A 1,142,025-nucleotide genomic window follows, 5' to 3' on the forward strand; every position below is an offset into this window, starting at 1 on the left:
TTCTTGCCCGTGAGATAGGACAGAACATTTTACGAATGTTAACCTGTCAGAAAGATTTCTGTCCTCCAACAGAATCTCTGACTGCTTCTGTCAGGAAATTGACTCTCAACAAAATTCATTATACAACCATTGAAAGCAATGAATTTCCCAATAAATATTGTCTTATAAAATTATGTCAAAATTAAAAAAACACTAATTTAATTGCTATATGCCTGGTTGGGGAGTTGGAGTTATAGTGTTGATGTAAATGTATATATTCAATTCAAACTAATAATATCAATAAGAACTAAAAAGAATTTTAGACATTTATTCACCTATTCATTCATTTTTTTAAAAATTTTTCATTTGCAAACTTAAATGAACTCAGTGAGAGTTAAGCACTAATGTACTTAAAACCCTGAACTAAATTATATGACAGAGTTAAAATGTCAGTTGTATACATGTATATATATGTATATACACATGCAATGTATAATATATTTCATTCCTGCACTTAATAAACTAGAAAATAAGTGAAACATGAAAGAATAGATTTAGGCCATAAGTAGTTCACTTTATTCCTACACATTTTCCCCTAAAGTTATCTGAAAAATCAAATGTACGACCAATTTATCCCTACTCACAAAATTTTGTATAATTCATTGACCAGAGATTTAAATATCATAAGTGAAACCATAACCTAGAGAAGCTATATTGCTGCTTGTGTTTTGGAGCTACATGATTTATCCTAGTGTTATAGTTTGAAACATTGTAAATGATAATCTGAGGAAAATGTATATGTGAAGTTTGTTTTGAAACCCACAGTGACAACACTGCCAAACCAAAATTCATGTCAAGACAAGGTTAAGAGTCTCTTCAATGATAAGAAAGGCTAGAATACCTTAACTGTAGGGCAATGACTGTATAGAGCATGAAATTCAACACCTTTCTCCACTTTTCCAGTATACGCCTCCCTGGATATCAAGTCCCCAGGAGAATTTCCCGCTACAGATTGTATCTCTACCCAAAGTGGGGTTCTCTCCAGCTGTGATCCAGGTTTCATATTGTTCTGGGACACAGAGTTGTTCTGCCTGCATCCTGTCATGTTGGTTTAGTACAGACATTTGTAAACTATAAACCATTTCTATCAGTGTGTGTGTGCGTATGCGTGCATGCGCATGTGTGTGCATGTGTGCAATTTACCATGTGAGCATTCATTTCTGTCTGTTTCATTACCTTGGAAGCTAACAGAAGCCCAGTACAGCATATTTCTGAATAAATGCAATAGCCTGCATAGAATTGGCCAATCTCTGGAATCTGACCTTCCCAGAATGTTACCCTCACAGCCTATCTCCTGATTTGTAGCAGAAATTACAGCTTTATTTGTAGCAGTATCTCAAACGTGTAGGAGGAATTTCTAACACAAATGTTAAAATGTTCCAAAAAAGCCCTGAGCCTGTTACCTGAGTACGTGAAATGCACACTCCAGAGGAAGCTTAGATCCACATAATCATCATGGCTCCTCTGCAAGCTATTAGAGACTGCTTGCAAAGGCAAGGACTCAGAGAGGGTGCAATGAAATGTGAAAGTCATTTTTGAAACTATATGTACGGACCAAAACACCAGAACTTCTGTAGCATCAGGTCCTTATGTATGTGCCAGTGATGCTTAAGGGCTAGGTCATAATACCAAAGGCAAGATGCCTGTAAAATCACAAATTCTCATGAATGCAAGATAAATATCAACCAAGGCTGTGATATGTCACTTGTTAATTAAAACCTCTCCAGTATGTTGATTCACAAGAACCCCTTTTGAGAATGATGTGCTGACTTCAAAATTGCAGAGATCTCAGACATAATATTATCTGAAGCTGTGTCATATCTCTAGAGGGTCCTACAAAAGCACTTTAGGGAAGACCTGGTATAAAGCAGTAGTCCAAATCCAGCTTCAGAGAGAAGTTACCAGATTATCAGAACATTGCCTGAAAAACCTGGAAGCATTCAAAGGGGTGATGTAAGTTACCCCTGGATCAACTCAATGTACCTGAAAATAGAAAAATATAATTTTCACTAAAGAAAAATAATCTAGGGCATGAATTTCTAACCTATCCACATACTGTTTTTAAATCAATTCCTATGTGCCAAACACGGTGTTGTGTTTTATGACACCTCATTTAAGCCTCTTAACAGTCATATCAGTAGTTACTATTGTTATTCCTAAATGATGGATAGAAAATGAGCATCAGAGGTGAAATAGCTGCTCAAAGTTACTCACCTAAAAGGAGGAAGAGCTGAGACTGGGGACTTGTTTGTGTAACTCTGATGACAGCATTCTTAAAAAAGTAGATTTCCTCCTCAAATCTGACAAGTTATATTAGTGATGCTAATATTAAAACATAGTCTATGTGTATTACAGAGTCCAAGCTCATTTGGCTTCCCATATGACAAGCCAATAAATCAAGAAATGAGTTGTAGGGGGAAGGAATAGCGATTTTATTGAGAAGACCAGCTGACAAAAAAGATGGTGGACTAGTGTCCCAAAGAACCATCTTGCCTGGGTTTTAGATGCTGATTCCTTTTACAGAACAAAAAGAGGGGAAGTAAGGAGGTAAAGTAGAAAAGGTGATAAGTCATTACAAATATTTCCTGGTTTCGGCCAGATTCTGGGCTTGATGTGTTTATTCTTCTTTCCTGCAGCCATTCTTAAGTGGACCTCGTCAGGGTGTTTCCTGTGAGCTGAACAAAGATATTTCAGCCTAACAATCAGGCATGGGAGGGTTCCAGGAGGTGGGTCATTATGTATATATTAAGTTATAGGCAACATCCCTTTAGTGATTCATTTGTTGCAAAAGCGATAGAATACAAAGTTTAAAGTAAAAGGAACAGATCCAGTATGGAGTCAGATTTATTCTCCCCTATTGTGGATGGGATTACAAACATCTCATGAATTAAGACACTTAAGTGGCATAGTTATCTCATATGTAGAGTCAACTGTCTCCCTACTATTATTTCTGGAGGAAGATCTTAACAAATCTTAAATTTTACTAAGCTCATAAATGGGCGATCATTAATAACAATCCTATAACTTTCATTCAGAAAAGGGCATTATTAATTTTTAACTTCTACCTCCCCTGGGATTTTTCTAAGGTTTTTGTGGGGATTCTGTCCTATATTGGAAAGTCTTGGCTATCATCATAGACTTTTGCATCAACAGGGCTTGGATTTATTCCACCAAAGAGAAATAAAGTTCTGAATCCATTTTTCCCCCCAATACATTGATTGCTAGATGCTATCATGAATAACACTGTATCTGCCTTTATAACTGTTGAATCTGAGAAATTTGTAAACAGGAATTTTATCTGATCTAGACCAACATGCAGTAGGCATCTTCACTATATCATTATTATTGCTTTATACAACTCCAGACGTTCAGGTTGGTGGAGGGAAATTCACCATTGCACCTACTGTAGGGCATTTATTTGTTTTAGAAGAGTAGAGAAATTTCAGGGGATCGGCTGTGGGATTTAAGAGTTTTCACTCTAGGGCCAGTCTTGCAAAGCCAAGTCAGTAATGATTGACAATTGTTCATCTCTGCGGGCAGTTTAGTAGCCTACGTGAAATCGCTTAGTGGTGTGAATTTAACTCCCGAGGAAACTGTCATGATTGACAGTTTGAACAAAGAGGACAAGGATGGAATGGGCCGGTGAAGTAGGAGTGAGTGAGTTTCTCCTGTGGGCATGACAGTGTTTACCTCCCGTAATTTAGCTTTAAGTGACCTGAGAGTTTGAAAGTGGAGAAGAATGTTTTATTCATGGAGGAAAAGAGGGGATAGAACAGAGGTTTATGTGAGTGACTGCACAAGAATAACCCTCCTACTATTTCTCCACTTCTGGCCTCATGTCATATACATCAATTAGAAATAAATGCTACGATGCTTTTACATCAAATCTCCATATTTACCTTATGAAACCTCTTCAGTGTGACATATGCCATACTATTTACTATTGTGTGACTCACAGAAGACAGCAAATGCAAAATTACATGTCTTCTACTCTTTTATATTATTTCAGGGAAGATCTAGCTGGATTTGGTAAGTAGGTGGATCTTACAAATTCTGAGAAAAAAAAAATTATCAGAACAACCTTCTGGCATTCTCAAGATACTGTGTCACCTGTCATTCTTAATATAATTTGTAATATAAACCACAGACTAAGTTGTAGCAGTTTGTGACTTTTCCTGCTTCAGCATAATGTGAATATTTTGGTGGCCAAGAGACCTCCCAGTATAGAACTCTTGGGCACTATAATGACTAGTGTCTTCCTTAAGTAACTTGGAACACTTCTCTGGAAATACTCCAGATCCCAGAGGAAATTAAAGGAAAAAGTAGAACCTTCTCCTTTACTATTATAAGTGAATGAATATTTGATAACATTAAACCAACAGCAGGTGTATAATAAGTGCTCTGTGCTTGTTAAATATGAAGTAAGTGTTGTAGAGCTGCTTTTGAGATAGTTTTAATAATTTATAGGCCATCTTTTAAAATTCAAAATATCCTGAATGGGACCCCTATAGCAATGTTTATAACAGGTATTAAAAAAAAGAAAGGTTAAAAAAAAAAAAAGAGGATTATGTGACATAATGAAATGGTGTCCCATTTATCCCATACTTGATTCTGAGTGCTTGGTCCCAGCCCACGAAGGGATCTTTCAAATAGGTCTCAGTTTCCACATGGATGTGGTTGACTAGTCAAAACCAAAGTAATGGTGCCTCATGGCCCATGGCCCTCTGCCAAAAAAAAAAAAAAAAAAAGTTCAAATAGCAGTCAGTGCCATGGGCCATGTCTGTCCTTGGTGCATGATCCCTGAAAATATAGCCACTCACAACATCTCCAATGACTCAGAGGAAGCTTGTTTCTTAATTGTTCCATTTCCCAAGACCCTTAGATCACAAGTGGGTACTAACCCTGATTGGCCAATTTCCCCCAGTCAAGTAGAAAGAGTCTAATTACTGTTGATTTGACCTCTCCATGTAACTCAAAACACTCTCCTGCCTAGGTCATGTTGACCAGTGGAAAGTTATCCTGGAAGCATAATTGCAGCCATTATCTTAGACAATTTGTATGATTAAAGTTTCTGTTTTGCAGAGGAGAAAGCTCTTAAGAATATCACATGCAGTAAATTTCCCAGAATTATATCAATTTGCTTTGTATCCTAGAGAATATGCGTGTACCTAAGGGTGACCTCATGAAGTGCCTACGTTGGAGTGATACCACCATGTGGTTTTCTTTCTTTGGATCTTTTTGTTTTTAATTTAAAGTCAATAGTTAATTTTTCTTCTTTGTAAGAATTTCACTGGACTCTTTCACATTGAATTGAGTGATCAGATAAATAGACAATGTTTATGTGACCTCTGGTATAATAGGCATCGCATCCATCACAACATCTCTCATGGCTCAGAGGAAGCTTGTTCCAGTTCCTGAAAACTTCAAACACAAGTGGGTTCTTAACCGTGGGTGATGGGAACTTCTGTGGAATAATTTATGTCCTCTCAAAATTCTTATACTGAAGCCTTAACCTCCAACGTGATGTTATTTAGAGGTGGGGCCTTTGGAAAGTAATTAGGTTTACTTGAGGTCATGAGAGTAGGGTTCCCATGATGGCATCAGTGTCCTTATGAGAAGAGGAAGAGAGGCCAGAGCTCTCTCTCTCTCCACCACTTGAGGACACAGTGAGAAGGTGGCCCTCTGAAATCCAGGAGGATGAAATGAGCAGGTTGGCACCTTGATCTTGGATGTCCAGCCTTCAGAACTGTGAGAAACAAATGCCTGCTGTTTAACACCCAGGCTGTGCTATTTTGTCATGCCGGTCTGGGATGAGGGATGGTCTGGGATGAGGGATGGTCTGGGATGAGTGGTGCATGAGCAAAGAAGGAATCTGTGCTGAATATTTGTTCCCTACTTTACTCTTGATACTTGGCCTGACCCAGCCAGTGTTCTTTCAGGCTGGTCATGATTTCCACATGGATGTGTCTGACCCCTTCACGAACATAGGTGACTGTCCCTTGAAGACTGAAACCCTCTGCCCAACAAGGATTGGATCTCCAGCACCTCATTAAATGTTTCCCAAAAGACAGTTTAAGACTTACAATTACTCTTTATTTATAAAATTTGCTAATTTACATTGTCTACAATAATTCAGTTTAATGCAAAAATTGATTAATATTCCAAATTCTTAACTAAGTTTGAAAGATTGACTTATGAATATGCATTGCTTTTCAATTTTATGGTTAAAATAACCAATAAAAATCGTTCACTTTTTGTAACTGTAGTTGTTGCATTTATTTTTTTGCTCCCTAGCCAACAACTCAATCTCAATCTCCAGATGAAAAATACTTATTTCTTAGTAGCTAATGATTCTGTTCAAATATGCTCACAGCTATTAAGATATTTGAGCTAACATCTTTTGCTTTACAAAATGCCATTCTTATTTTTAGATAGTAATTTTATTTTTCAACTGCCACATAATTTTATTAAATTTTTATGTTCTACTTTGATCTGTTATATGAATTTGCCTAATTTTTAAAGTGACATTTTAAAACATTTTTCTTCTAAAATTATCTCATTGATTTTCTATGAAATTCATCATATCACCATTATTACTAGTGAGTCCTTATTGAAAGCAAAATATTATATTTCTTTTAAGCTTTTTACATACAAACTAGTAACTGAACAGGAAAATGGAAACAGGGTTTCTAGGTTCTTATGTGGTGTTTTTCCACAATATTATACTCAGTTTCTGAGGCACACAGTTTAGAAAAGTTATACAAAATAATTTGATGTCAACATCATGAATATGTTTTCAGAAATTTTATGAGAAGGAAATTTCACTTTTTCTCTGGATGTCATTCATAGTTGTAGCAACTCAACTGCAATACTAAGAATGGCTGCTGAAAGCTCAAACATTTTAATATGCACTGTTTTTAATTTGTCTATTACCAACCATTAAAATTTTTAATAAACATTGAACACATACTATTGTCATACCAGTATTTAAAATATGATATGTAGATTTAATAAAGTGTGCATTTAACAAACTACATCAGAGTAACTTTTATTACATTTTTAAATAATAATGACTTTGCCTGGGAAGCTTTGAATGCTAAGTCATTTCCCCCAGAGTACAAGGGAAGTATGCCATCTCTGTTAGTAGTGCTTGCCTCGCTAAGCTCTTAAACAAACTTATTTACTTCATTTCAGAGATCAGATAAGCCCTCTGTTATTTAGCTTATGGTCTGCCCATTCCTCCTTTTCATCCTATTGAGTCAGAAAATCCTTTGAATGTAATACTTAGGGGAGAGCTGGCAGGCATCAAAACTACATTGAGGATGCTAAAACAGCCACTGCGGGTAGGGGTAGAGGTGTTCAACCTTTCTGAAAAACAGCTGAGTGTTAATTATCAAATATCTAAACAAAGAAACAAAAAACTAAAAATTTTTCCATCTTATTTTACCCAGGAATTTGTCAAAGGGTTCATCTGAGATATTTCTGCAATCTCAGAAATTTGGAAACAAGCTTAATGCTCATTAAGAGAATGAATAGCTTCATTACTCTGCAACAATTCCTTATATTCAGCAAGATTATTTAACAACATAATAAAATGTGTATTGAAATAAGAAGTAATGGCACTTGGATGTAAATTGTGATGACTTCTAATTTACAACTTGTTTTCTAAGTACTAGAAAGAAATAACAAAGAAAATATATCAAAATTTTAACAATGAATATCTTCAGGTTGGGATTATATCTTTTCCTTCATACATACATATTCTTTGAAATGTTTATTTTTCAAAAGTTTCATTTGTCTTGTTTTGGGAGCAGTTTGCAGCTTCAGAATTGAATCTTTATTATGATCATGATATTTATCTTTCCCTATGGCAAATAGACATCAGAAGATTTTTCACAAAATAGTGTTTGTGACGCTTAAGATCTGTTGAAGAATTGTCACTGCCCTGATGGATATAAGTTATGTCTTTCTGAATTGTGGATGGATTTCTTAAGAATAAATTCAGACTTATTTTGGCATTCTTTTTGTTTATTTTGTCCAAGAAGAGATGCTTAAATACATTGGCTCATTTCAGTTCAGTTTTTTTATTCCTTTTTCTGATTATAAATCTAAGCAAGTTTATACTAACTTGTTTAGTGAAAAAAATTATTCAAGTACATGTAGATGAGTTAAAGTATTTGGTAAACAATTGTCTTTTTATAAATGCTGAGAAATTAACTGTATGCCCAGTGAATTCTTAATAATACCCTTTAATGATTAATTCAGATATCATCATCTTTAAGACAGTTTCTCTGATCTTCTCAACTCGATATGATTTGTCTTTTTTCCCCCTGAAATTACAACTTTAGTTTGTATGTCTTGCTGCATTTGCCAGGTTTTACCTTATTTTATAGGAATTTTTTTTTTTTGAGTACTAACTTTAGACCTCAGCAGATGATGGTGTTTGGTGTGTGATATGGTTTTTAAAAATTTTTTTGGAGCCCTTTAATCTATTCCCAGGTTCTTGAATACAGTGTATATTTCTATTGCTGGCTGACTTTCTTGGATACCTGAGAATTTCTCATTGTTGTGATTCTTACTTTTGTTGCTCATTCTTTATTCAATATGAGTTTTAGATTGAAAATTCAGGACCATAAAATTAAGACAAGGGTAGAATTTATTGCCCTGTTAATTTTGTCTGCTCCAAAAATGTTTTCTCTAAAGTATATTTTTAACATTGCCTTTTATTCATAATTAATGTAGCCCTTTTAGATTCAAGAGTAGAAATCTCCCTCAAATACAAATAAAAGACTTTACTTGTTCTGAGCACATTCTTTATGATTTAACAGAGCATTAACCATCTCAGTCTGATATTTCCAGAATGAAAACCCTACTCTTAAATTAGTTCTCATATAGCCACTTGAATTTTTTATTTGTTCATCTGAAATATTTCTAAAGCCATCATATCTTTCATGAGGTTCTGGGACCAAAATCATACCCCCAAATACATAAATAGCCAAATTATTTCTGATTTATATTTATTTTATATTAAAAAAAAATCAGAGCCCTGTGAGCCTTTGGGTAGAGAAATACATTAAAATATTGCTGTAATTTTAATTAAGTAAAATTAAAAATTCAGTGCCTGAATCTCACTAGCATTATTTTACGTCCTTAGAGGTCACGTGGGGATATTGCATACCTTTTTGGATAGTTCGAGTGTAGACTGCTTCCATCGTTACAGAAAATTCTGTGGGGCAGTGGTGGTTTACATATTGCCTTTCGTTATACAGCAGCTTTCACAGACACTTAACACTAACTCCATTCAAACTTTAACTTAAAAGCAAAGAGACAAATTTCAAGTTTCAGCTGTATTTTCAGTGAAATTTTAATTTTTCCCTTATCACTTTTTTTTTGTGGTTATAACATCAACTTGATTGTTGTTCTCCAATGTTCCAATTTTATTTTCTTACATATAGGCATTTTTCCAGTGCCGGAGATCTCCCTGTTTTTTCTCTTTATCCTTGGTTTTCAGTGGCTTGATCATGATGTGTCTGGGTGTGGATTTCTTTGTGTTTATTCTAATTAGGATTCAATGAAATTCTGGGATCTATAAGCTCGTATAATTTTTGTCAAATCTCTGAGAATTTTGTCAATTTGGGGGGAACTTTTTGCTCTTCTGGGATGCCTGATATATATATATTAAACTTTTGATGCTGTCATATAACTCACTGAGGCTCTGTTCATATTTTTAGTGTTTGATTTCTATTCACTATTTCTACAACTTCAAATTTGCAAATCTGTTCTGCAGTCTTTCCACCTGAAATATCCATCAAGTGTAATTTTTAATTTTAGATATTATAGCTTTCAACTTTAGATGTTCCATTTGATTCTTTTTTTATATCTTTAATTTTTCACCTGGTTATGGGTCATATTTTCTGATTCTTGGGATCTCTAGAAGTTTTTAATGGATCCTGAAGATTTTGTATTTTGTGTTGTTGAGTGTCTGAGTTCTGTTTTTCAAAAAGAAGTATTATACTTTGCTCTAATAGACATTTAAGTTGCTTTTTGGTTCAGTTTCATCATCTTAAAAGACTTGTTTTTAAGTTTTATTAGGGTGGTTCCTTGAGTACCTTCTACTGTAGAAATCATTTATCCCCATTACTAAAGTTCAGTGCTTCTGTGTCCAAACTTAATGTTTCAGGGAGCAAATTTCAACTTTCCACTGCTGCTGGTAGGAACTGAATGAATGAGTCTCAGGTTATGTGGATCTGGGAACTACTCAGCTCACAGCCTTCCGATAACTTTGTAACCAGCCTCATAGAAGTTCATCCTTTGCATGCATGTCCTCGGAATCAGCATAGATTCAAGGGACCCCAAGATGATTTCCGGATAGCTCTCTTCTATCTAGAAATCTGCTTCACAAATTCCTGCATCCTTAGACACTTTAAAATCTGATCTATGACATCAGTTCAGTAAGGTTGCTGTCTCTGCTTTCAGTGCTACACACACACACACACACACACACACACACACCCCTACACACACACACACACCCCTACCAACTCTAAGACTTGAAATATGATTCCCAGACAGAAAGTTAGGGCCATCCTAGACCTTACTTTGTTTTTTTCACCCAGATGTCAAGGATCTGCACTGCCCATGGCATAATGTCAGAAAAACATTTGTTTCATCTGTTTTAAATATTGGAGTATGAGTTAAGCCTTGATTTTGCAGAGAATGTTGAAATGATAGTGTATAACACAATGGCAAAACTATTTCTTTATTATAAACCTGATAGAAACTGGCAAATCAGTCTTCATGTGAGAGATTAGATACACGTAGATTTTAAGGTGATCAAAAAGCACTGAGTAGAATTACACAAACAACAGTTTGGATTTACAGTTATGAGAGTCATCTACATAGAGTGAAAGGATGGAGCCAGAGAAAGCAATGAGAATTCAGAGTGCAGCTATGCTTCAAATTAAATTTGACTCAGGGTCAAGAACAGTCCACTGGGCTCTGTAAACCATGGATATGACCTAATCTAATAGTTCTTGTGTTTGCATTTTAACCAATTTACTTCTGTCCAGGATCACTTGTTATTGAAAGTAATGTTACTATATTTCTAAAAATATCATGTAAAAGCAAAAAGAAAATAATATTACTTCTACAGATTGCATTACTAATGTTGGCCTAGAGTTGTAAGAAAGATAACCCTCAATCCATTCTGGAGCCAAAAAAATGGATATTTAGCTTATTTTTCTCCCTCAGGTGATTAAAATGCACTTGATTATATGAAGAAGCTAAATGTTTGTTTAAAATACTTCTATACACCTTGATTTTTCTTGCTTGAATTGATTCTCAGAGCATTAGCTTGAGATATGCAATAGCTCAAATTGCCAAATTAAAAAAGATTATCAGCTTTCCTTTCCTTCAGCTCTAACCTTAAATAATTCATAAAGAATGCCCTGAAATGTAGCTAAGTTAAAACAAAACATGACAGCCATATAATCCTTGTTTTCAATGGTGCCATACTCTTAATTTTTATGTGAGCAACTGTTTATAAAGTCATCCTTCATTCTAAGGATATACATACATATACATATATAATATATATATATATATATATTATATGTGTAAAATGTGTCCAGTATTTAGTAAAATCTTGATAATCTAAGGTGTAATAATTAGCAGCCTAATCTGAGACATTTTTATGTTACTTGATTGCTCTTGATTTCAAGAGTAGCTGGTTTAAGTGCATAGTGAGTAAATTTTCAAGTATATCCAGCTTACAAGCCTTTAAGACTTCTACCTCTTTTATGCTCAATTTAGAAATGTCACTTTAAACTATTTTTAAAATAAGATGCACTTATTAATTATTTTGTAGCTATAAGATTTTAAAAGAGATTTCTTCATATAGAAATGTATTTGTCACTGATCAAATGTATCAGTTATCTAGGGTTCCACAATGATCATCAGTGTCAGAGATTGTATCCTTGTTGGAATTTTAGTTTCACCCTATTAGTTTCTTTAAATCGTTAGACACTTTAGAACATGATCCCCCGCAAAAAAAAAAAAAAAAAAAAAAAAAATGTGCTTAATAAATATTGTTGAATGAATGAATGAATTTTTAAAGCCTTAAAAAATAAATCTGTAAGTGTTGGAGTACTTGGAAATAAAAGTTTCATTGAGTTTAATTAAGCACAATTAAACACTCTGCCAAGCTCAGAAGAGTTTTTAGAAATACTAGCAGTCCTTAGGCAACATAGGAGCTGTTAGTTAAATGAATTAAAAATGAGATTGAGAATAGAAATTACAGCACAGATACCCAGTCTGCTAATTTGCTGATCATTGATGAAAACTAGCTACACATGCTGTTTTTTTGAAACTGAAATTTGATATTGGTTCAATTAAAGAGAATGTATAGAATTAATTATGGTTAAATCCTTCTTTTTCAAAATCGTATTTTTCCTATGTTAATTTCTAATATTAAAAAAATTTTTAATCCTTTTTTCTCTTCCACAGCATTTAATAAAATGAATTGTTAATTTCTGATAGAAAGTTTCTGATAATGAAATAGCCAATATGGTGTCTCATTCCTCAAACTTACTTCTGAAATATTGATAGACTTAAAATTAAAAACAGCTACAAAAGATTTAGTCACTGTGCAGGCTTGACTTTTAGATAAGTAAATCAGGAATTTACAATAATATGTTAAATAATTATAAATATTTTGCTACTACATTTTGCAATGCGATATTCACCTTTTATATATTACTAAAGTTTCTTCTCAAGACGATCAGTAGTAGTTAGGAACTAGAGGTTACCTGGTACACTATTGAAAAACTATTAAAAGCCAGTGGTATTTATTCAATCTAATTATTTTCCTTTTGATTTTTTTTTCTTTAAGGATTAAAGTAAGGAGAGCCAACCATGACTGGCAAAACACAGACCAGCAACGTCACCAATAAGAATGACCCCAAGTCCATCAACTCTCGCGTTTTCATTGGCAATCTAAATACAGCCATTGTCAAGAAGGTTGACATTGAAGCCATTTTCTCAAAGTATGGAAAAATAGTTGGATGCTCAGTTCACAAAGGTTATGCATTTGTACAGTACATGAGTGAACGGCACGCGAGAGCTGCCGTGGCGGGAGAAAATGCCAGGATCATCGCAGGTCAGCCGCTCGGTAAGTCCTGCTCGGTTACTGGTTTCACTTTAACGTTCTACTCTCTGCACATATCTGGATATGGCTTACTGTTAAAAGCCAGCAATACCATGATATTTATCTCTTAATCAATTAGAGTGCCTATGTATTTATCATTTATATTATTTTTTGTTCTCTTATTGCTTTATTATAAGTGTCTTATTTTCTCCACAAATTTATAAGCATGAGATCAAATCTGCTTTGCAATACTTGTTACTTCCACCAATCCTAACAGGTCCAGGCAAATAAAAAATATGCATCATATTTAACTTTATTTGACTTAAAATGATGTCTTATCTTCCAGGAAACACTATGCTGAGAAAACAAAAACAAAAAAATACTTTACTTTTTATACTTATAGCATTTGCTCAAGAGGCTAACATATTTTTGTCATCTCTTGTTTTTATTTTTTCGGGAGAAGGGACAGAAAATAGCAAAAGGAAGTAAATCTTGGGAACTAGAAAAGAACTATAATCCATTCTTTCTTACCTAGGCAGGGATCTTGTTGTGTCTGCTCCATCATGTGCAATAATCAGATTTATGTCTAATGTACAAGGAAGAATATGGTTTATTTTTTTCAAAGAAAAGAGAGGAATATAGTCTGAAATAAAATGAAAATTTCTAGGAGAAAACATTTTGTAAAAAGTATGCAGATAAAAAATAGAAATGAGACAATCTTCTTTCTACATAAGGAAAAATTGTAATTGAAACATCAGTGGTTCTCCAATTTACATCTCTTGTCATGTTCAGATTCATATATTAATCTGTTTATACAATGTCTTCTTTTGGATGTCTAACGGGGATCTCAGCTTTATATGATCAGAACACAGAACAATACTCTTAATTTTTCACCCCCCAACTTGCTTCACCTCCATGCTTCTCCATCATAATAAATGAAACCCCCGTTTATCCAGTTTTTCAAAGAAAAACCTAAATGTCAACCCTGATTCTTCTCTTCCCCTCACACTCCAAATGTTATCCATTATCCTATTTCTTGCCATCAGTATATCCCAAACTCAATCAACTTTGAAATCTAGACCAAAAGACCAATAGCTGTCTTATAGAAGCCGCCATTTTATCTCAGCTGAACCACTGAAATAACCCCCTAACTGGTCTGCCTCTTTCCACTTTCCCTTGGTCCCTTGAAAAACTAAATGACATTATGCCATTAATCTGCTCTTAAGCCTCCAGTGTCTCCCATTTCCCCCAGAATAAGATAAGTCTATCCTACAGCTACAGTACCCCACACTGCATGTCCTCAGCTCCATCTCCCTCTCTCTGCCTTCCTGTATTACTTCAGTGTTGCCGGCCATCTTGATATGCCTCAGACTTCCCAAGATTGTTCCCACCTCAGAGGCCCTGGACTTGCTGTTTCCTCTGCTCAAAAGACAAGATCTTTGCTAGATTATTTTCTCCCTGCTTTATTTTGTGCTTTGCTCCAATTTTCCTTCCCCGGAGAGGTTTTTCTGACCAACCTGACTAAAATAAAATAACATTCTGCCCTCTTGCTTACACTGTCTATTCTATTATTGTGCTTTATTTTTTTCACAGCCCTCATCAGTACCTGGAATTACATATTTTAAGTTATGATGTTACTTCTGTCACGTCCACAGACATAAAGATGAAGGAGCATATAAAAGAAACAAGATTAAAAAGCTTAGACAAATCAAGTTAGAAGAGTGCTAAGAATGTTGTGTTACCAAGTTATATAACATACTTATGAAAAATTGGGGGGAAGGTATGGGATTCAATAAAATGAGAGTGAAGCCTGAGGTAGTAGTCATGAGGGAATAAAAGATGTTTTACATAAATGCTTGCTATAAAACCACAATCATTACCATATAGGAATATGGTTTTATTTATATTCCTCCAGTTCACTTATCATATTTTAAGGAAAGGCAATACTTTCAAAAAGACATTGGGAAGTTTTACATTTGTCCTTTTTTGTTTTTTTTTAATATCCACATTCTACTTGTTTACCTTGAAATGGAAGTTTTCCCACCAATTTTGTTTTCCTTTCTAAGTTGAAATTTCTACTTCGAGGCCACATCTGAACCAGTATTAGAGAAATACCCATTTCCTGTATCCTGATTGTTATGAAACTAGTACATACTTGTAAGAATGCATTTAATTATTAACTTTTTAAGTTAGTTGCCAATATAAAATCAATTAAAAGTCCAATTCATGTGTTCATGAACTATAGCTGATTTTCCAGAGTCTCATTTCCTAGGTTGGGAAGGGGGAACTTCCCCCCTACCCATCTTGAGTTCTTGTAGGTGGGCTAATAATAAAATCAACATAACCCAGATTAACAGGAGAAAAAGAAACAAATTGTTATTCCTGTACATGGATGGCTTGTAGAAATGGGGCCCAAGAAGTGGCCAAAGCAGGTAGTTTTTATACTTTTTAGACAAAGAAACAATACATTTGGGAGGAAATGACAGGACCAAGAAACTTAGATTTGGGGACTTAAATAGTTAGGAATTTTAGCAAAGTTTGGGCTTGGGTAGTAAACTGGTTTGTTTTTAGAGGCTTCTTGGCCAGGATTCGCTGGCCCGGGTGTTAAGGGTGTTCATTTACCTCCAGATGCAGGGAGGATACCTTTCACATGAGAGATTTATTTCCTGTTTCTGGGAGACAAAGGAGGGTCCGAGTGTCCCTCTTGGACTGGCTCTTTCTTACGTAAGTTTAATTCAAAATAATCAGTATGCCTTGAGGCATATTTTGGGGCAGCCTGCCTTGAACCCCAATACCTATCACTGCTCATTTCTTTGCTATTCCTTTGAGAAGAATGCAGTGGGGAAGGAGAGATAGCCACACTAAAACTTTAGTGCCTTGCTTGGAAAATCCCAAGGGGGACAAAATGATGACACCACATCACTATTCTTTGAGAGACCAGAATTAAATTATGCTTCTAAGAAGATACCATTTCTCATTCCCAGTCATTCTTCTGGGATCCTCTCTCAGTTGTGTCCTCCAGTTAATCTTTGGAGCATTTATCTTTTTTTTTTTTTTTTTTCATTAAGGAGCATATATCTTAATCAGTCATAGTCACCCTTTCTGCTTGAATCCAAGTCAAAGACTTGATTCTTTCAGTTGAAATCTGGTCGTTCACACCTTGTGTCTAAGCTGAATGCCTTTTCATACAAAGCAGGTGATTTAAAACTTAATAACTGCTTTTCAGGACAAGCATCTCAATCTACTCACCTTTCCTTAAGCAATATTTCTAGGGATTCAGGCAAAAGCATGTGTTAGATGTTCCTTATGAGCATCTGGTTCCTGAATAAAATGTTTAGTTTTCCAGGAGATATATCCATTTCTGGCTTTAAATACCTTATTTTTGGTGACAGGTGGAAACTCAGGTTTAAGTAAATCACTTGCTTCTTGAGATTTTTGACTCTCAAATAAACCTTTTAAGGTTTTTAGCTCCCACTAAACCCTACAAGTCCTTAATTTGAAATGGATTGGTTATGGATCAAATAATAGACCACTGTCATATGAAATTGATATTAGCTTCACGTACCACAACCTATCTAAGCATCCCTCTTTTTCTTTAAGGTGGGAAGAGAATTAGTATTGATTAAGCCATTCACTGGGCTAGTTCTTTACCTATATTATCTTATTTGATCTCAGTGCATATCACTTCATATCACTATGTGTTTAGGTTTTTATAGACAATTTAGAAATTCAAGTAAAACATCAGTAGTACCAGAAAAAATTAAACATCCTAATGTGAGTCCTTATTGTTCAATGGTGATTACAAATATATCTCTAAACTAAGAATGGGTTATGCATGTGATGAAAACTAGCATTTACTAAATGGAAAATATGAAAAGCTATTTTGAGTCTGTCAGTAAGGGGACACTGAAGTGTTTTAAGCTGGGAAATGAAAAGTTGACATTTTTTATTGAAAGAATAATCCATTAGCAGTTTGATGGATGGATTAGTATGATATAAAACTAGAAACAAGGACATGTGTTTGCAGTCTGCTGAGAGTCTAGGTTTCAAATCATGGAAAAGGAGAGGAAAAAGTTAGGAAAAGGAGGTAGGACCAATAAGATTTAATAACTAATTGGCACAATGGGTGAGACAGAAAGAGAAGAATCAAGAATGATTCCCATATTTCTGGGTTGACTTCTCTGGTGGATTGACTTGCAGATCACCAGGATGATGGAGAAAGATTTCCCAAGGGAAAAGATTCTTGTGTAAGACAGTGAGTTCAGGACTGAATAGATGTATTAAGATTGATGTACATGTCTGAAGGTATCTAAGTATGTGTATCTAGTAGAATCTTGGATACACAGGTCCCAGCTAGGAGGAGAGAGTTGGACTAAGGGTAGTGCATTTGGAAGTCATCCACAAAGACAGAGCTAAAACTATGGAGATGGGTAAGTTCACTCTGGGAAAGTATATAGAGTGCAAAGAGTATTGGCTGAGGACTGAGCTGTTGAGAAACCTTTGGGTCCCAATAAAAAGAAGAACATTTCTGATAAGCCTTCTGGAAATCTAAATCCAAAGGACCTTCTACACAGCTCTTTGATCTCCCAGTTCTAGGTTACAGGTACCATGTCCTTCCTAAACTTCCAGTATTAGATGACTGCCTTCTTAGTCTATCCTTAAGTCAGTTCCCCTAAGCTGCTAATGATTTCCAAACTTTCATAAGCACAAATGTTCTTATTGATACTAATATTTAAAAAATCTCATTTGGGAGAGCTTAAGCATATTATCTTTAAAGCCTAAGTTTCTTTCCGTATCAATGTCTTCTATACCCAAAGCCACCTGCCCAGCTGAGTAGTGGAGAAAATCTTTTATCTACATTGCCAGATTTCATTGTTTGTCTTTAATAAAACCATTGGCATAAATAGAAATGTTCTTTGGACCAACTGCAAGTTAACCATTGCAGACATAGTCAGGATGAATGTATGCCCTTGACTACATTTGTATAACTCAACATTTAAGAACAAAAATTCCATATATCCAGATTATAAAATATTCCACATCTTTCTGAAGAAATCAACTTTTACCATAAAATTATCATCAAATTCTAATTTGAAATGTTAAGTAAGTATATAGTTTGCACTCTTTCCAAATTCATGTAAGATGAGAAGTTATTTTAAAAATTGCTGAATCCTACCTAAAAATTACAGTGCATAGAGTAATTAAGGGAGCTCAGAAATTAGAGCTCAAAATACTGGAACTCTCATCTGAATTTTGAAAGGTCAGAGTCTAATGTCTCGATTAACTTCCTCGGGTTTTTTAACTCAAACTACGTTGACAAAGATTTCTGAATTTCATAACATACACGTGAAAAGTCATCTTGTGTTAGTTCCATGGTCTATTCATTTTATCAACACGATAATGAACCCAAGCAATGTTTTACTGAATACATAGTTTGTTTCCTGAGGTTATTTCCCTTAAAGGCATATAACACATTAACTAATAATTAAAGGGTACTTTTTTTCCTTTGGGGTTAGACTCCCATATATTTAATACTTCAGAGAAATTAAACAAAAACAAAAATACTTATTTCTTCAAACTGCAAAGAATGTCTCCAGTTTTTTTGTTTTGTTTTGTTTTGTTTTTAAGTCTATGATCCAGGCATGTCCCAAACCTGATTGTGAGGTTGACAGATTTATTTTGGGTGCTGTCCTCCCCCATTTCTGTGCTATTTTCTTTAAGGTTTATTTTCAGTTCACAGTCTACTCATTCAAACCTGGGTGGCATGTGACCTCATGCCAGGCTGTGATCCCAGTCTGTGACACGTGTTTCAAAATCATTCTCTCTTCTTTTCCCCTTTGATATCTCTTATTCCTAGTTCACAGTTGTCTGTCTGAGGAAAAATACCTGATAAATACTCTTGATCATATGTTTGGAGATATGATAATTGAACACATTAAAGGATTTCAAATAAATAAACTGGATTTTTAGTATTGCTGCCTTCCAAGTACCCATCATAACACACCCTGTGGGTATTGTACAGAAAAGGAAACTTCATTGCTTTTTATATATTTTCAGTTCTTCAGCACATCTTTTATATCACAATAGAAAAGGGGATATCTTTTTATATCCCTGGCTATCTGCCTTTGATAGGTAATGAGGATTGCTAAACTGTAGAAAGGAACAATTGTTTGCATTTGGATCCACGGTAATTGGGGATTCTTAAAAAAATCAGAATCCCACTGTGAAATTGTTCTGAATGATTTTTGTAAAAAACACAATTTCTATAATGTAAATTCCTTTTAAAAAATGTATTTCAATTTGGTTATTTAAAAAATTCTAATTTAAAAATTTGAAGTATTAACATGTCCTCTTTTAAATATTTCATTGAAATTGACTTCTAAGTTTTGCTAATATTGGAAATATTTATTATATTTTTAATTGAAATTTAGTCATTGGAATTATTTTTTTCTCAAATGCATTATATGAAAGGTAAAATAAACATGTTAAATGTTTAGTATTGACAATATTTACATGAGCGGTCACACCTAAAGTGTCCTTTTGTACCCAAATATCATGCAGAAGTTGGAGGCTAAGTCTAGACCAGTGCCGATTTCTACTGATTACACTTGGCTTGATTACACACAGGCTACATATAGACATTTGAAATGTCTTTATTTGTAGATTACTTCACTCCTACTATGATTGCAAAAGACACAGTTTATGAACTTAGGGATTCAGTTATTAGTAGTAGGAATAGAAGGTTCTTGTGAGGGTTCAATTAGCTATTTCACTGGAGCCTCTTCCATTTTATTCTGTTTTTGTTGTGATTATGATATACAATTAAATTGCATTAAATAATTGCATTATTTTAAAAAGTCAGACACCCCAGAGTTAGCTATTCAGTAGACATGAGTTAATTTTTTTCTAAACATAGCCCAGTCTTTAAGCATCAAATATTAACAAATATATATTTTATTCAAAGGTTATAGTAAATGATATATTGGTTTAAAGAAAGATTTTATTCATGGAATACTTCCTCTGCATTCCTTAAAATGACACCCTGTCATAGTTGTCTCTTACTAATGGCTAGACATTTACAAAGTACTTCATCATTGTCAAAGCTCTTTCAAGCACATCTTATCTTTTTTGATTCTCACAGCAGTACTGAGAGGTAAGTAATGCGAGTGTTTATGTCTATTCTGCTGGGTAGGAACTGAAGCTCAGAGAAATTAACTTGCCTTACAGCACACACGTGCTGGCATAAGATATCAAACTCATATATTCTCGTCTTAAGTTACTTCACTATTTATTCTGCCAGTAATTTTTTTTCCATATCAATATATCAGTAAAGTGACTGTACACTTTATCATCCAAACCAGGAGACTTTTGAGAGAGAGAAGGGATGCTGGTAACTGTGATGATGTGATATCAGGCTTAAACCAGGGTGATTCTAGAGGAACTTGAATGTAGTCCTTATTGTCTATTGCATCCGCAGTTAAAGTAGACTTGTCAACCTGCTTGATCTTTCCCATAGCACAGTTACTGCATTGTACTTTTGTTTGTTTGTTTTTTAGTATATTCACAGTGTTGTGCCACCAAAACCACTGTTCCCAGAAAATATTTTTCACCCCAAAAGGAAATCCTGTACCCATAAGCAGTTGCTCCCTCTCCCAGACTGGCAACCACTAATGTACTCTCTGTCTTTTCAGATTTGCCTGTTCTGGGCATTTCTTTTTCATTCTTTCTTTCTTTTTTTATATTGAAGTATAGTCAGTGTACAATGTTGTGTGAATTTCTGGTGTACCACATAATGTTTCAGTCATACATACACATACATATATTTGTTTTCATATTCTTTTTCATTATAGATTACTACAAGGTATTGAATATAGTTCCCTGTTTTAAACTCTGACATTTTAACAGCTAAGAGAAATTCATTTCTTTCTCACATAAAATACAGTCAGTGTCCTAAGGGGGAGATGGGTGAAGGTGGAGGCTCAGTCCTCCTCTTTTATCCAGGGACCAGGCTGTAGGATGCTCTGACATCTTTCAGTGAGTGGCTACTGTAGGGGAAGAGAACTTTTCCTTTCTTCTCTTCAAGATTCTTTGGCTGGTCTAATTGTTAAATTGACATAAGACAGATTAACAGGAGAATGAAAAATTTAATTTGTGTATATGGGAGGTGATAGAAATATAAACTCAAAAAAGTGACCAAGGCAGGCAGCTTTTATACCTTTTAGACAAAGAAACAATACATTTGGGAAGAGTTGGCAGGCAAAGGAGTTTGATTTGGCCTTGGGTAACAAATTAGTAAAGAAGTAACAGAATTTGTTTATATAGCCTTCAGGCCTCGAATTCCTCATCTCTCATAATAAGAATGTCTCTCTAATTCCTGGTACAGGGAAGGTACCTTTCCCATGGGAGATTTATTTCTTGCTTTCCAGGGGACAAAGGGGGTCAGAGTGTTCTTGCACTGGCTGTTTCTCAAGTAACTTTAATTCAATATAATCAGTATGCCAGAGTGGCCTATTCTGAGGCAACCTGTCCTGAATTCCATCACTATACAATGAACCTGGAAGGGAGTCAAGATGTTGCCAGTGGAGGCAACCAGTGTTCCAGGTTCCTGTCCTGTCCCAGAAAGAATTCAGAGACAAGACGTAGAGGTTAAGAAAAGTAAAGTGATAATTTATTGAAGGATGGATAGTACACTCTCAAGGGGAGAGCGGGCAGGCTCAGGTGAGCGGCTGCCCTGAGTTTCTTTAGCAAGTTAGTTACATAGGGTGTAAAAATGAAGGGACAGAATATTCACTGAGGAGGGAAGGGTTTGGGGTCATATTTCCTGATTATCATCCCAATTCCACCTTCTCAAAGGGAGGAGGGATTTTTGTCCTTATTTAGTCTGGATCAGAAGTGTCATGGCGTCAGTGCATTATGGGTACTTCTGATCTGCAAGGCCAATTTTATTGAAATGAGGGCATAAATGAGCAAAAGATTATATTCAGACACTGGAAATTCCTGCCTCTTCTCACCTTTCTTTGTTGGTCTCCAGGCCAAAAGTTGTGGCCCCTTATCAGCCCAAAGATTCCTGCTTTTCTTTCTCTGCCCAGGCACCCCTGGTGCTTATATGATGTATGTTTTCCTGCATCTGGCTTGTGCCCCTCCTTTCTGCCCGATTCCTGCCATTGGGTCTGTGTCACCCTTTTCTCTGCTCGTTTCTAGCTATCTGCCTGCTCTAAAAAAGCCAGCAGACTGGTTAGAAAAGAGAGAGGATGATGCTCTGGCAGTCTTGCATTTCAAGCCTGGAAGGGGTACTCAGCTTACCTGCTTACATTTCATGGACCACACCTAGATGCTAATGGGCCTGGGCAGTCATTCCCTCCAGTAAACAGTAAATCTTTAGTGGGCAGTCGGCTTCTTTGCCACATGTGGTAAAGTAACGTGAAGAAATTATTCACTAAGAATCCATTTTCTCACCTGTAGTATTTAGCTCAGTGTATAAAGCAGAACTCATATGTTTGTGAAGTGCTTAGAACCTTGTTGGCATACAGTACATACTTTGTGATAAAAGTTTGTGCACAGTGATTTCAGCCTCGTGCCTGAGAATCATCCTAGTGCCATGAGAAATCCTCTGTATTTGTGTGTGTGCGTGTGTGTGTGTGTTGCACCATTCTGAACAGATTTTGAATCGATGGTGCAGGCAGGCCATTATAGTTGAGTGGGTAATTGCTGAGAGTAAGAAATTCATTCAGGTGATTGCAAGTGTGGTGGGAGATGATTCGAGACAAGGAGAGATTTAAAAGGATGGGTGGATAGGGAGAGGAATTCCAGGTGGATGGCACATTATACCTGAAGTCTTAATTCAGGCAGAAGTGAATAAAGCCCTGTACATGAAGACTGGTCTCATGGAGAAGAAGGAGGGAAGTAAGATCGATGCCAGGCTGTGCAGGGTCTTGCGTGACACACTGATGAATCCAAGTGTGTAGAAATACTTACGAGATTGTATTCCATCTAATGAACATTAGCTTCAAAAGAATGTTATATTTGTTAACTATCATTTGAGTTACTGTTATGTTTTAATTATGTAATATATTATTTAACATGCACCTTGATTTTCTTGTACTGTTGAGATATTCATTCACTTCTTCCTTCATTTGTAAAAGAATTATTAATGTTCTATTCCATCCAAGACATAGGTGAAACCCTCTGGGAATGAAGATTATACTCAGGTTTAGTGTAATTGTTATAAGCTATTTCCTGAATATCTTATTTTTATTTATTTTCTGCTTTTGTAATATAATTATGCCTTTAAGTAACAGGATGCTTGCATTTTGCAATTTCTGGTGGGCTGTATACAGCAATACATGTCTTTAGAGTATTGTTTCCTAACCTTGGCAGTATTTAAATTTGGGGCCTTTGTTTTAGGAGCTTGTTCTGTGCATTGTAGTATGTTTAGCAGAAGCCACGACTTCCATCTCCAGCCCAGGCTTCCCCTTAACTAGACGCCAGAGGTACCCTCTCCCAGTAGTGATGACCAAAACTGTGTCCAAACATTACCAAAAATCCTCTTAGGAGCAAAAACTGGTTAAAAAGCACCACTTTGGAGTAATCACACAACAAACTCCATTAATTTAGAAATTTTAACAATAGTTTTATACAAGACAAACTATATGAAAACAATGCCTTGCATTATTTTGACACTAACTCATAATTTATAATAATGATAGAGCTTTTCCAGTTGTCCAGAAAACAAAACTCAGTATGGGCATTTCAGAGCAATTACAATGTTTGTGGCCATAGTTTAGCATTTGTATCACCAGTTTGTTGTAATCCTTAAAACTGCAAATGCCAGAAACAAATTAATCTGTCTGTACAGTTGACATGTTTATATGTTTACTGATTTAAAAAAAAATTTAAAGCTGTCTTTCTCTTCACATCTTTACTATAATGCCTTTTAGGGATGTAATTTTTTTTTTCATTAAAGTCCCTTCAAACATCTAGGATCACCACTAGAAATTATGAAGAACAAGTCTTATAAAAGTGTTAAGTGAGAAATACTGAGTTCTGAGACTGCTCAGATGCTCGGGATAACGTTCAAATATATATTATTCAATGGTACCACCCAAAGCTTGTTAAAACAAAGAGATTAAGAATTTCGGTGTCCCTAGTTGATGTTTTCCCTAATAAATGCATCAGTTCTCCCACTGCAACTTCCCTACTCCATTTTGGTGAGAACTAGTTTCCTGCATATGCCTGCAGTACAAATGAGATGCAAGGTCTGAACTTTCAGTAAAGACAGATTGACAGAGAGCCTGGGCTGAAATGATGAATACAGATGATCTTTTTGGCCAACATCATCCATTGCAGACCCCTTGAGAAGTACACAGCCCTTGCAGGGGCTTCTAAGTCATGAAAGTCTTGTAGAAAACTTTCAAAGAATGCTGCTGGTAATAACACTTTTAGCAAGGCACCATTATATAAACCTATTATTACCATTTGTACTGATAGAAAAATTAGCTTTTTCCTGCCTCAATGTCTAAAGAACATACTGTCAGCCTACTTTCTCAATGTGATAGTTTGACAAAGTTTTCACTTCCCAAGATGTAAATCATAAACCAATCCTCCAGTTAATCTGAAGATTAGTTGCAATGAAAATAAGAAATTGAATTAGCAAATATTTGATTTTTTTTTTATTTTTATTTTGGAATTATTTGCCATCCCAGCTTTCCCAGGGGGTGAGCTCAGGAACTTTCTACTCCACCATCTTCATCTAGATTTCTCAATAGTTTTATTTCTTATCTTTTGATGTTTCTTTCTTTCCTTGCATTATTACATCGGCTGTTATCTCCAGAATAATATTGAGGAATGGTAGTGGTAGGAAAAACAGTTTTCTTATTACATGAGAAAGTTGCTAATATTTTGCTATTATCATTTACCAGAGAGTTTTATTTTTGTGGAAATTCCCTATGAAATTCAGGAAGTTCTCCTTATATTTCAACTTGGCCAATAATTTTTATTGAAATGTATTTGATATTTTCCTATATATATAGAAATTAATATTTGATTTTTCTCCTTAATTCTGTTAATATGAAGAACCACAATTGATCTTTGAATGTTAAATCAGTTTCACACTTGTGGAATCAATGGAACACGATAATAAATTAGTATCTTTTTAAAAATTTTTATGTTCGTGACAGAGGTTTAGAGATTGACCTTCAATTTTTTTCCTGTTATGTCCTTAACAATTTTGCTGTTGAGGAGATGCTGACTTCATAAAATGCACTGGGATGTGCTCCTTTTTCTCCTGTTCTCAGGAGGAGTTTGTATGTGATTGGCATCATACTTGGATACTTCACCAATGATGCCATTCAGGGTGGGAGTATTTTGTGGAAGGATCTTTAATACAGATTCACTTGCTTTACTAGGCATAGGATATATGCAGATTTTTAAAATTACTCTCATGCCAGTTTCAGAGAGATACGTTTTCTAAGATACGTTTCTAAGGGATGTGCTAATTTGACACACTTTTTCAAATGTATTGTCAAGATCTTCATAGTCCTCATATTTTATTGTCATTCAGGTCTTTAAGTAATGTCTTTCTATTTCTTGATCCTAATATTGGTAACTTCTTTCTGAACTTTCTTTTTTAAATCAGTTTAGTTATTGATTCAAATAACCAAATTATGGCTTAGTGAATATTCTCTATTACACATTTGTTTTTGTTTCATTACTCTGTAATCTTATCTTTATTATCTCTTTCCTTCTACTTTATTTGGTTTGGTTTGCTACTCTTTTATACTTCATGGATGGAGACTTAGATCATTTTCAGCTTTTCATGTTTTTCAAAAATGCATTTTATTATATGGTTCTCTCTGAGCACAGCTTTAGTTTCATCCCACAAGTTCTAACACATCACACTTTCAGAATCAATAGTTGATAAATATTTTATAATTCACATTGATATCCCTTCTTTGATTGATTGGGTTATTTAGAAAGTTTGTTATTGAATTTATAATTTTAAAAATTGATTTTAGCTTAATTTCACTGTAACTAGAGAATAAATTGATTAAAATTCAAGAGACCTTTTTCATAGCTCTCTATCTGGTCAGTTTTCATAAATGTTCTTTCTTAAGTGTACCATCTGCAGTTGATAAACAGCACATGTCTTCTGCTGTTGTTCTGTGAAGCCTTCTTTATGTGTCGGACAAAAATCACTTATTGAATTTCTCTGATCTGCTGTATTATTATTGATTTTTGTCTTTTTTTCAGTCAATTTTTAGGAGAGGTGAATTATGATTATGGATTCATGTGTTTATCTTTTATTTTAATTTTTGCTTCATATATTTGAAGCAACAACATTTGGCAAATAAAACTTGAAATTATTGTATCTTTCTAATGGATTCACCCTTTTTATTAGTATGATGTATCTCTATCTCTAGTAATTACTTTTGTTTTAAAGAAACACGTTTCATCTTAATATAGCTGAACTTATTTCTTTTGGTTACTCTTTGCATAGTATACCATTTTTTATTCATTTTAATTTCTGAGATCCTGTGTCTTAATATTTAATGTAAGCCTGTAAGCAAAATATAATCTTTTTAAAAAATACAGTCTGAATGCCTTTGTCTTTTAATTATAGTAATCTATTCACATATAATTATTGATATATTTGAACTTATATCCACAACTTTGCAATTTTTTTCTATTTGTTCATGTGTTGCATGTTAATTTTTCTTTCTTGTAATTTTTTAAAGATTAATCTTTCATTTATTATTTTGTATTTCCTATTCTATTAGCTTGTAAGTTATACACACTTTTGCTGTTTTTTGAAGTATTCACCTAGAGATTGCAGCAATATCCTTGATTTGTTAGTTTAATGCAATGTAAGTAGTTTAGGACTTCCTAAATCACCCTAGGTTCATAGAACACTTTAAGTTCATTTTTCCCCCTCTCATCTTTTGTGTCATGAGTTTAAATTTTGCATATATTTTGCTTCATTTCTTGACTTTTTATTTTGGAGATTTTCAAGTGTATGTAAAAGTGAAGAGACCAGTATAATGAAGTAGGTGTACACATGATCCCATCTTAGCAAATATCAGTACACAAACACATTATTTTTTCTATGCCTCATTCATTTCCTTTCTACTCCCTGGATTGTTTTCAATCAAATCTCAGACATCATTTTATATATTATATAATATATTATTTTATATACATACACATTTTATTTTTATATATAGTATGTATATGTATATAATAATTTTAAAAAAACATAACCACAATAGCATGATCACACCAAATCTAATTGCTACAAATCCTCGATATCAATCTAGTAATAATTTCCTGTTTCTATAAGTCCCTCTCTAACACTTTTTAAATTAATTTATTTGAATTGGAATCCAGATAAGATACAAAGATTGATTTGACATGTGTCCTTAAATCTCTTAATTTATGCATTTTCCTAATATACTCCTGTTGTGGGATCATAGAGAAGCTTAACCACCAGTTGACCGAAGAGCTAGACCTGGGCAGTTGGAGGTTCCACCCTCCTCCTTCCCTGTCCTTGGAATGTGTCTTCTGCTTGCCTTCCTCATTCCCAGAAGCTGCCTTAAGATACAGCTTTGAGATAGTAATTTGGCGTTGAGACTATCTGGATTCCATACGTGACCAAACCCAGTTAAAGCCTCTGTATAAACTTAAAGGATGGGTGCAGAAAACTGTTCCTCTAACAACCACTCAAGACAAGCCTCCAAGACCCCTTGCTTCCTAAACTTGCTGCCTACCAGCCTGGAGTGGTCTGCCCCTTTCTTCAGTCTCTCTTTGCCCTCCCTCCTTGTACAGGAGCCAATTTCAGATTACACACCAGAAGCTCCCAGGGAGGTTATCAACCCACAATTTTCCCATCTCTCTTTGCATTTTATCTGTTGAAAGAACTGAGTCATTTGTCCTATAAAAGTTTCAGAAATTCTGCAGTTTGGCGATTGCATCCCTGTGGTATCATTTAACATGCTTCCCTCTTTCTTGTATTTCCTAAAAATTTTGAAATATATCTAGAGACTTGTATCAATTTATGTGGAAATTTTGAAAAGATTTCCTCATAGGTGATTGTGTGCACTTCTATCAAAAAGTGTGTGTCTTTTTTTCTTTTCTTTTGTGATGATAATAGCTACTGAATATAGTAATGTATTTCTATCATTTTTAAATTTCTCATTAGCTGGAATTATTCTAAAAAGAGAGATTTTTTTTCATCATGTATTTGATTACCCTGCGTTATTATTGTATGGGGAGAAAACGGTTTTTCATGATTCTTTTCCTTCATACTGTTATTCAGTATAGTAAAGTGATTTCCTAGCATTCTCTAAACATTAAAATGGATTTTAAAAAATTGTTAATAATTTTGTAAGTTCAAGAATTAAATGTGGTTGGTATGTTTTAATTCCTTGCAGTTTTGATCTTAATTAATGATCACATTATCCTGACTGTTTTTTGTGGCACCATATTCACATCATTTCCTGGATCGTTATGTCATAATTCTAGTAGTCTTTGCTAGTTTCTTTTGATATGATAAAATGTTCCTGGATCATAATTTCCTGCTTCATACTGGGAATCAGCCAGTTCACCAAAGAACTTTGATACCATTTAATGGAAGAAGTTATTTAGATCCAACTTTCTCTGGTGCTAAGGAAACTCATTGCCACTGAATTTTTTCTTATTTCTCAGTTGTTTCAGTAGCCCCAGCTAGGACATACACACACACACACACACACACACACACACACACACACACACACAAGAAAAAGAAATCATTCTGCATTTATATTTATACTTCCTATTGAAAGTAAAGACTACAGGAATTTTAGTTAACCTCATTAATCTTACATCTGTGTCTCCTTTCAGCATGGCCAGAAGTCTGTCTTCTGAACAACACTTTATGGTTACTCATGTGATTTTTCCACAGTGTACACATAAAAGTCTCACAAAATCAGCACCATTAGCACCAAAATAATTATGATTTCTGAAGACAGTTTAATATTTTCTTATTTTGGTATTTTTCCTATAAAGAATGTTCTATTAAGTAATAACAACAAAATTATAAATGTTTTAAGTCACTGGGAGTGGTTTTTCTGTGACATTATGCCACTAAGTAGATACCCAATTAAAATGCTTGGTTATTAGGGATTGCTTTTCTTTTTTGTTTAGACTTTATTGAGGTATAATTGATGTACACAATTTACACATATTTAATGCATACATCTTGCTAAATTTGGACATATGCATACATCTGTGATACTACCACTGCAATCAAGATGCTAAACATTCATCACCTCCACAAGTTTTCTTATGTTCTTTTGTATGTATATGTATTTGTGTGTGTGTGTGTGTGTGTGTGAGTGTGTGGTAAGAAAAGAATATGAGATCTATCCTCTTAATGTATTTTGACATGTGCAACTACCATTCTATTCTTTGCATCATGAGTCTGACATACCTCATGTAAGTAGACTCATGCAGTATTTAACCTTCTGTGACTGGCTTATTTCCCTTGGGATAATGGCTTCAGGGTTCATATGCATCAAACTAAAAAGCTTCTACACAAAAACACAAACAACCAACAGAGATAAAAAGGCAACCTATGGAACTGGAGACACTATTTGCAAACTATTTATCTGATAAGGGGTTAACAACCAAAACATATAAGAATCTCCTACAACTCATTAGCAAAAAATAAAAAATAACCCAATTAAAACCGGTCATAAGACTTGAATAGACAATTCTTCAAAGAAGATACAGAAATGACATCAGGTATATGAAAAAGTGCTCAACATCACTAAAGATCAGGGAAATTAAAATAAAAACCAAAATGAGATATCACCTCACACCTGTTAAGATGGTTATTATTGAAAAGAAAGATTAAAATGTTGGCATAGATGTGGAAAAATTGGGGTATAATTAATGTACACAATTTACACATATTTAATGCATACATCTTGCTAAATTTGGGCATATGCATACATCTGTGATACTACCACTGCAATCAAGATGCTAAACATTCATCACCTCCACAAATATACTATTGTTGGGAAAGAGTAAAAGTGTCCTGCCACTTGATAAAATGAATGGAGATACCTCAAAAAATTAAAAATAGAACTACCATTCAATCCAGAATTCCCACCCCTGGGTATTTATCTACAATAATTTATATCAGGATCTCAAAGAGATATTTGCACTCCCATGTTCACTGCAGCATTGTGTATAATAACCAAGACACAGAAACAACCCAATGTTTTTCAAAAGACAAATGGGTAAAGAAAATGTGGTATATACATACAATGGAATATAGTTTTAAAAAAGAAGGAAATCTAGCCATTTGCTTTTCTTAAACTTATTTTGTTTTTAAAACTATGTACTATACTTAGATGATTCCAAAATCAAATTAAAAATAAGATATATTCAAAGTAGTTTGGCTGTTATCCATAGCCCCTCTAAACCCATGCCTTCACCCTTACTTGTAATTTTTAAAATGAGTTGTCTTTGGTTGGTCTGTCTATCTCTCTATCTGTCTGTCTGTCTGTCTATCATCTAAGACCTAATCTATTTATGTATACACCCTCCATTTTAAATAAATGGTAACATACTTTATGTTTCATTTTTACTGATCAGTCTCATTTGGTAACAGTTCCGTATCTTTGAGATATTCTCATTCTTTTTTATAGCTGCATAGTATTCTATTGTGTGGGTGTTCCATGCACCCTACCTTTTTCAGCCAGACCTCTGAGATGGGCTTTTGAGTTTTCCCAGTCTTTTCCTATTAGAAATAATGCTGCAATCAGTATTATTTTAGTATGTTCTTTCACCTTTTATTCAAGGTTCCCTAGGATAGATTTCTGGAAATGAAAGTGCTGGGTCAGGTAGTAAAAGCATGTTATATTTTGCTAGATATTTCCAAATGTCTCATTTGTAGGTGTTAATTGGTTTTACATTCCATCTGGCAATGTATGGCAGTGACTTCTCCCCACAGACTCTCTAAGAAGGTATGTTGTAAGGCTTCTAAATGTTTTCCATCTGATGTATATGTATGTGCATGTATATGAGTATGTGTATGTATACATGTGTATGTGTACATATGGCATCATATATAGCTTGAATTTGCATCTCTCTTATGATGGATGTGAGTTGTTAATATTTTTCATGTATGTTATTTTTACTATACTTGTGGAAATTATTTTTAAAATAATTGTTTAATTAAATTTATTAACCTTTTCACTATTACTCTTGAATCATATTCATAAAAAAGTTCTATTCCTAAGTCCTATAAAAATTCACCCATTTTTTATTCTGCTCCTCATGAATTTTTTATGTTTTTATATTTATTTCACTGATTCATTTGGAATTTATCCTGACGTGAGTAAGGAATTTGTCTAATTTTACCATATCCCATATGGCTATCTTGTTATGCCATCAGCCCTTATTTTGAAATTCATCTTTTCCTTTATGATTTTAAATCCTGCCTTTATGGTATACTAAGTTTCCATAAGTAATTGGTTCTGTTTTTGGATTTTCTTTCCTGTTCCATTTGTATGTCTGACTTAAAACCTGTCAGTACTAAACTGTGTTCATCAAGGAAGGGAATGTCTTGACATTTGGTAAGGTATATCCCTCCTTGGTGCTTTCCTTTTTCAAAAAGTCCTGCATCTATGACTAGTTTATTATTTCAAATCATTGTAGAAAACAGTATGGAGATTCCTCAAAAGACTAAAAATATACTTTCCATCTGACCCAGCAATCCCACTCCTGGGCATATATCCAGAAGTAACCCTACTTCAAAATGACACCTGCACCCCATTGTTCATAGCAGCACTATTTACAATAGCCAAGACATGGAAACAGCCTAAATATCCATCAACAGATAACTGGATAAAGAAGATGTGGTATATTTATACAATGGAATACTACTCAGCCATAAAAATGACAACATAATACCATTTGCAGCAACATGAATGTCCCTGGAGAATGTCATTCTAAGTGAAGTAAGCCAGAAGGAGAAAGAAAAATACTATATCATATCACTCATATGTGGAATCTAAAAAAAAGAAGAAGACAAATGAACTTAAATATAAAACAGAAGCAGACTCACAGACAAAATACTGATTTGTGGTTGCCAGGGGGTATTAGGGTGGGAAAGGACAGACTGGGAGTTTGAGATTTGTAGATATTGATAGGTTTATATAGAATAGATAAACAAAATTATACTGTATAGCACAGGGAAATAGATACAAGATCTTATAGTAGCTCAAAATGAAAAAGAATATGAAAATGAATATATGCGTATTCATGTATGACTGAAAAATTGTGCTATGCACCAGAAATTGACACAACAGTGTAAATTGACTATAAATCAATAAAAAAATAAATAAAGATAACAAAAAAGAAAGAGAGAGAGGAAGTAGAGATGGTATTAATTAGGTAAAGGTTTTCTTCCCTAAAGGTTCCTTTTGAGGTAAAATGTTAATTAATGACTTGGTAGAGTTGTAGGTAAGCATGTTCCAGTTAAGAGAAACAGCTTGAACAAGAAAGAATTTTAGGAAAAGAAAATTCTTAAATGGGTGATACATAGGGGTACTTCATGGCACTGAGTGATTACATTGGAGAGCAAGGAAAGATAATTATAGAAAGATAATGGGGACATGTTGGAGACAGAGACCCACATCTAAGTTGTTCAGAGTTGTATCCCCATCTTCCAAGGCTAGTGAATGGTGCTGAATAAATATGTGTTGAAATATATCCATGTCATTTCTTTCATGGTTGGACCAAAATAGTAGCTGTAAATGAAAAGGAATCATTTAATCATTGATTTATCCTCAACTCTGCTTCGAATGCCTCCCACAATGGGAATAAAACATTGCCTTGGTTCTACAGATCTTCACATTTTTCTGGAGGCTATGGAATGACAGGAATATATATAATTTCTGTACATTTTGATAAGTTCAAAAGGAGAGTGATGAATAAAGTAGAAGTAACTCTGTCAGAAACTTTTAGGAGAGGAAGTTTTATGACTTGGTTATTGAGTATAGAAAATGAAAAAAAAGTGAGAGAAAGAGTTTGAAAATCTCTCCAAAACTGAGCAAAACTGGGAGCAACGTGGTTTCAGAAAAGTTCTGTGCAAGTAAAAATAAGATGGCTATACTTCCAATTAAATTTAGAACATAATTTTTGTTTGTTTTATATGTTATGCCAGCTCTGTGAGATGTGATTTGTTTGGAACATAGGGATACAGAAGTGGTGTGTGTGTGAAAGTAGGGGTCATTACTGGTGATTAATCTATCTCCCAACATGGGGCTCATCCATATACACATCTTATTATTGTAAATAAAGCAAATTAGCCCAATTTTACTGATGGGAAGAGTCCCACTTATAAGCTAAAACCAACAATCCTTTTCTGATATCTGTGTCTTCAACCTAAGACACAGTGATAACAGAGATGTGGCTACTGAATAAAGTAGTTAAAGATGCTGGGGTGGGAGGGTCAAAGGGCATGAGGGAGAAAAAAATTCCACACACAGACACACACACATACACAGACTCACATACACACACATAAATAAGTTGGGTGAGGAAAAAAGAAATCATATGCTATTGTTCAAAACAAAATCAAATGCCAAAATGTACAAATGTTCAACAATTTCAAATTCACATACAGTAAAAGCAATCAAATCTGAAATAATTTTCTAAGGAAAAGGCATCACCCCTGGTTGCCAAGCGTGGAGGAAAGGCCAATGGCATATTCTGGTGCAAAAAAATTTTTTTGCAGTTCTCACTTACAAGCCTCACACCACCCCTCAAGTGAGGCATGTTTTGGGGACTGAGGTATGTACCTCAAACTGTTTCCAGGCAAAGATAGTAACACTGAACATTAGAAGTATTCCTATAAGAGTGTCTAATAAATTATTTAGTAACCTCTAAAAGAACTACTGTAACCTTTTCTTGAGTTATTTAGAACATCATGAAAATTAGTAACTTCCTGGCCTCTGTGCCTGGGGGTAGAAAAAATGAATGAGAATTTAATGAAAATCAGGTTATAAACCCAAGTAAAATCAAGCTATAGGTGACAGTGGACCTTTAAGAAAATTAATGTCCTTGACCTTTGAGGTCTACTTCCTTTTTACATATATGTCTATGTTAGTAGATATTTATGTACTATTAGCCTAGTGATATGAAGTGGTGGAGGCAGAAGTAACAATTGTACAAACATTTGCTGTGTGATGAATCATCTTGCCATACACATAACTATTTTACAATACTTTTGAATACTAAGTTAAACTCTAAAAAAAATGTTAAAACAAAGAATTAATGTGACATAATCACATTCTTAATAGAGTTTGATTTTCTCATATTCCTTTAATTCTCCCACTGAATTGAAACTTAATAGGTTTCTTTTAGAAACTTGATTATCATGATGTAATCGTAGTTTTATAATAACAAAATTCCTTGCAAAATTAAGCAATCATGGCTAAAAGACATTTATTCCTGTTTGTAGACAACAATGTTTTATCATTAGCTGAAATCATCGCAGTATTTTTCACTTTAAGTTAATTAGACTATTACACATTTAAGAAACTCGAAATGCAGCAAACGTAACAATACATTGCAATTTCTGGCAATTCTTTGTGTTTTGCTTTTCAGCCAGAATGAGTTTAGTGAAATGTGAGTGTGTATCTTTTGAAGAGAAAATGTGATAGTGACTGTCCTAATTGTTATCCAGTGTTTCCATTATACCTAAATATAAATATTACAAACCCAGTTATCAGGTTTCTCTGTCTTTTCAAGGAACATTTACAAATAAAAACAGTTTAATCAAAGAAAAATAGAAGCATTCCAAATTATATCCCAATCACTGTTGGTATCAATCAACAAATGCCAAGGAGACTCTAGATACATAGTTCCAGTAATATTTATATCCCTCTAACGTGTTTTCTCCAGCACCTGGTAGTTCTTGGGAGTCCTGCTCTCGTGTCTCAGAAGAATCCTTGTACCCACAACATGCTCCATTTCTTTTTCACAAACCAAATCTTCAATCATTTCCACCGCCATTTCACTAACTCTGTTGGAATAAGTCCTCATACACAACATATACAATCATTTCCACCCCCATGACACTAACTCCTTTGCAATAAGGTCTCACATACAACAGGATTCCTTTGCAACAAGTCCTCATATGCAACAAGCATCTCGTCTCCTAGGATGAGTAATCCTAGATAAATCCAAGTAAAGAAAAGGCAATTGTCTAAATCATTCCTTAGTCCCTACCGAGATTGTTTTTAATAAATTATTTCTTCCCCCAAAATATAGAGAATTTATATATACTCTTCATAATGTGAATTATATATTTTGGCCTATTTAAGGAACTTTTCAAGGATAACTTTTGAGTCACTATCATTTTTTTGTCTTTATGTGCTATCTCTAGATCCTAACTTTGTATAACATGTTTACTTCTCTGTAACTATTGATTTGACACTTCTTTCCTCGTCTAAACAGTAACTTCCATGACGATCAGGGCATTTCTCTGTTTTATCCCCCAGCGCATCCCTAATGGCTGGCACAGAGCCTGCCGGCATGTACGTTCATTGGCTGGGCTCTTGATGGGCCCTGTAGAAGCTCATTAGGCTGTCCCTATGTCACAGACTCACTGGAGGACAGCTCTCCCTTCTGTTTCCTTAAGTGGTATAACTCCACTCTAAGAACCATTGTCCTAACCAATGAACACTTGAATGAATAAAAAGTAATTCTAAGTTTCTGCTGAATAGCACAGGGAACTATATTCAATATACTGTAATAACCTTTAACGAAAAAGAGTATGAAAACGAATATATGTATGTGTATGCATGACTGGGACATCGTGCTGTACACCAGAAATTGACACATTGTAACTGATGGTACTTTGGTTAAAAAATAATAATAAATAGATAGGTAGATAGATAGACAGGCAGGCAGACAGACAGACAGATGAATGTAATTCTAAGGTTTTGGTTAGAAACTTTTATTTAATATGTTCTAAGTTTTATTTTAGTTTTTCTTTTTGTTGTTTTTGATGTTGTTGTTGTTGTTTTTAGTAGATTTAGCATCTAAAAAGTGGCCTCTCATCTTCTGGAAATCTCCTAAATATATGAGGATCATTGTAGCCTTATAGAACATTTTCTTCATTGAGAAATCCCAACAGTCGCACATTACAATCAAGCTACTGGCTAATAGTTCAGTGTGAAATAAATATAATAACATGTAGATATTTGCACTAGGAAAAACAGGATGGTTTACACAATTTTCACTGTTTTGGATAATTTGCTTGTGTAAAAAAATCATGTACGCTAGAAAGAATGTCAGAACTTAAAATGCTGTGTTCACTGGGGCTTGCTTCTACAGAATGTTTTATTTTTTAATGGAATTTTTGTACCCCCTTCCCAGATGAATTGTTTTCATATCGTATGCATTTGTAGGAATGATGTGACAAATGATAAAAACAAAATAAGGTCATTTTATTTGATTAAGGACAAGAGTGATTCATGCAAAATAGTATTAAAAATGACGATTTAAATTACATATTGCCTGTACTTTTCAGAATTAAAACATAGTGGTATGATGTGTAGAGATGATGGATGAGGGAGGGATGGAAAGCATATTAATGTACAAAATAGCTTAGAACTTCTAAAAGGGTATTCAGGATTTTTACATTAAGTCTCTCATTTAATACTTAGTGTAAAGCTGTGAAACAGATATTATTAATTTTTTTTCAGGTGAGAAAACTGAGGCAGAGAGGGTTTGCTGCAGATAAAACAGCTGATGAGGGTCAGAGGTGGAGTCTTATTAAGGCTACTTGACTCCAAAGACTGAACTCCTGGCCACTGTGAGGAATTTGTAAAGACAAGAACATTGGCTGTATTGTTTGATCACATTCCTAACACGGTTTTTATAGTGGTAATTTTTGTAACATTGGACTCAATTTTTGACTCCTCCCACACCTTGCAAGGAGTCCCTGTAGTTCGAGTATTTCTTCACCCTGTAGTCAGGATTGCTGATGGAATTCCTTTTGTATAATAAAACATGAGTGGACATAAAATATGCTATAAATTAACTAAATGTGCACATGTTGTTTAATTTCACTATTTCCATTCCTGACTGTTGTTAAGACAACACCATGTCTTGGGCAGGGCTGCTTCTCCAGCCTAAGTGTCTGAGAAGAGAACAGTGTGGATCTGCACACTGACCACACTGACCACAGGCAGAGTCACATATAATTTGAACGGGAAATAAGTGTTAAAGCCACTGATGTTTTGAGGTTAGTCGATACTCAGCATAACTCAGAGAAATCTGAATAATGGTCAGTTACTAAGCATTTAGGAAATTGTCTTAAACTTAAATGGCTAATTGGTATCATTTTACAATAGAAAACCTAACTTGTCAGTTATCTTTTAATACGTATCAAAAGCAGAAAGTTGTTCTATAAAAATAGATTCAGCCTATACAGAGAGCACTGGTTAATTAAATTTAATCTAATTCTGTCAACAGAGACAGAATACTGTTTTTCAGCCTGGTTTGGTTGCCCTGCTACCAAGAAAGGGCTTCTATGAAAATATATATCCTTACTTGGTAGGCGATAGAAATGCATTCATTTTGTTTAAGCAATGCTTTCTCTGCATAGGCAGAGAAATTTTAATAAATTTTAATAAATAATCCTGGGAGTGTTTACTCATTATATAAGCAATGCTGTACTGCACGTGTGTTCATCGAAGTAATTTTCTCCATGATTGGACAGGTCTGGGTGAACCCAGAGTGATCAGTAGTTACTGGGTGTATGGAAAGGGGTCTGAAAGCAAAGGGGAAAGAGACACGGGCCAAGGAATAAAAGGACTATTGTGACTTCCTTTATATCACTGTGATCACTTTATCTCACAAGCTAGAATAAAGTAAATGCATTCTTCAAGCTTATGCATCCTCTTTAAACATTTTAATATATTTATTATGATATGTGAATAAGAATGGCACATCATAATCTGAATTGTATGAATGACCACATTTTCAATGTGTATATTACACCATTTCAGTGCTAGAAGTTTATGAAACATCTACGTTTACAACAAAGTTGGCACCAAATATCACAGCTATAATTTCCTGGGAAAAGAACAAATGCTGATGTAGTAGGACACTGATACATTTGAGTGAAGATGAAAGTAACCAGACTTGAAGTCACACTACCCAAAGGAAGATTTTGCAATAGTTTAACAAGAAAAGACATATGATGATGTCATTAGGGGCATGGCCCTGGGGTTTAAGACACTGCAGAATTCTAAAGGACCTGTACTGTATAGCTACGTTTTGTGTTAATTCTCTAAGGCAATTTTGTTTTATGACACGACTTTATCCATCACATTAAATTTATGTTGATAATTTGAATTTGACATTATGGTTTTATTTTTATTTATTTTATGTCAGTTTAATTTTATAAGTGTTAAGTCTATACCTAATTTCACATATAAATAGTTTATGCCTAGTTTCATGTTTATGTTTTTTAAGTAGTATAATAAATATGATCTAACTCTACATTGAGGTTTGCAAGAATTTTGCTTTTTCTTTATAGAGTTCCCATTTTTTTAATCCATTGTCAAAATATGTATATATGTAAATATATATATAATTTCATAGTTTTTCTCTTTGAGATATATATATATATATATATATATCTCCCCATCCTTAAACTTACAAAGAGAGAAAACTGTGATGTTTCCAGTTTTGATTCTCAAGTGATTTTACTTTATAAATTTTTTTTTCTGTACTCTAAGAAATAGGGAATGGGTTAGAGAACCTGTGTTGTATAAATGAGTATGTAGAGAGAATGAGATTGGAAGTCCTGAGTTCATAATCTCCTCTGTTTGGAGGAAGGTTGGGAAGTGGTTATGACACAGCCTACTCTTAACAAAGTCCTATTTTAATTTTATGTGACTTATGCTGTCTTATATTTGCAGCTAACTTAATGAGATATGAAAGAGTCTTTTTTGTTTGAAATCCAGAAATCTCTGCTGATGAAGTTTAGACTCATTTAAAGGCAATCATTCAGTCTGATGTAACAACAGCAATAAAAGGCTTTGTTCACAGACATCTTTATGCCAGGCTTTGAGGATACTGACATGCATTCAAGGTGCTTCCACTCTCATGCTGAAGGAAGAATTATGTGTCCAAAGTTCAGCCCATCATCAAAGCTGACTTCCTTGGCTTGTCATGCATTCAGCGGTTGCACCCATCAACCCAGATTGTTTTTTTCAGATGCTCTGCTGCACAGATAGGTACCCCATTAGATGCCCTGTGGTTCTCTGAACTATAACCCAACATCCTTCTCTTCCGGGAATAATGTACATTGTTCATTGGAATATCTGAGTATTTTGTGAGCAAAATAGCCTGGGTTCTTGGTGTGATCATTTTAAACTGTTCTTCAAAATAATATTAGATCTAGAAATTTCATGCACAGCAAATGCTTCCTTGAAACTAATCCAGCCAATACACCTGTGTTCCTGGCCAAATTCCCCTTGATTACAAGTGACATAAACCTTTCTCCATTGAAAAAAATGCATCAAACTCTTTTTCCCTTCTTTTCAACTGACCTTTATGATTCATGTGAGGCTGTTGTTTTCTTGTGAAAAGATATGCCGCTGCACAAATGACCTTTAAAATGTGAGAAGTCACTATTTGTGAACTGTCATTTATAGACTTTCTTTTAGTTGTAGATTAGAGCATTTCTTGTATTACATTTCAGAATAATTTTTAAAAATTTGTTTTAGAATGATCATTGCTATTTCTGTCAGCTGAACTCACTTCTGTACTATTTCTGTGAGCTGAAATCACTTCTGTGGGTTTAATTTATTTCCCAGTTTTGCAATTATCAGTTTTCTTTTTTTTCTCTTTCTGGATTTATGTTGACCTATATATACTAAAATTTGAATTTAAAATTTCTGGTCGCTGGAGATGGAAGTTCTCCTACAGAGATAATTAGGCAGTATGGATGTAGTTTTTGAACATGTGCTGTAAATTTCACTGAGGACTGTCCTCTGTAATTGCTTTTAGCATTTTCTGATTTTGTCCTTGGCGTCATGCTTTGAGTTCAGCAGCACCTGAATCACACCATTCATTCTCTTTCCTCTGAAGAAGGTTATTGGCCTCTTCCCTCAGTAACTTTTCTGAGACTGTGAAGGAACACAATAGCAAATCAACAATCACTTTAGGCTATAAATAAATGATGCAGTAATAGTACATTAAACATTAATCACATTTTCCTGTAATTATCATATTTTTTTCTGAAAAATAATTGAATATTTGTTAACTGAAGCTCAAAAGACTACTTTCCATTCATTCCTGTGGTTTTTCCTCTAACGTTTTCATTCAAATTACTGAGTCATATTTGCCACATATTGAGGAAAAAAAGATGATAAAATGTTTTCTATCTTTATATTAGTAGTTTGATTAACGACATGTTTCTTGTAGTAAGTTTGTAGGTACTTAATATAAGACATTTTGAAATCATAAAATGCACAGTGTGAAGACATGCAGAAATAATTGTACTTGTGTAAGTAGGACTGGAATTTTCTTTTAGAAGCAGATAGCAATTTTGTTTAACCTCCTATGCAAACACAAAATACTTCTAAGGGTATTCTCAAGAAGCAGAAATCATACCCTTGTTGTTCTTTATGTGTTTTTTGATTCTGGTCAGGTTCTGAGAATCTTTCTTTTTTTTTTTTTTTTTTTTTAATGGAGGTACTATATCCATCTTGCATCCTATTTGTCAAAAATACTCTTAAAATTATTTTGTTAAACAGACTCTTAATAATTTAGAACAGAGACCTAAAGAAAGGAGTAGGAGATGTGGTAAGGAAACAGTAGTAAGCAATGCACATGTGTGCATGTGTGCAGATGTGTGTGCCGGTCTGCATGGATAATGTCGGAATGACTGGGAATGTGTAATACAATTTCTAAATACAGACTTTTGTTATAGAAGAAATATATTTAAAGAAAAACCTAGTGGTTGTTTGGAATTGAGGTTTAAACAGTCTCTATAAAGCCAAGGTCTTAGAAGAGGAGAGTCAGTAGACTGAAAGAATTCTGTGGGAAGGGGAGGAAACAGGGCAGAGGTTAAGTCAATTTAAAGTCTCATGGTATTTTTCTTTCATATGATATCACTCATATGTGGAATCTAAACACACACACACACACACACACAACTGAGCTTATTTGCAAAACAGAAACAGAACCACAGACATAGAAAACAAACTTAACAGTTACCAGGATGGGATGGGGGTGGGAAGGGATAAATTGGGAGTTTGAGATTTGCAGATACTAGCCACTATATATAAAATAGATAAACGGTAAATTTCTACTATATAGTGGAGCAAACTATATTCAATATCTTGTAGTAACCTATAATGAAAAAAGAATATGAAAAGAATATATATGTATATGAATGACTGAAGCATTATGCTGTACACCAGTAATTGACACAACATTATAAACTGACTATACTTCAGTAAAAAAAAAAGTCTCATGGGACTGGAAGAGAGGCGAGATGAGGGGAGATGATAGTGAAATAGCTTAGCAGGTGGGGGAAGATGGATATAGCTTATATTTTATTTATATTTTATATTTATTTTATATTTTATAAAATAAAGAAACATGTGTTTGATTATGATTATGAAAGTGGGGAGCAAACATCTTCTGGAATGGAAAAGGAAACAGGGTCTGAGATAGTTATCAGTCATCAGACTGGCCCCTGTGATACAGCCAACAGGTAAAAATTCAGTTATCCTGAGTAAGAATGGAGTAGAATATAGGAAGATTTCATGCCAAGAGTCAGACGGTTGTTACAATTACTTAAATTTCTTCTAAGTTGACAATGAAGGCAAACGTTTAACATGAACGTTATTGTCAATGCCATTTAATATTTAAGAACTGAAAAAATCTCCTTATACATTTAGAATTATAAAACTACACACTCATGATGAGCACTGTGTTTATTATATTTTTCCAGCAATGTCTGTTAATTTGAGGCTTCTCATTGTTTAGATTCCGGAGTAGGAGAAAGTATTTTCATCAGTCATCATTAATATGAAAAAAAATTAAAAGTAGCCTTTTTCAGAAGATGAAGTTATCCACCGACTTATCTGTAAGAGGTAATTGTTCATATTTATAGTTGGAATCTTTGAATACACATTTGAAAGTTCACTTTGTACATATCTGAAATGATTCCAAACTTTTCATGAGCTAGTTCAAATTTTCTTCTCAAATGGTAACCTGTTATTCTATGTTATTGTTAATCTTCTAAATGTAAATCCTCTCAAATTTAACTTGGCCAGTCAAGGGATTATATTTAACTCAGATAAAGGTTCTCGTGAAATGAAGAGTGAGCATGCCAATGTGTTATGGCTGTATATGTTTGTATATGATCACAGTTTCTTTACGTAAGCCTCAATTTCATCATCTATGAAATGGGAATACTATAACTGTGAACAACCTAGAGCAATCTGAGTCTGTGTCCTCATTTTGAGTCCCTTTGCTGCCTCTAGTGGCTCAATTTCTCCAGGTCCCCAGAGGCCAGAATAGGAAATTTCTTCAACATAACTTATGTCAAGGTCATGTCATGTCTTAAATCCTGGCTCTAGCCTACTCCAGGAGATGTCTGTCTTCAAAAAGAGGAACAGGAAGGGATGTCTTTATTGGAGAAAACCTAAGAATGGTGAGTGTATCCATTTATCCACAGGCTTACCTCAAATCACGCCACACATGGCTGGGGCTGAGGTAGGGATGGGGCATGATAGATAAAGAGGAAAATCTCCTTACTCCACAGTTACCATCATCATCACAGTAATTTCCTCTAGCGACCCCACACAATCGCTAAGAAACTCATGTCCCTTAAAATATAAAGTACAGTTCTAATCTCATGGAAACTGATATTAGGTATGGAAAATCATTATACAGGATTAATATAATATTGTGTTCTTTAATTTGATGTCTTTTAAATAGTTGTTAAGCATGTGTCCAGGCTTACAGTTTCTATATTTAATCTGACTCTCTGAATAATTTTCCGCAGAGATGTAGTTTCTGGTGCCAAGGGAACCTAAGGGAAAACTCTGCTTTATCTTAGAAACACCAGTAGTTGGGACAGATTTAGAGACTTTAGTGTAAGCAAAAGCTGAGTGATTAAATTGGGTAACTTTTTTTTTTTTGCTAATTCCCAGTGGTCAATATGTTGCAATGAACTTAGATCTTTTCTTTGTTGTTTTTATATGCAGGAAATTGTTTCACTAGAAATAAACCTTCTTTTCCTTAAACTGTGGTTAAAGATAATGTTTTCAAGGGATGTCGCTCTGTTATTTACCTTTTAAGGCTTATGATATTGTGAATCTGTTGCTTATTTTAATAATCAGATTCTGTATATTTGGCAGATACACTTTATTACAGATTTTTCCAAATGTTATGTTTAATTGCTTTTTTTATTTTTATGTTTGAGGGTCATCATCTTAACAATATAAAATTTTAGTATTAACAATATAAAAATTCCAATATTAATTCAGAAGTTCCTAGATTTTTACATTTATGTGGAAGCATATTCGAAATTTCCCTGAAAGAATTGATTTATCTATACAAAAAAAAAAATGTATTTGCATAAACTACTTTAAAGTGACTGAGTATTATCTTAGAGTCTTCTTAGCTCTCTCAGATGTAATTCTTCTCACCCTGTTTATTCTATCAAGTCCAGCCTTAAGATCAATATAATTGATAAAAGTTGGTCCAAAAACATAAGTTAAATACCTCTGCCTTTCTCTATCATCTCTTGATATGAATCTCCTTTTAGTAGGTGCTTTTAGGTACTCAGAATAATGAATCTTAGAAAGCAAGAGGACATTAGATGTCTTAGCCTGTTCTCAAACTCAGTGTGGAAATGCCTCTGTATAATATCTGTTACAAATGCTAATTTGGCTTCTCTTGAACACTTTCAAGAATGATTACTATTATTGCAAAATATATTCCTGGGTTAAATGTAAATCTGTATTTCTATAATGTTTACTACTGTCCCAAGCTCTCCATCTACATCTTCAGAGAAGCCTAACACTGATCCATCTAGTATCCATTCAGATGTTTAAAGACTGCCATCATCGTCCTGTGACAGTGTTATTTTTATCCCTGTGCGAAACAGCCCCAATCCCTTCAACATTCTTTCCATGAATGGTTTCTAGACCTTTTGTTTTCCTACTTATCTTTGCCAGGTTTCTCCCCAAATTGTTGGTAACTTTTGTGAACAGTGGGACTTTAAATGTATGAAGATTTTTTTTCAATTATTATCTGAACACTAGAAAGGAAGGTTTTCTTGGGGCCTGAATCTCTCAAGCTATACTTTACCATATTTATGTTAATGTGACCCAAATTTAATGGGTGCCTTACTTAGTGATGCTGTTTTTTGCATTGCAATGATTTTTCAATCAAAAACATATTAAAATCTTGTTCATATAAAATACTGTTTAGGCAAGTGCCCTTTCATGCTGTGTTCATGCATTTTATTTATCCAAATGTAAAACCAAGGCATCATATTTACCACCGGTGATGTTCATTTTGTTAATTTTGTTTCATAATTTCCCTTTAGAAAATCATTTTAATATTTTGATTTTTGAATGTATTAAAAACCACTTCCAGACCCGTGTTACCTGTCTTCTGGTCACTAATGAATGGGACAATACCAAATTATATCCTAGAAAATCTCTCTTCAGAACTACATAAGTGACATATGCAGATTGATGATAAAATAATATAGTTATCTAATACTATTCGAGTGCAGAATTTCAAAGCATAAAGCAACCAAACTATATGTTTGTATAATCATGTTAAATCCAATGCTGCCTGTTTGGCTAGCACAGGAAAATTTATAAAATATCTTTCCAAAAATCAACATTTTCAACTTCTATAGCTTTTTACTTATGTATTATTTCTAATATTCAATGAGGAAATATTTATTTTTAGTATCATTTAGTCTTACTAAACTCATGCTAGTTTCTAAAGAGGATTCCTATTATTAAATAAGATTATGCTGGATATGAACAAGTTTTATAAATTTTTGCAAACATTATGCAGTATCAGTGATTACTAAAGGTTGAAAAAAGGTCTGCTTAATAATAGCCTGTCCTAATTTTTTTTTCTCAAAAGCAGCATTCACTATTTTCTGATCAGCAGTTTTTAGTCTTCAACAACTCCTAGAGAAAGAACTAGTAAATAATAAATCTCAGTAAATAGCTATAGAATTATTGTATGAGTGCATGCCCATGGATATTTGTGATGAGATGCCAAGAGAAGCACCTGCCTTGGGAACCCATGTGGCAGCCGCATCAGGCTGGGGTGACAGAATGTGACAGTGAGGATGACTGTGAGGACTGTGGTGTGGGATGGATACATTTGAGTGCACTTGAAGGAGAACAAAGAAAATGACAAGCTCAGGCCTGTTTATTCTCTGTTTAAATAACTCTCTGAGAATCAGAGCTTCCATAGTAGCTCTAAACAAGGCTCTTATTTCTGGTAGCTGCAGGGTGGATACAGCTGAAGGTCAAGTACAAATGTGCTTGTGTGGGTGGGTGTATCTCAAGGCCAGTTGAATTCACAGTCTCCATCAATTTCCTATGTGAATCAGTTGAGCATCACTATGTAATGTAACAGATTCACAGGTTTCTGACGTTAGGAAGCGGACATCTATATAGAGAGGGAGGAAGGGTATTATTCAGCCTAACACATTATTATTAAATGGGTTCCCTGATTCCAGTGGAGATTATAGGATCCCAGAGTATCAGAAGCCAGTGTCAGCATTCAATTGCCAAAGACAGGAGGGGATGCATATTCTAAAGGGAAGCACAGGGACATATAGGTAATTAAAATACCTTGGCCCTACAGAGACTTTTGGAGGTAGCTGATTGATTGTGATGTCCCTGGGAACAAAATGTATGGGCAGACTGTTACAGTATCACTTGATCTATATAAGTGGAAAAGCCCTGAGTCTGGCAGCCATAGCCTGATTTGAGTCTCCACAGTGTAGAGCCATGGCTCCTTTCCAGACGTATGTCAATTCACAGACCCAGAGTCTCTTGGTTTAGAGGGAGTCCGAGTCCCCTTGAGGAAGTACCCTGCACCACTGGTGAAGGTGTGCACCTTAAATCTTCCTCCAGTTCTTCCCCCAATGGAGATGGATCATTTGCATATATCACATTTGAATGTATAATATCAACCCATTTCAAAAGTGACCCATTAGTTGGTAACTCTGTATGCTGATCCGTGTTAACTGGATTTATTGTGATCATTTTGCAATATATACAAATATTGAATTATTCAGCTGTACACCAGAAATTAATAAAATGTCATTTCAAATATATTTCAATAAAAAAAGTTAAAAAATAATTTTTCTACAGTAGATAGAGCAGCACAAAATTGTTAGTTTCCTTCATTTCTTTATCCCATCCCTCCCCTCAGTAAGTGAAGATGAAAAGGATTAATTGCCTTGTGACTTAGTACATTAAACACAAAACCAATTCATTTGAATTAGGTCAGGCAAAAGTTCAGTCATTTGGCTACTAGTATCCATCCATAATGGAAGCATTATGGTGTGTACTTTTTCATAGGGGCCATTAGATTGTAGGCCATTTGAATGTCTTTAGAAGAAAGAGTGATGATCTTGAATTGCATAGAACATTTTGTGCTTCCTCATGCTGTACCCTTTACTCTTTGCCTTTTTAAGAGAAAGCCCTGCAACAAGAGAGTTTTGAAACTCTGTCTTGACAATATCCTACTATATTGGAATAAAAAAAATTACAAATACCCAAATAAATCCACATGAAAAAACTGGTGGGGGCTATGAAAAAAACAATCAAAACACTGGGGATAGGTTCCTCATTTAGAAACTGAATTGTATACTGAATGACTAAAGATTTTAGAGAGCTATGGCAAAATCAAGAATTCTATTTAATTCCTTACATATGCTAAAGCCACTTATTTTTTCTGTTTGATTCATATTATATTTATTATATAACTGCAGGCACTTCTGCTTTCCTTAGCTCTTTTATTCATATACTACAAATGCATGCTGACCCTCCCCAGAAATAATGTAACTAAATGAGACATCACACCCATGATTTTTTTTCAGATGATTGCAGTCTTTTATGATTCAATTATCCAAGTTAATGAAGGAATAGAATCAGACAGCTAATTTGGGGAGTACATAATCCAAACTTTACTGGGTAATGTAATATTAAAAAAAAAACTGAAATAAAAGCCAGGCAACATAGATGTAACTTTTCTAAAACCAGTTATTATTTTAGGGTAAGTTATTTAAATTATTAAATGCACTGGGCCTCAGTTTCTCAGGTTGCACTGTTTTATGCAACCAATATACTCCTGAGTCTGTGATGATATTAGGTTTTTCAGAGTGATAGTGTTCATATATTTGAATATAGTTTTCCTCATTTACAGTTTCTTTTTAAACCTCTCCTATCTCCTCAGACAACTTCTTCCTATTCGTCATTTTCATTGAATATGGACAGAATTGCATCTTAAGAGTTATTCAGATTATCAGCCCAAGGGATGACTACATCATTACTTTCCCTCATTTTTCCTCATGACTATGCAGGATTAAGAGGCCTGTTAATGGTTTAGTTTCAAAGGCTGTCTGAGGTCATTGTGAGCTACAGAGTGTATTGGGGGGAAAAAAGAAAAACAACTTAGGCCATAAGAATCCCCCAAAAGATCTGCAGTAGTGCAGCGTGTTATTGTTTGCACAAAAAAGTATAAATTAATGTTTACTCTATGTGTATAATAATTGAAAGTGTATTCCAATCTAGAGATTAGTGGTTCTCAAAATTTGGGTTGCTTCAAATATGTTAAACTCGTAAAGGTCCAAGTCCTTCCCCAGATTTACTGGGGTAGGGGGAAGGAGTTTGGGGAAAAGCTGACAGTCATGTTTTTAATAGGATTCTAATCTATCAAAATTTACCCATTGCCATAAACCAGTATTTACAGCCTAAATATTGGCAGGTCCTCCTACTTAATTACAATGATCATATAATAAATTCTTTAAATGGGGACTCATTTGAGAGTGGAAGAGGGCCCTCTTTATTACTTATGTCAGTACAAATGGCAGGACTTCTGGGGCAAAGAAGAATCAAAATTTAAAACTTTTTAAAGAGAATTGCAAAACTTTTTACCTTTTGTGTAAAAAGGAAGTAACTTTTCTTAGAATCAGTTTACATGCTGTTTCACACTGTAGTATTTTCCTGAAACCTATCCCCACAACTCATATTATTTGTCTACGTGATACAAAGATAAATTGTTTTGAGGATAATGAAGGTTTCTGAAAGCAGGACATGAATAGCAAGTCACAGCCTGGCTTGTCTTCCAGTCCTCCCATTAAATTAACTATTTCACATATAATGGAAAGAGACCTAGAGATTTCTTTTTTGGTAAGTTAGGGAGATTTGAAAAGACTGATTATATGGACTTACCTCTGATCAATTGATAATCAGATGAATGAAACTGAAATCACACACCCGAGCAAAAATAGTTTATAAGCAGGAAGAAATCAACATTAAATGCATACTGTAGAAAGAAGACCTCTAAGGAAATTTATCAGTAATGAATGGATTTACTTGTGAGAAGGGAGTTTTTAGTAAACATTTAAGTGAAGGAGATAGTTTTTGTATTAAATCAGAGGGAAAGGATGTTTCAAGAAGAAACAGTAAAAAAAAAAAAAAAGATTATTATAATCAGCCTCAGTGATGGGAAATAAAATTTGCTGGTTCTGATGGTTAAGTTTTGTGTCATATTGGCCCGGCTATGATGACTAGTCACATGATCAAACACTAATCTAATGTTGCTGTAGATGTAATTAAATCTACACTTAGTTGCATTTGGTGTAAAGGATACTACTCTTGATAATATGGATGAGCCTCATCCAGTCAATTGAAGGCCTTTAAGAGCATAAACTGAGGTTTCTTGGAGAAGAAGGAATTCCTTGAAGACTATAACGTAGAATTCATTCCTGAGTCTTCAGTTTGACCTACAAATTGTGGACTCAAGACTGCAACATCAACTTTTGCCTGAGTTTGCAGCCTGATGTACTGCCCTACTGATTTCAGATGTGCCAGCTCCCACAATTGTGTGAGCCAATTCCTTAAAATCACACACACACACGTCTTATTGGTTCTTTGGAGAAACCTGTGTAATACACTGGTTTTGACCAAATTAAGACCATAGCATTTGCCCCACCGTTTCAACTCATTTCACTTCTTACTACTTCCCTTTCCTATTTACAGTAGTAGAATCCTTTGAATAAATTGATTCATATTTAGAATTTGAAAGGGATTCTGATTTTAAGGCACTTTAGAATAAGTGAAAGAGCAAAAGAAACATAAGTAGGAAATTCTGCAATGACATGTAAGGAAATGATTTAGTCTAGAAATCTCTGCATTTTAATTAGACTATTTAGATAATTTATATTTAATGTAATTATTAGTATGGTTGCATTAAAATCTACCATCTTGTTATGTTTTATTTGTCCCACCTTCTCGTTGTTCTTTTCCTCTTCTTCTATCTTCTTTTAGATTAACTGATTATTTTTAGAATCCCATATTATCTCTTACTATTGGATTATTAGCTATACTTCTTTGTTTTATTTTTAGTGGTTGGTCTAGAGTTTACAATTTGCAAGTTTCTATTACAGTGTACCTTCAAATCCTGTTATATCACTTCATATACAAAATAGAACTTTACAACAATATACTTCCATAAGCTTTTATGGTCTTTTTTTGACTATTTTTTCACATTGTACTTTGCATATATGATTAATACCCAATACATTGTTATTATTTTTGCTTTAAACTGTCAATTATCCTCTAAATAAATTAAAAATGGTAAAATATTTTGTTTATCCATATTTACCATTCCAGTGTTCTTCATTCCTTGATGTAGACTTAGATTTCTTTCCAGGGTCCTTTTCCTTCTATCTGACATCATCATACAGATCTAATGGCAACAGATTCTGTTGGCTTCTGTTTTGCTGAATTCTTGGCCTTCAGTCTTGAAGGAAAATTTTGTTGGGTATAAAATTTTAACTTGACAGTTTTTTTTCCCCTATCTACTCTTTCAAAATATCATTCTATTGTTTTCTGATTTACATAATTTCTGATAAGACTGTGGTGACCTTTCCTGCTAAGTACAAAATATGACTTTTTCCCCTTTTGGTTGCTTTTTAGATTTTCTTTTTCACTATTTCTCAGCAGTTTGATTAGGCTGTACTTTGATATGGTTATCTTTGGGTTTATCCAGCTTAGGGTCTTGACAGGTTTTGGGTCTGTATGTTTACTGGTTTCATTAAATTCGGAATATTTTTCAAGTATACTTTCTGTTTTTCCCTCCTTCTTGAACTCCAATTCATGTATGTTAAACATTTTCATAGTTTTTTAACAGGTTATTGAAGTGCTTTTTTTTTTTTTTCTTTTTCCATTTATTTTTCTCTGGACTTCAGTTTGGGCATTTGCTGTTGTGGTGTCTTCACTATCTTTTTAGGATAGTGTCAAATCAGCTATTAATCCTATTTGTTGAGTTTTTCGCTTCCTGGTGTTTTTAGTTCACAGAAGTTCAATTTGGCTCTTTCATGTACCGTTCATTTTCTCTTCACTGTATCCGTGTTTTCCTTTCACCTGGAGCCTACTTACAATGTCTCTTTCAAAGTCTGTGCTGAAAACAAACCTGATTAAAAAATGGCCGAAGACTTTAACAGACACATCACCAAAGAAGATATATGGATGGCAAATAAGGATACGAAAAGATGTTCCATGTTATGAGCCACGACTGGGGAAATGCAAATTGAAAGAGCAGCGAGCTGTCACTATGCATCTATTAGAATGGCGAACAGTCTCAGGAAGACCCCTGTGCGGATGACTGGGTCTCTTTCTCCATTTTCTCATACGTCCATTTCTTCAGATCTTTGCCCTAGATTTTCAGCTGCTTCAGTTTTGCCAAACATGTATCTCTACCTCCTCAACTCAGAAAGCCTACTGTCTCTGCTAATCTGCACCCTTCCTACCTTTCCAGTACAGTGATCTGGAAAGAGCCTGTTGGGAGAAAGCTGGAATGTTTATCATAAGATTCACTTCACATGTCTTCTTTTTCTTTTTTCTCAGTCTTGTGCTGTCTGCTGTCTAGTATCTGCACATGTTTGTATCATATATATTTTTCAGGTTTTTAGTTGTTTATGGCAATAGAGCAAAGTGATTGCAGTAATTCTGTCATGGTTGAAAGTGGAAGTAAATAATGATTTATTTTGCATTTTTAGATGTCAGTAAAGCTAAATATTTGGGTATGTTTCCATTCTTCTGTCATCAGACTGAAACTTGATTAAGAATTCTCATCATAGTCATTTCTTTTGTGCCCATGGTTGAACAATAGTTCTTTATGTGATGGATAAGTTAAAAGTCCCTGGAATGCAGAAAATTTCATTTCCACCCAGTGTTGCAATAATCACAGAAAGGTTTTGCTTTCATTTTACTCCAGTGATGATACAGCAGTCTATAACCCCAGGCTTGTGGGGAGGGTATAGCTCAAGTGTTAGAGTGCCTGCTTAGCAAGCATGAGGTCCTGGGTTCAATCCCCAGTACCTCCTCTAAAAATAAATAAATGAACCTAATTTACACCCCCCCCCCACCAAATGAAGAAACTACAACCTCAGGTTTGTGAATTAAAATGGAAAACATTTGACAGCAGTTTATAATAATAATGTTACACTTTAATTCTGCTCTGGAAGTTAAAAGTCTTTTCTGAGTATTTCAGTGCTACTGAATCTCCCATTAGAATCTCATGTATGTCTGTTGCTGGTCCATGAGTCAAAACTAAACATGTGTGTCTATCATTTGTTTATAATCAAATATAGACATAAAATACTGTATTTGAAATATATGCCTTTGTATAAAAGAGGGAAAGGTTATTTTTTTAAAAAAATCCTATGAAATGTAAATAAAGATAGCTTGAAAGACTTGCTTCCTTCCATGGACTCCTAGGAGGGGGAACAATTGTTTTGCTTTAGTTTGAGAACACATTTTTCCATGAAACAGTTTGCTTGACATTTTTCGGCGTTAGTGCTGGTCAATAATTGTCTAGTGCAGCGTGGAAAGCGTTCTCCCTCACAAGATTGAGAAGGACAGCTTAGTCAATAAAGGATCATTCTTTTGGTCCTTATCTTGCTGATACCACAAAAGCTCATCCTTAATGCATAGGCACATCAGTGAGGACTGAGGTACCATAATGACTATAGACTTGGGCATTCCCTTCTTTTTATTAATTAGGTCAAGGTAATTCTGTCACTGCATATCCAAGAGCCTATGTCTGAAAATTAAGATAAGTGATGTCCGCAGCCTGAATCTGATGTTTTTTTTTCTGAGATGGCAAGGGATTAAAGACAACCCTGGCTTTGATTACCTTGCAGTCTTTAGAAATTGGAATACTGGATGTGAGACAAGTGATGATTCCATCACAGCCTTTCCTAACTGTAAAACAAAAAGAATATAGTTCATCATAGTTTATCCACTAGTTAATATTAAAAAGGAAATTGTCAGCCCTATATTTGATCATAAAACAATCCACTATAAAGGACAATTGGTGTATATTTTCTTCATTTACTTGGTTTGAAAAAAAAAGACTTATTGAAACTCTGTTGTAGACTGTTCAAGAGACACATTTCATTTATGTACACTGTGAAATTTTTATGTTAGTTTCTTCCTTACCCTAGAAAAAGAAATAAAACAAGCAGTGGATCAGTATTAAGAAATACAAGTATAGCAAAGGCTTTTTAAAGTGTGTGTGTTGATTACTGTAAATAAAATTGTTTCACAGTCAGATATTTATATTTAATTGCAGATTGCATGAGAACACATGGCTGGAATTTACAAAACCTGTGCCAGCTTTAATTTTGCCTGTGACTGTAGATAAATCGGTGGCTGAATTGAATGGTGGATGCATTTAATTTTTGTGACCCAAAGGGGATGCCTTCTGGCAATATGTTTGTTCTTCAAGTTGCCGTGTGTGCCTCCACTCCCTGTAACAGTATAGCTTGAGCTTAAGACCACCATCTCCAGGAGTAGACAGCTTGAAACTGATTCCCCCATTTGTTCCTGATGTGACCTTGGCCACATTGCTCCAGACCTTCATTTACTTACCTGTAAAATGAAGAAAATCACAGAATACATTCATTTAATGTTTTACAAAAATGCTATGAGGTACTGCGATTCTCTTCATTTTATAGAGAAGTAAATTTCAAGCTGCCAATAAAATATTTGTGGAATGTTGTATTGCTTGAAACAGTATCTGGTATATAATAAACCAGAAACAATTGTAGTAGCACTAGTAGCCATAATAATAATATTTGGTCTTTCCACAAATATTTCACTGGCTGGGCTCCTGAAGACATTTGAATTTGTAACAGAAGCTCTAAACCTTCATCAGACTCTTACACTGTCTGGAACGTAATGACATGGTCATTGGAGGAAGTCCTAGGCAGTCTGCTTTCCAGTCTACAGCATCTCTTTCTTTCTTTCTTTTCCTTTTTGTAATTCCACCACCTTGACTGCCTTCTTGTTCACTGAACTTTTGACTGTACATAGAAGCTGACAGGTGTTTTCCCAGAGGTGACACCAACTGCTTCACACAGCTGTTATCTGACAGTTTCCAGGTCTTTCTGAGGAAAGCACATGACAGAAAGGCCATCAGACAAGCAGGCCAACAGTTGCGCTTGGCATAATTACACGCTTCTTCAGGGAAGGAAACAGTCATCTCACAGTTTTCAGTCAGGCTGACATTATCCACCTATTTTGCAAGGTACATTCACAGAGTTTCAAGGGTTGATTGACTGAAGCTGAGGAGGAAAGGCTAAATGTCAGGCTTTTAAGATGAAACCAGTGGCAGCTCTGTAGCAGCCTGGCAGGTGGAGTGAAGTCTAGAATTAAGAGTGACAGAGGAGTGGCTACTGGTGAAGTGAAGACGGTGTTAGCTGGGAAAGAGAAGTCAGCCTGTGGTTAGACTCTGCATGGGTTCTGATTAGGGGTAGAAAGGGATGTACACTGATACATATTTGCAGAATCGTTTCAGCATTCAAAAGAAAAACGTCCACAATTCTCCTTTCCTTTTGAAATAATATATATTCCCCTGTTTCAGCAGTTCCCCAGATATTGAGATCTTGTTTAAAGGTCATTTTATTTATTAATTACATTTTTATCACTCTGGCCACTGCTTTAAGAGGTGTGAAAAATCTAGGAAAATAGAAATTAATTGCATTAAGATGGTGGAGAGCAGAGAAGATACATTTAAAGTTAATGAGAAAAGAAAATATCTGAAAAGTTTTGATTCATGGTATTTCACTGTAAAAATAAAGAGCTTTAAATATTCAGAATTTTAAATAGTCCAACAAAATATTAAATAAAGCATCCATATTTTAATAAAATTCAACATCTAATGTGACACCATTAGCTATCCTGTGTGTGTTTCAAACACTAACTTCTTTTCCCCCCCCTTATTTTGAAATGAGAGGCAATTAAAATTCAGATATTAGTGACTTAGGTTATAGAAGTCATTGGATAAATTAAAAGCCATCTTCTTGCTTTTTAAAATTGGAGAAAAATGTGACAAGATGAGAATTATTAATTAGATTCTGTTTTATTTTTTCATTAGTTAAGTATGTAATAAATTTTCAAGACAGAATAATAGTTTATCCAGTTCTTTCCAACAGCTGTACTGTGTGAAACAAAATTCAGTTTTAAATTTTTTAGGAGTCAAAAGAAACAGGGGAAATTAATTTGTGATATATTATATTTAACCTACTGTTCAAAATATTATCATTTCAATGTATAATCAATATAAAAACTATTGAGATAATGCCTAACATATGATTGAAGTGGTTAACCAATGTAAAATTATGAATGAGATTTTTTACATCATTTTTCATACTAAATTTTCAAATTCTGATATGTATTTTACACTTTTCAGTGCTTCTCAATGTGATCAATAGCCACATGAGGCTGGTGGTTGTTATCTACCAAAACCAACCACACAGATTTAGATAACTTATCTTCATTCCATTCATTCATTCATTCATGCCTCAAAACTGGTAAGTGGGATATTAATTGATGGCAGATGTATTTTTATGTTCTATATTACATACTAAACTATATTTTCAATTTCTTTTTGGTAATATTCTATTTTCAGCTAAAGAGTGTCCTCTGTTAGAGGTTTTTCTCAGGTATATCTTATTATTACTAATATTCTTAAAATTACTAAAAACATTGTTCCAAATTGCTATTGCTGCCTGACAAAGTACTCCGCGTTTACTCAGGGTAAGACAAGCATCTTATTATGCTCCCAGATTCTATGGTCAGTATTTAAAAGGGCAAAGTAGGAGCAGCATGTCTTTGATGCCCAAGTTCTGGGGCCATGATTCAGGAAGTCCAAGGAGTGGCTCAGTGTCTGGGAGCTGGAATCACCTAGAATCTTTGTTCACTCGCTTATCTGGTGCCTCACGTGGGAGACGTGGGAGCAACAACGTCTGACCACGGCACTTCCACGTGGCCTCTCCATGTCGCCTGGCCCCCTGACAGCATGGCACACCAGAGTGGGTGGGCTTTTCCCATGGGGCTCGGGCTCCCAGTTTAAGTGTTCCATCAAGTAAGACCCAAGTTGCATTCCCTTATAGGACCTAACCTTAGAATTGCCACAGTGTCATTTCTACGCCTTTCTATTGGTTACAGGATAGTCGTTAAGGTCAGTCCAAATTCAAAGAGAGGTGATATCAATCTCACCTCCATTTCAGGGTCAAAGAATCTGAGAATGTGTTTTAGGAACATCACATAAGTTTGCTTTCTGAAAAGTTTGCTTCTCTGTGTCCACAGTTACGTGTTCTCTGTGAATTCTTCTCAGTCTTTATCTGTTGTAACTCCAGATAAGGACTGTATTCAGAGATCCACCAGTGATCTCATTTCTGTATGCCTGGAGTCTGACATAATGCCACCGTACTGTATCCATAATTTATGGACTTGTAAGGGCTACATTAACTGATAACATGGTAAGTGTTCTGCAGAGGCTTGGCCCCTGTATGTACTCATTAACTGTTAGCTTTAAGTGTCCTTGAGAGCTATTACCATAATGATAAATCTTTGTTTAAGTTCCAGTTCCACTGCTTGCAATATATTTTACCTTCATTAAGTTACTACACTTCTCTAAACCTCTGTTTCCTTTTTGTAAAATGAAGGTAATAACAGTCAATTTTATAGGATATTAGGAATAATAATTATGCTTATTATAGTGTCTGGTACATAGTAAGCAAAGTATATCATGAAAATTTGTCCAGAAGTTTTAACTGCAACAAGTTTCTCTTTGGATTACTCCATGGAGAAAGGATTTTTAATCAATAATGCAGAAGAAGAGGAAGTTATCTATTCTAATCAATAGAGAGAGGACAAATCTGGGGCAGGTTAATGATGGATATATTTTATTCCATAATATCATTTGTGTTCTTGAAATAGTCTTAAGACCAATCAAGTCAAGTAAATTTCCAGACTGATATTAATACTGACTGAGCATTGAAAACATTCATAATTAATTAAATCAAATTAGGATAATTAAGTGTCTTCCTACATGACTGATTCTTACCTTAGTGTAGAATGTTAAGAAAAAAAAAGAGCTCCACACAATGCTTCTTTGTGATTTTCCTATTTATGTATTTTAATATATCCAAGACTTCCTAAGTGGCTAAGAATTGCTGTTCATGTATGTTCAAACACAGCTTCATACTTCAATAATGTTAGAGTTTAAACCTGGTAAATTTTACTGATAAACATCGAAGAGTTTTGCAGTGCAGTGATAACTACCGTTACAGCAAGTGTAACTTGGATTTTTCTTCACATTTTACTTTTATTTCCTGAACAGTAAAAAGGTATAAATTCACAGCAAACCACATCTTCTTGGGAGTGACATATCAGGTTGATGAGTTAACCAGAGCTCTTGCCCCACACTACAGTGTAACTGAAAAGACGTGCCAGGCATCCCACTTAACATGTTAAAGGATCTCTCATTTTTCCGCATGACCCATTTGGTTGATATTGCTGCAGATATGTAATATTTTCTGGAACGTTGTTATCCTTCTATTTATAGTTCACATACGATAGGAAAACTATTTAAGACGTAGAGGAAGCTGCATTGTAAAAACATCACTGAGTTCAGTGTTAAGAGAGCTGGGTTGTAGTCCTCTTTTGGCTGCTAACAAAGGAACTGATTTTGAGCATACCCCCAACCCCTCCAGGCTGGTTTGGTATAATGGTTGGTGTGGTCTAGGTAAGGACGCTTACCTGCAAATATTCTTTGATTTCATAAACTAGGCATAGATTTGTGTCTCATCGTAATGACCAATGCAAAATGTACCATTTTTAGAGATGAAAATCTGCGGGTAGTTTAGGATGTTATGTAACACTAATGTAAATTTCCTTTATTCCTAAGTAATCAGTGACAGTCTTGACTTCCTTCCTGGCTCCATCTATCTGCACACTAAAAGACATCGAGCTGCCTTAGTAACAGAAATCAGTGATAGAGATTTCGTCTTTGATTTCCTTACCCCAGTGTTTGATTTTTCCAGTAAAAATGGACCCAACATTTTCTTGATCTTCTGATAAACAGCAGTGCTCTTTCCACAAAATGAAATAATTTATAGACTTCTGAGTTTTCAGTTCACATGTGAACTTACTGCCATCAGACTTGTGGCTAGCAAGGCTAAGGATGTTTCCAGATTTTTTTTTTAACGTACCAGATTGTTGAGTTGGAAGTGTTTCCACATTGATTTTTGAATTCCTAAACATGAGTAATGTAATAAACTGATGAAAGCTGTGTCTGTATATAGTAAACTTTCTTCCTATCTACTTTCAGATCTTACAATGATCTTTAGATTGGTTTGTTTCTGGAAGAGTGAAGGCATACATAATTCTAAAACTTAATACAAAAAAAAAAACCTGATATTTTGATGACATAGTGTATGCCAAGCTTTTTTTGATGGCTAAAAAATCTTGCTTTACTAAAACCTTGCAACAGTCTTGTGATGTACGTTATTATTGAAAAGTCAGAAACCAGAGGCTTAGAAATAGTGAAGTTGTTAGTCACATCCATTCAGCTGGGACAATTTATAACTTGTCTGAATATAACTCGTCATCACAAAGTTTAGGATACTCACATATCTGATGATATTTTTAATTGGAAAAAAATTGGATTATATCAGAACAGATTATATATAACATGGAAATCAATACACGACATTCACATAATTTCTTACCTTTGTTAAATTTCTTCAGGGGTTTACTCTTTAGTAAATACCTTTACGGATTAAATAGGTTAAATTTAATAGGGATTTAATCATTTTGATGATTTTTTTTTTATTCTCTTAAAAACTTGTTAATATTTAAGCGTATTTTGTTTCAAGTTTCTTTTTTCCATGAAGCAACATCATTTTGCAATCACCTGAGATACATCTGCAGAAGTAAAAGAAACTTGACTAAAGCTTGTGTTAAAGAGCTGAGATTGTGAGTTGAGGAAAAAAATAAAGTAACTATCACACAAGGGTAACAGATCCACTAAAACACACCTTCTTTCCATCTCCTCATATCTTCTTTAGAATCATGAGGAAACTGCTAGACAGATGATTTTTCCCTTCCACTAACAGCTTGTTGTGTATGGCATTTTCTAGAGCAACTCTGTTCTATGCCGTGTTACTCAGCACCTAGGGTAACACACCTTTTGTTTCTGCTTCCCTGGTTGTTCAATGATTCATATATTTGGGGTCTTTCCTTGGCTTCAGACATTTAAGTCAATCTTCCCCCAGAACGTGTGCTTGAGTCCCTGTGGTTGTTATGGGTGCTTTTTGATAATGGCATTGAATTGCACTGAGCAATTTAGAATCTCTCACTTTCCTCTTAAGCATCAGGCGTTGATGTATATGCCATGATGCCACTCATTCTTTCCCTGAATGCATTAACCTTCATTCTCTGTGTTTGTGTCTGGCCTGCCTTGTCTAATTTGGAATTAAAGCTCTCTGGGAAAAGTCTAATTTGGTGCTGTGTACATTCTAAAGTCATCGCATGAGTTCAGTAGATGTTTCTTAATGAACATAATTGTCAACATTATTAGTGGGTTTTATTATTGATTCATAGTAGTGTAATAATATGCAGTGATTATTATTGGAAAGAGGTAACTAGATCTCAGTTTCCTTAATGAGGGAAGGACAGATAATGTGTGTATATACATACACATTTTGTGTGTGCACACTCACATACACATATATAATTACATATATTTGTGTGTGTGTGTATATATATATGTGTGTATGTGTGTATACATATATATATATATATTTAATTGATTGTTTTCCATATCCACACTGTCATAGAAAATGTTTCTTGGATGGCTGTTTACACTTTATTTAAATATAATTTCATCTAAAGTAACAATGGAAATAGAATACATCTAAATGTTGTTTCATTGACATTTTAGTTAATTCAGAAAATATCTTTTGTTTATACCTTAACATAGATGCTAAAATGTACCAAGTACTCTCAAATATTGGAGACAAAGGAGAAACAAGAATTGGTCCTGTCTTCCAGTTGCCCATCATGTAAGGTACTTACAAGTGAGCAGACACTTGCGGTCCCAGCTGCGAAATGCTACGACGGGGTCAGGTGTGGAAAGCTCAGCTAAGGTTCCCTTAGGAAATGTGCTTTTCAGGATTCTTTCCTGATTCCAGCAGGGAGCCTTGTTGGGCACTATCATACACTAGCCAAATTTAAGCTTCAAAAGAACCGTAGGAGATATTTAAATTTTATTTTCATACCAGAAAATTGTAGCTTCATAGTATTTGTGATTGACTTGTCCAAGGTCACAGAGCAGAGATTTGAATCTAGGTCTGTCATACCCAAGACCAAAACTCCTTCTGTCTACTTGATGACTCCCTAAATAAAGCCCTCAGATCCAAGCACTTAGAAAATTAAGACACCTCCCTTCATTTGATCCATTAATGTATGTATAGTGAACCTATAATTTGAATTATTGACTGTTGTTATCCATAGAACAGCAACTAATATTTTAATGATTGATCTCAAGCTAATATTGTAAAGTTAAGCTGGAAAATAATACTGAATAATGTTTCCTTTGTAAAAAAAAAAAAAAAAAGAGAAAACAAAACAAAACTTTACATTGCAGGTTTCTAGATGCTCCTAGGGCTAAAGGTAAAAATAATACACTTCTTAATTAGTAAAAATATGTCTCCTGACCTGTTAGTACTCCAGACTTCTTGGCGAGGCATATTCTTTTTTCATGCTTTGACTCGGTCACGGTAGAGCACCCATGTAATATATTTTTGTGAGCCCCACAGCACTGTGCGAAAATCATCTGACTCACTTTGGTTCACTTTGTCTGGGTTAAAGAGCAGCGTTGGTGTCTCAGCTTCCCAAGCCTGAAAAATGGAATGCTGCTGAACGTGTCATTAAACACAACAGGCAGTGACTTCAGCACAGGCTTTAAGTAGCAGTCCCCACACTTCAGGAGCAAAACAACATACAGAGAGCACCCAGTCAAAGGCAGGTTTGTTTTCTTCATGTTGCCCTTTATCTCTTCATAGAACATAGGGTTATGGAATAAACATACATTAAAAGTGGATATTTTCTAAATGCTGGAGAGGCTGTGGGGAAAAGGGAACCCTCCTGCGCTGCTGCTGGGAATGCAGTTTGGCGCAGCCACTGTGGAAAACAGTATGGAGATTCCTCAAAGGCTAGGAATAGACTTACCATATGACCCAGGAATCCCACTCCAGGGCATATATCCAGTAGGAACACTATTTCAAAAAGACACCTGCACCCCAATGTTTGTAGCAGCACTATTTACAATAGCCAAGACATGGAAACAGCCTAAATGTCCATCAACTGATGACTGGATAAAGAAGAGGTGGTATATTTATACAATGGAATACTATTCAGCCATAAAAAATGACAACATAACACCATTTGCAGCAACATGGATGTCCCTGGAGAATGTCATTCTAAGTGAAGTAAGCCAGAAAGAGAAAGAAAAATACCATATGAGATCGCTTATATGTGGAATCTAAAAAAAAATAAAAAATAAAAATATATACAAAACAGAAACAGACTCATAGACATAGAATACAAACTTGTGGTTGCCAAGGGGGCAGGGGCAGGGAAGGGACAGACTGGGATTTCAAAATGTAGAATAGATAAACAAGATTATACTGTATAGCACAGGGAAACATATACAAGATCTTGTGGTAGCTCACAGCAAAAAAGAATGTGACAATGAATATATGTATGTTCATGTATAACTGAAAAATTGTGCTCTACACTGGAATTTGACACAACATTGTAAAATGACTATAACTCAATAAAAAATAGTTTTAAAAAAAGTGGACATTTTCTTCACTCATTCCGATGGCAAAATCTGAGATACAGCATTTGTGGCTAAATGTTATAGTCTCAGATTACGTTCTCTATTTATCCCTAGATTTACTTGAGGTGGCAAGCTTCCTTGAGATGGAATAACAAGAGACTAAGTCCTGGAGAATCACTCACTTCTTCAGGCCTGGATAATTGCCTTTAACCAGACCTCAGGTTTTTCCAAGCTGGGGACAGTTATGGTTAAATTTTAAAAGGGCAGGAAGGATGAGCGGTTTCTATTTCTGCATGTCCAGAGTATGATGAATGTATGAGTTTAAAATGGCCTGAGTGATTGATGCCATCCAGATGGTGTCTGCACAACAGCCACCTGAGTAGGCAGAAAGAAGCGAAGGGGTGTGTCCCTGGGAGTGGCTGCTGGAGGTGGGATGAGTGTTCATGCTACCCTAACCCACTGAAGGGAACTGCACAGAGCTCTGGGTAGGGAGTATGTTCCAGGGCAGTGTCTCTGAGGACGTCTCTGAGGAAATCACAAACGTGCCTCACATAGAATGAAGGGAAAAGGAGATCATTGAATTGGATGTCAACATGAATTTTAGATTTATTTGGGACAGGAGTCATTAGCAGCTAAGAGTTGTTTTTGTCTTTGTTCTTCCCCCGTCCCTTGAGAGAGGACTTGTTCTAATCAATGGCAATGACTCTAAAGCCCTAACATCTCATGGAGATGTACTACAGGGACCAGAAAAGGATTCCCCAAAGAGCATCTTCCACACATGGACCTGAGAAAAAGAAAGCTTTTTTTCCTTAATTGTATCCTCTTAGGTGCTGCCTGTCCAATATGCTAGTTGGCAGACATTATGTTTAATTTCCTGTAATTAATCTATATGTTGCATTATCAAGTTATTATATTCATTATTAAAATAATACAAATTGACTAACTTCAGATGAGTTAATTATGCCACAATCTGGGAAGTAGTATATATTTCATATACAGGTGCATGATTTATAGATACTAGCTTATGAAATATTGATGAACATAATCCATTGTGAAAACATATATTTTAGAACATCAGATTATGTGAGAGGAAAATACTTTTAAACAGCTAATAGTGTATTGTGTTATCCTAATTCATAGCTAAAAGCCCAGTTATTATATTAATCATCTTCAGCTGATCATATCTAGAAACGTCAGAGCAAGAGGATTAATGGCAACTTAAATGAACTGTGTCACATTTTAGGAGACAAAAAATAAGAATGCCAAAAGCGGGGAAGAAGCCTGTGAATATGAAACTCAAGACTCTTGGTTTTGTAAAATTATTTTAAGTCATATATAATATTTCTATATCATGTAGCTGTTGGCAGAGACATCAGTCATCATATTATCTGTACACGGAGCATGATAAATTGATTGTGTTCTAATGAGAGGATCTAATTACTTAGAGAAATGGAGAGGACGTATGAAAGCTCTTTAGCCCCAATGGCCATACGTTGTCATTAATAACATTGAACCCTGTGTGGTTTAACTCCTCTGTTCTGTACATTTTGGAGCACACAGTCTTTCTAATTCATTTCTTTAGAGAGAGGTCAGATCATTAATTTATCATCCTCCTAAAAACAGCAAGGAGAAATGCAATTCTCCTTGGAATTCACATGGAATTCAAGCAATAATGATCAGAAGTTTTACACTTTGAGCTTTTTGTTTGGTCCTTGCTAAAGTTCCATAGGTAACACACACTAAGCTTATACTTAATCTTTGGTTCAGAATATAATGGTTAAACTCATTCAGTAATTTCTGTAGCATATCTGATCATAAAATTATGTTGTAACCTTGCTGTAGATATAAAACAGAATCAAGATTCAAGAGTGTTTCCACCGGCTGGTATTCAAGGTCGAAGTCAGGAAGATGGAATTTAACAGGAGAAATGCAAACTTGTGTGTGTGGGGGGCACTCATGATCATTTGTGCAAATATAGCATATGGAGACATATGTTGACAAATGAACTGTTGAATAAGAGCCCACATAAGAGTGAGAACATCGCACACCAGTTGAAGGACACGCTGGTGGAAAGAGACTTAGCACTGTAGGCAGGTGAAAGAATGGAATTTATCTTTAGACAGTTTTTAATTCAAGGAATAATGTTAGCAACCAGCACTATCCAATATGGAAATGACTGCTTTGCAAGGCAGTGAGCGCTTTCTTCCTGGTGTCCTTGGGTACTTCCAAGCAATGACTGTATAACCATATCAGGAAAGCTGATTATATAAAAAGTATTTCTGCAATCAAATCTGGAAGAAATGATTATGTCACTCCTAAGGTCCCTTGTGATTTTAAGATCCCTGGATTGTAATTTTTTTCACTTACATAACCCAGAAACTGTCTCATTGGAATTTGTAGTCTATCTTACTAATTATAGCTATTTATGTATGTGTCTAGTTTATTGCTAGATTTTTTTTTTACAGTGAATTCTGGAAGACTATAAGTAACCCCATTTTATTTGTATTCTTACCTCCTGTAGGAGGTCTAAAAGCCCCGAACACAGAAGCACATCAAGAATATTTGGGGATGTTATAAAATTAATATGTCATAGTACTTTCTTGAACAACGTATAAGAGAAATACTTACTATGGTATTAAAATAATGTTTTCATGAGAGCTCTCAAGAACTCTGAACAGAGTCTATGTCTTTGCCCAACTTGCATACTAACAGGTCAGCCCTACCTCAGGTTTATAGGTGCTGACTGAACACCTTTGCAAGATTCTTGGGTCAAAGACTGCCACAGTTTCATGAATGTTAACAAGAGACCCAAGACCCATGAGGGTTAGAGAGAAAGGACTGTGTTACTCACAATACAGGGACAAGCATTGACATTGGTGTCTGTGAGTCAATTCCCCTTGTGACCAGGCGTCAGGAGGGTAATGCATACAGACCAAGATGGCGCATGCATGTACATTACATGTTGCATTACAGGAGACAGACCTGACCTTGGAACCCCAAATCTTTAATAATGGATAGTAACCATGTTTTTCCTTTGCTCCAGAGAGAGAAAATATATCTTCCTAAGCTGTTTGCTATATGACTATATTTGAATGAAAAAAAAATAGTTCAAAGAAAGTTTAGTTGATGCCTCTCAGAGGACATGCAAAAAACACAAAAGACCCAATGAAAAATTGTCTCCCACTCATAAAATGCTTCTGCACTCTGAACAAAGAGGGAAGTATTTTGAGCCAGACTTCGATATAGCACTGCACGATAATTATGGGGGAAAAGAAAGAACATGGAACATGAAATTTATAAGTACAATGTGTTAGAAGTGACCTCAAGACTATGAGTTACCTACAGATAAATAATTTGCACAGTGTACAGATAGCAATGGCTGTCTATTGACTCTCATGATATTGGTGGCTTTTTTTTTTTTATTGTTAGAACATCTCTGATTCTATTTTCCCAATAGTTTATTTCTTCTTTGTTGTTCAGTTGTTACTTTTGTACCTTTGTTAGTCTGAACTTTAGCTCTTATATTACTGGCCACACGCATGAGCAGCTAACCAGTGCAGTAGAGGGGACGGTGATCCCCCGAAACTAACCAGAATGGGACACTTAAAAAAAGTAGCCTATGAAACACAATTTCCAAAATGCCAGTTCCTCTGTAAACATCTCTGTAACCTGGTTGCTTTCCAGACCTCAGAGGCCAGCAATTTTATTTAAAGCCATAGGAAGATGATAATAGATATTATTAGGAAAATATACAGGAACAAGACCCTTTTTTTTATTCCCAGTGTTCACTCTATTCAGAAGCAACCAAGGCCTTCATTCTCTTTGTTTTCTTTTTTTTTTTCCTCTGTAGATGGGCAAGGTTTGTAAATTATACAGTTCTGTCTATTTAGGATGCCTGGAATGTATGCTTTAGATTTCTTTAAATTCTTTGGGACTTATTGCTATAAATAATTACTAATTTTAATTTCATGGAATCCCTTCTCATCATTAACATCAAGTGCTATTTGTGAAGTACCTCATTGAATGTGGGCCTTTGACCATTACTGAACAGTGATAATTAATGTCTACAAAATCAAGTGCATGATGCCAATGGGATACATCAGCCCACAATTGTACCTGAAAGAGAGAGAATATCCAGTAACTTACAGTTGAACTGAGCAGACTGAACTGAACTGGGTTTCTGAGGACAAAGAATAAAAATGATAACTTTCATAAAATGTTTTAATAATTATGAAAAGAACTGAATATCCTATTTTCTTTATTAAATTTGTCCCTTCTGCCTTCATCCCTCTCTGATTTACGTGCAAGGATTAGGATACCATCCACTAACTGATTAGGATTATCTCATCTAACACGTAGTTTTTTCAGCCTGCAGGCTGTTTGAGAATCAGAGACATGCTCCTTGGGTTAGTGTGCTGCACTGGTCAACCCCAAAGCTACATTAAGAGCGTCAACACTAGGCTTTTACACATCATCTTCTTACAGTCAATTTTTAAATGTATTTGTTTGGATCTTATTCTTTTACTTTAAAATAAGAATAATGACATGAATATTGTATTGATTTTGGAAGAAAAGGTGGTGTCTCTACAGGTTAGAATGAAGTTCCAGAAACCCTTATCCTTTCAGTGTGACAGGGTGGCTCTGAGCACAGGCCTTGGTGAAGAGACAGTTGGATGGAATCCTGACTCCACCCCAGTTCTTTGTGCTGCCTGCAACAAGTTTATGAATCTCTCCAACTTAATCCTCAATTTCCTCCTGTTTAGTGGTTATGATACCTACCAGGTCAGGGTCATGCATATCAAATGAGATATATACAAACGCCTATCCCGTGCACATGTCGAACTATGCAGTTCAGCTTCTCTGGGTCTCAATTTCTTTAACTCTAAAAATAAGATTAGGCTAGATGATATTTAAGGCATTTCTACCTCTTACTTTATACACAAACTCATGCACTGTGTTGGATTTTTACCGGGGGTTCCTCATTTGCTATTGCCTATGGTTTGATTCTGCTTACATTTGCTATCTTTCTAGGGCACTTTTTTTTTAATGCACTGAATATGTAGGATCTAGGGATTAGAGTAGAAATGTATCATCATAAATGTATTCTGCATCATCATGACAGGCATCTAATATCCAGACATAGCATGTGAGGATTTTTATCTGTAGTCTTGCTGCTCTCCTGCCTCTAGTTCACCTTTGGCAACTAAATCATTGATGAGGATCAGAGAGAGAGACAGAAGAGAGGGAAGGAGGGAGGGAGAGAGAAAGATTGAGCATCCCACGGACTCCACAGCCTGGATACCACCGAGATGATGACTATAAAGAACAAGGAGTGGTGTACGACAGAATACATGGGTATCCCACAGAAGGGATTCAGACATTGTTTTCACTGAGAACAGTTCTTGACGTACAAAATGTGTAAAAGCCAATTAACTAAATGTTATCAGACAGTAAACTCAGTTGTGTCTTAAAGTCTAGGTATTGTCTCATACTATATTAGCATTAGATACTTCAAGTAGTTTACAAGTCTTTTCCAGCATTAAAAACAGCAATAAGTGGTAGGGTGGGCGGTGTGGACGCTTAGTATGCACAAGGTCCTGGGTTCAATTCCCAGTACCTCCATTTGAAAAAGATGAAGAAAAAACAAAAACAAAAACAAAAAACAGTAAGTGGTGTCTCTAAGATCTTCAATGAGAAAATTACCAGAGAGGTACTTTAGAATGTGTTTGGGAGGCAGACGCTTCAGTAATTACCTATTTTCATTAAAAATTTAGCCATGTTCTTTGAAGTTGTCACTGCAGGTGTTTCCTTCTTTAGAGGGGAGAATCATACACAGGCATGTGAATAGTTAATTGGAGAACTTGTAGCCACTATGCAAAAATCCAGATGAGTTTTCTCTTGCACACGAACGTAGTCCCAAATTTGGGGCTTGTATTAGAGCACCATCGATTTATCCAATATATCCTTCTGATTTCCCTGGATTATAAGTTATTGGAGTACGATGTCTTGGTCACTGATGTAACATTAGAACACACAAAACCCCATCATCCGTATTTGCTGAAACAATATGAACACTTGGTTTTCTCTTTTAATCTAAAAATTTCAAAAATCGTCCTAATATCTCTTAAATGAATATCTTGGTGTCTCTTAAAATATTTCTATAAATATTATATATTTGTGCTCATAGAAATGCTGGTTTGACTTTTCCAAGTGATCTTCAGTGGTCTTCCAAGTTGGAACGCATGGGTTTCACTTGAACAGCATTGGGGTTTTCTCCTTGGCTACAGCCAGAATACCCTGAGGGTACCTTCTGTCTCAGCAGTTCAGTGTTGTATGAGAAATAAGCTAGTCCAGCTCTCTACTTCTGTGATATGGGGAAGGCAATTCCTCCTTCAGGAATTTCATAGACTGTCCCTTCCTCCTGAAACCCCCAAGACACATTTAGTTGAAATGTCCTCTCTAGGCTAGCAAAATTTTGTAAACACTGTGGTTAGACCAGCCATCATTCTGCATTATAGTGGTTATCTTTGTCTCTGTCTTCTTTGTGAAACTGTGAATTACATCATTCAACCAACAACCAGCATCTCTTGTTTATGTCATCATGAGTCTCGTACATGGAGCATATGTTTTGGAGTACAGGGCATGGACAGACCACAGGCTCTCTCATGCATCCAGCCCAAATGAGAATGAACCAAAAGAACACTTTAAAATAATGACCTCCAAAATATCATTTCCAAAGAACCAGCTCCTCTATTAACATCCTCTATATTATTCTCAAGGGAAAAAATACTTTTTGCCCTTCTCAGAATTGGCCGATCATTACCACCATGAGGTGGTACAATATATCTGCATCTAAAAATACCTTTCCTTTACCCTGATACATAAGTAAAACTTTATCTCTGCTTCTTAGATGATTTTTATACTAAGCACAGAGAAAGCACACACTGAGCAAACATTTGTTATTTTGTTGCTTTCAAAATGTTGACATAAATTGCAATTATACAACAAAAAGACTTTTTCCTATGGTATATTTAGTGCCATACTTCAAAAAACTGTGATCCTATAAATCTCAGGGTCCCTGAGGTGAACAGAGTCCCTTGAAGGAAAGCTGAGGTCACAGTGGATTTACTTTCTATGTCCAATGTCTCATCTTTGGGCATTATATCCCTTTCCCAGGGCTGTTGTAACAAAGTGCCAAACTGGGTGGCTTAAAACAAAGGAAATGTATTTTCTCACAGTTCTGGAGGTTAGAAGTTTTAAATCATGCTTTCAACAGGGTTGGTTCCTTCTGAGCTTCTGGTGATGACCAGCAATCCTTGCCCTTCCTTGGCTTGTAGATGCATTCTCCAACCTGTGTCTCGTTATCACTGGCATTCTTTTTGTGTGACTCTGCCTCTTCTTCTTTGAATGCCATTAGTCATATTGGATTAAGTCTCACCCTAATGACCTCATTTTAAACTGATGGCATTTGCAGGGACGCTATTTACAAATACAGTCACATTCTCGGGTACTCGAGGTTAGGACGTCAATGTACATGTTCATATCAAACACGTGTTAATTGTATCAAACACACACTATTAATTCAAAGCATATTGTATTCAATTCAAAACATACCTATTCAATTCAGCCTCTGACAGGCACTTGAAAGTTGAGTCAGGGTTTGTAATTCCAGCACCAGAAAAACAAAGACAGACATTGTTTGAAATTCATAGTTCACCTATACTAACAGGCACTATTGGGTGTTTCAGGGTCTTATGGCTGTGAGCATTGGTATATTCGTTTTATGTTAGAAAAACAATTGGGCATAGCACACATTATAAATCCAAAAATACTGCCTTAAATGAATTAATAGGTTTTAATAGGAAGAGCATTGAACTTGCAATCTAGACACTTGATTTTGCAGAACAAGAGGCTGTGGACAATGTGAATATTGAAACCTTCACCCCTTCTATATATTTTCAAAGTTTAATTTGTGAAGAATGAAATCCAGGAAGATGCTTATAATACATATCAACATATTGATTTTTCTTAACAAGTACAATTTTGAAATTGCCTAAAAATGAGAAAATCTCCACTTGAACCAAGGGGTCCCCTAGATCAACCTCTGGGACTTTTCTGCAAGACAAGGGCCCATTGCTAAAATCCAAGGGGAGAATGGTTTCTGCTCATTAGATGTGGGGATTTTCACTTTAATTCTCATTAAAGGTCTTTCTGTATTAATACCAGAGCTTCATCATACACACTTCAGACAGCACAGACTGTGAAATTGCAGCATCTCCATGTAAAAATCTGCTGTTAGCATCTTCTTAATTCATACAATAGAGGCAGACATATTACGTTATGCAGCAACAAGGGTGATTGTTGTGATGGAAAATGTGGAAATGGGGCAGATAGGTATCTGTGACACATAGCCAGATTTCAAGGGAACAGGAAAAGATATATCTCTATGATTTATGGACTCTGAAAAGTTAGTAGTGAATCAATAGAATCCATCTTTTTTGATACCAGCTTTTTAAGATATAATCCACATATCAAATAATACACCAATTTACTTATTTATTCATTCATTCACTTATTCATTCATTCATTTATTTTGGTGGCAGATTGTGATTTTTTAAATTTTTTCTATATGTCTGTTTTTATTGAAGTATAGTCAGTTTACAATGTTGTGTCAATTTCTGGTGTACAGCATAATTCTTCAGTCATATATGAACATACATACATTTGTTTTCATACTCCTTTTCATTTAAGTTACTACAAGATATTGAATTTAGTTCCCTGTGCAATACAGCATAAACTTGTTGCTTATCCATCTTTTATATATATTAGTTAGTGTCTGCAAATCTCGAACTCCTAATTTATCCCTTCCCATCCCCTTCACCCCCTGGTAACCATAAGTTTGTTTTCTATGTCTGTGAGTCTGTTTCTGTTTTGTAAATAAGTTTGTCTGTCTTTTTTTTTTTTTAAGATTCCACATATGAGTAATATCATATGGAATTTTTCTTTCTTTTTCTGGCTTACTTCACTCAGAATGACAATCGTCAGGTCCAGCCATGTTGTTCCAAATGGCATTATTTTGTTCTTTTTTATGGCTGAGTAGTATTCCATTGTATAAACATACCACGACTTCTTTATCTAGTCATCAGTTGATGGACATTTAGGTTGTTACCATGTCAGGATGTACAGCTGTTACCATCACCAATTTTAGAACATTCTCATCACCCAAAAAAGAGACCTCATGACCTTTAACAGCACCCCTCCTCAATCCCCATCCACCCCCAATTCTAGCCAACAACATGTCTACTTTCTGTCTTTAGATATTTACCTGTTCTGGACATTCCATATAAATGAAATCATACAAAATGGGGTCTTTTGTGGTTGGCTTCTTTTTATTAGCATAATATTTTCAAGGTTCATTGATGATGTAGCATGTGGACATACCACATTTTATTTATTGATTTATTAGTTGTTGTGAATTTGTGTTTTTCTACTCTTTAGCTATTATGAATAATGTCACTATGAGCATTTGTGTATGTGTTTTTGTGCACACATTTGTTTTCTTTTCTCTTGGGTATACACTTAAGAACGGAATTGCTGAGTCATAACTTTGTGTTTAACCTTTGGAGGAACTGTAAGACTGTCTTCCAAAGTGTCACCATTTTGCATTGCCACCAGCAATGTATAAGTGTTCCAATTTCTCTACTTCCTTGCCAGCACTATTGTCTGCCTGTGATCATAGCCATCTAGTGGATGTGAAGTGGTATCTCATTATTTTAATTTCATTTCCCAGTGGCTAGCTAATAATATTGAATATCTTTTAATGAACTTATTGGCCATTTGCATATCTTCTTTGGAGAAATGCTTACTTTTATTAGATGTATGATTTACAGAAAACTTTCCCCACTCTATGGGTTGATTTTTCACTTTCTGGACCATGTTCTTCAAAGCACAGTCTTTTAATTTTGATGAAGTCCAGTTTTTCTATTTTTTTCTTTAGTCACTTGTACTTGAATGTCATATCTAAGAAAATATCATCTAATCCAATATCATAAAGATTTACATCTATATTTTCTTTTGAAAGTTTTATAGTTTTAGCTCTTACATTTAGGCTTTTGATCCATTTGAATTATCTTTGTATACGGTGTGAGATAGGGGTTCAAATTAATTTTTTCTCCTTCTATGGTTCTTCTTTTACCTACAACCTAATTCAGACTCTCCCTTGTATATCTGATCTTTTATACCTCCTAAATTCTGCTAACTCATAACTTCTGATGACATAGTTTCTACAGCTCAAGCTTTCAGCTGTTTCACATTGTCTGTGTTCTATCTTAAAGACTCTTGGCTTCTGTTCTATCAACTGATAAATGTTCTCCACATATCTCCAATCTCCAGTTGAGAGTCCTGAAAAAACAAAATCTGGCTGACAGTAAACACCATTATCTTTACTGGAACATAGCTTTTGAAAAGATCCCTGGCAGATTATCAATTCACTTTTCTCCAGTAAAGGCACACACTTTTTTGCATTTACCTTCAAATAGGGAATCATATGAAACAGAATGTGGGCACTTTGTATATTAAATAATATGTAGCCATGTGCCTTTCAACAGAACAGAAGTCACGGACATGTTAGAAGGTGAGCTTTTTGGTTTTATGTAAACCAGTGTGAACCTGGAGGTACACAGACCATTTATGATTTCATAGATTGTATTTTTCTCTCCAACCTGATTCATTTAAAGCAGAGGTCAGAATAGTTTAAGTATTTTTTACCTTAGGCTTAAGGGAACACTGCATATTTCTTTGGTTTCAGATAACTTTTCAGGTAACTTTTCCTTTGCAAAGTGAACATCTTCCTTCATAGCTGCCTAAGTTCAGGTCTAATGTCTCTACCTTTTCCTAGATTGGACACACTCTTAGATGCACCAGTCTTTCTTAGAACTGTCTCATCTCCTCATTTACATTTCTCTGCCATGTGACTATACCCCAGGGCCCACTATTCTTTTCCCCACTGTCTCATTCATGACAGCATTTGTGCCCATTTTAATGCCCCTTGTAGCTCTTTCTACATCAGTTCCCACCATGTTTTCTGACAGATCTCTGTGTTTTCTCCTTAGCTTCCTTTCCATCCATATCTCCAGCCCAGTCTTCATTCAGTCCATGTATCTGGCTTCTAATTTCCCAGCCCACTTTCAGTATTGTCTACTAATCAACCCCAGTGCTGAAAAAGTATTAACAGCTCTGAAATGTTTATTCTTCATAACTTAACTTTTCGTCAGAGATAGAGTCATGGTACAGTCTACAATAAATTAGACAAAATAAGATGTTTTGAGCAATTTAATCATATTGTTCAGCATTTAGTGGTATCCTAAAAAAAAACTTCTAAATTATTAAATTATTCATCATAAGACAAAAATGTTCTTCCTTTTTGGTCCTAAATGGAAACTTCTGAATGATTTACTTTGTCATCAATATTATATTTTACACATATATGTAAAAATTGTCATCATTTGTTACAATTTCAATATTCAGAACATTTATATTGTTATTAATAGCATTGGGGAGCAAATGACTGAAGCATTATACTTTAACTCAAAAAAGGCGCAAACAGCAGTCAACTTCTTTTAATAGAAAATAAATTTTATTATTATAGCACAAATCATTATTTCTCCTGTCTCCACAATCATTACTTCAATTAAAGCTAAATGTGCTTTTGGCTAATGCCAGAGAGGAGACATTTTCAGGTTGACAGTCCTGAGATTTTTTTTTTTAACCTAAATGATTCCAACCTATTGATTCTAGATCCAGATCTTCAAATAAAACTGATTCATTTCATTAAATGGAATATTTAAACCAGAGAAGTCTATCAAGTTGGGGTTTCAGCCTGAGTGAACCACCTCCATTTAGAAAATTGATCTTCCAGTCACACTTTTATTAACCTTGAGTTTTTAGAGCATGGTTGCTTTTAAAGAGGAAGAGAAAGAGCAAGCAGAAAGTCATCTCCAGTAACATTTTATGTCATCGACAGGTTAGAGTCAGTGAAAGGAAATGAACATTAGCGCTAACTAACTTTGTTTATAATCACCCCCCACTCACACACACAAGCACAATGAATAATGCACATATTTAAATACGCCCGCCATATAACATTTGGAGCAGTAAGTAGGAAGTACTATCCAATAGCTGCTAGGAAACAATGTACCTTGGCCAGAAAAAGAAGAAAAAAAAATCTCTAGTAAAAATATAATTCCCCAATAATGACTTTTATGCCCCAAATTATGATAATAGTTAATAAATGACTGAACCGTATTATGACAGTTGAAATGTCCTTGAACAAGCAATTACATGTCTTACCTCTTGACTCATTAAGAGAAAGGCACTGTGGGGATGTGATTTACCTCGATCTACAGTTTGGTGCTCAGAATTAACTGGACACAAGGTGACTATCCCAATCTAAACAGCTCACAAAGTGCGAGAATACTTACCAGAAAACTAACTGATTGATTTATAAGGAGACCATTTGAATCCAAGAAAATGGGGTACAAGAGGATGGCTGTGTCCTGTCTCGGGTGAGCCCCTGGGATGTGCCCCATGAAGTGAGGGTCCTTGGCTTCATGCAGGAAAGAATTTAAGAGTGAGACACAGTTGAGTAGAAGTAGATTTACTCAGAGAGATCCACACTCCATAGACCCAAGGTGGGCCATCTCAAAAGGCAAGAGAAAGGCCACGAGGGGAGGGTTGTTAGGTTTTATGGGCTTGGTACCTTCATAGCTAACAAGTGGGAGGATTATTCCAACTACTTTATGGAAGAGGCTGGGATTCCCAGGAATTGGGCCACTGGCCACTTTTTGACCTTTTATGGTCAGCCTCGGAACTGTCATGGCGCCTGTGGAAGTGCCATTTACATGCTAATATGTTACAATGAGCATATAATGAAGGTCAAGGTCTACTGGAAGCCAAATCTCCCGCCATCTTGGGCCTCAAGGTCTCCTGGAAGTTGGATCTTCCACTGTCTTGGTATTAGTTCCTGTGTCATTCTTTTAATGGTTGTGCCCCATCCCCTTCCCTCCCATCTCAGTTTGGTGGAGTAGCTAGAATGCAGGTTTGGAGCCCAGTAGAACTAGAATTGGCAGCAGCACTTAAAGTTATGTGTCTTTGGGTAAAAAGTTTCTTAATTTCCATTAGCCCTTTAAAGTTTGGATAGCATGCACTTTCTTAGGTATGAACGTTAGACAAAGTGTTTGTGGCTGTGATTTCTAAAAGGGAACTGCTCTCTCAGTGGCGGCAATAAAATATGAAACATGACTGCCGGGGCAGGGGGAGGGGCCATAGGAAATGCCGTCTTCTGGCAACAGGATTTTTCCCTCTAGAAAATCACAGGGAGTGAAATTAAAATCAGAAGAGATTTTGGTGTCTGAGAAATTAAAGCAAGAAGCATTTGTACTATGAACCTGATAATTAAGGCTTGCATCTTCAAAATAGAAAGAAAAAAAAATCATGAAAACTGAACAGGCATGATCTTTAGTGAGGTTAACCCTTCCAGGGAACAGGGTTGGAGAAACCCAGACACTTTTTCCCAAACCTCCCTTTCTTTCCATCCAGTTGCCACATTTTAAGTGACATACATGTTCCTTCAATGGGATATGAGAATTGAATTTGCTCAGCTAAGAATTTCTTAGACATCTCATAATTTACTGTCAAATAGACAAAAAAATCAGCTTGCCAATTGTGACACCAAAGTCACAATCCTGTTTCCTTGGGCTCAGTGTAAAGGTGGAAGAAAACTGAGGGTATTTTGGGTCAGCTCAAATATATGGACACTTTCAAACAGGTCGACAAAATTACAATTCTGTCAGGTTGGCCGTTTGTCCTCATTATTGCAGAGGACAGTTTTGTGTTGCTTCGTATTCGTATCAGTTACTACACTTGAATTTATCCATATTTTAGCTCTTTTCAATTGTTTTTTTCTCAGTGACTACAATGATTTTAAAACCATGTCTCTCTTCTTTCTGGTAAAGTCTCACTTTGTATGCCCTTCTGACACCTGTTTCTAAATTCTCAGGACAGTCTGAGCCGGTGTTATCAGTTTTCCAGGGTTAGAAGAAACAGTCTTGCCCAGCAAAGAATACTTTCTTTCCTCATTTTTTTTTTTTTTTTTGTGGGGCTGGGGGATAACTAGGTTTTATTATTTATTTTTAGAGGAAGTACTGGGGATTGAATCCAAGACTTCATGCATGCCAAGCATGCACTCTACCACTGAGCTATACCCTCCCCCTCCTTATCTGTTTTTGTTAAGCTATGCCTCTGGCCAATTTAAGTACAGTCATCCTCAGTATCCACAGGGAATTGGCTCCAGGACTCCCATAGATACCCAAATCCATGGATGCTCAAGTTTCTTATGTAAAATGGGGTAGTATTTGCACATAACCTATTAACACCCTCCAGTCTACTTTAATTCATTGCCAGAATACTTACAATACCTAATGCAATATAAATACCATGTCAATAGTTGCCGGTGTGCAGAAAATTCAAGTTTTGCTTTTTGGAACATTCTGCAAATTTTTTTCCCGAATACTTTCTATCCACAATTGGTTTAATCTGAGGATGCAGATTAAAATGAGTTACTTTTCCCAATGTCTCTAGTTTCTCTCCAAGCTGCTGCTAACATACCTATGGATGTTAGACAAAAGTGTTTGTGGCTGTGATTTCTAAAAGGGAACCTCTCTCTCAATGGGGGCAATAAAATATGAAACAAAGCTGCCCGGGGTCATAGGAAATCCCATCCCATCCCAGCATTTTTCCCTCTTGAAAAATCACAGGGAGTGAAATTAAAATCAGGAGAGTTTTTGGTGTCAGAGAAATTAAAGCAAGAAGGATTTGGACTATGGGCCTGGGGTTTAAGGCATGCATCTCCAAACTAGAAAATAAAAAATTCATGGAGACTGAGCAGGCTTGATCTTTAGTGAGGTTAGCTACAGAAAATGTTGACTAGTCTCAACTACTCTGAATAAGTCTTAATTACCCAGTTGAGGGTATAGAGAAGAAAGGAATCCTTGGGTTTACAAGCTTTTTTTTAAAATTGATTTTCTTTTATTTGCTCTTACCCTAACTTCCTTCCTCCAGCTCTTCATAGGTGACCAGGGTGCTCAGCAGGGCTCTCCTGGAAAGTCCTGTCACCCTCACATGGTAGACACACATCAGTGTGCTAGGTGTCTCTGAGGTAGGTATATGTCTTCCTTTGCAATATTCAAGTTAGTTTTGTTCTTCAGCAACAGAAATCCCAGTTGGGAGTTTAAAAAATAGTTGGTTACCATTCAAGTCTTTTTTCTTAATTTTCAATGAAAACACTGTTCAGAAAAGAATATTCGGTAAGTTTTTAGTTTTCGATGTTCGGATGATCATGTAAAACTGATCATAAAAAAATCACTTCCAGTTACTTTTTATAAATCTGTTTTCCATTTACCAAGCCATTTCTTCACAGGCATCACTTCTGTTTTATGACAGGACAGGTATCTTTTCTAACACTGACCTTCTCTATGGGTCAAAGACTTGCTTTCAAGTTTCTACTAAGGCAGCTTTACTGATTCTAGTGGAAATCCAGTGGTTTGTATCTGGCAACTAGGGGGGGACTCTCACTGGTTAATGGAGCAGAAAGGGACAGGTTGGTAGATTCTCTCTGTTACTTAAAGAAGCAGGATGAAATAATGCAAGCTGTCCAGTGCAGTGAAGTAGGCTCAAAAATATGAAAGCAGAGAGAACAGACAGAAGTTTTTCTAAAGTGATGAAACTTGGCTTGAGTTAGCCCTTGATTGCCAAGACTCTTCAATTTCTCAGAATTCTCCGAATCTGTCATTGTATGCCCTAAACTGGACCCCCTCCCCCTAAATCCTCTATCGTATTAGGTGGTACCACTGTCCACCTAGTCATTCACTCCAGAAACCTGTCTATATTTTGTGATTCCTCCCTTAGGTTAATCTCTTAGTTACCAAATTCTGTTGATGTATTGCCCAAATATTCCAGATTTTCCCCTCTCCTTTCCCTCTCTACCACTAACATCCTTCATCAGGCTCCCGTAATTAGACTGAGCGTTTGAAATAGCCTCTCCTGAGGTCTCTAGGACTCCAGTCTTGATTATTTAAGTCCCTGCTTCCCTAGATTTGGCCACAGTGATTCATCTAAATGAGGAGGAGCAAACTACAGCTTGTGAGTTAGATCTGACCTGCTTTCTACCTTTGTGTACCACCCACAAACAAATGTGTGCGTTTTTAAAGGGCTTTGAGAAAAAATCAAGGAAAAGTAATATTTTGTGACACCTGAAAATTATATGAAGTTCAGATTTTACTATCCGTAAATAAAGTTTGATGGGAACCCAGCCACTCCCCTTTGTCTAACTTACTGTCTGGGGATGCTTTCACGCTTTAATAGTTGACTTGAGTAATTGGAGCAGGGACCAGAGGAGCCGGGAAGGCTGGAATATTTAGTCTCTGGCCCTTTGCAGAAAAATTTCACCCAGCCCTGCTCTAAAGCATAAAGACGGCCCCACCATTCCTCTGCTCCAGGCCTTTCAGTGATACTTCATCACCTGCAGGATAAGCCAGGCTCCTGAACAGGACATACAGGCCTTTGTTACCTGGGCCCCATGTCTGTCTGTCCAGCCTCAGACTCTTTGTAACTTATTGCCTCCTGCTGTACAGTAATACCTTGCCTGGGTCCCTGTGCACTTCTCCCTGGAATGCCTCATTCCTCCCCTTTTGTCAACTTAAATATTCCTCCTCCCTTAAGGAGTACTGAGGTCATCTCCACCAGGGATCCCCCTAGACCTCCCCCCAGAATGACGTGTCCCCCTGACTTCTGTTGTCCCATATCCCACATTATTTTATGAACATCAATTTGTGCACGTGTCTAAATAGCAAGTGCTGGGTTTTAAGCCCATTAACTGGAAAAGAGTCTTGTTTCTCTTTCTATCCCTAGTGAATATCACAGTGTCTCACACTTCATGTTGGCTCCAGGAGGCTTTATTGAATGATTTAAAACAAGGGACATATAAGTTCATTTACAATAGCTTAGGTTGAAAAGAGGATTTTCTATATAATTGTAAAAAATACCATTCTCTAACAAACATGTGACATAAAATTACTTTCAAACTTTTTTTTTTATATATATATATCATTGCCAAAAAGGTGTGATTTTCAGTTTGGGAACATTGCAGAAAGAAATAAATAAACTTCAGCTAGTTTTTTATGTGCAAAAATAAATTTCTATCAGAGGGCTGGATTACACATTTAATAAATATTTAGACAAATCAGCTTTCTATTATCACTTCTTATCATGTATCACTGACCTTTAAAGATTTCATAAATATGATTATAAATAGAGAAAATTAAAATCTCGTGTAGCTGAAATATTTTACACTCACTGTCTTGGCTAGAAGGAGAGATTTAGTATATGGTGGCATTAAATTTCTAGATGATATTTTGTATGTATTTTGTGAGTCAATAAACCGTGTAGCAAAATAAGCTTCTTCCCCTGCAGGAGTTAATCAAATAACCACAGTAAATATATATCACTATTTAAATATTAGTGAAATGCTATTTTTAAAAAAATTTAACATAGTGCATACCTATTGAACTTACTGCTTTGATTAAAATTTATTTTTAATTATTGAGATATAAAAAACAACTACTTCTTCTAAGAAAATAATCCAGTGTTTTAAGTGTTTTATCAATCATTCCTTTTATCCCCTCCCTCCAAAAAAGCCCTTAGAGTGATTCAATTATATGTAAATGTATGTGTGTGTGTGTGTGTTTTAAACAAGGGAAGCTTTGCTTCAGATATGAAAAAAAATTACTTTTCCTTCAAACTAATTGTTTAAAAAAAAAAAGGACACTGTGCTCTTGTTTTTGCAAAGTGAAATGAGAAGTTGGTCCAGGGTTTAGCAGGATATATATATTTTTTTCTTTCTTTTTTGTCATCCCCTGTATAACCTCATTCATTCTCACGGCCTGATCTGATTTGACGATAGGGTCATTTTCTGTTTTGAACATAACTTTTATGTTGCCACTCTGCCAAATTGACAGGTCGTACCCTAAACACGTATACGTGTGGTTTTTCCATTACTATTTGATTTATTTATTCCTGAAAGTTTTCATTAGAAAACTTGCTGTTCTCACTTTGCCTTAATATTGGTTTTATTATTTTGCTTTCTTTCCCCTTAAAGGAAAATAGCAAGTGTCCTCTTCAGTTGCACTCTGTCCCCTCCATGGGACTCAGTTCACTAACTATAATCCTTTGTTTTTACCCATGTAAAATAGTAACACTTCTCCAGGGGCTGAGCTGAACTCTCTGGTTCTTTTTCGTAGAGACAGGTTATGGACTGACTGCGAGCTATTTTCCTGCATTGGGGGTTTATGCTAGATTCTTTCTCTCAGACTCACTGAGTTTGTCTTGTGACCACCCACTTTCTGTTATTTGCCTGCTAAGCACACACTCTCGCTTTTGCACAGTCTGTAGAAAGGTCTGCTCTTTAAGACGCTAATAGGTGAAGAGGGGTTGGTATTTGAGGCAGAATGTGTTCCCAGGAGGATGCCCAATGCTGACATTTGCTTTCCTTGCAGATTTCAGAGTCTGAATTCACAGGCATTGGGGGCCCCATGCACAGTCTATCTGGTGAAACAACCCTATGCCAAGCTGATTTGGATATACTGAGGGGAATGAGGAAGGAATTTGAAAAGAAAAATTACTTTTATAATAATTTTTTTCTTTTAATGCAATGCCTCATTGTTGGAGTAAACATGATTCTGCCATCCTTGACAAACTGACAACATGATATTAGAAATAAACATCAAAGCAGAGCTTGCTGAAATGTCCCTTTATATTGGGGAAGGCATTAGACTGAATATTGTTTCATGTGTTTCTATTCAACAGTCTGCACCATGCTGCTGTTAGCATCATGGTGCCGTGAGGAATCACCGGGAACTTAATTAAATGTAACAAAGAGTTCAGGAAACATTTAGTCAGTTCCTATAATTCATAAAGCAAGGCTATAGAAAATCTTAGATGGACAAAGGAATCTAAGATGTGGTTCTTTCCCTCAGGAAGGTTCCAAAATGGCAAAGCTAAGATGTCATCAGAGAATAATATGGATACATTTGATATATACAAATAGTAATATTGATACCACTTATATCTTAATATTATATATTATTACTTCACTAAGGTGTGTTACATATTATTAAATTTAATAATTTAATCTTGTGACAAGTTATCCCCATTTTACAGGGGAGAAAACTGGAGATGCAGAGAAGCTGTGGCCCCAGGCCCGATAAGTAGTCAGGAGAGGAGTCTGTCTATGATATTTGCCAATAAATGGCACTGCCTAGAGAAAGTAAAGAAAGAGACAAGGAAACCAAAAATGTGTCCAGTGCTGTGGCAGATGAATACCTGTGTTAGAGATAATATAAAATGAAATACCCATTTTCCCAGGCTTCCTGGAAGAGTGCCCTTGGGACAGTTTCTGCCCAGAAGTCTGTTGACAGGATTTTAAGTAGGTCAGATGGGTCAGACTCTGCTTGGCTTCACCCTTCCCTGCCTTTCTGCCTGAAACACAGGTGCAATGGCCAAAGCTCTGGCCACCATCTTGCAAACATGAAAAAAAAAAATCCAAGAGCATTCACAGACCGTGGCTCGGATGAATTAATGACCATCCCTAGCAGCCGTCCTCCTCCATACTTACTGTTTAGTAAGAAAAATAATGCCCTGCTGGTCTAAGCCATTGTCAAGCAGGTTTTCTGATATTTGCAGCTGAACAGTAACTTAAATAACAAACTCCATCTTTAACCCACGCTACTGAAGCCGTGGTGCCCATATCATCTTCCTCCTTTTTGCTTTCACTGATTTGCCTGACTCTTATTTATTCTTGGTTTGGGGATAACTGGTTAGCCATAAACCCCATTTCTTCTGTAGATTCTTCCATTGACTTCCTGTCTCTTTGTGCTATTCCTCAAGGTTCCATTCTTTTCTTTTTTTCTGCAGCTTTATTGAGATATAAGTGACATACAACATTGTTTAAGCTTAAGGTGTATAATTTTATACATTTGTATATTGTAAAATGATTAGATGACCTCATATAATCATCATTTCATTTTTTGCACTTTCTTAGCAACTTACAAGTATATAACAAAATATCGTTAATTATATTCACCACATTATATATTAGATACCAAGAACTTACTCAACTCAGAACTGAAAGTTTATGCACTTTGACCAACATCACTCCATTTCCCTCCCTGGAAACCACAGCCACTCTACTCTGTTTCTATGAATTTTGCTTTTTTAGATTCCATATATAAGTGATGTCATACAGTATTTGTCTTTCTCTGTCTCACATCATGTAGCATAATGTCCTGGAGGTCCATCCATGCTGGTGCAAATGGAGGATTTCCTTTATTTTTCTTGGGTGAATAATATTCCACTATATATGTATTTATATATATGCCACATTTTCTTTATCCATTTATCCATTGATGGACACTGAGATTGTTTTCCATATCTTGACTAATGTGTCTGATGATGTAAGAAACATGAAGTAGCAAGTATCTCTTCAAGGTAGTGATTTCATTGCCTTTGGATATATACCCAGGAGTGGGATGGCTGGACCACACGGTGCTTCTACTTTTAATATTTTGAGGACTCTCTGTACTGTTTTCCATAGTAATTGTACCAGTTTACATTCCCACCAATGGTGCACACAGGTTCCCTTTTCACCTCATTCTAACACTTGCTGTATTTTCTCTTTGATAACAGCCATTCTAACATGTCTGAGGTGATCCTTCATTGTGATTTTCACTTGGATTTCCCTGATGATTAGTGATGAGCATCTTTTCATGGACTTGTTGGCCTTTTCTTTGTCTTCTTTGGAAAAATGTCTATTTAGTTCCTCTGCCTAATATGAATTGGGTTGGTTGTAGTTTTGCTATATATTTTTTATATATTTTAGATATTAACTCCTTATCAGATATATGGTTTGCAGATACATTCTCCCATATGTTCTCATTTAAAAAAAATTTTTTTTTACCATGCAGAGCATATTTAGTTTGATACAGTCTTAAACTTTGCTTCTGTTCTTGTGCTTTTGTGTCATATTTTAAAAATGTCAAGGAGCTTTTTCCCTATGTTTTCTTCTAGGAGTTTTATGGTTTCAGGTCTAACGTCTTTAATATATTTTGAGTTAATTTTCTGAGTGGTGTAAGAAAGGGGTCCAACTTTATTCTTCTGCATGTAATTATCCAGTTTTCTGAATACAATTTACTAAAGGGATTTCCAGATTTCCCCACATATTTGGGAAGTATTCAGCCATTCTTTAGTTATTTGTACTGAAGTATAGTTGGTTTACAATGCCATGTTAATTTCTGATGTACAGTGTAGTGATTCAGTTTTATATTCCTTTTCACATTCTTTTTCATTAAGCCATTTTTTCTTTAAATAATCTTTCTGCCTCCTTCTCTGGCTCTTCTCCTGGGAACTCCAATAATTTGCAGATTGGTCCTTTTGAAGGTACCCCATGGATCACATGGGCTTTCTTCACTCTCTTTAATTCTTTTCCTTGCTCTCCTCTGGATAATTTAAAAGGGCCTGTCTTCTGACTCACAGGCTTTCTTCTTCTGGTTGATCTTTTCATAGGTCAATGATCTCTTTTTCATTTTTTTATTTCATTCCTTGTATTCTTCAGCTCCAGGATTTCTATTTGATTCTTTTTATGATTTCTCTTTGTTAATATTCTCATTTCATTCATGTATTTTTTTTCTAACCTCATTAAATTGTCTTTCAGTGTTTTCTTGTAGCTCACTGAGTTTCCTTAGAATAATTATTTTGGATTCTTTATCAGGTGTGTCATAAGTCTCCATGTCTCTGGGATGGGTTACTAAAAGAGTATTGTGATTTTTTTGCTGGTGTCATGCTTCCTTGATCTTTTCATGTTCTTTGAAGTTTTGCATTGCTGGCTTTGCACATGAGGTCTTCACTAACTCCCTGTGGGAGGGAAATGCCTTCCCACAGCCCTCGGACTAGGGCTTCCGGGGCTTTCTCTGACTTCCTGCAGATACACCTGCCCCGGGCCTCTTGCCCCCTCTTGTGGCAGAATTCTTTCCTTGGTCCTGCAATGCACCAGGCTGGGCACTGGCAGCCTTCCTTTTGTTCTTTGAAAGGCAGCACTGAAGTTCAAGTTTGTGTTCTCTCTCCAGTCCACGTATTTGAGCCAGTTTTTTGGATGTGTTCACAGGCCAATGACCAAAGCTCTCTCTTGTCACTCCTGTAGGGAGGGTGCACAGGGAGCGAGCTTCAGGGCTGGAGGTTGTGGGTGGGGAGATGCATGGAGCCCTGGGGGTGCCCGTGGGCCCCTGTGGGGATCTTCAGGTGAGATATTCCCAGTGGCACGTGGGCAGGCTTCTTGATGGATCTGTGACACAGAGAGTTGGCTCCACATCCCTCTAATGCCCTCTGAGGGTCCTATCTGCTACTCTCCCAGCCTCTCCCTAACCCCTAGTCATGCAGCTCCGGATTCAGTGTTCTGGCTGAGGCAGGAAATAAATAAGCCTGTTTGCCAGCATCTCACACAGCTGGGGAAGCTGGGTGCCTCCGCAAATGCTCTCACTTTCCACCTTGGGAGAAATCGCGGCCGAGAAGATCTTTCCTGCCCCTCAGCTGATCAGGGCCCCGTGAGGGGGTGGTGACATGGGTCAAGTCAAGCTGGTCTCCTTACCCTCCCCACTGCATCTGACCTCCTTGTGTTGGTCCAGTGATGTGCTGGACCTTCTCCTCTGGAAACCAGGACTTCCACAAAGGCTCTCTTGTCCATGGGTGATTGTCCAAGACATTGTCTTCCAGAGGCTCCCAGACTGCGGCCAAAAGGGGGTGGAGCCAATTCACAGGCCACCACAGGGTCTGCAGCCAGCACGGAGGTCTGTGTGCCTAGTACCTGAGACACGGGTGGGCAAGACCCTACCTGGGTCCCCTGGTGTTTGTTGCTGTATCTCACAGCGCCAACACGGGCACTCTTGTCTGTGAATGGATGTCAAATTGTTGTTGTGGAGGGAGGGACAGAAACGAGAGACAGTTTATTCAGCCAGGATGCTAATGGCACTCCCGAGTTTCCCTTCTTCTCTTCTCATTTTCTCACTGCATACACACACCCTAAGTGAGCCTTGCTGTCAGATAGCAGTGTACTGTTGCCGTAAAAGTGCCCTAATCATGACATCGTGTGTGTTTGACTCCCCAGTCTGTATCCTAGACCTTTCCCCTGAGCTCCACGCCAAAATGTATCCAACAATCATTTTAAGTTCAAAACATTTACTACCTGCTTCTCATCTTTCCATACGAATTTTGTTTTCTTATCTACTCTGTTTTGCAAGTCAGAAATTGTGATATCCTTTCAGACTTCTCTACGTTCCCTTTTATTTGTAGGCTCACACGAAATTCTGCCCATCTGTAATAACCCATGAATTTCATCCTTGGAGTCACTAACTTAGTGTAAGCTTTTGCAACATTTCTTTTTAATTTTTTAATTTCTCTCATTCTGTTTTGTTTTGTTTTGTTTTGTTTTGTTTTGTTTTTGGCTTTTTAAAAAATTGGGGGGAAGGAACTTAAGTTTATGTATTTACTTATTTGTTACTGGAGGTACTGGGGGCTGAACCCAGGACCTCATGCATGCTAAGCACACACTCTCCCACTGAGCTACACCGCCACCCCTCCCGGCAGCGTTTCTCAGCAGAATCACTGCAGCAGGCTCCTACTAGATCTCCCTGACTCAAGCCTGCCCGGATTCCAATCGAGCCCCCCAGCTTTTTACCAGAGTGATTTTCCATAATAAAGATGCATGGGTACCAGTTGTCTGCCGAGATCCTTCAAGGATTTTTCCAGAGCTTTTTAGGATTGGGTGGAAACTTCCAGCCTGGCATTTCCTGGCCCCTGCTTAGTTATCTAATCTGTTCTCCACCTCTCTCATCCCTGCACTCACGTCCCTTTATGCACTAAAGAGACAGTTACTGCCACCTGCGTGATACGTGTGAGCGCCAGGCTGACTGCGGCGGTTGCAGGCTTCTCCTGGCCCTCCCTGGGCTCGCAGTTGAGCAGCGGAGCCAGGGGATTCAAGACGTCAACAGAATGAGACCAGCCAGTGAGCCGTAAATAAAATCAGTCTCTCTCACTGAGAACGGCACCGGGGAGAGCAGTGGGCCTCGTTCGTCTCCTCAGATCATCTGAGAAGGTCTCCCTGAAAAGATGGTAATGATGTTGGGACTGGAAGGATGAGAAGGACTGGGCCACACGCGGTGCTGAGGGTGAGAATGTCCTTAGCATCCTCAGCATAAGGCTCAGTTCTAACTGTCCTAACATGGTCGAGTCTGGCAGGTCCCAGAAGTTGTCAGAAGGCCAGTTATGGCAGCGAGTGGGAAGGATGGGGTTCAAACGAACCACTTGTAGTTGCCCCCCAAAAGTGACGCACTCTTGCCTCTTCTTTATTTGTGCTTATAATGATACAAGGAGAATTATTATTACTCTTACCATTATTATAATTAGTATTACCTACAAGGCTTCCTTGTTCCTGTGGCAAGGTCAATTCTGGTCTTGTTTCAAATTCCTTTGGGAAACAGGGGTTGGGCACCCCTTCATATCCTCTCATCTCACACCGTGGGTAACTCTGAAAACTGTCACATTCCAACGTGATGACTTGTTTCTCTTATTAGACTCAGTTCTTTATAGGCTTATACTGGGATTTATTCGTCTTTAAATCAACAGTATCTAGCAGAGAACTTAGTATATGATTAGGACCTGATAAATGCTTAGGGGATACATTGATGCATGAATGAAGAATGGTCACTGTGCTGCTGCTATGTGGGGAAGTGGAGAAAATATTAAAAGAGCCAGGGAGCGGAGGGGAGGGGAGGGGAGGGGAGGAAGGGCCTCTGACCTAGGTGTGACATTGCACTTGACTTCACATTCCAAGGTGAGGTGAGGGCTGGCACGTTCCTCTAGAGCAGAAAGAACGGGTGTGAGAGGATGAGCAACTCACCCAAACTGGCCCCTGAGTAAGTGACGGAACCAGGCCAGCTGAAAAGTACACGCTGGCCTCACTCTGAAGACTAGACTTAGATAATACATAGCACTTGCTCTGATGTGCCTGGACCTTTGCACTCCAGGCTACAGATAAGTCCTTGTTGTTATGATTTGTTTAAACCTAATAACTGTGTGCTCATGGGCAATCAGTTTATTCAAATGTTAAATAAAATACTACCTCTTGAGCAATGCTTTCCAGGAGTCCGTGTTAAGAAAACCTCACCGTCCTTGCTCAGACCTTCTTTCTCAGTTTTTCATTTTCTTTTCTTTTTCCCTTTTGTTTTCTCTTTTCTTTTCTTTTTTTTTTTTTTATATAAATAACACTGTCCCTACCTGGCATTTTTATTCATTTGCCTATTATTTTTTAATGAGAGCAGAACCTTTATAGAGCCAATGAGTTGAGTGAGCCATAGCTTTTCCTTCTTCACAAAGTTTTCTCTGACAGTTAGAAATAGGAAGGATATTTTTCTCCTTAGCCAATCAGTGCCCCTACCTAACGGCATGACCTTAATCTATTCCAACCTCTAATGATAAATAATGAATTTCCATGCCCCATCCACTCAGAATGCTTTATTTTGAGTCACTTGTAAGCTAGGAAAGTTGGGGGGATATTCTAAATCCATGAGGCTTATTGTCTGTCAATATGGGGTCTCCATCTTGGCTGCCTTTTTGTTGGTCTCAGCTGCGTTTTACCTTAAACCTTTGCTGCCGACTAAAAGGGCACATGTTAACACGTGGAATAAGGTGGATCTGAGTGCTCTCCGTGCAAATGCGAGATTGATGAGAAATACACTGAAAGCTGTCTGTCCCCCGAGCGCCAAAAATATAGTCCCATTTTCTTGCTTGAGCCACCAGGTTGGATGGTGCTTCCTTGCAGGAATCCCTGCATATTCCTAATTCCAATTTCTGCAGAGCATTTAGGGCATTTCTACAAATAGATTGCAAGTATAGGGCGAACTGCCACACACTCTTTTAAGAGGTTATTGTTTCTGAGATTCACATTTTAGTAGGGTGGTTTTCCATCTATTCTTATTCCCTACCTTAACTTCTTATCAATTTGAAATCCATTGATGTGTGACACACTCGGGATTTGTTACCAAGAGAAACTTAACTGTCAGGTTTCCTGTTCCCTTTTAGAGGATGAAGAATGCTCTGTAGCTTTTGCTTATTATAAGTGATGGATGAAGGAAAACAGCGAATGCAACACATGCATAAAGGCAGGAAGGGAAATCTTGGAAAAGCCCTTTGGTGCCACCTTGTGGTAGAGACTTGGAATTTTCAAAACTATTTTCGGACATAGGCTTCCTCTGTCTACTTGGATACACGTTATCTCCCTAAAATCCAGCTCCCCCATTATCCTTGAAAAGGTGGGGGTTTTTTTTTATTATAAAGTAAATCAAAGAACGTCTCAGAAATTGATTTGGCGAACATTTAACTTTTCAGCTAAAGTTTTCCTTTTTTCTCTCTCTCTTTTTTTTCTTTAAATGTGAAATAAGGGGGAAGTCCTAGCTCACAAGCTTATTTAAGGATTTCCAATAAAAAGAACATTATCTTAGAACTAAATCGATGCCTCTCACTTGGGTTTCCATCTTGGTGCACAGCCTCGGGCTGGTGTACCTCTGTGACTAAGAAAGACTGGGATGAAGAACATTTTTTGTCTTATGTTGTTTTAACTAAAGAACACAAGAATATGGCTTTAGAGCCTGGTATCATGCTTTGTACATAGAAAGCAACTTAACATGAAGTTCTGAATAATTTAGTTGAATACTATTTATTCTAATTCTCCCTCGAAGGTAGCAATATATTGTAAGTGTTTCTATAGAGGAGTGGAGGGTCTTTCCACTGTATGTGTGTAAGTCAGATATGGCTGGCGGATGCTTCTAAATGTTGACCCAGCCCAACGTTGCTCGTCCTGGGACCTTCATACATGGCCCTGGAGATTTGCACCATTCATAGGTGTCTTGTGATAATGAGCTTTTCCCAGAAGATTATTAAGAAGCCTAGTCATTAAAGAGAATACTATAAAAATATATATATGTTTAAGGCCATTATCGGGGGAAACCAGTGTGGTGTAGTGGAAAGATTTGGAGTCATAGAATTGAATTCTAATTCTGTTCCTAACTGTATTAATAACTTATCAGCATTTTATTCCAGTGATAATTTCTTATGTAAACTGAGAAAATAATGCTTTCCTTCTGGAAAAGTTGTATTTGTGTGTATGCATGTGCGTGGACACGTGTGTGTGGTGTGTTGGTGTGTTGTAGCACCTCCTTACTCTCTGATGCTACAAGGTGTTCCCACCCCACACTGTCTATTTCCTGCCCCAGTCCCAGAATCAGCCATTTCTCCAGGGAGATCACTAGAAATGCAGGTTGTGGGCACAAGGTGTCTCATTCCTCCTGGTGTTTCAGTTCTGTTAAGCATTTGGATCTTAACGCCCACACTCCTGGTGTTATTTTATCGGTTTATCCTACCTTGCAGAAACCTAAAAGGTATTTTCAGAGGAGACCACTGAGTCCTTTTTGGAAATATTTTATTCACATAGTGTTTTCCAGTCGGTGAATTGTGGTTTAGTGTGTAGAAAGTGCCGTTAACTGTCTTGAAGTTATTATGTACATCAGAGAAGTAAAGTGATTATTTTTATAAAAAGTAATGCTGACATACACTTTTTTCCTGCTTTGTCAACGCTATTTTTTCCCATTTTCCAGGGACTCAGGGAATTCCCAGAATGTGATACTTTGAGTTTTAAACCTGGGAAAAGTCCTGAGCAAGTACCCATTAGACAGCCACCCCATCCACTGTTCTTACAACCATTACAGTTAGGCGTTTGGTATAGAGAGACTTAGACAGGTCTGTGTATTTATATGTGTGTAGTGTACACACACACACACGAAAGTTGAGATTTTATCTGAATATTTTCATCACGTTATTCCTTGCTTAATGCCTGGCACTCAATAAATATTTGTAAACTAAATGAGGGATTGATTATACGAATCCATAACACATTAGATTAATGCAATAATTACGTGGTCAAACATCCTGTTAAGTATTTGCATATTTCATTTCCGTTTTTAGACGTATTTTTCACCCACTTCCTCTTTATCATAGCTCATCAATCCATGTTTTCTCTAGACTGCAGGTAGGTTGTGATGTTGGGGATAGTCTGGAAACATTACCATTACAGTCACGTCTGTAGTGAATGCGTATCTCCAAGGACACAAAGCGTTTTGATCCTAATGGACAAGATATGGGATTTGATTTGTGGGCTTGAAAGCGTTTTCCCTAGGTTTTTGATTATCTGTCTTTCTTATTTTTTTTTTAATAAATTCACTATTCTTATTTTTTGTAATTTTTCACTTGTGTGTTTGTTGTACTCATGCGAGCTCTTTTGTAGCAATGCTGTTAGCCTGCTTTCTAACACATACTGCACTTTTTCGTCTCAGATTATGGTTTATTGTGTTTGTCACGTAGAAGGTTTCTATTTGGAGAATTTCTGTTTGTGGCTAGTGGTCGAATGTCTTCATCATTTCTTTATGATTTCTGGTGCTGGTGTCATTTGTGAGACTTAAACAAATGCTATTTGCTACAGAATCAGCACCACAGGGGGCACCTAGGACTGTCTGTGAGGAACCCAGGTGTGAACACCTGGCCATGTCAGTTGCCAGGATGGCCGGTGTCACAAAACCACAGCAGAAAAGCGTAGTCTCGATGGCAAAGTCTCGCGTGGGCAGGCTTGTTAGCAGTCGTCTGCATGGTGCTGATCTGAACCAGAACACGATCACTGATACACAGCCCATAAGCAGCCACGACCTGCTTTGTGAAGTAAACATGAGAAAGGAAATAGGTCCCCCCTATTACTTTACTCCAGAAGGGAAAGAAACAAGGACTCTCAAAATTAAGAGGCTTCCATGTTCCTTTTTGAGAGAATATGATTCTTTTATTTGGAGTACCACATTTTCTTTTCACTTTATTACAGAACATAAAAACGTTTGGAAAATGTACATCTCTGTCTTACTTGGGCATCCTGCTTTGTGTGGCTTGGTGTAAAAGAGAAAATTACAGAAGTCATTTAAATATACTCTGAATAACAAACAAGGGATAAAAAGAATAAGACAGCTTCCCTTCAACATACTTGGAACAGCGTCGCTAATGTAACTTTAAAATGCATCCTTCTGGGTCCATAGTGACACTGTACAAAGGAAAAGATTGTCACTGCATGTAAATTGCTTGTATTTCCTGGTAAATATAAGTTAGTTATGCTAGTAAAATATACTGTGCAAAATGGATTATGCTCATTCTTTCCTTTGAAGGTGGTTGCAATGTGTGTTTCCTTGTGATCCAAGCTCATGGGGTGCAGCAGTCTTGAAAAGATCAGGGCCTTGTGAATTACTTTAGGTCCAGAAGTTAACCAAATGCTGCAAAATATAAAATATCCAAGTAAACAGAATTTCAACATAAAAGATTTAAAGTGGAAAGAATTATGCTTATCTTATAGAATTATTGTCAGAAACTCCAAAGCTCCTTGTTGCATAAGGACTAAAAATGAATGTTTTTAAAAAAATCAATTTTAGCACAGTAAATTCTTAGCTGGAAACCGAGTGGAAACATAAAAGGTATACTTTGTTAAAAATATACATCCCTAATATTTTTACTGTGTCCTGATCCTTTCAAGGAATAATTGATTCTAAATATAATCAGTAAATGTTGGCAGAAATCTCATGTGATATTTTCCTGACTTTTAATGATAATAATCGTGATACCAATCATTAGCATCTACTAAATACTTGCAAGTGTAAGACGCTGACTCTTAGGAATCTTGCATGTAGTAACTATTTGAATCCTCACAGAAAGTTTTTGAAGGAGATCCTATTAATGCCCTCATTTTAGACAAGGAAATTTACACACAGAAAGGCTGGACCTCTGAGGTCCCCCAGTAACTGGATAGACTGCAGTTCAATGTAGATAATTGGTAACTGGTCCCAATAAACTAAACTATGTAATTATATCTCATTAGGCTGAGAAAAGAATAAGAAAAGAGAGACATATAACCCAGCCAGAGCAATGCAAAAAAAAAAATCATAAAAATATCTTTCTGGAATGTCAGTTACTGTTACTTCTGAATCATTGAGGCTGCATTTTAATGCCCAGAGGCTCTTCCTAGAGCAATCATTTCTTTTTTTTTTTTTTCAGAGCAATCATTTCTTAACTACTGAATCACTGGATGTGAAAATACTATTAAAAGTACATCTGCAGGGTTGCAGCCTTAGAGATTCTATGTTAGTTGGCCCATGGGTGGGGGACGGTTGCCTGCACTCTCAGGTGGGTTTTTGCAGGCTGGAGTGGGTAGGTTTGGTTTCCAGTGCCTGCCAGCAGGGAGAACAAATGCCTTGTTGAGAAAAACAGGGAACCTACTGACGATCTATCTCAAAATAAGGTGGAGGGTTCTGCCTGACTAAAAAGGGCAAGAAGAAACCCACGTGTAAATACGAAAATATGACTAGCATCAGGCAAACAATATCCATTAAGCTGCAGTGCTAACGTATTTGAGAGCAGGTTAGGCAAGTCTTTAAGCCCCTGCATATCTTTGCCAATAATTGCAGAAGAATTGCAAAGCAGAAGTAGTGAGGTCATAATGCAATAATGACGGTAATGCTAAGTTAGAATTTACCAACACTTCCCATGTGCATGTCACTGGGTAAGTATTATGCCGTATTATTTAATTTAGCAGCTGGTGTCTTCTCCATCTTGCAACTGAGGATTCTGAGACTTGGACAAGTTATGTGATCTGCTGGAACTCAAAGTGATGGGCAAAGCGAAGATGCAGATGCAGTTCCGGCCGGCCTCAGGGCTCTCGGTTCACATCAGTGTTTGTCAAAGCTACTGTGCACACCTGCCACCTGGGGAGCTTGTTCCAGAGCAGAGGCTGATACAGAAGGGCTGTGTTTCTAAAACCTTTCAGGCGGTGTCTATGCTTCTGGCCAGAGCCGGCTAGGTAATTTGCAGGACCCAATGCAGAATGAAAATATGGGGCACCTGGTTAATCATTTCCGAACTGCTGAGCATTAAATCAAGTGCAGATCCTTCTGAGCGTGGGGCCCTGTGACGCAACCCCCCACACCATGAGGGCTGTGGAAAGTGACATGACGTCCGCTGCCTGTCCACGCCTAGCCAGTGTTCTTAGTAAACCCTGGCGGTGGTGGGATGCCATTAAATATCTTTGATAAATGAATGTTCCTTTCATCTTAACTATGCATTGTAAAGAATTGATTTCCGTGCTTCTCTGTCACAGGAGAATTTCTCAAGTTCGTGCACCCACTGTGTGTTCGGCACGTAGACACTTGATCTAATTTAGATTCTCCTTTTGAATATTTTGTGGAAGTTTTCCTAAAATGGATTATCACTTTTTTTGCTATCTGCTCTTTTTACTAAACTGAGTTTAGTTTACTAATTTAACTAGTGCCTGAAAACTCATTCCAGAATCTTTCTGTCCTATCAGCTCTTGTTTTCCAACTCTGTGAGATTTAAACAGCCCCCCCTTTTCCTGTTATCATGTTAAAAATTATGAAAAATAAAAAAAGAAAAAGGAAAACCAATGTCTTAGCACTTAGCATGAGCTTTAGCACATAACAAGGAGTCAGTGTCGGTGTGAATTTATGTACTACCTTTTTCTGGAAAAGAATTACAACTCCTTTCTCTCTCAATAAAAGTTTTCTAGAGTCAAATTAAGTTTGATTAGTCAGTTTCAAATAACCCACTACAGTTCTAAGTCTATTGGTTCTATGAGAACTTGACTATAGAAATTTTTGAAAGAACAACAATTTCAATGCTGAAAAACCTTTTTCTAATTACTTCAACATTGGCTGCATTGAGACTCAGGCTGGCGGTAACCCCAAGGATGCAAAGAGAGGCTAGGCTGAAAAGGCAGGTTCTAAATTCCAAGCCCCTCTCTAAGGAGTGACTATTGTGGATATGGGTAATGTCAGCCCTGTGTGGATTCCCAAATCCTTAATGTGGTCCTTCAACCAGTATTTTCAAGTCCTTCTTCTGTGAAATTAATTTACTTTGACCTCTTAGCAAAGGCTTAGCTGTAGCATTTTATTGAAGAGGCTGTGTTTGTATAATTCTTTTTAATAACGTGAACAGATTAAAATGTTTGAGTTAAAACCTGAAACGTATGGGATTAATCAGGAAAAGCCACGGCAATGTTGTTGCATCAATAATAAAACTGTGGACGGAACAATTCAAGGCAAAGGTAGTAGAGAGTGGAAACTGAAGCTATGCTGCGGGGGGAGGGTGTATCTCAGTGGTGGAGTGCGTGCCTAGCATGTATGAGGTCCTGGGTTCAATCCCCAGTGCTGCCATTAAAACAAAGGAACAAATAAATAGACCTGATTACCTCCCCCAGCCAAAAAAAAAAAAAAAAAAATTAAATAAATAAATGGAGCTATGCTGCTATAAGAATGAGAGGAAAGATGTGTTTGATGCCCCAAAGCAGAGAGAACAGTGGATAGTAATAACCCAGAGAGGAGTGAGCGAAAGCTCACACCAAGTTGTATTTCAGCATGAAGGGCTTGTTCAGAATTCATTCTAGGAAGAATATAGAAATGTTTGCTTTATTGGTAGTGTCAGATAAACCTCTAGAGTGATTTTCTTCCAGCTCAGAATTCAGTCTCAGACATGCACATTCATTATGTACTGGGATTTGGAATTCAGGGCCAGAATATGGTCCAGGAATTGAAAAATGTTAGAACCTAATCTGGGCCATTGGACTCCAAGTAGGTTTTGACAGAGTTGACTGAAATTTCCTAGAAAAATGGCGGCCACAAATGTGAAGAGAAAAATTCCCTTTGGGCTAATGTGTCCAGGGGGCCAGGTCATGTGCTCAACATTTCATGTGTATTAGTATAATTCTGAAAAGAAGTCCCTTTATAGACCATAAAAAGAAATCCCTAATTTCCTTACTGTTGTGTGGGAAGGATCCGAGCACCAGCATGGGGCATAAACTCTGCCAACATAAAGTCCTGTGGGTTATGAAAAGCTCAGGTTGGAAATGACGGAAAATAAAGGAAGCAAAAATAATTTTTAGTTTGAAAAATAGACATATTCATGTTTCAAGGCGTAAGAGTTGGGGTATGCGTCCCCAGTTGTTACCTGTATGAAAAAAAAAAAAACTGTTAGAAGATTGATTTATTAGTGACAGATCTGAAGTCTTGTAAAAAGTAAGAATTAGACAGACTCTATATCTTTAAGAGATAACCTTGTAAATTTTTAAGTGAATGTTTCTTTTGAAAGCATTGCACCTCCAGCATGGTTAAACATTCAAGATATGTATAGCTAAACATTCGTTGTAATGATAATGTGCACAGTTCTCAAAAAAAAAAAATGAAAATAATGGTAAATGTAACAAATTTAAATTTGGCCCTGATTATAAGAACTTGCTCTTAATTTTATTCCATTTTTCAAATATTAGGTCAGTTCCATTCCTCAACTGTGATACGCTATTAGATTTGTTCTTTTATTTTACTGTTTAAACCTTCAATGTGAACAGGTTATTCAGTAGGGAAAGGATGAATGAGTCCAATTAAATATTAGTCTAAAAGCATGAAACATTATTTTGATCTAACTGACTGCATGAAATAATAATTACTACCCAGATTCGGTTTGAAAAGGTTTTCCTTGCTAAGTACAGGGTGCAGAGTGGTCAGGATAGACGTGTTTATGAAATTAATGAATCTCCCAGTTAGTAGTTTGAAAAAAATTTTACCCCTTAAGTCTCCCTATTGCCTAGTATTATGTCAAATCACCAACAGTGGCAGAACTCAGTTTATATTTTCTTTACACTGAGATCATTGCTGATCTTGATGAAAGCTCTTGGCAGAAAATCCTCAGTTGGAGAGCATTAAGGAGAGAGTTCAAGGTGAGGATATGGAGTCAACGATTTCAAACAGCTCTTTGAAGGATTTCTTTGTCGTTTACTAAGTTAGAGGACACGTGAGGGCAGAAAAGAAGGTAATGCTGAGCACACTGACATGTCACTGCCTGTGGGGATTCCAGGCTGTGCCACCAGGCAGTTCCGCGCACGGGCCTGCGCTGTGTTGATTCTGCCTGGCTTTACCTGCTGAAGAAAAGGAAATTGACTCCTTCTCTCCCGCTGTTGTAATATTAGCTTTTGACCACACGATGGCGGTCTTTCTTCACATTTCCTCATGCTGTTTTTCTTTAAAGAAAATCCATCTGGGTAAATTCCAGATGTAAGCAAGGACATGTACCAGAATAGACCGCTGAAAATTTTAGGTTCCGTTTGACAAGGCAGATTAATTCGAGTATTCACAATCAGCCGCAGATTATTTCAGATGAAATTTGAGGTTACTGACAAATACTAATTCAAGAACATTAATTTTAATAATTCTTAAAAGACACACAAAAAGCATAAATATATAACTGCTTGAGAAAACAATGCTGTTTCATAGTGATTGATTTAGTAGAAACTTTATTAATTTGAATCAAATTGGAAATTTATTAAAATCAGTTTGAGTGATTATCCACAAGCATATTATCAAGCTACATTCTATTGTGTGCGTATTTCTGCCGAGTAATATATATTCCCAGAGGTGATCGATCTTTGACCTTTGATTAGTAATGTTTTAGAATAGAGTAACAATGATGGCAACTGGGTTGGCAGAGCATCTTACAGCTGCTGTGTGTTCATGGGCTTTATTTCATGTGATGCTGCAGGGCCAATCAAATCCCTATTCCAGGGAAAATTTTAAAACCTGACAAATTCTGGACAAAGCGAAATTGACACCATCACCACCTTTCATCTTAACATATTTATACCGCCCTTGGTGTACCCTTGTGTTTTGACAATGTAGCTGTAATTTGATACCCTAAGTAGTTACAGTGTTTTAAAATTATTGGAGCAGTAGAAGGACGTGGGTTTTTGTCATTTCCAGGCTGGATTGAATGACCTGAAAAAAGCCTCTAAAATCTTAAATGTAGCACCTTCCCCTAGTTCAAAGACTCCCATTTTCCCATTAGGTGTTTTGGAATGTTTTCCTCCTAGGCTGTGATAATTTTCCAGTTCTCCATTCAGAATCTGGGTCCCTGAAATTCCTCTCCATGGGTGACATCTTGGTGTTGAGTCACTGTTTGTAAAAGCCTCAGTGATAATACATTCATTCTTAACCTCAGTGTCTCCTAAAGTCCTTCCCACTGCTCTACACAAAGAAGTCTTACTGAGCTCACCAGTGGTGGCCAGGTTTATGAATCAATGGATAATTTCTAGTTTTTATCTCTTAGGGTTCCTCACTGATACACATAACATATGTGTCCTCCTGTAAAACTGTGTTCTCCTATTTCCTGGTACATTTCTGCCCACTCTTTCTCAGTTTCTTTTTTGTCCTTTGCTTCTGACTCAATATTCTGATAAATTCCAGATTTCTTTCTCTAGCTCAGACCTATTCTCTAAGCTCAAATCTTGTGGCTGAAAGTGAATTCTTGTTTTCCACTTTCCCAGCACAGTGAATGGCATGGTCATTCACCCTTACTTGTTAGATGGATAGAAACCCGAAGGTTTCTATCTTTGATTCCCTCTTCTCCTTTAACACCCATATCCAATTCCATTCATTAACAGATGTTATCAAATTTATTTCATATTATGCCCTCCCCCTCAATTAACTTCTTTTTATTTCTGTGGCCATCAGCAGACCCAGGCCATCACTTCCCACTCAGACTATTGGATTAGCCTTCCCATTGGTGTGGTAAATTTCTCTCTTGTCACTCTTTCAATCCATTCTCTCAGAGTAATCTTGTAAAAATATAAATGAACATAATGTTACTGATTGTGTAAAAGCAGTGATTTATTACTGAATATAGGATAAAATCTGTTATCCTATTGGTATGATTTGAGTGATACTTAGCGCTCCTCCTTTACTAAGTTGCCCTTCCCTCCTCATCATTCTGAAGTCACCAGCCTTCATGCCTCCTCTCAGCTCACTGGGCATCTTCTTCCTGCACAAGATGCATGAGAATGCATTTCCCAGGTCTTGTCTCATCTTTCAAGTCACAAATTAAGTAACACCACCTTAAAAAAGCCTTCTTGACTACCCTACCCCGTTATGACCTCCGTAGACATTGTTCTCTTTATGGTGCTTCCTCATTTGGGGGCATTTGTTTGTCTTCATCACTTATAAGCACCTTTGAAGATAGACCAACTTGTTTTGCCTCGCCAATGCAAAATTTTTAAAAATTAAAAAAATTGAATCCCAAATAGTAGATGTTTTGTTAATAGTCACTAAAAGAGTGAATGAATATATATTTTATATCAGCCCACATGGCAGTTACATTCTGAAGAAATCACCATGGAAAGTGACAAGCAGGATCATGGCATTTTATTGACACATGTGTTGGGACAGAGTGCTGATGGGGAGGATCATCTGGCTAGGGTACTTAAAAAAAAAAAAAAAAAGAAGAAGAAGAAAGAAAAAAACCCAAGTGAAAATAGGGGTAGAAAAGAAAGAAATATTTTGTATGAGACTCACAATCTCAGACTGAAATATCAATGAAGGGAAATGACATGTGAGCTTCGGCATGAACATTTTGGTAAAAATAGAAAACCAAAAATATTATTGCTGAAAGATCTCGTTTCAATGGTCTGGTCAATAAGAAAAACGTGGAAACTAATTTTCATTAATAAACCATGTAACTGGCATATATATAATTGCAATTGTAAATATCTCAACTGTCTGGATTTCTGATTGATTCAGCAAAACAGCAGAGCATCTGATTATGTCTAGGATGCTGACTCGAAATTGTAATACAATGGAGGTGACTGCAGAGAGAATCTAGCCTGTTACTGGAATTGAATCCTCTCAACCCCTTTCCTGGATTTCTCTATAACAAAATCACCTTCTAATATATTATGTCACTGATTTTTTTGACTATTGTCTGTCTTGCCTTATTAGTGTGTCCGCTCTAAAAAGTTAGGTATTTTTGTCCATTTTGTTCACCTCTGTGTCTTCTGCACCCAGAGAGTAGGTGCTCAGTAAACTTGTATTGAATAGACAGAAATAAGAGTGAGCAATATTTTACCAACCATGTTGGAAGATATTAAAGAGAAAATAATTGAGACATTGTGGGAAAATTATCTCAAAAATATGCATGTTCTTAGGCTTAGAAGCTACCTGTGGGCATCCATCCGAGGGAAATAAGTTACCAAACAAATATATTTACACAGAGATGATCATTGCAAGCTTTTTGTTTTGTCGTTGTTGTTTTGCCTCACTTTTGTTTTTTGGGTGGGGAGGGAAGATAATTAAGTTTATTTATTTAAACATTTTTTTTTAAATGGAGGTACTGGGGATTGAACCCAGGACCTCATGCATGCTAAGCACGTGCTCTACCACTGAGCTACACACCTTCACCCCTGCAATCTTTTTGATAATAATAATGAATGAGACCTAACAGCCCAAAATAATAGCAAATTCATCAAACAAATTTTGCAGCATCACCTATGCAATGCAAACCTCAGCAAACAATAAAAAATGATGTCATTCATATGATTAAAAAAGGCAAAAATTTATGCAATCTGAAGAGAAGCCAGAGTATATGTAAAAATGTTTTCATCTCTTTCTCAGCGAAAACTTAGCTCAAATGACAGAACAATGTGTATAATACAAAGAATAATATATAGTATGAGCATATATCTGTGTGTGCATTTTTTTAATGAATTGTAACTGACAAGATGAATTACTCAGTTCCTCTTTCTCTAAAACTTGTTTTGTGAAAGGGATTTGTACTTTCAACGAATAGAAATGCAACCAAAAATCTGTTTGCTTGGGCTTTTCCCACCTAACTTAAATGCCATTTTGTAATTGTATCAGTCTTAACAGATTTTACTTATTCCAGGGTTTGTGTGGAGGGTGTTACTACTCTGTGTCAAGCTGGGTTTGAGTTGCTCAGCAGTGCTTGAAAGTGCCGTTTGAAGTAGTTGCCTCTAGATGGTGCTCTTTCAGATGGCACAAATCAGATCTTATTTGCTCTATTCCATAAAGTCAGGGGATGCCTGGGTGAGCAGAACTTTATCCTGCCCTTTAGGATTTTGTCTCATAGATATAAAGTTGAACATAAGGTATTTGATGACTTAAATAAGCTGTGGTAAAACGTGTATGTGCAGTCAGAATTTCATAGACTAAAGCTTGAAAAGTTTACACTACAATATTGAAAGGGTTTATCAAGCAGAATTATATGTGATAATTTCTCCCTTGTATGTATCCTCTAATTACAATGAATATGTATTTGGGAGTGAATCAAATAAAAGATTATATTTAAAAAGCAAGTCTAATCCAGAAATTTTATAAATGGTTATGTTGAGGTCCAAAAAAGTTAGATGACCTGTCAAAGGTCATGCAGCATCTTAGCTTTCCTTTGTAAGAACATTATCTATGGGAACCTGGGAGAAGGAAGTAAGGACTTGATACTCCGGCATAATTCCAGTGACAAAGAGAGAGTGTCATTTACATGAAGGGAAATTTAGGAGAGTCAGAAAATGTCATTTAGAATTTGTTCCAGCTAAGATCAGCCCAGAAAGTTGCACACAAAATAGAAAAAGAAAAGAAAAGTAAAGAAAGGAAGAAAGGAAAGAGGAAGGAAAGATCTAAACAGAGTAATTCAGAATGAGCAGAAGACTCTGGAAACTGAAAATCTGACACACAAAGGTTCTACTAATCAGGAGCATGGGAGCCATGCTAAACACAGCGTGGCCACCCAGTGTGCTCTGCAATGAATTCTTACTATAAATGGACCTGGACTAATGTGAAAGGGTGGGTTGTAACCCAGGTCTGAATTGCGCTTGTTGCCAGGGAGGCCGGCGAGCTTTCAGAAATTTTATAGCAGCCATTCCGACAGGTGTGAGGTGGCACTCATTGTGGTTTTGGTTTGCATTTCCCTGATGATTAGAGATGTGGAGCATTATTACTTTGTTAGAAGTTAAAAGCGGGAAAGGTGGTCAATGCGATTTCTCTTTTTCTTTCCAGTCTTTCCTCAGTAAGGCCCAACTTCAAATTAGGAAGTGTAAGACCTTGCTGTTGAGGAAACTGAAAATTAAAATGTCTGCTTGGCCTTACTAAACTGGAAAGCGTTGATGAGAGTGGTAACTGTCTTGCCAGTGCCTAGCTCCGTGGCTGCTGTAACAGACACTCCGCAGATACCCGAGAAGGAGGAGCAGAGCTACTAAGATGTTCAGAAAAAAGATAAATACTTTAATAAATCCATCTGCCTCTCCAAGGAATTAGATCCTATAAAACAGACAGAAAGACTTGACCATGAAATTTGATTTTGTAAAAATCAAGGAACTTTGGTTAGCATTCGATGATTGAAACATAATTAAATGTTTGTATTATCTAGAGCTAAAATTAAAACTGATAGTGTACTGCTTTATACTGTAGCTTTGTAAGGTATTTTGAAAGAAGGAAATTTGATATCTCCAGCTTGGTTCTTCTTTCTCGAGATTTTTTTGGCTATTTGGGATCCTTTGTGGTTCCAAATGAATTTCATTTTATTTTTTTAATTGAAATACAGTCAGTTTACAATATTTTGTTAATTTCTGGTGTATAGCATAGTGGTTCAGTTATATATATATATAAATATATTATAAATATATATATATGTATATTTCTTTTCATATTCTTTTCCGTTATAGGCTATTACAAGATTTTGAATATAGTTCCCTGTACTATACAGGACCTTGCTATTTATCTATTTTATATATAGTAGTTAGTATCTGCAAATCCCAAACTCCCAATTTATTCCTCCATCCTCTTTTCCCCCCTGATAACCACAATTTTGTTTTCTATGTCTGTTTCTATGTCTGTAAGTCTGTTTTGGTTTTGTAAATAAGTTCATTTGTCTCATCAAATGAATTTTTAAATTGTTTTTTTCTATTTCTGTAAAAATTTCCAGTTGGGATTTTTGAAAGGGATTTCATTGAATCTGTAGATTGGACTGTATGGACATTTTAACAATGTTAAGACTTCAACCTATGAACATAGGATGCCTTTCCATTTATTTGTGCCTTCTTTAATTTCTTTAGCAGTGTTTTGTAGTTTTCAGTGTATAGTTTGTTCACTTCCTTAGTTACGTTGATACCTATGTATTTTACTGTTTTGCTACTGTTGCAAAATGGATTGTTTCCTTAGTTTCTCTTTTTAGATAGGCTGTTGTTAATACGTAGAAATGCAGCTGACAGGAAGACAGACATATAGACCAATACAGAATAGAGAAAACAAAAATAAACGCATGCTTATACAGTCAGCTAATCTCCAACAAGGGTGCTAAAAACACACAACTGGAAAAGAGCCATTTCTTCAACAAATGATGCTGGGTCAACCATATATCCATGTGCAAAAGGATGAATTTATACCCTAATCTTACATCATACACAAAAAATGAACTCAAAATGAATTAAAGACTTAACCATAAGACCTGAAACGGTAAAGTTCCTAGAAGAAAGCATATGGAAAATCGTCATGACTTTGGCCTTGGCAACAATTTCTTGGAGATGACACCAAAAGCACAGGCAGCAGCAGCAAAAATATACAAACAGGACTACATCAAACTAAAAAGTTTGTGCACAGCGAAAGAAACAGAGTGAAAAGGCAACCTGTCATTCAACTGAATGAGAGAAAATATTTGCAAATCAGATGTCTGATGAGGGGTTAATATAGAGCACATGCAAGGAGCTCCTTTAACTCAATTGCAAAAAACCAAAATAACTTAATTTTTTCCAGAGAAGGCAATGGCAACAGACACCTGAAAAGATACTCAGCAACAGTAATCAGCAGGAAAATGCAAATCAAAACCACAAAATCACCTCACACACCTGCCAGGATGGCTATCAAACAAGCAGAAGCTAACAGGTGCTGGTGAGGATGTGAAGATGTTGGAATCCTTGTGCCCCACTGGTTGGAATGTAAAGTGACCCAGCCATTGTGGAAGACAGTATGCAGACTCCTCAACAAATTAAACATGGAACATCATATGACCAGCAATCCCATTCCTGGGTGTCTGTCCAAAATAAATGAAATCAAGATCTTGAAGAGATATTTGCACTCCTGTGTTCATTGCCACGTTATTCGCAATAGTCAGGTTGTAGAAACAACCTGAATGTCCATCAACGAATGAATGAAGAAAGAAAAATTGGTATACGTGTACAATGGAATATTACTCAGCCTTACAAAGAAGAAATCCTGCCATGTGACAGCATGGATGAACTTGGAGGACATTATGCTAAGTGAAATAAACCAGACAAAGACAAGCGCATGGTTCCATTTAGATGAGGAATCTAAAATAATCAAACACATACTCATGGAAAGTTGAATGGTGGCTGCCAGGGGCTGGGGGGAGGGGGTAATATGAGCTACTATTCAGTGGGATAAAGTGTCAGCTATGCAAGTGTTTCAGTTCTTCAGATCTCCTCTTCTACGCTGAGCTTACAGTTAACAATGTGGTACTGTCCGTTCAAACATGTGTTAAGGGGGTATATCTCATGATAAGTGTTCCTTCCACAATAAAAAGGACTATTGCCTAAACAAGAGACTGACAAACTTGACAATAATCCCCAGTAAAATCCTAGAAGGCATACACCTGTTTTAAGAACATTCTAGAAGAAAAGTGTGGTGATCATGGGAGGACAGTATGTGGCCCCTCACAAAGCCTTCACCTCATTCCTTTTTCTGACAGTGTTGCTAGAATGATAAATTAGATAGATGCATTTATAATGTCTCGGCATTTCAGCAAAATTCACCTAATTTTCTTTTTTAGTTACTGAAAATCTAGTAAGATCCATGTTCATGTATACACATGCACATACTGTATTGTATACATGGTCCTTGCACGCACGCACGCACACACATGCACATGTCTTCTACTTTTTTCAGTGTCTTTCTGTCTGAACTTTACATTCAATATATTCCAGTCTAGTAGTGACCTTGTCTTACTCTATTTGAAAGCAATGCTATAAATACTATTATTTTGTGAACTGCTGCACAGAGACTATTTGGAAGATAGTTTTGTGGGAAGCCTTATGAATATCCCCAAACAAGCATTATTTTGAATAGGAAATGAAGGAGAGCTTTTCCCAGAGGAATGTATCATGCTTTCATCTCAGCAATACTGAATTCTCACAGCACACGGTCCCATGACCTTGAATAAGTGACTTGATGTTTTTACTATTTTCAGAGCACAACTCTGACATGTCTTCCTGCTACGTGTATCACGTGTCCAGCCAGAATGGAGCAGAATTCAGTTTACATACCTAGCTCACGAATGTTTATGAGAGTAGCTGCAATTGGCTGCCTTTTTTCCAGCCATAAAATTGGAGATGTTCAGCCACAGCCTTAGACTTAGCATAAGTGAATTTCTTTACTACAACTGATAGAATTGAAATTTTTTTCTCCCTAACATTGCCCGTGGTTGTTAGTGTCCTAGTGACTTGTTCTTAAGTGAATCTCCATTTAATTCACTTTTCTAGAGATACACTATGAACTGTATTTGTATTACTTTGGAGCAGCCTGTTTCTCAGTAATGAAGTTTATAGTTGGATGAGGTCACAAGCTGATCACACCCGGACAGACTGTGGGTGGGAGGAGATAAGCTCTTACTGCAGCAGGTAAATAAAGGGGAAACTCGATCTCCGTTGCCTTCTTTTCCCTTGTTTTTTAAAATTTTTAGCTGCACAATTTGAAATGCCAAAACCTAGATAACCCTTTCAATAAAAGTAACATTTTAAAATGGATTTGACATTCCGTTGAAATACAACTTTACGATACAAGGTCTTTGTTATTCCATATATAAAAATTCCTTTTGATAATTTTTTTTAAATTAAGAGAAGAGAGAATAGTAATAAATCATATGTATTTAAAGCAATAAAACACCATCCCACCACCACCAACAAAAGATATTAAATAACTTGCTATGAGTCAATACTAACTAAACATTAAATTGCGTATGATATTTGGGGAAAGTTTGCATATATGCTAACATTTCTGGTCACATCATTCCAGATTAGAGCAGATGCGAATATTTTTTCTCTCTTGTCTGTTTTCCCTCTTAAGTCAGAGGCATCCTAGTGTCGCAGAAAGAGCTTGAAAGACTGTTTGAGTCAAACCTAGATCTGAATGCTTCCCCAATTGCCCTTGTTTTAATCTGGGGCAAGTTACTTAACTATTTGAAGCCTGTCTTCAAAATGGAATTAGAAGTTTGCACCTGAGGAGCGCTTGACTGATGATCAAATGATATATTGAATGAACTAAGCACAGTTCCTACCAAACAGAACACTTCATTAATTAGTAGTTGTCTTCCGGGCTGTAGTTGTAAGGATTGCAGGCGAGGATAAGACTCGGCCTGATGGTGTTGACTTTTATATTAGATTAGAATTTTTATTAGGTTATGTTTTGTGCATGATTTCCAAACTGAAATAAGAGTACACATAGAAAACAGTATCATCTAATCACATCATTTATTGTTCTGCCCCTAAACATATCCTCTTCGTTTTTGCTTCTTTCTTCCATACTATTGACCAGCAAACCCTCCCCCTTTCTTCATATGTGCTATTAAAAGGCCTACACATTAATGAAAACCCAGCTGGACCATTATATCTTCCATGAAGCCTTTTCAGATATCACAATTCAAATAAATCTGTCCCTCTCTGCCATTCCCATTAACAGACTGTGAGCTCCTGGCACCAGAATATTGCATGTCCTCGATTTTATATTCTTAATGGCCCATAACACAGCTTTATGTACTCAGTACATTTATTTGTTTACCACAGAACTTTCTAGCCTTTCCTATTCGCAAGACACAAAAATTCAGCGTCCCTAATAAAAAGTAATAATAATGAGTGTTTTGCACTAAAGATTTGACTTGTCTTGTTGTCACATTTCTAGTAGATGCTGCTGTCAAGAACACAGCTGTGAACCTGAAAAAGGGAAAAGCTTCTAATTACTAATGAAAACAATTCTCATAAAGACCATGACTTACTCTGTAGGAGGCTCAGTACCCAGGTCAGAGTGAACTTAAGGGATTCATATGTTAGTCATTTGGTTTCCACTGGCAACTGTTAAGTCCTCTCCAGGTCCAGGGACTACTGATGATAATCAGGAGTGGATGCGAGCCAGTTGGAGCAGACTCAATGACAGCATTACAATGTGTCAACAGTGAGGGATGACATCGAATAGATTCTAAGAGCAGCAAGCTGGGCCTTTTGGTGGGAGAGCAGCCAACTCCACCCATGGCAATAGACTCTGAAGGGTTCCTGTTGAGCAGAAATAAAGTAAACGTCACCAGGGATGAGCATGCCTTCAACAAACAGTCCTTTGTAGTTACAGAATTACTCAGCGGAGGCTAAGATGAATGTGCTCATCTTAACAAACAGCTATAGAAACCAGAAGGGGCCACGGATGGTAACAGTGAACCACAGGGCTCACGCAGGAACTGGTGATCGCAGCAGTGCCTCCAAGTTGGGACGACTCTAAGATGTTGCTAAGCTGTCTTCGCCAAAATAAGAATCCTGTCACTACTTAGAAAGGGGTTTTTCATAACTGGATAAAACTTCACCGAATATGGTTTTATAAATAATTAAAAGGTGCATTCCATTTCCTGCGGCAATCCAGTCAGTCAAGATCTACGTTGATTGGAGCATCACTTGGATGAATAATAGATTAGCTCAGCTATGCACTCAACAAGAACAACAGTGGAAATAATTCTCAAGCATAATAATCCAAATGTCTTGTGTTGGATCTGAGAGTGTGTTCTTTGTTGAGCTGAGAGCTGGGATTATGGCATAAAATGGGAAGAGAATTGTATGTCTGGCTTCCTGGAAGTGCTCAGCAGGACTTAGAGGATATTAGTTTAGCCTAACAGTGGTCACACTGATATTCCAGGAGATGTATTTAGTTGACAGCTCATCATGCAGTCAAGCTGACATCTGGAAATCAACTTGAGATGCAGTTTTTGGAGTCATCATCATGTAAATTATAGTAGAAACTGTAGAATTATCTATAGACATCCCCAGACAGAGTGAATAGAGTGTAAAGACAGGAAGTCTTCCAGGATTAAAGTTTAAATAATGAGGAAGTTCAATAAAAAACAGAAGGAACAGTCAAAGGGTTAGGAGGAAAACCACCGTGTAGTGTGTCCGAGGGAGAGAACACCGCGCAGTTGGGGGAGGCCAACATGTTAGACTGACACCCACTCCAGTTTTCATGACCTCACTCTATTGATATGCAAATGGTGGGAAAATGATAAACCACTATGTTCCACTAGGTTAGTTCCACTGCATTTATTAAGTTGATGCCTTTAACCCTGTACATCACGCTCACAGTTCTATTCCTGACTCTGGGAATTCCACGTCTGTACAGTCATCACGTGGTTAGGGAGAGCCTGCCGTTTGCCGGATAGTGATGGATAAAGGCATACAAGATAGTCGTGATTCCTGATTCCTGCCATTATGAAGTATACATCCTGTTTACTAAGGGTGGTATCTGTTGAACATTTACAGTGAGTTCAATAATATGCTAAGTGCTCTCTATACTTTTTCTCATTTGATTCTCGTAATTCTACAAGGAAGTATATTATAACCTGTATTTAATGAAGACAAAATCAAAAAGTGAACGTGTATTTAATTGGTCTGCTGTGTTGGGAGAAGACCAGCCCATTGATCTTGTACGCTACGTCCCTTCCAACTTTATAACAACTGCCATGCCCTCTAAGTACTGGCTTTTACAGAAGAGCTGTTCCTTTTATGACAAAACTTCCAGGCCTTTTCTTTGCCTGGATACATTTATCAGGCTATTCTAAATTTGCACCAGCACCTCTCCTAAAGCGTTATTGGATACAGTCTTTCAAGGACAGAGGAATAATCATCTCTTTTATTGTGGAAAATCCACATCTCTTGACGTTACTTTACAGTCAGCTTTTCAGCAGGTATGTACACTGCTGAGGGACTTAAACAAAAGTCATAAAACCCTGTCATTCTTTTCAAAAAAAGTGATACTATGTCTCCTTGTCCTTGGATATGAATAATTTGGGGGTCATTGTTTCTTTAGATCTAGGAAATGAAATAAAATGGTGTTGAAACCCCAGGTGTACGAGGGACCTTATTCAACATAAGGCTTCTAGTATGATGCCTGGAATACGGGTATTCAATAAATTCTAGCCCCTGTTACTACTAGTTTTCTGTCCCAGAGATGAGGAAACTGAACGTCTTGATTCTGTCAGCTGGGTGATCTGTAGTCGGACAGATTAGCTGGCCAGCCTGTATGTAATGCATTCTCTCAAAATAGCATCTCAGTTTTCTTTCTTTCCTTGTCACCCAAATGTTTCTCTCCTTTTTTTCCACCCACTGGTTCTTGGATCTTTTACTAGCATTCATCTTGTTGACAAACAGGGCTATTCCACACTTGCTTTTCAGATTGGTTTCATTTTTACGAAGAAAATCCTTCCACTGCCGTAAAAATCTATCATGCGAGATGACATGTTATTTTTTAGAAAGTGAGGAGAAGAAAAAATTATATAGCAGTGTTAAAGTACATCTTCCATTCTATTTAAAGATAAGGTACTATCTTGTGTTCCTGGCAGAAAAAAAAGCACCTTCACAGCTTGTTTCTCATCATTTCACCCAAACGGAATGGCTGTTTATCGGACTTTCTAACTATGATGCTGTTGCTCGTCTTCATCCATTTTCAGAAAATACACAGAAACAGTGTATATGCTCAGAAAAAATTTAATTGTGGTATTAAGATTTTCTGTACTTCATGTTGCAAAATTCTATGAGTTAATGATTCTAAATGCATGTGAGAAAGAAAAATAATTATTTCACTTGATGTTATTACAGTTATGGATAATTCACATTAGAGAGGATCTTAAAGGTACTGACGCTCCTAAACACCCAGAAATATTTTTCATACTTAGTCTTCCATAGACTTACACACAATGGAAAAGTGAGAAGTGGAAGAAAATTCAGGCTAAAAGAGAACCATAGGTCTTAATATTGGTCACTGGTATATTTTCTGGTTGCTTACCACCTGTGCTTTCTTGTGTGTTCATGCATTCTATGAATTTATGATGGATGGAAATTAAAGGCAGCAACTGAAGTGTAATGTGTACCATGTATCATGGTAATTAAAATGCTGTTGAGTAAAAATGTGTTTATTGCTTCCTCAAAGTTTACTCCTAGTTCATTTTCTGTCGGTGAGGAAGGGATGCTGTAGAGAAAGCTGGAACACCAAATGCAGACATTTCATCTGAACAGCAGCAATTGGATAAGACGCCATCAGTTCGTCAGTTCAGCTTTTGTTTCCTCTAGGATAGTTTTGCTCTTTCAAAACAACGTTCCTAGGTATTTAAGGACATCAGGAGGTAGACTTAAAATAATAATAATAATAATTGTTAGTATTATTAATTATGATAATATTAATAATATTATGTTTATAATAACATTTATTATTATTATTATTACTAAATGCATGCAGGGATAAGGTGAGACTTTGCTAAAAGAGTTTTAGGCATTTCCCCCATTCTCACATCAAGCCTGCAAGAACATTATTATTCCCATTTCACAGGTAAGAAAAACAGATTAAATTGATTTGTTAATTCACTTAACCAATATTTATTGAGCATCTACTAAGTTCTAGGCTTCATTCTAGAAATTTGGTATACACCAATTAAAAAAAAACAGCTAAAATATTTGCCCTCAATGGTGATATTCTAGCCATAAATTCACTCACTTAGTATCAGACACCATGAATGAGTAAACTGTATGTTAGAAGTTGATACATTCTTTAGAAAAAAGAAGGAGTAGAATGAGGTAAGGGAGATCTGGATTGCTGGAGTGAGAGCAGGGGGTTGGGGCATCGTGAAATGTTGTTCTTTCTTCAGTTAAAGTTTTTGGATTAAATGCTACTTTATGTGGCATCAGGATTGCAATCTCTGCATTCTTATCTAATAAACTTATCCCTTCATCTTGTGTAATACACTTTGCCTGTTTGAGTTTTCACCCTTTTGAATCAATGTATTTCAGGTTTAACTCCTGTGTATAACATAGAGTTTGATTTTACTTTGTTAGACAATTTGAACATCTATTTTTCATTAAATGAGCATATCCCAGTCACATTTATTGAACGACTGATACGTTGGGGGTCTCAGTCCCATCAGAGTATCTCATGTAGTAATTACCATGCGTGTTATGTTATTTTTACTGTGTTTTTCCCTCTGTTTTGGTATGTCCTCTTCTTTTAAAAATTATTTGCTTCTTTAATTTTTTATACTATTTTTGGTATTTCTAAAGCTTTCTGTTTTTGTTCTAGTAGTTAACCTTTGTTTTAACTTTTACAGTGATCATAATCTCTTTTTATTAACTCTCTCTTTTTAATGGTTATATCTCTTCTTTCAGTTTTCATTGGTATCTTTTGACTCCTCCCTAATAATACAGATGCAATAGTCAATGAACTAGTTCTACTTTCTTCTCTCTTCCTCATTTTTCATTCCTTTAGTCTTTTGTTTGTCAGAACATATTGTGTTCACATGGTCGTCTTCTATAATTCTTAGTTCTATAATGAAAAATTTGAAATCATCACCATCAGTCCTTCTGCCAGACTTTCTCCAGGGGGCTCGTGACTGGAAGAAGCTCATTCTTTAATAGATCCCTTTAGAAAGGGCTCCTGTGTTGTGAGTTTTTGCACATTCAGAACTGCTAGTGTCGGGATTTCTTTTCTGTCTTGAAAGTGCTGCTTTGTGTTGCCTTGCTTTATATTTCATTTTTGAGACGTCTGGTTGCTTGTCTGCTTCCCAGGACTTTGCACTTGGCCATCTCTGGAGGCCCCGGGGATGTCTTCTTTTCCTTTAAATTGAAATAGTCTTACTCGGATGTACCTTGGAGATGCTTGTTCTAGTTCAGATTTTTCCCTGATAACCATTTAGCCCTTTCAAGTTCTTATTTTATTTTATGGAATGTTTTCTTGGATTATAGTTGTAAATATTATTTCTGTTCCATGGTTTTAAGTCTCCTAGTCAAGGACTCCAGATACACAAACGTTGGACATCGTTCGCTCACCTTACATTTCAGTTGCTTTCAGTCTGACCCTTTCTGTTTTCCTTTTTTTATGTCATTTTCATTCTCTTAGTTGCTTTTCTTTTCCACAAAGGCCCTTTATAGCATTTTCATTTGAGTCCATTCTCACTCGGACATCCTGTAGCTTAGTCTTCGTTTGTAATATTTAATTTTTTGTTGTATTTCTTTCCTGGTTTCAACTAATTTTCGTGTTATTTCTTTCTCTTTTTATCCATTTATATGCTCAGTGTTTATATTTCTAATTCAAGTTATTTAAAAAAATTTTCCCAGTTCTTGTTTGAGAAGAGGTAATTCAGTTTGGCATATTGTGTTACAGTTCTCTTTAGGTTTTTGGTTGGTTTTGTGGAGAGAATTTTCATCAGCTGAGATTTTTTGATTAACTTTTACTGATGTTTCATAATAGTTTTCTATGCGTGGTGTATTCTGCTCTTTTCTAACCCTCTGTGCTTCGTAGTTTTAAGAGTGTTCATTTGCATTAGTCCTGCCCTAATCTGTGCAACTTCTTTCATAAATGGTCTTTTTGATGGCAGGGTGGTGAGTGAGGAGATTGGCATGTTTTTTTCCCTTTTGTTTCTTGGGTTTATTTGATTTTTTTCCCCTGTTGTTTCCTTCTTTTCATTCACAGCCTTAACTCCCCACCTTCATCCGACTCCTCCCCTCCCCCCAGCAGCAGTGACCCTTGGCAGTTGCCACTTCAAGTGCCACTCATTGTCCCTTAACCCAGTCCTGACCTGTGCTCAGTATTTTGGCATTTAGTATTGAACGTTCTCTCTTTAGTGATGATTTCATTTGTGTTTTATCTAGGTCATCTTCACTCACTGGCTCTTTTTAGCTGAGTCTCCTAAGCCTCTCTCCCCTTCTCCACAACCGCAGGCTTGCAGGGCAGGCAGCAGAAATGCTACTGGAATTTTATTTCTTCTACTTACAGTTGTTGATTGAACATGACTGTGTTTCCTGTTCCCCATGGCTGCTGAGGGTGTGGCTCAGCTGCAGTTTTATCTGCGGATCATCTCTCCTTTGGTTTTTTTTTAGGTCTTGGGGGGTGTTCGAGTGGGGATATTCAAACTCATGCAGCCACCATTGGACCGTAAACCCATAGATCTTCAAGATCTGAAATAGGATCAACAGAGGAGATTTTAATGAGAAAATTAAACAAAGACTTGTAGGAGATTATGAATTTATTCCTGGGGATTTGGGGGCAGAAACATTTAGGTAAAGGAAACAGAAGGTCCTAAGGTGTAAGCGTGTCTGACGTGTTTGAGGAAATAAACAAGGGGGGCTGGAGTTGACCGTGGATGCGGATGTAGATGTGGGAGAAAGAGTAGGGCAAGAGGTTGCACAATGTAATATTGCTGTTCATAAAGAGTTTTATGAAGTTGACCCAAATTAAAACTAAAGCCCAGAATCTCCAATGTTGGACTGATAAAATGATCTTCTAGTGTAAAAATATGATAGGACTTCGGGGACTCAGTTTGTCACTGGTATCCACCTTCCCCTGGCCTGCTGTACATTTCCACTGCCCTCCCACACACACTTCTAGGGGAGAACTGAAACGTTTTCACATGCAATTCAGAATAAACATACAATCCTTACTTTATGCCCTTTAAATCTCAAAAACTATAGTAAATATAACAACTGAAACAAGAAATCAAACATTTATTACATGCAAAGAGGAAATGATGAAATAAATACAATTTCCTATAAGAAAACGAATAATATCGGTATTATGCAGTGCTTACTATGTGCTAGGACCTCTCATAATTGCATTACATATGTTAAATCATTCATTCCTCAACAACCCTAAGAAATAAATACATTGTCAATTCTATTTTAAAGATGAAGAAATGGAGGCATTTTAAGCAGCATCCCTGAGGCTGTCCATGGAATTAAGCTGATCTGGTTTACACAGTCGTCTATCTGCACAAGCAAAGATACATTATCTCTACACAAATCTGTTGGGCTGTTAGAGAGAGGTTAAGTCCTTTCTTCCAGCTGCCTTTTTCCACTCTGAGTATTTCTCTCTTGCCGTCAGTCCCTGATAATTGACACCAGGTTGGAATCTACTTTCTCATATGACTCCACTTCCTAAGTAAAGGGATATGTTCTTCCCTTTTATACACAAAGAAATAAGTTCTATTGCATTCTTGCTGGAAATAAACTGGGGTAATGGTGTGGATTTCTTTAAAATAACCTAGTGGAGATGGTAAAATCTCTCTTGGGAGTTTTAAATTTCTTTTTTTTTTTTCCCCTGATATCTTTGTGTCTAGTTAGCTACTGAGTTTATTGGAAAAAAGAGACACATTTTATTTCCCTTCTGTGTTGTCTTACAGCTCATTAGATACATGTTTTCTTGTCATGAGCACCTGGGGGCATCTGAAAAAGAAAGAGGAGTGAAGGAAGCTTCTTTATAATTGTTCTCTGTTTAAGTCCTCACCATTAAATTCTGTATACTCAAGTAACTGAGTCCATTCTAAGGGCTAGGAAACAAACGCAAATAAATGAAGGAATGCATTAGGTTGCCAGGATGAATAAAATTAAAAGCTGATCGTTAAAGCACAGGACACTGTGTGCTGTTAATAGACACAGAAAGAGCACGGAGAAAACCCATGTTCTTTAAGTCAAACAAGATAAGCCGCTGTGTCCTGTTCTCTCCTCCTCCCGTTCTCTATTAGTGGAATGTTAGTCTGTGATCTCTGTGCTTGCGTCCTGCGAGGAAGCCTTGTAGAGAACTGTCAAAGACGCTGGTATTCGCACAGTGAAACCTGAGTATTTATACTGAAGGCACAAATGAAAGGAAACATTTCCTACTGTGTGCCTAGTATATAGAAGCCATTCAGGTGACATGTATTAAACAGTGGAGAAATGAGTGGTCACTTTAGATGCCTCCTTTTTCTGGTTAATTCAGAGGAGTTGAAAGTAAAGACAACTTTGTTCTCTTGAATGGCTCAAGTTAACATGAGACACTGGGGACATTTTGATGGCACACGGGATGAAAGTGTCATAGCCTGTGGCAGCAGAAAGAGCATGTGACGAATTATGGATTCAAATCCTCGCTTTACCATTGACTAGACAGTCTTCAATTTATTCATTCCTTTATTAACAAATGTTTATAGAGTATCTGTTCTGTGCCAGGCACTGTTGTATGTTAAAATGGCAGCTATGAACACAAACAGGTAATATTCCTAGTACTTTGCAGCTTACATCCCGCAAAGGGAGACAGATGGGAAACAAGATATGTAAGTAAAATATGTGGTATATTATGGTGATAATTGCCAAACAATGAAAAGGGATGAGAAGGATGAAAAGTGTAAAGGGTGTGGTGTTCAAAATTTCAGGCGCAGTACCCATGGAGAGACTTACTGGAAAAAGTGACATTTGAATTACAAACCTGAAAGATACGAGGGGCTTCAGGCAAGATGTTTAATCTCTCTGCACTTAGTTCCTGTACCTGTCATTTGGGGAAGGAATAAATTGAATGGCCTGTGTCAAAGTATCTAGCTGAGTACTTGCACCTAACTGGTGCTTTTTTATTCAGTCATCCTTTTGATGGCCAGGTTCAAAGTTAGCACAACAGAGGACTGTCGGTGCTTCTCCAGCAGAGTTTAAATGCTTTAAAGGAAACACACAAACACACACACACACACACACACATGCACGCAACAGAGCCAGTTAACCCTGGTGAAGATGATTTTGGCCTCTGATTAGACATTTCAGCATGAATATCACCTATGGGGGTGGACCCCTGCAGACACATTAAAGCAAGTTTTCATTTGTGATCAAAAGGCAACATCGGATTCCAAGCGTGCAGCATAAATTTACCGATATATCTGGAATGCATCAACTACTGTCAGTGGTGATGGCTCAGGCTACTCATCATTAACGAAAAATGAGGAAGAAAAGATTATGTTTTATTCATTCAGTACCGATTTGCATTATCTCTTGATGAACACGTAAAGCAATGCAGTCAATAGATGGCGCCAGAGGGCTGTTTCTCCCTCTGAGGCCAACATTCGTTTGTTGAAGATAATCTCTCGTGCAAGGATTCAGACTTACTTTCCCTAATCCTGTTAAACATCTCTCATACTTGGTGAATTAGTAACACAAGAAAAATCTAAAACCTGTTGTTAGATTCGCATTATTATACATGGAGTAGATACTTAAAAATTTCTTCAAAAACTGTTTAAGTGTAGGAATCTCGAATGAGAAAGGAAACAAATTTAATTCTAATGTTTTATAATTTTAATTAAACATCTTCAACAATTAAGTAAAAACATTACATACATTATCTGAATATATATCCAATGTATTGATTGAATTATGAATATATATGTGTGTATTCGTGTGTATCCACATATACCCATATTTTAATAATATTGGCACAACTTAATACAAATTACGCAGAGAATACACGGTGGTTCCATCTACTTATCCGAGGAGGTTTTCTCACCATTCCTCACTAGACTGTTCTTCTGGATGGAAGGCACCATGTCTTATTCAGCCACCAGCCTTTTAATCAAAATGACATTACATAGTTTTATTCATTCAGGAAAAATTCTTTGAATTAAAATTTCAAACAATGATATTTTGTTTTCAAGACCTCTCACCCTTCATATTATTTTTATAAAACAGTTTAGTAATTAAGAATATTCAGCATTTTCTTAGATGTACATAGTGATTACATGTGTTTTATTCAAAACTTTGTTACAATCATGGAGTCTATGAATTTGTAAAACCATTAAATTCACTTAGAACAGTGCCCACAGCATGGAGAACATGATATAAATGTTATTACCATTATTAATATAATTAGTAATATTAATATAGTTCCTAGTTGTGATACTGGAACCACAGTATTAGATTGCTTTTTGCAAAGCACAAGGAATGATAAAAAAAAAATGTATTACATTAAGACAAATAGGAAAACTTAATGAAACACAGAAATGTACTTCAAACTCCAGGTTTTGGCAGCAGTTAACTTTAGAGATGGAAGCAAATGCTTTCTGCATAATAAATATAGTGTTTGAAGTTATTTCATGTGAAAAAATTTGAAGTGTCAGAAATAACCAGCAGAATATGTAAATCTGTCATTTCAAATGTATTACCAACTATGTAAATTGAGGAAAATTAACTATTGAAAACATCATAGTTTCATAAAGCTTTTTGTATGATATGAAAAATTGTTTAAAATAGAAATAGACATTTTAGTAGAAAATGAGGAAATAAAGGTATTCATTGAAGTAAACTTGGGGAGCGAAGTAGATAATGTTTTGAGCCAGCTGTAGCTGAGATAGAGCAGAATATCAAACTCTGGATAAGCCTGGGAAAGAAAAACAAGTTGATGGAATTAAGGTAATTTTAAAGAATAGAAAAGTATCTGAATATCTTGAGCCTTAGAAAATGAAAATACTTCAGTGCCTTTGTATGGAAAGCATCTTAGGACCTTTTGCCAGCATCCTCAGATTTGTATCTGACATGAAAAAACTGAACATGTGATTAACTCTCAAGAACCTAGAGTGTCCCGTAAGGACTCCAGTCTCCTGTGATCACCCACTGGCATCTGAAGTCGGAGGCAGTTTGGTGTCACATGTGTTTCTACACGTAGATATGGCATTGAACCATAATTTTAAAAGGAGGGGAAATTTTTAAATCTCTTGTAGCAAAGGAAGTTCTGTTATCAAAACTTACCACTTTGTATCAACCACTCTAATATCTAAAAAGTATTTAAGAAACACTTAAAAATTATTTCTCTACTATAAGGTTCATTGTTCTAATACTAAGACTATGGGCACTGTATTTCATGATCCCATCACTTCTATGATTATGGTTTTAGTTAAAGCAGTAAGGATGGCACCATTATGTACACGAGGGTATACTTTGATACTCAGTAACTATCGCTCTTTACTACCATGGCCTTCGAGTAACTTAGCCCAGGATGGTTTTGTAATAACCCCCTTTCAACTTTTCAAGACCTTCTACAATAACTGAGTGTAATTCTTCCAAACTCTCCATTATTGCTTAGGTCCATCTCCTTCAATTGGCTCTGTACTGGACATGTACATGTTTTCATTCAAATAAATCTTCCCACGCAACCAAGTTAGGTTTCATAACTCCGTATCATGGGTCTCAGACAGCCTGGGTACACTTCCTGAAGAGGTGAGGCTGTTTTTCAGTTCTAGAGCTGCTTAACTCCAAAACTCTTTGTTCAATCTGTTTACAGGGCCCATATATTCTGGTTGTCTGGGACAGTCCTGATTTATGCCTTCCAGTTTAGCATTAATCCTCCACCCAGCATCCTACTTTGGATGATAAATTACGTGGTCACTCTAGATCACACTAAGAAACAAGGATTGTTTAATCAGGATTCAGACACTGCATCAATTCACTGGAAGGCTAGAAATGTGGTTTCTACTTCAAGAGCTTTAAAAAAATTTTTTTAAAGAACCTGGACATCTATTCAAGTTAGTGTCTACCAGACATTTTCATAAATATCGTTGGGTACACCAGTTAGTTCGACACTAAAAACATACATGATATGAAATTTGTGGGTGCGTATCAGAGGTTCATATTAGCATTTTCTGCATGCTGAAACATGCTTTAGAAAGAATCTGTCCTGGAGTAAAATTTATTCATAAAGGATATTCTTCTTCAGGAGCTTTTAATTCCCTGTCACTATTTTCTAAACTGATATACAACAAAATGGATCATTTTTTCAACCAACAGAGTTCTAAGATTATCAAAATAATTATTCATACATAAATGTAGCCAAGCTGAGCATGAGACCAAAGTCCTTAAATGGCCACCCCCAACACACACCCATCCCACACTTTCTCTCCTTCTCTATCCCTTTTGCTTTCCTGAAAAGCTCCCTTCTCCCACAGAGCCTTTGCAATTACTGTCCCCTCCCCTTAGAATGCTTCTCCTGCTGAGATCCCCATGGCTTGCTTTCTCTTCTCCTTCAGATCTTTGTTCAAATGTCATCTTCAAGAGGAGATCTATTTAACTAAATTGAAACAGCACTTCTCCATTCTCCACACACCTTATTTTTTTTCCTTACTTCATTCTTCTCAACACAGCTGGCGCCCTCTAACACACTGTGCAGTTTACCTATTTCTTAAACTTATTCTCTGTCTGCCCATCTAACATGTAAGCCTGTTGAGAGCTGGGTTTTCATTTTGTTTTGATTTGTTTTGGGGGATCCATTTCTCCCACTGGTACTCTTGCAGTGTGTAATACAATATCTGACATACTGTAGGTCTTCAGTGAATATTTGTTAACCAGAAGAATGAGGAAATAGGTTCTGAGTATGCTGAATTTCAGTTTAGAGATGATGCTTCGACACTCTTGGGAGTATGTCTCAGAGATAAGTAGTATGAGTCACTGGAACAGTAACGTCTCTGATTACTCTTAGATATTAGCCATCGCTGAGAACCAGCAATGGTTAGCACCTTCCTTGACCATAGTACCAAAGCTCACAGTAATGCTACAAGATGGATATGAAATTAAATAATCTGCCCCTTTCTCACAGTTATCAGAGCGTGCGGGGGGCGGGGGGGGTCCCTTTATAACTAGTCAGTTGTTTTTGTTTTGTTTTGTTTTGTTTCTCTTGCTGCAGTGGGACATATTTGCAATGTGGCAGCACATGAAATGTAAGGCTGCTGTTCACTCCTGGGTTGTGGATCTGGCCTCATTTCCTTTTAGTTACACCTTGTGCACTTGAAGAGCTGATTCCCAGGGGCCCAAGACAGCTTTCATTCTGATATTATTGAGGTTTTCACCGATTAAGCAAAATTAATCAGCACCTCTATTGACAGCCTTGAAAAACAGTTTTTCCCTTGAAATAGCTTTCTCCGTTCATAATAATATGACCAGCCTCATTCAGACTAACCTATGAAGATGGTAATAGAAAGGGAAATAATATCTCTGGCTGATTACTGACTGTGTGTTAGGCACATTCAATCGTCATTAGAATCTTACAAGATGAAATATTAATATTATATTATAGTAAGAAAACGAGAGTTCTGTTTTTTTATTGAAGCGTAGTTGATATACCACATTATACAAGCTACAGGTGTAGAAACATAATGATTCCCAATTTCTAAAGGTCATACTCCACCTATGGTCATCAGAAAACATTGGCTATATTCGCTACATTGTACAATATATTAATTCTAAAAACTAGCTTCACAATGCTTGGTGACGAGTAAGCATTCAAAGAGTGTTAGTGCCTTGATTTTCTTTACCACCCCTTAGAGCTCCCTTGGACTTGAAAAACAAGTGAATGTAAATATATAAACTTATCCCAAATTGAGTATGGATTTCCCATAAATTAGATCAGTTGTGAAAATTAAAGAAAGTATTATCTATGTATTTTTAAACATGCTAAATGCATATAAAATAAGTAAAACTCATTATGTCTTAAAATGCATTTGGTTTAAGGAACCATATGAGTTAACTCAATTGACTGTTCTCCCATTAAATATCTGAAGTAGCCAGGGAAGTTTTCTCTTCCATTTTGCTTGACTCTGATTATAATTTTACGGCTGAAATCATTCTAAAACACAGGACAGTGGAAAAATCTTTTATGTGGCAAAAATGAGCTCACTTTAAGCTGCTGATTCAGATTTTACATAATGCTAAAGATTATTTCAAAGACCACATTATGAGAGTGCAAGAGATTTCAGCTGCTGACACTATAAAGATTGCTCTCACTGTACTTTTATAAAGAAAGCACACTGAAAATCAAGGCTTCAACAGACCTACCATATAGTGACAAACCCAGAAGTCCAGAATTGCTGCACTATTTCAGTGGTAATTTCTTTTTCAAATTGCATAATCGTGTTGCATTTTCCTCAATCTCTTGTACCTTTAAAAGCTGTCTAGAGCCGTGCCTGTTGCATAGTAGTTGCTCATTAAATGCCTGTACATTTGTCAAATCAGTTTTCTTTTGTTGAAAAACCAAAGATATGCTTTCACAGTAAAAATTTCCAACAGCTCAGAAGAATTGCAGTCAAAAGGCAGTGTCCTTCCCTTCCTAGAGCCCCAGTCCTCCTGCCAGATGGAACTCTTCCATGTTCCCTGGAAGACTCCAAGTTGGCAGAGAGCATTCACCCAGATCCATTTCCCTTACCATCCTGCAAGCGTTTAAAAGAGTGTACGTTGGCAAGTTTTACGAGAACGGAAGGGTGTTCACCGGCAGATGAATACCTTCAATACATTTCAAGAAGACAAAGTTAGATGGAAGGAGGTCAAATGAGCAAACAGAACAGAGAAATTCCCATCGTGAAAGAACATGATAATGGAAGGGCAAGGGGCCGCTTGAGGATGTGTTTCCTGAAAATGGAGGAATAAACAAAGAAAGAAGAAAAGAAACTCCAGGAACCTGTGGTCCAGTTCCAGATGAGACTGTGAAATGGGGCTAGTGTGGTCAGTCCTGGCTGAAGTCAGCCCCGCCAAGTGGAGGAGGAACATAGAGTGTTATTCTCTTTATTAAGTATATATCTATTTTAAAGGATGGATAGCATTTCTCTGTAAAAGCGTATATTTCTCCTTCACTTTCTAATCCTTCTCACACTTGGTGATTATGAAACTGTATGCACAGGAAACTGTGGATAAGTCACATAATTTCAGAAACAGCAGGAAGTGTGCCAAAGACAGACAGAGTCATCAGTACTCATGATCACATAGGAAGACGTTCCAACATTTTGTTGCAGATGATGGATTAGGCAACATCCCAAGAACCGACCACCCAGAGCTAATGTCCTGTCTGCTGGGAGATGAAAACTTTCTAAGTGACCCTACGTGTTATAAAAAGATACCAATAAGAAAAAAATGAAGTCAATAGTGTAATGGACTGAATGTTCGTGTCTCCTTAAAATTCATATGCTGAATCCTAACCCCAGTTGGTATTAGGAGGTGGAGCCTTTGGGAGGCAGCTAGCTTGGGAGGACTCCATCCTCATGAATGAGATTCATGCTCTTAGAAAAGGGAGCCTGGAGAGCTTCTTCACCCTCTCTGCCCAGTGTGAGGATACAGTAAGAAGTCAGCAATCTGCAACAGAAGAGGGTTCTCGCCAGAACATAATCATGATGGCAAGCTGATCTCAGACTTCTGGCCTCCAGAGTTGGGAGGAAAATGTGTCTGTTGTTTATAAGGCACCCAATGGATAGTATTTTGTTATAGCAGCTCCAACTGATTGAGACAGGTAGAAAACTGAAAATGATGGACATTCTCTGTCCAGGATCCTTCAGACATAGTAGTGGAAAGTAGAGGCATTGGGAGAGGAGTTGTGGGCAAAAAAAAAAAAAAAAAAGGAAGGAAGGAAGGAAGGAAGAAGACTGTATCTTGGCCTTGTTTCAAACCAGATTCTCTTTCTGGCCTTATGCCTCTGTTTGCAGCTGGATATGGGTTCCCTCAAGAAATAAGGGTGCTCTAGCAGAAAAGAGTGAAGAGAGGTCTTGCTAGATGGACTTTGACTTGCTCCCAGAGAGGACAGTTTACCACAAGTGGGATGACTGAGAAAGGACATCTGGTGAATTTTTCTTCAGTGCCAGTGATTTTAGGCTTTATCAGCATTCTGTTTATCGGCCTAGCTCCAGGCCATTGTCCAAGGTGCTAGTTAGATTAGAACAGCATTGTTGCAAGTTGGCTTCTCCAGGAAGCAGATTCTGAGATGGAAGTTAATATGTGGCATGTTTCTCAGGGACTGCCAATAGGGATCAGCTCCTTTAAGAAAGGATGGGAGGAAGCAGGGTTGGGCAGAGGGAGAAGTGGAGCTGTGATGCAGATGCAGCAGCCTCCACTGATCTCGGGTAAGCTCTGGAGTTCATACTGTCTGTCTGACTTGTTCTGTACTGGGCCAAAAATGAGAGAGCCTTTATCCCACTGCCTGGACCAGTCATCTGATGAGGGCGACACCCGAGTGTGTGACCTTGGTCAGTGCAACTCTCTGCATGTGAGGCAATCTGACAAGGGCTGTCAGCTGAGGAAAGGCAGCTTGCTGACAGCATTTCCAGCTGCTAAGGCAGATTCTTCCTTAAAGGAAATCTAAGTGGTGTCATAATATGCCTGAGACATCAGAAGAGCTTGACAATGATGAAGGCAGTAAATGCAAGAAAAAATTTTAAAAAAGAAAGAAGGGCTGTAAAATCTGTGACAGTGGGCTAGGAGGAGGTGGATGGTGAAGGCAAACTTTGTCAGGAAGGAAATACAATAGCCATTTGGCTTTACACAGTCTTAACAATATCAACATTATTTACTCCTTTTGCCTTTTATACTAAACCTGTTGAAATTCACAAGATGGTTATAAAAGAAAATGCATTTGTTCTTCACATTAACAATCAAAACCTTAAATTATAGATAAGTGATGTTTGGGAGTAGACAGTGGAGACAGAGAGAGTAGGGTTCCAAGATGAACTGGGAAAGCAAAGACCATCAGTATTAATGGGGCAAGAAATGGAAGTTTAAGTAAGTTATTCACATTTACATGGTTACTAATAGAGAAATGAAATAGTGACATGACTATATTGAAAGGAAGGACAAGTGAAAAATATTGATGGTATAAATGAGCTATCTTGTAATATGAAAGCAGGAAATCAAATATATAGTGGAGACAGGGTGGGATGTAATGACATTAAAAACAGGTACAGAGCAGTTCTTTATCCTGACCCCACATTTGTATCTCCTCAAGAGCTTTAAAAAAAATTATGTCCTGGGTCCCATCCAAAGTCAAATGAATCAGGGGGGATCATATAGCTCAGTGGCAGAGCACATGCTTAGCATGCACGAGGTCATGGGTTCAATCCCCAGTACCTCCATTAAAATAAATAAATAAAAATAAAACCTAATTACCCTCCCTCAGGGGGAAAAAAAAGACAAATGATATTTTTTTTAAAAAGCAAATGAATCAGGATCTTTGGAGATGGAACCAACTATAAGTGTTTTTAAAATTTCTGTAGGTAATACTAACATGTAGCAAGTATTTAGAACACTGATGAACAGCGAGATTTGCAAGCCTTTATCTGAGGTCAGATGAAAAGCTTTTCTTTGCCACCTTGCAAAATAAAAAGTAGTTTTGTTTACTCCCAGATATGATAAGATGGAAAAAAAAATGAATTGCAAAGCTAAGAGAGACGGCAGTTTGATGGAGCTTGGAGTTTACTCACTTATTTATTCTGCAAACATTTACTGAGCACCTGTTACGTGCTGTGTGCTGGGCAATCTGGTAGCTGCCAGTAATACAAAATTAACATGACATTGTGCCTTCTCTGTCTATTGGGGGAGACAGGTAAATAATCTGATTACAAACCCTAACATCAAGTGCTGAATTGTGAAGATAAATTTTAGCTAGGTGGAAGTGAGGAGGTGGAGTGGCTTTATTCAAACGGAGGGAGGAGATCTTCTTCTGTCCTTTCTGTTTTTCCATTTAGTTCATTTGTGGAAGAAAAATGGACAACTTGTCCTGCGGTATTTTTAATTTTCATCTTCTAATTTTTAAATATTTATTTACACTGCTCCTGTATTTCCTGTAAATGGCAAGCTGAATTTAAAGACTTTGTCAGATTCTGGCTCAAGTTTCAGCAGGAATATTTCATAGATAATTTTGAGCACTTCCAGCAAGAGATCAAAGATACCTGTTTGTGACTTTTTTAGGATTTCAGTGACCATTTATGACAGTTGCCTAAATCTAGCATTTCATCAAGGACTCCAAAGTGGTGATTTTCTGTGATTCCTTCTTAATTTATTTTCTGTGATATTTCTGTGAAAACAAACTTCCTCTGATCCACTCCTGAGTTATGCTGCAGTCCAGTGCGTGTAGGAAAATAAAGATAAATGCTTAATTCTTTATCGGTTTTCAATATAATGAGTTGGTTAATATCATTTAAAGGTGACCGATGGAGCATTTTTCTTACTATCATTATGATCTTATGTTTTTAAATAACTAATGTTTTCAATCTATTACAATCTATATCTAGTTCTCAAATCATTTCAACTTTATGGCCAGTGAGGACCACTTCAAGTTGGCTTCAGAGAAGTTTAGACATGACCAGAGTCATCTCTGATAACTTCTTGGTTTCTGATACGAGAGAATGTGACCAATTTATCTGGTCCCTTTCCTGATCCACACCCAGAATCAGCCGCTTCTTCCAAGTACCTTAGTGGGAAGTGGTGTGTACAGACCCATTCTGAAGCCTTCTGCCTGGATTCATAGAAACTGGAGAAGATCGTGGTGACTTTTTTTGAGAATGAGTGAAAAGAATGGGTATTTCATGTAGACTATAGCGGGTGAGGCGCTCTGTAAGGAAATCCTGCTTGAGAGACAGAAATTTTTCCCTAAGCCCTCTCATTACTAGTGTTAAACTTTTCAGGCAAATATTTATAGACTCTTGTCACTTTTCTCCCACAGCTCACCTCCTTGGATGATGAAGAAGAGCCATGTGAAACTAACAGGCATTTAGTTTATAAATTACCACTACTGCCTGTCATAAAGCTTTGTGTCTGTCAAGGTATAATGAGATATCAGAGAACGTTTATTGAGTAGTCACAGTGTTAGGTGTAGGGGATTCAAACATGATTAAGACTTTACTTGCCCTTGTCCTTCAGCTCATTTAAATAGGGATGAATGCTACTGTGGGAGCTCAGAGAAAGAAGTGATAAATTCCACCTGAGTGAAAGGGAGACACGTTCAAGGAGTAAGAAATGTTTGAGTAATGGTCTGGAAAGGAATAAACTTGGGTGTGTGTGTTGGTGGGGAGGGGGGTGGAGAAGAGAATGCAGGATGTTATTTGAAACAACGCAAACAGTAATGGTAAATACCTAGTAATTTCCAGAGTGTGGCTGATCCGTGTGGTTGCCGTATACAGTGGCTCAGTGGAAATTCAAATATCCTGCTGAGAAGATACTTGGGTCAGGTTGTTTTGGCATGAAGGGCATTTACAAAGTTGTCATCCAAACTGAGGCAACTGCAGTGAAAAGTGACTAGAGAAGCAGCTGAGACACTGCAGAGACAGAGCAGTCCTCTTGGTGAGTGTGTGGGACGGAGGGTTTAAAGCTGATAAAGCTACTTTGCTCATGGTCACTGATACTACGTGGTTGATGATGGGGTGAGACCTCATCAGGGTAGTCAGAGCTCAGGAGTGACCCAATCAGACAAAGACATTAAAGAATTTACAAAATCAACCACCACAATGAAATCAGGCATCTCATCAAGAATCAGAGAGACCCACTGATAAATGAGTGATGTGGCAGAACTGAGGTTAAGTGACTTGTTCCAAATGCCTCATTCATTCATATGAATGAATTATTACACTTACTCATTCACATTCTCTCTGCCGAGAATCGTCCTCCCAGCCTAGTGTTTGGACTTCCACCGAGGCACTTTGCACTACAAATACACGGGTTGAATACCCTTTCAACTTTGAAATCCCTGTACTGTTATGGTGCATTGCTATGTGCAAGAAACACAAAGAAAAATAAAACTTGGAATTGTCCCAAGATGGTGGTAAATTACAGCTTAGCCGGTGATAGGAAGTTGAGATTAGAAACCAGAACTCCCAACCCAGTGCTGGTTTTGTCACACCACCTCTGCTCCATCCCATCTCACCTGGGTCTACTCCTCACTCTTTGACTCCGTATTTTAAACTATGGGTAACGTGGTCTTTACCCACTTTTGCTACATGTTGACATAATTGACCGTGAATAGTGTCTGTGCTTGGGCAGGGCACTTCAGAACACCCACGTGCTTCTGAGCGTGTTTATGATCGACTTTGTCCAAGGCAAATGTTAAGGATTCATAATCCCTCTTCACTGTAATATGACAGTTCTCCTTTTACAGTTCAGGCTTCAAGTAAGGGGCGTGCTTCTGTCACTAGTGGGGTAGGCGTGTCTAGCATTTGCCCTGACTCCACATCATAGATTAATAAATGACAACGTCTTTAAAAAATTATGTGCATTATTAAATAGGCGTGGGTCCATTCGTTTCCATCCAACACTAACCTTAAATATTTTACTTCTCAATGCATCTCGGTAAACAGAGCAGTTCACAAACTAGAAGTGTGCATTTAAGCTGGTTCTTAGTTCTTTCATTCTTTCTTTATATTCATCTTATTTAATTTAATTGCAAAACACCCCCAGGCGGTTGATGCTGACTCTTGCTTATTTGACATCAAAATTCTTGAGAACTTGTTCCTCCCCAGCAGGGTTTAATTTTTTTCACTTTAAGACATCTTCTCTAACTATCTCCCTCTGACAGAAAAAAAGAAAAACACATCTTCTGCCTTTTGCACTGATTTCCCACTGTGACTGGGATCTTGGTTATGGACTTTCTGCTCAGGATCGGTTCTAACTTTTTTTTCTTCCCCTGAGAAGACATCTAAAGAACTTCAAAGATCTTTTGTTTTGCTTTTATACTTTTCCCATTGAAGGAATTATTCATCACTCTTTCTGCCAGGCATTCAACCCATTTTGAGCATAGTGCTTATAAACCAATTAACAATTTCTCACAGAACTGTCCCTTTAAGAAGGGGCTTCAGGAAGGAAACATCAGGGATCTTGTCTTTCCTAAAAAGATGATTGCAAAAAAAAAAAAAAAAAAAAGAGTGAGAATTTTAATAAGGGGTTCTCACCAAGAAGTTTTAGTTTCTAGAAATGTGTTTATCTAATTGCATTGGACACATTTGCAAAGACTTTACCAACTTGACTATGGTTTTTAAAAAAGAGTTATTGAGGGAGGAAGGTATAGCTCAAGTGGTAAAATGCATGCTTAGTGTGCACAAGGCCCTGGGTTCAATCCCAGAACCTCCTCTAAAAATAAATAATGAAACCTAATTACCCCACCTGCAAAAAATAATAACATAATATAAAAGTTAATAAACCAAAGAAAATTATTGAATTTTTAGAATTGGAAGAGATCATAGAGGCTTGACAGTTCCAATTTTTCAGATGTTTACACTGAGGCCCACAGAAAGGGGACGGCTGCTAGATTCTGCAGGTTTCAGGAGGGCCAGGTTAGGTCTGGAGCTCCTGCTCGCTGCCTGCTTCTTGCCCTGTTCTTAACGTTCTTCAGTGTCGGTCCACATGTCACCCCTTCTTGGGTTCTCTCTGGATTCTTACTACACCTTCCGCAGGCCCAGCTGTATAGTGGGATGATTACACAGGACTTTCTAAGTACTAAAAAGGTAGTTCTTATTATCATCTCATCAATATGGAATAATCCTGGTAGGCAGGACAATTTATCCTTTATCTCTGGCATTTTTTTTTTAGCGTAAACTGGATACTCCATAAAAATTCATTATACTAAATAACTCTTGTCTGCCTGTCAGTGTGGTCTGACCTTGCTTACTAAGTAATGCAAGAAATCCAAGCTTACAGAATATTTTAGAATAAGTTCTTCGAAAGAAAAGCAGTTTGACTTAAATTTTATCCTTAGATTTAGTCTTGCTTGTTTTTACTTAAAATTTGATTATAAGAAGGCATACGACAATGTTTTACTTGGGGGAAAAAAAGGAAGACATAAAATTCCATACTGTCTACTTTTAAGTAGCTTGGAGTTCTTAAAACATAAATATGCTTAGTTAAATAAGTAGAATGAAGGATTTTTAAACATAAAACCCATGACCAACACGATTTAGTGGACTGCCAGTTCCAAACTATTTGAAAAATGCTTTTCTGAAATTTTAACCAGTAAATATGTCAGTTGAAAATTAATTTGCATTTTTCCATGAATCTTCATAGATACACTTATTAAATGTTTTTAGTTTTTAATTATAATGTAACTGGATAATTTAAGTGGTATCAGAGATTAGTTTGGAGTATTTCTTTTTTCAAAAATATGTTTAAGTATAACCAGTTTACCAGTTTAATTGTTTTTCCACCAATGTTTTTAACTAATTAATCTTAAAATTGAGGGGCTTACAAAATACCCCCTAAATACAGGATATGGGGGAACTAAATACACTTGCCTGATTCCCCAAATGCTAGTTTAAAATTCACCTCAAAACTACGAAAATTATCATCCAAAACTTGGAGAATATTTTCCAAATTAAATTACTAATTGAAATTTTAGAAGTTGATATTTAATTTAGGGAACAAATATTTGATGGTATTCATCCTTCAAATACAAATATTATCAAATTCAAGCCTATCTTTTCTTCTGAAAGGCCAATTTTGTCTTTGTCAAATCCCTTAATATTTCATGATTATGAACACATAAAAAGTCTGTCTTTTCCAGCCCTCCATTTTCCATAGATATTATACTATGTGCCTTTTCATTATAATTTATAGACATTGGATAATCTTTTCTTTATGAAATGTTGGTGATGGGAGATATTTTTTTAATGTCCTTACTTGAAAGAATATTTTTCTCATGGAGATTTTCTGACCCATGAAATCCCAAAGTCAAGGAATCACTGATCCAGAAATATGGATATTAAATTTAGGTTGCTTATACTATGATTATATTAAAAGTGCAGTTTATTCCTTTTTTCTAATAGTCTGTGAGGTTTGCTCGATGTCCATATGGCAGAAATAGGTCTTAGTTTGTGGCTTGCATGTAAATGTACAAAGCTTGATTGCATACATAACACTCACTTATGGATTTTTTTAGGAAGTTGTTGCAATGAAAACCATGTCCTAACACACTCAGTGTGCTCCCACATCCCATGTCCCAAATAGTGTTTAGTCAGATGAGCAAACTGATTTTACAGTGAGCCCAGTGTGCAGTGAATCTGTCTCCGTGGATTCAATATGTTATGAATAGCAGATGACCATTTAGAGTCATGGATTCCACTCAGCTAAATAATAGCTGGTTATGCCATAGTCATGTCCAACCGAATGATTATTGAGAGCCTTCCGTGATCAGAATTTATGGGAGAACACATGAATGAATGAAGAAGTTATCCTGTCAAAACGTTTTCAATCACTTAGGCTTGATTACATATACTTGGGTAAGAGTAATGTATTCTTGCATTTTGGAAGAATAAATGAGGAATTAAAGAAAGAAGAAGCAGAAAAATTTCATCATGATGGGACCATTTGAGTTAAGCCCATTTAACTTTTTTTTCCAGCTGTCAATGTCCTGGATAAAATAAAATTTGGATCTTGGTTTGTCTTTCTTAAATAAGATACTAAATGGTTAAAGTTGTTACATCAGTAAAATGTGTTATGAATAACATGGTTCAGTTATTTTCAGACAATATTACCTATAGATTGGCAATGATATAAATATTTAAACCCAGTCAAATTTCTACTTATAACTGTAAAAAGGAAATAAAAGAAAGTATGATAAATGAGAATAATAATAGATTACCTATAGGAAATGGCATATTATAATATCAAAAGTAAATAATTTGCCTGTTTCTTAATGATCACAACAAAATGTGTTTTTCAGAGACTTTCTGAATCAGAAATGTCTACCTACAACATATTCTAACAGTTTAAACTTGTGATAAACCTGGAAATAGAAAAGAATAAAGATTGCTTCCAAGTGGAAAGTGCTTAAAACCAGCAGTATTTATTGATATTTTGTGCAATAAAAGAAAATAAAAGATGCAATTACTTCAGCTACTTTCTCAGTTAAAGTGGCTTTTAAGGAAAACTTCTTAGAGCAATGGCTAACCTGCCTCCCACACGAGATGACTTTTTCATGACATTTTCAATATACCTTCAATGCATGTACTCCTAGTCTAAGTTATTAGCCTGAACTGCTTTCCCTCTAGTCACTTCAGAGAGCATTTTTAAGAAATAAACACATATAGCACAAGCAGAAAATAAAACCACTTTCTATCTCGCTATTTATAGGAGGTTGAAGTTCTTTGGATTGCTGGAGCTATAGATTTTTCAGAATGTGTGCTTCAAAGTGAAGTCAAGTGATATTACTTTTCTCTCAGATTACCAGCCAACTGAAAAAAAAAAAAATCATTAGTTCCAAATTTCAAATTCTACCTATATTGTGAGTTATACGAGAGCACCTGGCTTTTCTCACTTCTTTTTTAAACATTGTCTATATGAGAATGGATACCAGCTGATTGCTATGGCTGAATTGTCAGCCTTATGGATTATTTGCTATACAAAGAACCTCTTCTGCCCTGCAGAAAGTGTCGGATTTTTTTTTAATACAACCAACAACAGGTGTGTGATAAAGGATGTAAAAGGAGGCCACCATTCAGAAAAAGTACTTGAATCTACTTCAACATGAAGTTCTTTCTGAGTCTCTTTCTTATTTTCACATTTCCTGAAGAAAGCTAATGCTGACTTACCATTGGCACAGGAACTGAATAATGGTAATCACTGACATTTACTGAGTTCATGATACTGAGCTGCATCTCTGTGCTGGGCACGTTTGTTTGTTTATTCAATAAATATGTGTGGTGTACCTACTATATATCTGGTAGTACAGAAGGAAGCAGGAAAAGGCAGGTGATCACTGTCCTCTAGGAACTTATCATCAAATATTCAAAGAGATGTGTCCAAGGCAGTGATAAAGATGTGCAATGGGAATTAGGGAAGAAGAGACTAGATCAAGGCACAGTTTTCTGGAGGAGTCGAGGCTTGGGCTAAATATTAAAGGATAATTGGAAGGTTTGCAAGTAAAGATCAAACGAAATGGCATTTTAAACAGAGAAGCTGTGTGAACAAAAGTATTGATGGGGAAACTGTATATGTGTTTAAGGAGCTACAGAGATTTTGGCTTTGAGGAGATTGGGACTGGCAAGAATGAAGGCTGGGAAGGTGTGTAGAGTTAAAATCATGAGAGACCTGGCGTGACATGTTGAGATATTTAAACTCTATCCAATAGATTTGAGAAACCAGTTGAGAGTTTCAAAGCATAGCTTATACACGTATTCTACATATTTGTCAAGTTGGAGTTTGTATTTATGGGGATGTATTAGCTGGGGCTGCTGAGACAAATTACCATAGACGAGGCAGCTTAAACAAATGAAATTTTTTTTTCACATTTCTGGAGGCTGGTCAGTTCAAGATCAAGGTGCTGGTGAGGTAGATTTCATTCTGAGGCCTCTTCCCTTGGCTTTTAGGTAGCTACTACGGTGCTGTGTGCTCACATGACCTCCTCTTTGTCTTTGAGCATGGAGACAGAGAGACAGAGTGAGCTTTGTAGGATCTCTTCTTATCAGGACACTGGTCCCAATGACCTCATCTAACTTTACTTACCTCCTAAAGGCCCCATCTCCAAATAACATCACATTGGGGGTTGGGACATCAGCATGTGAATTTGGGGAGGACACAAAAAACATCGAGTTTCTAACAGGAGGGGAAAAGGCCGTCAGAGTAATAAAGGGGAAGGATAATGAGGCCTTGAGGTGGAGGTGAGAAGATGGAAAGAAGAAATAGAAAGGCAATTATGAGATGAAATCAATGAGTCTGGGTGACTGATTGATTGGAGTTGCAGGACAGAAAGCACTTTTTTCTATCCCCATTGTCACCCATCAGCTCCAAGCCACCAGGTGAGGCTGCTGCGCTAGCCTGGCTTCCTCTCTGCACTTCGCCCAACTCCCACCCACTTTCTACACTGCAGGCCCCTACCCCGCTACCCTCCTCAGCACCCCCCAGACATGAGGACTCTGAGTAGCTTCTTTCAAGTCCCTGATCCTTTCCCGATTCAGTGCATTTGCAAATTCTAGTGGAAAAAATGATAGATAAGAATACAAATAAATGCAACCCAGTGTGCTAAGTCCTACTGGATCACAGAAGAGGAGGCTTGTAATGGAAGTACAGTCAGTTCTGCTATAACACGACATACGCTTTTCTAAAAATCACTGCACTGTGCAATATTGTGCCATTAAAAAAAAAAAAAACCCCACAAGACTAATGTAAAAGTTGGAGTTTGGGGCACAGCATTAAAAAATTTCATTTGTGAAATGTCTTTTTTAAATGTGAAGACCCTAATAAAAATGGTGGCATTGTTTATTATTTGTTAACAAATGCATACATAATTTAGTATGTAGGGTATTTTTACCTTAAAATTCAAAATTTGCTTTTGCCAACGGAAGGTTTGGAGTTGTGCGTTGCTGGAGGGGAGAGGAAGGATGGAGAGCTGAAATCAGAGGAAGGTTGCAGCATAAGCGATGGATGTGGCTTCGTACACCTGCAGTGAACGGAGGGAGCAGATCTGAGCTGTGTGTATGGGTGCATTTTGTTTATTTCTACTCAGCTTGAGTTCAACTGGTGCCATTTTTTGCATTCACTTCATGTTTCTCATTGAGGAAATCACACATAAGCAACCTCAAATTGCTGCCTTCTATCAACCATTTTGAAAGAGAGTCATGTTTTTTCAAAACAAGCCTTATAGCAGAAATGAGTGCAATTGTGCCTAAAGCTGTTGGGAAAATCATCCCAAAGGTGGTGACATGGGAACTGAGTCTTGAAATATGAACAAAGGTGTATCAGCGGAAAAGAGGGAAGGGAACTAGGCAAAAAGAATGACATGCATAGTGACCCAGGTGCGAAAGAGAATGACATGTTTGGCAATCTTCCCAATGTGTGCTTTTCCTATTTTAATCCATTATATTGGTGTTTTTCTTTTTTTAAAATTATTTTCCTCATAGTAATTGTTCTAATTTGCCTCCTTTTCCAACACTTGATTCGTTACTGCTTATAATTTGGGGGAAAATGATTTGCCTTCATTTGATCTCTAAAATCTTTATTTTTCCCATGTGCTTCTATTTGAGGTAATTCACCACATAATCTGACAACACTGTACGCATTTCAAATGCCTTCCTTCCTAACAAGTGAATTGGCTTTGCCTTGATGTTGAACGTTACACGTAGTCCTTCCAGGTCCCAAATTAAGCAAACATAATTTACATACTTGAAATGACTAAAATAGCAACTTTATGAATTCTAATCCAGGGATAATCATGTTTTCATTTTAGCTGTATTCGGCAATATTACATGCTTAAAGGCTAAAATTAATGTTAGTTAGAATTTTTAATTCAGCCAAAGAAATATTGCTCCTAGGGGGTTAATTTAATTTAGTCTGTTACAAGTTAATGAAGTATAAGATGTGTTCTTATATTACAAAGGTTCATTAAATTAATTAACAGTCACTTATTAAGTGCCTGCCATATGCATAAAGTGAGCTTTGGGTCTGAGATGCTTTCATTTCAATTCATACATCATAACTTCCAGGGCTCCCCCCTGTGCTGAGTATCATGGATATGATTCCATTGTCGTGACACCCCTGCAGAAAGCGCCCTGAAAGGGGAAAAAAAAATTTTCAGTGAAAAACAGCAGTATTATTTAATTCACTCAAATGATTGTATTAATTGATTTCCTGATGGACATGGGTTTTGTTTTTCCCCATGGATGGCCAAATTTAGTTTTGAGTCTAATCCTTTGAGGACACTTCAGTCTAAGTTTTTCCATGACTTACTGCATTATATTGGTAAATATCTTTATTGGATGGAGCAGTTACTTGAGAAACAGAACATCATAATAGTGAAAAAATAGTGCGTCAGCAGCAAAACTCACTGCACCTATTCAAGCTGTGTAGTATGTTGTCTCCCTCGGCGATCTGTGACTTATTCTGCAGAAATGTTCTAAATACTTCTTTTATTTTCTGCAAAAATTCTTTAGTACTTTAGTGTTCTGGGTATTCATTAACTCCCCCAACTACATCTTGAGGACATCTGTTTCACTGAAATCTCTAAGATAGTTACTGTAGCGATCTGAGGACTGTCATGTAGATGCATTGATGAGTTTTTTTTTCCCCCCATCTCCCCTCCTGCCCTTTGGCTCATTTCACTCTACTCATTTTGCTCATTTTGGTATTTATGGATAAGAATACTATGAGAAAGATAATAAATTTACATCAGTTAATTCTACTACTCTTTATTTGGATAAATCAAAAAAGAAGGATTAAAATGGATTGATGAAAATGCTAAGCATTTAATTTATTCAGCTCTTCTCTCCAAATGCCATGGTTTAACTGGGCTACTTCTCTGTTCCTCAGTTTGCTTTACTCTTCTTCTTTAACTTTGGGATGAGTATTTGTAATATAAAACAATTCTGGATAAAACTTGCCTTTATGTTTTAAATAATACGTCATATTCATCAGGGTAGAATTCATTTGGAAGAGACCTTGGAATCCTGTCGTCTAAGAATGTTAGATGACAAAACGGCCATGTACAAATAAAATCAAAGATGAGTCCAATGATAAGATGCAAATAAAGTAAGTTAGAAATCACTAATGTGAAAGGACAATTATATCTCAAAAAATTGTCTTTCATTATCACATACAAATAATATAAAAGAGAGAATCTGTCTTTAATTTCTACAGCCAAATATTAAATAATTAAAACAAACCTAGGGACATGAAGACAAGTGGATGATGAAGTTTAAAAGGCTTGTTGTAATCACTCAGTTTTTGGAGACAGCGTCCATTATTTTATATATTTCTATGAATTTAATCAGTGCAGCTAAGTCAGAGAAATGTGAATCTACAGGGGGAAAAAAATGACATAACCACTTTAGGATGGTGTGATAGCCAAAATTCTTATCCTTGTAAAAGTGATTTTTGAGGTTAAAAGGAAAAGAAATCTAGCATCTGTAAGCGTTTTACAGCTGTAACATTTTACAGGCAAGTTAAAGCACTGTTTGGAGAATTTCCACATGGCTGGTATTTATTAAACCTAAAAGTTAAAATTGCTTTCTTAGTTTTATTGGAGTACAAACATTTTGTATTGTTTGTCGGGATAACTTTATAAAAGATCTAGAAGTGATAAATGTGCTATGATGAACTGCTACTGAAGGAAAGCCAAAGGGACTTGGTTTCTGTCGTATATAAAGGATGGCATTCCAGATTATAAGGAGGGGTTATCTCTCGCTATACATCTCTCCTGAGATAGAATCCGGGACATGCTAGCCACCCCTGGCTAGTTGAAAGTGTAGACTATGTTTTGGCTTTCTGAGTCTCGTTGCTGGAGGAAAATTAAATAGTGCATTTCCATAAGAACACTTTATTTTCATTATTGAGTAGTTAAAGTGAGAGTGAATTGAGAAAAATACAATAAGCTTCAAAATGAAGAGTTAGACCTCCAAATTATTATCTGATTGTATCCCTAGGGAATTAATCACTGTCCCATTTAATTTAAGAAAGATTAATAGTGCCCCTCCTAAGCTACAAATGCTGGTATCTTTCTCCCCTCCTGGTCTAGTGCTGCAATGGTGAGGACTATAGCAGACGGATGCTCCAGCTGCTATGGAAACCACAGAATAGAGTGGCCCTAAGTCTCCTGGATGAAAAGGGGAGAAGGGCTGCCCCCACAGACAGCAAGCACATGCAAAAAGAAAGAGATGCTGAGATCAGTGGAGTGGGAAAACATTGTCTAAATGTTCTCATGTGCACAGATGCAAAATCTAAACAAGAGCAAAATATTAATAAATCACATGCAGTGATCCATAGAAAAGATAATGTGTCATGAACACAATGGGTTTATTCTAGAAATGCAGGTCTGGTGTAACATTTTAAAACTAATCAGAATATTTCAGAATAAATGAGAAGAAAGCATATGCATCGGTAGAAGCAGAAAAATATTTAACCAATTTCAACATCTAATCATGATCAAAACTCATAGAAATAGAAGGAAATATCTTTAATGTGATATGAGTTCCTGGAAATAAAAACATACAGAAACAAGAGCAAAATCCTACTTGGTGGTGAATTATTGAAACGTTTTGCCCTGAAACTCAGCGTGACAAAATAGTACCCACTCTCATCATTTATATTCAGCCTTACACTGGAGGTCATAGCCATTACAGAAAGGAATAAAAGCTTATTTACAGATAAGTTGATCAATACATAGAAAATCTAAAACAATAGACTGTTTCAATCAACTAGAACTAGTTTAGCAATTCCAGAAGGTCAATATACAAAGTCAGATTTTTTTTTCTGTATACCATCCAATGCAGCAAACATACAGAAAATGAAAATTTAAAGGCACATCATTTAAATTTTTTTTTAATTCCAATATTGCAGAATAAATCTAATGGAAGATGTGGAAAACCTATACACAGAAGCCTACAAACCCTGTTCATAGACCTGAGGGCCCACTACTAAAATAACATTTCTCACCAAATTCATCTATAGATTCAAAGTAATCCGAATCAAAATCCCAATCACTTTTAAAATAAAACCTAACAATCTAATTCTAAAATTCAACATGGCATTTGCAAAGGACTAAGAGTATAAAAACACTGTTGAAGCAAAAAAAAAAAAATTAACAGGCTTTCACCACTAGATATCAAGATTCATTATAAAGTTACAATAATTAAGATAATGTGTGTGGTGCAAGGATAAATCAACAAACTAAGGGAACTGAATATGGAATCTAGAAATAGATTCATGTATACATGGTCTATTGGTTCATAAGACAGTTGACACTACAGTTCTTAGGGACAGAATAGTCTGTTTAAACGCTGTGGGATAAATCGGATCGCCATTAAAAAAAAAATAAAAAACTCTTTTCTTGACCCCTTACTTCAAACCATACAAGCTAGAAATTTCAATTATATGGGAGATCAAAAGATGAAGATAACAAAACTTCTAGAAGTAATCATAAGAGCATATTTTCATTTTCTTCGTGAGCACAAAACTTTCTTAAAGATGACAGAAAATAATGACAACAGAAAACAATTAAAATTTTGGATATTTTAAAAATAAAAACTTGTGTTTATCAGATGCATCATTTGGAAAGTGAAAAGCAAGCCACAGTGTGGAAGAAGATACTATATATATATTTTTTTTATTTTATATATATATATATAGCCTACTGATGCATATGACTTTTCTAATTTATTCTGAAATATTCTGATTGATTTTTAAATGCTATACCAGACCTGAATTTCTAGAATAATCCCAATGTGACCATAATATGTTATCCTTTCTTTATCACTGCATATGATTTGCTAATATTTTGCTCTGGTTTAGATTTTTACATGTATGCACATGAAAAAGCTTAGACTGTATTTTCCCACTCCACTGATTTTAACGTTGCTTCTTTCGCATTCTTTCTCTCTCTCTGACATATGACAAAGGACTCCTATCCAGAATTTGTAAAGAAATCCTACAAATCAAATTAAAAGAAAAAACTGAAAACTCAACAGGAATAGAGAAAAACTTAAAATAGCACTTTAGAAAACAGGATATACAAGTGAACAAAACACGATGGTTTTCAGCCTCACTAATCACTAGGGAAATGCAAATTAAAGCTTTAGTGATACCCCAATACACAGCCACCAGAATGATTAAAACGAAAATACTGACAAGGCAGGAGGATATAGCTCAGTGGTAGAGAGCATGCTTAGCATGTACGAGGTCCTGGGTTCAACCCCCAGTCCCTCCATTAAAATAAACCTAATTAGATCCCTCCGCCAAAAAAGAAAAAAATATATACTGACAAATGTTGGCAAGGATGTGTAACATCTTGACTGCCATGAATTGCTGGTGGGGATGTAAACTGATGCAAGCACTCTGGAAAACAGTATGTAGCTACAATAATTACAGCAAGGTTTTAGGCATATCTATTAAGGCTCATCACACATTACCTTATGAATTAGTAGTTTTACTCCTACATATAAATATATACCACCTAAAATCAAATACATATATGTTTACCAAAAGACTTGTGCAAATATATTCATAATAGTATTATTTCTAATAGTCCCAAACTAGAAACCACCTAAAAATCCATCTATAGTAGAATGGAAGAAAAAAAAAAAAGTAGTGTATTAATACAATCAAATACTACACAGTGATGAAAATGAACAGACTATTTGACACCCACCAACATGTTTAAATATCCCAAACAGATTCTGGAGCACAAGAAGCCAAAAACAAGTGTATTGTACTGAGATATGATTCTATTTATATAAAGTTTAAAACCTTATATAACTAATTGACGGCGTTATTATTGGCATGGTGGTTAACAAGAGGGGGACAATATCTTGAGGTGGGTGCTGATTTCATAGGGTGTTCACTTTGTAGAATGAATGTAATAAACTCCACATTTATCTTCTATACACTTCTCTATCTGTATGTTATTTTTCAATATAAATTTTACTCACGTGAGTATTACATACAGACGTATTAGTGTGGACTTTTAGGGTCATGTTTTTGGTCATTGTCTTCCCAGCTGAGGATGAAACTTTTTTATGAGCAGAGTCTAATTTGCGCCTCATGTGCAATCCATGTGTACTGTTTTCAGGGTTTTAATTAATTTAATGGAAATAATTTGATATTTTTAAATGGAGAGGAACATGACAGGATTTTTGTTTAAAAATGTCATCACTGTTATTCAAAGAAGTTTCATAATTGTCACTGGTTTGTAGTACTTGAGTCAAAGTAATGTGTTAAATGGACTTATTATGGCATTTCTTCTATTCCAACTCACCACGGATGATGAATATGATGGGCAGGCATACAACATCCATCCAAGCTCTTTCTCAGATTCCTTGTTCAGCTTCAGAAACTAGGACGTTAAAAATTCAAAGCACAGACCATCTGTTTTGCTGATGTGGAACCCAGCACAGCGTGGTTCAGAGCTAGCCACAGTTTCCCAATCCTCACGGCTTATCAGTTGTAGCAGTGGCAGTGGTGGCATGATTCTAAAATAGACAGCTATCGAGTCTTCTTTGAACTCAAAAAGTGGCTTCCTGAGCTTAGAAATGGCAGCAGTTCATCTGGCTGTTCAGTTCTGCTGTGTACAATTGATGACTATTAAAGTCTATTTCTTCATTTCTCTCAATGATCCTGTAAACTGTTTAATGCCTTGTATTAATTTTTTGCTGTATAAAGTGCCTAGAAATGAATCTGCTCTCTGCAACTGATTCCTAATTGATTACAAAAGAACATTGTCAGCTTTCTGTACAAGAATCAAGAGTTTGAACTAAATGGATAAACAACGTTTATCCTGCTCAGTAATTAGGGATTTATCCTGGCCCTCTTATCTATGATCACATGGAATATTAACTGAAAAGAAATTGTGTCAGTTCAATTCCATCATCACTTTTGAAAAATTTTAAATAACAAGAGCTACCTCTATTAAGTAGAGTGCATCCTCCATATAATTAAAAATATCAGGGTCTGCATGAGAAAAGCATCCACCAAGTATCATCGTACCAATAAATAGTAAGTTTTTATAGTTGTAATGTACCTTCTTCCATTTGCTCATTATGCCAGGCCATTGTATTTGCCCTTGCAACTGGATCAACAGGTGCAAGGCATTGCTATCTTACTAGATTTGGTTTACTTAGAATAGATTTACTCCCATAAAGGAGAGGAGGAGAAATACAAAGTTGTAATGTTTCACACATGCACACGCACATACATAGTCTGGTCTATTCAAAACATAAGGTATTGGATATCATGGCCATTTCTTTAGTCAAAGGAGTAGAGAGTCTTTTCCCTAAAAGTCACTAAAAAGGGTATGGGGATTTACTTAGTTTTTGCTCATGACATTAAGCCACATTTAACACTTTTTGCAACATAATGGCTATTAGGCAATGCTGTGCATGCATACCTCTTGATGGATTGTTTCTTAATTCACAGTTTCACAATTCATGTAATATTTTATTGAACACCTACTAAGTCCAAAGAGTGTTGGGCACTATAGGAGATATAAAGTTAACTGAGAAACTGACTCTATCCCAGAGAGCCTGTAATTTTATGAGAGAGGAGATAGAAATATTTACATTGAATTATAAAACAAAATACATGATAGTTTGTTTTTTGTTTTATATATATATATATATTATTTTTATTGACATATAGTCAGTTTACAGTGCATCAATTTCTGGTGTTCAGCACAATGCTTCAGTCATACATGAACATATATATATTCATTTTCATATTCTTTTTCACCATAAGTTACTACAAGCTATTGAATATAGTTCCCTATGATATACAGTATGAACTTGTTGTTTATCTATTTTGTATATAGCTGTTAGTATCTGCAAATCTCAAACTTCCAATTTATCCATTTGTCATTGTAGATTATGGCCAATAAATATTAATGTAAAAAAGTAATGTAAATAAGTAAATGAGGAGAAACAAACACCCAAATGAGGGTATGTGGAGAAAGCATCCAGACAGATGTTTTACTTGAATTAAATAAGATAGGAGGGAGGGCCTTTCAAAAAATAAACATCATAAAATAGTATTAATGGACAGTTAGGTTTATGGAAATATCTAGATCTGTGTGCCTTGCCCGTACTATGGAAGGTGGGGGAAGAATATGGAAGAAGAAAAGTTGAGACCTGATTATGGAAGCTCATAAATGTCGTGCTAAGGATTTTAGATGTTATTCTCTATTTATTTGGCCACTTAAACAAGGTACCAAACTGCGAGGGGATTAGAAAGAGCATCCTAGTAGCAAAGCAAAACCTGGACTGACTGCTGGGAAGATTAGAGCTGAGATACCTCCACGTCACTAGTGGGGAGGTCTGAGTGGGAAAAGCTGGTGACAGCAGGAATGGGAAGGAGCAGCCGACACTGGAGGGTTATGTTGGCAAATTAGTCAAAACAGGACTGGTTATGAGAAAAGGAGCCCTTGAATATGACCAGTCCTGAAAAAGGAACAAAGAATAAGCATGAATATGGTGCGTCACTCACTCAATGTGGCAGACAGAATAATGTTCTTTTTGAGATGTCCATGTCCTAATCCCCAGACCCTATAAATATGTTAACTTCCATGGCAAAAGGGACTTGGCAGATGTTGTTAAATTAAAGATCTTGAGGAGGGAGGGTATAGCTCAGTGGTAAAGCGTGTGCCTCGCATGCATGAGGTCCTGGGTTCAATCCCCACACACCTCTCTCAAGAAGTATAAATAAATAAATAAACCTAATTACCTCCCTCCACCATAAATAAATAAATAAATAAATAAATAAATAAATAAATAAATAAATAAAACAAATAAATAAATAAAACAAATAAATAAATAAAAATAAACACCTTGAGATAGGAAGAGATTATTCTGGATCATCCAGATAGGCCCATGTACTCACAGGGGTCCTTATAAGATATAGACAGGAAGGTTAAAGTGAGGAAAATGAGATATGATGATGGAACCAGCTATTGAAGTCATGCACTTTGAAGACACAGAAAGGGGCCATAAAAAGCCAGCAGCCTCTAGAAGCAGAGAATGGCATGGGAATGGATTCTCCAGACTCTACTCTGAAGCATCCATCTGAAATGCAACACGGCCTACAATTTAATTTTAGATTCTTGGCCTCCAGAACTTAAGAGAATAAATTTGTTTGTTTTAAGCCACTGTTATTATGATAATACACTACAGCAACAATATGAAACCAATGAAGATTTTAGACCTAGAGGTGGGGTGTAGCTGTAACAAATATCTAAAGTGACTTTCAAGTTGAATAATGTAATGGCTAGAGGCTGGAGGAATTTTGAGCATGATAAAAATCCTTGATTACTTTCAACAAATTGTGGGTAGAAATAAGGATGTTAAAGTTGCTACTAGGCAAAACTCAAAAGGAAGTAAGTAGCATGGTAGAGAAAATCTTTACTGTGTTAGAGAATACTTAACTCATAGTAAACAGAATGTTGGTAGAAATAAAGACATTAAATCTGAGTTGAGGGATGCTGGTGAGGGCTCAAAAGTAAATGAGGAGCATGTTATTGAACCCTGGAGAATGGGGAATCCTTGTTATGTAGTGTTATAAAGCTTAGCTGAATTGTGTTCTATAGTTTTTATGAAAGCTGATGAACTGTTACATGTACATATAATACAGTCATTTGGTAAGTGATGAACTTGGATATTTAGCAGAGGAAATTTCCAAGCAATAGGTTGAAGATATGACCTGATTTCTCTTTGCTGTTTATAGTAAAAGGCAAAAAGAAAAAGATAAGTTCAGGAAAGAACTGTTAAGCAAAAAGGAACCAGAATTTGGTGATGTGGGAAATTCCCAGCATGTCCAGAATGTAAAAGATGCAAAAATGAGGAGACGCACTGTCAGGAAAGCATGCTCTGGAGACATTGCAAAGAGTGTGGCTGGACAGCTTTTGGCTGGTGCTTTGAAAGGATGATAAGGTCAGTGTGTTGAGTCACACAGAGAGCTCTTTGAAGAGGTAAGCTTCTGTCTAGTGGATCCTCTCAGTTATCTTAGCAGAAACCAGACATAGAGTTGGGATTAGCCACAAGAGAACTGTAGATGGTCTTCTTGTCTAATGGAGTCATGCCCCATGCCATATGTGGGGGACCTACAAGGTTCTTGAGGAAGTTATACAAGCAGAAACACTGCCAGCTTGAACTGCAGGGACAGAGAGAGGGTAAAATAAGTGAAGGCTGCTGGCCTCTGAAAACTCTACAGACAGGAGACAGTGTAATAAATCTTCTCTACTACAACAAGTCCTACCCTCGAGAAAAAATCAGGATGACTTTGAGGGTGGAGCTTCAGGCCCCGAGGATAGAACCATGGGCCCAGAGGGCTGTGCCGTGTTCCTGGAGGGAGAATGAAGCTCCAATATAGGATTATTCCCAGGTCTTGAAACATGATGGAGTTCTCCCAGTTGGAGTCTGGACTTTTGAGGTGATGAGATACAATGAGATTTTGAACTTTGCATTGATGCTGTAGTGGACTGAGATTTTTATAGGATGTAATTTGTATGTGGGACAGACATAACTCTTTGGGAGCCAGAGGGCAGAATGTAGTAGAAGGAATATTGTCTCTCCTAAGATCCCACATCCCAACCCCCAGAACTAGTGTACATGTTCTCTTATAAGGCAAAAGGGGGTTGGCGGATATGATGAAAATTAAGGATCTGAAAATATGGGGATGATCTGGATGGGTCATTGTAATCGCAAGATTCCTTATAAGAGAGAGGCAGGAGGGTCCAAATAAGAAAAAGGAGGTATGGTGATGGAGCATATGTGCAGTTTAAATATTATAATAATAAAGAATCACGTTATCTGATGCAGGTAGGAACATAAGTATTTCCGCTATTGGAAACACGTACCATGAACTCCCCCAGAAAATAGTAAAAGCAAAACACAGATTTTTTGTTCTCGTTGAATCAAGATTGGGTAGTCACAACCTGAAACTCCACCTCCTTCTCTGTTATGCTATTTTCTTACAGTCATTCCTCTAGCTAGTCTTAGAAGTTGGGAACTGAAGGTTTTTAGAATTGGATAATCACCTTTTCACATGCCAATATTTGCGTCCATATTTTGTGAGCCCCTTAATGACTCATTTAAGTCTTGCACAGTCCAAGTGGGCTTTCTAAAGGTTTCCACGGCATGATTGAAAGATCATCAGATTTCGTGTTCATTGAACTAAAGGAGACAGTATGGAAAATAAAATTTGAGACTCTCTTTTTTTTCCACCTATAGCTTCTGTTTCTGTATCTAAAGCCATTTAAGTAAACATCTAAAAATGGTTTTTATGACGGTAAGAGAATCGTGAATTTCATTTACATATTTACTGTTCACACACTGCTGTGCTGGTAATGGCAAATGCAGGCTTTATTCAAATAGTTGTCTTTGAACACACATGTGAGGTCAAAGACTATCCAGGTGGTTCTGAGCCCTTTAGCAGACACAAATACACACAAAATGAGGATTGGAGCTGGATTCCTGAAATACTCTTGGGCTATGTAATGCTAAATTATACCTGAAAATTCAATCTATTCAACTCAGCAGACTGAAAAAGCTCATCAATGTGATAATTATAACTAAATATGAACAGGAAAGGAATTAGGAGAACAGGACTGCTGTGTATACTGCTTTGTAGACAGGAATTCCATTAATGTACACTTAAGATATTTCATGCACATTTTACATTGAAAGTGATTAGAAATTTTGGAATAACAATTTTTATACTATCATTAAAAAGGAAGCTATGCTGATTGTGATCCATAAACAGAAATTTATATTTAATTAGCATGTTTCATAAGTTCATAAAGAATTATGCATCTTGGTATAGCCACATCTTTACCCATTTTAAATATTATATTTTAAACCATGTTCACGGAACCACTGTAATGTCTAGCCTAATATTTTCAATATTGTGTTGTGTGTATGTATGTGTGCTTAACTTTTTAACCTAATTTAATCTATTTCTCATTGAAAACTTTCTCTGGGTCATTCTAAACCACTTGATTTGTTTCCCTCAAGAACATTCTCCAAGCCCACATTGGACCCCAGGTTAATACAGATAGACCATAGGCATTAATTAGGCTCCCCTTCTGCCATTACATAAGTGTCTTGAGAATCCTTGTACATGCATCTCTGGAATCCTCCATTTGGAGTACCAGGATGGGCGAGCATCAGAATGGATTCTGTATTGAAATTCCGTATATTGAATTTATTCTCATGTTGTCTCACACATTAGAATCAGGTATGTTTTCCAAAACAACAGCAGTAACCCCAGCAACTCAAACCGAAGTAGAATCCTAGACAGTGTGCTCTATTCTTTACGATTTTCTGCATTTGGTTTTATTGTCTAACATTTATTTGTTCAGTACATATAATAGTGATATCATGGATTGGGCGTGGCTTTTGCAATTCATAAACTTAGATTCAAACCCCAGCTCTACTTCTTGCTGCCTTTGTGAACTTAACACTAGAACTGCAGTTCCCTTATCTGTAAAATGAGATCACAGCTCCTCCCTCACATAGCTGTTTTAAGATTAAATAAAGTAACGTAAGTATATTTTCTAAAACAATAGCAATAAACCCAGCAATTTAAACTGAAGTAAAATCCTGAATAGTGTTCTGGCACAAAGTGAGCACTTAATAATTGTTTATATAATTTGATTCAATTTTTATAGTTAATGAACTATTTTTAATTAAAGTATCTCAAATGTATTTACATTGCTTGCATTACAAAACTAATGTTGGGGGACTCTAGGGGTAATGATGTGAAATTATAATTTTTGATCTTAGCCATCGTAAAATAGACTCTTTAAAGCGGAAAAGTAAAGTGCTAAATCCTGTGGTTCAGCCTTTTTTAGCATCATGTACTTCTTCCCTGGCTCGTGCCAGTAAGAATTTGAGGTGACTAACTCCTCACTTATACTCCACTATACATGTATACAATGAAGTATAATTTTATACAGATAAAAGCCAGCAAGAGGATAAAACAATACAATAGAAAGATAAGACCAGATGCTTTAGTTCAGAGACTAGAAGTAAGAGGGTCGGGGCAAGTTGGATGGAAGAGGCTGAGATAGAATCAGCCAGAAAAAGAGAAAGACAGTAGCCTGAGAAGCTCGCAGTTGGGGCAGAAGGATTTTCAGCCCTTTATTTCTCCATGGAGCTCTGCTGCGCTTTGCCTTCCTCTGCTTCAGGTACCGCTTGGTGGTCACCACCATTGCCTGCATCTTCTCTGCTTCTTTATGCATCTTCTCCAACTACATTCTGGCTGCTGGAGTATAACTCATCCTCTGGCCACGCCCAGACACTGTTTTGCTAGGTAGCTCTACAACTCACAGCTCTCTGCTTTTTAACATAAGTCTGTGGGATATGGATAGAGAGGTTGGTAGAATAGATAGATAGATAGATACATACATAGATATAGATAGATAATAGATAATAGATAAATAGACAGATAATAGAAAGACATAATAAATAGATAATAGATAATTGATAGATAATAATAGATAATAGATAAATAGATAGATAATAGATAGATAGCATCTATATATCCTATTTTATAAACTTTGTTATAGTGAAATCCTATACATAATTTTCAAAATCATGGAAACTATTATGACTTTAAGGATGTTTTAATTTCTCCCCATTATTCCTTATAAATTCATGTGTGTCCCTCCACCTCAAGACACAGTGGAGATGGCGTGTCTGAGATAGAGTTGTGAATTACTCAGCAAGTGTTTTTCACAAAAAAAAAAATATTTCCAAGGAACATGGTTCTTTGGGTCTAGGATTACTACATCTTTTGTATGTAATTTGTTAACAATATGTGTTGAAATATGTTGGAGTGAAGTAAACTATCTACACAGACATACATAACTCACTTCATACTTTCAGTTATGATCTCTAGGAAAGTCAAGGTCAATTTAATTGTATATGATATAGTCTTCTTTTTAATTTTTTTTCTAGTAACCATTAGGTATTTGGATGCATCCAAAGGATATGATTAAGAAGATAGAATGCCATTATCCTTGAGATGATGCAAATTTATCCAAATATAAATGGGAAAATAAGACCATTAAAAAGATAAAACTAAGTCGGAATAATCAAATTAAGGCTAAAAGAAAAAAAAAAGATGACACTGAGATAAGGTAGAATGGAAACCATATAAAGAAAGGGAAGTGAGCAAAAGTGAGAATGCTTAAAAACAATTGCTATTAAGGAGATTTGGTGAAAAGAAAGTCACTTGTAATGTGAGTTATAAAGGAGAAATATTTTAACTGTATTGAATACTTGTAAGTATTAAATGTTTCAAAAATTTAATGATTTCAAAGACTTCTTTGATATTAGAACATAAGGAATTGGAGAAAGGCCAAAGAAATGAATGAAGACTTAATAGTAAAATCCAGTTATAGTTTACAAAAATCTCTTGGAAAAGTCTTTTCCAGACAAAAAAAAAGCATTTCATGAACCAACCTGAAGAACACAGAATTGATCTCTTTGTTTATTATTTCACTTTCAGCAACAGTTAAGTATAAAGAAGCATCATTCTGGAAATTTTTTCCATGATTTGAACCAATATTTCAAATGAAAACTTGGACCGAACATTAAATTTTATGCTTCCCTTGATTTAAAAAGAAGAGTGATAAGTATATTGGAAATACGAGGTACTAAATGAAATGAAAAGATTTCTTTTGCTGGAATAGACCCTCGATATTTTAACTGATAACTATTTTTAGATTGTCCACTAACAGGAGAGCACTTGACTTTGGACAAAGAGATAGGGGTCCAATTTCAGAGGCATTAGGCAAGACAGTAAATCACAGTATAGACATGTTCAAGAGATATAGATATCTTTTCTTAAATCCTTGAAAAGATGGATCAATGATTGTGCTGGGGTTGAGAATTATTTGGATGTTATCTCTGAAAGAACCTGAGGAAAGGACTTCCATCAAGAATTTATAGGGACTGTTCTAGCAAGGGACTGTTTCCGTGAAGAAAGCAGGGTTCGTATGTGAGAGGAGAGGAGGCACCGTTCCCACAGGGACAGCTGGCAGCCCAGCCAGGGAAGGACAGAGCTGGTCCACAGCGGTACACCCTGCTGTCGGGTGATAAGAATGACACAAGAGAAAGGTTAACTTTCTGTCCAAACCGGAACAAAATAGACCAAAGGAGAGTTGTGATATCACTTATATCATTTAAGGAAATAATTTCAGAGCTAGTGAGTTCAGGGCATAGCTCTGGGATAACTCCTAGGGAGGGAGTCTGGACTGAAGCCTCGGCTGGAAAAACGTGGTTCAGGTCGCTTGAGGTCATGCCCCTCAATTCCCTTCATTTTTTCCACCCAGCAACCTTCTAAGAGCTGTCTGTTGCGGAGGGTGGAGCAGACATCTGTAAATGAGGAATTTTGGCCACATAGCTCCATTACACCTTGTCAGTGTTAACATTTTATTACTCTAATGATTCTCTGAAATATAGTTATCACATAGTTCAAGTGAAATATTTCTATGTGGTCTATGTACTGTGTCTTGATAAAATTCTTGGAAGTTTTGTCAAAATGAACACATGTTGTAATGTTTAAACCAGACAAGGATGTTAGAAATCTGGGTGAGCTAAAGGTTTGATACTCTTGATGTTCTTTAAATGTTCTTTTGCTGTTTTATTTGGAGGAAAGCATGAGGGCCTGGCATGGGGAGGAGAGATGGGGGAGGTGACATGTCTGAGAAAGGGAAGTCACCACTGCTGCAGAGGTGAGCAGACCTGTCTTGTCCCAACTGGTCCACTGTGCTTCTGAACTTGAATGTCCCTGCCAGCAGCCAAAGCCCTGCAGTTAATTGCATTCACCCTGCTTAGAAGTTAGTTTAACACCACCCATTGTTATGCAAACAGATCCCTTGTGGGTCTCCATCCCTCATCGCCTAAACAGCTACCAAAAGTATCTCTTCAATTTAACATGGCAAGTTACTGGGCACAGGCTCTAGAAAAAGACCAGCCAGTCCAAAGTCGGGCACTACCTCTTGTTCAGAACACGTGAGAACAGCCTTCTTTTACTGAAACAGAAAATGAGGATGAGAATAATTATAATATGAGGATGAGGATGATAATAAATCCATCATAGAATTGTTTTCAGTATTCAGTGAGGAACGAATGTATTTTTGGGGTTTTTTGGGGGGAGGGCGGAAATTAGGTTTATTTATTTACTAAGTGGAGGCACTGGGGATTGAACCCAGGACCTCATGCATGCTAAGCACACCCTCTACCATTGAGATATACTGTCCCTGGAGTAATGCATTTTAAACTCTTAGAATAGAGCCTGACAACTAATGTGAACTCCCTAAATGAATGTCAGCTCTTATTAAACCCCAGTGTTTACTCCCTGTGACAGTTTACAGCAAACGTTGTTTTGTTAATTTCAGTACATTACTAGTGACATTATAGTGACCCTTTTACGTTAAACCTTAAGCAGCTACCCATTGCATTGACCCTTAATTCAGTCCTAAAATCACACTGGTCTAGTTCTCAGCAAGATGCTCTCAACACAACTATATAAGTCATGTGGTGTCCCTAAATGTCACCTGTACTTGTCCACATTTGGCTAAAGTTTACTCATTTCTAAAACGGGGGTAGGGATAGCTTAGTAACAGAACTGTTATGAAGATTAGTGACACAATATATATTTAGCCCAGTGCTTGACACATAGCACATAATCTTTCTTCTCTGTGCACATGCGTATGTGCGTGCACACACACACAAGCTCAGTTCCTCCCTCCCTCTCTCCCTCCCTCCCCTCTCTTCCTTGCTTTCATGTTTGCATTTATGGTACTATTACTGTTAAAAAGGCATCTCCTCTTCTTAACTTTGCTAGGTACGTTCATTTCAAACCAGTTCCTTCTACCAGCAAAGGAAAAAATGTTGATATATCATTTGATTTTAGATGAGAACTCATCCATCCTAATTTATCAGCATTCACTGAATTTGTGTTCAAATATGGAGTGTTAAGACTGATCCAGTTAAAGGAAGGCATATTGCAGGGCAGGAGATAGGGAGTTAGTTTATCAATCAAGTGATACTTCTTTTGACCTCTGACATTACAGGCATAAAGCTGATTTTGAAGGCAAAACAATTTTATTCAGTCTAGATTTTTGAAGAGGGTGGGGGAAGAAAAAGAATGACATGCCGTCACCCATCCTCTGGTCACTTGATCTTTTGTCCATTATCATGTCTACATTCTTTCTCCCCGTTCTTTTGGTTGAAAGTCTCCTAGATTCTGCTCTCACTAAAACCCCTCCACTCCCTCAGCCCCTGCCCTGCCTTTCTCTCATCTTTCTACCTCTACTGCAACATGGTACCCATGAATTTGGCCTTAATTTATCAGGTATTTTTGAGATCCCCAATTTTGATGATTTAAAACTTAGGATTTAAGCCACTGGCCCTAGATATAAATTCATGAGTGGATGCTGCATATGCCCTGGGGTGAGGAAAGTAATGGAAGGAGTTGGTGAGGTGGAAAGTCCCGTATTGAACCCAAGAAAGTCACCTTTGGTACAAAGGTGCCCCCAACATTGATACGTATGAGTCAGGATATCTGTTTTAACCTGTATCTGTGAATATGTGATGCTGATTGAGGCTGCATACATGAATGACATTAATGAAATTGTTACATGGTCTCTGAAAAAAATGTTCAGATTGATGTTAATTTTAGATAATGAAGAACTAACAATGTGAAAATAGAAAAGTGACTAATTTGATGGTACCATGCACTCTTGTTAAAATTAATGTCATTTGTGTCAATACATTGTTAGGCTATTTCTGCCCAATAATCATTAATGACATGTTTCATCGTATCATAAATATACATACCACAGATGTCAGGCAAACCCTGTTTTAACTTTGTTTCATTGTAGTGGGGTTTATGTTTGTTAGTCTTACGGGATGAGTAATTTTTATAAAGAAGAACTTGCTTCTTGGTTGTGATTTTTGTTTCGGTCAATTTAAAATATATCTTCATACCTCTGGGAATAAACAATTTCATCCAAATCAGTGAACTTCCTTCAGACAAATCTTGCGGCCAAAAGATAGACATGAGATGACAAGTATTTGCGTTAAGTAAGAAAGTGATTTTCATCAATAGAGATGACTTTGGCTATTGTACTAATTCATTGAAAAGTAATCTGTGATCATGTTGTTTTGTATAATTTAAATTTCTTCATTAAAAGTCATTTATTCAGCAGATATTTACTGAGAGCCTACTTTGTGCCGGGCACCAATCTGTCCTCTGGACGTACATCTCTGAGGGAAAGCAAGCCCTGCCCTCTGGAAGCTTACGTTCTAGTGGACAGAGATGGACAGGAGGAAAACAAACCAGTGAATTACAGATTGTGTCAGGTGATCACAAGGTGCTATGGAGGAAAATTAAACAAGTAAAGGGTTGTGGGACATAAGGTGTATTATATGTCATTCAGAAAAGACCTACTTATTTTACTTTTTGAAATATTTTAATGTCACTATTATAGAAAACACAAGGGGAATTCTCCTGGTGTCTCATGTTGCATGAAGATAAATACAGATCCTGATTACGCCTTATAGACAGAATCGTGGTGATCTTTGACAAACAGCCTTCCTAAACAGTAGTTTGTTAGTCCAAAGTCAAAGGAAACAGGAGAGGAAGACTGCTAAAAACTTGTTCAAATGGTATTCTTGGCATCTGTGACTAGGAAATGCAGTAATTACTTAAGTACAAAAATATTCATGACATTCAAATAATCCTTCTATTAAAAAGAGCTGTGGTGATGCTTACCTCTTCCTGTCAGTGAGTAGCCTGGGTTTGCTAACACTAAAAAAGAATTCTGGCAGTGAAAATGTCTTCTGTTTTTGGCTGGAAGATGAATGTTTATGTGTAATCAAGGATTCTTATTACATTGAAATTCTGCACGGAGGTATAAAGCCTTCTGGATTTTCAATAAAAACTGCACTTCGGACACCCTAATGAGCACATAAAGGAGATTTGGGGCCATACACTCTGGTGGGGTGTTTGAGAGAGGCAGCACCCCTGAGCTTCTGCAGGATACCAGGCAGGGGTCTCAGAGCAAGAGTTGTACTTTGCATGTAGACAAACAAAGACAAAGCTTCCATGGTGTCCAGTCGAAGTGACAATGTACAGATAAGGGCATGGCCAAAATACAGTGAAAACAGAGGTCTGAGGACCAGGACGAGAGAGCAAGGTGAAGGCGGGGGAAGCTTCATATAAGGGCCTCTTTCTGGAGGGGGCAGAGTGCAAACATAGCACAGAGTAGGCACTCACTAAGCCTGAGACCCTACTGTGTGTCCCTCTCTACTAGGAAGATACAATACCCGGATATACAATGTGAAAACATGCAATTCTTGCTTTGCCTGAGAAGCAGTCCATTTAGAGAAACAGACAAAACTACCAGCGATCATCGCTTTCGTAATTGAACACACTGAGTGCACTGGGAGCTCGAGTAGGAAAGAATTCAGTAGTTTCAAAATAACATACAATTCTAAATATTATAGGCTGGCAAAAAAGAGATACGTACCCAGAGGATAGTTTCTAATGTCTGTAAATATCAAACAGGGTTTCTTATGTATTTCATGTTTAGATTCTCAGTTTTACTGTCCTTGCTAAATCTGTGAATCCATTCTTAATTCACCACTGCTTTGAGCACAGCTCTTTGATAGTGGAGATTTTATTAGAGAACTTAACTGCTAGCAGGTGGGGGGAGGTGAGGGAAATACAGTTTGCTCTGGGAGATTTGCATTAGATAGAGTAGTCACAGTAGCATCTCCCCTGTAATTTTATGAGAATGGTATTACCCTGGCTTTCGCTGTGTGATTGCTGGTTACCTTCTGTCAGTGAGCAACAGTCTTGCTGCAAAGCAGGAGCACAACCCGTCTCTTTGTCTCCGTGGTCAAAGCTATCACTTCTTAGAAAGTCGGATTTTTTTCAGAATGACCATGTACAGGAGCAAACGCAGACATCAGAGATGTAAGTAAATTCTGACCCAACTTTTTCATGTGAATGACTATGGTGGGAGAAACAGACTTGATTTCTTAAAAGACTAATCATGACTTCAGATATATCCTGGTAGTAGAAAAGATGCTGTAGCTTTTTTCACCCTAACCTGTATCTTTATCCCTGTTATATTCTTGAAAGATGTTGTGGGGGGAAAGGGGCTAATTCACTTGTTACTATGGAAACCTTTGGAAAGGTTTACAGAATCAACAGAGAAACAGATCAAATGTAATTTCAGTCTAGCTCAGCACCCTTCATACAGGCAGCTTCACTGGATAGTTTCTCTCTGTCTCTCTCTCTCTCTCTTTTGCTTTTTCAGGAGTGATAGGTTTTCTTTCCTAGAAGTCTATCGATAGCTTTGGGAATCTAGCCTAAAACTTCTATTTATGCAACCGATTTTAATAACTCTCGGGAGAAAAAAAATAGTTCAGAATGGAGGGGAGAGAGTTAATCGTGAATGACAAGTGGAATATTTCACAGGATATTCACTGCCAAACTTCTTGGTCCAGAGCATATTGGTAACATAATTCACCACAGGCACCGTTTCAAAGGGTTAAAAGGAGTCATGTGTCATCTACCCTAAAGGGGACTGATTCTGACTGAAAGAAGCACCCTGGCCTAAAGTCCAGGACAAAGCTGATTATGGAACTGAAAGCCATTAGGGTTTAGCTCAAAATCAAAGAGCCTTATAATAAAACTGTGTTTTACGGTAAAGCAATATGCCTGTCATGGACAGCTTTCCAATCACATCTCTCTCCAGTAAGCCCAACTCGTTATCACTTTATCTCTTCTGTTGTTTAAAGCAATTATCACCATATTTAGCCCAGTGTGTCCTGTCACTGACTCTGTTGGTCGTCTTAGACACGTAACTACAACTTGTTCCACAAGCAAAATCTACACTTCTTCATTATTTCTATAATGTCTTTAGATGTCACCAAATATTTTAAAACATAGAAAGATTGTCAGCAACAACTATTTCATCAAAAGGCCAAAATATGATAGAACTGTGATTTTTTAGAGAGTGATGTGATCTTTTTTTTTTTATCCATTCTTTTAACTTAAGACCTAAACACTAACAATTCTCTTGTTCAAAGAAGTTTTTTATGCACCACAGAAAGCTCTGAGGGACAGGACTGCCAGTTTGATTTTATTTGCCTGATTGCCTTTGATGCTACTTCCTTCTTGTGATTGAGAAACAACATATAATAATTGCTACTTTTTTAATAAAGATGATGGGGGGCAAAATCTACAAACATATTGCTGATTAATTCCCTTGTGATTTCCTCCCACAAGAATGAATCTAAATTATGTGTGTACTTGAAAACCATCTTGCGCCTACCTTTGCTCCAGTATCTTTTGTACAGCCCCTCATTTTTTTCCATGTGAGTAATCATTGCCTTAATGTACATGACAAATAAAAGATTCACAGAAAAATTGTACTGAGTCTCTCCCCCTAAAACGTGCTTGCTAAAGTCTGCAATTAAGCAGCAGGAAGAAATTGTGAATTACATGAGACAAGTCAGAAGATGTATAATTATACAGGATGAACACAGTAGGGTGTACTGAATGGCTTGTTAAAAAAAAAACAAAACTAATGTGTTACTTATGGTTAATTGTATCAGCTAGCTGTATTACATTGCGTTAACTGTTTCTATATTCTAATCATATAAAATATCGGAGAGCAAGAATATAATAAAGTTAAAGTACATAGAAAGCTTAGCAATAAAACTGAATAGAATCCTTCAGTGAATTTCTTTCTCACACTAACAATATTTGCAAAAGTGGAATGTAATACAATCATTTGCTATCTAATGGGGACATAAAGATATCTGAATTAGCCCATCACCAAAATCTAGTGCATCTCCATTTTCAATCATATCTTTTATGTGTGTGTTTTTGATCGTGTAAAAAGCACAAACTAACCTAGAGGCAACTGTAATCCAATTAAAGCAATAACTGCATACATAACAAATCTCAATGTGGGCAAAAAGGAAATTATTCTCATGATTTTTGTTTTACAAAGGAAAAGTACATAAATAAACTTTCTAATATCCTCATTCTCTAACAATTTAATATCTTATCCTTTTGCAAAAATAATACAACTTTCTTTTAGAGGACCCAACAGGAGGAACGGGAAAGGTGTACCTGGTTGTGCCAGGGGTTTGCAGAGAGAGAGGAAAAATACCTGTAGAAGACATTTTAAAGTGTAAATTCCACTAAACCTTTGAAAATTCATGGGGGACTTTGAAATCCATCCCTCACTCCTGTCTACGTTGGTTATTTATAACCCCCTCTAGAGGAGGAGAGGAAAGAATACTAACCTTTTCCTTGCTTTTGATGGAGAAATTGTTATGGAAAAGGAAACAGCTTCAGGGTTCATTCGCTAGCAGATTTTACCCATGCATATAACTGCATGATGACTTTCAATTAGATACAGAATTTGCTGAGTGCTATTAAAAAGCATCGGACTTTGATTTTGATGGAGCCAAACAGGTAGAAACTATTTTAAGGAACGCTAATACAGGTAAATTTGTGTTTAGAAATTAGGTTGAGGTGAAATCATCATTAGTATAAATAACTTTGGCCTTTGGCCTTTAAGGACCGAATTTTTCATACCTATTACATCGATCTATTTATTAGAATGTGCAGCTTATATTTAAATTTTCAAAAATCCATATCATGTATATAAAAGGGTCTACCTGTAATCCCCCTTCCTGAAATTCCAAGTGACCTTGAGAAAACATTTTGGGGATTTTTATGAGGCATAGAGATAAATTCTTAAAGATGAATATGTTTTGAAATACAGATTTAAGAGAGAAACTAGGGTAGATCCTCATGTTAGACACAGAATTTGAAAATACTACAATCCTTGTACTACAGGAGAGAAAACTGTGCATGTCTAATTTTAGGTGCTTAACACTTTATCTTAGTTTACTAAGTAGGAATAATAATTCATTTCTGATGGCAAATGATATGTTTGGGTGATTTTATCCATCTTGTTATGGAAATACTTGAGGCGATCACTTCAGGAACCTAAATACTTGTCATAGTTCTCTGCTTGTAATCTCGGCCCACGTCTGCTCCCTCTGTGGGTTGCAATTTCTTCTACAACTTCAGCAGACTACACGAAGATATTCGCTAAGGTGTCTTCCATCTCCAACCCTCAGTGCTTTCACAACATAGACCTCATTGTGCAATGGTCCTACTCAAAGGTATGTGAGAAGTTCTCCTTGACTAGACTGTGGCTCTGGGCTCATGGGCTTCATGTGACCATGGATTTACTGCAAGAGGCCCTGGCGTGCATGTGAATGTTCTCAAACTGCCTGTATAAGGATGAAAACTACCTAGATACACCTACAGTTATACCACATACACATCCATAGATACACATACGCTATCTTTGGCTTCTAATGAAAACGAATGTATTTCAAAGGTGGTACTAAATTTTTCATCTCTTTTAATGCCGTATGTTTTACATTTTATTTTACTATTTTACATTTAATATATCACACAAGGATCTCATTGTGTTTCAATGTTTTTAAAACATGTTCTCATATTGTCAAATATTGGGAACCACTGGACTAGAAAATGAAATGCAAACATGACCTTTTAACACAGGCATTTACATCATTGTCACTCACTGTAGACTTACTTCCTGATACTATGTTCTAGTCTTTACCAGGCTACTGGATTACCCCCCAAGTTCATCATATATTCTCTTATCTCTGTGTCTCTTCCTATAAATCTTCCTGTTGGTGGCTGGCCTTCAGTTGCATCTTCATGTATAGAAATCATCTCTGGTCAAGGTTTCACTCAAATGTCATATCCTTCATAAAAGTTCCCCCCAGTTTTCCAAGTCAAATTTATCTTTTTCTTCTCTCTTTTCAAGATGCTATATTGTAATTTTATTTACAATATTCTATATTCTTTCTATATTCTGTCATACACATTCAAAATTATTCCTTTATTCCACTAATCTAAGGGTTTTTTTTTTTCATGTGAGGTACCTTTTATTCTTGCTTGAATCATTCTCAGAGCATAAGGCAATGTTTTACCCATAACAATCCATCACTTTCTAATAAAGTTTATTTATTGAAAGAAATATGTATTGACCACCTGTTATATTACCTTCCAGACACTGCTCTAGTGCTTTGGCTGTAGCAATGAACAAAACCAAATTTTATTGGAGAAGGGATGATGGCACACAAATAAATATACAATCTGTCATGTGATGCTAAGTACTATGGAGAAAAATAGAGCAAGCAAGGTGGAAAGGGAGTTTTGGAAGGCGGGGTGGAGACTTGCTGCTTTCTCTAGGGTAGTCAGGAAAAGCCAAGGTGACTAAAGTAACATTTGATCAGACATGCAAATGAAATGAGAGACTAAGCTCTACTTCCTGGATAGTTCAGGCAGAAACAGCATGTGCAAAGTCCCTGTGGTACCTGGGATAAAGGAGGACCACAAAGGAGGCAATAAGTAGAGTTAATGGAAAGATGTGTGGTCAAAAAAGCATCAGGGGCATTGGATGGCTAGATTAAGACATAGAATTAAATGGAATGGCATACGTTATATTTAACTAAATTGAGATATAAGATATGTTTTCTAACTTTGAAGAAACACTATACTTCTAAATGACCCATGAAATATTTGTATTAAAATGACAATTATAAGAATGCTTTAAAATCATTACACTTCCTACTAGGCAAGGCATCCAATCATTAATTGGAAGAGAATCAAACTGTGGTCATCCAGAGTTCAGAAAAATATTATTTGAACAAGAATACTTTCTGATTTATCTTCTTATCAATATCTTTGAGTTCTTTATGTGTTAACAGTCTCTTTAAAAATTTTGCTATGAGGAAAGAAATAAATTCATAGTTTGATAGAATTGTTGTAAGGCGTCTTAAGTCATGGGCTGAAAGAGACAAGACAGCTGTCCTCTCTGGAGGACACCAGTAAATTCAATCCTTGATTTCTCTGTTATTGATGCTTATTGGGAATTCTGCTCTGACACCTGAAATTTCTCCAGTCTTTTTTTTTTTTTCCTCTCAAGCTCCTAATGTCATTTCTATAACTGGTGTGGATTGAGAATGTGTGACTTTATACGTTCCTCCGTGGAATCACATCTGCATGGATAGAATCAGGATGGGCTGACTGAGCATGCTCAGTGAGACCACAGTTGCCTGTTGGAAGCAGAGATGTGCAAAGGCTGAGTGGTAACACCCTTGAAACAGATCGACCTGATACGGAAATACATATTGGTCTGCCCACACCCTTAATCACTTGCGTTGTTTTTACAGGCTCCAGCCTGCGACTGGTCCCGCCTGCAGGAATATTTATTCACCCCTCCCCCACCCCACCCCCACCTACTCCATGTGTTTTTCTATTTAAGCAATGCTCCGCAAAGTCAAAGGTCACTTTTGTACATTTTCTTTTAACTTATCTACAATCAGAAAACAACTGGGCTATCATACATCACCTGCTCTTTTAGTTTCTCCCTTCTAAGAATCCGTGCTGCCCTTATATCTAGACCTACATAAAAACCATGGCATTGACTCTGCCTCATGTTGTTCAGGTAAATAAAAGTCCTCTACCGAATGGCGTTTGTCTCTCAAAGAACGTTACAGTGGGAAGTAATGTCGCAGATTAGTATTTAATGGAGATACTGGGGTTTGTACCCAGGACCTTGTGCATGCTAAGCCAGCACTCTACCACTTGAGCTACACCCTCCCTCTGTGGGTTTGTATTTACTGACCACAAATGATACATGTGTGGCAACCAGACTCTTAGCAAAATAAGATTGGTGTTAGAGTAGATATAAATACAGCTTTTGAAGATACTGTCATGAATGCAGGGATTTTTGCATGAAAAGATGACCATTCAAAAGCACTGATGGATAGTGGGAAAATACAGGATGTAGTCTTTGCCCTATGTTTGGAAACTTAGAAAGCAACTTTCTTAAAAGTCATAACCTGGTGTAATTTCTGGACAGTCTATCTATTTGGTTGAGCCGTATTAACTTGTCATTTTTGTAAGTCAAATGGCAGTTTCACATTGTTAAATCTAAATACCAGTAATTACACAAGTTGGAAAAAAAAAAAAAAGGTTGGGGGGAAGGTAGATAAAAAGTCATCACACCAACACAGGCTGCCATTAAAAGTCAAGGACATTTATGATTAAGCTAATGATGAGTATTTGATATACAAAAAGAACAGAATTAAGTAAGAGAATGTATTCACTTGTGTTCTTTATGATACGTAAGGTTAAACCTACAGAGAAACTGTATTCAGCCTTGTCAGCATAGATTAACTAATATGACATTTTTTGCAAGGGACACATCCAAGTGGGCTTCGAAGGTCATTAAAACTTTAGAAATTGCCTATCTTCCACCAAATGTAAAATGTTTATTAAAAACTTTGAATTTTAATTTTACAAGATTTTATCATTAGAACTTTGCTTTCATCTAAACAGAAAATGGGAACAATTGTAAGGGAATTAATAATATCAAACATGATAAAAAGAACTTTTGACATTTATTGAACTCTTACTGTATGCCCAGTACTGTTTTAAGCATTTTATTATCCCTGACTAGTGTAATTTATGTAGTAGAGCAATAATTCAACACATAAAGGCAATAATATAGTAGTCTATGGCACTTTTGATTTTCATTGCAATTTCAAAGTGTTATTTATGATTTTGGTATCTAATCTCTAGGAAATTGAACACATAAAGTTAAATTAAAATACATATTGACTAGGGTGAAGGAATAAGCTTATATGTCCCCTGAGGAATCTATGAAATTAACTTAAAAAAGCAAAACAGTTTGATCAATATCCCTATTCTTTGAATCATTTAAAAACAGAAAAAAAAAAGAAGACCCTGAGGAAAAGTTTTACACGAATATGTGCCGATGAAATGTTCACATATGAATGTATTTACCTTGTGTGTTGTTTTTTTCTGCAAAAAGATAAAAGGTTTCCAGAACTTAGAAAAGCAAGATGCTGTGCAGTGATTTAGTAATCCATTGTGAGTCATTACACTCTTCTTGGTCCAGAACACCTAAATTGTTTGGCATAACCTTTTGATTCATTTTCCTTTTTGTAGTTATTGATTTTCTTGGCATTATTTACTGAATTGCACTCTCATTCTGTCTATGGGATTTCTGACACCTTTAGCTATAGAGGGCTACATTGTACATGCAGTAATGTTGACTCAGGGTCTTAATGGTCTCTTATCATTGACATTATATTATCTCTAGAACTTCATTTGTATTTTAAAATAATGATAAAATTCACATCTATTTCCTTAAGCTCCTTATAGAGAGTATGGTGTGTATTTTTGTAATGTTTCATGCCCTGAGCTGCTTTTCATTGGAAAGTATTATATTTTATATTATATGATTCTTTTGACCCTCAGTGAACTTGAAAATGCCTTAGAGGAACAGCTGGATGTATTTCCTTAAATAAACACACATTGTTCTTCAAATTGCTAGTATCTATCTTCTTAATAGGCTCCACAGGCAATGGAAATTTTGACTTTGAAGTCACCTCTGCTGGGTTCATGTAGATGTCTGACTACTTTTATACCTTTTTTCCTCCCATAATTGAGAAATGTCCTTCAACTCGTTTGTTTTCAAATGTACAGCATATAGGCATAACTTACCTTTATCTTTTCTTTGAGATTATAATATTTTTGGTATTTTATTGTATATGATAATTAAATATAACATAAAATACAATATAAAAATGTCCTGCACCTGTAAATGCATACAGACTACCTGAAACATTTAATTCTCTCTAATGTATAGTGTCAGTAATCAATGAGAGGCTGGTTCAGAATTAAATAAAAATACACAAAATCAGAAAACATTTATTTTTAATTGGAGTGCAAGGTAAAATTCACTTACTCTTTCACTTAAGTTTTGCTAAAGTAGTAAGGGGGGAAAATGGTCACTTGAATTTTAAAAGTGGTCATAAAATTTTTCTCAGCACTGAGTCTGGCCTCCCAGAACTACTTATATGAAGCTAGCCTTTTTCTAATGATCATTTCCAACCAAGATGGTGCACTCAAATTTGATTAATGTGCTCAGCGTCTCCCAAAAAGTCTGTAGCATTGATGCTCCATGAAGGCTTCTAGAATTTGTTTATGCAAGATTTAGACAGGAAAAAAAATTCAGATTATTCCCCATGCCAGTTTTCTAGAACCCAAGCTACAATTTGAGAGAGGATGCTATTTACAACGGACATGAAAATTTACTCGAAATTGAAAGGAAACCGAACTATTTAAAATTCTTTAAAAATATTCTTTGTTACTTAAATATTTAAGAAAGAAGTTGATAAGCAAGCACAGAAGCAAGATATAAGAAACTGCGCCACGAAGAGGATAGGTATGTTTGTTGCTAAGATTTTCATTTGGGTTTATGGAAATGGGTTTCTGCACATTGGGACCAAGCTAAGTTAACCAGTTCTCTTACAATAGAGCAGTAGTCCGTCAGGTTAAAGACACTTACTAAGTTATTTCTGTCCTATGGAAACAACCATCTAAGGTACTTGTTGGGGAAACTACTAATCGTTAGTAATACTATTTCTCCTAGATTACTACTGACAGTAATTAAATCAACTGTTGTAGTGATTTGCCACGCACTTCAAACCCGATTAAGTAAGTCTGGCCTTGTTTATACGTACATTAAAGGACCAAGTGGTTTGGGGTCTGAAATTCTCAGTGAGTTGCCCACATCATTAAATTTTATCAGTGTTCACTTAGGAATAGATTGTAGGTTATAAGAAATATTTGCTGCAATACTTTTTCCTCCCAAAACAGGTTCTAAATATTGTAGTTTAATGGAGTCACATCAGTTATGACAATATAACTTTATTTTGGGACCAGGATCATTAAACCTGGAAATGGATAAAGTATGCTGCGATGATGGCTAGATCCCACCATCTTTGTTCTATTCACTGGTGCAGACTGATGCTAAAATACGACTGTCAAACATTCTTTGTCCTTGGAGACTTCCTAGTACGGTGGACATTTTTTACACTTTGCTGTACATTTTAGGTACTTAATAACAATATGACTTCATAACACATACTTATCTTGGCCATACTTATGTGCTAATAAAGTTAGGTTAGGGTACTCTTTGTGAAATTGTTCACTACTTTCAGTTATTATTGAGTTCTAAGGATTATTATAAAGTGGAATGACTCAAGAAAAATTACAAACCTCGCCCTTAATACTTGTCATGACTAACAGTTACAGAATTTTTGTCATAGAATAACATTTATGTCTTGGATATATTTCACTGTCTTCCATTTAGAAAAGTAAAACAGTAAAGATCTCCAATTAAATTATTATGTAATTGTTAAGATTTTGTTATGTTTATTGGATGATATATATGCCCTAATTTAAATAAACTTTAACTGCCAAGTTTCCTGAACAGCTAAGTAAGCCTAGAGGTAATTTCAGTTGACAAGTGAGCATCATCACTCTGTGTCACCAACTAAACGTGTTATTAGTTGTTCCTTTCGGTTATTCTGCATCAGTTTTTACATCAGTAATAAATGAAAGCCTTCATATTATTTATACATCTAAACTGTGTTACTTTGTTGTTATAGGTTGTTAGAGTGAACAGATTTTTTAATCATTGCATTAAAATATATGTTAAGAAAGCATTGTCTAATTCTATGACTTAAGAAGACTTACAAGGCACTTTTTTTTTAACTGTTTCCCTGTTATTTTATTGCTTTAATAATATGGTATTATTCAAGGCATATTATCTTCATTAGTTGAAAGGACAAAATTAGAATCATACGGAGAACTTTCTTGGTAATTCAGTTAATTTCCTGTTTTCTGTCTTTTTGGTGACTTTTTAATAGTCATATTGGCTTTATTTTTCCTGCTGATTTTTCTTTTGTTTTTAATGGAAATATAGTCAGTTACAATGTGTCAATTTCTGGTGCACAGCACAATGTCCCAGCCACACACACACACACACACACACATATACATACATTCATTTTCATATTCTTTTTCATTAAAGGTTATTATAGGATATTGAATATAGTTCCTTGTGCTATACAGAAGAAATTTGTTTTTTATCTATTTATATACATATATGTTGTAGCTAATATTTGCAAATCTCAAACTCCCAAATTTATTCCTTCCTCACCCATTCCCCTGGTAACCATAAGATAGTCTACTATGTCTGCGAGTCTGTTTCTGTTTTTACGAGGCATTTCTTGATCAGGTATTATCTTACTTTGTGGATTCATTTCTTGCCATTCCACTTTGTGTATTCCAGTTTAGTGTATGATACCGAGTTTTCTTTCTGTTCTCTAAGGAATTCTTTCCATCATTAGCACCTCATATTGCTTCTTCTATTTAGAACACCCTACCCTATTATTTTAGTTAATTCCTACGCATCCTTTGGGAGGCAGCTTAGGCAATCACCTCCTACTGATTAATTTCTCGAAGATCAACTAGTAAAGTTGATCTTTGTGTGTATTTCTTTGTACCCTGTGTGTGCCCCATGTGTAAATTATAATCTATCCAGTCTTCTGGCTACACCCCCTGAGGACAGAGGCCAGATCCGCTTCTTCATTGCTCCTTCCCCAGCATGGCCTGGCTCTAGGAAGCCCTCAATCAATCATTGTTGCCTTAGATATGCACCTGTTTCAGCAACTAGAAAATGCAGTTATTCTCCCCAAATAAATCACTATGATGCAGTCTATTGATGAAATACCTTTTCCTTTTTATATTCACAAATGTCCATGGATTGAGTTTTAAAGATTATTGTAAAGTTCACATGCTAAGGCCTTTTTGGTCTCAGCTTTTAGAGTTATTTTGTCTGCTAGCAACTGTCATATGCTTATTTCATAAGTGGCATTAAAGGGAATCTAAAAACACTTACATTATGTCTTAGGTAATTTAATATTTACCCAAAATTTAAGGCACACTTTGGAAGTGACATGAAATGCATATGATGGCTTCCTCCCAAGGATTTCTGTTGCACTAATCATGGAATTAGTTTCTAGTTAATGTTTCCAGATTTTTTGTATCATTATGTTTTAAAACTCAAGACTAATAACACATTCAGAATTAAAACTTGCTTCTCTACATTCTCAGTTTTTCCCCCTATCCAGAGTTGGCTCTGCTTCTAGGTTCCATTATTTGTTAAACCAATTTTACACCAGTTAGAGAAATAAATTGTTCGTTTCTCCACAGATTTGTAGCTATTAATCTCAGCAGTAACTCAGTGATTGATTTTTTTTTCAGTCATCAACATCGCAGAGACATAGACTAGAAGGAGTAACTAGAACCAATTCCAGGACCTACTGGCTGGATCTATAAAAGTTGAGGCTTCATACCATATGTAATACATCCGTGTTACTAATTTGTGATGCTACTTTTAAACTTGGGGATAGAATTAGAATGGTCATATAAAGTAATTTCACTGCCTACTCTCTTATTCTCTTCTTTCAACGTCCTTTCCGTTATTCTTGCTACTGAGTAGTGACATTAACTGGAAATTCGTGAATTGTAACTAAAAGTGACCTCATTTCCAAAGCATTTGAAGTTATTGCAGGTGAAGGGTCTCTCAAGGGCTTTCAGTGTTTCAAAAATGTGGGTGTACAACGTGTCAATAATGAAAGCTGCACATTAAATTGACCTGGAAGGCTAGAGCACAAACTTTTCTCTCAGCACTGGCAAATTTCTGACATAAAAGCTTAGAATGGAACAGTTGAAAAGAAGCTATTAGAATAATGCAGAGACTCTGAAAGGATTTCCATGCTACACTTTTTTTTTTTCTCTATTCTTTTCTAAGTATAATTGAGATTTCCAAGAATTTTTACTGACAAGTCATTTTACTTTCTGGACTTGGTAACTGCAGAAAAGATAAAATTGTTAGAGGAGCAATAAGGAATTCAACAAAGAATTGAAAGCAAAATGTGATGTGCTTGATAAATTAATTTCATTCTTATCTTAGTTGGTTAGAACACCAACCCGAAGGGTCGAAGGTCATAGATTTGAGCTTTTTGTGGCCCGGATGGTTTAACCCTGTTTCTGGATCATGGACCACTGTGGTCACCCTACCCAGCCATCCTTCAAAGAAGGACCAGGTTCCAAGATAACACTGACAAAGGAGGGAAGACAGACCAGACTAGGGCCACTACACATCCATCGGAACTACAATGTCTCAGAGTGTGTATATATATACATATATGTATATATATATAGTCCTACTTTTACATATATATATAGTTTGTGCCACACTGCTTGTGATGCCTTCATCTACAAAAGAGAATACACTTCTATTTGAATAAAAAGTTATTTGTCTTCATTTTGATTTATGAAGGCAGTAAAATTCAACCATGTTAACTTTCTTTTTGATCAAGTGTAAAGCCTGCACACTTAGAATTTCACAGAATACAGGTATCTACCATTTCAAAAAAATTTGTTTCACGGAGGGATGTGAAGTTAGTCTCAATATTTTTCATTATAGACTTTTAATTTCAGCATGCATAAGTTAAGGATTAGATAATTTAAAGGACACTGAACTACCAAAGTATGCTCTTATTTTTTTCCTTCAAGGCATCAGAATGAGTGTGACTAAATTTCTCTCAAAAACTGTAGTTTGCTTACCATGAAAGAATCGAAGAATCTAAGATGTGTTTCCTTGAGAAAGACTTAGGATGGGTTCGGGTACTGCTCTGAGCAAGTTAGTAGGACAATTTCCAACTCTATCTAGTTAGGATGACAATATACCATAGTATTGTTTTAATAAGCACATGTCTTAACACCTACACTAACAGTGCAAACCACAAGCGAGGGATTTACTTCCAGTTTGAACAAAGTTTATCATATTCGTCACACTCAGTCACAGTGTTTCATAGACTTGGATCTGGTTGGACAGATTCGTGAGGACTTTCATTTGAGTCTGTGCTCCATTTTTTTATAAATGTAACCTAACAATGACATAAAGTCAAGCAAAGAAACTGCAGAATCATCTAGGCTAACTTCTTCATTTTCTACAGGAGGACAGGGATTGTTTTATTTGCCCATCAGAAATGATGACCAATAACTGCTTGCCCACCTTCCTCCTTTGGGGGGGTAGGGTTTTATTCCACACCAGTTATTTCATTTAAAAAATAATATTCTTACTGAAAAGTTAAGGCTTAACAGATATACACATGATAATATTCTTCTCCTATACTTAAATAATGAACATCAATTTTCAAGGAGTTCTTTTTATTAGGACAATATTCTGTCTTCTGTTTACAGCCACTTTTTCTAAATTCACCATTCCACCACATAACTCTTTCCTATATGTGTTTTCCATCATCCTTTATTATCTCTATTAAAGTGTTTAGCATACTGCAAACTATAGTTCTTTCTTTGCATAGCTCTTTCTAGTAAACTATGATAAATACAACTAGATTTGTTTTTAATCTTTGGATCTTGTACCTTACCTAGCTCTATACCCTGCTCATGGTAGGAGCTCAATGAATATTTTATGAACGAATAAATGAATGGATTCACTAATACGATGAGTCTTTGGCGCTAGTTTTTATCTTCTATTTTTATTATATTTTTAACATATATACTTACAGTCAGTAACATAGATAAACGAACACATATATTTACCTTCTAATGAAATTGTCCAGGAAGGAGCCATCATATTCTTGGAAGTTTTTTTAAAGTGTGCATGGCAGTTAATATTTGTGAATCTTGAACTCTCAATTTATCCCTTCCCACTCCCTTTCCCCTCGGTAACCATAAGTTTGTTTACCACGTCTGCGAGTCTGTCTCTGTTCATTAGTGTTTACTGTTTTTTTAAGATTCCACATATGAGATATCATTTTGTAACTGACTATAAACTTCAATTTTAAAAATGTACATGGCTAAAAGGTTTAAACCTAAACTCCTTTTCATGGTTGGCAATATAGGAACTACTTCAAATTCATAATTTGAAAACTTTACCTTATCTGTTGCTCAGTAACCATATAAAAGACAGGTTTCATATCAGAGTTAGAGACAACTTCATCATTATGTATTCACTCCTTTGGAGTGCTAGGAAAGTTTGCTAAAGATACTCAGTTAGCCATCTATTTATCTGTATTATAGGAACAATGTCCAAGGCTCCTGACCTGCTGTTCCAATTTCTAGCAAACTTAAAAAGTACCATCTTTGTCATTCATTTAGAATCCATCTCCTCTATCTCTTTTGGCCCAGAGCCCCAGGCTTTGATCTAGGACTTCTAAAGCAACTTATTTTGGCCTCTCTCCTCTATTACTTGCCAAATCATTATAAAATGAAATAAAAAAAGAAAAAAAAACTCCTCCATATTTTATCAATGTAATTTCCAAAATTCTCAGTTATTCCTCTGGATCTTATTTCATCTTCCCCCTCCCATATTATGCACATTACACTGTTTAAGATTTTATTTCCCTCATTTCCCTGGAATTTGTTCTTGGAAGTTCACCAGGTAATGATCAAATTAGTATTCCAAAATAAAACTCTTAAGTAAAGGTGCTCTGTATATTTCACAATGCTTAATTAATCTTCCCCAATGGAACACTTCAATGTTATTTTCATAATGGGAATAGTGTTATGAGCTCTAAGAACATTTTATTTTGCAATCACTATTTAATTATGAAGCATAGCTTCATTCATTCTTTTCCTTGATGTGCAATCAACCTGCTGTTTATCATGGTCTGAAATTAATGGCAGGTAAGGTTGTTACATACACTTCAATTGTATGTATTTAATGAATATTCTATAAATTTCCCACTGCTTAAGATCTGCACAAACCAGTGCTATTTTTCAATCGTCTAAGCACCAATGTTATTCAAGTGCATTGTGTCAAAATGTCATTTTCACTTTTCAGGAAGTTTTTTTTTTTCAGGTTTTTTTTTTCTTTCTAGATATAACATAATTGCCAAGGCCATTAAATAATATATGAAGATACATTGTCATGACAAAAAACCAACCAAGAATGGATATAGGCCACACTGGTTTCTTTCCCCATGACTGTAGAAATTTGATTTGTGATAATGGTAGTTAATTATTTTGAACAATGAATCCAATCCATCTAGTCAGTTTACCAAGGAAAAATGATAGTATTAAACAAGAACTTGATACGATTGGAATGGACTACTAAAATAGATTAATTAGTTTGATACATGCTTTAATCAAAAAGTGCTGTCGTGTCTTTTGGTGGAAAATACATCTGTTCATGTGCAAAAGAATGAAGGTTCTCAAAAAAAAACTTAATTTTCAGTTCCTTTAATAACAGTTCTAACATTCACCATGGTCTAGCTGAGTGTGAACATTATGTGGTATATGTCTGTGAGTCCTTCAATTTAGAAATACAAGTTACTATGAGAGATAATAAAACTGCCAGAACCCAGATACGTGAATCTCATAGTGAATGATACAGCTTCCTATATACTCTGTTCATCAACATTAGAAAAGATGAAAAGCATAATCTGGTGGTAAACAACCTGCATAAATATATTTTATGTTTTTTTTCTGGATGCATACCGGAATAGCAAACACATTTAATAACATCGAGCAATCTAGTTTGAAATCATCAGTTTGCTTTAAGTTTAAAACGAGGATTATGGAAATCTTTATTTTTAACAAGCAGGTAGGTTTAAATTTTCATTGGATATAAAACAATAAAATATTACTACTTCACAAAATTTTAAGACAACTAAAGTATTTCTTTTTTTAGTGAAGGAGTATTTTTCTTAATTGAGGCAGTCAGTTTACAATGTTGCATCAATTTCTGGTGTGAGGCACAATGCTTCAGTCATACATGAATATACATAGATTCATTTGCATATTCTTTTTCACAATGAGCTACTACAAGATATTGAATATATTTCCCTGTGCTATACAGCATAAACTTTTTTTATCTATTTTATATATACCAGTCAGTATCTGCAAATCTCAAACACCCAGTTTATCCCTTCCCATCACCCTTCTCCTTGGCAACCACAAGTCTGTATTCTATGTCTGTGATTCTGTTTCTGTTTTATATGTAAGTTCATTTCTCTCTTTTTTTTTTAGATTTCACATGTGAGTGATATCATATGGTATTTTTCTTTTTCTTTCTGGCTTACTTCAATTAGCATGACATTCTCCAGGGCCATCCATGTTGCTGCAAGTGGCATTATTTTATCATTTTTTATGACTGAGTAGTATTCCAAAGTATTTCTTTATTATAAAAGTAATGTCAGATATTTAAAATGGCCTTACAGCAACTTGAATATATAAAATCAAGAATAACCATAATTTTGAATAACTGCATAATAGACAAACCTGCTTACTGATAGCAAAATTGATCCAGATTACATTTATACAACTATCTTTTTGGAGGTGTAGTCCTATGAAATGTCTTTCTTACAGATAATGGTTGAAAAATTAGGTAAAGTCCAAAAGAGATCTTTTAGTCACTATCTAACAGTTTATTTGGGTTTTGTGGACTATAACTAAAGGATAAATATTAATCTAATGTGATTTAAACTCTATTTAGACTTTCAAAAGAGAGAAAACAGCATGATGTCATTTTTAACAGCAATGTTTATTAAACAGAAGTTGGTTTAAATTCATGTTTGGAAACAAAATATGCAACATCATATAAGATTATCTATCTATCTATCTATCTATCTATCTATCCAATGTAGAAGGAATCTATTACTCATGGTATAAGAAAGCCAATTTCCAGAATTTGCTTTTTTCCCTGCTTTTTTAAGATTTTTACCAAGTTTATTTTATGGCTCCAGCCCAGGTGACTTTCAGCTTTTAAGTGATAAAAGCATTAAATTTTATTCATATATTTAGCAAATATTTATTTAATGATAAGTGCACTGTGGTAGGGGCTGTAGATATTCATGAGGTGATCTCCATCCTCATGAGCTTTACACAAATACAACACAAGTTGTGCACAAAATTCCCTTGTCTTCCTGAGAAAATAAAATTATTTCTGCCATGGGTATTTAAAACTTGAAGGACAGGTAGATTATTGGTAATTAGAAGTAGGGAGGAGGGTCTATAATGAAACAGAAATGGAGAATTGGAAGATACTGGGTATGTTTAGAGAATAAAGAAGGGTTAACTTTATGCCCGAGTTAGAACTCTTCTTAAATAGCTCTGCTGGAAAGAGGGTTATGCGATGTAAATATGAATAAACATAAGATTGGACGATCTCCCGTGGTTTACTTGAAGTGTGACGTTCATTCTATGGTGATAATGACATCAACTATTGAGTGTCTCCTAAGATGTATGGGGCATGATTCTAAGCCTCTGAATGCATTATCTGACCGAGCTTCCCAACAAGCCGATAAGGAGTTATTGTGTCCATTTTATAGAAGAGGACACCAAGCTTTAGAGCCATGCAGTAGTTACTCCTAAATTGGTAAATACCTGAGCTAAAATACGAAACAAAAGGAAACAAAACACCCCCCACCCTTTTAGACTTCAAAGGCTTAAATACACCCTTACTATATTTCTATTCCATGTATCATCAGTGAGGAGCTATAGAAGGTTCTAAGCAGGACAATGAGACATGATAAAAATAGTAGTTTAGGAACACTGATCTGCCAGGGGTGTGTCACATGATTTGGATGTGGAAAGACTAGAAGTAATGACCCCATTCATCTTAGTAGAGGAATAAAATAATAAAGGCCAGGAGTTGGTGGTGGTAGTGGGAAGGGAAATTAAAGAGGCTTATACAAAAAGGGGGATGAAACACATCAACTTGAGATGACTGAATGAGTATGTTAATGAGTAAGAAGAAAGGGGAGCGGGAGAAAGAGGAGGATGCTAATGATGTTGGGTGGGTGGAGGAGGAAGGGGAGAAAATGGAGGTAGTACAGGAGGAGAGAGTACCGGAGAAGTAGGGGCAGAGAAGACAAAGTGAGGAGGAGGAAAAGGAGCATTTATTTGCTGAAAAATCCCATTTGACTTGAAAAAGTCAACTGAGCAAGTAGGCTGCATGGAATAAGCATTTACTTTTTATGATAACCCTACGTGTTAGATATTATTACCTCTACTTTGTACCAGGGGAAATGAAGGCTTAGAAAATCTTGCTTACCTCTAACCACAGCACCTATAGGATAATGAAGCTGAAATCTGCACCCAGAGTTGGATGGCGGAGCTGTGCTCACACGGCCTTCCAGTAACTCTGTGTGGTGAGCAGGGTGGAATTGTAACCCTTTTCCAAGAATAAAACTCAGAGAAGTATTTTACCTGAGAGCCTAAAGGAAAGTTTTCTGCTTTAAAAATCTCCCTCTATTTTGGAGTACGAAGAAGCAGCACACATAATGATTATGCACAATGTATCAGGTGATCATCTTTGAAGTCTCTTTCTTCTTCATCCTCCATCTTTAATCCATCACCAAACCCCACTGATTTTATCTCTTAAATTGCTCTATAGTCCATCCACTTCTCTCCACCTTCACACCTACCCAGCTATTGCAAGCATTAACTACCTTATACCTGGGCTACTGCAGTAACCTTCAAAATGGTGCCTCCCCCATCTCTTATCTACATGCTGCAGTTGTTTTTTTATAATTTAGCCAGTGTCGTGTTTCAAAAATCCAAATCTAGTCTTCACATTCAGAGTAAAAACAAAATAGTGTTACAAAACACCTTTAATGACTTTCTATTGCCCTTAGAAAAAGATGAAAGTCCTTCAGCCACCTACAGGGTACCTTCTAGGCAGGCGTGTCCTTCTCTGTACCTTCACCCACATTCTGTGTAACTCTGGCGCCTCAGCCGTGCTGAGGTCATTGCCCATCTTGCACAAGCTGGGACTCCATTCACGGTGTTTCCATTTCATAAAATGCTCTTAACTCCCCACCCCCACTCCCCACACTTTCTTTGTTTAAAGCACATTTCTTGTCCTTGAGACCTCAGGTCAAATGCAACTTCCTCAGGAATCTTCCTTGATGCCCCAGAGGTTTCCCTTCGATACAAGCTCTCTGTGCATTCCCTGCGTAGCTCTCACCTCTGTTGGTAAATATGTATTCACAAGTGTGTTCTTCCCATTTGTCTAGAAGCACAAGGAGAGAGAAATCACATGTCTTACTCACCGTTTTATACCCTGAACCTTCACCGAGATAGAGTAGGTGTTTAGAAAATATTTGTTAAGTGAACCACAAATGATTAATAGCCCTGTCTGTTTATATACCAGCCCCTCCATTTACTAAATGCATGACCTTGGGTAATTTTCTTAAACTCCACAAGCGTTTCTTTCCCCATCAGAGAAAAAGAGATGGTTACAATCCAATGAGTTAGATTGTTCATGTAAAACTCTTAACACATATAATGTTATATATGTTATTATGCTATGAAAACATCAGACATCAGAGATCTCAAATAACAAAGCTAACATTTATTGATGGGGAAATGACTTTTAGTATAAATTAAATAAAAATAAAATGCATTTTAATTTTTGGTAGTGCCTAAAAAAGATGCAACGTATGATTTACTTGACAAGGCTGTTTTTTTAAATTGAAGTATAGTCAGTTTACAATGTTGATTCAGTTTCTGGTGTTTCAGTCATACACATGCATACATATATTCCTCTTCATACTCTTTTTCATTATAGGTGACTACATGATATTGAATATAGTTACCTGTGCTGTACAGAAGAAACTTGTTGTTTATTTTATATATACTAATATCTGTCAATCTCAAACTCCCAATTTACCCCTTCCTACCCCCTTACCCCACTGGTAACCATAAGTTTGTTTTCTATGTCTGTGAGTCTGTTTCTGTTTTGACAGGGCTGTTTCTATTATCATGATTTTAAATGCTTATTTTGAAAATTAATATACTTTTTATTCTGGCCCTTTTGGGGCCCAGAGTCAGATATTAGATTTGGGGAAAGTCAAAATAACCATTAAAAATAGAGCCTCTGGCTCATCATTCTCTGAAGTTATCTTTTAGGTGTGCTCACACTTACTGCTGTCAGGTAAATGGAGACTATGAAGAGTGTTTAAATGAGCAACTAGCTTACAGCTTAAGAAACACATATAGAGAAACAAATCTGGTGTTATATTTAGCCTGCCATCTAACATTCATATGTCATTTGTTTCAGATCCCCAGGATAGACCTTCTCATTCACCTATACTATATAAAAATGTCCTCATATTACTAAGAAGTTAAACTAACCTAGAACTGTAGGATTTCTTTTCATTCTGACACTCCATGGTTTTATCTCTGATCTATCTCTTCAAGTAGAGTTTGTTAGCACAATGCTTTACGGGAGAACATATGATGATTAAGTATGTAATATTAATGTTAGTACTGGAAACAGAAAGATGAAGTTAGTCCTAAAGATGGAAAAAGTGGGAAAATAATACAGTGGCGTTTGTAAGAAAAGAACTCAATTTTAGTTGAAACTTTAAAATGCTGGTCTTGTCCATTATATGTTATTATAGGAAATTGAATATAGTTCCACATGTTATACAGTAGGTCCTTGTTGTTTATGTATTTTATGTACAGTAGTGTATACCTATTAATCCCAAACTCCTGTATGCATATGTGTAACTGAATCACTTTGCTATACACCTGAAACTAACATTATAAATTAACTACATTCCAATAAAAAATAAAATTAAAAAAATAAATACATATATAATGTGCTGGTCTTGGAGTCAAGTGGGCCAAAATTGGAACCCCTCCCTGCCCCACCAGCCTGCTTGCTCATCTATATATTAGAAGTGACAACAAGATTTACATCATAGGGTTGTTTTGCTAAATAGGAAAATATCTGCAAAACCCTTTGCCCTGTGCATGGGCCGCAGTGAGCACTGGATGAATGGTAGTCAGCTCTGAAACACCTGCCCTGTCACTATCAGCCAAGTCCAGAGATGGAAAGATTTGCTGCACATCATGTGTCACCTACCTCTGGATTAAATGCCCAAAGGAGACTAACAAAAATATAAAAAAGACAGAACAAATGCTTGCTATTGCTGCCAAGCAAAATGTGAGTGTTGACCTACATACAAAGTATTCTTTTTGTTTGAAAATATACACAATCATTTTTATTTGGGGATTTTGTTGCAAATAAGTCTTGCTCTTTGTGTATGAACTGCATGATTTATGCACACAGATCGTAACATACACATTCTGTGCAGTCTATTTGAGTCAGCAAGTGGGCAGTCAGATTTATCTCTGCTTATCCTTGAATATCTTTTATTGTTAATCCCATTTTCTATTCCTGTTATGCATGTCATCCCTTAATTTAAATCTCTGGCAAACTAATATACTAAATGAAATTTGTCTTCAGAGTGGAAAAAATAAAAATCTGTACTAATCTCTTAAAAATATTATAATTGGCTAAAACAATGAATTTTGTTATAGTTTCTGTGTTTATTAGTTTTACCTTAAGAGAATATGCCAAAGGTAAATTTTTTTTTTCATTTTTATGGTATAGCCATATAAGAATCTTTCATTTGCTGTTTCTTTATTGTTAAACTTGCATAATGTAATGGAGTTATATTTTGGGTATTGTAAATGGAACTAGCAAGTTACAGGAGGAAAAAGGTTCATGCCATTATAAATGTGTTTCTTCTAGAATGTTGTATATGGAGAAGCAATATCTTTAGAAGCAATATATTTAGCCCTAGAATGCCAAAATACATCCTATTGTTTTCTGATATTCTGTTCTTGTCAGTCACGACAGACATGTTGATTATTCTTATAAGAATGGTCTGCTCTAAGTCCCTGTATCTTGGCAGTTCTTCCTGATAATATTACTATTTATTTAATAGGGGAAAAATGATGCAGGAGGTATTTATTAAAGTGAACGCTGAAGGTACAGATTGGAAGTCTCCCAGGAAAGTAATCTTGATAAGTTACAGCAGGGTACTCAGAGGGAGAAAAAGGAAGGAACAGACATTAAATAAATTTATTTCAAATTAAATATATGGGTTTGGAGAAGACAAATGTAAATATGCTGTTGTAAATTATGACTTACAACACAATAGAATATACAAGTATGATAAATATATACCAAAGATTTCATTTATCAGGAAATTTAATATTTTTACTGGCCACAAATGGGCAGAAGCAAAGTTGTGCTTACCATATTGATGGACCTCCATTACCACCTTAGAGTTTTCACAGTCCTAACAAAAACAGTACCCCCAAGAAGTAGCCTGGATACCAGCAGCCTGGATGATGCATTTTGGGGACTTACCCCTGCAGTGCTGTTCCAAGTTCTTCATGCTGTATCCCCAGGACCTAGAACACTGTCTGCCACGTAGGAGTCATGCAATAAAAATTAATGAACGGTGGAGGAGAAAATCCTATTCTACTTACAGTACAGTTTCTTGAGTTAAAAAAAATGCAACTTAAAGACAAAGAATTTTTAAATTTTCCTCAGTGCATCCTACAAACTCCACCATCCATGGCTCCTGAAACCAAAGAGAACCAAGTTTAACTATGTCTCAGTCATCCTTGACCCCAGCAGTAGAGTTTCATACGTGCCAACTGCCAGCTGGACCTCAACCTACCTGCTTGTCCGCAGTGTAAATGATTGAGCCTTTAGCCTGGTTGTCCACTAATGTTTCATTTCCTTTCTTAGGCTGGTATGTTAGCTTGAAACTCAGTCCACTAACTGCAACGCCGACAATCTACTTTTTATTAGGACCTCAAACAGTGAGGTTCTCTCTAGCCACGAATTAAGCTTCTGGTTGAACTGGAATCAACCAGAAAGGAGGATGCTACCATTCAACGATGAGTGAAAAGCATTCCCCTTTCCTTAAGATCCGAACACCAAGAAGGAAAATGAAGGTTCAGAGATGTCATTCACGACGTCTTCTCAAACACTGCAATTTTTATTTCTGACCATGCTCTTTGGAGGTTAGCCTTTCAGTCAGTCCCAAAACGTTAGAAAGTCAAGCACATGCAGTTATGACACATTATTTCCTAAAATATTCTTCTCAAACTGTGATACCCACTAACTATAGCCAGACTTTCCCAGCAATGTGAGAGACACAGGAGGTGGATTTGAGCATAGTTAATTTTAATTTCTTAGGGAGCAAAGAATTACAATAATGAGCAAACTATTTTAATTTGATACATGTTTTCCCTCAGTACAGTAAATATACTCTTCTACTGGGAAAAATTGATGTCATTTCCGAAGATACCTGAGTTCTACATCAGTGCGAAAAAAGCATGTGTTAAGCGTCTGTACAAACAGCCCTGAGCTGGTTATTTAAACCAGTAGTCAAACTGCTGTATCTTTTATGATAAAAAGGTAACATAAAATCTCATCTTCCCTTCCTAGCAAGAATAGTTTGGGGGACTAGTGAAAACAAGTAAAGGACAGTGTAAGATGGAATATAGCCCAGTGGAAACTTTAATAGTATTTCTGTGGTGGAGAAATTGAGATTAAGAAAGTTTCATGAGACAGATGAACTATGAACTAGACACACAGAGCATGTAAGAATAGCTCAGGCATTTAAGACATCAGCTATGTGGAGTCTCGCATCATACCGCATCCTATTTCATATTGTCCACTGTACGAATGTTGTTAGGAAAACACCTCCATTTCCACAAAAACATTCTTACAGGTCCATTCTCGGAACTGCATGTTCTCTAAGAAAATATTTAACCATTTCTTACTGTGTTTGAATATCCAGAGTTACTTGGTGTTTCATGCAATTATTATTCTTATCATAAACTTTGTAAGTGATATCATGATATCCTTTCACCAACCTCTAATATGAAAACATCCTTAAAAGAAATATTTTGGGAGTTTTCTTTCCTTTAATTCTATTCAGCTCTTATACAAATTTTGAAAGACATGAGAGATCCTTATATTACTACCAAAATAATGCTACGTTTGTGGAATTCTTACTTGCCAGGTTCTAAACTATTTTAAATGCAATTCACATTTTATAGATGAGATAACTTACAGTGTAACGAAGTTAAATAGCTCAAAGAAGAAACTGTGAGAAAACCAAGACATGAAAGTTCTGCCTGGTTCCAAATACCATGGTTGAAATCATCACATTTAAGCAGAATTTTTTTTTAAATTTGGAATTACTGAAAAGCTATTAGTTGCTATTAATAGCAATTTATATTTAACTTTTTGCTGCAGTAAACTTTTAAACTATTAAAGATAAATGAACATGTAATTTCATCTTAACTTGTAAAGCATGTTAGCAAATATAAATATCACACTGGGCCATTCTCTTGCCTTTTGAGAAGGCCCGCCCTCCATCCACGGAGTGTGTATCTGCTTGTATTTTAAACTAAACACCCACCCCCGTGCCTCATGGCCTCTCTGGCCTTCTAAGACGTCCATCACTCTGTCTACAGAGTATGTATCTCTCTGAATAAATCTACTTCACTCAAAAATAAATAAATAGATAGGTAAATATTATATTGGCATTACATTGACCTTTATAAAACATTGCTCAATATTAGCCTATGTACCATTAAAGTCAGACTTTTAAGGGAGATATTTATGACCTTTTTACCCTTTCAATCTGAATAATCTATACGAAGCAGATTTCCCTATAAAACTAAAGGTTATTTCAGACTTTAATATAATATACATAGGCCAGTGCCTCTGGAAAGCACACAGATCAAGTAAAGAAAATGCCCACGTGAAATGTGTAGGTATAATTCCAAGATAATCAGACTGATTTTCAGATAAAGTTTATGCAAATCCATCAAGTTTTCCTTAAAAAATATGTTAATTATTTACTGTATGTCACACATTGTGCTAGGTGTTCGTATGTGATCAGATTAGATAAAGATTCCTTCCCTTGGTGCACTGACAGCCAAATGTTCAGATCAAGTAGATCAACGATTGTAGTAAGTGCTGTGACAGAGGGAAGCAGAGATTGCGGTGGGAGCAGAGGAGGATCGTCCAAATCAATGGTGTAATTAGAGAAGGTGGGGTGAGGTGCTTAACTTGAGTTGAACTTTGGGAGAGTAGGAATTCAGAAAGAGGAAAACATTCCTGGTGGAGAAACAGAGAAACAGCATGAAGAAGTACAAAGACATCTTTAAGAGACGTGGTTAAGACTAGGCTAGAGCCAGACTATGATTCCTTCATGTGTCAAGCTGAAGATTTAAGTGCTAACCTGAAATCTCTGAGGCGTCATCGCAGGACTGTCAGTAACAAGTGTCGTTAGGGCTTCTAGACCCTCTTAAAACTTGGATTTGCATCACTGTCAGCAAAACTCGGACAGATGTTTTTCCTACCCTTTGTTATTTTGTATTTTTTAACCTTCTCCCTAAATGGCAAAATCCTTTGGGAAAATATAAACAAACATCACCTTTTCAGCTACGTCTTGAACACAGCACAGATGTACGTTGTTATTAATGTGAGCATCACAGACAATAAAATATTACTGTAGTAACTGGACATACTTTAGTATACTGGGACCCACAACTCTGACTGTCTTGCTGTTTGTGTGCATAACGTTTTTGAAATGACGGTAATACTATCATAAACGTACTGAAGCTTAATGAATTGGTCTAACAGTAACTGCCCAAATCTACTAATAAGTGTTTAAACTTGGCAACTTTTGAGAAATTTAAGATTGATTATTTTCTTAACTGATGAAGCTTAATTTTAAAGTTAAGCATTTATTCCTAAACTAACCATTCAGGATGATGAAGCTGATTAAGGAAAAAAATGGCTCATTAAATAGGAACTCTTTTGTTAATATATGAATACATATCATTTTTCTGAAGATGATATTGGAATTGCCAGCAAAAACCTAAAATTAAATGATAGAAATGTTAAGTGTAATTAATGTGGCCATTATTTATATATAATTTTTATTCTGAAAGTTTAAATTTGTATGTTGCTCCTTCTCCCGTTGAGAATTAAGCTCCATGGGATGATTAAACTTGGCTAAAAATATCCAGGTCTAATGCTATGAATTTCTGTTGTAGGCTCATAGACAGTTATCAGATGCTTTTCTTGGTTCATAGACAATTATCAAATGCTTCACGTTGTATTTCACATGGAAAGAGCCGTGTCTCAGGTATTAGGTAACCAATTGAATTAAAGAGCTGATAGTACAAAAGAAACTAGGAAAAATTAAGATCAGATTGATACATGTAAAATAAAATAATGTAGATAACTCTTGGTCCTCAATGTCGGGAGCCTCCTGGTGTAACGTGAAACCAGCTCCCCACCCACCTCCATCCAAGGAGGGCAAGGAGAGACCCAAGAAAGAGGCAGACCTCACCAGTTTGACAGGTGACAGTTTTAATAAGCAAGGGAACTTACTTAAGAGGCTTGTCTTAGGTGGCCGCCAGACAAGCAGATTTCTGCATCTGCCAACCAGAATCTTAAAAGTTTATCCAGAAGCCTTAACTGGGTTCCATCACCTGTACTGTCCAGATTGTCTCATCACCACATGACCATCTCAAGGCTGTGTCCTCGGGGCAGCTTCTGGGAATGGGGGAGGGTAGTGGAAGGCACATTCCAAGGACAGGGGATTCCAGATGGGCCCACCTCACTGCCAAACTGGAGTTCACGTCTTCTTGATACTCCCCCAAAAAAAGGACAGTGAAGGAGTGAAGAGTGTGGACATGAAAATATATCAACTCGAGAGGATTTTCCAAGGAGAAATGTTCTAAGTCTTGAAGAAGATAATGGAAATGACTGAGCAGGGAAGAGTGAAACTGTATTTCAGGTAGAAGGAATAATTAGCGGTGTATGTAGAGGATTGATTAAAGTGGTCCAGCTGAAGGAAGCAGATAAATCATCTTAATAACAGCGAAAGATCACTTTGGAAAAATGCAGCTGAGGACCACCAGTTGCGAATGACTTAATAGAAGTCTTTAAACATCAGTACAGAAGGATCAAAACTAACTGGGATGCCTTAATAACATGACATTAAAAGGGACTGGAATAAACATATGTAAGAGGAACAGAACGAGAAATCCACGCACAAGCCCAGGTGTGTGTGTTGCGATGGGCTGGTCTGAGAGGAGTTGGCGAGAGCCACAGAAAAGAATCATCGTACCATGAGGGGTCAGTTCCAAGGCAAAGGTGGAGACTAAACAGAGCTAAAGAATAAGTTCAGGAATCATGGTCCAATGGTGTGAAAAATCAGGGGAAGACAGCGGTGCTAGTGCTTATAAAGAGCAATCGGAAAAGGTTTCTTTAGGGAAGGAAGGTAACCAGTTTAGTAGAAACCTTATACGTTAGGTATGTATCACATCCCTCTGGAAACAGAAGACTTCAAAAATGAATGAACCATACAGAGTCTTCCATGGGATGATAGTTTTGAAGCTTGAAGAGCTAGTGTCTCTCTGCAGGAGGAAATGTGGAGAATGAAGGATGAAAGACTGAATCCTGAGGGTTATTGTTTCAGGTCAGGAGAGAAAAAGAGGAAGAAAGTTTTCTCTCTCTCTCCCTCTTACTGGTTGCAGAGTAAAAGCAATCAGTAAGAAAGAAGAAATTACACAATAATTTATCCTAAAAAGAAAGTCAATAATTGAAAGGAACCATCTAAAGGTTTCATTGATATGCCCACAAAACATTAAGAGATTTCTGAACTTGCATAATAACTCCAGAGGTTTTAAAAAAATGAATCACAAAAATTGAATTGCGTAGGGTGTGAGGTTGAGGGCTCTGTGCAAATGGCTGAGAAGTTTCTGTATTATTCTGGCACGAGCTTTCAGTAATTGCAAGTTATCCGAGTCTTAGCTGGAGGATTCAGTGATGACAGGCACCTGGAAATGCAAAGATAATGAGAGGATTATGTCCTAATGTAACCAAAGTGCCACATGACACCTATTTGGGTTACTATTATAATTATAGACCAATGTATTATGTCTTCTGAGGCCCGAAGAGTCTTAAAAGGAAAATAAAGGAAGGAAGAAGAGAGAAAAGGAAAGAAGGTGGGTTCTTTTTTTTTATCCCAGGGGGTCAACAGAAAAAGAGTTACGGTTTATTAAGCCAGAGTTCCCCAGATGGCCTTAGGGGGAGGGGTGGCTATTTTAAAGGGATCTGACTCCCGTCCTGTGCACTGACTGCTTCAGTATCACACTCTGGGTGGGACTCAGGAAAGGCACATCTCAGACGGAAGGTGGAAAAGACGCTGGTAGAGTACTGTTAGCCATCAGGGCACTGCTTGTAGTCACCTCCAGGCTCGCTGTCCATCACTCCGTCCTCACTGTCTGTTCCTGCAGTGTCGTGTTACCCAGAATGCCTTTGTAATTCACAGGAAAAAGTGTCCCTTGGAGAGGAAAGAATTTGTGCCGTAGCATACAAGCCATCCCTCCTGTAAGCCCCTCGTTGTCAGAAGGAAATACTCAGTTTAAAGAGATTCCATTTTCACATTTTTCTGTACTGCTTATTCTTTGTTAGCTGACTAAAAGTGGAGGGGGGGCAACATTATCTAAGGTTTGGAAAATAGACTGACCAATTATCTCCAAGGCCATGTTATTTTTTAATTTAGGTTCTGCATTGAGCCTGAGATGGGGTGGGGGATGGGGTGGAGGGCTGAAGATGAGAGAAGACAATCTTTATGTGAAAAGATACAAACAAGTTTATAGTCATATAAGGATTAATTTTTTAAAGAGCTCAAGTGTCCTTGAAAACCTCGTGTATGGCAAGTTTAGAGAGAGAAACACTGGCAAGGACCTAGACGGGCATCTGGAGTCTAGCCTTATGAATTTAATGGATAAATATCCAGTATAACATCAAATACCTTCATGGACAATTGGTTACCAGCTTTATATATAATAATAAAAGTTTCTGCCAACAAAAGTGGTCAGTGTTCTGAGAAGATGGCACTTAAAAAAATTTTTTGAGATACTTCAAATGATCATTCAATTGTATATTTTTCTGAAAGTGTCCTCAGCAAATAGTATACCATTATAAGCATGGGATAAATGATCAATAAATGAAAACAAAATGATAAATATTAGTACAGCCTGGGAAGTCAGTTCAAACAAAGCCATGTTTAAAACCAAGATTAATCCTGAGAAGTTAACTCTGTATAAAAGAAGAAGAAGGATATATGCACAGAATTGTTACTCAGTTTTTTTCAGCTCTCTGCCTTCAGTCACGTGTCATAACTGTGGCCCCAGGGAGTAAGAAAGTTCTAGAGCAAATTGGGAGAGGCAGACATCAACTCCTACAGGTCAACGATTTTGATGTGCACCAAGCATTAACCGCAAGGAAATACAGGTACAGTGGAACATTCCCCAAGGGAACCTAATATCTTCCCTTGGATAATGCATTACACATTGGTCCTGGCGAAGTGTCACAGAGAATCAGGCTGCCCTTCAGCAGTCGGGTTAGCTTATCCATCAGGCTGACTTGTGCATGTATAGTTTAAATCAAGAAAGAATAGATAGTTGTCCTCAATTCTGTGTGCTCCTAAGGGGGAAAAATAATTGAAAGCAGAACTTAATGCGACTTATTGACCAAGTGAGATCATTGAATAACATTAAGCTTGGCATTATTCAATTTATCTATCCCTTTTCTGGTGCCTGATAGAGTTATTTCTCCTTCTTGCTATTTCCTGGCAATCCCAAGAAAATAAATTACAGCCACACTATCTACCAGCTTTAAAAATGTATTCAATTATTTTTGTAGCACTTTTGATAGCTGTAACACTTGCTCACTTCAGACAAATTGACTGCAGGATTAATGTAATCATTTCTATAGAAAGCATTTCAAAGGTTTAAAATGACAGCATTCTAAAATAAGATAGTGATTCCCTGAAACGGGATAAAGCTAAATGTGAAATTTTCTACTCTTTCCTCTGCTTCAGAGGTCACTTTGCATCTGAGTTCTCCTCCTTACGCCTTCATTGGAAACAGCTTGACCACAACGAGTATCAGAACATAAAAGATGTCACCTTGTCACTTAGTATTCTTGCTGATTGTCTTCCCCTCACCAAGCTTAAAGTACCTCTTGTGCAAACACTGTCAATTTAGGCTTGATATTTGAAGACAGATTGGGCTCAGAAAATGGTTTTGGCATTTCAGTCACCAACTTTATTCCTAGCTGGAGAGTTCCTGGAGAGGACTGGGAGTTAGATTAGAGAAGCTGAAACTATTTAGTCTGAAGAAGAAAAGACCGAGGAGGAACTGAGTATCTTCAAGCTCATGTGTCAACTGTGAACACCTGGTCAGACTTTAGCCCAAGGGCTGCAATGAAAAAGGCCAAGACATAGAATGCCTGGAAATAAATAGTTAGTCCTTTTTTTCTTCTTTTTTTGGTCAACATCAAAAGAAATTTAGAGACAGGAATAGTCTTAAAAGAAAATCAATTCTGACACATGCTACTGCTGCACAGTTGACCCTTGAAGACATTATGCCAAGTTAAACCAACCAGACAAATACTGTATGATTTCACTCCTCTGAGGCACTTGCAGTGATCAGACTCATAGAAAGGGAAAACAGAATGGTGGTTGTCAGGGTCTGGGCGGACAGGGGAGTCGGAGTTATTGTTTAATAGGTATGGAGGTTCATTTGGGGAAGATTAAAAAGTTCTGAAGATGGATGGTGGAGAGGGGCACACATCAGTGCTGAATGTACTGAATGCCACTGAACTGTGCACCTAAAAATGGTTAAAATGGTCAGTTTTGTTTTATATGTATATATATAGTCACAACTTTAAAAAGCAAAATAAAAAGGAATGAGGAGGAGAGAGATACTGGAGCATTATGAGAGGGATGGAATCAGAGCAGACAGTTCATTAATTACTGCTCATTCTGCAACGTAATAATTCTAAGCTCTAAGCTCCCTGAAACCCACAGATCTGCCCCATTCTGGCTGGAGAGGTGCAGGGAGGCAGTCAGAGCCCCACTGTGTGAGGTCCAGACACAAACCAGGTGTTGCTCATTTTTGCTTAAAAATGCTGCTGGACTTGAGCCAGCCTTTCTCCTTCCATTGCCCCACTGTCTTTTTAGGTTCCAGCAAAGCCATGCAGGAAGCCACGCTTTAAAGAGACAAAGAAATTTAAACCTAACCCAGCCTACTCAGAGAACCGACTGCTTGACTTTTGTGGCAAAGGCACTAGCTTCCATTTAATTGTACAGTCTCGTTTAAAACACACCTCAGCCTGTGTATTGGTCAAGTATTGTAGGTGAACCACACCTTGAAAATCGCCAGTCTAAACTACTCACAAAAAGGTCAAGATCATTCAAGGTTTCCTAAAGGAGGGTCATTAATAGAAAGCCCAGACTGCCTTCTGTTTTGCTGGTACTGACATTCGGGTGAATGATTTTATTTAGAGAAGCAGAGATTGGTATCCGAACAGGGCTCCTGATTTAGACCTTTTCATCTGCACTAGAGATGGTGAACAATAGATGATGATGTTAAATCTCCAAGTGCAGGCAGTTGTTTTGAAACTGTGACTCTGTTCCAAAGTAATTAATATACTAAAGAATAACTTAAGCATAACAGAAACTGTTTGTGTATGTATACATTTCTCTAGGAGAAACAGTAGGTGAGCATAAAACCTTCATCAGGCTGAATCTAGCCAAAGAGGAACATACAATCCACACACACACACACAGACACCCCTCCAACATCTATCAGCTCTGTTCACCAGTCACCTCCATCCATCCACACCTGGGGTTACAACCTTCCCTATGATTTCAGATCACCTCCCCCGACCCACCACATCACATTAACTCACAAGCTGCAACCGTTCCAAGAGCAAGCATCAGGTCTTTTTTTCCAAGATAAAGGGCCATGTTTATTGCCATGCTGAAGTGTTTCTTAATGGTTTAGCATGTGTAAAACTGCGCTACTGTTTTTATTAGGATCTCTTTTTAAAAAATGTATCACCACTGAATTGTTTGAGTGCTCTGCAACAACCCGCATTTTCCCCGTAAGCCCTGTGGATTTTATTGTGCAGTGATGGGTTGTATTATGGTGATGTTTAGGACCACGTATGTGTTGTAATAGAAGTGACTCTATTGGATAAGTTGGGGTCGCAAGGTTTGCTAGCCACTGTTCAGTAACGTGAAGAAAATGTGGCTTCTTTACTCTTCTACAACTAAACAATTTTCTTCGTGAGGCTCCTAATGCTCCGTAGCATGCAGAAGTTTACTCTCATGGGGTATCTTTTATTTATGCACATAATGCCCATCTGGAAATGCTCCTTCCAGAATCCTACACAGAAACTGGTCCAAGACTCTGATTTTGTCTTTTCCTTCAACCCAGTCAGTGGATATTTGATGTGTGTGTCTTGTCGTCTACCTCCCACTCCTCTCCCTGCCTCCGTCTTCCCATACCTTGGGATTGAAGGGCGTGGTTCTAGACGTTTTGGGGTGGACTTTTCTTACATATTGTGCCCCTTCCAGAGGTAGCCTCATGGTTCAGGGAGATTAGTTAAGCAGTAGCCTCTCCAGGCTGTGGAAGAACTTAAGATTGAGTCTACAGGATGCCTTGATATTTACCAAGAATAAATCTATAATGAAAAAGAATATGAAAACGAATATATGTATGCATATGTAGGACTGAAACATTATGCTGATCACCAGAAACTGACACATCATAACTGACTATACTTCAATTTAAAAAAACAAAAGATTAAAGGATTAGAGGAACTTCTTTTATCTCTCAACAAAGCCTGGCTTTCAAGATTGTTTTCTAGCTTCAGCCTCAAAAAAATCCCACTCTGCATATCAAAATGTAAAAGTTGACCTTTTTTCTCTTTGCATCCTGCAATAACAATTTGAATCCAAAGCAACAGACACCTCCCACAGGCTGGGGGAGGTTCTTCCAAAGAAAATGTAAGATAAATAGTAATAAGAATAAATTTCTCCAACAACTGCTTGTTCCATCACAAGTGTATATCCTCCGATTTGGGGTTGGCATAGACATAGTATTTTATATCAGAAAGAAAAAAATCGTAAATATTTTAAAACATAGAGAACTCTGAAACTTTAGTGATGCTTTGGGTACCTTGAGAAAAATCTTACCTTTTTGAAAGGCTCAGACTCAAGTCAGGCAGTTTGGCTAAGAGTAACTTTCTGTTTCAGAAAGGACACAGCAATTTCTTCATCAGACCATAACCCAAGCATACTATACAATGAAAAGAAAATCAGAGGACCACTCGTGGTCCATAAAGAGGAGTCCTGTGGCCTTTTTATTTTATTAGACTGTACCACCAAACACAACTCTTAGAAGGCATTCTTTCTTATAGCTTGTAGATAGAAAGGTAAATTCTACTCATTCCCTGATAAGAAATTGCATTAAAATGACCTAGTGCTCTCCAAAATAGCTCAACAAGGAACTAGCTCCACACATAAAATTGAAGAAATTTAGAGAAATCTGTCAGTATACTTGAATCTCACACACTCAACCACAATACAGTTCTTCAAAATAGTTAGTAAAATGTACTTAAAAACCAAATAGCAGGCTACCATTTAAGGTACTTAACATCTAATGATAGTTTTGTATGTAGATATTTAAGTAGGCTAATTTTTATTTAAATTAACTTTATTAAGTTACACATTCAAGTCTTAATTTTCTTATGATTTAGATTCATTCATTTTGCATCCTTTTAAACTCAATTTATACATTTATACATTTAAATACAATTTCTACATTAATACAATTTATAATTGCATTAAAATAAGAATAACTACTTATTCTTAGTATGTTCTTTGATTAATGTTCAAATTAATTCTCTTTTAAGAAATTGAATTTCTCAATAAAGTCAACCCCATTTACAAACAGTTGATTATATTGTCTTAAACATTTATGACATAGAATATATAACTTGAGTACATCTGGTTCTCTCAATACTTAAAATGCCTAAAAGGGAGGACAGAAATCTAGCATGCACATTTTTCTAAATAGATCTTATAAATGTTATTAAGCTATAATTACTGCTTCAGATATCTTAAGTAACAAAATTAAACAGATTACACTAAATATGTAAAAGTGAACTGAAAAATAATAATAATGACTTGATTTAATTTGTCATCTCTTTACTTATTTTTTCATCTTTTAGAAATACTTAGGTAAGGAGAATAGAGCTTCCACTGTAGTCAGACAGAATCTAAGATTGTGATATACTTATCTCTTAATCACATATTTAAGCTGAAAGAAAAACGTTGGACCCTACGTTCTTTAAGATTCTAACACCTTGAAACTTTCCTTAGAGCTAATTTCTATACGCTTGGTCAAAAATAAAAGCCAAGTCCATATATTTCAGCTGAGAATTTGCTTTGCAACTTAGTGCATCATTTGTTGTCCTTTTCCATTTTCTCTTTAAACTGTTTTTAGCTCATTGGGTAGGGAAGAATTCTGTAACCCCACTCAGGCTGCAGATAGTTTCAGCATCACTTGATTGAATTCATCTGATCTTCTTACTGCCTCTGCAGCTCAGATGAAGAATGAAAAGCTCTAACTCTAGCATGGCTTTCTTATTTAATCTTGGGAAAATCTCTAAGGACAAGATAATCTATTATAATCCTGCCCCATGTTCCTATATCTGAAATTCTTTAGGTTACTTAAAAAGCAAAGGAAATGGTATATTGTCTTTTAGTTTTTAAAGCCAGTGACTACTATAGCAAAAAAATATATATATAGCTTACAGTAAATAGAATATCTGTTTCTCATGTTAGCATTCTTCATGGGTGGGTCTCTTCAAAAACACTGACTTTGCATCCTGACTTCAAACTATACTAATTTTTAGTCCTTTAATCAGACTCTGGAATCTGCTGACTGGTTGAATGCAAATGTTTAATATTTTTTTAATAATATAGAAATATGTGACCAGATTCAAAGGTGTTAAAGGTATTAATATTTAACCTATTGATTATATTTTGATGTAGGTTTTGATACAATGCAAAATATCAATGAGCAGGTATTTTCCCCAGTTTTCTCGTAGGTCCTTTATGTCCTTTGTCTCCTTTCCACTCTCCTTGGCAATCTTCAGTTGCCCTAACATCTGCTTCTCTGCAATTAACAAGATCATTTTGGGTTTTGATACTTTCTGAAAAGAGAATTCGCTGTAATGGCAGCAGCATCACTCTGAGAATTGAACTGTGCAGTAAGTTAACCTCCCCATTGTCTAATAACTAGTTAAGTGAAGCAGTGAAGTTAAAAAAAAAATTACATGCCAAATGTTCAAAGAAATGGAGATTGAAATCTGTATATATGAGAACTCTTCCACAGATGAAAGGAGTAGTAAGGAAATAAGTATTATTACCTTTTTGCAGTGTTTTTTATCCCAACCACTACCATGGTTTCTAGCCTTTTCATTTTTCATCCACATCATTTTAACAGGGTTTTAACTGATCTTACTCTCTGCTGTATTTTCTTCTAACACTTTCCTACAGACTTGCCATCATATCACTTTGTGTTACACACAATTTTGAATCTTTTATCCTTTTTTCTTATTATTGAAGTGTAGTCAGTTACAGTGTGTCAATTTCTGGTGTACAGCACGGTGTCCCAGTCATGCATATACATATATATATTCATTTTCACTATTTTCCTTCTTTTGAATCCTGTATTAACTGATTTCACAAATGATTTTTGAGCACCTACTAAGTGCTGAGAAACTATTAGGCACTGTCTCTTAGTGGCAGTTCTCAGTAAGTGTCACGTTCTGCATACTATGAAAGAGGTAAACCCAAACAGCAGAGACAAATGGACTTTACCCAGGAGTCAGGAAAAATTGCCCTCAAGAAATGATAGCTAAACGGAATTTTAAACCAATCGGGCAAAAATTCATAGTCTAGTGAGCTAATATTTGACCCCAGGCAGTGTTGCTCCTGAGCCTGATGCTATGACTAACCATGAATACATTGATGCTCAGGCACCATGGACCACTGAGGTTCAACTGCCAAGATAACATAGGGAGAGTGCAGATGTACCATTTGAAGGAGCTGTTGGAACATAGCGAAATGACATAAGCATGCTCTAAAGCTCCTGGAGAGGGGATGGATCAGAGTAAAGTGCTCGTGTGGCCAAAGAAGCAGTCCTGTCTCCTACAGGCAGGTGCTGAGTCTCCCAAACCAGGTAACAGTCTTTTTGTAGAGACATTAAACGTCATTGTTGACCCCCTATTGGTCTTGTCTGTCATAGCCACACACATGAATGGCATGCTGTCAACAGTCCTCTCAAGGCATCTGGGACACTGATGTATGGCAGGTACTTCAAATGTCAGTCATCCCCTTCTGTATTTCCTGTATCCCTGCGTCCATATGTCTAACAAACATTGTAACCAGGAGTAAACTGGACTTCATTTCAGCCTTGCAAATTCAAACTGAAACGTTCAAATATTTTCCAGATAGAACTGGCAAACTGTTGTTTTTACTGAATTAGTAGATTTTTCAACATGGTTGAATTAAAATGTGTATGACTGATGTGTCTGTATAAATCATCCTCTTTAAGAAACAGAAAATAATCTGTCTAATCTTACATTGTTTTATAATATTGAACTGCACATATTTTGCATGTTAATACAAAGGTAATAATAGAATTATGTGGCCTCAAGAGAAATCCAGAAGATTCTAAGTTCTTTAATATTGTGACTAAATCTGTAATCCACTTAGGTGAATCATTCTTTACTGCAAATGTTTTGTGACTTAACAGCTGTCATAAAAAAGGTAAAATATGGCATATTGTTAAAAAAAATCAACCTCTTACTGAGGGTTCTCGACATTTGACAATGCCATTAAGCTAAAAGTATTGAAGTTGGAGTTTTAAATCATGTGAGCTGTGGTTAAGCCGAGCATTTCCAAAAAGGTTTACAGAAAAGTTGTTATAATTTATTACCATGAAAAAATAGAGGCAACCTATATTTTTTGAAATTTTGAAATTAGTAATATACCTATAAAGAATAAAGGACATGTATTATCTGGACCAGTATACCGTGGATTTTATTGCCCCTGTAGCATCCACAATCTCCTCCCCCTAAAAAAATAGGAACATTGAAATATTGAAGTAATGTTTCAGACATGTTTTCAGATCCCTAATTTCTCAGTAAAGAAGAGAAGACACAGAGTAAAGCAAATCATATAGGTAAATAAGAAGTAGGATAATACAAATTTATTTATAGGCAGCCCTCAAAATGAAGGGAAAAGGTTAGGGGAAAAGCACACAAAACTATCCGGACAACGTGGACAACACATAACAGTCCTTCAGTGGCGATTCCCTATGTGTTCCCATAGATAGGAGCTTAAACCTGCTAAAACATTCTAATGACAGTTACAGCCTAGCCACAAACCACACCCACAGCTGAAAAATGTTTGCTTTGCCAGCAATGAATTGTCACCTTTCTAAGAATAAATATTGATGGCTTAATGTCATTCTAATTACGTACATATTTTAGGAACCCACTAGTTACATATGACTATCTTCCCAACAATTCCACTATTAACACGATCATTTATACAGCATCACCTGCTGATCCCGGAGCCTCACTCTGAGGAGGAATGCAGTTGTGCCTAATTAATTATATTCATATTTTAATATTCATATTGCTGATGATGTTTTCTTGTCATGAGTTATTATCTAAGCTTTATATGCAGGGCAGAGACATAATAAAAGATACATTTTAAAAGGCTGTTCTATTTTTTCATTAGTGGCACTCATTGATTTGTAGATGAGCACATTTCCCTTTACATAATGGAAGCACATTTTGATTACACTGTGAATAAAATCACGATTACTGTTCCCTTTCTAAAATGTACAAAAGTTATTTTTCTTCTTTATCAATTTCTTACTTGATTTAAGGACGGTTAATGTGCACTCAACCATTCTCATCTGAAATTTCCTGTGGTATATATATACCTCGTCCCCCTCTTAATTTAGCAGTGATAACATATATGTTGATACACTAACAAGGAAAGTTTACATTAAGTAGGAAAAGTGCTTCTGAGAAGTAGCATTCCATATCCTCTGTGTAGAAATATGAACCTAATTGTTGCTGAATATAAATAGAATTTAGAATGAATATTGAACTATAGGCTGTTAAGTAAACTCAGACCAGATTTAAGAGCAAATATTACTATAATAGGAGAGGATATTATAAAATAAAAGAACATAATCTCTTTTCACTAGAAATTTCCATAGCAGTTAGTTTTGAAAGCTAAAACTAGTACTGATTTCACCGAGAAGATAATAAGGGACACTGATTTACATAAAAGAAAATTTTTTGCTACTGCCACAGTTAGTTAGGGAAATTTATTCAACCTCATGGAAGTAAAATCCCCACTGTCCACTTGTTTATTTCCTTTATATTTGTACATGGAAATGATTTATACACAAGTCAATATTTAAACTGAATTTGGGGGATTGTATTTTAATAATGCAAGAGCAATGGATTTGGTTAAGTAATACTTCCATTTAAAAGAAGTTGTGAGCACTGAATTTTTGATCTGAATGTTAGCAAAATTAAAAAAGAAGGTGGGGAGGGAAAAAAACTTGAAGAGTATTAGCTACTTTTCATGTGGTAAGTAAAAAGTGGTTATATATTTCCTCAGCCAAAACAAGTTCCACTCATACCAGGAAAGAAAAATACTCTATTTCAATAATCATTTTCCATTGTAAATTCAACATAGAAGTAGCATGAGGTTAGTGGCTATTTTCTTTATTTAATGGATATATTTTATATATATCATATATATATTATATTAGGCTGAAAGTTGTTACACTTTGTAAATTACAGCTTGGAGAATATTTCTGTATAGCAAAGTATAAAACCCATTAATTAATCTCAGTTTATGACATACTTTGTTCCATTAAGTATAGACTTCAAGGGAAAAGCAAAACACAAGTGAAGAAAGAACAGGGGAAAAAATTAGAGGTTAATTGCCTTAGTTGATCTCACAGTAGTTTTGACAGCTCTGATCCATTAAAATGTGTGTAAAAGTGGATGAATGTATTCTTAGCAAAACTGTGTGTTATGAGAAATTTTATTCTCAGCGTTGAAGTTTTAATTCCATTTATAGTCTGAATAAAAGCTGGTTAGAGTATATTTATAAAAGCATCAGATTTTATACATGTACATTGTTAAGCAAAAAATATTGTATGTTTTTCTCCTAACTTTCCAGTGAAATATGCACATTCACATCAGAGTTCATCTGGAGAAAGGGAGGAATACTCCCCTAATTAGCATTGTTTCTGCTTGTTTTATTTTGGTAGGTAAAGAAGAACCTTAGAGTCATTGTATTAGATATCTATCACCATGTAGCAACTTACCCCAGAGCCTTGTAGCCTAAAATAGCAAGCATTGATTATTTCACCATTTCTGTGGGTCCAGAATCTGAGGTGGTTCTGGTTTAGACTCTCACCAGGCGGCCATCAATGTGTCAGTGGGGGTTACAACCATCTAAAGGCTTGACTCGGGGAAGAAAGTCTTCCAAGGTCTTCCATGTGGTTACTGGTAGGGCTTGGTTCTTCACTGTGTGAACTCTCCACACGGTGCCTGACGACATGGCAGCCAGCTACCTCAGAATGAGGAAGAAATCCAACAGAGAGTGTACCCAAGATGGGAGACACAGTCTTTTTGTAACCTAATCTCAGAAGTGATGTCCCATCTTCTGCTACATTGTGTTCATTAGAAGTGAGTCAGACATTCTGTTTACTAGATGTATGTCCAGCCTGCACTCATGCAGAGGTGAACTACATTGTACTTTTTGAAGCAAAGGGCATTATCATCACTTGTCTATTGCTGCTCTAACAAATTATAGGCAGACCTCATTTTATTGAACTTCCCTTTATTGCACTTTGCAGATATGGCATTTTTTACAAATTGAAGGTCTGTGGCAATCCTGCATTGAGCAAGTCTATCAGCACCATTTTTCCAACGGCATTTGATCACTTCATATCTCTGTGTTATATTTTGGATATTCCCACAATATTCCAAACTTTTTTATTATATTTGTTGTGGTGATCCGTGATCAATGATCTCTGATGTTAGTATAGTAATTGTTCTGGGGCACCAGGAACTGTGCCCATATAGGGTGACAAACTTAATTAATAAATTTTGTGTGTGTTCTGACTGCTCTACCAACCCATGTTTTTCTCCAGCTCTCTCCCTCTCCTCAGGTGTCCCTATTTTCTGAGACACAACAAAATTGAAATTAGGCCAATTAATAACCCTACAGTGGCCTCTAAGCTTTCAAGTGAAAGGAAGAGTTGTACACCTCTCACTTTAAATCAAAGCTAGAAATCATTAAACTTAGTGAGGCAGGCATGTGGAAAAGGTAGACTGAAAGCTAGGCCTCTTGTACTAGTTGGCCAAGTTGTGAATGCAAAGGAAAAGTTCTTGAAAGGAATTAAAAGTGCTACTCCAGTGAATACACAAGTGATAAGAAAATGAAACAGCCCTAGTGCTGACATGGAGAAAGTTTTAGGGGTCTGGATAGATTAAACCAGCCACAACGTTCTCTTAAGTCAAAGCCTTAATTCAGAGCAAGGCCCTAACTCTATTTCATTCTATGAAGGTGGAGAGGTAAGGAAGCTGCAGAAGAAAAGTCTGAAGCTAGCAGAGGCTGGTCCATGAGGTTTTAAGGAAAGATACCATCTCCATAACATCAAATTGAAAGGTAAAGTAGCAAGCACTGATGTACTACCCAGAAGATGTAGCTCAGATAATTAGTGAAGGTGGCTACACTAACAACAGATTTGCAGTGTAGATGGAACAGTCTTATGTTGGAAGACGATCCCATTTAGGACTTTCATAGCAAGAGAATAGAAGTCAGTACCTGGCTTCAAGGCTTCAAAGGATAGGCTGAATCTCTTCTTAGGGACTACTGCAGCTGGTGACTTCAAGTTGAAGCCAATGCTTATGTACCATTCTGAAAATCCCCGGGCTCCTAAGACTTATGCTAAATCAACCTTGCCTGTGCTCTGTAAATGGAACAACAAATCCTGGACGACAGAGCAGCTCTTTACAACATGATTTACTAAATATTGTAAGCCCACTGTTGAGACTTTCTGCTCGGAATAAAAGATGCCTTTCAAAATAGTACTGCTCACTGACATGCACCTGGTCACCCAAGAGTTCTGATGAAGATGTATGAGATTAATGTAGTTTTCTTGTCTGCTAACACAACATCCATTCTGTAGCCCATGGATCAGGAAGTAATTTCAACTTTCAAGTCTTATGATTTAAGAAATACATTTTGTAAGGTGATAGCTGCCATAAATAGTGATTCCTCTGATGGACCCGGGCAAAGTCAATTGAAAACCTTCTGAAAAGGATTCATTGTTCTAGATGCCATTAAGAACATTCATGATTCATGGGAAGAGGTCAAAATATCAACATTAACAGGAATTTGGAAGAAATTGATTCCAACTTTCATGGATGACTTGGAGGGGTTCAGGACTTCAGTAGGGGAAGTAACTACACCTGCGGTATGAACTGCAAGAAAACTAGAATTAGAAATAGAGCCTGAGGGGGGAGGGGACAGCTCAGTGGTAGAGCGCATGCTTAGCATGCACGAGACCCTGGGTTCAATCCCCAGGACCTCCATTAAAAATTAAGTAAATAAATAAATAAGCCTAATTACCTCCCCCTTCAAATTTAATAAGATAAAATAAACATAAAATAAATAGATCTATTTTTAAAAGAGAGAAATAGAGCCTGAAGAGGTGACTGAATTGCCATGATCTCTTGATAAAGCTTTAATGGGTGAGGAGTTGCTTCTTATGGATGAGCAAAGAAAGTGGTTTTTCAAAATGGAATCTACTGCTGGTGAAGATGCTGTGAAGTCTGTTGAAATGACACGAAAGGATTTAGAATAGCACATAAACTTAGTTGATAAAGCAGCAGCAGGGTTCGAGAGGATCAACTCCAGTTTTTGAAAGAAGTTCTACAATGGCTAAAATGGTATCAAACAGCACCGCATACCACAAGAAGAGTCAATCAATGAAGCAAATGTCATCGTTGTCTTATTTTAAGAAATTGCCACAGCCACCCCAGACGTCAGCAATCACCACTCCGATCGGTCAGCAGCCATCAGTATCGAGCCAAGAAAAAAGATTACGACTCATTGAAGGTTCAGGTGATGGTTGGCATTTTCTAGCAATAAAGTATTTTTAATTAAGGTATATGCTTTGTTTTTTAGACATAATGCTACTGCACACTTAATCAACTACAGTATAGTGTAAATATAAATTTTGTATGTACTAGGACACCAAAAAATTTGTGTGACGCGCTTTATTGCAGAAGTCCGGAACTGAATCCACAATGTCTCTAAGGTATACCTATACCATGAATTTAGTGGATTAAAACAATACACATTTATGATCTTAGAGTTCTGTTGGTCAGAAGTTCGGCACAAGTCTCACTGGGCAAAAGTAAAGGCATCAGCTGGGCAGCGTTCCATTCTGGAGACTCTTGGGGAGAATCTGTTTTGGGTCTTTGCTAGCTCCTAAAGGCTTCCCACATGCCTTTGCTCATGGTCCCCTCCTTTCATCTCCAGAGCTAACAATGTCCTCCTCACACTGCATTCCTCTGACCTTCCCTTCTTCCTAATCCTTCCCAATTTAAGGAACATTGTGATTGCATTGGGCCCACCAAGATAATATGGGATAATCTCTCTATTTTAAAATCATTTTAATTCCACTTTGCTGTACAATGTGACATATTCACAGGTTCTGGGACCTAGGGGCTGCATGCTTTCAGAGGACTATTATTCAGCCTATTATATGTTTGTTTGTTTGTTTGTTTTTATGTACTCATTACAGCCTGTTACATGTTGGAAAAAATTTGTGGACTTTTTTTTTTAGTTACCATGGTAATCAATCACTATCACATAATAGAATTTGCCCCTAGAATCTGTCTCCTCCCTAAATGCACACACTCAAGATCCTGTCCCTGAAAAATATTCATCAAAACTAATAAGCACTAACCCAAGTACCAAACTGCCTGCACTAGTCATTCAACAAATATACAATGGAAACAAACATCCCTACCATTCTTTGTCTCAAGTATTTGTGGTTGCCAAGAGCAACAGCATAACATTTCTACACTTAAGCAGGAGCAGATAATTGGGTATAGTTTGAGGAAGGTACCTCTGGATTCAGAAAGAATCTAGTTTAAATGTGTGTTCTACCAGAACACTAACTGAGTAGCCTTAATGCAAGTTATTTGTCTGTCTTGTCTAAGGTTTAACTACCTATAAAATATGGAGAAAACAATACTGAGTATTGCATAGATATTGTGCACCTTATTTTATAATTCAGAAATTTATTAGTTATTTAGTCTTCTTCATTGTCCAAAATCTAGTATATTTTTAACAAAATTGTTAACTCTACCGGGTATCTGTGATATTAAATTTTTCCCCTAGTGCCCATAGTCACATATTTCTTGAAAGTCATATTCTAGACATTCCACCAATTATTTGTAATTCTGAGCCCCTGAGACAAGCACCTAACCTAGACATCAAGAAATCCTTTTGAGGGAAAAAATGAAATTAGAAACTATCTTATGATCCGGAAATTCCACTTCTGGGTATTTATCCAAAGGAAATAAAAACACTAACTCAAAAAGATATTTGCACCTCTATTTCACTGCAACATTTTTTTTTAGTTGACATGTCATGGAACAACCTTTTTGTTTCCATTTTATTGGAACACCTTTCTCTAGCCCTTCACTTTCAGTCTGCATGTCCTTACTTCTGAAGTGTCTCTTGTAGGCAGCATGTAGATGGGTCTTGGCTTTTTTGTTTTTGTTTTTGTTTTTGTTTTTTAATCCATTTAGCCACTTTATATCTCTCAGTTGTACAGTTTAGTCCATTTATATTTAAAATAATTACTGATGTTTTATGTTTTATGTCTGTTTTTTGTAGTTCCTCTCTGTTCCTTTCTTCTCTTTCTTCTCTTGTGGTTACTGTTCTGTTTAGATGCCTTTCTCATTTTCTTTTTTGTATTTACTATGAGTTTCTGCTTTATGGTTACTGTGAGGTTCACATATCCTGTGTATATAATAGTCTGTTTTAAATTGATAGCAATTAAATTTAAGCATATTTTGAAACTTTACACTTTTACTCCACCACATTTTATATTTTGATGTCTCATTTTACATGCACCATTAACTAATTAAGTAGTTACAGTTAATTTTACTATTTTTGTCTTTTAACCTTCATACTTTACCAGTGAGTGATCCATTACCTCTACTAAACGTTACCTTTGCCAGTGAGATTTTTACTTTCGTATGTTTTCTTGTTATTAATTATACCATTTATTTTCAGCTCAAAGAAGTCCATTTATCATTTCTTGTAGGGCTAGTGTAGTGGGGATTAACATCTTCAGCTTTTCATTAGCTGAAAAACTACTGATCTTTCCTTCAATTCTGAATGATTTACTAAGAACATTTTTTTACAGAGTTCATTACTAATGCAGTTAACTACCTAACATTAGCTTGGCATTTCATTGTATTTACAAATTATAAAATACGTACCACAGTAGCTTTGGTGTCTTTAACCAAACTGAATACAAAATCACTACAAAAAGTACTTGAAAAAATAAGTCCATATATACACTTATGAAAAGAGAAAAAATTAGAAAAGGAAGGGAACAGAAAGAAGCAATACTCAAATCTCAGAGTCTACTTTACTTCACTGATTGAAATCTGAGCTCTTAAAAAAATAGATAATCCAGATTCTCTTGGTTGAATTTTACTTTCCATAAAGAATATTGTGTTCCCAAATATGAAACTAAGTAAACTCTTGGGAAAGAAATTAATAGTGTTACGTCTACGCATTAATAATGAACATACAGCTAAGATTATTTTTCACTAAGTATTTTTATTCTGATTATCTAACAATTGTCTCCACTATTGATGTCAATTGATCATTAAGTGTATTTATAAAATTGTTAATCAAGGTTCTAAACATATTCACGATGCTACTGGAACATTTATCCAAATTTTATGTTTTATTCATATGGTTTCTGGAGACTTTATCTTAATAAAACATGTTGTCCTTCATTTTTCACCTTTGTGGAGACTTGTAGAGACAATCATGGAATATAAAAACACATTCTTCAAAAAATTTATCCAAGATAATGAAATTAATGTTGAAAAAATGAACCAAGTTGGAAGTTTTAGGTATTAAGTAAATTCAAAGTTGATAATTATTACCATTTGGTGTTTGCTTGATACCTATTTGAAAATGTGCTTGTATTCTCTGCTAAATAACATTAAACTAGACATTTATTAAACATACACCAAAGCCACAATGTTTCATCAGGTTTCAAGGCTGCTTGTGCGTCAAGGCAAATCAAAGGAATTTTGACAACTAGCCAATAGAAGTTTCAATGGGGAGAGCAAAATAAACAAAAAGACAAACAGGCTGAGCTTTTTGGAGAATTTGCTGATAGATGTGTGTCTGTGAAGCTGCTGACGTTATAACTGGTGTCTTGGGAGAAAACCATCTCATCTGCTAAGAATGGACCCTTCAGGGCATTCTCAGCAATAGAAGATGGGGCACCATGTTCACAAAGCACAGAGTCTACATCTTTATTGTGACATTCATTGCATTTACTACAGTTAGCTGCAGGTTGATTTCTCTGTGATTCTATAGAAGCACAAACAACGTTTATAGCTATTTAACTAAGACAGCACAGGACCTGGCACATTCTGTGTGGTCAATAATTATTTGATCACTGAAAATGAATAATTGGTAGCATTTCTATTTTCTTCTTAATAGAGCTGTTGGATGTAACAGACAGTAAATAAAAATGAGCATCCAAGTATACATGCCTACTATTTTTTTCTTCAGGTTCTATTGGGGGGAAAAACAGTTTGAATTGAAATAAGTCATGTACAATGATCAGACTTACCAGTTAATTAGTAATAAGTTCAAGTTTCCATTTTTATTTGTCCTTACAGACTAAGCCTGGGAGCATAGAGTATTTTCTGGTAACAAATGGGAATCTGGCCAACCAGTGATCTTTGCATTAGCATTCTAATAACCAGAGGCCAGCGTGCCACAGTGCTGTGTCACAACTAATTCATGAAACTAGGTCCAAAGGCTCATTAAAATGGTCACAATTCAGTGACTGCCCAGTAAAATGAGACTACAGTTTCATTCCCATAACAGTGAATATTTTAACATACTATTAAGGATATATTTCAAGTGTCAAAACTAGCTTTGATTCTGGGAATGGAGAAACAACAAGATTAGAAAGCCATTTACTTTTGTGCAAAATTGGTTCCACTCTCAGCTTTAGGCTTCAAATGCTTCAAATGTTCATATTTTAGAGCGCATACTTGCATCTGCAAGCCTGGTGTTTTTCTTTGCTTTTTTTTTGTTTTACTTAGAGTAAAAATAATTCTGGGCAGCTCCAGCAGACCACAGGGCTGTGAGCCTACCGAGCCGAGAGGTCTCAAGTGGCTGAGCTGAAAGTCAAATGTGTTTCCCCTGCGGCTGCCAGACGGATCTCCCTAGAGCATCCCTTTAATCATACATCCTCCCCCCGTGATGCCAAAACTCCTGGGGCTTCAGAGTATATTACTCTACAGGCTGCTTTCCACAGCCAAACCGGGGTTAGGTAGGATGGAAAACGTGACATCCAAAGTCTGGTTAAGAGCAATGAGAGGGTAGGGAAAGTTCTAGAACACGAGCCTGGTGCCGCTCCAGTTCAAGGCTGCTGCTGACTCTCCGACAGTCACCTCCCCCCCAGGGCAGGGGTAAGATATCCCCTCTCCTGCTAGTTCAGTGCCTGGACCACGGGCCATGCTCACTAACAAAGACAATTGCAGTGAACTGAGCTAATGACGCTAATATGAAAGCCATTCAATGTCTCAGTATCTCAGACATCTATACACATGGCCTGGGAAGAATGATTCCTGCTGTGCTCATTTCGCAGGATTGTTCTGAGGGTCTAAACTAATAATAACTGCAAAAACACTTTTTAATGGCACTGGGCTTATACTAAGGTAATATATGGTTTTATGCATTCACTTGTCAAACAGAACAGACTATTTTCTTTATATCCTGAATTTTTATTCAATGAAACAGTAATGAATCCCTAAATCTTCTAAATGTGAACAATAAAAGACTCTGAATGACTTTTCCTAGAAGTCTATATGCCATGGCTGAATTATTTAAACATTTATTTAAACCTGGGGAAGGAAACAGAATCAAAAAAAAAAAAAATCCCAAGAATAAAGATATTGCATTTAACTAATTTCTTTAGAAAAATATTTCTCTTAATTTTTTTCTCCATCTAAATAGTAACATTGGTAACCTTCCATGCCTAATGATGCTGTAAGTCAGACGTCAATTCAATATCAAGGTCAGATTTCTGTAGAAATGACAGATGCCCACAGGGATTACTATTGGTAGAGGTAAGCAGTGTAAATAATGTGTAATTTAAAACATCAATTTATCTTCTCAAATGAGGATGTTCCAAACTGAATACATGGCAAAGAAGTAAATGTGAAATATTTTCCTAAATATTTCAGAGTATCTTATCAACCAGTGTTCTAGGGGCACTCTGTCTTGCTGGATATTAGTTAATAAGTGTGTGGTGCAAAAAATACTCTATATTCATATATATATAAGCATTTGAGTTAAAGACAACTGAATGCGAATGTTTCTTTTTTCTAGAATCTTATCCTTTAGTATGCATCGCAGATATCTGAGAAAGGCATAGGTTATAGCATTTTTACCAAACTTGTTTTACTGTAATTTATTTGTTTGGTGACATAGTTATTAACACCTTCCAAGACATTGTTCAGATAAATACCACTTTAGGAAATAGGCTGACAAAGTGTGTTTGGCTAGACACACTGCATTCCCATGCAAGGGCGTTACTTCTGATGTGTATGAATTTACTTAACCAGTGGACTCAGTGAGCACTTCCTGGGTAAACAGCACTGTGACTGCGATGGGTGCTGAATGGCATAAGAAGTTGAGTGAAGTTATGACTGCCCTTTAGAACTCGAAATGAATGTGAACAAACACTCAGAAGTCGGTGCCTGTGGAATGATGGAATAAAGTAAAATGAAGGTGCAAGAAAGGAGAGCCACCACTGTTAGAGTATAAAATTGGAGGTATCTTCCCAAGAGTCAAAAGCAAGAGGTAATATTTTACTACCATCTCTAGTAGTACCCTCACAAGAATTGTTCAAATAAATATATTTGCATGAGTTGACATATCACTTCTGAGGATGATCCTTTGTTGTGAACCATACCTGTCTCCATTTGCCTCATCTCATTTACCTCAGATCAGAATACGTTCAGCTCATTGACTTTTTTCAGTTCTGTAACTTTATAGTTATTTCTGTCATGGTATATTGACTTCACCTATCTAGCTTAAAAAAATAAAGAAGAAAAGAAAATCAATTAACTTTTTAGAGCATTAATATATTTGTAAGTAATTTACTGTGAAAAGATCAGAGTTAGTACCCAACAGGACATTTTTTCAATTATTTAAATCTGAGATTTAATATAAGAAGACTAATTTTGGAGTACATTATTTTTTTCAATAATATTGCAACCTCAAAATAGATACAGGGTCTGTTCTAGAAGCCTCTTGGTTGGTCCTGACAGAGGCTCATAATGTCATATGACAAAATGCAAATAGCTCCTCCCCCTCCACATGGAGGGCTGTGGTCCCCAGTCATGGGCTAGGCGTGGGTAAAGCTTTAGTTCCCTTCTGCTTCGTCCCTATGCTTGGACAGGTGTGATGTGCAGTGAACCAGAACAGAAACTTTTCAAGAGACTTCTTTCTAATGGTGCTTATCTGGTTTTACCAACCCCCTCTACAAAAATATGATTCTCATACTCAGATAACAAAGTCCGCCAGCTTGGTGCATAAGTACCCCTGTAGGTACTTCTGAATAAAAAATAGGAATTTAACTAGGATTTTTTTGGCCATTCTCCAAAGAATGTGTCTAGAATAATTCAACCCACATCCTTTCTTGAGGATAACATAAGATCTCTAAATATTAGTACTTGGTATGAATCTGCTTGCAAACTTGGGAATTTAAGCATTTTAAGTTTATTATAAACTTCCAAATTATTTTCCAAAATAGCTGTACTAATTTCTGCTTATACCTGCGATGATCTTTTTGTTCGTTTGTTTTTAACTCCAAAACCTCACCAGCTCATGATCTTTGTCAGACTTTTAAATTGTTGTCAGTGCAGTGGGTATCAATTATATGTCACAGTGTTTTTTCATTGCATTTGCCATTACTAGGTTGAGAATCTTCTCATGTGTTGAATTCAGCATTCGTACTTCCTCTTCTGTAAAGTGCCTTTACTAGTTTTAGCCCAGTTTTCCATTTGGTGATTTGTCTCTTTTTCCTATTAAATGAATGAATATATATTCCAGACACAAATCATTTGTCTAGGATTTCTTCATCCAGTTTGGGACTCTTCTTTCCATTGTCTTTATATGACTTTTGATGGGCAGAAATTCTTAATTTTAATGTGGCAGAATTTATCATTCTTATATTTTAAGGTTAGTGGTTTTTATGTCTGGTTTAAGATTATCCTTCCAAAGTTTGATCTCATAACAATATTCTAGTGTATTTCTCCCTAAAAGTTTTATATCTTTGCCCCTCACATTTAGGTTTCGAATCCAGTAAGTAACTGATTTTTCTCTAGGATCTAAGGTAGACGCCCAGTTTTCACATTTGTCCTTGGAGTAACCAGTTGTTACCACATCAGCGCAGTCTATCTTCTCCTCGCTCATCTTCTGTGCCAACTCGATCACAGCCCAAGCAAGTATCTATATATGCTATCTCCGTTTGGGGTTCTCTGCTCCATCAGTTCATTGTCTATCTTTGTACCAAAACTATAGTTTTAATTACTAATTACTACAGCTTTAAAATAAATTTTGATAAAGCAATTTTGCCGACTTTCTTTCTTGCAGTATATCATGGCTATCTTGATGTTTTGCTCTGTCATATAAATTTTAGAAGCAACTTGTCAGACTCCGCACAGATACAAATAGAGTATCTGAGGATTTTACTGGAAATACATAGAATCAATCAATCAACTTGGGGAACATTGAAATGTTAATTATATCAAGTCTTCCAATTTCTCTTTTTATGTAAGGTAACTGTAAAATCTCCCAATACAGTTTTAGAATTTTCTCCATAAACATCTTTCAAATTTTATAATGTATTTATCCCCAGGTACTTTACTTTTATACTATATAAATGGCATCTTTTAAAATTATATTCTTAAATATGTATTGCTATGCAGAGATATGCAATTAAATTTTGTATGTTGACTTTGAGTCCAACGAATTTACTAAACTCTCTTATTAATCGTAATAATCTGTGGATGCTTTGAAGTTTTTATGTGGACCCACATATTATCAGCAATTATGATGGTTTCATTTCTTCTTTCCAATTTTGATACTGTTTTGCTGTCTTACTTCACTGACTGGGGTATCCAGTGCAATGTTCCATAGAGTTGGCGATAGGGAATGCCCTTTTAAATTCCTTGATCTTAAAGAATGTGCCTGGTGTCTCGTATTAAGTATATTACTATAGATTTTATACAGCCATAGATATTTTCATGTCAGATCCTCAAAAGTTTACTGCTAATTAAAGAAAATGAGATATCTCAAGTTAAGGAATTTAGCACTTTTCTGTATATGGGACGATGCAAAAGTCTGGGCTCACTGAAATCATTCCTTTTGTTACCAGGAGGAGGGAAATAAAAGTTACCTCGGTTCTTAGTCACCTGAAAAAATGAATTTCTAACGGGAGACAGACAGCGTGATATAAACACTTTTATTAGTGAAGTTAAATGTAGTAAAATATAGTGCCTTCCCGAGAACTGGGGGCGGGCCAGTCCAAGAAAGGAAAAATGGCACTGCTCCTTTGTTTTTCCTTTTTTATATCCTGGCTTGGGGGCGTTTTTTGTGATTGACTGATTGATTGATGAGTCATGTTTTTTGAGTGCTCAGGCTGACTGACAGTTCACGTTCCTAGTGCTCAGGCACGCCCATGTCTTTTATGCATGTTCTTACCCATGATGCGCACAGAGAAACCTACGGGAGGGGGCTCAAGCTGCAATGTTAATTACATTGTAATGAGCACCGGGTCACGTTAAGCCGGGTCCTTCTCTCTACTGCATTCGATCCTAGCTGGCGTCTTTGCTGGCCTTCATTTAGAGAAAGTAAAAGCTTTTGGAGCCCCTTATCCTGAGAGTAGACATACTGTTATTTTCTGGGTGGCTCCCCCACCTTCCTGTCTCCTTTCCTGGTGCGCATTTCTATCTAACTGCCGACCACTTTGATATGCACAGAGCTGTCTAAGGCCAGTATCCCGTGCTTCCCAACCTGAGGTGCATCCCTTCAGGGTGCACCAGTGGGGCGGCTGCAAAGCGATGGTTTGAGCTGCAGTGAAATGATTTGATGGCCACAGCATCCTTTGTTTACTGATATGGGAGGAAGCATTCTTACTCCCCAATTAGATGATCATACTTTTCCTCTCCTTTAATGTGGGCACTGTCTCCTGTCCTCTCTGATCGACAAGGACATAAAAACTAAAGCTCATATTCTGGCTTCAACAAATGTCTTCACAGAAACAAGACAAGTTCAGTGTTCCATTTCCATCTGAGTTGCTACTTCCACTCAGATGCAGGCTGCTGTAAATGCCTTACTTCCTTGCTAACTCAATGCTGTATTTTTAAAAAGAGATACATTCTATTTCACCTAGACATTCGGGGTGTTTTTACAGATAGATGGCTCATCCATCCCCAGTACAGTGTATCTAGTCCCCTGTACAAGAAATAAAAGTGTGCCTTCCTTTTCTGTGAAAATAATGCCCCTCACTTCTTTCAAAGCTTTTCTTGAAGTTCACCTCCTTTAGATTTTCCTTTTTATCATCCTCTGGAAATTTTAACTTTATTAAATCTAGTTGTTTTGTCATTTCCCAAACTTTTACCATCCACCTTTATAACAGTTTTACACATTTTTTTTTTAAGATTGAGGTTGGTCAATTATATACAATTACTCTTTTGTCGTGTACTTAAGCATTTTCTTGTCTTTTCTTAGAGACTTTATTTTAGGTTTTTAGTTCATGAAGGCAAAGAATGTGCTCTTATTCTCCTGATCACCCCAGAACTCTGTAACTGTACATTCCAATTCCTGAGTGCATTTTGTTGTTCCCTTAGTAAACCTGGTATGCTTTACAACTCCGCCCTTCCATACGCCTTTTCTACGTTGGTGGGAAAGATATTACCAAGGGAAATGTAACAATTCCCCTTAGGAACAAAGCTCCATTCCATGCAAATGTCTATACAAACTGAGACATTCCTGGCAAAAATCCAAATCAGTAGGGAAATCTCATTCTCTCTCTTTCTTAGTCTGTCTGTCTCTCTCTCTCTCTCACTTGTAGTAAGCATTCCTGATCCCCCACCTCGTTCAACATTTTATTTTTTGTAATACTTTTCACCTTCTAATATGTTATATAATTTTCTTATCTTGTTGCTTAGTATCTATTCCCACCCAAAAGAAGGTAAGTCCCACAAGTCCCTGTTTGGTACATGATGTATCTCAAATAGTGCCTGGCCAAGAGTAGGTGCTCAGCAAATACTTGCTGATTGAATGAATGAATGGCATATAACATTTGCATAGACAAATAGCAAAAAGAAAAATGCAGCTTCGTGTTTTCCTTTTCTCAAATGCTTTACTATTTTCTTAATCCATGCTCTTTTATTTTATGCTTTCAGATATCAACATGGCAGGAGAACCCAAACCATATAGACCAAAACCTGGAAATAAGAGGCCCCTTTCTGCACTTTATAGGTAAGTAAGCAAGAGCTATTTTATGATAGTGAAAATTTCTTGCAACTTCAACCTATAAGGAATCAAATATTTTGAAGAAACAGTCCTTACTGGCAGAAAGTCCAGTAAAATGCTGGTGGCAGCATGTAAATATGTCAAGCAGCATTGGCAGGAATCTTGTCTAACATCGTCTCTGCTTAAACAACCCTTCTGCAAGATATTCCTCTAATAAAATTTAATACAAACCGCTCATGACTACCTGACAAGTGGTGGAGAGGTCAGCATCTGCTGATGACTGCATGCCATGCAGGTATTTTACATACGTCACTTAATTTAATTTAATTTTCACAGTAACCCTGCGATGTCGATACCACTCCTCTCATCAAGAACCTGATAGGCAGTTTCTTAGAGACTTTCCCAGGTCACACCACTGGGGAACAATGGTGTGTGTACTCAGACTCCTGCTGGCTGATGCCATACATAGGGTAAAATTCTTTCCAACTGACCATTCAGCCTCTTTTGATACAAAGTACGTGTAGGGGGACAGGTGGGCCGGTCATCGGAGGTAAAAGAATTCACCAAAGACAATGAGGAATTAAGAACAAAGGGAAAGTTTAATAGATACGCTGCTACAGGCAACAGCGGGCCACAGAGATGAGAGATGCCTGTGGAGCCCAAGGGTGAGTCCACAGGGTCTTTTATTGGGGGGAAGGGGCTGTGAACACAAGGGGTGGGGGCTGCGTGATTAATTCATGCACAAGTACCTGATTCATTGTGAGATCTGTTAGGGACTTCTCTGAACAACAGGATTTATGACTCTGATAAGGACAGGATGTGTGGTGAGACCAGTCCTCCTGTACTGTGAGACAGGCTGTTTCCCAGGGTGGTTAGTTTCGTTAGGGTGAGCACAGATCAAGAGAAGATATATTTATCTTGCAGAAATGCAGGTATAGGAAGGTCCTGCACGAGAGAGTGGGGGGTTAAGGTGTCAGTCGGCTCCAGAGACATGAAGAGCCCAGGAGTGAGGGTTTTATAAACTTTAGAGAAGCTTCAGAGAGCACGAGCTGGCTCCACAGTACACGTTCATTTCACCCCTATTTCTCGAAACCAGCAAATGAAGTCCTTCTCATTAACTGATCCCTTTAACGTTTCCTAGTATGCTTGGGTCCTGGTTTTTCCATTCTGGTTTTTCCCCTCTCCATGCCCCAGCTCAGCAGTGTCTACACATAATCTCAGTTCTGGGTGGACGGAGTAGCTTATACTTAGCATCTTTATTGTTCTCTATATACTGCTATTAGGTTAAGGAAAATTTAGTTGATTTGGAGAAGACAGCAACAGTAAACTCATGGAGATTTTGGTTCTGTAAAAACAGCCACTTTTGAAACACACAAACACACCAGTGTTCTGCTGCTAAGCCATGTGCCCACTTCCTGTATCTGCCATTGGCTTCTGTAACTGAAGTGCTGACTTTGCATCTCTCTCTGGTAAATTCCCTTTTGTTCGACTTAGCCGATGTTCCAGGCTACAGAGATCGCCTATTATCCCATTTATCTGGTCCTGTCCCAGATACATATCTTCATTCCATCAGTGTCCACATCCAAAGAGCTAATGTCAGTGGTGAGCAAGCCCCCCCAGCCATTTCTTCTGATGTCATTTGGATAAAGGAGAATTGAGTCACACATCTCAAAATTGATTCTGTTCTGACCTCGTATAGCAAGAAAGTGCTCAAAAGGTAGCCTGGAGCTGTTTCCTTGTCTTTGTTCCCTGCAAAGTAACATATCTCCTTTTCGGCTGCTCACAGTCTCATTTCTCGAACTACAAAATGAAAGGGTCAGACCTGGGTGAGTTCTAAGGTCCTATTGATACCTAATGTCCCAGGGCTCTCTGCCGTATGGCCATCAGAGATCTTAAAAGATACACTGGAAGCATATCTTAATTGTTCTTTTCATTTTGGCTGTGTACATTTATTTTTAATAAATTTTAATAAACATTTTTACATAAAAAAGGAAAGCTTCAGGACTTAACCAGTGTGGATAATTGGTCATAAGGCAGTATTGATGTTAAAGGTCAGAGATGAAGTCACCAACAAAAGGCAAATGATACTTTCTGTACCTTATTTGCAGTAAAGGACATTTTAAAAACTGAGAAAATGCTAATAATCTTTGATCAGATTCATTTTAAAATGTGTGCACAGAGCTGCAGCTAATGCAAAACATTTGACAAGTCGTAATTTCGATTATTAACAGAACAAGCTGTCGATGGCTTTTATTCTCATCAAAGAGCTGCCACTGTCTGTGCAATGATGTTAATTTTGATAATTTCCCTGTTCTTGGAGTGTGTTGATTTTCTTATGAGAACAGAAGCTTATGACAAGAAACAAATGTCTTTCTAACTGTTATTTCTCTGTTTCTAAGTTATGTGGAAGTTGTGACTTCAGAAGAATTAAAAGCAGAAGTTCATTTAAGACTGATACATTGTATACAAATCACATTAGTAGGGAAATGTTTATTTATTCTATTTTCATCTGTTTACACAAAAGAAGGCTGGGGTGTTCTGAAGCTGCAAAGTGGTAACAGAGGGAACAAAAGAGAAAGAATATACTGTTGAGAAAGGACTTTTATACCCAGGCCATCATTCTTACATAAGCTTAACAATGAAAATACCTTACTTCTGTGTAGATAGACTATGTTTTCATAGTCATTATTCATCTGTTCACCACAGAACTCCACAAGCTTGGGATTCTGTGCCTTGCTTTAGAGATGAGAAAACTAAGTTTCCAAGACAGTGAAGGATTCAGCCCGCAGGAAGGTAACAAGATCAGGAATGGAACGCTGGTTTTCAGCCTTCAAGTCTAAAGATCTTGTCACCAGATATCACAAGTTCCCGTATTTACTCACCTGCTGACATCTAAAATCATGCAGATTCTAAAAAGCTGAGATTTGGGGTAAGGGGTAGCTTAAGTGGTAGAGCGTGTGCTCAGTGTGCATGAGGTCCTGGGTTCAATCCCCAGTACTTCTTCTAACAATAAAGAAAAAAAAATAAGCCCAGTTACCTCCCACAACAAACAAACAAACAAATTTTAAATAAAAATAAATAATAAAAAGCAGAGATTTCCATCCACCAAAACCAATAATCAGTTATGTTTCTGTCCATGAATATATCACAGTGGCAGGTGACAAAGGAAAGCCTGCACACTACACACAGTATAAAACCAAGAGTGGCCACCTCGTTGTGTGATCATAGGGCACGGGTTTTGAGCTGCAAGTTCTTTGTCTCACAAAAGAGTTGTATGATTTTTCATGGTAAGATAAAATGGAATCATGGAAGCGAAAACCGTTAGCTCAGTGTAGGGAATATGGTAGTGGCTTGAAGAGGGGTGGTTTCTGCTTTCCTGTTCTTTTCATCATTGGGTCTGTTTCCTTATCTGTAAAATGAAAGAGCTGGAACCATTTTATTTGTTCTTTCATGCATTCTTTCATACCGGACATACTTACTGTGTGTCTACCACGGTCTAGGCACTGAGGTGGCTGCTCTTCTAGGCAAATGATGCAGAAAATGCCAAAGCTGCAGGGCAAGGAGAGATTGCAATGAAATAAAAGTGAACTATTCTTATGTATATAGGGAACCTCTGATTTACCTTTGTGCCCTAAATTGCTACACCTCTTTATTTACTCCATTGGGGATGTCAGTGATCTGCTATCAGATTTTCTTCTTCACCTTTGTCCTTTTTATCTGCATCATCAACCACAAAGTCATATTTCCATGGAATATTCACTGAGGCATTACTTTGACTTGCTACTTCTTTTAAAAGAATTTTCAATTCAGCCAAATAACCTTCAGTAAGCATTTATCACGTGCTAAACTAAGATGGTATAGGAGGAAGACACGCATTTTTTGTAGCCTAGTGAAACTTCAAAATATTAATGTCTTATACATGAATTAGATGTACATATAACTAATAAAGGAAAATATGGGGCAAGAAGAAGGCCGTGCCCCAGGTCTCGGCTGAGTCCCTGGGATGAACCATGCCAAGTGTTGGTCCTTGGCTTCGTGTAGGAAAGAATTCAAGAGCGAGCCACACTTGAGTGACAATATATTTATTCAGAGAGATACATAATCCATAGAATACAGGCTGTCTCAGAAGGCAAGAGAAAGGCCACAGGCATGGGGGTAGGTGTTTAAACTAAAAGTAGATACACACTCCATAGACAGAGTGCGGTCCATCTCACTCAGAAGGGGCAGTGGCCACGAGGTTGTGGGGGGGTTGTTTTTATGGGCTCAGTTACTTTATATGTTAACAACTGGTTGGATTATTCCAACTACTTTGGGGAAGGGGTTGAGATTCCCAGGAATGGGGCCACTGCCCATTTTTGACCTTTTATGGTCAGCCTCAGAACTGTCATGGCGCCTGTGGGAGTGCCATTTACCAAGCTAATATATTTTACAATGAGTGTATAATGAAACTCAGGGTCTACTGGGTGTTGCATCTCCTGTCGTCTTGGTGTTAATTGTTGTGTCATTCACTGAATGGCTGTGCCCTGTCCTCTTCCTTCCTGTCTCATAAGTAAGGAGCATAAGGGAAGTATGCATGTACGCCTACGGTTCTATAAGGAAATAAATGAAAGAGTTGCTGATTCTGCCTGGCGGATAGGGAGTGAAAAGTCTGGATGACACTTAACCCGACTTCTGAACAAGCAGACATTCGCTCAGCAGACAAAGGGGAAGAAGGGAATGCCAGGCAGAGAAAAGTTGTGAAGGCAGAGCCACAGAGATGAAAGAGAGCATCTCATGGTGAGAGCCGGGATAGTCCCCCAGGTGGAGAACGGGTAACTGGAAGGCTGTCAGCATCGCTCTGTGCCTGCCTATCAGATTAAGGAAATCTCGCTTTTATTCTCCAGGCAGCAAGGAGCCATTTGAATAGGGTGAGTGACTGGAAATGGAGTGTAAGGATGAGTGAGAGTCACAGATAGGTCCAGCGTTTTCCATTTAGGTGACTGGGGAAGTGATCACGTGATTCTGCAGAAGAAATAGGAAAGGCATGATGAGCAGCGGGAGGGTCAGGTATGGGGTTGAGAGAAGGAAGCAAAAAGAAGTTGTTTCAGTCTGGGATGTGAATTCACAGAGACAGACAATTCATTAAAACAGCATTTGCAATAAAAATGTCTCCCATTAGAGGCTATTTGTAAATGAAACATAATTAATCATTTGTGAACATTCCATAAATATTGGACCTTGTCCTAACGGTGAAGAGCAAATCCATTCTCTAGGAAGACTATTGTAACTTTCAATAAATTGCTGCTTCAAATGTGCTGTGTACATTACACGGTGTCTATGGGGCTCTGAAATAATAATTCTCCTCCCCTAGGAAGTGCGTTTCCCAGCATGCCCAGCTCCAATTAATGACAAATAATTGCTAAATGAGAATAACTGTAAGATGGTTTCGCCTCTGCTTGTAAAGGAGGCAAACCTTTCCTCTCTGGTGTGAGTGAAACTGACAACCAGAGAACAAAGACACCGTTTATCAGAGCTGAACAAGTGCAGGTTTTCACACCCAAAGGTAGCCCTCCGGGTCGCTGGAAGCACAGCTCAGTAAGACACATGAAATGTAAAGTTTCACTGCGCTCGTTGCATGGATGTTAATAGATATCATCCCCAAATGGGGTTTTATCGCTGTTACACAGATGCTTTTCATAGCAACCTTCCAACCCACAGAGATGACCGTGGGACTCAAGATTGCCACTGCAAGTACCTTGGAGGTGCCTTGAAATTGTCACAGCATAAGCTATAGTATTACCATTTTAAGATCCCCACAATTAGAGTGGATAGCTTCCACGATCAGAAAACTTTCAGAGCGTGGGCCAAGCAAGGTGACTCTGCAGCAGAAGATCCAGGGTGATTTGTTAATCACTTGACCTACATGAGTTCTATTATCATCCTCCATGGTGACTCTGACACACCATGGGAAAGGAGGCCCCTCGGGTGACCCCAAATGTCCCATAGAACCTTGACAACGGAAACAAAAGCAACAGAAGCTAATTTCAGCTAACGCTAAGTAGCAAAAATCAGTATGGAGGAAAAGCATCCTGGACATTTCTACTGCAATTGAGACAGGAAGGAAAGGGGCAGGGCACAGCGATTAAAAGAATGACACCTCAGCTAGCACTAAGATGGCAGGAAAGTCAACACCTAGTAGACCTTGAGGCCCAAGATGGCGGGAGATTTGACTTCCGGTGGACCCTGGGCTTCATTATACACTCTTTGTAATACATTAGCATGCTAAGTGGCTCTCCCACAGGCGCCATGACAGTTCTGAGGCTGACCATAAAAGGTCATAAAGTGGGCAGTGGCCCCATTCCTGGGAATCCCAGCCCCTTCCCCAAAGTAGTTGGAATCATCTTCCCATTTGCTAGCATGTGAAGTTACCAAGCCCATAAAAACTATCAACCCCCATACCTCGTGGCCACTCTCCCTTCTGAGTGAGACAGATTGCGCTTTGTCTATGGAGTGTGTATCTACTTTTACTTTAAACTAAGCATGCAAACCCCACACCTCCTACCCTTTCTCTTGCCTTTTGAGGTGGCCTACACTCTGTCTAGAGAGTGTGTATCTTTCTGAATAAATCTACTTTTACTCAAGTGTGGCTCGGTCTTGAATCCTTTCCTGCACGAAGCCAGGGACCCACACGTGGTGGGGCGCATCCCAGGGGCTCTACCTAGACCCGGGATACGGCCATCCTCTTGTCCCATATTTTCCTGTATCACATTGGCTCGCTCTGTTTGCTGAGGAATGCTTACTAATTAGCTACTGGTTATTTTATTCCTGTCTTCCTTTAGAATGCCACGGGCAGTACACATTCACTTTCAGAAGCTTAAGCCTTCCAGTGTCAGTGCTTCCCTTTGCACTGGTGAAGGCGTCCGTTTCACCTGCCTCGTCCGGCGAGCCCACTCAGAAAGCCATCTAGGAAGGGGCTCTGAGGTTCTCAGATAGACTGCGAGGAGGACAGGGAAACATTCCTACCCCCGTACCGATAAGGGCATCCTATCCCGAAACGGACACAAGCGCAGCACTGACGAGCCTGCAAGGTTCAGGCTGAAAGTCAGCTGTGGCTGGATCTGTGTCTCAACTGCAATCTCTTTTTGGCTCCTGATTCAATCTTTCCTGGGCAACCAAATGACCATCGTGGAAAAGTGTAGTTGCCAATATCTGCTAGAGAAAATACACACCGAACAGTGTCGACTTCTGAAACTCGAAGCTGAGCATCCATAAGGCTGGGGAACTGGGGGCGAGCGCTCCTCAGTTCACACTGCCCAGCAAACATGAAGTGCTATTGAGCCAGAAGAGATTCCAAACACTCGCTTTGTGGATGCTTTGAAATTGTGACTATATTTGATGGAGAGAGTATTAGAAGGCCTGGATCCTAACATTGGTACAGCGTCGCCGATACTTTGAACTTGATCTCTTACCCCTTAGCTTTTTCAGCTGCATAAAGGAAGAACAAAGGTTTCCTGAAAGATGATATGTTTAAGGAACCTGGAGCTGGTGTAGATGCTCTACAAATTTTAGTTATTCTCATTATTATGATTATCCAAAGAAAAAGGTCTATAATAAAGTATTTTAAGAAGTTATTTTAAATGAGCCTTGAGCTACGATCATGTTGCTAAGATGCACACAGTCAACTAAAACAGGTTAACGTTTCCTATAAATGCTCAAAGAAGAGATTTTTTAAAAAATTATGCTTGCATATACTAGATCCTTCATATTTCAATACTAAGTGAATGTAATTTATAAACCTTTTAATTTAAACTGTTTAAAGAAATGATGACACAATAGCCAGTAAAACAGTTCTGCTGCAGGCAATTCTCTGCTAGGTTAAAGAATGGCCTATTTGCAGTCTTCTGCTATGTTTTTAATGCATAAACATCCATGAATATCTTCTTGCATATAGGAAGAACATGGTAATGGTACAAGGAGACTGGATGGTACAATTCCTTAATGCAGAGAATCCATCTCTAAGGCTCTTTAAAAGACTACAGTTCCATGTGTTTGATTTGAGATAATTTATGTTAAAATCAAAAGAAGTAAAATTATACAACCAATTTTAAGAAGAGGTAAATAATAAGAGCCAACAACTAGGTGGGAGTTGGGAGTGGAGTGGGTGGATAGCATCAGGCAAATTATACTTAGGAAATGTATGTAATAATAAGGTATTATAAGTGGGCACTGAACTTAGCTGTGAGTTTCCTAGCAGTCAAGGCAAAAAGGGGGCGCATGATAATTTGTAACCATCTATTAAAAGGGAGTAGGTCAATCTGTGATAAGAAACTATTTTTTCCTTAACTCTGTCTTCTGAGAGAACTACTCTTCACATGTGAAATCATCTAAACAGCATAGTAGTTGCCACCCTTGTAGCTGTTATACATTACAGGCACACACACACACACACACACACACACACACATACAATATTTTTAAACTAGTGGGAATTTTCTTATCAAGTCTCTCAATAAAACCAAGGATAAACTGCAGTAGAATAAGCCACACAGTCTTCCTTTTGGCATCTCCCAAAGCAACTTACCATCCTGTGATAAACTGCATAAAACTCAAAAAAGAGTGATGCTGCAAGACGGCTAGACCTACAGAGCAGCCGTGGTTCAAATCGCCCACAGAGCTGCATGCTGGGAAGAGACAGAAAGCAAGACTGGGCTGACCTCTTGGTTTGCTTTTCTATCCAGCCCCAGAGACCGGAAGAAAATAGACTGTGCTTGGATGTTTATGGCCTATCACACAGGGACCTCTTGACCTGTAACTGAATACTCCTCCTCTGGGAAGGGAAGAAATGGAAAAGGAATGATAAATCTAGCACGGGAGAGAAGGGACTGAAATTGCACCCCATCCTCACAGGCGGCAGGTGCAGATGAAGACACACAACTCTTTTCTTCTAGCTGGTCATTTTATTGTACTTTAGAAGCTGCAGCCTCTCATGAAATCGTTGCTTTCTTTCATTTGTGAAGACAGGGTTTTCTGTTGAGCCAAAGCCTCTCATCAGCAGGACTCAGGTATTAGAGCCCGTTTGTTAAATGATCTTTGTGTCTCACTCTGTGTTTGTTTTTCATGCTTTGCACGATGGCGTATTAAAGTTTGAGCACCGGCAGTAACACTGCTAGTCCCCACCAGAGCGTAGGAAGATGGTGGTCATCTCACATCTCTGGGTGTGTCACTGGGGAGGTGCTCCCTGCCTGGGAGAAAGACGCTTGCTGGATTTTATTTTCCAAAGGCAATGCCTTTGCTTGGTCACAAGATGTAGTGTCTTCACTGGCAGTGCTGATTTCATTTGTTTTCATCCTTTTTATCTTTTTGATCATTACAGGAACCTGTTGTTTTAGGACAGCCCTCGGTAGAGAATTTAGGGCCTTGAGCTTCCAATCTAAACTGGTTGTGTTTATTCTTGAAGAGTTAGTTCATTCCTTTTTTGCCCAGAAGGGCTCATATCTCTTCCATCTTCTTAACCTACACATTAGATTAAAAATTCCAGGACACGTTGCCCATGCAACAAGGCTACATGGAAGGGAGTGTCTAAGGTCCTATTTTCAAACAAATCAAAGACTAAAGGATTTTTTACTGTGGGAGTGGTACTCTCTCTTTACACTGTTTTTCATAGAATTAAACATAAAAGCTTCTCCAAATCCAGAAGTCCTCTCCACAAAGGTAGTAGAGAAAGAAAACACTTTTATTATTGAATAAACATTAATCCAGAATGTGATACTCATCACAGATGATCCACTAAGAGATTGAAAAGACAGACATCTCACCCTTTTATATAGTAAAGCAGATATAATCCATTTCATACATGTTCTCAAGATGCACTTTAACTATTCCTGATGTCAAAGGCCTCGACAGCCCCATTTGTCATGCATAGTTCAGTATAAATTCACCTGGTAATTAGGGTGACCATCTGTGTTAACGAATTGGCAGCTGGGTAAAGCTTTATCCAGAGGAAAATTACCCTTCTCATATCTTTATGTCAGCTAGCAGTTTTGCACATTGGAACACCGAAATTAGACTCCTGCCCTCCCACAGACAGGGGGTGCTGTCTCCCTTGAATTTACGTTTCAGAGAGATGGCTCCTGGGTCCTAGAGAGAAGACAAGCCTATGTCATAAAGGCCTATCTAATCTTCAAAAGGGCTTATGTACATTTCAAATATTGAGGAAAGTCCTTACAATGACAAACGTTCTAAAGTAAATGCTCAAAGGAAAAAGAGGGGAGGGATATCTCTTTGCTTACTTCCAAGAGGAAGTTCTAAGTTCTTAGGTTTTTGTCTCAATTTTTTGAAGTACAACTGAGAGTGATATTTAAGGACTGGCTCGCATAAGACAGATGGAAAGCTCCTTTTTATCCCCATCCCCAGAGGTTAACCTTTGTACCACTGACTTCTCCTCTGAAGCACCAGGGCTCAGCTTATAATATTGCCATCACACATGGAAGGATGCTTTGTGACCAGACTGACTGCTTACCTTCTAGCAACTGGAAAAAAATTAGATGAAAAGTGTCATGATGTAGAAGAATGTCTGAGCCATGCCATACAAAATGGGGAGAAGGGAAGATAAATTGAATATGTAATATAGATGGACATGATTGGCTTGGTGAGAAACCAAATAGCTCTTTTTCCCCTGTCATCTGGTCTCACCTTTACAGTGTGAATAGTTTTTTAAACCACATTTTATAAAATTAACAAATTCTATGTTTATAAAAATATATTTTCTCCTGGTTCATTGAAGTTTCAAAATACCCCAAATTACAAGCAAAGAGAAAATGCTGAGTTATCAAAAGACTTTTTGAAGTTTTAACTCTGAGCAAGTTCTGCACAATAAAAGTGACATTGGTCAGTTTGTTAGCTTTGGTCGGCTTTAAATATATTAATTAGAAAACAGTCCACCATTTTCTTGTAAAAATTATATAAACTATTTGGTGTCTTTGCAAGAATAATTCTTCTGACTGAGTTAAATTCTAAAAGCAAAAATGTGTCTTTTTTTGCCGTCTAGACAGATGACGCCAAAAAAGGCAAACTAGTCTCACTAGATTTGCAGTCAGCCATGTATGATGAATGCTTCACACAAAAGTTCGTTCTTTTGGAAATTAGCTCTATTAAACTTTCAAAATTCTTTTCTAGTGGAATGATACACATGATTGATCATTCACCCTTATTGGTTTTGTTAAGCATCAGAATACTCGGAATACTAAGGACACTTCCTCCTAGTTCAAGCATTGACATCTATTTCATGTATGTTCACCGTATGGTGAAATCAAAGGACGAGGAGCTTGTTTTGAGTTAACGCACATTACACTGCAAAGGAGACTGAGCTGTCATATAGTTTGCACTTTAGTATTTGTTTGAAATATCTCCTCTCTGGCAAAATCTAAGCTTATGTGTCAGAATCACTCTGTCGTAAAAGGATGTCAGAGGTCATTAGAAGGAGCACTGAATTGGACGTCAGGGAACCTTCAAACACGTCCTGTCTCTGCTACCATCTGCCCAAGCCAACGAGGTGATTATAAGCAATCTCACCTCTCCTAAGTCCTGTTTAACACAAAGGAATCACGCTAAACCATTTCTTAGTTTATTCCTACTTCTAACGTTCTGGGATTCAACTATTTATTTTCTAATCCAGAGACTAAAGTGAGGCATAGATGTTTCATTATCAAGTTTATGCCTTTCTTCCTTCAAACTCCATCCAGTATCTTAAAATATTCATATCTTTTGACTAAGTAATTCCCTTTCTGGAAGTATGTTGAAGTAAATAATTTCAAATATTTAAAAATGCAAACAAGTATGAAATTATTCCCAAGATGTTCTTTGCATTTTTATTTATAATACTGAGTAATCTGGACCAACCAAATTTTATGTAATATTGAGTATGAGACATCCAATAGATGGAATGTCACAAGGTGTTCAGATTACAGGGGAAGATGAAAATGCAAGTAAAGAAAAAAGCCAAATTATACAACAACATATATAATGGCATCTAATTGTATCAACAGCATATATTACAGAAGCAGAAAACCAAAACGATTTAACAAATGAAGCAAACATATGCAGAGGGAAAAAACAGAGATCAAAATATTGCCTGTGATTTTCTTTGGACAGTGAGAAAATGGACAGTATTTCTATTGCAACTTTAGTACCTAATGCAAATTTTCTTTCATGAGAATCTTATAACGAAAAGAGAGAGAGCGAGAGAGATTTAAAAAGCAGATTTTTCCAGTGGTGGCTGATAAACATTACACAAAAGCACTCACATAGGCAAGAATGAGGGCTCTTTGCGCTTGGTGTCATGCAAAACAGGCTAGAAAGATACAGCCCTTCATCTTTAGAACTAGACTCTTCCCGTCACCATGGTTATTAGAAAAGTTAATTTTCTAAAAGGGCAACTTCATTAACATGTGCCTCACAGTTCAGCGCGGGCCAGCAGCCCCGCGTGGAGAAGCCGTCACCCGCAGGGCTCACCGCGGGACGCGGAGCTCAGCGCGCAGAGGGGAGCGGACGGAGCAGGGTGCGGTGGGGAGCCGCTGAAGCCATCTCATCTTCAAAAACAAAAAAGTCAAAATTTATGAGCCCTTAAGCGGTGCAATAAAATAAGTCATCAGGAATGCAGGGGGATGGCGATTCTTCTGACTACAGATTAGTGAGCCGGGGATAAGACAATGGTGCCTGCCTGACAATCACTGTCCCCGCGTGTTTAGTAGCTCAGCCGCTTTGCTGCTGCTGCTGCTATAAAGGGCGCAGCGCAGTGAGCTGCCAGCAGTAACGGGCTAGTCGTGAATAAAGCGCAGGGCACAGCCTTAGCACGAAGGGCAGGGTACACAACAGACAGGGAGGTCAGGGCTTCCGTCTTCCTGGCTCTTCACAGCGAGCAGCCGTCGCTGCAGGCCGGCTGGCCGTCGTGAGTCTGCGCCCAGGACACGTGTCAGGATGTACTTCTGACAAAATGATACACCGGCTAATAACCGAGTTTGAAAACGAAAGAGAGGATGACCCACCAAACGTAGGTAATCGTGTGTGAAATAGCATTTGGAGTTGGATTGCTTAGCAATTGCTACGGGTACTTCAAGTCGTATTCTTAACTAAAACTATCCATAACATGGGGGAAGACAACATGATATAGTGAGAATTCTAGAAGAACTTGAGTAGAATTGTAACTTCTAATTTCTTGATTTGCTGAGGACTTTTTTCTCATTTTTTTTCCTTTACTCTTTATACCTAAACTCAATATAGCAAATCTCATGTTTGGAGGGTTGAGAAAAGAAATACCATATAACCAATATTGGAAAATATGAACTAAATTGAGTGTAAAAAGGTAGAAACATGGGCATAAAAAAAAAAAAAAAACCAAAAGATGTTATAAAGGAAATAAGTAATACCAGGCATCCATTTTGACTGAAAAAAATCAAACATTTTTTAAAAAATATATAATGCTGAAGAAATAAAAACCAAAACAGAAGAGCTTTATGTTAGGTGCAGAATAATGTGCATAGGCAGTTATCAGGCAGACATTCCATATTCAGTCTGGCCGGAGAGAATTGCTATCCAGTGGCCCAATTATGAGCGCTGGCCATAGACCCAGATCAGAACAAAGCCCCAGTCCTGAGATATTGACTGAGAAAGGCTGGGAGGGCAACTGGGCAACCCAGTCAGCTGATCTTCTTGAGCGGTCTCGGTATAGTACCATCAGAACTTATTAGGAGCCAAGACAGAAACCGAATGGTAGAGACAAGTCAAACTGAGAGGAGCATAGACCTCACCTCTTGACGGGTGGAGGGAAGGACGTGATGATGGCCAGACTGTCTACCACAGAGGTCCCCAAGGTTTTTGCACTGAGCATCTGGGCATACGAAGTTGCAATCAAGTGAGATGAGGAATACCTCGCAGCAGAGGGTGAAGGAGGCCAAGGTAGGTGGTAGAGACTAGAAGTGTAGTTTTTGGACATATTGAAGTTGAGATATCTATTAAACATCCAAGTAAAGACATCAAGTAGACAGTTGAATACTCAGTCTGGAGTTCAGGGAGAGGTCCGGACCAGGTATCCACATCTGTGAGTCATACTGATGTAGATGGTACCCAAAGCCATGAGACTGGATGTGAACAAACACCAGAGGAATAACTAAACACAGAAAAGAGATGAATTCCAAGGACTGGGCTCCAGAACACTTGCAGTCAAGAACTAGCAAAGGTGACTCAAAAGACACAACTAGTGAAGTTACACTAAGTGGTGTGAAACCTAGTGAAGAAAATGTTTTCATGAAGACGTAATCAAAGATCACATTAACTAGTAATTCACTGTTGGACTTCGCATTGTGGAGACGGTTGGCGTCTTTAACAAGACTGTACGCATCAGGTCTGGGGTCCTGGCTAGATCCTACACAGTTCACTCAGGGAGCAGCCCAGGAGGGGCTGGAAGCTGGAATTATAAACCCATGCTCTTGTCGGACAGTCGCAGCTGTAGAGTTAGAAGGACACTGACACGAATCCCTGCACTAAAATGCAGCCTAGTTAGTCAGGTGGAACTTTCAGCACAATCCAGGAGGAGGTAACACTGAGTCACCCGGGCAGACAATTGGCATCACACAATTTTGTCAGCACGTGATAGTGGATGTCATTCAATTCGGACATTAAGAGCCAGAATTTTTTTTTTTTTTTTTTTTTTTTTTTTTTTTTTTGTAAACCAGAAAGGTGGAGAGCTGGGTCTGAGAGGGCCTGAGGTTACCAAGACAGGGAATCAGGCAAGAGATTATCTGCCAGACAAGTCTGTCACTGGGAAGAGCAGAAACATGGTTAAGCAACACATACACAGAAATGAGTTGTTCCCAAGCCTGTATCAGACATTAACTACAATTTAGGCTGAGTGAGTTTCAATGCTTTACTAAGAGAGGGCAGAGAAGAGAGTGAGGTTGCACCTGGGACCCAGAACAGGGTGAGAACATGGGGCACGGGTGAGGAGTGTGGACTGGAGGTGGCGGGGGAGGCACGTGAGGACGAAAGTCACCTGCTCACGTCAACCTACGGGGGTGGCCCCGCAAATACGTCTGCTGCGTCATTTAGCAGCATTCACACTCCATACAACTCACCGTGACTGGCCATCAAAAGCCCGCACCGAAATGTATTGGCTCTGACATCTTCATTTAAAATGGAGGGGAAAAGATAAACGGCATTCGTATTCTGCAAAGAGCAGGCCTGAGGATTGAGATGTGAAGCCGGATAACTCTGTGACTGATTGATTACCTGCTTCCCCAGCCTGTGCTCTCGGCAGATGTACAGCTTCTCTGTAGGATTTAACAGCTATTAGCTAGTAAGTAAATAAGACAATGGATAGAGACAGCTGAGCAGCCAGTTGCTCGTTTTTCTTAAATTTACTTCCCTTCGCTACGTAGGTTTGGAACTGAGATGAGCAGATCTTCCAACGTGAAAATAATTGAGTTTGAAAGTTTCTCCCTTCAGAAAATCATTTTTTTTTTCTTATTTTCATGGAAATACTCAGAGCTGTGTGCCTTCCCTTGCAATGTGAGGTGTGATGGGTTGATTCTGGAATCATTTCAGAGCAAGGTTGAGATCCTATCTTCTGCTTTGGCCAAAAAGCGACTGCCCTTCCTCTAGCACTATTCCCAGGGCTAAGAAAGTGCTTCAAGTCTCCCAGGAGAATCCACCAGTGGTTAAGGGTCTTTCTTGCCAGGACGTTCCTCTTAATACTTCACCTCTGCTCCTCTTGTCACAGCTAAGCCTCCTGGTAGAGTTATGAAAAAACATTACAGCCTGTCCAAGGGAGATGAGCCCTGCAGCCTTAATTTCCAAGGTGGCAAAAGTCACGACTGTGAGAGTCAAAACCGCCACTAAGATTCTTGGTTGATACCATGGCCATCTATTAACTTGTCCCTGGAGTGAGCAGCACAGACGGTGGTAACTGCAAATGCAATGTACCAAAGAGCCTGACCATAGCCCTAAGCAGAGATTCCAACTGTGCGTGAAGCCCTTTGAAAAAGGTATCACAGGAAATAAAGGGGAAAGCTTTTTTTTGTTGTTTTTTAAACTCCAGAGAAATGGAATTCACTGTAGGCAAAGTCCACCATAGGAGTGAAGAAGGAGCTTGGCGCTGCTCAGCTTTGAGAACTCGGTGCTCCTCTAATGACCAATGAAGAACACGTAAGAAAATGGTGGAAATATACTATCATTTTAAAAGAACTCAAGGTCTTAATCAGGTTGCCTGATTTATCACCCTGCTGTATGACTTTCTAGCTTACAGATATCAGGGTAATTAGTGAATCTTTCATGGACTCAGTTTCCTGTGTATAAAATGGAGATGATAATACCAAGTTCACAGGGAGGTTATGAGGATTAAATGCCTTCAAATGCTAAAATAATATGTCAGATTCAGGATGTTGGCCATTATCACATATGAGGCATTGGGTTTACATTATTATTTGTACACACTGGGATATGTCTAGAAATCTAAGAGCCACTGCACACGTTATATCGCTTCATTCCGTTTGTAAGTTTTAGCAAAGTTCTGTGCCTTCTATTAGCACACAGCTGGTAAATACATATTTGGACACTGCTCTTCTCCTTTCCCTTCCTATTTCTGTGGCAGACATAGGTTAATTACAGCGCTTTTACACCCCGAGACCTAAGGAGGTTTTAGAATGTTTGTCAATATGTTGTTCCCCGCGGCCACCATCAATTAGTCCAATGCTGACGTGAAAATTAAAACTCCTTTGACCTCCCAGATTCAGAGCATACAAGATCTTAAGGAAATGATCTTAAGGAAATCCCACTCTCAGCCACCTCAGAGTCTCCCATCAGTCTCACCAGAGTCTGCTTTGCCACAAATTTCCCAACGTGGTTGACAGGACAGCGGGAAAAGGCTACATGCAGGATAATCCACGTACAGCTGTCAGAGCAGGGCACCCCTGTAGGGAGCCACACCTGGAAAAGCGCCACGGTTGGCCCGAGAATGCTCTGAGCGCTGCCCGTGATCAGCAGGCAGCGATGTCACAAAGTCTTGCTCCAAAAAGACACTGAACGAGGCGACGCGCGCTCAGACTTGGGGCAGATGCGCGGAGGAGGCTGGCGCATGCGCAAGCCAGTGCGCCTGCCCGCCGGGCACCGAGGAGGTGGTCGTTTCTAACAAGCCTCTTGCCTCGCTCCCCACCGCGAGAGCTCCTAGGTTCCTGGGCCCTGGCGGCCGGCACAGAAGGCTGGGCTGCCTTTGCTTCTGTTTTGTTTTGTTTTCATTAGGTGAGGAAAGAATAGCCAAGCAAATAAGTATCACAGACAGATTCCGACGTTCACTGGATGTCAAAGAACTCACCTATGGTTACTTATGAATATCCAGCCCCTGTTACATAAAGAAAAAATTTTTTTTTTCCTTTAAGCGATAAATGAATTTTTAAAATACTGACAGAATTGTGTTATCTTTAATATGCAAAATGTTCAGGAAAGGAAGACATCTAAGAATCACCTTACAAGGACTTATCTTTGATCAAACCATCATCTTTTGCTCATATTTAATCACTTACCTGGAAAAAAAAAAGCCTGTTTAAATCAGAAGGCCTTGGAATAATGAAAATGTCATGTGGATGTGGTTAGATTACAAATGGTTAATGAGGATAAGTAGACTAAATTTTAAATATCAAAATAAGGTTTCTGTAATCCTTAAGAAGGTTGTTAAGCTGTTTGTTTTCAAAAATGTCAATTTATTCCATAAATAATTGGTTAGCAATAATAATTGGTTATTCCAATAATAACCAGTTAGCAATTACCTGGACCACACTGTGCCCCATGTCGGGCAAGATAGACCAGAGCACTGATTGTGTTCTTTCCCATTTCTTAGAGTCTAGAGCAGAGGCTAAAAGTGTAGACTTTGGAATCAGGCTTGTGACTGAATTTAGACTCCATAACTTTGCTGTGTGACTTTGAGCAAATTGCTTAGTCTTTCTGAACTTTCATTTTTTCATCTGCTGTTGTCAAAATTACAGATATTAGAGGGCCTGGCATAGTTTCTAGCAGAGTAAGCTCTGGCTATGGTGATCATTATTAGGCTCTCCCAGGGTGCGTGGAGAGAGTGATGGGAAGGCGGAAATCAGCCACACTGTTCTCTGCGTAAAATGTTTGCACCCATGTTTGTCTTGAAAATGCTATTTGAGATGTAGATGAAGATCTGTCATTTTTGAGGAAAAAAAAGTATACAATTAAAAATAGCCTTCCCGCAATGTTCATAGCAACACTATTTACAACAGCCAAGACATGGAAGCAACTTAAATGTCCATCAACAGATGACTGGATAAAGAAGCTGTGGTATATTTATACAATGGAATACTATTCAGCCAAAAAAAGAATAAAATAATGCTATTTGCAACAACATGGATGGACCTAGAGATAACAATTCTAAGTGAAGTAAATCAGAAAGAGAAAGAAAAAATACCATATGATATCACTTATATGGACTCTGAAAAAAGACACAAATGAACTTATATACAAATCAGAAACAGACTCACAGACATAGAAACAAACTTACCAGGTTACCAGGGTGGAAAAGGGGTGGGAAGGGATAAATTGGGAGTTTGAGATTTGCAGATACTAACCACTATATATAAAATAAACAACAAGTTTATACTGTATAGCACAGGAAACTACACTCAATAGTAGTAACCTATAATGGAAAAGAATATGAAAAAGAAAATATGTTACGTGTACATATAACTGAAACATTATGATCTACACCAGAAACTGATGCAACATTGTAAACTGACTATACTTCAATTAACAAAAAAGGTCTTCCATCTTTTTAATGGATTCATTCGTTCATTCATGGGTTAATAAACTATATTTCAAGCATCACTAGATTTCAGCACTAGCTTTGGCCTGTCAATAGACTCTGGTCTATAAGAATGTGGTCCTCCCCTGTTTCTCCTCCTTTCTAGCTTAGGTTAAACACACATCAGCTATTTCAGAAAGTAATCTTCCCTTTTTAATTTACTCCTAATCCCACAGAACAAACTGAAACCTGATGACAGATCCAGGCACAGGTTGGCTCACTCAGTCCACATTTGGGGAACATCAGCTAGGTGCTGGATACCATGCCAGTTACAGATTGGTACAAATGGCTAAGCAGTTCTCCTGTCCTTTTCTGAACTTGGCATCTACTCTTGGGAGCCTGTTAGCTCCTCAGCCTTCCCATTCTCCACACTCCCTCTGGGGCCTCACTCCCGCCTATGATGTCCTTTACCAACTCTACACTGATGACATGAATCCTAAATCTCTTCCCAGCCCAGATGCCTTGCCTGAGCTCCAGGCCTACATTTCCATCTGTTGCCACCTGCGTATCTTCACCAACATATCCCAACATGATTCATTAATATATAACTGCTACAGCATCTTATTCCCCAGCCTGCGCTCCCTATATCCAATGTATTTAGTTTTTTATCTAATTCTCTCAACATCCCTGAGAGTTAGGTTTATTATTACATCCATTTTGCAGATGAAATCATTGAGGCACAAAGAAAAGGGCCTCACTTTTCCAAGGCCACACAGCCAGAAGGTGGTAGAGCCAGGGACAGAATCTGGCAGGCTCATTCTGGAACCTGCGTCCTCATTTCTTTGGCACATCCATCATACATGTAGGTCAGGCTTGGGTTATCATTGCTAGACAGAATAGATCAGATGGTAGTGAACAGCAGTGCTGGTTCATAATTTTAACTACAGAATCCTATAAATATCATAGGGGATCATAATTATAAGTTACTTTGGGTTCATTTTAACAACACCAGTTTTATGAAAACAAAGTAGTTGAAGTCACTTCTGCAAAAACCCAGACTATGCCAAAGCACAGGGGTCTGAGAAAGCAGGATGCCGCCCAGCAGTGAGCAGTTGGTTCAGTCCGGCTGGAGCACAGAATATGGAGGCTGGGAGGGCACCCTGGAAACAGACTGCGAGTGAACTTTTAGTTATTAGCGAAGGGTTTCGACTTTATTCTGCAAGCAAATAATGGAAGTAAGGGTGGGAGAGTGAGGAAGGGCAAGTTCATGTGACAAAATCATTACTGAGAGCTTCTTAGGAAGTAGGCATGATTCTGGGGATTTGAAATTTGAAGTTCCTACAGTCTTAATGGGGAATCTGATGTAAAATACGCTTGCAGTTTTTAATGCACATGATGAAGCATTACAGAGTGCTGTGAGAACAGTTACGGAGCATCCTGAAACCACCTGTGGTGCCTTATCAGAAGAGACTTCAGAAAAGAGGTCCTAGAAGCACTCAGAGATTTGTAATGAGGGGAATTACATGGTCACATAGAGAGAAGGTCCTGCTAGTGGATATGGCCGGTCCAAAGAAATACTGCAGAAGGAAGGTCACTGAGGAGATTATTCTAACAGCCCATGTAAAAGCTGATGGTCACTTGAACTGTGATAATAACTGAGAGGTAAGAACAGAACGAAGAGGACTTTTGGCAACAGTGAGAACAGAAGTAGGAGAATCTACTGAGAGTCAATGTTGCTGGAAAGGAGTTAATGAGAAAGATTCTAATCTTTCTAGTTTGATTACCTGGGTGGCTGATTATGCCATTGAGTTAGGGATTTAAAAAAAAAAAAAAAAAGGCAGAATGAGACAGGAAGACAATGCATTTAGTTTGGGACACGTTAAGTCAAAGGCACCTGTGATTGGAGATGAATGGTGGGCGGAGATAGCCTTGCATGGGAAATAGTGCAATGCTGTGGACTTAAGTTTGGGAATATCCTGCAGGTCAAAGGCATTTGAAACCTGACAAGATTCTCAGTAGAGCATAGAAAGTATAAAGAAAGGAACTGTGGCAGTGCCGTAAGGCACATTCAAACACAACAAAACAAACTAAATAAATAAATTGATGAGAGACAACATACCATGCAAGACATGACTGCGTGACCTTTGAAGCCCGAATGTGTAAATTCAGACCCTAATTCAACCACTCTGTAGCTCTGTGACCTTGTGCAAGACACTTTAGCATCTTTGGGTATCAGTTTCTTCATCTGTAAAATGAGATCTACCTCAAAGGTATATTGATGTTTAAATAGGTCAATGTTTATAAAGTATTGTGAGTAATGTCTGGCCCTTAGTAAATACAGCTTCGTTGTTGTTGTTGTTGTTGTTGTTGTGGTTAAATACAAAGTATTGTAAATCCTTTAGCCCCAAATATTGATCCTCATTTCTCATTCCATGTTATTTCTCTTCTGTGCCTTATTTTTCTGAAGGCTATGGTTTGTTTATCGTATTCTAGTCCTAACTCTAGTGGGTCCTGAATGACGTATTATTAAATTCACTACCTATTTCATGTTAAAAGAAAATCCCAGGAAAGATAAAATCAATTCTTTTCTTTGCAAAACAATTACCATATAAAAAAACTCAGAGACGTTCTCTCCAGGCATATCACAATGTAATCATGTGTTTCTAGGGATAAAATTGATAAACAATTTTCTCCAAAAACATGTTTCTCCTAGTAGTTTTCTTCTTTTACATTTTTTTTCACTTTTAAGAACTAAAATGACAAGAAAAAAAAGAGGTTTTCATAGATTCAAGCAATTTCAAGCTTGAATTCAAGCACCACTGGAGCTAATGACCTATCTTTGGCATAACCATGGCCATCATGGTCTCCTCTGTGCCAGGAACAGTGCTGGTTGCTCTGTATTCTTCTCAACAGTCCCTTGAGTAGATTATGATGTTTGCTATATAAGTAATGAGAAACATGTAAGAATCTCTGAATCATCTCAAGGTGAGAAAAGTTGACTACATGTAATGAGCCACAACTGAGCAGTTGGTTACAAAGCAAAGCATCGTTCAATGTGGGCCAGTTGTCACCTTCCTCTGCAGTGTGGAGAGGATGAGACTGGAGGTGGGATCTCCTGGCAGTGGCTCCCCACCAAGATTTCCATACTTGGGACTCCTGGGACCTTGGGCTTGTCTTCATGACTTACGGTGACTAGTGGGCAATAAACTTGCCTTTCTGCTCAGCTTACAGAGCATCAGCAACCCCCTCCCCCACCTAGACCCACTGGAAACAGAACGGACAGGAGCTTCTTCGCTAACCAGAGACGCAAGTTTAATATTCTCCTCAGCCTTCGTGAAAGTCTAAGTTGGCCTTTTACCCAGGACTGTTGTCCTGAGACTCTGTCATAGTGATGGAGATAATAATTAGTAGAACCTTAGAGACAGGACTGTCCCTGGAAGATGAACTGTCAGGATTTCTAAAGGAGTTAGATTGAGATAAACTCAAAAGAGAAATAGATCATACATAGGGAAAGGAAGGAAAAAACAGTTTTCCAGCACTTAAGACACCAAAGCAAAGCTAAAACAGATTTAGGGGGAGGGACTGTAAGTAGACAAATTTCCTGGAATAAAATGGTTAGTAAGAAGTGATAAAGAATAACATGGAAAGTTGGTTGTGAAGCATGTTTGTGAAGAGCTTTCAAATGACAAGCTAAAAAGTTTAGGCATCACCCCGTGGTTATTGAAACTGTCAAGAAAGGTAGTGACATGAAAACAGCATTTCAGGGGAATTAATCTGTCTGTAGGGTCAGATACTGAAATGAGGGTATAGAGAAGGAATTCAGATTATTCTGAACTTCCAAGTCTGGGAGAATATCTTGATATGTGTCAAAAGAAAGAGCACCGCCTTAGAGAAGCTGTTTCCAGTTCCTTCCAACACATAATCATACTTCATTCAAGGGCACACTTTTTTTCTATAAAGTCTATATAGTAAATATTTTGAGATTGTGGACATACAATCCCTGTTACAACCATTCAACTTACTGCTGTAGCCCCAAAGTGGCTTTAAACAATATGTAAATGAATAAACATGACTGTGTCCCAGCAAACTTTATTTATAGACCCAGAAATCTGAATGGCATGTAATTTTCATCGGTTATGGACTATTATACTTCTTTTGGTATTTTCCAACCACTGAAAAATGTAAACACCATTCTTACCTTGAAGGTTGTGTAAAATTAGGTGGTGAGCAGGATTTGGCCTGTAGACTGGAGTTAGCAAACCCTTGGTTTACAGGACATCAGGCAGAACTCTGTCCAACATCATTCTGAAACTTTGGGTTCTCTTCTGAGTGCTTCTGTTGAGCCCTTGGAAGGAGATCGTTGAAATGTTGAGTGAAGTGGTAAAAGTTGAAGGAGACAACTAACTAGGTAGTAAGACTAACCATATTAACCACTGGGGGCAGTGGGGTAACATGTGTACCTATATACTCCAATCCAACAGCTGCTTACCGGAAACCTTTAGAAAAAAAGGAAAATCGGTCAATACGTATTACTTCAAACACATTCTGCACTTAGTGTTTTAGCAATCGTGCAGGGAAAGGCAAGTGGTGGGTCTTGCTTCTGTTCATGTCACTTACGATGCTGGTAAAGAAACTGGCACAGCGCAGTCCATAAACAAGTGCTGTGGGCAGGAGCACGGAAGGAAGCTTAGTGTGAGTCCAGCAGGTAAAGTTGGAGCCACCATGGACAAAGAATTTCCATTTGGAGAGAGCAGCCAAGCTACAGTGGGTAATGAGAACTAGCCTAGGAATAGAGGGAAGAGGAAGGTGTGAGCATAGCATAAAGGAAGAATTGACAGGACGTTGCTAGTTGAGATGTGAAGGATGAAAGAGGAGTCAGGCCTTAAATGTTTGGAAATTCTTTCACTATAGGATTCAGCGCCACTAAGAAGCACACAGCACTGAGAGGCAAGGGGTCCCGGGGAGGCAGTGAGAAAACAGGAACTAGGAAGCTGGAGGCTAGCACGCCACACCAGCACATCACACACGCGAACTAAAATCTGATAGATGTTAGGCTGAATTATTTGCAAGTGTGGGGAGAAGGGACCCTATTAATACCCACATGTTAGCTATTTATTAAAAGCTTTAGATGGAAAATAAGGGAGAAGTGATAGCATCATGCCATTGATGGTCCAAATAAGTAAACAGTCTTCTGCTTCACATTATATAGAATCCACCCCATTTCTTCAAAGTAATTTCTTCTGACCACTTGGGACTAGTCACGTCTTATAAAGCAAGTATCTCCAAACATATTTCATTATTTATCTTCAACTTGTTTTTCCTCTTAGTTCTGTTTATTTATCCATAAGCATATGGGAAAAATGAACACTCAACATGGTAAATAATTTACGTGGAGGTGTGTATAATATTGGAATCAGGAAAGGGAAAGTTTACAGAAACAGCCACCGCCAACCCTTAGCGCTGACTCTTGGTTTTCTCTGCCTCTTCCCTATCTGCTGCTGTTAGGAGGGGTTGCTAGGGTGCCTGCTCCCGAAAAGAGTCCCTTCCTGGGACTGTTCACCCAAAGCAGCAGGGCAGGTGGCAGGGAGACATACCAGCTCTGCCTGTAAGTGGACCCAGGCATATGTAGAAGAGGCCATTTTTTATATATACAGAATGGAATAGAGACCAAAAAATAGGATGATTGCCTTCCTTGTTTAGACTCATAGACAAGTAAAGTTTTTTGGCTTAATTCTAAGTTAGTCCCTTCTGTTGTCCATGTCAAAATGTAATCAGCTGGCACTCTGTAAATGCTTGTTGCAGAATTAAATTTCTTGCCATTTTCCTACAACTGTTTATATAACAATGAAATAGTTTAGGACATGAAAACTTCTGAAAATTTTGAAATGCTTAGGATTTAGATTAAAATGTCCTCAATATTGGCCAACATTTAACCCATAATCATAGCTTTAAAAACTCACATGAAAATAAAGTGACTGATACACACCCATCAGCCGGCCTCCTTAATTATTAATTAGGAAAGATTTAGAAGTGGATCCTTTCCTGATTTGTTTACCTTTTGCAAAAGAGAGCTAGTTCATTTATGAAATTAAAAGCGACTTGCTCAAGGGTAGGGCGGTGGGGTATAGCTCAGTGATAGGGCACATGCAAACCCCAGTACCTCCATTAAAAAAAAAATTAAAATTAAAAAAAAATAAAGTGACTTCCTCAAGATGCTGCAACTAGCCAGAGGCTTCAGGATTACAATTCGCCTTTAATGTGCTACGAGGTACAAAGAACACCTGGTTCTTAGGAGACACAGAGGAGGCAGGAGAGTCCTTATCTGTGACCTCACTCCCCCGACCAAGTCGTGCCGCTGCCAGTAAGTGTCCACGAATGGTGAGCTGCTTCTCTCTTCATTACAAAATACTTACTGGAAATAAATTATTCAGCCAATATTTAACCAAAGACATTATAAGTTGCTTCACTACAACAACCATAAATTGATATATTAAAATTTCTACAGATTACTGTAAAGAGAGAAAATAAGTAAGCATAGAAAAAATGCAAATCAGTATTAGACTAACAATATTATCTCAGTGTATCACTTAAATACTCCCATTTCCTTTCCACGTCTCTCTTCATCTTAATTCGCCTCCGCATTAATCCAGCCAGAATTTGAATTAGTCCAGATTAGGTCTTAATATATGGTTTACAGCTTTTTACTGGTGCTCAATTGTGCATTTTCATCCAAACAAGTATAATATTTCTGTCAGATTCATGTAAAAGCAGTTTTTAAGTACACAGCAAATTGTTATATTAAAATATATTTTTCGTATTTTTTTTTCATAGACTGGAGTCAAAGGAGCCTTTCCTGTCTGTTGGGTGAGTATTCGCCTAAATTTTTAAAATCTCAATTCTCTAATAGATTTCTAATTCAGATTAACAAGGTCTTGTGAGTACTTCCAGTCATTCAACCCCATATTCAAAGTCATAACCTATCATTGGTACATCGTTTTCTCAGCAATAAGGCCGTCTACATTTAAAAGACAGCTAAGGCGGAGGGTATAGCTCAAGTAGTAGGGTGCATGCTTAGCATGCACGAGGTCCTGGATTCAATCCCCAGTACCTCCTCTAAAAATAAATAAACCTAATTACCTCCCCAACACTGCCAAAATAAGATAATTAAATAATACAATAATAAATTAAAAATATTAAAAAAAAAAAAGACAACTACAATGCTCCCTAGGCTGTTTTGTGATCTCAGAAGTTTAACTAATGACTGTGTAGGAGATCCTGCATCCTCTATAAAAGCCAAAAAGATATGCAGTGATTATCTCATCACGATAAAGGTAAGCTCCGATTGGTTATAAAAATTCCTCTGGACCACAGCCCCATCATCCTTAGTCTGCCCATTCATTTTTGACTGTTTCCTTTCAATCTGCTCTATTCAGTGTTTCTTCCCCCTTTTCCTCTAAATCTGTCTCCAAAATCTTTATCTATGGTTTTCCCTTTCTTTCATTTCCCTTTTATTTGCCTGCTACTCACCCTGACTGCTTCTCTGAGCACAGGCTGAGGAGCCCTGGGGCAGATTCATGCTTGTGCTCTCTGATTGTATCATTCGAGCCAAGGTACCTGTTTAGTCAAAATATGCTGTCAACAAGAATACACATGTACTATTTTTAGGCATTTAGCTAATGCAGAATCAGCAGAGATGTTTTTATTGATCTATCACATGACCTATTGACTAATATTAAAATGTCTTATTAAGGGACCCTTGCATGGTCAGCATTATGATTGATGTTATAAAGTATCAAAAAGCATCGGAAGGTGTGCTGTCTAGTTTAGAGGAAATCATGCTGTCTTTGATGGGAAAATAAAATCCCATATAGGGAGTCACTTACACTCATGCTTAAGGGGCAGAAGCATGGGATGGAGTTAGATTTTTAAATGATCACATCAATTTTTGTACTCTGTTCACAGCCATTGAATATTTCTGTCACTCACTGAACAGCCTGGTTCCCTCTGCCCTTCTACTCAAAAGCATTTCACAAGGCCATTTGAATCACAAGAATCACAATAAATGTTAGGGGTGCTGGGAGAGAAAAATGGAGTGATTTATTGGAGGACTTCATGAAAAATGAAAGGTCAAGTTGATTGGGTCCCCCAAAATTGTTAGAGCATCCTTCTTTTCTTCATTCATCATCAGCTCCTATTGTTAAAAAAATTTTAAGCCTGAAGTAATCTCTTTTGTTGAATGCATGTGTCCTGCCCTCAAGTCCAGACAGCTGAGATAGCTTCTCTTCATGCCTCACTTAGCGTAGTTTCTGCACACATTTCCTGCTCTCCCGGCTACTCTGAGATGGAATCCATTTTTTATCGTATACCTCTGTTTCACAAGGGCAGACCTGAAGTCGTCTTTGCTTTAAACTTGCTAGGAGTTTAGAACTCAGTATTAGAGCAGTGAGAAAAAGTTTTCCAAAAAGAATGATGCATCACTCAGCAAATACGACTCAAAATGGGAACACTGGCATGGCAGTAAGAAAATACTGCTTTCCTTAGATATGTCTTAAAGTGGGGTGATACAAGTGGCCCAAAGACTTCTGCTGTCTGGATATTTTAATTTATTGATAAAAATCTCCATTCAGTAAGAGTATAGGATGATAGTGGGCCTAATGGGCATATATGAGCCTACCAGGCAACAGACAGTCTACTGTAAAAATCATACTTCAGATTGTGACTTTAATTCAGTCACTTGCCAGAGGGAATAAAGTCATGACATACTGTCTACGGTATCAGTGGACATCAATATAAAAGGTTGAGTTTTTCTAGAACCCTGCACCCCTTACTTACATTAATTTTAATTCTATGGTCAATAGAAAATTACATTACTGAATAAATCAGTACTAAATATTGCAGACTTCACTCCATTGCCTGGCAGTGTCTTAAAGCACTTGTTAACATATATGCACTTCCAGAAGTTGCTTTCCCCCTCAGGCTCTGACACTTACAAGATGATTTCATTAGTTTAGTTAGTTACTTAAACTCCCAAGTTTCCGGTCCCTACTTGGTGGAATGGAGAGCAAAAAAGAAAATGTAGATCAAGCATTTAGCACTATTCTTGGCACAGAGGAGCTGCTCACAAGTGTTAGCAGTTAGTGTGGTTGTGGGAGGTGTACTTATACAGAATACTCTGAAAAATTAATCAGAGAGTCTGAAATAGTTCAGAGAAAAAAATACCACTTTTACAAGCTACGCTTTGACTTACATGTGGAAATCAAAAGAAATTTTTATAATAGAAAAAAATGAAAATTGTGAACGGAATAAAGATGAGGACAGATATTCTGTTTTGCATGTGAATGATCAACACTAATTCTCCTTTAAGTTTTTTAAATGGAAAGAAATATTGATACATTTTTACGTGCGTCTCTTCTTAAAGTAAATTAGGGAACAGAATTCCTCCTTTGATAAATGTGCTACCGTAATTATGAAATAAAAGTTTTAAATGTCACAGACATAAATACAAACTAAATAGGCCAGTGGAAAAATCTTTCAAAGTTATAACACAAGGAAATATTTGCTTGTTAAAGGTTAGGAGATTGTTAAAAGATTAAGGAATTGTGAAAGGAAGTTAAGTGAAATCTCAGATCTCAGACCTTCAGCCCTGCGTTGATGTAAGAGAAACTTTCTTTCATATACACCAGTAAATGATTAGTAAAATAATATCATTAGGAAAAATTAAACCTAAACTTTAGCCTCGAGTGAGGCATGAAGGCTCATCCCAGAGTCTGATTCTGTTCATCCAGGTAGGTCGAGAGATACAGTGTTTCCAAGGCTATCTAGATAATCCTGGTACCAGCCAGGCCTGGACCCATTGTCTACATCGTGCTTGGAGCCTCCCTCATCCTTCCTGTAAGAACATAGACAGGTTGTTCTTGTAGACATTTACAGTCTGTAGAATCGCCTCAGAAGGTCTTTGAAATACAGGCTCTTGTGGTCTCCCCCTGTCTTGGATGCATATGGTGGAGGTGGACACGCTGATCTCAGAGTGCAGCCATCTGAGACCAGGATAGATGAAGGAGACCAGAAGGCGTGCCATAGAGGTCACCATGGTGCACACGGAGCACACTGCCTGTGCTCAGGTGCATAAAACTCATTCTGATGTTGTCCTAAACCTAAGGCTCTGATTATATTAAATTAGTAAATAGTGGTTTCATATCTACTAAATATTGGATTATATGTTAAGAAAATGTTTTATATTTAAAATTATAAATTTATAACACAAATGTTTTATTTACAAGTAATATATATTACATATATAAATTTATTAAAATACATAATCTAAAATACTTTTTTATTACAAATACAATACATTTAAATAGTAGATTTAAAAATTCATGTTCTTTCCTATCTCACTCACCTAACAGTAAAAAATATCACTTAATCAACTTTGTTTTTTAGCAGGGAGTTTAGGCTTGAATGTTAAATGAATACTAAACGGCCAATATTCTACTCATCCTCAAAGCGCTATATTTTAGAGCAATTTAGAAAATTCCTCTGGCAAATGTTTTTCTTATATGTGGCATCAGATGGATTCTGATTTGGGAAATAAGCTGAGAGAGAACAGACATCAACTTTGCATTTGGAAAAGTGAACAAGAACCAAGAGATGGTCTCAATTAAAATTCTAAGACAATAAATCTGAGTTTAAAACTAGTCTTGCCTTGAAAAAGCTTTTTACAGCTTTTTATTGAAAAATAGAGCTGAGGAGAAAAAGGAGGCTCCTGTTCATTTGACATTTGAGATTCATGATTCAGAAGGACATGCCGAGACATTGCACGAGTTCCCTTCAAGTTCAAGTGACTGTCGACACTCTGCAGACACTGAGCCACTTTAAGAGTGGGCCCAAGGCACTAAATGAAATTTTCCATGTAAATTATTTCTTCTTATCTCTTTAGCATGAAGTTAACCTTTTGCAAAGACTTTTTATGTGAATCCGTTGTTATTTTGGAATTGACACGTTAATTCATACCAATTTTTCAGTTGATGAATTTTTGTATGACTAGCTTTAACATGAGGAGGATTATTTACCGCATGGGTAAATTTTTTTTCAGACTTTTTCCAGTGTATTAGAATAATTTAAATAACTCAGAAGAGTTTACAGTTGTTATCGACATAGCTCAGAATATATTGTTTCTCAGGCTTGGATGAGAGGCATTCAAAAACACACCGAGGATGCAAATACCAAAATGATTCTATTTCTCTAAGTGGAGGCACTGGCTCTGTGAGGGGCCCAGCCACTCCTGGAGTTCCTGCACCCCCTGAGAGATACCAGATCTATCCTATTAAGTCCAAACAAGAGGGACCTAACACTGCCGGGGCAGCAAAGCTCACCATGCAATTAAAAATATTCCTCACATAATTGCTAACAGCTATATTTTGTTAAATAATTTTCCTTGGAGATCATTTCCCCCTTTTCTTTCTAGACCTGGAACTGAACTTGGATCTTCAGTATATTTCTGCTGTCGTTATAAAGATGTCCTTTAAACTTTGACACTCTTAGTAGTCAAAGACTTACCCAAGTTTACTTTTGTCCAGGTTTTGTTTGAGACCTTGTATTTACTAACAGATACTACACATTATTTATTATACCATTAGCTACCTGTTTTAAGAGACTAAATTCTGCAATCTGATTTCCTTGGTTTGAGACCCATCCTGACATTTTCTCCCAAGGTGCCTTGGGCAATTCGTTTTATTCCTCTGAGCCTTCATTTTCTCCCTTGAGGTGGTAACTAACCCTTAAGGCTGTTGTAAATGAGAAAACATTGCAAAGTGCTCAGAACAGTATCTGACACACAGTACACAAGAAATAAATATCAGTTGCTATCAACAGTCTGCAACAACTAAGTGATAAATCTTTCCCAAAAGAGTGAGTTCCTCTGAATTACAGAAATTCCAACTAATTAAGTCCAAAAGCCTGAATATTCTAGAAGAGCGGTAACAGAACTGAATTCTTGGAAAAGAAATTCAGAAGAGAATGAAATCAGCAGAGCAGTAAAGAACTGCTTTCCTCGGGAGACCTTTGAGGAAGATAGACAAGAAAAAAATAAAAATAGCACAAAGACAGGAAGACAGTTTGGGAATGTGCTTAGATTTGTATTAAAAAGCACAATATTCAAAACCTTAATAATAGCATAAAACCAAGAAAGTAATACCAGTTTAGGGACAGTTGTAACAGAGCATCAAAAAGTAAAAACAGAATTATATGACTGCTGTAAATCGACTGGTGTTTACCGATCATTTAGGAATTAAGAGGTTGTCTTAATCTAGGAATTGGGACGTTGAAGAAATTGGCCAGACGGCCAGGAATATTTTCAAGACAGAAAAACAGGACCTGAGTTGATCCTCAAGGTGAGGTAGGAATTCAGTAGAGCAGTATCAAGAGGAGCCTTCCTGGAAGGCAGCATTGGGCGAGCAGCAGCAGAGAGGAGACCGCGCCAGACACATCAGACCCCCAGCCTCACAAGCTTGAAGGCCCATGAAGAGACCGGAGACAGATCAGATGAGCAAGTTAAAGCCGTAGCTGAATGCTGAGAAATTGCTCTAACTCAGGGAACTGCCCTTACACTCTGTGGATTCGGGACAGTTACTGGATGGTTATATGTGGACTTGCGCCTCTGCTTTGCTTTTCACTGAAGAGTGATGTTCTCCAAAATGAGGTCACAGTAGAGCCACGTAGAAAGCTGTTGCAGTAGAGCAGCATGACGTGAAAAGACTCAGGACTTGAGCAGGGTGGAATCCCCTCCACCTGTTGGAAAGGCTATTATCAAGGAAACAAATGATAACAAGTGTTGGTGAGGATGTGGAAAAAAAGGGAACCCTTGTACACTGTTGGTGGGAATGTAAATTAGTGCAGCCACATACTATGGAAAACAGTATGGAAGTTCCTCAAAATTAAAAATAGAACTACTATACGATCTAGCAATCCCAATTCTGGGCACATATGCAAAGGAAATAAAATCAGTATCTCCGAGAGGTACCTGTACTCCTATGTTCACTGCAGCATTATTCACAATAGCCAAGATGTGGAAACAACCAAAGTGTCCGCTAACAGATGAATGGATAAAGAAAATGTGATAATATGATAGATAGATACATACACACACATACACGCACATACACAATGGAGTATTATTCAGTCTTTAAAAAGAAGGAAATCCTGGCATTTTTGACACTGTGGATAAACTTGGGGAGGACGTTATGCTAAGTGAAATAAGCCAGACACAGACAAATGCCTCATGATCTCATGTATATGTGGAAGCTAAAATAGCCCAACTCAGAAACAGAGAATAGAATTGGTTGCCAGGGAGGAGGGGGAAATGGGGCAACAAAGTTTCATTTAGCAGGATGATGAAGTTCTGGGGAATTTACAGTTTCAGCATGGCAACTACAGTCAACAATACTGTATTGTATACCTGAAATTTGCTTAAAAAAATAAAAGTAGATCTTAAGTGTTCTCATCAAAAAAAAAAGTATGTGAAGTGATGGATATGTTAAATTAGCTTGATGGAATCCATTTCCTAATGTGTATATATATCAAAACATCATGTTGTACACCTTACGTGTAGACAACTTTCCTTTGTCAAAAAAAAAAAAAAAATAAGATCCCTAAAAGAAAAAAAAAGAATGGAAAGGAAATGCCTGATGATGAAATATTTTGTTTAGTAATATCAGCATCAGTGAGTGACAGTGATGTCTTAGAGTTTTCTCAACTGAATTTGCTGGGATCACGGTGACAGAATGACAAGATAAAATCCAGGTGTATAAACAAAGGAGACGTTAACAAGACACTGCCCCTAAGCTTGAAATATGCCCACCTGACATGGTCAGTTCAATGCCTATCTTTTGATGGTGTGGTTTCAATTTTCTCTAGGTCTCCAGGGAAAAAGGGAAAATGGGATAAAGCCAATTTTCCTCTTCTAAAAATCTATTTTTTTTTAGTTTTTTTCAGACTCAGTGCTATGCTAGCACAAAATTAATGATTCCTTTAGCACTAGCACTGGTTTTGTTTTTTCCCAAGGTCCTCCAGGCTACTTCTCTGGAGAGTACACACAGTTGCCACAGCGCTATTTTTGTCATCCAAAGCAGTTGCGCTTTCAAGCCTGATGCTACAACTGTAATTTTAATTTATCAACCTGCCACTCAGTGGAATGCTGTAAAAACATTTGAAAGCTTTAACCCATCGTTTATTTCTGCACTTGTCAATGACACTCTTCTGTACTTGTCAAAATCATTTAAACTGCACTCTGAGGGCATGCACAAATACTGCCGATAAACTGGGTGATCAATCACGTATGTATGTATTTTGACAGTGGTGCCTTGAACGCATGGGTTCCAAGACACATTTTTTTTTCTGAAGCAAGAATGCAGTCAATCTTCAATAATAAAATACGGTTGCATCATCAAAGAGCCTTCCTCCATTCTTAACAATTTAAAAATGTCTTGGGGAACAGAGGGGCTGATTGCAACTGAAATGGCTTTTATTTCTTCAGTGAAATGTTCTCCTCAGGGAAAAGGGAGTAATTGCAGATTATAGCAGGCAGGAATGTAGTGTTAGTCGGAGGGAAGAAAATACATAGGATCATTAAATAGATTTATTTAAGTTCTGCTTATAAAGAAAGCAGTGGTGCAGGACTTTATAGCTCATGATATTTCAAGAGAGTGTTATCAGCACTTCCCCTACTGTCAAATTCGTTCGTGTAATAAAGTGTCACATTAAGCCAAATGTCACAGCTCATATCAGTTTCACTTTGAGAATTGGTATCATTATATATCACGGACAGCCTCTCCCCAAAGTCTGGATGAGATCTTTGACCGTAATAAATTAAGGCATTTAAAATTAGTCTATCATTTGATATCAATATATGTAAAAGTAAAAAGCACCTATTTAGTCATTAAATCCATTCAACTCAATAAGAAATCTGATCTCATACAGGCTATATGTCTGTTTAAGATAAAATGTTAAAATTGTAACTTTAATAATATTGGCTAAATAATCTAACTGTATCTTCTAAACTCCTGGCCATAGCAATCTTCACCATTTAATTTTAATTTTATTTTATTTTTAATATACTTTTATTGACATGCAGTCAGTTTACAATGTCGTGTCAATTTCTGGTGTACAGCACAATGCTTCAGTCACACAGGAACATACAGCCATCCGTTCTCATGCTCTCCTTCACCACAGGTCACTACAAGATATTGAATATGGTTTAAAAAGGCAAGTCTAATGAGACTTTAAAATCTGTGGAGGATTGAGGATCACTTCCTAGCACACAGTTCTAACTTAGCCAAACTAATTGGTGGATATCACAAACCTGTATATGAGAAAATAAATAACTGAACTTAGCATACATAAAACCCTACGCATGAGAAGAACTAATCTTAAGTGATATTATGGAATCAAATCTAAAAGAATCAGGCTTTGACAGGTATATTAACTTACACAACTGCCACTGTTTCCTTATTGTTTTAAAGAAAAACCAGCACTATTCTTGAGGAACACATTGGGAAGGGTAGGCATATATATAATCTGACTGATGAAAGATATACTTATCGAAAATGTGTATGAATATAATAGAAACGGTGGCTCAGATAACTTAGATGTCATATGTAGAAACACTGCATGAAGAGAGTGCTATTGATTCAATTTGAAATGAGATCTTAGCCTCATACTTTTAAAAATCTGTCCCGAAAACAATTGCTCCCTAGAAATAAGTAAGCAAAATAAATAAAGCGCTTTGCTTTCATCCATCCAAAATCAATCCACTTCAAAGGAATGAAAACTAGTTAAGCATCTTTGAAAAGAATAAGTTCTTTCTCTCTTTTTTAACTTCTTAAGTATACTTCAAGTTGAATCATATTTGATCATCTAAGTAATTTCCTGGCAGTCAGCACTCTTCTTAGAGGATTCAAGGTATTGATGAGCCTTTATTTTCTGTTGTTCATTGAATCATTACAGATCCTCATACAGAGAAAACAGATATTATAACTCTTTTAATACTGGAAAACTGAAACACAGAGACGTGATGTAATCGCCACAAAGACACACAGCGTATTGGTAGTCATTTTGGAATGGAGTCCAACGTGGGGCTTTTGCTTAAAGAGCTGCCGATTTCATGCATATTAACATTTCATGCTCTCTTCTGAATTTCATATTCATTTGAATCATGAACACCTAAATAAGAGCTTTAATTATTCAGGAAAATAATTATGTACATAAAAAATTATTTATTGCTTTTAGAGGCATTGTGAATTCCAGATTTGCATTATGAAAATGTTGGCAAAAGTTTTAAAGCCTCACTTCCCAATTAAATTCTGTTCATCCAGCCAAGAATGACTGATCTTTATTTCATCAACCTCAAAATGTGAACTTTTCAGCACCTTTAATGACATTTTCAAAGTACAGAATGCTTTTTGATTCAAAAGATTTCCTACTTAACTCTGCAGAACAAATCAGTTCTCACAGCATTATCAATAGGGGCCAAATGTTAACAAAAAGCAGGCGTCACTTATGCTTTGAGAGTTTAGCAGGAAAAAAATACATTGAGTAGCTACATTTTGGCATGCTAGCTAAGGTATGTATTAAAATGAAACACCAACTCCCAAATGTTTTATGTTTTTAGAAATTTTATTATTTCTTTTATGAACTTATTACTAGCTTACATTCAAACTCACCATTTAGAACCTGCAGGCCACGTTCAACTTCAAAACAACGCAACAGTGCCTGTGGTTTGACTCAACGGTGGGCAACCCTCGGCGGTAGCTTCCTTTTAGCTTTCATGTAAAGCATATGAAAGATGAAGCACTTGACGAGGCATTTCTCTCAGATATTGGCTAAATTTTCATGTCATGTGGGTGGTATTTTAGGGAAGTCTATGTGATGGCCCCACTGGATACTAAAAATCTTGAAAGCCTTTTAAAAAGTGATGCTCTCTGGAGAAGTTATTTTTTAAATGTGTTCCTTAATCACACACCCTTGATCATCCGCATGAATCTCATAGGCCCATGGCAGGCTACGAACTCCGAGCTCCTGTGTAAGACCATCAAATCACAGATGAGGGGCCTGGCCAATAAATCAGAGCACTCAGTGCTAATTTTCTTCAGTCCCTGGGTTTTGGTTTGAAGCTCTTGAGAAAGAATTTGATAGCATCTCTGCCCTTTTGTACAGTGAACAGCTGTTCAATTTCATTAAGTGCATCAATTCATTATGTGAAGGGCACTGTAAGCGTGTGTGCAAAATACTATGTGATAATCGTGTCAGCTGCTGCTCTAAGCCAACCTCGTGGGAAGAGAGTTTCCTATTGGTCTGATTGAATCCTGAGCTTTCCTTCCATATGACAAAGATCAGGCTGCCAAATCATCATTGCTGGAGAATTTAGTAAAATATTTAGACATTTATTTTTGACAATGACAGGTGAAAGGTGGTGCCAAATTGCTAAGACTTAAATATCTAATCTGTTGAAAATGTTCCACAATTCACAGTATTTTTTAGAACACTGTTAATTGCTTAAATCTTACGGAATGGGTCATTAAACATTTTTATTTATATTATTTCTATACTATTTGCTTATTTTTTAGTTAGCCTCATTACACATACCTTAGGAAGAAGGTATAACTATGTTATGTCTTACCTGGGAAAAAATAAGTCTTACAAGTATTACAGAAATTTATTTTGCTATCTGCTCTCATCTTCCATTCCAGATGACTGAAACCATCATCAGTCTCTACACTGTCAAACATATAAGAAGAGTTTGACATGCCATGTTCAATTGGACATTATCTTGTAAACCCTTCGGAGGCAGAGTTACATGGAAAAATAAATATTTAAAAGTAACATAAATGTGTTGCTATTACAGTAGAAATGGATACCAAAGTTAATGTGATTAAAACAAATGTCAATGACTAATTAATTGTTTATTTCCCTCCCTAGTGGTTACGTCTTTGACTATGATTACTACAGAGATGACTTCTACAATCGGTATGTAAATTTTTCATCCTTGTTTCCTTTAGATTTATATTACCTTGTAACTGTTTTGCACATTTCATTCACAAATATTCTTGATTAATACATTTTAAATAATATTCTATAGTAAAAAAGAAATACCTAAGGCTAAATAAAATGTAAGATGGACAGATTTTCCTATTTTCATTGTACCTACTGAAGTATATCAGATCTTGTATTTTTCAGACTTTGGAGGTACTTAAAGCCAAAAATTTGGTTTCTAATATTTGTATGACATTCTAAAGATTTAATTAACCAATATGATTTTCCAGGTCTGTTGTTGACTTAGAATTCTTCAAGACTGAGAGATTTTTAGAAAACGACTCCAACCTTCTAAAACATGTCTGCTTTCATATGACACCTAGATTCAGTAAAAATTATGAACAGTACTTGCTTTGCTCAGTAATGTGGGACCGAAAACGGAAACCATGCAAAGCGATATGAATAAGCAGTGGGGGGAAATAGGATTTTCCCTGATCTTTAAAATTTTTTGTCAAAACATTAAAAACTTAAGAACTCTTATGTTATAAATACATATATTTACACATGTATACATATATGTAAATTCCCTATGCACACATACAGGAAAATACAGTGAAACTAATGGTTATTTAGTACACTGTAATTTAGAATTTTTGTACAGTAATATAAAAATACCAATAATTAGTGTGCTTTATTTCTTTGTAAAAAAGACTTATCAAAAGTTACTTTGAGTAGTACTTCTCATTTTATTATAGGAGCAAGCATCTCTTTTATCCTTGGTGGATTGTCATACTCCTAAAATTGGATCAGCTTTGACATTTTACCAATGTTGTAAACTACTTGAGATTTCTTCAATGTGTGTGTGTTTTTTTGGCCAGTGTCACTTCCTCTGGGACATCTTCATCTCTTTTCAGCGCATCACAAACAATTTCTTTGTTTATGTCAATATGTTTCATTTTATGACATTCCTCTGGTTCCATCTCCAGAGCCTCTGGATTGGAAGGATGTCTGTATCCCTGCAGTCAGCTATTTCTCCTATAATTCAATTTACATGTAATTTTAATTTTCTTTCCAGTGTCACTCTTCGATTCTTTCCTGCACCCCTTCCCTCTTTTGACTACCCATTCTTATAAAATGCCGCATGGATTTATCACTGCAAGACAAGGAGACAGCACAACTACACATTTGCTATTTGTGTGTGAACTAACAGATGCAGTGACAAATCACTGACAGACTTTGAAAGGGGTGATGTGATTGGTCTCTGCTCCTCCTGCGCATCTGCTGTTTACTTAGTGATTCGTGGACTGAAAACCTAGCAGCAAAGCTAGGACTTCATAAAATTACTCACAGTTAATGTATGTGGTAGCTGAAATTTGATTTGTGCTGTTGGGGACTGGTGTTATTTAAATAAGCATTAGTAATTGAAATTCATCATAGTAGAGATATGCAAAGCAAAGACTGACTGCACATAGATCATTGGACCACACCAAAAAAAATGAGGTAAATATCTTTTAAGCCTTTAAGTGTAAGTTCTATTCAAACAAAAAAATCCCAAAGCATAAAAATGCAAGCTTAGAAAAACAGAATAGACATTTTAAATAGGAAAGAAGCTTCATAATCCCTTGTAAAGGTCTGTTTCTCTTTGCTCCAGCCACACGGATCCTTTTTCAGCTCCACAAAAACAGCGTATTCCTTCTTGCCCCAGGACCTTCCTCTGTATTGCTCCTTCTCCCCCTACCTCCCTCCATCATCTAGTTACCTTACTTCACCCTTCAGATCTCAGCGTGAACACCTCTCTCAGACTAAATGAGGTTCCTCTGGTCCCCTCTCAGCACCCGGTACTGTTCCTTCACAGCACTGCTCCTAATTTTTATTGCTATATTTCTTTCTACAACGACGGTATTTGGTTTATGTCTGCCTTCCCTTCTCCACGAGGGCAGGAAAGATGCTCAGTTTTGCTTATTGTTGCATCCTCGGGCATTAACATTGTCTCAGACACAGAGGACACTCACTTCACGTTATTAATTCATCTCCTTAGATTTAGAGACTTTTTTTTTTAAAGTCACATAGTTAATTAGTGATGGAACTACCATCATAAACTAGGTATCCATTCATATTCAGTAACCTACTGTGTGGATATGCAAAACAGAAGGGGAGCAACACCAGTCGATGATGTTACATAAAAGGAAACAGCCTTATCTACACGGAAACTAGATCCACAACCATACCTTTATTACCACTATGTGCAAACTACTGGGTTAAGCAAGTGATTTCTCTAGTCATCCCTTTATGACCAAATCTGAATTGTTAAGGATAATTTGCTCAAATAATTTTTATAATTTGCATGTTATATTTTATTTTAAATATTAAATAGCTTATAATAAATTTTCCTAACAATGATGTGAAGATCTCATAGCATTAAAATAACCCCATTTACTATGAACAAAACATGACATTTAGATAGTCTTTAAAACATTTGAAAATTTTAGTTTTTGAAATTTTAAAAACATTTCCTGATATGCTTTTTTTCCAGGATGCAGAACACTGTCTTCACTGCTATGAGTAAAGTTTTCAATTAATATACATTATCTTTTAGTCTGTCAATATGAAACTATTTTTGCATTATAATTTCCTAAGTATTTTCTGTCATGTGACTTCCTTCCTCATTTAAAGAATTTCTACCTAAAATGGAGTGTGGTAGATGGTAGGAGACCCAAATTCTGGTAACTGCTTAGCTGCCACAGCTGTATCTGGTCCCAGAGGGGGAAACCATGGGGCTGGAAGCCCAGACCTGGACAGAGACAGTAACGGCTGGCTGGTCCCGGGCTCTCTGGGGGAGTGTGAAGAGATTGTTCTGCAAATACTGCAAAATTACTCAAACCAGATTCAGCTGCTCCTATTGGAATGAATTGCTGATGCCAGGGTGAAGTAAACAAGGCTGACAGGAACAGGAAGCCAAAACAAAAACAGGAAGCGAAACAGGAAGGACCAGGTCCTCTCTTCCTGTTCCAGCCCTGCAGTCTCCTTCTCAGGTCCTTGATTGGCTGAGCCGAGCAAGGAGCCAGCTGGCCCCCCCAGGAATATAGTTTGCAGAGTCCCAACCCCAGACATGACTAAAAGTGAGTCTGAAGCTGAGAGATAATATCTTAATAGCAGACACTCATTCACCTCCCATGGTTAGTCCTTTTCAACAGGTTTGAGGTCCTAATGTAATTAGAGATTTTCAACCCTTAAATTGTTTTAGCTTAGAAAACTTCTCTACACAGAGTTCCATCTTAATGTGAGTGTTTTGAGGCATTCATCCAGCAGTAACTTTTCCAAAAACTCATTTAGTGTCAATCCGTGGTTTCAGGGATCATGAAGAGTATCACTAAATAATAGACTTAAGTGGTTATTATAAACTTTTATCTTTTTAAATTACACGAAACATTGCCCAATAATTTACAGCATTCCATGGCATTTTCTTTTAAAAGGTCAAGTATGACTCTTAATGAAGAACATTACATGTTATTAAAAAGGAGCATAAATATTTATACTCTTCCCAGTAAAGCAAAAAGAGAAGTGTATCTGAAATTATATTGAATACCTTCAGGGAAAGTTTCCAGTATCCGAGATATTAATGGTTTTAATCCAGCCTTTTTTCAGTAGTGTTAGGAAAAGCCCTAAGCCTTCTATAACCTCCTGTGATGAGTAAACTTCTACTCACAGAGAAAAAGAAGTGCCAGAGATGCTTATATATGTAAAGCATACATATATACATAAAGCGTATATATAAAGTGCTTATATGTTTTATATATAATATTATATATTTTTTACATTTATATATTTACATAATATACTTATACATATAAAGTATATATAAAGTGCTTATATATATAAAGCATATATATATATATGAGATTCAAATGAGTATCGCTCAGTTCTGAATCCATTTTGACCTTGCATAAATTAACATAAAATAAGCTTCTTAATTAACATAAAAGAAGCTAGCAGAGTCACAGTTAGTGAAAAAAAACTCCAAGTCAAGTTGCACTTGTTTCAGGTCATTGATTGGAGAGCACAGTCGATTATTCATGAATATTGGAAAAACATATTAGCAAGAAGCAATGTTGGTTTCATTATGCAGATTTAAAATACCATCTGGTAGAACAGGATTCTACTTTAAACACTTGGAAACCATAGCATGGCATTGTTGACAGAGGGTGTGGTTTGGAGTCAGGAGATGAGTTTCAGGCCACGGTGTGCGTGTGTTGGCTGGTTAAAACTTGGGCAAGGCATCGCCTCTCTTTTTCGCAAGTTTCCTTCATGGACAAAATGGCTTAACAATATACACGTTACAGAATTACAAGAATTAATTGGAGAATTATTTGATGGATGTATAATCTCCCAATTGCTATTTGAATGCATTTAGTTTTTAATTACCCGAAGCTGGATACAAGATAGAGCAGATAGCAAAGTTGTGCAAAATATAAAGATTAGATTAAGGGGAAAATGTTGCCAAAAAGATCACTGAGGATTTCAATCAGCTTGCCTTCGAAAGCGTGTGCAAGAAGCATTTGTACAGGATCCAGGACAGGGGCTGCTTCACTGAAACTCTTGGGAAAGTTTAATGACAAAAAACAGAAATAAGAATTATTCATTTGCTTGTCTCAACTGAAGTGTGCCTTTAAAAATTACCTTCTGATTCGGTTGTAACCAAAAGCTTATTTGAAGTCAAGGTGGAAATTATAAACAGATTTTATGAATTTTAAGTAGTTCAGACAGTATAGAAAACAGACATACTAGGAGGCTTTAAGAATCATTCATGTGGATTTCAAATATATCCTTTCTTAAAAATGAATAGGTACCTCTGTGGGGTTTTATAGACCACGTTTATGTGAAGTCAAACATATTGAGGAGAAGGGTGCAAGGTTGAATGAGACACATGGATTCTTATTTATCTGTTAAAACGCCCGAATGAGAACATGGTCTTGAGTTGGTTGTCAGATCTGGGCTCTGAGCAGGCCACTTGTTTAGCCCCAAGTCCAGACCACATATTTTTGTTACCATTTAACCACATAGAGACTGTAAGTTTGGGTTCATAAGTAAGGAAAATGAAGAATTCTTTTTATGAGGGAAATTTAGAAGAAAACAAGCAATTACCAATTCTTAAATTGCTGTTTATATAAAGGAAAATTTAGTGTTCACTGACAAAATTACATGCAAATATTACATTTTCCGAATTTTTTTTCATGAATTTTAAAATCACATTAGTTGACAGTGAAACATAGGCTTCAGAATCAAAACCCAACAATAAGGTAATGATTTATTAGACTGTGGTGTTTCTACTGGAGAAAATGCACCAGAGCAATTAAAATAAACGTTAGGAAGGCCATTTAGCAAACTTCAGAAATGTTTTTAATGTAAATCAAAGAGAATTAGCTAGGATACATGACTGTACATATATTATGAATTCAATTATGTGAAAAATATGCATGCTTGTAGGAAGAAAGGATTAGAAAATGACAGTAATTGTTTTAGGGTGAGAGTTTGGGAGTTGTGTTTTTTCATGTATTTCTTTAAATGTTGCTTTATTATTGTTAAAGTTTAATAATAACAAGCTTTGAGTAAAAACAAGAATTCAAAATTATATTCATTTTATATGTCAATATGCCGTTAAATTGCCTGTATCCAAAAAGCAGCTATATTTAAAATAGTTTTAAAAGCTAAATATCTTTATTCTTCCTAGAGACAAGATGTGTCTGGTTTTTTAGCAAGTAAATTAATATTAAATTGTTTACCACTTTTTAGCTTTTGCTTGGTAATGAAATTACATGTCTCAGACATTTAATTATAAAGCAAACAGAATTCCAAACAAGAAATGGGCACATGAAAAGTAGAAACCCTCAAATTTCCTCAATGGGTTGCTTTTATTAAAATCTGACTACATCTATTTTATTTACTGCTTGAGAGTAGGTCTTTTAGAATGTTTATTTTAAAATACACCTTGGGGAAGAGAGAATTAGGTGTCTGGCTTCATTATAAATCATTATCTATTTGACAAGTAAATATTACAGGAACACAGTATTCTGACTAACAGTATTAGGGGAAATGAAGAATCATCAAAGAGAAGGAAAGTAAATATAATTCTGAGAGTGGAAAGAACAAAAAAAAAACAAGAGGAAGGAAGACACTTTAAGCTTTTAACTGACCTTCAAGATTTGGATTCCATTTAATTCTGTCGAGTGGCAATCTTTGTTGGACCATTTTCTCTGAGTTGCTATAGATGGGGTTCTGATGAGAAAGCCAACGCTTGTGTCTCCATCACAGACTGCCTTTCACCTACTTCCCTCTGCATTTAAAGGAACCCCTACATCTCATCTTGCAATTCCCAAAAAACTGCCCCCCAAATTCCCATCCTCATCATGTATTTTTATGCTTTAGGGCAATACCCAGCCTTCACTGTATTTCTGGTAAGCTCAACTTTGCCCGATGAAAATTAACAAACACCCCAACTCTATTAAAATTAAAAATTCTGTTCTCATGTGAGGTGCCCATTTTAGCTTTGTTTGTGGATTACATATCACTTTTTAAAAGTTAAGTTCTGATGCTGCATATCTTCCCAGCAGGAGGGCAGAAAGAATTGGCAAAACCTTACGTAATTCCAGGTGAGAAAGGAGTCATCTTTCTTTGAAGCATCACATCAAAATATTCAGCGAACAAGGGCCACTCCCTACAGGGATTTATAACAAAGGACACAATACATACTGAGTTTGTTCCTAAAATATATATCCCATTCTAAAAGCTCTCGTTTTCTCAACATGGTATCTGGCCTGACCAACACTGGAAGTTTGTAATCTTTGGCTGGGGGAAGCAATAAAAATATTGATAAACATTTCAATTCCCTATAAAATACTATCGAATTGCATTGTTAATTGAAGTAGCAGTGAATTACGGTAGCTTTCCTTGGCCTGAATTTCCAGTGCAGCATTCTTACATTGCATATTTTTTCATAGCCCAAAGTATAGATTACCTTATTTAATGAACCTGCTAAATTGCTATTTTCAAGTCCTGCGGAGACGGTTCCTCCAAATAAGCCTGCCTTTCATCTCAAGGAGCAACTTCTTCCCTGGAAAAGCTCAGTCAGTTGCCCTATTTCTTTTCCCTCGATAGCTTTGGGTGTTGTATGTAGCTCATGAAATGCGCCTTCATATTGTGGTTCACTGACTTAAGGTGCTCTGTGAATTCAACTTATAAATAAGTAATGCGGACCTTGTTTTGTGATTGAGATGAGGGGCAGGCTTTGTTGACCCTTCTGATCTTCGAGGCCCTGGTGGTAAGGATGGGATTCATGACCCCTTGCAGCCTCACCCTCCCTATGCCGTTTGGAGTAAACTATAATGTGTTGACATCCACGACCTGTTCTTCACCGGCAGTTCCTCGGCTCTAATGGACTTTGTTATTCACAGAGGAAGGCACCTCTTTTGAACTCTGTCTCATCTCATTTCTTTTCCTTTCCAGACACCTCTTAGTATTTCCCCAGCATGTTTCCAAATCGTTTTTGGACACTTTACCTCTCTAACGGAGAAGACATTCCTAGACCAAGCTCTGCTTCAAGTGTGGTCTCTACGCAACTTTTCCCCCCATAGTGTCATAGTTTTAAATGTTTCTGAGTGAATATTTGGAAGCCAGTGTCTCTTAATTGTAATTATATTTCATATATTGTTTTCCCCCAAAAAAAGGATTATCACATTTTCACCTGTATGTGTAAATGAGATGGAATTTTAGGACATAACCTATTATAGAAGGCTTCAAATATTTTCTCTCTGTTCTAATTTTCTCATTTCTAGCTTCCATATTAGATTATTTTTATTGACTGTTTTAAAGCAGTTATGAAAATATAACCCATATAATCATGGCACAGTAAAATATGTAACAATCATCAATCTAAGTCACTGATGCTATTTTCTTTACAGTGGGTTATAACGAGAATAGATCTCTGGTTCACTGACGAATAGCTTTAAAAATAAATGAGTATATATATCATATTTTTCTCTGACCCTTTTATGCTGCTTGCATGTGCTAAGTCATACAAAAATGTGTCGTGTGTGTGCGCGGTATAATATGAAACTTTGAATCTATTAATTATATATTTATATAAATGAGTAAATAGTCTTACACTTTTATTCCTTTCATTGTTTAACGGAAATGTGTTGATTGTGGTGAACATCATTTTTCACAGAAGCTTTCAAAGGGTTTCATTGGCATTGTTTTTTGTTAGAGGAATTTTTAACAGCTAATGACAGATACCTCCAGTCTCAATTTGCACGTCTATCAAATGGTCAGAATAATAAAAAGTTATCCTGATAAATATTTCCCAACTAGTACTTTAGTCAGCAAAGTTTTCCGCTCATGCTAGTGCCCTTTCATTCAAACTCAGCCTCGTTTTTTTCTCTGCAGTCAGAAGAGCCTTTCATTACTCAGAGCTCTCAGAGACAGAGCTTGTCCCTCATAGCTGTTCTCTTTAAGTGAGTCCTACATCTAATTATTTTTTCCTTCTGAGCTGTTTTCTGATCACACAGTGGTTTTCTTTGCTTTGTTCCTGATTCTACGCGATCTTTTCTTGGTTTCAAATTAATGTGCCAAAAAGTGTCTGATGTGTATAAAGGAAGATTTCTAACAAGGGTAAATCTGTTCAATCAAGCAAAGAAACGTACTTGGGAGTGAAGGTCAGCGTAATTTCAACAAATGGCATGGTACTACTGGAGCAAAACTCTCTGTCCTTTCATATCTTAAAGATATGAAACCCTGTTGGAGGGTCGGATCCCAACGTCCAGCAAGCATAGATTTCACTAGCATCTTATTTCTTTAGTGAAAAAGGAATCTTTCTGAGTAAGAACAGCAACCATGACAAAAGCATTTATTGACCTTTTTTTTTTTTACAAGGCCATTCACTTAATCATTTCACACATTGCACAGAACACTTGGGCATAAACCAACTCTCAGTCGCATGTGTGTTTTGTGAAGGCTGTTTGATTACCACGGGCGTGTGCCTCCGCCTCCCCGCGCAGTAATTCCGCTGAAGCGCCCCCGAGTGGCCGTAACAACAACTCGCAGGGGGAAAGGAGTCTTTTCCATGAAAGGGGGATCGAGGTCCACAGTCAGCGGGTCTTCTTCATCGGGCTCGAAGTGTAAGTAATCTTCTTTATTTCGTTTCCCTTTAAAGACGGGTGTGGGTGCTTATCATAGCATGAGTGTCTATATTCAATGAGTTAATCAATAATTATGGAGTGCCTGCTATGTACAAGGTATTAGAGAAATACAAAATGGATAAGAAATGGCCTCTGCTTTCCCCCACACTACACTGCCCCGGGAGACACGGGCACAAACATGACTGGCAAAAACTCGGACCCGTTTTAAAACTATCTTATCAGAGCAAAAACCTTGACCTTGGCCCACCTAGCTTGTGACGTTAAAAGTCCTGAAATACAATGTGTTGCCTTTGGTGAAGGAAGAATTTCGCTTCAAAAGAGAGTGCGTATAGTATCTTTTCACGGAAATAGGATACAAAATTAGTGCATGTTTTGAATATTTGAGCATTGGGATAATTAAAATAATTATAGTAGATATATTAAAAGTGTAACTTTTCGTAATATTCTAACTAATGAGAGTTATGCATCTGAAAACATATGTAATGTCATAAAAATAAAATAATATTTATATAATTTCACATTAATTAGTAAAAAAGTAGAGATACAAACTTTCCAACTAAGCACATTGCTAAATTTTATGTAGGAAGATTCAGAAAAAACTCTAATTTGTTATTAGAATATTATTCCCAAGGAAAGGATACCAAAATTTCTTGCATTTCTTGAGATAACATTCTCGCAGAAAAGAGACAGACAATAGCAAACAAAGTAAAATCTGAGATGCCATAAAGTAGATCATCACTGTGTCATACACAGAGTAGAATAAAGCGAGAGAGAAGGCTGGGAGCAGAGTATTTCATAGGCTGGTATATGATTGCCTCTCTGACAAGGTGGCATTGAGCAGAGACCCCATGGAAGTTAAGGGAGCGCAAGATTGAACGTGAAGCCATAGGAGGCAGAGCATCTGGGCAGAGGGAACAGTGCAGAGATGTTACATTGTTAAGAGTCAAAGAACAGCAAGAAAACCAGAGCAGCAGAGCGAGGAAAGGGAAATATGAATGGAAATCAGGTCAGAGAGGTAGGAGGGTGAATTCCAGGGCAGCCTGTTAGGACATTGTAGGGATTTTGTAGTTACTCTGCATCCCAGTCTATTAAGACAAGTTAGGCAAATGCTGTTATTCCAACTTTATTGACGAATAAGCACAGAGAAGGTCACATGGTTAGTAATGGTGGCGTCAACACTAGACCCATGTTTCTTCATTTGCATCCCTAAAAGCAGTCTACTATAGAATATGACGTTGTACCTAGTACCATCAGAAATACTAAAAACGCTGTTGAAATACATGAGAACATGAAAAAAAAAACAGTTACCTGAAGCAGTGATGCTTCTGGTAACTAAGTTTGGTGCACTCAGAATTTGACTTAGCCAATTATATAACTAAAGTGACAAATTCATAGATTTATAGTTCCCTGTGTCCTTACTTATCTATTTATCTAATTATTCTGTGGACAGAAAAATATGAATTCCCTTTCTGAGTCTTAGGACTAAAAGAAAATGACTTTCTGCAGCAATCTTTAAACAGTCTTACTTGCTCTCAGACTATTATCAAAAGCAAACAAAGTTCTTGGATTTGGTTCTTGCTGTGAAAAATGTAACATTGAATTTCCTGCTGGCTTTACAGAAGACTTTGTTAGCATTAAGTTAATTTCAAATGGAAATATTTTAAGGATCTGTAGGTTTGCCCTGTAGTCACTTTTGAAACAATGTTTATCAATTATTGTACTATTTATATTAATTTATTATATCAATTATATCAATTTATTATATCAATTATATGTCATTATTGATGTTTTGGTAGGTCTACATTCTGTAAGAGTATTCTAAGCTTTCGCAGAACATTTAGCATCCCTGACCCTCAAACCTTAAATGCCTCAGTTTTTGTAACAACTGTACATACACGTACACATTTCTAAATCTTCCTTAAGGAGATGGTGCCACCTTGATTTAAAACCACTGGTTGGTGGCCACTCTTGGGCAAGTGCCATTTTGTACAACTCAGCCACTTGATTGCCAAATACCCCAGCGTTGCAGAGAAGAATAGTTTCCAGAGGTTATTTTGAAGAAAATACCTTAATATTCAAATGTTGATGTGTATATATCAATATTCATTATGTAATAGTACTTTTATAATCAACCTACTGTCCAGGAATAACAATAATTTTCAAATTCAAATCACACATGAAAAATTTGAGTGAAGTGGGAAATAGACTGTGTTAATATTGGCTTAAGTGAATGAACATTTACTGAGGTATATATTTTGCTCTTTTATTAATAGTTGTTTCCCAGTATTTAATGACTTGGCAAGTTCAGGAGGAAGAAATTAATGTTGTAGCTTGAACAGTTTGTCATTTCTTACCTTAGAATTTTTAATAGTACTGAATTCCACTGAGAAGAAAAACCATAGAAAGAAAAAATATAGTAACACTATAATTTGCCCAAGTTGAATACAGATAAGTGTTTAAAATGAATTGTTCTTTTAAAAAATTGGATTATCATTAGGTATTTCTTTCCCTTTTCAAATCAACTTGAACTAAAACTATAATCAACTTGTTCTTTCCCACATCGTGGAATCATAAGATACAGAAGATGGGACGTTGCTAAGAAGCCTTTACAAAAGAGAAGATGTGAAAACCTATGAGCTTTAGCTGAGTTTCTTAGTGGAAAAATCAGTGCCCTCTGAAAAACAAAAATATAAAATCAATTTCTTTAAATAATTAATCTAAATCCTAATGTCTAATCCTGGTAAGTCTTGATGCCTTTGGGGTCCCATCAGTGCACCTGCAGTGACAGGGTAGGTGACAGAACAAAGGTGAAATCTCGGAAGCACCTGATAGACAGTTAAAGACAGTGCGATTACACATAAATAGTCGTTGTTGAGAACTTATCCCCAACTCTAAGGAAGTGTTGTTGTGTTGGTTTTTCCTCCCCTAAAAAGCACAAGATTTTAATATAGAAATAAAGCATCAATCAGAGAAACAATGTTAATATCCAGAAAAGTATCACTAAACAGCCCCCAACATCCCGTTATCTTGGCCAAAATATGTGTTCTGCTTTTAGGTCTTAAGGAAGGAAATTACTGTTGGCCAGAGGGGTTAGGGAAAGCTTCATAGAGGATATTGAATTGAGTTTAGAAGGATAGGAGGATTTGGAAGGAGAACAAGAGAGACCCATTCTTTCCAGGAGACAGTACCTGGGTGGGGAGGAGCAGAAGCTTTCATGTCAGATTGGGCTGGAATTCGTGTTCCACAGCATAGGAACACTGTGGCCTTGAGAAATCCTTTAACCCTTATTGCTTCCACTTTCTATCTGTGCAATGGAAATAATAGTACTATGTATCCAATAGTCTGTCATGGGAATTAAGTTACTTACGCATATCAAGTTCTTGGGCAAGTCTTGTCAAATAATGCACTTTCAGTGAGGTTAAACGGTAGTAGTGGTGATAGTGATGTGGTTAAGAGTCTGCGATGTGAAATTGCTGGGTGTAATGGCTCTGCCAATCACTAGCTACGTATTTAGGGACAAGATACTTTGTTGTGCCTCAGTTTCCTCATCTATCAAATGGGAATGATAATCTTACCCCATCTATGGGATACACTCTATAAAGTTTTTGCAAGGATTCAATGAGTTAACACATGTAAAGCTTTCAGAGCAAGAGTCCCACTATGAATGTCTTAACAACAAAATCTTAATAACAAACCAGAATAGCAATAATAATAATAACAATAATGTTATTATTATCTGAAGCAAAGATCTATTGCCAGCAACGTCAGTTAAGAAACTGAGGGTATGAAAATTAAGCAAAACAAAAGATAAAGGTAGATAACAGGACAGTGAAAGCCTGTGGAGAATACTGAAGAGTTTGAATCATCCAGGGCTGAGCGGAAAGATTCTCAGCAAAGTGCTACCGGATCAAAATGATAGTTTAAGAAATTTATATGAGGGTTGTATTCATTTGCTAGGGCTGTCCTAACAAAGGACCACAAACGGATGGCTCAAAGAACAGGTGTCTGCTTCTTCACAGTTCTGGAAGCTGGAAGTTAGAGGTCAAGGTGTGGGTCATGTTGGTTCCCTCCCAGGGCCTTGCGGGAGGGGTCTGTGTCCCTTCTCTCCTCGGCTTGTCGATGACCATCTTCTCCCTGAGTCTTCACACCATCTTCCTTCTGTGTGTATGTGTCCAAATTTCCTCTTCTTAAAGGACCCCAGTCGTATTGAGTTAGGGCTTACTGGATCAAGTGACCTCATTTGAACTTGATTATCTCTTTAACTGTCAGAATCCAGTTTTATTCTGGAAGGTTTTCGGGCAGAACTTTAATATATAAGATTTGAAGAGCGGTACAGAATTCATCCCACAGCACAGGGTTATGTGCACGTAAAACCTAAACAGAATGTGGAGGTCTTGGCCTCTCCTTCAGCTCTTTTCATTTTAATGGCCAAATTCCTGCATATTTTTTTAGATAAGTAATTAATTGAAGAGAATGAGGTGCAGGCCTGTTCAGCTCATCCTGGTAAATGCACTGAGTTTCTCAGATACACATGGCTTCACTCTCTGGAGGCCACTGAGCACTTTGTATAAAGAGAATAATAAATCCCTGCTAAAACCACCACCGAATGCTTAAGACACACAGCAACTCCACCAAAACAATCACAATGTCTTTATAAGAAATAAAAACACTTGTGAGCATCTGTGCCTGGGTTTTTGTCTAGGCTTTAATGTGGCTCATGAATAGAACCAGATTTTAAAATATCGAAGGAAAAGAAGGCAAATGAGACGTTCAACAAAATCTTTATATCAACATAGCTTGTGAGCGCTGGAGATGGTTTTCTCGGTTCTACTGTAGAATTTATGTTTTACTTTGTGCTCCACTAGCAGTTCCAGAAAAGATCTAATCATTCCACTGTGGGATTATAAAAGCTGGTGAGCATTAAGCCCCGTCGATAAACCTTGACATTTCTCACTTCTGCTTCTTCCTCTTCTGCTCTTTTCCTCAATCTGGTCCTAATCAGCAGATCCTTGACCACTCTGTATTTTTATTTTTTTGCCCTGACTCCACTCCAGAGTATGTACTCAAGAAAAATTAAAACATACATTCCCACAAGCACTTGTATAGAGATGTTCAAAGCAGCATTACTTTTAGTTACAAGTTCAAATAACCTAAATGTCCATCAACTGATGAAATGATAACTAAAATGTGAATATTCCATAACCTGCAATAGTATTCATCAATAAAGTGAAATTAAGTACTGATACGTGCTAAGTGATGACAGTCAGTCACAAAAGTCCACGTATCGCATGATTCCATTCATATAAAATATCCAGAACAGACAAATTTATAGAGGTGGAAAATAGACTAGTGGTTGCTTAGAACTGAGGGGAGGAGGAGAGAAGAGAATGGGGGCTGACTGCTAATGAATATGGGATTTCCCTTAGGATGAAATATTCCAAAATTAGATTGTGGTGATGGTTGAGCAATACTGTAAATATGCTAAAAAAAAAAAAAAACACATTGAATTGTACACTTTAAGTGGGTGAATGGTATTGTATGTGAATCATATCTTGATAAAGCTGTTTTAAAATACAGAAATGCAGAGACCTTATTTCACATCTTAGCGCTTTTTTTTTTTTTGACGACACATAGACATTAAATCCTTGCCTACTCTAATAGTCTCTTAAAACTAGTTTTCTTGACTCTGCTCTCCCTCAATCTCATTAATTATGTGCCCAAATGCAGGATTATTTGAAACCAAATGTTTCGTCAATTCCTCACTCAAAACTCAAAACTACTATCATTTACCAAGTAAGAAACCAGACTCTTCAGTGTTGTTCTCCAGATATGTCTGATCTGGTCCTTGCGCTTCCAGTACCCCCCCCCCCCACCACCCTTCTCTAGTTTAACTGAACACTTACTTAATGCTTCCAAACCCATGCTCATCTACCTCCATCTGAAAGCTCTTTTATCTCAAGAAATGTGTTATCAATGCACTGTCTGATATACAAATAAACATTATTAATACTTTTACCTGTCTTTCAAGGTCCAACTCAGGTAATGTTATTCTGATGAAACAAGTTTGGACCCTTTTGGGCTGTAAGGGCAAAGTCTGGCTGCTAAAGCCAAATCAGTCGTTTCTCTTCCTATTGTGACATCTAAGCCTTCTGCTTAATTTTATAGCCATTTTTATGGACATCTGATCTCTGCATTGTGCATTCCAAATTTGTCCCTCAAGTTATTTTTGCATTGCACAATATAATACTCTAAAATATTTGTGGAATGTGTGTCACCAATATTACATTTGCTTTCTGCATTTTACTTTTTGTCTTTTGTACATTTCATAGTTGACTATGAATTACACCTTTAGAAATGCTACTTAGTTCTAGAATATTCTTGAGTTAATGAAACAAGGGAACAAATTCCGGCCTCCACTTCAGGGTCTAAGAGAAGCCAAGGTGTTCATATACTTTTTCAAGGTCCTTAAGATTTTCTGCTTCCTTAACTTGGAAGACCTTTTTGGCTTTCTGACAGCCAAAGTATCCTTCCAGTCATAGTTCAGGGCCCCCATGCTTACATGAATATTTTCATGATCTGTCATCTAACCACACGAAACCTAATTTTGCTTTTGTCTTTACCCACATAGTTGACATGATTTCAGTTACTGCCAAACTAATATTCCATAGATGAAATAGATGTGACCTCCAAGGAAGTAATATTCCATATACAAAGTAGACAGCATCTTTCATTGGCAGGGTCTTACAGTCTGGTGGGGAAGACCAAAAATTAACTTCAGTATCACGCGATAGGCACATTTCACTTACTGCTCCATTATTTTACATAATTGATGTACTTATGCATTATAACAACTTGTTTACATATTCTTTTTCCTCCACTAGTTGTAAACTCTGTGAAACCAAGGAGGCAGACTCAGGGTGAAAAAAAGCAATCAAACAAACATAAACCACAGCTGTGAGTCAGGCATCCCACTCTAAACCTGACTTTGTTGCCTCTCTGCATTACTTAACTTTTCTAGCATTCATTAGTCTAATCCACAGAAAGAAGTATAATGATACATACTTTGTATGTTTATCTTAAGGATTAAATGAAATGGTGTATGTGCAGCTGCTAGTGAAATGCTAGATGCTTGGATGCACACAGCAGGTGTTTAATGAGTAGCCTGGTTGCTGGGTCTGTAGGGAGATGCTGTTGTCCTCCCCCCTCTGGAATTCCATAAAAAATGGACCTGATTAGCGCCTGGCTTCAGAGTTTGCCCACCTCCTGGGCTCTTCATACTCTTAAGCTGCTGCTGTCCTATTTCGTTTGCAGGATGTGGCTGCAGTGCACCTCTGCATACCTGACCCCCGGGACATCGGGGCGGGCCAAGATTGAGTGGGTCCTGCAGGGTACAGAGGGGTCGAGTGTACGTCAGACCACTCAGCATCGTTCTGTCCATCCCCTGCTCAGCCAGTCCCTGCTTCACTCACATGACTCTTAATTATAGGGCTTAATTAGTAACTTTAATGAATAGTTATTGAATAAAATAATACACTTTATTCTCCATTTCATTTTCTCTTTCTGAAAGTATGTACAAATAATTGGTATCAATGGATATATGCATAGGCATTATGAATACATATGCACGCACATAGATATAATTGCTTTTTCTAGGACATTCCATCCATAAGAGTGGTAACTGCCAAATTATATTTACATATATAAATGGAGAATTACACTAATTGCTTCAATTTCTTTTAGCAAAATCCTTTAAAGTCTGGCTTTTGAAAACTATTTACAAGGCTGTCAACTTAACTTTTGCATATTGAACTAGCTTAAAACACGGAGTGAAAGGAAGGGGGCAGAGACAGACAAATTGAAGCGATAATGATAGATTTCTGAAAAATCCATATTACAGAAACCAGTGATCCTTGTTTTTTTTAGGATGTGACTGAATTAAAACCTGTTTTTTTTTTTTTCTGGATGTGCCTGAATTAAAAAATCTATGCTTCCTTAATTCATAATGAGAGGAAGAACTAAAACTGACAATCACATTTTTACTTCTAATGAAGCTGCCTGGCGCCATAAAGAGGGTAGAGTTTGTAAGCAGAAGACCTCGACTTGAACCTGAACTCCCCCTGTTCAGATGACTACGTTACACAAAATCACTATAGGGCTTTGAGAATGTAATGTAAGTTGTCAGATTCTCAGGTTTCTTGTTGTTGAAACAGTGTATATAAAAACGATTGAAAAATTCAGTTCTATACAAATTACATGTATTTCCTTAGTTTTTGTTATTTAAATGTCAAGGTGGAGGTTAAAATGGAAGAGTAACATAAATTAATGAGAATTAATAAACAATCTCATGGTAGCTGAGGGTAAAAGGGGTGGGAAGGGATAAACTGGGAGTCCAAGACTTGCAGATATTAACTAGTATATATAGAATAGGTAAGTTTCTTCTGTAGAGCACAAGGAACTATATTCGATATCTTGTAGTAACCTATAGTGAAAAGAATATGAAAAGGAGTATATGTATGTATATGGATGACTGAAATATGATGCTAAACACCAGGGACTGACACAACATTGTAAGCTGACTATACTTACGTAAAAAAATAAATGTGAATTATTATTAAAGTCCATGTGATTACAGACATTTTACAATTTTCTTATAGTTCATAAAAAGCATGGTGTTGGTGAGGGAGAGTATGTAACTGTTCAGATCTGGGTTTCTAAGTCTTGGTACTTTTTTGATCAGATAATTCTACGATGTGGTGTTGGGGGCTAACCCATACATTGTAGGCTATTTGGCAGACCAGATGCCCACGGGATGCCAGTAACACCACCCTCTCCAAGTCGTAGCAATCAAAAACATCTCCAAACATTGTAAAATGTCCCCTGCAGGGCAATATTACCTTCTGTTAAAAACCACTAGTCTAGACAGGTAGCTGAAGTTTATTTGTCCCTGCATAGACTCACCCCACAGATGATTAAAATAAATTGGGATTTTTTTTTTTTTACCACAGAAACCAGAGATGCACACATTTTTTGATACAGTCAGATTGTGTCATTCTGTGTAATTTCCTTTTTGGATTGTATCTCATGTCACACCAAAAGGCACAAACATCATTTTGTTCACTGTATCAAAATGTAATAACATTTATCACCAAATCAATGATCTATTTAGACAGAGCAGGTCTGAAATGATTTAATATGGCTTTTTTTTCTTTCTAACTAAAAACTACAGTGATAGTTTAGGGAAAATATTTAAGATACCTGTCTGCTCCAACCTGACTCCTTAGCTTCTCTAGTGTCCATAAAACAAGCTAAACTAACCTATCCTAGAGGCTTTGTTAGTCTTTTTTTTTTCACTTATCACTTTACTGATCCTGAAGAATAATTCTAAATTCAAATTCTATAATCACCCATACAAAAATAAACTATTATGCTCAACTGGACAACTGAATGGCAGTATGTTTTCTTTTGTCTGTAATTTTTATTGTTGTTGCTATAGAATTTATCTAGAGGAAAGAGTAAAAGACACTTTCCTTTGAAGATAAAATTACTGATGTCTTCTATTGAGTGTGTATACTCAACTACCAGGGCAGACATCCTCTGTATTAACTTGAAATGCCACCTCTAACCGGTTACTCCCAAATTTATTTTTGTACCTTTGATCTGTCCCATAAACTCCAGGCCTACTTATCACTTGTATTTGGACACAGATAGGCATCTCACAACTAACAAATTTGAAATGGACCCTCTGATCCTCCCCCTCACCTCCAACCTCTGGAAATCTTCCTCATCCTAGCAAATGGCGAGTCCATCCTTCTGGTTATGCAGGCCAAAAATTTTGGAGCTCTGTTTGACTCCTCTCTTTCACCTACATTTTACTTCTGATGATCTGTAGATTATTTCCCCTCAATCTTTAAAATCCATGCAGAATACATCTACTTCTCACAACCCAGTTGTTGATACCTTGGTCCAATCCGACCTCCTGCCGCCCCTCCCTTGAATTATTTCCACAGGCTTCTTAGCGATCTCGCTGATTCCGCCCTTACCCCCTACAGTTGTTTCACAGCTCGAAGTCAGAATGACGCTCCAGAAGTAAAGCAGTGAGCCCTGCATCACTGGGAGGAAAAGCTAGTGTTTACTTTGGCCAGCAGGACCCTGTACACGCCTCTCCATGCCCTTTTTCTCTTCTCAAGTCTCCGCCTTACCTCCTGACTTCTTGTACTCACATCCCACTTGCTCTGTCCATTCCAGCAACATTGGCCTCTTTGCTGCCCCTTCAACACCCCAAAGCACACTCCTGTCTCAGGCCTTTGCTTTTATCATTCTGTTTCCTCTCATCCCACCGTCTCTAGATATTCCCATGACTTGCTTTCTCCCCTTCCTGAGACTTTTCCTCAAACGTCACCTTATCAATGAAGCTTTCCCTGATCACCCTACATAAAATGACAGATCTCCCTCCCTAAGCTGAATATCTAAGTATCAAATGGCATTTACCAGGTGGAGAAGATGAGAGTGTAGGACTGACCATTGAAAACGACAGAAACAAGGGGATGGATGTCTGAATTCACAAGGCTCATCTCAGGGATGCTGAAACGATGTAACTACATAGACAGTAAGATAATTAGAAAGTCAAGCAGAAGATGAGACAAGAGAAGGAAATTTTGAGCTGACCGAGAAATAAAGCAATTTTCTCAAATTCATGATTTTTGCACTGCAGAATTCTTAATCTTCAGTAATTAGATTGAATTTTCCCAAGCCTCTAGCTCGTCTGCATTAGGGGACAGTTGCATAAAAGCAAGTTGATTAAAAGTATTCAGTATTATTCTCAGTAAAAGAAACACTCCTCACTCTACCCAATATGCTATAGAAAAAAAATAAATAAGGATGTTATATTCTCTGCAGCATATCTTTAAAGATGAGAATTGTGGATTTGGAGTATTATGGTGGAATTGGGGAAAATGCAAAAAAATTGCTGCACAGGCATGGGTTACTTTCTTATTCTTTCATCATAGTGCCTCTGATGGAGAAAAGGCGTATTTCCATGCTAATTTTCTTTTTGCACTTCCTGCTTGCTTATCTATCTGCCCGTTAGTCAGTCAACTCAACTGTAAGTGCCTGGCACATACACAAAGCTTTAATAAAATTCGTTGGTCTGTTTGAAATTGGCATGCAGGAACCATATCTACATACACATACCTACAAATCTTCTGGTATGTGATCATTTCTCATTGTGCTTAATATACTGAGTTATCTATTCAGAATGCAAAAAGATGAGGAAGGAAGGGAAGAAGGAAGGAAGGAAGAAAAGGGAGAGGAGAGAGAGAGGAGGGAGGGAAGGAGGAAACAGGAAAGAAGGAATTGGATGCACTCTATTGATTCAGAAGAGTTTTCTGGTAGAGCTCCTATGATGGGGTAAATCCATTAATATGTCTTGCTTCAGACAACCAACGAAAATATCTTTCTTTTTAAAATGTTGTGTCATCAGAGATCTAAATAATTAACCAGGAATCTGAATAATTTTTTGTGGATCCCAGTATATGATGAGAAGACAAAAATTCTCATTAGGTACCAGTCTGATTTTGGACCTCTTCTTAAAGATGTTAATATCATTGTTTAACTAAGGAGGACAGACTTCAACGCCCAGGAGCTCGTGGGTGAGCACCAGAAGCCTCCCCAGGCAGGAGGAGGAGAAGGACCTTATCAGAACACAGACAATGTGTGTCTAGCAGTAAATGTGAGATGCTGTTAAACAGGTTACAGATGAGAGATGCACCCTCCAGTGGGTTAATCAAAGAAGAATTAATAGGGGAGGCAAGACTTAAACTAAACTCCAAAAGGCAGGTAGATGTACTTGGGGAGAGAAAGAGTCTTTGCTGGAACAGGCGTGTAAATAATAATAGTAATAAATAGTAATAATAGCTTCTGCTTCTGCCACGTGTTGTGCCTGATGATATTCTGATCGTGGTACTAAGTCCTTTATGTGCATTATCGCATTAAATGTTTATGACAAGCCCTTAAAACAAAGGATGTAAGTTAAAGATGAGGAACTTGACTCAGTGACGACCAGTGACTCTCCAGTGGGCATGGATGTGAACTGGAGTCTCCCTGGTTCCATACACTATTTGATTAAGCATTAAACCGTTCTGTTCAAGTAGAGTTTGCTTCGAGAGGAAATAGAACATATGACTGCAAATATACTTTGGAGCAGACCCTGAACATCAGTTTAAGGAGTTGGCGCGCACTCTGCTCCCACTTTTACGGCTGCCGGGATGCCGGAGACTCACAGCCCCGGGCAGATGGGCACTGTAGACGGGGACAGCGTGACGCCCACAGTTCAGGAGGAAGTAGATACAGAAAGATCTGTCACTGCCAGTCTGTCAGGGGGGGGATGTGGGGCCAACTGATGTCCTTCCAAGTCCGGGGACCTCCACTCCCGGGCTCTCAGATGTCTGCCTGCGATCCCTCAGCGGATAAAGCGTGTTCTTTACTGGGCGCGTTTCCCCTAACAAACTAATAGCCCTAGGTAGTGCCTAATCTCACAATAGCGCAGGCTGGCTTGTTTCAGCCCACCTTATCAGAGTCAAACCCCACCGCCCTTTATGGACCCTAAACCTCTTACCTCACCTGCAACCAATCAGAGCCTTGAGCACAAGCCCATCAGGTGCCTTGTGACCCGACCTTATAAAAGACCCCCCAACGGGCCCTCGGTACTCACACAGGCACCTCTCGTTGTGGTCAGCTGTTGTCTATGGCAGCACACCCTAATAAACTCCTTTACTATTCTTAAAAAAAAAAAAAAGAGTTGGTGCATGTATGTTTCTGGTCTTTTTCCTATAGAAATGGGTCATCATGGAAGTATTCAGTAGGAAGGGCTTATGACTTTTATATATCTTGCTTTGAGTTCACTGTGTAAGAGGCTGGGTGAATTGGAGCACCCAATTAAGAGTGCAATAGAAATGGAAAGGAAAGGAAGAAGATGTAAAAAGAAAGAAAAGAAAATGGACAAGAATGCTTTATACCTAAGGCTCTCCTTAATTCTGAACTGACTTTAATTTTTGGAAAAAGATCATAGTTGCAAAGATTTTAAAAACTCTAGGTTTGTAAAATACACATCTATTTTGATAGAGGAAGTAAAAACATCCGCAGTACAGCAGAGAAATTGTTAACAGGAAACCGCCCAAAGTAGAAAAAGGCAGAGAAGATTATAGAGAGAACCATATCAGACATACAGCGGCTCATCCCTTTGCTACCATCTGGAAACCAGACATAAAAGCACAAAACCGTACCTCATCTATAGATAACGAATCCTAGTGAAGGAGGCAGCAAGAGGACCACAGCCACCTGGGCCAGGTGATGGGCAGCCTTCTCCCAAGGACAGCGCTGAAGTGCACTAAGGAAACAACGTTCACAAAGGAAGACTGTTTCTAAGTCTTGCTTTGCAGGACCGTGATGAGTATCGGCTGCTGGCCCTTCCAAGCCTGGAGCTGGGCAGTTTGCACAGGGCTGGAGATTGATTTGGCATTCCCTGGTAGGGACCAGGAAAGGGCAGACAGGATGCCTGGATTCCATTCCTGTTGTAGCTAAGCTTGAATCCCATTAACTAAGTAGACCCAGATTTTGTAATGATCCCACCCTAGTCTTAAAACGCTTTCCTATGGTGTTAGCCAGGAGTCTCCACTCAAAGGAAGCTTTGACTCCCTGGACACTTAGAAGTTGGTGAGCCCAGCTTTCTAGCTGGTTTGTAAGATAGTTCCTGTAAAATGGGTATAAACTTTAATGGAAAAGAATATGAAAACAAATATATGGATATATATATGCATGACTGGGACATTATGTTGTATACCAGAAACTGACACATTGTAACTGACTATATATATACTTCAGTAAAAAAAAAAAAAAAATAGGGTATTAGTGATTTATTTGTTTATGGGTTTTTTTTTAAGGAGGTAATTAGTGAACCTCTTTCCTGGGCTGAGGAGGGACTCCACTTAACTAAAAAATATATTTTGTTAGTTTCCAGCCACAGTCTCATTTCTCCTGCATTGAAATCTAATGTTTTAAGATAAAATATTTTCTATTAAATTTGATAGGTTTAAGTAAAACTACATGACATGCTTCCATCAAAGGGAATGAAAATCATTCTTCAAAGCAGAATCAATTTGCAATTGTGACAAGATATTTTGCAAATTTCACTGCGATTCAACAATGGCACTTTGATGTCTGAAATAATTGACACAGGAGCAATTCTCTAGTTTAAACTGTGTTCTCTTTTCAGTTTGCTTCTTCATAATAGGAGCTCTATGCAGGGTTATTTACTCTTGCAGTTTTTATTTTGCAAAGTCCTTTATATCATAAATAAAAATCTCATTATGAAAAAATTCTGATTTTATAATAGAAGCCATTTTCTCATGTTTATGTATTGGGAAAAATCTCTTCTTCCTTTGAGCAATTAATGCACATTGATACATAATTTATCATATATATTATTTCCTACATCTGAATTGACAAATAGCTCTATTTCAAGTGAACATATATTGCATTTAGTTTTTATTACTTACAAACAATTCCTGAAGACTAAAGTATCAGACTAGACACTCAATTTCTTCAGGATTGAAGATCCAAGCCAAAATCATTATAAACTTGAAGGGAAAAGTGGCAGAAAATCATAATAGACTGAAATCAGGATCTGAACCCCAAATAGCGACCCATAGCTCTCTACTGAGCCACAGACACCCCAAAACTCACCTCTTGAAAGAACAAAGGCAGGTACAGCTCTTCTAGAGTTACAACTTTAAAAAGTCTTTGATCTCTGATTGTTGAGGGTTCATGACAAAGTTTCCTGTGGTTCTCAGAGAAATGAGAAAATAAAAACAGTGCTGTGAATGTTTCATAAACATAAACATTCTCCATTAAAAGAATTGTCCTTATAGTAGGAAACTGACCTCTTGTTAAGCCCCTTTCTGTATACAATAATTGTTACCAGTGATAGTAGGATGCTTGCTGTTTCAACATCCTTACCTGGCAAAATTAAAAGTAGTCAGTCTTGTGTTAGTGCCATGTTTTTTTCTTTGAAATGATACTAAACACCCAAAACCTGGAATAGGCACCACTGCCATAGAAAATATCAATGGGAACATTAGCGAATTTCTTTCCCTTCCAGCCCCACCACCCGTTGCCCCAATCTCTTATAAAGAATCTGTGAAACAGTAAGAGTTCAGTAAATTGGAAAGAGTTCTCCAGCTTTTAAGACATTTCTTTAGAGGATAAATGCTTTGTCCTGGTTTCAATCAGCCGCCAAGGAACTGGATTAAAAATAATCACTGACTGCTAAAATATATATTACAACATAGTCCTTAAAGCAGTGTTAACCTACCTGTCATGATTTAATCATTCCTCAGTCTGAATGCATCTTACAGTACAGATATAGTCTACTATTTGAGCAAAGTGAATTCAGTATCATTTAGTTATTGTATAAAATGATTCTGGATTCCTTTATCTCATTGCATAACCTTCAGCAAAGAGATTTTGTATCAGATGCTTACATCACTGAGAATCACTGTAACTGGCAAAGGCATCCTGTATTCCAGGATCACTGGACATAATGAGAAACAGATAAAATTGAAAGGTATGCTGTGTGATGTGACCCAGTCTTGAGAAAACTTGGGGTGTCTCTGGGTTGTGTTCTGAGTGAGTTGTGGTGCATTTGACATTCTGTTACATTCTTTCCCTTTTCCCCTTTCCAGTGAAATCAGATGAGTTACAGACAATCAAGAAAGAATTAACCCAGATCAAAACTAAAATTGACTCCTTGCTAGGGCGCCTGGAGAAGATTGAGAAGCAGCAGAAGGCAGAGGCAGGTAAGTGAAAAAGATCTGTGGCCACAGACATGTTGGAATTAAACCACTGAAACACTGCCAATCACAGAGATAGCACACATCCAGGGGGACACTGGCTGAGTTTAATAGAGTTTAATACAGGTACATGAATACAGTCTTTAAGCCTACATTGCAATGATAGAATCTGGTTTCTTAACTTTTTAGAGAAGGTATGCCAATTTGCCTAAAATTCATATTTTTAAATAGAGTGGAATAAAAGAAGTATTTTGATTCCAATAATAAGTAACAGTTGGATCATAATTAAAAGTTTATATCTCAATATCAAGTAACCTATAAGAAAATAAAATCAATTAATGGAATATTGCCATCAGGCTAAAATTATACTTATATTTCATTAAATTAACTGCAGCAGAATTTAACAGATTTCAAAAACTATGATTATAAAGCCCAACTCTTGCATTGCTGCAACTCTGCAAAACCTCAGAACACAGTTTCAGGATCTCAATATCAACAGTGTACCTGGCCACCCAAGGCCACGTCATTTGACAATGTTCTTTGACTTAATATTCTCTCTCCTTTGAATTTCAGCTCTGACCCTAGCTCCATTCTAATACAATTCTATTACCCTTTTATTTTGGCAACAGGTATAAAATCATAGACTATGAGGACTGCCATAAGCTTAGAGGCAAGCTAGTGTGTAATTTGCAAGTTTTATTCTGCAAGGTCTTATATGCCTCGGAGGCTCCTTGGAGATGAGATGAGGGCTGGAAGGAGACTCAGTAGGTAGGTGAGCTCTCACCTCCTCCAAATCCAGCCCTTGTTCCAAATAGTGTAGCTCTGCCTGTATCTATCTGTTTGGTATGTTGGGAATCAGCGTAAGACTTCATTTGCCAAAAGGACTTCGCTTTTTCTAAAATAAAATATGTAGTTTGAAAACCGTTAATCAAATCCAGCTCCTCATATTGCAGATGAGAAAACGAAGGTTCAAGGAGGTAAACTGATTTTTCCATAGCAACGCAACTCATTTGTGATCGACTTAGGTCTCCAGCCCAGGGCTTGTGAATGAAAACAGTGTCCTTCCCGATGTATCATACAATTTCAGGTTCCACCCAGGGCCTGACCCCAGGATTTCCCTGAAGTGAGGCTACCTGGGTAACAACTAACTGATGAGGACCAGTTGGGATCAGGGCCCCTGAGTTACACACAACAAAGAGGAACCTGGCTGTTTGTTGACTGAATCATTGGGGAGAAGACTAGAGCGTTCCTCCTGGTGATGATGTATGTAGGGCTCAAGACTGAAAAGAAGCCAGCGGTGAGGGTGTGTTACAGCTTAATGGATGAGAGAAATGAACTAGGGTTCAAATCCTCACACACTACTTAGCCTCAGTTTTCTCGTGTATAAAATGAGGGTAGTAATGGCTTCCTCTCATGGTGAGAAATGAGTGAAGTGGCACATGTAAGTTATATAGTGTAGTACCTGGTAAAGGCTGAGGAATAGAAGCTATTTGGTGCTGGTAGTATTACCATCATATATAACATAACATATATAGGCAAATGAATATTTCCTACTACTTTCATGTAACCAGTTTAAAAAAAAAAAAACATAAGCCATATATCTAGCACACAGTGGATTCTCACTAACTTTTGTTAAGTTAATGTGGATGAGAAATGACAGATAATAGACAAAAGGATAATTTTTCTTAAAAATTTCTGTTATGGTTTCTATTGAGGAAACATATGCTGCCTACACTTCTTAAGAGAGAAAAGTAGACTTTTAGAAAGTGTTTTATATGCTGTCTATGGCACTAAAGTGTTGCTAGGACGGAAATATCCTGTGATGTTGCCTAAATCAATATTTCCCTTTGAGGAACTTCTGTGAAATTCGTTATTATGTAGAACAACCCTTACAGCAAAGGACTTTGATAACCAATTTGCACTTCAGTTTAAAGGATTATGGAGAACTTATTTAAATATAAATCACCTCAAAGAGAAAAGTGTGATCCTTATTCCATCATATTATAAATTCCAGTTTCCCTCAATGAATAATACCTTTCACATAGCTTCTTAGATGATCATCTATAAATGTAACACTGAAATTCAGAGCTTGCATTCTTTTCTTGGAAGACTGTCACCTTATTTTTATACGTGTTCAAACTTTTCCCAGTCGTGAGACAGTTATTTTTTAAATGATGGGCTTAGGCCTTTGGTATTTGTGCCTTTCTTACTTTACCGAGTCAGGAAGAAAGTGGAATTATTTAATCAGTAATTTCATTCTCTTAGTAATTTTCTCCTGAACCATATTCATATCTATGGAGATAAGATGATCATTTTCTGTATTTTCTTTATCAAAAGAAGTCAGGGCTGTATGTTGTCAACACTGCATTATGGAAAGTGGAGATATATATATTAAAATTCTTTTAAAATGCCCAGTACCTCCTTATTAAATCTAAGAGGACATTCACCTAATGTTTATTTGTGGCAAGCTAATTATTCGGTAGTTAACATTTACTTCTCACTGATGCATCTCTCATTCCCAATTTACTCTTAGTCATTGATGATGCAAGTTTCCAGCATAGAACAGTGGCAAGAAAATAGGGTATAAATGGCTGAAAATCAGTTGTGCCCGGTACGTAGTACACAGTGTTGGTTAGAAAGGGAAGAGAAAACGTGACCTGGTTCTCAGGGAGTTTACAATCTCACAAGAAGAGACAGGATGCCAGACAAACAATTCAAGGTATAGAGAAGCCAAAATGATGTCCCCATACCTTGTTACAATGATTCCTGATAGCTTAGGAATTCACTTCAAACAAAAAAGGAAAAAAGTGATCCTATGAAACTTGACCTTGGGACAAGCTCCCCGTTGTGTGACCTTATCCACCTTTAACTCTCCATCTCCTTCCTGTGTCTACCTCAGATACGTGTCATGGACACTTGTTAAAAATGTCAAGGAAAACTTTATTCAAGACAATTGTGATAGGGGTTAAGGCTATTGCCATAGGGGATGGAAACTGAACTCAACTCTATTAACACAAAAGGTAGGAGGGATTTTAAACCCTGGAGTGAGCAAATGGAAAAGTATTGGAGGACATCAGTAGGGAGGTTGATCAATATGATGAGGCCATCTGTGTTTGCTGATTGACTCTATGAAAGTTAAGCTCCTACTTTACTGCAGAGACTGGGAGACAAGAGTCCTGTCTTTTCCTGATGATTACATTTCAAAGAGAAGGCCTTTAGGTCTTGAGAAGACATGCCTGGGTTATAAAAAAAATGTACAACTCAAAGGGGCATAGAAAGAATTCACAACTGCTAATTTTCTAAAGTCAATGCTCTTTAAAAAGGAAGTCAGAGCCCACAGTCAGAAAGAAGTCTTATGAAACGAATGCATGTGTGTATCTGCAAACCTGGGACATCGTGCTGTACACCAGGAATTGACACATTGTAACTGACTGTACTTTAATTTAAAAAAAAAAAAGGAAAGAAAATGAAAGAAATCTGTCTGAAGTTCAGTCAATCCAAGGGGATTATTAAGACCGTCTTGGTAACAACTCCACCACAGTCTTTCAAAATGTCTTTCTCCTCACTTTCTCATCTAAATATACTCTTCTCTCCATGCCCAGCCTCTGCCACATCACTGTTATGTAAATCCTGTCAATCACGTTGCCAACCTCAGTGTCATCTTCTATTCCTATTCTAGCCAGTGTTTCAACATCTGACCTTGGCAATCTTTTGCCTCCATCCCTTCTCTCTACTTTCCCAGTGCTACTGCCATACCCAAGCCGTCTCACTTGCTCCGTTGCACTCACCTTATTTTTTTTAAGATCTTTTAGCTGTTCCCTCTGCTTCTAGTTTGTTTCCTCCTTAATTCGTCTTCCTTATGGCAAATAGATCTACACTACTAAAGCATCCAAGGCCCCAGACTTGGGAATCGGACAGAACTAGGTTTACCTCCTACTAAGGACCTAGTCCTCAAACTTACTAGCTGCATGAAATTTGGAAAGGACTTTATAAAATGTATAAAATGGGTAAAATAATACCTAGCCCCCAAAATTATTGTGAGATTTAAATAAAACACAATATCTAGGTAATTCTCAAATGATTTATATTGAATCTGTGGTCACCTCAACTATCGAGGGTACTTCTTGTGAACAACTTTGAGGTCATTTTTCACCAGGAATGTACCTCTGTAACTGATATTTTGATCTAAAAGCATTCCTTCCATATGACTTCCCTGATGCTCATTTATGTTTTTAGTAATACGAGCCATAATAAGTGCATCTTTCTAAACTGCATTTTCTGGAATCATTGAGTTAAATTCATATTCTACACAGGTGTTATAATGTAGAATTTTTTAAAATTTCAGTTTATACTGCTATGCAGAAACAATGATTTCAGGATACTAGCGGGCTCTGATGGATAACATGACTGTTTTTATATCAACATTCTTTCCAACCATCTGCGAAGTACAATTTAGCTAGCAATTAGCTGGCAATTAAACCAGCATGTCAAAAAACTGAATTGCCAACTCAACCAATTTTCAGAGTTATATTAATGATAATAGCTGTACAGCAAAGTGAATTTAATAAAAATGCTTTGAACATAAATCCCAGCAATTCTATCTTGTTTTTTAAATCATATGTACATGTTGAAGTAGAGATGAGATGTACAGAAAAAATATTTGAATATAAGGATTGAAATTTAATATTAAATTCTCTCTTTCAGAGCATTGTAAAGCCTGAGGCATTTTCCCTTGAGCAGGAATACTTACCTGTCCCCTGAGTTTCTCCTACTTTGGTAGCCATCATTTAGTTCAAACACGTGCTCCTAACTAGACAGACTTCTTCATTCTTGAATATTAAATTGCCTGGTTCCTGAAGAGGTTCAAAGCACTCTCCGGGTGTGTCAAACTGGGCTTTTGTTCTAGAGTTCTGTTTGAAAACAGCCCAGGCTGCTGAGTCAGGAAACCTTAGGTGAGAATTCCAACTCTTGTACTTAGTAACTGTGGGTACCTCACTGAACTTATGACGCCTCGATTTCTCCCTCTGTGAAATGAGAAATAAGCCTTCCCCATGGGATGTTTCGAGGTCTAAAGGTACTGAACATCGCACAGTCACCACTTCGTAAACACTCGGTAACTTGCAGCCAAAAGAACCCCTTTTATCCCTGTTGAAATTCATCATTTATATAACATTAGAGATACCTTTTAGGCACAAGCTGCTAGCTTTTTCGTTCCTTTTTATTCTTTTAAAAAAATCTCAAACTAACTCACTTTGCTCGCAAAAGAGATGTTGTGGTCACCCCTTACTGTGACTTAAAAAGTCAACAGACTTCAAAAGATGTCAGTGTTCGAAGATAGCCCTCCTCCCACGAGCACTTGAAGACTTCACATGTTATGTTTTTCCAGGAGACTTGTATACTTGTATACACGAACGTTTTCCTTTGAAGAAGCTCTCAGACCCCACAACTGACTTTGCCTCAGTGATGTGGGACTGTTCTATACCAGAAAGTTTCTTTGAGCCTCTCTTTGGATTTATATTTTTGCTATGATGGTGCCAAATTCAGAAATCACTTTGACTCTGTCATGGGAATTTGACACCCAGACATTTATTTTCATTCTTTAGTTCTGCAAAAATTCATGAACATATTCAGCAAATATTTGATTTGCATGTAAGGCTCTGAGTTAGCCTCCAAGGATACAACAGTGAGTAAAAGGTTTCTATCCCAAAGAAGCTTTAGTCATAGAGACATAAATGCACATACACACACATACTCACTCACAATAAAAAGTAAAAATGATAAGTAGAAAGAGAATTATGGAGGGAGAGGGTATAGCTCCATGGTAGAGTGCATGCTTAGCATGCACAAGGTCCTGGGTTCAATCCCCAGTACCTCAGTTAAAATAAATAAACCTAATTACCTACCACCCCCTCCCCCAAAACTTAGTGACTTTAAAGAAAGAATTATGCAGATAAAGAGACTGTTATAAGGTTAAGAATAAATTAAAAAATATTACTCATTTCTAGTAGTAAAATTAGATAATTATTCATAAAAATAGAACAAGTCGCTTTGTTTCTTTCTATTTCAACAGGATAATAATTGGATAAAACTGCTTGTTAAACTGTGAACCAGCAGTTTAACAAGATGTGCTTTTATGTGTGGTTTTATTCATGGGACTTACTTTCCCATTGAGGTAATAACAAAAATCTTTGATGACCTTGTTACTCAAGCACAGGCTGATTGTATTTCTGTTAAACTCCTTTGAATCAATTGCCATTGTAATTAAAGCTTTTTTTTTTCTCAACCCCAATAATGTCTTCCATGCATTTAGCTTTCAAATTAATGAATAGATGAATAAGGATGTTATAGGGATTTTTGCGATGAACTATATTAATACACACAACTGCCTTTGAAATAAAGGTCACCCAAAGAATTATAGGTACGTTGTACTTTGATACAAAAAACAGAGAGTAACTTAAAATACTATGTCTATTTAAACAGAAATTAAGGAACCACATCAAAGCCAAAACTGTCTTCAAAATATATGATTCTTAATGATCAGTAGTGAAGAATTTATTTTGACATGGACAATTTATCTGTAATAATCAAGTAATCAAAACAGATTTAAGTCAATAACTATTTTGAGCCTCTTATGTTAACATGTTTGTGTGGCCTTTATAGTTTAAAAAACACATTCACCTCCTTTTCACCCTCTGAGCATACAGCAGCCCTCTGAAAGATGTTATTTTTATCCTCATCTTTTAGAAAAGAAAGCTACAGTTAATAGAACCAGTAATTAGCCAAAGTGTGGACCTCTTGTCCTATATTCTAATAACTGTATCTCTTCTACATGTAAGGCATTCAGTGAGGGGAACAGAGCACATTAAAATACTTCTGGATAACTGACTTGTATACAGTCTGGCTTGTATAGATCAGCATTAGCCCCTTAGTGTGTGACAGTGACATTCTGAGACAATAGCTCAAGTTTCAAGGAGGCTTAAACACTAATGAGAAGAGGTCAAGACAACAGGGGAACTGCGTGCTCTGGGCTTTGGTTGACCAAAGGAGGAGGGATTGTACACAGCTAAGAAGATGAGGAAAGTCAGCTTGGGTTCCAAGGATCACTGAAACAAATCGATAACACAAAGCCAAATGAGGACTACGCATCTCTGAGATGTGGTCCTACTGGATTTTCTGAAATCCACTACAGTTTTTTGACCAGAGATTCTCTAGAGAAAAAAAAAGAATTATTACTTTCAACATCAAAAAGTGATGATTCTCAGAGAACAAATATTTCTGAACTCATTAGAGAAGTAGATATGCCAGACCAAATAGATTTCCAATATAATGTGAATTTTAAGCAGAAGTCCATTTATGTGTTATAACAAAAGAATAAACACAATGACCCAAAATTGAGAACGGCTGGCTTTAGGAAAAGTTGTAAGATTTGGGACATATTTTATGGAATAAGAATTGTCCAATTCCAAATTTCCCCTCCTTTCTCTTTCTTAAAATACTGATACCAGGACTTGAGAGCCAGGGCATTTGAACAAGCAACATGGTGACCCAGAGGGGCTAGAAGTGAGGGGGTCAGGTGATAAGTACAAAAATCTCTCTTAGGAGAAAGAGTAGAAAATCAAACCAGAGTAGCCAAATCCATTGTGTGGTCCACAGGATCAAAACCACAGAGGCAACAGAGTAGAGCGTAAAGTGTTATTAATGTCAGAGGATCCCGACATTTTTAGTGTTCAAACTAGTCTGCCCATCACAGCTTGTTTTTGTTATTATTGTTGACGTATAGTTGATTTACAATATTGTGTTAGTTTCAGGTGTACAACAAAGTGATTCATATATATATGTGTGTGTATATATATATATATATATATATATGAAATTTTTTTATTCTTTTCCATAATAGGTTATTACAAGATTTAACTATAGTTCAGTGTGCTACCAGTAACTCTTTATTGTTCATCTATTTTACTTATGTGTGTCTGTTAATCCCATATTTCTAATTTATCCATTGCCCCCTTCCCTCTTTGGTACCCGTAAGTTTGTTTTCTGGGTCCATGAGTCAGTTTCTGTTTTGTAAATAAATTCATTCATATTATTTTTTGGATCCCACGTATAAATGGCATCATACAATATTTGTGTTGGATTTACCTCACTTAGTATGATGATTTCTAGGTCCATCCATGTTGCTGCAAATGGCATTATTTCATTCTTTTTTTTTTTTTTAGAGTTTTATACTCTTTATTTGATATGAAAATAGTTATGAAGTAACCTTATTTTTGTAGTAATCAAAATGGAAAATGAAATACATGAAAGGAAAATTTCATTATATATACACATATATACATTGTGTGTGTGTGTGTGTGTGTGTATCTCACATCCTCTTTATCCAGTCATCTGTTGATGGGCCCTTAGGTTGCTTCCATGTCTTGACTATTGTAAATAGTGCCTCTGTGAACATTGGGGTCATGTATCTTTTTGAATTAGAGTTTTCATCTTCTCCAAATATGTGCCCAGGAGAGGGGTTGCTGGTTCATATGTGTGTAGGTTGATCAGCCTCAGTTAAAGGTCTAGAATTGTAAGGAGCGATGATATGTGAAGGCTGATGAGATGACTAAAACCTAGTTAAGTTCAGAGTGTTTTTGGTTTCATCTCTTGCCTGCTTTGCTTTCCTTTTACTCCAGATACTTGGGTCATCTTCTCTGGATTAAACCTTTTTCCCTCTTAACTCACTGTTTCCCCATTTAATTTGGATGATCATTTTCTAGATTTAGGAAAAAATCTTGGTTAAGTTTTACAGTAGCCATTTTGCAGTCATCATAAAACTTTCTATGGTCAGAGTTACGTAGACATCAGAGAAAAAGGGGAATTGACACCACGTGCTTCCACCAGGACACTCGGATGTGCGTATGAAGACAAAGTATAGCTTTAAAAGCAGAATTTACATCATCACTGCATTAGTTATGTTCTCATATGGAGAAACCTGAAGTTAATAAGTTGATAGAAAAACATCAAGGAATATACAGTCTGTCTGTACACGTGAAGTAAATGCGAAGAGAAAGTGCCAGGGTTGTGTCGTTTCTGAGATGCCTGTAGTAATTGTTTTTAGCCTTGGTCAGATCTGCCAACTCTTTCTCTAAACAGCCTCAGCCCCACAAGTTATTTTACTATTATTCTCTGGTCTTATCAGGCCTCTTGTTTCAGGCTTGTTGTTGTTTTGAGTTATTCACAATGAAGAGCGTACCCTTTTGTATTTAACAATACGCATTTGTGTAGTGCTTCATAGTCTGCAAAATATTTCCCAAATATAAACTTAACTAATCCTCATAATCTACGTATTATTTTGAAAGCTTTTTTGTAGACGAGGAAAAGTTGACTTATATGTTTAAATGACCTGTCCGAGTAGCCAAAACAGTCTCGATCCAGTGCGTGTAACTCCACTGGTGAGTAACTAAGCTGGAACCAGAATCCTGTCCTCTGCAGCAGGGCCAGGGCACAACCCCATACTTCTGTCTTATTTTTAATACACAAACTTTATTATTTGAAGAATTGAAATGCAAGAATAGATTTAGAGGCATCGGCGGCATTTTTCCAGCAGCATTTGCTCATTTCACTTCTGTCTCTCTGTCACATCTTGATAATTCTCACAACATTTCAAATCCTATTCCAGCAAAAAAGATTATGACTCACTGAAGGCTCAGATGAGGGTTATCATTTTTTAGCCATAAAATGTTCCCTAATTAAGGTATGTGCAATTTTTTAGACATAATGCTATTGCATACTTAATATTGACTATAGTATAGTGTAAACATAACTTTTACATGCACTGGGAAACCAAAAAATTCATGCGACTCACCTTATTTCACTACTCACTTTATTGCAATGGTCTGGAACTGAACCCACAATATCTCCTTGGAGTTATACCTCTATTTATATAAGTAACTTATTACAATTTAAACGACTTATAGAAGAAAACCTTAGGTGGGAATTCCAACTCTTGTCCTTAGTAACCGTGGGTACCTCACTGAACATACGATGCTTCAATTTCTCCCTCTGTGAAGCCTGCCCTATAGGATGTTTCGAGGTCTAAAATTACCGAATATCGCACTGTCAACACTTTGTAAACTCTCGGTAACTTACAGCCAAAAGAACTCTTTTTCCCTGTTGAAATTCATAATTTATACAACATTAGAGATATCTTTTAGGCACAAACCACTAGCTTTTTGGTTCCTTTTATATTCTTTAAAAAAACCTCAAACTAACTCACTTTGTTCACAAAGGAAATGTTGTGGTCACCCGTCATTCTGACTTGAAGAGTCAGCAGACTTCAAAAGATACCGTGTTCTGCTTACTTATACATAACTTTCATCAGTTTATTGATTTACATATTAGTTGTGTTTGAAAAGATTTTGCTGAGTAAACCTGTGTATAACAATGCTTGTTTTCCTTTTAACTCACTTTATGAAAAAGACTAGGAATGAATACCCCCAAATCTTTTGACTCCATAAACTTTCCTTTTTGCTATATAATATAAATAAATAAGCTCAAAGTATAACATCTTTTAAAACTCAAATCAAATAATGGGATAGTCATCTGATAAAATAACAATAGTCAAATGAATGAAAACCATCCACCTTTTGAGACAGCCTTGTACATGTGGGAGTAAGTCAAGGTGGTGCATAAGATGATCTGATTTGTTCAATACCCAGTGCTTCTTGGTATTTTCACAGGAGATGAAAATGAGCCACTAGGGGAAATAATTATTATGCTGTCAGCATAATTCCCATTTGGGCAAATTTCTGTAAACGGAACACACACAGCTTAGTATTAGAGAAAATTCTTCCAGTGTAGAAGGTAGCTTCACTTGTTGAGCACTTGTTATTTGCAAATCACTATCCTAAACACTTTGACTTACTACCCCAAAGCCTGGAAGTTAAAATGTAGCTCTCCTGATTGTATGGATGACAAAACTGAGGCACCAGGAGGGGGTCCCATTTCAGCATCACGAAGGCAGTAAATGATGAAGCTGGACATTGAACCCCGGGTTTTCTCACACCAGAATTTTATTTTTAACCATTGCCATTAACCACGTCTACCAACAGAACTTAGACAAGAATTCCAAAGAATTGTTCACGTGGACCTGTTGTCTGATAGATAACATATCTGCTTTTGTACTTTTTTCCTCCGTGAGTTTTTGTCTTTTTCACTTACTTTGAACTTGTCAGTGAGCTTTCTTCATCCTCCTTGAGTGAACAAGTTCTGTTTTATCTGAATTTTGCCCCCCCCCTTTTTTTTTTGCTATAGCTTCTCCTCAGAGAGAACGTCTTTATCAGAAAGGACTATATACAGCCAGAGAGATCACTCTGTTTATGTAAATCATTATTTTGTTATATACAAGTACCATCTGGATTCCCCAGCTTTCGCTAACTCCATTCAAAAATAATATGCTTACATGTAAATACACACAGATGGATGCACATAATTTACACGATTGAATAAATTTGACCTTAAAATAACATTCCTTTATCTTCCTCCCACCCTTAATAGTATAGCATTTACCCTTTCATAGACTGTTTTTTCATGGTTTATCCAAATGGCTCCTGAGTAACCCAAGGTAGTAGTCATTTGCTTTCTCCCCCCCAGAAGCTCAGAAGAAGCAATTGGAAGAGAGTATAGAGCTGATCCAAGATGAATGTGTGTCAGAGAATGCAGATCACTCTACAGAGGAGCCCGCTGAAGGAGGGCCAGATGCGGATGGAGAAGAGATGACTGATGGTATAGAGGAGGACTTCGATGAAGATGGGGGTCATGAGCTGGTAGGAACCAAACATTTGGTGCCCGCACCCTTTGGTAACAGTCCCAGCATGTCAGCAACTCATTCATTCTAAAATATAGATTAATTACTGGGGGCTGCTTTCTTTCTTTCTATATGTGCATATATTTAAGGCGACATTGGACAGTGCTTTGCACCTAATAAGTGCTCAATCTATTCTTGCTAACGTAAAATATGAGGGAATATATGAATGAACAGGAATATTATGTATGAGATGAGGTATATTTACAGTCCCGAGTGAAAGATTCTCTTTCCCACATGCTTCTTCATGAAAAGAGTCTTGTGTTTGTGCAATTACACATGAACTCCATGTGGATATAATATCCTGGCAGCAAATGATCATTTCCTGGAAGATACATGACTCCTCTCTTATTTGATAGCATCACTCACTGATGATATCTTTGTCAGCCCTACGGCCAGCAGTCCTTTGTACACTCTGCTCACTGAGATGACCCTCTGGTGTGTGACCATGTCACCATCTTCAGTGTCTGTGCTGCTTGATAACTGGTTTCTATGAGTTGTGAATTTGACCGAGACTTGATTCTTTGCATGTTTTATTTCCCCAATGTATAATCATTATACTGCTCATTTGCAGATGTCCTTTCCTGCATAAACACACCAGGGACCTGGCAACTACAGGCTGATAAGGATGCTCTCTCTCATATTTTATCAACCATGAAATTAAATATACTATCTTAAAGGGATTGACTAATACAAATGATGAAGAGGGGTGTATGTATGTGTGTGTGTGTGTGTGTGTGTGTGTGTTGCCAACTCTCAACTATCTATGGACCAATCATGTTAAACTTGTCATGTCCGAGGTAATAATCTGATTCCAGTTTGTTTTAACACCCATTGTTACTTAGCTCATTTTGTCATGGTGGTTGTTCTGGCCTGGTAACTACCCCATCCATAGTTTCATTTACGGAATTTTATATTGATTTTTTAACATTCCAGCTCTGTTTATGTTGCAAGGTACCTGCGTTTAAACCTTTCAGATAAGAGCCTTTAACAATCACCATTATTTCTGCCAAAGTCTGCATCGGTTTGAAGGACTTCAGTACCTGTTTTTCGAATCGTTTTGATTTCTGGAAACTATGAGCTGACACAGGTGTCTCAGCTTCTCCTTAAGCAGGACTTTAATCCAACAACATCATTTCCTCCACCCGTGCTAATCAGACCTCTGCTGTCGCCTTCCCGGAGCCCTCTGGAGGCCTCCATGTTGCCGTTTCCAATGGTTACCTCTCTGTTCTTATTTTAATTTACCTCTCAGCAGAATCTGGCCAACAAGGGGTTAGGAGAATTTCTCAGAATACCAGTCGCTCATTCTCGGGCACCTGTGCTAGAAGCTTCCCTCCACAGCTTGCATTTTAAATAATGGGGTAGCCCAGGGCTTTGTCATAGGTCACCTTCTCTGTCTGCACACTTCCCCAAGGTGGCTTCATCAAAAATCTGAGCTTTAAGGATTATCTGTAAGTCAGAGATTCCTAAATCTAGATTTCTATTCCTGATCTCTTCCTGAAATTCTAGACTCAGGTATTTAGATGCCTATCTCCTGACAGATCTCCAAAAAACAATTGAAACTTAACAGACTAGAAACATGCTGGATTTTTTTCCAGCCATCTTATTCCTTTCCAGTCTTCCTCATTCTGGTAAACAACATCATCACTGACACAGTCGTTAAAACCAAAAAGACTAGGATACCTTTGATTTGCTCCACCTTCCCCTGTTAATTCTACCTCCAAGTCATAGCCCAAGGCTAGTTACATCTCCACTACAGCTAAAGTGATTTTTTTGCTTCAGCCCATGCCATCCATTCTCCACACAAGAAGGATAAAAATCTTTTTAAACTGTATTTCAGATAATGCTACTCCCTTGCTTAAAACCCTACAGTGCTTTTTATCACACTTCGACTCAAAAGCTTCAAGTGTGTGAATGTAAATTATGAAGTTGGATGGAAGATGCCAGTAGTGAGAGAGAGAGAACTTGGTGAAGAGAAAGGGGGAAAGTCCCCGGTGGTGATGGAAACGGAGTCTAGAACTCAAGTGTGTTTGTAGGCTGGCTTTCAACCTGGAGAAGGACACTTTCACTGCAGTGAACTGAAGGAAGTCTGAGAGATTTGGTGGCAGGTGCTTGAGGGAGTTCAAGCACAAACTCTAAGTCAGAGGGTGATAATCCCTAGAGAGTGAGGAGAGATGGGGATTATCACAGATTTGTGGAGATTGGACAAGATTTGAAGAGATTTATATGGAAAACATAGAAGATCACTAATTTGGAAAACACAGAAACATTGAGAGTTAGCATTCATAGTCAGTTGAGGTTACAGACCAAGAATTAAAGAGTAGTATTTTGCAAACTTTAAGGTGTATCAGAATTACCTGAAGAACTTGTTAAAGTTGTTGTGTCCCATTCCAAGAGTTTCTGGTTGAGTATGCTGAGTGAGGCTGGGATTTCGCATTGCTAACAAGTTCTCAAGTCACACTGATGCTGGCAGTCTGGGGTTCTCCTTGAGGACCACTGCTGAGGAAGCACCCCTCAGTCCGGCAGTGGGACTTTCTCCATTGGCTTTCATCAGCCTTGGCGGAAGCATGGAGAAAGTCAGCAGGTTTGGAGTTGGATTTTTGTCAGATAAGTGCAAAGAAAAACAATAAACAGAGTTGAGAACATTATTGAAAAGAGCTGCAAACTAGGTGAATCATGGGACTGAACCTGAGCAGAGAAGGAAGGAAACACAGAAGGGGGCTGGGAAGGAGAAAACAGAGGCACCAAAAAAAGGGGGCAGGGGTAATAAAAGTCTCTATGCCATTAAGGACCGGAAGAAAGGAAATGAATGAGAGAAAAGTGATGGCAGTACTCAGAGACTGAGATACTGAGACATTTCAGAGGTGTTGTGACAGTTAGGTGATGAGAAAATCCATGGGAGCGGGTCATAGAAGTGCAATCAGAAGGAAAGTCACTGCATGTGAAGAATTTAAGAAACTGGGAGGCTCAGATGCAAGATGGGGCCATCTACTTGGGCATGAAATCACTCCAAATATCAGATAGAAGTAAAAGAGTAGGACAGTTACGAAAAGTCAGCTGTCATCAAAGAGATAGCAAGACCAACTTTAGTCCCAGGGCTAGATCCAATCAGATTGTATCACCTTAAACACATAACTTCTCTGAGTCTCAACTTTCTTATCTGCAAAATAGTACAGTGAGATCAGAAATGTCTAAAATCCATTCTGTTTGATCTTTCCGCTGAGTGAGTCTGTGTTCCAGGAACACCATAAAGGAGCAAGGGTGGATCATGCAGCCAAGGGAACAGCTTTGAACCATGGTGCTTGGTTTATGCTCTAGACACACAGAAAGTGACTGATTAGAAGCATTGCTGCCTGGGGATGCTCAGGTTTTGTCCCTCAACTCTTGCGTTGTCACTAGGTCTTAGAGAGCTAATGGGAGACAAGGATACTATCTCTAGTATCTCATTTTGTTGCTAACACTTGGAAAACAATGAGTGAGGGTGAGTGAAACACTCAATCTTAGCAGTCCAAATGGAGACTGGGGAGTCCCTCCCAGTGATTTGCCAAGAGAAAATCCCATGTTCTGGTGTCTGCTCTTTCCTCTTTTCCAGACCACATGAACCAAATCACCCTTGGTTCTCAAAAAGGAAAGTCAAAACATAAATCTCTTTTGGAAGGTCAGATATGATTACAGATTGTCAGGATACAAAATAATTAGGTGTTTAGTGCATCTAGTAGGAACCAAAAAGAAGAGCTGGTATCCACATGCTCAGTCAGCTGCTCAAAGAGACTGAAATGAGTGGGAAACAAGAATTGTATCTGAAGCCAAAGAGATCCAGCAAAATGTGTCAGTGGGACAGCTGAAAGTGGTGGCACCCCTGAGGAGCATGTGTGAAGTGGGAGGCATGTGCACTGACCACTGTCTGTGCCTCGTTTTGTTCTGAATAGCCAGTTAGTGAAATTGATTTCCATCAAGCAATACATGCAGCTGACATCTGGGTTCCTGTGGTATGTGGACCAGCTGCTACAAAGAATGTGAAGATAAAACTATTGCTTTATGTGCAAAATGAAATGTATTAGTTAAATGGGTCCTTTTTCCAAGTAGGTTAGTGCCTTATAGAAGACTGATTTCCTTAGGTAAAAAATAATAGACTTGGACTTAATGATTTATAAGAAGCTAGCCAAGGTTAAATGTCCATGATTCTATGATAATGTATGCCTATGTATTTCATTAGTACCTATACATTAAGATTTGAATATATTTAAAATTGAACTTTATATTGATGCATTATACATACACTGTCAAACCACTACCATCCTCATTTCTGAGTAAATCCATTAGCAAATATATATCGATTGACCACTAATGAGATTTTTGCTATGGGAATAAAGAAGGAAATCTTTTTTTTTCCCCTCAAGAAGGCTATAAATTAACTGAGGATAAAGTCTACAGACAAAAAAAAAAAAATACAAAGCAATATATTATGATGAGATCCATGGGAGAGATAAACAGTTTACAAATGAGAAATCACATGTAGCTGGGATGGTCAGCAAAGGCTCCTGGCAGAAGTGAGATTAGAACTTTACCTCCAAGGATGCCGAGTTAAGGAAGAGCACATGCTAACATCGAGGAAGGACTATTCAAATCGTCCTTCACTGTTCTCAGATTATTTTATGGAAAAATATATTTAATATCCATAATACATTAGATATTTCATATGATATGTAGGTAGGTGGGTCTATGGGTGGGTGAACAGACCAACAGACCAGTAGAGGTAAATATATTTTTTTGATAAAACTATTAAAAACTTCACAAATAAGACATTTACCTTTCAAGCTCTTTTACTTTTTTCATATCGACCAAAGTTGTAATCCCCTTTTAGATTAAATAACATAATCCATAGTAAAAGTAGTGTGTGCATAATGGAATTCTATAGAAGAGTGAGTGCTCAGTACCCTGCTAATTCAAAAGCGTTAATGAACTCTCCCCACGTGTATGAGAGAAAACAGAGGAGAAAGGTGACCATGTACCCTTGAGGATGTCATAGATTGTCAGCTATGTTCAGGAGCCTTAGAGAGGCTAGTCAGTGTTTTCCAAAGCAAAGTTTTTGACTTACATCCAAAGACGTAAGGTGCTTGCTAAAAATGCTGATGTAGGTTATCTGGGGAAGAGCCCAGGAATCTGTACTTTTATCAGGCTGAGGTTTGAAAGTACAGAGCTATATCAGTTCCCAAAGGAAACTGTAGACAAGCCCAACACTAATACATTAAAGAGAATTTGAGCGCTTTCGAATTCTACTTGTAATTACTTTTGCTTTTGCTGACTACACACAATCAAGTCAGGCAAAAACTAGTAAGAATCCACAGTAGAATTACCTAGCTGGATCGTGTTAAGACTTAGGCATGCAACCTGAGTACTATATTGTAATATATCTTTCAGTATTTAACAAAACACTCAACTATGCACTGAGTCGCCTGGGTTTACAGGCTATTGAATTTCTGTGCACAATGGAAAAGGTCTGGACTGCAAATCCAATGCCGTAGTTGAAGAGAACTCAAAGCAGGCATTCTGACACACCATTGAAAACCTGGAACGCATGAAGCATTCTGATCACTGTTCTTGGTCTTTCTTTATGAACAAGGCTGAAAACGTTTCCTTCTTTTTGAAGCTTTTTGTTTCTTTCCTGATGAAATCCTTCACCTGGATATTCCCCCATATCAATCACGCTTCGATCTCTTTTTCATATCATCATTTGGACTAACTGCCAGCTAGAGGACAAAGAAGAACTTGGGAGACACATTCCCAGAGGTAGTGGTGCCCACTGAATTAGTTAGGGGTACATATCACAAGGGAGTAAGAAAAGTGTTGACTTAGCCTGCTTGAGTTTAGCCTGTATTCAAAGACCTTCATCTTAAACTCTGTCAACCCATCATATGCTATCTTCCCTATTCTCCTGACAGTAGATATTAAGGACATAAAGAAAGCCTCCATCCATGATTTGGGTGGAGTTAGCGATAGGATGAACAGTCATGGTGCATGTGTCCTGCGGTGATCTGGCCAGGGTGACATGCTACTGAGGCATGAATGGCCAGGGCCATTGGCCATCCCTTCTCAACAGAAATGAGACATGGCTAAGCCTTGGATGTGAGGCAAAAGGTGTGACAGGCAGATATCTCTGCTCTGGCTTTGCACCTTGAAATCTTATCTCTTCAGATTCTCTGATCCCTCTGTGGTAAGTGTTCCTCATAGTGAATTTCAGACTTGCTCTTTTTGGCACCTCCCTTGATTTCAGTTATTTTTCTTTTAGCTAAAAAACTCTGCCTGGCCCATTAGGGTAAACTTTTTTTTTCCCCCAGGAGGGTGGGTGGCTAGTTGTTAAAAACATAAGATCTGTCTGCAATCTAAAACAGAAGCCATTCAAATCTCCTTGACTTTGCACAAGCCAGTTTTCTATGTCCTTCATCTGTAACGGGGGTTCATAATAATAATATACGCTTGACCTGGGACTGTTGTGAGGAGTAACTGAAGTAATGTCTAAAAAGCGCACGCCTAACACAGAGTAGCCATCCAGTTAAAAATTTGCTAAGTAGTTGTGGTTTTGTTGTAGGGCATTAGTGTTCTCTTCCATATGTTCTATTTTATTTCCCTCTTTATTTTTTTTAATTTTATTTTTGATTGACGTGTAGTTGATTAACAGTGTTAATTTCAGCTGTCCAGCAAAGTGATTCAGTTATCTATATACATACATATATATGTATATTTTTTTCAGATTCTTTTCTGTTATATGTTGTTACAAGAAAATGAATCTAGTTCCCTGTGCTATACAGTTGGTTCTTGTTGTTTATTTCATATATAGTGATGTGTATCTGTTAATCCTAAACTCATTTACCTTCTTTCGCCCTTTCCCCTTTAGTAACCATAGTTCATTTTCTATTGTCCTTTTTAAATTCATTCATTTAATTATTTAACACTGTTTCCACGCCTATCTAGGTATGGTATAAATTAGGTCAGAATTAAATTAATAATAAAAGCCCACCACTCTGCCACCCCCGCCCCGCCTCTGCCAGTTGTTTGGGGGCGGGAGGTCCCAGGAAGTGGATCATGTCTGATTACATGCTCCTGCTGCCTCTCCCCCCACCCCGAGCTGCTCTCCCCTGAGAGTCTTTGCTGCTGCTGCTTGTGATAGAACACTGCTCTCTGCCAATAGGGCTGTCTCTTCCGCACCCAAAGATGCAGCACCCACAAGGTGCTCCTGGAATGTAACCCCTTCAGGTCTCCGTGTGAAACCACACCAGGTTCTGCAGTAAAGCTGGGAGAATGATGCCCCTCTCTCTGGCTCCAAGTTGGAAGTTGTTACCCAGAGCGTGAAGCCTGAAGGCACAAAAATCCCCGAAGCCCAACAGCTCGAGAAAAGCAACCACTTGAGCTGGTGCCTGAATATTTGCAACATCTCCCTGCTTCTGCCTTTATTTCACATTGCTCTCCGAGCAGCAGCCAGTTTGGTCCTGTTAAAGCTTAAGCCAGGCCATGTCATTCTGTTTTAAACTCTCCATTAGGTGCCCACTTCACAGAAACATATGTCCTTACAGTGATCTGCAAAGCCCTGTCTTATCTGCTCCCTGTGCCCTCTCTGACCTGGCTCCAAGTTCTCTCCCACTCAGCCCACAGCAGCTAAACTGGCCTCCAAACACACACTGTTCAGCTCCTGCCTCAGACCTTGGTATTTGAAGCACCTTGGAATTTGGAAAACAGGAAACTGGAGCCCAAATCATAAAGGGCTATGATTCTGTGCTAAATGTTTGAAGTTTATCTCATAAATTGCATGTAAATAAATTGGGCATTGCCTGTACCTAAGAGAGAATTAGGATGCAATGCAGCCAACCGAGTGGTCTGATGCAAATTTTTCTGGGGTGAGATAGAAGTAGTTTCCAGATTTAGCAAATAAAAATACAGAATACCAGTTAAATTTGGATTTCAGATAAACAATGAATAATTTTCAAATATAATTGTGCCTAAATATTACCTGGGACACACTTATAACAAACAAACAAAAAAAATAAAGGAGGGTGTAGCTCAGTGGTAGAGTGTGTGCTTAGCATGCACAAGGTCCTGGGTTCGATCCCCAGTGCCTCCACTAAAGTAAATAAATAAACCTAATGATCTCCCCCTCAACAAAATTAAAGAATAAATAAAAAATAAATAAAGGTTTAAAAAATGATCTGTGATTTATCTAGAATTCAGATTCAGCTGAGCTGCCTGTAATTTACCTGGCAGCACTCCATGGAAATAGATGTGAATACTGACCTTTCGCACGTTACTTCCTTTCAGCCTCTGTATTGATATCTATGAAAATGGAAATAATAATACCCCACTAATAGGCCTCTGGTAAGGACTGAATGAGATAATTCCTGAGTCGCACTTAACAAAGTCTCGACACAACTGAAAAAGTAAATTGCAGCTTTAGTTATCATTATTGGCATTATCATTATTTCATTTTGCAGGTGAAGCTGTCAATAAAACATTGCAGCATTTATAGCAACACAATTTTCATATGGAACTTTGTGTCTTTAAAGTCTTTAGAGATTCAGATTTGTTTAAAATCACTTCTTATCCGATAAGAAAGCCTTAAGGAAACAAATGTAATATTCTGGGAAGAATCATACTTTGCTTTCATCTTGTTAAATTTTCCTTTGATTTTTATACTTGCTGCCTTATTCAATTCAAAAGAATCCCTTTACAAATCCTTTTATGATTTTTTTTTGAAAAGATAACAGTTACTGTAGCCCGTGGTGATATATGGCTTTTATTTTCATTTTTGATATAGATTTGTTCTCTGGCTCAGTGATCTGGCCACCAATTTAATAGCAGATGGTCAATTGTGGTTTTAAAGAATCTGAGCATGTGAGAAGCCTGATATATCACATTTTCTATGGTCATCCAGCCACCTATTCAGTAAAACAACCAATAAATTTTGTCAACTGAAATAAATGCACAGCCTAAAAGATGAGAGTCATGTTTTATTTGGCAGACATTTCTGAGGACTCGAACCCCTTCAAGCCTGGAATGACAGCCTCTCGGATCTTCCTGAGGGGCTGCTCCGAAGAGGTAAGGGAGGAGCTAGGATGTACAGGAGCTTTACAACAAAGACCAGGTAGTTGTTGGAACATTAAAAGATCACTTGTTAACTGAAGAAAACCAGGCATCTCAAGTTAAAGAATTTAGTGTTTTTCTGTGTATGGGAGGGAGCAGACATTTGGGCTCATTGAATTCGTTCCTTTGACAAGCACCTAGCTATCTAGGCCAGTGTCCTGTCCTTTCTTATTCTGAGTCCCCTCAGGGTGCACCACTGTGAGTGGCTGCAGAGGCCGGGCTGCAGGCTTGTCTTCACTGGGGGGTGGCGGCAGCTGCTGATGACTTGATGGCTTCAGCATTCTTTGTTTACTGATACGGCCTGTAATATTTTTCATTCACAATTTTTAAATAAAATAGTGGAAACTTGCAGATACTAACTAATATACATAAAATAGATAAACAAGTTTCTATTGTATAGCGCAGGGAACTATTTTCAGCATCTTGTAGTAACCTGTGGTGAAAAAGAGTATGAAAATGAGTATGTGTATGTTCCTGTATGACTCAAAGCACTATGCTGTACACCAGAAATTGACACAACACTGTAAACTGACTATACACCACAATAATAAAATTTAAACAAGAAAAGGAATAGAAAATTTTTAAAAATAGTGGAAACTCAGTAGTGTGCCAGGTATTATTAGTTGCTGAAGAGTCAAAGAACAAGGCAGAGTGGCTTCTGACTCTGTAGCTCTCTCACTGGGCAGAAGAGGGAAATTCTGCAGCCGGAAAAAATAAACAGGTATTAACAAATCAGTGTGATAAGTGCAGGTATAACATGCATCTCGACAGTAGAAGATGGGAAGTGAAATGACACAGCAAAAGAATCTGAACAGACTTCACAAAGGTTGTGCAACCTTCCGTTTTGGTTCTTAAAGAATGAAAAAGCAGATACAAGCAAAACAAAGGCTTAGATGGCATCACCAGCAGAGAATAGAACATACCAAGAGCAAAGGCTTGAAAGACTTTGGTGTCTATTGAGAACTTGGTTGATGCATTTGGCTAAAGCAGGGCTTCTCAGTGGGTGGTTCCGGGACCAGCCACATCATATCATGTGGAAACTTGTTAGAAATGCAGATTCTCAGGCTCTGACTCAGACTCACTGAATCAGAAAATCTGGGGGTGAATCTCGGCAACCTGTGTATTAACAAGCCTTCAGGGTGATTATGATGCCTACGGTTTGAAAATCTCTGGACTTACAGCAATAGGGTTTTCAAATCTGGGTGCATGTAGAATCACCAAGGTGCTCTTTTATAAATATCAATGACAGGGGCTTCAAGCTGTAACAGTTAAATTGGCATATTTGGGGGTGGGGCCCAAGCAAAAGTCCAAAGATGTTTACATGTGTAGCAAGAGTTGAGAGACTTTGAGATAGAGCACATGGTACATGAAGAAGAAAGGGTGAATAGAAACTTTACCAAAGAATAAATAAGTGCATGAAAACTCACTTAAAACCATTAGTATTCAGGAAAATACAAATTAAAACAATAAAGTAACACTGAACATCCCCCAGAATGGCCAAAAATGACAGATAGGATCAAATGTTGTCAAAGATGTGGAGCCCTGAAACTCTCCAACAGGGTGGGTAGGCAGATACAATGTTACAACCATTTAGAAATGTCTGGCAATTTCTTCTAAAACTAGACATAATGCGTCAGCAATTTAACTCCTCAGCACTGAAGAGAAATGAAAGTATGTGCCTAGAAAGTACTTGTACAAGAAAGTTTTAGCAGTTCCGCTCATAGTATCCCCAAACTAGAAACACTCCATCAGTTGGAAAACGGATAGACCAAGTGTGGTCTATTCATACAATGGATGGTACTCAGTAATGAAAGAAACAAACTACTGATACGTGCAACAATGTGGACAAATCTTAGGAACGTTATGCTGAGTGAAAGAAGCCTTGTACAAAAGAGCACAATATTGTGGGATCGCATTTAAATGAACAAAATTTGCCTGAAGGGTGAGAGTTGGAGGCAGGGATTGACTTTCCTGGAATGTCATTCTCTTCTTCATCCTGGGGAACATCCATTTTTATTTCAATATTCAGCTCTATCTAACACCAAACCCTCTAGAAACCTTCCTGATATTCCTTGTTAGAATTAGGGGTGTCCTGTATAACCCACATAAACCCCTATTAGGCCAATCACTTCATTGCTGCTACGACCTTTTTTAAATGTCCGTCGCCTACTAGCCTAAAAACCCTTGCAAGCTGGATGGTCTCTGGTCTTGGAGTCCTCATGCACAGCCCAGTCTTTAGCACCCAGTAGGACACATGGAGATGGACGAGGTGGGTGGAACAGAGGGACACTGGATTACTTGACAGTATTGACCCGTTATCTCACCCTCCTTCTACATGCGCCTCCTCCTCCCTTGAACATCCTTCCCCCCTCGTTATCTCATCTGACTGGCCAGCGTGTGCTGTTTCTTCAAGACCAATGTCACATGTCATGAATCCATCCCTGAACAAGGCCCCCAGTCTGTCCCAGACACAATTGACTTTGCTTCTTTCTTAGGCCACACCATACACGTCTCATTGCACTTAACTCGCTATATTGTAATCAGTGTGATTTCCCTTCTTTCTGGCTCACTGATTTGTGAATTTCTCAGGGCTTATTTTATTTGGTATTTTTCCTTAGTGTGGTGCTTAGCACATGTTAATGCTAATGTATATGTGTTAAAGAAAGAGAGAAAAGTGTCCTCAGATGACCTCAAACTAGGAGCCCTCTTCTCATTTTTAAGTGCATTTTAAGTGTGTTTTGTAATCAGATGGTGTTCTAAATATTACGTGTGTGGGCATGCCCTCTGTGATTTAGAGCATTATTATACTAAGCAGAGGACCAAAGTTTTCATTATGACTTATCCACTAGGTCATTCAGGCAGCAGCCTGCATCTTAAAGGCACTGAGGAGGAACAACAGAAGGAGGCTTAAAGCCAGTACATCAAAGTCAACACAGCAGTATTGACTTGCTCGTGTTGATTTTTGGTGATTCTGTATTATTACCTCCCATGAGGGATAAAAATGCAAATTTTAAGTAACCTCAATTTAGTTAGCAGAGCTAGAAGACCAAATTATAAAACAAACTAGAAAATAAGCTGCCCCATCTGCAATTTTTTAAGCCCCAAAAGTACACCAAAAAAACTAAAAATCACAAGTTCAGAAGAATAAAACTTCAGAGAATTTAAAACTAAAGTCTGCCCATAAATACATGCTAGATGCTGGGATTCCAACTGCAACAGGAGGGCAATTGGGTCTTTAGAAAGTGGGTTTTAGAGCCAAGGGATTTTGAGATGTGAAAAGTATTTCAGGAGACAAGCAATTTCCAAACTGCCTCCAATAATGTTAAGAGGCAGAATAATACATCCAGAGTGTATGCCTAAACAAAATAAAATCTTTTCACAATCCCAGAGTCTCTATACAGAGAGAAGGAAGAGAATAGAGAGGTTCTGAAGTCCTTTAGAAATAAGAGGCAATCCAAAAATAAGCCTTAAATATATTTAAAAACTAGAGGGACAGAGCTACTTTTCTAGGAACGCTGTAATGTACTAGAGGAAAATAGAGCAATCTGAAGTATTAATGCTGTCAGATTTCAAAAGGCTAGTTATGAAAATTGTCAGAGAAATAAAACAACCCTGCCAACAAAAAGACCCTAGGCTGCCAATATAGAACAGAACGTGGATTTTCTTGAGCAAACATGCACACATGTACATGCATGTGAGGTAGCACACCAAAGTGACCACAACGTTAACGGTAAAGAAAAATTGCACTGAATAGAGTTAAACAGGCAAGGAAGACTTTATTCAAGACCATGGCAGCAGGGATCGAGACTATTACAGTGGAGGAGAGAGACGGAACTCAACTCTGTTGAAACCAGAAGCAGCAAAGAGTTTAAGTGCTGGGACTCACTGGGGGTGGGGGTGGGGGTTGGTCAAGGTGATTAGAACATCTGTGTTTGCTAACTGTCACTTCTCTAAGTTAGGCTCTGACCCTTCCGCAGAGACTGAGTGATAGGGGGCCCTATTTTCCTCGATGGTTACATTTCAAAGGGGTGGCATCCAGGTCCTTGAGAAAGAAATACCTAAACTGTGCAACTGGCAGGGGGCTGGGCTGGGAGATTTACACCTCAAAGGGGCAGAGAAAGAATTTATACCTCCAGGTTCTCTAAAGTAAATGCTCTCAGAAATGGAGGATCTGGGCTTAATAGGAAGAAAGTTTAGACAAGCTGTCTTGCTCATCAGAACAAAATCTTACACATTTTGCACATCAGTCATCTCCCCAAGAGACAAAGCATTGAACCTCATGACAGTCTCCTTTGCAGATTCTAAGGGATCTCAAAGCTAATTCCAGAGCTATGCTTTTACATATGTCAAATTAAAACCAATATGGACTTAGTAAGGAGATGCTTTCTTTGAAAAGAATTATTGGAAGAGAGGATGGGACTATTGCAGTAGACAGTCCTGAACGTAAAATCTGCAATCGTCTCAAGAGTTAAGCTGAAAAAGTTTTTCTTTGTATAGAGAGGGGTTAAAAGGCTAGAAGGAACTGGATGTTGGGAAGTGGGGTGAAAGCGTGGCACATTGAGTAGTACATCATATCTGTAATGTTTTATCTTGGGGCCAGCCTGTTTTCCAGGAGAGACCCTTTTGGAGATGAGGTATATCAGCTCAGGCTGATGGTGAGCCCAAGTTCAGAGTCCTGGAAGGGGAGAAGTTGACCCAAAGTATGGTTAACATGTATTTTGTTCTCATTCATCAGCAGGGATAAAATAGTTCAGCTCATCGTGTATGGGACCAAGAATAGGAATTTGGAGGGTCTGTGTCTAGCTGTGTCACAGATAAACAAGGAAGCATCAGTGGTCTTGTCAGAGGCGTAGCCAAAGGATGGTTCTTTGCAGTAAGATTTTTCCGAAACACAAAGGGTGGAGTTGGAGGTGGGGGGTGGGGCTTAAGCCTCACTGTTTTTTAGGATCACAGGGCTCAGGTAAAGTTCACCATTATCACTTATCTTGAGGTTATCTGGCTCTTGATCCTGGAGCTATCTCTACACTGTACACATTACAGAGTGGGATTGATCCCCAGTGAGACTTATGTCTTTATCAAAAGTTAGAGGAAGGACCCAGAGTTACTAGACCTCCACGCGGACACTCTGTAAGAAAAGGGGTCTGGGGAATTTGGTCTCTTTGTCCTTTTCAAATAGAGAAAAGCATTTTCACTTACCCTTATGAAGTGCAGATGTAAGTTTAGAAATTCAGTTCAAAGAAGGGTTATTTCGGCTTCATTTGTAGATGGACAAGCCTTTTAACAGCGGAAGGACCTTAGGCAAATCACTGACACTCTGAGACTTGCTCCCACATCTGTTAAAGGAAGTTTTTGCAAGTTATTGAGAGGAATAAATCAGATCGTGTTCATAAAAATCCCTGCTATGAGTATCTGTGCATGGCAAACTTAATCTCTCCCCTTAAGTGACAAAGTTTAGTGGAAGTAATAGTTGTAGGAAATTTTAATAACTGGGAAAAGAAAAAAATGTAAATGATTTGATTTCAGTGTTTTTACACGTTCCCTTGTAACTTTGTCTTAAAATTTCAGTGTATTTTATCAGCCATCTTATGTCACACATCAAGATTCTTTTTTTTTTTTTTTGGAGATAATCTCTGTTGAACTGAGATAGAGAGGTTTGTAGATAGAACCACTTGAAATCTCTGAGAAAAGTTACAGTGATTTTAAATTTGGAAAAAGTTATTTTCATTTCTATGGGGATAGATACTACGAAGAAATGAAGTGGCCAAGAAATAAGAAGGTGCATAGTTACTCTATTTTGGGAGAAGCATGTGTCTTACTATTTACTTAGTCATGCATATTTACTCTTGCCAAATTCTAGGTTTTGATGGTTTAGTCTTTGGGTCTTACTCTATCCCCACCACCCGTCACCCAACCCTCGCCGTTGGAACTTGGGTCCCTCACATTGATCTGAATACAGGGGTCATTTACGGGCAGGGATTCCCATTCAAGTGTTCAATCCCATACAACACACATATAAGGAGTTCTGTATGTGGAACAGAGCTCTCATATTCTGACTGCCTAGGAGGTAACTCCCAATGTTCCATTAATGATGAGTAAGTTTCTACAGACCCATATTGATAACACAGTCTTCTTATAAGAGCCCACACATGAGGTTTGCTATTTTGTGCCAGAATGACAAAACCCATACTATAGTCCTCATGGTATCTACCCAAACATTAACTCAGTACTCCCAGGATTCTAAGATGCAAACAGATCTTTCTCCTCTTATAAATTACTCTCAAATCCCTAAAGCTAAAAACTTGGAAAGAGGGTCCTAGTGATGTTGAGTTTTCTGCAGCAGAAGCAGTTTAGCTTAGATGTGTGTTTTTCCATTCATGCCATTTTGATTCAGGCAGCCAACAAATATTTATTAGATGATTCTTATGCACAGGCACCATTTTAAGCATGAGTAAAAGACAGCGAATGAGAAAGAAAAAGCCTCCTTAGTGGAGGGTGGCGGGTAAAAGACACTTCATTCTCCAGTGGAAGCTTACGTTCTGGAGACATTCTAAAACATATTCTTCAAGCTGAGCATCGTCTATGAAATGAATACAATGACTGGAGTATTAAGTTCATGGTTATTTGATTGCTCATTATTAAGCACCCCTTCATCATTATTTAAATTTGAACTTTCCAATTAAAAGGTCTATTTGGAATTCACTGAAGGAAATTAACATGATAGATATTTAAAATAGAGGACCTATTAAGGGTGGGTAGGAATGTAAGTACAAGGTAGATTGTGAATCTGTAGGTTGCCTTGGATAGTATGGTCATTTTAACAGTACTGAGTCTTCTAATCCAAGAACATGATAAATCTTTCCATCTAGCTGCATCATTTTCAACGCCTTTCATTAATGTCTTAAACCTAGCTAAGGAGGCAAAAGACCTGTCCTCTGAAAACTATAAGATCCTGATGAGAGAAATTGCACAATAGTTTTAAGAAATAAAAGTAATTAGAGGAAATGATGTAAAGCATAAGATAACCAAAAGAAAGAATTTCATTTCTATAAGAAAATAACTCTGAAATATGTGAACACATGTGCTTATGAGTATGCTCAGCAAAACTTATTACGTATTTTGGAAAATGTTTCAGTTTTTCTGTCAGTCACTCATGAGAAGTAAATAATTCACTGATTGCCTAGTAGGTGTAGATTTTCTTCATTTGATTTTAAAAGGATCATTTTTAACCAGAATTACCTTCAGTGTAGGAGAAACATGAAGACTTACACATTGCATTGGTTAGAAGGGCATTTTTTAAAATCATTTCGAGTCATGAAATTTTCACCAGACTTTGTCTACATTCCCTTCCTGGTTTCTAATGCTACCTTTGTGCACCATGGCATGTAATATGCATGTTCCATTAAATTCTCTGGGGCCTTTTCACTGCTTACTGCTTTTAAATGGACAATTGTATGTCAGTGAAGACTCCAGACAATGAAGCACATAGAGTTCAGGTGAGTGTGTTCGCTGCATTTAACAACCAGCTAAAAATTAATGTCTTAAAGCTTTCCTACCTGTCTTTATATTCAAAGAATGCACATAGAAGTAATTCATTTTACCTTATTAAATAACTGATGAAGGAAAACAGATGTGGGGCATGAAGAGGGCCATGTCCCAGGCTTCAGTTGAGCCCCTGGGACATGCCCCACCAAGTGTGGGTCCTTGGCTTCACGCAGGAAAAAATTCAAGAATGAGCTACAGTTGAGTAAAGGTAGATTTATTCAGAGAGATACACTGAGAGGCAAGAGAAAGGCCACGAGGTGTGGGGGTTGGGTGCTCAGATTAAAAGTAGGTACACACTCCATAGACAGAATTTGGGCCGTCTCCGGAGAGAGAGAGGCCCGTTGAGGCACGTAGTGTTGCCAGTTTTTATGGGCTTGGTGGCTTTGTATGCTAATAAGTAGCCTAGGGAAGGGGCTGGGATTCCCAGGCAGTTGTCCATTTCCCACCCTTTGACCTGTTGTGGCTAGCCTTGGGACTGCCACGGTGCCTGTGGGCATGTTATTCACCATGTTAATACATTACAACGAGCGTATAATGAAGCTCAAGACCTGCTAGAAGTTAAATCTCCCATCATCCTGAGCCTCAAGGCCAACTGGGGGTTGAATCTTTCACCATTTTGATGTTAATTGCTGTAGCATTCCCTGAGTGGCTGTGCCCTGGCCCCTTCCTGTCTCAGAATGAATATGGGATCCCTGACACCATACTGATTTTCAGCACTAACATTACATGAATACTAAGGTTTTTTTTTTAATTATCATTTTATTCTTCCAGATCTGTATGTTAACAATATTTCCTATTTTCTATAATATGGAATCTATAAAACACTGGAACCTTTAGTTATATGTTATCTTTATTCTAAATCTAAAATGTTAGTCACAGGTAATATTCTATATGGAAATAGCAGAAGCTGTTTCTTAGATCTATCAGGTAATTCATTCATCTAAAGTGTTAAAGTATATTCAAGTTATGCAAGATGATTTTCCAACATTGTATTTATTGGATAGATTAATAGACATTTCTGGAAAGGGTTAGTTAATTATAGATACTGATCTCCCACTATCTCTTCCAGAGGTGGTTGAATTTAGTGGCCTAAGCATTTTATCCATCAAATGACTAGCACTTTTTTTTCAAGTTTTGGATTTTTTTAATGCTCCAAATGTAGGTGATTTATAACCAGGTATATTCTATGCATAAGACTTTACTGATTTGTTTTATAGTCTGTTTTTAAAATATTGAGTGTGGTGAACTTTCAAAACTCTTCAGAATAAAAAACCTAAAAAACAGATAAAAGACTCTGATCATGTGATAAATATCAGTGTGAGAAATCTGTGCTTGAGCAAGCAAAGAAAGTCATTAACAGCAGTATTTCTGATGGAACTAATGTTATACCTGTTCAAGCTACACTGAGTCTAATAACTGTGACAGAAGAAATGGGGAAGGGTTTGAAAGCATTTCATTAAATCAGAAATGGAAAGAAAGGGGAAAATGGCTTTCTTCCATTTTATTCATAGCTCAACAGACAGGATCACAGTGGAAAAGAGATTAATTGTCTAAATGGTGTCGACCTTTTACCATTCAGGCCCCATATTCTGGAATTTAATTCCTAAATGTGTTTTCCTCGAATGGCACGAAGTTTGTATCCAGGCAGCGTTCGAATTGCAAAAGGGCATCTTCAGTTCACCCCTACTCTGTGTGCCTTTGTCACCAAAGCAGTCAGGGGGCTGTGCCTGGCTGTTCCCAGTGCTTAAAACTCCCACACATGCAAACCAGGAGGCAGTCAGCCCTTCTCTACCTCCGGATCTCCCCCCATGAACCTTCGCTGTCTTCGCTCTGAATATGGAAAAAGCACAAGCTTCAGGGTTGCCTGGGATGAAATGAACGTTCAGGCCTTTGGAAGCCCGATAAGAGTTCTTATCAACCGGAAACTAATAAGTATTCAGAATACCTGGTGCATATTTGATATTTCCTATCTTGCCACAGTTTTCGGAATACATATTAACGTTCAATAACATTTACTAAAAGCAAATTTTGCTAGCCTGTGGTCTATTGGAAATAACATCTGCCCCTACCATTTAAAGCTATGTGAATTGGACAAGTTGTGGAATCTTTTGAGGCTTAGTTGTCTCAAAAATGCAGAAAAACAGCTTATCTTTAAAAAGGCAGAAAGCTGAAAAAGCAGGATATAACACATATATCCTACATATATGTGTACACACATCACATACAGATACACACATACACACAGGGAGAGAGATTCTGATTTTATTACAAGTCAAAAAAATAAAAGGAGGGAAAGGAAACAATACATTTTCTATTTTCACCACCTTCCAGAAATAATAATGAGTTTTTTTTATATATATATATATATATAATTTCATTTATTGCCTAAAATAACTTTGGGGAGCAGGTACTTTACAAGTAACTGGTTTTAGAGAATTTCAGTAACTCCCCTAAGGTCATAACGGATAATAAAGGCAGAATCAACATCCAACCAGGGTCTGTAAGATTCCAGTGACCTTAGATATTTTCACAAATTAGTTTTACAAATTTTATCAATGTGTGCTGTACACATGATTTTTGCCATATCTGTACACCACCAGTTGTATTTTTAACTTAATTTTAAAAATTAAGTTGACATCTTTTTTTATTTAAAATAACTATCTTTGAGACTAAACTTTAATTCATTCCAATCAATAAAAAAAGTCCTTTTTTAAGGAAGAGAGATCCTTTAAATAAATGTAATAAAAAGACAAACACTTCTTTTAATTTAGCTTGTTTTTTTTTATGTAATAAAAATCTTGTGTTCCTGCTTTTCTCAATCTCTCTCTCTCATTTAAAAAAAAATAGACAATAATAGAGAAATGTCAGAACAAAGATGAGCAGAAACGTCAACAGACAGGATCACAGTGGAAAAGAGATTAATTGTCTAAATGGTGTCGACCTTTTACCATTCAGGCCCCATATTCTGGAATTTAATTCCTAAATGTGTTTTCCTCGAATGGCACGAAGTTTGTATCCAGGCAGCGTTCGAATTGCAAAAGGGCATCTTCAGTTCACCCCTACTCTGTGTGCCTTTGTCACCAAAGCAGTCAGGGGGCTGTGCCTGGCTGTTCCCAGTGCTTAAAACTCCCACACATGCAAACCAGGAGGCAGTCAGCCCTTCTCTACCTCCGGATCTCTCCTTAAAGCAATCAGAACTGGAACGCCACTAAGAAGGGCAATTTTCTCACGATGCGAGTCGCTGTCTTGAACTCATCTCCCCAGAGTAATAACATCTTGGGCAGCAGTTTGCAGTTGGCTCTGGGAACACGGGGCTCAGTTGCGCTGCCCTGCAGTTCACACTTGATGAGATGACAACTGAATGACATTGTGATTGGCCGTCGCCCTCCTGCAGTCCCCCGCCTTGCACACTTTTCTGCTTGAAGTTGGCAGAAATTGTACATGCAAATTGACTTGTCCATCACATAAGAACAGTACCCCGAATTTTACAGAATTTGATCCTTCTTTTTAATCACGTGCATAGCTTCTCAGTTAAATACCTTGACAGCACATTGTTCCTCTGAATTTTATCTGTGTGCTAAAAAGAATCAATTTTGTCCCTATAAAAACATTTAAGGTCATCTCTTTTTGAAAATTCTTCTTAACATTTACTGTAAGAAAAATGTGAATATGAATTTAAAGACCTTGAAATACCATAGTATTTTTATGACAAGTAGTAACTGTGAAACCAATTATTTTTAAATTTTACCCAGAATTTTAAACAGTTTTAAAATTTAAGATACGTTTTATTTCTGATCTTTGGGGCCACATTCAATCTCCATGAATACTGATGCTAAGCAAGGACATTTTTCTTTGAACTATCTCTGTAAACATAAATTGAGTAACTGTACCTGGAAGTAAATTAGTTTGAAAAAGTTCACCCATGTAATTATTTTTTTTTTCCTATGTAAACTATGGTATTTTTCTTATGGTATATTTTCTCCTGATAAAATTGGTTATTCCTTTTCATAGCTCACATGGGTTCTGCCAATGAGATGATTATATTAAAATATTCAATAACTGCTTCTATCATTATTGCTTAATAAGTATGTGGGCACTAATAGAGCTATAGGAATAAAAACTAGTGAGATTGAAATCCAGTTACAAAATAGAACTGTCCATCACCTCCTAAAGTAAGTTAAGAAAGTTTATTTAGAGCGTATTAAGGCTGTGCGCAAATATACAAGTAAATATTTGTAATTCTTCTTTGTGACACAGAAATCAACTCCATGTGCTCTTACATTTGCCTGTATTTTTAGCAGCAAAATAGAGAGTCACTGGAGACATTCTGTCTAAAACTTCACCTGAATCATTATTTCCCCAGCACCTCCCACCCAGGCCCCACATGTTTTAGAGGACGTTTGTAGGGAGGGCACATTGTTGCTTACATTCAGACTCTACTCCCTGATGTTTATTTCAAATCAGGTATGTTTTAATCTGGCCCTCAAGGAAGGGTGACTTAATGTGATTCTGGGCTGGATTTATTTCCCCACTTCAAGTCAGACCCTGGGCAAGTGACTTTCTTTCCTTGTGCCTCCGACTTCTCTTCATTAGGATCAGTATTTGTAGAATGAAAATGTGGAAATCATTTATAGTTGCAGATGTACATTGCAGATGTACGGTATATTACATTTATGTGACAAGTAGTACCGCACAGTGTTTACTCAGCAAAAAAGACCAGTGTAGGTGGTACAAAGTACACCAGGCAGACACAGGGCTCTTCAGCACACAGCACAGTCTAGCTGAGTCTTTTGTGGATTTCCAAAGTCAAATCTGATGAACAGATGATGTTACAGCATTCTGTTCAGGTCCATAAAGTGTGACGTCCCAGAGGACTCGAGATACAAAGGAAAAAATCTCTTCAAATACAGAGCTTGTTTTCTGATTTGGGGATAGGTTTGTTTATAGAAATCTTCTACGAGAGAACCGGCATATGTTAAATTTCTTCATCAATTTATTGAATTGAATGCTCCAAGTTCTTATTCATCTTAATCTGTACCAGAATGATCCTATAACTGATACTATTTCTAAATTCTACATTCCCTTGTAATAAAGAAAGGAAAGCATAGGCAAGTGAGCTGATATCCAAACCCTATTTCAAAATGTTTATTTCAGAAAGTAACCAGCAGTGGTTATGACATAATTAGTTATATATAAAACAAAGTCTAATTTCCAATTCCTTCTACATCTGTTACAATTCTGGGATTTATTTTTTCAAATCATGATAATCCAAAGTACTATGACTCTGAAAACTCTCTGAATCAGTCAGGATTTTATTACATTCAGCATAATTTAAGTGCTAAGAGAATTTTGATAGTATTGCAAAGCTTTAAGCCTTAAGGTTTTTTGAAATTAACTGTGTTTCTCAAATATACTGATAAAAATAATGCTTTATGAATACAATAATAGCATATTTATTTCACATTGCTATTTCACGTGCTCTCTCAGATTAATTTTGTTCAATCTGAAAATGGAAGCTATTTCATTGTATTCTAATTCTTTGATGGGTGTATACAGTATATTTAATTAAATTAAATGCAAGTTGTTAAATAATGATGGCAGCCTTTCCCCAGCTATTCTGAAAATCATGAATTAACCACACAATTTCCAAGGGCTTTTAAAATTAAACTTCTAAATCAATCAATTCTGCATCACATTTTTCTGTTACATACTACAAATAATTTTTTTTTAATATTTCTTCTTGTGATGCCAAAACTAATTACCTAAAGAACTGTAGAAAGCAGTAAAATGTGTGAAATTTCAAAGTTCATAATAATCTTAGCATTAATCAGCACTTGGCTTCTAGCACTGGCAATAAGCAATTTAGAGTACTATCCTAAAATTATCATTATTAAAATTATCATTACCAGCATTGGGAGTACCTAATGGTCATTAGACACTATATAATTAGCATGAGAAATCAGAAATCAATGCATGATCAAATACAAGTTATGTGCCAAATAAAATTACTATAATTTATCAATTCAGCTACTCAAATATGATTGTCAGTGAGCCCCAAACACTCAAAACACAGTCATAATTATCTTCAGAAAGTATCAGAGGACAGTTGGGAAGAATTAAGAGAAATGTTAATGCATTACTTCGTGTAACAGAACATCCACGCTCTGGTAAATCATATAATTTAGCAATGTAAGTAATTATTTTTCGGTATTAAAGTAATTAAATTTTTACACAGACATTTTAAATTAAATTGTGTAACCCACATTAGATAATTTTACTCTGAAGTTAAATATTCTTCTTTCTTAATCAAATGTATTTTTACAACATACAAAGTCTCCTTTAGACAGATGCCTAAAGCAAGTTTTTAATTAAAACGGTTTTGAATTAGTTCAAGATGGAACTTCAAAAAAAAAAAAATCCAAGCAGATCTACTATAAACCAGGGAAAGGCCAGTAGTAGGTTATGTGCAAATTCTAGTATTCTCCCAGTAATTCCATAGCTTTTGTCCCACTCATCATGGGGCACCAGAGTACTGTCACATCCCAGTTGAGATCATCCCAGTTGTGCTAACATTCACGCTGTGCCCAGTCTGCCTCCCTACTGGGCAGAACAGACTATTCGGGTAAGCACTGGTCTTAAATAAAGCAGACTGAATTTGGTTTAGTAAAGACACTCACTCTCTGATCCAAGGATTCATGAATAATACGAGGATGACTCTTTCCCAACAACCTACCTCACTGGTTTGTAATAAAAACCAAATGAGAATATATGTAGAAAGTGTTTTATAAACGTTCACGCACTATACAAGTAAGAGTTATTATGATGGTTGTGGTCCACACCCACAGTCTTAACCTAGTCCCAGATTCTAAGAATAACCCAAACTCAGTGTCTACCTGGGACAAATTAAGAGAGTCTTAGTCTTAGGTAAGTAATTCAGATGCCTCAGACTTTAAGACATTCTTGTTGTTTCTCTTACTGTAAGCTTTTTACAGTTTCTCTAGTTTTATTCTAACAACTGGATACTCCTTTATTCCTGGGAACAAGTAGAGTCCCAAAATGTAAATGAATCAATGAATCAAAACAAGAAAGTCTTATTCTTCAGATCCCTGCCCTAATGTTCTGTCTGACACCAGCCCATCACGCCTGGAGTTGGCCTCTGCCTTCCTCTCTCTTGCCATCTTTGGAGAAATGAACTGAACCCATATTCCATGGATAGGACCCTCCCAGGACTTCCATACTTATAAAATTCTGTCTGGCTGTCTGATTTGTCATCACACTGTATAGGTTTGGGCTCAATATATAGTTCATATTTAGACCCAAGGAAGCCAATTCTCTTCTAACCACTATTATCTACCAATGGAACAAGATTCCTTGTGAGGTAAAAAGTTCTCTATCCGCCTTGAGTTAGTCAAGTCAAAGCTACATACCCATCAGCCATGATTACCATGGAAGGCCCTGCTGCTTTGGTTGGGAGATTAGACATGATCACGCTACAGTCCTAGGTCACCTGCTTAATAATTCTGCTTCCACTCTGTTACTCTTATGTGCTACTGCTTCTCCAGTGACAGTAGAGAGGACAATGTAGGGTTCCTGACATTGTGGCCTCTTACCACACTGAACAAATTGTTCCTAAGGAGTGAATCCAAAGGAGAAGACACTGTTTGCCTTTTATTTGATTATTTGTGATTTCAGTTAAATGAAATGTACTCCAAAAACACAAATGATCTGTGTTTCCAGATGTAAAAAACTATGATTGCACTAATATCCTTGTTAGAGATAGCAGTAGTTAGATACAGGAAATGATGTAACTAACTCTGAAAAGAGTTCTTTCAAAACCACATATGGTAAACCATGTCTCAAACCAAATATCCGGAAGGAATATGGCACTCAGTTCAATACTGAAAACTGTTTATATTGTGTCCATTATAAGTCAGTCTCATAAACTAAAACATGAATGCCAAAAGTTTGGCAGCCACTTTATAATATTTATAAGAATACAGCTTATTTGGATTTGGCAAAATTAAATTTACATTAATTTTGTTTTGTCTTTTAATGATAGTTTTATAATATTGTTTCATATTTTCCATCAGTTTTAGGAGAGAACATGAAATATCTGAGCATGAATTATGTAGTAAATCCTATAACGCTATAGAAAATGACTAATTTTCCCCAGTCTTTTCATCTTTCCATTTGGTTATGGAAAAACAAAGCCTAATGAGTTATAGATCTGTGATCTACTATAGTATACATAGGTAGGTTTTGTCTCTTGCTCATATTTATTCATGAGTGTTGAGAGATAGATGGAGAAGGATATAAAGACATGGGAATACTGGGGAGAATAATGTGTGTGGATTATAAAACCAAGCTGTTAGGAATTAGAGAAAAATAAGTAAGGACAGAGGTAGAGGATGGAGACAGGAAAGCAGTGAGGATGACCAGGTGGCACAAACAGAAGACAGTTGGCCACTGGAATCATGACGTGCCCGGAATCACTACAGTTAATGTGCACTTAAATTGGGTCATAAGTTGCACCCAAGTTAAATAAGTTTGATGGTGTTGAGGACAACTGAAGCAGGAGAACTCTCACCAAAATAACTTAACAAGCCAGGAAGTTAAACACCCGTAGTTCCATAGATGTTGATAGAAGGCAGGAGACTCCTGAAACAAACCTCTTCTACGCACAGGAGAGTATGAGTGTCAGGATAGCTGCACTGGTTTCCTGAACCCAAGACCCAAGTCCGAGCTGGAAGGCCAGGTAGAGTTTGCATGTGCACAGAAGGGAGACCCTGAGTTTAGGAAATCCAGTGTCCTTGCAAGCAATAAGCAAGCCTGTTCTTTGTCCAGGGGGAGACAAGATTTATTGCAGGGCTAAGCGGTACACCCCTGAGTACCATCCGCACTTCTCAGAGTTGCCACCCAAGACGTGGCCTTAGGGAAAGAACAGTCAGAGAGTTTCGTGGTGTTAGCACACGCAGCAAGACACATAGGCATGCAAGTGGCCCGCAAGGACTGCCTCTCAACAGTGAAGTGTTCTTCAAGACTGGGATGCGCAGATTAGCATCACTCAAAGAATTAAAATAAATTCATTTTGGGGGCTCATTCCAGACCCAGCGGTCTTAGGCCATTTAGGCTACTGTAACAATACATCACGTATTAAGATAAGCCTTGTGTGGCTTATCAACAACACATACTTATTTCTCACAGTTCTGGAGGCTGGAAGTCCAAGATCCAGCACCAGCAGATTAGGTGTCTGGTAAAAACCCACTTCTTAGTTCATAGACTGATGTCTTTTCACTGTGTCCTCACATGGCAGAAGGTGTGACGGGGCTCCATGAGGCCTCTTTTATGAGGACACTCATCCCACTTTTGAGACTCTGTTCTCACAATCTAATCACTTCCCCAAAGCCCTGCCTCCTAATACCATCACATTGGGCATCAGGGTTTCAACACAGGAATTTGGGGAAGACACACCGTTCAGACCACAACACTAGTAAATCAGAAATTCAGCAATCCGAGTTTACAAACCCACTCAGTAATTCTGAGGCCCTTTAAAGTTCAAGAACCAAGAGTGTAACGAAAAGAATTCTTGCTAGCAGTCAGGATCGCAGGACTAGTCAAGGCTTCTACCAACTACCAGGGCATGTCTCTCAGCTTATCTGTGCCTCAGTGTCTTCACCGATAGCAGGAGCGGGTTCGATCATTTCTGATTCCTTATGGCTCAAATTCAATGAAGTCCTCTATTCTTTGACATGTAGCTTTATACATAGTGCCTGTGTTAAAGACCTTGAAATGCACATGGCATGTATTGGTAAAAGCAGGAGAGGTCAGCAAGTAGGAACAGGTCCACAAGGGTTCCTTACCACCCTCCCCAGTCCAGAGCCTGGGGCTAGACTCCAGGGCGCCCAGAACTTGTCTGTCAGCATCCTGGGAGTGGAACAGTCCCTCAGACAAACGTGCAGTAACCAATCTGGAATAGGCTGGCATATCAATCCAGAAGATTTGTTTACGAATTTATGGTGAGCCTTCTAACCGAAAGAGAGGCTAGCCCTGTGCTCTCTGGCCTGAGCATTCTCTTCCAGTAAGTGGACTGCTAGGAACTATTATCATAAGTTCTACTTGGAAAGCGTGGATTTAGAACAAGAGAGTTGGTTGAATGTTCCAAGACTGCCTGATGTGTCCATGTCTATACCAGGAATATGCCTGTCAGTTCAGCCAAGTTCACTTCCAGGGCATGGACACCTTCTCCTGGGGACAGCCCCTGAATGGTCCAACCAAGCTGCCCTCCAAGACTTTCCTGTTTTTTCTGGGCTTGCAGTGCCAAACAAGTCTCTCTCAGATCAACACATCTTTCCCCTCTTTGGCTGATTTAATAAGCTTCAGTTCTGTTCCATTCAAGTCTCAGAGACCATGAAACCTTCAGCCTCTCTTAAGTGACATTGCACATGCTCTGCCTTAATCGTTTCAGTTTTGATCTTAGAGTTAAAATCTCAGAAGACAGTCGGAGGGTCTTATTTCTGAGTTTCTGGCTGGCTACTGCACTTCTGTTTCCTCCTGTGCTCTCTGCCGCCCCCCTTCCCTAAATGGTCATCACCCCAGGAGTGGAGACTATCAGCCTATGGGGAGCAAGAACCCCACAGGGGAGCAGCTGCTTCATTTGTAGCCATCCCAGTGAGTTCCTACCCTCTTGGTTTTCATTCCATTATGGATTTTCAGCTGTGATTCTTTCATCTTAGAGTACAATGCAGTTTTGGCCCCAAGAGCTTATTAATAGCAGACAAGTTTTAATTTGTAATGAACAGTGGCTGCTGGGAATCTGTTTATGTTACTTAGAAATCTGAGCACAACTGAATTGGATCTCATTTGTAATAAGGCTTTGTAAAAGCCAAATGTATTCACGTTGTCTATAAAAAAAGAATGGCTGAATAATTACTCTATAAACATGATCAGTGGTGACAACAAATACAGATTATTCCTGCTCATGGGACTTGCATTTCTATAAAATGTGATATGGCCTGCATTATCTATGCATTTCCTTTTACCTTTTTTTGCTTTTATAGACACTATTTAAAATACAGATTATCTATATTTCTTTGTCAGTTATAAATCTCAATTAGAGAAAAGATAACAGAAGCATTTCTTTTTTTGTTTTTTGGTTTTTTGGTTTGTTTTTTTTGTCGAGGGTGGGAGGTAATTATGTTTCCCTCTCTCTTTGTTTTAATGGAGGTGCTGGGGATTGAACCCAGGACACATGCTAAGCACACACTTTACCACTGAGCTATACTGTCCCTCTTAACAGAAGCATTTCTGACATTAAAGAAGTCAGAAGATTTCTCTAAAAGTATGTTTCTCGGGGTACAGCTGTAAATAAGGTACATTTATTTAATATATTGCTGTGCCTCTTTTATTTCCAATATATTAATGCATGAGGTTTAAAATTAAATATGCTTTCCCCGTAGATTAATACTATCCTTTTCATCTTTGTCAAATAGAAGTAAATGGCTCGATTCAATATAACTAAGCGCGTTTGAGTGGCTCTTTTTGTGGTTTTTCGGAAGTAGGAGAGATTGAGAGTTGAAAAAGCATTCATCATCAGGAGAATTTGTTTTAAAAGCATCCAAGCTCCTACACAGCCGGTAGATAAATTACCCACTATTCAAGACAGGGAAGGAACAATTAGTTTCACATTATACTAAACCAGTCAGCTCCTTCAGTGACTGTCATTTCTGAGAAAAAGTCAGCAGAATGTCATAGTTGCTCCCTTTCTCCCATCCTTTTAAAAGCAAACAGCTAGTCGTTTCTCAGACTGCAAGCTCTCTGGACAGTAGGGTGAATGTAATTTTGCTGTTGTTTTTTAGAAAAGGAGAATTATATTCGTGACACATCTGTATGGTTAATAACACCTACTTCGCCAGGCAAAGTTAATGAAGCTTTTGTTTTGTACTAGTGACAGGCAAAGGCTTTGAAGCTTTACGGTAAGGAAGTAAGACATCAATAAATTACTCCCAAACCTCCCTTTCTTCTTCTCAGGATAATTATTTTTACATAATCATTTACCATCACAGAATAAAGGAAAGGGTAGGGAGAAATCATACTAGGGGTAGCAGAATATGCACCCAAAAATCTGCAGGCTGCTTTTGCCTTCTTAACAAAATGGATAGTTTCTAAATAGGCATTCATTACCTCTTTTGAGATGAGCAGGAAGGTGTAAGAATATACCAAATTAATGTCATCTGTCATGACTTAACTGGAAGAAACACAATGATTGGCAAACTTTATATCCACAGCTGCTGCAGCATTTTAAGCATCTTCCATCTGTAATAAGAAAGTGATCAGTGGAGGCCTTGGAGGAAAGAGTACAATTAGAAGCATATAAAGAGCCTCAGTTCCTTCCTGTACCCGGGTGTCATCCATCAAAACCCCCAAACTACAGTGTCCTATGTTTGCATGTCAATATCATTCTATAGGCTAAGTTTAATTTTATTTAAAAATTAAGGTGTTCATTTTCACGTTCATAAGGGATAAATTTTGGTATGTGTGTACAGGAAATGCATAAAAATTCTTTTATACCATGCAAAAAGTAGCACACCAACTTTGTACTGTAAGTTCAGAACTTTGTGCTTTAACGACTCATCGACTCTTCCCATGTACATGAACTCAGCCTGGAGTAAACGTGAAGCATGCATAGAAGGACGTTTCCATTTTTTAAAGTACATATACGTTTGACCAGTAAGGATATAGTATAGATTGTGTGAAGAAGAGAGGAAGGGGAAGAAGAAAGAAGGAGTGAGGGAGAGAAGCAAAAAATGAGAAACAGAGAGAGCGAGGCTGTCAAAATATCTGTACTTAGGGTTTACCCATGAAAGTTTCTTTCCGAGGAAGATAAGTTTTTTTTAATGCTTTTGACTGGAGAAAAGACTATTAAGGGTATATATTTTATTTTTTGTTGTTTCATTTGTGAAAGTTCTTAAATCGAAATTGTTAGGGATTTATTATTAAGATTACATCTATAAGTAGAGTACTTTGCAAAACTTTGAAGAATGATTGTCCCTGATTAGTTAATTAAATGCATTCAAATGTCATAAATGGCATTTGTAAGTGTAATATATTTTATATTGTGTTTTTAAGTGCATCATCTGTCTGGTTTAACAAATCAAACCTTTCCAGGAATGAAATAATTCTCAAAATCGAAGAAGTTAAATGTATCGACATGATGGCCTGACGTTGTCTTAGATTTTCCAGTATCACACACAGACATAAGATATGGGTGTAAGAATTCAGATCACAAAACTGAAATCCTCTGTCTCAATTTTTAATTGCATGTTCTGAAATGAAATCGTAAGACTGTCATGTGAATAGACTAAATTTTCTGAAATAACACAAGTATTTACAGTACCAAATGTTCACAGATGTCTTAACACAAAAATATTAGTACTATGATTTGTGTTCTTGTAAACATTTTATATTCAACTCTAAATGTTCCTAGAAGTAACAGATATGTACTCACTAAGGAAGATGACATTCAGTTAACTAAGATTACTGACTTATATGTCTATTCCTGACTGTGAAAGTTACATAGCCATGAAGGAAGAGAAAGTACCAAACAGGTTCGCAGAGTTCCTTTCAACCAATGATTTTGTCCTGACATGTGATGTGAAGCCGCAGACATCCAGAGCAATTCTCACCACTTCAACTGCCAGAGCAGTCTTTTTCATAATCTCTATATCACAAGCTTCAAAAATGTAACAGAAGGTCAAGTTACCTAATTCTCTGGCTAATCATAGGAGTCAGCAACTGTTGGGAAAGGCAGCTGTTCATGCAATCTGTCAGCCCTCGCTGAGCTGGAAAAATGGACCTTGGACCTCGTATAGTTTCTTACTAAGAAATAAAGCACCCACACAGCCCATATCTGACTTACCACCTTGTATAGAAATACTTCCCCTGTTTTAAGCTAAATAAGTAAGTGTCCCTTTGTTCTGCTTAACATGTACATCAGTAGTCCTCAGACACGCCCCCATCTTTTAGCACTTCGTGCTCCACGAGAGAGGATTCCAGGTCTTCCTACTGCAGCAACAGGGATGTTCATAAGCCAAATGCCCTCCATCGGTTGCCAGGGAGATTCATTAGCCGTAAGGGACCAGCACACACTGTTGAGCTGTAAAGTGTTGTTCCATCCAGTGCTTGACTGTGTTATGTTTTCCTCGACAACTTTGATGCAAAATATAAAGACCAAAATGTCTGGAGTTCTCCCTTGATATTGATAATCAGGAGTAGTTCAAGGTATTTTGTTCACCCATTATTGATAACTGATGCACGATGTTCTTCTCAATAGCAACTCCCATCCAAATTGATCCCTTGATTTGAATGTCTTTAACTTTTAAGGCATACACACAGATTTCCTAACTCCAAAACAGGCTTTGAATTTGATGGATAATAGATGTAATTATATTTTTTTTACCTAAATAGGAGGACCTTGAACTTGGTAGGATTCTAGGATAAATACATGCCTTTTTCCCACTACCGAAATCTTGCATTGTTTTATCTCCATCTTCAATTTCTCAATTCAGTTCTTCAACCAGTTGAATTTTTACTCTTATATGATGTGTTCTGGCTTATGGTTGCACCTGCCTGTTTCTGTCCTTCCTGCCTCTAGCTGTCTGCTCTTGTAACCAAGATTGTGTTAACTCAGATCACAGACCTGTACTGGCTCTTCCTCCTATCCTGGGCGCATAAGACTTAGGAATGCATCGTTCAAAGCCTTTTCCAAGAGAAAAATACCCTTGGTCACTTTTGTTAGGGGCAGCAAAGATTCAGGAGTAACCCAAGTCTCATTCCCTAGCCTACAAATTCAAGTGTTTCCCTTCTGACCTAGAAACGAGCTCAGGTTGAAAAATAATTGTTGATCTCAGGCAGTAAACAGGCTGAATTTTTTTCAAAATTGTGTCATGCTATAAATGTAAATAATTTTAGTCTTGTGTACAAGAAAGGATCTGAGAACCTAAACTTCTGAAGTGTGTTTGTCTTAAAGATCTAAGTCTTCTTTTATCCTTCTCCCGATTAAGCCTTAAAATCTATCTTATATATATGCGTGCTCTCAGCAACGAAATATACATCTCTATATTTAAATTTTTTTTTCTTTTCTCAGTTTCTACAGATAAAGTGATCTGAAGTAACAAATGATGCCATGGCAGCAGAAGAGAGAAACTGTGACAACCCCCCAAAATGTGGAAGGAGGGCTCTGACTGGACAGCATCACCTTTGGTTCAGTTTATATATAAACCCAAATAAATAAAATGGACAGTATTGTTCAATTTTAGAAATTCCATTTCTTCTATGTTCTGAGTTATATAATTGTCAGGTTTTTATGGTTTAGATTGTAAATGTGTTTTCCCCTTTGCTAATTATGTTTGGTTTTTTTTAAGTCTTAAAAGTCTTAAAATGTGAAGGACATTTATGAATGGTAAGGGAGACACTGTATACAAATGTATATTTGTAAAAGCTATTTTTATGATTAGCATGTTCTACTGTTGATCATATATAAAAGTCAGGTGATATTGCAATTCTGCATTTAAAGTTTATTTCCAACAATGTCATGTAAGAAAAGATGCATTGTATGCTAGTTTTTATAATTTATTTTTAATTTATAGTCCAAAGTACTTCAGACTGTAAGGATAAAATACTTGAAAAAGTTATATTTCTGCCCTCAATAGGCACCATTTTTATTAATAAAGAATGCAGATATTTCAGATGTGATTCAATAGTTAAAGGACTGTTGGTTTAACCTGTGATTAAATTGAGCATTCTCTGCTCAGCTGAACTGAAATGACTCATTTACTACCCCAGTCTGTCAGTCTGGGTAGGAGATCCCGTGGACAGGTTTTAATGCCAATACAGGTAAGAACTAGATTGGCAAGGAAGACTGTCTTGTCTTTGGCTCTGAAAGATGGAATTGGTGCGTACATCACTTCATTTCATCACCTATTACTAGGAAGTCTCCATTCCCCGGCATTGCAAGTGTTTTCCAGATGCTTTTGGCTGTTGTCTTGTGCTGTGGAAATGGAAGAAACCATCTTCACAGACTGTAGGAGAATCCAACATATAATTTCTTAATAAATACTGTTTCTTTTAAAATGAAATTGGCATGTATCTTTCTTTTGAGGTGCACTTGGTTTTAATACTTAGTTTGAATTTTTAAGTCACTGTAATGCCACAAAATCGGTGCAATAATGAAAGTAGAGCAACTTTATTAAAATGCATTATATGCCCTCTATGGTCTATATGCCCACACTCTATGGAATGACTTGTGCTCTGGAATGCATTAATTTGTCAGGTACTAGAAAGCCAGATGACCCTCAATCCATGACAGAAGTTACACTGTGCTTTACATTTCTAGAAGGCACTTTTTTTTCACCCAAATATAGAATTTTAAGAAAATATTTCAGAATAGAAAGTAAAACCACCTGAACATAGGTATTTATGCTCTTCCCAACTAAAACCTTGCTGCTAAATGACTGCCAGCTCCTCATTAAAAAGCAGAGAAAACACATGTAACACCACCCAGAGTATTTCGTGGGTTTAAGGCCACCTTTTTTCAAAGAAACCGAGGGTCAAAAATCACCTTCGTATGTTTTCTGTACTGTACTTCTTTAAGGAGATTCATCCTCTTTCTCTATGTCTTTCAAATATAAGCTAATGAAATCTTACATGATTTCATGCAACAAAGAATATCCAAAACCAAAATTCTGAAGGAAAAAAAAAAGAATTAGAAGTCTGTTGTTAAAAAGAATTAACAAACTTCATTTTCTTCTTTAAACTCTTAAGCAATTTGCCCACTAGAACTGATGGTCTGGACCAGGAATGTGCTTCTTTTGCAAGAGAATGGGAAAACCACAATGTAATACACTGGTTTGGGCCATAAAATGTATCGGAGAAGTTGTGGCTGCTGTGATCGGATTCTGAAGCTGCAAAGAACCTGCATATGGTTCTCTAAGGAAATCAGATCAGCAGAATGATTTCTTGGTTTGCTGCCAAACAGATGCGTTTGCTTGGGATAATCTGATGCTCAGAAAGGAAGCACTGCAGGTACCGTGTGTTAGGAAAACACACGTGTCTGTTTTTCCAAACTTGGCATTTGTCCTCAGTGTAGTCCACAGTGTAGCATTTATGATCTGGCATTATCATAAATTAAGAGCGTCATACTTTCTCAGATGTTCATTAACTATTCTCAAAATAAAATGAAAAATTAAAAAGTATAACATAATTCTTTGTTATTAGTGTTCGTCTTCTCTACATAGGCCTTGAGGAATGAAACCATGGGTCTTCCCCTTCATTCATTACCCGTTCCTGGCATAAGAATTTCTTGTGATGACCAGGATGGAGTGAAATATACAGCAGACCAACGAAATACAGATTATTTGGGATTATAATCCCTAAAGTTTTAGTTTAATAACTTAAAAGGAAGTGTTTAAGAGGTGAGGAGAGGACTGTGGACTTCATTTAACTCCAAACAACATGAGTCACATAAAGAAAAGAAAAGGAGCATTTCTCTCTGCACTCAATTCAAGAAAAATAGTTAAGCTGTCACTGGTGACAACGGGAAGGGGAAAATGCCAATTTTGCTTCCATCTTCAAGAAAAGAATAGCTTTCGAAGCAGGAATACACAACAAAATAAGATAGGAATAAAACAGAAGACAAGTAAAGAGGAAACTATTTTAAATGGATTAAAGTTCAGAAAACAGGAATTACAAATGCAAATGCCTGTAGAGGCCTGATTAGAAATAGAAGTGCAAGAATCAGGCCTGAAGTAAGTTAGCAGATATTAAATTCAACTATGCTAATGAGGCCATCCAGCCAGCTGCCGGATTCAGAAATGCAGACCTGGATTGGCCAGGTTTCCTGACTTTTCAAGAGAAGGTAGCTTTAAAGGAGATACTCTATTTTGGTTTGTTTTAATATGAATATGATGGTGAGTGAAACCATATCTGAGATCTATATCCAGGATTTAATAGTTGTATAACTTAAAAAAAAACAAAACCTTACAATAATGAGAACAAATGCAGGATTATCTCTGGTGAGAAAAAGAAGGGAGATGAGAATAAAAGGGATTCAGTAGCGTCTGTAATATTTGATTTCTTAGGGAAAATACTTGAATCAAATGTTTCAAGTCAAACATACCAAACTAAGTCTAGGTTACACTGTTGTCCATTTTACTTTCTCCATATTTTTGTAGTCTTACTACTCTTACTACTTAAGAATCATAAATGCATGGGGTTTATTTCACAGTGTTTATACATAGGTCGATGGAGATGTGTAGATTGATGATTCACAGATGTGAGTGGGATAAACAGTGTACACAGAGGTCGAGATTTGGATCTTTGGGTCCATCAGAAGTCTACAAGTCTGTGATCTACCTTTTCTAGAGATGCTCAGATTCCTAGAAAACAATATGACTTCGAGAAAGAGAGATGCCCCACTCCCACGTTCTAAGCCATTTTGCAGAGAAGGAATTTACAAGTGAATTTCTTATTTGTTACTGAAAAGGCTTCCTATCAGCCCTTGGGATATTTAGAGCCACTCTAGGAATCTAAATATGGTTCATCCCAGAATTTGGGGGGAGTGGTCTGAGTATGCAAAATAGCCCCCATGTTTATCTGCTGCATCTGTAACAATAAGGGTTGAGTATCCTCTCTCTTTATACCCTGCACAAATGGTGCCTTACACATAACAGATTATTTCTCCCTAAACGTCTGGGGAATTAAATGAAACAGGGTGTGTTCTGGGTTTTTACTTTATTATAAAAAATATTTTAAGCTATAATTTGTTAAGCAACTAGTACATTCTGAGCAGCACCGTACTGATGACTTGATATGCATTATCACTAATGCGCACAGGAGAACTGCTGGGTGGGTATTGTTAGCTCCAGTCTCCAAATAAAGAAAGTGGACCATTTATTCAATCAGTTCTTCATTGAGTGCCAACTCTGTGCTAAGCGCTGTTCCTGGCAATAGTGGTCCAGCTATAAATAATGAAGACTGAAAGTTCTGTCCTTGGATAAAAATAAAAAAAGCTTACACTATTCTGTATGATGCACAACAGGCCAATTAACCAGCAAATGTGTAGTATTGCAGGTGGTAATGATGCTAAAACAAAAAGCCAAGAAGGAAAGAACTGGTGAGGTTATACATGGATGTTTAAATAGGCTGATCAGGGAAGGCTCCAGGGTAAGGTGGCATTTGGGCCAAGATGTGGAGTAGGTGAAGGGGCCGTTTACGGGAAAGGTGTCCTGAGCGGGAGGGACAGGAAGTAAATCCCCGGAAGCAGGAAAATAATTGGTGTGTTCAGGAAAGGCAAGGAGGGCAGTGTAGCTGGAATAAACGAAGGAAGGAAAAACAGATGAGGCCAAAGAAAAGTCAAGATTTCAGATCACAGAGCCTCAGAGGTGACTCAGAGTGGGTTGGCTTTTTGCTGCATCAGATGGGAATTACATGGTCTAACTTAGAGGTCAAAAGAATCATCTGAGCTGCTAAGTCCAGAATAGATTATAGAGAAGAAAGAATCCAGAAACCCCTGCAGTCTAGGTTTATAAATGACTCTGTGAGTTTGGCCTGTGACTAGACTGGTCTGATCAGAGCAGAGAAGCCTGTTCACTTACTCATCAAATATGTCTTGAGCCCTTACTCCATGCCATATTTCTACTTGGCAATGAATAGGCACATTCCCTTTTCTCAGGGCACCTAGTCTGATGAATAATATTAATAAATAGCTGAATAAAGATAGAAAGAATAGAAAAATTTAAAGCTATATTGCAGATTAAAAAGAACACTGCATGTCAAAGTCGTGTTCCTCTTAGCTCTGATGGAAATGGATGGAGAAGCATTTTTTAAATTACCTTTGTTCAACCAGCTGAGACAGGGAAGCCCAGGTGCCCCAAAGCATAAAGGGCAAAGCTTGGACTCACTACAACTTTTTACCCTGATTCCACGCACTGGTTGTACATTGAAGAAAACATATTCCCCAAACACGGACTTCTCTTCCAAGTCAGTCACGGTGGTGAGACACATCTGCATATTCCTCAGCTCTTTTTCTACAGCCACGGAGACACTTCAGTACCCAGCACACAAAATGGTAGACAGTTGGACAGAGCTGCTCCCACCTCAAGAAAAAAAAAAATGCCTGTCAGCCAGCCCTTTTTCTGACTGAGATCCAGGTTTTGTTCAGGTATCAGCCTAAGATGGCTGGGTCCCGCCTTAGCCATAGAGGCTTGAGTTTAGAATTGTGGTAATTTTCCACAACCGTCTACACAATAACAGGGAACTTTTAAAAATATGGGTAATCATAGAGCCCCTTCAGACACTTGGATGTAATTGGTTTATTGGGTGGTGTTTTTTCAATTGCCCAGGTGGTTTATGTGTAGGTAGGGTTGAGAACCACTGACCTAAGCCAAGTATAGAAGTCATTCCTTTTACAAGTGGTTACTTAGGAACAAGCATGTGATGCCATTCTTTCCAACATGATATGAGGAGACACCTGCTGGGGCTCCCCTCAAGGAGGTGTGCTTGCTCCTAAGGAGACAGAGAGGAGGGTTGGGTCTCCTACTGTTTGCAGGCCAAGCTGTGTGAGGATGTGAGGGCTGGAATTCCTATAGCATCTTCTAATGATGAGGTGAGTAGCCAACATATTGAAGAGGGCAGTGAAAAAAGATGGCAAATACTCGAGACTTTATAATGTCTTTAAGCCACTAAATGAATGAGCCCTGGAGCCACTCTACCAGTAAACTCCTTCTTATTATGTGAGTTAATAAATATACTTCTTATTTCAAATAATTTATCATTGTATTTTCTGTTAAATGTGGCTGAAAAGAGTATCCCAAAGAATTCTTATAATTACCTAAAAAAAAAAAAAAAGAAGAAGAAAAAGATGAAGAAGCCAATTAGAAGCAATGCATCTTGGAGGAGATAGATTTTAGGGTCTTTTTTTTTTTTTTAAATAATATGTATCAATAAAGAGCTTCAGACTCCTTTTTGAATGCTTTATCCTGGCAGAGAACAAAACAGTCAAAGCAGGAGAAATCGCTCTGTTAATCCCAGCACAACAAAATTAGAAAAGTCTTTGTGTGTCCTGCAAATTGTACCAGAAACTGTGGCAATTAACCTGCTGTGGAAGCCAGAATCTTGGATGGGGAAGCAACAAGCATGCAAGCAGTGAGGGCCAACCATGAAGTCCCACCCACCCTTCTGATGGCGAATAGGAGACATAACTCTCTGCATTTATAGATAAGGGTATGAGCAAAGGGAGAAACCAATAATGGAATATATCAAAAATAAACCACATTATAAAGAAGAGGGACTATTCCATTCAAAATTAAAAAAATGATCAGATTTCTAAAAGTTACTTTTTTCATAAAACAGGAGAATGTTTTAAAAACTTGTTCTGTGTTTAAAAAGAAAGGTATATGACCATGAAAATGTCATAAAATTTGACCACAGAGACTTTTGAAAAGAACTGATATTTTTGGCAGTGATTTTTTTTAATTAAAAAAAAAAGAATTCCCCAAAATAAAATAATCAAAAGCAAACTTTATGCTTCAAAAAACCAAATAATTGTTTTGGAGAGCAAATTTAAGGGACTCCTACAGAAGAGAGAGTGAAAATAAAGAGGTAAACATATTAAAAAGATGACGAGGGCAGAGAAAGATTTAACTTGGGCATCATAGGTTATCCCCAGGAAGAAATCAGAAAGAACGAATCAAAAAGTTGTGAGAACGAATATTTGTCTACATATCGCGTGACTGGGACATTGTGCTGTACACCAGAAACTGACACATTGTAACTGACTATACTTCAATTTTTGAAAAGTTGTGAAAAGCAGACATAATTTAAGAAAAATTTTCACCTGAGTAAAAAGACCTTCATCTTTTACTAAAGACAAAGACCAAAAAGGCTTGCCATATTCCCAGAAATACTAATTTTAAAGGAAAACCCAACATTACTTACAGAAAAAAATAGAAAATCTAAAAATTAACAAATAATAAGACCTAGGAAGTTCTGTCTCTCCAATATAAGGAAAGCTGAAGTTCCAATTCTCCAGTATAAGGAGAGCTAAAGTTCCGATAAGAAAACTTTTATGTTCAAAGTGGTACACCCGCAGACCTCCATTCAATGTGTGAAGGCACCAGTCATGTAGCTCAGATAGCCATCAGCTCAGGATACATACCATTCATACTGAATTTCTAAGAGCATCCCAGAAATTTTTACCTGAACATATACTGTATGATACGATTGCAAAAAATAAAAACAAAATGCTAGAGACGTTTACAGTACAAAAATACCTAATAATAATCACTGAATTAAGTAAATCACAGAGAGCTGAACATACATTATTGCAATATTTATAAAAAGGAATATAAAAAATAGCAAACAAAAGCATTCTTAAAAACATGATTTATATGTAAATATAATTGCTGTTGAACAACAACCTGCTTTTACAATTCCGGAGTGAGTTAATACAGTCGATTAGGTGAGGACCAGAGAAGGAAATATGTTAATGCCTCATCCCATATGGGTCCATTCCTCTAACAAATGGTTGAGCATCTGTTAACACATCAGACACTCTTCTAGGTTCTTAGGATAAATCAGTGAGCAAAAGAGGTGAAATCTTCAGCATTGGCAAAGTTTCAAACTGAGTGTGTGAAATCTATATTTTATATAAAGGTGATCACTAACAGAATTAGAAAGAGTATATAACTTACAAATTCTCAAAGATGACAAAAATCAGGCAGGACACTGTGTACCCAGAAGGGAAAGAAAGGAAGGAAAGAAGGAAGAATGGGGGAGGGAGGGGGGAAAGAAAGACAGCCAGGGTAGCCAGGCAGCCAGGCAGCCAGGCAAGCAATTGAGTGTGAAGCAAAAGTATTTTTTTAATGTCTAAATACACAATGAGAAAATACCATTTAGAGCAATAAATGAAGACAGATTAACCCACCCTGTTGAGGGGCAAAAGCAACCACTCAGCTGTGGGGTGAGTCATATCTGTGCTGTGCTGCTTAAAAGAGTTGTAAGAAAAATAATACTAAAAAGTTAAAGATGAAGAAATACATCTTCAAAAAAGCTTCCAGTTCAGAGGGTTTTTTTTTTTTTTTTACAAATGCTACCTATTAAATATTCAAAGAATAGTTCATTTCCTTGCCATGAAATCCATTTCAAGATACATCAAAAGACCTGAATCTACCCAGCTCTTTTTATGACGGTCCTATGCCTCTTACATAAAAACTTGACAAAAAAGTAGCACCCAAAATCCAAATATAGAAAACTCCCTAACTATACATGTAAAAATGTGAAATAAATCAAAATATAAGCAAAAATTCAACAAAATATAAAAGATCTCCTATGACCAACTAGGACTTCTTGACAAAAATTCACACATACTCATACACGCACACACATGTACACGGGCAGTCATGCAAACACACACACAAACCTATATACATCTTAAAACAACATTACACTTCATACTGTAACAGGGGTCACAATTGAACTCACATTAAAACAATAATACCTTCTACTTAAATTAATATTTTTAACTTATTCTAGAAGAGAAAGCTAGTGCAGTAAAGCAAGAAACAGAGATTAAGAATATGACAATTGAAAGAATGAGAAGACTTTTTGATTGGATAGGATGTGATTATCAACCTCAAGGTCTAAGAAAATAAGATAAACACTATTAGGCTTAATTATGAGTTAATTTTTTTTAATATCCAATAAAAGTAAAAGTGTATACAGTTTTGTAATATACAAACAACTGTGAAAATGTGATAAAAATATTTCATTTTATAATGTTAAAATACTTAAAAAATTTCCTATAATATAAACCCAATATAAAATGCACAAAGCTTCAGGGTACACACCACAAAATTTTATTCATAGAATAAAAGATATGACTATATGAATAGATATAAGATGTTCCTAGATGGTAAGTTTGAAGTTACAAATAAACCAATCCTTTGTACATTAATTCAATATAAATTTTTCCCCAAGTCTCAAAGATCTTGTCCACTCCTCTGGCTTTTCACGCAGTTTTATATGCTGACTTGTCCCAAAAGGATGCTCAGAGTCCTGACCTCTCTTTTTCTAAAGCCAGTTTCTCAATGGGCAGTTTCACTTGGATGTCTCACAAGCATCTCAAACTTAACTCTTACTTTTCCACCTAAAATGCATCCCGTTTCAGAGTACCCATCTCTGTAGATGGTGCATATATCCACTCATTACTAAACCAGAAACCTAGAAGTCATCTTAGCTTCTTTCTCTCTTACCTCCCATCTCCAATCTTCCACTACTTTATGTTGCTGCTGTCTCCAGTTATACCCTGGGTCCCTTCACTTTTCTCAGTTTCATCTCCAGCATTCCAGAAACTGCCCCCCACAGTATCTTCTTGCTTCTACACTACCTATAGCTCCAATCTAAAAATCATCTTTTTCAAAATGTCAATGTAAATTGCCACACTTTTGTGTTAAACCTTAGTAGCATCTCAAAGCCTTTAGGGTAAATCCAAAGCCCTTGGCATTCCCCGTGAGGCTCCAAATGGCCAACCCCTCGTGCCCACCCCTACCTCTTCTGTCTAGTTTCTTCAGTGCTCTGCGATAACCAGGTTATATACTCCTAGAGGGGCTAGTCTATAGGTAAACTGGTACTCTGCTCATCTGTTTTGGTCATTAATGAAATGTCAGATAACCTGACATCTGCTCAAAATATGTCTTCTAAATTTGATTCTGCCCACAATTCCATCCCTTACCACAATAATGTTTAGCTCCTTTTCAAGTTGAGACTGAAAGCCTTTTGGGGGAAGGCCACCCACGGATTTCACAGTCTTCTGACTCCTTGCTGTAAAGCATTACTACTATTTGAGCCAGACTAATTTTGAAAGTTTAGAAAGAATAGCCCCATTCAGGGCCACTCATTCCTCTCAACTTCACCTCTCTCTGATTACCTCCAAACAAACAAACAAAAAGAGCATCTTAGATTAGCTTTGCTGTCAATTTTCCATTCCAGAGAAAGAAGCTTTGATGTAAAAATCCTCTCTGGAGTCATAATTTCCCTTTATGCATTGTGTTTTGCTTCTGTTATTTTTAGATATCTTAAAAATTTTCATTTTATCCTTACACTTGGGAGAAAGTATTGTTAACTTTTTAATGATTTTTGTTTGTTAGGCTTTCAGACCAAAAGCACCTTTCCTTTATAGACAAATAGAAAAAAAAAAAAAACAGTCTATGTAGAAGACTGGCTTTCTATTTAGATTTTCTGAATTATTTTTCCAATGCATTTAATTCCATCTTGACAACTGTAGGATTCAAAGCAAGTCAAATGAGATTAGTTCATTGTGGTTAATATAAAAAAGGTTTATCTTCTAAAATGTGTCAAAACTATTATCAAAAACTCCCAGAAACCAAATGCATTTTTACTGACCTTTTTTCACTTTGATACTTCCCCTTTTACCTCGCTCTACTAACTGGCAATGCAATGCAAGTTACTCAGCCTGGCATTAAAAGGGGCCTTTTATCATTTCAGAACATTTTCAATTTATTAATCTGCAAACTTCTCCTTTAAATAGAATACATATTTTTGCCATCTAAATCTCTCTCATGCACAGATATGATCACATCATTTTCCTTGTTTAAAAAAACAAAATTACAATAGAATTTAAAGCTTGAATGGCTTGCTGGCACCCAAATATTCAATCCAGCATTTTAAGGTCCAAAGTAATCAGAATCAACCAACACATCTGGGTTTCTTTTTTTCCTACTTTCCTACAGGCAAAACGTTGTTAGTTAAAACAGACACACTTTACTTTCTCATTTCAGTAAAATTGAACAAATACAATTGACTTTTGAGAAATGCAAGGGTTCAGGGGGTTGACCCTTCGTATGAAAAGCCACATATAACTTATAGTTGCCCAGTTCCTCCACAGAACCAACCAACCACAGATCCTGCCGCACTGTAGCATTTACTACTGAAAAACATCCACATACAAGTGAACATGCACAGTTCAAATCCATGTTGTTCAAGGGCCAATTGCATTTAAAATATTCATGTATTAGCCATTACTATGCATACAGTATTCGGGCTAGAAGACCTCTCCCTGTTCCGGGAGATACCAGTGCTCTTTCCCCCCTCTTCTCTCATTCATCTTTGATAAAACTATGTATGAATACATGCATTTCTATACACCCCATTTATTAGGATTTAAGTGGGCACTGTTTATAGTTTATTCATCCACTCTCATTCAATGCACGTTTTCCAAGTACATCCTACAGACACAAAGGATGGTAAGAAAAAAAAAATCTGTTTTTAAGAATTCACAATCTACGGAGGCTGACAGAAACACAAACTAAAGAGTAAAAATCCGGGTGAAACTTTTGTGCTTATTCCAAATAGTTGCAGCAGCAGAGCACACCCTCACCCTGAGGGGTGAGGAACCCACACAAGCCGGACCTGGATCCCCAAGAGGGAACACTGTACAGAGCCCAGCTCCCCAGGAGCATTACCCATGTCCTGGTTGGGTTGTGTGTGTCCTCACTGATTCCTAGCAGGTCCAGGAATGCTGTTTCAACCCTCCAATTAGGACCTCGCTCTCATTCTCTTCCCTTACATCTAGTTTAAGCACAACCTGTATATGTGACTTCACTTTAGATGCTGCTGAAGGCTACCTTCCATGCCTGATTTAAACCACTCATACTCAACCTAATGAATAAAACATAGATCATCAAAATCTATCAATAAAAAAATCAATTAAAAAATCAATAAATAATTTCACTACTGAAACTATGAAAAATGTTTCCGTCACTAAGTTGTGTCAGCCTCTAGATTTTATTGTCTTATTAATGTCATTGGTGAAGCTTATTCATCACATAAACCATGAACTAGATTAGATACTCATTTCATTATATAATCAACAACAGTTGACTCCTTACAAATGTTTGGATGGCTGGGAAATATTAAACTTTCTCTTTCTCATATGCCAACTGAATTGTTATTTTTTTAATTTTTATATGTAATTTAAATGGAGCATTTACTGAACACCTGTAGCGTATAGATACCTCCCTAATGGAAGATTGCAAAGCAGATTTCAAGCTATAGCCTCAAGCAAAAATAAAATAAATAAGTAGGACTTTTTCCAGTCAACTTCTAGAAAAAAATGGCTCCCTTTTCTATGCCTGAAAAGTAGAAGAGCCAAGGATATAAATGTTTGATAAGCTGAAATAAATCTGTCAGGAAAGAAATCCAGCTGCTACCTTAAAGCTAAAGAGTAGTCCAAAAGGATATGAAACAGTCCGAATCCTCTGTCTTGAAAACCCCAAATTTATTACAGAAGACCTCACACCTTGGAAGGACTTAGGATGTCTCAGTTAAACAATGTTCAACTCATTTTGGTTACCTCTCAGGATTCCTGAATGACAGTTTTAGCAAGTGTTAGGGAACACTGAGGTAACATGACTTGTAACTCCTTGAAAGGTTCCATGTTGAGGCAGGTGAATCAAATACAGGTGATCTGTGAGGCTCTAACTGAGGGGTAGGTCTACCTGTGAAGCAAAATGATATCTGAAGTGCTTACTTTTGGTGGATTAATAACAGAAATCATAACACAAAATGTACAGTTTTCCTTCATTGTAATGGCTTCAGTACAAGCGGCAAGCATTAGATCGGCGTATGTTTTGGGATCAATGACTGGGCTCCAACTACTTTCTTTTGTTTATTAGTTCCAAGAAGCAGTTTCTCTGGTCCTTATGTACCAACACAGGCTTGATAGGTGGCATGAGGGCAGAAAACTCAGAGATTTGAAAAGGTATGTGTTCTCACAGTACCTGCACTATAGAGATAGGAAGTCTGGAGAGGACGGTAAATCCAAGAATAGGAATTCTGAGAAAGTGTGAGAGCAAAACAGGCCGCTTTTTCCCTTTTCCACCCAACTTTCACCCTCTCCTGGGCCGGTCCCCAGTGAGCTCTTCTTAGAAGTTTAGAAGTTTAGTGATATCTGTGATCAAGAGAAAGTTTTTCCAGTCTTCAAGCTCTTAATACATCTCCTTAATGAGATGATGTCAACATAGCATTTCTCTGTAGCTGTTAGTTGGGGGCATGCCAACGACTAGGCAAAGGGCAGGGTCCTTTTGTGTCTGAAGCATCATAGAACCTTCTATATTAGAAAGCTGCACAGACGATGATCCAGAGCCACCAATATACACAGAAATGATCCAGAAGCCACCAGATCTATCCAACATCAAATATTGCTCATGTCAAGAGTATAAACCGTATGGACATTTGAAGCCACACAAGGAGAGCAGTAAGCAAGCCCAAGTCCAGAGGCATGGGGATGCCTCCTCCTTTCCACGTCCACCCTCATGGATCTGAGGTTTATCTGTGTATGTGCGGCTTGGCTTGTTAAGCAACTCAGAGGAAGAGAATGGAAGAGGAATCCCAGCTGACATGTGTGAAACCAACTGACTTAAATAATAATATTTAAATATAGCAGAAGAACCCCTGGATTGAACTAAGTACCTGAGAGTTAAAATTTAATTTTCTGCTGCTTAAGAAGAAATCAGGCAAGGGCAACAAAAATATGTTCAGTTAGAAAATAAAATCCAACTTTTTTCACCTTTGAGCCTTATGTGGTCTTTCTAAACTACAAATGCTATGATGGCAATATCTAATTTGTCTACTTTGTATACACAAAATTTAAATAAAATAATCACAGAGGATTCAGCTAGTCCAGACTCTAAGGTATAAAGTACTTGTAAGAGTTGTTTTTAAAAAGGCCAGATTTCTTGAGACCTTAAAATGATTTGGTGAGAAAGTGAAAAATTAAATGGAATAAAGATTATTCTTCCATACAATTCAGCTATTTTAAACATAATAGGGAACAAATTTAAAATACCATGTAACAGTTCTAATATTACTTTCCAAATATCTCTATGCTGAATTATTGGTTAAAATAACTTGTATTCAAATATTCACTCTATTCATTAATTCATTCAATGTATGTTTATAAAGCATCAAAAGTATCAGACACTGAGGCTACAGAGACATAATCTTTGCCTGCAGGGATCCTGCGGTCTGACAGGGAGATGAATAGGTACACACAAAATTGTAATACAGTGTGATATGTACAATGATACAATAATGAATAAGTATAATGGCAGCACACGCTTAGTTTGGCTTGGGACAGTTGGAGAAGACTAGCCAGGCAGAGAAGGAGACAGTGGAAAACTCCAGGAAAACATATGGAGGCCTGCAACACAACAATGGTGTTTCCAGGACTCATGCAAAAATAAGGTTAATTTCCATTTGGTCTCTGCGGTACTTCTATGCTCATCTCTGGGGAAGCCTGGAGCCAGGGGACTGACCTTTGGTCAAGAAAGGAATAAATCATAATAGCTAGTGATTAAAACATGCTGTTTAAAATTCGAAAATCCATGAGGCACTCTGTATTTGCTTGTCTACATTGTTTATTGAAAATGAATAGACTTCTGCTTCTGGCCAAGATGAAGTTACGGGGGTTGAAACTAAAAATCTGACAACACACATGAGACAACAGCTTTCAAGATATTGAATGTAATTAAATGAAGGACAGTGATCCTGAGATACAGGAAATAAATAATTTAAGCCCAACAATTGCCCCAGTTTACTGTCTGGAGATAAGTTTCTGGTTAACGGTAGTGAGGAGGAACACAGGCAAAACCCTAAGTTAGTCTACGTGAATTGAAGACATGGTACAGGGCAGTGTATAGAAGAGGCAAGAGCTGTATAGAGACAGCACTCCAGAGATCATCAGAGGTTCTTCCTTGAGTACCTAGTTGAGTATTTATCAGCACTTGCATATAAGGGAACTACCTGAGTTTGAGGAATTAACACCCCCCAAAAAAGAAGAGTGCCGAGAAATCTCATAGCACTGGAAAGTCTCAATATCCAATAGTCAAAGTGGGAAATTTCATTATTTACTGAATATTGGCTACAGTATTAAAAAGGATCTTGCTTCAGTAGTGGGGAAAAACTATCCCTAGACTAAATGTTGCTCTGGTACCACCTAACAAAGCTTAAAACAAGACCCAAAATATTCTGACTATAGCATTGAATCACAAATTATCAGGCACATAAAATACAGAAGATATGACCCATAATGAGGAGAAAAATGAGTCAAATGAAACTGAACCAAAAGTGATACAAATGATAGAATTAGTGGGCAAGAACATCATAACAGTTATTACATTGTGTTCATTATGTTCACAAAGCTAGAAGAAATTTAAACGTACTAAGCAGGGACATGGAAGATGTTTTTAAATACCCAAGTCAAACTTCTAGAAATGAAAAAATACAATGTCTGAGATAAAAGATACACTGGATGGAAGTTGTGGTATATTTATAAAATGGAATATTACTCAGCCATAAAAAAGAATAAAATAATGTCATTTGCAGCAACATGGATGGACATGGAGATCATCATTCTAAGTGAAGTAAGCCAGAAAGAGAAAGAAAACTACCATATTATATCACTTATATGTGGGATCTTAAAAAAAAAAAAAGACACAAATGAACTTATTTACAAAACAGAAACAGACTCACAGACATAGAAAACAAACTTATGGCTACCAGGGCAGAGAGGGTGGGAAGGGATAAATTGGGAGTTTGAGATTTGCACATACTCCTATATATATATATATATATATAATATAGATAAACAAATTTATTCTGTATAGCACAGGGAACTATTTCAATATCTTGTAGTAACCCATAATGAAAAAGAATATGAAAACAAATATATGTTTGTATATGTGTGACTGAAACATGCTGCACACCAGAAACTGATACAATATTGTAAACTGACTATACTTCAATTTAAAAACATCTTTTAAAGATACACTAGATGGGATTAACAACAGGTTAGACATGGCAGGAGAAAAGATTAGGGAATTTGAATACATATCAATGGAAACTACCTGATATTTGCATATATTATAAAAAAGATATACTGATAGTTTACACCTGGTTTAGTCGGTTATGCAGTCTGGCTTTAGCAACATGACCAGTAGCTTGTAAAAGATCCCACAGTAAACTTGTGCTTTGGCTTCCCTGAGACCAAGGTATTTTGCACTCTCTTGGTGGTTCATAATCTGAAGATGAGGCACATTTTGTGCAAAGAAAAAGCCCTCTGAGCTGTACCTGGAAGTTTCACACCTCTGTGATATTTATATACATTATCTTTCTCCCGCTATGCCATATCCTGTATCTTTATTAAAGTCTTGCATGACTACACCCTGTGTAGTTTTGTGTTCAATTATAGGACATTGTGTAATTGAAAGAAAATATGTAGTTTTTTGAAAGAGGGGAAGTAGAATGTAGTCAATAATAGCATGATAATTCAAGGTGGACTGGATTTCTGTTTCTCCTGTGAGAATAGAATGAAATTTAAGAGAGACAACATAGTGAGGTAGATAAGAATATGGACCCTAGGGTCACAACAGAACCCCTCTGTCCAGTTCCTAGCTGTGTGACCTTGAGCAGATTGTTTGACCTTTCTGTATCTCAATTTCCTCATCACTATCTGGCAAATCTGGCAAATAGCAAACACTATATGAATGTGTGCTATGAATTTGATTTCACTTCTATCCATAGGCTCACTGAAATCTGAAAAATATTCCTATTTCATTAATTTTACCAACTAATAATATTGTCCTTAAGACTGGGATTAGATATTTATTCCAAAAACCAAAAACAAAACAAGAAAATAAGGAAGACTGTACGTCACAGTGAATGAAGTATCTTTTATCTCAATTTTTAAAAAGTAATTTTTGTCAACAGGGCTACATAAAATTTACATCTGCCTCAATAAACTAAATACTTATTTTTGATCTTAAATAATATAAAAGCATATGTATTTGGAGTTATAGAAGATATTCTAGGATGAATAAACAAAGAAAACTGAACAATTCACTAGAGAGAATAATGTCATGCATGGGTGAAATAAATCTTTTCTTTTAAACCACTAAATCAACTCAGAATCATATACTGTACCTTGGATGACTGCAGAAGGAAAGAAAGAGACAGAATAATTTATATCACTATATTAGCCCAGCATCTTTGAATATTAATAAGTTATTGCAAACTGCTTCACTAGCTCAAGTGCTTATCTACATATATCAAGTTAATAAACCCACAGTAAATTTAATGCTATTTCTTCATTTCAGCTGTAAAGCGGCCAAAGGACTTTGCATTTCAAAATATTCTGTCTTCAAAGCACACTTTGAAAGTGAAAAATGCTAATTGTAGTTAATAAAAACATAATTTATTAAGAAGCTTATTTGGAGGGAAGTACAGAGTGAGTTATCTTTGTCAAGAACAGTGAAAGGCTTCAAGTTTTATACAAAGAAGTTAGCCTGTTATTATTTTATTGATACTGAGAAAGACACAAGACTCTTGGGTAAAGAGACAGAAGCCTTTATCACTTATGCCACAACAAGCAGTGTGAGCTTCACATTTACGCTGGTCAGTTCCCTTTGCCCCCAGGTTCCTGTGATAAGAAGAGGCTCAGGCGGTTGCTGCAGATGTAGTTGGCTTTTGTCGAGCTGAGGGAACTCAAGTCATTTATGGGGGCTGGAGGAAAATCTGCTCTTTGCCCTGGAGGGAGCCAGCTTTATCATACTGGACAGTAAGAAATTCCACTTTTGTTCAGGAAGGAGATACTATATTTATCTGCCAAGGCTGTTCACTCTAGGAGCATCCTTGGACAGATAGTCTAGAACACAGGCTGTCAGTACTTCCGCTTGTAAGACATTCATAAACAAAAGAGACCCATGGAAAATTGTCTCCTAATAATCCGTTAGGGTATTTTAATACTGAATTGCTACCTTCAATTTTGCCCAATTAATTAAGTATATTGATTGGATCTCACATGACCATGACATAAATTCAAAATGGGAAACAAAGGCAAAAACTGACCCACCACCCTGTTCTGTCACCATCATACCTCCTCCTCCCTGCCTCTATGGCCACTTCTGGTAAGTTCCTCAGTCACAGTTGGCCGTTCCCTGACAGACACATTGTTAAAGCTCTTGATGCTTCAATCTTCCATCAACTGCAGTTGTGTTCAGGGCAATAACAAAAGGTGGGAAAAGCCAGGGAGATAGCGGTGTCACCCGTGGAGCAGCTGATGAGTGGGAAATGTAGGTGTCACTGAGGCAACGGCAGCCAAGTCAATGAAAGCCAGATGAAAAGAGCTGAAGAAATTGTGACTGAGCAGCAAGATGATGGACAGAATTATTGGCCTTCCTGGAGCTCCCAAATGATAAATAAGGTAACTTAAAAACCCACTGTGATGTCAGGCCCTGTTTTAGTGCTGGAAACACATAACAGTGAACTGCCTAATGGAGCTGACAGTTTAAAGGACAAAAAAACAAAGCAAACTTAAGAAAGAGCTGGAGATATCACACTCCCTGATTTCAAACTATACTACAAAGCTAAAATAATCAAAATTGTATGGCACCAGCACAGAAACAGACACTTGGATCAACAAAACAGAATAGACAGCCAAGAAACAAACTCATGCTTATATGATCAATTAATTTATGACAAAGGAGCCAAGAGTATACAGTGGGGGAAAGACAATTTGTTCATTCAATAAATAATGCTGGGAAAACTGGACAGGTGCAGGCAAAAGTATGAAACTCCACCACTTCCTCACAGTATGTCCAAGAATAAACTCAAAATGGATGAAAGGCTGGAGTGTCAGATCTGAACCCATCAAACTCCCAGAAGAAAACACAGGCAGTATGCTGACATCGGTCTTAGCAATATGTTTTTGGATCTGTCTCCTCAGGCAAGGGCAACAAAAGGAAAAATAAACAAATGGGACTATATCAAACCAAAAAGCTTCTGCACAGCAAAGGAAGCCAATCACGATATGAAAAGGCAACCTACTGAATGGGAGAAGATGTTTGCAAATAATATATCCCAGGAAGGGTTAATATCCAAAATATATGAATAACTCACAAAACCCAATATGAAAAGACAAGCAATTTGATTTAAAAGTGGGCAGAGGACTTGAATAGACATTTTTCCAAGGAAGACATTCAGACAGCCAACAGACACATGAAAAGATGCTCAACATCGCCAATCATCAGGAAATGCAAATCAATCAAAAGTACAATGAGATATCATTCACATATGTGAGGATGGCTATTATCAAAAAGACAACAAATAACAAGTATTGGTGAGGATGTAGAAAAAAGGGTACTCTTGGTGAGAATGTAAATTGGTGCAGCCACTATGGAAAACAGTATGAAGTTTCCTCAAAAAATTAAAAATAGAACTACCATATGATCCAGCAAACCACCCCTGGTTTATCTTTATCAAAAACAAAAACGTTAATAAGAAAAGATAGATGCACCCCTATGTTCATTACATCATTATTTACGATAGCCAACATATGGAAGCAATCTAAGTGCCTGGTATATATATATATAATATATATATTATTCAGCCATAAAAAAAGAACAAAGACTTGCTATTTGTGACAACATGAATGGATCTAGAGGGTATTATACTAAGGAGCATAAGTCAGACAGAGAAAGAAAAAGATCATATGACTTCACTAATATATTAAATCTAAAAAATAAAACAAAACAGAGACTGACTCATAGATATAGAAAACAAACTAGTTGCCACCAGCAGGGAAGGGCATGGGGGGAATGAGCAAAACAGTTGAAGGGAATTAAGCAGTACAAATTTCCAATTATAAAATAAATAAACCATAGGGATGTAATTTACAGCATAAAGAATATTGTCAATAATATTGCAATAAACCTGCATGGTGCATAATCTTAGAAAAATATCAAATCACTATGTTATACAACTGAAGCTAATATAATATTGTATGTTAACTATACTTATAAAAATAATAAATAAATAACAGGAAACAAGAGATATAAGTAAAATGCACAGTGTGCCATATAATGTGCCCTGTCTGGTGGTGACATTCAACTCTCCTATGATGATGAAAACTCATTCTTCTGCAGACGAGTGTGTGCTTGACATTGACACATTGGGTATTCTCTAAACAGAGAATATACAGGAGGTACACTGGACACTGCACATCCCAGAATAATCACTGGAGTCCAGTCTTTTATTTCACACAAGAATCTCCTCTACAACAGCTATCAAATGGTCATTCCACTTTGTTTGAACAGGTCCAATGCCAGACAAGACACTATTACAATTCTCTTTTAAAAAAAATCTTTATATACCTTTATTTTAGACATGGGTGCTCATCTTTCTGTAGAACAGATTCCTAGAAGTAGAACTACTGAGGAAAGGGACACGCATATTTCACATGTTGATAGCTACTAGTAAATTCTGCACATGCATGCAAAAACACATGCTGTACCTATTTCCATGATCTGCATGGCAGTCACAGAAAGACAGACTACAACTCAAACTCAGAAAGGATACTCTAATAGCTCAGCTGATCCCTCACAGATCAGTTTACCTTAGTTTAGATAAGTATTCAACACAGTCTCAATGAATATTCCAGGACATACTTGGTGAATTTTGACAAACCGGTTCTAAAATTTACATGAAAAGGCAAAAAAAAAAAAAAAAAAAAAACAAGAATAGTCAACACAACATTGAAAAATAAGAAAAAAGTTGGAGGACAGACACTATCCAACTTCAAGACTTGCTTAAAACTACAGTGATCAAGACAGTGTGGTATTGATGAAAGAACAGACAAATAGATCAACAGAACAAAATGGGGAGCCCACAAACAGAACCACACAAATACAGTCAAGTGATCTTTGAAAAAGGTATGAAGGTACAAAGGTGCAAAGGTGCAAAGGTAATTCAATGGAGTAAGGGTAGTAGTATTTTCCCCATATTATGTTGGAACAATTGGACACCCATTTGCCAAAAAAAAGAAGTCAAAATGGGTCATTGAAATAAATATAAAGTTCAAAGCTTAGATGTGAAATTAAAGGAACTAATGTCTAAGATCTCTCTGAAAAATTAGCCTCATGGTATATGTTGGAGGAACACCAGGAAGTTCTTCAACCTGGCAAATCCCCCAGTGATTCAGTTGACTATGATCCCTTCCAAACACAATGTAATTTCCAGAGAAGTCTCTGAAAGCACCAACTACAATCACCTTTAGCTGCTATTCTAAAGCACACTGGCCATATTCTAAAGCACACTGGCCAGTATACAGAATCTCTCCAGAGACTTACTGACGGACACTTTTGTCTTCTGCCACCAACACAGACCCCTCCATCATTCCCCAAGATGTCCTATAACCCACTGTAACCCTCCACTGGTGATCTCCACACATAAATTATAATTTTTCAATAGGCAAAGACATCTCCCTTAGTATCTGGAGGGTAACAATTGCCGGTAAGGTAATCTATCACTGCAGGCAGAACTGTCCTTTCCCTTGGTTGTGGCTGGAAAGGGTCACAAACCTCAAAGGAAACAACACTGTTAGCTTTAAGATGCCCTTTGCTCTGGTGGCCATCATGTCCTATATGCTCTTCACAGTCTGTGGGTGTCTAGGAGAGCAGGATGAGGTTAGGTAGAGGGGGACTGGGCAGGTCTCAGTCACCATTCAGGGGCAGCTCATTATTTTTCCTCTTGTGCTGACCTGGATAACATCCCTCACATTTGGGTGCATAGATGATGCATATTCCCTACAGCACAGCTGTCGCTGCCTTTGTCCCATGGACGAATATGGCCTTTTGACATGAAGTCAATAGACTGCCAGGTATTTCTCTAGCAAAGATGGGTTTATTAAGGAAAGGACTGCAATTCAGGGTCTGTAACCATGGGGAGCCACATGCAAATTCCTGCACAGAAAAGAGAGAACACTTTTACAGAGAGAAACAGGCAGTTGGGAGGGTTATAGTAAGCAAAGAGACCAGTGTAGTGAGGAAAGAAGTGAGTGACAGTGGGTTCGACTGTGGGTGCCATACCTGGTTTACTCACCCCACCCCAGAGCCTTGGGGGCTTTCTCTAGTCCCCATATGGGCTACAAAAATATTGACTTGAATAAATAGACTCCCAGAGATTTTTCTAGCAAAGTAGGTCACATGCAAGTTCCTGCATGGCAAGGGAAGGAGAATGCTTTATGCTTTTATAGAGAGGAAGAGTAATTTGGAAGGGCTATGGTAAACAGAGAATCCATGGCTTTTCATTGGCTGAGTCCAGCTTGGTGTGGGCACACTGAAAAAAAAAAATTAATTGACTAAAGAAAAGGAGTTTGTGCCAAAGTGGCATGGTATTCCAATATTTCATTAAAAATTAATATAATGTTCAAAACTTCAGAATAAATACAATCTAAACACATAGAAGACATGCAAAGTTGTTTGGTCTCATTTAGTTATTTATTCATTCATTCATTTATATTTACCAGATGTCGTTAAGCACCAAACATTTCCATATTAAAAGCCAAGTGCCCATCATTTTCAGCTATACAAGTCATTTTATTATGTGTTTCTGCCCGAAGAGGATAAAATGTACTTTATAGTTCCAACGGAGCTGATAAGATTTACATTTCTGACAGGTAAAATATATGTTGCTTTTTTCTTTTTTGTATTTGCTTCACTGACATCTAGCAAATAATTTGTTTAAGAGAGTCACTTTTAAAACTTAAAACTCTCAGTTATTTTGACTAGGCAATTATAGAAAATATTTAACAAATCATTAATCATTTTAAAATCATTTTGCCAAATAGTTTATTATAAAAACTCATAAACTAGAATTAGCCAGATGTTATCACATTCTTCTGAGAATGCTATTTTTTTTTAGAATAGGCAACCAACCACTACATCATCAAGTTTATAATCTAAACACAGAGACACTACTGAGTTCATGTCCTTGATTTAACGATGAAAAATATATTCCCCAAAATAATATTAATCTCTAAGCTACAATAGCTGATTTTCCAAATTCAGGTCTCATAACAAAGTTGCTATGTTTACACTGTGAATATAAAGTAACAAAATGAATTTTTTCACAAGTACATCAGAAAGTGTGCAACTAAATATGTTTCATGACTCAAAATAGTCATCTTGAGACATTTTAAAGTTATTATAAGAATGTTACTGAATGTTAAGAATTATAAGAATGTCCTCCAAATATTTATTATGGCAGTAATAGAGAGAAGTCTCTGGATCTTTGAGAAAGACTTCAGAGTAAAGTCTTAGCATTTTACATGGTCTTGAAGGGTAAGTAGGTGTCTTCTCATGCACATGCATGACATATGCAAAAACAAAAATTACAGAAGGAAGGATTGGGCCTCTGTAATTATCAGTGGCTTGGTGAAATTGTGTGAGAGTAGAGATGGAAAGATGAAGGAGAGGGGCCTCAAGAATGAACTAAAAACAATGTCGCTGTAGTCCTTGTGTATCATGCAAAGAAGTTTGGTGATAACCCTACATGTGAGAGGATAGCACAATGGAATTTGCATTTTAAAACGAATATTTTGGTCATAATATGGAGGACAAATTATAGAGGTATGAGGCTGTAGGAAAGACAAGTTAAGAAACAAGTGAGCGCTAACTACAGTCAGAGTGAGGCATGATTTGAGAATTATTTAGAAAGTAGAATGGATGGGAGTTAGTGACATATTACACAGGCTTTGATGGAGATGGAGTGTAGGTGACTCTGAGGTTCCTGATTGTGTGATTGAGTAGATAGTGGTACTATTGCTGATAAAGGAAAACAAAAAGGGGTCATGTGAGGGCAAAAAAAATATTCAAATTTGAAGACACTGCCCTCTATGTGTATGTGGAATTTTTGAATTGAGTCTGATTTCAAGAGACTGATCCAGCCTTGTTACATGAATATATGAGTAATGAGGATATATGAAACATGTGATAAATAAAACCATGAATCTGACAAACTCACCCAGAAATCATGTAAGATAAAAAGAAAGGAGAACCAAGAAAGAACTGAAAGTGGAGGATAGCATGGCAAAGTAGACAGAAGAGAAAATAGTCAACTGTTAACAAGTTGTGGAATCAGGATTTGGATTGAGGTCCATCTCTTCCAAGGACACATAAATGCTGCCAGTAGCACTATAACAAGAGAAGGGTGGCCTTCGTGCCAACATAATGGTAGAATCGTAGACAATTTGAGTGGAGCATTTTCATGGGTACCACAGTCTACCCGGCCCTGCACAGCTCTTCCATGACTTCCATAGATCTCTCTTCCTGAGAGGAAAGTTCTGAAATGGAATTTGATGGGACCACTACAGCCAGTGTCACCGTAGCTGATCTCAGAGCTACAGCTGGAACTCACCCCCTCTCCCTTTCATTCTATGTTTTCCTCCTCCACAGTTGTCACCTTGGCGGGTCTTGGTGGATTTTCCAATGGTGGGACCCAAACCTACATCTCTGAGAGGCTATATCCTTCTCAGTCCAGGGTGGATACTCGTGTTTGTTCACGATTATGATGGGACAAGAGAGTGCCAGGAGGAACCCACAAGGATCACCTGGATTCCACACATATTCCTTTCTATGTAAAAGCAACCTACCTCCTCCTTACTGATCAGGGTCAATCCCCCTTTCCAGAACAGAGACTCCTTTTCTTATCTTCTGGTCCCTGGACACCAAGAGTTAGAAATACCCTGGCAGTAGCCATTACTTGATGTTCATTAGAGCCTTTGCTGTGTTTCCTGGCAAAAGTGTGTCCCCCTGGGGAAACAGGACCCTGAACCTACAGAGTGGAGACCGTTGGGGATAAGAAGCATAAATTCCCCAGATACACTGGGAGTGAATGTAGGTGGGGCACTCCTACTTCTGCCTCTTGTCTCCTGGACCCAGGCATCTTTCTTACTGGGGATAGAGCACCATATAAAGATCCCTGATTTTACATATGTATTACATCCTGACAGACAGCATCCCAACCAGAGTGGCTCCTCTGACCCGGCACTTCAACTTTGCCTTTTGAAGGCCATGCCAGCATTCTGTGAGGCCAGCTGCTTCTGAGTGGTGTGCTCTAATATGATCTCATCTCCATTGGTAGGCTCCCCTAGTCAGATGTTGTGCTGTGTGGTGTTCCATGCCTGTGGACCAAGCATTCCATAAGCCCCCAGATAATGGTGATGGCTGAGGCTCTGCAGGCAGGAAAGGCAAATCACACTCAGAACTGGATAGACATCAACTTGCTACCAAGTAACTGGCTGGTCTCCTTAAGGAATAATGTCATTTAGGGATGGAGGGACTCTGCTCTGTTCTGTTTCTGACAGGTTGAGTGTTTAGAGGCAGTAGTTCCTAGATCAGCCTTTGTAAATGGGGATCCATGCTTTTGGGCGGGTCCAGGCAAGGCCTCTATCGATGTCATTATCACCTTTGAGTTTGAGGATGGAACCAGAAGAAAGTAAAATGTATCTTCAGGAAAAAGGCATCAAATCATTTAAATTGTACTTCTGTCACAGACTGGCCTTAGAACGTGTCCTTATTTGATACTGAACAAACTAGTAAATATAAATTTTAAATAATCACTGAGTGTTCTCATCATAATTCTAACCTCTTAATCGTACACCTGTTTTGCAATGCAGAGCCTTGTGTCAAAATTATACAGCAATCATGAATCCCAGGTTTGCTGTGACAATCCAGATTTCAAGTAATTCTTTTCTTTTCATAAAAGCAACTCACTAAATGTAAAACTCAAATCGTACCACTATCTCTTCAATATTTAAAAGGCTTTCTATTCATACTAAAAGACATGCAGTAGAATGTAGCAGCCTGGTCTCATGTGTCCTCTCAGCCATCAAGGCCCAGCCTTGGCCTTTGAGTCAGAGGGCATCAAATGAATTAAGGGTAACACAGTGAATTATTACAATCATTTTGGAAAGTAACATGGTAGCATCTATTAAAATTAAATATACACACATACACACACAACATTCACCCATTAATCCTACTCCACATAAAAATAAAACTGTTGGTATTAAGGAGATATGTCAAAGAACATTTGCTATAGTACTGTATGTAATGATGAATGATAATAAGAAAAACTGGTAACAGCTTTAATATAACCTCAGAAAAATAGCTAAGAGAATGACAGTATATCCATACCCTGGAATGGCACCTATGGAAATAATTATTTAAACAAATTTTCACAGGTTTTGGTGACAGAAGAAACTAATGACCAAAAAAATCCAACATATGTAAATGTGTATTTATAGATATATTTGCTTTATGATCATGGAGAAAAATACATGGAAATAAATACTATGTTATTAACATCAGTTAACTTGAAGGGGATGGATTGTGGGTGGAGGGGGTATGAAGGAGAGGGTGACAGAGAATGGGGGAAAATACTACCCTAAAAAACAAATAGCAAATATATTACAAAACTATAATAACCAAAACAGTGTGGTATTAGCATAAAACCAGAAACATAAATCAATGTAACAGAATAGACAGCCCACAAACAAGCCCATGCATCAATTAATTTTCTACAAAGGAGCCAAGAATATACACTGGGGAAAGGATAGTCTCTTCAATAAATGGTATTGAGAAAACTAGACAGCTACATGCAAAAGAATGAAACTAGACCCCTATCTTACATGATATAAAAATATCAACTCAAAAATTAATTAAATACTTGAACATAAGACCTGAAACCATAAAATTCCTACAAGAAAACATAGCGAGAAATATTCTTGATATTGGTTATGGTGGTGATTTCTTGGCTAAGACTCACTTGGATAGAAAGCATGGGCAACAAAAACTAAAATAAACAAGGAAGACTACAACAATCTAAAAAGTTTCTACTCAGCAAAGGAAAAACCACCAAGATGAAAAGGCAACTTATGGGACAGGAGAAACTGTTTGCAAACCACATATGCAATAAAGAGGTTAATATTCAAAAAAAAAATACAAGGAAGTCCTATAACTCAGTAGTGAAAAACAACCAGTTAAAAATAGGCAAAGGACATAAATAGACATTTTTCTGAAGCAGACATACAAATGGCCAACAAGTATATGAAGAGGTGTTCAACATCATGAATCATCAGGGAAGTACAAATCTAAACCACATGAGATATCACCTCACACCTATTAGAATAGCTATTATCAAAAAGGCAAGAGGTAATAAATGCTAGCAAGGAGGTGGAGAAAAGAAACCCTTGTACGCCGTTAGTGGGAATGTAAACTTGGTACAACCACAATGGAAAACAATATGGAGTTTCTTTAAGACATTAAAAATAGTTTTAAAAAAGATATTAAAAATAGAACTATTATATGATCCAGCAAACCCACTTCCGGGTATATATCCAAAGGGGGAAAAAAAACATTATTTCAAAGAAATATCTGTACTCCCATAGTCATTGTAGCATTGTTTACAATAGCCAAGAAACGGAAACCTAAGTGTCGGTCAATGGATGAAAGAAGTTGTGGTGTGTGTGTGTACACACACACACACACATGCATATACACACACAGCGGAATATTATTCAGCCTTGAAAAGGAAGGAAAGTCTGTCATTTATGACAACGTGGATGAATGTGAAGGCATTATGCTAAGCGAAATAAGCCAAAGACAAATGGTGCATAGTATCACTTATACGTGATATCCAAAAATAACAATAATAAGTCAAATAATAAGTCAAACCCATAGAAATGGAGAGTAGGATAGTGATTGCCAGGGGCTGGGGGTTGGGAAAATAGGTAAATGCTAGTAAAAGGGTATAAGTTTTCAGTTATAGGATGAATAACGTCTGAGGATCCAGCGTATACCATGTTGCTAAGACTGTTTTGTATAACTGAAAGTTATGAGGTGTTGAGCGTGTTAATTAACTCAACGGGGAGAATCTTTTCACACAGTATACATATATCAAATCATCACGTTGTACTCTTTATCTTACAATTTTGTCAATTATGTTTCAATAAAGCTGAATAAAACCATATGGTATATAATGTAATCAACTTTAAAAATATTAAAGCATAGTAAGAAATTCAAATAAAATAAAATGCCTACAATAGAGTAGTGAATTATTTCTAGTATACCATATTGCCAAAGAAGTTTGGCAAGTCATTTCTGGTCCTTTGAACATTTGCTTTTCACACTGATCAAAGACAGATGTAGCAAGAGAGGAGGCAGGAATTGGGGGAGGGGGACAGTAAACTGGAGAGATGCAGGGTGAGTGATGGTCTCACCTAGAACAGCTCTTGAGGCTCCCTTGAAGCAAAGGGTCTCCTTAGACAAAATTAACCACAGATCAGCCTCATCTCCATTACAGATAGCGGGACAATATAATTTATAACGCTAACCAGGACATTTTCCAGTGTGAGAGGGGATGCTGTTTATAATTACTCTAGGACAGCAGGTGTATTCTAGGATTGCCCCAGTTAAATCAGGACAATGTGATCACCCTAATAACTCATCACTCTGTGAAGAATTATGCTAGGAACTGGGGATGGGGTGCATAAGGACATTGGGAACTACAAAAAAAAGAAACCCAACAAATAACCAATTTCCTTCAAGGAAATGCAACCTGAAGAATGAAGAAAAAATGAAGTAATTCTAAAATAGTTCTCGATATGACAAGGAAGAGATTTAAGAGAGGGGAACAAACACTGCAGTGATGACAGTTAGGTGGAGCTAATTGGAAAAGCCTAGGAGAAGCAAATTAAAAGGTTCACCAAATAAAGTGCACCACGTTGGGAAAATATTTTTTTCCTCAGGATGGGACAAATCTCTCTTTTATTTTTGGCTTTGCTGCAATGGACGCTGCCTCTATTACAAACTTCATATGTCAGTAAGATAAGAATCTAATCCAAACATAAGCCTCCAACTTCCCAACGACACATCTTAATAAGCAGCAACAGAAATAAAGAGTGGCAGTGGGTGAACTCATTTCTAGCTTCAGACTCGACAATAAACTAGGTTCTTATAACCGCAATTACAGAAAAAACTTCATGTTGTATATAGAGTAACCGACAATGTTTTCCCTTTTGATCTTGTATCTTCACTCTTTGGTTGGTACATGAAATTTTTATGTTCGATTTTTGGATAAGAAGGTCGAAACCTATCCTATAAAAGGTCTATGTCAGTGCTTTTCAAACTTTGCTATGCATACGAATCACTTAGGGACTGTGTTAAAAGGCATGATTTATACAGGAAATCTGAGGAAAGGCTTCAGTTCTGCATTTCTAACAAGCTCCCCACGCTCTCAGGTGAGGCCGATGCTACTCCTTTGTGGACCACAATTTGAAAGCAAGGGTCTAGGTTGTGCTTTTAACACCCCTGACTATATCCTACTTTTCGGCATTATAACCCAAATCCAACAAAATGCAGGCTAATCGGAAACATCTCTAATAATTTCACAATCACCTGAGGAGCTTTATAACAGACAGACGATGTTCCAGCTGGTGTGGGAGATACTCAGAAATATGTTTGTCTAAACGGTTCCTCAGGTGGTTCGAATGGCCAGCCAGGTTTGCGAACCACAGCCCTAAATTTCAATTTAAGCAAATATGATAATATCAGAATATTCACTTAAAACCTGGATAGCAAATCAACTAGTCTCTATTTACTGCAGAATAAAAATATTCAGTCTTCTACCCCATCAGTTCTCTTTATGAGCTTTGAAATTCCCATAAAAGAATTAAATGGGGTCCTTAGACACTTGATATGAGGGAAATAATATTATTTTCCCAGTAGAACATGAACAATGTGCCTGGGTATATATTCCCTTTAAATGCACTTGAGTCCATAGCAGGAGCTGCTGTAATATTCTCTGACATGGATGATATAGAGTTTCCAATTCAGTTATTTTCATTTTAATCCAAGGCTTTAAAAGAATCAAGACTGCCAACTGTAAAATGTATTAGCACGTGACATCCTAAGCTAAGTGAGAAAATGAATTTGCAAGTATCTTTTTCCAACCAAGGCTTTTTAATCACCTTCTCAGTTTCCTTTGACAGGTGGCTATGATCCAGGACTTCAGAAGAGCTTTGTGGTTTAAATCAAATTTCATAATGCTGAAGTGGCTAATAAGCCAAATTAGCTTATATATAATTGATTCACTGACTGTAATATTAATATTATGTTATTTTGAATAATAACATCTACCAATATTTGAATACCTGTAATATATTAGGCTCTGTGCTAAATATATTGTGCTCACATAAATTATCAAATATAGAACAAAGAGCAATAATCCAAAACGGCAAACATTAGAACCATTTTATAAGGGAAATGGGACTTGGAGAAGTTGAGCATCTTGGCCTCTGTCAAATATGAGCCCTTCTTTTAACCCATACTTCCTTGCATCTTCTGCAGATGATAAATATTCCATTATGACTTTCAAAACCTGTGAACTGATAAAGCAGAAGTGGAGGCCATGCTGACTTCATAAAATGAAAGAACTGTCACAGCATCAATGACCCCTGTTTTCAAGAAAGCAAGAGAGTCATTTTCTATGCTCCAAACAAATCTGGATACAAATCCTTTAAGTTAGGAAGCCTAGTGTTTGAGCTTCACTTCAATTTTCTACATACACAAGACAGACACCAAATTCCAGCCTCCCGTAGAAACAGACTTCCAAATAAAGATGTTCCTAACCACTGCCCACTGTGTTACTCGGAGGAAAAGTCGCACCAGATCAGAGCGGTTTGGGGAGCCCGGGAGGGAGTGCACAAGATTTTGTAAGGGGGTCTTTTCAGAGGGGGTATGTAGGACCAGTCAGGGCGACTGCCCCAAAGAAAAGAGCTCCACACTGGAAAGAAACTTCCGAAGGCACGTTTGATGCTTGATGGGTCATAACACTGATCAAAGGGAACTACAATGAAGGGTTCTAGAAAGTGCATCTGGGCAGAGACCGGGAAACACCTTGGAAACTAGAGGCACCACCTATTAGTAAATGAAAGAGAAGAAAGGAAGCAGTTGGTAGTACGATAGCACTGAAACAGGTAGAAATATATAAAGGTCTATTTTCCACTCATCTGACAGGTGAGTGCCTGCATTCGGGTTTGCAGGAAACTCTCCTTCACTCACTGATTTAAGGAACCAGCTTTACTCCATCCTGGATCTCTCACATCCCCTATGGCTTGGGAGCTTCTTCATCTATAAATGGCCAACTAGTAAATAGTTCAGACTTTTCAGCCTACATATGGCCTCTGCTGCATATTCATTTTTTTTTAATTCTTCAAAATATGGAAACATCCTTTACTCATGAACTGTATAAAAATGGGCCAAGGACCAGATTTGGCCCACATGTCATAGTTTGCCTATTTCTGATCTACAAGATGGAAGAGGAAAGAAAAAATGAAAAAAGACATAGATCCTTTCAACTAGCTTGACCCATAGCTGACATCATTTTTGCTTGAGTTCTACCAACAACAACTAGTCCCAGCACCTTGTTGGATACAGGGGAGCAGGAAAAAGTCCCATCCAGTGAAAATCCCACGCTATGGAAAAGAGAGAGAAATTTTAGTGGAAAGTTAGCTGTCTCTGGAACAAGAATAAAATTTAAAAGAATCTAAATTAGAAAAAAAATTAAACCACACAAAATCTATCATGACCACGTAAGGTATTTCTCAGTATTGCAAAAGTTTAAAATAGAAAACACAATTCACACCTAAAAATATTACAGCAGAAAAATTCTATGAAAATCTCATATTACATAGAAACAAATCTGGAAAAAAGTATTCACAATAAAAACTCTTAGCAAAGTCAAAATCAAAGTGAACTTTACTTTGACAAAGACTATATTCAAAACCTACAAGCATCTGTCCTCACTTCTAGTCAATATTATACAAAGGCTCCAGCCTTTACATGTACAATATTCAATTCTAGCCAATGCAGTAAGACAAGGTAAGTAAATAAAAACTGCTGGAAATGATTTAAAGACAAGTCATAGCATATGAGAAAATGTTTGTAATCTATATAACTGAAAAAAAAAGTTTCTCTGAAACAAAAACTACAGATTGACAATTTATATAAAAAAGGGTAAAGCATAAGAACATGTCATTCTAAAAAAACTGAATGGCCGATAAAGTTTTAAAATTAAGAAATACAAATTAAAAAATAAGAAATTGCCACTTTTAACTTAACATATTGAGGAAAAAGAGCATTTTAAGTTTGACAGTATCAGGGTCTGGATGTTGGAAGTGACCAGTAACTACTTGCAGCTGAAGTATATAAAGCAGCAAACTTCTGCAGGGAGTAATTAATCCATACATAGCAAGATTTCAGATTAGCATACATTAGAACCCAGTGATTCTGGCCCCTCACATTGAATGCTCTTAGAAAACCTTCAAAACCATGGTTCAAGGTGCCAAATGAGTCTTCTATTATTTCAAGGGTAAAAGCTAGTTCATATCAAACACATAATCCTTAGGAGATACCTTAAAGGTAAGGCTACTCTTTCAAGATAGTTTTTGGTTGTTAAAAAAAAAAAATGCACAAAGGTGCATTACAGTTGAAATGGAAACCACTTGACAAGTCTTAATTTCTCATTAACATGTAAATCAAACCATATAATATATCATCTGTCAAATGCAGAATCTGTTGAAAGTCAAGCCGAACTTGAAAGCAGGAAAAGTAGGCTTTCCCTCCCTTGAAGACATAAAGGCATGTTGAGGAAGAGACGCAAGATGCTTTGACCTCCAGCAATCTTAGTAGCAGGTATCTTTAAAGAGCAGAGTGTTCTGAAGGAGCTGAATCTGTCTGCAAATATTTTGCCTAAAGGTTCCAGGGAATGATTATTTTCTTCAAGTTGCTTTCAGCAATTGGATCTTGTCACTATGAAATACTATGTCCTATAGGAAAAAAAATAATGTTAAGGTGGAAAAAGTTACATGAATGTCTTCTACATCAATTCTGCCCCTAAATGTGAAGTAATTCATGGAGGAAAATGCATCTTAAAGTACACAGCCTCCCATAAAGTTGACCTACAGACAACTATTTAATACTCATTCATTAGAATTAAATAAGAGTACAAGAAAACAGAGAACCAGATTTCTCACCAACATTGTCAGGAAAATGTTATGAAGTCCAATTTCTTTTGTCTAGTTATAAACCAAGGGTTCATGAACAACAACAACAAAAAAGACTTATTTTCTCCTGTTAATATGACCAATTCACTATAATGATCTAATTATAATACAATGTCTCCTTTTAGAGAAAAGATATCTCAATTATTTATGTGTTTTTCTGCTTGGCTAACACCATAATATAGAGAGTATATAAAATCCATCAGGATATTATACAGTTACTTCCATAGATGAAAGAAAGACTATAGTCCCCTAGATAGTAGAAATAAAATAACCTAGCATAATTAACCTATATGATTATTATAATAGAATTTGTGAAAATGAAGCCTGCCTGATATTAGAAGAAATGATCTCATTATAAAATCCTCAGGTTCTCATTTCTTGGAAAAACCCTAATTATAACCTTATCTTTTCAGTGGCCAATTACTGTATTCAGCATATTTTCTGAAATAAATGCTTTGCTATTTTTATGACTTGCCTATCTGTATTTTGAATTCTGAGAATCGAAATCTACCATACAGCCATTTTCATAAATAAAATCTGGAAGAAATGACACTGTTCTATCAAAACACAAGTAAAAACCTTTTGAATTTTAGATGAAATGTAAAATAGAAATCCTTTATTAGCATAAATAAAATACTTAGATGATAACACTGATCTCTCTCCAATTTGTCAAATAGGTGATTAGAGCCTTCCAATTGACAAGAAGAAATTGTCTGTGCCACACAAAGTAAATTGGCCAGCTTTTCCAATGAGCTAGATCCTTGTATTAAAAAGAAAGGGTAGCTGATTGGCATTCCCAAAATATAAAGTTTTTAAAAATCTTATTATTTTATAAAAACTAACTTTTCCTATACAAAATAATGTTCTTTCCATTTTTGTTCACAACCTAGACATTCACAGTGGAAGCACTGCTCTCAAAGTATGTATGTGTGTGGCGATGCAGGGGCTGGTGAAACGGAGTGTGGATGGGAAATGTGACAGCATCCCCACAACATACCCTCGTCTAACACGTGCACCGAGAAACACCACCAGAAGCAGCTTTCAGTTCTCTAAAGCGACCATTGTTCTAATAACTCAGCCCTGAAATCGTTTGGAAGACACACACACAAAATGTTATACAATCTCATCAGAACATGCTTGATATTTGAGTATCACTAAAAAGATGTTGGGCCATCACTGCTGGAAAGTGACATAGCTCCAGCTATCTGACAATTGATGTGAATGGATTCCCTTCCTCTGAAGCACTGGCTTCGGAAAAATAACCAGCTAACATAAATTGTTGGCTTTCATATTCAGAGAATGAATGAAGATGTAGCAAACTAGCTTGGAAAGAAAATCAGTGAAGACATAAAGGAAAAATAACCTTTAAAAATTCTGAGTGCCTCTGGTCATCTTTATCAGGATCCTGCCATGCTGAAAATGCCCTGCCCAGTATAATTTTTTTTTAATTTAACTCCTGAAATCATTTATTCTCTCAACTTTTGTGTTCACTCAATAAACAAAGAGAACTTAAGTAGTTGTAAACTGAAATTGAACTGCCTTGGTCTGAAGCAAGGCAGTGGCACCATGCTGTACTAGCATTCCACATCCACACATGCTCAGCTAAAAACAAAAAAGGAGAGACAGCCAGTTTCACCTAATGTCTTTGATGAAGCATAAAATAGCTAATTTTATTAAATACTGAGAATTTCAGGAAACTTCATCTGCCCCAGTAAGACTCTTCAATAACAAACCTTCTGATGATTTTCATAGTAATATTAACAAATATAATTGTTTAAAAATTGCACAAGGAAATGTGTCACCATTTGGAAGATATGCACAATTAAGTGAACCAACGTTTTCCAAATGACCAAAAGGTGATGTTACAAAGTCACACGTGATTTTAATGTAAGAGCATGAAAATCTCATTAATATGGTTTTAGATTCCACACTGCAGTCAACCTTTAAGAACCAACCACTTGCTGAATTTTGGTATAATACCAAAAAATATCCACAAGCATTTGAAGAGGCTACAAAAATAGTTCTATTTTAATGCTCGTTGGGAAGTTTGAATTTATTCCAACAATTATCACCAGATGAATGCAGAAAACTGCACCCAGCTGCAGTGAACTGTGTAGGAATACATAAAACACACCTGAGCACACATCTCAGTGGTTGTTGAGAGGCACCCATGCACAGCTGATGTTACAATGTTCTGTTAGATTTCACATCAGCCTCCTACCACCACTACACGGAAACTCACAAGATGCAGCCCTTCCAACTGCCAAGAACACATGGCCCCATCTCCCCCTGACTTCCTTAATTTTGCCCGTTTCTTCTCAGCCTGTCTTGTTCTTTCCCACTGTGTTTGTGTTCTCTTTGCTTTCTACATCTTTCTTCTCTCACTCTTTTCCTGTCTCAGTTTTGTTCTCTGCCTTAGAGTGCTGGACCTGGGAGCCGGGTGGGTGACCTGGCCAGGGTTCACCCAGTTCCATGAACAAACTGCAAATCTTTGGCAAGGTAAAGACCTATTTTATGGTATTTATTCATTTCTTAATTCTTTAATGTGTACAGCTGTGCTACCATTTTTATTAGATTCCTATCTGTTTTTAAATTAGATTCCTAACTAGTTCTTTGTGTGTGACTGAGTTTGGTAGGGCTATATCCATCCTTCACCTCATCTCCAATATAATGTTATTTTCCTGTGCTTTTTAGGAATGCATGCATGCTATTCTTGCAGAACGGCCTGTACTGCTTGCAAAGCATTTTCTTCATATACTTCTTTGAACATTACCTATACCTCATAAACTTCATCCAGATTTTCTTCATATACTTTAACCAAAACCCTGTGTTACTGAGACAGGAAGGAAGGGGGCAAAAGCATGGGTAGCTCACACATCATGAATATTTGATCTGTTGGATTTAAAAGAAAATGATCAACCTCTTTGTAGCCTACTGTTAAATCTATTTCTTATTTTATTATATTTTATTCCACATTTTATTTTAGAAAAATTATATAGTAGTAGTCATTCCTTATTCCATTTTGCAGTAAAGAAATTACAATGATAATTATTAACATCTTTGCTCAATTTTTCCTATTGTTATACCATTAGATAACATTCACCTCTTTCTTTTTTTCACATTATTTTGAAAATTGAGTTGGCAACCTGTCTTGCAGGTGGATAAAGAAGATTTGGAATAGTATAGTGTAATAGCAGTCACTTTGCTTTCCTCTTTTACATGAGTTTTTAGACAACACAGTTTTTAAAAAATGAATCACTCATTTCATGACACTAAAAAAAAACAGTTATGGGTACACAGGCAAAAAATTACCCCCTAGATAATACTAGATGAACACAGAAAATTCAATGAAGCAGAATTTTTAATAATCTTTTAAGAAAGGTTATTGCTTAATCATTTTAGAAACTACTAATTATTTTGTTTCTGGGGGCAAAGGGGAATATTAAGATAGTTCTTTCACCCCCCCTAGATTCAGAGACCAACAAATTATAAAATAAGCAACACTAGTCATAATAAGAAAAAAGAAAATATCCAGCTTCCTAAGAGTAGTAGCCTGTCTGTCATTGCTAAAACTGAATAATTTCTGGAACATAAAAGCAACCACAATTTTAGTCACTGCTCTATTTCCTTTATAAAAAGAGGATTCAGGTATGAATGCAGCTCCATTGGTGAAAAACATAGCTCTCCTTTTAGCTACCATTATCATGAAGATGAAGCTTAGAACACTTAAACAGTAAACAAGACGTATCCTTTGGATGAACCATGAGGCTCTGAACTACACTGTCATTTCTGATATTCAGACTAGAGGCAGATTCCAAATAGCAGCTATTTATCACTTTGATAACTTCAAGTGACAAGTGGTATATAAATAGGAGCTGCTATTACTGTACATAGGAAATCATGAGCATTGATGTGCAAGACTCCAGGATAATGAATTTTTGAAAGAGATGTTCCCACTCTGGATGGCAATGCTATTATTAACTAGCAAGTTTTTCAAATACATTTTACAAAAATTAATCACATTCCAGCATCTTTCTGAAGGTAGTGAATAGTACCCCTTCTCTTTGCTTTAACTACAGTTTTTCTTTTTCCTCTTCTTTTTTCAGGGACCCAACATGAGAAAAACTATTAGTTTGAAACTCAAAAGTTTAAAAAAATCTTTTGACTCAGTGTAATAGGGAAAAACAAATCTGACTCCATATTAGATCTTTTCCTTGAGCTCTAAATCTGTGCTGCATTTCCTGGACTTAGTCATGCTGGTTCCACACCTTTTGTAAAAGAATGTTGCCTAGAACCTGAAATATACAAGATAGCCCATTTTCAAGGCTCTGATCTTTAAGTGTAACACTTTCCCATTCATATAAAGATAAAAAGTTATAGAATAGAAAGTAACATTTGTCTTGTTGGAGGTTTACAGGGACACCATGACCTGACCTACGTGGACAGCTGCAAAAACAAAGGATTCCAACACCAAGAAATCTGCAATAACCAGCCACACCCTGTTCCCTTTTTAATATAAAAGGAGCCTGAATTCTGACTTGGGGAAGATGGTTGTCCAGGACATTAGTCTGCCATCTTCTGTCTGCCAACTTTCTGAGTAAAGTCATTATTCCTTGCCCCAGCACCTCGTCTTCCAATTTACTGGCTTGCTGTGTGGTGAGCAGAGTGAGTTTGGACTTGGTTACATCAGGTCTGTGAGCTTAGGCCTCAGCTGGTTTTACGATTTCTTCACATATTAATACTAAAGTTGAAGGGGTGGGTGGGGGCCTGTCAATATTTCCCAAAGTCTAGGAATTGAGAACAGTCAGCATTGTGGTTCTTCTAACTAGCTTAATAGACAATCTTCACTATGCATTTGCTTTCTAGGGTCACAAGATAAACCCTTTCAAGTCAAGGGCAACGATCACAGCAGACGATAAAAATGAAAACTTGCAAAACCAACATTGGGATTTCATTTATCTTTTCAACTAGGAAACAGGAATAGTATATGAAAAGGCCAGGGAAGTTGAGGAATCATCTCTCTATTTGGACTTTGAGGTCAAATTTCTAAATAGAACTAATTTACTCCTGATATTTGGGGAGCTTGAGACAAAAGTAACACAGAGTCGCAGGGCACATATATAAGTATTTAAAGTTTAAATCAAGCCAATAAACTCTTAAATGAAATGTGCTATAGCCTCCTTCCTTCATAGTCCTTAGACTTCTCAGAATGCCACCCAGGAATGTAGCAGTATAGGAAAAGCCAGCCCCACATCAATGCCCACTTCAGCTCCTGTTCCTGGCACCCCAAACTCACTTTTTTGCATGTGGCATGAAGATTCTCATGCTACAGGAATGTCTATCTCAGCCTACACATCCATGCTCTATCTCCATCCCTCACTGCACAACCAGCCACTCTTTAGCTATCCCTTGGAGCAAGAGATGTCCTCACATTGATGCAGTTCTCCCTTTGGACTAGTCTTTCATTAATCTTGCCAGATGCCAAACTCAGAGGACTCACGCAGACTCTGCTAAGTTCAGTGTTGTTTGGGAGTGGAATTCTGGGGTCCCAAATGCCCAGAACATGGTCTAGATGGGGTGATGGTGCAAAGGCAAGTCCATTGGACCCATCAACTCTTTAATCCATAGAAACTATCACAGCCAATGAGGAACTAGATCAGGGCAAGGACCTGTTTAATATGAGTGTAAGGATGGTATTACAGATTAGAATAGTTTACCTATTTTCCAGAAGAATAATTATGTGAGTAATATCCCTAGATATTTTGTGGGGGGTTTTTTGTCATTATATTCCACAAATCAAATGGCCAATGGGCAGGTGCAAGACAAGGAAATTTGAATTGAAAAGGTCAGGAATGCTGGACCCAGAGAAAGAGATGGAAAATCACTGGCAATATCCAGACACCACCATTTTCGAATGACGTCATTTGTTGCATAAGAACACAGAGCTTCCATAACCATGCAGCTGCCCTCCAGGAAGTCCGCATCCCTGTTCAGATGCACGCACTATGCTTGTTCAAATCTGTTTCATTTGAGTGGATGCATTCTGTCACAATGGAGAAAGTCACCATTCTTGTACATTCCTAACCCATACTCAGCAGTAGGCACTCAAATTAATTCAGAGGAATGAGCATTTGTTGATCTGGAGATTGATACTAGATAGCAAGATTCAAACTCTTCAGAACTCTGACCCCTCACACTGCAGGCAGAGGCAGGAAGGGAGTTCCGCAGGATTCCCCTGATTTAGCAGACTGCCTTGTGGCAGTTATATCCATAATTTATGAGTGCTCTGCAGAGAAGTGGCACTAAATCTCATTGTAAAGTAGAGGAACTGGGTCTTTAATGTTCTGTGCTTCTCTTTGTCATGACTCTCCAGCTTTTTTCATTGTTGGTCCCCAGATTCCTGGGGCCCACATTACAGCTTCATTGGTTCACATCCATGGCAGACCCAACCATCACCAGCATCTCAAGGACAGGCCTGGGGAAGCCTCGCTGCAGCAGAACACCACTCATGTCTGAAATCACCAGATGCAAGACATGTAAAGGACTTTTGCAGCCACCTATCCAAATGTCTCATTTTATAGATGGACAAGATGAGGCCTAAAAATTTAAGCGACATGTGCTTAATCACAGAGCTTTAGACTAGAATTTAGAGTAGGGGAAAGGAAAAGAAAGAGAAATAGTTAATTGGTAGCTAGTAGTGTTAGAGGAGTGTGTGTAGTATGCAAGGAACCTGACTCAGTTTACTGTTTTTAATCCTCACATCAATCATGTAGGAAGAGTATTGATTAATCTCATTTGCAGATAAGGGAACAGAGGCTCAGGTCAGGTAAGTAATTTATCTGAGGCCACAGTGCAAATGAGTGGCAGAGCCAGGATCCAAAGTCTCAGTTCTTTCTACCACACCAAGCTGCATCTCATATTCTACACACTTTTATGTCCCCTACAATATGCATAGTGCACATGGTGGGACTACACTGTCTGTTCATTTAAAAATAGACTTAGACAAAGCAGAATAATAGAGTGGACAATTTGGATTCCCTTTCTTCCTACTGTTGACATTGTGATAAAGACAGAGATAAACCAGAGCTCCTCTAATCAGTTCACAATAAAATGAATAACAACTAACTCACTGTGCCTTCTAGTTACAAAGTATTTTCATAATTCCAAGTTTAATTAGCCATGAGGTCATTGGCATTATTATCATTTCCATTTTTAAAATAATGAAACCAAGACATAACAAAATATTTTTGAGAAACATCCTCCAAAGTCACAAAGGTAAGTAGGAAGCATACTAGAAACTTTAAAATGAGTTTTCTGGCTATACACTCAAGCTTCCAAGGAATCTAAATTCCTTAAAAATTCTAAGAGTATGTAAATAGAGAGTAGGGCCTTATTAATACTGGTCAATGAATATATATTTCTCCTTCAGAAAATGGCAGAGAATTATGACTCTTATTTACGACAATTGCTCCAATGCACTCAGAAATTTACACTGTTAATAACTGAGCTTGGGAAGGCTGGAGAACTAAGTAAATGGTGTCACAGTGAGACAAAGGGCAGGCTGGGCAGCTCATTAATCACTGCTTTCCTCCTACTGATTACAGAAAAATAAGGAGCTCAGTGCTGCTAAAATGGGGCTACAGAATGTCTCTCACAACAACACGTAGTCCCTGAATTTCCAGATAGAGCATCTTTGCATCATGATTGAAGTCAAATATGATTCTTTCAAAAGGTTTTCTTTTAAGTAATTTTACTGGTAAAACTATGGTAAACAACATAATAACAAAGAGATTGTGCTCTGAATTTCACAAATTATGTTTCTATGTCTGCGTTATTTTGGCTTAGATGGAAGCAATCAAATAAAAAGATGAGTCACTTCCTCTAATTATCTACGGCCCCACATCATTTAAACCAGCATCATTTCAAGTACCGATCAATGCATCTTTCATAAATCCATATAAAAAACAAAAAAGGAAGAATAAAATATTGAAAAAATGTTGCCTTTGTCTTTTTACGGTGTAGTGGTAAAAGTTCTTATAGTGTAGGTGTGATAATAGAGTAACAAGGTTATGTGTCTATCTTTTTAAAATCTCAGAACTTATATTTCTGAGTAAGTGTTAGCCTTTCTCAAACCTTCTGGAAATAAAGTGGAATGTAAATGTGCAAATGAAAAGCGAATGGTGCTGTCAGCTCACCAAACACAGTCCTGTACCACTTCCATTGTTCCAGCTACTTCTGTTCTCCCTTCAGGATTACTTTCAGTCTGTGGCACATCATTTAAATGAACGTAATGATGGCAAGTGCACATCCTTTTGGCAGTCTTTTATTTTTGGAACAACAAAAAAGTCATTTGTTTCCAAGCCTGGTAAGTTTGAGGAGTCTGTGGAGTTATATTTAGAAGTCTTTTCCTCACAATTAAAGAAATCTTAACTTGAGAGTTAAGAAAACAAAGTCGTAAACAGAAAGCCGGTCTAGACCTGACAGGTATGGGTTTGTAAAATTCAAGGGTTTTTTTTTTTTTTTTCTTCTGTTGTTAATCTTTCTCTCGCTCTCGTGTTTTTCTTTTCTTTTCTTTTTTTTTTCCTGTCAGGTGAGAGTTGGTGGAGTGTGGAGGAGTGGGTGTATTTGCAGTATGTTCTTTCCATGGTCTTCTGTCCAAAGAGTAAAACCTGTTCAAACATACAGACATTTCATGTCTTGATTTCTATTGGGATTGTAAATTAAAGCACAAATATCATTCTCATTCACAATAATAACCTCTGAAAGAGAGGCACTAAATGGATTTTCTAGGACCAGTTGAAGAGTTTCTCAGTTAACATTTCCTAAATTCATGCACCTAAAAATAATACTACAATTTCCTGTGGATCTTCCCTGAGACAAGACTTGCAGTATTTTTAAGTAATTATTAAAAATGTGACGGCCTAGGCTGAGAAAAAAATAGTAACTCTATTTAAAATTTAATTTCACTCAGAATTAAATCACTTACTCATTACAATTAATCACAGTTGAATTATACTGGATATTAGACCTGTTATACAATAAACACACCGTCCATGTGAAACAGTCCTAAAGAACGTAGACCTTTCTTTTCTAAAAAAAAAAAAAAAAAAAAGATATTATTTTGGCCTTTCTGTCTAAATGGAAAGTGTCTGGGGCCTGATACAAGACTCTTTGTTAACGTGAAAACTCTTCATTCCTTTAAAAACAAATGGCTGTATCATTGCCTCTCAGCCCAGAGGGCATCTGCTCAGCCTCTCTGTGATTGGCTCATGGGACGACAGCTCTAGGAAAGGTTCCGTTCATTCAACAGCATTACTCAAGGGACCAGAATGTTTAATAAGTTGAGATATAATTTCACAGAGAGTTGGGAAATGAGTGTAAGTATATATGCAAGTATATGAAAAAAATAAGATGTTAATATAACGTCTCTGCTTTTGATATACTTCCACCTGCTGAACAAATTTTTCCTACTTGATGTTGCTTTAATTGAAATACTTTTGTACATCTTGATTGAATTCTTTTTAGTTCACCCAGAGTCCTCATTAAAAAACACAGAGGGGAAAAACACCACCAAATCATTATTCTATGTCAGCAAGATGGCTACCAGACCATACCGTTATCACAGATTCTGTAAGGGACAAAATCAGGAGTATTAATTATTTGCCGTTATGTCAAACCAGTGTTGTTTGTGGTGGTGCTTTCTCCAGTCACTACAACTAACAATAATAACAGCTACAGTTTTTCACTATGTGTTGTGCCCTGTTTATAGCGCTTAATACATATAAATACATTTACAACACCCCCTGAGGAAGGAACCACTGTGATTCTTAATTTACAGATGAAGAAATTGAGGTTCAAAAAAATGAGAAGTTCTCATAAGGAAGATAGTCTGTCAAAAAAAAAAAAACTATGTATGTATGAATGAAAAAAAAATGTTCAAGATAAACATCCCTCTAGATTAATTGGGCTCCAAGCCTTATGCTCATCTGAAATCTTGCCACAGACAAAAACAATATACTATTTCCAATCAAACAAACTTCAGTTTACACTGAGAGACAGTATTTATACACCACACATTGCACTGAATAATAATTTGAATGTACAAATACACATTAAACAAGTATAATGTTTAGAGGTTAAAAAAGATTACTTAAATGGGATTTTAATTTGAACTTTGGGGAAACAATCATTTTTGCTAGCAGGAATTGAATATGTATATTTGTGGAAATCAATGAAGGGATCTCTGCTTGCCTTTTAATTAACTCACAACTCAAAAATAAATCCTTCTGGGACTTGATTACCCTCATTTGTTGGAAGAACTGTTAAATGGTTTTGAGCGATTGCATGTAACTCATTATTCTATAAGATTCAACAATCATTGAAATCTTAATATTAAGAATTATCCACTTAAAGTGGTTAAAGCTGGTTTATGAGATTAAAGTTGCATTAATCGAGTGTTAAAAATTAACCCAAGTTATTGGCAATATTAAATGACAGGCTGTATTTGAGCATTATTAGGCTAGGTTTTATAGTTTTCTTAAAATGAGTGCTTATTTTTTTCAGAAATAGTAATATTGAGGTTATGTATAAATAATACACATAATAAACATAAAGCAATTAAGTAATAATTATAATTGGTAGATTATTAACTACTGCCTTTTGGATAAAATTTTAACTTTCAATAAGAATTCATGAAAGAAGAAGATCACTCAAAACTGAAATATTAAGAAAGGATTTCTAGCAGAAGGTGAGATGAACATGGCAGGAATTTATGAAATAAACACTAGTGAGGAGAAAGAAATCCAGGTCAGAAAATCACAACAGAAAAACCTGAAAGTAGTTTCTGTATGTAGATACAGCTTTAAAATAGTGATGTTTTATGACTAAACATTTTTCCTAATCTATAATTAGTCAAAAGTTTTGCTTTCAAACTGCATTAATTGGGTAGAACAATTGCATTGCTGTATTAGTAACTCAGTTTCACCTTACACTTGGTCTAAGTAAAGAGCGTGCTTATTATTTCTACCTTGTTTTGCAGTTACCATGCCTTACACTAAGGTCTCCAGTTCTTTTTCAGTTAGACGATTTTAGAGTTTTAGGCATAAAGTTCAAATTTGTTTTGGTTTTTCAGGAGAAACAAGGGAAATATTTTTTAATATTCTTGTTATTTCTAGATTCTTTATGAAATGAAACATGTAATCTTTCAGTAAGTAGTTATAATTGGTTTTTTTTTTCTTGATTTTTTTTTCTTAGGGAAAAATGTCTTTGCATACAGAAGATAATTTTGCAAAAACAGAGATGTGATGAGTAGGCACAGAATGATCTGCAAAGTAAAATTTATTTATTTATTTTTTTTACTATTTAGATAAATTAGTTTCAAGTGAAACAGATTTTTCCCCCTTTAAAGCCATTAATCATAGGGAAAGAACTGTAGGAACAGAACAAAGAAAGGTGTTATAGATTAATTTCTGTATTCCAGGAAGCTACAGGGAAATTCAAAGTGTGAAATCACAACATCAGGCCTTTTCATGTGTGCCTTAATTTCAAAAATTTCTTTGGAAGCTTTAGAAACTTCATTGTTACTGATTAATTGAATTTCAGAGTTAAAAAGGCTATGCTGTATAGACTTCCTTTTACATACAATTTAAACCATAGTTCTGTTCAGCACACGTTCACAAATACAAGCAGCAAATAATTGAAAATCTGCCTTCCTTTCTTCTAAATTCTCATCAGTGCCCTCCCTCTCTAAGCCAGTGTTTGACTTTCTCCAATTTCCACACACGGATCCTTAGCTGGGGGGCCAGTCAGTGTGACTCCGGCTTGCGCATGAACTAGAAGGGGCTTCTTTTCTCACCAGACAGAATGCCTGTTGGTGAAGGCATGGCAAGGAGAGGCAAGGTAGAGCAGTGATGGAGGATGCACAGAATGAAATCAGGCTGGGAAGAGAGACACGTGAAGCCCAGGAGTGTCCCCAGTTTGCTAACTTATTAGATATCTTAACCATGTAGCCTTTCAACAAGAGCAAAGCAAAAGAGTTTATTCATTCCAGAAGACACTGAGTCTGTGCCTGTATGTATCTTCTTAACATATACACATATATAACAGTATAAATATGTTTATCTTCCTGCGACATATACTATATAGACATATATAACTGTGTATATTTACATATATATGTATATATTTACATATATATAGTGGCCCTTCCTTATTCATGGTTTCACTTTCTACAGTTTCAGTTACCCGCGGTTAACCATGGTCTGAAAATATTACATAGAAAATTCCAGATATAAACAATTCATACATTTTAAATTGCATACTCTTCTGAGTAGCATGATGGAATCTCATGCCATCCCACTTGGTCTAGTCCAGGATGTGAATTATCACTTTGTCCAGCGTACTCCATCCATTAGTCACTTAGTAGCTATCTTGATTATTAGGTCTACTGTCACAGTAGCATAGTGTTTGTGTTAAATAACCCTTATTTTACCTAATAATGGCCCTGAAGAGCAAAACAGTTATGCCAAAAAGAAGCCATAAAGTTCTTTCTGTAAGTGAACAGGTGAAATTTCTTCACTTAATAAGGAAAAAAAATTATACAGTAAGGTTGCTATGCTCTATAGCAAGAATGAATCATCTACTCCTGAAATTGTGATGAAGGAAAAAGAAAATCATGCTAGTCTTGCTGTCACACATCAAACCGCAAAAGCTATGGCCACAGTGCGTGGTAGGGCTTAGTTAAGATGGAAAAGGCATTAGTTTGTACAAAAACATTTTGAGAGAGGGAGAGAGACCATGTTCACATAACTTTTATTCCAGTATATTGTCATAATCGTTCTATTTTATTATTGTTGTTGTTAATCTGTTACTGTGCCTAATTTATAAATTAAACTTCATCCTAGATATATACATATAGGAAAACAAACCCAGTATATATAGGGTTTGGTACCATTTGCAGTCTCAGGCATCCACTGGGGGTTTTGGAACATATCTCCTGTGGATCAGAGGAGACTACTGTACATATATATAGTTACCTTTATTATTCCCAAAATAGAACATGGACTTATTAAATCTATAAATTGTTTCTCCTTGAGTATCTTTTTGAGATAAACTTAAAAACTATATTTGAGTACACCAATTTCTCCAACAACAACAACAATAACAACAAAAAAACAAAGAAAATACTAATAGTAGAGGTTTTTAAAAATCCTCACTATAGAATTATCTCTTAGAGAGATACAGAATTTTGTCACTGTTTGGGAGAGCTTACCATGTGATTTAAAACCCATCTAGAAGTCTAAACACTGACTGCAGAGAAGCATGACAATGAACTAGTATTTTTTTCAAAATTGTAAAATACTAGTTTTCTGCTGTTATATACTTTGGATAGTAAAAAAAAATGCAACATCTGAATTTGTATTCCAACTGAACTGATGCATGCAAGTATTTAGCAATATTGACCTAAAATATTTATTTTTCCCCCTCAATTAAACTTTGTTTTAATGTCCTCAAAATTTTGAGAAATTAGCTCTCAGAGATGTATATGATATGTATGTTTTTAAATAGTCTAGAAAATAACAAAAACAAAAGAATGAATAAATAAAACAAGAATGGCAAAATGTTGATAATTACTGAGTCTGGGTTGATGAGAGCATTGGGGTTTATTATGTGATTCTCTCTGATTTTATGCGCTTGAAAATCTTTAAAGCAACTTTTACAAATCTGCTACAGCTTTTTTACTAAGTTGTTTCCATTTAAAAATACATATTTCAGAAACTAACCACCACCACAAAGCAAATGATACACAAATATTTTTCCTTCTAGTTTTTACAGTATGCTATCATTGTCCATCTGTTTTATACTACTAAACTTAAATTGTGATTTGCGATAAACATTTCTGAGGTCATTCTTCTGATTTAGATTGGATTGGCTGGAGATCTGGGAAGAGCATCTCTTGCAGTCTCCTGCAGCCCTCCTGACATTATCTTGAAGAGACACACAACATGAAACTTACATGAAATTTACATGAAAATGTCTCAACATCAGAACCATTATCTGCTTTCAAGAATTTGAGTTCTTCTTCCAGCTTCTTACCAAGATGGCCAAGAAAACTTTTAAGCAATCAAAACACCAGTACAGAGCCAGCTCTGCTTCGGCTTGGATGGTTCAGGACGATGACTTATGCAGTGAAGTAAGCCACTGCTGTCGGTGGGCCTTCTTGCTGTCACTAGCCACTTTGCAGACTCAGTCTCAGTGGTGAAGCCCATATGGCCTCCAGGGGAACTAACTACTCTTAAACCATCATGGTATTATTTAGTAGACTTCAATTCAGTTTGTTAGGCAGTTAGATAGAAATGAGCACCAGGTAAGGGGAGAGGAAGGGGAGGGAGCAACCCCAAATATAATAGTACACCTGCACTCAGGATAAGGGGCCCCCCAAACTTTCTCTAAATGAAAGCCAGCAAAGAAGCCAGCTAGAAATGAACACTGCGGCTGCACAGAAGAGAGAAGAACCAGGCTTAACTTGACCCAGTGCTCATTATAATGTAATTAACATTACAGTTTGAGCCCCCTCCTATTGGTTTCTCTGTGTGCATCATGGGTAAAAACATGCGTAAAAGAGATGGGCATGCCTGAGCACTAGGAACGTGAGCTGTCAGTCAGCCTGAGCACTCAAAGAATGGAAGCCATCATGAAAACGCCCCCTAAGCCAGGATATAAGAGCAGGAGAAACAAAGGAGCGGCACCATTTTTCCTCTCTTGGATCGGCTCAACCCCAATTCTCAGGGGTACGCTGTGTTTTACTATGTTTTACTTCACTAATAAAATCTTGTTTATGTCACATTTTCTGTCTCTCATTAAAAACTCATTTTTTTCGGGTGACTAACAACTGAGGTAAATTTTAGTCCCATATTCCCGGTGACAGGGTGAGCTTTTGACTGGACCAAAGGTCAGCACGATGTTAATTATTTTTTAATTGACGTATGGTTGATTTACAATATTGTGTTATTTTCTGGTGTACAGCATAGTGATATAGATAGATAGATAGATAGATAGATAGATAGATAGATAGATAGATAGACAGACAGACAGACAGATAGATAGATAATCCCTTTTCCTGTTCTTTTTCATTATCAATCTAGAACACTATAAAAAGCCCATGGGAATAACTTATTCCAAATTTAAAGATATTCTGGAAGAACAGATAGTAGATTTTGTAAGTTGACTAAGTTAGTGACATGATGTAATCCAGAACTCATCTCATGAGTGACCTATCAGAACTTGGCTCCAGCATTTTGTCACAATTTGAAAAGAAAATTGGCCTAAATGGTACCTGTGTACATTGTAGTCAGCTTTTTAAATGTAATTGCTGACTCCTTTGACAATTTCCTCATATCTCGTCAGCTCCAGAGTGGCTTGGTGGAATATATTTGCTAATGGCAACGGTCATTGTTGTAAAATGTGTAAACTACAACAATATTCCTTGAAGTACCAGTCATAAATGCAACAAAAATGAAGTTATCTGTAATCAGACTTAATAATAATTCTCTATGTCCCAGGGCTCACATAGTGTTTGCAGGTCTCCAGTCTCCACAGGGAGATGTTAATGGTGATACCATATTCACAGCCATTTCCCCAAGACTAAAGTATGCATATGAGGAAGAAATTTTCTGTCTCAGCAGCCTCCTCTCAGACTTCTTGACAATTTATTTCTTGATTCTACCCATCTCTTTTTCCAGTCCCCAAACCCCTAATACACATATTTTAATACACAGAGTTTTTACGTGGGCTTTTGAATGTTTGCATGAAATTATCATAGTCAGTCTTTGTCTTATTCACACAAAACATGGGGTATGGATCCAGGAAGACAACAGTACTATTTCACTCTGTAGTTTACCAACATTTCTTCAAGCATTGTCTCTGGTTTGGAGCCACAGACTTAGGATGAACATTTTTTAAATGAAGGTTCTACTGTGAAAACCCATCTGAATGGCAAAATGACCCAGAATCATGTCACATAAGGAACAACTGAAGAAATCAGGGCCAGAGGGAAAAAAAAAAGATTTTGGCTGTCATTTGGATAAGGAAAGAAAAGGGAGTTAATGGGATGGAAATTACACGCATAGATTTGGACTCAATTGAAAGAAAGAACTAGCTAGTGTCCTTAAAATGAAATGTGATGCCCCGGGAGGCAGAGCAAATTCCATCACTGGACGTGTTTAAGGGAAAACGAGACGAGCATCTGTCGGGAAAGCCTTGAGCTATTTGTACAACGTCTAAGGTCTCTTTCAGTTGCAAAAGTTTCTGATTCACCCATTCTGGAATTAGCAAACAGAGCTCTCCACCGCAAACACGACTGGCCACGGGCTTCTTTCACAACAGCAGTAGGGAAGCATCACTTCTTCTCCAAACGTCGGTGTCCCCCAAGCATTAAAACTGATGCTGTAACTCCTTAAATGTGGGTTTTGCTCAACTCTTCTTTGTTAAAATCAAAAACATTTTTAATCGGAAGTAGTTGGGTGCTTATTATTTTCACATATTAAGAGCTCTTCAATACAATATGTTTACAACACATCATATGCAGCACTCATACACTTCATATGTATGAGCTCCTGAACATTTAATCCCAAGGGGGGAAAAGGGTTAATTTTAGAATGTGCCAGTGTTCCTTTAGGCTGCTGTTAACAGCACTGATGTGGAGCATGAGGATTAAGGACACCACCTTTGACACTGAACTGAAATGGGTTCTTGTTCAAGCTGTGCCACTGACTCAGCTCGTGCACGTCTGCCACCTAACCTTCCTGTAAAACATGGATACTATCACGACTTACCTGGTGTTACAGCTGTAAATGAAATAAGACAATGCACACAAAGCACCTCAAATACTCTCTGATGTATAGCAGTCATTCAGTAAACATTAGTTGCTATTATTGCTGCTGCTCAAGTTTAACCCAAGAACACGAAGTAAGTTTTTACATTTTAAAAATCTCCAAAAGCATAATTGAGGAGTCCTGATATCCCAGTACTCACCTGGGTAGCAGTTCTCACAAATTAGAAAATTTTCATTTTTGGTTCATCTATATTTTCAATTTTATAACAGATTTTTTGGTCAATGTAATAAAGAACCAATTTTTCAATGGGAAAAATTTCCAAAATTGGTATTGTAGATGGACTTACACTTGATATCATCCTAATAAATTTGAAGTAGCACATTATGCTTAGGACCTCTGTGTGATCTCAAAGTTATGCTTGCCCTTAACATATGCTGTTACACAGTAATTTGCAGTATTTGTCAAGGTATAATTGCCTTACAATCATAAATATCCATTACACTAACAAATATTAATAAGATTATTAATTATTCAAAGAACAATTATTTTATTAAGCTAAAATTAATTTGCCCAAATTTTCTGTGCAGTGCATTTGAACAGAAATGAGATTAATCAGCTTCTTAAAAAAGTTTTCATGGCCACAGTCTTACTTAATGAATTTATGTTCAAAGGTAGAACAGAAAAAGTTTAAAACAGATATATTATTTCTGATTTTAGCAGAAATATTTTTCAAAGAATTGTGAAAAGTTTGAAGAATTAACAGTTTTTCACCAAACATTAAAATTCTATATTGCTATAATTCATCGCATTTGTATATATATTATATTATGTAAAGTTTTATATGTTATATGTGTATATATCTTCCATCAGTATACCAATTATTCCCATAACGCAGAGGCAACCTCTATTAATATTTAGCATCTGCTTTTTCAGCCCTCTCTCTTTCTCTCTGCCATCTTGGTATAGTGTATAAAGATTTTGTTTCAGTTTGTTACACTTACTCTCTAGAAGAGCTCATTTTAAGAATATACATGTAGCCCCCAAATTCAGCATATTTTATGAACTCAGGCTTTCTTCTAAAATGGTAGGGTAGAGGACACAGACAGGCTATGTTTCACTCCATTAAGTGATAACATCCTGATCCTACAAATTAATTGATTAATTTGCCAGTCTTCATATTATTATTGTAAATAGGTAGAGTATAAAGTCATGACTAGGGATTGCATTGAATCACTTTGGATCACACGGACATTTTAACAATATTCATTCTTCTAATCCATGCACATGGAATATATTTCCATTTATTTGTACTTCCTCAACTTGTTTCATCGGTGCCTTATGTTTTTCAGTGTACAGATCTGTCATCTCCTTGATTAAATTTATTTTCCAGGGATTTTATTCCTTTTATGATTATACATTAGATTATTTTCTTAATTTTTCTTTATGATACTTTATTATTATCATATAGAAATGCAACTGATTTTTGTACATTGGTTTTATATGCTGCAATTTCAATGGCACTTTTTGCAGAATTAGAATGAGCAACCCTAAAATTTGTATGGAATCACAAAAGACCCCAATTAGCCAACTTAATCTTAAATAAGAAAAAGAAAGTTGGCAGTATCATGTGTCTTAACTTCAAAATATATTTCAAAGCTATAGTAATCAAAACAAAACAGTATAGTATTGGCATAAAAATGAGACATAGATTGATGAAACAGAATAGAGACCCCAGAAGTAAACCCATGCATATATAGTTGATTTATTTTCAACAAAAGAGCCAAGAATATACAATGGGGGAAGAGACAGCCTCACCAATAAATGACCTTTGGGAAAACTGGACAGCCACATGCAAAAGAATGAAACTGGACCAATATCTTACACCATATACAAAAATTAACTCAAAATAGAATAAAGACTTGAATGTAAGAACAGAAATCATAAAACTCCTAGAAGAAAACACAGGGGGTAAGCTCCCTGATGTTGACCTTGGCAACACTGTTTTTAGATTTGACACCAAAGCAAGGGTAACAAAAGCAAAATTAAACAATTCGGACTATAGCAAGCCAAAAATCTTTTGCTCAGCAAAAGAAACCATCAGCAAAATGAAAAGGCAACTTACGGAATGGAAGAAAATATCTGCAAACCACATAAGGGATTAATTACAAAATATACAGGAAACCCATACAATTCAATAATTTAAAAAATAAATTAATAAACGGGCAGAGGAACTAAATAGACATTTTTCCAAATAAGGTTTGTATCTTATATATGCATGTATCTTCCATCAGAATACAAATGGCCAAAAGGTACATGAAAAAGCACTCAACATCACTAATCATCCAGGAAATACAAATTATTACCACAATATATCACCTCACACCTGTTTTAATGGCTGTCATCAAAAAGAGAAAAAATAACTGTTGATAAGGACGTGAAGAAAAGGGAACCGTTGCACACTATTGGTGGGAATGTAAATTGGTGCAGTCACTGTGGAAAACTTTATTAAAGTTCATCAAAAAATCAAAAATAGAACTACCATGTGATTCAGCAATTCTACTTCTGGATATATATCTGAAGGAAACAAAATCACTACTTTGAAGATGTATCTGACCCCCATGCTCATTGTCACATTATTTACAATAGCCAAGACACAGAAAAAACCTACAAACTAACTGTTCATCAGTGGATAAGTGGATTAAAAAAATGTGAGGTGTGTGTGTGTGTGTGTATACACACATACACATATGTATACACATGTACACATATATCTATATATATACATATATCAACAAGGAAGAAAAAGGGGAGGGTATATAGCTCAAGTGGTAGAGTAGTTTCTTAGCATCCACAAGGTCCTGGGTTCAATCTTCAGTACCTCCTCTAAAAAAATAAATAAATAAGTAAACCTAATTACCTTCCCTCACAGAAAAAAACCCACCACCACCACCACCAACAACAAAAAACAATAAGGAAGAAAAACCTTGTCAATTGTAATAACATGTTTATACCTTGAGAGCATTATGCTAAGGGAAATGTTAGACAGAGAAAGACAAATACTACATAATCTTATTTATATATGGAATCTAAAAAAAATGAACTCACAGAAAAATGGAACAGATTGGTGGCTGCCAGAGGCAAGGGGTGTGGGGTGAGTGAAATAGATAAAGGGGGTCAAAAAGTACAAAATTCTAGTTATAGGAGAAATAAGTTCTGGAGATATAATGTACAGCATAGTGACTATAGTTAATAACAGTGTATCATATATTTAAAAGTTGCTAAGAAGGTAGATCTTAGAAGTTCTCATCACAAGAAAAACTAGTTTATAATATGAGGTGAGGAATATTAACTAAACTTATTGTGGTAATCATTTTGCAATATATACATAAATCATTATGTTGTGCACCTTAAACTGATACGATGTTATGTCAACTGTAGCACAGTAAAACTGGAAGAAGCTAATGTCATGTCTAATTTTCAGACATTGAAATGAAAGTCATAAGGAAGAGAAGGAGGAAGAGGAGAAGCAGGAGTAAAGGCAGCAGAAGAACATTTATTCTAACCCACAGAGCAAATCAAAAGGAAAATTCAGATGATAATCCAAGGCTAACGACTCTGACTTCACATTGTACTTAATAGCTCGTTCACGAATCTTCTTGTAATATGAATATTTGTTACAGAAATAGCTAAAAATTTCTAAGCTTTTGATTGAAACCAAAAAAAGATCCAAATGGACTCATTAAGTTTTATGCCATTAGTATTATTTTTCAATTTAGTAACTATATTTTCCCCTTCAATGAATCATGGACTAATATATAAGAAATATTCATGGAAGGCAAAGTACTCAGGCAAAAACACAGTGGATAAAAGCTCAAACAGAACCTTTGTAAAAATCTTAAAATTAATTCTGATACTAAAACCTCTTTCAGATTAATCAGAGAGAGAAAGAGAGAGGGAGAGAAACTAAGAGAATAATATTGTTACTTTCAAGCAAAAATATAATAAGTATTACCAAAATTTTTTAATTATTCTTGCAAGTCTCAGGAAGATAGATTCATGTTCAGTAGGTCTGTGAAGAAATACAGGGCACTCCATGGCCTTACAGGTGACAGAGCACAGAGGTTAAGAGCCTGGACCTTGGACTATGGAAAAGCCTGGATCCAAATTCAAGCTCCACCACTTTCTAGCTGCATGAAACCTGGCAAATCCCCAATATCTTCGATTCTTAGATTCCTGTTCTATAAACTGAGGGTAACAATAGTACCTGCCTCATGGGGCTGTGATAGTGTCTGCCCATAGCAATTATTAGCTAATAAGATTAACAAAACTAAGACCTCTGAAGCAAAATAGATAACCACTTAACTTGCTTATTCAAGGATAAGCTACAAACAACCTCTGCTTCAAAAGACCTTGACTCTGAGGATTCCCAAGGAGACGCCATGATTTGACAGCCCATAAAGCAAAGCAGAGGGGAAGGAAAGCTCCAGGGAAAAACTGCCTCTAGCACAAAACTGCCTAGTTCCAGCTCTGCATTTTATTAACACATTGGGAGAAATTTAAAGTAATCTGGTAACAGTTCTTAAAATGGGATTTTTCTCACATCATTTCAACAGTACCTTTCAACACTCAAGTAAACATATCCATTTCAAACCCAGTCTACCACAAAGACCAAATCAGGAGGGAAAATAGTTTTTGTGCTGTCAATCCAAGGCATCACATGAGAATATGTCAGTCATACTCAAAAAGTGCCATGAATATAAAAATTACCATTTGAGAGACAGTTATTTGAACAGTTTCATGCCATTTGTCAGAATCAGAAATTAAGTGATTCTTCCAGAAAACTGGAGAATAAAATAGATGAGCTCCTTTCACAATTGATGGCGTGGAATGGGGGAAAGAGGTGCGGCTTGTTCATCAGGTTCATTGAAATTTTCAAATTTTGCAAAATACCTTAATAATAAATGTCTCAGAGGCATGAAGTGACTTTTATTAAAAAATCATTCTTTGGGCCAAGTACTTGACCTTTTAGTTCTACCTTTTGGATTCTATCAAAACTTTAGCCTTACAAGGTCTAGCCTGTAGTAAATACACTTCATTAAATAAACAACAATCTTTTAGGCCAAGTGTAACAAGCTTTATTGTCTTCATGGTAAAGCTACCCAAAACTAAGTGACTCATTCAGAGCCATGCAGGAGCATTAGTGTAGGGGAAAGAGTTAGCCATGCTGGGTTTACACACTAATGACAACCTCCCTACCTCTCATTAATGACATCTTAAGCTCTTTGAACTTCAGTTTCTTCTTTGTCAAATGAGCATAACAATATCTACTTTGAAAGTTGCTGTGACAATATGCTAAATGCATGTGAAGAGGGTGGTACTTCTTAGGCCCTCCATACTCAGACGTACAAAGAAATCCCACATTTTTAACAAGAATTTGCTGCTTAGAACAAGCTTTGGAATTTACTGATTGTAGACCACCACAGGTGTCTTCCTGATAACCCAGTAAAGGGAAATTCCTACTTTCTGCAAAAAGATTGAGCGGGGCATAACTGAATTTTTAATAACATGGACTGTCCCTATCAGAAAACTGACTGCCCATGCAAGACTCCAGATGAGTTAGGATACTGCAGATGCCCACCAGGCAGGTGGTGCTGCCAACGAGAGCTGAAACCAAAAGGCAAGGCATGGAGCAAGCAATGGGTCAGGACCTTGGAGAGGGCTCGGGTTCACTGGTTCAGAACAAACACTAGAAAAAATAGGCAAGGGCTCATTATTGAGGGGTAGGAGGGAGAAGTTGTTCCATCTTCATCTGAAGCAGTCCTGAGACCCTTTATTCTAAAGATCCTAGGCAGAGTCATGTGGATTCACACCGTCCCTAGAACTGCCTTATGTTAGCCAATAAAGGTAATGCCACCAAATTTTTCAGCGCCTTCACTGCATGGAAGAATTCCTTGCAGTGCTACTGCAGCTCCAATTGACTGTTGAGTTGCCTAAAAGTCCTAAAAGAGAACTGCGACCTTCTTCTCCAGCAGCTGTTTATGTATTTGTTATACTCTCTCTCCCAGCTTAGGGTCAATTAACCAATCACCCCTCAATCTGGAGGATATATATATTACCCTTTCTCACTTTCTAAAATTTCATTCTTCCATCCTACCATCTACTAGCTACTGTTCTTTCCCTGCAGCTGGTTATAATCAATAAATTATAAATTAGATACCTCTCAGTTGATTCTTCTTAGCAGCATCTTAGCAAGGACACTCTCTGGGAGCTCGGCAAAAAGATTTCTTCAGAAATGGTTCCAAGTAAAAAATTAGTAGTTACCAAGCAATAGAATCCAAATCTTGAACTTCACCATTTTTGGATAAAAACTGAAGCTGTGAGGATGTGCATTTAGGGACCCCTCTCAAAGAGCCAACACCAGAACCAGTGCCTAGGTCTTTGGATTCTTGTTCAATTTTTGCATTTTATCACATGCTTCTCCCTTAAAAGTTCAGTATAATTTAACAAAATGCAGAATACTTTTAGTAGTATTAGACAGAACTTGGTGGCGGGGTGGGGGGAGAAATAAGCTGATTTCATCAGATAGGTTCAGATGAGACAAATGCAGTTAGACACAGGAATCATAAAGGTCCGTGAGGGGTATGGAAAGGATGGATGACTTAAGTCAATTCATTAAATCATGAAGCTGCATTCTTGATATACTCCCCAAGAAGACACTTGTAAATGTCACCTAACAACTCTAGTCATCAGATCACAAGTCACTATACAAGCAGGGGAAACTATTACCTCCATATCTACCTGCAAATACTAATTGCACAATAATGATGTTTACATAATGAGTCAACTGTGACAGTGAAACAAAAAACGTCAGCTAAGAATGTGATTAAGGGAGATGCCAAGATGGCGGAGTAGAAAGACTTACAGTTCACCCTATCCCACAAGTACACCAAGAATTACATCTACAAACCCACTGAATTGCACAGAACACCTACTGAACTCTGCCAGACAGTCTCTTGCTTTGAAATACAAGAGGATATTCACAAAATTCAGTAAAAGAAAAAGAAAGAAAAAGAAAATCAGTGCAGAACCAGTCTTGCAGGGAGGGAAAGGCAAAGGAAGAAAAGCACCCTCATGCTGGGAGGTCAGCAGGGACTGAAGCAGAGCTTCTGAGGCTCAGAGGAGAAAATGGCAGACAGAACTAGAGAAAGAGAAACTGGCACGGAGGGTCCCTGTGATCCCCCGTGCTAGATGAGAGCCAGCAGGGACAGGCTGGGACTGGCCGTTGGAGGTGGGTGGCAGCCTGGGGAGAGGGCTGGGGCTGCTGACCCAAGGTGGCCTCAGGGCATTGGAGGGCATATGAGCTGAAAGATTTTGAAGAATTTTCCTCAGATGAATTTCTGGCTCTGATGAGTCCTCACTTGTTTCTCTGCACGACTTTCCTTCCTCCAGTGTCGGACAGAATGACTCCTGGCCTTACATCTTCTTGTCTTGATGTCCAGTGGGTTGGTACAGAAGATTGTAGTGTTCTGGGAAGTTATTCAGAGATTGCTAGCACAAACTTAACTATCTGCAGAAGTGACTGTGAACCACATAATATTATCCCACTGCAGTCAAATGAAAGAATCCTCAGCTCATCTTCCCTGGTGTCAGACCCCCAATTGCTTGTGACCCTTCAATACCATCCAACATGAGAAGTGTGACAACTGTGAGTCAGAATGAAAGGAGAGTGGGGAGGATGTAGCTCAGGGGTAGAGTGCCTGCTTAGCATGCACAAGGTCTTGGGTTCAATCCCCAGTACCTCCACTAAAAAATACAGTAAAGTAAAAAATTAATTAAAAGGTACAAAAATAAACCTAATTACCTCCCCCCAAAATAAATAAATTAATTAAATTAAATATAAATATTTAAAAAATAAAATAAACATAAGACCATTTTAACCAATTGCAGTCAAAATATCTTTCTTTTGCAAATTTTATGAAAACACATAATCTTCTAAGCACATTGATAAGGCCTCTCCCAGGACTTTGGAAGGTGTTCATGCAACTGAGGGATGCTGAAACTTCATGAGCTGATCCACAAATCTGCACCAGTGCACCTGGTTAGTGGCCAGTACTTGGAGCGATACTGCCCTGCACGCACATACAGAACTTACAGTTGGGCCATACTGAAAGTCTGATGGTTCCTAAAAGCACCTCACTCTGTTGTGCCTTTACACATATGGCTTTCTCTCTCTCTGTGGAGAGTTTTCCAGCAGAGAGATTTCCAGATGGAGGAAACAGCAAGTATAAAGGCCCTGTGGTAGAAATGTGTTTGGTGAATATGTGGCTTGTAGGTTTGGGCTTCAAGGAGCAACAAAGAAGCCAGTGTTGGAGAAGAATGAGACAAAAGAAGAGTAGGACAATATGAAGCCAGACAGATGACCAGGCAGGTCCTGGGACCCTGGTGATATTGCAAAGGCCTTGAGTGTTACTCTTAGCAAGTTGGGGTTCTGGGCAGAGTTGTGAGCAGAGAGCTGACATGAACTGACTCACAATTTTAAAGTATCATGAGAATAAACTGTGGCTACAAGGGCAAGAATTATAGTTTATTTATCTTTGAGCAAAGGGTGGTGAGGGAATATTATTTTAAAAGTGGCAACAGATTTCCTCTTTAAGGAGAAAATGTCTGTTTAGAAAAATAAAACCCTCAGGACAGAGGCCATAGTGGACTAAGACGGAGATACAGGGAATTAAATTGTTCTGCTTAATGGAGTTGGAAAAACGTGGAGCTCCAAGGTACGTGTGGGAAGAAGATTAATGGATGGGGAGCCTTTGGAGAGAGTAGGACAGCCCAAGGCAAGAGGACCGGAGATTTCAGGGACAAAGCCAGCTTCCTGTAGTGCTAAGAGGGACACTTAGGAAGAAAAATATGAAATATTCAATTTTGGATCATCCAAAACATGATCCCAAGATATAGGAAATCCTTTAGACAATAAAAAGTCTAACATACAAATGCCTTCTGTGGGTCGTGTTTTGAGGAAATGAAGTGTTTTGAGGACAGTGACCATTTTGGGTTGACTTGAGTGGACAGAAAAGTTCAAGAATAGAAGACAAGATGAGATTATAGTCAATAACTCAAGAAATCTAAGTAGAAATAAGAGAAAATCATAGAAAAAATTTCCTGGGGGAGTCACTGGGTATCTCGTCCTAGCAGGAAGGATTCAAAATATTACTATTTAAGTAGTAAAGGAAGAATAACTCTGAAGCTGAACTGGATGGAGGTAGGCAATAACAAAATGTAACCACTGGGGCTACATTAGTATTCCCAGTGCGCTGTGTATAATAATAAAGGGCCAGAATGAATTAATCAATCAATGTCAAGGAACAAAATTCATTTAAAAATGAATCTTGAAATAGCTAACCATGATTTTTTGCTGGGCAGTGCTAATATTACATCTAATATGCATATATATGAGCTTTAGAGTTCCATTATATTTTTACCTCTCAAGCACCATTTATTTTGAGCTTACTGTGTCCAGCTCCTAAGTGCTTTATAAGACCTCTATGACCTAGGTATCATTACTACCCCACTTCAAATACCAGAACGCCAAGTGTCAGATAAAGTAACTTGCTCAAGTATGCACATCCAGTTGGGGGAGAAGGGTGGGGCAGAGCCAGGATTTGAATTCAGGTTGAGGATTCTAGACACCATACTCTTAATGACCTCCCTGTATCCTTCCATTTCACATGTCACACATCCATCACCATGTTTTAGCTCACAAACATGCCATCAATTCAAACTATGGAAAAGCTGCTTCTATTTGGACAAAAGTCTATAACAGGTACTAAAATGTACAATGAGAAGATATTCAAATCCTGCTAAAAAATTAACAGGTGTTTATATTAGGGGAAATCTAAATATTGTAATACAGAAGAGAAATGAACAAAATGACCTTATTCCATGGGAATGAAAACAAGAAAAAGAAAAAAAAAACATGCAAACTCATTACAGCTTTGAAGATAGACATTTTCTAATGTTCTTTTGAAGCTCTGTGTCTTTAACAGAGTGGTTTGTACCAGCCTGATCCAGGCATGGATGCTGCAGTCATGGTAGTCTGGAGACAAGGAAACTGGAGGCTGTGTTTCATGGTACAAAAATAAGAGGAATTTTAATCAACATTTCTTGGCCAAGGTTTTTTTTTCTTTCTTTCTTTCTTTCTTTCTTCTTACAGCTGCTTCCAAGATAAATTCAGAATGATGACTCAGCCATCCTGGTCTTGTGGAAGACTCACAATCGCAGTGAAACATGATTAGATAATAAAGGAAAGGACAAACTGTCAGGAAGAGATTAAGAAAGGAGAGCCCTGAGATGCTGATAAGACTTAAATCTATATTGGCTTTTTTTTTTTTTTTTGTAACTGGAAAATGCCACAGCTTATAAAGTAAGTTTGAAGAAGTAATGAGTTTTTTTGCCCTTGAAATACTTCTTTTTGATGAAAAAAGATGAAATTTCAGTAGTTCAAGTTTTATGATATAATTGACTCTATAAGGAAGGAATAAAAGATCATTGGAAATTAATGAGTGCCCAGTATCTTAGGTATTTCTGTGTCTGCTTGCCCTCAGGGTTGGCAGCTTTCTTCTAAAAACAGGACCATCTGGGCACCCTTTTCTCTCATTACAAGCTCATGCAATGCAACTACATGCATTGAGCATATGAGCCTTGAAACACCAAAGAGACAGTGGAAATTATTTGTTCATCTAACAAATATAGACAGGACACCCACTATGGGGTAAGAATTAGGACTTGGGATCCAAATTTAAGAAGACACAGTTTCTAACCTTGACTTACTCACAGCCTAGAGGACAGTCGAACATGGAAGCAAGCAGAACTAGGACTTGGCTAGTGTGTACCAGATGACCTCTTCACCTGTGTACAGCTGTATCCCTCTTACTATGTTAGTGGCTATGCCACGGTGGTTATTAAGTATTTTTAATATCACCTCTGTAAGCAATTACAATGTAATGTGGTTATTTCCTATATTAAAGGCACATATTTAACACCAAAGAAACAGAAAGAAAAGACATTTGTCGCATCTTAAATTGAAATGGATGAATAGCCTCACGTGCTCTGTGAGACTCTCTACAAACATACCAGCCCACATTATGAAGAAACACAGATTTTTAATGTTGGAAAGGACTTTATAAACTAGCTAGGCCAACCTACAGAGAAAGAGATGGAATGACAAAAATGCTTCAGTGACTTCCTACAATCACCCATCTAGTTAAGACTAGAGTTGGGACGAGGACCCAAGTCTCCTCATTCCTAGTCCCAAAACTCTCTAAAACTGCTATCCTGCACTAGTCAGTAACTACGTGAGCTTAACTGATCCCTGCTGTTTTATGCTCATGGGCCTGCCTTTGATGAAGGCTAACAAATTCTCTGCTGCAATGGCAGCAAAGAGTAGAACAAAACACCTGGTCTTACAGTCATGAGGTCAAATCCCTGTTCTTCCACAGCAAGGGAAGCAGTGCACATGACTCTGGTCTCCCAGCCACAGCAGATCCTGCAGTCACAGGGAACTAGGCAGCAGAGGTAGACTGTGACACTGTCCCTCCAGCCACAGAGACACCTATGAATCCAGCCCCTGCTGACTGCAGCAAAGACACCAGCAAACCTAACAATACTACATGCAACAGAGGCACCTGTAACCCCAGCTTCCTCCTCCACCCTCTCCCTCCCCCTGCGCTATGGCAGTGGAGCTCATGACCCAGGCAACCTTGAGTGCAGCATAGGTACTCACCATCCTAGTAGCCCAGGGGTGACATTAGTGACAGCAAAATGGCAGGAAGGCACCAAGCAGGGGCAAGGAAACCTGGGGCACCTCTGGCAGAGATGGTGGAGAGTGGAAAACGCTGATTGCTAAATATAGCCAGAAGCAGCTCAGGTAAGAGAAATCAAAACTTGTGCTATGTGATGCCACCTACTGAAAAAAAAAGAAAGACCTCTAATTACTAACCTGTTGAATCAAATATTGAAGAAACAATTTAACCTTACATCTAAAGGAACTAGAAAAAGAAGAACAAGTAAGGACCAAAGTCAGTAGAAGGAAGGAAATAATAAAGATCAGAACAGAAATAAATGAAATAGAGACTACAAAGACAGTATAAAAGATCAATGAAACTAAGAGCTGATTCTTTGAAAAGATAAACAAAATTGACAAATCTTTAGGTAGACCCTCCTAAAGAAAAAAAGAGAGAAGCCTCAGATAAATAAAACCAGAAATGAAAGAGGAGAAATTACTACTGATACTATACAAACACAAAAGATTAAAAGAAAATATTATTTAAAACCTGTATGGCAACAAATGGGACAACCTAGAAGAAATGTATAAATTTTTAGAATCATACAACTTTCCAAGACTGAATCAAGAAGACATAGAGAATCTAAATAGACTGATTGTTTGTAAGGAGATTAAAACAGCAATCAAAACCTTCCAAAAAACAAAAGTCCAGGACCAGATGGCTTCACAGGTGAGTTCTACCAAACATTCAAAGAAGATTTAATACCTATTCTTCTCCAACTCATACAAAAAATTGAAGATGAGGGAATACTTCTTAACTCATTTCATGAAGTCAGCATTAACCTGATACTGAAACCAAACAAGGACAATACAAAAAAAAGAAAGTTACAAGGCAGTATACATGGTGAACATGGATGCAAAAATCCTCAACAAAATATTAGCAAACCCAATACAACAATATGTTAAAAGGATCAGGCACCATGATCAAGCGGAATTTATTCCAGAGATGCAAGGATGGTTCAACATTCACAAATCAATCAATGGGATATACCATATTAATAAAACAAAGAATAAAAATCACGATTATCTTAACAGATGCAGAAAAAGCATTTGACAAAATTCAACATCAATTTATAATAAAGACTCTCAATAAAATACGTATAGAAGGAACCTACTTCAACATAACAAAGGCCATATACAGCAAACCCACAACTAACATCACACTCAGTGATGAAAAACTTAAAGCTATCCCTCTAAAATCGGGAACAAGACACAGATGCCCACTTCACCACTTTTATTCAACACAATATTGCAAGTCGTGGCCAGAACAATTAGGCAATAAAAAGAAATAAAAGGCATACATATTGGAAACAGAGAAGTAGAAATGTCATTTGCAAATTACATGATTGTGTATATATATATAAACCCTAAAGACTCCACCAAAAAATTATTAGAAATAATAAATGAATACAGTAAAGTTGCAGGGTACAAAACCAATATACAAAAATCTATTGTGTTTCTGTATACTAACAACGAACTAGCTGCAAGAGAAATCAAGAAAACAATCACATTTACAATTGCATCAAAACAAATAAAATACCTGGAAATAAATTTAACCAAGGAGTACACTGAAAACTATGACATTGTTGAAAGAAACTGAACACAACAAAAAGAAATGAAAAGATAGTCTAAGCCCATGGATTGGAAGAATCAAATTTATTAAAATGTCATTATTACCTAAAGCAATTTATAGATTCAATGCAATACTTATCAAAATCCCAAGGACAGTTTTCACAGGGATAGAAAAAAAATTTCTAAAATTTATATGAAACCATATAAGACCCCAAATAGCAAAGCAATCCAGAGGAAAAAGAACAAAGCTGAAGGAATTATATTCCCTGATTTCAGCTTATACTACAGAGCTAAATTAATCAAGACAGTATGGTCTTGGCAGAGAAACAGACACACAGATGAGTGGAACAAAACTGACACCCCAGAAATAAACCCACACATACATGAACAATTAATTTATTATGATGAAGGAGTAAAAAACATACAATGGAGGAAGGATAGTCTCTTCAATAAGCAATGTTGGGAAAACTGGACAGCCACATGCAAAAAAATAAATAAATAAAACTAGACCACTATCTTATACTATACATAAAAATCAACTTGAAGACTTGAACGTAAGATGTGAAACCGTAAAACTCCTGGAAGAAAACACAGACTGTAGGCTTTTTGACATGAGTCTTAGCAATATCTCTCTGGATATGTCTCCTCAGGTAAGAGAAACAAAAGCAAATATAACCATATGGGACTGCATCAAACTAAAAAGCTCCTGCACAGCAAAGGAAATCATCAACAAAACAAATAGACAACCTACCAAATGGTAGAAAATACTTGCAAATCATATCCAACAAAGGCTTAATACCCAAAATGTGTAAAGACCTCATACAACTCAACAACAACGACAACAGCTTGATTTAAAAATAGGCAGAAGATCTGTATAGACATTTTTCCAAAGAAGACATACAGATGACCAATAGGCACATGAAAAATGTTTAACATGACTAATTATTAGGGAAATGCAAAGTCAAAACCATAATGAGGTATCCCCTCACAACCGTTAGAATGGCTGTTATCAAGAAAGCAAGAAATAACAAGTGCTGTTTTGTGTATATAGATGTAAAATATTTTATGAATATAGATGCAAAAATCCTCAACAAAATACTAGCAAATTGACTCCAAAACTGCAGTAAAAGGATCATAGACCATAATTAAGTGGGATTTATCCCAGGGATGCAGGGAGTTTTCAGTATCTGCAACTCAATCAATGTGACATACCGCATTAACTGAAGAATAAAAGGCATACGATTATTTCAACTGATGCAGAAAAAGCTTTTGATAAAATTCAACATCCGTTTATGATAAAAACTCTCCAGAAAGTGGGCATAGATTAAACACACCTCAACATAATAAAGGCTATATATGACAAATCCACAGCTAACATCATACTTAATGGGGAAAAGCTGGAAGCATTTCCTCTAAGATCAGGAACAAGACAAGGATGCCCACTGTCAGCACTCTTATTAAACATAGTTCTGGAAGTCCTAGCGAGAGAAATCAGAGAAGAAAAAGAAATAAAAGGAATCCAAATTGGAAATGAAGAAGTAAAACTGTTACTGTTTGCAGATGACATGATACTATATCATAGTATAGAAAACCCTAAAGAAGTGACCAGAAAACTACTAGAACTCGTCAATGAATTTAGTTAAGTTGCAGGATACAAAATTAACATACAGAAATCAGTTGCATTTCTATACACTAACAATGAAATAGCAGAAAAAGAAGGAAACAGTACCATTTACCATCACACCAAAAGGCATAAAATGCCTAGGAATGGAACTACCCAAGGAGGCAAAAGACCTGTACTCTGAAAGCTTAAAACACTGATGAAAGAAATTGAAGACGACATAGACAAATGGAAAGATATACTGTGTTCTTGGATTAGAAGAATCAATATTGCTAAAATGCCCATACTACCCAGGGCAATGTGTAGATTCAGTGCAATCCCTGTCAGGTTACCAATGACATTTTTCACAGAGCTGGACCAAAAAATGTTAAAAATTTGCATGGAAACACAAAGACCCCAAATAGCCAAAACAATCTTGGTAAAGAAGAACAGAGCTGGGTGAATCACACTCCCTGGCTTCAGGCTATACTACAAAGCTACAGTAATCAAAACAGTATGGTACTGGCACAAAAACAGACACATAGATCAATAGAACAGGATAGAAAGCCCAGAAATAAACCCCCATATTTATGGTCAATTAATCTATGACAAAGGAGGCAAGAATACACAATGGAAAAAAGATAATCTCTTCAATAATTGTGCTGGGAACACTGGAAAGCTACCTGTAAAAGACTCAAATTAGAACATTCCCTCACACTATACACAAAAAATAAACTCGAAAGGGATTAAGGACTTATATATAAGATCAGATACTATAAAACTCCTACAGGAAAACATAGGCCGAACACTCTTGGACATAAATCACAACAATATATTTTTTGAACCAGCTCTTGGAGTAATGGAAATAAAAGCAAAAATAAACAAATGTTGATCTAATTCAACTGAAAAGCTTTTGTACAGCTAAGGATACCATCAATAAAACAAAAAGACAGCCTACAGAACAGGAGAAAATATTTGCAAATGATGTGACCGACAAGGGACTAATTTCCAAAATATATAAACAGCTCATACACCTTAATATCAAAAAAGCAGGCAACCCAATCAAAAGATGGGTAGAGGACCTGAATAGACATCTCTCCGAAGAATACAGACAGATGACCAACAGGCATATGAGAAGATGCTCAACATCTGTTAGAGAAATGCAAATCAAAACTGCAATGAGAGATCACCTCATACTGGCCACAGTAGCCATCATTAAAATGTCTACAAACGATAGGTGCTGGAGAGGGTGTGGAGAATAGGGAAACTTCCTACACTGTTGGTGGGAATGTGAATTGGTCCAGCCACTGTAGAGGACAGTATGAAGTTTCCTTAAAAAACTAAAAATAGACTTACCATATGATCCAGTGGTCATGCTCATGGGCATATACCTGGAGAAAAAAATAATTCAAAAAGACACATGCACCCCAACATTCATAGCAGCACTGTTTACAATAGCCAAGACATGGAAACAACCCAAATGTCCATCAACAGATGACTGGATAAAGAAGATGTGAGATAGATAGATAGATAGATAGATAGATAGATAGATAGATAGATAGATACACACACACACACATCCACACACACACACACAATGTAATACTACTCAGCCATAAAAAAGAATAAAATAATGCCATTTGTGGCAACATGGATGGACCTGGAGATCATCATTCTAAGTGAAGCAAGCCAGAAAGAGAAAGGAAAACGCAGTATGATATCACTTATATGTGGACTCTAAATAAAAAAGGACACAAATGAACTACTTATTATTTATAACTTAAAAGATTGATTTCTTGAATATGTATAAGTTCATTTGATTGTCTTTTATGATTGGATTACTGCATTCTGTTGATTCTTATTTGTGGCTGGCTTTATTCTTTTGATAACTATGGAAGTTTAAAAAGCTAAAACTCTAAACTGTTCTTAGAAACAATGAACAGTACATATATGTAAATTTTTTAATGTGCAGTATATGTAATATATTGTATCTGTGTAGTCAAATTGTATTACTTTTACCTAATAAAATTGAAAAATGAAAAAAATAAAAACATTAAAAACAGAACAAAGAAGATGGATAAAAAGGAATACTTGTGCACTGCTGGTGGGAAGGTAAATTGCTGAAACTACTATGGAAAATAGTATGGAGATTTCTCAAAAAAAGTAAAGACAGAATTATCATATGATCCTGCTATTCCACTTTTGGGTGTGAAATACGTTACAACCCATTTGAATGATAATCCGAAGAACAGAGATGATAGGTAGATAGTTGGATGGACAGGTAGATAGAGACAGAGTGACAGAGAGATAGACAGATATGCTGAAATAACAGTTTGCTTAAAACATGAAAAATTGCCCAATAATAGGGCAATACCAGCTACATCTCAGGGGACATAATTTGCCTTTCTAACAGAGAAGAATCATTTACATCTTTACCAGTATTCTACTACTTAAAAGCTGTAAAATAGCTTTAGACCTACAATATATAACCTGGAAGTGTGTTGGACAATGGCTAATTTTACATTGAGGACACCCTACTATCTTTTTTGTCCATTTCTGTCTCTTACATTTTTTTCTGTAACATCATTCTGTAACATCGTTCTAATGCATTGATATGTTAGAGCACTAAAGCATTTTCTATAAAAATATTACTTCTATAAATTTGGCAGCAGGTGTTTTCTCTGGGCATCCTCCTAAACACTGATTGTTATTCAAACTTGTCTTATAAAAACATGGTCTATAAACAGGGTCTCCAAAATTATTTATTCAAAAACTATACTTCAATGTTTTAAAATGTTAAACGTAAATTTTAAAAATGAGATAAGGCACTAAATGGGGGCTGTAGTTAATTATGTTGTCAGTTCTTAACAGAAAAAATATTTGCTATGCCTTTTTTACTACTTCTGTAGCTTCCTTCTAAATACTTCTAAAAAGAGCAAGAAAAATAAATTATTAGACATCTAATTATCTGTAAGGGACCATGGTGAATGCCATCATATTTAAACAGAAACCTAAACAAAACAGTGCAATTTAAACAAGAAAACTATTTTATGGTACTATTTTTTTCTTTCATGGGCCCATTGTGTAACACTTAACTCCAGGTTTCTCTGGGAATTCTGTTTCTTATTGAAGTGGTTCGGCTTTCTCATTAAAACAATTCACCCAAACTCATTTACACATAAGCATATCTGTGTGGGGAAGGGAATTAGTGAGTTGCCTAGACAAAATGTCTAGGGACAAAACATCTATTTCTTGAATTATGCATTAAGATCTGGGAAAATCCTTTAACAAACATTGTCCTCAGGGTCCTCCCGTGAAAATGCGTATATGGACAAGATCAGAATTTCTCCATCTTTGCGGCAGCATAAAACTCTCTTCAAAGAAAATGTTGCACCGATAAGCAGGGCTTCTTCAGTTAAAGAGAAAGAGGAGGTAGAGCGTTGCCAGCTTGAACCCTCATCTACTTCCCAGGCAACTCAGACACCCTAAAGGAAGTACTCAAGATTGCACAAAAACACAGTGTGAAATCCATGAGAAATATAATTGCTAAGATCCATTCCAATGCTCAAACTTCCATGAAAATTCTATAATGTGTTCCTACTGCTTAGGTTGTTCAGTTAGACCAAATGGAGACTCAAATGAAAAAGGCTAAACTGGTACAAACACACAGCAGAGGATAGTTTCTGTTATCTGTTATCTGTAATATGAAGAAATGGGAAAAAATAGACAAAGTTATGCCATTTTAACTCGTTCTCAATCCCTTCACGTCTCATGATATAATCAAAACCAAATATCAATTGAAGATAAAGTAGTATTAGAAAAAATAAAATAACCATAATATAGGTCGTATTGACTATGAGCATTTAGCTGTGATGATACGTGTATATACACATACATCTCCACGCATTCGCACGTTACATGTTCATACATCCATACATACTCATTCCTACAATATATTTTCATACATTTATACATATTCCTCTTCCAAAGTTTTCCTTGATTAATTCATTTTGGGGACGTCTAAGTCCCTAACTAGATTCTAAGTTAGACCCCTTAAAGCCACTGCATCTATACACTGATGTCAGGTATGCCTTGGTGACCCTTATTAATCCAATAGTTTGAACAACTTAAGAAAAGTTGGAAACAACAAAACCTAATCCACGCTGCACAGTCGATGACAAGAGCCATCTGTTAAAAAAGTAAATTTGATTACACGATTAGTGTGCTTAAAATGCTCCGTAGCTTCCCAGTTCCCCTAGACTCAATATGTAATCCAAGACCTTGCATGACTTGGCCCCTGTGGACATCACCAGCCTCATCATGTTCCACTGTCCCTCCCACTTCTGTTTCTGAAGTGGCAGCTTGGCCTTCTCTCAGTTCCATGCTCTTTCCCATGTCATTGTGACCTTAACTATGCCATCCCTCAGCCTAGAAAACATACCTTTTTCAGCCAGCTGCTTTAACAGTCTATTCATCCTGCACACTTCAGGTTGGACCTCCCTTCCCCAGAGAAGTCTTCCTTGACCCAGTCCATGTAAGATGACCCAACATATATTCCAATAGCATCTTATATCTTTTCGCAAAACTGTGCATATTTGAAACTACCTAATGCATCACTTGTGATTATTTGTTTTATTTCTGAATTCTTGTTGCCAGTCAATTCCGTGTGGACGGGGCTATGTATATCTTGCTTACCTCCGTAGCCCCAGAACTTCTCAAAGTAACCGGCATGTGGCACATATTCAATAAATATTTATTGACTACAAAGTGCACTTGGAAATTTTACAAATTTCTGAATTCATTTCTTAATGGCTTGTAATGGTTTTTAACTCACTTTCTTATAACCAAATTTTTAAAATTTTTAATTTTCTCTGATTATAAAAGATTTTATGATACCTTCAAATTCTTGAATTAAACGGAATGTTCTGAATATATACGCTTTTATAGAGCCATCTAGTGTCCATTTTGTTTAGTGAAGCTAAAAATAAAATAAGGTCAAAAAGTAATAATGTGCTTAATAGTGAGGAATACATAATCTCCGTCTGGCAGTAGCAATTTAACGCATCAATTGGCCACTAGAGTAACTTTATTTCCTGAGCTTCCACTGCCCTTCACCATATGGACACTGTATTAGTCATTCTAGAATTCTGGTAATTAAATGTTTGATGAGAGATCTTCAGCTAATGTGATCTATTGAACAAAGGTGCTGCTACCTGCTCCCTCCTGAAACCTAAAATGTCAGGAAAGAAATTAAATATGCATAAACATATAAGGATAAAGAGAAGAAGACAGGAAATAGCAGAGAAGAAGCGTAATGAAATTTTGGAACTTAACAAAAAGAAGAATGGCTGGTAACTGACATCACCACTAGAGAAAAGGAAAACAAAAACACTAATTCAAAGAGATACATGCACTCAAATATTCACAGCAGCACTATTTACGATAGCCAAGATATAGAAGCAACCTAAGTGTCCATCAGCAAGTGAATGGATAAAGAAGTGGTGTGTGTGTGTATATATATATATATATATATATATATATAAAATAAAATTTTACTCAGCCATAAAAAATAACGTAATTTTGCCATTTTCAACAACACGATGGACCTGGATGGTTTTATGCTTAGTGAAACAAGTCAGATGGAGAAAGATAAATTATGTATGGGTCTTTTATATGTGGAACATAAAAATAAAATAAACAAATAATAAATAAAACAGAAACACACTCACAGTACAAACTAGTGGTTACCAGTGTAGAGAAGGAAGAGGGAAGGTGCAAAATAAAGGTAGGGGGTTAAGAGGTACAAACTACCATGTATAAAATAAACAAGCTACAAGGATGTATTGTACATTACAGGGAATAAAACCAATATTGTATGGAAATTTTAAGTGGAATATAAGCTATAAAAATATTGAATCACTATGTCGTACAACTAAAACTAACATAATACTGTAAGTCAACTATACCTCAATGAAAATAGCAGACTAATATCTTTATCATTCTTGACTTTTAAATTATGTATACACATATATAATTTTAATTATTTTATATCTTATATTTTTCTTTTCTTTCTTTCTTATTGTGCACTCCTATACTGAGGCAATACATTTTCAGGTTCTCTCTAAAATGTACCAGTGTTGATAGCCTCCTTAGATTTCATTTGGAATTTCAATCATGTGATATTGAAAACAAGGATTCAATGTTTTAAGACATGCACAAAATATCCCTCACCACTTTTGTAGAAGGTCCCCACCAATAGTTGCTTGTGTGTACTGGCCAATTTGGTTCTCTCTGTGGGGATATTTTTGTGATGTCTGGCAACACCAAGCACCTGTCCTGAAAGAGATTGCAATTTTCTACCAGAATTTTTCCCAGTAGCTCCTTTAAAATTGACAGCCAGTTGCTGGTGTCTTGTAGCAGCCTCTTTGAATCTCTTCACCTAATTGGTTTTTTGGGTTACGATGTGAGCCAGGACTTTACTGAGGGCTGCCTGTCAAGTATGATCAGCCGTCAGCTAGGGCGTTTCTTTTAGCCTGGGTGTTCTGCCTTTTGTATGGACCCCTATTTTTCATATTAATTAATTAATTTATTGTTTGTTTTGGGGGGGTAGGTAATTCAATTTGTTTTTTTATTTTTAATGCTGGTCCTAGGGATTGAACCCAGGACCTCATGCATGCTAAGCATGCACTTTACCACTGAGCTATCCCTGCCCCCCGGATCTGTATTTTTATAGTAGTCACCTTTGTAGAAATGTCTTAAATGGTCTAGTCACTTTAAATTGAGATTTCTACAGACATTAAAGGAAAAAAATCTCTCCTGTTTATAGCATTCCCAAATCCGGGACTGCTCCAAAGGCATGCCTGTTATCCATGTATATATCACCTCTATGATTAGCACTTTCTAATCGTCAGGCTCTGGTGAGTGTGCTAAGTTCTGCTATCTGGGCTGACTTGCATCTCATGTCTTGGGGTCCTTAATCTAAATGTTGGGCTGCCTCCTGTTGTAATCCAAAAAATACGCATTTCCCAGCAGATGACAGGTCTGTAAAGATCTTTTCCAGGACCAGACTCTCATGGACAAAACAAGACAAGTATAGCTAAAGTTTTCATAAGGTCTTTTGCTAAGTGACCAAAGGCAAAATGCATCCAAATGATGCCATTCTGAGGGGGAAACCTAAACTCATCAGACCCCAGGACTGACTTGAATAGTAGACCTCATGGCACCTGTACCCAACCTCTTCTCTTTGAATGTCCTCTAATAGAATCACAACAGAGAATGACAAGGACAAACAGAGAAAATAGTATTGTTACTGAAAAGGCAGTTTTCCACCAAGGAAAAAACTTTCAAATCTGATCATGTAATGAAATGATTCTTAAAAGATATCTAATTTCCTAGGAGACACAATTAATTTAGCACTTGGTAACACAACAAAAAGTGAATCATGAGTCAGGCCCAAAGAGATCTTTATCCCACCATTGCAATCAGAGATACCCCCAAGCAAGAGGCTCAGGGAAGCTCCGGGAAGCACGCTGGTTTTTGTTGTTATTGTTGCTTTTTATTGTTTGTTTGTTTTTATTGAAGTGCAGTCAGTTACAATGTGTCAATTTCTAGTGTACAGCACAATATCCCAGTCGTGCATATACATACATATATTCGTTTTCATATTCTTTTTCATTAAAGGTTATTACATGATACTGAATACAGTTTCCTGTGCTAAATAGAAGAAATCTGGGGTTTTTTAAAATCTATTTTTATATACAGGCATACTAGTTTTGAGTTGAGGGTCTGGGGCTATGGCACTGACATCTTCTTACATGGATCTTGGTAGAACTTCCACATTGCCAAGTTCAAAAAATACCACCAACGCTTTGTTAAACTTTTGCTTAATCAAGCAAAGCTGATTTATTAGAATTTACTTAAGTGAGGTGGAATTTCACTTCGATTGTTTTAGAAATCAAGTATACAAAAAAGAAAATGGTATGCTTTGAAGATCTTCACTTTGCTAATTTCTGATGCTAGTTAATTTCTCCCTCCCTCCCTCCCTCTCTCTCTCTGTCTCTTTTTAAACACACCTTAGAGGAAAGCAGTCTGGCAATATATTTGAATCCATCTTAAATAGATCATAGATTAGGAAAAAGTGGTCTTTTGTGAATTCAGATCTATCTATATCTGGTCACGTAAAATTGGTCAAGACAGGGCAGCTCTACCACACACTCCCAACGCTATGTGAAATGCCACGTGAGGTTTAGGAACCCACAGGAGGCATATATTCTTGTCGTCTTCTGCTAGTCAGTAAATGGTGAAATAACCAATATGTGCATAATACGCCACCCGAGATAATATCTTCTAGTTCTAGAATTTTCTTTTTCTTGAATATTTTGCTTTTCTGACTTTACATGTATTTTACGGAAGGTACGCAGATGTGAAATATTATTCCTAAGTTAATTTTGAAACAAAATCACTATTACTCTCATATCAAGCTTCTGGATCAATTTAGTAGAGAGATATCCTGAAATTACTAGCAAATTGTTAAATATCAGTTTTTAGTCTGTCAAATACACCAGGTAAAATTGTGAAAATAATAAAAAAAGAGATAGGAGAGAGAGAAATTTAATGTGGAGTTTTCAACCTTTGATCACTTTTTTCATATAAAATTCACTGAGGTAATACACAAATAACTTAGTAAATTTCATTTCAAACAAAAATTTATTTTATACTTTGATCTCTTTTATATGATAACTATTCAAAGCATTTTTCTCTAATCTTTCCAAAACAAGTTACTAAATTAATTTCTTCCAATATGTGTCCAAAGACAGAGATTTTAGATTGCGTCCATTGCAAAACTTCAATTACTTAGCGTTTATAGAAAACTGAATATTCAGGCCAATACAATTTAATGGTTAACTAAATATCAACCCCTATACTGTCAATATAGATGTCAAAGGTTGAATAAATACCTCTAATAAATAAATGAATAAATGCCTATTTGGAAACTATGTATGTGTATGTCTGTTTTACTTTTATTTTTAATAAGTTCACACTACAAAAAAGTTGCAAAGATAGTAAAAGGAATTCCTATATAGCCTTCAACCAGATTCACCAATTGTAAACATTGTTATCACCTTTGTTTTATCATTCTTTCTCAAATATATAATCATTTGAGAGTCTACTATAGCTATCTTGTCCCTTTTCCTCTAAATTCTTCATATATCATTGCAAAGAAAATGGACTTTCTTGTAAACAGGTGCAACACACATAACAGAAGAAGGAAGTTTAACATTAATACAATGATGTTATCTAATATGCAGCCCACATTCAAATTATATCAGTTGTCCCAATAATGTCCTTACGCTGTTTTTCCCAATCCAGGATTCAATCCAAGACCACACACTGCATTTACTTGTCATGTGTTTTCAGTCTCTCTAAACTTACAGATTACGTCAACATTTTTTATTTTTCATGACATTAGCATTTTTTTTAAGTATAGTCATTTTTGTAGAGTGTCCCTGAACTTGGAATTCTCTGAAGTTTCTTTGTGGTTAGATTCAGGCCATGCATTTTTGTCAAGAATAACCACTTGTTGTCAGTTGTTCCATTACTACATAAGTACGCTTTGAAAATTTGGCTAAGATGGAATTCTTCCATTTTCTTCAATGTGGTTACTATTTTTTCTTTTGATGTTAGTAAGCAATTTCTAGGAAGAAACTTTAGAACTGTTTAAATATTTTCTTATCAAATTTTCATCCAAATTTTAGCAGCTACTGCACATTCTTGTCTGTATCAATTATTATGATGACTGCAGCACAACAATTTTTAACATCATTATTTCTTCTGATTGTATAAATCTGCATTCTATTGTGCAGAGTTTTTAAATCTCTAGTACAAAACTGGTTCCTTGTAATCAAACTCTCTGAAATGTGAAATAAAACAAAAAAATAGCATTCTTTGGCTCTAAATCTGATTTTACAGTATTTTCTTTTACAAAATTAAAAAGTTCTCCTGAGATAAAAGTGAAGTCTACCAAGCATCATGTTGGTAAAGTACAAATCCAATATTTGTTTAACATTAAACATTAAATTCCAGCATTGTCCTTTTTTAACTTAGTTGTATTTTTGTGTGTTCACCAATTAACATGACCTGTAATTTTTAAAACACATTAACTACAGTATTTTTAAAAAACAGAAAAGTCTGAGTAAAAGCATATAGTTCTTAAGATGAGTGCTTGTTAAATCTCAGACAGGTTTACAGCTGTCCAATTCCCACATTTTACAGAAGAGGAAATAAAGTCCCCAAATGGACAAGTTAGTTACATATGGTCACATCAGTAATTAATTAAAAAAAAAAGCAAGCCCAGAGAAGAGGTCCCCTGTTTTCTATGTGTTAAATTATCTAAAAGGAATGGTTAATTAACAAAAATTAAATTTTATAACACAAAATGGTTTAAAAAAAAAGGTTTCAGATTTCTCTCCAGATATTTATATGAAGTCCTTTGAGAGTCAAATAGGAAGAACATATCATGACTAATGCCCTTTTTGAAAACTGTTAAAATTGCAAAATGGAGAGCACCAAGCTCCCAAAAGCAATAAGATTTTTTTTTTTCAGGAAGCAAGGCTTTGGTAGGTCTGGGGACCTTTCTGTCTCCCAAAGAGGTATTGAAATAGTCCTCACTCAGCAAGAGAATCATCCCAGCTGTTCAGGCTGTGTGTGCAGTGGTGCCCATGCTGTCTGCTCTCAGTCATGCAGAGATGAGGACGGCCTTCTAGAAATGCAGCACAGCACTTTGTTCTCTGTCTTCTGATGCCCCTGCTGTCTCAGCAGCATGAGGTGCCTGCAGAACTCTGCCTTTCTATCCCTGGCATTCTAAAGTAGACCTCCAAAGAAAAGATGTGGTTTGGTGATTTTGCAATCTTCAGAATTTTTTATTTTTTTGAGGCTTCAAGACATGGTTTCAGTCCACATAGGAATAACAGTCATCCACTTTACTTCCTTAACTGGAATGATCTCAGTTGTAGGAAGAAAGGAGTTTGGAGCAGACTTGTGAATACTCCCAGTGATGAGCTTTCTGAAGCTTCCAATAATGCAGAAGACTTTGGACAAGAATTCTTTGCATATTCACATCTGGAGGTCCTGGTTCATACATCAGGCAAATATATTTCTCTGAAATAAATAGTTTTTTTTTCTTCACTCCATCATTTACTTAGAAATGTATATTAAATGCCTACTACATGCCAGGCACTCTTCTAAGAGATGAACAATCAGAAGATGTCCTTGCCTTCACTGAGCTTTTATTCTAATAGACCCATAGAAGGAGACAGACAAGAAACAAATAAATATGTAATGAGTCAGGGGATGAAATTTGCTGTAAATATGCATTGAGCAAGTTAAAGAAATAGAGTGACTGTAATTAGGCAACTTGTATGAAGTGCTCAGGGAGAGCTGTCTGATTAGGTAATATCTGAGCAGAGATATGAAGTGAGAGAAGAAAGCTCAGGTACTGGTGGAAAGGTCCTTCAGGAAGAAGAACAGCATGGCCCTAAGTGGGAACATGCCTCGTGGATCAAAGATCAGTAAGAAGGCCTTTGTGGTTTGACCAAAGTGAGCCAAGGGAAGAGAGTAAGAGATGAGGTCAAAGAGGGAGCAAGAAAGGAGTGGAAACCAACTTGTGCAGAGTTTACAGTCCAGTGCAAAGACTTTGGCTACTACACTAAGTGAGATAAGATGCCTTTTAAGGTCATATGATCTAACTTAAGTATCTAAAGACTCTAACTGTTGTGTTGAAAGGAAACTACAGATATCCAAGAATGGAAGATGGGGGACCAATTAGGAGTCAACTGCAGTAATAATCAGTGGCACATTGACTAGGATAGTAGCAGTGAGGGTGATGAGACAGGATTGGAACCTTACTTATATTTTGCAGCTACAGTCAACATGGTATCCTGACAGAGTAGATGTGAGATGTGATAGAAAAGACTCATCAAATTATTTAAAGGCTTTGATTTCAACATAATGGAAAGATTTCAGTTGCTGTGAGTTAAGATGGGAAGACTGTTGATGTTGCAGGTTTGGGAGAGAAGATGAAGTGGTCAGTTTTGGATGTGTTAAGTTTGACATGCCTATCAAATATCTAATTAGAAATGGAAAATACATATAGTTGGATAAATTAATCAGAATTTCAAGGGAGCGGTTCAAGTTCAAGAAACACAATTTGGAAGTAGAAAGTGTATAAACTGTAGCTAAAGCGTGAACCTGGAGAACATCAGCTGGGAAGTAGAGAGTTACGAAGACCTCCAAATTCTAAGCTCTGGTTCGTTTGAGAGGTTCGTGGGTTGGGGCAGAAAAGGATTCAGCAAAGAAGATGGAGAAGAAGCAATGAATGAAATGAGAGGAAAACCTGAAGAGTGTAGAGTCCCGTGTTGGGTGAAAAAAAATGTGTCAAGGAGAAGAGAATGTTCCCCAAAGACAAATGCTGCTAATCAATCAAGCAAAATGAGGGCTAAAATTTAATCATTAGATTTAGCAATGTGGAGATCACTGTAGGCCTTGATAGAAGTTTCAGTGGAGTAATGGAAAAAAAGCCATAGGAGAGTGGATATAATTACAAACTTTCAGAAAGAGAAATTAAGAAAACAATCCCATTTACAACTGCATCAAAATAAATCAAATACCTAGGAACAAATTTAACCAAGAAGGTAAAAGACCTGCACACTGAAAACTATAAGAGATTGATGAAAAAAGTTGAAGAAGGCACAAATAAATGGAAAGATATCCCATGCTTGTGGTTTGGAAAAATTAATATTGTTAAATGTCCATGCTACCCAAAGAAATCTACAGATTAAGGTAATCCCTACCAATATTCCAATGGCATTTTACAGAAATAGAACAAACAATCCTCAAATTTGTATGGATCCACAAAAGACTCTGAATAGCCAAAGCCATCTTGAGAAAGAACAAAGCTGGGGGCATCATGCATCCCGATTTCAAAGTCTATTATAAAGCTATAGTGATCAAAACAGTAGGGTATTGGCATAAAAACAGACACATAGATCAGCAGAACAGAGTAGAGTTCAGAAATAAACCTACACATATATGGACAATTAATTTACATATTAGAATATTATTCAGCCATAAAAAAGCATGAAATCTTGCCATTTACCATGACATGAATGGACTTTGAGGGCATTATACTTACTAAGTGAAATAAGTCAGAGAAAGATAAATATCATAGGATCTCATTTATATGTAGAATCTAAAAGATGAACAAATTCATAGATATGGAGAACAGACTGGTGGGGCTGGGTGAAATGGGTGAAGGTGGTCAAAAGGTACAAACTGTCACCTATAAGTCATGGGGACATATGTGCAGCCTAGTGACTATAGTTATTAATACTGTATTGTATATTTAAAAGTTGCTAAGAGAATAGATCTTAAAAGTTCTCATCACAAGAAAAAAGAATGTGTAACTGTGTGGTGACAGAGGTTAACTAGACTTACTGTGGTGATCATTTCACACCGAAAGTGCTGTATACCTGAAACTAGTAAAATACTATGTTTTAATTACATGTCAATTAAAAAAAGAAGAATAGAATGCTTTGGTATATTTTAAAATGGCTCCTTTCCCCCTCGGCCTGCTGGAAGCACAAGGGTATTTTTCTCTGATACTCATTGTGGGGACCTGGTAGACTTCCTGGAGGTAAAACTCAGGAAAGTGTGAGGCCCTCCTATGATTAGGTTCCCCTTGGAGTTTTCTCTCTCAGACTTGTCCACACAGAGCCTCCAGGAATTCATCGCCTACACTTTAGATTTCCCTGCCTAATACTGGTCTTTGCAGAGGTTTCTGCTCATGAACTTCTACTTGGGCAAGTTGTGATTCTCTGTTTCTGCCTGTCTGTCTCTCATTTTTGGGAGGCAGCAGTTTCCCCTGGGACCTCCCTTCTCTGACATATCTAAGAAGGGTTGTCAATTTTTCACTTTGTTCAGCTATTGTTTGTTTCTATAGCTGAACAAAGTGAAGGCTTCTAAGTTCTTTACATACCATACTGGATACCAGAAGTCTTGAGGCAATATTTCAATTACCATCCTAGTCTGGGTGTTAATATACAGTCCAGACTCTCTTTCTGCTCCATTGAACTGTTCAGGTGGCTCAAGATCAGCATCCTCTCCCTCCTGCTAGCAGTACTGTTTTCCCTAGATCTTCTGTACAGATCTATTCCCGGACAGAATAAGGGCACATAGGAACCTTCAGCCCAAGCTCATTGCTTCCCATTTGCCCCAAAAGCTTCCAACCCTGAGACCAGCACATACATCAGCCAGATCCAAATAAACTGGAGAGTATGTTTCCTGGCTCTCCTACTAGCCCCACACATATCCCTGTTCTGATCCCTCTACTCCATAATTTTTAATCACCATACCTGCCTTTGGTATCAACAATACAGAGAAAATAAGACTATGAAAAGGAATATATGTATGCATATGTATGACTGAAACATAATGCTGTACACCAGAAATTGACACAACATTGTAAACTGACTATATTTCAATTAAAACAAAAAAGAAATATATAAAATAAAAAAATACAGAGAAAATAGAAAAAGGGGCCACAATTCACCTCCCTACCCTCATCTCCAGCCATGTGCTTCCACATGGAACTTTCACTGTGGATAAAAGATCATTTAGAGAAAAGAGAAGGATAATGTCTATGTAACTCTAAAATTTGTTCTATTTCTACCATTCCATACTTTAGGGAGGGACATAAACCAACAGACCAGACTGAGAATTGTTACCAAACCAAATGTGGGGCTGCTCGCCTGCACACAGTGAAGCCAATCTACCTGACACTGGGTTGTGGTGAAGGAAAGCACAGCCCTTATTTCAGGGCACCAAGCAAAGAAAACAGGCAGCTCACGCTCAAAAGAGCCAAACACCTTGATGGTTTTCAGGGAAGGGGTTTTAAAAGCAGTGTATGGGAGGTGCACGGTCAGCTCATGCACAATTCTCAGACTGGTTTGCATCAAGGTGAAGTTTCAAGCATCATCAACCTTCTGGTTTCAACCAGTCTAAGGTCTATATGATTGTAGTCAACGTTTTCACCTGGTGTGGGGTCTGCTTCCTGTAAAAACAACTTAGGAGTATGTGTAAGGCCTTTATCTATAGTTTTCAGAGAACTGAGATTTTGGTGACTCTGCTGTGTGGCTGGTTTATAGTCTGAATTGTTATCAGTTCCCTGGCCCAACAGACAATCTTTGTTTCTACATCTACACATTTCCTCACCATTAATTCTGGGGCCTCTGGAGACTCAGGGAAGGCCTGGGAGACTAAAGCAAGAGCCTTTTACTTCAAAGTACAGGGACATGGGGTCTTGTATACGGCTTCAGAATAAGGGTATCAAAACATGTGCCACTCGAAAGTCCAGTGTAAATTCCTCATCTGAATTGTGGAATGAGAATGATAACAGAATTTACTTTGCTGTCTTTTATGTCACCAGCCATGCCATCCTCTTTCTCACAGAAGGGACACAGATACTGGCATGAAGGTTGAAGACATAGCCACTCTGTTAGAACAGTGAACATGCCTTTTGCATGAACTGATTCCAAATGAGGATAAAAATTTCCTGACCATCCTCCTCATCTTCAAACCATGCATTTTAAACAATACCAAAAGAATTTAAGTTCCACTGTGTCTAGGATCTTTGTCTAGTCTACATATTGATATACACAGAGCACCTAAAACAATGTTCATTTTAGGCACTTCACAAATATCTGTAGAATGGCAAAGAAGACAATGTTTTAATACATCAAATCTTGGAGGCAGTGCTCTGGAGGTATAGCTCAAAGACACACTCTAATAATGCAAAAAAAATCCATATTAATAAAAAGTCTGACTCCATTTTGATGTTTGACTGCTTTTAAGGTCCACCACTATGCCTTTCTTCTTGCCCCACATCTGATAAGGACAAGCTGATAAGAAACCTGGTGTTCCCTCCATTGGCAGCAACGGGAACTTATGATCCCACAAGCCTCATCCCATTCAAATGGGGACTCTCACCTCAGTCCTACCCTCTGATCACCACAGAACCCCAAACTAGCAGCTTCTGTCTGCTCTCAAGATATTTTTGGACCTGCTTGGGACCCTGCCCTGTCCCCATGTGAGAAATCTCATTACGAAAATAATGAGCTCTTCCTACCCTCTTAGTGCATGTGTGCCATCATTAGTCTTGATATCTGAACCAAATTTTGGATGGCAGGGGTAAGAGGTCCATCTCATCTCAGTAGGCTACATCTTTTAAGATTCATTTTTTAATCTTACAAAAAGTGTTAACTTTTACATTCTATTCCAGAATATATGCATGTTTAAAATCAGTGCTGCAAATAAATTCTGAATGCTTAAATAAATGCTTCAAAAAATTCCCCCCCCCTCAAAAAGAGTACTTTGAGTGGAACTGACACCTCAAGAAGATGAATAACATTTATCTCATGGCTTCACCTACTCCCTGCATTCATCAGAGCAATGATTACTTCAGTTTGAGAGGCACAGATGCAGTCCTATTCCACTAATTTATAAATGATGGAAACTAATGTGGAGGAAATTTCCAAGCTTACACAGTTGGCCAGAACAAAGATCCTGTGATTCCTATATGTCAAATATTCCCATAATCTAGTTTTTTATTTTTATTTTGCTATATCTAACCATCAAAAACTAATGCAATCAGAGAGTTTGCATAAGTTATGCAGAAGCACAGTCAAACATAAACACCAATTACAAATTACTACCTTAGGAATTAGAAACAGAGAGCCAAGGGAGAGTTATGAGTAAACAACTATAAAAAAGCAATCAGCATCTTTTTGTGTACTTGTCAGCTATTTGTATGTCCCCTTTGGGAAAATGTCTATCCAAGTCTTCTGCCCATCTTTTAATTGGATTGTTTGGTTGTTGTTTTGGTTTTTTTTTTTTTTTTTTTTGGTTTTTTGGTTTTTTTTTTTTTTTTTTTTTTTGCTATTGAGTTGTATGAGTTCCTTATATATTTTGGATATTAACCTTTATCAGATAGATGGTTTGCAAATATTTTCTCTGATTCTACAGGTTATCTTTTCATTTTGTCAGTTGCTTCTTTTGCTGTGCAGAAACTTTTTAGTTTGATGTTATTTCTGCTTTTGTTGCTTGCACTTTTGGTGGGATCTCCAAAAAAAGAAAAAAAAAATCGTTGGTAAGGCCAATGCCAAGGATCTTATTTTCTGTTTTCTTTTAGGAGTTTTACAGTATCATGTCTTATGTTTAAGTCTTTGATCCCATTTTAAGTTAATTTTTGTGAGTGGTGTAAGACAGGGGTCTAATATTGCATATGAATATCCTGTTTTCCAAACACCATTTATTGAAGAGACTGTCCTTTCCCCACTGAGTATTCTTGGCTTCTTGGTCAAATATTAGTTGACTGTGTATGCATGCATTTATTTCTGGGCTCTCAATTCTGTTCCATTGGTCTATGTGTCAGTTTTTGTGCTAGAAAAAGAAATATAGACTATTTCCAAAGAGTTTTGCTTGTAACTGTGATAATAGACTTAGAGAACTTCAGGATACTGTGCTCACAGCCAAGACCAGAATTAAAGTCCATTTATCGAGTTGCAGGGACCTGCACTGACAGGCCATTGTAGCTGTGCCCCTTGTAAGAGAGGGGAGAGAGAGGCTAATGTTGCCCTTACAGCTGTGAGTCAGAGTTGAGTGTTCCATGAGTCTTAATCCAGTCCCTGCACAGAGGAGGCACTGCTGAGATAGGGTATATACAGGATTCACAAAAAAAAAAAAAAAAAAAAAAAGTCACCAAGAAAAAAAAAAGAACTTTCATGGTTTATATTGTCACTGAGTTGTTATTTGGGTTCTTGTGGTTTTATGGATTTATTTATGAGTAAAATCATAACTATATATAAATAGATATGTACAAACACATCAAAATTAATTAAAGTGAATAGCTGGGTGACCTTGGCAAATTACCTAAATTTCTTTTTTTTTTAACATTTTTTATTGATTTATAAGCATTTTACAATGTTGTGTCAAATTCCAGTGTAGAGCACAATTTTTCAGTTATACATGAACATATATATATTCATTGTCACATTTTTTTCTCCATGAGCTACCATAAGATCTTGTATATATTTCCCCGTGCTATACAGTATAATCTTGTTTATCTATTCTACAATTTTGAAGTCCCAGTCTATCCCTTCCCTCCCTCTGCCCCCTTGGCAACCACAAGTTTATATTCTATGTTTATGAGTCTATTTCTGTTTTGTATTTATGCTTTGTTTGTATTTTTTTTTTGTTGTTTTTTTTTTTAGATTCCACATATGAGCGATCTCATATGGTATTTTTCTTTCTCTTTCTGGCTTACTTCACTTAGAATGACATTCTCCAGGAGCATCCATGTTGCTGCAAATGGTGTTATGTTGTCGGTTTTATGGCTGAATATATTCCATTGTATAAATATACCACTTCTTCTTTATCCAGTCATCCGTTGATGGACATTTAGGCTGTCTCCATGTCTTGGCTATTGTAAATAGTGCTGCTCTGAACATTGGGGTGCAGGTGTCTTTTTGAAGTAGGGTTCCTTCTGGATATATGCCCAGGAGCGGGATTGCTGGGTCATATGGTAAGTCTATTCCTAGTCTTTTGAGGAATCTCCATACTGTTTTCCACAGTGGCTGCACCAAACTGCATTCGCACCAGCAGTGTAGGAGGGTTCCCCTTTCTCCACAGCCTCTCCAGCACTTGGCATTTCTTACGCCTTCATTTCTCATCTATCGGTACTGAATGGTGCTTGATGTGACTTAATGAGTTAATACAAGTATTAAACATAGTTCCTGGCACATAGTTGGTACCATTTAAATGTTAGCCATTATTAGTATAACCATGTTGAAGCTCACAACCGGTATATAAAAAGTCTTGGTTTAAATCTTACGGTTACCAGGGAAAGGGGATGGGAAGGTATAAATTTGGGAGTTTGAGATTTGCAAATGTTACCCACTATATATAAAAATAGATAAAAAATAAATTTCTTCTGTATAGCACAAGGAACCATATTCAATATCTTGTAATAACCTTTAATGAAAATGAATATATATATATATACACACACACATATATATATATGCGTGACTGGGACATTATGCTGTATACTAGAAACTGACACATTGTAACTGATTTATACTTCAATAAAAATAAAATGTTACTAAAAAATTTTTTTAATAAAAAGAATAAAAGTGGTTAAGTGGGGGAAAAACTCTGGGTTTATATATATCTTCTTCTTTAGATATGAGCTTCTGGAGGATAAGGATCACTAATTCAACAGATTTACTGAGATGTACTGTGTACCACGAGCTGGACCAGATATCAGGGTTAAAATGGTGAACAAGACCATGTCTTAGTCATTCCTGTACATGTATCGATCCACACAGTACCCAGAAAAAAATCAGACGCTCAAAAATTTTCCTAAATCAATAAGTAGCTGAAAATATAGAAAAAAAAAATGCTGAAAGGATGAATTATGCCCCTACAAGAGTATTGGTGGGGGGAAATGTAAAACCCTATATATATGTACTGTGACCTGTTTGTCAAAAATTAAGTCTAGTTTGCAACTAACTGCAAAATGTTTTTAAAGCACTGTAGAAAACCTGAAGCTCTCTGTGTATAATGCAGATAGTTATAATTAAAATAACTAAATTGTGAAACTAACATGAATGGATCCATAAGGTATGTTAGGTATAACTCCTAGGAGCGTTGTATTCCTATTTGCTTCATCAATAAATTGCCTTATTTAATTCTATTAAGGGGGAAATAAGATTGGGAATAAGATAGGGAGTGTTTGTGCTAGTTTTTAAAACAACAAAATCCAAAATCATTAAGTGACATAAATTTGTCAGTAAGTGGCACTATATGTGTGATTCAAACCAAAATTGGCTAACAAGTGGCAAACATGTGATTCAAACCTTGTACTTTTTGTCATGCTACAAAAACTTCCTCATGGTACAAACTTAAAGAATTGTTTGTTTAAGGATCAAAATTAATGAGGTTACATATCCATAGAAGAAACCTGACTTGGAATTTTTCATCTCTCACTCCCAATTAGCTGTGTCTAACTTGTTTAATTGTGCATAACTTTTAAAAAGCTTAACGTGTAAAACATTTTAACTCTGATATTAAGATCTCAGAAACTTGAGTTCAGTTAACTTATAAGTTAATTTTTTTTTAATTACGTTCGGTGCTGGAACAAAATCTGAGTAAGACAAGAGGAGGAAAGCAAAGCACTTAACTGTGAGAAGATTGACTGAAGCCTTTCACGAGAACGGAGTAAAAACTGTGAATTTATGTTAGCTTTTAAAATTCATTAAATTAATGAAGATGGGAGGAAGTACTCAGCTTCAACGGGTAATAGGATATTTCCACGGAACAATTTTTTTATTCAGTATCATAATAGGTGCAGGAATATTTGTTGCTCCTAAAGGGGTGCTAAAGTACTCTTCGCTCAACGTGGGGGTCTCCCTAAGCATTTGGGCGGCTTGCGCCGTAGTGTCTACGATGGCTGCTCTGAGTCACGCCGAGCTGGGGACCACCTTCCCTCGGAGTGGAGCACAGTATTATTTCCTCAAGAGATCTCTTGGACCTTTCATTGCTTTCTTCTATCTCTGGATCAATCTGTTTAGTACCCCAGCAGGAATTGCTGCCCGTGGCTTGTTACTAGCAGGGTATATCACCCAGCCTTTCTATCCCGGATGCTTTGTTCCCGAGATGCCGAAGAAATGTTTAGCGCTGGCCATTTTATGGTGCTTGGGAATTCTGAATGCTCGAGGAGTGAAGGAAGTGACTTGGTTTCAGACTGTCAGTACGGTTGTGAAAATGACAGTTCTCTGCTTCGTATCCGTAACTGGACTCGTGTTGGTGGTGAGAGGAAGAAAGGAGAACCTTGACAGGTTTGAGAAAGCTTTCGACGGTGAAGTTCCAAATGCCTCGCAGATTGCAGAAGCCTTCTTACAAGGACTGTATGCATATTCTGGCTGGGGAGTCCTTGTTCGAATAGCAGGTAAAGTTATTATCCTTTAATTATAAAAAATACCAAGAGGCTATAAAAATATAGTGGTTAATTTAAACAGCTTAATTCTAAGAAAGAAATAGTACATTGTTTTGCTATAATGTTTCTCTCTGTTGCTTTCATAAGATGGATAGAAATGCATTAAACTCTCTACAAATGTGGCTTTCCAACTTGGGAAAGCAAAATATTTTCCAGGTGTTTACAAATTAAAACAAGTAAACATAAAATTGACATGGCTTAAGGACTCCACAGCAATTGCATTTTTTTTAAGTGAACAAATATTTTAATAGTCTACAATTCCTAATTATAACAGACCCTGACCAGAGAAAAAATTTGAAATCCAGGAAATATAAATTAAAATAAAGATTATCTGTAACCAATTACTTTGTATATACACACATGTGGGGATCACACTGCTCATTTACTCTTTTTAACTTTATTTTACTTAAAGTATATAGTGAGAATTCATAAATATTATTAAATATAAATGTTTTTTCATGAATACACAGTATTCTATCTTATGAAATTTGACCATTTTCCAAACATTTTTTCACTGTTGGATCCCAGGATTGTTCCCAGTTTTTCACTTTAAAATTTTATACTTATTGTTCCAATAAGCATCCTTTTATGTGGATTTTTGTGGGTTTCTCATTGCTTTATTAGAAAAAAATTTTTGAAGTAAACTTACAAAGTGAAACAAATATTTAGAAATGTCTTGAGAAATATTGCCAAATTGTCTTGCAGAAAGGCTCTACAAATATATCTACCAGTGTGAATTAAAGTGACTACTCTTGGCATTATCATACCTTTTTACATTCTTTAGATTTGTGGAAATCAAGTTTCAGTGTTAGAACTCACTTTTTCTTCAATTTCTAATGGGAGGGGAGAGTTTTGCAAATGTTCATGACCATTTACATTTCTTCTTTGTAAGACATGTAAATATTTTTCCCAGTTTGTTGGATTTTACAATTTTTCTTCATAAGATTTTTAAGACTAGAATTTTAATACCTATAGTATCAAACTATCAATCTTCTAATTTTTCATTGTTTTCATACTTGAGAAGTCTTTCCCAATCTCAAGATTTAGATAAATATGTGTCTGTGCTGCTTTCTCTAAATCTGTATTGTCTTACTTTATATTTTACTTTTTAATACACATGAATTATTTTGAAGGAGTTGCATAGTGTGAGTTAATAATATAGTTTTCTATTTTCCAAACAGTTAAACACCTATGTCAGTTTCAGTGTTGGCAATATACACTCAAGTTTAATCCAAGGTTTAACTAGTGTAGAGACTTAATCCGAGGAGTAAAAATAGCAGGAGAGTCTATCCTAAAGTCCTGGGATGTTGTGACCAGTTAAGCTGTTCCACATCTTCATTAACACCCAGTTATAGTTCTACAGTGTTGGCCGTAAGGGAAAGGAAGATTTGTTCCAGCCCTCCTGACCTAGAATCCAGGTTTTCTGAGTTGCTTTCTTATCCAAGAGGCTCATGTTGAGTATAACAGATATATAACTTTGAAACCCAGAAATTAGCACAATGCTGTTGCTTCTACAATCAATAGTTTACCAAAGACATAGTAAATAAACATTCAACAAAAACGAACTCTTGCTGCATGCAGTCATTTCTTTTTCTTAATACATGTTAACATTGAAACCACTTTCAAAGGTTATATAATTCATCATTTTTTAATGAGTGGCTTTTTTTTTTTTTTTTTTTTCAGGAGAGCTGAAAAACCCTAGTGAGACTATCCCCAAATGTGTGATTACTGCACTTACCCTTGTGGCACTGATCTACTTACTGGTTAATGTTTCCTACATAGCAGTCCTGACTCCAAGGGAAATCATATCCTCAGGTATGGTGACACAGAAACAGAGGAAAGATACTCCCTGTTTCATTTCCCTGAATAAAGGGAGTTTCTAATATACGGTGAATCCTTTTGCATACTTTAAGAGAATTATGCTAAATTGGCTCATGTCTGGGTTATTGATTGACTGATTTAGAGAGAAAAGTTTAAAAGGTCAAGCAATATCAATAATATTCAACGAGATTATGCTAAACACCACAATAGGACAGAGATTGTCACACTAGATAAAGTCATCAATCCAACTATATGCTGCCTAAATGAGACACACTTTAGAGTCAAAACCACAACTAAATATAAGTAAAAGGATGGAAAAAGACATACTTGCAAACAGTAACTGAGAAAGCTAGAACAGTGACATTAATAAGAGACAAATAACTTTAAGACAAAAAAAAAAGGTACTAGAGACAAAGAAAGGCATTTCATAATGATAAAAGGGCCAAAGGACAAAAAAGATATAACAATTATAAATGTATACACACCTAATAACATAGCCCCCAAATACATGAAGTCATATTAATGTAACTGAAAAGAGAAACAGACAATTCAACTACCATAGTTGCAAATGTCAATATATTGCTCAATAACAAGATAGAAAATATAGACCAACATAGAAGATCTGAGCAGCACAATCAATCAAACTGATCTAATTGTCATTTACAGAGCACTCCCCCAAACCTAAGCAGAATATACATTTATTTCAGGCATTTATGGGACATTCTCTAGGATGATGCTTGGATATAAAACAAGTCTTAAGAAAAAATTGAGATTTATGTCATCGAAAATATTTCCTTCACCAGCAATAGAAACCAAACAACAATCAACAACAGAATGTAATTTGGGAGATCCTACATATTTGGAAATTAAACAACACACTTCTAAATAACCCAGAGGTCAAAGAAGAGATCACAAGACTCTCAACAAATATAAAGAATCTGAGATACAACCCTAATTGTAAGCTTACAAGTTAGCCTGGCACAGTTTCATGGATGCTGGCAATGGAGACAAAGACAATTTATTTTTCATAAAAATATCAGTAGCTAAAATATCATTTTTATGCTGATTCCCCAAACCTCAATTCCCACAAGACAAAGCAAAAAAACCCAGGTGATACTTCCACATGAGTAGAAGATCACCAACCTCGGGGAATTCAGATCTTTTACAGTATCTTTTATAAGACTTCCTTCAGGACGAGGGTCCCAGGAATGGCTCTGAAAGACAAAAGATCAGTATTGTCTTCTCATTCTTGTATTTCCCAGAGTCTAAATGTTCCCTCTTGGGGACCCACAATTTCCACTATAAGACGACTTAGCAAACAGTGTACTCAACAAAGTGGTAATTATCCTTATAATCTAGGACCACAACAATACAACAAGAGAATCCAGGTACATGAATCAAAATTAATTTTGAATCCTCTTGGCTTCCTTTTGGCAAGAGGCTATACCAACCAGGTGAGATTGAGGTTGCTGTGTGAGGAAAAGAAGAAACAAAACCCAGCAGTGACCAGGAAAGCCTCCTGAGTTTCCAAAATAGGTCCATATAACTTCTTATCCTATTTTCCCTAATCATCACCCCAGAAGCAGCCAAGAGTGGATGATCACTTTCTAGGGATGGTTATATTCAGTGACCAGACTACCTGACCAAGTTGTATGGACCAGATGAATGCGAGGGAGGCAAAGTCAGAAATATTTTTGTGTTCGTTTTTGAGGAAGCCATACAAACACTGAACAATATCAGATGTCTTCAAATGGTAGATAGGAAAGATACATTGAAGATTGATGGGGTTTTGTGATAAAAGATACACAACCCCTCAGGGTCTACTCTTTACCCTTCTAGAAAAAAAAAAAAAAGGGTACACAATTGCCAGATTTTGAAACACATAACACAGATTAGTTTCAAAGGCCACAGTTGTGTGGCCAGAGTGGGCTGATCAAATTGGAACAGCCAATTTGATCTGAAGAAGGGCCACTCCCAGGAGAGAGTCAAAGGTGCCATGTGGTCTGTCTGCCAGGAGTGAGCAGGGACAACATCTTGTGCAAGTGGCCTCCCTCACTGTGAACAAATGGTCAAATCTTGGCAGAAGTCACAGTGTGGCATTCGGTGTTAGCCTCTGTAGCAAAAATACGGAGTCCTTTTCCTTATGTCCAGTATGTGATGGTAAATGTGTTGCCACGTCTAGAAAGATGATGAATTCAGACATCAATCGTGGCAATCTGGATAGCGTAATAGCAATCAATAGTTTGCTTCCAGTTACTCCCAACAGGGAAGGGGCTCAGTGGACAGAACTTAAGGCTATCTTCCTAACCATGGCCAACTTGCCCTCTGATGAACTTTGCTTTATTTTTAATGACTTGAACTATTGCCACTGGCCTGGGTGTTTGGTCTGTCACTTGGAAAACTACAGACTGGGGTCATAAACAGTGGAAACAAATCACAGCTCCTGACTGAACAATCTGATGATTGGTTACCCATTACTGAGCAGAATGTCTGTTTTCCACTCTGTGTAGCTGGTGCTGAGGCTAACAGCTGTAGCCACCTACTGGGCACCACAGGGCTTGGCTTAGCTAAACCGTCAGTGGACCACACCCAGACATTTACAGGAACCCTTGTGAACAGAGGGCCCCACTGAGCCAGCAGCTCCGCTTCAGTCAGCAGACTGGGATATAGCTCACACTTTTTCATGCGAAACCAAGACGCCACTGGGCCAGGCCAGCTGTGCTCCTGAATATGCCATCCCCACTGGGTAGGAGAGGCCTGCTGGGCTCTGTACACCTTGTTAATAATTAAGTCCAATTTAATCGAGTTATATTTTTCTCTAAAGGGTTACACCTGGTACTTGTGTCATGAAGGAAACAAGTCAAAAACCTCCAGGGCCACCTCCAGCTATAAAGTGCCTCTCTTCACCAGGGGATACAATAGGAAAAATCATCAATCACATAGACTTATAGGCCAAAGGAGTAATTATCTCTGTGAATCCCCAGAGGTAGACAGTGTGCCACAGCTTGCTGGGCAGCTTTCAATATAGCCTGTCGATTTGTTCCTCTACTCAAAGGATATCAATCTGTGAATTAGCTGATACAGAAGACCAAGTAGAATGCCCAAGTGAGACACATACTATCTACAACACACAAAGAATCCATAAGGTGCTGGATCTCCTTTTAGTAGTAGGGGACCAGAGACAATTTTTATTCTTGACTGCCAGAGGGACAAAGTTTTGTGATTTTACCTACACATGTTCCCAAGAAACCCTACTTGGCAAGCAGGATCCTAAATTTTGTTGGGGTTCATCCTGTTGGTAGAGGTATAATAAAACCAACTCAGGTCTGTTTAGACTGCGGATTCTGACTTGCCAGCCAACTGTACATGAACGTTACAGAGTAAACTTTGGATATCAGAGGGCAGAGCACTCTTGCAAAATTCTGAACACCACTGGTGGCAAATAGCAGGGGAGTTTAGGAATCCTAGGGGAATACTGGGAAAGTATATTGAAGGTCTTGCCACGATTTGTCTTGGTCTTTAGGAGCAAGTGGGGTAGAAAAGAAGTGTTGGCAATGTTTTAGACAGAATACCAATGACATCAGTCGATACAGTGGTTTCCATTACAGTCACAAGTTCTGGAACAACCAGGACTACAACTGACCAGTTCAATCAGGAGCAACAATTAATCACTTGCTAATAATCCACTATAAAGCTCCAGCTTCCAGTAGTTCTTGTCACTGGCCATACAGTAATAGTTATATTGAAATGTTGCATCTTTTACTCACCCTGCTGCCTTTAAGTTTTCAATCAGGTTTGTTGTGTCTCTCCTACTGAGATATTATATTGTTTTGTTGAACCACACAAGGAAGGAGGAGAAAAGGGGTTCAGAAGGAACCTACATGTCCCACTAGCACTCTCTACATGCATCTCTACCTGAACAGGAGAATCACCTCTGGACTTTTTGATCATTCATAGTCCAAGCATCTAAAGTATCAATACCAATACTATATTCAACAGTGGAAGTCATGAAAATATACTGCTTTGAATTGGCCCAAAGGGCTTTATTCACAAAGGAGCATCTGTGGATAGAGGGTTTCCCTTCTGTGCTATGAATTCTACCCAATTCCCCTTTATTGAATCTAGCCCTCAGTCCACAGCACAGGGTTTGCTGATAACTTGGGAACCTGTATCCAAAAGCCTCCATAAAGTTTCCCAGCATACTTGGATGGGTATAGCCTTTAGGTCAGGGAGACCTCAATCAGACCCCTAATTACCTTTCTCCTGAAGACACCTGAAGTTGAGGAGGAAAAGGGTGGAAGGGAAGGCCATGGGAAAAGAGAGAGTAGCTGTGTGCCCCTAAGATACATTGTTTTAAGTCTTAAATTAACAAAACTGGCCTCCAGAAGAAATAGAGTATCTGAATAGATCTATATTAAGAAAACAAATTGAATGAATAATTTAAAAATCTTCCCACAAATCAAATCCCAGGCTCCAGTAGCTTCACTGACGAATTGTATCAAACATTGAGGAAAGAAATAATGTCACTCCTAAACAAACTCTTTCACAAAATAGAAGAAAAGGGAACACTTCCCAAGGTGTTTCACGAAACCTGTATTTCTGTGATACCAAAGCCAGAATAATTCTTTTCACAAAGAAAGAAAGTTACATACAAATGTTACATACAACATGTATTGCTCTATGCACTACAATGCAACAGTTCTTAAAAATATTGGTAAATTGAGTCCAGCAACATACAAAAAGGATTATACACCATGAACAAGTGAGGTTTATCACTGGTTGGCTTAACATCCCAAAATCAATTAATGTTTTGCTGTATTAACACAACAGACCAAAATCACATTATAATAGTAAGAGATTCATAAAAAGCATTTGACAAAATCCAACACTCATTCATGATTTTTAGAAAACTTAAAAAAAAAAAACAGGGATAGAAGGGATCCTCCTCATTTTGATAAAGGGCGACTTCAGCCTACTGCACCAGTCCTTTGTCTTTGCTACAATTACCATTTAATATTTGTTAAGTTGGTTGATTAAAAATACTATGTCAGTTATATAATTAGTGGCTTCTCTAATTGTTTTTTTACAGATGCTGTTGCGATCACCTGGATGGATAGAGTAATCCCTTCCATGCAATGGGCCATTTCAATTGGTGTTTCTTCCTCAATAGTTAGCTCCCTTAACTGTACCGTATTTTCAACATCAAGGTTGTGGTATATGGCAAGCCAACAGGGCCAGCTACCTTTGATCTTCTCAACTCTCAATATCCAGTCCTGTCCAATTGTAGCTGTGATTCAGATGCTCATCTTTGCCTCCATTTTAATTATACCCTCAGACTTAATCCTTTTAATAAACTACGTGGGGTTCACAGACTGGATTCAACTTGGTCTAATGATGACAGGCTTGCTTAAACTGAGATACCAGGAGCCCCACCTATCCAGACCTTATAAGGTAAATCAAACCCCAAAAATTAAAAAAATTCCCTTCATCTTTCTAAGACGCATTATGTACTTTTAGTACTTTTTTTCTCATATCTGCACATAAAATCTTTCTAGCCCATGGTCAGACCATTTTAGGAATACCCGATCTAGAGAACAGATTTTATACTTTCTGGCTCATGAGAGTCTTAGACCATTTTCAATTTGAAATCTCAGGAGAGAAAGCACTGGACTGGTCCTTGTTAGAAAAAGCAGAGGACCCTTAGGCTTTTTTATATTATAATACAACTAGTGAAATTTGAGTCAAAAGGGACTGTACATGGGGTGTATGATGTTTGTACTAGGTCTCAGTGGAAGTGATTGACCAATGTCCAGGGCCAGTGATTCCATGAGTGCCCTCTGAATGATACTACTTTAGATGACGTTGTAGGCTTGCCCAGGATTTTTCAAGCTTCTCACCTCAAATGTCTATCAGTGTATAAGGCTCCAGCTTTAATGGCCAATGTAAAAGAGCTACACTCTAGACATTTGTGAGGAGTGCAATCACAAACTCATTCATCTCTCAGAAGCTTAGCTCAGAGGCAGGACATCTATGGGAGACGGACAGAGGGATCAGCATTCTGCCTGTTCCTCAAGCTACCGAAAACTTTCTCTATGTGAACTACATCTGAAATGCTTCACATAAGCTGTTGGAAGATTTTTTTTTATTCTAATTGTCTACTGTAGCCCATTCATCTATATTGCAGATTTACCCAAACCACCTCTGGCAACTCATCCCTGTATGTACTGCAAGGAGATTGATATATTTTTATGTTGTACAACTGTCTCTCTATGTAGACTCATTGAAGAGTATTCTTTCTAATATTTGTATCAGAAATACTTGTGTTTCTAGGCAGATTATTTAGTTTTCTTTACAAATACTCAGGCTTTGTAAGACCATGCTTCCCCTCAGGCTAGAAAGCTTTAAGCTGACTTAGTGGTTAGTCATTAACTTGTAAATGCATGATTGCTATACAGCATTTTTTATTGTTAGGCCTATGTGTTTTTTTAATGTGTTTTTTAATTGTTTAACAAGCAATCTTTGCTCTATCAATGAACCATATTCTAAAAGCATTCAAGGGCCCCCTTTTACAATGTACCTTACATGTAAGGGAAAAGGAGTAACAGAATTCCCACAGCTATACCTCAGCAGTACACAAAGATAGAGGGTAAGCTAGAAAGTTAAAAAAAAGAAAACCAACACAGTTTAGAGCTAAGATTTTCAAACTCTCCTGTGAAAAAGAATAACTTTGAAATGTCTTTCATAAATTCAGACTCCTGGACATCATCCCTGGCAACTCTAATTCTTAGTTTGAGGACCAGAAATCCATATTTCAAAATAGAAAAAAAAAGGGAAAGATAATGATAATCTTGCATCTGAGCCATTTAATGATTCAATAACTACGTGCTAAGCAGCTGCTATGAAGGGTGGAAGGCACGATGTGTAGATAAGTTGGCCGTTAGTAACGCCATCAACAACTTCATAGTCTAACAGGGAAGAGAAAATAGTTACATGAGATGCAGTAATAGGCAATAATGAGCAGCATTTAACTGAGGATTCATTGTCCGCAGGTACTGTGCTTTCATTACATATTTAACTGTATGTGCTTGTTTATTCTTTAATCGTCCAAATTACTTTGAAAGATACATTCTTAAGGCCCATTTTTAAAAATTCTTTTTTAAGGGGGAGGTAATTAGATTTTTATTTATTTATTTTAATGGAGCTACTGGGGATTGAACCCAGGACCTCATGCACACTAGGCACATGCGTATACCCCTGAGCTGTACCCTCCTTCCTTCAAGGCCCATTTTAAGGGAAAAGTGAGGATAAGAGAAAGTGAATCCAAACTCTGTGGTCCTTCTATGCTAAAAATGTGCCAAAATGAATTATATATGGGTAATATATTAGGTTATAAATGGATACTATATTAGGTTAAGGTGCAGAAAACATTCATTTTGACATTGCTTGAGATAGAAAAGACAGAAAAATTGGGGGTGAAAAAATGCTTTATGGTAACAGTATGGAATGTTTCATAATGTCTTCATTCAAGAGACCTGAATGGGCAAGTAGCATGGACTGATGAAAAACTCAGCGAGTTTCAGCAAAAGAATAAAATTACTAAGTAAAAGCCTTCAGTTCTGCTATTTCACACCCCAAAGAGACTACCAGTAGATTATTTTCTCTTATATAAACCTCAGGAAGACCTGGTAAAAATTTCTTATCAATGAAACCAACTTCCTCCCTGTTAAACAAATGTTTGTAGACAAAATGTTTTACATTATTGTTTATAATAACCTCCAAGTCCACTCTAATACAAATTTATGCTTGTTCTCAGGTACGTTTGCCATTTGTATTCGGAACCATAGCCGTGTCTTTGTTCTTGGTTTTGACACCAGTTATCAAGTCTCCTCAGATGCACCATATCTACGTTCTTCTGTTTATCCTCAGTGGACTTTTGTTTTATTTGCCTTTTGTTCACTTCAATTTGGGTTCTACATATTTCAACAAGATAACTTGCTTTTTACAGTTACTATTAAATGTTTCACCTGCTGATGACACTGATGAATATATTTCAACAGAAGAAACTCTACAGAAAAACCCACCTGAAACTCCAGCAAAAAAAGAATAAGTTATGCATATTGGATGAATGACTGATTTATTAAAAGCATCTTTCTTTTTCAACCAGAGGAATACTCCTTATATGTGTATACGTGTGCTGCGCATGTAGAACACAACCAGCACAAGACGCTTAATGCCCGGAACTTTCACATCTTAACTCTCCTTGTTTGTAACTGAAGCCTTTTACTTCCCCCCAATAAAGCGTGCTGATCCCAGTCCTCTGAGGCTGGAGTAGATGTCCCGTTTTTGTGCATTGATGCTTCTGAGCTTATTATGTCACAGTTCACACTTGTTTTTACTTGTCAGTTAACTTTTTTCCCTAAAGACAGTGAGCTCCTCTAAGGAAGAGATTGTTCCTTATTCTTTTTTTTTCATTAAAAAAATTTCATTCACTTAAATTTGTATACACACCCCCAAGACAAGTGTGTAGATAAGAACAGACATCTTAAAAAATAATGTCTGATGGATGGATGAGGGAATAAGTAAATGAACAGCAGCTGTTCATCTCCCTTGATACTTTGCCTCAGTTTGGGTTCTTTGCAACACCTCAGAAATATCCCATCATTGATTGCAGCTCTGTGTTTTGGCATGACTGAGGCTGGAATGCTTTATAGAGATAGCACCAAAGGACAGCCTGCACGATCTCTTACCAATTATCTATCCTCTTTCACACCTTAACTGACTTCTCTGAAACTGCTTCTGTCAATATGCCCTTAACAGGGTCAACATAAATGTCCCCATATTCAACACACTGGATACTGATGACTGGACATCACTATTCCAAACATAATTGCAAACCACTTTTAGTGATAGCTTTGAAAGGATTCAAGCAAGATGAAAATTAAATCCTAGAGAAGGCAAAAAGGTACCAGAGAACCTAGGCTAAGACAAAAACTTTTGAAGACAAAATTGGGTCTAGCATATATATTTGGACTAGCTTACTACAGGAAAAAACACATGTAGGCTTGTAATGACCTAGTAAATGATTAATAAATCAGAGCCCATATCTTCCTTTCAAATGTTGTCTCAGTGAGGTTTTGGACAAAATGTGTCTGGCAAAGAAATTCACAAATAGCAGGTTTCTGAAGGGCAGATAGCCTATATTCTGTTTGGAAGTTGATTCAAATGCTCTACAATGCAGGCCTTTGAGTTAAATTTTGATGTTTTATATAATGATAAATAAGGAGTCTGTTGAGATTTACAAATGTTAGCCACTATATATAAAAATAGATTTTAAAAAGTTTCTGCTGTATAGTACAGGGAACTATGCTTATTATAATAACCTTCAATGAAAAAATATGAAAATGAATATATGTATGTGTTTGCATGACAGGGACATTGTGCTGTACACCAGAAATTGGTACATTGTAACTGACGGTACTTCAATTTAAAAATAAGGACTCTGGTTTGTAGAACACGAGTCAAAGGAAAACACGACATCTAACACTTTCTGCAGACGCAAAATACCTTACAGGCACAAGGCTGGCCGACTACAGATGGTCTTGTAGATTCTGGACATCCCAGGAAGATAAATCTGGCTGTGCATGGGACAGATGGGACTGGATACACCAAGGGTGTCACTCTAGGAGAGAGACCTGATAGCCCGCCACCTCACACTTCTACAGAGCGGTTGGGAAAGGGTAAGGGTCATCTGACTGTAGAAAGACTCTAAGCTTGGCAGCTGGTGTCAACGCAGCAGGCACAAGCAAGTACAAACTAGTCCCAAACACAAACTAGTTTATTACTCCATGGTTCCTCGTCACCCTCAGGTCTCACTGGCTTATTAAAAAGAAAAGGAGATGTTTAGGGTTTATATGGAATAAGATGTTCAAAAGAGGCATTGTCCCTTTCAATTTCCCTTTAAACTGCCTTTAAGGAGGCACTTTCCAGGTTTCTGATACATCCTCTGCTGATCAAAGTCTCTCATTCCACCCACAAAGAGCCAGCACATCCTTTCCGTGGGGTAGTATCCAGTAATCCTCAATCAAGACAACTGAAAGCCCCCAGCCAAAGGGTAGGTATGGAAACAACATCAAAATAGTAATCATGACCCAAATCTCTCAGCCATCGGTAACATTCATAGTCCCACAGCACAAAAGAGAAATTCATTTACTGTGACCTTTCTACAATTTAGGAACAGTAGTCATTAAAGATTCTATGTTGGTAAGATTAACATTACATGGGATTCTCCACCTTTTCAATACACTTGAATTAAATGTCCATCGATAGATGGCTGGATAAAGAAGTTGTAGTATATAGAGATACAGATATAGATATAGATATAGATATAGATATAGATATAGATAGATAATGGACTACTACTCAGCTATAAAAAAAGTATAAAATAGTGCCATTTGCAGCAGTATGGATGGACCTGGAGATTGTCATACTATGTGAAGTAAGAGTAAGTCAGAAAGAGAAAGAAAAATATCATATGATACCACTTATATGTGGAATCTTTTAAAAATGACACAAATAAACTTATTTACAAAACAAAAACAGACTCACAGACATAGAAAACAAACTTACGGTTAGCGGGGGTTGGGGGAAAGAGGGGTTGGAGGGATAAATTGGGAGATTGGGATTTGCAGATAATAACTACTATATATAAAATCGGTAAACAAGGTCCCACTGTATGGCACAGGGAAGCTGGAAGAAGCAAAGAACAAATTTTTCCCTCAGAGCAGCTGGAGGAAGTATGGCCCTGCCAAACACCTTGATTGCAGCCCAGTGAAATTGATTTTGAACTTTTGGCTGCAGAATTGTGTGAGAGAATAAACATGTTATTATAAGCCACAAAGTTTGTGGTAATTTGTGACAGCAGCCCCCCAAAAACTTACATATAAAGTGTTTGCTCAAAATACTCATGCAATTTCACTAATATGAGAAATGCTATGAAATGAAGCTTTTTTAAAACTCATATACTAGATATTTTCACATGTCCAAGTACACAGATGTATGACTATTTTGAAATAGCTTACCATATAGAGAAAACTGAAAATGTAAGCCCCCAACTGAGAGAAGATACTCCTTCTGCTACTCCTCCTAAAATCATCCCAAAATATCAAGATTTGTCATCTAACCTCCAAGATGGCCCAAGTACTTCTCACCTCTTGACATCCACACCCTCAGATAGCCCCCTTCCACACTGAATCAGGGCTGCTCTTGGGCAACAACATATGGAGGGAGCAGTGGTGTGTGACCAAGGCTAGATCAGAGATGGCTTTGCTGCTGAGGCTTCATCCTCTTGGATGGTTGAGATACTGTTCTCTGGTCAAAGCCAAAGTCCTTGTTAGAAGAACAATCAAGCAGTCCCACAGAGAAACAAAATGCAGAAAAACCAACATGCCAATATCAATGTGATAGCCATCTCATGGCTACCCTGGAACTGGATTCTCCAACATCAGGCAAGGTTCACATGCTATAATCCAGCCAAGACCTGACTGCAACTCATGAGAGACCCTAAGCCAGAACTGCCCATCCAAGCTACTCCTGAACTCCCTTTTCTTTTCTTTCGTTTTAAAATTTTATTGTGATAAGTACTTCATATAAAATCTATCTGTTAACCTATTTTTAAGTAGACAATACAGTATGATTATCTATGGCACAACGTTGTACAGTCAGTCTCTAGAATGTATTCATCTTGCATAACTGAAATTTTATACCCATTGATTAGCAACTTTCTGTCCTCCCTGCCCCCAGCACCTGGCCACTACAATTTTATTCTTTGGTTTCGTGAGTTTGATTTTATGATCTGCTTTGCATACCGCATATAAGTAGAATCATTCAGCATTTGCCCTTCTGTGACTGGCTTATTTCACTTAGCGTAATTCCCTCCAGGTTCCTTTGTGTTGTTGAACATGGCAAGATTTTCTTCCTTTTTAAGACTGAAAAATATTCCATTCTCTGTACATACCACTTTTTTATCCATTCATACATCAGTGGGCATTTACGCTGTTTCCATATTTTAATACAACAAACATGTATCTCTTCGAGATCCTGATTTCAATTATTTTGGATAAATATTTAGAAGGGGATTCCTGGATCATATGATAGTTCTATTTTTAACTTGTTGAGGAACTTCCATGCTATTTTTCTAAGTAGTTGCACCATTTTACATTCCCACCAAGAATGAACAAAAGCTCCAATTTATCCACATCCTCTCACCATTTGTTGTCCTTTGTTTTTTGGTAATAGCCATCCTAGCGAGTATAAGGTGATATCTCACTGTATTTTTTGTATGCATCTCTTTGATGATCAGTGACATCGAGTATCTTTTCATGTACCACTTTGCCATTTGCATGTCTTCTTTGCGAAAGTGTCTGTTTAGATCCTTTGCCCATTTCTAAACTGGGCTATTTGTTATTTTACTATTGAATTGTATGAGCTCCTTAATATATTTTAGATATTAACCCCTCATCTAGTTTGCAAATACGTTCTTCTGTTCTACAGGTTGCCTTTTTGCCTGATAATTTTCTTTGCTGTGCAGAAGCTTTTTAGTTTGATGTAGTCCAACTTGTCTATTTTTGCTTTTGTTATCTGTGCTTTTGATGTCACATTCATGAAATCATTGCCAAGATCAATGTTATGAAGCTTTTCCCTTATGTTTTCTTCTAGGAGTTATACAGTTATAGGTCCTATATTTAAGTCTTTAGTCCATTTTGAGTTGATTTTGTATATGGTGTGAGAAAAGGGTCCAATTTCATTATTTTACATATAAATACACAACTGTCAACTTTCCCAATGTCATTTGTTGAACAGATCATCCTCTCACCATTGCATAGTCTTGGCATTCTTATCAAAGATCAGACTACATATGTGTGGATTTGTTTCTAGGCTCTCTATTTTATTACATTGTTCTATATGTCTGTTTTTATGCCCGTACCATACTGTTTTAATTCCTGTAGCTTTATAATATACTTTGAAATCAGGTAGTATGATGCCTCCAGCTTTGTACTTCTTTTTCAAAACTGTTTTGGCTATTTTTGAGGTTTTTTTGATTCCATCAGAATTATAGAATTGTTTTTCTATTTCTATAAAAACTGCTAATGATGTTTTGACAGGGATTGCATTGAATCTATAGATAGCTTTGGGTAGTATGGACATTTATTAATATTAAGTCTTCCAATCCATGAGCACAAGATATCTTTCCATTTATTTGTGTGTAATTTCTTTCATCAGTATGTTGTAGTGTTCACTGTGCAAGTCCTTTACTTCTTTGTTTAAATTTATTTCTAATTATCCCATCGTTTTCAATACTGTTGTAAATAAGACTGTTTTCCAATTTCCTCTGCAATTAATTGGTTATTATGTATAGAAACATAACTGGTTTTTGTATGTTGATTTTTTTATCCTGCACATTTACTGGAAGCAATCATTAGTTCTAACAGCTTTTTTTGGTGGAGTCTTTTGGGTTTTCCACCTATAAGGTCATGTCATGTTCAAGCAGAGACAATTGTACTTCTTTCTTTCCAATTTGGATTTTTTTTTTATTATTATTTTTTGTTGGCTAACTGCTCTGGCTAGGACTTTTAGTACTATGCTGAATAAAAGTGCTGAGATTGGACATCCCTGTCTTCTTCCTGATCTTGGTGGAAAAGTGTTCAATTTTTAATCACTCAGTATGATATTAACTATGAGCTTGTCATGCATGGCCTTTATGATGTTGAGATAATTTCCCTCTTTTCCTAGTTTTTATCGTAAAGAGTGCTGAAACTTATGTACATATCTCAGTGAAAAAAGAATTGAATTTTATCCAATGTTTTTTACATCTATTGAGATAATCATAATTTTTATCCTTAATTTTTTATGTGGTGTATCACATTAATTGATTTGTATATTTTGAACCATTCTTGCATACTAGGGATAAATCCCACTTGGTCAAGGTGGATGATCCTTTTAATGTGCTGTTGAATTCAGTTTGCTAGTATTTTGTTGAGAATTTTCATCTGTGTTCATCAGGGATATTCGCCTACAGTTTTCTTTTGTTGTTGTTTCTTGTCTCATTTGGTATCAGGTTAATGTGGCCACACAAAATGGGTTATGAAGTGTTCTATTTCCTTCAGCTTTTGGGAAGACTTTGAGAATTGGCATTTATTCTTTAAATGTTTGGTAGAATGTGCTACTGAAGCCATCTAGTTCTAGTCTCTTCTTTGTTGGGAGGTTTTTGACTAATGATTCAATCTCCTTACTAGTTATAGGTCCTTTCAGATTTTATTTTTATTTTTATTTTTATTTTTATTTCTTCATGATCCAGTCTTGATAGGTTGTATATTTCTAAGAATTTATCCACTTCTTCTAAGTTATCCAGTTTGGGACATACAACTGTTCATAGTTGTCTCTTATGGTCCTTTGTGTTTCTGTGGTATCAGTTATAATGTCTCCTCTTTCATTTCTGAACTTATTTATTTCAGTCTTCTCTCTTTCTTTATCAAGTGAAAGTTTTTCAATTTTATGTTTTCAAAAAATCCAGCTCTTTTCTATTGTTTTGCTAGTCTCTATTTAATTTTTCTGCTCTGATCTTTGCAATTTCCTTCCTTCTGCTAAGTATGCTCCCCCTTTTCAGGTTCCTTGAGGTATAATAGGAAGGCTGTTTATTTGATATTTTTTTTTTCTTAACATAGGCATTTATCATGAACTGCTTTTGCTGCACTCCATACATTTTGGTATGCTGAGTTTCCATTTTTGTTCATTTCCAGATTTTTCAAAATTTCCTTTTGATTTCTTCTTTGACCCACTGGTTGTGGAAGATTTTCCACATACTTGTGAATTTTACAGTTTTCCTCTTGTTATTAATTTCTAGTTTCATAACACTTCAGTAGGAAAATATATTTGGTAAAATTTCAGTCTCTGAGTTGTGTTGCCTTGGGTGAAAGATGACGTGGGTAAAGTCAAGATGTTTGTCTTACCTTCTTTGATGCATGCAATCTTAGAGGTGTTTTTTTTTTTTTTTTTCACTCTAACAGTGTGCTACTTTTCCACTGGACTCCTGGAATTCCACAAAGGCTCTCTCATCCATGGTTAATTACATCAGTGTTCTTTTAAGAAAGATGGTAGAAAACTCCTATTCCACCATTTTAATGATAAAACTCCCCTTTTAGTTAGTTATAATTCTAACACATTAGCCGCAGGTCAGAGTTTAGCTCCAGGTCCAGTTCAAAATTCTTTCAGATGACCTAGTATTCAGGCTTTCTAAGCTAGTCTATTCTTATCTAAGAGGCTTGCATTGGAATCAGGGGCATAGCACTGAGACACCAAAACAAAATTCCATTGCTCCTTGAATGAATAATTCACCTAGGACATGGTAAGCATTCAACAAAAATAATCAAGTGAGCTCAGAATGTTTAAGTCACTTTCTTTTTTTCTATATGTTATAATGAAGCCACTTTAAAAGATTATGTAAGAATTTATTTTTTATAAATGGCCTCTTTTTTTTAATAGGAGACCTGAAATACCTATTGAAAATATCCCCAAACGTGTGGCTACCGTTATGACATTGTATTTCTTATTGGTTAACAGTAAATAGCAACACCAGAAAGACACTCTTTTGTCTCCAAAGGATACACTTTTTCAGCTGATTTTGCAAGACGAGCAACTTTGCTCACTTGAATGCGAAACTTACATTCTTTCCATTAAACTACAACTTCTTGTCTTGATACTCATCTACAAAGTATTATTTCAGTTAAATAATATCGTTGTTACACCTCCAGAGGAGACTTCACCCAGAACTGCTGATATTGTCCTTTGTTAATTAGCTGTGGCTTGTTCAGTGGCATGGATAATTTTTAAACAATAATTGCTGTGTGAAACATTTTAACTGTGGCCTTAAAAGAGGTCACAGAATCATAGAATACCTCACAAGTTAATAATTTCTGAAACCAAGTTAGGTTCAATAAATAAAATGCTTGTGGAAGAATGAGATGGCTAAATTAAAGGAATGTCACCATTTGGGGAGACTTCCAGGAACATGGAAGAAAAGTGTAAAGACACAGCAACCCATGTGAGAGTTTAAAATTATTTTTTAAATTATATTTCCTTTTTTAAAAAAGGAAAAGAGCAAAAGCATGCAACTCCTGAGGGTAATAGGATTCTTCCAAGGAAACATTTTGATATTTATTGCCACAACAGGAGCAGGAATCTTTGTGTCTCCTAGAAAGGTATTAAAATATTCCCTACTGAACAGAGCTGTCTCCCTGAGTACTTGGGCTACTTGTGCTGTGTTGATGGTGACCGCCACCCTCAGGCACACAGAGCAAGGGACACCTTCCCTAGGAGTGGAGCAGCGTATTATTTTCTCAAAAGACCTCTTGGATCCTCTGTTGCTTTCCTTAGTCTTTAGATCAGACTTTTTGTTTATCCCTTTAGAATGGCTGCTCAAACATTGCTCTCTGGCTATCTATTTCAGTGTTTCTATGCCAGGTTCTAGGTGTCCATGGAGCATAGATGGGGAAGCAGGAGCCAGTAGAGGTATAGTGACAGAGGACTATAAAAAAAAAATTTGTAAATTAATTTTATTGTTTACTTATGTGAGCAGTTTCTCATTGATGGTGCTGATGAAAATAATCAATAATCTATAATAGGAATAGAAAAGAGTTTTCTTTGAGCCAAACTGAGGACAATAGCCTGGAAGAGAGCCTCTCAGATAACTCTGAGGAACTGCTCTGGAGAAGCATGGTTTTCAGCACAGTTTTATATATCTCGTCAGAACAAAGAATATTAAACAAGTCAGGGAGACATTTTTTCAAGGTTTCAGAAAAAAAAAAAACAGATCAGCATGTTCATGGAGAGTCAGTACGGCCTTGGCACCTCGGAAGGGAGCCTTATCATGAAAAGAGTACCAGCATTGGTGTCCCAGGAAGGGAGACATTTAATCTTTATTTTTAACATTGATATGCTTTACTTCTGGTCAATGCACACTTTTCTTTAATAATTAAAGAAGCTGTACAGTATATGTTTGATAGACCACAAACAGGCTGTTCTAGTTAGCATAAAGTTCAAGTTAACCTACGAATAAGCCAAAATGACTTTTCCATTCCTCAATATGTGAAAATTTCTTTCATTAGTGACCATCAAGAACTTGAAGAGAACATAATTAAAACCTTTTGAATAAAATTTTAGTCATTTCAAATATAAAAATCTCTTTTTCACCTTCAAAATTAATGTTCGGAACCATTTACATTTTAGAATAATTTCATCAAGTTCCATAAAAGATTCTGTTGTGATTCTTGTGATGGAATTTTATTTGAAGCATATTTGGAGAGAAGTGACATTTTTATAATAATGATTATGCTTTCTCCTGATTAAACTTTTGGTGGGAGGGGAGTCTTTCTATAAACTTCACTTTTCTGCACAAAATTTTGCACATTTTCTGTTAGACTTTTTCCACAGCTTACAATTTTTGTTGCTATGTTTACTAGAAAACCCAAGGGGATCTATGGAGAAAATCATATTTTCCACAAATAGAAGCAGCTTATCTCTTCTTTTTAAATTCTTAAAACATATTTCTCTTTCTCATAGCATTGGTTATAGTTCATTTTAAAAGAAGAACAGGAATCCTTCTTTGGCTCATGACTCTAATGAGAATACGTCTGATGTTTCATATAAAGTATGATATTTGCTGTAGGTGTTTGGAAAATGCTCTTTAGCTAAGACATCATGGTCTACTCTTAACTTGCTAAGATTTTAATTATGAAAGAATACTGAATTTACTGAATAACCTTCAGCTTCTTTAAGATAATAATGTTTTTCTTGTTAAGAAGGTACGGTATATTTTGTTCTTTTTTTTTTTTTTTTTAGTTCAATGAGTCTCCCCTCTTTTTTTCTATTAGTCTAGCCAACAGTTTGCCCATTTATTTTCATGAAATCAACTCTGTTTTGTAGATTTTTCCCATGGTTTTTCTAGTCTGTTTCTCTTTCTTCTGGAGCCCAGAGTCTCTGACTCCCTCTGGTGTCCGACCGCTGTAACTAACCAGGGGCCAGGGCGGGAAGGCAGCTCCTCTGATCTCCCTGCTTTCCTGGGAGAAGCCTCACATCCTGTGCCTTCTTCAAGCTAGCAGAGCTGGGTCTGGGTGCACAGCAAGCCTCTTTGCCTTTGTTCTTAGATGGACCCCAAATTCCACAGATTTTAATATGGGTTGCTTTGATTATCATACAGATATAAACTGTAATTAAAATTTATTTAGGAGTATGATTATTAAATGCCAAGCTACAAAACCTTTATTTTGGATGGGAGCTTCATTATTTCACTCAAATATATGTTACTGTCGTCAGTGAATGTGTCCCATATGACAACAAACTTTTTTGAGATTTGTCGTGATTTTTTTGTAATCTGGTGAATGTTTTATTTTATTACAATAAATTTTTTTACTACTCATGTTCACATATATGTACACTCATGGACATGAGTAAATAGAGATATTAGAGAATAACAGCAGTGTCTTTCTCTAGTAGTAAGATTACAAGTGATTGTTATTTCATTTTCTTATACTTTTCAACATTTTCCATATGTAGCATATACTATTTTCATCAGAAAAAAATTTAATTCCAAAAATTATGTTTCCAAATAATATAGTAATGAATTTTTATAACAAGATGTTAATAATATGTTAAATTATGTTTAACATAATTTAAGGATACAGCATAGTATAAGGACTATATTAGAAAATATTTCACCAAAATTTAAATTTTTAAGAACTAGTTATTTTTGAAAAAAGTCCAATTATCTGGCTATTCATTTTTTGAAAAGACCTAATTCTCCAAATATTCTGGATAGATAAAGTAAAACACCAACAAAACACAAATTGTAAAAATATTGTATTTGCTATAAATCTTGACAGAGAAATGTATAAACAGCGTGTGTTTGCAGGGGGTGGTGTACCCAACTAAGTAAGTATAATTCAGGAGTAATGGAAGTTTTTTCAAGGCCAGAAGTCACAAAAGGGACTGATCTGATGCAACTATACCACTGACCTGATGTTCGGCACTGTGATCTGAATGTATTACGTCATCATAAAATTTTTAAAGCTTTGGATTTTATTTTGAAAAAAGCTTACATATGCTTTATACAGTTAAAAAGCAAAATGATGGCTTACTGTATCTTGTCTGAAACATTAGCATTAAAGTGCTAGTTGATTCTAACAAAAAAAGACAAATGCAAATTACAGAATGTAATACCACCATTACATTTTGATCTCACAGGAATGTGGTAAGACACAAAAGGATATTCAAAAACTATAAAGATGAAGAAAAAGAAGAAACAACTATAGTTGCCTTATACCCTGCATCCAAAGTAGTAAACAAAGTTTATAACATCTATCTTATTCACTTCGCCTCAGGTACCTTCCTCTCTCATCAGTCCCACCCCTTTGTCCAGGCCTTCATTTTTCTCATCTGGTTTCCTGCAACTGTCTCCTAATATATACACCCACTCGCCAGTCTTTTCCCTCCAAGGCAGCCTCCACTCAGTTTCTAGACATAATGTTGTAAAACTCAAATCTAATCCTGTCAGTTCCTTGCTCCGCCATCCCATTTTCTTGCATCTCCTAATCTCACTCTCACAGTTGCTGCAACCACCACATCATCACCCCACCACCACCTTCCTTAAGACCAAATATCAGCTCCTAAGCTGACCATTGCAGGTTCTCCAAGATCTGATTCGAGCCTAACTTTCTATCCTAATCTCTTACCTCCTCAGGCACACACACACACACACGCTTACCACACATCAGCCTTTCTAAACACCTTAACATTTCCAGAATAGACACTATTCTCTGTGCCTCCCCAACAGTGACACCTCACTGCCCCCCAGCCTGACTGCCTATCTCATGCTTGATGGCACACTAGTAAGACTGATTCCAAATCTATTACCCATTTTGCACCCATGAGGACTTCACAGATCCCATGGAAAGCAAGAAGAGCAAGGCAGGCTGAAGTGCAGTTTAAAAGTACAAAATATGAAATAAAACTGCAAAGTGGAGTCATTGAAAAGTGTCGATTACAGATTATTTAGAATATGAATGATAGGCTTTTTGAATTTTAGAACTGAGATCTATAGAAACTAACCAATTTTGTTTTTACAGAAAAAGAATTAGAAGTAAATCTGGAGGTTTCTAAGCATTTGTGATTTTAACTGGCAAACACTATAAACATAAATTCATCGAATTATCATTTTGAAAAGACAAGCAATATTTAAGTGCTGAGGAAACCCAGCTACAATCTACAATTTTTAACCTCTAAACTATAATCAATGTTTTGATTGATTAGTTAAGATAATTATGATGTCCATAATTAGGAAGAAAGATGCAGTACATTTAATATCATCACAGAATAATTTGTTTCTTAAATCAGTTATTTGTCTTGGGTTAGACTACAATACTTATCCTCATTAAAAAAAAAATCTCTATTTTAATAGCTATTCAGTTATAGTGTTAGTGACCTACCAGTCATCTAATTCTACATGACATATCTCTGCCAGAATTTACTGACTTAAAACACAGCCCCTATTTATTTCTATTATTTGGCAATTTGGGCTGGGTTCAGCTAAGTGCTTCTGTGTGTCCTTAGCTGTGGTGACTTGTTTCTGCTCTATGTAGCTTGCTCAAACGGCAGCTCAGGCAGTCTTCCAAGAGAGGGAGCCAAAGTATGCAAGATGTCTTGAGGCCTGGCGCTAGACATCTTGCGACTAACACTAGAATTCCAATGAATTCTATTGGCCAAAACAAAAAGTCACATGTAAGCCCAGAATCAAGGAGCCCATAAAGAGTTTATACCTCCATCTCTTGTTGGAAGGAGCTGAAGACACATGGCAAAGCATGTAGTTATAGGAAACAGGGAATTGTGGCAACAAGCTTTAGAACATGATAGATACATCTAAACAACAGGAGACTAATGACAGTTAAGTTCGGCAGTATCTTCAATGTTAGGTTAGAAAGTTAGGCCTTTATTTGATGACTAATGTTGACATGCATAATCGATAAACAATCTATAATAAGAATAGAAAAGAGTTTTATTTGAGCCAAACTGAGAACCATAGCCCAGGAGACACAGATTCAAAAAGCACCTGAATTATGTTCTGCTGGGCTACAGAATAGGGGAAGCTTATTACATAAGTCATTTGTCAAGAAGTAGGCTGAGGCTGGCAAGAAGTAAGAGTGCTTGTTAAGCAAGGATTGGTTGGGGTCTGAAATGGTTGTATATTTACAAGGGGAGACCTTGAGACCATAAAGTTGCAGATGGCAGCTACTAGCTGATATTGTTTTGAAAACAGCAGTTGGTGTCCTTGAGTTTGAGAAAATTCAAGTTCTCAATGATACGGGAATGTGTCTGAAACCACATCCACTATGGCCACCTAGCCCAATTTTGAATGCTTGAACCGCAGTTACTCCATTTTGATTTTTAAATGCATTTTTTTTTTCAATGGTTAAAGCAGGTGTATAATGCATGTATGACATAAAATAGGCTGTTCTAGTTGGCATAAAGCCAAATCATATATAACCCAGAATGACTTCCCCATACCTCAACATGTGAAAATTTCTTCCATCCCTAATCAGGAACCACTACGGATTTCAGTTCAGGACAATGACAGGTTCAGAGTTGAGATATACCTTTTTTCTTCTTTTCAAAATATTCCCATGACTCAGAGAGCCATCTAACCAGGAAGGTTCTTTGACCTTATCTGGGTATTGCTCCCCACCCCCACCCCCCCAGAATACCATTCAGTCCCAGACACCGCATAGCCTAGCAAGACTTTGCTCAGTCATCAGTACTTCCTTCTGGAAAACTTCCCCACCACCCACACGCCTATACAGTTGGCTTAAATGTTCCTGGGCTATTCCTAGCACTTGCTCTGCTGCACAGCAACTTTTGTTTCCTCCACTGACCTGTGAACGCTTCCAGGGACAAGAATGGGCTTCATCTTATTCCTCCTTGCATAGGGAAGTGCCTGGCACAAGGAAGGCATCCCACAGACGTTTGTGGAATCAACAGCAGGTGCAATGGCCTGTGGGGGAATAAGTTATAGGTATGTAAGGCTACAGGTCTGTGAAAACTGCTGTGAAAGCGCTTTCAGAAGTCAGTCGCCCACAAGGTAAAAATCACACAGAAGAGCCACATACCAGAGACCCATCCATTCTTCAACAATCACACACCAGGTAAGGTGTTTCGCTTTACGGCAAGTTCCAAGCGTTGCTCAGTAGATACCGTAAAAGGGAGGGAAGCCCTAGGTGGGGAAGATGAAACTTCCGGCTTTGCGACACCGTCAGGGCGGGAAAGTGCCCGCTGTCGGTTGGAGGGCGGGTCCTCGCCCCGCCCCCTCGGGCCGGACTTCCGCGCAGCCGGGAGGCGTGGTCCGGGCCCTCGGACCCAGCGCTGGACGCCGGTTAAGACCCCGCTCCCCGTCGCCGGGGCCATGGAGGCGCCGGTGGAGGCGGAAGTCGAGAATGAGGATGGCGACAGCAGCTGCGGGGATCTGTGCTTCATGGACAAAGGCCTGCGGAGGTAACGGGCGCTCCGCGGCCGGGGGCGGCCCGCGCACGGCCGGGCAGGGGCCCCGGTCGAGCGGGGGCGCGGGGCGGCTTCACCCGGGCCTCACACACAACAGACGTCTGGCTGTTGCCCGTCGATCTCCCCCGAGACTGTGCTGCCGAAATGCCGGGTCGAAGGAGCCCTCGCTCCTTTCCTCCGTGGACTTCTGCTCCACGTCCTTTCTACCAGCCTTTGACCATCTTTTCTTCGCTGGTTCTCCTTTCTTTACTGATCATTATTCTTTTGCTTGCTCTATAATTGCTTGTCTTCTCCCTCTTCTGTTCATTCTCTTACCTGGACGAAAAGTGGCAGTGCAGTATCCCTGGCAGCTTGAAGCGAGGGTTTGCTGCCCTTCATTGGTTTTGCTTCAGTTTTCTTTACTCTCATTTCAACTTTTCCCTTGCAGAGCACTGTGGTACATATATTCATATACGTTTTGAAAATACTAAACATATCGCGTGTAGTTCACCGTGTCCCTCTATCATGCAGCCCAAATTTGTTTACAGCATCCTAGGCTCTTGGTTCTGTGTTGCTAATTGGTCCAGGTCTACTTTTCACGCTCACCTTTTACGTTTTTGCAGTTACACTCTGTGATTAGCCATACCAAGCTACAGGCACTTCCACAGTAGGCTTCTGTGTGCCTTTGCACATACTGTTCCTCTGTTGCCTGCCCTCTGTGCACAGCTTGCTTATGATTAAAGCATCTTGTCCTGGATCTTGATCGAAAATTTGACAGAAAACCCCAGGGAGATGTTTTTCAAAGGAATATTCTTATTTAATAATAGCTACCATTTACTGAATGCCATCTATTTGTGCGTGTTACTTATCACTAATTCTCACAATTCTGCGAGGTAGTGATTTTACAAGTGACAAATCTGAGATCGGGATCTTTATAACTTTCCCACCTTCATACAGGTAGTGGATTAAGTTTGATTTTAAAACCATTTCTGTCTAATTTCACTATCTGCTTTTTCTACTACACCACATTATCTGCACAATACTAATTTCCAGAAACAAATGTTTCAGAAAATAAACAGCTGTCATTAAGAGCATGTGTTAACAGCATAAGGTCTGGCACTAAATAATAATTCGGTAAATGACACAAGCTCGATAACTGGAAAATATTCCAAACAGTCACATTTAGAGACTGCTAGTTTGAAATTTAGAAATGCTTTATCTTTTTCTGCCAGAGGCACTTCAGTCTGAAGACTGCATAGAGGATGTGCTGAATGACATATTCAAATTGTTTTTGTGTTTTAATTTTGAAATTGAGATTCTTAATGCTAACTGGGAAGCAAACCCAGATTCCTTGTTTTCCCGTTACTCCCTGACTGCCAGATTTCTCATTTTCCAGCTATCAGAGTTAAGAGTTATTACAGCTTTACTTGTAGCTGCTACAGAACACAGAAAAGATGCCCATGACATTGTGTCCCCCAGTTCCAGCATCTCTGAATTATATGCACCTTTATTTATATTCCTGGAACTCTATCTTCAGAAGAGGTTCCAGTTAAAAAAAGCAGTAAGTGAGAGAATGAAGAAATGAGTTCCATTTAGAGGAGATGCATTCCAAATGTCAGCAAGGGAGAACAGGGGCTTTCACTACAAGTAGCAATAACTAGTGGTTTATTTTGAAGTCAACTACATTCTGGGTTAAAAAGATATTGCAGACAGTGAAGAAAATAAGGTTGTAAACTCCAGTGCCAGACCTGTATTTATACTGGCTCAACTAGGTACCTACTGCTTACAACTGTGAGGATTAAAAGAGCAGAGGAAACTGAGAATTAGAGAGGTTAATTCATTTACTCAACACAACAACAAAAAAAAAAGTGGTAGAGTACAGATTTGAACTAGGGTATTATGATTAGAGGGACTGACTTTAGAAATACTGCCTTCACTGTGTGCTGATGACTTTGTTTGTATATAAAGCTAGAAATAACCAACATCACTTGCATCTTTTGATCGGGCTCTTATTTATTTAAATGGTCCAAAATACTGGGTAATTGTAAGAAGCACTGTACCTTATGAGACATTTCAAGGCTACTGCAAGTAGGAAGGATTTCATTATATAATGAATAGAGCACATATTTACTATCTGCATGCTGTTTGGTTGATTTTAATTATTTGGTCATGATTTTTACATCCACTTTTTGCTTGTTTTTGATTATATATATTTTCTTTTATAGCATATCAGAGTTATCTTTAGATTCAGCCCTTCATGCCATCAATCTCCATTGCAATAACATCTCGAAGATCAAAGCCATTGATCATATTTGGAATTTACGACATTTAGATCTGTCATCTAATCAAATAAGTCAAATTGAAGGGCTAAACACACTGACAAAACTAAGCACTTTAAATTTGTCCTGCAATTTGATCACAAGAATAGAAGGTTTGTAAGTGATTTTCCTGTAATATTTTGCATAAGGGAGATGATTTAAGTCTATTTTTCATTTTCTTCCTAAAAGAATGAGATAAATATTACCGTAAACTTTCCAAATTGACCCTGAAACTCATTATACAAGAAGTTTTCTTCTAGAAAAGTTACAAACTTTTTAAAAATTATTTTGCAAAATACTAATAAAATTGATTTCAGTATTATCAGACTGTAGATTCGCTTCAAAGCAGTCTGAAATAGTACTCTAATACTATATAGCTCTAATTAATTGATTATTTGACTCTTAAAAAGGCTTTATTTTATTTTGTTTTAGGACTTGAAGCACTAACTAATCTTACTAGACTGAATTTATCTTATAACCACATAAATGATCTTAGTGGTAAGTAGATACACTTCTGTTTTCTACAGTGCTGAATGTTTGCCGCATGTAATAAGATAGACTGAGCCCTGCATGTTGAAGAACTGAATAATCCAGTTTTTGACCAAAAATCTCTTCTAGAGAGTATTTTTCAGTCATAATTATTTTTTTTTTGTTGTTGTTGGTACCAAAGCTACAGCTGAATGAAAAACTAGGAATAAAAATTAGAGTAATCAGTAACAGAAAAAACTTGGTTAGAAAGGATCTATTTTCAGAGAACAATGTTTTAATCTTAGATAATCAGTATACTGTTACATAGAGAGGAACGGTTCCAACATAACTTTTTACAGTGATGAAGATACTCTGTGCTCTCTGGTATGGCAACTGATAAACAGACGTGGCCTTTGAGCACTTGAAATGTGGAACCAGGGAACTAAATCAAATGGGTGCAATCTGTATTTATTTTATGCTCAAACCAATGAAATTGGAGTGTTGTTAGCTTCTGTCTGCTAAATTTAAAAAATGATGTGTTGATTCAGAGCCTTAAAGCCATCGCTTTATTCTCATTCTCATTTAAGTGCATGAGCCTGGGGAGGTCCACTTGGGCTAAGGCCTGAAAGAGATGCCAAACCTGTGTTTCTTCAAAATAATAATTGACTTCATACTAATACCCTGTTCATTAGATGTAGCTCTTTGCAGCAAGGTCTTATTAATGCTGCTCCTTTGCCTCTTGAAGTATAACCTATATAGAAGTTATTTTAAATTAGCTATTAGGAAAAAAATTCTTTTGATACCACAGCAGTAATTTTTCTATTGCAGGTTTGATGCCCCTTCATGGAATTAAACATAAACTTAGATATATTGACCTCCACAGTAATTGTATAGATAGTATCCATCACCTGCTTCAGTGTACAGTAGGACTGCACTTCTTGACTAATCTTATTTTGGAGAAAAATGGAGAGGATAATCCTGTCTGTCATTTACCAGGTATGAACAATTAATTTAATATGTTTTGTAACAGTTAATATTCCAAGCTACTTTTTTTCCTGTAACAGGTATTCATGACCTCCTGTAATTTGTCGTAAGTTTTGCAACTTTTTATTATGTATTTGGAAAAACATAATTACAAATAAATTATTTTGTTAAGACAAACTAAATTGCTCTTAAGAGGACTAGAAGATGAACTGATAAGTACTTCTGTTTAGACAGTTTTATATTTGATAAGTGAATGCCTCACAATTAAATTGTTTGATATCTTCTAACAGTGTAATACTCAGCAGCCACAAAAAAAGAATATAGAATTTCTTTAGTTACTGATAAGCAATTATCTCCAAGATAGACCACTGTTAAGAGGAAAAATAGCAAGCAAATTGCACTGTATATTATTGCATTTGTGTGCAAAGGATAACATGTGTGTCTATGTTTGCTGACTAGATAATATAAAATATCTAGAAAGATACACAAAAAACTGATAATAATGGCTAGCTTCAGTTTTGGGTAGGTAGGGGTCAGGAAATGTAAAAAGGGTAGGTGGGAATCAGGAAACGTTAGGAAAGCTTTTTACTATGTACCTTTTGAATTTTATACCATGTGAATGTGTTATATTACTAATAAAGAAATTACTTTTTAAAAGAACCTAAATTTAATGTGATATATAGGAGTTGCTGCTGAAATGCCGTTTGATCTTATTTAGAATTATTGAGGCTGACAAAGCAGACAAGACTGCCATTTCTAGAACTCATCCCAAATTGCATAACCAAACAATATAATGCGAATGTAGAATATGAATATACATTTTAAAGATCTGTTTGGATAGAAGTTGGCTACAGAAGCTCCATTCTGTCACTAATATGCAGCCATGAGAAGGCTTCTCTCAGAATGGAAACCTGTTTGATAATTTTATTTTGCAGAAGAATTTAATAGATTTGAGATCAACTGCTTTTCTAAGCTCATGTAATGATAGAGTCTCCCTGAAAAATCAGGGCAGATTTCCATTTTCTGGGGAAACCCTTTTCTTGGAAGAAAACCTAATTCCTAAAACATCATTATTCTACTTTACTACCCTACAAGTTGGATTTTTTTCTGAAAATCTTGTCTCGAGAACCTCTCATTCCAATATTTTGAAACTTTGTTTTTCACTTTCTTTCCTAGATAAGGTATTTCTGTGAACACAGTTGCCCTCCCCCCAGAATTGAAGGAGTACTTATTACTGAAATGACTTTTCTTCCCTCAAAATTTCTAATATTAGTTTTCCAGACTACTTTCTTTCTCTTGGCATTCTTCTAACCACTTTTATTTTACTTTGTTTTAAAATTACAATTAAGCAAAATTAAAGTGTTTCTGTTAGCCTTTAACACCAAATTAATGTTAATTTGCCAGATTTCTCGTATTTTATTGTACTTATAGAAAATAAACGTATTCGTAAGTACTAATAAATTGCCCATTTTAATCTTAGTTATATGTAATTTAAGAGAAGAAAGTGGAGATGTTTAAGTTTGTTCATGCTTATGGCCTCACTAACAAAATTCTGGGTCTCTAATTGTTCCTCTCTTCATCCTGATTTATATTTGTAGTAATCATATTACAAATAAACAAGAGAAGTTTGACTTCCTATCTAGAATAAATTGCTGCTGCTCTCATGCACTTATAGCCTTAAAGCAGTTTTATGAAAAGTAAATCCAGAGATGAAGATTTTAACTTTCTGACCTTCCTTCATCAGGAGGAGTTTCTGTGAGGTGTTGGGGGGCAATGTTTTGTTTGTTTTGTATGTAAGGATTGTGTGCTGGGGAAGAACTAAGTAGTTTTTTGTTACAAATTTATTAGTTACATTGCAGGACTAATTTTATCATTCAGGTCATGTATCTGGTAGTGATAAATTTATTCCAGAAATAATTAACCTTTTTTTCTTTTTAATGCTTGAGTTTTCATTTGAATGATTTGTTTCCAAGGGTACAGAGCAATTATGCTCCAGACTTTGCCACAACTTAGAATCCTAGATTGCAAAAACATATTCGGTGAACCAGTCGATATGGCAGAAATAAATTCATCACGTCTGCAGTGTTTCGAAGGCCTTTTGGATAATTTAGTTTCGTCTGATTCTCCCTTAAATATAAGTGAAGATGAGGTATAGTGCTGTTTTTTTTTTCCCTAATGTTAAATATATCTTCAAATTGTAATAAGTAAGTAAATGTAAATTTAAAAGGTTTTGGTTTGTTTTTGTGTCATAGATCATTGACGGTACGCCAGTGGTAACCCCACCCATCGATGAGATAGCTCCCTTGGATCAGTTTGCAAGCACGCCAACAGATACTGGTTTGGCGTCCTTGATATCTGTGTGCCCATCTTCTGAGCCAGAGAAAGTTAATCATGAGAATGATTTTCAGAATGAGATGAAACTTCAGAAATTAGATAATCCACTTTTACAGCTTCTCAGTGAAGTAAATATTTTTCCTATTTTTTGAAGCAATGCGTTTGTTGAAGGGGAAATAGTTAAGAAAATGTAAAATAAAAATCACATTCAAGCTAACCAACCAGAAACAATCTATGTTTAATGGATTGGTGTGTGTGTGTTATTTTTTTTTTTCCTTTACAGAAATAGGATTCTGTCATAGTAGTAGTGGTAGAAAAAGGTAACATACCTTTTTCACTCATTTTCCTCAGTGTCCTCCCTCAAATCTTCACTATGTAGTTCCTTTTTAGTTCTGCTATATTTCACATTATTTCCATCCACCCAACTTTTATTTCAAGTAAGCCGAGAACTCTTTGGATTCGGTGCTTTTTAACATAGAGAGTGTGTGAGCTACTTCTGGCCTCTTCCTTCTTTTCAGTTGTTTTATAGTCAAAACTACTTCTAGAACGTAGAGCTAAATGGCGAGGTATTTTACATAATTCCTGCTTCAGTTACTGTCTGCAGCAGACCCTCGCCAGAGTAATCTGTGCTTTCCTGAACTAGGGATCCTTTTTTTACCCCTGCTACTGGTTCTCTGGTTTTTAGAGTCTTCTTTGAACTATGCGGATGATCTGTAATTCCTAGAATTTACTGCTGTTTGAATCTCCAACCTTCTCTCTTGCATTCTTGTTCTGATCTGTAATGACCGTTTTTTTGTTTTTTGTTTTTTTTTTGAACACCATACCTCCCAGTATACACGAATTTTTTTCTTCATCCCCTGCTTGGATATAGGGGAGAAAGATTACGGTGTAGGCCCAAGGGGCTGTTAGTCAAAAGTGATCCTGGGTTCAATCCACGGTATCTCCATTAAAAAGAAGAAAAAAGTAAGTTTGACCCGGAAATTTGTAATTGGATTTTAATAAAATTTTTTTCTCCAAATGGGGATGGATAGTGGAAAATGCTTATGGAATGATTATGGTTCAGTGGGTTTTTAACCGTGCTGAACTCATACCATAGCTGTAACACTAACAGCTCTTGAGAAACGAGGTCTGCCTTAAGCGAGAGAGTGAATAAGACAATAAGGGTTCCATGTGCCAGAAATCCCTGGAGACTTCAGCTTGGACCAAAGAGGTTGACAGTGGAACTGGGACAAGGATGCTGGCATTTACATCCTTTGACATCACTGGTAGCATATTACTGAGCTGTTACTGCTCCTCAGGCTTTATCTTCCATCTTTTTCTAAAGGCTGACTCTTCTCCCAGTGTCAGAACTTAGATTTAAGCTTAGTAGCTTAAATTTGCAATGAACTTTTCAGCTTCTCTTCTGCCATCATTTCATTCTCGTAACAACACAAATCAGGTAGATAGGGATTAATATGTCATTGTTCTTATTATATAGAAAAGAAACTCAGAAGTTTATCTGAGAGTCCTTGATTGTAGTGAGGCAGAGCTGAACTTCAAACCCTAACCTGATATCCAGTCTGGTATTCTTTCCACTGTCCACTGTCATGCTTCTTACTTAGTTAGCAACAATTCTTCCTACTTTATAACCAAGAATAGGAGTCTAGCTGTCTAGGAGGGAAAAGATGACTTATTGCTATACATGTAAAAATGTTCAGAAGGACTTCTTGTTTGCTAACTTGTTGGTGTAAAGGATAAACATGCAATTTGAATTTCAGTTGATAAATACACCTAAATTATAAGTGAAATTGTAAAGTTACTGAAAATGTGCTACAATATAATGACAGTTATTCCTCTTAACTCTTGGGCTTAATAATTATTTATACTGATTTTTGAGAATCCTCTCTGTGAAGCTGTTTTGTCTAAGTTTTCTTTTTTTCCTACCATTTTATTATGAACTTTTAAAACCTTACAGCAAATTTAAAAAAATTTCTTAGTAAATACCAGTATACCCACCAACTAGATTCTACCATCAAAATTTTACACTTATATGTCTATCCATGTATTAATTTATCAAACTATCTTATTTTATGGCACATTTCAAAGTAGATTACACGTATCAATATACTTCCCCCTAAATACTTAGCCCTGTGCATCATTAACTATAGAGTTCAGTAATTGTTTAAGTTTTGTTTTGTTTTGTTTGTAAGAAACTTCCTGAGCTTTCCCAAAGTGGTTGTTCAATTTTATTTTCACCAACAATTCATGACTGTTCAGTTGTTCCACATCCTCTCCAGTGTTTGGTGTCAGCATTGATTTTATTTAGCCATTCTAGTGGGTGTATACTGGTATTCATTGTGATTTTAATTTGCATTTCACTAATGATCAGTGACTTCTTCACGTGCTTATTGAATATTCAAGTATCTTTTGTGAAGTGTACCGAGGCTTGTGTCATAGCCCAGCCTGCAGTCTGCCTTGGTGGATGTTCTTTGTGCACTTGAACAGAACGTGTATTCTGCAGTTGTTCAGCCAGGATGGTTGATAATATTTTCAAATGTTTCATGTCTTTACTGATTTTTTTTGTCTGATTCTATCAGTTGCATGTGAGGTGTTAAGTTCTCCAACTGTGATTGCAGATTTGTCTATCTCCCCCTTTAATTCTCTCAATATTTGCTTTTTATATTTTAAAGCTCTGTTACTAAGTGCATTCACATTTATGACTGCTTCGTCTTGCTATTGAACTGACCCTTTTATTGTGAACTGTTCATCTTTGTCTCTGGGAATATTATCTTCAAGCCTATTTTATCTAATAGTAATATTGCCATTCCAACCTTCTTATGCTTATAATTTGCATGATAAATCTTTTTCCATCAACCTACCTATTTTAATAACAGCTTTTATTGAGCTATAACTCACTTACCATACAATTCAGTGGTTTGTACCCATTAGCAGTCATTACCATTTCCTGCCAGCCCTAGACAAGGACTGATCAGTTTTCTTTTTCTATGGATTTGCCTGTTCTAGAAATTTCATTATAAGTAAAATCATACACTATGTTGCCTTTTGTGACTAGCTTCTTTCAATTAGTGTAATTTCAAGTTTCATCCATTTTGCAGTATGGATTAGCACTTTATTTCTTTTTATTGTCAAATAATACCCTGCTGTATGAATACACCATGTTTCATTTATCCATTCATAATTTGATGGACATTTGTGTAGCTTCTACTTTTTGACTATTATGAATGATGCTTCTGAGAACATTCATGAATAAGCGTTCATGTGGATATGTTTTCCTTTCCCTTGGCTGTATGCCTGGTAGTGGAGTTGCTAGGTCACGTGGTAACTCTGTGTTTAGCTTTCTGAAGAACTGGACTGTTTCCAAAGCAGCCATGCCATTTCACATTTCCACCAGTAGTGAATGAGAGTCCATTTTTCCACATCCTCACCAACTTGTTACTATGTGTTGTTTTGATTATAGCCATCCTGCTGGGTGTGAAGTGGAAGCTCATTGCAGCGAACGCTTTTAACTTGTCTGTATCTTTATATTTAAAGTGAGTCATATATGGGTGGGTCTTGTTTTTTAACTCAGTCTGGCCATCACTCCTTTTAAAGAATCCATAGTCCATTAAAATTTCCTATAATCATTGATATAGCTGGATTTAGGTATACCACTTTATTGTTTGTTTCATGTGTGTGCTTTTTGTTTTTTCTGGTTTTTTTTTTTTTACCTTTGGTTGAAGTTTGTTTGTTTTTTTAACAATTCAATTTTAATTTATATATTGACTCCTTGGTCATACTTCTGGATACTTCTGGGGTTTGGGGTTTTGGTGGTTGTTATAAAATAGACTGTTCAAAGTATACTTACTACGTGTCTTCTAAACTGTAGAGCTCTTGCATCTATTATGTCTTGTTTTAGTTGTCATTGTGTAGTTCATTTGGATGCATTATAAACTCCATAAGACAATATTTTAATTTTTGCTTTAAAGAAATTAAGATTTTAAAATATTTAGAAGTCACTTATTACTTACCTATGTATAAATCAGGTATGATATTCTCTGTTTCTTCCTGAGGATTCTGGTTTCTGTACGGTATTATTTTCCTTCAGCCAGGACATCCAGCTTGAACTTCCCTTAGCAAATCTTGTAGTAGACATCTGAAACAACAAATTCTCTTCATTTTGCCTTCTTGAAGGATTAATGAAGGACATTTTTGCTGGACATAGAATTCTGGATTGACCGTTTTTTTTTTTCTTTCAGTGCTTTCTCCTGGCCTCCATAGCTTTCAGTGTAAAGTTAGCATTAATTAAATCCTTGGTTTCTTGTATATATGTGTCATTTTTCTTTGGCCGCTTTCAAGAATGTGTCTTTACTTTTGGTTTTCAGCAGTTTGGCTACATTGTGCTTAAGGATGATTTCTCTAACATTTTAAATCTGTAAATTTATGTCTTTACTCAATTTGAGAAATTTTGGACATCATTGCTTCAAATATTTTTCTGTCCCGTTCTGTCTTTCCTCTTTTCAAATTCCTTTTAGACCTTTTGGTAGTCCCACAGTTCCCTGAGTCTCTGTACCTTTTATCGACTTTTTTTCTCTGTATTCTTCATATTGAACAGTTCCACTAAACTATCTTCGAGTTTACATATTCTTCTGTCACCTCATTCTGTGTTAAGTCAGAACTGCGACCAGTCAGTTTTTATTTCAGATGTATCTTTCAGTTGTAAAATTTCCATTTTTAGAATAATTTTCAGCTCTCTGCTAAATTTCTTCTCTTCATTCATGTTAAGCATATACTTTATATCATTGAGCATAGTTGTAGTTGTGGTCACTCTTGTAAAGTTCTTGTCTGCTTATTTAAACATTTGGGTCCTCTCAGGTAAGGTCGCCATTGATTGCCTTTCTGTTGAGACTAGGTCATATTTTCCTGGCTCTTCTATGGTAAGTAAATTTGGATTTTGCCCTGGACATTGTGAGTAGTATTTGTGGAGACTCTGGATATTGGTATAGGCCTCCAAAGAGTGTTAATATTTTTGTTGTAGCAAGCATTTAACTTGATTTGACTTAAACTATACATTTATCTCTTAGGCAGCAGTTAATTGCTTTTCTATGTTACTGGGCTTCTTGCGGTCAACTCCAGCCCAGTTCCAACTCTGATTCTTCAGACCCAGAAGTCTATGGTTTTTCCACCTGAGTTTTAAGACTCCCTGCAAAGTGCTGATTTTGATATGTTCTTAGACTAAAAGCCATAAAGCAGAAATAACCCATTCTGGTCATTTTTCCAAGTGTCAACTCCCCTCTAGACTATGCCTGCTTTTGTTCGCTTTCCAGGACCTACACGTAGTTTTTGTTGTTTTTTTGTTTGTATTTTTCCCCTAGTTTGTAATTATTATCTTGAGAGAGTTGACCTCGTAGGAGCTTGTCCAGACCAGAAACTGAACCCCTGTCTTTAATTCCAAGCATACTTAGTTTATAAATCCTTAATCTTGTAAAAAGTTGTAACATTTTAGAAAATGTTAGATTATGTCCTTTTATACTGAATTAGACTTTTAGCAAACTTTGTTGTTTTTTTTTCTAGACTTCTAATTCTTTAATAGATAATGTTCCTGAGAAAGATCTCCGACCAAAAAGAGATACAGATATGACTTCTGAAAGTGACTATGGAATCAGAAAAGAATGCAGTAGAAAAATTCCTCGAAGATCAAAAATCCCGTATTACTCCAAAACTATTCAAACCATTAAACACCACAGTAAAAACAACAGCCCTTTTATAAGGTACTTCTTTTAGTTCTAGAAATTCAGGAAAGAAGTTAATACTGCTGGCGTCTTCCTTAAAACTCTCTCATGATGTTTTTTTTTTTACTTTTCTGAGCTCAAATATTTGACTTTTCAGCCTTGTCAGTTCATATTTGGTCAGAAGTTTCATGTAAATTTATATAAAAGGATCTCTTTCTTTTCACAGCATAGGCATTACCTATGCTGTGAAAAATAGCAAAAGTATTATACATTTCTTTGGGTTATTTCCTATGTCTTTTTCTTTGCAGTTGTAATCGTAAAATGAAACAACCTTTCTTTAAAGAATTATATGTAAGATCATCTTTAGTGAACAGTAATGTGTTAGAAGAATCAGAAGAGCAGAAGACTGAAATGATTAAAGTAAACAATGGTAGCACAGAAGATACCACTTACCGGGTATGATTTAAGAGATTAAGAAAAACTGAATGTGAATAATGTTGGTTTCAAATACAGAGTTAGTCCCAGAAAAATAATACATGTTTTTATTAACAGAAACCCTGTTGTGTAATTTTATGAGAGTGATGAGATTAGGTTATTTTTCCCTTCTTGATTTCAAGATTTTGTGTTACTATTTTTGTAATTTATAATGGAATAGAAATCACATATTTATTTCAGATTCCAGTAAAATTTTATGCTTGTTACATGCTTGTAGAGGAGAAAACAGATCTAAATTTTCAAATTCTTCTTAAAGCAGTGAGTCCTAACTTTTGAGTCTCTGACTCTTTCAGATATCTGTGGAAATCTATGGGTCTTCTCAGAGAAAATTCTTAGAGAAACTCATAAAATGTTTGTAATTTCACAGTTTTCATGAACTCTCCTGAAATATAATTTTGGACCCACAGGTTCTAGATTAAAAGCCATTCACAAATTTTAAATTTTTTCAGTTATTTGCCCTAATCATTCTCATGTTGTTAACAATTTTTAGTACACTGATTTTTTTAAATTAACTTGCATTTATTTTACTTGTGAGCTACTGGTAATACTTTTGATTTGTAGTGTGTACTATTCTCCCAGTAATATAATTACTTTTAAAATATTTAATGCCTTTTCTGCTATTGGTTTTTCTCCCCTTATTTTTAAGTATAAAGGCTTTCATACTTTAAAAAAACAATAATAATTATATTATGACAATAATAACAGCAGCTGGCATTTGTTGAGTGGTTATTATGTGCCAGGCACTGTTCTGTTCTGCACTGCTGTGTATGCTTTATTCCCATTAATTTGTTTACCTCACCACAGCCCTTTGAATTAGATACTATTATTGCCACATTATAAATGAGAAAATTGAGGCAATGAGAGGTTAGGTAACTTTTCCAAGTTCACATGACAATATTGTTTTCTTTTAGGCACTTGTTGAGCAACTAGACCAAGAGAGAGAGAAGAGATGGAAAGCTGAACAAGCTGAAAAGAAACTTATGGATTATATTGATGAACTACATCAACATGCAAATGAAAAAAAAGATATTCATAGCCTGGCTCTTCTGACTACAGATAGGTAAGAGGGAAGGTCTGTAAGCCCAAAGATACGAATGCTGAGCTTGGAACTGAAATACCTTAGTTTAAACTAGCTGTGGAATGATCGAAAACAACACGTGTGGTTTTAGTTTGAACTGAATTAATTTTATTTAAAGATTTAGTAATTTATTAGCTTTTTGCATAAACGAAGAATTCAAGGTATTAATTTGAGCCCTCAAACTGGGAGGTGTCAGGTCAGGTTAAATATTAGGTGTTACAAGTGAAGAATGACAAGGGTCTCGAGCAGGGATTGGCACACTTTCTGTAAAGGACAGGGGTTGGCACATTTTTTTAGACTTTCTGGGTTGTATTCAGTCTCTGTGTTGCATATTCTCAGCAATGAGCTTCAATACGAGATACCCCGAGGGTCTTAATTCTAATGTTTTTATTCCATCTTATTCCATTTCCCATTTTATCTGTTTTTTTTTTTTTCTGTATCATGTTATCTAATACAGGAATGTCTTATTCCAATAGGTTAGAGTACCAACCAGTTTTCTAAAATTCTTCTTCTGTTTCCTGTAGGTAATTATATCTGAAGTTATGCTTTTCCTCTAAAGGTTATAAGATTTTTTTGTAGAGCTCCTTTTGATTTTTATCTCTTCTTATCCTTGCATGAGTGCTAGGTTTCTAGACTTGGTATTTGCCAACAGATCGGGTTGGGGCATTGCTCTTGGTTCCGCTTCTTACCTGCTTATACAGTGGATAATTCCCTTTCCACAGCCTTCATTAAGTAGTAAGTTGATGTACAGGGCTCCCAGCCCAGGTCCCGGTTCTTCAGGCATTTCACTAGCAAAGTTTTGTGGTACTTTCTACGCCCACTGTCTGATTCTCTCATTCTCTGTACCTATGGAGTATAAGGGAAGTTACAATACCCAACTTGTGTTCTATGAAAACTCTGTAATTACTCAGGGCATGATGCATTATTTTGTTACTAGTCAATCCACCACCACCCATCAATGTTTTGCCTTATTTGTTTTGCGAGTTGCTCTGATACAAGAAGATGCTGGGCACAGATAAAGGAACAGAATGAATCAATTAACAGTCCTCTGACTACCTCACAATAAACAGCACTCTTGTGTGCAGTGGGTACAGAGGTAGCCAACATAGTTTAATGATAGACTAACAGGGGTTGTGTAACTGAGTCATGAACAGACAGTGGAAGCGAGAGGATGTATCTTCCTTTTTTTTTTTGTGGAGGTGGGGGTTGATTTTTATCCAGAAAGGTGTGGGGCAAAGCCTGAGAGTTCTAAGAGCTGTTTTTATTTTAATTTAGTTCCACTTGCCTTATTATTGAAATTCCTCCCAGATTTTGGCATTATGTTTTCTCTTCTTTAGGGTTGTATGCATATGAATTTTTGCTGTATTCTGTTTTGTAAGTGTTATCTAGTGGAATATTAGAGGAAGCTGTGTCGGGGGCTCCTAGCCAGATTCCATTTAAATTGGAAGGCCGTGGGCACGCTTCATCTGTATCCTTCCTTCCCGTCTCTGTTGTTGTGCCGTGTTGTCCATGTAACGTATTCATTGTTCTCTTGAAAATTCAGCTTCTATCTTTTCTGATTTTATTTTCATCTGTATATGTGTTTGGGATTAGATCCTCACCAGTCTTCATATTCCATCACGTGACTTTGTAGGGACTCTGTTCCTCGTACTTAATGCAGGGTCTGGCATCTGGGTACCATGCTGTGAGTATATATTATCTCAAAAAGTGAATCTTCTCTACTGTACTCTTAAAACCTAACCTATAAGGTCCCAAATCTTTATCTGTCATCTAGACCTCCTTGATTCACAGATTGTTTATTTAATTATGTACTAAAAATTTCTTGCCTAAATTGCCCATAAGTGTCTTATGAGCACGCCCTCAGGTCAACTTACCCTGCTCTCCTGTTCTGTATTCCTTGTCCTAATAAATGGTTTCCATACAGTCAGCCACCAAAGCTAGAAATTTCAGAATAATTGTTTTGCTTCCATCCTCTTTCTCTTTCTCATACCCCACAGCCAGTTGGCATTGAAACCTTCTTTATTCTACTTAAAAGGTGTTGAACTATCTCCTCTATATCCCCAAACTGCTACATTAGTTTAGGCTCTTATCTTTGGCTTAGAGGATTGCTCTAATTCTACTGATCTGTAGCTTCTCTGCCCCATCCCACCGTATGGTCCACAGAATAAAGTCCAATATTCTTTAATATAACATACCAAACTGGAGTTGAGAGAGTAAACAAAGGAAGACCAGTTTGGAGACAACTCAAAGACAAGAGGAGAGATGGTAAGGACAAGAATTGGAGACATGACTGTAGTATAGAAGTTGATGGATGTACAGGGATTTTTTCCAATTATGGTTTGGAAATTGCAGTAGATACACATTGGAGTGGCCGCCTAGCTCAGAAATTCCTTCATGAGGCTGTGTCTTTGCTATTCCTAACCCCTTCCAAACACTAGACTTGTGTTCTTTCATGAACTGCCTCTCTGCCTGTAATACTGGTCGGAAGGTGAGCACCTGACCCGAGCTGGGCGACCACGTGCCTTAGCCCATGGCCACAGTAACTGGTGTGGTGAGTGGGCCTTTGAACCACATTGGAGTAATCAGAGTCTTTCCTGGAGCTCAGTTCTAAGTTAAGCTAGAGAAAAGTAGTCTTTTCTGTCTAGTTCCCACTGCCGTCAGAATGAGTCCAGAGGTGTTTGTAGCCTTCCCGCTGTGCCCTGTTTATGTTAGAAAGTAGCCTGCAGTAGGAAAAACTGAACCAGCCTGTAGGAAATCAGAGACCTGATGGTGTCCGTGTGCTTGGTTTCAGTGCTCCCTCAGAATAGTGCCATCCCAGGCTCTGAACCGGTTACGTGGGTCAATAAGTTCTCCCTTTTTACTTAAAGTACTTACGAGTTTCCAGTCAAAATCAAAGGCTGTAAGGAGTACAAAGCTGGGACAGCCCTCAGGGTCTCAGGAAGATGCAGGGAAGTCACAGGTGACTTCGGGGACCTGCTCAGATACCACTGCTCTCACCGTAGCTTTGTAAATGCATCTGTGTCCCCTCTGCTAGATACTGAGCGCTCGAAGGCCAGGCTGTATCTTTTTCCTCTTGCTTCTAAGCCCATTCCTAGCACAATGCTGAAACAAATAAGGTGTCTTGTAAAGTTTCACTCTTGAATAGTAAAGTTCACGTAAGATGAAGTTTCACCAATTTATGTAAAATGCTTTCCTTCTTGGGAAAATGCTAGTTTCAGGGACGGGGAAAGGGTGTACTGTCTTTCAGCCATTTTTTATCCAATGAGAATTTGAAACATACTTCAAATCTTTCTCTCAACCGTAACCTTTGAGTACAATTTTTATTCTTTTATATGTGTCATATCCTTAAAGCCGCATTTGATTTATGCTTTAGGCTAAAGGAAATTATTTTTAAAGAGAGAAATTCCAAACTACAACTTGAAATCATGGTTCACAGACTTCAAAATGAAATTAAAAAACTCACCATTGAATTAATTAAAGCCAGAGACCAACAAGAGGATCACATTAGACACTTAAGGACCCTGGAAAAGGCCTTAGAAAAAATGGAGAAGCAAAAAGGGCAACATCAAGCAGCACAGGTACTTCTGTAGTTTAGTCTCTCAGTCCCTGGAATTAACACACTCATAGCTTCTGTCCTGAAGCAAATTATGTCATTACGTAGTGAACGTAAAAGGTGTGAGGCTATATGCAAAAACTAATTTAAATGTACCAATAATTTAACCTGTGGCCATCATTTCTTGAATTAAGGGTACCAGCATTCACAAAGCAATTACAAAAAGGGTTGGTGGAAATATTTGCAGGTTGTTAGGCTTGTGTCTTGCAAGAGCCAGATTTTAAAAGTCTCTTCAGGGTGCTTGAAGGCCTTCATTCTCATGCTTTCTGAAGGGAAATTTTCATTAAGATCTGTAGTGCAAATGAGCAGTTGTTAATGCGAATGTGTTTGCTGCTTCCAAGATTACGCTTTATGTGGCCATAGCATTATTAATTGAATAAATTTTGAGAATCAATTTAGTCACTAGGTCTTGTTACTTAGAGAGCACTTTTTCTTTGAGGAACTGACCTTAAAGTAGAAACAGAGGGGATTATTATCTAAATACTGTAATTGTGTGTATTTTATTCAGATGCGACTTATCCAAGAGGTGGAACTCAAAGCTGCAGCTGCTGATAGAGAAATAAACTTACTTAGAACTTCTCTTCATCAAGAAAAGGAACAGGTCCAACAACTTCATGAACTTCTCGCACTGAAAGAACAAGAACACAGGTAAATGAAATATCAGGAAGATTCGGACATTTACAACTAGGAAAAGTTACTCGGTTCTCCTCCCACCGCCGCTAGTCCTAGCCAGCGACTGAGCAGTGGTGGAGTCCGACAGAATTAGCTCATGGAAAATGACGTGTTTATGTAGGCATCAGAATCAGGCTGGCAGTAAGAACTAGTAGCTTAAAAACAAATCAGTGACTATTGAGGTTGGGGTGTGGGCTTGTAACCATGAAGCTTAGTTTGCATTTCTCTAAGCCCAACCAAAAGTCAATCATGCAGTAAAGAGAAGACTGCTTTGATTGACTTCCAAGAAACTGCTTGTTAAATTATCAGTATTCTTTATTCCTTTGAAGCAGGGTTCAACCAACTTTTTCTGTGAAGGTCTAGATGGAAATTATTTCAGGCTTTGCAGGTCATGCCTTTATAGCACAGAAGTAGCCACAGACAGAACATAATTAATGGGTGTGGCTGTATTCCAATAAAAGTTTATCTCCCCAGAAGAAGGGCAGCAGGCCAGATTTGGTCCAAGGGCTGTGGCTTGCCAAAGCCTACTTTTTAGAGTCCACAGTAGCCTGAACACTTTCAGCTAGTTATCTGCTAACTACCCTACCAGTTGAATTGTATGATTGCCGTGGGTTAATTGTGTTTGTTCTCAGACCTGTTTTGTTTTTGTCCTTACATAAATTAAATTTTAACATATAAATTAAATTTTGATGCTCTGAGGGAAATCGTTTGTCGTCATATGTGTGGGCAGGACAATTGTAAAAGATTGGGGGGAATAATCACAAAAATATAAAAATTGACACTTAGTTTCCTTTTTATCTTTTAACTTATTCGAGTTTAAAGAAACCAAAACTGATTTCAGAAATAATGGGTTTTGTATTATGGGTTTGATTTATTCAAGAAAAAAGAGTGCAGAACTCTAAAGCATGAACTCACATTTAAATAAAAAACTGGCCCTGTGTCAAAAGATTGGTGAACAGTTTCCTACCATAATTGATGTTTTCAGTTAATCAACCACCAGTACCAGTCAGACTGTATTGATTGTACGTCAAAGACTCAACCAAAGTGGAAGATGCGTGAGGCAGAACCTGACTTCTACGAATGTACCTGAAGAATTTTAGAAGCCATAGAATGATTCTAAACTATCTCAATGAAGTTAAGATTTGGCATACTCCTTTATCCCCGTCACCACTGAATACATAATCAAATAACACTCATATTTTTTCTGTAACTACCATCCTATCCCTAATTTTCCATGTTTGAAAGTGAGAAACTGATCTTTTACAATAGGGAATATAAAATATTTAATAACTATTTAAAGACCTTTAAAGTTTTCCTTTCCAGGTTAACAGCATCCTATGATTTTTTTCTTTGTTTTTCATTCCAGGAAAGACCTTGAAACAAGGGAGTTTTTCACTGAAGCGGAATTCCAGGAAGCCTTAGCCAAAGAAATTGCTAAAGAAGAGAGAAAGCATGAGCAAGTTATACAAGAATACCAAAACAAAATTGATGCATTAAACCAACAGTATCTGGATTTAGAAAATGAATTCCGTATTGCTTTAACTGTAGAAGCCAGAAGATTTAAAGATGTAAGAATTGGCATCTAGCTTTTTATTGAAAACAGAATCAGCAAGATATGGTGTGATAAGAGGACTCTACATGTTAGAATTCTAGCTCTGTTTGCATGTTAACCATATGATCTTAGCAAATTATTTAAAATCTTAGAGCCTTATTTCTTCCCGTAAATAATAGCTAATCATCAGTGCTGTTGCCAAAGCTAAGTGAGATTGTAAATGGTCAAGGAAAAAGAGCACTCGAATAGGAATTAGGAGACCTGAATTCTCTCCTATTATCATAGAGCACAGATTGGCAAGCTAACATCTCTGGGTTATATTTGGCCCACTCCTGTTTTTGTAAATAAAGTTTTATTAGAACAGATCCATGCTCGCTTGTTTATATAGTTAGTATCTGTGGCTGCTTTTGTGTTACAACAGCAGGGTTGAGTACTTACAACACAAACACACATGGCCTTGCTGGTCTGCAAAGCCAGTTATGTGTGAATCTTATCCTTTTGCTAAAACTCTGATTCTAAAAATGAAAGAAGTAAAGCTGTTTCCAGAAACAGATATTTTCTGAATATTTGGAGAACTGCTATTTATAATGCAATTTTGAAATATAGGTTAAAGATGGTTTTGAAAATGTTGCAACTGAATTAGCAAAGAGCAAGCATGCTCTTGTTTGGGCTCAACGAAAAGAAAATGAATCTTCCTCTTTAATTAAAGATCTGACCTGTATGGTGAAGGAGCAAAAAACAAAACTTGCAGAAGTTTCCAAATTGAAACAGGAAACAGCAATAAATTTACAGGTAAGACATTGTAACATTCTATTTCCTTTAAAATTTTTTTTAAATCAGTTTCTCAAGTATATGGTGATGATTCTAGGAAGTACATAATTATGAACTTTCAGATAATACTAATTATATGTTTTTACATCTGTGAAAAGTAATAGAACTAGGATTTTCACAGATTGCATTACTTACACTAAAATAGTATTTAAGTAAAACAGGTAAACTGCTAAATGGGAATTAATTTAAGAAGCATGCTAAGTAAATAGGTACCAGTTTTATAGTGATACAGATGGTTGAAGTTTGGGAAATACCACATAAATTGTTGATATATATTTGTTTTATGGTGGGGTTGTATTTACATATACCTAACTATAATCATTGTTAAATTACTTTATTTCTGTTGTCTCAGTTTTAAATGTTAGTGGTATTTTGCCCAAAAGGACTCACTTTCTGAAAGTGACCTTTAGACTGCTGATGTAAATACTTGGTAAGAAATTTTGAGTATTACATGTGTAGTTATTCTTTTAAGATAATAAATAAAGTTCAGAGTGTTTAAAGCAGTAGCCTCTTTAAATTTGACTTACTTCATGACCTATAATTAAAACATTGTCTAATGTAAAATTTAGGAACATTTACTTTGTATTTGCTTAAATAGCATGCTTTCTCATTATAAAATGTAAAAATAAAATAAAGAAGCACTTAAATATAATAATTTGCTTTCTTTCCCAATGTTTTTCGGGGGCACACAGAATCAAATCAACACACTTGAAATTTTGATTGACGATGACAAGCAGAAGAGCATTCAAATCGAACTTCTCAAGCATGAAAAAATGCAGCTTCTTGCTGAGCTCGCAGCCAAGGAGTCGCTGATCTATGGTTTAAGGACAGAAAGAAAAGTGTGGGGACATGAGTTGGCACAACAGGGTAAAACTCTTCAAATTTTCAAAGGGAAAAAAAATCCCATTCTGCTAATCCAACAAATCTGTGTATTGGAGAGGAAGGGCTTAACTCTGCCTGCACACACCAAGAGAGAAGGTGGCACTTCACGTGGAGGAATAAGTAGTCATTTGCCAGCCAAACAGGAATGAGACTACACTTCGGAAACGGGAAATAGTTACTACACCTGTTAGAAAGTTATAGTGCTGATTTTGTTGCTTTTGTGGGTTTTCTTCCCTCTTTGATTTGGTCACTTTTCTGAACAGGTGTACCTCTGCAATGCTACAACTGAAGAAGTCTTTGAAAGTAATTCTTTCTTATCTAGTGATTTTAAATTATTTGTACAGTATGCAGATTTCATTTTTTTTTTCCTAAAAATGTTGGTAACATTTATCCTGTCTTGCATGGAGAAATGTGAAATAGTGTATGAATGGAAACCACGTCAGGTTTAGGTCAGCTTACCCTCAGTCTCATTCCCTTTCCAGTCACCATAAAGCAAGAGACGTACACCATTCTAAGGCCTATCATAGAGACTTTACCATTTCTGAATAGCTGGATGTTGACCTAAATGGAACATTGCGCATTTGTCTGTTCCACATAGGAATGTTTAGTATGATTGTTTGTTTGGATGGCATAACATGACCCATTAAATGATCTGTGTCTGAGTTACTTGTTCATGTTGTAGTTTTAGGTTCTCAAATAGCCACAGCTGTTTAAAAGGCCTTTTTTGTTCTCACCCCCTTTCCTCTTCATGTTGTGCTATTATACATTTGGTTCTTTATTCCGTTTTTACTGTATGATACATGGTACAATTAGATGTTCATGAAATAGAAACCCTCCAAGGTCTTTTTAAGTTTGTTACTGACTATGTTTGTTTCTTAGGATCTTCTCTAGCACAACACCATGGAAAACTGGAGGCTCAGATTGAAAGTTTATGTAGAGAGAATGAATCTCTGCGAAAAGCAGGTGAACGTGATAACGATGCATTAAAAATTAAGTGCAAAATCATAGACGACCAAACTGAAACCATTGGGAAATTGAAAGAAGTAAGTTTGACATTTTATTTTAGGAAAAGATCATATGGCAGGTTTGAAAACCTGTAGATCAAAGTATCTAATATTTGTCTCAATGAATCCCAACTGTGTGAAATTGAAGATAGATTATCATGTGTTTCTTTTATAATGTTTGCTTCTATGCTTTTAAAAATGATATATGACATTTATTAATTAACTTGAAATTACTTTTACCTCCAAATTGTATGGACAACGTTATTATGGCCCTTTGAAATAATTAGAAATAGTGTCCACAAAGAGTTAGGAATCACAAGAAAATTAACATTTTATTTAAACTTTGCATTGTTTAGTATCTTCCAGTATTGGTAAATCACTTCTTGAAATTATGACAGAACTTGCCATCCTGTACTTTAAAGTGTATGAATAGAGTGTAAAAGATTCATGCTTGTTCCCATGGGAAACCGTTCTACCCTCTTCAGTATGGCATATCTTAAGGGAGAATTCTAATAGGATCATTTGTTTCAAAGTATTTTATATGAAAATTTCCAGAAAGTCAGCTTGAACAGTGAATCAAATTTGAACTTTAAAAAAAATTTTTAGAGATTTATCTCTACGGTGTAAGAATAACTGAGAAAAGGGTTTTTAAGGAACTGCTAAATGGGATTATCCCCCATAAAGTTAGGAACTCACTCTTTAGAGAGTTTATAACTTCCTGTGATTTGATTGTTTTTCCCTTAGTCATTTTTAAGAAACTCCTTGAGAACTTAACTTCATCGAGTACAGAAAACAAAGAAACATATTTATTACCACGTTGCTATGTTCATAGCTAGATTTTAGGCTATGAATGCATGAACTATGTTACCCTACACAATTATATTGGTATTTATGCAACCGAAATTTTGGTTTCATGATACCCAAAATTTCAAATATATCTCATACATACCAAGCTACATTGAAAATTATTGAATTTTTTTAGCAGTAAGCCTTTTCTTATTGTTTTAAAAATCTGTGCTTTGGTGTAATACTTGTGTCTGACGTAACTACTCCCACAGTAGGACTACTGCCTTCTTAACAGTCTCAGCAGCGCTTTTGGAAGGAAACGACTAGTAATGAATGTCATAATAGAGACAAGAAACAGATTAGATTAGATATTTGGTTAAAAAAAGTTTTCAGATTTTCAACTCATCAGTTTTCTTTTCACAATTTAGTGCATTTCCTTTAAAGAACATTGTATCAGCCTCAAAGATAAGAGCGCTAATGGTGCGTTCCAGCGAATCACAGAACGTAGAGATAGCTAGGCATAATTTCTTCTACCAGTAAATTCATCATACCTTATAACTTAAAGGGATAATGATGTAATCTACAAAATTTAGAGTTCGATCTTTTTCAATTAAGTATATCCTGTACAGTTAGCTTCTGACTGGAAATCAGAAACAAATTTTTTGAGATTCTGTTTCCTCTCATGTATTTTTTGGTACTTGCACAAAACTCTGATGCTGCAGTGTTACTTTTTATTAAGAGGGTTATTTCATAAGAATCTTCAATAGCTTTTGTGAATTCCTGGTATGTGTCAAGACTGCCCACCCTTAAGTACTTTAGAGTATTTAAGCTCTTAAGTAGGAGAGCTGTAGGAAGAAAATAAACCATTCATGCCTTTTATGCAAAAAATTGGTCAGACTAGAAGACTGCCTGTTACCTTTGCTTAGAATTTTTAGATATTAACACACTGAGGAATTGAACCACACTTTTTTAAATACATACGAATCCACACCTAAATTAGCCTTGCTCAGTATGTATTTGCCTCCATCTGTTGTTTAACAAAAGGGGAAAAAAGGCAAAGTGGGGCAGAGAACACAGGGCAAAAACAGGAACTGCCACTTTCATCCTTTCTCACGGGCGGAGACTGAGGTCAGCGGTTGGTGTTCCAGCAGGGCTGTTCCAGCGTCCAGGCGCGCCCCCTTCGAGCAAGTGAACGTTCATTGGAATCAGTGCTTCATATGAGGCCTGATACCGGCCAACATTTAACAGTGCCTGAGGTAGTTTTGATCTTCCTCATCATCTTCTGATTTGCAGTTTGCAAATAGAGGATGAAGTGTGACTCGCAATACAGAAGATACTAAAAGGAAATTTTAGGGGATGTAGAGCCTGTTTTTATGTGACGTTTTAATAGTCATGAAGTCATACTTTTTTTTTAAAGTATTTGCTCATCCTAATGCAGGAAACACTTCTGTTTAGCACAGCAGACATCGCAGTCTAATTTGGTCGTACATACACAGTGAGCATCCGCCTTTTCTGTATTGCTGTCGGCCACCTAGAGTTTTCCTGTTAGTACTGTCTTGAAAATAGCTCTTTTCAAATGCAAATTTATGCTCATTGAAATTTCCATTGTTCTGCTTTCTTTTCCATCCCTTGTACACCCTCTGTGTGATAATTACTAACTTAATGAAATAAAAAGTGTAAATAGTTCATCTTTCTTAATTGCAATTAAAACAAAGTAGTAGTGCTATTCTTTATTGATTGTGATTTTTTAAATTTTCTGTAAATCTTATCCAAAATATTCATTGAGTATTCAATTCATTTTTTAATCTGTAGTTTTTCTAATAATTTTAAACCATACTGAATTAGGAAATGAGACATTCAGGATTAATAAATACTGATTTTTTTTTCTTGAAGTGTTTACAGGAAAGAGAAGAAGAAATCAAAATATTGCAAGAAAAGATCACTGAAATACAAAAATGTACTCAAGAACAACTTGATGAAAAATCTTCACAACTAGATGATATAATTGAGAAACTAGAAAGACACAATGAAAGAAAAGAAAAACTAAAACAGCAGTTGAAAGTAAAGGAATTAGAGCTTGAAGAAATTAGGAAAGCTTACAGGTATTATCCAGTATTCCCTGTTGAGAAATAAAATGTGGCTTAATAATCTCATATAACCAATTTTAATTGTTTAATTATTCTCATATTAGTACACTTAATCAGAAGTGGCACGATAAAGGAGAACTTCTCTGTCATCTCGAAATGCAAGTAAAAGAAGCCAAAGAAAATTTTGAAAACCAAGAAAGGAAACTGAAAGCAGAAAGAGACAAAAGTATTGAACTGCAAAAGTAAGCGTTAAGTCCTAAAGTGTGTGGGGGTATCGGCACACAGAAGCCTGAACTGAGACGGGTGAGATGCAGAGAGAGAGAGGGGTGGGTAAAAACATTCTGAGTTTAGTTATTTGCCGTGTACTTTATTTCCATTCCATCCATAAAATAAAGATAGTTCCCACTTTAATATTTGATGTGAGGTTTAAACTTTGTGTAGTTGTGTACTGATGTATATATATATGGTGTGTATGAGTTCTTTAGTATGTAAGCAGTGCCTGACACATAGTCATTACTCTATGAATATTTTGTTTTTATTACTGTGATTATTTTCAAACTCTATTTGAGTGAAAGCAGCTAGTGATATTTTTGGCTGTTGCACGTGGAGTTTGGAGGAGGGGAAGTCACCGGACTACCAGGGCAGTGAGCTCCGGAGGACACTACAGCAGATTTAGGAGGGAGCTGTGAGCCTGCACAAGCTGAGATGAGAGCTGATTTTAAAGAAGGGAAAGGAAATGTGTAATTGGGTGCCATTGTTGTGTGGACTGTATAAAATACTCCAGAGGAAATGAGGGTTTTACCTGGTGAGCTATATGATTAGACTTGTTAAAATAATTTACAGCGTTGACTGCCTTGAGAAATAGGCAAAACCAAAAACCACTGCCATGGTTTAATGACCAGCTCTCATCTATACAAAATGGCATAGGTAAGGTGGCATGTAGATTGCCCAGAAATCTCATGTAGATTCCCAATACATTAAATCTAATAGAACCTGGAAATTTGACTTTTTATGTTGTAACTCAGAGTAAATGCAAAACAATTACTACACTTTCCAGAAAGGTTTGATTGCTAACACAGTCACTTCTTTGCTAATGGACCCGGTTCCACTTTTCTTTTTCAGCCAGGCACTCGTATAGGGACCTTGGCTTGGAACTCATTGCAGTTTTCTCTCCAGCTGGTCACAGCTGTGCAATTTGGAGTCCTTTAGACCCTAAAGACACAGTCATTTCACAAAATTAGCAACTCCTAAAGTTAGTAACAATCATAAAGCCTAACAATTCTAGAATCTTTTGCATTGCATCATTTATCATGCCATTAATAGCAAAACAGTAAGAGGCCTGATTTTATACATTAAAGCCTCTGTGACTAAGATTGGTATATATGATTTTTAATTTAATGAAATTTTAATAAAATAGGTAAATTATTATTCATAAAAACATTTTATTTGCATAGCTTTTTACAAAGTATAAATTGACTTTTTTCTTACATCTTATTTTGAACCCAGCAATAATTCTGCGGGTTGGCCAAACAGGCAGGATTATCCTGTTTTAGGGCAAACAGACATTTATCACAGGAGTCACGTGGCCACCAAGTGTTGCAACTGGGAATAAAAGATGGGCTTTTGATTCATGGTCCTGATATTCAGTCCACTGTTGCAATGGGCTGTGCCAAAACCAGGGAATTTGTTCATTATGGATTTAATATTTTTAATAAAATTATTCATATTTAATATAAAGGAATGGGTATTTTGCCTCTGAGCAACTTTTAGCACAAAAATTTTGTGAATACTGTTTATAATTTGTTTATTAACATAGGGTTTTATCTGTTAAGCATTAACATATGGAAGTCAGACATACATGTTTATAAACTTGAAACCTACAACCTTACCAAATTATCACACTGTTAATATGTGGGGAAAAAAGGTTGATGGTAGCAGCTGTGAAGGTGCTTGTTTATAAGCCACATCCTTAGACTCAAAATAAACGAGAACCATGCGCTCCGACCTTCAGAGGCTAAAAGTGTAACAAACTTCCATTGATGTTACCCTGTTCTATTCTGTTACTGACAGATTCTGTTGGATGATGAACGGCTTGTATCTTTAGTTACCCAAGATGCCCCTTTGCTATTTCATGGAGTTATGCTCCCGTTAAACTACAAATGTAAGATCTGCCATCGAGGAGGACAAAACATTCTAACTTTTACGCACACAGATAGATATTTGGGCTTTGCTTTGTTTTTAAGGGATGCGGTGGAAAAGCTTCACAATATGGATCATGTCTTTAAAAAACAAGTCGATGCAATTGTTGAAGCCCATCAAGCTGAAATCATACAGCTGGCAAGTGAAAAGCAGAAATGTATTGATTCTGCAAATTCAAAGGTACTGTAGGTAAAATTCACTTTGATAATCTGTATTAAATTGTTATAGCTAAGTAAGTTGGATCTTTGACAGTTAAAAAGAGAAAAGGCAGCATGATTTAATGACCAGATAGATATGAAGAATATTACCAATACAGTCATGAAGCCGGGCCAAAATGTTGGTAATATTTAGATTACTTGTAGAATATAATTGTAATGGACCAAGATTGTAAGTTTGATCCTGACGTGTACCTGCTCCGTGAATCTGGATCACGATTGCTGTATCCCTAATCCGTTTCAGCTGGAAGCCCCTTTAGCTACACATAGGCAGGATGAGAAAGTGAATTTATTAAATACAGTCCATCACCATCTTGCACAAGCTCTAAAGGTATGTTTTATTATTACTAGGGTTCAAACCTATCAAGTATTTTTCATTTTAGTACCATTTTGACAAAGGAATGGGTTTAGGGTGATACCAAATCAGAGGCAAGCATCAGAATTACCTGTGGAGCTTTTTAATAATACACAGGCATGAATTTCCCCCTCAGACTTCTGTTCACTTAGTCTGGGATAAGACCCAGGTATTTTTAAACCTCAGCAGGTGACTCCGATGTGACCCCTCTGTTGAGATCCACTAGGTGAGGACACAGAGGCGACAGTTATGAATTTCCATTTTTCCCTGATTTTGAAGTGGTAATAAGAAACAGGTATCTTTAATACTGGAGAGTCAGAAATCAGCGACTTCCAGTTGGAGAAGAAAAGAGTTCAGCAGCGGAAAAGGAAAGTAACACTTCAAGGTCGTGTGATTAAGTGGCATTTCTGTCAGGAGTCCGTGTGACCAGGAAGGGAATGAGGTCTTTGGAAATAATCACAATGAATAAGGAAGTATAACTTGTTCAAAATTAGTTCTTTATTTCATTTCAAGTCGACAGATGTTTCAGATGTTTTATTTAAAATCTACTAAAATAAAAAATAAAATAAATAAAATAAAATCTACTGCATGTTTAACAAGAGTACGTTAGGTATTACTAAATAAAGTATAACATTGGGCCTTTAGCTGAAAGGAAAATACTGTGTATGATTTTTGGACATCGTGCCAGTACAGTGAAATATCAAAGGGATGTGTCTGTGACAGAAATGGCACCAAAGCTTTGATAATCATGAAAAAGCTTGTAAGGCATCACACACGTGATCATTTAAATTAGCAGAACTGTTAGTTTCTAAGGGAAAAAAAAAGGAAAACTGTGTTAGAGATAAAGAAGAGAGAAGTAAACACAAAGGGACGGTCATGCTGGCAGTACTGCCATGTAGTATCGTGGGAGAGAGAGTTTCAAGCAGAAATTAATAGTATCAAATACAGAGAATCCTAAGAGAATGTAGGTTAACAGTAAATCATAAAGTGATGTCTCAAAAAGGTGGTCATTTATAACCACCAAGCAGCAGTTTTACAAATGCAATGGGAGCTAAATTCGAGTTTCTTTGGGAAGGGAGGTTATTTCAGTTTTGAAAGTTTGCAAAGAACTGGTGTTTAAGTTAAATTCTTGATTCAACATTCATAAGCAGATAGGACAGTGAAAAGATTTGATCAGAAGACTGGCTTTCATCCAAGTGTGCTACCGAGAAGCTGCACAACGCTGAACAAATTTTCTAGGCTATAAAATAGAGTTAAAATATATTACCATGTGTTTATCACGAGACCCTGTGAGAAACAGACAACATATATGCAGGTACTTTGTTTACAGTATAAACATTATTTTCCCTATTAGCATTTGAACAAGTTAACATTTTACTAACCTCATTGCTTTAAATGAGCATCACAAATTACAAAATGTGTAAGAATAAATTTTTTGCTTTTTTCTTTCACAAATGCATTTTTATAATATATTTTCATAAAGAAATCTAAATGTTGTAAAATGTATATGTTGATTTAGGTTCATCGGGTTGAAGAAGAAATGCGTGAACTTCTGCAAGAAACATGCAAGAACAAAAAAGCAATGGAAGAAAAAATTAAGCAACTTGCTTTTGCTCTAAATCAAATTCAGCAAGAAATGTGATGGTTCTGAGAACAAATTTAATTGAAATGGACCAGCAGACCTATTGTAAAAATGATTAAATATTGTAACAGTAGTAACTGCTATGACTTTGAAATGTCTCTTTCTACACATTTCATTTTGATTATATTTTAAAAGACTTTTGATCAAGTATTTATTAATTGTATATGTAGGGTCTTTTTATAATAAATTGTTGATAATTATGTGTATTAGAAAAACCTATCAAAATAACTAGACTTAAAACACTTTTTCTTGTTTCTGTGCTATACATTGTTTGGTAATTACACATTTGCCTACTAATATGTAAGTGAAAATTAAGATTAGTATTTTGACTATATGAGGGGAAGTATCTTAATATTGTTGTTACTTTACTGTGTTGATGAACTGATTATATTTATTGCTTGTCCTTTAGTTGATTTAGCTCCATTCTTTTAAAGTGCTCATAAGTGTAGCCAAAAAATATTTTAAATCTGTGTAAGATGTGGTGTTTTTACGAACGCATATGTATGCATCTCCACATCACTCAAAATGACCCCTTTTTAAATAATGCATCTGACTCTTTCATTAAAGAATACATTTAAGGTTTTATAAACATTGTCTGTTCAAGAGGAACACTGCTGTTCCACCCTCATTCTGTCATTTTCCTTTTTAATCACTGTATGAAGAGAATTATTATTTTGCAACTGGAAACAGTTTCATTTCATATCAATTCATTTATTAGTTTCACTTTTGTCACCTCTTATGTTCTGTGTATGCAGAACAAAGGTCTAAATACTATTCTCCACTATTTCTAAAAGAAAGAGAATATAATACTACATTTTTAACTAATAGCTAGTGAACTAAGTTTTAAAAATTAAATGGAAGCAGAAAAAAATGTAAAGAGAGGACCCGTTTCCTTATAGACAAGATTTGTACTGAAATCTGTGGGACATCATGCATTTCAGCGTACGTAGTGGGGGCATGTGGGGGAGGGGAGGACATGAGAAACACTGGGGAAAATAATAGCTGAAGACTTCCTGAATCCACCAAAAAAGATTAACCTACAGATTCAAGACCTTCAGTAAAACCCAGGAAAAACACAAAGGAACCCACACCTAGACACTGTATAGTCAAACTGTTGGGAAACTCTTGAAAGCAGCAAGAAAATATGGTTTATCTCATATAAAGGAACAATATAGTTAACAGTTGACTTTTCATCAGAAGCAATGAAGGCCAGGAGGCACTGAAGGGCATATTTGAGGCACAGGAAGAAAAGGAACTGTATGTCAAGAGTTCTACATCCAACAAAATTAGCCTTCAAAATAAGTGCAAAATAAAGGAGATTAGAAGCAGTGGATTTACATTCAAAGTGCTCAAAAAAAAAAAAAATCAGTCAAGAATCTTACATTGAGCAAAACTATCTGTCAAACATGAAGCCAAAAATAGTCATTACCAGATAACATCTGAGAAAATGTGTTGCTACCAAGTCCACCTTAACAACAAATGCTGAAGGAAATTCTTAAGGCTTCAGATCCTTTCAGAAAGTGAGCCTAGAGAGTAATTAGAATACACATTAAAAAAAACTGGTAAAAGTAATTATACAAAAGGAATATAAAGGTGTATTTTCCTTTCATCCCTTAACTGATTACAAAAGGAAATATATAAAATAATGTGTATATAATTGTATTATTGGGAATTAAACATAACAATAACATTTCTCAACATCAGCATAAAGGAGAGTGGAAGCAATGCTGTTTTTAAACAAGGAAATAACAGGACAGTAACTTGAAATCATAAAAACAAATAGAAACAAGAAATGGTAAATATGAAAATATAACAAACTATATATTTGCTTTTTTCTACTTCTTAGACTAAGTTGTATAAAATAATAACTATAAAAACAGTTGCATTTATAACATGTATAACAGTACAAAAAAAGAGGGACTAGAGCTATATAGGAGAAACATTTTTATGTCATTGAAATTGAGTTAGTATAAATCTGTTGTATATTCTGATAAGGTGTCTATGAAAAGCCCTTGTGAAGCCACTAAAGAAATAACTTCAAAATAGATAACAAAAAACAAAATTGGTTAAGGGAATTGAAATGTTACACTAGGAAATATTTGTGCAATACAAAAAGAAAAGGAGCAGAAAGAAGAAGCAAACCAATAAAGTATAAAGCAATTTTTAAAAGCAATAAAAGACATGATGGAGGAAACCAGGTTTAATGGCAGAAATAAATAAGGCTATCAGGTGTAATTCAACTATAGCGATAATTACATTAAGTGTGACTGGATTCAATGATCCAATCAAAAGGCAAGAACAGATAAGAAAACAAGAGCCAACTATATGTTGCCTACAAGAGACACTTTCAATTCAAATATGCAAATAGGTTGAAAGTAAAAGGATGGAAAAAGATATACATAAATAGCAACCATGAGAAAGCTGGAGTGGCTATACTACTATCAGACAAAATAGACTATTACAAAAATTGGACTAGAGGAAAAGATTGTATAATGATAAAATGTCAGTACAATTGTCAGAAATATAATTATTAACATGGATGTACCTACAACATGTTCCCAAAATGCATGAAGCAAAACAGACTTGAAGGGAGAAAAAGGTTATTAAACCATAATAGAGAATTCAATACTCTGCTTTCAATAATGGATAGAACAATGAGGCAGAAGATTAACAAAGAAATACATTTCAACAACAGTGTAAGCCAGCAAGGAGTGGTGGACACCTATCTATAGGACACTTTCAACAACAGCAGAATCTCAACATTCTTTCCAGGTATGCATAGAACATTCTGCAGGACAGATCAGATGCAAGGCCCCAAAGCAAGCCCTAGTGGATTTAGGATTGTTGAAAGCATACAAAGTATGCTCTCTGACTGACCACAGTGAAGTGAAATTAAGAAGGAATAACAAATTTGGAAGTTTGACAATTATGTGGAAATTAAACAACACACTCCCATATAATGACTGGTTCAAAGAAGAAACCACAAGGGAAATTAGAAAAGTTATTTGAGGTGAATGGAAATAAAAAATAAAACAAAACTTATGAGATGGAACTAAAGCAACTGGTAGAGGGAAATTTCTACCTGCAAACAACTACATTAGGAAAAAAGGAATATCTGAAATTAATATCCTAACCTTCCATCTATAAGATACTGGGGAAAGAGGAGCAAACTAAAGCCAAAGCAGACAGAATGGAGGAAATAAAAATTACAGCAGAATTTAATGAGAGAATAGAAGAAGAATATACACAACGTACCTAAACTTTCAACTTAGAAAAATCAATAAAGTTGACAAACCTTGAGCTTGACTAAGGGAAAAATTACTCAAATTACTAAAATCAGGAATGAAAGCAAGGAAATAATAGTAGTAATAATAGGGGTGGGAGGAAACTGCGAGTTGATGAATATATTTATGGCCTTAATGACAGTGATAGTTTCATGAGTATATACTTATCCTCACTCATCCAGTTGTATACATTAAATATGTGCAGATTCTACATGTCGATCATACCTTAATAAAGTGGTTTAAAATGAAAAGAAAAAATTTCATTGGCAATAGAATCAAAAATTAAATTTTTAGGTATAAATTGAACAAAAATGCAAATCTGACACTCTGAAAACTAGAAAACATTGTTGAAAAAAATCAAAAAGACTTCATACTCATGGATTGGAAGAAAACATTGTTAAGGTGCTAGTTCTCCCCCAAATTCATCTCCATATTAAATGCAATCCCTACCAAAATCCCAGCTATCTCATTTGCAGAAATTAAAATGATTCTAAAATTCATATAGAAATTCAAGGTACCTAGACTAGCCAAAGTAATCTTGAAAATGAAAAAAATTAGAAAGCTCACACTTCCTCACTTCAAAACTTACTAGAAATCTACAGTAATCAAAACTGTCTGGTACTGGCATACAGGTGGACATATAGATTCATGGAACTGAAAAGAGAACCTTGAAATAAACCCTCACACATAAGGTCAAATGATTTTTGACAAGTGTGCCAATACCATTCAATGGAGGAATATGAAATGATACAGCAACTGTGGAAAACAATATGGTAGTTACTAAAAAAATTAAAATAGAATTATAAGATCCAGCAATCCCACTTCTGGGTTTATACCCAAAAGAATGGAAAGCAAGTTGTCACATAGATATATGTATGTCAGCAGCATTATTAGCCAAAGTTGGATGCAATCCACTGTCTATTTACAGATGAATGGATAAACAAAATATGGTGCATGTATATACGTGGATGCTGGATGATTAATCAGCTATAGGGGATGGAAATTCTGACACATGCTACAATGTAGATGACCCTGAAGGACATTATGCTAGGTGAAACAAGCTAGGCACAAAAAGACAAGTACTGTATGAGTCCACTTATACAATGTACTAAAAATAGTCAAATTTATAGACAGATGGTTACCAAGTGCTCAGGGAAGGGCAGATGGGGAGTTACTGGTTTGTTTGTTTTTCACTTTTTAAATTTTTTTTAATTATTTATTTTGGGGGGAAGGGAAAGTGATTAGGTGTTTATTTATTCATTTATACGAAGGTATTAGGGTTTGAACCAGGACCTCACGCATGCTAAGCACACACTCTACCACTGAGCTATATGTACCCTTCACCCAGGGAGTTATTGTTTAACGGGTAGAGAGTTTCAGTTTTACAAGATGGAAAGACTTGTCAAGCTGCATGGTGGTGATAGTTTCACAACACTGTGAATATACTTGGTACCACTGAAATGTATATAATTAAAATGGTAAATTTTATGTTACATGTATTTTATTACAATTAAAAATAACAATTTTTTAAAAATATTAAAACTCATGGGGAAAAAAATCCTGGGTAAAGAGTATAAATAGACATTTATCCAAAAAAGATATACAAATGGCCAATAAGTACTTGAAAAGATGCTCAAAATCATTCATCATTAGAGAAATGCAAATCATAACCACAATGAGATAATACTTCTCACCCAGGACTATAACCAGAAAAACGATCCAAGTTGGGGGAATAACATGGAGTACCTGGAATTCTCATACACGCTGGTGTGAATGTCAAATGGTGCAGCCACTCTGGAAGACAGCCTGACAGTTCCTCAAAGGTTAAACAGAATTACTGTATGACCCAAGAACTCCATTCCTAGTTATATACCCAGGAGAAATAAAAACTTGGTCCACATAGTAACCTGTATACAGTGTTCATCACAGTATTTTTCAAAACAGCTAAATGGTAGAAATAACCCAAATGTCCATCAAGTGATGAATAGATAAATAAAATGAGGTATTTTTACCCAATAGAATATTGATTGGCAATAAAAAAGAAATGAAATAGTGATGATACAGGATACAACAGGGATGAACCTTGGAAATATTATGCTAAGTGAAAGAAACCAGTCGTTATAGACCACATATTGTATGATTCCATTTATTTGAAATGTCCACAATAAAAGAAATGCATAGAGGCAGAAAGTAGATTGATTCGTGCTCACCAGTTGCTAGTGGATTATGGAGAAATAAACATATGTTGAGTTTCTTTGGGTGGCAATGAATATATTAAAAATCACTGAACTGTATACTTTCCTATTTACAATCATATCAAATAGAATAAAATAACTAGGAATACTTTTACCTAAGGAGGTAAAAGATAATATAATATTCTGAGCCATATGTGTTGAGCTGTTTTGTAGATCCTGACACCCCCACCATGTGGAAGAAGTTAACTACACGATGGCCAGACTGTAACCATGACACAACCTGCTGCAAATCCGAGAACTGGTCTCAAGGAAATGGGAACAAATCGACCAGGGAACTGAAGGCGAACTGTATTTAAAACAATCAAGATGATGCTAATCAGACCACTTCATGACTAATTTCAAGATCGTTGTCAGAGCTGACTATGCATCTCTGCATGTAGGCCCCTCTCTCTGCCACCACGCCTCTGAAACTCTCCCTTAAAAGCTCTTTCCCACTGATTGGCAGTGGGGAATTGGCCTTTGAACTTAAGTCTGCCTTCTCCCCTGGTTGCCGGCCTTCAGAATACAGCAAATTTTCCTTCTACCAACATTTTTCTCTTGAATATTGGCTTTCAAACAGCGAGCAGCCTGACCTGAATTTAGGTAACACAATGGAATAAATTGTCTCCCCCAAATTCATGTTAAAACCATAACCCCCAGTGTGGTGGTATCTGAAGAGGGAGCTTTTGGGAGGTACAGGTTAAGATGAGGTCACGAGAGTGGGGACCCTCATGATGGAATTAATGTCCTTATAAGAAGAGACACCAGAGAACTTGCTTGCTCTGTCTCTGCCATGTGAGGACACAGAGAGACGGTGGCTGTCTGCAAGCCAGGAAGAGAGCCCTCACCAGAACCTGACTATGCCGACTCCCTGACCTTGAACTTCCAGCCTCCAGAACTGTGAGAAAATAAATTTCCGTTGTTTAAGGCACCCTGCTTATGGTATTTTTGTTATGGCAGCCCAAGCTAAGACACACATTTTAAAAAAGTTTTTAGAAAGAACAATTTTATTTTTATCAATCCCCGTCCCTACATCTGTAACAGAAGGTTACCTCTTCAAATTAAAACTAAAACCCACTTAAGAAACACTATTGTGTTCATTACTTTTATTAATTAATCAATTAAGTTACTTTGCAAAATGATGATTTTGTTAATGCTAAATCACACAGCAAAAACCATTTTCAGATAACTTTGAGTGGTTTTATTGAATTTTTCATGTTTTACTGAAGATGTTTAATTCCAAGTTTTTGCTTATAGAGTTTTTTGACTAAAATAAATCCTATCTGGTTATTAATAAAGCTCTGTGCCTATGAACTGGAAACAAGTATTTTATTATAAATGCTGTGTCCAGTTTTACTAGCTAATGCTGTCTCACTCCATTCCAGTGACTTTTTTGCTATTGTTATTTAAAATTAAGCAAAATCTTTCTTGCATGGAACTTTCTCGATTTATTAGTCATACGGAATTTTCGTTCACCTAATATTTACTGAACATCTACTATATTCAAAGTGTTGTGTGTGACACACTCTCAGTTCAATTTTAGTCCTCACTCTCAAGAGTTCGTAATGGAATGAGGAAAAACTTTCTTTTACTCAGATCTGTATGTGACCTCATTTCCCATCAACAGTTTGGGGTGTCACGAAGCACAAGAACCTGTGAGTGCCTAATCTAAATAATACAATTTAATTTGGTTCCAATACAGTATTAAGAACACTTCTAATTGCTGGAAATCTGGGTTCTAGCGGCGCTTCCTTGGGCAATTCACGACCTCTCTCTCTACACTCAGTACCTCTACCTTTAATGTCCATGATTCTGCTTTTCTGTATTCTGAATCTAAAAAACAAAACAAAACAAAAACTTTGGAATAAAAGCTTGCACTTGGCCCGAGTCACTGATAGATTTGCAAAGGACGCCAAAGCTGCAAAAGCGCAGGCAGCAGAAACCGCCCAATGGCGGGAAGAGACCGGAGGCTGCGCTCGTGCGCTCCTCAAACCCAGCAGCTCAGACATCCACGGCCACCAGGCACGGTGTCCTCCTGCCCCGGGGAAGTCCTTTTCTGCTCGCGGCGTCGTTGCGGGAGGTCGCCGATCCTGGGGAGCAGCTCGAGTGCAGCCTGGGGACGAGCGTGAACTCCACCCACCCACGCGCCCCCCCTCCCCGCTCGCCCCTCCTCCCCGCTCGCCCCTCCTTCCTACAGAAAAATGCGTTTCCAAGCAACGGTGGGTGGCGGCGTCACTTCCTGCCATTTAAACTCGGGTCCCCACCCCTCGCCGCCCCTTCTCCTGGCTTCCACTCCCCCTCCCCTCGGTCGTGGGCTCCCTTGTCGCGTCCCCGGGCTCGGGGAGGGGGCGGAGGCCGGGCGCGCCGAGCGGCCCCGAGGCCAGTGGGCTCGGCGCACCTGTTTGCGGGAGCCCGCGCCCCTTCGTCCCGCCTTCGGTCGGCCCGGCGGCGGCAGCGGCAGCGGCAGCGGCCGCTGCGGAGCCGACCCGGCAGGTGGCCGGGCGCGGGGACGCGATGGCGGCGGCGGAGCCCGCGAGCTCCGGGCAGCCGGCGCCGCAGGGGCAGGGGCAGGGACAGGGCCAGCGGCCGCAGCCGCCGCCGTCCCAGGCGCAGCCCCCGCCGCCGCCGCCCCCGCCGCCGCAGCCGCTCGGGGGCGGCGGGGGCGGCAGCAGCAGGCACGAGAAGAGCCTGGGGCTGCTCACCACCAAGTTCGTGTCGCTGCTGCAGGAGGCCAAGGACGGCGTCCTGGATCTCAAAGCGGTGAGCGCGGGAGGCGGGGAGGGGGCGGACTTCCGAGCTCGCGGCCTGCCCCGGGAAGCCCACCCCCTCGCCGCGTGGGTCGGGCGGCGCTGTGCGGACGCGCCCCGCGGGGACTGGGCCACCCGAGCGCAGGGGCCACGTGGCGGGCGCCCAGGCTCGGGGCGCCGGGATGGGGGAGGGCCGAGGGACCAGGCTGGCCCCGACCCGCCGCGTAACCAATGGGGCCCTGCGCGGCGCGGGGCTCTCGACAAAGAGCCCAGGAGCTCGAGCGCGCCCGCGTGGCTTCTGTCTCGGGCGCGGGGACCCGAGGGCGACCGAATCCTTGCTGCCTGCCCTGAGTCCACCTGTGGCAGAGACGCAGAGGGTATCCGGGCCCTCTGCCCGGAGACCACCTCAGGATTGAGTTTGCCGTTGGGAATTGGTGCTTTTAGTAGGCGATTCTGCGTTTCCGTTGTTGAAAGTAAACAAACAAACAAAACCCGGTTTTGCCACCTCTTCCGGATGAAACAAGTGAAAAAAGTGAACTCTTCACAGCCCACCCGCTTAAAATAATAATAGTTAAAAGAAAAACAAAATCCCTCTTCTATATGCGCTTCTTTTCATCATCCTGAATAATTAAGAGGGATATTTGATTTGTAACTTAATTTGGTACCTGATACAGATTTCTAAAAGTGAGATTTGTCATCACGAGAGATGTTTTGTAACTTTCACCCAGAGATGGAAGTGCTCGGTAAACTCTCTCCTATTTTATGAGGCCGTGTCTTTTACTGCAGTTCAGAATTTTCAAACAACAACACGCATCAAAAGCTGTTCGGTTAAACAGTATCACTTAACCGTTCGAGGCAGGATTTGGAACGATTCCACCGCGCTGAGGAACAAGAGAACGCGATCACTTGAATTAAAATTAAGCCAGCACACCAAGTTTAGGGACTAAAGCTTTAAAAACAAGCAAAAATTGCTGGCGAGTTAGTAGTCACTGCGGACCGCTCCTAGGCGTTACCCCTAAATCTGGGCTTACACTGAGGCTTGGTGACGGCACCTAGGGGAGTGCCGGGACTCCCTTAGCCAGCTTGAGAGTGACTGCAGGCTGGAGGCTATGCTTAGAGTAAGCAAAGCAGGAGAGCATCTTCTGGTACTCCCTGACCCAAGGCTCACAGAAGCCAACTTGATGTTCTCTGCCAGGGGCCATCCTCTGGGTGTAACCCAGGAGGCGAGGTATGTCTTCGAATGCTCTCTCCTTTCCCCTGGTGTGGTAGGTTGTTCAGTAAGTGATCGTTGAATTTATCTGACTTGTTCTGTTTTATCCAAATGAGACAAGATGCACATATTTTGCATTTGGAGAAGTAGTTTCTACTATCTCTTTTAGAAGTGTTATTCCTGGAATTTTCCCACACCTTTGGAAATTCTTGTTCTTTTTCCCCCACAGATCTTTTTTTTTTTTTTTTTATACCTCCCTCTTCCTAAAAGTGCTTTATGGCGTATGCATATGTAGTAGTTAAAATGTTATTAACTAAAATGGATTCTGTTTAAAGTCATGAGGTCCTCAGTGAAAGCCAGGGATGCTACAAAACATAGCTTGCAAACTGCTGTTCGGAATCTACAAGTTCATTTGTACCTGTGACTTCTAAAGGACTCAGGGAAGTTCGGGGTTTTCCAGATAAAACTGAACTCCAAGGGCTGGCTGTGGGGGCTTCTCCTGAAACTTGGCTTTGAAATATAATGGAACTTTGCCCTGGGTTTCCCCTAAATTCTTTTGTCTTTCTCCTGTTTCATCTGTGGCCAGATTTTGCACTCTAGGAGTCCCAGAGGCGGTGAATGGCAAGTGGAGTTTAATATTTCATAACAACATTGTCTCATTCATCCTGGAACTTTACTAAAAATTCAAAGGTTTTTGCAGTAATATTAGGTCTCATTGTATTAATGACTTTTTACTCATAGAGAACGGTTTTTCACATGTATATGAATATATATTTTATTTATTTACATGTATTTATTTATATCTGTGTAAAATCTTATGTTGTAAAAATCTTATATTGGAATCTTTCCAGTGGTGTTTCTTTTCTTTTTTTATCGGCTATTCTTAAGAGTTTATTGTTTTATATTATGAAATAGCAGTCCTATATGAGAATTTACAGTTTATATAATCCAATGACGTTTCTTATTGTGCACCATAGTAAAAGATCATTCAGACTTTTTTGACAGAATATGTTGAGGATGGAAACAAATACTGACAATTATAAAGTTCCTCTAATTTGAAATTATTTAAAAAATCACAGTTTTTCTTAGATTCTTACTTGGGGGTGGTGTATTTCAGCCTAAGTTATCAGTACTTTTGAGGTATACACTTGACCTTTTTTAAGAAGCAGTTAATGAAATGTCATTTTTGTGACTATCGTGAATATAAAACATTATACCAACCTTCACATCCAAGTATCTTAGATATCCATAAAATATCCAAACTACATAGATGCTGTTTCTTTTCTAACTTATGACACATTCTACTGGAGAGTAAGAACGTGATGTTGTATCTTAGTGACGAATTTCTTCTTGGTAATTTTACTAATTGAGGACATAGCTTAACAAAGCAAACAACTTCTAATAAAGCTGCTTTAGTGTAATTTAACAGGAGGAAATAGAAACATCTTGAAAGAGATTTGAGAAACTTATTCAGTATCTTCCTCCTACACCCCCACTGTATAGTTTACATTACAATATCATTTACAGTAGCAGGAGTGGGGGAGTTACTATCTCTTTATTCCAGGAAGATGACAGGTTATGTCACGGTCCTTTCTAGTGATGGGGTCTGCCAGCTTGTGCTGTTAACAGCCAACGTTTGTTGAGAGCTTACATCTATTAACTGATTTTACATCTATTTTACATTCTGTTAACTAATTTTATCCTCCTAACAGTGGAAATTTGGGGTTATCATTCCCTGTTTGAGAGATGAGAAAATTGATAGGTCAAGTATCTTGTCCAGTGTCACACTGTAGAAAGTAACAGAGCTGTGACTTGAGACTAGACCATTTTTTTTCTTATTCTCTGTGCTTTAGTGCCTTTCAGTATTCCTAAAAAATTTAACTTCTTATTTAAGCTTTTCATCTGTGTGAGGGCATGGAATCTTTCTTGTAAAGATAATTTTTGTACCTCTACTCATGCTGGAAGAGAGAGTATTGAGCCCCTGCACTGAAAATGAGGACATCGATGGCAAATTCCATATTTTATCACAAATTATACTAGGGTTCTGTTTTTCCGAAACTAACAATTCTAAGAGGTTAGGACAGTTATGACTGTCTAGACATTGTTTTGAAAATTCCTGTTAATTTATAACTGAGTTTCTCTGTTTTACTTGCCACTTTGATGCCTAGACATTGTTTTGAAAATTCCTATTAATTTATAACTGAGTTTCTCTATTTTATTTGCCACTTTAATGCCACCTTAAACTTTTCAAAGTATGGTCAAGATTGCTTATCTCACTTTTTTATAATTGTTTCAGTTATAAATCACCTGAATGATACCTGGATTAATATGATAAAATATTTATGGTGTTTCTAATCTCACAGATCCCTGAGATTATACCCATTTATGTTTAGCTGATTAATACAAACCCTGGAAGAGATAAATATTTTAATCTAAAGCCTTAGTTTGTGACACTGAGCAAAGATTTGATATTGCAGCTAAAAGTAAGACTTACCCTAAGGAGCGAGATCTGGGTAGGACGACCAGAACTTTAGTGCGTGCTTAAAACTTCTCGGGGCAGTTTCACTTCTGAGTATATAGCCCCAGAGAATTGAAAGCAGGGTCTTGAACAGATACTTGTACACCCAGGTTCATAGCAGCGTTAACTACAATAGCTGAAATGTGGATACAACCCAAAGGGTCCATCAACCAATGAGTGGATATGCAAAATGTGGCCTGTACATATAATGGAAGATTATTCAGCCTCAAAAAGAAAGGAAATTCTGGTACATGCATAGATGAACCCTGAATACCTTAAGCTAGTACCTGAAAGACAAATGCTGTATGATTCCACTTACATGAAGTAACCAGAGCGGTCAAGTTCGTAGAGACAGACAGTAGAACAGGGGTTGCTGGGGGAGGGGACGCTGGGAAGCTGTGGCTTCGTGCGCGTTATGGGCTGAATTGTGTTCCCTCAAAATCCACATGGTAGCCCCCAGAACCTCAGTGTGACTGTGTTTGGAGATAGGGACTTCAAAGAGGTGACTCAGGTTATGTAAAACAAGGCCGTTAGGATGGGTGAGCACTAAACCACTCTGGCTGGTGTCCTTGTTAGAAGAGGAAATTTGGACCCACAGACACCAGGGATGCCTACACACAGAGAAAAGCCCGTGTGAGGACACAGCGAGACGGAGACCATCTGCAAGCCAAGGAGAGAGGCTTCAGAAGAAATCAAACTCACCAACACCTTGATCTTGGACTTCAAGCCAACAAAACTTTGAGAAAATAAATTTCTGTTGTTTGAACCACCCAGTCTGTGGTACTTTTGTTATGGCAGCCCAAGCAAACTAATACTGTGGGTACGGAGTTTCAGTTTTGCAAGATGAGAAGAGTCCTGGAGATCGATTGCACGACAGTGTGTATGTACGTAAAACCACTGAATTGTACACATAAAAATGGCTAAGTTGGAAATTTTATGTATTGTGTAATTTACTGAGGTTAAAAAAATAGGGAAAAAAATCTTGCAACAGTTCTGTTACATACCTAATACAATGGCAAAAATCCAAAATACTGACGCCACCAAGTGCTGACTCGAGCATGGAGCATCAGGAACTCTCGTTCACTGCTGGGGGGATGCAGAACATTATAGCAGTTTCTTAAAAAACTGAGCATACTTTTACTATACCATCCAGCTATCACCCTAGTTGATATTTACCCAAATGATTTGAAAACTTACGTTCACACAAAAACCTGCACACGGATGTTCATAGCACCTTTATTCATAACTGCCAAAACTTAGAAGCAACCAAGATGTTCTTCAGTGGGTGAATGAATAAATAAGCTGTGGTACGTCCAGAGAATGGAATACTATTCAGCACTGAAAAATGAGTTGTCACCATGAAAAGGTGGAGGAACCTTAAATGCATATTGCTAAGTGAGAGAAGCCAATCTGGAAAGGCTACACACTATGTAATTCCTACGATGTAACATTCTGGAAAAGGCAAAACTATAGAGATAGTGAAAGATCAGTGGTTGCCAGGGTTTGGGGAGTGGGAGAGATGAACAGGTGGAACCCAGAGGATGTTTAGGGCAGTGAAACAATTTCATACGATACTGAAATAGTGGGTACATGCCATAATACATTCATTAAAACCTATAGGATGTACAACACCTATGTTGTACATATATGTACAAAATGTACATATGTACATTTTGATATGTCACTGTAGGTTCATCACTTGTAGTGAAGGTGCCACTCTGGTGGGGGATGTTGATAGTGGAGGAGGCTATGCATGGGTGGGGGCAGGGGGCATATGGGAAATCTCTGTATTTTTGCTCAATTTTCCCATGAACCTCAAGCTACTCTAAAAAATAAACTATTAAAAATGCATATATAAAGCTTCCCTGGATATATCAATTCCAGGGTCTAACTAATAACCATCTATTAAATGCAAGATGCTTGGCTAAATGGAAAAAGACAATTCTCAGGAGACTGAAGGTTGAAGACACTAATAAAAATGATTACTACTAGCTATTACTAAGTGATTGGCCAGATGCTTTGCTTGCATTAGGGCATTCCATCCTTGTAAGAGAACTGTAAGGGAGATATTATAGCTCCATTTTGCAGATTAGGAAGTTGAGGCTTAATGAGGTTAATTGGTTACAGCTAATATCCACGGTAAAGGAGCTAAGAACCCAGATAGTCTGGTGTCAGAATTGATGCTGTGCTAAGCAAAGTGTCCCTACTTCCGAAGTTTTGGTTATAATGTAAAGAACAGGTTTTTCTAGAGAATAACAGAAGAGAACAAGAAAAGAAGCCAGCCAGCCATGTCGTTTATGAGTTCTGGGATAGGATAAATGGGCGTATAGCTGAGACAGTGCTAATGAGTTCTAGGTCTTCATTCTGCCGCTTACCAGCAGCGTGTCTTGGTCATGGCCCATTTCCTTTCTATCTAACAGTACTTCTCAGTGTGTAGACCAAAGGTCAGATGCCGCAGCATCTGGATCTGTAGAAAAATACGGATTCTAATGTCAGACCTGGGAGGGAGGGTCCTGTAGGACAGGGAAGGTGAACAGATGCTCCAGGAGATTTTGATACCTACTTCTGAGAACTGTGGGATGAACTCTCCTGCCCTCCTTTTTCAATCTTAACCATTCACGAATCAAAAAGAACGGTTCTGGGGGTAGAAGGTGTTCATGTCCAACAAAGCTGACCCTTTGGGAGCTCAGTAAGATTGAGGAGAGCTACTCTTGAGAAAATGTTAGAGGTTAGGGAGGGAAGAAGTTCCCCTTTGATGTGCTCTGGGATGGTCTCTGCTCATGGCTGAGATGTAGCTTGTTAACAGCTTTTAAATCTTGCATTACTAAGTAAGGGACCTCATTTCTCCTGCAAGTGAGTCAGCTTTGAGAGTTATTTCTATAATGGAATAAATTAAAATCCACTTTTACAGTAAAATTCCGTTTTATTCTACTTATGGGGGATAGGAAAATTAAAGGCTCTTAAATTTCGGATTTAATTTTTAAAAAGAGCAAGATCAGGGCAACTATAGTTGAATCTTCATTTGTTCTGATGAATATGTTATTGAGGCTTTAAAGGTAACTTAACTGACTAGAAATACACTGAGTTGCTATCTCACTTAACGGGAAAAAAAAGCACACACACAGAGCTTAAAAAATCCAGAAAAAAAAAACCATGAGAGCATAATACACAGAAAACATCAAACGAGTAATCATTGCAACCTGTTAGTTTCTCCAGTATGTGCATGTATTTGACTCCTTTTTCTTTTGAATAAGGTTGTTTAGATGAAAAAACCTCAAGCATCTCATGTCTACCAGTAAACCACCAACAGAAAAGAACTCAAAAGTTTTAAATTAAGATACCCCAGACAAAGGGAAAGAGAAAAATCGGGAGTGAAAGTACTAATTTCCAGATAAAGCCTACCTTAACGTCAAGTGCACTCAGTGGTGTAAACTGATCTTATAAGAATGAGATTATAATCCACGGATGAATCATGAGAGTCAATGTTTAAGTAAGAGTTCCTCTCAGTGTGGATCACGTATACATTTGTCTGGATGTGTATGTATCATGTTATGCCATTTCTTCCATATAGTAAGTATGCTATGGTAAGTATTTCTTATAAAAGAAAAAATTTATTAGAAATAAGAAATTAGCATGGTAAGCATTTCTTATAAAATTTTTTTTAATGATTTTGACTTTCCCCAATTATTCCTCCATGGGTCTTCCTTTATGTCTTAAACTTAATGTTTGTCAAAGAGAGGATTTTTTTTTCTGATTTATCTTATTAAACTTAAAGCATATTTACTGAAGTAACATACAACTAATACAAAACTTAGAAAAAGATTAATGTAGTCCAGAATTAAAGTTACCCAGTATGCCTCCACTGCAAGAGAGCCACTATTGTCAATTTTCAACATTTCCCCAATTTGTTACGCCTTTTTATAGCTGAGATCAACCTTTTATTTTCCCAAATTATAAACTAAATTGTGACGGCCTCCACTTACATCTATATTACCCAGAATTAACTATTGTATATAAGTTGTTTCAAGGGGTTTTTTCCATCTCATTCAGCAAATAGAAGTTACCCAGGGTGTGTCGTAGCCCCGCCCTTTAGTAGCTTACAGCTTGTGGGGCTTGTGGGGCAGAGCGAAGCATGGGACTTGGACTCGGGATGTGGGGGCACTTGCTGAGCCCTGGGGACGTGATGTGAGAGCCATTGAAGGCTTCAGGGAGCAGGTGAGAGATGAGCTGGGGGCTGAGGGACTCAAAAAGTAGTTGACATTGATATATGTAAAATTTAAGAATTTAAAGTCATGGTGCAACTCTGCTTAGAAGAACATCCCGTGCCTGCAGGACCCTGCTTCACCTGGGCATCCTTCCCCCTCTGCTCATTCTAGTGCACTCGCCCCTGCACCCCTTCCATGGCTCCAGTCCTGCGGGCCTTCCAGCACCCTCCCCTGCCCTCTCCTTTCCTCCTTAGGGCTGCTGCAAAGGCCTTTCCCTCTGCCTAGAGCACATTTTCTCTCACACACACACACACACACACACACACACACACACTCAACTCACTCACTCACTTGGCTGCTCATTTCTCTAAACCCTCCAGTCTCAGTTTACACACTTCTTCGTCCCAGCTGCTGTGGAGGGTAGAAGATGGCTCCTGAAAAATCCCCGAGGGCTAATTCCCAGGACCCAGGACTATGTTCAGTTATGTGACGAAGGGGAGTGAAGGTTCAAGTTGCTAATCAGCCCATGTTAAGATGGGGAGATTTTTCTGGGTTATGTAGCTGAGCGCACTGGTAGTTACAAGGGTCTTTAAAAGTGGAGGAAGGAAGCGGGAGAGAGGGAACCAGAGCGATGGCAGCGTGAGAAGGACTCAGCCAGACCGCTGCTGGAGGAAGGGAGCCACCAGCCAAGGGATGCTGCCGACTCTGGAAGCTGGAGCCAGAGTCTTCCCTGGAGCATCCGGAAGGAACGCACCCTTCCCTTGGCTCTAGCTCAGTGAGACTGATTTTCACTTCTGATTTACATAACTGTAAGGTAATAAATTTGAGTTGTTTCAAGTCACTGATTTTGTGATAATTTTTGACAGCGGTAATAGAAAACTGATAAAGATGCATTTCCTAACTCTTCCCCTTAATCTAAAGTGGCTAAAATTGGTTCCCGTTTATTCTTTCTCAGGAACCTCTTCTTTTCCTTAATACCCCTTATCAAACTATGGGATTATTTCTGCATTTCCCTCTAGACCAAGGGCTCTGTGGGGCCAGGGACTGTCTTTGGGGTCATCAGTAGTGATCCAGCCAGTCCACTGTAAACTTTCAACAAACAGAATGGATGTGATCAGATCTGAATTAGGTGAAAAGGCCTTCCCAGCAAGGCAGCAAGTGCTAGAGCCAAGAGGCCAGAGAAAGAAATGGTGCATTGGAGAAGCTATAAATCCGATGACTTGGATTAGGAGAATGACTGTGTTGTGGGCAAGGTCACAGGCCTGAACGAGGTGGAGGCAGTGAAGTGTAAATAAGGGGAGAGATCAGTGATGTTACACTGCAGAGGTGACAGAACTTGGGTGCTGAGGCTGTGGGAGGAGGCATGGGTGACTGCCAAGTCAGTGGCCTGGTCAACTGGATGGATGGTGGTGACCTTCACTTAGAAGTTGTAAAAAAGAGGAAAAGGATCTGTAGGCAAGGTGAGCTCGGTTCTGGGTGTATCTGAGATACCTGTAGGCCACCCTTGAACACATATTCCTGTGGGAATTATGAATCTGGAGCCTAAAAAAAAGAGCAGGGCTACCGATTTGGAAATGATTGGTTTACGAAGTACGTAAGGGAGAAGGTTCCGATTAGAAAGAGGGGTAAGGATGGAACTCTGGCAAACAAACACTCATAGTTCAGGAGCAGCAGAGGAGGAGGAGACTGAGAAGGAGCAGCCTGAGACTCAGGAGGACCAGCCTGTGGCACTGCGGCCAGGGAACAGTGTTAGGAAGGAGGGAACCACCGTCAAGGGCTGCAGAGGATACAGCAAGGTTTTGTAGTATCCATTGGGTTCAGCACCAGAGGTCCAAGGCAACATTTTTGGCATTTAGACATTTTGAATGATTTCTGCTCTTAATAATCTGTGCCAAAGAATTACTCAAAGGATTATAAACATTTAAAGCCTTTAATGGATGTTACCAAATTGCTTTACAAAAAGGTGATGCTAATTTATTACCAGCCACCTCGCCACATCAAAAGTAGCGTAGAGTAGTGGTCAAAAGTGTGCACCCTGGGTTTACATCTGTGTTCAGTGGCCTTGGGCAAGTTACCGAGCTGCACTTTGCCCTTTTGTAAAAATGGTGACCAATAATAGTATCTGCCTCGTATGGTTATTAGGATAGGAGTTGCTAACGTGCGCCTTTACCTTTAAACAGTGCCTGGCACATAGTAGTGCTGTTTCCAAGTGTTTGTTAGATAAATGATGGAGAGAAGATGAATCAAAGTTGGGGATTCTGATGTTTTCATGCTCTACAAATTTGAAAGGTGATAAATAATGGTATCTTTATTTTTTTAGTCAGTTTTAGAAAGCTGTTTCTATATAAACTTTATATATGAAGTTGTTACATACAAAAAGTGTAATTTACACACATTAAGGGCTCCCATTTAAGTGCGTAGTTCAGTGAGTTTTGACAAATGCTTGTCCCTGTAACCCCCACCACAAGATGCAGAGCACTTCCATCAGCCCAGACAGCTCCCTTTTGCCTTCTCCCAGCCAATCCCCAGCCTCCCTGACTCCCAAGCAACCACCGTGGCTCTGTTTTCTTCTCCATGAACTTAAAGGAGCTTTTCTAGAGCTTTGTGTGTTTGCGCTCACACAGTACATACTCTGGGGTTAGCTGTCTTCACTCAGCATGAGGTTTTGGAGATTCACGCGCGTTGTACCTGTACCAGTAGTTCATTCTTTTCTGCCCCTGCTCGGCATTTCATCCTGTGGACATACTGCACTTTGCTTATCCATCCCCCTGCTGCTCCCAATTTGGGGCGCTTCTAAATATTCAGGCACCAATCTTAATGTAATAAACGAACGTATGCTTTTGTTATTTGAGTTTTCATTTCTTTATTATTCTTTCATTAACTCATTAAAAGTTTGAAAACCTTCTCAAGAATGTTCAGTTTTTTGGTGTGAAATTTATCTTTTGTCCATGTTTGAGTTCATGGTCCTCATGTTTTCTTTTATACGAGTTTTAATTATTGAGATAGTCACATCTTTATCGTTTCATTTTTATTCCTTCTTGGCTTTTTTAGAAGCTCCCGGTGAAGGAAATTTTTGACACTTGGGTATAGATAACATGTGCATGAGTGTGTGTGTGTTTGAGACAGAGATGCCCCAGTTATTTCGGGGGATTTAATCAGTTTTCAGAACAGGTTGCTGGTTACAGTTATGAAGGAAGCAAACATGAAAAGTGAGTTTTACTCAGTCCTGTTTCACATTTACTGGAACCCCTTGGCGATGTTTTAGATTTATTTTAAAATCCGTGTCTGACTAGTATATCCTTCTGGAATATGACGAGTGTAAGTATTCTGAAACCGTTGTTTATCTTTTAGATAATGAGACTTTTGTCCATAGCGGAGTTTTCTGATTAGCAAAGGGTTTATGCCTGTTAATAACATTATTTCTTATAAAAGAACATCAAACCATTTGGATTTGAGATATTTCCCAAATACATCGCACCTGTCTTTATCTTCTTAAATGGAAAACATCGGGCTTGGTTTTACTCTTTTGGTAACTCAAGATCGTCATGATGAGTATTATTTTTTGTGTTCTTTGGAGGTGATAACCTCAAAGCCTTTCTAAGTATATTGGATCACTGCTGTGTCCAATGGCCTCAGCTGTGCCTGCTTTATGAGTTTTTTTTATCGTTTCTGTAATTTCTACTCTGTCCCCTGATGGCTGCGGAGGTACCTCCCCAGTGTCCCAGACGGTGCATCCAATTCTCTTGTGGACGTTGAAATTAAATAGCCCCATTGTTAGGAATCATATGAAAGAGGAGTAAATAGGATCCAAATGGGGCGAACTCTTGAAGTAGTAAAATACACCTTCTTTTATCTAGTTTTACTTTTCAGAAGTCCCTTTTCCTACTTCATTGTGCTTGACTGTGTTCTGAAGTGTTAACGTTAGTGAGTTACACCAGATAAGTAGGGGTTCTCTGTTATGTTCCATGATACACCTTTCAGAGAATGTTTTCTTACTCCTTTAGGGAAGAAATTGGATCAATAATAGTTATAATGGTTAGTAATGATTGTCATACTTATGATGTGCCGGGCACTCTTCTGAGTGTTTAAAATATATTCATTTAATCTTCACAACAACAGTATCTGTTACATAACAGTTCTCTTACATGCTAGCCCATGTACCTAACTTCTGTGCCGGACCACCATCAGGATGATGGGAAATGTGCAGATACAGATCCCAGTGGTAGAATAGCAGATGCATGCTCAATTTTGCTCCTGTTCTAAAAACTTAACACTTAGGAGAAGAGAATTCCAAAGCCTGCAGTTAAGGATTTAGGCAAACAATCTCTAGAGCTTGCATTGAATGGTTTTGAGAGTTTCAGCAGGCTTTCTCTGCTTCGATAGATACTTCATCACATTTCTCTTGGGAAATCTTTGGTGGCTTGAGTAAGAGTAAAAATGAAGTTAGTTTTTTTTTTTTTTTTAAAGCTTATGTAGAGTTTAATAACATTTTAAAAAATTAAAACAAATTTAAATCTTATACATCTAAAATTTCGAATGTAGTGGCAGTTTGGGGTAGTGAAAACACTGCAGATTTTTTTTTAGGAGAGTTCTTTGGGGAGAAGGTTGCTGATTGGGAATGAAAACATTTGTATGCTTAGTGCTCCTTCTGGAGGGAGTCCTTGTACCTCTAAGGTAAATTATTTGTTCGGTGGGATTTAATTTCCTTACTGATTTAATGTCTCCAACAGACCCACTGAAAGCACACAGCAGCCTCCATCAGGAACTCTGCTTTTTGCCCCTACCTTCAGTAATCTCTCTTTTTTCAGTCTCTTATAACACTTTATCTCTACTTTATGGGACTATTTCATTTTTTTAACCTCATTCTGCTAGGTGTTAGCTGTAATCCTGAAGCCTTAGATATGTTTACATTTTCTTTATTAATGCTTATTATTTTTGAATAAATAAATAAGTGAAAATGAAGACCTTTCTGCTTTTTCAGGCCATATAATACACTCTGGATGAAACCACCTGCAGACTGGTGGTATTCGAATTGCTTTTCAGGGGAGTAATATAGCTTGAGAACTTTTGACTATTCACCACATATATTTAAAGTCTTTTAAGATTATAGAAGCCCACTGGAAAATGTTTTGCCACAAATTTATTTCATGAATATGTAATTAATGCCAGATTCCACCTGATTATTCATTAGCTTTCTGAGTCTGTTACCTATAAAACAGGGAGAATGATGCCTACTTTACAAAGCAACTGTGAGCATTAAATTAGGCAACATCTGTGAAAGATCCTGTTACACAATTAACCCATTACTGGATTATAAGTGGTTCTTAACTGTGGGTTGAAATCAAACATTCTCCGTATTAATTATCTTTAATAGTGTCTGAAATTAGCTAGTTATCTTATCATGAGATAAATCAATGTCAGTATACTGTGAAGCACAGTTGAAAATGAGTTCACTCAGTTTTATAAAAATTCTCACTGAAGTATTTTAGAGGCAATCTTGGTGCATCACTTAGGGTCTCTCTGCGTTATTTTCAGCATCTCATCACTTGTGCCTGTATATATAACTAATTGATGTTTTGTAGTGTTTCTGTTGCACAGTTTTGATTGTTTTTGTTTTGTTTTGTTTTTTGGATCTGGCCCTCTCGCTGTAATGTTAGTCTCTGAAGCGCAGTAGCTAAGACATTGAGTGCACATGTTGACAGCTGTGGTCCTGGAAGAGAGTAGAGGACCTGCTTCCCAGCTGGAGAACCTGAAAGACAGGATGTTTCCATAGTTACAGTGTTTACGTCAGCCCTTTTGAATGCAGCATCGGAAGAACACCCTTGAGCAAATGAGCCACAGCTAATCCTAACCCAAATAAAGCCACCGCGTAATCTCTCTCCCTCTCAGAGTTAACGCTGGGTTTTAGTGGACTCGTTTGTTAAAGTGGAGGGGTGGGGCCAGAACGTTCTTAAAGCCCTTTTTTAGCACTTTGATCTGCTCTCTCAGCTCTCCTGGTTTTTTGCCTGTCTTGCTCACCTCTTAAAATCATCACAGGCTTTAATTTTGTTCTACCTCTAGACATCACATTTTGTGCACCGTTGATGACATATTTTTCAGAAAAGGGTTTACTATTTATAGAGGAGATCTATGTCTTTCAGAGAGTTATGTTTATTTGATTTTCCTGAGAAATTAGATGCTTCCCAGATGGCTGTGTAGGTCAGGTCCTATAATAGTAAATGTAACTTTTTTTTTTAATTGAAGTATAGTCAGTTACAATGTGTCAATTTCTGGTATACAGCATAACGTTTCAGTTATATGTATACATAACATACATACCTTCTCATATTCTTTTTCATTATAGGTTACTATAAGATACTTAGTATATTTCCTGTGCTATACAGAAGAAACTTGTGTGTTTTTAAAATCTATTTTATGTGTAGTAGTTAATATTTGCAAACCTCAAACTCTCAGTTTATCCCTTCCCACCTCCTTTCCCGTCGGTAACCATAAGTTTGTTTAAATGTAACCTTTTAAAGTAAACTGGATGCCTACACATGTGCATGTATTCGACAGCTACAGTGCCAGCCCGGGAGGAGGATGTACATGTGTTCTGCGCCTGCCCCTTGTCAGCACCCAGGCCGATCTGCAGGGCTGCAGGAAAGTGCACAGTGAGGCTGACGGCTTTCACTTGAAATTCACAGCTTCAGCTGGACCAGTGGTGGGGTCCAGCATTCCTTCTACACGACTTGCTCTCTGTCTCTCCTGGATGAGGAGTTCCCACTTTCTCCTCTTTTCTCAGCTGCTAACCGCCTCTACCCCCTCCACTGATAAGAAAATAAAAAGCAACCAGGAGGAAGTATCTAACTTCTCCCCTTACTTATCTACTATCATGCCTACACCTGCACTGGGCACTCTGCTGAGCTTTAATTATTTTGGAGAGGGAGGTAGGAGGAGGTAATTAGGCTTATTTATTTATTAAAAAAATTTTGTTTTTAAATGAAGGTACCGGGGGTTGAACCCAGGATCCCATGCCTGCTAATAAGCACATGCTTTACCACTGAGCTATACCACTGCCCGCTGAGCTTCAATCATTAATATGCCCTTTTATTATTCAAGGCCAATCTTCAGCTTGTCTGATTCACAGCCCCTCTTGGACCTCTAGCTGTTTCTTTAGTGGTTGGCTCTTCTCTCTCCTGCGGCATGAATTCTCCCCCTTCCCCCTTACCCAGTCATTCCTAACAGCAGACTCACATGTTGAAATAGCCTCATCTTTCAAAGAAAAAAGAAACGAAGAAGGGAAAAAAAAAAAAAAACTTCCTGGAGAGACCCCACAATTCCCTGTAGCTACTGCTGCATGTCTGTGTTCCTCTTTGCAGCAGAATTCTCCGAAAGAGCTGCCTACTCCAGCTTTCCTTCCACTCGGTCTTGGAATCTCTCCATTAAGGTTGCTCCTCTGCCTGAACAGCGCTGTCCAAGGTCACCCATGATCCTTCCAAAGACAAATCTACAGCTCAGGTCTTGGTGAATCAGTTCTCCCTGACAGCAGTACTTAACATGGTCGCTTTTTCTCACACTCTGCCCTTGGCTTCCCAGAGCCCACTCTTTCTACGTCTCTTAACTTCAGTGGCAGGTTGCCCCTCATTCTCCAGACCTTAAACACTGGCGTACCCCAGGGTCAGCCATTGGAATTTTCTCTTTCTATGCTCACCTCCTAGGTGAATCCAATGAGTTCCATGCTGTGTCCTAAAATGTCTTATTTACTGATGGCTACCTAATTTCTGTCTCCAGCTTGGACCTCTCTCCCAGCCCGCATACCCACAGATCCAGTGGTCTTCTTGATTTCTCCCCTTGGATGTCAAAATGTCCAAAGTTGAGTTCCTGATTTCCAGTGCCCCAAACCCGTTCCTCCTGCAGACTTCCTCACTCCAGGTGCTTTTGATTCCTTTCTCAGGAGCTGCTGCTGGCCCGACCGTCACACTTGATCCTGAATCTCACTATTTCTCACGACCTCCACAGCTACCCCTTCACCCAAGCCATGACCATCTCTTGAATGGATTATTGCCGGATGCTTCTCACTGACCCCCTTTCTTCTACCCAGATGAGCCCAAGAGAACCTTTTAAAATACGGAGTCAGATCACCGTGTGCTCAAAGCCTTCCAGTGGCTTTGCATTTCCCTGGGAGTAAAAGCTGAAGTCTTTACAGCCGCCCGCAGGGCCGCAGAGATCTGGCCCCTTGCTGTCTTTTCCATGTTATTTATCATCTTTGTCTCCCTGTCTCCCAGTCTCTCTCTCCCCACTTCCTCCTCCATGTCCTTTCTCCCTCCTTTCATCACCCCCTCCCCCATTCTCCCTCTCAATCACTATTCTGGCCACAGTGGCCCGCCCGCCTCTCCTTGAAGGATCTGAGCACTTTAAAGCCTTTGCACTTGCTGCTTCCTTCCGCCAGATGCTCACAGGAGTCACTTTTTTTTTTCAATATCATACAGAATAGTTTTATCGTCCTAAAAATCTTCTGTGCTCCACCTATTCATCTATCCTTAACCCTGGTCTTTTTTTGTTTGTTTCTTTTTTTTGCCACAGGAGTCACTTTTTGCATTCAGTTCAATTGCCACCTTCTCTGAAAATCCTGTTAAGTATAGCACCTTCCTCCAAGCATTCCACCTAATGTAATTGTTTGTCCATTATTAACGCCCCTCCCCTATTTGAGGATGGGGACTTTGTTCTGTCCCTACTGTATTGTTGACCCAGAACGAGCCTGGCACACCATGAGTGCTGAGTGAATGGATGAACGTGGTGGTAATTCACTGTAGGATTTTATTAAGTCTGAAGGTCTTACGTGATAAAATGTCATAGAAATTTCACATGCAACTTTTAAAAACACTACAGAAAATACGGTAGGTCCATATACAGACAAACTCCTTACTCATGATGCCTTGTTTCAACCTGTGCTTGAAGATAAGGCTGTTACTTAGCACCATTAAGTATTAATTATGTAGCAGACATTGTGCTGAGATTATCCAGTTTAATTCCCCGCAATTCATCACGTGTTATTATCCCGTTTGACAAAGAAAGGAAATGAGGCTTAAAGAGCATGAGGCCAGCTGAAGGTAGGAAGTGGCAGGTCTGGGATCGGATGGCGGCAGAAGCAAACTTCAGAACGATGGCTAGATGGCTTGGCTGCTAAAATAAAAGCCTCCCGGAGAGGAGTGGAAAGTGATACATGCGCGGTTCATGTTGGTCATTTATATGTTTATAAACTTAAATAGAAAAATATTTAAGAAAATGTTTCAGGGAAGGGTATAGCTAAGAGCAGAGGTCCTGGGTTCAATCCTCAGTACCTCCATTAAAATGAATAAATAAATAAATAAACCTAATTACCTCCCTCACTTCAAAAAATTAATTAAATCTATTTTTAAAACTGTTAAAAAAGTAAGCATGCAAATTAACAAAAAAATGAAGTTGAAAACTTAAATTTTTTTTTTAAAAAGGAAAGAATGTTTAGTTTTGGAAATGAAGGGTTAACGTTTGTCATTGTTAAGCGGTATTATAAACGAGATGCTTTTGAAAAATTTTGAGCTGAAGGTGAGATCTCGTGGTTCTTTGCCCGATGACCTAGCTTAGTTCTGTGATGTGGTTCATAGATTCTAATTCCTACCCAGTGAGCTGTTGCTATGGTTGTAAAGGCTTTTGTGTGTGAGTCCAGTAAATTCCGATAACACAGAGCTGGCTTGGAGTGCCCTGGGCTGCTGCTTCAGGGGAAAGGCATGAATTCACAACTTAAGATTTTTTTTTAATTGAAGTGTAGTCCATTACAATGTGTCAGTTTCTGGTGTGCAGCACAAGGTCCCAGTCATGCATATACATACATATATTCGTTTTCATTTTCTTTTTCATTATACGTTACTACAAGATGTAGAATATAGTTCCCTTAAGATTTGTACAGTTAAGTTTGCAGGTGACGATTGCTCTTCAGAAAGACAGCGTCCCACTCAAGAACAGAGACTCTGGCAAGGGAGATGACACAGGGAGGGAACTGCTAAGTCCCAGGGAAGAGGATACCAACGAAAGCACGCCTGAGCCTGTTTCCCATTTTCTGGTTTTCTAGACGAGATGCAGCCAAGCTCTAGTGAGACTTGGGGACTCCATCAGCCTCATGCTCTGGTTCTTCCTTCTCCCTGCCACTTCCCACTTGCTCTCCTGCTCCACTCTCTGGGGTATAAATCCCCTTCCCAAAGACCTGAGTGATGAGACAACAGTAATCTGGTATTTTGGGTAAGACATCAAACAGATCAATAGCACCGACATTTCACTTACAGGTTCCAAACGCCTGTGAAGTGAGCAGTTGCTGATGGTCACACTTGCTCCCCGTGGAAGGAAACAATATGCTGTCCTGGGTTTTTGTAGGAGGCACCTTTTTACAGAATCAAGAAAGTAGTGATGCCCTGGGGTAGCTGGTAGCTAATTATGTGAAGCTAAATCTTGTTCATTAATGTAGATAATGTGCTGAATATTGTCAGTAAGGACATTAATGGGCTTTTTCATGACTACCATGAATCTTAAAATGTGACTCCGCATTCAAGATTGTCTGTTGTCTAATCCACTCTGGAAAAAGGAGCTGCAAGGTAACCTCTTCTTTGAGGTTCTGTTCCATGGGGGGCACCAATGTCAAAAATGTGATTAAGAACTAATTAGAAGAACTCTACAGCATTCCTGAATTCATTCATGACATGACAGCATGAAACATTTTCATTGATTTTCTCTAATGTGAATGAAACTACCAAGCTTTGGTATTTACTAGTACACAACTTGTGCGATCGAATTTGATGGCTTGTTGCTTTTGTGCTTTGTGTTGGGATGGCGTGATTCATTCCTCTGTTTTCGTTGTGAATTTCAAAAAAGAAAAGAAAATGCAGACCACGTATTTCAAGGTATTACGTTGTGGGTATAATTCAGAATTTCCCCCCCCCCCCAAGGATCTTAACTTCATTATTTTAAAATTGCTGAGATATAATTTTTCAGAGTTTCTAAAATAATTGAGGGCTGTCTTTAGACAAGACTGTTTATGAACAGAGAAATAAGATCGGAGGTGACGGGGGCGGACTATTAGCAGCGCGTCTTCAGGATTAGCCCAGAAGGTGACGTGAAGTATTCTTACTGTGTTCCTTTATTTTTGTGGGCTTTGTGTCATGACCTCTTCGTTTTTCTTCCATTCCAACATCTGCTGGCTTTTACATGGAATCATTTCTTTGGTATTTTCAGTGTTTGAGAGTTGTTCTGCACATGCCCAGCTATTGTTCCCAAGCAACTGACTGGGTCAAATTTAGGATTGAGCTCTCATGCTGTGACCTTAATAACCATCCCTTTTTGGCTTTAAAATAGGACTTGTAATTGATTTCATTGTTCTTTGTTCTTCCTTTTTTTTTCCCCCCTAAAACAGGCTGCAGATACTTTGGCTGTGAGGCAAAAAAGAAGAATTTATGATATCACCAATGTCTTGGAAGGAATTGACCTAATTGAAAAAAAGTCAAAAAACAGTATACAGTGGAAGTAAGTCACAAACCAGTACTCTATGCTACCACCTTTATTTTTCTTCTCAGTGCCCTGTAAAATCTGATCTCACCATTTATCTCTCTGAGTCCTCTATTTCAACCTCTAGTCACACGAGGCCCCCCCCTCATGTCCCTGGTCACACCTCTCTGGGCTTCTGTGTCACTCCTGTGTTGGGATGTCCCCTTGCCCTCTCTGCTGTTTAATTTACATTCTTAATATTCAAATATTTTCTCCGTCAGGCTGCTTCTTTGGTACACACTGCATACTGCTTTGTATTATTAATCCCTCTCTGCCTAAGTGTTTCTCTGTCCAACTAAAACAAACTCCTTGAAAACAGGAACTGTGTCTTACATGTAGGAATATGTACTTTATAAACAACAGTTAGTTGGAAAGCATGTCGTTTGTTAACTGTTGTGTGAATGTGACAAACACTTCCTGTTCCACAAAAATGTGTCCCCTTTGGCTTTGGTTTGTTTTAGCCCCAAACCCCACCAAAATAGTAAAAGTTTGTAATCTGTTTTACTAGCATCTCAGGCTACTTAGGGAGACTTCCAGGTGTGACTCTTCGGCTTTGACATGCTTTTGGTGCCTCAGTCACCAGCCTGACCTTCCAGATAGAACATACTGGGAATTTTTGTAACTTGGTTTGTTCTTGCCAATAAATTGTCTAAGGAAACATGTTCAGAGGTACGGGGTTTTCTATTTTCCAAGGGTTTTAATACTTGATGTTTAGAAAAGGGTAAAGATTTCTGTCTTGAATATGTTACTAATTAAGTGAGTTTTATTACTGCAAAAATTAAGTGATGCTAACCTGGGTCTGATACTGAGGATGTTAACTCTCATATGTTTTTAAGAGGTGTAGGTGCTGGCTGTAATACTAAAGAAGTCATAGACAGACTAAGATATCTTAAAGCTGAAATTGAAGATCTAGAACTGAAGGAAAGAGAACTTGATCAGCAGAAGTTGTGGCTACAGCAGAGCATCAAAAACGTGATGGACGACTCCGTTAATAACAGATATCCTTTTAAGTCAGTTGTACATACATATATAGCTGTGGAATATGTATTTATATAATACATGCTTTCAGTCTGAAGATCAGTTACTTTATCCTAGTATTTTTAGAGAGTTCAGTTTTGCAGGTGAATATAACATTAATTTTATAACATTCTTATAATTTATACTAATATTTAAACATTTTTACCTTTTTAAGTTATTTGGTACATCTGTCAGCACTGTTTCTGTGTTGCATTGAGAAAAACAAATTCATCTAGTTTCGGTCTACCCATGGATAGGATGTAATATGCTAGCTAAGGTGTGCTTAGGGGGCCTGTGAATTTGGAAGTCAATGTTAAGTGCATAGGCATACTTAAATCTTTGTTCTGTACTTCAGTCATTCGGGGTTCCAAAGTGGTAGAAATTCAAGTTTTGAAAAATTAATTTTGGTTTGAAAATGAAACATCACGGGCCTGCGATCGGTCCGGGATACGTTCTACCTAATATGAACCCAAAGACTACTTCCTCAGGGTGGGGGTTCCAAGGCGGGTGTGTCTGTCCTCCTGTATTGGAGGGAAAACGTTAGTGCTGTCCTCTGTGTGTTTCTCACAGTCACTGTGTGTGTCTGCGATTCTCTTGATTTGTAAACTTACCTGTACTTGTATGGAACGTTTTAACTACATTGACCTCGTACCACCTCTCATGAACTTTGGACTAATATATACAAATTATTATTCGCGTTGTCTTGTGTTTGGTGAACAAGTCCCTGATCTCACCTGTTACTTCTTTTCTGTGGATCAGAACTCCTTAACAGTTTGACAACAATGGGGGGCTTCCAGCTGTGCCCTGTGGAGCCCCAAGATTCAAAAACCATTGAACTAGTTGGTATCGCACTTTGCTGCCCTGCTTTCCGAGATTCTGGCCGCCCCCAGTCCCCTAAACCATGACCCAAGGAGACTCTCGGTGCGGAGGTTTACGCAGGCGCCCTTCACTCCTGCTCGTAGCATGCTCTTCCCCGTCGGTGTCCTGCCCCCAGAAGCCCTAATTGAAAAAAAGTCAATTTCCACGAGGAATATGTCTTCCATCTCTCCCAAGCGTCCTCAGACATCACAGAAATCAAAAGTGGCTTCTTCTCAAAGGATGGACACTTCTCTTACGGACCTTTGTTTGATTGCCTTTGCCTTTTCAGACTAAAAGACTTGGTTCTTTTTTATCTGACCATGTGTGACAGTCCTTCATGCATTTGGTCATTTTGTTTATTTTGGCCTTCAGATTTATTATCTTAATTTCAATGTCTCAACCTTGGTATAAATGTTCCTTAACTCTGTGACAGTACATTTTCCTATGTAACTCATGAAGACATCTGTAATTGCTTTAATGGTAAGTGCTGTTAGTCAGTTTTTTCTCACATTCTTCCTCTGATCAACCTGTTTAGTGTAACGTGACTCAGAATTCCCCATTCGTGCACCCCAAGTCGTTACCTTCCGGAGTCGTGGACATTTTGTCTTACAGTACAGTGCCGTGTGTTGATAGCTGCTGTCACTTCAGTTCTCATGACAATAACTGCTTTTCACACTTGATTACAGGCATTGGCAGGTATAAACTGTGTGTGGGAGAGGCAGCTGTCAGAGAGGGATTAAGCGATGGTCTCAAAGTCACAGAATCACAAAGTCATTGACCAAACTTGAACCAGAACACGACTCTCCTTGGCACTGCTGATGAAACATTAGGCAGCAAATGTGGTCATAAATGGAACTCAGAGAAAGCAAGGGGACAGAGTGAAGTGTATCCATTTTATAATCAGGAAAATTATCCCTCACCCTATTCCATCCCCAGCCTCCATGTTTTCCCCTTGAAATGACAATATAATGTATTAATAACTAAAACGGGGGGTGTCCATAGTTGCCACTTAGGACAGTATGTGGGGATGACCATATCCATGGCTATACCCATTTTATATATATATATATATAAAATTTTGCATGCAGTTATATTTAATTTTACATGCTCTATTAAAAGGACAGTCTTGTGTATCACGCACATACCAAAAAAAGCTGCCACACACCTTGCCATGTCAAATCTGACTTTCATCTCAGACCACGTTGGTAATATATCTGACCTTATGGCTCTGCTTTGCCACCGTATCTCCCAAGCTTTCAAAGGAAGTTTGGGGAAGTATTCTTAACCTTCAGCTCAGCAGAGATGGCTGCAGAATTGGGCTTCCAAAGGAAGTTCACTTAAGCGCAGGATTTCACTGTATCGTACCTTATCTCTAGTATCTCCAGTCATTAGATCGTCTACTTCAGGCAGAGTGTTATTTAACTGAGGCTAAAAGCTTTCATGAATCTCAGACCTGGCGCGAGACTGAGTGAAAGCAAAATGAACTCGAACTGAATTTGTTAATGAGAATAATGGAGCGAACGCCGAGTATTTGCCCTGTTCTAAGAGTTACTAATACATACAGCGTCTCATTTAGTCCTCAGAACAAACCGGTGCAGTAAGTTATACTTCCTCTGCCTCCATTTCACAGAAGTAAGAACTGAAGCCCGAGGTCCCCCAGCCTGGGATTCAAATCCAAGCATTCTCAGAGCGCATACTCCTGGCCACTGAGTTCCAGGGTTAATAGTATTTTCTAAAATATTTCTAAAATGTAAAAATCTTTATTTCTTAATTTTTTTTTTTGACCAGGTGATACACTTTTGGCCATTCAAGCACCTTCTGGTACACAGCTGGAGGTACCTATTCCAGAAATGGTGTGTATGTAGGATAACTTTGGTTAAAATGGATCTGCTGTTCAAGAGGGACAAAAGTTTATTTTCTTTAGCTGAATATGACCTAATACTTTAAAGTTACTGCTTTTAAGTTGTCTGAAAGTATTGATACCTGAATTTGGATGTCTTCAGTACTTAGGTAAAATTATAGAAGTGATTGAATCATCTAGCATTTTCTTTTCTTTAAGTTTGATTTTATTTGAGATAGAAGATATCAAGGAATGTGTAATGATACAATCAATAATCTTAAAAAAAAAATCAGTCTTGACTATATCTATAACCAATATAACAATCGTGACTGAGGAGAAGTCACTTTAAATATCAACAATAATATATTGCTCTAAATTCAGTCCTTTAAAAAATGTTTTGTGGCTTATTGAGTCAAAGATACTTACCGACTCTACGCTAATACAAATTCCATTTTAGTTTTTTTGGATTTAAATCTCCTGAAACAAACTGACTTGACAATTATCACCACCAAAAAAAGAGGTGGAAAAATTTACTATTATCCTCTTCCTCCCTCCTCCCAGCTATTCTAGACGTTTGTATTTAGGCATTTCTATGACTGGATTCTGAAGCATCAGAATACAAATTACCTTTTTGAAATGGAGTGACTTTACATTTATATCTCTGTAGGCAAAGTCAGTTGTCTTGGTGCTTTGCTGAATAGAAAAAGTTTTGACTTGGGCAATAATTGCCACTTAGGATGCATGTTGGGATGACCACATCCATGGCGGCTGATGCCAGGGGATGGACTTCCAAACATACGGACAGTGCTTGGAGCACTGAGAACACTGACATGTATGATTACAGTAAAAATGGATGGTTTCCAGAATTCTACAACTGCAAGTTTTTGATGACCAGGACTTGAGAAAAGCTTGCTTTTAAGGGCAAGTGGTTCCTATGCCCTCAATATCCCATTTCACTCTTGGTCTCTACTCTTGTTTTGACTTAATGACTTTATTTTGTTGTATGTATTTAGTTAGTCCCTAGCAGCTTTTGCCTGTCTTATTTTTAATGTTTCAAGGTAGCTAGAAATGTTGACATTCATTCGTTTATACCTAATAACTTCAAAGGGTCAGAATGGACAAAAGAAATACCAGATCAATCTAAAGAGTCATTCAGGACCTATCCACGTGCTGCTTATAAATAAAGAATCCAGCTCATCTAAGCCCGTGGTTTTTCCTGTTCCCCCACCTGATGACCTCACACAGCCTTCCTCTCAGCCCTCGACTCCAGTGACCCCACAGAAATCCAACCCGGCAACTCAGAACCTGCCTGAGCAACATGTCACCGAAAGAAGCCAGAATGTTCAGCAGACACCAGCCACAGACTTATCTTCAGGTGGGTTCAGGGCCTTTGTTTTAAAAAGTAGAGCAGGGGAAGTATAAATTCTGTATTAAACAAGTTGGAGAGCTTTTCTGTATTTGTCAGTTGTGACTTTATTCTGTTATCTGGTACAAGAGGCAAAATTTTAAACTTGATCAAGAAGTAATTTCGTGTCTCCTGTGTGCCCAGCACTGCGATAGGTATTACGAGGAAAATTTAAAAACAGATCTTGTCTTTAATTATATCACTACATGCTTTTCTCATAGGCTGTGTGAATATATATATATGTGTGTATATATGTATATATATATATTTATATATATATAAATTTATGCAATTTTTCTTAGGGTTCCATTTTTAAAATTAGACCAGATTTGTTCCCCCCACCCTCCTTTTACTCTTTATGTTAGATTTTTATCTGAGATTTACCTTGTTAAGGTTCTTTTCTCTCTTAGTAACTCTACTATACATAAGTGAAATGTGCTTTAGCTGCCTTTAAGAAAAATCATACCAGTGTAATTAGTGACTCATGCCTCCTGTTCTCTGCATTTTCTATTGTTATACTTTTTTTTTATTTGGAAAGCTTAGTTTTACAGAGTTGATAAGTGGTCTCAACTACAATTATTTATGAAATTATGCCTTCCCGAGTTGCTTCATCTGTGAATTGATAAATAGCCGAAACTCTAAAAACCGGGCATCAGGAATCGTGGGCCACATGTCCTAAGGTTCCCTGGTACCCAGTCTTTCCCCTGGCTTACATGGCAAGGTATTTCGCAACTCCTTACTGATTCTAAATAAAGGACCATGGTTGATACTCTCTCAGTGGTTGCTGAATGAATGACTGCTATGCCAATACAAACACAGTACAGCAGATGATTAAAAACTGTATTGTACATAATCCAACTTGTTTATCTTTACCTTTGGGATGTGGTCTACTCTGCGAGTTCACAGTGGTTTAGAGTGAGACTAAAAAGATCTCAGAGACACAGAGTATTTTCCAGCTTCCTGTTGTTCATACCCTTCCCCTATAAGTATTTCTATACCATAGGCCACAGGGGTGCACAACAGAAAGTGTCATCCTTTGAAAGCTTATACCCTAATTATAACCCCAATTAGGGATGAATAAAATAGGCTGGCTTTGTATAGTTTAGCTTAGACACAATTAGTACATTGGCTTCCACAAAGCATTAAAAAAACTTTTGAGTACTTCATTTCTGTACATGATTTTGTATTTGGAAATAGTAAAGAAAGATAAGAGAGGCCCTTGAATAGCAGACTGAGTTAGGGCTTCAGAGGATAAAACCAGTGAAGATTTGTGGCCAGGGAAGTGGCGTGTTTAGAACTGTATCCTGGTAAGCACAGAAGTAACATGATTAGGAAAGAAGAGGCTGTTGGCCGAGGGAAGAAGAGATTAGAGGCAATGGAGACAAGATTAGATATCTGCAGTTATGAAACTGTGAGAGAACACTGAGGCTAAAATGAGGTGATGACAATGGGATTGGAACAGATTTGAGAAATACTGTTCAGGCAAAATAAGTAACATTTGATGTATGAGCTCTAAAGATAAAATTAACAGGAGGGATGGAAAGTGATGTTGAAGTTTTAAGGTTGGGTGATTGGGAGAATCATGGTACCACTGACGTTCTAAAACTTGAGGAGTCAGTTTTGGGAGAAAAACGATGAGTCTCTTGGCCTGTATGTAGAGTTCGCAAGTTTAAAAGTTCTGTATGTTTCCGTAAAGTTCTAGTATTTTGATTTTGTACTGTTAATTAAGCTTTATCACATTTCTGTCTCCAGCAGGATCTATTAGTGGGGATATCATTGATGAGTTAATGTCTTCTGATGGTAAGTAGTTAAAAAATTTTAATAACCATCTTACACATCAATAATGCTTTTCTAGAATTTATAAGTGGCACATGATTTAAAAGAACTGAAGAACCTATATATTTTTTAACTGCTTAATGTACTATGGTGATTCATGAAAAGTCTCCCTTAATACTCTATATAGTAAATCATAGGCACGCTTCAGATTTTTCCTTGCCTGCATTCTGAGGAAAAAGAATTCATAAGGGGATAGTTATCATTTTCACTGAATAAACTTCTAAACTGTTGGCACACTAGCCCTTTTTATGCCTGGAGAACTTGGTCAAGAAAAGTAAAACAATGTATCTAAATCAACAGGTAATCTGAAAACATAAGTTTTGTAAATATCCCCACTGTGGCCAATGTCAAGCTGCCAATGTGAAGTCACTATTACTAATGTTAGCTTTGTCATCATCTGCTCTGAAATAATTCTGAAAAATCAACTAGCTACAATATTGTAGTTACTTTAATAATTACTCTCGGGGCCTCCAAGACTCTGAATCCATATATGTTCTTGGATTCAGAGTCCTAGTTCCTGACAAATACATAATAGCTGAGACCCAGGAAGTGGCAGCTGCTAAATTAGCAAATGGTACAGTAACCACCTCGAGTTTATTAAACACTTCTGTAAATGCAGAGAATTTCAGCATATTTATTTTTAAGTTTAGTTCCTTTCTGTTTTCAAAGTGATAGCTCACTTAGCAGATCAGAGAAAATACTTTGACCAGTGTTTCTGAATCTTAAATTTTAGTGACAAGTTCAACCACTAAAAATCTTAACCTTTATTTCTCAAGCTAATGCAACCAATGCATAGAATGTCTTTAAACAAGAATCATTTAAAATAAACACAAAATACCATGACTACAATGTAGTCATAATTTGACTATTACTTTTCCTGTGTATTTTTAAAAACTGTATAACGTGGGTAACATATTTTGTACTTTATGCTAGTCATCGTTACCTGTATGTAGAAACCATCTTTAACACTGAATTTGTTTCTTGCTTGCAGTGTTTCCGCTCTTACGGCTTTCTCCGACCCCAGCCGATGACTACAACTTTAATTTAGATGATAATGAAGGAGTTTGTGATCTGTTTGACGTCCAGATACTAAATTATTAGATTCCACGGAAACTTGGGACTATTATCTACCTCTAACTGTGTAACATTTTAGACTTCTTAATAACCTAAGTATTTAAAATAATGAATGTAACACCTTTTTAGTTCACTGATTCTGACGTGTTCTTCCCTAATACTTTCTTTTTTTACTTCACAAAACTTCAACCATAAAAACAAAGGGCTCTGATTGCTTCAGGGGAAAAAGTGATTGCCTAGCCACCAACCCCCACCTTCAAAGTCATTACATTCTACAATTTCAACTTTTCTTCCAATTCTGAATCTTTCTGTTTTTTCCTCATATGAGAGGAAAGTTAAAGTAGACTTAAGGTCATCAAAAAAAAAAAAAAAAAGAAGTTGGCCAAGGGCTCATCATTTGTCTGTCTTATATTTTTACTGCCAAGAGTCTGTCCACATTTCTGTGTGTCCTCCAATCCAAACAGACATTCACTGCCACTTATAAAGTGAAGTGTGTAAACTAGGATATATTAACTGTTTCAGTGAACAGATTTTGTGAAGTGCCTTCTGTTTTAGCACTTTAAGTTTTTCACATTTTGTTGACTTCTGACATTCCACTTTCCTAGATTATAGGAAAGAGCCTCTTTATGTAGTTTGTTTGGAAAATGTGCCAATGCCTGTACATTAACAAGATTTTAAAAAATAAAATTGTATGAAACATTTAATTTATTGGTCTATTTGGGGAATTTACTGCATCACTGGTGTATTACAGCTGAGCCATTAATCTTGTAGCTTCATCAACGTTAACTGGTTTGTCTTCGCGACGCTGCTCAGGAATCTGGAGAGAGAAAATTATATTTGAAAATTTAGATAACAATAGCGAACAAAAATGACATACACTCTGTTACTCAATTTAACTTTTTCTAGTCATACATTTGGAAATAGGACAATAAATTCTCATATTTAGACTCAACGTTGTAAGAGTCTGAATATGCTGTACAGACTACAGAACCAAGTACTAAACATTACATTACACTTACAGGCTTTGAAAATTTGGAGTTTAATTTATGAGCCTTCAATTTATTAGCTGTAACAAAAGGAAATGATTTCTACTCACCAGCTGTTTCTGCAGAGGTTCAAGGCAAAGGCCTCTTGAGAAATGTGCAAGCTCCTTTTGTATATCTATAAAGGCTTTGTTCATTCTGTTCACTTTTTCATCATTCACAATCTTTATCTTTTAAAAAAAGAAAGAGCATTAATCCATGATCTCATAACCATTAAGGATGAAATACAGGCAACCTTAATTTCATCTTGTTAAACCCCTAAATCTAAAAACTCTGAGCAACCCTACCAATTTGTGGGGATAATTCACACGAAAACTCTTATCATCTTATTGGTAAATGTTAGCCAAGAGGTTCTGGATTTTTAAAATGAAAATTATGTGGGTGTACTTCGTACCTTGACTTTTCCTGGTGTAAGCAGGCCAAAATATGTGACCACAATCTTTTTAGGCTCTGGCGCTATCACCTCACATTGTAAAATGAGGAACCTGGATTGAATGTTTTCAGCATCCTTCTAACAGTAAGTGCATCTCTGAATCCTCCCTTGATGAAAGTCCCTGGTGCTCTGCTGAGGACAACAGCCCTGGTAGCTCCCACCTCTTGAATCTAAAAGGTGGAGATGATGCTCCCCACTCGTTCCTCACTGCTGCGCCCAAACAGTCCTCCTTCGAAATTCTCAGCTCCTTTGCACCTTAGGCATCAGGACACTCTGGCACCCTTTTCCTCGTGACTGTCACCACCAAGACCATGACTACTTGCTCCTTCATGAAAGATCTCGATCCTTGGCTCACTGACCTCTCATGCCTGTTTAGTGGCTTCAACAAAAATCTAATCCTATGGCTTCTTGATCTCTTCTGGTCCTCATCTCCAGGGGTCTTGTCCGCTACCCACCCCAGCCATTCGCTCCCACGCATCACCTTAGGCTGCGTCATTACCTGTCACACCACCTCCTATCCTTCTGGTTCACTCCGTTTAACAATCCTTAAATCTCACTGAAACCTTTTCCTGCCAAATTCACTACTTTTCCCATTTTCATACCCTTTTTCCTTTAGCACAGATTCCATGACCACTAACCCATCACTTCTTTACAATCTCTTAACTTGCTTTCTCTTTTCCCTCAATCAGACTTGCTTGGTGACCTAGTTAATCTCAACTGTCAGCCTTTTCTGACCCTAAAACTGAAGCTGTAGAAAATCATAACTGGCTGACAGGCTTCGCTTTAAATTCATGACCTCCAACTTCAATTGACCATTTAGTTCGCGCCTGGCAATCTTATGACCTCCCCCTCGTAATTAAGTTTCTCTACTTTCTGCAAAAACGATTCACTACTTTCTCCAACCAGGCAGCCTACCCACTTATCTTTTCCCGTAGCATACAGAAAGCTTCTAGGAGTTTCTATCTAAACAAAATCACCTTCCTTAAACACGCCAAGCTTTTCCCTAGCTTGGGGCCTCTGCGCTTGCTTTCTTTCTGCCCAGAATGCTGCTCCCAACGCTTCCCAGCTCTCTGCATCACTAGCTCCTTATCACTCAGGTCTTGGCTTCAATGTCAACCTTGAAGACAATTCTACGTAAAACTGTCACCTTCAAACTCCCGTCGTATCACCCAGCTTTATATCCTTTATAGCATTTCCAAAAGTCACAAAACTGTTCCACTAAAACACTTAAAATACTTCTGTGGGCAACTATGATAATTACTAAGTCCTGGAGAGCTGACCCTCCCTACTACTTAAACTTGAAAACATTTTCTTGAATAATCATCTTAAACAACCTACTTAATGTTGAAGGAATTCCCCATCCCCAGATATTTTGAAATAAGGAAGATGAAGCAACTCCTTTCTCTTTCAAGTTTTGCACTTTAAGAAACAAAATATCTTATCTTCTATTTATAGGTTTTTGTTTGAGTTCTGGATATTTTCAGAGAAAATCTCTGTATCTTGGCTCTGTTAAGAGGTTCTTGAAAATATCTGAGTTCAGAAATAACTGTTTTCAAAGATAACTTTATGATTTCTGTGCTCTAAGGAAGCTATTAAAACTGGTATTTGAAGCTTCACACATTTGCAGTTAAAATGCTCTTTTTGCACATCTGGATTCAAGAAAGGGAGGTTATTCTTCCTCATTTTTAAAAAAACATTTAAAATCATCTTGCCTTTGTAGGAAAGGCTAAGATTACCTGTTTTAAATAACATTCAGTTTTTGAGTGGCTCTACAAGTGTGCTTTGCTTGTAAACAATAAAGGGAGAGTGTGTAACTGATACTCACCTTCTTAAGATTAGTGGTAACTGGTTTTGCTTTATTTTTAACCTTAAAGCTTTTTTGGCTAGCTATGTGGAATACATTCCTGGACTTCTGCCCTCTTAGTTTGTTCTTGGCCATTGTCTAGGAAAGAAAGAAGAGGAGCTCCATTAAGCTGCCCACATTTCTGAACTGTAAACTAATTTAAGTTTTTCAAGTAAAAGTAAGAAATCTAAGAAACTCCATCTTACTCTTGGTTCTTCTTGAAGTTGCTGCTTATGTTGAAATTATTTCCATGCTTTGGGCCCCTACCAGATTTTCTGTTTGAGTGCAGAGCGTGTATCTAATTCTCTACAGCTCCAGCACTTGACCCACAGGAGGCTCCACATTAATTTCTGCTGGTTGAATTCATTAATTAATATTATCAGCATAGTAATTGTTTTTGCTGCTCTCTGCAGCATCTGACAATGCTAACCATCACCATCCATCCTTCTCTGGTTCACATACTGCCATTCCGCTCTGGTCCCTTTCATATTCTAGGACCAACTCCTGTCTCCTTCCTTCCTTTCACCCCTTTTTACTCCTGTGTGCACCTTCTCCAAATCAGTCCTTAATCTTGCACTTCCCTTCCCAAAGTACTTCCACAACATCTGTATCACCTCTGTGTGAATGGCTCTTGCCTGAGAACTTTCTATTCTCTCTGTTCTACAGCTAAACACACACTATGCCTGTAAATTCCACCTTAGGGACATCTCTCACACCTGTCTTTAACAATGCATGTGAGGAACAATTAAAAAAAAATTTAGATTTATTGAGCTTTTACTATTTGTACTTTGTACAAGCACTATGCTAACATTTTATGTGCTTTAACTAATTTACTCTTTCCAACAACACTTCGTGGGAGGTACTATTTTATCCTCATTTTGCAGATAAAAACAAAAATGAGGCAAAGAGAAGTTAATCTGCCCATTGTCACACTGTCAGTAATCAGGGAATGCCAAGATTCAAAGCCAGGCAGACTAGATCCAGAGCTCTCATTCTGTGATACGGCCTCTCATATAGAAATAAAAATGCAATACCGAAACATGATTTAGTACTGCCTAGTTCAGGACTGCGTTACTGCTGTAGTCCTTAGATGTATTTGGTTAGACTATGGGTTGGACAAATTATACCCATGGACCAAATCAGGTCAGGGACCTGTATTTGTAAATGAAGTTTTTAAATAGAACACAGCTATGTCCATTTGATTATGTATTGTCTGTGGCTGCCTTCCTGCTACAACTGCGCCCTGCAAAGCCTAAAATATTCACTATTTGGCCCTTTACAAAAAGATTGTCAATCCCTGACTTGAGCCGTATGCATTCAAGTTTATCCTGCATACTGTCACGTAATGAACCGTCCCAATGTTAAAATCCTTCAATGGCTTCTTCCAACGCACAAGGAACAATATGCTTTACCCTGGCATATTGCTAGAAGTCTGACACTAGCATAAATCTATCAAATGTATCTCCTGCTCGTTCTCTTTACCCACCTGGCCTAGTGAACTCATAGCTCTCTGAAGACACCTTGCACATTCTTCCTTTCTTTCCTTTGCTCACATTGTATCTCTTGACTGAAATTTATATCCTTCAAAGTCTAGCCTCAGGAAATTGCTCAACAGAGACAGCAACGCTTCTGAACCCCAACAGCACTCCGAATTACTGAACACAATAGAAAGCACATTATTATATAAGATACACATAAATCAAATTAAATAATCTAAAATCCTTCCAATAAGTAACCAAAATGCGATCATTCATACACTATTCATTAACCAATTACTATGTGTCAAATGTGACAGAGGACAGACACACGTACGTGGGAAACATACAAACACAAGACATAATAATAGGTGCTGTTATAGGCCGCATACAAGTGAGGTCACAAAAGGGAAGGAGCCAACAGAGCTGGGGACGTGAGGAAGGTTCGTGGAGGTGAAACCTAGCCAGGGGGATAAGGGTTTTCTTGCACAACCGCGTAGAAACTGGCGACAACAGAACAACCAAAGACGGGGACCTGCGGCGAGCTGAAGGCCTAACAGGCACCGGGGTTCGGAGCCTGGGCCAGCGGGCCTGCGGCCGACTGAGCTGCCTGCGAGACGGGACCGAGCCTACGGATGGCAGCGGCCCACGGCCCGCCAGTCCCGTCCCAACCCCCGGACACTTCACGCCAGCCCGCCGGAAAATTTCTTTATTAACCTCTCACCAGACCTCGGATATCCTCGCGCAGCTGCTCACGCTCCAGGTGACGCCACTTGCACGCTCAGGATCCAGGAAGTTCCGGGAGGAGGGAGCCAGTCAAGGGTTCCGTCCACCGAGAGACGCCCCGCCCACAGGGCGGAGTCCCACCCTTGCAGCTCGGTCCATAGCGATAAGCCCCGCCCACCGCTGTAGCCCCACCCACTGAGCGAAGTCCTACTCTCCGAGCACAAGCCATTACGCGGAGCAAAGCCCCGCCCACAGAACGTCGTTCCGCCCAGGGGCTGGTTGCCACCCACCTAACGTACTCCCGCCCGCAAAACCGACGCAGCCGCGGCGCATCCTCTCCTGAACACTGCGAAGCCCCGCCCAGGGAGAGAAGTCCCACCCACCGTGGGAAGTCCCGCCCCGTTGGCATCCCTTGCCTTTCTCTGGGTCGAGGACCTGTCCTCGGCTGAGGCGTTAACGACGCAGCCAAGTCTCGAATTCCTCGGGTGGATACGTGTACTGAAACCGCCGAGGTGTCTGAGTCGTCTGAGCCACGAAGACCGTAACCCTCGTGGTCGGTCCTCAGCCGCTTACTGCTGGCTGGCTGGGCCCACGCTCCCAGGAGGTGGCGCTGCGCACCTCTGGATGGCGTCCGGGTGAAAAAAAGTGTCTGAAAATGGTCTACAGCTATAGCCTCCAAAGGGAAAATTTGTAATGAGCGGGAATTGAAATGCTTTCCTCACTGAAGTTTCCTTGCTTCTAAAAGAGAGTTTCTGACAGCACAGCAGAGACACAAGAAAATATAAGACTGTTGTAAAACAAGAATCAGGGAACTTAGAAAATCTTAGAAGAAGCATTTTTGCCTTTTGGTTGTATGTCTGTGTGTATTTCCCAATTGAGGCGTTGTGGGTTGAGTTTTCCAGAAAATTGACTCACTTCTTCCAAGAGGAGCTCTCCAGTAAGGTAACAATTTTCACAGGTTCTCTGCTTATTTTGTTAAGGTCACAGGAAAAGCCAGCTTTTAAACAAATGTAGAAGGACAGACATTTTTGTAACGTACGTGAGTTCTGCTCTAAGTATCAAAAAGAGGCCGTAATACCACTCCCATGTTTTAAGTGAGGCTGCTGAGGGCTCAGAGTTGAAGCCATTTTCGGGTTTCCATACAACTAGTAATTGACAAAACCAAACTAGAATCCGCGAGGGCGGGCCCTTGGTCAAGTCTTCTTCGTGCCAAATCAGCCACTTGCCTGCTCATATAAAGATGAACTACTTTTACGGTAAATTGTCTTACTGTGTCGATCATACACACACAAATTAGAAACTACATTAAGGAGCGAGGAGTTATTACTTGTCAAATGCATTTTTATTAAAGTTCTGTGTTTTTTCCTAAAGACTGACTTTTAAAAACACCTTAAAATCTTGGTATAAAATGCCCATAACGTGTAGGGGTAAGACCAAAATGACACCCAAATGACAGAAAACCATTAGATTCATTCTATAAGGCCAGAGTTATCCACAAACACTGAAGCAAACAAGGCAGGTATTATTATGGTTCCTTGAATGCAAAATTATTGATGTATATGCAGAAGACAAAGAGATGTGATGGAATGACATTATAGCGTTTATTAAAACTTATGGGACTAGCTTGAATGTTGAAATGGTGAGCTAGAGATACATACACCAAGGAAATAATACGGTTGTACAGGCAAGAGCAGAGGCATGACGAGCGATACGAGTGAGGAGGCATGAATTTCTGTTTTACTTCTATCACCAACTGTGACTGTGGAAAAGTTACTTCAATTCTCTGTGCCTCCGTTTCTCACACGTAGACAGCCATTCAGTATATACCCACTTCAGTGAGCATTCATTATCTGCTCAGCATCCCTTTCTGGGGAACCACCCATCTCCCTCCAAGTGGTCCTGGTTGAGCTAATAATTACTGTCATCTTCTAAAGATTTTCCAACTAAAGCTAGTGGAGAAGCTTGTGTCTTGCTTTTACTGTCCTCGTGCTGGGATGATGTGAAATTGAGGCTGCTTGTTGCCACCTTCTCCAGCAACTTGAGGGAATCCTTCTGCAGTCGGAGAAAATAAGGGTAACACAGAAGAAAACTGGGCGGAAGAACACAGGACCTTGGTGATATCATTTGAGCCCTTGGATTCAGCCGTAGATGGAAGAAAGTTCCATCCCTTGACTTCTCAGTTATCCAGACTAAAGCATTGCTTTTTTTGTTGGCTTACACTGTGTTGGGTTATTTTTTAAAACCACTTGTACCTTAAAGAGTCGTAACGCTACTCTTGTCCAACCTATGTCACAAGATTATTGTCCAAAGTTAATGAAATACAAAATGTGAAAGCGTAGGGTATCATTAAGACAAAAGAAAGAAACGTCAATTTTCAAAAAGGCAATTTTCTAATTTTCTATGACCCAAATGAACCATATATGGAAAGGAAAAAATAGCTTCAAGTTTTCTGATCTTTACAAAAAAACCTGCAAGATGAATACAATCATAAAAAAAAAAAAAAAATCTTGGGGGAAACCTTAGTTTTCCTGTTGAGACCCAGCAAAGCAGAGTTCTCTGTACAGATTCAGTCCTCAGAGAACTGTCTTGGAAGGATAAAGTGTTGCATTTAATTATTGTGCCTTTTTTTTCTTCCAGTTTATTGAGATGTGTCGGACATCGTGGCACTGTGTAAGTTTAAGGTGTATGGCAAAATGATGTTACTGACATACATAATGAAATGATTACCATAATAAGTCTAATGAGAGTCTGTCATTTCATATAGATACAAAGAAAAGGAAAATAAAAAAACCTTTTTCCATGATGAGAACTCAAGATTCACTCTTTTAGCAACTCTGATATATAACATAAGCAGTGTTCATTATATTAATTGAGTTATAGAGTACATCCCTACTGTTTATTTATTTTATAACTGAAAGTATATACCTTTTAAGTTGCCTTCATCCAGTTTCCCTTTCCCCCACCTTGCCTCTGGTAACCACCAACCTGGTCACTTTTTCTGTATGTTTGTTTGTTTATTGAAGTATAATTGATGTACAGCACTATTTCTTGGTGCACGACATAGTGAGTCAAGATTAGTTTGATGTCGTTCCACTTGCTTATTTTTGCTTTTGTATCCCTTGCCTGACGAGACAAATCCAAAATAATATTTCTAAGACCCATGTCAAAGGGTGTACTGCTTATGCTTTTTTCTAGGAGTTTTATGGTTTCAGGTTTTACATTTAAGTCTTTAATCTAATGTAACGTTATTTTTGTATATAGTGTGGGAAAGGGGTCCCGTATGATTCTTCTGCATGTAGCTGTCTAGTTTTCCCAACACCATTTATTGAGGAGGTTACCTTTTCCTTCTTACATATTCTTACATTCTCTGTTGTGGATTAATTGCCCATATAAGTGTGGGTTTAATTCTGAGCTCTCTATTCTGTCGCATTGATCTGTGTCTGTTTTTTTGTGCCAGTACCATACTGTTTTGATTACTGTAGCTTTGTAGTATAGTTTGAAATCAGTGCATGTGATGCCTTCAGCCTTGTTCTTTCTCAAGATTGTTTTGACTATTTGGGGTCTTTTGTGTTTCCATGCAAATTTTATAATTATGTGTTCTAGTTCTGTGAAAAAATGCCATTGGTATTTTGATAGGGATTGCATTGAATTTACATATTTCCTTGGGTACTGGGGTCATTTTCATAATATTAATTCTTCCAATCTATGAGTGTGGTATATCTTTCCATTTGTTTCTGTCATCTTCAATTTCTCTCACCAGTGTCTTAGAGTTTTCCAACTATAGATCTTTTATCTTTTTAATTAGATTTATCCCTAAGTATTTTCTTCTTTTTGATGCAATTGTAAATGGGACTTTTTTTTTTCATTTCTCTTTCAATAATTCGTTGTTAGTGTATAGAAAGAAATGCAACAGATTTCTGTATATTAGTTTTGTATCTTGCAATTTTACTGAACTTATTGGTGATTATAGAAATGTGGAGTCTTTTTTTCTTTTAACCCTTCAGTGACAGAAGCACTTAATTTAGACTCAGAATAAACACCCATGACATATTCTGTATGATAAAGTAGAATAGACCAGACCAGACCTTCCACCTTTCTGTATAGGTCAAATTCTAGAAATTTGGAAATATCTAGAAAATTCTGGAAATATCTGCAGGATAGGAACCAATAAATGGAAAAAGAAGATTAACTCTTTGTAGTGAAGGAAAAATGGCTTACTTCTGCAGGTTAGTATAAAGTTGTAGGAGGTAGATCAGAGGTTTTGGAGTTTTACTATTTTCTATTGTTCAAATTCAAATATTATATTGCTTGTGTATATGTTTGTCTCTCAATGAGTCCATGGACTCTTCAGGGGCCAGGTCCACTCACCTTTGTACTTCCATCCAGGATTCCATATTTCCAGTGCATGGGAGGTGTAGCATAAACATTGGCTGAATGAAATAAAATTTCCTGAACCATAAGAAGTAGAGAAGGGATTGTAGCTAATACACTAAAAATGACCTTAAAGCTCTGTCATCTTTAGCATAACTGAAAATTACCCAGAAGAACATTTCTTTCTATCTTCTTATAGTACTGTTCCTTGGGAATGGTAGGAGCTTGACAAATATGTTTTTGTTTAAGTAAGCAGATTTTACCCAGAGTAATCTCCTGGCCAAACGCCTAGAAATCTTGAACCTGAACTAATTACAGTCACAAAGGAAGGTGAAATATCTGAAGGCAAAGAACAGTCAAGTCCATATCACAGAAGCAATAAAAATATCCAAAGAGTACATGAAGTTCTGGGTTAAAATGCAAGTAATGGTTAAAAATTACAGGAATTGGGAAATATTTAGCAGGTGCATGTTTAAAACTCAGAAAAATTGGCAACCGCAAAGGAGGCATCGAGCTATTAATTGACAATTTGACACTCCAAATTTCAAAAGTGTTTAAATGAAAAAAAAAAAAAAAAAGGAAGGTGCTTTGTGATTATCCACCTTAGTTATGCTGAAATCCTAAGAATGACATAGGCACCTATATTATGATAAATGCAACAAAAATACTGACTTAGGCTGTACACCAGAGATTGACACATTGTAACTGACTATACTTCAATAAAGAAAGAAAGACAAGGGAAAAAATACTGAGCACTATAGGGTATTTCACAAACATTTGGCACCTTCAAAAGTTTGTTTTTTCCTTTTGGATTAGAAAAGACATGAAGAGTCATTGTAGAAGTTTGGAAAATGTGAAGTATAATGAAGAAAATGAACAACCAGCAATTTCTGCATTTTGATTTAACTCACCACCATCCATCTCCCATTTGGATTCCTGTAATAGCTTCCTGACTGGTTGCCTGGCTTAAACCTCTACCCACCCCAGGAGCCGAAGGAATCATGTATCCCCTGTGCATAAAACAATGCCTAGCACATAAAGGGAATCCAACAAATACATTTGAAAAATGAATAAACCCCACCAATTAGATTTGTTTAAAATATGCCTCTTTGCAGCCCCTTTTTCTAAGCAAATATACTATGTTGTTTATTAAAAATTAAAAATTATAGATAAAACTTTATAATCTACAAATGTAAGCATAGACACTTGTTCAGTATATTTAAAAATATATTTAATGTCTTTCTGAAATTACATCTTTTTGATGTACAATGTTATCAACCCTCTTATGATTAGCATGTCTGTTGTTTCTAATTTCTTCTGTTATAAATACATTGTGATGGATACCTTTCTACGTAAATCTTTGAACGATCTCCTTATATTTTCTTGGAGAACATGACTAGGAATAAGATCTAAGATTATGAACAGTTAAAATACTTGATTTAAATTACCAGATTCTTTCCTGAAATTATCTATTATTACCTATTTTACATTTCTGCCAACAGTGTATGAACATGCTTATTTCACCATATCCTTATGAATATGGAGTGTTGATACTGTTTAAGAAAATTAAATTTTTCATTAGGAAGAAAGAGCATAAAATCTTTTTAAGATGATACATCTTTTGAATTTAATTTTATGTTTACAGTATAGTTTTGTTTCTTTTTGTCACATTAACTGATTGCTTAGGAATCAAAACAGACAAAATTTAAAGGTGAGGGGAAAAAGACAAGCAGGAAGTATGAATATTCAGTTTCTGACTTGTGCAGCTGGGTGTGTGGTGGTGCCATTTAATAAGATGGAGAAATTTGTGATTGGGAGATTGGGATGAGGGGATAAAGAATTCCATTCTGGACACCAGAAGTTGCAGCCATTAAATACAGTTCAGTGGATCTAGGGCTGTGCTGATCAGAATAGCAGCCACTAACCACATACAGCCATCAGTCACCTGTAATGGGGCTAGCCTGAATTGAGATGTTCTGTAAGAGTAAATTACACACCAGATTTAGAAAACTAAGTAAGAAAAAAAATGTACAAGGCATAATTGTGACCATTAAGGTCCAACCAGGAAACAGAAATCATACAATAATTTGAACAGGAGAAGTTTACTGTAAAGCATTATTAACTCTAACAGGGAACAAGATGTAAAAGAGAACTCTAAGAAAACTTCTTAGGCTAAGGGAGAGTTTTGAAGGAAGGATAAACTTGGCAGTCAGCCTCCTCTCCAAGGTTGGGATTCAGATCCCTGGAGAAGTGTGGTCGCAGCCCACTGGATGGCAGAGAAGTCTGAGGGGTGGCCCAGGCCAGAGCGGGCCCAAAGTTGCCAGGCGAGCAGAAAATGCCCGTCCAGGGTAGTGTGGGCTAAATCTGGCATGTGGGTTGCAAAGGGACTCAGAGCATGGGGAACCAGCTCTCTGGCAGGGTGGTGGACACCTATGGTACAGACGTCTGGGTTGGAAACATCACCAGAGACACCATCCATGGTGCAGGCCCCCTGAGGCTGGTGGGCTGGTTTGCAGGGGGAGCTGGGGCATTGGTTTGCCAGAAGTGCTGCATGAGAACTGGAGTCTGTGGTGTCCGCTTCTGGAGGTGCAGCGGCAGGGCCACGGGCTGGGGCTGAGGCTGAGGCTGTAAGCTTGCTGAGGAACTGCACACTCTCGGTATGAGCCTGGGCCAGGGTGCCCCTATCAGCCCACCCACACATGTCCCTGCTTGCAGCCCGAGAGTAGCAAGAAGAAAAACAAAAGCTTTAGCACACCAGAACCAGGAACCCAGTCGCCCCTCCTGCAGTGTCCCTCAACTGAAAAAACATTAACGTTGTGCCCGCTGCAAAGAATTCTTAAAGCTTCATTATCACAGAGCAGGTAACGCATGATGAATTTAGAGCCGAGAGATAACAAATTGATAACTCATTACATTACACACTCATTAACTTTTTTTTTATATTAATTCATGCTGAAACAACAGTGTTTTGAATATATTGGGCTAAATAATTCAAACATTTCATTGAAACAAATTTCACTTTTCTTTTTACTCTTTTAAAATGTAACTAGTTGAAAATGTAAAGTTACATATGTGGCTTGCATTCATGACTCACATATAATCGTGCATGATGCTGGAAAAGATACCTAAGCTATGTAGGTTACATACGAGATATTGACAGAAGCACCCAGGAAGAGAGCGTTGAGAGGACAGAGCCTAGCTGAGAGCCCCAACCCCTGCCCAGATTTAAAGGTCGGTGCGATGGTCAGTTTCACATGCCAACTTGACTGGGCCACAGGGTGCTGGGATATTTGGTCAAACATTATCCTGGGTGTTTCTGTGAGGGTGTTTTTGAATGAGATTAGCATTTATATCAGTATACTGAGTAAAGCGGATTGTCCTCCATAATGTGAATGGGTCTTGTCCAATCAGTTGAAGGCCTGAATAAAACAAAAAGGTTGCACGTCTCCCAAGTAAGACCGAATTCCTCCTGCCTGCCTGCTGATGAACTGGGACCTTAGCTTTTTACTGCCCTCAGACTGGAAAGGAAACACCGGCTCTTCCCGGGTCTTAAGCCAGTTGGCCTTCAGGCTGGATCACCATCAGCTCTCCAGGGTCTCCAGCTTGCTAACTCATCCCGCAGATCTTGGGACTCAGTTTCCATAATTGTGTGAGCTAATTCCGTATAATAAATAGCTTTCTAACACACACACACACACACACACACACACACACACACACAGTATGTGGTTCTGTGTCTCTGGAGAAAACTTAGAAAGAAAAACCCAAGGAGCACCAGAGAGAATAGGTGGGTAGCAAATGGGGGGTGTATGTGTGTCCAGGGAGAAACTTTTTCCCTACAAAGAGAAAATTCTAGAACACATTAGTACGCTGATGGCAATGATGAAGAGGGAGTGGAGTTAGTAACATGGGTGATAAAGGCTATAATGGTATGAGTTTGGGAGGGGGGGTTTGCTAGGTGTGCCAGGCTAGTGCATAAAGCCTTCAGTGGTGGCACCGTGGCGTCCAGGTGGGGAACTGCTTGGCGTGAGGGTGTATCGAGACTTGCCTAGTGCTGAGATGGGGATCTGGGTACCGTTCTTGATAGACTAGCCTGCCCTTTCCTAGGGGACAGAAGAGGATAAATAAACTTTATAAGAGCTGATGACAGAATGTCTGTTCACACCCTAATTTCTCTCTGTCATTATATTTCAGAGAGTTGACAGCAACAGGGTGACTTTGACTTACTCATTCCAAGCCAAGGGACAATTAACTCAGTTCTTTGGCAGCTGAATTCTTTTGGCCTGAATGATCTGGACTTTTCAACACTGTTCTGATAATTACACAGCTTCATTTCCTTTTAAGTAATCTTAGCTCTCTCCTTTCCTCTTTCACACTCTATCCACTTTTATAACACGCTCAAGTAAGACATGAAACCCTATAAGACGTAGATACATTTCTGTTAGGAAACCATGTGAGACTACATGAAAGAACAAAAATGTAGAAGGCAGGTTTTAGCAACGTGCTCTCGTCTGACAGTACAGGACACATTGTTTGGATCTAGTTTCTGACAAGTTACAATCTGAGAAGTGACTTGAGAGGTGATTCATTGTAGGCACCGTTTCAATTCGGGTCTGAGAATTCTCATCTTGGCGTGAAACCTCAGTGCCTTGAGCAAGACCTTTAGTCCCTTCGGGCCTCAATGTAATCTCCTGGAGAGATTGCCTTGTGCAATCCTACCCTCAGAATAACCTTAGGAATGAGAAATGAAAGAAATCAAATTGAACATAGTATCCGCTCCATAAAATCAACACTCGCCACAAGATATCAAATAAATCAAATCATAAAACAGTCATGGGATTAATCAGTCCCAGCTGTGCAAGTCACAGCGCTTGATAAATGAAGGAAATGGGCACAAAGTGAGAGCACCTTGGACTTGGGACTCTGCAGACTGGGGCTGTGTCCCTGACTGTGTGGCTTGCCTCTCTAGGTAACTAAGGAACGAGGAAACTTGCTCAGGTCAGTTTCATGCTTGGAAAAAGTCAGATGAAAATAGCCTACTTCAGTTCACATTGGGAGTTTTAAAAGAATCCCTGGAAAAAGTGTGCATCTCAGAGGAAGAGGCTGTGTATAGCCCCTAACAAAAGAATATTAATCCATACCTTGATATTTCCTTAATGTGCTACTATAACTTAATTAAATGGCTACAGTTGTAACTCACAAGTGCCTCTCACAATGTGCAGTCTTATTCATTGAGGAGAGGTGACTTAAGCATGCTTTTCTGCAAAGGAAACTTGTACTTGATCTAACTGGCTCAAGAGTGAAATGGAGATAATGACCATAGCCTTGGTCAGGATTCCTGGGCTCTCTGGTCAGTGTTAATCTTCCTTGTTTATACTTGATGGTTTGAACTCAGAGACAGAGGCTTTGTGTTAAGAAGAAAGCCTCTACAGAGTTATAAAAGGTTACTTAGCAAGCTCATAGGTTCACTGATTTGAGGGAGTAGAAGGTTTTTGTCCCTGCCAAATTCTTTTGGAAAGAACTAAAATCCACAGGAAAATTGTAAAAACAGCATCGTGAGCCCCCAGACATCCCTCAGGGAGTCACCAATAACTGACTGAGACATTTGAGAGTCAGTTGCAGACAACAGGGTACTTCACCCTTATGGCTTTAGCATTCTCTCTGGTGAATCCGTCTGAACCATGTGAAGCTGGGGAATTTTTTTTTCTTCTTCGAGGTCACTGAGTGATCGTGAATGAGGAAGGTAGCAGAATAATGTTGATGGCTTTTCTGACTTAGCATGCCTGCCAAATATCAGAATTCTTGGTGGTGACGCCATCTGTCTATCTTAGGTCATTTTAACTAAGAGTCACACCATTCATCTTGAAAACATAGACAAAAGTTCTTGAACGTTGATCAAAGCTAAGAAGAGTCTGAAGCTATTATGGTTTGGGCATCTTTTCTTTTCTTTTTTTTTTAAGAGGAATACAAAATTACAAATACAGAATTAGGTATAGAGCCTTATAAGAAGTTCGTAAGTGAGGAGCCATAAAGTTTGTTTTATTTGCTTAATTGACATTGGGCTGTTATTGCTTTTAGCATCTTTCAGTGAACAGAATATTCAAGTCCCACACCACAGTGGTCATCTTAGCTTTCACCATTGCATATTTGTATCAACCAGAATGAAAATCATTGGTTCCAGTATATTTACCCATTATTCTTTCTTAAAATATTCACAGAAATGGTTACAGAATCACAACGCCCATATTACTACCAAAATCAAATCTAGCAGCAAAGTGCAAGATTATCTTTCAGTTCTTCTTAGTACGTTATAAACCCCACTAAGGGTATTCAGACACAGTGCTCTATTCAAAACATTTATTTTTCCTGTGTGGTTATATTATCAACTTAATATACAGTTAAGTTCATTTATTTCTGTCTAAATCAATTTTAGGGGTTTTTTTTAAAATCCTCTTTAATTTCTTTGAAAATATAATATATTTCTTTATGATTAGAAACTTAAAAAGATATACTGAGAAATTTCCCTCACACCCCAATCCTGCCACCCCATCCCACCCATCCTCTATTAAGAACCATTTTTGTTAATTTGTGGTTTATCTGCCATAAGTTTTTTGGAGAAAATCTGCAAATATGTATACAAATTTTTCTTTCCCTTTTTAAAAATGAAACAAAATGTAGTATATTAATTATGCTCTTTTGCACTTTTTTTCTTTTTTCTCTTTTCACCCCCTATCTGTTCATGGAGATTGTCTTCATTCTTTTCAAAGCTTGATAGTAGCCCATAATGCCGATGTGCTACGCAGATTATCTAACCAGTTCCTATAAGTGGTAATTTGACTGTTTCTAATATTTAGGTTGCTCTCTTGGAAAACTGGATAGATTGCACAGTAAATTCAAGTCAGAGGAATCTGTGTATCCAAGCAGTAAAAGTAACAATTTGGGAAGGATTTGAAACCCACTAAATGGAACTTCTTTAGTGGTTTCGGTCCATTCATTCATTTATCCGTTCATTGAACGACTATTCTTGAGCTTTAGGGACCGATGTTTACCTAGAGCACTGTTCACCTTGATGTGCTAAATCACCTGAGTTACTGAAAATGGGTACACCGAGCTCCTTAGTGAATCATTCCTTGGGTTCATAAAACATGAGGTGGTTGATCTGAGACAAGGACACCATGGGAAAATGGTTCATGGAATTTTGAGCTTCTGCAAACTCATTCACTGCATTGATACCAGGCATAAATATATGCCCAAACGTATCTGTGTCTATAGACTTAGTGGAGAATTAGGGCACTTAGCTAAGTAGGCCAGGCTTAACTTTTCAGTATTCTTAAATGCATGGATTTATGTATTTGAGATATATCTTACATGTGTGTAAGATTCATGTGCGTGTTAAACACATATACCTTACATGTATTTAAGATGTATCTTAAGTATTTGATATACTTATAAAGCATATATATCTTATATGTACTTACATATTTTATATATACCCATATATGTGTGTATATAAATACATATATGTATATTGTCTTCTGTGGTGCAGGTGAATATAGATCAGACCTCATTCTTAAAAGCTTGGTTCCTAAATGAACCCAGTTGTGCCACAGAATATGGAATATGGAAGCCCAGCCTTTCCCCTAGCTGCATGAGAAGCATAAAGTTTATTGTACTTAATGCTGTATGAAAACTTTTTTCTCTGGTTGCATTCTAACCTCATTAAGTTCTACATCGGCAGAATGAGCTACAGGCTCACCATGGGGTATTTAGTTCAGGTCTAAAGAAGAATAGTTCAAATTGATCCTTATTCAGTGGTCCCTAAACAATGCAGTGGTTACCTAAAGAGGGACCTCCTGGGACTCGCAATTACCACATTGTGCAGCTGCCCTTGTGGATGGGAAGAGAAAATGAAAGATATTTAAACAGCCACTCTTAAGGCTTTCATGGAAGGCTCATGCCCATTAAGAAACTTTTTGCATTCGTTTGTCTAGAAATAACACTGCACATTTCAATTTGAAATTTCAAACGGACCCAGCTCAAACCCTTAGGCAGCTGGAACAATAATTATAGTCCTAGCGGCGTACACAGTTCTCCTTATTTTTCACTCAGAACCCAGAACACCCACCACACCAGCACAGAAATTCAAGGCTCCACAGTCAGTTCCGTCTACCATCTAGGGCAGCAAGCTTACTAAGCATCCGGGAAAATATGGTCTGGACACCTTCCTCTCTGCAGGGTCAAGACAGCAGAACGGCAAAGCCAAATACCAAGTATCAATGAGCAGCCTTGGTTCCGTCACTGCCCAAGCCGTAGGCTCGCAGAGGGCAGGGGTAGCATGAATGGGCGGGTGGAGGTCGTTCTTCTTTAACAAGGACCTCTAGGGTCCTATTAGCTGCGTGATCTGGGGCGGTTTACTTAGCTTTTAAGCCTCATTTTATCTTCTCCTGTGGGGCACTTACAGTATCTTCTTCAAAGGAGAATTATGAGGATCTAATAGAAAAATGTGGGTAAACGTCTTAGCTAGGACTGTGTCCCGTGGTAAATCCTAAATAAATAGGCGCTAATTTTTTTTCTGTGGCTATTAGCACTGTCCTTACTGCTTTGTATTTGTAATCACCACCGCTACCATCTCCGACCTCCTCATTCTCCGCCCAGATCCCCACCTCCCAGCCTGGCGGCTCCCGGCTGGGTGACTCATTCATTCCCAGGACAGCCCTCCAGACAACATCCTCTCCAGGACGACCACTTCTCAGAAGGCAGAGAAACCCTTCTTTCTCTCCTTCCTTCCTCTCTCCTGCCCGCCCCACCCCCTGCCTCCCCATGAAGCACAGTCTTCCTTCCCCGAGTTCAAACTAACAGAGGTGCTGGCACCGGGGACTCAGCCCGCATCCTCCCGCCCCCCGCATCGCCCGCCCCCGCGGGGCGCCTTCCCTGCCCGCCGCTGCCCCCTGGCGGCCGAGGCCGAGAGCGCCCTGGCCCCTGGGTTCAAGGGCTCCCACTTTTGCGGGTTGAGCCCCGCGGTCCCCGCCCTCCGCTGGGCCACTGCCCGCCCTCTCACTCGCCCGCCCCGCTCCGTCGCTGCTCTCGGTTCCCGGCCGCTTCTTCCTCTGCCTCCCACCCCGAGGGACCATGTCGAGGTTCAGCTGGGGGTACGGCGAGCACAACGGTGAGCGCCTTCTGCGGATCGCAGGGGTGAGGGTGGGGGGCTCTGCGCCGGGGCGGTCGAGGGGGACCGCCCGCTGCCCCGGACCGCGAAGACCACATGCTGCCCATCAGCACTTGCCAGAAACTTCGGTTCCTCTTTAGAATGAGCAGCGCTCCCCGGAGCCAAACGCAGGAAGCGAGGGAGGGCTTAGTCCTGGGTGGACGGGGCTGGCGTCTCCTGGGGGCTGTCGATAGTGGGGGTGCTAGCCCTGTTCAGATCGCCCCGACCCCGAACTCTTCCTATGTGTTCACTCACCTTCCAATCGGAAAGCCAAAAACTTTCCCTAGTAGTAACTACTTACCAATCAAAGGCACGGAGTTTAGAAATCTGATGACACACTTCAGTGAATTGAGGACAAACTTGCTTTCAGTCTTTTAATTAAGCTCATTATTCACCTAGGGGAAACAAATCATGGAAAATATTTGAAAATATACTTGAGAAATTCTAATGACTTGAATTGCAACACTGAAGACTTAAGTTGCCTTCTTGGCAACCAAAAGACTGCAAATTTCTTAATAGCTGTTACTATAAAAGGGTCCACTAGCAACTCGCTGTTGGTTGACTGGTACTGCTGGTTTTAGCAAGATTTTAGGTTCTTTCTGGGAAATGAAGTTATATTTTAAGCTACTTCTCCACGCTTAGTCCTTCTCCCACATTTGTCCTTTCAGAAACTGTTAGCAAAGGATTATTGGAATTTTAACACATTGGTAAAAATGTGTTTATTGATGGAAGCAACAGTAATAATAAGGTGTAGATACATTCTCAATTATCAAAAGTGAATCATTTTTCTTGTTTTTACATTAAACTGAACTGATTATTTCAATTTGAAATAACTACAAAGTGACACCAAGAAAGCTTTATAGTGAATCACTTGCCAATATTAGGTCTGTGAATAATAACAGTGATATCAACAATAATAATACTTTCCTTGGATTAACATGCATATTATTGGGAAGTACTGTAGAGGTAATTTTATAGAAAGTTTACTTTCACAAAGAAACAGAAAATTTTATTTCTAACTGTAGCCTTTTGAGGCTATGATTAACCTGCCAACTTAAAAATGGCAGTGTGTGAAATTCAGAGTTTTAAATAATGAAGGGTATAATTTAGATGCATTTCTTTTTGGTGGAGACTATATTTATAATCTCACATTTTGCTAATTTTCAATTTATGCATAGGAAAGAAACCCACAGAATGAACTCCTTTTAATTTCCTTCCCTGCTAGGAATAATTTTTATTACTGTTATTTGGTAGTTACTGAGTGTCAACAGTGTCCTCACTATGACTAGGAAGAAGGGTATTTTCAATCAGTGGCTATTGATTCCTCTTTAATACGGTGGAAAATATGGCTTCAGTGAAGCTCATCTCCTGAAATTTTAAAAACTCATCTTAGAAATAGGTGAGGGAGATTAAGAGGTATAACCGTCCAGTTACAAAATGAATGAATCACAAGGATGAAATGTACATCGTGGGGGATATAGTCAAAAATTACGTAATATCTTTGAATGGTGACAGATGTTGACTAGACTTACCAGGGTGATCATTTTGTAATGTATAAAAATGTTGAATCACTATGTTGTGCACTAGCAACTAACATAGTGTGGTAGGTAAATTACGCTTTAAAGGAGGGAGGGTAGAGCTCAGTGATAGAGCACATACTTAGCGTTCATGAGGTCCTGGATTCAATCCCCAGTACCTCCATCAAATAAATAAATACATAAATAAACCTAATTACTCCTCCCCCCAAAAAATTATGCTTTAAAAATAAATAAACAAACTCATAAACAAAGAGATCAGATTGGTGATTACCACAGTGGGTGGGAAGGAAGAACTGGATGAAGGTGATCAAAAGGTACATTCTTCTAGTTATAAAATAAATAAGTACTGGGGATGTAATGTACAACAAGATATAGCAACATGATATAATTATATATAATAGTGTAATTATAATTAACATTACTGTATGTTATATTTGAAAATTGTTAAGAGACTTAATCCTAAGTTAATGCTTGAGTTCTCATCAAAAGGAAAAAAGTGTTTTTTTCTATTTCTTTAATTTTGTCTCTATATGATAGATTTTCATGAAACTTATTATAATGATATCATAATGTAAGTCAAATCATTTTGCTGTACACCTGAAACTTATACAGTGCCAATTATATCCCAATAAAACTGGAAGAGAAAACTAAAATAAAAATTTGAAAACATTAAAAAAAAAATCCACCTAAGAAAAGCCATTAACAAGGAGTGATTTTGTATTTCTGCTTTGAATACAACAGCTCTCTGAGGACCACACCTTCAAGTAGATCAACTCTGGCAAACTCCTATTGGAAATATGTTGTCTCCTGACTGGGCAAGTTTCGTTTCTTGATTTTGGTTTAGACAAGCAAGAGCAGCGAATGAGCAGATAAAAGGAAACTTAAGCTGGGAATAGTGGTGATGATAAAATGGATCATCAAGAGGTGAAGCATCAGAAGGGGGTACCACCTTCATGAACAGCTTCTAACTTCTTCCACTAATCTTTGATAGTGTTATTGGTTTAGTTTAGGAAATGTGACAACCACTGAAAACTACCTCACTCTATGGATATTCAAAAGTTCCTGAGTCAGTGGTAGAACCATCATCTATCTCTTCTTATGAACTGTGTTTAAATGGGTTTAAAGTTGAATGTTTTGGAAAAATTTAAAAAGAAGGACCTCTTTAAGAGGCAGGGAAATAAGCCTACCATAGTGGCCAATAGATAATATTGACTAATTGATGCAAGGTGGTATTATTTTTATTTTATTTTGGTTTGCCTCTGCTTTTAAAAATAGTTCTGGTTATAAAGGACTGGAAATAGGAGAATAGGGGAATTAAAAGGAGAAGGAAGCTCTTTCCTGATTGGAAGGAAGTCAGCAACTTTATGACACACACGTTGCATATTTGAAATCTGATTCTCATTAGGTTAACTCGTACTTGGGGATAGTGAAGTAGAATTTTTTTTTCACATAAAAAAGGGCTAGATTGTATCCAGAAAAGTACTAGGAAGGTAAATGAGGATGGTTAATAAGTAAGGAAATGCATGCAATACCTTTTCTCCGATAACTTATAAGCAAGGACTTTTGAAGTTCAAGTAGCTTTTAAGTCCAAAGTGTACGATTCGTAAGAGAACAACTTCTAAATTATTTGGTGGTGTACTCATGCTGTGACTTCTTGTACCTGAAACATGTGTGAAAGAAAGAATTTATACTTTTTCCTTTGTGAAAAAGAAGAGTCATAAGGTGCATTAGACTTAGAAGTTGAAGCTGTTGATGATTGTGATATGTTTGCATTTCTTGAACTTTCATTCTGGATCTTCCCTTTAAAAAAAAATTTGTTCTTGTTAGTAACAAATGCCTAATTCATTATCGTGCTGTGTTATTTTAATAGGGACTTGAGTCTTAGAGAAATCAAATTGGTTGGTTAAAGAAGTCAGAAAAAGCTTAGTCAGCAGCCCCACGTGCTACTGACCTGGTGGTGGCTGTGTAAATTGCAGGCACACGGAGAAAACGAGAACCTCTAATTTGTAAAGTGACTCACGTCTGTAGAATGGCTTGCAGCTTACTTGAAGCTGCAACCTTGCTGTTGATCTTGAGAGGCGAGAACTTGAATCGAGTCTCTCAGAGAAATGAAGAGACCAGACAAGGGAACTTCCAGTTTATTGGTTCACCTCAATTTGCCAAACGTGTCTGATTTGGAAATTAATGCCATCTTGACTGTGAATGGAGGATTGGGATGACAGTGGTCCCTTGTGTTGGAATTCAAACAGAGTATTGTAATAACCATGGAAGGATCTTCTGAAATATAGAGAGAAATAACTTGTTACCTGACTCCTCTGCAGAAAACCAACAATATGACATTTCCTGACATGGTGCGGACTTTTACATGGATTATTCTATGTGATAAACTTATATATTTTCTTAGTATACCCGTTGCACATTTACAGGTAATTGAGTGGAGGCGTAGGTAACACCCAAAGGTACGGTAAGTGATGAAGCAAGGAGAGAGAGCATCGTTAAGAACTACACCCTTTTTCGGCCACACAGCTTTTTCAGCTCCATGAATTCTTTCAGCGCATCGACTTGACCTGTGGAGTTATCACAGCTCATTCTTAGAGCTGAGACTGAATCGCACTGTGTTCAACGGTGAATTGCATTGTTGTTTTTAGTTTGGTAGAAGGCGTTTGCAAAATACTTTATAAACTTACATGCTCTTTTGTCTGCCAGGATTAGTTTAATTCTGAAGATGAATTAAGGCAAACCTATAAGAAAAGCAACTCAGCTTGTAAAACAAAACAAAATTAAAAAAAAAGTAATTAGATGTTAAAGTGCTGAGGATAAAAATCTTGTTTTATTAACCTTTGTTTTTTCTCCAATCTCAAGCGCAGTGCTTGGCACTCAAGAAATATTTGTTGAATGCAGTAAGTTATTCAGTCCTTTTCTTTTGTCCTATATATTAAAGGTCCTATTCATTGGAATCAATTTTTCCCTATTGCTGATGGGGATCAGCAGTCTCCGATTGAGATTAAAACCAAAGAAGTGAAATATGACTCTTCCCTCCGACCTCTTAGTATCAAGTATGATGCAAGCTCAGCCAAAATCATCAGTAATAGTGGCCATTCCTTCTGCGTTGACTTTGATGACACAGAGGACAAATCAGGTTGGCTTTTTGTTGTTGTTGTTGGGGGTGAGGGGCTTGGGTAATTGGATGGCATGTTCTTATCTTTCATGTTTGAGATACCTATGCACTGTATGTTCCAAATTAGTATTTTTTTTAGTTGTTTTTTTTTTTTTTTAAGAGGGGAAGGTAATTAGGTTTGCTTATTTAATTTTTTTCTTAATGGAAGCACTGGGGATTGAACCCAGGACCTCGTGCACGCTAAGCAGGTGCTCTACGACTTGAGCTATACTTTCCTCCCCTCCTTATTAGTATTTTGCTAGAGCTTATAATAGAAGTTTTGTTTGATTCCTTCATGGGATAATGTCTTTTGCACTGGGAATAAATAATCGACCAACCAAAAAAACCTAGTTTATTTGTTAATTTAATAACTGAATGATGTAGAAAAGAGAATTTCTTTAAAATGAACATTTACTCTTTCTTCAAGCATATGTCCTGCTCAAGGAATAGATAATATCAAGTTTAAAAGTAAGATGACAGAAACAATTAGAATCATATTTTGGAACACTCTTTAAGGCTTTTGACAAATTATTTTTTTATTTAGTCTCATATTAGTATGATGCTGTATTTATTCTATTAATGAAAAATATAGTTAAATTATAAAAATCCTTAATTAGAAGAAAGTTTTCACTTATTCATTAAGCTCAAATTTAGTTTAGTAATAATATCTTGTGTTTAGGTAATGCTCTGTTGTTAGCAAAAATTAGAAGCCTGTTGCATTTCTTCTTCATATTTGTTTAATTCATAAAAGTGATCCATTTTCATCAGAACATTGTAAAAATGCCTAAGGAAAGTTTAACACATGGTATTTTCACCTTTTTGGGGGAGGACAAACTTCACTTTTTCCATGTATTCAATTGTCTTTCCTTCAAAGCCCTCCGTTTTGTGAATCTGTGTTAATAGATACGGTTGATGTGATGGGTACATTGTGGAAGTAGTCCAAGTTTTCTGAAGTTTACACCACCCGTTATGGTAGTTTGACACTGTTTATGATATCTCAGCAGACAAACAGACTGAGCTTACCCATGCCTACTTTCAGATACGGAATGATCAGATTGTGCTTCATCTAAAACTTGTTCATAAAAAATCTCAGTCATAAAAAATTCTTAGTCTCATTTGCCCCATGATGATTTGGATCTCCTTGCTCTCTTTTTCTCTCTCCCTCCTATTCCTTCTCTTTCCCTCTCTTTATTTCATTTTCCTCTACCTTGGGTTCTTCAGTGGAATCAGTTCATCTGTGTTTCCAGATTTGACACCGTGTCTGTGATGGCTGCTGTGTGTCCTTTCCCATGAGTGAAGGTCCCACGTCTACCTAGATCACAATGAAATTGCCAGGGTTAATTGAAAATATCCATAAAGTACTTTGTCTTCCTCTGAGCCAGAAGCTACATAAATATAAGTCCTGATTCTCTTTCTTTTTTCTCAAGATAAACAAAGAGAATGTTCCATGGTGATCTGGGAGATTAAATTAGTTAAAGAGTAGATACCACCATAGTTAAAATACATTATTCTGAGTTTTCTTTTTATTTGGTAAACTATAAAAAACACAAAGATACTTCTGTGGCCAGACATTTTATTTTGAATAAAATATTTCCATTTTGAAAAGAAGTCATTTTGATCACAGCTAACTCCGAAGCCTACCAGTCAAGAAACCAGAGGCATGAAACTTTTCTCATGGTCCATGGTCCATAATCCTGGCAGGGCTTCTTTGGCTGGGCCGCTGCACAGCTAATGGTTAACCTGTGGTCACCCACCCTTCAGATTTTTAATAGTCCTTTAAAAAGGGATAGGCGGATGTGAGATTCACGCAGGAAGAAATTCATCAGGAAGAACTATTGGCTGTTGTGGAGGGGAAATAGTAATCTGATGAGGAAAGTCAAGGGTGTTCTGACCTGAGCTTCTGGTCTTTCGGAACCCAGACAGGATCCCAGCCCTTTGGGAATCTCACCCGACTGGCCCTGCCACCCCTCCCGTAGCATCCCAGACCTGTCCCTTCACAGGGCTTCCCAATGTGAGTGCCAGTTGGTTCTTTCTGCTCAGCTAAAGGCTCCTTTGTGAGCAGCAGCTCTGTCTTGCTCATCTGCTGTGCATGGTGCCTGGCACACAGTAGGTACTTGAAAGTTTTTTTTTTTGGTATGATGTTCCTTGGAGGACATGGAAAATACCATGATTTGGGACAATGGTCCAGCAAGCCTTAGTATACATAGGTGAAGCCCTAATAAAATTGCAAACCACCAGAAATCAATGAATATTTACCGTTTGACACCTTAGTAGTTTAAACATTGGTAGATTATTTATTGTTTGAATATTTAATTTTTAAAGGCTGTGGTATTACTTTTTTTTGATTTAATAAATGAGATAGTTCCTGGCATGTAGTAAATACTCAATAATTATTAATGGCTAGTAATAAAAATCATAATGAATAATAATTGTCTGTGTCCTTTCTGTGGATGAGCACCTTTGGTGGTGCCCAGGTCACTTCAGTAGCATCCTTACACACAAAGTTTGTGCAGGAGTGCTTCTGCAGGTGATGTCTCTTTCTTACTTTATCTTAGTAACATTTTTGTTTTTTGATCCAGGCACTCTCCTAGGCACTGGGGATACAGGAGAACAAGATTGTTTCTACTTTAAAAGAGTTTGCATCCTAGTGAGATAGTCAGTGCATGAACAGACAAAGGGTGTTGACTTGCAAATTAATTTTTTTTTTCTGATTTTGTCACCAGCCTGGCTTATCATTTAAGGTAGCTGATGATATTGTAGATTTGGAAATGAGTAGGGTAAGCAAATTACTGACAATGAAAAAGTCAAGTTCAGTAGAATAACACATACATTTCTAGTTGGTTTTTGTAGCATATGGCAAATGACAGACATCCTTTTCCTAAGTTATTAAAAGTTTTCCAAACTTTAATGGCATTTAACTCTGTTTTCATAATCTCTCTAGACTTCCTATATGAGAGTATTATTTGGAATAGATTTTTAAAAATCTTAATGGAAGAATACGTGGACTATTTTATATATGTATGGCAAGCATGAGTTTGGAGAAATAATGACTTGTATCAAACATGATATGGAAACAACAATATATACTTACTCATCTAGGTTGGAAAGGAAGAAGAATAATTTAACTCTTGAACAAAACACTTAATCATTCTCATTAAAAATGATTTTGTCACCGTTATTCATTTTATACTATAGTTGAGCTGTTTTACGACAGACCATCTCAAAGTTAGTGATAAATTAACCTTGGTATTTCGACTTCCTCTTTCCCACTCTGTGTTTCTTCAGAACAGCACTGCTCCAAGAGAAGGGTCTTCATGATCAGACATTTGATCTCATAGTCCCAGGCTGGAGACTTCAGTTGAAACACTCAAATGTAGAGTCCAGATATGTAAAGAGTAAGGCAATCTCCATTGCTTAACTAAGCAAAGGTGTGCTGATCTGGCTTTAAACCCTGGATTCACAGCAGGCTTTCCAGAGACCATTATTCTTGAATGTTTCCCTAATAATGTGTGTTTTTTGATATCACTTTCTTCTCCTGAGCCAGCTGGCTTTCATCTTCTCCCAAAGTCAGTTCCACACTGATCACTCCAGCTCTCTAATCTGCTTCTTACCTATGAAGGCATGACTTTATGGTTCAGCTTAGGTCTTTTTATGCAACAGCAAGGGAAAAAAGAAACAAAAGAGCTGTTGATGTCTTTTGATTTGGAATGCCACTGCATCTGTGCTATGTGGAGTCACTTAGAGAAGTGTGCCTTTTAAATTTACTTGTCTCTGAATCATCTTTGAAAGTGTTTGTTTAAATACAAATCAAATATTTTATTCATTCACTTATCGTATATTTACTGTGGATCTCCTCTGTGATAGTTGCCGTGTTAGGTGACGGGTCCCACAGGGACACAAGCAGGCAGTGTCTGCCCTCTTGGACATTGTCCAGTGGGAGAAAAAACAGTAAAATTTTCAGTTTGTGACAGAGTAACAGAAGAGCGAGCTCTAGAGTCTGGTGTAAATGGTTTTCTCTTCACTTTTATTTTTTAGAGGGCTTTGAAAATAGCGTTCTTTATTTATCATAAAGAAATCTGGATCCAAATGAATCTCAAGGAAGCCCCAACCATTCAACCTTACAACAAATTTTATTACATTCGCTCCCATTTTTTTTCCCTTATGACGTTTTGGGAACTGTAGAAGATAAGGAGCATCCAGTCCAATCTCCCCATTAAAAACAGACAAACAATCACAAATACAGACAAGAAAGCTGAAGCCCATAGAGGCTTAAGTGAGTTTGGAAAGATCTCAGAATTTAGTAGCTGAGCTGGGAGTATTCCCAGGTCTGCTGACTCTGACTGCTATACCAATTCTTAATCACTAGTGTTCAACTTCAGCTGAGTCAAACTGAGTCAGGGAGAAATGAGTTCAGCTGTACTGGTCCAGACAGCTGGCAGTCTGTGTTACTCTTTCTCCTACAATGTAGCTCAAAGAGGGATGTGTCTTAGCAAGTGTATTATCTTGTCCTTTTTTTCTTGCTGTTTGTAGAAGACTGCATGTGATACCTCTTAACGTCTTTTGCTTCTTATATAAGGTGGATCATTCTTGCCAAATTTGGAGATAGGAAGAGGAGGGTAATTTAAATCAAACTATTGTTAAGGCTGCACCTCACCAATCCAGCACTTAATCCTATTGGGTGTTGATGAGCAATTAGTAATGCTTTTGGTGTAACCAGCATCCAATTCTTCCTTATCCTCCCATATCCTTTAAAGCATGTCCAATAAAGATTAATTGGGAGGAGACAGTTTAGGGCTGTATTTTCTATTAAGAAGCTTTTCTATTTACTTAACATATGATTCTATTGCCATGGTTTTTAGAGATCATATTTGTTGAGGCGAGGTACTAAAATATACCCTGCCAAAGGGACAAAGATGTGATGGATTTTTTAAAAAAGAGTTAATTTTGTCCTCTATTTTATGTTTCCTCAAGAAGATAGAATTCAAGTATAAAAAACATGCTTACTTCACCGGGTTTTGTAGTAATGATAACAGCAATAAAATAGTAATAATGGCAAATATGTCCAGCGTGCTGGCTGGCTGGCCGGCAGTGGTAAGTGCTTTGCGTTCAGTTTTCGTTCTCTTTTCACAACAGTGTAGGAGGAGGTAGCGTTACTGTCTTGAGGTTATAGACATGAAAAACTGAAGCTTCAAGGTTAAAAGGTTTGTGCAAGATCACACAGTTAGTAAAGAGAGTGTGAACCCAGGTCTTCCAATGCCGAAGCAGATTCACTAACCGTGATGCAGGACTGCCCTCCCAAGTTCAAGGTGGACCTCTTCACAATCACGTTCTTATTTAGAGAGGCCGACCTCCTGCATTAAACAGAGCCATTCTTCACCGTTATGAACTCCTAATTTCTTCTACTTCTTTTTTAACCAGTGTGTCTGTTATGATTTCCCAGTTATTTGATAAAAATCTGTAATGTGGGCTCTCTAACCTTTTCAAATGTTTGTTTTTATTCCTCATTTACCTACCAGTTGTGTTTCTGGCAGCAAACTGAGTGACACATTTCTAAAAAACTCCTCGGGGCCATGGACATGTTGAGTAATTCAGGGAGATGCTGTGGGTTGGGACAGCATGTGTACATTTTTTCTTTCTTGCTAACAATTTAAAATGTATTGATGTTTAGTTCTGCGTGGGGGTCCGCTCACTGGAAGCTACAGGTTACGCCAGTTTCACCTTCACTGGGGATCCGCTGATGATCACGGCTCTGAACATGTGGTGGATGGAGTGAGATATGCCGCTGAGGTGAGCCAGCAGACATGTACCCACGGTTTCGAGTTTTTCTATGTGGTGAGATTTCAGGGACACAGAGGACACTCCCTTGACCCCAAACAGATCCTATGCCAGTTAGGTATCTCAGTGGGTGAAATTGTTTTATTCTATCAGTATGAGAGTTTAACAAAATGAGAGCCACAAATTCAGCCCTTCTGAGCCTTAGAGCTTAGGGTGCCCATGTTAGAAATGAATAGGGGGAGGATATAGCTCAGTGGGAGAGTGCTTGCTAGCACGCACAAGGTCCTGGATTCAATCCCCAGGACCTCTATTTAAAATAAAATAAATAAGTAAACAAACAAACAAACAAACCTAAATTACCTCTCCCATACAAAAAAAAAAAAAACACTAAAAAAAAGAGAGAGAGAAATGAATAAACTGTAGACTTAGATTAAGTAATTCATTCAGGTAGGACGCATTTGAGATGGGTTGAAATCCAGGTTTGTCCGACACCAAATTACATATTCTTTCTATAATATCTGTTGTATTTCCTGAAAAGCCAGTGAAACGGAGAGAAAGAAATGTTTGTTTTAGTCCCAACTGTGTACATATTTAGTTCGGACACAAATACATACTAATCTCATGTAAAGTCCATATTATGGAGGTAATGGTAAATGGCAAAGCTCCTCTTAGGGAAAAAAAAAAAAAAGAAAGCCACAGACTCTCCTAAAGTCTACATTGCCTCTACAATCCCAGGGATTAATGTGGAGTCTCTGTTAGTTATTCGACAGAGTGCTCATTGACTTTTTTCTTTTTCACTGGGAAGTTATTCCTTTTCCTCATGATTATATTCATTGATAATATTCTACTTTTTCGGATCCTCTGGTTAAAGGACAAACCATAATATACTTCAAGTTTTAATACAATTAAATATTGCTAACACTCAGCTTTACCATGAGATGAGAGTGAAGTTTTGTCCGACTCAACCAAAGTGAACACAATGTGGCTTGTGGGTCGTCTAGGCGAGGCAGAGCAGTGTTGCCAGGCAAGTAGAGTTTTTCTTCATTTTCTCATAATTACTGAGCTGTGGAGTTGAGACTCTCTTTCACAGCCTTGCTGTTCAGAGAGATCCAGCAAACAGACTTCTTTCCAGTTTTATTTTTCCATTTACATGTATATCTGCTCCTTGAGGCTATCAACCAAAACACCCTTCTTGCTTACGAAATCCCTTCTGTTTGAGGCCAGGTGCTTAGGGTGTGGGCCCAGCTCTTTCCTCGGGGTGGAGGAATGAAATGTCCACCCAAAGTGCTCTTCGGTGATGGATGAAAGATGCCAAGAATGTAGGAGGTGAGACTCTTGACTCTGTATGGTGTCTCGGTTTATATCACCCGCTGAATAGCTTTCGTGTTTGCTTTCCAAAGTTTTGTGTTCTCAATTCGACATGTTCCAAATCTAAAAAGTTTTGTGGGGATTAAGAGCTGGCTTTGGACCATTGCCCTGTAATTTTCCTAAGCCACTCAGGAAAATTGGCCACACTGCTTTAGGCTTACACCTTCTGGCTTCACAAACTTGAAAGGACACTCTCAGGGAGATTGACTCTGAGTTGGCAAGTGGTTTCCTGAAAAGGGTCCTCATGTCCTGAAATTTGCTAGAGGCTCAGAGTCCTGACTTGCAGAGCAAGGGCCATCTTTGTAGGTTTTTCCTTCTTGAAGTGGATAAAGCTTGGACTGGAATTTCATATTGTCCTTTAAGGTGTATTTAAGGCTGTCTCTTATTTCATTTGTTCATGCGCGCATTCATTCATTCACTGACTCATTCATTCATTCTTTAAGACTTCACTGAAATCCCAGTGTGTCCCGTCTTGGCCCTGCTTACCCATGCTCATCCTGAAGAGGATGCTGGGAAGAGGAAGGGATGGGTCAGGAAAGTCTTCCTAGAGGAAAAGGGCTTCAACTCCAAACCTGAAAGAGGAGCAGGAGTGAGCCAGGCAAAGGGGAGAGACACCCGCACAGAATCAGGTGTGAGGATGGGGATGGGCAGGAGTGCCACATACTTGAAGAGCAGGATGGCCAGTGTGATCAGAGCATGGAGAACAAAGGGGAGGCTTGTTGGGGATAAAGTCGGAGAGGCTGGAGGGGCCTGGTCTTACTAAGGTAAGTCACGGTAAGGATTGTGGACTTTGTTCAAGTATAATGCGAAGCTACTGAATGGTCTTGAATCAGAAAGTGATCATGTTTGAGTTTGAAACATATCATTCAAGCTACAGTTTGAGAATAGACTGGGTTGAAGCAGGCATGATAAGGCTTTGGGGGAAGTTTCAGGTAGTAGATGGTGATGCAGTTGGAGGGCTGGCTGGCTGGATGTGCAGCTTCAGTGGGGTTTGTTGATTGACTGGGGTTGAGGGCGAGGGAGGGGAGGAGGCAGTGGTTTTGGCTTGAGATAGGAGTGTTATGGAGGAAGAGGAAGACTGCCTCAGACGTCAGGGTCGGTAGGTATTTGAGGTCAACAGTAAACAAATAAATAAATCGTGTGTGGTAGGTTCTAGGAACAATACCAAGTTCCTAGAACTAGTAGAGTGACCAGGTGATTAAGAAAGGCCTCTCTGAGCTGATATGTGAATTGAGACTGAATGACCAGAAGCCACTCGAGGACATCGAGAGAGATCTTTCTAGTAAGTGGGAACAGCAGGTACAAATGCTCTCAGGCAGAAATGAGGTTGCCCGGTTCAAGAAGAGACAGATGCTGGCTTCTAGGCTTGGAATGAATGGGAGACAAGTTATCAGCCATGTTTTAGAGAGGCTGGCAGGGACCACACCACGTCAGTCTTTGGGGGGCTTGGGGAGCAGTTGGGAGTTTAGCCTTCATGCAGCAGGACAAAGACAGTGGAAGATTTCCAGCGGGGGAACGGCATGTTCTGTTTTATACTTTAGAGAATATAACCGGCTGCTCCGTGGTGAAGAGGTAGGGCAAACGAAGAATCAGGGAGACAAACTAGGTGATGAAAGCAGTTCAGGTGAGCGATGGTGATGGGTACCATGGGGTTCTGGAGGTGGAGAGAGCTAGACAGACCTGTGATGTGCTTGGGAGGTAAAATCAGTGGGACTTGCCAGTGAGAAGGATGTGAAGATTGAAAGAAGGAAAAAGAGGAATCACTCCTAAGATTTGGGCTTGAGCAGCTGTGAGGATGGCTGTGCCATTTGCTGAGATGGTGAAGTCCAAGGAGGAGCAGATGGCAGAGAGGAACGGACTGTCTGCTTAGACATGTTAAGTTGGAGATGCATATAAGCTGTTCTAGGCTCACATTCAAGTGGGCCATTAGGTAGAAACCTGGAGTTTAAACGAGAGGTCAGGGCTGGAGATGGAGGTACTTGGGAATCCCTTGCCTTTGGTTTCATGTTCAAAAAGATCCCTTTGTGTGTTGGGGGGAGGGTATAGCTCAGTGGTAGAGTGCCTGCTTAGCATGGACGAAGTCCTGGGTTCAACCCCCAGTCCCTCCCCTTAAATAAATAAATACATAACCTAATGATCACCCGCAAATAAATAAAGAACCTAATTATCTCCCCCGACCCCCCCAAATAACTGAAAGATAAATTATTTCAATATTCTTTTTAAAAAGGGATCCCTTTGTACTTGACTATAGAAATGATCCTAAGGGATTACTTAGCATTTTCAGCTATTTTGTACCTAACTTCAGGACTATCATCAAGTTATTTGCTCTTAAAAAATAAAAAATGGGAAGAAAAAAATGAAAAAAAAAAACCATTTAAAGCTGTAACATATAAGAATTGAATTCGGGGCCTAATCTAATGATTCGTGACATTACAGAGAGAGATTAAAGTTAATCTAAATCATGAAAGACTTTATCCTAAGAGTTTAGCATCTACAAAAAGTAGGCTAATAGTCCACTGCATATTTGCAACTTTATCTGATGACAGCTCATGCCTGATAAGTGTGTTAAATATGTAGTTGGTAGTAAAATTACGATTTCAACATTAATGGCGACTTTCAGGGTACGAAACAAATTTTATGTGTCAATAGTGTGCAGTTTAAAAATACTAAAGTTGAATAATACTATTATTTAGAAATGGTTTTCTAGTAGGGGAGAATCTTATCATCTCCGTGTTTGCAGTGGCTTCTTGTCATTCAGCTCAAATCACTGTGACTCTCACTCTTAGGAATGTGAGTATGTTGTTTGTTTGAGTCTTAGTTCAAATACAAATGCTAATAAAAGTGCTATCAGTTCCTCTGAAGGTGATCGCTGCCACTGAAGCAAGATGTGTGGGAGAGAGAAGGGCTTGTTTACCAAGACAAAAGGTTTTTCTTGCTTTCGCTTCCCGTAATATTTCAAATACTTGTTTTCTAACCAGTGGAAGGATACGTAGATTTCATGTGTCTTTGGTTACTTACACCTTCATTTTCTAATCAGTTGTGGTCGTGAACTTCAAGAGGGCATTCACGTCTGTCTCTTTGGTCTCATCTCTTACTAAGCCAGCTGCTGTGTTGGCGTGGAGCCATTTCAAACAACTCTAAGGTACTTTCCTGCCCCTCCCTTTCGGTCTCATGTGAGCCAAATGCATTGTGTTTCATCATCCAGTGTTTTCACGTTTTATTCCCCACCCGCTGCCCCAACTATCTCATGTCCACATAGAACACAGCACCGCGAGAATCCACTTTTGTATTTTCTGTCTGGATATCCCACAGCCTTCCTTGCTTGTTCGTGGATGAGGCACTGTTTTGTAGTTTTATAATTCGCAGTTTATGATAAACTGATTATTTATCTAGAAATCCTCCCCTATTAGTTGCCTGAAGACATGAAGACATGAAATTATATTTAAAGGAAGGGATAAAAGCATTCGCTTGAATATACTGAATTCTCTCTGTAACAGTCAGCTAGAAGGGTGATCTGTGCATGAATCGTTTCATGAACAAGTGTTTCCTCCTGAGGTGGCACAGGGTTCATTTGAAGGAGATCCTATCTGAAATCCGTCCCTCATGTGGGACCCTTGGACAGCATGGCCGAGTCACGGTTTTGGCCACGTCATTTGGGTGCCCGCGTTGCCCTGTGGCTTCTATCTGCGAGTGTCCTTCCCGTAACCAGGAATGAAGACCAGACCCTCCAAGGGGGGTTTTCTGCCTTACTCTTACTCTACGACCCTTCACGCTTGTTTGTGAGTTGAGATTCTGCATTGTTTACAATGGTACGATTGTTTTGTTTTATTATTATTTTTTTCACAGAAATAGAGTCAGTTTACAATGTTGTGTTAATTTCTGGTGTACAGCATAGTTACTCAGTTGTACATATACATATATATATATGTATTCCTTTTCATATTCTTTTTCTTTATAGGCCATTACAAGGTATTGAATATAGTTCCCTGTGCTCTACAGCAGGACCTTGTTGTTTATCTATACATTGGTAGGACTTTAGGACACGTTTGGATTTTTGCAGACGGCCACACGCGTGGGGTCGAGTTGTGAAGTGGATGCAGCAGCCTGTTTCCTAGGGTTCCAGGTCCTCATCTCCTCGTCTCTCCCTTTTTTCCCTCTTCTCCTTGCCGGCAGCACCAGCTGCCTCTCATTTTCTTTCACAGACACCTCTGGCTGCAAGACCCGGAAGCCTCTTTTCCCTGTTAAAACTTGAAAAGGATCAGCAAAGGATCAGAACATTCTCCTAGAAGGTAGAAAATGGGTGAAGGTTACCCTTCAGGAGAATTTGCATTTTCAAGCCATAAAGAGTCTTAAACTACAGTAGTGAACACAGGACTGGGCAGTTTCAGGAAAAACTGGCACTGTCCTCAGCAGCAGGACTGTCCCTGGTACATCTGCTGTGCAGGGTTGACTTCTCTGCCTGCCTGTGAGCCTGAGCTCATGCGTCAGCCTCTGCCGCCAGCTGGGGGATGATTGAGGGCTGCATGTTTGAGGTCCCATCTGTGGACACGGAGAAGGAGCCCAACTCACTTGGGAGCAATGGCTGGGCGCTCCAGAGAGTTCTAGTGACGCAGAGCTCAACACAGTCCTCCGCAGACTAGCTAAGTGACTCACTCTTCACTGCGTGTGCTGTAGTTTCTAGACAAAAGCAAACAGGAAGATTCTGCTCAAGGTTCTTGTGAAGGATACATTTTACCTGTAAGTGCACAGCGCCAGAACATCTATATAAATATTTCATTTGCCTTTATGTTTTTAAGGATTTTTTAAAAAAATTAACATTTAAGTTATTTGTGTTCCTCTGCAATCAGCTCCACATCGTTCACTGGAATTCAGACAAATACCCCAGCTTTGTTGAGGCAGCTCACGAGCCGGATGGATTAGCTGTCTTGGGAGTATTTTTACAGGTGAGAAGCCATGGATCTCATTGAATAACTAGTCAACCAGGTTGGATCAAGAGTTTCAGCGATGGAGTAGACATTCTACCATTTTTAAATAGTACACTAGTTCTAGGTTTAATGTTTTCTTTTGACATAAATATTAAAATATTATATATTAATTTATAATTCATCTGATGGTCCAATACTCCCCCAGGGGCATTGTCTTATGGTTCCTTTTATTGTCCATTGATTGCTTTTATGAGAATAGCAAATGCGGCAGCAACAGCAAGAGAAGCAGGAGTAACAGCTGAGATCTTGAGAAGCAACTCTGTTTAATAGACTCTTCCTGATTGCTCAATGTTTGGAGATACAGGACAGGGTAAGGTTCAAGTTCCCAACGCTTGAAGCACTAGTTTGACCACAGTGGTTTGTTGTCCCAAAGGCACCGAGCATTTTTTAAAGACTTTGTTATATTTCCCTTTGTCAGATATTCACATGTGGTCAGACAGGAATCACTATTGTAACATCTGAGGGTGGGTGGGGCCGCTCAGCTCCCACTGCGACCACATTCTTTAGGGCGTGCGCTTCCCTTATGCCACCGACTGTGCGTGTGATGTAACTTGCTGCACTGGGACTGGGGGAGGCTTGGGGCAGAGTGGGGACTGGCCTGCGTGGCCGCAGTCCTTCCCTTTGGTCACCAGTCTGGTGGTAGCAGTGGGATCCAAGTGGGGCAAGAGATTATACTTTAGTCCTGAAGGACTTAAAACCTTCAGGTAGATTCAGGACACCCCTAATCATGGAAAAAAAAACACATATATATATATATATTTTTTTTTTTTTCTAAAGGATTCTCCTCATGATGATATAGCACCTTGATTCAAGACCTCTTTAGGCTGAAACTAGGTGATGTTTTCTGTTAATGTTTTGATGTCACAATGGTCGGTGTGGATCTAGGGTCTGAAAGTCACGTCTGGTTTAACAGTGCAGGTGTCAGGGTAAGAGTTTCCTCAGCAAGGCTTCTCCCAAGTTAACCTGCATCCTAACTGTTCATAAAGCAGAAGAAGTATGAAGTGGTTTCTGCTAGTTTTGGAATCAAAGTTGTAGTTCAGCCAGGGAGCCCTGTAACATTATCCTGTTTAGATTTTTCTGGCGTGATAAGGCTGGCAGGTGAAAGGCAGCCTCGGTGTAGAACAATCACTGCTTGTTCTGCGCTGGCTTAGGTTTTTCAATGAAAGAATTTAAAAACAGTGACTAAATGAAGTGATTCAGACTTGATCTTCTCCAGTAACCATGTCTTCTGAAATTTCCTGTTTTCAGGTTGGTGAACATAATTCTCAGCTTCAAAAGATTACTGACATTTTGGAGTTGATTAAAGAAAAGGTAAAATTAATTTCTCTTTATTAGTAACTAATATATTCCTTGATTTCTCCTGAATTCTCTTCTCTGCTTTTAAAAAACTTAGACATAGCATATGCTGCCTGCTTTGAAGCAGGGTTGGAACATACTTGACCAACAGAGCAGAAGTAATTTATTACCATTGATCTCTTGAAAATTATGAAGGGGTCTTAACTGATCTAAAATCACTAATAAATTTATGCAGAGTTAGTTTCTTTTGTTGACGTTTTGCAGAATAAGCGTTTAGTTGCAACACTTATAAAAAACCACTTACATGTAATAAATCTTGTGCTTCTCAACTCAATCGAGGTGACACACTACCTCATCTAAAATTTTTAGATTAAAGCAGATACTTTTTTTTTAAGATATGAAAAGCAGATACTAAATAATTCCATGCATTAAGGAATTCTATGAAACAATATTAACATGGTGTATGTTTTTCTGAGGTCTGTGTAAAGCTTCCCTGTTGTAATTGGTGGGAGTTCTCTTTTCTTCCTCAGGGTAAACAAACTCGATTCACGAATTTTGACCCGTTATCTCTGCTTCCTCCATCCTGGGATTACTGGACGTATCCTGGTTCCCTTACAGTCCCGCCTCTTCTAGAGAGCGTCACGTGGATCGTTTTAAAACAGCCTATAAGTATCAGCTCTCAACAGGTACGTCGTTTCTTCCACGTCGATCCTGATTCACTAGGGGAAACTTGGCCGAATCTTGTTTGTTTTTTAAAACCCTGCCCTTTTAATTTCTGCTGTGTTGTAAAGCCTGTGTTTTCCTTTCATTAATCAGATGGGGGGTTGGACCAGATGAGATTTATGTCTCTTTTTCATTTCACCTTCTATGATTAGATGATTTCTTTCCCATCTCTTAGAAATGTAATGCGCATACATCACTGATGCGAGTGAAACCACTTTTAGGGCTGCACACGTTTGCTTCTGTTTTCTTTGGTTTGTTCTGAGATATTAACAGGCTGGGGTACAAATGGGGAGATCAGGAGCAAGGCTCCTCTCAGAAGGTGAAATTCTCCTTTGTGACCTCCATCCCTGGACCTGCTTCTACGGATTTTACGTCAGAAAGTGAGCAGTGAGAGCGGTAGCGGGCTTAGACACGCGTGTGCCTGCTAAGTTTAAGAAGCCGGTCTGATCTCTGGGCTTTATTGACAAACCTTTTGTGAGGCTGCTTGAAGAAGGGCTTTAGGCATCTGCTAAGAGGCTGTGGGTGGCCACCTGTGCTCTTCTTGGGACGAAGTTTCCTTACTCGTTTTTCTGATAAATGCTCACAGAGCCCCCGCAGTCGGCCGGCCAAGCAGTCTGCAGGCTCAGGATGTCTTTGATGCCCAGAAGCTCTGGTCAGAGCTCTGCACCCACCATGTGATTAGCCAGTCTGCCAGGTGGATGCTGTATGCTCTGGGGTGCCGTGGGCTCTGGGATGCTGTGGGCTTTGGGGTGCCGTGGGCTCTGGGGTGCTGTGCGCTCTGGGGTGCTGTGCTCCCTGGGATATTGTGCCTAATAGGGTTTGGTTTTGGTTTTGTTTTCCTTTTCGAATTATGTGCTATGAAATCTGAACAAGCACAGAGCCTAGTAATTTTTGCACCTAATAAAGTACTTCTGTTCTGGGCTGGCCCATCTGTCTCGCTGTTTATATCTTCCCCCCATCGAAGACTAGAGCTGGTTCACCTTTGTCAAGGTCGTGTCAGGTAGCACTTCCCCCCGGGGTGCTGAACACAGCCAACTTCTGTCCACCTTGTCTTTAGGGTGAAAGACAAGTGATAATCTGGGACCTACTTACTAAAATATTTTATAAAAGTCTGGGTGGAAATCCAGAACTTGACTGACCCGGAAATTCCTGTGAATTTTTTCCATCATCAGTAAGGTGAGTTGCACCAGGAGAAAATGACCTGTCACGGGTCCAGGGGCTTTATCAATGGGGTTCATTTTTCTCCCCTTTATGTGCTAAACTGTGTACTTTTACATTCCTCTGTTAGATTTGAACAGGTTAATAGTAAGAGCTAATAAATTATAACATCTAGGTAGTAATAATGAGGGGATCATGTTTTTCCTCATATTTCAAGTCTATCTTCATTCCTTAAAGCCACTTGGAAAATAACTTTTTTTTTTTTCCAATCCGCCTGTAATTTAGAAGAAACTATATCAAAATACATAATTTAGTTCCATAAAATGCATAAATTACCTAGTAAAAAATAACTCCCTGCAATTTTTGGAATTATGACTGCCTAGCTGTAGATTCATTATTGCATCTTATTTGAAGCTCAATTAATTAATGTTATTAATGTGGTTTTTATACAGTAGAGTATATAAAATAATAGTTGTATTTTAGAGCGTTAATGTGACTGGTAATTCACTTTGAAACATTCATTTAAATCTACTGTAGATTTCAGGAATTTTTATTTTAAACCAGATTGAATGGTTATCTGAGTAATAATCCAGATTATTATGATATGATGTTATGGTGATTTTTAAGAGTTAAAGAAGGAAGCAAAAGGTATTTTAGAAGTTCAATCGCATTCTAACCATGAGGAAAACATCAGACAATGCCCAGTTGAGGGACAGTCTACAAAATACCTGATCAGTAGTTCTCAGAACGGTCAAGGTCACCAAAAACAGGGTAAGCCTGAGAAACTCATAATCAGGAAATTCTTGAGGAGATATCAAAACTAAATATGATGCTGTTTCCTGGTGGGATCCTGGAACAGAGAAAGATACTAGGTAAAACAAAGAAAATCTGAAAAAAGGGTGAGCTTCTGTTAATGATAACACATTAATATTGTTTTGTTAATTATGAAAAATGTACCATACTAACGCAAGATGTTAATAATAGGAGAAACAGTGTGGGGTATATGAGAACTAATTATACTATCTTGGCAATAATTCTGCAAATCTAAAACTGTCCTAAAATAAAAAAAATATGTATTTAAAAAGTCCAAAACATGAGAGGGTGGATAAGATTATTTTTATTTTTTTTTAAATTGAAGTATAATCGATTTACAATGTTGTGTTCATTTCTGGTGTACAGCATAGTGATTCAGTTAGACATAAATATATATTCGTTTTCATATTATTTTTTTCATTATAGGCTATTACAAGATATCGAATATAGTTCCCTGTGCTATTTGATTGCTTAGTTCTTTTATATAAAGTAAAATGAAAATGTCTTCTGTGTATACCACTGACAAGTGTTACTTTCTAAATGATAAATTTTAACCCCAATTTTGGCAGCTCTTTATTTTTGAAGTCATTGGGAAACATTGCTTTATTGATTTCCAATGCCCCTATATGTCATTAGCTGTGAAGATGAAATCCTCTTTTTAGTAAGTTGGTGCCAATTTTTTTCTACATTTTTTTCTGCTGCTATTTCTTGCCAAGTCACTGTTTGACCTAAAGGGAAAATCAGATGGTTTCCATTTTCTTTCTCTTGAGTCAAGTCCATTTTTCTCCCCAGAGTCATTTACTGAAATGCCTGGTTTAACTGCCAGGCCAGTAAACAGATACACTGGGTTTTGATACTTCCAGTAATAGGTCTGTCACTTTCTGGAAGGCTGACTTTTCTTGCCAGGTCTCTCTGGTTTATCCCAGATTATCTAAATTGGCTTACTCATCTACAGAAATTCAGTGGGCAGAATATTTGGCTTTAATTCTGTGCTCTTTTTTTGTTTTTCTAAAAAAAATTCTCCTTTTGGTTTATTGCAATATTTGCATACAATAAAAGTCATGACGTGTAGTGTGTGGTGAACGATTTTGGTTACTGTATGTTACCATGCGATATCTGTTACAGTCAAGACATAGACTACAGCCCCCTTTCTTTCAGATGCTCTGGGACCGCCCTTCACAAAACTGGCTTAGAGTGGGACCTGTGTGTGGAAGGATTAGGAGATAATCTACAAGGATTAGTTGCAACTGGGTGGTCAGGAGGCTTAGGAGCCACTCTCACAAGTTTGTTTTAGGACCTTAATAGGATCAGGATTAGAAATGTTATATATTTTAGAGAGATGTTTACACCTGAAATGATACGATATTTGGACTTTGCTTCAAAATAATGCAGTTTGGGCAGGATGGGAGGGGGAGAGAGAGGATAGGTGAGAATGTGGATGAAACAAAATTGGCCATGTGCTTGTGGCTGCTGAAGCTGGGTGATGGTTATTTACACTGCTCTGTCTACCTTTGTGTAGGTCTGAAAGTTTCCATAATAAAAAGTCAATAAGAAGAAATTAGGGGGAAATGGCAAAAAAAAAAAAAAAAAAAAAAAAAAAAAAAGAAAGAAAGAAAAGAAAGAGAAAAGAGAAAAATTGTTAGAGATGCAGTATTCTGTGATTAAGTGCATGGCTTATTTGCCAGATGGCTTTTTTTTCTTCCTTTCTTTTTTATTGAAGTATAGTCAGTTTACAATGTTGTGTTAATTTCTAGTGTACAGCATAGTTATTCAGTTGTACATATATATATTCCTTTTCATATTCTTTTTCATTATAGGCTATTACAAGATATTGAATGTAGGCCCCTATGCTATACAGTAGGACCTTGTTGTTTATCTGTTTTATATACAGTAGTGTGTATCTGCTAATCTCTAACTCCTAGTTTTTCCCTTCCCACCCTCCCCTTCCCCCCTGGTAACCATAAGTTTGTTTTCTGTGTCTGTGAGTCTGTTCGAGATGGCTCATTGATGGAAACTTCCCAGCGACCCCTCAAGTTCATCTTTAAATGGGGATAGTAGTGCATTGTTGAAAGGCTTGTTTGGGGGGTTACATGAGATATGGGATGTAACACACTTAGCATAGTACCTGGCTCACCGTGTTCCATAAGTGAGAGCTCATTTTTATTATTTCTCAACTAATCAAAGCTGTTAGAAAGGGTATTTCTGCTTACTGGGGTTACTACAGTAGAAATTTAAACTTTCAGTATTAGAGCCAAAGAAAACAGCACAACAGGTCATACCTACCCCAGCCTTCACACCGAGCTGGGGAGATTCTACCCAGGAGCTGGGGAGGTGCTGGGTCACCCTTAGGGGCAGAGGGACAGATTTACTCCCTGAATGAGGCCCAGGGGCTGGTATGAGACTGGCATGGGCTCGTTGAGCATGTGCACTTTGAGGCTGGCGCAGTGGCGGAGGACAACTCCACAGCCAAGAGAAGCCAGTTTAAGCGGGGCCTGGCAGGTGATGGGTCCACCTAGCAAGGCTGAGTGATCAAGAGGGAGGTATGGAGCCAAAAGGGGAAGGGGTTTGCTGAGACATCAGGACAGTTCAGACTCTTACCAAAATGGGCAGGCTGGTCAGGGAAAGATCCTGAACACGCTCCAGTGCTAGACCAGTGAGGCTAAGGTGATGCAGAGGGAGGGCGCCATGATCAGCTTACAGAGGAGTCCAAGGGGTGAGGGGCTTCAGAAACCCAAGATCTTTAGAGGAGTCAGCAGTTTGCCTGGGAGGCTAGCTGTGCTTGGGGAGACTGGTGAGTCAGTGCCCTAATTTGGGACTCAGGGTTTCTGCACAACCACCAGGAGCGGCCACTCCAGACAGACCTGGATTACCATGATCTGCAGAAGGCTGGGTGTCTTCCCTGTGGCTCCGGAGGTTAGAATTTATCAGCCTCTTCTACTCAACTTTGTCAGAGATTTACTTAAAGTGCCGTCTGGCTTTAGCCATCATGATCCAGTCTAATGAGACACGAGTCATGCAAGTTGTGAATATTTGTCCTTATCCTTCCCGTTTCTATACTCTTATGAGACACCTCAAAATATCACATGGCTGCTTGTATATCATGCCTGAACTTATCTCCAAAGAGCGTGGTTGTAAACCATTGCCTGTTTATCGTGAAGGACCTCCATCACCTCTGCCCCCCACCCTGGCTAGTACTGGAAGAGAAATATTAGGCTTCGGTTAAATGATGATGATGGAAACGTAATGGATGTGTCCTAGTCTGAATTTCCTTGACTCTTCGATGAGGTGACTAGGAAAGCTTAGGGGATGGAGGCTCTCATTCTCCACAATTTAATCATTTATGCTCACTCAAAACAGCAAAGCAAACGCCAAAAACTTCCTTGATTGGCAGTATGTTTTTGGCTAACGTTTTTGAGACAGTAGAATTATTCTGGTAATTTGCCCCCGTCTTCATTTTACTACTATAGACCTGTGGCAAATCTTAAAAAAAAAATATATTAAATCGTTAAGAAATCACTAAATAATTTATAAAACATGCTTATAATAAAACACTTATTAGCAATTAAAAATAGTGACAGATTTATATGCGTTGATGTGCGAAGGATATATATTAAGTGAAAAAATTAGGTTTCAAAAGAGTACATATTGTTGAGCTTAATTTGCAATAACATGTGTCAAATGGGTGCAGGGGCACATGTGCATGTGTGTTTATACATAGAGAAGCATCTGGAAAGATACACTCCCTAATGCTAACAGTGGTTATGTTTTGTGATGTGATTACTAGTTAATTTCTATTTTCTTGATACTTCGTGTATTACATGAAATTTGTAAGATAAGTAAGTAGTATTTTGTGTGTGTGATCATGAAAGGAGGCCCTTGTGATGATAAGTAAACCTGTGTCACTTAAATTGTGTTTAAATATTATCAGTTGTTGAAGGGGCCTAGGCTTTTTCCATAGTTAGTCATTTACAAGGCACAAATATAGTGAAGAAAAATCATTGTTTAAGGAAAACAATGCACAAAAGATGAAAATTATACAGGATGAATACCACATGGTTCCTGTGAAAATTTGGGTCATGTTATATTGGGGTGCTTGTAAGTGTTCAGTGTAATTCCAAGAGCTGGAGGACAGCTATTGAGGTAATCAAATCCTTATCACTTCATAGATGAGGAAACTGGAGACTAGAGACAATAAAAGATCTTCCCAAGGTCACACAGATGGCCGGATGCAGCACCAGGACTGGGCCTCAGCTTGGGAAGCCCTGTGCACTGTCCCATTCTGCCTTTGTAGTGACATTCTCTGATTTCCAGATATGTGCTCTCTATTTATTTTTTAGATTTTGTTTTTTATTGACGTGTAGTTGACTTACAGTATTAGTTTCAGGTGTACAGTAAAGCAATTCAGGTACACATATACATACAAACATTTTTTTTCAGATTCCTTTCCTTTATATGTTAATACAAGAAATTGAATATAGTTCCTTGTGCTATGCGGTAGGTCCTTGTTGTTTATCCATTTTATATATAGTGATGTGTACCTGTTAATCCTAAAGTCCTAATTTATCCCCCCCCCCTTCTCCTTTGCTAACCACAGTTTGTTTTCTATGACCATAAGTCTTTTTGGTTTGTAAATAAGATATGTGTCACCTTTTTTTAGATTCCACATATAAGCATATGATGTTTGTCTTTCTCTGTCTGACTTGCTTCACTTAATATGATAATCTCTTGGTCTATCCATGTTGCTGCAAATGGCATTTTGTCATTCTTTTTTATGGCTGAGTAATATTCCATTGTACATATACACCACATCTTCTTTTTTCAGTCTAGCTATATGCTCTTTAAGCCACATTCTGAATGTTGTTTCCTCTTACTACTTTGATCTTCAAATGAAGAATGCTTATATACTTAATTTTTGAACCCACAGGTGTTTGTATAGTGGTAAGAATTTAGCAGAAGAGTTGCTTTATGATGTATGATCTATAACTTAGAACATCTTTATTGAAATATTTTTAGTTCATGGTAGAAGAAAGGTTATAGGTTTCTTTCTTTTTGTTTTTTTGAAATCATTCTTTTTTTTTCTTCCAGTTTTATTGAGATATAATTGACATACAGCACTGTATACTTTTTTTTTTTTTTTTTTGGTGGGGGAGGTAATTAGGTTTTATTTATTTATTTTTAATGGAGGTGTTGGGGATTGAACCCAGGACCTCATGCTTGCTAGGCACGTGCTCTGCCCCGGAGCTACATCCCCACCCCCTCACCCCCAGGAACGGGGGAGTGAGGCCCATCACAGGCTTCTTAACTTTCTGTGCAGTGCAGTTCATTAACATCAGTGTAACCATCTATGCTAAAGCCAGCTTTTCTTTCTTCCTCAACAGCTGGCCACATTCCGAACCCTCATGTGCACAGGGGAGGGCGAAGCGGCAGCTTTTCTGTTGAGCAATCACCGTCCACCGCAGCCTCTGAAGGGCCGAACAGTGAGAGCCTCTTTCCACTGAAAGTTGTCCCCGGCAGCCCACCCCAAACATGTCTGCGGAGAGAAAACAAAACAAACACAAACATCCCTACCAGCAGGTCTTTCCTAGGATGCTCATTTCCGGGGGCCGTTGCGCTATCAGCTTCAGCACACGAAGATCCGATCTTTTATATCAAACTAACTGAAGTCATCTGTGTCGGATTTGCACTCTGGCATCCGAGCGGTAAACGTCGTTTGATGCGTCTTAAAACCCATGAAATATATCTGCTTCAAGCTGCGTGACAACGGGGCGCCCGCTGCAAACCCCAGGGTGTATTAAACGTGTTCCCTCGCCCTGGAAACTGATCGGTCACGACTCTCAGCCATGTTTGGTGAAAAACTTAAACTCATTCCCAGGGCGATACGATTGTGATATGTTTTTCCAAACAAGTGACTCAGCTTAATATCTTGACGTCATTCCAAACCATAGAAAGTAGGTATTTTCTTTTAAGATGAATTTTCATGTGGGTTGTGTTGCTGATTCTCGTGGCATGACACCTTTAATGAAAGGAACAAAATGAGAGCTTATAGGGGGGTGGAATGTAGTGAATTAAAGCATCCACCCCACAGCTCAAGATAACTCAATACAATCCTGGTGAGGGATTCCCCAGGATATAAATGGCTATTTAAACTTTAATGACTTATGCTGTCTAGCATTTACTCAATAATGTTAATGATAAACTGGCAGATAATTGATCAGACACAACGGCTGCCGATTTGTGGCATTAACATGGTCTGAAACTAGCAGATTGCAGGGTACCAGTGCAGGCAGAGCTCCCCAAGGGCATGAGGGACAGGTTGCCTAATTTTGCCCTGTGTTTTGGCAGCAGAGCAGGGAGCAGTCCTGTGAAGGTCATTGTTCTGTCAGTCGGTGGGGGAAAATGACTTGAATCGCATACATTATAATCAGTCCACAAATCCTTCAGCCCGTTTCCATGGCAACACCATCTCCCCTTTTACACAAGCCCCTCCATCTCTCAAGTAATCCTGTAAGTTGGCTCTTCACTTTGACCTATCATCTCTTGTATATTTCTGTTTGCTTTTGGTGAAGGAGGGAGGGGGAACCCCTTTTGCTCTTTCTGGTACAGAAAAGAGTGAGACTAAGCATTAACTTAATAACCACATTTAAGACTTGAAACACATGCTACAATTCTATCACCTTCTGAGAGTTTAGCTGAGTCTCCTTAGCTTCGATGATTTGTTTCAGATACCTCTCTTCCTTGGGTTGTAGATTTTAATAATTGAAAGTATTCTTTGGTAGTTTTCTTGACAAAATAACCAATTATCTGTCCATTGTGGAATAATGATGTACGTGGCTGCATAAGATGAGGTTTGCTTCTGTTTCCCCTTCACAGTGTCTAGTTGGAGGTCTTGCAGGAGACTGACATGTAGTGAATATTTAATTGTTTGAATATTTAAAAAAAACTTTATTTTGGATCTTTGGTAATTATCTTGCTGCTTGCAATCAAATGTGCTGTATAAGTTCATGTAACAAGTAAAATGCAAGTTATCTCTTGAAAAAAAATTTTTTTTTAAGGGATACTTGTTAAATTTACCTGGGTAAGCAACCAGAAGTTCTAACGGTTTTAAAAATACCAGTGTTGAATGGGAAGGTATTTCTTTAGTTCAGAAAGACATGTTGTGAAATATCCTTGTCAGAGAAAGAAGTCTGTTTCCTCAGAGAGAGTGAGTTGCTATGTCTGGAGGGGTGTACAGGATGGGGATTCTAATGACCCTGTAGGAAGGTTACCACTTTGTAATTTACGGTTTCTGCTGCAGTATTCCTCTGGTCCTCCGCTGCACATAGGACTTTAGCCATCTAGAGAAGTCCACACAGCACTGATTTCCTTGAAGACTGTCTACTAAGTTACCTCTTAGAGGCAAAAGGTCTAAGTGTTACCTAAAGGTGTTATCTTTTGAAAAGGTTGAAGTGTTGTAATTGCCAGTGTAGATATCTTTCCTTTCCCACGTGTATTGGATGTATATCTGTTAAGCATTCTGTATTTATAACTTAAACTGGATTCAACCCCAATAAAGACAGTGAGACAAACTTTGAACTTGTGTATGTGAGCCACAGAATGAGATTACACTGTTTACACTCTTTATTTAGAAAATAAATTCCAGGCTCTTGACTAACTACCACAAGTTGTTTTTATTTCAAATTTACTGAAGAATATTAAATCCTTTATGTTGAGGTTTCTTATACCCCTTGAAATGTAAACCCCCCTCAGAGGATAATTTTTTTAAGTCATTTACTGTTTAGTAGAACTTTTTTACATGACGAGTTTCCATGGGAATCAAGTCTGACGGAAGAATGTCAACACGCTACAAAAGAGTCAGTGGTCTGCATGTTGGGATCTCCCAGATGGACTCGAACTCCTTCACAGTTTTGCCTACACGCCTCCTTCCTGCCTATATCATAACACCTTGCACCACGATTGATGTATGCCAAATACTTACTGTCGGGGAATAAAATGCACTCTTTCTTGAGTTGAATTAATTGGAGATTTCTCTGATGTGGCTATGAACTCACTTTCCTGGAGAGGAATAATAACCAACAGAGATGCCCCCAGCTCCTGTCATGGGCTGAGAGACGTCTTCCTGCCTGACACGTCCTCATCACGTCCTTGTTTTACCGCTGCCACCAGAATAAGTCATCCGGTGGGAGAAAGTGGGTACATTAAATGTTGCTGTTTCAAATGAATGGGTTTGCATTACAAGCACCTCTGTGTGGAGAGGTGGCTGGCTTGTCTTAGCTCTTCTGCTCAGAGGGTGAGAGTTGCAGAACTCTGCGTTTGTGTCTCAATGAGAATGGATGAACCAGAGCTCAGCCCCACGTTCCTTACGGAAGGTATGACCTAGAAAGAAATGTTACACAAAGGATCTGTATATTAACAGGGACTTCTGGAAATAACTACCCTTAGAAAGGTCATTCTAGATCTGTGGACTGCTGGTCCTGGAGGATTTTGGAGGTACAGGGAACCTCTCTGAGGGCCCCAGACACAAACACATAATTAAATGTTACTGGCATTGGAAAAACTATGGTGCATGTAAAATAAACAACATGTTTCTTCTGTATAGCACAGGGAACTATATTCAATATCTTTTAGCAACCTATAAGTCGTGTATATGCATGACTGGGACATTGTGCTGTACACCAGAAATTGACACATTGTAACTGATTATACTTCAATTAAAAAAATTAAAACACCCCACAGTATCAGTCAGATTCCATTAGGAAAATAGAAACTACCCAGTATTTAAAACAGAGGGTATTAAATGCTTACAATTGATTATACAGGCAATGGAAGATGTTGAAAAACCAAACAGGACAGTGAGACAACCAAGAGATTAGCAAGAGCAGGACGCTCTCGCTCCCTTAGAAAGAGGAAATGTTCCTGGAGCTCAGGAGTCACGGCCACTCAGCTGAGATGGAAACTAATGTCATTCTGACTAGCAGAATGTGGTTATTTTTTGGAGAGACACAGACACGACCTGAGTCCCTGCTTGAGGCAGAGAGAGGAGAAGCACTCTGGCTTCTTCCTTTGTTCCACCTGCCAAACTCCCGTTGGTGCCCACTGGTGCCCACTGGAATCTAGCTGGAAGTCAGATAACATGGAACCAGGAGAGGTCATCCCCTCTGTTACACAGAGCACTTCAGTTGAAAGGTCCAGGAATGCATCTGAGAAAAAAATGGACTTAAAAGCCATCCAAGGCTCCAAGGGCTGGGAAACTCCATTTCACAGATCAAGCAAATGCCTACGATGCTGGGCTGGAATTCCCCACAGATGGAAGACCATGGCTAAATTTTTTTCCTACTCTGGAAACTTAATTGGATCACAGTTTATCAAACATCTTATAAGCGCTCAATGTTGTGCTAGGTCCTGAAGATATAATGGTGATTAAGATGCAATTCCTTCTTTTAGCTCAAAATCGAAGACAAGTGCAGAAACAAACTGCATGATAAAAAGTGTTACATATTTTAATTTTAGGGATCTGAAGAGTGCTCAGGGAACATGGAGAAGATGGAGAGATAAATTCTGGAAAGTTAACAAAGGCATAAAGATTTGCAAGTGTGATGTATTCGGAAGTTGGGTTCTCTGGTTCTCCATATAGTTTTGTACCTGGTGCTTGGGTAGGGAGATGTGTCAGTGAGGGCTCCTTTAAGAACAATGGAAATTTCAATACAAAATGGCTAAAGCAAATAATGAAATTTATTGATTCACATAATTGAAAAGTCCAGGGGTACAGCTTGCTTTCATCATGGTGAAACCAGGAGCTAAATCAGGCTTCAGTCTCCCCTCTTTTGGGCTGCCTCCACCTTTGTGGGCTCCATCAAGAATCAGACTCTCCTTTCATATTGGACCAATGAAAGCCTGCATCTATAGACCTAAACATCTGTAAGTCATACCACTGGCAAAAGGAGAGCTGCTTTCTCCAGAAACTTAAAACATTTTTCTACCTTGAATTCTCATTTGCCCAGAGTGAGTCACATACCCATCCCGAATCAAGTCATCGTGGCCTGGAGATTTCTATCTGGCTCAGGTGGAGTCAGCTCCTTTCCAAGTTGCACAAAGAGTCGGGAAAGGGGGGCTGCAGTAAAGAACAGCTGGGGCCGAGTACCCAAAGAAGGAAAAAAAGATTCTGGGTGGCAAAATCAAAACAGGAAAATGTCTACTCTGGAATAGAAAAATGGCTGAAGTAAAGCCTGAAAAGAATAAAACTCAGGAGATAATTCAGTTCTTCTAAATAACCAGTATCCACCTGCAGAGAATCAAGCATCTCAAGTTAAATTCAAGGCCAGCATTTCAATAAGGACACAAGACTGAAAAAAATTTTTTTCTAATGCTTTGATGAAGTGATAGATTGATGCTTTTCCACAGTGATGAGGAAGAGCAGGGACTGTCACAGTGAGGGACCTCTCTTGGAACTGGGAACCAGAATTTGCAGCAGGACAGAGCTACTTGTTGACCTGATAGTGGGTCTTGCATGGAGCGCTCACGTGTAGACCCTGGATGCTGACCACGGTGATCTGTCTCCTGCTGGGTTGTCTCACATTCCCAGGAGGCAGAGATGTCTCTGTTAGATCTTGCCCTCTTCTCTCCTAGCCTCCTTGGTCCTGTCTAGCAACCAGTGTGGACTGATCATGCCTACTATTCACGGTGTCTTGTCTTCACAGGTGACTGAAGAAGCATTTGTTGAAAGAATTAATGACTGAACACATGAATCAATCGTAAGTGCTCTGTTTTCATGTAAAATTAGTACATCTTGAAATCTGTTCTTCCTCAATAAAATAACAAGTGCCCATAATGTACTGACCTAAAAATCCAAGCAATTTGTTCCCCAAGGAGATGGTAGTTTCTCAATTGTGAAATTAACACAAGATCAGTGGGAGAAATTAAATCCAAGAGCAATGAACAAAGTCGCATTGAGACCAGGGTGGTCTCCAGACAAGGATTGCAACTTCCTGTGAGAGCCAAGGTCCTCGTACCTCGGCCCTGAGTAAAACCCTCTACTGCCATCATCTGGACAACCAGGGAATTCCACAGCCCATGGGGCCGACCAGTGGTTCTCAAAGTATGGTCTGAAGACTCCTGGCGGAGCTAGGGGTTCCTGAGACACCCTCAAGAGGTCGGTGAAGTCAAAACAATTTTATAATAGTCCCAGGATGCTATTTTCCTTTTCCAGTATTTGACATTTGCCACCCTGGTGCAAAAGCGATGCTGTTTAAAATTGTTGGTTTCTTAGCACAAATCAAGGCTTTGACTGTAAAAGGTACAGATAGTCATTTTTTCCCACCACCATGAAATCATAGTTTTAAAATTCCAGTTTCTCTTAAGAATTTCCTTGCCCTTAATTAAAAAATTATTAATTTTATTAATATTGTTAAAAAGTTAATCTGAGATTAATTATTAATCTCAACTCCCAGGGACACGTTCTTTTAATCTTTGGTGTAACATAATGGAAGTCTGCGCAAAGACCTTCTGATGACTATCAAAGTACGATGCTTTTCTTTAGGGAAAGTACTTATGTGCTGATTTGAGTTGCAAACTGAATTAGCCACTTCTTCAAATGGAGCATCATTTTGACCTGGAAGAGCAACTGACAAACTACAGCTGTTCAGACTTGGGTAACTGGCCAGTATAATCTCGGAAATGAACAAAGTGAGCTTGTCACTTCAACAGAAACAGGGAAAAGTATTTCTTGGCAATGACAAAATTAGAACTTTCAAGAGCAAATTAAGTTCTGGGAAAACTGGTATCTGCCCCTGTGAACTTGCCAGCTTCTCAGTGCTTACAGATGTTTCTGATGAGACCAGTAGTAATTTTTTAAAATGTGATCTTTTTGATATTATGTAGTGAATTGTGTCAACATTCTGAACATGTGGGTAACTCAGTGAACCAGTATTTTCTAACCAGACAGCATGTGATGTTACAAAGTCACGCACAGATAAATTCTATTCAAAGTGCAAGATAGACCAATGGATTTTAATGGAACAGGTATGAAAAGTTTATTCGTATGGTTTATTTATGCACAGATTTTAAGAAACTACCACTTATTAAGTTTTGGTGTAGTACTGAAGAAGAATAATTTTCACAGTTTCTGAAAAGACTGTTAATATTCTCCTCCATTTTCTAACTACGTATGTGTGTGAGGCATTATCTCCAAAATACAGATAATTCTGGCAGAAGGACTTGGTCTGTTGGCTAATATTTTCTCAACATTGGATCACATTTGGATAAATACTATTAATATGTACTTCTGTGGTTTTCATTTTTCTATTCTTTTGTGACAAATCAACCTTTTCCCTAGCTGACACGTCACTTTTTTGGGACATGTCAACACATATACTCACATAAGAGTTTCAAATCTGAAGGCCACTCTACCCTTCAAGGAGAGTCTTCAAATGTCTGCTCTGAGTCATCACAGGTAGATGATAAAGCCCAACCCTTAGAACTATTTAGGTGATATGTAACCTTTTACACTTATTTTTCTTATTCTCAAGTTTTCTTATTCTGAAGTCTCAGTAAAGCTCCCAAGGACTGACAATGATATCGTTTAAACCTATGTATTGAATGGATTGAAAAAACCCAAAAAGTAAAGCAGCATACCAAAAAGAATTCAGTATAGCCTGTTTCTTCATTTCATCCTGTTTTCTTTTTATAGTAATTGTCTTCGAGGGAAACGCCTTTTGATACAGGTGGATGCAGTGTTTTCTCAGCCAGCTGAGGTGAGAAACAGAAGGATAACTTCAGGGACGTAGATGGAGCCACTGACTTGGTAAATACCAGTCAGGCTAATCTGTATTCTGTGACTGAGGAGAGACTTTGCAGGTATAAAGACTTTTAAAGACAATTTTCAGGGTTGCTATATAATAAAAATCTTGGGGGTCCATGAAACTCTGGCAGCTCTGATCCCATGGGGGGGGGTCCCCAAATCATCGACTTTACCCTGCCCTCATCTCCTGGGATAGGGACGAGGCTGTGTTGGTTTGCCAGCTGTCGCTCGGACATCCTGAGACCAAACAGTGAAACAAACAATCCCTAAACCCACATCTTTGCTCCTTCAATTTGCTTCCTTGTATTTTTCCCTTTAGAAATGGGAGCTTGGATGAGCACAAGCTTGAAGTGCTCCTTCCTTAAACACTGGGAGGTTCTGTTATGTCGGGGAGCTCCCCAGAAGCATGCTTTTGGCCTAGTTTGTTCACTTATCACAAGAGTTTGAAATCTGAGCCCCAATTATTCTTTTACTTAAAGGATTCTATTTAGAAAAAGGAAAGCCAAATCTGACTTTCCAGATTTCCAACCAATACTAGAGAAGAGAAACAGCAGAGAGCCCTACTTGTTTCCTCATTACGAGGATGCATTTCATTCCTATCCAAGCAAAAAGTCCCTGCCGTGCTTCATGGAAACATCTCCTTGTTAAACATTAGTGAGATCGACAAGGTTATGAGGGCATGTTCCATGTTAGTATTTTTAATAAAAGAAATCTCTCAGCTGTATCTATGAATGGCTAATGTTCAACAACAGTAAATTCTTGAATTAGTTCCTGTAAGTGATGACTGTTTATTGTAGATGTGTCCGTTCATCCCCAGGTCAGAGAGTGTCTCTCAAATGAGTTGGTAAAACTTAATCACATGCCATTGTTCTGGGATAAGTTCATACAGGTAAGCTTACCTGTGAATGTTCTGGGACTAAGACATAAATCAAAGCCAAAAATTGCCTGTGCCCCTTCTCCCCCACCTCCTTTAATCCCCTTTATTCTTGGCCCAGAATCAGAGAAATACTATATATCTCATTATGAATTTAATTACTTACTACTAGACATGGCCACACATGCATGTACACACATGCACATATACACACACACCTATAGACACCTACACATATACACACGTGTCTGTATCTCTTCACTTTTCTGCCTGGTTTCCTCCGTCCTCTCCAGCTGCTTCTTTCTTGTCTCATCTTCTCTGGGATATTTCCTTCTAGCCCGATGACTTTCAACCACATTTAAGTACACCAGTGAGACCCATATTTCTATCTCCTGCCCCAAGCTTTCCCCTGAACTTCTGGTTCATACAGCCGACTGCCCGTAGGACAGCTCCATGGGATTTCTGATGGCCGTCTCACAGCTAACATGTCCAGACAGACATGACCAGCGTTCATCCTTCACCCACCCCCTCTCCCAGGAGTCAGCGACACTCAGCCAATGGCACTGTTAGCCGATGGTGAGACCCTTACATTAGGAGACCCAACCAAGTGTGGGTCCCTGCCTGCTGGCTGGAAGGAATTCACAGCTGAGGCAGAGTGATAGAGTGAAACTGCTTTTACTTCTCAAAAGGGGAAAAAGAAGGAAAGTGCCAGAGCAGGGAGAAGGAAAGAGACGCACTCGCGAGGACGAGGTGTTCGAGCGGGAAGCCATCGGCCAGGAAGGGTGGTGGAGACAGCTCTGGCCCAGGGCGGGCCACGTGGGCTCTTACGGGAGGCTTCTGCCATCATGATGCCCCCTTCCGGGTGTGATGGAGCCCGTCAGTCCTTGGGTGGACTTTTCTGGTTGTTGTCATGGCAACGGTCAACTGTCCTGGTGCTGGTGGGTGTGTCGCTTAGCACGCTAATACAGTACAATGAGCATATGAGGCTCAAGGTCCACGGGAAGTCAACTCCTCTGCCATCTTGGACTCCCTCGGTTCTAACCAGTTCTTGTTTCTTCTCTGCAGCTGCCTCCTGAGACTTAGACAAGTCTCAGGTTTCTAGTTGAGGGAGGGGTGGGGATATGATCCTGGGGGCAGCAGCCTTGGTAACAGCACCACCAGCTACTCCAGACTCACAGGCAGCTCTCCCTCCTCTCTTTCCCTCAAACCACATCAGTCTGTCAGCGAGTCCTACAGACAGAGTCCTGCTCTTAAGCTGTAGCTCCCAACTGGCTTCCCTGCTCTGCTTTTTCCCTCTTACCATCTCCTCCACGCAGCAGCCAGAGCGAACCTTTTAAAAGTAGGGCAAAGTGTTTCATTCCATGGAGCTCCACACTTGGGTGACTTTCTCTCCCTCAGAATAAAAGCCAAAGTCCTTACAACAACTGGCGGGGCTCTGCAGATCTGCGTGCCAGCTGTCTGTCTGTCTGTACTCACTGTCTACTATGGTCTCACCCACTGAGCCCCACACTCCTAGCTGTTCCTCCTTTACATTTGATATTTTCTTTGCCTAGAAAGCCCTTCCCTGGATCTTCACAGGAATTCCTCCCTTATTTATTCAAATGTCACCTCTTCAAAGCAACTTTCCCTGACCACGCTCCTTGAAGTTACTCTCTTCCTCCTTACTCTGCTTGACTATTTTTTTAATAGCACTTAACATAACATAACATTGTTTATTTCTAAAGTCATCCATCCACTTCTCCTACTAAAATGTTAACCTTCTTAAGAACAGGGGTTTCATTTTGTCAACCAGAGTTCCTAGCATCTAAATAGTCCTTGGCACACAATAGACATCAATACATATTTATTTCAGGAACAAATGGATATTTTTTCATGCATATTTAAAATAACATAGTTGGTCAAGGAGCACAACGTTGCAACTAGAAGGTGAAGACGCTCTGGAGCTCGAAGGCACAGCATAGTGACAGTCAGCAACACTGTGCTGTAGACATCAAAGCTGCTGGGAGACTAGACCTCAAACGCTCTCACCACAAAAAAGAAATGATAATTATGGGACGTGAGAGAGGTATGAGCTAATGCAATATGTAGATGTATCAAATCAACACAAGGTTCTCCTTAAAATTACACAGTGTTACATGTCAGTTGTATCTCAGTCAGAAATCAATAAAATAACACAGAGACTCACAATACAATCTTTAATTTTCTGGAGTAGTTTTGTGCTGCTGTAGAAGACTGGGTGTAGACTTGTAACTCTGTGTCAGCCTTGGTGTCCTGTAGAGTGTGCAGTGTTCCTTAAAAAAAAAAAAAAACTTGTAAAAGATATTGCAGACTTCACGACGTGAGTTAGTGCAACAGTGCATATACACAGATTTTCACAAACAATAGTGCTTCAGTATCTGAAAGGCTTCTACGAATTTTCAAGCGATGTGCAAAGGTCTAAATCTTACTGTCAAGTAGCTGATTCACGCGGAAACCCTCCCTCACAATTTCATGGGTGCCGTATTTCCAAACTCAGGTGGTCCCTTGGCCCCAGACATGGAATCTTCCAGAACAACAATGCTGGTGTGAGAGGGAGGACGCACAGGAGAGAACAGGGAGGAGAAAGATGCTCTCGCAGTGAATGGTCAGTGCTGGAAAGGGAGGATATGCAGTCCCAGAAAAAGAGCATTTTAACAGGAATTACAAAAAAAAGCTTTAAGAGGAAAGATTTTATGTGAGCATAATCTCCCTAAAGGCTGAAAAAGGAGGCAGGCATAGGACCGCAGTGACGCATTCCTTTCCTTCACCTCCAGGTGGCGCTGTCGGAGAAGGAAAGCTGATTCGCTCTCCTGGGAGGGGCGGGCCCCGGAGGCTGCGCAGCAAGAGCGTGTAACACAGATCGCCGCTTTACTTCCATCTCCTGGTGCTGGATTCCTGTGCCCTTTACCTCTCAGTGTGAGACAGAGAGTGTGTCATTGTGTCCATGAGTAAGTCAAGTCAGCTCACACCTGGTGCCCTGTGATTCCTTCTCGTTTGTTCTTACCTCCTTTGCCCCCTTGTCCCCCAGGTGCATCTCCCGGCTACCGGTCCCTCGGGGCGCATCCCTGCCACCTGCTCTGGGAATCCCTTAATCCTCCAGGCACCGTACAGATTCCTCTGGGCTGTGTCTCCGCCCCTGCCAGGGAGAGAAGGCCGAGGAAGTACTCGCTACCTGTAAACACATGATGTTCCTACCCTCTGGGTCTACCTCTACCAGCACAAAATCAGGGCAGGCCGTCTCAGGTGGAAGCAAGTCTGCATGTAGATTTCCCGGAGTCCACGCTGCTCTAACGCTGCGTGGCTCTTCACTTGTGCTTCTATAAGCGTGTCATCTTTTCCTCTGTTTCCTACAAAAGGCAGAGTCCCATCTGTGAGTGTTGTTCCTCTATGCAGAAGGGAAGGGCTAGACCAGGGGTCTTCAAGCACTGCTCAGGATCTGTAAGCAGACAGAAGAGACTTACTTAGTAAAAGCGTTCTCAACAGACGCTTACTTACAAAGGTATCTGTGTTTTTCACCACGTTGTCCTTCTCCTTGGCAGCACCTCACTCCTGTTAAGACTCCTGGGGGACTTAGGAAGCAAGCAGCTACTAGTCTTTCTAGAGCCCTCATTCTCTGTTGGGTCAAGACCTCATCCCAGCCTTCAAGCCTCAGAGATGTCATTGGAGGCAGTCTAACAGCTTCTCTTTGCCTCAGTCTGGCTTTCTTCCCTTAGGTCTCCTGTGTATCCATCTACTTTATGCACACCTCCTCTCCTCCGAAGCCATTCTTACAATCAGGGGAATTTACCAAAAAAGTTCACAGAAAAGTTGGGGGAGCATGACTAGGATTTTTCTAGCCATAACATTCTAGAGAATTCAGGTTATTGCTTTCTCATATAAGAGAATAGCAATTTTTTCTTCATCTTTTCTCAAAAAGATTGGCAGCAACATGGATGGACCTAGAGATTCTCATACTAAGTGAAATAAGTCAGTCAGAGAAAGATAAACAGCATATGATATCCTTTATATGTGGAATCTAAAAAAAAAGGACCCAAATGAACTTATTTATAGAACAGAAACACACTCAGACATAGAAAACAAACTTATGTTTACAGGGGTTGGGGGCGGGGGAGGGTGGGAGGGAGGGATAAATTAGGAGTTTGGGATTGGCAGATACAAACTACTATGTACAGAATAGATAAAGCACAAAGTGCCACTGTATAACACAGGGAACTATATTCAATGGCTTGTAGTAACCTGCAAGGAAAAAGTCTATATGTATATATGTATGTATAACTGAAACACTGTGCTGTCCACCAGCAGCTTTACAATATTGTACATAATACAATAATACAATATTGTAAATCAAATATACTTCAGTTTTTAAAAATGGGGGTAAAAAAGAAGAAGTAAAGGCTTTTGAGAAGCCTTCAGGGTTTCTGGCCCTACCCTCCCACACTGCAGCAGCCGAGGCCAATCTGAACACTTCACTCTGCACATTTTTCGACTGGAGGCTGATCACCAAGGAGCCCCGATTCTAGTCAGAAGGAAGGAGGGCAAAGCGCAGTGGCTTGTGGGCAAGTTTCTTAGCTGCTCCAGGTCTCACTTTGCTAATCCGCACAAAGAGGAGGGGAAGAGTACTGGTATCGTAAGCTGGCGGGGCGTCTCAGACCAGCAGCAGCACGAAAGGAACGGCCACAGGGCCTGGTGCACTCAGATCTTCTGTTTGAGTGAACACAATCTGTCAGCAAAGGGGCATGCCTTCAGATTCCTCTTAGATGCGGGCACTAGAGGTCACTGCCGACGTTTGGTACTTCTCAAATGAAAGAAAAGCTCTAAAGGGAAAAAGGGGTGGGGGGGTGGGGAGATTGCTTTCTTAAGAACATGGGCTCAGAAGCATTCCTTTATATTAAAAGTCAGTCAGCCTTATAAAGTCATTAGGCTTTAGTCAGCCTATTTGACCATCAAGGATGCCAGTGTGGTTTGCTGATTAACTGACTGAAATTGATACAAAAGTAAATGCTGACGCTCTATTTGAGATGCTGCTGCTTCTGGTGGAAGGCTTCAGACAAGGGAATCCACCTCAGAAGTTAGAGGCGTGGATGAGGAGGTGGGGAGGGGATGTTAGCCAACAGCTGAATAACAGAAGAAAGAAAAACAGGAGGACGTAAAGCATTCTACTGACCTGCGTTTATATGACAGGAAACATCATATAAATATGGATCTCTCCCTTCCCATTAAATATTTAGTCCATGTACTTAAGTACTGAAGCCTTATTTTAATACCTTCTCTGATCTATATGTGTACAGAACATCCCATGAAGGAAAATATTCTAAAGCAAAAATTCCCGAATTCAGTATACACACAAGAAGAATTGGTGTTTCAAGTTACAAGTACTGATTATGTTCATTGCATTAGAGGTTTGAGGGGGAAATACTGTTTTAATCAAGTATTAAAGGGGGTTGGGTGGAGATCTAAAAGCTTCCTAAACACTGTTTCCTGGGATCCCTCTACAGTAGGGGAGAGTCTCAGCTCAGGGGTGGCCCTTCATAGCCAGCCTGGGTAGGCATTTACTGGCTAAATCTGATTTTTTTTTTCTTTTTCTATTACAATTTATCTCAAAAATTTTACCACCGAGTGTAAGGAAATGACGATGTTACCAAGGACAGCTAAAATCTGTTGAGGCTCTGCTCCAAGCTCTGTACACAGATCCACTCAGTTGAGGCTCACGGTGACCCCAGACATAGGAACTATCATTACTGCCATTTTACAGATGAGAATGCTGAGGGAGGTCAGGTTAATTACCTAAAGCGTTAGGACTAGTTAGCGACTTTGATAAAATGCATTTCCATTAAGTAAGGTGTATGTTTCTACAGCAGCCTTGTAATTTAGACCAATGATGTTCATCTATCTACCATCATTTCAGTCTTCTTAATTATGCAAATTTTATACAGGCGTATGCATATATATGTATCTGTCATCAATTACTTAGACGAATAGGACAGGGGCACTGGGCAGATAGGTGGAGGAGAAGGAGGATGGTCCAGAAGATGGCAGTGTGCCCGTCTTCAGCATAAAGGGTCTTTGCTTCCTCTAAATGAGTGCTGGCAAGAATTCAGTTAGAACCAGAGGGCTGAAACTGTGCAGTAGTGACAAGGACCTAACCAGACGTGACCCAACGCTCATTGTAATATAATTAGCATTGTGGTTTAGGCTCCCTCCATGGGTTTTTCTGTGTGCATCATGGGTAAGGACATGTGCAAAGAGGACAGGCATGACTAAGCCCTCCAGGGGCAAGAGCTGTCAATCAATCAAGAGACCCCGTCTAAGCAAGGGTGTAAGAGAAGGGGGCAAACAGAGACCATTGCCATCTGCCCTGGGATCAGCCTGCCTCCTGCTCTTGGAGGTGTAATTTCCCTTTGCTAATAACATATTTAAATCTTTTCCTACATAACACTTTCGTCTCCTGTCTGAATTCTCCTTTGGGCAAGACAAGAACTAAGGCTTTATCCCTTCTGCTTTTGGGGTAACATATGTATAGCATGCCTGTGTTCCACCCTCCTCATTTATCATCACTTTATGACATTGTCTCAGAAGCATTTTGTGTATGTGGCCATTCCCTTATTTTTAGTGACCACAGAAATGGTGCAGCGGTGGTTTTCCCATCATGCTCCACGGTGCCCTGTGAATTTCTCAGAGGGGGTTTGGGACCCTGTGCAGAGTGCAGCATGGGTGGGGACACACACAGGAAGGCCACGGGTCTGGCCCATACCCCCTGCTTCAGCTGGAGCTGTTGCTCTTTAAAAACAAAATATTTTATAGCAGTTTGCACATTTAGCTTATGTATAATTTCAACAAAGAGAGGTTCCTGCAGCCAAAGTTTAAATTAATTTATAATTATATAATTATTTATAATTCTCCTATTGTTGGACATTTAAGTTAGTTCCATTTTTATGGTTATAAATAATATTGCTCAGAGCATCTTTGCTCACACATTATCTTTTTCCTTTTAATTGTTTCCTTATTTTAAATTTCCAGGAGTTGATTTAGGCTGAAGGGCAGGGACAGTTGTAAGCATTCTGGGTAGTGTTGCCAAGCTGCCCTTTCTAGGCAATTTACAATTTACGCTGCCCACGGCAATGTGGGCACACAAGCAGTTCACCCACAACCCAACAGCAAAAATCAAACACCACCCTAAACAGTACAAAAATCAGCAACATAAATTAATGTATTTAAATCAACCTAATTTAAAAGGCAGGCCATGACTCACCTTGGAGGCATGTGGAGGTGCCTCCAAGCAATGGAGGTTGACCGCGGCTGAGCTGGACGGGTGGCACAGAATTTTGGCTCACTGATGCTGTAGGAGGTGGCCAGACATTCGTTGGGAAAACGTGTTACCTGAACAGGGAGGCTGTGGAAGGAGGAGACTGCCAGAAGGCTTTTACAAAGGATTATTCAGGGACCATAGAAAAGGAGGAGACCCTGGTCGCCTGGAATAGTGAGGGGCCATCTTAGAGGGACCCCGACTTGGGGAACTGGACTTTCCCAGAATATATCTTGCCTCTGAAACTTAGACAGGGCAGAATTTAATTGTTGCAGCTCATGCACAATGATTGGGAAAATGTTAATGCATTTAACAACATGTGGATAATGGCTTTAAAATATCATTTTTCAAAGACAAGGGAAAAAAAGAAAAAATCACTCATATGCTCACTTCCACATCAATAACGCTCTGACCATTTTGCCTCTTAGGGATTAGAAAAATGAATCTCTACTATATGTAAAATAGACAGCGAGGTCCTGCTGTGTATAGCACAGGGCACTATGTCCAATGCTTTGTAATGAATAGTCTATAATGAAAAAGAATATATATAAAGAAATGAATCACTGTGCTGTACACCAGAAATTAACACATCGTAAATCAACTATACTCCAATAAAGAAATAAATAAATGGTTAAAAAAAAAAGAATCTTCAGTGCACCTTACTTTTATAAAGTTTTGGTAATTTGTTTTACTTTTTAGAAATTGGAACATTGAAGGAGCCAGATAAGTTGGGTGTGACTCCGTGCTTGCAAATCCCAGATCTGCAGTAAGTTATGATGTATTTTATAATATGCAGGATAAAGGCTGTGTTTTTTTTTTTTTTTAATCCAAAAGCACTAGTTTACTTTCCTCAGCCAAACATATAAACCCTCCAGCTGGCACTTCTGCCTGCTAGCTCAGCAGAGGCGACGGGGAGGAAAGATTGTATGATTTCCTCACCTCCACACGACATCATCTGTGGCCCGGTGATGGCAAATGGCTGAAGAATGTCACACGGTGACCCGTGGTGCTAATCTCTCTTCTCATAAAGCAGTGACGTTCAGTCTATGGTGTCACACAGATGCCAGCATTAAGGAAGGAGCAAACAAGGAAAGAATATGTCTTTTTAAAATTAAATATAGGTGGGAGGAGGTGCCAGGAGTTTAACTGGCAAAAGTCGTATGTTTGCCTTTTTGCACAGGACATTCATTTTAAGTTTGGCTCTGTGGAATGCAACAGGGATTGGGCAATGGGGACACTGAATACCCGTTCTTCACACGCTCATACAGATCTGTGAACCTGGAAATCGTGTGTGTAACACGAGGGTCTCCGGCAGCAGGAACTCTCGGTCACACCCGCTGGCACAGTTCATGTCTATACTGTCATCACCTCCCACTCTCTGGCCTCCAGTCCGAATGTCTCACCCCTGCACTGATCATCTCTCTACGACGCGGGGCCGGTGGCGCCCTCCCCTGGCTCCGCACCTTTGATGAGGGTTACACCGCCAGCCGAGCCGGGCAGAGTTGGAACGTCCAGGAGCCTCTGCATTCAGGAGCTCGCTCTCTCTGGCTCCAACCCCCTTTTCCAGCCTCACTTCCAGCTACTCCCTGGCAGCCCCTGTCCCAACCCCACGCCTAAGCGTCTGGTCTCTGCAGACAACCCCGCCAGGCACTTAGCAAGCCCTGTCCTTTCCGAGCTTTCCTCTTGCTCATGTGTTTTTCTTTCCACTTAAATTCCCTTTCTCTATTCCTCTGTCCTTTAAGGACCAGCACAAACGTAGCCTCCTCTCTGAATCCTTCTGCTATCTCTCTCTGCTGGGCAGAGCTACGGGCTTTCTCAGCTCTGTTCTGATGTATTTAGTTTCAGCAGCCCACCTTGTCATACAGTTCTGTGTCTTTGCCTCTCCCACTCTGGGCAGTCGGCAGCTCCTCCAGGGCAGGGGTATGTCTGTTTTTATCCCCAGAACTAACACAGTGTCAGACAAGTAGTAAGTGTTTGTATATATATTTTTTTTCAAAGAAAGGTAGATTTTATTTTACTTTATTTTTGGGGGAGGGAAGGTAATTGGGTTTATTTACTTATTTATTATTTTTTTAATGGAGGTGCTGGGGATTGAACCCAGGACCTTGTGCATGCTAGGCATGCCCTCTGCCACTGAGCTATACCCTCCCAGCTGTAAATGCTTGTGTATATTTGAACCAACTCATTTATTTATAAATAGGTTATAGTTACTAGTGAACCAATGAAAAGTAACGTGGTAATATACCAATATTTGCTATTTTTTATTCAACCATTCTTTCCTTAGTCCCTGCTACGTGCCAGGCATTGTGATGGGCACACTGGTTTTCAAAGATGAAGAAGACGCGGCTCCTGCTCTGAAAGGGGTCCCACAGCCTTGTGAGGGAGATAGATGGGTGAGCATGGAGTACGTTCATTTCTTTATTTTGTAAAATAGAAAAAGGCTCTTAAATTTGGATTTATTTCCCCTGCATGAATTTTGAGTGAGTAGTGGCATTTTAAGAGTTGAAGTAGCAAACTTTTACAAGCTGTATTTAATTTCTGATCTGCACCACTCAGAAAAGATGCGTTTAAGAGAGTCCTCTTTCCTTTACCAGCAAGGGTGCAGTTCTGGGTGTTTCTGCTGGTTGTGCTGGGGATTTAGAATCTTCCTTTTCTACCACAGGCAGCCATCCCCATAGTTGGTTGTATTGCCAGGGAGAGGAGCAGAGGTGCTAGAAATACAGAGGGTGGGTTGGGGGGTGGGGCGGGGAGAGAGCGAGAGAGAGATTGCATCCTTCACTGCCAGAGCCCTGCTGAGACTTTTTACTGTTCCAGGAATCCATAATACTAGCAGCAAAGCAATGATGTCGCCACAAACACCCTTAACCTTCTTCTGGTAAAATGAGAAGACAAAACAGAGTTTAACAAGATAACCAGAAGATAGTCTTGCATCAGTCTTCAATATAAACTATGTCATTGGCTTGGAGTGAGGGTTTGCTGGAGCCTTCATCTAGTTTGGCCAAGTGAGACAAGGAGTCCCAGTTATTAATGAACCATAACATATAAAAGGACAACCTGAGATAGTCAACTGGCATTTGGTAAAGGTCAGAGGTTATTATAAAAGGACTTGTGACCCACTGATTCCTCTCCTGGGTATATAATCTGAAAAAAATAAAAACGCTGATTCAAAAGATACACTCCCCCACCACAATGTTCATAGCAGCATTATTTACAATAGCCAAGATGTAGAAGGAACCTAAGTGTCCATCAGCAGATGAAAGGATAAAGAGGATGTGGTATATACACACACACACACACATATATATACACACACACGTGTGCGCACGCACACACACACAATGGAATACTACTCAGTCATAAAAAGGAACAAAATTTTCTCATTTACAGCAACGTGCATGGACTTGGAGGGAATTAAGCAAAGTGAAATAAGTCAGACTGAGAAAGACAAATACTATATGATACCACTTATATGTGGAATCTAAAAAATTCAACAAACTAGTGGATACAACAAAAAAAAAGGCAGATACTCACAGGTGTAGAGAACACATAGTGGTTCCCAGCGGGGAGAGAGGAAGACGGACAATATAGGAGCAGAGGGGTGGGAGGTACAAACTACTGGGTGTTAGACAGGCTCAAGGATGGATTGCACAACATGGAGAATACAGCCAATATTTTAATAACTGTAAATGGAAAACAACCTTTAAAAATTGTATAACTTAAAAAAATTTTTTTTAAATTTAAAAAAGGGACTTGTGCAGAAGCAATAATCATTCAGCCGCTCTCCCAGGAGGAGAATCCAGATGAATAGACTCTTCAGACTAGAAAGGACATTAGGAAGAAAGGCAGTTCAGCCTTTGCCTCTGAGAAGGAGGACATTCAGTCATTCAGAAAAACCAAGAGAAACAGAATGAACTCAATAAACCAGATCCTATTTTGGAAGGCAAATGTTTTCCCAGAAAATGACTCAGTTAACACCTACAAAGAACTCTAAAGACATTTTGCAATTTTCTTACATGTACTATCAGTTTCCTTTGTTCATCTCTTGAGAGTAAGCTTTTTCTAATTTTGAAAGATAATACAATGTTGGGTTTATTGCATTAGGACGTGATACAATACAATGCTGTAAGGTGCACGCTCTTGAGGAGACTATATAAACAGATGTCACCCCCACTGTAGAAGGAAGTGAGCCACTCATCTCCTTCAGGGTGTGGGGGTGAGTATTGGCTCTGGGTGTGCAAATGCAAAACTACAGACACAGGGTTCCTGGAGCATCAGAAGAGTCTATTAAGATAAGACACAATAAGCTCTTCATTGTGTAATAAATAATATTTATTACTTACCAGTTGTTCTCTGGTATTATTTTCAACTATTTTAATGTATTGTTTCTCTTTGCTACCTTTCCCAAACTTTAACTCAGCTTCCAGAAAGGTCTGATGCCTTTTGCTACCATTTTCCAAAAAAGAGTAGCAGGCACATTGGAGACTTAGTCTGTCAGTCTCTGATGTTGGAGTCTGCAAAAGTTGACCTGCACAATGACATTACAGGTAAATTTCGGCTTGGTAATGAGAGACTGTGACTTACACCAGGGCTTCTGTGGACGAAGTGCTGGGTCTGAGATCGGAGCGCTCTATGGGATGGATGTAGGGAGAAGCGTGGTCAGAGTGGCCATCGCATGGAGGTGTATATCTTCATTATTATCAACTGTCCCTGAAAGATTCTTCCACCCTAATGCTCAGAAGCTGTGGATATGATACCTCACATGGCAGCAAGGACTTTAAAATGTGAATAAAGGAACAGACATTGAGATGGGAAGTTGTCCCAGATTATCTAGGCGGGTCCAAGCCAATCACATACATTTTTAAAAGCAGAGGACCATTTCTGACTGTAGTTGGAAAGCCGTGACTAAAGAAGGAAGGTCAGAAAGATGCTAGTTTATTTCACTTGTGCTCTATATTTATTAATTAGAAAAACATTTTTGTAACTTCTTCCCCAGCTTTAGTAAAGTATGATTGACAAATAAAAATTACATACATTTAAGTTGTACATGATTTTATAAGGTGTATAATAGGATGATTTAATATATGTATACATTGTGAAATGACTACCACACTCAAGTTAATTAACATATCCATCACCTTTTTTTTTGATGGTGAAAACACTAAAAATTTTGTCTTTTAGCAAATTTCAAGTATATAACACAGTATTATTAACTAGATTAATTATTATTAACCAGGCTGGGCTTCAGATCCCCAGAACTTATTAATCTTATAACAAAAATCTTACACTTTTTGCCCTACATTTGCCCGTTTCCCTAGTCCCTCAGCTCCTGGAAATGACCAATTTACTCTCAGCTTCTCTGAGTTTGACTTTTTAGGGTTCTCTATATAGGTGAGATTATACAGTATTTGTCTTTCCGTGTTTGAACCTTCTAACTTAGCATAAGAAAATTAATGTCCTTAAAAATAATGTCCTCCAGATTCATACACATTGTCACAAATAGTAGAATTTCCTTCTTTTTATAGTTGAATAATATCCACCATTATCCTGGCTCATATGAGTAACACTGCAATGGATGTGAGAGTGCAGGTATTTCTTTGAGATACTGATTTAATTTCCTTTGAATATATACTTAGAAGTGGGATTGCTGGATCATGCGATAGTTCTGTTTTTAATTTTTTGAGAAATCCCTAAACCGTTCTGCATGGTGGCTGTACCAAATTACACTCCCATCAGAAGTGCACAAGGATTCCCCTTTCTCTGTACCATCGCCAGCACTTGTTTTCTATTATCTTTTTGACAATAGCCATCCTAACAAGTGTGAGGTGGTACCTCGTAGTTTTGATTGTAGTTCCCTGATGATTATCGCCTTTTCATATACCTGTTGGCCATTGTATGTCTGACATATTATTGACCCCTTTACAAAATATTTCATTTGCTTTCACAACTACCCTAATTTGTATTATTCCTATTTAACAGATGAAAAGCTGCAGGTAAGAAGTTGAGAGAAACTGCAGATAAGATGTTAAATGGTCCATCCACAAAGCGGGGGAAGAAGGACTCAAAGCCCATCACAATATCAGGCAGACTCTCCCTCATCCTCAAAACAGAAGGTTCTGCACAATAAGACTGAATCATTCTCTTTCCTGTCTTTCTCCATATCCTTAAATATTGACACATGATAAAGATTTCCTCTAAAAGTTGTGTTTCATTTTCTACAGATGGTGCAAAAATGAATAGATATTATTTTCCCCAAACTGTCTTTGAACGTAACTTAAAAATTAAAATACTGGCTTTATCTCAGCTTTAGGTTAGCTGATTTTTGCTTAGCTTCACTGACAGCAATTTTCACCCTTTTCACAGCAGGAAGCCCAGCTCTGATGGAAACCATTAGTATCAACTATTGTTTTATTCAGATAATATATGTTAAACAGCTACATACAGAAATGGATCCTCTTGTTAACAAATATGGTCAAAGAATAACATAGTGCAGGTAAGGCATTTTTCTATATCAGCAGGACTGTAAATAGGAAAAAGGAAAATAAGCCACTGAAACATAATTCAAAAAGTGTTAAACATGTTTTAGATTTCTCTGTGCCTTCTTTTTTTTTCTTTAAAAATTTTTTTTAATTGATGTATAGTCAGTTACAATGTGTCAATCTCTGCTGACAGCACAATGTCCCAGTCATGCATAAATACACATATATTCATTTTCATGTTCTTTTGTGCCTTCTTCTTAATCACAATAATTCAGATGCAGAAAGGGGGAATTTGCATAAGTGAACTTCTTAAAAAAATAGCACTATTGGGAGATAATTCACATACCATACAATTCACCAATTTAAAGTATAAAATTCAGTGGTTTTTGGTATATTATATTTAAAATTGTGATAAAATATGCATAAAGTTTGCCATTGTAAGTGTATAATTCAGTGGCATTAATTACATTCACAGGGTTGTGCAACCATCACCACTATCTTTTTCCAAAACGTTTTCATTACCCCAAATAGAAACTCTGTAACCATGAAGCTGTATCTCCCAACCTCTCCTCCTCTCAGTCTTTGTAACTTCTAGTCTCCGGTCAGATTTTATAGATCTGTCTACCTTAGATAATTCATGTAGCAGAGCTTTTTGGGGTGTCTGATTTGTTTATTTAGCACAATATTTTCAAGGTTTATCCATGTCACAGCATGTATCAGAACTTTCTTTTTATGGCTGAATAATATTTCATTGTGTATATACACTATATTTTGTTTATCCAATCATCTGTTGATGGACATTTGGGTTATTTCCATCTTTTGGCAGTTGTGCATAATGCTGCAGTGAAATTGGCTTGTAAGTCTCTGAGTCCCTGCTTTCAGTTCTTTGGATGTATACCTAGTTGTGGAATTGCTGGATCATATGGTAGCTTATGTTTAGCTTTGCGAGAGACAGCCAAACGGTTTTCTAATGCGGCAGAAACCCATTTCCCCAAGCCACCTTCAACTGCCACAGAGGATCAGACATGAGTACACAGTCCATTGGCCCAGTGGATCTTCTGTGGGTGCTAAGGCTGGTTTGTGAGATTTAGGAAAGATAAAGTTTCCCTTAAAAGTAAGCAAAATCCTCATGTTATTTTTTTCCTTAAGGAGATTGTCTTTATCAAAATATTGGCGCCCAAATTTGGTTGATTGTCCCTGAGCAATGGCGACTGTAATCCCACATGGAGGAGCACCCCTCACTGTCCCTATGACATCAGGTATGCCTTTTAGAGGAAAGCTTAAAAAATGCACACCCTTTCATCTTTTGTAAATTTATATCAAGAAAAAAATTAATATAGTGTGCAAATATTATGTACATGTGCAACATGATCACAGCAAAGTCACCTGTCAAAAAAATTGACAACTTAAATGTCTAAACTGTAGGGGATTTGTGAAATAAATTATGGCACACTTACTGACTAGCATACTATTTTGTCCTTATAAAAATGTATTAAATGACATGGAAGAATATTCAAAAATTACTGACAAGTGAAACAAGCAAATCACAAAAGAGTAAATTCTCAATTTGTAGTTCCTCCCTCCCTCCCTTCTTTCATTCTTTTCTTCCTTCCTCTCTTTCTTTCTCTTCTTCACTTCCTCCCTCTCTCTCTCTTTCTCTCTCTCCAGGTTTATCTCTCTAGAGATTATATAACAAAATCTGAGTAGTGGTCTTTGGGTGGTAAGATTATAGATAAATTTTATTCATGCATTAGGATGATTTGTATTTTATAATTTTTATACAATGAACCTCCATTACAATCCTATATCCTCTACCTACACATCCTGGAAAATGCCAGATGGTGGCAATTTCACAATGCTGTTTACAAAGGGGCTGCTTCTTCTGCACACATATAGCATCACACGTTCCTGTCTCCACATATTCAGAAGACTAGGTGATATTCTGAGTCTGCTTTAAAAAACAGCTCTAAATTCTTCTTAAAGACCGGCGAGATAGAATGTTACAAGGCAGCACACGCTGATGGGGAGAGCAGAAGTGAAGATGGTTCAGCAATGACGAATGGTACCAGTTTGGTCACCCAGAATGGGGAGCGTTGCCAGTTCCCGCTGCCCGGATGCCTTTTGTGTTCTGCATCGTTTTTTTAGCTCAGGGATTATCAGAGCAAGTTTTCCAGGCCAGAGCATTCAACACGGCACACCCATCCAGATTCAGAGCTCAGTGTGATTACTACCAGCTTTTAAAAATTTTGCTTGATAAGGATTTGGCTCTGGCCAACAGAATTCATTCTTATGGGTCATGTGTTTGTTCAGGAAATAAGCAAACGATGCTCTGGTGACTGTAATGCACTATAGAGGCATTTGCTCAGAGATAACTTCAGCAGAGTATAATCTTTCCGTTGCTTTGTTAATAAAATGTCCAAATTGTCTTTTCCACACTGCCACTTTACATTCTTGGCTTTCAGAGTTTACTGGCGTCACGGAGACTCACAGGACCCGATGATCTAATTACCTTTTATGCTGTCATTAAGGAGCAGGGGTAGGACTGAGCCCAGAATTCCTGAGTTCACCTGATACTCACTTTTAAGATGCAAATACACTGAATTTTCAAGATTTTACACCACAGAGTGAAATGCAGACATTTTTAAAATTAATTTTTGAAGTTACTTCTTGAAATGTTTTTCAAGGGGTTGGATTGAGCAAGTGTTTGGTCTCGAAGCCTGTTTTTCCAGAGGCTCCCACTAACGAGGTCCTCCGGTCAATTATAAACAGATCTAAGGGTCTCAGGTCACAGATTGAGAAAGGTGCTTAAAAATGGAAACTTTCCACTGACAAGAGTTAGATTCTTCACTCAGTTGGCTTGAGGGTATATGAGAAAAGAATATCTTTATTCTAGCAAGTTGGGAAAAGACTGAAGAACTTTCTTTAGGTACAGTGATTTGGGAAGTCCCTTAGCAAGTTCTTTTAAATGGACTCTTAAAGTTTTCTATAACCTAGTTTTCATGCAAGCTTGAGACAACAGTCTTTCTCCTGGAAATATCTCTTCTAAAGGACAATATTTTATTCATTAGATTTGACAACATTTATTGAATGTGGACTCTGCATATGATTCTTTAATATCTGGTATCTTAGAATATTCTTAAAAATCATTCTTGTCTCAGAATAGTCTTAAAAGTTATCACCAATTTGCACGTGAAAAGATGGGGTCCAGAGGGCTGCTTTCGTCAGTCCTAATGGCTAATACTGGTTTTCCCTCCCTGTCGTGCCCAGCTCCAATCCATCCTCTTCTTGCTAGTCATGTTCCTCTAAGTGGACTCGTTCCATATATGACATCTGTGAAATGGAAGATTTTGGAAGTTAACAAAGAAAACCAGTGTATTGCCTTGTTACACCAAATTAGAATTCTGGCAGACATTTTCTGTATAACTTTTTTTCTTCTCCAAGAACAATACAATTTCACTCAGAACCAAATGAAAACAAATTTACCGACTGACAAGTGGATTGTCTGTATCAATGAACAAATATCTGTGGAGTACCTACTATGTGTCAGGTAACAGTGAAGTGATACGGCAGTGAAATGATAAACAAGGCCCCTGAACTCATGGGAATCTCAAACACCAATCAGTAATTACAAGCTGGAAAGTAGGGCAGGTGGAACCTTCTACTGCTGTCTCTCTTTCTCTTCCTTAAACTACTCCCCTTCAAAGTTCAATATTTTGTAATAATCTGTAATGAAAAAGAGTATGAAAATAAATGTATGTATATATGAATATGCATGAGTGGGACATTGTGTTGTACACCAGAAACTGACACATTGTAACTGACTATACTTCAGTGAAAAATAAATAACTGCTGCTAAAAATAAATGTTTTTTCTTGTGCCTTTGTGCTCTAGGTTCTGCACTCACTTTGTGCAGCAAATGAATTCTTAACGAATATATAATGAACATATAAACAGTATAGCATGCGCTCAGAGGATAGAAAAGCAACAGCCTGGGGCAAGGAGAGTCCATTTTATCCCCAGAATTGTAATATTGGGTGTGTCTCTGTCCATGTATCTCTCCTTGTTTCAATTCTAGCAGCCTTCCTCAGTTTTTCCCTTTGGTAAGTTACTCTCTGGAATAGTGCAAATCTATGGCATTTCTACTGTGACATCACCACCTTGACCAAATCAACTGATGTGGCCTCTTCCTGCTCCAACGGGGCCAGTGGCTCCTCGTCTTCCTTCAGGTCTGATTCCTCTGTTGCCATTTGGTCGATTTTTTAGTATGTTTTTCTAACTGTACAATCTAGTTCAGCCTGCCAGGGAGACCCAGAATTAGACCCCATCCCCAGGTTTATAAATATAAACCATTTCTGGCCATGTTAGCAGGTAAGTTTTATAAAACCTGTGTCTGGCTGTTTTATTTACCTCCTAGATTATAAAATCCTTGAGGGTAGAGAATGTCTCATAAAAAGTTTATAAGCTCGCTAGGATAAATCACAGTGACAACACCCTCCAATCCTGTGAAGTCATTTAGTAATATATATCTATGGTGCTAAGATCATTCTGGTTTGTTCAGGAATGAGCATGGAAGTCATTGTCTTAGCTCCAAAGAGGACCTGAGAGAAATAATTTTATTTCATTTTTTTTCCACCGGGAAGATATCCATGATTCTTACGTACTTCCTATACCATAGAATAAATATAATAATGCTCATAAACTTTGTCAATATTTAAGGTCATTTAGGAAGGGCGTGCTGTATTTCTAAGGGCTAATGACATAGATATTTAAGCTCATTTCTTTTATTCACATTTTGCAATAAAATATATTACTCTTTTGACTTATTGCCTACTAAACTTATGTTGATTTGCTGTTTAGATTTAAAACATCTTTCCCCTTGAAATCTTTTCAGAACATTATGACAATTAAAAAAAATCAAATAAAATTTAGCTTGAAGAAACAGCACTTTTCTTAAATTTTTATAATTTATATATGCCTTTAGGTCCATACATTTCTAAGTGACTGTATCTGGAAAAAAGTTCATTTGGTGGGTAAGTGTTCAGATTCCACTGCCACAAAATTAGAATTCTAATCCTAGCGTTGCTCCTCTCGAGCTGTGTGGATTTGGACAAGGCTATAAAGCCTCAGTTTCCTCATCTGTAAAATGAGGATGATATTTGTACATAATTCTTGCTAAGTTGCTGTGGTGAAATATGGTCCAAGGGTGATACTGTGTAATTATTACCTCTGGGACCAAGGTATTTCTTAGATGATGCAGATAGTTGGTTGAATCTTGAAGGAAGTAGAGCATCATGGGGCATGTTGCTGGCAGCATGTGCAAAGGCACTGGAGTATTTAGTTATGTAGCTGGTTCAGGAAACTGCAACCGTGTCTGTATGGCTACAGCACAGGAGGCCTGAGAGGAGTGGTGGGAGGTGAAGCCAGAGAGACAAACTGGACACATTGCAGAGGTCTTAAGAGCCATTTGGAGTTTACCCTGAAACAAGGAGAAACCTTAAAGGGTTTTATACAGGGGAGGAATTTGTTCAGGTTGAACTTTGTTGTGGAGCCTAGTTGGAGAAGGACGAGAACAGAGGCAGAGGTACCAACTGGGATGACAGTTGTCCCAGCGAGAAACAAGGATGATCTTGACAAAGTTGTGGTGGTGGAAGTGGAGATAATGAGAGAAGATGAGAGGGATTTGGGATGTGGCAGAAGGCTGGATGTCTGGGTGGTCCTGGCACATTGTAGTGGTTCAGTAAATATTTGCTGAAGCACAATGCGTTCCTGTTTCCAGTGCCTCCAGCATTTTATCTATATGCCCTATCACATGCCCTGGTTTAGCTGTGAATTAATTTGAATATATTGTTTTAATACTTTGAATTGCAAAGTGGGTCCATTCTTACCAAGGAAAGATTGATTCCGAGAGTCAGGATCAAGAGGGTCTCGGTGGAACTGCTCTGATGCTGCTATGCAACTGCTCAGTCCCAGCATGAGCAGTGTCTTGGCTGCTGCACCCTTGAGTCCAAGACATTTATCTCACAGGTCCACCAGGTCATACATAATCGGGTTATAATATATACTGCTCATTAACAAGTTTTCTGCACATCACACATTGCCCTTCAGTTACCTTCGGTAAGATTCTTTGTCTACTTTGCTCACTGGGAAATGGTTGGAATCCTTCTTGAGTTTTCTGAATAGACTCTAACTTGACAGAATGTTCCCTTTGTTCTTTAAAGTGCTGAATCACTTATTTCTAAATCAAGTTTAACCTAAAAAGCCTTTTTTTTTTTGGTTGCTTTGTTGTTCTTTATTGGACTTCATGTAACCTTTCAAAACTGATTGCATGTGACTGAAACATTATGCAGTGCACCAGAAATTGACACAACATTGTAAACGGACTATACCTCAATAAAAAATTAAAAAATAAAAATAAATATCAGAGTATTAAAAAAAACTGACTGGGAGGAGATTTATAACGATTGTAGCTTGAAGTTGGCCTGGAGCTTTGACAGTTGCAGACAACGAGATTTATGCTATCTTTTTTACATCTTTCTTTAAAAATTCCTTCATATTCATGCTTATTATGTATCTTCTCATCATCGCTGGGGCTACTGGACCCCTTGATGCAAATTCAGTTCTGCTGGTCTCTAAAACTTACCCTGACCTTAAATATTGGGATACAAGAAATCTAGTCGTACCCTGGGGCTGCACACCTGCCGACTCTGTGCCTGACCATGGCGCTCCAGCTTTGATAACTGCTGCTCTGCCCACACTCTGTATGTGGAAGTCCAGGCGGTGATAGCTCAGCTCTCCTGAGATATGGACAATAGCTTGCGTCAGTCCATTTTTCATTTCACCCAGGAGTTGAAGCCTGGTTCCTTAACCTCAGCTTTCTGATTGGGTCTCTTGATTCTATGACCACATCCCAATCATCCACTGGGTTCTGGTCTTCTCCAGCAAGTGCTATTAGCTTGGGATTCATCTCTTTTTTGTCTGTTGTCTTAACTTTTATATATTTTCCTTTGCATGTCAAGATGGCCTTTCTTCAACGCATTGAGTTCAGTGTCTTCTCCTAGCACGTTCCTCGTTCCAGGAGACAAGACTGACACTAGATTCCCTGATCACTACGCTTGTTTCCACACTGCAGTTGGCCCCTGGACAGTGAGCAAATCCTCCCGCCTGGTCACCGCTGTGCGCACTGGGGCTGGTGGGCACTGGGGCGGGTGGGCACCAGGTCTGGGTGGGCTCCGAGAGCTGGGTTTTGAATAGGTTGAGATGTCCTTGTGACAACTGAGTGGAGACATTAAACAGGCAATTGAATGAGGGCATTTGAACCTTGATCTCAAGTGAAAATATAAGTTTGGGGATCATAAATGTAAATAAATAAAATTAATATAGATTTTGGAATAAGGGTAATAGATACTCATATTGTAGCAAGTGTAAAATTCTATCACTTACATTTCCTTTCCTACATTGAACCTATACTTTCATTACCTAATTCTCGATAATGAAATTTCTTCTCAAACACAGCTTTCGCATTATTCATTAACAGACTGTGGAACTGTGTACTCTTTCCAGCAATGTATGACAGTTCTTATTTCTTTGCACCACTGACAACACTGTATATTATTTTTAAAATATTTACTGATTTTGCATGTAAAGAATCAGAACACATTGTTTACAGCTGTACTTCTTTGATTATTAAGACTGAGCATTCTTTCCTGAGTGTGAGATGCTGGACAGAACATTCCTTTCTGTACTGTTTGTTTTTAATTAGAAAACTGCAAATGACATCAAAAATAAGATTGATCATTTTTTAATATATTTATTGATGATTTCTCTTTCTTCTTTACAGAACTGTTTCTTCAATTCTGCTTGCTACTTTCTCCTGGGAATTCAATTTTTACGTTAATAACTAGTGAAAGCTTTTTCTATAGAAAGGACCTTGTTTCTGTGGATGTCATCTGTATTGAAAAATTTTCCCCAGTTGTCACTTTCCTTCTTATTAAAGTTCTTTTGCTATTGTTGCTTGATCTACAAATTTAAGGTTTTTATATTTCAGTCAACTATTCTGTCATTTCTCGGTTTGTGCCTTTGGTGTTTCGAGAAACAGTTCTTCTCCAACCAGATATTTAAATATTTACTTATTTTTATAGTACATTAATAATTTTATTGAAAAATTTAATCCGTCTTGGTTTTATCTTGGTGTACGAGTGAGATCAGGGTTTAACTATTTTTTTTTTTTTTGTAACTAAACATTATTCCTGCATGGTATGCATGATTGTTCTTGCTGGAAGTTTAGGTCATCTAATAACATGATGGAAAATACCACATCCAAATAGAGTAACATGTGTTTGTTTCTTAAAGGTATTAAAATACTTGTTGGGGGGTGCAGGGCATAGCTCAGTGGTAGAGCGCATGCTTAGCGCGCACAAGGTCCTGGGTTCAATCCCCAGTGCCTCCATTTAAAAATAAATAAATCAATAAACAAACAAACATAATTCCTTCTCCTCCCCAGAACAAAAACAAAAACAAAAACAAAAACAAAAATAAAAATAAAAATAAATAAAATAGTTGGACAAAATTTTTAAAAATTAAAAAAAATAGTTTGTCGATGATTTGGGGAAGGTATATTCTCTAGTCTTTGCTGGAAAAAAATAAGGCCACTTAAACTCTTTGTGCTCTGACACAATTGCTATTTCTACCTCCTCATAGTAAGGGGATTAGCCCAGCTGCCATTCTGAGAAACCTCCAGTAAATGCACTTGTGCTCTGAGCATTCTCATGCCTGCAAACATTACCCTTTGTCCATCAGTTTACTTTTAGGATAAAGATACTTGTAAAGATACAAAATGGGAATGTGCACATATCTTTAAGGCTCTAAGTTACTCTTATGAGATACTTCCCTATTGAAAGCAAGATTTGTAAGCAGGAATGCTTGAGGCCATTTCTCCTAACTTCTTTCAAGCATGTTATATTGCCATTAAAATCTTTTTTATTTTATGCGTTTTTCCCTTAGCTTTATAAATGTGTCCACATATGCTTAGGGACATAAAATCAAGTTACTTCCTGCAGTAGGTTCAATACTCACACCTACATTTCCATTTTGTCTAAGTAGAGTAGTCCTGGAATAAATGCAATTATTTATTCATTTATATTTATGTCTCTTTGTCTGTCTGTCTATCTGTCTCTTTGTCTATCTAATGAGATTTAAAATAGCCAGATCTAATAAAAGTAATCAGGAAATCGCAGTACAATGCCTCAGAGAATAGGGAGTAAATAAGCATTCGGTGTTTATAGATAATTATGAAGATAATGCTCAGAAAATAAATATTTCCTTATGCTTTCATGGTCTTAGATACAAAGAGTGTTGATGACTTTCAGGGTGATTTTGGCCCATTATTAATCTGGTGATATCTTCCTCAGTCAATTTTTTTTCTTCTAGGCCCCTTTTTACTCTCATTTGTGACTTGTTAGTCTACCCACTAATAAATGAAGCAATTCACTAAGCTTTGGATTATTTTTTTTTTGTCTTTTTATATCTCTCTTACAATGGGACCTCATACCAACTCAAAATAATATTTGGAATATGGAAAAACAACAAAAAGATAATTCACAAACTATTCTTGAAGTATACTGTCATTCCACCTCTAGGGACCTGCTATAAACAATAAGATGGAAAAGCAAAAATAAATGTTAAATGAAAAAGTGAGATCAAGAGAGACCTGGAATCCATTTTAGCTCATTTTTTTTATAGTTTAGAGTCAGGATCTCATCTTGGGGTCCAGGATTGACTTTGTTATGAGGAAGGAAGAAAGAAAAGGCATAAGTTGCTGAGAACTTTAAAACTCCGTGCAAAAATTTGGCTATATTTAATTTACATGTTGAGGGGAGGCAGGAAGACATTTCATAGCTTTTATCACAAACTCGTAGGAATCTGTGACAACAAGCTGGTGAAGAACCACTGATATAGATTAACCAGAATTATAATAAATGAAAATTTTCTCTTTGAGTTCTGCCGGAAAATTAAAAGAAGATATTTCTGTCCCTTCCTGTCTTTTGCCCCAGTTCTCTCTGAGGAATTTAATGTTTTTAGAGTGATTTTACTCAAGCTTATAGAAATGAATAATTTAGAAAATATCTTGGCATAAAGAAGCCAGCTACTAAACATCATGGAAAAGACAGAGAATCCTTGAAGGATGTTCAAATCCTCTACCTGAACTAGCAAGGGAAGAGGGCACAGAGCAGGAGAGTGAGTCAAAGACACATATGAGTTGCACTCTCAGATGATCCGGTGCCTTGTCCACGTATCTCCTCCCAACAGCTGTTTTATCGGCTACTTCAGAGAAAAGTGGAAAGCTCCCATAATGCACCTCTTGAGTTCTGCCAAATATGTGAAATTCTGGCAGAAGCAGTAAGGGGAAACATGTTCCCAAGTTGGCATTTAGCTTAGGGATAAAGTTTGATGACCATCATATATCTTCTGTCACTTCTTTGCCCTTTCCATAATAAGACTTACAGACTTATATTTAAATCCTGGAATCCATTTTAACCTTCTTCAAAAAATATATATGGGTTAGCAAGTCAAGTATTTTCCAGGTCCTTACCATGAAACTTATATTTAAATTGCTCAATTTCTTTTCAGAAAATACTTTCGAACACTGTAGGCCCTGAGCACCTTTTGCAGATTTATTTCTTAAATTAAACTTATACTCCTCTTTCTTTGGTGCTCATGATGACCTTTGATAACTTTAGATTAAAATCCTACCAATGTAACTCACGTGAAATAAGAAGATCATAGGACAGGTGTCACTCAAGCTTTCTCAGTATCTGGCAACCACATGTTAATTCACACGGATTACTTTTACAAAGGAAGTAATTTATTTTTATAGAATGCTTTATAGTATTTTATTTCTATAGAACACATCAGAGCTAAATGAAGTGTTACGTGGGTCCATTACTTTTTTAATAAAGAGGATTCACTTAATTTCTGGGCCCCAATAAAAAATTTCAAAAGACGTCTTCCGGCATGATTTTTAGGTACAAATAATAATGTTATTTAAAAATATTTTTTTTTAATTTAAAAATAAATAAACACAGCCTTTATACAAAAAAATCTGTCAGAGCAATGAAAAATCTGCTTTGTCTGTCCTTTTGACTATGATTACAGTTACTTAGAGGTTCTGACTGATTTTGTGACATTAGAGAAGACTAGAACGTTGGAATGAATGTGGGCTTTGCTCTCTAATATGGTTTCTCAGAAAATAGAAATTAAGTGCATCACAAGACTGACACTAGACACAAGAATTGTAGAATTCTGAATGCAGATGTGGTTTCAGGAGGAACGGGCTTCAGGTTAAGTACACATCTGACTAGAAAATTACATGATGTTCCTATATAGTTTTGAGACAAACACTTTCTTCATTTTTATAAACAATTCACTGGTGACTTTTCTTCCAAATCTGAGGTACAGAGCCTCCATGCAAGCTAACTAATTATAACAATGGAAAAAATAAAAGCACTTTGCTAATGGGGGAGGAAAAGTGGAAGTAATAACGAGAAGCATCATTTCTTATATAAAACATACTAGTTTTATCACAGAGTACACAAATAGTAGCAATGTTGGGCTGGAATAATAATATTAAATCTAGTTGTCATCTTAGTTGTATATTTGTCACCAAGAGTAAGCAAATGAACTCTCGATATTTCATTTCAAGATGTTCTTAGGTTATTACATTTGAGGCAAAATAATATTGCAAATACAGCATTTAAGATTTTTGACTGTAAATGGGGTAGCAACTTAATGCTTTTTAAAAGTAGAGTGCATATTAGACAAGAAGAAAGAGGTAAAATTATTTTAATGGTTCAATTAAACTGACTACAATGAAAAGAGATACAAATCACTGAGAAATTAAGTATAGCTTAATTGCAATTATAAAGAATTCCACAAAATATACTTGAATTTAAGCACAAGTGTGTAAGCTCGCAGATTACTATTTGAGTTAAGCATGAAGAGCAAAAATAAAAGGTTTTTAGTTGTACAGATTAAATTTGCAGGTATGCGGTCCTGCTAGCGTTGAGATAAATTTGTTTCTTAAAACTTGCTTTATTGGATTATGGCAGAAGCAGAGCTGTGTTCCATGAGGGAGGATATTTCCTCGTGGGCCAATCAGAATGAAGCTTTCACCGTTCTGCCCTTCAGAGGCTGGGGCGGCCGGTTGTTGTGCTTAATGGGGGCTTCTTTACCCCCTTCCACGTTGGATAGAAGACTGCGGAACTGAGCCAGCTTAGAGGAGGGATAAAATATTTAAAGAGTCAAAAGCTATTAAAATTACACAAAACACCTTTTTCCCTAGTGTAATTAACGCACTGATACTTAGAAAATCAGGTTGAGGATTGCAATGCATTCACTGATGAAAAGGGAGGAAGCCAAACATTCCTTCCCCTTTCATTGCACTAGGCACTTGGCTTAAATTATCCGTGATAGAGTGGGTTAGGATACCAGCTGTCTCACTGGCCAGCTGGGCTATCTCAGGTAAGAGACCTGTCTGCTTGGTGCCTCGGCTTCCGTAGAGGACCCCTTCACTGAGATGTTGGGAAGACCACATGGATTCATTCATATAAAGTTGTTAGAATGGTGTTTGGCGTTTGGCATGTGCTCAATAAGTGTTAGTTACCAATACGCCACACTGCCTGTCCTAAAGGTTTGTTATGAGAATTGACTGACAACACATATGTAAGGCACCTAATAAAAGTAATCACTCAATCAAAGGTAGTTATTATTATCATACTTACAAACAGTAGTTAATAAGATATTTTGTTAAATATTTAAGAACTTAAGCTTTATAAAAGGACAAATAAAACCATGTCGACTATCAAGGCTGACTTGAGAGTCACAATTCTCCGAAGTCTTAATTGTACTTCCAGTGACAGTTTTTTCTTTGTTTCTGAAACTCTTAGGAAGATATTTAACAAGGTTGGATTTTTCCTTATTACGCTGAAAAGAAGAGCAGGAGTTCTGAATCTCATATATATTTTTCTACATAAAGTAAAAAAAAAGTATTTATAATACCTTTTTCTTGTTTATTATTCAATAGACCTTATGTCAGAATTACATCTTTTTCAGTATTGGAAAAAGACAATTGGAAGGGAAAATGAACTCTTCAAAATCTTATTGAAATAATGATTTCTCCCATTAATACTAGGAATTGAAATGATATTCCTGCTTTGTTCTCCCAATTCTCACTCATCTACTTTTCATACTCTACCTGTTCTGAGCTGATACTGATGCTCTCCTTAAGGATGATCCAGATGACACTCTCATGAAGAGGAGGATGAGTCAGAGAGCCAAAGTAGGTCCAGTAATCCAGGGATGAAGGAAGGAGAACAGAGGGGTCAAAATTTGTGAATGGGGCACTTTTGCCCTGAAAGAAAAAGAAAAGTAATATATTATTATACCATGATATCAAATACTTATACCACATACATGTGTGACATATATGTTATATTATTTGGTGTATGTGTGTGTGTATATATATATATATATATGTATGTATGTATAGATCTTAGCTGAGAATTTAATCTTTTCTACTATATAGTATTTTATGTCTGGTATGTTTGTGGATATAAACAAAAGTAATAGAAGACTGAAAATATGCTACATTGAAATTTTGACTAAGCAATCTTCCTCCTTCATTTGGTTGAGGATAAGCAAGGGTTCAAAATTTTTTTATAATCTATATTCTTTAGAATATGTTTAATTTTCAATATAAAGCATTTATTGCTTCTCTAGGAATGATACCAGATACTGTTCTGGTGGCAAAGATATTATTAACATGTGTATTGGTGTGTTTTAGCTTTATTCTATTTATTCCTATTTTCTTTTCTGATTGGTTATTATTGATGTATAGAAAACGAACTGATATTTATAGATAATATTTTATGTCATCAACTTTACTAGACCTGCGTATTGATTCTGCTTATTAGCTGTTAGTTTTGAGTTTTCCAGGTAGATGTCAATGATCCTCTGCACTTGATGGCAGTTTTGTCTTTACTTTCTAATGTTTGCCCTAATATGTACTCTTATTTCTTTCTTTACTTTATTTTATTATTTATTATTTCTTTTCCAAAATTATTTATATTTTATTACATTGATTGGGGCATTCATTGCAATGTTCAGTTGTGGTGTTCATAGTTGACACCCTAGTCTTGTTTTTGATTGAAATGAGAATGCTTAAAATATTTCACTACTAAATTTGATGTTTGATCCAAGTTTCTATGTGATATTCTTTCTTAAATTCAATAAGTTTTCAGACAATTTTCTTTCTTTTTTCTCTTTCTTTCTTCTCTTTCTTTTTTTGTCCTCAGGAATTGGCATTGAGTTTTCATCAAATGCTTTTTAAGACTCTAACAAGTTTGTAATATAGTTTTTCATCTTTAGTTTGTTAATGTAATGAATTCTATTAGGAGATGATCTAATATAGAGCCATCCTTGCATTCCTGGGATTAAACTCTACTAGTTTGGAAGTGTTGCTCTTTTTATACTGTTGAATATGATTTGCTGTATGTAATCAATTTTAATATATCTTTTATTTATATTCCCAAGAAAGATTTGCCTATGATTTCCTTTTTGAGGTATTCTTACCCAGTTGAGGTATTAGGTTTCATTAAATTAAATTGATATAAAGTTTTCTGTCCCCTCATCTGGGCAGTTTAGTTAACAGTGGCAAGATTGTTTCTTAAAAGTTGTGTAACACTTTCCATAACGTGTTCTGGGCTTAGAGTTTTCTTTTACTTGGTACATTTTTTTTTGTTGGCTATTTTTAAAAATTCTTTTTAGATTTTTGGCCTATTTAGGTTTTCAACACATTTTGAGTCAAAAAGTTTCTCCACATTTTCCTAGAAATGCACCCATTTACTCTGAATTTTCAAATGTACTGGTATAGTATACAGCTGACCTTTGAACAATGTGGGGATTAGGAGTGCTGACCCCCACGCAGTCAAAAATATACCCATAACTTCAGCCCTTTGTAACCACGGTTGTGCATGAGCAGATTCAGTTAACTGCCAATTGAGTAGTGCTGTAGTGTGTGTTTATTGAAAAAAGTCCATATATAAGTGGACCTTCAAAGTTCAAACCCATGTTGTTCAAGGGTCAACTGTACAAACTTTTCTCTTTTAAACCTTTTTACCACGTCTTTAATTATGATCCATTTCCTTATTTCTAGTAGTTTTTTTGTAGCATACCTTTTCTTCATCATCAAACTTGCCAAAAGTGTGCTTTTTTGTTGTTTTTCCAAAAAATCAACTTTTTATTTTCATAATAAAAATTTACCTTATATTTCATTTTCTTTCTTATTTGATTAATTTTTGCTTCATCTTCATTATTTCCTTCTGTTTTCATATATCATTTTTTATATTCCTGACTTGAGTGCTTATTTATCTTCAGACTTTCTCACTTTATAATATACTCATTTAAAGATTAGTGCTTTCTAGAATCATCATGAACTAGATTTATTTTATGTAAAAATATGGCAGTTCTCCATATTGTGAAAGAAAATGATAAATCTCTAACATATGATTTAACTATTTACTATTAAAACAGGGAAACTAAGGTTAAATATATTAGAAAATCGATTTTTTAGCTGACAGTGAAATCATGGTTATGAGATTTTGCATTTTAATGAGATCTCAAAAGAATATCCTTAACTTCTGCATTGTTGTCTTGCTAAAGATATAAAGATATCTTTCCATGAAATGGGAAAAAATCACATTTTGTTTGGATATAGTTTTTAAAACAAATTTGAACAGCTATAAAACCTGTTCTATAGGCTTCGTCCTGCTGAAATAGATAAGCAATAACTATGAAAAACAAAAAACAAAATAAAAGAACTCCCTGGGTCAGAGATCTTCTCAGAAGCGAGGAGCATCTTAGTAGTACCTTGATTTTCAGATTGGTGGCCCTTGCTTTGGCTTCCTACTCCCCATATCAGATATAGAATTAAATCATTTCCTAATTCTATGGATTCCTGTGTTCTGATTTAAATTAATTTAATTAGTATGTTTACCTTAGTTTTAACTGATTTTAGGGCATCCAATATTTTCTGCAGGTTTGGGTTGGCTGGACCAACCTGGAGATTAAAAAAAAAATAAAGTGTGAGATAAAAATTATTATCAAGTCCTGTTTAGTTAATTTTTTTTCGATCAAAAACAGTAGCTGAAGAAAAGTAAGGTATTTTTGCTTTAGGGGAGGAAATTTTGCTAGAAGTTTGTTTTTGTGGGCCCTGTACTCTGTAAATGATTCATAATGTGTAACCACAGATAAAGTGGCAAATAAAAATCTTGTTTTTAATTTAATATGGGTAAGATGTTCAAAGATATGCAAGTCGAAATCCAGAAATTCAGCAAAACTGTGATACAGAAACAAACGTCTTAACTTTTGATCAAATCTATTAATTATAATTGGTGCAGTGAATGGCATGTTATAAATAAACAATAAAGGTTAACTAGAATTACTGTAATTCCAAAATTTAGTCACCCAAATATACCCAATTTAGTAGGAACTTCCCTTTAGAACTTTTAGGGACTCTCCTGTAGAGGAGCCGAACAAACCTGCCATTCTAAATATCAATTAAACTTTCTTTATGGGACAAAAATTCTCTTAATTTTTTTTCCTGATAAAATGTTAAATCAATAAACTGACTCTATGATGTAGGAAGAAAGGCAATGTGGAAGAGCTGAAAAATAAAAATTCATTCCATCTTTAACACCTTTCCATTTTGTCTCTGCCTGAAACTTATTTCTCTCTTCAAGAGGGAAAAGCCAAAAAACTCCAATAAAACCCCACAGTCTACTAGGGAACTGTGTCACCTGTGGTCACTTATTAGTAAAGAACTTTCCAGAAAAAGAGAAAAGAGTCAAACATTTTTTTGCCTTATTTCATCCTATTTTGAGGTCTGATTGGTAAAAAAATAATTTTAATAGAGCTCTGTAACTCTCTGTAACTCACCTTCATCAAAACACCAATAATTGCCAAACCATCAGCCTGTGAGGCAGCTTCAGCAAAGCTGGAGTACTTAGCAGAGTTCCAGTGAACTATATGAAACTGGAAATGATAATGTGGTTAAGCAGTTACTTATAACCATTGTGAAGGTAAAAATTAAGTCATACATTAATTTGTTAATATATGAAGATGTACCTTGGGTTAGAAAGATAAAACTATGTGAACTTTTACCTAGGGCTTGAGAAGGCTATATTTTCATTCTTAAGAAGGGTTAACTGTGTGTTGAGTAGAGTGGGTAAGTGGCAGATTTTGGAACCACTAAGAAATTTCTTTTCCCACAATATCTTAACTGTTCAGTATTACTTCTTTTTTAAAAACAAATCTCTCTTTGGTGTGAGATCAGGAATTCTTTTTTTTATTATTATTTTTTATTGAAGTATAGTCAGTTACAACATGTCAATTTCTGGTGTACAGCATAAGTTTCAGTCATACCTATACATACATATATTTGTTTTCATGCTCTTTTTCATTAAAGGTATTGAATATAGTTCCCTGTTGCTCTACAGAAGAAAACTGTAGATCAGGAATTCTGACTAACCAGTTTTGACACAAAAATTGAAATAACTTTCTCTCACTTGAGATACTTCTTATTAACTTTATGAAAAGAGGGTCCTGAAGTATCTGGGAATCATGACCAAAAAATTCTCTTTTGCTGGCAAGGGGAAGTAATCAGCTTTTTAAATTTTATTTATTTATTTAAAGGCGGTACTGGGGATTGAACCTTCCCCATAGTTTTCCCATGGGAGGATTTTGACTTGAATTAGGGCTAAACTCAGATGCCATTCTTGAAAGAATCCTTTTCTGACCATCCAATGGAAAGTGATCATCTGGTCACTCATATCCTTCTAAATCAAATCAATTCTCTCCATGCCACGAATCTCTCTCATTCTCCCCACCTCTCCCTCCCTCCTGCTCTCCCTTCCTTTCTCCCTCCCACCTTCTGTCATGTGTTGAACTTTGTGGCTAAGTGCCTGTCATCTCCAGACTGGATTAATTTTATTTTTCTCAAATTAGAGGAGAGAATCACCAATTTAGTTTTCTTAGATACAACCAAATATCCTCCCCCAAAGATACTACTAATACTAATTTAGGCTTTCAGTCCAGTTGACTTTAGTCTGCCTACAATTTTATGAAGGAGAAATAGGAAAAGGCATTTAATGGATTTCTGAATATTGAAAGTTATTAGTCTAGCTTTACAATGTAACATAAAGTGAGTTATATTTATATACTATTCCTATGTCCTCTATTAAAATGAAAAGTGCACCTACCCTGTATTTAACAATCCCTCTAATGAAAATCTGCCCTACATAATTGCTTTCATTAGTGCATAAGATGTATGGACAGATGCATTTATTGCAAAATTTTTTGGTAAAAGCAAAAGAAAAAAACCCCAACAGAACAAGAAGCAAAAGGCATTGTGATTGTCCATGTGTAGGGGTCAGTTAATAAATTCTGATATATGCATACACTAAAATACTGTACAGACATTAGAAAAAGAGGTGGAATTACACCGAGTTGGAAAAATGATCATGATAAATTGGTAAGTGGGAAAAAAAGGCATGTTGCAAAAGTATATATATTACAAATTCATTTTATAAAAGTAAAATAAAAAAGCCAACCTATCTACGCTGTTACAAATGTATTACATATTCCTATATATAAAGGGCAAAAGTTCTTCTTTTCAACCAGACCCTCTGTTAACAACCTGATGCAAATGTTCTTGATTTTTCCACGGATACACAGACAAAATGCCTTGGACTAGATCACAAACTTCCATGTGGGCAAGAGGCCAGAGGGCAGCCCGATGTCACAGTAAAAGTTTTTGAGGCATTCTAAAATGAGAGAGGATTCTGGGCTCAGGAGTTCAGCTCCAAGTTCAGCTGCCTCTTTCACACCAAAAATTCTCCTCTATTGCCAAACGTGGTGTGTCTGTCTTTGATTTTAATGGAGCCTGGGAGTCCCTTACGTGGACCAGAATGCTCATTCCTTTGGAGCCACTGTAAGGGTGTCTTATGTTGTAAGGCAGCTGCTTCTGGGAGTACTCTCAGCGCAGTTATCTCTCACTCACTGAGTTACATTACCTCTGCAGAATATTTGACTCCATCCACTAAGTGCTCAGAACCATAGTCATCCGTGATGCCCCAGTGAAAATGGAACTGACGAAGCCTATAGCTTCCAGAGAGAGGACCACCTTTCAGAACTTAAAGAAAAAGGAAACAATGTTAGTATGTTAGTGCTACAATCATAAACTCCAGTTTGCCTTCTCATGTAATATAAATTAACATTAAATGGGGTTGAGGAGAAATGAAAACAAACACTAGCACCAGAATTTCCATCTTGGTTTTTTTTCCTGCACATCCACATTGATGACATTCATGTGTATTGTGCACCCTAAGATAGTGCATGACTTATATACAATTCTCAGCGCATGGACTGTAGTTTTACCTTTTCCTGCCTTCAGTAGAACATACTGGGAGATGAGTGAATTATATGATTACAGGGCTTTCCTTGAATCTGCTTTAATCTGCAAGTCCATTCATTTACTCTTTCAACAAAGACAGTAATGGGAAGTATGCATCAAGATCTTCAGTGATTTAGTTTTTGGTAACAAATTACTCATCACATACCTTGTAACTGATCAAGACACTAGCGGGTATCTTGACAGCTTTGTAGAGAACCCCTAGGCAGGGACTAAAAGAAAGTGTCAGTGGGGCAGTAGGATCACTTAAAAAATTTTAACAATGAACCATGTTTCTTTAGAGAGCCTACTCAATCATACGATTAATAAAACACATAATATCAGGTCTAATCCAATATTAACAATGGACATAGCCCCAGGGTGTCTAAAATTTAGGCTCAGAACCTTGTAGGAAAGTGCTAAAGCAAATTTTGCCTTTTGTCAGTAGAGTTGTTTTGTGAAATTGTCAGTTAATAAATTATTCAGTAAACATTTTTGAAAGTCTTACTGTGTAGCAGGAAATGTACTAGACTCTGGGGTATGAAGATAATTCAGTCATTACGGTCTAGCAGGGAGAGGGGAAGATAGGTAAGTATACTTATGCACAAAGTTGTTCTGTGCGAGGTGCAGGGGGGAGGGTATAGCTCAGGGTTAGCGTGAATGCTTAGCATGCATGAGGTTCTGAGTTCAATCTCCAGTACCTCCATTAAAAAGTAAATAAATAAACCTAATTACCAGTCCCCTCTCCCCCCAAAAAAGATGCATGCAAGGCCATTTTCTTACTGGTACCCAAGCACTTCTCAGTTATAGAGCCATTTTTTCTGGTCACAAAAGATAAATATATTCTTCACCTCTGTTTTTCTTCCCTACTGTGCTCCTCCATCCTCATCTCAATTAGAAAATATTTGCATTTTCAGTTTTTATATTCATGATGGTTCACAGACCTTTTTGGAAAAAAAGTACTGTTCATTCAGAGGATGTGAAGTGAGCATGAAGACATTGGAAATTGGAAGAGTTGGAACACTGTCACTGAGAAGAAGAAGGACTGAGTTGGGAGCCCCCCAAATCATCTTTACTACTTAGAAATTTTCTGAAAGTTCAAGATGCCTCACCAGATTACAGCGATATTACACATGTGCACAAGACTGAAGATGGGCATTGTGTTTCTTAACGACCTGTTGTTTTAATTTCCCCAGGAAAGTCAAAGAAAAAATCAGAAGGGTCTTTGGCTCACCTGATCGGTTATCATTGTCCTCAAAGTTTACATGGAAGGAATGTCCCACGTTGACGATTTCCTTGGCTGTGGCTGGATTGTAGGAGACACTGATAGGTTTGAGCGAGGTGTCATGTTTGGTTTCACTGGTTTTAATGTTGATAGGAGATTGGTTATTACCATTTGCAATGGGGTACAACTTGCCCCACTGTTCAGGACCTACAAGGACAAACACATGCTTACAGTCAAAACCTGATCAAATGCTCAATTCCAAGTTTTAGGAATATAACTTTGTTTATTAAATTAGGATTTATTCAGGTATCTTAAATGATATTCTGTTTAACTTAACAGAAATTTAATATTTCAAAATGTCCCTTTTCCATTTATTTATTTTTTAATTGAAGTTTAGTTAATTTACAATATTGTGTTAGTGTCTTGTACAGCATACTGATTCAGTTTTACTCATATATATTCTTTTTCATTATATGTTATTACAGGTCCATCCATGTTGCTGCAAATGGCATTATTTTATTATTTTTATGGCTGAGTAGTATTCCATTGTATACCACAACTTCTTTGTCAATGGACATTTTGGATTGGGTTATCTGTTTTTTTGTTATGGATTTGTATGAACTGTTTATATATGCTGGAAATTAAGCCCTTGTCAGTTGCATCATTTGCACATATTTTCTCCCAGTCTGTAGGTTGTCTTTTCATTTTGTTGATGGTTTCCTTGGCTGTGAAAAAGCTTATAAGTTTGATTTGGTCCCAATTGCTTATTTTTGCTTTTATTCCTGTTGCCGTCAGAGAATGACCTAGGATAACATTGCTATGATTTATGTCAGAGGATGTTTTGCCTATGATTTCTTCCAGGAGATTTGTGCTGTCCTGTCTTATGTTTAAGTCATTCTGAGTTTATTTTTGTGTATGGTGTGAGGCAGTGTCCTAATCACTTATTTACATGCGGCTGTCCACTTGCCGACACCACTCGCCGAACAGACTGTCTTTTCTCTATTGTAAGAATGCCCCTTTTCTGTGCTGTACTATAAAACAGTCTATTTGCCAACACAAGTAAAGTATTAATAGTCTATGGGATCAAATTATCCATATTTTACTGTTAGCAATAGATTTCTAATATAAATGTATGGAGAGAGGGAGAGACTGAAAGAGAGGGGGAGAAAGAAAACATTTTGTAGACAGCCATGACTCAAAGGACAACTGCTAAGAATACATGCAAAGCTTTTATAATTCAAAGTCAGGCAATTCAAACCATTAATCTATGACTGCGCAGTTATTTTAAGTGCTCAATACCTCTTTAATTGGAAAAGAGACATGAACGGAAGAACTTACCATTGTCGCCATCATATCCCCAGTCAGGACTTGACATGATCTTTTGCTCAGTTTTCTTTTTCTGAAAACAGAGATAACACCTGACTGCAGTTGAACCCACGGTAGACAACGGAAACCATCCCTTGGGGCTTTTTTTATGGAAATGTCCCTGCCCTTAATAGGTCTATTTCATCATCTCTACCTACCAGGAAATACATACATGTAAAACAAATGATGTTGTAAAAAAAGCCCACAAGGGTGAGGCCAATTCCAATTGTTTTATTTTCTCATACTGTAAAAGAGAAGTATCAAAATCCTAAGTTTTATAAAACCAAGCCCTGTTTGTCTTATATTCCTAGCAGATGTGACTGAATATTATCATATAAGATTCTTTGGATTTCCTAATTAAAAATTGAGATTTCTAATTTTACCCTTGCTGGATACTTAAGTGACACTGGCAATATAATTTAGTAAGGAGAATAATTTGTGTGTTTACAGGCTGATTGGCACTGGTATCATGATGCTAATTTAAAATCAGATAACAGAATCATTAATCATTTGTAATACGTATTATTCATAACAGTACATTTCAAAGACACACAAGATGAGAATAAAGTCATTCATCTTAGAGCAATATTGGAATTCATAAATGGAGAAGATTTTATTAATATTGAAATTAAATATGGCCCAATGTAGCTTTTACCCATCAAATGCAGGCCTCTTGGAATAGAAGCCTTTCTTTTGTATAGTTCTGTACAACTTATGAAGTAATTTAATATTATTTTATTTTACCATCACCACATGCACACAGATTCTGTACAGTGAGAATTATTGTTTTGTAGTTAAGAGATGTTGAGGGGCTTCACCACAATTAGCAAGAAGACAAGAAGCCAAGGCTTCAGCCTCCAAGTCTAGCTGTTTTCTTCACCACATCTCTGCTGAATGCCACACTGGGTGAGCTATGAGGTGGGCGACCCCTTAGTTTTCCTTCTCTGCCCACAATTCTCTTAAGCCCAACTGAAGCCTGGACCAAGGTGAGACTTGCCACCTGCTGAGTGATGAGAAGATCCACAGGAATTTTCAAGGAAGTGAAGGAAACTGATTAGCATGTGTCAGACTGGCTAGGTCCACATTTCCAAGGCTCTAAATACGCTCAGAGGAAATCCAATCTGAAAAATTAAGCGTCCATGCCCTGAGAGTCATACCTCCTTTCCCCCGGGACTGTCTGAGCTGCCTGGGCTTTCCAAAAGAAGAGGATCAGACACAATTTTTAGCCAGGCTGACTAGAGGCACATCGTTTGTCCCTTTTGGCTAACGATAGCCAGCTGGCTCAGATGCAGAGTGGGAAGTGACCCAAGCTTCCATTCCACGCTTTAGTTGGCAGAAGGAACTAAATAAGAACTTTTTTTTAAAGGTACCCTTTATTGAGCATCCAGTGTGTCTCAGATGTTATGCTAACAAGTTCATATGCATTAATTCATTTAATTCTTACAATAACCAAATTAAACATTAAAATTTGTATTCTGTGTAAGAAGAAATTGAAGACAACTGCTCAGTGTTATATAAAGCTTATAAGCGGCTGCTTACATCTTGTAAACCTAGGGTTTAAGCCTAGATCTGCCTAACCCCAAAGCTTACACTCTTTCTTAACCTTCAACTGTCAACAAATGCCCATCGACCTCCACTTGATGCGGAGAATTGGATTGGTTGATTTGGTCTGATCTGGCTCAAGATGACCAATCATCAGACCTGATCCTTGGGATACTTCATTCCAGACTTAAAGAGACTCAGGTTGGCCAGAAGCCCATGCCATGAATAAAGCTGTCTATTCTTTGCCAGATAAGTTGCTTCCTAATTGACACCCTGTTAACAGAAACTTTAAATTGAACTACTGTATTTAACAATCTATTTGAAAGAAAAAGACAACTCCCTTTTCATTGCATGATTACATGATAATTCATCACATGAAGGTTTTAACTTTATATGGGATGGTAATTTGTTTAAAGTTTTAGGCACAAAATTACCTTGAACCCTAACTATTATGACCCTCTGTTCCACTATGTACCCAGGGTGTGTTTGTGTACTCCCACGAGCAGAAAACTATATAGAGAAAGGATGTAAAATTTAATGAGCGCTTACAGTTTCATAAGAACTAACACTCCTCTCGTTTACCTTTAGCCTTTTTTTTCTGCTCACAAACTTGGCCTCTTTCAACTTAATATCTATGCTAAATCCAAGATGTCTCATTTTGTGTTCACTTCCCTTTCACATGGAGCCTCCGCGTAGTGACCTCTTCTTATAATCTCTGGGCTTTTGCATACCAAGGAGGTCAGTTTACACAATCTTTACTCTCTTAATCTAACAGTTTATTCCCTAAAACTGTATCTAAGCACATACTGACAAAGACATTCCCTCCGCTGTTAGAATGTTCCAAATAAATCCATATGTACTTGAAACTGAATCAGGAGCAGCTAGGCTGATGGAAAAACTTCTTTTAAAAAAAACCATGCAAAAGTACATAAGTAATTTTGATAGAGAATTGGTTAATTGATAGCACAGAGAGGTATCCAGTAGTATCAATTATATGTCAATAAAACAGAAAAAAATAGAAACAAAAAATGTAGGACTTTAAATAGAGATTTTTAAATGTTGAAAGAATAATGTGCAGAGTGTTTAATTTTAATAATTACATTGGTTTAATTTGTAAAATTGATGAAAATGTATTAATGGGCTGGGGGGAGGGAGAAAGATACCTTCCTTTATTTTATGGAATGGAATTTTAGAGGTCAAATATTACTGAAAAAATTTGAAAGATGAAATATTGACATTATCTTAAGGGGATCCACCCTAAACCTTATGTCATAATTTTATCTCTTGACCTTCCTTTTCAATAAATAAAATTCTTGCAACAAACAAACAAACAACAGTATGAAGAGTGCTAAAAGATTTACTATTATTGTTAACAAAACTATCACCGTGTACTCATGCTAGGGGTGTTGGTGTAGGCTAGAAAAGACTGTCATTCATTGAATAATTACCATCTGTTGGACCCTTTGAAATAATGATCTAATTCAATTCTCAGAGTAGACCTAGGGGTTTGGTTAGTCTTACCCCACTATTAAAAGGAATAACTGAGGCTCAGAAAATTCAAGGAGAAAAACCAGGATCTGAATCCACTTCTGGTTACTTTCAAACCCATGAGGGCATCTTCTTCTCTATTCTATCACACCACAGTCTTTAAAACATTTGCTTTAAAGTTAGTTAATAGCTTATTACATTTATTTATTGAGTAATGTCAATTAACTTTGCTGAAGATTTTTTCATGCCCTAAAATGCTTTCCAAAAAAGCAGAGACATTTTCTCAGTGTTTTACAAAATTTAAAAATTATGTTTAGCCAACTTTAAATTCTATTTAAAAGGCTTAGCATTTCTTTTTGATTTTTTCTCCTCGTCTCTTAAATGAACATTTTCCTCTGATTTCTACTTTAATAATTTAAAATTGAAAACATGAACTCTTATGAAGGCATGTAAATTCTGATGAGTTTCAAATTTACATTTATAATGTAAAAAATAGCTAATTGGTATAGTAGGAACAAAGACTGTGAGAGAGTGCTGGTGTCTAGTTAGAGCAGAGATCTGCTAAACCCCACTGAGAAGAAATTCCAACAGGCACTAGCAGTTACACAATGCTTCGAGTTCCTCAAGGTTAAGTGGCTTCTCTGGGATATTTTCCCTAAAATAAGGAAATGCACGTAGTGAAAATCAAGTGTCATGTTTAACTATTAAACTTGGCATAACTCTCACATTGCTCCCTAACTTCTCTGCCTCTCCAGAATTGGTATTGCTTAAGGTGGCAGGATAAATCTTATTTCCAGTGGAGCAATGGATCATGGAAAATGTTAATATTACCCTGGACATTCCTACAGTAAGACAATTGGAAATTCTGATGAATCAATTTAAGTGGCATGATGGTTTGTCTGGATTGTCTCCAAATTGGTCTTTCTCTTCACTTACAACAAGATGGCTTACCAACGTTACTCTTTCTTGATGATATCTTCGTCTCCATCCATCCCAAGCTTGTTCCCGTTTTAGAACCTTTGTACTTTCTGTCTCCTCTGTCCAGATTGCTCTGTATCCAGATCTTTGCACAGGCTCAAGTATCACCTTGGAGACAACCTTCCTGACCTCCAAATTTAACATATCCTCCTCTTCTCAGTCACTCTATTAATTCATTCTGTCTTATTTCTTTCATAGCGTTTTTTTTGTTGCATCCTGAATTTATTCTTTTTCACATTCAGAAATTCACTTAATTGCTTAATATCAATAACCATCTCTATAATGACACTTCCAAAATGATGGACCATTGTATTATTTTTTTAATCATTTTGTTCACTTCAGTCACAACATGCATGGAAAACAGTGGTGTTCAATAAATATTTTAGTGAGAACAATTAAGTGGTCATTCTTAACTTCAATGATTGTACTTTGGTAAAGACTAAGGAGAGCAGAACCCTTATCGGGGGCTGCACCCACCCAACCAACCTCATGGGTCTGAACTCAGGGGTGTGTGAATGAGCTTTGCTGGAGCTGAACTCATGTTTGTATTTGGAACTAAGGAGAAGGAGCCTTTCCCCTCTCAGTTCTATTAATGGGAGGAATGAAGTGGCCCGTCTGTGTCTGTCAGTCACTGCTGGGAGAGTGAGAACGTTGGTCTTTATAAGTGTCAAATTTCTCGACACTTTCTGTCAAAATTTAACTCTTGAAATATGCTTTGAACTTTTAACATACAAATTTCAAAAACCCATAACTTATATGGATTTTATTACTGTCATGAAAGAAAAACTTTCAACCTTTTATTTCCTGCTTTGGAATATTTTACTTTCATTTTTGAAGGCAATTTAAAAATTCACTAATGAGTATTTTGATTAACTAAGTAAGTTTGCATAGGTAACTATTTTAATCCACAGCAAAGAGGCATTTAGTTTCTTACAATTTCATGCTTCCGAAAACATTAAATTTTAAACATAGCTAGTTGATTGTCATATGTATTGAAATTGCTGGTTGGAAAGATTTATCCACTTTACACACTGAAAGCATAGGCTTGTGCAATTTTAAGCTAATTGTCGGAAATCTTTTCTAGGGATAAGTGGGTAACTTGAGCAGGTTAACTGTACCAACCTCTAATTAATTAATTAATTAATTAATTAATTAATTAATTAATTATGAAACGGACAAAATAACATTTAAAGCTTATGTCCTGTGACTGGGGAATTGATGAGTCATTCTATAACAGAGGACATTATTAAGGAGTATTTTTCATATAGAAAGAAAATACTATGCAGGATGCTTTATGAGCCATATAAAAACTGCACGAATGTAAATGATTAACTTCAGCCTCAAAAAAAAAAAAAAAAGCTTGATTTTAACTCTCAGGTAAACAGATAATATAAAGGCATGAAATAAAATAAAATAGTCCAAGATTGCATGTGGCCTGAAATTCAAACAATTGCGTAACAGAAATCTGCTTGCTGCAGATGAAACGGCATCCTGTATGTAAACAGGAAAGGAGATAAGTCTCGAATGTAAATATTAAGGGGGTGAAGGTCAGTCCCATCAGTCACCTTGTCGTAACATGTTTCATGCAACCTTCGCTGGGGTCCATCTACCGAAAAGTGACCTGAAGATTTAAAAGCAATTTCTGCTGACTCCCCGAGTAATTTTGTTAACTCTCCAACTCATTTATCAAAGATTAGATTTCTCAAGCACATTTGCAGCTGAATGTGTCCTCTCTTACACCAGTGTTTCTTAACGTGTAGTCTGTAGCTCACCTGCCTCAGATTCATATATACGTGAATTAAAATGCATGTGCTACATACTTCAATTAAAAAAAGATCCATCCTAAGAAAAAATGCATATGCGTATGTTTCATCCAATCCCTTACTTTGGTGAGTTGACCTGAGCCAATTTAGATTGCTAACAAATATCAAGATCTTTTAGTAAATATTATTAGCTTTTTAAAGATGTATCTGGGGGCTACACGAATCTACCTTTACAATCCAATTACCAAAAGATACGTTTCAGTGAAAGCAAGTCTCTGATCAAACCCCCTCCGTTGTATATTCATTAGCAGCAAATTGGCACAAAATAGTCTTGTGACTTGCCTGTGGTTTTAGAAAGACTGCCTGTAAGTGAGGCTCCTCAACTAGCACCCTAAATGAAGGACTCATTCCGGACAGGCTTTGATGACATCAGGACTGGTGATCTTTGCTGTTGGTTCAAGCAGCTGGGTCCACTGGGGCCCACTGGGGCCTAGACTTACACACTACATCAGTGGCATTCAAGTGTTAGACTTGTCACTCATGTATCTCGTTCAAGCAAGAACTGTGGGTCCAGCTCATAGACATAGAATACAAACTCGTGGTTGTCAGGGGGGAGGTGGGTGGGAAGGGACAGACTGGGAGTTCGAAATTTGTAGATACTGTGACAGGTATATATAGAATAGATAAACAAGATTATACTGGGAAATGTATACAGGATCTTGTGGGAGCTCATGGTGGAAAAGAATGTGACAATGAATATATGTATGTTCATGTATAACTGAAAAATTGTGCTCTGCACTGGAAATGAACACAACATTGTAAACTGAGTATAACTTAATAAAATAAAATTAAAAAAATAAAAGAATTAGCAGCAGTTAAAAAAAAAAAAAACTACGGGTCCAGAAAAATTCCCTAGTCAGTTACTACTCTTGATATCTCTAATTTCATGAGCAGAATATTATGTCTACCATCCTTTATAGTAAATAACAAGCCTTTCAGTGTTGAGTTAGCTGTAAATATGGTAAGCGGTCACCTTTGAAGGTGCTAGGTCCCTATTAGGATGCTATTAAGCATTCCTATTAAGAATTAGATTAACAATCACATTATTTATACCAAAGTAACACCTATTGAATCAAAGTCTCTGCATAGGAGGCCTTAGAATGTGTGGCTTTAACAAACATTCCCAGGTTACATTTAAAAAAATAAATTTTTTTTTTAACTGGGGATTGAACCCAGGACCTCATGCATGCTAAGCATGTGCTCTGCCACTGAGCTATACTCTCGCCCTCTAGTTGGCATTTTAAAACACGTTTGGACCCTTTTACAAACACTCTTAAGATGCATGTCATTGTCCTGACATGCTTTCCTCCTTCAGGAAGTATGTCCAATCGTAGTAGCCACTTGAAAAACTATTTACTGTTTTACAAGTTTTATCCCCCCCACAAGATTTAAAAAATCATCTAATGCTTTTATAAGTACCCGACTCTAGAAGAGAAAATCTTTTTTCCATTCATTTCTTTTTTTGTGTGTGCTTTTTTTTTTTTTATCAGTTGGGTCAACAGGCTAACAACAGGATTGTTACTTGGGTGGTGACTTGCTCTGCAGGGATTTTTGAATCAAATGCTCAAGTCAAATGCGAGATTAAGGGAACGCAGGTGTAATAACCAAGTGCCCATTAGCACTGGAAATATTCATTGTGTATGCAGGAAGTTACTCTTTTAATTCACTCTTCACTGATCCTTGTCCAAGTAGGTCTACCTAAGGAAAGTGGCGAGCTTGCTAATTGAAATAGTAATTTACAGAATGACTTAGGGTGCACAGAAGAAGTACATTACAGACAGCCTCTTTATTGGCCTTAAAAGGCTTACAGTACAGTCTTAATCTTACCCATCAGGGATGAAGCAGTAGCTACAATGCTCCTTCAGTCTCTAAAAACTCTCTTTTGCTTCACCTCGATTTTCAGGTGTTAGTGTTCTCTAAACCTTGCCTATCTGTCTATCCCAATTTCTCTGAGTCATTCTATTTCTTTATTGTGAACTGGGTTAATAATATTACTCACCGTGAAGGTCTTCCTTTTTCAAAAAATGAAGATTAGAGATAAAGACACATAACAGATGCACAGTAGAGATAGCTATTATTTTTTCACTCAGTGTACTATTAATAATGGAAAATGGCATGGGTTGTGATTAAATAGGATGGGAGAGTTAAGTGCCCCCAAGAGTTGAGGACACAGGTTTGTGTCAGACCTTCCAAGACTTTGATTGATGAAGTGTACAGGCTAGTCAGCCTGAAAACCATGGAACGGTATCCTCCCTCAGGCTTTTTCTAAGAAATGGGTAAGAAATAAATGGAATGATTATAGATGGTTTTCAAGAAAGAAATTCTTTCCTCTAAAATTGCCCATAGAAAGGGAGATTTTACTCACTTTACTTGGACTCACATGATGTTAGAACTTTTAAGAAGATAGTGAGCTGGGAACAAATGTTAGCATTCCTTTTTAAAAGGAAGAAAGAGGCTTTCCCAGATGAGAAAGGTAAGCCACTTACGCAAAGTCAGGTGTACGTGTTAGAATATTGTCTTCCAACTCTGTGTTAATGATCCTTTCCAGTGACACATTATAAAATCTAACTAAAAATAGCTTTTCTTTCATCACTTTGCATTTCATTATTAAAAAAGATTAGTTATTATCCCAAAACAGTCTTTGTAGTTTCCCTAAAATAGGCTTCTTAATGTCTGCATAGACAATGCTTGGTTTTGTCCATGGGGGTGGGGGGTGTGTGTCAAGGTGTAATATGGGCCATCATCTCTCCTGAGTGACTGGATGCTGTGGGGTTTTTTTTGCATGTCCACAGCCAGCCTGTCCAGGCCCACAAAACTGTCACACGTCCTTCCTGAGGCTCCTTTGATGCCCACCCTTCCCACATTTCTCACATTTCAAAACTCTCTGGTTCCAGCATTGCTGGTGAACACATATTTCCACATTTCCACCAAAATCTGCTTAATTTCTTCTAGTCCTAAGGCTAAAGGATCAGAGCACAGGATGGAATGTAACAGATCCTCTGGTCTTAGGTTGCTCGGGCAGGAAGAAGAAAAAGTAAATTTACATTAGTTTCCCTTCAACCAGATTTCAGAGACATTCTTGTCCTTTTAGCTAAAGGCAAAATAGCAAGATTTTAATGAAAGTCCCTCCAGATCCGGTCTCTCCTGTGTGGAAGCTTACTTGCATAATTAAGTTAGTTGCTAGAGGCCATATGTCTTATTCTGAATTTTTCTCTGCTTTGCTTTAAAATTTTTTTATGTTGCTCTAGGCAAATGAGATAAATACATAACTAAATACATATCTTATACTAAGCTGATCTCTAAGATGGATTTGGCTGTAAGTTAGTGATGACTTTTAAGGAATCTTAAAGATCTCTGATAAAATACAATCTTCCTTCAGCAATGACTCCCATAGCAAGAGTGCACAGGGACTTTTCTGGGGGTCTCTTACAGCTTCTTTCTGCAATCAGAAAACTGTGGAGAGGCTTTGGGGACCAGTTCTCAACCGCGACTTGAAACACCTTGGGTTTCCAACCTTCAGGGCGAAGAGTGAAAAAGGTGTTGACAGCATTTCCTTATCCTGCGTTTATCCGGCCCTGCGGTGGACTTCCTTAATATGCAATACTTTGGCCTTGCAGTAACAGCCCAACATCCTTTAAGATTGTCCTGGACTCTGCCTTTAACTACTTGGTAAAGTTCCACATAAGTTTCGTGCACCTGCCTGAGGATTACAAAGTAAGGGAATGACATGCTGGCAAGTGCCTTAGTTTTCCATCATCACCCAGGAGGCAGCCGGAACCAGTCTGGTGAGAAAGAACTCCAGGAACCGCCCCCCCCCCACCCCAGGTTCACGTCAATAACGCTTTTAGAAAGGAGATCCACAGAGGCCAATGGAGCCCTCCAGGGCCTTGGTCACTAAGAATCAAGGCCCAGGCAGAATGAAGCTTGGGGGCATGGATTTCCCAGAACAAACAAGGCTGATTTTATGTAACAATATGATCGGGGAAGATGAATTCCTGGCAAATGTTACCAGTTCCCCCTGTTGGCAATTTCTGGGGGTGCCAGCTAGCTGGGCTTACATTTGACATTCCTACAATGCGGCCTTTTGCTACTTCTGCCCCAGACTCCGAGAATTCTCAGAGATCCCCCTGCAGAGTCGGGCAGGATTCAACTGTGTGTTTACTTGCAGCTGACACCAGCTGTTGTTAGCCTTTTCTGTCCTAATTTTGTTTTTTGGTTTTTTTGGTTAAGATTGTGTTGCTCATCCTTCTCCCACTTCTGATACTACTTATAAAGTGCCAAGCTATTTTTTTGGTGAACACGGTACTATTAGTAAATACCAGTGCTCCTTCCAAAGGAGCATTGACTATTGACATCAAGTCACTTCTGGAAATTGGGCTGACTGTGCCATGTATTAGCCGGTTACCCTGTTTTTTAAAGGAATATTTTAACTTTAAGATAAGAGGTGGCAAATGCAGCTTTGCTTAAGGATTCAAGTCCTTAAAACATAAAATTGGAGTGGTGACGAAGAAAGGAACCATTCCTTAGTGGCAGCTAGACATCGTAAAGTTTGAAGAAAAGATAGGGTGTCTTTTATTAGATCAAATATTAGCAGCAATGTTCTGGCATGATGCACATGCCTTCTGTATGAGATGAATATGACATCCACTCAAAAAACAGCCCAGTGGGGAGAGAAACGCCAACGATAATAGATGTGACCTTTCAGTGCCTTGGCCATTGGCATTGCGCGAGGGTAATCCTAGATCACCCATGTTTCCATTTGGATGTTGCTAAGACTGACAGGGCAGGTGTCCTGCCTAAAGCAATTGATTTACAATCTGCTTTCAGTCCCCTTCCTACTGGCCTCTTCCAAAGTGAGCTTGAAAATCCGGTTCTTTTCAAGATCTCCGCTGAGACCCTAGAGGCGAGGAACTGATAAATTATTTTTCTTACTTGTAAGGCTGTTACGGAACCAGTGCAAAGACTGCTGATAAATGGATGTACCTCAGAGATGTTTAAACTTACTAAATTGAGCAGGATAGAAATGCAGCTACTGACGGAGAACTTGAACCACGGTGTCTGGGCAAAGCTAAATCGAGCACAACTTAATCCCTTCATTACGGTATGAACAAGGAATAAGACAAGTGGTACCATGGTGGTCAGGCACTGCTTAAAGCACCACAACTTCTGGTTGTTGAAATTAACGATGGGTTGATTTTTGTGACTCACAGTTACTCACACACGGCCTTTGAGGTTACCAGCCCACCTCCTTAACCATCAGGGCTGCCCCTCAAATTCTTCAACCCAACTCCGGGGGATGGACGGAAAAAGTTTGTTGGGATGTCTTCTTAGGGTATAAAATTGGGCTAGACATCACTGCATGTGCAGGGGGAGAGAACCACATGCTCCAAGCAGCACTTACAGAATCCTGCTCCTCTCTGATTTGTCCTCGGCAGGAAAAGTGCTGAAAGCTAGTCCAAGGGGAATGTCAGAGTTTCATTCCGGAGTAGACACGTGTGAACCTGTCTTTTCTGGAAGCTGAACTCTGTTTCTAGTGCCCAGCTTGTATGTCAAATCTACACCTGTATGCCCGGGTCAGTTCTGTCCGGTGGCATCTGGAGCAGCTCCGCCCTCTGAACCTCAGCCCCAGCCCTCCCACCTGGACTCTGACCTTGTCTTTGTCTGGGGTTGGTCATCACAGTCAGACTGCTGCCTGCATCAGGACTCTTGTCTCTGCTCTGCCCATCCCCTGCCTGCCAGCATAGCTCAGCCTCCAGTCTGGAATCCCCTTATTCTACCCCGTTCTATGAGCTGATACTGACCATTAGTTGAGTTCAGGCTCATATGACTGCTTGGACCAGAGGCTGAGAGTTGAGGCCGGGGATCTGAGCAACAGAGGGAGAGGGCATGCTGGCACAGGCCAGAACAAAGGTCAGTGTGTGCTCTTTGGTGGTCAAAAATGTGTGGCGTACAGCATAATGTCCCAGATATGCATATATACATGAATATTCATTTTCATATTCTTTTTCATTAAACGTTATTACAAGATATTGAATATAGAAATTGACACATTGTAACTGACTATAGTTCAATCAAAAAAAAGTGTGGAAAAACATCTGGCGTAAGTGGGAAAAAGGTGAAAGCAAGAAGAACACGGGCCATTAACTATGTGCCCCACTGTGAGCAACACCAGGCTGTGTGTGCACTTGCAACTCAGCTGACTTGGGTAGCGTTTGTATCATGAGCCTTTCACATTGTGAAAAATCATTCATGGATATCTTAACTTGTGACTTTAATTTTTTGAATGGATAATAAGTCCATATGTTTCTAAACTTAAAGATATGAAAGGGTACAAAATAAAACAAACTCCCTCCCATCATTCCAGAGAGAACCATACTTATAATTTTCAAAAAATACAGGTAGTATTATTCTATATATACTTTTTTGGCCCTCACCTTTTCTCTGTAACATGTTATTTAATTTAAAAATTAAATGTCTTTTGGTGAGAACAAATAATTTCACACTTCTGTTGGATTCACGTGCAGCTAATACCTTGAAATCACAGAATGAAGCTACTTTAGAGAAAGCAAGGAAATAAGGCATACTTTAAAAGTCCCTAAATTCCTCTTTATGCATGAGAGGAAAATAGGATAAAATGACTTCAGCTTTTAAAAAGCTTTGTGAGCTACAGAGTCATTCACAAATATAACTTCTTACTGATTCCCAGTTGCTGATCTAAACCCTGGGGGCCACGTGTGCTTCAGAGTTTTAAATAGTTCAGATCTTATAAGATCATTACAGTGGAAAGATTATATAAGTAGTGTCCCTAGGAAGCCTGGGTGCGTCACCCTGTAATTGAATACATTACTATTTTTATAGCAAAATGTATGAATAGTCATAATAAGTAGAATAAATAAGGACTATAATTGGCTTTACATCAGGTCAGGTCAAGTTTGCCTCACAAATGAGTTCAGGTCAAGTCAGGTCAGATTTTTGCAGAAAATTTTTTGGTTTTCAGAAAGTTTCGGGTTTCAGGGTTGGAAGCAAGCCGTATGATGAGTGGGTCAACACGAAGGCAATAGAGGTGGAAGGAAAACCATCAGATCTAGACTCAGGGATCTGAATACCTGCTTTACAATTCACCCCTTGGATGGGACTGTGGAAGTTACCTGCTTACCTGTTTCCCAATCTGAAAAGTAGGAAAAGAATTCCTACCTTGCAGGCTTGTAGTGAGGGTTCATGACAATGTGTTTCAAATATCTGGTACCTGATAAACACACTATAATTGACAATTGCTGTCATTGTTCATAGGAGGTGGGATCTAATGAAATACAGTTAAAATTTTTTTTAAAACGAAGAATTTGAGGGGGGGAGGGTATAGCTCAGTGGTAGAGTGCATGCTTAACATGCACAAGATCCTAGGTTCAATCCCCAGTACCTCCATTAAAAAAAAAAGTTAACATAAATAAATAAACCTAATTACCTCCCCTCCAAAACAAACAAAAAGAAATAAAACAAAGAATTTGACAGTAGTAGGAGAAAGAGGTAGAATTTTGTACCTACTGAACCCAGATCAAATGCAATAAAGTGAAAAGTTATTTTAAACTTTAGAAACTTCAGGATAAATGGAATGTTACCCATCTGAACTCCCCCAAGGCATCCAAATGGATGCACTTTTACTCTGCTTTGAAATTAATTCCAAGCCCAGGGAGTGGAATACATAGTGTCTGTAATAATTTCAGAGTGATTCCCAGGGAACATTAAATCTGGCTGAGATTTCACATTATAGGAATTATCGAATGTGTGCCTTTAGCAAAAATCATTCATCAACTTACATATCTGAAGCTGCGGGGTTTAAACAAATACTCCAGTGTAACATTTCACTTGTTAGGGGACATGACCAAACAATCAGGTTACCAAGAATAAAATGGGAGTCCTAAAAACAGCAAAAACAAAGACAAAATTTTGTGTAAGAATCCCAAGAGAGTTCTTTAAGGAAAAAGGACCAGTACCTCAAAGTTTCTCATTCTGGGATTTGAATTGATGGCGACTTGTTGGGGTGGACAAGGCAGCACTGACCTAAGTTCAGAGTCCAGGAAGTTCCAAAGAGCCTCTGGAAATGAAATGTCTGCAAAGTGGATGGTCCTAAACCCAGCCTGTAGCGAGAAGGGCAGCGGTGGTCTGGACCCATCAGGAATTGGACCTAGGAACCTGTCCCACTCCAGGCATTTGTGGTCACACTTTCAGCCTCTGGACTGGGAAAACTATTTTAATTCATGCATTTACTCATTTAGCAATTATTTTTGAATGTTGAGTAATCGTAGTTCTATGAAAATATTCAAGAAACAGAGGGACATGCCCCTATTTTCATGGGTATTATAGCTTCCTGGGGACTTACAATAAACAAGTAAACAAGAAGCAACTTACTGAAAATTGTAAATTCTTTAAAGGAGTAGGCTAGGTAGGGACTGTGAGGGCAGGAATGGGCTACTTTAGATTAGGCAGACAGAGAAACCTATAAAAAGAAGTGATCTTCAGGCTGAGATGAGAAGGTACCAGTGGTGCCAAGAGGAAAGCAGGAGGCAGCTGGGGTGGAGGAGCATGAGCTGTTTCTTGTCCCTGGAATACTCCTTGTCTGCAAGTCTTTCCCGTTATTCAGATTTCAGATCCAGTGCCATCCCCTGAGATCTTCCTGACCTGCTAAACTTAACTTCTCCTCTTTCGCCAGTCACTTTCTATCCACTACCCTGCTTTATTTCCTCAGAGCTCTTTTTTTTTTTTTTTTAACATTTTTTATCGATTTATAATCATTTTACAATGTTGTGTCAAATTCCAGTGTAGAGCCCAATTTTTCAGTTATACATGAACATATATATATTCATTGTCACATTTTTTTCTCTGTGAGCTACCGTAAGATCTTGTATATATTTCCCTGTGCTATACAATATAATCTTGTTTATCTATTCTACATTTTTGAAATCCCAGTCTATCCCTTCCCACCCTCTGCCCCCTTGGCAACCACAAGTTTGTATTCTATGTCTGAGTCTATTTCTGTTTTGTATTTATGCTTCATTTGTTTGTTTTTTGTCTTTATTTTGATTCCACATATGAGCGATCTCATATGGTATTTTTCTTTCTCTTTCTGGCTTACTTCACTTAGAATGACATTCTCCAGGAGCATCCATGTTGCTGCAAATGGCGTTATGTTGTCGGTTTTTATGGCTGAATAGTATTCCATTGTATAAATATGCCATGTCTTCTTTATTTAGTCATCTGTTGACGGACATTTAAGCTGTCTCCATATCTTGGCTATTGTAAATAGTGCTGCTATGAACATTGGGGTGCAGGTGTCATTTTGAAATAGGGTTCCTTCTGGAGCGGGAATCCTGGGTCATATGGCAAGTCTATTCCTAGTCTTTTGAGGAATCTCCACACTGTTTTCTATAGTGGCTGCACCAAACTGCATTCCCACCAGCAGTGTAGGAGGGTTCCCTTTTCTCCACAGCCTCTCCAGCATTTGTCATTTGTGGATTTTTGAATGATGGCCATTCTGACTGGTGTGAGGTGATACCTCATTGTAGTTTTGATTTGCATTTCTCTGGTAATTAGTGATATTGAGCATTTTTTTCATGTGCCTATTGATCATTTGTATGTCTTCCTTGGAAAATTGCTTGTTTAGGTCTTTTGCCCATCTTTGGATTGGGTTGTTTGTTTGTTTTTCTTATTAAGTCCTATGAGCTGCTTATATATTCTGGAGATCAAGCCTTTGTCAGTTTCATTTGCAAAAATTTTTTTCCCATTCTGTAGGTTGTCTTTTTGTTTTACTTATGGTTTCCTTTGCTGTGCAGAAGCTAGTAAGTTTATTAGGTCCCATTTGTTTATTCTTATTTTTATTTCTATTGCTTGAGTAGATTGTTCTAGGAGAACATTTTTGAGATGTATGTCAGATAATGTTTTGCCTATATTTTCTTCTAGGTTTATTGTATCTTGTCTTATGTTTAAATCTTTGATCCATTTTGAGTTTATTTTTGTGTATGGTGTAAGGGAGTGTTCTAGCTTCATGGATTTACATGCTGCTGTCCAGTTTTCCCAACACCATTTGCTGATCCTCAGAGCTCTTATCGCCATCTAAAATTACTTTGTTTTCTTGCTTATTGTGGGTTTCCCCTATTTAGACGGAAACCTTCGTAAGAACCCTGAGCATTTTGTCCAGTCCCTATAGGTATCTAAATATTTGTTGAATGAATAAAGAAAATCTGCAGAGACCCTAAGGTGGAAAAGAACTTGGTGTGTTCTAGGAAATGAAATCAGGCTTTTGGGTCATGTCACATTTTTAATGACCCTCCCAGTGAATCCTTCCTCTTGGTACCCATACCTGTGTGAAGCCCCCTCCCTCACTGACTCTGGGCTTGGTCCCGTGACTTTTTGGGCCAATGGGATGCCAACATACAACAGAAACTTGGTAAGTGCTTATCTGAGACAGATGAGCCATGAGAAAGAGCCTTGCCTGGTTTTGTCTCCTTCAAATGGAAATACCACTTGGAGAGCAAAACCAGGTCATCCCAGAGTCCCAGTGGAACTTAGCTCCCTACCAATCCTCTGGTTAAATCCAGCTGCATGAATGGGTCCAGGCAAAACCAGAAGAATAACCCTCCTCTTCCCCTGAAATTCCACAGTGCAGAATTGTGAGATAGAAAACAGTTGCTTTAAACCATGGAGTTTTTGGGTGGTCTGCTATCTGCAAAAGAACTGAAACACAACTGAAGCATACTGAGCAGGGGACAGTGGTATGAAATGGGGGTAGAGAAATAAACAGGGCAACAATCATTCAGAGCCTTACACCTGGAGTTATTTTATATTAAATGCAATGGGAGATCATCAATAGGCTTGAAGGGAGGAGAGATCAGCTAGGAGGCTGTCCAGTTATCCACTGCTGCTTTGACTAACGGAAGATGATGAGAAAGACTCTGCACTGATTTCCAGGCTTGCCCTTGAGACTGACAATTTCTGCTGTCTCTTTCCAGGGATTCTCTCTCAGAAGCCTGAGTCTGCATTCAAGAAGTTGATTGCCCAGCAGAAGAAATCATGTCAAAGGTCCCTAAGTCACTGAGCCCCCCAGATTCAACAGGAGGGGACATACTCCAGCTGTCTTTGGAGAGACCAGTCTGCCCAAGGTCCCAGATATTATCTTCTACTCATCACAGTAACACTCTAAAGTTAATATCATCTTAATTTTTATGGACGAGAAGAAGTTTAGATGCGTTATACCACTTTGTTTAAACTTTCAGAGAGGTAGAGGCAGTATTTTAACTCAGGTCTATCTAATTCCAAAAGCAGACTGTTTCTACTCTAAGAGATCAGACGGGCTCTGGATTGACAATATAGGAGAGCCTTGGTGGCAGAAAGAAAAGAGGCAAAAAGTTGTTAGAGTTAGGGAGGAGATAAGAGGAAAAGAAGGGATAGTCCAGGTGGAAGAAAGAAACTCTTCTTACCACCTTCTCCCAAACTGTACCCTACCTCAAACCCTCTGACCTTCAGTGACACTATAACTATATTGATCTCTGAAGACTACTTCCTTATTCTAAATTTTCCACACTACAATTGCTTCAAATCCCTTTAAAAGAAAAAAAAAAGTACTGAAGCATTGTTTGCAGTAGCTGATGGCTAAAAGCTAGAAACAAATAACCACCAACAGAGGAATGGACAACTACATTGTGATGTCATACAATGGAGTATAAACTATATGCATCAATACAGATAAATCTCAAAAACATAACTAATCAAAAAAGTTAAATTGGGGGAAAATGAGTATAGTATAATATCATTTGTATAAAGTTTAAAACATACATAACAATGCAACATATAATTTATACATTTATACTATGTAGTAATAACAGACAATATACTTGAGAAAAGTAAGCATGAATTTCAGGTGATCACGGTCACCTCTAGGAGGGAAAACGAGAAAGAAAAAGGGGAGGTGTAGGCTATAGGCTTTAACTGTATCAATAAGTTCTTATTTCCCTAAAAAAATAAAACAGAACAAAACAGCACAAAGCAAAACGGTAAGTAGAAGCCAAAGGAACTTTCTTCAAGATGGATATTGTGAGATCGGAGGCCAAAGCAAAGTTGCTTAAAGTCCCAGTTGACAGATTGCAACAACTTGGGGACATTCAACCCATTGGTTCACAAAACACCACCTTAAACACAGTGGGAACTGAAAGAAGGGACATGTAACTTGACACCTTGAAGTTGTGCAGTTGGAAAAAATGCACAGATTGTACCCTAGTCAGGGAGGTACCATCTGCATAAAGGTTATCGGCAGCCAAGGTAGTGGGGCGGTACCTCCAAATTGCTTTTGAGGTAAGTAAGGCCAACCCTGGAAGGCCAGATGGAAGAACAGAAAGAGATGTGCCTCTGAGTATACAGACCGTCCTGAAGGACTCTGAGGATGAACTGGGGTGAGGTTTTGATCGGGGTGGGAGTGTAGAGAATCTTATGCCAGCAGGTCAGATCAAGAAACCAATGATTTAATTTGTCACTTATTGGTTGGTAGGTGAGTCCTACGGAAATAGAAGTTACACTTAAAAAGTGTAACACCTGGAAGAGCTAAAAGAAGTCAAAATGCGGTTCAACAAAATGCGAACAATCACGTCAGGACCTTTCTTATGTTAATGGTGGAGAGGGCTTGGAAGGAGAAATACACTGGCCCTCAGACTGAAAGAAGGCTTGACATGCAGATGGAAGTGGGGCAGCAAGACCAGTTTTGTCAAAGGTTATTTTCTTTTTTGTTCACCTGTGCAAGAACCCAGTGAAAGCTGCTTGCAATGGTCCTTTACATCTAGTTCACAGCTTAGTGGCAGTTCTAACAAAGCTCACTTCTCCAAGGCCCTTGAGGATGTAGGCATATTCGTTATCTCTGAGCACTGGCTTCCTTCAATTACCCTGGAAAATCCAGATTCTCTGAAAACTGAGTCCTAAAGTAAGCACAACTGGCTCAAAACCCATTTGCTGGTATTTTATACAACCTACCAATGCGGAGACCAAATTCCTTGGAGGAGCACAGAGAGCATGTGATAACGTTCTGTACAGATTATATTTCCTGGTTGTAGCATTTGGTTAAATGGAGGATATTAAAAAATAAAACAAGATACAAAGACACAGAAAGAATAGTTTAAGCCACATTAAATCATTGTCAGACAGTTTGGGGGAACAAATTAAATCCTTCCAAGAGGATAAAAAACATGAGATTTTGCAGTTTTTTATCTCCTTTAACCCTACTTGCTTGAAATAGTCACTTTTTCATATCTTAAATAGAAAATTTAGTCGACCATTTTGTTTATAAGATGAAATACCAGTGTTCCCTGAAAATAGGCATACATGTGTTCTAAAGACAATACTCACCTCCTCTTGTCAACCTGTAAGGTGAAAGTTAGATATCAGAGTTGGCCCAGGAGGTGGGCTGAAGATCACTTATTAGTCTCAATAACAACTCTCAATAAACTCAAGAAAGTTAAAATCATATCAAACCCTTTTTCCAACCACAATGGTATGAAACTAGAAATCAATAATGAGGGAAAAAAATTGGAAAAACCACAAAAACATGGAGATTAGACAATGTGCTACTAAATAACCAGTGAATCAAAGAAATCAGAGAAGAAATAAAAAAAAAATCTAAAGACAATGAGAACAGAAATGCAACATACCAAAATCTAAGAGATGCAGCAGAAGTAGTTCTGAGAGGGATGTTCCTAGCAATACAGGCTACCTCAAGTAATAAGCAAAAATCCCACATAAACACTAACTTTATACCTAAAGTAACTGGAAAAAGGACAAAGCCCAAAATTAGTAGAAGGGAAAAAGTAATAAAATTAGAGAGGAAATAAATAAGAGACTAAAAATACAATAGAAAATGTTAATAAAACTAAGAGCTGATTCTTTGAAAAGACAAACAAAATCAACATGTGTTAGACTAATCCAAAAAAAAAAAAAAAAAAAGAAAGAACGTTCAAATAAAGTCAGAAATAAAAGAGGAATTACAACCAATACCACAGGAGAGACTACTACAAGATAATTATACACCAACAAACTGGACAACCTAGAAGAAATGGTTAAATTTCTAGAAATACATAGTCTTACTAAAATGTCCATACTACTCAAAGAAATCTCTGTCAAAATGCTAATGGCATAGTTCACAGAACTAGAATAAATAATTCTAAAATTTATATGAAAATCCAAAAGAGTCCAAATAGCCAAAATAATCTTGAGAAAGAACAAAGCTGGAGGTATCAAGCCTCTTGATTTCAAATTTCAAATCTATAGTAATCAAAACAGTATGGTACTGGCCCAAAAGAAGACACGTAGATCAATGGAATAGAATGGAGAGCCCAAGAATAAACCCAACACACATGGACAAATAATCTACACAAAGAAAAAATGAACTTACAATGGAGAAAGGACAGTAACTTCAATAAATGGTGCTGGGAAAACTGGACAGCCACTTGCAGAAGAATGAAACCAGATAACTATCTTACACCATTTACAAGAATTAACTCAAAATGGATTAAAAATGTGAATGTGAGATCTGATACCATGGAATTCCTAAGAGAAAGTGCAAGTTGTAACTTCATTGGTATCAGTCTTAGTGATGTTTTTAGTCAATCTGACTCCAAAGGCAAGGGAAACAAAAGCCGAAATAAACAAATGGGACTTCACCAAACCAAAAGGCTTATGCACAATAAAGGAAAACTTACTGAATGGGGAATGAAAATGAAACAGCAACCTACTGAACAGGAAAAGATATTTGCAAAACATATATTCAATAAGGTGTTAATATCCAAAATATATGAAGAACTCATACAATTCACCAACACACACACACAAAATGAATAACCTGATTAAAAAATGAGCAGAAGACCTGAAAAGACTTTTTTTGTTTTTCCAAAGAAGACATACAGATGGCCAACAGTTGCATGAAAATATGTCCAACATTCCTATTACGGAAATGAAAATCAAAACCATAATGAGATATCACCTCTGACCATTTGGAATGGCTATAATAAAAAAAAAAGTCAAGGAATAACAAATGTTGGAGAGGATGTGGGAAAAAAGGGAACTCTTGTACACTGTTGGTGGGACTGTAAATTGGTGCAGCCACTATGGAAAACAGTATGAAGTTTCTTCCAAAAATTAAGTATAGAACTACCATATGACCTAGTTATTCCACGTCTAAGTATTTATTCAAAGAACATGAAAAAAATAATTCAAAAAGACATATGTCCCTATGTTCATTGCAGCATTAATTATAATAGCCAAGATATGGAAACAAACTAAGTATCCATTGATGGATGAATGGATAAAGAAGATGTGGTATATATATAATGAAATACTACTCAGATATATAAAAGGATGAAATTCTGCCATTTGTAACAGCACAGGTGGACCATGAGGATATTATGGTCAGTGAAGTAAATCAGAAAGAGAAAGGCAAATACCATATGATTCCACTGTTACATGGAATCTAAAGGCAAAATAAGCCAAACCCCAGAAATAAACAAAATAAAACAAAAACCAAACTCATAGATACAGAGAATGGATTAGTGGTTACCAGAGGGGAAAAGGGTTGGGTGGGTGGGAAAAATGGGTGATGAGGGTCAACTGTGTGGTGATGGGTGGTAATTAGACTTGTGGTGATGATCACTCTGTATACAGGTGTTGAACTATAATGCTGTACAGTGAAACTTACTGAAAACTTTGACCTGGACACTCAATACTAAAGCTCTTTTTAGAATAAAGCAGAAGGTAGCAGATTTAACACATCCATAATGTAACTCTTATTTCCCAACCCCCACAACTCTTCCAGAATTATATCCATAAGTGGCATTATCAACTCCCCTATTTCTTGAGAAAGAACTCTGGGAGTCTTCTTTGAGTATTTCCTTCCACAAAACCTATATATCAAACAATGAGCAAGTTTAATATTTTCTTCCTTTTAAATATATTTTAAATCCATCTACTTTCCCTCAACTTCACAGCACCACCCTCTTTGCCACCATGCCTCTCTTGCAGAACCACCAGGCCCTGGAGAGGTTGCACTCCTGGAGAAAATGTGGATCATGCAAGAGGTAATTGACCCCTTCAGGAAACGCACACACTCCCTCCTAACAAAATCCCCCAAACTGAGAGCTGGGTCTTAGAGATAGGTGTGGCTTTGCCCTTAGAATGGGTGCCAATGACAGTTCTGAGGCTTGGGCCACTGGAATCCGAACCCTTGACTCTCCTGATGAGCCAAGACTCTCAGGGGAACTGAACTGACCCATGGTCACTGGATACTGACCTCTCTGAAGGGAAGACTGCCCAATTGAGAATTTAGGACCCCCACAAATAAGGATTAAATAATGAGCTCACAATCAAAGACCACCAATACTCAAGAAGACAAGCCCTGTGTATCTCAAACGTCTTTAAAGAGATAATAGAAGAGAAAAAGGTAAAGAGATAGCATATAAAGCGTTTAGCACAGTGTCTGAAATGCAGTGGGAGCTGACTGCTAGAAGCTACATTTGGATCCAACTTCATCCTTTCTTCTCTGAACCAGTGCTATTAGTACTGGTTCTCCAGCTACTGTCATTCTGAAATACGCATTGATCGTACGAGTTACCTCTCTCTGAGCAGACAGGCCACAGCTTCAGGACCGGGTTTATGGCAAATGATGCATAGAGGTAATATGCTTTAGTGGTTTAAGCAATGCAGACTTATTCTCTTAACACTTCTGGTGGTCAGAAGTCTGAAATAAGTCTTAGGGGCTAAAATCAAGGTGTTGATAGGGCTGTATTCCTTCTCGAGGCTCTAGGGAAGATCCGATTCCTTGCCTTTTCTAGCTTCCAGAAACTGCCAGCATCTCTTGGCTCATGGCCCCTTCTCCATCTTTACAGCCAACAGCTTAGCATCTCTTCTCTTTCTGCTCTTCTGCCTCCCTCTTATAAAGAAACTTGTGATTATACCAGACCCACCTGGATAATTCAGAATACTCTTCCCATCTCAGGATCCATCATTTAATTGCTTCTGCAAAGTCCCTGTAAGGTAGCAAATTCACAGGTTCTGAGGATAAGGACATGGGCATCTTTGGGGGGGAGCATTATCCAGCCCCCTACTGGCAGGGAGCAGAGAGCAGCTTCTTAAAGTTTAAGCTGTGACAGAGATTGGTTGGGGAGGGGAGGTATTGAGGAGGAAACTAGCCAGATGGGGAAAAGAGATGAATTTCAGCCCTGGGCATGATGGGATTGGCATATTTAGGGAAGGAGAGTCAGGGAAATTAGGTTTATCTTGAGCTTAAAATGATCCATGGAATTTGCTTTCTAAAATGCAGGTCTAATTCTGTGTCTTTGTGTGCAGTGGGGGGTGGTGGGGAGGAAGCAGGAGTGGGGAGGAAGTGATAGTCATAGTTTTATTACTACTGTAAAGAGTATTGTTCTTGGATATTTTTCAGTCGACTGTGGTTGATAGAGCAGAAAGGAGCTGCCTTTTCCACATTGTTATTTCATCTGGAGAGCTTGCTGCATTTTCTATGATCCAGTTGGTCATCCATTGATTCCACTGGATTTTCTAGGTTGATAATATACCCTATTGTATTTTGAAGAAAATATCACTGCTGAGGTCAGTAATACGTACATAAGGGGAAGTGGTTAAGAAGAGTTGAAAATGTGTGTTTTGGCAAAATGATTCCCAATAAAGTCATTTATGTGCACTGTTCACCTTTCATTCCCTAGAGGCACCACAGCACGAAGGTGAGTCAGATTGATTTTGAAGTGAGTTTTATTTTATAAGAGCTGTTAAATTTACACGGTTTTGCTGAGTCATCATGGCTGGTGTTTTGTGGCATGTCCTTCCACTCACAGGTTAAGGGAAAAGGACAGTGAACATTTTCCTTTCCCAACACTTTTTCTTCAGGGAGCTCCTTGTTGCTTTTACTACTAACAAGAGAAACTCCCAATTTATGAACAGTTCATTGAAAAATGAACCTTTACGCATATCTTTCTAGCTCCATACACAGGAACACAGCACAATAAATATTTCTGTTCCCGCAGGTGATAAGTGTTGTCAAGTGTTCCATCTGTTAGTCATTTAAGAAATGTAGATTTACACGCTTGCTTGCAAGGCGTATCTGTGAAAATGTTACTCCTTTAACTAAACACTCAACTATTCAGTCTTTCCGCTAAAGGGTTAGCCCTCACAGAATGACTCGCTCCACACTCGGAGCTCCTCCCGCCTACAACATGTCAGTTAATGTTGCCACCGTCACCCAAGGGGCAGGGTCTAAGCCCACAGACCTGGAGTCCTCTCTTTCTTTCTCCTTTTCCTTAGACTTCCACAGGTGAATGCTTATCAATTTTATCTCCCCAACACCTCTGGCATTCCTTCCTTCCTTTTCCTTTTCACTGCCATTGCCTCTTCCCTGATGACATCCAGTTGTATCCCGCCTGAGCCTCTGTCTCCTCCAATCCAGCTCAAGTCTGCCCGTGAGAATAACAGCCCTGAAGCCCTGTTCCAATAAGCTTGCTCCTGGTCCGTTAACTTTCAACAGCTTCCCCATGCTTTGCCTAACACGGTGAACAACACAGCCTGGCCTTCAAGGGCTGCAAATCTATTTCTCTAGTCTTATATCTTGCTAGTTCCCTTTATATTGCTTATGTCTCAGTAAGACAGGAGTACATTATCCGCAGATTGATTCCGTGTCTCTCTACACCTTCAGGCTTGGCCACGTGCTGCTCTTTTGTGTGAAACACTTAACTTCTCATTCCAAACATGCATGTCCACTTGTGCAAATCCAACCTATTACTCAAAGTGTGTCTTAGACCATAAGTATTTCCCTAATGAAGTCTTTGATGAAATTCATACTCTCCCAAGTTGGAAAAGGTCTCTGTGCAGCCACAGAACTTGTTTTGTTTCTTTCTTATATAAGACGCTTCTCATATTCAAACCTTGGCTACATTTATGTGTATTCTTGTCTCTCCACTGCATGATAAGGGTCTAGGACTCTCCCACTATCCTTAGCAGATAGTTAATATCTGTCAAATGTTGGGATGGATAAAAAAGTGAGTTGAGCTTGTTAACTCATTTCCATGGGACATTTGTGATGCTGTGAATAAGAATTTGAGCCCACCTGGAGCTGGAGTGACAGCATTTTCAGTCAAGTAAGGCTGCTTCAGTGCACACCAGGCTATGGATTGTCTCGTCTCAGGAAAGTGGACCAGACTCTTAGAACACCGTTTTCAGGAAAGAGATACTGTCTCTTAAGACTTGGTCTAATCCTAGTACCAGAAACCTAAAACCTGAAGAATAAATATGTTTCAATTTTTAATATGTCATAAACTGTGACAGAGGTGAAAGGATTGAATCAGCCTAAGCACTGGCCATCCCGCAGGGCCACCTTAAGGACATGTGACAAGAGAGCAGCTAGAGAAGGCTGGGGAGGGGTGGGTTCTCAGCTTCTGGTCATGGTACTGCCAGCAACAGCTGACATCTGGCTCAGAAGGCAGCCCTCTGCCCTCCCTCTGTGGCCAAGAGATAGATGAGAAAAGTTCCAACAGCTAAGAGATCCAAGATGCGATGGGGAGGCAGGTGGACAGATGGGGCGGGGGTTCCAGGAGGACTCTGGTCTTGGAGATGCCGCTGAGCCACACAAAGTGGGATGATTCAGGGGATGGTCTTCAGTCTGTAAAACGGCAGTGATCTCTGAACTAAGTTGTCATATCTGCTCGAGAGACTATGTTGCATTGGTTATGGAAAAGGATAACTTCTATATTCCAGAAGCACAGGATTACCCGGGTGTAAACTTATAGGCGCTTCATTTTGGAGCAACATGAAAAAATTACAGGCACATAAATCTAGAAGTAGATCACTTCGGCTTCACCATAATGGATGATGAAAGGTGAGATTAAATGATTCTGAAACTTTACCTGACCTGATAAACCTCTATGACTTAAGAAAGCGAACCCTGCTTGGCTGGACAGAGCCTCTCTAATATTATTATGGTAAAAGGAATTTCTCACATTGCAGGCCGGGGAAACCAAATATGGTCTTCATGCCATGGTGTCCTGCACCCATCTGTACGCAAGATGCTACTTTAAGACTAGCATTTGGAAGAATTGGTGAATCACCTAATAGACTTTGCATGGATTTTAAATTCTAAAATTCTAATATCTTCTAATAACCTTCAATGAACAAGAATACGAAAACAAATATATGTATATATATGCATGACTGGGACACTGTGCTGTATACTAGAAACTGACATGTTGTAACTGATGACTACACTTCAATTAAAAAAAATACATTTTCAAATTCTAAAAAAATTTATAAAGGGTTGATACACTTTTAATATTAAACATATTTTTCTCCCCTTCACTTTCAATGTACTCTGGACTTGTTAATTTAACTTTAATATCTAATGCTTTGAAATATTTCTTTTTTTTTCAACCTCATCACTTTATTCCAATCTTCAAAATAGTCTTTATTCTACATTTTTAGTATAAAAAAATCCACAAGTTAGGTGTACCACAGTGCAAAGAGAGACATACAACACTGAATTTCTGTAACAGTCTGTGGTACAGTCACACATATGGAACACAAAATTTAGATAAACTGAAATTATAAGAGAAAATGAAATCCAGTTTTACAAAACAAGAATCAAAGCATTCAGGATCCCTGAAACATAACTTGATCATTATAAAGTTCCTGGCGAACAACTGTGGCCATCGTTTCTGAGCACACAGAGGAAGAAGATACAGCAAACTGGGAAAGCTGACAATCTGATTGCAAATCCACGACCACCCTCTCCTTGCCAATGCCTTGCTGGCAAGATTCAACCAGTTGAATCAGCAAGGCCTGTGGGTCTCCAAAGTACGAAGTTGTAAGAACACGGGGTGGGATTTACAGAACGGAGGGGAAGCCTGGGAACAGGCTTGATGTTCTAGCCTAGGGTGAGAAACTCAGAACCTTGGGCTCCCTGATTTGGGGACAACCAATTAAGCCCAGTGGATTCCCCCTTGGTCTTTGGAGAAAATTTGCTCTGCCAGTTTCCAGCGTGCAGCCTTCTTTCTGCAGGTCAACTTTAGCAACTGTGGGGATCTTAGAACTGCAGTGTGGCACAGAAGTGGCTAACCCACACAGTGCAGGAGGGGAGAAGCCCACTGTGCCCTTTGTCATCTGGAACGCCAAGAGGTCACCTTTTCCCTTTTGCCTCCAAAAGAAGAAATTTTTAGACTCTGCTCACCAACGGCCAATAGGGCGTGAAAAAGACTCTAGGTGGCCATGGTGTAGGAAGATGAAATTCAAAACAGTGAGAAAGCAAGAGGATGGGGGTGCAAAATTCAAAACATTGGTGACATTCCTTTTGGAAACATAAACTGATACTGTTATTAGTTGGCAGTACTCATTTGCGTTACAAATGGATGGAATTGTGTCCTCAAATCTCATGTTTAGAACTCCAGGCTACTGAAGAATTGACTGATTTGATGTATACGTACAAGGATGCTAACTGAATCAGAGTTTGTAAGTGTAGGCATTTCAAAATAAACTAAAGGCGGATGAATGAAATAATGAAGCTGGGCAACTGTGTTTGTCATATTTTGGATATAAAAAGCGAAATGCAGAGAATAGCATCATATAAGCCTGATTTTGTATACAGCTCCTTTTTTGCTTATATATAGGCTTCTGCATTCAGTGATAAGTGAGTGGAGAGAGAAACACTAACCTGGTAATATTTGTTGCCTTGAAAGGACTGTGATTGGCAGGGACAAGGGATGAAAGACTATTGACTTTTACAGCTACTCATATTTGAAATTACATAAAAACACAGAGCATTGGAGGAAAAAAGAAGGCAGAATATTGGCGAATTGCATTTGTAATTTAAAAAAATCCTGTGTGTCTTTAGTTGCAGGGCATAACTGCTTTAAGCATATGGAAGTATTTTTTCCTTCATTTTTTGGGTATAAAACAAATATAAATACCCTCTGATTATTGTGTTTTATTGTGACTGAGACAGTTGACATGCACAATAAGCCCTTTTGGGTTTCCCTGTAATTTTTTCAAGACTGACGCTCTGTCTTTCTTAAAATTTAACTTTTTTTTTTTTTAAAAAAGAAACATGTTAAAAAAAAAAACCCACTCCAGGTAGAATTTTGTAATATTTAGGGGGAGCAGTGTCCTGTTCCTAAGATGGCCCAATAGCTGTGCGTCAAAGTCAAGAGGCTCCAGGTTTGTCACCATCATGTCAATCTTACAACTTTCCCAATGAAGTCCTCCCTCCCAGAAACTAAATCAGATTTTCTTCTTGGGCCAGGACTCAGCCTCTGGACAGAGCTTCAGGGGGAAGGTTTTGGGGTCATGGGTTTTCTCCAGGAAGGCTCTGAAAACGCTTCCCGTGAAGACGGAGTTTGAAGGCTGCAGCTCAGTGGCAGAGCAGGACAACTAAGAACATCCTCAAGCAAGTAGCCACTTCTCTCCTCCCACAAGCTTGTACCCTGATCTCTGTGCTCTTCTGAGGTTCTCCCCTGTTCCAGTTAAATTGTACATTGTAGCTGCACTGCTATCTCAGCCACTACTTTGAAATAGCATGCTTACTTTGTGAAAGCTCTTACTCATAACTCGAGGGAAACCAGAGGTCAGGACTGCTGTTGGTTGACATATCTGTGAAATGGCTTTGCCTCCTTCCTCCTAATTCACATCCATTTCATCTCTCATGGTATTCTTTCCTTCCCAAGTTCACGGCTTCCTGCTGCGACCTGTCTGCCCCACTTTGGATGTCGGATTGCCTAGGACACATCTCTCTGGCTTCCAACCCCGTACCCCAATTTTTCTAGCCTTAGCTGGTCAGTCATCTCGAAACGAATTCTCATCAGTGTGTTAATGGTAGAAAATAGTTTAATATGTTGATTTCTTTCAGTCACACTTGTACTTTATATGGTGATTTTAAACCCAAATGAAGGAATACATTTTCTTTTCTTTTTTTTTTTTGAATTAAAACTTTTTTTTCTGGCAGTGGGGAGGTAATTAGATTTTTTCATTTGTTCATTTATTCATCTTTAGAGGAAGTACTGGGGATTGAACCCAGGATCTTGTGCATGCTAAGCATATACTCTACCACTGAGCTGTATCCTCTCCCCAGGAATACATTTTCAGGGAACAGCACAGGCTAGAGAAGGAGGGATTTTTGGTCAGAGCAGCTTCTCAGTGTCCCTTACATCATCACAGGTACTCCGACTTGAAAAGCTGTAAGAGTTGTACTTGACAGGAAACAAATGAACAATGTTCTTTTTAGAAAGTATCCTCTCATCCTCTACCTGAAGAGAAAATGAAAGGGCACCCTGACACTGTGATGGATTGATCTCCATGTCCTCGGTCCATCCCCCAGCCCGTTACTCCTGTTAGCCTATTTCTTATTGATTGGAAGTTACGTTTACTTGTTTGATCCCTGCATGCTCCTCTGGATAGTCCGCAGCTATTATGACTTTCCTGCCATCTTTAGCATCAGTCTACAGACCCTGGATCAATCCTGTGTGTAGCCAGAGGGAGTTCAAAGGAGATTTAAATCATCCTTCTGGTTTCAATGACCCTTAGAGCTGATTCTGTGGCTTAGTGCTAGGATCTAGGGTTTTATCTTGCCTAAGACCTGAACTATATCACAGTTTGTATAAAGATTACTATTTCTTTTCCTAAATTTAAGACTCTGGCTTGATAAGGGGTCAGGTGCCCAGGCCTTCTAGGTTTTTCATTCTTAATCCATTTTGTGGTCATGAGCTCCTTTGAGATTCTGATAGAAGTTGTATCTGTGTCTCTCAAAAACGAAGATGGTCTCAGACACGTACCTCGTCCCCAGTTTCAGATATAGTTTCAGGGTTTGTATGAGCCTTAAGACCCACCTAGGAGTGGGATCCCCAAAACTTGTTGGCTTTAATGTCACAGATAGTAACCCAAGCTGAAGTCAGCCCCACTGAGGCAGCATCCTGAAACACTTGCTGCTGATCCCATCTTGCCCTTTGGGGCACCAAAGTCATTTCAGCAATAGTCAGGTGGGGTCCACCTAGTATAAATATTTGTCTAAAGCAATACCCAGAGGAGTTCTTTGACTTACAGCTTTATGATAAAAATAAAATCATTTGCCGAGCATGAGTGAGCATTGGAGAAGGAGAACACTAAAAGACTTTACTAGGTTGATAAGAATTTAATTGCCCACAGTGAATTACAGAGCAGCAGAAGTCTAATATGTTCTTCTAGTTCTTCTGCACTGAGGAACTTTTGAACTCCTATATTCACAGTGGCTGAAAAAATTATGACCTGTGTTCTACAGACTATTTTAAGCTCAACCATCAAACATTTATAAAACACTGACTGTGTGTCAGGCCCCAAGCTAGGTTTTCTAGAGAAAACACATGTGTGAGGAGCTCAAAATAGAGAAAGATTCATACATAAATAATGGCAAAAGGCATGGCTACTTCCTAAGTGTAGACACCGTGGTAAGGGTTTCACGTGTATTATTCCACCAAATCTGCAAAACAATTCCAGAGCCAGGCTTATTACTATCCTCATTTTACAAATGAGGAAACAAACAGCATAGGGAAATTGAGTAAATGGACCAAATATCATGGTGGAGCTGAAGGTCAGAACTGAGTCTAAGGCAGACCCAGGTTTGGGGGAGCTCCTCTGAAAAATGGGATACCACGCATACCCATTAGTTGTCTATTATCAAAAGCAAAGCAAAATGAAACTTAAAAAACCCCAGAAAATGATAATGTTAGTGATGATGAGGAGAAATTGGAATCTCTTGTTCACTGCTTGTGAGAATATAAAATGTGCAGCCATTGTGGAAAATGGTACGGTAGTGCCTAAAATATTAAATGCAGAACTACTATATGATCCAGTAATTCCACTTCTGGGAATATATACCTAAAAGAATTGAAAGCAGGGACTTGAACAGATGCTTGTGGCACCCATGTCCAAAGCAGCAATATTCACAATAACCAGAAGGTGGAAAAAACCCAAGTGTCCATTGATAGATGAATGGATAAACAAAATGTGGTATCTACATCCAATGGATTATTACTCAGCCTTCATAAAGGATGCTACAACATAGGTGAACCTTGAAGACTACGCTAAATGGGAAAAGCCAGATACAAAAGGACAGAGGAATGATACAAATATGATTCCACTTATATGAGGTACCAAATAGTCAAATTCACAGAGATGGAAAGTACAATTGTGGTACCAGGGGCTGAGGGAGAAGCAGTTAGGGACTTACTATTTAATGGGTATGGAGATTCAGTTTGAGAAGGTGAAAAAGGTCTGGAGTTGGAGACAGTGCTGACAGTCGTACAGCAATGGGAAAATACTTAATGCCACAGAACAGTACGTCTGAAATGGTTAAAATGGTAAATTTAATTTTACCATAAAAAAGAACACAGAATTAATAATAAAAATTCATTACTAAGATATTACTAAGGTAATATCTACTTAGGACAAAAAAATCATAAATTAAACATTAAAAAAATCTGGCAACTATCAAAAATACCATAAAATCCAGAAAAATACTACAAAGTTTTATATTAACAAACTGCCTAATACAACTCTGTAATACCTTTTCCTTATGCTTTAGTTTCATAATCTTCAATTATTTATTCATAGGGCAAAAAAATTTACATCATGTTCTATAGAGAGAATAGAAAGATCTTCTAGCCTTCTAGCATGGTTGATTAAAAATTTTTTGTTGTTGTTGTTATTGAGAATGGGATGCATAAAACTTCACACACATTTGAAGTACTGCTTCACATTTGTGCCTTACAAACACAGGATTCTCATAAATTTAATTTTTTATTTTTCCTTCAAAAAATATGATGTGGTTTTAATTTTATAGAAGGCACTATCAGTTTTATTCCTGAGGAAGGAATTTCTGTCTTGACTAGGATGGGAAGTAAATTCTCTGTCTACAGTTTTGCACATTTGGTGATTGAAAAATTTTTTATTGACAGTTTGCTTGGTCTCTGCATTTCTCAATCTCTTTCCCTTCAACAGCCTACCAATTTCCAGAGCTGGGAGCCATTAGGACACTTTTGCACTTTGATAAGACTCTGGGTTCTGCATATTTGTTTTGGCAGAGTGGGGGCTACCCATAATGGCTACCCATAAATTATCAATATACAGAAATGACTGTGAACCACATAAGTAATTCCCATTAAACACAAACTAAAATCCACCATCCCCTCACCTGGATCTCAAAATGCCTGCAGCCTCCTTACACCACCTGACACAGGAAATCTGACGACGGTGAGATGTTAAATTGTGGTTAAGTATGTTTTGTAAATTTCGTATAAACCTGTGATTACATGAAGGCACTTCTAGGGCCTTTCCAGGATTTTGGAAGTGGGTTCAAGCAAGTGGCATGTCCTGAAGCTTAACGTCATAGTTTCACAGAAATGCCATCTCTACCTAAGTCTCAACATTTTTCTTCTCAAGCACATACTATTCCACCTTGGATAGTTATAAAGTATTGAGGCAAGGGATACAAGAGAAACCTAACTAGAGATTAAAGATGCACCAACAAAGGACACATAAACCAGCCTGGGCCAAGGAAAGTTTCGAGTGAAGAACCAGCACCTACCTTGTGCTGGCCTGTCTTAAGATAGCACTGTTGTGTATTAAGCCTCTTATCTTCACTTTCAGAAAATTAACACTAAATGCATCTAATTCCACATCCTGCCTATCTGCCTTATCCTGCCCATTGGTGCCAGAAAAGATCTGTTTTCTTTTCTTTTTCTTTTTTTTTTTTAAAGAATTATGATTAGAACACTTGTTTACAACAGATGAAGAGATTAAAACAAAAGTTGGCACGACTTTTGAATAAATAGTATAAAATAGAATAAAATAGTATAAAAACGTCCCAAGGAAAGAGCTCCACGCTGCAAATGAATTTATGTAACTTCAAGAGGAATAAGACACACGGCACTGAGCGGTTGTTCAGACAAGATGGAACAGCAGCCAGGAACCCCAGGGTGGAGTGGAGACTGGTGCACAGGGACTGCGAGCCCAAATTGCAGAAATGGAATGGTGGGCGTGGTTGAGCTATAGATACAAATCCAGATAATATTCTAAAATACATATCAAATAGATAGTATTAATAAGGTAAAGAGTAGCCAATAAAACGGCAATAGGATTGTCCATAATGAACCAGATATGGAAAGTATAAAAACCATACAGACTCCAATCCTGCAATGAAGAGATAAGTTAAATTTAGTCAAGTGGTGAAGAATATTAGCCTATAGAGGAAGTGTCAACTAAAGATCAGACAATTAAAAGTTGTAAGAGAGATTAAAGTTAAAAATTGGGGAAAGACACACATAATGTACCAGGTTGCACAAAATGGTGTGAGCATGAAAAATTCCATTGCCTCAAGGAGACACTCCACGTGGTGACCTCATGAGAAGTCCCCCTGGCCATTTTTAGTATCTAACTAGGTCCCTGCTCCTCTCTCAAATTCTTTAACTGACACTTCAACCTTGACCCTGATCTTCTGATACAGTAATCTCGGCCCAACGAGATCACACGTCTCTTCTTTTTATGTCAGTAAGTGACTTTGCAAAACTGGGAATACAGGAATGTTGAAATTAATCAAACCTACAGTATTAACACATTCATACTGTTGGGGAATTACTGAATTATTGGAATAATCTATGAAATATTATTTTTAAGGTGTTTGAAACACCTACTAGAACTTGACATTTTAGAATATTACATGTATGGACCATTTAATTCCAAAGGTATAAGAGAACTTTAAGTTTGTACAGTGTTTAAATATTTAAGAGGCCATAATTTACTAATGCATGCATTTGATTTACTACTTTTACTGGTTACTTTAGTTATTAGAAAAGCCTCACGGTCCCATCCCACGCCTTTAACTTGTCAGGCGTGTCAGAGAATAACATCTCAGGCATTTGAGAGACTCAGATACACTAAATTTATAATTGTTATCTTTTAAAATATTTAAAGCAACTTAATGAACCATGCCTATCCATTCCTTTAATTATCTATGGAAACTAACATTAGATTGAATGTTCATCAAGGATTGCGTATAAGTAATCATTTGTATTTTCCACCTAAATTTCCAGATTTATAAAGATTTGTTTGTTAAATACCAACACTTTAGGAAAATAGATTTTTAAACCTGGCACCTTTAATACATTCAATGGTAATGAAAACCTATGCAGAAGTATGATTTATAAGATTTAAAGATTCCTTTGGTGGCAGGACACAACACACTGAAAGACAGAACTTTGGTTACTTACAGCTCCAAATGAGAGAAGGCTGCCAGGCAGGGCCACACAGCGGGTTGCACCTGGGGACAGGGTGGCAGCAACCGGGATCTGAAAGGGACAGCTTATATATGGCAAGCAGGGCGGGATTAGCTGGATTTCCCGGGCTTCCTATGGATTGGCTGATTTTAATAATTTTGGCCCGCCCTGGGGCATGGGGTTGCCCCTAACTGTTCGGTGCCTGGCCTGGTAGAGATTAGGATAAGTGAATGGTGGCCTCACGATGTACAAGCCTGATAAGGAAAAAGGTTGAGGTGTGGACGTAATCAGTCATTCAGGAAGAGTTCCCCTCTTGATTATCCTCTAGCCAGGTCCTCAGAACTGAGTCAAGACAGCCCCCAAAATTAAAAAAAAAACCCTACATCTATATCTATATATATCTCAGTTGACTCCTTAATGTCTGACATCAGTTTTGAGCTCCATTATTGGGGGTATTTGAATGGTCGGAATAGCAGAGAATTTGAGAGAGGAGGAGTTGCCCTCAACAGCATAGAAAACATTTCATTATGACAGTAAAAAGGAGGATAGTAAGCAAAAGCATGAAAAATCATGATGATGATTTCGTGTGGAGCAGGCTTTGTGAGAGTGGCCACTTGATTGGTGGTGTCACCCACACACACGACATGAAGTAGTATTAATGATACTACAAGCATCTCTTTGACGAGCTAGGACAAATCTACTGTCAAAAACCATTTCTGCCAGCGTTCCTCGGCCTTGATTAAGCAGACCCAATATTTGTTGCACTTTAGAAATATGAGATTCTAGAGTTTGGGACATGGGTAGGTTAGTGTCGATGATTTTTGACTGTTAGGCCTAACTTGTGGCCATGTCAGCAAGTCCCAGCAGAATGGTGAGTCTCCATATTACAGGTAGGAGCCTGCACCTTGGTGATGTTTGGCCAGGGTCAGGAAAAATGATCAAAGTCTGCATAAATGGAAAGATCACCCATGTAGTTTGTGGCTGGGAGGTACTGGAGGGGCGGAGTAGGGGAATGGAGCCCCCTCATTTGTCGTGCTACAGTGTAGTCCTGGGGTGCCATCTTTAGACTGAAAATCTGTAAGTGGGAATTACAAAGAATGGGACTGGAGGCAGACCACAATTTTTGTTGAGCGTGTGGAGAGGGTGAGGAGTTCATAATTCTCAGATATAGTGTGTACTGAGGAAACATGAGAGCCGTTGCCACTTGCCATGAGGGGGCACCCCAGATACAGAGGAGACGACAGTTTGCAACAGGTTTTAATTTCCCAGTGTTTTCCTTCTCTGGGCTGGATATCCGCTGGATGAATGTGTGGTATGGTATATGTGGAAGAAGACTGATGGCAAATCCAAGGGTTATGGATAGTCCATGCGAGAGAGGATACTTCCATCAGATGGACATACCTGTTAGATGTCTGTGTAAATCTTCGAGAGGCTGGAGCTTCGGATTTGCATCTTACTTGCCTCGTAGTCTCTTAGAGGGCAAGAGAGATAGACATTATTAGGATACGTGAGACTAAGATGAGGGTGTGGGTGCTGAAAATTGAGGAGGGGGAGGGGAAGAGGATGAAGGGGAAAGAGTGGTTTGAACATTGAAAGGCCAGCAGAATTCTCCTGTTACAGCTAGCAGAGCACACAGTGTGGTTACCTCGGTAAGGCTGCCCTTTAGTCAGGAGAGATGGATGGTATTAACAGCAACTTGAATCTTGGAAGCATTGTGGAAACATTGGACTTGGTCCCATAGGAGCGTAACATGGTGTAGGCTGAATTACAGTCATAGGGAAGAACTTATTGTTTTGCAGGTATTAAAAAGGAGAGTTGGGTCATGCAACAAGCAAACTACAATGTCTGGGAAGCCACTCCAGTCGGTGGGTCCCACTTTTTAAAGCAGGACTCAACAGTAATTAATTACTGAAAAACCAAGAGTCTGGGTCTTCTGTGGGTGGCGAGGCTTTCCCAGCTCTGGTGTGGTTGGAATTCCTGGCAGCTGGTTGGGACGCAGAGGTGAAATCATTCCTAGCAATCAGCTCTTGGACAGAAGCCCTGTGATATGGTGCTACCCTTCCCATGTAGATAACCACTCAGGCTGATGTTTGTTTTATCTGTGTGGCTCTATGGTCTTGTACTGAGACCGAGTGGTTTGTGGAATTTGAAGATAGTGTTGGGCCCTGGAAGCTTGATTAGCGAATATCTTTTAAGTCAAAGGTTTTATGGGTGCGGAGCTGGCATGATGCTGGCATCCATGATACTGCCATAATTAGAGCAAAGTGCCCGAGCTTGACAGGCATAATTAAAGCCCCACTTAAAAGTAGCTGACTCTAAAAGTTATCAATAGTCCAAAGGTTTTCCCAGATAGGTAATGAGAGGGGTTCTGATCCAAACAGGTTTTCAATCATAAGGCCCGATTTGGGTGCATGTGGTTAATGAGGTGTTAGGTTGTTTGACAATTAAAATGTCCATGGCTAAGGTTGGAGCTCCAGTGTTTAGCTTCAGACAAGCCCTCCAATGTAGCCAATTCCTATGGGGATTTTTCAGTCTCAGTTCTTTCTTTCTTTTTTTCCTTAAAGAACCCAATGCTATAAAGCAATCTGAAACTAAAGAAATCCTGTCTCCAGGTGGGTGCTCATTATCATCTTTGGAAACTCACCCTTGTGTTGTATTGTCACAGGAATCTGCTATTTCTTTGTTGGTTGGTGATGGACAAGCCATTGAGATTTGGGGAGGGTACAACGTTTGCATTAGCAAAATTCATGGCATTTGGACCTCAGAATTTGCTGTGTTTGTTTGAAATAACGGCTTATTTAAAGGGTTGGGGTTTCCAGATGGCAAACCAATGAAAGCACCTAGACCAAGACCGAGTATAAGCCCAAAGCCAACAGAGTGGTGTGCAGCTACATCTTAAAGGGCTTTTGCTGCTTGGTATTTCTTTCTCTCTGGTGTGAATTTTTACCAAGGAGGAGGTTCTGGCCTTATCATGGTGGGGTAGAGTGTTGGTTCTACCATAATTTTTAAAGGTGATTTCCATTAATCAAATGGATTTGCTTATGTCTTGATAGTCCACGTCATCTGTGGAAATGGCCCTGGAGCAATAATTTCAATTTCCTTGAGGGACTGAGACTGAGAGACTGGATTAACCATCCACCCATTATAGCTTGAATAGGATGAAAGATTGTTAGGTGGTAGAAATATAGGTTCAAATGAGTCTTTTAACAACTGGGTGCCCGCTGAGCCTTGAGGCTCACACTTAGTGACTTGCTTATGTGGAGCCATCCTTCCATCCCAAGAACAAATCCCACTTGATCATGGTGTATGATCCTTTTAATGTGCTGTTGAATTGGTTTTGCTCGTATTTTGTTGAAAACTGTTGCATCCATTTTCATCAAGGATATTGGCCTGTAGCTTCTTTCCTTGTAGTGTCTTTATCAGGCTTTGGAATCAGGGTAATGCTTTAAAGTGGGTTTGGAGGTGTTGCCTCCTCTTCAGTTTTTTACAAGAGTTTGGGAATTGGCATTAACTCTTTGAATGCTTGGAGAATTTACCAGTGAAACCATCTTGTTCTCAGCTTTTCTTTGATGGGAGGTTTTTAAATTACTGGTTCAATCTCCTTAATAGTAATTTATCTGTTCAGATTTTGTTTTTTCATTATTCAGTCTTGGTAGTTTGTATGTTTCTTGGTAATTTGTATATTTCTAGGAATTTGCCCATTTCTTCTAGATTGACCAATTTGTTGGCATATAATTGCTCACAGTAGTTTCTTATGATCTTTGGTATTTCTATGGTATTAGTTGTGCATATCAATTAGTGTAATGTACCACATTAGTAGACGGAAAAATAAAAATCATTGTCACCATCTCAATAGATGCAGAAAAAATCATTTTATAGTGGTTTGTATTTTGCCTCAAATCAAAGGTAACATCAGATTTGAATGGGCTGGAGCCAGGTTTCAAGCCCAGTCCTTCTGATTTCACAAATACCACGCTCTTGCCCTCTGTTTCCTCTTTCCACAAACTGTAGAGAAGGAATTATTGAATTAGAGTGTTGGACCAGATGACCTACAAGATTTGGAATTGTGCTGGGGGGAACATCACTAATATATTTTGATTTTGTTATAATGGAGGTTAATAGGCATAGAGGACAAAGATATACAAATTTTAATCTGTAAATAACTGAAATGGAGTCATGTTAATTTCAAATTCTTTTCTTTTCAAAAATTACATGCAGTTGTTTCCCTGTTTCCTCATTTCCTCAATCGCTATGCACTTGTTGTTCTGACTTTTTGTTTCTGGACAACCTAGTGGGTGTGAAGTGATATCTCATTATGGTTTTGATTTTTATTTCCTTGATGATTAATATTGTTCATCTTTTTGTGTGTTTATTAGTCATTTGTATGTATTCTTTAGTGAAGTATCTATTCAGATCATTTGCTCATTTTAGATCAATTGGCTTAGTTGTCTTTATCACTGAGTCGTAAGAGTTCTTAATATATTCTAGATATAAGCCCCTTGTCAGATATATAATTTGTGACTATTTTCTCCCATTCTTTGGGCTGTCTTTTCTCTTTTTAAAGAGTGCTTCTTGAAGGACAAAAGTTTTTAATTCTGATGAACTTCAATTTACCAATTTTTTCTTTTGTTGCTCAGGCTTTTCATGTTGTATTTAAGAATCTTTTGTCAAATTCTGTGTCATGAAGATTTGATCCTATGTTTTCTTCTAAGAGTTGTGTGGGCTTTGCTCTTACATTTAGGTCTTTGCCTAGTTTGAGTTAATTTTTGTTGTGGTGTGAGATGATGGTACAACTTCACTCTTCTGCATGTGGTTATCCAGCTGTCCCAGCACCACTTGTTGAAGACTATTCTTTCTCCATTTAATGGTCTCCACACCCTTGTTGAAAGTAAGTTGACCATAGATATATGGGTTTACTTCTGGACTCTCATTTCTATTCCTTTGATACATATGTCTGTCCTCGTACCAGTGCCACACTGTCTTCACCACCATTGTTTGTAGCAGGTATTGAAATCGTGAAGTGTACTGACCTCTTCTTGAAACAAAGATCTTCAAAATTCAACATTGTTATAGATTACTTTCCTTTAACTTTAAAATAATAACATCATATACTCTTGACTAAAGTAAGAAATTGTCAGTTAGGAAAAGTCTGCTGTAAGAAAATGTGTGTAGTGTGTAGTTTTCAAAAGAATGTCCATTGATTCAAACAATAAAAAATTAAGTAATCTAGCAGGATACAAAATTAATATAAAGAGATAACCTTCATGTACATGAAATGTAGCCAGATAAGTGATAAAATGATACAATAAACTCTATTTACAGAGCAAGAGAAGATATAACACTTAGAAATAAACTTAACATGAAATTTGCAAAACCTGTGTAAGGCGAACACAAAGGTAGACTTGAAAAAATAAAAAGATACCCACGTTGCCATGTTTACTTTACCTCTTTGCAGTTTAAGGATTAGTAACTGACATTGGCTTCATTTTTCAATTTAAGTGTGTTAATACAGATGTTTGTAATAATAATCTTACTTTTGATTTTCAGTTCTGAGACAGATAAAGCACAGAACCTTGCAAGGAGTTTGTCACCTAAATGAAATAAGACATCACCTTGAATTTTTCTTACAGATACTCTCTTTGCTTTGCTTTCAAAAGACTTTCCCTTAGGATAAGTGCTTCTATAATAATTGAAAATTAAGGGGGGAGGGTATAGCTCAATGATAAAGCATGAGTTTAGCATGTATGAGGTCCTGGGTTCAATCCCCAGTACCTCCATTAAAAAATTAAAATAAATAAATCTAATTACTCTCCCCCAAATAAAATAAAATAAAAAAAAAAAAAAAGAAACTTAATAGTTGGGCAACAGTTGGAGGGCAGAACAGAAGAGCTCATTAGCAAACCTTATCGCTTACACCCACTTCATAGCATATTCACAGTGTAGAATATGGCAACAGAAGATAAAACTTCTGTTTTGCTAACACCATATTTTTCTCTTAACAGAAATACATGTAAGAAAAGGAAAGACACAAAAGCCCCCTGTGCTATTTGATGCCTTGATATAAAGGAAGTTTGGGTGATAACAATGTTTTGAATTGTCCCTTTATATGTGGAGGTGAAGCATGGTGAAATCAGGAAGTGTGAGAGATAAAGTAAGAGATGGTATTTTATATATAAAGAGATGGTCAATTATGAAAGTGACAATGGGAAAGAATAATTGGGGTTTCAACCACAGGCACATGCTCAGGCAAACGAACATTAGGAAAAGGCAGATGTGGAAGGTAAGAATCTGGAAACTGATTCCCGGAAAACTCTCTGTGTCCCTGCATTGTTTTCACGTACCCCTGAGGGCTGTGCGCTCCAGTGTGAAGACATGAAGCCATGATACAACCTGATTAATGCTTCATGTAAGATAAAGGTAAACTTACAATAGGCAAGAGCATTGGGTTGGAAATGTGGCCTCCTCCAGACAATGGTCTGAGACCTTAGGCAAGTGACTCTACCTTCTCAGGCCATGACAGTTCATCTCTAAGAAAGCTGGCAGACGAATCCCTAATGGCCCTTCCAGGTATGTATGTTTGCTTGGACAAGCTGAGCTCATTTAAAGAGGCCTGAACAGGGTCAACTCTCTTGAACAAAGATATTGCCGGCCCACAGGGTGAAAATGAACTGACATACAAATGCTGAAATGTGCATCAGAGTGATCATCTCGAGATGAGTCAGACAGAGACAAAAACTACTGGACAGTCACATGTATAGTAAGTAAAATAAGAATTCACCCCCAATCACATCCCTCCTAAACTGCTATGTTTCATTGATACCCGTATGTCCACTGTCCCAGCTCTGAGCCTAGACGCTGTTTTCCTTCATATTCCCCAATGCTTTTTTTTCAACGTTAGTCACCATGCACAGTCACAAAAGAAATTATTTTTCTCCATGTGATGAGATCCTTCAAGATCCACTCTCCCAGCTGCATGCAATGCAGCATCATTGACTATAGTCACCAGGCCCCACGTTACACCCCACGACTTATTTATTTTATAACTGGAAGTTTGTACCCTTTGACCCCCCTTCACCCAAATGCTTTTGATGACGGTGCATATCTGAAAGCCTCTTGAGGGTGATGTTGAACGGACAGCTCTGCTCTCACCTGGCAGATCTGTCATCTCTCTGACTTATCCGTCCTCCTCTTGGTCCCCTTCATTCTTTGTAGATCTGTTGAGGTTTGCAGTTTTATCTTTTCACACTTTGGGTAGCTGTTTAACTATTATAGGCTTAACCAAAGTCAGTTAATTTTGGCTTTCGTTTCCAAAATACACGTCACCCACTGGGTATTTCAGGGACAGGTTACTGAAGGTGAAACATACTGGTTCAAAGGTTTTAGTCTGTTTGCTCCTCTTAAAGAAACAATGGTTTCCATCACTCAACCTTACCCCTCACCACTGATTTCAAAATACCAGTGTGGATTCTAAAAGCGAGGCATATATGAAAACCTTGTTACCTGAAATGTGCTGAGGTCAGAAACTAGCCCTTCCCTTTATAACGTCTATTCAAGGAATTAGAGAAATAAAGGTTTTTTATAAAAAGCCAAGCACCTCTTGGGCCCCTTCCTTCCTTCCTTCCTCTCTCCCTTCCTTCCTTCCTTCCTCTCTCCCTTTCTTCCTTTCTTCCTTTCTAAATGTGTTTCTGAGAGTAAAACTCTACTAATTAGACTATTTTTTTTTTTTTGGTGGTGAGATGTAATTAAGTTTTTTGTTTGTATGTTTTATTTATTATTTATTTATTTAAATGGAGGTACTGGAGATTGAACCCAGGACCACATGCATTTTTTTTAACATTTTTTATTGATTTATAATCATTTTACAATGTTGTATCAAATTCCAGCGTAGAGCACAATTTTTCAGTTATACATGAACATACATATATTCATTGTCACATTTTTTTCTCTGTGAGCTACCACAAGATCTTGTATATATTTCCCTGTGCTATACAGTATAATCTTCTTTATCTATTCTGCAATTTTGAAATCCCAGTCTATCTCTTCCCACCCCCTGCCCCTTGGCAACCACAAGTTAATATTCTATGTCTGTGAGTCTATTTCTGTAGGACCACATGCATGTTAAGCACACACTCTACCACTGAGCTATACCCTCCCCTCTCTACTAATTAGGCTTTTGACACTTGGGTGTGATCATATTTTCCAAGTGGTTTCAAAAATAACACACCCTAATCCCATTAAAATATATATACTTGTGGATCAGAAGTCTTTTCTGTCCTTAAATTCAGGGCCTCTTATACCCCAATGTTTGCTCAGTTTTCCTAAAGTACCATCTCCTTGTTCACTCACCTCTTAAGAATTTATAGCTTTTCCTTTGCTATCTATTAAATTCAGTCTGAATGTCTCAGCCTCATTAATTTGGGACTGATTATTTCAGAGCACCTTAAACATAAAACAGTATAACTCTGGTACTTACGGGACACACTCCAACATTTTAGAAATGGGAGAACTGAAATCTGGGGTTGAATATACGTGTTAAGCCCATTTCTCCTGACTCCCAATACCTGTGAAGAAAGTTGGACACTTCTTATTGAAGCTTATCTAGAAAACAGCTTGGAAACAGAAAGACCAAGAAGGTGGGGGAACCCAGCTTTCAGTATGGCAGGGATGGTGATGTTGAAGGCTCAGGTGTCTGTGGGGGAAGGACATGATTCTTGGAGCAGGGTTTCAGCCCACTGGACGAGGGGAAGAAAATCACTTCTTTCTGCTTTTTTCTCTTGGGAATAAGTGTGCTAAACTCTTCATGGCTTATCTCTTTTAAGCCTCACAACAAGCTTTTAAGACTTCCCACGAGGAGTAGGTACTCTCATAGCCCTATTCTGTGTATAGTAAAAATGAGCTTAAGCAACTTTCCATGGGCAAGTAAGTGGTAGACTTGAATTCAAAGCAAGGCTGTCTGACTTGAGAGACTTGAGAGGAAATCTTTAAATGAATACTCTGTATAGCTAGAGAAGGCTGCAAAGGACCTGGCTCACCTGGGCAGGACATGGGTTGTGTTAGAAAATACCTAAGACTTTAGAAAATGGATAGTATTTGGAGGCCCTTTTCCCTTTTGCTGCTAAAAGGCCAAAAAAAAAAAAAAAAAAAAAAAAGATTCCCATACCTGGAAAGGACCTTAGAAATTAGCTAGGAAACTGAGGTCCATGGGGGTTTATTGATTAGCCAAAGGTACCAAGCCAGTTGGTTGAAGAGCTAGTAATACTGGAATGCCAATTTTTGGGACCCTTTCCCACTACTTTCCGTTACTTCAGTGTAGTATATTTTAGGTATCAAATGGTACAGGAAAAAAGAGTGAAGGAAGAAGTTTTCAGAAAGAGAGCAAGATTAGGGCTGGGTCACTAGGAAAGGAAACTGAGCCATGAACATGGCCTTGAAGATGGTCGCATGTACATTTTGAAAAGAGGGGAAATCGAGGCGATTTCTAGCAAGAGCATGTTCCTTTCTCTCACTACTCTGTCCAACAGACTTATAATATGGTCATTAATATCTTCTATCAAATTCCATTGCCATAACCTTGTTTAGTTTTCATCACTACCTGGAATGTTCTTATTCCTTTTTTTCAATTCAAACCTACCCCTTAAGATCTGCCTCAGTTCTCCCCACAGTGAAACCCTGCCCAGGCCAATTTTTCCCCTAAGTTGTTCTTTTCCTCATCTGTAGTTCCTTCAATTCTCATGGTCAAAATTGACAAGTATCACCTTGGGCATCAAAGCTTGCCTTCCAGGAGCTCCACAAGTGTGTCATGTATGAGACTTGAGGGCAAGAATTCTCTCTCTATTTTTTTTAATGGAAGTACCAGGGATTGAACCCAGGACCTTGTGCATGCCAAGCACGCACTCTGCCCCTGAGCTATACCCATCCCCAAGAGTTCTCTCTTTTGTTTCTTAGGAAGTTTGTATTTATATTTTCACAAACTATTTAATGAGTGGCTCCTAGAAGTCAAGCACTTGACTAGATGCTGGTACACAAAGATGATTCAGGCCCTGACTTGGCCGACAGTGAGAAGGCAAAGCAATGGAAAGGACAAGAATGCAAATTCTTGTTGTTTAATTATAAAAATGTTTATTATGGAGGTTTGTTCTAGATCCAGCAAAGTGCACAGATGAGGAAGTAGTCAACCTTATTGTTTTTTTTATGTGATTTCTTATACTTTTTTTTTTTAACATTTTTAAATTGAATTATAGTCATTTTACAATGTTGTGTCAAATTCCAGTGTAGAGCACAGTGTTTCACTTATACATGAACATACATATATTCATTGTCACATTTTTTTTCTCTGTGAGCTACCACAAGAGCTTGTACACACTTCCCTTTGCTGTACAGTGTAATCTTGCTTATCTATTCTGTGTATGCCTGTCAATATCTACAAATTTTGAAATCCCTGTCTGTCCCTTCCCACCCCCTGTCCCCCTGGCAACCACAAGTTTGTATTCTATGTCTATGAGTCTGTTTCTGTTTTGTATTTATGTTCTTTTTTTTTTTTTTTTTAAGATTCCACATATGAGCAATCTCATATGGTATTTTTCTTTCTCTTTCTGGCTTACTTCACTTAGAATGACATTCTCCAGGAGCATCCATGTTGCTGCATATGGTGTTATATTGTCATTTTTTATGGCCGAATAGTATTCCATTGTATAAACATACCACATCTTCTTTATCCAGTCATCTGTTGATGGACATTTAGGCTGTTTCCATGTCTTGACTATTGTAAATGGTGCTGCTATGAACATTGGGGTGCAGGTGTGATTTTGAAGTAGGGTTCCTTCTGGATATATGCCCAGGAGTGGGACTCCTGGGTCATATGGTAAGTCTATTCCTAGTCTTTTGAGTAATCTCTATACTGTTTTCCACAGTGGCTGCACCAAACTGCATTCCCACCAGCAGTGTAGGAGGGCTGCCTTTTATAACCCTATTTTTTTTTTTCCTGTAACTACCCTTCAAGACATGTTGGGGCACAATAAATAAAATAAGTTAGACACAAACGACTTATACTGTGAGTATAACTCTATGCGTGGCCCCATAACAATTCAGTGAAGTATATAAAATTTGAAGAAATTCTGAATATCCTTCATAAAATTACCAAATTTGTACTCGGAGTCCTGCCAAGACTAACAACATCTATTTTTATTTTTTTTCCCCATTTCTCTAGTTTTCAGTACTCTTGAAGCTCTCTGTGACTGACAAACTCCCAATCAATCTTTCAAGGTCACTTGGTTTGAAGATAGAGTCTGTAATTGGAAGGGGCCAGGAATACACGCCAGAGTGAACTCTCATTCTTTCTGGATAATGTAGATATATTTGCTTTTCCTAGGGAAACCGGAAACAGAAAGGCTTTCCCCCTCCATTTACACTAAGGGAGTGGGAAGAGAGGAGTGAATTCATCCAGGCACACTTGGGATCAAAGTCAGGACCAGGGGCAAAGTTCTGGGCCCAACAGTAACTGTTTAATAAACTCTTGTTCAGTGAAGGCCCTTAAGGCATGTGCCCCCTTGAATCTTCTCCTGGGTTATAATTTTTTAAAAGGCTATCCATTCCACTTAACTCTCTGGCTTAGGAGTGCCAGTGCTCGGAGGTTTAAGCTCTGTTCTAGCTTAGCTAGCAGAGCATGCTCAAAGGTACTGGCACGGGGACCTGCTTTGTACTCTAGGAAGCTGCCTGCACAGGGTGTCAGAAGTTCGAGAAATCGGATTTGTGCAAGTGAAAAGGACACTGCCAGCCCTGGAGATGTTTCAGAACCACCACAGTTGTCTGCCAATGGCTGTATAAGGCATTGTGAGGGTAAGAGGGGACAGAGAAGGATCATCTAACATGGCCTATGGAAAAATGGCTCTTTTCTCTACCCTGGCGTAACAGAGGCTCATGGAGAAGGAAAAAATCACTTCAGATTCCTCTCCTATCAGTTATTAAAGGATGCAGTGCATAAAATATGTTTATGGATGAATTATAATGAAGTATTCTGGTGAGATTGTACCGAGTTAAAATACCCTGCCACCCATCAGTGGGGCCAGGGTGGGCTGGACTAATGTGTCGACCGTGCAGGTCAATGCCACAGCACCAGAGCAAGGTCTGAGCAGCCCTCCTCAAGCCTTGAGAAGAAAGAACAAGGGGAGAAGAGTCAGCAAAGGGACGTGTATGAGCCAGAAGGGCCAAACCAGTGGGTGAGGCCAAAGGTTAAGGGTGGGATCGAAATTGGGAAAGAAGTCAAAATGAGCCACTGGAAGCAACTGGAATAGAGCCATAACAAGGCTGACAAGTATTCACTGGATTTTGCAACTGGAGGATAACTGCTCGCCCTAGAGAGCGCAGGTGCAGAAGAGTAAGGGTGCAAAGTTCAGTGCGTAGAAGATTAAATGGCAAGGGAGCATGACAGGGCAGACTTCTTGCTTTTAGGAGAGAGGCCATAAGGGAGGAGGGAGTTCAGGCACGATAACTGGAGGCTTTCCATTTTGCTTGTTTTCAGATGTGAGTGAATTAAGTTTTTTACCTGCTAAGGAAAAAAAAAAAATAGAATAGGAAATTATTGAAGACATAAAGGAAACTGAGAAAAACATGTGGGTTTGATTGAGGTTCAGAGCTCAGCTAAAAGGATTATGTTTAGTTGGAGGAGAGAAAATTCTTTCGGTGAGAGAAAGAGAGAGAGAAAGAGAGACAAAGGGAACGAAGACATGGATGGAAAAGGGCCAGGTAATTTTGCAGCTAGGACATGTTGAAGAGGTCCAAGCCAGAATGCTTCATTTCCTCTGAAAACCTGGGTCTTGGGCAAGATATGGAGATTGCAAGATTGTTGTGAAGAGCAAAAAAAAAAAAAAAAGAAAAAAGAGGTAAGCAAGGAAACGGAAGAGGATTTTCATAGAACGATTAGAGCATAGCCAAACCATTTTATATCATTGCCAATTCCATGCTTCAGGGAAGAAAGCATTAATACTTTGTGAGCAGAAAGTTTCAAAGTCAGCCGACCGGAAGACATGGACTCGGTTGCTGATGGGACACATCATATAGTTGTCATCCTTCTGGTTCCCTTCTCTGTGGCACAGTTGTCCTGTGGGTCCTGTCTTCAGAATGTTTCAAACAAGGATGCTGTTGGCCTTGGTCTCGGTATCCTTACAATTACTCTCCATCACTTGAGCTTTCTGGATGGAGTCTTTATTCCCTCCAAAAGTATCAAAAAGAAGCTGCTGAACATGGGTGTCATAAAAAAGGAGAGAGCACACTGTAGGATTAAAACAAGTTTAATCCACTTTCTGAATTTTTCAAATTATCTCTCCTAGTCAGAAAATATGCTCTTTGAGCAAGAATCATATATAGTCATCAAATATGTTTGCCAGGACAGAATTTCCATACAATGAAAACCCTTTTCTGCCTCATATCTTCCTTCTTGAGTGCATTAGTTCCAATGAGACTATAACTTCTGGTTTCTGAATAAAGTAAAAATTTGATTAATCAAGGTTTACCTATGCCACAAATCTTTACAATGACCTTCCCTCATTTCCTTTATTGGTTTAATTATAGCCTGCTTTTTATTTCCTTAATGCTGGCGTAGTGCTAACACATGATTGAAAATTAACCTAAATTTTGTCCTCGTTCATATTGTATTATATTTCCATAACTTTATTTTTAAAAAGCATAGAAATTCAGTTATAAGAAACAAACTCTTAATAGAAAGTTAATACTGTCATGCAGCTAAAATGTGTAGACCTTTCTTCGGCCCTGGCTTCTCTACAATAGCCTGTCCTCTCCTCTCAAGGAGCTTACTGTCCAGTGGAGGAGACAAAAATGTAAAATAAATTCAATATAATGTGACAACTGTTAGAATGGAGATAGGTGGGAAATATTCAGAGAGAGTAGAATTGTCCCTGGCTGACAAAGACAGGGGAGGTGAATGTTGGAGAATGCGGGTGACCTGTTAATTAACTGAATTGAGACTTTTTAAACAGAGAGAATAGCAGCTTTAAAAACAGAGTGAATAGGGGAAAGGACATTTGGGTTCAGGAACTACAAGTAATTCAGTTCACATAGTATGTCTGTCCTTTCTGTTTGGCCACACTGAAGCTCTGTAACAAATCACCCCACATCTGGTGGCTTAAACAATGACCATGTATTATTCATCATGCATCTATGGGAAAGCTGAGGGGTTCTGCTCATCTAGCCACATTCTGTCCATCGAAACAGAGTTCACTCTTGCATCTGTGATCTCCTGGTGTGTAGCTGGGAGCTGGTGGTCTAACGTGGCCTCGGCTAGGATGGCTGGTCTCCGCTCTGTGTGAACACTGATTCTCCACCAAACTGCCCAGGGCTTGTTTTTGTGGCAGAGACCAGTTCTAAGACAGAATGAAAGCACCACGAGGGCTTCTGAGGACTGGATATGGAACAGCTGCCCCATCACGTTCTATTAGGCAAAGCAAGTGACCGGGTCAGCGCAGATCTGAGGAGTAGGAAAGTCAGGAGGCACTGCAGGGTCACGTGGCAGAGTGTGGCGGGGTAGGGAATGGGGTCACTTTTTGCTGTCAATCTATGTCACCGTGTAGGAATGGAAGGGGCACGTGAGCAGGAGAGGCTGGAAAGTTTGTAGCACCCCATGCCTTGTAAATGGAGGTAAGAAACGCGAACTGGAGGGTCAAGTGAAACTTGAAAGGATTTGAGACAGAGCAGTGACTGGATCAGTTTCTCACTTTAGGAAAATAACTCCGGCAGCAAAGAAGAGGTTGGATTGGAGGCGTCAGACCTTTTCCTTGTAAACAAATATCTGAGATGGAACTCTGCATAGTTATCTATTTATTTATATCCCACCTCATTCCAAAAAAGATATGATGCCGCAACTCTTCCATAGTTGCTATCAAAAATATATGTATTTATGCCCTGTCTGCTTTTGAAAGGAATTCAAAGCAGCTCTAGTTGAATTCGGCCCAAAAAATCATCTTGGAAGTATGTCGTTGTCTGTCTTAGCTGAGCTACCAGTAAATGAAACTCCCAGAGCTTCTCGCCAGAGTATTCCTGGAGGTGAAATAAACAGAGGTGAATTTGGCTGCTTAAAAACACATGTAAGCTCTTTATTTAGAACTCTGATTCCATGGTGGCTGAAGAGAAAGAAAGGTATGGCAAAGCAGGATGAGTTCAAAAAGAATATTTGCCATTCCAGTCCATCTTAGGAAACACTGCAATAATTTCTGCTTAGCAGACACAAAAATAGGCTGGTAACGCCGATACCCTGCGTGGAGAACAAAGCTGAAATAACCAAAAAGCCTCTGCAGAGACTGAACCAGTGACTGGCAAAGGCTCTCAGTCTGTTGTTAATGCTGGAACAGACTTGAAAAGATCTGTGTTTGGTTTCACTCTGTATTTGCATATGAAAGCAAAGTCAAGTAGAAGCCAGGGTTAGAAGCACTCAGATTTTCATAGAGGGTCTTCTTGAAACTCAATCAGTTTGGTTTTTAACAACCAACAGGGAAAATTCACTTCTTAAATTCCATGTTGGTCAATGTGCTAAATCCAATAGTTTTTAGGATGAAGAACCTCGATCCTACTATTTTCAATGGATTGACCTACATTTATTGAAGATGCATGGTGCAGCCCTATGCTGGATACTGGGGCTACAGAGATGGGTAAAATATGCTCCTTGTTCTTGCATTGTTCACAGACAGACACAGAATAAGACAAAGGGCCACAGAATTTGTCAAGTGCTGGTACCTAAATGTGCCATGATACCACAGGAAAGGGGACAGAAGGCTTGGTTTACCCTGTATTACTGCCTTTTTGTCACAGAGTTCATATTCTTGGGACAAAAGGCAGAACAGAACAGTGTTCTCGCTTTCTGCACACTAACCTGTGCTGAGGCTCATTTACTCACGGACCTCTGTTACCCAGGCGATAGACGGTGCTTCCAGCTGGTACTACTACATGTGCTTCTTGCGTCCAAAATGATCCCCGAGAGCCTGTGACACTAAATGGTGTGTATGCACAATTGAGGTGTTTGTCTTTTTATTTACAGAGACGATATTACTAAGTAGGGTGACACAAGTCCTCCATTTCCTGGTGCACCCCCAGTTTATGCCTGTTATCCCAGAGTATTTGTTAGTAACACCCTCTCTAAAGAGTACGACTTCGGATGATAAATTATATAGTCACCATACTAGTGCAAACGGGAGAGAACGGGAGATCCTCAGTTAAACATGAGCAACTGAGCTGGCTTTCCAGTCGTGATTTCTCTGGTGGGCTCAAAGTTATCTCCCCTCTGCTGCACAATCCCTTTTATGATCAGGGATGTGAAATCTCACAATGCCTAGCCTAATTTAAACAGTGTTGTTTGTTGTTTGTGGTCGTGCAACCAAGTTTTTCTCAGAGCAAGACTGACTCGTCCGTGTGGGGATTATGACCATGGGGACCCATTACTCCCCTGCAGTAACCAAGAGGGAAGCTGACCCCCATCACAGCTTGATAACTGCAACCTTGGCAAAGAGGAGGAGAGACACCCTCTCTGTGTACTCTACACCTGAACAAAAATTCGCAGGCCAGTCTTGAATTTTCCCCACAGTGTCACTTCAATTCTTGAGTATTTGTCAAATATTTGTCATACTTCCTAAAATATGCTGAAAATAAAGGTTTTAAAGAGAATTTTTAAAGTTACCAGGACAGAACCTTTTTTGCTTGAGGTTGGGGGGGGGGGCAGGGATTTAAGCCTCTAGTCTCTTTTCCTGTCATAAATTATGCATTCGTTTTTCATGAAAATTGATGGCTCATTGATCAACCATCCTTGGGTCCTTTACAAATTGGATGTTACTCAACCATTCTTTGTTTGGTTACTAGGTTGGATTTCTTTATTAACTGCTCTTTGGAAGGAGCCCAGTTTGAATGTAGCTTCATTCCATGAACTACTGGAAAGACAGACCGTGGTCTCCAGGTCAGTTTTGAGTCTGAGCTTTGCCAGACTATAGCTGTGTGACCTGGCGTAGGCTGCTTACTTTTCAGACCACAGTTGCATCGTTTGTCAAACGAGGATATTAGGGTCTAGCTCTTTATGGTGCCGTGGGGACCATAACAAGCCTTTATATCCGGTAGATACTCAACTCATGCTAATTTCTTTCTCTTCTCATCCTGCTAAAGAAAATATCTGTCCCAACCTTTTGATTCTATAATTGTAGGGATTTTATTTTACCCCCATGAAACTACCTACAATAAAAGAAATCTTTGAATATAAATATCCTTAAGTAACATAAATACTCTTGGAGTGACACCAGTGGTTCTTTAGGCTTCAGATTTGGGGACTCTTTGGCTAATTCCAGTGAAGTTGTCTAGCTTAAGGACATGAAAAGCTGGTAGGCTGTTTCTATCTGTACATATGAAGTATTAGATTAAACATTTGTTAATTAACTTAAATATAGCTTTCTAAAATTAGCTGGGGTTACTTTTGTGAAAAGGTTTTAAAATATGTAAAAAGACAGGTTGCTCTAGCAATAGACAATACTGGCCACATAAAAATAGTAGACACTGTCACCTTATTCTGGAAGAAATACATTGCAGCATGTGAGACAGTTTTAGAAGGGTGAACTTGGAGAGTATGTCCAAAAGCGGAAATTCTTTAGAGGACACATACTGATTATAAGACATTCATGGTATAAGTCAAATGTTTTTTTAAAAAATGTCATTTAGAGGGAACAGATAGATCTTCTGCTGGGAGAACATACTCCATTGGGAGCCCAGTGGAAAGATATCTGATGAGGACTGGAAAAGGGACAAGTATGCATGGAGGTGTTGGAAGTGGAAGAACGGAGCACAAAAACAGTGGGGGGCAGAGAGGCAGGTGCCGCATGTGAAAGGGAGACTTTGAAGGGGGAACATGACGACACCAACTGGAACTGAGAAACTAAATCAGGGAAATATCTTCTAGTTATTTGTGCAAACGTCACCCTGGCAGGGAAGAAAACGACCACCCATGCTCTCACACCGCTCACCCTTTTTTTTATTAACCTCTCATCTTTTTATTTTCTTCTCGAAAGTACTGATTATGTTTTTTATTGAAGTATAGTCAGTTTACAATGTTGTGTCAATTTCTGGTATACATCATAGTGCTTCAGTCATATGTGAACATACATATATTCATTTTCATATTCTTTTTCACCGTAAGTTACTACAAGATATTGAATATAGTTCCCTGTGCTATACAACTTGCTTATCAATTCTGTGTATTGTCCATCTCCCCCAGCTGCGATAAATGAGGGCAAGGACTGTCCATTTTTTCTTTTGGTCACTTTTATATCTGGGGCATATGGTAATCCTGATTTCTTCAATGAATGAATGATGAATGAATGTCCATGTAAACCAGCTATCTTAGGATGAAAAATATGGTGTCTTCTAGGAGAAAGGAATATTGCATGTTAATTCTATTCAAAAAATTGTTTTGCACTCTTTAATTCAACACTTATTTACTGAGCACATACTACATGCCAGGTACAGTTCTAGGACCTGAGATTATAGCAATAATCAAAGCAGACAAAGCCCCTGACCTCACCAAGTTTACATTCTAGTTGAGAGACAGATAATAAATAAGACATGCTGTTGCTAAATCTCGCAGGCAGTTTTTATTCAAAATTTATTGACTTATACACTCACATGTATAAACTCTGGCAGAATATGAGGTAGATAGAAGATCTCTAAAACCAGAAAATTCTCATTCTAAATATATGCCTACAAAAGATTTCTTAGAGTGAATCCTTCATTAAGTTGATTTGGGGGCATTTTGCTTGTTTTTATTTATTTGTGTTTCTTTGCAGATGTAGATATTACTGACATGGTGTATTTGTCTCCATTCGATACATACAAAAATAGCAGTGTGCATGCCCCAGATATAAAAGGACCAAAGAACGGTGTGATTTTAACCTCCAGAAAGAATCAGAGAGGGAAGCACAAATACTAGGAGCAAGGTCACATGGAGAAGAGAGACACAAGAAAGAGAGGTGAATGTGCCGTATATTCTGGAACACATTCTCATCTTCATTCTCACTTCCTTCCCCCTGCAAAGGGACAGAACATAAAAAGCACCTGGTTATGAACATTAGTAAAAAATGTAAAAATTTGATTATTCGATGAATATGAGGCAACCATAGTCTTGTTTGCCAGTTAATTCTGGCTAAAGATAAAAACAAAGTCACTTAACTAAGAGAAACACCAAAAAGGGCAAAGACATGTAAAATTAAGAAATATGTAGGAGTACTAACATTATACTAACATTTGGAATGAGCTAAACTTTGTGAAAAATGTAAAGAACAACATGTTAGCTATTATGCCTGACATGTCAAATGTAATTCTACGCCATGTTTCTTTATGATTTTTACTAACCAGGATTCTTTGCAAAGATTTTGGCTACCTCTTAGAGTAGATGCTAGCATCTAGAAAATGATCAGCTTCTGTTTTTTGGCAAGTGGAGTGATCTTTAAATTGTAAAGGGTAGAACAAATAAAAGGATTATAAAAGAATACAATGAATCATTGTGTGCCAACAAATTAAATAATCTAGATGAAATGGACAAATTCTTAGAAAGACCTAAGCTACTAAAAATAACTAAAAAAGAAAATAGAAAAATCTAAATAGACTTATAACAAGTAAAGAGATTGAATCAGTAACTAGTAAATTTCCAATAAGAAAAGTTCATGACCAGATGGCTTCACTGGTGAATTCTTCCCAACATTAAAGAATAATTAACACTAGTCCTTTTCAAAACTCATCAAAAAGTAAAATCTTTTCAAACTCTTCCTAAAACTTCCAAGCTCATTCTATAAGACTGTGATACCAAAACGAGAAAAATAGGTAACAAGAAAAGAAAACTTAGACCATTGTCCCTTGTGAATTAAGATGGAAACCAAAACCACAGGGAAATACTACTTCACATTCACTAGGATAGCTATAATAATCTTTGAAGATAGGGGAGATATTTTTGCTGTTCCTCAATATAATTATATACGTTTACAGTTAAACACAGAATTACTATCTGACCCAGCAATCCAACTCCCAGGTATATATCCAACACAACTGAAAAGAGAGACTCAGATACCTTTACACCAATGTTTATTGAAGCGTTGTTCATAATCGCCAAAGATGGAAAAAACCCAAATGTCCATCAATTGATGGACAACAATGAATAAACAAAATGCCATATATCATTCAATGGAATATTAGTGTGTCATAAAAAGGAATGAAGTACTGACACAAGCTACATGAGTGAACCTTAAAACATTAAGCTAAATGAAAAATCCAGGCATGACAGACCACATATTATATGACTCCATTTATGTGTAATGTCCAGAGTAAGCAAATCTAGAGAAAGAAGATTCGTGATTGTTAGTGCTGGTGGGAGAGGGGTTAGGGAGGGACTGCTTAATACATATGGCATTTCTTTGGGGGATGATGAGAATGTTCTGGAATTAGATAGTGGAATGGTTCCACGTGTTGAGAATGTACTAAAAGCCACTGGTGTGTATACTTTGAAATGGTTAAAATGGCAAATTTTATGTTAGGTGAAGTTTACCTCAATAAAAATACATGCAAGGCTGATAGGAAAATAGGGTTTGGGATATAAACACATAAATCCCTCAGTGGCACATTAAAAACAGGTAGAAATATAATTTATGAAACAGATAGGAGTCGAATAAAATTGGTAGCATAGTCTTACAGATATTAAGATTAAGAAATGGATAAATACTGTAATACATATTGTACTTTACCTTGAAAAATATCTGAAGGGCGCTCACAGAAGTGGGTGCCTGCACTCCCAGCAGGTTTCCCTGTCTGGGCTCCCACATCCATCACCATGTGTACCAGAGGAAGAAGACAAAGTAAGAGAGAAAACAGAGAAAATAATAAATAATAATAATAATAATAATAATAATAATAATAATAATAATAATAATAAAAATAAAAACAAGCTGAGAGGCAATGGGAATATTAAGGAGAGTTTAATGCAGGAGCACGTGGCTTTGGCCATCAGAAGGCTTATAGCTTGAGAGTTTCCGAGAAGTGGTGACAGCTGTTCAAAGGAACTTTGTAACACCAGATTTGGATGGATGTGGCCCAGTGTAGTCATGAAGTATGTGCCTGTATGCATTTTAAACATCCCTACACAGCTCCATTCAGCCCAGTGCAGTCTACAACACTCACTTAACAGTTCCGGTTGGAATAACTTAAGATTTTCAAAACATGCATTAAAGCAGAACTGATTGTCTTTTATACATTTTTCGTATAACTAGGGCAAATTTCTAAGATTACCCTAAAACTCAACAAATAGTAGGTTCTTAAAGATTAACTTCAGTGTAGACTCTAAACACATATTAATAAGTTCTTCACATTGTTATATTAAAATTCATGGCCTATCTTGTACTTTAAATAGATTGTTTACCCATGTGTGATTTTGTAATATCATCCTTTGGCCATTTGGAAAATATTGGTTCATTGAGTTACTAGCAAAACGAATCCAACAACATTAAAAACAAAAAAAGGATTATATTCCATGACCACATAGGATTTATCCCAGAATGCAAGGTTGTTTCAACATATGAAAATAAATCAATGTAATGCACCATATTAATAGCATAAAGGGCAGAAAACACCTGATTATCTCAACAGATGCAGAAAAGCATTTGACAAAATCCAGTATCCTTTCATGATTAAAAAAAAAATTAACAAATCAGGAATAGAAGAAAACTTCCCCAACTTGATAGAGGTCATCTACAAAACCCCATGGCTAACATCATACTTAATAGTAAATGCCTGAAATGTTTCCCCCCAAATCAGGAATAGGGCAAGGATATCCATTCTCACCACTTCAACATTCAACATACAGTTCAGCACTGTGGGGTTTTAATCAGCATAATTAAGCAAGAAAGGGAAAGGAAGAAGTAAAACTACTCATATTTGTAGAGGACATGATCTTATATCTGAAAAATCCTAGGGAAGACAGGATAAAAAGCACCTATTCCAGCTAATAAACAAGTTCAACAAGGTTTCAGCATACACGTAATTATGCAAAAATCAGTTATATTTCTATAACACTAGCAATGAAAAATCTGAAATTTTTGAAAGTTCCATTTACATAGTTTCAAAAAGAATAAAATTGTTACAAGCAAAATCAACAAAAGGAGTTCATGACTTATATGCTGAAAATGACAAAATTTCATTGAAAGAAATTAAAGGCTTAATAAACGCGAAGACATCCTATGTCATGGATTGAAAAACCTGATATTGTTATGATGGCAATACTCCCCAAACTGATCTTCACAGTCAGTGCAATTTCTATAAAAATCCCAGCTGTCTTTTTTGTTTTTTAACAGAAATGGACAGTTTATTCTAAAATTTAGATAGAAATGCAAGAGACTCAGATAGCTCAAACAATCTTGGAAAAGAACAAAAATGAAGGACACACATTTACCAATTTCAAAACTTACTACAAAGCTGTAGTATTCAAAACAGTGTGGTACTGGCCTAAGGAAGGACATATAGGACACTAGCTGACATTTGAAAGTACAGGAATAAACATTTACAGTCAACTGATTTTCAACAAGGGTTCCAAGAATATTCAACGCAGAAAGGTAAACCTGCACAACAAACCATGCTGGGACAACTGGATATCTATATGCAATAGAATAAAGATGGAACAACTGTCTTACACCATATACAAAAATTAATTCCAAATGGTCAAAGGCCTGAATTTAAAACTATGAAACTCTTAGAAGAAAACATTAAGGAAAACAGACATAAATTTTATAACCTCGGCTTAGTCAACAGTTTGCCTAAGATATCCAAGGATAACCCATGGAATAGGAGGAAATATTTGCAAATCATATATCTGATACAGGACTAGGATCCAGAATATAAAAGACTTCTTGTAGCTCAACAGTAAAAAGACAAATATCACAATTGAAAAATGGGTAAATACTTTGGATAGGCATTCTTCAAAGAAGATGTGCAAATGGCCAATAAGCATGTGAAAAGATGCCCGAAAGCATTAGTCATTATGGAAATGCAAGCCAAAACCACTATGAGACACCACTACACACCCACTAAGATGTCTATAATCAGAATGTTGAACAAGGACAAGTGTTGGCTAGAATGTGGAGAAGTTGGAATCCTCTTATGCTGCTGATGGGAACATAAAACGGTGCAATTGCTTTTGAAAACAATTCATCAGAAGGTTAAACGGGGTGAGAGGTAGGGAGGACGGTATATGTCAGTGGCAGAGTGCATGCTTAGCATGCATGAGGTCCTGGATTCAACCCCCAGTACCTCCGTTAAATTAAAAAAAAAAAAAAAAAAAGGTGTAACAGTGTGTCCCTGTTACACTCATGGGTGTACATCCAAGAGAAATGAAAATACATGTCCACCCCAAAACTTGTATGCAAATGCTCGTAGCAGCATTATTCATAATAGTCAGAAAATTGAAACAACACCAATGCCTATCAGTTGATGAATGGATAAGTAACATGTGGTACATCCAAACAATATTATTTGGCCCTAAAAAGGAATGAAGTAATGATATAGGACAGAGTCTAGATGAACACTGCAAAGCTTATGCTAAGTGGAAGATTCCAATCACAGAAGACAACCTATTAAATGATTCTATTTATCTAAAGTGTTAAGAATAGGCAAGTCTGTAGAAACAGAAAGTAGATCAGTGGTTGTCTAGGACCGACGGTTTGAGAGAAAATGAGGAGTGACTGCTAATGGATACAAGATTTCTTTTCTAGACGATGAAAATATTCTGAAATAAGATTCTGATGTTTGCACAACTCTGCAAATACACTAAAAGTCACTAGGCTGTACACTTTCAAAGGGTGAATTTTATGTTTAAATTACATCTCGATAAAAATGGAGAGATACATTGGTTATTAGGAGCTAGTAGTGGATCATTTAAGAATAAATAATACCTTAATAATCTCATTTACTACCATTTTTTCATAAGTGGGCTAGACAGGTAGATCAGAGAAATGACATAAACATAGACAATGTATCTTGATATAAGTAGGTAATTTGACCATATCATTGTTTAGTTATTTATTCAGTAATTCATTTTGCAAATTTACTGAGAATCGGCCTGAAGTACGCTGGCTGTTGGAGATTCATTGATCAATATGACGCAACTCTTCATGGAACAAGCCTAATTAAGATCTGTTTGGTAAAGTAGGACGGAGAAGCTCAGAGAGGTTCAATAACTGGCCCGATGTCACACAGGTAGTCAGCGACAAAGCAAAGATTTGAACCCAGTTATATTTGGCTCCAATGCCAATGATATTCCATTACTTCACACTTCCAACAGCAGCTTCCTTGTAGGTAAGAATAGGAACTGGGTAACAGTGTAATTAAGGAGATTTACAAAGAGTGGAATAACTCTATGCAGAGAATAAACACATTTATGTATGAATTCAAGGACTGATCGCAACCTGGAGGGACATCCCCACAGGGGTCAAACGGTTCTTCCTATGGATGAATCTTATTTGGTAGTCTTATCAACAACACAAATGAAGACACAGAAAGCAGGCTGATCACATTTATAGTTGACACTAAGCTGGAAGTGATAGCTAATATGCTCAAAGAAACATTCAGGATTCAAAGAGATTTCAACAGACTGGAACTCTGGGCTCATGTAATGCAGGATGCAGGGAGAACTGGCTTAACTGGAATTCACATGAAAAAGACTTGGATATTTAATTGAGAGCAAGCTCAATATGATTTAATAAAAGCTACAGCATTCTTAGCCTGCATTAAAAGAAAATTAGTGTCCAGGAAAAGGGATGGAACTGGACTTCTAGCCATTGCTTTCATCAGACAGACGCTGAAGTATTTTGTTCCGTTGTGTTCCACTAGTGTTAAGAATACTGACAAAGTGGAAGATGTTCAGAGGAGAGAGGTCAGCAGAATGAAACTGTGTCATGTGAAGGACTGGAGATATTTAGTTTAACTTGGAGAACTGACCAGTGCTGTGGAGGTGGGAGAGGGAATAACAGCCATTTTCAAAGACTTGAAAGGATATCTTCAGGCTGATGGTTTAATTTAATTGTTTTCTCTAACAAACAGAACTAGGACCCACATGAAATAGGAAGAGAGATATGCGCTCGTAAATTATTTTCAAATAATTGCCGTGGTGGAAAAGGGAATAATCTACCTTGTAATTTATTGAGCAGTTACTCATGGGAATTATTTAAGAAAAGTTTGGATAAACATTTGTACACTGGGGATTCCTGGAACTTCATTGAAGTTTGGACTCAAAGACTTATAAGACTCATTTGAAGTCAAAGATCTAATAGCAATTATAATAATAATCATTATCATGGTATCAGCGAATATGGATTGCAAAAGCTACTATCGTAAATATTCTATGTTTGTTATCATATTTTGCCTTGACAACAACTTGAAATATTTTATTATCTTCATTTTATGGATGAGGAAACAGGGACCTTAGACAGGTAGAGTAATTTTCCTAAGGATGCATGACTTGGGGTGCTATGATTTCAGAGCCTCAGCATTTAACACTTTCTTAAAAACTCTTTTAATCTCTGTTATTGGAAGAGTTGTCATAGATTGATTGTGATTCTGAGATAATTTGGCTCAAATTCCATCTGTTCAGCCTGAACCTATTGGAGGGGATTATATGGTTAGGCATTTGAACAATTCAAGGTCAACAGGAACTCTTATCTTTGTGGAGAGTAAAAGGCTGTCCAGTGGAATTTCAGGATCAACACGTTCAGTGTTTAAAAAAGCAAACAGCTTAGCTCATATTTTCATTCTTGGATTATTTCAAATGAGACAGTGCCAGAGTACACAAAAGCAGATAGCTTGGTTTCAGATTTTCATTCCTGAATTGGGATTTCAATATGCATGCCATGATAGCGGATGCTTACCAAAGAATGGAAGGAGCAAGGGATGGAAATTACCGTATTTACTCTTGTGGTAGGCAGATGACTTTTCTGCAACTTGCATAGTGGTTTTAATTTCCTATAAATAGTGAACGAGTGACTAACAGGTGTTCTCTGATATGTCTGGAAAAACACGTGTTTAATTTCAACATGGAGGTCCCACCACAATTAAGTCTTTGGAAGAGACGAAGAGCAGTAGTGTTTTGCTTCAATAAATTCTTGTCTAGTTCAGAGTATTGGGGGAATGTCAAATCAGAAATAAATTCATGCATGCATTCATTTTAGGAAACAAACAGATAGATGACTACAGATTTTGATAAGTAGAAGAAAGACACTATATATGATGCTATCATAAAAATGAGGGAGAACCTTCTTGGATGAGAAAGGGCATTCTGAGTTGGTGATTTCTAAGCTGTAGCCTGAGCAGTGGGAAAGGGTCTAGAGGAAGAGCACTCTAGAGAGAAGGTACAGCAAGCAGAAAGGCTTCGGGGCTAGAAGGAGTTTAATATATTCTAGGCATGCACAGAAGAGGTGGCAATAGGATGTCTGTGTCTTGGGTTAGGATGATAGCAGTGAAAATGGAAACAAATGGATAAACCACAGGGATATTTTAGAAATTGAGATCAGACACAAGAATGGACACTATACAGATATGCAATATCCTAGGGGTAACATATATGCATAAAAATCTCTCTGGAGTCCCTATCCTTATTCTATGTAATCTCAAGAAATTGTCAACATGTTTCAGTCTTCTATCAAATAGTCTTGAATAAGCAATTCCTTTTCCTTATGAGAGAGAAAGGAGTCCTCCTTCAAACAATACCCAATGTTCATAGCAGCACTATTTACAATAGCCAACACATGGAAACAGCCTAAATGTCCATCAACAGATGACTAGATAAAGAAGATGTAGTGTATTTATACAGTGGAATACTATTCAGCCATAAAAACAACATAACGCCATTTGCAGCAACATGGATGCTCCTGGAGAATGTCATTCTAAGTGAAGTAAGCCAGAAAGAGAAAGAAAAATACCATATGAGATCGCTCATATGTGGAATCTAAAAAAAAAAATGAACATAAAAACAAAACAGAATCACTCTCTATTAGTTAGAAACTCCCTCCCTCTCTTCCTTCCTTCCTCCTGGCATTCCTTCCCTCTTGCCCACCTGCCTTCCTTCAGTGGAACGGATTACCTGGCTACTTGGTGTCAAGCCCTGGGCTAGCTACTGGGCATGTGGTTATGAGCAAAACAGTCCTGGTTTCTGCCTCCATGAAATTTTCATTTAATTGGGAGGTAATTAACACAGGACAAAATCATATCTCTTACATTTCTGCACTTTTAAAACTAGTAATTACTGAATGCTTATTAACCCCATGCAATATTCTAAACACTTTACAAGTGTTATCTTAATGAATACTTAAAACAAACACATCCCCACTCCCCAACCCACTGTCCATTCTACCAATGAGGACGCTGAAGTTCAGGGAAGTTACTGGCCCTAAGTAAGTGGCAGAGCTGAGGTTGGCAACCAGCTCTCTGGAATTCTGAGTTCCAGCTTGTAATTGCAGTGCTTTGGAGGTCTCTCTAATTCTATTTTAAAACTAAGCAACTAACTATATAAATAAAAGCAAATGAATGAACAAATAAAATCTTGCTCAAGCATCAGCTGTTTCTAGCTACAGCTGACTCTCTGATCTTCCTTTAGTTGGGAGGAAAGTCCCCTTTCTCAGGCTGCTCTGGTCTTCACACATTTTAGATCTATTGCAAGAGAAGTCATAAAATGGAGATCGCCGGGGTAATATCAACAACCTATCAGGGAACCTGAGTCTTGAACTGATTGCCATTCCCTATCTCCTAATGTGAAGGAAAACAAGGCATTTTTTCTACATTTCCATTGTCTCATTTTAATGGTAACCAGGTTGAAGTGCAGAATTCAGTTTTCCATGTTCAGCCACACACATTTCACTATGGTACTGTGAACTCTATTTGAGATCCGTAGCTTCATCCCAGGAAGAAATGGTCCACTAGAATCATAAAAATGCAAATGATTGTTCTCCTCTTACTTTCTACCTCCATTTCAACTCCAGGTAGAGTGACTGCAAAGGTGAATCAGGTCATATCCCTCAACAGCACTACGCTCTCCAAAAACGTGCCACTGCACTAGAGTTGAAGATCAACTCTTCACTGAGACCTTCATGGCCCTACATGGCCTGGCATTTCCCGTCCTTTCTAACCTTGCCTTGTACCACCCTCTCCCTTGATTACCTCCCTCCAGCCCAAGTGTTCTTGGAGTTCTCTCCACCTGAAATTCTCTTTCTTGAATTCCTCCAATGGTTAATACCTTTCCAGGCTTTAGTTCTTTTATTTCTCCTCCTCAGGAAAGTCTTCCGTAATTATCATATCTAAAGAAGATCCTTCTTTTCCAATCTGTCCAGTGGATTTTTTCCCTGTAAACCACACGGTTATTGTCTGTTTACTTGCTATTGTCAATACCACCCAACTAGAATGTAAGCTCAATGAGGTGCACAATCTCTCTTGCTCCTTAATATATCTCCAGTGCCTAGAACAGAGCTGATAGAAGCACATAGATGGCATTAAAAACCCACGTTGAATGCATGAATAAGTGATATTCTTTCCATTATATTATTTAGATATATTTTAAAAACCTATTGGGTTTTGAGAAAATATTATTCCATATGGAATTCATTGAATTTGCTGTTAAATGTACTAATAGGAACTTCAGAGGGATTAGTTGCTGTGATGTGTCACTGTATCACAGAATGGAGAACAGTGTTGGACCAGTCATTGAACAAATTAAATACACTTCTGCACTGTAATGACTTGAAAACTATAGAATGAAATGTGGTGGCTTCAGAAGTTTCTGTTGATTGGCAAAGAAACCATTTCTGAGAGATAGGATTTGTGCTAAGATATGTGACATATCATTTATCTATATTTGTAGTAAAATCTAGGTTGAAGATGCTCAAATCAAAGTATATTAAATTTATTAAATAAGTAATCATAATTTATATTTTTCCATGTAATTCAATACTATATTTCTGGATTTTTAAAATTACTATGTCCCCATTAAGAGAACAATACAATTCTTTCCAAGGCAAGTAATAATGAACAGCTCTTTCGAGGTTCCCACTGCCAAAGAGAGATCCTTCTTTACTTCCTTAAATAATGTACCTTAAAAAAAAAAAACAACATAGATTTTAGTAATGCCACACTTCAGCATCATGAAAAGTGTGAAGAAATGGTTGTCCTTGAATCAGAATGGATAGATTCATTTTTTTTTTTAATTCAGTTTTGGGCTCATGCCATGTTTTCATTATGGTGAGGAGAAAGTTGGTGCAGTATCAGACACGCTAGGCTGCAGTTTCTCTCATCACCCTGTCCCAGACGAGGCAGGGCTGCCGGTTGCAATCTGAGTACTGAACCCTGGACAACAATGCCCATTACTCATCCTCTCAATCAAATATCAAATCGGGAAGTTGATGACTTAGGCCAAAGATGAAAAGATCTGACCAGCTGTTCTTCTCAGGCTCAGTTCTGATCCCTGTGTGAAAAAAGAATACCTTAGAAAAGGAATTGTGAGTCGGAGTGCAATAGTTGCCAAACAGAGAGTCTAGCCCTGTTTATTTTGGAAGTGCCATGTGCATCAGTCTGGCTGTGAGCAAGGTATTCACGTGTGTGCTTCTGCCTAAGAGGGACAGCAAGGTTCCCTCATCTCATCTGAATGGAGATTCCTCTGAGTGAATTGTTTGACTCCTCTACCCTGTCCTGAGCACCTTCTGAAAAGAAGACTGTCTTTCTTTAAGGTCAATAATCAATGATTAGTAACTGTGAGTGAAACTGAAAACCACAAATCTGGTCAGAATGGCCACCCTTGAGGATCCAAGCTCTGACAGTACAGAGGGATAAACTGTCCTAAGGGTCAATGTCAGTAGAACATAGCTATTTAACAAGGGATTAACTGGGAGGCGGCAGGATAGATCTCCAAGCAGGAGCAGGACGCTCCTGGTCTCTGACCAGAGTATTACCCATCCAACCCACTGCTTTCCCATTGCTTCTTGTCTGTCCCACTTACATATCAAGTCTAGATGAAACTTTCTTGGCCTTGAAGCCTTTCCAACTTTTCCATATTGCTGACATTCATAAACGCTAGCCAATAATGATTAGGTTCACTGGTCTGATGAGTGGAATGTGAAATGCTTCCATTGCCCTGAGAAAGAATATGGTTCTTCCGTATGCAATTTTCTTCTCCATGTCGTACAAGAACTTTTCATTCAGTTATGTTCCATTTTCAATAGGATATTCTGAAAAATTAAAGTTGTAAAGACTAATTCTGGTTTCTATTAAGTAATACTTTGTTTCAAGGTTAAAATATATTGGATCTTACAAAAGAAACTATTTTAGTGTTAAATATAAATTCCTTAAAGGCTTTTGAAGTCACATGATACTTCTGATGTATGAAGAAAAGACACATTTTACTATAGCTAATTCTGCTATGGAACTTTAATTCCAAAAGTTTCAATTCTAGTTACACACTGAACTGGCTCCAGGAAATATTCATTCTAGCATGTAACAAGTCAACTTCATTGTAGACATCAATATTTTTATTGATCTCTTTCAACACTATTAGTTTTATAGGGTTTCACATGATTAGCTATTATATTGTGTTATTCTTCTCAAGGTCACAGAGAATAGTATACTTTTTTCATTGGGAGATGCTGAGCTAACATTCCCAGAGGATATATTAAACTTTTATCCTAAACCTTCCTCTACTAAAACAGGTAGATATTTTATGTACCAAGTTACCACATTAAAGCAATAGTTCAGTACAGCTGTTCACTAACCAAATGAAATTTTTCCTTCTTAATTTTACATTTCATAAAAATGAGTATATATTATAATCACTTTGCAGACTCTGTACCTTACCATATTGTATTCCATAGTTTCATTTTTCTTTACAGTGATAATGGTTAACTAAAGATGTTTCTGGTTTGAAAACATTTACCTCAAAATTTCACACTGGTTTTAAGTTATCTGAATCACAAAGACCAAACTATATGCCAGAGATTTCAGTTGATTGTAATTTATAAGGGAAATTAATATTATATCACAGTAAATAATAATTTTTCCCCACATCACTACAAATCAAGAGGGTATATTAAGTTGAGTTAAACAAAATAATAGACAATATTATAAAGCTGTATTGGAACAGAAATTACATTTTTTGCTATTATTATTTTTAAAATTTTGGTTCTCATGATAACAAGCATTATACAGTTTTTAATGCATGCACTTTAGTAGCCTTATTACTTGTGAGAAGTATTTCCTCCAAATGTTAAATTAAGGTCCACCTGTTTAGAGAATTCAACTGTTATATGTGATATTCAGTGATCATAGATAGTAAAGTTGAAGGGACTTTCCCAGTCTCTAGTCTATCCTCTCATTTATATACAAGAAAACACTACCTGAGATGCTGTGCAACTTTGCAAAGTTACACACATAGTTAAGGATGAGTCTAGAATCTGGGTTTCCCTATGAAATTAATTTATTTACCAGCTCCATGAGTGGCTCATTTATATTTTCAAACTAAGACTGTGAGATGAATTTTCTATCACATAAAGAAATGTGAGACACATGGCAATGGATTTATCAGAAATTACATTTTTTCCAATGTCAAGATAGTCCTTATCATTTAGAGGCAAAATCAGAAGTGTCCAAGTAACTTTTTCTGAAGACAGAAGATAAGCTCACAGAGAAAAAAAATGTGACAATGAATATATATATGTATGTTCATGTGTAATTGAAACATTGTGCTCTACACTGGAATTTGATACAACATTGTAAAATGACTATAACTCAATAAAAATGTTTAAAAAAATAAAGACAGAAGGTAAAAGTTAATTGTATTTTAGTCTTAGGGTATGAGGCATGCTGAGACACTACTGATGGGATTTTTTAAAAAGCAGTGCATGATGGTTTAATTAATGGCATTCTTTCCTAAGTGGGACATAAAATAATCATTTATCCTAAGATTAATAGTACCTACTTTGGTGGAAATCAAGATATTAAGTACCATTTTTTTATAGAAGGAATTTTTATTTTAAATATTGAAAACTGGAAATAGGAAGAGTTTAGTAAAAGAGCACAAACATTCAGCTATAAGGTGAATAAGACCTTAGGGATATAATGTATAACATGGTGACTGTAGTTGATAACACTTTGTTATGTAATTGAAATTTTCTAAGAGAATAGAACCAATTGTTCTCACACACACAAAAGATGAACAGGTGAGGTGGTGGGTAGGTTAATTACCTAGGTGGGAGGGCTCTTTTCACCATGTACACGTATTTCAAATCATCACAGTGTACACTTTAAATAGCTTACAATTTTATTTGTCACTTACACCTCAATAAAGCCAAAAAAAAAAAAAAAAACCCAGAAAATTCTGCAGTTATACCAATATAAAATCTTTCAGGAATAAAGTATTTAAATTCCATTTTTATTTGGAAAAAGTATGATAAAATAACTGTGGGGTGTAGTCTACTAATTCAAAGGTTACTGTCAGTCTTGATTCCTTAATTTTGAAAAAATTAAAAAAAATACTTAATGATATTAAAAGCCTATAAAATTCAAACAATTAATACACATATTCTTCTGCTCTGTTATTCAGAAATTTGACGCAAATCAATTTCTAATGTCTCCTAATGTCTTTTAAAAAACATGAATTTGTGTTTACCAGGTTTGTACCTTCCAATTTGGAAAAAAAAAAATGACTCTAGAATTTTTTCCTGCATGAAAACCCCACAGTTCTTAAATATTTATTTAATTAAATTTGTAAAGTGAGAATAATGACAAATATAAAGTGTTAGTTTTCAAGTGCTTGTACATACAGTGTTTGGTGTTAATAATCAGGTGAAGGGTGCTAGGCAGTTGTTACTATTTTGTGAAGTTACTTGTCCAGCCTAGGATAGCAACACTTCACAGGGAAAGACAGAGGTGAAACCGGGGTTTTTCTAGCTTCTAGAATGGCGAGGTTAATGCTTGATTTTTCTCAGGGAAGCAGAAAAAATTACATTATATTGGAAACAGAATCACCCATTCCAATAAAAATAATACCAAAAACAAAAAAATGACAATGAATATATGTATGTTCATGTATAACTGAAAAATTGTGCTCTACACTGGAATTTGACACAACATTGTAAAATGACTATAACTCACTAAAAAGTGTTTAAAAAAAAAAAAGAAGTCTAACAGTGGCTTGGCCTTGAATCAAAATGGCAGCAGAGATCAAAAGAAAGCAGATTGAATGGAGACCTGATCTTAAGGGAGAACCGATGCCTTTTCAGTGTGAAATCTTACTCACTTCCTACACTGGCTGTAGAGCTGTTGATGTAAACGGTTTAGCTGTATTAGGTATAGACCATGGGGAGGACAATGGAGTCAAAGAGAACAGTGTGTGAAAAGGCAAAGAGGGGGTAAGACTAAAGCGTGTTATGGGAGGAGTGAAGGCAGCTCTGTAGCTGACGCAGAGGGCTGGTGGATTTGGAAGGAAAGGTGGGGATAAGGCTGAAAGTGGGTTGGACAGACTTCTGAAGACCGTGGTTGCCATTTAGAAGACTTTGCATTTCACTTTTAAAAACTTGTTTATCAAATAATATACTAAAGAAGTGCTAAGCCTTGTAGGAACTAGGGTCTTCTTAGTTCTTATCACGGTGCTTAGGGTTTCAGTTAATTTTGTTGTATGAGATTAGTACATTTTGCACATAATTGGTCACTTGTGGTTAAAAAAGGTTTAAGTGCAATTCCCACTGTGGGAAGGATCAACTGGTATTAGATGGAGCAGCTCAAAACAGTTCAAGGAGAAGGTGAATGGCCACGGGTGTTCGTTTTATCCTACACCAGCAGAATGCATCCTGCATCTCTGTGATGTCTGTGGGCTAGCACCTGCACTCTGACATGAACAAGAGGCACTGTTTACGACCAACAAGGAACAAGGATTAGTCAGGATAGGTGACTGTCCAATGAGAAATTGGATAGGGGGAGGGTATAGCTCAGTGGTAGAGTGCATGCTTAGCATGCACCGGGACCTAGGTTCAATCCCCAGCATCTCCGTTTAAAACAAACAAACAAACCCAATTAGCTACCCCCCAAAAAAATTTTTAAAAAAGAAAGAAAGAAATTGGATAAAATGAACAAAGCCAGAGAAGGGTACTAACTTCGCCGAGTGAAAATACACTGGCCTAGACTGAGCTAAGTTCTTCACTGAAGTATCTCATTGAAGCCGCACCGAACCCTGTAAGGTAGGCATTATTCTCTCCATTTCACAGATGACATGGCTAAGGCTGAAGAAAATTGTAAGCAAATGGCCACCAAAATGCTATGAAATGTCAACACAAAACACAATTCCCCTTGTTGATTTTGCAAGCAAATATTAGCATTGAGTTATTGAAAACTAGAATTGATAACCTACATTTGATACTAAGAAAAGTTACCCCAAAGTTCAACTAGTGAGTTTTCTCAGTTTAAGATCTATCACTGTATTTCAAAAGAAGAATTTGTATTTGGAAGGAAACAGTTTGAATTTATGAACCCTGATGATCCAATCTTACTGCATAGATCTAGGGGAGGCGCCTCACATTTGGACTCATGCTCCTGCTCTCCAATAAAGTGACTATCTCAGGGCAATACATTTTAGTGAGGGACACCAGCTGGGACAAGTTCTCAGGCTGTTCCCCTATAAAACTGCCATGAATAGGAGTCAGAATTTAAGATTTGATCCAAGTGGCTCAGCTGTCTGTCGCTGGTGACAAACTCAGGAACTGGGCCTATCAGGTTTGGCTTCTATTGGTGAGCCAAGTTTCCTGACAATGTTTTTGGGAAAAAAGAAATAACAAACAAACAAACAAACAATATTGTCAGGGAGGAAGGTAAAAGCTAAGTTATATATGAGAGTTAAATAGATTAACTTAAAAATTTGATTTTTAGAGGCAGAAATGGATAAAAGGGATCAACTATATGGTAATGGGTGGAAGCTAAATTTTTGGTGCTGAGCACGCTGCAGTGTAGACAGAATTAGAAATAGAGGGGAGATCAAGATGGTTGAGTAGGAGGATGTGGAGCTCACCTCCTCTGACAAACATATCAACACTACATCTACATAGGGAGCAATCCTCACTGAAAACAAACTGGGGACTGGAGAAAAACTCTGACACAACCAAAGCTTTAAGAAAGATCCACATGGAGTTGGGCAGGAAGGGAAGAGAAGCGATCAAATCAGGACCTGTGCCCCTAGGAGGAGATGCAGAAGAGCAGAGGGATTACATGGGCTCAAAGATCTCCCCTCCCTGGGGGGTGAGCATGTTGAACCATATAGAGGGCACCCCAGCCCTGGGATCAGACACCAGAGAAGTCCCTCGGCTGGTTTAAACCAACGGGACTAACAGAGGGCTGTAAGAGCCTAGACTTCGCTTGTGTGCTCATGTTTGCTTACTCCCAAAACAAGGCAGAGGAAGCAGATTGAAACTGCCTGGGATTCTGACTGGTTTCCTGCAACAGCCCCTGCAGGCACCCCAGCTAGAGCTGAATGCCCACTCAGGCCCCCCCTGTTCTGCCCCAGCTCCACACTGGGATGAGGGCTCCACATGGCCAAGGGAGGTACACAGTTAGGAGAGACTAAGTCAGCTCAAACCTGGCACAGCATATGAAGTAATGGTAGATGTATTATACAGTAAAGGCTGTGAATCAGCCACTTAAACAAGCTAGTGTGAAGGTTAAAGGAAAAAAAAATTATAAAGTCAACCAAAACTACAGTAAATAGTGAATAGATAAATGCAAAGTTGTAAGCTATAACAGCAAAAACGCAAAATGTGGGGGAGGGGAGTAAAAAAACGTAGCTCTTTTAGAATGTATTTGAACTTAGATGACTATCAGTCTAAATCAAGTGGATACAGCTATAAGTCAACATATATAACACATATATTTGTAGTTTCCCCATGGTAACTACAAATCAAAAACTTACAATGCACACACAGAAATGAGAGAGAACGGAAACAAGAAAATTATCTTGCCACAAGGGAAGAAACTAAAGAAAATTATCAAGCCACAAGGGAAGAAACTAGAAGAAGAAAAGAATAAAGAACTACAAAAACAACCAGAAAACCAGTAACAAAATCACAATAAATACTTATCAATAGTCACTTTAAATGTCAATAGAACAAATGTATTCTAAGCAAAAGATATAGTGTGTCTGTTTGGATTAAAAAAACAGGACTTATCTGTATGCTGCTTACAAGGTACTCATGTCAGAACTAAAGACGCAGAAAGAATGAAATTGAGGGGTGGAAAAATATATTTCATGCAAATGGAAATGACAAGAAAACTGGGGTAGTAATACTTATACCAGACAAAATAGACTTTAAAACAAAGTCTTATAATAAAGGAGAAAGAAGGGCATAATATAAAGATAAAGGGATCAATACAAGAAGAGGATGTAACACTCATTAACATATCCACACTTGATATGCAAGCCCTTAAATAAAGGAAATATTAACAGATATAAAAGAAAAAATTGACAATAATACAATAAATGAAGGGGACTTTAACACCCCACTTATGTCAAAGAACAGATCGTCTGGACAGAAAATTAATAAAGAAACGGTAGCCTTAAATGACACATTAAACCAGTTGTACTCAATAGATATCTATGGGGCATTCCATCCAAAAACAGCAGAATACATTCTTTTCCAGCGCACATGGAACATTCAATTTTATCACCTTAGATTTTTCAAGTTTGTAATTTTAACATACCACCTAGTTGAAATGTCTACATTCAGATACTCCATTCCCCTCAAGCTACGTTTACCCAAATTATCTTCCCTTCATTGATCTGAGCATGTGTCTCTCTCTCCCCCTGCCCCCCTCTCCCCACTCTCCCCCTGTCCCTTTCACCCTTCCTCCCCTTCTCTCTCCCTCTCTTCCTTTCTCTGTATGAACACACCCATTTAGGGAGATAAATCCTACAAATTGCCCAATACATCAACTTTCCAATAACAATGCTGGGAGAAATACTGTGAAAATGCTGGGGGATAATTTGTAGTTAATCATTCTTAGCTCTTTTTCCGGCATTATTTATCTCAGTGTGTACCTAACAGTTTTCCCTTTTTTTAAGCCAACTTTAGAAATCTCAGTGTCTTGGACACAATTTAGAATGATCTCTTTGCTCTGTTGACAGGGAATTTTGAAATTTATAGACAAACATGCTGGAGTAAAATCAATTAAAATGCAGATGATTAATTTGTGCTTCTGAAAAATATATTATGGTCTAAAGTGACATGATTTGACATAAACTGTCTTGAAATTCCAATTTTTATTAACTTTCTAGTACAAAAGCACAATGAAAAGATCAATCATCATTTTTCAAGACCATACGCCTAAAACTAGTATTTCACTTTGCAAGTTCTACCTAATGTTTATTTGAAATTATGTGCTACTTTATATGTCTTTAATTTATTATTTATGCATTGTGCATAGTCTTTTTAAAAAAATTTGATAACAGCCCACTTTAAAAACTCCTTCTATGCATAAATAGTAATAATATGATGAATTCCTAAATTGTTGGCTTTGCTTGATATAAAGGTTTTATTAAAAACTTTATCTCTATTAACATTGTATCAAATAACATGAAATTCAGTAACTGACCTACTCACATACACCAGAAAAAGAGAGATCGAAATCATTTAATGAATTAGAACAAGATCATAATTTACTAATAGAAATAATTATGCACAATGTGAAACACCTCCATTAACCACAAACTACCGCACCACACTACCACCATAAAGCGGAAAACTGGCCCAGACATCCCAATTCAGTAGCAGACTTTCTGATCCAACACTGAGACACTTGAGCTCAGAGTCTAAGGGCATTTGCACTGCTGTTTGCTTGGTTTTTCCAAACCATCTTGGTTCTTGATTCCACATCGCTATTGTGTGGATCAAATAATCCCTGGTCACAAAAATACGCCCGGGAGTGACTCCTCTGGCGTCCAGGTTATGAGTGTGGTCAGTTATTCCACATGCCTTGGGGATGAGCTATCTTTACCATGATGAGAGATTTCCTTTTCAAGGTTTGTAATCCCCAAATACAAAATCCCAGCATCGATAAAAGTCAAAGTAATTAAGAAAATGTATCTCAACCTTGCTCAAGATAGTACTGAAATTAGGTTCATCTCTCTCTCTCTCTTTTTTTTTTTTTTGAACAAAATCAATACTTACCTGGGACAAAGAAAAACATTCAAAATATACTCTTAGACCTGCAAATATCTAATAGGCTGCTTCTTCAATGTGAACCACAATTAGACATTTAAAAATATAACTTTCACATGTGCACACTGGATACGTCCATTCTGTGACCCTCAGCGTGGGTCACTGCATTATACAATAACTTGGGAGGGGGAGGAAAAATACAAAGCAATTCTGGAAAACATTTTCTCCTCCTTTTCTTCTGATCTTTCACTATGTCTTGGAAAATGCGGTCATATGTTTTAAACAATATGACTCACTCTGTGTTCGTGGCCTTTCAACACTCCGGAATATTCTCGACTTTCCGTGAGCAGAGGTACAGCAGCTCACGGAGTGTCGCTAAATCAGCCCCAGGCTCCTGGCTCTGCGCCGACCTGGATCCAGACCTTCCCCGGATTCCCGAGACCCAGCCCACTGCATCCCGCAGACCACAGGGACCCGCGGGCTCGGGGGTTGCTGGTTGGTGTGGTTCCAGGGACCGGACACTGTCAATCTCTTAAGGATAATGGAGTCAGAGAACCTGCCCTCCGGCCTCTTTCTTCTCATCTTTTGCTTTTGGGATTTTACAGGTTGCCTGCAGAGAGTCAAACGTGGTTCAGGCAAACAAATGTGTTCTTTCCAGCCACCGTAACCGGATCGCTGGAGCGAAATAAACTCGCAGAAGCGTCCAGAGGCAGCAGCCCGACCGCCAGCCTGCGCTGAAAGCAACTTCTAAGAGAGGCTGCAAACGCCGCCGGGGTGCAGATTTTAGTCGGTGCCTAAACACAACCACGACAACCCCATCTCCCCCTCCCCCTCCACACACACACACACACACACACACAATGCATGGATCGGGGAGGGTGGACAGGGCGAGAGCCGCTGGCATTTCTGCACGTCGGCACCGGGGTAAGAGAGCCCTGCAGCTTTAGCAGACGGGAGGGAGGGCTGGAGGGGCCAGGAGACTCGCTTCCAAGGGGGAGGAGGGACTCCGCCCATCTCCCCCGATCCCAGCAGCTGTCCAGCCCTTGGAATTCATTGGCTTCCCCCACCCCGCCTCCCAAATACCACCCCAATCCAGCTTAGCCCCCCGCCCCACCCTCGCTGACCGAATAAGGCCGTGCAGTGTGTGGGGGGGACCTATATAAAAGGCCCGGGCGCTCCGGGACTGCGCGCGACGCCGCCGGGGACAGAAGGCAGCCGCCGTCCAGCGCCCACAGGGAGGACCATGGCCAAGGAGTGGGGCTACGCCAGCCACAACGGTGAGCGAGCGTGGGCTCGGCGGTGCGCAGGGAAGTGGGCCACTCGGGCGGGCAAGGGCGCCGGAAGATGTGGGCGGAGGGGTCGAGGGAAGCTAACACTTACTGAGCACTTTCCGAGTGCCACCGCCCACCCACGACGCTTTTACCGTGGTCTCATTCCGTTCTCCCTGGTGTGGAGCGGCATTACTCCCCACTGGAGGGAACCGCAGCGCAGGGAGGCGTGGGAACTTGCCCGGATCACACTGCCTCCGACTGAGAAGTCAGACCACCGAGGTCCAGTTCTGATTGTCCCCTGCCCCGGGATACCGGGCAAGCGCTTAACCTCTCTGAGCCCGGTGTCGGTATAAACCGCTCTGCCTGCAGCTTCTGCCTAACCCACTGCAGCAGGAAAATGGGCATGCTTTGAAATCCACGTGGCACTGGTAAAACGTGATGAGGTCCATTTCAAAAATAAGCCTTGAGGCTATATGCTTGAGCAGGGGGCGGAAATAAACTGAGCTAAATATAGTTTTCAGGTACACCATTAACAAAGCGATGAACAGATCTTAAACACTAAGCCTTGCATTGCCCAATCTGAAATCCAAGACCTTTGATAATCACTGCCTAGCCTCTGTGTGTTTTTCTGGTTCGGTCAATTAAAAGAGGGCTTGGGTGGCGCCACCAAATAAAGCAATGCCCTCAATTTGATTTCCTAGGTCCTGACCACTGGCATGAGCTTTACCCCATTGCCAAGGGAGACAACCAGTCGCCCATCGAACTGCACACTAAAGACATCAGTCATGACCCCTCTCTGCTGCCATGGACAGCAGCCTATGATCCCGGCTCTGCCAAGACGATCCTGAACAACGGGAAGACCTGCCGGGTTGTGTTTGATGACACTTATGATAGGTCAAGTAAGTATGACACTTAAGTAGAGACGTGTGGACGTTTTTAATGTCCATGCTGGCAAAATGTGATTGATGACTGCGGCAGCTGCATTAGTGGGAAGAGGGGTCACTTCTTGTCTGAGAATGGAGATGACGTTTGACTGTGCTCTAGTCATGGAGGATTCTGTTTATGCATTGAAGAGGAATGTCTCACTCTAACCCTGGTCACTTTGCTGCTGCAAAATGGCCCCAGGCCCAAGCTAAAAGTTGGCAATGCATTCCTGAAATGAAGTTGGACAGGGAGGTGAGTAATGAGTCCAAAGGAGTGTTCTTCAGGCTCTCATGGTCTACACCTGAGGGGGTTTTTACCTCTTAACCATGGCCTGGAGAGCAAGGCTCCCATTCCCAAATGTGGAACAGATTCTAGTCTACAAAGCAAGGAACATAGCAAAAAACTTAAGTAGGCCCTCTCTTCCCCTGGTCTGTGGGTAGGGGCCGATCCAGGGCAGAGAGTAGATCTACTAGCTGAGTCAGGAAGACTTGCCTTCAATGCTGGAGTGGGGTTTGCCCGACTAATCATTTTGGTGAGTGTTTTAAGTACCTGACCATGTCTTCTCAAAGTATGATTTGCGTTTGTGTGAAAATGAAAATTTGCATTTTTTAAAAAAAACCTCTTTATTTCACCTACACTATTTTTTTCACCTATCCTATTAAGCAAATCAGTGAAATAAAAAAAAGGCTATTTAGAAATCCTTTATTTCATTGTAAGTGAGATAAGGCTCTACCTTTAATATTTTGGTGTTTGCTGTACAGTAATACATTTTTGTATAACCGCATTTGTAAAAAAAATTAAAATTATCTTTGCTGATATATAAATGAATATTCTCAATAATGTTGTAAGAAAAGAGTCATAGTCATAATTTCTACTCACTTGTAGGTTCCAAGGAAGGAATAGCATAGAAATATATATTTTCTTAAACAATCATCTGGCTGGTGTTACTTTTTTCTTTTCTCTCCATTTAAATCCAGTTCCATTCTGAAGGATAAACAACAAAATCAGTGTCTACTAGGTCAAATCACATGAAAATGCCTTTTTGTAAATAAAAATGATGGAATATTGACAATTTTGAATGGTTCACCCAAATCAATTGGACTCATAGTAACAGTTTCTAGTGGTTGGACAGAAAAATTGCAATTAATGAAACCACTCATTCCTACGTGACTGAGCTCAGATAAGCCTCGTTCTGTCGTGTTAGACCTATACTGTGGCTTTCAGTCTGTCATTTCAGCACCAACAGCTGGCCAGTCTTTTCTAGAATAGCTGCCCTCTGGATTCTGTTTTGATCTAGCTTATATTGCTAACTTTTGATTTCGGGGTTTCTGAACAGTTTCCAATATCCCTTAGAAAACATTTGAACTGCTAAATCACTCCCCCGGCTGAATGAAGTGAAACCAAGTTAAGAGACAGGTTGAGGTCTTTGGACAGCAAACTCAAATTCATGCTACTGAGAATCATAGCTGTCCACAGTGATTGACTCCCTGGGAAACGGCTGAATTTTCTATTTCATCGCATTTGAATACATTGTCTGAATTGGACGTGGGTGAAAAGCTCTTGCTTGTTGTCTTGAAGAAGACTGTGGTGGAAGGCAAGACATGGAGAAAGAATTCACATTTGCTTGGTGATTACTGTCCTGGGCACTGTCATGAACAATTTAAAGTCCCTAATCTCATTTAATCCTCACAGCAGCTCTGAAAGGTTAGTATTATTATCACCTTCAGAGGGATGCGAAAACGGGTTCAGAGAAGTTTAGCAACTTGCCTGAGATCACACAACTCGCAAGGAGGTGGAGCCGGGAGGGGAACCCAAGTCAGCCTGGCTCTCAGCTGTCGTGTTCTCCCCACTGTACCACACAACAGACCCATTAAATGCCCGTCTATTGGTTTTATTTTCATAGATGTTTATTTCACATTTTAAAAAAATTATAAAGCAAGCAAACAAAATGAGAAAGACAGAAAAGAGAAATCATTCCTTTTGATACATCCCAAGACTTTATTTTGGGAGAAAGAGACCAGTGTGTTTGGGGATGCCACCGTCAGCCCAGCAGACGGATCACCTTTGCCTGTCAAGCCTTGGCTAGAAGAGCATGTGTTTAAAGCAGGGCTCTGTAGAAGAAGCATCGAGTTCACTGCTGTCCTTGCTTCTCTGAATCACAGTGCTGAGAGGTGGTCCTCTCACTGGAGCCTACCGGCTTCGCCAGTTTCATCTCCACTGGGGCTCGTCGGATGATCACGGCTCGGAGCACATCGTGGATGGGGTCAAGTATGCCGCGGAGGTAGGAGAGGCTGCCGTAACCCACTCTCGATCTCACACAGTGAAAACAAAAAATAAGGGCAGAATAGCACACACTGTTTTTGCTTCAAGCCTGGAGTTGTGAAAAGAGCTGCAGTAGGTTTAGCATAAACTGAAGCTGCCAAACATGCTGGTCTAGGCAGTTAAAGGGATATAGGTGAGTTAGCATCGTGCATGAAGACTCTCGAGGTTATATTTAGAACTTGGCCAGCAGCTTAAAAAAAGAAAAGCCAAGGTCCCAAATGGAACCGAAAGGACAGGGATAAGTAACACTTATTAAGCGCCTACAAGCGTTAAGTCACTTGATCCTCCCAGCACGCTGTGAGATGGGTTACAGATGAGGAAACTGAGGCACGGGAGAGTTACATAACAAAGTCACACAGCCTCAGTGGTAGACCTGGCGCTTTACCTTATGCAGACTGGCTTCATGGTCCGTCTTGTCCGGTGCCTTAACTGCCTCTTTTACAAGAGTATGGTGCTTTAAAAATAGTGCTTAGTAATTCTGGCTAAGCTCATGAACGGTGTTGAAGGGGGTGCATGTGTGTGTATGTGTGTGACTCTCTATATGTACCTAAGTACTTCTACACACACAGATGGATACAGATACACACATGATTTAATATGAGCAAATGCTGCTCTCTGTTTCGGTTAACCCATTAAAGAAAACCCATGATTTTTAGCTGAGATCAAGGCATCAAGTTACAAGGAAATAAGACAAGCCTGCTGCATGTTCTCTGTATCAGGCCAAGCCTCCAAGGGGTGACAGATGCCCTGAGGTGAGGATAATTCCATTTGTACTACCAGACTCTTTCCCAGAGGCAGGCTCTGGTCAACAGAGGAGCTGCGACAGGAAGCTTGGAGGCACTTACAGACACTCTGCTAGGCAGATCACTAGGCAGCCTTTTTTTTTTTTTTAATTGAAGAATAATCAGTTACAATGTATCAATTTCTGGCATACAGCACAATGTCCCAGTCATGCATATATATACACATATATTCATTTCCATATTCTTTTTCATTAAAGGTTATTACAAGATATTGAATATAGTTTCCTGGCAGCTTAACTGTTGGTTAAACTAAACTGGAGGAGACCCAGAGATCGTCCCTGTGATGATTCCATTTCTCTACAACCCACCCAGAAAGCCAGTGACAGGAGAAAGTAATTGAGAATGGCTTCCAGACATCTTCACCCACAAATAGGGAAAGTCTAGAATATTCCTTACGAATGTGGGCATGGCTTCCAGCTTGGCCAAGCTGGGATGATCTCATACTTTTCATCTTGAATCAAAGAATTTTTAACTGCTCTGAACTATTGTATTCTCTTGTCATTCTCTAAGGCAAAGTGGGAAATTTGACTAATTTAGCTGGTACAGATATTAGCACCTTAACCTCATTAAGATGAGTTTACCACCAGGTTCTAGGACACTTGCTGCTAAAAAGGAGATGGTTATAAAACCGCCCAAGAATGTGTCTTCTTGTTTTCCCCCTCCTCCTCCCAATTAATTGTGACTTTAGAATGTTAGCAGATTCCTGCTTATAGCTCTGTTTTTCACTGTTTGATTTGGTCAGAAAGAGCACTCCTTTATACAAACCAAAATACATATTTTGAATTGGTCTAATGAAAGTTCTGTTTTCACTCATTCCACCTATCATAACTTTGTATTTGAACTATTCAAAGTTTCACCAAAATATTGCATGTTAACCTTCAGAATTCCATCAACTTCTCTGGGAGTGTTCAGCAACCTCAGATTGTATACTTATGGGGGTTATTGTGAACAATTGTATACTTATTTCCTTATTCTAGGAATTTACCTCATAACCTCTGTTCCATGGTTTCAGCTCCATTTGGTTCACTGGAATTCAAAGTATAACAGCTTTGCAAGTGCTCTGAAGAAACCTGATGGAGTGGCTGTGATTGGCATTTTTCTGAAGGTAAGGTAAAAATTGACCATATTCTTTTCAAAGTTGAATTCCTTATCGATGCTTAAGTTTCGCTCACTCCTTGTATTTAATGGAGAGAGAGGAGTGAATTTCAGTATTCATTCAGCCAGTCAAGGTATTTCTTCTAAGATCAGCTCAAAATATTTTGCTCTTCCTTAAAAGTGTACCTTTGGTCATACTCCAGTACCCCTAGCACTTCTAAACGTTCTCAGGATTCAGGATGTATATATTTGTGTGTGTGTGTGTGTGTGTGCGCGCGCGTGTGTGTGTAGGAGTGGTGGGGACGGAGCCTTTGAAGGAGCTTATGATGGTGAAGGTGAAGGCATGAGCAGTGTTGTTCTTTACCCTTTCCCCTACTCCACATCAATTGCACTGGAAACCAGAAAAGCCAATGTTGGGAACCACTGCGATGCCAAGTCCCTGGCTGGACGTCCCTGCGGCTTAGGGTGGCCACCACTCACATGACCCCAGGCTAAGATAGCACCTGGAATGTGTGTGTTGTTGAGCCAGCCATGGTTTAGAGAGGACTTAGTGTCATTAACACATGAATCTGGTGGTAACATAATCTAGATTTCAAGCCAGAGGTGAAAATCTATCTTCTTTATTTTTGAATGACCTAATTTGTTTTATGTTCTGAATTCATTGGGTCATTTTGAGTGCTTGAACACAGTACTACAGGAAGTGGAATTGAGTGAGTCTGAGCAGAAAGACAGTGAGTCTAGTGTTGGTTACATTGAGTCCATCCTAGCTCTAATTTGATTGAATAAGAAAGTGAAATGACTTCACAGAGAAGGTCAAGGACGCAGAAGTAAATCAACATGTAATTTTGTGGTTTTGTACTACAGAGGCTTGGAGTCCAAGTTTAGTTCAGAAAATACATACTCTAAAATCGCGGTGGGGGAAATAAACTTATGTTTTTGCTTAGTACGAGATATGCTGGCAGATTTATAAACACTAGTTGTAGGTGGATGGATTAAAATCAGTTTTTAAGACAATCCTAATTATGGAGAAGAGAAAATATAATTGTTGGTTTTCTTTTGTTCTTCCTTTCTTTTCTTTCTTTCTTTTTTCTTTTTCTTTTTCTTTCTTTCTTTTCTTTTTCTTTTTTTTTTTTTTTACAGATAGGACGTGAGAAAGGCGAGTTCCAATTGTTCCTTGATGCACTGGACAAAATTAAGACAAAGGTAAAAAACAACAACAACAACACATTTTCCCTCCTAGGGCATAAAGCAGAGTATGGCAGTTTTTTCTCTTTTATATTTTCAGGTGTTTTTCTTTCACCTAAAATGTATTACTAAGTTTGACTAATATGTTAAACATATATATGAAAGCAAATGCGATTATATCTGTATGTATATTTGTATAGTTTACAGTTTGTAGAACAATTTCATGTATATAAGCTTACTTAATCTTCATAATCAGCCTGTTAGATAATTACATTTTTAAGGACGTGTTTGAGAGAGAGGTGGAGAGGTGTTGCCTCGCCAAACACACACACGTACACATACACACACTCCACACAGACCCCACATGCACACACATTTGTAGAGGTACCAAATGTTTGGATCCTAGTGTTGTCCCTTCTCTCCTGAACAGCACCTGTATGTTTTATTTTATTTTTTTAACACCTTTATTATGGTATGATTCCTGTACAGTAAACGACACATACTTCAGATGTACAATTTGATGAACTTTGATAGATGTATATACACCTGTGAAACTACCGCCACAATCAAGATAGCTAACATCGCCATCACTCCCCAAGAGGGCATCTGTATATTTTAAATCTTAACAGTAGATTTCTTCTACTTAACAGACTCATTTTAATTGCCTTTGAGGCTGTTCGAATCAAACACTATATAGCTTTACCACCAGAGAAAGTAAGTATTCTTCTGAGTACAACGTTCGATAAAAATGCAAGCCAGCTTTGTACCATCGAGAATCCCAGCATTAACCTATATGAAATACTTCTGTTACAGTTTAGAATGAGTTTCTACTTTTTTTCCTTGAGAAATGATAGTTTTATTACTCTGCCTACAGTGAATAAGGAATAAAATGTTACAGTGACTGTGCCAAAGTCATACCATGTCAGGCGGCATCCCTTCTCGGCCTTTTATTTCTGAAAGGAGCGTACTTTGTTCCCAAGCGCGGTTTTCTCTCTTGCATCTGAAATCCATCCTCCCCAGACGGTGGGATGCTTGGGGCGGGCGGTGCGCTTGGGGCGGGCGGTGCGCATGCGCCGGCTCACCGCGCGGCGCGCTGTCTCCGCTCGCAGGGCAAGGAGGCGCCCTTCACGAACTTCAACCCGTCCTCCCTGTTCCCCGCCTGCCGGGACTACTGGACCTACCAGGGCTCCTTCACCACGCCGCCCTGCGAGGAGTGCATCGTGTGGATCCTGCTGAAGGAGCCGATCACCGTGAGCTCCGACCAGGTGAGCGGCGGCCGGCGCCGGCCTTGTGGGCCCGCGGGCTCCGTGACACGTGCACGCGAAACTGAACATGCGCAGCTGCTAACCGGATGCTTAGCGAACCGCTCCTCGAGTGTGCCCTGGTTAATTCCGATCAGCCTGTTGAACTTTCTAAAACTGGACTTCCAAAGGGTACCAGGCTAAATGCAGAGCTTGTCAAGGTGGTGGCGAGGCTGAGCAATAACCGCGTTTGTGTTCTGCAAGCATGTAAGGGCTCAGATGCATATGGGTTAGTTTTTGCTGACTTGGAGGACTGCCAAATACTGAGCTCTGGTTAGGAGATGGGGTGAGAAGTACAGGCCTGGGGAGAAGGTGCCGATGGAAGGGACTGAACATCCTCGGAGGGTGTATACTCTTTCTCCAGTTTCATAGCTAAGTAAGTAGAGGCTCAGTAAGGTTAAGTAATTTGCTCATGATCACACAGCCAAGTGCAGGGTCCGAGATTCCGTCTCCCGTCTGGCTGCTTCCAGTACCTTTTAACCTCTCTGCTCAGGCCTTGCTTCCCAGTGTTCATCTAAGCTGACTCCATAAACTTACACAGTGACGGCCGATTGAGTTTATTATTTGCACTAATACTGTCATCCCCTTCCACATAAGGAGTAGCTTTCATACTGACCCTCAATTAAAATAACGCTTTCAGAATTCAAGAGGAAAAGATTTTGACCAGAGGGCAGGGTGATCCTGTGTGAAAGGAAGCAAACTGTTTTTATACAAATACAGAAAAGGTTTCTATTACTCCGGAACTGGTAACCACATAACTCTGGACTGAGCGTCGGAGCCAGGTTTTGGTTTGCGTGTCTTGTTTAGAAACCCAGCGATGTCTAGCTCTTTGGTGGCTTGCTTAACGTGTCCCCGTGGTCTGAATGGCATGCAGACGGTTTTCCCCTGCCTTGCAGATGGCCAAGCTGAGAAGCCTCTATGCAAGTGCGGAGAACGAGCCCCCAGTGCCCCTGATGGGGAACTGGCGCCCTCCCCAGCCTCTCAAGGGCAGGGTAGTGAAAGCTTCTTTCAAGTGAGGCCGCGGGAGCTTGCCCTGTTCAGGAAAGGACACCGGCCACTGCGGAGCCTGGGTCCTTCCTCCTTTTGGTGCTCCTTCCTCCAAGTCTATTTCAGTTTTCCACACTGAGCAGTGAAGGTGAGAGATGCAGTCGCCGAGAAACCACAGTTACTGTTGACAAGATCTAGGACGAAAGCATTTGGCCTTTGTAATAATCATCTTTCCTGTAAAAGTAGCACTTCTAGTAAGGTTTCGAAGAAGAAGTAACAGATGGAAGAATAAAGATGAGAAAAGTGGCTCTTGGGCACCACTTTTGTGGCATCTTGAGTTTCACAGAACTTCAGTTTTACTATTTTCATATTGTGGGCTGTCTGTCCGTCTTCGAGAAATCATGAGTAATTCTCTATGTAGGAGTAGAGGTGTATGAAGATCACATAGCAATTCAACATAAGCCAGAAATTAAAATGACTGTGGACTCTAAGAATTGAGAAGATGATGCGTTTAACCCTTAAATGAAACCAACAAAAGGCCCATCATTTATTAAAATTTTAACTACTATAAAGATTGCCTGGTTTTGATTATCTATGAAAGTTAAACACATTTGACCAGGCGTTTCAACCAGTCTGACCTGATAATCTGAATTTTTTTCTGCATAAAGATGGTTGACTTTATCCTATTATCTTTCTTTACCTGAAGGAAAGCCATTCATTTTTCATTTTACTCCTTTTATCTTTGCATGCTTATTCAAATAAAAACTGCCTCTGATATCTTCCTAATGTGAGGGTGGGGTTAATGCTTCCCAGAACACATGGGAGTGAATGACCGCAGTTGTACTGATCATCAAAACTAATAAAGCCGTGAATGCCAGAAGTTGAGTGTTGTGTTTTTTAAGGAGGGCGAACTTTGTTAAGTTTGCTTTTATAACTGAAAGGTGGTGCTAATGGACTCCAGTTCTGAGTTTGGTTTGACTGGACGCTACAGACATTCTTTGTGGTGTGATTAGTGGAAGTCTTGTGAGGAAATTGCAGACAAGAAGAGGAATGTTTGGGTAGATGTTTGAGAGTGTGGATTAGTTTCCAGAGGCCTCAAAGTTGATTTAGGATTTGGGGGTTCATGCCAGTACCATGGTTGCTAATTTAGCGGCATGAAATCAAGTCAGAAATGTAGCCTTGAGGTCCTTATTTTTTTAAATGTGCATTGGGATGACATCAATCTAACCCTGCAATACTCTATACATCGAGACCCTCAAAACATTTACTATCTTTAGACATCAAGTCTGGTTTTGCCGTTAGTGGCTTTGACACAACTTTCATCACACCACTGGCTAATATGTTAACTTACTTTAGAAGATGGCAGCAATGAGCGAGTTACCCCAAGGAATGACAGCGGTGTTGGGTCAGGAGAATCCCGCGATGCCGGAAGTCAAGCCATATGACCGAGTCCCAGGAGGCTAACGTTATTTAATAGATTACCACTTGGGCGAAGTAACACCAGGCTGGTCAGTGCGAACTGGATGTGTTAATTAAATCCCTTGAAATTAGGAGGTGTGGAGCTTTCATTAATTAGTGGTAATACACAAGCTGATTCTCTCAGGGTACTTACTTAGTCCTGCTGGGAGCACTGAAAAAATGTAGCCAGTGTACACTCTGTGGGGGGAGGGAGCATAACTGAATTCCAGCTACGGGGGTGTGCTTACTCAAGTGCACAGGCTGAGCAAGGCTGGAGCTGTTTTAAGGGGAAGTGTCCAACCAAAGGAGGGCCTCTCGCTGGGCCACCAGCTCCGTGAGGGCACAGATACAAGTCGCGTACACTAACATTCCCCTTTTTGCCTCGCATGGTGTCTGGCACATAATAAACACTCAATAAATATTTAATGCATAAATGATGTCATGAAAGTAGCTGAACGCAGGACAAATGCTCCTCTTCTTGAACAGCATATGATTAAGACTCATCCGCTTTTTTGCTCATCTCATTTAGTTAGACCTTTTAGGAAAATGATCCCTCTAGCTTCAGGTGATAGCTTTCCAGTAAAGCATATTCCTTGACGCCACCATTCCGAGTCATTGCCCGTGATCATAGTTACCACCCAACGTAAAACTTCCTCCCAACTCCTGCCTGCACTCAAAGTGCTGAGTTATTACAAATGTCCCTTGGAATATTGAAACCACACTTGCGTCCTCCTTCAGTGGGTGGTGGGGCGGGGGGTGTCACTTTCTAATCATGCGCAGGCTTCCAAACCGTTGCATTTCAGGCACACACAGCCCACGGAGGGGACGTGGCTAGGAGCTGCTGTGGGGAACGTATTTCAGTACCTGCCAATGTGCGCTTCAGGGTATAATCATTGCAGGTATTTTAAAATTTCAACATAGGGCAGAAACTAATTTGAATTAATTGCGTTGTAGTAGTCCGATGACTATACCCTTTAAAGTCTATGAATGGGGCAGTAAGAATGTACTGAATATTGGGCACCGTTACATTTTGAGAGTGCAAATATAGTTCCTACCCCTTTAATGGGGAAGCAATATATTTATGAAGAGGTAAATAACTACTCAGGACCACTGGTCCGAAATTCTTTATGTGCAATCAGTGACCATTTATGTAGACGAATAGGGAGTATTCCACATAGAACATGTGAAAAATAAACAACTGTGGGTGAAATGAAATAACTAGGGGTGAAGCTGGTCGACTGTAAAGCTTGGATACATGTGAAAAATTTGCATGTCAGCTATTCAGATAAGAGTTGGCACAAAAAATTGTTCTAAAAGAAATACATAGGTCCAAAACCACATCAGAGACCACACATAAATAAAATTAACTAGATTTTAGTTTCTCCTCTAATGCTTTCTTATTTGCTGTTAAAGAGCAAAGTATATGATTTTAGCTGAGGAAAAGGAAGTGAGAAGAGGTAAGAAAAAAAAGAATAACTGCAAATGTCATATTTTTAGAATTTCAGATTTAATATATGAAGAGTTAATGATTGTTTAAACTACCCCTAAGGGAAGCATTTAAAGACTTAAAATGCAAATAAGAAGGCAAAATCAAGTTTCATGTTATTTTCTTTTAGATCACTAGATGATGGCAAAACATTTAAAATTTTTCATTTGGGGCACTAGATGGCAGCAAAATAATTACAAAAATGACACATGAAACACCATTTGCAGAGCAATGAGGATTTGAAAAAAATTCTGAGCACACTATTTCCTTTTCTCAAATGTTTAATATTAACCATCAATAGCTATGTACAACAGAAAAGATAGTGAGAGATTCTTACATGATTCTGAGCATTTTAATTGCCAAAAGTGAGGTCTACAGTTAGTAGTTGCTGCACTAAAACCGAAATAAATGAGAAACAAACATTTCACAGCCCCGTTCAGTCTTCTGGAGTCCTGGATGCCAATCACACAGTGCTCGCCAGAAAGGTGGCCTCAGGCAAGTTGACCTGTCTGTGCCGCACTCTCCTTAGCACATGGATGGATGTGGAGGGCATGATGCTAAGTGAAGTAAGTCAGACAGAGAAAGGCAAATACTCTATGGTGTCACTTACATGTGGAATTAAAAAAAATACAACAAACTAATGAATATAACAAAAAGAAGCAGACTCAGATACAGAGAACAAACTAGTGATTTTGGGGTTGGGAGGGAGAGAAGGGGGTGTGATAAGGGGGTGGGGGAGTGGGAGGCACAAATTACTGGGTGTAAGGCAAGCTCAAGGATGTATTGTGCAACACGGGGAATATAGCCAATATTTTGTAATGACTGTAAATGGAAAGTAACCTTTGAAAATTGTATAAAAAATGAAAATTTAATTTAAAATGAATTAAATAAGCTAATAAATCTAAATCTCCTAGAATAGTTATTCTAGCATGTAATAAAACTCTCAACAGGGGTTGACTGTTTTCTTCTGTAAATTAATTTTACTCCAACTAAGAAAAATTCTAATGGCTTATTCAATACCTAAAATTATGTTCCTTTCTTTGTCTATGGATAGCATCATGAATCCACATCTTATCAATTCAGATAATTCCAAGGAGTTACCATACTGGGCTCCCCTAATGGATTCCCCTCTGAGTTTGGCATTGGGGGAAATGGTTTTTAGAAACAATGGTGATTAACACAGGGAACTATGTTCAATATCTTGTAATAACCTCTAATGGAAAAAAATATGTAAATGAATATATGTATGTATATGCATGGCTGGGACATTGTGCTGTACACCAGAGATTGACACATTGTAACTGACTATACTTCAACTTAAAAAAATAAATATTAAAAAATTGTGATCAACAAAGACCTACTCTTATAGCACAGGGAACTGTATTCAATATCGTGTAATAACCTATAATGGAAAATAATCTGAAAAAGAATATATATATATATTATTTGCTGTACACCTGAAACATTGTAAATCAACTATACTTCAGTAAGAGATCAAAATAAAACAATGACAATAACTTCAGTCTTATACTTTGTAGCAGGAAAAACAAGACATGGTCACATTCTAGCACAAAGCTAGAAGAGAGAATTCAGGGAGGATCAGAGAATTTTTCCAGAGAAAGGCTCTGTTTCAAAGCTTCACACCTGACCTGAGGAAGTGTATGATCAGCAAAACATCCAGAAATAAACCCAAATAAAGAAGTGGGAGTCCCGCAGTGTTCATTCTGTTTTGCTGACCGGCAAATGCCGGCAGGATCGAGTCCCTTGGAGTGTCACATGAAGTGGAAAATCTATCCTCATCATAAGTATGGAAAGTCTTCTGACTTGAAATTTATTTGGGGCTTGTCTGGGCAAGCCATGAAAATCAGAATCCTGAATGAGACGCCCAAAGTCATCCTGGGGTTGAGTTTATCCATTTGGGGACAACTCAACTCCAGTTGTACCAAACGAAATAAAATAATTGAGGCATAAAAACTAGGACCAAGGGAATGACCAGAGAACTAATGAACTCCTTTAGATTTGAAACATTAAATGGCAGCCACTTTGCAAGTTGGCCAGGTTGATAATCACAGGTAATCAGCGGGGGTAAGAGCCAGTACGCGGTGCAGCCACAGGGGACTGAGCGCACTACAGCAGCATAGAACCCAGTGATTTAAAAGCTAATTTTAGCGAGGTGCAGTAAACAGGGAATCGATTCTCCCTTGTATTTAAGTCACTCCCAGGTAAGAGGAGCCTGGAAGCTCAGGAAGACGATTTTGGCCTTTAAATGTACAAATTTCCTGTTTCAACTTGTTTGTCTATTTCAATCGTGCTCACTCATCTCATTTGAAATTTGGATGCTTCCAAACACATTTGTTCAAGGGAAGTCATTCCCCCGAGGGCACTTGGATCCCATGAAAGTGTATTACAGATGGGAATGTTTGAAAATACAATGCAGTTTGGGCTCAAAAAATTCACACTTCTCCCTCCTGTGTGTGTGTGATTGGTTTAATGGAGGGCAGGACCCCAAAGAGAGGGCCTGACAGGGGTCAGAAGATTGTACAAGCCAAGCACAGCAAACTGGGTGGGGCCCAGTCAGGGGAGAACTGAGGACCAAGTGCAAAAAGGTGCAGTTAGAAAGTTAGTGACAAGGAGAGGGGAGGGGTTCTAGATCAGTGGTAGAGCTTAGCATACATGAGGTCCTGGGTTCAATCCCCCATACTTTAATTTAAAAAAAAAAAAGGAGTTAGTAATAAGGAAACTGCTGTCCAGTGAAGATGTAGACATCAGGTTCTTGCACCAGTAATTAGTTAATTTTAGGAGTAACAAGAATACTTGAGAATTCTATCTGTGATGTAAGTTGTGTGTGTGTGGATGTGATGAGTAGTGGGGGCAGGGAGATTTTCGGAGGGTAAGGACTTTACCTGTCTCCTTATACTAACTACTGAGGCCCCAGTACCTAACACAAAATCTGGAACGTAGTCAGTGCTCAAACAGTATTTGTTGAATGAAGGGAGGAATGGATGGATGGATGGACAGAAGGACAGATGGATGGGGCAGTAAGAATCCTAAAACAGTGAATGCCTGTCCAAGTCCATGAGCTGGTGGGAGCTATGTCCTCCTCCAAGGAAGGTCAGTGACTGACTTGTCAAGGGCCCTGGGAGGAACGCAGGGATTTCTGTTGCAGCACCCAGGCTTCTCTGTAAGGAGGGTGTGCATTCCAGACGAGAAGCAGTTTTACACGTGTCCAAACCTTTTCACTTGCAAATTTAAATCCTCAAAGCGAATTTAACTTTGTAGAGAAGACACCTACTTTAAGACATAAAAGGAGATTCTCTATCAGAATATTTATCTCTTTTAGCACTCGTACTTCTAATATGCAAATTGAGCTAGGCTGGCAATGAGCCTGTGTCCCTGGGCTCTGGAGATACTAACTGGCATGATGCATGCTGGCGCTGGGACTTTTAGAAACTTGCCTTGATCTTCTCACTGGTGATTTTGGTTCTCCATTTCATTCAGCTTTGTGCTCGTAGCAATTCCACATACAGAATAAAAGTAACTCTTCCTAATTCAAATGCGTTCTGGCCGGAAGTGGGTGAAGTAGGATACTTTCGAAAACTCAATAAACAGACACATTCCACCCAACCCCAACCAGATAGGTGGTCAGTTCAGGCAAACGTCCTGCTCTCCACAAACAATGCAGACGTACATGCTACATACGTCCTCAAACACTTGTAATTACCACCTAGATTTACTTTATAATATACAATAATAATATAATATAATATAACTTACTATAAAAATGTTTAAAAAATTACTATGCAACAGAAACATTCACTCAGACAATGAATTTGCCAGAAATCAAACTCTAATCTCTTAGTGGTGGTGGAGGGGATAGTCCTTTACAATTCAGTTCATAACTTGACGTGTGAATCTCTGGTTGCCTCTATAAATTTTTTTTAATTTAAAGAAATAGTTCAGTGCTGTTTCATCAGAGGTCTAACTTCTTCCTTTCAGTTTGCTTTCTCTAACAAAGGGCCTGTTGTCAAGATTGTGAGGTATACTAAGCCTCTTGTCCTTAGCAGCTTAATTGATATGAAACATTGATTAAGCCCCAGGAGGGGTGGGGCGTTTCAGAGGGATTCTGAAATAACCACAAGGCGTGAAGGAGAAAGTTTGCAGCTTGCTAAGAGTGCAGTGCTTTCAGCTGGGCAAAAGCATTCAATATTTGATGTATATGTTTTAAAGTAAACAGAAGTGACTCAAAAAAATCCTCTTTCAAAAAGGATTTCATGCTTTTCCAAGGCGGTTATGTGTCAAGTAGGAAAGAAATGAAAGTAGGTCAAGGAACTACCTGGAAGCACCAAGGAGAAGGGAAAAAAAAAAAAAAGAAAAAGCAAGAAAAGGGCCACCTCCAAACAGGACTCAAGAGAAATTGTGCTAAATGTGGTCGTGGTTGCTGAGGGAAAGGCCTTATCGGGCACAGCCACGGTGCCCAACACACTGGGCACGAAATACATGGTAAACAGTGATATCGGGGTCATTAGAAAGAAGGAAGAGATAGCAGAACCAAGGGGACAAGCGACCTGCAAAACCCAGCCCCGGGTCACCGGGCCCTCCAGGCCAGCAATGGACTCTTTTTGGACAATGCAGCCACTGGGGCCCAGTTTTAGATCAGTAGCCTTTGATACAGGGTTTCTAAAAACAAATTATATACACACAGTATTATATGATTACACGTTATAAAATATAAACAAAATGGAAATTTTCAACTGTAAAGAGAAATTCTCATATTTCCTTCCTGCCATGGAGAGGCCCCTCACGTGCACCCCGAAGTGTGTGCATTGTGTGTGGAGGCTGCTGGTTTGCAGCCTTCGGCTGGCAAGGTCAGGTTAGACCGTCTCCTGCCAACGGATCGACTTTGCTCTGTTCTGTGACTCCTCGCCCTGCTGGGCCCCTGCTGGGCCCCTGCTGTGTGCACTGTCCCACCTAGCGGGGCTGAACTGAGGGCGGAGGTAGGATGGATGATCCCATCACACGTGTTAGAAAACGAGAGCAAATAAGCCCTGCGGCGGATTGCGAGAAGTGTAGCAGGACGTTTTGACCGCCTGGTTTTGACCTTGGGTTGAGTGGTTTTCTGAATGGATTTTAAACTCTTTTAGCTCAAAGATGGCAGAAGGAAAAAAACAAGAAAAAGAAGAAAGGAAGAGGGTATTCCATCATACCAAAGATAGGTCAAGAGATATTTACTGTGTTATTCTTTCTGTCCCTTTAAAATATTAAAATATGGAAATAGACATGACATTAATTGATTCATTCAAGTGTATGTTATGCACAAGGCACTGTCCTCAACGGGAAGAGAGAAAGATTAGAAGAAGATGGGGGAGAAGGAGAAGAAAAAGAAAAAGAGACAGAGACCCTGAGAAATATGGAGAAGACTTGTATGCAATAACTGAAAATTCAAGCGATTTTTGCAAAGTGGTAAAAACAAATACACATAAGTAATACGAAGCAAAGAAATATAAAAAAAATACTATGGACAGAAATAGACTCACAGACAGAGAATACAGACTTGTGGTTACCAGGGGGGTGGAGGGTGGGAAGGGATAGACTGGGATTTCAAAATTGTAGAATAAATAAACAAGATTACACTGTATAGCACAGGGAAATATACACAAAATGTTATGATAACTCACAGAGAAAAAAATGTGACAATGAGTGTGTATATGTCCATGAATGACTGAAAAATTGTGCTGAACACTGGAATTTGACACAACATTGTAAAATGATTATAAATCAATAAAAAATGTTAAAAAAAAATGCTATGGAGCTTCAGAGGCAAGAACAATTATTTTTGGATTACAGACTACTCTCCTATCCCCAGACCCTCATTCTGAGCAGTTCAGAACTTTCAAGATACCTTTTCTTGCATAAAATAGACTTACTTTCTCCTTTAGAATTAACCTGGGTAGGTACAAAATGAGCAAACTATAGAATTACAAAATGTAACCATCTGTTTCCTGTGGCCTATTCATATATATTTTAGGATAATAAAAGTGCTGGTTTTCCCTTTGGATACTCTTAAGACAGTTTCCAGGAAACCAAATTTATCTGGATTTAAGCCTTTCGTGGGCTCTTCTCCGGTGAGTGAGGTCCTGGAGGCATAAGGTAATTTACTTTGCCCTTGTCCTTAAGATGATGGCTAAAAGCTACGTTCTCATTGGGGAAAAAGACATTACTACATGGAGACACTTGAGGGCACCCTAGTCAACAACCAAAAGCAAAAACATAAAAAACAAAACATAAAAAATACATATTCCAATCTGAAATTTGGGGTGGGAAAGTATGTTTTGCTCCTAGTTTAAGACCCCCAGGGAATCCTGACTCTTGCCCTTGATTTAAGGAGAAAAAAATTACTTGTCATCCCTATAATTCCCCTGTGTGGAAAATGTTAAATTGCTCTTGCTCCTAAAAGGAAGTCAGAAATTCCGCGGACAAGGTGGTGATTTACAAGCAAATGAGAAGTTTAATCATGTGATGAAGTTACTATTGGTATCATCAAGCTATCGTGATTTGGGGAGGCAAGCTATTATTGGAGATATACTGAAGCAAAGTGAATAAACAATAAGGTGGAGAGGCGAGATTTTATGCTTTTCTATTGAATGCAACCAACACAAGGTGAGTGAGGGTATCTTATGAGCAAAGCACTGTCCTAGGGCTCACATGTTGCTGGGCATACATGGAACTTTTTCAGACCTTTTACAAAAGCATTACTTTACAGATGCCCTTCAGGCAGAGTTTCATCATTTTGGTACTGCTAACATTTTGGACTGAATCTTTCCTTGTTACAGGGGACTGTTCTGTGCATTATAGGGTGTTCAGCCGCATTCCTGGATGCCAGCAGCACACTCTCCCGCCCACTGCTGAGCTGTGACAACCAAAATGTCTCCTGACAGTGTCAGTATTGCCCCCAATTGAAAAGAGAAACAATGCTCTAAGGAGAGATGGACTTTCATTAAACTGAGTATTTCATGGTGCCACAAGTGGCAGCTGCCATGGAACATAAAATATTTTAAACATATAATTTGCATTTTTTGTGTAATTGTCATACTTAATACTTCCATTCTAGTTCTTGTTAATTGAAACCAGGTAACGATGTTTGAATTCACCAGCTACCCTTAAACAAACTAAATAGATTTAATTATTTATGGAAAATTTTAAATGTCACTAGTTACCATGAAAGAAAAAGACACATTTAGGAACTAAATTTTTCAAAGTCTGAAAAGCAGTTCACTAAGGGAAGTTAAATTCATTTGTTTATTAGATGTATAGTTAGTCTATCTCCTGCCACTTTAGTGGTTAGACGGGTTTTGGTAGGAAGCCCTAAGAACGATCAGTATGTCGATATAACTTTCTGTTTTTACGGAGTAGTGTTGAGCACATAATCTGAATGCATCGTTACTCTGACACCTTGAGTGAGGTCGAAGAGCAGATGGCTAAGAACACGAGCTCGGGAGCAGGAAGAGCTGACTCCGGCATTTCCCAGTGGAACCTGGGCCAAGCTGACTTAACGTCTCTGCCTCAGGATTATGTAAAACATCCAAAATGTGGGAGGGTAATCAGTTTCCAAAAAGTGTTATTTTTATAAAACTAGGAACTCCCAAAATGTTTATCAAGGAAAGGTGAATTTTTTTCATCCAAGTCAGAGAAACAGAAAAACCAGTTTACGATTTTACAATGGGAAGTACCCTAATAATAAAATTATACCATTTATTTAATAAAGAAAGGCGGCTAGAACAGTGTCTGCTGTCTTCCAGGTTCTAGCGCTCATCATAATGCTCTGGAAGTAGAGTTTGCTCCCTAATTTACACATAAAGTGAGTGAAGTTTGGAGGAATTGCTTAGCTTGTTCAAGGTGATGCAGCACGTCTCTAAGTGTTGGAGCCAGAATCTGAACTCAGGTCCATCTGCTCACAACGTTGATTCCCATGCACAGTTCCACGTCTCTCTTCTGCAGTAGCAAGAACCCTAGCAGGGCAGCCAACATCCCAGGCATCATACTAGCTTACATGACTAAAGCACTGGAATTAGTTCATTTAACACTCCCAGCAACCTGAGGTATGCTTTTACATTTCAGAAGTGGAAACTGAGGCTTGAGGAGGTGAAATAAATCCTCCAAAGCGAAGTAGGGGTAAGTCCTAGAAGCTGAATCCAAACTCACAAAACCTGGGCTCCTGGCCACCGTGCGACACTGCCTCCCAAGCTATGGCAGAAAAATGCCAAGAGACTCAGAGGCTAAGGAGGACAGCCAGAGTCAGGATTAAAGCGGCTTTATGGGTCAGGAAAAGGAGTTTGCATTTTTCTGTAAAAGGTCATTGTCAGACGGTCGAAGGCAAGGAAGTGGGATAGCAAGAAGCATTCTGGGAATTTCTACCAATTTCCTCATCTATAAAATAATCAGACTAGATAATCTCTGAACTCCTTTTAGTTCTGAAACACTACATTGTTACAATTTGTGTCATTCCTTTCCTTCCAACCTCCTGATGGCTTCCCTGTGCAATTACTGCAAAGCCCTTCCCTGGTAGTTGTCCTCAGGGCTCTGCCCGTTGGCCGCCCCTGCCTGCCTCTGACTTCACCTCCTTGTCTTCTCCCCCTCAGTCACACAATGCTCCTGCCATAAACTTTTCTGTTCTAGAAACTTCCTCCATCAGGGCTTTTACACTTATGATTTCCAATTTCTTCTGCCTGAAATGTCCTTCCCTAGATCTTTCCTTAGTGGTTCGTGAAATGTCACTTTCTTCCATGGGTCTTCCATAACCACGGCACCTAAAGTAACATCCACCCCCTTGCTATCCTCTACATCATTGTTTTATTTCCTTCTGACTAATTACCACTGCTGGAAATTCACTCTTCTTGTTGCTTATCCGTTTACTGTATTCTGCCCCCATCCATCCCCATGTCAGCTCCATGCGGACAGGGATCCTGTCCACGTGGTTCACGGCTGTAGCCCCTGTGCTGATGCCTGGCGCGTGACAGCACTTGACAGATTTGCTGACTGAAAGAATGGACAGCTCACTGCAGCTTTTACAGCCTACAAAGAACCTAAAAATTACTAAGCGCGCAACAGGAGCTCAAAGATCACTCAATAGCAGTAATGATAACTAGTACGTATTATCACTCTCTAAGCATTGGCACTGTGCTAAACCCTTCATACAAATTATACATGTTACTCGTCGCAGTAACTCTGTGAGGTGGGTATTATTATTATCCTAGCTTTCCAAATGTCAGGAAGCAAGTCAATTGGCCCAGATTAAAAACCAATTCTAATTTTAGCACAACAATATTTGTTAACTGACTGGCTTCTGTAAAGAGAAACTGCTGTTACCTCTAGTTAATTAATGGAGGTACCGGGAATTGAACCCAGGACCTCGTGCATGCTAAGCATGCGCTCTACCACTAAGCTAGACCCACCCCACGCCTACATTTGGATTAATGACTTCATAATTTCAAAGCCCATTACTTCAGCAGTTACTATGTGTGTCCTGGGGCTCAGGCCAGATAAAAGTATTGATAGCTAGGATTCAGAGGTGGATAATTTGGTGCAGTCCCCAACCTCAGGTGGCTCAGTTTAATAAGAAAAACAAACATGCAAGTGTGCTAGAATGGACTTCTCCATGACCCAAACACTCCTTCCTCCCTCCCTCCCTCCCTCCCTCCCTCCCTCTCTCCACAAAGCAACCCCTGCAGGCTGCTGGAGACTCATTCTCCTTAATTCTTCCCTTGTGCCTTGCCCAGGTATTTACATTTGCATGTATTACATTATATTCTAACAGCTTAACACTGCCTGGGATGAACTGAATACCCACCACTTACTGAGTGCCTTCATGTAGCAGGTGATTTTTGCACAGTCACTGATTGAATCCTTACAAAACCCCCGAGGTGGGTGTCATTGTTCCTGCTTTACAAACGAGCAGCCAACAGCTTATTGGGCGGTGGGTTACAACCTGATGACCACAGTGCAGTGTCTGATTAGAATGTGGTATCAAAAATTCTAGGACAAAGGGGTATGTGTGCAAATACCCAAGAAAGGAGTGGCTCTTGGCCTCTATAGATATTTACTTTAAAACTATAATTGTAACAACCATGAGACTATTTGGCTTTTTATTAACTTAGTTTTGTAGTTGAATGTTTAATAAACCACGTATATTTCACTTTGTAATATACACTAACATTATCTTTACTTTTGGAGGAGAAAGCAAATACTTTTCCATTTTATTTTATACTTGTACCAAGATTAATACGTTAGAGGCTTTTTTATTATGATACTTAGAAAGCAAACTTTAAGATTTTTGTATAATATTTTACAATACAGTATATAGCCTGACATTTTTCCCTCCTGGGTCAGAAAAAAGTACCTTTCCTCAGGTACTGGACAGTTTCTTTATTTAGAATTATTCTGAAATGAATGAGTCTTTCCCTCTAGGAGAAACACAGGCATGCGATAATTAACATTTTTATTTTTAAAAAATCCAATCTTAGAGAAGTCTCTGGAACATAACTGCCTGCTAAGAATGCCCTCAGTAAAATAAAGTTACATTCTGAATGGTGAAGGCACAAAGCAATCTCCATCGTTAAAAAACAAACAAACAAATGAAAAACCTGTATAGAAAAAGAGCGAAGACAATCACTGTAATTTTAAAAAGTTAATTAAAAAATGTGGATTTATGCTGAATATCCAAAGGTGAGCCACATTCTGCCCTGCAATGACCATGTGACATTCTCCCCAAGCGTGGCTGTGGGGAGGGCCAGCTTTACTGAAAATTTCATTTTCTAGAAGTGAGAGAGAAGGGGGAAACTCAGAATAAGAAGAATCTGTTTGGTGCACTGCAGTTTGATGGCGTTTAAAGTTTTAGAGACATTTAAGAATCAAAATATGCTCCTATTACATCCATGTTAGTAAAGCCACAATCCAGCTTCACAGAAAGTGACAGAGAGAAGGACTCCAGCAGATCTGAAGCCTGGTTACCTTCACAGAATCATTGGAACCCACTTTACATTCATAGACTTGGTATTCAACCCTTAGCACTTATCAACTTTCCATCCCCAGGGCCTAGGGAAGTCTCATAGCACCAGCAAGGCCCTCTTCTTTTGAATTAAGTAAGTACTGGAAAATTATGCCAAGAATCAAAATTATTTTTACTGGGCTCCACGAGAAACTATGCAGCTACAGAGGCAAATAAAAGGTTCTTTGTAACAACAAACTACACTCAGTGATGGTCCTAGAAACCAAAACTAGCTCGTTGCCTAAGAATTCATGGTAGCATCAACCAAAAGGCCCCCTACAAAGAGGTACACACTTTTCTGGTGTCTTAGGATGCGAACAAGTAAATCTAAACAGGAATCGTATTTGTTTGTGTGGAACTGACTGAAATAAACAGCAAGTAGTGATTTTGAGACCAATATTGCAGAGTTTTACACTAATGTTAAAATTTACCTTTTTATGTACCTATGTATAAGCCATATGATGCTAAGGCTGATAGACTTGTGTAAAACTGTGACCTGCTGCCCCAGTTTTAACTCTAATACTATGCTCTCAAAGATCAGAGCGCCACAGGACAGAAAGTCTTTCACCCCTTTGGGTGGCAAAGTCCCCTGAGGGAAGTGAATTGTGAAAACACCCCACCTGAAAACAGCCCTGACTTATCCACTTGCTACAGGAAAAACCATACCCCTGGCCCAAAACACTTTTAGGAATCTAGGAAAATGTTTTCTTTTAAAATCAGAAGGAAAAAAATGGAACATTTAGATTAAAAATGTTTAAATATAATATTAAGATATTAATCTTTATATTAATACAGCCATAAATGTGTGTGTGTGTGAAAAAAGGACCCAAAAGTCAAAATGCCTAGACCCAGGAAAGCCAATAATGCTGTCTTGCCTGAAAAATAACCTCTCTTAAATTGCTTTGAATTAGTTCTTAGGTGTGCCGGATGCCAAGTTTCCTTTGTCAGCCAAAGAAAGTTCTCATCTTTATGCAAGAAATTCTTTCTTATACCCAATTCCTAGGAGAAAAGTAATTTTTTTAGAAGTTTCGATTGCTTTAAATCACTGTGTACTCGCGTAGGAAGTCTCTCTCTCAAATTTAATTTTTTAAAGAGAAGGAAAAAGGCATTAGGAGATGAGCACTTCATACGTGACCTTGACAGCTTGCAAGGTAAGGCGTTCCCCCAGGCTCGCCTTGGTTTGTACTGGAGCAGAAGAGACCATCTCTCCTCTTTCTTGGTTTATTTCACGGCCTTCCAGCAGGGGGCGCGTGGTTCTCAGCCTGAAGCTGCTCGCTCCCCAGCGTCTCAAGGACCGTATCCCTATTTGCCCCAAGGTCATAGCTCCTAACCGAGCTGGTCGGCCCAGGGCCCCGGACACTGAGAAGCAAGCCCTCCGGGCTGGAGACCTCGGCGCGGGTGGGGCCGATGGGGCGAGGCGGGATGCTCTCACAAAGGGGACAAGGGATGAAAGGCACCGGGCCCGGGGCCCGAGCTGTCAGCGCGGCCGCCAGCCTCAGGGCCCGGGAGGGGGCAGGGGTGCGCGGAGGCGCTCCGCAGCCCCACTCGGACCCAGGGGCCCGGGAGCCGCCACCGCGAGCGCCGAGAGCTCGGAGCCTGGTCCCCGCCCAGGGGGCCGGGATTGAGGGCAGAGGGGAGCCGGGTGGCAGGAGAGGCGCTCCGGAACCTGGCCGAGCGCCCGCCGAGAGGGCGTTCTCCCCGCCACCGGAGCCTCGCCCGGCCCGCCCGCCCCGAGCGCCAGGAGATCACCTCCACCCGCCACCTCCTCCCCCCGTCGCCCAGGTCCACCCAGGGTCCCCTCCCCCGGGCCGCCCCCGAGCACGAAGTTGGCGGGAGCCTATAAAAGCCGGCGACGGTGCGACCCGCGGACACACGGTGCAGGCGCCCCAGCAGCCGCCGCTAAACCCGCTCCAACTCCTGCCTTGCTCCGATCCACGGCGCGACCATGTCCCATCACTGGGGATACGGCAAGCACAACGGTGAGTGCGGGCGGCGGGCGGGGCGGCAGCGGCGCCCCGGGCCCCGGGCCCCTCCGGGCCCCGCAGCACCCGCACCTGCTGTTCACGGCGGCCGCCCGGGGCACCGGAGGCTCAGGTGCGCCCCCGGCGCCCGCCCCGCCCGGCCCGCGGCTCCCCGGCGCGGGATGCCCACGGCGCCCCAGCCCGACCCACTGTCGAGGAATCCGTGCGTCCCGCGGCGGCGCGCAGGGCCCGGGAAAGGGGGCGCGCAGCCGCAGGCGCCGGACCCAAGGGCAGGCTTCCCGGGTCACGAGCCGGAGACCGTCCTATCCCGAACCAGGAGGAAACGAGGAAGGGTTGTAACGGAACATTTTAGTTATTGATCGCAGAGAAATTAGGGGACCCCCTTCCCCCCGACACACCCAGCACCACCTGTGGCTAAGTCTCTCAGCACTGTTCGCGGGCGGGTTTCTTGGGCTGCTTTGAATCCTTTGCACTGAGTTTTCTCTTCATCTCTGGACTTCTCATGTTAGGGCGTCATCAGGAACCGACTTTATCGGGGCTACAGATCTGGGTTCTCCTGAGCCAGCAAAATCAAGAGAAAGATGTGTCTCGTGCACCTTGAGTGTCTTCGGGGGTTTGGGGCTTCCCAGCTAGCCGGGATCCTGACCATTAAAGGAGGAGTGCCCGGGCGCGGGCAGTGACTCTGCCCTTACATCCAGTCTGAGGACAAGAGAAAGGGATTCTGATATGATGGAACGTCCTCGGATCCTAACCACAAGCCCAGTATCAGTTGCCCAGTTTCAGTAGAAGGAACATAAAAATAGCTAATATTTAAATGGCACTGACAATTTATTCTAACAGCTTTGTATGTATTGATTCTAATTCTCACTCCAACCTACATAACCTAGAAGCTCTTATTACCCCCTAAGGCAAATGAGAAAACTAAGGCACAGATAAGCGTTTTCCCAAAGGTTATTCAGCTGGTAAGTGGTGCGGCCCGAACTGGAACCGAGCAGATGGACTGCAAAACCATTGTCCTTTTCTAGGGGTCTGAGTGTGCCCTTTCTCACACACTCTGGGGCGTTCACTGGTCTCTTCTCAACCGTAGGGCCTGAGCACTGGCATAAGGACTTCCCCAATGCCAAGGGAGACCGCCAGTCCCCTGTGGACTTTGACACCAAGGCCGTCGTTTATGACCCGTCTCTGAAGCCCCTGTCTGTTCGCTATGATCAAGCGACTTCTCGGAGAATTGTCAACAACGGTCACTCTTTCAATGTGGAGTTTGATGACTCCCAGGACAAAGCAGGTCAGTGTTTAAAAAATAACTTGTGCCTTTTGGCCCATAGCTGTTTCCCCAGTTTAACAGGAAGAATCAGGAGGTGTCAGGACCCCCTTAATACTACACTCTGATAATCTTCATTAGCTTTTAGTCTCTGAGAAGTAGGCTAATTACTTTGCCGTGGCAGGGACTGTTTCTCCCTGAAAAATCCCTGGTTTCTATGTAGGGCATTGAATTGTGATATGCCTTGGAAAAGTCACAAACAGCAAGTCCCCTGGCAAGAGAGATCAGCGACGGTGAGATTTGCAAAAACTAAACTTTTAAGACTCTTTCTGACATACTTGTCTTCCAGAATTGATGCCTATTCAATATAAAGCACATCCTAGGGTGATCTTCAAGGTAGCAGTGAGAAGAGTGATGGAAAGCTGACAGTTTAAAATCCTGAAAGTCTTGGAAACATTGTATTTATGAATATTTTCTTGGCGTTGAGCTGGTGTGATAAAAGTGGCCTTACATCTTGGTATCGACCCAGAAATTCATTCCACAAATGGAGATGTTTCAGAGTTAGTGCATACCTGACCCCTTAATGACAAAACCAATTACCATAACTTACTTGTAGTGGAGCTGTTTACAGAACTCCCATTGAATGCTTCCTTTTTCTTACTTAGAAATAGAACAGTCCCCTTCAGACATAGTAGCAGCCTTCTTTGGCTACTGGTTGATTTCATTGCCAGTGTCCTATTTTCCTGAGTGCTTTCCTCTGAAAGGCATTGAGTGAATGGTGCTACAAACACTTTCTGTGCGATGGTAGTGGTGATGTGGGAGTGGGGGGGAGTATTGGGGCAAAAATGAGGAAAGATAGAGACATCATTCAACCATGCTGTCAAAATGTAATAACCTATACTCCTCCCATATTATGTAATTGTAATTATAATCATTATGATCAAGTTGATTATTATTTTGCAGTAGCTAGCCAATGGATTCAGTACAGTTTTGAAAAAAATTCTTCCTTCTTCCCCTTGTAGGAGTGACAGTAACTTAACCTCTTTGGTTTCCTTTTTCTGAGCTGTAAAATTGGAGTAGAGTAGTATGTGTTACAGAGGAAGGATTAATTAGGACAGACGTATAAAGCCCACTGCCCCTCACCTAACAGCTTCTCCATAAATGGCCACTGCTGTTGCCAGGGCTACATGCCCTTTGCCTTTATTAGGCAAACTGTTGTAGCGACTGCACCTCTGATAAGATTTTTGAAGGAAGTATTTAATTAGTTTTTAGATGACTTCCCATCACTTGATGGTATTTTAAAATTTTACTTTCATATTTTCCCAAACATCCCATTTATTATATAAAACTATGTACTGATTTTATCTATGATGTTATTACATAGTTAATAAGTTTTACCACGAATATGTCACGTTCTGATGGATTTCTACATGAGCAGTGACTGATTAGAGCTAGCCGCCTTTTTCTAACTACTTCTCCTGGTGAATGACACATACATTACCAGAGCAGCTGGCTGTGAAATAGATGAAAACCACGTGGTTCAGACAGAGGCTCAAACTCATGTCTTCAGAGTCAGATGTATTTTTCATCTAGTTTTTATTTAAAAAAAAAATTTCTCCTAACAGCAGTTAAATGCAGGATAAGCTAGTCATCTTGAAGGCAGGTGGGATCCTGGTCCCTTTCCTCCGTCCCCAGAACCCATGCTGGGGATACTCCAGATAGAAAGGCACTGCAAAAGTAGACTTTGATAAGTGCGACAAGGAAGTGGTCCAAGGACGTACGGAAGCACGAAGCAGGCTTGGAGTCAGCCTGAGCAGGTCAGAAAAAGACTTTTCAGGGTCAAATAAGGCTTGTGCTTGAAGGATGAGGTTGAAGGATTTCAGTGTCTGGAGGAGAAGCCAAGGACGTAGGAGACCTGGGGGACTTGAGAGAGCCATGCGGTAGGTACCTTAAAAGAGAGAGGAGCGAATGTTAGAAAGACTTGTTCTCTTTTACATATGAAAGGCTCTTTTGTAATTTTGTCCTTACATCTTCAACATTTTTTCAGGTGTTTTGACCAAACAAGGAAGCATTTTTTTCCAGAGTGCTGAATATATTAAGTGTTGATATTAAGGGAAAACACATCTACGAGATTAAAAAAACATACACACACAGCAACAACAACAAAAAAACAACAATGACAAAACATGTTTAGTTATACCATGCAGAGAAACACCCTTTAGATTTTTATTTTTAAGATCCTAGACTCTCAAGTTAGAACAAATGGTAGAGACACTAGTGAAACCCACTTAAAATAAACATAAAGAAACAGAATGCTAAAGAGTTTAAGTTACTCACTAGTCATCCCCTTCCTCATTTGTTGGAGTAAGACTAAATGACAATCACTTAAAAACAGAAGTTGAATAAGAATCTTTGAACAATAATCATAGCTAGTATTTGGTGTGTATGTACCATGTTTTTAAAAACTGGTATACTTTTCTGTACATTTAAGTACAAAAATAAGTTTTCATTGTGGTCTCTCAATTTTAAAAAAATTGACTGTTTAACCCCTTTTTTATTAGGAGTTATTTTTATGATGTTAACATTTTTAGATATCCTTTATCTTCTACATTTAAATGCTTCAGTTCATTTACTTTCTTTATTCCCTCAGTGAGATTTCAGTTGTCTAGAAATTCTCATAGATTCAGATTTTCAAATATATCCTCAATGGTATCTTAAACCCAAACTTAAATACTTGGGTACCAGGAACTGATTGGTAGAATTTTTTGTGACGTTTAAGCTTAAGAACATTCTTTTTAAATGTGGAGTTAATAGGCTTTAACAAGAAGCTTGGGTTAAAACTCTCATCCATCTTCTAAATTCCTTTAAAAATAAACCAACTTAAATTAATGAAAAATTGTTAATCCTGTTAGGGTTTTTTTTTTTTTTAATTAAAAAATAACTCTCCCTGCTTGAGATCTTTTATTACTCATTTTGTCAGGGAGAAAGGGATGGTGGTCAAATTATTAACTCTTGCTAACTTATTAACTTCTATTAATGAGTTTAAGCCTCTCCTGCTTTATTGAAAGTTAGAGGCAAATATCATTGAAAAACCAATGCTCCAATTATTGGGCCAACCTACATGCAATTTCTCACATCACTTCTGTTTTTCAGAAATTGGAATAGTTGTATCTGTATTATTTCAAGGGAGAGAAAGAAGGAATCTGAGTTTACCTGAGTTCATTTCAGGCAGACCGCCGTCTGTATGACACAGTGGATCTTCATACACGAGTCCTGCTTGATTTTCAGGGACTTGCTTTTGAAGCTGTAACATTTTCCTTTCACAAACAGTCATAAGTTAAAAGGAAACATGGTAACAGCAAATGAAAAGGCTTGTCCTTCATTAATGTTAATGGTGTGAGCAGAGCCCAAAACGTCTGTAAAACTGACCAAAGCGTTCTAAACACTGTATTTAATTATGTTCATGTCACAGTTTCTTTTTTTTTTTTAAACTCCCATATAATTGCCATATACCTGAAACTAAAAACTTCTGTTCTCTTGAATTTTAATTATGTTTACATTAGCAAAAATGACAGCTAAACATTCTACTACTTTAAAAGCAATGGAATGTGGGCTTCTTTTTCTCAGATTTGTCTACATTGACATTTTGTTTTTAATTTTGGTAGGTAACCCTAGGATTATTGGCCACTGCCAAAAAAAAGCAAAACAGATTTGATGAATTCCAAAGTATTCATAGAGAAGACTGTTCATCTGTGAGAAGTGTGTTTTTAGTAGACTTACCCATTTACTGCATTGGTAGGAAATCCCTCAAATTTTAGCTTTAAACTAAAGGATTACTGGAAATAGTGTATTTAGATTTTGTATTTAAGGGAGATTGTTGACATTAATTAAGGTCATTAGTTTGTTATTTGGATACATCTTATACTAAGTAATAAAGTAAGAAGGAAAAAATTTTAATGTTACATTTTTAGTTTTTAATTGGTACAGATACCTGATTTAATTCAACATTATTGGAGTAAATCTCTTAATTTTCACAAGTGACATAATTTATATAAGTAATATGTATAGGAAGACAGATTCTAATGTTATATTTAGTGCTTATTTTGTGTGTATATATATATATTTATATATATATAAAAACATGTGTAACTGATGGGAGAGCATGAAAATGAAAATCTGCTGGGGCTCTTGGTGTTGAGATTTGGATTTAAATTAAGTTTGGGGGAATAGAGGCTTGAAGGTGTTTGAGTAGAAAACCACAATGATGTATCTCCATCACTAGTGGACCACATTTCCATCATACAATAAATCACTGACTCTTCAGAACCCCACTGACGTAGCTGGGTTTTACAGAAGGAAAAAAAAATGCAGTCAGCAATTTCTGCTATTTTAAAAAATTATTTTTGCATTAGAAAAACGGATTTTATTTTAAACTGGGATAGTCTGGAAAATGACACATGTCAATCAAATTAAGTAAATAAAGCACATCCAGAATATAGCATAAGCTCCCTATCTTTAACTTTGTCTTTCGTATTTCTCAAATAAAAAGATGTCTGCTACCTTTATTAGCATTTATAGCAATTTATTATTATAACAGTGTTTCAGGGGATTTCATTGACTAAATTCCATGCTAAGAATTTACTGTGAGGTAACCAACTAGTTGAAGAAGATTGGAAATGCTACCTTTTGTAGCAATTAAACTTTAAGACTGTAATAACCTTTCCTAATTACAATGGTCTTCTAATCTACATGGCAACATAGTTTTATTTTAACAGGAGCTCAGACAGGTATCTGGGAATGACAGATTAGCCCTGAATGTGTTTAATCATTGAGCCCAGAGCATTTTTTTTTTTTTTTTTTTTAGTATTGGCAAGCCTTGTTCCATAAAAGCTCATATAATCTTGCCTAATTCTAAATTTTCTCTTAAATAGTATCAGTTATGTCAGATGCTTAATATGGGTTTTTTTTTGGGGGGGCGGGAATCATTAGGTCTATTTGTTTATTTATTGTTAGGGTTTTTTTTTTTTTTTAAATGGAGGCTGGGGATTGAACCCAGGACCCAGTGCATGCTAAGCATGTGCTCTGCCACTTGAGTTATACCCTCCTCCCCAATATGGTTTTATTTAACTGATTTTGCCATTCAGTACAATTAATGATGTTACAAACAGTTTTTATGATTGGCCAGTTAGCTGGTAGTTTTAAAAAGTTATTATAAAGGAATTAATTTCAGTATCAGTTTACTTCATAAATATATATTTTGTTTTAAGGGTATGTCATCGTGAAAAATGAGAATTTCCTCATTTATGAAAAAACCTATTTCTGGGGGGGGAATAGAAGACTAATTCTTTCCTTACATAATTATTAGATTCAAAAACCACTTTTACATTAAGTTGATTTGCGTTTCGAGAGATGTGATTTTATCAGAATACGTCCAAATTCAAGTTTCTCAAAAGATCTGTAAAGTAACACCATGTATAATTTGTTCTCTTTTTTCACATTCTTTTCTTCTCCTGGTCTATTGTAAGACAGAGCTGGCAGCCGCAGGTTGTGTCAGGACCCATAGAAAGTCCCTACCGCCTAGAACGTCTTCCAGCCAGCGTTATCTTTTCTTTGAATAGATGAATGAGTGCTGCTTCCATCTAAGCACATTTAGGTGAAGTTGAGTCAACAAACTTTGTTGTACAGACTTTGCCCCTTGGTTTTACAAAGCCAGAGTAAGTTTGGGCTCCTTATTCTACAGAATTATAAACCAAAGCTAATAAAACACACTCACAGCCACAAATGTTCTAACCCTAGTTCTAGAGAAATAAAATTGAAGTAGTAGAACTAAACTAATTTTAAAAGCTTTTAACTATATTGATTAAATCCCATTAATATGTATGTAAGTTAGATTAAAGGCTTTTTGGATGGGATATAGAAGCAGTGATTTCTTATGATTTTAATCCTCTCTTAAGACACAACTGGTTAATTATCCACAGATAGACTGTAGTCTAAGACTGTGATTTCTAGTATGGATTTTGCTGTAACAAAGTTGCATTAATCCCAGAACAGTAGAATTGTGGAACAGTTATTAAAGTTAGAATTCTAAGCGAGCACTCTGCACTGCATCTCCTAGATGGTCAATCAGCTCTCGGTGAAGTAGTAAATAACTGCATGTACCCATTTTACAGATTAGGAAGTTCAGGTCAGAGACGCTACATAAAACATTTTAAGGGTATAAAGTTCATTGGTAGCAGTGATGATACAAATTCTAAAGAATTAGGAAGCCTGTGTAAGGAAAATTGAGTTTATACTATTAAGACCAAGGGAATGCTTATTACTTCACAAATTCTGGAAGTGGAGGTTAGCAAAGCCAGCTGAAGGACAGGCATTGGGCTGTGGCAGCAGGGAGGTTCCGGGGTGCTTGCTCGTGTGAGCAGGGGACCAGTGTCCGCGGACGGCTGCACTGGCACTTCCTCAGTGATTCACAGAGGAGTTGACAGTCCCTCTCACAATTTCCTCTCTGAGACTAAACCTCTAACTCCAGGACACACCCGGAGGACAAGAGTCGCTGTCCTCAGAAAACAGGTGAAAAAAGCCTCCATCCTTTAGTCAAAACAAGTGAGGGGCAAAGAAAAAAAAAAAACAGTTGAAATGATTTTGTTCAGGATTTAATTTTCACAGAGTGAAAAGGTTGCTTCAGGCATAAATTTGACACTATAAAATGGGAATAAGGTGGTAATATGCAAGTATGTGTGTGTTTCATGTGCACATGTATGTATGCATATATATGTATATATATGTAAATGTGTGTGTGTGTATATATATATATTTGTTTGGTTTGGTTTTTTGTTTTTTGTTTTTAGTTCTGGAAGGAGGACCTCTCACTGGCACTTATAGATTGGCTCACTTTCACTTCCACTGGGGTTCGTCTGATGGACAAGGTTCTGAGCACTCCGTGGATAAAAAGAAATACGCTGCAGAGGTAAGTTACACTTTCTTTCTTCCAAAAACTTAATTTTGTAAATTCAGCTCCAACCACAGGAATCACCTCTTTTACCAAAGACCTTCACATTTGCTTCTTATAATCTTTACTTGTGATATTAAGACTAATGCTGCAAAAGTTTCTCTGTGACCTCCAAGGATACCATTTGCAAAAAGTTAATGGATTCAGATTGGAAGGTCCTGTTTTAATGTCCATCTAGAAATAAATTTTGTGCCTTCTCTCAAAAAGATGCAACTCTTTGTCTTAGAGTTATTGATAATACCACTTGCTTTTATGCCAAGTAGTGGATAATTAGAAATTTTTTTTTTAAGTTTAGGTTAAAAATGATCCACTTTCCCCCTTTCTTTTGTAACCTCTACCTGCGAAGAAAAGATGCTTAGATAGTTCCATAGGCTTTTATCATGTAAATCATTCATTGTTTGTGATTCTGTCTCTCCTGCTTTAGCTTCACTTTGTTCACTGGAACACCAAATATGGGGATTTTGGAAAAGCTGTACAACAACCTGATGGACTGGCTGTTTTGGGTATTTTTTTGAAGGTTAGTTGATGGCCTCATTTCCCACCCACCCCCCATATTTTCAAGAAAGATTAACCAGACAGAACACTCATCACAAACAGGACATTCGGCAAAGAGCCTAGGAAATGCCTTTGACTCTGAAGTATTTTTAGCCTTACTTTCCATTTCGATCTGTTAGTAGCAGTAGAGATGCAGGTCAAAAGGACAGTCTGAGAGGTGCTTATTAGGTACCATGGCGATGTCGAGGTAAAGGATGTATACACGTGTGATGTGAAATGAGAAGGAGGTATGCTTTGGATGAATGCTAAGCTTCTTGTTTTTGTTTTTGTTTTTTTCCGTTCACCTTTAAGCCAGATAGCACTGTATCACGGTAGACAATGCTGAATTAAGACCAAATTTTAGAGGCGGGAAGAGCAGTTGACTCTGTATTGAAGGATTCAGGCAACAGCAGTAGGATATTAGGGTTGAACTGCCCTCTGGGCGGTTGTAAACCCAGTGGAGAAAGGTCTGGGCAGCAGATTCACGGGTCCAGAAATCACGTGTCAAGGTGGAAGCTACAGGTGTCTATGAAATCATCCAAGGAAAGCACCAAGAAGGAGAGGGCAAAGCTGCTGAGCAAGCAACCCTAAGAAACTGCCAAATGTAAGGCGTCTAAGGCTGTGGGAAGGATGCTAATTAAATGACTTAAAAGGAATACAGGAGTCAAGGGAGATTTGGGAGGCTGGAGGACAGAAGGAAAGCCACAGGAGGGGAGAATTTTTAAAAGGAAGGAAGATGATAGTGTAAAATCCTGCAAGAAGAGTGAGATAAGCACTTGACCGGGGCTCTTTGCCTTGGCAGTTGGGGGGATGGGTCCCTGGTGACGGGGAATTATAGAGGCAGAAGCAGGAGGTGGTCAATGAAAGTAGGAAAGTGTGGTGCCGGTGGAATCAAACTAAGATTGATGGGTGGCGTGGAGCCGGTGGGGGGTTTTGGTTTACAATTTGGAGAAACTTTATGATAGAGGGGCCCAAATCAAAACTGGAATACAGTATCTTTTTCCTCGTGTCTTTCTATAGATTGGCGATGCTAAACCAGGCCTCCAGAAAGTCGTTGATGCGCTGGGTGCCATTAAAACAAAGGTACAGTTGAACCTTTCTGCCATCTCAGTACGGTATCTATTTTCCATACCCCACCGGTTTTGGAAAATTCTTTTGCTCCAATTGAATAGCCTCGGTTGACGCGTGGTGCTGGGATGAGTAGTTAATAAAGCGAAAATGTTGCTTATGTGTTTATTTATCTTATCTTTGTCCAAGATTTGGTCCTAATGCTTGCATAATTTTAAGACCTGTATTAATTTCATCTTGCACCCCATCATTTGAACATCCGTATGCAAGAGTCAGAGAGTCTCATGATTACAAGGAGGCTGAAAGATCATCTGGTCAAATTATTCGCTCATTCATAGGGCAGATATTTCTTGAGTGCTGACTGCCTGCCAGTCACATTGTTAATCTAGTAAATACAGTGGTGGAGACCACAAATAAGGCCCTGCTTCATGGAGATTTATATTGTGACCTCTTTGAATTCATCCATCCCGTATATAAATATCCTCTCCGCAGCATAGTGGTGTTGAAGTCATAGAGCATCTGCTCCAACACTATCATGACCAGTGGCAGCCTGGCTTCATAAAGCTCATGCTCAAATTGAAGCAGCATCTGTCTTCTGAAATGCTCACCTGTTACCCCCTAGCTTGACCCCCTTAATTCATATAGGATAAACCTGCTGTGACAATGCTAATTCAAAAAGATATCTGTACCCCTGTGTTCACTGCAGCATTATTTACAATATCCAAGACATGGACATAGCCCAAGTGTCCAATAACAAATGACTGGATAAAGAAAATATGGTGTGTGTGTATATATACACATACACACAATGGATTCAGCCATAAAAAAGAACGAAATCATTTGTCACAACATGGATGGACCTTGAGGGTGTTAGGCTAAGTGAGATGAGTCAGACAAAGGAAGACAGATACTGTATGAACTCATCTGTGGAATCTAAACAAACAGAACAAAACAAACAGCTCAAAGATACAGAGAACAGATTGGTGGCTGCCAGAGGTGGGAGGGAGAGGGCATGGGTGAAAAGGGTCAGAAAGTACACATTTCCAGTTAAGAAATGAATGAGTCTTGAGGATGCAATGTACAGCATGGTGACCTACAGCTAATAATGCTGATTGCATATTTGAAAGTTGCTAAGAAAGTAGATCTAAAAGTTCTTATCACAAGAAAAAAATCTGCAACTATATAAGTTGACAGGTGTTAACTAGACTTACTGTGGGTGATCATTTCACAATATGTTTAAATACTGAATTATTGCATTGTATACCTGAAATTAATATAATGTTGTATGTCAATTATACCTCAAAAACCCCACCCTAACCTTCCTCCCACTTGACCCTATCCTCTGTCGGCCTTTCACCTTCCCCAAGGCTAATTATCTTTCGTCCCCTTTAACTAGGCTTCCATGACAGTTTTCTCTTTGCAGCAGAGCTCCTGTTCCTCTCCCAGTAACTCATTCCTGCTGCTTTTGTTCCTCTGAAAGCATAACGTCCAGAACTGAATTCAGTTCTTCCGTTCTGACCGAGCCGTCAAATAGGAGAGCAAGACAATGGCTCCTCATCAGGGACACTGTCTTTGTCGTTATCTCAACCGAAAACTGCATCATCTCAGGGGCAGCAGTTTCACTTCAAACACTGGATATGAGCAGTTAATGACTTGATGAAAACTATAAGGGCTCTTTCTAGGGGGCAGGAGGAGAAAATGGACATGTGAAATTAAGTCGGTTTCTCTTGCTCATTTCTGCTGAGCTCAATTTCCCTGTCCGATGTCTTCTCTTTAATTTCTTTTTATTCTGTTTTCTGGTGAACGTGGAATTTCTCTGGGAAAAAAAAAAGTTCTCTGGCTAGCACAGGGGAGTATTTCTGTTTCCCAGCCCTCTCCCTCCCGCCTCCTCTGATCTTGTGTCGTTTTTAACCTGTGTATTTGCCTCGTTGCAGGGTCAGAGTGCTGACTTCACTAACTTTGATCCTCGTGGCCTCCTTCCTCAAAACCTGGCCTCTTACTGGACCTACCCGGGCTCACTGACCACCCCTCCTCTCCAGGAAAGCGTGATCTGGATTGTGCTCAAAGAACCCATCGCTGTTAGCAGTGAGCAGGTCTGTTTTCTAAAGATGGGGCATTCCTTCAGACCAGGCAGAAAGGCTTGGCCTTTGGAGTCAGACAGAGGGGTTTGATCCTCCTCCTGCTGCTTCTAGCTGCGGAACTCACCCCCTGCAACAGTGCTTAGCAAATAATCTGCACTCAATACGTATTTGTGGTTATTAACTGTAACCTTAGGCAGTTTTTTTCTTTTTTTCACTCTGAGATTGGATAAAATTGAGGATTACATGAGAAAGGTGTCTGTCACCTAATAAATGCTTTTTTTTTTTTTGTAAGCTATGAGAAAACTGAGGCCCAGAACAAAGAGATTTTGCATTCAAGGGTACATAGGTGTTGGTGATAATTCCCAGCCTCCTGCTCCCTCACCTAAGAGCTTACTGCAGTTTTATTTATGTCAGAATGCATTTCGGAATTCTGACAAAGATGAGGGTCATCCTTTGGAGAAAAGTAGCTATTAAAAGTCACTCCAGGTGGCCTTAGCAGCTTAGAGCAGACACACATACGTTTCCTACACAGGTACATTTCCTGCAGTGGTGTCGTTAAGTGATCAGTGCACTGCGGCAGTTGACTGCCATGGAAGCAGATTTCCTGGGGAATGACTGAGGGGATATTACTGGACCAAAGAGATCAGGTTCAAGCCTATTGATTGATGGGGAGCTACACTGCTTCCCAAACCACCCTTCTTCACTTACATCAAGTCTTGCTTAAGGAAAGAGACGTGCTCCTTTGTAAAAACAACCTCAGAGAAGGAGACCAGTTGCCTTTGTCCCATCATTGCTCCGGGAACTGACACAAATTTATCAGGGAATAAAAATTAACTAACGATAAGGATTTGAAATCCCAGCCGGGGCAAATTCATGTCTGTTTCTGTAGATTTAAGCAGAGATGTTAGATGATCATTTGGCCCGGTGCTTACAGATCCTGGATCACAGGGTCTGATCATCCAGATGCTGTAGTTTATCTTCTCTGGGGCAGAAAACAAAACTTTAATTTGGATTTAAAATTGTTATTGTTATTTTACCTCTCAGAAGTATTTGACAGGCTTTTTGATGTGTGATTGTAAGAATTAAGAGGAAAAACAAACTCACTGAAAATTTCCTTCCAAATGACAGCAAGATTTTGTATGTATTTGACAGAAAAGGATTTGTTAGATAAAAGTATACACATATAATCTCTATGTAATTATTTATCTATTGGGAATCAAATTACATTTTGGACATTGATACGTGGTACTGTGAATGTTGGGGAATCTATTTCAAGAGACAACACAAGCACATAATTGAATACCATTGTGACATGTTTCCTTTCAGTCTTTCAATCTTTGATTTTTGTCTTTTAGGTGGCGAAATTCCGTACCCTTAGCTTCAGCGCGGGGGGCGAACCCGAGGACCCGATGGTGGACAACTGGCGCCCGACTCAGCCATTGAAAGGCAGACAAGTCAGAGCGTCCTTCCAGTAGGAGGGTCCCAGAGCCAGGGTCCGATGAGGAGTGTTTGGGTTTCCCTTTAGCTAAGCGCAAATCTACCTTGGTGAATTGGACCCTGGCTGCTTTGAGTCTGATTTTCTAGGCCCTTCATCTCTCACTTGACATGATTACTACTAAAATGTGAAAACCTAGACCAACTGAGATGCTTGAAGAATTGCTGGGATTGGGGCTTTGCTGTATTGGGAGTGGCCTTTCTGTAACAGGGAATATAGTATAAGGAGTAAGAGAATAGCCTTGATTTTGTTCACAGCACGTGGAGTGAGGCTCACTCACACCAAAAGGCTGTTTTTATAACACAGGAAAATAGAATGAGTGCAAATCCATATAATGAGACAGACTGAACTGTGCAGAATAAATCAGGTGAAACAGTCATGATGCTATCTAATGTAAACCTGATAAAGAAAATGTCCATGATTCCAAAATAGTATATGAAAGAAAAATTTTTAATTTTTATCTATTTGCAGCAATGTTATCTTAAATAGGAATTGTGCTATAATTTAGAGACTTTTGAATTTACAGAGCTGTAAATGAAGTACTATCTTAAAAATTGTTATAGTTGTGATACAGAGTATATTTCCATTCAGATAACAAATCATAACTTCATAAATATTGTATTTTAGATATATTCTCTAATAAAAATCTGGAATTCTATTTGGGGTGATTTTATTTGATGCTGGGCAGTGGGTAAGAACGGAGGAGCAAATTTCTCCTTATATCATTCACATTAATTCATTATTAATAATAAGCCATCATCGTTGGCTTACTCATAATTGAAGGAGTCTCCGTAATGGGAAAAACCCAGGTCATGTATTGTTTGCCAAGCACTGTTTTAAGTGCCTTCTGAGCACTCACTCATGTGATCCCCACGAGGATTAATCCCACAAAAGAGAGAGGAACTGAAGACATCAAAAGCAGGAGGAGGGGAGGGTGGGCGTCCTGAATCAACACATGCTCCTTGGACAGACAATAAATAAAAATCCATTTAATTCAAAAAGTGAACCCAAGTGGTACCCAGAAGTAAAAGAGTCATTTGAACCTTTGGAGGGTACACTCTGCCTATTACAGCCAGGAAGGAGAATGGATGGATGAAATTCCAGTCTCCCACTAGTATGGCTGCTTTGGATTTAGCTCCTGGCCCCAACCATGGGATGCTCAGCTCATGAGTTATCCTGGGAAGCCGAGTTTAATACATGGCTCAGGTTTCTCACTTCAGGGAATAAAAACTCTTTGTTACTTGAGATAGAAAACTCTCTAATCTTGCTCTCACCTGCTTCCTAAAGAATTAAGCTGAGTTTTGTGTAGGAGAAAGATCACAAGCTTCGGAGTCTGATGATTTGTCTTAAATCCCAGCTCTTCTCAACCTCTCTGATCCTGGGTGTGCAAAGAGGATAACACCCAAAATATTCATAATCATATGAGGTAGTGTCTTGGGTACAAGAGGTGGTCAAAAATAACACTTTTTAGAGGGAAGGGTACAGTTCAGTGGTAGAGCTTAGCATGCACAAGATCCTGGGTTCAATCCCCAGTACCTCCAGTAAAATAAATAAATAAATGACTGACCTAATTACCACCCCCCCCAAAAAAAACAAGAATTAAAAAAATAAAAATAAAGTAGAAGTTAAAAAAATAACACTTTTTAAATATTTTTTTTGTGTGTATGACTGTCGACTTTTCTTAGTCAAGAGAAAAATGTCAACAATTGGGTTCTATATATAGATGGATTATTGTGTGCTTGGTACATAAGAGATGATCTCCAAATTCTGCAGTGAAAACATTTTGTATCAGTCTCAGCTGGAATTACATTTAATCAGAAGATACCAATTTTTTTCTTGAGAAACAAAGAAGTTTTGTTGCATTTGTAATGTGCCACAAATTATTCTAATTTATACCAGTGCTTGTCAAATGTTCCATCAAAATATTCCTTAAAACAGAGAAGGATATCCTTAGGCACAGTTTGAAGCTAACCATTGCTTCTTTAAAGTCTCATGTTTTATTAAATTTATTCAAAATTTCTCTTCTACTCTGTATTATAGCCACGTTTATTTTTTTAGTACAAACTGTTTAACTGGCTTATTACAATTAGTAAAATTAGCACTGGGGGAATGTTTATTCTGCAACTTACTGTTCTCTCTGGTTATCAGGTATTTCTGCAGGGACTCAGGTGGCCCCAGTTGGAGAAGGACTGATAATGTGATTTTGGGAGGCAGGAAAGAACAATTGAAAATTAAATACTGAGGATTTTGATTATATTCATTTCTTCAAGGAGAAGTGTTAATTTTAAATACTGTTCACCTTGATACCTTAATGGATATCATAATTGGAATTAGTATGTTTAAATTTTTAAAAGTATATTTGAATTTTTCTCCTGCAGTTAGAGAACAGGATCCTAACTTAATTATTCACCCTGAATTAGAGTGGGGGCGGGTAACATAAATGATACTGTAGCAGGCAGAATAGTGGCTCTCCAAAGATGCTTACATCCCCAAAATTGTGAAGATGTGACCTTACCGTGGTAAAAGAGCCTGGCCTTCCCTTGGCCACCTGCTGATAGACTAATGCTGATTAAGCCACTAGAAAGTTTCAGATACATGGAATACTTAACTTTCTTTAATATATAAACTTTGAGTTTGAAGTACAGTACTGAAAATTAAGTAGCAGTCAGTATGTATTAAAAGGGAAGCTTTCATCAACTTGTCTTCAAATTTAAACTTACTCTTCATATTATCAGAGTAAGTACTATTTAAGAGGAAACCAAAGGACAAACAAGAGTGAGTTCCTATAACCAAAGATGAACAGCATCACCCTGGATCGCTAGATTCACCATTTTTTTTTGTACTAAGAAGTGCTTCTGTCCCGGTGGTGAGGGGCAGGTGACTATAGAAGACCTTTGTATCTGCCTGTCCACCTGCGGTGGTACCATGGATGTATATTACACAGAGTAGTAAGCTTGATTTAAATTCTTTATTTAGTTGTATATTATCTGCTCCACTTTCAGTTGGATCATGTGCCATCTCTTGACCAAGCCAGTTCTTAAACTCTGGTAGTATCGTTGTATGCAAATTCCCAGCTACAGAAGGGCTGTTGCTTAAGAGACTGTTTGCATGGGAAGATTAATAGCACTGATTAGCTTTCTAATATTTTTCACTTTTTGAAAGGTTTGTTTTTTATGTGATTATATTTAAAATCTTATTAAATCCTGAAATAAACTACCTTCCCTATAAGAGATAAATAGTGCTTAAATATGTCCACAAAAAGTAGCATCATTACATTTCACCTAGGTTTTTTTTTTTAATTGAAGTATAGTCAGTTTACAACTGTGTTACAATTTGTGTCAATTTCTGATGTACTGCATAACATTTGTCATATATATATTTTTAATAATTGGTTTGAAGGAATTATTAGGAGACCTCTGAAGGCTCTGATACTGAAAGGTTCATGTGCCACAAGTAATCATACTACTCCCTTCCTATGTGTGACAGCCTGGGGTTGGGGGGGGTCCCTCTGTGGGATTTGGGAGAGAATCACTTCATGAGGTTACCTGATGGACGCAGAGCAGCATGGTGGCTCCGATGTCGAGGACTTGTTTCACAAGGAGAGATGCCTGGAAGGAGGTTTAGGAAGACATCCCCAGCGCTCGGCAGATGGTGGCCTCCGATTGCATCAGGTGGAGAGAGTGGGTCCTGCCCCCCAGCACACTTGCCTCCACCCGGGCAGGAACTTCCGGCTTCTGCCATCTAAGCCGGCAGCCCCAGGCATCGGAAAATTTCCTCTGCACACCTTTGGTCTTTGGATGTTTTTAGACAGGGTATTGTTCCTGGACCTCCTCTTAGAAGAAGGATTCTGGTTCCTTTGGCAGAAGCCAGCATGCCCTCCCCAAGCAGGGCTCTCCAATGCTCAGCTACCAGAGCGTCGTCTTTCTCTCCCTCCTTTCACCCCACCTGAGTTTCTCCTCTGTAAAAGCTTTCAAGTCTGCATTCTTTGTTGTCTGACATATCTTCTCAGAAAGTTCTGGCAGGAGGAATGATGCCTTTCAGCCCTGAGACCAGTGCATATATAGAAAATTCCAAAAACGTTTTTGTTAAACACACAGAATATTTTTCTTTTTCTTTTGAACATATAGCAGATATTGTGGATTGCACACTTTGCAGCTGACTCGTGAAAAAGGCACTTTAAAAATGAATGAATAGAGATAATCTCTCTAAATGGATTTATGTTAAATTATACAACATTCTTACATAGCATCTGTTTTCTATACATGAGATAAAATCATATTCAATGACAATTAAGGTCCATGTGTGTTTCTGATGTGTGAGGTCCTTTATTTATAGCTCTCTTGCTGGGCCACCTAGTTTTTTCAGGAGCCAATAATGAAGCAGGATTTCCTGCTACATCTCTTCCCATGTCACTCCCGATGTGTATACCCTCAAAAATAGGGAGAAAAGTCAAGTCTTGCTGGACAATGCAAACTGAAGTTATAAAGAGAAAAGAACTGAGGTTTACATCACACGGTGCATAGCATTTCATGACTCTGTCCTCAAGGACTCTGCATCTCCCTGGGCTGTGGTCCCCAGTCCCTGCAGCTTCCCTTGGGTCTCATTTTCTTCTCTATTTCTTTTTCCTTTTTTTTTTTTTAAGTATTTTTTTCTTTTTTTATTGAAGTATAGTAAGTTTATAATGTTGTGTCAATTTCTGGAGTACAGCATAGTATTTCAGTCCTACATATACATACATATATTCCTTTTCATAATCTTTTTCATTATACGTTAGTACCAGATATTGAATATAGCTCCCTGTGCTGTACAGAAGAAACTTGTTGTGTATCTATTTTATATATAGTAGTCAGTCATCTGCAAACCTTGAACTCCCAATTTATTCCTTCCCACTCCCCAATTTTTATTTTGTTTGTTTAATTTTTTGAGGGGGGGAGGTAATTAGGTTTATTTATTTTAGTTTATTATTATTATTTTTTAATGGAGGCACAGGGCTTGAACCCAGGACCTTGTGATACTAAGCAGGCACCCTACCACTGAGCTATACCCTCCCCTTCTCCTCTTTCTAACATAGAACAATTTAGTGCCATCATCCCTCCTCCCTCCTCATACACACACACACACACTCATATGTGTATGCACACATAATGCACATGTGAATATGTGTGCCCATCAGCATACACACACAGATATCTCTCTCTTAATACTGTATGACAGATAACCATGCTAAAGGCCAGCAAAGTTTCCAGATCCACTCTCCATATAAGTGACAAGAAAATCACACATATTTATTTTTCTCATCACTATTTTTAACTCTTCTATCACACAGGTATTATCCTTCATGCCCTCAACACAATAAAGTCAAAGTTATTCTTCTTTTACAAATGGAGGCTTGAGGGCTCAGGGAGACCAGGAAATATATCCAAGTTCCCACAGCAAACAACACAGAAAGCTTTATGTTCATGCCTCCACTTAACTGCATGAAGGATGCTACCTGACTGTTAGCGGATGGAGGGGCCCCAAATTAGGAAGGCCACTAAAGTGTGGGTTCTTGCCGCTGGCTGTAGAAGAATTCACACAGCAGAGGCAGAGGGACGAAGTGAACAGCTGATTTATTGCTCAGAAGGGGAAATGGAAGGAAAGTGCTTGAGTGGGGAGAGGAGAAGATAAGTGCTCAAACAAGGAAGAGGGGCTCAAGAGGGGAGCTGTCAACCAAGGTGGGCGGTAAGGACAGCTCTGGCCTGGGCTGGACCACATGGACTTTTATGGGAGGCTTCCACTATCATGTCCTCATTCCGTGTGTGATGGAACCAATCAGCCTTGTTCAAGGTTTTCAGTCCTTGTATGGGCTCTGCTGGTGGTTGTCATGGCAACTGTCAACTGTCATGGAGCTGGTGGGTGTGTCGTTTAGGATGCTAATATATAATGAGCACATAATGAGGCTCAAGGTCCACTGGAAGTCAGATCTTCGACCATATTAGACTGGGCTGTAACCAGTTCTTGTTTCTTCTCTGCAGCTGCCTCCTGAGACAGATAAAAGTAACTGGTTTCTGTCTGAAGGAGGGTCAAGATATGATCCTGGGGGGCAACAGCCTTGGTAACAAAAAGGAAAGCTGCTTTTAAACAGAATGCCTGCAATCTGGTGCACCCAGCATCACCCTCAAAAAACCACTTCCAAAGATTTTGTTCAGCCACGAAAGCTTTATAAGGAAATGAAGAAATAATCTCAGTTAATCGTTGAGATAGGGGTCAGAGTCACTGACATCCCCCAATGCCTGCAGGCTTGTCCTGGTCAACTGTGTGAGCCTGCTCTTCTATGACTCAGGGAGGCTGGGAGACTTCAGCTTTTCTATAAACAAGAGGCTGGGGTTGGGGGAGGGGGGCCCACAGGGTCCTGCTCCCTTTCATGATGACCCAGGGCCTGTTCCCTGCCTTGGTCAACTCCCAGCCCCAGCCCTGCCTTTTCTCTAAACTGCTAGGTTTGGGGGGAGCCAAATATGAGGAACAGGGTTCACCAGGTTGGGCTGGGCAGCCTTGCGGGGGAATTTGAGAATGTGAAGGGGGCCAGGCTTTGCCAGCACAAGGCCTGCCTCAAAGCAGAGGCTCAGCTAGACCTCCCACAGATATTGCTGAATGAATGAATAAATGTGTTTAAAAGTCAAATGTAATGAAAAGAGTTCTGAAGGTGGATGTTGGTGATGGTTACACAACCATTTGAATGTGCTTAATACTACAGAACTGGAAACTTGAAAATGATTAAAATGATCAATTTTATGTGGATTTTATCACAGTTTTTTTAAAAAGTCAAATGTAAATTCCTTTTATCTTAGCCATTGTTTCATTATTCACTTCTCCCCTGTCATTTGAAAATAGGCATATTTTCCACAAAACAGATAATTACAACCTGGCTAAAAGATGGATAGGGCCTTAGACAAGACTGTGGCATGAATGTGGGTTGGATTTAAAGGCAGCAAATGTTGTGGTTGATTATAATGGCTTCTGGAATGTGACTGTCTAGATTCAATGCCTGGCTTTTTGTTTATGTATTGAGCCAAGTTATTTAATCTGTTTAAATCTCGTTTTCCTCATCTGTAAATTGAAGGTTCTACTACTAGCGTCACATAAGATTTTTGTAAGATAATCCATGTAAAAGAAATACTATCATGCTTAGAAGACAATCAAAAAGATCAGGTAGGGTTAGTAAGAAGCTATAAACCCCGAAAGAGACACAAAATGAAAAGCCTTCAGTATTAGCCCAACCCAGACCAGGCTGCAGCTACAAGCATCTATGAACGATTTAATGCACCATCTTTCCTCTCTTTCTCCTAAGTATCGGGACACCATCTATACTGCATTTTTGGATGATGCTCCCAAGAATTCATGTGTGTCCCGATCACTCTGGGAAGTAAATACTAAATAGATAAAGAACAAGCATTCTCCCCTTTGCTTTGAAATCTAGAAAGCCCTTATGCAACCAGAAGAGGAGATAACAAATCAATTTCAGACTGGCATTTTTGCTTGTCTTACTTACCTCACTGGGGGAAATTAACTACTCCTGAGAGCATTTTCTTAGCTTATCTTAGCCTGCTGTGATGTGAAAATGTAACTAGCAGCTTTGAGGAAAAGGATATTTGATGGGCATCATTGTTATCCAGAGGGTTTGATAGGTAAGATACCAGAAACACATAAAAACGAAAGAAGTTTAGAGCAGGAAGTACAGCCTTTAGCGTCCGACTGAGAGATGTTTTTCCAATGATGTGACCTGAACAAGTTGCTTAGTGACTCAAATCTGTTCCTTCATGTGTTAAATGGTGATACTAAATAACAGAGGGTTAATGTCAGAAGTAAATGGAAATCATGCAATCATGCTCAATATCTTGTAATAAACTTTAATGAAAAAGAATATGGAAACAAATATATGTATGTATATGTATGACCGAAACACTATGCTGTACATCAGAAACTGACGCTACATTGTACACTGACTATACTTCAATTAAAAAAAAAAAGATACAGATTGTCCAGGTAAAACTTCTATCACCATGCCTGGCTCATGGCAAGTGCTTGATAAATGTTAGCTGAGGTTATTAAAAATTCACTGACTCAACCACGTGGAAATCCATTGGATTTTTTCCAGCCCTCTGGAAATGCATCACCAAAGAGGCCACTGACTATATGCTGCCTCCAACAACCACATTGGGGCTTTTCACTTCAGAGCATACATCCATCAGGCTGCGAGCCGAGTGCAAAGTCTGCGTCTTCTGGGTATAACTTGGGGAACACGCGCCATGACAGCGCCAAGGATGGACACCATCCAGCCAATAAACGGTTCATTAACTGTGGAATGGAATGAATTTGTGAAGACACAGTATCTGATGCCTTCCTTGGGGTAGAGATAGAGCTGCCAGGGCTGACATATTCCACCATTTATTTTCTCAGCTGATCTTTTAGAGTTCCAGAAGCACTTTTTTGGGTCGCACCCAAGCATTTTCACCACCTTTCCCACTGTGCCAGTGAGCAAACCTTCAGTGTTTTGGCTTAGTTTTCATTCGCCTGCCTCTCGGGTAAATATCCCGAGGAAGTACAAAAGTTGTTACAGCCATCAGGTTACAGTGTGTGTTTTTTATTTCATGCCATTGTCCTGGAAACAATGAATTGTATTTATGTATAAAAGACAATACATTGACTTTGAATGTGTACTTGTAAGATTGCTATGTCCAAATTTGCATAAAAATCAGGAAACATTTACATTAACGCTTACATTTTTGATGCTCCAACATTACCTGATAGACTTGCTGAAAATTTGGTCTGCGATAGATGATAGATTCTTTCTCTCCAAATATTTCTTCGGGCCTGATGGGTACATAGGTTTATTAAAAAAACATGTCTTGGGAACAATATACTATTATTGCCTGCTAATGGAGCAGAAAATCAGACATTCCTTGTGGGCAAACTCCGTAGGTGATGGACCCCTGAAAGTCTCTGATTCTGTCTTTCGATCACTCCTGCTCCCAGTGAGGGAACAGGAAGTCTGCCATTGCAGTCGGGGCTGGGCACTCACTCACATCGCTGGTAGTGCTGTCAACCTGGCCAGGGCTTCCAGCTTGAACCTTGATGGTCCCACGGCCTGAGCGCAGACCTCATTCAATTCACACAGGCTGCGATGCTCTTGGGAAAAAGGGGAAGGGTGACCACTTCCCCTCTCTATGCATTATACTTGCTTGGGGCTGTCCCACCCACTACAGAAGTGCCTGTGCTCACACACACACCCCTCCACACAAACACAGACAAACACAGATACACACACCACACACACACACACACACACACACACACACACAAGTCATCATCTCCAGGATGCTTCCCCAGCACCAGGGCTGTTTGGCCTTCGTGCTGTGGGCAACTCAGGGTCCAGACGTCATCTTCCCTGGGAGCGTTTTTCCTTCCGTGGTTCATTCTGGTTTTAATCAAGTGCCACACAGTTTGCGTGTTTTTGTAGACTTGAATCCCAAAGTGGTCAGTGTTTCTGTGTCTTTTCCAGGGGCAGATTTTCAGCTCTTAGCAACACAAATTCATCCTAACAGGCATGTGAGGTGTTGTCCAGCTCCGCTCCTCCACACATGTGAGCTCAACATTCCTGTGGATTCCTTAAGCGAAGGGGATTCCTAAATCCACTCACCAGCAGCAGCTCACCCTCTGTATTAGTTGGTTTGGGCTTCTATTCGTACAGTACCACTGGCTGAGTGGCTTAAGCAAGACTTAACTGTCTCACAGTCCTAGAGGCTGGAAGCCCAAAGTCAAGACCAAGGGCCAACAGGCCCCTCTCCTAGCTTCTTGGTAGCTCCTTGACTCGTGGCAGCATAACTCGAACACTCTTGGTGTTCCCCTGTGAGTCTGTGTCCAAATCTCCCCTTTTTGTAAGAACATCGGTCACACTGGATTAGGGGCCCTCCATACTCCGCTATGACCTCATCTTAACTGATTATGTCTGCAACCACCTGATTTCCAAATAAACTCACATTCTAAGGCACCGGGGCTAAGACCCCAACACCCTCTTTTTGAGTGTGTGGGGAGAGACATAATTTAACCCTAACACTACTCAAATGTCCTTTTGCATAATATTTGTGTTCAATGACAAAATGAAATTACATTCTTCAGAAGTTCCTAAATATCTCCTATTTGGACACACACTTTAATTATTATTACTACCTTCTAAAGGACTTTATGGAACATACAGCAAGTTTTAATCCCTGCAGCAGAAATTTTGTAAAAATTAAAAAGAAGAGGGCAGCAAAAAAGTGCACAATTTAGAGTTTCCATGTGTTTATGTTGTACGTAAACTTAAGTCTCTCACAAGAGGCATTTATGGAGTATTTGTGTGTGTGCCAAACTGAAAAAAATAAACACTCATCAAGCTATACTCATGTCCCGAATGTCTTCAGATGTATTTTGTTAGAAACCTTCATGTGAGTCTCTTGCCCATCTTGTGTGTTTCACCAGAGTGTTTGTTATTTTAGCACCTCAGTTACAAGTCATGCTCTTCTACAATTAGAGCAAAGCTATTTTTACATATATCAGAATATGACCTATTGCTACCAGGGTATCAAATTTCTATACTCTTAGGTAAAATAAAACTCTAATAGGTTTGTTAGCTAAAAAAAAAAATGCTTTTTGTAGAAAGTAGTGCACGGATTTGATTTTGTGTCAATTCACTGAATCTCTGAGGAGAAACATTTCATTTTCCAACTTCTCTCTCAAGTGTCTAATATTCCTGCACATCTAGATTTCAGATGTGTTCCTTTTTAAAAAGAATTCTGAATCGACACTTCCTACAATTTTCCCTTGCTCTTCAAGGACAAGAAGCAAAGCAGCAGACTTGTACTGAAGTGACCCGGGCAGAGCGTTAGCCAAGCTCTACACTGTTCTCACAAATTAAATAGGATCATTAGGTTAAAGATCACAGGACCCAATGGACTGGTCCTGATCACCCCGCCAAGTCCCCTTCCAGCTGAAGGTGTCTCTCCACTGCTCTCTGAGCACCACTGACCACTTATTGGACTGAAGTGGTGGTGGTGGTGGGGTTACCCAGCTCAAATTTGGACCGAGAAATGGCCTGGAATAAAGATTACTGTCCAAAGAGATAACCACGAGTAGGTGAGCCTATCCGTCAGACCTCCTTTACAAGCCAGGCTAGACTAGATTACAAAGAGGATGGTCTAATAGTCAGAGAGACGGGAAGGAAATAGCACCGGGGCTGGCAAGGCAAAGACCCTGAAGCCCGAAAGAGAGGAGGGAGAAGCTGGTCCCCAGGGCTGCCTGGATCTCGGCCAGCTCTTTGTTTCTGTCTGTTTATGGGAACTCTTAGCCTCCCTGTTCTTAAGGTGGCCTGAGCTAGCCTTTCCTTTTTATGATCCAGAGTGCCTAGTATCCACATCATCAGAGATCATTTTATATCCATGAATATCTTTTGAGTCCTTCCTATTAGGTGCTGGGCTCTGGGCTGAAGACTTCCAGTCTTCCAGGAGTGCACAGAGAAATCCACGATGGATTGTTCTTTTCTTATCTAAACAAGGGACCACTTAAATGTGTCTCTTCCATTAATATGGTGGCAGAACTTTATTTAGTCTTCATTTCTATATTCCTGAGAGACCTTGTAAGTGAATCACAAACATTTTGAGTCAGGAGTGTAGGAATATCTTCCCTCATGTGTCACAGTCACATGAACAACATGTGACTTGTGTGATCAGGCCACCCAAGATGGCTGTTCTCTTGCTTTTGCTACGTCTCCTGCTAGACACGTCCCTGCCTCACCTGGCTGACCCTTCCTCTTAATGATGGAGCCAAATCAGTAAATGTCTAGTGCTTGCCCCAGGCCCCAGCTAGTGCTTGTTCTAATCTTTAGATCAGAACATCTCTAATTTGATAGCTTATCAAAAGGATGCTGGGGGACACGCCCCTCTGCTGATTTCCCTAATAATCGACAAGCCGACCCAACGTCAATTCCCCCTGACTGGTAACCTTCCCCTCTCCTCGGCAGTGAGGACAGCTGCCCTGTCCTACCTGCCATCTGCGTCCACAGTGGGGAGTCCCTCCAGGACCCTGTTTGCTTCAGACGTGTAAGGTCCCCTGTCCAATAAACCATTTATGTCTCTGACGTTGTCTCCAGGTTCTTTCTTCCACCTTGAGGCTGGGCAAGTTTAAGTCTTGCAAACCTATGGGGTGTAGTAGCCCGACTCTTGTGGCCTCAGCTAAGACGGAATGGAACTGTTCAGTAGAACTCTAAGAATTCCTACATAATGTCATTATTTTTCTTCTTCAAAGTAAATATAAATGAGAAATAAAGGCATATGTCATAGTTCTGTGACTAAGTTTTTGCTAACATGGATGATGATACTTTATTTAATCGTTGGAGCTGGAGTTTGGGTAGACCATGCACTGGCTCCCTGATACGGTATGTTAGGGAATTCACTTCCTTGAATCTCAATTTTGTCATCTTGAAGAATGTAGATAATAACCTTAAAAGACCTTTGGTGAGCATTGAAAAAAGACAGCACATTTTTAAAGTGCTTAGCATAGTACTTGGCACATGACTGATCAATAATTGTTAGCGCTTTTCCTCTTCTCCTTCCCTTCACATCTGCCTTTCCAATTCTTGGTATCAATAAAATCACATGCAGTCTTTAAAAGTCTACTTTGAAATTTTGCCTCAAGAACCACATCCTCAAACCTAAGTGGCAATATATTTTATTATCTCGAGTCCTACTTTATGGGACAGTCATTACTTGTGTCACATATACCGGCTGACCTTAAATGCAAACCAAAGAGAAACCATTTTCTCCCTGTGTCCTAAATAAGGCTTCAGCTGAAATATGGTGAAATCATTTTTAAATCTCTTTCTACAACAAGGCATGTGGTTGGGAAATGAGAAATATTTCTCTTCTAAAAATGGGACTCCTAAAGTATACAAGATACACTTAATTCTTCCTGGTGACAAAAGGATCCTTCCCAGGATCTTTTCAGTGATAAGATCTTTGCCACACCTGTGCATTCTTTGACCCCTGCCAGCTATCTAGTGTCTCCAAACATCTCATCCAAGCACCGGCTCTGACAGGTCTCAACGTTAGGCTAATGGAGAAACCAGTCTGATTGACTGTAATAACATTTAGTTAAAGATGAAAATCAAAGAGACAATATTAAGCAAATACTTAGACAAAGCTCTTTCAATACAAATTAAAACACAGTATATTTGATTTAAAGCGTGTATTATTTAGGGTCAGAAACTCTGAGGTTCAAAGCAAGGAACTACTTGCTTACTATCTGTTCACACTTAGGCAAGTTACGCCAACCTGTTCAGCTACAAATCCACGTCCTGTGAGTCCGTGTTCAGAGCAAATATCCCAGAGTTGTTTATACTTGCTGTGTCCCTCCTCATTCCCTTCTCTCCTTGGCTCACACTAATTAGCATTTTGTCTCCAATGAACCCCTCAAGTGGCATGATTTAAGACTACAAAGACCTGATTAAATGAAGCACACGTCCCCTTGCCCTCACCTTACTTGGCATCTTGATGCATTCGATACGGTAAACCATCCCTTTTTTTTTTTTTAAAACACTTATTTCAACTGATTTTCAAGGCCTCCATACTCAGTTTTCCTCCCTGTACTGCTGCTCCATATTAGCCTCACCAGCTGGCTTGTCGTCCTCTACCAGACCTTTTATGGATGGAGTTCCGCCACAGACCTATCCTTCGACTATTTCCCCTCCAGTTACAACTTCCACTTAGTTTATCTCACCCAGGATTTCAGCTTTAAAGGCTATGTACATGTTGAAGACTCCCAATTTTTATTCTCCACTCGAGACCCCTCCCCAGAATCACAGCCTTCCCTGTCCCACTGTCTACTCAGCTTTGCCACTCGGATGTCTTAGGGGCACCTTAAGCTTTCATATGACCAAAAAGACCCACTGAGTTCTTCAGTCTTCTCTATTCTTCGCTTTCTCTAGATCAGCATCACCTCCCACCTAATTGCTCAGGCGAAAAACTTAGAAATCACACCTGATTCCTCTTTTTCCCTAACACCTTCCATGCGACCCTTGTCCAAGCCATCATGGAATCTTCCCTGAGCGATGACAATAACATCTCAACATGCCCTCCTGCCTCTATTCTGGCTACTCTGCTGTTGATTGTCCACACGGACACTAGCATTGTCGATCTAAAGCATAAATCAGATCCTATGGCTCTCCTCCATGAAACCCTCCAATCGCTTCCCGTGCAATTGATAAGAAGATCCAAACCTGCCCGCCAGGCCCTGCGTGGTCTGGCTGCCGCCTATTGATAAGAAGATCCAAACCTGCCACCAGGCCCTGCGTGGTCTGGCTGCCGCCTTCCCCTTTGAACTCACTGGCCTCTTTTCCTGTTTTACTGCATTCCAGGATACTTCCATTTTATGTGTGTCCCTCAAGGGCTTCACAAGCGCTATTCCTTCTCCTTGGAATACATTCCTCTGAGATTTTCAAATGGCTCTTTCCTCTCATTGGAGATCTCAGCTAAAATGATGCTACTTTATAAAGACCTTACCCTACTATCCTAGTTAAAATTGCTCCCCCAGCGCTCTTTCTCCGTCACTCTCTAGAGCATCATTCTATTTTATTTCCTGCAAAGACCTTACCACTATTTGAAAAAATCGTATTTACTTATGCTTCGGTTTATGGTATTTCTCTGGCTCCTAGAATGTACGATCTTTTTGTATCTCCAGCACCTAGAACAGTCTCTGGCACACAGCAGGGGCTTCTCCCACTAGAAGTTGTCAGTTGGCTGACTGGATGTTTCAACGTCTCTGTAAGGTTGTGACAGAAACAAGACTTATATCTTAGGATTGTTTACAAAGTGCTTAGCTGGGCTTATAGAGAGATGTTCAGTAAATGTTAGCCTTATCATTATTTAAATGTAATTTTTGGTCTAGAACATTTATCTGCTAGTTATTAGTTACGCTGAATAGCTATGGTGAAACCAAGATTCTCAGACCTTGCTGGTAGAAACTGAATCCTCTTAGAAGATTACTGGACATTATGGAGCAAGAGATTCAATCTGTTATGAAAAATCTGGGTATTTTCATACCCTTTGATTCATAAATATCCAAAGAAAATTGTATCTATATTTTCATAAAAATAAGCTTAATTTAAAAAGACATTCATCCAACATGATTTGTAATAGGATGAATCTAGAAAAAACCTCAATAGGGTAATAATTAATAAAATATAGTTATAAAATATATACAATAATATAGGAACTTTAAGTATATATTCTTAAATTAAAAACTTGCACAAACTTGCACTATGGTAAGTGCCTTCCCCTCAAAAATCGATTGAAAAAATGGGACTAGAAGTACATAAACAGTACTTTTTTGTAATTTCAAACTTTTAAAAATTATTTCTATTATCAGTAATTAAACAGAAGTACATATTCATAATAACTTTGACTAAAGCAGCTTTTTAGCTCAAACTTACATATCTAGTAATCAAGCTTTCATTTGTCAATTACTTTTTAAATAGTGAAAAAATATAGAAAAGTACCCAAGCTATTGTAACAGACAGCCATATTCTCATCATCCTCTAACAGCTGTTAATAGTTTCTTATTTTAAAAAAATGACATCACTACAAGATTTGTAAATGTGCAAATCTTCTTTGCTGATTACTAGGCATCTTTTTATAAGTATTAATACTATTATTGTGTCTCTGTAACCAGTCAATCAAGTACCTTAAGGGCACTTAATTGAGCTACTCTTTCTTTGATTTATTGATTGAGTTTAATATACTTTTATTGAAGTATAGTCAGTTTACATTGTTGTGTTAATTTCCAGTGTACAGCACAATGCTTGTCATATAAGAACATACATATATTCATTTCATATTCTTTTTCACCATAAGTTACTACAAGATATTGAATATTGTTCCCTGTCCTGTATAGTATATACTTGTTATCTATTTTATATATATTAGTTAGTATCTGCAAATCTTGAACTCCCAATTTATCCCTTCCCACTCCGTTCCCCTCCTCCTTCTTTGATTTTGATGGGAATTCTTGACCACATTCTTGGCTGACATACTTTCCCATTCACTACCATAGCCAGTCATTCCAAATATTTAACTCTCAAAATCTCAACCACTCTCTAATCCCTCCCTTTCATCAAACAACCTTAACTTCTACTTTAATGAGGAAATGTTAAGTCACTAAGCACAAACAACAACTTCCCCCCATCACTCAGGACTGATATGCACGTCAGTTGTTTGCATCAGTTGGTTCCCTATCCTTGACGCCCCCACGTTGAACAGATTCATCAATATTTTGAATATCGCTTCTGTCACCACTTCAAAATTTACCAATATTTTTATTCATCCTTACCTCTGTCTCTTGTCTCAGAAGAAGAAAATTTCACTTCCGGCAATAGCTAATTTCTGTATTCTACTTCTTTATAATTTTGCACCAATAATTATTCTGCCTTCCTTTTTATTTTCAACTTTTTCATCATCACTGACTCCTTTTACTTTGTGTGTAACTTACTCAAACCTTCCTCAATATTAAAAAAAAAAAAAAGAAAAATTAATCATGAGCACCTGAAAGTTCACTTTCATTTACAAAAATAAGAGAGCAGAGGAACCGACTGATTTTTATCGAGAAATCTGAAGCATGAAAAGAAATAGGGAAAGGTGGTTTTCGATTGCAAGAGACAAGAGACACAACAATCAAATGAACCGCTTGGAACTTGTTTGGATCCTGATTCCAAAAAACTAATTATAAAAGGACATTTTGGTTTTTTTTTTTGTGAGACAGTAGGAAAAATTTTAGTATAGACTGGGTATGTATTAAGTATAACAAGGAGTTACTGTTAATTTTGTTGTATATAATTATGACACTATATTTATAAAGGAAAAATACATTTTTTTTTAGTGAAGTATAGTGAAGAATATGGAGATTAAACAACATGATTCTGGGATTTGCCATAAAATAATTCAGAAAAGAGAGTAAGAGAAAGAAAAAACTGTAGTAAGGAACAATATAATTATTCATAATTGTTTAGTCTGAATAAACTGTGATGGTTCATTTTATTATTCGTTTCATTTTCATGCATGTTTAAAATTTTTTCCTCAAAAAGTTGTTTTAAAAACTGATATGAACAAAGATGTTTCCTTTAACCTCATTTCCCTTCAAGGTTCATTCTCATCTCTCTTCCTGTCTCTTGATATTTTTAGAAATAGCTGTTTGGCTAATCCCCTCCTCTTCCTTATTTACTTTCAGCAAAATCAAAACCAGATTTTTACACACACCATTTAGTCCGCACTGCCCTGTCCAAAGGCGCCTCAGGTCTCTGTCACCGGAGCAGGAAGGGCTGTCCGGCCGCAGAGGGAAGGAGGCCGGAAGTACCACCGTGCGGGGGAGGTGGCGTGTGTGCACGTGGCGGGGGATCCAGGGTTACTCACAGCGCTGTGACAGGACGTTTCGGCCCCCGTGACTTGTCCACAGATGCAACGTCACCACGCAGGCTGTTTAATCCTTCTGAACAAGTAACTGTCAACTGTGGGAACCACACTGGCCTTGATTGGGCAAAGGATACATTCCTTCTCCGCCTGCCTCCTGATCCGCGCACAGAAAAGCAGACTGTGTTCAGACCTCCTCATCCGCGCCGCGGAGAGTGCAGTCTGAGGATTCTTGCCCGGGCAACAAAGCACACCCGGAACTAAAAGGCAAGCCCTACCACGTGACCGCCGGGGCCCGGCCGGATTGGCTGCGCGGCTCTCTCTGCGGCACATGCGCAGTGAGTGCCCGCGCCTCTCCACAAAGGGAAGCCTGTCCTCCCTGGATAGACCGATCCTCTTGCCGCCTGCTCTTCCCGCCCCTTGCGCTGCTCTTGCCTAGCGCTTATCAAGACAGCAATTTCACACTTATTTGAGTCCTTGATAAAATCTGTCTCCATTATACTGTGGACTCCCTGAGGGCAGGGTTGAGATTCTACTTTTCTGCCCTCACTAATCCTTAGTGTCTTGCGGGTAGTCTTAGTTCTTGATCATTCTCCCAATGAAGCCTCAAGAATCATTTGATTTCTCTTCCATCTCAACCCGTACTGCTCCATGCTTCCTATGTATGACTCATCTTTTTTTTTTAATTGTTGAGGCAGAGTTGATGTACAATATTATATAAGTTTCTGGTGTACATCATAGTGATTCACAATTTTTAAAGGTTATGCTTCATTTATGGTTATTACAGAATGCTGGCTATTACCCTGTGCTGTACTATATATCCTTGTAGCTTATTTATTTTATATGCAGTAGTTTGTATCTCTTAGTCCCCTACCCCTATAATGCCCCTTCCACTTCCCTTTCCCCATGGTAACCACCAGTTTATTCTCTGTGAGTCTGTTTCTTTTCTTTTCTGTTCTGTTCACTCGTTTGTGTTGCTTTTAGATCCCACGTATAAGTGATATACTGTATTTGTCTTTTTCTGTATTTATGACTCATCTTTATGTGTTCCCTTTCAGGTCAGTCCCAAAGCTGTAGACCATTGGGGTGGGGGCTCATGAATTTTGTGGTTAAAAAGTAGAGTTAATACTCTCCTAAATCCTGGTTGCTGTACCTAAACCCAACTGCCTTTCCTTCCTTATGTAAAACTTCCCTGTCTTTAGTAAAAATTCTCCTCTTCAAATACTTCTCACGTCCCAGTAATAAAAGATTTTGAAACATACTTTTTTATGTACCTCATGCCCTGCCAACATACCAGCGACTGCCATGGTCATGCGTGTGACCTACATGACACCTGGCCTTGCAGTCAACCCCTTGACTTCCTCATCTCCAAAGATGACCGCCCCTCTACCTGAGTTGCACACAGCCATATTCACACTCTAGACTTTGTCAATAAACCGGACTAATTCCTATCAGAAGTCTTCTACCCCAGTATCCCACCCTGACCGTAATCTCCAATATTCCAGTTCTTATTTTTGCCCAGGTGTAGGTGTTCTCTTCAGCCCTCACCTTTCCTGACCACTTTGTAGTGTTTGACAGTATCACCCAATTATTTCTTGTAAAAACTCTTAATTGTCATGAAAATCATTTCTCTTGGTCATCCTCCTCCTTTTCTCATTCCCCCTTATGCTCATGCATGAGCTTCCCCCCACCCCCGGCTCTCAAACTATTGCTTCTCTAGTTTCTGCCCTTGCCCACTGTTCCTCTCCTTCTGCATGTCTTTCTGGGTGATCCACATGGTTTACGTAACTCCCAATTTAGATGGATTGAAATAAGATAAGCAGGTATCTTCCTTGAAGTGCACTAAATGTGCTATGGGTAAATTCAAATGCCAAGTAGTTTTGTTCACAGATTTAATATACAAACTAGAAAGGGCACATCCTTACCTTCTCCCTTTGCCAGATAATCATAATGGCTTCATGTCCTCACAAGTTATTAAACATGTATTGCAAGAAGTACTGATATCTCACCATTATTTCTTCCAACAATTTTATGATCTTTGAAAAGAACCTACAGATGATCTAATTGATTCCTGAAGTCCAACTTATCTTAACATTCTGCAAATCTGTAACTTTATGAGTAGATGAATTAAGAGCACATAACATCTAATACAATAGAAATTTACCCAGGACCTGTCCAGAAAGCTATGACTTCTAAATACCTATCATGAAACAGTAGCCTTACATAATAATACTACATAGTTGCCACATAGTTATCATCCAATTTCTAGAAGTGTAACATAGTTTCAGATTTAAAAATGAAATTAAAAATATTCTGGCTGTAATGGCACACTCCTTTTTATTTTTACCAGCGCACCCTGGTATCACACTTTATATTACAAAAGTTTTTGAATCAAGTTGGTAACCTTAGAAAGAGGTGATTTATATTCATGCTAGATTCAGCAAAGTTCTTTCCCAGTGGTATCTGAACATCGTATCCCAGAGGGAAATAAAACGACAGACCATGATGGAAGCATTTTCAGCTGCCAGGTTAGAACTGTGTCCTCCTTGGTCAGTTAGGTATTCATTGAAAAGCCCAGAAGAACTCCAACAGCAATGTTTGAGTAAGTCTTCATTGTTTTTTGCCTGAATATATTTAGCACACAACTTTCTGGGAAGGCAGCCAGGGTAGGAGTCGCCATAACTAACACATTTCCTTTAAATATAAAAGTGGAAGTCATCACAACAATTGTAATTTGTGAGCTTCCAAAGGGGAACTGGGTATTGCTACATAATACATTCGTCCCACAGAATTTGAAAAGTTTCCTGGCATGATCTCACGAAGCCCCAGCTGATTATTTTGTTCATCAATTAAATAAGGGTTTAGAATTACAATCTGTTCTACTTCAAAGAGTGCTTCTCTGTACTAATTGCCCCATTCATTCCTGGTAAGTCAGAGAGTAATGTCTATATAACATGTCAGTCATGAGTAGGGGCAGTCCTCTCAATTAAAGAGAAAGCCTTATTGATCTGTGGAGACTTCAGGAAGAACTGGAAATCTACAGACCTGAAGGTAGAGTTTGGTTTAGTCTCTTCAAGAACTTTTTACTATGTCAAGCTTCTTGGGCACTCTGAGTTCAGCTGAAGAAGCTGCAAAGACATTTGCCTTGTATTAAAACAATGGAAAATAGCAAGGTGGGGGAGGGTATAGCTCAGTGGTAGAGTGCATACTTAGCATGTACGAGGTCCTGGGTTCAATCCTCAGTACCTCCGTTTAATTAGTAAATAAATAAATAAACCGAATTACACTCCCCCCGACGGAAAAAAAAAAAAAAAAAAACCAATGAAAAATGTAGAGTGTTACACTTTGAATTAGATTTTTAATTTTCAGTTAATAATCTTAATACCTCACAGGGGAAACACCAGCACCAAGGGTTAAGGTCGCAAAGGTTGATTGATTGGACGTAGGTACCCATGGAGATGGAACTCTGCTCATGTTTCTACTAAGATTGTTAACTGTTCTTATTAGTGCTCTGTTCACAAAAGTTTCATAGCTTTTGAGCTGTCTTCCTCAATCCTATCCTTCCCGTAATCTCTCTTATTTTTAGTTTGAAATTTGCAGAAGGTGAACATGCATTGTAATGAATACACCTAAATCATCTCCATTTTATAAACAGGAGAAATCTAAGCGGGTGAGAGATTAAAACCAAGTCACAGTCCAGTGAGAGGCAGAGTAAAAATTAGGATTTATGTTGATTAATTCTGGTAAGACTGTTTAAGTAGTACATACTCATCTACACATACCATCAGAGATATGTGGTTGCATAAAATTGGAAACTTTTCAACTACCTTAATTTTCCTTTTATTTTTACATACTTCACTTATTTCCAAAGAGACTGTTATTTCTTTGAAATTGAAGGGTTTTGAACAACTCACAATGGAAAACACTCTAAATAGCACCTGCATTAACTATAATTTAATACTAGTTTTAATGTTTATTTGTCATTAAGAAAGAGTTGCACAAATGATTCATGCAAAGAAACTCTTTGGTTTGAAAGGTCCACTCTACCTTGAGTAGAGCCTAAGGAGGATCATAATTTAATATTTTATGACTTCACACAGAATTCTGCACATCAGAAAATCTTTTGACAAAGATTTTTAGTTAGGTTCCTCTTGTAAGTCTATGTCAAGTATCCTCTTAGTATAAAGATGCAGTTTATCTTATTTTAAAATCATCATACCAGGCAACCAGAGATGTAGTCAGAATGTTTCAAAAGTGATTGAAAATATGCTCACAGATCAACAATTCTACTATGAGATTCTAATTTCCATTATCCTGTCTTGAAACATTTAAGGAACTGTTTTGCCTTGACGGAATTAAGTATCAGTCTTCTCTGGAATAACTATGAACAATCAATTAGCCTGTTCTGTGAAAAAAAGGGAACTCTCCTACACTGCTGGTGGGAATGCAGGTTGGTGCAGCCACTGTGGAAAACAGTATGGAGATTCCTCAAAAGACTAGAAATAGACTGACCATATGACCCAGGAATCCTGTTTCTGGGCATATATCCAGGAGGAACCCTACTTCAGGATGACACCTGCACCCCAATATTCATAGCAGCACTCTTTACAATAGCCAAGACATGGAAACAGCCTAAATGTCCATCAACAGATGACTGGATAAAGAAGATGTGATATATTTATACAATGGAATACTACTCAGCCATAAAAACTGACAACATAACGCCATTTGCAGCAACATGGATGTTCCTGGAGAATGTCATTCTAAGTGAAGTAAGCCAGAAAGAGAAAGAAAAATACCATATGAGATCACTCATATGCGGAATCTAAAAAAAAACAAACAAAAAACCCCAAAATACAAAACAGAAACAGACTCATAGACATAAAATACAAACTTGTGGTTGACAGGAGGATGGGGAGGTGGGGTGGGAAGGGACTGGGATTTCAAAATGTAGAGTAGATAAACAAGATTGTACTGTGTAGCACAGGGAAATATATACAGGATTTTGTGGTGACTCACAGCAATAGAGAATGTGGCAATAAATATATGTATGTTCATGTATAACTGAAAACTTGTGCTCTACACTGGAATTTGACACAACATTGTAAAATGACTATAACTCAATAAAAAAAGTTTATATATAAAAAAAGAAAAAAAATCAATTAGCCTGTTAATTGGAAGGGGATCTATTCATAGAAAACCAGTGGATAATAGTTGCCATGGTGTAAAAAAACATTGAAATACATGTTTAACAAATAAATTGTCAAAAAAGGTTTAAAATATCTATTCTCTCTCTCGTAGAAAATTAAATTTAGGTGGGGAAACTAATCCTAGATTCCCAATTTCGCTGAAATGTAGTCAACAATTGAAATCAATTGAAACTTTAATCGCACCCTACTCTGCGATTCATTTGTTTGCATCCATTGCTCTTGGGGTGGAAAGAAAAAGCTGACAAGTAGCTTTATAGAAATTGCTTAATAATTAAATCACCTTCTCAAACGTAGCCAGAACACTCAGCAAGTAAGATAAAACTCTAAGGATCACAAAACTGAATGAAAGATGTCTGTTATGGGTAATCCTGAATGATCCCTTAGTTTGTTTCTTCTTTTCTCTGTAGAATTGGATTATTAGTCATAATAGAAAACTGATTTGCATTTGGTTTCTGTTACTGAATTTCATTTTTATCTAATGAAAAAGGTCACATAAAGTATAATTCATTCTCTGTCTCTTGCCTAGAGCTGCTGGCGTATTACTCAGACGAGAGAAAATCATTTTGGGGATGGATCATTCTCTCTAAAGATGCTGAAGATACTCCATTGCTGCTTGTGCTGTTGCAGCTGCGTTCATGAATGTGTTTTGGTTGTAACTGATCTGCAAGATTCAGGCATTAAACTGTTCAAATCGACAATATTCAATATAGTTTAAATAATAGATTTAAAGGCCATTGCGTGTTGTAAAAAAAGAAAGCAGAATATCAAAGTCAGTATGTTCCTGTGAGTCTTAGTTTTATATTTTTGGCTAGACACTGCTTGGCTAGCAGAATCAGTAGAATAAGAAGTTATATTTCAAACATCAGGATAACATATAGTTATGTCATGCTTTTATTTTGGAGATTTCAGTAAATACACGGTGCCTAGAATAGTTCTGGTAATTTAATAAGCACTTAATAAACTCTTGCCAAAAAAATTAATTAGAGTCACATTGAATATACTGTATTTAGTTACTTAATATCCTCTGCCTATTTTTTAACCAAAGATTTGAGTAGGTTTAAAAATACATAAAATGAAAAGTAACTAAGATAAATAAATGAGAGAATTAGGGCAAAGGAAAAGGATGAGCAAGAAAATAATAAATCTGTGGTAAAACTGGCCGACAGAAATGCATATGTACAGTTGCTAAAGGTTGGCAAGGGTGGTCTCCGTGCTTCCTAGTGGCCAAAGCAAAGAAAAAAAAACGGGATCAATTACATGCAATTTGGTGTCTTTGAAATAAAACAAAAACAGTTATTCAGAAGAACTGTAGCCATTTTTGATCAAGAGACCTGGGAATAATATCTGATGCGTCCTCATTAATGCAACAAGAATCATCAACATTGCGAGTTTCACTTATTTAAGTAAAAATAATCCAGAAAGGTCTAAAGCAATACAATTTAAACATGTAGTTCTCTAATAAGGAACACTTTACTATGATGAAAAAGGGAACTGACTTTGGGATCTGATCCCAAAGTGGGTCCAGTGTGATCACTGGCTCACTCACTAGCTTTGCCTCTGTACTGTAGTAGTTCCATTTTTAATTTTGGGAGGAAGCTCAGTACTGTTTTCCGTAGCAACCGTACCATCTTACATTCTCACCAACAGTGTAGGAAGATTCCAGTTTCTCCACATCTTCCTCAACTCTTGCTGTCTTTTGTTTTTTTGATAATAGCCATCCTGGCAGATGTGAGATGATATTTCACTGTAGATTTGACTTGCATTTCCCTGACGATTAGTGATGTCAAGCATCTTTTTATGTACCTGTTGTATATATCTCCCTTGGAGAAATGGCTGTGCAAATCCTTTGTCCATTCTTTAAATTGGATTATTTGCCTTTTGCTATTGAGTTGTAGTAGTTTCTTATATATTTTGGATATTAACCCCTTATCAAATATACGGTTTGCAAATACTTCACACATTCCCTAGGTTGCTTTTTCATGCTGTTGATTGTTGCCTTTGCTGTGCAGCTTTTCAGCTTGATCTTGTTCCATTCGTCTGTTTTTGCTTTTGTTGCCTGTGCATTTGGTGTCATGTCAAAGAAATCACTGCCAAGACCAATGTCAAGAAGATTTTCCCAATGTTTTCTTTTAGTACTTATGTGTAAGGTTTTAATCCATTTTGAGTTGATTTTTGTATATGGTGTAGGATAGCGGTCCAATTTTATTCTTTTGCATGTGAATATCCAGTTTTCCCAACACTGTATGTTGAAGACACTATCTTTTCCCCATTGTGTAGTCTTAGCACCCTTGTCAAAGATTACTTCACTGTATATGGGCTTAATTCTGGCTTCTCGACTTTGTTTCATTGGTCTATATATGTGTCTATACCAGTACCATACTGTTTTAATTACTGTGACTTTACAATGTATTTTGAAATCAGGAAGTGTGATTCTCCAGCCTTGTTCTTCTTTCTCAAGATCACTTTGGCTATTCTGTGTCTTTTGTTGTTCCATATATGAATTTTAGGGCTGTTTTTTTGATTTCTGTAAAAAAATTGGGATTTTGATGGGGATGGTATTGAATCTGTAGATCACTTTGGGTAATATCAACATTTTAACAATATTAAATATTCTTAATCCATGAACACGGAATGTCTTTGCATTTATTTGCTTTTCTTTAATTTCTTTCATCAGTGTTTCATGGTTTTCAGTGTACAAGCTTTTTACCTCCTTGGCTGTTTATTCCTAAGTTTTAAAATTATTTTTGATGCTATTGTAAATAGGATTACTTTCTTAATTTTCTTTCTATATAGTTCATTGTTATGGTAGAGAAATGCAATTGATTTTTGTGTGTGGATTTGCAACTTTACTGAATTCATCTATTAGTTCCAACAAGTTTTCTGTGTGTGGATCCTTTAGGATTTTCTACATAAAATATCGTGCCATCCGCAAAGAACTTGGCATAGTTCAGATCCCTGAAATACTGGGGGAAAGGGCTATGGTCTATTTGGCTCTTGGAGGTTTAGAGAAGGCATAGCCTTACTTGTTACAAAATCAGAGAAGGCATAACCTTACTTACTATAAAATCATTAAGATTCAGAGGCACTCAGTAACTTGGGTAACTGGAAAAGGGACAGATGCAATGAATTTAGCTGCACCCTCTCTCCACTTGGTCTAATTTTGCCTATGAACTTGGCCACCTCACTTTGGTTGGTTGCAAGAATGTTAACGTTCTGTCATCTCTTTATCTAGTTTGTCTCAACGCCTTGCGGAAAAATATATTCTTCCAAATTCATTGATAAGACATATTTAATCAGGTATGCTGCCCTCCTTCAATGTAATAACTTTCTCTTCTGGGCAACACTACTCAAAATTCCCTCCCTGATTTATTGCCTTTCTAAATTTCTTATCTCCCCCCCAAAAATTCATCACTGTATTTTCCCACATCCTTCACTCTGGCCCTCTTCTTCTGGCGAGCCAGATTCAGCTGTTAAAGCCAACATTCACCAGGTCAAAAATTCAACAGTTTTGTATATTCTAAAAGTTTATTTTAAAGTCTGTTACTTGGAATTATAATGCATATCCCAACAAAAATGAGAAAAGTGGTTGCTGGTTTTCCAAAAATAGCAAGCAAAAACTTACTTACTTTCTAATAGGGTTGTGGTACTATTCATTTGCAATGAAAGGGAGAATAAAGCAATGTTACTACAATATTAAACTAAAGGAGTAATGAAACAAGAGGACAAACTAATGATATTGAGTAAGAAATAATAATATATGCATTTTACATTTGGTTCAGTTAAAGAAGCATGAGGGAGCACCTTTTGTGGAGATCATAAAAAGGCTACCTTTTATTATTATGAATAATTTCATCTAAAAATAACTGGCTCTCTATTCTTGGATATAAATGTGCCCAGGCTCCACTTAATATCACTCAGGCCCTCTTATCCTTTGGAGAGATGCATGGGTCTTTGCAAAAGAAAAAAAAAAAAAAAAGGCCTCTTCATGATTTTTGTGGATTTTTGATATTATTTTCTCTTTTTCCTTTCTCTTTGTATTCCTGCACCCAAACTTGCTCTCTCAGTTCAGCCCTATTCTGTTTCCATGAAAAAGAAAAAGTAAAAAGATGGTCTTGGCAAGCATCTCTTGGCATTCATAACTTTACTGACGATCTGGAGGCATCGCTGGAGGGGAACGGATCACACAATCTTACCTCCTGGGCTCACTCCTCACACTCTGCTCCCTCTGCAGAGCTTTCTCTGTCTGGACACTTGGGTCCTCAAGCAGTGCCATTCTGTCTCCCTTCCTGTTTTGTCACAGTCAGTCAGATGGAGCAGCACTGCCAGCACTCTAACTTCCTGGCCCTCTTGGATTCTCTCCGTCTCCTGCCATCCAGCTCCTGCCGGGTGGTCCTCTCCACACAGCTGTCTCACTGGGGCCTCATCACTGCTCCACTTCCTTGCCCTGCAGGCCCAGGCATGGTAAGATCCCTTGCTCCTGCCAGCCCCGGAGTATTACTCTACCCCATGGAGAGTCCACATCCCACCTGTGCTTTCTGACAAATCCCTTTATTAAACTCTCCTCAATTACCCAGTTGGTAGCCAACTCTGTTTCCGTGCATGACTTTACACTTACCAGGATGCTCTTGGGTCATAACCCAGAGGTTGAGCCAATCACATCAAGTCTTTGTGAAAAGGCTTCTCTAGGTAATAGACATCTGACAAGTAGGTGACTGAGCTTGATCTTCTCAGGTTAGCAATTTAGCAATAAAAAGGAATGAAGTGCTCGTCCCAAGGAGATGAAGTGCCACATGAGAACATGATGCTGAGTGAAAGAAGCCAGTCACAAAAGACCACGTAGTGTATGATGCGTGTATACAGAATCTCTGGAAGAGGAAAATCTATAGAGATGGAGAGCAGATAAGTGGTTGCCAGGGGCTTGGGGGATGGAGGCATGGGGTGTAATTGCTAATGAGTACAGGGTTTCTTCTTGGACTGATAAAGATGTTCTAAAATTAGAGAGTGGTGATGATGACCCAATCATTTGAATACTTAAAAAAACCACTGAATTGTATACTTCGAAAGGGTGAATTTTATGGTTCATGAATTATATCTAAATAGATATAATATTTAAGACTTCAGGTCTCAGGAGGGTTCAAAAATCGGTTCAGTTCCCTTGTTCATAATACAGCAGGATGATCTTCAGTTCTCTTAAATTACATTCTAACATGAGCGGAGTAAAAATCAATATTTATTTGTTTGATCACTGTCCTTAGGGTCAGTCTATACAAAGCTTGAACGCAGAGGCACTTACAAAGGAAGAATAAATGGCAAAAGTTTTTAATTTAAATTTTCATTCAACTCTACCCACGTGCTCAGATAACTGTTGGAATAAAACTTGAGACCTCTGGAGAAGATTTTTTACCTTCTTCCTGGCACCACATCATTTCCTACTCCTCTGCCTCCCTGTGCCAATCTCTCTGAGCCCATGATTCTTAGGTATTTTTCAGGGGAAAACCAATGTTTTGAACTATGATATGAGTTTCAGGTTTCAGCTTTAATCCTGACTTGGGCAGATGAACATAAGCAATGTGTCATACACAGTCTCACAGAATCTCAGTGCTGGGGACTGAGCAGATAATTTTTTCATAGGAAGGTTTCTGAAAATAAGGTGAAAGAAAACTTACTGACATCAAAATGTTGGTTTCAGCAGGAACACAAGTGCTAACCTGACCCAGAGGGAGAATCAATTGTAATGAATGTGGAAAACAGTCTCAGAACAGAACGCATCTGAGTTACTCGAGAGTTAACTGACTTGAAAAGTCTTTAAGATGAAAACCCACCCGATGGCCTTTAAAATATTAAGTCAGCGACTGAAAATGCTCTCTCTGTATTGTTATAGTTCATGTAACCGGCAGTGGGGTCTCTCAGGGAGATTTACCATCCTTTGAGAAGCAACTGAAAATTAACAAAGTTTTTTCATATGGGATGCAAAACTGTGCACAGCTCTTGCAATAGTCACTGAAAGGTATTCAGCTCAGAAGGACCTACAAACTGCGTGAAAGAGAAAGCAAAAGTGGTGACACCCCCTTCCTCTGCATCGCAGTAATATTTAGTACAGATGCAAGAAAGCACGGGGGTTGGGCGGCAGCACATCTCAGTTCCTTTACAAGGTCTTTTAGGAAGAGCTGGGTAGGGTAAGAGGGCAATTTGGATCAAGAAGACATTGTTACAACCTGCTAAAAATTTACTGAATATTTTGTTCACTTTTAGCCATGTCTAAGACTCCTAGGTGACTTCCATGTCATGAGGAGTTCGTGGAGTAAAGGCAAATATATTCATGGAGAAAGGATTTGGGGGCCAAGGTAACAGTGACTCAGAAAAGTACAGGAGAGTTTTTAAGCGAGAACAGAACAGAAAATGAAAACTCTCGTTTGCCAACTAGTGACAAATCCCAGAGGATCAAAAAGGGGCTCTGGACTGAGACAATTATACACAGTCTGCTGCTTTGTTTTTAATCAGGATTAAAACACAAACTAAGTTTTGTCTAGCATTTTATTAAACCCCTTAGAGAATTATTCCTTACGTTGTGTTTTTAATCACCCGAAAAATATCTAACAACCTTTCATATTTTTAAAGAGAATTTAAAAATACAGGCTTTTTCCACTTAATTCTGTAACACTAAAATACGTTTCTACTTTAAAATGTCCGCTCATACATAAAGTCTGACCTTGGGGTACTTTTCAGGAAGTCTGATTAAAATGTCATCTTAACAAGCATTTGAATGATAATATTTTCTTTTTAAGAAGAGACCGGTCTTCAGTTAATCCTTGTTGTTATGAAGTGAGTGCATAAATTAATAGATCTTGATGCATTCATTGGATAAATCAGTTATCTTTGGGTTAAAGTGAATTTACATGTTGAGTGTTTTAAGTGCTACATATCTTGACAGTGATTTGCAAACTGTATGTGTCAGATTTTGTGTTCCTTTGGAGGATAGAAATGTTTAATGAGCTTTTGAGTTGATTTCAGAGTGTTTGGGTACAAATACCTTAAGAAGAAAACCATTAAGGAGGTGAGGGGTATATCTCAGTGATAGAGTGCGTGCTTGGCATGCACAAAGTCACGGGTTCAATCCCCAGTACGTCCATTAAGGGGAAAAAAAAAATATATATATATATATATATATATATATATATAGGGGAGTGGGGAGAGAAGAAGAAGAAAACTATGAGCTTAGATGTTTCATTTTGGCCACAAGCTTTTCAATTTAGTATTTCCGGTGGGCCAACAGGTGTTCCCATCCAGGGTCCCGGAACCTTGGGACTTCCCACGTGATTACGATCTTTACTTTGTGCAATAACAACCACATACATTTGGAACAGTCCTTTAACCATTGGGGTGCGTATCAACTTTCTCCCTTGGAAAAGCTGGAGCAGCCCTTGCCATCCTTTGAGTGATCCAGCACTGTGTTTGTTTTGATCACATTCCAGGGGGAAGCATTCACTTCGCCCAATTTACATCAGCACTTCCTATGACAGCCACTGGAGACTAAGCACAGGCAAAAATGCTGCTCTCTATTGAATTTGTTAAGCTCTTGTAGCTTTAAAAAAAAAAAAAAAGACATTTTGACTCTTCCTTTCCATACCTTTTCCCTATGATTAAAAGTATTTTGAGTAAATAATGAAGTGTTGACATCTGATCACCTGTAAGAACCCACTAAATAAAAGAAATTGTATCATGCTGTGTTAGGTTCCCAGGGCTGCCCCAGCAAAGTACCGCAAACTAGGTGGCTTAAAACAACAGAAATTTATTGTCTCACAGTTCTGGAGACCTGGAGTCCGAAATGAAGGCACCAGCAGGGCTGGGCTCCCTCTGACACCTCTAAGGGAGACTCCTTTGCATCCTCCTCACTTTGGGGGATTGCCAGCAATTTCTAGTGTTTCCTGGTTTGCAGATGAATTATTCCAGCCATCTATCTTCCCGTGCATTCTCCCTGTGTCTTTACATTGTCCTTCCTATGTATCTATTTCTGTGTCCAGATTTCCCCTTTTTATAAGGACGCCAGTCATATTTGACTAGGGCCCACCCTAATGACCTCATTTTAACTTGATTACCTGTTTAAAGATCCTATTTCCATATAAGACCACCTTGTGAGGTTAGGGCTTCCACATGTCATTTTGGAAGGGGGCACAATTCAACCCCTAAGCCACGCCGTCTATACGTCTCACTCACACACATTCACCCACACACTCACACACATTTACACACACACACGACTTTTCTTCTTCAAAGCCTTTGCTCACAATGTCCCACTGCCTAGAATGCCCCTCATCAGCTCCATTCCACTGCCCCCTCTCACCTCCATCCAATTCCTCACACCCATCTTACCAGAACGAACCAATAGGTAACCTCCCCAGGAAGCTTCTCCCTCCCTGCCCAGGCCCCTGGCTGGAATAGATGCCCCTGCTCCGTGCTCCCAGGGCGCCCTGCGCAGGCACGGTCACTCCACCGATCAGGCTGCTTTTATAGATCACATCTTGGCCAGCTTCCTGAGGGCAGACAGTAGGTGCTTAATAGTTCCTAGTGCTCCACAGAGTACTGGGCACACAGCTCCCCTTAGAAAGGACAGACTAAAGAAATGAATGAGTGAAGAAATGAAGGAAGGAGATGGAAAATGGGGTGAAGCTGGAAACTGACCCCAGTCACCCAGCTACCTCATCTCACTTAGATCCCATTAAATGGGTCAGAAATGCTTAGTCCTATTTTTAACGATATTTTTTCAACCTGCTCAGTCAAGAGACTCCGTGGACGAGCAGAGGCAGAGGGGCTGGAGCAGGGGAGGGGGCAGGAGCTGTCAGGAAAGAAGAGATTTGGTCAGAAACTACACATGTTCCCCTTTCTGGTGACAGCACCCTGAGTCAGGTGAGAGGGCACCGAACCCAAAGTGACACAAGAAACTGAGGGCGAGCTGGAGGGCTGCCCAGCAGTTTTCAGTGTCTTACAGGGAAACTTTCATCTCCATGTGTTTTAAAAGCGATCCAACGAGAGCAAAAAAAAAAAATTAGATGGTGACGTTCGAAGCTGTGAAGTGCACGCACTCCTCTGAACGGTGGGAAGAAAGCTCCCATAATCTCCAAACCAGCCCCCTCTCCACCGCTTGGCAAAGTGCTAAAGGCTTTTTTTTTTTTTTTCTTCTCTAAGGACTTTTACAAGTGGACTGATGTTTGACTAAAATCGGGCTGTGGAACGTGCCGCCAGTTTTCACTGTCTACTCATTATGGGGCTGCGGAGTGATTCTAACAAAAAAGACTCTGTCTATTGAAAAGTAAGGTTACCAAAAACGTCATGAAAAAATTGATAACACGTTAAAAAAAACCCTCCCTTAATGTGTTTTTCACCAAAGCAGAGACGATTGCCCCCCTGTTAGTCTAGTGAAGGAGAAACGGCTCTGAACCACGCACTCGGAAATCCGGACCTGAACCCGAACTCTGCCTTTCGCTGGCCAGGGCCTTGAACAAGTTGTCATGGACGTCAGTTTCCGAGTCAACAAAATGGTAAAATAATGCTCACCTCACAGGGTTATTATGAGAAGCAGAATAATTCATGCAAGAAAGAAAAAATAAGCTGGTGTCTGGGACAGAGTAGTATCTTCCTTATTCAGTGGAAATGAGTAATTCCACTGCTTTCATTGCTTAGAAAATTTGTGTTTACCAAGACATTTCTCCTCTTCTTTGGTCAATAATCTCATCCACAGTTTTAATCACTGATAAAATGAAATATTATGTTCTTATTATGTTTCTAATGGAATATTTTTTTAAAAAATTTAAGTTGTTATTAATCCCCAGCCAAAGGGGCTGAGTGTGGTTGGTGGGAAATCCATGAACTGGGGCAGAGAAACAACACAAGTCACCCAGGACAGTCAGTAGCAGGGTGACCGTGCAGCTGTGGCTTGATTTTCCCTGATATTCCTTGAAAAATAGGGGAGGAGGGGAACAGACAGCTAAGCAGTGTCCAATGCTCTTAAATCAGTGACTCTCAGGTTGAAAAGAACAAAAGCAACCCAACTGAACGCCAAGTGCAAACTCCTTGCCTTCAGTTCTGAAGAATCAGTCTCTGGGGGTAAGGCCAGGATATGGGTGGTTTTAAAAAGTTCCCAGGCAGGGGGAAGGTATAGCTCAGTGGTAGAGCACATGCCTAACAAGCACAGGGTCCTGTGTTCAATCCCCAGGACCTCCATTAAAAATAAATAAATAAACCTAATTACCACCCACCCAAAATAAGCTCCAGGTGGCTTGGCTGTCAGAGGTACTACTCTGAGATTTAGTTAGCTTTTCCTGACATCATTAATCATGATTCCAAAGCACAAGGTGTACCAGAAAATATTTGTCAAATATGTAAAATCCTACTTAGCACTAAATGGTGAAGAATGTTCATCTGTTATGTAAGATGTCATTCTTTTCCTTTCATTAACAATGTGATCTTCCTTTGAATCCTAATAGACCTTTAGTCATTTTTTAAAGTTTTTTTTTTTATGTTGATGTGTTGCCTTCTTCATTCAAGAAATACATCATGAAAGAAGCCAGTCTGAAAAGGCTACAAACTAAAATTCCAACCAAATGACATTCTGGAATAAGGCAAAGCTACAGAAACAATAAAAAGATCGTGGTTTCCAGGGGTTTGGGGAGAGGGAGGGAGGGAGGGAGGAATGAATAGATGGAGCACAAGGGATTTTTAGGGCAATGAAGTTATTGTGTGTGATACTATAGTGGTGGCTACTTGTCATTATGCATTTGTCAAAGCCCATAGAATGTACAGCATCAAGAGTGAACCCTCATGTAAACTATGGACTTTGGTTGATAATAACATGTCCATGTTGGCTCATCAATTGTACTGAATATGCCACACTGATGAGGGATGCTGAGGGTAGGGGAGTATACATGTGTGGGTAGGGAGGGCGATGTGCGAACTCTCTGTATTTTCTGCTCAATTCTGCTGTGAACCTGCAACTGCTCTAAAAGAATAAAGTCTGTTAAAAAAAGAAAGAAAGAAATACATCTGGGAAGGGGAGGGTATAGCTCAGTGGTAGAGTGTGTGCTTAGCATGCATGAGGTCCTGTGTTCAATCCCCAGTACCTCCAGTAAAATAAATAAATAAACCTAGTTACCCCCCAAAATAAATAAAAATTTAAAAAACATTAAAAAGTTTTAAAAAAAGAGAAGAAGAAGAAATATATCTGTGAGTTGGTTTCCTCATTGAATCGGTTCCAAATCCCAGGCACTGTTGAAGCTCTTCTTCTGACATTTAATCTGCACAACACCGTGAAGCAGGGACTATTGTTATTCCTCAAGCCAACAGCTACCGAGAGCTTAATGATTTGCCCACAATCATGCAGCCAGTGTCGGCACCAAGATTTAAACCCAGGTGGTCTGGTTTTTAAGTCTCCTCACTATTATTATCTTGTAAAGATTAATTGCACAACAGTTAACCATGAGCTTTGGAGCCAGGCTACCTGTATTTTCATTCCACACGTACAGTGTCACAGCAAAGGACCTGACTTTAGCACATTGTGCCTCAACTTCCTCCACTCTAAAATCGGGTTAATGTTGGTGCCCAAGTCCCACAGCTGTTATGAGAATTCATTGTGATAGCACCTGTAAATTGTGACACAGTGAATGCCCGAAACACAATGACACCCAACAGCTCCTGAATGGCATCTAAACTGAGATCTGGAGGTTGTCTAAGAACGAGCCCCGTAAACGGAAAGGAGCACCTAGGTCTGTTCAATCCGATACGTTCTTGCGTTATTAATACCTTTTTGAAATGCTAAGGGCCTCCCTCACTAGAAACACACAAATAATCCAAACTCAGAAAAAACATTAAATGACTAGTCTGCAGGCAGAGCTGAAACACACTCCTCCGCTATTGATTAGACAATTGACAGAGTGAAATAAGAATGAAAAACAATTTCAGTTTTCCTATAGATTTTTCCTTTTATTTATTCCACTAGTCTTGCATTTTCCCCCTCTGAGGATATTTGTGGGAGAATTTCGCTATATTTATTGATTTAGAGGAATAGAACACGAGACGTTTTGTAATCCTTAAACTCTCAAGAACAGCCTCAGGGATTCTCTTGCAATGTATTTTTCCCTCCCACCTCTTTTTTACCCCAAGGCCTATCTATTTTATAATTATATCTAGTTCAAAGTTTAAATCTCAAACTCACTGCAAAGAGTATCTCTATTTTTAATATCTCTTGGAGAAAAATTCTGGCCTGTATCTTCCTCATTTTGTTACAGCTTTTTAAAATTCCATTTCCACTCTGACTGAGAGCAAACACTGTTCTACTCGCCTGGGCTGACCTGGATTTAAAAAGAAGGGAAAACTGAACATTTCAATGACAACACTGAATATTGCTTAACTCTTACTGGCATCGAATGATGTAGCAGGCTTTATATATCAAGCAGAATTAGGTAAAGCACTTATCCGGTGAATTTATTTCACCCAGACTGACAGTTTGGCAAACTAAAACCTGAGAAGTAGTCTATCAGTGATATTCACAGATAAAAAAATCTGTCGAGTAACTGAGGTTCTGTAAGTCTGAACTCTGTTCTCTCTCATCTCAGGCAAGCTGGGCCCCCTACAAAATGAAGTTCTGGGAGATTATATCTTTGGTGTCCCTTCTTCCCTCTGGCCTCCTTACTCCTCTATAGCTCATAATCTCATAAAATGGATCTTGTTTGTTCCTGCCAGTCCCCGTTTAAGTTATCAGTGATTACTGCAAAATTGAGTGATAGCGGTGGGTGGGGAGGCAGCTCTGTTACCTGCTGAGCACAATTATTAGAAAACCAAACCTCTTCACGACTCCCAGCAATTATGCTGTAAAAACTGCTGCTTCATTGGTGATCGAACTGATTTTTTTGAGCAAGAATGCCTGCCCACCTTCCCACTCAAATTCCTGCTCAAACTTCCTTAGCTGGCTCATGAGCCTGCTTCTGGCTTTAGTTTTATTCAGGAAATAGGAAACTATCTTGAGAAAAAGTGGCTCATGAGATTATCTTAAAGATAAATATTATGAAAAGAGACCATAGAGTTATTTAATATGTAAATGTGAATTGTTTGTTCAACAAATATTTATTGTGCAAAAATCGCAGAACAAACAAAACCCTCTGTCTTTAAGAAACACACATTCTAGTAATAGGAGAAAGGTTTTTTCCTAGGCAAATGTTTGGGTGAGGCAGCTCCTTGTAGAAAAGCTCCAAGAATCTTTTGAATTTTTACTTCTAGGTATCTTTTCTGGAGAAATAGACGTGTATAAATAAGCAGGTATGAATTGTCATTGCAGAATAATTTCTACGGTGAAAAATTAAAGACATTTAAGACTATCCATTGACTAAGGAATAGTTATTTATAGTTGGTATGATTTTTGCAAGCCCGAACCTCGGCTATGACCACAAATTTGGTAACGTTCTTCATTCTTCTCTAACTTAAGATCATATGTTGTGTTCCCATTTAGTCTGATGGCCAAAAACGTAATCTGATCACTTCCGGGCAAATTTAATCAATCCAAGACTTTCTTCCTCTTTCTTTCCCCCTGGAATGCCAGGTAAGTTCCCAGGGACTAAGAGAGCTTCGGATTTGGGGTAGGGAAGCCATTGCTTGGTGTCTGCCAACTGGCATCTACTCAAGGATATGAGACCATTTTCAAGGCACGGACAACTGCCATACCTGCTTCTGGGATTTGACCCTCTTCCTCCATTTCCCCCTCTCTCTACACCCATCCCCCCAGCACACTAACCTTCCCTAGATGGCTGAAACCTATCTGCTTCTGGTTCAAGCATGCCTTGGCTTTCCTGTGGAGAAAGCCATTCCCTCTTAACAACCAAGATGTCTCTTCATAAAATGTGGGCTGTCTTGTACCCAACACTCGCTCCCTTAGCATATTTTCCCATCTTTGAGGAACAGGGGAAAATTCAGCCCTTCTCTCTCCCAGCTACAGGCAGCAGGAAGTCTGACGGGGCTGTCTCGGGGCCCCTCTCTTCTTGGAACTGCATTTATCATCCTTAGCCAACTGCTATTGCATTTGCTGTGATAGGGGAGACAGCTGTGAGGGACCCACTGCCTCTTGGGGTCCCAGAGTTCTCGCTGCACTCAGATCAAGATCTTGTGGTAGCTCACGGTGAAGAGGAATATGAAAATGAATTTATGTATATTTATGTGCGACTGAAAAACTGTGCTATACACCAGAAATTGACACAACATTGTAAACTGACTGAACTCAATTAAAAAAAAATTCACACACACACACACACACACACACACAAAACTCATCTGAAGGGCTACAGCTCTATTGTTCTTCCCTGAGGCAGACTGCATTTTCAAAAGATAGCCACAGGCCTATCTCCCAACTCACAGGCCTTTCTTACCCTGAGACTCAGACATTCCTCTCACTGAGAGGTCAGGGCGGGTCTGTGTCCTCTTCCCTGGTACCTGGGCAGGACTTTGTGACCACCTCAAGCAGTAGGGGATGGTGGGATCGATGCTCTATGACCTCTGAGCTATGTCATAAAAGAGTCATGCATGCCTGCCTCATCCTCTTGGGACACTTGCCTTTGGAGTTCTGAGCTGGCATGAAGGAGTCTGGCTGACCTGAGGCCACCATGCATAACAGAGACCACAGAGGTGGCCCTGAGAATCCATGAAGAGGGACAGGTGCCAGGCCAGCACCAGCTGCCACCATGAATGTTCCGCCCCAGCCACTGTCTGACTGCAAATGGATGAGAAATTCCTGAGCCAGGACGAGCTGACCAAACCTTGCTTGTGTTTCTGCCTTGCAGAAATTATGAAAGAGAATGAAATTTGGTTTTAAGCCACTGAAATGTCGTGGTCATTGGTTAGGAAGTAATAGATCACTGGAACCTCCCTCTCCCCATCAATTTAATAGCACCTGGTCAAAGTGTTCTAGTCCCCAAGTCACCAGCCCAAAATGTCAGTAATACCAAGGTTGAGGAATCCTACTATAAAGGAATAACAGAGAGTATTTAAGAGCATATAATGATGAGGGTGCTGTGAATTTAGATAAGGCCTCTCTGCTACCCAGGATGGAAGTTCACAGAGATGTAAATTACCCACAGAAGACAAAGGGCCTACTTGTTTGACTTTTTTGCTGGCCAACATCTACAGAAGTGGAGACTCAGGTACAGAAGACTCTGCCTTCCCTTCGCTAATGAGAGAGTCAGAGAGTGAGATGCTGTTTGGAGAACCCCAACTGAGGAATGAAAGCAGAGAATGGAACTAGATCCCCTCTCAGGAACATGATCCGCCTTGTAGGGTAAGAACTGTGATGGTCTGTCAGAAATTCAAGTTTGTTGCTTCTTTATTTCTGTTGTCCCCAACTTTCTCAAGATTAAAAGCAAAACAAAACAGAACAACAACAAAAAGAAAATATCCCCATCCCCGAAACCCTGACAAACCAAAAGGGCCTACATAATTGTCACTGAAAGCAACGTGACCCAGGGGAGTTCCCCTCTTCAGCCAGGGACAGCAGAGCTGCTGCTCTGCAAAGGCTGTGAGAGCTGACCAATGCCTGGAGCTTCTGGAAAAGGAGAAAGTCCTGGGAACTGACCCAGGGTTAACTACATAAAGATCCACCTAGGATTTGCCCATGGTGAGCAGTGAGCCCTAATGGAATTATCAGCTCTGCCTATCAGCTCCAGTCTCTTTCTAGCTGGTTTGGTGAGATGGCAGCGGTTAATGATTAATGAGTTCACCAGTTCCCTTTTGCAAGATGTTTCTGGTACCTTTCTAGAATTTTCCTTCCATACAGTAGGAGAAATGTCAAGGAATGGAGCCAGAAGAACTTTCCTAACAGGAGAATATGGTCTAAATCTATCCAGAAAGTAGGTCATCCCCAATCCAAACATGAAATGACAAGTGGTATGTTTGCATACAGTCAGAAATAAGGTCAGTGGAATTTTGTAATTCTTGCCAGGTTGGAAATAGGAAAACGTAGTCTTCCCCGCCTTTCTTGGTACATGTGGTTTGGCACCTCCAAGACCCTCCATGTATGGCCTCTAGACCTAAGGTGTTAATATCCCTGGAAAGAAGCTAACTTAGAATAAAATCAAATGGTTGATTCTTTTTCATTGTGATGGAAAAATTCTCTGCATGCATAAGCTATGTTGTAACAATTTTCCATGAAAACCATCTTGGGCTGCATTTCAATTAAAAATGGTTACCAAAGTATTTTCTTTTTAATTTGACTTTTAAAAATGGATGGATCATGTAGGTTTGGGTCTAATTACAGAAATAACATGCAAGAACTATAGGAAATTTGGGAAGTTCCAAAAGCCACAAAGAACAAAATAAAAATTCCTTCAGTTTTATCCCAAGACAATAACCATTGTTAATATTTTAATTATACCTTATCTTTAGTCTGTGGATATATTAATATATCCATTTAACATACATTTTTAAATGAGATAAAATAGATATAAAGACTTCCTGTTCCACTATATTCAATATCTTGTAATAGCCTTTACTGGAAAAGAATATGAAAATGAATATATGTATGTATATGCATAACTGGGACATTGTGCTGTACATCAGAAGCATTGTAACTGACTGTACTTCAGTTAAAAAAGAAAGAATTCATGTTCTAAAAATACATGAAGGATTTCATTTTTTGAAAGTTACAGGGTACCTTGACATAGTTCTTGTGTCTGAATAAATGAGTAAAGGAGCTTAAGAAATGACATAGAACAAGTAGTGAAAGTTATCAGTCATATGATTTCCAAGGTTCTACAATACAGCTAAAATCATTTTCTGTAGGGTTAATTTTGAGCCCAGAGTTTTTAATATTTAACAAGTCTATAAATGGACTGTTACAGAAGTAGAGAATTCTGTCTCTTTTCCAGAGAGAATTATTTTTTGATTAGCCCTGGCTTTGCCACTAAGCACCTCAAATTTATGGCAACAAATGAGTCACTTGGTAGAACCACCTACACATAATTCAATTATCTTTGTTTTCTGCTGAGAAAAATCAGTGAAAAATGTATTTGTGCTAATCTATAACCAGTTACTTGAAGTTTGTGTGAGTTTAGAAATATCAGTGAATGGAATGGCATTCTATCTCTTAATTATTTCATTTTCTGGCAGTGGGTGTCTCAGATGCATCTGGTGCCCAGACTCATCCTGGCTGCCAGCATCTCTCATTTCAGCTGTGAGTGTTGCACCAGGTCTACAGGTTTATCCAGGCTTCAGCTCACAAGGGAGTGAGAAGCCCCAGACACGGAGCTCCCGTGTGTGTGCTGCCTGTCTTTACCTCCTGCCTTGGGGCTCTGCAGAGCCCAGGTGCTGGAGGGTTTTGCTGGTTGTTACCTATGTACAGTCAACCTTCCTCAGGGCAGCTCTCAACCAATGGGGGGCAGAAACTGATGGAAAGTTCTCTCTGTCTTCCATCCATCAGGTAGCAATTCTAGGAGGTATCCATTATGTTCTCTGGGGAGATCTGAACCCCGTCATCATAGTGTCAAGATTCTTAACACACACTTCTATGGGCTCCTTCTGTGGCGCATACTTCTCCCCATCCCTGCTCCCTGGGCTCACCTCCCAAATAAACTGCCTGCATGCAAGTCCTTTCAGGAAAACCCAACTAAGGTAACAGATAAGGGTGATCTAATAATTTATAAACAAGTAACATCCTAATGAAATTGAACCATGTTGTTCTGTATGTGATCAGAAGTATGTTAAACGGAACTCCAAAATGCATGACCTCTTGAGGAAAAATAAATTCAAGCCGAATTGAATTTCTGAAGACATTATTCAAACTTCTAATGTGAATTCAGTTCTAATACCATCAATTCCTGGCTGTGTGACCCAAATCAGGGTTTCTAATGTTACAGAGGCTTAATTTGCAAAGGGTTTAAAGCTGAAAGAGAACTGAATAGATTCACGTGTAAGACAGATGACTGGCAATTGAGTAGAGGATGGATATGCGGGAACCAAGAATGGGAAACCTGGTAGGAGACCATATTAAGCAAGTGAGAAATGATGGTGACATTGTCGCAATGATAACACCTGAATCAGAAGACTTGGTGTAGGGATGGTGAGAAGTGGGCGTGTTTGACTGAGACACTCAGTGATCAAACTGATGTTGGAAACCAGAATGGTAAAACCAATGGTGGCATCCTTGTTTCTGTACTGGGCCACTGTGGAGTCATTCACTTAGGCAGGGAACACAGGAGGTCAATGCACAGGTTTTGTGGACTGTGGTGGGCTCACATCTCTGCGTGTTGAGTTTGAACTACCTGCGACACTTTGCAGAGGAGAAATGCAGTTGGAAGAGAATGGAGCCAGAAAGACTTCCTGTGGGAAGTGACAGCTAAAGTGGGACCTGAGGTGTGAGTAGAGGTTATCCCAGTGAAGATGGCAGCAGATGTGGAAATTAAAAGAGAAAGGTTTGATAATGACAATGGGGCTGCGTATGTGTGAATAAGGAAGTGGCTCACTACAAACGCACAAGAACTAAAGGCTGGCTGCCATCTGGACGTGCTAAGAAATGCCCTTCATTTTCAACACTAGAACAGGAGACCTACCTTTGTGATGTTGTTACATTTTTTTTCAAATAGCTGTAATTATTCCCCACAGATCCAGCCTATTCTTTTCCATCATAGCTTCTTTAAAAATATTCTTTGCTCCCCGAACACTGGCATTGTAGTCTTCTTTCATGCCTTTGGCTTCATAGTGGTATATGCTTTTGAGCTGTCAGATGGAGGCTGCCAGGGCAGAAAGGGCATTCTGAGCATTTTCCAAAGACAAAGATAGGGATGTCCTTCACCCAGAATTTTCATTAGGAACTGCACACCCACAAAAGTAGGACAGGCGTGGAACATTGAGCGGCACATTCTGAATTAAAATTAGGGTTTGGTTGTGAAATGGCTCTCTTGTTTAAAAACCACGTCCTTTCAGAAGGACTTAGAAAGCCAAAAGCTTCCATCATCTTCTTCATGAATATAAAATATTTATAGCACGTTTGTTGATTTGGATCTCTTTTATTTTGCTACCCAGAGAGTTGAAACAGACTGACTGAAGACTTTAAAGCCTGTTTGACCACTTCGTTGTGTGAAGAACCATGTCAAAACAACCCTGTAGTTAAGTTGCTAGAACAAATGCAATAGGACACTTGGAGGGGGGAAAAGGAATCTCGTAGGTGGCAAGCCTAAATAACAAACTAAGAAATAGTTGCCTGAAAAAGACTTGCGATAAGGAAAAACACCCAACAGAGCTAACAGTGAGAATTCTTATTTCATTTTGCCTTAATACAGCTACAAGTATTGAGGACGCTTAATTATTCCGACCTGTGATCTTTCTAGCTGGAAAGCACGGATATGCTAAGTCTTGGGAGTCTGGATTTAACTTGGCCCCAAACAAACATTGGATTTGACTTTTTTGTTGTTGTTTTTGTATATATATTTTGAACATTATATATACATATTTATATACACATAGATGCACACATACATTAAGACACATATGCATATATTCATATACACATATACTACATTCATATATACATAAATACACACACATGCAAATACACAAATCTACACATATATCATTTCATGACTTCTAGGCAAATCCTGCAAGTGGCCTTAACATATTTAAGTAACTCAGAGAATTTTATTTCATTTTTTAAAAATATACTATTTATTATTAAATTTTTTTTGAGGGGAGGAGGTACTTAGGTTTATTTATTTTAGAGGAGGTACTGGGGATCAAACCCAGGACCTTGTGCATGCTGAGCATGAGCTCTACCACTTAGCTATACCTGCCCCACCTAAGAGGATTTTAATGTTGAATAGCTTTAATGTATGTTTGCTAAAGACCTAGTTGATCTAATTACTAGTCTATGGTAATTTCTTAAGAATGCCATAAAGCAATTTCAGAAGATCAACAAAAAAATTAACTAAGACGTTTTTTAAAAAGGTCTCATGATTTCTAGTGCATAGGAATTTCATCAAGGTGTAAACAGGCCTGGTTTGGTTGACTTAAATATGTGGTCTGAGGTCTTGTAGTTTCTTGTTTGCTTGCCTTTCTAGGCTTTCCAGAGCCCCTTGATTTTCTCAACATGGCACACTCCAAAAGGTCATCTTGATACCCTGGAGGTTTCATTAGTGTTTGAGTTTACTGTTATGAAATACATTTCCCCCCAGTAAAGAGTTGTAGATGGACACATTTTCTATACATGTCAACGTATTCTGTGCTAATTACAAATTATAGGGTTGTCCTGGGGGTTGATTAAAGCTCACAACTTCACTGACTGTGTTGTTTTTCTTTTGGTGATTGCAAATTTACTGGTTAAATAAAATATGTGCAACAAAGATGCTTGTGTGTCTTTGCTCAACACTTGCTTCTTGCTGTCTTCCAGGGGAGTAAATAATTCCAAAGAGTGAATGGCTGATTTTTGTGGATACATTTTTATCTATAACAGTTTTCATTTCTGAAGAATAAGATCTGATCCCCTAAGATTCCAAAGCCTCTCTCTCTCTCTTTAGGAAATTCCTCTGTTTTGCATTTTCAGCAAATCAGGCTGAGCTGAAGGAGGGGTGGGGAATCAGTTGCTTTTGTTGTTGGTGTGTCTCTTGGGGGAAAAAGATGTTAGAGATATTGGAAGAATAACAAGAAAAAGAGAAAATAAAATGTCAGAAAATGAGATGTAGAGTTTGTATTTTCAAATGAAAAAGGAAAAAAGGAAAAAACTGGAGTCTATTCATACAAAAAAATCTACACTTAGTATCTCCAGACACAAATCCTTGCCCTCTTGGTGTGGTTAAGCCCTATTGGCAACATCAGCTCAGGCAGGACGATGCTTCTCTATTTTTGAACCATCTATAGGGCCCTATCATTATATTCCCTATGCTTTCCCCCTTTGTAGCCAACGTTTAGGCCAGTAAAAGGAAATCTGGCCTGGCAGACTAGATCACACTTGCGGAACCTAAAATTCCAGATCAAATTGATCAACAATATAAAGAAACTCATATATTTGTAAGAGCAGCAGCCTGATCTTGGAGTCTCTCTAAATAAACAGAGCCACTCTAGCTGGTCCAGATTTTTGTAATTTATTATTAATAAGAATAAATATTTAAGTATCAGTATGTGTTCATTTGCATATCTGTAGAGGTCAGTGATGAACACTTAAATCTAGTGTTTTGGTTTGGTCATTGGTTGGAGAGTGAACACACGCATAAGTGACTAGATGCACATTAGCCTCTAAAAGCCCAGCCCCCAGGCAAGACTGGAGACCCATGATTGTAGGATAACATTCAGCTGTCAGTACCCCATTAATAAAAGAAATGAGTTGCACACTTTGGGCCTTCTTCCATTCCACCAGACCTATCTACCCAGCAGATTCCAGACTCCAATGATATCAAATATTTATACCTATTTGATAAGATTTTTTCCAGAACCTGGACTATTGAAAATAAATTTCTAACCTCAGGACCCAAGTCCTTTTCCCCTAAGGACAGGCCAACCTCTCAGATTATCTGGCTCTGCCTCACTCCCTCTCTACATCATGAAACCTAATATCCCATATTTTATCCTCTTTGACATCTGGTGGCAAATGACTGCCAATGGCCAGGGTTTTAGCTACAAACTTAGCAAGTCTTATCTTTAAATACAAGACATTAGGGGTGGGTATAATTTAATATGACTCACCAAGAGATCCAAGTTCCAAATTTTAAAGTCTTGATGGCACTACTTGATTGCATTACTATTTCATTAATTAATTTACATACACATAACACTCTCATTCACGTCACAGTTGTTTTGTGTAGTTGTCAAGGGTTGGTGAACAGCAGGTAAGCAAGGTTCATTCAGGGCTGAACTGTTAACTGTTCATGACTTAGAACGTTACTTTCCTGAGTCTAGAAGGGATTGCATCAACCTTTGCGGTAGTCAAGTCTTCACTGGAATTACTCAGTGTCTTCCTTCAAATAATTGATTTTCTTTTCTGCATCTCTCCCCTGCGATGAGTCTGGCTTCTTATCAGTAGTGCTGTAAGATTCCTTAGTTTTATCATTTGGTACAAGATTTCTATCCGGATGCCTCTAAACCAGGTGGATCCTCGCATCGGCCATTAATTGCGGACGAACTGATTGGACTCCCTGTCTTTCAGCTTTTCTTGAGCCAAATTTAGTTTTGTAACTTCTCATAAAACTTTCCCACACTTAATTCAACCAATGGTACTACATTTAATCTCCTTCCTCACTGATATCATAACAAAAGTCCAATGAAGAAAATTCCAATCAACATCACTTGTTACCTGACCATCACAGGGGCTTATAAGCATGTTGTTTTTGCTCTATTGATAGATGGACTCACAACCTCCTGCCTTGTATTCTCTTTCTTGTTTTCCTGGGTTTGCCCCTCTACAGAGGGTGGGAATTGGAATGGATGGCTATGATATTCAGGAGCATCTAGAGGTGAGAGAGTTGAGAAAAGAGATATGATTAGGGAACAGGCATGTCTGAAAGCCCTGGTACCAACTAACAGAATGAAGGAGGTGATGGAAGGCATTAAAGAACCCCAGTGTCTGGAATATGGATCTAGGACTTTTGCCTTTTAGTCACTGGGATTTGGAGGCTATGTAACAGATGGATGCTCCTTAGTAAGCCAGAGGCAACACGAAGAAGGGATGATGCCATCCTGTTCAGTGTGGCAACCCTCGCACCAAGCCTACAGGGTTTGGCATGTAGTGACAATGACAAGCATCTCAATGAATCCTTACATCAAATTGATGAGATTATTACTAGTATTTCTCCCAACTTGCAGATGAGGAAAGTGAGACACAGAAAGGTTCAGTAGTTTGTGCAAAGGGACACAGCTCAGAAGAGATGGAGACTGTATTCCAACTCCAGCATCTGGCTTCAGGCCCACGCATGACCATGAGTTTAGAAAGGAAGAGAGTCAAGGAGTGAAGGAAGCAACGGGCTTGAGAATCACCATCTCTCCCCTTATGGAAAACAGTATCAAGGCTTTCTTGAAGAAGAGTGGATACTTTGAAAACCAAAGAACAGTAGGTTTCTGGAAGACTTAGTGGTCCTAAATCTATTGGTCGTAAGAGTAGACACCTGATGCTTGTACGATGCCACCTTATGTATGCCTGAACTCCAGAGATTAAACGTTAGAAAGGTGCTGAACTCAAGACTATCAAAGGGCAGCAACCACAAGAAAACTTTAACTTTGCTGCTGGCAGAGATGGCCTTCTAAAAGTGGGACCGCCTGGTCTGATACTGAACAGAGATTTGATATCTAATAGGAACTGAGATTGGCTGGGAGAAGAGGAGAACGATGAAACAAACAAACAAAAAAATGTGACAGAGAACGAGACAGAGGTTCTTGGACATGGAAGGCTAAGGATAAACAAATCCATTCTGTGCAGGTTTAACAAGAAAAATGGGCCTTAGTGGGCTTGAGTGAGTCCATTTATGTTTCGAGGTTCATCAAGAAAAACTAAGGCCTGGGATTTTTCTGCACTTGGTGTGTAAGGTACAGGGAGTTGCACAAAAGATCTGAAGCCTTCATGCTTCCAGTCTCTGAGGGCCAGTGGGAATGGAAGCCATGTCTCAGAGCCTTTCCTCAATCCCAATGCTCATTACTGGGGGCCACCATGCTCAGTATTCAAAAGTGAATAAAACTTTGCTAAAGACATAAATGAAATAAAATTTTTATGACATATTAGAAATAACCAAAAGACTTACCATGATTAGTATTATGAAGCATGTCATTATGCATTTGTCAAAGCCCATAGAATGTACAACATCAAGAATGAACCCTAATGTAAACTACGGAATTTGGTTGATAATAATGTGTCCATGTTGCTTCATCGATTGTACCAAATATGCCCCACTGATGAGGGATGTTGAGGGTAGGGGAGTATATATGTGTTGGTGTGGAGGGCTATGTGGGAACTCTGTATTTTCTGCTCAATTCTATTTAAACCTGAAACTGCTCTCAAAAAATAAAGTCTATTAATTAAAAAAAATACCCTCTAGAATTTGACAAAACAACTTTAATGACTAATCTTAGGGTGCCAGTACATTATAGATATTCATAGTGTATTAAAATTATGATATGGCCTGGTTAGAATGTGAAAATAAAAATTTAGCAACTTCATATTTGTTGTTTATAACTAAAATATTAATGAACTATTTTTGCTAACAAACTGTTCATTTTTATATTTTGTATTACTCTGGTAACTTGTAAGAATAGAATCCCTGAAACATTTGTAATTTTATCTCTTGTTAAAAAAAGGGGGGGTGGAAATACTTTTGCAACTTTTCAATTGAATTCATTGCCTTTAAAATAAATGCTATATATGTGGAAAATTAAAAAAGTAAAAAATAAGTATTATGAAGCAAAAATATTTAAGAAGGTCCAATAAATAGTTAAGTACTCATTTTACTCCAACTATCAATTTTGCTTATTCACTGCCCCGTGAAAGTTTTCAGCCTCATAAAAGGTGTCAGTGTGAGGATGTCTTTTGTATTATGTTTACTTTTTAAAGCAAAGTCTCATTAGCATGAACAACATCTAACAATAAAGGAAAAAATTTTTGCACACACTGCCATCACTCAGACAAATCAACTTTTATTTTTTCTAAATTACTTTTTTTGTATTCCTACATTTCTGCATTATTCTTACTTACGATTTTTAATAATTCATTGCTGTAATATGAAAGTCTGTGCATTTTCTCACATTGAAACTCAAGTGATGAGTTGATCATGCCCTTAGTTTATGACGCTCCCTCATGCTTAGCGCAGTCAAGACCCTTCTTGTCTCCTTTTCTTTATTAATGTTTTCCTGATGCCCAAGCACATGCTCTTCTCTGATAGACATCTAACTTTTGGATACATATGTTCCCTTCTAAAACATATTTGTAAGAGTTTAAAATGTGCATACGTGGTGTTTTGTTGTAGGCAACTAAATTGCTTCCAATTTCCAGGAAACAAATAATGTTGCAAGGAAAATCCTTGCAAATGTCACATATTGGACTTTGAGAGCATCTCCCTGAGATGTATTGCAAAGAGTGGGTTGCTGGGTCCCTGGGCTTTCGGCATGATGGTTTCATTAAGTGCTGTCAAGTTGTTCTTCAGGGCAACTCGAAGCCTCTGCTCTCATCAATAATGCACGAGAACTTCAGTTTACACACATTCTCATCATTATTGGGCAGCATCCACATTTTAAAAATTTTCTAATTTGATGGCTCTAAAGCCATGTCTCATTGTTTAATCTTCATTTCTTTGGTTACTGATGAGTTTGAGGATTTCTTACCCATTCAGTTTCCTTTTTTGTGTGTGATTCTTATTCTAGTACCTGTTCATTTTCCTTTTCTTTTGATTTGCAAGGGTTTCTTATTTTTAAGATATTAATCCTTTGGCAGTTTTAGGTATTACTGGTATCTTCTACCATTCTGTTATCTGTCAACTTTGCCTGTAGTATTTTTTGTAGAAAAGAGATCCCTAATTTTGATACAGTCAAATTTCTCAATTTGATAAGCATATCTTATATCTTTGTTTAAGTACATATTTAATTTATTTTATTTATATAAAGTAGATTGTTTATTTTTCTGTATATACCAAGTGAGATTCCCCAACATAATCTACTAAACAATGAATTGTTCTCCTTTGGTTTTGATGGTCCTTTCATCATAAAATTTATATACATGTAAAATTATATATCTATATAATACATAATATAGATTTATGTATATTAGCTCTTTTCACTTTCATTTACTTATCTATTTTCCACCAATATCATTTTCTTTTTATTACTAAGGCTTCATAGCTCTAATACGTGGCAGAAATAGCGCCTTTCTCTGCTCTTATTTTTGCCTTGCTGAGCTATTCATGGATTTTATATTTCATGTTAATCCTAGACTAAGTGTTCACACAGTTTTGGAAAATGTTGCTAAAATTTTTATTTGGATTATGACAAGTTTAAAGGTTATTATGGAGGAATATTGACACTTCACTGTGAAAGTTGCCCATTTGTGAATGTGAGTTATCTTTCCACTTATTCACATGTTAATGTCCTCTCAAGCACTTAAAAGTATTCTCTATAAAGATATTGTACTGTCATTTAATTAATTCCTAGATACTTTACAGTTGTGTTGCTTTTATTAAAAATATTTCATTTTCTGTGCCCTTTCCTGGTTGGTAGTTGAAAGAGCAGAGGTCGTCAAACTATGACCCAGAGGTCAAATCTGACCCACCACCTGTTTTTGTAAGTAAAGTTCTATTGGGATGTGGCCATGTCCATTCATTTACATACTATCTCTGACTGCTTTCCTGCCACAATGACACATTGACTTCAAAGCCTGCAAAGGTGAAAGTATTTACTAACTTATCTTTACAGAAAAAGTATGCCAACCCGCAGGGTACAAGGAAACACTGATCTTGTATGATGCTTTATTCTAAAGCCTTGTTAGTTCTAATAGGTTATCTCTTACTTTTGGATTCTTACATGATATATTCCTTTCTCTTATCTTATATTGTTGGCCATGATCTCTAGTATTATGTAATAAATGACCCCCCAAGGTCAATATTTCACCTCCCCACTCCTCTTGGCTTCCACCTCTTTTCTTGGGGCATTTGCAGTTTTTACCTCTGCCTGGAACACTCTTTTTTCCCACTATCCACGTGGCTTTCAGGTCCCTCAGGTCTCTGCTCAAGTGCCACTTAGCAGTGAAGCCTTTGGCCACTGACAGCTCCCCTTTCCCCTGCCCCCATGCACTGCTTTCTTGGTACTTCTCAGCATCTGACACAATGTATTTACATGTTTATATGTTCATCATCTATATCCAAAGTGGAATAAAAAATAGAACATATACCTTCCATGAGAGCAGGAAGGAATATTGGAAGACTTGGAGGAGAAAAAAGAGCTGGGTTTGGGACATGTGGAGTATGAAGGTTATGGTCAACATTTAGGAGGAAATACCCCCTTGTCTATATGGTTGTATATATGGGTCTGAAGCTCGGGAGAGAACTATGAGCTGAAAATACTGATGTGAGTGTCATTAGCCCATTATTTAGCATCAAGCATCCATAAGAACTTGTCTCAACTGTTGGCTGATTAAAATGTTTGTTAATAAGTCTTCATATTATTTTTTAGGACTTTTTGCATTTTAATGAGATACTTTCCAAGACCAGAAAACCCTTAGAGATCTAGAAGAGGCTCTATTTTAGGGAAAAGATGGGCAATGAACTGGGAATTATTTTAAGACTATCATTCTCCAAAGTGGGCTGTGTCTAAGGAAAGTGCTCTAGAGTGCCCTCTACATGATTGAGTCAAACCGTGTAGGAATTTAAGCGTAGACACACGGTCTAAGCAAGAGGAGAATTCAGCCAAGGATGACCAGCCATTCTACAAAAATATTCATATTTATTGATGGTGGCATGTTCTGAGTAGGGTGGAGTGGGTGAAAGGGTCACAGTGGAGACAGCACGTGAGCCGTGAACCCAGTTTATGACAGGGATAAAAATAGAAGAGACAGTTGAGAATATAACTAGATTGAAAACTGGACTGTTACTAAATAAAGAACGAACAGGTGCCCACAGCTCTTGGGCTAACTGGAACGAGTGACCTTGTTGGAAAGGTGAGCCTCCTTCCCCATGCTCAGTGGGTGATCTCACTCTGCTACAGCTACACAAGAGGAAAAGGGCCTAGTCTAAGAGCCATGCTGGCTGGGAAATTCTGACTCCTCTCTCTTCAGGGGCTTTTCCCCTTGAGATCCTCTTCTCACTTTGCAAGATCTGCTGACTAGTGTCTGACATCAGAGTCCCAAGTCTGTCACAGCCTAAACATTCTCATGGGAGCACATTCTAACTCTGTGCTGTGGCCTTCTTACTGGACTCCTTAACTGATGAAGATCACCTGGAATCTCAGTGAGTCTCATGCAAACAGCCACCAATTCTCGAAGAGATCCTCAGACAATTATCTGGGAAATTGCTGAAGGAGTCTTCAGAAGCATCCCTTTGACTGAGACCCTCCCCATCCTCTCTAGGAACCCCTGGCTGGATTTGGTTCCTTTCTGACTGATTTCTGGCTAATAAATGAGAACTGACAATGTTAAAAGACTGAGAGATGATTCTAAAAGAACATTTATGATAATGGGGAACTTTTTAAAATGCCCCCTCCTTTTTGGTTACAGATTGTGTCATCCTTAGCTCCTTCACTCCTTGGCTCTATTTCAGGTCGGTGAGAGACAGTGAGTCACCGTCAGCAAGCGGGGAAATTTGAGCAATAAACAGGAGCTCTGATTTTCACTGTCATATTTTAATTACAGATAGTGTTTCTCATTTGGAACTTTCCTGGTTTCAAAATTTTGTAAACCAGAGAGTAAATGTATAGAAATATCTCAATAGAATATACAGACAGATATGAAAGCAGACGGATGGATGGATGGAGTGATAAGATGTAATAGAGAAAGGAGAGGTAAAGAGAGACAGACATACAGACAGACTAGTCTTTCTTTTTAGTCTTAGGAGTGACTTTGTTAAAAAGTATTAGCTGATCCAGAAGACTTTGTATGGGAGTCGCATTTTGGGGTCTGAAGACTTCCAGGTCTTTCCAATCGATTACCAGTAGCTTGAACACTTGAAGCCTTATTTTCACTCTCTCCTCTGTCAAATTAAAGGAAAACAATTGTGATTCAAATAAAACTAGCGCACTTTAAGACCAGTCCCATTTAGGCATTAATGCAAAAGGAAGAAAGACAGACAGACCATTCCAGCTTTACTGAAAAGCTCTTGAAGATATTCAAATGGGAATTCCACAGCAGAGTTTATATGGTACATTCATTACAAATGAAACCTCCTAAAATCTGTTGTTAGATGTCACTTCTTCTCCCCCAAATTCTCTTTGTTTATTCAAATCTCTGCACACCCTCAACTCTGTTATGTCTTTCTTTCAGATGAGCATTTTATACCGAGCATCCATTCCCTCCCTAAAAAGGCTTAATAGAATGTGTGTGTTTGGGGAGGGGGGTGCTATTATTACTTATTTTTGTTTTTGTTTTATGGAGATTGACCCTTTCTTTCTCATTAGGAACAGAAGTTAAAGACGTATGGAAATATAAACTTGCCTTTGTGGTATTAAAGATTTCTTTCAAAAGTTATAAAGTATTTGCCTAATCGGTTGTCCTCCCTGTAGTCCTGAGAGCTGGCATCTCCTTGACAAGGAGGGAGGGAGGAAGGAGGGAAAGGAAGCTAAGAATCCTTTGGGGAGTAAAGAGGAAGTGCATGCCTTTCTCTCATGGAAACATCACAGGATGAAGTCTGAAGACCTGGCTCCAGGCCCCAGCAGGCTGCTCCTGCTGACTGGCCTTGGGCAGGTCACCCAGTCACACGGTGCCTCCCCCTCCCTCCCTCATCAGTAAAGTGGAGTACTGGTCTACCTACCTTCATCAGCCTTAGCTACAGCCCTGCAAGTGAATCAAGAGGCTTGGTGTTGATTTAGTCTGTCATCAGGCACGTCTTGGCTCTCCTCTTAGCCTCAATCTCTCCATCCATTAAATGGGGTCATTGTGAGGCACATGGGAGATGATAGACATGAAGCTGCTTTGAGAATTATAAACACAATCCAAAATGAAGAGACTTCATGGATCTGAGAGAAAGAGTCATGGTTCTCCCTCCTTTGAATGAACTTCTGGGGAAGGTTTTTGGTGTAGGGGACTGTATTCATTTGCTAGTGCTGTCATAACAAATACCACAGATTGAATGACTTAAACAACAGAAATTAATTTTTTCACAGCTCTGGAGGCCAGAAGTCCAAGGTCAAGGTGTCAGCAGGGTTGGTTTCATTCTGAGGCTTCTCCCCTTGGCTGGTAGATGGCCATCCTCTCCCTTTGTCTTCACACTGTCTTCCCTCTGTGTATGTCTGTGTCATAATCCCCTTTTCTTATAAGGACACCAGTCACAGTGGACTTAGTCTCACCCCAAAGACCTCATTTACCCTAATTAACACTTTAAAGGACTTATCTCCAAATACAGTCACATCCCAAGATATAGGTGTTAGATTCAACATATGAGTTTTGGGGAAAACACAATTCAGCCCCTGAGGACAGTCACCTATCTTTCCTGAGATGTTAATTTTGCTCTCAAGATTTTGCTACATTACTGACTTGCTGTAATTGCCTTAGGTTGTTTTGTGAAGAGTCAGGCTAATGTCCTGATTTCTTCCACATTTGTCCACTTGCAATTAGAAAAACACTGAAGCTCTGAATTCTGTGTGTTCAGACTTGGAGTTGGTTAAGGTTTCAGGCAGGAGCAGTAATGTCCTTGAGACCCTATTTGTCAATCTCCTTTGAGATTTGTTTATGTTTTTTCTGGCAATTCATGAAGAAATAAACATTACTAGTGATTCACCTTAGATGATAGCCAGCTTCTAAAAAGGAAAGAACATTTCCATTATATAAGATCTACTTTAAAGCAGCAATTCATTGCTAATTGTAAGTGCCCAAACCATTTTCTGGTGACCAACTAAACCTAGTATTTTTCTGTACTTTTGTAGATTAAAGATAAAGAAATGGAAACTATAATTTTCGTCAACCTCAGCAAAAATTGTATAAAACGATGATGTATACAGGATAAGTTCTTAGGATGTGTTTACTTTCTCTATTTGCTAGGCTGGTAAATGTAGAATATATTTAATATGTATTTCTAAGATATATAAATATATCCGAATATACATATGTATGTAATTAATTTTCCCAGGTCTCACCACCTACAGTACAAATGGAGTCACCTTAACAGAAACAATTCAAATTCTACTAACTTTTTAAAGTTGGCCCTTGATCAAGAAGAACAGAGCTTCCTTGCTAAGTATTTGGGGGAGATTTGAACCCAGGAGTTGAGCTTAAAGAGAGCTATGTCATCATATTGAATGAAAAGCAACCTTTCTTTCTGAAGACTAAAGTTTCCTTACTGAGCCAAGTGCCTTGTGTCTGAATCCTCCAGTTAACAGGGTCTCTCTTGGAAGACTCTTCAGCCCTCTTGCAAACCTCTTGCAGTTGGCCCAGATGCCAAGCTCCTCAGACACATCCATGTACTCCTGAATCCTGGTGACAGGTCAAGTGAGGACTCTTGCCGCATACAGGATATACCTTATATAGAGAACTTTTTATATAAGGAGCTTCCCTTTAGATTAACTCTGTCAAATAGCCATGTTTGTCAAGGATAATTATTCTAATTTTGGAGGTGGGAAAACTGAACTACAGCAAGTCTAAATAATTTGCTAAGGTAAATGGTGGTCCCAAGGTTAGAACCCAGACATTTCAGAATCTAGTCCAGAAAGCTGAGTCCCTACATCTATTTTGTATACGGGGTTAGGTGACACCCTCTTTTCTTTGCTATGTAGTCTCACTGGCTCACTTTACAATGGCTGAGGAAGCACTGGTGAGCAGACTGGGAACCTTGTCTAGAACTGGGATCCAATGTGTATTCGTGCCTGATTAGCTAGGAGAGGGGAAAATGGCAGAAGGCAAGTTATCAGAAGGAACTGTGGGGCCCCTAAAAGAATTGATTGAAAGTGAAAAGAACCAGAGGGGAGCAGGAGATCTGGATCCAGTGTGGGGCTGTCATTGGAACCCACCCTCCTGCCAGATGAAAGTCTCCTCCCACTGTGAGGACGAAGGCATGCATTTAAACTGAGTGAGCTCTTACCATTCTTATACAACTCTGCTGACCAACAGAGCTAATCCAGAGGAAAAAGAGGCTGCCTCTTCATTTTCCCGAGGAGGTTTTTAAACAGACCATCAAGTGATGGTGTGCAGTGAGTGGCAGCAGGCAAGAGAGCAATGGCCCTGAGGACACTGCGAGATGTAACTGGCATCTGCTAAAGTAGAGCCTCATGAGCCCTGACCTGCTGTTCATCATGGGAATGATGGATCCAGACAGATTCATGAGCCCACAGAGATGACCCTTGGGGATGCTCACAGATAAGAGGGAGTGAGAGAGACCCTTAGAATTGTCTGAATGATGTCATTGAGCTGAAAGATGAGTCTAAATAACACAATGACCTCATTTGTTTCTTTTGTTTTGCTTTTTTTAAATTTTGTTTTTTTATTGAAATTGATTTACAATGTTAGTTTCAGGTGTACAGCAAAGTGATTCAATCATACATATACATCATATCTTTTCAGATTCTTTTCCATTATATATTATTACAAGAAATTGAATGTAGTTCCCTGTGCTATACAGTAGGTCGTTGTTGTTTATCTATTTTATACATAGCAGTTAGTATCTGCAAATCTCGAACTCCCAATTTATCCCTTCCTCCCCTTTCCCCTTTGGTAACCATAGTTTGTTTTCTATGTCTGTGAGTCTATTTTTGGTTTGTAAATAAGATTTGTATCTTTTTTTTTTTTTTAGATTCCACACATAAGTGATATCATATAGTATTTTTCTTCTCTTTCTGGTTTACTTCACTTAGTATGATAATTTCTAAATCCATCCATATTGCTGAAATGGCATTATTTCATTCTTTTTTAATCATTGAATAGTATTCCATTGAATGTATATATATATATATCTTCTTTATCCAGTCATCTGTTGATGGACATTTAGGTTGTTTCCATGTACAGTGACTTTATTTGAATCTACAAGTTAATGACGACAGACTAAATACATCTGGCTTTAGGAATAACAGTTTATTGTTTGTGCCTGGTTAATGATTCTAAGGATGAGGTTAGAATACACCTCATTTTCTAAATTTGAATTTTGTTTATTCCAACTCTTAGCATGACTGACATCAATTCCTTCTTTATTTAATTTTTCCCACGGCCTGTGCTGATCTGAAGGCCTGGTCTAACAATAAAATAATGTTCTTTCTCCAGACAGTGTGTTTTAAGTTCAGAAATACATTGGTGTATATTTGTTTTGTTTCTATTTTCTTTTAATTCTACATTGGCTTATTTTTATTTTCAGAAAGAGCATGTCTGTGAATACAAAGTGTTGATTTGTAAGGGTTACATTTCAGATGTCATTTGAGATATACTGACATTTGTTTATTAAAAGTTTAGGAGCTGAGGACTTTAAGACTTTTCTTCTCTTTATTACTCAATATTGACTGAGACCCAAAGAACACTTGGGCCCAGAGCTCTAGAATTTACACATTTATAAAGCAGTTGCCTCCCGATTGCTGTCTCTACTGGGCCACTGTCTAAAAACCACTTCAATCGCTGGACCCAGAAAGTCTTTGAGCAAACCTATTTCTTTGAGGGAAAAAAAAATGAAGGAATCTCTTTTCTCTGTTGTCTGCCACTAGTTACCCAACACTGAGAGCAGTTGGCTGGTTTCAAGAGGGATTCCCTCCAGTGAAGCTGGTGCTATGAAATCTGTCTGTTTTCTTTCCTTGTTATCTAAGGGAGAAGTAAAAAGTTATACTGCAATTATCATCTATTCTGTGGATTTTTCTCCCCCACGCAAAACCTAACTGGTGGGCCTCTAACTTAACCCACTTCCCCTTCTGGAAAGGGGAAATTCAAGTTCAGAGTTAAATAAACCTCTTCTCTGCCTCCATTTAATTGCAGAAGTAGAGAATGAATAATCAGGGGAAAAAATCGATTTCTATATAGAGCTTTCTTGGAATTCAGAAAAGGTTTTGTTAAATTTTCAAATGCTTTAAATTAAGAAAATCCTCTATGAGGAAAAAAAAATTATTTGCCTTTGTAGCTAAAGGTGTGGGAAGGAAAAAATAACCCTAGGCTTTAATTTTAAAAATCAAAATTTTGCCATTTATGAGAACAGGCAGGAGGGAGGAGAGAGCTCTCCAATCAGGAGTTAGAAATCCCTCCACCTTGGTCCTTAATACTTGCGAATCTCAGGCTTTCTTATACCCTCCTATTCACAGGTCCAACCCTCCCCCCCGCCCCACTCCTTATAATCAGCACACATATTTTTCACAGGGATCGCTGCATGGGAAAGGCTTCATGATCTCCAGCAGAGTCTTGTGCTTACAGGTAAATAAACTTTGAAAACTAATAATATACATTTGAAAATGTCATCATGTTTGTTTAAAAGAACAAAGAGAAGTATGACCCTGAAGTTCTGCAATGTACTCCTGATGGTTTTTCAAAGGAGTAAAACATAAAAGATAATTTTTGTGGGTTGACTGTTTGTCAGGATATGTAACATGAAGTTCTGCTGGTTATGAAAGGACTCTGTGCTACTTCACCAGCCACTTAGTGAGTCTTCATTATGTATCAGACACACAGGCCAATTACTGACTCATCTTAATACCCTCAATGACCCAATAAGGTAATACTCTTGTCATCCCATTTTAAAAGTAAGTAACTGAATCACAGAGAGTTTAAGCACCTCACTTAAAGTTACGCAGCTTGTAAGATGGAGACAGGATTTAGACAGGACTCCACAGCTGTCCTGTATCTCACCTTGAAATGACTATAGCATTAACTTGGAAAAATCTCTCATCTTTCATTGTATATTTAAAACCTGTACACTTTCAATAGCAAATGGATTGAAATTCCATCAGTTAGTCATACAACTGTCTCAAAACTAGACACATTTAGGAAATCATTCAGTACATTTGATAAAGAAGGTAGCTTATTTGTAACTACTTAATTGTAAGTAACCTCATGAAAATTCATAATTGCATCAAGTATATTGCCTTTCTTTCAGGTCAAAAATCAATATTAATTTATTCCAAGTACTTAAGATGTATCATCTATCTATCTATCTATCTATCTATCTATCTATCTATCTATCTATCTATCTATCTATCATCTATCTAATCTTTACATATTCTACTCAAAATTCCACCCCCCCCAAATATAAATTAGATTGCAAGGGTTTGGAAGCTAATGAACGTCAAATGAGAACAATCTCAGAGTGTTAGGAATTCACTGGGTGGAGAAGACAATATTTTTGTGGTTCACATAAGTGATTTCATAAGAACAAACAGCCCATGATTCACCATATCTTTTTCTCACATTTTTATGCTCCATTTGCAAAGATAAATTTAAAAATTGTGTCTACTTGCCTTTTTTCTACAATAAATTTATTTTTCTTTAATGGAAACTTACTGTTTCAGAGTTGGGTTGATCAATGGAAGGATTTTTAGAAGTAAAGGGATCAGCTAGCTTGATGAGTCAGATACAAGTCAAAGAAAAATACAAGTGGTTTCTATTACCTTATAAAGAGACATTTCAAGGTGCTACTATTTCAAAACACATTCATCCTGGTAAAGACACAGGTCATAAACCACAGCTCCATGAATCAGGAAATTAATGGTTATAATTTTAGTATGCCAGATCTTGGGAGAAAAGCAAGATTTGTTTTTGTAAAGTTAAAAATAATGACTAATAGATGCAAAAGACCAATTTTGAGGAGAAGAAAGGATGGTATAAAAAAGAGAAAAAAAATCACATCGTGGTTATCAGTAAATACTGTTGTTAAATTAATAGAAAATGTTAGAAAAGAAGAATATTTGCATGAGAGAGATGAGTTTAAGAGTCAGGAAGGAGTGGGTGGTGCAAAGAACAGGACTAACAAAATAATTAGAATATTCTGCCTATGTTGGAAGGAGGAAATGAGATGAAAGCCTTTAAAACTATGAAAACAAATTTCTTATGGTTGTAGAAGTGTACTTTTTAAAATTATTAACCACTAATATTTAGTCCTCTTTCTTACTATGAATATAAGGAGCTAAAAAGAAAAATGTAATTGTAAAATAACTCAAATTCCTGAAACTTTCATTGAAAGCTGTAATAGACAACATTTTAATTTAGAATTGCAATAATCTATGAATTCAGGAAGAGTGTGGATCCAATGACTTTAGCTAGGAGTCACAAATTGACTTTCTTAATCCTAAGAACAAGCACCACAGCTTGGATACAACACAATTTCAGTTTCCTCAACTGAAAGTCAATCAGTCAGTACTTTTTAAGGCCCTCTATGTCCCCAGTGCTGAGGAAGAAGTGGAAATATAAAATAAATGAGTAAAACACAAATTTTGTCTCAAGCAGCTTGCAAATATGGCAGAATTTTCTATGGATAATTACTTATGTTTTATTTCCTTTAATGCACTTTGAAAAAAGCAGGAAAAAAATCCAAGTATTACAGATGAAAAAACAATTGGAAATAGTTTCAACACATTCTTCTTGTTTATAATTTTGAGCAGAAAGTAGCCATTATGAAGTCTTTATATCATTACGAGGGTGCATAAGATCGACACTCAGCTTTGATCCACTCTGACCCAGGACCCCAACACAGCTTCCAACACAATTGAGGGATCCTGCAGGGGGGCAGGAGCTCTCAGAGGATCGCTGATCTATAGTTAGTCTCCCCTACAAGTTATCACATCACGTTCTGGGTAACAGAGCTCAGCCTTGCTCTGGGCAGTCTGCTCACTCACTGGCTTAGAATTGTCCTCGCTTGTGTCATGGTCTCATCCACTCACTTGGTCTTGGTCTTGGCCCCTCAATCTGCTCTCCTGGAAGCTCCCTGCCTTGTCTCCTTTTTCTCTTTTTCTGACTTCCTTTTGGCTTTTGAGGGATCCCCCTCCACCCCAGTTTTCCTTCTCCTTTGCCCCTATTTTGGTCTTCTCTTTTTGAAATACTCTAGAACTCATACTTTAATTGCTCCTGAATCAGAAGTAGAATTCTAGCTATGTTCACACCTGCAGATAATCATATTCCTTATTTTACCCCAAAAGGAAAAGCAAAAGACCCCAGTTCTTGTCATACCCAAAAGACAAGATTGTAGACAGGAGATGGAGAGCACTGTGTAGCAAAAGATTTTAAAGGATTTGTTTGGACAAGAAAGTACACCTCCAAGATTGGGGGATGGGCTGATCCAAGGGGGAACAGCAATGGTCTTTGTCTGTCTTTTCTCTTACACCCTCACTCAGAGGTGGTCTCTTGACTGATTGACGGCTCTTGTCCCTGGAGTGCTTAGTCATGTTTGTCCCCTTTTGTGCATGTCCTTACGCATGATGCACACAGAAAACCCATCGGGGAGGTGGGGAGTTAAGCCACAGTGTTAATTATATTACAATGAGCACTGGGTCATGTCTGGTTAGGTCCTTATCACTATCATGCAGTTGGGGCTGTCGGGTTCTAACCAGTCTCTTGCTGGCACTCATTTAGGGGAAGTAAAGACCCTTTCTGCCGGAGGCGGGCATAGCACCATCTTCTGGACGACCCTCCCTCTCATCCACCTATCTGCCCAATGGCCCCACTTATCTAACTAGCTAACAAAAATAAAAGCTCCTTTATTTACAAACAACATAAAAACTGCATAACTAGGACCTTATATTTGCCTCTGATCTCAAAGTCTCTGCTTTCCTTTTTTCTTCCTCTCCCCTCATATTGATACAGAGTTTATTTCCAGAACTCTGTAATCACCCTGTTGTGGGAGAAGGGACAGTTTTTTCATAGCAGATGACATTACACTGTCTGTGTGGGCAATGTTTAAGTTAAGCAGAGCCTTGTAGAATGATCTAAATGTACAGCCTATTGAAATAAATCTACCCCAAATCTTTCATTTCCTGAATTAGAGGGTTCCCCATATTGGATCTAATACTTGCCCATGAAAAATGAAGAAACTAAATGCTAGGAAAGGAAATTCCAATGTCCAGGCTACTGTCCTATTTTTTTCTCCCCGAGATATGTAGTCACCAAGGTCTTTAGTATGCAAGATAAATGATGCCTCTAACCCTAAAATAGTCCCTGTGGGGAAAAAGATGCATGAGGCCAAGCAGGCAAGGCCTTCACTCCAGTCTTGCATTTCTCTCTTCTCTCCTGGAAAGACAGATCCCCAGCTCCACGCCACCCACCTCTGAATACTCTTCTATCCACAGAGATCAATGACTCTTCTCAGTTTATAGGGCTTGAGTCATCAAGTCCAATCTAATTCTAGGTACAATGACTAGAAAATTGGTTTGCTTTGCTACGTTTTACCACCAATTCCCAACTGCCGTATTCCTCCATGCCTGGGGCACTGAGTGGATTACCAAGACACAGGCTAATTTGCTCTGCGACTAACGATTTGTCTTGCTGTAAAAGTTTAAAGTTTGAAACAGTCCTCCCAGGGACTGTTTTTGAATCTAAATCAGAACTCCTTGCTTCCACGCTCTGCCCATCTCAGCAATAAGTCCTGAAACATTCATCTTCATTTGGACTTCTGATGCTGAATTCCTGGGTGGCTTCCTTTTTCCTTACGTCATGTGCCACCAGGCCTCGTTTGCCTGTCCAGACTTTCCTCTGCTGGGCTTCTCTGAGCTCTGGTCTGAGGCCTAAGGCCTAAGGCCTAAGGCCTCATTCATGTGGCCAGTCATTATGCCTATCACACTCATGTTGAAGTTTGGGAGACCAGGGCTAACATATGTCAGTGGAAATACAGTCACGAATTTTACAAGAAACAAAAAATCATAATGCATATAAACTACCATGCTGAGTGAAGCTATGTTTCTTTCTGCACCCAGGGGACTTGGATCTTATTTTCAATTGAATATCTTTAATGTGTTCAGCACTCATTTGTGTGTTTTGTTTCATTTCCCTGGTTTAATGAAAGTGAGATTAATTTCTTTTTCTCTTTTTTTTTTTCCCAATGAGCCTTTATCTCAGCTCAGAATGTTCAAAAAGGCATTATACCAGGTAATTGGATTTCATGGTGAAATGAGGGCTCAACAAAACACCCTGTTATTTGTTTCCTCGTAAAAACATTTCTGATATACAATAGATTATTTTTTCCTTAGTACACAAAACAGAGTATGCCTCTTTATCCGCAGTTTCATTTTTCACAGTCTCAGTTATCCATAGTTAAATGTGGTCCAGAATATTACATGGAAAAGTCCAGAAATAAACAATTCATACGTTTTAAAGTGCATGCCCCCCCCAGCTGTTCTGAGGAGTGCGATGAGATCTCATACCCTCCTGTGCCATCCTGCTGGGTCCTCCTGGGAATGCGAATCATTCCTTTGTCCAGCAGTTCTACTCCGTATCTGCTACCCACCTGTTGGTGTAGGAAAGAACATAATATGTAGAGGGTCTGGTACTAACTGTAGTTCCAGTCATCACTGGGGATCTTGGAGCATATTCCTGAGAATAAGGGGGGGCTACTGTACAATAAATGGATTGACTCTTATTTGGGGGATTTTGGTGCTTGCATGCTTTAAGGTACTGGATCATTAAGGTCAAATTTATTCAATTCTTTCAATTTTGTGCCCTTAATGATGAATAGATTCTGCCTTAAGAAATCTTAGAGCCCAACTGGGGAACATAATTCTCACATAGAAAGTAATGGTCATGTGGAGCAGAATGCACCAGTGCCTCAGTAGAGAAATTTGATTTTTCTAAGAATAGGAACTCCAGAGGTGATGGGATATTGGAATGACTAATGAGCCATGTCTATCTAGTCATTCCACAAACAATACCTGGGCACTTTCTGTTACCCCAAAAGGGGAAGGGAAAAGACCCCAGTTCTTGTCTTACCCAGAAGAGAAGAATTCAGACAGGAGATGGAAGAACTGTGCAGTGAAAGATTTTTGAAGGTCTATTTAGCAAAGAGAAAGTACGCCTCCTAGAACGGGAGGCGGCTGAAGCAAGGGCAGACAGCACTGGTCTTTGCTCCCTCCTTCTCTTGTACGCTCACTTAGAGGCGGTCTCTCCTTACCTGCGATGCACACAGAAAAACCCATGGGGAGGTTAAACTGCGGTGTTAATTATCTTACAATGAGCATTGGGTGGTGTGGCCATTTATTTACCCAGATTGAAAGCATTTTTAACTTTTTATAAAATGTTTTCTTTTCTCTCTTGGGAATGAGCCACCCACATCCTGCTGGCAATTAACCAAATCACAGTGCTCATGAGAATGGAGATTACTTATGCCCAGATGGGGGTGTCATTTACCACTAAGCTGACAGCTACATCATAGTCTTCATACATACCTGGATTAGTTTTAGATGTGCTCTGTTTTACAGCTATCTTGAACTTTATTTTTTTTTTCTGCAAAAAAATTAGACAAATGGGTTATTTATCTTTACATCAAACTATAACATAATCTATATCCAGTAAGATCTTTAACTCAGATAATGCTTGTAATTATCTCTATTTTATCCTTCTCTCCCAAGACATAGAGACATAGAGAGAACTACTGTGGAAGGCTGCTTCTAAAATGACTGCTTTTTAAAAACATAATTTTTATCTATTTTTTATTATTATTTTTACTGTCTTTAAGTCTTTCTTTCTTTTTTTTTTTTAAATGGAAGTACTGGGGATTGAACCCAAGACCTCATGCGTGCTAAGCATGAGCCCTACCTCTGAGCTGTACCCACCCCCTAAAATGACTCCCAATGAACCTCCTTACTGCTGTTCACTCCCCGCTTGTTACTCCCCTCCTCTTAGGTGTGGGCTAGACCTAGTACCTTGTTCCTAATGAATAGAATGTGGCAGAAGTGATGGGACGTTACTTCTGAGATGAATGTATAGAAACAGACTTTCGTCTTCCTGGAGCTCTCTGTCTCTTGCTGTCTTGTCTTGCTCACTTTGACGAGGCAAGATGCCATGCTGGAAAACTCCGTGCTGCAAGGAAATATAGGCAGCCTTCAGCCGACAGATAACAAGGACCTGAATGCTGCCAACAAGCTCATGAGGGAGCCTGGAAGTGGATCTTACTGCATTGACTCTTGAGATGACTGTTGCCCCAGCCACCACCTCTTTTTCAGCCTTTTTAGCACAGCTAAACCATATGCAGATTCCTGACCTACAGAAGTTGAGGTAATGTGTTGTTATTTGAAACTACAGGGCTTAAGGGTAATTGTTACATAGCAATGGATAACTAATACAATGAATAAGGAGCTAGGTCATAGTGTTAAATAATATTACCATTAATATAATATTAACAATATTATTAAACTATTAAAATATATTGACAATGGTATGAAAGAATACAATGTTAATTATAATTATAATATTAGAAAGCTCATTACTAGTGAGTTTCATATGTGGAAATCACTATTCTATGAATTTTGTGTATATTACTTTATTTAATCTTCACCATAACCCATGAGAGAGTTAACACATTTATTTGCATTTCACAGATGAGGAAACAAAAGTATTGAAATATACAGAAGTAAGATTTGAAACCAAAGTCCACACTCTGAACAACCATGCTGTGAGATTGCAAAGATGGGGAAAAAAAATCCCCTCTATCTGCCAGCATCACTGGGTTTCCAAGAACATAATGTCTTTCCTTTCCATAGCAGGGTCCTGCTCCCATCATCCGTGTTGGGATCTGACTTGGCTTTGTCCTTGGTCTGTATATATAGTAACCTTAGTCCAAGCTCCTTGAGGGTATGAACCACCAGGCATATGGCAAGTACAAAACAGACGTCTCCTAATGCATGGATCAATGCGCGATTGCATATTCCATCTTTGCCACTGGGGGATGGAGCTGCTGTCAGAGCTGGAAGCACGGAACAATTGTGGGAGTTGGTGATGCGTTGGATGTACAAATGTGAGGGGCAGGTTCTCCCCCAGCACGGGGTGGGGGGCGGGATTTGCTTGTCTTTATTTCCTTTCAATGATTTCTTTGCATAGTTCTAAACTCTAGGCTCTGCTTATGACAGAAAAATACATGAAGGTGATTTATCATCTCATATTTTTACTCTATTGTCATTATGGAAGATGATAATGACTGCAATTTCAGATCCTTTGAATTGAGCGGCAGAGAAAAGGTTTTTTCATCTAAATGATATTTTTTCTACCATATAATGCTTGTGGGAGTATCACTCAGAAAATCCTCTATGAAGGAAAATTTTGCAATTTATATCAAAATCACAAATGTGCAGACCTTTTGATCCAGCAATTCTACTTGAAGGAATTTATTTTACATAGATATGTACGTATGTGAGATGATAATACTTTTAAGAACAAAAGATTAGAAGCAACTTAATTGCATATCAGTAAGAGGCTGGCTTAAATAAATTATGGCATATCCATCCTCAGAAGGGAATATGCAGCTAAAACAAAATGAAACAGATGAACAGAGGAAATGCTTCGTAAGTTGATTTGGAATTATTTCTGAAATATATTAAGTAAACAAATTAAGGAGAAGAGGAGGGTTTTTTTGTACTAAATTTGTGTTAATAAAAATTAGATTGCATTCATAGGATGATTTTAAAGTATATAGACAAATTCTTTGACAATCTTCTCATGAAAAGATAGAGCTTCAGTGGGGTAGCATGCACAAGGTCCTGGGTTCAACCCCCAGTACCTCCATTAAACAAATAAATTAATTAATAAATAAACCTAATTACCCACCCACCTCAAAAAAGAGAAAAGGTGGAGTCTAATTCTCTTTTGTGAGTGTGGGGATACATTAGATACTTGCTTTTATAAACATAACATATGTTTAGACTCATATTTGTGACATTGAAAACTTTGAGTGCCTCTAGGGAAGAGAACTTGGTCACTGGGCACAGAGCGAGCGGATACATGTCTCTAATACATACTCTGTACCTCTTGGATTTTGTGATTACTTATTTAAAAATAAATTATTCAAAATACTAACAAATACTAAGCTAGGAACTCTGCATTTAATACGTCAGATAAAGTGGTTTATACCACTTTTAATTTTTAAGTATACTTATAAATGCCTGCAGATAGTTCATCGCCTTAGAGCAGACAGGCTGACTGCTTCTGTCGAAATTAGAATGGTGGTATAGACCATCTAGGGAGAGAGATGTTTGAAAAATCTATAATCATTTGTTCTTCGATTCATATTAAGAAGGAAGAGGGCTACTGCAGGAAGAGATGCGATGAAGGGAGGGTCTTACCTTGCTAGCTTTTGGCCCCCCGGGTGCAGGATGGCAGTCTAACAAGGGTTAATGGAGTTGGAGTGGCAGGCAGACAGGACTCCCTGGCACACCAGAGGCAGGGCTTCAGGACAGGTTGGTTGCTCCAAAAGGCTTGGTGGGAAGCACCCAGCTTGGCTGACTGGGCTGAGCATTCATGACAGTGTGGCGGAAGCCGACAGGCAAAACGTAGAGGGAAAAGTGCTGTGATGGACGCCCCATCCTCAGAAGGGAACTACAGCAAAATGAAACAAACAAATGAACAAAGGAAACTCTTCACAAGTTGATTTGGAATTATTTCCAAAATATATTCAGTAAAACAAATTAAGAAGAGTAGGTATTTGAGTAACAGATTTTCTTTCTATTCTTGTTCCTGTCGGGCACATACAAAGCATTTAATTTGCTAAGCAATTTTAGAATGTTGTTTCTGGTAAGGTATAAAGAGCCTTATGGAAAAAAAAAAAAAAAAACAAAAAAAAAAACAACTCTCCCAAATTCATAAATTCATGTGTGGGTTTAAAGCTATTCCAATCTTAAAACACTGCATTTGTTTTTAGAGATACTGGTTCTTCCGTTTGTAATTTCAGAACAATAACATCTTCCTCAAAGTCTTGTTGAGTGAATTTAATGGAATAAAGTTAACTGAGTGCCAGAAACATCCCTCCATAGCCCTAGCACCCCGCCTTCTCTCCTCTGGGCAGTCCCCTGCCACCTGTGGCCACACCGTTTACCATCCAGTCCAGCACTCTCCCCACCCAGTCCTATAAAGGGTCCAATGTTGTGAAAAGGGATCCTGGAATGTAAATCATACTCCATTCAGGGAGTTTGTGAGGGCATCCTCACGAGTCATCTGGTGACGGTTCACACAACTGACTCAAGGTTGTACAACAGGTAAGAGGCAGGGGCACAATGCAAATCCAGGTTGCTGCTCCTCTCTTACTCCTTGTCCCTCTGCTGTCCTGGATGAGGGCATCTGAAGGTTACCTAGGCAACTGCAAAAACAGCTGGAAGGCCTTCACTTATGACTGGCCCCTTACCTGTGTTTTTCCTTGGAGGCATAGTAGTGAGATGGATTAAGCCCTCAAGTTCTGGAATGAGACATATAGATTCACATTCAAATTCTACCATTTACCAGTGCTGTAGTATTGGGCAAGAGTCTTAATCTTTCTGTGCCTCCATTTCTTCATCTTTAAAATGGGATCATAGGGTCACAGAGAGGAATGCAGGAAGCAACAGATGGGAAGTCTTAGAACAATTCTTGGTACATGGTCAGTATGCAATTAATGTCAATTCTATTTCTTTTTACAGTAGTTTATAACAGAAATTCCCAAACACCATCTCATTAATCTTGACAACCCCTCTGTAGGTAAATAATTAAAGCTCATTTTTATGCCTAAAGAAATTGTGGCTTAAGCTTGCCCTAAATAATAATAATGATAATAACAAACACTAGTTCCTTGCTAACTATGTACTTGTCACTTTGCACCCGCTGAACCTTTCAATCCTCACAATACTTTTAGAAGGGCTAACATTCTTATTCCCATTTTACAGATGGGGAAACTGAGGCTCGTGAATTCACTATTTTAGTCAAGGTGACACAGCTTGTAAGCATCATAGCTGGAATTTAAATCCAGCCAATCTGCAGTCAGAGCCCCTACTGTCTCCACAGCGCTGTCTGATATCCCACGTGCATAGACTGTATGAGCCAAAGGGGACACTCTCTCCCAGATCCCACAATCTCTCTATCAGAAGAGGTAGTAAACTGGGGTCCCAGAGAGAGGTAACCATCATGACTCTCTGCATCCATGTTCGTATTTTATGAGTCTTTACTGAGTGATTAGACACTCAGTAATTTTGATTAACTGTACCAGAACAATAACTTAGTCAAACCCTGGATTTCCACTCTAACAGACAAGTTTTAAGAAACTGCAGTAAGGCCAGAAACAAAAAGGCATTGATGGTGAATTTTACCATGACTAGGATTTTATATATATATAAAATATATATATAAAATATATATATATTTTTATAGCTCAGATGTGTTCTGTGGAAATCTAATAAAAAGCTTTCTAATAGGAATCAGCAGTTCTGTCTTCACTCTGAACTTGTTAGAACAAACCTTTAGGGAACACTGACATGCTAGGTCGGCTAAGAGATGTTATCCATGGCAGTTGTTCAGACATCTGAACAACTTTAAAGTTATTTTACATGTAAACATCTGAACCATGATCTCCAACAGGTATAAATTAGATGTATGTACCATTAAATTTAGCCATGGTTATACATACATAAGTACACCTATCCACATTTACATACATGCACACATGCACGTATACATACATGGGTGTATCAGTCAGTCCGCCACTTCCTTTCCCCCTTTTGAAGGCATCAAGCACCGGAGTGGGCAGGGCACGTGTGACCAGGGGATCCCAGCAAAGCACCTCCCTTCCCCCACCTCAATGATCTTTCCAAGTGGTGGGCATGTGTGACGTAAACTGGGCCAACCAGAATCTTCCCTGGGGTTTTCCAAACTGAAGTTGGGAGGAAGAAGCCTCTTTCCCCCCTAGCTTAAGGAACCGTTAGGATATGAGCTGAGAAGTATGTTGTTTCCTGGAAACGGAGGGGTGGGCCCCAGGAGAAGCCGGCTAAGCTAGCGCGCAGGACCGACGAGGGGCGTGGGCGGGGGCAGGGAGGCCCGGGATGCCGGAGCACTGGGGATATTCCAGTCCCCAGTTACAGACTTCTCTAAAGCCAATACGACTCCTCCTGCCCCTTTTAAATTTGGCTTGGTAAATTCCTCCCTTTATGCTGATTTTAGTTCCTCTTAAGATTCAGGAACTTGCTTCCTGTAAATACAGAGGAATATGCAAATGATGTCCTTGACAGAGTTGGAGAGAGCTCTCACATTCACTGCTGCTGGGTGTAAGCTTTTTTTTTTTTTTTTTTTTTTTAAGATGGCCATTTGTAGTGCCTACCAAAATTTAAAACCAAAATTCACAGTGCCAAGACTCTTTGCCCCAGAAATTCCATGTATAGGGATCTCTACTATTGAAATATTAGCCACCCCCTTAAAGGATATATGAACATGTTTATTGAAACATTTTTTTATCCTAACCACAAAGTGATAACAATCTAACTATCCATAAATAAGGGAGTGTTGAAAATGTCATGACCTGCCCAGCATGGAATGCTCAGCAGATAAAGAAATAATCAGTTGTCTGTATATGGAAAGATGCCCAGATATATTATTGGAAAAAAATCAAGTTGCAAAAGTATAACTGCATTTTAATGACGGCAAACAAAAATTGTATGTGTATAAAAATTTTTTTAAAACAATAAAAAAATTTTAAAACCAAAATACATGTATTATATATGATATATGTGTCCATGACGAGGGAGCTGGAAGAATATAAACTGGGAATGAGGAAATGGAAACTTAGTGCCTTAATTTTACTTTATAGATTTCTGTATTGTTTGTTTCCAACTTGTATATATTACTTCGTTAATTTGTAAAAGCGATTTTAAAAAGATGTTCTATCCACTTTGTTACACTGTTTCCAAAGAAGAACAACTCCCTAGGTAAGACAGAGGGGTATACTCTGGGCAAAGACCTCACTCTAGGTTTGACTTTGGCTCCATCTCTAATGTGCTTGGCGACTTGGATTAAATTGACCATCTCTCTGACTTTTGTTTGTACTGTGGGGACATTACATCTCTTTCAGTTTCAATAGTTTATAAACACAGACCTTTTTATTTTTAGGTTTTATGATACACACAAACACAACTTTGGAGTTAGAGCAACATTTGGAAGATGCACATTAAACAAGATGCATAAGAATTAAATATATCTTGAAAAATGGTATATCTCAGTGGTAGAGTGCATGCTTAGCATGCATGAGGTCTTAGGTTCAACCCCCAGTACTTCCATTTAAAAATAAATAAATAAATAAACAAGCCTAATTACCACCCCCCAGGTTTAAAAAAAAAGTAAAATAAATCTAATAAAAGTAAAATAAATCTACAAGAAATCTCAAAATGAGAGATGAAAAATAATTTAAAAAAAGAATTAAATGCATCTTAATTATAGCACAGTGACTAATATTTTAAACCCCAAAGATTGCTTTCTCTTTTATTTTTCTCTAGGTAAATGGTTCGTGGTGAAGTGATTTTTTAATTTTTATTTAAAATCAAAGTCCATAATACCTTTGCTGGCTTTATATTTTGAGATCTTCCTGTATGGGAGAAATTTCTAGAAAAGAAGGAGGGATTGCAAATGGTCAAGTCCCTGGTGGATCAGGGAAGCCAAGACATGCTTCCCAGTCTACAGGGAGGTCGCGCGCACCACGTGGGAAACCTTGTAACGTGTAGGGCTAGGAAGCTGGTCACTTGCAGGCAGAATCAGGACTACAGAGCTTTCTCTCCCCAGAGCAATGTGAGTCCCCTTGGGCAGGGTGTGCACACACTCTCCAGTTAAACTCAGCTCCCACCTCGTGGTTGCCCTAGGCTGACTGGCTGGCTCATCACTTCACTTACCACTCTGTCTGCCAGGACATAGAAGTCCTGTGAATTTTGTAACTTCTTTCCATGTTAAAACCACCTGCAGAACAACATAGCAGGGTGGGGGAGTGGAAGTGGAGACACAGCAGCAATTTCCTCATGCTTAGTCATAAGAGCAAGTAATTGCAATGACTTTGGGTCTTATTCAAATGCATAACTCCTTTGAAATAGAGTTAATGATCTTGGACCAGATTATACAGTAATGTGTGAATTCACCTTTCAGCCCATTCACTTTTCCTTTCCCTGCATTGCCATGTAAGGTAAGATCTTTTCTAAGTAGAACACTATGCTAAAACAAATACTAATTTCTCAGGGAAATAATTCTTTCTCAGCAATCGCTTACTAGCTTCTTTTTGGAGGCATCTATCCACAAGTTGTTGTCATCCACGAGGCAGTGAAAATTTTGAGGACAGCCTGTCTTCATCACACCTAGTTCCAGGCCAGGCATTTGGAAGTGCCCCCAAAACCTTGTTGACTGAGCTAATGAAGAAATAGTGTCTGGCTAATTCCCAGTTTGAACTGGGAAAGCATACACCAGTAACTGACACATAATTTAAACTCTTCATTTTTTTTTAACTCAGGATCAGACTTTGATTGAAACTTCTAGAATGTAAACTCTACAAATGCAAGAATTTTTGTCATTTTTGTCCACTGGTGGCTCCCAAGGGTCTGAGAATTATGTACCCCTATCCTTCTGATGGTACTAACATGACTTCACTGTCCCATTGTCTTCATTGGCACAACTCTCCTATCCAGAAGAGTCTTGCCCGTGTACATAATTCGATTATTCATTACATTAACTTCCAGAAAGATGTATTTTCTTTACATTTCTAGGTTCCTGGCTGAGACCTCCCCCAGTAAATTTTTTAAAAAAGAAAACAGACAGGTTAATAGAAGAAAAACAAATTTAACTGCGTACATACATGTGGGAGCCTCACAAAAATAGGAAACTCGAAGTGACCAGAGTAGGAAGATTTTGCACCATTTTGACTAACCCCCCCCCAACAAAAACACACAACAAGAAACACACACACACAAACCCAGTAAATCTGTGAATTGAGAAGACAAGGGGATTTGGGTTTGAGGTGGTAAAATGGTGAAGAAGTAACAAAGCTTGTTTATACAGCCTGCTTGGCCCCATATTCCATATCTTTGGTTATAAGGATGCCTTCCACTCTCCGGGTACAAGGAGGGTACCTTTCACATGGGAGATTTGTCCTTTGCTTTCCAGGGTGTCAAGGAGGGTCTGAGTGTTATTTTTACATTGGCTGTTTCTCAAGTACCTTTAATTCAAAATAATCAATATGCCAAAGTGGCATACTTTAGGGTAACATATTTGAACCTCTACAAACTCTTTGCTAGAAAAGACAGTTCACTGCTGAAGATTCTTTGAATCCCTTGCTTCAAAAACCCTCGTCTTGCTCTTTCTACCAGTTCTAAACTGTTACATCGTGATCCTTACCCAATCCTGATCAAGCCTCCCTCTCCCATGGAAAGGGAGGCCTGCCTTCAATCAAACTTCCAGTTCTCAGTAAAGCCCTGTCTTGCCTTCCTCATCAGAGGTAATGCTGCAGCTTGGTCGAGCTGGTGATGCCTCTAACCAGTAAACTCGATAAACTCAGCTTGGTCTTGTCAGCCTGTTGTGTTGGTGATGTCAGGGGAGCCGGAACTCAATACAGCTAGAATGGCATTGGGCACAGAGTAGGCACGCTGTAAATGTTTGTTGAATGAGCGAATGGGTGTTATGTAAGCACACATGAAGGGATTTTTAAAATCCCATTAAACCTAAATCAGAACAGAGTCAGTCCATGTAAATCTCTCTGCAAGCATGACTAAATCTGGGAGTAGAGGCATGTTACAGGATGAGCATTGACATGTTGCTGGCTGACTTCTTGTCCCGAGTTGGGATATTTATCATAGCTTCTTGATCTTATATGACTTTCTTAGAGTTTGAGCCAAACAATACAAGTCAATGGTTCAGAAGAGAAGTGTTTTCTCACCCACCCTTTGTTGCCAGTGACGAGGTTCTCGTCTCACCACAGAAAGAATTCAGAGATGAGACATGGAAGTTAAGAAAGTAAACTGGGATTTATTAAGGGATGGATAGTACACTCTCAAGGGGAGAGCGGGCAGACTCAGGTGAGCAGCTGCCCTGGGTTTCTTTGGCAAGTTGGTTACATAGAGCATGAAAATAAATGGGTGGAATATTCATTGAGAAGGGAAGGATTTGGGGTCACATTCCCTGATTTTCATCTCAACTCCACCTTGTAGAAGGGAAGGGAGATTTTGTCCGCTTTAGTCTGGATTGGAAGTGTCATGATGTTGGTTCACAATGAGTACTTCTAATCTGTGAGGCTAACTTTATTGAAATGAAGGCTTAATGAGGAAGAGGTTACATTTGAACACTGGAAATTTCTGCCTTTTCCCACCTTTCTTTGTTGGCCTCCAGGCCACTTGTCACCCCAAAATGTGTGACTGCTTATCAGCTCAGAAATTCTTGCTTTCTTTGTCTGCCCAGGGACCCCTGTTGTTTATATGAGGTATGGTTTCCTGTATTTGGTTTGTGCCTCTCCTTTTGCTCAGTTCCTGCCATTTGTCCTGCATCCCCTTTCTCTGCTCATATCTAGCTATCTGCCTGCTCTAACACCTGCTTTAAAAATGGCTGAGGTGATGTAGAGGGATCCTAGCTTATTCATCATTGGAAAATGTCTGTCAATTTACTTCAGGTTTCCAAGGAGACATTTTGATTCTCTTTATGGTTCATTTTTTAGGAAAACAAGTTTTCCTAGAGGGTTTGCTAAGCTCAAATAAGGCCTTCCTTGTTTTATTTTTAAGGCACCCGGATGACAAGGAGAAGCCACCTGATCTGATTTTACACAGCAGTTGCTCCCAATTGTAATTCAACCCACAGCTGCTGACAGCCAGCAGGTAGAGCTCCCACCATCTGCATTATTTAATAGAGGGGGAAGAAAATGAACTATTTGATAATGAAGAATTTAAATATGCAAAAGTTCCACTGCCCGTTCAACTGGAATACCAATCAGAGCAGTATGCAGGAATACTTTCAGAAAGTCTTTGTTTAAGTGCTAAATTCAAACTGTATAGTTAACTCCCAGAGGTAAGAGCAAGCCCTTTCACTTCTCCAGTATTCCAAGGAAGGACAGTCAGATTTGTTTTTCTTTCTCTTTTCCTTCTTTCTTTCTTTCTTTCTTTCTTTCTTTCTTTCTTTCTTTCTTTCTTTCTTTCTTTCTTTCTTTCTTTCTTTCTTTCTTTCTTTCTTTCTTTCTTTTCTTTCTTTTCTTTCTTTTCTTTCTTTTCTTTCTTTCTTTCTCTTTCTCCCTCCCTCCCTCCCTCCCTCCCTTCCTTCCTTCCTTCCTTCCTTCCTTCCTTCCTTCCTTCCTTCCTTCCTTCCTTTCTTTCTTTCTTTTGTTTCATATTTTACTTGCAGAATGTGTAAAGCCCCAGGAGTTTAATCCAAATATAATTCAAACTTCTGTATTGTATTCTTTCTCCCAAGCTACTCAAGACCAAAGTACAAAATAACACATGAGAACAATTTTCTTTTTCCCCTTTTCAAAGGAACAATAAATGCCCTGGTAATCATCAGACTCTGAAAAACACCTTAACTATTAAGTATGTGTTTGGGGAGGTGGTAACAGAAAGAGGGTGACTTGAATCTGGGTTGTTAGTGGAAGCTCTTGGAAATCATATGCTTCCCTGGGTAGAGATTAGGGTAACAGATCTGTTACAACTTCACTGCCATAACTGGAAAATAGCTTCGGTGTTTTTGAGAGTCTGGGGGTGGAGCATCTCTACAAAGCTAGACAGACAAATTCCCAAGAAGCCACGCCTCAAGGCAGATCCCAGGAGCCCCTTCTGCTTCAAGCCTCCAGAGAAACCCACCTCTCCAGAAGCAATTAGTGCTTCTAGACTTTATAGAAAAACACAAATGTAAATCATTCATCTCTGCTTGTCCAAACAGTATAGTTTTGACAAGAAATCTCTGACTTGAGTTCTGAACCCAATATAGATTTTGGCAACTGATTTAAGTATTTCATTAATTTTTTTCTCAATTGTCATAGTCAAATGACCCCTTTTCCTATTCCTATGTTTACTAAACTATCTTAAAAAAAAAAACTTTTATTGTTTTTCTCTTGTCAGGTTAAACTTTCTCTCTTCATTCTTTTGCTAACCATCTCTCTGTCCTCAGAACCATATCCTATGAAATAATGAAAATGACTATTCTGTATGTAGTACTAATTAAGTGTTGAAAGTTATACTAGGAGTTAACAAACCTGGCTTCCTTTAATCTGCATAGCAAAACTTGTAGGAACTATTACCAGTGTAATTTGTAGTTTGTAGTTTGAGGACAGTGTCGCGACCTGCCTGGGCTCACACAGGGGCCAGGGGCACTGAGATAACACAGGCTTGTCTGACCACTAACTGTTACCCCGAAAGGGGAAAGGAAAAGACACCACTTCTTGCCTTACCTGAAAGGTAAGAATTCAAATGGGAGATGGAGCGTTCTGTAGTGGAAGATTTTAAAGGATTTATTTAGCAAAGGGAAAGTGCAGCTCCAAGAATGAGAGATGGGCTGATCCCAGGGCGGATGGCAATGGTCTCTGTTTGCCCCCTTCTCTTACACCCTCGCTTGAGGGGGTCTCTTGATTGATTGATGGCTCTTGTCCCTGGAGGGCTTAGTTATGTTTGTCCCCTTTTGCACATTCCTTTACCCATGACGCACACAGAAAAACCTAGAAGGGGGCCTAAACTGCAATGCTAACTGTGTTACAGTGAGCATTGGGTCTTGTCTGGTTAGGTCCTTGTCACAACTGTACAGTTTCAACTGTCGGGTTCTAACCAGTTTCTTGCTGGCACTCATTTAGAGGAATTAAAGTCCCTTTATGCTGGAGGCTGGTGTATTGCTGTCTTCCAGACCATCTTCCTCTCCTCCACCTTATCTGCTCTATGCCCCCACTTATCTGTCTAACATAAGTATGCTACACTCTGCTCATCTGCCGACTTTACAGTGCAGGGAAGCAGGAGGTGGCCCCTCCAAGTGTGCCCTTTGACATAAAGGTTATTTTGAACTGATAATAAATTTTAAGAAATTGCAGATACAGAAGTTCTGAAAACAGAGCAAAAGTTCCCTTCTGTAAGGGAAAGCAACATTTGTAAAAGAAATTTATATTAGAAAGGAGACTTGTACCAGAAGAGATTCATTACCAGAGGTAACTTTTACACTTGAGAGACTTATCTGCAGGCCAGGGCAACCTTTGTTTACCAAACATTTCATCTGCTCACTTTCCAGGTGAATTGTCTTTCTTGCCTTGATGTTCCAGGCTCCTGCCCCTTTCCTTAGCTCAAGAATTACAAGTCTCAATTGTCCAGCCTCCATTTCAGTCTCATATCTTTGTGGGGATTCCGTACATAATTAAATCTTTTTTCTTCTGCTAATTTGGCCTTTCTTACAGGGGGAGTCTCACCCAAGAACTGGGAAGACTACAAGGAAAATTATTTTTCCTCCCCTACAACTCATACTTTTGTCTCTGAGACTTTTGCCTAATCTTGAAAAATATTTTCTATAAATCATTGCAACAACTGTAACCCAGAGGAAAGCTACAGGGGGCAAGCAAGAGCATTCACTTTGTGTGGCTGCAAGCAAATTAAGACTGTAGACCACTGTCACAAGACAAAAACAACATTGTCAAATTATTAGTTGCTTCAGAACTGCCTGTACTGGCAAAGGATTAAACTGCCTCAAAATTTCCTACACCGTTCTGACAGCTCTTATTATTTAAATATCCTTAGAATTCATGGGAGCTAAAGGGGACAGTGAAAACTCAAACACAGTTTCTACTAAAGAAAAACTACCCAAATAAACACACTATTCCCACCCCCTCCATCAGCTTGAAGTAAAACAGTCACAAATCATCTTGAAAAGTTTACTTCAAACAGAGTTGAGGGATCAACTCCCAGCATGCGTTTTCAACCATGCAAAGATTACAAACAGGATGGAGACAATTTTGCTGTGAATTTTCACTAGTTGATGGGTTACAGTCTGCTTCAATTATTTGAGAATGAGAGATGAAGGGAAGAAATATGCCATTGCTCCTACAGGGATATATATAACACACACTCTCTCTCTCAGAATAAATAAATAAAGAAATAAAAGCCTAAATACCACTAGATGTGGAAGGAAAAGAGCAATGTGATGTTTGTATAAGACATTTTAAGGGGAAAATCCAGATTTTAGGTTGAGCAATTCTGTAAGGATACCTATAAAATATGATAAATAATGATGTCCTTAAGTCTATAGTTTACAACTGGAAAGCCAATAATGTGCCTCTGGTAGATCTAGTTACATGGCTAATGGTGAGACAGGAGGGAAAGGGGCAAGGCACAACCATTAAAAGAATGACAGACCAATTAGCACCAAGATGGCGGAAAATTCAACTCCCAGTAGACTTTGAGCTTTAATGTACGCTCATTGTAATACAACAGCTGCTAAATGGCCCTCCCACACGTGCCAGGACAGTTTCAAGGCTGCACATAAAAGGTCAAAAAGCAGGTGATGGCCTAATTCCCAGCCCCTTCCTCAAAGTAATTGGAATAACCCTCCCACTTGTTAGCATATGAAGTTACCGAGCCCATAAAACCTAACAACTCCTTTCTCTTTCTCTTGCCCTTTGAGATGGCCCTCACTGTCTATAAAGTATCTACTTCCACTTTAAACTAAATATCCACCCTCATGCCTCATGGCCTCTCCGGACTTCTGAGATGACCTGCCTTCTGTCTATGAAGTGTGTCTCTCTCTGAATAAATCTACCTCCATCTACTACCGCTCAGTCTTGAATTCTTTCCTATCTGAAGCCAAGGACCCTGACTTGATGGGGCATGTCCCAGGGCCTCACCTGGGGCCTGGCATGACCATCCTCTCTTGCCCCATTTTTCCTGTATCAGTGGTAATATGAGATGCCTGATAAGATTCAAATGAAATTACAATTTACTAAACAAAGTTTCATAATGACCACATGATTGTTTTCTATTATTTCTACTCTATCTCAGAGGAATTGTAAGACAGGTGGAGAATCTTGAGAACCTCTGGAATCTTTATATCTGCAATCGCACCTTCAGATAAAAAATTGGAGGAGGAACAAACATTCCATTATGTATTCTGTCTCCATCACTAACAGTCAGTAACCTTAAGTAAGATATTTAATGTTTCTGGGTCACTTTTCAACCATCACGATTCTATGCTACAATCTCCACTTTTACAGATCCCTTGGTACTTACTGGGTAGGAAGCTCAGTGACTTACACAGCATCCCAGAGTCACCTCAGCAGCTGGCTCTGTGTACCCAGCTTAACCTCATGCTATGGCCTGAAGTTTACTTTCAGGCTGAGAGAATAGAATGTGTCACTAATTTCAGTGGCTAACAATGATGTCAACTTTTCCATCTGCAACTTCGGTATCCACAACTCTCAAACTTTTCAATTTCAGGACTTTATGCAAAAACTATTAAGACCCTCCTAAATAATTAATATCCAACATATCTAAAGATCTCATGCAACTCAATATCAAAAACCCCCAAATATCCTGATTAAAAAATAGGAAGAAGAACTGAATAGACATTTTCCCAAAGACAAGGCCAACAGGCACATGAAAATATACTCAACATCACTAATCACCAGGGAAATGCAAATCAAAACTGCAATGAGATATCACTTCACACGTGTCAGAATGGCTATCATCAAAAAGAACACAAACAATAAATGCTGGAGAAGGTGTGGAGTAAAGGGAACCCTCCTACACTGTTGGGGGAATGTAAATTGCTGCAGCCCCTGTGGAAAACAGTATGGAGGTTTCTCAAAAAACTAAAAATAAAACTACCATGTGACCCAGCAGTTCCACTCCTGGGTATATATCTCAAAAAAAAAAAAAAAAAAACCAAAAAACACTAATTCAAAAAGATACGTGCACTCCAATATTCATAGCGGCATTATTTACAATTGCCAAGCTATGGAAGCAACCTAAGTGTCTACCAACAGATGATTGGATAAAGAAGATGTGAGATAGACACACACACACACACACACACACACACGCACACACACACTGGAATACTACTTAACCATAAAAAAGAATAAAATTTTACCATTTGCAGCAACTTGGATAGACTTGAAGGACATTATGCTACTGAAATAAGTCAGACAGAAAAAGATCAATATTGTATGATATCACTCATATGTGGAATCTAAAAAAATGCAATACATTAGTGAATATAACAAAAAGGAAATAGACTCACAGATATAGAGAACAAACTAGTAGTTACCAGTGGGGAGAGGGAAGGGGGAGGGGCAATATATGGGTAAAGGGTAAGAGATACAAACTATTAGATATAAAATAAGCTACAAGGATATACTGTACCACATGGGGAATATAGCCAATATTTTACAATAACTATAAATGGAGCATAACATTTAAAAATTGTGAATCATTATTTTGTACACCTGTAACCTATAAAATATTGTACCGCAACTATACTTCAATAAAAAAGAATTCCCCCCAAATATTGTATTACATGGATTATATCTATCAGAATTTACCTTGTTGGAAATTAAAACTGAGAACTTTTAAAATTATGTATTTATTAATTTGCTTTAAAATAAAAAGCCCATTATATAAATGACATACTTTGAAAAATAGTTTTCCAATCCAAAATAAAATTCCAGTGAGAAAAAGGTAAAGGAGAGTTTTACAAATCTGTGTAACATCTGGCTCAATAGGGAACAGCTGGATTCTCACATCTGCTTCTTTATTCAGTCTGTTCTAATATTACCCATGGAGCCTCTGGAAAATGCCACGCTGAACTCACGAAAGAATGAGAGTGAAAAAGAAACATAACTTCTTAGTATTACATGGAAATGCTTTGACCTCTCAGAGCTTCTGAAAGGGGTTTTGGAGACCCCAAGAGTCCCAGACTTCACCTTGTAACTGCTACTCTATGTGAAGGAATATGTACTCTAAATTGTAAGGATTTGCCATATATGTATATATATAAATAACATACATAATAATATATATATATAAATATTTTTAAACAAAAGAATTATATAGTTATGTTCATTATGAATAAAAATCACTATCAGTAAATTTGTTTTCTGAATTGAGCCTTAGAAAAACAATGGAAGCAAGACCGAACACTTACAAAGGACTCCTGATATCCAGCACTGTGCTAAGACCTTTGCAAATATCATCTCATTGACTCCTCAAAACAATCCTAGAAGACTGTGCCACTAATATTATTGTACCACTTAACACGTGAAACTGGGCCTTGAGGGGGCATAAGTGACCTGCCCATGGTTACACCACTGGCGAACTCTAGGCTTGACTTTTGAGCTAAGACCACAGTAGGTCTTAATCAGGACACATTGTTTCACCTTCAGAAAAGGTTGCTCAGCACTGAAATCAATATCGCATGTAATCCTCACAAATGTCCTGCAATCCTCACTTTACAGATGAGCAGCCTATGCACTGTGGTTGCTGCTCCTCCTTCTGTGCCATTGGCCGTTGGTCTCCCATGTGGGGTTGGTATAATTCAGAGATCATTCCAGTAGTTCACAGGTTGGGGGAGAAGGAACCCTCACACTTATTTTTATCTTTACCTAAAAAATGAGAAAAAATTCAGCTTTTAAAATATTTAATACATAGATTGATGCTTGCCCTTCACTGAGCCATAAGTGAGATGTGAAATGGGTCCCGAGGAAAGAGTGGTGATCTTCAACAGAGGATGCTGCTTTCAGCAAAGATGAAGCACAGATGACAAGTGCCCAGTCAAATTTCACAAATTCATTATTCTTTTTATTTTACATAAAGTAATACAGAAAGGACAAATGATTTACAAAGATTTCCATGAGAAATAAAACAGACCAGTATGATTTAGCAAACTGAAGCAAATACACATAATCCAGACACAAATAAATAAGAAGATGGCAGAACTTTTTTTGAATTATTACTAGCATTTTATTAACAATGTTCCATGACTTTTAAACAGATCTGTTTAAGCAATGCTGGAAATAAGTTGGCCAAAATATTTGAAGTTACCAAAAGAATATCTGGACTGTGGGTTTTCGTCATCACTGTTAGTGATGAATCGTGCAAAGTGAATATCATGCAAATGATAAGATGAAGCAGTTGTGGTTAGCAAGGCACTATCAAATATTATCTATTTCATCTTTAAAATGTTCTTCTGTAATTCTAGTTTTGTTGTACATTTTATAATATGTACAATTTATTAAAACAGTGGTAGAAGAATGTAGTTCATTCATAATACGCACATTGTCAACAATTTCTATTCATAGAAGACCTTGATCAAAATGGTTTGGAGAATTCTGCACTATGTTTTACTACCTCTGGGGGTACTTATCTCTGTAGTGAAGCTCCAGACTCATTGAGGCTCTAATAGTCTATTATTTTAATTTTTGGCCAAGTATATTGAGTTTTCAAGTATGGGTCTGAATTGAGTGGAAGAAAAAAAATTATTTAATTCTATTAGTTATTGTAACACAGAAAAGCACAGAAAGTGATTTGTGATCCAATACATTCATACAACATTACTTGGCAAAAAATTACTGCTCAGGACATGTTAACTGATTTTGAAGTGGCATGTTATCACTTATCAATTGATAACATTTGGTTTGGTATGAGTGCTTACTATCCCATTTCATCTTTTTTGCTTGTTTGTTATTAATACCCTAAATTTCCCACTTAAGCCATCCTTCCCCAGGACTCAGCTTAAGGCTCAGAGAAGAGTGTGTCATCTATGCCTGAATCAAGTGGAGCGTTCCATCAGCTTAACTGCGTGACTCAGCTCAGATCAATGGGGGTCCTGAAATTCTACTGCCCTTGCACTCAGAAGGATAGAGTGATGCAGCTGCTGGCAGGTGTTGTGCTATCACATGGACCCTGGATTGAAGCCAGTGGAGAGAAGAAGAGCAGAAGAACAGAAAAAAAATCCAACCAATATAGTAGCAAAGTTACTACGTGTGACTTCTTTTATATTCAGTGTTACTCAAACTTGAGAATAAGTATGTTCTGGGGGGAGGGTATAGCTCAGTGGTAGAGTGTGTGCCTAGCATGCGTGAGGTCCTGGGTTCAATCCCCAGTACTTCCATTAAAAAATAAATAAATAAACCTAATTACCTCCCCCACAAAAAAAAAAAAAAAATCACCCCCTCTCCAATAAAGAATAAACATATTCTCAAGACCTTGCTTCGTGAAGGATCCAAAATTGACTAATGCTAAACTTTTTAAGAAAGTAAGTCTTTTCTTCCCCCAGATTCAGGGCATATTTGCAGTGGGAACAGTCCTCCAGTGCTGGCAAGAGATTTCTTGGCACATAAAGTCTTCAAATTGGTCTGTAATCTCACGGAGAAAGAAATACCTGTGTGTTTTGGATGGAGGTGATCCTTTTATCACTCACATGGACAGTGACTATAAACTTTTACATTTCTCTCTAAGGGAAAGAAAGGGCAAGGGAAAAGTGTTTCAAGCCAAATCTGAACTGAAAAACAACAAGAAAGCCAAGGAGCAAGCAGAATGATAGAAAAATCAAGAATAGTCTCCTATATTTTCAAATGCCCAGAATTCCATTAACCAGAATGTTCCACTAATCAGCATAGCTACTGAGCCAAGTGCTGGAATTATTATTTTATGTAATGACAATCCTGAACCACTACTGTAAGATCCCATCATGTATCAGACTGACTTTGGCTCTGATGACTTCCGTTGAAGCACTCCTGACTTACATCCCAATAATACACTCCTACAGAATGGGTGTCTACTCCTGGACCTTTCTCAGCATAGTCATAGAAAAAAAAAAAATCAGAAGGGAAAGAACACAAGGACCAGGGTAGGCAGATGGGGATGGTGAGTGTGAAGAACTAGCACAGAAATCTTGAGTGCATGCAACCTACTTAGACACAACCTGAAATAATAGCAGTGATTTCCTCTGGAGGACAAAAAATACTCAAAGAATTACCAGGTGCTGGCAGAAGAGGTGTGAGGCAAGCTGTGAAAATAGCACATTTACAGGGGGGTTGTTGTGATTTACAATCTTAATGAAGCATATTTTCTGCCTTCATGAAATAAGAGCCAGATGTGCTGTTATTCCCACAGTTGAACAACCTTTTTTATGAAACCTAGAATAAATAAAATGCATCTAATTCATTTATGATCAAAACAAAGCCATCCTATTAAAAGAATGCTTATTTTCTCTAGTGGGGTTTCTTCTTCTTTGTCAATATTTGTTATTCCAATCAGGTAATTAAGTGATTGTGGTACACCCAAGTAAATATATTTTGTTAGCTCTATCAATTAGGTGATAATTTATTTAATGTTCCCATAAAGGAGCCTGTCTCATACTCCCCTTACACATTGCAGTTATGTCTATCAGTGTTACCACCTATTCTGTAATTACTTGCTGCATTTCTCTTTCTCTGACTCCAACTGGGCTATGAACGCCATGAGGTATGGATTCATTATGAGCAGGGCTAATACTTATTGAGTGTTCAGTTATGTGCCAGGTCTTATTTTGTGTCAGATCAATCATTTAACTTATCCTCACAAAACCTTATGATGTTGATACTATCAGTATTCTCATTTTAGCAGTAAGGAAATTTAAACTCGGAGACATTCATTTGTTTGACTTCACAAAGGAAGCTAGGAAGTAGAAGATCTAAGATATGAACCCAGGCAACTTGACCCCAATGGTCTTGCTCTTAATCACAATGCTGTGTTGGCAATGAAGTCTCTGTGTTGATTACAACCAAGAATATTAAGAGTTAATGTTTACTGTATGCTTATTATGTACTGGGAAAGTACACCAAGCCCTTTATATTTATTAATTTAGTTTTTTACAATGCTATGAGGTGAATACTAATATTATCCCTATTTTATAGATGAGGAAACAAAGAGAGGACAAATGACAGAGCCAGAATTAGAACCCTGGCTATCTGGCTCTGGAGTTTTCAGCCCCTTATAATTCTATGATATGATACTATCACACCGCTAGGATGCTGGGATCCATAACAGGTTAGTTTTACCTCTAGACACCAGGACTATGAAGAGTTCCTAGGATATTTAAGGTTGGCGCATGCTGTGAGCTCCTCCTATGTAACTCAGCCTGTGCAGTGCTGACATCATATATTATCACACTTAGTCCTAACTGTACCCCAATGGGAAAGATATAAGCACCTGCATTTACAGGTGAGGCTCAGCAGTTGCTGAGAGTTGAGCGCTATCTACCTGAGTTTCTTGGTAAACAAGAGAAGTGAAAAACAAAAATGGATATGGTTGTCATTGCCTGATAAAGGAAAATACATCTGAAAAGATACATATTTTTTTCTTGACTCTGGATTTAAGAAAAATATCTTTAAAAGAAATATGTTTTTCTTTCCCATACTACCAGGCTTAGGGACAGTTCAGAGATGGGGAACAATCCAACAGTATTAGAAACTCAGATTTCCACAGGTTTTATCATTCTGACTTCAGGGTTTCCAATTTTCCCCTCTTCGTGAGGATGCTAGGCAGTTCAAAATTTTGTCATCTTCTGCTACTGTTCTTCCAAAGGCACTTCTGGTCTTGTTACTAGTTTTCATTCATTCAATCAACAATTATTAATTGAGCATCTACTATGTGCCAGGAAATTTCCTGGTACTAGGTATTAAAAATAAGTGAACAGCATGCATGGCTCCTGCTCTGTTGGAATTTATACCTTGACAATGGCTAATGGCTGGACAGAGGGACATTTGAGTGACATTGTTCTGTCTCACCCTCATCCAAGTGTTGCTTGTATGTGGTGCTCAAATCCAAACTTTGCTTGTTTATATTCCAACAAGTAGAAACAAGGGAGAACTGTCTTCACCTCCCCAGCGTGTGCTTGTTTTACTTTTTAGATTCCACATATAAGTGATATCACACAGTACTGGTCTTTCTCTGTGTGACTTTTTTGACTTAGAATAGTGTATAGTATAGTATAGTATAGTATAGTATAGTATAGTATAGTATAGTATAGTATAATATAGTATAGTATAGTATAGTATAACGCCCTCCAAATTCATCCAAGTTGCTGCAAATGGCAAACATATATTTGCTGTTGAATGAACAGAAAATGTGTATGATCTAGAAAGTAACCATTGAGTTAGAAGGGCTGGCAGTTTCTCCTGATAGTATATTTTACTAAATCCTTGTCCAGACACAGGGCTAATTTTACTCCATACTTGTTCATCGGCTAGGTAAAATCCTCCTGGTCTTTCCTCATTCAAAGGAATAAACCAGAAATAAATGTACAATGCTCAGAATAAAGTCAATGAAATATTTAAGAAATGTAATTCTGTTTAATTTTTATTATCCTGAAAGATTTTGACACTGCTTTAAAATCTGCTATCTGAAGTTTTCAGAAAGATTCCCATAAAACACAAAACATTTCTCTCAACTTAAAGGGCAGAATTTATTTTCAGGAAGAACTTTTTACAAGCATGGGCCTGGGTTCTAATAGATTCTTGAACAGGAATGAGTGTGAATGCCAACAGACCTTGACCCTTGGTTTTCTTCAATCCTTTGATCATGTTCTGTGATCATTGTTCTGTGATTTTATTCCAAGTAATTTTGTTTTGACAACTTTTCATGTTCTAACATACAGACTTCATTAGCTGGGCTAGTTCTGGTAACTCTTAACTTTTTTCACCCCTACTTTAACAAGTATGGCAAGTGATGTTCCAATTTGAGACACAGTCTTATGGAGATGCTTATGGCTATGTATAATTCTCAAAGGATAACTAAAGATGTCACCCCTTCCTTCTCTTTCAGGAAAGCATATATGCTATAGACTGAATTTTTGTGTCCCCCGCAAAGTTTATATGTTGAAGCCCTAATGCCCAATGAGATGATAATTGGAGATGGGGCCTTTGGGAGATAAGTAGGTCAGAGGATTGAGCCCTCATGAATAGGATCAGTATCTTTAAAAGAAAAGACATGACAGAGATGATGTCTCTCTCGCTCTCAGCCATGTGAGGATACAACCAGAAGAACGCTATCTACAAGCCAACAAGTGGACTTTCACTAGCCACTGAGTCTGCTGGCACCTTGATTTTGGACTTCTGTCTTCCAGAACTGCGAGAAATAATACTTGTTGCTCAAGTCACCTACTCTGTGGTATTTGTTAAAGCAGCTGGAGCTGATATACTAAAGAATTTTGGTGGGAATAACATAGGGACAAACTTGAATGATTTCTAATTATAAAAAGTTCTCCAGGCCCACCCATGTTGCTGCAAATGGCATTATCGTCATTCTACGTGATGTAAGCCAGAAAAAGAAAGAAAAATACCATATGATATCACTCATATGTGGAATCTAAAAAAAAAAAAAAAGGCACAAATGAACTTATTTATAAAACAGAAACAGACTCACAGACATAGAAAACAAACTTATGGTTACCAGGGGGGAAAGGTGGTGGGAAAAGATAAACTGGGAGTTCGAGATTTGCAGATACTACTGTACATAAAATAGATAAATAACAAGTTTCTACTGTACAGCACAGGGAACTATATTCAATATCTTGTAGTAACCTATAATGAAAAAGAATATGAAAAGGAATTTATGTATATATAACTGTAATATTATGCTGTGCACCAGAAATTGACACAGCATCATAAACTGACTATACTTCAATAAAATAAATAAATACATTTTAAAAATCCTCTAAAATTTTGGCCTCATTCATTATTAGTAGAAAATTACTTACAACACACTGATGTGAGAAAAAATGTGACTGAATTGTTAATCTAATTTACATAATATATTAATCAGGGTTTTCCAGAGAAACAGAACTAATAGGATACATCCAAGTAAATGGAAAGAGATTTATTATGAGGCATTGACGAACATGGTCATGGAGGCTGAGAAGTTCATGATCTGCCATCTGCAAACTGGAGGCCCAGAAAAGCTGGCGATGAAGTTCTAGCCCAGATTCAAAGGCCTGAGAACCAGAAGAGCCAATGATATAAGTCCCAGTTCAAGTCCCATCACCTACTTAAGGACATCTTTGTTGCTTCCAAGATTGGGCATTTATGAATAAAGCTGCTACAAACATCTGTTTATAACTTCTGTGCATTTTGTGTGTGTGTGTGTGTGTTCATATAAATTTTCAACTCATTTGGGTAAATACCAAGGAGTGCAGTTGCTGGATCATATAGGAAGAGTGTGCTTAGTTTTGTGAGAAAGAGTTAAACTGTCTTCCAAAGTGGCTGATCCACTTTGCATTCCCACCAGCAATGAACAAGACTTCCGGTCACCCCACACCGTCACCAGCATTTGATGGTGTTCATGGTTTGGATTTTGACCTTTGCAATAGGTGCATAGTGGTATCTCTTTGTTGTCATAGTCTGCATTTCCCTGGTGACATATGATATGAAACATCTTTTCATACGCTTTTGCCATCTGTATATCTTCTCTGGTAAGATGTCTGTTAAGGTCATTGACCAGTTTCTTAAATTGGGGTATTTATTTTCTTATTGTCAAAGTTTAAACAGTTCTTTGTATATTTTGGATAACAGTTTTTTCAGCTATATCTTTTTGCAAATATTTTTTCCCAGTCTGTGGCTTATCTTTTCATTCTCTTGACAGTGTCCTTCACAAAGAAGAAAAGTTTGATTTTAATAGAATACAGTATATTAATTGTTTTGTTCAAAGATCAGGACTTTGGTGTTTTATCTAAAAAGTCATCACCAAACCCAAAGTCATCTAGATTTTCTCCTATGTTGTTTCCTAGGAGCATTATTGTTTCATGTTTTACATTTAAGTCTATGATCCTTTGTGGGTTAACTTTTGTGAAGGGCTAAAGTTTGTGTCTAGATTCTTTTTTTTTTTTTTTTTTTTGCATGTGAATATATAGTTGTTCCAACACTATTTGTTGAAAAGTCTATTTTTTACCCATTGTATGGCCTTTGATCCTTTGTCAAAGACTGGTTGACTATATTTATGTGAGTCTATTTCTGGCTCCCTATTTTGTACCATTGATCTATTTCTGCATTCTTTCACCAATACCACAAGGTCCTGATTACTGTAGCTTTTCCGTGAGTCTTGGAGTCAAGTAGGGTCAGTCCTCCAACACTGTTCTTTTCCTTCAATACTTTGCTGGCTATTCTGGGTCTTCTGCCTTACCAAATAAACTTTAGAATCAGTTTGTCAATATCCACAAAATAACTTCCTGTGATTTTAATTGAAATTGTATTGAATCCATAAATCATGTTGAGATGAACTAATATCTTGAGCAATATTGGGTCTTCCTGTCCATAAACATGGAATAGCTCTCCACTTACTTCATTTTTAAAAATTTCATTCATTTCACTATGCACAGTGAAAGCATCTAACACTCAATAAATATTGCACTCAATACATGTTCAACTGAATATATACGTAGGTAGGTTAGGCAGATATATAAATATAAATGTATAGATATATCTTTAAAAAATCACTGAGAACTCTTAGCCCCTTGAGAACCACACTGATACTCCATTTTTTTTTAACACTTTATAGTCATTTTACAATGTTGTGTCAAATTCCAGTGTAGAGCAAAATTTTTCAGTTATACATGGACATACATATATTCATTGTCTCTTTTTTTTTTTTTTTTTTTTTGCTGTGAGCTACCACAAGATCTTGTATATATTTCCCTGTGCTATACAGTATAATCTTATTTATCTATTCTACATTTTGAAATCCTGGTCTGTCCCTTCCCACCCACCTCCCCCTTAACCACAAGTTTGTATTCTATGTTTATGAGTCTGTTTCTGTTTTGTATTTCTGTTCTTATTATTTTTTTTTTTTTAGATTCCACAGATGAGTGATATCATATGGTATTTTTCTTTCTCTTTCTGGCTTACTTCACTTAGAATGACATTCTCCAGGGACATCCATGTTGCTGCAAATGGTATTATGTTGTCATAGTATTCCATTGTATAAATATACCACATCTTCTTTATCCAGTCATCTGTTGATGGACATTTAGGCTTTTTCCACATCTTGGCTATTGTAAATAGTGCTGCTATGAACATTGGGGTGCAGGTGTCATTTTGAAGTAGGGTCCTTTCTGGATATATGTCCAGGAGTGGGATTTCGGGGTCATATGGTAAGTTTATTCCTAGGCTTTTGAGGAATCTCCATACTGTTTTCCACAGTGGCTGCACCAAACTGCATTCCCACCAGCAGTGTAGGAGTGTTCCCCTTTCTCCACAGCCTCTCCAGCATTTGTGGATTTTTGAATGATGGCCATTCTGACTGGTGTGAGGTGATAGCTCATTGTAGTTCTGATTTTCATTTCTCTGATAATTAGTGACATTGCTGATGCTCCATTCTTAATCTTTCCTGAACACACTTTAAAACTAAATGCTCAACCCAGAACACTAAAAGATCACCAACAACATCCAAACAACCAAAAGATGTTATTAACAAAAAGCCAAAACATTTTGGAGGTTCCTCCCTCCAAACTTGAACTAGATTCTTCTGATAATCTGCTAACATCTGTTATTTTCACAGTTGGTTAGTACAGGCTGTTGGGTTTGGGGGAGTTTTTGTCTGTTTGATTGCTTTTTAATTTTTTTCTCCTAAGTTTTATTGTTCATTTAATTTATGAGAATCCTAGGAGAATAGCTTGGAAAATAATTATTTGCTGAATAAATATCACAAATATCTTATTCTGTTTGCTTTAAAAGTGATTCCATAATAACTCACTAGACTCAACAGGTGTCTGGCTTCCAATCAATTCTACATGGTACATAGGCAGAGAGAAGAGCATCTTACAGGCTTTTTGTGAGCTACTTAAACTGTTTTTTGCCCCCTATTTCACTGAGTCCATAACATTGACTTCAGTTGTTACCATAGTGGAAATTAACTTCCAAATGGAATTAGTCTAGGGTCCTTCGATAGATTGGAAATGATGTAAGCTCCTTGAGGGCAAGAATCAACTCATTTTGCATTTGCTCACACATCTTCTCCTCCCCCATCTTCTTTCTGTGGCCTTGAACACAGTTATTTAAAAAATGCTTTCTGAGTAATTGCCTGAAGTAATTATTCATGTGGTCTTTATAAAAGCAAGATATGACCAGAATAACTTTCAGTATCTTTGAAACTGTTGTAAATTTCAAGTGAAGTGGGCTTTATTACTCATCTCATAAAAAGACATCTGATGTTAAATTTATCCATTAAGGAATGAGGACTTAAAAAATAGCTCAATTATATTAAAATATTGGGCAACCTTCATATTCAACAGAAATACTAAACCAGCTATTAATGCAATGACTCTCTTTGATTGCACCTACACTCATTTTGACTATCACTATGGAAACCAGGGAACTGTCCTTAGTGAAACATAATAGAGACTTTAAAAATAAATTTTAGCATCACCTGCAAATAATAGGCTCCAAATGAAAAGCTCTAGAAGCTATTTTTCTCTCCATTAGAGTCCTAAACATAATTAGTGTAATTCAGTTACCTAACAAAGAGCAGTGAGCTGCTTTTGAATAAAGAAATTTATTCTCAATATTTTTTTTTGGTTGGAAGAACTGTGAATAGCATGCTTTTTTCCCCTTCTGTTTGTCTTTCTGTTTATTCTGAACTAAGATGGACAAAGAAGAGAATACACTGTAATACGAGGAGTTCAAGTTATCCCAAACTTGGTTCACACAGGAAATGCTAGAAGTCTCATGAGAAAATTGGTTATATTTATAGAAGAAAAAGCATTTGGGAATAAATTTTATATCAGTTGATTTTCTTGTTTAGAATTACACGCATTGCTGAGAAGACTGAGTCCATCTGTTTGAGGGACATGGATGGGAATTTGGTTCCATCCAGCACTGGTTGTAGGTTTGAGCGAACTACTTGGTTGCTTGAGGGAGAGTCTGTATTCTGGTTGTCATTCTATTTTAAGCCTCTAACTGGAGGATATAGGATAAGTGTTTGTGTCTACTGAATATTCAAAGAAAAGGCAAGTGAATATAAACAAATAAATGAAGGAAGCTAAATTCTCAGTATACGCCCAATGACAAAGCTCAGTTCATCTAGCACTTGAAAAGGATTTCACGGTTACAGAGAAAAGACATGAAATGAAAGGATATGATGCTGTCTTAGTTTGTGATGAACTAACCCACTCCCTTATTATTCATGGCTGCACCAAGGATACTTTGGAAAAATAATGAGTTTTAATCCACATATCCCCAAAATTGGACCTAAGTGGTCTAAGGTATGACCCAGTCATTTCTTTGAGCAAAAGACTTGCATGTCTTCTCATCCCAAAGTTCTTACTTAGACCAAAGGGTCCAACCCAACAGCTTCAAAGAATAAGAAACAAGAAACAATGGCCAGTCCACTAGCCAGGATCTGCTTCTAATGTTGCAATACTTTCTCAGGGTTCACAGGGGTCCTCTAATCCCGATAGAACACTCAAATGTGCTATTTTATTCCAAAGTAGGTTGAAATTCCCAATTAGAATTGTTCTTAGTGCTTAGCTCCTGTACTGCAAACACAGTCACTGTATCCCAGGCAGGCTGAGTCCTGTGCAGCACAGCACTCCTTCAGTACCCTCTCTGGACCTGAGGCCTGTACCTGGAGCTCAGGTCAGTCCAGAAAAGAGCCTTTCCTGTGATGAGTTTCTTCTTTGGGCCCCTGTCAATCTTAGCTACCAACTGCCTCTCTCAGGAACATACCAGTCCATCGAACATTCTCAAAGCACTCTGAACCTCACTGGAAAGGCTTTGAGATCTGCATGTTTTCCTTTGAAATGGCTCTTTGGCCCCCAAGAAAAGCCAAATGTTTGAATTCATGTTTATGGAATGTACTTAATTTCACCCACCACCAGCATTTATATCCCACATCCCTGCAAAAGTACGACATTATTCTCTTACTCTTAGTATATTTGCCTTATCTTTTCTTTTTCAAATTTAAAGGACCATTTGTTGACTATCACTGAACAAATAAAATCTATGGAAAATGTGATTTAATTTCTACAGCTCTCAAAATAGAGGCTGTTAGCAGCTTTTAAGTGGTAATTCACTCACATAAAAGACAACAAAATAAAACCAGTCCAGAAGACTACAAAATTTGAAAAGTTCTCTGCTATGACTTGGCACGAATATAACCAATTTATCAACTGCTAAAGCTTTATTGCAGAATGATTCTATTTTCAGAAAAGAAAAAGTTGTTCTCTTACTTGTTTCAATTTGGGCAAAAAATTTTCTATTATAGATGTAGGAATGCAATTGTCAAAAAAAACCACCCTTATTTCTGAGAAAGCTGTGTTCATGTCATTTTATGACACAGTCAGAAAACTTGAGAGTAGATTTGCATTTTTTCACTTCACTTTTAAATGATTTTATGTACATAAAATTTAACATTGCGTAACAATGTTGGTAAGTTGCTTGTAACTGTATTTGATCGTTTTTCGCCATGGACTTCTATCTGCTTTAATTAATTGGCTGAAGTGAAAAATAGTACCAATTACCAACTGTATTTGGCCCTTGAAGTCTTGCATTTAGATGAGTGGCTATTATGTCAATTAAATAATAAATAACTAGGGGCCCCATTATCCTTCTATTTAAAAAAATCTGTAAGGGAACAGAAAACTACCATTCTGGTTTATAAAAGCACCAAGAGCTCAAAGCAGACATGCAAAATCTTCTAAATGCCAAAGACACTTTCTGAAACATTTTTTTTTAACATTCTCCCAATTTATAAACTAATGGCTGTGTTCTCAGTTGTGAGTAGAGTGGATTTGCACACAGTGTCTAGCCTGCCCTCCTTCTTGTGGGCCTTTCTATGCAACAGAGGCTAAAAAACTCAAATTCCATTTTGAAGGAGCCCCTGCCGCCAAGGTCCTAGGTGTGATCACTGTTGCCCTGTTGAAAGGTGAGAAACAGGTGGAGATTATGCTTCCTTACTTCTGCTTCTGCTGTTTATAGAGCTGTTTGGTTTTCCCACGGTGGCATTGGCAATGGCGCAAGGCCTGGGGGTTCATGGCGGTTGAGAGGCAGGACTTGAGCATCCATTTTTCCCACATGAGAGGAAGCAGACACTGTGGTCTGCATGACCAGCAGCTTCCTGACTGTGGTGGCTCCTGAGCACAGCATCCTTATTGTTGCAGAGAAGGTTTGGTTCTGGTGCCACTGCTCCCCAGTTTAGCAGGATGCCAGAAGAGTACCCCAAAACAGACCTGGAGTGTGTGTGTGTTTTACTTTGGTGGAAAACCTCATTTAGATTTGGTAATAGATAAGGAACTTTAGACTTACTGATTTCTTCTTTTGCAAGAGTATAAATATGGAGACGTGGTTGTGGGATTACATACCTTCAAACTGCTGTTACATGAAATCATGCTACTTATAAGTATTCTTTGACTTTTAGCAGCATTAAGTCATTTATAGAAGTCTGCACAAAAACACAGTAGATGTTGCTCATGATAAGATTAGAGAAGACTTTTCATTCTATTTGTATTCCTTTTTTTTTTTACATATTTCTGTATTGCTTTTATAATAACAGATATCTTTTAAGAGCAAAGTATTTAACTGTTTAATATAATGGAGCCAGCTTACCTGTCACACAACCATCCTGATTATAAATTACTGCCGAATAGCCAAACCTACCATGTGACAATCCAGAGAGATCATTCAGACTTCTCAATGACTCTGAAAGCCAGCTGATACTCTGTAAAAGTCATTTGCCACTTAAAATACTATTTTTTTTGCAACTGAACATTGATGGATGTTATATTAATACCTGGTTAGTATAGATTTGTTGTCAACACTCCATTCTGCTTAGCCTCCTTTTAATTTTGTCTCTGCAGCTGGAAAAAAAATCAAATTTTATCAGCTTTCATTGGTTCAATGAGCATTTGGATCTTGAAATTGGTATATCTGAAAAATCTTAGTATGCAAATCCCTGAGGGCTATGATGCCCTCAGCCAGTTCCGAATCCTGACTTGCTCATTTCCCCAAATAATAGGGGAGGAGGAGAAAAAAGAACAATGTAGAACTTTTATCCTTCAGGGTGATGGACTAAATCAGAAATGAGCTCAAGAAAAGTTAAAGATTAAATATATATGCTAAAAGGTTAAAAAAAAAGATAAAAAGATGAACTGAATTGAAGAATGTTGAAATTTTTAAGAGTTTATTTGAGCAAAATCAGTTCAAATTGGGCAGCACCCAATCTCACAGCTAGAAAAGCTCCAAAGACACATACAAAATGAGAGATTTGAATAGGCAGAGGGAGCAGGAACAAGGAGCTTACCCTAGGCAAAAAGCAGGCTGGTGTTTCCAAGATTACTGTCCTTTAGGGGATGACAGGGGTCTGTCAGGCAGATTGTGTAACTAGCACTGAATCAGGTAATTCCTGATTGACTGGTTTAAAAGACTCCACTCCTGGAGCCAAAACTATAATTAAGTCTCTGGTTGGTGCCATCAGACTTTGTAGCATAAGCAAATCCATTTTGGGCCAGTTGTCTTGTTTTTAGCAATATCCTAATTTGGAAATCAAAGAAGCTAAATTAGGCTGAATACATTCTGCTTCTCTGGTTATTTTCCTTTTGAAATTGTTATTTTGATACAATTTTGGCCCAAGTGGTTGGAATTTAGAGCGAAAGATGGGAGGTTTTGATTATAATTTGTGTCCCTTTAGGCAAGAGGTAAAGGGAATCCCAGAGGTCAAGGTTCACAGAGAGAGCAAGCGAGCTAGAGTCAACCCACCTGCACCAACCTGTTTACAATGGTGACCTGTCTTTTCACTAGCTATGTCCCCATACATTTGACAACTATGGAAGTAATACAAAATAGAAAGCAAAAATTGGTCATTGTTTAAATGCACTTAAATTCTATTCTGGCAGCAATAGAACTCTGCAGTAGCCAAAAAGCTTTTCAGGAGCCCTCAGGAAGTTATAAATCCCCTAATTCAGGTGTTCAGGGAAAAAGACTTTGCTCTTGAGTCCATTAAAGTTTTCTGAATCTTGTTAATGACCACATTCATGCAGCTTCGCAGATTTTTGGGGGATAAAAGGAGTAAGTAAAAGCAAAATAAAAGGCAATTTGAAACATACTGAGTAAGACATTTACAGCACTTTCTAAAACAGTCCTGCCCAGTAGAACTACAATGTAAACTACAAAAGTAATTTTAAATTTCCCTGTAGCCACATTAAAAATAGGGGAAAAAAAGCAAGTAAAATTAATTTCAGTGGCATATTTTACTTAATGGTGTATGTCTAAAATGCTATTTGAAATACGTATTCAAAATATTTTGGAATATTATCTTAACATGTAATAAAGACAAAAATTATTAATGTGTTATTTTACTTTCTTTGGTATTAAGTCTTTGAGATTCATGTGTGTTTTATACTTAGGTCATATTTCAATTTGGACTAACCATTTTTCGAGTGTTTAGCAGACACCCATGGCTAGTGGCTTCCCCATTGGCCACTGCAGACCTACAGCATAGAATCCTGGGGTAACGAGCAACGCAAGAGGTTCGTGGTCATCCGATGTGAGAATGGATACCTGGTTTGACTACTTGAACTGTTTCACTTGGTGAAATGATTTATTCTCACTTTTCTTCTCTGTAAAATCATAATAATATTTCCTTTGAAGGACTTTGTGAATCTGAGACCAGGAAGCACTTCTTTGTCGTCCTGGTTTCTTTCCTCATCCTATTAAAGGATTTTTACACAAAGAAGACATTCAGTGAATCTCATGGAATTGAATAGGATTTGAAAGTATCGTCTCAAATGAGGTGAATTGTTGTGTCAAGGGTTTTGTATCTTCCCTTTTCTGTATATTATTTACTTGGTTTTGTTTCACATTCAAGGGACAATTTTAGGAATACAACAACACAAATCTCTTTCCTATAATGACTTAAATTAGGAGCTTGATAGCTACAATTAGGAGTAGAAAACACACCTGTGTATTGCATAGGTGTGTTTATTTTAAATCTTGAAATAATTTCCTGCTTTTCAGATCTTCAAAATTATTGATGACAATGACGTTTTAGATTTTCCTATTAAAATATAAGACATCAAATGCAGTACTTGACAATACAAAACGTTATTTGGGAAATATTAAATAAAGATAAATAGCATGTGATCCAAATGCAGCAATTTTCAGAGATGTTTTTATCATCTTGGCAAATAAATGTTACAAATGAGTCTTGAACGTGAGACAGAACTGTCTTGTCAGAAGCTGAAATTCAGGTGTATAATCAGTGATCAAACGGAAATGTTACGTATCTTGATTGTGGCAGTGCTTTCATGGGAGTATACATCTATCAAAATTCATCAAATTGTATGTCTGAAATGTGTGTTTACTGGACAGAAGTTATACCACAATAAAGTCAGTTAAACAGATCAAAATTAGGTAATGAATCACTGATCAGAAAAGAGACCCAATGAATTTCTAAGAATTTCACAGGAAAAGTAAGTCATGCTGAAATGTTGCGATGGTTCAGAACACATGGAAATGTAAAACTTAGGCCTAAGTATAGTGGGTAAAATAAAAGGAAAATGAAAGGGGGGGGCACATCAAAAAAAAAAAAAAAAAATAGAGGGACTCATAGCTGCCCAAAAAGGAATCATCAGTTGGCTCCAACTCATTGTGGTTTGTTCCAGCCGAACCTGAACTTGAACTGTGGGCGTGGGGCAGTGCTTTGATAAATTCTCTTAAAGAAGACTGAAAAATAGAAATCTGTAGGAATAAGTCATGATAAAAGCATCTACCAGGACAAGTGGGAGGAGGAAATCCAGAATTATTATCTGTGAAAAAAATACAGGAAGCTAAGCTTACCTAAAATTCACCTGCTCTTTCCTCCAGGGGTTTAAAAAAAAAAAAAAAGACCTATAATTAATCAACACCTTATTTTTGCCAAGATAATTTATTTCCAATACTTTGAATGAAATGTAAGAAAAGAAGGCCTTGCTTTAAAAAGCCAAGCATAAAAAAAGTCGAGTTATTTTTAGAGGAATCAGTAATAAACGGAAGTCAGCAAGAATCAGGTCAGTGATAATACAAATCACATACAAGGATTTGATTATAATAAAGATAAAGAGAGCAGTCACTTGAATTACTATTTTTGCAGCATTTGGTATTTTTGAGACATTTGTAATGGCTAATAGGAAACACATTACAAAATGCTTCTTCCATCTAACAAGATTCAAGTCTACATAACCTAAAGTTAGGATTACAGATTATCTCTGCAGTTTAGTACTAACCAAATTAAAGTCATCAAAGATTTCCCTGATTCATTAAATACATGATTAATTTTATTCTTAAAATTAGGTCTTTCTTGTAGAAAACACTTTACTGGGGGGGGTAATCTTTATTTAAGAATTACCTCCTCACCCTTAAAAATACTTACTGAATGCTTAATTGAGATTTGCACTAGTGTTCCATAAATTTTGATGACTGAATGAATGAAGCATAATTTTAAAATTCAAATCAGCTAATCAAATGGAACAATAACAGAGATGGAGAAAGATTAATATGTAAGAGCTGGGGTTCAGATGGGACGTTCTTGAGGAAAGAAAACACTGTGCAAAAAAAAAAAATGCAAACTCTAAATTCAAGTGGTCATTTATTAAATACACTCTCCACACTTCAGATATTATGTAGTCATTCATAAGTAAAATTCTGAAAATAGAAGAAATAGGAGAATTTTGAAATATTATACATAAGAAAAAAACTCCCTCTGCAATTGTTGGGTTATAGTGTGTGTTTTTACTTCCAATGGCTCAACTTAGATAAGGCAGCTGCCTCCCATTTGAGCCCAGTTGCTTCTGACACCTGGAAGTGTGAATCTAAAAGTAGAGTGAGGCATATCTGTTCTTCTATTTTTTTTTTTTTTTTTTTTGCTATATGTTTCTTTTTAAAAAAATTTTTGGAAGGATAATTAGGTTTATTGACTTATTTATGTATTTTAAGGGAGGTACTGGGGATTGATCCCAGGACCTAGTGCATGCCAAGCACGCACTCTATCACAAACTATACCCTCCCCCCCTTTTCATGTACATTTTACATATTTTATTGCCTTCATTGTAATTGTTGTCCTCAAAATCCATAAGGGCTCTTTATAAACTCTATATCCTAGGTATATTTAGATACCAGGTCATATTCACATACATTCATACATCAATTTAAATTAAATGTGGTTGCCTGTACAAGCACCTAATTAGATATCAAATAAATACTTAAAAATATTAGCTAATCATAAGTACAAGAAAATTGATGTTTTTCAATAAACACTGTGGATTATCTTATAGATATTATTAGCCTTCAATTCTAATTCTAGTAGTCTACTAATGATGGCCCCTTAAATTCAGGTTCTGGATACGCACAGTGAACCAAGGGCTTTGCGGTATATTGCATACTCTGGGTCTATAATATAATTTGAATGACAATGGAAACATCTCTCCATCATGGAGAAAATGAAAAAAGAACAGAGAAAGAATGGATTAAACATAGAGCCGAGCCGTGAATGGCAGGAGTCCTAGTACTGCCCTAAGTCTTCACTAAGACAGAGTCCTGAAATTGGTTTCCTGCGATACCTTGTGCACTTCTTTTCTTTGTTTCAATTTCTGTGACTGCCAAGTGGGGATATTATTTAAATATGTCCTAATCTATACTTTAGTTGTGAGGATTACTGGGCTAATGTCTGCATAATTCACTCCATTTTTGGAAAAGTGGTGCATATGTAAAAGATACCATTGCTATCCAGGTAGAGAGTGGTCATTACGCTGCTATTTTTGCTTGGCCACTAAAACCTTGCCCAGAAAAAAGGTAAGGCACATGTCAAAACAAACAAGCACACAGCAACCAACACCTAATGCTAAGATGGCATAACCACGTAGAATTAAATTGTTATCATCACCCTCCTACAAAAAAAAAACCCAGTTGAATCTACGTAACACAATGTGAAGGGGGAATTTGGCAGGCACCTGGTTCATGTAATCAATGTGCCAAATAATACATCATCTTGGTCAGGTTTTTGTTATGTTCTGTTTGGTGGTGTTTTTGGCGTGTACTTACAAACCAGGTAAAAAACTTTTTAATGTATATCACATATACCAAATGAAATAATAATATTCTCAAGAGAGTAATAACCCAATTAATCTTAATGCTTACCTAAACAATAGTTTAAGAAATTCATGTAAAATAAATTTCATTGTCATCAAAACATTACATGGCTAATGCAGTCACTGTCTTGTTAGCTCTTAGAATATCCATATGGCCGTCCTGGAAAAGGGTGTCCAGACATTTGAATCTGTCAGGCTACTGGCTCCCATGATGATGTCATTCCAGTAAAGTCAGCCTAGACTAGGCTCTGAAAAGATTTTCAGGCTAAATATTATACTTTGTTGTATCTTAAAAATTATTGAAAATTGTGTCAACTATAGTTGGATGTTTTATGAAAGAAAATGAAAACCACCATCTTTATCTTTCCAAACACTCCAGATCTTTCTACAAATGTGGCAACCTGATTTAAAGAGGTGAAATGTTGGATTGCATAATTTTTGGCTACATAATTAACTGGTTTTTCATCTATCTTAGTCTAATATTGCACTATCTGAAATAGTCTCATCATAGAATTATATGTATAATTGTTTTCTTGGGTCATTTTTGTGTGTGTTCTGTGTACGGATGTCTGTGAATATAGAATTCAATGATGAGATTTTAAAAGACTAATTAAAATTTGAAATTTTCAGACAAAAATAGGGGGTGAAGATGAGACTGAGTTTAGGAATATTAATGAATCTCCCTCTCCCATACTGCAAATTTTGTTGGGAGTGGCATTAACTTTAGGATTGTCTTCTCATTACTTTTACTTAACAATCGCAAAAGTGACCCAAGCTGCAGATAAAAATGAGAGAACATTACTAATTTAACAAATGATTGTGTGGATCAAGCAATATTTTAAGAATAGTAATAGGAATATTAATAATATGCCAAATAATAATAATATCATATTAGTAAGTTTCAGTGCATAACAGACAGTAAAATATTACATACACCATCTTAGTTCACCTCTGCACAGCTTCATAAAGTAGGTGTATTTTTATCCTAATTTTATAGAGAGGAAACTGAGCATAAGAGATTAAGCAATTTGCATGTAGTATATATTAGGGCTAGGCTATAAAGGTCATTTGACTCTAGAGCCCACACCCATTTTCCCTTTGTTTTTCATATTACATTTGATATTGTAGAAAATATCATGAAAAAAAATTCTCATATAATTGAGTAGGTTGTATTATTGTTCCTAAATTTTCACTGCCCTTCCCAGGGGAAAGATTTTACTTCCTGGCCTCATGGGTGTCAAGTTTGGCCATGCAGCTTTTTTTCAGTCAGTGAGATGTCCTGCTTCCCAGTCATAGCTTTAAGAACCAGCACGTGGTTTGCCACGATCTCAGTCTCCTCTGCCACAAGGGTGGCAATGGCCCAGAGAGGAGCTGTTCCATCAGACCAGGTCCTGAAGTGAACATGGAGACAGGAAGCGCAGCCACAGCTGACACACACAATGCACATGCAGCAGGAGCTCTAATAAAGACACATTTGCAGTTGTAAGTCACTGAAATTTTGGCCATGTGGGGCTGTTATTACCACAGTATAACTTAGCCTAAACTGACACTTTCAGGAATTGGTGACTAAACAAAGCCAGGTCGGAAGTAGAATGAGTAAAAAGGAAGAGTTACTTGAGGTTGGTCATGCGGTAATTCACATTGTGAAATGGTGAAACAGTTCATAAATCTGTGGCCTCGAGTAACTTAAAGAGCAAATGATGCTCCTAATAAGCTTGTTGCTTCTGAACAAGAAGTTGGGGGACAGTGTCCTATGTCTTGGTTGTTGCTGACTGCATTTGACAATGTACACTTGGCAGAGAAGAGCTCAGAAAACATTGATCAATTTGCAAGATGGTATAAAAGGAAACAGGGAAAACTGAGAGCTTTAGGAATTTGCAAGGTTGAATGGTGCTACCTATTCTCAGCTATAACCCAGGAATGCTAAAACTTAAGCGGCTTTTGTATGACAAAGGGAGCCAATTAAAATTCAGCCAAGGACAAACCAAACATATGGCTATCACATCCTTGGTTAAAACACTTGAAGTGATCAATGTGACACATAGTACTTCTTGCATTGAACAAATGGCTCAGAGGAAAAAGACTAATGCTGTGGCACTCCCGAGGAAGTGTGTGATAGGCTCAAGATACCTAAATTAAGTGCAGAGAGAGAGGCATGTCCACTGGCAAGCAGAGTTGTTGGACTCAAAAGGACAAGAAGCCAGCTATGTTTCTGAGTAAGTGGTACTGTCACAAAAACACCACATGGACTAAAAGAGACTGCCTCTTCTTGAGACCTAGGTCCCTAAACTTCCATGGGTAGAAAGTAGACTGAGAATGCACCTCAGCCCCCAACGAACGTCATCTCCACACTTCCCTTCAGTTGTCCCCAAAGAGCATAATAGAAGGAAGCCTCTTCAGAGGGCAAAGTTAGAGCCCATGGGAAATAATGAACCTCAGCACCATTCCCAGGATGGAATCAGAGAATATTCAAGGAACATTCTCATCCTCAGATGACCTCAGACTTATGGACCAGTGACTGCTGTGGCTCCCATTGTCACTTCCTCTGAAGGAGAATACTTACTACAGTTATCCTGATCCTGCTCCGCCTTTGTATATTGGATGTCTACAGGGTTGATCGTTTGTTAATAGGTCTCCAGGCCAATGTAAAGAACATCAGCAGCCCCTGGATTTTAAGCCTGTTGCCATGACTAGTAGGGTTATCTCTGTGGGGAGTGGGTAAGTGTGGTCTGTATGTGGGAGTTGAGAGAAGTGAGTATTTGTGATATTTGATGTCCCTCCCTAGAAGCAGGTTACACTATCCCAATTCATGAATGTCAGGCTTGTACATGTGACTTTCCTTGGCCAGTGAAAGAAGTGGCATGAATAGAGCCACAGCTGAGCCTAATGGATAGACATTCAGAGTCATCTGTTACTGTAGCCTAACCTAGGCTTTGCTGACTGATACAATGTATATTCATTCACTAATCTATTTAACATTTATTAAATAATTACCAAGTGCCAGGCACTTGAGGTACAAATGTCAGAGGGAAACACTTGTGGTAGACCAAAAGGGCAAATACCTGTACCTGATCCAAGTGCAAAATACTTGCTGAGAGTTCTGGATATGGAACTAGAAAAATGTGATTTTATTGCTTAGTATTAATCTTGCATATTTTTGTGTGGTGTGTGTATGCACATATCTCTAAAATGTGGGGAGTAAAGTGGGGTGGGTGGTATTATGACTTACATAGCATGTCTCTTAGATGTGCATTTCCTATCAAATTTCACTTTTTAGAGTTGCAATAAAGCTTCATTGCAGGAAAGGAAGGAAGGAAGGAAGAAAGAAAGAGAAAAATGCAAAAGCATCCTCAGAGCATCCGGGGAGACTTGATTGCCTTTGTTGATGCTATTTTTAGCCTGCCCTGCTTCTGTCAGACAGGGTCAGTACTGAATGCCAGGGGCAAGATGGTGTCCTTGGCAGAAGCAAGACAGTGTTATTTGGGATGTTTTTTAAAAGCTGCCCCTAAAAAACTCAGAGGGTGAGCAATGGAGTAATTTTTACTTATGAAGGGACTGTGTTTTGGACTCTTAAATGTCAAAAGACTGAATTGAGGAGATACCATAAATGCCCTTGATCAAGTGAAATGAGCACAACTGGCCACCTTGGCCTATCTTTCAAAACATTTTAGTCTGGGCATTGCAGTGCTGGCGGTGTATGCTCTTTGAAGGTCAGGGCTCACTGGATCTTTATTTGGAAAGATTATCTAATCATCACAATGTCTTACAGTACAATTTAAGTGACAGAGTCAGCAACGACTCCTGACCTGTAGATCAAAGGACTATCTTAGAAGGAAGAGAGGGGTCATCTTGATTCTTGGGTTCTCATAATCACCACACAGGGTTGCTAATTAATTGTGAAATCTTCTTCCAAAAAGGCACTACTTTGTTGTTTTGTTTTTTTCTTAAAGTGTTTGCTGAGAAACCAAGTTGATTATCATACAGTTTCGTGAATGCAGGTGAAGGGTGAAAGATGTGCAGTTTAATATTCTCAAACAAAAGGCTTCCCCGTCCGTATTTAGCACTGACAGAGAGGGATCTGCTGCTAAGGTTCCAAGGTCAATTCCAGATGGTGGAAATTAGACTCAATGGTTGTCCCATAGTCATTTGTACACTGACTCTTCCAAAATTGGCCATCAGCATATCATATACACGCCTTGTCACTCTTTTTTTGAGATTATCAATTCACTGTTTTGAGGATAGGGCTCAGACCCACCTGGTTAACACATCAGTCTGAATTGTGCAGCTCCAAACTGTATAACCCCCCAAAAGCTGTTTATATCTTCTCTCCTGTTCTGCAGAAGTAAAATCTGTTCTGAGCGGTCTCCATATGCAAGTCAAACTGTGGACTGAAATTATGGTCCACCTGAACACTGAAGTTCTCCCACGTAGAGGTCATAATTAGGGCGTCCTCAAATAACCCCTTTCTTTTGATCAGCTTTGACAGAAGAAGGGTCTTTCTCTGAGTGATGCAATTCCATTCACTCATTTGTTGGTCTGTTAATTCACTGTGAGAAAATCAGCTCTTTATACCAACCCAGCTCCCTTCAAGCACTTCCTCCTTCCCACGAGTCTGCCCGGTCTCAGGCAGCTGTAAATGTGTTCACTCATCTTTCCTGAGAACCTGGCTTCTGTGGTCATTTTCTTCTATTCTATTGTCATTTTTGATCAGAGCCCTTTTCTTGTGGGGATGGGGGCTGATCATTAGGTCTATATATTTATTTAGTGGAGGTACTGGGGATTGAACCCAGGACCTCATGCATGCTAGGCATGCACACTACCACTGAGGTATACTCTTCCCCAACCTTTTAAATGTGTCATTTGAGAGGAGTCTTCTTTGGTTCATCCTGTTTTTCTGTTAGCTATGGCTTCTGCTTTCAATGCTTTTCTGGTTGACTAATAGTCTTAGCCTTTCCACTCTTTTTCAGTTCACTTCGGTTTTATTCTATGCGAATCTGCAAACACCCACTAAGGATTCACATAGTTCCTGTCTTTAAGGTCTTTGGCCCATCTGGTTGTGCAGGAAGACTTTATTTTCCCATTGGACAAACCACCATATCTTCACTAGATATTTCATCGTGTGTTGCAGTATTATTTTTAATATTATTGGTAATAATATCATTGTTATTCCTCTTTATCAAGCAAAGAGTCACTTACCAGCCCTGTGCTGAGCACTTTGTAAAAATTTATCAGTGTTCCTCCAAATACAGTAAATAGACCCTCAAAACACTCAGTACAAATAGAGATCGTTAGGCAAATACATTTCAAAATGTTCCTTGTTGTATACCTTTCTTAACTACTCAAACACTCTGAAAAATTTTTAACATTTAACTAGCATTTTTTAAATCAGAATTTTCCCAAATTAATACCCATCAACATTTCACAAGGCAAGTGTCTTGAGGTACACACTTTGGAAAAGGCAGTGCTGTGTCAATGCTTCTTTGTAGAAAACTAGGAAGGCAGACATTATTCTCCTCATTTATAGGCACAAAGTGAATCCAGAGTGACTGGAATTCCTGCCCAGCTGGGAAAGTCATGGAGTAACAGGGTGGACATCAAATACAAGACTGAGTCCAAGGCCCACGTGCTTAACCCCTCTGCTATTTTTACTTTAACTCTGCTAAATGTTAAAAAAAAAAAAAAAAAAAAAAACAACTTATTTTAAACCAAGTATTTTTCTGACATTTAGCTGTCCCAGTGTCCACAAATTGAGCAACTTCAGATGTACCACTTGGATCTGAAGAAGGATGAGATTTGTGTTGCTCTGTAATCATCTTAGCCAGGTGTTCTGCTTCATAGCACTTTTGTGACATTTATCTCTTTTGGGGACTCAGTTTGGTGGTGTCCTGAAGCAGTCTTATACTGGCTTCTGACAGTCAGTTGTTCAATTTCCACGAATTTTCTGAGCCATTTGTTAAACGGCCATTGCTCAAAATAAAATTATGTAAAATCACATGTTACATTAAAAACAAACTACATAAAATTAAATGTTATCTTAAAAACAAAGGCAATAAATGCTCCCAACTCATCAATTCCTAACTATTTTACACTTTACTATTATATATGCTTTTGGTGTTGTAGGGGAGCAAAATTTATCCCCCCAGAATGTATCTTTGGGCCATGGATTATTTCCAGCTGAAAACAATTAAGAAACAGAAGACTCAGGAAGTCTTTCTTTTTACCTTCCCTTTAGATGCCTAAGACAACTGAAACTAACACAATGCTGTAAATCAACTACACCTCAATAAAAGTAACAATTAAAAATAATTATAAACCTTAAAAAAAAACCTCAAAAAAAAAAAAAAGAATTTAGATAAAGGACCTGTTCTCAGAACAGAACTATCACCAGAAATGTCTGCAAAGAATATGGATTAAGTGTGATGAGGGAAACTCTAGGCAGCTCTGTTCAAATACAGGAAGCGGAGAAATCAACACTGATAACACAGCTTCTCTGACTCTTTAAAATTCAAAGACAGTCTTTCCAAAAATTGAATTTAAAAGGATTTAAAATATTAAATTCATTAAATGGTATTTGGTACTTGCTGTTTTCTGACCCAGGTGCTCTGATTACTGTTTATTTTTAGCTTGGAGCCAAGGCTTTCATTATTAAATGTGAGCTATCCCAGCTGTGAGAGGTGGTACTTGTTCTCTCGGTGCTTTTTTAATTAAATTATCACACAAAAAGGGTAAAATTGCCACTCTTAAAAGTGCTCTGATGAGCAGCCAGACTTGTAGAGGTCAAGGAAGGCTTCTCTGAGGAAGTGGAACTGTATGGTGTAAAGCACAAGTAGGAAGGAGGAAGGGAGGGCGAGGTGCCTGTTGGGTAAAAGGAGCAGCATGTGAAAAGGCCCTGTGGTGGGAGGGAGCACAGCAAGTACGAGAGAAAGGCTTTTGACAGTGGAACAAAGAAAGCAAGAAGAAAGGTGCTCCAGGTGAGGCCAGAGAGGTGGGGATGGCTCAGATCTACAGGTAAGCCATGCTGCTGATTATTGTAACTTATCCTCAGAGCCATGGGTAACTGTAGGCTGGAGGTGGTAGTGGGGGCAGTGCAGACTGACCTGAATAAGGGAAGGTGTGCATTCTACAAGGTCAATGCTATCTCTGGGGTAAAGAGACAAGGGGAGAGGATGCAGAGTGGAGGCAGGTGGATCAGTTAGGAAGCTACTCCCAGGTAGATGAGAGAATAGAACACTCAGGAATAGAGACATAGCAGTGAAGACAGGGAAAAGTGGACGGGAACATTCAGGAGGCAAAATCATGAGGATTTATATAATCTCTCCTGAAGCACCAACACTGGTGTTTCTCACCGAGGAGTAAAAGGGCCGTCGGCCACACCTCACTACAGAGTGTGCAGTAAGTCCTTTTCTGGCAGTGGGAGGGCATTTGTGCTGATGAAACCCTCGTTTGTCGTGTTCTTATGTGGATCTAGAAATAGTCTGAAGCACAGTCTTAAGTGCATCATCTGTGTCCAAGAAACAGAGCAAAGTGTGGTGGTGCAGACATGAAAAGGCAGACCCCGAGTTTGCTTTTCAGGCTCCTGTGGAGAACAACCACTGTGCCCAACACCATGTTTATACCTCCTTCTCTCTGAACTCTGGAACCTTCTCGTAAGGGCAGGTGGTTAGTTAAAACCTTCACCTCTTATATACGTAGATCAGTTTAGTGCTCGTTGGATCCAATAATACTGAAATACATTTGTATTTTAAAATGAACAGCACACCAAAATTAAAAATAAAATGTTGAGAACTTTAAATTTATTGCCAATAAAATTTCTGTGTCCTATATATTGTGACTTAGTCAGCTGTCTTAAATAATTTGAAGGCACTTTTTCACTTTTTAAAAATACTTTTATATTGGGGAATTTTGTCAACTAACAAAATTAAAGTTATCATCACCCACTTTCCACATCCATTTTCCTTATATCTATATACCTGTTTCTCCCCCCCCCATTTCTGTCTCATTCTCTGTCTTCTAGTTGGAAAGGTATTTTCTGTTTCTAGCTGCTGTGAAAACTCAGGGGAAAAATATATGTATTTCCTTAGAGAGCACTAAGAAATGACTAATTACTCAGTTTCAAAGCTTTCAAAAATCAATTGTGCACCGGAACTCCTTAAGTATCCATTTAAATGACATATAGTCCTGTAAGAAAAAGAAACGTTGATGCATTTTGAAAAGATTCACTTAAGTTTCTGATTTTTTTCTCCCCACAATGTTCCCCCCTCCCAACAAAGGAAGTCTTCCTTTCTGCTTTTTTCCCCCCCAGTTAGAACATGGTGAGATGTGCTGAGTTGGCCGAGAGAAGCCATGACATTAATTCTATTATATAATATACTCCATTGACTGTTGGATAAAGGTTATTGCTTTTGAAAACCACCTTCAGTTTGTAAAAGCGCTGTGCTTACCTTTCATGATGCAATTTTTAATCAAAATAATTGTATCCTTGACTCATAGACATAGGAAATAAACTTATGGTTACCAAAGGTAGCAGGGAAGGATAAATTAGGAGTTTTGGATTAGCAGATACTAACTACTGTATGTAATATAGATAAACAACAGGGTCCTACTGTATAGCACAGGAAACTGTATTTGGTATCTTTTGATAAACCATAATGGACAAGAATATAGAAAAGAATACATATATATATATACATGCATGCATGAACTGAATCACTTTGCTGTCCTCAGGAAAATAACACATTGTAAATCAACTATACTTAAATTAAAGAAAGAGATTGAAAAAGAAACAAACAAATAAAACCACTGTAACCAGTGGCTTCTCTACTTGGTTAGGAAAACCCTTGGGCTGAAATTTGATTTTTTTAAGAGGTAAAAGCTCCTATGGCTTAATCATGACTGTACACCAGATCTGTTTTCTTTTCAGATTCAATATATGCCTTAGGTCCTTTACACACAGTGGCCAGTTTAATGTTACACTCGACTGTGTAGGAGGGCAAGACAGAGCTGTGCCGTAGCTGTGTCTCTGAGCTCACAGAACAGCTCTAAGGAACACTTCTTTTCAGAACTAATGGAACAAAAAATGGAAAATAGAGCTCTATCTTAGTGAAAATAGAAAATATGTTGATTTTATCCCACTTTTTACAATGAGGCAAGAAAAGAAATGGTCAATAAACACGGTATGAGAAAATAATCACAGAATAGTTTTGCTGGTAATGCATATTGCCAAAAACTTTATTGCATTTCCTTCTGATGCCCTTTACAGAGAATCAAAGACATGGCAGCTGTTGGAAAAAAAGAGAAAGGAAAGAGGAATGTTCATTGTGTTATGTGATGTAAGAGTGTCTTAGGAAGCCAAGGGAAACGAGGATCTTTGGGTCCAAGAAGGTAAATCTCCACACTCATTAGTAGGGGTTTCATAATTATGTTCATCTTGTGAACAAAAATTATTGCCAGCCATGTCAGTAAACAAAGAATGCTGTGGCTATCAAGTCATCAGCCACTACTGTCACCCCCGACAGTGAGTGGAGGGAACTCAGGATGGAGACAAACAGGCAGCCTGACCTCTGCAGCACCCCCAATGGTGCCCCATCCTCCAAGGGAACTCAGGATGTGAAAGGACAGGATACTGGCCCTAGAGAGCTAAGGTGCACATCAAAGGAACAATTTCAATGAACCCAAACATTTGCACCTTCCCATACAAAGAAAAATGCTAAATTCCTAATCTTGAGATATCTGGTTTTCTTTAATTAACAGTAATCCTTTGATAGTCTGACTACCTGGTCTTTGTTGCAAAACCTCATATATCCTGGCTTCTATCTTGCCACTTTGGAACAGCCTCTTAGAGTGATCTGAGATGCGTGTCCTGGGCTCAAGCCCTGAGAAAATCCACCGAGTAAAACAATTCTCAGCTTTTCTGTTGTGCACTTTATTTCAGTTGACAATCTGTTACAAGACTATTTCCAAGATAAGCCTGATATTGGAAGAAGTAGATTTTTTGAGCACTTACTAAGTGTTATGCCCTCGTCTAAGCACTTTGTATCTTTTACCTTTAATCCTCACAACAAGCTTATTAGAAGGATGCCATTTTTAATTACATTTGCAGGTAAGGAATCAGGATACAGACACAGGAAGTTACAGGGTTAGGTAGTGGTGGAGCCCAGATAACAGGGTGGTAAATAAAAGGCATATTATCAATTTGTTGAACCAGTTGCTCATCAATATGTTGTGAAATATATGCAAGTTGTGAAAAAGTTATCAAGTACACATCAGTATTTTATAAAAGAGAGGTTCTCTTCTCACATACCATATAAATCTATTCCTGCCTGTTTTGTCATATTTATGCACCAGTGTGTGTATCACATTTCATTATAGAGGATTACACGTAAGACTAGAAGCCAGGGCTTTGTACCTCAAATCATTCTAGTATTCAGGGAGGAAATATTCAAGAGAAGTGGCACAGAAATTAACCCTCTAATTTGCCTGTGTTCATTCTTGAAGGAAATTGAATCGTCTTCTAAAATCTGGATGAAGGATAACATATAAGAGGCAGTAACACGGATTTGGTCATGATAGATAGTGCTGTTGCAAGTTTAAACAACCAAGTTTTATTCTTAGAAAGCATGACAGTGAGCAACTAGAAATCAGCACAAATAATCCCTGGCTCACCTTACAATGAGATATAATTAAAGTCATAAACTCTTTAAACAATGGAGTGCTGTTTTCTGTGCCATGATTTACAACATGAGCTGTGTGTTGTGGGTACAGTTGTACCCACATATGTGTCTTGTTTCCCACCTACATTAACAAATAGCTCCAGATATATAAATATTTTAAAATCTGTCTACAGCTCAATTCAGATGAACAAATGAAACAAAGTAAAGCCATGCACTACTTGCATCCTAACGCTTGCTATATCTCCTCACGAAGGTAGATTGCTCCTCAGTCGGTTACATAATTTGCTTTAACCTCTGGAATGAAAAGTAGACAGAACATACTGTTGCAATCCCACAGTCAGTCTGTACAGTGTTTCTTCTGTTTCCTCTTGTGCTCCTTTGCTAAGCAACACCTATCTAATTGAGCTCTTCTCAGTCAATGCATTAACTTCAGGTAGAAGTTTGAGAAATTTAACAGCCCCTCACTGTACGGCTCACTCACCTACCAGTGATGTACACATGTACATGGGCTCCTTGTCCTTCAAGAGCATGTGGTTTCCATAGCATCCTCATGAGAATCATATAGTTTGGAATACCTGGTTCCCCACGGTGAGCCCTGTGACCACCTTTGTAACCTTGGACAAGCCAGTTACATTCTTTGAGTCTTAATTTTCTCATATTTAAAGTTGAAAAACCAGTAACTATGGTAATCTTAGATGATTTTAACTGATATGTTCCAAGCATTTAACATGTGTCAGACACTGTTCTAATCACTTTACATACATTAGGTCACTTAATCCTCACCATAGCCCTAGGAAGTACATATTTTTTTTTTTTTTTACCCACTTTAGATAGAGAAATGGAGGTGCAAAGAAGCTAATATAGTCAGGGTTATACAGGATAACTATCTCATCTTTATTTCAAATGTTGATATTTTCTTCACTACAAATTTTTTGTTACTTCTGATTTCTTAAAACATTGCATTAAGATATTATTTACCTTGATAATTGAATATTCTGGTATCCTCTTAAAGTTTGTTCTTGAAGAGAGTGACTTTTTGCTCACCCTAGACCCTGGCCTTGAATTGTTCATCTTAAGGGTCTCTGTGAGCCTTAGGTGATGCATGTAAAACACATGGTGTTGCCAGGAGCTTGTTAGGTGGTAGCTGTCATTATCATTATTCTTTCATGTAAATGAGGAAAAAGAAGATCTAAGTAACTTGTAAACAATCATATAGTGGCACACAATGAAGAAGAATTTACAGGTCTTAGCTCTCTCTTCACATAATGGTATAAAACTTTAAAAGTCTTTTATTGCTACAGTTGCCAAAATTTGTATAATGCTTTCTCCTTTTCCAAAACACTTTTGTATACAATATATGAGGTATGTAATATATAAGTAAATATATAATATATGCATATATATGATATATAATGGTTTGTGTTTTACAAGAAGAAAATTAGGTAGATAAGGAAGATACTTTTATCTTCATTTGAATGTAGGAAAAAACCAAAATGCGGTAGGTCTATGTGGTTTGCTCAAAGGACTCAGCTAATAAATCATGAAAAGCTTTACCCTGTCTTTTGCACCCATTTAAGGGAAATTCTTAGTAACTGCTGGAGCCAGACACTTTCCTGCCTCAAAATCTATGTAATGGTAGTTTAGCACATGATTTCTGCCTACTCTACCTTCTGTTCTTCTGCAGACAAAGTGATGAAGGGGATAGGATGCATGGGGGAGTGTGACCAATTGCTGAATCCCACAACTCCTTACTGCTCTCCCTCAAGTAGCCAGAAAGGCTGCTGTCCGTGTGGGAGCCGGGCTAGGACGAGCACCAGTGGAGGTGATGGTTGCAGTCAGTAACGAAATAAAGAACGAAACACTTTTTTTCTTCTTTGCTGCCTTTACATTTTCAAAGTTGTCTGTCAGAAACTGCATTTGTTTTGTAAGTTGATTTGGGAAATGGTAGAAAAACAAAAACCAAACGTTTGAGTCTTTAGTTTGAGGATCTTTAAACCCCTTTATCCTTTATTGATATGCCTCAAAAACCTAGGAAAATGATTGTTGTTGTTGTTGTTTCCTCAAATCATTTAATTTTAAGGAGTTTTATTTTCAACCTGTACTTTACAATTAATCTGATCTTGTCCGTTCTCATTTCAGATTTTGATTATAGGTCCCTAGATATAGAATGCAATTAATCACAGTGCAAAAGGTAATGTCCTTAATTTTCCAGAAATAACACCTAGCCTTATGACTTCTGAAATCAGCTGTTCATACTTGTACTCTTACAGTGAAAAGGCAGTTTTTGGTACAAATGTGTTTTGCAAGAAAAATGGAAATGCTACTCCAAGAGGGGAAGGGAAAAGACCCCAGTTCTTGTCTTACCAGAAAGAGAAGACTTCAGACGGGAGATGGAAGTGTTGGTAGAGAAAGGTTTTAAAGGTTTTATTTAGCAAAGAAAGTGCACCTCCAAGAATGGGGGAGGTGGGCTGCTCTCAGGATGGATAGCAGTGTTCTTTGCCCCCTTCTCTTACACCCTCGCTTAGAGGTGGTCTCCTGATTGATGGACGGCTCTTGCCCCTGGAGGGCTAGTCATGCTCGTCCACCTTTGCACATGTCCTTACCCATGATGCACACAGGAAAACCCATTGGTCGGGGGGCGGGGGAAGGGCTAAACCACGATGCTAATTATAGTACAATGAACATTGGGTCATGTCCAGTTAAGTCCTTGCTGCTACTGCTCAGTCTCAGCCATGCATTTTCTAACTGATTTCTTGCTGGCACTCATTTAGAGAAATAAAAGCCCCTTTATGCTGATGGCACCATCTTCCAGACCATCCTCCTTCTCCTCCACCTATCTGCCCGGTGCCCCCACTTATCTAACTACCTAACAGAAGCAGTAAAGATACAATATACAGCATCAATAGAATAGTCATGGTACAGTATTTTTCTCTTAGTCATTCATCTAAAAAATAGTTTTAATTCTACTGAAACTCCCTTTTTTAAAATTATTCTAATACTATAAGATAAACCCTACAGCTCAAGTATTTTAAATTCTAATTTTGTTTTCTCAGTATTTTTTATTGGTGTTTCTCATTTTGAAGTCAAAAAATCAAGCTCATAAAATATGATGGAATCATAATTAACCACCATGGAAAAGTCTGTGAATACATGGTATAGGATAAATACATTAAATAGGCTAGTTTTTGTAAATTAATACAAATTATTCAGCATTTCTTTGATCAGACATCATACCCAGATGTTACCAGAGTGAACACTGGAGCCAGATTTCTTGGCTTTGCTGCTGGCAAGTTCTGTGACAGCAGACAAGTTATTTAATCTCTCTAAGCTTTAATTTTGTCCTTCATAAAATGGGATAAATATTAACATATATCTCATAGGATCACTTTGAGGATTAAGTTTGTTAATTTATTAAAGCACATAGAACAATGTTTGGCACATAGTAAGTACTCTGTAAATGTTAGCTATTATTATGACAGAATAAAATGCTTTGTGGTGCAGGGGTTCAGAATGCTCCCCCCCCCAAATTTATCACTTTTACATGAGGATTATTTCAAGCTAAAGACATTGAGATTCTGTAGTTTTAAGAGAATCTGCTGCCCCTCCCTTACCTATCTAGAATAGTCTTCAAAGTTGTGTAAATATTGGGTCTTGCAAAACCTAGTCCTTCTGATTTATCTGATTTGTCTCAAATGACACACTTGTGTATGTAAAAAACCCAAATGACTCTACCAATAGGTCGTTAGAAGTAGTAAGGGAATATAGCAACATTGTTTGATATAAAGTCTCCGTATAAAAGCAATTGTATTTTTACATAACAACAATTAGACATTAAAATGTTTTAAATCACAAAATGAAAAATACTAATCCCATCAAATCTATATGTATGAATTAAAGATGTGTAAAATCTCTATAAAGAAAACTATAAAACATGATTGAGAAATTAAAGAAAGTAGAATAAATGGAGGCATATATCATGTTTATGGATTAGAAGTTTCAATATTATGAAGGTTTGATTCCTCCCAAATTAATCTATGAACTCAATACAATCCTGCTAAAAACAACAACAACAACAACAACCGCCCCCCCCCCCCCCAAAAAGCTCTTCCAGCTCTTGCACCGTTGACTGGCTAGCTAGGTAAACATGGTCAAGTTAACGTCTGTGTCAGTTTCCTCATCGGTGAAATGGGCCAGTAATATAAACTACTTTCAGCTGAAGCAAAGTTATCATGGACCTGATACAATGGCCTTGCGGGTTTTGTAAATTTGTAAAAGTAAGGTATTTAAAGCACCATTGACAACCAAAGTCACAATTAGACATAAAACCTGCAATGGTCCAACTATCCACAGTGACTCCTTCTTCATAAAATTGCACCTGTAAATCTAAATTTTTAAAATGAGAATGTCATTTGCTGAGTATAAAACCAAGAAGAGGATTTCAACTGGGAAAATAGCTCTTCTCAAGTCTAGGGAAATTAGATGAAATAACTCTGCCATCCATGAAGTTCCATCTTTGCAGTGAGAAGACTGTTTTCCCCTCCCAGATGCATTCTCTCTCACTCAACTAGTGATGTGTGAGCTGTGTGGCCCTTGTCTATCAATAGACTGTCTTTCCTACTGACCGCTCCTTCTGTCTTCAGATGTGGTCACCTTCTTTAGGTGCAGTCAAAGTCTGCACTGGTCAAAGGCACATTGTGTCTTTAGACCTGGAGGCACTTTGCTCTGCTCTCTTTATGTGTTGATTGAATTAGACCATTTCTCAGAGTCCCCTGAGATTCTAGGCTGAGCCCACAAAGGACTATGGAATTCTCTACCTCCATAAATCCACAAGCATTCAGCCAGCACCTGTGTGGGCAAACTTTTACAAAATACAGCTTTTCTCAACTTAATCCCCATTTTCATAAAGAGGATATATATGCTTGAAGCCCTGAAAAATATTTTAATTGCAGTTAGAAAGTTTGTTCTCAAGTATTATTTACAACTTTCTTTGAAGGATGGCATCATGTTGATCATAACAGTGAGGCAGAAGTACAAAGACCCTACAGGTGGTAGGAAAAAGGTGCAGATTCAAAGAAGACAGGAATGTGGGAGCAATTGGTGCCCTTTAAAGTCCAATGACCCCCTTTCCTGGGCTCCCGAGGCCCACCTGCAATCCCCCCAAAAATAAAGTATATTCTTTTTTGAAGTGTGTTTGCCCTCGCAGAATTAATAGCCCTAGGTAATGCCTAATCTCACAATGGCTAAAACCCAGACCAGCTGACTTGTCTCAGCCCAAGATTCCTCCCTCCTGGAGTCATAAGTCCCCCTGCACTTTCATGGACTCTAACTTTCTTACTTCACCTACAACCAATCAGAAACTTGTGCCCAAGCTGATCATACAGCCCCCTGTGTTCACCAAACCCTTCCCATAAAAGACCCTAAACTTTCACCATCAGTACCCACACAGACCTCTCATCTGTGTGACCCACTATTGTCTGTGACAGTGTACCCAATAAACTCCTTTTGTCTTTGGTAAATTCTTTTACTGCCCATGCATTGGCCTGCCAGATCCCACGACAAGGAAGCATTAAGTGTACAAGTTACACAATCAGCATGGCAGATAAAGGACTTGCCATAGGATCCCACCCACACTGCATCTAAGACAACGATTTGGTGCCAAAAGAAATCCCTACAGTGAGCCGAGGGAGGATGTGATGATTCCCCCCTGGTGTCATTCCCAGAGACCGAGTGGATTCCACCTTCTCTCCTTTGCCATTTATTGCCTCTGTCACACATAAATTAGTTCAAAGCATTAAAAAATCTAAATTATCTCCATTCCTCAATTGGAGCAAGTTCTATGATTAGTTCCTTAAGTGAAACAGATTTTATGTGACACCATACTTAAAATTTACTCACTTACTTATTCTGTTTGCCTCACTCATCTCTCAAAGATTACTCATTCATGTCAATGTTTCAGGAGCTGGTCAACAAATTTGTGCTGACTTTATTTCATACTAGTTTTTGTTGTCTAGATTTCAACTTTGACCTGTCTTAATCTTTGAGGTCACAGGCTGAGTTCTAAACTTGAGTAAGGGTGAAGTAATATGGGCATCACTGATCAACTGTGAAGAGGAATCATGGCAACTCTTATGTTAGAGAATTTTAGAAAGTTTAGAAAGAGCACTGTAAATAGTTATTAGTAGTTTTTATATAACATAGAAAGTGAGATGGTGACCGATAGTATTGGGAGACGGTTATATTTGTTTAAAACAAATCAAACAAATCTTCACAAACTTAGTGACTTAAAGCAACACAGATTTCTTATCTAACTGTTTCTGTAGGTAGATGTCCAGTCATGGCATGGCCAGACAAATGCTCAGGACTTTCAGGCTGAAATCAAGGTGTCAGCCAGAATTACGGTTTTCATGTGGGGCTTGAGGTCCTCTGGCAAGCTCACTGGTTATTGGAAAACTTCAGTTCCTTGTGGCTGTAGGACTGAGACCCTGATTTTCCTGCTAGCGGTCACCTGGGGACCATTCTCAGTTTCTAGAAGCCACCAGCAGTTCTTGGCCACCTGGCCCCCATCGGCAGTTTACACACAGCGGTTTGCTCTGCTTTCTTCCAGGCCAGCAGGAACACATCTCTCTGATTTTTTCTTCTGTGACCAGCCAGATAAGCTCTGCTTTTAAAGGGTTCAACTCATTAGGTCAGGGTCACCCAGGACAATCTCCCGATATTAAAATTAAACGGTCTGGGAACTTCAATTACATCTGAAAAATCTCTTCACTTCAGTATGTAAATTGGTGTTTCATTGAGTAACTAGAAGAAATGCTGGTGAGGATCCCAGGGGCCTGGAGTTGTGGGGACACCTTAGAATTCTGCTTATCAGAATCACCCAGAAGAGATAGAGTTGCTTTTTTTTTTAAATTCTAGACATTGAATATATACAGAGCATGAATTTATTCGTTCTGAGCAGTGATGAAGTCAGTCTAGTCCAGGTGCAAGCTGTTTTTCAGTGGAGGTTTCTGGGCCAAGGGAGTTTCCTCTCCAACAGTCTCACCCATTTCCCTTCCATTGATGGCAAATTTACAAAGAAACCTCTACTTATAATGAAAATAGGGGTCTTCAAGTCTTCTGAAATTGATACGCAATTATAGATCCATTAGTGGGCCCAGTTCTAAAAAGTAAGCTTGATTATTGAAGTATTACAGTCATATAAAAAAGCAACAGGATCATTAGTATACAGCTCAACAATTAATCACAAAATGCGCATACCCATATAAACACACTCAGCTCAAGAAACAGAAAATACAGGGGATCTCCAATGTCCTCTGCCAGGCTCTGTGGCCTCCTCCCTCCCCCAGATTAACCTCGATTTTTAAGATCATAGATTAGGTTGGCCTCTTTTGGGGGAATATTTTTATACTTAGAAACTCAGGATAGGTACCATTTTGTGTCTGACTTCTTTCATTGAACATTATTTTTGTGAGTTTCTACTGGAAGAATATGCCACAATTAAGTTATCCATCCTATTGTTGAAGTACCTCTGGGTTGATTCTAATTTTCTACTACAAATAACGGCTTCTGTGTGCTCTGTGCACCTGCCTCTTGCGTGCATTCCTAGAGGTGGAACTGGTTATGAATATGCATGAGTTCCACATTAGTAGTTATTGTCCAGCAGAATTTCTGCCCTTAACTGTGTTTAAATGTCTCCCAGTTTGGAGACTTTACCTTCTACAGAGAATATACTTCCAATTTTCCACCAGAGTGGGGAGGCTGGGTCACACAGATTGTGGAAGGAAAGAATCTAATGCTCTAGCTGCTTCTTTGTTAGAGTTTTCAATTCATTCTCCCTATTTTAACCAGTGCACCCCTCTTTACCCCCATCCAGGGGATCCTGGCATTGTCAACTCCAGAAATTTTGGGGTGTCACCATATAAATCAGATCAGTTTTCAGCTTTTCCCACTTCCAGTTATAAAGTCACCTTCCTCGGGTCTGCTGCCTTTTCCATCTTGCCAGTTTTCAAAATTCTGATGCTGTCAAACCCTTTCACATTTCTTCATCCCTATGGGGTTTATACAGAATCCAAAACAGAATCCATTGTCTTTTGTTTGAGTGGGGAGTTGGGAGAGCATAAAAAAAATAGCTTGTGTTTTCAATCCAGTCTGGTAAGGTAACTTGTTTTTTATGTCTTCAATGTTCCTCCTAGAGTAGCAGAAGTTACTTTGTATTACTTGAAATGGCTCACAGCTTCCCAAAACAAGGTTACCACCTGCTTTCTGTGGTTTAGAATTTGTTTCCCTTTTTCTGTCATTGTTTTGGAGGTATTTGTGCATTTTTAGCTTGCTCATAAAGTGTCACCAGGATATATACCATCTGTAGCACCATCTAATATCACATACGATATTTTGATAGAACCAAGCTGTTTATGAGCTGTGACTTCTACAGTGATGGTTTAGTTATTAAGATGTTCTGGAATTACTTAGATGTTTTGTTTCTATTTTATGCCAGTCATCTGAGAAATGATGTAACTGAGACAGAAAAATAAACTGTTTTGCTGAGTAGATTTTGGGGGGAACAGATAACACTGGTGCGATTTACAGTATCGCCCAACTGATGGATCCACACAGGAAGTAAAGGGGTATCTGGTGAGATGGAACTCTGAAAATTGTGCCAGTTTCTTCTATGCCTAGAGGCAGAGTCACCTTGAAGCAAAAAAAATTTTTAAGTATTATTTTGGGAGAAATTACCTGGCGGGGCAGTGGCTACATTAATTACACCAACATAAAGCCAATATGTATCTTTATACTGGAGGGAAAAACTATAGAACCATGGGTAGTCCCCTGAAAGTGGCCCTCTAAATACCACCTGAATGGGAACTGGTCCTGAAGAGAGGGTAGGAAAATTTACCCACGCACCAAGGGACTGCTTGGAAGTAAAGAGACCAAGATTCCTTTCCTCTCTGAATTTCAGCTTTAGAAAAGCCTCCCCCTTCTTATGCTGGAACATAAGTGACAGGCATCCTCTGTTAGGAAAGGACAGCACAGGCTTCAGGGGAAGCTGACATGAGGCTGGGTGGAAGATTGTAATTTGGGTCTAAGAGACTCACAACCAAGAGCTGATTCGGGTGCAGAGGATGGATGAGGCTGGTGTCTGTAGTCCCAGGTTCCTCAGGCACGTTGGTCCTGCTTTGGGATCAGTGGTTGAGGATGTGAAAGTAGATGAAACAGCCCAACTGGATGGGTTTTCCAGCGGTCTCTGCAAAAATCAGGACCAGCACAGGCTTCACTGACAGGGAGAACACTTGTCCTTTGGACCTTGAGGCCTTGGAAACACCCAAGTGTTCAATAGGACACTGGTGGGAGAGGAACAGAATCAATGACATGAGTGGACCAGCCAGACGCTGCAGCTTTCTCTCTGCCTGGCATTCAGGGGGAGGATTAATTCTTTTGAATTGAGTAGGTTTGTGCAGTTCTTGCAGTTTTGGTGAGACTCGTCCCTACGAGTGCATTCCTAGACTTTTTATTAATGAGTGCATGTGAATTCCTAAGCAGCTAATAGAAAAAATAAGTATGATTACATTTCACTAGCAAAGCAGGTTGTACCTATTTTCATGAATGAGCTCCCACCTTCCTGCCATATATACATTTTCTTATTAGTCAATGTCAAAATGACGGTACCCACAGTACAGAACTGTTATTTGCATTAAAGAGAGTAGAGAGCACAAATGTTTAACACAGTGCTAACACAGGGCGGATGCTAAATAAATCTTTTCTGCTGCTGCTCCCCCAGTTTCACTCTGGTAGTTCCAAAGTTCCTGTAGCAATGGGGCATGGAAAAGCCATCTATGTTATTGGTTCTATTATCTTAAGCAACTTGCAGCCATCCCTCTAGACCTTAACTTCTTGCTCTTTAAAATGAGGATACGGTAGCAATCTCTCACAGGGAGCCACAAGGGTAACCAAGCAGGGCACTGTTGTCATCATTGGTGACCATCTGATATGCATAATGGTGTTTGTAACGGTTTAACTGTATAGCAGTTTAATGGATTTTCCTCATACTCTTGCTGACCAGGTTTGGGCTGGAGAAGAGGGAGGCTTGGGTGGTCCACTCCAACACCCTTCATGGTGCTGTGTGCAGGGATCATGCTCAGTGACCTGCTCTTGGCCCCAGTGCCCTCCTCTTGACCCCTTGTGGTTTCCTTGTATCCTGTTGTTCGAGCTGCAGGCAAAGCCTGCAGCAGGAGACCCCAGGGCTCAGCCTGCTTAAAAGCCTAAAAGCACTTATCAACCTGGCTTTAAACTGCACATATTTTTCTCTAGAATTCTTTTCCATGGTGCCTTCTCCTATGCAACCTTTGTTCTAGATACAAGAATATGGAGAGTCCCAAAGCCAGAAGTAGACTTCATACCCAGCAGAAGGAAGGGGACCACTGCATCTGAAAACATAAGAACAACTTTGCAACAATTTGTTACCATCTATGGGATCTCTATGGAAACTAGCTCCAGCCCTTGAACTCTTGAACTTTTACTATAAAACCCCCTGCCTTCTGTCCCCAGCAGGCTCACAGTCTTAGAGGCAAAGAAATAAAGCTGCCTTTTCTGCTTCATCTAAAACTCCGTCCTTGAGTCCCAATTCAGTAAATGGGGTACAGAGGCCAAGTTTTGGCAACACAAGTATTCTACAAGGTAAGGTATGCAGCAACAGAGTAACATACTAAGGGTGATGCAAATGGAAGCTCTTCTGATTTTTAGAATTATTCCAAGGAAATAGAAATCTGGTTTATTAACTAGAAATTTATAGTAACGAATCTGGAATCTTGATCTCTGCATGGAAGTTTTTCCCAGTGAGTCTTCAAAGGAGAGAAAGATGAGAGGTGTATCCCTGGGGTCTTCATTTCTTGAGGAGCAGGTTATGTTTTGTGATTCTTCACGGATTTTTGTTGCTGCTATTTCCCCATCAGGACATAAGATAGTGGCCAAGAATAACTGATAAATGTTGTTTGAGTGGCTATGACCCGTGAGTCTGACTGACTCTCCTGTCCCCCACACAGAATACTCCTGCTGTGGGTGCAGGAATTGTACCTCCTTCCTCAGCACCAGGAAGAGTTTCACAGTCGGGTGGGGAGGGGATCATTGAAACCAGCAGAAGAAAGAATAGTTAAAAAGAGACTCTGACTTGATGACTCAGTGACAACCCATTGAAGGAGAGCCGCAGAGTGGGAAGTGACACGAAGGCTGCTATTTAATTCTTTGAGAGTTCTGGACCAGCTCTGCAAGGAACCCAGGAAAACTCCCACGAAGTCAAATCTCCAGGCAGGCAGAGTTCCACAGGGCAGAGCACCAGGCTAGGTCCTTTTTTTTTTTTTTTTTTTTTTTTTGCTATTTCTGCCATTATAATTGATTCCTTGCTCTTTCAAACATCAACTTATGGTCTGGAATGCTGGCCCCAGTCCAGGCAGCTGCCACTATCCAGTGACTCGTCGCATCTCCTCAGGCTGACCCTCTCCTCCCTTCTCTGCACCCCTGCCCCCACGGATCTTGTGATTAGTGAGTCAGCACATGGTTCTTCCTTCTTCTAACGGCTCTGAAGTAAAAGGAGACTCCTTAACAGCTGCTGAATTACCTTGGAGAGACACCAGCCCTTCTCTGGTGGGAGCCCTGTTTTTACTGTCTCTGCAGGGTTTCCAAACACAGGGTCTTGTGTAAGTCGGATGTCCTTGTGACAGTGAGAGGAAGGGACAATAATGAGCATGGCGACACTGCACACAGATTTCTCATACGTGCAGGGATTTAAAGAATTCTTATTCTTCAATTAGAATGCCATGTTTTTAGACCTGCTTTATGTTTTATTCAAGATTGAGTATCACTGTGTTTGTCATATGAGGGCATAGAAAAATCTTCCCTTTCTTGTCTCTATGTTGCCTCGGACACATGGGTGGGTTTAAAGGTCTCAATCATCTTTATGTTGCAAGGTTCCTCATCTTCCCTTTGCTTTGCCTCGCAGGTTTCACCCTTTCCCTGGTACCTTACACTGGTGCAAAGTGTCTCACCTTCCACACTATCGATATTTTTTATGCTGAGTATATACGTTCCCATTGGTGGCAACCAAAAATGCCATTGTAGGGCAAAATTCCCACTAGCTGAGAACTGTTGATTTCATGGAGGACAAAATGAAGAAAGGAGAAGGCAGCAGAAGGCTTGAGTCAAGTCTTAGTCCAGCGGCTCCTTGAGGTATCTTCTCACTCCAATCTTTGATTCTGGAGCGTGCTATGCATTACAGTCTGGGAGCTGGCCAGTGCTGCTGGCAAGAGCTTTGGCTAATGAAGCCAAAGCCATTTGTCCAATCCTGGGTTGGGTGCCAAACTCGGTCAACTCCACGACCCCAGACTGTGCCTCTAACCCTATGCAGCTGTAGTTTTGGAAACTCATGCTTTTGGAGGACAAATTCTCCTGCCTGTCCTCACCCTCTGATCCTCCACCACCCAGGGAACTATTGTTAGAAATATTTTGGGTGCCCTTCCACAGTCTCTTTTTGAGTATACTAACACGTGAGTATAAGTCCTTATTTCCCATCTATTTACCCCAAAGGGGGGGGGGTATATTCTGCTGAACGCTTTCTTCCTTAATGAATCAGAGAGTTCTTTCCATATCAGTCTATGCAAAATTTTCTCTTTTTTGTAAATGGCTATATAGTATTCCATCATATAAACATATCATAATTTATTTAACCATTCTTTCACGGAAGGCTACTTGTACTATTATTTTTTAAAAGTGCTATAGTGAAAAAATTGTGTACTAATCAAGTGGGATCACATGGTCAAATATGATGTGCATTTACAATTTTGATAGATAGTGCATAATTGTTCTCCATAGGAGTTATAATAATTCACCCTCCCACCAGCAATACATGGTAGCACATGTTTCTCTGTAGCAAAGCCAGCAGGGTGCCTCCACTTTGGATTTTTACTGATCGGTGGAAAATTGTGTTTCAGTGTTGTTTTAATCTGCACACATCTTATTGTTGATGAGGTTGAGTGTCTCCTCATGTGTTCAAGTCATTTTAATTTACCTTCCTGTGAACCTTCTGTTCATCCCTTAATCATTTTTCTTTCAAGTTGTTGATTTTTTCTTGTGAATTTCTAGAAGCTCTTTACATATTGGAGATTGACCTTTTGTGATATGAGTTGTAAATATTTTTTCCAGTATGTCAATTGTTTTGCAGTGTTGCTTACAGCATATTTTTTTTTCCTACACAGGCTTTTAGAATACATTTTCAGTTAGTCTAACAATTTTTCCTTAATGATTTTTGGTTTAAGTTATAAAGAAATTCTCCCACATTTTTCTTCTAATGTTTTTAGGATTTCTCCTTTTTTAACATTTTAATTTTTGATAGATGTAGAATTTATTCCATTAGTGTAATGTGACTTATAGATCTAACCTTGTGTTTCTCATATGGTCACCCTAATGTCCAACCCATATATTAAAATATCCATCTTCCTACATTTAATCAAGATGTCACCTTTATCATACACTAAGTCCCTTCTTGTATCTGACTTTCTATGTATGTCTGGACTTTCTACTTCCTTCTATGCTTTGTTTACTGTTCCTTTATTCTTTCTATTCATACAATGCTGCCTCACTATTTTATACACACATTTTTATATTTGGTCAGGCTAATGTTCCATTATTACTTTTTTTTTTTTTTCAGAACTCATGGCTTTATTTTTTTCAGTACATTCATTTTAAAAGAGAGCACCCTAATACAAGTATACTGTCTATGCTTTAACAGTGCCCTTAGGAGTTGGGGGCTGGACTGGGGATCAGGGGTGTGGGCCACCATCTCCTGCAGCATGTCCAGCCCCTGCAAACTACTTCAAGGTCATGTACTTTCCTTTCACAAAATTCTCATGTACTTCTTCATAGGATTTGTGGAAGTATATCAGGTGAAAAGGCATCTAGAATAGGAAAACCCTACTCTCTCATTTTACCAAAACTTGAGCAATTTGAAAAGAATATCAAACAGATGAAGTGATTAGGGGCTACTAGGATCATTCTTGAGTCATTGCATCCAGGCTGAATATCTCAAGCATTTGGCTTTCAAATGTTTACCTTCAAGTGAAAGCATTCTTTCCTCTGCTGCTACACTTGGTTCTTCTTTGTCCCTATATTAACTGGTTTTGCTTGAGTAAAAGATGCTATGTGGGAGAATGGTTCTTTCAGACCCTTGCACTTCCCAGGAAGATCTCTAACTGAGTATCTATTTTCTTAGAGGGAAAATAGATCAAGATTCTGTATTTAAGTAGGTCCGCCAACATCCACCATTTTCTATGAAAGATTTCATCATTTTCTTTCCAATCTTTTGAAATTCATTGCTGAGTTGGCCATGCTTAATGTCTTCCTTGTGCATGCTGAAGCCTGACTACTGACATGTTTATTGCCCCTTCAGGCCCATTGTGTCAAGCTGGTCAGAATAAGAGCTGGAATTCTGGCTGATCATCAATAGAACCTGGACACCTTGGCAGCGATGCAGAAGCACACGGTTACTAGTGTGAGAACAGAAGTGTGGCTTAAGAAATAGCAATAATTACAATGATTCATTAGGATGACATCACCTAACTATGCAGTCCCAGACTCATCCTGTAGTTCTTACACACTGTGTATTTGCAAACGATAATCCCGTCCTTTATAAGAGTCAAGTCAAGAATCCTTACGCCTAACACTGACTTTGAAAGCCCAAGTCACCTTGATTCACGGCAAGAACTATGTTTTGTTTGAATTGAAATCTTAAAAAAAGAAAGAAATGATTGACAATCACTGTGCTTTAAAGACTGGCCATTTCTGCCTAAGAACAGGAGGAATTAGTCCTTTACCTGGTCAATTTCTCAAGACTTTAGAACAATGAACAAAATTAGCAGGATGCTTTGATTTCCTTTGTTTTGAAGGGAACACTTCTGCCTAATTGTAAGCATTTTTAGAAAGCATCAAGTGGTCTGAAAATGTTGGTGGCAGCAGTAGCAGCATTTATACATCACCATGCTCAAACTACGGTGTGTGAGCCAGAAGTCTATGGAAATGGGATGTTAGAAGACTGCTCCCAGGTATGAAATTTGCCCACAGGTCCCAAGATAAATCCTGTTGTCACCTGTTACTCTGCATACCTCAGGCTCAGAAAGGGTGAAGGGAAGGGCGTGCTGTGAATGTGATGGCCAGGGTAGCACCATTCTGCCCCACGTTTTGTATTGTCTGAGACGTCTTGCCCGCTAGGCTCCTTGGGCACCTACCTTGGCAAATGGATGCTTACATTGCTAAGTTCCTGCTTTGCTAACAATGGTAAAGGAAAAACAGACTGTTGCCCCTGTTAACTTGTGAGAACCTCAAAGTCAGACACCATGCTTTCTTAATTTTTGCTTCTTCCAGTCCCAGCTTTGTGCCCAGCACAGAATAAACTGGCAACACATTTAGAATCATCTCCAATTCTCTTTAGGTAGTTAGATAGGTGGGAGCACTGGGGAGATAGGTGGAGGAGAGAGAGGATGGTCCAGAAGATGGCAGTATGGCTGCCTTCAACATAAGGGGGCTATACTTCCTCTAAATGAGCACCAGCAAGAAACTGGTGGGAACCTGATGGCCACAACTGCGTGGCAGTGACAAGGACCTAACCTGACATGACTCAATGCTCACTGTAATATAATTAGCATTGTGGTTTAGGCCCCCAGTGGGGTTTTCTGTGTGCATCAAGGGTAAGGACATGCACAAAAGGGGCTGAACATGACTAAGCATTGCAGGGACAACAGCTGTCAATCAATTAAGAGACCACCTCTAAGCAAGGGTGTAAGAGAAGGGGGCAAACAAAGATGTCACCTTTTCCTCCCTTGGATCATCCTGCTTCTCATTCTTGGAGGTGTATTTTCCTTTTGCTAGTAAATTCCTTAAAATCTTCCACTACACAACTCTCCATCTCCCATCTGAATTTTTATCTTTCGGATAAGACAAGAACTGGGGTCTTTTCCCTTCCCATTTTGGGGTAACACTCTGACTGGTAACTTGGTTTCTCTTTGCAGTGATGACTTCAGTGTGTGGCTTCTGGAAGTTTACAGCCATTCTATGTTGTAGATTTCTTCTCAAAAAATGAAGGCTCAGACTTAAGTAAGTGCTGTAGAAAGCGTTTTAAGCTTTTCTTGCCATGTTCTTACTATGATTGATTTTCTTAGCATTTAAACCAAGAACTAAAGAAAAGTGTGTTGGGGGAGGGGAGTGAGGAGACTCAGCCTAGGAGACTGGAGCAACACCATCTGACCTCAGGGCTTTTGCTGTCTATGAGAGGTTCTCCCAGCAGAGAAACACTGCCCAGATAGCTTGTCTTAAGTGTTCTTTGTGCCATCATCAGATTTAATGGCTACCTAGGAACTTTCACATGAATGTTGTTTATCAGAAATCTGAGCTCAGACAGTCCATTTCTTATCTTCCACTTGCTGTAAATGGCTTAAATATACAAAAAAGAAAAAACACATATATTTAAGGTTCTGTATATCTTAAGGTAGGCATCATCAACACCCTACTCCTTTCTCCTGGGTGGTGATCCTGCCTACGTGTTCTCATTTTCTCTGGGTGATTTGGCCACACCAGCTCCTTTTGGATCATCCAAGCATTACATCAGCATCATTGCATGATCCTCCTGCCCACATTGGAAGGATCTCTGTGTTCTATATTAGCTCTTTTGCACCACAGGTATGGCATAAATATGGACCGTCAGACGGGCAACGTGCCTGCCCGCGGCTGTCTGCTCTCACTCTGTCTTCAGAGGCGGCTGGCACAGGCCCGAGTCTCCTGTCTGTTAGAGAGACTTGGCCGTGTTCTTAAGGTCTAGACCTGCTGTTGAAGCAGAATGTATAACTGCCTACATAATGAGGTTTCAAGGATGAGAAGCCGAATCTGTCCCTCATCACCCGAAGCTGTCTAAGATTCAACTTTGTGAGCACTGTCCTTTTATCTTTAAGCACAGTGTGGAGACAGTGGGAAGGAATTAGCATTTTTTAAATCTATTATGTACCTGGTATTCTTTCAGGCAGAACCATGTATCATTATCTTATATGTTTAATCTATACAAGAAAACTGTGAAATCGATGTTATTATGCCCATTTAATTGATGACAAAACTGAGGCCTAACAAGAGCCCAAGTCACACAGCTAATAAGCGTGGAACTACCACTAGCTCACCGTCAGTCATTAGGGGAAAACAGGACTTGAACTCCAATCTGCCAGACCTCAAATGACTTACAGGCTGGGAGGAATCTCAGAGCAGTTTTCCATTAGCAAACAGCGTCTCTGGGAAGCAGAGATCACTACTACATGGGAAGGGAAAGGAGCAAGAGGACTGAGTGTGTAGGGTGTCACTGGCAGCCCATTAATATGTTTGCCCAGGGGCGGTCTGCAGGTGGCGGCTACAGTGGTCTTTCTTGGGACTCCAGTGGGACTGGGTCATGCAAATGTATGGTCAGAGAGCACCAAGCTGTATGGGCCGCTGGATCCCACTGAGTCCAGTTCCCTTTCTTCATTGCAGATGGAGGAAACAGACAGGAAAGGACTTGCCCAGGAAGATTCGCCTACAGCGAGTCAGAAGGCGAGCTGAGTCTGCAGTCCTGCTCTCCCAGCTCCCAGCCACTCCAGCTTCTCGCACTCTCTATCTTCTCGAATTGCCATCTTGGGTTGTCAGTCTTAGTCCACACTTCAAAATCCATCAGTTGATAATGTGCCTGCTTCCTACAACGTGAGAAGTAAGTTGCAAGGAGTCTTTATTTATATATATCTTTCGGATGAATCAGGCTCGTTTACCCAGGAGTATATATATATAATCACTCATATTGCTAGCCATAGCATTCACTCCTACCTCAACATACATATATTGCAATGCACATCCATGTCATAATGCCTGTCGGGGTATTAGCAAGGCTTCATAACACGTGCCTGACTCACAGACATTCCACATTTCCCCTCAGCCTTCCTTTCCTTATTTCTGGAAACTATAAGAACGTTTTCATTCTTCCAAAAATGAATAGGACAGAACAAAACTTCAGCTTAGAGAGTTAATTATAGCTTTTAATTTCAAATTTACCTCTTCATAAGGTCACTCACTGACTTAACAACCGTCTTACCCCAAACTGCCTGCAGCTCATATTCCCTCCTGGCTTTCCAGGGCTCTGCTGACTCATAACAGAAAATCACTTTACCTTCCAGTGCCTCAGGTTTCTCATTTGTAAGTGCGAGAGGCTAATACAGACCAGCTTTGAGGCATTTTTCGTGACAAGCAGTGAAAAATGAGGGCAAGCTACATTGAAGCTTTCTTGTCCTCCAAGGAGAAGGCTTTGCTCAAAGGTCTAAGTGATTGTGGGGGCCAGCAATTCAGTAGCTCATTTGATTCAATATTTTTTTTTTTACAATTCTATCATAGAATTTAACACAAGAGAGGAAATAAACATGACTTCTGGAAAGACATAGAGAAAAAAAAGTTAATTTCCTTTGCTGAGTTCTGACCTGATGAGAATCCCACTAGGTCAGAGTAGATCAGAAAAGTGATCCAAATGTTCACATTGTGCAGAATCCTCAGAATCTCTAAGGAAAGGAAAGGAAAATGAGATTATTTTGCTGGACCAAAAGTCACTTGAAAGATGGAGATATGACAAAACTTCACTTCTCTCTGCATACATCGTCTGTTATTCCTAAGGCACACACCTTTTATTACTGTTATGTTTTGCTTCCGTGTAGGAAATGATTATAATCTAGTTGCAGTGTTTATGGGCAGAGAATGTTACATATTAGATTTGAAAGGATTAATGAATTTTTTTAACTGCCTTCTTCTTTGGTAAATCATGTTGACAGGGATTAAAGGTGTTTTGTGTTCAAAATAATTCCTCCAGGAAGTGGTCACAGGCCGTGTCCATCTCATGTTACTCTCTGTGCTACCTTTGTGCCTCTTTTGTGGATCTGTTCCCATCATTCCTTGGTACTTTATGGTGTTGGTTTGCAGGCTGTCTCCCATAAAGAGTGGGGGTCTTTTATTTTTTTAATTTTTTAATTTTTTTGACTTTAATGTATTTTTTTTACTTATTGTCAGTTTACAATGTTGTGTCAATTTCTGGTGTACGGCACAATGCTTTAGTCATATAAGAACATACATATATACATTTTCAAATTCTTTTTTATCATAAGTTACTACAAGATATTGAATATAGTTCCCTGTGCTGTACAGTTTACTTATTTTATATATATTACTTAGTGTCTGAAAATCTCAAACTTCCAATTTATCCCTTCCCACCCTCTTCCCCGCCATGCCTCCGTAACCATAAATTTGTTTTCTATGTCTGTGAGTCTGTTTCTGTTTCATAAATAAGTTTGTTTATCTTTTTCTTTTTCTTTTTTTAAGATTCCACATATAAGCACTATCATATGATTTTTTTTTCTCTTTCTGGCTTACTTCGCTTAGAATGACATTCTCCAGGGACATCCATGTTGCTGCAAATGGCATTATTTTTATTATTTTTATGGCTGAATAGTATTCCATTGTATAAATATGCCACAGCTTCTTTATCCAGTCATCTGTTGATGGACATTTAGGTTGTTTCCATGTCTTAGCTATTGTAAATAGATGGAACCTCAAAAAAAGGAAAAAAAGCTACTAATTGAATTAATGAATTGGTGAGTGAGTGGGTGGATGGATGTACCAGACTATAAATATGTAATTGATCAGGTGTTTGACATATGAAAACTAAAGGTGCTTCTAGTGTAACCAGGAAAAAAAACCAAAAAAACAAAAAACAGTGAGGTAACTGTGGCCCTGATGGAAGTGCCTTAAAGCAGTGCTTCTCAAACTTCAATGTAAATGTGAATCACCCTGGAATTTTGTTAAATACAGATTTTGACTCATTACATCTGGGTTGGGGCCTGGTTTTTTGTATTTTTAACAACCTCTTAGGTGATGTCCCAAGACTTCCAGGACCTGCCTTAGACAAGCTGGAGCCAAAATGATGGGACAGCCTTGGGTGTGGCCAACACTGAGCCCAAGGCTAACAGGGTCCTGGGGTAGAATTACAGTGGGTTCTTGTTCTTTGTGGTAGCTTCATTCTACAAAGTCACTGAACACTGAATTAGCAAATACTGAGCCACTGGCCCTGGGGGAAATACAGAACTAGGTCTCTGTGAGCTTCGGCTCATGGCATTTTGGACAACCAATCAATACATAACCTTTTTTTAATGTGTTTTTCTGTTTAAGGCATTTTATTTAATATATATTATTGATTCATTGGCATTAAACTCATGAGCATCAGTGCTGTAATTCATGTCTGAGTGGTTTATCTAACACATGTACTTTCCCATCAGGCATGTCACCACCTTCATTCCCTCAGGAACACTTTAGACAGCCAATACTATGCTTGGAGGCCATTATAAACAGCACAATCACCCAAAAAGGCACAAAAATGTGAGAAATGTGACATTAAATACACTGTCAAAAGCCACATGTTTACAGTGTGAGAACTGAAGTAAGAAGGCACAGGTTACCTTGTTTGACCTCAGCTGGGAACTTGCAAACCCAACAACTCAAATGTTTCACCTCTCTGCACATGTCTGCTACCATCGTGAAAATGTTATGAGTATTGATTTGGGGGTTACAAATAAATTGTAGTGAGTAGGTGAAATCACAGATATAGACTCTGAATAGTGAGGATAGACTGTATAATATTCAGGTGAGTGATAAGCCCAAAAAGACCTGATAATGGCAGCAGCTTCTGCAGAACAACAGCAGGAAACTTCAGGACACCATGCTGAAGTCATTGGATACTTCTGGGAAAGTACAAACAGAGTCTGTGAGTCTCACTGCCCAGCGGGCAGGGACCAGTGTGAAATCCCAAAAGAGCACAAAGCTTGTGAGTCTCAGGACAAGGCAACAGGTGCAGTACTAGCCATGTTTCAGACATCATGGGGGAAATGAAGGCACTGCGATCAGGCAAGCCCACATCAGTGTTCCCACATAGTCATTAGTTATAGAAATGTCTCCCAGTCTGCAGTTCTCAAACCTTCCCACCCAAGTTCCTCTAATAGCAGAGGAGAGTCAAAAACGGGTTTCCAATTAAGAAGATGTGACATATATACATATATATGGAATGAGTGGAATATTACACTGCCATGAAAAAGAAGGAAATACTGCCATTTGCAGCAACGTGGATGGACCTAGAGAATATTATGCTTAGTGAAATGTCAAACACAAATACTATATGACATTGCTTATATGTGGAATTTAAAAACATAATACTAATGAATGTATATGCCAAATAGAAATAAACTCACAGATATAGAAATGAACTTGTGGTTACCAAAGGGGAGAGGGAAAGGGGAAGGATAAATTAAGAGTATGGGATTAAAAGTTACAGACTAGTGTGTATAAAATAGATAAACAACAAGAATATACTGCATAGCACAGGGGATTATAGCCATTATCTTGTAATAGCCTATAACGGGGTATAATCTGAATTCTGCTGTGGTATGGGTGGTATATATGTGTGTAATAACATATAGTTGAGCATAATACAGAATCTCTGTGCTGTAAACTTGAAACTAACACAATATTGTAAATCAACTGTACTTCAATTAAAAAAAAAACATATTTCTGAGAAACTGTTTCAGCAAGGTCCAGTGTTATATTCTATCCCATAAAATAGCTAGGTTTGTTTTAATATAAGTGTTTCATATTGTTTACCACCAGAGAAACTGACCTTCCATCAAGTGGGACCTCGTGCCTTCTCATCCTCCAGACACATCTTATGGCCCAAGGGGAGGGGGCCTGGTCAGCTTGTGGGCAGGGGTGGGGGGCTCTATCAGCCTGTCTGTTGGTCATCTGGATTAGTGGTTGGCAAACAACTGCCCATCAGCCAAGTCTGGCCCACCACCTGTTTCCATAAATAAAAGGTTTCTTGGAGCACAGCCATGCCACTCATTCAGTATTGCCTGGGGCTGCTCTCACACGACAAAGGCAGAGTTGAGTAGCTTCAATGGGAGGCTCAAAAGCTCACAAAGCCAAAATTATCTCCTGTCTGGCTCAGTGCAGAAATAGTTCACCCTCCTCTGGTCTAAATGGCTGTGTTGCTCTTTCTTAATAATTGATGTTATTACTTTCCCAACTTTCTATGTAAAGAAGTCCTTTAGATGTTAAAAACCAGGCAAGCCTGAATTCAGCCCATTCAGTTGGTTATCAGCTCATATACTGATTTCTATGGAGTGAGCCAGATCTTCATTTAGGGAGATTCACCTAACTCAAGGGGAACCCAATAGGGACTGGGCCAGTTACTATGAACCAGCTTGGTTAGCCTGAGCTGAGCCTGTCCCTCCAGACTGGGAGGGCCAAGAGAGTTTTATATCATGTGAATGCAAATGCTTCCTTGTGTAGATGATTCCATAATAGGTGATGAACAGGGGGTGGGTAGTGTTTAGACTGTCTCGTACTGATCAGTATAGCTTAAAAGAAGGAATTTAAACAGAAAGGGGCATACGGAAAGGGAAGAAGTATCCACGTGTAGGGCAAGGAAAGGGATTTGGCCCTCAAGAGTCTGGCAGCCCAAGGCAGTTGAGGGCAGGACTGGCTAGGTCAGAGTTTAAGCAAAGCTTTGAGAAAATGCTGAGGGTTTAATCTGGGATAAATGTGACTGACAAATCCAAAGGACAGGCACTGGGTTAAAAATAGCAGATAAGCCAAGGGAACGGAAACAGATTTGAATCAGCAAGAGGAAGGGTAACAGCAGAGCTAGGAAGCATCTAGAAGCTTGCACCACAAAGGGACGAAAACTAGCTTTTGCCTTTAACGGTTTTTGGATTAGTATTTGGAGTTTGGGCCACTTGAATCAGTCAGAAGAAAATTGTAGGCGCTTGGAAGAGCCATGCATTCAATAAACAGAGTTTTCAGAAGGCTTCTGAAATTCTATTCTTTTTTCTCCCTGACATTCAGGACAAGACTTTGAGAATCACACAGAAAAGACCTTGATTCCTCAGGGGCTGGGAGGTGAATAGTACCAGGTATTGGGGAGCAGACAAGCAGAATGGAATTTGTAAGACAGAGCACGTTACTTGGAGAAGTTTGAAAACTTGCTCCTAGAAGGGCTTGGCTTAAAGGAAATAAAAAGAGAGATTCACACCCAGAAAAATCTCAATGATATTTTTTTCTTAAACTGGGCACTACAGTTTCTGTAATTATGTTACATATGTGACAGCTGACTGGCTTTATATATTGTCACACGTGGGTAAAGCACTCCAGATAAGATGGCTGGTGATGACGGCTGCACAATGTGAATGCGCAGTAATGCCAGTGAGCTTCACATTTAAAGATGATTGAAATGGTAAATTGAATGTTGTATGTATGTTGCCACAATTTTAAAAATACCTCCCCAAATTTAAAAGTACCCCGAACAGGTGCTCCTTTCCCCCTGCACATAAAATGAGTGGGCCATTTATTGGGGATTATCCACTGTTAGTTAGAGACACAGGCACTTCTTCTTGAACGAGGGAGCAATGTCATTTCCCTTGCTTTCCATTGACTGCCATGTTGATGAATGGAACTGGCCTTGGGGTGAAGATGCCCCGGAGGATAGGTGAGTAATGAGCCTGAAGGAACCTTAGTTCTTGCCGGCAACGTGGAGCAGCTGGTACACTGTCTGCTGGATTTCCAGCCCTGTGAGAGGCTACATTTCTCTTCTGTTTAGGTCTTAGGAGTTGGAATTTGTCTTACTTCCTACCGAAATCATCCCGATGTATTCTGATAGGTGCCAGGTTCTCCTCCAGACACTGAGGCGACAGTGGTGAGAATGGGCTGGACAAAGGCTAATAGTGATTGGAAGAGCAAACAAAGAAAGATGACTTCAGTAGAATAATCTATTATGGCTATTGGACCCCCCAGTTCTGGTCATCCTGTTGATGCTACCCTTGGTTGAGTAATTTGAATTTAAGGAATGTGGTGCCAGCTGGTGCCTGCCAAGGCACTATGATCCCCATTCCTGGGCTCTCAGATGTTCACCTGCAAACCGTCAAAAAAAAAAAAAAAAAAAAAAGATACACCCTTTTCTGGCTTGCGTTTGCCCTAACAGAATGAACAGCCCCGGGAAATGGCTAACCTCACTGTAGCTCAGGCTGACTCGTCTCAGGCCGTGTCTTGTCCTTATCAGAATTATAAATCTACTGTCTCTTCATGGACCCTAACTCTCTTACCTCACTTATAGCCAAGCAAAAATCTGTTCCCCTGTCCCTTTGTGTTCATAGCCCCTTCCTCAATAAAAGACCCTGCACATTCACCCTTGATGCTCACACAGGCACCTGTTGTCTGTGTGGCCTGCTGTCATCTGGGACAGTGTACCTAATAAACGCCTTTCCTATTTTTACCCTTTGTCTTTGGTAAATTATTTTACTGCCCATGACACCGGCCCTCCATGTGCCCCCAGTAGGGAAGGGGATGGATTCTGGGGGAGCAATACAAACCCATAGTAGGAGTTGAGTTTTGCAAAGGAGAAGGAAATATACAAGGGAGCTTAGGGGGGACACTGTACAGGAGGACGTTATGACAGGGGAGGCAGGAGGGAGATCACGAGGTGTTTCTTTTATGGAACCCTTTGAAGGAAACTCAGCAGCAACCCAAGAATGTGGATGAAAACCAGGAGAATATGGAATGAAAGAAGCCAAGAAATGAGCATTTAAAGGAGACAATGGTCAACTGTGTCAAAGCAACTAAGAGATCATAAAAGATGCAAACTGTCAATTATCCATGAGATTTGACAAAAAGGAAACATCACAAAAGTAGCTTCTGTGTTGAGAGAGGGTGGGAGTCAGAAGGGAGTGAATTGAACGGGGAAAGGAGGTAAAGAAGTGGAATCAGGGTTATTTATTCAGGAGCTTAGCTAGGAAAAGGAAGAGAAAGATATTGAAGGTTGTGTACATTTGATGGGGGAGGAATGGGAGGAGAGATCTGAAAGGTCTCTTGGAAATTCTGTTGCGCCTTGCTGATGGAGAACCTCTAATATAGAGAAATGATTGAGGTCCTTTAGCCCTGATTATGTCACCAAGGCAAGTTTGTGTGCCCACTGCACCATGAGACCTAAGAAATTGAAACGTCAGAGTTTGGAGCAGAGAAACGTTTATTGCAGGGCCAAGCAAGGAGGATGGGGTGGCTCATGCCCAAGAAAATCCCAAACTTCCCCAAAAGGTTTTAGCAAAGCATATTTAAAGGCCAGGTGAGGCAGTGGTAGGGGGAGTCACAGCATACACGATCAGCTGTGCACAGTTCTCTGATGGGTTGATGTTGAGGTAAGCTGATGGTCAACACTATCAACACCTCGGTGCCAGAAGGTCTGGGGGTCACATGCTCAGGATCATCAGGTAGTTAATTTCTTCCCCTTGGTGGTGGTTTTTAATATCTGAGAAACTCAGGAAATAAACATAGGATACTATTGTCTGGGTACTTCAGAAGGGAGCTGCGGTGGAGGATTTGGGGGTGGATCTGACCCTGGAGGCCCTTCCGAGTCCTGCTCGGTTACAATTACAGGCCCATGTCATACAGTCAGTTTGGAAAGGCCTGTTGGTAAAAGGTCTACCCTGTGATTCACACATTGAACAATGGGAGTAAAATGAACAGGCTAGGATTTCCCGGCAGCACACTGGATTTGTTGAGTCTGGCTGTGAAAGTCATGGCTTTTCATTCATTGCGGAAGGTTGTTTTAAGCGCCTTTCTCAGCCAGATGTGCTTGCCCCACAGTTTCAAAGCAAGTTCAGAGCTTATTCAGCAGAAATGTTAAAGTTCGGTTTCACTTGTAAAAGTTGTCCATATAAGGTAAGTGATGAGGAAATCACCCCGGCCCCACTACACAGAGAGGGAAAATAGCTCAAATGTTTAAGTCTGTTTCCTTTTAGTCTTTTTACCATTCGTGTATTTATAAAAGGCCCCCTGGATCTTAGTTTTCACTAGGCCTGGGCCCTGGGAGGAGCAGTTCTGAGACGTGAGGTCTAGGCCCTCCCTCCACGAGCTGGCAGTACATTTGGGAGTGTAATTCACACAGAAGTGAGCAGTCATTCAGCAAGGTGGGCTGACTGTCACGGCCAAGCCTGGGGTGATGAGGGGGAGGCTGTATCATGCAAATCCAGAGACAAATTCTGTCTTTATTTAAAATTTTAATATTTTTGTTCATTATGAATTTTTTCACTAATTTTGATTTTTTTTTTAAATTCCACTACAACATTATATATCTCACTTACTGAGTTTTTAGGGCCCTTACATTTTGCACCCAAGGTGAATTGCTCCCTCACCTCACCCTGATCCAGGCCTGGTGACACCTTGGCTGAGAGATGAGCTTTAGTTTCAGACACACATCAGTTTAAACCCATCTCTTCTACTTAGAAGTGTAACTTGAGTGAGCGAGTTACCTGACTTCTGTCAACTCAATATCCTCCTTTGTAAAGTGGAGATAATTAAATTGAGTTAACACAGACAAAGTGCTTAGCTTAGGGAGAGCAAACGTTCAGTAAATAGACTATTTTTCCAAAACCAAAGTGAGTAACTTTGATAATTATGAAACAAGAGCTCTGTCCAAGAGAAATTAAATGTAAACCATAAATGTGATTTCACATTGTCTAGTAGTCACTTTTAAAAATGTAAAAATCAAAAAGTGAAAAAAATTAGGGGGGAGGGTATAGCTCAAGTGGTAGAATGCAGAAGGTCCTGGATTCAATCCCCAGTACCTCTTCCAAAAATAGATAAACTTAATTACCTACTCCCTCTTCCAAAATAAAATAATTAAACAATACAATAATAAATACATTAAAAAATTTTTAAGTGAAGAAAATTAATCATGTTACTTATTTGTATATCCCAAATATTATTATTTCAACATGAAATCAATATAAAAATTATTAATAGGATATTTTATCTTTTTTAATACTAAGTCTGGGAAATTGGGAACATATTTTGTACTTCACAGGACACCTCAATTTGGACAAGCTGAATTTCAAGTGTTCAGGTGGCTACTGTTTTGGACACACAGATACAGACATTCTCTGTAGATTGTTGGAAGCAAAAGCCATTGGGACAGAAATGCAGGGAAGGAAGATCTTTTTCTAATCCCTTTAGTAGGGAACTTTGGAAAGAACACAAGTCCAGGACAGTTTCTACTACCCTTTAAATAACTCTCATGTGGCCTTTGAAATATGAAAGACTGTGAACACTTGGGAACACAAATAGAAAAAAAAAATACCCAATAGAAAAATCACATTATTTCCTCTTGAATTTTGACTAGCTTATCAAACATTGTTCACTTATTCTTTTATTCTATTGGACTCTAAGAACATCTTAATGTCACATTGGCATAGTCATCATGAATTTGAAATACTTTGCGTTTTAAATTAGTCTGTTCCTTGCCCTAAAAATGAAAGGCATTTGAAAGTGTAACGCCCAGACACTTTACAGGTCGAAAAATGCAGACCCAAAGGGGGAAAAAACCCACTAAACTAAAAGTTGACAAGGATTTATAATTTTAAAGAAAGTCTTGTTTAGGGCCAAATTCTTGAGGAGAAATTTGTCTGCAGTAGTCTATTTCTTATAGAAAAGGGGAGAATCTGTGTTTGTTTAATTCACTTAATTCACTTGTGTCAAGAAAAAAGAAAATATTTCCCAAGGGCTACATGCAGTATCTTTAGGGTACAGTGTATGATCAGAATCAGTTTTTTAAATGTTAGCTCCAAGTACATTGGCTTCCTGGCCTCCCTTGGCCTTCCCTGTGGCATATTTACTGCTTTATCACACAGGTACCACCAAATGTTGTAACTGAGCAGGACCCTGTGGGGCCTCCAGGGTCAGATCCCTCCCCCATATCGTCTGCTGCAGCTCCTCTCTGAAGTACCCAGATCATAATATCTCATGTATATTTCCTGAGATTTTCAGATGCTAAAAATCACCACCACAGGGAAGAAATTAACTACCTGATGATCAAGAGCACGTGACCCTCAGACCATCTGGCACCAAGGGGTTGATGGTGTTGACCACCTTCTTACCTCAACATCAACCCATCAGAGAACTGTGCATAGCTAAGTGTGTACCCTGCGACCCCCCCCCACCCCTTATGTTTAAATATGCAGAAACTCTGCAGGGAGATCAGGGTTTTCTCGGGCATGAGCCACCCCATCCTCCTTGCTAGGCCCTGCGATAAACCTTTCTTTGCTCCAAATTCCGATGTTTCAGTTTGTTTGGCCTCGCAGTGTGTTGAGTACATGAATTTGCCTTTGGTAACAACATTAGTGAAGAGTGCAGACCAGGACTGCATTTACGACAAAAAACCCAGCTGGAGTTGTTTCCAGACTCATCCAGAAAGAAATTGCTGCTTTTTTGGCATGCTCATAGTTTATTATTTGTGGCATTTAACATTTTACTTCAAGTCAAGACACAACTTAGGAACACATGAATTGACTCCTTTTGGAAATGGCAGGGATGAAATTTCCCCATGACCCATATGTCTTTAAGGTAAATGTTGAGACATTCATGGTGCATTAAAAAAGAAGTCTTTCTTCCTCCAACTCCACCTTCTTGGATTGGGAATGAATGTGCCAAATCTCATGTAGAAATCATTTTTGGAGGCTTTTCAGGTCAGAGGACACGGAAAAGGAGGCTGTTTAACATATGGCAGCCTCACTGCTCCACCGGACGAGTTTCAGCATTTGCAGCATCACACCTAAGAGCTTGTTAGAAAAGCAGAATCTCAAGCCCCACTCAGATCTACCAGATCATCTTCATCCTAAAATCCACCAGATGATCCCTTTGCAGATTAACGTTTGAGAAACACGGATCTGTAGAGTACAAACGTCTTCTTAGTTTTGTTTAAATAATCATTGTTAAAAGACAGCACAATAAATCATTACTGTTACCATTTTTCAAGTTAAAATAAAAAGTTTCCATATTTAACCATTTAAATACCTTTAAGATTTCCCTTCCAATAATGTATCATAGCAGCTATTTGAAAGTGGCTGTGACTTGAGTGTTACTTTAAAGAGTGTGTTTTCATGTAATCTACAAGTATCATGTAATCTCTACAGATGTTCGCAGTGTGGAGAGTTGTTCTTGGGCAACCCCAATGCTTCTGAAGATGAGGGTTGGGTATTTTTAAAAGCTTTCCTGGGGAAACTCATATGCAGCTGGGACTGAGAGCCACTGATGTCTCCAGAATGTCTGTTCCACAGCCTCAAGTTTCTTGCAGAATTCAGACCCAATAAAAGTCTTTTTTTTAAAATGTAGTTTTAGCTCTAGTTCATTTAAATGTGTGGTCCTGATACAGGATAAAAGGGGGTGAGAGGATGGCCATGTTCCATGTCCCAGCAAGTGAGGGTCCTTGTTTCCTCTCAGGAAAGGATTCAAAAGCAAGCCATAGTAGAGTGAAGGTAGATTTATTCAGAGAGATACACACTCCATGGGCAGAGTGCAGGCTGTCTCAAAAGGGAAGAGAAAGGCCATGAGATGTGGGATTGTTAGTTTTTATGGTCTTGGTGACTTCATATCGCTAATAAGTGTGAAGATTATTTCAACTACTTTGGGGAAGGGGCTGGGATTCCCAGGAACTGGGCCACCATCCACTATTTGACCTTTTATGGTCAGCCTTGAAACTGTCATGATGCCTGTGGGAGTGCCATTACAATGAGCTTATATTGAAGGTCAAGGTCTACTGGGAGTTGAATCTTGTGCCATCACAGTGCTAATTGCTGTGTCATTCTTTTAATGGTTGTGCTCTGCCCACTTCCTGCCTGTCTCAGTCCCCTCTGTTGAATAATGAAGTAGGGGTTTCTTTCTTGCCTTTCCCAGTTCTCCTGGTTTTCAAGTTCTCAGTCATGTCGTACCCAGTCATTCTTATAATTCTGCCCAACTTGACTCATTAATCATCTCCTTTCACACTTCTGGTCTCTTTCCAGCTTTCCAGAGTATTTCTGGAGTCCAGGAGCCCAAAAATAGCATCCCAGATGTGTCTACCTCCATTCTCCTCCCTCCCTTTTCTATGATAGTCTTCAGAGACAGCCCAAAATAGCACTGGCCTTTTTCTTGCTGGGATTCAAATATTCTCAGGCAGTTTTGGATTTTTAAAATGAAAAAAAAAAAAAAAAAGAATCTGGAATATCTAAATTGCATATCCAACAATTCAGATCACTGATTGATTTTCTCCAAAGCCATAGGTTATATTTAAAAACTAGAGATGCTTGATGGAAAGGTGCTTGAGCTCAGAATGCAGTTAGGTTTGAACCTTCTCCTCTCCAGCCCTGGGTCAATGGCCGTGAGAAACATCTCAGGGCTGGTTTCTGGAGCAGATGATACCCCTATCCTGCTAGGTTTATTTTAAAAGCATTTTAACATGTTTTTTCAATGAATAATATTAAAAATCCAAAGAATGATGAATTTAACCACACTAAGTTAATTCTGTAAAACAGATAAGAATAGCTTAATATCTAAAAATAAATTTCCACAGAATTTAGAAAATACACATGTTGTGCAAGTAAGGAACCAATTTGGATTTGAGACTATAGCTGTGAAAATGACCTACATATTATATTGCTATCTGCTTGCTTTGGGGATTGTCTTGATAAGCCCTTAGGTAGCAAAGCCAGTGCTTAAAGAAGAAATAAAAACTGTTGTTTTCTGTTTGCTACCGCATGTCTAGAAAGCAAGAACTCTGGATTGTGCTTTGATCTTTCCCTCAGGCCCAAGCTTCCCTTTACTTTGTGTTCTGGGCTAAAAGCTTTCTGCAGCCTATAATCTATTTTTCCACTAGATCAGTCTACTAGTTTCGTCTTTAATAATTCACATCGGCATTGAGCCCTAAGACAGGAAGACATGTCAAGCTGGCGAAATGAGAAAACCAGTTTAAAGATGGAAAAGAGCATTAAGTGATTGCCTTGGGTTTTGAGTTCACTGTGAAGAGGAGTGGAAGGGTTCAAAGTCCTGGATTCGTGCAACTTCTCCAACCGATATCTTGGCCAGCCAAGGGCCCCAAATCAAGCAGGGCAGTGTACTTTGCCAGGAAATGGACTTTTCAGGATAGTGCTTTGAAAATAAAGGGGAAAAACACTTTATGAGACCTTACTATTATCCCTCAAGGGGATGCTTACAAGTTCAGCTTTTACTAGAAAACTATATAAATAAAGATGCTCTCGAATGCTTTAAAGTGTGAATGATCAAGATATAAAATTTCAAAAAAATTGATGTAGGAATTTATATATGAAATCATAATCAGCTTAAGTTGTCTTGGGGAAAGAAAAATGTTATGTAAATGAATAAATATCTATATATTTTTAATTATAAGTACTGTCAAATAGGCTACATAAAACTCTTGAAAACATTTCTAAAAGAGAGACATTTAAAAATATATGTGCGTGTGTATGTGTATAACTGAATCACTTTGCTGTACACCTGAAACTAACATTATAAATCAAATATACTTCAATTAAAAATTTTTTTAAAGAACCTACACATTTTCATATGTTGCTAACTCTCTGTTAGATAGTTTGACTCCCCAGTGTATTAACAAAGTCCAAGCTGAAATCCTGAGTGGACTTCTTCATCGCCAACCCATATTCAACCTACTTTCAGCTACAATTTCTAACTAATTCAGCTCATATGTTTAAAGACCATAACTTGGCTTCAGTGCCAGCCAGGACAAGTCTGCTAATGAAGAACAACAAACTTAACCCCTGCATGGAACCCTTATTTCCCTAGACCAGGACGATCACAGGGAAAAGTCAGTCTTCAGTAACAACCACAGTGGGATCAGCTCTAGCCCCAGCAACTTTGTCACTGGGAGCGTAGACACCCCCAAGCCTCCTGGCTGGCCCTGGACATGCACTGTGGGAGGCGGGGGGGGTGAGTGTGGGACTGACGGGTGTCGGGGGAAGTGCCCTGTGCTGCTGCTGCTGCTCTTCCCACACCTGGTCTGTGTCTCCTCACTGCCATGTCCCAGGCCATCAGCCCCACCAGGTACTGCCCATCTCTCCTGTGGTCAGTAGGAGGCACTGGCCTCCACTTGCCCCATTGGAAATTTAGGCCCTTTCTGCCCAAAAGAAAAAGAGATTTTTACTTCCAAATGGATTGTTTCATCTTCAACCCTAGATAGCGTGGCCTGAAGGAATGACAGTTCTTGGGTCTCTTTTGGGAGTATTCTGTGTTTCCCTTTAACCCTGTAGCTTTAAATCCTCCCAGTATGTGGGAATACTTAGGGAGCTTTTAAAAATCTATTTAGACACAGGCCTTAAATTTTAATCTAATTGATTTAAGGTGAGGCTCAGGCTAAGTGTCTTTGAAAAGCTCCCAAGGGATTTTAACATGCAGATGGCGCTTAGCTGGAAAATTGCCCCATCGAGCCTGTCTGTGAGTCCAGCATGCTTGGGATGAAGTCTGGCGAGCCACCAGTGGGCTCTATCCTTCCCCACTTCCTTTCTTGTCTGGTTGAGCATCTCCCTGTCTGCTTGATGTTGCCACATCCCCGCTCTCTCCCACCAGGTATGACCACCTGTGCAGTCACCAACATCACTTCTACTCACCCCAGGAACCACCATGGAGTCAATGAGGTACCATCTTCAGAATCAGGGCCACCAGGCCTCAACACTAATTATAATAGATACTTTACTCTTCCTAAGTGCCAGAACTGTTCTAGGCACTTTACATTTATTATATCATTTAACCCTCACGTTAAATCATTTACTTCTCACAACAACCTTATGAAGTAGGCACTTTTATTGTCCCAGTTTATAGATGAGGAGACTGAGGTGCAGGGAGGTTGGTAATCTGGAGGTAAAATCATTAAGAGAGACCCCCAAGATTCCATCCCCTGGTTTTTCAAAGACAAATGTGGATACTGCCCTTGACGGGATTTTGCAGACACACTTTAAGTGTCAAATCAATTTCCCTTAAGGTTCAGAGATCCACCCAGGTACGTCTGATCCCATCAAGGGAGCCCCTTAAAAAGGAGAGAGTTTCCTCCGGCTGGCAGTGGAAGAGGAAGTCAGAGAGATTTGAAGCATGAGAAGGGCTCAGCATGTAAATGCTGGCTTTGAATGTGGAGAAGGGTACATGACAAAGAATGCAGGTGACCTCTGAGAAGGGACAGGGGCCAGAGGCTGAGAGCAATGAAGTGGAACCTTAGACATACAGTCACAAGAAACAGAATTCTACCAAGATGAATGAACTGGAAGGTGCTCTCTTCCCCAGAACCCCAAGATAAGAGCCCAGCCCACATGACACCGTGACCTCAGCCCTGTGAGACTCCAGAGAGCAGAGAACCCAATCATGCCTGGCTGGACTTCTGCCCTCCGCACCATAAGCTGATAAATGGGTGCTGCGTTAAGGCATAAAGTCTGCTGATCTGGTATACAACAGAAAATTGGTGATCTGGTATAAAACTGAAAGGGAGCAGGACCCTTGCACCGCCTTGAAGCCCCAGCCTCTTGTTTACAGAAAAGCTGAAGTCTCCCAGCCTCCCTGAGTCATAGAAGAGCAGGCTCACGCAGTTGACCAGGACAAGCCTGCTGGTATTGGGGGATGGCAGTGACTCTGACCACCTATCTCAGCAATTAACTGAGATTATTCCTTCATTTCTCTTTAAAATTTTCATGGCTGAACAGAACCTTTGGAGATTTTTTTAGGGGGATTCTGGGTCCACCAGATTGCAGGCATTCTGATTAAAAGCAACTTTCCTTTTTGTTACCAAGGCTGTCACCCCCAGGGGCATACTCCTCTCCCTCCCTCAAATAGAAACCAATCACTCTTGTCTAAGTCTCGGGAGGCCGCAGCAGAGAAGAAACAAGAACTTAATGTACTAGCTCCTAAATGACATACCCACCAGCACCATGACAGTTGACCGTTGCCATGACAACAACTGGAAGAGCCCACACAAGGACTGAAAAACTCGAACCAGGACTGATGGGCCCCATCACACCCAGAAGGAGGACATTATGGCAGAAGCCTCCCATAAAAGTCCACCCAGCCTGACCCAGGCCGGAGCTGTGCCTACCGCCCACCTTGGCTGTCAGCTCCCCGCTTGAGCACCTCTCTTTCCCTCTCCCAGCTCGAGCACTTTCCTTCCACTTCCCCTTCTGAGCAATAAAGCGGCTGTTCACTTCATCCTTCTGCCTCTGCCGTGCGAGTTTTCACAGCCAGCGGCAAGAGCCCACACTTTGCTGGGCTTCCTCATTTGGAGGAGGTCCCTCCATCTGCTAACACAACCACAGAAAATTAACAGTGGCAAGTTGCCTAAGGTAAGCCAGAGAGAAAGCAATAAAACCGGAGTTTAAACCCAAGTCATATGGGTCAACAGCTCCTTCAAATTGCTTGACATTCTCACACCCAGTGGATCCAAGCTGCACCGAATGACAAACACCATCCTGTGCTCTCCCACTCATGACCTCCTGATGGAGGCTTTGTGATTAGGCTAGAAGTGCGAACCTGCCTGCCTCCTCCCTTCTGAGGAAGTCCCAAGCTGGCTGCTTAATCCCTTAGGCCAAACGCTTTGGCAGGTTTGCATCATGATCTCTAGAATTAACTCCACTTGGGCTTAGGTTGAGGCATGACATCCTGTGTACATGGTTCCTGTTCTCTTTGCCAGGGATGTGTGACACTTAATGCCTGAGAAGTGCCTGTAAGACAGCATCCATTTGTTGCCCATACTTAGCCTGCGGGTGGAGGCCTGATCATTTGTTTGGATTTTCCCCTGCTTCACTGCACACAGATGGCCAGAATAGCTACATTTCTCTTTCTCCCACTAACAGACATTGAGAATTCACTGGTCAGTATGTAATAGCTTTTCTTTCTACAGCTCCAAGTTTTGATTTACTAAATGACAACCATGTGCCAGATAGTATGCTAACTGCTTTGCAGATAATTCTTCATTTAACCCTCTGAATAATCCTGATGTAGGTGTCATTATTTTCATATTACAGATAGTCACTGAAGGACAGAATGAGGAGGGAAGTATCTGTGTGAGGAACACAGCTGATGAGGAGGGAAATGTGTCTGCAATGGGCTCTCCATCTTCAAAGCCCCTTGTTAAAATAAAAAGCTTTCTACTTTACTTATCTTCAGAGCAACCCTGGAGGTTTAGACTGACCTCATGGCCCTGGGATTCAATATGGTTCAACAGAATGGCTCAGAGCCCCTTACAAAGTCACTCTGCAGGTAACGACTGCATTAGCCTGCTGTGTTGTCTTTTCCAAAATTCCACACCTGACTCTTTCCCATGCCTCCACACCTGGCTCTATCCCGTGCCTCCACACCTGGGTCTATCCCACACCTCCACATCTGGGTCTAAAAACCATCCCACTTATAGATGCTGGCTTGTGTGGGGTTTCCACCAACTTAAAACTAATTAAATAAAAACACTGAGATTAAAAAAAACTTTATGTAAATCCATTCTTCATTATACTTGCTTAGTTCATTTAGAACAAATAAATCACAGTTATTCTCTTAGGTGTCTTCTGTAAATTTCTTATGTTTTCTGATAAAGAAAATGTTTACCACCTGCATATGTAAGAGGTTCGTTGTTATTATCGAGAAACCTTACATGGGTAAAACATTTCTGGATATGGCTATAAGTCAGCCAATAATGATGACTGTTTCTATCAAGAACCTGCCAATTAAGCAATCTTTGGATTGGCTTTCTTCAATTGCAAGCAAAATCTTAGTAAATGAAATGATCACATTTTTCTTTCCTACCATATCCTAAAGTGAAGTTTGTGGATTTTTAGTACAGAAATGAAGGGGGAAAGAGTCGCCAGAGGACAGACATCACAGTATGCTTGAAAGTGCTCTGGGCCGAGAACTAGGAGACGTGAAATCTTAGCCTGGCCATGTCACCCCAAAACTATGCTTACTTGGTTCTCTGAGCCCCAGTTTTGTATATGAAATGAAGATAATGTTTAAAGCACTATACGAACTTATTGCTATTAAATCACTGTTATTATCATCGAGAAATGACAGCCTCTGTAGGGGCTGTTCTGACCTGGTCTCAATCTTCCAGGTAACTCCCTTTTTGTTTAGCCCTTTCCAGGCAGCATGACAGTATGATGATGGTCTTATTGCAGAAATAATTGGTGTGGTGGTGTCCAGCACTGCCATTCACTGTGATTATCTGCCCACCCGGGGACTCCGGCTTCAGGAAAGTTGCGAAGTACAAATGTGAGCTTCACAAAGTTTGAGGGAAAGTCTCATACAGGATAGAGCGTGCTTGACAAAGTGATTAACGAAAGGATAAGTAAAGGGAATGGCTTTTTATCCTCAAATGGAGCTCAGAGTCAGTGATAGGCTAAGAAAGGGAATCATAAAAACATACCATTTTTAGTTATTCTAAGAGATTATTAATCAGAATTTTTGTCTTTAGGAAATTAAATCTCAGGTATAATCCTTCTTAAGGTATGATGTGTAAGGTTTAAATAATGCCAGCTACCTCCCTTAACATATTTTTAAAATGTATATTTTACCAGTAAGTATTAGCATTCATTCATTTACTCAAATTCCACCAGGCTGTGAGTAAGGCTATTGATTTTCTCCTGAAATCCCAGAGCTCAGTAAATTTATCCATTTGATAAATAGTCAGTGAGTTTCAGGCAAACTTGGTAAGCCAAATATTTACTCTGGTGAAGGTGCCAATGATCAAAACATTTTCAGAAGTCCTTTTTCATTTGTTTTCAGGGCCTGAAGTGTATGAATTATATAATACCTTGTATTCATGGACCCAGTGCACAAACACTGTGTAATCCTTATAAGAACAGGGTGTCATCATGATATATGTGAAGGGGGCACACCTAACAGCAGCTCAGCACATACTTGAAAGGATCATTGTTAACCACACTTGACAGGTGAAGACATGGGGACTTGAAAAAGTAAACGACTTTCACAAAGTCAACATCCTAAGTGTGAAAACCCAGACTCTCAACCTCTGACCCTCAATTCAGGTTTTTTTTTTTTTTTAATTCAGTTCATCAATGTCTTCAATAGTGACAACTCATTAGGAAACCAAACTGGTTAATAGTGAGGGGTTTGTTCTGTTTGCTTTATTTTTAATAAAACTGAGTCATTAGAGGAGGCAGAAATATACAATTGGGAAAAGACAGCCTCTTCAGTAAATGGTGTTGGGCAAATGGGACAGTGATATGCAAAAGAACCAACTTGGACTATTCTCTTACGCCAGGCACAAAAACAAATTAAAAATGGATTAAAGAACTAAATGTAAACTGGAAACCATAAAACTTCTAGAAGAAAACATAGGCAGTACTCTCTTTGACATTGGTCTTAGTAGTTTTTGTTTGGGATGTGTTTCCTCAGGCAAGGGAAACAAAAGCAAAAATAAAAAAATGAAGCTACATCAAACTAAAAAACTTTTGCACAGTGAAGGAATATATTAACAAAATGAAAAAGCCACCTACTGAATGGAAGAAGATATTTTCAAACAGTACATCCAATAAGGGGTTAATATCCAAAATAGAAAACATCAAAAAGGCAAACAACTCAATTAAAAATGGGGCAGAAGATCTGAATAGACATTTTTCCAAAGAAGATGAACAGATGGCCAAAAGACACATGAAAAGTTGCTCAACATCAGTAATCATTAGGGAAATGCAAATCAAAACTACAATGAGATGTCAGCTCACACCTGTCAGAGTGGCTGTTATCAAAAAGACAACAAACAACAAGTACTGAAGAGGATGTGGAGAAAGGGGAACCCTGGTGTACGGTTGGTGGGGATGTAATATAGTCACTGTGAAAAACAGTAGGGAGGTTTCTCAAAAAATTATAATTAGAACTACCATACAATCCAACAATTCCACTTTTGGGTATCTATCTGAAGGAAAAAAAAAAAACACTACTTGAAAGGAAATTTGCAATAGCCAAGATATGGAAGCAAACTAATAGTCTATTAACAGATAAATGAATAAAGAAGGTTTTGTGCGTACACACACACACACACACACATACACAATGGTATATTACTCAGCCATGAAAAAGAATGAAATCTTGTCATTTGTGACAACATAAGTGGACCTTGAGGGTATTATGTTAAGTGTAATAAGTCAGACAGAGAAAGACAAATACTGTATGATTTCACTTATATGTAAAAGCAAAACAAGTGAACAAACATAACAGAACAGAGACAGAGTTATAGATACAGAGGACAAACAGGTGACTGCCAGAAGAGAGGTGGGTGGAGGGGAGGAGAGAAATAGATAAGGGAGATTAAGAGGTACAAACTCCCAGTTCCAAATAAATGTCACGGGTATGAAATGTACAGTGTGGGGAGTGCAGTCAATAACTCAGCAATATCTTTGTGGTGACATATATTATTGTCACTAGACTTATCATGATCACTTTGAAACACCTAGAAAAAAATCACTATGTTGTATAACAGGAACTAACATAGTGTCGTAAGTCAATTATATTTTAAAGGCCAACAAATGAACATATGAACAAACCCATAGAAAAAGAGATCGGATCTGTGATTACCAGAAGTGAGCAGGTGGTGGGAAAGAGAATTGCATGAAAGAGGTCAAAGGTACAGACTTTCAGAAATAAAATGAATGAGCACTAGGGATGTAATGTACAACATGATAAATATAATTCACACTGATGTATCATATATAAAAGCTGCTGAGGGAGTAAATTCTAAGAGTTATCACACACAAATTTTTTTCCATTTCTTTGATTTTTTTTTATCTGTATGAGATGATGAATACTCATTAAACTTATTGTAATAACAATTTCATGATGTGTATAAGTCAAACCTCTATGCTGTACACCTTAATCTTACACAGTGTTGCATATTCACTGTATCTCAATACATCAATGTAGATGTAAAACTAAATTTTTAAAAATTGTGGCATTGACTATCAGATAATGAACCATATTTTCTTGGGTGGCTTATGAAGTGGTTTTGTAGACGATGCTGGAAAACTAGTTCTAAATTTCGGTGAGCAGTGTCAGCGTGTCTAAAAGAAGCACACATGTGTGTTCCTATAGGATGCTTTTAAAGGAGCGGTTTATTTTTACAGAATGTGGAGGGGATCACAGTTAGTTCCAGGAACCTTGATTCTGTGGTCCAGCCTTGACCTTTCCCTAAGTATCCACAGCACTAACTGCACTGGTTGTTTACTTTTGAAACAGACAATAGAGTGTGAGACTTGAGGTTTACAGACTACACCAACAGTAATGAGTTATATAATAAATATATTTAAAATTATACATATATAAATAAATATATAGTAAAGATGTATATAAATCAAACAAACACAACTTATAATAAAATAAATCTAGACCCAATCAAGAACAGGAAATGAGGATGGTATCACATATGAACCGAACTCTGCCCAGGCTTTCCCTTTCTTGGGGCTGTGCCATAAATACAGGAACGAGGCAGCTTACACCAGCCACAGGTAACTCTAAATAGAAGCCTGTCTAGTGTCTTTAGACCTGAAAGTAAAAAAAGTATCCAAGGCAGAAACCCTTGGTTATAGTTTCCAGATAAGGACGGCCACCCTCTGACCTATCTAAAGAGACAGTACAGGAGACAGAATGTTACGTAAACAAAAGCCTGGGAGGGATTTGGGTTTAGACATCTTTGTGTTCAGCTAATCAGGCTGAACCATTTCACCCTCAGGGCTAAACACAATATGCAGAAAGTGATTGCAGAGCAGAGGGAAGCTCAAAGTCTTAGCCTTTCATTTGTGAATTTTAACTTTCAGTGCCCAGGGCTAAAATCTGACATGCTCTCAAGGTTTCTACATCCTAGAATGGCCCACTCTGGCCATTTTGCTGGAGGATGGAACTGAATCACAGAAATGTCAAAAGTGATCTTTGACTCTTAGCCCACCGGTGTTCACTTGTTTTTTCTGAGGTCCTGTATCAGGAAACTCTGTAAGGTCAACTTTCACATTGCAGTGAGGTTACTAGAGGTTACATGGAGAGACAGTTCAGTGGAAGATTTAATCACTGGGCCAGATTTTATTATCCATGACCTGAGACACTCAGCTAAGGAAATAAGCATTTCTAAATATTGAGGCTGATATTAAAGGAAATAGATGGATAAAACAAAGCTGGATACAAATACAGCAATGGTTACCATCCAGCAGAAGAAAACTGGTGAAGCCGTGTCCATTGGAACAAAGCAGTTATTGAATGTTAGGTCAAAGATAGGTAATCAAAGATCAAAGCATGGTTAATTAAGAGCCCTCCCATGAACAATTCAGCTGAAGACCTAGTAGAAGCCAAAAATGTTGAAAGGCCCAGATTAATTTCGTGAAAACTAGAAAAGATGATGTAGCTCCCATAAGGGTTTTCCATCTTCTCTCAGGAAATGGAAGATTCTAGAATCAATGGATCATTTTCTCATACCTTTATTTTATAGATCAACGACTCCCAAGAAACAAGAAGGACATTATAAAATATAAGGGAACATGGGGCTATTTATAATTGTTCACAGTCCCTTCCAATTCGAGGGCCACTCAACACTCATCATGAGAAGACCAGAGGGATGCTGGAAGTGGAACACCCTCTGGAAGATGCCCTGGGATCATGTGGCTCAGTAACTCGCCCCATTTAGGACCACTCTTAGTGCTCCCCCAGTCACCCCTGCCACACTCATGACAACTTGCTGGAAGAGAAGAGCACTCGGAAAATGATACCTAGTTCCACATGACAGCCACTGGCATTGCTCCCAAACCCAAAACCTACCCTCCACCCCCCTCCACCCCCCTCAAGAGGGAATCCATTCACCTTACACTCTTTCCTGGTTTTACCAGTTATTACTCATGAAAAATCTCCTTCGTTAAACCAACCTGCGATCTCCAGACTGTTTGAACCCAAACCCCTATTGCTTCCTTGCCTCCCAAACACTCTGACGGTACCTTTGGAACCTAATAATTATATAGCCCTACGCTCTCAACCTCCTCAGTCTCCCTGCCTTACCTGAAAGCCTGCTGTTCTCAGAGGGGCTGACATTTCCCACAATGCTATCAAGTAGAGATGTTCCTTTCTTACCTTTCACGTAACTTAGATGTGAGAAGGGGGACAATGTCTTCTTTGCTTCCCTGTACCACTTTTAGAGCATTTCTCCTCCCCCACAGAGTGGCCCTCACCCCTGCTCCCGTTTTTAAAAAGAAAAATAATGGTCAATTAATTTACAACAAAGGAGCCAAAAACATATAATGGAGAAAGGACCGTCTCTTCAATGAAGCGTGTTGGGAAAACTGGACAGCCACCAGCTGTGAAAGTGGATCCCTATTTTACACCATACACAGAAATCAAATCAGACTGGATTCAACTTGAACAGAGACTGAAACCATAAAACTCTTAGAATAAAATGTAGGCAGTGAGTTTCTTGACATCTGTCTTGGCAATAATTTTTTGGATTTGACACCAAAAGCAAAACAAACAAGTGTGACTACATCAAACTAAAGAGCTTCTGCACAGTAAAGGAAACCATCAATGAAATGAAAAGACAGCCTAAAGAATGGGAGAAAAATATTTGAAAATTATTTATCTGATAAGGGCTTAATATCCAAAATATAAAAAGAATTCATACAAATCAACATTTAAAAAACCCGAACAATCATGCTCACTTCGGCAGTACATACACTAAAATTGGAACAATACAGAGAAGATTAGCATGGCCCCTGTGCAAGGATGACGCACAAATTCGTGAAGCATTCCGTATTTCTAAAAGACAACATAACGCCATTTGCAGCAATATGGATGTCCCTGGAGAATGTCATTCTAAGTGAAGTAAGTCAGAAAGAGAAAGAAAAATACCATATGAGATTGCTCATATGTGGAATCTAAAAAAAAAAAAAAAAAAAAAAAAAAAAACATAAATACAAAACAGAAACAGACTCACGGACATAGAATACAAACTTGTGGTTGCCAAGGGGGTGAGGGTGGGAAGGGACAGACTGGGATTTCAAAATGTAGAATAGATAAACAAGATTATGCTGTATAGCACAGGGAAATACATACAAGATCTTTGTGGCAGCTCACAGCGGAAAAAATGACAATGAATATATGTATGTTCATGTATAAGTGAAAAATTGTGCTCTACACTGGAATTTGACACAACATTGTAAAATGACTATAACTCAATAAAAAAATGTTAAAAAAAACCCCAAAAGAATCCAATTAAAAAATATGCAGAGAATTTGAGCAGAGATTTTTCAAAAGAAGACATACAGATGGCCAACAGGCACATGAGAAGATGCTCAACATCGCTAATCATCAGGGAGATGCAAATCAAAACCTCAATGAGCTATCAGCTCACACCTGTTTGAGTGGCTGTCATCAAAAAGAGAATACTGTTGGTGTGGATTTGGAGAAAAGGGAACCCTTGTGCACAGCTGATAGGAATGTAAATTGGTGCAACCACTTACGGAAAACAGTATGGAGGTTCCTCAAAAAATTAATAGCAAAACTACCATGGGATCCACCAATTTCAATTCTGAGTATACATACAAAGTAAATAAAATCACTATCTTGAAAATATACCTGCATTCCATAGTTTTTGCAGCTTTACTGACAATACCTAAGACTTGGGAGCAATCTAAGTGTCCATCCGTGGATGAATGGATAAAGAAGATGTGGCAAATTCCAATAACTGAATATTACAGCCAGAAAAAAAGAAGGAAATCCTACCATTTTTTACCACATAGATGGCTGTTGAGGGCATTATGTTAAGTGAGATAAGTCAGGCAGAGCAAGACAAATCCCTACAGTCTCATTTATATGTAGAATCTAAAAAAGCAACTCAGATACAGAACTGACTGGTAGTTGCCAGGGGCAGTGGGTGGGCATGAGGGAAAAGGATGAAGGTTGTCAAAAGATAATAACTTCCAGTTATAAGGTAAATAATTTCTGGGGATGTAAGGTACAGCATGGTGACTATAGTTAACAATACTGTATTGTATATTTGAAAGCTGCTGAGAGTAAATCTTAAAAGTTCTCATCTCGAGAAAAAAATATGTGAAACTATGTGAGGTGATGGATATTAACTAAACTTATTGTGGTGATCATTTTGCAATGTACACATGTATCAAGTGATTATGCTGTATACTTCCGACTAATCCAATGTTGTAGGTCTATTATATCACAACAAAACTGGAAAAGCAAAAGAAACACAGCACACCTGCATCAAGGCTTCTACCTCCAAGCTCAACCATCCTCTCTCATCCTCATCGTTGTCATCCACTGGCTTCCCAGTAGCATCTCCTTCATTGAAGACTGTGTCTGAGAAGCACCTTTTCTCCATCCCACCATCAGCTATCTTCCTAGGAGATTAACTTTTATATGGATATTTACCTTCACTTCTGCCATGGCGCTCCTTCCCCTGGTTATACCCAGGACCTCATCTTCTAGAGGAAACAGTACAACTTCCTAAATCACTAATTGCAAATCACGCTCCTCTTAACCATCTAGCTAGCTGGCCTGTTCAACCTCTCATTACTGTCAGTGTTCCCTCCTATATTGGGAGTAAGTAAAGCCTTGATCATCCCCTTTTTCCAAGGAAGTCGCCCTTCTGTTTATTCATGAATCCCCTTCATATCCAATCTCTTCCTTAACTGGCTCAGATTTCACGGTATGTTCATTCTCTTGAAAATGCTCTCCTCTTTTCTATTGTATCTCCCCAGGAAAAAAAAATCTCTTGTTAAATTCTTCTCTCATATCATTCTTCACATTCTCTTCTAGAAATATTATCCACTCTCGTGACTTTAAATACTGTCTTTAGGCTTACAACCCACATCCATGCTCTCTTTTGCATTCTGAACACAAACACAGCCAACTGCCTGCTTGACATCTCCCACTGGATGTCTTACAAGCACCTCAAATACATTATTAGAACTGATAAAGTTCTGAGACGTGGGACTTCCCATTTTAAAACCAGGAAAAATCTTAGACAAATTGACAGGGTCGATTACTTTAATCTCTGATGTCTAGAATAATCCCCAGCACGTGCTTATAAATTGAGTGATTAAAATGAGGAGCCTCTCTAGACCAGAACATGGGTGGTTCTGGTCTAGAGAGGCTTTGAAGCCTTTGAAGCCTTTCCTGATCACTTCCACCCTATCTCTTCCTTTGAACCTAACTCCATTGTTAGGTTTTTCCCTCCTCTGGGTTCCAATAATACTGTGTGTAGACCTCTATTTTAGCACTTAAGACATTGCATCGTCCTTGTAATCCTTGTAATCATGTGTTTATAGATCTGCCCTCCCTGCTGGACTTTGAGCTCCTTGCTGATAAAGACCAGGAGTTTCTAATCTTTCAATTTGCAATACCCATTCCAGTGCCTGGTACATGACAGTCACTGATAAACACAAAAGGAAAGAAGGAAGAAGGGAAGAGAGAAAGGAAAAAAAATAAAATAAATCAAAGGAAGGGAGAGGGAAGGAAAAGAGAGAGGAAGGAGAGGGGTAAGAAGGCAGGCAGTGACCCTCTGGTTACTTGGTACAAATGTATGGAACCATATGTAGCCAACTTGAACTAATTACGACAGGTGGTGCGACTCCTCTAGTGAGAAGTGGTAAGCAATGGGCAGACTAATGCAACAGAAGTTTGGAATAAAACTTCTCCAATTCACCCTCAAATAATGGCCATCTGCAGTGCCTAGACATATTTCCAGACCTGTACAGAAGCATTTTCCTTAGTTCCAACATGCTTAATCCTAAAAAGATGATTTGATGTTGTGGGCTTGGGAAGAGACATTGCTTTAATGCCAGCTCAGAGTGGGTGGCCTTAATGCAACAGCTTCCATCATTCCTCCTGTCCCCAGTGCTCTTGAAGAAATAATAATCCTGGATACTAATATCAATTTGCCAATTTACTGACTTTGTCACCTATGTCTGAATTACCTCTCTAGGATGAAACTAGTTAGTTGTTGGGTTTTTTTAATCTATAAAATGAAGATGTTGGATTGTGCATTCTTGCCAAAGTCTGGCAGTCCTATGAATTTGAACATCTGTGTTGCTTTTGGATGGTTCCCCATATCTGCCTGTGTGCTTCCTTACACACAAGCTAATGTGAGTGCTGTGGGGATTCCCAGGTAGGTTACCTATTTAGAAGCTTCGAGAAATGGTGAGAGGAGTGAAAGGAAAGGGAGCATTCTGAGCTATGCCAGGTAGCTAAGTCAACGGGGACAGCTGATGGACTTTTTTTTCTCCTCTTTTGAGTGAGAATCATACAAAATACTCATCAGATTGCATTGGGGTTGGAAAGATTTAGAACATACTGATTGAAGCACAGTGACCTTTTATAGTCCCAGGTGCTTGTCTCATACGATTGGGATATGAAACGCCTGTGGTCTGTTTGGCTGCCCAGCGATTGCGGGTGTCATTAATTAGACTTTTCAACTTTCCTGGGTTCTTTTAAAATAGTGCCAAAGAAAACACAAAAAAGGGTAGAATCGGGGATCTTGGGAGGAAAAGCACAGGACAGAGAATGAAGGAGAGTGAGCGACGTATCTGGTGTACAACCTCCAGACAGCACACGTGCCACTTTTCAGAAGTCAGAGCTGTCAGCTGTGGTGTTGATGTCTATGAAGCAGTGGCTCAAACCTGTATTTGTCCTGAATGGGGGAAAATGAGATAATCACCCTCGCAGTCACACACGTGAGTGCCTGTGCGCACCTCCGCACATGGCAGGCTGGTGCATTCAGGACTGCTCCCAGTGACTGTAACATGAGCTCATTTTTATACATCTTTGCCTGTAAGCCTTTATTTGCTTAGTATTTATGTACTTTGCAAACTTCATTCTTTTCTCATATCTGGATACATATTTTAAAAGGGGCAGACGGAAGATAATATCGTTTCTCTATTTTTAAGTTTACATCTACCCATAAACGTTGTTCCCAAGCAAGTGATGAGATTACTAATATGTTTTGTGAAATCATTAAAAACCTATTTAATTATATGTCTAGAAAGGCTAATCTACACCTGCCATCTTCCCCTTCTCTTCCTCCCACAGTGTTTGATGGAACAAGGACAAGACACAGAAAACGCATTAATAATAGTGAACTCAAGTGGCAGCTTGTACCAAATAATCTGGGTTTTAGCATCAGCCGGTTCCCTAAACAAGGATCTATGGTAACTACTAGATGATATCGAATTAGAAGGGGTTCAGATAACTAAGTAAATATGATATGACATTTTCTGTTGCCAGAGCAATAGAAAGGACTGGTTAGTTATATGAGAGAGAATGATAGGAGATTCAGGAAATTAAACAGGAGGCTGTCGTAGAGCAGAAATGGGGAGAGCCTGGACTGCAGCTCTGCAGGGCAGATGGAGAGAAGGACACAGATGCAAAAGGTAACATGGAAGTCATGGCTCTAGGACATGGTGACTGATCAGATGTGAGGGTTGAGGGAGAGGAAGGCAGTCAGGGTGGTGCCCAGATTTTCAGGTTGGGAAGGATTGGTACAGGCATTCCTGAGAGAGGAATCCAGGGCTCAAGAAGATGAGTTTAAATCTCACCATGCTAAGTTGAAGGTCCCTGAGGAAATTAGAAGATGCCCTACAGACTGTTGGATTTGTGATGTGAGACTTCAGGACAGAGGTCTGGGCAAGAGAGATGAATTTCAGTGTCACCAGCATATAGAGGGTGGTTGGGCTTTAGAGAATAAGGACTAGGGATGATTAACGTGATGGTGATACGTGATGTGCGTTTTCTCAGTCCAATAAGTGGCCTGAGTGTGGGTGAGCTTTCCCCAAACACCAGCATCACTTCTCATCTTTGGATATTCTGACTCAGTGTCCTGCTACCAGGCTGTCTACAAATATAGTCAGTGCTTAATAAACATTTATAAACTCCATGACCTCATGCTTTTATAAAACTGTTTGATCAACAGAAGAAAAAACATTGTTTATCTCTAGAGATTTCTGTGAATTATCAGCAAGTTGTCATGAGAAAACCACTGGTCTAGGAATTAGAACATCCAGGCTTTGTTCTAATTTTTGCCACTTACTTGTATGTGATCACGGGGAAATCCCTTCCCATCCCTCACCTTCAGTCTCTGCAGTTATAAAATGATGGGGTGGGACCTCTTTGGTTTTAATATTTCTATATTGCCCATAACTTTCAAAGGGAAGTACTGTATACCTCTCACTGGACCGATCAGTTTCAACCAATAGTTTATAACCCATTAAAAATGTCCAGTGTGCAAGACTCTTCCTAACCAGCAAAATCTAACTAGTAAAGGAGGATTTCTTCTCTGTGCCTAGTAATTTTCTCAGTAAGAGAATTTAATTGTTATGTGGGTTCTAAAAATGAAGATAGGCTAGCGTCTGCATTATACCTCAGATAAATGGTGATCCCCAAATAGCATGTTTGTTTATAACTAAAGAGAAGAGAATGGACTGAAAATGGAAAAGAACGAACTATGGCAAACATGCTGCGTGGAGAATATTTTGAGGAGAACTTCTGGCTCATACACAGTTCATTGATGCTTGTTTATTTGTTTGTTTGCCTAGGGGAAAAAATAGTCCTGGGGAGACTTCTGTACATCTAATAATAGAGCCTAAAGACTTGCAACAGTACTTCTTTAAATATCTTTCTTTAATTTCCTGTCTCTTTACACAGAAACAGGAAACTAAGGCGTAATTTATTAATTGCTTATTTTTGCTTAGAGGTTAAATAGGCAAGGCTGAGTGTTTGGTGTATTTCTAAGAAATGTTTGCCTTATAAGTTTAATCATGGTGCAGCCCTATGATATATAAAAATGATTAACTAGTTCAGTTAAAACAGAAAAAAACGTTGCTCAAAAAACCTCAACCTCCAGCAGTTTTTTTTTTTTAAAGCCAATGTTTAGTATATTTGAAAAGTTATAAATGAGTATGGTTAAACTGAGGTCAGTAGCATTTTAGGTGGAAATTTTAAAAATATCAAAATGGACATTCTCTTGTATTACAAACAGAAAAGCTTTTGTTTGACCCAAAGTAAAATGTCATTGAAGTCCTGAGCAAGATTTAATTCAATTTCACCTAATTTCCACCTTGATTTTATAATAATCTAGAAGCTAGAATAATTTGTAATGCATCCAAAAAATACATTAATAAAATAAGATAAACATTGGTATTTGATTCATCCAATTAAATTGATTAACCACTAATCTGTTCCTTAAACAGTGAAGTGGCCCAAGTAATGAACCAGGAGACAAGAATAACACAATGACAACAGAAACCAGTTTTGTGTTTAAACATGTCTGGGAGAAAAGTGGATTAAACAAAGGTGAGAATGTTTCCTTACCGAGAGACTTTTCAGAGCCCTTATATGCTAATGAACATTTTCACTCTTCAAAGAGTTTGTAAATCCAAATGAGTTTGGCCATGGAAGCTTTTATCCCTTTCCCAGCATCTCTCCAGACGAAGGAGCCACAGAAGGCACACTGCTGCTTCCCAGCCTTTATGGTCCATTCCTGCACTAACTGGCCAAGTTCAGGACCACAGCACATCAGGGCAGCCCTGTAAAACCACTTTTACTGAATTGGCTTTGGCAGGCCCAAATTACAGAGCTTTAAAAAAAATCCTAGACCTGTGGCTGTTTTTTATAAAGGTATCTCTGAGAACACTGTACACAGTTGAGTCTTCTTTAGGAAGATTCGTGGGAGAAGTTCCTCTTAGTTCTCTGCCCTGAGAGATGCTGACCTCGGGCCCCTTGTCTTTATTCTCTGCATACAGTGGATCAGCTTTCCCCTTAAGCATTAGCTGCTACACTATTTAGAGCCAAACTTGTGTCTTGCCTTTTACAAATGCGCAGGAAGGACCTCATATGATTTGTTTTAAACTTAGCCTCATTCCTGACTTCTCTCTTATTTCCTCTCTGATTTATTTCCCCAATCCCAAGATTTTACTTTGATTTGATTTAGTCATGTTGTATGTCTTTTTTTAGGCTGTTTACATCCTTTCTGGGTGGGGAGGGAAGGGGCAAAGGGGAAGGAGTGAGAGGAAAGGAAGGAGACACCTACCCTGTTACATGCCTCATGAATCCTGCAGGTTCCTCTTTCCCACGTGTAACCACAATCTTAAAGTAAAAGTGAGCAAAAAGTTTTTGCAAACAGGTAGCTTGCAAGAAACTTCTGGGGAATGGAAATTTGTTTCAAGTGTACCAAGGAACCTGAAAGAGATTAGATTACAGAAAGGTGGGAATCAAAGCTCACTGATTGTAATAAGAGGGAAAGGATAGTTTTGCAACAGGGCAGATCAAAGATGGATTCTGCATCAAGGGTCCCAAACAGAGTAAGGTCACAGATTAGCCCAGGAGATGGGGAAGGGAGAGCTGACCTAATTGGCAGGAGAAACGGGAATGAGGCATTTGATAAAAGACGTGACAGGACTAAGCAGTGTCTCTAAATCAGAGTTCCCTGCAGCCAGGAGAGTCACAGAACAAAGGATTACTACACGCTTGCAGTAATAACGTTTTATGAGCACAGTGCCTCACTAGTATATAATTTGGGTTTGCCCGCATGTACACTAACTTATAATTCTACTATTGCTATGTCACTCCTTAACATCACCACCATCTTCTGTGTTGAAGTCAGTAAAGAGGGGCATTACTCCTTCAAACTGTAATTACCCTGGGTTTCACCTGACTTTGCTTCTATATTGAGCTGAGGCAGAGGTAGTTTGGCTTGAGAAAGAAGTTAATCATACAAACAAGAAACGAAAGAGATGAGATAAACAGAGAAAAGTCTCAACACTAGAAGCGATCCAAGCGGTCATCTAAACCAAACTCCCCAAATTATAAGGAAGAGACTGAAGCCGTCCAGAAAAATGACTCAACATTGACTCAGTTTATAAACTCTTGTTCAAAGCAATGTAAATTAACAGTAAACAAACAAAAACCACACAAAATGTAATTGCGTATCAGGAACAAGATGAGATCCAAGTTTCCTAAGGACGTCCACAAGGCCCAGTTCTGATGGGGCCCTCCGCTGGGCCCAGCCTCACTGCCGGCCCCTGTCTCCCTCCCTACTCAGATCAATTTCCCCAGGGCCCCACCCAGCAGCAGAAGCAGCACGGGGGGCCTTTCCTGATGCTGTACGTCACTCCAGACTTGGCTTGACTCATTCCATCTCTGTGACATCCTCGCTTTTGTTTCTTCATCCCTTTGCTTGTTAACTCCTACTTGGTCTTTAAGGCTCAGCCTGAGCTCTGTTCCATTCTGAAAGTCTGCCCCTGACCTGCCTCCATCACCAGCCGAGATGGGGCACCTTCTCTGCAGTGTTTGAGAACACGATCAAACTGCCTGTGTTTGAATCCTGTCTGAACCCCTTATTGTCCTGTGTGGTTATGTTACCCCAAAAGGGGAAAAGACCCCAGTTCTGGTCTTAGCCGAAAGATAAGAATTCAGACAGGAGATGAAGTGTTGTGTAGTGAAAGGTTTTAAAGGATTTACTAGTAAAAGGAAAGCACACCTCCAAGAGCAGGAGGCAGGTTGATTCAAGGCTGGATAGCAATGGTCTCTGTTTGTCCCCTTCTCTTATATCCTCACTTAGAGGGGGTCTCTTGATTGTTTGGCAACTCTTGCCCCTGGAGTGCTTAGTCATGCTCGTCCCATTCTGCACATGTCCTTACCCATGATGCACACAGGGAAACCCATGGTGGGGCCTAAACCACAATGTTCACTATATCAGTTAGCACTGGGTCACGTCTGGTTAGGTCCTTGTCACTACTGCACAGTTGCAGCTGCCGGGTTCTAACTGATTTCTTGCTGGCACTCATTTAGAGGAAGTAAAGCCCCTTTATGCCAAAGGCAGACATACCACCATCTTCCAGACCAACCTCCCTCTCCCCCACCTATCTGCCCAGTGCCCCCACTTATGTAACTACCTAACAGTCTTGGGCAAGTCTCTCTTTGCCCCAGTCTCTGCACCTGTGAAATAGCAATAATAAAGTATCTATTTCTAAAAGGACACTGCTATATGTTAAAAGAGCTTATACCTATAAAGTTCTTAGAAGACTACTTGGAACACAGGAAAGCACTCAATAAACATTAGCTACTACTATGATTATCTCTGTTACTGAGCTTACCAAAACATAGGTGAGTTCCTTGAGGTCAGAGAGAAGGACTGAATCATCTCTATCTCCAGCCTCTAATATGGTACCTGGCACATAGTAGATGTTCAGAACATGGATTAATAAAGGAATGGATTAGGAAAGGCTAAACTTTGAATGATCGTTCAGTTTGCAGAGAAGACTTATGTAAGACATATATTTGAAAACTGGTGGTAAAATGAAGTGGTTAAATAGGTCAATCACATTCTGAGGCAGACAGCTCTGGCCTTACACCAGAGTGCTGAAGCTTTCTGAGATATTCTTTTTTTCATACAATAAACTCTTAACTTACTAGAATCCACTTGCTGGCTCTAAGAGAACAAGAATGAGAGTTTAAACCATTTACCCATTGTATCAGAATTGGCTTGTGGCTTCTCTTCACCTGCCTAAAATTTCTATACAAAATCTCTCTTTTATTAATGTCATTAAGACATCATTATTGTGTTGTTAATACATTCAAAGGGCAACTTTAATAATAAATATTAATTTAATTAATGTGTTGATTATATTATAGTGTTAATGTCAATTTGATATTAATATTAAATATTAAAAGACAAGTCAGAAAGGGTATGTTTTAAATGGAACTATTTCCAAAATCAAGTAGGAATTGACCTCCTGTGTAAATATTTATATTCAAGGAAAATCTTTCCCACCTCTTCCTCACTGAATAGTCAGAATAGATGTTTATCAGCAGGAAGAAAGGAAAGAATTATGAGCCGTAATTGTCACTAACTACCCCTGTAACAGAATAGACAATGAGAATAATCTATGGCTGTGTTTCATCCTCATTTAAAAGGGAAAAAACAGTTTCTCTGTTCTGTTGTAGCTCTGACACTGTCTCATGAATGAACTTTTGTCCTTTCCTGGATGTTGTTTGGTTCATACATATGCACACTGGAACTTCTGTAGCCAAATATGGAAAGTTTAGTGATCACGAAGATTAATGCCAGTGTGCAGACTACAGTCTGACAACACTGACAAGGAATAAAAGAAAACATATCTATTGTGATTTCTAGTTTGGGGAACACAGTGCAAAATTATAGCTCATAAGAACCTAGTCCTTGTTTAACTTGGGATATAAAGAAAAACAAAACCCCCAAAACTCTGTTGATTGTTGGTTTGATTCCCCTTTGTCAGACAGAGTCTTAACTTTGGAACAGTCTACAGGGAGGTGACTGACATCCAGCCTGGTCATCTGGTCTACCTCTGCACATTTATGCTATCACCCATTTCGTAACCTCCCTTTGGGAGTTTAGTGATCTTTCCTAGGGTAACCTTCTTCATTTGGTTCTTTCTTTGGCTGAAGAGATGAGAAACAAGAGCCTTATGTACCCAGATCCCAGAAGACCTTAGAATCCAGTTGAGATTTGGAGAGAAGAGATTTACCAGAGGTATCAGCACCAAACCTTTTGCAGTGCCTTTGAACCCCCCAAAGAAGTTTAAATCCATACCCAGAAGCCTTGAGGTAGAGCATGACTTTTGATGAGCAAAGATTAGTTTCATAAAAGTTTAGAAATGGCTTGAGTCTCCTTTGATTCTTTGGTGTCTACCTCTCTCTCATGATCAGCCTCACCAATTTCTCCACCACTACTAGGACTTTCATTATCTTTTCCAAAAATTACTTTAATAGCTTCACTGACGTCGAGTGACACAGGAATTTCTATTAGTCAATTTCTTTCCCTTCAAAATTGGGTTAATTTGAGTATCCATTTCAGACGGGTGATGTCCAGATTAAATTATAAGAGATAATCCCAGTAACCATGTGAAACTTGACACATAATAAATGTTCAATAAGATACTAGAAATATAATACCCCTAATGCATATTTTGGTGTGCTTGATTTCATAAAAATAATGCAAGTTTTTGGTTTTGAGATTTCCATGAAAGAGTGATTTTTTGTTGTTGTTGCCGACACAAAGTCTCTTTTGCCCAAACAAAAGTTGAATCATGGTGGCACAGAAACACAAGAGATGCATATGACCCAGTAATTAAGCTTTGGAGTAATGACTTCTGGTCATTTTAAGAACTGTAATCATAATGTTTAAATGTTTGCAGAGCAATTATCAAAAGACCATTTACTGAAAAGGACATTTATCCTGGAAAACACTGGAAACTTCATTCATAATGTTGTTTCTAATAATTAGGATTGTGTCAGGAAAATGCTAAAGGTTTTTATTTCTGATTTCAGAGGCTTAAGGTGGTAACAACCTGAAAAAGAATCAGAATGAGTCCTCAGCCAAGTTAGTAACTGAAGACCGAGATAGTGAGGTCTCGTCTCATTGGATGACCCAGTTTGGCTTGAAGGTTCTCTTGTAAGCAATGGTATGCTTTTGGGGAAGGGGTGGGAGCTTAGAGTGTCTGTACAGTTCAAACTGTGCAAATCAAAATTTGAATTCTTAGCCTAATAACTGCTTTATTGCGTGAGGGACAGGTGGTTTAATCACTCTCAAATTCATTTTCAAAATCTACTGAACCCTAAGCTCCTAAGTGTGCTTCTATGTGATATAGATGAGGTAAGATTGAGATTTCATGGGACTTTCCAAGATGTTTAATTGCTTTTCCTATTTCTCAACCTGAGCATATGGGTTAGAGCTAATTAGAATAAAGATGAGATAGACTGATTTTCTCCTTCCAGTCAAAACTGAATTTATGGGATACATTTTACAGGAACAGTTTGCCAGATTTCACTAGATTCAAGACTTTTTTCCCCCTATTTTTGTGTTTTTGTTTTACAACATAGTGATTTTTTTCCTATATATTTCAAAATGATCACCATAATAAGTCTAGCTATAATATATCACCACAAAGATATTACTGAGTTATTGACTATATCCCCCCCACTGTACACTTCATACCTGTGACATTTATTTTGCAACTGGAAGTTTGTACCTCTTAATCTCCCTGACCTATTTCCTTCCTCCTTCCAACCCCCTCTCCTCCAGTAACCACCTGTTCGTTCTGTGTCTCTAGCTATTTCTGTTTTGTTACGTTTGTATATGTTTTGTTTTTTACATTCCACATATACATGAAATTATACAGTATCTGTGTTTCTTTGTCTGACTTATTTCACTTAGCATAAAACACTGTGGGCCCAGCCATGTTGCTGCAAAGGGCAAGATTTCATTCTTTTTTACACATAATATTCCATTGGGTATATACACCATATGTTTGTTTAATCCATGTATCTGTTGGTGGGCATTTGGGTTACTTTCATATCTTGGCTATTGTAAATAATGCTGCACCGATCGTAGAGGTGCATATATCTTTTCAAATTAGTATTTTTCTTTTCTTTGGGCAAATACCCAAGAGTGGAATTATGGTTTTGATTTGCATTTCCCTGATGATTAGTGACCTTCAGCAACTTTTCATGTGTCTGCTGGCCTTCTGTATATCTTCTTTGGGAAATTATCTGTTCAGATCCTCTGCTCATTTTTTAAGTGGATTGTTTGGGGTTTTTTAATGCTGATTTGTATGAGTTCTTTTTTATATTTTGGATATTAACTCCTTATCGAATGTATTGTTTGCAAGTTATCTTCTCCAATTCAGTAGGTGACCTTTTCATTTTGTCAATCGTTTCCTTCACTGTGCAAAAGCTTTTTAGTTTGATGTAAGTCCCATTTGTTTATTTTTGCTTTTGTTTCCCTTACCCCTCCTCCAACAAAAGATTACTAAGACCAGTGTCAAAGAGAGTACTGCCTATGTTTTCTTCTACAAGTTTTATGGTGTCAGGTCTTACATTTAAGTCTTTAATCCCTTATGAATTTATTTTTGTGCCTGGTGTGAGAGAGTGGTCCAGCTTGATTCTTTTGTATGTAGCTGCCCAGTATTCCCAGCACCATTAGTGAAGAGTCTGTCTTTTCTTCATTTTATATTCTTGTCTTTTTTGTCATAGATTACTTCCCCATGTAAGTATGGTTTATTTCTGGACTCTATTCTGTTCCATTAATCTAGATGTCTGTTTTTGTGCCAGAACTACACTGTTTTCATGAGTGTAGCTCTGCAGCATAGTTTGAAGCCAAGGAGCATGACGTCTCCAGCTTTGTTCTTCTTTCTCAAGATTACTTTGGCTTTTTGAAGTCTTTCGTGTTTCCATACAAATTTTAGTTCTAGCTCTGTGAAAAGTGCAGTCGGTATTTTGATGGGGATTGAATTTTTTCCCCATGTTTTTAGGATGAGTTTGGCTTGCTCCTGAGTGTCAGTACAGTATTCAATTTGGCAAGTTTCTCATATTCCCAAGTGATCCCGGCCTTTCATTGTTTGGAGCATTGATTTTCATTAGCTCCAGTGGGTAAGCAGTTCTCACTTCAGTTAAGCTGAAGACCAGCATGACTAGATGCTTTTGTTCCACCCTTTCTTCCTTAAAAGGGCAAAGGGCAATTTCTCCACCAAAAATCAATAGGAGGGTTGCAGACTAAGAGCTCTGTGCAAAGAGAGCTGATCCATGAACAACCACAAGAATGGAGCCAGAAGAATGGTTGGTTCATTTCTGTTGTAATACACAGTTACTTATTACAGGTTTGCCTATTGTGGAGATAGAAATAGAGCAAAGAATTAAACAGCCCCTGCCAACAAAATCATTTATACAGGTAAATAGAAACCAAAAGTCAGTGTCTGATAAAGAAGAAAGCATTTGAGAAAAGAAAGCCCAGGCAGAGTGACTCAGAAGTTGCAAAACGCTGAGGTGCTTAAGAGCACCAGTAAGCCCTCGCGGTGGTTTTCCCTGGAGGTGTTCCATGCTGCTTTCACCTACTGACATGATCTGAACACGTCTGGTGCTTCTTTTATTAAGCATTGGGCATTGTACATTTTTCTAGTTGCCACAGTCTAAATGTCAAATTAATCTCGAACTTCAGAAAAATGTTGTTTTAGGAGAGTAGGTGGAACCTATTTGGAAGAGCCTTTTTTTTAACCCTTTCATTAATTTTCTGAGTTTATGGCTTAGAACTTAAGTCCTAGAAATTGAGAACGGCAAACAAGTCTTGATTTCTTCTCAGTAGGTTTGTTCTTCCCTAGTGGCATATGTGCAGTGATCTTGAAACCTTTATATGTGTTATTAGACTGAGCAATTGAGAAGGGAGATACAAACAAGAGAGATCATCGTGGGGTGGAAATGAAACTGGAGGTGTCAGTATAAACTCATCATTTCTGATACATATATATGTACATATGGTGGCTTGACTCCAAAGATGGCCACACAGAGGTTTGGGGTCAATTACTACTGAAGCATAAGCTAGCCTATTCTGATTCACATGCACTTGGTTAAAAAAATAATAAAGTACTTAATAATGAGAAACCACTATTCCCTTTCTAACCCCTCCCCACTCTCAGGGACAACCAGTTTTTAACTCCTTTAACTATTTCTTTTGATAGCCATCACTAAATTATATCTTATAATTCCGTCTAGGTCCATGCATGTTGGTGAGGGCTTCAGCAAGGTGTCTGGTTAAGTATATTGTTAGAAATACAATAAAACCAACAAAAGACTGATTAATGAATAAATCCAAATTTGAGTGATGTTTTATAATGGTACAGTCCCAGTGTTCTATCCAAGACAGGTTTTATGTGTGTGTATAAACTTTTTCCATTAGTGACTTCGGTGAGGATGTGTGTGACAAATTAACAAATTTATTAAACCAATAATCACTGAGATGACATGAAGGTAGAAGGAAAGAAAATGTTAGAGAAATTGACTAAGGTTATGATAAACAGATCTAATAAGACAAAATTTAATGAGGTAGATAAATATTTATGGTATCTAAATACATAAACAAATATGTAAGCAAAATATAAAATAAAACTCATTTCTACATTTTATGCAATATGCTTCTATAATATGTAAATACTAAATAAATGTTATATATTCATACAGTAACATAAAAAGAAATACATAAAGTGTAAATAGAAAATCCATCATCCCATCAGTAATCACAAGTTCAGGATAGATGCTCATGGCTAAGTAGTTCACATGTGAGAGTCACTTTGGTGTTGCAGTTGCCTTCAAACCTTAAAAACAGTGACTAATGCAAGGGAACTGAGCCCACAAGTAATGTGGTCTAAGCTACACACATTTTATAGAGGCCAGAACAAAGGAAGAGGTCTTTCTTCCCCACAATTGTATACATACTGGAAAATCATTGAATTTCTATGTACATTTCAGGGAAGCACATCTTTAGGGTGTTTGGCAAATTTTAATATCAAGAAGAGAGAGGAAGAGAAAAATCAGACGATTTGCTATGAAGAAGAAAGGCCTCTGAAGAAAAAAAACAATTCACTCGAGAGACCTTGGTAAAGATCACTGGGTTTATAAATGCAGAAGATGAGACATATTTCTTTGCAGCTCAATAGAACAGAATAAGCAGAAAATCATACGCACTCATACGTATGGTTCTGTCTACCTCAAAAGGTTTGCAAAAGAGGGAGAAGATAAAGTTTATGTTAATGACTTAACTCAGTGCTTGACACCCTCCAACCAGTCAGTACGCAATAGACGGTGTTGTGGTGGTGTCTTTTCTTCACAATGTTGTTTCCTGGACCCTTGTTATTGACCCTCCTACTGATCCAAGAACAAATATAAGTATCAATATACATTCAGACTTCAATTAATTGTTATATATCTCTTCATAGAAGTGTATGGCAGTCAAGGAGACAAATGAAATTATTTAGAAAGTCAATGAGACCGAAACTTATTTCTATTACTATGGTAATCACAGAAATTTTCCCAGTGATACTTCTGCCAAGAGACACTGCTCCTAATTCATTTGTCCAGAGTCTCTAAGACTTTGGCCGAGAAGGGCAATTAATCAAGTTTTCTTTCATCGAGAAGAGCTGTTCTTATTTTTATTATTTGGATTTGGTAAATCTAAATTCCCTGGATTTACTTCTGGGAGCTATTTTAGACTCGTTACGGTGTTATATCTTTATTGAACTAAATACTTGACAAGCCTGTCCTAAGCAAATTTGCTATTCGTATTTATGTAGCTTAGTAATGTGACTCTGGTGGCTACATATTTCCAACAGAAAACATCACTGAACCATTCTACAACTGGTTAATGAATAATTTTAATAACTTAACTAGACTGAAATAATTGCCTTGCATTATAGTGGTTCCTGAGTCATTAAGCCTCAAGGGCATTTATTTGATCACGTTTTCCTGTAGTATCCAAGACCATCTGTGACTTTTTCCACAGTTAAGAAAATGAATATATATTTATAAAAATTTTCAATCATCCAAGTTTATGGTAAGTCTGATATATATATTTTAACAATAAGCAAACTTTAAAAGACATTATCTTTCAATAATCTTTCAATTTATCACTATCATCATTAAAATGAAAATAGTTAGAAATGACAACTTTTATCATAGCTAATATTAAGAATTAATACCAATTTTAACTTCAAATTAATTCTGTGAAAATCTGTGGCAGCCCCAGGAGGTGGAGTCCTGCACCACACCCTCCCCCAGTGCCTGCACCCTAATGGCAGGTGAGCGGGGCCCGTTGGTCCTAGCTGTTCACAAGTCAGTCTGCACACAGAGCCTGGCCTGGGGCCCTGGACTTGACCATCATGTGCAAGGGCCGAACGGTGCTGCAGTGGAGGGCGGGGGGGCCCTCCCGAGCTGTGTGCTCCTGCACGGTTCCCCTAGCCTAGCCAGCAAGGCTGCAGAGCCCCAGGGTGTAACCTTCCCCAGCCCCACTGAGCTGCCCGAACTAGAGCAGCTACACTACCCCGATAAGCTGCTGCAGCACATGGCCCCCAGCCTGCAGCTGGAATTCTCAGGGCACGGGCTGTGGGCCTGGCACTGGGGCAAGTGCAAGGTCTACTGGGAGGCGAGTGGGCCCCTGACCCTGAGCTCTGCCAGCCCCTGCACCCTGGCCACTTGCTGCCCCGGAACTGCGACACCCCCATCTTCGATTTAGCACCTTCTTTCAAGAGCTGGGGGAATTCCGGGCCCGCCGGCGCGGGTCTCCCCACACGCCACCATCTACCTAGGCTTTGGGCAGGACCTATCCGTGGGGAGGCCCAAGGAGGAAAACTTGGTCCTGGTGAAGCTGGAGCTGTGGCTATACCGGGTGTACCTGGAGGGCTTGCAGTGCGAAGGAGTGTCCTCCCTGGCCTCGGCCTGTCCAGTTCCAACAGCCTCTAAGATGTTGAACTGGAGCACTTCCTGATGGAGGTGGAGCAGCCTGCCTAGGGAAGACCTCGGATCCCTCCCGATCCAACAAAAAGCGGAGAACCAGAGGGGAAGAAAAAGGGAACAAATTACTGAGTTCCAGCTACAACGAAGAGCTAAATAGTGCATCGTCACGTGATCTCTCTTAACTGAATTATTCAAACATTATACCTCACCCCCAAAAGTGAAGAAAATGTGGCATTGTAAAGCCTTTGGAATTGTAAGTTGTAAAGCAGGCAATAAATTGAATTGCAAAAGTGAAAAGAAAATCCATAAGAAAATGGATCTTTTTTTCATACCCAGATCTCTTTTATTGGCGGGGGGAGGGATGAAGCACTGGGCGGGTGGGGCTCTCACTGCCCAGCGTGGTCACTGGCGCTGCCCCTCAAGGCCCGCGGCTCCACCACGTCCCGGCTCCACCACGTCCCGCCGCCCAGGTGGGCTGGAGGAAGGCTCGATGCGCAGGGCCTCGAAGGCTCCACCCGCCCCGAAGGCTTGCTCCGCAGTGGCGGGGACGTGCGGCCTTGCGGTCCTGCTGGAGAAGCCGCACTCGCCCGAGGTCTTGCCGTCATTGAGAACCTGGTCGTCCTTGTACAGGCTCTGCTGCTCGGGGCTGCTTGAGGATGCCCTCGATGATGCGCTTCAGCTCCAACACGGTGCTGGACTCCCTGGCCTCAGTGAAGATGGTGGTCTTGTTACGCCGGATCATGAGAAACACGTCCATCCTGCTGGCAGCTTCCGCTCTCCCCTACGCGCCTGCGCGGGACTCCGCTGCTTTCCCAGCAGCCCTCGCGCGGCGCCTGCCCCCAGCATGCTCCGCAGCCCCAGCTCCTCCCCTAATGTTGTAAGACGTTTACAAAGTTGCCTGAAGCACAGAAACGCTTGTCTCCACTTCGCTCTTTTTGCCCTGTATCTCTACATCCTTTCACTTCTCATGGCCTCTTTTTCAGTTTATACACTCTTTTTTTTTTTTTTTTAAGTTGAAGCATACTGATTCATTTATACATATGTATTATTTTTCATATTTTTTATTATAGGTTATTACACAAGCTATTGTATGTAGTTCCCTGTGCTATACAGTACGACCTTGTTGTTTATGTATTTTATATATAATAGTTTGTATCTGCTAATCCCAAACCCTTAATTTGTCCCTCTCCTCTTCTCATTTTCTCCTTGGGTAACTAGGTTTGTTTTCTGTGTCTGGGAGTATGTTTCTGTTTTGCAAATAAGTTCACTTATGTCTTTTTTTTTTTTTTTTGGATTCCACATATGGTGTCTTTGACTTATTTCACTTAGTATGATAATCTCTACGTCCATCCACGTTGCTGCAGATGGTATTATTTCATTCTTATTTTGGGGCTGAGGAGTATTCTATTCACTCATTTTTGTCCCTCACATTTCTTCTTCTCTCCACCATTCCCTATGGAACAGCCAAAAAAAAAAAAAAAAAAAAAAAAAAAGCTATAGTTTACATGTAAAATATCTACATATAGTATAATACAAAATATATTTGTTCTTTGTCTCCAATTCTGGCACCCTTGGAATTCCCTGAGTGGTAGGAGTGTCTTTTGTTATTCATTACAAGCCCCTTTCAACCATGCCCAAGTTTATAATAAGATGACTTAGGATGGGGCCCCTTGATAACTCCAGGATGGGGCTGGTCACCAAAACAGGAGATGAGAGATTGGAATTTCTATCGCCATCCACCCACCTCCTGGGAATGAAGGATCTGCTGGAGGCTGAGCTCTATGAAAACTCTTAAACAAGATTTAGATAACATTCAGGTTGGTGCACAGACCGAGATTATGAGAGTGTGGGGCAGCTGAGGAGGGCATAGAGACTCTGTGTCCTGCCCCCACCTTACCCTATACATTACTTCCATTTGGCTGTTCTTGAAATTATATCCTTTATAATAAATTGGTCAACATAACTGAAATGTTTTCCTGAATTCTGTGAGCCATTTCAGCAAATTCTCAAACCTGAGGAGGGGTTGTGGAAACCCATTTATCGCAAGTCAAAAGTATGAGTGACTCCAGACTTGCAATTAGTATCTAAAGTTGGGGCACCTTTGTGGGACTGAACCCTTTAATCTGTGGGGTCTGATGCCAACTCCAAGTAGATAATGTCAGAACAGAATTGAATTATTGGACCCCAGCTGGTGTTGGAGAATTGAAGAATTGTTTGGTATTAGAAAAACACCAGTCTACAAATGCTTCAAAATTAACAGCTGATTAGATAACTGCCTGAGATGATTAGATCCTTGCTTATTAATGAACTATTCAAGGGTTATTTATTACATTTGCACTTTGTATACAAGGGCTGAATTTTGCTCACTTTTTAAATGACTTAAAAGTGGGACAGGTGGAAATTTCCAATGTAGCCTTCTCTCTTAAAGGCCACTGAATTTGTAAATGCAAATCAATGTGAAGACATTTTATGCAGTTTGTTGTAATAGGTCATATCTAATACAAGTGTAATATGTATTATTATTGCACTAGCTGAGAGAATCTTTTCAAATTACACACAAAGACCCATTGCTTAACTCGGGGTGAGGGGGCAATATCAGGTAGCCAAATATATGCTTTAGATAAAAACAAATGAATTATGAGGTCAGTGTGCTTGTATAAAAAAATGCATACTAAAATAAAATTTGTAAAATTCCTCTGTTGGGATGAGATTTGCATTATGGATAATTTCTTCACATACTCAACTATTTGCACAGAAGTTTTTATAAAATAATTTGAAATATATTTTTATATGTATTTACTGAAGTATAGTCAGTTTACAATGTTGTGTCAATTTCTGGTGTACAGTGAAATATATTTTTAGTGGTTGAAAAATCTCAAATGCCATTAGGGGCTAACCAAATAATAGACTATAAGAAAATGGGTAGTGGTGAAGACTGATACAGTGCATTTCTAACTAAAATCATTCACAATAAAGCTATTAAAAATGAGTAGGCAAATAAATACAACTTTAACAATATTACAGAAGATAAAACCCTATTTACAATAGCAACAAAAAGATAAAATCATTAAGAACAAGCAATAAGAAAGTGGTAAAGGTGTATGAAGATTTCAATTATAAACCCTCAGTCTACAAAAATAAGAACTGCAATCAAATCTTGATCTCTTTGTGGTAGATTTGTTTTTCGTGATATATACACAGCAACCCCACAACTATTTTGAGTGTTGTTAGATTGAACAACTGAAAAGAGAGATACAAGGAGATCATTGTGGGGCTGAGATGAAATTGGAGGTTATCAGTATAAACTCATCATTTCTAAAATAAATAGTAGCTTGTCTCCAAAGATGGCTACTCTCAACATCTTCCCTCCCTGAACATGCCCACCAGACTGCCACAGACAGACGATATCTATTTCTCCACCTGCTTGAATCCAGGCTTTCTGTGTCTACTTATACCAATAAAATGTGGGAGAGGACACTGTATTGGTTCCAGACTTTGCCTGAAAGAGGATTGGCAGTTTCAGCTTCCTCCCCTCACCCCTGTCCACCTCTTCTCAGAACCCAGCCATCAGGCTGTTGAAGCCACACAGAGAGGCCAGTTAGAGGTGCTCCAGTTGACACCCCTAGCTGATCTCTTGCCAACAGTCACTGCCAGCCCAGTGAGTGAGCCACCTTGGATGTCCATTCCAGTCCAACCTTCAGACAACCCCAGTCCCAGGCACTATTTAACTGCAACTGCATGAGAGAGCCCAAGCAACTGCCTGGCTGAGCCCAGGCAACACAACAACTGTGAGAAACAATAATAAATTGTTGTTTCAAGTCACTACATTTTAGGGTGGTTTGGTATATAGCAACAGATAGCTGAAAACTGCTGAAAGACCAGGAAAACACTACATCTCAGAAGCAATGATCTCAGTGCCCAGGTCAGTGTCCAGATTTTTCTAAACATCACTTCCCACCAAAACAAAATGGTTTTTGTTTGTTTTAGAAATGGCTGATTCTGGGGCTAAGGCAGGGAAAGCACAAGATGAATCAAGAACACTTTGAGCCAGAAAAATAAAGAAGTGCTAATAAATAAATAAGTCAAAAGGACACAAGCAGACAGTTTGAAGGAGACAGATCTGGTACAATTTCAGAATCAAAATAAATGAAGACAAAATTGAGTAAAAAATAATCCATGAGTTCATGCTGATAAGAAATAAAAAGGGAAGAGGAGAAAAGGAGGAATGAAAAGAAAGAAAAAGAGAAAAAGTCAACTTCTTCCTTACAGTACAATGCTGACTAATATACAGAAAAGATGATGGAGTTAGAAAGTCATCACTTTACAACTCTCGTAAGAAAAAAATTATTTTAAGCAAGAATCATTAATGTAAGCTAAATCAAGGTGGGGAAAGGGAGTTGGATAAGGAACAGGATACATACATAGTCTCAAAGCATCTTCCCACAAATTACTTAACTACAAAAGGGAAAACAGTATAACGATACTGTGGAGAAAATAGAGAAAACCTTGACCAGGTGATTAAAATTAATATAATCAAGGTGTGGGGATGGGGATGAATGGGCATTTTGACCTGCCAGACATATTTCATGGAGAAAGACACAACATCTGTTATGCAGTATTCTAGCCAAAAATGCATAACCTAAATCCGATCATGAGGAAACTTGAAAAACTGAGAGACGTTCTATAAATTAACTGACCTGAATTCTTCAAATATGTTGTGGGTGTCATAACAAACAAACAAGCAAACCCAAAAGAAAGGCTGAGGAACTGTTCCAGATCGAGGAAACTAGACAGACAAGGCAACTAAATAGAAAATGTGAAACTAGACTGGTTTTCATATTGGAGGAAACTGCTTTGGGGAACATCACGGGAACAAGTGGATGAAAGAGGAATATGGAAAGTAGGTAAGAGAAATATATCAATGGTAAATTTTCCAAATGTGATCATTGTACTGGGGTATAGAGTTAACATTGCACAGGAGTTATCCTTGTTCATAGAAAATACACATGGATTTTTAAGGAATGACATGCAACCTACTCTCAAAAAATTTTTACAAACTGGGAAATAATAGACAAAAAAACTATGGGGTGGGTGTGTGTGTGTTTGTGGAGAGAAAGAGATACACAGGGGAAAAAATGACTGATAAATCAAATGAGGCAAAATGTGCAAAAATTGGTTAGTCTAGGTAAAGCATATATAGATGTTCTTTGTTCACATTTTCAAAACTAAACATTATTTTCCAAAGTTTAAAAATTCTAAAACAAAGTCTGTGGGGAAAAACAAAGACAAAACAGTTTATAAGTCAAAACCTACCCATGAGCTGCCAGTCCATGGCCTCTGATTCAAAATATCATTGATTTACCTGAAACACTTAAGGAAAGAGTTCATACAAATAAATAAAGTGGCCACCTAATTGCACTGAAACTGGACTCAATGAAAATAAAAGGCTTTTGAATCTTCCACCTCAAGGCAGATTCTATGTTGCAATGCCTGGGTGTCATTTCTTCCTAAAAATTACTTTTTAAAAGGCTGGAGGGGGAAATTTTCAAAACAAGGTAATAGTGTGAGCATTTCAGCTTAGAGTCAAAGACTTGAGGATGGTCTAGGGCCCTGAGAGTCAGATTATCTGCCTGCCTGGCTCCTTCCTGGTGTCACAGAACAGGGACACTGTTCTATCTAGCAGTAAGGAGTTATATCACGTGACAGTTTTCCAGATAAAAAGCTTTAACCTAAAATGCTTTATTGAAAAATGATCATTTTTTAAATCTGTTCCAACCTATTCCCTACTTGAGACTGGAGAACATGCAGTCATTCATATCAGTCATCCTCAAGATTTTCGACTGTGATCTGCAAGGGAGAAGGTTAATTACGGATGCATATTAATAGACATAAGATATCCATAATAGGGAAGAACAAATCTGACTCTTTATTAGATCTGTCCCTTTAGCTCTTACCCTGTGTTCCATTTACTGGGCTCAGTCATGCTGGTTCTGCACCTTTTGTAAAAGAATTTGCCTATAGTCTGACATATACAGGACAGCCAATTCTCAAGTCTCTGACCTTTAAGAGTATAACACTTTCCCATTCATATAAAAAAAAAGTTGCAGAAGAGAAAATAACATTTGTCTTGTTGGAGATTTACAGGGACACCATGATCTGACCTATGTGGACAGCTCCAAGAACAAAGCATTCTGACATCAAGAAGTTTGCAACAACCAACCTCACCCCTTCCTCTTTTTAATATAAAAAGTGCCTGAATTCTGACTTGGGGAAGATGGTTCTCCAAGACAGTTTGCCATCTTCTTGGTCTGCTGGTACTCTGAATAAAGTCATTATTCCTTGTCCCAACACCTCGTCTCCCAATTTATGGGCCTCTTGCACCACAAACAGAACTTGGGCTTGGTAACATTGCCTCTTTCCTATCAGCATCTTTGCTGTCAACCTTTAAAGAAGCCGGAGACTTACCTCACCATATCCATTTAACAAATAACATTTACTAACATATAACATATAACATTAACATATAACATATCCATTTACTATTCCACTAATAGGTAAATTGGAAAGAAAAAAACACGTTAAAAATAAACATTTAAAAAGAGACAAAAACCAAATTATAAATAGGACCCTAGTTGTCCTTTCCAACTCTACTTTGGATACACTGTTGAGAAAAGTCTAAATTCCTTCCTGCATCACTGGAGGACAGTCACAGTTTACCTTCCTCGCTTCACTTCCCGCTACTCTCCAGTCCTCTGCACTCCGGTCACCTGGGATTGCTCACTGGGCTCTGAACCCGTCATGCCTGGTCACACCTCTGGTCTCTGCTCCTGCTTTCCCCTGTTTTTCTGGTCAGGCCAGTGGGGAGGGGGTGGACAAACACCACACACATACTACTTAGTCCTTAAGACTTGTCCCAAAGTCACCTCTTTTTAATGAAGCCCCCTCCTGTCACAGTTGTTTCCTTCTCTCAGACATCTTAGTTCACCAAAGTAGTTTATGAAAATTATATTATGTGTGTAAATTACACGAGTCTGTGAACGCCACAAAATGTGGGTCTGTGAAGAACAAAACCATCTGATTTTTATCTTTGCTTGGTTTCCAGCACCTCGTATGTGGCAAGGGTTCAATCAAAGTTTATCTAATTTAGTTTCCATAGGGAAGTTTTATTCTAGTTGAACTCTTCTTTTTAAAAGATCCTGTTTTCTAGGAAAGCTGTAAAGGCATTGATTAGAAGTAAAACTAGTCCACAGGCATCTTATTGTATATATACAAGTCAACCTGTCATTGAATGTAACAATTGTGATGAATCTGTAATTCTTGGTTTCTTCTTTCAGTAACATCTTACAAAGTGTTGTCCAAGGAATGCTATTCTGGTGAGATATAAAATAAAATAAAATAAAACAAAATAAAATAAAATAAAATAGTAAAATAAAATAAAAGTAATTTAGTAGTTAAAGATGCCTGCTTCATTTAACATTTAACTGGATCAAACTAATAATAACTTATTTCAAGAATAAACTATGCCAGTTAATGTATTTTTTTCCCTCAACAATTTTTAGCCTTTCTGGTTCATAGTGCATGTGGCAGAGTGTCTCTCAGCACTCTGAGGGGACCAGACTGACCCAGGAAGTGGGGTGGTGAGTCAGGACCATGGGGTTTCTGGTTCACACAGACAACTGCACTGTGCTGACCATGTAAGAACCAAAGGAATTCCATAGCCTGGGAGTTAATGAGTGATGTTACAGCAAAACACAAACAAGGAAGGAGTTGCCTTTGTGGTTACAATTTTCCGTATGTAAAATAAGCCTGGATCACTCCAGGGACCAACACAGTGCTTGTGGTTCAAAGTGCTAAGCTAATGGTAAAAATAAGATTGATCACTTTTAGAGCAGTAGGAGGTCCTAGACCAGGGACTTTTAACCAAGGGCCCCTTTGAGAAGTCAAAGAGAGGAGTCATGAAAACTTGACAAAGATGTGCCATGCCCTTGGGGAAAACCTATATCCCCTACCTAGGGAGCCAGGCTAAGAGGTCCTGGGACCTCCTTTCTCTTCTGTGGTTTATTGATGTTCATGGGCAGTTCATTATTTGTGTGTGTTGTGCTTTTTCAAAATAACTCTTGAGATGTTGAACAACTTCTTAGCACTCTGAATATTCATGTAAGATCTCCAGAAGCATTTTGACACAAATATTAAAGCCTGAGAATCAATCCAAACTTCCTGAAAGTTTTAGCAAAGTTTTTTTTTCATATATACAAAATATCTTGAGTTATATACTTCATAAGTTCCAAGATACCCATTTTCCTAATAAAATGAAGAATGTATAAATAAGGTTTTAATGTATACTAGAATTAGGTTGACTCTCTCCATGTTAAACTTGGACCCTTGTAAGACACCTCTGTCAGTAAAAACAAAAAATTACACAGATTCCTAATTATATGGCTAATATTGAAAGCTCATGGGACTACTCTAATATATTTGGATCAATATATATTATTGGCTCTATTCAACCTACACCAGCAGAAAGATTTATATGAATAATTCTATATTATAAGAAACTCTTCTTTGAACATATGGTTTAACATTCACTTATTACTATACTTTCCTGCAAAAGAAAAGGAAACTCAGGCCACAAAAGGATTAGTAGCTCTAAGAATCAGCTGAGAGGACTGTTAAAAAGGAAAGAATAATTTTTAAAATTTTGGTCTTTGACCTCAAAATAGAATGGCAGATCTACAAAATCCTAAGTCTATGTATGGTTCTGATTATTTCTCTTTCCTGAAGAAGATACTTTAAATTATTAACATGTAAGTTATCTATTACATTTTTTAAAAATTCAGTTGAGCACATCCTCATAAAGGACAGGGATTATTTCAGCCTGGTTTCAACAAGATCTGATTTAGACAGCAACTCTCAGAACAGAAAAAAGGAAAAGAGAATTCTAAGACATATAACTGACTTTTCCTAAAACCTCAAATATGGAGAAACTTGAACTTCTCATCCACTTTTTCTGTCCCCACGTCTCCCTTGTGATGTACTGAAAGCTGTATAAACACAAGGTTGGCGTGTAGTCAGCCAAGGTCTCAAAGGGCAGGTCCTTTCTTATTCTGTTTGTGTTGGAACTTTGATCTTATCTCTTCTGCTGATCCCAAACCAAGCTCTTGTTGCCCCAACAGTTAGTCCAGTTTGGGAGCTGAGGAGGGCACCAGCTGTGAGGACTAGAGAGCCCGCCACAGGAGGGACAGGCATGGGAACCAGGGAGGTGAAAACGCAGTGGACACACTGAGCAGCACTGATGTGGTGACACTGCAGACATCCTGTCCCAGAGGACTTCGGGGATTGTCACAGGAAGCCAGGGTCCACTGAGAAACTGTATATTTGGCCACTGTCTTCATACAGTGAGGTAAAAATTAAACCATAATAAATGGTTGCTTATTAATAAAACTATTGTATTAAAATGTCTTACATAGTAATGACTCCTTAATTATTCAAATTGCCCAGTAGGAGATGTATAGACTGAAAATTGACATGCAGGTTTGGAAACTTAACTCTAGCTATCAGATGGAAACGAGAAGATATATGACACCAACTATAATTCAGCTATGGGAAAACTAGTTGATCCCAAGACAAATCTACACAACTGGCTGGAACCTAAGAAGAAAACCTGTGGTGCTTACTCTATTATGGCCTAATATTTCATGATTATATAGTAAACACTATGATATGCTCTCGTGATATCCTTAACTCCTTCTTCCTCAATCTCCACGTGCAGTTATTCACCAAGATTTACCCAGTTGACATGACTGTTGAATAGGATGTCTCTTCCACCATCCCATGTCACTAGCTTTTTTAAAAATTTGTTTTGTTTTGGGGAGGGAGGTAATTAGGTTTATTTATTTATTAATGGCAGTACTGGGGATTGAACCCAGGACCTTGTGCATGCTAAGCACATGCTCTACCACTGAGCTATGCCCTCCCCTATCACGTCACTACTTTAATTCACTCTTCCAGGTAGTCTGTACACGAGGCTACTGAGGTTATCATTCCAACAAGCATGGGACAAATATGCTCTCTTTTGCGCCCGGGATAAAATCCACCTTCTTGGCATGGTCTCCAGGGCCTTTTGCAGTCTGGCATCATTTTACCATCATCCAACTTCATTGTCACCAGGTCCTTTCTGTAATCTATGCACATGGGATTCCACTGTTCCTCTAGCATCTCTCTCAGTCTTTACAGAGACTGTCCCCTCTCCCCAGGAAGACATTTCTTTGACCTTCCCCTGGTTAGCTCCAATTAATCTCAAAACACCAGTTCAAATGTCCTCTTCTCTGTAAAATCTTCTTTTAGCTACCCATGCTCCATCCTCACTCCCACAAGGAAAGTAAATTGTCCCCTCATTCATCCAGCATTTTATTTGTATCCTATTAGGGTATGTAACACATTTTCAATCCAAGATCAACTTTGAAGTCAACTCTGTCACAAATTGCTGTGTGTCTTCACTGAAACAACTGTACCTCCCTGTACTTTATTTCTTCATCTGTAAATGGGGATAAATATAGCTATGAAGCAGAGCAGTTGTACCAATTCAATAATGCATTAAAGCATCAACAGTGTTCCTGGCCATAGTAAAAATTCCACAAATAGAGCAAAAATAATTATTATTAAGAATAATTATTATTGGGTTAATTATATATGTAAATATCTATGTAAGGCTTATTAAAATCCCACCAGGATAAGAACTGGGCCTTTTTGCACAATCTTCATCTCACGTGTACATAAATTTACTTTTTTGGTTTATCTCCGAGATGTCTGACTGATTGTCTCTTTTCTGATATAATCCCAGATGTAAGAGTCCTTTCTAGGTTCTTATCTCTGGAAAACGTGCCCAAACTGAAATGGGCAGACCAAAGTGCAGCTAAACTGTGATAAGACACAGGCCCTGGTATGGGAATATAGTTTTTAGCTACTACAGTGGTTCAGTGATGTGTTAGAAATATTTATTCTAGATATTTCTAGTTCTTTTCTTTTATATAAAGGCCTAAAGTATTTCTGGTGAAGGAGATAGCAGTGGGTGGGGGGAGTGTTTGAATGTGCACGTGTACAAAATATATATTATCATGGAATGACTCAAATGTGTAAATTATGTTTGTATTGCTCCTTCTCAATGTTTCTAGGCTTCCAAAACCTCCCCCAGTGCTCCCAAAGAGATTAGATTAATATAGCTATGTTGAATACCTGGTGTAAACAGAATTTTCATGGTAAACATCCCTTTAGAGCTTTGCATTTTAGATCGTATTCAGGCAACTGGAGAAATATGCCCTTTCAAGAACTCTGTTTCCAGCCTCCCAACACATCCCCAAAAGTGATTTGAGTTTCATAAACAGATGAGTTAAGGTTAAAATCACACTGTGAAAGCAGATCATACCATGTCTCTCGGCTTTCCATTTTATTTTTTCTGCTGCGACAGCATTTGTTGACAAGACCCACTTCCAACACCATCCAGAATTCTCCAGAATTTTTTGAGGTTGTATATTTTAATTTTATTTACATTATATTACATATTTAACTATATTACATTATATATTTAGTTGTATTTAAAATTAATATTTTATTTATGTATTATGTCTATCTTTTCATTCTTCAGGTATTTAATATTACATACACACACATGGCTTATCTTGGCTACTCAGGCAACACTCATCCGAGGTCTACAGCATACAAGGTTATTGCTCTCTGATCAGACAGGCGCAATAATAACTAATATGCATTAACTGCTCAGCCCTGAAAGCGCTTTGCATGTTGTTCAAGCGCTTTACACTCCAGTGAAGGTCACAACGGCCCGTATTCTTTTCTTCGATAGTTTCTCATGCTGCTCAGTTCAGTCGATGATTGTTGCCTCTAGCATTTTCCACTAGAAATATTTTTAGTAACTGGTAGCATCCAACAATTACATTTCTTAGGACAGAGGGTTTAACCGGAAACAAGCCAGAGGGCGCTGATAAATATTTTTGGAAACGAGGACTCCTGGCTGCCTATGAGATGTGGATGTGAATGCTACACTAGGATCTCCATTCGTCAGCGCCCTCAGCACCTTGGTTCTGGACCAGGGTCGCTGCTTTGCGAGGTCGGACACCTGAGCCATCATTTTCCCTTCACCGCTTACTGTCTGTGCAACCTTAGGTGTCTTCACGTGGGCTCAGTTTTCTCAGGTTTGAAAGTGTATCCTAAGGACAGAGTATTAGTCCCTGATATTTTAAGGGCTCCAGTGGTTCTAAAATTTGTTTTGCGTCTGTGAACACCAGAAAAAACATTAATAGAGTTTTATTCAAAAAAGCCAATTTGAGCGTATGTCCCAGGTTTAGCACACACCTAATCTAATAAGACGTTTCTGTTTCTGCATCTAAATTGATCACCCTTACCTTTCTTTGTGCTGTTCTCTTGCTCCTGAAATACTGCACCTTCCAATCTCTCCTCTTTCTGTTCATACCTTATGTTTCCCAGTGATGTCCTACCTACCATTCCTCACGTGGTCACTGTGCAGGAACCCTCTCTGCTGCCAACCAGTACTGATCACAGTTTATTCTCTCTGTATGTCAGGTGTGCCACGGGCCATTAACTCATTCTGTTATGTAAAATATAAAGTGTCATTAACTTTAAGATGCACTCTTTTTTTATTTTTTAACATATCTCAAATCAAGATGCATCTTAATGATGATATAATTGACTATTCTTTTCTTTTTTAGTGGCACAAAAAGTAATAGTGTCTATCATAATCAGTGGCATCTTATGTTCAATGAAAATTAATCATGGGGAGGGTATAGCTCAATGGTAGAGCACATGCTTAGGATGCACAAGGTCCTGGATTCAGTCCCCAGTACCTCCTTTAAAATAAATAAATAAATCTAATTACCTCCGCCCAAAAAAAAGAAAAAAAAAAGAAAATTAGTCTGCTGCTATTTGAAATGCCATCTTACTCACTAGCCACATCCTGTCTGTATATTTTACTTCCCCAACTTGTATATAAGATCATATTTTTTATATTATTGTGCCCCTAACCACTAGAATATTATTAATTGGGTTTTAGGAATTCGTCAAGAATTTGATTAACAATTATGGAAACACCAAGATCCAAGGAACCAAAAGATTCTAGGCTTCTGAAGAAAGATTCAACAGTGTTCCACTGTACATTGGCATAATGTATTTATTGAGATAGAGACATGGACCGATATATTTTTTAAAGATTTTCAACAAGGATTAAGTTAAAAGAACCCACCTTTTTTTTTTTTTTATCATTAGGCTACAACTAGGTGTTTTTATTTTCTTTATCATGTCTTAGACTTTCCCAGAATCTTAAGGACGGTAGGGATCTCTAACAGTGTTTTGACCATTCCATCTTTCTGCATAGACCTGACTTCCGGGACTTCACCTAGAATGCTACGGGGAAACAAGACAAACTTTCAAAAACTAGTCTTCTCTGTAGTTCACATTTTAGTGTTTCTTCTCATGGCAACAATTCATTCCAAGGTGTCCTACACTGGACGATAGAAGTAAGGACATTCATTGAGTTCACAAAACTGCTTAAAGTGCTGTCCCTCAACCAAATAAAATCCACAGTTAACCCCCAATGCAGAGATAGGATTAAACATTCCTCTCCTGAGGGTCTGGGCCATAGTGGCTCACCTTTAAAAATCTCCACTTAAATGAGTATCAAAAAATTGGGGAACCAGAAATTAATTTCCAAAACTGCATTGAGCGGCATTTCTCTTATGCTTCTTCAACACTGCCTCTAGCCTGACCTGCACACTGGGTTTTCCCTCTCTTTCCCTCCAGAGAGAGATTTATTTTAAAAGCAATTGTTAAACACTGGCCACAGATGGAGACTCTGCCAGCTCCGTGAAGATGCAAAAATAAATTACCTTCAAGGGACTTACAATCTAAGGGACCCACCCACCTCCTGAGAACTTTACCATAGCTGGGCACCAATGGCAATAGAAGGTCTCCTCAAGATAAGAATAAAGGTTTATATTGATGCTGCGATGGAGTAGACATTGAAGAAGCCCTTCATCCCCCTTCCCTTGTCTAGATGTCAGCGGCTTAAAATAGCGTAGGTGTTTTTAAAGGAAGTAGCGCCAGAAAAAACACAAGATAGTTAAAAAATTGATATCCACTTGGCATAAAGAACAAGTTTTTACAGTTCAGAAACAGATGAATTTTCTGAGCTCAGAAAAACCAGACATCCAGGCATTGAGATCCCAAGAAAAAGAACTCACTTCAGAACTCTGAGAAACATGTGAGGAATTGCAATCTGCTCTCTGCTTTGTGGAGTCCCAGGGACCCAGGAGGAGATGGTGCGTTATTTGACATGAAGCCTATGTGAGGCCACATCACAGCTTCACCCTGGCTGGGCGATATCTGGCTGCTATCAGACTATGCAGAGACACCTTCTAGGCAGCTGGGACTGACAACAGCACAGAATTTCTGAGGATGCACGTGTGTGTGTGTGTGTGTGTGTGTGTGTGTGTGTGTCAATGTTTAACTAGGGTACAGACTAACATGGAAAGAAAGTACATCTCGGGGATCGTAAATCATTTTTATCATTTTAGAATGAGAGCTAATTGCTGACCTAATCTTATTTTGCTTTGTAATTTATGTATGTGGCAACCAGGTCAAATGAGTATTAACTGCAAGAATGTGCAGAGTCAAATAAATTTGTTGCAGAATTTGGAAAAATAGTTCCTGCAAAATTTGGACTGCAATGATGCCCCAAATAATAAAATAACAAGAAGAAAATGTTAGATAAAAACAAGCAGATAAAGCTATTGGTCATTTAGAATCCACTTGGAAAAAATTCATCTAAAAATCCATTTAAATTACCATAAGTCAGACTGGGTAAAGAAAATGAAGCAAACTGGGAGTTAACCCTCCAAATTGCAATTTCACTTTGAAAATTTCTCCTTTAAAAATTTACTTTGATTTAAAAACTCGTGTAACTATCAACACAGCTACACTAATACAATCATATGGTTTCATAGATGCAAACATAGCTTAAACCTTGTCAAGCACGTGCACCTTATTGTATGTCAATTATAGTTCAATAAATCTGCAAAAACTATCCTTGAAGGTATATATGAAGTTATACTGATGCATGAGACAGCATGGTGGACACATAGTATTACTTAAAGGATAATGTTTCAGAAAGAGATTGCTATTAGTGCTTTAATTCAATCCTTAATTCTATTTATTATGATATCCTTTGTCTCAGAAGTAGGACTTACTGGAGCAACTATGATGAGAGGACAATAATGCTAAATGATCAGTCAAATTAGGGACAATTGTAAAGTTGTCCTTGAATAATGAAAATAAATTTAAAGCTGCAATTTTTGTAAATCTGGAAATACTGAAAAATTTCCTTGCTAAACTTGGTGGTGGGGCAATGCTAGGCAGAAATCAAAGACTATCTTCCTACTAAAAACAGATAAATAGCAAGCAAGGCACTTTAGTTAAACTTTGTACTTTATCCCAGCCTCCAACTATATTGATTAATTTATAGTTGTGGGAAGAAAAATTCCTCTTGAGTTAGGGAAATTTAACTTATAACTTTTAAAGATTTTGGTTGAAGAGATTATGTCAATTCTGAGACTATCTCTCTTGTGAATTAATTTCTATAACTTCTTTGCTGTAAATTCAGGAAGAACACACCAGGGAAAAATATGTCTAAATTGAGCATGATTTCAACAGAAAAAGACATTAGGTTAAAAAGAGCCATGTTTGCCAGGGCTCTCCACCCTTGTGAATTTTTAAATATTATAAACCAAATACTGGACAGTCCAGTGTAACTAAGGGTGGGACATACGTGTAAACAGTTAATAAATCTGTTGTTTGAGGTTTTGGATTCAAGAAGAGATAAAAATAAAGCAGGAAAAAGAGTGAGAATATCAGGGTAGGAAAAAACTCACTTGTTTAGATGTTATGCACACACACACTATAAAAATAAAAATAGTATTTAGCATGTGATTTGAATATTTTTTTTAAAAAAGCATGAAAATGTGTATTTTGTTGTAAACGGTTTGCAAGACCTTCCAGGTCACACCTGGTTGAACTGGGTGTGAAGGCAGAGTGAGGCATGTCTGCTGAGGGCAGCGCAGTGGGTGCTGAGTCATACAGCTTCTTGGCAATGCCAAGACTCAGTGGCCTTTGGTGGGTGTCACATGCACTGGCATTTTGACAGATTTATGGCTCTGGGTATGTAAAGGAAGGATCTTTCAGGAAACAATAAATATCAATTGGCCCCTCCTTAAACAGTCATAGTTCAAAAGGATCAACATCACATGATTTGAACTTTTCACCAATTCTTTTTTTTTTTTTTTTAGTGGAGGTACTGGGAATTGAACCTAGGACCTCATGCATGCTAAGCATGTGCTCTACCACTGAGCTATACCCTCTCCCAAATTTGAACTTGTTTTGTTTATTTTTTAATAGACTTTATTTTTTTTAAAAGCAGTTTCAGGTTTACAGCAGAGTTAAGCAGAAAATACAGAATTCCCACATAGCCCTCTCCACCCACACATATACACTCCCCTACCCTCAACATCCCTCATCAGTGTGGCATATTTGGTCCTCAGATTTGAACTTTTATTGTCAAATTCTTTTAGTTCATAAAAATGGTTGATAGTATAAATGATTTCATTAAAAAAATAGTATCACACTATTTAATCTCTGCATATGTAAAGATGAAAGAATGAGTTGACTACATGTAATACATGGGACTAAAAAATTGCCTTAGTAACATTATAGCTTCCTGTTCTCATGAAAGTTGCCCCTCCTTGCCCCTCCCCTCAACCAAATAGCAGTATTCCTTGAATAAGATGTAATGGGCAAAGTCAACATGGAAATGGCACCTATATAATTTATTTTAAAATGATTTTGGGTAATGACTATTCTTAGCAGAAAAACAGAGCAATTGTGTTCCTCAAAGAATTAGTTTTTAACTTGGCTTCATCTTGGTGGTGATTATTAATTGTCCATCTTGACAGTATTTGGGGTGGCGGATTACCCAAGTTTTGTTACCTCTTTTCATATTCTTGGCAACTTGATTCCATCAGGAAGGAAATGTGGAATGAAATTTAAGTTAAGTAATTTTTTAGCCTAGATAAAACTTGGTGGAAAACTGATATTTAATTAATAAGAGTGAAGAGCATTTGTTATTATCATCAGAATAATTGATATTTATCAACTGATCAATAATTGAATCAGGAAACTGGGGTGAAGTGAGGAATATCTCTGGGGAGTCCCACCTTGCTTGTTCCCAGGTTCCCTCTTCTTGCCTAGTAATCGTGCAACCTTGAGCAATTTGCTCAGTTTTGCTAAGTATCCACTTTTTTATCTGTTAAATATGGAAAGTAATGTCTATTGTAGAATTTTTGCAAGAATTAATGTAGACAATGTTTTTAAAGCACCATCCCTGGCACATAATAGAAATAAAATACATGGAACCATTTTTATTATTTCAATCATTTTTTATTATCATTTTTATTATTTCAACATTCACTATGATGTGCCCTTTATAGTTCTCACTGGGAATTGAAAGTTGCTTCATGAACATGTCTGCGCAGCGGTCACAGTTAACTTTGCAGGAGAAACAAGTTAGTGAGCAACCACATGATAATGGGTTAAAAGAATAAGGCTTTTCCCCAAATTGCCCCAGAAGCAGAGCCAGATACCTGAGCGTGGACATCAGTCTGGAGAAAAGAATGACAAGCAGAACTATTGGTAAGAAAAGGCTGCTCGCAGACACGGTAAACGAACTTACGGTCACTGGGTGGATAGGGCGTGGAAAGGGATAAACTTGAAGTTAGAGATTTGTGCGTATTAACTACTAAATATAAAATAGATTGTAAAAAACTTTCTTCTTATAGCACAGGGAACTGTATTCAGTATCTTATAGTAAACTATAATGAAAAAGAATATGAAAATGAATATATGTATGTATATGTATGACAGAAACATTATGCTGCACACCAGAAATTGACACATTGTAACCGACTATACTTCAATTAAAAAAAAAAAAAAAAGACTGTTGTACTGCAAGATTACTATATATATGAGGTAGAGAGAACTAAAAGAAAGAGTCTGAAGTCTACCAGTCTTCCCCCACCGCCCCCTGCTCCCCGCCACCAATCCCTGGTGAGATTCTTAAGGTGAGAAGTTAAAGTCTAAGGTTTAAAGAGAAAAAAGCTCAAAACATATACCATCCATCCTCCCACCCTGCCCCCTGTTCCTGGACCCCCAGGCAAATAGTAATTCACTTTCTGTCACTGTAGTTTAGTTTGCATGTTCTAGAATTTTCTAAAAATGGAGTTATGCAGTAGGCACTCTCTCTGAGGGGGAAAGAGGAGGCCTCCCCAGAGTCTTTCCCCAAATGCTGCTGCACGGTGCTTGGAATTCCATATCACTAAGCTATACCCTCCCCTCTTCCAGTGGTTATTAACTTTGGTTCTGCCACAACTCCCTTTGAGACTCTGACAGATTCTGTGAGCTAACTTCACAGGGAAAAAAAAAAAAAAAACAGCACCAGAGTACATTCCCACAAAATGATGCATATGGTTTCAGGGCATTCAGAGGAAGGAATTTGCTTTATCTTAAAGCTTTTGAAGCTACCAAACATATGATCAGACTAAGAATCTCTATTTCTCACATCACAACTAGAAAAACTAGAGGAACCCAAGGCTCTGAAAAGCTGTGCATTCATATTTTAAGTGTCGACCAGAAGGATTTGTATTCCTCAGCAGATATTTATCTCTCTTCCTTTTTAAGGAAACTAGACACAATGGCACCAACTTTCTTCTGTTCTCTAATAGAAAGTTGGGCTTTTACCCCTTCTTCTTTATTTCTGTATCTGACTTTGCTACCTGGTTAGATAAGTGGAGGCACCCGGCAGATAAGGCAGAGGAGAGGGAGGATAGTCCGGAAGAAGGCGGTCTGCCTGCTTTCAGCATCAGGGGCTTTATCTCCTCTAAATGAGTGCCAGCAAGAAACTGGTTGGGACCTAATGGCTGAAACTGCATGGTAGCGACAAGGACCTAACCGGACATGACCCAATACTCATTGTAATATAATTAGCATTGTGGTTTAGGCCCCACCCTACCACAGGTTTTTCTGTGTGCATCATGGGTAAGGACATGTGCAAAAGGGGAGGGGCATGACTAAGCCCTCCAGGGGTAAGAGCTGTCAATCAATCAAGAGACCCCCTCTAAGCGAGGGTGTAAGAGAAGGGGGCAAACAAGACCACTGCCACCCACCCTGGGACTGGCCTGCCTCCCACTCTTGGGGTACACTTTCACTTTGCTAGTAAAATCTTTAAAATCTTTAAGTAACTACACAATACTTTCTTTTCCCATCTGAATTCTTCTCTTTCAAGCAAAACAAGAGCCAAGGTCTTCCCCTTTTGGAGTAGCAGTTTTATGTGTGAGGTTTTTAAGAGGAAAGGATTCTTTTTTTATTTAACACAAAAATCAGACTTGAATTAATTTTGGACTTCTAAAATTCTGAATTTTTATACTACTTTTTCTCTCAGGTTTTTTCCTCCTCATTACAAAAAGAAACAAACAGCAGTGGGGAGCGTATAGCTCAGCTAGGCAAGCACAAGTTCCTGGATTCAATCCCCAGTACCTCCATTAAAGAGAAGTAAATAAATAAAAACCTAATTACCTCCCCCCCTCAAAAAAAATTTTTAAATTTTTAAAAATTAAAAAAAAAACAACATTAAAAGAAACAAACAGCAAAAAAAAAATTATGAGCAACTGAGAGGGTAATTTCATGCTTATGTCATTTTCAGTAGGTGAGTTATCACATACAGCCTGTATAAATGACACTATTTAAATGTTTTTAGAGGATTTACTATTTAGCTATAGTTTAGATCACTGACTCTAGGAATACTCTTTACAGCTATGGTCCAGAAGGATAGTTTAGAGATATTGCATTAATGTGATATTAATGAATATATATGTATATGTGTGCAGGTGCATATAGACGAATTATATATTATAATATATAATATATGTATAATATAAAGTTGACCTTATGCAATCATTTGCAGACATATATTATCTTGGGAAATGATGTTTATATCTAGATGGAATATCACCCCTCAGATTAAAACACAATTTGATATGTCTCAAAATATTTCATTTTATGCCAAGATGATAACTATTTTCTCTCTTCCCTTCAGCAATAAATGCTGCAACATTATTTATCAAAGGAACAAATATGAAAGAAAAGACCTTGCTTTGAAGGGAAGATGGATGGATCCCCTGGCTAACTAGAGCCTGGCCTGCAATTTCTTAAAGTTCAAATTCCTGAAAAAGGAAATGAAAAATTCAACCCCTGAGAAAGCTTTAAGGCCAGCTTTGATCTCAATTATGGGAAGTTATTAATGGAAAGTACGTGTTTACATTTAGGATTCCAAAGGTGGTAGACTACAGAGTGTTTAATAAAATGTTGAGTAAAGAGAACTGGTTGGCTTTATACTATTAATTTGAAAGAATTATCTCTTTTTTTTCCCAAAGCAAGTGAGATGATTAAGATTGTTATCTTACAGGAGATTAAAACAAATGTACTAGTCCTGTATGTCTTAGTAGATGAGCAATATGGTGCAGCCCTCACCTGCGGAGCTGGGATCAATCTGCGTCCCATCTCTAGCTCCATGCAATGACTTGTGTTGTAACCTTGGGCACGTTCATCTAATCTCTCTGGGCATCAGTTTGCTTAATCATAAAATGCATGGGATGAACTGGATCATCTCAAAGATACTTTCTGTCTACGGTGACCTGCTTCTTAGTTCCTATTAACTAAGTGATACTCCTGCTCCAGCAAGCATATGTAAAATCTTAGCCTCGAGAGACATAATTGTTTGCTTGTTTTTTTTTTAATTGAAGTATAATCAGTTATAATGTGTCAATTTCTGGTGTGCAGCACAATGTCCTGGTCATGCATATACATACATATATTCATTTTCATATTTTTTCATTAAAGGTTATTACAAGGTATAGAATATAGTTCCCTGTGCTAAATAGAAGAAAAATAGTTGTTTTTAAAATGAATAATAAGAATAAATAGGCTTGTTCATTCAATGGGCATTGTTGTGGTTCCGTTAAAAAGGCACAAGAAATCAAATTCCAGCCAACTTTTAGTTCATAGATGCTATATAATTGCCGTCATCTAAGAATAACTTTTACCAGATTAAAATGTTCTAATTAATGTCTTCATATATTTTTTTGCCTGTCAAATATTTTATTAACTCATTTTTTTCCCTGTCAAACTCAGTGAAGAAACGATTTCATATTCTCTAGGCAAATATTTTTGAGGCAATAGGAAAACATCTCAGAGGAGTTTAAAGCAGCAAAAGAAGAGAAAGAGAGAGACTGAGAGACAGAAGAAGACAGAGCAAAATAAGCCACAACATGGAGAATGTCTTCTCCTGGACATACTGGAGAGCCTGCTTAAATCAGGGAGGGAAAAAAAAAACACACACACACACACACACACAAAAAACAAGCCCATGAATAAGCCAATAGCTTCAGCTACTAAGGTTTTTTTCATTTTCATTGCTGAGTTAAAGTGTTATGAGATGTATTCAGACTACAGCTGTCTTTCTTTTTCTCAAGAGGATCTTGTTTTCTTCCTGAGGAAACATATGCCATGTGCAGACCATCTGAGATGAAGTCTTCTTATTCCTGCTCCAATCTCCTTTTCTTTTCTAGCTCCTTTCCTGTTCTTTGCAGCCCACAAGGAAAAGGCAGGCCGAGTGGGAGGCAAGGGAAGCACGTTCATTGCAATAGGGCCCCTTGAGTCATTGCCCCGTGGATCAGCTCCTCTGAGCAGGAAGGAGTGAGTCGGCTCACATGTTGCTCTTCAGGGTCCCTAAAGTCTGAAGGACAAATGGCAGGTCACCGAGTCTGGTGTCTCCCCAACTTGGAGCTATTTGATTGCCACAGCCCAACTCTTTTCATAGATGGGTATCAATTGGGCTATTATTTAGTAAATATTTTTCTTTAAATTTTTTTTTGGAACATTAGGAAATCCTTTATGTTCTGATAGGAAACAGTCTCCAAGAAACACATTGATAGTATATACACACACAACATAAAACAGTATAAGAATATATGTTTGTATTCACTTGTATATGCACAGAAAACATCTCCCTACTTATATATATAAGAAACATGTATTTTTAGTCTTTTGAGGAGTCTCCATACTGTTTTCCACAGTGGCTGCACCAACCTGCATTCCCACCAGCAGTGTAGGGGGGTTCCCTTTTCTCCACACCCTCTCCAGCATTTATCATTTGTGGACTTTTGAATGATGGCCATTCTGACTGGTGTGAGGTGATACCTCTTTGTAGTTTTGATTTGCATTTCTCTGATAATTAGTGATATTGACAAGCAATTCTCCAATGAAGACATACAAATGGCCAATAGGCACGTGAAAAAATGCTCTATAAATGGCTCATGTTTATTGAAATAATTTTAAATGGTATTTTGCTAACCAGTTTAACAAAAACAGAAGTTATACATAAAAATACATACAGTGAAATCAATAGAGTATTCTTGAATTCCCACTAAATGTTGTTGCCTGCTAAAACTGCAGTCTGATCTCTGCCCTCTCTGCTAACAAAGAAGATTAGTAAGATTATAAAGTCTTATTAATTTGGAACTGAGACACCTTTCCTTGACATAATCCAAAGGAATGGAAGATAATTGAGAAGAAAGGATTTTCTGACTTTATGATTCAAGGTTATTTAATGCCCTGTCTATAAATCATGAATAATATTTCCATACAAAGCAGGACTAAAAACAGAAAAACAGGGTATCTTTTGCTGATACCAAACAAAGTAAAAAGAAAAGTCCATTTATTCTGCAAAGACTCATAAATTTTAGGTTATACATTTGAAAGCAATCTAGTCTTCCACTTTACACAGCAATTCCTCTTGCTTCTGCATGAAAAATCTTGAGGACATTTTTAAAAATAAAAGCAAAAGCAAAAATCTTTGTCAATAAAAATATTATGATTTGTTCTTTGAGAGAAAGCGATCACATGAACAATAGAGAACGAAGCAGTCCTCTGTCTGAGTGTCAGACAACATAGTAAGAGTCATCCTTTGCCCTTCTTTTAATCACCATAAATCGAGCAGCTTCTGTGGGGTAGACAAAGGGTTAAGTGCTTTACAGACATTACCTCATTTAACCTTCCTGCCAATCCAACGAGGTAGGTCCATTGTTATTCCCATTTTTGAATGAGGAAACTGAGGTTCAAAGAGGAAAATAAGCAAGACCAAGATAGCCCAACTGCCACTAGAGGAGTAGGGTTCAAATCCAGCCGACCTCAGTTCTCTACAGTAGTTATTGGATGAAGAATAGAAGAGTCTAAAAGAATAAGCCAGGAGAATTTAAGTACAAGATTGTCATCTTTTTTTTTGGTCCTACCTATAATAGTTTCTCCTATATAGCATGGTGGCATATGTCATATCCCCAACATTTAGTTTAATTCCTGGCAACAGTAAGAATTGTCAGAACTCCCTTGGAGTCCAAACTCCTTGGGAGAATCTCTTGTCGGTGTGGTCCAATGCAGTGTCCAGTTTGGGAGGGTTATCAGAAGACTGTGTAAAAATCCTTCCATCTGCCCATCTGGAGCACAGGCTATGAAATTAGCCCAGGTGCTCTGGTTCAAAAAAGAAACAGTGACCTCTATACTGACCATTCTCCAGCCCGTGTGGAGGGACCAGCAAAAGAGTATTGCTCTTAGGTATTGCCCTGGGGACAAAGGGTAAAGAGTTTTCTTTTCCAAAACCTCACGCTTGCACTGAAGTGTGACTCAAAATTGAAAGGCAAATTCAAATAAAACTCATGGACTAGGATATGATGAAGGAAATGTTATTGAAAGATCTGCCTGAACAGCTAAGAAGAAAAGTCAAATTGCTACACAGGTAACCTCTGCAACAGGATGTTATGTGATGCTATCTCCCTGTCCGGGGTGGACTGCTTAAGAGCTGGGATGCTCAGAAGCTCCAAGAGATGTTGTGTGGAGTTTGAGCAAAACCAGAGGGGGCCCTGCTGCAAACTGAATTACTCCTGAAGTTGTTCCAAACCTCAACTACTCCTCTTTGTACTCTCACCACCTTCTCTCCTTGAATCTGGTCCAAGGGTTCACATCATTTAGAAATCCATGTGTATAATAGCCATTAAAAGTAATATTAAGATGGAATGTCAACAAATATTAATTCTATGTCAGGCAGCATAATCCACTTCCTAGGCTAATTTCTAACTGGAAAAAAATTCATTGCTTTTAGAAATTAAAGTGCAAACAAATTACACTTTTTGCACATTTGAAGCATATACCTGTTGTAACAAAGGAGCAAAGAATATACAAAAGGGAAAGGAGGGTCTCTTCAGTAATGGTGTTGGGAAAACTGGACAGCCACATGCAAAGGGATGTAATCAGACCCCTCTCTTAGTCCATACACAAAAATTAGCTCAAAATGCATTAAAGAGTTGAACCTAAGACCTGAAACCATAAAATTCCTGGAAGAAAATACAGGCAGTAAATTTCTGCACCATTGGTCTTACAGTGACTCTTTGGATTTGACAACAAAAGCAAAGGCAATAGAAACCAAAACAAGTAAGTGGGACCACATCAAACTAAAAAGCTTCTGCACAGCAAATGAAACTAACAAAAAATGAAAAGGCAACCTACTGATGGGAGAAAATATTTGCAAATCATATATCTGATAAGGGACTAATAATCAAAATATTTAAGAACTTATGTAACTCAATAGCAAACCAGCAAACAATCCAATTTAAAAATGAACAGGGAAGCCAAATAGACATTTTTCCAAAGACAGACAGATGGCCAACATGCACATGAAAAGGTGCTCGACATTATTAGTCGTCAGGGAAATGAAAATCAAAATGAGATATCCATCACACCTTTCAGGATGGCTGTTATCAAAAGGTCAACAAGTAACAAGTATTGAAGAGGATGTGGAGAAAGAGGAACCCTGGTGCACTGTTGTTGGGGATGTAAGTTGGGGTAGCCACTATAAGAAACAGTAGGGAGTTTCCTCAAAAAATTAAATTTAGAACTACCATACAATCCAACAATTCCACTTCTGGTTACCTCTCTGAAGAAAAAGAAAAAAAAAAACTACTTCAAAAAATGTTTGTACCCCTGTGTTCATCACAGCATTATTTATAATAGCCAAGATATGGAAGCAACCTGTGCCCATTGATAGATGGATACATAACAAAATAGTGGTATAAATACACAGTGGAATATTACTCAGCAATAAAAAAGAATAACATCTTGCCATCTGCAACAACATGGATGGATCTAGAGGGCAATATGCTAAGTGAAATAAGCCAGAGAAAGATAAATACCATGTGATCTCCCTTATATATGGAATCTTAACAACAAAACAAAACAAGAATCAAAAAACCAAGCTCCTGCAGAGAAGGATATGGCTCAAGTGGTAGACCACATGCTTAGCACACACAAGGTCCTGGGTTCAATCCACTGTATCTCCTCTAAAAATAAATAAATAAGTAAACCCAATTGCCTCCCTCCAAAATAAAACAAAGAAAGAAAGAAAGAATGTTTTAAATGGTAATCATTAAAAAAATAAAAATTAAAAAAACAAAAACAAAAACCCAAGCTTGTAGATATGTAAAACAGATTGGTGGCTGTCAGAGATAGTGGTGGGGGTGGGGTGGGAGTGGATGAACTGGCTGAAGGCAAGGTCAAAAGGTACAAACTTCTAGTTATAAAAGAAATAAATACTAGGGGTGTAATGTTCAGCATGGTGACTATAGTCAATAATGCTGTATTGCATTTTTGAAAGTTACTTTGAGAGTAGATCTTTCAGAGTAGATTGTAAAAGTTCTACTTAAAGGATCTACTTTGAGAGTAGATCATAAAAGTTCTCAAGAAAAATAAATTCTGTAACTATATGTGATGTGGATGTTAGCTAGACTTATGCTGGTGATCATGTCACAATATATACAAATATCAAATCATGTTGTAACCTGAAATTAATATCTATAATGTAACATGAATATTATATATTGATATAATAATATATTATATAATAAAATGTAATACTACTGATACATAATAATATATTATAATATAATAATTTTTTTAAAAGAATATGTCTGTGTCTTTTTTAAGTGGCTTACATGAAACCACTGAAGCCACAGTGAATCCTCGGGACTAATAATAGGCAAGTGGGACTAATAGGCAAGTGGAAATCAAGAGATTTCAACAGAGTGGAGGTAAAAACAAAACAAAAGAACACTCCTCAGTGAGACCTAGTGACTAATGCCAGTGCAATTGCTAATTTCTAAAGTTTGTGAGAAAGCAGCCATGTCCAATACGCTATTCTCCAGAAGCTAAGAATGAAAAGTTGGATTTACACCCAAAATGTAAATACATGCATGGAGTCAAAACTAACATTTTGCAGAGCATCATTTCCCAAATGAATTTAAATTCAGCCCTAGATTTGGAGTCAGCGGCCTGGAATGACTAGCATCTTGGCAAGGCAGAAGTCACAACTGTTGTCATCCGTCCTCTTTCACTCTGATGTCATGAATATCCGCTAAGATCTTTGGCAACACTGGGTAGAGTGGTTTCCACTATGTTCTGGGAAAAGTCTATGCCTGAAGCAGCTGGCCCAGGATCCAGGAGACTGGCTTGCTTTCTAAATTGGGTCAGTGGGTGAGGCCAGTTTGCAGATAATCTTTTGGGACTCTCAAGTGAAGCGTGAGGAACTTGGCTTGAGACAGACTTGCCTGTAGCCACTGAAGTGATGGAAGCACTTCCCTGGCCACCGAGACCCGTCTGGCTGAGGCTGAGCAGAGCCACAAGTTGAAGTGCTTAATGAATTTTGGATTTTAATTCCCATGAAAGTAGCCCACTGGGCAAGAAGATTTGATTGCGGACTTGGTGCTTTGCACTTTAAATTTTGTGGGTTTAATCTTTGGACTTTAATGCTCCTTGGTAATCTGAAAATGAGATGGGGTCTTGTAGTCAAATGTGGGATACTCATTAGCCTCACTGTGCTGTTGGGTTATGTGGCAGATTTGATGACTCTTCCCAGCTAATATTTGCCTAATTAGTTAAAAAGAATGAGACTACTGGGGGGAGATACTTTCAATTCATGCTATTCTTTTTTTTTTAATTAAAAAAATTAATGTTATATTTATTTATTTTGTCAGGGGGAGGTAACTGAGTTTCTTTTTTTTCTTAAATGGACGTACCTGAGATTGAACCCAGGACCTCCTGCGTGCGAAGCATGTGCTCTCCCACTGAGCTACACCCTCCCCTGCCCAATGCTGTTCTTTTTTTCACACAAAGGAGGGATCATTTCCATAACACTCTTGGCTTCTCTGATTTATTTTGACTGGTGAGTTTGGGAAGAAAAACTGGACATGTGGAGTCTGACCCTCTCTTGTCTCTCCTCTTTAGGGTACAAGCCGCCCCTCTGAGTCCTGCATTCTGCTTAGCAGTTCTGAACTGTAAGATTTATAGAGTCAATCTTTGCCCCAAGGAGGAAAGTTGCCCAAGTTTTGCATGGCTCGCGCCTTGGGCATGACGATACGAATTAACTACCCTTCTGGATTCCTGCGGCAGGATTATAAGATGAAAGATTTCCCACAACTATTGCTGTTAATGCATTGGAAGAGCCGTGTGAGTGTGTGAAAGGCTATGCTGCCCTGTCACGAAATAGCCATCAATCAGTCTCTGTAGGGAATTGTGCAAGGAAGTCAGATGCGGGGGCTGGTCATGATGAGTTTTGCTTGGCATAAGCTAAAATTGAGATAGAGGTGAGAAATTAGTAACTGAGAGAGAGAGAGATGAAGAAAAGAGCCAATGTAAGATTTAGGAGCATCCTCATAGTTGATCTTGAAAACTAAGGTAGGGTGGAAATAATTTTAAAAGGAAAGATATGAAGAACACCCAGAGTGTGTTACCCATAAGCAATCTGGACAGCTTTGGAAAAGGAGGAGGGAAAAATCATCAGAGAAGCAGTTCTAAAAGCTTTAGGCAGGAGGAAAGTGCAATATTTCAAAGAAAAGTTTTCAGAAGGAGGGATGACTGGTGTGAAATACTGTGAGATTAACAAAGAGAATGGATTGAAGATGTATCATCAGATTCCACAATCATGTGGTAATTTTTTAAAAGAATGTATATATAGAAACGTCAGAGTCGTGCTGACTTTTTCTTATTCATGTTGGGAGATGCCAGAGGATATTTGACAATGAAGGAAACACAACCTAAGGGGAGTTTCCTAGGAGTTAATGGAAGTTAGCCACAGTTCATTAACTATTCTTTTTTTTTTATTTTTTGAATATTTACTTATTTATTTTTTTGTTGTTTTGAGGGGAGGGAAGTTAATTAGATTGACTGATTGACTGATTGATTTACGTGGAGATGCTGGGGATTGAACCCAGGACCTCGAGCATGCTCCGCTTCATCTAAGCAGCTGGGCTCCTTTTCCATATTCATTAGCATCACTTGGCTGCTCTGCTCAGAAGATGGCAACAAGTTTTCCTACTGTCTCTTTGCTTCTTCAACTTAACATTTCTGCTCCAGCTAACATCGTGCTGCTGACCCTGATTAGTCTTTCTCCTGACCACGAATTACCTACACGATTCCAAATTTTAAAATAGTTCCCCATGCACCATTCTAGACTTCCAGGGTCAATTCTCTGGGGACAGAGCCCAAAAATCTGTGCTTTCTAGGTCATCGTCATCTGCAGGGTTGATACCATACACTGGACACTTGAGCTTTTTTATATATGCTTCCCAAGGTCACCAGGTTGCTAAGTGCAGTGGCCAATGCTGAGTCCTCATCTCCTTGACCTTTAAGTTGCGCTTGACACAGTTTACAGTTGACACTTCTCTCTCTCTATCTGAGAGCAATTTCTATACTTTGCTTTATCCCCATTTTGGTTTTCCTACTATCTCACAAATTATTCTTTCTCATTCATTTTTGCTGGTTTCTCCAACTTTCCACACCTCGAAGTTTGGAGGAGATTGTGGACTCACCTATTGTATCTTTTCTCTTTTATACAAAAAACTTATTCCCCAGATGACTTCATCCAGTTGTATTGCTTTAAACACCATCTGTATGCTGACAGCCTTCAAATTTGTATCTCCAACTTAGACTTCTCCCCTCAACTCCAGGCTCCTACATCCAGCCACCCACTTGACATGGCCACTTGGCTGTCGAATAGGCAACCTGAGTCTAACAAGATTAATGCTGATTTTTACCACCCGACCCACACCTTCTTGTGCCTCAGTCTACTTCATCTCATGCTTTACTCAGACTGAAATTTCCAGAGGGGTCTTTGACATTTCTCTTTTCCACATTTAACCCACCAAAACCTCCTTCTGGGTGTACTTTCAAAATGCACCCAGCACATATCTGGAGGGAACTCTAATTTGAAAAGATACATGCACCCCAATGTTCACAGCAGCACTATTTACAATAACTAAGACATGGAAACAACCTAAATGCCTATCAACAGATGACTAGATAAAGAAGATGTGGTGTGTTTATAGAATGGAATACTACTCAGCCATAAAAAAAGAATGAAATAATGCCATTTTGCAGCAACATGGATGGACCTGGAGATTGTTGTTCTAAGTGACATAAGCCAGAAAGAAAAAGAAAATACCATATGATATCACTTATGTGTGGAATCTAAAAAAAATTACACTATTTAAAATAAACTTATTTACAAAACAGAAACAGACTCACAGACATAGAAAACAAACTCATGACTATGGGGGTGAGGAGAAGGGGATGAGAAGGGATAAATTGGGAGTTCAAGATTTGCAGATACTAACTGCTATATATAAAATAGATACACAGTTTCTACTGTATAACACAGGAAATATATTCAATATCTTGCAGTAACCTATAATTTAAAAAGAATATGAAAAGAAATATATGTCTGTATATGTATGACTAAGCTATTATGCTTTATACCAGAAATTGACACAATACTGTACATTGACTCTACTTCAATAAAAATATATCTTAAAAAAAACAAAATGCACCCAGAATTTCAATTTTTTGTAATGAGCTGTAATGAAAAAGTCTCTGAAAAAAAAAACAACATGTGTGTGTATATATAACTGAATGGCTTTGCTGTACATCTGAAACTAACCTTGTAAATCGACTACACTTCAATAAAAAATAAAAATTAAAAAAAAAAATGCACCCAGAATCTGATCACTTCTTCCCCATCCCCACTGGATCCCAAGACACCATCATCTCCCATTGGGATTATTTCCATGACCTCTTAAATGTCTCTTGGTTTTCGCCTTGTCTCCAGTCATCACACAACAGCCAAAGAAGTACTGTTCAAACAGAATTCACATCTGTAGAAAAAAGTACGTAAGTAAAACTCAACTAAACTAAAAGCCCTTTAATGACTTTCTATCTCGGAGTGAAAACCTGGTCCTTCTGAGACCAGCGAGTCCCCGCACGACCAGGTTCTCCATCACCCGCGAGGTCCCACCGCCTGCTGTGCCGCCCCGCCTCCACCCGGCCAGCCCTCCGCCTCCAGCTCCTCCTCCCACGTGCCAGGCGCAGGTGGGCTCCGGGCTCTTGCTGTTTCCTCTGCCTGGATTCCTGAGTGCTCTTCCCCTGGGTATCCACAGGGCTCACTCCCTCGCTTCCTTGGGTCTTTACACAAAAGTCACCTTCTCAGTGAAGCCTTCCCTAGCCACCTTATCTGCTATTCCAGCTCCCTTCTCCCACCCTTCATTTCTCTACATTGTATCTTATTCTTAGCGGATATTGCTCATCACTATCTAATTGATCTAACATTTGCTTAGGCTGCTCCCTGTCCTCCCCAATTAACCAACTAGAATGTAACTAACATATAATAGTCTGGCACATAGTAAGCTCTCAAAAGCTGTTGGATGAATTAATGTTTCCTTATTTCCCCAGGGCAATACTTCAGCCCAGCACAATACCTGACCCACAGAAGGACCTCAATAAATATCTGGGATTTTGGGGGGTTTTTTTTGGTTTAGTTAGGTTTGGGGGGTTGTTTGTTCATTGGGTTTTGTTTTTGTTTTTTTTTAATAATTGCATAAAGTAGGTTGTTTTGTATTTTCAACTTTGGCAGGAACCACATTTCATAGCCTCAAGACTCTCTTACCTGGCAATTACGGTCCACTCCAATGAGGGATTTTAGGAGAAGGAAATATGTGTGGCAGATATATCAGTGCAATTTTACATGAATCTCCCCAGATTGTTTCCATGTAATGGTAGATTGGTTATGACATAATTCACACCCCTATATTTTCAAAATTCACAACTTCTAAGAGTATCTGAAATATGAGACAAGCACCCTTATGGCAAAGTTATGTAAAGAAGTACCAGAAACCAAAAATGCTGTGTGATGTCCAAATCAAGTATCAGGAAGGATGTGTGCCTCATCATCTGCGTCAGTTACCATCTTCTGAAAATCCAAGCATCATGCCAAGCCCATGTTTCTGCTTTAGCTCCCATCAGTGAATTCTTGAAGACTCCACTCAGGGACAGGACTATCCAATTCATTTCAACGGTAGTTGCAGCATTATTTCTTATTTTTCCTTCCCATGTCAAGAAAGTCTCTTACTTTGTAGACTTTCTATCTTTTAAAAAAAAATTTCCCCAGAGTTGCTTTTCTTTCCAAAGTCATTTTTATGGTATATTTCTAGGTATCCACACGTTTACATATGAAAAGGAAAAAACAGCACATTTACATTTTCTTATTTACATGTAATGTGAACTTGAGAGGCAGAGGGGTAATAAAGAAAGAAGGTTAGTAAATATCCCAGTCATATCACAGTCAGTATTAATACAAAAAGCAGCAAGATCAACACATGATTAAGAGGTCTACCTTCTTCCCCCGATGCCTTCAGAACTGTATTTGTGTTGATAAATCTTGTGGGCTGAGAAAAGCTGACTCATTTGCTTCCCATTTGCTTCTGGCCATGAAATCTTGCCAGGATTACTCAGGGAGGCTACCTGCTTTGATCCAAAAGAAAAAAAGACTCTATGAACCTGTGATTACTGACAAATAAGGAGGAAATTGATTTGGTTGACATGTCTAGAGCCATTCACTAACTCTTTAAAGAGAATGTTATGCAATGAGACTTTCAAATTTCTCATAACATTTCTGGGGAATTTCTATTTTAAGGGTCTTCCAGCCCTTCAAAATCTTCCATCTTCCCAATAACGCTATGGGGTGTGCATTCACAACTCTGGTTTTTATAAACTAGGAGTCAGAGCAGCAGAGAAGTGAGGTCATCTGCCCACAAACACACACCATTAGGTGGTGGAGCTGCATTCAAACTGAAGTCCTTCTGACGGCAGGAGGTCCACCTCCCTGATCATTAGCTTTGCCGCCTCCACCACAATTATGAGCTGCCCACACAGGGTTCTGATTTGTCCAGCATTTAAGTAGCTCAGATCTGGGGCTGGATTCTTATATTTCTAATCCTGCATTTCTGAAGCTGTGAGTCCATAAAATAAAATTGGCAATGATGGTGTTAAACAGTGTCATAGAGTCCACTTCATGAATATATGTATGCTCCTATATGACTGAAGCATTGTGCTGTACACCAGAAATTGACACAACATTATAAATTGACTATATTTCAAATAAAAATATATTTTAAAAATTCTTATCCACATTATGAATCACCAAAAGAATCAGCTTCCCAAACTTATTTACCCAAACTTATTTGTCACAAAACTCTTTTTAAGTGTGAGAGAGTGTGTGTGTGTGTGTGTGTGTGTGTGTGTGGTAGAGAAAGGGAAAGAGTGATTGAGAAGGGTGGAAAATACTTGTTACAATCACAAGAGACATTGATGTTCCACTAAATTTTAAAAATATGGAACACAGAGATCAAGGGTCACATTTATATTCGAGACAAACTTTCTGTGGTTTGGGACTTTTTTTACTTGACTTTTTCAACCTTATATATTTTTCACCTGCAAACAGTTTGACCAATTTTAAATGAAATGCCAAGAAAAGTGAATGTTATTATTAGGAAGAAGTTCTGCCATTTTGCAATTAAATTCTTTCTTTACTTTGACTTTCTTTTTTGTCCAGGGTGGTGGCAGTGGGGTGGGGGGCGGAGAGAAGGAAAAGATGAGTGAAGTAAGAAAAAAAAAAAATAAATGAAAATAGGCTCAAGTGTGAGATGTAGAAATTCAAGAAACTATACCCGAAGGAAAGTCATGGAGTTCTCGGAAGTCGATTTCTTACCTCTTGGGGTAACAAGATGGAAAAATTTAAACACAATTTTCTTGTTTTATTTATGATGGTCTACCTTGCATGTGATCATTTTTTACCTTAAATGTGATCATTTTTACTTGTTAAAAACATCGTGACTCCAGTGACATCAAAGTTTCTAAAGAAAATAATAAGTTCAGTCTGAACCACTTCCTGTGGGAAGCCTGGCAGGAAAAGCAGCCTTTGAGCAACCCCGCATCTGGCTTTGCAGACAGAAGATACAGATAGAGAAGACACAGACATCGGACATTTATCTCTCCTGCTAACAATGCTCAGGCGCTTCCAATGAGAAAATTCAACTCCATAAGTTACAAGCACCAAAGGAGACTTTCAGTGCCACTCATGGAAGGAATCTTAGAGACATTCACACATTTGAATTGAATGAGTTTCAAAAACAAAGTCAAGGTTATAATGAGTCTTAACCTGTAACAAGCGGCGTGTAAGGAAGCTAAAGGAAGCTTTTCACATAGAGAGAGGTGTCAGGAAGACAGATATTCCATAAAGAAATTTCAAAATTCAGAGTAAGTATAGGGCAGGGCTTTATGCGTATTTGTATTATGATAAAATACACAGTTATCGCATCTGGAGCGAGGCGCTGCCCACTTGCTGCGGAATTTTACTGACAAATCAAATATGCTTAAGATAGGGTATACAGGAATCAAGCCCTCTTTGTTTTACTGCTGCTCCTGTTGGCAATCTTGTGTTCACACTGAATTAAAATTTGCATGTCAGTGCCAACTTTACAGGTTTGTCGGTAGTATTATCAAGGGGCAAAGTCTGAAAATGTCTACTTAATGCTTTTTTAAAATTGGAGTTTGGAAGGGCAAAGGTCTACAGTGAAAGATCCCAGGAAAGACGAAGCCAGATCATGAGCTGAAGCGGTCAGTGGTATGGAAGCCGAGATGTAGCTGGCCAAAACCCCGGTGTTTACTGCTAGTCTTCTTCTAGAGGGAGAGATTTTAGGGTGTTCAAGATGAAACCTTTAGAAAAACTGAAAGTCATCACAAGATGGTGTGTCTATGTCCTTTCAGGCATGTTTGGAAATGTTTTGCGCTCTCCCTTCAAGTGCTGCAGGGAGCCATTTCCCTGTTCGGTGCTGTTGGGTTACCAGCCCGCACATAGCCTACCCTCTGAGCCAGCACGATGAGCTACGGTTCAACTGAGCTGGCAAGTTCTCACAGTCCTCTGAGCCAACTTTGTTCAAGGCTCAGTCCATCCCAAAAGAATCAACTTAACAGAGTTCTGCTCCATTCACTATGTTTCTGTGCATGGATTCTCTCCTAACAGAAAAAGCATGCAGCTGTCCAGTTTTCCCAACACCACTTGCTGAAGAGACTGTCTTTCCTCCATTGTAGTTCTTGCCTCCTTTGTCGAAGATTAATCGACCATAGGTCTGTGGATTTATTTCTGGGCTCTCTATTCTGTTTCATTGATCCATATGTCTGTTTTTATTCCAATACCTTTTTTGATTACTGTAGCTCCATAGTATTGTCTGAAGTCTGGGAGGGTTATTCCTCCAGCTTCGTTCTTTTTCTTCAATACTGCTTTGGCAATTTTGGGTCTTTTGTGATTCCACATAAATCTTAGTATTGTTTGTTCTAGTTCTGTCAAAAGTGTCCTGGGTAATTTGATGGAGATCACATTAAATCCATAGATTGCCTTGGGCAGTATGGCCACTTTAACAACATTGATTCTTCCAATCCAGGAGCATGGAATATCTTTCTACTTCTTTAAGTCACCTTTAATTTCCTTAATCAATGTTTTGTAGTTCTCCACGTATAAGTCTTTCACCTCCTTGGTCAGATTTATTCCTAAATATTTTATTGTTTTGGATGCAACTTTAAAAGGGATTGTTTCTTTACTTTCTTTTCCTATTGATTCATTGTTAGTGTAAAGAAATGCAACTGATTTTTGTATGTTAATCTTGTATCCTACTACCTTGCTGAATTCTTTTTACTAGCTTTAGTAGTATTTTTGTGGGTTTTCTATACATATAGTATCATGTCATCTCATATAATGACAATTTTACCTCTTCTCTTCCAATTTGAATCCCTTTTACTTCTTTTTCTTGCCTAATTGCTGTGGCTAGGACTTTCAAGATTATGTTGAATAGAAGTGGTGAGAGTGGGCATCCTTAAGTGGTGTTGGGAAAACTGGATTGCAGCTTGTAAATCAATGAAGTTAGAACACTTCTTCACTCCATACACAAAAATAAACTCAAAATGGCTCAAAGACTTAAATATAAGATAAGACATGATAAATCTCCTAGAAGAAAACATAGGCAAAACATTCTCTGACATAAATCTTAGCAATGGTCTACTAGGGCAGTCTGCCTAGGCAATAGAAATAAGAGCAAAAATAAACAAATGGGACCTAATTAAACTTATAAGCTTTTGCATAGCAAAGGAAACCATAAGCAAAACAAAACAACAACCTATGGAATGGGAGAAAATATTTGCAAATGATGCGCCTGACAAAGGATTAATTTCCAGAATATATAAATAGCTCATACAACTTAATAACAAAAAACAAACAACCCAATCCAAAAATGGGCAGAGGACCTAAACAAGCAATTCTCCATTGAAGACATTCAAATAGCCAATAGGCACATGAAAAAATGCTCAATATCACTAAGTATCAGAGAAATGCAAATCAAAACTACAATGAGGTACCACGTCACACCAGTCAGAATGGCCATCATTCAAAATCTATGAATGACAAATGCTGGAGAGGCTGTGGAGAAAAGGGAATCTTCTTACACTGCTGGTGGGAATGTAGTTTGGTGCAGCCATTATGGAAAACAGTATGGAGACTCCTAAAAAAGCTAAAAATAGACTTACCATATGATCCAGCAATCCCACTTCTGGGTATATATCTCCAGGGAACTCTAATTCAGAAAGATACCTATACCCCAGTGTTCATAGCAGCACTATATACAATAGCCAAGACATGGAAGCAACCTAAATGTCCATCGACAAATGCCTGGATAAAGAAGTTGTGGTATATTTATATAATGGGATACTACTCAGCCATAAAAAAGAATAAAATAATGCCATTTGCAGCAACATGAATGGACCTAGAGTTGTCATTCTAAGCCAGAAAGAGAAAGAAAAATACTGTATGGTATCACTCATAAGTGGAACCTAAAAAAAAAAGGACACTATGAACTCATCTACAAGACAGACACAGACTCACAGACATAATAAACAATCTTACGGTTACTGAGGAAAGGGGGTGGGAAGGGATAAATTTAGAAGTTTGAGATTTACAACTGTTGGCCACTATATATAAAAATAGATTTTTAAAAAAGTTTCCTCTGTATCACTCAGGGAACCATCTTCAAAATCTTGTGATAACTTTTAATGAAAAAAAATATGAAAACAAATACATGCATGTATATGCATGACTGGGACATTGTGCTGTACACCGGAAATTGACACAATGCAATTGACTGTACTTCAATAAAGATTAATTAATTAATTAATTAAAAGCACAGAGTTTGAAGTCAGAACAGAGTTTGAACTCTTTCTCTGCCATCTACAAGATGTATGATATTGAGGGTATTAAATATATTCCCTGGCCCTTAATTTTTATTCTATAAAGAGGGGGTAATAATATTATAAACTGAAAACATTTCAAGGAGGAATAATAGAAAAAACATGTAAAGTGCACCTAGTAGAATACTTAATTCATAACAGGTATTCCCTAAATGTTTGTTCAGCTTTGAGAGCTTTACATATAGTTTTATTAGGGGAGTAAAAAACTGGCTTGCAGTTAAATATTTCTCATTTGTAATTATTGACTAAAATATAGAACTCCTAGAAAACTAGAGCCCAGAACACTATTTTCCCTGGGGTACATTGATGAAATCGTAGAAGGTACAGTTGGTGAGTCATTAGAAGGTTACTTTGGTTAATAGTTTAACTGGGAAGTAAATCTATTTAAATTCAGATTCTCACTCTAATATGTCTTAATTGGGTAGCCTTGTTATTTAATCTCTCAGTGTCTCAGTTGCCTCATCTATACAGTAGGAGTCATATTAATTACCTTCTAGGGTAGTTTCAAGCATCTGACACATAGTGTACATTAAGTCCCTATCAGCTGGCATCAGAATTATTGTTAGCTGCTTTATTACATTATTAACTGTTCTCTCTGGATTAGTTAGAAGAGCTTAGGCTATATTGTGCTAACACACACTCCCAAAATTTCAGTGCTTAAAACAACAAAGCTTATGCCAATGACCAAACCAAAAGCGGATGCAAACAAAGGGAGGTTCATCCTTACACACGATTTTGTTGTTACAGCAGTAGCAAAAGAATCCTCTGGAGTGTTGGCACTGGCAATTAAATGTTTAGCTACAGAACTGGTGCCCAGTCCCTTGGCGGGAACCAGTCACATGACCCCACTCAGATGCAAGGGGAGCGGGGAATATAATCCTCCTACAGACCTACGTATGTAAGGGCATCAGATGTTGGTGAATACTAGGACAGTCTGCTACATTTTTAATTTCTTTTTTCAAGAGCTTCTCCTGTTTATACTGACACAGGAAAAATAGAATCATTTGAGGAAAGGGGAAGAGGATTATTTTCTCCTCAAAACTGGAGGATAAGATTTCTTAGGCAAAGAAGGCAGAAATGGACAAAAAAAAAAAAAAAAGAGCATTTCTTCATTTATTTTCACATTACTTAAAGAAAGGAAAGCATAAATGCAGTTGAGCTCTAGATTCTTATGATGGATATAAAAAATTGAAAAAAATTACTTAAAGACCACTTTGAATAAAATGGGAATAATTACTAAAAAATCTATTCAAGAAATATTTCTTACCTAGTTATCACAGAAAATATAAGTTTTATATTAATTCCCATTTTATATTACCAAAACAAAATTGTTCCCTTCAAGATTAAACTTTGTCACGGATGAATCAGATTCTTCTCCATTATCTAAAACTATTTAGGAAATTAACACTTTAATAAACATTGTCATCCTGGTAGCCTGTGATATTTACTTTGCTTCCCAGGAATAGGTCATCTATCACTGGAGTCTGACTAATATCACATGACTATAAAGGCAACAGTTTGCAAAATGAGAAAAATCTAAATATATAATGTTGACATATGCAGATTATGTGTCTTCTGTGGGCTTAGTTCTCATTACCAATGCATACAATATTGAAAATCTTTTACCAAATTCACCTCGGAATTATATATTCAAATGAACCTCTGTGTGAAAAAGAATGATTTGGAAAACTTCAATTCAAACCTCTACAAGATTCTTCTTTTTTTCCTTTTAACAGGGTGAACTCCAAACATTCTTTTTGATTTTTGCCTTTCTTCCTAGCACTGTCTTCCAAATCACTTGCAAAACTGACATGGGGGAAAAAAATCTGAAGCAGTCTCTGTTGGAAATCGTTAAATTCCCTCCTTTTCATTCCCCGTTAACTCGTGATTATTGATACATGTTTAAAAGTCTCGATTGTGGGTTTCTCACTCTGCCCACACTTCTCTTCGACACTGAAGTCATTCAGCAGAGGGTGGCAATCGTCCCTGGCTGACAGATGGAACATACTCCTTTTTCTTGTTCAGTAATCACAACATTGCTAGATATTCAAGAAACCACTTTAGAAGCTATGATTTTTGAAAATAACTTTTATAAGTATTTTTTAAATCACACATAAAAGGAGTCTTGTCCTCCAGAATGACTGCCACGCAGAGCTAGCAGTCCTCCATCACAACCTGAAGTCTCCCACCCCTTTCCTGTCTGGTAGGAAGGACAACCGAAATGACCACTGGTGTCCATCATAGCGATGGCTTTACTGGCTGTCCTACCTCTCTTGACCCATCCCAGATATTCTGGGTCACTAGGTCTTCAGTTCAAAAGTCTATTTACCTCTTGAAATTAGATGCAAAATCTTCTGTAAGTTTGCATACTGTTTTCCTGCAGTGAGGGGTTGCACTTCTCATCAGGTGCTCAAAATGGATTCATGACCCTCCAAATTTTTAAGAGCCACTGAGTTGGCTGGATGTCCATTACAGAGCTTACAGCCTTCTAGTGCTCAGGATATGTCTCTATGGGCAGTAGAAGGACAGTCCCCGACCTGAGAGGAGAACAATTCCGGCAGGGGCGTGTGGCATGCAGGCTACAGGTCCACGACTACAGATACTAACCGGAAAGTTCAGCATAAGCTATAGGATGTCCTAGTGAGCCAGAGGAGTGGGGAGAAACAAACCAGGAGCTGGATGTGGCAGCTCTGGCAGGAAGGCAGTACTGGGCAGTCTACTCACCACTGACAGCAGAGCCCAGGCCCTGGACACTGAGCCTCATGGAGCAGTGACAGGAAGGAGACGGGGGCTCAGGACTGGTCAGAGGAGGACAGTGGATTTTTACCAAAAAACAAAACAGAAAAAAAGGGGTCTTACACACAGAAAGTGAAATGAGGTTCTAGTCATCAGAAGTAAAACACAAGATGGAAGTTATTACTGGGAACAAAGAGTCGCTGAGATGGCTTAGCTGACCAGTAAAAATCGTCGCCTTCCTCCAGAGTAACAGTTTTGTGTTGTATACTTAGTACAAACAGATGAGATATGGTATATATGTATGTATGTATATGTGTGTGTGTGTGTATGTATATATGTACATATATATGTATGTGTGTGTGTGTGTGTGTATATATATATATATTTGAAATGTATCAAGCATTTACTGAAATCCTATCAGAGACCAGGCGCTGTGCTCAATTCAAGAGGCACAAAAGTGAAAAAGAAATGATTCTTGCACTCAACGTACTCAAACCCTACTAGGGCAAAGACACTTCCGGCAAAAGATTGTAATTGACAAGTTGCGTTAGAAGTGCACAGGGTGCTGAGGGAATTGAGGGAGAGGAGGGCCTCTGTCTTCCTGGGTCTCAGGAGCAAACTCTCCTGAGGGTGGGGCTTGTGTGCCAGGCCGCCAGTCTCTCCCCACTGGGGCGATGCTGTGCCCAGCAAGTGCCCTGGGCTGGTTCGGAGAAGAGGCCCGCAGTGGGGGACCGGGCAAGCACTGAGGAAGCCCTGTGACTTAAGTCAGTCTGGGCTGCTGGAACAGAAAACCCTAGAAAAGATGGTTTCTAAACAACAGAAGTTTATTTCTCAAAGTTCCAAGGCACTGGCACAGTCGGCGTGTGGTGACTCTGGTTCTTAGACAGCTGGCTTCTCGCTATGTCCTGCTGTGGTGGAAGTGGTGGGAGCATTCTCTGGGGCCTCTCTTGTAAGAGTGCTAAGCCCATAACACGTACTGGCATGGATGCAGAGAAACTGAAACTCCTGCGCATTGTTGTGGGAACATAAAATGGTGCAGCCACTGTGGGGAAAACAGTATGGTGGTTCTTCAAAAACAAAAAAAAACCCTAAAATTACCATTTGATCCAGCAATTCCACTTCTGGATATAAACACCAAAGAACTGAAATCAGGGACTGAAACAGATATTTGCATAAGGATGTTCTCAGGAGTATTATTCACAATAGCCAAAAAGTGAAATGTCCATCTAAGGATAAGTGGACAAACACAGTGGGAATATACATGCAATAGAATATTATTCAGCCTTAAAAAGAAATGAAATCCTGATTTAAGCCACAACAAGGATGAATCTTGAAGATATGCTGAGTGAGATAAGATCAGACACAAAAAGAGAAATAATTATGTGATTCTGCTTATATGAGATCCTCAGAGCAGTCAAATTCATAGAGACAAAAGCAGAATAATGGTTTCTAGAGGCTGGGGGAGGAAAGAATGGGAGTTAGTGTTTAGTTGGTACAGAGTTTCAGTATAGGATGATGAAAAGTTCTGGAGATGGGGGTGATGACTGCACAACCGTGTGAATGGACTTAATGCCACTGAACAGCACCCTTAAGACTGGTTAAAATGATAAATTTTTATATTATGTATATTTTACCACTACAAAAATTAATTTTTTAAAATAGAAGTCTGAAAAGCAATTTCCAGCTTCTCCAAACTGCAGTATGACTTTATTACACAGGTTGCTAAATATATAATTAATGATGCTATGAAAACTGAGACAAGTATGACTTCCAAGCTTGCTCTGTAAAAGCTACCGAGTCTCCTCTCAGTTTCCTTTGGGAAAAGTACCGAATGTATCAGCCCATAACTAGATACTCGCCGGGAATTATCTGTAATATTCCACACAGTATCATGCCCATTACCTAACATTGCAATTGGCATAAGTCTACACATTTTACGTTGGTTAGAAGCATATTCCTTGAGGATATTTATTTTTTATTTTTATTTATAGTCTGTTACAATGTGTTAATTTCTGGTGTACAGTGTAATGTTTCAGTCATGCATATAATTGTTTTCATATTCTTTTTCACTACAGGTTACTACAAGATATTGAATACAGTTCCCTGTGCTATACAGAAGAAATTTTTAATCTATTTTATATATAGTAGTTATTTTTTATTTCAATGATTCTCCTTATCTTTTTCCATTTTCCACATGTAGATAGGATACAAATATCTGGTTGAGGCAAGTAGTTTCAATGTCTCATAGTAGTTTATCTCAAATTCATCAAAAGGGTATAAGAAGGAGAAGTAACATTTTGATAAATACACAAAAACCTATCTAAATGTACATATGAATATATATTATATCATATATACGACAGAGAGACGAATGGACTCAGAGAGAGAGATGGGAGAAGGTATTTAACCTTCAATATGCAATGAACCTGCTAAGTTTGAGGCCATACTTCCTACTTGATTTTCTCTTATTTTTTAATATTGCCACAAGAAGAGTGTGACACAGAGCCTTTGGGTAAAACTGGGGGGCCAGGATCTAGTATTTGTATTTCATGATTCTGGACACTTCCTCTAGGAATCAGAGGCCAGTACCCACAGGGGCCAGGATCAGGCAGGTCAATATCTGAAGGGTCATTAGCTGGCCCTTTGGCTTCTGGATAAGATTATTAGAGTAAATAATTATGGAAAACAGAATAAATTCTGTCCCCAATACTAAGCAAACACTTTAAATGATTGATTTATGTTTTGAGTAGATGTTAAAAGGTCTTAAAACATTTATTTATTTTGATGGTTGATTTGTTCAGTTTTTTTTTTTAAGGGTCTTAAAACACTTAAACACTAGTTTGGAAATCAGAAAACTTGTATTTTTGTCCTCACTTTCCCACCTACCATCCAAGCAAATTCAGGCACGTTCTCTAACACATCTCAGTGATGCTTTCCTCGTATGTAGTCAGGGGTTAATCATAATCACTCTGCCTCCCTCTGGAGTGGATGGGTGGAATAAATCAGGTCTAAGCACTTTGAAAATTATAAAATGCTTCTACCACTGTAAAGATTATTATCACTCTGTCGTTCCCATGGATAATGAATCACACCCCCCCCAAAAAAAAATACAAGAGAAGAAAGAACAAAAGAAAGAAAGAAAAGAAGAAAAGAAAAGGGAAAGAAAGCTAAACTACATTTTCCAGCAAATATTGAAGTGGAAACAATTTTATTTTGGGGTAAAACAAGAAATGTGAGATTACTCTTAAGAAATTTGAGATTACTCTTAAGGGTAAAACAGGGAAAGCAGTCCCAGCTGTTGTAAACTATATGTATGAATTGAAGAAACAATCTAAGCTCATAGAATCTGCCAAAAGTTCTGCCCTTGCAATCCTGTCTCCCTCCCATACCTGGGTTCCCACCTACAGATCTAGTGCTGAGGCTCCATGCTGGCTACTGACCTTAGGCAGGTGGATTCAGCCCTTTCATGGAGCTTTAGTTAGCTGCTGAGGGATTCAGCAACAAGTCAGCATCTCCACTGAGACCTGACCTCATGGGTCTTTTCTAACAGCTGGGTTTAGTCCTGAGTTTTGCCCCTACCTTGTAGACCCGTTATTATCCCTAAATCCTTGTACTTTCCCCGCATTTGAGCCTCTTCTTGACCATCCCGTCCTCAGTGCCTCTTTCTTGGCATCCGTTGTCTCTCGGGAAGTGGCATCTTCTCCCTGAAGCCCAGCTTCTGACTGGGGGCAGCCTTCCTGGACGTGAGCACACTGCCTCCTGGAAGACTCCTGGTTGTCACCCCGTCTGCCTGTCAGGGCTCTCCTGACCTCGAAATTCCCTGACAGTCCTCCCTGGAGATGCCTGCTGCATGGGTTGCCCCCTCTTACCTGTTGAATGTTCTCCATTTCTGAAATTCTGCTTGCTTAGACAAAACTTTTCTTAGCACCTACAGTTGATTTACCTCTAAGTGTCTATCTAACTCCAGAGATTGTCACCTCACACTTTCTTCATTTGCCATGTGCTTCTTCAGGAACAAGTCCTTGCCAAGTCCTGTTTCCAGCTTTGAGAACAAAAGGATTGCATTAGCTCCCTATTGGTGCTTACAAGTTGTCTCCCCAAATTTAACACCTCAGCCCAACCTTTGTCATCTCATGTGTTTTCTGAGAGTCAGGGATCTGGGAGCAGCTTATTGGGGTTGGGGGTGGGGGTGGTTCTGACTCAGGGTCTCTCCATGAGGTTGCATCAAGATTTGGCCATGAGTGCGATCACCTGAAGGGGCCGGAGCACCCGCTCCCCAGACGGCTGCGGTTACTGGCCGGAGCTCTTGGCCCCTCTCCATGTAGACCTCTCCGTGGAGCTGCTTGGGACCCTTCACATCATGGCAGCTAGCTTCCATCAGAGTGACAATCCAAAAGAGAGAGCCAGGGAGACACCCATTTCCTTTTACGACCTAACTTTGGAAGTCACATATCAACACTTGTGCCACATTCTAATGGTCGCACAGACAGATCCTGATGCAGTGTAAGAGGGAAATATACCAGGTGGGGATTACTAGGGGCCACCCCAAGGACTACCTGAAACAAAAGTTCTGTAAAAAACAAACAACAACAAAATACCCCCAAACAAAAAACCAACTAGGATTTCTCTTTAATTTGTCCCTGACTCCTTTATATCTGACTACTCTGCTGGAGTTCCACATCCAATCCAGAATATAAGCAAACCAAGAACAGTGGCACTTAGACAATTCCCAGTAGGCTCCAGAGCATTGATCCTCCACTTGCTTGCTTTTTGCTCACAGATCCCAGACTATCTCAAAGACAGTCTTGGATAGGAAACTTCTGGCTCCATTCCCAGGCCTGGAGAAATCTCCAGTTTCTCATTGTTAATCAGCTCCAGGAAGGTACAAGAAAAATAGAGGGAAAAAAGGTCATGGAAGGACAGGGAATACTTGGCTACTTGTGGACTCGTCAGCATACCTGATTACATTGAGTTCAGTGCGCGATGCTAAGATAGACATCTTCCCCCTCCACTATCAAATGATTCTCAGTGGCTATTAGTTTTCCTGAAATTTTATTTAAGAATTCCATATGTCCCAGAAAAGAATCTCAGTACAGTGTTTGTAGTAATAATATTTAACAAATTAACAACAGTGGAAAAGACGATCTTCTTGATTCGATTATGAATTATGCTTAAAAATGTATCTCATCTGGTCAAGAAATGATCATTTAGCTGAACTTCTGTATCCTATACTCCCATCCTTCCTTCCTCACACTTTTTTCTTCTTGAATTGAGAATAAGAAAAGACTTAGAAATCATATTTTCCTGAAAGATTTTTACTAGGAAACTAGGGCACAGAGAGATGATGGAAAATACTTGTTTCTGTTGATCTTTTTTGACAGTTTTCAGATTGTGGTCCCCTACCTTTTTGCCCTGCAAATTCTCTTTCCGACACTAAATATCTAAAAGTGCATCTCTCAATTTAACCTGGAGTCAGGCCTTGGGCTATGGAGGAATGTGGAGGGATCATATTGGGAGAAAGCTTGGACTTCCATAAGCACGTGTCTCTCTGTTCTTCAGATACAGAAGCTTAAATGCCAAAACATGTTCTTTCCAGTAACTCAAGTGGATTCTGCAGGTTATCTCCTCTCCTGGTTCTTTTTCTGTGTCTGGTGTTAGTTTTCCTCCTACATTTAAACTTTCAAAGTTGGTGTTTTTCACGCTTGGTTCCAGGCTCGGAGGTCTTCCTCCTATCAGTCTCTTCCTACGTTATCTCATTCTTTCCTGTGGTTGTCAGTTCCTTCTAGCTTTGTATTTCCAGGTTAGCTACCTCTCTGAGTTTCAGTCTCATAAGTGCAACTGCCAACTGGTATCATCATTGGCATGTCCCACAGTTTTCTCCAACTTCACATGTCCAAACCCATTCTTGATCCTGTGCCCTCTTCCCCAACATTTGCTTGTCTCTCAGTCTTCACATCCCACTGCATACACCAAAAACCCTAGAAATGATCCTTGAATCCCTTCTTTCTCTCACACTCCCTACATCCAACACATCACACAAGTCTGGTCATTTCTGCCCCTAAAATAGATGGCATCTCTATTCTCCATTCCGTTGCTCATGGCCCCAGTCCAAATGCCATCATTTCTCTCCTGGTTTCCTCCAATAGTCTCCTCACTGCTCTTGAACATCTCCTTTGTCCTTATAAGTCATTTCCTCCCACAGCAGCCAGACTAATCAGTTAAAAGTTTTAGTTAACTCTATCTCATGATTTTCCATCACACATGGAAACACATCTAAATTTCTAATCATGGCCTATGATGCCTGAAGGAAACATACATAGTTATACCTTTTTATTCCTTCTCCTCCTGGCTTTTCAGTCACAATGGCCTCTTTTCCCTTCCTGAAACACCATAACACAAGAGGTTCTTTCTCCCCTCAGAGGTCTCAGATTTGTTTCCTCTGCTTTGAATGTTGTCCCACTCCCATCTGGAAGCCTCAGAGGAAGGGCATGGTGGCAGCTAACACCCAACAGTCACTCAGGTTAGGATTTACAACTGACCACCTGGAGGAACTGGGGGACCCCTTCCTCTCCCACATAGCTGAGATCATAAAGTTATAGCAGAATTCTTTACAACAGCCAAGAAGTGGAAGCAACCTAAATGCCCATCAACAGGGGACTGGATAAAGAAGATAGATAGATAGATAGATAGATAGATAGATAGATAGATAGATAGATAGATATAGATATATAGATACACACACACACACACACACACACACACACACACACAGTGGAATACTACTCAGCCATCAAAAAGAATAAAATAATGCCATTTGCAGCAACATGGATGGACCTGGAGATTGTTATACTAAGTGAAGTAGGCCTAAAAGAGAAAGACAAATACCATATGATATAACTTATATGTGGAATCTAAAAAAAAATGGGACAAATGAACTTATTTTCAAAACAGAAACAGACTCACAGACATAGGAAACAAACTTGTGGTTAACAATGGGTAAAGGGGGTAGAGGGATAAATTGGGAGTTTGGGATTTGCAGATACTACTATAAACAGCAAGATAAATCAGATAAACAGCAAGGTCCTACTGTACAGCACATGGAACCATATTCAATATTTTGTAACATCCTATAATGAAAAATAATATATATAACTGAATCACTATGCTGTTAACACTACATTTTAAACTGACTATACATTAATAAAAAAAACTTTAAAAAATTTTAAATAGAAATTCTATACATTACAGTTCAAAATAATAAAGCATAAAGTTAGCACCCTTGCTGGGCAATTTGTTGATGTAATTACTTCATTAAATGTTACTGAATCACATATTCCTCTTCTCTTTTCCCCAGCATTTCTGGGGTTAACTGATATAAAGAAGAACTAACGCTTTTCTGAACTGATGTGAACTGATGCGTAGTGAGTAGTTAAGAGCCTGGGTGGAGATGTGAATAAGAAGGAGGCTGGCAATCAGATTAACCAGGGTTGGGAGGTGCTAAGAACTCAATAAACAAGAGAAAGACAAAGGGTTTGAATGAACATCCCAGGGACTGACTGAAATGGTTTGCTCTGGAATTAAGTAAAGAGGGTGAAGGACCTTGGATTCTAGTGAGTCAATGGACAGTTGAATGAGGAGCACTGAATGAAGCCAGTTGGAAAGAAAGGAAGTGATGGCAGAGAGCAGGATGGTTAGAACTGAGATTGTAATGTGAGTGAGTGTCTAAAGGAGAGTAAAGGGCACGATAACTGATAGCTGGAGGGAAGAAGTCCAAGAACCAGGAGGCTAAGGTCCTGGAAGGATCATCAGTGTGGCTACTGAGACCACAGTGATCATCGTGATAGGGGTCAGGTAGGGCAAAACAGCCTGAAATGTTGAGGTTGAGGAGAAGTGGCCTCAGAGGATTGGCAGGTCACTGCAACAGGGAGAGGCCATGGGTCAACTTTCAACCACGGACTCGTATTAAGAATAGATGTTTGGGGGTAGGGTATAGCTCAGTGGTAGGGTGTGTGCTTAGCATGCATGATGTCCTGGGTTTGGGTTTAATCCCCAGTACCTCTCTTAAAATAAGTAAATAAATAAACCTAATTACCTCCCCCTACAAAAGATAAAGAAACAAATAAAAATAAAGAATCAATGTTTACATTGAGCTTTACTCTCTAGAACACATTTGAATACATATCACTTCTTTTAGTAGTTTTATAAACTCTGTGAAGTAGGACTTTGTGGGGAAAGAGAACTAACCTGTGTTCAGTCTGTTCTCCTGGCCAGGAACTGTGCTAAATTTTTCACATCTTCTGTCCTTTATTCCCAAACCTACTCATCTGTTTGGCAATGTTTTTTTTCTTTCAGGAACATTCTTGGAATGAATAGCCTCCCTTACTGATTAATCACACTAATGAGAACTGTTCTTTCTTGAAGAGTTCTTGATGGACATTCTCAAGTTTTTCAGATTGGTGGGAGAGTATTTAAAACAGTGTTGAGGAGATGGGGAAACTGAACAGAAGAGGTCAGATGGGCTAGACCGAAGGGAAGTGATAGAATGAGAATGTTATGTTGCCTTGGCTACCTGAGAACAATTTAAGAGAGAAGGTAAGCAAAGCTGGATAAGAGTCGATATTCTTTTTTATGGCTGAGTAGTATTCCATTGTATAAATATACCACAAATTTATCCAGTCATCTGTTGATGAAATTTTAGGTTGTTTCTATGTCTTAGCTATCTAAAACAAAAAAAAAAGGAAAAAAGAGGACACTAATGAACTCATCTACAAAACAGAAGTAGACTTGCAGACATAGTAAACAATCTTATGGTTACTGGGGAAAGGGAATGGGATGGGATAAATTTGGGAGTTTGAGATTTGCAAATGTTAAACACTATACATAAAAACAGATTTTAAAAAAGCCCCAGATTTCTTCTGTACAGCACAGGGACCTATATTCAATACCTTGTAATAACCTGTAATGAGAAAGAATATGAAAATGAATATATTATGTATATGCATGACTGGGCATTGTGCTGTGCACCAGATTGTAGCTGACTATAGGTCAATAAAAAAAGAAAGAAAGAAAGGGTTGATAATCCAGGTGTTTGGACAATCGGAGTCCTGAATCCCCCAGAACCCTCCCTCCCCCTCTAAACAGAACTGGTCCACCTTCAGGAGAGGATTCACCCTTAGCAAGCACTAATTTTACACAATCGCTGAGCCAGACGCTTGAACGGTGTCTCTCCAGGCGACGCTGAAACACAGCTAGAAGGGGTGCTTTTCAGCAAAGTGTATCCTCACCCCATCTTTCCCTTGCCTTTCTTTAAAGCCTGAAAAACCTCCACCTGTGTGGGTAGCAATCATGTTTCCTTCCTGAGAGAAGGCAGACACCAGATATTGTTGAGTTAGAGGGATTTTTGTGAGCTTTACTTCACACAAGACGTACTTCCTTGTCGCTAAAGGGAAAACCCACATACTGGGCAAGTGAACTCAGGGATGTCTAGCGACAGTAATGCGGGATCAGAGCTCACACTTTGCATTGGGTGGAGCAAACACAGGGCTTCCTGGGGGATAAAGACCCCTCCCTCGCTCAAGGCTGTGGGATGTCTGAGAGGAAAGAACAGAAACTTTGGGTTAAACTTCTGGTCCTGGCATTTGCTAGCTCTTTGACCTTAGACGGCTAACTCCATTTCTTTGTACCGTAATCCTCCCAGCCCTCAAATGAAGATGTTAGTAATAACATCTGACTTATTGAGTTGTTATTAGACATAATGAGTTATCATATATTTTGGACTGACACATAGTGGATACTCAGTAAATAAAACTATTAGATAAACTAGTTTCTTCTGTATAGCACAGGGACCTATATTCAATATCTTGTAGTAACATATAATGAAAAAGAATGTGAAGACAGATATATGTATGTATATGTGACTGAAACATGCTGTGTAACAGAAATTGATGCAACATTGTAAACTGACTATACTACAATAAAAAATAAAAAATTAAAAAATAAACAACCCCCCCCAAAAAATAAAAATAAATACAACTATTTTCTTAAGATCTGAAGCACCAGTGAAAGCACATGTCATCTGAATGGTGTATGTGCATGGGATAATTGAGATTCATTATCTTATTAAATTCTCCATACTAGCCCCGTCAAATACTATTTTTAAATTACTTTGTATGCTTTAATGTTTTCTTTTTTAAACAGAGAAGACAAGGATTTTCTTACTACTTTTGCTGAACCTCTGGTATCCAAGAAGTCTTTTGTGGCCTGCAAACAGCTCACCTTCAAAGCTAAGCAAGAATTGAGGGAAAAGGCGGCTGTTCCTCCCTCTGGTTAAGTCAGGGCAGCCTGTGCTGGACCGGACAGAAAGAAGCCCAGCAGGGCCAGAAGCCTGGGCTGCTGAATCAGGCCAGAACGGTCAGAAGAAGGGCGAAGTGTACGTTCCACAGCCACAATCTGTCCCAAAATGCAGGGGACAAGATGCAGCTTCAGCCTGCATGATCTTTCTTTCTCTGAATGCAAACGTCCTCTGGTTTACAGTCAACTTCCTTGAATGAATGGGAGAGAATAAAATGGAAATCAGGAAAGTTTAGGTTAGGTATTTGTTTTCTAAAAGTATTTTTCAAAAACACTTTTTATCTTTTGTCTATCTCCAAGGGCCCTTGCTCATTTGGAGCATTTTTTTTTTTAAGTATTCTTTTTTATTTAATTTTTTTTTAATTTTTTCTTTTTGGTGGGGTAAGTAATTAGGTTTATTCATTTATTTATGTGCTTACTCAATGGAGGTACTGGGGATTGAACCCAGGACGTTGTGCATGCTAAGCATATACTCCACCATTGAGCTATAACCTCCCCCTGGTCTCATGTCTTTTCAGACAAAGACAGAGTGACCCAGAATTCACCGCGCTCCCTGGGGGTCCTGCAGGGGTGTTATTCCCACAAAAATTGCCCGATTCAGACACTTCAAGGCTGGGGAGATGGAACCTTCCACTCCTGCAGCATTATCCTGACTTCAGGGAATTACATCTAGAATCCAAAAGACAGGGCTAAAGCAGCAACACTTTTTTTTTTACTTTATGTATCTAAAATCTAAGCTGGTTGCTCTACCTGAATGACAAGGCACACTAAGGATTTTCTACAGCAATGGAACAAGAGCAAGCTCTCCTCTCCTCGCATTCCAGCAGCGCCTCTGAACCGCTGATCTCCTGAGTCAGAGCGCTTCGAGTCCATCTTCGCTACACGTGTAAGTGGTCACCACGTGGAGGGAGAGAGCGCTGCCCACTGGGGAAAGCAGCAGACCTGGCTCACAGACCGCAGTTCTGTTGGAAAATTAATGCAAGCTGTCAGCTTATTTGCTTGGCTTGGAGGAACCAGAGCAGAAATTCAGCTGGAGCCTCAGGGAGTTCATTTTTTTACACAGAGTTAATTCGGACGTAGGTGGCGCATCCAAACAAGCATCAGTTTCCTGGGCCAATGATGGTCTCATTATAGACGTGCATGTATCATTAAAACTTAGCTTTGTGTATCATTAAAACTTAGCTTTGTGTCCGTTTCACATATTTGAATGTTTTGCAAGCTGATCGCCTCATAGGCAGAATCTGGTCCCTTCCAAATCTGTCTTGGCTGTTTTAAAATTGGCTTTGACCCCTTTTCAATGACACTGGAGAGCTAGTTCCCCAGTCCTCCCATTCCTTACTGTCTTGTATCCAGTCGGCTTCACCTATTGGCATTACTTTTCCAATTCTTGAAATAATTAATGTTTGTGAAACCCTAGAAATGGCTTATTTTTGCCCTCAGCATCACAAATATTCTTGGCCCAAAGAAATGTCTTAGTCTGGCCTGAAGATGGTGGAGAAGAGGGAACTGGAGCTCACCTCTTCTCACAGACACACCAGGACCACGGCTAACAGCAGAACAACCAGCGATAAAAATGACTGGAAAAAATCAGAAAGGATCTGTAGCTAAAAACTGAAAGAAGATACCACGATGAAACTGGTAGGAGGGATGGACTTACAATATAATTAGGTCCCATGCCCCTGGGGTGGGTGACCCACTGGAGAATAATTGGATTGTGACTATTGTCCCATGGGAGTGAGAGTGAGTCCCATACCTGGCTCCCCACTCCAGGGACCTGGCACCGGGAGGTGTCCCCACACTGTTGGGCTTTGAAGGCCAGCTGGGCTTGATTTCAGGAGCTCAGTGGGACTGGAGGAGTCAGACACTGTACACTGAAGGGTCACAAGAAAACTCTCACTTGCTGAGACCAAAGACAGGAGCAGTAACTTCACAGGAGCCTGGGCCAGACCTACCTACTGGGCTTGGGAGTCTCCTGGGGAGGTGTGGGGGTGGCTGTGGCTCACCCTGGGGGCATGGACATGGTGGCAGACACTTGAGGGTGTCCATCTGAGTGAACCCTCCTTCCAGGAGGCTGACATCTTGCTTGGACACTAACACTGAGAATTGGCGGCACCAAACAGCCTTTAGACTCCAGAGCTGGGATGCCCCAGGCCATATCCCCACCCATCAGTGGACACTACCTAAGACTGACCTCACAGCTGCCGCTAGACACACCCCTAGACACAGCCCTGTCCAGCAGAAGGCCAAGACCCAGCTCCACCCACCAGTGGTCAGACAGCAACCCCTCTCATCAGGAAGCCTGCACAAGCCTCTAGAACAGCCTCACCCACCCGGGGGAAGACATCAGAAGCTAGAAAATTTTGATCTCACAACCTGCAAAACAAGCCCACAAACACAGGGCAGAGTCTAGCCTGGGGCCCAGTGACCACAGGCCCCTGGATGATGAGAGGGGAGCACACTTCTGGAATGCATAGAGTCCCCAGAGAGGGCCCCTTTCCAAGGTTGAGAAACCTACATAAAAATACAAATAGATATTTAGACAAAATGAGGCACAAGATCAAATCCCAGAAGAAAAAAATAAGTGATGGGGAGATAGGCAATCTACCCAAGAAAGAGTTCAGAGTAATGTTTGTGAAGATGATCAGAGAGCTCAGGAGGAGAATAGATGCACAGAGCAAAGATGCTCAGAGCAAAGAGTTAGAAAGTATAACGAACAACCAAACAAAATTGGAGAATACAATTACTGAATGAGTAATACACTAGAAGGAACCAAGAATAGACGAAATGAGGCAGAAGAGTGGATCAGTGAGCTAGAAGACAGAGTAGCAGAAATCACTCCTGCAGAACAGAAAAAAGGAAAAAGGATGAAAAGAAATGAAGACAGTTTAAGAGACCTCTGGGACAACATGAAATGCACTAATATTCACATCATAGAGGACCCAGAAGGAGAAGAAAGAGAGAAAAGGCCCAAGAAATTATTTAAAGTGTTAATAGCTGAAAACATCCCTAATCTGGGGAAGGAAACAGTCACCCAAGTAGGAAGCTCAGAGAGTCCCACACAGGACTAACCCAAAGAAGAGCATACCAAGATGTATAATTAAAATGTCAAAAATTAAAGATAAAGAGAGAATATTAAAAGCATCAAGGGAAAAGCAACAAATAACATACACAGGAACTCCTACAAGACAATCAGCTGATTTTTCAGCAGAAACTCTGCAGGTCAGAAGAGAGGGGCATGATATATTTTAAAATGACGTTAGCGACTATATATAAGCATAGATTTAAAAAGAAAATTTCTTCTGTATAGCACAGGGAACTATATTTAGTATCTTGTATTAACCTTTAATGAGAAAGAATATGAAAACAAATATATGTATGTGTATGCATGACTGGGACATTGTGCTGTACACCAGAGACTGACACATTGTAACTGACTGTACTTCTGTAATTTTTTTTAATTAAAAAATAAAATAAAATGATGAAGGGGAAAAACCTACAGCTAAGAATACTCTATCCAGCAAGTCTCTCATTCAGATTTGTTGGAGAAATCAAAAGCCTTACAAGACAAGCAAAAGCTGAAAGAATTCAACACTGCCAAACCAGCTTCCCAACACATGCTAAAGGAAACCCCTCTGGCAGAAAAGAAAAGGCCACAAGTAGAAACAAGAAGATTCCAAACTGGAAAAGCTCACTGATAAAGGCAAACATACAGTAAAGGTAGGAGATCATTCTCTCACAAACCAGTAGGAAGGGTGAAAGAGACATCAGTAGTCAAACCGTTGATTTTCACAACAAGCAGTTAGGAGAGACATAAAGCAAGCGTAAAACGTTAATGTCCAGAAATAGTCATAATGCTGTTAGTCGTGGGTTCAATCCCCAGCACCTCCATTAAAATAAAGAACTAGATAGATAGGTAGGTAGATAGATAGGCAGATAGTAATAACGAGAGGAGGAGAGGACAAATGCAGGATGCTTAAAATGCTTGAAAATAAGATCAGCAACCTAAAGCAATCATATATATATACACACACACACACACACACACACACACATATATATATATGTACATACAGATAGTATATCAAAACCTTATGGTAACTGCAAACCAAACATCTATAATAGATACACACACAAAAAATGACTTAGTCTGGCCTGATGTTTTTTGTCAGCAGCCTTTTACAATACACGTCTTGAGAAGCACCCGTGCTGAGGGTTCAGGAAGGCTGTGAATGAATGAAGCAGGCTGCCTCTAGGAGGGAAGCCAGGTGCCTTGCTCCTTCCTTCCTGAAGAAGGTCTATTGTATTGCTGCCCAGCCTTGTTTTATTGCTCCACAGATGGAAATTCAGTTAAGTTCAGCAATGCTGAGAGAGGATGCAAAGAAAGCGGGGCTGAAGATAGGCAAGGCACGAAAGGAGACTGGGCGTGAGTAGGCAGGCAGCAAGTTCAATGCAAGAATAATTTGTTCCTTCCAGGGAGAAGCAAAAAAAAAAAAAAACCTTTAGTAATAATGAACTTTGTTTTATTGAGGAACATCCATGAGTGTGAAGACGAAGTGTGTGGGCTGTAACCAGGGTAACCAGAGTGGGCAGTGGTTCAGCAGTCTGAGAATTTATGGTGAGACTTGGAAAGGGCACATCTGTTCCCTTCAGTCTCCTGCATCTCAGTGGCACCTGATGCTCTGACTCTGAGCTCAGCCTTGGGTCAGGGAGAAGAGGGCTGGCTGGCAGTTGGAGATTCTAGCCTTACTCATTATCATTCAGTTCATTAGGAGGGGAGAAACGAAGAGAGAAAATATGAGAAAAGTAAAGTAGGACATGGTTAAAAAAAAATTAAGTTTATTTTTAGACACACACAAACTGCATAATAAGAATCTGCATGACAATTACCTGATATTCTTGAGCCTTGTTTGAGACATTAAAACTTCAGTCCTTTTTTACCCTAATCTGTGCTCAAGCAGGAAACCCCAGCTTCTCTGGGCTGAATCACAGCCTCAACCACCTGTATCACTGGTTCATGGAAACATAAAAGCCTTTCTACTAAATGGGCTCAGTATAAATTAATTTCTGACTGAGAAAAAAAATAGCTAAGAATATCAGATTAGCACATCACAGAAAGCTTACGGATTTGTAACCTCCTGAATAAGGAGTTACCAAGTTATAATTTATTCTACTAGGAATTTCTGTGAAAAGAATTAAGGCCCAATATGATTAGGTACATCCTGAAATTTTCATTGAGTAACATATAGAAGGCTGCTGCATTAGCAAATATGTTCAAATTAGCCAGTTCCTCAGCTTTCTAGTCTTCTAGAAAGCCGCAGTCAAATTGTGTGTCTACAAAATCACTCCACAATGTCTCATTTATATTAATTGTGTAATGAGTTGTGAATATTTTAAAGCTAGAACCTTAACATATGACGGGGGCTCTTCCAAATAATCACCCAAAGGTTAGTTTCATTAGTACTAACAAGGACTGATGTTTGAAAGCTACAGTTCCTCACCAATGTGCAGGCCTCTGTTACACAATTTCGTGTTGACACATTGACTTTAGTATCTTAGCAGAGCTGCAGATGCCAGTAAACGTACCTGCTGAAATACAAGAAATATTCCAACGACATTCTTGGAAATAATTTTTTTAAAAAACATCCAATGTCAGAAGTGGCAGGAAGATCTTGAAAAGGGGGTCATTTGGAATTGATGAATTTCATATTTATGGTCTCTCTCCTCACCGAAAACAATGGCTTATATATTCTTCTTTTCCAAAAAAACAGTTTTACTCATAGGGCATGGGTACACTTCAGTGCTTTGTCTTATTTCACCACTCATTATAAAACCAACACTCTCCCATGGGAGTCCTCACTGCAATGCAGATTTGAACTTATTTTTCAACTTTACATTCATGATGGAAAATTGAAAGCTTCATTTCTCTTCATATTTATTTCACTCATATTTCAAGTAAGAAATTGGTCTTTAAGTCTGTCTACCGCTCATTGACAAAACACAAATTAATCTTACCAATTAGCCTAGAATGGGAGTGGAAAGCCAACTCTTGTTTCTCAGTAGCCTGTGTTTTAGCATCTATTAGCTATCAATTATTTTTGTGGCCTGTGTCCCAGCAATGATGTATTTGATAATAAGTTTCAAACTAAACCATGATATCAAAATCTCTTTTTATCCTAAAATTCCATGTCTGTCAACCAGTCACAAGCAGGAGAGAGAATTATAGGTAAAACGGGTTGGTGTGGAAGATTTCCTAACCCTCCTATTCAAGACATGACTCTGCATTGTATAAGTGGCCCTCCAGAGGCATCCGTGGGTTTCATATATCCATCTTCAGTTATAAGAAATACAAACGCCGGATTTGCTCTTGCTGCAGTGTGTTGGTGTCAGGTATTGAGTTTCAAGGTAGAAGAACCTTCCGTGTTTCACCTATTTTTCTACATCCCACTTTCCCTTAGGTTTTGGCTTGATAGTCCCTTATTATTTCGTTAAATATTTTGTTCTTTTAAGAAGATTAAAAGAAAGGAAACTTACATAGTATCTTAGTTGTTTCCATGAGGAGTTTGGTCCACATTTAGTTTGCCATTTACTGGAAACAGAAGTCTTTGGTTCTTAGACCTTATGATAGGAATCATCTGACAGGTAGCTAAAGGAAGAGACTGGGATACATCTTTGAACGTGGACAAATGACACAGTGTGCAAAAGCACTCGCACTGCTTTGCAGAGCGTAAGGAAACCAAGTTTGGCTTGGGGTGTGAGGCACTGCTTTAGTTTTTCAAGATGTACTTTACAGCCTCCAAACTAGCTAGACTGTGTCGCCTGGAAGAGCTGTCTAACTCTTCACATCATCCTTAATAGACTCTTTCTAATCCCAAAGCAAGCATGTCTTGGTCCCTTTGGGCTACTATGACAGAATGCCACAGACTGGGTGACTTGTGAACAATAGAAATTTGTTCCTCACAGTTCTGGAAGTTGGATGTCCAAGATCAAGGGACCCTAAATTGGGTGTCTGGAGAGAGCCTGCTTCAGTTCATAGACAGCTGTCTACTTGCTGTGTGCTCACATGACGGAAGCAGAAGAGAGCTATCTGAGCCTCCTTTGGAAGGGCACTAATCCCATTCACGAGAGCTCCACCCTTCTGACCTAATCACCTTCCAAAGACCCACCTTTTAATATCATTACATTGGATATTTGCATTTAACAAATAAATTTGGGGGGAAATAAACATGCAGTCTATAGCAGTACGAAACCTGTATGAACTTACATGACTGAGTCAAACAGCATATACCATTTTGTGTCTGACTTCTTTCACTCTGGACAATGGTTTTAAGAGTCACTTCTGTTGTTGTATATATCACTACGTTTTATATTGCTAAGAGGTATATTTCTTTGTATGGATGTACCACAATTTATTTAGACATTCAACTATTGATAGACATTGAGGTTATTTCTAGTTTTTGCCCCTCCAAAAGTTTCCTTTCCAGAAAAGGATGAGATTGGGATTGGGAAGAGGCATATCAAGATTTTCGGCACATTAGTAAGGTTTTATTGGTCGTAATAACAGGTATTTGCTTAATAATTATTCACTGAAATGTGCATACAAGCTATATTTAACTTTTTTGTCCGTACATTATATTTCATCAAAAGAGAAGAAAAATCAAGATACAGTATCTGAGATTACATCTGCAGGAAGGTGAAGCAGCTGTGGTTTGGTGAAGCAGCTGTGGTTTAATGAAGAAAGTCCTACCTCTGATGAAAATGAATTTGGAGAATGTTACTTAACCTCTCTCAGCCCCATTCATTTGTGAAATCAGGGTGATGAAACCAGGTAAATTATATTACAACACTGTCATTTGTACCATGCTATACCCACAGGAGATATCATCATCATCATCATCATCATCACCATCATCATCATCATCATCATCATCATTATTACTATTGAAAAGGAGAAGGGAAAAATGATGAACCCAAAGTTTTCAACTTATCTGTTTCCTGTCTGGCCCATGGGCTGTTCTTTCCCACTGGGCAGCCATGCTGCTGTGCGACTTAGATCCTTCTTCAAGAAAGAACCTTCTGCAAAGTGTGTAGTTGGCTGACACCTCCATTGGCCACATCCTCAGGATCTGCTGAAGCATCCAGGCTGAGGCCACTCTCCCCAGGCTGCTGCCACCAGTGTCTGAGCAGGTAGGAATACTAACGTTGAACCTTTTCTGCCCAACACAAGACTCCTCAATGGGCAATCTTTGTTCCAGGGCCCCACTACTGGCCAGGCCAAGACCTTATTAGAGCTGTGCAGGGCTCTGAGGCTCTTCTTACCCAATCTTCCCCCACTCCCTCCTCTCCTTCCAGACTCAGACCTGTATCACCCTTCACAGGCTCTCTCCCTGACTTCTTCTGCCCCTCTCTACCTTATTTTTCACAAGACTTTCCCCTAATAAATCTCTTACACTTCTCACTCTGTCTTAGCATCTGCTTAGCATCTTAGAGGACCAGAACTGACCAACGTATGAAGAACAGTGCTTTTAATTAGCAAGAACTATGAAAAAATTTTAAATCAAAAGAGAAGAAATTGTTAACAAACAGTCTCATAGACCAATGCAAATAAAATTTTAAACTTATTTTTGGTCCCAATGTGCCATGTAAATATAGCGAGATTCATGAAATTGACAGTTCTATCCAAAAAGAAATCCACAGATTGAACAATTGAGTCCTCAAAATGCTGTTTATTCTGCAACCAAACTGCATTTTCTCTTTCTCATTTACTCATTTCTACATCCAATCCAGATTCTTTTTGAAATAAATTTATTAAAGGCCTCCCAAATCTGGATTTTCTTAAGTCTCTTAAGATGAAGTCACCTAAATAGAGGCTTTGTGTCAATTTGGAAACACCACTAAGCTATAGAAGTCCGATGCTCTAGGGAATTTAAGTATTTAAGTCAGCAGAGTACATTAAAAAAAAATCTTTGCATCCACATTTTGCATTTATGTTCCAAATATTTACCAAGTCAGCTGCCAAATGAAAATGATTTTTGCATAAACTGTGAACTAAAATTTTCAAGAAACAAGGGAACTGCATTTAAATTTATTTCATTTAAAATCATCATGGTTTTTATGGCATTTATCATTTTCTTATTTTTTTAAAGGAAACAATAGGGTATATAGTAGGTGAAGTGGTCAACTGTGTAGCTAATCGGTGGTAACTAGACTCGTGGGGATGATGACTCTGTAGGATATACAGATGTGGAACTACAATGCTGTACCCCTGAAGCTCACATATTTTTTTAAAAAGGTAATCATTGAGTAAATCAGAAAAAAATAATGAAATAAAATAAAAATGACTGATTTTAAGTCAGTGTGTTTTCCTAAAATTAAACATGACGTCTTTGATTTGCTCCAGCATGATTATTCTGGGAAGTATTCAGTTCAAATCAAAATTCACAATTGATTTCATTATTTGGGGACTAAATATCCCATTGAAAGTTCAATATGTAAAATGTATCACTTTGTTTATATATACAGAAAGCATAACTGATTGTCTGCACTATTTTAAGTCATATTTGAAACACTGTTGGGTAGGATAAAGTGCAGAGTTAAGAATCAAACCTGGGTGAGAGGTAAGAATTCCATCACTGACTCAATGACAACTAGAATTGGTCCAAGACCCCACCTTGAATTTAGCACCAAGTATGTCTCTCAAATCTCACCTGATTCTTTTCTTATTTCCTTGATCAACCAACTCTCCTTTCTCCTGTACATCTGTTCATTTTCTTCCCTAAATTCTTGTTTATTTATCTTCCTTTTGATTCATAGATCAAATAGATATTTGAGGCCAATATCTTAGTCTTTTCTTCTTTCTATCCCTCCAGCTACAAATCAACCAAACTTCTTTTACCTTCATGGTGTCCTTTCAAATGCCACCCTTGGAGTTGTCTTCCAACTTTCCAGATCTCTTCCTGCACAAGCATCTTGAAATGCATCTCCTATTCCACTGCTTCATCTTCCTGATCTTGTCCATCATTCATAACCAACTGACAACATGTCAAGAACATTGCATTTTTAAAGAGTCTAACAACAGGCTAATTTAAAACAATGAATGGTACTTGAATGACTTCAAACAGAAATAGAAATAGACCCTTAATTTAATTTTTTTCTATGAACTTAAACATTCAGATCTGTCTTCTGCTTATATTTAAATAGATGTTAAGCCAACTCATAGTCTCCTGGACCAGGTAGGAGAAGGGCAGAGTTACTATCAGAATGAACTCTTAGGTGTTTACAAACAGGCAAAGTGTCCACTGGGAGCACAGCTAAACCTGGGACACCTCCCTCCAGTCCTGGAATGTTTCTACTGCAGTAGGAGGGAAATGGGAAAATGTGGGGAGGAGGAGTTCCTTAAATAGAACCAGTCAAGACCTTTGAATAATCTGCCCCCCTTGTGTCCAAAATCTGCAGTGGTAGTTTTATCTTCCACCCTGCAGTATTTGATGGCTACCCGAAACCATGTTCTGAACCTCAGAGCTCTTTGTTCATTCATTCATTCAGGTGCTTATTTAATGCTCACTCTGTCTCAAAAGCTGTGCTAGTAGCCCTTAGTTCTGGTCTCAAGGGGTGACTCAAAAAATACGTTTATCTCTGTCTTCGTGAATTCATCGGCCCTCATGATTTTCAGTGTAGTGTCTGTCCTCAGCCAGATGTTAGATCAAACTGACCCCCAAGAGAGCTAACTAATTAATCCAGGTGGATCTCAAGTAGATAAAGTCTGAGAGAGTGTGGCAGGTGTAGCATGGCTCCCACATGAGGAGAGAGGGAACTCAGAGGTCTTTAAATCACACACTTCAACCTCCATTCTTGTTAACTAGGCTGGTCTGATGTTGGCAAAGAATGGAGTAGAGGTCCCAAGCTTCCTCCCCTCCTCATTCAATTCTCCTTTTCCCCATAAGCTTCCAACTTAGGATCTAAGGCCTAGTTTGGTGACATTCTCCTTCCAAGGAGGGTGAACACTCCATTTAAGAAAGAAGTTGTGTTAACCAAAATCAGATGAGGACTGAGAACACATTCCTACCACCTGGAACATGGACATTTCTGCCAGATTAGGGCAGACAGACCGTCAGGCCCTACTTCCACACCAGTTGCTATAAAAATAGAGGCCAAATATTTCATGTGATGTTGAAATTTCAGTCCACAATAATATAAACCAACCAACACATACACATCAGTGCCACTGTCCCTTGCACCGCTCCACTCCATTTGTAAGATGCATCTTCTCACTGGCCAGAAATCCAGGCTAGATTTAGTCAACACACCCACTGCTCTAAACACACATCCCAAATACAAATACACATACATCCAAGTCACCATGCAGCCACCCAGGGGGCTCCCGTCTTAATCGTCCTCCTCGCCTGATTCTTGCCCTTTCAGCAAGTTTTCTTCTCCTCTAATGTCTTCACCAGGTTGCTTCTCTTTTAGTTCACAAAGCCTTGGTGTCCCTTCGGCCAGCTTACTAATTTACTCCTCCTATTTGAGGCGGACATCAACTTATTTAGGCAAAGTACTTTATTAAATACAAAGAAACAAGATGTAAGCTATCATTTCTTTATTTACAGCATTTTTTAAAGTAATCTCTTTTCTTTTTGTTTTATTTATTTTAAAAAATTGGGGGTTGGGGGTGGGTAATTATGTTTACTTATTTATTTATTTCTAGGGGAGGGACTGAGGATTGAACCCAGGACCTTGTGAGTGCTAAGTGTGTGCTCCACCTGAGCTATCCCTTCCGCTCCTAAGCTATCATTTCTAACAGAGATGGCTGACTCTGGAAAATTTGAGGAAGGTGAAGACCACCTTCCCGTATGTCTTTAACTCAGCTGGTCACTTTGCCCACTGCGCCAGGTGCTGCCCAACAGCTCCTCAACCAGAGCGAAACGCACTACACAGTGTCAGCTCATCACTTACAGGTGTTTTTTTTTTTAATTTTTTAAAACATATTTAATTCACAAGCTGTGCATGAAAATATTCTGATTGTAAAAATACAGATAAAGACCAATTTTCCTTGGTTTACATTACCCGCCCCACCTTTTCATTACATCTTATACAAAAGCTACCACTGGCAATTTGGCTTATATTATCTCAGACCATTTTCTGTACATTAGATTGATAGACAGACAGATAGATAGATTAGATAGATAGATAGATAGATAGATAGATAGATAGATAGACAGACAGACAAACTTAAATATATATGATACAGCTTTGTTTTGTGAAGTTTAGTTTTGTTTTGCTTATAAAAATGGAATTATACTGTTCCTTTATTTAGCAACATATTTTTAATTAGGTCTTGAAAATATTTTCCTATCTCCAAATTTCCCTTATTTTTTCAACTGCTGTGTAGTTATTTCCTATGAATGTATCATAATTCAATCATCAGTTCCCTGAGGTGCTTAGTAATTTTCACTCTTCCCAAAAATGCCAAAAGAAACTTTCTTATAAGTATCGCTTTGCACGTATGTGGGAGTGTTTTTCTAGTATAGACAATTATTTTAATAAAAACTGCCAAATTTCCCTAAAAGCTGTTTAGCCATTTAACTAATTTGCATACCCTTCATTTTTCCACATCCTCGTATAACACGTAGATAATCTCCAATTTTTGTTTGTTTGTTTTTAAATGTGGGTTACAAATATTTCCTCCTTGTCTGTTCCTTGACCATTAACTTTATTATGGTACAGGAACTTTGTAATTTGTACAGAGTTAAATTATGAATATTTTTTCTTTATTGCATTTGTAGCTTGCGTCTTGATTCAAAGAACCTCGCCCACCCCAGATTTGTAAATATGTCCCCTCATACCTTCTCCTAACTCTTTAACAGCTTTAAAATCTTATTTAACTGTTTAATCCACCTGGAGTTCACTTTTGTGTCTATTATGATTTAAATAACTTACTTTTTTCCCCATTGGTGCAAAATCATTTACTGAATAGTTAGCGTTATCCTCTCTGATGTGAAATGCTACCTTTATTGTTTACTAAACTTCAATGTATATGTTGTTCTGTTTCTTAACTCTCTGTTAGATGTAACAGATCTATTATTCCATTTTTGCATGACTATAAGGCTGTTTAAATCACTGTAACTCAAGACTACACTTTACCATAGAAGGCAAATTCCCTCTTGTTTAAAAATAATAATTTCTTACTTATTATTGTGTTTTACTTTCCAGATGAATTTTATATTTAGCCTGACAAACTCCATAGTATTTCTTGTTGGAATTTTTATTTCTATTACTTTGAATTTATAGCTACTTATCACATTTGAACAATATATAATTCTTTAATTAGATGTTAAAAGCACAAGACAGAATTGCCTTCAAGGAAAGATGAAAATGGCTTTACTGCATTTTCTATTGAATATATGAAGTAATGAGGAATCTTAACGAATGCAAGGATGAGGTGAGAGATTTGCTTTTAAAAAGATTTTGCTAATTGCTTCAAAAGCTTCCAAGAAGCAAAGGTTAGATTAGGATTTGGGGTAATGGAGGAAATCGTCTCATATTGTATAAACATCATGGCAGGAATCTGCTCCAAGGTTGATGAGAACCTAACTAAGGAGCGCTAAGGAGAATGAATGAAAAAGAACACATGGAAACTATTTCCAAGAAAGAAATGGGCTGGAATCACACCCTTGTTTGATAATTAAGGGTCTGAGGCATTACAGGGAAGTATCTTGGCTTCTTTGTCCTTGTGTCTCCACTCAAGACAGACAGCCCTCAAGACCAGAAATAGTTATTCCTCTTCTTTACTTCATTTGTATATCTTCCATGTGCCCGATTTGTGTTCAGGAATCTTGCAGTAGTATAGTTCAACATTTTCTGACTGTGACCTTGAGCAACGTTGCCTGGGCTTTTCACATATGGTTAATCTTTTGACAGACTTTAATATATTTACACAATAGCCTGATTCATTTAAAAGGCAAATAAGCCTGTAGAATGTCTGTCATTGTTTTAAAGTCACAAAAACATCAAAATTAAGTGTGTAGACTTCATCACACAGAACATTTGGAATCTTCCAGGATTATAGGGACCAGGATCCCAAGAATGTTAGTTTTCCAGATGGTACTCATCGTCATCATAACTCTTAGCATTTACTGACTAGTTACCATGACCCAGGCTCTTTGTTAAGTGCCGTTTCCATTTTACTTAATTAACCCACTCTTCCAAAGAATAACTCCCCAGGAAATAGATACTGCCAGTGTTTCCATTTTACAGATGAAGAAACCGAGGAGAACAAAAGTTAAGTAACCTGCCCAAAGGCTAAGTGACCCAGCCTCTGTGTTGAACACAGCAGTTTGATCCCTGAGCCTCGACTTAATGTTTATTCTAAATGCCTAAATTAAGAGCAACTTTTCTTAGTCACGGAGATCTTTAAGGAGTTGCTAATTACCACTCACCTCTTCTTTGTTCCTTTATTTGAGAATCTATTTTCTTCCCTTTGTGCCATATTTAGATGTATTGAGGCCACATATTTGTGTTCAGAGCTTTTATTCAAATGGAAGAGAAAGTGAGTCATCGGGTTTTAGATGCTTCTTTGACTCGAGTGTTCTAATTTTTCTTGTTCTCCCTGGAAATCCTGCAAAACATCCTGCATTTTTGTGTGACTGAAGCTTCTGAAGTTAGTCAGAGACATCCCTTACATCACCTCCCGCCATCCTCCCTAACGTCGGTCACTTAACTCTTCTGCAAACTCCACTCACTGCCATCCCACGTTAGCACCTCACTTCTGGTCACCAGAGATAAAATTTGTCATCTTCCGCTGTTTTTAAGCTGGCTTGTGTGTGTGTGTGTGTGTGTGTGTGTGTGCGTGTGTGTGTGCATTTGAGGTTTGAGTAACAGTCACTGAAAGCCTAGTTTCTTTCCTGGATGCATGAAGATGGAGGCATTTAGAGGAAATGGACCCACCCCCCAAATGATTTCCGGTTTTGAAATTGCCTGGGACCTCCAGGCAATTTAATTTAAATAAGGCAAAATAAAGAAGTCACTGCTGTTACATGGATGGACCTGGAGATCGTCATTCTAAGTGAAGTAAGCCAGAAAGAAAGAAAAATATCATATGCTATCACTCACATGTGGGATCTAAAAAAAAAAAACAACAGCAACCAATGAACTTATTTACAAAACAGAAACAGACTCACAGACATAGAAAACAAACTGACGGTTACCAGCAGGGAAAGGAGGTGGGAAGGGATAAATTGGGAGTTCGAGATTTGCAGATACTAACTACGAAAATAGTAAAGTAGGTAAGCAAGTTTCTATTGTATAACACAGGGAACTGTATCCAATATCTTGCAATAACTTATAATGAAAAAGAATATGAAAACGAATATATGTATGTATATGTATGATTGAAACATTATGCTGTACACCAGAAATTGACACAACATTGTAAACTAACTATACTTCAATAAAAAAAAGTACAAAAAAAAAGAAAAGAAATTACAGCTGTTGATATTCTCACTTTCCTTTTGAGAAAAATCTCTGACTGCATTGCCTTCAAGGAGAAGATCCCACAAACCATCTGTGCTCAGAGCTGTAGAAGTTCAGGCTCTCAGAGTGGAATTCCATGCCTCCCTTTGGGAGGCAGACCCACTGCGGGAACCTCCCCAGGCGTTGCATTTACAAGAGGGTGGGTAAGTGGTGAAGTGCTCTGCTGAGGTGATGGACTCCGGTATAACCTTTTCCCACCAGGGTTCTTCTCTCTAGGAGCACAGAGACTCAGGAGACCACAGGAGGCAGAGTTTTCAGTTCAAGACATTTATCACCAGGAAAGACTAGCTTATTTCCCTCATTTGGAGAGTATCCTTTCTTCGGTCCTGCCCCAAATGTCTTTCTAGAGACACAAAGCAGAAGGACTGAAAGTTCAGCATGCAGAATAAAAAATGGGAGATGATCATTTCTACATATTTTCACACCCACTTGAGATATTTTCCTTCATTCAGAACACACGCACACACAGAAGAGGAAGCCAAGATGGTGGAGTAGAAGGAAGTTCGTAGCTCACCCTCTCCCAGAAATACACCAAAACACACACACACACACACACAAATGTTACAGACATATTGGAAACACGGTTTGAAAAGTTGGAGGTAAACATTGTGCACACATTGGAAACATATTGGGACCTGAGATGAATCCAAGGGGATCATTGGTCATGGGTGGGTGTGCCTTCTCATGAGTGCACATGAGGGACGACCCAGGTTCAAAATCATAATGGAATGAAATAGACAACAAATACCAATTCCTCACCAGTCAAGATCAAGAGTGTTTTCATGGTTGTTCAGTAATAAATCTGAATTACACAGCATCATGTGTTCCAGGTCATCTTGAATACAATTATGACGGGGGCTAAAGTGTTTACAGAGGATGAAAAAGAAATGAATAATTCTGAATTATTATTCATTTCTCGGCTGACAGAACCCCACATCTGAAAGTCTGTTTATATTAATTTATAATTCAGGAATGTGTGGTTTCCATCACATTTCCAATCATCCCCACTGGAAACAAATCATTTTTACTTGATTTCTTTTTTGTTTGTTTGTTTGTTTTTGGAGGGGGAGGTAATTAGGTTTATTTACTTTTTTTTTTAATGGAAGTACTGGGGATTGAACCGAAGACCTCATGTATGCTAAGCGTGCCCTCTACCACTGACCTATACCCTCCTTCCCAAACCATTTTTTAAATAACAAAGTAAGAAGCATCAAGCAGGAACTCAAGCTCCAATTTCAGCACTGAATGGTATCACATAATGTATGCACAGTGTCTCACATTCCTCCTGTGACTGTGAGATAAGATGTCTGAGTTTTTTTCATCTTTTTTCAGGCAGAGGATAAAACTTATCAGCATCAACTTTTTTTAGGTCTATTGTCAGTGTTTGAAATGGTGAAGTTATTACAGAGATCTGGGATCATTCTCTTTCATCAGAGAATAACACATGGCAGAACTAAAAGAAAACAAGATCACATTTTTATTTTGTTAAAAATAACTGTGGTGTTTTTGACCCAATGTGGAAAAAAAAAAAAAAATCAGTAGAAGGGTTGCCTTTCCCCTTTAGTGTTTAGTTGATCTGATATCTAGGCCTTCTGAACTTCTTCTTTCTAGTGTCCCATGACAAATGCTAGAAGCCACACTTTCCTTCCATCAGAAAGTTGGTTGCCTCCTAAAATAGGCCTGCTCCTGCAACCCACTTCTAGGAGCCTGTGGCAGGGTGTAATTCCCCAAGGGCAGCTGCAGCATTCTCTCCCATCCCAAGTGCTCCTCGAGGACCCCACAGCGCCCCCTGCAATCTCAAACACTGGGAAGAAGCAGAAGTAATGCTGGGTGACATCCGAGGCCAGGTCAGCTTCCCCCCTGGAGCCGGAACACTCACGCCAGCGCCCTGAACCACCCTGGGAGCGGCCCGGCGGGCCCCAGGGCAGCCGTGCTGTGAGGATGCCCAGTCTAACCCCCACACAGAAATGACCTAGAGAAGCCCTGGGGAGCCCCAGCTGCTCCTGCCGCTGCTTCTCCCATTCAGCCCCTGTCTGCTCCCACATGAGAACCCTGAGCCTGAACTGCCCAGCTGAGCTCCTCTTCCCAAGCAGCTGCCCCGCACAAACAGGAGCAAGCCAGAATTAACTGTGTGTTTTAGGCTACTGTATTTGGGGGTGATTTGCTACATAGCAATAATAACTAGAATGCAGGTACTGAGAAGAAAGGAAGAAAGGAAATTCCAAATCAAAGTGGTGGCCTCAGCTTCAGACCCTCATTGGCAGAAGAATTTTTGAAGCAGGTCTATTTAAACAGAGCCATCCAGGGGGAGAAGGTATAGCTCGGTGGTAGAGTGTGTGCTTAGCATCCTGAGGTCCAGGGGATGGAGAAATAAATAAATAAATAAAGCATAATTACCCTTCCCCTAATTTTTTAAAAATGAAGGTTAAAAAATAATAAACAGAACCATCCTGCTTGGAAGGTTCCACCATTTCTCATCTGAAAATTCTAGATCCGCAGTTGGCCTACAGATTGAGATATTAAAATCCTAGTGGTGATTTTCTTCCATCTATTACTAACTATCCCAAATGAAATTGCAAAAAAAGCCAAACCCCTACTTTGAGTTATATGGCAAGTAGGTTGGAGGCTGGAGTTACTTTGAATCAATCAAAATTTTTCTTGAGTGCATCTCCCCTCTCTGGTCAAAGATAAAGTCTCCCCCCAGTTTTCAAAATGGTGAATAATGGAAAGGCTTCCTACTGTGTTTCTGGGACTTACAGGCTTCTCCGCGGGAACGGCAGCTTTGATTAAAAGGCAAAATGGTCTAGGAGGCAACTTTTTAATCATCCTTCCCTAAAGGACTGGGTTTTCAATTTGGGTGTATTAAGTTGTGCTTCTGATCAGGCTGCTTTGTAAATAGAAGTGTCCTTCCACACATACACGGGAGGTGTGTGCTTTGTCTTCTAAGCAACAAAGGGAGGGGATCTGTGTCTTCTCCAGGAACCCACTGCTCCCCACAGCACCTACTGTTGCAGAAAAATGTGTTACAGCTCAGTGTTAAAGCTCAGTTGTGACAGCAACCTGAATGGATCCGGGTGAGAGACCAAACAGCACACAGAAAGTTGGAGAACTCAGGTTTATTACAGCAGCAGGCCCAGAGCAGTTAACACTCCAAGCTCTGGACCCCGTCTGCAGGTCTATACAGGCTTTTATAGGCTGCCAGTTTATACTTTGCAACATCATATGCAAATAAGGTATAACAAAAGTTGACTAATTAGGAACAGGCTTTGTAGAAATGGACCAATCAGGAGGGAGAGAAATAACCAATCAGGAGTGAGGGAAATGGAACCATCAGGAGTGAGCTCCACTTTCCTCCAAGTTAGCTGTTTCAGAGGCAAAAAGTGAAATAATGGTGCTGTTAGGAGAGTAGTGGCCCTGCGTGGGGGTCCTGCCAGTCTTTTTTATGGGGCTTCCCACCTTATTACCGCAGCCCTGCCCCCCCCGGAAATGCTTAGAGAATATGATGTCTGAATGGGAGCGTTTCACTGAGTCAAGAGATCCATCAAGATCTCTACAAGTGTCCATGAGATCATTTTTATTCATCACTTAATATATATGGTTTTTGTTTTATTTTGGTTTTTTGTGTGGTTTTGTTTTGGTGTTTTTTTGTTTGTTTGTTTGTTTGTTTTTTTGGTTGGGGGGAGGTAATTAGATTGATTGATTGATTGATTGATTGACTTTGATGGCGGTCCTGGGGATTGAACCCAGGACCTCATGCATGCTAAGCATACACTCTACCACTGAACTATGCCCTCCCCCTTATATGTATGTTCTTTTTAGTGAAAGGACTCTCTGATCACTTTGGCACCATAATGCAGAGGAGAGGATAATATCTCACACTCTTTAAATTACTTATCTGATGCCTCTAAAATAATGGGTCAGGTTATTCCTTTCTTCATGCATTTAGCAAGTGCCTACTGTATGTACAGCTGTGTCAGGCATTGTCAGGAAAGCATGGATGACTCAGATGCAGATCCCATCCTCAGAAACCCACATGGGCCCCACCAGGCTGCACCATTTTCAGTGGACACCAGTACAGTGTTTCTTTGCTGTAGAAGTAAGTGACTGTTTATATTAAATCACTGAGTTCATTTTCACTCACCTCACCAGCTGTCTGGCAGCTTTTGTGATATTCTTTAGTGTCACAGAAAATTTCCTGTGAATTGTGTCGTCCTGTTTCTTTCTTTCTTAAAGCAGAAAGTGGGAGGGGGGAGTATTCAGACAGCTGGACGATGTGCCTGTGGTAAGCGAGGACTGAATGCATGAGTGTTTTTGTTTCTTCATTGCTGCCTTTATCACCATGACATGGAGAATTCGTCATTTCAACAAATCTCCAGTTTACAGGGGTTTTCTTTTCCTTTTTGAATTTCTGACTTTATGAAGACATTTTCATAGTCGCCACTACTAAATTCGTTTACTCATTTGTGCATTCATTTATCCAACACACAGGTCTTGAGTTAGTATTACCTGCTGAATAGTACCCTATTCTCAAGGAGCCTATGGTTTTGAGAGAAGACAGACTTGCAAAAACAGTTTAATACAACAAGAAATTTGATTTAATAAAGATATGTAAGCCTGGGTGAGGCAGTGGGGAGGTGGTGATGTGGGGGAAGCAGAAGAAAAGAGACTAAGCCTGCAGTGAGGAGCAAGGGAAGATTCATAGAGAGATAAATACTAGGCTGCAAGCAGAGAATAAAGAAGAGAATGCCAAGCAAGAAGCCAGAAGGCTGTTGGGGTGGCCAGGAGAAGGGAGGGGAGGGCTTGTTGCAGGCCGCTGGAAAAGTTAAGAGAAGTGAGGATGCAACACGGGTTGTAGTATAATTGGAGTGTAAAATCAAAGACAACAGTGGCAGAAAAAAATGGATAGAGAATAATCTATTCATGCATAGGCTTTGCACTTCATGAAAAAAAGTTTATATATTTATCCCAGAGGGCGTGTGAAAGCATGGAAAATTTTTGAGCAAAAGAATGATATAATCAGATTTTGTTTTATAAAGATCTGCTGACAGCATCACGAAGACTGAACTAATGATAATGGATGAGAGGTGTGGGGGAAGCAAGAGATAGAGAGACAGGTGAGGGAGGCTGCAGAGATAACACAGGTAAGACGTGATGCTGTGCTGATCTAAACAGATTCTTTTTTTTTATTGAATATATATATTATTTATAATATATATCCACATATAATATATATATTCTTTTTCATTATAGGTTTTTACAAGATATTAAATGTAGTTCCCTGTCCTGTACAATAAGACTTTGTTGGTTATCTATTTTATATATAGCATTTTGTATCTGCTAATCCCAAACTCCTAATTTATCCCTCCCCCACCTTCTTTTCCCCTTTGGGAACCATGAGCTTGTTTTCTATGTCTGTTTGTCTGTTTCTTAAACAGATGCAGTTCTGATGCTGTTTGATTAGCTGAAATCAGATGGTCAATATGAAATAATAGACAGAACAATTAGACTAAAGACATCACTTTAACAAGTACTTATTTAGTACCTCTTGTCTGCCAGGTGATGTCATTGCCCGGGAGAGAAGATGAGTCATACCTAGTCCTTGTCCTAAGAAAGCTCCCACCAGAGGAGTGGGACAAATCAAGTCAACAACATTAACAAACCACAAGATAAGAGCCACACTGATGCATGGAAGGCTCTGGAAAGAATGCTAGAGGATCTACATTCTCTGATTATCACCAACACCAACTTCATAAGAGACAGCGGAGTTTTCAAATACTTAACTATGTGCCAAACTTGGATATGCTTTATGTACACCATCTCTATAGAGGGCAAGATACTAAAAAGTTACTTTTACATTGTCTCTTCCCTCCAAAAGATCTTAACTATCTGACACTACTCTAATTAATTATATGGTGGCTTATTTGGGGCCCATTCATTTCTGTTTGATTAAGCAAGTGTACTTTTGTAGTTCCCAGTTTTTCCCCTTGGCTATGATTATCCAAAACACACAATCACATTAATAATAATTTAAAGAAAGACTTTAAAGATAACCTTTTGCAAAGGAACACATTTGGGCTGCTAATTACAGCACCTAATTTATATTACTCCCATTAATGATGGATTTAGCTCTTATTTAACAAGATTTTAAGAAAAGATTAACAGATTGCAAGTCTTGTCCCTACTTTTGTGCTCTAGGTAACAGCCCAGTTGAATATTAACCATGCCAACTAGTGGTTTTACAGAGGACGGAGCCTGAGGTCACTCAGAGTAGTAGCCTGTTCAATCAACATACCTGACATGGGTCAGGTTGCTGGTCTTTCTACAAGCCCAGATGTAAAACTGGATGCATTTGTCAAAAACTCAAAATGCCTTCCACTGTGTAGCTACGTTGTGTGCTGCATGATTGTTGGGAAGACATGGTAATGTGGTTGATATCCATTTGCAGGAGGGTAAATCTAGCCTAAAAGACATTAGACTATCTCAAATTGTCTTTGGGAACCTTAGACAACAGATGTCTGTGACAGAAAGACAGGAAAGAACTGGGCAGGGCACAGCCATGTAAGGAATGACACTGTAATTAACATCAAGATGGCAGGAGATTCAACTCCCAATAGACCTTGAGGCCCAAGATGACCAGAGATTTGACTTCCAGTAGATCTTGAGCTTCAATATACCCTCACTGTAATACAACAGCATGTTAAAGGGTACTTCTATGGGCACCATGAAGTTCCAGGGCTGACCGTGAAAGGTCAAAAAGTGGGTGGTGGCCCAATTCCTGGGAATCCCTGCCCCTTCCCCACAGTAGTTGGAATTATCCTTCCACTTGTCAGCAAATGAAGTCACTGAGCCCATAAAAACTAGCAACATCTCCCCACATGGCTCCTTGTGCCCTTGCCTTCCATCTCCCCACGTGGCTCGTTGTGCCCTCGCCTTCCAAGCTGGCCCACACTGTGTCTATGGAGTGTGTATGTACTTTTACTTTAAGTACCCAACCCCACATCTTGTGGCCTTTCTCTGGCCTTCTGAGACAGTCTGCCCTCTGCCTATGGAGTGTGCATCTCTCTGAATAAATCTACTTTTACTCTACTATGGCTCCATCTTGAATTCTTTTCTGCATGAAGCCAAGGACTCTCACTAGGCAGGGCATGTCCCAGAGACTCAACTGAGACCCAGGACATGGCCATCCCCCCATTTTCCTGCATCAACAGCACCTTTTATAAGTCAAAAGATTTTCTGTTTTATACTTTGTATATAACTCTATTCAATTCAAAGATTTAGGGTTTTCTGAGCCACAAAGTTTCTCTGGTCCCAGGACCACGCTCCATCCACCATCCGTGCAAGCTGTTTTCCCAGCATCTATCATTTTCCCAACTAAAGTGCAAGTTCCTTAAAGGCAGAAACCGAGTCTTACATTTATTCCACAAACGCCAATATGCTGCCCATAAGATGTGGACAAAATACTTCTGCATCTGGTTCCGCTACTGCCATTTGTGTGTCTTAAGCAAATTCCCCTCACTTCTCCTAGCTTCAGTTTGCTCATGTATAAAAGAGGAAATAATATCTTTTGAGGATTACATTAGATAATAAATGAAAACAATGCTCTGTAAACCTAAATAGATGACCAAAGAAATATAATCTAGGATACATTAGTAATATGTACATTACCAAGCATTACATTTATATGAATGTTATCTTATTATTGATAATTAAGAGCAATCATGGAAAACCACCACCCTTCACCTCTTACATGGCAAACCTCTTAGAGGAAGTATTTCTGGAAGGAGAAAAAAATTTTTTACATTATTTATACATTGTGTGTGGCAATGATCTTATGTTTTTGTGATAACTGCAATGCTATCAATTATCTCCAGAGATTATAATGCTGAGGAAGTCTATGGTATTTACCAAGAAAATATGTTTTAACTCAAAATATAGTCCATTGAAGGTGTCCTTATTCCAATTAGAAAATAAAAGTGCCATGAAAAAATGCTCAATATCACTAATTACCAGAGAAATGCAAATCAAAACTACAATGAGCTATCACCTCACATCAGTCAGAATGGCCATCATTCAAAGGTCCACAAATGACAAATGCTGGAGAGGCTGTGGAGAAAGGGGAACCCTCCTACACTGCTGGTGGGAATGCAGTTTGGTGCAGCCACTGTGGAAAACAGTATGGAGATTCCTCCAAAGACTAGGAATAGACTTACCATATGTCCCAGGAATCCCGCTCCTGGGCATATATCCAGAGGGAATGCTACTTCACAAAGACACCTGCCCCCACAATGTTCATAGTAGCACTATTTACAATAGCCAAGACATGGAGACAGCCTAAATGTCCATCAACAGATGACTGGATAAAGAAGTTGTGGTATATTTATACAATGGAGTACTACTCAGCCATAAAAATGACAACATAATGCCACTTGCAGCAGCATGGATGTCCCTGGAGAATGTCATTCTAAGTGAAGTAAGCTAGAAAGAGAAAGAAAAATACCATATGAGATCTCTCATACGTGGAATCTAAAAAAAAAAAAAAAAAAAAAAAAAAAAAAAAGAACATAAATACAAAACACAACCAGACTCATAGACATAGAATAGAAACTTGTGGTTGCCAAGGGGGCGGGGGGTGGGAAGGGACAGACTGGGATTTCAAAATCTGTAGATACTGACAGGCATATGCAGAATAGATAAACAAGATTATACTGTATAGCACAGGGAAATATATACAAGATCTTGTGGTAGCTCACAGTGAAAAAAAAATGTGACAATGAATATATGTATGTTCATGTATAACTGAAAAATTGTGCTGTGCACTGGAATTTGACACAACATTGTAAAATGACTATAACTTAACAAAAAAAGTAAAAAAAAAAAAGGTATTCATTAAATATGAAGAATATTATTCCAAGAGGATTTGGAGATTAAATAATTCAAGTATCTCACTGTTTGGAACACTGAAAATTAATGAAGATTCCAACTTACTCTTCCTATAACTGATTTTATGAGTTTTTTTCTTCGTCATCTAGGAAAGAGTAAAACTTATTTTCAATGCAACTGCATAGCATTTATGCAACTAGTATTTAATTGGATTTATATGAAAAATTTTGCTTTATGATGTTTAAAAAAGTCCTATTTGTTTTATTAAGTTAAAATGCCACTTTCATTTTTCTTCTGTTGGTCTAGCTTTTCTTTGTGTGTGTAGAAATAACACCAGCAGAGAGAAACATGTTGGTAAAATCCTAATAAAAAATAGTGCTGCCAAGACTGGAAAAAAAAAAAGAAAAGAAAAGAAAAGTGCAAGAAATATTTATATTCACTGTCAAAAATGGAGGAGAAAAGAGATCTAAAGAATGAAAAAGCTGTGAAATTAATATATTAAAAGTGATGGGTCAGCCACAAAAATAAATTCCTGTTTTTGAAATCACATCAGTTGAGTGAAAAAAGAATTATAAACATTGCAGTCCCTCTGGAATAGTCATTTGGTTTCTATACATTTCATTGGAACTTTTTTTTTTTTTTTGGTTGTCAAAGGATCAAAGCTCTACTAAAAATAAGTAGTGTTGTTTCGAGTTAACTAAGATCAAGTTGGAGATACTAAGCCCAAAATCCAACATCAGCTTAGATTGTGTGAAGTATCTTCTTTATAGGCCCTGTCAACTGAAAAAAAAAATGCACAACCTAAAAGTTGAGAATTATGTTTTATTCATTGGACATACTGAGGACTTAAGCCCAAGATATAACCCTGCAGATAACTCTGAGGTACTGTTCCAAAGAGGTAAAGGAAGAGCCAGCCTGTATAGGAGTTTAAAAAAATAAAAACAAAGACAAAAACAAAAAAGCAGGTAGTCAGAGCATCAAATGATTACTGTCAATTAAAGAAAAACCAGACATCTTGAGTTTATGAATTTAGTACTTTTCTGTGATTGGGAAGATGCAAGAGTCTGAGCCCACAGAAGTCATTTCTTCAATATGCATCTTAGCCATCTAGGGCCAGGATCCCATTTTCTCCATCCTGAATCCCCTCAGGGGGTGCACTGTGGGAGGATGGGGGGGCTGCAGTGACTGACAGCTTGATGGCCCCAGCATCCTTTGTCCATAGGTGACATTCTTTGTCCACAGCCTCTTCTCACTCTGTTTACCTGGAAAATCAGTGAAATGTGCGGTAGAAATTAAAGAGATGTCGTCCAGGCCTTAGAAGGTAAGAGAGCCAGTGGGTTTATTCCCACCAGTATATCATCTGTATCCTTTAGGGCTGGAAGATTCCACAGCTGCATGTCTTCCATTCAACCCGTTGTAAGCAGAGAGCGAGACGTAGCTGCCTTACCGAAGTTGGTGCTCAGTTGGGAGCTGTCCACTTCCCCTCAAATAGGAACAGGCCGTAGTGGGGAGTGAGATAGGTGAGCGGAAGTTATCCTATATCAGCACATCCTAACGAGCATTTTACAAAACGCCTACAGGAAATTTCCTTAGTCCTTTATAGATGGACCCTTCCCAGACTTGGTAACGAGAGGACTTCTTCAGGATTTGTCTGCTAGGTGTTTCCTTGACTGGCCACTGTTTTTATCCATTTGTTTCCATACTAACATTATATTTTCCTTATACAAATAATTTCGAATTGTCATGGTTTTTATTAACCCTAATCAATGGCAATATAAAAGGGTGACAATGGCCACAGCGTGCCTATCACCTGGCTTACTACCAGCATGGCAGAGATCAATCCTCTGCATTTTGGAAGCCCGGAGTGACACACTTGGTGAATGGCCACTAAAGTTATAGTGTGAGGTCCCAAAGAGACTGCAAGTAAGAGAAAATCCTGTCACTTGACTCAGGCCATAGAATCCAGCACGTGATTTTCCTCAGCAAAAGGGACATTTTCCACGTAGCCAGGTGATACAGGTTCTTGAAACATGAGTTTTCATTTATAGAATAAACTTCTCCCTTTGAAGATTTGAGATACTCGAGTGGCTCTGAAGGGCATCTAACGAGTCTCTTTTTCCCCTTGTCTTCCGTCTTTAACACCCAGGTACCTGGTGCCAAACATTCCTAACTCTGAAACCGTACGTTATTTTTTTCCTGAAAACATCTCTTCAAGTTTTAAAGAGACATACAGAGCCTCATCATGGCTCCTCTTGTTGAAAATAAAGCATCATCTTCTGATATAAAATGACCACTGGTATCATAATCTAATGCTTTTATTTTCAATTAAGGATTGATTCCTTTCTAGGACTAAATCTCTTTTCAAGTAAGTTAACGACCATTTATGCATCCAGTAATGCATCCTAAAAATTTGTACTAAATACTTTTAAAAAGTAGATATTTTGTTTTACTTATTTTTTGGTTTTTATTGTTGTTTTGCTTTGGGGCTGAAGTAATTAAGTTTACTTACTTACATATTTATTTTAGTGGAGGTGCTGGGGACCGAACTCGTTCATGCTAAGCATGTGCTCTACCGAGCTCTACCCTTCTGCCCTGTACTGAAAACTTATGTTCTGTACTAAACAGACAATCCAGCACAAACTGGGGCTGGAGTATGTCCTGACTCATTTATAAACGGATGGAGGTGAGACTGATGACTAGTGAGATAGATCGTTAGAGATACTGAACGCAAACTAGGGCGGGAGGAGGGGGGGACAAAAAACATCAGAAGTCTTAAGAGAGAAGAAAAGCAGATGGCTCTTTGATCTCCTACCCCTTTTCTACCCACCCACCACGTTTCATATTTCTCCCCTCGTTTATATTGCTTAGAAAGCTGCTTTCTTTTTAAAGCACCCTAGATACCCACTGAGTGCCTGCGTACATTGGCAGTTGCCTGATAATCACAAGGATAAATGACCAATGTTAAAATAGAACAGTGAAGGCAACGATTGCTTATAAAATTCAGCAGAGTAAACGCACTGAACATGAAGCCAAATTTGCTTTTGTAGGGTACTCCAAAAAAGACTGATGTGTCTTTAGAGAGGAGCCTGCACCTCTATACCCCTAAAAGGGGAAGAAAAGCACCCTTCCCACGGCGACCACGCTGTTTTTCTTCTCTGCAGCATTGGCGCCCCCTTCCAGCTCCGGACTGAGAATGACAGCCCCAGGGAAGAAGCCCTGAGCAAACCAAGCACTCCGGCCCTGCTACAGCTGTGAATTCCATCAGAGGAAGAGGTGTTAGGTTAACGCTTATCATCTAAGGGTGCAAATAAGCATCATGATGACAGGACAGCATTTCATCCATGGCTTTGTTATTGGGGTCATTTTCAATGATGTTTTTAATCCGAAAACAATAAAAATGACAACTGGGTATTTTTAAGGTTTAACAGCTGAGAATTGACCAAATATATTTACCCAAGGGGAAAAAAAATTAGAGGAAAGAACCCCACCTGTGGTGAGAAAGTATTAACCTCACCGTGGACCTTAGTACCTATTATCTCAGCACCGTCATCTGCCCCACAGACAGGATGCGCAGGACTTCTGAAAAATAGAATGATGGTCCTCCCTTGAGCAAAACCTAACTTCAACCAGGACACCCGGTTTTCCCGTGTGTGGCTTTCCTTCAGCAAATGCAATGTTGCCATGTCCCCTTCATGTGGAAACAGAACATAATTCTATGTTGAAGCCAAATAACAGAGGGTATCTGTACATGCCTGCCTGTGGAGACGAGCCACCATGCTGTCCTCTTTTTCTTTCCCTGTCTTGGAGCTGCCTGCCAAGGGTGCGGGTGACCTGCTTTTTCATTTTGTAGAAGAACGAAGGCTCCAAAAAGAATAAGTGACTTCTCTTTGGTTTTATAATTTACGCGTATGGGATTTCCAAGAACTTTCTGATCTTATTCATTGACCAACCTCGAATTTTAGAGAATCAAAATTTCTCTTGATCAGAGGGTGGCTAGAAAGTGGTAACTAGTTAATGGTGACCATTTTTATGACAGACTCATTGAAGAGAAGTAGGGAGAAACAACTATTTGCAGATTTTACAAGTTTCCAGAAAACACCAAATCAGAGGAAGCCGTTGTTTGGTTTCTTGGAATTTGTTCCTCTTTTTCAAAATGCCAGCCCTGGCTGCAATTATGGGCATATGGTTTTCTGAAAAAAACTCTCTGACAGCTTTTGACTATTATTCAAATCTTCTCTATCTCAGAGTAAGGAGCTATTAATGTTTATTCTGAAGGGGGAAAGGAGGTAACTGGAAACCCAGGCTCCCACAGTTAGAAAGCCGCTGTGCAGGGTGTTACTATCTTCAGCTGAGTCCCAATTCCACAACTCTCTGCTGAAGTTTTCTTCCTCTGTTTTGGGCTAACTCCTCTTAAGGCATTTGAGGTATTTGCATAACCCATGCGCCATCTAGTGGTAACTGATGAAAAAATAAAATCCACCCAGAAAAACAAAACCTGAGAGCCTTTCAGAGAGGACAACTGAAGAATGTAGTGCTTTGTCTCTGAGGTTACGCTTAATGAGACATACTATTTCGTATAATGAATCAACTTGAAATTATTTTTGATAACCTTTGAGCTGGGTTTATCCAGTGGATTATCTATGACAAGGGGGAGGAGGGCTTCTGGATTTTTTATGTTAAAATTCATTAGAGGCAAAGCCTATTGTGTTTTAGATCAACTGGTAATCACTGCCCCTTCACACTCTCAACAGAGCACAGTAGGTCAGGGATTAAGTGCTCAGACTGTGGGATCAAACCAGTTGGGGTCAGGTTTCTGGCTCTGTTTCCAATACCTGAGTGACCTTTGGCAAAATTAGCTAACCTCTCTGGTCTCCTGGAACCCTTTTCTGTAAAAAGAAGATAAAATAAGAAAACACATGTTAAGCGCTTACAGAAATGCTCGATCCATATTAACTACTCATTAAACTTTAGTATTATTAATTATTATGAAACAAATCAGAAAAATGTGTAACAATTTCATAGTCACCCAGTTCTCCAATCAAGTTAATATAAAAAGCTAAGTTTTTTCCCACTAACATCATAGGCCTGCCATTAGCTGTGGCTAGCTGCTCCCAGAATAGAATTTACAAATTTCCATGGGAATTTAAAAGGCCCTACAGGGTCCATTTGACCCCACTTAGTAATTCAACAGTAGTACATCTTTAAGACAATGGACGTGGAAGGGGTGTTGGCAAGATGGAATTTCTATCTCAATAGACATGGACCCAAAACACTCTCCTCTTTCTCAGTCTTTTCATGGATACTGGCCCATTCTCCAAACGTTCACTAAACTATTTTTCTACTTTCTACTGATTGTTCTTGAGCCAGTCCACTGTTCACTACTGGATAATAAACAAGGGAGAGTTACATTAAAATACATTCTAATTTATTTCACTATTCTGGTTGCATGAGAAGTCAAAGAGGAGGAAAGCAGCTGAAATCTCTATCTGTTGCACAAGGCTCTTTGGGAGAGAGATCTATGCTAGATGAGGTTTGATTGATGGAAAGTTAGAAGAGCAGAATGCATAAGACAGATAAACATCAAGGTCCCACTGTACAGCACAGGGAGCTCTATTCAATACCTTGTAATAGCCCATAGTGAAAAAGAACATGAAAAGGAATATATGTGTTCCTGAATCTCTATGCTGTACACCAGAAATTAACACAACATTGGAAACCGACTAATTTTTAAAATTTTTTAAATTTAAAAAATAAAAAAGAAGCAGAATGCAGGTGCTGCTAAAAGAATTGAGGTCCATAGCAGGTGTTCTGGGGGAAAGTGCCTGGACAGTGCTGGGGCAACAAGTGAGGGTGGACTGTCTGGACATGAAGGACCTTGACTGGCATCCTCCCTTCTCTGTACTTTGCCTCAGCCTGGGGCCGCCACTGATAGACTGCTTCTAAAGCACATTCTCAGTGACTACGGTTCTATCACCAACCGCAAACTAAATTGGCTCCTTGCTCTTTGATTTATTCCACCAACATTTATGGAGCATCTGCTTCACAACCGTCATTAAGTGGTTTTTCCATATGTAGGAAGTAGTGAATTGGGGGAGGGTGTAGCTCAGTGGTAGAGCGCATGCCTAGCATGCAAGAGGTCCTAAGTTCAATTCCCAGTACCTCCATTAAAAAATAAATATGTAAATAAACCTAATTATCTCCCCCCATTAAAAAAATCATAAAGACAAAATTTTTAAATTTTTAAACAAAAATTTTAAATAAATTAAAAAAAATCTTAAGTAGCAAATTACTAGCAATAGGTCAATGACTTTCTATTGTTGATGAAAAATAAATAGTTAATATAAGAAAGAAATAGAAAATTGCATTCTAGCCAATTGGAGGATTATCACCTGGAAGACAGTCTTCCAGAAAGTTCTGAGGACTGTTCTGCCTGTTAGAGGTCAGAGCACAGTTATATACGTCTTTGCAACAAAGGGTGGTCCATCAAATGGCATATTGACATTTCACACGGTCCAGACCTGCATGTACAAAGTGAGTCGTAGGTCATCCTGACCCCTTACAAGACTGAGAAGGAAGGTTATCTCCTAAGGAGGTCTGGTTAATGCAGATGCACAACACAAACTGAAGAGGAGGGCGGAGGCCCAAATGGGCAGAGAAAATTTCATATTTAAATTTTTCTTGTCCTGCTATAAAATATGAACTTTATTTTGTCACTATTCTTTACATTCTTAGTGTTAAAATATGCTCTGCCTATTTAAACATTCATTCAACAAATATTTATTTAATACCTACTGTCTACTAAGTACATGTGTTTATGACCCACTGGGATTCAGTGACCTCAATGGTGACCGGTGACCAGGTTACATTGGGGCGGGGTGGTCCAGCGGGGTAGGGGGAGGTGGTGTAAGTTAATGTGTAAAACAAACAACAGGAAAAAGACTAGATTGTAATAAAGGCTAGTTTGATGTGATTGGTCAGGAATGAACTCTTTTTGAGAAATTTAAATTTATCCTAAGATCTGAGCAAGAGCAGCTAGTCATGTAAACATCTGTCATATAAATGTCCTCCCAGCAGAAGGACCAGCCAGTGAAACAGACAGAAACAAGACTGGCACGCTCAAGAGACAGCTTTCCCCAGATGAAAGTTTTCTCCACTTCTCTTTCTGGGTTCCCTGCCTGTTCTCCAGGAGAAGGGATTATTTTGCAGCAAGTGATCTCTGACAACTCAAGTAATTTCCTGCCTAATTCTGAAAGTGTCATTAAGAAGAGTTGGATGGAGTACGTCTGTTAGGCAGTTAGATAAGTGGGGGCACGGGGCAGATAAGGTGGAGGAGAGGGCGGATGGTCCGGAGGATGGCGGTCTGCTCACATCCAGCATAAAGCAGCTTTATTTCCTCTAAATGAGTGCCAGCAAGAAACCAGTTAGAACCTGAGGACCGCAACTATGAGGTAGCGAGAAGGACTTCACCGGACATGACCCAATACTCATTGTAATAAAATCAACATTGCGCTTTAGGCCCTCCCCCTCCATGGGTTTTTCTGTGTGCACCAGGGGTAAGGACAGGCAGGAAGGGGGAAGAGCATGACTAGCACTCCAGGGGCAACAGCTGTCAATCAATCAAGAGACCCCCTCCAAGCGAGGGTGTAAGAGAAGGGGACAGAGACCATTGCTTTCCACCCTTGGATCAGCCCACCTCCCATTCTTGAAGGTGTACTTTCCCTTTGCTAATATAACCTTTAAAATCCTTCACTACACAGTGCTTCCATCTCCCTTCTGAATTCTTATCTTTCAGATAAGACAAGAACTGGGGTCTTTTCCCTTCCCCCTTTTGAGTAAAACTTCCTTTCTCAATATTGTTCTAGACCTATAAAAAATGGCCTAGAAAAAGCATACAAAATTTCTTTAATCAACTGCTGTTGTTGTTGTTTTAGCATTCCAGTTTTATGCTAGCCACTTTGCATCCATGACATTGTTTAGTGCTCACATCACTCATGATAAGGAAAGAAATATCTCTGTTTTATATAAAAGTAAACCAGGGCACTCAGCTATTAAGTGGCAATGCTGAGATTCAAACTCAGATTTTTCTAGGACCACCTTAAAGTGTATGGAAATAGCCGTGAGCAACGCTGATCTACTCAGAAACAAGCTCCCATCTCTGGGTACCACACAGGGACTAAGCGATAAACAGGGATATCCAGCTATGCACCTACTACCAGCCGCCACCACACACACACACACATACACAGAAATCTTCAGCTGTCTAAACTGTCCTTATTTTTGATGGGTGATAGATGGTCCAATGTAACTTTGAGGATCACTGGTATTGTTCTACAGAGAACATTTGTTTTGTCTAGAAGATTGAGGACACAGAAGTTAAGAAAAAAATATATGAAAAGAAGAAGAAAACATCTTTGGGGTGTGCAAAATGGGCAAAAAAACAAAGTGCCAATTAGGTTTAATGTTGAAAAAGAAATAGCAATTTCATTAAAAAAAAAAGGCAAGTCTGATGTCTCAAGAAATTTCTCATGTAAATGGAGAACAAGTAAGTGTAAGGAACTGTCTTTACTCAGGTGAGAGATTCTTTGAAAATTATGGTTTACATGTTGGAAGAGGAAAATGAGAAAATCCAGAGTATCAAGAAAGCCATTGAACAATGACCATTCGTCGAGACCTTTATTTTATCAATTTAGAATGGTTCACAGAACTAAATTTTGTGGGAATTTTTTTAAACCAATCTGCCATTTGGAATGCAGCTTGAACTGCAATATCAAGTATATTGTGGACTTAAGAGTAGTTCTTTGAATAAGTGGAGCATCCAGATGTCCTAGGAGACAAAAGTCAGAGAACCTTAAAAGAAAAAATATTGTAGAATGGTGCAGAGTATAGTCTATTATCTGTTAAACACAAACCAATAGACATTTTTAAATGATCATACCTATGACCTTCCCTTTGATGGGAGCCCCTGGGGAAATTTACAGTAGAGCTGGAAGGGTGTATTGTCTCCCAGATCTCCATATGAAAGCCTGTCAGTAGCAATGCACGCTGCTTGACTGCCAGCCGTCCCCATACCTGTGTAATCAGGCAGGGAATCCATGGCTCACAGCCCTGTGTTGTGAACCAAGCACATCCTCTTCAAAGGAGAGCATATAATGGGTCATGGCGTTGTATTTTTATAATTGCTCTTTTGAACTACGACTTACTGAAACAAGAAAGCTTCCCTCATAGATAGCAAATCCTGTCTTGTACAAGCAAACCAATTCTGTTAGCTTTGGTAGATTTCAGTTTCTCCAAATCAAAAATGCTTGATAATGTTTTTTAAACAAGTGTTAACACTTGATTTGGCTTATAGTCTATTCATCAGACATACATCCTTGGATGTGTACACAGGAACCACGTAAATCATATACTATTCATATCCTTAGAGAGATATTGGATATTGAATCAAGGAACAACAGGGTTGTTTTTTTGTTTTTGATTTGTTTTTGTTTTTGTTCTTGTTTTTTAATAAAGGAACATAACAAGTAAAAGCATTTTGGAAAATAAAAAAATAAATAATATATTTGAGGCAGAAAAATATTCATCAAAAGGGCTTAAAGATAAAGAAATCTGATTGACAGGTCAGATGTCTAATAATTGGAGTTGCCAAGGAATAAAGAAGGCAGATGAGAAGGAATTATAGAAGCCCATAAATCAAGAATATTTTGCAGAACTGAAGGAATTGAAATCCAGATTAAAAGACTCAGTGAATACCCAGTGTGATGAACAGCAACAAGAAAATAACATACCTAGCAGTCATCATCATGAAATTTTACAACATTGGGAACGAAGAGAAGAACTCAAAACTTTCAGAGAGTCGTCTATTAAGGATGTGGCGCATCCTTAATGTGGACAACATTGTACCCCTAAGGCAACACTAGAAACTCAGAAAGAAAAAATAGGAAGGGCCACATCATCAAATTCTTTGCAAAAGGCATTTTCAGGCCCAGCCAACCTACTACCCAAGAAGAATGGTAGAATAAATACTTTTTCAACATCCAAGGTTTTTGAAATTTCACCAAGGTATTTGATGCCCTAGTTCTAGAATTTTCTAGGAATTTCTGGAAGGTGTTGTCCATCAAAGTAAAAGAATAAACCAAGAAGAGGAAGATGTGGGATCCAAGAGGACGACAAGGAAATCTAACACAGAAGAACATGAAAGGGAATCCTTTGATGACAGAAAAAAATGTCCGGGGTGAAAGCTTTGCAGTAGGATATGATAGCAACCAGTGCAGGTGGGAGCAGCATGACTGGAGGAAACATCCAGAAGAGAACAAGCAAGCAAGGACGTGAAGGTGATAGATTTTCTATTGTATGTGAGAGGAAAATAAAAATCATTTAAAAAAAAAAAAAACAGCTTGAGAAGAACAGAGAATAAGGCACCTAGAAAACTAAGCAAATAAAAAAAAAATAATTTGCTCAGGAGGAAGACACAAACTTATACAAGAATAAAACTATAACTGCAGTACATTACGTGAATCATAACAATGTGAACAGTGACTATTGATTTAACCGAAACTCGTGACAGTTATTAATGGGCAGAGAATGACGTAAGACAGCAAAATCCTCATCTGTGTAAAAGGAGGCAGATAGATAACTGCTCAATGTCTCAACACAGCACCGCAGTCCAGTAAAAGGAAGTTCAGCTCCTTGGATAAATGCCTCATCTCAGGTCTGGAGAAAGAAATGGGCAAAGCGGGCCCAGGACAACTCATCACACCTAAGAACCAGGGTGCTACCAAAGGCCACCGAGCGGTGGCTCCAGGGTTCAGAGTGCTGGTCTCTCCACATTTGTTTGTGCTTGACTTTTTTCATTATAAAAAGGTTAAAAAAAAAAAATGAGTTGAGGTGTAGGATGGGAAGGAAATAAAGAGAACTTTTCTAGTAAATGAACCTCAGTCCTGTTGGAATGCTTTACAGTGAGAATGTAAATGTATGTATTCTTCATGCAATGTTTAATTAATTTGACTTTGGGTTAAAATTTAAAAGAAACAACAGTGGAAGCATATTGCTTCGAAGTGTGAAGTTAAACGCGGTGAAAACGGATGAAGGTTGAAAGTGCTGGTTAAAAAAGTGTAAGGGGGGGCTGAAGAAGGGGGAGCAGGGAGCTGCTGACTTGTTTGTGGGCCTTTCGATCTGATTTAGTTTTTAAATTATGAGCATATTTTACTTCAATAGAAACAAACTTTCATCTTATAATATTTTTAACAGAAGATAACAGGCTTTGAGATCACACAGACCGTCATTTAAAACTTGATTTGTGGCAGTTCGAGATTTGCAGATACTAACCACTACATACAAAATAGATAAACAATATTTCTTCTGTATAGCACAGGGAACTATGTTTAATATCTTATAGTAACCTACAATGAAAAAGAATGTGAAAACGAATATATGTGTGACTGAAACATGCTGCTGTGCACCAGAAACTGACTCACTGGAAACTGACTATACTTCCATTAAAAACAAAACAAAACAAAGCAAATCAAAGAAAACCCTTGATTTGGGCATTTACTGGCTCAGAGGCCATGAACAGCGACTTAATCTCTCTCAATTTGTTCATCTATGACAAAGGTAAATGGTTAAAGGTTAAAGGTTCAATGGTTAAAGGTTAAAGGTAACACGTCCACCTGTGGAGTCCTGAGGCTTTAACGTAATGTATTTGAAGCACTTCAGCCCGGCGCATAGTCAGTACACGGTAGATATCATATTACTGTATTATATTTAGAACCTCTGCGGAAGCTGTGCTCTAAATCTGCTCAAAGCCGAGTCAGATGGGCAAAGACTGCCAAAATACAGCGAGGATGGGTGTGGACATTGATGGGGGCAAGTCGTCCGTCCTCCTCCAATATAAGGAATAGAGAGAGTTGGAGGAATCCTTGTGCTTAATGGATGAGATGTTCTCAGGAGTCAAAGTCAAGTTTTCCTTATGAAAAGGTTACAGAGACGCTTTCTCCAAGACACAAGAATACTAACAAAACTTTAATGATGGATCTAGACTAAACTAGACACTGGTGATTTGAGATCCCCAAACTCTTCTAATCCAATTAGGTAGTTGAAGCTTGAATTGGATCACTAGGGAGCTAAGAGTAAGTAAACTGGCTTTTCTACACTTTCAGTACATTGTTAACAGAAAGGCAGAGAGAAAAAAAAACTCTCGGATCAAACAAATGATGTTTTCGTATCAATAAAACTAAATCAGAAAGACACAACTTTTATAGGTCTCAAACTTCTTTAAAATTAGTTATAATAATGTGTCAATTTCTTATAATCTGTAGATAGGTTTAGTTTGTGCTTCTTATTTTAAGTTTTGTTTTAACAGAGGAGATGTAATTGACTGCTCTGTGTTGCCAATTTGTTCTCTTTCTCTCTCACACACACAATTAATTCATGTCAGTCTCATTATCTAAGTGAAACTGCTCCCATCTTTACTAGAAAATCAACTGCATTTTGAGTGGCTGTGATGGTCCCAGCTGGCTAGCTAACCTGCTTCCCCTTTCCTCCACCCACCTTCATTCTAGAGACTGAAAGAATTCACTTTTTTAAAAATTCTTTACAGCTCAAATAGTCATTGGTTTCCAACCAATGACATCACGATGACATAAGATGACATTTGAGGATTTCTGATAAACTTTTTACTCTCTTCCTCGCTTCCTACCTTGAAGGAAAATGTGGCTTCCATGGAGTGGGCATCTTGAGACCATGAAAAGTCACCATAACACACTAACAACAGTGAAATAAAAAGAAGAAGAAGTAAGCCTGGGTCTTGGATGACAGAGGTGAGGAGGTGAACACATCCCTAACGATTACAACAGAACTTTGGATTTCTTTCCTGTTTACTGTGGAAGGGTTTTTCCCCCATATACCAAGATGCAAGTCTGTTTTATAAAACGTTGCAAGGATGCCATCTAAATGACTCGTGAAGTTAAAAATGCGACTTTTTTTTTTTTAAATGCCACTTTTCCCCCAAAGATGTTAAGTGTGTTAAAGGTGCCACCATCTTATTTCTTTTCACTAAAATGAAGAAAGGAATATAGGAAGAAAAGGCAGAGGTGGGTCACACAGATTATACATGTACTAAGTGAATTCATGGTTGAGATGAGGTATGTTTGAACCATTGTAGGGTTTTTTCCCCAGTTCTTTGTATTACTTCCTATATTCATAAAAATGCTTATTATCAATTCACATTTTTTTAATTTTGTTTTTAATTGGGGGGGTTAAGTTTGTTTGTTTATTTATTTTAATGGTGGTACTGGGGACTGAACCCAGGACCTCATGCATGCCAAGCACGCACTCTACCACTGAGCTATGCCCTCCCCCCTCAGTTTATCTTTACTTTATATCCTCTTTACTCAACTTTAAGCTGAAGGAGGGCGCAGGTGCTTTAGACTTCAGCTAAGCAGATGCCACGTTGCTGCTCACTCTTTTACACCTCTGTGATCTTAAACAAGTTACCCGATCACCTCAATCCTCAGTCCCCACACCTATCAGATAGGGATAATGATAAAACCAACTTCACAGGGGTTTGGTGAAGACTGCAGGAGCAAATCTACACAAAAAGTTTAGCACGGTTTTTGGCACGGATATGGAGCCAGCGAACGTTAGCTATGATCACTGTAACCACTACAGCTGTATTTAACAAATACCTATAAAGCACCGACTGCATGCCAGGCACTGACCCAGTGCTTGGCAAATATTAACTTACTTATTATTCATAAAACCAGGTGAAATTGTTGCTGTTGTTTTTATTGTTATTATTGTATCAGTTTTATGTTAGAGGACACAGACAAATGGAGAGCTCTCCCAGGATCGCGTAGTTCAAACACGATGAGCTGGGATTTGGACAAGGAAAGCCTGGCTCTAGAATGTGTCCTGGGGCCCCCCGCTCTGCTGCACCACCTTCTCCTGTCCCTTCGCTCCTTCCTGTTCTTCTCTGACAGTTCCTAGTAAGTGGCAGGCAATCAACAAGCAGACAGGACCACAGAATTTCCAGTAATAGATGTGGAGGTTAATTTTAAAAGACCCTAAAAACCTTTTGATCACCTTTGCTTAAAATATAGACTGTTTAACTTAATTATATTCCTGTTTATTTAACTAAATATCAGCTGCCTGGATTATAAGAGAAAAGTAGGGTTTGAATAATCTTAATTATGATGACTGCTTTCAATAATCCTCATTATTTTTTCACAGCCAGCAGATAAGTCTCTAGATGTTTAAAGCAGGGAGACTTGCCAATTATCTTGATTTGTAAGAGTGAAGACACCCCTTTCACCCAAAGGCTGGGATATGAGACAGAAGAAAGCATCCTGAAGCAATTAGTTTTCAGTGGGATTTGAAATTCAACATATTAATTTGAAATTTACTTGCAAACCTTCCATTACCTCTGACCAACGACCCTGCTAAAGACAGAGGCTGTTTCTTCTTTAAAAGACTGGAAGTCTTTTGTTCCCTGGGCAGCTTTTCACTTGAGTGTGAATGCACAGTCTGCACTTTCCAAACTCCTTTTCAGACACCACCACGTAGAATTTCCCATCATCACGTGGCGACTGGGACTGCAAAGTAGCTTCTACCTGCTCCCTATGGGCATTCTCCCTGCACCAACAGCTCCTTAAAAATGCACATCGCAGACACATGAAATATCCCCTACCAGCCATGGGCTCCAGTTGCCTGGAAAATAATCACAGACAAAATTAAACAGCAGGATAATACAAAAAGACGTGTGTGCTGGTGGGATGGTATTGGCCCCAGGTGAAAAGTGAAAGATGAGAAGCCAAAATCCTAATGACCAGATCATTCTAACGTAGTCAGCTAAAAAGATGTGGTAGCCTTTTTCTTCCTCTTTTTTCATTCGTTAACTGAGCTAAGGTCACATTGAAAGATATTAGTTTGCAGATGGGATAAGGCTGAATTCAGCCTTATCTACTCCCCTCTCCACACCAGAGAAATCCAGAATGGCATTGGCTCCAACAGAATTAAATGCAGGAAAAAATAAACATGCTGGTTTGTCTTGACTATGTTTTGCTCATAATACTAAAAATTAATTACTAAATGATTAATTGAAAAGGTAAAGTCTGCAAACCTGGGGAAATTATTTAACTTCTCTGGGACTCAGATTTCTCAGCACATATACTCTGCCTTGAGCCATTCTAAGTTATTTGCAATTTCTCGAAGGGACCATACGTGTTAAATATTTATATTTCCAGTCCCCATATCTATTGTCTGGCACTTAGGAGGTTCTCGGTAGATATTTGTGTTTAGAGTTGCAGGGAAATCTACCATAACAAATAATTGGGAAAGAGAAGGAGCATGGCTGCTCATTTGCTATTTTCTGCTCTGGTCTCTCATTACACGATTAATTATGCTTGTATGAATGCACAAGCCCTGGGAAAATAAATCATTTCCAAGAATTTATTAGAGCAAGAGACTTGGCCTTAGAAGAGATCAGAGCATTGCAGCAATGTCTTGGCTGTAACTACAGTATTCTTTTACTTTGTTTGTGGCTGGATTTAATTTTTACAATGAAAATGCAAGCTACAATAAGTAAAGTCCAGAAGCTTGAAACTGACCAAATTAAAAAATATATGATCAGGCCAAGAATAGCACTTATTGTACCACATTGCTGTCACCTGCATATGTGTCTGTTCCTTCTACAAAACTAGAAGCTTCTTGAGAGCGGGAACTATATCTTACCCATCTTCAGACCCAGGGATGATGCTCAATGTATTTCATAACCCGCATGAGAGAGGTTCCGACCAATCAGAACAGATGTTGGCTGTAAACCACCAATGTGGCCCCAGTTTTGTGCCCTTTAAGTATTAGTCCTAGTATGTCCCTAGTGTCTACGAGCCCAGTGCCTGGGGAAATACAAGGTGCTAGATAAATATCTAGTGCATGGATGAATAAAGGAATGAGTGTGTGAATGCCACAAGCAGACCATCCTACCAAGCCTGGTTCTCCCAGGACTGTCCTACAATCACTCTTTAAACCTCCTTTGGACTTGTTGGAGCAGGCAGGTCACTAGATATGAGCAGGAAAAGGGGACATGGGCCAAACGGCAGAAAACCACACAGCTTGTGAACAACAGGGGTCCTTGAACAGACCAAGAAAAACAGGACCCTCCAGAACGATAAAAAGCCATACCTTCTGGGTTGACAAATGTCCTAGAGGCAGTAGGGTGGGACAGGACAGGAATCCCCATCATCTGAATGTAACCTTTTGTTTATTATGACCTCACCCAACTTCCTGATTGAGACTAAACAAGGATAAAAAAAAATTTCCCTCCTCTCTACCCAGGAAGGTGGAGCTGGGATGAAGATCAGGAAAGACGGCCCCAAACTCCTCCCCAACATTGAATATTCTGCCCATTCATTTTTACACCCATATAATGAGCTCGCTAAGAAAACTCAGGGCAGCTACTCACCTGGCTCTGCACTCTCTTTCCTTGACAGCGTACTATCTATCCTTTAATAAACCCTTGCTTTGCTTTCTTGACCTCCGTGTCTTGTTTCTGAATTCTTTCTGTGACAAGAGCCTCTTGCCCACAACAGACTGAATGTCCTTGCACAGTGCAGAGACCGGGGCAGCAGAAATTGTGGAAGCCACGTGACCTCCAGGCCCCGGAATTGTTGGCAACGGATTCAGTTAGCCCAGGGCCTTGTGATTGCTCCTACAACTTGGGGTACTTTTAAGAACATAATCTCAGCAATAAACATAGAAAGCAAGTCAAAGCTTCCCTGGCCATGAGACTTGTGTCTCCAGAAAACAGGCTGATCGTCTCAGTGCTGTCCATGTAGGCATGCCACATTTGGATACAGAAATGACAGATTTGTAAGAGGTCTCTAATACTTATTTTATGTTAAAATAGGAAACCCATTGAAAATATTTCTATCTTCCCATTCTGTAGTTTTGGATAAGCATTTGTGTGTGTGTGTGTGTCTGTGTGTGTCTGTGTGTGTGTGTGTGTTTATATAAAAAGGTATAAAAAGTTATCATCAAAGTTTATGAAAAGATACTCTTTCCTACTAAATACATTTGAAAAGAAACCTTAACCCCCTTATTTGCTCACTTATCAACAACAAAGCATCAAATATTTATGGAATCTTTTAGCGGGCAGTTGTCATTTGGCAGCCACCCAGAATTCATGCTTCTTTCTTAAGACATCCGTGTAGCTTTGCAGGAGCAGGAAATTTCAAGATTTCCCTCCATCTAAAAAAGTTAAAAGATTTCCAGGAGCTGTCAGACCCTTCTTCTCGCTGTCCAGGCATAGGCAATGGTGAGCATGGAGCCTAAGCTGGTCTGATCACTCTCTGTTCAGACATTTTTGAATTGTGGGTGGGGTGATACAAGCATAGAAAAGCAGGTGGAGTGGATCGATGGCAGTGGCTGTTTCTATGGGAGATTCTCAAAAATACTTCCTGCTGCAGAGTATCCCGGGCTTGGATCTTCATCCCTTTTCTTCAAGCTTTTAAGCTCTTTCATATATTATCAGTAAGTATAATTCTAGTTGAAGTTAAGAAAAATTAGTTTCTGTTATTTGCAGGGAAGACCTAAAACTATGGTTGCTGTAAGATACTGGAATACGAACAGGTGTACAGTACCGTCCTTGTCCTCAGTCACTGGACCACCCGGATGAAGAGAGAAAGACCATGGGTGAGAGTTCCAGCAGGAGGCAGAAAATGAGCTTGAGTGGGATGGAAATAGGAGAGAATCTGAGCGAATCTGGGGTCAGGTTGTTTGGGATAGAGGATCGCCCCTGACACCATTCCCACTCCTTGACTTTGCTCAGTTAATTGGTAGCCAGTCTTGACAGCCAGGTGTCTCTATAGGATGGATAATGCAGACAGAGAAAAAGCAAATGTGGCTGCTGCACTCAGAGAAACTGCTATCTAGTTGGAGAAACACATTTCATACATTAAAATACTAGAAAATAATACAAAACAGGGTATAGCTCAGTGTTAGATTTGGTCGTGCAAACCCTAAGCCCTATAGGACATCAAAGAAGAGAGAATGTCTATCAGAGAAGAGCAAACCTGACTCCATGTTGGATCGAATCCTTTAGCTCTAACCCTGTGCTCTGCTGCCTGCGCTCAGTCATATTGGTTCTGCACCTTTTGTAAAAGATATTGCCCGTAGCCTGAAATATATATGGTAGCCCATTCTCAGGGCTCTACCTCCCAGGCTTGACCTTTAAAGGTGCAACACTGTTCCGTTCAGATAGAGGTAAAAAGTTGCAAGACAGAGAATAACATTTGTCTTGTTGGAGGTTTACAGGAACATCTTGACCAGATCTCTGTGGACAGATGCAAGAACAAAGGATTGTCACACCCTCTCCAGGGTCTGGCCGGCACTGAGAAGTTTGCAGCAACCAGCCACGCTGCCTCCCGTCTAATATAAAAGCCTGAATTCTAACTTGGGTAAAATGGTTCTTTGGAACACTAGTCTGCCATCCTCTCGGTCTGCTGGCCTTCTGAATAAAGTCACAATTTCTTGCCCCAACAACTCCTTTCTTGATTTATTGGCCCAGAAGTATGAGCTTGGACTCGGTAACAAATGGACAGTAGTAAGATCAGACATTAGAGAGAAGCTTCTAGCTTCTGAATTAGCATCAGCTAAGTCAGAACAACCTTTAAATTTTGCCAATTCAGTGAAAATATTCAGTTTATTTGTTTGTTTCTAGGCATTATATAGACCCAAAATTAAATCCTTCTATTTACATTTTTTAATCTTATTTCTTTTGATACCATGGACATCTGTAGCCTGAATTAGATTTACAAAAACTAAATTGACTGAGTTGTCAAAATACATGCACACACACACAGACAAACCCTGATAATAGAATTTACATTTAGTTTTATCCTTCAGTGAGAGAATAAATGAATACAGAACTTCAATTTTTTTACATTTCAATTCTTAAAAGTAATAATTTCCCGTGAAAATGTATTTCAAAAATAGTTAACTCTCCTATAAAAGTTGTAAAAATGTACCACCACTGTCCAAAATACTTTGCATGTGCATTATGTTATTCAGTGAAGGCTGGTAAATGTTAAACTATCTCCCCTGGGTGGCGGGTTAGGGAAGCACCGCTTAGCAGCCTGGTCAATTTCTGTGGTGTAAATACCCCCACTCTGGAGGCATTCAAGACACCGACCTGATGTCACTGAGGGTGGAGGTGGAAAGATGAGCTCTCCAAAGTCACGCATCCCAGCTCTAGCACACTGCTTGTTCTGAAATCTCCTGTGCATGACAGATTCAATCAGGATCATGTCCTCCAGATTGATAAGTGGGATCAGAAAAGGACTCAGAGGTCAACTTGTCCAACATCCACATTTTCAAATATGGAAAATTGGGACCCCATGCAGTGATTGACACACACATGATCATGTTAACAATTAAGAGCTGACTGTGGGGACTGGATAGGCAAGAGGCTAAATTCTTTTTTAAAAATTTTATTCCACCAATTCTATTTCTAATTTTTTAAGGAACCACCATACTCTGTTATTTTGGGGGAGAGGGTATTTATTTTTATATTTATTATTTTTTTAATGGAGGTACTGGGGATTGAACCCCGGACTTAGTGAGTGCTAAACTCACGTTCTTCCATGGAGCTATACCTTCCCCAACAAGAAGATGAATTCTAAGCTACTTGGTCAAGTTTCCATTCAAATGGCAGTCCAGTTCTAAAAATGATCTCTGTCTTCTTAGCTTGGAGAGATGTCCAAATTTCCAGTCTTCTTTTCATGTTTATACACCCTCCCTGGCTACTAGTTCAGGCTTCCCTCATCCCTAAAGAGTGCCTGGATAATCTTGTCACTGCTTTCAGTTTCATTTCTTGCACAATTAAAAAACAATCAAATTAGCAACAGCATGTCCACTGTTTCCATGCCTATGTGACTACCAGTGGTGATGGCCCTTGGCCCCACAAGAGCTTCCCCACGTTCTGTCACCATGCCTGAAGTTTCACCACTTATTCCTCTGATCTTAAAAGACTTTTCTAGTTTCCTAAGTCCAACACCATAAAACCTCCTGGGCAAGTTACTTTGCCGTATATGTTAAGAAAAGTCTATTTATAGAGAACTGAGAAAAAGTTATGAAAATTAAATGTGTCAGAATTTGTTTAAAGTTCATTATCAAAAGTGGAGTTAAGAAAACCATTACCCAACTTCATATATTTAACCGTTTTGCCTATGTTTGAAATTAATTTTAGTTGTAAAGTCCACTAAAACCTAAAATAAAACTCTGTTAGTTGACTCTCATAAGAACAACAAGAAACTATATTTTTCTTCTTTTGTGCCTGATATTTTTAAGGTCATAAATTGTTTAAGAAATCCCTTTTGTGTTACTTTGACTCTCAAATAATTTTACTTTTGTTTATTATTATTATTTTTTTTTAAGATGCACAGTAAATGCAATTGTTTTGTGAGGGTACATTGTATTTGTTACCAATGTAGAATTGTGCTAGTTTTAGAACTACTTTTGGATATTGGTGGTGGGGTGTAGGGTTCACTATGCTTTTGAAATATTAGAATGAACTGGCTGGACATCAGCCCTATGAAAGGCAATCCACTCAGCTGACTGCTTAGCCAGGAGATTGTTTCCTTTGGCAGGCGACATAGAGAGGATATTTGCTTTATCCGTGAAATATATATTTAGTAGAAATAATAAGCATAACTTTACATTTCTGGATGAAAAATGATCTGTTTACTCTGAGAATATCAAACGAGCAATCCTATAGATCTCAATAAAAATGGAGAGAAAAAGGATGACAAGGATCATAGAATGTGTCAGCGAAATTACCTCCCATCCCATCCCCTCCCCTCACTCTCAGAGCTAAGCCTCCTCTTCTTCCTGCCTCCCCGCCCCCACAAAGATGCCACAGATAGCTGACTTAACACAAAACCAAGATACTGCCCCTTCTCCCATTTCAGGAGAATGATTTCACAATCCGTTACCAGCACCCTCCCTCTCATGGTACAGCCTAGACAAGCCACTGTGCCCTCCACTGGGAGACACGCCTGCCCACCCCCTCCTCTCCCGTCCACCCCTCCCTCTGCCCCCTTCTGACCTCAGGCCCTGGTACTCTGTGGCTTCTGGGCAGTGATTCATTGATTTTTTGATGGTTTGCTTTGCACTCTTCCCAGAAGAGAGTTATCAAAAAAAAAAAAAAAAAAAAAAAAAAGCAAAGGTGAGCAGATACCTCAAAATATATGAAAAATGCATTAAAAAAAAAAAACCTTAGGAAGTTGCTTTATCTCAACACACTTAAATTTCTGCACTCCATCCTTGCCTGGCCTCAGAGAGTTAAGGTTCATAAGCAGGATTAGAGCAGAGACAGGCAGGGAGAGATTAGGCATGCTCTGGGACAAAAATAAGCAAAGGAAACAGGGCTGTGCTCTCAGGCATGGAGTAATTTAATTTGCTGGGAGGGAGGAAGGGATTGTTTAGGGGCTTAAATCTATGGAGGTATCTGGGATGCTGATGAAGTCTGACTTTTTATGTTTTGTGGGTATTTTGACAGATATATAAAGATGAGCAGAAAAATGACTCATTATCTCTTCTAGGAAGGAAAGACTATAGGGGTTTATTTTAATTATTTAAATCCTATTTCCATAAAATACTCTTTGCATGGACTATACCTATTAAGCTCATTGGTAGGAAGAGGCTGATACTCAGTGTGATTTCAGTGCAGGGTCTCAGTAATTAACCCCGTAGAGACAACAGAATGTTTAGCCACTGGATGCTAATCTGAGACATCGCTAGTGAAAAATATTCTAAGCGTCTCAGTTTTACGATTTACACATGGAAGGAGACAATGCTCAATGTTGAGGAAATTTTGATTTGCTTATACATAAGATGAACTCCAGTACCTGTGAGGGGCTGGGGAAAAGGTGGGGGGTGATGGTGGAGGGTTCCTCCCCCAGACACCTCACAAAGTCCTATGGGAAGGCGAGCTCCCGGGGAGCGCACTGCTGGGCTGTCTCTGACCGGCTGTGACCTTCAACACAGGAACCTGCTCCATCTCCAGAGGTGCAGGGAGTGGAGCCACCAGGGGGGCCAGCGGGGTTAAAGGGCTTTGAAATCCAAACATGCCATAACAATGGGGTATCACCACAACCCCAAACACCTTAAAAGAAGGCTCCCTATCTGAGAGGGAGCTCAACATCTTTAAACAAGACCCTAAATACACAAAAAAGGATGCTTATTAAGCAACTAACTCATAGAAATAGTACAAAGAGAAGTAAAGTGAATGACAGATCCCAAGGACCTTCTATTTTGGCTAGGGCCAAGTCTAATGCCCTAATTTAAATGATAATGTATGTTTCCCCAGGACACATGTCAGAAACAGCTATTGGCTACTTGATTAAGGCTAGGGGATACTTCTACAGAGATGGGATGGACAGCTCCACACACCCGGCTTCTCAGAGCACTTCCCAGCACTCTGGCATTTTGGATAACAACACAGCAGAAGAGGCAGCTCAAACCACGTGGTCTTCTGTAAGCCCCTTTACCTCCCATCCTGTAGCTTTGCATCCTCCAAGGAAAGGTTATAACTGTTTCCAAACGTGACTTTGTAAGCAGATAGAGTTGGGGGGCAGGGGGGTTACCAGACAAAGAAAGCCAGGCGTGGCTTTCTTCTTTTTTTTTTTTTTAACAATTTTATTGTAGTGTAATTTTTGTAAAGCAAACACATATTTCACATGTACAATTTGATGAATTTTGAGGGACGTACATACACCTATGAAACCCCCACCACAATCAAGATATGTAACATTTCCATCCCTCCCTAAGAGGTGCAAATTTCGAACTCCCAATTCATCCCTTCCCACCCCCTTTACCCCCTGGCAACCATGAGTCTGTTCTCTGTGTCTGTGAGCCTTTCTCTGTTTTGTAAATACATTCATTTGTGTCTTTTTTTTTTTCAAGATCCATAAGTAAGCGATATCATATGGTATTTTTCTTTCTCTTTCTGGCTTCCTTCACTTAGAATGCTTTCTTGACTGAAGACAAGCCATTTTTGGCCTGAGTCGCTTTGTGATCTCAGCCTGGCCATGGTGCTTATCCTTGAACAAGTCTCAGTACCTACTGATGCTAAGGGGACAGAGGATTGCAGAAATGAATGACTGTTATCGGGCAAGAGAAGTAACAAGAGCAAAGATAATATGCCAAGTTGTAAATATGTCAGTTGTAAAGATTCCCAGTGCTGTTTCGATGGTAAAGATTAGCCTGAAACGCTCAACCACCAGATCCACTGGAACCTAAGGGGTGATGATGTCAACCTTTCTGACCCTTGTGACTTCCATCAACTAAAGCTTCGACTCTTGGGACAGCCCAAGCCCCTTCACGAGTATGCATGTGCCCTTAGCTTAAAACTTCCCCAGTTTTGCTATTGGGGAGACACAGCTTTGGGAAAGATCACTGAGGTTCTCCTTACTTGCTGCAAATAATAAATCCTTCCTTTTCCCGCTCTTTGGCTTGATTGTGTGTTTTGACTCAACACCCTTGAAGAGGCGAACCCAGTTTTCAGATAACAACTCTGTGGGTAGGTGGAGTAGGCAGCTGTCTGCTGTGGTTCAAGGAATGTAGAAGCAGCTCCTTACTCGGTCAAGATTATCCATTTGTTTCTTTTTTAAAAGCTTTTTGAAATATAATTTATATACAGTAAACTGAACATATATAAAATGTACATTTTGATACATTTTGGTATATGTATACAATCATTACTCTCAAGATACCAAACAAATTCATCACCCCCCAAAACTTCCTTGTGCCCCTTTGTAATCTCCCCGTCCTGTCCCATCCCACCCCCTCAAATTCCCAAGTAACTGTTAGTCTGCATTCTATTACAATAATTTAGTTTGCATTTTCTAAAGTTTTATATAAATACTATCACATGACATATACATATATTCTTTTGGTCCAATACCTTTCACTCAGCATAACTTTTTTTTGATTCATCCATATTGTTACATGTATCAATAGGTCATTCCCTTTTCTTATTCAATCAAGTTTTCCTCTATAACCTCCTAAAACTTTTAATTCCACCATGAAACACACCTTGGGGTCAAGAAAATTTTTGATCTTTAACATGCCACTCTGAAAATGCAAATCTCTACCCAAAATGTGTCAGTTGATAACTTTGCTATGTGTTAGCTGTGAATCCAATGCAAACCGGAGACAGGCTCCAAGGTAGGAATAGAAACAGGGATTAGGGCAGCAGGAGATGCCAGAGATAAATTTTGAATTTTTGCTGCTTTAGTGATGACCACACTCACCCTGTCTCACATGGATATTCTAATTAGGTTGCCTATTTTCAATAACTGATTAATTATCTTTCGTTCTTTCTTGGTTTCACTTCTAGCTGGTCTCACCCAAGCTCCGGAGTTGAAACTTCCTCTTAAACATTTACCATCCCCTTTTGAGTATTGAGGATGCCCACTCTCTGTTGCAGGGAGCTGAAATGTGTCCTGGACCGCTGAGACAGTCCACAGTTTCTGGAATCAACAGGGATCAGTCAAGTCTCTGGGCAGGGAGATACGTGGTGACCTCCTCCAGGCAGCAAGTTGTTCTTCTCTCGAGGGTCTGCCAGCCTTGCTCAGCACCCGTGGTCCCCGACAGTGTCCGCTGCACCAGCTCCTTATGCGGGCTCCAGCCAGGTCCCATTCTCTCCTCTCCCCTCTGTCCAGTCTCCTGCAAGGCGAGTTCTTGATTCCTGCTCCCCATCTACAACTCCGTCTTCTTCCTAGAAACCCTGCTTCTGATCTCAAAGGATGGGAGGACAATGTGGGTGGAGCAATTGGTTCTTCCATTTCTTTACAAACCTACTGTTAATTCATACGATGGATGTGTTTACTTCACATCCTTCCTCCAGGTAATTATCAAGAGTGTGACTTGGATAATTTAAAAAATAATAAGGATGGATGAACTATTAATCTTTTCTTCCCAGTAAAACAATCTTACTTCTTGAATGAATGTGGAAGAAAGGTCACCCATAAACAAGTAGGGGGAAAGGTCGAGTACAAACATTAATATTTCAAGACATTGTCTTACCACATGTATTTAAATAATTTATATGTACTTGCAATCCCTTAATATTAATGTACTCAAAAACATTTTTAATGGAATTCAGTAAAATATTTCCAAGTCTTAGAAATATCTGCTCTATAACAGTAGGATTTACCCATCAAGATACGTCTTTTGATGCCAGAGAGCCTACTTCGCTGTGATTAAACAGAAAGATTACTTTGCAACCCTTTAAGAAGACAAAAAATTGAATACTTTTTTAACGTGGATAACATCATTATCCAAAACCATTTACCAAATAAGTGTATCACGGTGCTATTTTGAGCAAGGGGAGTGAACATAGGCTGAACCTGCATGAGGCCCTGGACCACTTCAAGACCATCGCTTCCCTTTGATGGGAATGTTTTTGATCCCTCAACAAAGCAAGGCACTTGGCAGAGAACAGAAAAGAGCCATTCTGTGTAAAGAAAGAGCCTGCTGTTCAAGAAATACTGTGAGACTTATAACCAACTTGTTTCAAAGGGTTCAGAAGGGAGTGCAGCCCCCCATGTGCCCCCCGACCAGTGAAGGGCTTTCCTCCGCCCAGGAGATCTGGTACTTCGCTGAGACCACACTGACAAAGGTCTGCACAGCCTGGAAATCCATCAAGGGAGTCATGCCAGCAGATTCAATTGGAGGGGTCAGTGGAGTGGCAATTTCATCTAAAAATGCACCCTCACCCGCACATTTGAAGGTTTCAGAGACTGTTCATTCACCAAGTGCTATCTCGATGATCAGTTCCACCAGAAGCCAGCAGAAAATAGAACTTTCCCTTTACAGAGTAACCATCCCTTCTTGTTTCAAAAGCACCTCAGCTCTATATCCGTTTACAGCCAGGTGCCTTTATTTTCACTCGGCGTACCTGAGCTCGTCTTATGTCTCAGGGGCCAAGAGGACATTCACAGTCTAGGAATCATACCTGATACTCCTGATATATTTATTTTTTTCTGAAATAATTAAATGCCAATATAACAAGCGTAATTAATACACTTGGCAACCACAACATCTTTGATTTATTTTTCCCTTTTTTTTAAATTGAAGTATAGTTGATTTACAATGTTGTGTTAATTTCTGGTGTACAGCATAGTGATTCAGATATACATGTGTATATTCTTTTTCATATTCTTTTTCCTGACAGTTTGTTACAAGTTATTGAATATAATTCCCTGTGCTATTCAGTAGAAACTTGTTGTTTATCTATTCTGTATATAGTAGTTTTTTTTTTTTTCTTTTTTGGAAAGCACCTAGATCTCCTTGAGATTCTAATGAGACCAAAAAAAAAAAAAAAAAAAAAAAGAAGAAGAAGCAGACAAATGAACTTAAATATAAAACAGAAACAGACTCATAGACATAGAATACAAACTTGTGGTTGCTGGGGGGAGGGGGAGGAGAGAGAGGCTGGGAGTTCAAAATTTGTAGATACTGACAGGCATATATAGAATAGATAAACAAGTTTGCACTGTATAGCACAGGGAAATATATACAAGACCTTGTGGTAGCTCATGGTGAAAAAGAATATGACAATGAATATATGTATGTTCATGTATGACTGAAAAATTGTGCTCTGCACTGGAAATTGACACTACATTGTAAACTGACTATAACTCGATAAAATAAAATTAAAAAAAAAAAGAAACCAGAAAAATAAATAAATAAATAGTATGTAAATGATTATATTTATATGACATTCTGAGACAGGCTGGGATCTGGCACCTGGGACCCTTTATTGGAGTCCTTGCATTTGCGTGTAGACAATGGTTTCCTCAAGCAACAGAATACAAAGAAACTCAAGGGACTAAAAATAACTGCATACATGTTCAGCTGGGGCAAAATATGAACAATAAGATACAAAAGGGCCAAAACCCAACTGCCACTTCTGAGGTGCCAGAAGCAAAAGCTGGGTACCGCACATGATCCCTGCCCACAGCACCACCAAGGAGGTGGACAGACCACCTGAGCCACCTCTCCAGCCCAACCCATGGGCCTGCCCCCACCTGCACCCCATGTAAGGAACCAGCTCAATGCTTTGGGGAGCAAGCAAGAGCATCTGTCACTTGTTTTCACTCCCTCGTGCTGTATCATGAGTCCCAGTAAAGCCTCGCCTGAATTTCTTGTCTGGCCTCTGGTCAGTTTCTATTGATTAAAGAACCTGGATTGATAACAATTCTGGAACAGGCAAAATTATAGGAGCCAAAACCAGGTCAGTGTTTGCCAGGGATTAAGTGTGGAGAGAGGGTGACTACACACACAGCAGGATGGAAGGGATGGAAGGTTGGGGGGTGTGGAGCTGTCTGTTCTGTATCTTGACCTCAGTGATAGTTACAGGGTTTTAGACATTTGTTAAAACTCATGGAACTGTACACCCCAAAAGCAAAGTTTTTTTAAAGTGCACTGAGTCCTATTAAATTGGTTTCTGCAAGTGATGGAGTTTGGAGAAAAAATCGTTGAAATAAGATATTTGACTCCTATTTTTCTCTTGACATTGAGGGAAATTATTTGCTTCTGTATTATTATAATTAGAACCATCTTAATCATCTTCTTAAATGATGAATTATGAGGATTTTATGGCATATAAATAGCAATGTAAGTACAACCATAACCAGGTCCAACGTAAACAGAACCCCTTAAACATTACTCCAAACCCCATTAAATCGTTTCTATCTTCCTCTTCCCAGACAGACCCTTCTCAGCTAAAAAGGTTTTATTTAAAAAATATATATTTTTTCATCATGAAACACTTGGTGTTTACCAAAAAGCCAAACACCCACCCCATCCGTGGAAACAACTTAATCACGTTCCCGTATCAGATTGTTTACTGGTAAAACTCGACCATCTTTGGCATTCTTATTCACATCTGTGTCTCCAGAATCTCTTCAGCCTGCTTGTGTGTTAATAGCCAAAGACCTTTTCTCTTGGGTAGAAACTGCAAATTTGCTAGTTAATTAGCTAATTTGTTTCCATGCTTTGTGAACAGTGCTCATTTGTCCTTGCTTTTTCCTCAGATTCATGCTGCTTGATTCTCTTCCAATTTGTGTGTCTTCCATCTCCCGCAAACCCCAAACAAGGTGCCTATGGTCGGTTCATTTCCTATAGATCCTTTTCTAAAGGCCTCTCTGACTGAAGTAATAATACTTTTTTTTTTAAATAAAGTAAGTTTCCAGTTGGTATGTGAAGACAAGCAATGTTAACTAAGATCAATTTGGGGTGTTATCTCTCAGCTAATTAAAAGGAGCATTTGCTAGTCCTAAGCCAGGTAGTCCTATAGGAATATTCCTTACATACTAAATATTCCTGTTTAGTCAATAGAAGCAAAATACTTAAAGATTCCCCAGTTATTGCTCCTTGTGGTCTCGTCTGGGCTCATTTGCCAGCCCATTAAAGAAATAATTTCACGGTGAGATTTATAATAGCAGAAATAGTTCAGTAGCTTTTTACATTCTTTAAACCATAATTTTCCCTTGCACTTTCCCCCTGAAAACTGCTTAAGTTCTAAGTGAATATTTAGAGCCCTATTCTTAACACAAGCAACAGAGTAACTGACCTATTAAGAGAGAAAACAGTTTGGCTGGAAAACAATAGGGTTATTTTGGTTTGGGTTAATACTTGCAGGAACTTAAAAGCTATTTGTGAAAGCAAATGACCTGAAGCATCGCTAAAATATCGGGGAGACTAATTTGGGTTCCACAAACCTGTATTCTTTCCTCCAACTTCAGGGCTGTGATTACATCTCTCCCTGGCCTCGGAGTGCGTCACTGTAGTCTTGACTACAAGGGAGCCATTGACTGGAAACACAAAGAGGTCTCGGGGACAGTCCCTGAACAACAGACGCCCTGCGCCTGCTTTCAATCTCTCCTGGACCTGGGCAAATCAGAACCTTGCCAAATGCTTTATGCTATTTGAAACTCAATCTGACAAAGAGTCCCTCATAGCAAATAATTCTGTCAACTTTAGAGTATGGGTTGTTTACCAAAAGTATCAACTTGTAAAAACCTCCTACAGTGATTTCTGCACACATGTATTCTTTTTGTTGGATGGCATGACCTGCAGATTAGAGGATATTTAACTAAGCTTCAAAGCTCCTTGACATCTTTAGTAAATTTTTTGGACTGAAATTACATTCTCTGGCTGTGAAAGAATACAGCCCTCACTGATTTCTTACCACGGGTAATAAAGAAAAGTATTTGGATATGTGCTTACATAATTAAATAGTGAGAAATATATGGGAAAGACAGAAGATTGAAAAGAAGGCATGATCTCCCACCATGTTTCTGATATTTTGGGGGTGGTGGTGATTAGTTTTACTTATTTATTTTTTAATTAACTTTTTTTTTTTTTTTAGTGGAGGTACTGGGGCTTGAACCCAGGACCTTGTGCATGCTAAGCACATGCTCTACCACTGAGCTATATCCTCCACCCTGAATTTTTTTGATTGGTCATGCACTGGATTTTTTCATTTTGCATTTATTCTTATTAAATCAAAGAAATTAAAGTCAAGGAAAAAAGGTCAAATAAAGGAGAAACTGGGGGTATATTACTGGTATCTAAATTTCATTCAATGAGCAAACCCACAGCCAGGAATAAAAACCTCTGCCTGTAACCTCGGGACCTCACTGGCTCAGGCAGAACTGATAAATAAATAGATGAGTGTTATTGTTCTATTTTCATTTCAAAACGTTATTTCCTAGAGTTGTCAGGAATTTAATTCTAAATATTCAATATAATAGTAGATTGCTATAAACTAATACTTTCTCATCAATAAATATAATTATGCTTTATTTAATTTAATTTAGAAAGGCAATTATTACCAAGCAAACTTTACAGAAAAAAAAAACACAGCATTATCATTTGGAGGATTCATAAGAGCTAAATTACTTGTTTCCCTTCCTGACATTTGTCCTGACAATACATTCTAGTTAGCAGCAAATATTTTTTTCATATATATATTTTTTTTTATTGAAGTATAGTCAGTTAACAGTATTGTGTCAATTTCTGGTGTACAGCATAATGCTTCAGTCATACATGAATATATATATATTCATTTTCATATTCTTTTTCACCATAGGTTACTAAAAGATGTTGAATATAGTTCCCTGTGCTATTTAGTATGAACTTATTGTTAATCTATTTTGTATATATTAGTTAGTATCTGCAAATCTCAAATTCCCAATTTATTCCTTCCCACCCCATTTCCCCCCTGGTAACCATAGGTTTTTCTCTATGTTTGTAAGCCTGTTTCTGTTTTGTAAGTAAGTTCATTTGTGTCTGTTTTTTAGATTCCACCTGTAAGTGATATCATACGGTATTTTTCTTTCTCTTCCCAGCCCACTTAGAATGACAATCTCTAGGTCCATCCATGTTGCTGCAAATGGCATTATTTTATTTTTTTATGGCTGAGTAGTATTTCATTGTATAAATTTACCACAACTTCTTTATACAGTCATCTGTTGATGGACATTTAGGCTGTTTCCATGTCTTGGCTATTGTAAATAGTGCTGCTATGAACATTGGGGTGCATGTATCTTTTTGAATGAAGGTTCCGTCTAGATATATGCCCAGGAGTGGGATTGCTGGATCGTATGGTAAGTCTATTTTTAGTCTTTTGAGGAATCTCCATACTGCTTTCCATAACAACTGCACCAAACTGCATTCCCACCAGCAGTGTAGGAGGGCTCCCTTTTCCCCACAGCCTTTCCAGCATTTATCGTTTGTGGACTTTTGAATGATGGCCATTCTGACCAGTGTGAGGTGATACCTCTTTGTAGTCTTGATTTGCATTTCTCTGATAACTAGTGATATGGAGCATTTTTTCATGTCCCTATTGGCCATTTGTATGTCTACATTGGAGAACTGCTTGTTTAGGTCTTCTGCCCATTTTTGGATTGGGTTGTTTGTTTTTTTCCTATTAAGTTGTATGACCTGTCAAACTTCTTCCTAAATAATATCATTTAATGAGTCTCAAAGAGCAGAAAATCAAATCATTTACACCAAATAGGCTTTGAATAGTAAGACAAAGCATATTTCATAAGCTCTTCGTCTCAAAATGTGTCTCTAATCAGCATGAGAGCCTGGTTATATTGCCAACCCGTCACTTTAAGCAGGACTATCTGCTTCCATGACACTATAATTAAAACTTTTCTACATTCCAAATTGCCTACTGGAGGTCTCCGACAGAACTAACATCTTCTTCAGCTAAAAACCATATTCGTAGATCTAAATGTGTAGCCATTTTTTCATATTTACTCCTTCTTGACCTCAGGGCTGTATAGAAGTAAATGTAACCTTATTGTATCATGAAGTAGCTGTTCTTTATTAAATTTTACATATCGTATATATATAGAATAAATATGTATGTGTGTATATATAATCAATATAGATGTACACACATACACATATATACAGATACATACACACATATATATGCACACATATAATTTAATTTCCTCAGCAAATCTATTGTGTAGGAATCAACCATTATCCTGATGTGAAAACTAAAACTTAGTAAACGGTGGATCTGAGCCCAAGATCCAGGTAGATTAGCTTCAAAATCTAGGCTTTCATTTTCCTTCAGGGCTTCTCACTATGTTTTGTTACAGGTTCAGTGATGTTCTTGGGTCTGGGGAGGGTTTGAAAGAAGTATACAGAATTATCAATATCTTGAAGAAACTTTAAACTTTGTTTTGATAGCAAGACAAATCTAATGGCACCATAGTAAAGAATTACAATATCTAAAAGCTTTTGGATGTTTTACATTAGGCACTGTTTTAAATTCTTTATATGCAATTATTCATTTAATCTTTACAACAACCAATCAGGTAGTAGTAATTATTCGCATGTTACAGATGAATGCCAAATGGTTAGTCAGCGGTCAAGCTGGGATTTGAACCCAAGCAGCCTGATTCCAAAGCTGACAGTCTTATCCACTATGGGCAGAAAGGCCTTTGGAGGATGAATTTGGAAAAGAAGATCTAATAGGTCAGAAAAGGATTCCCTGTCCAGCAAAGACTGTTAGGTGGTTAGATAAGTGGGGGCGCCGGGCAGATAAGGTGGAGGAGGCGGAGGATGGTCCGGAAGATAGTGGTCTGCCTGCCTTCAGCATAAAGGGGATTTACTTGTTCTAAATACATGCTGGGAAGAAACCAGTTAGAACTCAAAAGCCACAACTGGGCAGTAGTGACAAGGACCTAAGCGCACAAGACCCAGTGCTCATTGTAATATAATTGGCATTGTGGTTTAGGACCACTCCCCCCCCCCACCGTGGGTTTTTCTTTGTGCATCATGAGTAAGGACATGTGCAAAAGAGGATGAACAAAACTAAACACTCCAGTCCAGGGGCAAGAGCTGTCAATCAATCAAGAGACCAACTCTAAGTGAGGGTATAAGAGAAGGGAGCAAACAGAGACCATTGCCATCCGCCCTTGGATCAGCCCGCCTCCCATTCTTGGAGCTGTACTTCCCCTTTGCTAATAAAACCTTTAAAATCTTTCGCTACTCAACGCTTTCATCTCCGAAATTGAATTCTTCTCTTTTGGGGAAGACAAGAACTGGAGTCTTTCCCTTTCCCTTCTGGGGTAACAAGAGAACTTGATTATGATAAGAATTAGGTCCCCCACTACCCATTCCTTAGCATTGGAGGGAACTGGGGGACACAGGCATATCCAAGGAGTCTCTGCAGAGAAGATAAATAGTTTAGGTTCTTCTTTTCCTAGAAGACAGATACTGGCTCAGGTAACCAGGGCCAGGAAGAGGCACAAGAGTTTCCTGGCCACCCTCTGAGTGTAGGCAAGTTAGTCTCAAGAAAGTTAGGAGGCTGAGGATGGGAAGAAAGGCACCCTGGAGTTCACGTGTCAGCTGGGAAATAATGCTACTAAATGGTGTTCATGAATGGGATTTGGAGAAGATTGTGTCCATCTTCTTGAGTCGTTATGAGTATTAAATGAGTTATTGTAAGTCAAGTGTTTATAACAGGGCTGGCACACAGTAAGCTCACTATCCGTGTTTGTTCAATAAAAATAAATAGATATCTGTGCTCAGTGGACAGGTTCAGTGTCTCAAATCCATCATGTTTCTCCTTCCCCACACTCATTGTCTTATTTACCTCTTAAGATTTCTCGCGTGCATCACTGAAATGGCTTTAGTCTGGCTCCTGACTTCATGGAGAGTTGGCAGGGTGCCATAAATGAGGGGAGACTGGGCAAACACTTCCAAAACTAAACAAAAATGCAGTGAAGTAAATCCTAACCACAGAACGGGTATCACAGGCAGTAACCGCTCCGAGATCAGAGGAGACTGAAATCTCCATGGGCAAAGTTGGGATGAATGTATAGAGGATGGAAGAAAGACTAGAATGAGACAAGGGAAGGCGGTGAAGGGAACATTTCAGAAGACAGAAACAGTGTAGAGAAGATTCAGAAGCTGGGAGCCCACAGTGAGTCCGGAAACCATTATGTCCCTCAAGGTTTCTAGTTCATGGAACTGCTGCCTCTCACATCCTTAGTTCGGGTCAGAAAATGTGAGCTAATGTGTCAAGGAGATGAGCACTCTGTCTCCCATCTGTAATCTTGTCTTCCGGGTCAGACAAAGGACTGGGGTCTTTTCCTTTTGGGGGGTAACATTACCAGTCATTTCTTGTAAAGTTCTTCTCTTATGGCCTTTCTTGTCCACAGTCTTCACTTGCCTAATTACAGCTTTTCTTTGAGTCCTCTAAGGATTTTCCCATGATTCTCCATTTACGTGCACATCAGCTCATTTCACTCTTTCATTATCCTGACGACAAGAGTAGGGATTGCTCCAAAGTTACTGCAGTCTCTCTGCTTCACAGTCACCAAAAAATGGGACTTTCAAAGCTCTTAACTGTCACAAAAACAACTGAGACAAAACTACTTGCATTCAGATTTATGGTCTCAGTGACTTCTGGGCCTCAGGGTGACAGAGGAGCAGAGTAGCCATTGTTCATCAGCCACTGGAGTTGCATCGTGTGGAGCCTGGGAAGGAATATTTAATAAGGTCCCAGAAAACAAGCCTCATTTCTAACTTGAGTGAATTCCTAATGAGGTAGCACCCCAGTTGAACAATGACTGATTCAAGCTCCAGGCATAGGGGGCAGGATTCGGATGTGCACTAAAGACATCTTCAATAATAGCTGGACCTTTTGTTAGCTAATATTTATGGAGGGTTTCCCTGTGCTGGAGGGACTGGGCTCAGTGCTTTACAAGCATTATTTCAATCCTTCTGCAGCTCCCCGAGGTGAGTAACATTATTTTCATATCCTTTCACAGATGAGGAAACTTGAGTTTTTAAGGAGTTAGTATTTTCCGCAAGGTGGAGCTGGGATTCAAAGCCAGAAAACCTGAAGCCAAATTTTTTGTGCTGAACCACCATGCTACACCACCCCCTGCCTCTTTCTAGAAGGACTCCACTGAGGACTCAGAAAGTTTGCTGTTACACTTGAAACCCTCTTAATTAGTCACACTGAAGAATTTCCTTACAGTGTCTTCTAGTGTGAGAACCTCAGAAGGGAAGAGTCCACCAGCGATGTGCCAGAGGAAGTGGACCTCCCAGGGAGGCGTTAATCACCATGCTGCTTTTAAATGGCCAAAGTAAACTGCTTTCCCATTGTCATCCTGAAAGATACCTCACACATTTCTCAGTCTGGCGTCCAGGGTTCCTCACAATCCAGCCACAGCCTGGCATCCCGACCACAGCTCTCGCTACCCACCGCCTGCCTTCACCCCATCCCCACTCCATTTGTAATGGGGAAGAACAAATCTGACTCCATGTTAGACCTGTTCCTTTGGCTCTAACCCTGTGCCCTGTTTCCTAGGCTCAGTCCTGCTGGTTCTGCACCTTTTGTAAAAGAATGTTGCCTACATCCTGAGATAGACAGGAGAGCCCATTCTCAAGGCTCTGGCCTTTAAGGGTGTAACACTTTCCCATTCATATAAAGAATAAAAGTTGCAGAATAAAAAATAACATTTGTCTTATTGGAGGTTTACAGGGACACCATGACCCCACCTATGTGGACGGCTCCAAGAACAAAAGATTCCAACACCAAAAAGTTTGCAAGCAACCAGCCACATCCCCTCCTCTTTTTGGTATAAAAGGAGCCTGAGTTCTGACTTGGGGAAGACGGTTCTCCAGGACATTAGTCTGCCATCTTCTCAGTCTGCTGGCTTTCCAAATAAAGTCGTTATTCTTTGCCCCAACACCTTCTCCCCCAATTTATTGGCCTGTCATGCAGCGAGCAGAGCAAGTCTGGACTCGGTAACAACGTCGCTTTGATCTTCAGACCAGCTGTGATCCCTACTGCCTTCGTGCCCTTACGTGCACATTGCTTCTTCCTGGAATTCCCTGCCTTCTTTTTGCCAAGTTGTAAGTCCCAACTTGTCTTTTGAGAACTTGTTTGGTGTCACCTCCTCTGTTAATCCTTGTTGCAGACCCTCCAAGGAAGAATTAATCACTCCTTGGTACTATCATATATTTCTATTAACGTCACAAGTATTGCTCTTTTTTTCTCTGTTATGACTGTCTGTTCAGTTGTCTCTTGGCCCAAAAGCTTGTCGGTAAATACTGGCACTACTGCAAGTCGGGTGGCGGAGAACCACGGCCGTGGTTGCTGAGCTCTGCCTGTCACTTTCCCTCTGCCAGACTGTGTCTCTCTGCCCTTCGTGCTCATGAAGCACAAAGTCTCATATCCACATGCTAACAGATGCCTTTTTACCCTGTCTTGGGTCCAACCAATCTATGACCTTTCAACTTCAAGTTCATGACCAACCTTCCTATGTCTGAACATTTATAACTTAGTAATTAGGATGCAGATACCCAGCGGAGATGCCCCGTGTGTTAGAGGAGCAGCAATCAAAGTGAAAGGAAGGTTCGTAAAGGGAACTGGCTCCTCTTAGGCCTTCTAATAATTCCCCTGCCTCAAAACAAAAATAACCTGCCTGGATGCCACTCGGAGACCCACTGGGCTCACTCCACACAGACCCGTGTGGGACTTATTCACCCTCCCTCCACCCCAGCTCCTCGCTCCCCCCTTCCGGTCAGCATCTGTTTCTTCTGGTCTGCACATTGTCTATTTCTCCCTGTCCGTCTGGACTGAGGACCCAGCTTTGGTCCGTGGGTTCTGCCCCAGCTCATCTTTGGATGTTCAGCCTAACAACTGCCCTTGTATGCGCTGCAGCTGAGCTGGGTAGCAGAAACCCGCAGACCTACGCACTGTCCACTCCCTGGAATAACATCCTGGTAGGACCCACAGGACTGGCCAGTAGGGAGGTGACCAGAGATGTTGCTATGTGGCTGTGAAGGGCCTTGTCACGTGCAAAGGAGCTGCCTTGAGCCTTTGGGTTTGGGGCCACCATCACTGCAGGGGAACAGTGGGCTCAGGTCTGTGTTTGGGAAAGCTGCCTCCATAGATGTGAAAATGAACTTGAAGGGGACAAGCCTGAAGCCAAGGAGACTGGTTAGAAGGTACTAAGTGACCCAGGTGAGACTGGTGAAGCCTGAGCCTGAGGAAGGAAGAGCACAGTACAACAGCAGGGTGAATTTGAGAGGCATTTTGGAGTTGGATTGACACGCATTGGCAGGGGACAATGAAGAAAGCATCCTGAAGATGGTTCCGAGGTCTGTAGCTTGAAAAACCGAGAGGACTGTGATGCCATTAAGACGGCAGGAAGAAGAGCAAGATCAAAATAATCAGATCCAGCACAGATGAGCGGAGCCACTCTGCACCTGCGTCACCGGCAGCACCTGCTCTCAGCCGCTCCTGCTGCTTTGGGGAACCTGACGCTGCCTGTCACCTCCTGTGGATGGTCTACGTGAACTGCGTATGCGTAAGGACACTTTCACAGCCCAGGGCACCAGTGGGATGTCCACAAAAAACAGTTTTCACTTGGTTAAGTTCACAGCCAAAAATCACAAACTGCCCAGAGGAATGAGCCGCCGTGGAGAAAGCCCGAAGATGCAACAGATGACAGAGGTTACTTCTCATATGAACTTCGGACCATGGAGCAACCCGAAACTAAAGGAGGCATAACAACAAAGCTAACAGTTATTAGCACTTACTACATACAAAGTGCTGTGATGGTTGTTTTACATTTGTGATTTCATGTGGTGCTCAAAGTAACCCTATGAGTAGGTAGTACTATCATGCTTTTATAAATGAGGTGATGGGGACACAGAGAGGTTAAGTAATCTGTCCAAGATCACACAGCTCAGAAGCAAAGGTGTCAGAATGCAAACCAGGCAGACTCAGTCCAGAACCTTCACCTTTATTTAACCTCTGCCCTAAATTGCTTCCCACATAGGATCTCTAAGACAAGAGGTTATGAAAAAGAGCAAAGAAATTTTTAAAAACTGTAATTATTGGAACAAAGCTTAATGAAAAGATTAAACAGTAGGTTGGACAAAGTATAAAGGGTTAGCAGAATTGGAAGCTAAATTTGGGGAAATTACCCAGAATATGACATGGAATGATAAAGAGAAAAAGTGAAACAACTGGAAGATGAATGAAGGTGTTCTGATGATTATTAGTTACTAGAAGCAGCAGAAATAGTGAGGCTAGGTGGTCAGGGAGAGACACTTGACGAGCACATGAAGAATTTTTCAGGGTTAAATATTGAAGTTCACATTAAAGTACACATTTGGTCTTCGACAGTCTGACAGTACTTTAACTATCCTGGCATTCATTAACACAATCTACTGCAAATTACTTGACTTCTCGGAGACTTCGTCTTCTCTACCATAAAATGAGAACCATGAAAATTGTTTCAAAATTTCCCTTTAAAGACTAAATGATATTTATGTTTGGAAGACACTTAGCCTGGGTCCTGATACACAGGGGCACTCAATAATGGTTTGTTAATTAAGTAAGATTTTTTAATTAGTCAAATATTTTTATATTGTAATTTTGTTTTTCTGCTATTTTTTTTCTCCCCAGTATTAGCTCTTCTTTTGTCAAAGGTTTCTGAAATTAAATAGGTTCACTGGAAGTCATCTTCTTCATTACTAGGAGTATGACAGTCTTCACTTATACTATTGATATAGAAGACTGTAAGTGCTCTCATATAAAGACAAATACTGTATGATTTTACTCACATGTGGGATCTAAAAAAAAACAAAACAAAACAAGTCAAACTCATAGATGCAGAGAGCAGATTGTCAGTTTCTGGAGGAGAGCACAGTGAAATGGGTGAAGAAGGCCAAGAGGTAAGGACCTCCAGATATAAAATAAATAAATCATAGGGATATAAATGTACAGCATGGTGATTATGGTCAGTAATATTGTACTGAATATTTGAAAATTGCTGAGAGTAAATCTTAAAAGTTCTCAGCACAAGAAGAAAGAAATTGTGTTATTTTGGATAATGACAGATGGTAGCTAGTCTTAGTGTGGTGATCTTTTGCAACGTTTGCAAATGTCCAATGATGTTGTACACCTGCAACTAATATAATGTATATCAATTATACTTCAACTAAAAGAAGAGACAAATATGAAAATAAATATGTGTATATTCATGTATGAATGAAAAACTGTGCTGTACACCAGAAATTGACAGAACATTGTAAACTGGCTATAACTCAATTTAAAAAAAAATTGTACCTAAAAAAAGAAAGACAAGTGTTTAACAAAGATTAGCCCAGAAAATATGAAGAATGTAACATTTTGCCATATGGTAATAATATCTACATATCATTTTTAAATGAAAAATCTACTTTGTAATCATATAAAATGTGTCTATAATCCATTAGTTCTTGAAGAACATACAGAGATTTTATAAAGGGTAAAAAAAATGTAGACTTTGTAAACTGCACTTCCCTTAATTTTTTCCACCGGAAGCTCCTGTTTGAACTAATCTCGCTGCAGTCCTCCAAAATACTAACACATGAATGCCTTGTGGTGCCATCTAATGTCAAAGAGTTATTAATACAATCTGCTCGTCCAGGTTAAGCACCCCAGTCCTACCAAGATCTCAAGAGCCATTATTTGGAAGGGACCAGAATGCCTGCAGTGTTAGAAGTCCTGTGTGTCTCTGCTAACATTACGCTCTATACATATGAGTCTCTGGGCTTTTTTGCCCTACATGTGCCCATTTCCCCGGTCCTGGAATGGTAGGAGCCCAGGTGTATTCATCTCTGAGGCTGCCACGCTGAACGCAGTACCTGGAATAAGGTAGATGCTAAGCAAATCTGAACAGATTAGAGCAGAAACATCAACAGTGCGAGAGAATTACGCTGCCTTTGGACAGAAAAATCGATGGCCCAAATGTTGCCTCACAAGACAGAGGCCTATCGCCAAAGAATAACAAAAACTGCTGGTGGTAAAACGACGAACAATCGTTCCTCCTACGAGCTGCTTCAGCTGAGGCTTTGGCGTCTCGAGCTTTGACAGCCTGACTGCGTTGTCACTTCTGGAAGACCGCAGCTCACATCTGAACGGAGCCCCGGAGAGAGGCGCTGGGGCCAGGGGAACGTGGTGACCGCACGTGCCTGGGCAGAAGCACCCGCAGACCTCAGCTCTCTTGTCTGTATCCCTAGGGGCGGTACCCACGTTTCAGTGGAGGACAACCCTCCGTTTGTTGGCTTGTGTTTTTGCTTGTGTGTTTTTCAAGGGGAGGAATTGGTTTCTTAATTGTAAATGGAACTCTCTCAGATATGTCAACAAAATACAGCAAAGCAAATGCTATTTTCACTGCTTGTGAGAAGTTGTTAGCTATTGGTAATAAGGGTTTTTACATTTTCCACTTATTTGGTAAGAAAGTGCCCATGAGACACACACTGTCTTCTCAAATTTGAGCAGAGCCACTTGGCTGCGGCCTCCCTCAAAGCATAAACAAATTGTCAGGTCTACAGATTTCAGGGAGGCCAGTTTCCTTTCTTTTATCAGTATTTCAGCTCACAGAAATGTGAAAGCAAATGAAGTCTATCCCTGCCCCTGCCTCAAATTGAAGACCATAACCTATCACACTTATGGTCTCTCAGGCCGGGTTTCGCCAGGCCTCAGACCTACCTGCTCTGCTCCTCAGGCTCTGACGTTGGCAGCAGAGGGCAGGTCAAAAGATACCAAGAATACCTCATTAAACTAGGCCAGTTTGTACAATTTTTCAATAAATTATAGCATAAAGTATTTCAGCGCTGGATCTTTTTTCAGAGTTACTTATTTTTTTTTAGCTGAAGTATAGTCAGTTTACAATATTGAGTTAATTTCTGGTGTACAGCATAATGTTTCATACATATACATACATGTATTCCTTTTTATATTCTTTTCTTTCTTTTTCTTTTTCATTATAGGTTACTACAAGATACTGAATATAGTTCCCTGTGCTCTACGGTATGAACTTGATGTTTAAAAGAAAGTGGAGGAGTTTGAATAAAAAAAAACCTACCAAAATAACAAAACACACTGCCCCTGAATTCACATTTTTAGTTCTGTTCTCTCTCCTCAAATTCATCTTTGGGATCATTTGCAATTGAAAAGCAAAGACAGCCAAATTAAATCAAGAGGCCATTTTTTTAACCTATTTGAGTAGGCCAGATTCTTTTAAAAATACCAATACCCAATACATTGGCATGGGTGTGAGAGGTATAAATTTATACACACTTTGTAGAGAGTTAAAAAAAAATGCATGCCCTTTGAAACAGCAAGTTCCTTCTGAAGATGTATCCCAAAAACAAATATGGAAAGAAGGATGTTACAAGGATTCATTATGCCTTTTATTTACAATAAAAAAGTTTTGGAAGCAACCCGAACACTCAAAGTGAAGTAATGGCTAAATAAGTTACAATACATCCTCATGAGGAAGCACCATGTAGTCATTTTTAAAAGTGTGTATGTACGACTGACACATGCTGTGCCCCAGAAACTGACACATTGAAACTGACTATACTTCAATATAAAAAAAAAAAGTGTGTGGAAGAACATGTAAAGAGATAGAAATTTTTCACAATATAAAGATAGAGAAAAAAACGTACTAAGAAACAGTGTGCACACTTTTATAAAGGACGGCAATGTGAGCAGTAGATACCTCTGGGCGTTGTTATTACAGGTAATTTGATGTTCTCTTTGTGGTTTACAGATTTGTACAAGCACGAATGTCCATTGTAATCTGAGAAATAAACAAGGAAAGCTGCATATAAAAAATGAAAAAGAAGAAGCGTCATGTGTTGGATAGAGTCATGGGTCTGAATGAAGAAACAGAAGCATCCATTGTTCTTCCAAAATAATCATGAGTCTGTAACGACAACTCAGCCAATGCACCAGAGGCCGGCCAAGTGTCCTCGCTGTTCAGAACCCAGGTGATGGGATTATACTAATCTCCTTCAGCTTTTATTTTCATAGTAACTTATACTAATGTTGTCCTGCAGCAGAGCTAGACTAGGCAATGTATGTGTGAGAAATGTCATTATTTGTTAGTAAAATATATTTTACTTTTATTAAAATATATTTAATAAGATCAGTGTGAGTAATCATGCTTCATTATTGTTGGAAACTGTGTCTAAGCTTTGCAACCTTGTAATTATATGTTTGTTTCTAAATTAGATGTATTTCTCCACTTGTGTCCAGTGGCTGTCTTGGTTTTAAACCGTCCCTCACAAAGACGTCTATATTCCAATGGAAGCAAAGTATCAAAGTCTGCATCTTCTAAATTTTCATGATACATATTTCAACCTACCTGCCAGTTATAGAAAGGCTTTTTATAAAATCGTGTTCAAAGGCTTGCTTCCTACTTGAAGGCTTCAATGGGTAGGAATTTTGAAGACCCTGTTCTGGACTGATTTTTGCTTTTTTCTTTCTGTCTTTTTCCATCCAGCAGCTACAAAGGTTTGTTTAATAAAGTTTTGCAGTCACCCATATTTGAACATAGACAACAGCTGCTTCTGTAATACTGGTCTTTCATGGAGAATAATTCCCACTGGGGCAATGCACTGTCCATTAAGAAGACCGTGTATCTGAGACATTTTGCAGTTGGCTTCTGTGCACAGTCACATTTCCAAAGTGCCACCTTCCTCCCTGGCTTTCCTGCCAGACAGCCGTGAGCCTCTCCCCTCAGCTGTTGGTGTCTCCTCCTTTGTCTGTCATGCCAGTGGACACCAGCCGTCCCTCAGAAAGGTGCCAGTTCGGGTCCCCTGTCTTGGCAGGAGCCTGGATTCGTGAAAACCTAAAACCCACGCTGCGTTCACGACTCGCTCTGGGGCACCTCCTCCACCCTGGAAGGTGGCTTTGCTTCAGAGTGGCTCTGGTGGGGGAAGAAGAGTCCCTTGGCTTCTTTAGTGACATTGGGGTGTGCTGAGAAGTCACTTATCCTCGACTCCCTCCTCTTTTGCTTTTTGTTTCCAAATCTCTCCGAAAAAGCCATGAAATGCTCTCTCCCAGACCATCCACCCCCTTCTTGCTATTCTGCTTGTCCCTAACCCACACCAGTAGGTATGAGTAGATGGCATTTATAGCGGCAGGAAACGTTCCTTGCGCCGAGGTGCTGCTAACACCCGGCGTCCAGCGCTGGCCGCACTAATCACTTCCAACCTGAAGCAGCTCTGGCGTTGGGCGGGCAGGACTTGTGAAGCTGCTCCAAACTGCACACAGAGCCGCCACACCAAGCTGGTACCCGGAGAATCGTCTGGGGCGTGAATCTAACTTTAGATGGTTTGTGAGAACAAGCAGAACTCGGCCTCTGGATCCACAGGAGAACCGTCCAACTGAACCCTGCAAGTTAATCCCCTGGACGGCTTCACAAACACAGAGCAGCTCCTGCAGCCCCCTGTTTCGGGCTCTCTGCTCCGTTTTTCTTTCTTTCTTTCTTTCTTTCTTTCTTTCTTTCTTTCTTTCTTTCTTTCTTTCTTTCTTTCTTTCTTTCTTTCTTTCTTTCTTTCTTTCTTTTCTCTTTCTTTCTTTCTTTCTTTCTTTCTTTCTTTCTTTTTCTTTCTTCCTTCCTTCCTTCCTTCCTTCCTTCCTTCCTTCCTTCCTCCCTCCCTCCCTCCCTCCCTCCCTCCCTCCCTCCTTCCTTCCTTCCTTCCTTTCTTCCTTTCTTTCTTCCTTTCTTTCTTTTTTGTTTTGCTGAAAGTACTAGTGTTGAAGGGGATAGGGCGGTGTGTGCGGTCAAGGACCCAACATAAAAGGGACCATCCTTCCATCCACCCCAAACCTTTGCAGCGATGGGGAAATGAAACTGGCTTTTCTCTGATCCTGCGAGAGAAGATTATTTTGTATCTGTTGCTAAATCACTTATTTTATCAAGAAGATGTGTTAATAACTGGTAAGGAATCCTCTATAAAATAAAATCATAGGTTAATCATTTTTTAAAATGTAAGCAAAGAGGCTATGTTGCCCTAAACTAGGTATGCTTTCAGTAGATGAAATAGCAAGTCGTCTGAGATCTGTTGGAAAGAAGGGCTGGTGATCTTTTAAAATCGAAGTCATCGTTCCTGTCACATGATCCCCAACTTTCAGCTAGCATAAAGCCATTAGTTCTATACAATGTACTGTTCTTTATGCCAGGTTGTTTTAGAGGAAGTTAACCAAGAAAAATCAGTATTAGTAAAGGGGAGGGTGTAGCTCAGTGGTAGAGCGCAAGCTTAGTGTGCATGAGGTCCTGGGTTCAATCCCCAATACCTCAATTAAATATAAAGAAATACCTAATCACCCCCCCAAAAAAATTATTTTAAATAGTAAAGTTTCTGTGAAATGTTATTGAATTTTTTTTTACATCCATAGTGAATATTTTGCCACAGACATTTGAAAATTTTTCAAATATAAAATCATCTCTACCATTAACGGTGGAGTTTGGGGGACCTGGGTTGCCCTTTCCTCGGGGCACTGCGGCAGGCTCCAATTCCTGGAGAAAATCCCGGAATTTGAAAATCCCAGCTGTGGCCTCATCCTGCTGCCACGAGGAGGGGAGGAAACTTCTCTCCAGCAGGAGTGGGACACCGGTTGTGAGCCCGCCCCAGTGGCCGCCTGCTGGAGCATGTGACAGTGCCCTGAGCTGACAGAGCAGGACAGCCGTGTCCAGGCTCTCGTCACTAGCGCAGCCTGATAGCACTGCCCTGCAGCACAAGCCAGAATCGTGCTGAGAATCAGTGGTTTGGATTATCACTTGAAAGACAGGTAAGCTATCCCTTCCTTTTGATTTTACTAAAAATCCTTCTCTCCAGCAATCCAGACAAACACTGAACTCTGTCCATGGACCATATGCTTCTGAGTTCTCTGGAACTATTTTCACCAAATTACCCATTGGTTTATATCGAGAGCCATCGTGAGCAAGAAACTTGTTGAAGCTTCTCACTGTGTTTTCTGTAAAGATGCTGCTAATTGTATTGCGCTTGCTAATTACACGGAACATTCTCTCCAGGAGATCCCACAAGAAATTTTCTTTGGAGTCTCAGAGTCAGGAATGAATGTGCTTCCTCCAGGCAGCTAATTAAAATGAATTTGCTTTAATGTTATGGGCACTTTGAAGCACACACCTGCCTTCGTCTTTGAATGGACTACTGGAAAGCTGAGAGTCAAAAAGTTTATCTTTGGTAAATTTCCTTCTACAATTTGTGGTCTTTAATATTTTTATTTATAATTTTTATGCAATCATTTTACCTTCTCACTTCTGCCTATCCTTTCTACTCTCATTTTAACTTTTCCCTGCTTTCCTCTTCTACAAAGCAATTCAAATTGATCTTCACCTCATTTTGATTTACTTATGTAAGATACCCCTTAAAACTTTTTAAATAGGGAAATGACTAAATAAATAAAGACTGGAATATCTGGTACTTTGAATTAATTTTTTCTCAGAGGCAAATAAAATAGTTCTCTTTTTCCTGAACTGATATACTGAGAGATACAATATAAATATAGAATTTTATAGAATTGGAAGAATTCTATAGGATATTGTTTCAAACAAATCCACTAGTTAATACTCGGAGCACCATTTCATGAAAGATCGGAAGTGGAGTCCCGAGGCCAGGACCACAGACAACAGAAAGAGGAAGACAAGGGTTTCAAAAGCCAAGCCTAAGGGAAGACGCCAAATGTGACCTCACAGCTGGACACGTAGGCGATAATTCCCAACTGCAGTGGGTTGAATGGTGACCCTGCAACATATGTCCAAGCAGAAACCCAGAATGTGATCATATTTGGAATAACGGTCTTCTAAAATATAATCAAGGAAAAGATCTAGAGACGAGATCATCTTGAATTAAAGTGGTAAATCCAATGACTAGTGTCCTTATATGAGACAGCAGAGGAGACACAGAACACACAGAGGGAAAAGCCACATGAAGACCGAGGCAGAGCTTGGACTGCAGCCACAAGCCGAGGGGCGCCAAGGTTTGTCATCAACCACCGGAAGCCAGGAGAGAGCCAGGAGCAGCTTGTCCCTCAGGACCTCCATGAGGAATCAGACCTGTAGACACTGTGATTTCAGACTCTGGTCTCCAGAACTGTTAGAGAACACATCTGCATCGTTCTAAGCCACCCACCTTGTGACCATTCGTTTCAGGAGCCCTGGGAAGCCAATGCACCATCTCAGGTCTCCAGATTCAAATGCACACTAACCCACGTTTTAGGTTTTAGAACCTTTCTCTGTGAATTTAACTCTTGGTTAGAGTGAGTTTTTGAAAGTCAAGCTTCTTGACTTTGAAAAAACATTCCAAACAGATCAGTAATTCTTTGTCATATTAAGTTGAAGATGTTTGTACTTGAGCTTAAATATTTTAACTTTCCAGAAGTTTATACAGTGAGAGACTATTCACCATCACATTTTTCTGACATATTTTAATACACAATGGTATGACGTGCAGCAGAATGAGAAAATACAGCTTCTGTGTGCATGAATTCTATTATCCTGTTATGTCAATCAAACGCAGAACTCCTCAAAATACAGTTATCAACTTTATACTTATATCATGCAAAGTAGATCTTTGTGACAAACTTTAAAAATATGCAAGCAAAGAGTAAACAATCACATAACTGTCAGAAGACAGGGAGAAAGAGTAAGAGAGAAAATACGAAGGTAAGAAAACTCAAGCAAGACAAATAATAAAAGACAAAATTTAAATGGATATTAAGACAGTGATGAAAGAGGAAATTGATATAATTATTCGGGATAACCTTGTTTTTTCTGTTAGAAAAAATAGAAGTGATTTCCTAAAAGTAATGAGAAATATAAAAGGAAATATAAGATTTAATGTGCCTTTTATAAAGTAATCTGAGTGTTCTTTTCACTGAATTCACATGAACCCTGGTCAAGTAAAACATATCTAAACATTTAGAAACTGGTCTGTAATACCTAATTTCACCAGAGGATGGTAGAAGAGAGTCAAAACTTAAGAAAAAGTGCTCATTTACATTTTTCTCTCAGGAGTTCACAACAAAGTTACCTGATATGTCTAATTTATAGAATTTTCAAAATATTTTTTTTCAAAAATAAAATGGAGGAAGATGATACGGCCAGGAGTTTGGTTGATTTGCTCATGAGTTGGCTTCACTTGAGGTGGAGAGAGAAGGGCGGGAAGAAGTCCACCGTGGGACGTTAAAACATAACCGGCAAGTTCCTCGTCACATCAAATCAACATAGCAAGAAAGTAAGCCTGTGAAAGAACTACGGATTTTTCAAAGAAACAATTAGAAATAAACTGAGTTGGTCGGTAAGAACTTTACAAAAGCTGGAGTGAAGGGAACTTATTACCTAACCATAGCCTTCCATTCAAAACCCTTAAAAGATTTGGGGGCAGTTAACGAGGATCCGCTAGTAGCCAGCAGGAAAGAGAAGGGTGGTTTTTCCTGCTCATGAAAATTCTTATGGTACATGTCGCTAGACATTTTGTGCTTTTCCCATCTCATCCACCGACTTCTACAAACTGTCAAGAGATTTAGATCAATGGGAACTTTGGCTGCTAAGCGGGGAAACCCCTGGGGCAAGGTCAGACAGGAAATAGTCCATGTTTCATTTTCAAACATCAAGTGCCTCCTAAGTGCAGACTACCAGGCGCTGGGGTTTCAAAGATAAATAAGGTTGATCCCTGCCCTTGAGAGATTAAAAATACAGTAGTCATGAGCCGCTGTCAGCCTCTCGGTCCTTCTAGCCTGTGGGTTCTCTCACTAACGGTCCCCAGTTACGTTAGTGAGACTCAGTGTCAAGATCCTCTTCAGGGCATCTGAGTCATTTCTCCCTCTGCCTGGGTTCCTGACCCTTCTTATGTGGTCCCTGCTGCCCCAGATCGTCTCCCTGGATTCCAAACTCCCCATCATTGTTCGTCTCTGAGACTTGATCCATCTTCCTAGCCAGTCCTACCTCCATGCCCTGTGTTCAGTAGCCTCTTTTGGCCCTGCTATACCCTGGGTCCTCACTTTGGGCTAGAGGATGCCCACAGATGGGCTAAGTCTGGGCAACCCTCATAAGCAAAGGATATGAAAGGAAATTATCTATGGAAATTGCAAATATTTACACAACTTCGGGTAATATTGTATTCCACTATTTCTTTGTCAACATGGACAAAATTTAAGACCTCAGAGCCTTCCTCTTGTATTATCTCCTGGAAGTAATCCAACATAGAGGTTGTGGGAGGAGTTCTGAGTTTCTAATTGTAGACCTGCTGTGTGCCCATGAAAAAATTACTGCACATCTCTGAGCCTAAGTTTCCTCATCTGTAAAATCCAGTTAGGGATAATACCTGTATCATAAGTTTATTGTGAAGAGTAAATGAGGTCATGCATGTTAGATGTCTTGGGCATAGTTCTTGGCACAAAGTAAGTGTTCAGTAAATGTTAGGACAGAATAACTTGGCCACATGTTAAAGCTATTTTGTAATCATTTAACAGATCTGAAAGTATTAGCATTAGAATTTTCATTGCTTGTATTTTTGTTCTGAAATTTTCAATTGGAAAAGATATAAAATATCCAGTTACATAAAGAACCAGTTTTCACAGCTGATTAGTCAGCCAGTTTCCAATTTCTCTAGGGCTGCTTATTCAAGCTTTTCTGTTTTTGATTTTTTCATTCTGCCATTTGCATTTTTTTTAAATGGAGGTGCTGGGGATCAAACCCAGGACCCTCCTGCATGCTAAGCACACACCCTAACACTGAGGTGTACCCTCCCCCCAACTTGCATTTTCAACTGGATCTTCTTTTTACTATAGACTTAAAGCAAATACAACAGCTAAAAATTGTTTAAGGTACAAATTGGTATAAAATTAAAAGTGAAACTTTCCCTTTCATCCTAGACCCCCTCTTCTTTTTATCCCAGAGATAACCAGTATCCTTATCAAATTCTTACAAGTCGTTCGAACTGTTTTCCTCACAAATGAGACCATCCTATAATACTCCTCTGCACCTGGCCTCTTTATTTTACACAATAACGTGTCATATAGCATGACATAAAGATCTACCTTGTAATTTTTAATGGTAGTTGCCCATTGCTTAGATGTAACATGCTTTATTTAAGGAAGTTCCCGTATTAATAGGCATTTGCTTATGATTCCTGTTTATATAAATAACAATGTTTTATACACTTTTACACGTATATCTTGCACACTTTGGCAAGAATATGGGTAGCGCGAATTTTAGAAGTGTCACTGTTAGGTCAAAGGGCCACTGCATTTTAAATTTGAAGAAATATTGCTGCCACACTGTCCCCCCCTCCACCCCGCACCCCCCTGAAGTGGAAGCAGCTTGTACACCTCTGCCTCAGTGGTGCAGGACAGTATGTGCTTCCCTGCAACCTGCACCGCACTCATCATCCAGGTGGTAAATTGCATTAATCTGATAGATGAAAAATTACTATCTCTTTGTTGTTTGAATTTTCATTTTTTAAGCGAAATTGAGCATCCTCACATTCTTATTAGCCATTTGTATTTTTATGAACAATCTGTCAAAATATTTGTCCGTTTTTTCTATTCCTTTCTTGACTCTGTATTTTTCTATAGTAAAGGAATTAACCCATTGTTTGCCATATGTGATACACTGCAATTTATACTAAAAATATTTGTCACTAATTACATATTCATATTTATATATCACATATAGGTGTCCCACACATATAACCTAAAAGATAAAATTAAAATAGAAAATTAAGACAGATTTTATGGTTATAGTAAAGGTTACTCTAGCATTTTATTATTGTATTTAACAAAATAAGTTAAGTGATATCAACTGATGAATCATTATTTAATATATTTATCCACTCATATGAGTGATATTAAGTGATACAGTTAATAATAATAATTTAAATCTTCTTTGCATCATTTTACAAAAATTTATTGTACTAGAGGTCAGACCATAAGCACCTTGGCTGGAGAACTAAATTTTGGAGTTTTCTTCCTTTAATACAGCATTTATATTTATTCCATGGTGGGTATTTAGAGCCATCCAGATATTTGATTAAATGATTCTAGAAGAAACCTGGGCTATCCAAAAAGAATTAGCAGTAGAGGAATGAAGCAAGATGATCACATATATATTCCTGTGTAAGCTCTAGTGGGTGATGCATGCTAACACTAGAGAAAAATCACTGTTGTCTGATTCAGTAAAATCCCATTTTCCAGTGAATAATGCCCCAATTAGGCTGTAAGTTTCTGATGGAAATATACTGCCTCTTAAGATTCTCTTTTGTTTTGAATTTTGTTGTGGTAAGATGAGGTCTATTCTCTTAGCAAATATTTTATCCTGCATTACATTACTGTTAGCTCTAAGTACAAGGTTGCACAGTAGATCTCGGGAATCTTGCTTGACTAAAACTTTACACCAGTTCATTACTAACTCCCCTCCTCAGCCTTCCCTCAGCCACTGGCCACCAACTATTCTACTCTTTGATTCTATGAATTTGATCTAGTTTAGATACCTCACGTAAGTGCAATCCTGCAATGTCTGTTTTTTCTGTGACTGGCTTATTCAATTTAGCGTAATGGACCAAGTTTCAGACATGTTGTCACATACTGCAGAATTCCCTTCTTTTTTAAGGCTGAGTAGTATTCCGTTGTATGTATACACCATGGTTTCTTATCCATTCATCTATCAATGAACACTTAGTTTGCTTCCACATCTTGGCTTTTGTGAATAATGCTGCAATCTCTCTTGCGGATCTCAATTTCAGTTCTTTTGGATAAACACTCAGAAGTGAGATTGTTGGATCATACAGTAGTTCTATTTTTAATTTTTTGAGAAGCTGCCATGTTTTCCATAGTGGCTGAACCAATTTACATTCCCATCAACAGTGTACAGGGATTTCGTTTTCTGCACATCCTTACCAACACTTGTTTTGTTGATGACAGATGTGAAGGGATATTTTACTGTGGTTTTGATTTGCATTTCCCTGATAATTAGTAATGTTGGGCACTTTTTCATGCACCTGTTAGTCATTTGTATGTCTTCTTTGGAGAAACATCTATTCAAATCCTTAGCCCACTTTTTAAAATCGTTTTTTTTTTTTTTTTTTTTACTTTTGAGCTATAGGAGTTCCTTATATATTGGAGATTAACCTCTTATTGGATATATGGCTTACAAACATTCTCTCCCATTGTGTAGGTTGCTTTTTTATTTTGTTAATTACAAACATTCTCTCCCATTCTGTAGGTTGCCTTTTTGTTTCATTAATTGTTCCCTTTGCCATGCAGAAGTTTTTTAGTTTGAGGTAGTCCCACTGGTTTATTTTTATTTTGTTGCCTGCTAAGCTTTTTTATATGCCCCATAATTAACAATTTCCATGAATACCTGCAGACTAAAGATGAAGTTAACAGACACTTGTAACTGTCTAGAGTGTTACCCAGTGGTTATTAACACCATACACTGGTCATAAATATAAATCAGTAATTTCAGGGTAAGTACATTTATTCCCTGTATCTAACCATCCCTGCCATGTCTTTGATTCATCATTCCCTCATATATTCATCCTTTATTCCTATAATCTATTATTTTATCTAATTCATCAATTCTTAAGAGATTTTTTTCATCTACTATTTCCTACTATTTTTTTCATCTTCCTATTTCCTATTATGTACTATTTACTATATTAGTCATCTTTTACAGCAGTATATTTTGGAGAATTAATATAGTTCCTGTATAAACATGGGAGAAATTATAGCTTAAAAAATGTTAAAAGGGAAGGTCACCATTACCCAACAATAACCACATGCTTCAGTGTCTTGGAGTCCTAGGGGGACTTTATTGTGATGAAATGGTCTCTGTTGACCTAATGCTGTTCAGGAAGTCAATGCAACTGGCTTAAAATTGAATGAAGTGATTTGAAAGGCCATCCGCTCACTAAAGTGAAGACAGTGGTGATTCTTCTACCATTAAGTTTCCCTTGCTCCACGTAAACCTTGATTTGTAATAAGACGGCGACTTAGAAGACTGTGCAGATGCAGGACTCTGAGAGTGAGGAGCTTCTTCATGAGGTTCTGGGAAACGACCTTCTGAAGTTTCTTCGTGGTGGCCCCTGCAGCCATGGTGATCACCCAGGGCTGGTCCAGGGCCTGCCCAGCTGACATGCGATGACCAGCCTCCAAAATCAGTAGTTTGTCGATAAAGTCCTTCGCCAAGTGGGAGGGCTGAGAAGAAATGTAAATAAATAAAATAGAATAAAATAAAATAAAAATACACACACAAACACACATAGAGAATCATTTTCTTAATTATAAAGATCAATGCTTATCAAATCCAAAAGACTTCTTCAAATAAGGAATTTGAACACTGTATCATTACAAATGGCCAACAGGCACATGAAAAAATGCTCAGTATCACTAATTATCAGAGAAATGCAAATCAAAACTACAATGAGGTATGACTTCACACATGGTCAGAGTGGCCATCATTAAAAAGCCCACAAATGATAAATGCTGGAGAGAGTGTGGAGAAAAGGGAACCTTCTTACACTGTTGGTGGGAATGCAGTTTGGTACAGCCATTATGGAAAGCAGTATGGAGATTCCACAAAAAACAAAAAACAGACTTACTATATGATCCAACAATCCCATTCCTGGGCATATATCCAGAGGGAACCTTAATTCAAAAAGATACATGAATCTCAATGTTCATAGCAGCACTATTTACAATAGCCAAGACTTGGAAGCAACCTAAATGTCCACTGACACATGACTGGATAAAGAAGATGGGGTGTCTGTGTATGTGTGTGTATATACACATATATATGCATATGTATATATATATATATATAATGGAATACTACTAGTTTATTGGGTGTGTATATACATGCACAATGGAATACTACTCAGTCATAAAAACGAATGAAATAATGCCACTTGAAGCACCATGGATGGACCTAGAGATGATCATACTAAGTGAAGTAAGACAGACAGTGAAAGACAAATATCATATATCATTTATATGTAGAATATAAAATATGCTACAAATGAACTTTATTTACAAAACAGAAACAGACTCATATACATAGAAAACAAACTTATGGTAACCAAAGGGGAAAGAGTGGAAGGGATAAATTAGGAGTTTGGGATTAACAGGCATACATCACTATATATAAAGTAAACAAAAAGGTCCTACTATATAGCATAGGGAACTATATTCAATATCTTGTAATAACCTATAATGAAAAAGAATATATGTGTGCCTATGTATGTATAACTGAATCACTATGCTGTACCCCAGAAACTAACACAACATTGTAAATCAACCGTACTTCAATTAGAAAGAAAAAAAGAGGCTCTTGACATGAGAATAAGCATGCTTTTAGTTTTCTATTCATAAAGAAAACACTGAAACTTAAAAGAGGATTGGGTAAAGCTCATCCTCAAAAAAAGAAGATAAGAAAAGTAACAAACAATTGACTTGGCCTATGAACTCTAAATCATTGGTTGACCCATTTTTCCACACATAACATACATTTAGATCTAGTTCCTATATTGTAACCCTCACAAACCATAAAATGAGCAATATAAAAATAATATTAAATCCAGCTATTTCTCAGTTTGTAAAAACCTTTATGCAAATAGTTCTTTTCTCCTCAACTCCATGAATTCCGTTGATGAGATCAAGGTCAAGCAGTGTGACATAATCAGGGACGCCGACAGCTACTTCCCACTCTGATTACCGCCCCTGATGCTGAGGGCAACATCTGCACAGTGTAAATGTGATGCACCACTGTCCCGACTTTTACAAATACTCACTGTTTGTGATGGAGTTTAAAAGAAGACACAGACACATTCAATTTAAGGTAAGTCACAGAAGAGATGAAGAAAATGATATGCAGAAAATGAAGTATGATTTGAAAGATTCATAATCATTAAAATTTTCTGTAAAAAAACTTTTAAAATAAAAATATCATTTAAAAATATTGGGTGCCACTTTTTTTTTTTTTTTTGTAAGTGTAAGTATTTAGGAACTAAATTACAGGAATGGGAACCAAATTACTAGAATTACGGCCTAACTGAGATAGGGTGTCATGTTCATTATTGGCATCATGATGGAAAAAGAATGAAAGGGAATTCAAGTATTATATCTTCTGCTCTCCTGTTCTTTTTTCTTCCTTAATAACCTGAGTGAAAAAGAAATATAGGAAAGAAAAAATAAGAGATATTAGTGGAGATAACAAAATAGAAAGAAACTGGGGTCATGGCTGGGGAGCATAACTATCAGATCTGTTACTTCCAAGGGATGTATCAGTGGGGAGGGTGTAGCTCAGTGGTAGAGCCCATACTTAGCATGCATGAGGTCCTGGTTTCAATCCCCAGTGCCTCCATTAAAACATAAATAAACCTCCCCCCCAAAAAAACACAGCAGCCAAGGGAGCTCATCAATATGCTTTTTTCTAACAGTACAACATCACAGGTGAGTCTAAGCAGTTGGACACCATTTTCTATTAATGTCCATGTGGGTTATTTTTAAAATATGTTTTTAACACCAATGTTTATCCTTATCGACTAGCTAATATGATTATAAGGCTTGTTTTATTATCAATTTATTTCACACCAAAAAATGTTTCCTGTGATATAATGGAATCTAATGAGGCCAGAATATGTGATTCTCAACGCATTGGCAAGAATTTGTAATTTATCATTAATATGAAAATGCTAATGCTACCCTTTCCTCACTATTCCATTTCAAAGATGAAAAATGTACACTTGATAAGTAAAGTTTATCTATCTACATACATATACGTATAAGCAAAATTCAAACTTAAACAAAATTTTACTTAAGAAAATTCAAACTTCCAGTCCCAATATTTTCCATATTAATAGTAATTATAACAGAAATAGCTAACACATATATAGCACTATAGTAATAATGTAGTACTAATACAGTAATAATGTAGCACTCATATAGTAATACTGTAGTAATAATATAGTCATAATGTAGTACTAACTTAGTAACTAATACTATAAATCTATTCTAAGCCCTTTACATCTATTAGCTCCTTTGATCCTCACCACAACCCTGTTAGGCAGACATTGTCATTACTTCCATTTGACAAAGGAAGAAACCGAGATATAGAAGAATTAAGGAGCACGCCCCAAGTCACACAGTCAGCGAATGGCAGAGCTGGGGGTGGAGGGCAGCCAGCACGGCCCCGGACTGTGCTCCTAACCTTCACACCACACTGCTTTACAAAAGACTCGTACAAATATGTGTTCACAGGCACACAAGTGCTCTAAAAGTCTTAATTTTTTATTAGTCAACTTATTCCCTTTTATGTGCTCTTGCATATGCTGTTCTATGTAGAAAGTACTCGCCTCCCGTTCAGAAGCTCCTACACTTCCTCCAAGTCACAGCTCTCGTGTCCCCTCCTTCAGGAAATCTGACCCAACCTTCCTATGCAGTGAAAGACTCTCTTTCTTTGCTCCATGGACCTTGAGCCTTTGTTCCTATGTGTCAGAGCCCTTATATTTGAAGAGACGCAGAGTAAAACTTGGTCTCTCAGACAAGACCAAGAGATCCCTAAGCGCAGGGACACTGAGCATTTTTCATGTGGGTGTTCCCAGAGCTGAGCATGATTCCTGTCATGAAGAAGGAAGAGGTTCAAATGGTCTCCAGGAGCATTGTGGATGGGTCCCCAACACGAGCCCTGCCACCTTGCCAAAGCCATTGGGATGGCATTGGTGACCAAGCAGATAAGCCAAGTCCTCACTCTCATGGTGGGGAGAAAAGCTTTGCTCTCTCCCACCCCTTTCCTACCATGTGCTGTGTCTTGCATTTCAGGGAGCACCTGGAATGGGGAACCCTCACCTCTATCCTGCAAAACCCAGTAGAGTAGAATAAATGTAGCCTTCAAACCACCTGAATATTCCAGGATGAATCTAATAATTTCATGAATTACCTAATAGTTTGCCTTAATGATAAATTTAAAATTTGTATTCTATATTCAATGCAGTGATAGTTGAGACACATTTACTCATGGAGATAAAGATTAGAATCTCAGTATTTTAAAAAGCAATTTGTTTTTATGAAATGCATTCTCTATGCTTAGCTTTTTGTGATATATTATTGAGGACGAGTGGAAAAATATGAGAGTCCCAGCCCTCAAGGAGCCTACAATGTCTTAGAAAGAAGACATACAGATTAAACGTCAAAACAAAACAAATTAATGTAACCTAAGCAGTATTCACGGAAAAATAAAAAAAAAAAAAAAGAATAACACAGTGGAATGGTCATTGAAGTTTCATGAAAAAGAATGTATTTCACACCAAAAATCAACAGAAATTAGGGGGTGGGGTATAGCTTCATGGTAGAGCGAATGTTTAGCATGTGTGAGGTCCTAAGTTCAATCCCCAGTACCTCCATTTAAATAAGAAAAAATTAACACTATAGCTAACTTTTTGCATATACATGAGTGGGGCTCCAGTACAGTTGTGCCAAGTGTCTAGTAAAATATTTGCTATTTATATTAAACATACCTCTCCTCTTCACCATTGGCAATACAGCACTTACATCTCTGGATGTTCTTATCTATTTATTTCACTTTTCCACCTGCCTTGTAGAGAAAAGAAGCAATTCACACAATGTGTCATACTGTTGCCAGTGGATGCAACTGGTGTTCCAGGTTCTTGTCCCATCCCAGAAAGAATTCAGAGACAAGATGTAGTGGTTAAAAAAGTAAAGTGAGGATTTATTAAAGGATGGATAGTACACTCTCCAGGGGAGAGCGGGCAGGCTCAGGTGAGCAGCTGCCCCGAGTTTCTTTGGCAAGTTGGTTACATAGGGTATAAAAATGAAGGGACAGAATATTCATTGGGGAAGGAAGGGTTTCGGGTCATATCCCCTGATGTTCATATCAACTCCACCTTTCCAAAGAGAGGAGGGATTTTTGTCCTTATTCAGTCTGGATCTGAACTGTCATGATGTCAGTGCATGATGGGTACCTCTGATCTGCAAGGCTAATTTTTATTGAAATGAGGGCATAATGAGCAAAAGGTTACCCTCGGACACTGGAGATTCCTGCCTTTTCTCACCTTTCTTCGTCAGTTTTCTGGCCACTCATCACCCCAAAAGTTGGGACCCCTTAACAGCCCAAAGGTTCCTGCTTTTCTTTCTCTGCCCAGGGGCCCCTGGTGCTTACATGATGCGTGGTTTCCTGCATCTGGCTTGTGCCCTTCCTTTCTGCCCAATTCCTGCCTTTGGGTCTGTGTTCCCCTTTCTCTGCTCATATCTAGCTATCTGCCTGCTCTAACGATACCTGGAATTTCACTTATAGACAGAAGGACTTTTAAGAAGACAATACAAATTAATTTCCTTTCATGATAATATGGTCCTTATTTTACAACATCAGGTGTGGGGATGGTTTGTTACGCAGCAACAGATAGCCCAAACAGAAATATGTGCTCTTTGTAAACAAAACAAAGCAGGAACACAAATAGATGCAAATTACAGAGAAGAAACCAAAATGACCCATAATCCGCAAACCAGAAGATAAATTCTGTTAACAAGGTATTGCATCGTATTGTATTTCCACCAAGACTTTTTCCTACGCATGCATTTTCCCACATTATTGTGTTCATATTCCATACACAGTTTGGATTCTGCCTTTGTTTTTTACCCCCTTCCAGTATATTGGAAACATTTCCCAATACCAGTATAATTTTCAGACATGCATAATTTAGGGACTATCATATGAATGTCTCATAATGTATTCAAACTTTCTCTGACGATTCGTTTCAATTTTCCAGTTTGGTAGGAAACCCAGATGAGCATCATTAGAATGAAACTTTTGCTGCACCTGAGATTATTTCCTTAGATTCTCAGAAGTGGAATAAGCAGATCAAAATAAGTAAACTTTTTGAAGTTCTAGATGTGTATTTTCAAATTACTTTTCAAGAAATCTACAACTCATCCCCTCGGAATTATCTACAAGACTGCTAACCTCTTAGCATTTTTAGCAGCAATGAATAGAATTAAGTTGAGTATTTCTTTTATCTTTATCAATTTGAAAGCCAAAGAAAAGATATTGTCACCTTCATTTGCATTTCTTTGGTCATTAATGAGGCTATTCATTTTTTAAGTTTTTAATAATCAGTGACATTCAACTGTCTGGGAATTCGTCCCACCCTTTCCTACCTCCCTGTGTAAATCTTAGTTCTCAATTACCAATTTGTCTGAGTTTCTTAAAGCATGTACATGTACCGTAAGATAGTAAATCTGTCAGAGAATAGAAAGTGTGATTTTTCAACTTGTTATGTAGCTTTTAGTTTTACATATAGAAGTCACACTTGAAATATGTATAATCAAACTATCAATACTTTTCTTTATGAAGGAAAAAAAAAAAAAACCTTTATAGTTAAACATAAATTTGTTCACTTCTTCAACATGAAATGAATTTCCTGTTTTGCCCGGCATCCCACACATAAGCATTGGCAACTTTCCTTCCCTAAACAAAACAACAAAAAGTTAAACACAATGATCAACACTGGGAGTTCCAAGTTGAAACAACGGATAAATATTTTATGCCAACTGTGAGGTTAAACATTTCACTGAGAAAACACTACGTCCCAAAAGGGGCTTGGCTTGTCAGTGTCCTGTGCTAACCACAGACAACTCAGTCATCGAGGCCCTTGCTACCTTGAGGCCAATGGCTCTTTGCCTCACAGGAGACACTTAACAATGTCTGGAGACAATTCTGGTTGTCAGCAGGGGGGAGGTGTGTCTCTAGTGCATCCATAGATACCAGTATCTACCAGCAGGGTATCTACTGGTACCAGCTGGGTAGAGGCCAGGGATGTTGCTAACATTCCTACATCCTCCCTTCTCCCCACCCCACCCCCCATAAAGAATCATCCCACCCTAAATGGCAATAGTGCTGAGGTCGAGGAATTATTCAAGTCCAACTCAGTAGGAATAAATTGAGCACTTACCTCTCCCATATAATTATATTTGCCATTCAGAATCTCCCTGTAAAAGCCTCATATGGCTTTCATCATCACAAGGCAGGAATCCACTAAAGTGAAACATACATGATTAATATACCAAGAGCCCACGTGTCAACTGCACCAGGATACGGTTTCCTTAGCAAAACCTCAGGGGCTATGTAATCTGGGGTCCTGCAGAGTGCCCTCATTGTCCAGGCACCACTTTTGTGCCCAGACTGTGTCAACCAAAATCTGTGATTAAAATTTCTGACTTTGCACCTGGGTGATAATATAAGCGATTTTCAAGCTTTAGGTCCTTGTGAGTTATTCTCAATGCGTGCAAATACCTAATGCCATCAGCAACCATCTGGAGGGTCCTGACAGCATCCTGCTCTGTAGTGGATCCTTGGGTGAGGAGTCAATCGAAGAGCTCCCCTCCCGTGGCCATCAGGCTCCATCACGATGGAAACTCAACCCTGGACCTCAAAGATCTCCATGAGCTGGACACTGTCACGACGGCTAACCCGCCACAGGATGGTGAGCTCAGATTCACACACCACTCTGCCTTCTCTCATTCTGGTTTCCATCACTTTCATTGCAAAGGGTTTCTTGGTGGTTTTCTGCTCCACCCTGACAGCCTTGCTGATAAGGGCCTTGATATCATATCTGTTGGAAGAAAAGCCAAATCTGTTATCCTCTGAAGTGATGATTTTCAAAGTTATCCAATTTGATGTTTTACATCTTTTCTTTTTATTCCCCCATCCACTTTCCTTGTTTATTGTTGTTTAATTGTGTTTATTATTTTTGAAAACCACCCCACATCCTCTTTTGAAATGGAAGTACGTGATAGAAAAGTAGTTAGTTAGAAGAAAGACAAACCACTGTACTAACAATAGCTACCACGTGTTTCATATTTGTTATCTGCCAGGAATTGTATGTTTTTTTTAAAAAATCCTATCTTACAAAATTCCAGCTGGGTGATATTTAAAAAGTTAAGTGATTTCCCAAGGCCACCCAGATTGTAGTTGGAATAGATGAGATCAAAATCCAATCCCTTCAAATTCACTTCTCTAAAATCTCCCTGAAGAATTCTGGGACCTCCAGCTACCATTTTCTTTCCTTCCTCCAACTCTTGTGTTTTTATTATTCCGCAACAACCACCACCAAACCAGGTGGAGAGAATAAAAAAGAAGCTTAATCCTGTTTATAGCTTCTCCAAAGAAGGAGGGAACCACATCAGGAGACAGGGTACAAAGAGTGGTCTTCCTCGGGTTACTTGACGGTGAGCATTCAGCCCCAGGCACCTCTCCCATCTCACCCAAGGTCACTTCTTTGTAGATGACCACTGAGAAAGTGGACTGTTATATATGTAGCACTATATTATATATGTGCCGGTGTAAGGGCAGCTTTCAGAAGACTGGTGGGCGCGGTGTTAGGATTACCCTGCAGCCTGCAAGCTGTCCATGGTTTACCCCAACTTGAGCAAACAGAATTTTAACCTGGGATGTATGTGAGTGATGTGTAATTATCTCTCAGAAAATCCAGGAAGTCAGCTAGGATTTCAAAGGCTAGGGATCTTAAACTTTCCTTGTTAACGTCGATCTAAATTTAAGAATCCTGTCAAACTTTAACTTTCTATCTCTATTCAAGAAATATTGAGACAATGCCAGACTTAGAATTATGATTTTACAACCGGAAAGATTGTAAAATGGGAATGATTGAATCCAACCCCTCATTCTACAAATGAAGACATTTGAAGATCAGCTTAGCCGATTGGTTAAACTGTGGACTGAGGATTAGAACCCAGGTCTCCTCGCATCATAATTTGGCATTTTTCCCACTTTAATTAAAACTTCTCCCAAGGAAGGATGCCAGCAAATGGAATAGACTCTCGGAGGACGCTGGGAGAAGGTAATTCTTTGTCACATACTCAATACTAACGATTCAAACGCAAGTATCAATCTGTGTTTAAATGGCCTTATTTTTTATTGCTGAGTTTTTTCTTCCCATAATTTTTTTTTGTATCCTTTTTTATTTCTTATATTCCGTGCTGACTGAATAAAACTGGCATTTGGCTATCCCGGCTCACAGAAAACACCTTTGTTCTATACAGTGCATTTAATTTTCTGGCCAATTACCTTATCAAAACAGCTAGCAATTTAGTAATCTTAAATGGTTTCTGTCCCCTCTTCTCTTTCCAACTCTGCTTTTTTCATTCACATGCACTCCCAGTGTGATTTTGAAGGTAATCACAGGCATTTCAAATTCTATTGCTTTACGGACCAACCCATTACCTCTTAGCATGGATGAAAGCACTTTGCAAATACTAATTTATCACTGTGCCCTCAAAACTGCAGGAAAATTCATTTACTCACGAGGTAAATCATCAGCTGTCTGACGGATTACTGTTTCTGAGGAATTACACTCTAGCTCCAATAAAGGGAGCTTATTCTGTACTGTTAAGGGGCCTTTCTAGCCCCAATGTGTGAAAAAATGCGAGTGATCTGGCATTGGGGGAAACAGTGGGCTTTCAGCCAACATTTAGAGTAGTGGAAATAAGTGGTTTCACATTGAATAACAAACATCCCATAACAAATTCCTGAAGCTGCAGCTTTGCTTCTAAGACCTTGATGGCCATGGATGGTGACTCTTTTTATGAGGATGGTGACTATTTTTATGATGTGGGCAGCTGTATCTTGTGCATTTCCTGGCTTGGAAGGGATAGCAATAAATGTTGAATGAAAGAATCACTCACTAAACACATATTATTTGCAAATTATCTCCTGTATTTTGGAAACGTTAAGGATGGAATGAGGCATGGGAGAACGCATCTCCAAGGAAGGTCCGCCTCCCCCACTCCCACTCCCTACTCCCCTCTCCCACAGGGCAGCCTCAAAGTCACTTCTGTAGATCGTGCAAGTTTCCATCATCCCAGAGATGAGAGAAAATGAAATTATTACTGTGACCTCGGCTGCTACAAACTGGGAATTTTTTGAAAACGATAAAAAAAATGAAACATGAAAACAATAATATTATCACAACCCTGTTTGATAGAAGCAACTGGAATGAGCTCCAAAGAAAGTGAAAATACAGACTTAAAGATCTGTCACCTGTCTACTGTTGTGGGATCACAACGGAGAGGAAAGACAGCTATGTTCTAGACACAATCCTGCCACCAATTTGGACAAGTCACTTAATCTTCTGGGCTGCAATGCCTCATTGGCTAAAGAAGAGCCCTGAGTCAGTTTTTAAAGCCCTTTCAATCTTGAGAGTTTCTGCTTCCACGACCCTTTGATACTCTAAGGGGCGGGGACTACCTCTTGGGGGAGGCTATGAGGGCGGATAAAGAGGTGGATAACCAGAGGGCCCTGGTTACCGATGACCAGAGACACCATCCAATCAATTCAATCTTGACAAGACCCCATGTCCACTGATTCAAGTCCAGCCGGATCAGCTTGGTTCTTCTCTAAGCTTAGCCACAACTGGACGAATCCTCCAGTCATCCATGTACTGGAAGCTCTGAGGAGGCCAGGAAATGGCTCTGCATAGATTCTGGCCAGAACACCATGATGAGGTCACCACAGAATCCTAGGACTAGAAGTGTCCCCGAGCAGCCAGGGGAGCCACCCACCGCTGTGGCCCAGCAAGCAGGGCAGTGTGGAAAGGGACCCTGTGATTTCCTTCCTCTACCTGGCCAACGTGGTGCACTGAGGAAATTACTTCTCAGGCCAACCAACCTGCTTTCCCTGCTCATTTCTTACCAGTCAGCTAGGAAGACAATAAAAAGAATTGCGCTAATATCTACATGAGAACTCGCACCACGCACTGTGCTGCATAATTTACATATATTACTTTAACCATCCTCACAGCATTCTTATGAGGTAAGCATTGTTATTAGTCCCATTTTACAGAAGTGGACACTGAGGAAGGAAAAAGGATAAGGAAATTCCAATCACACACAATAGAAAAGACTGGTTGATTCAAAAGCCAGTTTCTAGTCCACCAACTATGATCACCTTTTCTAGAATGTAGTGGAAGGTCCTTCACACACAGCCCAGCTCCCGTATATGGGTGGCGGGGTCCCTGTCGGGGTGAGCAGCCGTTTCCCCAACTAAGAGGTCCGGGAGCCCCTCCTGTTTCTCAATGCTGCTCCTTCTTTCCTTTTGGTCTGGAACTTTCTCTCCCCTCCGCCCTCCCTGCTCTTTAGAAGAGAAACTGCCCTGGATGCTTGTTACCTACAGAGAGGAAGACGGCATTCCAAATTATTGCCATCGAGGTCAAAACTACTGCAACAGGGGAGAAGGACTGAACTCAATTGTGGAAACAAGTCAAGAGACTTGTAAGGCTGGAGTGAGTCTGCAGGAAGTCACCAGAGGGCGTAAGAGAGACGCTGTCCACGTGACCGGGACCCCCGTGTACTGCAAGTTAGACCCCTGCCCTCCCACAGAGACTGGACAATAGGAGCCCCCGTCTTTCCTGGTGATTACATTTCAAAGGAATGCCAGCTGGGTCCTTGAGAAAGACATTTCTGGGTTGTAGAAGGTTTACCTCTCAAAGGGGTAGAGGGGATGGAGGGAGGTCAGGGGCCTTCGATCAGAAAGCCTGTCTAAGGTCGCCAGGCCCAGGGAACATGAAGGCTGCCTGGGTCAGCATTCACCTTGCTCAGCCCGGCCCCAACCCGACCCTACCCCGGCCCCAGCCCAGCCCCACTCCAGCCTCAGCCCAAACCTTAGGCCCTCGCTTTGCTTGGCGCTTTACCTGCTGAGGCCCCGGGGATGGAACTTGGCTTGGAATTGGGCGCCCTGCATCCTGCCAGACGCCTTGGTCGCCGCCTCCGGCCCAGGTCCTACGACCCAGCTGCCTTGGCCTTGACCCTCACCCTGGATGGGGGCTGGCCGCGGGCGGCTCCAGGATCACCTTCCTGCTGGCGCCACACCTCATGCCTGCAGCCGGGAGAAGGGCCTGTGGCTCCCGCGGTGGCTGCCCAGTTATCCCCAGACGGAGAGTGCGGGACAGAGCCCGCACCTCACGGGGTCTCCAAGGAAGAACGCCCAGCTGATGGTCAGGCCGCCACGATCAGCACTGACCACTTACCCATAGTAGATATGGACATAGTAAAAGCAAAGTGGACTCGAAGGCAAGAGCCTGGGCTTAATGCTCAGTGCCTCAGTTTTCTCATCTGTGAAATGGGGACGTGGGCATATCAAGTTATACGAATCTGTAAAGGATATCCTCCCTCGAAAAAGCTTGTATGTCTCCTAGGCGGAGCTCACCCATAGCCAGACGACATGCACATTAAATGTAATACTTTTTAAACCCTCTAAGGTTAAAGTATAGCATTCACTGTGCTCTATGGCATTAACTGAGAGCACTAGCCTGTGTCTGGTACTCCGCTAACCCCTACAGCTGCAAGACATCACCCTCTGGGTGATGCATCTGAGGCAGAAAAATTCTGGGCAAACCCAGATGTCTATAGCCCAGCCCGGTGCACTATGCAAACATGAGGACAACAAGCTGTGGGGAAAAATGTCGCATTGTTTATGATACATAATATTGAGTAACAATATATTGTATTATTAACTGTAATTATTACATAGTATATAACCTTGTATTTTATGTCTTTCATCCTTGTAGTCATAATTATTTATATATGTGGGTATGTGTGTATATTATATACTTTATAAATATCATTCTAATGCATATTTCATGTATTGGTTAGCTACCAATATATTGATTACATATAATTACCTTGATACATTTCATACAGATGACGTGTGGGGAGTGACATTCAGTGAGGAGCAGGCACGACAAGATCAGGCCCCCCCCCCCCTGGCAAGTTGCATTACCGGGAAACAAAATAAGAATCACCTTGGTTCTCAGTCATCCAAAAAAAAAGATTTTTGAAAAGAGACAAAAAAGTGTGATAAGCAAAATTTTTATTAGTGAAAAAAAAAATAGTGAAAGATAGTGCACTCCTGAGAACGGGGAGCAGGTCAATCCAAGAGAGGAAAAGTGGTGCCGTCCCCCTCATTTTTCCTGTTTTTATTTCCTGGTTTCGTGAGTGATGGATTCATTGATTGATTGACTGATTGACAGCTCAGGTTCCCTGTGCTCTGGATTGCTCCTTTCCCCTTCCTCTCCCCCTGCCAGTGCTCATTTCTGTCTAAACTGCCTGACAGTTATGGATCCAGACCTGGAGGTCAAGTCTCCCAACTTCCAGCCTACTGCTCTTTCCACGGTCCTTTCCTTTCTAATTTCATTTAACTTTTAGTCTAGCTTAACAGAGAGCATCTGTGTGCAGACCATTTGTCATGGATTTGCCCAGAAGAACTGTACTTGGAAGGAAATTTTAAAATATAACTTGGGGTGTAGCCAAGAGAAAAATGAACCCATCCTGGAAAAGGCATTTAACTACCAAATAATACAGACTGTTCATGATGAAGAGCCCTCAGAAAGCTCCGAGTACCAGGAAACAGAGAGAAGCAGGCGAATGTCTTGTGCTTTCGTGTCTCAGGCTCACGAACGAATTCACAGAAAAGGAAAAATAAACAGAATGGAAAAGAGAAGAAAAGGGAGCAGATGGAGAGAAGTGAATCATTCAGGTGCCGCGCAGGGAGCAGCGTGGGGGGCGGTGTGGATGCGAGCGGCCCAGTGGATGGGTAGCATCCTCCATGAATCCCAGCCCCGGGCAGGGGTGACAGGACCCTGCGGTCCCGTGGGGCAGGCCCTCAGTGTGTGCCCCCCACCCCACGCTGGGAGAGCTTTGTCAAGGGCCTCCTGCTAAGCCTGAACCCAACCAGGTTCCCTGAAAATTGGCTAAGACAGTCCCTGGTTTTTAACCCCTGTAAAATACAGAAAACGGTCAATAGAAACCACTGCTTAGTTCTCCTTTGGAAAGCACAACCTATTACCTGGAAGTATTGTTGACCATATAAATCCCGTGACTGGAGACAAAACTTAACTACTTACGCATTCAAAACTGTTACTTTTAAGGGCTTTTCCCCAAGCTTTGAAATGTTAACATGTTAACACATCATCCATGTGTTCTTTCAGCCTAACTAACCCATCGGAAAGGATCACTTCCCGTGGGGAGTGGTGTCCCACTGCAGTCTCCGGTGTGTATTTCTCTTTATTGTGTATAAATTTTTCATTGTTCTGGAGACCACTCAAACAGTGTTTGGGACCACATGCTATTTACATGTTAATTAACTAGTTTATAGTTATTTAAATTACATATTGTAACCTAATTGAAGTAATAGGGTTGTTCAAATACATTTTAGACTTAAGGCTGGTTTTACAAATGAACTTTTATTTTTATGTCCATGTGCTTAGTGCTTATAAATGGCTTTCTGTAACACACCAGTTAAGTAAATGAAAAAAGGTGTTTAACGTCTGGTTCTGCACTAAACTTTACTCCAGTGGTGTTTTTCTGAAGAGCATTAAATAAACTGAACCTCCAGCTTCTAAAAAAAAAAACAATCTTATCTCATCCTCATCTTCCACTCATTGCCCCAAAGTCACAAATTCTCATTAAACAGTCAGTCATAACATTCATAACAATATGTAACACACTGCTCTGTCACTCAGGGCCGGGTTCCCTCCTATACCCAGTTTTTAAAAAGCAGAGTTAGAAGGGAGCACTGAGTCCTGGGCAATAGAGATTCTGAACCCATAGACCCTTCCCAGAATAACACTCTGGCTTCTAGTTCACAAACTGATTTAATTAAGTAACTTGCTTTGTGAAAGATACCTTCCACAAATTGTAATCCAACCCCTAAAGAATTTTGCACTGAAAGGATTTAAAAAATTATGCCAAATCAATAACTCAAAGACTTACACTGCAATTTAGGGAAAACTCCACTTCTCTTCTACATGAACAATATTGGCGCAAAACACGAAAAATAAAATTATACACTTTTTGTATCCTAGTCCATCGTCAGTCTTTAATACATGTCAGTAAAAGAAAGAGGACAAAACAAGAGATTAAGGGTGTCCCAAGGAGTTATATACTGGGAAGTCCAACAATTCTATACCTTCCTCTATAGTTTAAGAATAAAAAGATAAAACTGAAAGGCATGGTTAACAGATAAAATGAAGAATTCGCTTCATTTAGAATGAGTTCCTCTTGGAATAGCTGCAGTTGTCTTGTTTTTCAAGTTTTCCTTCTCTTTAGAGCCTTCCTACTGGGATGAATTCTCGCTGGAGTGATCTCATGCCTGAAACATCAGTCTGAAGGTGTTTATTGACTTCCTTTCCCCCAAAGTGCAGGGTTTGTGTTTGTCATGACAACTAGCGTGGGGCTCTTTCAAACCAATTTCACATACAAGGCAAAACACGGAACCAACAGCCCAAAGCTGCTGTCTGAGCTTTCTTCCCATAAACCAATAATAAAGAGCCTCTGAGTAGGATGCCTTTGTGTGAAATTCAGAGATGGGGGAAACCTTCCTGCTGTCCTTGGTAGACTGCTTCTCATTATCCCCCAAAAAACAAAAAACTGTGATAATTCAGACAAATTAGTAAGCAATTTTCAATTACCAAAGAGGTCTTGTCTCTGCTACAGTAGTGAATCACTTCCGCTAACTTGCATGGCTCTCCATTTAGCATTGGAAAAAAAAAGAGCATTTAGTTTTTGTTGAATGTCAAGTTTTACAAGTTATTTATCTTATAATTATAAGAGAAGAAGATAGTATTGGTGGGACAGAAAGGAAGGAGGCGGGGCAGAACCATTCAAAGAATGACATAGCAATTAGCACCAAGATGGTGGAGAATTCAACTCCCAATAGACTCTGAGGTCCAAGAAGGCAGGAGATTTGACTTCCAGTAGACATTGAGCTTCATTGTACGTTTACTGTAACGTATTAGTGTGGTCAATGGCACTCCCACAGGCTCCATGACGGTTCCAAGGCTGACCATAAAAGGTCAAAAAGAGGGCACTGGCCCAGTTTCTGGGAATCCCAGTCCCTTCCCACTTGCTAGCGTATGAAGTTACCAAGCCCATGAAAACTAGCAACACCACACCTCAGTCTCTTGCTCCCTCACCTTCACAGACAGCCCGCACTCAGCCCATGGAGTGTGTATCTCTCTGAATAGATCTACCTTCACCGTACCATTGCTCACTCTTGAATTCTTTCCTGTGCGAAGCCAAGGACCGTCACTTGACGAGGTGCGTCCCAAGGGACTCAGCCAAGACCCGGGACACGGCCATCCTCTCGCACCCCATTTCCCTGTCATTAGTGTATAGTAGTAAATGGCAGGTAAGCTCTCTGCTGTGAAGTAGAAGCACACATTTGGCTTTTTTTAGTAGTAATGAATCAAAGAAGCCAACAGCCAACACGTGAGTGAAGTCTCCCTATCAGCGTATAAATTAAAGAAACAAGCTAAAGTAAGAGAGTTCTTCTGTGATATTTTAGCTGATTTGCCTAAAGGAATTCTGCTGTCTCAAGTTGACAGTTTGCATCCAAAGCCTTTTAAAAATGGTGATTAGAAATAGGTTTATTACAGGGAAACATATTTACAATATATTTCTGGATGGGAAAAAAAAAAACCTACAAATCTATATGGTGTGATTTCATTCGTTAACTCAATAAAGAGATAAATTCCCACGGTGAGGAAGGAGGCATCCAGCCAGCAAACAAACAGCGAGGAACCAAGGCCTGCTGACAACCGTATAGGAGTGAACTTGAGAGCAGATTCTCTGACCCTCGCTGAGCCTTGAGATGAGTACAGCCCCAGACGACAGCTTGGCTGCCACCTCGGGAGCGCTTGGCTCTGAAAGTAGACTTTCTAGGTTCAAGTCCTTTTTAACACACTTACCAGCACTATGACCTTAGGAAAGTTACCTAACCTCTCCGTACCCCAAGTCCTTTTACCTATGAATCTGAAATAAGAACAGCACAAAAGTGTCATAAGGTGGTTGTGAATGACTTCATTCATGTAAAGCTCTTAGTACCTGGAATATTATAAATGTTCAGTAAATATCATTATTGTGATATCTTATATATAGTAATTGCAAATTACACTAAAAGCTAACATAAGTGAATGGTTTTAAGGCGTTGTATTAGTTATCTAGTGTTCCATAATGAATCTCCCCCGAATTTAGCAGCTTTCAAACAACAAAGTCAGCTGAGAAGTGTCCCCTGACTCTCAGGAATAGGTCTCCCTGAGTGGGCCCACCACACTTAAGCACCAGGGAGGCTATGTCTGCAAAAATGCAGAGATAGATTTCAAGGCACGGTTGGCTGGGCCCTCTGTCAGTGATCTCCTTATAGGAAAAGGTTCTCAAGGTACAGTTCTCAATGCTGCCAAAGATAATCAAGTACCAAGACAATTGTTATGCAAAGAAAACTGTATTTGAATACCCAGATGACCTTTTTTTTTTTTTGCATTTTTTTTTAAATTGAAAGTATAGTCTCCATGAATAACTGAAAAATTGTGCTGAACACTGGAATTTGACACAACATTGTAAAATGATTATAAATCAATAAAAAATGTTAAAAAAAAAAAGAAAGTATAGTCATTTACAATGTGTCGGTTTCTGGTGTACAGCATGTTTCAGTCATACATATACATACATATGTTCCTTTTTATATTCTCTTTTATTATAGGTTACTGCAAGATACTGAATATAGTCCCTATGCTTTACAGTGGAAACTTGTCCATCTATTTTACATACAGTAGCTATATCTGCGAATTTCAAACTCCCAAAGTATCCCTTTCCACTCCCTTCACTTCCTGGTAACCATAAGGTTGTTCTCTATTAGACAAACTATTTTTTAAATGAGCTTTTTTAACAAGCAAAAATCAAAACTTTTATTCCAAGAATGTCTGCACAGTTTATCATAAACATTTCAAAAACCAGTGGCTTAGAGACCAATTTCTAACTTAAATAAATCAACCTTTCTTAACTATTTCCTAAAAAAAGGCCCTGGATTTCCCTGCTGCAAAGTTTAATTCAAACAAGGCTCCAGAAGAAGTTAACAGAAAAAAAAAAAAAAAAAAGAACCTTGGTTCTTGATTGACTTGTGGTTTGAGGGCATTTCCACAACACAGATGAGAGATTCTTCTCATAATCTGTTATCCCCACACAAGACTCTTTCTCCAGGGAAATAACTTTCTCTTCCTAGGACACTGTCAGCTGCCTCCTTGGCAAAGTTTTTCTTTCCAACTGTGAGTCTGTGACCAATTTTCTCTTTCCAGCATTTTGGGAAAACCTGCTGTGGACTGAAATTGGAGGTCACGGTTTCCTTCCAAACATTAGTCTCAGAATGTAGGACACAGCCCTCTGCCCGAGAAGAGCCTATGGCCAAGATGCAAAAGCTTTCAAGACCTAATCTCGTCCCCTGTCATCAGCTCCTCTGGTATCCAAATTTGTCAGGTCCACTATGTGAAGTTTTTAATCTCTGAAATCCAGTTTTGTTTCATTTTGGTTTTTTTTTTAAGACATTGCTTCTTGGTTTATTTACTTCAATTTCCACTTGCATGCTGGGTGCTTTAATAAAATAGTAAATTTCCAGTTGGGGAGGGAGGAGCTCTTAAGTTATTAAATTATTATCATTGATTTGTCCCTATATGTTTGTGCCTTTTAAAATACTGAATATATAGCGATCAGCTGGAAAAATAGCTCAGATGAGGGATCTAATAAACACCCAGAGTTTAAAAGCGTTCACTAATTTGTTATTTTCAGTCGCATTTTCCTTTTGCTTGATCCCAGGCGTGACCAACGGTTCTCAAATTTTAATGTGCATAAAAATAACTCGGGGAGCTAGTTAGAAATATGAATTCCAGAACACCATCCCCCAAGTTTCAGATGCACGGAGCCTGGGAAAGAGCTCAAGAATCTGCATTTTTAACAAACCAATTCAAAATGGTCTATAAACCACAATTTGAAAATATTGTTTTAGACATTCAGATCGCAAAGTCATACATTTAAACCAAAGAATCATAACCACATTCAATGTTATTACTCATCCATGGCAAAACTGGCCACAGTAAATTTGTAAACCCCACCCAAATGCCATCACCTCCAGGGAAACAGGGATAAGAAAACACCCAGAGAGGGAGAAAGAGAGAGAGAGAGACAGAGAGACAGACAGAGACAGAGACAAAGACAGAGACAGAGACAGAGAGTAGGAGGGAGAGAGAAAGTGGTGGGCAAGCTCTGAATGGCTTGGACCAGTACAGAAGCATCAGTTACCGATTCCTGCAAAAAAGTTGCTTTACCAACCCTCCTGTTACATTTACTTTAGTTTCATTGTTTTCCAATTTCAGATGTAACAGTTGCTTAGTGCAATATTTTTGAAAACAGCAAAAAAGAAAGCTAGCCATTAAAAATAACTTAAACTTATGAATGTATATAAATGTCATTGTTTCCATTAATTATATATTTTTATTTCCAAAAAATATCATGATGTATAGAATGCAATATAACTTTTTTTCCACCTATCAGTATCCTTATATTCCCCCACCCCCCGCCAAAATTTCTAGACGACGGTTTTAAATGACTGACTAGCATTCCATCACATAGATAATCCACAATTTGATTATTTCTTTGTTGTTGAATTAGTTCCGCTGTGGTGGACACCACTATCCCCTTCGACACATAGATACTTTAAGTATATGTGTTGAAGTCTTTTAATTTTTCCCTTTATTTCTGCGCTTTGCATTGTACTGAGAAAGGCCTCCTGCACTGGATCCATTCGGATGTTGAAATGCAGTGTGTAGCCAGCCTCTCTAACTTCCCATCAAGCACTGTCTCGACCGCTACTCACCAGGCAGGTGCAAGCTCACCAAAGCAAATTATATCCCAGAGTTCAAGCGTCGTTAGACCTGCTCTCATTGCTTGAGAAGTGAAGCAGGGGAAAGTGTTGGCCTTACTCTCCTCAAGTAAATCCCAACTCACCCAAATCATTCTAACCACCTACATTTTGTGGCTTTGCAACTCACCGCTCTTTCTCATTGGTTGTATCTACCCCTCTAGACCCGTGAGACCCCATGTTGTGTGTTATTCAGTAGTCTGCCGTCTAGTGGTGGAAATGGAGAAGTACAGGTTTTTCCCTCTATGGAATAGTCCCATTTCAGAACTTAGCTCTAAAGTCACTTGAGTAATAACTCCATATTTGTATAAAATTATGGATAGTTTCTAAATCTCCTTTTAAATAGTAGAATAACTTATAAACCAAGATTTAGAATATCTTTGTTTTATCTCCGATTCTGCCATTTGTGATGTCAGTAAAAAAAAAAAAAAAACTCCATACATTTTTAAACTTTGAGTTTCCCTTTCTTTAAGGTAAGAGGGCAGTTTTGATGTTCCTAAATTCTCTGTAATTCCCTATATGTTTTATAATTCTATTATATGCGGCATTTAGAGACCTCTTACATCAAGAAATTTCTTTTCCAGAGTAAAGAAAGATAACTTAAAATATGTAAAAAGCCATTTTTGTAACAATTTTTAAGAGAATTTGGCAAACAAAAAAAAGCCATTTAAAAAAAAAAAACCCTGTATCTTGCAGAAACATATCTAGCTGGTTGGAATTCCATGCAAGCATGTCTTTCTTTACTAGGAAATAGATATTTCTAGTTCTCGGAGAAATCTGGAAATTTAATGATTAGCCACAAAAAGCCATGAGGTCCTCCCTATTTCTTCAGTTGGTATGACATTTTATCAAGTTATCTCTGATAATATCCCTTCTTATTCTAAGATTATAAGGTTCATATGTATAAACCCTTTTCTGATTATAAATCTTTCTTCTGTGACATTTTTAATAATGCAAATATAATGTGTAATAATAACCTTTATAAAAGTGTAAATTAATGACCTTTCTATCTCATAATTCATTTTTCTTAGTTCTTATTTTCTTCTAGAAATAGTGGTCTCAGCATAACAATGCTATTTATTATTCCCACTGGTGAATTTTCCATCATTGGTTCATGTGATTACCAAACAAACCTACTGCTGTAGCAACACGGGTCCTGGGATCACCGCCATCAAGACAGAAAAAATTAAAAATAGGAACTATTTGGAGGGAGAAGAGAACATTGTAAGGCTGTTACATTTTAAAATACATGTGAATTCAAAAATGTAAAATTTTTTTAAAGTGAAAAATGAATATTTATACAATACTGTGATATATGAATTTTATAACTTTTTAAAAAATGATTAATGTTATAAATAAGAATTTCTCAAATAATATTCTAAAGAAGACTACTTCTTCAGATTGTTAAAGACATTAATTGCCCAAACAAAGGAAGCCATTGCCTGGGCAGTTGTTTGGAAAACGCTGTTTTAATGTTAAGCCACTTTAATCACCAAAGGTTTTCTCAGAGAATTCAGTGTGTTAATATGCATTTTGATTGGCCAAGACGGGATAACCTGTCTAACCGTTCACCGTTTTCTTTACCCCCACAGAACATCTCTCAAGAAACTGTCCACTTGAAGAAAAAAAAAATACACAACTTAAGAGCACTGAGTTTCAGTTTTATTCGGGGACCTTACTGAGGACTATAGGCTGGGGACAGCCCCTCAGATGGCTCTGAGGAAATGCTCCAAGGGGTAGGGAAGGAACCAGTACATACATGAATTTTTGGTGGGGGAAGACTGCATAGTCAAGCATACATCTTGCTAAAAGATTACTACTCATCACAAAGAACAGATGTCTTAAGTCAGTGCTTTTCTATGTCTGGGAAAAGGCAAGAAGCTGGGGTCATTGAAATTCTTCCTAAAATATGCACCTTAACTATCTAGGGACTTAATCCAAAACACAGAATGTTACAGCTTGTTTTTTCCATCCTGAAGTTCCTGAATTCCGAGATACTGTTGGTGGGTGACTACAGTGGGTTGTGACTCACCCCTCTGGGGAACTTTGTTCTTTTTGTTTACAAGAGCAGGTCCTTGAAACAAGAGAAGTTGCAGTGAACATGTAGGGTAAGTGGAACCAGGTTGTGAAAGAACAAAAGCAAAGGTGAAAAATCATTTGCCGTTTCGGAGGAAGAGAAGAAGGATTTGCATTATGATGAAGACCAGGGATGGTTTGGGAAGCAGAGTAAGACACAGGGAGGGGTAGAACTCCCCTACTTGGTGAGAGATCTAAAAACATCCACGCAAACCACCAGAAGTCACTTGTTTAAACTTCAATGTGACTTTTTTTTTTTAAACGAAAAAGTGTACAGGTAATGCATGTTAAAGAGATGTCACTCGTGCAAAAGCTCAAGATGCCAAACCTAGATTTTATACCTAACCTAACTGCGGTTCCAGCCTTCCACAGAAATGTAATCTGAATCAAGCAGTTGGGGTTTTCTGGTCAGCACGTGGGCTCTCTCTGCACACACCCCTACCCCAGAGGAAGGAGAGGCAATCTGTATGATAAAACCCTTGCGTCCCTTCCCTCCAAAAGGAAGATGTCTTGCCCCAAATAATCCTTTCTTTTCTCGTATTAATGACTTCCTTGTCCCACCATCCTTTCTATAAAACCCTACTGTCTTGTACCACTTCTGGGAGCCCCCTTCAACCTGCTGGATGGGATGCTTCCAGGTTCATGAATTGTTGAATGAAACCAATTATACCTTCAGATTTACTCAGCTGAATCGTGGTTTTTGACAGGTAAGTCAAATAAAAAGATGCCTGCTATAATGTTATGGTGACCTCTTGTGGTTCAAAACCAAAATGACCTTTTGAAAAATTAAGTATTAAACTCCAAAGCAAATAGCTTGGAGTTTGAATAACCTCTTTCAGTGTTCACCCAAGTTATGGTCAGTGGCTATCTCTTAGGAGTGTACTAGAGGAACATTCATCTCATCTATTTCTGTAATAGTTAAAAATCTTTGCAAAAAGGATGCATTGCTCTGGTGAGCAGAAAACAATAAAGACTGAACAAGATGTAAGGGGGAAAAAATCAACTTTCTCAGGTAGATGTTCACTTCTCTGCTAGACAGAATATAGAATTTTGACTAAAGTAAGTGAAGGCCCTTCATATTTTAAAATAAACAGGGTTTTGAACTTTTTACCTTTGCTTTATAGCTATGCTTACATAAATATTTTATCTAAATATTAGGAGTGGTGACTGGTTTCTGTACTTTTCTAATTGGATTAAAATTTTTGCCCTAGAACAGATTTTGTAATAAGAAATTAAATAGGGTCGCTGAACAATAAGATGTTATGAAGGAGACAAATACTATATCTGGTCCAGGCTTAATATTCTATCATTTTAAAGAAACATTGGAACTTGTCTCTACATGTAAATATAAAATATGACAACTTGAAAGTTTTTTGCACACACACAAAATCCACTCCCTTTTGAGCATGTCAACATTCAGGGCTAGTTCTAAGCAAAACTATGAAGATTTTGTGTTGTGCTGTACAAGTTTAACAACTGGTTCTCAATCCAAAATATGTGTATGCGTTTATCATAAATTTTACTGATATAAAGAATGTGTATCACTCAATTTACAAATAACAATAAAATAATACTCTTAATTGTAAACTCCATATAGTCCATTGATTTTCACAGTATGCTTTTGAGACAGGAGGGAAGGGGGCAGGGCACAGCCACTGAAGGAATGACACAGCCACTGAGGACAGGACCAACTGGTTGAAACCAAGATGGCAGAAGATTCCACTTCCAGTAGACCTTGAGCCTCATGGTGCTCCCACAGGTACCATGAGGGTTCCTAGGCTGACCATAAAAGATCAAAAAGTGGGCAGGGCCCAATTCCTGGAAATCCCCACCCCTTTCCCAAAGTAGTTGAAATAATCTTCCTATTCATTAGCATATGAAATTACCGAGTCCATAAAAACGAACTACCCTGCACCTCGTGGTTGCTCTCTTTTGCCTTCTGAGATGGCCCTGAATTCTGTCTATGGAGTGTTTATCTGCTTTTAGTTTAAACTAAACACCCCCACACCTCTCAGTCTCTCTCCTTCTCACCTTTCTGAGATGGCCCACGGTCTGCCTATGCAGTGTGCATCTTCTAAGCCGTTCTGCCTGCTGAGTGTGTTGGACCACACTCTGTCTGTGGAACGTGTATCTCCCTAAGTCAACTTGCTTTTGTTTTACCACGTCTTGCTCTTGAATTCTTTCCTGCACAAGGCAAGAACCTAATCTCCGGCAACACTTTCACTCATCTTTATTCATTTCTAGTATCTATAGTCAATCTACCGCTGCAGTTGACAAACAAGTGTAGTTCCAACACGGCTGTTGTTGACTTTTACTTATATTAATGAATAGGACAAAAAGGAAACAGTGAAGACATATGTAATATGAGTGGCTTCTTTGCTGACTCACATAATGGTTTTTGAATACTGAAAGACTATTTCTTCTTCTTCTTTTTTTTTTTTGAAATTCACAATGTAACTAGACATACCACACACTTTCAAGTTTAATTTGCATTAGTAACATTTTCCTTAAGACTTTCTTAAGTCCAGGTGAAGAACAACAACAAATCAAGCCCTGATTTGCAGCAATTGCCTATTTTCATGGTGAAATACTCTCACCATGATCCACTTTAAGCCACCATTGCAACATCATTCAACCCAGTGTTGAGAAGAGATGTGTGATAGTGCACTGTTACATAAAACATCTACTATACACATACAACAGACATAAAGAACCTCACGTGAATAAATAATAGTAGAATGATTAGGGAACAATGAGTTTGTTTTAGTAATTAATCTAATTGTAAATCTGCATTAAATTGAACTGTATAAACTGCTGATCTGCAATGCACTTTTAATCCACAAAAGTGGTAAGTTCATTATGATTCAACCAAAAATGTACCCCAGGAGTTTGGGTATGTTTGAGTTTGAGTATGTTTTGAGGTTTCAGTTGGAATTTGAGTTTTGAGCCCGAGTCTGTAATTGGGGGTGAGGGGTGGATAATGATAAAGATAATAATAAGAACCTCTACTGTGTGTTGAATACTTTCAAAGTGCTGGGCACTGTGCTGAAAAACTGGTTCTCTGTAATTTTCAGCAACTGAAACAGAATTTACATTGACTGCATCTTATTTAGCTTCTCCCAGTTTGGAAATACTGAGAAAGAGACTGGAGGATTTCTGACACTTTAGTTAAGAATTTGACACAATATATATGAAAGTGAAATACTATATATGCAAAATCATGTTGGGAATATTTGATACAATTTTTGAACTAAGTATTGGGGAGAACCAGCACTCCTTTTGGTTGTGTGACACAACAGTTAAGTCCTGGCTTAATTACACTGTGCATTTTGTTTTGCCTCACGGCTTCTGAGAGTTGGCTCTTTATTTGTGATTTGGGTAATAATACTATCAGGGCAGATTCTCATCTGAGCAACATAAGATTGAAATGGTAAAAACAAAATGCAGAGTGCCTTATTGAAGGGTCGGAATTTAACAAGGTGCTTATTATTTGCTTGTTGTTGTAGAATCACAACACTGTGTCTGTTGTCAGGATTGTTCTCTGGTCTCTGCCCCAAGATGGGGGTGGGGAGGGGACCAGCTACCGTCTTTGGCCATGTTCCAGCATTACTGGCCATGTGTCTTACAAACACCAATTCTGTTTTATTAGCTTCTCAGGGTTCTTCAAACTGCCTGCTTGCCTTTACAGAAGTTAATTTTTTTTTAAGCCCTCTCTTTCTTCCTGCTCATAGTCCTCAAGACATTTAGGACAAATGTAATTTACAGTTGAACGCTCACAAGGTCAGATGGGGGAGGGATGTTTTCAAAACTTTCAGGGGCAGCACAGCCGGGGAGGGGCCAGCTGCCCTGGGAGGGGGAGGGCAGAGCCCTGACCCCCCTCTCCCTGCAGGGGGTTGCTTCCTGGGTTCACCCGGGTTATCTAGCTGATTCACTGTTGATGGAAAAACAGGGCTGGGCACGCTGTGTGGACAGTCACTGAAGGCGGAGGAAACTAGTCTTGAAAACCCTGACAATCAGCTGAGAGAGAACTCCTGATCACTGCTGGCACTGTTTCCAGACGGGGCCAGTCTTCGAGGTGACCGAGACGCCGAGCTGCTTCAGCGGTGGTCGCTTCCCCCATGCTTGAGGGTGCCGAGCTCTGCTTTAACGTGGACCATGGCTACCTGGAGGGCCTGGTGCGAGGGTGCAAAGCCGGCCTCCTGACCCAGCAGGACTACATCAACCTGGTCCAGTGTGAGACCCTGGAAGGTAAGTGCTGCTCTTCTCATCATTTCAAAAAAGAAAAAGGGCTTGATGCCACCCGCTGGAGTGTGGACCAGGGGCTGTGTTCTCCCGGACTGAGTCCAGGGCGGGCTCCTATTCCCAGGGTCCTGACTTCAGGGGTCTACAAACTTGGACAAAGGGAAAAAAAATTACATCTCCATTTTCAATATTCTCTAAGTGAAATTTAGCATTTCCCCTTATTATGAATATAGGCAGTGCATCACGGTGGTTAGCACTTTGTCACCAATAAAAATTCAATATTTTCATTTTCAATGATTTCCTGTATTCCTTTGTAAGTATTTTCTTTCTACATATTTAGAAATATTATTTTGAGAAGGAATTCACCATAGTGTCCAAGGATCTACGGCCAAAAACAAAAACCTTGGTCTGGAGAATTTTATTCTATCCCGTTTCTCAGTGTCTATTAATATGAGAATATATACTTGAGGTTTGTCTTTAATGAAGTTTAAGATAAAAATCAAGAGACCAGGAGACAGGCATGTGGGGAGGCCATCCCTGGATTTAAAACTTCTGACTTTGACCTCTGCTGGGTGTAAGTAGGTAACCAGGGGCTCAAAGCCTCCAAGCCTCAGATTCCTTATTTGTAAAGTGTGGTTAGTAACTCCTGCTTTGCTGGGTTACTCGGATGAATAAATGGGGCAATACATGAGAGAATGTGTTAAGAACTGTGAAGCACTCTGCAAATGGAAATTACCCTTTTTAAAAAAAAAAACAAACACTTTATTGAGGTGTAATGGACATACGAAAAGCTGTACGTATTTAATGTATACAAATTGATGAGTTTAGAGATAAATATACACCCATGAAATCATCACCACAATCTGTGCCGTAAACCCATCCATCACCTCCAAAGGTTTCCTCTTGCCCCATATTATTAATAATTGTGTGTGTGTGTGAATTGTAGGCCCACAGTAGATCTCTAGGACTCATTCATCTTGTGTAATCCTTTGACGAATGCCTCCCCACTTCCCCCTTCTCTCTGGGAATTATCTTTAAGCTACAATATTTTCAAAACCTTACCAAAGATTTCACACCTGTAATGTAGTTTTTTTCATGGTAAAAACAGCTGCACTTGCTTATCTTGAAACATACTTATAAAATCAACATGTGTCAATAATAAGGTGCTTTAAACTGCTATATATAAGACAGATATACAACAAATTCCTTCTGTGCAGCACAGGGAGCTATATTCAGTATCTCGTAGTAACCTATAATGAAAAAGAATATGAAGAAGAATGTAGTCTGCATATGTAGGACTGAAACATTATGCTGTACATCAGAAATTGACACAACATTGTAAACTGACTATACTTCAAATTAAAAAAAAATTTTATCTTAAAAAAATAATAAGATGCTTTAGAATTTCCAGATTATTCTAGAAAAAGCAAGAAAGCAGTAAGAATCAAGACTGCCAGGAAGAGTATTAGAAGGCAAAAGCAAAGCAAAAACCTTGAAGGTGACTTTACAGGCTTCTTAAGTAAGGCTAAGAGCCCTGAGGTCTCTTGTTTATGGTTCTGACCAGTTAAAGCCAGAGTTAAGGCAGAACTTCCCAAGAGACATTCTCCTTTCAGCTAGAAAAAAATCTTTTAGGGATAACTAATTTTGTTGGCTACAAATAATTACAGAATAATCCCAAATCCTAAATCACTTCAGCATATTTAATTAGGAGCTTGGTGCCTGGAGAATGTTAATCATGGGTAGAAAAATCGGCATAAATTGAGGTAGAAAAAATTAACGAACACAGGGCATACTGAGTGCTTCTGAGAGAAGCCATTTGAATGAATTCTGAATAGTTCTCAGTCAGCTTTTAAAGGGGCAAAGGAATGCAAATTTAAACACAAACCATAAATAAAATACGTTTATGATACAAAACAAGATTCAGCCAGCTCACTGAAGAATTCAGAGAGAAACCACCCTCAGCTCCAATGTGGGGGAAAAGGGAAGGTTTCAGACCCTCCTGAAGACCTGAAGAAAGAACTTTCTGGGAAAATTACACACAGGTGCATACATATGGAATTTTACATATAACATCAGGGGGTCGCGGGCACCGGAAGTCACCCTGCACCCCCGGTAAGAAACCCTGCTATATACACCATTGCTTTATTATCATTATGTCTCATGGTTTCTACCATTCTTTCCTCCTTATAATATTTTTTTTTCAACCATTTGTTTCACAACTACATTTGAATCTGTTGCCAATCCACTGTTTGGAGACCCCTGGGAATATCAAATATGAAGCATCAAACTATGGGTTATAATGACTGTTGAGAAAATCAGTCTAAATAAAGTAAGGGTTTCATGTCCTCAGTTAACAGTCGAGGACACTGAGGCTCAGAGCGGTGACTAATTAATGCGGCTCCTTGTCGGGGGTAGTGTACAGACATCAGCGTCTGTTTTTCCACCAAAATGTCAGCTTCTGAGCATGAACTGAAGATACATGCATGGGTCCCTGTTGCTCTCAGCTCCGTGTTGATATAGAAAATAACGTCTGCCTTGCCTGAATTTCATAGAACGTTGGGAAGTAAACCATTTGTGAAAAGCAAAGCAACTGTGGCACCTGTGAGTGCGCTGAGAAACCCAGCCACCTTCCCAGCTGGCTTAAGAGTGGAAGAGAAGAAATCAAGGACATTTATTGGGATAGAAGTTACGGACTTTTAGGGCTTCTGTTTACTTGTGCACAAAATATGCACCACACAAATGGTGGGTAAAGAAGAGTGGATAAAACAGGGTCAGGATAGCAGTACCATGTGTTGAAGCCGGCACTTTCTTTAAAGAAAAGCTAACTTGGCAAAGATAAAATTTACCTTTAGTCTTCTAAAATCCTGTAGTCTTTATTAATTTTTTTTTGCTTGTTTGTTTGGAGCTGGGGAAGGAGGGAGGAGATTTATTCATTTATTTATTTACTTACTTTATCGTGGAGGTCCTGGGGATTGAATCTGTCCTGGTATTAACAGCTCATTTTAGAAACACTAGGAACACATCGGGTTTCAGGGAAACTTGCAAGACAGAAAAATGAAGTCTGTCCGGAAAAGCTTTGAAAAGTCTTAGTATTTATGATTGTGCAAGTGTGGTCAGAAATACTCATATGCTCCAAAGCCTGACCCTGACTAACCGTCACCTGCATCGGTCACTAGGACCCTCTGTGACTCAGACCTTCCTGGGTACAAGAAAGGGAAGCTGGCTCACACGGCCTGTGTCTCTGGTCCTGCTTGGGGGCTGTGTATTCACATAGAAAGTTCTTTAAAAGTGACTTGAACCAGAATAATAATGTTAAAAAGACATAAAATAGTCTTTAAAAGAATTAAGACTTACTTTTTTTTTAATTAAAAATTTTTTTACAGCAGTGGTAGGTTCCCAGCAAAATTAAGGAGACAGTACGAAGACTTCCTCTATAACCCCCATCCCCAAACATGCACAGCGTCCCGTGTTACCAGCATCCCCCACCAGAGTGGTACATTTGTTACAATCAGTGAAACCACCTGGTACATCATAATCACCCAGGGTCCACAGATTACACTGCAGTCACTCTTGGTGTCTCACATTCTGTGGGTTTGAACAAATGTATATAACATGTATCCACTAAGTATTCTACGTAATACACAGTGTTTTCACTGCCCTAAAATTCCTCTGTGCTCTGCGTCTTCTCTTTCCCCCTGACCCCCACCCCTGGCACACCCACTGATGTTTTTAGTGTTTGCAGAGTTTTGCGTTTTTCAGAATGTCACACAGTTGGAATCATACAGTATGTAGTCTTTTCACACTGGCTTCTTTCACTTAGCAATATGCACTGGAGGTTCCTTCATATCTTTTCATGGCAATACTGCTGTTTCCATCAGATTTTTAAAAAAATACAAGTAAGAGTGTTGTAAGTATTCTTTTCTCTTTGGAAAACAAAAAGTAGTAAAATTAATACTTCAGAGTTTTCTAAAATGCAAATCAAAACTACAATGATGTATCAGCTCACACCCATCAGGATGGTCATCATTAAAACATCCATAAATGATAAATCCTGAAAAGGGTGTAGAGAAAAGGGAAACTTCCTACACTGTTGGTGGGAATGTAAATTTGTGCACCACTATGGAGAACAGTATGGAGTTTTCTTAAAAATAACTAAAAATAGACTTACCATATGATCCCATTCTTAGACATGTATCTGGAGGAAATGCTAATTTGACAAGATACATGCCCCCTAATATTGATAGCAGCACTATTTACAACAGCCAAGACATAGAAGCAACCTGAATGCCCATCTACAGATGACTGGGTAAAGAAGATGTGCTGTATTTATACAATGGAATACTACTCAGCCATTAAAAAGAATAAAACAATGCCATTTGCAACAACATGGATGGACCTGGAGATCTTTGTACTAAGTGAAGTAAGTCAGAAAGAGAAAGACAAATATCATATGTTATCACTTCTATGTGAAGTCTAAAAAAATGACACAAGTGAATTTTTTTGCAAAACAGAAGCAGATCTGCAGTCCTAGAAAAATCTTACAGCTACCAGAGGGAAGAGGAGGTGGATGGATAAATTGGGAATTTGGAATTTATAGATGTTGACTACTATATATAAAATAGATAAACAACAAGGTCGTACTGTATAGCACAGGGAACTATATTCAATATCTTATAACAGCTTATAATGAAAAAATATGAAAAGGAATATATATGTATAACTATACTTCAATTAAAAATAATACTTCAAAGCTCTAGAATTTGGTAAGAAATAGCCTTTTCTAAAATACGTACTAAAAGTGTCCTCAGGCTCTCAGGGTGTGGTGAGTCTTTACCTCGTCCTCTCTGCTGTAACTTTTGGGAAAGGAATGGGAGAAGCTGATTGCATCTCACTAATAATTACTTCCTTTTCAGGGGACATGACTTTCATTCTTTTCCAACTGGGCCTTCAAGTGGGAATTAATTCATTTATTAAGCACTTTCTACTTAGAGCCGAGGGAGTCAAGATGAAAAAGATACTGTCCCTGCCCTAAAAGGGCTCCCACTCTTGAGACTAAAAATACTGGAAAAATAAGAACCCTTCATGAGGGCAGTTGGGCCTGAAAATTCCAGATGCATATACACTTGGCCTGGGGCGTCATGTAGCATTGTTTGGAATAGGGGAAGATGAAAAACAAATCAAACATCCATCCGCAGGGAACTGGTTAAATGAATTATAAAACATTCCCTTAACGGGATATTCTGCAGCTATTAAAGAGAGAAAACACGAGGATGCTTCTAAGAAGACTACTGATGAAGAAAGATGGTGGGGAGATATTAAATGAGGAAAGCCAGGGGAAGAACTATGTAGCATGGTAGATACTCTTTTACTGTAAAAGGCAGATCCATTTTTTTCAAATGTATTTTCTGTATGATTGGATACAAAGAAACTGTGAACGTTTCCAAATGCAAATAGTAGTTCCTGGGGCTGGTAATGAGTGGTGGGTGGGGGGAGATAGGAGGCCTTTCACTGTTTACCTGGATTTATACCCACTACCTGTTTTTAAGTTAAGTAATTCACATAGAAAGATTTATTTCAGAGGGCTTTCTCCGAGCTCCCTCAGACATCACCTGTACTTCTAATTATAGCATTTATTTCCTTGTATGTTAAAAATGTACATACAATACTGACTTATATTAAAGATGCATGTCCAGTTCTGTCACTTTCCTATTCAGACATCCTTCAGTGGCTTTCATCAGGCAGGATAAACTTCACTGAGTTTAAAAGTTCAAAGCTCTGTCCCATCCCTACCTGGTAAGCATTTCCTCAGAACCTTCCTGCCTTTTCTACAGTTATTCCTTTTTTTTATCTTTTTTTTTTTTTTTTTTTTTGGTGGGGGTAATTAAGTAATTATTTATTTTTAGAGGAGGGACTGGGGATTGAACCCACGACCTTGTGCCTGCTAAGCACGTGCTCTACCATTCCCCCCAATACAGTTATTCCTTCAGTCACAAATTCCATTCTCCATCCTGCTTGCTGGAGAACACCCATCCCTCTTTAAAGTCTCCACTTCACAGTCGCTTTCTCTATAAACCCTTTCCTCCTGTCTCCCTATTGGGGTAAAACTGACAAGCCTCAACGTTGTGCTCTGCGATACTTGGTAAGGGACCTAGCTCTGTGTGACATTTGCACAGGTATGTCACCATGGGGCAGGACGTTTGTCTCCTTTATCTAGCCCCCTGAATTATCACAGTTAAGGGCTTAACTCCTGAATGAATAAAATAAATCTGTCGCTTCCCAGATTGTAAGCTTCTCAAGGGCAGAAACTATAAACGTATCTGATGGCAGAGGTGTTAATTAACTAGACAGGACAGTCCTATCACAATGTAAATGAATATCAAATCACCATGATGTACACCTTAAATATCTTACAATTTTATTTGCTGGTTATACCTCAATAAAACTGATTTTTTAAAGACATTTTTTAAGGGTAGAAACCACACCTTACACCTTTCTGTCTCCTAGCTGCCCAGGCCTAAGGCTGTTTTTTTGTCCATAGGAAGAATCAAAAAATAGACATTAGCAGTGTCTGCCTGTTTGAGTTGAAGTCCCGGGTCTCCTACTCTCCGGCTCTGGGATGTTAAGCCAGCTGCTTAACTTCTAGCCGTGGTGCTTTCTTATCTGGTATCTCCCTGGCCTAACTCCCAGTTACTGGGGGAATGAGAAATTTCTGAAGATGTTTTGTAAACTGTAAATCATAAGAATTCCTGGGAAGTCATAAGAACCCCCCACCCCCACCCCGAACTGCAGTGTATACACAACAGGAAGGAGTTTACCCTCCTCTGCTAGACTTTTCTCCTCATTTCTCCGTTATGGTTAATGGTGTTTGGTGTATGATTCTAAATAGTTGTTTCTGTTCTCCTTCAAAGAGCACTAGTTTATCTTGGACACACTCATTCTATAAATAAATGAAAACAATAAAAATTATAAGAAGGGTTTAAGCCTATAGGGAACCACATCTGGAAGAACAGCAGGCTGGAAAAATGCCAATGAGATGGGGATGGGGGTGGGGAGTAGAGCTGAGATGGCAAGGTATTCTAGGCCCTCGGGGAGAACTAATGAACTACACAAAGAAAAAATAAATAAAATCGGATGGGTGCGAAGGAAAGCAATTTGGCTGCAGTACTAAAATACCTGGAGATAAGGCAGGAATTTAGGCTGGGAAATTTGTGAAGGACCTTGAAGGTCTAATTATGGAGCTTCAGAGTATTGAACAAGGGCAACAGACATGTCTGAATTGTTAGTCAAATACATGGAAGCATGGAAAACATGAACAAGTTATTTCCCTGACCCTCAGTTTTTTCATCTGTGAAATGGGGATTATTGTTAAGGTTGAGGGATAATGTATATTAAAAATCATTCTATCAGTGGTAAAACACTCTCCAAATATTATGAAAGTTGCTTTTAATCTGCCTAAAACCCAGTAGCTCGAAGCTACTTATAAGATCATCATAAGGTCAAAATATTTCTTAGGAAAGATTAAACACTGAGGCATGGAATACATGAAGAGAAGGGAGCCTGGGAGAATCTGTCAAGAGATTGCCATGGTGATCTAGGCGCCAGGTGCTCATTCTAAACTAGGGATATAAAGAGTGGAAATCTGAGAAGATATTAAGGAACAAAGCAGGGGATTTGGGGTTAATAAAACACCGAAGAGGACTTGAAGTTTTATCACCATAAGAAAGGTAATATGTTAGCAAAAATGGAGGAAGAAGTGTCTGGTTTTATAGATATAAATAGGTTTATTAAAATCTGAGTAATTAAAAGATATGATGGTAGACTCTAATACATATTTTAAGAAAATTCAGGTTTAGAGAATAAAAATCAACATCTTAACCAATTAAATCAAATTATTTTGGAAGTAGTTGGGTACAAGTGAGGTTTATAAAAAGCTCTTCACCCACATTGTCTTTCTAAATCCCCACAACAACCCAAAAATGTAGATTCAAAGGAGAGACAAATATCTATGAAATCTCATATGTGGAATCAAAAAAAAAAATAAAAGACACAAATGAACACATTTACAAACCGGAAATAGACTCACAAACATGAGAAACAAACTATGATTACCAAGGGGAAAGGGGCAGGGAGGGATAAATTGGGAGTTTGGGATTAACATATACACCCTACTATATATAAGAGATAAACAATAAGGACCTGTATAGCACAGGAAACTATATTAAATAGGACATGGGACTATAGTGGAAAAGAATCTGAAAAAGAATGTGTATGTATATGTATAATTGAATCACCATGCTGTACATACGAAACTAACATAACATTGTAAAATCAACTATGTCAATTAAAAAAAAAAAACCTAAAATGTAGCTTCTATACCCATTTTGCAGATGAGGAAACTGAGTTCAGAAAGATCTGAAGGATAACTTCCCTAAATTCAGCACCAGCAGAGGGTGGGGAAGAGGCAGGGGAGCTGCTCAGAGCATCCTTTACAGGTACTTCTGAAAGTACTTCTTTGGCATAAGCTACCTGGGAGGTGAAAGGTCTGGGTATCCATTTTTATAGAGTCCCAACAGGATGCTGCACAGATAAAAATAATCTGCCCAACAAATTATTAGAGAGGCAGTGACAACCAGATAGTCGTCCTGCCTCATTAGCCAAGTGATCTCAGGTAATTCCCTGAACTCGGTGACTGCAACCCACAGAAGACGTGTTTTTACATTATGACCCATTACGAATGTACGCACACATGCAGGCACATGTACATTGATGATTCTCTGGGTGATATCCTCTGATATTTGTTCTAACAACTGAATCTATTTCCTCTATGCTATTGTGTTTGAGGCAGATAAAGTTGATTTAGTTGGTAGTGATCTCACAGTTCCTCATTTGAATAAAAAAAAATGCCACTTGCCACACTACTTTGGATGAAAAAGAGTGTAATTTTCCAAAATGTTCTCTGTGGGTGGCTCTATTGTTTTCTGGTGGCTTGGGAGGTTCTGTACCATACTGTTTCCAAAGAAATCATTCAAATTAATGTGTTAAAGACTTTTGGTTCCTACAGTTAAGAAGCTTGTTTATTCCAAGTGTATTTGACCACAAAGTGTTATTCATCATAGCTATTTAGATAAGCACTTGGCGAAATGCAAGGAAAAAATTATGTGATCCTATTTTTTTTTCATTCTTCAGTTTTATTAGGTAGCATTGTTACAATTTGACTGCACATATACATGTAAGTACATATACACAATATATTACACATATTTTTTAAATTTATATATATGTACTGTTCATTGTTTCTAAGAATGTTTAGAGCTTTAGCTTTTTAAACTTACATAGTTATCAAAGGAATAAAGCCAACAACAAAATAAGAATTAATTCAAAAAGATACATACACCCTGCTATTAACAGCAACATTCTTTGTAAATGCCAAGATATGGAAGCATCCTAAATGCACATCAATAGATGAGTGGATAAAGAAGATGCAGCATATGTATGTAATGAAATACAACTCACTCACAAGAATGAAGGATATTTTGCCATTTGTGGCCCTTCATTCACTTTTTTTTCTTTTTTTCACTTCAAAAATGAGAATTTTATAACTGGCATAAACATTTCCATTGCATCAAAAGACAACAAAATACCCAGAAATTAATTTAACCAAGAGATTACCCATACTCTGAAAACTGTGAAACACTGATGAAAGAAACCAAAGATGATACAAGGAAATGGAAAGATATCTTGTGCTCTCCATTGGAAGAATCAACATTATCAAAATGGCCACACTACCCAAAGCAATCCACAGGTCCAATGCAAGCCCTGTCAAAATACTCACGACATTCTTCACAGAACTAGAACAAACAATTCCAAAATTTATATGGAACCATAAAAGACCCCAAACTGCCAAAGCAATCTCTTGTAGATCTTTTTTTTTTCCCCCCCCTCCTTTTTGTTCTCTTTTCTTATGGCTTGATGACTAGAGAAGTTCCTTTAACATTTGTTGTAAAGCTGGTTTGGTGGTATTGAATTCTTTGAGCTTTTGTTAGCCTCTGAAGCTTTTGATTGCCCCATCAAATCTGAACAAGAGCCCTGCTGGGTAGAGTGTTCTTGGTTGTAAGTTTCCCCTTTCATCACTTTAAATATATTGTGCCACTCCCTTCTGGCCTGCAGACTTTCTGCTGAAAAATCAGCTGATAACGGGAGTTCCCTTGTGTGTTATTTGTGGCTTTTCTCTTGCTAATTTTAATATTTTCTCCTTCTTTAGTTTTTGTCAATTTGATGACTATGTGCCTTGGTGTGTTCCTCTTTGGGTTGATCCTGTGTGGAACTCTGTGCTTCCTGGACTTGGGTGACTGTTTCCTTTCCCAAGTTGGGAAGCTTTCAGTGATTATCTCTCCAAAAATTTTCTCAGGTCCTTTCTCTCTCTCTTCTCTTTCTGGGACCCCTATAATGCAAATATTAGCGCACTTCATGTTGTCCCAGAGTTCTCTTAAATGTGATCCTATTTTAAAAACTCTAAAATGATAAACACTATGGTTGTTATTGACAGATAATGATATTATCTCAGGGCAAATATTTCAGGTCCTAAGATTTTCTTAGAATCTGAATGCAAGTGTCCCTTGGATCGTCTTGGGGCTGGGGAGACAGGGCTCCTGTTAATCCCAACTGGTTCTCCACGGATCACAGTATCACAAGATCCCTTACAGGGTCTGAAACATTTGAGACATTTCATTTCAGAGTCTCACTGGCAGCTGAAAGGTTTGGAAGTTATTTTGCATAAAAGAAACATATGTCCCATGAACAAAACATCATGGTTTTGGAAGAAATACCATTTGTGTCACTTCTGTTGGCAAATATTCCTCCGTGCTGAGAATGCAAACTGTCATACTGAATAAAAATCTGAACTGTCAAAATAGAAGCCAAACAAGACATGGCAAAAGAGTATAATTTTTTAAATTAAGTTAATTAAATAGGTAATTGAGCAAATAAATTCTGGAGTCAGAAGAAGAGTGTTTCTGATGCATGATCTAATCCAGATTCTGAGAGAGAATGCCTGTCAGCTGAATTTCAGAGACTCAGAACCACCCGAGAGCCTTTGAACCCATGTTCCCCCCAGTTACCAGAGCAGTTAGTTCATAGCCCTCAGGCGCTCCCTGTGATCCTCAGAATTAAGGATGTCACACCACACCTTCCTGGGGACAACACCTGCTCACTGCTGGCTTCATGTCCCACCTGTCCGTGTCACCCACTTAATGCTTCAGCAACACTACCACTCCTGCACCAGTTCATGGGATGTGCTCCTTGCACTCTTACGTGGCACCTTAAGGCTGATCTCTGACTTAACCCTCCCGAAACTTTCCTAGGCTCTTTTGCTCTCATCCCTATGAATCTTACTCTCATTTTCTATGTTCCCATAAATCAAGGTTCTCATCTTCATCACTGAACTTACTGCTTGAATCATCTGTTTGCTGTGCCTCCACCGTTACCAGATTGTGAGCTTCCTTGAAGAGGAGGAATATGTCTTGGCCATCTTTGGGTCTCCTGTGGTTTACAGCTCGTAATAAATGCTTGATAAACGTCTAAAGGAAAAAGACAACAAGGGCCAGGATACTGTACTGGCTCCAGTTGTGTGCTAGAGGATGCCAAAGACGTTTGTGATATTCAGATATTTAAGAACACTTAAGTGTTGAGTACTATTCAAGGAACCAAAAGATAAAAGACATAACCAAGAAAGCAGAACCACGTTTTTGAGTTACCATGTTAAGTCTTTGTAATATCCTGGGAGAGGTGCTGTCCTGGAAGTATTCTCCAAGTACTTTGAGACCCAGATCAGTCCGATTGAATCAGTCTGCCAGACAGAGCTAAGGATTTCCGGAACAACTGATAAATCTAATTTAATTTGTTGGCAATAAAATACAGATATTTAAGGTGTAAGGCTGGCTTTGAATCCATTTATCAATGTGATCTTGATTAACCTCTCTGATCTTCAGGGTTCTTATCTGTAAAAGGGGGTAAAAATCATTCCTCACTCATAGGGTTGGCGTGAGTATTAAATGAGATAATACACGTTTGATACAATGCCAAGTACACAATGAGCACTCGATTGCTAGTAACTTATTTTAATGTTGGCATTCTTTATAATGAGCTATCTGAAAAGAGTCGGAGGATGCTAGAGAATGGAGTATGGGGTCAGTATTAACAAAAATATACATGCTGGAAAACAAATGGTTTGTTCAGGATAAAGTAACAATAGATGAGATTGGAAACCGTTTAAATTATCTGTCAATTTAAAGGTTGCCTAGCATGGTCCCATTGAAAGGATGCTGAAAGTTAAGAATGAAGAGAGCTATCTCCTAGTTTAAGCTTCTCTGCTGTTATAACACCCATTGAGCCTCACTGAAGCTCAGCACCTTCATTGGTGATGAAGGGATATTGATGGCTGCCCACTCCACCTCCCACACCCACAGTAAATATTAGTAATAAATTTTTCTTTTCCATCTAGCTGGGCAGTTTTCAAACGACTAAAGTCAGCTCAGGTAAAACCAGTTTGCAGTCTCTGGCTAGATGGTATCTCATGTTCTTTTCAGCTGTGCTAAACTTAGACTTTTTAGGTAATTGAAAATTGTTACGTTGCTCTAAAATATCTGTATTAACACTGAATTGAATAAGAAACTTAGTACTCTAGAGATCAACACGCAAGTCTAAATCACACATAGACCTTATGTTAAGGTCTAATAAGATAATAATAATTAGATATGCGTTTATCATAAAGTTATTATAAGTTCAATGAATGTTGTAAAGGTTATTCATGCTTGTTCAAAGTTTGACCTGATTTGGGGTTTCATTTCATTTCAGATCTGAAAATTCATCTCCAGACCACGGATTATGGCAACTTCTTGGCCAATCAGACAAGTCCGCTTACTGTTTCCACCATTGACACAGAGATGAGGAAAAAGCTATGCAGAGAGTTTGAGTATTTTCGGAATCATTCCCTGGAGCCCCTGAGCACCTTTTTCACATACATGACGTAAGTGGTAACAGGAAGCCCTACTCCTCCCCAGTGTGATTATGCAAACGACCCCCCCGACAGGTACGGGTGGGGTGTTAGGCTGGCATGAGGCTTGAGACCTTTAGTATTGTTTGTGAGTTTGAATACATTCAAATCTGAACAATCGATGAGCTCCCAGAGCCGCATTTTCAGCGTTAGAAAGTAGAGTTCATTTATTGATCAACGTGATTCTGTAGGCGGCGGTGGCTTCCATATAAAGCAGTGTTTTCTTTTAAAAACATAAGTAATGCTGATGCTTCAAGTGTTCCGGCTGTTGGAACTGAAGGGCGATGCCACGTGACATTTTCGGATCACTTGTGCGGATGGGGTTGAAATATCCCAAATTGTTCTTGAGCTATCCCTTCCCCTCGCAGCCGCCAAAGGAGCACCCATCATAGTCGTACGTGCTTTACGTCCATCCTGCTCCACTAGCAGTGGTTCCAGTCTTTAAGTGTGAAGTCCCTTCTTCCTAAAAAATGTTTGAAGTTCTGTACAACAGTAAATTGTATTTATTAATCCAGTTAATGAATTATTTCCAGTGTTCAAAACTTTTAAAATTGAAGTATAGTCATTTTACAATGATGTGTTAATTTCTGGTGCACAGCATAGTGATTCAGTTACACACACACACACACACACACACACACACATATATTCCTTTTCATATTTTTTCATTATAGGCCATTACAAGGTATTGAATGTAGTTCCCTGTGCTGTACAGTAGGACCTTGTTTTCTATCTATTTTATGTATAGTATTTAATATCTGCAAATCCCAGTTTCCCAATTTATCCCTCCACCCCCCCAACTTTCCCCTTTGATAACCACAAGTTTATTTTCTATGTCTGTGAGTCTGTTTCTGTTTTGTAAGTAAGTTCATTTGCATCATTTTAAAGATTCTACATATAAGTGATATCATATGATATTTGTCTTTCTCTGTCTGACTTACTTTACTTAGTATGATCATCTCTAGGTCCATCCATGTTGCTGCAAATTTTTTATGGCTGAGTTGTATTCCATATTCTTTATCCAGTCATTTTTACATGAACATTTAGATTATTTCCACGTCTTGGCTATTGTAAATAGTGCTGCTATGAACATTGTGGTGCATGTATCTTTTCCAATTAAAGTTCCCTCTGGATATATGCCCAGGAGTGGGATTGCCAGATGATATGGTAACTCTATTCTTAGTTTTTTGAGGAATCTTCATACTGTTTTCCATAATGGCTGTCTAGTGCTCAAAACTTCAGACCTCTCTAGTTGCCCTACCTGACAGCTGGGAAAGAACACCCACAGTATTTGAGCTGTTTATTATATATACACAATTTAGATCTAATATACAAAGTTAGGAATACCAGACCCAGGCCCTAGGCTGGCTGCGGAAGGCATAAAAGGAAAATTCCCCTCTATTCACATGTCCCCTTCTTCCTCACTCAGTTCCTCTCCTCCCAAATAAGCACTTCTCAGTTTCTTCCATAGTTTTCTAGAAAAAATATTTGCATCGTGTAGCGTATTGATACACACTCAACCCACCCTCGCTCCACATTTCAAATGTTGACAAATGGAGACACTTTTTTCCTCCACTTACTATTTCTTAGAAATATTCTCATCGACATCATTCTCTTTTAATAACTGCATAGGCGTTTGTGTTTGGTATTACATCCTGACTCAATTTACCAGGCGTCTATTAATAACTTTTTTCCATTACAAACAGTTTTGCAACTAGCTTATCACTGGGTAGGTCTCGAATTTATTTCTAAGCTGAATTTCTAGCAGTGGAAGTTGTGAATCCAAGAATGTCGCTTTTTTGTTTTGGTAAATTTTGCTAAGTTGAACCCAATGAAAATAACGCCATTTTGGGGGTTTGCACCCCCAAAACAGTACGTGAGAAGGCCTGTGACCCTATACCATTGTCAACATCAAATACTATCTTTTTAATGATTGCTCATCCAATAGGTTAAAAAAATTGTGTCTCTTTCCTTTAATTTATATTTCTTTATTAGCAAAATGGAACATCTTTTCACACTCACAATTCATGTTTTTGCTACCTGCCCAAACACTGTCCATTTTTTTTATTGAAATATTCAGCATTTTTTGTTGATATGTACGGGCTCTTTGTAAATTAAGAAAGTTAGCCTTTCATTGTGTTGCAAAATTTTTGTCTTAATGTGAAATAATTTAATTTTTACAGGTTTGTTTTTTTTTTTCTGTTGCTGTAGAAACATTGAAATTTTTAATTAGCTGTAATGGTCAGTCTTTCATTGTACAGTCTTCTGGATTATTGTGTTCTGCTTAGCAAGGCCTTCTCCACTCCAAATAAATAAATTCCCCTGTCTTTTCTTCCATTCTTTTGTTGCTGTTTTTTCCTTTTTTATATTTAAAACTTCGGTTCACTTAAAATTTATTTTGGTGCAAGGAATGAGACGAGGAATTCAGATCAAATTGTTTTCACCAAATAGCTCTCTCGCTGTTTCTGTACCATTTCCATAAATAAGCAAGTGGAAGAAATGATCGTAGTTCAAGGCAGGAAGCAATCGCTGATGTGCTGAGACAGAGACTGAGGCTCAGATTGCCTTTGTTCCTTGCTTGTGCGATCAATCCTCCTATCAGCGCTGTAGCCTAGCGTTTTATTTATAGGCAAGAAACATGCCAACATTTTTTTAAGAATCCACCAATACACAACTAGTCAGGGGTGAAGATCTTGGGTCTGACTCAGTCCAAAGCCGAAGCATTTTCTGAGAAGGACTCTGGAAAGCCTTCCCTGAAGGGCTGACTTTGTTGCCTCGCCTGGAAACGCGGTAGAATTTGAGATTCAGGAGAGGGCTGAGCGTCTGGGGTTGAAGCATGCATGATGAATAAATGGTCAGTTTTGGCTGAAGTAGGTTGTGCAGAAAAGGAAGGAGAGAAATGAGGAAAAGAGGCTAGAGAAAGAAATTCTAGCCCGATTACGGAATCTTCAGTGGCAGGCTAAGGAAGTTGGGCTTTATCACATCAGAGTATTTTTCATGTGTATGTGTGTGTTGTTGGTATCTGCAAAACTCTTAAAAATAAAGACCTTAAGCAAAACCCCAAATGTAAAAGAGATGAAAGAAAAGGCCAGCTTTGCTCCCAGGATTCCTTCTTTTCCATAATGGTTGTGGTGAAGTAGAACATGCTCGAGCTTTGGACTGAGCCAGATCCGAATTCATATCTAACCTAATCTAAGCCTGAGAGAGAGGCTTTGCAAATAGTGATGCTTCCTGCACAAATGTCTGGCACAGGTAATTATGGAGACATTAGAAGTTCCTGAGCTTGAGACAGGAGGGAAGGGAGAGCAAGATAAAGAGATGAGGTTAGAGGGAGGTTCCAAGTCGCAGCACCAAGAAAGTGTTACCCCAAAAGAGGAAGGAAAAAGACCCCACTTCTTGTCTTACCCGAAAGAGAAGAACTCAGATGGGAGACGGAGCATTGTGTAGTGAAAGATTTTAAAGGTTTTATTAGCAAAGGGAACGCATGCCTCCAAGAACAGGAGGCGGGCTGATCCCAGGGCAGACAGCACTGGTCCCTGTTTGTCCCCTTCTCTTACATCCTCGCTTAGAGGTGGTCTCTTGACTGATTGACGGCTTTTGCCCCTGGAGGGCTTAGTCATGTGTGTCCCCTTTTGCACATGTCCTTACCCGTGATGCACACAGAAAAACCTGTAGAGGGGAGCCTAAACCGCAATGCTAATTATATTACAACAAGCACTGGGCCACGTACGATTAGGTCCTTGTCATGACCCTGCAGTTTTCGACTGTCGAGTTCTTACCGGTTTCTTGCGGGCACTCATTTGGAGGAAGTGAAGCCCCTTTATGCTGGAGGTGGGTAGACCGCCGTCTTCCAGACCATCCTCCTCCTCCTCCACCTATCTGCCCAGTGCCCCCGTTTATCTAACTACCTAACAAGCTGAAAGACAAGACAGCCCTGGTTGTGTGGCAGTAGGAATGACAATCAAAATGCTTGACAACATTTATGGACTGTTCCTATATCCCAAGCCTCTGCTAAGTGCTTTACAGACATTGGCTCATTTATTGCTCCTGACAGGTCTTGCTCGGTTCTCACCATCCTCATTTTAAGGATGAGGAAACAAATCTGAAAAGTGGAGGAGTCGTGATTTGAAATAAATGTTAGCAGTAGGCTTTATAAAACGATTTTGCTCAGATTTTAGATGAGTTCAGAAAATCTGACCCTTGATGATGAGAGAAAAGCGTCCAATTTTAAATGAATCAGAAAGCTGCCAGGTTTTGTACTTTAGGGGTTGAGAAACAGTCTCACATGATGGAAATCTGCCCTAAATATATTAGGAAATACTCAAGCTGTAAGAATGACTCTGAGTCGTTTGGTCAAAGGTCCTTCTTACATGATGATTCCATGATTTGTTTCCTAATTGCAGAATCTGAAACCTGCAAGGAGCCTGAGCATTAATTAAGCAAGCTGTCTTATTCCATACAAATTACCATGTTGATCTAGTTAAAATATACTGTTTCTTAAAAAGTTACTAAAAATTCCAAATAATTCTAGTTATTAGCAATGTTTAAAAACTGTATATAAGAATACAGATAATCACAAAGCCCTGGGGTAGAATGCTGATGCAAAGTTGGACATGGAAACACAGTTTTGATAGTATTGGTATTGTTAGCAGTGTTAGTGATGGACATGTTTTAATTTATCTTCTGCCTCTCTCTCTGTCTCTCTCTGCCTCTTTGTCTCTCTCTCTGTTGGCTGTAAACTCCTTGAATAAGTTCTTTCAGTATCTCTATCTGGACTCACAAGTGCATAATGGACACTGAATATTTGTTGAAGTGATACATAATCATGTATTTAGTAATACCTTACACAGAGCTAGAAAAATACTTCCAGGCAATTCAGAATATTTTTTTAAAATTTTTATTGAGTTATAGTCATTTTACAATGTTGTGTCAAATTCCAGTGTAGAGCACAATTTTTCAGTTATACATGAACATACATATATTCATTGTCACATTTTTTTCCCGCTGTGAGCTACCACAAGATCTTGTATATATTTCCCTGTGCTATACAGTATAATCTTGTTTATCTATTCTACATTTTGAAATTCTAGTCTGTCCATTCCAACCCCCCTCCCCCTTGGCAACCACAAGTTTGTATTCTATGTCTATGAGTCTGTTTCTGTTTTGTATTTATGTTCTTTTTTTTTAGATTCCACATATGAGTGATCTCATATGGTATTTTTCTTTCTCTTTCTGGCTTACTTCACTTAGAATGACATTCTCCGGGAACATCCATGTTGCTGCAAATGGCGTTATGTTATAGGTTTTTATGGCTGAATAGTATTCCATTGTATAAATATACCACAACTTCTGTATCCAGTCATCTATTGATGGACATTTAGGCTGTTTCCACATCTTGGCTATTGTAAATAGTGCTGCTATGAACATTGGAGTGCAGGTGTCATCCTGAAGTAGGGTTCCTCCTGGATATATGCCCAGGAGTGGGATTCCTGGGTCATATGGTAAGTCTATTCCTAGTCTTTTGAGGAATCTCCATACTTAAGACAATTCAGAATTTTGTATTTTATATAATGCTTGACAATTGGTTATTTACTGGCCAACATGTTCAGGGTAAAAACCAGATGTCATGCCCGCAGATACATTTTTGTGTGCCTAGGTCAGTGTGTACAACATATACTGTTTAATCTGTTTAGTTAAGGCTTGCATTCTCCAATTAGCCACAGTCTCCAACACTTCTTTGGTCTCATGACCTTCAGGCATTTAGGTTACTTATCAGACCCATGAAGAAACTTACTCTGACATAGATGTTTCACCTGCATCTTTACATCAGAGTCCTACAAAGAAGTGTTTACGTCTCCAGTTTTCAAATTAGGGAAACGGAGGGTCAATGATTTATGTATATTTCAGTATTATTAAGAGGTCCCAGGCCCATCAGTCTAGAAAGCTAATGATCTTGCATTGGCTCAGTAGGTAATAAAAATGCAAGTAAATCAGAAATACCTGTGGGTCCTTGAAAAATAAATGTGTTCCTGATCCCTGTCCCAGGATAGTCTAACCTAGTTGGCCTTGGCGCGGGGTCCACCTGCATTTGGAAGGCGCCCAGGTTATTCTGGTGTGCACTCCTGATTAAAAATGTCCCATTATGGTGCCTCAACTACGTGACTCGGAGGTCAGTTTCACAATTATTCTCATGAATTTTTTCACCACAGTTAAGTACAGGGAAGGCATTCTCTCCCCATCAGGGATCAGAGAACTCAACTGCTCAATCCATGGTTTGTCCCGCCTTGCCCTGTGACCAGCCAGCCCCGCCAGCATCCAGGTGTACTCTGCAGAGCCTAGAGATGTTATCATAGCAGAAGGTGTACCTATGCAGGAGAGTTGTCTCATAGTTCTGAAAACATTTTTCTTACTTCTCTTCTAGAATGTGTTGCAAAGTTAAGTGTCTATCTAACACCTGTGAACTTCCATCAGTAGGATTACTTCCTGTCCTACTAGGAAATGCCGAGGGCATCATTATGAAAGTGAAGTCAGTCAACCCTGATAGAAAAGGTCTAAATTTAAGTTGGTAAAATAAATATAACCTAAGCATTGCCCATTTGTGTGATATAATTACTGTATATGTGAAACTTGCTTTGAGCATCTGGAATGGATATTTTTAAATGCTTAGTAGCAGGGAGATCTGGAGGTTTTGCATACTATAATTACACACAGTGGTGTGAAACAAAGGGATGAATCCAGTAACATTTTAATGAAAAGACTATATAATATAGACTTGGATTGTTTTGTTTTTCTTCCCTCCTACTCAACACTTTCCAGCAGCATTTCGATTTCTCCTATCTTTTGAGATTAGCCATCTTTTAGTATTCAAAATTAGTATTTTTAAATAATTAGAAATTTTAAATAAGTACATTTTTCTCAATATAGGCAATATACATTTTTCTCAATGTAGAAGGGTTATACATTTTCTCAATGTAGTATGACGAAGGAAATATAATCTTCAATACTTCCCAGTAGTATCAGCCAAGAACTGTAGGTGAAGGACCACTCAGAGAACAAACCTTTAAGGAATCATTTATAAAAGCTAATCAAAGTTCTTGGCTCTCCCAGTGATGCTTTACATCCCTTGTGCAGGCTTCGCGCTGTTTGTGTGGTGAGGGGTTCCACTGCTTGGTTTCCTCTAAAGGGTTTCTTGGAGAAGTCCTTAGCAAAGTGGATTAGTTGTTTGCCCCATCACTTGTTCATCAAAGCCCTGAATAACGTAATTCTGAGTCACTGAGAACTTACATTCCAATGGAGCAGACAGATGTGTCCACAAAGGGCAAACAAATAAGACAGAATTAAGCAACAGCTGTAGTAGAGGCTTGAACACTCAGTGGGAGGACTCTGGAGGGTGAAAAAACTAATTCTGATCTTAAAGGATTTTTCAGAGAAAGTAGAATTTGAATCAATAGTTCGACTGGGCATCAGATTGAAGGAATGGTCTTGCATCTGAGGCATTAAAATGTTTCATATCTGGAGATGACAAGTCATCTCAGGTAGGGCTGGAGCCTAGAGCAGGAGTGTGGACTGGCTGCCAGAGTCAAGAGCCTGGCCCAATTTTGGGATCTGGCCTAAGTCTCTGTAAGTGACAGCCAATCAAGGAGAGTTTTTCAGAATGGGTGCTGCCTTTTGCATGCTTCAGGTGCCCGCGTCCTTGTAGCTACTGCGTACAGATGCTGAGATGTGGCATCGGGGCACTCCAGCTAGCATTCAAAGGTGCTGCTTTTCCTTTTTGTTTATTTTTTTTTACTCTTCAATTCTTACTGCCTTGAAAAGTGAGGGGGAATGATCTGATGTGTATTTTAGGAAGATGAATCTGTTGATGTGGTGAAACATGCATTGAAGAAAAGGGACCTGAAGCAGAGAAACCATAGAGGAAGCGATTTTAAAAGCTTTAGACTGGAAATATCAACAGTAGAGAAGGAAAGGAGAGGACAGTGCATTGAAAGGAAAGGAAAGAAGAGGAGATGCATTTGAGAGGTAGACTTAACAGAATTTAGCGTCTTGATCTGTGACGAGTGGGGGAGGGCAGTTAATGATTCCTGGGAATTTTAAGCTAAAGGAGGAAAGAATTTGCAAATAAGATAAAGGATTTTGTTTTTATTTCTGATCAAAGAGAAGCAGTAGCCCATTTAAGTTAGATAAAATTATATAAATAAGTCAGCCATCCTTAATCTCACCATGATTTAACATATTTTATACTCTTTCTATACATTTTGGAAGAATTAAAGTCACTCTGTAAAAATAACTTATTTTTAATATATATCATCAGCATTTTTTTCGTGTCAAAAATCTTTCTAATGTTTTTAAATGACTATATAGACTTCCATTTGGTTGTGAACATTTCAGATGTGTTTCGCATCTTCCTTACCTCCAAGTCTGCCTAGTATTTAATTTGTTAAATTCTGATTTCAGGAATCAAATTCCCAGTAATATTATGAGGCTGACTATTTGACAGCACTGTGCATTTGTGATTCTGATCCTTTGGCCAGAAAAGTTCTTCTGGAACTGATTGCCCCAATTTGAAGGCTTTATATCCAGAGAGTCCATGTGAATGTTCACGGGGAGTGAGTGCAGGGCAAACATGTCTCAGCTCCAGCGGCTGATAAAGCCTTCTGCGTGTAAAACTCTCAAGCACTTGAACTGAAAAACAGTGGTGCTCTTCTGCAAAAGCGATCCTTGGTCTGTCTGAAACTGAGTGGTTTCACTTGATCAGCACAACATTTATTGACTGCTATGAATGAAGGCCTATGCTAGGTTCTAAGATTAGAGATGAACTGAATACAGACTTTGTTCTCTAAGCCAGTGGAAGAGTTACTTAAGGTGCAGATTCCAAACCATTCCTCTAAAAATTTTGTTTTAGTGGGTCCTGGAATGTGGTCTAGGAGTCTACACTTCCTTTAAGCCCTCTGGTGACCCTGATGCCAATGAGAAATTCCCACAGCGAGCAGGTAGGCTGAGTCTACGATGTACCAGTTGTGGGACCCTGAAAAGAGGTCTTTGGTCACTCAAAGGCTTGGTTTCCTCATCTAGAATAATAATAATTACGTGCAATACAGAGTTGTGAGCTTCACTAAAAACAGAACCAGCTACGTATTTTGTGAGGCCCAGAAATCAAATACAGGGTCCTTGTTATAAAACGCTTAGTAATTTCAGGACAACAGCAGAGAATTAAGCTAACCCCGGGGCCCTTCTAAGTGTGGAGCCCTGTGTGACTGTACAAAAACTGCACATCCATGAAACTGGCTGATCGAAAACATACGCACATATATATAGTATGTCAATAAATCCACACATACAATATAGCCACATACATGTACTCAAGACTGTAGCTGACTTTACACGTTAGGGTCTAATCACCTGTGAAAGTGAGAAAAGGTTGCGTAAAGGAGGTGATGCTCAGACTGAGGCTTGAAGGATGGGACCCTGGGAGGCAAATCCAGCAGAGAGAGCAGAAACACAGGCTTAGCCTGTCCAGCTGTTGGGTTGCCGATGCCACTTGGCATCAGCAAGAGTAGTGTCTGAGGGTTAAGGGTGTTAAGGTAACGGATGCAGAAGAGCTGAGGATGCTGCAACAGGTCCCTTCTGAGTGGTAAGTGCACTGGGGTCAAGGTGGACCTGTTCTTGGCTTTGTCAACATTCTGGCTAGTCAGCAATCAGCCACCAGGGGGCATGACTGATCCCAGTTACCTGTTTTCCAAAGTACTGCTCCTTCCCCAGCAGTTGTTTAGTGGAAGACGTGAGGCTGTCCCTTAACCTGGAGAGATCGAGATCCATGCTGGCACTGACCCAGATAGCCACTTCCCTAGTTGTGTTTTATTTTATCTTGTTTATTTTGCTTTTCTAAATTGAAAATAAAGTACATGTGTGTATTTTTTTAAAAGAATTTTTATTTAAAATTTTATTTAGTGCTCATTACAAGCCAGCAATTTCATTCATTCATTCATTCATTTACAGTATAGTTGGTTTACAATGATGTGTCAATTTCTGGTGTACAGCATAGTGATTTAGTTATACACATGTATACATACACGTTTCTTTTACTATTCTTTTTCATCATAGGCTATTACAAGGTATTCAGTAAAGTTCCCTGTGCTATACAGTGGGACCTTGTTGTTTATCTATTTTATATATAATAGTTAGTATCTGCAAATCCTAAACTCTGACTTTATCCCTTCACTACCACCCTCCCTGTAACCATAAGTTTTGTTTTCTATGTCTGCGAGTCTGTTCTGTTTTGTAAATAAGTTCATTTGTGTCCTTTTTTTAGTTTCCACATATAAGTGATATCAGGTGGTGTTTTTTTTTTTCTCTTTCCAAGCCAGCAATTTTGTAATCCCTTTCCATGTATTAAATTTACTTAATTCTCACGACAATCCTATGAGGTGGTTTTTTAGAACTACGGAACAGAGATTTTATAAGTAAAGACTATACTTCAGTACCCATTTCCCAAAGCCTAGAGATAAACACTCATAAGTTTTACGCATACTTTCCCAAAATTTTTTCTACATGAAAAATTTTCATATATCTATGCATATATTTATATCTAAACCAACAAATATAAATATAGATGGTTGGTTTTGTTTTTAGAACAGTGAGATATTATATATTGCCTACAATTTATCTTTTTTCATGTAATCCATTAAGAATTTTCTACGTACGTGCATATAGATCTACCATTTTTAAAGCATACATTGTACCCCATTGTGTTGGGTGTACCCTAATTTATTTAATCATCCCCCTTCTGTCCACCTAGCTTGTTTCATTTCTTTGCTATTTCAAGTAATGCTGTAAGAGACCTCATTGTTCATGTATGTTTGCTTTCTCATGCCAGAATTTCTCTACCATAGATTCCCAGAAATGAGATTGCTTTGTCAACAGCCACATGGGTTCTAGATTTTCATCAGAAGAAATAAGAGTCTCCCAACTCTGTTATAACCAGTGTTTTGAACATAATGAGGATAAGATGCACTGGTCACTGTTCTGGACCAGGTGGAGAACAGGCTGTGATAGACACAGCACGTTTAACTAACGGGCGAGAAGAATCACTCCATTGGTGTTTTCCTGTGAATGTCTGCAATATTCACACACATGGCTGGAGAAGGGGCAGCGTTGGAGCAATCTCTCTAATGTTATTCTCCTCAGTGGAAAAGTATAGAAAAAGCAAGGAATAGGCAGTGATGACCCCTAGAAAAAGTGCCAGTCATCTCCTTCAGTTCTGTTTACCTGGTGAATATCGGGATTAAATACTTGTATCAACATAGAAAAAAAATTTATTCAACGATTGAAAAAAAATCATCATTGTGTCCCTATTCTGTGCAAGTATGATTCAGGCCTCTTGGAGGCCACAAAAAATGTACCAAAGTCCCCCTCTTTAAGGACATTACACCTAATAAAGATGGGTAAGAATTATCTGTAAATAATTACATTTGAAATGAACATGTAAAATCACATGTACACAACTGAATAGGCAGAATTAGTGCTTGGAATCCAGGGTGAATGAATGAGCTAATTATTTCTCATGTCCGCAATTGTGATGGCCAATATGTATTGAAAATTAATTTCACACCTGGATAGATATAAATACAAAAATATGGAGAGAGAAAAAATATTACTTCTAGCTGGAGACATTTTAAAAGCTTAATGATAAATGTGGTGTTTGACCACGGCCCTCAAGGATGGAAGGGAAGGATTTCAGCTTTCAGCCTTTGGTGCAGAAGGGGTGATTTATACACTTCTAGAGATGAGTAGGGAACAAAGACATGTGTAGAAAAGGATGAATAAGTTTGAAGAATTTTTAATCCAAACAAATGGATTATACCAAGATTGTAGAGAATCTTAAGTACTAGAGAAAAGAGTTTTCCAAACATTCCAGAGCTACCAAGGGCTTGGGAAATACATAGTGATCAGCATTCTTGTTCTAAAATGTGCTGTTATCAGCAATGCTGACTTCTGAGTAATTTTTCAGTATTTTTCTTTCCTAGAAGGAAAAAAATAAATAAGTGTGACAGCAAAATTAATTGCTTTTAAAAATTACTTTAATTTTCACTTCCTCTGTTTAAAACAGGAGAAATTTCAGAGAAGTAAGAAATATTACCCAACATGTCAAATTTCAAGAGGGAGCAGAATGTTTATGGAGATATTCTAAATCTCAACAGTCTACTTAGCAGATCAGATTCAGTGGCAGGGCTACCCCATCTGAGTATATGGAATTAGCACTGGATCGAATAAATCTGGCGTATAGCAGGAATGTTTACCAGTGTACTCCAGGAAGACTTTCATTTGAAAATTAACACATTGCAAAATACTTCCAACATGACCATACTGTCCAGATTACAATAAGTAACTGCTGTGCTTGTGAAGGGTGGATCAGCACCTTTCACTGAGGAATTTCACTGAGGAAGGAAATAACTGAAGCGCGCCTAATGTATTTCACACACCACTCCCCTGTCCTTTCCGTGAACAATCACTCCTGATTATGCATCTTATGTCCCTGTTCCTGTATTTCCATAAGTCCAAGTGTGACCTAAGAAACATATCCCAGTTCTGCTCACCTAAAACAGAATTGTTGTCACTAGGGACATATATTATGTGTTGCAGATGAAAGGATGCTGACCTCGATGCTTAGGTAGAAGGAACTAGTCCTGATATCAGGACGTGGCCCCTGTGATGAACCCAAACCTCAGTCAAGATGCTCCTAGAATATGAGTCTCTTACAATCTCCAAGTTCATCAAGTGGCTTACTATCCAGTCAAGCCCAGAGGGAGAAGTCCAGACTGAGTCTCGAAGAGCCTCCATCTTAACAAAGGGGTTCAGGCCTTTCTATATGTTACGATAAATGATTACCCAGCATGGCTTCCAAGATGAATGATTACATTCCCAAAGGAATAACGTTAAACTTCTTGAAGTTCAGGTTATCTCGAAGGAAGCATCACATGAGGTGAGGGCCACACAGGGTAATTCTAGGGTTACAAGATGCAGACCAGGATGGGAACAGGTTCTGTAGAAGGTATAAATCAGATTTGAGGGTCAACATGCCAACAGGTGTCATGATTTACGGTCTTGAGGGTGTCCTGTCTTCCTAATGACTGTACCGCTCAGCTTCTCAGCTTCTGGTCTCCACACCACACCAGGGGTTAACCCCTTGTCTTCTTAGAGCAAAAGGTACATTTAGAAAGGATTCTACTCACTAGAACTAAGTGTAAAATTACAGGGATAGAGAAATTTCAGACTTGAAACAGACTCAGAGACATAGAATACAGACTTGTGGTTGCCAGGGGGAGGCAGGGTGGGTAGGGACAGACTGGGAGTTTGAGATTTACAGATACTGACAGGTATATGCATAATAGATAAACAAGTTAACACAGTATAGCACAGGGCAATACAGCCAAGATCTTGTACTAGCTCACGGTGAAAAAGAACATGAAAACGAATATATGTATATTCATGTATGACTGAAAAACTGTGCTGTGGCACCAGAAATTGACACAACATTGTAAACTGACTATAACTCAATAAAAAAAAGAAAAATATATATATACCAAAGAAAAAGAAATTTCAGAGTTAATGAACGAGTATAAACAAGGCAGATTTTTTACGCTAAAGATTATGTGGCTTATAATTTTCTCTTCCTCTTCCTCCAAGGTCCAGTTTACAGGAAACTATCTTCCTCTAAGGGTATATGACCCTCCGACTTTACTGGAGGCACCATACTAATGTTTTCCTATGTATTACTAATCCTGGTGCCAATCATTCAAAGTTGAATAAATATTTCTACTTAAGACCAAGGACATGGAGCTCTTGTTAAACTGGTTTTTAAATTGTTTTACTTAAAAAATATTTTTAGTAACTTCTTTTGGGGGGAGTGATAATTAGGTCTGTTTGTTTATTTATTTATTTATTAATGGAGGTACCAGGGATTGAACCCAGGACCTTGTGCTTGCTAAGCTTGTGCTCTACCACTGAGCTGCACCCACCCTCTAAACTGGTTTCTAAGTAACAGAGCTGGGCTTAGAATGAGGCTTATCCGTTTCAAAGCCTGGGCTCCTCTTACCATGACAGTTTATGATGTACAAACTGTTTCTGCGTGTTCAAATTAAAATGTGCATAATGAGCCCCACTTTAGAGATAAATTCATTTGATGAATTTTAACAGATGTATATACATCGATGAAACCACCACCGCAATAAAGAAAGCTGAAATTTCCATCACACCCCAAGAGGTGCAAATTTTAAACTCCCAATTTATCCCTTCCACCCCCTTTACCCCCTGGTGTAACCATTTGTTCTCTGTGTCTGTGAGTCTGTTTCTGTTTTGTTCATTTGTGTCCTTTTTTTTCAGATTCCACATATAAGCAATATCATATGGTATTTTTCTTTCTCTTTCTGCCTTCCTTCACTTAGAATAATAATCTCTAGGTCCATCCATGTTGCTGCAAATGGCATTATTTCATTCCTTTCTATGGCTGAGTAGTATTCCACTGGACATATAAACCCTAACTTCTTTATCCAGTCATCTGTCAATGGACAGTTAGGTTGCTTCCATGTGTTGGCTATTGTAAATAGTGCTGCTGTGAACATTGGGGTGCATGTGTCTTTCTGAATTATATTTTTCTCCAGATACATGCCCAGGAGTGGGATTGCTGGATTATATGGTAAGTTGAGTTTTCATTTTTGATTGGGGGTGTGTTGAAGGAGCACACAGGAGCCAAATGCAGGAGCTCCCAGTGTCAAAGCTGCAGCAATCTGAGCAATAAAATAAAGGATGTTGTGCGGAATTATCACTGAGTGTAAAATTAATATTCATGAGACCATCCTGGTTTAAATAAATGATTGGATAACTTAATAAATGAGGGAGAAGAGACAATGCTCCCTTGCAGAATAATTTGTGTAGATACTCCATCCTCAAGGAGGGGAACCATACTTTCCACTTCTTAAATGTAGGCTGCCCATGAGGACTTCCTTCCAAAGAGTACAATATGGAAAGAGGGGGCAATGGAGACAGCTGGCTAACACTCCCTCAGCCAGGTGATCAAGGTCAACACAGTCAAATTATGCTAATAGTACGTCCCTTTGATATGATGTGATGGGAATAGCTCCTGCTTCTGCCTGGCTTGTGGATGTGCAGAACCAGTCTGCAGGGGCAACTGGGGTGGGGGGTGGGATGGGCACAGAGATTTCTCCAAATCCCTGGATTTCAAGCTTCCAGCTCTTCTCTCTGCATCCTTTAAGATTCCCCAACTCCACAAACCTTTAAGACTCTCTCCCTCACTCCTGGGTGCTGTGCATAATGAGTCCCAGAAGGAGAGGCAAAAAGGGGAAAGGCTAAAAAAGTATTCAAAGAAATAATGACTGAAAATTGTCCAAAGTTGGCAAAAGACACAAACCTACTGATTCAAGAAGCTAAGTGAACCCCAAACAAGAAAAACCCAATGGGATCCAAGCCAAGACACATCTTAATCAAACTTCTGAAAGACATAGACAAAAATACCTTGAAGGTGTGACACCTGTTGGGGGAAAAGCAATATGAAAAATAGTGGATTTCTCATTAGAAACCATGGCGTTCAGAAGGAACGGGTGTAACTTTTTTTTTTTTTTAATGCTGAAAGGAAAGAAATGCCAACCCAGAATTCTATATACAGTGAAGGTATCTTTCAGGAATGAAAGGGAACTCAAAACAGTCTCAGATGAATGAAAACTAAGCATTTATTGCCCAGAGACCTACCCTAAAAGAATGACTAAACCAAGTTCTTGAAACAGAAAAGGAAAGGACTCTCGAAACAACAGGAAAGAACAACAAAAAAGGGGGAAAGATGGGTAATTACAATAGACTTTATCATCTTAATTTTCTAAGTTATATTTGATGGTTGAGGCAAAAATTATTACTTGTCTAATGTGGTTCTCACTGTATGCAGAGAAAATATTTAAGACAATTCCATTATAAATAAGGAAGGTAAGGAGGCTGTAAAAGAGGTGAGATTTACACACTCCACTAAACGCAGTACAGCTACTCTGGCAAGTAGTTTGACAGTTTCTTGAAAACTAAACATCTCCTTACCATATGCCTCAGAAGTTGCACTTCTAGGCATTTATCCCAGGTAAATTAAAACTTACGTCCACATAGAAACTGACATATTTGTGTCCATAAAAGTTATTATTAATAACCGCCAAAAACTGGGGGGAGAAACCCCAAATCCCTTCCACAGGGGAGTGGTGAAACAGATACACACATCCTATGGAATACTACTCACCAATAAAAAGGGGCAGACCATTTACATGCAACAACATGTATGTACTACATGTATTTCAAGGAAATTAAGTTGAATTAAAGTAGCCAATCTCAAAATGTCACATAATATACAATTCCAGTTATATATTATTCACAAAAAAAGCAAAATTATAGAGAGAAAGAACAGATTAGTGTTTGTCAGAGGTTGGGAGATGGGTGTGACTATGAAGAGGTAGCACACAGATCTTTGGGTGATACAATAGTCCTGTATCTTGACCCTGGGGGTGGTTACGCAAACCTCCACGTGGGATAAACTAACAAACCACACACACAGAGTACCAGTTGTCTAGTTCTAATTTTGACTCTGACTAGGTAGGTGTAGCCTCCAGTGGAAACTGGGTGAAGAATACACAGGATTCTCTGTACTGTCTTTGCAACTTCCTGCAAATCTATCATTAAGATAAAAAGCTTTAAAAATGTAGACAATATTGTTGTGCCCATGTAATAGAAATAGTAATAAAAACTCACATAAAATTGCTTCTTACATTTGAAGCCTGTGATCACAAGAAATGAAAACAAATTTATATTTAATTATGTGTTTATAGCGTTAAAGAGGGGCATGAAAGACTTTCAACATAAAGACACAAATGCTACATTAGGGTAAAATTTCATCAGAGAATTGGAATGGAAATAACATTTCCAGGAAAAATAAAAAAAAAGAGGAACAACATAATTTCCTTCTGTTTATGTATTTGTAATTGAATAGTGGGGGTATCTTAGCGACCTTGGGCTTCTGTTACTAAATGCCACAGACTGAGTGGCTTAAACAACAAGAATTTGTTCCTTACGGTTTTGGAGGCATGGGGGTCCACAACCAAGGTGCCACCCAAGTTGGTTCCCTGCTGAAGGCTCTCTTTCTCACTTGCAGATGGCTGCCTTCTCACTGGGTCCTCACTTGGCAGAGGGAGAGAGCAAGCTCTCTGGAATCTGTTCCTGTGGGGACACTAATCTCATCATGAGGGCCCCACCCTCATGACCTCACTTGAACCTAATTAATAGCCCCAAAGTCCCCATCTTTATATTGCATCGCCTTGGGGGTTAGGGCTTCAACATGAATTTTAGGGGGACAAAATTCAGCCTCTAGCAAGTGGGTATCCAGATTCTTCATTGGATCATTTAATTTGAGTGATTTCACAGTTTCATTTTAAATACTGGTGTTCACAATATACCGGAAATGTCTTTGCAGTATTTAAACTTATAATAAAAGTTTTCACATGTCATCTTAAAATATCTGAGCTAGTACACAGCTTCAGCAATTGTTTCATGTTGTTCCGGGGCAACACTCTTCACATTTACTGCCTCAGCCCACCTGGGAGCTCTCTTCCCTAGAAAGCTGTTGTAGTCAGTTTCCCCCACCCCTTGCCTTACAGCCCAGTCCTTGTCTCTGTTCCTGAATCAATCCAAGCTTGACACTTTTCATGGAAATTTCCCAACTGTGCAGATGCTTTATCATATGTACATTCTGATCAGTGACTTCTTTTGCTCTAATCCATCAATAAGGCAGGAGGGTATAGCTCAAGTGGTAGAGCACATGCTTAGTATGCAGGAGGTCCTGGGTTCAATCCCTGGTACCTCCATTAAGAAACAAACAAATAAACTTAGTCCCCCCCTAAGAAAAAAAAACTTTAATGAAAAAATTGAAAACATAAAATAATCCATCAATAAGACTCTGTTTTAGATCTTCTAGAAATGTATTGAAATCTCTGTTTCCCTCATGTCACTCTGTAGACGAATATTTTCCTTTTCATATACCTTGAATATGAATCTGGTTTGGGAGGGCCCAATAGTGCATGGATATGCTTAGCCCAAAATCTGACTATAAGTTGTGTGTATAGCGCAGTGGTAAAGACTGTGCTTAGCAGGTGCAAGGTTCTGGGTTCAATCCCCACTACCTCCATAAAAATAAAAATATATATACTTTTAGAAATTCACCCTTTTGGGGGCAGGTGTAGCTCAGTGGTAGCACCCATGCTTAGCATGCATGAGGTCCTGGGTTCAATCCCCAGTCCCTGCATTAAAAAATAAATAAGTAAATAAACCTAATTGCCCCCCTACCCTCGCAAAAAACAAAACTAAGTGGCCTTTATGGCTCATCTCAAAATCTGACCAGAGAAGCCTGAAAGGATTTGTAACAATCTTCTGGCTTTTACCTGTGTCCGCCACCATAGTAGCTGTGTCTTCAAAGAGAACTTGACGCCTTTCTTCTGAACTTTAACTTCACCTAAACCATGTTCTTAGAAGACCTCTGTCTCTCTCTGACCATCTCAGGCCAGAGTGCTTGGGGAATGACAGTCATTTCTCAGCTGTTGCCAATGACACTTAAGTACTTAAAATCCTTATCCACAGAACAGTTCCTCTAACTCACCATACTATGGCTCCGCATTATCTGATCCTTCAGCGACTGTCACGTTAGCCCAGAGTGTGATATTATTACATAGGAAACACAGTCTAGTTAGTTTCAAGATCCTTAAAGCTTCGGAGCAAAAGAAAAAGGAACGGCGCAAAGTCCAAAAGGAAACATTAAAGTATCTTCTAGCTGGAGCTGTTTTGTGAGAATCCAGCATGGAGCCCGGGCCTGGGCTTTGCGGTCCCAACTCTGCCCCTTCCCATCAGTGTGACCTTGGACAAGGCATGGAACCCCTCAAAACCTCCATTTCTTATGTGCAAAGTGGTGGTCCTAGTGGTCCTTACAGCCCTGAACTGTGGGGAGGCCCGAGTGGGAACGTGTGTACAATGCCTGGCACATTCAAGCAGTGTTTGCATTTTTTTAAATTATTATTTTTTACAATCTAAAATTTCTGAAATCAAGCCATTTATGCTCACAATTTTCGATGACTTGATGGTTTTCACAGGTGCCATTATCAGAGTTAAATATCAGAGAAGTATTTAGAAGGGGTTATAAGTGAGGTCGTGTGTCTAGACCATGAGTAGGAGAAAAATTACCCCAACTGAGTGGGCACTAGTCCTGGCTCTGTTACTACTAATAAGCACAATTACTTAAAACACGAAGCATTTGAACCGGGTGAACACCCAGATGTCTTGAAGCTCAAATAATACTCAAGCAACATCCGTGGGGATCGCATTCCTCACCACCGGAGGGGTGGCCCTGGAGTTCTAGCAAGATTACAGTCTGGAGAGAGTAAACTGTCTTCTGGGCATGTTAGCCTGCTGCCCCGCCCTGCCAAAGAAGGGTAATTATATACCTGGTGCCTGTGTGATGGAGATGAGCAAGGGGATGGGAAAGGGGCCCCTCTCCCCGGCCGTGGGCCACGTCCTGAGTTCTCACCTCATTTCCTAAACAAAATGGTGAGAATTGCTGGTGTGGTCCCAGCTTAGAAACTCAAAGGGCACTCAGATAACAAGCTGAAATAAAACAGAATTCAATCTCTGTAGCCCTTGCTCTGGTCAAGATAGGACCTAGCCCTCTATTAGTTCAAAAAAAAAAAAAAGCACTCACACACACACACGTGACATCCACACACGCACGTGACATCCACACGCATATTGTCCAGGCATAGGCTTGACTGTTTCGTGGGGGCTGACTTCTTACAGCCTTGACCCTGGCTGCCTGTTGATGTTTGTCTGGCAGCCCTCTGCAGATTGGAACTGTTGAAGGCTCATATGCTTTCATATTACAGGGGTGCTGTGGGGGACAATGAAAATATCTGGAGTCTGCTAAGTATTATTACAGGCTGGTAATTCCCCTCTCAGGTAATAGCTTTTGAGCCATAAAGGGACAGTTAAACAAGCACTTCCCTTTTAATATCATTTTCAAGAGATAAAAAGGATTCTAAACTTCCCTAATGTCTAAATTTGGTCCTGCTGTTTGGGGGGTGAAGCAACTTTACAGTCATGCGCTTTTTATAAAGGGATCATTGCCTGCTTCCAAGCTTCTTTGGATAAAACTTTTCCCTGGGGTAAACTGTGGAAGCTCCACCGTGAAGGGGACTTTTGCCGCTGGAAATGCGTTCTTCCAGGGGAAGTTGGACACTGGACTCCAGTGACATGCTGCTGAGTGATGAGGCTCATCTCCATCCAGTGAGAGGCACTCTTTTCCAGCCTGGATTGTGTGGTGGTTGAGTGCCCATCACTGTCCAACCTGGAGGACTCTGTCCCATGGATCAGCGGTCCCTCCCCTCTGCTGACCCGCCACCTCAGGCTCTCAGCTGCCTCTCTCCCCTCAGCCCTTAAGCATACTCTCTTCTCTCCCATCTGAATAAAACAAACCCCCAAACTGGAAGTCCAGAGCTCCTTTGGCCCCCAGGTCTCCATATAGTTACCTTCCCCTTCCTTGTAGTTTGTTTTTTTTTTTAAATGGAGAATTTTTTTTTTTCCGTTCTTTTTTGGGGGGGGAGGGTGCATTCCTTTTTATTGAAGTGTAGTCAGTTTACAATGTTGTGTCAACTTCTGGTGTACAGCATAATGTTGCAGTCCTACACGTACATACATACGCTCTTTTTCCTATTCTTTTTCATTATAGGGTACTACAAGATATTGAATACAGTTCCCTGTGCTATCCAGAAGAAACCTGTTGTTTAATGGAGAATTTTTAATGGAGGATTTACTGGGGGTTGAACCCAGGACCTCCTGCGTGCACTCTACCACTGAGCTATACCCTCCCCCCGCCCTCCTGCCCTTCTTTGCACTTGGAACTCTTTTTTTTTTTAACACTCTTCACTTCTCACTCGTTTTAAACACACAGTGGTCGGGTTCCTGCCTCTTCCCCTTTCCCTTCCATGAGCACACTCCACGGAATGTGTTTCCACTGTGTCCTCAGATGGCCTCTGCACTGCTGCATCCTGTGAATACTACTTCAGGGTCTGTCTTGATTTTCTTGAGTCCTTTGATGCTCTATATACTTCTTCCCAAAACTTCCTAGAATCCTCTCCCCTGGTTTTCCCCCTTCCTTCTGGTCATCCCTTCTCAGGTTCTAGCAAGGCCTTTACTTGTTGGGGTTCCCCAGAGTTCTCAGGACAGAACTCTTTACATACGCTCTGGGATGTGGTCCCAAGCAGTCCCAAGATGTCTGCATCCACTTTTAAGCTAGTCTCCCCAGATCCCCTGAATGTCTCTGGTCCACTGCTGTCTTCAGGACTCAGACGTCTGAGGTCTGCTTGGCATCACCTCCCAGGCATCTCAGCTCCTTCTGTCCAAAACATCTGCTCCCATTACAACCTGCTCTTCCTTCAGTGCCCTCCACTCAAGAAATGGCGCCAGCATCTAACTGTTAACCTAGAAACCACGTGTCCCATCCTTGACAAGTGAACCCAGCATAATATGAGGGTTAAGAGAAAGACTCCAGAAGCAGACTGAGTTGGATTCCCAGCTCTCTCATTTGTTAGCTGTGTCATTATGGGTGAGATTTTTACCTTTTTGGGCCCCTGGTTCCTCATCTGAAAAGTGGAGATAAGAACACTGTTACCATCGCAGTGTTATTATCATGATTAAATAATATGACTTTTGTAAAGCACCGCAGCGTACAAGGGTTGGTGCACCTCTTCTCCTGTTTTAATGCACACTCCCTCTATGTAGATTATAACTGCCCGCTCTGCTTAAAGGCATTCAGTATCTCCCATCGCCATCAACATCCAGCTTCCTCTTTCAGGACTTTGCACACTGAGCCTCGGCCCCACCTCCAGTGCCCAGCTTCAGGCGGAAAAGCGTCCTCACCCCTTGCCCTCTCATCTCTGGGCTGCTCTTCCTTCTGCCTGGAAGCACGCTTCCCCCTAATTCCCAGCCGATTTTGCCTGGACAGCTCCTGCTTGTTGTGCAAGTTGCAGCTTGAATGTCACTCCCGAGGAAGCCTGATCCCAGACTGGTTTCGTGCCCAGCTCTGACTCCCACACCGCCCTGTCATCTCCTTTCACAGCCTGTGTGCTTCACTGCCGTTTCGTGCCGTGGGTTCTTTGTGCAGTACCTCCCTTGCACTGTGTTCTCTGTGAAGGAAGTGTCTATGTCTCTCTCATTTCTCAACCTAATTGCTTGGAATATCCTGGGTAGAGCTTACATTGAAGAAAGAAATCACATAAAGTATGAGCCTATGTGCCCTTGAGGTTCTGGGAGGGGGAAAAAGGCTAGAAATGTCACCATCTACTCTTAAATGAGGAAAAAGAATACAGAATATTTTAATTTTTGATAACATTTTCATATTAAAATTAATAAATATTTATATTTAATTTTAATTTATTTTTAGATATTTAAAACTTTGAATCCTTAAAGAGGGGCTCATCACAGATTTAAATAGTCAATTTCTAAAGTAAGTGGTATAGCTCAGTGGTAGAGTGCATGCTTAGCACGCACAAGGTCCTGGGTTCAATCCCCAGTACTTCCATTAAAATAAAAAAAAAAAAAACCTAATTACCTGTCCCCCCTAAAAAAAAGAGAAAAAAATTTTTTAATGTTTTTTAAAAAAGATGATCAAACAGTCATAAAGTAAGTGAAACACTTTAGGTCTGTTTATAGTCCATTCTGAGAAATCAGTTTCACTCCCTCAGTGCTCTCTGTGCCCTCCCATCTGACAGTCCCTGTGCGGAAGTCATCATCACGTACCCCCACCACTCAGTTACTGTAACATTGAATATGGGTTTTCAAACTATAGTACCCTCTGAGAGTCAGATAATTTACCCCACCCACATCTCTCAGACCCCAGGGTTTAAAATAAAAGGAGACTCACATATTTCCTTAATGAAGGAGTATGTGCCTGGACTGTGTGCATTTTTTTTTTTCACACACGGAATGCCTCTTACTCTCAGACAAGTGTTTTCCTAACGATTGCGCCTTCTTCTAAACCAGGTGCAGTTACATGATCGACAACGTGATTCTACTGATGAACGGGGCGTTACAGAAAAAGTCTGTGAAAGAAATGCTGGTAAAGTGCCACCCGCTGGGCCGTTTCACAGAAATGGAAGCCGTCAACATTGCAGAGACGCCTTCGGAGCTCTTTAATGCCATCCTGGTGGAAACCCCGTTAGGTATGAAGGTGGAAGGAGTTGTACAGCTGCATATGTGTGTGATCACAGTCATTAGAAAATGCACTGTCTGTTCACAATTTTCTCCACGAGTACAGTCATGCGATACAGATTCCTAGAGGTGGAAGGGACACCAAAGAATCACCTGGTCCAGCTCCCTCATTTTTCAGATCAAGGCAAATGAAGCATACCACGCGGGGTAGCATACAAACCATTTGTAGCCTAGAGGAGCACGTGCTCATCTCCCAGCTTCCAGACCTTTGTCCCTTGAACCTGATCATAGCAGATAAATCACAGAACTTGTAATTTTTTTAAAAAATTAATTTTCTACCTGGATTTCAAATGATTTCATTTAAAATTTCTGTCTAAATACGACTGCATATAGGTGGCATTTTGATTTAGGAAGTCTAGTGTGCCCTTTTTTCTGAGATGCTCAGCAGTGTCTGTCAAATGACCTGAAGCAATGATGAAACAAATGTTAATTTCATTATAATTTGGCACTGCATTAACATTTAAAATACTAATGGGATAATTTCGTACAGTTATTGTCACGAAACGTGGATAATAGCAATTCACTATTGACCTTCCGTCCAAATAGTTGCCATTTAAAACAGATTTTTAAAAAGAAAAAAATTACATCATTATTAAGTGTCTGATACTAAAAGAAAATCCCATGGCAGAAAGAGGGTGAGTCTGGAAGCAGACATTCGTGAGTGTGAAGCCAGGCTCTGCCTGCCCCCAATCAGGTGACTTGGAGCAATTCATTCTCCTTCAGTTGCCTCATTTTAAAAACAAGAGTATCTTACAATAACAGAGCTTTGAAAATTAAATAAGACACAGTTTCAAGACAAGTCAGTGATTGGCAAAGAATAAAACTACAAATGGTAAATATTATTGTTAGATAAACGAAGGGAGGGGAAGTTTCAAAAAGTAAACCAGAAAGTGAATAGTTCAAGGTTGTGAGGACTAAATAAGTGAAAGGGTATCCAGTGTTTAGCGAGGGCTTTGCACAGAGCAAATGCTTCCGAAGTAATCTCTCCTGCTGTCACCACTACTGTTAGCCTCATTGAGCGTGTGGCTTGCCATTGCACGCGAAGGGGGGTGCATTCCAGAGACATTTGCTAGAGTTTATAATCATGTTTTGGTTAATTGCTGTTGTATTTTAATTTCTGCTTTCAGCTCCATTCTTTCAAGACTGTATGTCTGAAAATACTCTAGATGAGCTGAATATTGAAATACTGCGCAATAAACTGTACAAGGTAACTGCTTCCCCAAATACTATGTCCTTCTTTGTTACATAATACATCATAACCAGAGTCCTGTATCAAATGTTACTTGCCCCATAGCCAACTTCTGAATGATGGAGCTGTGAGTACTTGGAACAAAGCTCATAGTCCTGGTCTGTCTTCCAGGTAAATACGTGTATGTCAGTTTCCCTCCAACCGTCAAGGTTCTTGAGAGGACCCCATCCTTCCCTGTATCCTTAGCTCTTTACATGGTGCCTGGAATATGAGGTATCAGATGGATGGATAGAAGGTGGGTGGCTGGATGGATGAACGGGGTAACCACATCAATCCATTTCAGCACAACCAGCATCCGTAATGAACCTTGTGTTATGTAGCATCCTTCTCTGTCCTCAACCCTCAGAGTCCCTGAATTTCACAAGCTACTCGTCCATACAATTTAAATCTGCTGACAGCATGCAGCATACCAAGATGACCAGCTTGTGGACACTACATCATAGACACCACTTTGTATAATCAGGCCAGCTGTCTGCCTGGGCTTCACTGCCGCCATTTGAGCAGCTCTGTGTGATATGGGCTGAGCAAAATCTGTCCATTTTCACTTATATGACCATTGCATCTTTGAACACTCCCACGAAGTAACACTAAATGAACACAGAATATATAGGGTAATATATATGCCATGCCATATATTTAACATCTATGCTGAAACATGGACATTTCTCAAAAGCATTGCATTTTCAGGCAACTTTCCTTTTCATATAAAGAGACTTACGTTGTTAGAGGAGGCATCCCTGAGCTAGAGCTGACAGAAGGCGCTATTCTAAGCATTTATAGGCGTTAACTCAATCCCCCCAGCAAAACTATGTGCCATCCCCATTCCTCAGATGAGAAAACTGAAGCATGGAGAGGTAAGATTTACCTGGCAGCAGTCAGCTAGCAAGTCAGAGAGCTGGGATTCGAACACGGGCTGTCTGACTCTACCGCCCGGACTTTGCCTTTTCTGGTATATTTCTATGCTCAGTGCCCTCCCAAACGTGTCTCCTGAGCACTAAGAGAGATTACATGTCAGCATAGGACCTAATCTAGACTTTATTTGCTGAGCTCATAAAAAAGTTTGGCACCCTTGTTAGAACAGCAGGAATTAGCCATGTGAAACAATGCGAGAGCCACCCAAAAAAAGTGCTTGTTAAGTCATTATAAGCTCTGGTTGGTGCAATTCTGTTCTTCTGTGGAGTTCCTTTTTTAGGCTGAGCAGTATGCTTCAATGTGAAAGTCTGCACCAAATTTATTATAAAATATCTCCCTATGGGAGAAGTTAATTCAATTTCCATTAAGAAGCTTAATAAGCCATGAAAAGCTGATCTAGAAATTTCCAAAAGGAAAATACATTCATTTTATTGTTTTATAATTTTTCTTCTTTTTAAGTCTTACATCGAGGCATTCTATAAATTCTGTAAGAATCATGGTGATGTCACAGCAGAAATTATGTGTCCCATTCTTGAGGTAAGAAAGAGTTCTTGAATTTTTTTTATGTCCAATAATGTACTTGCACACTTTTTATTTATATAATCCTACCAATGTTTTTTAATCTGAGAAGTTCCTTTATCTAGGAAAAAAAGCAATATATTTTATTATATATATATCATTTGATGTCTTCCAGTTAAAAGTAATATTTTCCTAGTTTTCTACATGGAAGAGTTATTTTGGAATTCAAAAAGAATAATGTTTATAGAAGTTTGATCATAATTCACTTTGATGTAGTATGAAGAAAGTAGGTTGTAATTAGCTGAAAATTTAGTATGCTGTGGGCAGGTGGTGCACAATAGATACTCTTACAATAATCACCAACTTCCCTCCAATGAGGGAACATTGGGCAGCTGGGAACCCCCACAACTGGGCACCACTGTGGGTAGCATTCCTTATGTAAATCCTAAAATTAAAAAAGGCTGCCCCGAGCAACCCTTGAGCATTCATTCCAGCTCTTGGCAGGAAGACTCTCTGGGTGGTGATGCCCACTTGGCATGCCCACTTAATCCTCACAACCTGCCACATGCCACCGTTCGTTCCTACCTCTCTAATTGGTGTTACACTCTTTTAGATTCCTCTTTATCATCACAGATTTCATCTGTGCCCAGAGGCCCTCTTGCTTGCAAGTGTTGATCTACACACGCATGGGAGACTCAGGCCAGAGATCGGAAGGGACTGAGGGAATTGTGGGTAGAGTTTACATCTGCATTTTACATAAATCTCTCTTGCTAGCTTCCTAATTCACCTGGATATTTAAAAAAGAAAAATAAATAGCATTCTGGGCTTAGAAAGCTCTTGCTTTGCCCTGTGAAACCAAGGTTTATCTTTATATATCTAAAGAATATCTTTGATCATTAGATGATCTGTTACAGTGGCTTCATTGGTGGGTAGATACTTAAATAGTTCAGTGACTTCTGATTTCAAGAAAAGCCTGGTAAGGATGACCCTTTAAGCAAGAAGAGGGGGGCAAAAAACAACTTTATCTGCATATATTTTAACCTAATGTTCTGAAACTGCATTTGATAAAATCAGTTCCCCTCAAAACGTCTAATTATTAAAATTTTACAGTTAGAGACGCAGTGCTATCGCCTGTTGAAACCTGGAAAGCCAAAGCTGCCCTTGAAGTGAAAACTCTTTGGAGAACTCCAAAAACGTTGTTTGCCCTTGTCTGTTGTTACACAGAAAGTGGGCATTGACAAATAGCAGTTTTTTTCATAGCATGCTAATTATCAGAAAGTGAGCTAGTCTCTTTCAGATACGCCGATCACGTAACATAAGCAGCCGGCTGACCCTGTGAGGCATCCCCTTTCTTTTCATAGATTTAACTACTCGCCACACTAAAAGAAGCCACCTTATCTATGGCATAATTCCTGTGCTTTAGAAATGGCCACGTACTTTATAACCACAAAATGTGCGAAAAAAGAGTTATGTTAAATTTAATAACCTTCACACCTGTCAGAATGGCTATCGTCAAAAAGCACACAAATAACAAATGTTGGCGAGGATGTGGGGAAAGGGAACCCTCCTACACTGTTGGTAGGAATGTAAATTGGTGCAGCCACTGTGGAAAACAGTATGGAATATTCTCAAAAATCTAAAAATAGAACTACCATGTGACCCAGCAGTTCCACTCCTAGGTATCATAGCTGGAAAAAAAATATTAATTTGAAAATGTATGTGCACGCCAATGTTCACAGCAGCATTATTTACAATTGCCAAGATCAGGAAGCAACCTAGTGTCCGTCACTTGGGATAAAGAAGGTGTGGTGTGTATATATACAATGGAGGACTCCTCAGCCATAAGAAAGAAGGAAGTTATCTAAAAGTTACAGCAAACCAGTGAATAAAACAAAAAAGAAGCAGACTCACAGATACAGAGAACAAACCAGTGATTACCAGCGGGGAGAGGAAAGGGGAGAGACAATACAGGGGTAGGGAGAATACAGGTTATTATGGGGTTATATAAAATCATGTGGGTGAAACTTTTGAAAATTATAAAGCACTATATGAGTGAAGGAATCTTCCATTCAATAAAAAAAAAAAGAAAAAAATGAATAACCTTACGGAAGGTATATAGTGGCCCTGTTAATAGCCAACATTTATCATGTACCAGATACTCTTAAGTGTTTCATATGCACCAATTCACTTGGACTTCAAAGTAGCACAGTAAGATGGATAACTTAGTACCTCTTTTACAGAAGGGACAGCTTAGGCACAGAGAAGGCTAGTAAGTTGCCTGATGTCACACAGCTAGTAAGTGACAGTGTCAGGGTTTGAAGCCAGGTTGCTTGTCTCCAGTTCTTATCTATTTCTCTGCTGCTACCTCTACATTAGATTCACCATGCACAGTTCTTTTTGTATAAAGGTAAGTGATAATTCTTAAGCAAGATTATACTGCATGTGCTATTAAAAAAAATCAGAAATAAATAAGAATTTTGTCTTTGTGATCCTCGGTAATGCAAAAAGGACAGCACAGTATTAAAAGAATGCTTATCACCAGGAGGATTTGGTCAAAATTATCCTATACGCTGTGTTCTCATTGTCCCTTTCCTATCCCCATGATACTACCTTATTAGATTAGATTTTTTTCAAGCTGTGTTAAAAATAAAAATCCACTTAGCTATCTTTATATATTTATATAGAAATATCAGTTATGCATGGTGTGCAATTATGACTTTTTTTATACGATCAGAAGAGGTTTGTCAGTTTTGTATAAATATATCGGATCGTGTAATTATTTCCCGTTCTATTTGTGCAGTTGCAGAGCAGTTACAGTTTATAAAGGTTTTCCATCCATATTCTCATGTGATCTCATTTGACAGGAGACCGCTAAAGACTTACTATCGTGGAAAAAAGCATTACCCCAGGCTTGCAGGTGAACATTTGACCTAATTACAAGATTGTAACTTAATCCTGAGGAAAAAAAAAAGAAACTGACTTATGTTCAAGGCAAATGTGTTGCAGTACATTGTTTGCCTTTTATTCCTGCTTGTCAGACAGGCTGTAAGGTTAAGGAGACCGTGACAACTATTCTTAGTGTGTTTGCTTCACCTCCCCTGGAGCAGTACACACATGAACCAGGCTGGGCTGGATCCCGTCCCTTCACTCTCCTCCATTGCCATCCACTCCTCTGCCCACTGCTCCCTCCAGGGAGACCAGTTTCCTGAAAGAAACTGGCAAGAACATGTGACCTGATCCACCCAGCTCTGTCACGATAACGATTTTGAATACAACAACAGGGCATGGTTATCTTTTGCAACAGCAACAGAAAATAAGTTACAGTTTTAAAATGCATGAGTATTTGAAGGGAAGAGCAAAAGGAAAAGACATACGCTGTACCACACAGGCTGACCGCCATCTGCAAACGATACAGGGTCGCGGGAAGCTAATACCACACCATTCACCCTCCTCCATCATCAGATGTCATGTCAAACCGTCTGCTTAGGGGTGGTCAAAGACAGGATAGCCCTCTTACAATTCAAAAATTATAGTTCTTTTCACTAAGAGAACACACACACAGAGTCTCTAGACTGGAAGATAGTAGTAGACAGACAATTATAATAAAAGGGAAATTAAAGTATGATAAGGAGTCAAAGGAAGTCATGTACAATTAGGGAGGAAATAGAAGAGCTTCTTATGAAACAGGTTGTGTTTGATGGGACCCTCCACTGCAGGTAGATTTCAACCCGGAGCGTTGTGGAGTGGAGTATGTGCCCTGCAGGCAGAGGGAATGAATATTGACAAGGACAAGAATTGTTGGAAAGGGTGTGGAGAGTTCAGATAACCTGTCTCTGACCATCCCTAAGCAGATGGTTTGACACAGCATCTAATGACGGAGGAGGGTAAATGGTTCAGCCGCATCAATCCGAGTCCTCCCTTCTTGGCGTGGGGCGCCTCTCCTGTTCTCTCCCCGACTGCCCGTCCATCCCTCTTCCCCAGCTGCTTCCCCAGCCGCTTCCCTGGTGCCTGAGCTATGGCCAGTCCTCCAGAATGTAATGCTTTGCTTTGTGCAGCTTCCTCCCCCCCGGGATGGCCTCTGCTGTGTTGCGTGTCTGCAGTGGTGACTGCCCCACCCTGTTTCTCTCCTTATTATTCTAACATCTGAGAACTAGAAAGTACCTTGAAGAACATCTGAGACAATGAACTCCATTGCTCCTCCTACCCTAACTGTTATTTCCAGGTTTCTTATTGCCATGCAATCTCCCTCTTGCATTTCTTCTCTTACCCCTGGAAGGTCTAAAATTACTGACAGGACTGGTTATATTCAGTTGCCAGAGGCAGCTGCCTTTGCTTCCAAATCTGCTTCTGGCTTACCCAGAACTTTCACAAGAGCAATAATCAAAAAGGATCAGAAGGAACCAACGCTCACACTACTGATAGGAAACACCTGTTCTGACAAAAGAGTTCCAGTAAAATCTGTCACAGGTCTGGATTTGTTATTAGTTAATTAGTCAAAAATCATACCGCAGAGCAATTTGTTTCAGCTTTCCTGTGCTTGGAATCTTGTTAAAATGCAAATTCTGGTTCGGTAGGTCTGGACGATGCCCTAGGACCCTGCATCTCTTTTTTTAAATTGCCGTAAAGTTGATTTACAATATTATAGTAATTGCAGGTGTACAGCATAATGATTTAGTATTTTACAAATTATACTCCATTGAGTTATGATAATTGCTATAATTCCCTGTGCTATACAATGTACCCTTGCTTGTTTTATACATAGTAGTTTATGTCACTTTTTATTTTCATGAAGTATAGTCAGTTACAATGTGTCAATTTCTGGTGTGTAGCACAATGTTTCAGTCATACATATACATACATATTTCATTTTCATATTCTTTTTCACTGTAGGTTACTACAAGATATTGAATATTGTTCCCTGTGCTGTACAGAAGAAATTTGTTGTTTATCTATTTTATATATAGTAGTGAATATTGCAAATCTCAAACTCCCAATTTACCCCTTCCCAACTCCTTTCCCCCGGTAACCTTAAGTTTGTTTACTGTGTCTGTGAGTCTGTTTCTGTTTTATAGATGAGTTCATTAGTGTAGAATTCTGCGTTTCTAAAAAGCTTCCAGGTGATGTCAGGGCTCCTGATCCATGACACACCCCTTGATTAGCAACATTGTAGAGAGTATTGGAGAAGTTTTAAAGTCCTAGAACCGTGGACCATTCTGTTGGATTTAGTAAACAGTTAAGTTCTTCCCATGCGTCAGACATTGGCTATTCAAAAATGAATGATGTACAAGAGAGACATGATCCCTCAAAGATTTTACAGTGTAGTGGGGAGAAACACACACACACAGATTTTAAAATAACATGGTAAGTGCAGGTTGCTCTGGGTGGATGGAGAAGGCTTTTTTAGCCCGAGGACACCGTGACAAACTCCCGTGGTGGGCAGAGGAGGTGCCCATGAGGGACAGACTGAGATGAAGTGGTCAAAGGAGGCAGGAGGAGGACCAACAGGCAGAGGAAACATGGCAACCAGAGGACTGGAGACAACTTTCAGGAAGGACTTGGTGGTTGGATGAAGTAGAGAGCCCTGACGCGGGGCTGGGAGCTTGGGTGCCTAGTGGTGCTCAGCACAGAGAAGTCAGGCCGTGAGTATCCGGGACCCACCTGAGACATCGTGTGGCCAAACCCCACCATTTACAAATCAGGAAACTGAGGCTCTGAAAGGAAGATCACTTGTCCTGAGCCCCATAATTCTTAGCCACAGACTTAGATTTATGGATATCCAACCTTGGACTTTAAAGAAGAAAACCAAAACCAGGAAAGCACAAACAAATCGTAAGCAGCACAGGGTTTCACTACGTGAAAAAATCACACTGATGTCAACAATCAGAAAGGGACGTTAACACGTATGGCATGTACTTTCCATTCTGAACACTCTGCCAGGCCCTCCTCTGTACGTTGTCTTGTTCTATCTCTGATGGACCCCAACAAGTAGGAGTTATTCCCATTTTCATGGAAGAGACATTTGAGACCCTGGGGGCCTATGTGAGAGAGACACACGAGTAATCGCAGAGGGCCTGGGAACGAAAGTTCAGTGGGATGTCAAGAGTCACAGGCCATTGTCACTGCTGTGTGATCCTTCTCTGGCAGGCAGAGTCACTCTATCATAAGAAAAGGCGAAGTAGTGGGGAGGGTATAGCTCAAACGGTAGAGCACATGCTTAGCATGCATGAGGTCCTGGGCTCAATCCCCTGTACCTCCATTAAAAAAAACAAAAACACTTTTTTAAAACACCTTTATTGTGGTATGGCTCCTATACAGTAAATTATACATATTTCAGATGAACACTTTGATGGATTTTGATAGATGTATACACCAATGAAACCACTACCACAATCAAGATAGCTAACATTTCCATCACTCCCAAAGAGGTGCAATTTTCGAATTCCCAATTTATCCCTTTCCACCCCCTTTAATCCCTGGTAACCATAGGTTTGTTCTCTATATCTGTGAGTCTGTTTCTGTTTTGTAGATAAGTTCAATTGTGTCCTTTTTTATAGATCCCACATGTAAGTGATATCATATGGCATTTTTCTTTCTCTTTCTGGCTTACTTCACTTAGAATGCTGATTTCCAGGTCCATCCATGTTGATACAAATGGCATTATTTATTCTTTTTATGGCTGAGTAGTATTCCATTGTGTGTATGCGCGTGTGTGTGTGTGTATACACCACATCTTCTTTATTCAGTCATCTGTCGATGGATATGTGGGTTGCTTCTATGTCTTGGCTATTGTAAACAGTGCTGCTGTGAACATTGGAGCACATATGTCTTTTTGAATTATATTTTTCTCTAGATATATGCCCAGGAGTGGGATTTCTGGATCACATGATAAGTCTATTTTTAGTTTTTTAAGGAATCTAATGACCTTCCCCCCTAAAAAATGAAATAAATTTTTTTAATTAAAAAAAATTTCAAGTTTAAAAATAAAGGCAAAGGGAACATTAATAACACATGTCTGTATTATAATGAGACATAGATCTGGAAGAGAAAGCCAATCATTTCGAGATGAATTTGTCTAGAGCTTTTAGGAGACGGTTCGATTTCACTGATTCCACATCTTGCAAATTCAGTTTGAGGCTGACAGACGTGCTTTTATCATCACTCTTAACTCCTTTGGCACTGAGTTGAGCAAAGAAGACCGGGAGACCCTCTACCCGACCTGCGGCAAGCTTTACCCTGAGGGGCTGCGGCTGCTGGCCCAAGCAGAAGACTTCGAGCAGATGAAGAGAGTAGCGGATCATTACGGGGTATGTGATCATGGTACTAGAGGATGGGACGTATTACCTTGAGCTGAGCAGCTTCAGGTGCTCCAAGAGCAATTAGATGCTACCAGGTTCCTTGACTGTCTTCTGTCGTTCCATCATGATGTGTGGACTTCACCTAATATTTATTAGGTAGAAAGAAAGCAGTATCTCTTGCTGTAATGTCTCTCCCAAAGAAATAGTTCAAGTTTCAAATCCAAGTCAGTGGTATTTTTTAAGGTCCCTGCCAAGCAAGTACTTGTTTAAATCTCCAAGGAATGGTCATTTGAGCTTTTTCTTTTTTCTTCTTCTGAAGTGCTGGATAAAGCAAGTTCCCCAAGGGACTGGCGCACTGCTCTGAAAGTGTGAGCTCATGTCAAAGTTATGTAAAGCAGCTGGACCTAGAGTCCTTTCAAGTGGCCAATGGGCAAACAGGGTTAGGGGCGGGATGTGTGCTTGAACGACAAGGGGGAGTCTGGGTGCACTGGTTTGTACCGCTCCCCTTGCTCAGCAGCCAGAAATCAGGAGAGGAAAGAGGGCCGCTGTGTCTTTTCCTGCTCCAGCATCTAACTGCTCTTGGAGCACCTAAAGCTTCTCAGCTCAGGGTAACACATCCCATCCTCCGGTACCGTTTCTTCTGACTTGCAGACAGTAGCGCGCAGACCCGCCAGGTAACTTCCCCAGAACTGGAAGGACAATCTTCTTGGCTTTGTCTGTGGATTTCTGAAGCCCTCCAGGAAAGATAAGCCAACAAACAACGCATGGGGCTTTGCGACATCTCATGTGTCATTGCAGGAGGCTCTTGGCATAACACTGAAATTTGAGTTTCTCCCCAATTCCCCTTCCTCACTCGAAATGCCATGTGAATTTTATCAGTTGTCACCTCAAAGAACCTGTGAAGCATGCTGATCAAACCACAGCCACTCATTAAACCACCATAATGTATCTAACTAGCCCTAAGAATCAAATGCGGGGATTAGCTCTGTACATTCAGAGCAGAACTGTTTGCCTCTTGTCTTGTCGGCCTCACTAAGTCAACAAGATGAAATTCTATCCATCCATACTCTTATTGCTTGGACTTTTTTGTATTTTCTCAAGAGGCTAAATATTCTACGAAAAAGCATTCAGGCCTTCTGGATAGATTTTTTAAAGCAGAGGCATAATTTCTCCATTGTTAGGGAAAATGGTGTAGATTTATAAAAAAAAATAAAAATTTGTTAGCTAATTTCTTGTCTTTGTTTTTAAGGTATACAAGCCTTTGTTTGAGGCTGTGGGTGATGGCAGCGGGGCAAAGACACTGGAGGACGTGTTTTATGAGCGTGAGGTATGATATAAATGGAAATGCTCCTGGCTTATTCTTTTTCTCTTACTCTGGATATTAATTAATTAATTTTTTTTTTTTTTTTTACTTTGGGTTTTCTTTTTACAGTTGATCGGGCCAATTGATTAGTTACATTCATAGTTTGAATGGGTATCAGTATCCCTGCCTTGGAGAGTCAGGGCCGTGTGGTTCACATGTGATGGATTCTTGTGAGACTGTCTTATCCAGACAGACATGCACATAGTGAAACTCTGGAAATAATGCAGCTACTCCATCATTAACTAGTGAAACGGAGCTAAGATGTTCTCATGATCACATTTTGACATGTCCTCATGGTGCACACTATATTCATTGCATCCCAGTCTCTAATCCATCCCATCTTTAAGAATGACTTCTCTATGCTTAGAATATAACTCATGGGCACAATTATAACACTGAGGAATTATTTGTATGGAAATCCATCCAGTCTACATTATTTTCTTTCCCTAAAAAGGCAGAAGAATATTTAATCCATTTATAGCCTATTCCTGGGCCACTGAACTGTTCAACAAGAAGGATGGGTACCATTTTTAAGGTCCCCAAAACCTGGAGACTTTTTTTCTAGTGTATTCTATTCCTTTCCCTAAAACCGCCGGTCCTTCCATCTCTGTCTAACTGGAACTAACAGAGAACCCTGAAATTTACCCAAACTTGAGGGTTAGACTGGCTCTGGAAAGCAATGTGGGGGTCTTCCTGGAAGTCTCTTTCTAGACATTTTCCAACAGCTCTTTCAAAAGAAATGAAAACAATGCAAATTATCCTATGTAGTAAGGATGCTTTACAATTCCATGCTATTGCACTTCGGCTGCGAAGACAGCTGTTAAAGAAGCTGCCCTTGGGAGGAAAAATGCGAGTCTATTCCAGAGCAGGGAGCCTCTGCTTCCTAACTGCTTTGCTGAGGTTTTCAGAACTGTGTGAGGGACTCAGTTCCTCACCCTCTTTTTTCAAAATGGAAAAGAATAAGGGAATTGTTCCATTCTAGACTATACTCCAGTTAAAAAAAATTTTTTTAAACCATTCTGCCTTCTGTAGAAAAAACCAGCTCAACTGTATGTCAGGTCACTGCAGGGCATCCCAAGGGAACTTATAACATCACCTAATCCACATTCCAGAGGTCCATGACTTTGACCTGGAAGGGAGTTCAGTGGCCCCAAAACTGGTTTAAAATTTTAAAAGTTGAGGCCAAGGAAGACTACTTTACCTAGATGAGACAAGCCCACTAGCGAGAAACCAAACAAGTATTACTACAAAGTTAAACACACACACACACACACACACACACACAGCCCGAAGTCCTCCCAGGTTCTCTGTGCTAGCAGTGCTGCTAAGATTTGGAGCTTGTCTTGTGGTTTTACAAACTTCCCTTTTAAACTCCTGTTGTCTGCCTTGGCCTGCAGACAGCTCTCCCTTTAGATTTGCTACTGTTTTCCTCTGTTTGACCCGATTTGGACATTGTCTATTTAAATACAGATAAGCACCCCTTAAGCCCGAGTCAGTGTGTAGCTTAGTGTCATCTTGCTAATGCAGCGTGCTCCAGGGAAGTCGGGGGTCCATGTTTCCTTTCCTTCCTCAGGTGCAGATGAATGTGCTGGCGTTCAACAGGCAGTTCCACTACGGTGTGTTTTATGCGTACACAAAGCTGAAGGAGCAAGAAATGAGAAATGTCGTGTGGATAGCCGAATGCATTTCACAAAGACATCGAGCTAAAATTAACAGTTACATTCCAATCTTATAACCCAGTTCGGGGTGGGGGGGGGCTCCAATGCAGAAAGTCATAAATATTAAGAGGAAGTTACTGAGGGGAATAAAAGGAATTGCGTTATATGATCTAGATCACACCAAAGTAAGCCTCACTGCAGACCCCCCCAGAAACGCAGCAAACCGACCCCGAAACAGAGTGTTTCATTTTCCTCCAGGAGCCTTAAATCTTGTTTCCCCACTTATGTCTCATTCTTCACTGGGCCTTAGATATTCATTTTAATTAACCCTATGGTACTTCTCCTATTCTTGTTTTGTTCTTTTCAAAATCAAATGTAATAAAAATTTTACCCTTGCTTTCCCATGCTTCCCCACGGGCCCAAGTACTGAGCATCTGCTTTACTTTTTAATTGTGTTTCTTCCCTAGGTTAACAAAAACCCAAGGCTGTACATAGCCAACGGATTGCATATGGCAGAAAAATACCGTAATTCTTCTAATACACTTTGATCTGGTAGTCTTGGGAAAGCTCCACAATTCCAAATCATAGCCCCTAGACGAAAGTTGTGTTAGATTTGTTGTTAAGCCTACTACTTACAACTTATTTTCTCACAACTTTCTTTAAATAAAAGGTATACGTCTCTTTCTTCCAGTTTCTTCATACTTTTCCTGAGAAAACAGTGACCCCCACTAGTTGTATTTTATTCATTCAGAAGCATAAACTGCAGAGACAGTTTGCAGGATATGGATTCTCTGTAAAACCTCAGTACAACTGATGCATAAGGCTCCCTAGACAAAGAAAAGGCAACAAACACCACTCAAATGCTTTCTTTAAAAATAAAGAATTCCTAAGTAGAAAATCTGTATTTGCTATTTTTAAAAATTCAACATATATACATACCTGAAAGTTCTTTAAGTGAGAATATTTACAGAGAATATGCATAAACTGGTATCAAGAATTAGACACGTAGACCAAGAAGTAAACCAATTCTTCTGCAAAAGTTCAACTTTTTTGGTAGAATATTTTCACAATTTTAGGGATAGGAATTTTTAAGCATAAGGTGGAACAAGGGCTCATAGGGCCAGAAGGAGAGCCAAGCGCCCAGCCTCTCACCAGTGCAAGAGGCCCAGGCCACACCCTAATTCTGACAGCATCAAGGCAGGTGCCCTGTGCAGGGCCCCAGCGCAGATCGTTCAGCTGGACCCAAAGAGCTTGCTCCCCATGTGCAGCCTCTGGTCCGGGAAGCACCCTCCCCGACTTGCCCCTGCAGGCAGCTGCTGTCTGCCACTCTTTTTGAGTCCTGGATGCCAGGAGACACCAATATTGTACATTTTTCACCTATGGTGTCTGCTGTACGGGAAGGTGAGGTAAGGCTCTGGGCTTCTTTAAAGGTTGACATCAAAGATGCTGATAGGAAAGAGGCAATGTTACCAAGTCTAAACTCATTCTGCTTACTGCACAAGAGACCAATAAATTGGGAGACGAGGTGTTGGGACAAGAAATAACAACTTTATCCAGCAGACCGAGAAGATGACAGATTAATATCCTGGAGAACCATCTTCCCCATGTCAGAATTCAGGCACCTTTTATATTAAAAAGGGGAAGGGGTGGGGCTGGTTGTTGCAAACTTCTTGGTGTCAGAATCCTTTGTTCTTGCAGCTGTCCATGAAGGTCAGGTCATGGTGTCCCTGTAAACAAGACAAGTGTTATTTTCCATTCTGCAACTTTTAATCTTTATATGAATAGGAAAGTATTCTACCCTTAAAGGTCAGAGCCTTGAGAATGGGCTAGCCTGTCTATTTCAGGCTACAGGCAATATTCTTTTACAAAAGGTGCAGAACCAGCATGACTGAGCCCAAGAAACAGGGCACAGGGTTAGAGCCAAAGGAACAGATCAAACATGGAGTCAGATTTGTTCTTGCCTATTACAGCCACTTAGAGAAAGTTGATGGTTCTCAGACCAAGCCCCTTCCCACCCACCTCTGCATGATATGGGCGGGGGCCCTTCACGGCCACATTTCTCTTTCCCTCCATATAAGTAACGAAGATGTCAACCCCCACACCCCTTCCCTAGCCACCGAGTCTAATCATTGTGTGACTAGAGAGGAATTTCCTGTACCCTCAAGAGATAAATAAAAAGTACCCCTCTCAGAGAAGAGGATGCACACCCTGCAATGTGAAGAACCTGCCTCGAACTTACAGCTTATAAGGGTTGCTGGGATCAGACTTCTGTGTCATACCTCAGGGGACTGTTCCCCACTGGAGAAGATGGACCTTTGAAAAACATTTCCTATTTGAGAAAATGAGGCCAACAAATCAAGAGTACAGAGCAACAAAGAAAACAATGCGTTTCTTTTTCTAAGTGATTGAAGCTGAGGCTTCTCACCACCCATTTCCCACCCTCTTCCCAAGAGTATTCCGTCAGTCTCTCAGACTCCCACCTCTCCAGCCTGCTGCCATGCGGACTTCTAGCCACTCCCATCCCTTTGTCATCCCTGCTCCCTTCAGCATTGTTCTCAGAGGTTCCAGAGTCCTTTATCAGTTATCCTAGGCAAGAACCCGTTAGACCTCGAAGGTTTTGCAGTCAGGAGAATTAGCGGTGCTCTAGGGGAGTCAAAAGTAGCAACTGCATGTCTCATGATATTTGGAGACCATAGAAGATGTGCGGTCCTTTTTATTTGTTACAATGCTTTAGGGATGCTGAGAGCAAATGGAAACAACCCTTCTGAGTCTGGGTGAGTTGGACCAAGGCTAACTATTGCTCCACAGTGGAGGATTTCAGCTAACCGTTTCCCCCCAGCATGGCAGCAATATAATAAGACACTGAGAAAGTTAAGTAAGTCTTTGTAGAGTGAAGAAATGTGATAGAAAGGAACAAACCTGACTCCATATTATATCTGTTCCTTTGGCTTTAACCCTGTGCCCTGTTTTCTAGGCTCAGTCTTGCAAGCACTGCACTCAGGTAAAGAGAACATAGTTGCAAAATAGAGAATAACATTTGTTATTCGTTGTTGGAGGTTTTGCAGGAGCACCACGAGCTGACCCACATGGAGGGCTGCAGGAACAAAGAATTCCTGCACCAAGAAGTTTGTAACAACCAATCACATCCCCTCCCCCACCTTTATTTTGTATAAAAGGAGTAGATATTCTGACTGGGGGAGGATGGTTCTCCAAGACATTAATCTGCCGGCCTCCTGGTCTGCCAGCTTTCACAAACATCACTATTGCTTGCCCCAACACCACGTCTCCAGATGTACTGGCCTGTTGTGCGGAGAGCAGAGCAAGTCTGGACTCAATAACAGAAAGACTTGGTGACGATCGGATTGGAGGGGCTTCGGTGGTAGTAATTTTTAAGTCTGCCACTTTAAAAAAAATGCTGTTAATAACGTCAGCTCTCACAGACAAGACGTAGCTATGAGAAGATTACAATTGCAATTTCACCCTGTTTTGTCTTAGTTTCAGCAGCAGACAAAATTCTCCATATTGTTTGATTCATTTCGGTCATTTTGAGTCATTTTTTCTTCCCTTTAGCAAATGGCAGCATTAATACTAACGTGTATGGAATAGAATTACTGAGAAATATATGTGACAATATCAGAGCATATCATTCTTAGTGATTTCCCCCCTTATGTCTCACAAGAGCTGATGCCAGGAGTTCGGATGTCATTTTGGATTGCCACAGAGTCGTAAAACGTATGAGCTTTATAAATATGAAAATAGGATGCAGGAACCATCAAAAGAGCCAAACCACCTGCCCTAAGCAATTTCCCAGCCTCTTTTTCCTCTTTTACATCTTCATTATTCCGTCTGGCTGCCCATCAATTACCTTTCCGCTCTCCTGCTTTCTCCTCGGTCACCTTGTGTGGCAGTTTTCAGTTTCCACCACCAACTGACGGCTTGATCACTAATTGAAATCCAGCTGGTCAGAGCACTGCTCAACATGGACAACATCTGGCGGCTTATGCAAGGGAAGGCAAGGTGGAATTCTCTTTGGAAAGAAAAGAGAATAAGTTAAGAAGATGCACACAGAGACTAGGGTCGATTGATATATTAGAAAGGAATTGTCCCCTGAGGATTATCACTTGACCTGATCTACAAAATGCCATTTAAAAGCCAGGATCATTGACAAGCTGTAAACATATATCAGTAGCTCTGTGACAATTGCAGACTTCTGGTATTGTAACCAAGCAGGACCCTGTTGTCATCGGTGACCATATGGTATCTGTAACTGCTTAACTCTATAATAATTTAAAGGGTTTTTTTCCTGTTTTTGCTCACCAGGACTAGACTGGAAGTGGGGGGGGGGGACTTGGGTGATCTGCCCATCCCCCTCGTTTTGCTCCCAACACCTCAGAGACAGCAGTTGGGTGCTTTGTGCATCTTGTTGTTCACAACTCACCCCAACTGTGCAGTTACTTTTAGCCCCTTATGGTTTCTCTGTGTTCTGTTGTCCCTGTCCGTGAAAACTCTGCAGTAAGAGGGTTCAGGCCTCAGCCTGCCTAATACATCAGACACATGTATCAACCTGACTTGAAACTGTACAAGTTTTTCTCTAGAGCACTTTTCCACAGACCCCGTTCCTAAGCACCTCTGTCTAGGCACAAGGATGCTAGAAGCGTTCCAAAGTCCGAGGTGAATATCATACCCAGCAGAATAAGGACTGCTGCATCTACCAAAATAAAGACAACTTTGCAACACATTGTTACCCTGTATGTGATCTCTGTGGAAACCAGTGCCACCCCTTGAACTCTTACTGTAAAACCCCCCTGCCTTCTCTCCCCAGCAGGCTCACCGTCTTAAAGGCATTAGCTTAATGTGACCTCCTTTGCCTGGCAAAGAAATAGAGCTGCCTCTTCTACTTCATCCAAAACTCTGTCCTCGAGTCTCAGTTCGGTAAACGGGGTGCAGAGGCCAAGCTTCGGCAACAGTATCCCTGGGAATGGTGTTAACGTTCCAGCCAGTGTGGTTCTCAATGTTGGAAACAAGTTTTAAAAATAAATCAATAAATAAATGAGAAAGTGTTAGGTCTCCACTTCAGGTAGCAAGGACTAGGCTCCCAGTCAACAGAGTCGGCTGTCACGAGGACTAGCCGCTGTGGTTTAACGTGTCTGCACATTCTCTGAAACTCCTCCCACCAGGAGATGGGGTCTTTGTCCCATCTCTTTAAATGTGAACTGATTGGCCTTAGGGACTTACTCATAATCAACAAAATCCAGAAAAGCAGTGCTGTATGAGTTCCAAGACAATGCAGCTTCCTTTGCTTACTGGATTCTGAAGTCCCGAACTACTGTGTAGGTAGTCCAGCTTCCCTGAGCCTCCCCCACTGGGAGGAAGTCAAGCCACATAAAGGGGCCAAGTATAGACACTCACACGACATGGAAAGACGAAGTTATGTGACAGTCCCAGTTGAGCTCCAACCAAGAGCATCAATTAGCAGCCATGTGGGGGAGCCATCTTGGAAGTCTGGCCAAGTCAAGCCTTCAGATACTAAGGCCCAAGCCAAATACTGCAGGTCAGATTCCAGGCAAGAGCTACCTCGGCAAGTCCTTCCTACTGACCCACGGAATCCTTGAGCATAAATAAAAGGGTTGTTGTTTCGAACCACTATGTCTGGAGTGCTTCTATGCAATAATACAAATGGAACAATGGTGCTTGGTAGTCATCCAGTGAATGTGCCCGACAGGTTTTTGTGGCCTGTCTAAGGCATCCGCTCTCCAATCACCTTTGCAGGTGGTCAGGGCAGGTACGGTTTTCTGCACATATCACCTAGAAGTAAGTCTCAGCTCTGAGCTGGAGGGACTACCTCTATGCTATTTGAAGATCCCCAGAGCCAGATATGAACAAGCAACTTCAGGTGACAATGTAGCATCTTGCTTTCCAATAATATCTGGCAGCACCAGATTTACTGACACTGAGTCTAGCTCTCCAGAGGTGAAAATCCTTACTACCTTTGTCATTTTTTGAACAAACAGCAATTTTAGATTTTAAATAATTTATACATTTTCAGATGCTTCTTTTGTAGGTCTTTTAAAATTAAAGCAGTTCATTCTCTGTTCAACTGTTAATGTGGAGATTAGTAATCTGCATAATATGGAATGCATATTTCATTGTATAAGATGTTCATTGTTTTTACATTTTTGGCTTGTTTCAGTTTGGGTTTATCTGTTTATTCATTTTGAATTGAAATATAATTAATTTACAATGTTGTGTTAGTTTCATTTGTACAGCAATGTGACTCAGTTTTACATATATATGTATCTATTCTTTTTCAGATTCTTTTCCCTTATAGGTTATTACAAGATATTGAATATAGTTGTCTATGCTCTACAGTAAAGCCTTGTTGTTTATCTATTTTATATATAGTAGTGTGTATCTGTTAACGAATTCCTAATTTATCTGCCCCTTCCCCTTTCCTCCTTTGGTAGCAAGAGTTGGTTTTCTATGTCTGTGAGTCTATTTCTGTTTTGTAAATAAGTTCCTTTGTATCATTTTTTGTTAAGACTCCATATATAAGTGATATATGCTATTTGTCTTTCTCTGTTTGACTGACTTCAGTTAGTATGATAAACTCTCTAGTTTGCATTTAAATACAAGAGTGAAATACTAATATATTACAGTTCATTTCTGCCACATCAAGAATTTTTTTACTTAAAAGATTTTTAATTTTTTCAACTTTTTTGAGGTATAATTGACAAATAAATTTGTAAGATATTTAAGGTGTATAATATGATGATTTAATATAAATATATATTGTGAAAGAATTCCCCCATCAAGTTGAAAACTTTCTTCTTGTGAGTGTGGAAACTTTCTAATCTCTCGGCAAATTTCATTTATACAACACAGTGTTGTCAACTATAGTCACCACGTAATACATCAGATTCTAAGAAATTATTTATCTTATAACTGAACGTTTGTACCCTTTTACCAACCTCTCCCTATTTGTACCACTCCCTGCCCCTGACAATCACTTTTCTACCCTCTGTTTCTACAAGATTTAACATTTTTTTTTAGATTCTAAATGTAAGTGGAAATTAAAAGGAAATACATAGGTAAGATTTTAGTAATCTTCATGATTAGATATTTTTTAAAATTCAATAATGTATGAGATGTGTGGAGGCATGGCAGAGGGCGTGATCGTCAATCCCAGCTCCCACTGTCCAGATCACATGGTTGTGTTCAAGGATTCACCCTGGTAGTGTACTTAGTGGTTTATATTGAACAATAGAAAGGCTTTTCAGTAGGAAGATCAGAGGAAATTTATGCAAGATCCACATAATACAAATAAGTAAACATAAATCATATCATAGAGGATTAACACTTCACACTTCAGCTGCGCCCTGTGCTGGATGTAATTCTGTGAAAAACCAACATTATCTGAGCCATTGAATTTAACATAAGTCATTAACAGTGGCTTTAATCATTCAGATTCAAATAACCCTTTAAGAATCTGATAAGCAGTATGGACACCTTCCTTTAGAATAATAGACATTATACACTCACCTAAAATTTGCATACTGTTTGAAAAGACCATAGACCCTCTAAAATCCATTATGAGCAACCTAGAGGTCTACAGACTTCAGATTAGAAACCTCCACTACATAGGCTGAGGAATGAAAGATGACAGATTAGAAAGCAATAGACTAGTGGGGAGGGTATAGCTTAAGTGTAGAGCGCATGCTTAGCATGCACAAGGCCCTGGGTTCAATCCCCAGTACTTTCTCTAAAAATAAATACATAAATAAATAAGTAACCTAATTACCTCCCTCCCAAAATAAAATAAAATTTTAAAAAGATCAGATTCCTGGGCCCAGACCAGATTCTCAGAATCAGAATCTCTGCGAATCTAATTAAAAGAAAAAAAAAAAAAAAGACAGAAAGTAATAGACTGGAAAGGATTTTAATTTGATGAGTAGAATCTGGGTACTCATACATCCTTTTCATCTCTTACAAGGGCGTCCTGTTGAGCTGAGCAAGTGACTTTGGGATGGAAGCTGGTGTTTTGGTGGAAGGGGCTCCCCACCTGGCCAGCAAGTTCAGTCACATCAATCATGGAGATGCTGGAGGGACGGAAGTCACAATCAGTTTGCTCTCATACTAAATTGAAGTTATAATCCAAAACATCTAATGCTACATCTTAAAACTATTGATGTACATAGCCATCAAATGCATTAAAAAATGCTACTAGTTTTTTGCAAGAAAAGGAGGTGAAAACTGTATAGATTGGTTGAAAATAATTGCTGACCTATAAATACACTCAACTGATCTTTGAGAAAAGAGCAAACGTAATAAAATGGAGCAAAGATAGTCTCTTCAACCAGTGGTGCTGGAACAACTGGACATCCACATGCCAAAAATGGCTCTAGACATAGGCCTTACACCGTTCACAAAAATTAACTCAAAATGGATCATGGACCAAGATGTAAATCACAGAACTGTAAAGCCTGTAGAAGACAGCTTAGGAGAAAACCTGGATGACCTTGGGTACGGTGATGCCTTTTTTTGAGAAAACACTAGAGACACAATCTATGAAATTTCTTATCTAATTGATTACCTGGGCTTCATTAAAATTCAACTTTTCTTCTCTTCAAAAGACAACATCAAGAGAATTACAGGACAAATGATGGGCTAGGATAAAACATTTGCAAAGACATATCTGATAAAGGACTGTTAGCAAAACATACAAAGAACTCTTCAAACTCAACAATAAGAAAATAAACAACCCAATTGAAAAAGACCTTAACAGAAGCTTCACCAAGAAAGATATACAGATGGCAAATAAGCATATGAAAAGATGTTCCACATCATATGTCATCAGGGAAATGCAAATTAAAACAACAGTGAGATACCATTCCACACTTACTAGAATAGCCAAAATCCGGAACATGGACACCAAATGCTGGCGAGGATGTGGAGCGACATGACTCTCATTCGTTGCTGGTGGGAACACGAAACGTTGCAGCCACTGGGGAAGGTAGTTCGGCAGTTTCTTACACGACTAAACATACTCTTACCATACAACCCAGCAATCCTCCTCCTCGGTATTTTCCCAAAGGAGCTGAAAATTTATGCCTGATGTAAGCCAAATTTTGTAGCAGCTTTATTCAAAATTGCCAAAACTTAGAAGCAACCAAGATGCCCTTCAGTAGGTCAACAGACCAATGGCGATACATCCAGACAATGGAATATTATTCAGCACTACTAAGTCATGAAAAGACATGGAGGAACCTTCAAAGCATGTTATTAAGTGACACAAGCCAATCTGAAAAGGCTGCAAACTGTATGATCCCAACTAGATGACATTCTGGAAAAAGCAAAATTATGGAAACAATGAAAAGATTAGTAGTTGTCAGGGGTGGTAGAGGGGGAGACGAATGGGCAGAGCACAGAGGATTTTTAGGTCAGTGAAAATACTCTGTATGATATTGTAATGATGGAGGTACGTCATTATACATTTATCTAAACCCATACAACGTACAACACCAAGAGTGAACCCTGAGGTAAATGATGGAGTAATTAGGATGTGTTAATATAGGCTCTCCCTTGGTACAAATGTACTGTTCTGGTGAGTGATGTTGATATGGGGAGACTGTGTGTGGGGTGGGTAATATAGGGAAAATCTCTGTACCTACCTCCCTCTCAGTTTTGTTGCAACCCTAAAACTGCTTTAAAAAAAAGTCTTAAAAACATAAATAAATGCTGACCAGCTGCTATTCCCTGAGGCTTACCTTCGGGATTGAATGATCAAATGGGAAAAACTACTTTTAAGGCTCCACCTTCGGTGAAACAGAAGAAAACTACGCTCTCACATTCCCTCATGGCGCCTGGAAATGAATCATTTCTACCTGCTTTTATTTATATAAAAGTCATCTTTTATTGCTTAAAGCTGAGTGAAAAGCTAAGGGGAAAAGCAGGGCAGATGCATAAACTCCTTAGTAAATGTTATAAATCTAGGAAGAGCAGGTGGAAATTTAAATCGGTATATTTCCTAGAAGGAAATGTACGTCTTTACATTCAGGAAGTAGCCCGTGCTGTCCTGGGCTGATGAGGCCATTTTCAGGCAAGACTGCAGAGTGAGTGATTGTGCATATAAATCAAAAACAGCTGGACACACAGCTAGCCAGCCCCCTCCCGGAGCCACATGGGGAGCATCAGTTGACGTAAGACAGGAGCAGTTTTAAAATGGGGGGGAGCAGCAACAAGAACAGAAGGGATGCTGCTGGAAAAATACAGCAGAAATCAGCAGTCAACAGAGAAAATGACTTTTTTCAAAATTAGCTCTGGATTGAAGCCAGGAGAATAGCCTGCTTCAGCAGACAACTTACCTGAGGAAAATAAGCAAAAGCAAATACCTTGTGAATGTTGAATGAATACTCTTTAAAAATAAATAAAAATACTCGTAGAAAGCATGTTCTTTTTAAGTCAAATTAACGCTTTAACCTTTTCCTTCTAAGTTCTTCTAAGTTTTTCCTCGTATATTTTCCCAGTAGTGTATACCCATTTGAGCACTAAATTTAATGAGGTAAGAATAGACTCAGAACAAGAATTTTAATACTGATTTCAAATGTGAGTCACAGGCACTAGGGAAGCAACAGGTTTTAACCTCTCAAAGACCAAGGTAAGGCAGTATGACTGCTTTTGCTCAACATCAAAGGACCCACCATGATAGTGTAGAACACATAAGTGTTCTACGTGTAGCTTAAGAAAGCTTAAGAAAGTTCATCTCAAAATCAATGAATGGTTAATGGAAAGAGATCCCCCACCTCTGGCATTCTATGAATGTGGTTGCAGGCACAAAGGAAAAGCTCCTTTTTCACTAACTGGAAACAATGAATGAGTCTGCCTGTTGTACAAAGCTGATGTAAATTGACAGTCTCCCTTTTCAAGCTTGTGAAGTGCTAACAACCCTGTTACACTAAGTTTTAGGGACCAAACGATGCTGCCAACTGATGTAAGCCAAAAGCCCGAATTTAAGAAAAGGGATTTTTAAGCATTAATTTAAAAAATAAAAAACTGATGGGGATATAAAAATCACACATGTTATTTTAAATGAGAATTTCTCAGCCAGTATGTCAAAGCACACAGTTGTGCCTCGCGTGGGTGCGGTGGGTAGGGAGATACTGATCCCTGCAGTCTTAGGGTGCCCACGGCCTCCGGGCTCCTCTGCCCCTCCGCAGGCTTCCCTGCTGACTTCACATGCCATGCAAATACTGTTGTTTATCTGCCCACAATGATGTGGAAAGTAAAGGAAGCACTGTTTTAATCAAGCAAGATAGCAGATGAGTAACCCGTAGGTCCTCTAGAGAAATACAAGCCAGACAAGCAGGGCCCATTTTTGTCTTTTATGATGCCCTCTATGAGCCTCAGAACATCTGGGCAGCACAGTTTGGTTTGTATGTGCCTGAGAGCTAGGCATTGTCCACAGTTTCTGGAGCTGAGTCTCTGTCTTACAGCACAAATTCAAAACTCGTATCAACACAGTATCTCTATAAATAAATTGACAAATGTGCATGATCCATTAATTTTTCTACTGTAAATCTATCTACTTTAATGGTCCTATCTTGATCTGACAATTTTAGTACATTAGGCTGAATGTTTCTGTTATATTGCCATCTAAGAAACACGTCTGTATTTCCTCACTATTGTTATCTACCCTAAAAAGACCAAGAAATAAGATGGATGATTTAAGCTAGATACTGAAATACTGGCATCAAATGGGTACTTAGAATTTCAGAACGATTTGAAAAGATACATGTACTCCAATGTTCATAGCAGCACTATATACAATATCTAAGACATGGAAGCAACCTAAATGTCCATCAACAGATGACTGGATAAAGACGTTGTGGTATATGTATACAATGGAATATTACTCGGTCATAAAAAAGAATAAAATAATGCCGTTTGCAGCAGCTTGGATGGACCTGGAGATTATCAAACTAAGTGAAGTAAGCCAGAAAGAGAAATAAAAATACCATATGATATCACTTATATGTGGAATCTTAAAACAAAAAGACAAAAATGAACTATTTACAAAACAGAAACAGACTCACAGATATAGAAAACAAACTTATGGTTACCAGGGGGGACAAGGAGGTGGGAAGGGATAAATTGGGAGTTTGGGATATGCAGATACTAACTACTATATATAAAATAGATAAACAACAAGTTTCTACTGTATAGCACAGGGAACTCTATTCAGTATCTTACAGTAACCTATAATGAAAAAGAATATGGAAAAAATGCATGTGTATGTATGACTGAAACATTAAGCTATACACCAGAAATTGACATAAAATTGTAAACTGACTATATTTCATTAAAAAAAGAATTTCAGAACTAGAATGGACACTAGTTTTCTAGATAAGGACACTACAGTCAGAAGAGCTAAGAGTAGAGGAGTCAAAACAAGGTCACTTCCATTACACACACACACACACACACACACACATATATATTCTAATTTCTTAGTGATGGTTTCACTTTTTAATGTTCTCTTTAAGTTATTACCTCCAGTTTAAGACTAAGGTCCTTTTCTGGTACAAATATATTCTGTGAAAAATGACAGAAATCCTATCACACTAGTTTAAAATACAAAAAGGAAACTTGCTATTTCACGTCTTTGGGAATTGGCAGAACTGATGACACTGGACCCAGGGCTTCAAAGGTTTCATCATTATAACAGTCTGTCTTCCTCATGTCGTGTCAGAGATGACCAGCAACAGCCCAGAGTCACATTCTACCAGCTACCCAGCCCAGCGGAGAGTGTCCTTCCTGTCCAATAATAACAAATGTTCTGGATTTGACAGCTACCGAACTGGCAAGGCATTTCATGCAAACCTTGGCAATTATAGTATTTCTTATTCTGCTAATACTTGAGAAATCAGGAAGAACTTCTAAAATATGTTAATTTACTCTTATAAATTATGGGAACAGTAGAAACATTACCTACTTTATTTAATCACTTAAATCATTTAATTACTGAAACACTGAGCCTTTACTGTGGACCAGCCCATACCATGCTCAGTGTAATTTTGAAAGTCATTTTGCCATTGTTCAATGCTGAGTGCCAAGCACATAAAGTTATTTGTAATGCTAGTTAGCACAGTTTTGTTTATTAAGGTTTTAAATTTAAAATGTGAATAATCAAGCTGTATCATGACATCTTAATCTCCCTCGCCAATCGTATACAATCCAGCAATAAATTTTCCCAGTTCTGCCAATAAAAATATTTTTTTAATCCACCACCTAAATCCAATCCTTCAGCATCTTTTGTGTAGATGAGGTTCATAAACCTCTCACTGGTCTCTAGTCTGTCATTATCCCTACTACAACTGAGAGCTTTTAAAGATCTAAGCCCTTTTCATCCATTTATTTTAAACTCTTCCATGGTTTCCCATTGCATTTGAAATAAAATCAAAACTTTACTATGACCTATAAGCCAGAAAGGATTTGCTATCTTTCCATTGTCTTCTCCCATTGGCTTTTTTCTGTCCACTACCCCCTTCTCACTGGCCTTTCAGATTCCCAATACCCTGCCAAACTTGTTCCCATTTGGGGTCCACCATGTTCTTCTCTCTACATACAATCTTTCCCCACTCGATTCTCACTAGGCTGACCCCTTTCCTTCAGGTGTTAACAAGATCACTTTGTCATGTTGCCCAACTCCAGTGGGCACCTCTCATATTTATGGAATTGAGCAAACCAACAGTACACAACAAGCATGCATGGTCAGCTTCTCAAAGACTTCCTCCAACCTTTCTTTGTTAATTTTTTATTGACATGTAGTTGATTTATAGTGTTAGTTGCAGGTGTGCAGCAAAGTGATTCAGTCATACATATACATACATATATATTTTCTTTTCAGATTCTTTTCCATTATATGTTATTACAAGAAATTGAATATAGTTCCTTGTGCTATACAGTAGGGTCTTGTTGTTTCTCTGTTTTATATATAGTAGCGTGTAGCTGTTAATCCCATACTTTTAATTTACCCCTCCCACCCTTTCCCCTGTGGTAACCATAGTTTGTTGTCTACGTCCATGAGTCTGTTTTTAGACGTCCTCCAATCTTAAGGAAGTATTGTCTCTCTCAAGGCATCCTGTTCTTTACCTCCTAGATTTTACCACAATTTGCAGCCATCAATGTATTTGTTTGTTTTGTAATGTTGGTCTTCCCCATCCAACTACGCTCTGTGAGAGTAGGAAATTTATTATTTTCATCATTGCTGTATACTCAATATTTGGCCGAGACCCTAGCATGTGGTGGCATTGAATAGATATTTGTTTAATGAATGAAGCAGCAAATTCTTCCACCTGCAAAATCCACAGGTTCAAATCACAGAACTGCTAAAAGATAAAGTGAAGTATATTAAGAATGTTCAGTTTGTTTAAGGAAAATCAATTCCAACTGGATTGCTCCCAACTGAAAGTAGTTAGAAATGCTCCATCGACAGGCGCTAAGGGACGGACTTTTATGGAGAAAAGGAAGAAGCAAAGCAAGGAAATTATTTGATTGTCTGCAGCTTAAGTGTCTGCCTTGTTTGGAAAAGCCTGGTTCGTTGTTTAGGGTGGGTTGCCCTTCAGTTTGACTTCCTAACCTTGAAGCATTTATAGGCCTCGGTTTTGGTTTGCTTACAAACACTGCTAAGGTATTAGAACCACTTCAGTCTAACAGCCTCCTTGTGTAATTAATTTCATAGAAGGGAAAGTCAAAACATAACTAGTTCAGGGATCCATACATTTCCCTTGGGTCACAGACATTGTCAGTGCCTGGGAAGATAGAAAAGCCAAAGCAACGGCATCTGAAAGCTTGCTACCACCTCACGCAGGGAAAACACAGAAACCTGCCCAAAGGTAGGGGCCCTGCTGGTTCCGCTGGATGGTACTGCGACCCTCGGCTCATGGCAGGCTTCCGACACATACTTGCTGAGCAAGGAAATCCGTATGTGGAACAAGCATTGCATCACCACCCACACCTGAGTTTGCAACAAAACGGAGAAACTGTGACCCAGGATCTGCACCCAGCACCCATCCCCATTCTTTGCCTGCAGTCACATTTGGCACAGCGCTCACAGTCAGAAGCCAAGCCAACGCAATCACACAAACACACTTCGGCCAAGAGCTGCTTAACTAAATGGAGCCTGCTTCCTGCGGTCTACAAACACAGGTGTCTACAAAAGACAGACTTGAAGGACAGGCAAGTTAACCAGAATTGCTCTATGATGTTCTCTGAATACCAAGATAAACCTGGGTAATGACTCTCAACCCAATTTGCCTGCCTGCTCAAACACATAACACCCGCCTTGCAGTTAACAGGCGTCTAAAACATATAAAGAACTGGTTATCTCCCTCCTTTATGGAGTGTATTAAAAGAGAAAAACCATGAGACTGAATTATCAAGCGAGGTTTACTCTGCCACGCACTGTTTGTTTATTCAACTAATTATGTTATCCTTCTCCTTCAAAGGGTTCAGGGCATGTAGATAAAAAAAATTAAAATTCACGGGTATATTAAGGGGGGAAAGATGAATGATATTTAGAAAAAGGAGAGGGATGGAAGTTATTTCAAACAACTGCAAAAGGCATTTAAGTTTAAATTGCAAAGTCCCCAACATTCCTGACACCAGTGTCTCTCCAGCCACCAGGCACCAAGCCACACCCCACCCATTCCATCAAGAACAAAAAGGCACTCAGAGAAGGCTACTGTCAATTACAGGAGAATCTGAAATCTTTGTAAATGACTGTTTTGGGGGTTTCACATTTATTACATACTCTTAGTATGGTCTCCTGATGTCAGGTGGCATTTAGACATCTGTTCGAAACAAACTCTTTTCTTTAGTTAAATGCGGAACTCTTGGGGAGGGAGGGCCACTCCATCGCGGACTCCTTCAGACGTGGGTTAAGCAAACCTCGCCCAGATGCAGGCTAAGTCCCGTGAACGCAAGGGGTCTTATGAAACCTCGGTCCTTATGCAATTCTTTTTCAAGGCGAGGAATGCTGAAAATGTGCTCCCCGTTGAATGGCACTGTGATGCCTCCATGACACCCACTTCTTCTAGGCAGTTAAACAATAAATCTGAGCTGCTAAATGTTTCTCAAATGCATCATTCCAAAAGAGACACTCCTCAGATTAACCAGTTCCACAGTCCTAAGGCCTGAGTTAAACATTGGAAGGCAGACCAAATCCAGCCCAAGGTGAAGGAAGGTGATCAAAGACAAAGGTTTCTCGGACATTCGGGTCATGATTTGGCTGCTCTTTAGGCCTTCTGTCTTAAGTCCTTTCCCCAGAACTTCTCAGTTCCGGAGAACTATTTTAAGACAAGGCTGCCTTGAAGACTGTTATTTGCTTCTGTAAGCCTATGGGTGTTGGCATTTAAAAAATCAAAGTGCTCAATGATTTCGGAGATGGGCTTCATTCTCCCTGGTCACCCTTCATTCCTGGTGGAGAGGCCTTTCCTGGTGGAGGTCCTCCCCCTTAACATCATCACTCCATCCTCCAAAACAGACAGCCTTGACTCTGCGAGGCAGAGCGCACCAGACAAGGGCCTCAGAAACACGTGGCTCAATCTTGTGAGGCATCAACAAGCAAACACACTTAGACTGAGAAAGTAATTGGCTAGAGCAGAAACGCTTTTGAGAAAACGAGTCTGAGAGTCAGGAATTTGAATCTGTCTTCCCTAATTTCCAGAACTTTGTGGCCCTAGGCAAGTCACCGAGCTTTAAGAGTATTTCCCCATCTGTGGAAAGTGAGATAATGATAACTCTTCTTAAGATTGTTATGGGAATCCAGATTGAATAATATGTCTAAACGCTCAGTACACAGGCTGGCACCAAAGAGGAGCTCAGTAAATGCCCTATTCCTACCTCCTTTGGACAGACTTGCGCTCGAATGACTTGTGCACCTGACTGTCCCATTCACTACATTGAAAGCACCTGGAAAGAGAAAGCCATCTCTTCATTGGCTTTGTGTGCCGTTAGTGCGCAGCACAGTGTTTGCTGAAAATAAATCCTGCGCGCTTTTAAAAGAAAATCAAACATTTGCTACTGGATATCGACAAATACAGATATATGACTAAAATAATTTTACTTTATCCCCAGGTTACAGTTGGCTGCCGATTAATCAATTCTAATAAGTGGGGACCGCCGCCTTCCATGTCAACCTGCAGGGCACTGTACGGTCTCTTGCGGAGCCATTCACGTGCTGGGCTTGCAATTCCAGTTACTGCTCCCAGCTCCCTCTGCTCTTCCCTCTCCCAGCCCTTTACTGCACCATTTAGCCCACAGTCACGTCTCCTATTCTGTTTCCTGGGAGTCATCGCTCCACTTTTTCAATCTCTTCCCCTCCCCAGGCCTCAGCACAGTCTTAACGATAAATTCTAACAGAACGTTAGATAAATACACCCCTAACTTCTTAAACAGACTTCCACGTTGACTATAAACGAACTCTTCTTTGTGGTCTGAGATCCTTTCCTCCATCACCTGCTTTTCCATTTTGTTTTCTTGTCTTGATTTCTATGCTAAAGATTTGCCCTTTTAAAAAAATATCTATCTGTAGGGTCACAAAGTCTGAGATGAAGAGAGGTCCCAGGGGACCTGGACACCTGCCATCGTGCCCTTGCCTTGTCCTTAAGGACGGGGGCATCTCCCTGCACCAGGAGGGGTGAGGGCGCCCGCAGAGCAGTCAGCACTGGAATCGTGACCCTCTGCGCCACATGACCCTCTCACCTGCGGCTTCTGGGCACCTCCCACATCAGCACCCACCCAAGTGCAACTACCCTCTCCATGGCCTTCTCTTTGGGTGCTGTTCCATTTTTTTCTTTTCTTTTTTCTTAAAGAAAAAAAAAGTTTAATTTTAAATGGAGGTAGTGAGGATCAAACCCAGGACCTCGTGCATGTTAAGCATGAGCTCTACCACTGGATATACCTCCACCTTCCTTTTTTTTTTCTTTTCAGTGCACCATATACACTTGTATCTAGGAGTTAAATTTATAGCTGCCACTTTAAAAAATATTACTGTTAGAAAGTTAGTATCTTATCTAATAGTTTCAGAATATAAAAAGGCATTAAAAAGGCCAAATATAATAATAATACAGAATTGCCCAGAGGGCTGTTAAGCTGAATAAGCCCATTTGCCAGTCTTTGAAATGACTCATGGCAAGCACATGTTTTGTAGTTTTATGATTGCTTCTTTGCTAATTTTCTTGCCCCCTCCCTCACTGTCAGTTACACACAGAAATTATTTTTTATTACTTTTCTCTAGCTTCTTTCTAGTGAATCTAATTTGCTGTTCACCTGCAGGGAGCAATAAAACTGTACTTTCATACCCGTTAGAATTGGGTCTAAAAGAAGTGTAAATGGAGCTCAGGGTAAGCTTTAGTACCTGGGTGTTGTGATGCAGCTTTGAATTCTCAGTAAGCCCTTTGGCTTGATGGATTATTTTCTATTTCCTGAGAGCTGAGATTACTTTGTTAAATAACCACTGGGTTACGTGAAGGGGTTTTATAATTTTAGCATTCTTGTTGACAGGAAGTGGTGGAGCAGAATCAGCAGACTGATATGTCCTCTAAATCAGTGTTAAATCACGCCTCGTGACAAAATTTAAAGACCTTGGATCTTAGAGATGCGGATTGCCAAACTGCATTACAAAACAAGCCTTTAATTCCCTCTGATTATTAAGTATTCCACTGAGCGTGTGGGTGATAACAAATCAGGAGGGGATCTTTTCTTCCCAGTGTCCTGCCAACTCTCAGCTTGAACGCTTTGGCTGAGCACATTTCCCCTTTCTGTTTCATCCAGATAAATTTTGCTTTTTTGGTTTCCTGTCGTATAAGGTTTTATTTACAAAGAGGCCATATTTTCTAACCTCTGGTCTTTGGGTAGAGGGAGTTTCAGGGTGTACTTTCAGGCTAATTAGTAAGCAAAGCTGCTCAGTATCAGCCGCCATGTAACGTCAGATACTGCCTTCTGTCAGACTGTCATTTTAATTGGCATTGAGGCAAAGTAGACCTAATCTCTAGGAACAAATTAAGCCAAAATTCTTTACTAACTTGACGTGGCATTTCAAAATTGCAAGCAAAAAAGTTAGCTTTTTGAACGAGAAAAATATATTCCTTTAATGAAAAACTTGAGAATGGGACACTTGAAAAGAAAAAAACAACACAAAACAAGATTTAAATTGAGGTGATTATGGTTTGTGGGAAAGATGACTGCGTCTTTGTCTACTTTAGTTTCTGTGAAATCTAATCTCTTAGAGGGCTATAAAATCTGTCTGCTCCAAGAGCTTCTCTGTGTGGGTTACTGAGAGTGTAATCATTAACCCACAGAACAGGGGATCTGCCAATCAAAGTCACAGGCCTTTTATAATTGGCGCTTTGGTTAAGATTCTTGGATTTGAAGCCAAAAGAAAATTGGCTCCAGCTAATCCAAATGAACTAGGAGAGTGTGTTAAAGGGTCACTCAGAAAGTCGAAGGAAGGGCAGTACAGACCTTGCAGAGGACAGAACTCAGAACAGGTCCAGTGAAATCATCAGAGTTCGTTGCCCATGAACCTTCTCTCTAGGACACTCGCAGCAGATAACGCAGCTCTGAGCAGCGTCAGTTTCTGCAGCTCTCCATTCATCGGCAAACGTCTAGGGAGGGAATAACCTATTGGCCCCACCACAGTTATCATCTCTACCTTTGGATTAACAGCCTCTGCCAAGGATAAAGGGGAGAGAGCAAAAGGGGAGGGAACACGGTCAAGGTCATTCAGAGAACCATTGTGCACTGGGCAGCAACCCCAGTTCCCATCTACTGCTATTGGTGACATCATAATCAAGCTCCAGATTCATGTGGTTGTAAAAAGAACATTGGATTTCCTATGTTTTTGTCTTTACAAATTAATGAATACTTTTAATACTTTACCAAGAACCTACAGTGTGCCAGGGACAAGACAAAACTCCAGGTATAAGAAGATAAGCCCTCACTCAAGTCAGAGAGGCAGATATACAAGCAATATGATTAGCATCGTTAACAGATATAGTTCAGGCTTGTGTGTATTTAGGAAGTGATCAAAGCTTTGAGGAAAAGGATCAATCTTCAAATACCTGAAGACGTCAGGGAAAGCTTTCTAGAGGAAAGAGTATCTGAGCTGTGTCTTAAAGGATAAGTGGAAGTTGTTTATGAGATAGGGATGGGAGGTATGCCCTATAGAAAAATGTATTTTCAAAGTATACGATACCTACAAAGGGTAGAAATAAGAGACCACATGGCTTATTTGGGAGCTGTGAGTAGTTGGAGTTTGGGCATCTGAAGGAGAAGTTGTTAAAAATGAGTCTGGAGGAAGAGGCACATCCCTGAAACTTCTATGATACAACTTTAAAGTGAGTGGACCAGATGCTTCAGACAACAGAGAGTAAAGGATTGATGATTTGGGGGCATAACATGATCAGTGTTGCCTTTAGAAAGACCACTTTGACAGCAGGTGAAAAAGAGCATGAATAAGAGAAGAAGGCCAGTTACACAAAAACTGAAATAGAGCAGACAAGGGAGGTGCAGGGGGAGGCAGTCTTCTTTCTCAGACAGCAGACTAGATGCTGGGGTCACTAACTGGGAGGAAGAACCGATAAAGAGAATGTTGAAACCGTTCAGAGGCCAAGTGCATACTAGGGTCTGCAGTCAGAAGAGAGAAAAACTAGAGATGTTTCTGAGTCAGTGGCATTAGGTAGCCATTCGAAGTATGGGTATTGACAAGGCTTCGTACGTAAATTATTTAGCATAAGCACAGACCTCAGGATGGAACCTACAATGAAGACTGGAGACTAAAATGAAGATGGACCAAGGGAAAGAAGACTGAGTTGGAAAATCAAGAATAACAGGAAGACGACCAGTAAATAGCAGATATAACAGAAAATAAACAGAGGAAAGGAAAGGGATTGTCAAGAAAAAGTATTTACTCCATCGACAGATGACTGGATAAAGAAGTTGTGGTATATGTATACAATGGAATACTACTCAGCCATAAAAAAGAATAAAATCATGTCATTTGCAGCAACATGGATGGACCTGGAGATCGTCAAACCAAGTGAAGCCAGCCAGAAAGAGAAAGAAAAATACCATATAATATCACTTATGTGTGGAATCTAAAAAAAAAAAGACACCAATGAACTTATTTACAAAACAGAAACAGACTCACAGACATAGAAAACAAACTTATGGTTACCAGGGGGGAAGGAGGAGGGAAGGGATAAATTGGGAGTTCAAGATTTGCATATGCTAACTATTATATATAAAATAGATAAACAACAACTTCTACTGTATAGCACAGAGAACTATATTCAATATCTTGTAGTAACCTATAATAAAAAATATGAAAAGGAATATATGTATGTGTGTGTATGACTGAAACATTATGCTTTACACCAGAAATTGATACAATGTCATAAACTGACTATACTTTAATTTAAAAAATTAGCAAAAATAAATCTTCTATAATAAAATTTCCTGCTTAAGTAAATTCTAGTTGCATTTCAGTCATTTATCATTAAAAGTGTTCAATTAATACTGAGAGCACTATGCTTACATGTTTAGGAAAGGAAGCCAAAAGAAAGGTTGAGGATACCAAAAGACCAAGAATATGAGTGTAGTCCAGGTGACAGTCTTGTTTGTTTGCCCACAGCTGGCTTCTGAAGGAACCGTCCCTGCCTCAAATCTCTACTGTCCTTGTGACCTCAATCTCTGGCTGCATTGTTTGGTTCATGAAGGGGCACCTGACTTCCTTCTGTATCGTAGATGAGCTGGTCTGATCAGATTCTTTTGTGGGGTTTGGAATTTAGACTTGCAGAGACTGGGTTCGTGAAGAGTCAGGGCTAAGACTATGATGGACCGTGTGCGAGCTGAAACTGAGGACGCCAGCCATCCTGAAGACGAGACTGGATGACTTTGCTGTACCCCTGACACTCACACAACGTTGCAAATCAACTATACTTCCTTTTTTTTAATAGATGAAAATTAATTAATTAATTAATTTAGGTTAATTTAAAATTAAGTAATTAATTGGAGTTTGAGATTTGCAGATACTAATATAAATAAAATAAACAACAACTTCATACTGTATAGCACAGGGAACTATATTCAATATCTTATAGTAACTTGTGGTGAAAAAGAATATGAAAACAAATCTATGCATGTTCACGTATGACTGAAGCATTGTGCTGTACACCAGAAATTGACACGTTATAAACTGACTATACTTCAACAAAAAAATACATATATACATAAAAAAGAAGAGATTGGAAGACTCCTAAAGAGAGAAGCAGAAGTGGACCCCTGTAAGGGAGGGCAGTGGAGGGAGCAGCTACCTTGATTCATGCCAACCTATATATTAATCAGGAGTATGAGCTTCAGAATCGGTTAAACCTAAGTTTGAGCACTGGCTCCTTATCCACTAGTGTGAACTTGCACAAATTACTTAACCTCTTTAACACTCAATTTTCTCATCTGTAAAATGGAGCTAACAGTAGTATCATTCTCAAAGTGTTGTTAGAATCAAAAGAAATATATATGTGAAGTACTGAGCAGTATCTGACCCATAGTAAACTAACAATTCATGCTAATAATATAATTATATGTAATAAGGAGTCTCCATACTGTTTTCCATAGTGACTGCACCAAATTACATTCCCACCTAAAAACAGAATTACCCTATGATCCAATGATCCCACTCCTGGGCCTATATCAGGAGGAAACTCTAATTCAAAAGGATTCATGCACCCCAGTGTTCATATCAGCACTATTTACAGTAGCCAAGACATGGAAGCAACCTAAATGTCCATCAACAGGTGACTGGATAAAGAAGATGTGGTATAGTTGGTGGAATACTACTCAGCCATCAAAAAGAATGTTATAATGCCATTTGCAGCAACATGGATGGACCTAGAGATGATCACACTAAGTGAAGTAAGTCAAACAGAGGAAGACAAATATCATACGATATCACTTATGTGTAGAATCTTTAAAATGATGCAAATAAACTTACTTACAAAAGAGAAACAGACTCAGACATAGAAAAAAATTTATGGTTGTGAAAGGGAAAAAGGAGGAGAGGGATAAATTAAGATTTTGGGATTAGCAGATACAAACTACTATATAATTATATATAACATATTAAGTACAATATGACATTTATAATAAAATAAAATGACATGTAATAAAAGTTAACGTCTTTCAGTTCCAGTTCTCATCAGTCCCAGATCCAGTCTTTATGTCTCAACAACATTTTTGTATTTTTGTAATAATCTTTCTATTTGATCTGATTAGACTAAAATTTTGTTCCTGACTAGCACAGAGTGAGGATACTTGGCTCCCCATCCCCAGGGTAACTTTGGACAAGTTTTTCCCTCAGTCCGCATTCAGCAATATTATCCCCTCTGTCCATCCTGAAGCCCTGTCTCTCGGCTTCTGTGACATCACACTGTCCGGCTTTCCTCCCACTCCGCTGGCCATGGGGTCCCTCTTGCTGGCTCAGTGTCTTCTGCCTGACCTTTAAATGCGGTAAGTCCTCAAGGCCTATCCTGAGATGCCCTCATTTTTCTCACTCTATATTTTCTTCCTAGGCCGTAATACAAACACATGGTATCAATTATCACCTAATTGAACCCTTGACCCCCAAAAGGTTATCTTTAGCCCAAGCCTCTCTTAATCTCCAAATATGTGTATCTTACTGCCCACTCAGCCTCTTACTTGGAGACCTGAAAGGCAACTCAGAACCTACAAATCCAAAATTGACTTCATGGTCTTTTCCCCCAGGGTTTTCTGTCTTGATTTTACTACCCAACTACCCATCTGGTTTTCCAAGTCAGAAGCCTGTAAATTATACTAGACACCACCCTCTTCCTTAACACCCCCATCTGTCACCAAGTCCTGTCGATTTTACCTTCAAGATATTTTTGAGTTTTTCTACTTCTGTTTCCCATTGCCATTACCCTGTCCAACCCGCCATCACCAGCCGCTCGGGCTCCTGCAAGAACCTCAGAAGTTATTTCATTACCTCTTATCCTATTTTTCTCCAAACTTTTCTCCATACTATAGACAAAATTATATTTTAAAAATACAATTGCTTCTATGGCTTTCTGTGTTCTTTAAGATAATAAACTCCTTATCATGGCCTATAAGGCCCTCAATGATCTGGCCTCTGTTTGAGAAAAGGCGTGCATTGGAGCTGGCTCATTCTGGCTGGCACTGGCATGCAGATGGTTAAATTTTCTGGAATTTTGCAAATGATGGTTGAACCATTGGCAGTTTAAAGTTGGATGTGGTAGGAACATGGATCCTGTGGAAATTGGCAAATGCTACAAGGCAGGGCTTTTTTTTTTTTTTTCTTTTTCCGGGAGAACCAGTTTACCATCACACCACCGCCTATTCCTCTGTCCAGCCTCAGATTCACTCTTGCAGCCTCTGCTTCAACCACACTGACCAACTTTAAGTTCCTCTAATAAGTCATACTTCCTCCTATTTAAGAACTAGCAAACATATTGGCCTTTCTTCTGTAGGAGACTACAATCCCCAAGATATCGGTAACTCTGTTGGCCCAAAATCATATTTTCAGTGCCTAACAGTGCCTGCACATAGTAGGTACTCTTTAAGCACCCACTGAATACACACCTGCTTTCATGTGGATTTTATGTCTCAAAACAATGTGGTGCCTATGAGAATGCCTCAATGATAAAACCCTGTCACTATGAACATGATATTTACACTGCATGATTAAAATATGCTTCGCTTCTTGAACAAATGTATTTCTTTCTATTTTCATTAGCTTTTTCTATTTTACACTTAAGATAGTGTCACATTTCATTTTCAAAATGATGAATTGTTATTTCTATAAAACAGTCATCACTGAACTATGATATTAATGTTTATTTAGCTTGAGTTGGATATGACTTTTCTTATCATAATAAAATTAGGTCAGAACAGATAAGGGTGATATTTACAAGGAATGCTTTGTCATTTCTTCTTTCCTACGTTAAAAGTCAGCTTTCCAGAAGCACATACTCTTCCTCTTAACACAATGAAGTAGCTAAAACATAATGTTAAACTATTTCCTCTCAAAAGACATTTGTCAAAATGACCAGAACTCTCTTGGAAAACATTTCCAGTAACTTCTATTGAAGTGAAAATTGCATCATCATCATAATAATTAAGATTATACCCACTGGTAGAATTTTCCACTTATATAGAAAAGAAATATGTTCATGGCTATTTTGCTATCAATATTTTTAACTATACATAGATTTTTCATGCTTCTTTCTTCCTCTCATTGAACATTTTCTTTGATCCTCGGAGCACTGATTGCAAATCATATTTAATTTAGCACGTGCCCTAACTAACCAAGGCAATATTTTCACCAAAGTCATAGTTTTCTTATCTATTTCTTCTACAGAATTGCATCTTAATTTGGGGAGACTAAGATACTCCATCATGAAGTAAAATGGGAAAACAGTTTAATATGTCAAAGTAATATGGGGTAAATAGCTACTCTTAACCATAATTACTGTTTTTTTAAAAATTTGGTAGCAGATATGATTAAGTAGACGGGTTCTGGATTAATATCAAGGATCTAGTCAATGCCCTGTGTTTTCAAGTCCAAAGTATCCACATGTTAGACATAACAGAAACAAAAATCTGTATAGAATAATCATTTTACACTCACATGGAACATTCACCAAGATAGACGACACTTCCGGCCATAAAACACATCTTAACAAATTCAAGAGGCAAGAAACCATACAATGTCTGCTCTCAGACCACAGGGGAATTAGACCAGGATAATCGGATGTGCTCAACTCTTAATCCCGTGAGTTGGTCACGGTTTCCTTATTCTTGGATCTGGATGCCATCCAGCAGTGCGATATCCCCTGGTTGTAACACTGTATGTTGCCTCACGTTACTAAAGTCGCCTGTGTGTCTTATAATTCCGAAAGTGCTTCCTGTTTTTCAGTGCAGCGGTGTTCTAATTTGATGCCGCTTCCCCATCAGTACACACTATTAGTTGTAACCAATCTGTGGCTCCAAGTCTGCATTAAGGGAGCAGAAAGTTGCACAGTGTATCAGTTGCATTTGATCACTGTAGACAAAAAGCCAAGGACTTAGACCAAAAATAACCTCATTCTCTTCTTTACTAAGAGAAATAGCTTGTAGTCTTTCTTTGGATTTTGTGTGTGTGTGTCAGATGTCCTCATATGTTCACCCACGTAGATTTACCTTAAGGAAACATTCCACTCTGCTTTTCTTTTTAAGCTGACCATTGTAATTTAAATACCGATAATGTTTTTCTGTCCAGAATTTAGGAATTTTTTTCCTTTTTGTAAGACTCATAGTTTATAAAACTTACTAGACACTATTGTTTGATCACTCATCTTAATTCAGTGTCTTAGAAGATGCTAAATAGTTTTCATTTTATTGCATTGCTTCCCTTGACTGTTCTATCTACAAGACAATTGTAATTGCTCCCTCAAGTCCAAAGACCACATCAGGCAGAAGAAGTCATGCAGAAAAGAGTTTAGATGATGGCCTTCAACACCTGGCCTAATGTAGAATCACTATTTCTTAAATATTCGAAGACCATGTCCAACACATCCCTGGTGCTCACTCCATTCTTGCTCTTTCTTGAATCTTCCCTGAGTCCTCAGACCAAGTCAAATCTCCTCATTCTATGCTCTTTAGAGATCCAGAATCCTGAAGGGACCATAACTGTAGTTCACTTTGTCCTTAATATTTTCATTTCCAATGAGTTTGCCCATAATTATGAGGCCAGAGAGCCCACAGATATTAAGTGACTTGTGTTTGTCACTGCTATCCGAGTGGTTCCAGAGATTCATGCGACCACTGGTGGGAAGAAAGTGTCATGATAATACTCTGGATTTAAAAAACACAGTACTCTGAGGACCTAAAATACCTTCACCCCTGAGCTTTATTAAAGAGCATATTATTTCTGAAGCTTAATGTCACAGTAATTAGTTCAGTAACTATTGAAAAACATTATAAAATGCTTTCATTATATTGCTGTGACGATAAAGTGCTGATCAACTGTTCTCAGTTGGAATGTGTCATCTTCAATCTGGACACTAATTCAAAGCCAAAACGGCCATTTGTCTATCAGTAGTCATTCACTTTGCATGGATATGTGTATTTTCATACACTTTTAATGTTTAATCTGTGACTACTCATTTCTCTGTTCAATGTCCCAGAAATTCTCCATCGTTTTCCCTTTATCCCTAGATAAAGTGTGTGTACCCAGCAGACATTCAATAATTACATATTGATGCCCATGTGAATGGTAACGTAGGATGTAAGATGAGTTAGATTCAAGGTTCTCTTCTCATCCGGCAGGAATGTATTTTTCCCCCATGGCAGAGCTGCGGTGGTGATGATGAAACCACAGGCCGCCCAAAGTCAAATTTGCCCCTCATGTGCCTGCCCTTTCCTTCTTTTTACTCCAAGCCTTCTTCCAGGGCTTCCTCTAATACGTACCTGGGGCCCCACCTGCAGCTCCTCAGCTGCTGTTTGGAAGTGGATCAGCTAGCAGGACCGGAGCACCTCCCACCCCACCATCAACAACAACTAGGAACAGTTCCCAAGACTCTAGCTTGTGAAGGTGCCACGTGGCCCCAGCTCCGTGAAAAGCTCTCTGGCCCATAAAATGGTTAGTTTGATAGACAAGTCAGTGCAGAGCCATCACTGATAACATTCAGGGAGATGCAAACCAAGCCGCGTAGAGGAACCGCCACTTTGGTGTCTGACCAGGTCTGCACATTCATGAACCATTTGGCAGGAAGTCAGTTGTGAAAAATTTCTTGAACCTGAACCTCTTAATGCTTAAAACCAATAATCCTGGATTTTTTTTAAACAAATATATCAAGTGAATTCATTAAGTAATTCTAACTGGGTCGATGATAGAGCAAAGTTTAGTCCTACATAAGGCGCAGTGTGGACCTGCTCTCTTCGTGGTTCTTTCTTTAATCTTTTACATGATGAAACTGCGTCACGTAAAGTCCACACTGACTCATGGCATTTTCTTCAGGTACCAGGAAAGCAACACTGTGTAGAGAGGATTAGGTCAGAAAACCTTTCGTCCATTTTATCTTGTTATAAAAATAAGCATCAGTAAATCACGGGTGTCTGAGATAGAGTGGCTGACTTCTCCTTTCATAGTTGTCTGATTTAGAGGAGCATCTAAAGATAATCTGAATAATTGCCTCTGGAGAATGGCTATTTTTGCTGTACATATAATAACAATTACTGAGTCATTCTTACAGGCCTAATTTCAATAAAGCCTCACAACTTTAGGAGGGTGGGATGCTGTCCAGCATACCTCCATCATCAGTGTGCAGAGGCAAACATTTCCAGTACCGAGAGCGAAACTGTCATTCTCAAACTTCGAATACCCTGCTTTACAGAATCTTTGGTTGAATATTCTCTCACACTGGTGTTTAAGCCCTCCTTTTCCTAGTTTTCCTACAGCTGAAAATTTCCTCAATGCAGTCAGCTTCTACTTAAATCAGCCACACTGTCCCTTCTGGCATGACTGATTCACAAGTTTGTGAATGAACATTTGTCCTTATCAGACCACAAGCTGAGTCTTCCACTGACTGGGTCTTGAAGACTCAACAAGGGTCATCTTTCAGCTCATATACAAGATGAAGAAGTCGTATGGCACTGCCCCATTTAGTGGCTTTTTCTCTCAACCACAGATGTGTGGCCATAATCTCTCAGTGGCTTTTCAGAAGAGCAACCGAAGAAATGAAAGCATTAATTCTTCGATGGCTTTGGCTCTTCAAAATCATATTTCTCGGTTTCAGCCTTTAGGCTTATAAAATATTTAGACTTAAATCATTTACTTCTTTCCAGAGGACTCTACACAAATTTAATCGTGGGTTTACGTCATTTCCTTCCTGTTGACCCGAGGTAACTTGAATTATGTTGAACCAGCATCAAAAACGTCACGGAGTTTTGAGCTCTTGCTTTTCAAATTTTGATTTCTGCAGAACTTGCAATCAGGCTTTTTAGAAGTTCCAAAACAAGGGTGGGCTTTGAGATCCGCTGTGACGTGAAGAGCTATGTGAGCCAGAATTTTTTCAGTGAAGAATACAATGCGTGTTTCCTGCGAGCGAAAAGGAAAAAGTATTGTCTTTCAGTTTTATGTATTTGTTTTAAAAACACAAACTGTTGTGATAAGATTGGGACCAACAGATGATGACATTTGAGTTGGAGCTCTGCTTGGTGCCCATATTAAGCCCATCAGCTCAGAAGGCAAAGAGAATTAGAGACACCACAGGCTTTTACCAGTTGCACCTTGTTCTCGCTGGTGCACTCCCATCTGTTTTAATGAGTTCTGTTTGTGGAAAAATGCTAAATGTGTATTACGTAAATTGAAACTTGCTGCTGCGTAAGACTGTAAGATTCTCAGATAAAATTCTAGATAGGGTGAGAGGCAAGGTCTGTCCTTAACACCATTCAAAGAGATTTCCCATGAAGAGCTCCGGGATAATTTCCCATGATTCAATGAGCCACTTTATCAGCGCTAAGAGACATGACACAATATTCTACAAAGAGTTCATATCATCATGCTATTCTAAGTTCTCTGGAGGAACTGTATCTACCAACTTTTTCACAGAATTTATTTGGATACCCTGTCACATTTCTTCTAAAAATTTAGAGTAGCCAATAGCCACTGGAACCAATTGACTCTCATTGGTTCACTCGCTCACTCACCTATTTTTCTTTTATTCATTAGTTTAATAAAATTAAATTAAATTTAATTTAATAAAATTAATAAAATTAAAAAATAAAACTGTATGCCTACCATGTTCACTTGTTTTTGTAAATTGTGTGGAGCATTTACTATGTGCCACATACTGGATGCGAAAAAGTGTATATAAGGTTATGCCTGCCCCCAATGTGTATAGTCTCATTAGGCCAAATAACGAGTATTATTGAAACAGGTATTAAAATGGAAGAAGGCAGAGGTCTTAATTAATTTAAAATAATGTTAACCACTATTTGTTTAGAGTTTACCATGCACCAGGCACCGAGTAAAGCACGTTGTCTCATTTTAAATGTATTATCTCACTTAATTCTCATAAAAAACCCTAAGTGGTGGGTATTGACTCCAATTTGTAAATGATAAAACAAGTTTAAAGATATTGATTACCATCACTCATCACTTGGTGACCACTCAACACCCTGCATTTTACCACTTGTGCCAATTAAAATCTTTGGGGGTTTAAAGTAGAATAGCTGGATAAAAGGTGTCTTAAATGATAAGCATATTAAATTAAGTCACATAAAAAGAAGTCTGGAGGCAAGCAGTTCCAAGGTGGGCTTTCCTAAATGCCAACAATAACCAGTTGGAAAAAATAATTAAAGCATCCCATTCATAAATATTGTCAAAGAAAAAAAAAAAAAAAAAGAAGTCTTCCTAAGTTCATCTTTACTCATCCTGTTGTAAACATTTGTGTATAATTGGATCTCTTATAATAAGAGTATATTACTTTTTGAATAAATTTATATTTTAAGAAAAGATAATAAGGCTATAGGTTTCCCCCTAGACCTACTAAATTAAATTTCCCAGGATCTTTGAATCTATGTTCTTCAAAATCTTCCTTCATGAATTGAACAATAGGTCAGGTTTTGGAGTCACTGAATTGAAACTTTTTCCGATATATAATCACTGCCATGCCAGTAAAAGTGAAAATAAGTGGGAGAGATTAGAAAGATTCTTATTTATTTTACAGAAATGGAAAGAAGTACTCATTAACACATGCTTTAAGTAAACATTAACTTAAAATCCTGTATCAAGAATAAATCGTCTGGATGAAGATAATGTGCCTGCAAATGGCCTTAAAGAACTAAACTTTCTTCTGACATTGCCCTTATTAGGCAATATAATCCTGAAACTCTGCTCCCTCCAAAATTACTTTGTGACTTTTTCACATTCACGTAGTTTGTTTCTCATGCTTCTAAATGACCACATACTCAACGTTCTGGGAAATACCCCAGCATGTAGAACCTGCTGTCACAGAGCAGACACAACAAAATGACTTTTGTCCCCGTTGGTTCATTCACAAGACATTGAACAAAGCTGCGATCTGCAGCAACTCAAGAGATGTTCTCTCCGAGACTCCCAGTCCACCAAAAAAAAAAAAAAAAAAATGAGCAGAGCCACAGAAGCACAGTTATTTCCTTCACAACCACATCATGAGTCAAGACAACAAAACATAGAATGAATAGCAACATCAAGCGTCTTGCTTGTCAAGATTTACCGGGGCTCCTTTTGCCTGGTGGAGCGCCCTGACACCGGGATCATGATAATCCAGCTCTAGAGATTGCCTGGCTATGATCTTCAAGTCTAACTCATGGTTTCTTTTGAAGTGCTGATCCCACATCCTTTCAGGAGACACTGCTAAGACAGATGCTCACATACTACTTGAGTGTTTGAGATCCTTCCAGACTGCATGTTTAGTTCCAACTCTAGCAAGCAACGTAAGTTGGTACCCACCAAAAGAACAGAACAGGGCGGCCTTCATGAATCAGCCTCTGTGGCTGGAAGAAACCACCAAACAAACCAGGAGATGAATTTGACAACAAGGGAGACCTGGCTTAGTGGGTTCAGTAGGGGACCCCTAAAGACATATCCACCTGGAACAGCAGATGGGACCTTATTTGGATAAGGGTCTGTGCAGATGTAATTAAGTGAAGATTCTCAAGATGAAATCACCCTGGATTCAGAGTGGGCCCTAAATCCAATGGCTAGTTTCCTAATCAGAGAAAGGATCTGATATATGGAGATACACAGGGGGAAAGCCATATGAAGACAGAGGCAGATGTTGAAGTCATGTGGCTACAAGCCAAGGAGTGTCAAGGATTGCCAGCCACCACCAGAAGCTAGGAGAGAGGCATGGAACAGACCTGAGAGCCTCTGGAGGGAACCAGTCCTGCCCACACCTTGATTTTGGACTTCTGGCCCCTGGAGCTGGGAGAGATTACATTTCTAGTTTTTTCAAGCCACTAAATTTGTAATGATTTATTATGGCACCTCTAGGAAATGAACACATTTCTCAGAGCTCTTCTAAACCTGCTCTGGCTAGAGAGGAAGTAAAAGTTTCTCAGATGGCATTGCTTTGCCAATTTATGATGCAAACAGGAGTTAATATCTCTGAGGCACTATGCACATAGCACAGATGAAATTATACGTTTGCACCTCTAGGGACGTTCATATACAACTGGTTGGCCTCCACAGTGCATGTTGGTCAAATAAGCAGGTGTCATTAATTTCACTTCACATGACAACAAAGAAGCCCCTTGCCTAACTTCATCAAAGGAATTCTTGACAGATGGCTTCAAAACAGACTCTTCTTTTATTGTTTTAATTGAAGTGTAGTCAGTTTAAAATGTGTCAATTTCTGGTGTACAGCATAATGTTTCAGTCATACACATACATGCACAGATTCATTTTTGTATTTTTTTTCTATAAGATATTGAATATAGTTCCCTGTGCTAAACAAAACAGACTCTTCTTAAAGAGAAGATGACTGTTAAAGGAAGATAAAACACCAATAGTCAGGGGTGGTATGAATTAGAAAGTAGAATATTTGCTATATAAATATCCTAGAAAACCCTATTTCACTTATATATATATAATATATATGTAAAAACTATTCAGAAAATTCATGTTACAATTTTCCTTGAAAGACAATTTTTAAACCCTGGCTTTTGCTACCATCAGCCAATTTCATGTTATCTTGTTGTGAAATAAAAGTTTCCCTGAGAAATCATATTGAGCTCTCAGACTTGCCTGGGGAGTATCCACATAGTCTTAGAATAGGTGTGTCTCAGTCATAATTGATAGAAAGACTTAAGAGGTTTACGTGCACTGCGGTGCCAAAGCAGGGAGCAAAATTATCATATTTAGAACAACAGAAATGATAGCTCTCCTCCACCCTGCTGTAGTCAGACCCGATCTGGGAAGTCAGTCTTGTTTACAGCATAAACACTTAGGGATTTCTTTACATAAAAAGACCTTACTGAGGGGTGAAGGGATCACGGTTCTCAAAAGCAGCAACTCTTGAATACTGAGGGGTTTCAATCTGAAGAAGAGAAGATTCAGAGCCATGAGATGACCATCACCAAAAATCTGAAAGGGTGTAACGTGAAAGATGGTTAGACTTATTTAACAGGTAGAAATGTCATTTCAGCTTCCTATTAGGAAAGGCTTTTAGAAAGGCAGAGCTGGCCAAGATAAGACCAGCATACTTGGCAGGTAGTGACCTCCCCGCCCCAGGAAGTATACAAGTATAAGCAGGGGAGCTACTTTGTGGGGTGAGGGAAGGGGGATGGGAGGGGGAGGGGTCCTGTAGACCTTTAAGCTTTCTTAAAAATTGAATGCTAATTAAATCTTTACTTCTGTCACTTGTAATTTAAATATCTTCAGGTCTCCAGAATCCACAGTTCTGATCCTGAATCTGCAAAATGCAAATGACTTCTACGGAACTAAAGCCCAGGAATTATTTTGCCACAGGCTGCATTAATGCATCTATCCCTCTAACTTGAATACGTTATTGCTTAAGATTGAATAGTATTTACCAATATGCCAAAGGGAGACTGGGAGGGGTTGGCCTTAGCAAGCAGGAATAGGGTGTTTAAGGTGATCTTTTCCTATGCCAGTACTTTCCAGTTTTAAATATAATGTGGAACTCTTAAGAACACCAAGCGAGAGCGCCCCTGTCCATATTGTGTTAGAAGAGCTTCAGGAACATTGAAATCCTCAGGCTGAAAAAGCCGGGGACGAGGGGTCCCCACTCTGACATTTCCAAGCCTCATTCTAGACAGACAGACTTCCCCACAGTGTTGGAGAATTTACTCAAAATGAAGGTTATTTTTCCTTCTAAGAGAATAATCAGTGAAGAAACAGACTCTGACACAGACACAAATGAAAACATTACACCATTAATATCCCTAGTTCTTTTTCTATGTTAAACCACAGAATCTAATATCTATCACAGCTTGGTGTAATTATTTTTCCAGTGTTCATCAATTATAACGTAGCATCCAATTCACAGCACATCCTAGGTGCTCTGTATCCCTTGGGAACTTTTCATGTCTTTTAAATATACCCATTTGATTGAAAACATTCACTCCTTAAGCCTTAAAATTCCTTCATTTAGGAATTTGTTTCTTTTGCATGTAATTTTTTCCTTATTATATGAATTTTTCAGTTCATTAAAGAAAATGCAGAAAATTCAGTAAAGAATAAAGCAAAAATCACCCACAATATCATTCCAGCAGAGCTCCATTCTTAACTACTTACTTTCTGTTTTATATTGTAATATGTATATTGCCTTTTCCCTTATTACTACATTATAAACATCGTCCCTTTACTTAAGTATTCATCAACAATATGACCTTTGAAAAAGCTCAGAATGGTCTATTATATGGATTTCCATAAATCATTTATTTCAAATTAATAGGATATTTTGATGATCTTTCATTTTTTGCTCTCACATGTAATGCTATGAAGGTTGTTCCTATACCTACATTTTTCATGTCTAGCTCTGATTCTTTTCTTAATTTAAATTCCTAATACAATGAAAGGTAGATATTTGAAATCGAAAATATTATTTCAGAATTTAAACAAGGTCTAAGAATTATACGTCTGAAAACAGTAAGTAAACCAATTATAAGCAATTATACTCAAAACACTGCATGAGACCTCCACACATGCCAAAACTATTTTCCACCCACAAATTTGCTTCAAACATTACAGCACCCCAGAAGAGATATTCATAATTTTTAACAACCGGTATGGCCAGAAGACTGGCCATAACAGATGTCAGCTTCAGTGAACCATCACGGCCAAGCCAGCTGACCAGCAGCCCTGACCACATCCATAGTTAGCTTTGAAAGTTGATTCTCTACATAATCAAAGTGGTTAGTAAATCACTACTTGTTCTTATCCAATTTAGTGTTTGCTTTGTTTCCACAAATTCTCAGAATCTTGATTGTATCTAGTTTACAGCTCCTTAACAGAGCTGGACCATTGTGAATCAACCCGGACACCATGCATATGGCAGCTGGCTGCACAGCAGTGTGATAGGACTTTTATATTAAACTGCTCTTAGATTTATTTCCAGTGTCCCAAAGATTTACCAAAACAGTAATAGCTACTCAGAAGAGATGAGCCCTAAAGGGCCTGGCTAATAGCTTATCATCAAAGGTGGTAACTCAAAGTATAACGCTGATTTGAGGATATTGCAAATCTTTCGTGTTCCTTGTTCCTCGTTTCTTTCCAAATTTCCTTTTATTTCTTGAATCTGTTACTCATTTTTAAATATATGTTTATTTCCTTAAGATTTCCAATTCTTTCCTTTTTTATTCTATAATTAGGGTCCTAAGTAATTACCTTTTAGTCAAATTTCCAATATATTCAGGGCCCTTTGCCACCATAAATTTTAGAATTATTTATGATAAATAACAACATTATAATAAACATTAATAATATTAATCATATGCATCAACTGATCATTAGCATCAGGAAAAAAGCAATGTAGCGGAGGCCAAAAAAGAAAGCTAATGGGGAGGCATAGCTCAGTGGTAGAGTGTATGCTTAGCAAGCACGAGGTCCTGGGTTCAATCCCCAGTACCTCCATTTAAGAAAATAAATAAACAAACTTGATTGCCTTCTCCACCAAATTTTTTTTTAAAGGCAGCTAATAACTCTAGTTTCTAAGTTCTAGAGCTTCTCAAATTCTAGTTGCTCCTGAAGACTGGTTGCCTAGATCTTCCTCGAAATACAGCATTATTCTTCCAGCAAGTTCCCCTTTGATTGTAAGCGCATATGTGTGGATTTCCGTTACTTAGAGCCAAATCTCTCTAGCAAATAAATATTTGTCCTTTGACATATGTCAAATTTCTTCCATCTGCATCTGACTGGGGTTGAATGCAATGTCCAAGGCATACCCTACTATGAGCTGATTAAGGACTTGAAGAGTAAAGAATTAGAAAGCTCTCATTTAAATACTGCCTCAACCACTTCCTAGTTGTGGGTTTATGGACAATTTATTGACTGTCAAGGTTTCAATTTCCTTACCTTTGTACAGGGGGAAACGGAAAATATAGACACTAAAATTCCAGTTAAATGTTTAACACTTAAATTATTAATGACTATGGTTATTACAGCTTTTGAAAAAGCAAAGGGGCAACTTTTAGGATAACCTATACTTTCCTCTAGGTCTTTTCCTCTTTCTCATTATGTATTAGATTTTATTAGAGGAGATAAAGGAATTAATACAATATAAGGTTATAATAGCCAGACAGGTAATGAATATCCTTGGTCTTGAACTTAAAAGATGGATGGCCCTGCCATATGCAGTCAGCTGCCTATAAATTATCATTTTACTGGTAAAAGTGTCAGTTAGATTTAGTTATACTAAAAATTTATTTAGCAAATTAACAATCCTAGCATATGCTGAAATTCCTCCAGTGCTTATTTACTGCTAGCTGGTTTTGAAAAATTCTGTAATAGTTTATAGGTTGGCAAATGTTGTTAATCTGTTTTCAGCAGAGAAAAATCTTCTAGCAATGAAACATTTCTGGCATTGGGACAAGATGAAATTGGCACAAATAGAAGCCAAAGATATCTCTTCTGTCTTTAAGAGAGAGAGAAACAAAATGAGAGAAAAAGAAAGTTTTGCTCATAGTGCTAGCCTCTCAAATTGTAGTTGCTCATTTAATCATAAAAGAGTAATCTCTTGTAGCTTTCTTTTCTCAATACCTCACTTTTAAATTCAGTGCAGACTGCCTTTCCTCTTATGCTCAAAGTTCACCAGTTTCTGATCAGCCCTCCTACTCCTCAGCTTCTGAAGCATTTTGCCATACTGATTACACCCTCTTTTGGAAAAATATAGTGATTTTCTTTTTATAATTCTCTGAACTTCCTCTGGCTTCTTCATTGGCTGTTCTTTCACCTATCACCTAAAAATTGGCATCCTCCAGTCATCTGTCCCCAATCCTATGCCATTTTGTTCTACCTCTTTCAAGATTCTTGGTTTAGTCATCATATCTTTTGTCAAGCCCATCAGATGGACACCATTTTTCAGTCACCCAACATTGCATGCCATGTCTTATATGCACCTGCACACTTCTGGTCTCCGTAGCTTCACTCTTACTTTCCTACTGCTGGAATTTGTTTGGTTTCAATTCAAATTGCTACCTTTACTTTGCCACAACAAAAGGTGACCTTCCCTTCCACTGAATTTCCATAGTAATGACATTGTTCCTTGATGGCCGCTTATTCAATGCTATCATGCCATTATTTGTTCATAAAGCACAGAATTATAGTGATTTTTAGCTACAGTGCCCATTTTTTCAGATGGCGAAAAAATATGTAAATCCAGGAAGGTAAAGATACTTGCCACAGCTAGCAGGTGGAAGCAGCCAAGCCTACATCCAGGGATTGCCTGTTCTACTAGACAGCAAGCCTTTCTTTGGGGTAAAGACTACATCTCACTCATCTTAAGACACTAATACAGGGCTTTAAAATTGTCAGTGTTTAAAAAACTACCTGCTGATGGAATGATTCAATGAATGGTGGACATATCAGTGACTACAGAGGGGTCCTAAGGTTAAAGGAAACTCTTCTTCAATAGTAGAGAGTCTGCCTCATGTTTGAATGGCAAGGAAAAGAACTGATTAAAGGGTTAAAGCTGAGAAAAATGAAATACATGAATGTGAAAGTTTCCTGAGTTTAGAGGGAAAGGAGATAGGTAGAGTTCAAGGGAAGAGAATGACTGTGAAAATGGAGAGAAAACTTTTGTCCTGGTGTTGAAGGGAAGAGCATTAAATCCAGCCTTAGAGCAACCAAGGGTACCTATGATTATTTCTTCTTAAAAACACTCAAGGGCCAAAGCGTGTCACACCCACCCACAACACAAATACAGTCTGATGTTGGATTATTCTGGATTCACATCTTCATGGAAGGGAACAATTTCCACAACCCTGGAGTCCATTAATAGAAAAGAAATTAGACTGACATGGAGGTCCCATGTCTGTGGTCCCAGAAAAGCAAGCTGAAAAAGAGAAGTTATTCAATAAAATAAGTACTTTTCAATAAATGTGGGAAAAATTAAGAGTAGGTGATAAGTGCTAGGCTGGTGTATTCTGATCTGATTTAGAAATAACAAAGAAGAAAAGAAACATTGAATCATTTATTTATAATAAAAACACATTTGGTATCTTGTAGTAACCTTTAATGAAAAAGAATATGAAAACGAATATATGTATGTATATGCATGACTGGGACGTTGTGCTGCACACCAGAAACTGACACATTGTAACTGACTGCACTTCAATAAAAATAAATAAATAAATAAAATGAAATACAAAATATAATCAAAGATGTGCATTTCATATTGCATGCATTAAGTCAAGGCTTGAGTTTTTTTTTTTTTTTTCTCAACGTATTATTAATTACCTGCTATAAAGGTAACACATCCTCCACCTGAATATGCAAAATATCCTAGGAAGATGGCGTCTATAAACCGGGAGGCCTCTGGAAACTCAGCATTAAAAAGGTTCTAAAATATGTCTACATTCTGCTTCCCCCACCAGCAACACTACGCCACTTAGGGAATTAAGGCCGAGTATGACCATTTCAGCGTGGTGCTAGTTGTCTGAAGCCAAGTCACCTCTTTCACACCACGAGAATTCAGAATTCCCACCGTCCGCAGTGCGGCCAGGGCCAGACATTTCTTTGGCAGCTTTGCAGCAGAGCAGCTGGGCTAAAACGGCTGGATGCTGTACTCAGCGAGGAGCAGGGCTCGACTGGCCGCTAGCCCTGGCCGCAGAAACAAGGCTGTCCAGAGATTCAGGAAAGAGATCAAGTTGCCGAAACATCTCTTGAGAAAATGGTAGTGAGCTCCACGGCATGGGAAGGTCACACGCATCTCAGCCGAGCAGAGGGGGGCCATTCGGGACAGCAGAGCGCAGCCGGCCCAGGTACACAGGGAGAGCCCCCGTTCGCGCAGGACTTCGGCACCCCGCCGGGGGCCACAGAAATGCCTGCTCCGATGACACTAACAGTGAAAAACTTACACCCCAGCAGGATCCAAACGTTCTCTGAAGCTGTATCTTCTTTTCATCCACTGTAACGGAAGAATTTAGGAATTGTATATAAATTACAATCTCTAAATTTTCCTGCCTGTATTGCTGGAAAGGATGTTCGTGGATTCCCTGATACAGAAGAGGGCTGCCCTTTCCGTTCCGCCTTCGTTAAATACAGTCTGTGTTCGATAATTAACAAAATACATGTGATGCATCCAAGTGAAATAATGTAGGGTCGTTTGGAAGGGTTTGGATTTGACCTATTTTTTAATTATTATCATAATAATGCATTCAGGTGGAAAAAAAGGAATTTTGATGAGCTAGAACATGACAGCACAAAGCAGGGGTTCCCTGCTTGGCTTCTTTCCTTCCCGATACATCCCAGCTCTTCTCTCTGGAAACAACCATTTAAAAACATCTATGGTTTTAGTTCTTTTGGGTAGTTGCTTCCATAACTGTAAACAATATGAAAACCCTTTTACTCTTTTTTTTTTTTTGACACTTTTTTCCTATAGTTGATTTACAATGTTGTATTTGTTTCTAATATATAGCATAGAGACTCAGTTATACATATATATATATATATCATTTTTCCTATTCTTTTCCATTATAGGTTACTACAAGCTATTGAATGTAGTTCCCTATGCTGTACAGTAGGACCTTGTTGTTTATCTCTTCTGTACACAGTAGTTTGTATCTGCCAACTTTTTGGCAGGAAATACTTTTATTGTTAAATATCTCAACTTAAGAAATATCTATTAACTTCGTCCCAAGGACACTGTGCAATTAGCTCACTTACTGTCCTGTCACGTACTCCACTCTCTCTTCCTCCCATTTTTTATCCTCGAGCTTTCAAGAACCAAAATATTGACCTTTCATCCGGTTCATGGGTACCAATGAACACGGTGAGGGAGGGAAAGAGCCGGCAACCTAAGCCTGTCCCCTGCCCAGCCGTCGTTCTGGTCGCCTTATTTTCCTGCTGTGAAATCCAGGGCATCCAGGAAGAACCATGGCTCCCAACCAACAGTGCGCTAACTTTGTACTGTGTTGGCTATGCTGACCTACATTTCCCAAATTTCTCAGCCGGAGTGGACCATAAGGAAGGTTCTTGTGTGAGACCCAAAGAGCAGAAGTGAAAGCAGTTTTTTTTCTTTTCTTTTCGTTTTTTTAATTGAAGTAAAGTCAGTTTACACTGTTGGATTAATTTCTGGTGTACAGCATAGTGATTCATTTATAGCTATTTCTTTTCAAATTATTTTTCATTGTGGGCTATTACAAGGTATTGAATATAGTTCACTGCGCTCTACACTAGGACCTTTTTGTTTATCTATTTTATATATAGTAGTGTGTATCTGCGAATCCCGAACTCCCAATTTATCCCTTCCCAGCTCCTTTCCTCACTGGTAACCATAAGTGTGTTTTCTATGTCTGTGAGTCTGTTTCTGTTTTATAAATAAGTTCATGTGTGGTGTTTTTTTTTTTTTTCTTTTAATTCCATATATAAGTGGTATCACACAGTATTTTTCTTTCTCTTTCTGGCTTACTTCACTTAGAATGACCATCTCCAGCTCCATCCATGTTGCTGCAAATGGCATTATATTATTATTTTACTGCTGAGCGGTATTTTGTTGTATAAATATACCACAACTTCTTTATCCAGTCATCTGTTGATGGACATTTGGGTTGTTTCCATGTCTTGGCTATTGTAAATAGTGCTGCTATGAACATTGGGATTCATGTATCTTTTTGAATTAGAGTTTCCTCCAGATATCTGTCCAAGAGTGGGGTTGCTGGATCATATGGTAAGTCTATCCTTAGTTTTTTAAGGAATGTCCATACTGTTTTCCATAATGGCTGCGCCAAACTACATTCCCACCAACAGTGTAGGAGGGTTCCTTTTCTTCACACCCTCTCCAGCATTTATTGTTTATGGACTTTTTAATGATGGGCATTCTGACTGGTGTGAAATGATACCTCATTTTAGTTTTGATTTGCATTTCTCTGGTAATCAGCAATATTGAGCATTTTTTCATGTGCTTATTGGCCATTTGTGTGTCTTCATTAGAGACATGCTTGTTTAGGTCTTCTGCCCATTTTGGGATTGGGGTGTCTATTTTTTTTAGTAATTGAGTTGTATGAGCTATTTGTGTATTCTGGAAGTTAAACCCTTGTCAGTCACATAATTTACAAATATTTTCTCCCATTCCGTTGGTTGTCTTTTTGTTTTGTTTATAGTTTCCTTTGCTGTGGGAAAGCTTATAAGTTTAATTAGATCCCATTGTTTATTTTTGCTTTTATTTCCATTGCCTGGTTAGGCTGCCGTAGGAGAACATTGCTAAGATTTATGTCAGAGAATGTTTTTCCTATGGTCTCTTCCAGGAGTTTTGTGGTGTCCTGTCTTATATTTAAGTCTTTAAGCCATTCTGAGTTTATTTTTGTGTGTGGCATGAGGGAGTGTTCTAACTTCATTTATTTACATGCTGCTGTCCGTATTTCCCAACACCACTTGCTGAAGAGACTGTCTTTTCTCCATAGTATATTCTTGCCTCCCTTGTTGAAGATTAATTGACTGTCGGTGTGTGGGTTTATTTCTGAGCTCTGTATTCTGTCCCATTGATCTGTATGTCTGGCGTTGTGCCAGTGCCATGCTGGAACAGCAGTTATTTTGATATTTCAAACTGACAAGGAACCCGTCCTTGATCAAACTTAATCAAGCTCCTTTGAGCCTTCGTCTCAACTAGTCTATCTGTGGTCTTCTCAACACAGTTTAGCAAGAACTAAACAGTTTACCCACACCCTTGATATTTAATCAAGTTCCTCTTACTCTGTTTCCCTCCACTGACCCCCTCACTCTGTCCATTGGCTATAATCCTTCAGTTATCTTTGCTGTATTTGGGGTTGAACTCAGTTCTAGATTGAAGTCTCTTTCCCATACTGCAGTAGCTCAAATAAAATAGGTCTTGCCATTTCTAACCAGTGTTCTGGGCAATTTTTCTTTTACAATATACATTGTGTTATACACAGTGGCCCACCCCTTTGCTGTAATTGTCTTGTGTCTGCCAGCTTATCTCTTTCGTGAGGGTGTGACTGAGCCTACCACGGCTCCAGCTTCACCAAGACCCTCCCCCAGCTCCTCCAGTTTCTGGCTCCGGTGTGTGTGTTTAGTTCCATCAGGAAGGGCCCCGACATCTGTGAGATACCCACATCATTAAGGTGAGTGGTTATAAAAACTGACACAGATTTCAGTCCACCCCTGTGGGCTCCAGGTTGTTCTTGCTCTCCTGCTCTTTGACGTCCATCATCCCCTCTGCGTGACCTGAACTTCAACTTCCCAGCATCAGTCTTGAGGACAACAGCCTTAACAGAGCTACTTAATCAGCTCCCGCAATTGCATTAAGCCAAATCTCTATAACAAACAAATCCTTTTAATTTACATAGGTATATATTTGGATAGAGCTAGAAATAAAGATTTAGATATAGATACAGATAAAGATATAGAGATAGATGTAGATATAGAGGTAGGTAATATAGGTAGATAGACAAAGTTATAGATACAGTTTTCCAGTGTTTCTGCTGCCCTAATTGATGCAAGTAGCAGAAGGCTACATCATGTCGTACATCCCTGGTCCAAGAGTATTCAGGTATGTCTGAGATGCTGAAAAAACAAGAGACTTGGGCTGGGACATCAACCCCCATTTCTGGCTTTCTCAGGACTATCAGAGATTCTCCAGACTAAGGGGAAGCCCTTTTTGAAACAGTGCCCCTACTCTAAGGGGGGTATTCTTGGAGATTCTATGTGGAGCTACTACGTCAAAGGGGAAGATGTGTAAGTCATCCAATATTAGACTCAATAGCACAGCTCCTCCACTGCCCAGAGAATTATCTTCCACATGGCACGTGGGTGAGCTCTGTTCCTTGGACAGAAACTCTGGAAAGCTAAATGAAGATCTGCCACGCCAATGCCTGCTGACAAATGACTTAAGAAACAGGAGATTAGGAACAGCAGAGAGGAGACATTTGAAAGACATTAAGTTTTACAGTGAGATGCTACCCTGAAGGGTTTACAGTGTTATTCCCTTTTATCTTTATTTTTCTATAGTTGCCCTACTTAGAGAAGATCTGTCATGATGGCAGACCTAAAGGTGTCAGTCTCATTGACTGTCTGTCATTGACTCAATTGTACAGATGTGCAAAAAAAGGCTTACAGAAGTGAATGTACTTGTTCCACCCATATGCCCCCCGTCCTGTGTTACTACTGTCGACTGAAATAAATGCACAGCCTAAAAGTTGAGAGTTCTCTTTTATTTGGTGGGAGGACTGGAGCCAGGATGACCGCCTCTCAGATCGCCCTGAGGGGCTGCTCTGAAGAGGCAGGGGAGGAGCTAGGATACATAGGAGCTTTGCAACAGAGACCAGGTAGTTGGAACAATGAAAGATTACTTGTTATCTAAAGAAAACCAGGCATCTCAAGTTAAAGAATTTAGTGCTTTTCTATGTATAGGAAACATTTGGGCTCATTGAATTCATTCCTTTGACAAGCACCTGGCTATCCAGGGCCAGTGTCCTTTCCTTTCTTGTTCTGAGTCCCCTCAGGGGGCACCACTGTCAGTGGCTTCAGAGGCCAAGCTGAGGGCTTGTCTTCACTGGGGGGTGGCAGCAGCCGCTGATGACTTGATGGCTTCAGCGTTCTTTGTTTACCAATATGGTTTGCAGTATTTTTCGTTCACACTACAAAGTCCATGATCGTAATGTGTAAACTCTACTTTTTGTAGCCTTGATTTTTAAAAATAAATATAATAGCCACAATGTCAGATTGAGGGTCCCCACGTGTCAGTTCTTCTTCCATAAAAGCTGCAAAATACAGGGGGAGGGTGTAGCCCAGTGGTAGAGTGCATGAGGTCCTGGGGTCAATCCCCAGTACCTCAATTAAAAATAAATAAATAAACCTAATTACCTACCCCCCCCAAAAAAAAAACAAAGCAAGAAAAAAAGTTTTTTTAAAGCTGCAAAATACTGAAAAGTTTGTCAACAATCAACTTTCTTTGTACTTTAGAAACTAACCCAAGACCCACAACGATGGAGGGAGAATTCATCCAAGAAAAACTTCTGAACTTCAATTAGAATAATTGTTTGTGGGATTTTAAACTTGGCCTTCTCCCATCTTCCTTTCACCAGCTCCAAACTAGCCTCGAAAACCAGCAGCCCTGAAATCAGGGAGCTGTGAAATGAGCAGCGCTGTGGTCGCTGGAAAGGGGCAGACCAGGAGCTCCTCAAAGGCCATCATCCCCAGAGCATTCTTCTCATTGACTCCTTGAAAAAACCCCGCATGCGGGGCTTGGAAAAATCCCTATCTGCAGAGTGTTTACCTCAAACAGTCAACTGCCATTGTTCAACACGGTGACAGCTGAAGGCAGCGACGCCAGTTTAGTGGGGGAGGAGGGCTCTCAGCCTAAAATTTAAAAGGAAGAGCTGGAGGAAGAGATGTCCAGAAGGTCCTTTGGAAAGCACTGATATTTTGCTGAATATCTAGAAGGCCATGTGCACACTCAGGGCTGTATAAATGCCCCAATCTCTCATCTCTGATGGACACTGAGGTCCTGTGAAAACAGGAAATGAAGCTTAAGTTAGACTAAAAATTCCCCTGAGCAGGGCCTCACCCCATACAGAGAGCTCCTTGGCAAAGAGTGGAAGACTTACTGGTTCCAAGCATTTATTTATGGAAATCTCTGATTAGTCCTTAGCTGACTACAGAGCCCACCTAATAGAGAATTCGGTGGCTGTGCACTGTGACACGGACTGTGTCCCTTGCTCAGGGCTGCTGTAGCCAAGTACCAAAACCGGGCGCCTTAAAACAACAGAAACTTATTGTTGCATTGTTCTGGAGGCTAGAAACCCAAAATCAAGATCTCAGCAGGGCCACACTCTCTCCGACAGCTCCAGGTGAGAATCCTCCCTCATCTTGACTAGCTTCTGGCGATTTCTGGCAATCCATAGCATTTCTTGGTTTGTAGATGCAAGACTCCAGTTACATGCTCTTTTGCCCCTGTGTCTTCATATATTCTCTTTCCTCTGTGCTGTTCTTGCATCCTCGTGAGTTACATAAATTTTTGTTGAAATTGGGCATTTTAGATAATATAAGTGTGGCAACTCTGGAGTCACATAAATTTTTGTTGAAATTGGGCATTTTAGATAATATAAGTGTGGCAACTCTGGAAATCAGGTCCTTCCTCCACAAAGTTTGTTGTTGTTATTGTTATTGCTGCTAGGATGTGTATGTGTGTTTAATCATTTTCCAGGACTAATTCTATAAAGTTTATGTTACGGGTTGAATTCTCTCGCTCCAAAAGATGATTTTAAGTTCTAATACCTGGTACCTCAGAATGTGAAATTATTTGAAAATAGACTCTTTACAGAGGCAGTCATTTAAAATGAAGTCATTAGGGAGGGCCCTAATCCAATATGGCTCGTGTTCTTTCAAATTGATTTAAAAAACACAAACGAGCCCCGAGTAGAATACACTTAAGTAGGTCCACACCCTGGCACATTATATTGAAATTTAGAAAGACATAAACAAGGAGAATCTTGAAAGCAACAAGAGAAAACAATTCATATGAAATTCTCAGTAAGAGTGACACTAACTTCTCATTGGACAATAATGAGAAGTATTAATAAGTATTAAAAAGTAAAGCATTAGTAAATAAATATTAATAAATTTAAATGGATTTAAATGGAATACAAGTGGAATTAAACTAGAAATCAAAAATATAAGGCATCTACAGTAATCAAAACTGTGTGGTATTGGCAAAGGAGTAGACAAACAGATTCAAGGAGAAGAATAGAAATCCCAGAAATAGACCCACACAAATATAGTCAACTGGTCTTTGACAAAGGAGGAAAGGCAATTCAATGGAAAAAATAGACTCTTTTCAACAAATCGTAAAAAAAAAAACAACAAAAAAAAAAACATGCTGAACAACTAAACATCCAAATGCAAAAAAATGAATCCAGACACAGACCATACTCCTTTTACAAAAATTAACTCGAAATGGATCATAGACCTAGATGTAAAACACAAAATGACACAACTATTAAAGGCAACATAAGAAAAAAAATCGAGGTAACCTTTGGTTTAGTGACACTTCTTAAATACAACACCAAATGTACAACCTATGAAAGAAAAACTTGATACATCGGACTTTTACTAAATTTTAAAACTTCAGTTCTGCAAAGACACTGTTAAGAGAATGAAAAGACAAGCCACATCCTGCAAGAAAGTATTTGCAAATCACATATCTGATAAGGAACCCAAAATATAGAAAGAACTCTTAAAACTTAGCAATAAGAAAGCAAACACCCCAACTAAAAAATGAGCAAAAGAACTGATCAGATACCGTATCAGATAAGATATAGAGAGATAGCAAGTAAGCATACGAAAGGATGCACCACATCATATGGCATTAGGGAAACGCAAATTAAAGTAACCCTACACAGCTGTCAGAATGGCTGAAATCCCTGAGGACAGCACTGACGGCACCAAAGGCTGGGAAGGATTTGATGGGGCAGTGAGGACTCTCACTTATTGCTAGTGGGAATGTGAAAATTGTATGTCTACATTGGAAGACAATTCAGCAGTTTCTTAAAAAAACTACACGTTGGCTTAGCGTATGATCCAGCAACTGCACTCCTTGGAATTTTCCCAAATGAGTTGAAACCTTACCTCCACACAAAAAAACCACACACGATGTTTTATTCAGAACTTACTAAAAATTGGAGGCAACCAAGATGTGCTTCAAAGGTGAAAGAAAAGACAATCATATATTCATAAAATGTTATCATGTGGCATACAATGGAATATTATTCAGCAATTAAAAGAAACGATGAGAAGACATGGAGAAACCTTAAATGTATATTGTTAAGAGATAAAAATAAAAAAAAAATACATACTACATGATCCCAACTACATGTCTGCTGAGAATTTCGCTAAGCTACTCCACGGTATTACTGCCTTGGTATCCATTTTCTCTGACCAGAAAACTTGCAGGGGCCTTAAACTGACATCAGACCCTCATGCAAGCACATTCCCCATATAACAGCCTTCAGAGTCACAAATAAATGTCACTTCCTGGTTTGACTTCCCCAACAGCCCTTGTGATAAGCAGTCACCCCTCCCTCCAGGGCCTTCCCCTTGTGAACCCCTTAGGTAAGACAGCTGGGGGAGCCCACTCTTTTGGTTTGAACTGACCAATGTGACTTAGCCTGGGAACCCTAAGGCACTCCACCCATGGACCTTAATAAAGGCACATGCCCCACGTCTTGTTCATCTCTCTGCCTACATCCTGCCTTGATCTCCCCATGGAGTCCCCCGGCATATGCTGTGTACTTCCTCCAGGACTGAGAAAAATAAACTTCTCTATTTCAATTCTCTTGTGGTCTTTTGTTGAACCAGAGCTCACCATCTGTCACCTTAGGACTCTACTTAACAAAAGCTAATTTAACAAAGTCACAACAATGATGTTCTGGAAAAGGCCAAATTACTGAGACAGTAAAAAGATAAGTGACTTCCAGGGATTTGGAGGGAGGAAAGAATGAGTGAACAGGTGTTGCACAGGTAATTTTGGGGCAGTATGATACTGTAATGGTGGATGCATTTGTAAAAACCCATAGGATGTACAACACAGAGTGGACCTTAATGTAAACATGGACTTTAGTTAATAATAATGTATCAATCTTGGCTCATCAAGTGTATTTATTATACTTGATCTAGCAATTGCTGGATCATCAAGTGTTTAGCATTGCACAACATATTAACAAGATGTTAGTAACAGGGGAAACTGTGTAGACAGGGTGGAGGGGAGTGGTGGTGGGCAGAGGGGATATGTGGGAACCCCCTCCTCTGTACTTTCCATTCAATTTTCCTGTAAACTAAAACTACTCTAAAAAATAAAGTCTATTAATTAAAAAAAGGTACAGCAAGTTTGCTGGATACAATATCAATACACAAAAATCAATTGCATTTTGCTATAAGCAAAATTAAGAATAAAATTTCACTCACAATAGCACCAAGAAGAATAAAATACTTAGGAATAAATTTGACAAGAGAAGTATAAAGCATACACTAAAAATCATAAAACCTTGCTGAAGTGAATTAAAGAAGACCTAAATAAACAGTCATTCTGTGATTATGGATTAGAAGACACAATGTTGTTAACAGGGCAATTCTCACCCAGACTGATGTATAAATTCAACACAATCCCTTTCAAAATTCCGTAATGTGATAGAGGTGCTAATTACCACTACAATGGCGATCATATTACAATACATAAATGTATCCAGTTAACATGTTGCACACTTTAAATCTATACATTATATGTCAAAAATATGTTAATTTTAAAAACTTTTGGCAGGCACTTTTTTACAGAAATTGACAAATTTTTAAAGGTATATGCAAATGCAAAACACCTAAAATAGCCAAAATAATAATTTTGAAAATTAAGAACAAGGTTGAAGAACTTTCACTTTCTAACTTCAAAACTACCTGTAAAAGTTACAGTAATCAAGACAGTCTGGTTCTGGCATATAGACATGTAAATATAATTGACCCTCGAACAACACAAACTTGAACTGTGAGAGTCCACTTATACGGGAATTTTTTTCAGTGGTCAATGCTACAGTACTACATCATCTGCAGTTGTTTGAATCCATGGATGCAGAACTGTAGCTATGAAGAAACCTCGGGTATGAAGGGCAGACTATAAGTTATACACAGATTTTTGAATGTGAGAAGGGCCAGTGCCCCTAACCCCCAGTTGTTGTTTAAGGTCAACTGTATACAGATTAACGGAACAGAACTGAGAATCGAGAAATAAAGCCCGAGATTTCAGTCAATTGATTTGTTTTACAAAGATGCCAAAGCAATTCACTGGGGGAAGAATAGTCTGTTTAACGAATGGTGCTGGAACCATTAGATACGCACACAAAACGATGGACTTCAACCTTTATCTCAGATCATACACAAAAATTAATTCAAAGTGGATTATAAACTTGAGTACAGGAGTTAAAACAGTAAAAGTTTTAGGAGAATATATAGATGAAAATCTTCAAGACTTTGTGTTAGAGAAAGACCCAAAGCATGATTCATAAAAGAGAAAAATTGTTAAATTGGACCTCATCAAAGTTGAAAACTTTTGCCCTTCAAAAGGCACCATTAATGAAAAGATAAGCAATAGATAGGAAAGAAATATTTTCAAAACACATATCCAATAAAGGACTTATACCCAGGATTTATTAAGAATGCTTACAATGCAATAATAAGATAATCCATCAAAATTGGTCAAATGAGAACAGACATTTATGAAAGAAGATCTATGATGACTAATAAAAATGGTATATGAAAAGATGCTCAATAAAATCCACCATTAATGAAATGCAAATTAAAATCACAATGAGATACCATTTCACATCCACCAGAATGGTTGTAATAAATCAGACTGACATTAACAAGTGCTGGCAAGGAAGTGGATAAACAGGAACCCTCCCATGTTGCTGGTGGGGAAGTAAAGTAGAGCAGCCATTTTGAAAAACAGTTTGTTCATTTCTCCAAATCTTAAACATCAAACTACCATATCACCCACAATTCCACTCCTAAACCCAAGAGAAATGAAAATGCATATCTGCACAAAGACTGGCACAAACACATTCAAAGTGATATTATTTATATTAAGCAAAAATTGGAAACAACCTAAGTGCCCATCAACTGGTGAACAGACGGGGAGGGGGGGGAATGTAGTATATCTGCACAATTAAAGACCATTGAACCTAGAAAAGAATGACCTGCTGATGCATGGTACATGATGGATGACCCTGAAAAACAATGTGCTGAATGAAAGATGCTAAACAAAAGAGACCACATGTCGTATGATTCCATTTATGTGAAATGTCTAGAGAAGGCAAATTTACAGAGATAGAGAGTCAACTAGTGTTCGCCTGAGGCTGGGGTAGGAATCAGGATAAATTGTAAATAGGCATGAGGAATCTTACTGGAAATAAGAAAATGTACTAAAATTGTTTTATGGAAGTGGTAACACTATGTGATAAAATTACTAAACATCATTAAATTGTGTACTTGAAATGGGTGAATTTTATGATATGACAATACCTCAATAAAGTTTTTTTAAAAAAGATGTAAGGTACTGTGATATATGAAGTATTAATTGGTATTTTCTCTTATTCCTCCTGGTTTCCTATTGACCTTCCCAAATATAACTACATGGAAGACAGAAGTGTATATTTCCTCAAGTGATTTCCGAGGTAAAGGCGGGAAAAGAAATAGATATTAAATTCTTTACTTCTAAGTTGAAAAGATCCTTTCCAGACAGAAAATATATAAAGGAGAAAAAGTGACCTGACCCACAGTAGATAAGAAATCCTCTGAGTCAAATGTAGGAGACTTTGGAGAGGAAAAAGAGCTAAGCACACGGTGAAGGACATGCCTCTTCCAGGGCGATCAACTCCAGGACTTCCCATGTGTTTAAACTGAAAGTCCTGCATCCCGGGAACCCCTTCACTCTCAGGCAAATCAGGAAAGTTGGTCAGCCTACTCCTGACCTTCTGAGTCAGGTCCTGAGGGACTGATGCAGGAGTATGAGTGGGGAACTAAGAACAGAGGAAATTTGTGCCCTGATGTCCATCTGAGATTTCTGAAAGTCAGGAGCCTACTGCATCCTCCAGGAAATAGGAAAAGGGTGGATGCTCTATTGTGATCTATAAGAAATACATATATTTGGTCATTCACAGGACCAAAATACATTTCTCAGATATATTTGGTTTCACGTGTAGTTCCTGGCTCACAGCTCCCAAAACCCTTGGAATTTTCTGATTAGTAAGAGCAATGGGAGCATCTTTTAAAATAATATTTGGTCGCTTGTCCTCACTTCTTGTCTTCAGGGCCATAAGGGTGAAACGGGTGTTATTCATAACAAGTCCTTTCCATCATAGTTGGGTTTATATTAATGAGGCTGACTTTGGATCACACTCCAGGAAGGGAGGCTGGTCGCCAGGAGAACCAACCACATGATTAGAGGGTTGGAACTTTCAGCCCCACCCCCTGATTTCCAGGGGAGAAGGGAGGGGAGAAGGGATTGAGGTGGAATCAATTGCCATGGGCCAATGATTTAGCCAATCACAACGATGTAATGAGTTTCCATTAAAACCCCCAAAGCAGAAATTTTTGGTCCTTTTTTCAGAGAGCACCCATTTTGGGGAACCACAATGCTGCCACATTCCCCTGTGCCCCAAACCCCTCCAAGGACAGAAGTTCTCTTGTTCAGGACCTCATCCTACATGTCTCTTCATCTGGCTGTTGATTCATATATAATCAATTGGTAATCTAGTGAGTAAATGGATTTTCCTCAGTTCTGTGAGCCATCTAGCGAATTAATCGAATCCAAGGAGACCCCCTCGTGTTCATAGCCAGTCAGTCTGTACTGGTGACTGGCATCTGAGATGGAGGGTGGGACTGAGCGCTTTACCTATGGAATTAGGTTCTGTCTCCAGGTACGTAGTGTTAGAATTGAGTTGAGTTCTCAGACACCAGAATTGCTTGTTGGAAGCATGGGGAACCACCCTCCCTCACGTTGGAAACGGAGTCTCCAAACACCATCTTGGGGAAGTAGAGATGGTAGTGTGGCATGTAAGAGAGAAAGGCATCCACGTCCTCCAGAGACACCTGTGGCACTGTGGGGCGTTGCAGGGGCTCTGAAAGTTCCTTTGGGTCCCACATGTGACACGGAAGTTAACTGGCAGAAAGCGTGGGATGGTCCTACATCTTGGATGAGGAGATATATATTCAGCAGGTCCTATGTGGACCATTCTCAAAACAGAAGTGATAGATTGGGCTCAGGGCAATGCCAGAGCTATGAAGCAGAGTAGGTGCCAAGATAAATGGCACATTCTGTCCGGCTGCCACTTGAGAAAGCATCATACTTAGCCTTTGCCAAGAATCTGATAGGATAAATTATATAGAAAGTAAGGATCCAGCTTAGGACTGAACAAATCAAGCCCTACATGAGATCAAGCCAAGCTCACATCACCTACAGCTGCAAAAGCCCCTAAAATGTCACAAATCCAACCCAGGTAAAAAGGATAGTAAGAAAAAAACTGCACAGGGGGAGCATCTTGAATATATTTAAATTTCAAAATTAGTGGGGAGGTTATAGCTCAGTGGCAGAGTGAATGCTTAGCGTTCACAAGGTCCTGGGTTCAATCCCCAATACCTTCGTAAATAAATAAATAAATAAATAAATAAATAAATAAATAAATAAATAAACCTAATTGCCTCCCAGCCCCCATAAAATAAAAATAAATTAAAAGCTTTTTAAAAACAAAGAAAAAAATTGAATGACTGGAAATAACTGAATTTATTTTTACTTAGAAATGACATTTTCTGCCTCAGGCAAAATAAGAACTTTGAGACAAAAATCAAAGTGAATTATACAAAAAATGAAGGACTGAACATTAGACAAGCTTCTGAAGCAAGCATTCGACGCACCACAGACGTTCCCAAACTTGAAGTTGCAAAGAATGTGGCTGCGAGAGTTGGCCTGTAATTCGCATAAGGATCTGAGCGGCAGTCATGGAATCCCAGCGCAGGCTTTGCAAATCTAAGAATGCCCGCACCATCTCTAGTAATGAACTGCCAGAGAGTGAGGGGTACCAGGAAACAATGCACTGCATGTACCAGAAGTCCCAACCAGGAAGCCTGGGAACGCATTATTTACTTATTTTAATAATTTACAGACCAGGAACAAAGGTTTACTTCTACAAACAGTGCTTTTAAATTAGAGATCTTTCAACAATCTTGTCCCTGAACTTTGGATTCTGGTTAAATAATGTCTGTTCAGATTTTCAGACTAATATGGGCAGAGAAACGTTGTTTCAAAACATCATTTGAACTCTCTTGAATTTGGCAAAAACTGGAAAATATGTTCTGTTTTATTTCTCTCATTTGTAGCTAAGTGGTCCTTCTCGTGCAGGGAGATTGTTTAAACTGGCTTTCAATCTGTTTTGCTCAATAAGCATTTTTTTGGTTCGTGGTCAGTTTAAAACATTTACAGCATACCAAATTGTGTTATTTCATCCTGTATTATTGCTCAGACACTGATGAAGTTATATTTAGCTAGTAGGTGTAACATTAAAATACACAATATTTTTGTACATGTGAATGGGAAAATATTGGTAAATATCAAACATAATTATTATGTGTGACTTCATGTTTTAGCTTGGATCAAAAATCCCCAACTATGACTTAATAGCATGGATTTCAAACAAGGATGACTATATTTCTACAGGGAAAAAAATGGGGAAAATTATTTGAAACTGAAAATTTGAAAAACTTTTCCATTACTGATTATGTCATATAGCATGTTGTATAAAATGCTGGCAAAATCTCCACAAAATGCATATGGAAAAAAATGTCTACCACAAAGGTACCTAAATTCTTAGTAAAATGTCTATATTCTTTTTTTTTTTCCTTTTTTTCATTGCAGTATAGTCAGTTTACAATGTTGCGTCAATTTCTGGTGTACACCATAATGTTTCAGTCATACATATACATACATATATTGGTTTTCAGATTCTTTTTCATTATAGGTAACAAGATATTTAATATAATTCCCTGTGCTATACAGTAGAAACTTATTTATCTATTTTGTATATAGTAGCTAGTATCTGCAAATCTCAAACTCCCAATTTATCCCTTCCCACCCAACCCCTCACCCTGCTGGTAACCATAAGTTTGTTTTCTATGTCTGTAATTCTGTTTATTCTTTGTAAGTAAGTTCATTTGTGTCTTCTTTTTTTTTTTTTTTTTTTAGATTCCACATATAAATAATAGCTTATGGTATTTTTCTTTCTCTTTCTGGCTTCTTCACTTAGAATGACAATCTCTAGGTCCACCCGTGTTGCTGCAAATGGCATTATTTCCTTCTTTTTTATGACTGAGTAGTATTCCATTGTATAAATATACCAAAACTTGTTTATCTAGTCATCTGTCTATGGACTTTTAGGTTGCTTCCATGTCTTGATTATTGTAAATAGTTCTGCCATGAACACTGGGGTGCATGAGTCTTTTTGAATTAGGGTTTCCTCCAGATATATGTCCAGGAGTAGGATTGCTGGATCATATGGTAAGTCTATTTCCATAATGGCTGGGTATTCTTTATGAAAATTATATCACATTACACTGATAGAAGAAAAGAACCAACCATAAGAAAGATTTAAAAAAGTAATGGAGAGTAGAAAGACTAAATAAAAAGAAACATGGCGAGTGGAAGGAAAGAGTTGGAAACACAGAGATAAAGAAGAAAGGAAGGCGATCTGATTTATCCTTTGCTATTAATTAAATTGTACTACTCAAATCTCAGGAGTTCTTCCAAAGTAGAAGTTTTCATATTGATTTATAATAATGCCTTGAGAGAAATTGTCCATATATAAAAACCACTGCTTGTAAGACAATATGATTTGCCCAATTCATTTGAGGTGGTACTTACAGTTAGGCTTATGAAGAGAAAATCAGTAAATGAAAAAGGGCGATGTCAAATTAGTAAATGCACTTTTTCAATTTTGAAATTGGTCTTGAAATCTTTTATTGCATTGAAAAATGGCACAATTTCCAACTTGGCCTTGGTATCATCCTCAGTCCTCTGAGTCTTTGGCATGACCATACTTGGCATAACCATATTTTGTTGTATCACTTAGGACTACATGTAAATCAAGTTACAGGAAATGGAGAGGCTATGAAAAATATAGTCATCTTTTTTCTTGTATCAGAGGAAGGCTGAGGTAGCCATCACTTGGGTGACTGACCTCTGTCAAGGTCCCTAACGGTCACAAGATGGCCCCTAGAGCTTAGGCCCAGACTGGCACCCAGGGCCAGAGGAAGGGGAGAGGGGCAGTGCTGCCACACATGTTTCTTTTACCAGAAAGGTAAGAAATAAGGGAAATTCTCCAGCTCCAGGGGTAGGAAGAACTGTTGGATCAACCAACCGGCAGTGTCTGCAATTGCTTTCAAGAGCTGATTCTTTCTTTCTTTCTTTCTTTCTTTCTTTTTTGGGGGGGGGTAATTATGTTTACTTATTTATTTATTTTTAGAGCAGGTACTGGGGATTGAACCCAGGACCCGTGTATGCTAAGCAAGTGCTCTACCACTTGAGCTATACCCTCCCCTACTTTCAGAGCTATTATTAATTCTTAGTCCTAAGATCCTTACTATGAAATAGATCAAGTTCAAGTGCTCCATAATAAATTGTAAATAATTTATTTTGAAAGAACTAAATATTCTAAGTAACAGGTTCACCTTGAGGTTCCTGTTTTGTATTGTAATCAGAATGCCAACAGTGCCCAGCACTGCTTGTCTCCTCCTGTGAGAACTCGCTTCTCCCCAGCATCTGTGTCTGCCAGGGGAAGGCAGCAGGCCCAAGGGGACCCAACACACGCCACATTCAGTGGCCTGTGTTGCTCTCTATGACCTGATCAGAAAGATGACCCAAGCCAGTCGGAATCCTCACTTGAGAAATGAAAACTGAAAAACAGAGCCAGAAGCAGTCGTGGCTGTGAACATGAAAGGGTTCCACAAGGTTGAAATGGCCCCACGTGCAAGAAAAGTTCTGACAGCAGAAGTTTGCAGGGTAAATGATGAATGCCCAGAATGCATGGTTCAACAGTTTTTTTTTGTTTTTATTTTTGCATGATTCAAGAATCTACACTTACAGGGGAGGGTATAGCTCAGTGGTAGAGCGCGTGCCTAGCAAGCAGGAGGTCCTGGGTTCAATCCCCAATATCTCCATTAAAAAATCTATCAATCAATCAATCAATCAACCTAATTACCACACTCTTCAAAAGAGAAAAAAGAAGAATCGGTAGATTAAAAAACAACAGACCTCGTGAGTTGCCCACATTAAAGTAGTGGAAAAAGAGTCATGCAAAGTTTTAAGAATTATCTATTTATTTTATAAAGGAAAATAAAATGGGATTTATTCCAGTCTCTGAAAAAATGTTGACTTACAATTATGAATCGGCAAAATAAACAGTGTTAAATTGCAGCTAACTCACCTAGAAAATTAACCCAAGGCCTTTGTTGATGAACAGTGGTAGCAGACATTGAGCTTCCAGCTGCTTCGGGGGGCGTCTTTAGGAGTCAGCACTGTGGCGGGAGGCATCAAGACCAGAATCAGGGACCACCGAGCCCGCTTCTCTGACAGCTGCTTCCCCAACCAGAACCAGACCTGGAACTGCTAGCTGAACCCGCTGGACCTGTGCTGCTGTGAGAAGGCAATGCCTGCTGAAGGGGGGCATCTCCGTGGAAACGATACCAGGAATGAATAATGGTACCCTACCCTGTATCTTGGGTGTTAGCCTGGGACTACATTTCCTGGGAGGATCTGAACTGACTCCACCCACCTCCTCTGTCCTCGCTCCTGCTCCCAGGGTGGTGAAGGGGAGCGTGGGTTCATTGTGATCCCCACCCTGGGATCCTGAATCATGGCTTAACTAATAATAAATACTCGTTGGAAAAGTGAAAATAAAAACAATTAAAAACCCCAGAAGGGTATTAGACGATCATGACCTAGTATTCCACATGAACACCCCAAATTCTACCAGATGGCAATGTAGACATCCCTTTACAGAAAAGAACACAAATTTATATTTTTTTTTTTCTAAATCAAAGTAGCAGATGTTTTTAAAGCGGAGAATAAAGCCAAAATTCTGCTCCCAGAGTACTTTGAATGTTTATCCTCTAGTTTTATTTAGTTTATTTTTCATGTTTCACAATATTTCCATATGATTAGCTTTCTAGAAAATATCTCAGCTTGACAATCATATTTCTTCTTCCCTGCTGGCTTCACATATAGGTGTTGGTCAGAATTGTCCTCAAGGGGAAAGTTTATGAAATAGATTTAGAAATGTTTGCTAGAATCTATCTTCCAAGCATAATAAAAAGAAAGTGGGGGCAGAGGTAGAGCGCAGTGGTAGAGCACGTGCCTAGCAAGCAGGCGGTCCTGGGTCCCCAGTGCTCCATTAAAAAACATAAAAGCTGTACTTACCTGGCAGGGGAGAGACCATGATCACGAAGGTGGTTTTCCCAGGGTGAGGCTCATCCATCGCTCTCCGGGTGTGCTGACCTCTGCGATTCCCCCAAACGTGGGAAACTCGACTGCATAATTTGTGGCAATGGGGGACTGCATTCGTGCTAGAAAAATAAATAAATAAAAATAAAACCTAATTACCTCCCCCTACAAATATATAGTGTTGTATGTCAAGTATATCTCAATAAAACTAGAAGGGAAAAAAAGAATGATTTTTTTTTAATTTTTAAAATAAAATTTTAAAAAATGTGGGGGGGTGGTAATAAGATTTATGTATTTTTTAATTTTTTTTTTTTTTAGTGGAGGTACTGGGGATTGAACCTAGGACCCTGTGCATGCTAAGCATGCACTCTACCACTGAGCTATACCCTCCCTACCAAAACAATTTTTTTAATAAAATTTTGAAAAAAAGAAGTGAGCAAAGTCTTCTTCCAGTGAATTTTAGACAAGTCAGCTAAAAATAAGTGAATCAACAGTATCAGAGGTTCTCAAGTTGTCTATAAAAGAATCCTTAGGCCTTTATGACTGTGTTTCTGGCTGAATATTTTGATGAAGGCAGGACCTGGCCACAGGGGCCCTGTTTCTTGTCTTAGAGGTGTTTGTAGAAAGAGTGATTCCATTGAATTCAGGGAAACCCAAGGGCCTCACAGGGCTGTGCGCTAGCACCATATTTGAGATTAATTTCAATCTTCAAATTCTATTCTATTCAAATTCTAATTCATATTAGAAAAAGTCATAAATTTGCTCTTGCCTCCGGAGACAAGCAAAGGGAAAATTGTCTTGATGGCTCAGTGTCTACGGCCAGGAAAGGTCACACACACAAACTAGGAAACTATTTTTGATAACTTGGACTTGGAAAGACCAGCTTAGCTCTCTGTGAGCTATTTAAAACCTGCTCCGGATTCTCGGGCAGCACCAGATCTTCTGATTACATGTTTACCAGGCAGTCCTTAAAGATTTGTGTGGCTCTCCACTCCACAGCAGGGGCACCCAATGCTATTCACCATTAAAGCGAAGTCCAGAGACTGGTGGAATCATCTCCATAAGTATCCGTGCATGGAGAGCAGTGCAATTAACCCTGTTTTAGAAATAAGCCAGGAAGCTCCCTGTCTAGAGTCATCAGGAGAATCCACATTTAATACGGGTCCACATCTTACACTTTTCTAACTTAGTCACAGATCTTAGGATAAACCTGACGTACTGGAAATAAAGTATTGGAAGAACTATAAGATTCATCATGAAGAGCGTGAGAAGGCAGTGGTTAAATTCATAGACTTCAGAACCAGACGGGCTGTATATGACCTGGCAGTTTGCTTCATCTTCCTGTGCCTTAGTTTCCCCACTTTTCAATGAGACTGATGCTAATAAGCACCCCATAGATTTGCTGTGAGAACAGAATGAGCTTCATGTTTGTAAAAAGGTGAGAACAACTTCTTGGAACATTGTGTATCAAGAGTATTAGCCAACATTAGTGCAAAGGACAAGATCCTCTGTTCTCCAAAGAGGTTTATTTCTCAACACCAAAAATAATGCAGTTAGATCTCTAAACAGAGAAAGTTGGCACTGCTCTTCTGTGACACCAATGACCTATTTCTTTTACCTTGAGCTGGGATAGAGAAGTCCTGACCAATTGTGAAATAGTGGCTGTGAAGTGTCTGTAACTACAAGCGCTGATTGGGCAAAACTCTGTAAATAACTTCTGTTTCTCCGTAACTGAAATTAATTTTATTCTCAAGCCCCAGTCGGTATCTGTGGTGGAAAATTCATTCTTGGCAATTCAAGGGAACTTGGTCACTTTCTGTTTAAACCTTAATCTCTTATGACCGTTCCATCTCTCTTCTTCTTTATCCCATTTACCCAGGGTAAAACTCCTGGGAGTTTATAAATTCCCAGGAGACTTGTGCCTGTGAGAGAGGAGAGATGGGCTGACCTGTCTCAGATATGACTGAAGGAGTGAAGTTTGGGCTACCTGACCTTGAATAGTAGCCTCTGTCTCGACTGCCTCTCGTATATATTCTCAGCTGGTCAAACATGAAGTCTGTTATCTTGGCATGGGTTATCCTCCCTGCAGACCCTACTACAGGGGTCCATAACCCTAGCCCTGGGCCCCCCTCCCAGATATTAATTTGTAATCAAAAAGATTGGGTGGGGAAGAGCTCCTGCTCTCTTTGTACAAACATGTGCCACAGCACCATTTCTATCAAAGCTATCTTCCATCGGTGCTAGACTGTATTAGTCACTCATTGCTGCGTAACATATTGCCCCAACATTTAGTGGTTTAACACAACAAACAGGTATTATCTCAGTTTCTGTTGGTCAGGAATTCAGGAGCAATCTAGGTGGGTAGTTGTGGCTCAGGGTCTCTCATGAAGCTGCAATCAAGATGTCAGTAGGGCTGCAGTTAATCTGAAAGTTTGTCTGGGGCTGGAGGATGTTTGCTTCCAAGGTCATTCATATTGCTGTTGGCAGGAGTTCTCAGCTCCTCACCATGTGGGCTTCTCTGCAGAGATTCCAAAGACTCCCCAGGATGTGGCAGCTAGCTTCTCCCAGGGCAAGTGATCTGAGAAAGAGAACAAAGCAGCAGCCACATTGTCCTTTGTGACTTTGCCTTGGAAGTCGTGCACCATTCTCTTGGGCACACCGTTACACCGTGGAGCAGCACTACACCAGTGTGTCAATTCCAGGAGGGGGACACCCCTGGGGGACATCGTGGAGGGTGACTCTCCCATGAATAGTCTGTCAGGTTTCTCTCCTCCCAGAACTCCACATGGGATGCAAGGCACAAGTCCTTTTTGAGGCCAAAACTCATCAGGGATGGTGCCTGCTCTGGAGTTTACTGTCTGGCTCCAAATCCCATTTCAAAATGTTTTAAGTGTGTGAACTGGGCAACTTACTTGATATTTCTGCATCAGAATCCTCATGTAGAAAATGGAGTTAATAATTCCACCTACGAAGAGGTGTTGGGAGAATTATAAAAGGTCATCCTTATAAAGCGCTTAGAACACTCTAACACATGGTTACTTCTCGGGAAACACCGCCATCATCACTGACACTCACAAAGAATTCATCCAGGAAGGGATGGGGCCAAACGGGCAGGCAGAGAGTAAAGCTTCACATTGGATCTCAACTCTCCAGCTCTTCTTTCCAAATCCTCCCCAGAAATCTTTCTCAAACCAAGGGGACGCATTTTTGGTTGTTGAGTTTCTGTTTTAGTTTAAACCTTGTGACTTAAAATCACTCTTTTCTCTGCATCCTATGGTTGTGTTATGGTATACTCTTTGCTTCAAGCCCTTGGCTTTGGTTCTTAATGCTTATAAGTCAAGATTTTAGAATTCAGAGAGCATTTTTCTCTCCCAAGCACCTGGCTCTTGGAACCTTTGATGCCCTGTATTAAAACTCAAAGCCACTAATCAAAGTGATAGCAATTGCTGACTCGGGGGTTGGGCACCAACGCAAGTGCTTTATACATTAACTCATTCAACCACCGTAGCAACTGCATGGCGTAAATATTATGATTATTACCCCTTTTTACAGATAAAATAGGCACAGAGAGGGTCAGTGGGCCAAGTCCACAGAAAATGAGTAGCAGAGCTGACCTTTGGCCTTTGAATCCTGGTAAGCCCATCCCCCCTGCATCCCCACCCCCCTCCCTCTCTGCTCTAGGCTCCTGTCCACGACCTTGCTAACCGCTCAGGAGCATGCTCTAGCTCTTCCACATTCTCTTTTTCTCACAACACTTTATCTCAGCCTCAAGGACACTTCCTTTAGCTCTTTGTTTGATATCACTTCTGACTTCAAAAAAGTTACAAAAATAACACAAAGAATTTCTTACAGCCATCACCCAAATTCTGTCCATGTTAACATTTTGCCATGCTTGCTTTACTATTCTGTCTCTTTCAGTCTTGTCTCTGTCTGTGTACAGTTATATATTTATAAATACATCAAACTTCTTGAGAGTAAGTTGCAGACATAAAACCTCTTTGCCCTTAAATATTTCTGCGTTTGTCTCCTAAAAAAACAAAGATATTGCCTTACATAGTTTAGAACAATGATTAAAATCAGGACATTAACAATGTTAACAGTACTAGCGGTGGAAAGCTGGTAAATGTTTAACAACCAGCTCTCCGGGTGTAAAAAAAAACTCTGGTCTTGTCATATTTGTTACTTTCCACTAGGGCCAATTTCAAGCCACCAACCTGATGCCACTAAACTTGGGGTTGAAAGATGTCACAGTCAGTTCTTGTGAACCGGTACAAGCCAACACAGGAAACCACTGAAAAAGAACACTTAACTAGGATAATGGCAGTAAAATTTACAAAACACGAAGGAGAAAGGAAAAAATATATATTTATGAAAATGAAAACATTTTCTTATTACTTCGTTGAACTACGTTCCATTGGTAACCGCCTCAGTTTCATCTAAGGACAGTTGTCATCCAGTACCAGGAAAAGAAAGTGTGGCTTAACAGTCACAACTTTATGTAAAAGATTAACATGTTTTATATAAAACACAACACATGATTGCTTTGGATGTGGCTTCCAAAGCAATTAAGGAAAGTTTGATATGCAGAATTAGAGAGATGAGAATCCTGCTCTGTGATTATTCTCATTCGCAGTTTCTGTAGCTGCCAGATACTGTGCATTTGAAGCTGTGAGGCTGAATCTGCAAGAATGGGAATAAAGACAACAAACCTGAAGTCTCAAGAATCAAATTTTGCCATGCAATTATGGCACTTGAGCAGAAAATTGATATGCGTCTTACTTTGAATTGAATACACACACACATAATAACGTCATTTCTCTAAGGCATTTGAGAATTCATAAAAAGAATTAAAACGCACAGGGAAAAAACATAGAGATAAATATCCCACTAGATCAGCCTCCCTCCAAGGAATAAAATCCTAGGAAAAAAGTATTGGTTGGGTAAATGGCATTACTCTCATCTTCAAACCAGTATCAGTAGAAACATTTAGAAAAACTGAACAGAATATTTTATTTTATTGCAATTATTTCCTTTTAATTGAGCATAACTTACAAATTCAATAAAATATAGGAAAAATTAATTGCATATGAGTAACTTATTTAATGAAACAATCACGCAGATCAATTTTAAAGAGATATATATTATGTAAAATAATATTAGCCCACAATAGATTAGGTTTAAATTTAGGCATATTTACACAGTATCTCACTTCAGAAATATATGTATTAGTGGATTTCCACCACTGTTGACTTAGCAGACATTGAATCTTCACTTGGAATTTGGAGTATTCTCACAAAGTGATGTTTGTTACAGCATCATTATCAACTACATGAGGTAAAGAAGTATTTGATAGTGATTATAAATCAATTATTTTCACCAAAACAAAATGAAATGTAGTTTAAAGGATACCAAAATAAATAAAACATATCCCACAGAGAAAATGTTATAGATAGATTAAAATGGAGACGTGTTATAGATAGATGTCCATGAGACGTGGACATTGGGATCACAACCAAAATCGATGAACATTTTAGAGATGAAAACCCACAAAAAGGTATCTGCCTATTTCTCTGATGATACAGGGAATAGAATCCAGGTTAAAAGGACCTAAAGCAAGTTGAGCCCCCTGTGGAGCTGTGAAATGAAACTGAGTAAAAGGAGATGATTTCAGAGGGCGTCTTTGTCAGGATTTTGCTTAGCTGGAAGGAGCACTCCTGAGTTATACAACCCCACATGTGTGTGTCGGCATTAGGACCACTCGTTGCCCCAGCCAGCAGGGGCTTAAGGAGATTTTCTTCAGGGCAACACAAGTGATGGAATCCCAAGCTAGAAAGAGTTTACGTTATAAACCCGCAACACATCATCCAACTGGCTCAGTCAGATGGCAGCAGGTTAGTGGTGTGATTTAGAGGTGGAAGGAATAGGGGAAGGGGTTGGAGAATCAAAAGTGTTTCATTGACCAGCAATTCCCGCAGCCATCCCTGAGCTTTATTACTTCCCTTGCCCCCTGATACCTCCACCGCGGGTCCTGTTATTTCAGACACTAATCTCAACCCACACAATTGAAGATTTATCTTTCTGCAGTTGAATCATTCTGCATTCAGGCATTTTCTCTTAATTCTTAAATATGAGTGTGAAGGGTACACCTTTCACCTGACATCTTTTAGGATAATCAAACCTGAGGTTACTAGAGAAACAAGAACGGACAGAAGACAGCTAAACAGAGCATACAGGACACATGTTAGCCAGCTCTCCCTTATGACTGAGGCTAGCTTCGCCACTTTTAAAATGCAAATGTATGTCTGGGAATAATCAGAATCCTTTTTTTTTATTTTTTTGGGGGTAGTAATTAGGTTTATTTATTTTTTTAGAGGAGGTGCTGGGGATTGAACCCAGAACCTTGCACATGCTAAGCGTGTGCTCTACCACTTGAGCTATACCGTCCCCCAGTCATAATCCTAAAAACTCATCTTCATTGAATGTTTACTATGATCCAAGTGCCTTGTCATTCATTCATTTGTTTACTCAATTACTAAGGACCAAACACTAGTTTTGGTACATAGGTTATAGCATTGAAGAAAGCAGATAATAACCCTGTTTTCACGGAGTATACATATTAGTGATAAACAATGTATCAACAGATCATGAGCTATGTTGAAAAATTAAGTGGAGAAAGATGGTTAAAAAGGGATGGTATTGTCTCATTTAATAGTCATAGCAAACCTAAGAAGTACAAATGAAAAAGCAGGAGATTCTGAGAGGTTAAGTAACCAGGTCAAGGTCACACAGCTGAGAGTGGAAAAGGTAACCTTGAGCGCTTAACCATTGTGTGGCTCACCTGCCTATTTTTATTTAATTATGTGCACTGTTTGATCAAAGAGTGGGACAAAGAACAGAAAAGAAGAAAGCGAGGAAAAACACGGTACCTCTCAGAACTCCTAAAAAAGGCTAAATCGTAGTATAGTGTCACCACTGCCAGCCATTAAAACCTCCCTGGTGCCAGCTGCGGAGTGCCCAGCCTTCTTTGCCTGTCCCCACGTGTCCTCACCATGCTGCATTTATACTTCTTCATCTATTTTCTAGCTTTTCCATTGGCCTGTGAGCTGCTTGAGGGCAGGGACCATCTTTCATTCATTTCATTCATGTATTATATTCACAATATCTAACACGGTCTCAAGACCATAGGTGGTGGCCAATAATTGCTGGATAAATAAACTAGTAGTTAAGTTAGAATTTGAGAGAAATCCTTTTGAAGACGACACCCCGAGTCATCTGTGTGCCAGGTATTCCTTTCCACAGCCCGGAATCCTCTTAGCACATTGGTTGGGAGCTCTGACAGCAGGGTCAGAAATCCAAGGATAGAGTCTCAGCCCCAAAACTTGTATATCTTGTGGTTCTTCACTCAACTTCTCTAAGCCTCACTTTCTTTGTCTGCAAAACATAGATAATAAAAGTTTCTAACTTTTCGCTGACGTAAGTATTAGATACGATTGTTCATGATCTATTCTTAGCAATAAGGCTAATGCTCTGTAATTGCTTCCTACATGTTAGCTGCCATTAGTAGTAATGGTACTAGTGGTAGTATCTGACTCAAAATTATAATTATAGAGAGAGTATCTTCTCCTAAATGGTTTAAGTCAAGAACCTTCTTTTTTTTTTTTTTTTTTTTTTTTTTGAGTAAAAGCAGATTTATTTAGAGAGATGTACACGGCGGGGAGGGGAGTGGTAACTGCAGATACACACTCCATAGACAGCATGCGGGCAAGAGAGGGAGCAACTGCAGTGCTCAGGGCTGCTGGGTTTTATATGCTAACAAGTGAGAGGATTATTCCAACTGCCCTGGGGAAGGGGCAGGGATTCCCAGGAACTGGCCCTCCCCTTGACCTCTCATGGTTAGGTTCAGAACTGTCATGGCTCTGGTGCGTGTGTCATTCACCATGCTAATGAAGCTAATGAAGCTCAAGGTCCACTGGAGGTCGAAGCTCCCGCCACCTTGGGCCTCCAGGTCTATTGGGAGTTGAGTTTTCCGCCATCTTGGTGCTAATTGCTGTGGCATTCCTTTGATGGCTATGTCCTGCCCCCTTCCTTCCTGTCTCATTCCCCTCCCGTCTCATTCCCCTCTCAGAGATTTTACTCCCATAATCTTATGGTGGTGGCAGTCTGTCTTCTGTAGCTACTCCAGGGCTGAATAGGGGCGTTGACCCTGCCTGATAAAATTTTCTGAATGCCTAATCTAGGGGCCCTAGGGGCAGGACAGCTTTTTGCTTCTGGAGTCTGAGGGCAGTATGGGCTGGAATCGACACGTAGCTATCATCTTGACGGGGAACTGTTGTAACCACTTCTGTAATGTTTCTGTGAATCTTAAAGGTGAAGCACCTCTTGCAACAGCATCAAAGCACAACAATAACTGTCTAAAAAAAGACTTAAAAGACACCTTAAACACCTGGTTACAATGTAAGTGGTAGGCTTGCTTACAGTAACTAGAATTATCACTGATTATAAGGTCAAGAAGTTTTTGAATAATACTTCTTTATAATCAGAATGTTGTAACCTACTCATTCTTCCTGTCAAAATCCGCCTTATCTTTCATGGCGTTGAAGGCCCAATAGTTTTCCAAACCCAAACCAAACCAGAAGGTTAAGATGGCAATTTTAAGATGGCAGGTTGACATTTTGGGTTAGGAGTTCTCAGAGCACCACTTAAGAAGCTGTCTGCTCTCCTTGTCATATGATTATGAAGAAATGCAGGGTGCAATTCATGGCTGATCCATTCATGGTTTTCAAACTTTCATGAGCGACAAGCTGTAGGATTGCTCTTCAGAAGCAGAGTTAGGACCTACGACACGAAGTGTCCCTGGGGTGTGTCTGCTCTGTAAGGTGCTCTAAGGACTTCGGTGGCTCTAGTTAGCCTTTTATGGCATCAACATATTGGCCTCTCATAAAATAATAAGAATGACAAAATCACAGCACGATGAAATTGCAATGACATCATATGTTCAAACACTTTTATAGCTTCAATGAGTTCATTTTTTAAAAGCTTATGAATTATTTTTGTTCACTTTCTAATGCCAGTATCCAAATAGTCTCATTCTCCTTAGGTTTTCCTCCTGTCTCACTTACTGTTTATGGCCAATAATAATATAGATGCTGGCTGTTCCCGGATACCCTTACTTCTACACCTTGCCCCTCTGTACTTTTCTATAAGACCATTGCCTATAAAGAATTTTGAAACAAAATTATTTTGAAATTGTCTAGCCACCCCATTTAAATAATTGAAATAAAACCCAAACAAACCAGAAAACCAAAAAAAATGACCAAACCAAATAATGCGAAAAATGTCACCTAATATTATTTTCTTCACAAAAATAATGAAAGGAAAAAATCCACAAGATGCTGATGCAAAGTTGGACCGTGCAATGTGCTGAGCCTCCTAATCTTCCTGTTTTGACCCCTTTCTAAGTCACCAACAAGGTGACTAAGGGATTCATCACCCCAAATAGCACAAGATGGCTGAACACACGACACCTGACACTGGACAGGTGAGAATGACAGCAGTTTATTAGTCACATAACTCACACTTGAGGGTAAAGAGACACTGTGTGCCATGGAGGGCCACACCGGGATCGCATTCAGGGGCAGAGTGAACCAACAAAGCTGTGAGAGGCGTGCTTTGTAGTAACAAGTGGATGGGGTGCCTCTGGCATCCCGCGGGAGGCTGTAATCGCTTCTTTGAATAATTTGCAGATGAACAGAGGTTAAACCCATTTAGTTAGGGACTAGGTTTCTCGCAGCTGGTCTAGCTGAAAGACGACCTAGGTAGGCAAGGACCCTCTCCTGATGGGTGGGAGGCATATCTGGTGAGAGCAGGAGAACTCACAGGAAGGCCTCTGAGGCTCAAGGATGTCATGTAGCACTTGAAATTTTATGTCTCACTCCTTTATGCTATTGACTAAACAAATTCCTAAAAATTCTCCCTAATACTCCAATACTTAGCCTTTGAAGTAAATCTAAGTGAGTCATCTAATTTTTGTTGTAGAGCTGAGTGATGGGAGAAACTGGTCCAATGGGGGAAACTAACCATGAGATTGACTAACACACAGTGAGACACACTAAACTGGAGGACTCATCTGCCACATGATGGTACTCATTCTTGGCAATTATTTGTCAAGCAGGTAGTGAAGCTCTGGCGGAAACAATGTTGCGTGTTCACCAAACCCACCTAAAGTTCCTGCTGAGCACACATTTTCTCTGCATCTCCAAGTTACTCTGCAAAAACATGGGGCCATGAGACTAAGTTTCATCCAATGGAATGTGGGCAAAAGTTACAAATGATACTTCTAGACCCATGTGAGATCCTTTGTTTTCTCTTCACTTTCCACGAAGACCCTGGAAGCCACAGAAATTGAAGATAGCCTCACAAAATTCCAGGAGTTTAGTTCTGGAATGACTACAGTATCCTTCCCCCCACAATAGCCTCATTGGACTAGGACATAAGAGAACTATAATAAACTTTTATTGTGTTAAATCTCCCAAGTTCTGAGAATGACTTTTTACAGCAGATAGTTTAGCCCTAATAGATAACTCCTGGACAGAACATTAAGAAAACTTCAGATGTGGGAGGAGAACATTGTTACAAACACTAGATAGAATTTCCTCTGAATAATCCCTTCCTCTTATCTTGCTTTGTGCTGTAGAAAATATCTCAAAATTGTATTACAGAAAAGAAAGTCAACTCCCCTTAGGTACACTGGAAAAAGAATCGATAATTAAATGTATTAGAGAAAGATGAATTCTGAACACTAACTAAACAAGGATGAGGTGAAAAGAAATGGGTAGATAATCTACTATCTTAATCAATGAAATAAGAGCTAAAAATGAGATGATAAGAAAAGAACAGGAGATGAAATGAGAGACTAAGAATTCATTTGAGGGGCAAAACAGCATCACTACAGATAAAGAAAATGAATGGACAGAGAAGAAAATTGAATTCATGAAAGAGATGAAAGTTTTGAGAAAATCACTAATAAGATCAGTCATGAGATTAAAATATGGGAGAAGGGGGTGGGTATTGAAATAATTAAATATAAATAAATAGATAAGGAGCACAGATATCCACAATTAAATGGCAGACATCCTGAAACTAGAGAACTGAACAAGTGTAATGACAAAAGCCTCCAAACGGAACACACGTAATCAACGCTAACCAAGCCATAGCTTAGTAAAGCGACAACATTTTAAAAATAAAGAAAACCAACAGAAGAAAGAAAAAGGGGTGGGGAGAGAGAACAGGGACAAGGAAAGGAAAAGTGAGTAAAAGAAGACATTCTTCAGGCACTGGGCAGAAAAAAAATTCCACTGTAACGGAGAAAAAATTGAGGCACAGCACGATGCAAGACTAAACATAACGGAGAAATACATGCAGGAAATGTCCAAAGGGAAAAAAACTCATATGGTCCAAGGAGATGACACTCAACCAGGAGGTCACAATATCAAACAGAACTTCCAAATTTGAAAAAAAAAAAAACTGCAGGAATGCAGGACTCCTGGGTTCTTACTAGGGGAAGGGAAGGAAGGAGAGATGGAGGGAGGAAGGAAGAAAGGAAGAAAAGCAAAAAAAAAAAAAAAAAAGCAAGAAAAAACCCCCCAAATTACTGAACTCAGAAATGGAAAATCCATGTAAAAGGACTGGTGGGGGGGGACTGGGGATGGAATGAAATTCACCTGAATGTGGAATAAATACTAACATATTATTTTCAAAAAATAGTGGTATACAGTTGATCTTTGAACAACACAGGTTTGAACTGCACAAGTCTACTTACCTATGGATTTTTTTCAATAAATATATACTGCAGTACTGCACAACTCTGGGTTGCTTGGATCTGTGAGCATGGAGGGCTGACTGCAAAGTTACATGCAGATTTTTGACTGCTGGCGGGGAGGGGCAGTTCGCATCGCTTACCCCTAAGCTGTTCAAGGGTCAACTGTACATATACAATGGAATATTATTCAGTCATAAAAAAACAGGGAAGTCCTACCACTGGTGACAACATGGATGGAGCTCGAAGGCACTATACTAAGTGAAATAAGTCAGACAGAGAAATATTGTATGAACTCACTTATATGTGGAATCTAAGACAAAAAAACCCGCCAACCTCATAGGAAAAGAGATCAGATTGGTGGTTACCAGAGGCGGAGGTTTGGGGTAGGGGCAGTGAGAGGAAGGTGGTCAAAAGGTACAAATTTCCAGTTTTAAGGTAAATAAGTTCTAGTGATAACATGTTAACCCTGCTGTAGGACATGTAGGTAAGTTATTAAGACAGTAGATCCCAAGAGTTCTCATCACAAGGAGAAAATTTTTCCTTTCTTTTTTTGTATCTAAATGAGATGACAGATGTTAACTAAGCCTGTTGTGGTAATTATTTCACAATACATGTAAATCTAATTTGACATTGAGGGGAGGGTATAGCTCAAGTGGTAGAGCGCATGCTTAGCATGCACAAGGTCCTGGGTTCAATCCCCAGTATCACCTCTAAAAAATAAATAAATAAGTAAACCTAATTACCTCCCCCCTCCCTAAAAAAAAACCCCAAAAAATGTAAAAAAAAAAAAAAAAGATAATTGAAAAAAAATTTTGGCATCACGTTGTACCCCTTAAACTTATACAGTGGTCTATGTCCATTATGTCTCAATAAACCTGGGGAAAAAAGTAAAAAATGAGAAGAGGTAGGAAAAAAATTCAATTTGACCTTAAACTCAAAAACAAAGCAAAACAAATGGAATGTAAAATAATAGAAGTAAAATGCAATTTGACAGTATGAAAAAGAGTTCAACTAACCAATGGGGATGCAGGCACCAATGTGAAAGGGGGCAGCGGGAGTGAGGGACCTAGAGCTCTGGGCCCAGGTCTGCATTTGAGTTTTACTGGTTTCTTAATTATGTAGCCTTGGGCAATCATGCACATTTTATTTATCTTCATTTTTTCCCTAAAAATAAAAAATAAGGACACAAAGGAACTACTTATTATTTATAACTAAGATGATTGATTTCTTGAATATGCGTAAGCACGTGGGACTGTCCTTTATGATTGGATTGCCACATTCTGTTGATTCTTAATGACTGGCTTTATTCCTTTGATAACTATGTAAGTTTAAAACGCTAAAGCTCAAATCTGTTCTTAGAAACAATGATCATATACGTAAACAATGTACATATATGTAAACTGAAAAAATGTGCCATATACTGTATATATGTATTTACAAGCAATATAATGAATATGTGCAAGCAAACAGTAATAATTCTACCTAATAAAACTGAAAAAGGAAAAAGAAAAATAAATAAATAAAAAATTTAAAAATTAAAAGTGAGGATGATACCTCTACCTCATGGGGTTGTTTTAAGGATTATACGATTTGATACACTTAGAGCATTTAGGGTAGTTCTTGGCACATTGTAATCACTCAATCAGTGTTAGCTTTGTTAGCAATGTCCTCACTTTTCAGAGCAGAGACTTCAATCAATACTGCTTAAGATGGAAACAAGTAATTCTTAAGAATGACTCCAAGTTCTTAATGCATTTTATTATCTCTTTCCTTAAGCTTGGAGAAATCTTTCAGAACATAAGATCCCATCAATTTTATTCCTCTTAAATACTAATAAGCTTAAATACAATATTTTTCATTTAGAATATGATCTCACTCAAGAATTACTTTCACCAATTTATATTCCTATGCTTCCATCTATATCTACGCCTAGAAAAATACCTGGAGTAGTTATTTCTGAATGGCGGATTAACAGTAGGTTTTTCTTTTAACTTTTTAAAAGTTTTTTTTTTTCATTATTTAACTTCTTTATATTGATCCCACACTATTAAAATAAAAATAGTATTACACAGGAAGAGGAAAAATAGTCTCTTGCATTCCCTAGGCTGTGGATCTTTAGGTGTTATACACTTGGGTATATCTACTGTTAGAATATTAAGGAAATTTACACAGGCACTTACTTTTTGTAAAATTAGCTGGTTATAGTCAGCAGATCTTTTGCTTCAGCTCTCTACCCTAGTAGACTTGCAGGAGCTTTTTTTATAAATCATATTTATTCTTTTTTTTTTTTTTAATCTTTTTCAATATTCTTTATCCCCTTCCCCCTTTCCCTTTGGTAAGCATAAGTTTGTTTTCTATGTCTGTGAGTCTGTTTCTGTTTTGTAAATAAGTTGATTTGTATTTTTTTTTAGATTCCACATATAAGTGATATCATATGATATTTGTCTTTCTTTGTTTGACTTACTTTACTTAGTATGATAATCTCTAGGTCCATCCATGTTGCTGCAAATGGCAATATTTCATTTTGTTTATAGCTAAAGATATAGCTAAATTTGTATATGTATACCACATCTTCTTTATCCACAACTTCTTACATCACTTCAGACTTTTTCTGGACATTTACAAATGTGCATAACTGTGCTTAGAAAACATATATCTATTCACTATTTGTTACACATGCAAGATAAAACTACAAACATTGTTTGCTGTCTTAAATCAGTTCCCTGGGAAATAGACTTGTAATAGATTTACATGCAGAACGTTAAGGGGAGTGATCTCAGGATTAACACCTGTGGGAGAATAAAAGAAGTACTGAACTGAGATGCTGAGAGCATTGGTACCCAAGTTGCTCTTGGCAACCACAATAATGCTATGCAATTTCATCCTAACATAACCTATCCTGCTCTTGCAACCAGAATTTACTTACAAATTAGGTCAATGTTCAATTCCTCTAATGCAACAATATGTGAACAAACAGGCCAGAGTTCAGTACCTGGGCCAGGTATAAAAATCCACAAGAATGCTGACTTCCTAGCTCTTCTTTTCAATCTTGTTTATTTATTACAGCTCTGAGGGAGTTTTTCCAGGTTGACCGAGAAAAACACATCAAACATGTAGTAGTTATTGCTGCAATAATGCTGCGTAACAAATCAAATCAAATTCAATGGCTTCTGAAAACAAGCATTTATCCTTTGGCTCAAGGATCTGCAAGTCAACTATAGTTCACCTGATTTACGCTAGGCTCAGCTGAATGGCTGTGCTCCTGGCTTGAGTCTAAACTATAGGTCAGGCTCAGGTTTGTTCTATGTGTGTTTGTTCTGGCTGAGGCATGCTCTCCTCAAGGCATGTAACTGTAATTCCAGGAGCAATCCAAATTAAGAAATAAACACACTTAGAGCTTCTGCTCGCATCATGACTACTAACATTCCATTGGCCAAAGCAAGCCAACAGGCAAAGCCCAATGTCATGAGATTGAAGTATACTTCATTTACAGTGTGAGGGCACAGGGACTGAATTCTTGCCAGATAATTATCCCAATTATTGCAGACTAGTTCATTCAACCTAATAGATGCCACTTCACAGTTTTTTAATGTAATTTTTTATAGTTGGTTGAAAACAATCACTATCATTTTTTTTAATTTAAGAAAAAATTTTGAGCTTGGAAATATCTTTTCCAAAATAAGAACATAACATATGGATAATTTAGAAAATTTAGAAAATAAATAAAAATTGCCCATAATAACATGAACAATAGATGATTACTCTTAAGTTTGGTGTATCTACACATCCATAAATAAATCTATTCTATATCTATGATTATACATTCTATATTATAGCACATGTCTCAGTTACCATTAAGCTTTAAGCATTCTATTTTTAGGTCATTAAATATTCATTATAAACATGAGCTGTTTGCTGTTCCATACACGTTCATACCCTAGTTTATTCAACAGTACCCGTTACTGCACATCAACGTGTGTAAACCTTTGTGCATCTTTGATTTTTTTCTCATACTTAGTGTGTTCTCATTATTTACTCTTTGTTCTGGTCACATTTGCCTTCTCATTGTTCCTCAAAATGCCAGACACATTCCTGCCTGAAGGACTTTGCAATGGCTCTTCCCTGTGTCTGGAAGGCTCTTTTTCCTGTCCCCTTACCTGCTTGAAGCCTTTTTCAAATGTCACCCTCCCAATAAAGCCTCTTGTGACCGCCCCTTGAAACCGTAACCCATGCTGGGTCTTTTTCCCCATTCCCCTTATCCTGATTTTTTTAATAACACTTAATACCTTAGAATACCCATCTTCTAATACCTAAGTAATTATTTATTTGCTATATTTACTATTTATTGTCTCTCTCCCTCTGCTAAAATGTAAGTTCTAGGAAAACAAATATTCTAATCTCATTTTTTTCACATATAGATCCTCAATGCCTAAAAAAGTGTCTAGCATACAGTAGGCACTCAGTTAAGTTTATGAATTAATAAATAAATAAATAAGCAAAAATTATGAATTTCCAAACATCTAGAAGTAGAATCAAAGACTGATTCTAAACTTTTAAAACTTTTTAAAATTTTTAATTTTTAAAATTATACCCAAAATTGATCTAAGAGTAGATATTTTCAATAAAAGTAAATCAGGTCACATTTTAATCAGGTCACATTCTATTTACTTTATAGCGTTTCCACACCCAAACAAAAATACGAAAATTATATTAACATCCATTCACAATACACTCATACTTCTTAGAAGTGAATCGATCCTTATTCATACACAATGCTTTTAAGGTTTGTTACCAGAAAAATCGTTCCTGCTTTTGTTTAGTTAACGCGTCCCTAGTATGGCTAGATCACTAAAATTCTACATCTTTTACTCTTGGCATAATTTAAGTACAGAGGTAAAACTAAAAACAATTATTAGTCTCCCATAGGCTTCCTAAGCCTCTTAAATATTCACCAAAGATGTAACAGTCACGTACTAAAAGGAATTTGCTTTCAGTGTTTATATTAGATAAGTAAATAAGGTTTAGTATTTTATTTAGGAAATTACTAATTTCCTCCACTCTAGTTCTCATTCTTTTCCACACTTCCTCATCTTCCTTGGTTATGTTACTCCTATTTAATACACATTCTTCCCTTTCAGATTTTTGTGGTGCAGATTCTTGGGGTTTTTTCCCCCCATTTTCTGTACTTAACAGCAACTCTCAAATACTGCTCTACATAATTTTCATTATTTTAAGGGTTTATTTTCCAGCTGACTTTACAACAAATACCCATAAGAGTATTAGGAATTGTTGGGGTTTTGGCAAGTGTTTCTATTAGTCTTCAGTGCGTATTCTTTCAAGAGCAAACACCCTTTCTCACCCATGAGGATGATTGTTATTAAAAAAGAAGAAGAAGAAGAAAAGGTAGTCACAAGGGTTAATTAAAAAATATGGAGAAATTAGAACCCTAGTGTGTTACTGGTAGAAATGTAAAATTGTGTAGCCGCCATGAAAATGGTATGAAGAGTCCTCAAAAAATTAAAAATAGAATCATCATATAATCCAGAAATCACACTTCTGGGTATATATATATAAGAGCAAGGACTCAAACTGTTTGTATACCTATGTTTATTGCAGCTTTATTCACAATAGCCAAAAGATGGAAGTAACACATGTCCACTGACAAAGTGAATGAATTAACAAAATATAGTATATACAAGCAATAAAATATTATTCAGTCTTAAAAAAAAGAAAAATTTGCTACTACATGGATGAAACTTGAAGACATCATGCACAGTGAAATAAATCAGTCAAAAAGGAGAAATATTGCATGATTCCACCTATATGAGGTACCCAGAGTAGTCAAATGCATAGAGACGCAAGGTAGAATGGTGGTTGCCAGGGGTTAGGATAAGCGGGAAATGGAAAGTTAGTGCTAAAGGTTATGGAGTTTCAGTTTGGGGAAGATGAAAAAGTTCTAGAGATGGACGGTGGTGATGGTTGCACAGCAATGTGAATGTACTTACTGGCACAGAACTGTACAATGAGAAATAGTTAAAATTATAAGCTTTATGTTATAGATGTGATTTAAATAGCTTTTTAAAAAAGGCAACAAGAAGAGTTAAACAAATAAATAAGAATAAGCACTCTTTATTTCCAATTAAGAACTCTGAAACACAAATCCTTTGAAAGGTTTTGTTGAAGGTAGCACTGTTTATATGCTGCTTAGGGAAAGCCTGATGAAAACAGGTTACTGAAAAAGAAATCAGAAACTTCAGTCAGATCTCTACTATGCAGTTTCATTTACAGTATTTGAAATGAATTTCTATATCATCAAAAATATATTGTTATATTTAGAGGTAAAAGTTTTCCTACACAAAAATAGTTTTGGTTCTTTATGATAGACAATTCCATATCTATATGTAACTGTAATTATACAAATTGTATAAATACAACTTTTCTCCGCATACAGAATGAAAACAACATTCCTCGATAATTCAGTGGCACTTAAGCATTTGATGAATGAGAGATCAGTTCATTTTTCTCTCATTTATGTGCAGTCAAACATAAACAGAGGACTTCCCAGAGGGTCTGAAAAAGTAACCAGAGAAGAAACCACAGTCATTAGGAGCACTGTCATTAATTATATGTTTTGGAATCATCTGGGATACTTCAGTTTCCCTAAACAACAAAGGAAAGAAGAAAAGATCATGAAAAAAAAGTAAATGTTGTTCATTAGTTCTGATTTCTGCAGTTCTAGGGAAATAAACAGTAATGTTTCAGATACGTATCACTGACTTTTCACAATGTTGCAAATTTTATGAAACTGAAACCTAGTTTCAAATATTACATCCTGTTTTCATGCTGTGGGCCCCAATTTTTGGTTTAAAAAGTATGGTTAACATAGACAGCGAGAACAGGAAATTCTGGTCTCTTTCTTACAAGCAATGTGACCTAGGGCAATTTAAGCTAACTCTGTAAGCCTCAATTTCCTTTAAAATAAGAGTGATAATATTTACCTTGCAGTGGTTCTAAAGATTAGATATAATGTAATTAACATCCCTGGAAAATAATAGGTATTTAGTAAATCATTATTACTATTAATAATACTAATAGTTCAAGGACTTGGTAGGAAGAGCGATACCTGTTTGGAGTCTCTGTACCCACCTGTGCTCATACCCAACTAAACTTGGAAGAAGAAATAAGGCTTAGAACTGACGTTAATAAAGGATATTAAAACACTATTATCATCTATCCTGAGCTTGAACCCAATGGACAATAGAATAAATACTTTTTGTGAATCTTAATCCAAACTGCCTTTCAATTATCCTTGTATAAGAAACATTCTATTTCAAATTAAAAATCCCACCCATAGTAGGGAGGGTATAGCTCAGTGGTAGAGTGTTCAATCCCCAGTACCTCCATTAAAAAGAAATAAACAAACAAACCTGATTACCTCCCCTCTCCAAAAAAAACCAAAAAAATCCCACCCAGACCCACAGTGAACACTGACATTTTTCCAGTGCAGCTCTGGGTCACATTCTCTTCTAATGAATTAGCAGTGGTCGGGGAAGGACGGCAGGATAACTTGCCTGTTAACTTTTCTAAAACCTTCTTTAGGGAGAGTGATGTTGACTTTTATTCTACCCCACCCAGTAGCGGAACAAGAGGAAGTTGGCTAATGGCAGCCAGAAAGATTTACGATTATTATAGAAGTTTTTTTCTTCATCCTGCTCTCCCCTCAAATTACCATTCTATCCTGCCTTTCTTTCATCACAAATGCCACAGAAATAGCTGTTCCTTTCTGCTGCGTGGCTTCCTTCTCCTTCCTTCTCAGAGATGAAAGCAGTCCACAAGTGTCCTCCTCCCACTCTGACCCCTCTGACTTCTGCAAGGCATGGGACTCTTTTGACTAACCCTTCCTTCACTGGAACTAGATTAGTTCTCTCAGAACATAATTTTCTAGCGTTTTGAATAGATTTTCCTCTGTCACCTGTCTCTTAAGAGTTGGCATTGCCTCGCCTTGTGTCATCTTCCCTCTGTCTCTTTCACAATGATTTTTGTCATTTTCATGGCACTACAGATTCCCTAGATTACAGCCCCCTTGGGTAAAATGTCAGTTTCAGTACACCTCCTTTTCTTTTCTGTCTCCGTAGCCTGACTGCTATTGTTCACTCTTGCTAAAATGAACTCTCTCTTCAAGACAATTTTTCAAGACTCAGCTCAAGTTGCCACCTTCTCCCTGAAGCCTGAGAAATGTTCTCCAAATAGAAGCAAATATTTCTATGACTATCCATAATAATTTTTTCACCTTTTGAAAATGAGAACACTTGAGTTCTCTCTTAACAAATTTCAGTTATACAGTCAGTGTTATCAACTATACTCACCATGTGAGTCACTAGTCCTTAGATCTTATTCCACTTGAAACTAAAAGTTTGCACCCTGTTACCAATCTCTTCCCATTTTTTCCACCTCTTAAGTCCCTGCAACCACCATTCTTCTCTTTGTTTTTATAAGTTCAGCTCTTTTTTAGGTTCCACATATAAGCGATATCACACAGTACTTTTTTCTGACTTATTGCACTTAGCATCGTGCCCTTCAGTTTCATCCGTGTTGTCACAGATGTCAGACCTTCCTTGTTTTTTTTTAATTGAAGTATAACTGATATATAACATTATATTATATTAATATAATGTTACATTAGTTTTAGATGTATAACATAATGATTTGATATTTGTATACAATGTGAAATGGTTACCACAGTAAGTCTTGTTAACATCCATTAACTAGATATGTTTGCCAACCACCACAACTGGTATCTCTCCCTTTTCAACTGGGATTGGATTGTTACAAAGTGAGAATACTCCAGGAGAGCCGTCAGGATTTCCTTTCTCCTTTATTTAATGTTACTAACAAAACGTCATGGAGAAATTGACGCAACATTGTAAACTGACTATACTTCAATAAAAAATATATTCTAAAAAAAGCCTTCAGAAAAGTAACAGATGAAAATGTTATTAGCAAGTAAAAAATTGACAGTAAGGAAAGGCCAGAAAAGGCTGATTATTGTTCAATAATTGTAGCTCAAGTCTGAGATTTAAACTCAACTATCATACTAACAAATATATATATATAATAGATAAACAATAAGTTCATACTATATAGCACAGGGAACTATATTCAATATCTTGTAGTAACTTATGGCAAAAAAGAATGTGAAAAGGAATATATGTATGTTCACATGTGACTGAAGCTTTATGCTGTATACCAGAATTTGACACAACACCATAAACTGACTATACTTCAATAAAAATATATATACAAAAAAAATTTAAAATAAAGATAATTAAAAATAAAAATAAATAAACAAATAAATAAATAAAATAAGCTCAACTATCAGAGATGGGGGAAAAAAAAAAAAAAGCTCATGGAGTTCTTCCAGAATGAAAGTGTTGGTATGGGTTGATAACAGTTTTGGTGAAAATGGCCAATGTGCAAAAAAAACAATGCCATAAATGTTTATAAAATAACACATGAGGTTTGCTCAGTTTCTGCAGAGTTATTCATAACAGTCATACAGAGTGGAAAAAGAGAACAAAAAACAGTAGCTGGAGAAGCGGAAGACGTTCTCAAACATGATGACTTTCCAAAAAAACCGCAGTGCGTAGAAAACCAGAGAGAGGCATTTCCTCTCAATTATTGATTTCAGCAGTATCACATCTTCCAAGCACATGTAAATATTGTTACCAATAACTTTTAACTCTTGTTACTGGCTGATACTGGCTCATGGTCTCCTTCTCCAGAGTCTAGCCCTCAGCCAAACGAGAACTACTTTGCTTAGAAAGAAATGAATAACGAAGACCTTAACTCTGATACAATTTCTGCTCTAGAGCTCCCCAGGAGAGACTAAAGTTAGCTTCTAGTTGAGACCACAATTTTGCTGAGCTTTTAATCCCCTGCTGTATCCTGCTTCCTTCCTTCCTTCCCCTTATCCTGAGCATGTTCCTGTAATTAATCATTTCAATAAGATCCCCGGTCTCAGGCTCTGTTTATGTCCTAGGATGTGGTCCTAAGGAGCAGATTCTGGCGTTGGACCACTTGCCAGCTGAATGGCCATGAAGACCCATGATGGGTAATGTGTGAAGTAGTCAGAGTCACTGGCTGGCTGTCGCCGTGCCATTGTGAAGACTTTCATCTCCGGCAAACTGTAAAGATGTGTAAGGGCATATAAACGCTGGTGCTATGTTTTGGGCATTTGAGACGTATTAGAGAAAGAGCAGACACAGCCATTGGAATGAGATGCTAAGTGTTCCTGGTTCACTGAAGAGCAGAAATAACAGACTCTGATTGATTAATCAACAACTTGAAGCAAAATATGAAAATCAGAGGACTTCCTTGGCTGTGTTGAAAGAGAACCTCATGACTTGTAGTTGAAACACTGAAGATTGGGTACAGGTTTGATTGCAAAGTGGCAGAACCACAGAGAAGGCTAAATGCTCATTCTGGCAAACCTCCTATGGCAAAGCCAGGGTTCTGATAGGGAAGGACTTGAACTGAGATCTGGAATGAGGGTATCCAGGTAGATGCACTTCAGAACCCTGAACCTCTGAATTCCCCTGGACCCTTTGGCCTGCAGAGTTAACCTACTTTCTCTTACTGGAGGGTTGATCCACCTTCACTTCCTTGCTTGAAGCCTATGTGGAGTCTTCACACAAGGCAGAAGCCTTACAAGACCATACTGCCTTCCTCAAGGTCTGCTTTCACTTGCCTGTCTACAGACACACAGTTGAAGTCAAATATCTGCATAATCAACTGGAGAAGAGCTGGGCCTGCCAAAGGAGGAAAGAGAGTACGTGGAGAAGTTGCCAGAGGACCTGGCTAATGTGTCCCAGCAGGAACTGGGGTAGTGAGCGTGTCTGGAGAGTGTTGGATCAAGACAGATGGAATATAAAACTGGATACGGGTGTTTGTCAACATGGGGATGCTCTCCCATAATGCAACACTTAACATCTTGGTCAGGGCCCTGGGTGAGGGCTCCAATGTGCTACTCCAATGGTGTAGTTCTTGGAAGCTGAAAAAAAAAAAAAAAATGATGGCCAGGGAGGGTACAGCTCAGTGGAAGAGCACGTGCTTAGCATGCATGGGGCTCTGGGTTCAATCCCCAGTACCTCCATTAAAAAAATAAATAACTAAGTGACTAAATAAAAAACCTAATCCTCCCCCAAAATAAAAGTAAATTAAAAATAAATAAATAAAAGTAATTTTAAAAAAATGATGGCCCACATTAAACAAAGATAGCAGGTTTACCAGGTCAAGTTAGTGGAGGAAGGGATCAAAAGGCTTGGCGAATCGGGCAGGCTAGGATGGGTTCACGATGTAAGACTGGAAGACTCTGCATGTGACTGTGTTCAATTCCAGATACTTCTGATTTTAAAGAAAGCAAATTCAGAATTTAATCTCAGTCAGCGAAAGACAAGACACCACCTCCTTCTTGGATTACATGTTGACAAACCAGTCATTAAAGATCTGCTTAGCCTTTTATCCTGGAGTCTAGGGGTCTGTTACATTTTATCCTCAAAGTGTGGTACACACATCAGTGGAATAATCTACACAACAAAATGGGTATTTCTGAAAATGTTTTCAGCCCTGGGTTGGAATTAAATTTCTTCCCTTAGATCCTCAAAGGGATACAGGTTTAAAAATCTTTGCTCACACCTCACACCACTCAGTATAATCATGGCTCCCAGAGTTTGCATGAATGTTTCGTACCTGTACAGAAGGAATTTGAAGACAATAAATTGACTGAAGGTGTCTTCTAGTAGATCTTATTTTAAAATGCAGGAAACAAGTCATGTTGAAAATTTATTTTACTTCCCTTGAAGGTGAATTTTCCATTTCTCCTTTCTGTCATGGTTATGTAATTTCTTATCTTCTTCTGGAAGAATATGTTCCTTTGGAGGACTCATTTACCATCTTCGGTAAGTGAAATAATCAGGCTCTAGTTTTGGTATGACATTTACAAAATCCATGAACCTGTGTGTGGTCTAAGAGTCAAAATACTTAACATCTGGAATCAGCAAAGACACAGTCCTGCCCTGCGCCTCTTTTGTCAGGCTTTCTCTGGAGGGGTTGCATTCATTCTTGGGAATGACATATTTAGAAAGTCTATAAAGTAAAGAAAAGGGACCAGGTTGATAAATCAGATCAAAACCAGACATTCTACAGAGAAACTGAGGATGATTAGCCTAGAGAAACGTGGACTAAAGCGTGAAAATAGTTGCCTTCAACTACCTAAATAAGAGAGTTATTAGACCTCACCAATTTATCACCAATTTGTGAAATTGACAGGCTTTCACAATTTTCTGAAGGTAGCGAATTCTCCATCACTGGGGCCATACAAGTTAGGCACGCTATACACATGTCAGCCTCCTCCTATCTTTGAGGTGCTTTCATTCTACAACTCTGCTTGTTTGTTATTTAAATAGTTTCCATGTCTGAATCTGAAACGGATTTTGTGTTAACGTGAGTAACTATGCCACCTGCATCATATAGAATAATTTGGGGATTAAAGTTAATACAAATAAAATAGCTCTAAGTATATACCCTATTTGCAATTGTATAAAAACATAGAAATGCTGTCCTCTGCATTTAAGAATACCAGGAAATGTTCACAGAGAACGAAATAAATTACGTTTTAAGATGATGGTATTAGAAATTTAAAAAGCCAACAGAGCAAATGAAGTTGACCTCTTAACTTGAAATCAAGACCTAAAATAGGTGTCAGGAGAGAAAAAGACTTTATTATCACTAACTTTTATTCAGAATGAGGTATAGATTTAATAGAGAAGGGAAAGGGAACAAAAAGAATGGATGAGTGGGAGGGGCAGGTTATCATTTATCAAGGTATGAAAATGGGATGTCTCTACCAGAAAGGGAAAAAAAGACACCATCTCTGGGCAGATGCAGCCTTGCGGATAAAGAAACAAACGCCCCAGCTGGCTGAACCGCAGCCCCCTCTATCCGGCATGTTCTAAAGAAACAGCCGTGTGAACAAAGGCACTTGATTTTCTTTTTAACAAAAAAGGTGCTTTTTAAGTATAAACTCTGTGCAATTTTAAAAATATACCTGTTACCATATGCTACACAGTATATATCTAGGAATATGCAGATACATGATATGCTTTAAAAAAAAAAAAGGTGTATAGAACTTTCACACTGATGGTTTTTACAAAGATTTATCTTTATGTAGAATATGGAGAGTCTATTTCCAGACACTTTGAAAAGGGAGGTATTCAATGGTAATTTTAAATATTAAGTTTTTTTTTCCAAACAAAATGGAATAAAATGGAAAGCTCATTCAAGTTAATTCTAATGAAAATTCCTATAGAAAAAAGAGGAAGATATAGATTAAAATGTATCTGTGGAAGCTTGATCACTGGGCTCAAAGCTAAGCAGAAATTAAGGTTTTCTGGCCAATAGAATAAAAACAGTTTTTAAAAAGTGCTATTTATAAAAGTCCATATATGTTTTTATATATCTTCCCATAAAGACATAGGGAACAGTGGATAATTAATGGGGAAAAATGAGCTAATATTAAGTTGTTAGCTAAGATTGATTTTCAAAGAGATGTTGTAAGTTATTTTTTAAAAGATATTAGTCCAAAAATGAATATTTAAGAAGATTAATTAAGCAGTGTCCGTCTTTTGGAACAGTGGCAGTAAGGCTAAGCATTCTGGGGACCAAAGTAGACTGAATCGTTTATGAGAGTTCCCGAGGAGCCAGTTTGTGTTATCACTGTATTTCATCAGACAGCTCTCAAAGCAGAAAAACATCAATGATAAAAAAAAAAAAAAACCACAAATAATATCTTCATGTCGATTGCTATTCACAGTTGGAAAAGATTGACACCAAACGGTATAATTTCAGGCCTATGAAGGGGTGGGGAAATGGAGAGGGAATTTGAAACTTGGCCAAAATACGTCTCCTTGAAATCTGCCAGGAGAAACATAAATCTCCTTTTACCCTCTATTTGGATTTTGCACTTTGAGGCTCCTACACTCAACTGTGCAGCTTGGAAAAAAAGCAAGTAGGCAGACAATTCTGACGTATAATTTGAGAAAATCAAGCCCTCTCCTCTGCCCCAAAATATCTCCAAGGCTAGGCTAGCCTCAGACGTGGCACCCTGTAATTAGATGTGCATTCTTTCTGGGTCTTGAAGGGCTTTCGTGTTTAGTTGTCTTACGCGACAGAAAAACATTCCCGGGAAGGGTAAATCTATCAATGAACAAGTTAGAGAGAATTAGTCACTAAATAAGGCAGTGAGAGATCTGAAGCAATACATGAGAAGAAAAGTACTAAGCAGGTACACCTGAGACAGACTTCAAACACTTCTCAGCTGTCCCCGAGGCTTTGGAAATTTATGTGCGTAATGCCATCAGTAACAATAAATCATGCTAATTGAATACATTCTGTGTGGCAGTGTGCCAACTCCATCCCCCACGTGGGTAGTAGATTTGAAATGAACAGTCAAAAAGCTCTCAGATGCTCCAAAAATGCTTCATTCATTTCTTTAGAATTGAATACAAATTAGTCCGTATGTCCCTACATCCGCTAATTGAGGAAAAATATAAATTTGCCCAATCAAAGTAATTTCAGACACTTCTGACTTTAAAAGAGGCAAAGTCAGAATTTAATCTGAGTCAGTGCAAATTTTCAACCTCCCCCTTGGTCTCATCTTTTGCCAGTAGTGCTGTAACATTAGGGTGGACCCAACCCCATGCCTTCCTGTGGTGTTCAAAGTCTCCCACTAGGACAGTAGAGTTTCTCTCATCCAGTCTTCAGTCTCTCAGGTTATCCATTACAGACTTTAACTTTCCATTTGGAAACTTAAAGATAAGTAATACTTTTTAATTCTAGACTGAATCCTCCATCTCTACATTGATTCTAATGGTGGGAAGCCCAGGACAAGGAGGTTAACCCCAGGACACACCAAGGATAAAGAACATCTCTGCTAATATTGTGCAAGAATTCTTCCATTATTCATACTTATCCTCCTTAGACTTGCCCCAGGTTAAGTGGCTAGTGAGTGAAAAGTCTGGAATGTTCTGCAGGTGGGACTGGCTACAGAGCCTGAGCAATTGCTTCCCTATTATACTGTCACTCAGAGGAACAACAAAAGTGTTGTCCACTATTAACCCCTCAATTTTCATGTCATTAAGTTCAATGATAAGTTAAGTTCAATGATCTAACAAAAACTGAGGACACAGAAAATCAAAGAAAAGAAGGGGAGAGAAATATGCTACCATGTGTTACTCTGAAAGAGAGACCATAGGAAGATGGGAAAATGGGACATCATGGAAACCTTCCTGCCCAGGTGAGGTACTCTTCAGGAACAGTATCCATCTGGGGAGACAGATCTCTAGGAGTCTCTCATATCTCTGCCCTAGTGGGCAAAGCCTTTGTTCTAGACAAAGTCTTTTCAAGAACGTTTGTATAACAAACAGCCTTGAAGGATAGAGACAGTGCCTCCCTCTAGAGAAGACAGGCTTGTTTATTGTCAAATATAATAAAGATAATGTCTTCCTCCAGGACAAAAGTTGGGGAAGTTCTCTTGCAATGCATCAAAAAAGAATCGGGTTTCTTAAGCTTGAGGCTTCTTTAGCAGTCACACGAACTCATTGCACGTGCAGCATCTACCTGGACCGCTCCACTTCCCCTGTGACTTTGGGAACAAGGAGAACAGACATGAAGGTGAAGCTTGTGCTGAGGTTTGTGCTGTGAGTGGTCAAGTCCTTCGTCTCTGATCTGGGAATCTCATGTCCTCTGCCAGCAGCCATGAAACTGACAGGTTACCTTGTGAGCTTGCAAATAGGATAACATCTCCATCTTCACAGTTCCTGATACACATAAAATCCTGTTCTTGGCAGGAGTGGGTAGGAAGGGATAGACTGGGAGGTCAAGATTTGCAGATACTGACTGGTATATCTAAAATAAGTAAGTTTATACTGTATAACACAGGGAACTCTACTTGATGTCTTGTAGTAGCTCACAGTGAAAAAGAATATGAAGATGAATATATGTATATTCATGTATGACTGAAGCATGGTGCTGTACACCAGAAATTGATACAACATTGTAAACTGACTATACCTCAATATAAATAATAATAAAAATCTTGTTCTCGCTTTAATGTAGCACATGCTACAGTTGACCCCTGAACAACTTCAGGGTTAATCCATGTATGACTTATAGTCAGCCCTCTGCACCTGTGGGTTCAACAAACCACGGACAATGTAGTACTGAAGTGTTCACTATTGAAAAATACTCCCATGTAAGTGGACCTACATGGTTTAAACTCATGTTGTTCAAGGGTCACCTGTAAAATCCTATTCTGTTTTGTCCTATTAATAGCTCCCACAGGTCATGAACTGTTTGAGAACAGACAGCTTAAGCTTAAGTTGTGTTGTGGTAATGAACAACCTCAACTCCTAGTGACTTTAAACATTGGAATACTGATAAATATTTAACAACTAGCTCTTCCAGAAATCAAAGTCTTGACTTGCAGTATTTGTTGATTTTCATAATGTAAATACTCCCACCTTGGGCAATGTTAAGCTACTAATGTGCATCACCCAGTGCAGAATTGGGAAGAGATGAGTCCAGTTATTTCCAACAAGCCAGTGCAAGCCAACTCCAGCACACTACCAGCTTTACAGCAACTGCTTCTTTCTTGTTCACTGTACACGTTCTTTGTGGTTCAGCTTCAACCCTGCCTAAGGTCATCTTCATTCCAGGATACAGGTTGAAGGAGCTGCCCTTGTCTGCAAC

The 1,142,025-nt window shown here is 38.5% G+C and overlaps 12 protein-coding genes, 1 long non-coding RNA gene, 2 other non-coding genes and 2 pseudogenes across 35 annotated transcripts; 11 read left to right on the forward strand and 6 right to left on the reverse strand.

Moving 5' to 3' along the window:
• Nucleotides 1–12,930: 12,930 nt before the first annotated feature.
• Nucleotides 12,931–311,263, forward strand: RALYL (RALY RNA binding protein like). 3 transcript variants are annotated; one of them, XM_064480903.1, is made up of 8 exons: nt 12,931–13,207; nt 204,700–204,775; nt 230,388–230,420; nt 241,527–241,574; nt 250,587–250,750; nt 266,509–266,622; nt 278,251–278,423; nt 310,278–311,263. In XM_064480903.1, exons 1-8 carry the CDS (start codon nt 12,952–12,954, stop codon nt 310,293–310,295), a joined length of 882 nt encoding a protein of 293 aa, XP_064336973.1. In that variant the 5' UTR covers nt 12,931–12,951; the 3' UTR covers nt 310,296–311,263. The 3 variants fall into 3 exon arrangements, with proteins under 3 accessions (XP_064336973.1, XP_064336974.1, XP_010977678.1); XM_010979376.3 differs by lacking the exon at nt 12,931–13,207 and adding an exon at nt 151,766–152,033; XM_064480904.1 differs by lacking the exon at nt 278,251–278,423.
• Nucleotides 287,440–420,270, reverse strand: LOC105088512 (uncharacterized). The gene is made up of 4 exons (XR_004133228.2): nt 420,148–420,270; nt 419,914–420,032; nt 292,790–292,926; nt 287,440–288,026 (listed from the first exon to the last, which is right to left on the reverse strand). It is a non-coding gene; the product is annotated as an uncharacterized LOC105088512 (long non-coding RNA).
• LOC105088511 (solute carrier family 7 member 13) lies at nt 395,267–406,272 on the forward strand. The gene is made up of 4 exons (XM_010979378.3): nt 395,267–396,070; nt 397,802–397,933; nt 403,029–403,390; nt 405,753–406,272. The coding sequence occupies exons 1-4, from the start codon at nt 395,386–395,388 to the stop codon at nt 406,044–406,046; spliced, it is 1,473 nt and encodes a 490-aa protein (XP_010977680.1). The 5' UTR covers nt 395,267–395,385; the 3' UTR covers nt 406,047–406,272.
• Nucleotides 420,271–420,357: 87 nt separating the features above from the next.
• On the forward strand, nt 420,358–450,326 carry LRRCC1 (leucine rich repeat and coiled-coil centrosomal protein 1). 4 transcript variants are annotated; one of them, XM_064480906.1, is made up of 20 exons: nt 420,362–420,529; nt 422,740–422,945; nt 423,265–423,330; nt 424,129–424,296; nt 426,258–426,433; nt 426,537–426,746; nt 432,169–432,365; nt 432,635–432,782; nt 433,733–433,881; nt 437,273–437,477; nt 438,021–438,160; nt 439,551–439,752; nt 440,343–440,528; nt 441,260–441,434; nt 442,329–442,492; nt 444,388–444,495; nt 445,133–445,341; nt 445,431–445,568; nt 447,570–447,705; nt 449,615–450,326. In XM_064480906.1, the coding sequence occupies exons 1-20, from the start codon at nt 420,441–420,443 to the stop codon at nt 449,735–449,737; spliced, it is 3,195 nt and encodes a 1,064-aa protein (XP_064336976.1). In that variant the 5' UTR covers nt 420,362–420,440; the 3' UTR covers nt 449,738–450,326. The 4 variants fall into 4 exon arrangements, with proteins under 4 accessions (XP_031297268.2, XP_064336975.1, XP_031297269.2 ...); XM_031441408.2 differs by lacking the exon at nt 444,388–444,495 and having other exon boundaries at nt 420,358–420,529; XM_064480905.1 differs by lacking the exon at nt 422,740–422,945 and having other exon boundaries at nt 420,358–420,529.
• A 7,410-nt stretch (nt 450,327–457,736) lies between these two features.
• Nucleotides 457,737–486,219, forward strand: E2F5 (E2F transcription factor 5). Of its 8 annotated transcripts, none has more exons than XM_031441406.2 (8): nt 457,737–458,015; nt 477,355–477,464; nt 478,322–478,483; nt 479,797–479,840; nt 481,149–481,213; nt 482,308–482,575; nt 484,358–484,405; nt 485,433–486,219. In XM_031441406.2, the coding sequence occupies exons 1-8, from the start codon at nt 457,770–457,772 to the stop codon at nt 485,540–485,542; spliced, it is 1,053 nt and encodes a 350-aa protein (XP_031297266.2). In that variant the 5' UTR covers nt 457,737–457,769; the 3' UTR covers nt 485,543–486,219. The 8 variants fall into 8 exon arrangements, with proteins under 8 accessions (XP_031297266.2, XP_064336977.1, XP_064336979.1 ...); XM_064480907.1 differs by having other exon boundaries at nt 484,361–484,405; XM_064480909.1 differs by having other exon boundaries at nt 482,446–482,575.
• Nucleotides 486,203–491,173, reverse strand: RBIS (ribosomal biogenesis factor). Of its 7 annotated transcripts, XM_064480915.1 has the most exons (6): nt 491,039–491,167; nt 490,321–490,489; nt 489,041–489,184; nt 488,817–488,933; nt 486,612–486,728; nt 486,203–486,332 (listed from the first exon to the last, which is right to left on the reverse strand). In XM_064480915.1, the coding sequence occupies exons 4-6, from the start codon at nt 488,928–488,930 to the stop codon at nt 486,261–486,263; spliced, it is 303 nt and encodes a 100-aa protein (XP_064336985.1). In that variant the 5' UTR covers nt 488,931–488,933; nt 489,041–489,184; nt 490,321–490,489; nt 491,039–491,167; the 3' UTR covers nt 486,203–486,260. The 7 variants fall into 7 exon arrangements, with proteins under 7 accessions (XP_064336985.1, XP_010977672.1, XP_031297267.1 ...); XM_010979370.3 differs by lacking the exon at nt 489,041–489,184; XM_031441407.2 differs by lacking the exon at nt 490,321–490,489 and having other exon boundaries at nt 491,039–491,155.
• Nucleotides 491,174–504,435: 13,262 nt separating this feature from the next.
• Nucleotides 504,436–533,435, forward strand: CA13 (carbonic anhydrase 13). Of its 2 annotated transcripts, none has more exons than XM_064480918.1 (7): nt 504,436–504,572; nt 509,091–509,288; nt 514,975–515,093; nt 521,297–521,392; nt 522,683–522,745; nt 523,261–523,416; nt 524,511–524,622. In XM_064480918.1, exons 1-7 carry the CDS (start codon nt 504,536–504,538, stop codon nt 524,589–524,591), a joined length of 750 nt encoding a protein of 249 aa, XP_064336988.1. In that variant the 5' UTR covers nt 504,436–504,535; the 3' UTR covers nt 524,592–524,622. The 2 variants fall into 2 exon arrangements, with proteins under 2 accessions (XP_064336988.1, XP_010977668.1); XM_010979366.3 differs by lacking the exon at nt 524,511–524,622 and adding an exon at nt 530,803–533,435 and having other exon boundaries at nt 504,441–504,572.
• Nucleotides 533,436–564,708: 31,273 nt separating this feature from the next.
• CA1 (carbonic anhydrase 1) lies at nt 564,709–609,194 on the reverse strand. The gene is made up of 8 exons (XM_031441405.2): nt 609,121–609,194; nt 574,953–575,013; nt 573,624–573,821; nt 572,013–572,131; nt 569,878–569,973; nt 568,937–568,999; nt 566,138–566,293; nt 564,709–565,155 (listed from the first exon to the last, which is right to left on the reverse strand). Exons 2-8 carry the CDS (start codon nt 574,987–574,989, stop codon nt 565,039–565,041), a joined length of 786 nt encoding a protein of 261 aa, XP_031297265.1. The 5' UTR covers nt 574,990–575,013; nt 609,121–609,194; the 3' UTR covers nt 564,709–565,038.
• Nucleotides 609,195–648,399: 39,205 nt separating this feature from the next.
• Nucleotides 648,400–658,131, forward strand: CA3 (carbonic anhydrase 3). Its single transcript, XM_031441404.2, has 7 exons — nt 648,400–648,640; nt 649,336–649,533; nt 651,721–651,839; nt 653,696–653,788; nt 654,919–654,981; nt 656,073–656,228; nt 657,161–658,131. The coding sequence occupies exons 1-7, from the start codon at nt 648,607–648,609 to the stop codon at nt 657,278–657,280; spliced, it is 783 nt and encodes a 260-aa protein (XP_031297264.1). The 5' UTR covers nt 648,400–648,606; the 3' UTR covers nt 657,281–658,131.
• Nucleotides 658,132–673,068: 14,937 nt separating this feature from the next.
• CA2 (carbonic anhydrase 2) lies at nt 673,069–687,321 on the forward strand. Its single transcript, XM_031441403.2, has 7 exons — nt 673,069–673,215; nt 674,306–674,503; nt 681,325–681,443; nt 681,910–682,002; nt 683,040–683,102; nt 685,022–685,180; nt 686,524–687,321. Exons 1-7 carry the CDS (start codon nt 673,182–673,184, stop codon nt 686,641–686,643), a joined length of 786 nt encoding a protein of 261 aa, XP_031297263.2. The 5' UTR covers nt 673,069–673,181; the 3' UTR covers nt 686,644–687,321.
• Nucleotides 687,322–837,195: 149,874 nt separating this feature from the next.
• On the forward strand, nt 837,196–837,302 carry LOC116149684 (U6 spliceosomal RNA). The gene has a single exon (XR_004133326.1). It is a non-coding gene; the product is annotated as a U6 spliceosomal RNA (small nuclear RNA).
• Nucleotides 837,303–854,234: 16,932 nt separating this feature from the next.
• On the forward strand, nt 854,235–854,862 carry LOC105088501 (interferon regulatory factor 7-like; annotated as a pseudogene).
• A 348-nt stretch (nt 854,863–855,210) lies between these two features.
• On the reverse strand, nt 855,211–855,565 carry LOC105088577 (elongin-B-like; annotated as a pseudogene).
• A 124,975-nt stretch (nt 855,566–980,540) lies between these two features.
• On the reverse strand, nt 980,541–992,529 carry PSKH2 (protein serine kinase H2). Its single transcript, XM_010979362.3, is given in 9 exon segments — nt 980,541–980,662; nt 980,665–980,827; nt 987,595–987,636; nt 987,638–987,679; nt 987,681–987,832; nt 987,835–988,036; nt 988,038–988,254; nt 992,347–992,480; nt 992,482–992,529. Coding segments are annotated over 9 exon segments (1,122 nt in total).
• A 13,794-nt stretch (nt 992,530–1,006,323) lies between these two features.
• Nucleotides 1,006,324–1,065,860, forward strand: ATP6V0D2 (ATPase H+ transporting V0 subunit d2). Of its 2 annotated transcripts, none has more exons than XM_064480919.1 (8): nt 1,006,324–1,006,724; nt 1,019,571–1,019,742; nt 1,042,888–1,043,066; nt 1,044,243–1,044,322; nt 1,045,736–1,045,813; nt 1,052,923–1,053,099; nt 1,054,340–1,054,417; nt 1,064,102–1,065,860. In XM_064480919.1, the coding sequence occupies exons 1-8, from the start codon at nt 1,006,595–1,006,597 to the stop codon at nt 1,064,117–1,064,119; spliced, it is 912 nt and encodes a 303-aa protein (XP_064336989.1). In that variant the 5' UTR covers nt 1,006,324–1,006,594; the 3' UTR covers nt 1,064,120–1,065,860. The 2 variants fall into 2 exon arrangements, with proteins under 2 accessions (XP_064336989.1, XP_010977659.1); XM_010979357.3 differs by lacking the exon at nt 1,064,102–1,065,860 and adding an exon at nt 1,056,027–1,056,795 and having other exon boundaries at nt 1,006,329–1,006,724.
• Nucleotides 1,065,861–1,094,642: 28,782 nt separating this feature from the next.
• LOC105088576 (solute carrier family 7 member 13) lies at nt 1,094,643–1,113,435 on the reverse strand. Its single transcript, XM_031441378.1, is given in 4 exon segments — nt 1,094,643–1,095,193; nt 1,095,196–1,095,252; nt 1,095,255–1,095,320; nt 1,113,378–1,113,435. Coding segments are annotated over 4 exon segments (732 nt in total).
• LOC116149694 (U1 spliceosomal RNA) lies at nt 1,113,370–1,113,528 on the forward strand. Its single transcript, XR_004133335.1, has one exon. It is a non-coding gene; the product is annotated as a U1 spliceosomal RNA (small nuclear RNA).
• The last annotated feature ends 28,497 nt before the right edge of the window (nt 1,113,529–1,142,025 follow it).

Source organism: Camelus dromedarius, chromosome 30 (genome assembly GCF_036321535.1).
Source record: "Camelus dromedarius isolate mCamDro1 chromosome 30, mCamDro1.pat, whole genome shotgun sequence".
NCBI lineage: Eukaryota > Metazoa > Chordata > Mammalia > Artiodactyla > Camelidae > Camelus > Camelus dromedarius.

Bases quoted from the DNA above. Each gene is read 5' to 3' on its own strand.
- CA13 (XM_010979366.3), top strand. From the start codon at position 504,536: ATGTCGAGGTTCAGCTGGGGGTACGGCGAGCACAACG. The intron at 522,746-523,260 runs GTAAAATTAATT...TTTCTTCCTCAG, and splicing joins TGGAGTTGATTAAAGAAAAG to GGTAAACAAACTCGATTCAC. The intron at 523,417-530,802 runs GTACGTCGTTTC...CTTCCTCAACAG, and splicing joins TAAGTATCAGCTCTCAACAG to CTGGCCACATTCCGAACCCT.
- LRRCC1 (XM_064480906.1), top strand. From the start codon at position 420,441: ATGGAGGCGCCGGTGGAGGCGGAAGTCGAGAATGAGGATGGCGACAGC. The intron at 424,297-426,257 runs GTATGAACAATT...TTTGTTTCCAAG, and splicing joins TCCTGTCTGTCATTTACCAG to GGTACAGAGCAATTATGCTC. The intron at 426,747-432,168 runs GTAAATATTTTT...TTTTTTTTCTAG, and splicing joins TTTTACAGCTTCTCAGTGAA to ACTTCTAATTCTTTAATAGA.
- LOC105088511 (XM_010979378.3), top strand. From the start codon at position 395,386: ATGAAGATGGGAGGAAGTACTCAGCTTCAACGGGTAATAGGATATTTC. The intron at 396,071-397,801 runs GTAAAGTTATTA...TTTTTTTTTCAG, and splicing joins AGTCCTTGTTCGAATAGCAG to GAGAGCTGAAAAACCCTAGT. The intron at 403,391-405,752 runs GTAAATCAAACC...GCTTGTTCTCAG, and splicing joins ACCTATCCAGACCTTATAAG to GTACGTTTGCCATTTGTATT.
- CA3 (XM_031441404.2), top strand. From the start codon at position 648,607: ATGGCCAAGGAGTGGGGCTACGCCAGCCACAACG. The intron at 649,534-651,720 runs GTAAGTATGACA...TCTGAATCACAG, and splicing joins TGACACTTATGATAGGTCAA to TGCTGAGAGGTGGTCCTCTC. The intron at 651,840-653,695 runs GTAGGAGAGGCT...CCATGGTTTCAG, and splicing joins GGGTCAAGTATGCCGCGGAG to CTCCATTTGGTTCACTGGAA.
- RBIS (XM_010979370.3), bottom strand. The intron at 486,729-488,816 runs GTGAGTATCAGT...TTTTTTTAAAAG, and splicing joins TTACCACTAATCTTAAGAAG to ATAAAGATTGTGAATGATGA. The intron at 486,333-486,611 runs GTGAGTAGAAAT...TTCTCTCTCCAG, and splicing joins AACCTCTGCAGAAACAGCTG to ATTCCTGAGCAGCGTCGCGA.
- RALYL (XM_064480903.1), top strand. From the start codon at position 12,952: ATGACTGGCAAAACACAGACCAGCAACGTCACCAATAAGAATGACCCC. The intron at 230,421-241,526 runs GTGAGTATTCGC...TTCCCTCCCTAG, and splicing joins GAGCCTTTCCTGTCTGTTGG to TGGTTACGTCTTTGACTATG. The intron at 250,751-266,508 runs GTAAGTAATCTT...TCCCCTTTCCAG, and splicing joins TTCTTCATCGGGCTCGAAGT to TGAAATCAGATGAGTTACAG.
- CA1 (XM_031441405.2), bottom strand. From the start codon at position 574,989: ATGTCAAGTCCTGACTGGGGATATGATGGCGACAATG. The intron at 573,822-574,952 runs GTAAGTTCTTCC...TTGTCCTTGTAG, and splicing joins GGGATATGATGGCGACAATG to GTCCTGAACAGTGGGGCAAG. The intron at 565,156-566,137 runs GTAGAGTATGAA...CCCTCCTCTAAG, and splicing joins TCAGTATCAGCTCAGAACAG to CTGGCTCAGTTCCGCAGTCT.
- E2F5 (XM_031441406.2), top strand. From the start codon at position 457,770: ATGGCGGCGGCGGAGCCCGCGAGCTCCGGGCAGCCGGCGCCGCAGGGG. The intron at 479,841-481,148 runs GTAAGTGCTGTT...TTTTTTGACCAG, and splicing joins CATCTGTAATTGCTTTAATG to GTGATACACTTTTGGCCATT. The intron at 484,406-485,432 runs GTAAGTAGTTAA...TCTTGCTTGCAG, and splicing joins TGAGTTAATGTCTTCTGATG to TGTTTCCGCTCTTACGGCTT.
- ATP6V0D2 (XM_010979357.3), top strand. From the start codon at position 1,006,595: ATGCTTGAGGGTGCCGAGCTCTGCTTTAACGTGGACCATGGCTACCTG. The intron at 1,006,725-1,019,570 runs GTAAGTGCTGCT...ATTTCATTTCAG, and splicing joins CCAGTGTGAGACCCTGGAAG to ATCTGAAAATTCATCTCCAG. The intron at 1,044,323-1,045,735 runs GTAACTGCTTCC...CTTCTTTTTAAG, and splicing joins TGCGCAATAAACTGTACAAG to TCTTACATCGAGGCATTCTA.
- CA2 (XM_031441403.2), top strand. From the start codon at position 673,182: ATGTCCCATCACTGGGGATACGGCAAGCACAACG. The intron at 674,504-681,324 runs GTCAGTGTTTAA...TTTTGTTTTTAG, and splicing joins TGACTCCCAGGACAAAGCAG to TTCTGGAAGGAGGACCTCTC. The intron at 681,444-681,909 runs GTAAGTTACACT...CTCCTGCTTTAG, and splicing joins AAAAGAAATACGCTGCAGAG to CTTCACTTTGTTCACTGGAA.